This window comes from Stenella coeruleoalba (assembly GCF_951394435.1).
Source record: "Stenella coeruleoalba genome assembly, chromosome: 12".
NCBI lineage: Eukaryota > Metazoa > Chordata > Mammalia > Artiodactyla > Delphinidae > Stenella > Stenella coeruleoalba.
This window is the reverse complement of record NC_137158.1, coordinates 20,088,773-21,158,271: the sequence shown is the minus strand read 5'-3', so window position 1 is coordinate 21,158,271 and position 1,069,499 is coordinate 20,088,773. Positions and strand designations below refer to the sequence as shown.

Below are 1,069,499 nucleotides of genomic sequence, written 5' to 3'. Positions count from 1 at the left end.
ACTGCAAAAACGTGAATCAGCTTTTCCATTTCTTATGCAGGTCATGATAACTTGTAGAATAGAGTACAATCATTTGTGCTATGTTTTTAATTTTCTAAAGCACCTTGATGACAGTGAGTGTTCAGTGGTGAAGCATCCTCTATTGAATCACCCTCAAAAAAATTTTTTGCCAAGTCCTAAATTGATAGTTTAAAGTCAGAAGTGAAATTATAGTTTAATTGAGACTTGGTATAAAGAAATCCCTTTTCCCCTTCCCCAAAGGGATACTGCAGTTATATCACATACCCAATAGGCACCATGATGAAGATCAGAGCTTATACTTAATTAAGGTTTTATACACACCAGTTTCCCCAGTAAATGCAAATTTAACAAGAAAATTAGACATGTCATATGTTCAAACTGCTCATGGCAAACAATCATTTTGCATTCCTGCAAATAAAATTGTTTTATACTGTAAGCTGGAGGCGAGTGTAACTTATTTTTGTAATAAAGTTTTTATTTTTTTTATGTGTCATTAATATAAATGTGTGTTAGTATAGAAATATTCTGGTTTAAAAACTTAGAAATGCACACATTTCAGTATGTTTATTTGTACTTACATAATTTTAGATAGTGGTTGCCAATAGCCTGTATGTTTCACATTAATTGGTTTTTTTTTATGTTATCTTAATAAACCATTTTAGTATGTTGTATGTCAGTTACTGGGATAGCTGGGACATAGAGTGTAATTTAAAATTTGTCAATAAGTATTCATTGGAATATATGTAAATGTGCCTTGCCGGTTATTGAAACATTACCTACAAAATGAGTATGGGGTGACAAAAATTAGTTCCTGGTGCTTAATGAAACTTTTTGCCACTGATTTTATATATTACCCCGTGCTTTTTTAAAGTACATCTCTCTCAAATCTTAGTGTAAGTTTGAGGGCTACACAGAACATTTACATTTCATTCTAACATATAATGAGTATAATAGGTTGTGGAAAGTGGGTAAACTAAATGTAGCCTTCAGTAAAATTGAATCTCAGTGTAATCCTTGCTGCTGGCATTTCCCAGTTCCAAGGAGTTAAATAAATGATCCCATCAAAGAGGTCATTGCCATGCCTATTGGCACTTTACTGTCATACCCTTTTTAAGGGACACTGTCAAGGTGTTTAAGTTAATTCTCAGAATTATTTGTTGGGATTTTAGAACAAGTTTGTTTGACTTAAGTAAGAACTGCATTGTCAAAGTTGAAAGATGAACATTTTTGTGAGTTCACAAATGTGTTCTTAAGAAAACATTAAAATGTGGAGCTGTGGGTTTCCAAGACTATTTGGCATTCTTAGTTTGGGGATTTGGGAGGGAAAACTGATATTAAAAAATTGTGAAGAATTGATGGGTAATGTAAACAGTGGTGATGAAATATATACACACTCAAGTGAAATCACTTGACAGTGTTCATTTGACTAACTGAATTTAAGCCATTATAATTACTTTTAAAATTAAATAATCATTTGCACTGTTCTGATAATGGGTGCAGTTTTTGAGCAATATAATCAGAGCTAAATATGCATGTAGTGATTAGTGATGTGAACAATTAAGTACTGAGAAGAAATACTAACTGGTATTTTCAAACTTAAATTTCTGTAGTAAAATCAGTATCAAACTCTTATCAGATCAAGGAAAACAGGCAATGCATATAAACATACTTTTGAATGTTGTGTGGCCTATAAAGCAATAATGCAATTTTTATGGAATGTCATGGGATATGAGAAATGGAAATGCAAAAATAACGAATCCTTTAGTAAAAATGTCAACATGTTAAAAAGGGGAATGTTAACTAATGTAGGTTATTGCTATTTGTGATTTGTTTATGGGTTCTTGGCTTTGACAGCTTCAAAGAATGGACAGATGACAAGTTAAAGAAATTTTGTATATATTGTCAAGGAATGGGTCTTAAATCCAAGAGTCAAGTCCCTTCCTTGGGGTGAAAAATGTATCCTTAAAGCATTCTGATTGTTAAAAAAGAAAACTTGAGTTACCTAACCAAAGCAGACGCAAGATTTTGTTTCTGCAGACTACTTGGCAATCAAAAGTGATCATCACTTTAATCAGTTTTTAGAAAGTTGCTTTGTGAGAAAATTGTGTTTGATATATTTTCCCAAACATGAATTTTGTGGAAGGTTTTCCAGCATTGTGACTGAATCAGATGTTAGAAATGGGGGGGTGGTGGATTTAGCACAAAAAGAGCGGTTGCACACTCATGATGGCCACTGTAGCATCATGAGAAATTTACCAATTACTGCAAGTCTGATTTAAGAAAATACACTTTCTTCATGATAAACTAGGAACAACATAGGAATGGATTGGTGGGGTTACCTCGGGCATTCACTTGTATATAGCTATTTGAAAAGACTTGTATGAGGGTGAATATCATCATGCTAGGCAAAATTGTCACATTCAGGACAGCTTTTTTTTGATCACTAAGCCAAAAGTCACTGTTGATCAGAAACATAGCAAAAAAAACAAACAAACCCCCAGTATGACATAGTCTATTTAAGGGGAGAAATTAAAAAGTAGAAGGACTTCATGCATTTAGGTGAGGGAGCTATCCCCCTGGAGTAAATGATTGCTCAGGTTCCTAAAACTTCCAAGAATACCCACCATGGTTTGTTTTTTCCCCAGTGATGTACACTGTAAAATTTTTATCTGACCGTAGGAATTCAGTGGTGGGTATAAAATGAATGAATAAAGAAGTAACAGTACATAAAATGAACAGACTTCTGGGGATGGTGTTTCAAAGTGTAGTATTAATTACGCAGTAATACCACTCAATAGGGCATGCCACTACTTTCTTGAGATGCTAATTATAAACCAATGTTTAAAGACATTTTTAACTGTGGGCAAATTAGATGGACTTTTTTGTCTGTCACTTTTTAAAAAAGTACTTAAGATGTAAGTTTTATTAGTACCACAGTCTGCCTTCAGTAATATGCCTAAAATATTTTTCAGGACCAGGAGCATTCAGTTGAAAGAAACAAATCTTTTTTATGAATGCAAAACAGTATTATAACTAATGCCCTGGTCCAAAATTAGGTTTTTAATGATATTAACAGTAGTCTGATAAACATTTAGAAGTCTGGCATTGAGAAACAAAAGCTTGTACCTGACTAGTATTATTATTAAAAAAAATTAGTTCTGTTAGCTTATTTAAATTCTCTTACATTTATTTATCTGTAGAATTTATATTTATTTCATTCCTTTTATCTCACTGAAAACTGTCTGCAGGCTCTCTGATTTGGATTAGATGTGTGAAGTACTGTCTTTTGCCAAAAACCTCAAATTACCTGTTCTTTTCAACGTAGTGGGTTTGTGCTTGTTTGGAGATCAGTTCAAAAACTATCTGTACTATCTGTACTGCCTCTGATGTTAAGATTTTATGTATAGCATAAGGAAGCTAGCTCTGACTATATTTTCCTAAGAATAAAGACCTATTTTTGTAGCATGTCTTAGGATCTCCAGGAGTCCAAGAATTATTGTGGGTGTCCTCCATCGTTTTTCCTTTAACAGCTTTAAAATAGACACTTGGAATCTTTAGAAGTCTTTCGCCTTTTAATTACTCATACATTCAAAGTAACTAGCCAATGGTACAAACAAATTCCCCAAGATCCCTAATTCAAGCACATGATGGGGAGATGCTGTATAGGATAAATGTATAGTGTTGGTCTCCACTTAATTTTAATTGACGATGAAAATATTCTGTGGTCACACACACGCCGGTGGACTCAATGAAGAAGTTACTGGTAATTTGGCTCTGCTTTTCTGGTAACGTGCCCCCACCATTCAGTGCTGCATTCTCTGTCACTCTGGAGGTTTGGAGATGAGTGACGGAGGTTGTAAGTAATACAGGAGAGGGGAGTGAACAAACTATTTTGCTTTAATAGAATGCTGCACATTTAGGTGACTGCGCAAATGAGATTAGGTAGGTGAAATAGAGCTTAAAATGTGTTCTATTAAGCTAAGTTGGCAAATCATTATCAAAGAATGGGGAACTTTAAATATGTTCAGGAGGTTTTGGTTCAGCCCTAGGATATCTTGGGGGGAGGTAGTGTTGGCCACTTCATGAAGACAAAGATCCTTTTAGGTCATTGCAGAGTTTGTGTTATGATTGCTAACATTTATACTAATGATTGAAAAAAGTTTTGTCATTTCAGAATAGTCATGGAAGTTTTATACCTGAAAAATTCTTGTACACTACTAGGGGATTTTGAAAACCATTTACATTGCCTATTTGGCTCCCTGTGCAGATGCCAAACTAGTACTTTTTTTTTCTTGTTCATGTGAAGACTGCTGAATAAGACTTTTTGGGTGAGGGAGAAGTCCCAATAAACCACTTTGGAAATTAGTGTCTTCAACTGTAAGTTTCCTGAAAATTTTTTTTTTTAACACAAGCAATAGATCAAGATAAGGTTATTTTAGAATAATTTACTACAGGCTTCAGTGAATACCTGATTTTTTACTTTGTAGAGTGGTTTAAAAACAAGTTCTAATGAGTCTAATCTGAAGCTGCTATCTGTAATGCACATGAATTGTCATTTCTTCACCTTTTTAGGCTTTCAGTCTGTATTCTGAAAGGATTCTTGTGATACAAAATACGTTTTGGAGAGAATTTTGGGATACCTAAGGGAATTGACATCTGTCATTTATGAACTACAGCCAATTTCTACTTTTCCAAGGCAAAGGACAAAGGTTTTGATGTGGACAAGCCATTACCACCGATTAAGTAAAGAATGTGATTAGGGCGTGTTCACAGTACTAAATGTGTAGAAAAGAGTTGTAGATTCCAAAATCTAGTCTTCCAGGTACAGAAACATACCATGACATAAGAGTTCTAAGATCATTATATCTGGTGTGGCTCTGTTGCTGTTAATTTCAAATGAGATGAAGAAATTTGAATAATCATGCCATGTGTATAACAACTTTGCATTTCAACTTGTGTCCTGATTTTTTCCTGTGTGAATTAGAAAATGCCAGTACTGCATCATTTGAACACAAAATTGCTAGAACTAGGTACATCTATGTCATGAGTAAAAACCCTTACGACGTCATTTTTCAAGAGAATATTTTTTAATATATTGGTATTCATGTTGCCTTAATTGGAGGACTCAAAAATTAGGCCTCTAAAACTGCTTTATTTAACGCATGGGAAATTAGAAAAGCATATATACTAATTGTGTTTCTTAGTATACTTAATATTTGGAATGTGCTTGGAGGAAAACCAGAAATGAGCAGTATGTCAAAGGTCATCTATATAAAAATTGGTGGAGTACACTTTTCAGTTCTCTGCAGCCACGTGCATATGTAATCGCAGGGTAGTTCTGGCAAAATTTAATATCTTCTTGAAATAGTAAAAATTCATGTGAATTTGCATAAGTTGAATTCCTAGGAATCCTTCAACATTGACAGGTGTAATTTCTTCTAGGCACCCTACCTAACTTCAGGTTCATTTATAAATAGAATTAAAGCAGGATGAAAAGCTTTTATTCTAAAATTATACTTTAAGTCTTAGTTGATGGTTTTCTGAGGATCCATTTAGCATTTAGGACAGCAGCAGCACTTAGGGGCCCAGCAGCAGATGCTGTGGTTTCTTTGGCTTATCCTCCCTGCTGCTTAGTGTCTTTTGATTAGTCTATTTGAAATACTACCACTCCTTGTTCTTTAAAGTTACTGTTTCTTCTCTATATGGTTTCTTTTGCCTCCTAGGATAGAAGCTCCTCCAGGGCAGGGAAATCTTAATTAATGGTGCTAGGCATTTAAAAATATTTTTCAAAATATTTTTTAGTTTGGTGGAAATAAATTTTCAGTTTAGCTTATTTGCTGAATTAGGCTTAATTGTGGCATGTTAACTTGAAGAAGGAATAAAAAGTTTTGAGCCACTTAATTCACAACATGAAAAGCTTAAAAATTAATGAACACGAAATACTAACGTTTTAAGCAAATTAAGATCATGAAGATCCAGATTTAAATCGTCTGATATTAAAAAAGTCTTGAAGGGAGCTGTCGGTTTATAGACTGCATTATTCTTATATCAATTTAATTATTGACAACCCAGCCCAACAATATTTCTTTATGTTGATGTTCAGCTTAATTCCAAGCTGCTGAACAAAACAGTATCCACCTACCAAACGCCATCTATACTTAACTTCTTTATGAGGAAGGAGTACTTCAAGATAGAGTTCTTGTTTTGCTGATGAGTCTAGTTGGTTTTGAGTCCATAAAGTTTGTGTAAGGTTCTTAATGTAGAGCACTTTGGAAAGGATATGTAGTGATGCTTGAGAAAAGCATGAAGGCTAGGTAACTATACATTAACGTCTTGAGAAGAGCTATTTCTAAGAGTAATCCATACTTACTATATTTTAAAATAAAGCCCTGGTTGCATCCATATGAATAGTCTTAATAGGTACCTTACAGTTGGTTGCTGGTTGAAGTTAAATCACTTGAGAAGGGAGGCTCTGAATTTAAGGCATTTTCTCACTACAGTATATATACCTACTTGTTTGAGTATTGATGGATAAAGGTGGTATTTAGACTTAAATATGCTTAGTTGATATTTTAACTTGATAGTACTTTAAAGAAAATTTAAAAGACTTATACCTGGAAAACAAGATAGAACACAGGATGTGAAAGTCTACTTCTCTGCTCACACCCTAGTCAGTTAACAGAGATGAATGACACTGTTTAGTTCTGATTGTAGTTAACCTCATATCTTTTAATTACTAAGTTTAAGCAGTATTTTTTTTACCCCTTGTGAGACATTTGGCTTACTCTAGTCCTCCTTTTTTTTCTGAACTGTTTTAAGTTCAGTCGATTACCTCAACTACACCTAGTACCTGTTTGCTCTTCACTATATGGGGAAACAGCACACTCAATACTTTCTTTTCCTTCATTTCCCAATTCCTGTTAACTATCTTTTCTGTCACTTTTTTTCTTCTGGGGCATATATTGATTTTAAATTTTAGCAGTAGAGCGGGCTCATATTATGTATGGACTGTCTTGCTCACTCTTGAATTCTGTCAGTTTTTAAAAAGATAACCAGTTTCTTAATGCATTGAAATACTACTTCACTTTGGTTATCTACTTTCAGTGCTTTTGATTTTTTTCTCAAATGTTTGGTGATTCTGTTTTTTTCATATTTATGAAAGAAAGATCAAAGTGGTCAGGTGTTCCTGGGCCTATCCACTGAGACAGGTGACTGTAAGTTGTGTGTGTGTGTGTGTGTGAGAACACAAGGACTAACAGGCTTTATCATTTCCTTGAGGGCAGGCAGGCAGGTAGGCAGGCAAGCTTACCCCTCCAGTGCCAGGAAGCAGAGTGCTCAATTGTAGGAACACTGACTCCTCCTAGGCGGGTGAGTTATTTGCTTTGAGGAGGTGGGTAGACGCTGAAAGCAGGTCTGCAACCCTCAGGCACCTAAATTTCTTCCCTTTCCACTCTTGCTAGCCAGAGGTTTTGCCTTTTCCGGAAGTCACTCATCCCTCCCATGAAAAATGGCTCTTTTTCCTGCAGTCCTCTGGTTGCAAAATGAACATAGCCTCAGTTCTTCATCTTTTGTACTAATTTGTGCAAATTAATATAAAAAGTGATAATTTAAAAATAGAACTGAGTAGTAAAATACAACAGTATGGTGTACACTATCTTAGAAGAAACCACCTTAATCTCTGTATAATCACATGTGACAGCTCATTTAAAATAAATTGTCTAGGAAAAAGTTCGAATAAATCTTACTTGAAAAGAGAACAGCACTTAGCATGCTAATGGGTATATAGAAGACATTTTGTGACTAAGGATGCAAACTTAGTGGCATTCTTGACTGAGCAAAGCAGATTATTTTGAAAGCCCTTTTTTGGGGAATAGTACGATAGATTTTACTTTAGCATACAATTTCTGAACACTTAGAAGAAACCATTGAGCAGTATTTTGGTTTATCCCACCCCCCCCCTTTTTTTTTTTTGGCCACACTGTGTGGCTTGTGGGATCTTGGTTCCCTGACCAGGGATTGATCCCGGGCCAGGGCAGTGAAAGCACCAAAAATCCCTAGACCACCAGGGAACTCCCATTTCCTTTTTTTTTTTCTTTGTCTAGTTACATTTAATACAGCATACCTTCATATATGTTCTTTTACTAGTTAATGAGACTACATTCCTTATTTTGGTAGGGGTCTCAAACCTACCTTTTCCAGATTTGTTGTTCTGGGATTTGGTGAGAGTCCATGTTAACCTACTTGTGGAATATATTCTTTTATACTTTTGTCATATGCTCTGTCTTTGCTGATTAGAGGGTCTAAATCCTTAAAAAGCATTTCCACGTAAATATGGCAATTCAAACATTTTAGATCGTTTTGCCTATCCTTAAGGACCTCTTCCAGGTATGAAAACCATTTATTTTTTTGGCTGCACTGTGTGGCTTGCAGGATCTTAGTTCCCCGACCAGGGATTGAACTCGGGCCATGGCAGTGAAAGCGCTGAGTCCTAACCACCCTTAAAACCATTTTTAACAGGTTTTATGATATTAAATATTAGTTGATATCAAGGGAGAAACTGACTTTCGAGGTTTTTGGTACCAAAAATCTTGGCTAAGTTTTGAACTAGTTTCAACTAGTGTACCTAGACTGTTTCAATTAAAATTGATGGACATAAGACACACTAATCTCTTGTATTTATAGGGCTTTCCCATTCTAATAAGACTGATGTAGCCTGTTTATATTCACTTTTCATATAAACTTAGAAAAGTACAGGTTGCTAAAGCAAAAGACTGTGAGTTGATATAGTCTCACAATTTCAATGACTTAGATACTCCCTCTTATTTCCCCAATAGTTTCAGGTGAAAAAATTATTTTTTTCTTAATCATTGAGACATTTAATAAAAGGAACTGAGCAAACACAAATATAACCTCTTTGGTCCTGAGTTTGCTTTCCTGTAAAAAAGAGATGCTGTTAGACTGTGATATTTTTCTAGCTTTCAGCATTCTATGAGATACAGCTTGTGTTAAAAAAAAAAAATTCTGGGACCTCCCTGGTGGTCTAGTGGTTAAAACTGCTCGCTTCCAATGGAGGTGGCACAGGTTCAATCCCTGGTTGGGGAACTAAGATTCCATGTGTGGTGCAGCCAAAAAATAAAAAATACTTAAAAAAAATTCTGCCTAGATGGTTTTTTGCTTTATTTCATTCATACTTTTGTTGTGAAGACCTAGTTTTACAAAATGCAGGAAATGTTACATTGCTGTTCATTTGCCCTGTAATACCTTACATATTATGAACATTTCCTGGTACATTATTTTTGTGATACTTAGTTACTATTTGAGGGAGAGAGCGGTAAGACAAACCTTTCTCAAAGCCATATATTCTGAGTAATAAAACTCTCAACTCTTCACAGAGCATTATTCAAGTTATTTCCAAGTTCCCTAAATTAGTGTGTTAATGTTGTACTAGTTAAGAGTCATCCTGTGTAAGATGTCAATTAAAATTAGCCATATGGATCTACTTTTGTGCTAGTATGTTTTTTAGGTTTTAGAATTAGTGTTCATTTACTTCGGTCTCTCTGTTCTGAAATTCTAGGCAAAACTCATTTAGTGTAAAGCTAATAAATATATTAACCTGATCAGGAAATAAAAGACAGTTTAACTGCTAAACCAGCCTCCCAAATTTGCTTTAATAATAATAATGATTCAAATATTTTCTAAAAATTATAGAGTGTAAGTGTTCTCCTAAGCACCAGCAATCTCCTCTTCCTCTCCGCCCCTAGTAAACTGTCTTTAAGTTGAAACACCATGTATTTCATTATCAGGATAAAGCATATTATTGCACCTTTTCCTAGGTAGCGTGGTGATTTTGGAATGATGCCCCTTTTAAGTTGATTTTCCTCTCCCCTCTGTTTTCAAGAACTGTTCACAGGATACCAGTAGGCTGATATGAAAGTTATATTTTTTTAAAGCTTTAGGGAATTTCCTGGCGGTCCAGTGGTTAGGACTTGGCGTTTTCACTGCCGGGGCCCGGGTTTGATCCCTGGTCAGGGAATTAAGATCCCATAATCTGCGAGAAAAGCTTTAACTTCTCTGAGGCATTGAATCACTCTGCTTGAAAAGTTTCCTTGCTACTTTGCTGGTTATCTTAATATTCTCTATTCTGTTCTTATCTGTTCTTATTTCCCGTTTTTCTTCTATACTTGTCTCCTTGATCTCAACTGTATTTCCAGCTTCGTGTCACATCTGTGTGGACTCCTGCTTTAATGTCAGGGTTTGATCTGTTATATGCAGGTTTGCCATTCCAGCTCTTTGCTGTACATGTTAGAGTGCTTTGCTCTGTCAGTGATTATATGCTGTTAATTCATCACATCCAGTTACACTTGATGACTTACTGAATAGGCCTAAAAATCCTCTCTATCCAAGTTCTACTGTACCCTTTGAGAAGTTCAGGTCAGGTCTGGCTGAACTTTATATTTACAAAGATCTTAAGTGGTCCAGATTTATAAGTGGCACATTATAATGGCTCTCCATATCTATGTCTACAATAGCACTCTCTAGTAAAAATGCAAGCCATACATGTAATTTAAAATTTTATAATTTGGTCTGAGCTCATCCTTCTTACCTTAACCTTCCATTGGTATTGCCTGTAAGCAAACTGCTGGCCTGGTCTTTCTTTGGCTCACTTCACATTTCTGGTGTCTTATTAGTGTGTGTCCCCAACCCACCCTTCCAAGCCAAGCTCTCAAAAATCCTCTTCAGCGAAAATAGTAAAGTCTCCTTGCTGTATGTGCGTTAAAATGATGATCAACAAAGTATCCCTGAGAAACATGTACAGTTAGGGGAACATCAAAAGTCCTGGCTTTCTGGAGTTTATATAAGGGTGTTAGCTGATGTTTTTTCCTTTATTGCTTGTGCAGTAGGTTTGTAACATAGCTATTTATGTATGAGTCAAAACCCCAAATCTACTAACCTCTGATTAAAGGTAACTTTAGGAGCAAAACCATGGTTTTCAAATATTTGGCAATATTTGAAAATCTGGTATCTCTATGCTTTGTAATTGCAAGAAGAATCTTCAGAAACATTTAAATTAATAATATTCATTATATTTAAAACAATAAATTATATTCATTATTGCTGCTACCCTTCAAATTCATTTTCTGTCAACAGTGTATGTGGTAATTACAATTTCCCATCCTCTACTGTGATCAGTAACAGCTTCATATGCTGCTTTACACAGTGGGAAGCAAGCTATGAAACTCGGCAGAGACTGAATATGTAAGTAGGCTTAAACTAATTTAGGGATAATACGTGATGTGTTATCAACATTTGAAAATCCAGTTCATGAAAAGGACTGCTTAGGTAGGGCTATTTGCTGTTTGTCTCTTAACTCTGAAGCTTTACAAAAATTGCTCCAATCCTACCACCAATGTTTCTGTGGGCATTCTTGGAGAAGCTTTCTTAGTCTTAAGAAATATAAAGAACTGAACGTGAGCTAATCTTTTAAATTACACACACACACACACACACACACATATATATATAAACTGAAAATAGAAGTGATAGAAATGCTCAGTGAACATCTGGGATAGTTCTTAATTATATTGAATAAATAAGTATATATCTTGAACTGTTTTTACAAAATTGAAGAGTATAGGCCATATGACTTTCTGATAATGCTCAAAATTCAGACTGTTTTAAATGTGTTCATCTGAGCTAAAAACCCTAAATTTAAATGGTAACTGTCTTTCAATATACAAGGGCAATTTTCCAATAAAAATTTTTTTAGTAAGAATTTCCAATTTACTTATTCAATATTTCTACTTAGATATACTGTACTGAGTTGTGGGGTTTTCTTGTTTTGTTTATTTTTGGCTGTGTTGGGTCATCGTTGCTATGCGTGGGCTTTCTCTAGCTGCGGCGAGCGGGGGCTACTCTTAGTTGCAGTGCGCAGGTTTCTCATTGCGGTGGCTTCTCTTGTTGGGAGCACGGACTCTAGGTGCGCGGGCTCAGTAGTTGTGGCGCACGGGCTTCGTTGCTCCATGACACGTGCGTGGGATCTTCCTGGACCAGGGCTTGAACCCGTGACCCCTGCATTGGCAGGCGGATTCTTAACCACTTCGCCACCAGGTAAGCTCTGTGGGTTTTTTTTAATGTTTGTTTTTGATTGATTGTTTAATAACTGGAATCAGTTTACCAAAATACAGAAAGTTTCTTTTTAAAAGTGAAGATAAAAATTGATTTTAACTATTTTGGTAGCAACCTTACTAGAACTGGAATTGAAGTACCGATATTAGTGATCTTCACAATTCTGAACCAACCCTACCTAGCTGTATGGTGGTTTATATGTACCATGTCAAAGTGCTTTTGTTTTTGTATTTTAGAAAACAGCTACTGAGAGGTAAGAGGAACGACTGCAAAGACTTTCCAGAATATTTTCAGGAGTTACTGAAATCAGTTGAAAGCTGTACTTAAACATCTGAATATAGTTAGCATTTTTCCTTTATGAAAGAAAGCTATTGTGTCCATAGTAAACATAAGAAATGAGGTGGAATGCTTTACTTATTTAAAGGATAACTTTAAGTAACTTTTAAAAAAAATTTTATTTTGGGCTTTGTTGGGTCTTCGTTGCTGCACGCGGGCTTTCTCTAGTTGCGGAGAGCGGGGACTACTCTTCGTTGCGGTGCACAGGCTTCTCATTGCGGTGGCTTCTCTTGTTGCGGAGCACGGGCTCTAGGCGCCTCGGCTTCAGTAGTTGCAGTGCACGGGCTCTAGGGCATGCGGGCTTGAGTAGTTGCAGCGTGTGGGCTCAGTAGTTGTGGCTCGCGGGCTCTAGAGCACAGGCTCACTAGTTGTGGCACATGGGCTTAGTTGCTCCGTGGCATGTGGGATCTTCCCGGACCAGGGATTGAACCCCTGTCCCCTACATTGGTAGGTGGATTCTTAACCACTGCGCCACCGGAGAAGTCCCTATGTAACTTTAAAAAAACTTTTTAGATGAGAAAGACATTGGCCATCTTATACAAAGAGTAGCAGTATTAGATTATAAGTGCCTTTTCCAATCTTTAACATTTATCAACAGGCAGATGGATATATTTTCAGTTCCTAATCAGTTAATAATTTATATTTTCTGAAGTTATGACCTGTTAACATCAAAGTGAGGTTTAAGAGGATGGTTATTCCAACATATCTTAGAAATAAGATGACAAACATTAAATGCTTCATTTTTGTTGCTAAGATAAAATGAGACCGCCCAGAATTTCATGCTCAAACAGCTTTTATCCAGAGAGTATCTCTTTGATCCACTGGTTCTGTAAAGCTGTAGTTCTTCATATCTTACCATTGGAAGTTTTACTTCATGATCACACAAAAAAGTGGGGGTTAAATATGGAAATCGTAACTGCATTTTGAACATCTTGCACTCCCATCCAAAAATCCCTTAATGCTCCTCCTTGAATTGTACAGTCTCCATTGTAATGAGTTTCCTTCTTTTGAAAATCAAGGAAAGGAACATTTCTCGAAGTATAAAAGGCAGTTTAATGGTTCCTGTTACAGGTATTATTATGTCCAGAAGTTGATACATAGGGATAGGTTGTGGGGAGAAGAGGGTATTATGAAATGTAAAATTAAGACTGTAAAAGTAACATTACAAATGCCACAAAAGGTAAAACAAGAACCTTGATGCTTTGAGACTTGGGGGCGGAGGGTGTGGGGGGGCAGAGGAACTGGGGTTCGGAAATGCCAAACCTGTGACAGGAAAGCATACTCCAAATTACAGGAGGCAGCTGTGAGAGGGAGGGACTGAATGGCTCCAAGGGGTAGTGGGTAAGTATGCCTCTATCCTTTTCCTGACACATATGCCACACAAACATTGGCCCTTGACAGTTAAAGCCTGGTGTACATTCAGGGTCCTCAGCGTTAAGTAGGCCCAATCACTGGGATTCAGGTAGTCAACACCATCTTTTCAGATTCCTGTACCAATGTAAAAAGCAATTTATGCAGTTTGTTGGTGGGTTGGGGGAATCAGGTTTAATCAGGTAGAAGCATTTTAAATACTTTGCCTAGTGCTGCATAACTGCTGAAAATTAGGTGAAAGCAAAGAGATAAATCCTAGTCTGCTCAAATTATTGTCTTCCCAGAGGACTTTCCTGATCCTCACCAGCTGAAAATTTCCCTTTCCCCTCACCTGTCATTAAAAAAGACTTCTATTATTACAGACTTTATATATAAATATGTCCTGTGTGATATATTATTTTTCATGTGTGACACATTATTTTTCATGTGTGACATGTCTCCTTCGCTAGATTGTAAGCCTTTGGAGGTCAGAAAACACCGAAATCATTGGTTCTACCACTGCATTTAGTACAGTGCCTTATACTTATTTGCTAATAAATATTCATTAAAATAATGGAGATATTGTACTTTGGTGTTTATGAGCCCTTTAGATGAATGCGTTATCAACTATTTTTTACTTTTTGTAGTCTGCAAATGTTCCCCTAGCATATGTGATAATTGTGGCATTTATAAAAAGTCTACACATTAAGTTGTACTGGCCCCTCCACAGCTAACACTAGTCTGGAGCAGCACCGTCTAGTAGAAGCACAATCCACATATGTAATTCAAAATTTTCTAGTTGCCACATTACAAAAATAAGAAACACAAGAGATTAATTTTTAGCCCATTATTTCCAAAATATCATTTAACATGTAATCAGCTTTTAAAAGTTTAGATACTTTATATTCTTGTTTTCATGCTAAGCTTTCAAAGTCTGATGGTGTGTTTTACACGAATAACACATGTCAATTCAAACTAGCCACATTTCAAGTGCTCAATAGCCAGATACTGGCTAGCGGCTACAGTATTGCACAGTGCAGGTCTAACACTTGAGGGCAGGCAATAAAAACCGCTTTGGAAAAAAAAAAACGCTTTGGACCTCAGTTTCCTGTAAGGTATCTCATAGCTTTGGTTTCATGTCATTGTCATGTTACGTTGTTGAAATCCAAATAAAGCTAATTGACTTGACTTTTTTTGTCATGTTTATAAATCCATAAAATAAAACTTTTTGTATTAGGCATTGTACAAAGACATTTAATAGGCACTTTCCACCCAATTTAATCTTCCTTAAAACTTCTGAGGAAGGTAACTGTTTAGAGTTGAGGATTCCAGGTTTGAGATATATCAAGTTAACCTTGCTCAAAGAATTTGCCAGTAGAAGGTGAAGCTGATTTCAGAACCAGGATTGATTACGGATATCTCATATTCCCACTAGGAAGTTCGTATCTTTTAATAAAAAGTTGGAAAAAAAAATTCAAGCTCTGTGTATGAGTGCTGACGTGTATACCAGACCATAAGTTTAAAGAGAAAACATTTGATGGAGTAAAAATTTTATTTCATTAGATGAAGTTGGATCAATAGGAATTTTTTTCTTCTTTTAGGTGGGGATTTTGTAAAATTTTCTTATAGCATAAGTTTATTTTTATTTTTTCCTTTTCTGAGCATAAGAGCAATATGAAAATTTAAATTGGTCTATTGTCTAGTTAGCTTATTCTAATTGCCCCTTCAAAGAAAATCATATGGGAAAGGAGTTTTAGTTGGATGTTGTAAAGATGTCTAATATGAAAGAACAGAAAACATTTTATCATTAAAATGTACTGGCTCTCAGTGAAAAGTTGAACAGGAATTTTAGAATGAGCCTATAAAGAAGCAAAATTTTTTTTTTTTTTTTTTTTTTTTGCGGTACGCGGGGCTCTCACTGTTGTGGCCTCTCCCATTGTGGAGCACAGGCTCCGGACGCGCAGGCTCAGCGGCCATGGCTCAAGGGACCAGCCGCTCCGCGGCATGTGGGATCTTCCCTGCCCGGGGCACGAACCCGTGTCCCCTGCATTGGCAGGCGGACTCTCAACCACTGCGCCACCAGGGAAGCCCAAGAAGCAAAATTTTTAAACAGAAAAAGAAAGATTGGCAATGTAACTTCCCAACAAGTTTAATAAAGTAACTTACCCAATTATAAAGTACTCAAGTCCACAGTAGGCACTTGATGCATGTAGATTAATTCAACATACACCTTTTATTTATACTTCAGTTTAGCCCTAGAATGTTCATATAAACGAGGGGTTATACGTAGTTCAAAGACACTAAAAAAAAAAAAAGAAAAAGTGAAACGTTTATGTACCTCAAAAAAAAAAAAAAAAGCCCTAAGCTTTCCAATGATGTTGTTACAGAGTAATCCTACAATATATTTGCGATGTTAGTTTAAACAATACCTAACGATGAGGATCAGTGACATTGATACTTTTATACCATTGTGGAACTGGCTAACCATTCTAGGAAGAACTTTGACAGTATGTATCATGTTCTTACTCTTTGATCCAGCAATTGTACTGATGTTGATCCTAAAGAAGTTATTAGAAATGTGTATAATTTGTGATCAAGGGTGGGAATACTCATAATATCAGTGAAATTAAATGGCATTAATAAAGGATGGTACATTCTGAAGGAAAGTAATGCATAAAGATGATCCATGTATTCGGAATAATAACATGGGAAAATAGTCATTAAACTGTCCTTACACCATGGTTTTTATGTTTTTAGAAAATCATTTCTGAACCTGTCTGTCTGTCTCCGCACTTTGGAGGGTAAGATACTAAGAAAGAGAAAAGACATACAGCATGAGAACTGGCTCTGGGGTTAGAATGGCTTCCAACCCCGGGTTCGCTAGCAGTATGATTCTGAGCAAGTTCCTCTCCCCCTCAGTAATGTCAGTAATCTAGCTGTAAAATAGGAAAAACCAGAGTACCTCTATCCGGAGGTGAATGTGTGAAGGTTAAATGAAAGTGCTTAGCGCGCCGCCTAAGTAAATTTTACTTATTATTACGATACTGTCTTCCTGCATCTGTCAAAGCAGCGGAGAATACGGAAATTAAAATTTAGAAATGTGATGCCTTACTAAAGCGAAAGCCGCAGGACACTCTACAAGAGGTATGCAACCTAACCTTTCAAGCTGCCTCACCCAAACACCTGGGTTCTGGTTAGGCCCGCGGGGCTGTAGTGAACTGAGGTCTGCCTCGCCCGTGAGCACGTAAAAGATGCTTTCTCGCAGGGCTAGCGTCCCGGTGGGTTGGACTCTTCCGTGTTCCAGGGTTGTTTTACTCACCCACGCGCGGCCCGTGCAAAATAAGGACTGAGAGGTGTCCCCCCTCCTCCCATTTGGGCGTCATGCAAACCTTGGACCTGTCCCCACGTAGAGCTGAGCTTACGGAGTGGAGGCGTGGAGAGTGCTGGGGGGCGCGTCACAAAGACTACAGTCCCCAGCGGCCCGCGAGCTCAGGGAGTCCCGCAGGCAGGGCCCGACGGCTGCGGGCGGCTGCAGTTTCTCCTGTGCTCGGGCACAACCTTCTGTTTTTCCTCCGCAATACAGGCGGTTACGGGGTGCTGCAGCTTCTCCCCGATTTCCGAAAAGGGCCGGTAGCTGGGGAACGGGGCCCTCCACCGGAGGCCGGCGCGTGGCTCCTACCCGGGGGCTGAGCAGCGGGACCGACAGGCCTTGCGCGGGGTGACGGCGGACACGTCGTACGGCTGAACCCCAGGCGGATGGGGGCGCGGTCGCGCACGCGCGGCGGAGCCCGTGGGCGGGGCTTTGGGCAGCTGCAGCCGGCGGACCGTCCGCCGGTCGCCGGCGGTCTGGGTCCGCTGCCCGGCCCGGGGGCGGAGACGCGGGAGGTTGATGGGGGGTCGCCTCGACCTCAGCCTCAGTCTGTAGTGCAGCTTCAGCCACGCCGACGGAGATGGCGCCCTGGGTGCGGACGTTAGGAGAGAAGCTGAAGCAGCGTCTGCGGCTGGACGTAGGACGCGAGATCTGTCGCCAGTACCCGATGTTCTGCTTCCTGCTGCTCTGCCTCAGCGCCGCCTCCCTGCTCCTCAACAGGTAACGCGGCGGCGCCGAGCCAGCCGGGCGGGGGGCAGATGGCAGCTCTCCTCCGAAACTCCGGACGCAGGCCGCGTTGCATCGCTGCGCGGAGAACGTCGGGCTGCGCAGCTGCGGGACGTGGGGCCGCCTGCGGGGCCTCAGGGGAGAGCGGCTCGGGGAAGCCGGGCTGGGCGCCGGAGACCGGAAGTGCGGGCGGGGTTGGGCTCGAGTACCCCCTCTCCCAAGGCCTCGCCTCCTCAGCCACCGGGACCCCATTCGTCCCTTGTTTTCACCCATTTTTTAAAACCTGGGCCTCCATCAACGATGCTTTTCGGAATGAAATCTGTCCGGGCGTTACGGTCAGCTGATAGAGGAGGGTGCAAGGTCCTGTCGCAGTCGCAGGTTTAGACGCACTCCCCTAGCTCTCACCGCGCGCGCGCACGCCCACCCACAATATAGATCACAGTCGATCACGGCTTTTCCCGCAGTGTTGTTGATTACAGCGCAAGGTCGTAAAGATTTTCTGAACCCAAGTCAGAAAGCAAAATAGTACCATCATCTCTAGAATAGTTTTAAAGGGAAGACTGAAAAGTAAAATTGGTAAATTTAATTGACATTTTGAAAACGGAAGGTTCTGCCCCTGAAATAAACTGGTAGATTTTCTAGAAACGGTAGCGATGATATAGGAAGTAGTGGAGAAATGTTCCTTTAGAATTCTTCAGATTTGCATTCGGTGGAAAGAAATCTGAGACAGTTGTCAGCGACAGCATCTGCATGCTGTTTCCTCTGATGTTTCGAGCGTGCAGCCATCCTTACTCTTTATCTGGAAGTAGTTAATCCCCAAGGATAGGAACGGGGAAGCATTCACAAGAAATTTGGTAGTTTAATTTTGCTCTAAGATAACCGTTTCCTGTGACTGTGTTGAAGTTGGGTTTCTTCCCTGGCCTCTTTGCTTTCTTGTTAGTTAACTCTGAGTTTATATAATATTAGGTTTAAACAGCGATTGATATTACTGGAAAATGTACTTTGATTGTCATGGCAAGATGTTTGATTGTAAGAGTATGGAAGAAGTGGAATCCTTAAGAGAGTGGAAAATATTAAGTACTTACTTGCTTTGTCATCTGGAAGGTATTTCAAGCCAGATTAACAGGTTTAGTCTGAAAAACATGTAAACTTTATACGATTATTAAGTTTTGTCCAGGGATTCTTACTTGTCTTCTTTGGGAGTCGGGTCAGTTTAGGTCTCTAAAGTAGGGCAACTATGTAGGAGCAGGTTTAACTAGATTTCCAACTTAATCATAGCATCCAGTGTTCTATGTTGTTAAGGAGTCATAGGATAGCGTCAGGTCTGTATAACATCTGATCTCTGTACCCTGTATTTGTGTTATGCAAAGAAAGAAGGAAATAACACATAAGTGTTATCTCTGAGTGGTTGGATTTATGAATGAAATTGTTTTCGCATACATGGCACATCTATTCAGAAATTTAAAAATATATATGTATGTGTATATAATGCAGAAAACATTGGGGGCATAACTATGGAACTAGAAAAAAATGAGAAGATATGCTTTGTACATATGTTCAACAAATGATTTCTGTACAGGCATTTCACTAGTTAAGTTTTAGAAATAACTTTAAAAGAAATTTTCAGTTTAAAATCTCCCCTGGTTGGGAATTCCCTGGCAGTCCAGTGGTTAGGACTCCGTGCTTCCACTGCTGGGGGCCTGGGTTCGATCCTTGGTCGGGGAATTAAGATCCACTGCAACATTTAAAATGGATAACCAACAGGGACCTTCTGTATAGCACAGGAACTCTGCTCAATACTATGTAACAACCTAAATGGGGAAAGAATATGAAAAAGAGTGGATACATGTATATGTATAACTGAATCACTTTGCTGTACACCTGAAACTATCACAACATTGTTAATCAACTATACCCCAATATAAAATAAAAAGTTAAAAAAAAATACCACAAGCCACCTGGTAGAGCCAAAAAAAAACCCCTCCAAAAAAACCCACGAAACCCACACACACACACACAAAACAACAAAACAACAACAAAAACCACACAAAAAAACCCAACCAAACAAAAACTCCCCAGGCTTTCTCTAGTTGCGGTGAGCAGGGGCTGCTCTTAGTTGCAGTGTGCAGTCTTCTCATTGCAGTGATTTCTCTTGTTGCGGAGCTCGGGCTCTAGGCACGTGGGCTTCAGTAGTTGCAGCGTGTGGGCTCAGTAGTTGCAGCAGGTGGGCCCTAGAGTGTGCAGGTTTCAGTAGTTGTGGCGCACGGGCTTAGTTGCTCTGCAGCATGTGGGATCTTCCTGGAGCAGGGTTCGAACCCGTGTCCCCTGCATTGGCAGGCGGATTCTTAACCACTGCACCACCAGGGAAGTCCCGGACTAATACTCTTTTTGAAATTAATTTTTTCTCTAGTTGTCTTGAAACTTTAACTCCTAAAGAACTCTCAAGGTGTTATTTAGCATATAAAATTTTCTTTCAATATGCATTAAAATTATGAATCTTATCTGTGGAAAGATAAATGGATATAACCTTTGGAACATTGTAACTGATTTATGGGAAGAGTAGAGTAACATACTTTATATATTTCAAATTATGATATCACCTTTGCAGTATTGTTGGGATAAATTAAGAGCATAGATACAATTATATATAGATTTGTTGGCCAGTCATAGGATTGAATATTTGAGTATTATAATTAGGAACATTTTAAGTTAATCCTAATAATAATGGTAATAGTTATAATAGATAACATTTTGTGAGTACTTTGTTTGGCTCAGGTATTGTGTTAAGAGTTTTCATTTATTATTATTATTATTTGTATAGATTTTTTCCTAGCGTTTAACTGTAATTGAGGTTTTTAAAAAATATATTTATTTATTTTTGGCTGCGCTAGGTCTTAGTTGTGGCAGGTGGGCTCCTTAGTTGCAGCTCGCCAGTTCCTTTGTTGCGGCATGCATGTGGGATCTAGTTCCCTGACCAGGGATTGAACCTGGGCCCCCTGCATTGGGAGCATGCAGTCTTATCCACTTTGCCACCAGGGAGGTCCCCTTCATTTATTATTGAGGCAATTTATTGATGTGGTTGAAAGTTTTGAATCTGAAGCTTGATTGTAAGAATTTTATTCTGACTCCTCCTTTAACTAGTTATATGACTTTGGATAAGTAATCTAATTTTTATCTGTCCCAGTCCCGTAATCTGTAAAATGGGCATAATACTAGTACCTACATTATACGGTTACTTTGATGAGTTAAGTGGGTTAACACATGGAAAGTGCTTAGAATGGTGCTCAGCACATGTGCTTTTATTAAATGTTAGCAGTTATTTTTGTCTTATTTATCCTCACAACACTGTGAAGTAGGTACTGTTACTAGCCTCAGTGACTGTTTTTATGAGATATAACTTACAGAAAAGTGTATAACACATACGTAATTGTATAGTTCTGTGAATTTTAAAATATAGCTCCCCATGTAACCACCACTCAGATCAAGATGTAAAACATTTTTAGCAACTTAGTAGGCTCCCTTGTCAATAACCTTCTCCTTGTCATGTATCAGTTTTGTTTTTGAACTTCATATTAATGGAATCATATGGTCTTGTATCTGGTTCCTTTTTCTCAACTCTCCTTTTGAGATTTATCCATATTGTTGCATATATCAGTAGTTATTCTTTTTTGTTATTGTGTCGTATTCCATTGAGACTATGCCACACTTTGTCCATTCTTTTGAAAGGCATTCGAATTGTTTACAGTCTTTGGCTATTATGAATAATGCTTCTGTGAATATTCTAATATGTATTTCTTTTGATAGACATATGTACTTATTTCTTTTGGGTTTATATACCCATAAATGAAAATGCTTAATCATAGCATATACATTTGTTTAACTTAAGTAGATACTGCCAGACAGTTTTCCAAAGTGGTTATACCAATTTTACTCTTGCCAAAAATGTTTTACAGTTCTGTCTGATATGGTTTATAGGTTTAGTTTAGCCATTTTAGTGAGTGTATAGTGGTAGCTCATTGTAGTTTTAATTTGCAGCTCCTTGATTAGCCCCATTTTACAAATAAGCAAACTGAAGCCTAGAGTTGTTCAATAACTTTCTCAGGCTCATAGATAGTAGCAAAATGGGATTCTAATGTAGATCGTTCTGATTTAGAAGCCCAGACTTTTAAAATTACATTAAAAAGACATTGTTAAGAAAAAATACTTATTATTGATAACTTTCTAAATAACATTGACTCATATAAACTGTAAAGAAGTCAGAAAATAGAAATATAAAGACGACGTTAAAAATCACTCATAAATTTACCATTCAGAGTTGACTACTGTTGTTAACATTCTAGTCACTGTTACCTGCGGTTCGCAATTTTATTTTATAAATTGCGATTTTTTTCTGTACATATAGCCTTCTTCTATATATGGAGCCTGCTTAATGTGTTTTAGTATTATTTTCTTTATTACTTTTCAGATTACCACAACTGGCTTATATACACTTAACTTAGTATTTAAAAAAATTTATTTATTTGTTTATTCTTTTGGCTGCGTTGGGTCTTTGTTGCTGTGCGCAGGCTTTCTCTGGTTTCGGTGAGCTGGGGCTACTCTTCATTGTGGTGCGTGGGCTTCTCATTGCAATGGCTTCTCTTGTTGCAGAGCACGGGCTCTAGGCACATGGGCTTCAGTAGTTGTGGTACCTGGGCTCAATAGTTGCGCCTCATGGGCTCTAGAGCGCAGGCTCAGTAGTTGTGGCTCATGGCCTTATGTTGCTCCGTGGCATGTGGGATCTTCCCAGACCAGGGCTCCAACCCATGTCCCCTGCACTGACACGTGGATTCTTAACCACACTGCCACCAGGGAAGTCCCTTAACTTAGTATTAAGACAGGCTTTTCCAAGTACTTTTATGAACTTATTTAATCATCATAACAACCCTATGAGTTAGGTGTTATTATTATTACCCCATATTATAGAGGCCCAAGCAAGAGTCAGAGAGATTAAGTAATTTGCATTGTGTCATAGCCAGGATTAGAACCCAGACAGTCAGACTACAATGTTTTTGTTTCCAAACTAAGTGGGTCTTTCACTGTTATGTTCTGTTTCTTTTGTCTATTTTTCTCTTTCTACAACAGTACCAAATTTTTTTTTAATGACAGTATTATAGTTTTGTAGTGTGTTTTTATATACAGCTGGGTTGTAGGCCGGAACATGTACATATGGCCTTCACGTGTGGCTTTTTTCCCAACCTGGTGCTGGGTTACAAGGGTGAGTATCCTGAGAAAGAGTTTCTGGTGGAAGCTGTATCTTTTTTATGACCTATCCTTGGAAGTTAGGCAGTTAGGGAGCTTCACTTCTGCCACATTCTTTTGGTTAGGAGTAAGTTATTAAGGCCAGACTCTATTCAAGGGGAAAGAAATTAGGCTCCTGCTTTTGATGTGAGGAGGGCAAAGAATTTGCACAGTTTTTATTTAATTTGTCAATTAAATATTCTATCAATAGAATTGATGAGTTAACTGTATTTAATGGTTTCATCCATGAACATAATCTTTCTCCATTCATTCAGATCTGCTCTGATGTCCTTTTAATAGCTTTTTTTCATTTAAAAACTTTATTATGGAAAACTTAAAACACAAAATAAAAATAGAATAGTACAATGAAACCTGTAAATACCTATCACCCAGCTTCAAAAATGATCAGCTTAAAGTCCAGTATCACCCCCTCCCCCAATTATTTTGAAGGAAATCCCACATGATATATTTTATCAGCAAACATTAAACATTTCAGTATGTATCTCTAATAGATGGGAGCTTTTTTTCTACGTAACCACAATACCATTTCACATTAAAAAAAAACTAATTTCTTAGCATCCTTAAATATCTATTCAGTGTTCAGATTTCCCTGAATTTGTTAGAGCTTTACCCTCCAACATTTTATGATGAACAGTTTTAAACATATAGCAATGTTGAAATTTACGGTAAATGACCAATTATGTTTTGCCTCGATTTTACATTAACATTTTACATATTTTTTTATTGGAGCATAGTTGATTCACAGTGTTGTGCTAGTTTCAGGTGTACGGCAAAGTGATTCAGTTATACATATACATATATTCATTCTTTTTTAGATCCTTTTCTCATATAGGTTATCACAGAATATTGAGTAGAGTTCCCTGTGCTATACAGTAGGTCCTTGTTGGTTATCTATCTTATATACAGTACTGTGTGTATGTTCATCCCAAGCTCCTGAGTTATCCCTCCGTCCGTGTTTCCCCTTTGGTCACCATAAGTTTGCTTTCAAACATTTTACTGTATTTTTATATGCTTTATTGTGTGTCTGTCTATCCATTACTGCATCCGTAATGAATCTTACTCATAAACAGCTTTTCATAGTTAATTAAATAAGATACAAATATGATCTTTTAATCTGAATGTTGCCTTCCCTCCCCTGTCCCTTTTTTTAACCTTGTAATTATTTGTTGAGGAAACTGGCCATTTGTTCTGTAGAGTTTTCCACAGTCTGGCTTTTGCTGATTGCATCCCTGTACTGTTTCGGGGCATGTTCTTTTCCCTCTGTGTTCCCTGTAAACTAGTAATTAGGTCAAGAGGCCTCATTGTTTTGATTTTTTTTTTCTCCTTTAGTTCATGATGGTGTAGATTTAAAGATATTGAACTGTTTAAAAAATATGCCTTTCTTATGGTATTATTCTTTATTTTATGATATACTGCTAGTTTTAGTTAACTAATATTTTACTTAGTACTTCATATCTATATTCATAAGTAAAATAGACCTAATGATTTGCTTATATTATCTTTATCAGGTTGGGGAGTTAAAATTATATGAATCCTTTAAAATTAGCAGCTTTTTCTCATTTTTTTCCCCCGAAAGCAGTCTGTATAAAGTAGAGATTATCTGTTTTATGGAAGTTTGGTAAAACCATTTGGGCCAGGGGTCTTTTTTTTTATAGTCAGGTCTCTGATTATATTTTAATTCCTCTAATGATACTTGGTCTATTCAAGTTCTTCACTTCCTAAGTTTTGGCATTCTTGTCTTTTTCTAAAAATTTATGTCATATAGGTTATCTAATTTATGAGCATACATATAGTTTTTATAGTCTTACTCTTCATTTCAGTTATAGCTATGATTATTTCTTTTTCATTCTGTATTGTATATTTGTATCCTCTTTTTTTTTTTTTATTCCCTCATCTGTCTTGCTAAAACCTTGTCTTTTTAACTTTTGGTTTTGAAAATTTCCAAGCATATATAGAAAAAAGAGAGTGCAAGGAACCTCTAAGCACCCATCACTCAGCTTCAGTAACCATCAATGTTTTAAAAAAGTCTAACCTTCCTCCCTTAAAAAGTAAATTATTCTACACAAAACCATAACCTTACAAAATTAACAATAATTCTTAATGTCTTCTAATAACCAGTCCATAATCAAATTTTCCTAATTATATAAAAATTTGTAGGGGCTTCCCTGGTGGCGCAGTGGTTAAAAATCCGCCTGCCAGTGCAGGGGACACGGGTTTAAGCCCTGGTCCGGGAAGATTGCACATGCTGCAGAGCAGCTAAGCCCATGCGCCACAACTACTGAGCCGCGTTATAGAGCCCACGAGCCACAACTACTGGAGCCCGCGCACCTAGAGCCCGTGCTCCACAACAAGAGAAGCCACCGCAATGAGAAGCCCGCGCACCGCAATGAAGAGTAGCCCCCGCTTGCCGCAACTTGAGAAAGCCCACGTAGCAACAAAGACCCAACGCAGCCAAAAATAAATAAAAATAAAAAAAATTTATAAAAAGAAATTTGTAGTGCATTTGTTCTAATCAGAATCTAAGCTAGGTCCACTCATTGTATGTAGTTGATGCATTTCTTAAACTTTTGTAAATGTCTTATAATCTAGAACAGGAGTTGGCAAACTTTTTCCGTAAAGTGTCAGAGAATAAATATTTTCGGCTTTGCGGGCTACATCAGGTCTCCGTCCCATATTATTATTTTTAAAACTTATTTATTTATTTTTGGCTGTGTTGGGTCTTCATTGCTGTGCATGGGGTTTCTCTAGTTGCAGCGAGAGTGGGCTACTCTTCATTGTGGTGTGTGGCCTTCTCACTGCGGTGGCTTCTCTTGTTGCAGAGCACAGGCTCTAGAGCGCGGGCTTCAGTAGTTGTGGCTCACGGGCTTAGTTGCTCCATGGCATGTGGAATCTTCCCGGACCAGGGCTCGAACCCGTGTCCCCTGCGTTAGTGGGCGGATTCTTAACCACTGCGCCACTAGGGAAGGCCCCCATATTATTTTTTAAAAGAGCCCTTTAAAAATGTGAAAATCTTTCTTAGCTTGAGGGCTATCCATAAGCCATAGTTTGTCAACCCAAATCTAGAACATTCCTCCTCACCCGCTCTTTTTTTCCTCCTTGCTATTGAGTTGTTGAAGAAACTGAGCCATTTGTTCACACCTTGGGTTTTGCTGATAGTTTCCTTGTGGTGTCTTCTGTTTTTACTCTCACCTGCACCTTTATATTTTTTGTAGACAGGGAGTTAGATTTATAGGCTCAATTAGATTTAGATTTGTTTTTATTTATTTATTTATTTGGTGCAAGAGTACTTCACTGATGCTGTGTACATCCTATTACATCACATCAGAGGATAGCTCCACGTTAGATGGAGTTGCCTCACTTTGTGTATTCAGGTGGTGACAACTGCCCAACAAACTTTCTCTTTGGTTTCACCGTTTATTTACTCCCTGAATCAGTTACTTCATTATAGGATGCAACATGATGATTTTGTATTCTTCCATTCCTTCTGTAGTTTTTAGTTTAAATGCTTGTGTGGGGCTTCCCTGGTGGTGCAGTGGTTGAGAATCTGCCTGCTAATGCAGGGGACACGGGTTCGAGCCCTGGCCTGGGAAGATCCCACATGCCGTGGAGCAACTAGGCCCGTGAGCCACAACTACTGAGCCTGTGCGTCTGGAGCCCGTGCTCCGCAACAAGAGAGGCCGCGATAGTGAGAGGCCCGCGCACTGCGATGAAGAGTGACCCCCGCTTGCCGCAACTGGAGAAAGCCCTTGCACAGAAACGAAGACCCAACACAGCCAAAAATAGATAAATACATAAATAATAATTAAAAAAAAAATTTGTGTGTGTGTGTAAAATTGCTTTACTCCATCCTCCACTAGGTGTATTTAGTTACAATGAAGTACATCTCAAATTGGAAAAATGGGTTAAATACTTACACTTTTCTCTTAATTATCGGTTTTTAGAGTAATTATTGGTGCCCTAAAACTTTCAGTAGTATCCAGTTAGAGGTTTGCTTATTTTATTAGTTTTTCCAAAGAACCAGCTTAATTTTCTTTTTTGTCTTATCATTATTGTCCACATTATTGATTTCTGTTCTTCTCTTTAGTGTTTCCTTCCTTTTAATGTGTTTGGATTTGCATTTTTCCCCCCATCCTTCTGAATGCTTAGCTTGATGGTTTTCAGCATTTCTTTGTCTCTGATTAATGCGAGGTTTCTCAGCCTCAACACTGTTGATAATTTGGGTCAGATAATTCTTTGCTGTGGGGGGCTGTCCTGTACGCTGTAAAATATTTAGCAGAGCCCTGGCCTCTAGTCATGTGATGTAAGTACCACAGTCCCCTTCTCCCTCTCCCTGCAGTTGTGACTATCAAAATGTCTCCATATACTGCCATGTGTCCCCTGGGCAGTGCGATCACCCTTCGTTGAGAACAACAGGATTAATGCATTTAATGCTATAGATTTCCTTCTTAAATAATGCCTTAGTTATTGCTTGACCTAGTTATAGCAGTATACGTATTGCATGTAGTGTTTATTGTCATTCAGTCTAAGCACAGGTCTACAATTCCTAATCTGTAATTCTGAGATCCAAAAAACTCTGAAGAAGTAACTTTTCCCATAAGTTTGGCATTTAATAACAAAAGCTGACCTCAATAGACTTGAGACTATTTATAGTATTTATTTCTGACTTATTTATTTATTTATTGTTTATGTTTTGCTGCAGAAATATTAATATCTGATTATGGAGTACTGTATCAGACCTCATTAACATATTACATTATGTTATTTATGAAATACATGCTATAAAACTGTTCAAGAATCCTAAAAATTCTGAATTCTGAGTCATATCTCTCCGGCTCAAAATGATTTTCAGTAAGTGGCTATGGACATGAATTTCATAATTTCCTCTGTGAATACCTGTATAACCTATTGAGTTAGTTTCCAGACTTAATGTTTCTTTAAAACTTGATGTCAATTATGGTATTGGTTGGAGTGAAGCTTTGTATAAAGGAATGAGAAGAAATAAGAGTAGAAAGGTGGGTTGGAGTCAGCTTGAAAGGGACCATAAAGGTTTAAGGGGTTTGTGTTTCATCCTGCAGGCAACATTAAGCCATAGCAAGTTTTTTGAGTGAATAGTAATCATGTTTATGTTTTAAGTGCTGAGTGAGAGCATTTAATAATCGGTATTTAGTGGATGTTTCTCAAGTATAGAATTGCTCTGGAAGCCTGGAGACCAGGCGGTTTCATGTAGTTGGGTGGTGCAGCCTTTGTCTCACAGCTTTTGCACTTACTTGGTCACTGTCTATAATACGTAAGCATCTTTAATCATCTGTCTTCACCTTCTTATTACTTGGTGCTTTATTCCCCAATTCCGAAATCCCAGATCTTCACAATATCTTCTGTAACCTTTTCTATTCCATGCTGCACTTGGACAGTTGTCCCCAGTCAAAGAACTGGGATCAATGTGGAACTCACTTGTGTGCTTCCCTTCTCTTAAAGATTCTGTTGCTGTATATTGCCTGTTATCCAGTGCCTAAAAGCAGTTGCTGCACATGTTTTGTTCAGTTTTATAGTTGTTTATGGCAGGAAGGCAAGTCTGGTACAAATTATTCTGTCAAAGAAATAGAAGTCTCTTACTCCTTTGGAACATATACCATCTGTCTGTTTTCTCACTGATCTCCAGGTCACTTGTACTATAAGCTTCTGGTTTATAAACTTTCTCTCCATTTTAAATTCTGCCATCGTTCTAGATGACTCCAGTGTTTGGGCAAGTAGCCCATCAAATATGCTAGTCTATCTCGAGGTGACTCCTGTACAGCCTCCCACTTAGACCACCCTATGGTGGCCCTGGTTATCACCAGAAAGTATTCTACCTGTGAAATCTTAAAAATCAAACCTCCCACTTGCTGACCTACTTCTCTCATTCGTAAAAGCCTGCTTTCCTCAGCCTCCCGATTCCTCTGCCTTCTTCCTATCCATTTTCCCTCTTCTGTTGTCACTTACTTTCCTATGTGGTTTGGAGTCAGTGTAGCTTAGATTCCATTGCCCGTCACTTCAGCCACTCTATTGCCAGTATCTTTGGCTCTCTTTCCTTACATTCCACTTGCCTGACAAACTCCAAATCTTGGATCAGTGATGCTGCTTGTTTTTTTTAGTGTTTATATCCTGGTTACTGAATGTTGCTAGAGAAGATCCCACACCTGTAAATTTAACTCTTCAGCCTCAGTACTGCTCGGCAGTTCCCCAGGATACCCTTCTCTTTACTTCTTCCCAGCAGCTGTTTCAGAACTTCCCCAGTCTTCTAGAACTTCCGTTCATGCCACCTTCACCCTTCACTCTCAGCATCTCCTGTTTCACCTAAAGGCCATCATAAATTCCTGTTTTGAAATCTACAGGTTTGACTCCATTCTCATCAATCTGTTCTTTCTCTCTGGTATTGGGGAGGAGATCTCTCTTCCTGTTATAACTATTTCTTCTGTTTTGGCTCTGAATCCCAACTACTCCTATCTCTCTAGGAGAAAATAATTCTCTCAAGTTATCTTTTGTCTCCTACCTTTTTCTCTCTTTTCTCCTTCTCTCCTATTAACATTTAATTATGATCAGGTTTTTCTAAACACCTTTCCTCATGGTCCCTCTCCAGCTAAACCTTAGCTCTTCTTTCCTTTAAAAAGAGAATTATCCACATGTACCAGTCCCACTTCCCCACCTCTCTTCAACCCACTGCAGTTCTTTACCATTCTACTAGAATTGCTTTTGCCTAGTTCATCAGTGGCTCTCTTGTTGCTAAAACTGACGGACACTTCTCAATCTGTCTCACTTTATTTCACAACTATTTGATCATGTTCACTACTTCATCCCTGTTGAAATGTTTTCTTTCTTCTTTTTATCTTGACAGCCGTTTTGACTTGACCCCCAGATGTCTTCTCAACTCTTCTAATTACTAGATTCCTTTACGGATTCCTCTTGTTCTGCTTATTTCTTAAATGTATTATGTTCTCTTCTTTTTTCATTCTGCAGCTTTTCCCTGGTCATGTCATTCGTTCCCATGACTTCAGTGATCTTTATGCTGGTAATTTCCAAACCTTTATCCTTGGCGCATATTCTCTGCAGAGATCTAAACTACCCAGTATTTGGCTGGTTATGGAACATTTCTGCTTGACACGTCTTGAGATATCTGAAATTCAACATGTCCAAAGGGAACTGATTTTTAATCTCTCCCTTCTCCTTGCATCTAATCAACTACTTAGTCCCCTTAATTCTTCCTCCTAGATGTCTCAAAACAGTCAGCTTCTTTTTATTTCTAAGTCTCTTCCCTAGTACAGGCCATCTGTAGACTCTCCTAGATTAATTACTTCAGCAGCTTTCTAATTAACCTGCATGTTTCCAGTTTAGGCCATTCTCCATATTGCTGCCTGAGTGTCTACTGATCATCTGGTGATACTACTCTTTTTCTTAAAACTCTTAAAAATTCTTAAAATCTTCATTGTCTCCTGGGCATTACTTAGGACTCTTGATGGTAGATGAAAGAAACTCAGCTCACACTAGGTTTGGCAAAGAGGGGAATCATGGGAAGATTATGTAAGTGCAGAAAGAACTGGAGTGTAGCTGGGCCTCAGAGACACATAGAACCAGGGTTTGGAATACTGCCAATAGTTTCTTCTCCTCCTGGATTTTCCTGCTTCTCTCTGTGGATTGGCTTCATTCTCTTCTCACTACATAGTGATTTGTGGCCTGAAGAGCTGGCACCAAAGTTTGTACTGTATGGTTTGCACAGCTAACAACCGTGACGCGGTAATTAGAATTTGAACTGTGATGTTTGGGGGGCTGGTGTCTCACAAAGTTTTGGCAACTGAAATGTATGCACGTCAGAGCTGTGCGCTGTGAGGACTGGCCGTATCGAGACACCTTAACATGGCTTACTGTATGACACTGTGTCATGTGGCTTTGGCTTGGCTTTTCTAGATTCATCTCAAGACCACTTCTTCCTTGGAACTGTGCTCAGATCTTAGCCCACACAGTTCTCTCCAGTTTGAATTCCCCTGCCTCTTCCCCAGTCCCTCCTTCCTCTACCCTGTCCTCTTCTGTTGGTTTTCTCCTACTCACTCTTTAAGGTTTTCCACAGACACAACTTTCTCTGAAAAGAGTTTTTCTGTCTTTTCAAGTTTGGGTTGTGTATTTTGCCCGAGGAGTTCTCATATCATGCATACTTTCTCTGTCATAATATAGAATACATCATCACACTGTATTGTATTTACTTACTTATCTGTTATACCTACCAGATAGTGTTTTCCATGCAAATAGAGACCATGGCAGTGCTGTTCCTTATTGTATCCCTAGAGCCTAGTACTAGGTAGCACAAAACGGGCACTCAGTAAAATTGATTTAATGACAAATAATCAGAATTTTGGTGGGGTTTGAATACTACCCTGTCATTAGAAGGTATTCTGGAAAAATGTGGTATTGGCTAAATATGACAACCTAGGTACCAAATTATGAAATATTGAGAAGTTATACTTCTTTATACATTTAATGAAATATACATTTGATAGCATACATTCTATGATTCTTATAGTTAGTAGATACATTACAGAAAATCATGACTGGAGAAGTTGCTTCAGCCTAGTATGGTAGGTGCTTAATTAAAAACTTGTGAAATCAATGAAGGGACAAATTAGTGTTATATGCTGTTTTTTGGTTCTAATAATTACCTTCCTTTATTTCTAAGGTATCTTCATGTTTTAATGATCTTCTGGTCATTTGTTGCTGGAGTTGTCACATTCTACTGCTCATTGGGACCTGATTCTCTCTTACCAAATATATTCTTCACGATAAAATACAAACCCAAGGTAAAATATATGTGTTCTTACTTTTAAAAGAATTAGTAGGTATGACCCTGTGCTATTCGATATTGTTCATGAAAGCATGTTAAAGCAGTGATTTTTAAAAAATACCTCTGCTATTATTTAATAATGGAAGACATCAGAACATTTTTAAAGTGAAATTTGCATATATGTTTATTTTTAAAGTATATAGGTCTCCCAGGAGGAGCTAAAGAAAGAAAACAGAAAATTCTCAGAAAATTGGGCTCCACGATTTTAGAGTGTCCTTTGACTGCATATTAACTATGATGACAGTGAATTAAAACAGAGGTTTCCAAAATTGGTTGTACAGTAGAATCACCTGAGGAATCTTTTAAAAAGTACAGACTCCTGGGCCCTACCACTAGATTTTGATTGAATAGTTCTGGGTTAGGGCCTTGTAATTAGGACCTGTTCAAAGCCTTCCAGGTGATTCTGAGGCACAGACACAAACAGGGAACTAATTGTTCCCTAAATGTTTATTTGCTCCATAGAAACAAACCAGTAATATTTCTTTAACGAAAATAATTAGTTTTTCTGAACTTTGAACTCTTCCTTGAAAATTCTCCAAGTGGATGTAGTCCCTCATCTCAGGTTGGTTGATATTTCTACTCAGAGGAAACACAGCTGAAGGTGATACCCCGTATTTGGTCAGGAACCTTACTAGTTATCACGCGTCTTCTCCCTCATTGAATTCAAGGTTTCGGAGAAATAGAAAATAGTTTTTTCTTATACCTTTGCAGTAGAGTATCATTTTCAAATATAGATTTATATATTTATTTATTTATTTTTAATAAGTGAGCGTAACAATTGACTTTAATTTTAAGCTTGAAAATTTGGCTTAGTTATTGTAAAGCATTTCATTAGGTATTTTTTTCCTATTGGCAGTTTGGTATAGCAAGTATTATTTATTATAAAGAATGGTTTCAGTGTTAAAGCAGATATTAGTTAAAAAAATCATGTCCTTTGAATTCATACATTGATTAACAAACTTTTGGAAAGTTGATTCTCTTCAGTAAATATGATACGTAAAGTAAAGACGAATCTCCCCATTTCCCTTTTTTAGCAGTTAGGACTTCAGGAATTATTTCCTCAAGGTCGTAGCTGTGCTGTTTGTGGTAAAGTGAAATGTAAACGACATAGGTACGTTAAACACTTTTAATTTGTTGATCCTTCCAGTTACATTTTGGATTTCAAGCAGTTTAACTGTATGATTTTCTTTAGACCTGCCTTGCTGCTTGAGAACTACCAGCCATGGCTAGACCTGAAAATTTCTTCCAAGGTTGATGCATCTCTTTCAGAGGTAACTGATTTAAATAAAATTGCTATGTATACCCAAGCAGAAAGTATTAAATACCTATGGAAAATTTAATCATGGAGTATTTTAATATATGCTGCCTAATCAATTCTTGGCTGGTAGTTGATTGTTATACAACTTGAATGGTAAACTAGAAATGTTTTTGGATCCCATGTCTAATTGAAATGGACATTTTAGTCAAAAAAAGTACTGTTTACCTAGTTATTGTTTACCTCTTATAAAAATAGTCATTTTTATTATAAGACAGTAGAAATAACCATTTTGTAATTCCAGAGGAGACCTGAGCTACAAGGAGCCAATGTGTATCTTACTGAATTGTGACCCCATTTTTGACACTAACTTGAGCAGAGAGTCAGATACATTTCAGTGTTTGTCCATAGTATAGGAATAGAAAGCATGTTCTCTTATCTTTGTTCCAGTCACATTTTATATGTACCTTTTTGGTAACATATCATGTTTTAGTTATTTCTTTGAGAAACTTGGTCTCTCCATCCAAGAAAGCAGTCAAGTCCTTGAAGGCAAGGAATGGGTCTCATTTGTTCCCAGCACCAAGTGCAGGTGCCAGATATATTGTTGGTACCTGATAGATATCTATTGAATTAAACTGAGTGCTAATTAGTTGAAGAATAGCATTAGGCATCTGAATCCTGCCTTAATTGTCCTTTTTCCCAGTTTGTATCTTTGTTTGGCGAAAAGTATGCTGCATAAATGCTAAACTGTTGGCAGTTTTCCTTTTCATTTCTTCTGTAAGCTCTTTTTCATCCTTCAGATTCCCTGATTTAAGACTGTGCTGTCCAGTATAGTAGCCACTAGCCACATGCAGCTATTGATAAACACTTGAAATGTGTTAGTCCAGATTGAGATGTGCTGTATATGTAAAATACAGTAAAATATGTACTGGATTTTGAGGACTTAGTAAGGAAAAAGAAATGTAAAATATCCTATTATATACTTTATGTTGATTACATATATGATAATATTTTGGGTATATTGGGTTAAATAAGATATATCATAAAATTAACTTCACCTGTTTCTTTTTACTTTTTAAAAAACATAGCTACTAGAAAATTTGAAATTATATTTGTGGCTCACATTATATTTCTGTTGGGGAGAGTGCTGATTTGAGGTCTGTTGAAGACAAGACATCTAGGAAGAGTATTATTTGTAGTTTGACACTTCGTTTCTTTTTAAAAATTGAAAAAACTGATGTAAAGCTCTTAGCCTAGTGCCTGGCACATATTAGTGTTCAATAAATACTAGCTCCAATATTTAAAAATATTTTCTGAGATCTTGCTGTAGGCAGGAACTGGATTAGGCCCTAGGAATAAAAAGAGAAATCAGGTATGGTTCCTTTCTTCTGGGAACTTCAGTCTAGGAGGGGAGATAGCCATTTAAACAGACATATACAATATAATGTAATGCAGGCTATAATGGAAGAAATGTACAAGGTGTATCATTAGCACAGAGGACGAAGTGCATAACTGTTGAGAGGAGCAGTCAGGAAATATAACTAGAAGTTTATCAGCCTGATAGTGTGGGAAAAGGTATTTCAGGGTGTGGGAAGAGCTTTTGGAAAGAAAGAGGCTTTGAAACAAGGTGGAGTGTTCAGCAGACTGGAGGGTGAAATGCGAAGGAGGGTGTGGGCAACGAAGAGACCAGACTCTATTAGCTAGTATTTATCAATCACTTACTGTATAGTAGATATTGTACTAATCACTGTACTTGCATTATTCATGTAATCATACAGCCTATGAAGTAGGTGCTATTATTGATTTGATGGTTTTACCAAAGGAAGGGTTTAGAGAGTTTTAATAATTTTCTCAGGTATCATACTTGGTTGGTAGCAGAAGAACTCAGTCTAAAACCCAGGACTGCCGTAGTTCTTAACTGATTTTTATATGGCCCTTTAGAAATCAGATCATCAGAAGACTTAAAAGGCCACGCTGAAGGAGTTTAATTGATCGGGAGTCAGTGATTTTCAAATTGTGTAACTAGAGTTTTCAGATGTGATTCACAGGATGCAGTGGGAGGTGAAAAGGAAGTGGATGGTCACAGGGGCTGGCAAGCAGCTTTCTCTCACCCCTTCACAATCAGTGCAGCTCCACTTGTCTTAACTTTGATATGTTGTGGTTTGATATATTGAGGGTTTCATGCAGCGGAGTGATGTGGTCAAATACATGTTTTAGATCACTTTGGCAGGTTTATGGAGGTTGGAGGGGAGCTAGCTTGGAAGGAGGGAGACTAGTTTAGAGGCTATTGCTATGTATAGGGATGAGAAGATGAGGACCTGAATAGTGGAGCTGTAGAAAAGAGCTACTTAGGATGTAAACTTACTAGGGCTTCTGATTGAATTTGAGGGAATAATATAATAATAAGATGAAATGTTTAATGGTAAATTTTCTAGTCTCCTCTCTGTGTCCTAACACTGTCTATATGTATCTTATTTTTCCAGGTGATATCACTAATGCTTACTTTTTTAGTAAAAAGTCCAAATCTTGTTGCCTTAGTATTTAGAGAGTCCAGTCTTGATTACTACTGCAGAGAAGGTATATAGTCAGATTAGATATATTGTTTCATTCCCTCCCTAGTGTTTTTTAAAGTTAATGCCCACTGCTACAAGTCCTTTTAAAAATTAAACTATACTGCTGCACCCAGGCTCAAGGAATGGAAGGTTTAACACCCAAGATTTCTTTTGTTTTGTTTTGTTACTCTTTCACATATAACTTGATTTTCAGTGTACAGCTAAAATTTTCACGAAGTGAGCATATTCATGTAGCCGGCCCCCAGATCAAGAAACAAAAACATTATTAGCACCCAGAAGTACCCCTCATGCTCCCTTCTGGTCACTATCCTCGCTTCAAAGATGATCACTGAAACCTAACTTTAACCCTTTATGTAAGTCTTATATATTTGTTTCTTCATTTTATTCTGGGAATACTGACTGACAGAGAGGGTTAGGAATGCAAAAGACTAGCCTATTATTTTCCTTATTTCCATAGAAATTTTTTGGTTCAGTGAAGCTTCAGAGTCAGAACAATTTAGGTTTTTAAAAAATTTTTTTAAATTATAGGAATATTTAAAAATGTGTGTCATTCTAATAGTAATTTTTCTTTTTTATGGTTTTCAAAGTATTTTTTCATGTTTTCTTTCATCATCACAACATGTAAAGTTGACATATACATTTTGTCATGTGAAAGTGTGATATTAGATGTCAATATATGGGATACTAAACTTAGTTTTTATTATATATTTCTTAGTAGTAGAGTTTATTTTCCCAGAATGAGTTAACTAACTTGATTTTTCTTTGAAAAATAATTTTTATGCAGGTTCTTGAATTAGTGTTGGAAAACTTCATTTACCCCTGGTACAGGTAAGCTCTTTCTATAAGACCTTTTTTCTATAGTATAGTGAATACCATTAAGTTAAGTGCTAATGATATGTTTTCAGTATAGGCCAGGATTTATCAATTTTGGCACTATTGACATTTTAGACCACGTAATTCTTTACTGTAGGGACCTGTACTGTGCCTTATAGGGTATTTAGCCGCACCCCTGGCTTCTTCCTAGCGAATGCTGGTGGTATCCCTTCTTCCCCTAGTTGTGACCACCAAAAATGTCTTCAGAGATTGCCACATTTACCTGGGAGGCACAGTGGTCCCAGTTAAGAACCATTGATTAGGTCATCAATTAACAGTTTAATGATAGCAAAGAGGAACTTAGGCTACTTTTTGAAAGAGAAGTAACTTGTAGAATTTCTTTTTTTTTTTTAAATCATCTTTATTGGAGTATAATTGCTTTACAGTGTTGTGTTAAGTTTCTGCTGTATAACAAACTGAATCAGCTATATGTATACATATATCCCCAAATCCTCTCCCTCTTGCGTCTCCCTCCCACCCTCCCTATCCCACCCCTCTAGGTGGTCACAAAGCACTGAGCTGATCTCCCTGTGCTATGCAGCTGCTTCCCACTAGCTATCTGTTTTATGTTTGGTAGTGTATATATGTCCATGCCACTCTCTCACTTCGTCCCAGCTTACCCTTCCCCCTCCCCGTGTCCTCAAGTAACTTGTAGAATTTCTCATGACTCCTAATTGTAGGAGTGATTTACTATTTTGTATGCACTTTTTACATTTGAAATAGTTGTACATTTACAGGAAAAATTTATATTCAGATATTTCATTAAATTGAAAGTTAATTTCAATAGACTTTTCCTGGAAAATTAATATGTTTTTTCCAAAGCAACTTTGTTTTTGGTGTCTGAGGTGGATGTACAAGTGCCCTATGCTTAGCAGGATATGGATCTGAAAAAAATATATAGTTTGACAATCAGAAATCCCAAGTTATATTATAAAATAGATGTTCCCTTACATAAGCATCATGTATTTAGTTATGTATTTGAACACTTAAACCCGTATGACTTACAGATGTAATATTTAATGATAACTACCCAAATTTTATATAGATTCAGTATATTTTGAATTTCCTAATTTAACAATGCTAGTAGGGGACTTCCCTGGTGGTCCAGTGGTTAGGACTCAGCGCTTTCACTGCTGTGGGGCTAGGTTCGATCCCTGATCAGGGAACTAAGATCCCACAAGTCACGTGGCATGGCCAGAAAAAAAAAAAATGCTAGTAGTTGAGTTGATCTATAGTGTATTAAAACAAATTTAATATTCAGTTTATATGGCATATTTTCCTGAAAAGCTTATATAAATTAATTTTTTACATTTGAGTCTGTCTTAAATATGGGACATTTGCCATTTAAGTAAAGTTGATGGTGAGGCCTTTTGTAAAATGAATCCTGTTGTAAAACTTCCCCACTGCGACCCCGCCCCACCCCTACGCCCACATTATGACTCTTCAGATATAAAATATGGCTGTATTTGTAAATGTTAAAGTCTGTATTTTCTCCTTTGATGCTGTGATATCCCCTTCCTTGGAGTTAATAGTGGAAAGCATGATTGATACAATTATCTTCCTTATTTTACCAAGGGACTTAACAGGTAGCATCATCTTCAAGTTCAGAATATCACCATTATACGTACCTTTCTTTCTTGCCTTTGATTAGGGAAGTATCCTTATTCTTCTAGGGACCTCAGGACTACAGGAAAACTCAGGAGAAGGTTGTCAAAATTTCTGTTTAAAAACAGTTGAGTTTCAGTTTATTTTCTTTTTCAAATAGAACACACACTTTTTTCCCTTACTTTTAGAATTAGTTTATATTATTAATCTAGAAATATTTAAACTAATTTAAAATTTAGTATGTAATTCTGTTGCTTCTCAAAATTATTCTTTGTTTTATTTCTTAGATATTTCTTTGATGATGTTTAGAAAATGATCTTAAAAATCTTAAAAATATGACCACGTACATGTGAATGTCTGCAGGGAAATATGTACTATAATTTAGTTAACAGTAATTGTGTCTTGTCACTAGAATTATGGGAGATTTCTATTCTTTGTACATTTCTTTTTTTCTCTACTGTAATGCATTATTTGTTAAAAAAAAGTAGCGTAAGTAAATGGAAGAAAGTCAGTTCTAGACTTTTCTTGTTTTCTAGAAGAGGAAGCTGTGTATTTCTTTGAACTTCTAAATGCTTGCTTTTCTCCTCAATTGAAGGGATGTAACAGATGATGAGTCCTTTGTTGATGAACTGAGAATTATATTACGGTTTTTTGCATCTGTCTTAATTCGAAGGATTCACAAGGTATATATTTATAATGAGAAATTTGGGAATTTCTATACTGTATGTATTTGTTCCTCACTTTTAATTTTTTAGATTAAAAGATAAATGGATTACTTTTGATTAATTGATCAATTTTGCTTTCTTTATTTTAATGTTTGGATATCTTGGTTTGTGGCAATTAGAAATAAAAAGACAATTAGAGAAAAAAAAATTCATGTTCCAGTTAGATGAATTTACTGAATACAGGGTAATGATTATGATCTACTTTTTAAAAAATTTCAAGCCATAGTTTGTTTATGTTTGAGTTTCTGTCTGTATATACTTAACAGTGTGTTGGCTGTAGACATAAATACTTGTCTACTGCCTTGTCAGTTTGATAGAATTGAACATATTGACAATAAATTGGCATATCGTATCTGCCATTAGTAAATAAAGATAAATCTTGTTAAATGTTTCTATACCTATTTGAGAAGTGAACAATACAGTCAAGTACTGTGGCAAAGATATGCAAAAATTATGAATAAGTAGTTCACAAAAGAAACATATAAAATGGCCAGTGAATATTTGAAAATATGTTGTCTCACATGAAATATAGTCTTTTGATGAGATACTGTTCTTTTGCCTATCAGGTTGGGAAAGGTAAAAAACATGATAATATCTAGTAGTGGTGATTGTGGGGAAACAGGCAAAGCAAGTACAAATTCAGATTGATGTAACTCTTACCCTGGAAGGCAGTTTGGTAATCTTTATTAAAAGACTTAAAAATGTCTGTGCTCCCAAATTTAATTCCATTGTTTTTCTTAGTATATTTTAAAGAAATAATCACAGTAGTTTGTAAAAATGTATGTTCAAAGATTCATTGCAGTATAGTTTATAATAAGGAAGTCTGAAAAGGAAAACATGTCCAGTGGTAGGATTGTTGGTTGATTGAATATAATACATGCTAACTATAAAATCCTTTCTGTAGTTTTTGTGATTGCTTGCTTTCATTTAGCATAATGTTTGTGATTGGTTGTTTTCACTTAGCATAATATTTTCAAGGTTTATTCATGTTGTCATTTTGTAGCTATATCAGTACTTATTCTTTTTTATGTCTGAGTAATATTCTGTTGTATGGATATGCCACATTTTGTTCATGCATCCATCCATCCATCAGTTGGCTATTATGAATAATGCTGCCATAGTGTTTGTGTATAGGTTTTCTCGGGAGGGAGGGGGTGGAATATTTGTTTTCATTTCTTTTGGGTTTACCTAGGAGTGTAATTGCTGGGTCAAGTGGTAACTCTGTGTTTAACTTTTGAGGAACTGTCAGATTGCTTTCCTAAGTGGCTGTACCACTTTGCATTCCCACCAGCAGTGTATGAGGGTTCTGATTTCTCCACATCCTTGCCAGAACTAGTTATTATCTCACTTTTTGATTCTAACCATGCTAGTGGGTGTGAAGTGGTATCTCATTGTGGCTTTGATTTGCCTTTCCCTATGACCAATGATGTCGAGCGTCCTTTCAGATGCTTATTGGCCATTTGTGTATCTTTTTTGGGGAGAAATGTGTATTCAAATTCTTTGCCCATTTTTTTAAACTGAGTTATTTGTCTTTTAATTGTTGAGATGTAAGAGTTCATTATCTATTCTGGGTATACTTCCTTCATCAGATATATGATTTTCAAATATTTTTTTCCACTTTCTGGATTGTTATGGTACATTTCATTTTATCTGTATACTGTCCTGGGAGATAAGTGGGTCATTATCATACCCATTTTATAGAAAGTTAGTAATATTCTTTGTCAAAGTGTCAGAGGTAGTTGATGGGCAAAAGATTAGGCCTGGGTCATGTCATTCCTAGTACAATGTTATATCCTTGATAACATGGCCTGACTAATGTAAATTGGGAGTTTGGGGATAATGAAAACAATCATTTAAGGTCCACAGTGGTTTTTTTTTTTTTTCTTTTTTTAATCAAAGTTTAGTGACAAACTCACTATTTTATCATTTTGATTTTGATCTGAAGTCTCTAAAATGGAACTTACAAGGGAAAATTTTCGTGCGTATTCTCAGAAGACAAGATTCCATAAAATATTTAAAAATGAAAACATCTTGTTTATTTGATAAATATATATATGAGACTAATTTATAATCACTGAGTACCAAGAGAGCAGGGATAAATGAAGAGTAATGTTATTTTGCAAAAAGGTGTGCTACTAGCAAAAACATCCCCTCTTATTGAACATGTTTGATCTTATACAGCCAAAAGATATCTGTAATCTGCTCTGGGTTTTACTAGTAAATCACTAAAATTTGGGGGATTATGATCCATTACACTTACTAGATTTATCAGCTTGTGATGTTTTTCCTCTTTCTTAATGAGGAATTTAAAAAGAACTGAAAAGTTAACACAAAACAACACTATTGTGATGCAGTTTTCTCATGCCTTTGATAAAGGGAGAATATGATGTGTTGAGCTTTGTGATGGAAGCTAAGCCTGTTGAACTCCAATAAACATGCTTTTTGGTGGTGATTTACTTAATTTGCAGGGTTTTTTTTTTTTTTTTTTTTAGTTATTTTATTTTATGTCTCTTTTATGTGTGTACTTGTAAGCCCCCAGTCCTCTCTTACTAACCTACCATAGTCATTACAGTTTCCAGCCTTTAAGTTGAACAATACCTGTGGGGAATGATGAAACTTAATTTTATTCCAAAATAGAATGCTTCCATATATCTTGAAACCAGGATTTACCTTGTAAGCTGAATGAAAAGTTTATTTTCAAGTGACCTTAGTAAACACAAGTTTATAACCTCAAAGGGATGATAAAGTTACTTGAGATTTTTTTCTTGAATGCATTTAGAATGAACACATTAAAGAAATAAGTCAAGAATAAAGATGCTATTTTGTGAGAAAAATTTAGTGTATAGGGTATGCATATGAAGGTGTATTTTCATTACTGTTGTAGTAAAACGGTCTAAATTTACAGTTAGTATGATCCAAGAATGTAAAGTGCTTTTAAATTATATTTTTGAAAGATTCCCAATAATACCACTGATTTTTAAGATCATATGTTCCAATACCTTAAATACATTGTTCCTGCCATTGTAACTTAGTGATAATTATTTTAAAAGTTTTATTTTAATGTTGAATTTTTCTAGGTGGATATTCCATCTATTATCACCAAGAAACTATTAAAAGCAGCAATGAAGCATATAGAAGTGATCGTTAAAGCCAGTCAGAAAGGTAATACAAAGTTTTATGTTTCTTACACTGCTACAAAGTTTGAGTTTGTTTTTATATACCAGCTTTCACTTTAAATATCTAAGTCTGAGTACTGATAAATTAAGTGATATATTCACAGATGCTGTGAAAGTATTAGTTTAAACTGAAATCTCTTTCAGTAATTTGTTAACATATAAGTGATTTTGAGAACTCAAGAATCTATGAAAATTAAGGTACACTCGGATAATCTTTAGTTATATTATTGATGAATCTTGTCTTTTTTTGCATGGTAGTCTGTTGACTTCATTACCTCCTCTGAGGTGTCTTTCACATCTCTTCCCTCCTTTTTTCTTAATGATTTCAACAGTTTTGATGAAACCTATCCTATTTATTGCTACTATGTTAATTTCACAATGCCACAATTCTGTTACCTGCCTACTTAAAAAAAAAAAAATTAGCGAGTGCTACAGAGTCAAAACTGTCCTATATTTTAAACCCTTTCCTATTTAGTCAAGTATTTTGATCTACTCTTGTCCTTCACTATGTATGATACTTTAGCCAGGATGACCTGTTTGCAGTTTCTTATGTGTATCCTGGCCTTTATACTGTCATGATGTACACATAGCATACATTCACCAAACGTTTGCTGATTGGATGAAACCTTCATTTGGGGGCTTTTCTTGCTCTTAGATCAAGCTGAAATATACCTTTTAAACAAAATTACTTATATGCTCTGTACTTAGTTCTTTGTGAAACTGAGATTTTCCTTGTATCTGCATTTGGTATTCTTCTTTGTCAGTGCTTCCCCAAGTATGTTCTGCAGAATACTACTCTATGTAGATGACTATGTAGAAGAAGTATCATGGTTATATTTTCTGGTAATTACTATGTATTGTATTCCTCTTCTGGAAATACCCAGTAAGTACTAGCATTCCAAAATATCTCAGTATTCCTGCAGCAAAGAAATAACTTTAACTTTTTTTAACCCAGCACATCCCAAACTCATTTGAGCATGGAACCAATTTTCCCTCCCTCATAATATCAGTTTGTATAATCACAGTATATTTGGGGAACTTGTAGAGTGGTAGTTAAATTATTAGTTTATTTGTCCTTTGGTATGAATAATTCCTCAGGTATGAGAAGCATTTCAAATTACATTTAAAAATTTTTCTGTGTTCATCTTATAATATTATAACAATTCAAGTTTTACCTTCAACATAGTTAAAAAGTGGAAGAGTTTAAATATGTATAATTTAATTGTTAAATTAAAAAAATTAACTTTTAAAATAATTGTCCTGTCACTGGCAAAAACACACCAGAAGATAGTAACTTTGTTGTAGCCATTTTGTTAAGGCTACTGTACTGTCAGAAAAAAATATAGAAAAGTGTTTTTTTTTTTATTAGTAAACTTTACTTTTTAGAGCAGTTTTAAGTTTACAGAAAAACTGAGCAGAAATTATAGAGAGTTCCCATATATTTCCCCCCTTCCCTATTATTAACACCTTGCATTGGTTGGTACATTTGTTACAATTGATATGCCAGTACTGAGACATTATTATTAACTAAAGTCCATAGTTTTTTTTTGTTTTTTTTGTGGTACGCGGGCCTCTCACTGTTGTGGCCTCTCCCGTTGCGGAGCACAGGCTCCGGACGCGCAGGCTCAGTGGCCATGGCTCATGGGTCCAGCCTCTCCACGGCATGTGGGATCCTCCCAGACTGGGGCACGAACCCGTGTCCTCTGCATTGGCAGGCGGACTCTCAACCACTGTGCCACCAGGGAAGCCCCATAGTTTTTATTAGGGTTTTACTCTTCATATTGTACATTCTGTGGATTCTGACAAATGCTTAATGCCATGTATCCATCAACACAACATCATACTGAATAGTTTCACTGCCCCCCCGCCCCCTGTGTTTCACCTATTTATCCCTCCCTCCTTCCTTCATGAACCCCTAGCAACCACTGATCTTTTTACTCTTTCTACAGCTTTGCCTTTTCCAGATGTCATATAGTTGGAATCATACTGTAGCCTTTTCAGACTGTAGCCTTTTCTTTCATTTAGAACTATCATTTAAGGCTCCTCCATGTCTTTTTGTGGAGTTGATAGCTCATTTCTTTTTATTGCTCAATTATATTCCATTGTACAGATGTACCACAGTTTGTTTATCCATTCATCTTTTGAAGGATATCTTGGTTGCTTCTAAATTTTGGCAATTATGAATAAAGCTGCTATAAATATTTATGTGCAGGTTTTTGTGTGGGAAAATTATTTTTAATATGGTCTTAATTTTGTTGTAAAGACAAACACTTTGAACTCAGGATATGAGTAAATTGAGTCTTTTATTTTTATTTATTTTTATTTTTGTGGTACACGGGCCTCTCACTGTTGCGGCCTCTCCCGTTGTGGAGCACAGGCTCTGGATGCGCAGGCTCAGCGGCCGTGGCTCACGGGCCCAGCCGCTCCGCGGCATGTGGGATCTTCCCGGACCAGGGCACGAACCCGTGTCCCCTGCATCGGCAGGCGGACTCTCAACCACTGCGCCACCAGGGAAGCCCTATTTTTATTTTTCAATTGATCAGTTTAATAAAATATCCAAGTTATTTTGTTTCTGTGAAAGTGCTGTCATATATATAGACCAGTTTGACTGAAATTTATCCTTGAGTCTTTGCAAGAGAGGGGTTGCTAAATTGCTACTATTCATGCAAAAAATGGTCCTCAATTACAAAATCAGCATAAAATGCTAGATTGGATTCATTAATGACATTGTAATTAATGAATTCCATAGAATTAAAAGGCCAGAGGATTAGAAGGACTGCATTTTATCCAAAGGTCCTGGTGTTCTAAATATTATAACAGTGAATTAGACTTGTAAAAAAGGTTTTCAGGTTTTTGATTTTTCTTCTCTTTCATGCACGAATTTGTTTTCTAAATTCTTTGGCTCCACAATTGTGTATATTCAGGAAATTAAAGGTTCAGCTCTTTATACATATTCATTTTTACTTTCTTGGTGTTCTCTCCTTAACCTGCCTCTTGAGAGTAGGAATTACAAAGAAGTTTTCTATGTAAGTCCTTCTATCACCCTTAGAAATGTTGAAAATATATACATTAGAAGCATTGGTTTAATTTAAATTCAGTAGTAATTGAAGGGTCTTATATCAGTCTTTCACCCTGAAGTTACCTCTTTGTTGTGGATTCTGGGGACTTTTCCTTTTGTGGTCTGAAAACTGCCCACTAATTAGACAGGAGATATACTGGTGATTAGTGGGGATAAATCCATGCCCCGTTTTTCAGCATCTATATATTATGTGTGAATGCTTAATTGCACCAGATATTATAATTACTTGTGCATTTTGCATGGCAGCTTTTTCAGTGTTAACTATTTAATGACTGTTTACTGAGGTGGAAACTGAGACTCAAAGGGATTATATCATTTAACATCATCAGTTAATAAAGAAGTAGAATTGGGATTTAGCATAGCTTAGTCTTCTTATTTTAAATCCCTGCTCATGATATAAATTTTTAAAAGACCTGTACCCCAAATTCTTGGGGCAAAATGCATGGTAAACAATTGTATAATGATAAAATAAAGTACATTCTTATAAAAACTATGTCCTTGTTTGCCAGTCCTTCTTTTATACCTCTGGCACAGGTAGCCTTTATTTACTTTCTTAGTTCTTACACCATTAGAATGTATGTTTTGGCTTTTCTTTGGTAAATATGCTTGCATTCTGTTAATGAAAATAGAAATAAATTGTAAAAAATAAATGCCATTTGAATTAGGGTTAAGATTCCCTTCACAGACTCCATGATTTTAAAACTTGGCTCAGAATGCAAATAGGGGAGAAAGCATGACTTGTTTTTCTCCTGCTCCTTTTTAAAGTATTAGTTTAGTGTTTGGCCTTTTAAGAAAACTTTTTGTTAGTGTAACTTTTATCATCAGTTAATGTTTATTAAGTAATCTAACTTCATGGACTTCCACCATATACAGTTCTGTACCTTTTGTGTCCTGTACTGTGGGCAGAAGATGCAGAACTGAACCAAGGAAGCCAGTTTCTATACTCTAATTTCTTCAAAGGGTTACCTGAATGATTTTGACTAGAACTTTAAGAGGGATTTTTGTTTGTTTGTTTTTTGTTTTGTTTTGTTTTGTTTTGTTTTTTGCCGTACGTGGGCCTCTCACTGTTGTGGCCTCTCCCGTTGCGGAGCACAGGCTCCGGACATGCAGGCTCAGTGGCCATGGCTCACGGGCCCAGCCGCTCCGTGGCATGTGGGATCTTCCTGGACCGGGGCACGAACCCATGTCCCCTGCATCGGCAGGCGGACTCCCAACCACTGTGCTACCAGGGAAGCCCTAAGAGGGATTTTTAAAATATTTGCAGGGGATGAACAGAATGTAACGTTTGATAACAAAAGCTTTGTGTATGCTAGAAGATGTTTTCTTTAGTTTTTTCCACTTTAAGCAATTTGCTTTTCTTTAATATACTTTGTAATGACCTGAGTTTAAAGTTTTGTTTACCAAGGGTGAAAGGCTTTTTATCAATTAATTTTGAATAATTAAAAAACTTCCAGCAAAGAGGAAACTTATTTTCTTTATATCCTTTTTGTGAAAAATTTCCCAGTAGAATACATATTGGAAAGAAAGGAAGGCTAAGAAAGGAATGGCTATGTTAAATTAATTTGTATTTGTTAGTGGAAATGGCTGAAGTTATTTAACATTGTTAACTTCTTCCAATATTTATTTTTTATCTCTATTTATAGTAGAAAATACAGAGTTTTTACAGCAAGCTGCTTTAGAAGAATATGGTCCGGAGCTTCATGTGGCTTTGAGGAGTCGAAGAGATGAATTACATTATTTAAGGAAACTTACTGAACTACTTTTTCCTTATATTTTGCCTCCAAAAGCAACAGACTGCAGGTATAAATAGACTAGAAAATGTCATAGCATACCATACCGTATGTATATTGCTATTCTTGATCATAATAGGAATACACTAAAACTTGAGATTAGGCTATGATATAATTTTTCATTTAAGAAATATAATTTATCAGGTCTTAAAATGCCATTTTAGGTACTAAGCATTCATGATGTATTGTGTTGCTAAGAATTTTTTCTTGGAAATTGATCGTAGGAAATCAAAGACAAATGTAAAAAATTAATTGTCTTACTTGAGATCATTATACTTTATTACTTCCTTGGTGTTCCTTTTAAAAGACATGCATATTATGATTCACTGGCAGAAACACTTTGAACAAATTATACAGACAAGTTTGGGTTTTAAGGTATTCACCTGGGAAGTATAGTTAGAGGTCGTTTAGTCCAGCCTCCCTTATTTCCGAAAGAGCACGTTTAGATTATTCCATAAAGTTACCTCTTTACTCTTATCCTAATAATCCTTAGAGAAAAAGACCATGGCTTATTTTTATTTATTTAAATTGAAGTATAATTTATAACGTTAAATTAGTTTCAGGTGTACAACTTAGTAATTCAATATTTTTATAGATTATACTCCATTTAGAGTTATTACAAAATAATGGCTATATTTCCCTGTGCTGTACAATACATACAACCATGGCTTATTTTTAGTGATGTACTTTAAATATTACTTTATTGTCTTTAAAATTTTTAATTAAATTTAAAAAATATTTTAATTAAAATGTTTTTACTTTAAACAAATTGTTTTATAATAATTTAAATTAATTATAAAAATTATACTGTTACAGGTATTAGGTTTTACATATTAATTTATTATATGTAAAATTTTCATATTTGAGGTGGTGTTTTTCTAATGCTCACTCAGGTTCCTCCTGCTGAGGAAATGCTTTCTTCCTCTTCAGTAGTATTCTCTTTTAGCCAGTTAAGGGCTCTGGGTGCGGTCTGTGAACCAGTAGCATGAGCGTTACTTGGGGGCTTGTTAGAGGTGGCGGAATCTCAGGGCATCCCCAGACCTACTGATCATAGTCTGCATAATAACAAGGTTCCCAGGTAAGAACTGATGTAAATCACTAAATATGTACAATATTGTTCCTTTTTCCAGATCCCTGACCTTACTTTTAAGAGAGATTCTCTCTGGTTCAGTGTTCCTCCCTTCTTTGGATTTCCTAGCTGATCCAGTAAGACGTAAAAAACATTTTTTTCTTTAATTGTGATAAGATACATAAAATATAAAATTTACCATCTTAAATGTTTTTCTATGTACAGTTCAGTGGTATTAAATACATTTATATTGTTGAGCAACCACCACCATTACTTATCTCCAGAACTCTTTTTATCTTGTAAAACTGAAACTCTGTACCCATGTAAACAGTAATTCTCTATTCCTCCTGGCCCCTGGCAACTCTACTTCCTGATTGTACTTTCTGTCTCTATGAATTTGACTACTCTAGTTACCACATATTAGTAGAATGATGCAGTATTTGCAGTATTTGGCTTATTTTACTTAGCATAATATCCTCAGTGTTCATCTGCATTGTAGCATATATCAGAATTCCCTTCCTTTTCAAGGCTGAGTAATATTTCATTTAGGTATATGTTACATTTTGCTTATTCATTCATCTATTGATGGATACTTGGGCTGCTTTTACTTTTGATCCAGTAAGATTTTGAAGAAATAGGGATAATTGATAAATGTTTTGAATGCCAAAGTCAGAATAACTTTTCTTTTCCCATTTTCACAAAAGTTGAGAACCCTGTATCGTAGATTTTGTTTTTAAGATTTATTTATTATTTATTTATTTTATTTATTTTTGGCTGCATTGGGTCTTAGTTGCGGCACGCGGGATCTTTGTTGAGGCATGTGGGATCTTTCGTTGTGCTGCATGGGCTCTTCATTGCGGTGCGTGGGCTTCTCTCTGGTTGTGGCATGTGGGTTTTCTCTCTTTAGTGGTGGCGTGCAGGCTCCAGGGCGTGTGGGCTCTGTAGTTTGTGGTATGCAGGCTCTCTAGTTGAGGTGGTTGAGCTCAGTAGTTGTGGTGCATGGGCTTAGTTGCCCTGTGGCATGTGGGATCTTCCCGGACCAGGGATTGAACCCGTGTCCCCTGCATTGGAAGGTGGATTCTTTACCACTGGACCACCAGGGAAGTCCGAAGAACCCTGTATTGTAGATTTTTAAAAAGCCCCTCTGTATTACATAAGTGCAGATGCTTTGCCACTGCTCCATTTGTTTCTTCATTTTTCCAGAAACTTTCATAATATGATAAAAGCTTTGAGAATTCTGGGCAGAACGCGGTAATGGATTTATTTTGATCCTTGTTTATTATTTTCCATTAGGATACTGTGAATCATTTGCTTATCATCTTCATAGATGACAGTCCAGTGAGTATTGAACGTGTTAGAAAGTACTTCAGATTGCATTGAGTTTTGATTCACATCTGTAAAATCAAATGACATGTTACTGAATTAATTCTTTCTTCAAAGCCTGAAAAAGCAACTGAACCACCTTCCCCTTTGGTTCCATTCTTGCAGAAATTTGCAGAACCTAGAAATAAAAAACCATCTGTAAGTATTTTCGGCAATAACTTATATTACTTTTGATATAAACAATTTTATCATGTATTTACATAGCTCTAACTTACTCTTTCTCCCATGTTGTATCAAGGTGCTGAAGTTAGAATTGAAGCAAATCAGAGAGCAACAAGATCTCTTATTTCGATTTATGAACTTTCTGAAACAAGAAGGAGCAGTGCACGTGTTGCAAATTTGTCTGACTGTGGGTGAGGCTTATCTGTGTACTTTACAAAAGTCATTGTTAAACTTTGTCATATGTTTGACTGTTTAGATCAGATGTTGTAGCTGTCATCTGTTATTGTACTAAATTTCATTTGCTAGATACTCTAAGAGTACCTGTGAGTTATCTCTCAAGTGTCCACTCCTTTCCACATTGGAACATAATCTGTAACTGACTTCAACCAAATCCTCTTAGCAGAAAAATAACTGCCAAAAATTCAGAATAATGAAAATATGTTAAAGACCCAGTCATTAGCACTCTGTCACAGTTTTTATTAAGGATTATTTTGATTCAATAATCAAATACAAAAATGTTTTATTTTGGCTAGAAGTTCTATAACGTTTTACATTATTAAATTTAGAGACACTGTGTGGACTCTTTGAGCAGACTAATTTTTTAATGTACCTAATTTCTTTTTTAAATATAGCTTTTTAAAAATTGAGGTATAATTTACAGTGAAACTCATAGAACTTAAATATACAGTTTAATCAGTTTTGACAAATCTGCACTCTTTATAACCTACAAACCTACACCTTTATTGAGATAAAGACCATTTCCATCACCCTAGAAAGTTCCCTTAGGGCCCTTCCCAAATGATCCACCCCTGCTCCCACTCCTTCCAAAGCAATCACTGATCTCATTTCTCTCACCACAGATTAATTTTGCCTGTACAGTTTCCTTATATAAATGGAATCTCATAGTATGTACTCTTTTGTGCCTGGCTTCATTGATTGAGGATAGTGCTTTTTAAGATTGAATCATGGTGTTGTGTAGATGAGTGGTTTGCTCTTTTTTATTGCTATGTGTAGTATTCTTTTGTATGAGGATACCACTCTTTCTTTATTCATTCTCCTTGTAGATGGCTATCTGGACTGCTTCCACTTTGGGGCTATTCTGAATAAAGCTGCTGTGCACATTCTTACACACACACGTGCACACACACACACATATTTTGGCCCCGATAGTTATTGGCATATTTACTTTTCTGGTGGTCTTTATTTTTTTCTGCAGAACCGGTTTCTATATCATTTTCCTTCTGCTGAAGTACTTTTTTTTTTTTTTTTTTGCATTTCTTATAGTACCATTCAGCTGGGGGTAAATTCTCTTAACTTTTGTCTGAAAAGATGTTATTTTATATTCATTTTAAAAGGATATTTTTACCAAATATAAAATTTTAGGTTGATGGGTTTTTTTCATTCAACATTCTAATTCTAAATCATTCTTCCATTACCTTTTGAACAGCACCATTGTTTCTCAGGAGAAATTAACTTCCATTCTTATGTTTGTTCCCCTGTATGTATGTCCCTTTTCTCCCTGATTGGTTTTTCAGTTTTCTCTTTGGGGGTTTCAGCAATTTGACTGTAATGTGTAGTTTAAAAAAAATTTATTCTGCTCGAATTTTACTTGAATGTTGGTGTTTTTCATCATTTTTGAAAATTCTTGGCTGTTACCTCTTCAAGTATTCTGCCTTATTTTCTCTCTCCTTTCTTTTTGAGACTCCAATTATATGAATTTGCTATCATCCCAAAGATCTTATATGTTCTCTTCCAGTTTTTTCTTTTTTTAAAAACTCCTTCCTTACCTCACTGGGTTTCAGTTTGGATAATTAAGAATTAAGGGGTAAGCTTCCATATTACCTCTTGTAGTAAAAAAAAAAAAAAAAGGGCAGTCAAGGACTTCCCTGGTGGCGCAGTGGTTGAGAGTCCGCCTGCCGATGCAGGGGACACGGGTTCTTGCCCTGGTCCGGGAGGATTCCACATGCCGTGGAGCGGCTGGGCCCGTGAGCCATGGCCGCTGAGCCTGCGCGTCCGGAGCCTGTGCTCCGCAACGGGAGAGGCCACAACAGTGAGAGGCCCGCGTACCGCAAAAAAAAAAAAAAAAAAAAAAAAAAAAAAATGGTAGTCAATATTTTGGCTTTCCTAATGCTGTTCTTTCACATTTTAGGAAAAAAAGATTGATTTGTTCAGACTCTGAGCTCCATCACTAGTCTACAGCCTCCATGATGGACAGAAATATTGTTTAAAAACATTGGGACTAAAAAAAGCCTTAGTTTTCACTGTTATTTAGGGAATCAAATTTCAAAATATTAAAGACCCTTGGTATAAGAAATTAATCCAATATGTTCTTTAAACAGAATTTTACAAGTGTGTTTATTATTCTAAATTTTAGAAAATTTGTATTGCTATGGAAATATTTATGCATTTTATATTTGTATATAAAATATTTGATTGAGCTTCTCTTTCATCTCAGCAGTTGTTTTACTCCCAATTAAATCTTTTTAAAAATCTTAAAATGATGAGTAGATTGCTTATATTTGCTGCTTTTAATATTGATCACAATTAGAGTGGGAACATGAAGTTTTCATTGAGTAGTTTTATTCTATGAAAATAATTCTTTTTTTTTATTCTTTCTGAATTTGCTAGAGGAATTCAATGACAGAATTTTGCGACCAGAGTTATCAAATGATGAAATGCTGTCTCTTCATGAAGAGTTGCAAAAGATTTATAAAACATATTGTTTGGATGAAAGTATTGACAAAATTCGATTTGATCCCTTCATTGTAGAAGAGATTCAAAAAAGTAAGTAAAAGATGAGGATGAAGTAGCTCTTTTACTCTTTTCAGAGTTTTCTCTTGTATTCCCTGCTTATTGCAACAGCTGTGTGAGATACACAGGCAGGCATTATCCTATTTTACTAACAAGATGAAAGCTTTGATGAAGAAACTTATTCACAATTCACATAACTAATACTTGCCAGAACTGGAGCTTGGTTGTTCTAATTCCTCTCTAGTGTGATCTGTACCTTACAGTGGATTTTCTGCAAAACAGTCTTAGTATTGTTTGTATGCTCTTTTCACTGTAATGAACTTTAAACTAATATATAATGTATTTGTGCTTTTCATAAACAATTTTTGCAATATAATTTTTTTAACAGTTGCTGAAGGCCCATATATAGATGTTGTGAAACTTCAGACTATGAGATGTCTTTTTGAAGCATATGAACATGTACTTTCTCTCTTGGAAAATGTGTTTACTCCTATGTTTTGCCACAGTGATGAGGTTAGTCAAAATATTAATCTTGTTTGAAGATTTTTCCTCAAAATTTATTAGTGGCTTTGATAACGTTACATGAGTAATGCAAATAACAAAATAAACAGGAAAATAAAACATGGTTAATTAAGAAAATGAATACTATTTTCCACTACATAAGTTAATGGAGATTAGAAGTTGGTTATAACAACAATTCTTAATACCAAAACCATGTTTGTATATATGTGACTAGAAGATTGCAACCAAATTGGTCTATCTGATTTGCCATATGCCTGAGTGGCTTTGTAGTGGTGATGCAGAAACCCCATTCTTCTTCTTTTTAAAATATTTATTTATTTATTTATTTGGCTGAGCTGGGTCTTAGTTGCGGCACGCACGATCTTTAGTTGCAGCATGCAGGATCTAGTTCCCTGATCAGGGATCGAACCCGGGTCCCCTGCATTGGGAACACAGAGTTTTAACCGCTGGAGCACGAGGGAAGTCCCCCATTCTTCTTGTATATACGTTATTTACAGACTTGTAGAAGTCAAGTGGCTTGAATACCTCCATTTGCAATATCTTAATCCTTACTCTGTTTGACTGTGGTTGTATTCACTTGATTTAAGTAATGTTTCCTTTAAGCTCAAATCAGTAAGGTGAAGTAGCAAGTTTCAATATCAAATATTGGTTTAATAAATCATAATTATTTTTTAAGTATTTCAGACAACTTTTAAGAGGTGCAGAATCACCAACACGCAATTCAAAACTCAACAGGTAGGTATATTCAATCATATATATGTTTTTCTTTTTTTTGGTTCTTGTTGACGCTAATCATTCTGTGATAACATCATTATCTTTATTAATCTGGTTTCCTTGCTACATAAGTAGACAGGATTACTAAGGAATTGTAGAGCTATACTACATATAGTAATGTGAAAATGCCTGACATTCTTTCAGAAAAATTTAACAAGATATGTACACCATTGCCTTGTTAATCTCATAATTATTATTGCTTGATCACCTGCTTTATTGGAGACTATGGACTGCATGCATAATTGAAATCCACAGATAACTCAGTTTTAGAGAGTAGTTTGTTTTTTTCCCATTTATTAATTTTAGTGAAACTCCTGTATAGGACTGCGAAAGAGGAAGTGGTTCGTTTACCTTATTAGCCTGCTGAGTAGCTAAGTGTAAGTCAGAGTCATAACCTCAGAGATGGAAAGCTGTCTTTGCCACTTGGTGAACACCTAGTTGTCTTCAACATATGAAGGCACTAATTTTGCTGGCTTTAGAATATAAAATTAATAGGAAGAAAATATGGGTTGTTTTCATTCTGGGTACTGCTTATAGTCTTTAGTTTTTCTTTATATTGACCTGACTCTTAACGTTAGCTATCAGTCTTGTCAGGACTCTGCTTCTGTGATACTTGATTGATTTACCTATATATCAATAGAATAAGTAAAAGCCTTTCTTAACATTCTTTCATTGAAAATTTAGGGTAGCATTGCTGATTTGCTGTTAGATGACTTAAAATATGTAAAATGTTTATTCATATGTTTTATGTCTACATTCTATTTAATTGCATTTAAAAAGTAAAATTTTAATGCATGTTAATTAATATTAACCTACTCTTCTGTTTCATTCCATACTTAAAGCATAACTTAAAAAATATTTAGGGATCTTTTGTTAACTTTGCTTCTTAGTTTAAGTCATAACTTAAAAAAATACTCAAACTAAAAATGTGTGGAGCATGCACAATTATATCTAATATAGACATGAATTCCATATTAGAAAATACAAGTTTGTTTTCGATGCCAAGTTTTTGGTGGCTTAGTCTCTGAATATTTTCCACTGTATCAAACAAATGGTTTGCCTAAATGAGGGCAAAAAACCAGAATTATTTCCTGACATATTGAGTTTTTAAAAACTTTCTTTAAAATGATCTAGAATTCAGATTCCAACCCCCCCAAAATAGCCATTGTGTTTGTTTCTCTTTCCTTTATCATGTTATTCATAATGCTATCCATCTGTGTAACTTTTAAATTTTGTTTTATGTTCTAAAGTGAAACTTGTTTAATATCTGGGCTTTCTCTTTCTCTTTTCCTTGTGTAATTTCACATGTCTGTTATTGCAGAAGTAGCCTAAGTTTGGATGATTTTCGGTAAGTCTTGAGACAGCATGTGATTCTTTTCTGTATAAATTATCTGTTTAACTCCAATTACTGCCTTTATATCAGGTATTTGGGATATCCTTTTTTTTTTTTTGGCCACGCCGCACAGCTTGAGGGATCTTAGTTCCTGGACCAGGGATTGAACCTGGGCCAGGGCAGTGAAAGCCTAGAATCCTAACCACTAGGCCACCAGGGAATGCCCTGGGACATCCTTTTAAGATTAACCTCTACTTTTATTCTAGAGGTCTCCTTTTTGAAATAGCATTGTATATGTCATCAGAAAATTAAAATGTCAGCATAAAAATAAAGTGAAAAATCCAGTATTTAGCTTTTTAAGGCTGTTGACTCATTCTTTGTTGTTGTTGTTATTGATCTTGCTAAATTTCTTTTAGAATTATTTGTGTTTAAAGAACTTTCTTTAAAGCAAGAAGTACAATATTTCTGTATTTCTGGGTGTAATCACAAGTGAAATATTTAAAAAATATGTCATTTCAAAAAGCCCAACTGTTTTATAATCTAGGTCTACTAGCATAATCTATCTAGATCCTAGAGATTTTAATAATATTTTGTTAAGATTTTCATATTTTTTTTCAGAAAAATTTCTTCTCTCATAGAAAGTTATATTTATAATCCTGGATTTTTTAAAAGCACTAATTGCATGCTTGTTTAAGTAAAACAATATTCTAGTTTAAGTATCCTTTTTACTACTACTACTTACTATTAGAGTTTTTCCAGTTTTAAAATAAGTTTGATTTACTCCTTGAACATGTATAAAATGCACATATCACTAATATACTGGTGCATTTGACACTTCATCAATTTACTTTTATTTCTGTAACTGTTGCATTATTATTATTATTATTATTTTATTTATTTTTTTTTTGCGGTACGCGGGCCTCTCACTGTTGTGGCCTCTCCCGTTGCGGAGCACAGGCTCCGGACGCACAGGCTCAGCGGCCATGGCTCATGGGCCCAGCTACTCCGCGGCATGTGGGATCTTCCCGGACCGGGGCACGAACCCGTGTCCCCTACATCGGCAGGCGGACTCTCAACCACTGTGCCACCAGGGAAGCCCTGTTGCATTATTTTTATAAATACGTTTTCTTATAGGAATAATAGCTATTCGTTAAGTTAGGCCTTCAACACCAATCTCCTTGAATTTTAAAATGGTCATTTTTCTTTGGACATCTGTCGTAAGGGCAGTATTACATAGTGAGTTTTAAATTGGATAAAAGTTATGTTTTTATTTGTTGAAACATGAGGCAATAATAAGTAGGCTGTAGGGGAGGAAATTTTTGCTGCTTTTTTTGTTGTTGCTTTTAGAAATTCACTTTTGAAAAAAATTACAAAACCATTATTTAATATATATGGCAGAGCAAGCTTCTTCCTTAGGCTACATTTGCTTTTATCTTTATGTTCATTGCTAACCCTTCCCTTTGGCATTTTATTTTTTCTTGTTATTATTTTGAAGTTATATATGGTGTATTTTATACTTCATTCTTCTTTTGAGTATTTATATGATTATAAAGTTGAAGAAAATTTTCAGAATTTTTTTGTTTTTCCATCTAAAAATAAAGTACTGAGAAGGTCATTGTTTTGTTTTGTTTTTTTCCTGTTACACTGTGCTTTTTTAGCAGTACAGTACAGTTTGAATAGGATAGTCTATTTTGAACGTTGGTCTAACCACATTTTTAATTTATTTCAAAAAATGTATGGCAGTAAGAAATATGCACCACTAGGGGGCTCTCATCTTTTATTCTTTTTAGTTCAGTTAATGTTTTAAGGTTAAATAGTAGGTAAATTTCAAATGTTTGTTAATAAATATTGTCCCATTAATTCATCCCCTCAAATTTAAACTTTAAATGTTCTGTCACTTTTGGCTATAGAGATGTTGAGACAGTCTATGACTGAGAACTCCAAAAAGTTATGTTTAGCTATACCTTCAGTTTACCCTTTTTGCAACCATTTTTATTATTGTTTACAGTAAACTGGACCGTTGTGATAATGTAATAATTTACTGTGTTCTTGATACATTTTTGTTTAATATTTAGGAGCACACAGAAGAGAGGAGAATCATTTGGAATTAGCCGAATAGGTAGCAAAATTAAAGGAGTCTTCAAGAGCACCACAATGGAGGGAGCTATGTTGCCTAATTATGGCTTAGCTGAAGGTGAAGATGACTTTGTAAGTAAAAATTCTTCAGTTTGTTGTATGTATAATTTCAGACTTAATGTGGCATAAAAAATTGGTTATGCTTGTTATTTTCCCTTTTCTTAATCTTAACTTCTTACTTCAGATTTTGTTTATGTTTCCCATTCTTTCACTAGTCATTACAGTTTCATGGTGCTAATCTAATTTTTTAAATTCCTGAGCACTAAGTTATTGCTTACTATGGCCAGATGGTTTCTGTTAAGCTGATATACTGCTAAATAGTCAAACAATTTACCACATTTTGATTAAGCTTTTACTTCATATCCTGATCTTATCTCTTTCTAACCACATGGCCAGGCACACGGAGTTGTGTTAATCGATGTCTGACCCAACCCCTTGATATTCAGACTGTGATCTGTGGACCAGCAGCATCAGCATTACCTGGGAGCTTGTTATCAGTACAGAATCTCAGGCTTCATCCTAGACCTGCTGAATCATAATTTACATTTTAACAAGATCCCAGATTTATAAGCACATTATATCCTCCATGCTATTTTATTTCTCTGTCTTTTCACATGTTGTTTTGCTTGAAATGCCTTTTTCCCCCCCTTTATTTACCTAGAAAATTCATACTTATCTTTCAGAATCTAGTTTCTTCCCATAAGCCCCTACCTCAGTCCCCAAGCAGAATTGAACATTCCCTCCTTTTTTTGCTTCTGTTAGATCATATGTTAAAACATGTACCACGTTGTGTTTGAAATTACGATTTTTTTTTTTTTGGCTGCGCAGCAGGACTTGTGGGATCTTAGTTCCCCCACCAGGGATCGAACCCGGGCCCTGGCAGTGAAAGCTCTGAGTCCTAACCACTGGACTGCCAGGGAATTCCCTGAAATTACGATTTAATTTATGTATTTGAAAGTATGTTTATGATTGTCTTTCCTACCAATTAAGGAGTTCTATAAAGGCAGATATTATCTCATTTGTACTTTGCATTTGTTTAAAAAATCTTTATTGAACAGACATCCTGGGTCTTCATTTTGCCTTTTAATGTCTCAGCACTGGAGATAAAAAGATGATTAAGACCTAAACTTTGCTCTTAAGAAATTTACTATCCTGGGTATAAAAGGGATGAATATTAGTGATTGGATTGGTAATGACCAAGAAGAAGGAAGTGGGGAGGGAAGAGTAAATAAACCTATTTTTCCTCTTTACCCCTTCCTTTCAGCCTTTGTCCCTTTGCACTGATAAATTGTTAAAAAGATTCATTGCTTCTTCACAATAATTTTAATGGAAGAAAAACTTATTTAATCCTTTTTTTTCTTTTTAGATAATCCAAATACAGCATTCTTTTCATGCCCATATTTTCCTTAAAAGTATGGGTAGAAGAAAGACAGTAGACCAGAAGAGGGAGTCTTTTAAAAAAAACAATGTTTATGTTTTTAGATTTTAAGCATCTCAATTTTTTAATAGTATAGAAAAATAGAAAAAAATTTAAAATACCACCAGTAATTCTGCCACCCAATAACTACTTCTATTAACATTCTTGTGATTCTGTTTTTTAAAAATATCTTTCCCCTTCCCACCCCCATAAATTAGGCTATATGTAGATTGCTATCCTGATCTCTGCCCACTTAATATAACAAAATATAACTTAAATATAACTTAATATAACAAAAGCATTTACCCATGTTATTGTGAACTCGAAACATAATTTTTATGGGGAAAGATGTACTTTTTCTTTTTTGTTCTTCCCAATTACTTGAAATACAAGCTATAGTTTTGCTTCAGGAATAGGAGGCTTTTTTTTTTTTTTTTGGTCTGCACAGGCTCTAGGCGCGTGGGCTTCAGTAGTTGTGGCTTGCGGGCTCTAGAGTGCAGGCTCAGTAGTCGTGGCACATGGGCTTAGTTGCTCTGTGGCATGTGGGATCTTCTGGACCAGGGATCGAACCCTTGTCCCCTGCATTGGCAGGTGGATTCTTTTTTTTTCTTTTTTTTGGTATGAAAAAAGGTATACCTATTTCTTTCTTTTTTTTTTTTTTTAACATCTTTATTGGGGTACAATTGCTTTACAATGGTGTGTTAGTTTCTGCTCCATAACAAAGTGAATCAGTCATACATAAACATATGTTCCCATATGTCTTCCCTCTTGCGTCTCCCTCCCTCCCACCCTCCCTATCCCACCCCTCCAGGCTGTCACAAAGCACCGAGCCAATATCCCTGTGCCATGCGGCTGCTTCCCACTAGCTATCTACCTTACTACGTTTGTTAGTGTGTATATGCCCATAACTCTCTCTCGCCCTGTCACAGCTCACCCTTCCCCCTCCCCATAACCTCAAGTCCGTTCTCTAGGAGGTCTGCGTCTTTATTCCTGCTTTACCCCTAGGTTCTTCATGACATTTTTTTTCTTAAATTCCATATATATGTGTTAGCATACGGTATTTGTCTTTTTCTTTCTGACTTACTTCACTCTGTATGACAGACTCTAGGTCTATCCACCTCATTACAAATAGCTCAATTTCGTTTCTTTTTATGGCTGAATAATATTCCATTGTATATATGTGCCACATCTTCTTTATCCATTCATCCGATGATGGGCACTTAGGTTGTTTCCATCTCCGGGCTATTGTAAATAGAGCTGCAATGAACATTTTGGTACATGACTCTTTTTGAATTTTGGTTTTCTCAGGGTATATGCCCAGTAGTGGGATTGCTGGGTCATATGGTAGTTCTATTTGTAGTTTTTTAAGGAACCTCCATACTGTTCTCCATAGTGGCTGAACCAATTCACATTCCCACCAGCAGTGCAAGAGTGTTCCCTTTTCTCCACACCCTCTCCAGCATTTATTGTTTCTAGATTTTTTGATGATGGCCATTCTGACTGGTGTGAGATGATATCTCATTATAGTTTTGATTTGCATTTCTCTAATGATTAATGATGTTGAGCATTCTTTCATGTGTTTGTTGGCAGTCTGTATATCTTCTTTGGAGAAATGTCTGTTTAGGTCTTCTGCCCATTTTTGGATTGGGTTGTTTGTTTTCTTGTTATTGAGCTGCATGAGCTGCTTGTAAATTTTGGAGATTAATCCTTTGTCGGTTGCTTCATTTGCAAATATTTTCTCCCATTCTGAGGGTTGTCTTTTGGTCTTGTTTATGGTTTCCTTTGCTGTGCAAAAGCTTTGAAGTTTCATTAGGTCCCATTTGTTTATTTTTGTTTTTATTTCCATTACTCTAGGAGGTGGGTCAGAAAGGATCTTGCTGTGATTTATGTCATAGAGTGTTCTGCCTATGTTTTCCTCTAAGAGTTTGATAGTTTCTGGCCTTACATTTAGGTCTTTAATCCATTTTGAACTTATTTTTGTGTATGGTGTTAGGGAGTGATCTAATCTCATACTTTTACATGTACCTGTCCAGTTTTCCCAGCACCACTTATTGAAGAGGCTGTCCTTTCTCCACTGTACATTACTGCCACCTTTATCAAAGATAAGGTGTCTATATGTGCATGGGTTTATCTCTGGGCTTTCTATCCTGTTCCATTGATCTATCTTTCTGTTTTTGTGCCAGTACCATAGGCAGGTGGATTCTTAACCACTGCGCCACCAGGCAAATCCAGGAGGCTATCTTTAAAAAGCTGAGAAAGTTTGTTCTGTTTTGTAGTGGCCCAAGGAGGAAGGAAATTCTTTATTGGTCTTTATTTACTTATTTTTTATTGAAGTATAATTTTTTGTTTAATTTTTAATGGAGTATAGTTGATTTACAATGTTGTGTTAGTTCCAGGTGTACAGCAAAGCGAATCAGTCATACATATACACATATACACTCTTTTTTTTTTTTTTAGATTCTTCTCCCATATAGGCTATTACATAGTGTTGAATAGAGTTCCCTGTGCTATACAGCAGGTTCTTATTAGTTATCTATTTTATATATAGTAGTGTGTATACGTCAGTCTATCTCCCAATTTACCCCCCACCTTACCCCGTTAACCATAAGTTTGTTTTCTGCATCTGTGACTCTACTTCTGTTTTGTAAATAAGTTCATTTGTATGCTTTTTTTTTTAGATTCCACATATAAGCGATATCATGAGATATTTGTCTTTCTGTGTCTGACTTACTTCACTCAGTATGACAATCTCTGGGTCCATCCACGTTGTTGCAAATGGCATTATTTTTTCTTTTTATGGCTGAGTAATATTCCATTGTATATATGTACCACATCTTCTTTTATCCATTCCTCTGTTGATGGACACTTAGGTTGCTTCCATGTCCTGGCTATTGTAAATAGTGCTGCAGTGAACATTGGGGTGCATGTATCTTTTTGAATTATAGTTTCCTCTGGGTATATGCTTAAGAGTGGGATTGCTGGGTCATATGGTAGTTCTAATTTTAGTTTTTTAAGGAACCTCCATACTGTTCTCCATAATGGCTGTACGAATTTACATTCCTACCAACAGCGTAGGAGGGTTCCCTTTTCTCCACACCCTTCCAGCATTTATTATTTGTAGATTTTTTTTTTTAATTTTTAAATTTATTTTTGGCTGCATTGGGTCGTCACTGTGTGCAGGCTTCCTCTAGTTGCAGCAAGCAGGGGCTGCTCTTCGTTGCAGTGTGCGGGTTTCTCACCACAGTGGCTTCTCTTGTTGCAGAGCACAGGCTCTAGGCGTGCGGGCTTCAGTAGTTGTGGCTCGTGGTCTCTAGAGCATAGGCTCAGTAGTTGTGGCACACAGGCTTAGTTGCTCCACGGCATGTGGGATCTTCCTGGACCAGGGATTGAACCTGTGTCCCCTGCATTGGCAGGCAGATTCTTAGCCACCGAGCCACCAGGGAAGTCTTGTTTGTTGATTTTTTGATGATGGTCATTCTCTCTGGTGTGCGGTGATACCTCATTGTAGTTTTGATTTGCATTTCTCTAATAGTGATGTTGAGCATCTTTTCATGTGCTTTTTGGCCATCTGTATGTCTTCTTTGGAGAAATGTCTATTTAGATCTGCCCATTTTTTGAATGGGTTATTTATTTTTTTGATATTGAGCTGCATGAGCTGTTTGTATATTTTGGAGATTAATCCCTTGCCAGTTGCTTCATTTGCAAATATTTTCTCCCATTCTAAGGGTTGTCTTGGAAATTCTTGATTGGAAGCAAAGATAGTAATAATGGAAAGTAGGGTAAGAGGGCAAACTAATTGTTAGTACTCTGAAGAGAAAAGACAGGAGGTGGCTAGGGTGTTAAACCAGACCAAGATAGTCCCACTTAGGATTTGGGGGTACTGTGCTAGTTCTAAACTGTGGGACCTCGGGGAAATCTCCTTTGCCTTGTTTAGGAAGTGTATGGGAAAGGAAATCGCCAGTCTCACTGCCAGGGCTAAAGTGGTATGTGATCCAAAATTGAGACCTGGAAGATTTTTATTTTTTTAGAAAAGGATCAACTTGACATGATCATTTGGTAGCAGTGCCTCCTTGCTATGTGACCTTGGGTAAATTGCTTAATTTTATTTTGATTTAACTTCCTCACATGTGAAATGGGGATAATAGTATCTAGCTTGTATATGGGTGTTGTGAGGAGTAATAAGTGATAAATATGAAGCACTTGGGACAGTGCCCAGCACACAGTAAGTGCAGTAAGTACTATACAGTGTTATAATACCATCAGATAAATTATAAGTTAAATTGGCATATGTATACTGGCCTGGGAACCAAAGTCTTCTATGTAAGGTTGGGTCTGTCTGAAAATGCATTTCTGTCCAAGTTCAGAACTGATTCACAGATAAACTTCTGGAACGTAATACGCCCATTGGTATATTGGCAGTTATCCCCAACATAGGAAAGGCTAATAATGAGTTAAATTATAGTATTTCTCAAGGAAATAGGGGGACATCTCTTTGCCTTTTATCCTCTGCCTGTTTTATTCCCTGTCTTCTTTGTAGCGGGAACATCTGTTTGAAAATGAGAAAGCACTTGGTTTTCCTTTTTATAAAATTTTGGTTATATATTTTTAAATAATATTAAAGGAATCCCTGAAAATTCTTGAAGAAATATTGCCCTAGAGATTTTTCATTTACTTTTTTGATATAAACACCATTTAAATGGTAGCAGTAATAAAATATTAAACTTTGTTCTTTGTCTTTTATTGATATTTTTATGTTAAGAATTTTCTATTTTGTTTCTTAGATTGATTTTTATTTAAGAATGTCCCATTTCTTGGCTTTTAGTCAGCTTGTTAAACAAATTTTCTATCATTTTATGATTCATTTTATCATTTCTCGTCAAAAGCCAAGTCTGTTAACAAAATTACAGTTGTAATAACCATGGAAAATGCTGCCCTGTACCTCAGATTCCAAGCAGTGGAGTGGGTGTTTCCCTCACACATCCTTCTCTGTTTTTCTTCCAGGTTTGTAAGGAGATAGATAGCCTTGTCCCCAAAAGGCAAGAACTAACACTTATCGTCTGTTTTTACAGTTTCATTGTTTTAGGCCTGGAAGACATTTTTGTTTTCAACAGAGCATTAAGAAGTCTTCCTAAGATTCTTAACAGTCTTATTAGGGGTGACAGAAAGCCATTTTAGGACAGGAACAGAAAAAGGGATAATTGCCAAGGGACTTAGTGGGGGAGGAAAAGAATTCACTTAGAAGAGAGTTGGCTACCAGGTGTGGGAAGAGAGTAGAATGGAGAGTGAAGGTAGGGTGCTAGAATTTTGGAAAGAAATACCTCTTCTCTACTGGTTTGCTCTGACTAGACTGTTCAGAATTCTCTTAAGCGCTACAACCTTTGACTCATTTCCTTAAAAAAGTGTGTTCAAGATGGTTGTGTTTTATCTGTAAAATTTTGCCCCCTTTAACATGAATCAGAGATGTCTAGGTGACCAGGTGTTATAATGTGCCAATTCAGAGATTCTTTTCCGATTTAGTGAAGACAGACATTTTTTTCCCCTTCTTTCTGCATGTTTATTTCTAGAACATGTTTAACACTGTTTTTTTAAAATAATTGTTCTTCAAGTAATATTTTAAAGAATATTTATTTTAAATATTTATATTATTAAAATTTTAGAAGCTAGGAGATGAAAAAACAATCTTAATTATATAGAGGTGGGTCCCTTTCAGACCTTTTTTCTAATTTTATATTATCTAATGCTGCAGTGAATATATTTATACTTGTGCCTTTTTCACAGTTTAAAAAAATTTGTCTAAAATAAATGCTTGTGTTAGAATAAGTTGCCAGAAATGGAATTAACTTGGTTGAAACTGTTTTATGGCTTCTTATATTGATAAATGTATATGGGCAAAACACTTTCTAAAAGGATCGTACAGGTATATCTTGTAACCAACAATATATTGCATATCCAGTTTATCTGTGCAGTTTCCATCAGTGGCTGTTATAAAATTTTACATTCCTAAATGAAAGATATCAGTACAGTAATTTCTACTTCTTATTATCAGAGTTAAATATTTTTCTGTATTTGTGTATTTTTAATATCTTTTCCAGTAATTGCTGAAGTGTCTTATATTCTGTTGAATTTTCATATATTGGTGATGCAACAAAACCTGGAGTTGATGCTAGTAACTTGTTAGTTTTATATCCTTAACCTTTTCAGTAGAAAATTTGATATCACTTAATTTCAAAAGTATTAAAAAATTATAGACTTTATATGGGCATATTACTTTGTAGTTACATCTCATATGCTACAGGTATAAAGGTCCTGGAAGTATTAATTTTTTTTTCTGATGATTTTTTTTCCAGATTGAAGAAGGTATTGTTGTAATGGAAGATGATTCTCCAGTGGAAGCTGTGAACACACCTAATACTCCTCGAAACCTTGCTGCATGGAAAATTAGCATTCCATATGTAGACTTTTTTGAAGATACCTCCTCTGAAAGGAAGGAGAAAAAGGAGAGAATACCAGTGTTTTGTATTGATGTTGAAAGAAATGATAGAAGAGCAGGTATTAATATTATTAATGCATATAGCACTAATCAGGTATTAAAATGATTAAGACAGCATTTCTCCCCCTCCATTGTTGTGGGCTAATAATAATTGGTAAAAATATGATCAAACACAACTTTACAAGTTTTCTTTATGTTTTGCTGTCTTTTTTCTTTGGGTTATTTCATCCGTGTGTTACAGTCGAGACAGGGGTAAACAGCATCCACAGCAGGATAAATATTCGCCACCCTGGGCTTTGTCCAAGAGAGTGGGCAGTCTGTATAAGCAAAAACACATCAAAGTTGTGCACATTTTGGGAATGATGAGCAGAAAAATAAAGTTGACCTCAGGAAGAAGGGACAGTCTGTGAGGAAAGAAGGAAAAAGTGGCAGGGTTAGGAAACGGTTTCGAGAGAGGAGTGACGAAGTGATAAGATGAAGGTCAGTGCTAATGATTCCCCTTATTTATTTTTCAAAAAGTATTAGGTGTTTGATTTTTCTCAGAAGCTGATCCTGTTTCATGCATAGGAACATAAAGTATAGGAATGGGGAAGGAAGAATGCTCAGAGTAGCTAGCAATGATATTCCCTATTGTAGTTAAATACCAGGCAGGATCTTGTTCTCTTCAGTTCTGAGTCACTGCTACTGGATTTTGCTGTAACTTCTGTTTGGTCTTGCTAGATGCTGTTCTATCTCAGCATTTTAATAAGTATACAGACAAACCTTTGTCGATATTAGAGTTTCATTTCAGTTTCAAACACAGTCACTTACGTCTTTTGTCTGCTGTTTCTGCTGATAGGAATTTTAAGTGTTAAAAAGAATTTGGAAAGGAATACCCTAGTTAACTTCTGGATTCAATTCTTTGCTGTGCCTAGTACTTAAAATCTGGCTTTTCTCTCAGTGTTCTTGGCTCTCAGAAAATTATTTAAAATGTTTGACTATTCAGATATAAATCCCTATCAATATAAATAAATTGCTTTTTATTGAGGTATAATTGACATACATTATTACATTAGTTTTAGGTACAATATAGTGATTCAGTATAGTGATTCTGCATTTGGATACACTGCAAAATGATCACCACAATAAGTCTGGTTACCGTCCTTCACCATACAAAGTTAATACAATATTATTGACTGTGTTCCCCATGCTGTACTTTATATCCCTATGACTTATTTATTTTATAACTGGAAGTTTGTACTACTTGATCACCTTCACCCATTTTGTCCTTCTCTGGCAGCCACCCGTCTGATCCCTGTATGAGTCTGCATTTTGTTTTGGTTTGTTTGTTTTGTTTTTTAGATTCCATGTATAAGTGAAATCATGTGCTATTTGTCTTTCTTTGACTTATTTCATTCAGCTTAATACCCTCAAGGTCCATCCATGTTGTTACAAATGGCAAGATTTCATTCTTTTTAAATGGCTGAGTAGTATTCCATTGTATACATATACCACACCTTCTCTATCCATTCATCTGTTGATGGACATTTAGGTTGTTTCCATGTCTTGTTTATTGCAAATAATGCTGCAGTGAATATAGGAGTGCATATATCTTTTCGAATTAGTGTTTTTTTGGATAGATACCCGGCAGTGGAATTGTTGGATGATATGGTAAATCTGTTTGTAATTTTTTGAGGAACTTCCATACTGTTTTCCATAGTGACTGCACCAATTTACATTCCCACCAGCAGTACACAAGGGTTCCCTTCTTACCACATCCTCATCAACACTTGTTATTTCTTGTCTTTTTCACAGTGGCCATTCTGACAGGTGTGAGGTGGTATCTCATTGTGGTTTTGATTTGCATTTCCCTGATGATTAGTGATGTTGAGCGTCTTATCATGTGTCTGTTTAGCCATCTATATGTATTCTTTGGAAAAATGTCTATTCAGATCATCTGTCCATTTTTTAATAGGTGTTTTTGTTATTGAATTGTGTGAGTTCTTTATGTATATGGGATATCAAGCCCTTATTAGATTATATGCTTTGCAAATACCTTCTCCCATTCAGTAGATTGCCTTTTTGTATTGTTGATGGTTTCCTTCACTGTGCAAAATCTTTTTGTTTGATGTAGTCCCATTTGTTTATTTTTGCTTTGTTTCCCTTGCCTTTAGAGTCAGATGAAAACAAAAAAATCACTAAAACCAATGTCAGGGAGCTTGCCACCTGTGTTTTCTTCTAGGAGTTTTATGGTTTCAAGTCTTTCATGCAAATCTTTCATTTATTTTCAGTTAATTTTTTTACATGGTGTAAGATAGTGGTCCAGTTTCATTCTTTTGCATGTAGCTGTTCAGTTTTCCCAACACCATTTATTAATTTTAATTTTAATTTATAAAATTTTAAAAAAAATTTATTTATTAATTTTTGGCTGCATTGGATCTTTGTTGCTGCACGCGGGCTTTCTCTAGTTGCAGCGAGCAGGGGCTAACTCTTTGTTGCGGTGTGCGGGCTTCTCATTGTGGTGGCTTTTCTTGTTGTGGAGCACGGGCTCTAGGAGCACGGGCTTCAGTAGTTGTGGTGCACAGGCTCAGTAGTTGTGGCTCACAGGCTCTGGAGCTCAGGCTCAGTAGTTGTGGCACATGGGCTTAGTTGCTCCACTACATGTGGGATCTTCCTGGACCAGGGATCAAACCCATGTCCCCTGAATTGGCAGGCATATTCTTAACCACTGAGCCACCAGGGAAGCCCTAATTTTATTTATTTATTTATTTATTTGACCGCGCCGGATCTTGGTTGCGGCACGCGGGATCTTTGCTGCTGTGTGTGGGATCTTCATTGCTGCCTGTGGGATCTTTAGTTGTGGCATGTGGGTTCTTAGTTGCTGCATGTGGGCTCTAGTTCCCTGACCAGGGATCGAACCCAGGCCCCCTGCTTTGGGAGAGTGGAGTCTTAACCCCTGGACCACCAGGTATGTCCCTATTTTTATTTTAATTTTTAAAAATAAGTCACACTGGTGGCGCAGTGTTTAAGAATCTGCCTGCCAATGCAGGGGACATGGGTTCGATCCCTGGTCCAGGAAGATCCCACATGCCGCACAGCAACTAAGCCCATGCTCCACAATTACTGAGCCTGCGAGCCACAACTACTGAGCCTGTGCTCCACAACTACTGATGCCTGTGCGCCTAGAGCCCATGCTGCACAACAAGAGAAGCCACTGCAATGAGAAGCCCACACATTGTAACGAAGAGTAGCCCCTGCTCAACACAGCTAGAGAAAGCCTGCGCACAGCAATGAAGATCCAATGCAGCCAAAAATAAATAAATTAAATAAATAAATTAAAAAAAAATAAAATAAGCCACCCAGTTTATGGTGTTTTGTTATAGCAGCCTGAGCAGACTAAGACGGTTACAGAAAGGTTGCAAAAAATAGTACAGAAAGTTGTCATACACCCTTTACCCAGCTTCCCCTTGTATTGACATCTTATAAAACCATAGTACAATGATTGAAACCAGGAAATTAGCATTGATGGGATATTCATTTGAATTTCACCAGTTTTCCCACTAATACCCTCTTTCTGGTTCAGGATCCAACCCAGGATCCCACACTGAATTTAGTCTTGTCTCCTTAGTCTCCTATGTTCTGTGATAGTTTCTCAGTCTTCCCTTGTCTTTAATGAACTTGACACTTTTTTAAAGAGTCCTGACTAGTTATTTGTAGAAAACACTTGAGTTTGTTCCTCCACTTGAGTTTGCTGCTCAACAATGTTTACTTATTAAAGGACAGAAGAGGCTCTCCTTTCCCCACTGTATATTCTTGCCTCCATTGTCATAAATTAATTGACCATATATGTGTGGGTTTATTTCTGGGCTCTCTCTTCTGTTCCATTGATCTATGTGTCTGTTTTTATGCCAGTACCATACTTGTTTGATTATTATAGGTTTGTAGTACAGTTTAAAATCAGGGAGCATGATACCTCTAGCTTTGTTCTTTTTTCTCAAGATTGTTTTGGCTAATCAAAACTACAATGAGGTGTCACCTCACACCAATCAGAATGGCTATCATCAAAAAATCTACAAACAATAAATGCTGGAGAAGGTGTGGAGAAAAGGGAACCCTCTTGCACTGTTGGTGGGAATGTAAATTGATACAGTCATTTGGAGAACAGTATCGAGGTTCCTTAATAAACTAAAAATAGAACTACCATATGACCCAGCAATCCCACTACTGGGCATATACCCTGAGAAAACCATAATTCAAAAAGAGTCATGTACCACAATGATCGTTGCAGCTCTATTTACAATAGCCAGGACATGGAAGCAACCTAAGTGTCCATCGACAGATGAATGGATAAAGAAGATGTGGCACATATATACAATGGAATATTACTCAGCCATAAAAAGAAATGAAATTGAGTTATTTGTAGTGAGGTGGATGGACCTAGAGTCTGTCATACAGAGTGAAGTAAGTAAGAAAGAGAAAAACAAATACCATATGCTAACACATACATATATAGAATCTAAAAAACAAACAAACAAAAAACACTGGTTATGAAGAACCTAGGGGCAGGACAGGGATAAAGACGTGGAAGTAGAGAATGGACTTGAGGATACGGGGAGGGGGAAGGGTAAGCTGGGACGAAGTGAGAGAGTGGCATGGACTTATATATACTATCAAATGTAAAATAGATAGCTAGTGGGAAGCAGCCGCATAGCACAGGGAGATCACCTCAGTGCTTTTGACCACCTAGAGGCGTGGGATAGGGAGGGTGGGAGGGAGATACAAGAGGGAGGAGATATGGGGATATATGTATATGTATAGCTGATTCACTTTGTTATAAAGCAGAAACTAACACACCATTGTAAAGCAATTATACTCCAATAAAAGTGTTAAAAAAACAATAGACATAGGGATAGTCAAAAAAAAAAAAGAACTAGAACTTGAAGGTTTGGAAAATTCTCAAACTATCCATATATCATGCTCTGGAAAAAAGCCAAGGGTGTGGCTGAACAATGGTTTGCTGAAGAGATCAGGCATGTGACTCATGGATCAATCATCTCAGCAGAAGCCAGGAATAGAGCTGTGGCTATCCAGGAAAGATCTGTGGAGGACCCTGTTATTTGGAACTCTCTGGGCTTCTTGGACCTGGATGTCTGTTTCCTTCCCCAGGTTAAGGAAGTTTTCAGCCATTATTTCTTCAGATAACTTTTCTGCCCCTTTTTCTCTTCTCCTTTTGGGACCCCTATAATGCGAGTGTTATTTCACTTGATATTATCCTATAGGTCCCATAAGTTATCTTCTTTTTTTTTTTTTTTGTGGTACACGGGCCTCTCCCGTTGCGGAGCATGGGCTCCGGACGCGCAGGCTCAGCGGCCATGGCTCATGGGCCCAGCCGCTCCGCGGCATGTGGGATCTTCCCGGACCGTGTCCCCTGCATCGGCAGGCGGACTCTCAACCACTGCGCCACCAGGGAAGCCCTATTTCCTCATTTTACTTGACTCTGTGCTTCTTTCTGTGTATTAGGGGAAACAGCTACCTCTCTCAATCTTGAAGAGTGGCCTGTGTAGGTGATTAGCCCTCTAATTCAACCTTGCCCTAGGTCTTCTTTGTCTTTTGAACCTTTGTGATTGTCTAAACTGCCTGATTTATTCTTGATATATGCCTGTTATGGAGCATGTGCCAAGACCTATTAGTGTTCCAAGGGGAGGAATCCCGTTTATCGCCTCGTTTCAGGCTGATGGGAAGCCAGACACTTAGGCAGCAGCCTTTAAAGTAGGCAGATATATACAGTCCTGCAGGGCCACAGTCAAAATCCCTACCTGCCTCCATTCCAGGAGATCTGTAGGTGTCCTCGGGGTGCATAGCTGCTTAGACGAGTGTATGAGCTCCTGAGAGTTCTTATTGAGCTGTAGTGAGGCCAAGGGGGTGTGCAGGGATGGTGTCTCCCTGCTTACGTTCTCTGGGTGCTCTTCCTTAGCTCCTAGATGTGTGGAAAATCTGAAGCCTGTCCTTCAGGCTGAAGCTCCAAGCTAAGTAAATAGGCCTTTTTCACAGGAAGACTGGGGGTTTATTTAGTGTGCTGTCTGTGCAGTCCCTGGGGGGCGGTGTGCCTTTCCAGGAACTGTCTTTCCAACTGGTACAGTCCCGTGGAGCTCAGTATTGCCAGCTCCCTTAGCCACCAGGGCCAAGTGATCAAGGGGTGTCCCCTGTGTGGATTGCACACACCTGCTGGCTTCAGCAAGGCAGCTGGTGAGTGTAGGGGGCAGGGCATGCTGGCCAGTGTCAGAAAGGCTGCCTGTGCTTGCAGCTCTCAGCAGTGCAGTGGGAGAGTGCCTTGCCTATGTGAGTGAGCTGGCTTTAGGCGGGGAGAGGAAGAATGCTGCAGCTGCTCGTGCTTGCCAGTCACAGCCCGGGAGCCAGGGAGCGCTGCAACCACTCTGGCTTCAGCAAGGCAGTGGGTTAGTGCTGCAACCACTTACCCCTGCCTATCCAAGCAAGGCTGGGGGGTGCCATTTCCAAGCTTGTCTGCCTGTGCTAGCAGGGTAGGTGGGGAGACAGTAATGGCATCTGCCCCTGCCTGCATCTTGGGAGAGTTTCAGCTGTCCCCTGCCCCTCCAGCATGCTTTTAGATTAGCAAACGAGTTTTCTTACATGTAGTCTAGGCACTTTATTTTCTTTTCTTTTTTTTTCTTTGGTACGCGGGCCTCTGACTGCTGTGGCCTCTCCGGTTGCGGAGCACAGGCTCCGGACGCGCAGGCTCAGTGGCCATGGCTCATGGGCACAGCTGCTCCGCGGCATGTGGGATCTTCCCGCACTGGGGCACGAACCCGCGTCCCCTGCATCGGCAGACGGACTCCCAACCACTGCGCCACCAGGGAAGCCCAAGGCACTTTCTTTTCTTTTTTTTATTGGCTGCACTGTGCAGCTTGTGGGATCTTAGTTCCCTGACCAGGGATCGAACCTATGCCCACTGCAGTGGAAGTGTGGAGTCATAACCACTGGACCTCCAGGGAATTCCCAAGAAATAATAAATTATTAAGACTGGAATAATTTCCAGCTTTGTATACTTAATGTTATAAATAGTGCATTCTTTTAGTAGTAGTTTGTAAAATTGTTTATTTCTCAGTGTGTATTCATTCATTTTGCAGTTGGGCATGAGCCTGAACATTGGTCTGTCTATAGAAGATACCTTGAATTCTATGTACTTGAGTCAAAACTAACAGAATTTCATGGTATGTTGTCCTTTTTGTATAAAACATTACATTTCAGCATTAGCTTTCTTGAAAGCTGTTGAACCAGCTTTCTGAAATTACTTTCTAATTTTAAGTAACTGTACTAAGGAAATGTAACAGTGACACTTGTGTACACTACTAGTGATGATAGGAATGTACTGTTTTTATCTCATTTCTGCTTATTTATATTTTTTAAGTTTTTACAATGCAAATTTATTGCTTTTCAAGCAATAATGATATTAAAATTTAAAAGACAGTGGCAGAGAATTTAAACCAGGCATTTGAGTTGCTCTTTTCTTTTGCCATCATCTTCTGTGGTAAACATGTTTCTATGTAACATGACAAATGTTTTGATTTAGCTCTTAGATTTCGATATGGAAAAAAAACCTTGTAGTTGTGTGTTTCTTTTAAGGGTAGATCAATCAGAAAAGCAGAGCACTCTTTTCAGTCTTCCTCTCACCTCTCAGTCTCTCTTATCTGTCCATTTATTTTAGTTAATATTAGGTTTATAGTCATGAAGTATTTCTAGTCATTTTGTATGTAAATTGCTGAGCTTGAATTGTGTATTCTGAATCTTTTGATTTTAGAAAAGTTCTGTGGAGTGTCCCCTGATCCAAATTCAGGTTGGTTTTGAATTGTAAAGGGCAGGAAAACTTCTCTACTCTGCTATAAGAACGAAGCCCACAATAAGGAGATTATAGAAAGATAAAAAATACAAGGTCCCACAAATCTACTTTTTTGTCTAGATTTTGAGTTTGTACTTGTCCTTAAATGGTTTTCTCTTTGCCTTTGCCAGTCTGATACAATGCCATCCTTGTCTTGGTCTTTCTCTGAGACTTTTCCTTTTGATTTAGAGTTGAGAAAAGATCATTTATCTCCGTAATTTAAAATCCTGGACCAATCAAAGTTGGTTGGATTCCCAACAATATTTTTCCTTTTTGGTACTAAAATGTCCAAAGTTGGCCCTGTCTGAGAAAACATGTCCATGGTTTTTAAATTTTGTTTTTAAGCTTATATAGCATTGGCAAAATGCTGCCATTTTCTCCGTGAGAGAGTAGGTATTTCTTCAGTAAGATTTTATCTAATAGAATCCCACCAATTTCAAAATAATCTCATGATAAGTTTTTGAAGCTTTTTTACTAGTATAGAAGGCTAAATAAATCTGTGTCAATGAAGGGTGGTGATATTTTGGATATCAGTAGAGTCAAGTTCTTTGGTCTGGTCTTCTGACTTTTGAAGCTCTCTGATTTTGTCAAAATTGTATAAAGGATAATGCCACATCTCTACAAGGCAGCACTGGGAATCTGAAGTTGCCATAGTAAATTATAAATTAGGTTTAAAAAATAATAGCAGAACACAGTAATAACTTTCATATATATTAATTTCAGGTACATTTCCTGATGCCCAGCTTCCTTCCAAGAGGATCATTGGCCCAAAAAATTATGAGTTCTTAAAGTCTAAGAGAGAAGAGTTTCAGGAGTATCTACAGGTACAGCTCCAACTTAATTTAAAACATCCTCTAATTTGTCTCCTTTTCTCTTGTACATACATATGTGCTGTGTCTTACAATACCTGTCAATGTGGATTTCTAGAATCCTTTATTAAAAAAATTTTTTCCCATGTGGAAATGAGTTATTGTCAAGAGTACTTTTTAAAAGAAATTTGATAACCAGTGAAATACCATATATTTTCTCAGAGGAAAAAATGTCTTGTATTGGGCATAGTTTAAAACTTTTGATGTGGGAAGTTAGAGAGAGAAAAAGAGAGTGAGAGAGAGAGGAAGAAAAAACTTTTGATGTAAAACATTAAATGCATTCTAAGAATACTGGGTTGTTTTTTTTTTTTTCCTTATTTTTTGTTTGATTTTGTGTTTAGCACTTTCTGAACTCTGGGATTTTTCCCTCCTGTTTTATTAATTATTATTTTTTTTTGCAACTGTACATTTTTTTTTAATTACTTGGGATCTCCTGACTCTGCCACCATTCACCACTTGGAATTGAATTCCGTTTTTCTCAGTGTGTGCACATTGTGTTGTGTAAACAATGTAATTGCTATTTCCATTGTTGGTGCAGTCTGCTTAAAAGTTACCTACTTGAGACTCTTCTAAAGTTAATGACCATTTTTCTTTAATCAAGTAAATAAGATCAAAAACTGGATAATTTTATTTATTTTTTAAAAATCTCCTGGACTTCCCTGGTGGTGCACTGGTTAACAATCTGCCTGCCAGTGCAGGGGACACGGGTTTGATCCCTCGTCTGGGAAGATCCCACATGCCGTGGAGCAACTAAGCCCACGTGCCACAACTACTGAGCCCACGTGCCACAACTACTAAAACCTGCATGCCTAGAGCCCGTGCTCCGCAACAAGAGAAGCAACCACAATGAGAAGCCTGTGCTCTGCAATGAAGAGTAGCCCCTGTTTGCCACAACTAGAGGAAACCTGTGCACAGCAACGAAGACCCAACACAGCCAAAAATAAAAAAATAAATTTAAAAAATTTAAAATCTCCTTTATTTGGACATGGAATTTTGTAGTTTTAATTAAGTGTTAATTCAGTTAAATTTGGATGCCTTTTAGCCAACAATAAGTACTTTTTAAATTAAAAATATTCAACAGTGTAAAGGGGTGTTTACATTATATTTTCTGTATTTGAGCCAATGAATACCTCAACCCAGAAGGTATTTTTTTCATAACTTTTTGGTGATATGAAAATTGAAATATGACATAAACATTAACTATTACAAGGATATTTGAACACAGCATATGCTAGTGTTAACCTGTGGTTTTGTTGATATCATTAAACCCATTATTTGAACCGACTAATTCTAAGAACTAGAGAACCTCATTCTAGAAGAAATATTTTTTGGTAATATGGAGTTAAATGTTGCAGTACTGGTATTTCATTTTAACTCTTTCATAGTTACAAAACTGAATATTAGGTAAGACTGGGTTAAATCTCACTTTAAGACTTCAGTTTGTCTTGTAAGAAGAAATAGTGTTGCAAGCAGATCAGGCAACAGAGTCTCCAAGTTATTTCACATTTCCACGTTTAGTTCTCTGCAAAACCCTTTATACCAGCTTCCTTTAATTATCAAGATAGATGTATGATATTGTAATACTTATTTTATAGTTGAGAAACTGAGAAATAATATTAGCTAATGTTTAATCTTCCTTCCTGTGTATCAGGTACTGTGCCTCATCTAACAATACTGTAAGTAGGTAGTGTTATCTTCATTCTACACATCAGGAAACTGACTCTTAGGCAATATATGAACTTTTCTAGGGACAGCTGGCTAGCAAATGGAAGAGCAGAATTCAAACCCATTCATGTGTGACTATAGAGGTCTTACCCTCTTATATGATGCTATTCTTTCTATAAATGTGCTTTGTTATTATTCTGAATATGAAATAGCCTTTGAGGATTTAAAATTGTTTTCTTGGTTAAAAAAATAATTTTAATGTAGTTTTCATCACTCTTCTAGATTGTTAAAACTGTTTTTTCCCCCCCTTTTTTTCTGTTTTTGTTCATCAAGAAACTTCTGCAGCATCCAGAATTGAGTAATAGTCAACTTCTGGCAGATTTTCTCTCCCCCAATGGTGGGGAAACACAATTTCTTGATAAGATACTACCAGACGTAAATCTTGGTAAGTCAATTTAAATAATCATATAGAAGAAGATAAACTGAAAAGAAAAGAAGCAGTATTTTCAGATTAATTTAGAAAAATAATTTATAGAGTGAAGCCATGTATCAAAACTCCGAAGGACTTCTTATATACTGTTAATGGGAATATAAATTTGAAAACCACTTGTAACTTTAACGGAGTATAATCTATAAAAATATTGAATCACTGTGTTGTACACCTGCAAGTAATATAATATTGTAAATCAACTATACTTCAATTAAGAAAAAAAGGAAAACCACTTGGAAAAACAGTTTGGTGTAAAACTGAATGACCCAGCAGTTCCTCTCTGAGATATACACTCTAGAGAATCTTGTATTCATATTTAACAATGTTCTTAGCAGCATTGCTTATAGTAGCCTAAACTGGAAATAATGCAGATGTTCATCAGCAATAGAGTAGACATAAATTATAGTAGTTTCACAAAATGAATACTTAGAGCAATGCATACCCATGGCATGTAGCTGCTTGGAACAGTGTTGATAATCTTAAAAACATGATGTTGAATGAAAGAAGCAAGAGGCAGAAGAATGTATGCAGCATGATTCCTTTTATATAAAGTTCAGTATAGACTAAGCAATAAGATAAGCTGGAAAAGTTTGAATAAAATTGTTAAATATCATAATGGAAGAGAAGCAGTATTTCTAAATATATTTTATATAATGTCATCTTAAGTATATATAGAACTAAATGAATAAATATTACAAGTGGGCATTTGGCTTTTATCTGTATCTCTACAATTTTTTTTTGTTTTTGCGGTACGCGGGCCTCTCACTGTTGTGGCCTCTCCCGTTGCGGAGCACAGGCTCCGGACACGCAGGCTCAGCGGCCATGGCTCATGGGCCCAGCCGCTCCACGTCATGTGGGATCCTCCCGGACCGGGGCGTGAACCCGTGTCCCCTGCATCGGCAGGCAGACTCTCAACCACTGCTCCACCAGGGAAGCCCTCTCCAAATTAATACATATAGTTGAGCCAGAATATTTCGTGTGTGTCTTATCGAGGGAAAATGTGAGAACATTTTGTATTTGGTTATACGTAATGTTTAGGAGATAAAATTGGGTAGACCTGGTTACTGACTAGGTTTGACTTAAGAAGAAATGATCAAAAAATAATAAAATTTAAAAAAATATTTCAGATGTGGAAAACACAATATATTGGCTTCAAAATGTTTAAAAAGGCAGAATTAAAATGAATAAACATTTAATCAAGTTTCCAAAGTAAAAAAAAATGATGATCCAGGTTTCTGTTTATACAACTGGATGAATGCTGTTACTTGCTGAGATATGGAATAAATTTAGAGTAGTTCTGAACTTGTTGAGTTTATAGAATCCAGTTGAGGAAGTTTTATAAGGTAGGAGAGGCCAGGAGAGAGGCACAGAATAGAGATTTGTATGTTATTTGAAATCAGATTGAGCAAAACATTTGGCTCAGGAAGAGCATGTAGAAGAGAGAAGCACAGGATGCAACACTGTAGTTCAAAGAACTTGGGAAATTCTGAGGTGGGAGGAGTAATTTATGGGGGTACCAAAGGAGAAATTTATGGGGGTACCAAAGGAGAAATAGGAGAAATAGGAGAAATAGCCTGGTGAGAGGGTTTTTGCCTTTTGCTATTGCCATTAGAGTCTACTTTTTTCTAAACCGGACTGAAAGAAATTTAAATTATATTAATCAACTTTGACTGATTTTTACAGTCATTTCTAAATGCTTGAGAAAATCTCGTGATGTTTGATATTTTATAATAAAGGAACCTGGAGATACGATCAAGAGAAAATTCTGGCAAACAGGATTAGAATATATATTCTTAATCTAAAGCTGAGAATGCAAACTATTCAAATAGCCAATTTAAATAGTGTAGCAACTTTTAGAGCTTCTTTTTCCTTTTGACTAACTTTTGCATACTTTTAGATATCTTTATATATTCACCATTGCTTAAAATGTTTTGAAAACATTTCAATGGAAAATTTCAAATATACACAAAAGTAGAGAGATTTGTATAGTGAACTCCTTATCCCTTCAATAGTTATTGACACTTGGCTTGTTCCAGCCCTTCACCTGCCTCTCAGCCCACTGGATTACTTTAAAGTATCCTAAATGTTGTATCTATAAATAGTTAAGACTACCTGATTTATTGTAGATTTTTGTTAAGCGTGAAATGCTCAATTATAAATATTTTTTTTACCATTTTGCTTTTTACTTGGCTGTTTAGTGTTTTAAATTACCTAGTAAAGTATTTATATGAGCAGTTATGAGGTATATTATGCCTTGTTAAAATTAATATTTTACTTTTAATTGCAGGGAAAATTATAAAGTCTGTTCCTGGAAAACTAATAAAAGAGGTGAATGACTGATTTATGTGTATTCTATAAAATGATAGTTATAAGCATATTTAAATAGCAATAAATTTTAATGGGTTATATGATAATGAAAATCATAATCTTGATTTTTATACCATGATCTCCACAGAAAGGTCAGCATTTGGAACCTTTCATCATGAATTTCATTAATTCTTGTGAATCTCCAAAGCCTAAACCAAGTAAACCAGAACTGACCATTCTCAGCCCTACTTCAGAAAATAATAAGAAGGTACTGTGCATTGCCTCAGAGAGCCATTAAGTTTGAAGCTGTCCTACTTGAGATGACTTTTCCATTATAGGGAGAATCCTGTGTTAATGAAATGGATGGGACTTTATATTTTCCTTATGTGGAAATTAATTGTACAGTATAAGGAGTATATGTAGTTGCTTCGTTCTTTGCTTTAAACGGGGTGGGTTTTTTTTTTCCTCTTTTTATGAATTTATTTTATTTGTTTATTTATTTGTGGCTCTGTTGGGGCTTCATTGCTGTGCACAGGCTTTCTGTAGTTGGAACGATCTGGGGCTACTCTTCATTGTGGTGTGTGGTCTTCTCACTGTGGTGGCTTCTCTTGTTGCGGAGCACGGGCTCTAGAGCACAGGCTCAGTAGTTGTGGTGCACGGGCTTAGTTGCTCCACGGCATGTGGGATCTTCCCGGCATGTGGGATCTTCCCGGACCAGGGTTCGAACCCGTGTCCCCTGCATTGGCAGATAGATTCTTAACCACTGTGCCACCAGGGAAGCCTGGGGTAAGTAATTCTTTAGAAACCGTATTCGTAAACTATCATTCTGTATTTTGGGGAATTTTTAAAAGTGGTTTTCTTAAGCTGTAAATCACCAACTTCCAGTAATCAAGGAATTAATTGCTATAATATATTTATTTGCTGGTATTATATAATTTTAATGGCTTATAAAATATTTCATCGATTCATTGAACAAATACTTTATTGTGTGCCTGCTATGGAGAGGCACTGGGAATATAAAGATAAATTACCTGTCTGCAAGAAGCTTAGTTCAGTGCCAGAGTAGGACCCAGTATGGGGAGCTATGTGAGCCCAAAAAAAAACCCTTCATTTTGTTTATCACTATAAAGGGTATCTTTAATTTTTTTCACTTTATAGGTTTATTGTTGGTAAACAGTAATACAGTTGATGGTTGTGTATTAATTTTTAATTCAATAATCTTGCTAGACTTATATTAATTTTAGTAACGTATCCATTAATTCTTTTAGATTTACACATGCAAATGATGGCAGTTTTCTTTCATTCATGGCTAGGACCTGCTATACAAAGGGAATGGTTGCAGTGTTTCACCATTAAATAATAAATAGTGTAGCTTTTTTTGTAGAAATCCTTTATGAGGTTAAGGAAATTTAAGTCCATGTTTATGGGTGTACTTAGCCTATAATTTTTCTTTCTCATTGTATCCTTGTCAGGTTTTGGTATTAAGGTTATATTAATCTTTTTCTATTTGCTGGTAGAATTATAATTGGAATTATTAGTGCTTTAAATAAGTGATAACCTGTTAATAGTCATTTAGGCCTCAAGTTTTGTTTGTGGGAAGTTTTTTTTTTTTTACAACCAATTTAATTTCTTTTATGATTATAATATTCTTCAGGTTTATTATTTCATGAGTCAGATTTTGATAGGTTATGTTTTTAAAAAAATTCTCAAAATTTTGGCCTGAAGTTGTCAATAATATCCGTTTTTCTTTTTGTTTTCTCTGACATCTATAATTATGTCCCCTTTTATTCCTGACATTTTTTGTCTTTTTCTTTCCTTTTCCTTTTTGATCAATCTTGCCAAAGCCTTTGTCCGTTTTATCATTTGGTTTTGTTGGTCTTTTCTATCAGTTAAAAAAAATTGTTTTAGATTTATTTCTTTATTTATTTGGCCACACAGCGTGGCTTGCAGGATCTTAGTTCCCCGACCAGGGATCGAACCCAGGCCCTTGACAATGAAAGCACGGAATCCTAACCACTGGACCACCAGGGAATTCCCTATCAGTTTTTGTTTTTAGTTCCTTAATTTCTGCTATTTGATTATTATTAATGATAATAGACTCTTTTTTTTTTTGGCATACTTTTGGGGTAAGTAGGGCTGCGATTTAGTTGCATTTTAGCATTTTTGCTATAAGTAATTCTTCATATCTTGTTTTTGTCTCATATAGTAGGCCTTTCTGAGCTTTGACTATTATTGTCCAAATAAACTTTGCTTAAAGCTTAATGTTTACCTCTAAACATCCTTTAATTAAATAGTGATTTATAATCTTTAAATCATGTTAGAATTAAAATTAGCTATTATTGATGTTTTTATGCATCTTTATGTAGATATGTTCATTTGCTCCTTTCGGTGTAAAAAATCAAAGGGGTTCTTTATAGATAATGAATTTTCTGTTATGTCTAAAATGAAAGTCGATTTTTATTTAATATTTTGGCCCCCCGCAAAATATTGTATTTTTTAATTCAATTTTGGGTGTAAATGTGGAATTTTGGGGGCAGACCTTAACCTCTGTGACATTGTAGGGTTTTTAAAAATATTCTCTTTTGATTGGACAAAGTTTAAACGCCTTTGCTCTGTATCACTTTACCCTTAGTAATTATTATCAGCAGGTGTAATAAACTATATTTTTTTATTTCAACTTTTACTTTAGCTTTTCAATGATCTGTTTAAGAATAATGCAAACCGTGCTGAGAATACAGAAAGAAAGCAAAATCAGAATTATTTTATGGAAATGATGACTTTAGAAGGAGTCTATGATTACCTGATGTATGTAGGTAAGATATCTGTGGTTACTGTTAAAACCTGTTTCTCATCCATGTATTATATTTTTTCTGTGATGCAAATTAATGCTCTTGAGTATTGCCCCATTATAATCTTTTTTAATTGAAGGTACTTTTTAAAATAAGAATTCAATGTATATAATTGATCTTGAACATATTAAAGTTATTAGTGTTTACAAATAAAATATTGACCATTTGTATTTTTTGCATTGGAAAATGTTCAGATATCTATTTACCTTAATGAAGTGTTCTGTGTGATCCTTCTCAGGACGGGTGGTTTTCCAGGTTCCTGACTGGCTTCATCATCTCTTAATGGGAACTCGAATCCTCTTTAAAAACACCCTGGAAATGTACACTGATTACTATCTTCATTGTAAACTAGAACAGTTATTTCAGGAGCACCGTTTGGTTTCACTCATAACACTTCTCAGAGGTTTGTATTTTCTCATGTGTTTGTTTCATGTTTTGAGTACTCGTAAGGATTTTAATTAGACCTAAAAGAGCGAAAAGTCTTGCTTTTCTTTGTTTTATTAGTATTTCTACCATGAGGAAATACTTTGTATATAATAGGTGAAAATTCCAGCAAATGTTTCTTTTTGTCTCTTTTTAGATGCTGTATTTTGTGAAAACACTGAACCTCGCTCTCTCCAAGATAAGCAAAAACGAGCAAAACAGACTTTTGAAGAAATGATGAATTACATTCCAGGTAATGTAATATTTAAAAAGTAGTTTAATATAGATTAGCACTCTTTTGAGGTCATGATGTATAGTAATTATTGAGGCTAATTTTTACTGTGAGTTTTAATTTTAGAAGTAGTTACAGAAACCAATTAAAATTAACTCAATTGGTTAAATAAAATTTGGTTTTTATGATGTTAGCACTAAGAACTTTAAGGTAAGGCTGTTTCTACTCACACAATAGTCGGATTCTTTCAATAATTTAGAATCAGACTGATCAAAGTGATAGGTTTGTGGGACGGTTGGAGTCCTGCTGCCCAAGCACTTCACCAGGAGAAGAGCTAAACTAGTGTGTGTGAGTGAAAGGTCAGAATTCATTCATTCATCCCAAGTTTATTGAGCACGTTCCATGTGCCAGGCACTGTGCAGAGCGCAAGGGATATAAAAATCGTACTTGGGTAGCTCAGTCTGGCAGGAAGGTAGACATACAAATAAAACATACATGTGATTATAGAGCCATGTTCAAGTTACATAGTATCTCAAAGGAGGAGGGTGATCCCCTCTCTTATAAAGGAGGTAGGCTTGGGCCACTAAATGAATGAATGGTAGTAACCTCTTACTGAGATGGGAAACATGAGGAAAAAACGTCAAGAGGTCAAAGCAGAGGATATTTAGTTTAGGACATTTTGAATGTGAAGTGCCTATACATTATTCAGGAGGAAATGTCTAGTAAGCAATTAAATATCCAGGTTTGGAAATTGGAGGAATGATGATATAGGATAAATATATGGGAGTCATGTGTGAGTGGGTAATAATGCCCAGGGAGAAAATATAGAGTAAGAATGGAAAGTACCTTAGAGAATTCTCATCATTGAAAAATGAGTCTCAGAATGAGCCTGCTGCTCTGTGAAGACAGTTAAGTTAAATCCCTGGTCTGAATGTGAAAGTGAACCACAGCTGTTTTTGAGTGAATCTTCTCTAGGTATATAATGAAGTAATTTCTTACTTCTTTTGTATTATAGTGACCTTTAGCATTTACAGTTTTAATAACAGTCTTAGTTTTAACAACATGGAAAGCCAGTGAATGTAATAATTTCTTATTTTGCTCAGGCACGAATTTGAATCACATCTACTTCAAGACTTCATTTGGGAAGAAGTAATTTAGCTACTGAGGAAGCTTAGCATGCTTTCTGTTGTCCTCTACTCATTTCTTCCTTAGTAATGAAGAATCTGAAAGGATCGTTTATTTTTGTCCATTATGCTTCATGCATATTAATTGGGAAATTCTGTGTAGTATTGGTGAATTAAAGGATTCACAAAGACGCATAAATATCAAGGATCTACTAAACTTATTATAAATTGAATTTGGCTTTTGCCTCTCAGGGTTAGATTTACCTTATAAAAGCAAACATAAAATGAGCATTTTCCATGAACAGCATTAAGAGTTTCATTATGATCAGAGTGGAAAGGACAAATATTTGAGCACCTTGTTTACTTAAAAATAATTTTCTTTTCCTGCTTGGAGGAAAACATTCAGCACAGATTTTAATAAGGACTGACTGTGGTAATAGGAGTGATACATGACAGCTGTGTAGTCACACATGAATTGGAACTTTGGGGACTCTAAATTAGTGTGTAAACATTTTCCCAGGAGATTGTTCTGTAAGATAGTCAATACTAATTATGCAAAAAGTACAGAAATAAAGTGGTCATATTCATTGAAGAGAGTCTATGTTCACCATAAAATTAAATTAATTATTAAAAATATTAAGATATTCAAATATTATGAAAACAGAGAGAGTAAAAAGTAGAAGCCATCCTGTCCCCACTGTGCAGAAGTAGCTACGAGCTCCCGTTTGGTGTTAATCCTCACAGACAGTTTTTATGTATCTCTATACATGTATGTACAAATGTACGTGCATAATTTTAGCATTTTATTTTGTTTGTTTTACTTGAATGGGATAATAAAATATGTATTATTTTCCAACTGTCTTTTATCACTTAATAGTATAAACAGATTTCTTTACTGCAGCATTCCCCAGAGCTTGCAGTATGCATTGTGCATTGTGAATCTCCCAAAGGAGGATTCCCAATACTGCATTTCTTGACCACAGAACCCTTTTTTCCAAGAGCTTCTTGCCAGAACACTGATTTAGGAAATGCTAATTTACAGTATTTGCATAATACCCGGGAAAGAGAGTGGAGATTTTGCTTTATGATCCAGTAAATGATAAGTCACTTTATAATATAAAATTGTTTCACATGTGGCTTTCTTGCTTAGATCTGATAGTCAAGTGTATTGGTGAAGAAGCCAAGTATGAAAGCATCAGACTTCTTTTTGACGGTTTACAGCAGCCAGTTCTCAACAAGCAGGTAAAATTCATTAAAGCAGGTTGACTAGTGTTGGCTACGTTTAGCAAATGACACAGTAGGGTGTCTGGTATATTATTAACTGTGAAGTGATGCTATACTAAAGGAAGGCAATGTAATTCAAACATTTGGATAGGAAAAAGTATCTTTGTTAATAACTCTCTTTTGCTGAATACCTTTTTTTCTTTATAACATGAACTGTTTTGATTTAAAATAAATATATATTCACTATAGAAATTTGGAATATACTAAAAATTCATGAAAAAAGTAAAAATTTAAATATCAAGAATTCCATCATTCATTCAGGTTACATAGAATAACCACAGTTAACATTTTACTGATTATAGTCTGTTACATAGCCCGTTGAGATCTTAATACAGCTACAATTTTGTATCCTGCTTGTTTTCTTTAAAATTGTTGTTACATATAAAATGTTTAACATAAAATGAATTATGAGGAATAATAGTAAAATGAACTCATGTGTATGTAAAACTCATCTTTAAAATAGAACATTATGGATACTATTGAAGCTACTGCTTTTGTGCTTGTTTTATATTGTCAGTTTTATTCCCTGCCTTCCCCTTTAGCGGTAACCATAGTGCTAAATTTGTGTTTATCGTTTCTATGGGGTTTTTTTGTCTAATGCCTTAAAAAATATTTTTTTGGCGTTTTAGCTGACTTATGTTTTATTGGACATTGTGATACAAGAACTGTTTCCAGAGCTCAGTAAGGTAACTGAAAAGCGCAATTTTTCTTTATGTTTTTAGTGGTATGCTGGCATTTATTTTAATTAGAGACATAAAAATTAAGGAAACCCTTGTGATTCTGATCATTTTAAAAATGAACACCCTTATTTTCTTCATTCAACATGCTCAAACATAGAGTGGATTTTGGGAGATAGGAGCTGAATAGCCTCTGCCTTGACTTCCTCCTTTCCCAATTACAGTCAGATAGGGACACTATACCCTGTAGGGCCAGAGGAACGTGCGAGTTTACCTCCTAGCAGTAGGATGGGCCAAGCTCTGCAGGCTATCATCTGCAACACTGAATGCTGTGTAACTCAGACTTGAGCATTTTTGAAGCAGTTGAGCTTATATGAACCCAAGAACACAAAATGAATTGGAATTGGAGGATGCTAATATTATTATTATATTGAATTTTGAGGATTTTGAGTTTTGAGCATTGCTTTTTACTGTTTTTATTTTTTGACCAATCCCTTTGGTCAGATGAAATAACTATTCAAGGTTGTGATACAGCAATGAAATGTCAGTTTCATAGAGGAAACCAGATTTGGACTATTTACCTACTGAATACAAGTTTTCAAGTTATGGCAGTATTAAATGTATATTAAAGCAGGGTGGCAGTTATGGATAGTTTGTGTTCAGTTTACATGGGAATCAGTACCAGGAAACCTCCAGCTCTCTGTTTGAGACTTTATGAGGTCTATCGCTATACCTTGCCATTTTTCTTCTCTCTAAAACGTAAATAATTTCTTGTGGATACATACACACACACACACACACACCCCCCACATATACACAATATCTTAGGTTAGGATTTTAATACACTGAAACTGTTAGGCAATTTACAAATCAACTCTGGTTTGTTTGTTTCTTTCTCTTCTATTAAATAGATTTCTTTTTAATTTAGGTACAAAAGGAGGTTACCTCTGTGACGTCCTGGATGTGAACATTTGGATTTGGGATAGAATAACCAGTTGAAATGTCTGCTATGCTAGTGTAGTCGATATGTGCTGTTTTTTCTTTTACTTTTGTATATTCTTATATATATCATGTAATTCAGTGTCTGAAATTTGGATTTTGTTTTAATAAAGACTAACACGGACTTAATAATGATGAAAAGTGATTGGGTCTCATAGCCTTCTTTATGAGTTTTTCATAGCAAACAAGGGACTTCTTACTCTTGCTGGATGATTGACAGGTTATATATAACCCTTTAGGGTGTAAAAACTGAGTACTTAAAGACATTTGTGTGATTCAGTGTGTGATTGAAGTTGCATTTCATTGAACTGTATTCCAAAAACTTATATAAACAACTTAGTCAAGTAGATTTTGGGTTTATGTTGTCTCTCCAAAAGAAAAATATGAATTAACTGTATTCTTTGAGGAAAGTTAAATAATTATTTTTAAAGTTTCAATGTTGAGAATTCTACTGATAATTTCTTCCCATGATATGGTTTTCTCCTTCAACCACATTTGTCTTTCAAGAGTGGGCGTTTTGTGTTTGGTTATTGGCTGTAGTGTTCATTCAGAATATATTTATTGAGTTTCAGCCATGTATCAGGCACTGATAATGTGGGAACTCTAAATATAAGTTGGAAAACTAACCCATTTAATGGTACTATTCATGTATGTTTTTCAAAAGTTTGTAAAAATGGTCATTAGATATTGTAAATGTTTTAAAGGTTTTGCCAGTAGTTCTATTATTTTTTTTTAAATTATCAGCATAGAAATTTATTTGAATTCAAAATAATATGGTTATATTTAGGATAATATAATAATTCTCTAAAGCACATATCATCGTTGGCTCTGAGACAGTTCTAAAGATGTCATTCTTTTGAAGTCAAAATGTAGTAAGAATGTACAAGGAAGCAAAAATATAAAAAATAAGTTTGCTAAGTATTGGGAGTTGTTATAAGAGGGGCACACCAAGGTAATGTAACAGAGTTCAAGTTACATAGCATGCAGCAAGGAGTTCTCTTGCTTTACCAACTCCTGGAAAATAAACCAGTAACCTCAGAATGCAAGAATACCACCACTGGGTTAGCAGGACAAACTTTCTGAGGGACACAGGGAGTAATTCACTATACTTCCCCTTTCTCTAACTCCTTGCCTCACACCGATTTCTTTTCTTTCCTCCAGGATAGGTTTTATCCCATGGAAAAAAAATGTGGATTTATTTGTAAAATGGAGTAAATAATATCCTGTTTGAAGTAGGCAACGTTTTAACTGACAATGCTTAGGAATCAAACTTTTGAGAAAGGTCAATCAGCTAGCTAGCAGAGACCATCAGTGGCTTGCAGAAAAAAAAAATTCAGATAATATGTGTTTGCTAAATATATAAAAAGAATAAGCAGTTAAAAATGGGTGGAAAATCCCAGGGTTTATTGTGACCTAGACAATCAGAAGCAGACAGGTGACCTTTGATTAAGCCCATTTACTTGTGGAGTGAGCTGTGAGGGGCTCCAAGGTAGAGTTTGGTTTCCAACAGTGTCCACAGCCAAAGGGCAAACTCAGAACATCTCCTTGTCTCACAGAAACTGGAACATGGATGAGAAGTCTTTTTTGGAGTAGCCCTTCATCCTGTAGATCTGATGGGCCTGACTGCCCAGAAGGATTGGGCTCTTCGTGCTGGCAGCAGAGTCCTGTGTTGTTCCGAATCCACCCTGATAGTTATTAGCTGAGGGAACTCCATCCATCACCCCAGCTACAGGATTATAAGTGTCACTTGACCAACATTATCCTGAGCTCATATTTAGGATTTTAGCCAAGAGTTTGGGGTCAGGCCCTACCTGATTCCCGGATGCATAGCTGCAGCAGTCCCAGCCATACTGATAGCTAACAGCAAGTTGTCGCAGATCTTCGCAGCCTACCCAGTCCCAGCAGTTCCACGCCGCGCCACATTGCAGCCCACGCACCCCGGCAGCTCTTGGGCAGCAGCAAATTCTTCTGCGACTCCTCCCACCGCAAATGTGAGGCTCCCAGACCGAACAGCTCCCACACCACCAGAAACAGGGGCATCCGTGAAAACTGCTCCCATTTCCTCAACTTCTTTGGCCAATTCGTTCAAAACCATAGGATCAACAGTACTGGAATCTATTAAGAGTGAGCCTTTCTTCACTTGTTTTCAGAATTTCATTTGCTCCAGAACAAGCTTCTTTCGCATCGATGCTGGTGGGCAACATTGTAATAATTCTGTCAGCTTTTTTGGCTACATCTGCTGGGGAAGACACTACCTGTTCACCTGCGTCTAGAAACTCCTTGCATGCATCAGGGAACACATCATAAATAATGAGTGGATAGCCATGTTTCATGAGATTTTTTTGTCATTGGATTCCCCATGTTGCCTACTCCAGTGAATGCAACTGGAGTCTTAGAAGCCATTGACCTAGAATACACCGCTGCAAGGCTGGCCACCGCCGGTTGCTGCCGGCAGCTCCAGTACCGGAGGCCAGAGGCAGCTCCACGGAGCTGTAAGGAGGCTGCCATTGCTGCCCCCGCCCCGCCTCCCCACGGTGACCTCCGCGGCTCCCAGTTCACCTACTGGCTGTTAGGGTGCGTGGTCTGTTATCTTTTTAATTGCTTAAAAGTTCTAGACTATGTATGAATTTCTTTGAATCAGTGCTTTACTACCAAGCCTTAAACATTTACTAGTTTCTCAGGGACAGGTGGGAAATTAATCAGTCTAATTCTTCACATTTAAAAATCCATAGCATTTTGCATATTATTATTTAAAGTGTCATGGTGAACTGGAAAAATAAAATATGTATAGCCCTTTTATGCCATCCTCACCCACTTTCCTATAAATTGTGGTATTTTGTTTATTTAGATGAGAAAAAAATTCTTACGAGTGTATCAAATGGCCTGGGCTACCATGACAAAATACCATAAATGGGGTGACTTAACAGAAATTTATTTCTCACAATTCTGGAGGCTGGTAAGTCCAAGATCAAGGTGGCTGCAAGGTAGGTTTCATTCTGAGACCTCTTCCCTTGGTTGTAGACGGCTGCCTTTTTTCACTGTGTGCTCACATGACCTCTTTGTGCGAGCATGTGGGAAGAAAGAAAGAGATCTTTCTCTCTCTGCTTCTTCTTATAAGGCCACAAATGCTATTGGGTTAGGTTTTATGACCTGATTCAACCTTAATTACCTCCTAAAGACCTCATTTCCAACTATAGTCATGCTGGAGTTTAGGGTTTCAGCATGTGAATTTTAGGAGGACACATGTAAATCTATAGCAGTGAGTGAGCTCTATTTAAAGAAAATGTGCTGTATAAAAATCTACAAATACAAAATCATTCGCTATATAAAAGGGAAAGGAACTAGATGCATCCTCTGTTGGCCAGGCATTTTATGTCACATTTCACTGTCCAATAACTGTGAGATGGTATTATTCCTGTTTTATAGATGAGGATAATGAAGCCAGAGAGAACGGTAAAGTTGGAATTCAAACTTAGGTCTGTCTCTAGTCTTCGTGTTCTTGTCATTGTTGACCCATGAAAGGAGCCTTTATTTCCAAAAGCAGCCACTCTGGATCCCTTTAAAAAGTAAGTTCCCCTGGTGCATTTCAAATATTTTACTTTGCACATTCCTTTCTATCCATCTCTATGTGTGTCTTGTAGTGCATGAGTTTCACATTTTGAAATGTGTTTATTAGAAATAACTCTCTGTTTCTGGTTAGGGGATAAAATGAAATTAAATAGATGGGAAGCTACTTTGAAATTTATAAAGGACATTATAAGTTTGTGCTGTAAGTGTAATCATTTAGCTGTAGATAGCAGAAAATTCTGAGAAATGGTTGAAAGAAAGCAAACATATTTATTGACTTCCTAAAAACCGTTAGATTTTACAATAAAAAGTCAGAAGTCTAATCTGCCACTGTTCTTTGCAGACTGTATAATGATATATATACAAGTTGTAACTTCAGATATGGTCAACATTAGAATAAAAATGACCGACTGACTAAATGAATGAGCAAACATCTTGCTAGTCTGCTCCACTTCCATTTCAAAGACTGTTGTCTTTTATGTATCCAGTAGTGTCTTCAGTGTTGCTAGATATGTAAGGAGAAACCCTTAACCTGAGGCCTGTGGCCCCTAGAAGATCGTCAAATCCAGTGAAAAATGTTTTTTGTATTTCACTATTTTTTGTTAATTTGATGTTTATAATTTTCTTCTATCAAATTATATTAAAGTATTATTCCAAGTAAGGGATGTGGCTGTATTCCAGTAAAACCTTACTTACATAAAGCAGTGGCAGGCAGGATTTGGCCCTTGGGCTGTAGTTTGCTAATTCCTGATGTGGAAGAACGGAAGCAAGGAGGGAAAAGGGATGCTCTTAGAAAACTTGTAATCACCTTCATATTAGGGAGTGGCAGGGGGGAGGCTACAAAATTTACTCTTTGGAGAAAGGCACCTGTCCTTCTTGGGGAAGACTTAATTGGCCTTTTGGTTGCAGAGGGGTTAAAGAAGAGTCTAACTGCTCTGCATAATGAAAAGGGTGTTTAGGTAGAGAAGTTATTTTCTTAATTGCTTACTTTCTCTGGAGGGGCTGATACCGGAGAAAAAGGACTGTGTGGCTTTTGGACTGAGTCAGGAGGGTGGCAGAGAGGCAGGAGAGAAGGAATCATGCACGATTTGTTCACCTTATTCTACACGTGTGTATTGAGCGCTCACTATCTGCCAGGCAGTTTTAGATGCCAGGGATATATTTGTGCATTTCTAAGCTTACATTCGAACCCAGGGAGACAGACAATACAAACAATATAAATAAGAAAACAGTATATAGTATGTTAGAAAGTAACAAGTGCTCAGAAGAAAAATACACTGAAAAGGAAAATAAAATGGTATGGGTGGAGGTGTGCAGTTTAAAATAATGTGTCCAGGACATTGTAGAAAAGACCGGAAGGAGGTGAGATATCAAGCCATGCAAATATTTTGGAGCCCATATTCCAAATATTTGGAAATAGCAAGTGCGAAGGTTTGAGTGGGAGTGTGCCTGTTTTGTAGAAAGAGTAGCAAGGAGATCAGTGTGGCTACATCATGGTGAGTGAGGGGAGATAATGTCAGAGAAATGACGGGAGACAAGATCACAAAGGGCCTTGGAAGCCATTGTGATAACTCCCTTTTACCTGGTGTATGATGGAAAGATTTTGAGCAGGCCAGCAGCTATATTGTGATAGAATTACTTTGGTTACTGCATTGGGAGTGTTGAGAACAGATTAAAGAGTAAAAGTAGAAACAAGGAGCTCATTTAGCAGGCTGGTGAAGTAATTCAGTTGAAGTGACAGTCATTTGGATCAGGGCAGTACTTGTGGAGTTTTCGTGAAGTTGAGGTCTTTTGTTTTAAATTAGGCAACAGAATTTCCTGATGGACAGGTTGTGAGTTTGAGAAAAACGGAGCAGCCAAGGATGACCCCAAGGTTCTGCCTGAGCAATAGGAACGATGAAGGGCCTATTAAATGAGCTGAGGGGGATTGTGACTGGCACGTGTTTTGAGGGGAAGATCAGGAATTCATTTTTGGACACGTAAAGTTTGGGGGGGCCTATTAACCGTCTTAAATAGAGATGCCAAGCAGGCAGTTGTATTTATGAGTCTGGAGTCCATGGGAGGGGTTATAAATTTGAGAGTCACCAGGATCAGGATGTAAAACTGGATGACAGCACCGAGAGATGAAGTGTAAACAGAAGAGAGAAGCAGTCCAAGGACTGTGCCCTGGGGCGCTCCAGTGCTTAACACTAAGAGAGCTGAGAAGGAGCCCCAGGAAGGACTCCCAAGTGATGGGTTTGTGGATGCTTTTTAGGAGCATTGATATCTCACACTGAGCTGTAAGTTTTCTTCTTCATTGTAACTCCCTCCATTTATGCCCACTTAACACTTCAACATTATGCTAGCTGCTCTTGGGAGTGAAGGGAGTACTGTATCCATATTTGGGGACAATGCCTGGCGGAGAAAATGGGTACGGCCTGGAGACTTCAGTTTTTAAAAGTGGCTCAAATGTCTGAAAAAATGGGTGACATTGAAATTTCTTTACAAGGAAATGTGTTTTAGGTAGTTTTCTAAAGTTTGTCAGATCCATTTTCGTCATACAAGAATGAAAACTGCATAATTTTCCCTGAGGGATTTTATTCATGTTACTTAATGTCGGAACCGTGCTTCCTATTTAACTTCCCTCCTGCCTCACCGCACACACAGGTGCTCAGGGGAACTTTCTGACATTTTCTCCTAGTGTGGGCTAGTTTAATCTCTTGATTGTAAGTGATGGAACTCAACTTTGCTTTAGAAAAAGAAAAGAGGAATAACATATTTTTTCATGTAACCCAACTACAGAAAGGCAATAATGGAGTTGTCCTCAGTATGACTTACCCAGCACTTGAATAGTGTCAGGACTCTCTGTGGACATATGTCCATTTCTTGTCTCAGCTTCTGTCCTGTTAACTGTTATTCTTGTGGATGCCTTCATGTGGGAGAGGACGGTTAAACAAACTGGAATCATGTGATGATACAGAGGGGCAAAGAGGGAGCTTGTCTCTCTCTACATCTATACCCATATAAAACCTTGTGGAAGGATTCTTACTGTCTTGGCTTGCCTCTTAATTCAGACCAAGATGATCAGGCACTATAACTGTGAGGCCTAGGTCATGTGCTTCCACCAGAGCTAAGAGATTGCTTCTGTAATTAACTGTCCCACCAGAACTACCTGGGATTGAAGAGGTTCAGTGTCTCCCCAAAACGGGGGCTCTTTCCAGGAGTGGGAAGAGATGCTAGATTGGCAAATACGTGCATGTGTTTCTGTTTTCAGATGTTAATTTTGGCTGTCACTTCCACTTAGCTGTGAACAGTCCAAGTGCCAGGTTGTGTCTTTCTCACCCCTGTATCACCTGTGCATAGTCCAGCAGCACCTGGCACTAAGAAGGTGATGGGCACAAAAAGACTAGCTTGTGGGGGGATGGACACAAAACGACTAGGTGAGTTGAGGTGGAATGTACGTGCAGGGAGTTAAGAGGCAGGGGTGTGGCCTGTGATCCAGGTCCCTCACCTCTCTTATGACTGTTGCCAGAGTGAAAGACATATTAAGACCAGGGCACATGCCTCTCTCTGTGATCCTGAACCAGTGCTGCAGGTAAGGTGATCATGTCAGCTAACCTCAGGACACTGGTGACTCATGTGCACACTCACAGATTTCTGAATCAGATAAAAGGCATTTCAGGAGAAGGAGGAAGCAGAGAGAGGTGTTGGAAAGAAAGGGAAAGGGGCTGCTATAGAGGTCTAACTGCTGAGAAGTTATAAAGGAGCACGAAGACTGATATTGAATTTTTTCCCCAAATAGCCACAAAAACAAGAAAAGTTACACTGAATGCGGCCAAAGTATTGAATAATTGAAGGACATTAAGTATATAAGAGATACAGCTGTGTGGACACTGACAGATACACTTAAGTTGAGGAGGCAGGTGAGCTGAGCACCAGAGGGAGGGAGAATAGCCCTGCTGAAGCATTGCATTCCGTTGAACTGCACCAAGTGCTCACTCTTTCAATTTTCGTTTTTTTTGGCCACACCATGCAGCTTGCAGGATCTTAGTTCCGCGACCAGGGATTGAACCCGGGCCCCGGCAGTGAGAGTGCTGAGACCTAACCACTGGACCACCAGGGAATTCCCTCAATTTTCTATATTGATGAAAAGTTTAAAGATGTTCATGCGGTCTTAAATAGATTAATCTTTTGTAAATGACGTGGACTTGTGTTAATTTTTTTTTCTTTTTTTAAAGAAATTTATTTATTTATTTTTTGCTGCGTTGGATCTTCGTTGCTGTGTGGGTTTTCTCTAGTTGCGGTGAGTGGAGGCTACTCTTCATTGCAGTGTGCGGCTTCTCATTGCGGTGGCTTCTCTTGTTGCGGAGCACGGGCTCTAGGCTCACGGGCTTCAGTAGTTGTGGCATGTGGGCTCAGTGATTGTGGCTCACAGGCTCTAGAGTGCAGGCTCAGTAGTTGTGGCGCACGGGCTTAGTTGCTCCGTGGCATGTGCGATCTTCTCGGACCAGGGCTCAAACCCGTGTCCCCTGTATTGGCAGGCGGATTCTTAACCACTGCGCCACCAGGGAAGCCCTTGTGTTAATTTTTACAGTCTATTAATATTTCTAATAGTTGTACACTCTCCTTCCTCTGTTAAGGGACCTCTGGCATTAAGCTGTGGCTGGTATCTAGAGGAGATTAGCAGTTGTCTCAGCTCTGGGATTGAGCCCACTGGTGTCTCTTGATCTAGATTTGAAGGGGATGACTAGTAATTTATTACAGGGAATAATATTTAAAATACTTAAGTCAATGTGTGATTTATTTTTTCTGTTTATATTTTAAATGTGAATTGTATTGGCTTCCTCATTAGCCCTGTAATGCTACTCCCATTCACTTGCATTGTGGGCTTTCTTGAATGGGTTAGGGAGGGGCAGATGAAGCAGTGATCAGATAGTCAAGGAGCCAGCAGCCTCCTTATCTGTGGTGTCATTCTAGAGAACAGTAATGACCGAGGTTACCTTACTAGTTTGTTAATTATGTCTTGTTCTACAGTAGTGTCTGGGATCTCTTGTTTTATAGTCCCATCTTCTCTTTCCACTTTTACCCAAAGATAGATACTCAGTAAGGAATAAGGCGAGGCTACGAGAAGAAAACTTGAGCAGGATAATGATACACCTGTGTGGTAGATGAGCAGGAATGATGCTATATGCATTTCTTAGTTATGACACAAGAGTTACCACAAAATCAGTTTCACAACATGATAAATTAGTGAAATTTTTAGGAATGCTATATAAATGTAAACATATAAAGTCAATACATTGTGATTTTACCAGAAAGATAAGACTTGTTTATTTTTTAAGTGTATGGATTTCCTTACTTCATCTGCAGAGTATAGATCTGAAAAAAAGTCAACACCAAATTAAAAACTCAAGCTCAATTAGAAATTTGATTAGCCATATTTATTTTTTCTTTATAAAAAATATATATATCTTAGGGACTGATTTCATTACTAATACGATTATTATTTAATGATTAAAGTACCAGAAAAAGTTTAGTGTTGTTTACTTTTAGAGTGATTTTGGCTTTCATAAAAATCTGGATTTCATACATGTGAATGTACATTGTTGGAGTGGAATTTAAGAACTCAACATAGTTTTCAAGACACACTCAGAAGGTAGCGTTTTTATTTTTAACATCATTTCATATATATTTGTTGTACTAGGAGATTCTCAGAGTACTCACAGGGGCCACTTCTCACTTTTGATTGTCCGAAAGTGGAACATCTTTATTTGGAGGAATTCCAAGGTAATTGGGGGAGGGGGCGTTGAAGGAAGCCAAAAGGCTGGAGCTGAGTCCTCACTCAGCCTTCTTTTATCTTTATGAAAGACAGCTTGGGCCTGAACCAGGCTCAGCTTGTTATTTGCTCCCATCTGAATGGAGGCACCAGGCAGCCAGTGGCCCTGGCAGGTATAGCTGTGGTGGAGGTGAACCCAGCAGCACCAGGCTGGTGTATGAAGGCTGTTCCCGTGGCAGGGTTTTAGCCATGCCTCACTTTCCTCGCTTGCTCTCCATTTCTAGGCCTGGCTCTCCACGCTTCCAGATGATTCTGGGGACTAGCTAATATTCTTCTGGTATGTCTCTGCTGATAGACTTTTTGTTTTTGCAATCCAAAATCCCAGTGAATAGTGAGTCTATAATTTCCATTGTTGCTTTTATTTTATTATTATTTTTGAAGTTTTTCAGTTTTATTTATTAATTTACTTTGGCTGCACCACACTGCTTGTGGGATTTTAGTTCCCTGACCAGTGATCGAACCCGGGTCCACGGCAATGAAAGCCCGAGTCTTAACTGCTGGACCACCAGGGAATTCCCTCCGTTGTTGCTTTTAATATGCCAGTATCCATGTCATAGGTCAGAGTTAAATTGTCTTCATACCCTAACTAGCTTACTTGTTAACCGAATATTTTCATCAAGTATTTCATTCAGGTTCTTAGAGGGCTCAGTACGCCTTACTAGAGATTGGAGATCTCCCAGCTTGTTATGAAAGTTTAAAGCTCCTGCTTTTGACTGCATTAGTTAGGAAAACTCGTTCCTTTTGATTTGCTTGGGTTGAGCCAAATCAGCTTCTAAAATGTGTCCTATTTTGCCAGCACAAAAATAACATTAATTGTAACCCTTCATTTGTAAGGTTGCCTCAGGGCTGCCCCGGCTGATTACGTAGATCACCTAGGGGATGGTTATGGGTTGAATTGTGTCCCCTGAAAAGATGCTGAGGTCTTGTGGCAGGACTTTAGTCCCAACCCCGTGTACCCGTGAATGTGAGCTTATTTAGAAATAGGGATTTTGTACATGATTAAAATGAAGTCATTAGAGTGGGCCTGATCCAGCATGACTATGACTTTATACAGTATAAGGGGAAATTTGGACCCAGAGACAGACATGTACAGAGGGAAAAGGATGTAAAAGCGTGGGGAGAATACCATCTATAAGGCAAGGAATATCTGAGGCTAGCTAACCAGAGCTGGGAAGAGGCCTGGAACAGATTCTCCCTCCCAACCCTCAGAAGGAACTAACCGTGCCAAATTGATCGTAGACTTTTAGCCTCCAGACGGTGAGATGATGAATTTCTGTTGTTTAAGCAACCCAGTTTGTGGTACTTCGTTACAGCAGGCCCAGGAAACTAAATCAGAGACCGTTACTAATTTAGGCAAGCCTAGTCATGTATCCACAGGGCTACATACTCTCTGAGGGCACTTACTCTGCTGAAAACTGCTGAGGGCAGCTCTGCCACCAACTGCATTTAATGTGTCTGATCACGGTGTACCAGCTGGTCTGCTCTATCTTCAGCATTAATTGAGGAAAATTCTTGACGTACAACCAGTTCAGATAAGTTAATTAAAATCCCTAACACTGTATGACTTGAACATTTTTATTTTTAGGAAACCACTATTGGTCTTAAATTCTGTACGTAAAAACCGTAAAATTTAGTAGTCTTACTTAAAATATCCTTTATTTACTGTTCTTTCCTACCTAAAAACTGCATGTATTTTTCTTGTTTTGGGGGTAAGAAGAGGGACAGGGAGTGTTAGTAGATGGCAGGGGCTGATAATCAAGGGAAGTGATACCAGTGATGAACTGGCAAAGAGTTTTCCATCAGTCATATTGTCTTGGGTTGTAGGTGTTTGCTTGAGAGAAGTAACTACCAGAGACAAGGAGTATATCTTCAATTTTATTGTTTGGAACCTACAATTGCAAAGTGTTTTCAGGTCATTTCTTAAACCACTGAATAATACACGTACACATATTTAGAAAACTTACAAAATGTTTTTTAAAAATTTGTGCTCCAATAGGATTTACCCTATTTTACAGGCCAAGCATAAGAAAATACACCCCAAATGCAATCTTATTGACATTTTCCTCTTACAGTCTATGGACATTTGGTTATTTAGGGCCAGTCTGTATATGCATAGAACCTAGGGCATTATTTTACTGCAACATTTACAAAGAGGTTGTGAAATTTAAAAGTATGTTTTGTATCAAGAATACCTAATAATTGTAAACATCAAGAAACATTCTCACTCTTCCATCCTTTAGCTGCTGTTCACTGACTCTGTGTAGGGTGAGGGCTCCCACTTCTTACTGAATCATTTCTACGGTAACGAGCAGGCTCACGTGGTCCCCCCACCCCCTTAAGCAAGTATTTGTTCCTTGTGCATAAATCATTCATTTCGTCGGTCTGGGTATTTCCTGAGCACCCGCTTAGAGGGGCACTCTCTCAGGCAGGATTTCTCATATCTGTGCCTAAGAATGACTGAGAGTGACTGTTCAGATTTGGAGGCAGAGCTGACTTTAGATTTAGGTATACCACTTAAAAAAAAATCAACCTTGGCTCCGCTCTGGATTTCCCATAACTGGGGGAGGGGGCGGAGTGTGTGTGTGTGAGACTAGAATCAGTGCTGGCATCTTGCTGGGGAGAGACAGGTGCAGGTTTAGAGCTACACCTTCTCTAAGAAGGTTCTCTTCTCATGACACCTTCCCATTAGGAAGAAGGAAGAAAGAAGCAGAGGGAGAACTGATAGAATCTCATAAAATTATTAGTAGCTAACGCCGTGTGTCAGGCACTCTGCTGCTACTCCTTAGCAAATATGTATTTAACAAGTGTAAATGGCCTTTAGCTCTGACTCTTCTATAATGTTAAGTTGGTCCTGGGCATCCTGGTCTTTCCTTCCCTTTCTCCCTGCCCCCTGACTGCGTTCTGCAGCTCCTGGCCTTTCCCATTATCTGCTGCACCTCTTGTCCCAGCTCCTCAAAGGCACATGGTGGTGCAGGAGAGAACGCCACCCTGTGTTTAGTCCGTTAAACTCCCTATAACAACACGCGCTGAAAAGGAAAAAACAGAGACCAGAAATAAAGCAGACTTGTTCTACATGAGTGAGTCTGGGGCTACGGATAGTTAAAAAGAGAGGAGACCATTAAGTATCTTCCTGAACAGTTAACTGGATATAATTGAAGGAGTGCGGGACTGAGGTCAGAAGGCCCAGGTGCAGGTCTGGGATCTGTCACTTTTAGCTATATGGCCTTAAACATGTCAATTCTTTCTGAGCTTTAGTTCCCTCATCTGTCAAATGGGAAAAACAATACCTGTCTTGCCTACCAGCGAAAGTTATGGGCATCAAATAAGATAGTGTGCTTAAAACTCCCTTGTAAATGATAAAGTTCTATGTAAACATAAGTTGTTTGGTGGATTAGAATGGATATAAAGGAGAAAAATGATGTGTATGTTTTAAAATTGTTTATAAAGTTTTATTAAAATTTGCATATGTAAACTAAAGATGGTTGGCCTTCTCCTCATGGGGCCCCTTTTCATTTCTTTTCTTGTGTGTTCGATAAGTTGCTGATCCTGAGTGATGATGTCAGTGTCTTCATTTACAACCCTCTAAGCTCAGCTTCTAGGAGACTGCAAGGATGGTCCACACCATCACAAAGCCAGTTCCTAAAAGGTAGACTTGAATCTCACTTGAGAAAAAAATACAGTTCCATTAATGGCAAGGAGAATTTTTGGCTATTGGTATAAAACTATGATCACTGCCAAAACTGAAAGAAGTATTAGAGAAAAACTTCCATGGCAATGACTTCCTGCAGAAAACTGGATCCGACCTTCAACTGCTGGATAAATTACTCTCATTTTTGAGATGTATGTGGAAACCACGTTGATATCTTGGTCACCTAGAAAAATACATACATTATTTTAACTACAGAAAAAATAATTATCAATTAACAGTAAGAAGGGGAAAGCCAATGTACTTCTCGAAAGTCCTTTGTAATTAGATATAAGAGGGAAGATATTCCTTTCATAAGCAGGGATAAAGTGTCACAGAAGACAAGAACAATGGCGATCACAAGTGCAAAGAATCTGATTGCTTTTTCATGTTCCAGATGTGAAATGTGCCCATTGTCCAGTATTGGATAATTGGGGGGAATAAATTGTCTAAGCTCTGAGATGACTCAATATAGAGGCTCTTGTCATCAATGCCTCTGAACCATTCCGGACTGAGGGCATTAGGGAACTGGGTCAATATCAGTTAGCTGAGACATAAAAGTGGCTTGTTTTTTTTTGGCTTGCCTGCTCAGGAATCATTTTCACGTAACTGATGCTGAGGCAATGGAGTCTTCACTTGCAAAAGAGAGGAGGACCGACAAATACTAATCGCCTGTAACTACAACAAACCCCTAGGGACCTGACAGACTTTTATTTAAAAAATGCCACACTACAGGGCTTCCCTGGTGGTGCAGCGGTTGAGAGTCTGCCTGCCGATGCAAGGGACACGGGTTCGTGCCCCGGTCTGGGAGGATCCCACGTGCCGTGGAGCGGCTGGGCCCGTGAGCCATGGCCGCTGAGCCTGTGCGTCCGGAGCCTGTGCTCCGCGACGGGAGAGGCCACAGCAGTGAGAGGCCCGCGTACCGCAAAAAAAAAAAAAAAAAAGCCACACTACAAATCATATATCTGCTAGGGCGGTTAATACCCAAAATATATAAAGAATGTATACAACTCAAGTACAGGTGACCAACAAGCACGTGGAAAGATGCTCAACATCACTAATCATCAGGGAAATGCAGATAAAACCACAATGAGATATCACATCACGCCTGTTACAACGACTGTTATCAAAATGACAAGAAATAAGTGTTGGTGAGGATGTGGGGAAAAGGAACTCTAGTGCATCGTGTGCAGAAATGTAAATTTGTGCAGCCACTATAGAAAATAGTAGGAGGCTCCACAAGACATTAAAAATAGAACTACCATATGATCCAGCAATTCCCCTCCTGGGTATTTATCTAAATAAAATGAAAATAGTAATTTGAAAAGATATATGCCCCCCCCCCGCCATGTTCATTGCAGCATTATTTACAATAGCCAAGATAAGGAAATGAGTGTCCATCAGTGGAAGAATGGATAAAGAAGATGAGATATATATATATACACACACACACACACACACAATGGAATACTCTTCAGCCATAAAAAAATGGCCTCTTGCCATTTGCAACAACAGGGATGGACCTTGGGGACATTATGCTAAGTGAAATAATTCAGAGAAAGGAATACCATATGATCTCATGTGGAATTCAACAATAAAAGCAAGCTCAGATACAGAGAACGGACTGGTGGTTGCCAGAGGTGGGGGGAGTCAGGGGTGGGTGAGGATGCACAATGGGTGAAAGGGGTCAAAAGTTATTCCAGTTATAAAAAAAAATAAGCCCTGGGGATGTAATGTACAGCATAGTGAATATAGTTACTAATACTGTATTGCATATTTGAAAGATGCTACGAGGGTAGATCTTAAATATCCTTATTACAAGAAAAAAAATTTTTGTGTGTGATTATGTGAGGTGACAGATGTTAACTAGACTTATTGTGGTGAGCATTTCGCAATGTATACAAATGTCGAATCATTATGTTGTACACCTGAAACTAATATAATGTTATATGTCAATTATACCTCAATAAAAACAATATATTACTATCAATATACTACTTAAAAAAGAACTCTTCTCTCTGCAGTGTTTCTCACCCCTGGGTGTACATCAGAATCACTGGAAGAGACTTTTGCCCCACCCAGGTAAATCAGAATCTCTTAAAAGTTGGGACCAGTGCATTGGTATTTAATTTAAAATGCTCCCCAAATGATTCTAATGAAGAGCCAGGGTTGAGAAGCCTTAGGGCCAAGGCTTCCTCAGCCTTCTTCTATGTAAGGTCCTTCTCTCCAGCACCTGTCAGTCTGGCCTTGGTGATGCACAGTCATCAACTTCTTTGTTTCATGCAGGGCTCGAGAGGACACCTTTTAAGCCTGCCTTTCCATTTCCTATCATGGGATGGGTGGAAGTGCCTGGCGCCTTTCCTCCCAGGAAAGGCTGTCTCCTTTGCCCTGGATCTGTCCTTCACCCTCCTTGGGATACACAGCGAAAATGGCAGTCCCCTATGATAAGGCTGAAGAGGAACCTGGCTGAGCTCCTTGCTGGAGACAGATGCAGGGAAGCTGTGCACGTGTCTTGTAAACACACTAGTTTCTGCCCTGGAGAACAGGAAGGGGTAGTGTACTGGCAGTGGACTCTATGCATAGGAGGTGGTTCTCAGTTGGATTTTAAAAAATGAGCAGGGGGTATAATGACCCTCACTGCTGCTGGAAATATCACCTGGGGTCAAGTGTGGTGGTTCCTATAATTTGCTCCAACCCACTGTGCAGAACGGGGCAGGGGACATATCCCATCCACGCCTACCTGACCTGTTTACACTAAAAGCTTCTTCAAGAAAGCTTAGATGATTTAATATAGTTTCCCACATCCAGCCTAAAGTTCTAGAAGTCTGGTTTTTCTATAAGTGCCACACTGATTGATATTTCACAATTTAAATAGCTGGTTATATGTATTTAAAAGAGTTTTAAAACACATGGAAAAATTTTTTTCCCTGGGCTTGGGTGGATGGGTACGTGTGCTGGGGAGAGGCAGGGCAATATTCCCCCAGGCCGTGCTGCTGTTTCCCAACAAACAAAGCAGGAAGTGGTCAGCAATGTGGGGACGCATCTGGATTTCTGGCTTTGCCCTCCGAGCATTATGCGTAGCTCCCCTCTTGGGACCAGTTCTGTTCTCGGGTACCTCTGGGCTAGGGAGGGGTGGAGACACTTGTGCTTACCAGAGTCATGTTTTAACACTTCGTCTTTTATCATCCGGAATCCATCCCCACCCTTGGCAAGGAAGTTCGGGAGGATCACCTTGTACACCTCATCCATTCTGAGGGGCTCGTAACTGGGCACGCGACACTGGGTGCAAAGGACCTCTAATTTGACCACTCTTTCCCCAGGGTTTCGGGAAAGATCGTACACCACGTGAATTCCTAGAAAAGAAATGAGCCTGTATGTTTTCACTGGATCCAAAGGGAAATTTCTGTTTTCTAGGAAAGGGCCAAATCTGGAATTGGGGCACTGGGCTTAGTTTTCATTTAGTTTGAGCTTGAGTGAAATTTCAGCAAGAGAGCTGAGGTGACATTGCAGCTACCCTATCTGGTTAGGTTTGTCCTTGAGTCCTTCTGGGAGGTCTGAGAACCCCCAGGAGGAAAACTGGCTCTGGCCCAGAGTGGGCGAGAGGTGACTCTGCAGGGAGAAAACAGACCTTTTTAAAATCCTGAGTTAATTGGTCCAGCAACTCGGTTCAGTGGCTCTGGAAAATGAGGAACAGATGACAGGCACAGAACCTTGCACCATCTTGATGACTAAGAGACGTTAATAATTTGGGCTTGGGTGACTTTCACAAAACATACGACTACCCAGCACTGTGCTGGGGCACCAGAGCCCCGGTGTTCCCTCCACTCTGTCCTGGAAAACGCAGAATATCTGGGCTACCCCACAGGCAGCAGCCTGGACCCCACCACACTCTGCAGCCCCTCGATCCCAGCAGCGGAGTGCCCTGCAGAGGGAAGACTTCACAAAGCAATCACAGCCCTCAGGTGCGGCCCGCTATCTACAGGCCGGAAACTCAGGCCAGAATGTGGAGTCAGAATCAAACAAGATTATTCATATTAATTTAAAGTTGAATTCATTGGACTGTGGACTTAATTATTGACGAAAGCATTTCAGAAGTCCATGACAATTTGGGAAGCATTTGTTTTCCTTCCGTTTTCACTGCAATCCATGAGATAAGCAGGCCCATTTTCTCACTGTGCTCCTAGAGGCTGAGGGCTTGCCCCAGGTCCCACTGGAACCAGAGCCAAGTTCCTATGTCTTGTCCAGACTGCCCCGCCCAGAAATCATCCTTGTTAATACTTATTGGACACTGCATTCCTTTGAACTTCTGTATGGTTCCAGGCACTCACAGAAAAAACAGACAAAAAAAAATCCTTTTCTGTTTTTTTACGAAGAATATTGAATGTTGAAGCAACTAAGATTTTAATAGAAACTAGACCTCAAGGCAGCTGACCTGCTTAGAGTTTGGGGGGCCAGCTCCTGCCGAGACCATCCGATGTCCAAATCAGACTTGGCAAATGGTGCTCATTTTCGGGGCCTTGGGGCTTTGACCCCGACCTACTCCAGTGGTCTGGCCATTCAAAGGCTATGCGTTGGTGTTGGGTGTGTGAAAACCCTAACAGGCCTGACCAAGAGGTTCTGGTAAGGGGGGAGCTAAGCCAACCAGCAGGAAAGCCCACCCCACCTTGCAAGGTGACTTACCGCCCACCTGCAGGAACTCCCCTGTGGACTGGCCGTAGCGGTACACGCTGTGCTCGAAGGCCTTCTTCAGGGTGGAGCCTTTTAATTGGACCAGGTCAAAGGTGCCTCCAAAGGGCAACACAGCAGCCAGGTTCTCCCAGGTAATTGTGCCTGTGGGTAGTCACAGAGGAGGCGAGGAGGAAAACAGCTGGAGAACTAGCACACCCCATGGCCAGTGTCCTTTAGGACTGGCGGAGCAGGTTAGGAGACACGGGGCACAGGGAGGCTCTGAGGACAGCACAGCTGCGTCTAAGTGTTCCTGACACTTAGGGGGAGGATGGAATCAAGGGGCCTCTGGCCGTGCCCTCCACCACTGAGGCTGACACTTTTTGACACCGTTATAAGGGAAGACTACAACAGTGTCTTGAATATGTCTGGTTGGTTTGTTTTACCATGTGCTATAATCCTGGATACCTGTAAATGCACTAGAGGAACTTACCCAGCTCTTTTTTCCCAGCACCTAAGATGGGCAATTTTTTTTTTTTTTTTTTTGGCCATGCCGCATGGCATGTGGGCTCTTAGTTCCTCGACCAGGGATGGAACCCGTGCCCCCTGCAGGGGAAGCGCAAAGTCCTAACCACTGGACCGCCAGGGATGTCCCAAGATGGGCAATTTTGTCCTCCTCTTTCCAGATATCCAGGGGGAGGCCATCACTATTTTGCAGATATCAGCCACCATTTGCGTTTTGCTGTGTGAATCAGAAGTTGAGCTAAACCTTGGTGCCAGTAAGGCTGGCTGCTCCCTCTGTGAGCAAATGCATCCAAGAACACACAAGCCTGTGTGCGCCCTTCAGGTGGGGCACTGACTCGAATGGCTGAAGGGCCTGGCACCGTGGGGGGGGGGGTCTTGGGGGACTGGTCAGACAGCACGCTGAGCTGAGGCCGGGGGCCGGGAGCCGGGAGCATACCGTTGTTCCGCTCGTCAATGGGTGACCGGATGCTGCCTCCGTTTAAAATGCACATGGACACATGGTTCCAGGACATCTCATCCGGGTGTCTCAGGTTGTTGTTAATCTGCAACAGCAGCATGAATTTACACTCGTTATTCTGGGTCCTCCTCCTTAGGGTCAGTGCCCGGAACTTGGTTAGCTGCACCGAGCAAATAAAGCTGCTGTTGCCCTGCTCCTGTGTGTGCCCAGAGCTTTCTCAAGTGTAATTCAACAGAACTAGTCTCATGCCCTGAGAAGCAAACCTCAGACACTGTGACCAGTCCCAGGTCAGACTCTTGAGTAGCCAGTAGCTCTGAGCCCCTCTCCTAAGACCCCTGCAACCCGCCAGGCCAGGGGCCCTTAGCAAAGCCAGCACTTGAAGTAGGAGAAAGGGGCTTCTGTGCAGACTGGCCCACAGGGCTGCTCCCCCCGGGGCTCCTCCAGGGCAGGACCCACATTTGCTCCTAAGGGTGGAGCCCAGAAGCCTTTCAACTCCAGACCTCAGGCCACAAAGGACCCTGGCATCCATGTCTAGGTCCCCAGCCAGTTCCCAAGTTGGCAATTTTGGATACAAGAGAGAGACGGGGGAGCCCCTGAAACGGGGGAGAGTCAGTTTCATTCTTCCTTTTCTTTTACAAAACATATGTTTAGTTACAAGAAATAAAACGAATTACATTCTCATTTGAAAACATATGATGGTGGAAGAGGTGAGACACAGGGCCACAGGGCGGCTGAGGGCAGCACAGCTGCAGTGTTCCTGATGCTTAGCGGGAGAAGGGGCTCATTCTCTCTTTGTTAGGTAAGCCCTGCTAGAGCCTGGGGTGTTTCCTTCCAGACCTGCCTCTGCACATTCACAGCTCTGGCTTCTCGTTAGCTGCTTGTCTCGCACTGACCGTGCGATGCTGAGCTTCCAGCACTTGTCCCACCTTGGAAAGCGTGAGTGTCGTCATTTACTTGGCAGACACTTATTGAGTGTGGCTGCATCCCAGGTGCCGGGCACCCGGCACCGAGCTGAGCCCAGACAAAGGAACGGCCTCCTGGGTGCCCCTGGGCGTGGTGAGTCTCAGCTGGAGACCTCGGCTGGGCACGGCGGCCCTCCCGGGGGGGCTGCCCGCAGACAGGTGGACAGAGGGGTGTTTTTGGTGTGGGAACTTGCTCTGGGACTTATTATTCTTGTGATAACGGCCTTGCTTGTGAAGGTGGTTCACACAAGGCCGAGTTCTCTGGGGTCAAGAGGACAGATCAGTGAAACACACTCTGGCCTAGATAGGCCCAGGCAGATGCATTTAATTCTATGTCTACTTCTTGGGAGGAGCAGAGTTTGTGGATTCAGGTCATCTTACCAAAGGAAAGCAACATCCAATATTCAGACACCTAAGATGAGCACCTTGAAATAAAGGCTTCTGTCCTTTTTTTTTGGGCGGCACTGCGCAGCATGCAGAACTCACCTGAACAGGGATCGAACCTGCACCCCCTGCAGCGGAAGCATGGAATCTTAACCACTGGACCGCCAGGGAAGTCCAAGGCTGCCGTTCTTGTAAAGCAATAAAGGGATGGCCCACTGGTCTGGTTCGGGCACCTTCCCAAGGTACTCAGTGTGATTACACGCCAAGCTTTTGTCTGGGGACTAATTTCTAAAAGTCCTCAATTCAGTAACTGTCAGGTTGTCCGTCCTTGCATCCTCCCCCACTAGGCACGGGCCCTGCTCTCCTGTGGACCACTCACCACAGCATCACAAATCAGGTTGCCCATGTTGCATTCTCGAAAGCGGCATGACTGAGTGGTACCATCCAGATAGACAATTGTTTTCCCCAGTTCCTGGGTCGAGTAATTATCTAATTTTGTCCTCCATTTGTTAATGTCTGCTTTTATGCTCGGATCTAGAAGAAAACAAACAAATCAGCCTGCAGTTAAAGCCTAAATGTTGGAGAAAGGCTCAAACGTCATTCAGCTCACCTGGCGTGAGTACACAGTTCTTTACCGTATTTGTGTACATTTTGATTTTGACTGGGAAATTTCCTTAGGAACCTCTATTCCGTTTCCTGGGAGTAAGACCCAGCTTGGATCTTAAAGACGTGCCAAGTAAATCAGCATCAACTCGTCACATCTGAATGAGTGTCTGCTGGCTCAACGGGGAGGGCATTAGTGGTGGGGAGACAATGAGAGGCCCAAGGGCAGGTATAAAGGGTTGAGACGTCCGGCTACAGGGTCCCGGCCCCTCCCTCTGGCTGTCGGGAGCTCTGGCTCTCCAGGGCCCCTGGTCACCTGTCCTTCCCTGTCTGATCACGGTAGGCAGGAAAGGGCAGGCGAGAGAGAAGCACAGGAGGATGTTCATGTACACTGTACGAAATGCATGACATGAAATGTCTTTTCGTTTTGATTCCCAGATCAAAAAGTAAGAAAGACACACACGCATTTGATGACCTGAAGCCCATGGAGACTGGGCTGCTTGCCCAGGTACACTGCTCCCTTTGCCCCAACAATCAGCTCTCCTCTGGACATGGGCCGAGAGTGGCTCTCCTGCGCCAGGGTGAAGCTGGAAGAGACACGAGAGGCAGCGACACAGTGTCTGATGCTGAGAGGGCTTGGAGGAGCACGTGGGACTTTTGCAATTCGTGTGTGTTTTAAATCTCCTTATCCACGAAGAGGGTAGAGTAAACTCAAGGGAGAAAGAAGCTCGGGTCTTCAAAAACATTGTCCTGAAACATTAACCAAAAAATAAAAAGGAAAAAAAAAAAGAAAAAAAAAATCCAGCCACCAGATCTTTGCATTGGTGGATCCCTGCCCTGAATTTCACGTACCTTCCAGAATGCTGCTGTTGAGAAGGATGGGATTTCCATGTGAAGTGACGACGTTTCCTTTTTCATCAAACTCGACCTTCAGATAGCCTAGGTATTTGCCAAAAGCATAGGCCTGGACCACGGGAACCTGCCGTCCGTCATCGGACGTGACTATGAATGGGTACTGCCCCGCCGGCACCTCTTTGGAAGGTGGAGTGCCTGCAGTGAAAGATCCAAAGTTAATCAAGTGGGCCCTTGTTCACGGACGGCCGGGAGCCTGCAGGCTGCCGGCCAGGTGACTGCGAATTCTGAACTGACGATTTGCCAGCTGCTGCTCTACACAGCTGGTCTTTCAGAGCCCAGCTCGGGCATCTGCCCCTGTTTCCGAATGCCCTTTTGGCACGTGAATCTTTCCATTCTCAACTCAGCAGCGGTTGCTAAGCTCTTGCTAAGTCCTGGGCACCGTGCCCGGTGCTACGTGGCATACAAAGATGCGACACTGCTAAGACAGTCCCGCCTCCATCCTGACCCTGGCTCCAGTCTCACCGGCCCGGTGAAGCAGCCAAGCCACTTCACCTCACCGTGCTTCAGTTTCCCCATCTGTAAAATGGGCATAATAACGGGTGATTGCTGCCATCCCGGGCTTGGCAGTGCCAATTTCAAAGCCCTCGGGCGGCAGACTCTTGTGTCTACTGAGTCCTCCCTGGTGGCGGAGTCCTTCTGTGTGTGGGGAACATGTCGGAGTCCCCGGTTTGGTGCTCTGGCGCTGTCGGGCCTCTGTGACGTGCAGAGGGGTGCTCTGGGCGAGAGTGGGGCGGGGGGACGGCGGGTGCACAGGCAGGCTGTGAACGGTGCCGACTCCTGAGGTCCAGTGTCTCACGGTGACCTCTAGAAAGGGTCCGTTCTTCACTGGGCCCAGAAAACCCCATACAATCATGCAAATCAAGCGGTTCAAATCTTCGTGTTCACTGTAAGGACACTCATGAAACTGCCCAGGCCAAAAGCCACCAAGTATCTGAAGGATGTCACTTTACAGAAGCAATGTGTGCCATTCCATCATTCCAACGGTGGAGTTGGTAGGTGCGCCCAGGCCAAACAGTGGGGCCGGACGCAGGGTCGGTGGCCTCCAAAAGGTGCTGAATTGTTACTGCACACGCTCAAAAATGCAGAGTAATGCTGAGCTTAAAGGCTTAGATGTAGATTCTCTGGTCATGGAGCATGTTCAAGTGAACAGAGCCCCCAAGATGCAATGCAGGATTTACAGAGCTTGTGGTCGGATCAACACAAGCTCTCCCTGCCACATTGAGATGATCCTTCGTGAAAAAGAACAGACTGTTACTAACCCAGAAGAGGAGGTTGCACAGAACAAAAAGATACCCCAGAAAAAACTGAAGAAACAAAAACTTATTACCCGGGAATAAATGTTGCAAAAAAAAAAAAAAAAGCAAATAAAAGTAAAAGAAAAAAAAAGGCAAAATAACAATTCCTATTTCACAGGAATCTTGAGAGGATTAAACATTTAAACTCTCTTGCTGGGACTTCCCTCGTGGTCCAGTGGCTAAGACTCCGTGCTCCCAATGCAGAGGGCCCGGGTTTGATCCCTGGTCAAGGAACTAGATCCCACGTGCCACAACTAAGTGTTCGCATGTCACAACTGAAGATCCTGTATGCCGCAACTAAGACCCGGCACAGCCAAATTAAAACAAAACAAAACAAAACCCTCTTGCAGACTGCCTGGCGCATAATACTCAATAAATGTGTATTTCTTTCCCCCATGAGGGAATGGCAACCTCTAGAAACGCTAGACACACACTCCAGAGCTTAGACTCTTTAGTGGAAGATCAGCAGAAATGACAAGAAATTAACACAACATTGTAAATCAACTATACTCAATAAAAAGTAGAAATGACAAAAGGCCATCCTTAGGTTTTTTTTTTTTCATCCTTAGGTTTTGTTGCTCAGTTCTGTGTCCCCTCGGGTGCCTTGAGGAAGAGCCGCATTCACCGGGGTGGCCGACTGGCACACAGACCTCCCGCCCCAGCCAGACCACAGACCTGCCAGGTTCTGCTGAGTTCTGTCTCAAAGGGGAGCCCTGGGGAGAGCCTGGGAGCCACTTATCTCAAAGGGGAGCCAGAGGCTGAGTCCCATCCCAGCACGGTCTCCCGGACACACGCCGTGTGAGGGTGGGAGCCCGGCACTCAGAACATGAGCCCTGGGCTCTGATCACCTGGCACGTTTCAGTTCTGCAACTGCACCCCTCCTATGGGTGCCCTGTACTTCCCATCTCACCTCCGGCGAGAGCGGGATCTCATCTGGGCTGTTCTGAGTCAGAGACTATAGAACAGATACCCTTGACCCACTACTATTTCTATCACCTCCCTCTGCACACCCACTACCAGCGCTTCCTATTAGATGTTCACTGAGAGCCCGGAGAACTTCAGTTTGTGTTGGTTCCTCATTGGACCAGTTATGAGAGTCAGCCAGGAGCCAGCCCCGGACTAGATCTCACTTAATCCTCCAGGAATCCCACGAGGCAGCTCCTATTATTATCCCCACACTGTAGACCAGAAGACCAGTTGTCACAGGCATGCGTCCATGGTCACGCAGCTGGTATGTGAAGGAGGGCGGGTTGAAAAGCAGGGCTGTGAGACACCGGAGCTTATGTTCTCTCCACTGCCCAACACAGCCTACGACGTGCTGTTCTCAGAGAGCCTGCGAGAGCTGGTTTCCAAAGGGCACTCACCAAAGCAGGTGCAAGCCCAGTGGCTGCACCTTTGTGCCCCAAGCTGTGTCTGGGCTTCCCTTTTCACTGAAGACATTAGGCTGTACACTTGGGTTTATGAAAAACCCAATCCTGCCTTGCGCCTGAGCCAAAAGCAGCCCCTTTAGCTCAGTAACCACAGAGCAGAAGTGCTGCAAATACCAACATTTCACCAGCAGGAAATATTCATAGCTGTGGCCAATCTTAATTTCCCATTGTCTTGCTTCCTCTGGATAAAGAAGAAAGCCTTGGAATTTTATTTCTACAAAAGCACGGACTTGAGATCCAGTGCAGGCCGTGTCCCATCTCCATTTGCACAGGCTTACGGGTGGCCGGCAGATGGTGGCGGTGACTGCCATAGATGGTCTGATGCATTGAAGAGTAGCATTCCGTTTTGTGGTGGTCCTTGGACAGACTTGGAGCCTGGCCTTTACTTCAGGGGACGGGGATGTGGCAGTCCCCTCACCTCAGCTGGGCACGGTTAGGGAAGGTGGCTCCTCCTCTGAGCCCAGAGAAGCCTGGCAACGTGCAGTTCCCATTATATCCACAAGGTGGCGCACAACACCTCGTCCAGGCCCCACATCTGTTTCAGAAAGGGGTCTGGCAGATTCCTGGAAACCCAAGAGAAGGGCAAGCCTGACTTCTTTAGCCTTTATTTTTTCTGCCTTCCATAAATATATCTGAGTTTAAACAGAACGTAAAAAGTCGGAATCGAACTATGGGGTCAGATGCCTCATCAGATCAGCTTGCTCTTTACAAACAGGAGCCACCAACCCCAGCTCCTGTAGCACAGGGGACTTTCTCCGGCGCTGAACAGAAGATGTGTCATCTTCATCTCGGATGGACTTAATCGGAGTCAAGGAGGACGTTTCCCACGTGGCTGAGACAATAACCAGTCTAGTTTGGCTCCAGTCTGCGTTCCCCACAGCTGGGCCCTCTCTGCTTCCTGTGCACTTGGCAACCCCAGAAAACCACTGGCAGGGAAAGCAATCCAGGGCTTCAGAGTTCCCACAGCACTCTATTCAGCCACAGAGGCTCACGCCCCAGATCGTCTCTCCACACACAGAGCCACATATCTGTCTTTAGAAACGCAGCCTGTCCTCTTGGCAGGGGGAAAACCGTTTACCAGAACTCTATTCCAGCCTTTTGGCAAATCCGTCCTCTTGGAAGCAAGCCTTGGAGGAGCCAGGAGCTGTGGGCTGACATTTAGAGCCGGTAACAGGGTATTCCCTAGAACAGCGAGGGTGTCTGAGGGAACGGAACAGCAGCCCCTCAGGAATGCGGGCGTTCCCAGCGCAGGCCCCGGCAAGCGCCTGCCCAGCTGATACGGAGCAGGGCCCTGTGGGACTCCTGGGCACAAGACTCCTTGCTCGGCACCTGGCAAACAAACGCTGTACTTTCCTTCACTACAACCTGGTGTCAGTGGACTGGCTTTTCTGCATGGCGGGTGAGCAGACCCACGTTTGCTTTGATAGCAACACTACAGTTTTTGACGTGAGCATCATAGCCTATCAGACCCACACGATGTGGCCCAGCTTCATCTAGACCCTCCACCCTGCACTTCAGCAATCTTAGTTTCTCCCATTCCTAGACCACGCCCGCCTCCACAGTCATGAATATAGAGTAAGACCTGGAACCGGAGGCCCACAGGCAAATTATTTACATCTTTTTGTTTCAGTTTATTCATCTGTAAAAGGAGAAAATAACAATACCTGCCTTAGAGGTTGTTTCGAGAATGAAAGAAGTTAAGCGGCACATGAAGCCTGACTCAGGTAAACGCCCAATAAAGGTTAGAGATAATTATTTCCCAAGTTACCATCATCTCTAATGATTCCCCAGACGCGATCAGGCGCTCCTATACCTGCTCTCCCAGCACCGTGGACTTCTTCCTTCACAGCATGCTTTGTAAGTACATATGATTGATTTCTCTGCATATTTAAAAAAAAATCTGATGGGCATCAGGATCCCTTTCAAGCCAGTAAGTTCCATGCGGGCAGAGGCTGCTGTGTCTCTGGGGCTGGCCCAGCACATAGTAGGTAGTCAATAAATGTTGAACGACTGATTTTAAGGGGTTTAGCCAACAGATTTCCAGAGATCAGACGAGATTTACATGCCCTTCCTGTGGAGGAATCCATATGTCAAGGGGAGTCATGCCCCATCCCCCAACTCCCCTCCGTTCAATTTCCTCAACTGATGAGCTGGTTGGGGCTCATGAAGCCAAACTTGTCGTCGAGAGAATGGGTTTTGGCGCCAGCTCCCTTTTTTTTTTTTTTTTTTTTTTTTTTTTTTTTTTGCGGTACGCGGGCCCCTCACTGCTGCGGTCTCTCCCGTTGCGGAGCACAGGCTCCGGACGCGCAGGCTCAGCGGCCATGGCTCACGGGCCCAGCCGCTCCGCGGCATGTGGGATCTTCCCGGACCGGGGCACGAACCCGTGTCCCCTGCATCGGCAGGCGGACTCTCAACCACTGCGCCACCAGGGAAGCCCGCCAGCTCCCTTTTAATCTTGTTTCACAACCTCGGGAGAGACTTTTAACTCCTGGGACCTAAATTTATTTCCTGTATTTGTAAAACAAGAGATTTGATAGTGTCTGACACCAAAAGTGGTTTAATTTTTTTTTTTTTTTAAGTTATGAGCATCTTTCACATGCAGGAAGTCTTGTGGCGTTGCAAGCCATGAAGTAGGCTGGCCAAGATGCCCTCCCCCCCCCCCCCCCCCCCGCACCGGGCAGTCAGGCCAGCTGCTGTCAAAAGGTGTTCCGCAGCCAGAGGGGTGAGTCCCTGTCTCCTCAGCCATCTCTGTACCCGACCCTGATACACAGGCTGTCATGTCTCCTCCAGGGAACTCAAGGGGCCACTGACATTCTCCATATTGGGACTGTGTCCCTCTGTTTTGTACATGCTTCGATAGACTGCCCACATTCTGGCTCTTGGACATTCAGTGATGACCGGAAGGTCTAACAGTGATGATGTATCTTCAAGTGGTACCCAGAGTGGGCACAAACTCTCATGAAGTCCAATCGGCTTGTCTGCCTGTACCCAGTTCTGACTGGCTGGGGTAAATAAGAGACCCCGGCAGGGTGGGAATGGGTTCACACACATTCACTCACTCAACAAACACCTCCAAGCTCCAACAAGTGCCCAGTGTGTGGGACTCCACTGTCCCGTGGAGCCAGGCCTGAGGGCTTCGCTTCATCTCTGTGAGGCCTGGAGAGGCCACTCACTGGGGAAAGAGCAGGGGATGCAGTGATACCCCCGCTGTCCACCACCCTCTTTTCTTCACGGAGGATCTAAGCCAGGGTGACTATCCTTCCAGACACCAGACTTCCCATTCGCTTTTTACATTATAGAACAGGGTTTTATATAAAAATTAAAAACAAAGTCATAACAATGCAGCCATCCCCTGGTTCTATCACTATGGCCTGTGAAAATGCAAAGTCCAAAGGAACGGGCTGGAGAGAGAGAGACTGATTTTCATGTTAACATACTTTGTAGTTCCATTTGAAATTAAAAAGGAGGTCCACAGGGCCATGAATTGATGTAAATAAACCTGACATTTTTTTTTACGGAACATCAGCATTTAGCTGGACAGGGCATTCCAGAGTGGTTCTGTACCCTGGGAAACGCTAGGGGTTTGTATTCACTGAGGGTCTGAACTGCTGATTTCCACAAAGCATTAGCTTCGGCACAGTGGCGGGCAGTGGAGCACACGACGCACAATTCAAACGGGCTCATCTCAGAACCTGGAGGACTTCCGGTGGGGAAGCCCGAAGCTCTGCTTCCGCAACATGACAGACGATTTGGAAATTTCCTTACACGTGAGACGTCAAAACTGACAACTGTATGAGTTTCTAGGTTTGGGGGAAATTAATAAACTGAGGACAAGAGATCTGAGTGAGGCACAGCCAGGCTGCTTGGGACAAAGCACCGCACTCCCGGTTTCTTATCTTTTAAAGGTAAGAAGATACATTTGGTCATTTGTGTATTTAGCTCAGATTCTCAAATTGAGTATATGCCTCTCCTTTTAAAAAAATTTAACACACATATTTATAAGAGTTCAAGTTGTGAAAGTAACCAGGTCAGGCCCAAGATGGAGCCACTCATGCTAAGATTCCCATCAGCAAACCAGAACTCCACTGCGCTTCTCCGTGGCTCTCCCAGAACAGGCAGGCCCGGCGCTCCCAGCCCTGCAGGCCCGTGCTGCACAGGCTCCAAGACCTCCCTGCGCTCCACAGAAGGGAAGTTAACCGTCAGCAATGCCCAGGGCAACTTCCTTGTTTCTGCTCCCTTTGGTCTCTAAGACCCTATGGCCTCCTATAGCTCTTCCGAGCCCCCTTTTCTCTGCCACATGGGATGCTGCTCCGCCCATGAATTGCCAAATAAAAGCCTACTGATCAGTAAATTGTCTGGAAAATTTTCTTTTCATAAACTTTAGGATTAATGGTTCAGTTTCTAGGGTTTAGAGAGGTTAAAAAATTTTTCTTTTTTATCAAAGTAAAACTAGCATGACATATTTGGCAAATGGAGAAGAAAAATTTAATTGCAGTCCCACCCCGCCATGGCAATAACCAATATAATTTCTGTGAATTAAAAAATATATATAGGTATGAAGAGAACAGACTTGTGGTGGCCAAGGGGGAGGGAGGGTGTGTGAGGGAAGGATTGGGAGTTTGGGATTAGCAGATGCAAACTAGTATATATAGAATGGATAAGCAACAAGGTCCTACTGTAGAGCACAGGGAACTATATTCAATATCTTGTGATACACCAAAATGGAAAAGAATGTAAATATATGTATAACTGAACCACTTTGCTGTACAGCAGAAATTAACACAACATTGTAAATCAAGTATACTTCAATTAAAAAAATATATGTAGGGCTTCCCTAGTGGCACAGTAGTTAAGAATCTGCCTGCTGATGCAGGGGACACGGGTTCAAGCCCTGGTCCGGGAAGATCCCACATGCCGCGGAGCAACTAAGCCCGTGTGCCACAACTACTGAGCCTGCGCTCTAGAGCCCGTGAGCCACAACTACTGAGCCCACATGCCACAGCTACTGAAGCCCGAGCGCCTAGAGCCCGTGCTCTGCAACGAGAAGCCACCGCAATGAGAAGCCTGTGCACCGCAACGAAGAGTAGCCGCCGCTCGCTGCAACTAAAGAAAGCTCGCGCACAGCAACAAAGACCCAACGCAGCCAAAAATAAATAAAAAACAAACAAATAAATAATAAATAAAATACGTATGCACGGATAGCAAAGAGGGGGAAATGGGTGGCAGAATCCATTCTAGGGAAAAAATCATTTTCTGTCTAGTAAACACCTGTGAGAGGACCAGGGTCCGCCAGGCTTCCCTAATGACGGTCTTGGGTCCTCATTCCTCTCCTCCTCCCCAGGGGGAGGTGAGGCAGACCTGCCTGGAAGGACGGGTCCCCGACAATGATGGGGATGGTGGAGCAGGGGTGCACACAAAGAGCTTAATTTTTTGCATAAAAATAGTGGGAGAAAACTTGAGTTTCAGGGGTAGCCTTGGATCAAGGGGGTGAGGACAGGAGTAACAAGAGGAGAACCGGAATGGGAGGAGGGCGGGCTGCAGAAGAAAGCCAGAAAGCCAGCCAGTGAGGCACACCCTGGGGCGGCAGAGACTTGGAAGGAAGAGTCATCCCAGGCTGCACAGCGGTGGGTCCCCTGCTGTGCGTAGCCGACCTGGAGGGAAGCTGCCTCATGTGGATGGAATTCAGGGAGATCAAGAAGAAAGGGCACTCTTCCATATTTGGGTCTCTGCTGCATGGACAAGAAGAATGGTTTGAAAGAGGCAAGAACAGGGGGGACACAAGTAAGAATCAGGACCTAGGGGATCAGGAAAAATAGAGGCTCCCCAAGGAATGATCAGATTTTGGGGGGAGGGGGTGAGAAGAGCTCCAGTGTTTCCCGAGTTTTGTAGAATAAAGAGTCTTTTTATTTATTCAAGAGAGGAATGACCTCATAAATTAGTTTGGAGTTGTGTCAAGTGACTACAGTCTGGGTAATAAATGTTTGTATAGTTGTAAAAGAAAAAAAATAGTTGGGGCTTCCCCGGTTGGCACAGTGGTTCAGAGTCCGCCTGCCGATGCAGGGGACACGGGTTCGTGCCCCGGTCTGGGAGGGTCCCGCGTGCCACGGAGCGGCTGGGCCCGTGAGCCATGGCCACTGAGCCTGTGCGTCCGGAGCCTGTGCTCCGCAACAGGAGAGGCCACAACGGTGAGAGGCCCGCATGCGGCAAAAAAAAAAAAAAAAAAAATGTATCTTCCTCTTTTTCATTTAAAATGAAATTGTATACATTTTCCCATGTTGCAGAATATTGGAGAACTGACATATTTTTCTTGGACCCACTATGTTCTGTTCCTATACCACCTCATTTAATCCCTACGACATTCTCTGAGGTAGTCGTATCACTGTAGCGGTTTTTTAAAATAAAAAGCTGAAGCTCAGAGTGGTTAAGTAACATGTCTGAGGTCGGACAGCCAGTAGTGACCAACCCCGGGGGGAGACTGTGGCCGTCGGAGTCCAAAGCCCTGTCCATGACCCCGTGCTGCTTGTCACAGTGAGGCTGGAAAAAGGAGGTCCTTCTTGAAGACCATCAAGGGGCAAACTTAGGGCAACACGAATGGCAGCCCCGGGAAGAGATCTGCCCTGTGGCAGGAGCAGGCTTTGGATTTCACAATATGCAGTCAGTCATCAGCTTGCCTGACAACTCAACCCTGCCAAAGGATGTGACCCTGTTTTACAGATCATTTGGGGTTTGGCTCACCCCGCTTCGCCCTGGAAAGCGGTTTCATGAGACGTAACTAAAACCGATCAGTGTTATGTGGCTGCAAAAATCGTTAAGCAGAAGGCTCTGGCTTTGCTCCATGAAGGAAGCTGCTGCTGTGCTGGCCTATGGCTGGAAGCTGACCGAGGGGTCCTGAGTAGCGGCCCCTGGGACAAGTGAGTCCCGGTACCACCAAGGACATCATCTTTGAAGTTACCGGCCACACCTCTGTCCTCTGGCTCATTCTCCCGGCTCACTCAATACACCCACACATCAGCAATCCTACAGATGCCCAAAGGAAGCAGTTCTTTGTTGGAGAATGTTTCCCTGTCCTGTGGATGTAGTAAATAATAAGACCACTTTCTTGTTCTAAAAGACAAGATTATCTCAACTACAAGAGTGAAAATCAATGGCGAGATGAACAATGATTGCAAACCACAACCAAGGCTTTTGTCCTCGCTCGCTTATTCTAACAAAGCAGGGATGGCTCCGCCCCTGCACTCGGAGTACCCGGCCGCTGGCTGCCGTGGGTAGAACAAATGCTAAGGTTTCCTGGTTTTGTTTATACTTAAACTGTGAACTCCATTTGTTTTGAGAACAAAATACGGTGGTTATTAAAATCATTTATGTTCTCTAAGTCAATGAAAAGGCTTGAATTTCATATTCAAGAAACGTGTGCCAAAATCCAGAAGCAATACAAATGAGGTACTTAATACAAAAAGCTGTTCAAATAAAGAAATCTAACTTAAAAAATAAATTTTTTTTTTTTTGGCCACGCCATGCGGCATGTGAGATCTCAGTTCCCTGACTAGGGATCAAACCCATGCCTCCAGCAGTGGAAGCAGGAAGCCCTAACCACTGGACCACCAGGGAAGTCCCAAAAGAGCTTACTTTTAAAGGAGCTACATCTGTCAGCATTCACTCAACAATCCTGGGCACCAGCCTTCCAGGTGTCAGCCAGAGACGTGGTGGTGAGTCTGTAATGGACGCTCCCAGGCTAAGGAGGAGAAGTGACACCTGCTGGGCTGGGAGGGGAGGAGGGTTCACCACACCGAGGTTTCCGTGAGGCTGCAGGCCTCTTCGCAGAGGAATAAGGGTGAGAGAGCCTTAAGGAGAGGAGGGAGGTGGGCAGTGGGGCTGTGGGCATGCCGCAATTCAGGATGATGACCGGGTCTCAGCCTGTGGTCCCAGAAGTGAGGTTGCTGAAAAGGAGGCGACAGTCACGAGTTGATAGGATCAAGGGACTCTGAACTTGGGTACTGGCTCCACCATCCATATAGACACTCAGCCAGGATGCAGGCAGGAGCGGGAGTGCAGAGGAAGACAGGACGTTGGGTGCTAAATTCTTGGTGACACCGGGGATGGGCTTAGGTGACAGTGATAACGGGGGGGAGACAGGGTAACCAGGAGGTGTGAGCCTCAAAGGAGCTGGAGGTATAAAGAAAATCACTGCAGTAACCTAAGGAAGTTAGAGAGTATTCTACCAAGAAATGTTTTACTTCCCCAAATTCCCGCAAGTAAGCAGTCAGGCTCTTGGCACGGATGCCTTTCTAGGGAGCAGGGTGTTTGAACAGAAGGGATCATAGATGTCACGCTTGTAACTCCTTAACTGTGCAGATGGAGGAAAGGACGGACGTCTACACTCACCAAGGCCACAGCAAACTGATGGGCTTGCATGATCCAAAATCCAGTTAAAAAAGCAGGAGGCAAACAGAGCGACAGCATCTCAGGAGACCGTCTGCCTTCAAGGGTCACACGCAGAGGAGAGTCCCCTGGCACACCTGCCACATCTTCCAACCTGCACACACTTTAACTACTTTTTTGTCCAAAGGCAACAGCATGGACCAGTTCCTCAACTCTAGGATTTAAATCCTTTAGAAGTCTGCATTCTAGCCCTCATCCTCGCAGCTCTGACATTTTGCAAGCCTGGACGTGGAAGTCCTCTCCTCTTCATCCCAATGTGAGAATGGTCAGGCAATACCAGGGTTGTCTGGTCTGCATGTGCACGGCGGCTGTAATCCAGAGAACCTGCAGGGGCTTCACTATTTGGAGGGGAACCGTCCATGGGCTATTTGGGTCGTGCCCCACTTAAAGCTGAGGTTTTAAAAATATGGACTGGTGACAAGACAATGAATCTTATTTAACAGGCAGTCACCAGCATTTAAAAAAAATTAAATAACAGAATAGAAAATATCAGGTGCAATCCCGACACTTTGTGAAATTCCCTTTCAGGTGAGTGTGTTTGTGTGTGTTCGGTCCTGTGTGTGTGCTGAAATGGTTCTCGGCAAGATTTAAAATTCCAAAAGATGTATTATTTTAACCCTAATTTGATTAACTAATCATATTTAACTTTAAGCTAATTCCAAAGGCAATTCAGCGGAGGGTTGTTTCTTGTTGTTGCTTTGTTTGTTTTTCGAGGCTGGGAAAATTTATTTAAACAAGCAAATATGCCTCATCCTCTACTGTGTCCTGGAATCACCTTTCATTGTTAAGTTCATTCCTCACAATGATGAATGTGCAAATTGAATATTTTCATGAGAACAAGTTTAATCTTGGTAAGCAGTCATGAAATGTGAGATAAATGACAAAGACTCTACAGGCAGTCTTTTCCAGAGACTGTAATTATCTACTTTAAGGTTTATGGATAAGCAAATTGTAATTTTTATCCTCAAATCTTTCTTTCATCCAGTCATTCATCATTCACTAAATTCAGCTCCTTCCCAAAAGGCACATCCTCTTTTGCAGGATTTCATTGGAACATCGTCACTGACATTCTGAAGCGAAGCTAACAGGTTCAGAGAGGGTGACTACTCAAGGTCCTTCAAGTGAAACAGGAATAAGGACTTCTGACCCAATACAGTGTTTCTTTCTTTCCTTTTTTTTTTCTCTTTCCTTTTTTTTAAAAAAATAATTTGTGTCTCTTTTTCTCATTGTAAAAGCAACATGCATTCATCATTTGAAAACACTCAAAGGTGCTAAGAAGAAATTAAAAATTACCCATACTCTCTTCTTAGTGAGAACTTTTAACAGGTTTGGACATTTCTTACTGCTTTGGGTTTTTTTTTTTTTTTTTTTTTTTTTTGTGGTACGCAGCCCTCTCACTGTTGCGGCCTCTCCCGTTGCGGAGCACAGGTTCCGGACCCGCAGGCTCAGCAGCCATGGCTCACGGGCCCAGCCGCTCTGCGGCATGTGGGATCTTCCCGGACCGGGGCACGAACCCACGTCCCCTGCATTGGCAGGCGGACTCTCAACCACTGCACCACCAGGGAAGCCCTGTTTGGGGTATTTTTAATTGCTGCTTTTATAAAAATAGGATTGCCTGAGATAGCTCACATAGAGACGGGCGAAGCAGCAACCTCTCCAAGGGGAGGGTTGTTCCCCATCGAAGTCGTCCTTCCCAGAGCTGATAGAAGCCAGTTCCAGCAGGCTCTGCTGCTCGTCTTCCTTTTCTTGAAAATACTTTAAAGCCCCATGAAGCAGTGGTTGGGGCAGGGAGAGGGCATGGTGGGAAAGACTCACTGAGCCGGACCCAAAAGTTTTGCGACAGTATATGTTCAAATGGGAAAAAAAAGAGTTAGACTTTTCCTAACTAAAACTACCTGATACCAAGGGGGGGGGGGGAGAGAGAGAGAGAGAGAGAGAGAGAGAGAGAGAGAGAGAGAGAGAGAGAGAGAGAGAGAGAGACATGTGGAAGGAATGGAGGGAAGATGGGAAGGAAGGAAGAAAAGAGAGAGGGAAGGGAAAGAGGGAGAGGAGGAGGGAGGGATGGAGAGAGGGGAAGGGAGAGGAGGGGGGAAGAAATCGAGGGAGGAGAGAGTGCTTGCAAGAGCACAGGGGCCTGTGGCTTCTAGGGCACCACAGTCCTGGGATGCTGCAGGGTTAGGGCTTGAGCCCAGAGTTCCAGCTTCTGCCACCTGTGAACCTACCAATCAAGTCCTGTCACCTTGAGCTGTGAAGGCCTTATTTACGTTACGTTGTTTATGCTTAAAATTTTTATATGCATGTTGCTTTTTGATGTACAATGACTTTTAGTTGGGCCTCAGTAACCTTTTATATATTTGAATCTGTATGTTATATATATTTATAATTTACATAAGTGAATGGAATTGACATACTCATGAAACCAATAAGTTACTTTTAGTAATGTCTCTTTGCATGGAGGCAACCAAAATGTCCATCAACAGATGAATGGATAAAGAAGATGTGGTACATACACACACTGGAATACTATTCAGCCATCAAAAAGGATGAAATAATGCCATTTGCAGCAACATGGATGGACCTAGGGATTATCATACTAAGTGAAGCAAGTCAGACAGAGAAAGACAAATATCATATGATATCACTCATATGTGGACTCTAACTTAAAATGATATAAATGAACTTATTTACAAAACAGAAATAGACTCACAGACATGGAAAACAAACTTATGGTTACCAAAGAGGAAAGCAGGGGACGGACAAATTCGGAGTTTGGGATTAACATACACACTACTATGTATAAAATAGATAACCAACAAGGACCTACTGAATAGCACAGGGAACTCTACTCAGTATCTTGTAATAACCTATAATGGAAAAGAATCTAAAAAAGAATGTACATATACATATGACTGAATCACTTTGCTGTAAACCTGAAACTAACACAACATTGTAAATCAACCGTATATTTCAATAAAATGTTTTAAAAAGTCTCTTTGAGTAAGATTTATACATGTTACCACTCAGTGTGCACCACCTATGTACGTTATTACATGTATATATTATACTATATATGTAACGTATATCATCTAGCCCTCCCGCTGCCATTACCTGTGTAAAGAAACGTGTTGGAATGTCCTCCCACCACTACGTCCACGCCCTTCACTTTCTGAGCGATGAGTTTATCCATTTCAAAACCAGAATGTCCCAGTGCAATAATTTTGTTCACATTTAGAGTTTGTAGCTTATCTACTTCAGGTTGCAATGCAGCGATTTCATCTTCGAATACTAAATTCGTTCCTAAGGAAGAAAATAAATATGGACATTTATTGACAACAATTTTTATTATATTGCTTATTATACAAGCATACCAAATAAAAACACCTTAATCTCCTAAAGCTCTTAAATTACTAAGACCAAAACTTATTTATAAATTCAGTATAAAATCTCTACAAAGCCAATAAAAATTCACAGCAATATGCTCAGTTGCATTCGCTTAATGTTGCACCGGTTTAAGGTTGTGGATGATATTATGTTACTCAAATTCCAACAGTGAGGAGGCTTCAGATTTGGAATCTCTCTATTTTTTTTACATCTCTTTGTATATTTAGACTTCCATCAGGCCAGTGCTGAGCGTGGCTAAGCACATAAGCATGACGGGTTGTACCTATGCCAAGTCACTATGCTGCACACCTTAAACCCATACAGGTGCTGGATGTCAATCATATCTCAATAAAACTGAAAAAAACCAACCAGATTAGCTACTCTACGGCTTTGTTTGCAAGTTCAACATAATCAGTCTTCACACTTGAAACTCTGTCAGCAATTAGCCCTTGAATGCCAATTGTACGACACCGTTGACAACTCTGTCTTGTTCACTGGCTAAGGTCAGCATTAGAGCATCACGGAGCTCTGATTAGATGGCAGCGGGCGGGGGGTGTCCCATCCAAGGACTGCCGGCCCTGGGAGCATGCGCATCCTTCCCTGGAGGCTCGCCCCGCACTCAGTGGGAGCGGAAGCTTGACCGCTGGTGCAGCTGGTGAGTATGGGTGTGACTCCCCAGCTGGGCGCTCTGGGTGTCGCAGGCACGTGCTACCCCTGTGGCCAAACCCCAGCGCGGCTTGAGGGCTTACGGCTCTGACTGGCACACAGGTGACTGCAAACACAGACACGCTGCCCTGAAGTCACGTCCAGCCGCCTGTGACTCGGGATCCTCTAGAGGATCCAGATTCCCTTATGCAAATATCTCAGAACCATCTCTCAAATGAGAATGCCGAAACATGAATCAGTCTCGTAACGATCTTTCGAAACCCAGGAGTCTGCCGTCTCCAGTGTGAAAAGGATTCAACCCTCTAAGGAGCTACAGGACTGTTAAACTCATCCCTTGTGATGCCGTGGGGTTTGGGGGGCCTCCGTGTGCTCCAGCGGGGAACTCTGGAGTCTCTCGAACCAGTCAAGCCAACACGTGCCAATGAGCACATAAAATAAACAGCATGGCTGACGGCAAAGCCGGGGGCATCCCAAACGGACGGCCTGAAAACGAGTGGCTCACAGATGTGGGGTGGGACCCGCAGTGCTGTAACGCACAGGCACCATTTAAAAATCAAGAGGTGATGTCTGCAGGGTAGAAATAGAGAAACAGACGTAGAGAACAAACGTAGGGACACCAAAGGGGGAAAGGGAGGGTGGGATGAATGGGGAGATTGGGATGGATATATATACACTAACATGCATAAAACAGATAACTCATGAGAACCTGCTGTATAGCACAGGGAACTCTACTTAATGCTCTGTGGTGACCTAAACGGGAAAAAGAGGGGATATATGTATACATAGAGCTGATTCATTTTGCTGTACAGCAGAAACTAACACAACATTGTAAAGCAACTATACTCCAATTAAAAAAGAAAAAGAAATCATCTATCCAATCCTACTTTACTTTTGAAAAGTAAATAAATATCGATTTTTTTCAAAAAAAAATCAAGAGGTGTAACAGCTTGGCCACCATTGTCTGCCATGAGGCCATCAAGAATAATAATATGCTTCTTGCCAGTCACCCCAAGAAGCTCAGGGCTCCCAGGTCACCCCCAGTGCCATGTCACCATCTCTGTGAGCTGCTCATGGAGTCTCTCCTTAAAACGACAAGGTGAGCTCACCCCTATGCCCCACTTGCCACCCCGTCTCCTGCTTAATTTCTCTCTGTATCTTTTATCACCTTCTGGCACCACACATTTTCCTCATTTATTTCTTCTCCCACTAAACGTGAAGCTCCAGTGGGCAGGGCTTTTTGGGGGGTCAGCATCTCTGATGCCTAGAACAGTGCCTGGCACAGAGGCAAGCTCTCAGGGGAATGAATGAAAGAATAACTGAAGAAATGTTTGCTGAGACTTTCAGACAACGCTACCGTCCTCTACTTCAGTGTGGCTGGCAAGAAGAAAGAAAAAAGTTGAGAGAAAGGCCTCTGAGGACAAAGGAATGTGTTCTCCTAACACATCAGAAACCTCACAGGATCGGTCATCTCACATACAGAAAGCGTGGGATATATTTCAGTATATCATGAGGGGAGTGAGAGGAAGTTCATTATCTAGCTAAAATAAATTAAACGTGCTAGAAATACAAATGATACTTGTGGGTCACCAGCACGGGAGGAATGAGGCTGGATTTGGGGTCAGAGGTCTGTAGGGGGAGCTGGGCTGCTGGGACTGTGGTCTTGGGAGAAGCAAGTGTCCTTCTCCACCCCTGCCCAGCTCCTGCCCTGGCCCCTGCATGGTGCAGCCTTTCTCTCTTGAGAGCTGCTGGAAAGAGCATGGCCCCTTCGGAGCCCCTGTCTGTTGTAACCTGGTAAAGAACTAAGATGGGGTGCTGTCAGAGTCCCAGACAGGGTGGTCTGAGCTCTGGAGCCCTTTGTCTCTCCACCACCCCACTCCCCTTCTATCTTTTTACCGGTGACTATTTAAAAAAATTTTTTTTGAAGTCTTTATTGAATTTGTTACCATACTGCTCCTGTTTTATGTCTTGGTTTTTTGGCTGCGAGGCATGTGGGATCTTAACTCCCCGATCAGGGATCGAACCCGCACCCCCTGCATTGGAAGGCGAAGTCTTAACCAGTGGACCGCCAGGGAAGTCCCTTTCTTGGTGGCTATTAAAGGAGGGGTAATGCTTTTCTCCAAATCATGCTGAACTCCTCAGCCTGACAATCCAGTCTTCAGTCCCCCTTTCTAGCTTTCTCTGCTTAGAACCCATGTTCCAGAAAACTGAACACCCAGCCACTTTGGGACTGTGGTCCCACCCTGCCTGCTCTCACGAGTTCATTCCAGCAACTTTCACTGGGAACCTCCCCTGTGCTGACACCCAGCAGGTCCCTGTCCTCAGGAGCTTGCGTCCTATCAAGTGACTCTGACCTCACTCCTGGAATGCCCTTTGCCCCAGTTGCTTCGCACACCCTGGAGAGGCCAAGTAAGGTCTTCATCGCGTCTACCTCACCCCCAAGCTGGCCATCACGTCCTTCGCTCACCAGAACCCCTCCCTCTCCCTCCCTGACTTTGTTTATGACTCTCCTATGGCGTTAATTACATGCCGCCTTAAATGAACTCAAAACCCCCTGGGTGGAACAGACATTATGGAGACACATAACTATTCAGTTATTCAACACGTCCACATCTTTAGCCCAAGATCCTCAGCTGGCCACTCTACTGGGTTCCAGATTTTCACTGAGGAGACCCAGCTGTCTCCTCAGGCTGCTCCAGTCATGCAGGAAGCCCAGAGCGAGGACAAATGTGATGAGGGGGAGGCGTTTTCTGGGGGTGACGGGGACCCAACAGCAGAAGCGTCCCACCCGAGGGCGCCCTGCGGCAACCAGGCCACATTACTCCAGCCCTACCCATGTCGGTGATTGGTTCACTCTGTAATCGCCACCCTGGCCTCTTGGCAGAAAAGCCCCAGGTGGTTCAGAGGCAGCACCCCCTGAGCCCCGGGGAAGGTGTGATCAGCCCGCACAGCGATGTCTGCAGGGGTGGGGAGAGGAAGAGGTCAGGCCGGGTGGTGGAGAGCAGCCCGCGACCAGGTCCCTCTGGTGGGACCACGTCCCTCTGAGGCAGAAGAGCACTCCTAAGACACTTCAAAAGCCAGTGCCTCAGCAGAAGCTTACACACCAGTGTAAAGCAATTACACTCCAATAAAGATATTAAAAGAAAAAAAGCCAGTGACTCATCACGTCCGTGGCTACCCTCTGTGGCTTCACAATGATCTCAGCAACAGCCGGTGACCGTGTGCAAAGGCTTGGTCACCGTGCGATAGACGTCCACCTGCTGCCTGGGGTGCCTGACAAGCCCCAGGTCCCCAGCCGTGGAGAGCGGCCCAGCCCTGCATCCAAGCCCCGCAGGACCCTCTGGGCCCCGGAGCCGCTCAAGGCCAACCGTTGACCTTTTCGTTGTTTCCGACGGCCTGCAACTATTTTAAACAGCAGCAACAGACATGTGACTTTTCTAACTGTTAATTAGATGTCCTTTATCAGTTCATTCTTAACGAAAACCCTTATTTCCCTTTTTTCTTCAAATGCGGAAAGAACACTGATTTGGATAATTTAGAAAAAAACATCTTTTTGTTTTTACTGCCAAGGTGCTCCTCTAAAAGTGGCTCAAAAATGTTTTCTGAATGGTCTCAGGGTTATACATGTGTGTGTGTGTGTGTGTGTATAGATATAGCAGATATATATATATCTCCTGTATGGTATACACACACACACACACACACACACACACACACACACACACACACAAGACCATTCAAAAATGTATATATATTTCCCAGAAAGCCAGATACAACAAAGTCATTAAAACTGTAAGAGACAAATAACTAAGAACAGAGAAAGCAGAGTTAACTGGACATGTAATAATCATATCAGAAAAGGAAAGTTGAGGTAAATTGAGGTAAAACCCTGGCTCTGGGCTCTGCCTCCACAGGAAGAAGGGCGTGAGCACGTGGCTCTCATCCTCCAGTGAGTGACTCTGTACGGTTCAGCACTGGATATCAACGGCCCTCTCGTCCAATTCTGAATGCACTGAATTAAACAAAGATACTGTTTATGTCAACAAAGAAGTTCACTGAGCAGGAGGGCAAATGTCTTTAAGAAGTAACTCAGGGCAACTGGGAGCCACTGGACTCGTTTTTCAGTGTCATCCTAAGTACACACGTGTCCAACACCACACGTTCCTACTTGAACCAACGGTCCAGAAAAATAATGCCAAGCTCTGATTCAGTGCATCTATTTTCAAGCAACAAGTGCTGTAAAAGAAGAAAATACCTGGATTGGAGAGGAAAGGGGTTTCTTTTGAAGTGTATCCGACAATCCCTACAACTTCATCACCAACAGGAAGAATTTTATACGGCAAATAAAGTCCTGATATTTGAGACGCCAGCGGCCCCTTGGCTTTAATGTTTGCACTCAGAATTGGAAATCTGGCCTCTTTGAGAAGTGGATCAATCAGGCCTTCTACACCATTATCAAATTCGTGATTTCCCAGTGCCTGGTAGAAAGGGAAAAGAGAAAAAGAATCAGGTACTCTGGAATTGCCAGTAGAAGCATACTTTAAAGAACATTACCTTGGGGAATTCCCTGGCGGTCCAGTGGTTAGGACTCCGTGCGTTCACTGCTGAGGATGAGGGTTCAATCCCTGGTCGGGGAACTACAACCCTGCGAGCCACGCGGTGTGGCCAAAAAACAGTTACCCTGGCACAGGGCTCCCAAACCTGGCGGAGCCCTAGGAAGCCGACTGCATGACTGCTGTCCTTCTCAGGCTCAGAGACTTTATTCTGGGGCCCTGGGGTTGGGCCCAGGGGCAACCAGATCACCAGGCTGGTTTGAAAACTGCTCCCCAGGGTCCACACCACCTGCTGAGGGTGGCATCAACGTGCATAGGAGTCACCCAGAGACCTGGCTGGGTGTCCACTGACCTGCCACTCCCAGATCTGGGACAGGTCAAGGGTCTGTACGGGCTCAGAGCCAGGGCTTGGGGAGGAGCTGGCACGCTTTAACACAACCCTTGTTCCCACCTGCTTCCCTCGTTTCCTTTCCTCACTGTTCTGGGACTGGCTCTAGGGGGCAAAATGACCACTTTGACGTCTGGCAGCTCCCCCTGGGGTGATGCTGACAAAACACAACGTGCCAGCCACCTCCTCAAAGGCCTTCCGCCCCCTTGTCCGCGGGCCTCCTGGAAGAAGCCCACCTCCTGGGGGCACGCACTCACCTGCTCTGGCTGCCAAGGCTGATTTGCTAACTTAGTACTTAAACCAGTGAGTCTCAAACTTTCTCAACACCACACCCGATTCTGCTCCACCTTGAGGGTCATCTGAGAACAGGCCTGGAAGTGCTGGCGGGTGACCCCTCTGTCTAAATGAACACCCCCCCCCCATATTCTCTTACTGCCCCGCCCTTCTCCTTCCTGCACGCTCCCCTCCGCAGCGGTGCGCTCTGCATGCCCGTGGGGTCCTCCCCGCGTGGAGGGCTCCCTGAGCCACTGCGTCCCACCACCTCCACCCTGCTCAGCCCTGGAGCCCCTCACCTGCCCGGCAGGTGCCCCCTGGGTGCCTGGGCTCAAAGGGCCATGTGCGTCGTGTCCTCACGTGCACTGCTTCTCCACGGAGAAAGCAGCACTTCATGTCCCCATGTGCCTGTCTCTCCAACCAGACTCAGAATTTCTGAACTTGCCTTTCCCCTCCCCCCCGTCTCTGAGTATCTGCTCATTTTTACTTCTTCCTCTTACTTAACTGCTTCCCTCTTAAAGGCTGACCGAGTTAAAGGTTCTCTCAGTCTTCGGTAATTGCCTTTTTCTCTTCTATTCTTAGAATATTATGGTTCTTTCCTATGGTGAAATAAGTCTGCCTTATGAGGTTACAATAACTATCTTGCTTAGCTGTAAAGTTTTTTTGAAAAAATGAATGTTCCTACAGCTCTTCACGAGAGATTATCCAGTAAGTCGGCCGCCTTACACTGTACCATTATATTGCTAGCACTCTGCAACAGCTGAAGTTACATTTTCCCTTTATTTGTCTTGCTTGGTGTCTCCTCCTTGGACTTGAGTGTAATGCCCTGAAAGTGGTGACCTTGGCTGCCTTTTCCCCTCTCTGCCCCGCGGGGACAGGAGCCCTGATCCGGGTGCTTGGAGCGGTGCACAGGTGCCTGAAATATCTCCCTGGCACTCACACCTTCCACTCCAAACTGAACATCTGCTGCCCTGTCTTTTCTCCTGACTCTTCATCTGTCTGTCCGGCTGCCACGTGGACATTGCCCTCCAGGGTCTTATAGGCACCCCAAGCTCACCCGGTTCAAAGCCCCTGCCTCGGGCTTCCCTGGTGGCGCAGTGGTTGTGAGTCTGCCTGCCGATGCAGGGGACATGGGTTCGTGCCCCGGTCCGGGAGGATCCCACATGCAGTGGAGAGGCTGGGCCCGTGAGCCATGGCCGCTGAGCCTGCGTCCGGAGCCTGTGCTCCGCAACGGGAGAGGCCACAACAGTGAGAGGCCCGCGTACCGCAGGAAAAAAAAAAAAAAAAAAAAAGCCCCTGTATCTGGGATTCCCATCTTGGTCCAGGTGCTATCATCTCCCAAGTCAGTACAGCCAGAAGCCCCGGGGCAGCTGAATCCCTCCCCCTCGCTGCCTCTCCCACATCTCCCAGCAGCATCCCTTCCCTTTGGCTAAATGCTCTGGTCCAGCCCACCCCATTGCTCCCACCTGCCTGCGCCCTGGCCACTCCTTCTGGGAACTGCAACAGCTTCCCAGCTGGGCCTCCAGCTACCACCATCGCCTTCTCTGAACCATTCTGCACGCATCCTGCTGCCAGAATCATCTTTCCAAAACGCAAATCTGAACTTGTCCGTCGACCTTAAGGTCCCACAGAGGCTCCCCACTGCCTTTGTGATAAAGTTCAATGTCCTGAGCTCTCTGAGGTCTGGTCTCGCCTTCCCCTTCAGCCTCCCTCTGACACCCACCCCCAGGCAGCAGTCAGGCCTGACGCCATGACTAACGAGCAGTGATTCAGGCACATTTCTAAACTGCAGCTTCCTCCGGAAGAGCAGTCAATGAATAGAACAAAAGTCGTAATGGAAACGAGCTGGCATTTACTAAGCACTCTCCACACACCATGCCAGGTGAGTTTGCAGAGCAAAGCTGGTTTCCTGCTGTGACGTTGGTACTATTACTATCCTCATGTTACAGAGGAGAACAACCGAGCTCTACAGACATTAAATCAATCGTTCAAAGTCACACGATTAGGAAGCGGTGGAGTTGGGACCAGAGCCACTTCTGTTTGACTCCAACCTTCTTCACCTCTATGCTTGGATGTAATGGGTTTCGCATAAGGCCTAGTACAGGGGGAGCCCTCGAAGTAAAATCCTGACTCCTCGTACTTTTCCACGCTCTCACGGATCTCTGTCCCTCTGTATATGATGGAGAAAAGATGATCAACTGATACATACATAGGGAGACAGAACATTCCTTTCCCATGCCAGGCCTTTACTACTTTATTCAACTAATGGCCTTAGCTCCTGAAGTCTGATGGTCCTTCTGGAAGAAAGACTTCCCCAAACCCTCGTGGTCGTCCCTGAGTTAGCTGTCCTTCTCTGCTCCGAAGGTCCCCTCAGGCAGCCCTAGCAGACCCCACAACTGCCCACTGAGTCCCCGTATCACCCAGCACAGTCCCTGGAGCAGAGCATGAATAAATGAATGAGCAGAAAAATCTCCATCAAATGTCCTTCTCCTACACACAGCTGACTCTTCCTACAAAAATCAAGGCAGGACGTGCTCCACGGAGTTGCCTGGGAGTGACCTGGTGCTCACTGCCGGCTCTCCCACCCTCCCCATGGCTCCCCGCTGCCCCCTATCCCGCGATCAACCTCCAGCAGGAACTTACCCTCAGTAAGCCAGTGAAGGAGACACTTGTGAGGATGCGCGTGATCCCAGGTGTTGGGAAAGAGTCTCCACAACCTCAGAGAAACCCCTGGAGAAGCGCTGCAACACCCAGGCGCCCCTCCCTTCCCCTCACGACCCACCAGCCACCAAGCTCCGTTGCTCCTGCACCGCCCCAGCCAGGGCGCCCCTCCTCTCTGCGCTCCCAATGCCCCACTCTGCCTCATCGCTCTTCACCCACACCTTTGCAGAGCCTCCGAGCCGGTGTCTGGTCGCCAGGCTCACACACCTCTCGACCACAGCCCGCGGGCCCCCAGAACGCGCATCCCCAAACACCCACCCGACCGCTTCTAGCCCTGGTGTGAGTCTCTGCGAGACTCCCCCCCTGCCCACCGAAACCCCAGCCCTGCCTCCTCGGACGCCGTATGAGCGAGCCACTCCCTGATCTCCCTGAGCTCTCGCGTTTTTTCTGCCAGACCAGGTGCCCTCAGTTCCAGGAACACTAATCCACCTGCACGCAATGAGCTGCCTTAGATGCAGCCCAAGGTGAGCTCTGTGAGAAGCCTTTCGTGGCGCCATGACCGCAGACAGCCCTCCAGCCACATCCGTCACACCTCGCTGCCGCTGTCCACACATCTTTCTCCCGGAGGCAGGAGTGGTGTCGACTGTCCCAGTGTCCTTGGTGATGCCAGATGAGCGCCTGGCACCAGCGCCCTGCAGGTGTTTACTGAACGGATAGTAAAACCACCTGCTTCTTTCAAACGGGCTCCATTTTCACCTATGATTTGGTAAGTGAGCCACTGAAACTTTTCAGTAGAAGGCAGGATATAAAATCACTTGGTAAATAGTAGTTAAGTGATATTTAGTTGTAAAACCAGAGAAACCAAATTGCTTGGAAGCAGGTGAACCAGACGGTAAGCTTGGAAGCTTAGCCAACTGCTTCACAATTTATCGCCTGGTCCTCTTATTTCATTTCCTGTGTGTGTGGGTTTTTTAATTAATTAATTTATTTATTTTGGACTGCGTTGGGTCTTCGTTGCTGCGTGCGGGCTTTCTCTAGTTGCGGTGAGCGGAGGCTACTCTTCGTTGTGGTGCCGGCTTCTTGCGGTGGCTTCTCTTGTTGCGGAGCACGGGCTCTAGGTGCACGGGCTTCCGTAGTTGTGGCGTATGGGCTCAGTAGTCGTGGCTCGCGGGCTCTGGAGCGCAGGCTCAGTAGTTGGGGTGCACGGGCTTAGCTGCTCCGCGGCATGTGGGATCCTCCCGGACCAGGGATCGAACCCATGTCCCCTGCATTAGCATGCGGATTCTTTTTTTTTCTTTTAACATCTTTATTGGAGTATAATTGCTTTACAATGGTGTGTCAGTTTCTGCTTTATAACAAAGTGAATCAGCTATACATATACATATATCCCCATATCCCCTCCCTCTTGCGTCTCCCAATCCCACCCCTCTAGGTGGTCACAAAGCACCGAGCTGATCTCCCTGCGCTATGCGGCTGCTTCCCACCACTGTGCCACCAGGGAAGTCCCTCCTGTGTTTTAATTTATATTTCCACTAATATCTTATTGGCATTTGTTGGTGAATAGATTTTTAAACAAAGTTTTCTGAACTGTTCAGTGTCTTGTCTTGCACATGTGAACGCTGTACAGATTTCATGATAGCAGTTGGCAAGAAAATGGAACTTTTTGAAGTGTCTTTCTATTGGGAATCTACCAAGGGGATCAACTCTTTGGTCTATCAAAGGATACCTATAGGGTATCTGAATTAGAAAGGGGACATTTCATAGGCCCAGTTTTGTCTACAAAGAACTGTGAAAATTACCAGTGAATTTGACATAAGGGAATTTCAAGAAAGAGAAAAAATTTTAAAGACAAAAAAATGACAAAAAGAAATACTAATAGTTAAGACTTCCCTGCTACATGGCCAAGCCCTGTTCACACATGAACTCATTCAATTCTCACAATGCTATGAGGTAGGTGCTATTATTTGTCCTTTATAGAGATGGGAAAACTAAGGCACGGGGCTTCCACAGCTAGCAAGCGGCAGAGCTGGGGTCTGAACAAAGCGAGGCTTTAGCATCCGGGACCTTAACTATTCTGCCAAACTGCCGCTAATACAAGCACCTGTAAACCATGATGTAAAAGGATATAGAAAGAATGTATATATACATGTATAACTGAATCCCTTTTCTGTACAGCAGTAATGAACACTACGTTGTAAATCAACTATACTTCAATAAAAAATTATAAAGAAATAAAAAATAGTTATTATACACAGAATGGATAAGCAGCAATGTCCTACTATAGGGCACAGAGAACTATGTTCAGTATCCTATGAAAAACCATAATGGAAGAGATTATAGAAAAATACAAGCCTCTGGAAGGGATGAGTATCACTCAACAACCCACTGGTTTCTTCCAGATTTCTACAGCGCCAAGCAACACGGCCCTGGTCCTTGTCCTTAGGAAGGGGAGGGCAGACAGGGAGAGAGCGTGACATAAACACATCCGTCCATGCACCCATCAAGCAAGTGGGAACCACAGACGGGGACGTGTGTGAGAGAGCCTGGCAAGGACGCAGGCCCGCCCTGCCCGTTAAGGATGGCCAGGGCTCCAAGTGTGATCTTCACCTGGTCAGGGGAAGCTCCCAGGCAAATGACATCAGCTATATTAACAAATGAGGAGATGAAGACATGACAGCTGAGATAGTCAAAAATGTTCCAAGTGAAGACAAGAGGCTTAAATCCAGGTGGAAGAGAAACGAAGGAAAGAAGAACTGATTTAAGAGCAGCGCAGGACGCATTACACAGAAGAAAAGAATTTCTGTTTTAATCCGCAGAACTCAATTGTGAGAACGTCAAAAAGCCATTTGTCAGAAATTTGCAACACATGAATTTAGTGAGTCATTTAGACACTAGCTCATCCCATGAAGGAGTCTGCAGGAAACCCTATAATTTAAGGGTGAGGGGAGAATCTGGTCTATCATACAACAGGGTTCAGCTGCCAATCACTCAGGGAGACTCAGCAACAACCGTAAGTGGGAAGGATCACAAGGTAGGTCTGGTTTGGGTGGTACATTTCTGGCGCTGTGGCCACTTCTGGTGTTGGGTTGCACTCCACACCCCCAGTTTTAGGCCCTGGCAGGTGAATGTGGCACCTGATTGAATAGCAGAAAAGATTCCCAGACTTAATCCAGCTTTCCTGCACCTCAATGTTCGCTGAATGAATGACTGAACAAACAAGTACTGAACAGACAGCATTTCACATTTGCCATATAAGCTCTCTGTACATGCAAAATACCCATACCATTGTTACCTTTAGAATCACCTGCTCAACTACTTGGGTTCCAGGCAGGTTTAACTACATTTCGGAGGGGCTAGAAGGCTCCAGCTAATGTTTGGATTCTATATAGAACCAACTATTCAGGTGAGGGAAAAGAAGTGTCAAGGGGATTTTCAAGTTCTGGTTACGCAGCTGAAGAACACAGCCAGGGAAGGAGCTTACACAGCATTCAGAGGCGTCTGTGAGTGAAGTGGGGAACACTGTCAATCTGCTGTGGGATTTGTTTGGTTCCTTCCCCTTTTCAGTTAAGAAAACACAGATGGCTAGGACAAGATGAGCTAAGAAGCTGCCTTTGTTTCCTCCTCTCCGTGCCTGAGGCTGGTCTCACCCAGCCCAGCTCTGGTGTGGAAACTCAGACTGGAACAGGAAGCGTAAGGTCCGGGACCACAGCCACAGGACAGGGTCGGGGTCGGGGGCGTGAATGTTCACATCACTGAGGCCCGAGGATCCACAACCCACTAGACATGTACAACTTCTGAGGTCTGAGCTCTAGGAAAAACTACAACTTTCTTTGCTCTTAAAAAGAGAACAACAAAATTCCCGCTGCCATTAGATATCTCTTTTAAGCTTCCCAAACCAGCAAGGCTAGTCTGTCTTCCCAGAACATCTGCTTTGTTATTGAAGATAAACTCATTTAGTTTCCTCCATATGAGAGGCTTTGCCGTTAACCACTTGAATATAAGGTGACTTCTCTTTGCTTAGAGATTGGTTTTCTGGGGAGGAGGGGAAACATGCCCACTGTTGATTTGGGCATATATGGTACCCAGGCATTGTCTTCTGCAGACAAGATGTTTAGTTGGAGAATCCCTCTGCACAGGTATTAGAATTTCAGTCATTTTTGCTTTGCTTTGCTCCTCCCCCCTCCCCCCTTTCATAGGTCCTACCCAGCCTCTTTATGTGGTTAAGAAGGGCTCAGGCGGGCATGGTCCCCTCCACTGAACAGTAAGTTTCACCCTGGCAGGTCTTGTTCACTGCCCGAAGCACTCAGCACGAAGCCTGGCACAGGCCAGTGCCTAGTGAATATTTGTGGACTGACTGAATAAAAGAACCTCACAGACAGCAGGCTTGAACCTGGGCTCATCCTCCTCCCATTGTGGCCACCGCCTTCTATTACGAAGAAGGTAACCCTCCATCCAAAATCCTGGGAACCTGTTTGTCTGGAAGCAGTGGCCACCTGCAGGTACCTGGGAGAAGACCCAAGCCATCCCTCCACAAGGAAAGAGCCGCCATGAAAGGGATGGTGAAGGGGAAATAAGAACGTTGTCAGGCAAACTTAGACTTGTGCGTAAAATTCAGGGCCAGCACCAGCCGAGCTATGTTGGCAGATTAGAAGCAAGACAGACGGCAAGGGCTGGGGCGCTGAGAAATGACAGGGGCAGACCACCCTCTCCAAATGCCCTGTTTCATAGAGGAGGGATCTGCTGCCCAAACCCACATAGATAATGACCTGCAAAAGCCAAGAAGTAAAACCTGGGTGTCCTGAGGTCCCGTCCAGATCTCTTTCCACCGCTTCTGTCTGCCACAGCCCTACAGGGGACAAGCATGTCCAGTAAGTTCAGGAAACGCCTTTAGCTGGAAATAACAGGCTTCAGCTGTCAGGGGGTAAGCTTACTACACCTCTGCACTCCTGAGGTGTAGTGTCAAACAATGCCGACTCTCCCCGTGTCTGCGGCTTGAACCCTCTCAGTCATCTTTTGATTATAACCTCTCCTGAGCCACTCCTGCCAACAGAAGGTGACCGTGGCTAGCACTGTGCAGAGAACTTTCCATGCATTATCATCTCCTTTAAACCCCACAGCAATCTATGGGGGGAAGACCGCCATCACACCCACCTTACTCCTGCGGAAAGGAAGGCTCCACGAGGTCCAAGAACCTGCTCACAGCCCATAGATTTTAAGTGGTAGAAAGGGGACCTGATCCCAGACAGTCACCCCCGAGTTCACCCTCACAGCCCTGTGCCACGCTGCCTGCCTACTGAAACTGGTCCCGGTGGCTTCAGCCTTCCTTTCCCCGTCACCATAGTTCCGAACCAGAGTCCCCCTAAAACCGAGCTCCCTTACTGAGTTTATGATTAATCTCTCTGTTCAAAACTTTATTCCCTTTCTTGTCCCCTCTGACCTCAACCACGTGCTAACTGAACAGTAATCAACCAGAGTCAGAGGAGGAAGATGGCCCGTTGTAGATTTCATCATTAACTACAAACTCAGGTGGTTCTCCTAACAGGCCCTGGAGCCATGGACCACCTGGCCAGAGAATTGTAAACCGGAGACACCCTGACTCCAGAAACTGTGATTAAGAAATGTCATAAAACAATGATTAATCCCAGCTCCTTTGTCCATCCCCTTTAAAAACACCAGTAACTCAAAGTCTAAGCTGGAGTGGATCTGAGGCTCATCTCCCACTCCCTTGCTTGGCGCCCTGCAATAAACCTTGACTTTGACACAGACTCCCGCTGTCAGAGTTTGGCTTTCTGCGCCGTGGGCACACGAGCACTTTGCCGGGTTGCATTTAGGGTCCATCATCTCCCACCTAGACCGCTGGCCAGCCCCTTCTCCCCTCCTCTTCTCTGGTATCTTCGCCCTCCCATCCATTTCTGTTCATCTTCCCAAACTAGGATTTCCTTCTGTTGCTGGGAGGTGTCTTCTCATATCAACCAGTTCTCTAGTTCTCTGCGGTTACCAACTGTGTGTCCAACAATTCAATTCCATTTTGACACTGTCTACCTGGAGTGAGCATCAGATCACAAATCCCAGGCTCAGAGCCACAAGCCTGCCCCTTCAGATGCCAGCTGCAAGTCTTGGGTCACTTGTACTTCTGACCCATCAGCTACAAATCAAGGATTCCCACGGCCCCTCCACAGGCTCGATAATTTGCTAGAACCACTCACAGGATGCAGGAAAGTGCTTTGGTTACTGTTACTGGTATATTTTAAAGGATACAACTCAGGAACAGCCAAATGGAAGACATGCATGGCACAAGACGTGCAAGCAGAGGGGTGCACGTGGCCTCCTGGAGCACACCACCCTCCGGGCACCTCAGGGTGTTCACCGTTTAGGAGTTTTTAGGGAGGTTTCATCACACTGACATGATTGATTAAATCACTGACAACTGGTGATTGGTTCAATCTCCGGGCCCCCTCCCCTCCCCAGAGGTTGAAAGTTCCTACCCTCTGGCCTTTTCCTTTCTGGCCACCAGCCCTCATTCTGAAGCTGCCTAGGGGTTCCCAGCTATCAGTCACCTCATTAGCATACAAAGGACACTCATCACTCATCCCCAAGAGTTTGGGGAGCTATGCTGCCAGGAACTGCAGACAAAGACAAAATGTTTATTTTTCATTAACCACAGTCCCTCTACTCAGAAACCTCCAGTGGCTCCCCATGGCAACAGAGGAGAGCCCACACTTTTCAGGGTGGCCTGTAAACCGTACACAATCTCATCTCCCCTGATTCCTGCCACCTTGCTCTGGTCCGGGCTGATCCATCGTGCAGATTCCTGCCTCTGCACCTGTGCTTCATCCTCCTGCCCCCTCACTAAATCAAAATGGAATCAAGGGACTTCCCTGGTGGTCCAGTGATAAAGAATCTGCTTTCCAATGCAGGGGTCGCGGGTCTGATCCCTGGGCAGGGAACTAAGATCCCACATGCCGCGGGGCAATGAAGCCTGTGCACCACAACTTCTGAGCCTGCACGCCTCAACTAGAGAGCCTATGTGCCACAAACTAGAGTCCATGCGCCCTGGAGCCCGTGCGCCACAACTAGAGAGAGAAATCCCGCATGCCACAACTAGAGGGAAGCCCGTGCACCACAACTACAGAGAAGCCTGCGCACCGTAACAAAGACCCGACGCAGCCAAAAAAAATTTTTTTTAAAAGGAAATAAATAGAAGCTCGCGCAGGGCAATGAAGACCCAACACAGCCAAAAATAAATAAATAAACAAAAGAAAATAAATAAAATAAATTTTAAAAAATGGAATCAAAACATTTCTTAGGACGCCATTGGTTTAGAGATGTAAGGAACCTCAGATTTTATAGATGAGGAACTGATGACCCAGACTGCTGAATGGCATAGCCCCAGATTATAGATTCATTATCTCTCAAAGGCAGAGAGAAAGGTACCCATCTCTGAATTCCGGGGATGAGCGCTGGGGATGACAAGCTCCAAATGAACAAAGTCTTGTGTAAACTTTCAAAAGCACAAACCACACACACACACACACACACACACACACACACAAAATTAATTTGATTATACCAAGTGGAGGATTTCTGTTCAGTGAAAAGACACTACGGACAAAATTACTAAACCTAAATAGAAGATATCTGCAATGTCTAAACTTGATTACAGATCAACACTTAGAATTCCTGAAAATCAGGAAAAATAGAGCAAACCTAATTTTTAAAAATAGAGCAAAGTATGTGAACATGCAATTAGGGAAGAGGAAACCCCCAAAGTTAACAAACATATCAAATTCACTAGTTATTAGAAAAATACAAGATCAAACAATGAGATGTCATTTTACACCTCCTGGAAAGCTGGAGAATGATGCAAAGCAGGGGTAAGGATGCGGGGCTCACATCTGCCTGGGGGTGGGTGTGGTGAGTAGAGGGCTCCAGGAAAGCAGTCTGGCGATCCTTACAGCGCAGTCCCTGTGGCCAGCAATTCTGCCCTTGGGTGTGGATCCCAAAGAAATCCTCACAGGCGGGACCCGCAGGAGGCTGCTCCGGGCAGCGCATTTGTGGAACTGCAGCACGATGTGTGCGATCTCCAAACCCATCATGGGGGAGCAGATGCTAAAACGTGTGGAGGTGTCCATGGAGCCGGATGCACAGTGTACGTACGGGGTAGATACAGAGTGACACCACTCAACGAGGAAACATTAAGAATAGCTCAGGCCAAAAAAAATAATCATCACACCTCTGGTGATCCCTGCAAATACAAACTGCTACATGGTGTTACATGATTAGCATTTAAAAATAATTTTTTTTAATAAATTTTTTTAAAAAAATGTATAAAAAAATTAGTTCAGACAATGGGACTTAGAAGAGATGGTGGAGGGGCCGGAGGAGGGTGGTAGGCTGTGCGGGGCAGTCAGAATCGGATTAAACTGAGAGCTGAAAACCCAAACCCCCATTCCTCACAACTTTTGCTCTTTTTGGCCGGGCACATGGAGCTAACCTTTACTGAGTACTCTGAGCCAGGAGGGTGCTAGGGATTTGTACATTTATTATCTCATGTGTTGCCTGCAAAACTCCTACACCGTTGGGTAGGGGTGATCCCTCCTGTTTTGCAGTTGGAAACAGGACACTCAGAGAAAGCAACGTGCCAAAATCACATGGTGATGCACATCGGATGCACATCTGAGCTGTCTTCCTGTTCCTCTGCCAATAAAGCGACACCAACTAGCGACTTGTGACATTCTCCCTCTAGAGTTTTCTGCCTGGCAGCTGGGTCCAGGGGTCTTCCCCAGGCTTGCCCTAGGCTCCAGAGCTATCAGAACCCACCCCCCCCAGCTCTCTCCCTGGGACATACGGGTCCAGAGGTCTAGGGTACTCCTGAAGTTAAGCTAGATTCTAGTAGCTTCCTCTTTGCCCTCCAGACCCACGCATCCTTAGATGTGGCTCCTCGAACCAGGTCCAGTTTCTAGAGAACTGGAGACGCCCCTGCACAATTGTTTTCCACCCTGATCTAAATCTCCAGCTTCCTGGGAGTCAAGATGTAGCGGCAGGTGGGTGGGCATGGGAGGAACATTAACAGCAGAAAAGCGATAAATTCCCTGAGAGCAGTATAAGTAAAATGACAGTGAAAAACCTCTGTAAACCCAGAACACGGCAGAGCTTTGTTAAAGCAAAGCGAGAACTAGGATTTTACGCAGGTCAAATCATGTTTGTCAAACCCCAGAACTGCACAGAGTTAAGTCTGATAAGATGCTATCAGGAACCTGGCTGTTGACCCTCCTCTCCCTCCTTACCCGCTGCCAACATTATATAAGTTGCCTAGTTTTCCTCAGGCCCCAGTCCAATTATTCTTAGTGAAACTGAAAAGAAAGTAATTCCATCCAAAAGAAAGTATTCTAAAAGGTCCCAGTGGTGATGGGCTGTAACTTGCCGCAGACTGCTTTGGCTTTACCCAGACTCCTTCATAAACACTTGATATGATGACTAACACCATGAGTTTAATTTGACTTAAAGAGAAAAACATTATTATTCAAGAAAACTAGGAATTATCCATCTTTTTTTCACCAAAAAGAGTCTACACAACTGTGGACAAAAGAGTGGCACAAAAAGAAAAGTTTAGAAAGTTGTGGTTTATACATGAAATCAAAACAAACTTATGTAAGGTTTATTCTTCCTCAGAGGAAATGGCAACGTAGGCTAGTAACAGGTTAATTTTATAGATATTTATTCTGCTGTTACCTTAGGGCAAAGCATCAGGCAGGATGAGCTGCGCAGATAAGAACGCGATGAGGCCACTCACGGAATTCTTGGGACCCACGATTCTTTGGTGGAGTCCAGATGCTGGCGAGCTCCCCAGATAAACTCTGGGGCTCAGGGGTCCCTTTGTATTGCTGCTGCTTTGAGCATCCCTGATAACCTTAAAACCAACGATCAGAATGGAGAGGAGAGCTCTCTGCCCTTCTTTCATCTCTCTACAAAGAGCTTTCTTGGAAAACCCCCCCCAAACAAAACAACTCTACCCTCTTATCTTCTCCTGTCCTCCTCTCTCCAAGTTTCCAGCTGGGGTGGGGGGTGGGGGAAATACAGCACTGTGCTTTGCTGACCTCTGTGCTCTTCTGATACAAAGTGTGCCATTAGCCCTCTGTATTCCAGCCTGTACCACACCTCTCCCTGCCTTCCAGATGCACACACATGGACTTCACAGATTTCCTTGGACCCCTGCTCTGTTCTTCTAAAGCTCCTAGGATTTCTTGCCCCCAGTTTCTCCACAGAATCTCTTTATTCTAGGATTTTACACAGGGTTAAACTTGGTGCTGGTTTGAGTTACAAAAGTCATACCTATTTATTATTGTGTAACTAACTCCTCTCTGCTCCTTTTCTAGAATTCAGTCTAACCAATAAGGCACCACCTTTAACAGAGCACTGGGGAACTTGGACTTAAACTCTTGCCCATGTTTTAAGAGCCTCTCATCTCTTAAGCTGGAGTCTCTTCCTAAATCTCTTCTGCTAAACTGGTTTTACTGAAATCCTTTGAAACCCAGTGTTTTCAGCATTTTGGCCTCCTCTCGAAGTTTCTTTCTTTCTGTGTTTAAACCTCTACAGCAGGGTCTGGTAATAATAAGAACTAACATTTAAAGAGGCCATACTATGTGCTAGGCAATCCTCTGAAGTAGATAGAATTATTACCCCCATATTACAGAGGAAGGAACTGAGGCAGAGAGAAAGTCAATTGCACACAGAAGGTGCCCAGCCTTTTTCCCAAGTCTGCCAGCTTAAATATGCTTAAGCTGCGGGGTCAAAGGGCTCTGGAGTCCATTCTTAACCTGTCTCCCTATTCTGGACCTGCATAATGCACTCAACCTCTTTGACCCTCAGTTAGTTTCACTTCCAATTATTGGTAAATCGAGATAAAGCATTCTTCGAAAGACCGACCAGTAAATGAGAGGTTCGTGACGAGTCTACCTCGGTCCCAGGCTCTGGATAATTGGGGTCCTACGCACCCCAGCGGAACGCCCTCACTGGCAGGGCTGGAACCCGTTCCTCGAAACGCCCCATCTCACGGTGAGGGTGCAGCAACATCAGTCCGTTTAAGACGAATCGGCCAAGGGACGTCTATGTCTGCGTCCACCTGGCACACTGACGGGGAGTCTCGCTTTCTCCCCACATCGCTCTGCGCCCCGGTCCCAGGCTCGCCACCCGTGCCTCGCCGTCGGCGGCTCCTCCACCCCGGCTTCTCTCGGTCCGGGGACTCTACCCAGGGGGCTCCCGAGCTTCCCGGGCTCGCCTTCTTACCATGGCATCGTAGCGCAGGGCGTTCATGAAGTGCGCCACCTCGGCGCCCTTGTACACGGTGAACCAGATGGTACCCTGGTACTGGTCGCCGGCGTCGAGCAGCAGCACGTGGGGCTCGGCGCGGCGGATCTGGCGCACCTTGGTGGCGAGCCGTGCCACGCCGCCCACGCAGCGGCTGGCGTTGACGCACTTGCTAGAGTCCTCGCTCGTCTGCTCCAGCCGGCTGTGCACGTCGTTGGTGTGCAGTATGGTGAGCTCCCAGCCGCCTGCCGCGGGCCACAGCAGCGCGCCCAGCGCGAGCAGCCTCAGCGCTGAGGCGCGTGCGCCTCGGGGACCCATGGCTGCAGCTGCCGGCGAGGGCGCGAGGGCGGTGAGTGCTGGCGAGCCGCGCGGGTGGAGGCGTGCGGTGGCGAGCGCGGAGGGCGCCGGAGTCAAGTGCCCTGGCCCGCGAGCGGGCGGGCCGGCGGGCGGGCGAGGCGAGGCGGGGCCGGGCCTGGGCGGGCTCTTCTGAGGCCCGGAGGCCGGCCCCACGGCCAGGCGCACGCCCGCGCGGTCACCCGATACGACCCCGGCCCGCCGGGCTGCCGGGGCGCGGCTGGCGGCTGGCACCCGCTCCGGGCGGGAACAGTGGGGAGGTTGTTCACGCTGGGGACCGGGCACCGGCCGCGGGCCCGGCCCGTCCGGGGAGCCTGGTCGCCGGCGGTGGGCTGTTCTTAACGGGGTGCGAGGGAGGAGTTGGAGGGTCCACCCCGCTTCCAGGTCCTCGCTGATTCTCGCCTCTTTAAAATTTTTCTAAAGAGGGATGCCTTGTTTGTGTGAGTGGGTTTGTGGTTGCGCGAGCTCATCACTTGAAAGAACGAAAGAGGAAAGAGGAGGTGGAAAGGAAGAAGGGCGAGACGAGGGAGACGGGAGCGCTGTGCTTTTGGGGCTGTGGGAGCCAAAGACGGGTCGTGAGCTGTGACTGCTCCCTTGCCAGTTTAAGGACACACCAGGTCTGCGTTGCTTAGACGTAGAATCTCAGAAGCTAGAAATCATTCTAATCCAGTCGCGCGTTTATGGATGATTATAACCTTAGCGACACAACAGCAGCGGTGCGCGGTAGCTCTTGGAAGCTAAAACGGACCATCCCGAGTAAAACCAGTAGCGCTGAGGGTGTGATGCTGCCTTCTGTTGCTTTTCTCTGCTTTTTTTTTTTTTTTTTCTGTCCTATTTTAGAGGTTTTAATGTTTTAAGGATGGTGTGGGGTGTGTGTGTGTGTTTAAGGCAAAACTTCTGGCAAGGAAGGCAATGCTAATAGGAATGCATACAGTAAACAAATCATCATTATAATCGAGTTAATATTGCTGCAGAGTTTCCCTCTGTTTAAGAGATTGATTCCTGGGTACAGTTAATAATCGAATTTGGGAAGGGAAGGAGCCCCTACTAGGTGTCCCATTATTTATGCTTTAAAGAACAGCCTCTGTTGTCCTCACACTTCTCCAAAATGCATCAAGCCAGTCCTGCTGTACTTTTTAAAGCTTTGGGGAACAAAATATACATAACATAATTTACCATTTTAACCATTTTAAATGTGCAGCTGAGTGGCATTAAGTACGTTCACATCGTTGTGCAGCGATCACCACCATCCATCTCCAGAATTTTTTCATCTTCCCAAACTGAAACTCCATAGACATTAAAAAATAACTTCCCATTCCCCTCTTCCCTCAGCCCTTGGCAACCACCATTCCACCTTCTGTCTCTGTGAATTTGAGTACTCTAGGTATCTCATATAAGTGGAATCAAACAATTTGTCCTTGTGTGACTCATTTCACTTAGTATAGTGGTTCAAACATGGCTGTTCAAGGTTGTGGCATGTGTCAGAACTTTCTTATTAAAGGTTGAATAATATTCCATTATATGTATATACCACATTTTGTTTATCTATTCATCCATTGGTGGACACGGGTTGTTTCCACTTTTTGGCTGTTGTGAATAATGCTGTTATGAACGTGAGGTACGATATCTGTTCAAGTCTCTGCTTTCAATTCTTTTGGGTATACACCCAGACGTAGAATTGCTGGATCGTATGTCCGGTAGTTCTATGTTTCATTTTTTGAGGAACTGCATACTTTCTTCTGTAATGGTTGCCCCATTTTACATTTCCTTAAGCAATGCACAAGGGCTCCAATTTCTCTACATCCTTGCCAATACTTACTTTCTGCTTTTGCTAATAGCTGTCCTAAACGGTGTGAAGTAGTATCTCATTGTGGTTTGATTTTCATTTCCTTAATAATGGATGACGTTGAACATCTTTTCATGTGCTTATTGGCCATTTGTATATCTTACTTGGAGAAATGTCTGTTCAAGTCCTTTGCCTATGTTTTAATAGGATTACTTGCGTTTTTTTGTTGTTGTTGTTGAGTTGTAGCAGTCTTTATATATTCAGGGTGTTAACTCCTTATCAGATATGTCAGGGGTCCCCAACGCTCCTACCAGTACCAGTCCGTGGCCTGTTAGGAACTGGGCCGCACAGTGGGAGGTGAGCGGCAGGCCAGCCAGTGAAGCTTCATCTGTATTTACAGCCGCTCCCCATTGCTCGCATTACTGCCTGAGCTCCGCCTCCTGTCAGCATTATGGTGAGGTGTATAATTATTTCATTATATATTACAATGTAATAATAATAGAAATAAAGTGCACAGTAAACATAACATGCTTGAATCATTCCGCAACCATCCCCCCTGACCCCCACCCCAGTCTGTGGAAAAGCTGTCTTCCACAAAACCAGTCCCTGGTGCCAAAAAGGTTGGGGACTGCTGAGATATATGATTTATGAATATGTTCTTCCATTCTATGGATTGTCTTTTCACTCTGTTGATACCATTGCTGCACAGAGTTTTATATTTTGATGATGTCAGATTTATCTATTTTTTTCTTTTGTTGCCTGTGTTTTTAGTATCATATCCAAGAAATCATTGCCTGATCTGATGTCATGAAGCTTTCTCCCATGTTTTTTTCTAAGAGTTTTATAGTTTTAAGTCTTCAATCCATTTTGAGTTAATTTTTGTTAATGGTGTAAGATGAGTGCAAAGGTGTTCTTTTACCTGTAGATATCCAGTTTTCCCAACACCAGTAGGATGGATATTTATTTATTTATCATAAGGTATTGGCTCATGGGATATGGCGAAGTCCCACGATCTGCCTTGTGCAGGCTGGAGGCCCAGGAAAGCCACTGATGTAGCCCAAAGGCCCAAGAGCTGGAGAGCCAAGGTGTAGATTCCAGTCTGAGTGTAATGGCCTGAGAAGCAGGAGTGCCAGGACAGGAGAAGTGGATGTTCCAGCTCAGCAGTCAGGCAGAGAGGGAATTCAACCTTCCTCTGTCTTTTTGTTGTATTCAGGCCCTCAATAGACTGGATGGTACCCACCCACACTGGGGAGGGCCATCTGCTCTCCTTAGTCCCCCACCTCAGATGCTGATCTCTTCTGGAAATATCCTGACAGACACACCCAGAAATACTGTTTAACCAGCTATCTGGGCATCCTGTGGCCCAGTCAAGTTGACACATAAAATTAGCCAGTATGGAGAGTGTAAATCATTTGCCCAGGGAAAGCTGTACAGGTTAGGAGCAGCAGAGCCTGAGGCCATACAAGACCCCTTAATCCTGAAATTCATGCTTTGCAATATTTGCCCACCTGGCTGAAAGATAGAGGAACTGGTAGTTATTTTTTAATTAAAATTAATTTTAGACTTACAGAAGACTTACAGAGGTAGTACAGAGAATTCTCACACACCCTTCACTTATCTTCCCCTAAAGCAAACAGCATATATAACCATCAAAACGAAACAAACGGGCTTCCCTGGTGGCGCAGTGGTTGGGAGTCCGCCTGCCGATGCAGGGGACGCGGGTTCGTGTCCCGGTCTGGGAGGATCCCGCGTGCCGCGGAGCGGCTGGGCCTGTGGGCCGTGGCCACTGGGCCTGCGCGTCTGGAGCCTGTGCTCCGCGACGGGAGGGGCCGCGGCAGTGAGAGGCCCGCGTACCGCAAAAAAACCAAAACAAACAAAAAAAACCACTAAACAAACAATACTGAAACAAAACTATGAACTGTGTTGCTGACTTTGTTTGGAGCTCACCAGTTATTCCACCATGACTTTTCTGTTCCAGCAGCCGATCCAGGGCACCCCACTTAGACCTTAATCTTGTCTCCTCTAATCTGTGACAGTTTCTTGGTCTTTTTTTTGTGTGTGTGGTACGCGGGCCTCTCACTGCTGTGGCCTCTCCCGTTGCGGAGCACAGGCTCCAGACGCGCAGGCTCAGCAGCCATGGCTTACAGGCCCAGCCGCTCCGTGGCATGTGGGATCTTCCCGGACCGGGGCACGAACCCGTGTCCCCTGCATCGGCAGGCGGACTCTCAACCACTGCGCCACCAGGGAAGCCCAGTTTCTTGGTCTTTTGTCTTTCATGACCTTGACACTTTTGAAGAGCACTGGTTTTTGTATACTGTCCCTCAGATTGGGTTTGTCTGATGTTTTCTCCTGGTGAGGCTGAGATTATGGATTTGGGGCGAGAATACTGCAGAGGTGAGGTGCCTTTTCATCACGTCATATCTGTGGGTACATGATATCAACACAGCTTACCACTGACCACTGGAGAACTGATGCTTTGTTGTTTCTTGCTTTTTAAACCTGGGCCATTGAAATAGTCTTCAAAATTCCTGTCCTGGGGATGCCACCAAAATTCTGCTCCAACATCATTCCTGTCATTTGTTTGCACACAAGATCTAAAATGGCTTTGATTGCTTATTGGATCAGATTCAAACTTCCCAACCTGGCCTTTTAAACAGTCACTTCATCCATCTAACTTTACTTTCCACTGTCCCTCACAGGTCCATGCTTCCTCTTTCCTTCCCTCCCCACCATTCTCAGCCTGCCCTCAGGCCGAGGCCCAAGTTTCCTTGAGGGCCTAGTTCAAGTCCCTGTGAGATTTCTTTGACTACTCCAGACAGCAGTGAGCTTTCTTTTCTCTAAATTTCTGATCTATTCTTACAATCTCACTTTCTTGTGGTTTTGCCTTTTTCCCTAGGTGTTTAATGTGTGTGGCCTGTCTTTCCTCCAAGTGCTAAATACAAAGTAGCTGCTTCAGTAGTGTGATTCGAGTAGCACCCACCTAAAATCTACTTAGACATCATTCAGGTAGTAGGTGGCAGACAGATTTTGAATAGAATTGAATTCCAGCACTCAGACTACATTGTATGGTCCTTAAGTGTTAAGGAGTAGACATTATCACTCCTCTTTTATAGGTAATAAAATTTAGGTTCTGCATGTTAAATGGATTGCCCAAGTTTCCACAGGTGGACTTTTCTTTTTTGGCCGCACGGAGGGGCATGTGGGATCTTAGTTCCCCAACCAGGAATCGAACCCATGCCCCCCTGCATTAGAAGCACGGAGACTTAACCATGGACCACCAGGGAAGTCCTCCACAGGTGGACTTTTATCTTTTATGTGTATAACTATATTTCACACAAGTTCTCTGTCCACTCACAATGTTTATTTCCTACTGTCCTTCATCCCGGCATCTCTGATACCCAGGGAGCAGTTCTTGGGGATTTCTGAGGTCCCTCAAGAAGCTTGGGATCATCTCCTACAGCTTTTGCCATGGTCTCTTTGTGGCCACAGCAGGATGGTCAGTGTATAGCTGCCCCTTTCATAAACCACAAGGAATAGAATGGGTTGGGTCCGAGTCAGTCCGGGACACACAGAATTATAGGGCCTGAGGACACAGGCCGTCGTGCCCACACACCCCCTCTGGTACCTCAGCGCAGACCCACCTCCCTCTCCAGCATCCTGGAGGCAGACAGATGTTCGATGTGCAGCCTCTCTGTCACAGCCCACTCACATTCCCCCCCACCCGAAGATGTAGCAGCAGTAGCATCTCCCCCCATCAGACCCTGCCCCCTCCACACAGTGGACTTTCTCCCTCCCCTCAGCCTCCATCAGAAGCCACATGGAATGTGGGCCTTTCTTCCTCCAGGTGAGATTGTGATGCTTTTCCCACAGGCAGGAGGACCTGTGACACTCCTGGGACAGAATCCTCTGTGGCTCTGAGTGGACAGGTTTGAATATCACTGTTGCCTCTAGGCCCCTTCTGCTTCTACAGTATGTAGTACCATGTTGCTGGATTCAGAGTCCAGAGAATTCAAGTACATCCTTCCGTTAGATCCTACCAAATCACCAGGAAGAAAAAGAAAGGTGCACAGAAAAATGTAAATCCTTACTCCATTTTATACCAGAGGATCAACTTGAAAGCTACTGTGATTCTTTTTTTTTTTGAACACTTATTTATTTATTTGGCTGTGTCGGGTCTTAGTTGCGGCACACGGGATCTAATTCCCTGACCAGGGATCGAACCCGGGCTGCCTACGTTGGGGACTTGGAGTCTTAGCCACTGGACCACCAGTGAAGTCCAAGAGCTATTGCAGTTCTTAAAGGGAAAACTCTGGGAGCCTTGTTCTCCGTTTAGCAGGGAACAACTTAAGAACTGCTCTTGCTTAGCAGTTTCCATTTACCATGAGCCCTAGATATTTATTTCCTAGCGCTTCAGAAAATCTTCCAAGATGTTTATGTCCATTTGAAGTCCTTAATGTGCTGGGGCAAAAATTAACTTTTCTTCCAAATTCTTGTAACATAACTTGGTGTCTGTTCCCCAAGTGTGTAGGCACTCATGCTTTAGAATTAGGGAGAGTTCCAAGCAGAATTGTTAATATCTTCAATAACAAATAAAATTGTATCCAGTGCTTTGCCTGTAGTGTGTGCTCAGTTCATATTTTACTTGGTTTGAGAGAAGTCCATAGGAATTGGGATTGGAAGCTCTTTGTTCATGTATTCAGCAAATACTTACTGAACACTTACTATATGACAGGTGTCAGAGGAGGCCAAAATGTTATGGGTTGAATTGTGTCCCACCAACTGTGACCTCCAGGACCTCAGAATGTGACCTTACTTGGAAATACAGTCTTTATAGAGGTATCAAGAGGAAATGAGGTCATTAGACTGGGCCCTGATCCAGTATGACTGGTGTACTTATTAGGGAAATTTGGACACAGGGACAGGTGCACATAGAAGGAAGACATAGTGAAGAACTGTTGAAAACAGACAAGAGGCCCTAAGTGGAGCCACTTATGCTGAGCCCCAAGTCACAAAACCAAGACTTAATTACAGTTTCGGCTCTCCCAGAAATGGAATCTTACACCAGTCAATAAGGCATAGCCTGACCAGCACCAGTGAGGTAATCTGCCCGGTAGGCCCCTGCCATCCCCTATAAGGAAAGTAATCTTGCAATAACCAATCTGCTGTTTTGCCTCCTACAACTTCTTTATTCCTGCTCCCTTCTGCCTATAAAATCTCTTGCCTTGTATAACTCTTCAGGGAACTTTTCCATCTACTAGATTGGATGCTGCTTGATTCATGAATCTTTGAATAGAGCCAATAAGATCTTTAAAATTTGCTCAGTTGAATTTGTTTTTTAATCAAGACACACACAGGGAGAACACTACATAAACTTGAAGGCAGATAGCAAGGTGAAGCTTCTACAAGCCAAGGAACGCCAAAGATTGCCTGCAAACCATCAGAAGCTAGAAGAAAGGCATGGAACAAATCCTTCCATCGCAGTCCTCGGAGGGAACCAACTCTGCTGACACCTTGATCTCGTTCTAGTCTCCAGAAAAGTGAGCCAGTAAATTTCTGTCGTTTCAGCCACTCAGTTTGTGGTGCTTTGTTATGGCGGCCCTAGAAAACTATACATGAAAGCAGAACGAAGCAATCACAAAACTGTGTGACGTGATGCACGGGGCATACATGTGACCCCTCAGGGGGAGCAGAAGCCGAGTCATGCAGTCCTTGAGGGCCAATGTAAGGGCTTTAGATTTGCCCTTGGGTCAAAGGAGGGAAGATAGTGGAGAGACAAGCCAGGAGGTCCATGCCGCTGGCAGAAGGCACATAAGGATTTTATTTTTAGTTTTTTAAACCACAGAAGAGGACATATTCTTCCCCACCTGAACTCTTTTCTTCTAGCAGGATGGAGGCTTCCTCAACTGGAAACAGCTAAGAGATGGAGCAAAGCCCCAAGATCCTTAGCAGCAGAGGGAAGATAAGGAAGATGTAAAAGTACCCCTCGAAGGGTCTCACACTGGAGTGCATGCCCTGGTCCGGCTCCTCCCCCATTCGTGTTGCTCCAGGTGCCGCCCAGGCCACGCCGAGCTGCTGTGGGAAGAAAACCATGGATGGGGGCATTTTGATTTCACGTATTTGATGATTTTTAGCCAGAATGTCTGTGAATGAAATTATAACAGTTAGGTGAATTAAACTGTTTTTAAAGCAATGATCCTTTTTCTCCCCCAGCAGAGTTTAAAACTCAAGAAGGGAATTTATATTTGGGCCAATAAGAAGAAACCAAAGAATTGATAAGAAGCTTGGCATGAGACCAAGGTCTTCCAATCTTCCAAAGGCAAAAAACTAGATTCTAGAAAGGAGCAGGGAGTTGCCATTCTTTGGCGATGTGCTCATTTAAAAATAATATTTCTTTTTCTGCCAAAACTGTTTTTTCCAAATTTGAGGATTTTTGTATCGAATGCCCTTTAAATTTCAAAAGTTTTTTTTTTTAAACATTGCAATAAAACTGGAAAGATCTATGGATTTACCTTGATTTTAAAGAATATAATTTTGTGTTTCATTCTGTAGTGATACACGCAGTTATTACAGAGTGAAAAATTGGAAATTTGGTGTACAGTAAGTATTTGGATTTTTACACTAAAACCCAAAATGATAAATACTGTGCAAATGTGATAAAACATGGGATTTCAATTGCAATTAGAGTGTATTATAATGGGAAAAAATAGTGTCTTTTAAGAAGGAAATAGTTCTAGCAGGACCCTGGACTTATATGAATCTATAATATTTTCCTCTCGAACATTCTGAGTAAGATTCATTTTACAGTCAGTGTTTATTTTTTGTTTTTTCCTTTCATATGTTTTGGTTATATATTATAATATTTTAAATTGGCTTGGGAGAATTTGAACTCATAATTTTAAAGTAACCGATATTTGTATTTATTCAGTGACTTCTGAGAATTTGCAGTTCTACACTATGTTTATCTGTAATTAAAATAAGGATCCTGATAATGTGAATTTCACCCAGGAATCTTTTGAACAAAACCTCAAAAGCCTGTATTGCATTGTTTCTTGCTAATTGGTAGTAGGTACCTTCTCTGCAGGAAAATTAAAAACTTTGATGGGCATTGGTTAAAATAATACTAATAATACTAACTGGGAGAATCATTTGGATGTATATGATACACACTTTAGAATAACTATTATATTTTAAATTTATAAGAGAATGTTGCACGTTTAAAACGACAAAAGTTTATAGGTATGAAAAGTGTGCAAAATTTAAAATCTTTGGAGATAAGGCCAGGATGTAACAAAGTTAAAAAATATATATACTTGAACATAAAAATTTTGATGTTACTAGAAATTAAACAGTAGGAGTTAGAATTGGTTTATTTAGTTAGAAATCATATGACTCTTGTATTTATAACTATTAAGTCATTATAGATGGACCAGAGGATGATGACAAATAAACTATTGTTTATCTGCCAGGATTTTCCCATTATTTCAAAATAGAGGACATCCTTCTATTAGTAGCTAAAACCAGCTACCATCTAAAACCAAAAGGAATTATTAGAAAGTTCTGAATTATATTCAGAATTGAGATTTGTATGATACTGTATTTTTTTAACTTAAATTGTGGGATAAAGTAAATAATTATATTAATTTTATCAGGAAAAAGATAAGTACAAGATATTCAGTTTAGAGGAAATCAAAAATGGGAGCACCGGGCTTCCCTGGTGGTGCAGTGGTTGAGAATCTGCCTGCCAATGCAGGGGACACGGGTTCGAGCCCTGGTCTGGGAAGATACCACATGCCGCGGAGCAACTGGGCCCGTGAGCCACAACTACTGAGCCTGCGCGTCTGGAGCCTGTGCTCCGCAACAAGAGAGGCCGCGACATTGAGAGGCCCGCGTATCGCGATGAAGAGTGGCCCCCGCTCACCGCAACTAGAGAAAGCCCTCGCACAGAAACGAAGACCCAACACAGCCAAAAATAAATAAATAAATAAATAATAATAAAAAAAAATGGGAGCACCGACCTGTTACAACTGGATTGGAAATATCAATATTAAATCATTCCTTTAAAAGAAAATCCTGTTTGGCTCTTCCACTAAAATCGCCCAGGAGCAGTATCGCCCCATGACACAGGCTAATGTCCAGTACTGTGATCTCTAGTACTATTTTCCTCTAAAACAAACAACTGATTCCATGTCTGGGGCTAAAAGGTACAAGTAAACATAAGAATTAGGCAATGTGTGTAACATGAATCTGGGGAAGTGGCCAAGGTGATCACCCTGTCCTTGATGGTGTGAAATCATTGTTATAACAACTGTAAATAGGGTTCTGGGCATCCTATCAGGGTCAAAAAAAAAAAGAATCTAGGTAGCTGTATGGCCCAAATCAGTGCTAGTAGATGAGATCATTGACTTTATAAGAAGCAGCAAGTGGTCTTCCAATTGCTGTGATGGGAGACTCACACCGTAAGTAATCTCATGAGATTGCCCATGATGGTTCCAATAACTGGAGGGCATACTGCTGTCTTCATTAAAGGCAGTCTATTCCAACTTCCTTTCAGAAAAACCGTGAGCTGCCAGGCCACACTTATTTCCACACCAACGCAACCTTTCCAGCTCAGAGTGAAACTGAGCGGGACCCTGTGGGGGTCCTGGGCAGGGAAGCCTTTCTGTCCCCTGTTTCTTGTAGGACTCCAGCCTCCACGACCTTCCCTGGGTTCTAAGGGGCAGATTCCAACGGTTGCTAATCTGGGAAGGGAGGGGATGCAGGGTTGGGGGAGAGGAAGCCAGGAAACTGTAGTGCAGCCTTGGGGCGGGGTCCTGGTTCCCCCTCAAGGGATACACACAGCAATGTCTTTAAGCTCTTTGAGATGTCAGCATTTTTCACACCAGAGGAAGACTACCTGAAGCTACATTAAAGGAACCAGAGAAACTCATCCATAAGATTACCTGAGACCAGATTAGAGGAGTGCAGGCCCTGCATACACCTTAATCTCATCAGCAACCCTACCCTTGAACCGTTGCTGTAAAACTCCTCATCAGATCCTCCTGGGTTGGGATATACAGTTTTTCAGGGCAGGAGTCCACTGTGTCACCTTTTGCCTGGCAAAGCAATAGAGCTATTCTTTTCTACTTCACCCAAAACTCTGTCTCTGAGATTTGATTCAGCACCGGTGCACAGAGGCTGAGCTTTCAGCATCAAGAGGTTCTTAAGGTTATCTGTGCAATGGACCTTTTGCCAGTCTAGCGAAGCCTATGGACTCTTCTCCTAATAATGTTTTAAATGCATAAGATAAATTGGATTACAAAATAAACTAATTATAGTAAAATACAATTATCAAAATACTAAAAAAAATTGTGTTATAGTAATACATGTATTCTTTATTAACACATTAAATGACAAAAAAACATTTAAAATATTGGCAAGGTAAACTAGGTTTTCTTTTTTGAAGACATTAGTGTGAAGGCAGTAGTTGCTTAGCTTGAATAAGAGAATTAAACTATGGGGAGGGCCTTTGTCAAGGCAACATACATGCATGTTGGGAAGCCAGTCAGTTTTGATCTTCTGTTTGGATGGTCACAGTGTTGAAAATCCCAGTTCTCAAAATATATTGTTGTGATTAGAATTAAGGCTTCCATAGTTCACTTTACAAGGCCAAGATAGGCAGACGTATTTCAGAGAACATCACAACTTTAAAAATTAAATGCCAACTGTAGTCAAATTTTTGTCCAGAAATCAGTGAGTTCTTCTTTGGCTACATCATTATTTTCAACATAGATTCTCAATCTTTCTTTTATGTTTAGTATTTTTTGCATCCTGTAGATGACCTGGGGTAGGCAAATATTTCTTCAACAGAAGATCTTCAGTATAAAAGTAAATAGAAATGATGGTAGTAGGCATCCTTATGTTCTTCTAAAATTGAGGTGGAAATCATTCACTATTTTCACTGTAAAGTATGATGGTTTTCTGTAGGGTTTTTTATGTAACTTTATCAGACTAAAAACAATCCCTTCTATTTTCACCTTGTTGAGGAGTTTTGGTCATGTTGACTTCTTTGAAAAGAGAAATCTGAGAACACTGGGGTCATTTCAGAGGCCTATCAAAAGTTATATCTATTTAGATGACATTAAAGTTGAATGACGGATTCACAGTTCTTTCCTTTCTGATATTAACTGTGTCCTCCAGCATTTAAAAGTTGAAAGGATCAGCAAAATATTCACAAATCAAATCCAGCAATATATGAAAAGAATTATATACCATGACCAAGTGAGATTTATCCCAGGTATGCAAGGCTGATTCATCATTCAAAAGTCAATTAATGAAAACAATCACATCAACAGACTAAATAAGAAATATCACATGATCCTACCAATAAATGCAGAAAAAGCATTTGACAAAATTTAACACCCATTCATGATAGAAACTCTAAACTAGGAATAGAAGGGAACTTATTCAACTTGATAAAGAATATTGACAAAAAATCTAAAGCTAACATTATACATAATGGTGAAAAACTTGAAGTTTTCTGACTGAGATCAGGAATAAGAAGAGGATGTCCCCTCTCACCTTTGCTTTTAACCATTTTATGGAAAGTCATAGCTACTTTAATAAGGTAAGAAAAAGAAATAAAAGGTAAACAGATTAGGAAGGAATAAATAAAACTGTCTTTGTTCACAGATGACATGATTATCTATGTAGAAAGCCTGAAGGAATTCCTGGAACTAAAATGCAATTATAACAAGGTTGCAAGATTCAAGGTCAATATTCAAAAGTCAATTGCATGCAAAAGAATTAAACTAGACTACTATCTTACACCATACAACAATATTAACTCAAAATGGAGTATGACTTGAATGTAAGACCTGAAACCATAAAACTCCTGTAGAAAACATAGGTGGTAAGCTCCTTGACATTGGTCTTTGCGATGATTTTTTGGCTCTGACTCTAAAAGCAAAGTCAACAGAAACAGACAACTGGTACTACATCAAATTAAAAAGCATCTGCACAGCAAAGGAAATCATCAACAAAATGAAAAAGCAACCTACTGAATGGGAGAAAATATTTGCAAATCATATATCTGATAAGGGTTAATATATAAAATATAAAGAACTCATACAATTCAATAGCAAAAAAGTCAAACAGTCTGATTAAAGAATTGGCAGAGCATTTTCGAAAGAAGACATACAGATGGCGAACAGACACATAAGATGCTCAACTGTAGGGCGCGGTCAGCTAACTGCTACGCGGCAGGAAGCTGAAATAAGCTGAGTCATCCTTCCTGTGGCCACTGCGCTTGCGCTAAGTATACTAATGAGGTTTTAAAGTAGCGACCTATCCGATGCTGGCTCACAAATCGCACCATCGGCGAAAGCCAATCACAGAGCGACACATGTTCTTAATCCCTATATAAGCAGACTGCTATAGGATTGCGGTGTCTTCCTTCCATCTTTCTTCAACCAAGCTGTGCTCCAATAAAGTGTGATACGAGAAGAATCTTGCGTGTGGCGGCTCGTTATTCTGCTGGTCGGAGGCGGCCCGCCGCATTTGGTGCCGAAACCCGGGAACTTCGCGCCCTGCATGGAGGACCGATTCAGAACTCGACACACGGAGTGAACCGTCGGTGAGTAGTCCAGTCAGGTATGTTTTCAAGATAGCGCATCAGAGAATGAACAAACAGGGACTACGGTAGATAGGCCTGAAATTATGAAAAGAGAAAAAAGAAAACAAAAGGAAAAGCAAGAAACGGTGCCAGGATTATATCCAATCCTAGATGAGTTTAAGGGATTATATTTGTTTCAACCTGATATCTAATAGAGGGATAAGACGTAAGTTATAAGGCATGACCGCCCCTATAGAAGCCCGCGGAAATTTAAACCGCCGAGGCTTGGGTTTTTCTCAAGGATCACTGAGTTTATGATTACATGGAGGACCACAACACCTGTGTGGGTACCTCAGTGGCCTTTGTCAAAGGAAAAGCTGGAGGCGGCATCCAAACTAGTGGATGAGCAGTTACAATTAGGGCATTTAGAACCCTCCCAGTCACCCTGGAATAATTAAGAAAAAATTAGGGAAATGGTGTAAAGATTGTTTCTTTTCTATTCCTTTGAATAGTCGAGATAAAGCCCCTTGTATGGAGTTGCTTGAACAGGCCTTAGGCGTTTTGATTAAATATTTAGGGAATGGGGGATTGTTTCTTGCTCCCGAGGGAATACAGAAGGGAGATGTTGTAAATTTTTAAGGAGCTGCTGTACATGGGAATAAGATAGTACCTCAAGAAATTGAGATTGGGACTAATTGCTTAGAAGCATTGAATGATTTTTGGAGGTTGCTTGGAGATGTGAATTGGATTCGGCCATATTTAAGTTTAACCCGCTTGGATCTAAAACCTTTGTTTAGTGTATTAGAGGGAAATCCTGATCTTAATTCCCCACGCCAATTGACCCCAGAAGCCCATCAGGCACTTCAAAAGGTAGAACAAGCTATTACAAATGCACAATTAGAACGCTGTGATGATTCTCAACCTGTTTGGATCCACACGCGCTCTAACAGCGCTAGACTCTACGACACAGGCTCAAGAGTTTCATAAGCTTCATCTACAGTCTTAAGAAAAAAAAAAAATTTAACATTACCAGAGCTTTGGCTAGGAATATTGTGAAGAGTTGTTACCCAAAAGACTGGGGTTAACCCCAGAGGCATTCCAAAAGCTTTGCTCTTTTTTGTCAAAAAATGCAGGTGATTCATGTTACAGGCTTGCCCTATAATCCACAAGGCCATGGCCGACGAAAAGCCCAAGGAAGGAGTCAAGACTGAGAACAACGATCATATTAATTTGAAGGTGGCGGGGCAGGATGGTTCTGTGGTGCAGTTTAAGATTAAGAGGCATACACCACTTAGTAAACTAATGAAAGCCTATTGTGAACGACAGGGTTTGTCAATGAGGCAGATCAGCTTAAAGAACTCTTAATAAAACAAAAAGGGGGAATCGCAGAGAACTGTACCCCTAGACAGAGACTTTCACTTGCCTTATTTACACATTTAAATGATGCCAATCAATGGAAGGGCCCGGATCGTGTTATTACTCGATCCAGGGGATCTCTAGTGTCTCCCCACAGGATCAAGATCCGATCTGGGTGCCATCAAGACTGACGAGAATTGTTGAAGAAAACTTCAGAGAAGATGCTGAGTTGGATGTTCCTGATGATTCTTAATCGAAGTCTTTGTATTAGTTGGAATTCCACAAAGGATTATTCAGATTGTGCAACTGAGTGCTGCCGGGCTGGAGCCCGTTGCCTTTGGAGATTTTGCCTCTTGGCTCTCTTCTGCCTTTTCCTCCTTTGGGGAGTGGGTGGGGGTAGGAATCTTTGGAGTCTGCTGTGTATTTGGGATTATGCTGTGTCTCTGGTTGGTCTGTCGTGTGCGCATCAGGGCACATCGAGATAGGGTCCTGCTCACTCAGGCACTTCTGGCTATTAATGAAGGAGATTCTCCCGCAGCCTGGCTCTCCGCCCTGAATAATTCGAAATGATTGCCCTTGCACAGAGAGGCCTTGTTGCCATTGCACCTCTATAGGGAGTCATTCATTCATTGTCCTGATTGGCCTTGCACAGAGAGGCCTTGTTGCCATTGCACCTCTATAGGGAGTCATTCATTGTCCTGATTGCCCTTGCACAGAGAGGCCTTGTCGCCATTGCACCTCTATAGGGAGTCATCCATTGTCCTGATTGCCCTTGCACAGAGAGGCCTTGTTGCCATTGCACCTCTATAGGGAATCAGCCATTATTCTGAGTCAGCCTTTGCACCCTGCAGCCCTTGTTGGCATTGCACGCAGGAAGGTGTCTCAAACATGCCAACGGAAAACTGCCCTCGAACAGTGAGCACATCATGAGGTGAACACTTGTACGGGCTACATTCTGCTTGGTGTTCTAATAAATAAAAAAGGGGGAGATGTAGGGCGCGGTCAGCTAACTGCTACGCGGCAGGAAGCTGAAATAAGCTGAGTCATCCTTCCTGTGGCCACTGCGCTTGCGCTAAGTATACTAATGAGGTTTTAAAGTAGCGACCTATCCGATGCTGGCTCACAAATCGCACCATCGGCGAAAGCCAATCACAGAGCGACACATGTTCTTAATCCCTATATAAGCAGACTGCTATAGGATTGCGGTGTCTTCCTTCCATCTTTCTTCAACCAAGCTGTGCTCCAATAAAGTGTGATACGAGAAGAATCTTGCGTGTGGCGGCTCGTTATTCTGATGGTCGGAGGCGGCCCGCCGCACTCAACATCACTAATTAGGGAAATAAATAAAAATCAAAACCATAACAAGATATGACCTCACACCTGTCAGAATGGCTGTTATCAAAAAGGCCATGAATAACACAACATTGTAAATCAATTATATTTCAATAAAAAAATATTAAAACTAAAAAAAAAAGACCACGAATATCAACTGTTGGTGAGGGTGTGGAGAAAAAGGAACCCTGGTGCACTGTAGGTGGGAATGTAAATTGGTGCAGCCACTATGGAAAACAGTATGGAGGTTTCTCAAAAAATTAAAAATAGAACTACCATATGATTCAGTAACTTCTAGATATTTACCCAAAGAAAACAAAAATACTAATTCAAAAACATATATGCACCCCAATGTTCATTGCAGCATTATTTACAAAAGGCCAATATACGGAAATAACTTAAGTGTCCATCAACAGATGAATGGATAAAGAAGATGTGAGATACACAGGCAGACAGACACACACACACACACACACACACACACACTCACACACACACACACACAATAGAATACTATTCACCCATAAGGAAGAATGTAATTTTGCCATTCACGACAACATGGATGGACCTGAAGGGCATTATGTTAAGTGAAATAAGTCAGACAGAGAAATACAAATACTGTACAATTTCACTTACATATGGAATCTAAAAAACAAACAAAACAAAACAAAATCAACCCCACAGATACAGAGAACAGAGTGATGGTTGCCAGAGGGGAGGGAGGTGGAATGTGGGGGGAAATAGGTGAAGGGGGTCAAAAAGTACAAACTTCCAGCTATAAAATAAATAAGCCCTGGGGATGTAATGTACAGCATGGCAACTATAGTTAATAACACTGTATTGCATATTTGAAAGATACTAAGAGAGTAAATCTTAGAAGTCCTCATCACAAGAAAAAAAAGGAAAAAAATTGTAACTATGTATGGTGATGGATGGTAACTAATTGTGGTGGTCATTTCACAATTTATACAAATATTGAATCATTATGTTGTACATCAGACACTAATATAATGTTATATGTCAATTATACCTCAATAGAAAAAGAAAAAAAAGTAAATTGCTTTCCTATATACCAGCAATGAACAAGTGGAATTTGAAATAAAAAACACAATACCACTTACATTAAGACCTCCATAAATGAAATACTCAGGTATAAATCTAACAAAATATGTGTAAGATCTATATGAAAGAAATCAAAGAAGAACTCAATAAATAGAGAGATTTTGCATATCCATGGATAGGAAGGCTCACTGTTGTCCACATGTCAGTAATTTCCAACTTGATCTGTAGATTCAATGCAATCCCAGGCAAAATCCCAGTGAGTTATTATGAGGATTTGGACAAACTGATTCTAAAGTATGTATGGAGAGGCAAAAGACATAGAACAGCCAAAACAATATTAAAAGAGAATAAGAAAGTTAGAGGACTGACACTACCCAACTTCAAAACTTACTATAAAGCTACAGTACTCAAGACAGTGTGGTATTGGTGAAAGAGTAGATACATAGATCAATGGAAGAGAATAGAGAGCTCAGAAATGACTCACAAAATTACAAACTGGTCAGTAAACTGATCTTTGACAAAAGAGCAAAGACTATACAATGGAGAAAAAGTAGCCCTTTTCAACAATTCCTGCTGGAAAAACTGGACCTCCACATGCAAAAAAAAAAAAAAAAAAAAAAATCTAGAAACAGACTTATATCCATCACAAAAGTTAACTCAAAATTAGTCATAAACCTAACTGTAAAACACAAAACTGTAAAACTCCAAGAAGATAACAGGGGAAAATCCATGTGACTTTGGGTATAGTGATGCCCTTTTAGATACAACACCAAAGACATGATTAATGAAAGAAATAATTGATAAGCTAGACTTCATTCAAATTAAAAACTTCTGCTCTGTGAAAACTCTCAGGAGAATAAGTAGACACCATAGACTGGGAAAAAAATATTTGCAAAAGACATATCTGATAAAGGACTGTTATCCAAAGTATACCAAGAACTCTTGAAGCTCAACCATAAGAAAACAAACAATTCTATTAAAAAATGGGCAAAAGATCTAAACAGATACTTCATCAAGGAAGATGTACGGATAACAGATAAGCATATGGGGACTTCCGTGGTGGAGCAGTGGTCAAGAATCCGCCTGCCAATGCAGGGGACACGAGTTCGATCCCTGGTCTGGGAAGATCCCACACGCCGCAGAACAAGTAAGCCTGTGTGCCACAACTACTGAGCCTGCGCTCTAGATCCCGTGGGCACTGCAACTACTGAGCCCATGTGCTGCAACTACTGAAGCCATGCTCCTAGAGCCTGCGCTCTGCAACAAAAGAAGCCACCACAATGAGAAGCCTGCGCACCACAACAAAGAGTAGCCCCTGCTCGCCGCAACTAGAGAAAGCCCACGCACAGCAACGAAGACCCAACGCAGACAAAAAACAAAAACAAAACCCAAATAAGCATATGAAAATATGCCCCACATCACATGGCATTAGGGAAATGCAAATTAAAACAACAATGAGATACCACTGCACACCTATTAGAATGGCCAAAACCTAGGACACTGTAAGAGCAAATGCTGGCAAGGATGAGTAGCAACAGGAACTCTCATTCATTGTTGGTGGGAATGCAAGATGGTATAGTCACTTTGGAAGACAGTTTGGTAGTTTCTTACAAAACTAAACATACTCTTACAATATAATCCAGCAATCTCATTACTTGGCAATTTACCCAAATGAGTTGAAAATTTATGTCCACACAAAAACCTGCACATAGTAGCTTTATTCAGAATTGCCAAAACTTGGAAGCAACCAAGATGTCCTTCAGTCAGTGAACAGATAAACTGTGATACATTCAGACAATGGAATATTATTCCGTGCTAAAAAGAAATGAACTATGAAACCATGAAAAGATGTGGAACTATGAAACCAGCTCCATTCCATAACCAATGGAACGTTATTCAGTGCTAAAAAGAAATGAGTTATGAAACCTTAAATGTATATCACTAAGTGAAACAAGCTAATACCAAAAGGCTACATGCTGGAAGGTTCCAACTATATGATATTTTGGAAGAGGTAAAATTCTGGAGACAGGAAGATGGTCAGTGGTTGCCATGGGTCAGAGTGGAGGGAAGGATAAAGGGGTGAAGCACAGAGTATTTTTAGGGCAATGAAACTACTACATACGATACTATAATGGTGGGTATTTGTTATTATACACTTGTGAAAATGCATAGAAGGTGCGACACCAAGAGTGAACCTTTATGTAGAGTATGGACTTTGGGTGATGATCATGTATCAGTGCGGGTTCATAGATTATAACCAGTGTACCGCTCTGTACAGGATGTTGGCAGGTGGGGAGACTGTGTGTGTGGAGCCAGGGGACATATGAGAATCTCTGTACCTTCTGCTCAGTTTTGCTGTGAACCTAAAACTGCTCCAAAGAGTAAAGTCTGTTTTCAAAAAACGTTAGAAGGATGCCAGTCCTGTTCTCCTTTTTCATCTCAGCAGCTTAGCTGAGAAAGCGTATTATTTTTCAGTAGTATCCATGATGGTGACTGTAGAAATTTAAATGGAAAGATTTATTCATGTAAGTGTAACTAACTGGCAGGTAATGCAACTAAAGGATATGTTTTTTCCCCAAAGCCAAACAAGAATGGGTTTTCTTTTTCTCTTAGAAAAAGGGAAACTTCTGCTCATAGTTAAAGTGCTTTTAAAGATTTCCCTCTTCTGAGTGGTAGAGAAATGATCTCCACCGTGTTCCCATTTCTTGATAAAATCTTAAAAAAATATGTGGTGATTCAGAGATCTGTTTCTGATAATGGTCTTGCCTCTATGACTAAAAATCACCTTCAGGGTAACATGAGGAGTCTTTGTTATCAGTGCCTGTCTGTGTAGTGGGTAATGACTGATGATTACCTGAGAGGTCCCTTTCTCGTGGAAGTAGCGGAACAAGCTATATAATGGAGCGTGGCAGGAGTTTTACCTGTGCAAAGAGTATGAAGTGTTTCTTTTCAGACAAAGTTGTGTTTGGCATTATTTTTCCTTTTCTTTCTTTTCTTAAAAAAAGTCATTTTGAAAACATTCAGTCATTGTAATTCCTAAAATGGACTGAAAAAAAAAAAAGAATTTTTCTTCAATAGCACCAGCAAACACATAGTGAACAAAACAAGGAGATGCCTATTTTAAGGAGATGGCCTGTCGCTCCCACCAGCTGCATGCCGAAGGGAAACCTGAGGTTTTCAATTCTTCAGTGATGTGCTTCAAAATACCCCTGAGTATGGACCATACTCTCCTGTTTCTTTGCACATCTTATAGTTTTTTTTTTTAATTAAATATTGCATTTAAAATAATACATTGTGAAAATCAGACCATCCCCTCCCTTCCCACCCCCAACTAGAGTTTGTTGTTGCTGTTTGGGATTGTGGGTGTCACCGTTGTTGCTGTTTGTTTGTTTAGTGACTTTCCTGGATTAGTTAGAGTCAATATTCTCTGTTGTGTACGGTCACTGAAGTCTTTGCTCAGTTAACTTCGTGATTAGCTAACGATTGGACATACGTGTCCTGAAATTCCTTGACCCAGTACAACTCCCAGCCTTTGCCGGTGGGGGGGGGGCGCGGGGGCGGTTCTCTGTGCATATTGGGACTTACTTTCAAAGTTCTCACAGACAATTCACGACTCTCCCTTAGCCTTCACTTTCTGCTTGTGCAGAATCTCGAGGCTAGACAGAGGGGGAATATTAGGACCTTCTCAGATCTTCCCTGGGCATACTCACAGCCCAGGACATGCAGGTGGCCTTGTAGATTCCCAGGAATATGTTGAGCTTTTCACAGACCCCTAAAGACTTCTTATTCACCAGATTTGCCTTTTAAAATATTTTGTTCGGTCTCTTATTTGCCCAAATGTTATTGCTAGGATAGGCGCCTGTGATGCTGAAGAATTGCCATGGACTGTTTTTGGGTTTTGTTTGGTTTTATTCTTTTCTGCCAACGAGTATTTGTGATTTTTAAAAATTGAAGTATAATTGACTTAAAATGATATATTACTTTTAGGTGTGTAACAGTGATTTGATATTTTTATACATTATAAAATGATCACAAGTCTAGTTACCATCTGTCACTGTACAAAAACATTATATTATTATCATGAACTATATTCCCTATACTGTATGTTAGATCCCTGTGACTTCGTTATTTTATAACTGGAAGTCTGTACCTCTTAATCTCCATCACCTATATCACTCCTCTTCCCATCCCTCTCCCCTCTGGCAACCACCTGTTTGTTCTCTGTATCTATGACTATTTCTGTGTGTTATGTTTGTTAATTTGTTTTATTTTTGAGATTCCACATATAAGTGAAATCATACAGTATTTGTCTTTGTCTGACTTATTTCACTTAGCATAATACCCTCCAGGTCCATCCATGATGTCACAAACGGCTGAGTGAAAAAAGAATTTAATTCTTTTCTATGGCGCAATAATATTCCATTATATATATATATATGTGTGTGTGTATAAAATTATCACATCTCCTTTATCCATTTATCTATTGATGGGCATTAGGTTACTTCCATATCATGGCTATTTTTGTTTACTTGTTTTGACCATGCTGCATGGCTTGTGGGATCTTAGTTCCCTGAACAGGGATGGAACCCGTGCCCTCGGCGGTGACGGTGCAGAGTCCTAACCACTGGACCACCAGGGAATTCCCGTCACGGCTATGGAATTGCTGGATTGTATGGTAGCTCTATTTTCAATTCTTTGAGAAACCTCCATACTGTTCTCCATAGTGGCTGCACCAATTTACATTCCCACCAACAGTGCAGGAGGGTTCCCTTCTCTCCACACCCTCTCCAGCACTTGATATTTGTGGTCTTTTTGATAATAACCCTGGTGGGCAGGGTCGGTTCCCAACATGGCTCGCTGTGGGCTCCTGAATTTTCTGGAGCTGGTGTCGGCCTACTGGTGGGTAGGACTGGATCCCAGTGTGTCTAGCTGAGGGGCCCAAAGTGTCCAGAACTGGTGTTGGTAGGCCGGTGGGTTAGGTCCGGGCCCAGGTGATCCTGGGGCTGGTGCCTGCCCACTGGTGGGTGTGGCAGAGTCCTGGGGCTAGTGTTGGCCCACTGGTGGGTGGAGCTGGGTCCTGGAGTCTCTGGTGGGTGGGGCTGAGTCCCTGGCGGCTTGAGGCTCAAGAGGGTCCTGTGGTAGCCTGCCTGCTGGTGGGCGAGGCTGTGTTTCCACCTGGTTAGCTGTTTGGCCTGGGGCATCCCAGGACTGGTGTCTGCTGAGCAGTGGGAGGGTCTGGGTTCTGGTTCTAATAAGCTAGAGGGAGGAGTCCAAAATGGGGCTTAGTGGCACCAGTGTCCTCACGGTTAGAGTGAGCTCCCCAAAATGGCCATGGCCAGTGTCTGTGTCCCCAGGGTGGCTCCCAGTTGTCTCCTGCCTCTCCAGGAGGCTCTCCAAAATTAGCAAATGAGTCCGACCCAGACTCATTTCCAGTTTCTGCTTCTGCCCTGGGTCTCGGAGCAGGTGAGATTTTGTGTGCATCCTTTAGGAGCCGAGTGGCTGTTTCCTATAGCTCTCTGGCTCTCTTGAAAGTCAGCCTCGCTGGCCTTCAAAGTCAAATATTCCGGGGGAACATTTTCCCTGTGCAGGACCCCTAGGCTGGGGAACCCAATGTGGGGCTCAGATCCCTTGCTTCTTGGAAGAATCTCTGCAAATTTCCTCCCATTTGTGGGTCGCCCACCTAGGGGTATGTGTCTTGACTATCTACACTGTTCTGCACCCCTCCTACTCATCTAGTTGTGGTTTCTTCTTTATACCTTTAGCTGTGGAAAAGCTTTTCTTCTCGTCTTCAGGCTGTTCTCATAGATAGTTGCTCTGTGAATAGTTGTAATATTGGTGCACCTGTGGGAGGAGATAGCTCAGCGCCTTCCATCTCCACCATCTTGGCCACCCATGGATCGTTTGTGACAAGCCTTGTGGGGAAAAGGCTATTCCACTGAGCAGGTGCTGAGTTAGGTCAAATAAAAACCAGCCCTGTGAGTGCAGGTTTCTAGGGAGCTATCAGACAGGTTATGGAATGACAGTTCTTTGGGAATGGAGATTTTGGGGGAGTGTCAAACCTGTTCTGCATCCCCTGGTGACTGCTAGGTTGCTTGTGTTAACAGCTGCTGATTGCAAGACTACTCCATTTCAAGGTTACCATGGGGATGGGAACAGGGCAAATTAAAATTCCACACGATTTTCTTTTCTTACAGAGATCCAGCCATTTTTCTCGAGGAAATAGAAAAAATAGGATTGTTGCAAGCCTTTGATTAATTTCCAGAATAATGCAAAAGTTAATTTTGACAATTTTTGCCAGTACTCTTATTGTTTTTTATAAAGAAGTGAATTTGGGAGGTTTTTTGTTTTTTGTTTTTTAAAGCAATTATATTGAAACTTGTCCAGGAGAGAAACAGAAATTTCCCAGTTCCTTGTTCGTTGCCCTGCCCCCCAGGTCTATTGTTCAATTTCAATCACTATAGCCGTCTTTGAAAAAAGTCACATGGTTTTCTGATCCTTCATCCAATCCCTTAACTCTTAAAGAGAAAGGGGTTTGAAGTGTAAATATCCCCTTAGGTTTGATAATTAAGGATTTAATAATTTTTCCATTTCTTCAGTTTGGATTTTAGAGCATTATTGTGTATCATTCACTTTTCTTAGAAACTTTTAAATCTAACTCCCCCTCCTTGAGTTTACTAATATGTAACCACTGCACAGAGCAAGTGAATACACGATCACTTCCTTTGATGAATGGATGTCTCATAGCCAAATTGAACAAGGGAGAAAGCTCTGAGCAATGAATTCCCACTGACTTCTTTTTAACCATTTGATTTATATGCTAAGGAAAAAAAATCTGAGTTGAAAACTCATGGTGAAGGAGCGGTCAATGTTAGACCAAATACTAGAGTATTTTAAGTTCTTTTATGTCTCTTACTTACCATGTTAGCATTTTCAGCTCTGAGGCTTCCTGTGAGCTTACACCTCTTCTCTTTTTCTCCCCTTTCTTTCCAGCCACCCAGACTGTAGAAATTGCCCTCAATCACACATCCAAACCTGGCAGCATAACTTCTGGGTTTTGTCTTACTCTTTTCCATCTTCTCCACTGCACCAAGCACGTTTCTTGGAGGGCATGACATTATTATAGAGCGTGGATGAGGTAGAGTAGAAAGTATCTGATAACGATGATGTCCCAGAGTTGTTGTCTTCTGAATTATGAGTCTTGTTTAAACTATACTCTGTCTGCAAATTGTTCTTTTCTAACCAAAACCAAACCCCCAAACTCAAGAGCTAATAAAAAGAATGTGCTCCTTCCAGTGTGGAAAGAGACAACAAAGACACAGCATACACAGTCAGAAGTCAATTCTGGGGCAATAAGAAGTGGTCGTTTTTGCCATGATTTCAAAGAGAAGGACTCTACTTTTCGAAATTGCATTCATGCATGCAACAGGCCAGCGAGGCTGACTTTCAAGAGAGCCAGAGAGCTATAGGAAACAGCCACTCGGCTCCTAAAGGATGCACACAAAATCTCACCTGCTCCGAGACCCAGGGCAGAAGCAGAAACTGGAAATGAGTCTGGGTCGGACTCATTTGCTAATTTTGGAGAGCCTCCTGGAGAGGCAGGAGACAACTGGGAGCCACCCTGGGGACACAGACACTGGCCATGGCCATTTTGGGGAGCTCACTCTAACCGTGAGGACACTGGTGCCACTAAGCCCCATTTTGGACTCCTCCCTCTAGCTTATTAGAACCAGAACCCAGACCCTCCCACTGCTCAGCAGACACCAGTCCTGGGATGCCCCAGGCCAAACAGCTAACCAGGTGGAAACACAGCCTCGCCCACCAGCAGGCAGGCTACCACAGGACCCTCTTGAGCCTCAAGCCGCCAGGGACTCAGCCCCACCCACCAGAGACTCCAGGACCCAGCTCCACCCACCAGTGGGCCAACACTAGCCCCAGGACTCTGCCACACCCACCAGTGGGCAGGCACCAGCCCCAGGATCACCTGGGCCCGGACCTAACCCACCGGCCTACCAACACCAGTTCTGGACACTTTGGGCCCCTCAGCTAGACACACTGGGATCCAGTCCTACCCACCAGTAGGCCGACACCAGCTCCAGAAAATTCAGGAGCCCACAGCGAGCCATGTTGGGAACCGACCCTGCCCACCAGGGTTATTATCAAAAAGACCACAAATATCAAGTGCTGGAGAGGGTGTGGAGAGAAGGGAACCCTCCTGCACTGTTGGTGGGAATGTAAATTGGTGCAGCCACTATGGAGAACAGTATGGAGATTCCTCAAAGAATTGAAAATAGAGCTACCATACAATCCAGCAATTCCATAGCCGTGACGGGAATTCCCTGGTGGTCCAGTGGTTAGGACTCTGCACCGTCACTGCCGAGGGCACGGGTTCCATCCCTGTTCAGGGAACTAAGATCCCACAAGCCATGCAGCATGGTCAAAACAAGTAAACAAAAATAGCCATGATATGGAAGTAACCTAATGCCCATCAATAGATAAATGGATAAAGGAGATGTGATAATTTTATACACACACACACATATATATATATAATGGAATATTATTGCGCCATAGAAAAGAATTAAATTCTTTTTTCACTCAGCCGTTTGTGACATCATGGATGGACCTGGAGGGTATTATGCTAAGTGAAATAAGTCAGACAAAGACAAATACTGTATGATTTCACTTATATGTGGAATCTCAAAAATAAAACAAATTAACAAACATAACACACAGAAATAGTCATAGATACAGAGAACAAACAGGTGGTTGCCAGAGGGGAGAGGGATTGGAAGAAGAGTGATATAGGTGTTGGAGATTAAGAGGTACAGACTTACAGTTGTTAGGTGTGGGTTTCAGAAATGTATAACACAGATGATGAAACCTACCTCTTGTCCCACCTTTCAGAGATAACCAGTGTTAACATTTTAATGTATACTCCTCTTGATTTTCCCCCATATGTAATATATATATATATATAAAATATCAAGTTACATTTTTAACCTAATGTATCCTGATCATTTTTTCCATATGAATACATAGAGATTTTATGTTAAAAAACCCAAACAGTTGTTTAGTATTCCATATTATACAAAAGTCCTAATTTATTTAATTCTCTTAATAGATCCTTGGGTTGTTTAGTTTTTCACTGTTGCAAACAATGTTTCTATCGACCTTTACAACCTATACATAAATGTCTACGCATCTGGGTCAGAACAGATTTTGGTGTTTAGTTACCTCCAAGTGCTATCCCCTTCATGTTATGTCAATTTACACTATCACCAACAACGTGAGAGAGAAGCTATATCCCCCTATCTTAATCAAATGCTGAGTATTTTAGAAAAATTTTTTCCAGTTTCATAATGAGAAAATAATGTCTCATTGTGGTTTAGTTTATATTTCTTTTAATTATTAGGGAGATTGGGCATCTTTCATAAATTCATTCGTCTTTTGTGTATCTTATGTGAAATGACTTATGTACCTTATCTAGGATTATTTGTTTATTAAATAGTATAGATTGAAAATATTTTTTCACATGTTGGTTCTTTGACTTCTGTTTCCGGTGTTTTTAGGCACATATAAAAGTTTTACATTTTAATGTAGTCTAGTTTATTTTTCCATTTGGTCTCTGGGTTTCATGTTATACTCTGAAAAAGTCAAGGTTTCTTCATTATTTTCTTCCAGAGTCTTAACAGTTTCATTTTTAATAATTGTCCCAACTAAAATTTATCTTAGCCTAAGGAATGTGGGGTAGGGATTCACTTTTACTGTTTTCCCAAATGATTTGCCAGGTGACTCACTTCTATCATTGAATAGTTTTACCTTTTCCCAATTTATAGATAATGCAACTTTTTATTAAAAGAAATTTCTTTATGTACTTTAGTCATAGTTATGTTTTATTTATCAGTCTATTTTGACAGAGTTATCAATTATTGTTGCTACTAAAATCTAGTAGAACTACCAGTTCATTTACCAAGCTTGATCCAGGTTTTGTGTGACCTGAAGTTTTAAGAAAAAGAATACAAAATTATGAAAATTAGTACAAAAGAGAATATTTATTTAGAAAGAGAAAAAAATCATCACAAATTAGAGTTTTAGAAGATGATAAATCCTGCAAACATCATAATATCTGGAAAAAACATTCTTTTTTTTTTTTGAGTAGTCATTTTATTTAATTTTTTTTCTTACATCTTTATTGGAGTTTAATTGCTTTACAATGGTGTGTCAGTTTCTGCTTTATAACAAAGTGAATCAGTTATACATATACATATGTTCCCATATCTCTTCCCTCTTGCGTCTCCCTCCCTCCCACCCTCCCTATCCCACCCCTCCAGGTGGTCACAAAGCACCGAGCTGATCTCCCTGTGCTATGCGGCTGCTTCCCACTAGCTATCTAATCATTGCCTCTGATCTTTCTATATTTCCCCTACTTTTTTGGCGGCATCCTCTGATTGTCTCTTCATATCAAACAATTTTATAATTTAATTTTCTGTAGAGAGAAGGAAAAAATCAGTTTTTTTCTATCATGTATAGATGAGATTTATTTTTTATGATTGAAACATTTTTATAATTGAAGTTTATAATTTTTTAGGAATTTATTTATTTATTTTATTGAGGTAACAGTGATTTATAACATTATATAGGTTTCATGTGTACAACATTATATTTCTACTTCTGTATACACTACAGTGTGCTCACTACCAAAAATTTAGTTTCCATCATTGACGTACAGTTGATCCCCTTTACCCATTTCATCTTCTCCACCTCCCCACTTTGGTAACCACTACTATGTTCTTTGTATCTATGTGTTTTATTTATTGTTTGTTTGTTTATTTTTATATATTCCACGTATGAGTGAAATCATACAGTATTTGTCTTTCTCCATCTGACTTATTTCACTTAGCATAATAACCTCAATGTCCATCCATATTGTTGCAGATGGCAAGATTTCATCTTTTTATGGCTGAGTAGTATTCCATTGTATTTATTACTACATCTTCTTTATCCACGTATCCACTGATGGGCACTTAGGTTGTTTCCATATCTTGGCTGCTGTAAATAATGCTGCAATGAACATAGGGGTGCATATATCTTTTTGAAGTAGTGTTTTTGTATTCTCTGGATAATGTCCAGAAGTTGGTTAGCTGGATCATTTGGGGTAATTCTGTTCTGAGATTTTTGAGGAATCTCCATAGTGTTGAAGTTCATAATTTTTTATGATTGAAATGAAATTTCTTTCAGCTTCACAGCTTGTCATTAGTAACGTCATGTAAATTGGGGGAAGCTTCAAGTTTGGCTTTTCAATGTCCATAAACCTCTATAAAATTTCTGTAATATATGAGCTATAAGAGCTATAAGGGCATTTAAAGTTTTTTTTTTTTCAGTGACTAATATATTCTTTGAAATTTTTTTTAAAATTTATTTTATTTATTTTTGGCTGCATTGGGTCTTCGTTGCTGCAGACGGGCTTTCTCTAGTTGTGGCGAGCAGGGGCCACCCTTCGTTGCGGTTCGCAGGCTTCTCATTGTGGTGGCTTCTCTTGTTGCGGAGCATGGGCTCTAGGCACACAGGCTTCACTAGTTGTGGCATGTGGGCTCAGTAGTTGTGGCTTGCGGGCTCTAGAGGGCAGGCTCAGTAGTTGTGATGCATGGGCTTAGTTGCTCTGTGGTATGTGGGATCTTCCGAGACCAAGGCTTGAACCTGTGTCCCCTGCATTGGCAGGCGGATTCTTAACCACTGCGCCACCAGGGAAGCCCAACTAATTGGTTTCTGATGTTGTTGTAGTCACCTTGCACCTCCACGTCCTACATCTGAGGGAGCTGGCATAATAGTAGAAATAGTCTTAGCAGTCATTCCTATACTGAGATGGCTAACGATGAGTTTAACTGTACATCAAAATGACTGAATACCACATAAATATATCCAAATAAACCTAAACTAAATGAATCTTCAAGTCAAGTTCCTCTTACTTGGCTCCCCAAAACCATTATGTCCGCTCTGGTACCATTCATCACAAGAGAAAATGGGATGAAGAGGAAGTTGGAATGAAAAGAGACAGAGGTCCCAACTGATGGTGGTTAAAATACCCTACATTTGAAGTTTTCACAAAAACATATGGCCATATGGATACATTGCTAGACCCCTCCCAGGACCTTGAAAGTATCCATGCAAGGGTGGGACTCTGAAGTTTAAGCTTATTAGCTTCATAGCAGGTCTATCTCTGTACATTACTCTCCTTTTCCATAAATCTCCAAGATGTTCTCCTTTGTTTATTTCTTCATAAAAGCTTTAGAATAATTTTATCCAAGTCACAGGAATCTTATTTGGTATTTTGGTTAGTGCATCAGTCAATGGAGGGAAACCACGCAATAATGTGAATGGGGAAAGTTTAATATAAATAGCTATTATCTACAACAGAGGATTGGAGTAATAAGGAATTGGCTAGTAAGAAGTGAATAGAACTCAAAGAATTTAGAAATAACAGATATAAGGAGCAGCCGCTACTCCTATGGCTGAGAGAGATGCCCAAGGAAGAGCCCCCAGGCTGAAATCCAGAATGTTAGTCTCATGCACAATGTTAGCTTTTTATTTGAATAATATAGTTGATCACGTTAAGAAAGTACCTTTTGATTCCCACTTTTCTAATTAAAAAAACAATTGATATTGGATGTTACAAATGTCTTTTCATCATTTATTGAGGCGATGAACTGTATTTCTCCTTTGACCTTTAAACATGATGATTTGCTGATATATATATTTTAACATCTTTATTGGAGTATAACTGCTTTACAATGGTGTGTTAGTTTCTGCTTTATAACAAAGTGAATTAGTTATACATATACATATGTTCCCATATCTCTTCCCTCTTGCGTCTCCCTCCTTCCCACCCTCCCTATCCTACCCCTCCAGGCAGTCACAAAGCACCGAGCTGATCTCCCTGTGATTTGTTGATATTGAACTAACTTTGCATTGCCAGACTGAACTGCCCTTGATCGTGGGGTTGTGGTCTTTTCAAATATTGTTTGATTTTATTTTCTAATACTTTATTTAGGATTTTTGTGTCAATATTTATGAGACACATTGGGATACAATTTTCTGTTAAATTTTGAAATCAGTGTTACATGGTTTTGTACAAATAATTAGAAAGTTTTCCACTTTTTCCGCTGGAAATGTTAACAAACATTTAAATATTTGTTCCATGAAGACTGGAAAGACTTTGTCTGTAAAACTCTCTAGTCTCTGTGGTTTGGGGGATGTTTAGCCTTAGGCAACTTTAAAAACATTTTCCAGGGTTATAAGTTTCTTTAGATTATCTCTCTTTTCTTGAGTTATTTTTGGTAATTTGCGTCTTTCTCAAAAGTCATGAATTTCTTCTGGATTTCCAGACTTCTTAATAAGAAGTTTAAATTACCTTACTCTTGGTAGTTATTTTTACTTTCTCATTCTTTTTTTTTCTTTTCTATTTTTTATTGAAGTTTAGTTGATTTACAATGTTGTCTTAATTACTGCTGTATAGCAAAGTGACTCAGTTATACATATATACATATGTTTTCATATTCTTTTCCATTATGGTTTATCACAGGATATTGACTATAGTTCCCTGTGCTATACAGTACTTTCTCATTCTTAATTTTGTGTATTTGTACTTTTAATTTACAATTTTAGTACATTGATATCAGAGAATGTTATCTGTACTCTTTCTACTTTTGGAATTTATTGACTTTTTCTCTGTGCCAGTATAGGACTGATTTTTGTAAATATTTCCGGGGGCAAATGATTTAAACTCTTTGCTGTAGGATATTCCTTTTTGGCATTAAATCAGCTAAATGTTTTTGGGAGCAGGCCACATTCTTTCAAGTCCACACACTTTCTAGCTGAAAATATGGTCCCAAGACCATCAGCACCCACCTGGCCAGGGAGCTTGTCAGAAATGCAGAATCTCAAGCCCTATCCCAGGCTTAATGAATCAGGCTCTATTTTAACAAGATCCACTGGGCATCCGTGTGCACATTAAAATTCTAGAGCATTTCATACTTCATATAAAACACTTAAAATGAACATACTCCAAGTTTGTTATTTATAAATGTTGCCCTTTTAAAATGAATTGAATCTATTATTAAAATCTAACAAAAAGTAAGTTTTGTAAGGCACTGGATAGGATATAATTATAGCTGAGGCTGGCCCCTGGCCATGTTCTGACATCATCCTTTCTTCCATTTGCCCTGCCATCCTCATCCTCCCTCCCACTGCTGGGGAACTGATTAGGACCCAAGGATTTTGGCTCTGCAGACCTGGGGGACATGGTCACACCCACGATGCAAAATCAAGTGTAAGAACAATGTTTTCGTCTGTGTGTTTTTCTGGGACATTCAGGCTTGAGCTCAAGCCACCAGGCAGCAGTGCGAGACCTTGTGCCAAGTGCTAACAGCAACAGAAAGAAACAAGAAGCACATTCTTTTCTCCCTGCAGCCCAGCAACCCCAGGAAACCTTAGGAAGTGGGGGACAAGGAACGACCAGCAACCTGGGAGCCACTGAGGAGCTTAAAGGGTTAAGACTGGGCCCAGGTCAAGCCGGCAGTAGGAGGCATCTCAGGAATTAGTGCCTTTCAGATGTAATTCATCAGAAGTTCTTACATCCTCATCCTGCCAGGCCTCAAGGACTTTTCTTAAGGGAATTGTCCAACCTCTAAAACAGGGCAAGAGTTGTAGGTTTCCTAGGCTATTGCATTTCGTTTTTGTGGAACTAACTCTCGAGATATCTCTGGCAGAGGAGAATTTCAAACCGAGCAAGGAGGGGATAGAGCACGGCAGCCCATCCTTACAGGGCCTGTCCAGTTACCCAATCCAGCATCATCATCATGTACAGCATCAGAAGCACTTCAGCAAAGGTGTAACTCTCGTTTATCTCAGAAGAAAATGCTGATTATTGGTCTAATCAATAGCCTGGATGAGCCTGAATTCTCATATGGATAAAGCTTGGCATGAAAAATCTACTTAATTGATGCATCTGAGAAATTGGCAATGCCTTGTTCCACAGCCATCTGAAATGTTCTGAAAGTAGGTTTTGACTAATGTAACCCCTTTAAGTTCTTATCAACTAGACAGGTGTTTCTTGGATTGTTTTATAGTCATACCTTTCTGAAATCAGGGGGTTGCCTTAGACTGAATTAGGTCACCTGTACCATTGAGATCACTAAATGGACTCCTGTGACAGCGTTCCAGATTCTAGATCAGGCCCTCCGCATAGAGCTTTCTTCCTCCTCTCTCCCCTTCCCCTTCCTCTTTCCCTCTCTTGTCTTCCACCTCTCTCTCTACTTTCCATTCCTCCCTGGACTATGTCTGGGAGCCTCAGGAGCATCAATACATCAACTCTCCAGTAGACCTCTACGATGCACCATGCACAGTGCTGGGCACTGTGGAGGATGCAGAGATGACCACAGCCTGTGTTTGTCCTTGAGGAACTTATACCTTAGCTAGAGTAACGAGAATATCCACACATAAAGATGACCTCACATAGTGCATACTATGCTGTGTATGTAAATACTATAGGATACATTCAGAACAGGGAGACATCAGCATTGTCTCAGATGGTCAGGGGAAAAGACTTTCCAGGGCACTTGGGACTTGGAGAATAATCAGGAATCAATAGCTAAGATAGTCTTACTGATGATTCTTAAAGAAAAACAAATATTGTTGTGCCTTGGACTAGTTCTTTCTGAACCTATATTTTTTTTAAGTTCTCTGTTGTCCAAAGTGAAATATTGAATTTCTGGAACAGATTTTGATGCTAGAAGGTCAAGCGCTCCCAGTTTTTGTCATAGGCTGTTTTTCCTACACCTGTCCTCTCCGGGTTATCTCATTACTGACACGCAACCACCGGCTCAGTTAAACTTGTTTAGGTTGCCCTGTTAGTGCGATCGCCCTAAGTACACATTTTGGCAGCTGCCCCTGGTATTATTCCTGTCTTTGAGGTAATCAGGAAAAGCAAACATCTTTTGTTAACACTCATTTCGTTTTTCTTGCCTTAGTAGCATCATCCTGAAATGAGGAAACTCCTTTTTGGTGACAGTTCTGTCGGAGATAAAACTTGGATCCATGCAAATATTTGGTGTGATGGAGAGTCACAAAGAAAGAAGTGAACTTTCTCCCTCGTGTGGAGTTTCTGGGCTCTCCTGGTGTGGGTTTGCATTCTATGTTGACTGGATGGTTGGAAATCCCCACCTGGAATTTGCAGCGATTTTCTACCTCCAGGCCAATAGACCATTCTTTGTTTTAGTTAACCTAATCTCTCACTGTGTATGGATTTTAGTTCTTTTATTTCAAAAAATTTTTTATTGGAGTATAGTTGATTTACAATGTTGTGTTCGTTTCAGGTGTACAGTAAAGTGAATCAGTTATACATATACAAATATGCACTCTTTTTTAGATTCTTTTCCCATATAGGCTATTACAGTGTGTATATGTCAATCCCAATCTCCCAGTTCATCCCTCCCCGCTTTTCCCCCACTTGTAATTGTAAATTTGTTTTCTGTGTGGATTTTAAATGGTGAGTAACAAAAGTAAAACTCCTTATATTCATTTTAATTGGGAAACACGATTAAATTAGTCTTTCAAGTCAAGGCTCTTTTTCCTTTTGCTGCCTCGGTGCTGCTGACTAAGGGGTAAGGCGTCAGTGTCGGCCATCGTGGACTTTGCTGACCAGGGACGATTTTTAGGGCCTGAGGACGGGAAGCATTTTCTAGATAGCGGGGGAGGGAAAGCTCTGTCCTCCTGGGCCTCTGTCCCTCCTTGCTTATCTTGCTCGGGGTTGCTTTTTCCCCTTTTGAGTTCTCTTGAATAATATTATTGTTTATCTTTAGTGCTCTCCTCCCTGCTTTGACCAGTGTCCTCCCTGTTTGCTGAATAATGTTTCACATTTTCCTGAGGTCAGCACCTGGCTGGCCGGCCGGGAAACTCAGTGGCAGAAAGCACCAAAACAGCCTTTTCTCTAAGCGGCCTTAAAACACAGCTCGAGGGGACTGAAGTTCTAAAGCTGAGGGAGAACTGAGGTTGACCACAAATTCTGGTTGCCATGGATGTGGAGCTTCACTTGTTTTTCTAATTGTGTGTGTGTGTGTGTGTGTGTGTGAGAGAGAGAGAGAGAGAGAGAGAGAGAGAGAGAGAGAGAGAGAGAGAGAGAGAGAGAGAGAGAGAGAGAGAGAGACTGTAGGTGTCTGTGTGTAGGACTGTCTTTTACATCCACGTTGCATTCATTCATTCATTCTCACCTTCTCTTTTTTTATGGCTTCAAAGTATTTTTTTTTCTATTACTCCTACCATTAAAACAAAACCAGAACTGTTGTTCACACAGTGCACAGTGGTATGGCTACGATGACTGTCAAATGTGGAAATGCTTTTGGACCTGATGGCAAATAACTGTTGCCACAAATCTGCTCCCCCCGCCAGTGCCGCCCGAATGCTCCTCTGCTGCCAGGGGTCCCCCAGCCTCCACACAGTCCAGCTACTGTCAGGTTCACCCCTGGCATAGGTGGGGCAGGATCCCCTGGGGCCCTAGGGCCCTGTACCCCTGCCTGCATCCACTCTGCTTAGTTGGTGCCGTCTATGCTAAACCAGGTATTACAGATTTGGTTATCAGCTCCTGAAAATAACTGAACTTAACCTAGACAGTGCATGGTTATCCACTCAGTCTTAGTCCTGGAAGTTATTTGTTTATTTTTTTAAAATTAATTAATTAATTTATTTTTGGCTGCATTGGGTCTTCATTGCTGCGCGTGGGCTTTCTCTAGCTGCGGCGAGCGGGGGCTGCTCTTTGCTGCGGTGCGTGGGCTTCTCCTTGCGGTGGCTTCTCTTGTTGCAGAGCATGGGCTCTAGGCATACGGGCTTCAGTAGTTGTGGCATGTGGGCTTCAGTAGTTGTGGTGCACGGGCTTAGTTGCTCCGTGGCATGTGGGATCTTCCCGGACCAGGGCGTGAACCCCTGTCCACTGCATTGGCAGGAGGATTCTTAACCACTGTGCCAACAGGGAAGTCCCAGTACTGAATTTAGCCAAGATTTGTGAAGGAAGCTCAAGAGATCCCTGAGCAGTGAGGATAGATCCCTCAAAGTCTAGGCACTAATGATCACACACTTTCCTCATAAGGAAGAACTTTATGATAACTTAGATGGCCACAATCCAGACCCAGCTATCTTGCTGAAGTGTGAGCTTCCTGTCACTAGAAGCAGACTTGAATGTCCTCTAAGGCCCCTTCCAAACGCGATATTTAAAAAATCGTAAACCTTGCAAACCCTTTCACAAAGTGCATACCTCGCATGTTACATGAGATTCATAGGCATTAAATAAGTGAAGAACCAGGTGCTACCTTAAGGCCTCTGTTTGCCTGTCCTGGGTTTAGGCATATGGTGGCCGCAAGAGTCAAGAGAATACAGTGTAAGTCTGCAATTACGGGACTTTATCTTGGAGCGCGGCTCATCCATGGCCACCCAGAGAACGTGGGATGAAACGACAAGCCTGTGTGTGGGATTACCAGGGTGTTTAGGAAGGAAGTGGTTTGATGTGGGGAATAAGCAGTCGAGCTGCGTAAGTACAGTGATGACAATGACGGGAGGATTTATTTTCTGGGCTAAAACTGAAATGGAAGGAATCCCTAGTCTCCTGAAACTGATATAGGGCAGCGGCAGCTGCAAGTCACTCCAGAGAGACATCAGCTCCCTAGTTCTTCGGGCTCTCCGGAGTTTGGAATCCGGATGCAGAGGTTCTGATAGCCCAAGGTATGTCCTTTGAAGAAGGTTGGAGGTGAGAGCCATTGGCAGTGAAGGAGACAGAAGTTGGGAGACAGGCCCACAGAACTGGTCAGAGGGACTCCAGGGGAAGCAGGCAGGACATCGGCCTGCCTCCTGCAGAGAGGCCTCGCGAGGCAGCTGACTTGGCTGTGCTTCCGTTTTCTCCTCTGTAAAGTGGAGATTATAATATTTCCCCCTGAATCTTTTGCTAGCAATTGTGAGTTATGTGTTTGGCTGTGACAAGTGTCAGTATGATTTTTACTAGGAGCCCGGGAAGCAAAGTGACTCCTGGGAAAGGGAAACATCCTGGGGTCCTGCAGCCATGAGACCCCCTGGAACGCCCACATGCTCTCTGGCCATGTTAGGTTGGACTGGATTGTATACGTTTCTTAAGGTAAAAAAATCAAATCCCGGGACTCCCCTGGTGGTCCAGTGGTAAAGAATCAGCTAGAGCCCGTGTGCCACAAACTACAGAGCCCATGTGCCCTGGAGCCTGCGCCTCACAACCAAAGAGAGAAAACCCACACACCACAACTAGAGAGAAGCCTGCGTGCCGCAACGAAAGACCCTACGTGCCTCAGAGAAGATCCCACGTGCTGCAGCTAAGACCTGACACAGCCAAAAATAAATAAAATAAATAAGAAATCTTAAGAAAAAACAATCTGAGGAAAATTGAAAGAACAGAATTATTAACACCCATATACTGGTCTTCTAGATTCACCAGTTGTTAACATCTTCACACACACACACACACACACACGCACTTTCCTTTCCTTTTGTAAGCCATCCAAAGGTAGTGTGCAGGTATCATGACATTTCACTTCTATATGATTCCAAATAATGGATTTCTTGTAAACAAAGACATTTTCACTTTCCTAGCCAATAATCATAATATTTCCACATCTAAAGAAACCGTTAATTCAATAATATGCAACACATAGTCAATTATCAAATTTCTTAAATCGTTTCCAGAATATCATTAGAGTCAAAGTTAATGCCTTGCATTTGCCGGCTGTGTTTCTTTAGTAGACGTCACTCTAGAGCAGCCTCCCCTTTTCCCTCTGTTCTTTTGTATTGAATCTTGGAAGTGTCCAGGCCAGATGTTCTGCAAAGCGCTCCATGGGTTCCTATCACTGTTTCCGTGTTAGATGGTACTTCTGAGTCAGTCCTTCTAGTCCTGGTCTTATGAGTCATGGGATTGCCTTTGATATTTTAGCCTGAGAACCTTACTGGATGTTTAGGGTAAGCACTTAGAGAACTGAGTTTATTTTTATACACATTTGAAGACCCAACCTCATTAATATGCCTCCGAAGGACTCCAGGTTCATTTAGTTCCTACTTATCACCATCTTAACCTATGTTTCTACAAAATCAGTCATACTCGACATATTGCGACCTCTGGGATCATTTCTAAAATGTGAAGCAGAAAAGAAACAGGGGTGTTTGATTCATTTTTCCTCTGCAGTGATGATGTGGACTCACTCTCAAGGCATCAAAAGTAAAGTGGATGTTGAATGCAGATTTGGAAGAAGAGGATTTGTTTTTTCTGTCTTGGGTATTTGCCCACAACAGACTGACATACCATAGGTTGTAAATTGGGCTAAGACTTTGAGTTGTGACATGCCAGGTGAATAGAGTGGATGGAAAAAGTGGGTTATCACTGCCACATGCCACTCCAATATTTATACAGATCCTCATTTCCCCAAGAATCTATAATTATGGAGACCAAAGGATCATTTTGCAGATGAGGAAATGGAGGCCCAGAGAGAAAAGTGATGTGACCGATGACACCCAGCTTGCTCGTGGGCAGACCCGTGATTAAAACCTGTCTCCCAAGTCCAGCCCTATGCTTTGTCTGTTATCTATAATGATGGAGTCGTTAGATTTTGTTTTCAGATGCTTGAGGAAACAGTTTTGAAACGGCAAGTGATAAGGAAGAAGAGAACATGATTAATTAAGCAGACATGAGAGACTCTTATAACTTTTGAAATCAGAGCACAGTGTTCCACTTCCATATCCTTGAATCTTGAAACAGGGCAAGTGTGGCATTCTCTAAGAAAAGGCAAAGCCCTTTGCTTCTTGAAAACTCTTTCTTCTTTCGTCTGCCAAAATCATACTCTTTTAACCTTCAGAGTTTGACTCAAGATACTATGTGTTTGGGGGTAAGTAACTTTTTCTTGGGTTGTCATAATGGATTGTTTGTCTTTCAGATTGAAAACTGAATCACTTTTGGAATCACGTCTTTCTTTTATAGGCATTTTCCTTCTGAAGTGATTTTGCAAAAATCTCTCTCTTCCTCCTCCACAGGCATATAAATACTCTTCGCAATTACCAGGTGTCTGTCTTCACCTGCCTATTGCAGAGAGAGTTTTCAGAAGTTCCAATTATATACCAAATTTCAGATCATGGCCTAGATTGTACTTTGATCTTAAAAACAGAATTTAAGGTAAATTTTCTCAACCGAGTTGCCCGTATTGCTGTGGTTTTATTTTTTTGTGCACAAAATATATTTGTTCAACTAGGTCTCCTTTTTTCATTCTTAAAAAAAAAGTATCTTCAGTTCCCTATAGAAAGGAAGGGAGGGAGGAAAAGAAAGAAAGAAAGAAAGAAAGAAAGAAAGAGAGGAAGAGAGGAAGGGAGGAAAGGAGGAAGGAAAAGAAAATTTATCATCAGCCACTTGCACTTGGTCGCTATTCAATTTTTTTCGTCCATTGTCTTGGCTAAGGATTTTTCATGCTTTTTTCAATGAACATGAAAACCTCCTCCTGAAGCAGTAAAGGAAGGGAGAGTTCATTTACAGTAAAATGCACATCTGCATCAGTTAGATATTTCGGCAGCAAGTAGCAGAAACGGACAAAAAATAAGCCTTCAGACTGCCTTAAATAATAAAATCTATGGCTTATATAATAAGAAATCTAAAAATAGGGTGGCCTTCAGGGTGCATTGACTTTGTGACTCAATGATATCATTAGGGACTCAGGCTCCTCCCATCTCACTATTCTGCCAATGACAGTATAAACTTTGTTCTAAGGCTGGATGCTCTGGGGATCAAAACATACTTGTCAGTTGCAATTGGAGGTATAAGAGTCCTTGTTCTGGTTTAGTTTGAAAGAGTGATCATCTTTTCCTATGGTTCTCTCTAGTGGCAGGAAGATTTCCCAGAAGATCCCAGGACAAGTCCCTTCATTTCATATTAACCTGATTTGAGTCATGTGCCCATTTCTGAACCAATTCTCATCACAAGGGGAGCTTCATGCTTAGACCTAGTACATGTCGTATGGTGGGTTCCCCAGGAAGCAAACTCTGAGACAGTTTGTGTGCAGGAGGTTTACTGGAGGGTGTCCTCCAATGAACATTTGTTGGGGAGTGAAGGAAGTAGCACTGGGCAAAGGAAGGGGTTAAACAAAAAACTCAGCCAACTCCATGGGGAACTCTTGAGCTGAGGCAGAGTTGTCCTTCCTTGCATTAAGACTGCCTGGCTTTATACTTACTCCGTGACCATTCCCTGGATGTGAGCTGACTCACATCCGTAGCATGTGGCCTTGGGGAGAGTGGCTTTCTTTGGCTTGCCTTTCCAGGGCAATGACCAGAGAGGGACTCGGCTGAGAGCCATCAATTCCCAGCACACCTAGCGGCTGGGAGGATGAGCGTTTCAGTCCCGGAGGGGGGATCTGGACAGCACAGCACAGCATACGGTACACTTCAGCTCTTGAACCACTCGGATGCACCTTTTTGGTATAATATGTTCTGGGAATAGCTCCTTCAGGATTCTGATTAGTCCGTGTTCCCAGGGAACTTATAAAAGGAAGGTTACCAGTCAGCATGAATTGCTGCCCCTTTGAGGGTTGAAGGGGTTGAATTAAGTCAACTTGCCAACAGGTGGCTGGTTAGTCTCTTCAAAGGATTGCCCTACTGCCCTTCACTTCCATCTGCAATAGTAGTCAGGTGGGGAAAGAATATCAGAATTTGGAGTACCACCAAATTAGCAGGGAGTTAACTATATTTTTTTCCTCAGGTATCGCCAGCCTGATCTCATTCAGTCAAAATGCAAAAGTAAGCATTATGGAATAGATAGAGAGGGACCCAGGAAAATCCTTCTAGTTCTGCCTTGAGGAGCAGAAAAGAACTCCTAAAACTCAGAGATTGAGGAAATCACTCCCCTTTTTCTCCATTCACTTTCACCCCAGGCCCCAGGCAGTTTTGTGGTGGGAGCAGTGGGAGCAAAGCAGCCCCTGTGGAAAACTGCAGAAGCCAGACTTCTGAGCAGGGGGACAGTGGAGCTGCAGTTATAAGAGGCGGGACCAAGCCACCTCTCCCTTCTTTTTTTTTTTTTTCTTCACTTTCTGTCTCTGGCCTCTTGTCATTTGGACCCCAGATGTGACTCAATCACAGAAGTGAGTGACATTTGGCTGATGGACTGAAAAAAGGAGACTCAAGGAACCAGACAGTGCTGGGAGATAGCGGAGAAGAAAGAGGTCAGGAAATGGATCCCATAAAATTGTTTGTCTTTCTGGGCTGGTCTCCAACCTGTGCTGGTCTCCAACATGTTCAACCTCTGCTCCTAATTAGCCTTCCAAAGACTGTGAGAACTGAGCTAACAGACCTCTTCCCTTGTCCCCAATTAATCACTGGGTGACATACTTACAGGACACATCTCAATAGCACTTAAAGCCTTTGAAATCTGAATTGATGTTGTAACCACAACACACAGAAAGTGAGCTGGAACTTATGACTTGAACTTAACCAGGTCAAATGCTGCTAAAACAGAACCATCAACATTCTCTCATATGATTTAAACAAGACCCAGAGTCTTATAAAGTATTTACAACAGTGTGTTAGTTTCTGCTTTATAACAAAGTGAATCAGCTATACATATACATATATCCCCATATGTCTTCCCTCTTGCGTCTCCAAGAGGGAAGAGGTATGGGGATATATGTATATGTATAGCTGATTCACTTTGTTATAAAGCAGAAACTAACATACCATTGTAAAGCAATTATACTCCAATAAAGACTTTAAAAAAAAAAGAAATGTCCTGGATACAATCCAAAATTACTTGGTATATGGAGAACTATGAAATTCTCAACTTGTTTTGGAAAGGACAATCAACAGATACCAATGATGAGATAATACAAATGTTGGAATTATTTGACAAAGACTTTAAAGCAGGTATTATAAATATACTCAAAGGAGCAATCATGAGTGCTTTTTGAAACAAAGTTAAAATGGAAAGTTAAAAATAGAAATAGAAGACATAGAAAAGAACCAAATGAAAATATTAAAACTGAAAAACACAATAACCAAAATTAAAAATCCACTGAAAGGACTCAATAACAGAATGAAGAACAGGGCAAAGAAATAGTGAACCTGATGCCATATCAATGGAAATTATCCAATCTGAACAACAGAGAGAAAAAAGATTGAAATAAAATAAAGAACAGAACCTCAGAGTCCAATGGAACAACAGCAAAAGGTCTAGTATTGTGTCATCAGACTCCCAGAAGGAGACAAGAAAATGTGGTGCTGAAAAAATGTTTGAAGAAATAATGTTTAAAAACTTAACACATTTTGAGAAAGACACATACCTACAAAGTTAAGAAGTGGAGCAAACTCCAAACAGGACAAAATCAGAGAAATTTATGGCTAAACAAATCACAAATTTCTGAAACATCGAAGACAAAGAAAAATTCTAGAAACAGCTAGAGAGAAACAGTGACTTTTTAAAAATTTTAATTTTATTGGAGTATAGTTGATTTACAATGTTGTGTTAGTTTCAGGTGTACAGCAAAATGATTCAGTTAGACATATACATATATTCATTCTCTTTTAGATTCTTTTCTCTTGTAGGTTATCACAGAATACTGAGTAGAGTTCCCTGTGCTATACAGTAGGTCTTTGTTGGTTATCTATCTTATATATAGTAGTGTGTGTATGTTCATCCCAAGCTCCTGATTTATCGCTCCCTAAAAAACAGTGATTTGATGACAATGATTCTTTCATTAGAAATCGTAGATATCAAAAGGAAGTAGTACATTTTTCAGGTGCTGAAAGAAAAGAATTGTCAACTCAGAGTTCTGTGTACAACAAAAATATCTTACAGGAATGAAAGTAAAATAAAGGCATCCTCAGATGCTTTAAAATAATTGCTAAAGGGAATTCTACAGATGGAAAGGAAATGATACCTGAAAGAAGCAGGGAACATCAAGAGTGAGAAAGAGGAACAGACTGGTTAATATTTGGATAGATGTAATAAACTCTTCTTCTCTTGAGTTCTTTAAAATACGTTTTATGGTTGAAAGCAAAAAGTATAACATGGTCTGATGAAGTTTTCAGTATATGTGATATTTAAGACAATACCTCTAACAATAAGAAGGGCAGGATAAGGGGAGCTTTATGATGTTAAAGTTTCTATATTCCAATGGAAGTGACAAAATATTGATTCTAAAAAGATTGTAAAAAGTTCAGTATGTATTTTGCAACCCCTAGAGCAACCACTGAAAAACTATATAGAGAGATGCTGTTAAAAATCATAATAGATAAATTAGAATAGAGTAACATTAAAAAGTGCTCAAATAATGCCCCACAATAAAAGACAAGAAAGGGGAGACAGAGAAATGCAAAATAAGAGAACAAAGCAAAAACAATAATAAAATGGTAAACAAATCCAAACATATCATTAATTTCACTAAATGTAAATACTTTCAGTACACCAATTAATAAACAAAGATTGTTAGAATGGATTAAAAAAAGCAAGTCTAAACTATATGCTGTATGTAAACAAAGTACTTCAAATACAGTGATATAGGTGGGCTAAAAGTTAAAGATTGGGAAAAGATATACCATGAAAAACTAAATAAAAATGAGGCTGGAATGATTATATAATGGCAAAGCATACTTCAGAGGAAAGAAAATTCAGGGATAAAAAGGAACATTACACATTGATTACATAAGAAAAAAAGACTTATTTGCCAAGAAAACATAAAAATTCCTAATGTGCGGACTTCCCTGGTGGCGCAGTGGTTAAGAATCCATCTGCCAATGGAGGGGACATGGGTTCGAGCCCTGGTCCGGGAAGATCCCACATGCTGTGGAGCAACTAAGCCCGTGTGCCACAACTACTGAGCCTGCTCTCTAGAGCCCACAAGCCACAACTACTGAGTCCTCGCACTCTAGAGCCCATGAGTCACAACAAGAGAAGCCACTGCAATGAGAAGCCCCTGCACTGCAACGAAGAGTAGGCCCCGCTTGCCGCAACTAGAGAAAGCCCGCGCACAGCAACGAAGACCCAATGCAGCCAAAAATAAATAAATAAATTTATTAATTTAAAAAAATTCCTAATGTGTATATACCTAACAACGAGCTTCAAAATACATGAAAATATAGTTGGAAAGATAAACACTTCTCTCTCAGTAATAGAAACAATAGACAAAATGTTAGTGAGGTTAGAAAGCTGAAAAACACCATTAACCAACTGAATCTAGCTGATGTTTATAGAAAACTCCATCCATTCTTTTTAAGTTCACAAAGAATATTTTCCAAGAGAGACCATATCCTGGATCATAAATCAAGCCTTAACAAATTTAAAAGAACTAAAATTCTATTCCTGCTAAAATCTGGAATACGGCAAGGATGCCCACTCTCATCCTTGGCAATACTACCCAAAGCAATCTGCAGATTTAATGTGATCCCTATCAAAATACCCATGACAGAACTAGCACAAATAATCCAAAAATTTATATGGAACCATAAAAAAACCCAGAATTTCCAAAGCAAGCCTGAGGGAAAAAAACAAAGCAGGAAGCATAACTCTCCCAGACTTCAGAAAATACTACAAAGCTACAGTAGTCAAAACAGTGTGGTGTTGGTAAAAAGCAGATATACAGATCAATGGAACAGAATAGAGAGCCCAGAAATAAACCCACATGCCTACAGTCAATTAATCTTCAACAAAGAAGCCAAGAATATAAAATGGGAAAAAGTCTCTTCAGCAAGTGGTGCTGGGAAAGTTGGACAGTTGCATGTAAATCAATGAAGTTAGAACACACCCTCACACAATGCACAAAAATAAACTCAAAATGGCTTAAAGACTTAAACATAAGACATGACACCATAAAACTCCTAAAAGAGAGCATAGGCAAAACATTCTCTGACATAAATTGTACCGATGTTTTCTTAGGTCAGTCTTCCAAGGCAATAGAAATAAAAACAAAAGTAAGCAACTGGGACTTAATCAAACTTGCAGGCTTTTACACAGCAAAGGAAACCATAAAAAAAGACAACCTATGGAATGGGAGAAAATATTTGCTGAATATGCAACAGACAAGGGCTTAATCTCCAAAATATACAAACAGCTCATACAACTCAACAACAAAAGAGCAACCCAATCAAAAATGGGCAGAAGACCTTAATACACATTTCTCCGAAGAAGACATACAGATGGCCAGTAGGCACATGAAAAGATGCTCAACATCACTAATTATTAGAGAAATGTAAATCCAAACTACAATGAGGTACCACCTCACACCGGTCAGGATGGCCATCATTAAAAGTATACAAATAACAAATGCTGGAGAGGGTGAGGAGAAAAGGGAACCCTCCTACACTGTTAGTGGGAAAGTAAGTTGGTGCAGCCACTATGGAAAACAGTGTGGAGGTTCCTCAGAAAACTAAAAATAGAATTACCATATGATCCAGCAGTCCCACTCCTGGGCATATACCAGGACAAAACTATAATTGAAAAGATACATGCACCCCTAGGTTCATAGCAGCACTATTCACAATAGCCAAAACATGGAAACAACCTAGATATCCATCGATGGATGAATGGATAAAGAAGGTGTGGTACATATATACAGTGGATTACTACTCAGTCATAAAAAAGAACGAAATAATGCCATTTGCAGCAACATGGATGCAACTAGAGATGATCATACTAAGTGAAGTAAGTCAGAAGGTGAAAGACCATATGATATTGCTTATATGTGGAATCTAAAATATGGTACAAATGAACCTATCTACAAAACAGAAACAGATTCACAGACATAGAGAACAGAACAGATTTGTGGTTGCCAAGGGGGAGTGGGGTGGGGGAGGGAAGGACTGGGAGTTTGGGATTAGCAGATGTAAACAATTATATATAGGATGGATAAACAACAAGGTCCTATTGATAAACTATAATGGAAAAGAAGATTAAAAAAAGAATGTCTATATGTGTATAACTGAGTCACTTTGCTGTACAGCAGAGATGGACACAACATTTAAAATCAACTATATTTCAATAAAAAAATAAAGTAAAAATAAAATAAAATAAAATTCTATGAAGTGTCTCCACTTCGCTTAGTTCTTCTGTGGTTTTTTGGAACATATTCCTCTGTCTCCTCATTTTGCCTAATTCTCTGTGTTTACTCCTATGTATTAAGTAGGTAGGTTACATCTCCCATCCTAAGATATGTACTATATATTTCTCAGCTTACCAGATGCAGAACCTAGATATTTTTAAATAGACAGTTTTTTAGAGCAGTTTTAGGTTCACATCAAAATTGAATAGAAAGTACAGAGATTTCCCATATACCCCTTGTCCCCACACATGCATAACTCTCCCTTACCATAGTGGTACATTTTTTTTATAATCAACGAATCTACATTGACTCATTGTACTCACCCAAGGTCCATAGTTTACATTGGGGTTCACTCTTGGTGTTGTACATTCTGTGCATTTGGACAAATGTATAATGACATGAATCCATCATTATAGTAGTATACAGAGTATTTTTACTGCCCTAAAAATACTCTGTGCTCTGCCTTTTCATCCTTCCCTTCCTCTTCCAACTCCTAGTGACCACTGATCTTTTTACTGTCTCCGTAGTTTTGCCTTTTCCAGAATGTCATATAGTTAGAATCATACAGTATGTAGGCTATTCACATTGGCTTCTTTACTCAGTAATATGCGTTTAAGTTTCCTTCATATCTTTTCATGACTTGATAGCTCATTTCTTTTTAACTCTGAATAATATTCCATTGTCTGGATGTACCACAGTTTATTTATTCATTCAGCTAATGAAGGACATTTTGATTGCGTCCGAGTTTCAGCAATTATGAACAAAGATGCTATAAATAAAGATGTAGGTTTTTGTGTGGACAGATGTTTTCAAGTCATTTGGGTGAATACCAAGGAGTGTGTGATTGCTGGATCTTATGGTGAGAGTATGTTAAGTTTTGTAAAAAATCACCAAGCTCTCTTCCACAGTGGCTTTATCATTTTGCATTCCTGGCAACTGTGACTGAGAGTTCCTGTTGCTTTACATCCTCATCAACACTTGCTGTTGTCAGAGTTCTGGATTTGGGCCATTCTAATAGGTGTGTAGTGGTATCTCATTGTTGGATTAATTTGCATTTCCATAATGACATATTATGTGGAGCATCTTTTTATATGCTTACTTGCCATCTGTATACCTTTTATTTTAGCATCTTTGTTGGAGTATAATTGTTTTACAATGGTGTGTTAGTTTCTGTTGTACAACAAAGTGAATCAGCTATATGTATACATATATCCCCATATCCCCTCCCTCTTACGTCTCCCTCCCACCCTCCCTGTCCCACCCCTCTAGGTGGTCACAAAGCACCGAGCTGATCTCCCTGTGCTATGCAGTTGCTTCCCACTAGCTATCTGTTTTACATTTGGTAGTGTACATCTGTACATGCTACTCTCTCACTTTGTCCCAGCTTACCCTTCCCCCTCTCTGTGTCCTCAAGTCCATTCTCTATGTCTGCGTCTTTATTCCTGTCCTGCCCCTGATTCATCAGAACCATTTTTTTTTTTTTTAGATTCCATATATATGAGTTAGCATACGGTATTTGTTTTTCTCTTTCTGACTTACTTCACTCTGTATGACAGACTCTAGGTCCATCCACCTAACTACAAATAGTTCAAATTCATTTCGTTTTGTGGCTGGGTAATATTCCATTGTATATATGTGCCACATCTTCTTTATCCATTCATCTGTCAATGGACACTTAGGTTGCTTCCATGTCCTGGCTATTGTAAATAGTGCCGCAGTGAACATTGTGGTACGTGTATCTTTTTGAATTATGGTTTTCTCAGGGTATATGCCCAGTAGTAGGATTGCTGGGTCATATGGTAGTTCTATTTTTAGTTTTTTAAGAAACTTCCATACTATTCTCCTTAGTGGCTGTATCAATTTACATTCCCACCAACAGTGAAAGAGATTTCCCTTTTCTCCACACCCTCTTCAGCATTTATTGTTTATACATTTTTTGATGATGGCCATTCTGACTGGTGTGAGGTGTTACTTCATTGTAATTTTTGTGTGTGTGTGTGTGTGTGTTACGCGGGCCTCTCACTGTTGTAGCCTCTCCCGTTGTGGAGCACAGGCTCTGGATGCACAGGCTCAGCGGCCATGGCTCATGGGCCTAGCCGCGCCATGGCAAGTGGGATCTTCCCAGACCGGGGCACGAACCCGTGTCCCCTGCATCAGCAGGCGGACTCTCAACCACTGCGCCACCGGGGAAGCCCCTTCATTGTAATTTTGATTTGCATTTCTCTAATGATTAGTGATGTTGAGTATCCTTTCCTGTGTTTGTTGGCAATCTATATATCTTCTTTGGAGAAATGTCTATTTAGATCTTCTGCCCATTTTTGGATTGGGTTGTTTGTTTTTTTGGTATTGAGCTGCATGAGCTGCTTGTATATTTTGGAGATTCTTTGTCAGTTGCTTCGTTTACAAATATTTTCTCCCATTATGAGGGTTGTCTTTTCGTCTTGTTTATCGTTTGCTGTGCAAATGCTTTTAAGTTTCATTAGGTCCCATTAATTTATTTTTGGGCTTTTTTCCAGTTCTCTAGGAGATGGGTCAAAAAGGAACTTGCTGTGATTTATGTCATAGAGTGTTCTGCCTATGTTTTCCTCTAAGAGTTTTATAGTGTCTGACCTTCCATTTAAGTCTTTAATCCATTTTGAGTTTCTTTTTGTGTATGGTGTTGGGAAGTGTTCTAATTTCATTCTTTTACATGTAGCTGTCCAGTTTTTCCAGCACCACTTATTGAAGAGGCTGTCTTTTCTCCATTGTATATTCTTGCCTCCTGTATCAAAGATAAGGTGACCACATGTGTGTAGGTTTATCTCTGGGCTTTCTATCTTCTTCCATTGATCTATATTTCTGTTTTTGTGCCAGTGCCATACTGTCTTGATTACTGTAGCCTTGTAGTATAGTCTGAAGTCAGGGAGCCTGTTTCTTCCAGCTCCATTTTTCTTTCTCAAGTTTGCTTTGGCCATTCTGAGTCATTTGTGTCTCCACACAAATTGTGAAATTTTTTGTTCTAGTTCTGTCAAAAATGCTGTTGGTAGTTTTATAGGGATTGCATTGAATCTGTAGTTTGCTTTGGGTAGTATAGTCATTTTCACAATGTTGATTCTTCCAATACAACAACATGGTATATCTCTCCATCTGTTTGTATCCTCTTTATTTTCTTTCATCAGTGGCTTATAGTTTTCTGCATACAGGTCTTTTGTCTCCTTAGGTAGGTTTATTCCAAGGTATTTTATTCTTTTTGTTGCAATGGTAAATGGAAGTGTCTCCTTAATTACTCTTTCAGATTTTTCTTCATTATTGTATAGGAATGCAAGAGATTTCTGTGCATTAATTTTGTATCCTGCTACTTTACCAAATTCACTGATTAGCTCCAGTAGTTTTCTGATAGCATCTTTAGGATTCCCTATGTATAGTATCATGTCATCTGCAAACAGTGACAGTTTTACTTCTTCTTTTCTGATTTGGATTCATTTTATTTCTTTTCCTTCTCTGATTGCTGAGGCTAAAACTTCCAAAACTATGTGGAATAATAGTGGTGAGAGTGAGCAACCTTGTCTTGTTACTGATCTTAGAGGAAATGGTTTCAGTTTTTCTCCATTGAGAACGAAGTTGGCTGTGGGTTTGTCATATGTAGCCTTTATTATGTTGAGTTAGGTTCCCTCTATGCTTACTTTCTGGAGAGTTTTTGTCATAAATGGGTGTTGAATTTTTTGAAAGCTTTTTCTACATCTATTGAGATTATCATATGGGTTTTATCCTTCCATTTGTTAATATGGTGTATCACATTGATTGATTTGCATATATTGAAAAACCCTTGCATTCCTGTGATAAACCCCACTTGATCATGGTGTATGATCCTTTTAATGTGCTGTTGGATTCTGTTTTGCTAGTATTTTGTTGAAGATTTTTGCATCTATGTTCATCAGTGGTATTGGCCTGTAGTTTTCTTTTTTTGTGACATCTTTGTCTGGTTTTGGTACCAGGGTGATGGTGCCCTCATAGAATGAGTTTGGGAGTGTTCCTCCCTCTGCTATATTTTGGAAGAGTTTGAGAAGCATAGGTGTTAGCTCTTCTCTAAATGTTTGATAGAATTCGCCTGTGAAGCCATCTGGTCCTGGGCTTTTGTTTGTTGGAAGATTTTTAATCACAGTTTCAATTTCAGTGCTTGTGATTGGTCTCTTCATATTTTCTATTTCTTCCTGGTTCAGTCTTGGAAGGTTGTGCTTTCCTAAGAATTTGTCCATTTCTTGCAGGTTGTCCATTTTATTGGCATATAGTTGCTTATAGTAATCTCTCACGATCCTTTGTATTTCTGCAGTGTCAGTTGTTACTTCTCCTTTTTCGTTTCTAATTCTGTTGGTTTGAGTCTTCTCCCTTTTTTTCGTGATGAGTCTGGTTAATGCTTTATCAATTTCACTTATCTTCTCAAAGAACCAGCTTTTAGTTTATTGATGTTTGTTACTGTTTCCTTCATTTCTTTTTCATTTATTTCTACTCTGATGTTTATGATTTCTTTCCTTCTGCTAACTTTGGGGTTTTTTTGTTCTTCTTTCTCTAATTGCTTTAGATGTAAGGTTAGGTTGTTTATTTGAGATGTTTCTTGTTTCTTGAGGTAGGATTGTATTGGTTTAAACATCCCTCTTACAACTGCTTTTGCTGCATCCCATAGATTTTGGGTCACCGTGTTTTCATTGTCATTTGTTTCTAGGTATTTTTTGATTTCCTCTTTGATTTCTTCAGTAATCTCTTGGTTATTTTGTAGCATATTGTTTAGCCTCCATTTGTTTGTATGTTTTACAGGTTTTTTCCCCTGTAATTGATATCTAGTCTCATAGCATTGTGGTCAGAAAAGATACTCGATATGATTTCAATTTTCTTAAATTTACCGAGGCTTGATTTGTGATCTAAGATGTGATCTATCCTGCAGAATGTTCCATGAGTACTTGAGAACAAAGTGTATTCTGTTGTTTTTGGCTGGAATGTCCTATAAATATCAATTAAGTCCATCTTGTGTAATATGTCATATAAAGCTTTTGTTTCCTTATTTATTTTCAGTTTGGATGATCTGTACATTGGTGAAAGTGGGGTGTTAAAGTCCCCTTCTATGGTTGTGTTACTGTCAATTTCCCCTTTTATGGCTGTTAGCACTTGCCTTATGTATTGAGGTGCTCCAATGTTGGGTGCATAAATATTTACAATTGTTGGATTGTTCCCTTGATCATTATGTAGTGTCCTTCTTTGTCTCTTGTAATAGTCTTTATTGTAAAGTCTATTTTGTCTGGTATGAGAATTGGTACTCCAGTTTTCTTTTAATTTCCGTTTGCATGGAATATCTTTTTCTATTCCCTCACCTGCAGTCTGTATGTGACCCTAGGTCTGAAGTGGGTCTCAGGTAGACAGCATATATACAGGTGTTGTTTTTGTATCCATTCAGCCAGTCTGTGTCTTTTGGTTGGAGCATTAATCCATTTGCATTTAAGGTAATTATCAATATTTATGTTCCTATTACCATTTTCTTAATTGTTTTGTGTTTGTTATTGTTGGTCTTTTCCTTTTCTTGTGTTTCCTGCCTAGAGAAGTTCCTTTGGCATTTGTTGTAAAGCTGATTTGGTGGTGCTGAATTCTCTTAGCTTTTGCTTGTTTTAATTTCTCCATTGAATCTGACTTAGATCTTTGCTGGGTTGAGTTATCTTGGTTGTAGGTTTTTCCCTTTCATCACTTTAAATATGTCCTGCCACTCCCTTCTGGGTTGCAAAGTTTCTGCTGAAAGATCAGCTGTTACCCTTATGGGGATTCCCTGGTATGTTATTTGTTGCTTTTGCTTTGCTGCTTTTAATATTTTTTCTTTGTATTTAATTTTGGATAGTTTGATTAATATGTGCCTTGCTGTGTTTCTCCTTGGATTTATCTTGTATGTGACTCTCTGCACTCCCTGGACTTGATTGACTATTTCCTTTCACACGTTATGGAAGTTTTCAACTACAATGTCTTCAAATATTTTCTCAGACCCTTTCTTTTTCTCTTCTTCTTTTGGGACCCCTATAATTCGGATTTTGGCCCATTTAATGTTGTCCCAGAGGTCTCTGAGGTTGTCCTTAATTCTTTTCATTCTTTTTTCTTTATTCTGCTCTGCAGTAGTTATTTCCACTATTTTATTTTCCAGGTCACTTATCCTTTTTCTGCCTCCATTATTCTGCTATTGATTTCTTCTAGAGAATTTTTAATTTCATTTATTGTGTTATTCATCATTGTTTGCTCTTTAGTTCTTCTAGGTCCTTGTTCAACACTTCTTGTATTTTCTCCATTCTATTTCCAAGATTTAGGATCATCTTTACTATCATTACTCTGAATTCTTTTTCAGGTAGACTGCCTATTTCCTCTTCGTTTGGTCTGGAGGGTTTTTACCTTGCTCCTTCATTGGCTGTGTGTTTCTCTGCCTCTCATTTTGCTTAACTTAATGTGTTTGTGGTCTCCTTTCTGCAGGCTGCATGTTCATAGTTCCCTTTGTTTTTGGTGTCTATCCCCAGCAGCTAAGGTTGGTTCAGTGGGTTGTGTAGGCTTCCTGGTGGAGGCAAGTAGTGCCTGTGTTCTGGTGGTTGAGGCTGGATCTTTTCTTTCTGGTGGGCAGGACCATATCTGATGGTGTGTTTTGGGGTGTCTGTGACCTTATTATAATTTTAGGCAGCCTCTCTGCTAATGGGTGGGGTTGTTTTCCTGTCTTGCTAGTTGTTTGGCCTGGGGCATCCGGCACTGGAGCTTGCTGGCTGTTGGTTGGAGCTGGGTCTTAGTGTTGAGATGGAGATCTCTGGGAGAGCTTTTGCCAGTTATTATTTCATGGGGCTGGGAGGTCTCTGGTGGTCCAACGTCCTGAACTTGGCTCTCCCACCTCAGAGGCTCAGGCCTGACACCAGGCCAGAGCACCAAGACTCTGTCAGCCTCACGGCTCAGAATAAAAGGGAGAAAAAAAGAAAGAAAAATAAATAAATATAAAAATATTATTAAAATAATAATAATAAAGAGAGCAACAAAACCAATAAACAAATCCACCAATTATAACAAGCGCTAAAAACTAAACTAAGATAAAAATCAGAAACAAATCAGTTGAAGACAGCAAACCCCAAGTCTACAGTTGCTCCCAAAATCCACGCCTCAATTTTGGGATGATTGGTTGTCTATTCAGGTATTCCACAGGTGCAGGGTACATCAAGTTGACTGTCAGTATTTAATATACTGCTCCTGAGGATGCTGGGAGAGATTTCCCTTTCTCTTCTTTGTTCGCTCCGCTCCTGGGGTTCAGCTTTGGTTTTGGCCCCGCCTCTGCATGTAGGTCACCCTCAGGCATCTGTTCCTGCCCAGACAGGATGGGGTTAAAGCAGTGGCTGCTTAGGGCACTCTTGGCTGGCGTGACGTTGCACCAGCCTGAGGTGCGCCATGTGTTCTCCCAGGGAAGTTGTCCCTGGATCACGGGACCCTGGCTGTGGCGGGCTGCATAGGCTCCCAGAGGGTGGGTGTGGATAGTGACCTGTGCTTCTCATAGGATTCTTGGTGGCAGCAGCGTTAGTGTTTAATGCCTGTCTCTGGGGTCCGTGCTGTTACCTGTGGCTCATGCCCGTCTCTGGAACTCGCTTAGGCAGTGCTCTGCCTTCTATGGGCACACAGGGAAGGAATCCCCTCTCCTTGCACACCCTGAAACAATGGTCTCTTGCTTCTTCGGCAGGTCCAGACTTTTTCCTGGACTTCCTTCTGGCTAGCTGTGGCGCACTAGCCCACTTCAGGCTGTGTTCACGTCGCCAACCCCAGTCCTCTCCCTGGGATCAGACCTCCGAAGCCTGAGCCTCAGCTCCCAGCCCCCACCCGCCCTGGCCGGTGAGCAGACAAGCCTCTCAGGCTGGTGAGTGCTGATTGGCACCGATCCTCTGTGCAGGAATCTCTCTGCTTTGCCCTCTGCGCCCCTGTGGCTGCGCTCTCCTCTGTGCTCTGAAGCTTCCCCCCTGCCCACCCTCCATCTCTGCCAGTGAAGGGTCTTCCTAGTATGTGGAAACGTTTCCTCCTTCACGGCTCCCTCCCAAAGGTGCAGATTCCATCCCTATTCTTTTGTCTCTGTTTTTTCTTTTTTCTTTTGCCTTACCCAGGTACATGGTGATTTTCTTGCCTTTTGGGAAGTCTGAGGTCTTCTGACAGCGTTCAGTAGGTGTTCTGTAGGAGTTGTTCCACATGTAGATGCATTTTTGATGTATTTGTGGGGAGGAAGGTGATCTCCACGTTTTACTCCTCCGCCATCTTGAAGGCCCCCCTACACTAATTCATTTTCTAATTTTGAAACAGCCTTGCTTTCCTGGGAGAAATCCCATTTGGTAGTGGTGTACAATTCTTTTTATACATCGTTGGATTTGATTTGCTGATACTTTGTTGAGGATTTTTGCATTTATCTTCATGAGCGATGTTGGTATATAGTTTTATTTTCTTATAATGTCTTTGGTTTTGGTATTAGGATTATGCTGGTCTCATAGAATTAGTTAAGACGTTTTCTCTCCAATTCTAAAGAAAGATTGTAGAGAATGGGTATAATTTCTTCCTTAAATGTTTGGTAGAATTCACCAGTGAACCCATTTGGACCCAGTGTTTTCTCTTTTGGAAGATTATTAATTACTAATTTAATTTATCTAATAGATATAGGCCTATTCATATTATCTATTTCTTGTTGTGTGAGTTTTAGCAGATTGTGTCTTTCAAAGAATTGTTCCTTTTCATCTAGGTTATCAAATTTGTTGGCATAGAGTTGTTCATGGTATTCTTTATTGTCCTTGTTCATGAGATCTATAGTGATGTCCCCTCTTTCATTTCTGATATTAGTAACTTGCGACCTCTCTTTCTTTTTTTTTCTCAGTTAGCCGGGCTAGAGCCTTATTGATTTTGTTGATCTTCTAGAGAGTCAACTTTTGGTTTATTGATTTTTCTCTGTTGATTTCCTATTGTCAGTTTGATTGATTTCTGCTAAAATTTTTATTATTTCTTTCTTTCTTCTTTTTTTTTTTTTTGCGGTACATGGGCCTCTCACTGTTGTGGCCTCTCCCGTTGCAGAGCACAGGCTCCCGACGCACGGGTTTAGCGGCCATGGCTCACGGGCCCAGCCACTCCGCAGCATGTGGGATCTTCCCAGACCGGGGCATGAACCCGTGTCCCCTGCATCGGCAGGCGGACTCTCAACCACTGCGCCACCAGGGAAGCCCTATTATTTATTTCTTAATGTTTACTTTGGATTTAATTTGCTCTTCTTTTTCTGGTTTCTTATGGTGGAAGCTTAGATAATTTATTTTGACTCTTTCTTCTTTTCTAATATATACATTCAATGCTATAAATTTCCCTCTAAGCGCTGCTTTCACAGCATCCCATAAATTTTGATAAGTTGTACTTTCATTTTCATTTAGTTCAAAATATTTTAAATTTCTCTTGAGATTTCTTTTTTGGCCTATGTATTACTTAGAAGTATATCATTTAGTCTTCAAGTATTTGGTGATTTTCCAGCTACCTTTCTGTTATTAATTTCTACTTTAATTCCATTGTGGTTTGAGAGCAGTCATTATATAATATCTATTCCTTTATATTATTAAGATGTGTTTTATGATCCAGAATATGGTCTATCTGGGTGAATTTATTATACTCAGAGTTGATCTTAAGCTGAGTTAGGTACAAGAGAGACTGTCCGTAAATCAGAAAGTCACTTTATCTACTTACAATAGATAAATCGTATAATTTTTTTACATGAATATTTATATCTGTGATCCAGGCCTCCCCCTAGTCCTGGTGCCTTTTGGTATTAACATTAATTTAAAAGTTGCTTGATGAGTTTGGATCTCAGGGCAAAGAAATTTTCATAGTCTTACGAGATAAAGTCCATCTCTTGGCTGACCTGAGGAGTCTAGGTGCTGTCGTGTCCAGACTTCGACCAGCTTCATGACTGTAAATCACTGTGCAGGAAGCTATGCAGCCTCGGCTAAGTGCTTGACTTTGGAGCCAGGCAGCGGTTTCGCCACCTACTTGCTGGGGGACCTAGGAGAGGTTATGAAACCAGATATGGAAAAAACTTCTCTACGGCTTAGCTTCCTCATCTATAAAATAAGAACAATAGTAGTCCCCATCTTATAGCATCATTGTGAAGATTAAGTTAATTTAAATTTGTAAAGCATTTTGCAAAGAGTATGTCATGTAAGTGCTCAGTAAATATTCACCATAAAGATGAAACTAGCCCTGTGGCTGGGATCTCTTTGACCTGGGACTCCACCTCTTCTCAGTGAGCCTTCTCAGTGAAGGCTTCTAAGCCTTCTACCTTATTTCTCAAACCTGAATCTCTGCCCTTACAACCTGCCCAGTTATTCAAGTTCTGCTAGACCTTGTCCCAAGACCTGGAGCACGTTCCCAAACCTGATGGGGCCTGGGATGAGAGGGAGAATTGATAGAAGACATAAGAGCTGAGTAAATTCTCAAAGGATAAGTAGATCTGAGAGAGATGAGAAGAATGGGGACAGGTGTGGAGAGGACTGTGTGAGCAGAGGCATAGAGGGAAGCACGTCATGATGTGTCGGGGAAGCAGCAAACTCCTAAGTGGCTCTGGAGGGTAAAATATGGCACCAGGAATGGTGAAAGATGAGATCAGCGTGCAAGCAGGGGCCAGATCAGAGACATTTCCTCCTCCCATGTTAAGAAGTTGAATTTTGTAGCACTTATACCACAGCCAGTGAGAAGCACAGAAGCATTTGAAACTTCTGAGAAGCAAAGTGACATGGATAAATTTGAGTTTTAGCTGTAATCTGAAAGTCTCTGGCCTCTCCAACCTGGAGGCACACATGACTTAGCAATTATAAGAATTGTTAGAGGGCTTCCCTGGTGGCGCAGTGGTTGAGAGTCCGCCTGCCAATGCAGGGGACACGGGTTCGTGCCCGGGCCGGGAAGATCCCACATGCCGCGGAGCGGCTGGGCCCGTGAGCCATGGCCGCTGAGCCTGCACTCTGCAACGGGAGAGGCCACAACAGTGCGAGGCCCGCGTACCACAAAAAAAAAGAAAAAAAAAGAATTGTTAGGAGGCTTTCTTCCTGCCTTCATTCGGATAATATTTATTGAACTGCTAGATTCCTGGAATGTTGCAGGTGTTGTAAATAAATAAATGTTAGATAAAATCTCTGCTCTAGTGGGGAAAGCTGACAGTTAACAGGCAATCAAATACATGAAGCATTTTCAGGTAGAGGGGCTGCCCTAGTATGTGGAAGCAATGGTGGGCTTATGAACCAGGGCAGTGGGATCAGGGATGTAGCAGAGGCAACAGAGGTCACTTGTTTTTGTCCCTGGAACATACCATGTCAACCAGAGGCAGAATCCTACACCTATCATGATTATTCCTAGAAGACTCTATGCCCACAAAAGCAAAATAACACAATGCAGTGAGCTGTGAGAAAGGGTTTCACTGATCACCCTGTTGCAGAAACATGAAATTTCTACTGGATATTTTGTTTCTTCTAAGTTCTTTCTCAGCTTCATCTACCAGGGTGAGGAAGTGATGACAGACTGGAATTCTGTGGTTCCATAAGGGCTCACTGAAGCAGAAAGAGGAAAGAACATTCTGGGTAGCACACAATACAAGCCAAAATTTCCAAACCTTAAGAGATCACGCCAAGGTTGAAGAAGAGTGAGTAGTTCAGGATTGTTGTGCCCTGCTAAGATTTGGGGGAGTGGCATGAACAGAAGTAATTTTAGCAATATCTCCCTGATGTCAGGGTGGAAAATGATTTGAGTGGTGGAGACCCTAAATGTAGGGAGACCTGTTAGAATCTTGGGGTAATAGTAAGGAAGGAAGGGGATCCAAGAGGAAATAGATGAGTGGAAATAAATGGAAGGTTAAAGTCCTAGATATCTGTATGAGGTGGAAGGGAAGGTACCGTGGGAATGAGAACATGAGACAGCTAGGGGTTTGCTAGCGTAGGATATTGGGGTATCTTATGTAAAACTTAAGAGGAAGAAGAGTTCTGGGTGATGGAAAATTGAAGATGTGGTTCTAAAGGTGAGAAACCAAAGTCTAATGGCAGATAAGAGATGATGATGATGATGATGATGGTGATGATGATGATGGTGTGTGACTTGCCTTTCGTTTCATGATGGGAGAATATAGGGATAAAAGGCATGCTTGGAAGTGAGGTCATTACTTGGAACACAGCCCGGCACATTGAGGCATTCAATAAATAAATGAATGATGTGCCGGGTGTCCTATAACTCTCCTTGACATGAGTTTTTTGGTGCCAGAACAAGCTTCAAGTTGCAGGCAGTGCCTGGCATAGTTTAACACAGGCAGGGAGGCTCTCTGATCCAGGTGAGGGCTTCCCTGCCCCATTAAATTCTTCCTCACCCTCAGGGATCTAGCTTGAGTGGGTCCGTCTCATGTGTGCTTGTACAGCACGTTATTTGCCCCATCTTCACAGCACATATCATGGGCTGAAACATTTTATGACTTGTTTTGCCAGTTTGCTCCCTATTCTTTCATGGTAGGACCTCAAAGGACCTGAAAAAGCAAAATTGTTTGTGAAACCTGGAGCTGGCCCTACTTGTAGGTGTATTAATTAATTAATTAAAGGAGAACTTGTGCATCCCTGCTATATCAGTCCGGGCCCCAGAAGGAAACAGAATAGGGTCACTTAAGAAGGTTTTATTTAAGGGACTGTTTACAAAGGCGTGAGCAGGGTTTGGGGGAACTACTGGGGAATTCAGTGTGGGGCTAGAAATAGCCTAGGCTTGAAGGGGCCAGGGAGGGAGTACGGCTACCAGGGCAGAGAGTCATATGGAAAGGCTGCCTTGAGAGAAGCTGGGACCTCTCTTTGGTGGAGGCCATCCTGCAGGAAGGAAGCCAGGGTAGTAAATACCTCTCTCTCCCTGTTCCCATCTCTCTGATCTCTTGTCGCCCCCCTTCCAACAAACCCATGGGAAGCTGGAGGGCTGGAGGGGCTCTTTGATGTGTCCTATCACCTAGTCTCCTGAGCAGAGAAGGAGAGGAAAAGGGAAGAGAGATATGGAGGTGCTAATAGGTGCTCTTAGCACACTGCCTTCCCCATTGGCCTGCCAGAGCAAGTGACATTCTCCCAACTTGCCTGGAAGGTTTAGTCATCTCCAAAAGAGCAAGTTAAACTGTGACTAGGGGTAGAAGAGATGGGCCCAGTCTATTTGTTTATACACACCTTGCCTTTTCCTACAATGGTTAGGAACCCAAACCACAGGCAATAATGGGTAATGCATAAATGGACATATCACAGTCAGGCCCAATGGAACAATTCCCATACTTCCAGAGGGGGTTCACCAAGATGGCAACATAGGAGGCTCCAAACTCCCCTCCTCCCATGGACACACTAAGTACACGGGTACACAGGGAGCAATTACTTCTGAGAGAAATCTAGAAACTAGCAAAAAGGGATCAAGCAAAAACCACCCATTTCTCAGTCTTAACCTGAAAGGGGTCCATCTTCATACTTTGAAAGCTGCTGCCAGAGGGTTAGGCATCTCATCGGTACACATCTAGGTGCTGCCTGCAGTCCTCTCTAGAGGCTGGGGAAACCGGCAAACACCTCCTTTTCCTTATCCCTCTAGCTGGCTCCAAGTTGCCAGTATCTCTTTGGAAGGAGTTTTACAAACATCTGGCACCCCGCTTTTCGTAGCTGCTATCTGAGAGATGGGCCCCCAGATCACCTGGCTCTCATAGTCAGTGGAGCTTGCATTCACAAGTCCTACAAGGTTCTAGCAAACAAATAAGCCGTTCTTAATGGGCACAAGAACAATCTCCTGTGGGCCCAGCGCAGAAAGAGCAGGTTAAAACACCCATCTCCCAGTTTCTCCCTGGAAGGACCTTAACTACATACTTTCCCAGTTGCTGCCTGAGGGTCCAGCTTCCAATCAGCCTGCATCTAGGTATTGAATGTAATCTTCTCTTTTGGGACACCGATGGGTCTTGGCATATTCAACTGCTGGAAGCCACTAAGAACAAAGAAGGTGGCTTGGACAACCAAAAGGTCTGAAAGACAAACAGGAGCTCAGGCAGGAGTGATCGATGAGGTCTGTCTCCTACACAAGACCACGCTGTCAAGACTTGTGCAGAAACTAACACTGAAAGTCAAGGAAAATGAAGAAAGCAAGGAATATGTCCCAAACAAAAACCAAAATAAATCTCCAGAAACAATTGTTTTGTTTTGTTTTAGTTTTAAATTTTTAAACGACTTTATTTTTAGAGCAGTTTTAGATTTGTAGCAAAATGAGAGTAAAGTACAGAGTTCCTACATACCCTCTTCCCTCCCTCCCCGCCACAGCCTCCCCATCATCAACATTCCCCACCAATGTGGTACATTTGTTACAATTGATGAACCCACATTGACACACCATGAGCACCGTGAAACAGAGATAAGTGATTTACTTGATAGAGAGTTCAAAATGACAAGTTATAAAGATGCTCCCTGAGGTCAGGAGAGCAGTGCCTGAACAAAGTAAGTATTTCAACAAGAATATAGAAAATATTTTAAAAAGTACCAAATAGAAATCACAAAGCGGAGGAATACAATAACTGAAATGCAAAATTCAGTAGAGGGGTTCAACATCCGACTAGATCAAGCAGAAGAAAGGATCAACACACTTGAAGACAGGGCAGTGAAATCCATCCAATCAGAGAAACAAAAAGAAAAAAAGAATGAAAAAGAGTGACGATCATTTAAGGGAATTATGCGACATCAGCAAGCAGACAAGTATATGCGTTATAGGGATGCCAGAAGGAGAAGAAAGAGAGAAAGAGGCAGAAAGTTTATTCAAAGAAATAATGGCTGAAAACTTCTCTAACCTGGGGGAGGAAACAGACATCCAGATCCAGGAAGATCAGAGAGTTCCAAATAAGAGGAACCAAAGAGACTCATGGTTTCATAACCATGAAACACGTTATGATTAAATTGTCAAAAGTTAAAGACAAGGAGAGAATCTTAAAAGCAGCAAGAAAAAAATCAACTTGTTATGTACAAGGGAACCCCCGTAAGACTATCATCAGAATTTTCAGCAGAAATTTTGCAGGCCAGAAGGGACTGGGATGATATATTCAAAGTGCTGGAAGAAAAGGAAAACTCCCAATCAAAAATACTCTACCAGGCCAAGTTTTCCTTCAGAATTGAAGGAAAGATAAGGAGTTTTCCAGGCAAACAAAAGCTGAAAGACTTCATCACCACCAGACAGGTCTTACAAGAAATGTTAAAGGGAGTTCTTCAAGCTGAACTGAAAGGAAACTGATTAGTAACAGGAAAATATGAAAATATAAAACTCACTGGTAAAAGTAAATATATAGTTAAATTCAGAATACTCTAATGTTGTAATGGTGTTGGGTAAATCACTTATAACTCTAGCATGAAGATTAAAAGACAAAAAGTATTAAAAGTAGCTACAGTAATTTGTTAATGGATACACAATATGAAAAGGTGTAAATTGTGACATCAAAAACTCCTGTAAGGGAGCATCTTGCTGAAGAGAGAGCAGGTAGATAAAGGAGCATTAGAGTGGGTGGAGGAAGGCCAGAAAACAGGAGGGATGTTGGGAGTTATCTCTAAAGGGCAAGGTCCACCCAGGTAAGGATTTCTCCAAGTCAGTGTTAAGGCTGACTTGACCTGGCTAGAACTGGGGCAGCCCTCCACCCTGGATTTTGCACTGGCTTATCAGGCGTTAACTTATTAAGACGAACCCACCCATCCTTGGAAAGAGGAATTTTTTTCATTTTATACTTGGCTTTTAGCCCCACCTTTCCTCTGGTTTGAGCCAAATATGTGTGTAGTTTTTCCCTTAACAATAACAACTAGCTTTCTTTCTTTTTCTGTGCAAAGCTTTATGGCTCTCAAAATCAGCACAGTTTATTTTGAATTCCTAGCCACAGCTTGAACTGGACTGGAAGGACATGGACTGGAATGAAATTTGAGGGATTGTGGTCTGGAAGGATGTATTATTTCAGCTTAGAAGAGAAATAAAAATTTCTCTTGTGACTTGGTGTGCTGTGCCCAGTTGAGTACTGACACCTGTGATTCCCTTCCATCACCTAGGGGGTGCCAAGGATCTCTCACCTATGTTCTGGTACCTGTGACCCCTTCAGCCAGGTTTGCAGTCAGGTCTCTTTTGGCTGTGACGAACAAAAGACAGGGGGGAGTAACTGGGTTTAAGTGGTTTGAGTCATGTGCCTCAGATGGCATTGTGAGTACACTTCACTGCCCTTTATTTTTAGGCGTAAGAGTTCACTCTGATTTTGGAAGGTAGATGAAAATCTTGCCTGTGTCTGGGAGTATTATTTATTTGCATAGGACAGATGGGCCTCACCCAATTTCCTGAACTGCCCCCAGCTTGACTCACATTCCCCGGTAATGCTAAATTATTCCATCAAGTCTGAAACCCAGGGACAAATTGTGTGACCATAAACTAATAATATTGTTCTTTTTTTCAGAGTTCATCTTTGGACACAAAGTTCTAAATCTCTTTCATTTTTCCAGCACATTGATAAAAGATGCTCTGAATACATACAGCCTCTCCTTGGTAGCTCCCTAATATTGTTCCTTTAAAAGGAACTTTAGCCATGCTACTCCTAAAGCTAGATTCCCAGACTGTTTTGATTCTCCTCGTTTTTCCAGGTAAATGAGTAACCCCACTGAGTAAGGGCTCTTAAGCCGCCTTGCCCTTTTAGTTCAACAAATACCTGGGCACCAGTGTAACCCACCTTGAATCAATACCAGAGGATACCTGTTTCAGGGCTTCAAGTGTTTGGTTACAGCTGCATTGGTCCAATGAGTCAGCCAAACTAGCTTTATTTCTAAAGACATTCCAGAGTGCTGATTTACTCAACGGGCTGTATTTCCTGAGGATGTGATTCATTCATACCCAGCAGAGGAAAGAACATTTGAAAGCCCACATAAGGAGGGGTGGATAAAACTGTTCTCTCTGGAAAACTGTCTTTTACAGTATGATGTGGATGTTTCTGGCATTTCTCTCTGGGGCAGGGGTTGGAGATGAGGTTTCTGAGGCTGCAAATGGGGATGTGAGGACAGCTTGCAGGTCCACCCCAAGGCTCTGAGAAAGGAGGGATTTTCTGTTCAGTGAAGACTGGCAATCAGGCCCTTTTTTGGAGCTGGGGACAGATGTTCCCTGACCATGAGGATTCACAGCTGAAGCCACATTCTGTGCCTTGCTCCAGTACTGGCCATGGGGGTTTGGTAAATCAGGGAAGGGGGCCTGCTCTGGTGATGAAGCCAAGCAGGGCCCTACAGGGCCCTCCCAGGTACAAAAGCATCTCTGTGTCCTTTTACAGAACAATCTGATATATATCTCTGGGTTCTTCTATAGGAACTAAGTCCCCACCTGGGTGGAGGATGGTAACTTCAGGCTGAGCCCAAGCATATAGACCCCAGAGTGGTCAGAATCAGAAGGCTGATGACTGAGATTCCTGAAACACCACCTTGTTACCTCCCAACCAACCAATCAGAGGAGGGTTATACACCCTACAGCCCTCACCCCAAATTTTACCTTTAGAAACTCTGCCCTGAAAACCATCAGGGAGTTGTGTGTGGGGGGGTCTTTTGAACACGAGCCACCCATTCTCCTTGCTTGGCCCTGCAATAAACCTTTCTCTGCTCCAAACTCTGAGGTTTTGGTTCATTTGACCTCACTGTGTGTTGGGCACGTTCATCAACGGTGACAGGAATCCAGTCTTCTCACTGTCTGCCTTCTTGTCACAGGCAAGTGCTCTGGGCTTCTTTACTAAGGAATCTTCCCTTGCTCCAGGTTTGCTTTTCCTTCTCAGGCATAATATCTTTATTCTTTTGTTTAGAAAACATTCCAGGGACTTCCCTGGCAGTCCAGTGGTAAAGAATCTGCCTTCCAGTGCAGGGGATGTGGGTTCAATCCCTGGTTGGGGAACTAAGATCTCACATGCTGCAGGGCAACTAAGCTTGTGCACCTCTACTAGAGAGAGAAAACCTGCATGCCAGAACTAGAGAGAGCCCGTGTGCCACAACTAGAGAGAAGCCTGCGCACTGCAACTAGAGAGAAGCCCATGCACTGCAACGAAGGGCCCGTGTACCGCAACGACAAAAATAGAGCCTGCATGCCGCAAGGAAGATCCCGCATGACACAACGAAGACCCAACGCAGCCAAAAAAAAAAAATGAATAAATAAAAAGAAATAAATAAGTAAATAGAAAACATTCCAGCCTGTAGGTAACCTCTATGCCATATAGGCTTTTATTCTGTCTGATCAGGAAATTGGATGACAGCCAGATGCCTTGTGCTGACTTGTCCATTTTCATGTATTCTGCACCTCAACCTGGAATCCAGCTTGATTTAGAGGTACACATGACTAGCTTCCATTCATTCATTTGTTCATTCACTCCTTTACATATATTCCACCACTATTTATTAAGTGTCAGCTATGGGCCAAATGCTCACTCAGTTATTCATTTATGTGAATACATTTTATTCACTGAAATTTTGGGAGAAACTAGGAATGACAGGGGCTGGCTCCCAGGAGAGAAGCAGGCAGGAGGACACGGCCGAACTGGATTTCCCCAAATTTCCATGTGTTGGATACAGGTGGGTGGCTGGAGCTGGGGCTTCTGGAGACCAGGGCACGGGCGTGGGCTGGTTCTCTGAGAAAGACAAGAGGTGAGGGTGGGAGCCCTGTGATGTACTGTGACAAGGGCCCCCACCCCCAGGGACCCTCTGATCTTCAAGCCAACAACCATAACCATGATATGCTCAGTGTGTCTGAGTTCCTTTCTGGGAAAAATGATAGGTGTGGGTTTTGCTTTTAGGGTGCCTCGGGGTAGGCACCCCGAGGGTGCCTGTGCAGAGGCAGGAGCAGAGACAAGAGTGTCTCAAAGGAATAGGGTTGGATGTCACAGCTCTTGTGGAGAGGACAAGAGACTCATCCAAGATGGTGCGATTGGGAGGCCTGAGCCAGGTTCATCTAATTTTTCTGAGGGCAAAAAATGCCTTAAGTTGACACCTTCTGAGTTTCAACAAGTTTTGATTCAGTTATAGCCCTAGACCATGATGAACATTCACATTAACTGGGCAGAAGGACATGTAGATAACCAGGCATAATATTATATACTATATAGTAAAAATACTCTTAACTCCTAGGGAGAAGCAGCTAACTGTCTGGGGGTCTCTGAGAAGGGTTCACGGAGAAGGTGGCGTCTGAGTTGGTGGTAAATTGCTAAGACACCTGACGAGCAGTTGCCATCACAGAGCCTCTGTAATCCAGCCCTTCCATCCTTGGGGGACTTTGACCTGAGCACATTGCTTATTTTATCAGTCTGCTCCCTATCACCCACTGATGGACACTAGTTATAAACGGCATGGCTCCAAATGTCTGCTTGTTCATCTGCCGAACGTGAGTAATGTTGACCTTGTTGGGAGCTCGGTTTCAGTGTCTCAGAGAACATTATCTGTGGTGGATGTAGTCTGATAACAAATAATAAACATTCGTTTAATCCATGAAGTAGTCAGTTTCCCTAAATACTATTGATAACAGTAGGCAAGTGCATTTCAGTTCCAGGGTGGGACTTGCAAGACATTGCCCTACCTTTTGGGAGGTTCTTCTTTTAGGAGATACTACTAAATAATGATGATGCTTATGATAATAACGATGGAAGTAGCTGTTTATTTAGTACTTACACTGTGCTCTCAACTTTATAAAACTCTCACGACATCCTAGGTTCCTCATTGTACAGAAATGGAAGCTCAGAGAAGGTAAATGGTACATAAGGGGCAGTCAGTCTTCCCCCAGACTCCTCCCCTCCACTCCAGGCCATGTTGAGTCTGGAATCCAGCAGCGTGGGATTGCTTGGAGGTGCTCATTTTTTCTTTCTGAATGTTATCAACCCAGTCCCCAGCTAGGCTGTAACCACTCTGAGAGCAAGGACAGAACCTTCTACTTCTTCACCTCCCAAAATACCCAGCATGGTCTCTTGAAAAGAGTCAATACATACTTAGGGGTGGTTGAAGGATTGCTTTCTAAATGGGCAGTCCTGGGGTTGGTACAGTAAGGAGGAAACAGAGAAAGAGCCCACAAGGTAGAAATCTGCCTGTCAAAGTGTCTGAGTCTATTCGATGTAATGTTCGCTGTTTTTTCCTCCACAGGAGCTGTGAACACATCTCTTGTTCGTGGCCACCACTTGTATTTTTAAGCACTTCCCAAGATCCTCATGGTTGCTGGGGGTCATTCCACACTTCTGCTTTTTAAAATTTTATTTTTATTGAAGTATAGGTGATTTACAATGTTGTGTTAGTTTCACAACACAGTGTACAGCACAGTGATTCTCATATATATATATATGTATATATAGTTTTTCAGATTCTTTTCCCTTATAGGTTTTAATTTTTTTAAGATTTTTATTTTTGGCTACGTTGGGTCTTCGTTGCTGCACGCGGGCTTTCTCTAGTTGTGGCGAGCGGGGGCTACTCTTCGTAGCGGTGCGCGGGCTTCTCATTGCGGTGGCTTCTCTTGTTGCGGAGCACAGGCTCTAGGCTCATGGGCTTCAGTAGTTGCGGCACGTGGGCTCAGTAGTTGCAGCACGCGGGCTCTAGAGCGCAGGCTCGGTAGTTGTGGTGCACGGGCTTAGTTGCTCTGCGGCATGTGGGATCTTCCTGGACCAGGGATCGAACCCGTGTCCCCTGGCTTGGCAGGTGATTCTTAACCACTGCCCCACCAGGGAAATCCCAAGTTTTTTTTTTTTTTTGATGTGGACCATTATTAAAGTCTTTTTAAAATTTGTTACAATACTGCTTCTGTTTTATGTTTTGGTGTTTTGGCTGTAAGGCATGTGGGATCGTAACTCCCTGACCAGGGATCGAATCTGTACCCTCTGCATTGGAAGGCAAAGTCTTAACCACTGGACTGCCAGGCAAGTCTCTCCCTTATAAGTTATTACAAAATATTGAGTATAGTTCCCTGTAGGTCCTTGTTGGTTATCTACTTTATATATAGTAGTGTGTACATGTTAATCCCAATGTCCTAATTGATCCCTCCTCCGTCCCCACTTTCCCCTTTGGCAGCCATAAGTTTGTTTTAAAGATGTGGAGCGCTTCAGGAATTTGTGTGCCATCCTTGGGCAGGGGCCATGCTAATCTTCTCTGTATTGTTCCGATTTTAGTATATGTGCTGCTAAAACCAGCACTACACTTCTGCTTTCACTGTGCCCAGACCTTCCCGAGTCTGCACCTGGCATGTACACAGGTCTTTTGTTTTTGTTCTTCCCTTTCGTGTTCTCAGGTCTCCTCCCTCTTCTGTTTCTTAAAAATGTAGCTAAGGAAGAGGTGCAGTTAGTAAGCTCTTTGCTTGAGGCTTCCTGGTTTTCATGTGATTTTGAAAATTCTGTTCTTTGAAGGTAGTTGTAAAACATGGGTGATGAGAATATTTGGCATTCATTAGGCAGTTTTATATTTGTGAATAAAACTGGTAGGAGATTCCAGCTTACCCAAATAAAATGATCTCCTCTTAGCTTAGCACCATGATAAAGTTAAAAAACAATAAAAAAGAAACAGTTCGAACAGGAATAATTTAAAAGTTTAATCCTGAGGAAACTTTTCACATTTTTGTTTTGCCCCAGAATAATAGCTCTTAAAGATGGTCATCTTTAGTTTGGTTTAGAATCAGTTTTGAGAGTGTACACAATTTCCCAGAGTTGCTTATGTTTATTTAAGCCCTCATTCTGAGCAGTGGTTTGTGCTAGACTCTGGTCAAATGTTCCTGAATCTTTGAAGACTCTGAGCTTGACCTGAGAATCTTTGCTTTAGTTTAAGGTGTCAAATTAGAGCTATTACAAAACAAGAGGACTGGAGTTGATAAAAATTGATAAGCAACTCTGAGTTTTATTACTGCTTTTACATTTATTTATTAGTCGATTTTAGGCTAATCTTATCATTATTAATGTAGAAAAATGTAAGATGTAAAAGCTGACATTCCCCCAAGAAATTCCTGTGTGAATTGTATAGCCTGATTAAAAATATTACATGTTGGCACCAAAATTATGGGCTTCTACTATTACCACCCACAGTGTTTGGGGGAAACAGTGAGGGATAAAGAGAAGCTATGTAGAATCCTGGAGTTGTGGTCTTCCTGGAGCAGCAGCTCTGTGGAAACATGAAGTCACAGTATTTGTAGGAGGAAAGAAAATGTGATGGAAGCATGAACGGAATAGTTAGTGAGGTGGAGAGTCAAGGATGTGGGTTGTGTGAGTGGTTAATTACTTGTCTCACTTGATTGGGCTTTCGGTAAACTTGAGAAATGCCAAGTTGTTTTTCCAGTCTGAGAGCTGACTTGCTGTTTGGGTCTGGACAAGTCACTGTATATTCATAAAGCATATTCAAAAGATGATTGAGAAAAGTTCCTGGTAGCCACCAGCTCCCACATTCCTCTTCGTCTTTTGCAAAACCCAGGGACTTCGACAATCTCCTAAACAGAATCGGAGAGTAAAATACCCGTGATCTCTATTCTAGAACACTCCAGAATTGGGTCTTAGAACATTATATGTTAAATGGGTTAAATAGAATAGTGGATAAAAAAAAATTTGGTGTAACTTTTCTAGATGGGTGACTTTACATTAAGATATAGGCAGTGTTTATGCAATATTTTTTTCCATTCATTCAATACCATCTAGATTTTTATTGAGCCCCATCCCTGAGTTCACCTGCAGCTGCAGCAGACAGCTCCTGTGTACACTGGCAGCCTCCCACCTTAAATGTTCATGTCTCTTTGCTTCAAGAGAAGCAAAGCAAGGGAGACCTGCAACCAAAAGGGTTTGTACAGTGCGTGTACAAGGCTGCTGGAAGTGTGGAAATGGATGCCCCGAGGTCAGCTCTTAACAGTGAGGGATGAGGGTCAGTGGATGAGTACCCCAGCTTTGCCATTCCTTGGTGGGATACTTCTGAAGGCTCCTTTTCAGGGGGTCCTCAGCGGGACTGAGCTCTCGCTGCCCACAGTGGCCATCAGCTCATCAGAGCATGCTTTATTGGCATTCCTCCCACCCCTGCCTTGCTTCCCCCACTTGTGTTTCTTGAGATCCTTTTCCTAATAAACACTCAAACCCAGCATTGCCTCAGGGTTTCTTGCAGAGGAACCCAGAAGCAGATAAGCATATACTGTGACTATGGCACCAGAGATACTCTCAAGGATCTAGTGATGGAGACAGAGAAAGGGCTAAGCAAAATGTATCACCAGCTGAATGTGCCTGCGTACTGTGAATGGGAACAAAATAACAGCTATAGAGGGATTCAGAGAAAGGAGAGATGGTTTCAGCATAGGATGAACAAGATCATGGAGGGAGCAGGATAAGGTTAGGATTTGAAGAATGAGTCAGAATTAAGTTATTTTCCTACAGGGTTGGGTGGATGACATTGAATCTGTGGTCTGAGCCTGACAAATAGACCCTTTGACTGGAAGGGAAAGGAAAGGGGAGGGAACCAACATTTACTGAGTGTAGGCTATGGGCCACAGCCTTAAGGGGGTTTAGGAATTAGAATTAGTGATTAGGAATGTAGATTTTACCCACACTGTCACATTTACCCCTTGCATAACCATATGAGGCAAGGTATCTGTTGTAGTCAACTTGGGCTGCTGTAACGAAGTACCATAGAGCGGGTGGCTTATGAACAGCAGACACTTATTTCTCACAGTTCTAGAGGCTGTAAGTCAGAGATCAGGGGGTCAGGAAGGTCAGGTTCTGGTGAGGTTCTCTTCTGGGTTGCAGACTGCTGACTTCTTGTATCCAGTCATGGCAGAAAGAGAGCTAGCTCTCTGACCTCTTCTTATAAGGGCACTAATCCCATTCATGAGGGATCTGCCTTCATGACCTAATTATCTCCTAAAGGTCCCACCTCCAAATGCCATCAACATCAGGATTAGGCTTTCAACATATTTGTTTTGGGAGGACACAAACTTTCAGTCCATTGCAGTATCATGATCTGTAGTTTATGGAACAGAAATTTGAGGTGCAGAGAGTTTCATTGGTTGGCTCAAGGAATTTACAGTTGGTAAATAGCAAATATAGGATCCAGATCTCTAGAGGCCAGTCTTGGAAAGTGGATGCAAACGCAGCTGGTTGAAAAGTGAAAGATTAAATTGTCCCGTTGGACTACAGTACCCAAAATGATGTTCATTATTTACCCCCCACTCCCAAGTTCTGGCTTATTCTATGGCCAAATCAAACTTGGGAGACAATTTTAATCATGGCTACTCAACAGATGAAGACCTAAGACCTGGGAGTTAATACTACCAGTTCCAGGACACTGCATTATTTTTTAGACGGAGAGACAGTTAATTCCCATCTCCATAGACACTACACAACACATTAAGGCTTTGATTTGTATTTAGTTTCAACTAAATAGAATAAATGGCTTGCATCTGGTCAACTAATGTAGATGTTTAAAAATATTCTTTATGTAATACTCTAGTTTGTCAGTGGACTTGATTAGGGTTGTTTATTTAGCTGAGCATTGCCCCCAGATCTGGTCTCCACCTAGAATGACTACTGTTACGTATTAGGAGGGCAATTAGTAGTCACTCTGTCTCTGGGTATATAGTTGGCTTTGTTAAGAGTGATGTAAATTGTTAAGTAGGTGTGAAATGGCATGAAAGGCTAGGCTTTTCTCCTTTAATTCAGAAACTGCCAAGAAAAGAAACAAATGACGAGGGAAGGCAATAAGTATTAAGAAAGGAGGAAAGCCAGAAGCCTTCTCTCTACTGCAGTTTTGGAATTTTGTGCTTCTTAGGTTTTTCAAATTATTTTCATTTGCTTTTAAATGGGTTTAATCTGGATAATATCGTGTCTAGAGATATTGCAATTCAAGGGGCTTCTACCTAATTAAAAATGAAAGAAACAACTTGAAAGCATGATGGAATATAATCCTAACACTCTTTCTCCATCCCCATGGGCAAAAGGGAGGTGAACGTGAAGAGAGAAGTAGGAGAAAAAGAGAAAGGAGTGAGATGGAAGGTTTGCTTTAGCATCTTGGAAACACTAATGAGAATTAAAAGAATCATAGCCAACACTGATTACACACTTATATGTGTATACACATTTATACTTTTCTAAATACTTTACTTATGAAGAAATTGGGCAACAAGATAAGTGATTTTCACTAAAATGGGTCTGGGATGAAAGCCAGGCAGGTTCAGAGTGTGTGCTCCAAGCTTCTATATTCTTTTGCTTCAATGATAGTAACATGAGTGCTTAATAACTCTTCTTATGTGCTGTCTGTGGAAGGGATCATCTCCATTTTACAGACAAGGACATTGAGTTTTGGAAAAATTAACTCATCAATTAGCTCAAAATCAGACAACATAAATGATGGAGCATGGCTTTTAGTGCAAGTCTACTTTCAAAATTTGTGCTTTATGGGCTATGTTGCTTAAAGATCACGGTCAAACAGGTTATCAAGTAGCTTTTCAGAAAGAGGTTTCACCTTTCTGTCCTCAGAGTTGACCTTAGCTTCCTGTGCCATGGCCAGGAGACCTGGTTAACAGAACACCTGTGGTTCTGTGACTGCTCCTGGGCACTTGTGTTTAGGTGGGCAGGCCAGTCTTAAGGCTTCCAGGAGGGCTTCCAGGAGGACTTCTCTTGCTACTGTAAGTTCAAATGCTAAGTTAATCTCTTGCCAGCTCAGGAATGTTCTGTCACAGACCTGAGATCACATCTCTTTGAAATGTGACCATCAAAGAAGGTAAGGCCCTATCTCCAGCTTCCTGGGAGAAGATGGGCCTAATTTCAACTGTCCCCCAACTCCAAGCAGCAATTCCTACCTCCAGTCATAAAGATATGATAGAATTAGCAATTTTATCTTGAACACATAAATGCAGTGAATTGTATCCACTTAGCTGTGTAAAAGACTTTCCTCTGTCTTTGCAATCTCTTTGGCGAATTGCCTGTGATGAGTATCATATTCTGGTTTTATTCGATAATAAAATTGTTTTCTTTCTCTTTTACCTTGGTGGAGAGGTTTTCTAGGTTTGGAGGAGTTTTTGTTTTTAAACTAAATTTCCCAAATAATACATTATGTGGCCTCTTCTGGGGGAGTCTGGTAAGGCAAACTGCTTCTGAGAAGGATCTAGGGTGCAAGGGAGGGGGAAGGTGTACCAGACTCACTAGGAGGGCTTCTAGTATTGATAGATTTGATTGTCTGAACCATTAATTAATTAAGTCAATATTTATTGAGCACCTGCTTTGTGCCTGGCTCTGTGCTAGAGTCAGAATGTCAGAGAAGTACAGTTCCTGATCACAGCCCCCTGGGGGCACATTTGAAAACATTGAAACGTACATGCTCCTTGGGTTGCTAGGGACAGGAGTTACCAATGGGTTCCCAGCGTGGAAACCTGGGAGCTCTACAGAGAGATAAATAGCTGTAGAACCTAAGATCTCCTAAAGAAAGTATCAGCATGTCTTCTTGGGGTTGGACCTTGAAGAAGGCCTAGAACTCTTTTTTTTCTAGACTGGCATGCTTAGATGGCACAGATCCTGTGTTAATCATCTTTGCCAGAGTGTGTCTGAGTGTCTAACAGGTAGTAGGTCGGCCATAAATGGTCATTGACTTAATGAATGAAAGAAATTAAACTTTTCCCTCTGGCCAGGAAAGACTCAGAGGCAAAATTCACTATGACCTTTTGTCAACTGAAAGAAAAGTGCACAACATAAGAGTTGCGAGCTTAAGTTTATTCAGGGGCCTTACTGATGACTATAGCCTGGGAGACAGCTGCTTGGTAGCTCTGAGCAAACTCCGAAGAGGTAGGGGGAGAAGCCCAGTTTAATCATGATTGTTGGCTGGGGAATATGTGCAGTCAGGCTTACATCTCAGTAAAAGATGACAGCTAGTCACAAGGAACAGATATCTCAAGCTAATGATTTTAGTGCTTTTCTATGTACGGGAAGATGGAAGAATCCATCATAGAATAATTATTAAATAATTATTATTAGTTAAATAATAATTAATATAATTAAACATAATTAAAATTATCCCTGAGGTAGTCGTCTAACTAACCCTAACCCTAACTACCTATGGAGGCTGCTTGCCCAAAGCACAAAGCATGCTGTTATCATCTTAATTTCCTCTCAGAGTTCCCTGTCGTCAGCGACTACAGCAGCTTATGACTTAATCCTGGCAGAACTGAGTGGTGAGCAAAGAAAGCTCTTTGTTCTTTTTTTGTTTTTGCAGTACACGAGCCTCTCACTGTTGTGGCCTCTCCCGTTGCGGAGCACAGGCTCTGGACGCACAGGCTCAGCGGCCATGGCTCACGGGCGCAGCCGCTCCGCGGCATGTGGGATCTTCCCGGACCGGGGCACAACCCGCGTCCCCTGCATTGGCAGGCGGACTCTCAACCACTGCGCCACCAGGGAAGCCCACTTTGTTCTTCTTTATTTACACTTTCAAGGAGTTTGTGGGCATGCCTTTTCATTGTTTCCCTCCTGGGGAGGCTCTTTCCTAATAATGTCATTGTATTAGAGCTCATTCCTTAGGGTTACAGTTTTCATATTCCAGAATGTCCCTCCTTTTTCCCATTTTACCAGCTCTTCACTATTCCCTTTCTCTTTTGGACTTGTTTCTCTCCTCCTCTCCTCCCCTTCTCCCTCAGCAACTTCTCTCCCTACTGAAGTTGAAACAATACTGAAACTTAACAATTAAGTAGCTACTGGAGCAGGACTGTTGTTTCTGTTGAAATATAATATAAGGCCTCTTTATTACATGACACCCTTTACAATGTCTTCTTGCCATTCAGATTTGTCAGTTGGCAAATTAGCAGAGGAAGGTACATGTATTAGTTGCAGAGTTGCTTTAACAAAGTACCACAGGCTAGGTGGCTTAACCAACAGAAATTTATTCTCGCACAGTTCTGGAGGCTAGAAGTCCAAGGTCAAAATGCCAGCAAGGTTGGTCTCTTCTGAGGTCTTTCTCCTTGGTTTGGAGATGGCTCTCTTCTGCCTGTGTCTTCATATGGTCTTCCCTCCATACCTGTCTGTGTCTTTATTTCCTCTTCTTACAAGGACACCAGTGATATTGTATTAGGACCTACCCTAATGACCTCATTTTAACTTAATTACTTCTTTAAAGACCCTGTTTCCAAATACAGTCACATTGTGAAGTACTGGGGTTAGGACTTCAACATATGAATTTGGGAGAACATAATTGAGCCCATAACAGTACACCTTCAAGTTTGTCTTTTTTTTAAAAAAAAAATATCACTGGTCTAAAGCAATGTTTGCTGAGAGTGGCTGATCCTAAGAATTACCTGGGGAGATTGAAAAATTCAGACTCCTGGGTACTCCTCAAGTGATTCTCATTCAGTGGGTCTGAAATGGGATTGGGAATCTGAACACTTAAAAAACACCCCAGGTAATTCAGATAATTAGCTGGGTTTGAGAACCACTATTCTAACTAATTCCTGGCATGTTTATTAACATTCTAGAAAGACCAAGTCAAACAAAAGGAGAGTAGTTACTCAGGAGAACCATAGAAGGATTGCCCCTGGTGAGGACTCCAATGAAACTTTGCTGTTTTCTTTCATTTGGTTTCATTTTTTTTCCCCTGTCTTCACTGCTTTTCATTTTTGCATGAATTCATTGATATAAGCTTTTAAGGCACCCAACAAATTCTGGTCCAAGTTTTATGATTTAATTAGCTGCATCTATTGGACTTCGGTTCCAAATAACTTCTTCTTTTTTTTTTTAATGAAGTGGAACTCCACAATTTTTGCATGAGTCTGTTTACTACCATTACATTCTTTTATTTATTTGTTTATTTATTTATTTAATTTTTGGCTGCATTGGGTCTTTGTTGCTGCACATGGGCTTTCTCTGGTTGTGGCGAGCAGGGGCTACTCTTCGTTTTGGTGTGCGGGCTTCTCGTGGTGGCTTCCCTTGTTGTGGAGCATGGGCTCTAGGTGCACGGGCTTCAGTAGTTGTGGCATGTTGGCTCAGTAGTTGTGGCTCATGGGCTCTAGAGGCAGGCTCAGTAGCTGTGGCGCACGGGCTTAGTTGCTCCGCAGCATGTGGGATCTTCCCGGACCAGGGACCAAACCCATGTCCCCTGCACTAGCAGGTGGATTCTTAACCACTGTGCCACCAGGGAAGTCCTCCAAATAAGTTCTGACTCATATACTCCTATCTCAACTACAAGTATTAATTAGGTATCTAATTTATGCTGTGTCTGCCAGTCATGGTAGATAATGATAAGATAAAGAAGGATGTAGTAAGGTTTGCCCTCAAGAAATTTAGGGCCTTGCTTTGTTAGATTAGCAAAGACATTATCTCCTAATGCTTCCATATTATTAAACAAAATCATATCATTGGAGACTTACTGTGTTTTTGGTTGTTTTGATTGGGTGCTTTTATTACCCAAGCTTTGGTGACACATCCACCGGTAAGTCTATGACTAAACCAGGCGTTGGTGGCCTAGGTTCTGTGCCTTGAAGCTGCCACCTTGATAGACTGACATGAGTTCCCCAGCTGCCTTTTCCCCAGCACAGCAGCAGCAAAGGTGGTAAAACCATGACTGAACACATTTCAAAGGTTTTACTAAGCACAGTCCTCCCTAGATACGATTTTGTATCTGATTAAAACCAATATCCCCAAAACGCTTTCTGGATTCCAGTGAAATTATGTTGAAGTAAACCATTTCTGTTGAAGTAAACCCAACAGCTATTGTCAACATAGGGGATCATTTAGGCATTTAAAGATAAAATGCAATCCCTCTGTTAAAAAAAAAAAAAGCCAAGTCAAGAACAGGGATCTTTCTTTTCCTAGAAAGTCATCATCTGTGTTACCTTGAGGGTAACATAAAATATGATTATAGATTTAAAACTTTGCTTCAGGTCTGTTAGAGGCAGAAAACATGAAGGAGGCAGAAACAAAGAGGAATGGGTTCTGTTGTTTTGAGATGAGAAGTAGAGGTCAGCTCATGCTGGGGGCTTCAGAATGTTAGTGCAGGTTACCTATTGCTCTTTGACTGGTTATTTGTTCATTTCTTCTTTCACTCATTTCTTAAATCATTTATCACACATTTATTATTTGCCTCGAGTTGTAGAGATAAGTAAGAAACTATCTGTTCTCAGGAAGCTCAAAGTCCTGGAAGAGATGGCCACGTAGACCAATAGTACAGTAGGTGTGATGGGTGTGTAGTGGAGCTATGCTCAGGGCAACAAAGAGTCTGGAAGATGGATGACCAGCCACGTGGCTGGGGTAGGGTGTGGGTTCAGGGAAGGAAATGCTGAGCTGAGCAGAAGAGAGGAGAAAGGCACTTCATTCAAAAGGAATAGTTTAACAATAACCCACAACCTTCGGACCATTAACATATACACACTACTGTATATAAAATAGATAATCAACAAGGACCTACTGTATAGCACAGGGAACTCTACTCAATACTCTGTTATAGGGACTTCCCTGGTGGTCCAGTGATAAAGAATCTGCCTTCCAATGCAGAGGACGCAGGTTCGATCCCGGGTCAGGGAACTAAGATCTCACATGCTGCGGGGCAACTCAGCTCCACATGCCGCAAACTACAGAGCCCATGTGCTCTGGAGCCTGTGCGCCACAACTAGAGAGAGAAAACCCGCACGCCACAACTAGAGAGAAGCCCACGTGCTGCTACGAAGACTTGAAGCAGCCAAGACAAACAAACAAACAAACAAACAAACGAAAAACTCTGTTATAACCTATACGAGATAAGAATCTGAAAAGGAATAGATATATGTATGTATAGGTAAAACTGAATCACTTTGCTGTACACCTGAAACTAACATGACCTTGTAAACCAACTATACTCCAATATAAAATAAAAATTAAAAAAGGAATAGTATATGTAAATACAAATTACCCTCCCTTCTCCCCAAAAGCAAGTAGTTGCTTAAGTCTAGCTCATAACTTTTCATCTGAAAGGCAGGGTATCTAGAGCAACCTATCCTGGTGCATGTACTTCTGAGGCTGTAACAGTGAGAATAGTAAGAAACATTCTGTACCTCCAGATCTAACAAAACCTGGGCTGAACATGGGTGAGGAGGTGCACACGTTATTTCCATGCCACCTTTTTTCCAGGTACTATGTCCCTGACCTAAAGAGGCATTAATTACCTATTTGTTGAATTTGATCGACTTGATAATTTGTTTTCCTCATGAAGATAAGAGAGTAAGAAAGCAAATAGAGAACAATACATATCTTCTTTTTGCCATGAGGGAATCTATGGGAATCAAATCTCACCTGTGGTATTTTTCTTACAGAAACGTAACTATTGTCATTAAGATGTTATTGTGGGGTCGATGTTCCATTTCAGTATGTTTTGTATCCACGGAGCAAAGGGAAATGACAATTCCACTGCAAACCAAAGGAAAAAAAAACCAAACCCACCCCCTAATGGTGTGCACCAGTATTTGTACTCAATAGTGGCTTGACTGAGTCCGTGGTAAGATCTCTTAATCTATTTCACTGTTACTATCTCCTAGGAGGGGGAAGGACCCATCAGCCTTTGCAGATGAAGACATACATCCTTTAAACAAGTGTTTACCGAGTGCCTGCTTCACGCTAGGCTAGAGATGCTGCCTGTGATGAGTGTGGTTGCTTGTTTACAAAGACATTTGCAAAATACCTCCCATGCTCTCACGCACTCCCCCTTGCCATGTGACTCTGCCTCTCCTGTCCATTGGTGGAATCTGTTTCTCTTCCCCCTTGAATCTGGCTGGCTTTGAGGCTTACTTGAGGGATAGAAGACAGGGGAATGATGTGCAACTTTCAAATTCAAGGCTATGCCTCTAGAGGCCCTGCCCAGGAGCTTGTGCTCTCACCGTCTAGGAATGCTGCTGTCAAATGAAGGAGCTCTGAGCAGCCTTCTGGGGACACACAGACCACCTGGCCGACAATACCAGCTTTCAGATGTTAGACTCGTGCTGTCTTAGACCAATCCAGCCCAGGTGAGCTCTCAGATGACTGTAGCTATGTGAGTGACTCAGGCCAAGACCAGCAGGTGAACCTTCTAGCTGAATGTAGGCCAAAGTAGACTCACAGAATTGTGAGCAAATAAAGTGGTTGTTGTTTTTAGACACTAACTTTCAGGGTTTGATGCACTAGTGATTTTTTTCTGTGCAAACGTCAAAGTCTTATTCTGGAATCAAACCAGAGCCTGTGCTCTTGCCTTCTCAACGCTTTGCCACTACCCACGGGCTGAAGAGACGGCAGCTGCTCATTTATTCTCACTCTCATGTGGATTATTTGCATTTGGACTGAAAGGAGCTCTGTTCTCCAGGATGGAACTGCCCTAAGGCTCTTCAAGAACAGGAATAGGAGTCCATCACACACAGCCAATTTGAACTGTGTCCTAAATAGAGGCATACAGACCGAGAGCCGAGGGACCAGGAATTATTCGGCGTCGCTCCCTCATTTTGCATTCATACCAGAGAGGAGATAACTTGCGTGGGTCCTCACAGCTCATTAACGGCACAGTCAGGACAGGGAAGATATGTCCTGACTACTGATCTAAAATGCTTTGAACATCTGAGTTGAACATACAAATTTGAACGTTTAAACTTGAATGGATTTTTTGAGCAAGGGGAGAAGCTAATCACTTCAAGGTATGATTTTGGGGTCACAGGACTTCAGAGACAAAAATGCCTCTGGAACCCAGGTGCTAATAACCAGGGAGATAACGGGCCTAACTTCAGCGGTCCCCTGACTCCAAATGGCAAACCCTGTTTCTAATCGTAAGGACGAAATAAGCTTAACAGTCTCATCTTGAAAATATGAATATAATGGGTTGTGTCTACTTAGCTATACAAAAAAAGTAAGATTTTCTTCTGTCTTTGCAATCTCCAGCAAAGATGTTGCCTGTGATCAGCATCACACTCTTGTTTAATGATTATTCAATAATATATTTTTTTCTTTCTCTTCTATCTTTGGGGAGAAGTTTTCTGGGTTGGGAGAAGCTTTTGTTTTAAATATTTCTCAACAACTTATAACTTTCTTTCTTCCTTCCTCCTTCCCTTCCCTTCCTTCCTTTCTTCCTTTTCTTTCTTTTTCTTTCTTTTTCTTTCTTTCTCTTTCTTTTCTTTCTTTCTTTTTCTTTCTTTCTTTCTTTCTTTCTTTCTTTCTTTCTCTTTCTTTCTTTCTTCCTTCCTTCCTTCCTTCCTTCCTTTATTTCTTTCTTTCATTCTTTCTTTTGTTCTTTCTTTCTCTCTCTCTTTTTGTTTTTGTTTCTGTTTTAACCTTGGCTTTGTGTAGGCTACTCACTTCCATTTTGTGGGAGTGTATCCTTCAGTAGGCTTATCCAGTGAGGGTCTCTGGAAAGTTACCTCCTTGTCTTTGTGTGCTTTTATTTCCTCTAAATTCTTATAGTTAAGCCAGATATAAAACTCTAGACTGACAATTATTTTCCTTCATCATTTTTAAGATATCCAGCCATTGTCTCTGGCATATATGGTTGCTGATGACAAGTATTCTGTCTTATTGTTGATCCTTTTCAGGTAACCTATCTTTTCTCTCCAGGAGCTTCCAAGATTTTCTGTTTATTGTGGATGGTTTGGCAGTAGATAAACCTTTGTTTTTATTTATTTTGTTCAGTTTTGTGCATTTTCATCTGACATCTCATAACTTTCTTCAAATCTGGAAAATTCTCCACTGTTACCTCAAAAGTTCCTCTTTCCAAATCTCCTTAGTCTTCTATTCTAGAGCATCTGTTAAACATAGGTTAGAACTTTTAATTCTAGCTGCCGTATTCCTAACTTCAGTTTCATATTTTTCACCTCTTTTTCTGTCTATACTGTTCTCTGGATGCCTCAGATCTATATTCCAATTCATGAATTATTTCTTCATCCAAGTCTAGTCTATTATTTAGCCAGTTTAATGACTCTTTCTATTTTGACCACTGTATCTTTCACATTTAGAAGTTTCTAGTTGGTTCATTTTCAAGTCAACCTGTTCTTGTTTATTCTGTACCTTTTAAAAAGTTGTATTTACATTTCCTTTTATCTCTTTGTAAAATTAAAATACTCAGCTGAAAATCTATTTAACAATACTCATTATTAAGCATAAATTCTTCCAGTTTGGGGTCTTTGGACTTTCCCTTTTTGCTTTGTATTTCCTCATGTGTTTTATAATTTAGGTTTACAAGTTCATCTTCAGGAAGGGTTATCTTTGGAGGGAATTCTGTCCGTGCCCTGGGTTAGAGAGTTCTCTTGATGACAAGGTTCACCATTGCCCTTGCCCAAGTCCTACTGAGTCCACTGATTGCGAACCAACTTTGACACTAGGTTCTCAGCTCCAGATTCCCATATTACACTGGTAATGGAAAGGTGGCTGGTTCTGTACTGGTACAGGCTCAACATTCAAACCTCTCTGTATGTGGGAGTAGCTTTTGAAATCTCTGTCTCTGAGAGCCTGAGAAAGTCAGCTCACTTCTTCCTGAAACCCTGGGCATGTTGAAGGAGATTTTCAGGTGTTTATGAGTTCTTCAGCGCATTTTTGGACAGTCAGTGCTAAGCAGAATGCTCATTCCTACTCCTTGATGTATGTGGGGACTGAGGCTTAAATTCCTTTCTCACAAAGGTATGAACTTGCCAGCCCTTAAGATATATATCAGGTCCAGTTTCTTCCAAGGACTATGTGGTTTTAAAAACCGCATATATTCACGGTGATGTGTTCCCTCTTCATTTCTGGCATATGAAGATGTCCATTTCTTTTGGGCTCAGCTGTGTATTTAACATGAAACAACAATATATATATTATAATATTATATATATTTTTAATTTCCTTTGTATTTTGAATGAGGCTGGAGATTCTTGCATCTAATCAACTGATGTCTTGAAGGGAGTGCTACAGGACCATTGTTTATATTGTTTACATTCCCTGAGATGCCCTTCTTGTCCCTTCCATATCCCCATTTCCCATCCCCTAGTGACTTCCTCTCTACCTTGTGATTTCAGTTCAAACATTACTGGCTCCAGGCTCACGAGATCAGGGACGTGAAATAACCTGTTCTAGTTTGTTACAGTTCTACCCGCCCCGCTTATAATTCCTAGGAAAAGAAATATTCCAAAAGTCAAAGGCTAAGGTAAAGAAAACTGAATGTCAGCAAGTCCAAATTTAGAATTTTAGTTTTTAAGTCTTTGACAACTGCGAAAGGTAGTGTGACATTATATGTTTTTGTATGTGTGCTGTGACATGTCAGTGTTAATGACGTTGTATTATTAACATATTTTTATAAGTAGGTTTAATTGTAGTGCTTGAGAGAATTACATGTGATTCAAATCTAACAGTCTCCAGCTCCCCCAAACCTGAAATTGCACCCTGGCTAACCTATTGCTGGTTGAAGCTAAATGCCCTCTAGGAAATGTAAGAGTGAGGGAAGAGAGATTAGTCCAGACCTAGCTCACAGAATAAAAACAGGGACAAGTCTAAGGATATCCTCAGGTGGCTCCACCAGACGTTGAAAAACTTAAGCCCCAGAATCAACAGGCCTAGATGAACCCCTGGTGGAATTCATGACTTGCATTTCGATTCAGAGCTGCACCAAAGCAGCTCTGAAGTTGAGGAACATGTTTTCAATTAAGTCATGAAAAGTTCTTTTAGCTTTGCAGCAGGGAAAGACCGGATGCTACAGGGCCTCCTGGAGTGCACTTGAATAACTTAATTAAGTTGTTAAATACCATTGCTCCAATTAAGCAATTAAAGCTGAGATAATTTTGTGGGGTGCTTCCTGGGGAATGCTGTTCCCACGTCCTCCACTAAGGTCTCCTTCTACCTTCTCTGACTGCAATTTCTTTCAATAAGTGTACGGGGAGCAGCTTCAGGGATCAGGGCATCTACTCAGTGCTATGGAGGGACGGGGACAGATCAGAGCTCAGTGCCAGTCGTCCAAGTCTGGTAAGGTGGTCTGGAGACCACAGGCCTGAGGAAAACGGCAAGACACACCATCTTCAGATGACAAAACCAGCGAGACAACCCGAGTGAAGCAGTGAGGCTGCTGAATGGTGGTTGCGTGTGCACAGAGAGAGAGGGATCTTGTCTCCTTTGAGCGTCGTGAAGTCCTTCCCTCTTGCAGTGAGCAACCATTTTTGTTTCTAGGTTAATATGATCTTGGGTGGCCTTGGCCTGAAGCAGAGTTTCGGTTCCTGGCCAGAGACTGAGGTCAGCCGCAGCAGTGAGAGTACTGAATCCTAGCCACTAGACCACCTGGCACCAGTGGCCAGTGACAAGGCCCTGGCCCGTCAGCTGTGTAGAAATGAATTTCCACATAGAGACGGAAAGTAGTGAAACAAATAAAGTGTTTATTAGGAGGAAAAAGAGTACGTGTGGATAGACACACGGGCGGGCTCAGAAAGAGTTGCGCCCCCGTGGTAGTCTGAATCACTTTTATGGGGCATTTCTTCTGGGTTTCCTCTGGCCAGTCATCTTGCTTTGCCTGGTTCTGAGTCCGTATTTGGTGTATCTCAGGGTCCTCCCCTGTGTGCGTGCGCCTCTCTTAGCCAAGATGGATTCTAGCGAAGAGGCCTGTGGGTAGTGGGCATCACTTACTATGAGGTGACGCCCCCTCCCTTTTGACCTCCGGGGAGCCTTTCTGCCTATGTGTAGTCGAGAAGGTCTCCTTGACTTCGAGAATGAGGAATATGTGGTCTTTTTTCTCTTATCTGGGTAGGGCTCAGCTTCTCCTCTTTCCTGTTATTTTGGAGCATCTGTCCAAGGGGATGAACTCCGTCTGTTCAATCTGGGGCCCATATTGTCTCCTGCCTCCGTGTAGCACTAATTTATTGCCTAACAGGATATGCTTTTCATTCCTTTTTTTTCGCTGCTTTGGGTCTTCGTTGCTGTGCATGGCTTTCTCTAGTTGTGGCGAGCAGGGACTACTCTTCGTTGTGGCGACTTCTCTTGTTGGAGAGCACAGGCTTTAGGCACATGGGCTTCAGTAGTTGTGGCTCGCAGGCTCTAGAGCGCAGGCTCAGTAGTTGTGGCGCACGGGCTTAGTTGCTCCACGGCATGTGGGATCTTCCCGGACCAGGGCTTGAACCTGTGTCCCCTGCATTGACAGGCGGATTCTTAACCACTGCGCCACCAGGGAAGCCCTTCATTCCTTTTAATGCTCTACTGAGAGATTAAATGAGATAATGTGTGGAAGTGCACGGCCTAATGCCTGGCACAGAGTAAATCTTTAATGCATATTTGTTCCTGCCTATGAAGCCTCCTTTCTCCTCATTCTTTCCAAAATGAGGTCACTATACCTAGGTAGCCAGTAGTGAAGCTTTCCCTGGCTAGGTGAGTTGAATTGATAATTTTACTACTGGTGATTGATAGTCTTTGTATAAACACCTTATGACAGGAAACTGTTAGGACGCTCTGGAGCCAAAGGGCTGAGTTCTGATCCTCCCTCCCTCCTATGACCTTGGGGAACTGATATACACATCACGACCCCCAGGAAACGTAACATTGATACACTTCTGTTATTTAATGTGAACTGTGTATCTATACTTGTTTCTCCAATTTTCCCAATGATGGTTTCTTTATGGCTTTTTTTTTTTTGGTCAAATCAGTATTTGACAAAATATTTTGCATTGTATTTCCTTTCATCTAGCCTGTAGTTAATCCAGTTGATGTAATTTCCTTTAATACAAAACAGTTTCTCTGCTTATTACTTTTTTTTCTTTCCTGACATTGACATTTTTGAAGAGCCCTGACCAGAGGTTTTGCAGAATATCCCTCAATTTGGTTGTGCATGAACGTGACTATTTGATTTTTTAACAGCTCTGAATTCTGAGACATTCTTCCTTTATTGAACTAAAATTTTGTTGTTATTTCTACCCATTGATGCTAGTTTTTAAAGTAATCTGCATGGTGATTATTTGTGAAGAACAGTGAATGAATATTAATGAGCTTTCAGTCAAAAAATCCAGGGGTTGGATAATAGACTTTTGGTGTCTGTAACTCAGGGACATGGTGCTCCCCCAAGGGAAAGGTCTCTATATAGGTGTCCAGTCAAACAAGCCATGATGTTCGCAGGTACCAATTGCATTCATAACGGAGGGGCGGCGGGGGAATGCAACCTTAAACAAAAAAGATTGTAGCACTTGATATCTGTTGTACTTTTCTTCTAGTTGAGACACGCCCTGGTTTTACTTGGAAAAGGGGAGTGTGTGTGCAGTGGACGTGAGGTGAACAAACTTTGGACTTCTAGCAACTAGTAATAGTGCCAGGGAGTTTTTACAAAATGGTTTCAGCCTTTTTTTTTTTTAAAGAGAAAACCATACTCCTCATGTTTGGTCTTATTAGAATCAAATATTACGCATTCAAATGTACATTTCTAGTGCACATTATTGGCAAACAAGCAGCTTAGTGATTCATACTAATAGGGATGTGTCTGAAGTTCTGAATAAATGTTCTTGATAACAAGCACATGCTCCGTGCATTTGGCGTGGCCCTCAGGAGCTGGGAGTGAGTCAAGTTAGCACACAGTTCCTGAGTGCTCAGAGCAAAGCTCAGAAAATTTAATCTAAAAGTTACAAATAAGGCTTAACCACCCAGGGTGAAATAAAGGAAAATGAAAGCAAAAGCTCTCAACACCTACTTATTAGAAAAGGTGTCACAGAGCAGAATGTGGATGATTTCCAGGTGAATTGTAAAGACTGTGGTTGTTTAGGGGTGGGTAGAGGAGGGAGGAGTGATGTGGAAGTCTGCCTTTAACTCTGAGAAAGTTCCTTTAATCTCTTTCCACATCTATTAAAACAGGAGCATTGCATGTGATCCAACAGTCATACTCCTTGGTATTTACCCAGAGGAGTTGAAAACTTAAGTCTACACAAAAAGCTACACACAGATGTTTATAGGAGCTTTATTCATAACTGCCAAGTCTTAGAAGCAACCAAGATGTCCTTCAGTAGGTGAGTGGAAAAATCAGCTGTGGTACCTCCAAACAATGGAATAGTATTCAGTGCTAAAAAGAAATGTGCTATCAAGCTGTGAATATTAATAGGTGAAAGAAGCCAATATGGAAAGGCTACATACTATATGATTCCAACTAGATGGCATTCTGGAAAAGGCAAAATATGGAGACAGTAGAAGATCAGTGGTTACCAGAGTTTGGGGGACAAGGGGTGGCATTAATAGGCAGAGCAAAGAGGAATTTTAGGGCAGTGGAACTACCCTTTACAATACTATGATGATAGATATGTGTCATTACACATTTGCCCAAACACACAGAATATACAATACCAAGTGTGAACCCTAGTGTACACTATGGACTTTGGGTGCTACATCAATGTGGGCTTATCAGTTGTAGCAAAGGCATCACTCTGGTGAGGGATGTTAAGAGAGGGGAAAGCTGTGCACGTGTGGTGGCAGGGGATACTTCATAGGACATCTCTGTACCTTCCTCTCAGTTTTGCAGTGAACAAAACTGCTGTAAAAATGAAAGTCTTTTTTAAAAAACACTTATTTATTTATTTATTTTATTTTTGGCCGTGTAGGGTCTTAGTTGGAGCATGTGGCCTCTTCCTCGCGGTGCGTGGGCTTCTCTCTAGTTGCAGCGTGCCAGCTTCGTTGCCCCGTGGCATGTGGGATCTTAGTTACCCGACCAGGGATCGAACCCACGTCCCGTGCATTGGAAGATGGATTCTTAACCACAGAACCACCAGGGAAGTCCCTAAAGTCTTTTTAAAAAAAGAATAAAAATGGAACACAACATATCAAAACAAACAAGCAAAGAACCCAAACCAAAACAAAACAGGAGCATTGGAGTCAATGATTTCTAACTTTCCTTTCAGTATGAACACTTGAAATCCCATGAGTCTTTGAGAAGGCTCTATGAAGAAGGTGTTTGGCATGGATAAGATATGGTTGGGCTGGGAAGACTTGTTCCAGGTCAAAATAATAACCCATCCCCTCTGGACTCTTTCAATAAATGACATCACCTGCATCACCTCCACCACTATCACGTCATCACCCATTGATTGCCTACTATGTGTCTGTCTTGCGGATGAGAAAAGAGGTTTTAATTTATGTCCTATGTGGTTGTAGGAAAAAGATTGACTTAAATCAATGTCAACACTTTCATTCTGTTCTGCGGTGGAAGATTTCTGGATTCTGCTCCACAGCGCTTTCATTTGTACAGGTCTTGTCATTCGGAATCATATACTGCATCCCAGATGTGGTCCCTTTGCTATCAGTAGCCCTCTCAAGATTAGCTCAAACCCCATTCCCTTGGTAGTTCAGCACTAAATAACTAGTTAATAAACTCCTACCAAATAGCCAGCAATCACAGATTACCCACATTCACAGCTGGCCTCTCTGGTTATTTCAGCTGCGGAGAACACTGACTCCCCTTATTAATAACTTTTCCTGATGGTGGTTCAGCAACTCCTCTCCCACCACCACCAGGGACTGTCAGCCTTTTAGGGATTGTGAACCCCTGTGAAAGATTCTGTTGAAAGCTAAGAAATCCCATTACAGGGGAAAAAAAACCCCCAGCATATACCGTGCTTATTATCATAGTTGGTATAAAATTTCAGGAACTTATTATTATAAACCTATTGCAAACTGCCCATAAAGTCATTATTTTTTTTTTTGTTAAACTCATGTCAAAAAAGAATAAAGTTGCCTTACTATATGACTCCGTTCACTAATTTCCCCCTCTCCACTTCAGAACGGGATGGTCTCAGGGCTGTGGTTGTCTAACTGAAATCTCTGTCGGGCTGACCTCCAGGTTTTCATTTACAAAGTACGCATTAAAATCCTTTTGAAAACTCCGCTGCAGGGATAGAAGACCCGTGTTATCTGACATAGGCCATGTCTTTAGTCTGTGTTTGATAGTCTCTCAATCAGGCTCTGATGCGGATGGAGAAGGCGAATCTGACCAGCCCAGGATATCTGGTTTCCTGCATCAGAGCCCGTTTCATCTGAGTGGATGCTTTGGGAAGGGGTTCCCCTCCCTCTTTTCTGTTTTCCCCTAGACTATCATCACTTTTCTGGCTTTTCTACAGACTCTTCAGGCCATTTGGCAATGATCGATGTCTTCCTCTTCCAAGTCCAACCGTACACTTTGCAATCACCTCCAGCCTTTAAAAAGCTAGAGCTAAATTCTATGAAGCATCCTCTGAGAATCTACTCTTGTCAGTCAGTGACAGTTTTAGACTCTGAGTTCGGGTGTCTTTTTACACTGTGGTGTGGACTTTTCCCAAAGTTCTAAGCTCAAAGAGCAGAAATCCCAGAATCCCAGAAATCATGGTACCTGAGACTGCAGGGCTCTGGCTTTTTATGTTACAGATAAAGAATTTGAAACCTAGAGTTGTTAAAAATAACATAGCTAAGATTTGAAAATGGAAGGCACTTTCTAATAATGATATAGTTTTCACTGGCATTTTTCTTTGGAGCTCAAAATTAAAACCCAATGAGTCTTGTGGGAAAATATCCATGTTCAACAGTGGGTTTCCAGGAAAATTAACTTTGGGAATGAAAAAGCTTTATAATGTATTTACTGTGACTACAGGAGTCAAATGGAAACTCCCAAAGAAGTCTCGCAGAAGTTGCTAAGGGATTTGTGATGGTTTACAGGGGTAACCCTTGCTTCTCCAAGCTCGAGTCTGGGGAGGATAATCAAGGAGACAGTAATGGTCACAGAGGCATCAGAACCCCCGTAAGCCTCCACCCCTGAGAATCAGTGGCCACATGTGGCCAGTGGCTACCATATCGGACAGTGTAGATATAGAACATTTTCATCATCGTGGAGAGTTTTATTGGATGACATTGCTTTATAGGAGGGGTCGGCAAACATTTCCTGTAAAAGACCAGTTGGTATATGTATTTTAGGCTTTGCAGGCTAAGAGCCCAAATTGAAGAGACCATGTGACTCTGTGGCAACGACCCAACTGCTTGAAAGCAGCCACAGATGATGTGTAAACAAACGAGCATTGCTGTGTTCCAATAAAACTCATTGCACAAATAGGCGCTGGGCCTATTTGCTGAGCCCTGGTTTATAGAGTTGGCTACTGCGATGCTTTCTTTGTGGCTTCAGTATAAAGCATCCTAATCTGTCTAATGCTTCTATCTCAACCAGATGGTCAACAGAATGTACCTTTGACATCATGCTAACAGTTTCACACAAACATTATCAACACGTGCTCAGAACAAATATAAAGGATTAGAGCTTCAAGTTTCCTTTTGGGGGGTGGGTAAAGATACCCCTGCTTCAGCACGATTTTATAATTTTATCAGTGTGTAAATTTTTCATCTCTGGTTCTTTCCTCAAGCCTTAACGTCGTCTTCGTGACGAACAAAGTGTTCAGGTGAACACGATAAGGGCTTAAAACGGGCGCAAGGGATGATAAGTATAAACATCGCTCATGGTCCGATTTAGGCTAATCGGATTCCTTGTGTCTGCTGCATCCTTCACAGGACTGCTAACAGACCTCCCAGAGTGCTGAACTGGAAGGCAGAGATAGTAAACATTAACTAGCTTTGTGACCTTGGGCAAATAATTCACATGATCAGCCTTGTGTTTCCTAATGTTACCTTCTAGCGCTTAAAAGTTCTGTTAGAGGCCTCTCCTAATGATCCAGTTGTCCGAAGCCTCCAGCCTGCATCTGCGCTTTTTATTAGATGATGTCGCCCTCTTCTGGATGCCTTCTGTATCTGCTCTGTGATTTCTTTCCAGTGCACCGTTTGCCTTGCTTTGCTTCGTTTAATTTAGCCTAGCCGATTGCTCAGGCCGAACTCCTCTGTATTATCATGCAGTATTTCATTCATGATCAATGAGACATAAGTGTAGAGAATTTAAGTGGTCCCTTCACTTATTATTTTACTAAAATAAAAAAGCTGAACTGTACTGTAGAATTATAGTTACAAAAGACCTTAGACAGCATGCCCAAAACTTCCAACCAACACCATATACTGTTTTCAAATACATAATTACATTGTGAGAAAATAAAAACACAGGCAGAAATGAAACACGCCAACTTCAGGATGGAGGTAGCTCCTGGGGAGGGAGGGGGATAAATGGTATCAGAAAGAGGGGACTTTGTTTAGTTTTATTTATTGAAAAGAAGGATCTGAGGACAACGTGGCAAAATATTTATGTCCCGGCTGAGCTCGGTGGTGTAGATCTCATGAAATACTTTTATGTTCTCAACCACTTTTTTCACATCTGTGTATGGAAATCTCCTTTTTCTATCTCTGGATGATATTTTGGGCAGATTCCAGAGCTTTTGCTGTCACTTTTAGGTATTAAAAATTTAATACCTATAAAAGTTCTTTAAAAACTCAATCTGATGTAAACAAAAGCTTTTTTTTCTTTTTTTTACATCTTTATTGGAGTATAATTGCTTTACAATGGTGTGTTAGTTTCTGCTTTATAACAAAGTGAATCAGCTATACATATACACATGTTCCCATATCTCTTCCCTCTTGCGTCTCCCTCCCTCCCACCCTCCCTATCCCACCCCTCTAGGTGGTCACAAAGCACCGAGCTGATCTCCCTGTGCTATGCGGCTGCTTCCCACTAGCTATCTACCTTACGCTTGGTAGTGTATATATGTCCATGCCACTCTCTCGTGTCCTTCAAGCATCTCTCACCATGTCTGGTACCTGGACCTACAGGCTTGGACACTTCTGGTGTCAGCCTCTCCTCTTCCTTACTCTCTGCTGTCCCTTGAGCATAGAGACAGCTGCACGCACGCACACACACACACACACACGCACACGCACACGCACACACACGAAGCAGGGGCGGGAAGGAGAGGTCAAGGCAGAGAAATTGGATCTGACCGGCTCAGTTTGCGGTTTGGGCTGGTGCCCGCTGGCTGAGCAGATGCCCATGTGATGTGGGGCACATCTGGACTACTTGGAGCGTCTCCCCCATGAGGGACCCTCCTACTGTGCCTTTGTCTGGTGCCGTCCTCTGCTGTGCTTCTGGCAGTGCCCCTGGCACAGGACCCTTCTGTTGAGGTCTCCCAGCCCAGGCAGATGGAGCTCTTGGATGGGGTTCCCTCCAGATGCCATAAGCCTTGCTCTCTTCCCAAGGTCCCTTCTGGCCATGGGAAACACACCGCCTACTGTCAGCTGCTCTCAGCAAGGTTCCCTCCCCTCCCCTCCCTTGACCACCAGGGCAGCACAGTCACTCTCGCCTTTACCTGTCAGTGTGTCCCCTAGACTTCAGGGGCTCAGGCCAAGCTCTCTGTGGAAGCTGGACCTGCCCACTCTTGGAGTGAGTGAGGGGGACCCAGGACCCCTGCTGAGAGAAGGAAGCTCAGTCCTCTGACATCTCTTTGCCCACGGGTCTTCTCTGCCAATCTTCTTAAAGAATCTTTAGCTCTTTCTTTTATAGCCTGGAGATTGATGGACTTAAATGGCAGAGTATATTTTGGGACGCCCTCAGCAAGTCCCGCCCTGATGACCCTGTACCTCTTTTTAGAAAGAGTGACACATAATATTCTTTGTTCTCAGCTGAAGTCCAGAGTCCCATTTGAACATCCTTTTAGTCACCTCTTGGCCAGGTGTCTGTGCCCTTGCAAAACCCCAGTTCCAAACGGCAGATCTCCGTCTAGAATGCTGTTTCTGTAATTGCCAGCTGTAGGCACATGAGTCCCTCAGGGCTGGTTTCACCCTGGGCCTCGTTTTATAAGTCGGGGCCTTTTTGACGAGCCCAGTTCAAAGGGTTACCAATACATTTGTGAACTTGGTTTTTTAGGTACATGATAGTTATTACACTACATTTTATTTTCACTCTACAGAAATATTTAAAAATATAATTTAAGAAGTTATTCGAATCTGCCATACCGTATTCTGCTAGTGAGGAGACTGAGATCCAGAAAGGCTAAAGCCACCTGCCCCGAATCACACACCCAGAGTCAGAACCCACACCCCCAGCTGCCCCCTGGCCTTGGCTTTGTGACCTGGAAATCTGTTATACCACTTGCCCAAAGCGCAGAAAGAGTAATGCTCACTGCCTTTATGAATTTGTGAGTATGAGTTTAAGATATTTTTAGCTTAGTTAATAGTAAGGGACCAGCTATCAAGTAGTCTTAGAGGTTATCAAGTTAGAGGTAACTTTCTGAAATTTGGAGGTATCTGGGATCTTACTCATCTTTTTTTTCTTTTTGCAATTTTATTTTTTTCATTAGTTAATCTATTTTATACATATTAGTGTATATATGTCAATCCCAATCTCCCCATTCATCCCAACCCCTCTTCCCCCCATTGGTGTCCATATGTTTGTTCTCTACATCTGTGTCTCTATTTCTGCCTTGCAAACCGGTTCATCTGTACAATTTTTCTAGATTCCACATATATGCGTTAATATACGATATTTGTTTTTCTCTTTCTGACTTACTTCACTCTGTATGACAGTCTCTAGGTCCATCTGCGTCTCTACAAATGACCCAATTTTGTTCCTTTTTTATGGCTGAGTAATATTCCACTGTATATATGTACCACATCTTCTTTATCCATTAGTCTGTCGATGGGCATTTACGTTGCTTCCATGACCTGGCTATTGTAAACAGTGCTGCAATGAACATTGGGGTGCAGGTGTCTTTTTGAAGTATGGTTTTCTCTGGGCATATGCCCAGTAGTGGGATTGCTGGGTCATATGGTAATTCTATTTTTAGTTTTTTGAGGAACCTCCATACTGTTCTCCATAGTGGCTGTATCAGTTTACATTCCCACCAACAGTGCAAGAGGGTTCACTTTTCTTCACACCCTCTCCCGCATTTGTTTGTAGATTTTTTGATGATGCCCATTGTAACGGTCATCTTTTAAGGAATAGCAATATACATACAAATAGAAGTCATGAGTGTACACACACACAATGACTTGTTGAAACCGAAGACATATTGTTCCTATTAGCTGAGGGTTTTGGTAATTAACAGTTAAGCCTAGTCTCACTTTATAAAAAGTAAACATGTAAGTCGTGGCCCAACACAGAGCTCAGTAACCACTTTATCATGTCGTTGAAAGTTTAAACAACCTTCTTCCATCTTCCTGGGATAGTTATCCATCCATCTGTCCATCCATGCATCCAACAGACATTTATTTGGAGCCTAGAATGCTATCTCCTTCCTGTCCCCCACCCTGACAACTTATTTTATGAAACACATCCCACCTGGGTACCAGTACTTGATCAACTAACCACTAATGGTTAATTCATCTCTGCTCTTACTCTGCCAGAAGGGGATGGCTTCAAGTTTCTGGGGATTGTTTAGGGTCATGATGAGAATGGGTCTCCATTGTGAGGATAATTGAGAAGACTGGATACTTAGAGGTGCACCCAAATGTAATGGATTTTTAGCAAATATTGGGGGTTTGGATCATGTCTCACTCTTCCGGATTCCTCCTGCTTGTAAATAGGTGTGCCTGGTGGTGAGGAGGTGACTGTGGCACCAGGCCAGGAGTGTATGGTGCGGGTGCAAGCGTGCACGTGTGTGTGTGCAAAAAGCCCAGAGTTCCAACTTTTAAATGAGGTACCTCTAGAAATCTCTTTTACCTTTAGTGAATCTTTAAACAGGTGGAACTTCAGCATGCTTCAGAGCACACCCACTTTTTCAAATGCCATTTTTAAGATTTCTAAGTTATTCGAGAAGTTCATTGTATGATTTGAAGTAGATTCTGTAATTTAATTAGATATTCGGTGACTCGTATTCTCTTAGGAGAACAGCTGCTTCCTTCAGTTGCCTGATGGAAAGAGACTAAACACTTGGACATTTTCAGTCTCTTGTTAAGCGTTTGTCGACATGTGGAATGTGTGCATGTTTGCAGGAGTAGAGGGGGCCGCGGGAGGAGGGTGGGGTTGTGAAGAGAGCACAGCTGCCTGCTTAGGAAGTCGCTCCAGACCACCGCCTGCGGTGAGGCCACCTTGGGACCAGGGCAGGTGCTTAGCTTGTCTCCTCCCAAATGCAATTGTGTGAGTGTTGAGACTTAATTCTACTAACATCCCACAGATGTACTTTTTCTTGAAAATCAATTTGAGAAATTCTCTTCTGGGTAACTGATAATGGTAATTATAATCAAACCTCCTCTTTCTGGGATGGTACCAAAAATTACCACGAGGCTTGCAGACTCCCCCTCCTCTGGCCTCGAACATCCCTATTTTTCTGTGTAGACACAAGTCTCAATCATGTAAATAATTGATAGTACGCAGAGATTTAGAAGACATTTAGAAGGTATTCCTCTCCCTGTATGAGTCGTAGGGAGCACCTCATTCTCAGTGGGGAACTCCTGTAAATGACTCATCTCACTTCTATATTCACGTTTACTGGCTTCATGGTTGGAGGGTGTGGTGGGTTAATAGTGTCTCCCCCAAATTCATGTCCATCTGGAACCTCAGAATGTTCCTTATTTGGAAACAGGGTCTTGGTGGATGAAATTAATTTAGGATCTCGAGATGAGGTCATCCTGGATTTAGGGTGGGCCCTAAATCCAATCATTGGTGTCTTTTTCTTTGGCATTGGTAGTACATTGTTTATTTATTTATTTTTTTATACAACAGGTTCTTATTATAATGTTATCTACTTTATACATATTCGTGTATATATGTCAATCCCAATCTCCCAGTTCATCCCACCACCCCTCACCCTGCTTTCCCCCTTGGTGTCCATACATTTGTTCTCTACATCCGTGTCTCTACTTCTGCCTTGCAAACAATTATTGGTGTCTTTATAGAGGAAAGAAGAGGGGGATTTGGATGGAGAAGACACAGAGAAGACCCCATGTAAGGAAAGAGGCAGAGGATGGAGTGAAGCAGCTAAAAGCCAAAGAATGCCAAGGATGGCTGGGAGCCACCAGAAGTTGGAAGAGCCTTCAGAGGGTGTATAGCCCTGCTGACACATTGATTTCAAACTTCTGGCCTCCGGAATGGTGAGGGAATACATTTTTTGTTATTTTATGCCACCAAATTTGTAGTAATTTGTTGGAGCAGCCCTAGGAAACTCCATAGAGGGTGTTATTTATTGGTATTTCTTCCCAAAGTATTCTTTTTTTTTTTAACATCTTTATTGGAGTATAATTGCTTTACAATGGTGTGTTAGTTTCTGCTTTATAACAAAGTGAATCAGCTATACATGTACATATATCCCCATATCTTCTTTAGCTCACAACTCATTGACTACATTCAGCACAGGGGGTCTTCTATTGAACAAATGGAACAAAGTTTGGAAATTAGTCTGTATTTTTCCAAGAGATTACTAATGAAAATATAGTAAAAATATAATTCATTAATTATATTAAGTATATAGTGTATAATTCATTAAGTATAGTTAATTATACGTATTAATTCATTTAATATACCCACATATATCGTATTCCTAACGTTTATGAGTTAAGAAATATTTTCACAAGGGCTTATTTACTTCTTACAGCATAACCTATAGTAGTACCCTGAGTACTGGATTAGTTCTTTGGTGCTGGGCAGAGGAAAAGACAAGAAGTTACTCCCCCCTTCTGGGACACAGAACCAACCAGACCTAATTTTTTTTTTTTTTTTAACAGATTGTTTGTTTGTTCAACATCCTCCTCCCTCATGTGCCTTAACCCTATCCCTAACCCTGCCCCACTCCAGAAAGGACCCTATGCTCTAAAATCATTACTGTCATCACCACCCAACCGTACCCTCCACCTTCCAAACAAAATTCATTCCCTGTGCAGTTGATCGTTTATGATGTGGTTAATCAGATTACTTCTAATTCTAGTGGATGGGTTCTTGACTTTCTTATAAATTAGGAACATTGGCCTTTTAAGAGGATACTTATGTATTTGTTACCTGCCTTACTTCCAGCTACTGAAAGGTTGGAATGATCCTTAATGCTTCATCTTTAAAAAAAAAATTAATTTTAAAATTGAACTGTTGTTGATTAACAATATTATGAATATTGTGTTAGTTTCAGGTGTACAGCAAAGCAATTCAGTTTATATATATATATATATGTATATACACATACACAAATATATTCTTTTTCAGATTCTTTTCCATTATAAGTTATTATAAGATATTGAATCTAGTTCCCTGTGCTATACAGTAAATCCTTGTTGTTTACCTATTTTATATATAGTAGTATGTATCTGCTAATCCCATACTCCTAATTTATCCCGCCTGCCCCCTTTCCCCTTTGGCAACCATAAGTTGGTTTTCTATGTCTGTGAGTCTGTTTGTAAATAAGTTCATTTGTATCATTTCCTAAATTCCACATATAAGTGATATCATGTGATATTTGTCTTTCTCTGACTGACTTCACTTATTAAGATAATCTCCAGGTCCATCCATGTAGCTGCAAATGGCATTATTTCATTCTTTTTTATGGCTGAGTAATATTCCATTGTATATATGTACCACATCTTCTTAATCCATTCCTCTGTCGATGGACATTTAGGTTGCTTCCATGTCTTGGCTATTGTAAATAGTGCTGCTATAAACATTGGGCTGCAGGTATCTTTTAGAATTAGAGTTTTTGTCTTTTCCAGATATATGCCCAGGATTGAAATTACTGGATCATATGGTAATTCTATTTTTAGTTTTTTAAGGAACCTCCATACTGTTCTCCACAGTGGCTGCACCAATTTACATTCCCACCAACAGTGTACATTCCCTTCCCTCCACACCCTCTCCAGCACCTAATGCTTCATCTTTAAAAAGAAAGTACAATAGTTTCACCAGAATGCTGCAGTGCCTTTGATTGTTCTTAGGCTGGTCTGTTGGGAGCCAGAGGTGTACTGTCCCTGGGATGGGAGGTATCAGTCAATGGCCTGAGGGCCTCATCTGGGAGACCCAGAGTAAAAGGGAGCAGGGTCTAGTTTCAAGGGATTGAGGCAAGTGGAGGAGACTGGGTACTGGGTCCAGTTGTACTGACTGGGAGGTGAATCTCATCATCAGACAGCTGGTCTGATACTGGGGACTCAGCGTGAAGCTGAGGAGAGGAGCTGGGCTAGTCACCCAGCATCAGTGGTCCTGAGGAAAGGAGTGGAAAGGAATGACCTAACCTATTTTCACTTTTTCTTTATGCAGACTGAGGGTGTTTCACTTATTTTTGAGATCTAAAAAAAAATCAGTGCTATCCATATCTTAAGAAAGTCTAGATTAATATTTTTCGATCTCAAACATAAGTGGAACATGCTCAATCTGTATAAAGAAAAAGTGACAAGTATTACCTCGTACTCTCCTTTCTCATCCCCTCAGGGTGACTAACTAATCAACAGCTGGTGACTATCCTTACACGTCCCATATGAACATAGATACACACGTGTTGTTCTTACTGTTGATCTCATTTGACTTGTTCTCACAAAAATGAATTGCACTGTAAACATTTTGTGACACTTGCTTTCACTCAATCATATATCAAGGACGTCTTTCTGGGCAACAAAGCTATGAATCTCAATTGTTCTGTTCAATAGTTAGGTAATATCCCATCACATGGACTTATTGAACTTTATTCAGTCATTTCCTTATGAATGGACCCTTAGTTCCTCCTCCAGGTTTTTGACACTAAAGATATTCTTGTACGACATCTGTGCATATTTTTGGTAGCATAAGATTCCCCAAAGTGGGATTCCTGGGCAACACCGTATGTGTATTTTAACAGATATTTCCAATTTGCTTTCCAAAAACATGATCGCATTTCACACTCTGATCCACAATGTAAGAAGGTCTGTTTCTGACAGTCTCGCCAGCACTGGATGATATCACTCTTTTTTAGTTTTGCCAACCAGATGGATGAGTGATGTTTTCTCCTTGCTGATTTTACTTGTTTCTCTCATCTGTAGGCCTAGAGGGGAACTTTCCTGGGCTTTGGAAAAAAGTGATAGGTCTGATTTAAATCCTGGCCCTGCTAATTCCCAGCTCTATGGTCTTGAGAAAGTTAGCTAACTTTTCTAGTTCTCAGTCTTGCAATTTGTAAATCGTTACAATTACTCAATAAAATACACGACGTGAAACTCGTAACACAATCTCTAGCAGCTACCAGAACTCAATACATGGTAGCTGTTATTGTTATAATTAATAAATAATGATATAAGGGGCTGGAGAAAGAATTGCGGATTCGTTATTACATTATTTCTCTTGCTTGCTAATGTGGTCCCCTCAGTTTACAGACTAAGTTTAAATGGATTAAAAATACTTTTAAACTCTCTATATTTGACTTTATCTTAAAGGGGTAGTTTATTATTCATTAAGTTAGTAATGCAATTACTCATTTATATAAAGAACATTTTTTCAAGTAATGGCCATATCGTAAGGCTTATGCTAAGCCTTAGGGATTTATCAGTCATGAGAGGTTAGGCCAAGCTGTGGTGACAAAGCATTCTAAAATCTTGGTGGCCTAAACAACATGGCTTATTTCTTGCTCTCTCTGCATGTCCGTTGGGGGTCACTCTGAGTCATCTAGTGTTTACTTGGGGACTTGTGATAGAGTGGCTACTCTCTGGCAGAGGGGAAAGAGCACGTGGCTAATGCACATTGATTCATTGGCCAAAGAAATTCATGATAGAGAAGTACCATCCTACCAGGTGCCAGGAAGGAGATATTTGTCCTGGTGACAATCACAGAAGATAAAGATGAAAAAGACAGAGTTGTGATTTTGAAGGAGTTCCCAGTTGGAAGGGAGGGGAGAACAGCACAGAGAGAAATTCTTTACTTATAATTTAAAAAAATATATTTTTAATTTTATTTTTAAGTTTTTTAAAATTGAAGTATAGTTGATTTTCAGTGCTGTGTTAATTTCTGCTGTACAGCAAAATGATTCAGTTATACATATGCAGACATTCTTTTTTATATTCTTTTCCATTATGGTTTATCACAGGATATTGAATATAGTTCCCTGTGCTATACAGTGGGACCTTGGTGTTTATCCATCCTATATATAATAGCTTACATCTGCTAACCCCAAACTCCCACTCCATCTCTCCCCCACCCCTCCCCTTGGAAACCACAAGTCTGTTCTCTACGTCTGTGAGCCTGTTTCTGTTTCACAGATAAGTTCATTTGTGTCAAATTTTAGATTCCACATGTAAGTGATATCATATAGTATTTGTGATACAAATAATTTAAATTAGGTGCTAGGTGTAGCAGGAGCTCAGAGGAAGGAAGGACTAATTCTATTGGTGCTGGGAGATGGGAAAGGTTTTCCAAGAGATGTTGATCCTTGAGATTTAAACATTTTAAAATTATTATTTTTTCTTTTTTTTAATTTTCCAACTTTTAAATTTAAAAAATTGTGGTAAAACACACGTAAAATTTACCACCATAACTATTTAAAAATGTACAGTGGCACCAAGTACGTTATCATTCTTGTGCTGCCATCACCACCATCCATCCACAGAACTTTCATCTTGCAAGGCTGAAACTCTACACCCATTAAACAATAAATCTCCGTTCCCCGCTCCTCTCAGCCCCTGGCAACCACCACTGTACTTTCCGTCTCTATGATTTGACTACTCTTTGTACCTTACATAAGTGGAATCATACAATATTTGTCTTTTTGTGATTGGCTTATTTCACTTAGCATAATGTCCTCAAGGTTTATCCATTTTGTAGCATGTGTCAGAATTTCCTTCCTTTTTTTTTTTTTTTTTTTTTTGCGGTACTCGGGCCTCTCACTGTTGCGGCCTCTCCCGCCGCGGGGCAACAGGCTCCGGACGCGCAGGCCCAGCGGCCATAGCCCACGGACGCAGCTGCTCCGCGAAACGCGGGATCGCCCCGGACCGGGGCACGAACCCGCGTCCCCCGCATCGGCAGGCGGACTCTCAACCACTGCGCCACCAGGGAAGCCCAGAATTTCCTTCCTTTTAAAGGCTCCATAATATTCCATCGTATGTACACACCACATTTTCTCTATGCAGGCAACTGTTGATGGACACTTGGGATGCATCCACATTTTGGTTGTGGTGAGTGGTGCTGCTACGAATATGGGTATGCATGTAACTCTTAGAGTTCCCACTTTCAGTTCTTTTGGGTATATACCCAGAAGAGGAATTGCTGGATCTGATGCTTGTGTTTTAAGGGATAAAAAGTTCACTAGGCAGACCGGTTGGAAAGCGTGTGCCAAACAGAAGAGCGGGTGCCAGGATGGGGAAGTGGGAGGGTGCTGAGCCCTGGGGTGCTTGGAAGACCAAATGGTGGAGAAGAGTTTGGAGCCAGGCAGGGCCAGAAGGTGGAGGCAGGGCCTTAACGTGCCTGTTCAGGGTCTTGGCTTTGACTCCACAGCTATGGGGGGATGGTCTTAATGACAGTGTCACCCTGTCAGGTGAACATATGCTCTGCAAGGTCTGTGGAGAGCCCTTCCAAAAGAGTTTAAATGATTTTTTTTCTTAATCAGTCCATTTCAAAAAATTTAAGAAGTGTCTAGTATGTTGTTGACACTCAATAAATTACTGAATAATGGTAATTTTATTAGAAGAAAATTCCTATGATCTCCAAACTCTGAGTTTCTTTAATGCGCCACAGACTTCCTGCATCCTTTTCCAATTAAATAAAATGCAGTATCAGGCAGCTGTTGTCACAAATGGCCAAATTGCTTTTCTTAAGTGGCCACGTTTCTACCCTTTTCTGCTGCCAGACAGAACTTTAATAGCACTAAGTACACTCAAGCAGAAGAAAGTAAATTAAAATTTCCAATAGCTGTTAACTTTGGACATCTAGCGTGTCACCGTCACATGCCAGCTCCGCTAGCCCAGAGGTTCTCGGAACTCATATCAGAGAAAAAGTTATTAAAATCCTTATAAAGGCAAAAACGTGCCATGGTAATCTAAATGTGCCAGTGTTTTATCAAGAACCAAATAATTTGTGTTAAACATATACATTCAAGGTGCTTGTAAAAACCACTCTCTGGAGAGAGGGATCTGGTAGCAGTCCAGAACCGTGTTCTTAGAAATGGTACAGCATTCTCTACTGGCCTTCCTCAAGTCAAGAATTTGCTGGTTCTACCAAAACCATCCTTTTCGGGGCCATGCCGTGTTTAAGGACAGTGTTTGGATTTCCTTCAAAACAGACTTGGGAAAAGGCAGGTGGAAGAACCCATGTTTCAGATGAAACCACAGAAATGTGTTTAAGTGATTTAACCCCCCAAGACTGAGCTAAATGAACGTGCCGTCTTTGAGGGGGGCTGGACCTTGGGCAAAATCACACTGTTTCCTCCCCAATTCCAACCTTAGTGGACGCAAAGTCAAATCTAATGAGCAATAAAGCAACGTGGATGGAGAGAAAGCACCCAAAGCACTACCTGAATTAGAAGGTGTGTTTTGGTGGTGGTGGTGGCGACCGGCTTTTATGGAGCATGAGTGCTTATGGTTATATTTCTGTTTTCGTATGTTTTTCTCTTCAGTGAAAGGAAGCATAACCTTTTTTTCTAAGCTCATGTGACTTTGGGGAGAAAATTTTTCGTCCTTTGGTTGGAACCCTTGTAGCCTGTTTTCATAGGAGGCCAGAAAACTTTTGACTCAGGCCTTACTACAAAGGTTAAGATCCTCTCTCTAAACTGAAATGTCCCCTTTGTTGTCGATTTGACGCGGATGGAGGGTGGGTGGAGAGTGGGGATGTGTCCTCAGTCAGTACAGATATACTGGCCCTTCCGCTGCTGATCAGAGGTCAACCCTCTGTTAGCGTCACCCAGCACCTACCAAGGGCACGGTCAAAATGCTGCTACACGAGAAAGGACGTGACTGTTTCGTTTCCGTTAGCACGTGAAGCATGAGGTTGTCCAGGAGTTCTAAGCCCCAACCCCACGTTGAGTTAGATGTGCCCGGGAGATCCGGACTCCAGTCAGAATCCCACTGCTGACCAGTGTGACTGGGATCTGTTTTCACGTCTGTATAATGGGGATACTGCTGCCTGCTGGGCTGACCTCATAGTGTAGCTATGCATGTCAAATAGATGTAAAATATGAAGTCCCATGCAAATGTAAAGGACTTCTTAAGGGATTAATATTATTATTGTTTGATAAAAATGGAAATATAGGCATGGGTAAATGTGGTGGAGGGAAAGGAGAGAGCTCAGGTGGACTCACTGGGTATCACTGCACAAGCAGAGAGGAAGCCTTGAAGAATGCCTGTTTCCTAGATTGATGTGGAACCCGCCTCTTGCCCTTTGAGCCAGGGTGACCGACCCCCCAGAACTCTTCCAGGTGAGTGCTTGGGCCTCTCTTTGCTTGAAGGCAGCTTCTCTTGCTTTGGTCTTCTCTTTGCCAGACTTGAGCTCCTAGCTCCTTACTCCCATTCTGATTCTGCCTCTGGACCTGGTGTTTGTATTTGGTTGCCTCGAGGTTTGACTCTTCACTCTCCCTTGTTGAGTTTAGCTTGGAACACCGCTGGCCGTTGCCCTAGCCCTCTTGGCTGACAACTGGTCTAGTTCAGCCGTTGCCCCACCATGAGTGGGGAAGTGGCCCATCTGAGCATCAAATGCTGGAACCAGCCTTCCTGTGGGGTAAGCCAATAACCATGGATTGGCTCCCTAGAGTAATGTGACTGGAAGCCTTGATCTTCTGGGATTTTCTCCATTTCAATGATTTCCCAATTCCCTTGTAAGTCTACTCAACCTCAGCAGAGATGTGTCCTCAGTACGAGAGCAGATGCAACTGGGAGCCATCTGGCTTGAAGGTATAGCTTGAAATGCTGGACAAGGGCAATCAGGTTTTCTCTGATAGACCAAGATTTTATAGTTTTAGCTGCAAGTTTCATCCTAATTATGAGTGTCTGTAGAGACCTTCCTTAGTTCTTGGCCTCTGTTTTGTGAATACTTTTGTTATTCTGTCTTCTCACCTGTGCCGTAAACTCTGTTTCAGTTTAATCCAATTCACTTGGCATTTATTGAGCCTCTTCTCTGTTCTAGGCACTGTGTGGAGATGAGTGACTCCTTGTGGTAGCTAGTGGGTGGCTAAGTGTGTCCTTTCTTCTATAAAACTGTCCAGGCACTGGGTGTGAGAGACCTCCACGTACCACAGAGTCAGGATATGAGTGTTGGTGTCCAGAGCTCATTCTTGGAGAATTTGGGATGATATACTTCCATTTTGTGTGGTACCCATGGCTGGATAGGGACACAGAGAAAGAAGAATGAAAATGGCAGCAGGAAGGGAGGGAGGACGGGGTTGCTGTCTCAGTTTACACAATACCTCATAATTTTTACTGTTTGCAAAATTCTCCCATATGTATTCCAGTACTTTATCACTCCTTGTGAAATGGTATCTCTGGTCCCTTTCAACAGAGGAGGAAACTAAATATTTAAAAGGGCTACATGACGAGTTACAGTCTCGTAGTTAAATTGCATCTTCTACTTTTGTTAACCCTTCTTCACTCTGCTCCGGGCACAGTGGCCTACCTGGCTGTCTCCCAAATGAGCCCAGTGTTCTCCTGCCTTAGTGCCTTTGTTCTTGCTGTCCCTTCTGCCCAGAATGCTCTTTGCCCCATTTATCTGCATGGCCTGCTCTCTTCCTGCCTGACCACCTACAGATGCCCTCTCCTCCAGGACACTCAATCCCCTTTCCCAGTTTTACTTTATCCACAAGAGTTTCTACCCTCTAACACACCGTATGTTTCACTTGTTAATTTTATTTATCATCTGTCTACCTTCAGTAGTATGTAAACACCACGAAGGCTGGGCTTTTTCTCTATTTTATTCACTGTTGCATCTGTACGGTGCTTAGTCCTATTCTTGGCAAGGAGGAGGTGCTCAATAAATAGTTTTGAATGAATGAATGAAGGTTCATCCAAGGGCCGAACCCAGTCCAGCTGACTTCAAGTCCTGCCTTCCATCTACATTGCATGAGGCCACTGGATTCTTTTTTTTTTTGTTTAACTTTTTATTTTATATTGGAGTATAATTGATTAACGATGTTGTGAGAGTTTCAGGTGTACAGCAAAGTGATTCATTTATACATATACATATCCTTTTTCAAATTCTTTGCCCGTTTAGGTTGTTACATAATATTGAGCAGAGAGCCCACTGGATTCTGAGCTGATATATAGATTGATGCAGAAGTATGTTGGCATGACTGGTGGAGATAGGAACTTACCATCATGGAACACCTTCAAAATAGGTCGAATTCTCTTGGCTGTATTACTTTAGAATGTAGAATGCGTATAACTTGACATTCAGAGCTGTCATAGCTCTGCAGATTAGGCAGAGAAATCTAATGTCCTCTTGGTGGATACAGCCTCATGCCAGGGTACAATCTGCACAGCTGGACAAAGAGACCTTATCCTGATTCCAACTGGGAAAACACAGCCATGTGCTGAAGTGGGTCTCAGGGCCTGGGAGCTGCTGAGTTGGGGGGAGGGGTCACCTTGCTCCCCTCTTTGCAGAGTGCTCGTCATGGTCACCAGAGCTGCCAGGCAGTTTGGTGGGTGAGAACGAGAGAAAGGAGAAGGGGAAGATTTCACTTGAGTCTCCTACCTCAGAAGTGCAGGGCGCAGGGCATCTGGGGAGCAGCCTTGGGGGCGTGTGTGACTACCCGAGAGACTCTTGTGAGGGACCATGGCCCCCTGCTCCAAAGAGAGTTAGGCAAGCAGATTTCTGAGTCAGGGCAGTGGATGGCAGGGAGCAGATGCCGTAATAATCTCATTATTAATCCGAGAACTCAAGGGTGAGTGTACAAAACTGCATGGTGTGTGACTTTGGACCTTGGCGGGGGCCCTGTGAGGTTGCCTGTGTGTCCAGGGCTGGTGATCTAGGGAGAATCGTTCCAGGGGTGTTTGCTGTGGAAGAACGGGTGACTTCCTTTGTTCTCTGGCCACCTTCTCTAATGAATTCTTTCTTTCCTCAAATGAAATTGACTGACTGGAAACAATTTGCTAAAACACTGGGCAAGTATTCACCATGTTCTCTGGCCTGCAGAGGGCAGGTCTTATCCAGAGTTGCAGATTTAGGAGAAGATCAGCCCTGGAGAAGGGAACAGTTAGTGTTCAGTAGCCCAAGGTCTCCGTGGGTCACAGGCTGCTGAGAGCTGGCCTGAAGATTGGATTAGATCTGGTAAGACCTTTTCTGCCCCCTCCTCGCCCAGAAAGTCCTCAGAACTGGAACTCACGGTGGTGCATGAACAAAGGGGCAGGAAAGGGAGAGGCCCTAAGGATTCATGAGATCCTACAAGTGCCTGGTACCCTCTCAGTCACTTTAGCTAGTAATTTCTTTTCAGTCATGCAAAACCTTATCAAGTGTGCTTTCTCTCTAGAAAGAAACTAGACCCAGACCAGTAGATTCAGCTCTGTAACTTTCCTGAGTTACAGAGCTCATCAGGGGTGGAACTGGATCGCAAACCCGAAGCTGGCTTTCTTCTGGGACACACATGGCCACCCTCCCGATGGGGATAAACTAGAACCAGATAAACACCCTCCTGAAGCTTTCTGAAACGGGGCCTGTGCTCCACAGTACACAGATTCCAATCCTGTGGTCGAGATTTCCAGAGGTCGTGAGAGACCGAATATACAGACAATAACCAGATGATATATAAAAGTAGAACTCTGACCCACCATCTCCAGCAACCAGTCCGGGAAGCCAAAATACCTGTGACCTACGGGCCTAAACAGCCAAGCCATCGTAAAATCCCTAATTTTTCCCACACTTTCAACTTAGGACCAACTGGAGAAAGTCAAATATGCACCCTAAGCAACCAATCATACAGGGTGCCCCACTTTCACTCATCTCACCCACAGCTTCCCCAGGTCAGTAGCCTCCAATCAGGGCTTCTCTGAAGTCTTCTTTTTTCTCTACTGTGAAACTTTACTGCTCCTCTGCCTGCTTTTGAGTCCCCGCCAAATGCACGTGATGGTGGCTGTCTCTCTTGCTATAGCAAGCTCTGCATAAAAAAATAAAGATGAGTGGCAATTCACACAAAAAAGATGTCCATCGACAGAGGAATGGATAAAGAAGATGTGGTACATACATACAATGGGATATTACTCAGCCCTAAAAAAACCCGAAAAAATGCCATTCGCAGCAACATGGATGGAACTAGAGATGATCATACTAAGTGAAGTCAGTCAGAAAGAGAAAGACAAATACCATATGATATCACTTATATGTGGAATCTAAAATATAACACAAATGAACTTATCTATGAAACAGAAATGGACTCACGGACATAGAGAACAGACTTGTGGTTGCCAAAGGGGAGAGGGAGGTGGGGAAGGGATGGATTGGGAGTTTGGGGTTAGCAGATGCAAACTGTTATATATGGAATGGATAACAACAAGGTCCGACTGTACAGCATGGGGAACTGTATTCAGTATCCTGTGATAAACCATAATGGAAAAGAATACACAAAAAAGAATGTTTATATATGTATAACTGAATCACTTTTCTGTAGAGCAGAAATTAGCATAACACTGTAAATCAACTATACTTCAATTAAAAAAATTTTTTTTAAAAATTTGCTTGTTTTCATGCGGGTGGTCTTCATTTATTTCCACACTCTTCTCAAGTAATTTCCTGCAAGGAATTGTCCCAATCCCTTAGCCTACAATGATATAAGCACTTCCTTGGATATTGATCTTTTTCATGTTTGTGTGTCTTATCTCCACAATGAAAACGTTAAGCTTTTTGAGGGAAGGTACTCAAATATTTTCTCTAACGTCTTCTCAAAGACCAGCACAATCCTATGTGCTTAGTTAGCACTTATTAATATGTAGTTGATGGATTTATTTTACTTTCATATTTCCATGGAAACTGATCATTTCCGTGGCAGAGTCAAGTTAGATGTTCCTCACACTTCCTTGCCATTTTGGAGGGCATATAAGAAAACGGTATTTCTCAAGCTCCATGAGGTTAGGCTGGGAATATTGGATTGAATTCTGGTCGATAAGAACATGAGCAAAGATGATATGACACTTGTGGTTTGAGGCAATTAAGAGAGGAAGGGCTTTCTCTACTCTCTTTCTGTTCCTTGTGGCTAGAGGCAAAGAACTCCAAGGTGGTGGAGTTGGAAGACAGAAGGCTTCGATATGCTCAGAGTAAAGCCTCATGCGATTGTTGCCTGACTTGCCTCCAACAGTGAAATGAGCAAGGGGTAGATCTGGGCTGAGCCTCTGAGATCTAGTCTACCCCCCAAGCCCCAAAACTGTTTGTGGAACCTTGACCAACAGTACAGTCTCCTTTTTTCATAGGTCACTGAGGAGGTCTGTCACTTGTGCCCTGCACCCTCCACTAGAACTTTTCTTCAACATAAACAATTTAACGATATTTTCACCATTGCAAAATGTATATTTGGTATGATCTCTTCCAATACACGCATCCAGGGCTGGCTTCGCAGGCACACAAGCTGTGTGGTTGCACGGGGCCAATATGCTTAGAAGGGCCCTACATTTAATTTAATGCTCTGATGTCACTGTCTTAAAATTCTTAATACGTTTTGAACAAAGGACCCCATATTTTCATTTTGCACTAGGCCTTGCAAATGATGTAGCCAGTTCTGACCGGGTGAAATGAGAACGGGATTAGAAATGAATATCAGCTGTGGTGAAGGTGGGGTAGATTGCTCTTTCAACCATGACAAGACGTAACATTTAAATCCTATAATGTAATAAATTTGAGAATAAAATATCTGTGTTAAAACTTTTCCATGGCTGTCCATGACATAAAATTCACCATAACATCAGAAAATCATGACCCAGAAGAAACAAAGGAAGTTGCTCTGTTTCTTTGTTCTCCACAGGGCTGGCGCTCACCGCCATGGGAATGATCTCTTCTGGAAGGTCCATGAGTGTGGGAAACGCTGGAATTTGTCTTGTAAGTCAATATATTTTCTAAATTTACTTTTCATGTTAACATACACATATGGTTATCTTAAATCCTTTCTGAAGTGAATTAAGGTATAAAAACATGAACATGGTATATGTTATGTGTTGAATTTTGTCCCCACCCCCCCAAAAAGTTATGTTGGATCCCAAACCATGGTACCTCGTAACATGACCTTATTTGGAGGTAAGGTCTTAATAGACGTAATTCAGTTAAAACGAGGTCTTGGGTGGCCCTAATCCAAAATGATTGGTGTCCTTAGAAAAAGGGGAAATTTGAACACAGAGACAGACAAGCATATGTCATTGAGAGACATAAAGAGAAGGCCATCTACAAGCCAAGGAGAAGGACCTGGAGCAGATCCCTCCCTCACAGCCTTCAGAAGGAACCAACCTTGCCAGTACCTTGATCTTGGTCTTGTAGCCTCAAAAACTGCAAGACAATAACTTTTCTGTTGTTCAAGCCACCCAATCTGTGGCACTTTGTTACATCAGCCCTAGCAAACTAATACAGTATGTATATGTAAAAATAATATCATCATAGTAATTTTATCATTGCATATGTATCCAAGTTATCTAAGATCATAGTAATTTTATCATCGCATATTTATCCAAGTTATCTAAGATGGGTATACTAAAAATCTAACTAATTCCATAAGGCACAGATGAAAATTAGCTTTAATGATTGTAATCACCCTCTAAATAAAGAAAGAGATCTGGATTAATGCCATGAAATACATTCAACTTCAAGTGCCTGAATTATGCCATGAAGGAACCACAGTAATTTTACCTTTATACTTTTCTGCGTGCTTAAGGACACTTATTTCCCAACTAAAATTCATGAACTGGCTGTTCTCCCATAGTCTCAGCATGAATTTGGATGTTACATCTTCCCTGAACTCTTCCATTTTCTTTTTTCTTCCAGTTTTGGTCTGTGTTTTTTAGTTAATGTTGGCATCCATCAAATTGGAAAGAGCACCTCAGATTGGTTTCAGCTCAGACTTTATTTTAAAATATTGTGAAAGATGATACAGCAGTTACAAGACAATGGTTGGCCATCTCTTTGTTCCTGGGTACCTTGCTTATCACACCTCTCCTGTCAGTTGGTTTTAATTGTGCAAACTGACTGAAGACTATCAAGGCAGGAGAGAAGGAGGAACTTTAAAAACCAGTGGGCATCCTGAAGCAGAGGAAGACACTTTCTAGTTATAAAGTTAAGTGATCCAACAGTTATAGAAAAATCGATCCAAGCAAAACTAGTTATTGGTGAAATGAACTTCATTAGGGTAGGGATGTTTGACTCTGAAGTGGATGATAAATTCAGGAGCTGAGATTTTGGATGTTGGGTTGTTTGGTTTTGCTCTAGATATAGAGCCAGATGAACAATTCTAGGCACTTAAGAATTTGGAACCCCCATTTTTTTTTTTACATCTTTATTGGAGTATAATTGCTTTACAATGTTGTGTTAGTTTCTGCTTTATACGAAAGTGAATCAGCTATACATATACACATGTTCCCATATCTCTTCCCTCTTGCGTCTCCCTCCCTCCCACCCTCCCTATCCCACCCCTCTAGGTGGTCACAAAGCACCGAGCTGATCTCCCTGTGCTATGCGGCTGCTTCCCACTAGCTATCTACCTTACATTTGGTAGTGTATATATGTCCATGCCTCTCTCTCACTTTGTCACAGCTTCCCCTTCCCCATATCCTCAAGTCCATTCTCTAGTAGGTCTGTGTCTTTATTCCTGTCTTACCCCTAGGTTCTTCATGACATTTTTTTCCCTTAAATTCCATATATATGTGTTAGCATATGGTACCTGTCTCTCTCCTTCTGACTTACTTCACTCTGTATGACAGACTCCAGGTCCATCCACCTCATTACAAATAGTTCAATTTCGTTTCTTTTTATGGCTGAGTAATATTCCATTGTATATATGTGCCACATCTTCTTTATCCATTCATCCGATGATGGACACTTAGGTTGTTTCCATCTCCGGGCTATTGTAAATAGAGCTGCAGTGAACATTTTGGTACATGACTCTTTTTGAATTATGGTTTTCTCAGGGTATATGCCCAGTAGTGGGATTGCTGGGTCATATGGTAGTTCTATTTGTAGTTTTTTCAGGAACCTCCATACTGTTCTCCATAGTGTCTGTACCAATTCACATTCCCACCAGCAGTGCAAGAGTTGGAACCCCCATTTTCTATTGGCATCAAGTAAGAAGTAAAATCTCCATTGAGGTGATAGGGTCCAAACTAAATTCAAATGTGAGAAATCTGTAAATCACAATGCTAGGACTTGAAACCCAGGGACGCTGGCCATAGGCTGTGGTTGGAGACTTCAAGCCAATGTCAGAACTATGGCCACAAGACAGGAAGTAAGAGCAGGAAACCACACAGTGGGTCAGGCATACCTACTGGAGGCTCAGCCAGTTCTGTAAGCCAGGAGGGAGACAGCCAAGAGCCCCAGGCTAACATGCAGACGGGACTCTGGTCAAGCAGAGACAGAGGCGGAATCAGTGCCTTAGAGAAACAGAACTAGTTATTGCTCCCACAATCCTCAAGGCTTGCCCCTCTTCTGTGCTATAGCTGACCAAGAGGATGGTGAGTGGGTGAAGGCAGTGTGGGGAAGCGAGAGTGCGTGGTCCATGGTCTAGAGGTCCAAGAACAAGCTGGAGACCAAGTAACCCTGAAATATCCTTTTCCGAGGAGTGCCAAGGTTAGAACTTTCTAGAACACCAGCCCTTTAAAACAGACCTATATGGATATGGGGCTGATCTCAAAATTATATATTATTATAATATATGATCATCCTATATGGATTATTGGAGCTAAACTAGATAAAGGCAAAGTCTCATTGAGCTACCTTGAAATACTCACTAATGGCGAGAAAAGGAGCTGAAGGGCTTTCATTCAACAAACAGTTGTTAAATGTCTTCTATGAATCCAATTCTGTATAAGGCAGTGTAGGTACAAAGATGAAAAAGACTCCATCTCTGGCCTCAAAGAGCTCACAGACTAGAAAGGCAGGTAGAGAGTGTGGCAGGATGTGTAAGCCAGGGTGTGTGCAGTGTGGGTCTGGAGTATGAGAGGGGCTTGATGGTAACAGTCTAATTGAGGGGTGATGACTGCAGGAGGACGCTTGTCCTGAAGCTAGTTTGCAGACAAGCCTATCATTCCTTACCCTGGTTGTACGCTTTTTCGGGGTGGTGTGAGGACGGAGTTTGGCACCAGCAGAGCTGGACCTAGGATAAGACATGTGAGGTACTTGCCTTGAGTGCAACAGGCAAGGGAGCACCAAAAAAATCAGTAAGCAAGACACATGAAATTTTAATGCATGCATTTTAATAGATGATGAACAAAATATTAAAATTTTCAGTAAAGACAGCATCAGCTCTGAGCCACATCGGAGCCTGAAGCAAGAGCAAAAATCAGTGGTACTGATCCTATTTTTATCTAAAATTCTGAAGCTTTGTTCATCTTGAATTGTTTGCATTAATTTTGATTATTCAACACATTGTCTTTAAGTATTATTTATCTTCATTTTATTAGGTGAAGTAAGCCAGTCATAAAATACTGCATGATTTCACTTATATGCAGTACCTAGACTAGACAAATTCCTAGAGACAGAAAGCAGAATAGTTCTCACCAGGGGCTGGAGTGAGGGGAAATGGGGAGTTACTGTTTAATGGGTGAGGAGGCTCTGGAGGGAAGACGAATGATTCTGGAAATGGGTAGTGGTGATGGTTGTACAACATTGTGAATATACTTAATGCCACTGAATTCTACACTTAAGATGGTTAAAACAGTACATTTTATGTTATGTGTATTTTCCCACAATAAAAACATTATTGGTTTTGATTACTGAATGCTTTGGCATCCCCTGAAATGTGCCCCTGTGTTAGGTGCCTCATTCTCCTCTCTGTGTTTCCCAGCCTGGCACTGGCGCTTCATGCACGAGGTTTAGAGGCACCACAAAGAACGGAAGATCCTGTGGGGGATGGAGAAGGGGGCATGCAGGGTGTCAGGGGAGGCCTGGCAAGGGAGTTATTACCTGAGCCTCAAAGGGGAAGACGTTTCCAGTAGGAGGCCCCGCATCTGGAGAGCGTGGAAGTGTGATAGAGTGTGGGTCCCTGGAGGAAGGCAGTGGGCCAGTGATGCTGGAGGGGCACGTGTGAGCCGGGGATGAGAGTGGGGTGGAGATTTGGGAAATGAAATGGCAGAAATAGTCTGGGACCAACTTGTGGAGGACCCGATGTGAGGGTTAACGTCCATCTGTAGGCAGTGGTGAGATGATGGCATGGTGAAGGTTATACACAGAGCAAATATTTGTTTCTAGAGTGCTGTGAACAGTGTGGGGTGTGGATGAGAAGGGAAGAAGACCTGGAGCCCGGAGGGCACCTAGGATGCTGGGATGCTATGATGGTCACTGAAGAGGATAGAACTGGGCTGGTGCAAAAACCAACGGGAGGGAGGCAAGAAGAAGGACTTGAGACAGATTTAGGAGGTAGAATTGATGGAGTCTATCCTTCCTGGAGTGATGGTTTTGAGCTTGGTTTCCAGAAGCCAAATTGTGGCTCTGCCACCTACTGACTGAGTGACTTTAGGAAAGTTTCTTTTCTTTTCTTTTTTAACATCTTTATTGGAGTATAATTGCTTTACAATGGTGTGTTAGTTTCTGCTTTATAACAAAGTGAATCAGTTATACATATATCCCCGTATCTCCTCCCTCTTGCATCTCCCTCCCTATCCCACCCCTCTAGGAAAGTTTATCCTCTGGGTGCCTCAGTTTCTCCATTTGTAACATGCGGATAATGTTAGTAGCTACCTCATAGGATTACCACGAAGATTGAATGAGTTACTATTTGTGAAGCACTTTGCACTCACCGGGCACAGAGTAAGTTCTAAATGAGTGTTTGTTAAAATAACAGATATACATAAAATGATGTTGTGGATCATCTTTCCGAGGCATTGTCAAAGAAGACGAGGATGAAATTCCTGGACTTTTTAGTGTGGAGTCACTGTGAAGTACAGGAAGAATGCCTGGGGTCTGGGAAGTTGAGAGATCCTGAGTATGTTATTTGTGCAAGGGAAAACTCTGGCCCTGGGGACCTGGGGCAAGATGCTATAGGTTTGCAGAAACAAAGCCAAGAGCTCAGTGGGATCCAGAGCTCCCTGCAGGTAGACCTGAGAACTGGAGGAACGCCCACTGTCATCTCAAGTGGGCTGTCCTCGTCCGGCTGTGGTTCCTGAGGGACCACCTCAAAGATTGCCAGAAAGCTTGGCCGCTGTTCTCTCATTTCCCGAGACAGAATCTGATGACTCAATTTGCTGCAGGAATTTGGTCAATTGCTGGGAAAGATTTATTGGCTTTTGCAATTTTTTTTTTTTGGAGTCAGTTTTATAGAAACACTGTCATAAAACACTGTGGACACCCACGGCAGGTTCACATCCATTGACTTGACCCTCTGTGCCTGGAATTTCACAGTTGCTTTTCACAGGCTCATTGCTCTGCCTGGAATGCTTACCCCCAACCTCCAGTAACTCCTGTTCTTCCTCTGGTCTCAGTTCTAATGTCACGTCCTCAGAGAAACTGTGTCCAATCCCCTAGACTTTATATGCCCCCTGGCACCAGGTGCCTTTCCTCTGTGTCCTTTGCCATGGTTTGTAGTATGTTCATTTGGGGGATTATTTGCATGTTTCCTATTTTTTCCCCCTGGACAACAAGCTCCATTAAGGGCAGGTTTTATTTATTTTTTTGTTCACCATTGTATCCTTGATGTCGACGGGGTGCCAAGACATTATCAGTGCTCACTAAATGTTTGTTGAACACAGTTATATTTTTGTTGAGTAGTGAATGACTGCATCGATACAAGGCTATACACTCAAGCCACCCAAAGTGTCTTCTGGTTTTCTGGATCCATAGGGATTCCTTTGGTAGTAAATGGTCGGGGTGTTTGAGCTACTTTCAGATTAGGATTTATAATCTATAAATTTCTTCAGGGATTTCTTCCTGCAGACTCAAGCTCTTACTTGGTCTCTGGAGTAGTAAGCTGAGTGGCACAGAATCAGAGCCTCTCATCTCAAGTGGGCTGTCCTTGTCCTGCTGTGGTTCCCGAGGGACCACCTCAAAGATTGCCAGGGGTGCTGGTCTCTTGTCCAGGGGTGGGAGTATCACACAGAGTGGAAAGAGTTGAGTCCCCTTAGTTTTGTCGCACCCTATTAGTAATGGGGAACGATGCCATCAAGGTGTCATCAGTTCTAATGTGACTGGCTATATTAAATGCTAGAAATAATAATGGGAGAAATGTGAGTGTCTCCTTGCTGCAGTGTGCGTTGCTGAGGAAATGAAGAACGTTGCATTCAAACCCTCATTTCTCCTAACTACAAGGGATTTCAAACGACTTCATACCCATTATTTCCCTCTTGTAAAAACTCAGGCTGCAAGGTACACCAGCAGGTGGCGCTGCTACCCTTCCTAAGAATCACGTGGTTCTCACTGGAAGACAGTGACATCTGGATTATGGACCAAAGATGATCAAGCCTGATATTTATGACAGTCTAGTTACAAACCCCCAAAGAGAAAGGTTTATGATGGTGTAATTTATATGCTTTCTTTAAAAGTCACACGAAGCTAGTTTGTGTAAGCAATCTGTTTGCCACATAAAAATGTCCTCTTTTAGTTTGGGAAAGTCACCTTGTGAAAGAAAGGATGACCCGAGCTTTGGGAATAGTGATTTAACGGGACCCAGATTCACACGTCATTTCAAGGTCATCTGAGCTGCTAGGGGTCGTAGGAACTTGGACGTGATTTCTCAGTGAATATGGAAGCAAGTAAGGGAGGTTGAAAGATGATTATGATAAATGAAGGGGGGGGGACATTTCATAGCTATTACACTAAATATCGAAATCTGGTTTTAGCTCAAGGGAGGCCTTCAGAGAGAACCTACAATGAGCAGGACGTTAAAGGGAAGCAAGTGGCCTCATCTGCAGGGGTGGAGCTGGTTCATCTAACTCTCTGGGATACGGTCCTGGTTTGAGGAGCCTGGGCTTTGGAACATCTGTACCGCCTAACCAGAGATTGCTCCTGAAGGCCTCTCCATTTCCAGCTTGGGTTTCTCTCAGGGTTTTGTCATTGCAGACTGGAGTGGATGGTCACATCAGTAACACCAGACCCCTTCTCTTCACATAGCTCGAGGCCTTTCTGCTTCTGTTGCTGAAACAGAGGCAGATGGTGAGACAGGGCTCTGCCTCCCCAGGTGGGTGATGGCCCTTCACTGGTCTCCAGGGTGGCCCGCCCAGGGCTGTGGGTACAGTGATCACCCCACTTTTCTTGCATGATCCAAGCTTCTTTGATTACTTACTGATAATCCCCATATTTTTCTCTCAGGCCTTTGGATGACCAACACAGGGGGAAACTTAAATCACTGCCAGGGGAAATGGAGGAAGAGCTGCTTCCGGGAACCCCTCCGAAGTGGAATGATAACAGTGGAAACAGGAGAGCAGGTGATCCCTCGAGCTGAAGGAGTGTGTCTCATTCAGGTTGCTGGCCACAAACATTTCCTGGGAAACAGCATTCTTAGCACCTGTTTCTTTAGTCCTGGGGCTGTTTCCAACACCTCCAATTCTTTCATATTAGTGAGGGAAACAAAGTTTACTTCCCTGCTGCTTCAAGCTAGCAGAGTGGAATTCTGTTAGAAGCTGGCCCTGCACACTTTGAGGCTTGGTTGGGAGTTTGATCTGGGGAAGCTAAATAACGATCAATCCACTGCTTTTAAAAACAAAGGCAAATATTTCATGTCAGGAGTCACATGCAGCCTCCCTGACAGATGATCTACGAATCTTTCTTCCTTGTGAAGAATAAAACCTTCCAAAGCTCTCCAGTGTTTAGGAATTTGCCTCCCCTCATGGTGGCCTCTCCAAGGCGGAAGTGCTGCCACTGTCGGGGATGTGAGGAGGGGTTCCGGTTGCCTGAGACCCGCACCTGTGCCTTGGCCCCAGCTTAGAACAGGGCTCTGCTGTCTTGGGGGCTGGATTGGGCAACGCCAGGCATATAAGCATGGGCAGATGTTGGGGTGTTTTGAGCAGAAACAAGAGGCCTACTCCTCTTTGCTGGGGTGGGATTGATTAACGTGGGTGGGACCAATGCAAATTCAACCAGCCAAGTCGCCTGCTGGCAGGAGAGCTGGTGTTTGAATACTTTTTGTAAAGACTTCGTGGAGGTCTTTAAAAACAGGATGAAGTTCCCATGTGTCTGGAGGTTTAGTGGGAGGTCTTCCTATAAGCCTGGGTGTGGATTCGATGAACCCTCAAAGTCTTTCAACGTTCTGATTCTGTGGTCAAGATTCAACAGACACATGTGGCCACAAAAGAAATAAAATAGGGATCTAATGGAAAGTTTTATGTTCTGTATCTTTAGTTCCTGCCTATTTCCAAATGGGAGATAATCTCCTATAATGCTGAAAGCTTGGGCCTGTTCTGTCTCTTTCAAGAGCTCAGTAGGATCGGTTCTCTTCCTCTTAGTCTTAGCATTCTACTTTAATGTAGAAACATTTATTCCAAATTCTTTTTAAAAACCTGAAGCAAAGGGTCTGAGAAAATGTACTATTCCAGGATGTTACAGATGTACTTATTTGTTCATTTTTATTGCATTTTTTTGGATTGAGGTATAGTTGATGTACAATATTACATAAATTTCAGGTGTACAACATAGTGGTTCACAATTTTTTAAAGGTTATATCCCATTTACAGTTATTATAAAATATTGGCTATATTTCCCGTGTTGTACAATGTATACATGTAGCTATTTATTTTTTTATTATTATTTTGCAGTACGCGGGCCTCTCACTGTTGTGGCCTCTCCCGTTGCAGAGCACAGGCTCCGGACGCACAGGCTCAGCGGCCATGGCTCACGGGCCCAGCCGCTCCACGGCATGTGGGATCCTCCCGGACTGGGGCACAAACCCGTGCCCCTGCATCGGCAGGCAGACTCTCAACCACTGCACCACCAGGGAAGCCCGCTATTTATTTTATACATAGTAGTTTGTACCTCTCAGTCCCCTACCCCTGTCTTGTCCCTCCTCCCTTCCCTCTCCCCACTGGTAACCACTGGTTTGTTCTCTACATCTGTGAGTCTGCTTCTTTTTTGTTATATTCACTAGTTTGTTGTATTTTTTAGCTTCCACATGTAAGCGATATCATACAGTATTTGTCTTTCCGACTATTTCACTCAGCATGTTGTCCTCCAAGTCCAACCGTGTTGTTGCAAATGGCAAAATTTCCTTCCTTTTTTGTGACTGAGTAGTATTCCATGGTGTGTGTGTGTGTGTATGTGTGTGTATGTGTGTGTGTGTGTATACACCACATCGTTATCCATTCATCTGGTGATGACACTTAGGTTGCTTCCATATCTTGGCAATTGTAAATAATGCTGCTTTGAACACTAGGGTGCATGTATCTTTTCAAACTATAGTTTGGGTCTTTTTGGATATATACTGAGGAGTGGAATTGCTGGGTCATATGGTAGTTCTATTTTTAGTTTTTTGAGAACCCTCCATAGTATTTTCCACAGTGGCTGCAACAATTTACATTACCACCAAGAGTGTTATGATGTTTCCCTTTTCTCCATATCACAGATGTACTTTTTTGAAATCATTCACTTAAACCCCTCACCCCTAATTTCATCAAAATAATTTGGTTTTCTGTTAACATTTAAAATTTGTCCCAAAAGAAATAACAACTGTCCAAAACAAACCAAAAATCCAACAAGTGTTTTACAGAAACTGTCTTTTTCTTTAGAGGTGCTTCTTGCTTGAAACAAGAGGATCTTGTGGTTTGATAAAATATGTTTTGAATACCCAAGGAGAGCCTCCTTTTGAAGGCTTATACACTGCAGTCTCGCTCAAGATTTGAACTTACTCAGAGAAGAAAGGTGAACTGCATTTGTTCCAAGTAAAATATACATCCGTATTATTCACCATCGCACCCCTATTCCATTATAAACAAATACTGACCTTGTTCTTCTGATGTGAAGCCAGAGGGGGTGTGAAATATAGCAAGGAGAACAGTCTGATGCAGAAATACGAACATTCCAACCAACAGAAACACAATATTTAAAAGGAGTGGAGAAGGTCCCTAGTTGGTCTTTCTAATTCCTATTCTGTTGCTGAACAGGAAGGTAATGGGGAAGGTAATGCAGTAGTGGTCAGTCACTTAGGGAAAATTGCCTACGTTATTTCAGATAGCCTGTTGGATTTTTTTTTTCTTTAGGATCTATTTCTTGGAAGTTCTTTTATTTCTTTCTTTAGTCCTCAAGAACTTCTTTTGAGAACTGTTTTTTTGGTGAACTTTTGACCTAAATACTAGAAACCAGTTTCCATTTGGATGCTGAGCAAATTTCCTCCTTTCAGAGGGGCTGGGAGCTACTCCCCTAATCATGATTTTTCTCAGCATGACATCTTAGTAAAAGGCTTTTGAATGGAAGAGAAACTTGGCAAATGTAATATTAGAAAAAAGAAGAGGAACACAAGTTGGGAAAAGATGGTCCAGATGTGGGGTTTTGATGTCAAATGAAAACCACTCCCAGTGTTCAGTATTTTCTTTTGTAAAGTCGGGATAAAAGGTGAATTAAATGAGATAATACAGTTGTTTCTCCTACAATGTAATATATGTTTTCCTAAAAATTGAGACATGATAGAATTTCGTGCAATAAAAAGGATGGGGCTCATGGGAAAAATAGAATTGGGTGGAACGTTCAACACCTGTATAGTCTAGTAAGGAATACTCTTCTAAAAACCTAATAAAAGTTTTAAACATCTTAAATCCCTAACAAATTTAAAAAAGACGATGGTACCTAGAGCATTTCACCTTTCAGAAAGCACGAGGTTTTCCTGGTGGCGTTGTACAGTGAAACATGCGGGCTTTTGAGTTATGGAGAAGAGGCGGAGGGAAGGGAATCAGAGGACAGCACGCTATGGCCCCAGGGGTGCTCTGGTTTGCTGGTCCTGTTTTCCTTCTGCATTAACTTAAAAAAGAAATCCGGTGTTCATTGTTTTGCCATTTCCTCCTTTCTTTAAGAAGCTGCACCTATGGCTCCAGGTGAGATGGGAGGCCACAGAGTGCCAGCTGCTGTGCATGGTGTTGGATGCGTGGCTCTCCGGGCCATGCAGGTGCCCGGCACCTGATGCCTGCCGCCCATGGCTCGGGCGAGCTCAGCCCTGGTGCACAGCGACACCATCAGCCTCTGCATCAGCAGCAGCAGTGCTTTATGCAGCCTCCTCAGGCTTGTTCAGGAGACTCTGCAGCCCTTACAGTTCCTTCTGCTCAACAGCTTTCTTTGATTTTTGCTGCACTGTCGCTGATGGTGCACGATGTCGATTTCCTTAGGCCTCTTGCTCTTGCTCTTGTGACATCACACATTCTCCTGTTTCTTTCTACATGTCTTATCATTGTAAACTCCAGAGACGGACTGCCCTGTCTTCTGAGCACATTTACCTCACTCTACACAACAGATTTAAAGTTATATATAAGCACAAATAAATGCAACATCTTTAAAGTTGTATAGGAATAAAAAAGGTTAATTGAATCTTTTTTTTTTTTTTTTTTTTTTTTTGCCCTTGCCATGCAGCATGCGGAATCTTAGTTCCCTGAACGAACAGGGATGGAATCCGTGACCCCTGCAATGGACGTGCTGAGTCTTAACCACTGGACCACCAGGAAAGTCTCTGAATCATTGTTTTTTAAAGACTAGTGCATTTATTCCTAAACCTACATGCAAACCAAACTCTGGGTGAGCTATTTAAAAATAAGGATTCCATGGGGCTTCCCTGGTGGCGCAGTTGAGAGTCCACCTGCCGATGCATGGGACACAGGTTCGTGCCCCGGTCTGGGAAGATCCCACATGCCGCAGGGCGGCTGGGCCCGTGAGCCATGGCCGCTGAGCCTGTGCGTCCGGAGCCTGTGCTCCGCAACGGGAGAGGCCCCGACAGTGAGAGGCCCGCATACCTCAAAAAAATAAAAATAAAATTAAGGATTCCAGAGCCCACCCCTAGACCTTGCTCAGTCTACCTGTCCAGGTGAGGGAATCAGCATGTCATGTTCAAAATCTCTCCAGGCTACTTAGAGGGACACCCCTGGCTAAGAAATGTTGACTTAGAAGTTTGACATGAGCCGTTAATCTCTACATGCAGTTGGTGTCAGGCTGATAAATTATTGACGGAAATGCAAAATGTGAAAATGTGTGAATCTTGAGGGTTGATTAAAAGTTGAAGCTGGTCTTGCACTCAAGTCTTTCAAAGCATGTTTCAGATATGTTAACCAATTATCAATTCTGTATGATCAGTTCAGGTGGGAAGGACAAAGCATGGCATAGTTTGGGTATGTTTGTTTTTCCAATGTACTCATTCTTCTTAATGAATTAAATTAATTTAGATTGTCATGTGTTGAAGGGTAATGGACCCATAATGACCATTATGAGTGAATTAGGAACTTCCCCAAAGATTTTGAAAACACTATGTTTTGAAATTAAATTGACACAAAACATCAATGTACCATTTGGAATCTTTCTGAGGCCCCTGGTACGCCCCAGCACACACAGCATTACTGCTTGGGGTCACCCTCTAAGATTCCTAATAGCTCTGTCTTAAGTATTTTCTCTCCACTTGGCAAGCCTGGCTGGTCACATGGAGGCCATTCACAGCCACACGTGGTCCTCGTTAGCACTTCATTGCTCTGCATCACAAAGTCCAATTCCCCATTGATTAACTGAACACTATCAGCAGCTTTGGAGTAGACTTACTGAGAAGGTCAGACCACTAAATGCAAGCTGAAGGTGCCATGGTGTAGCATAAAGGCTCTGTTTAGGATACTTCTATTTTATGATGACTAGCGTTTAATGTGTGGACTTTCCCCTAGAGTGGTGGGTGCCTGTTTAATGATTCCCTTTGCTTCATATTATTGGGAAACACCTTCTCTATTTAAAAATTCATGTTTTGAGGATTTTTTTTTAGAGCCCGTGGTAAAAAAGGCAGATGTTGACTTTATTTTCTTTCAGTGGTGAGCAGCGAGCCAATAAAAACTAGTGTGAATTCCCATTTTTGCCACCTTCACCCATTACTTGACAGTTGGTACAGATAATGAAAAATAAAGTTAGAAATTTGGGAAATTCGAAAAACTTTGTATGAAGGGAGACTTCAGAGAGGCTATGTTGTATAAAAACACATCTGGTATAAAAAGGGAAATTTGATTTTCTAGTTCACGGAGGGAAAAGTGATTAGACTACAGTGTTCAGGAGAAACTCAGAACATATCTAACTACATTAATGAGTAGTAATGATTTTCATTTGATCAGGCACATGTTTTTTTAGAGCAAAACAAAAGCTGATATTATTTGGACATACGCAAAGCAACAGCCAGCCAGTTTGGTGTTGTAATAATAATAAGCCATGGTGTTGGGGAGTCTGTGTGGATACCACCTCCGGCGTCTGCACGAGGATACATTTTAGACCCTTGAGGGTATTCTGTATGTGCTGCTGGCTCCAGTGGAAGTTGGGCTGGGCCTCGGATGGGCCAGAGGTTTGCAGGGTTAGATCTTGAGATGCACATGCTGTGAAGGCAAACGAAGTCTAAATCTTGCATTCCCAATGCAACATCACCTTCCAGGGGGTAAATATTGTTCTTGGGAGGCAAAAAAGTCTTACCCTTTTTTTTTTTTGCTATACGAAGCATACATATATGAATACATTCATAAACAGATGTGTAGTATATCTGTGGTATTAAAATATCATTAGGAAGGGCAACTAGGAATAAAATAGTTTAATAAGGCTCCTTGGAGGGCAATATGAAAGAAACTTTAGCAACACTGGTCTAAGTGGAGGGGACAATTTGTCCCTGATGCTGAAGTCCGAGTGAGTCAAAGCACTTCTGTTGTCCGGAACCTTCTTTCCAAGTCCATGTGTAGAAAGACACAGGCCCATGGGAGGGAATGTCATCAAACTCTCATGAACAGCTCTGCTGTTTCCCTTCTGACATCCTCAGAGGGGTTCCGTGTGTGTTTGGAGCTCCCGGGAGTATGAGTGAAGAAAGAGCCAGAATCTACGTCTTCTGGTTCCTGTCTGCACCTGCTCATGAAGGACCACAGCTCCTCCTGAAAGCCCTCCTCAGTTATTTCTGGGTGGCCCTAATTAGGTTTCTCTCAAATGCCTGGGACTCAGGCTCTTCATATTTTCTTCTCCAGTGTCTCTGTTTGTACCCACTGCTCTCTGTAATTAAGGGAGGGACTTATCCCTGTCTTGTCGCTGCTGCCGTAGACCTTGAAGGGTCCCTGGACTCCCCACTCTTCACTGAAGCCCCAGAGACGCCTCAGAGAAAGGGACCCAGTCCTCTCCTCCTCAGGGGTCTGATGGAGCATCGAGGGTGGGCTGGAGCAGGGGCTACATCCTGCCCTCCATTGTTTTCATCTTCTCCATCCCGCTTCCAAATTCATAACATAACATGACTTTCTTCTCACAGGATCCCTGTGTCCCCATGCGTCATAGTCTGTTCAGGCTGCTGTAACAAATACCACAGACTGAGTAGCTGATAAACAACAAAAATTTATTTCCTACAGTTCTGGAGGCTGGAAGTCCAAGGTCAGGGTGGCAGCATGGTCTGGTGAGGGCCTTTTTCCAGGTTGCAGGCTTCTTGTTGTGTCTTTTTTTTTTTTTTTAACATCTTTATTGGAGTATAATTGCTTTACAATGGTGTGTTAGTTTCTGCTTTACAACAAAGTGAATCAGTTATACATATACATATATCCCCATATCTCCTTCCTCTTGCATCTCCCGCCCACCTTCCCTATCCCACCCCTCTAGGTGGTCACAAACCACCTAGCTGATCTCCCTGTGCCATGCGGCTGCTTCCTACTAGCTATCCACCCTACGTTTGGTAGTGTATATATGTCCATGCCACTCTCTCACTTTGTCACAGCTTACCCTTCCCCCTCCCCATATCCTCAAGTCCGTGCTCTAGTAGGTCTGTGTCTTTATTCCCGTCCTACCCCTAGGCTCTTCATGACATTTTTTTTTCCCTTAGATTCCACATATATGTGTTAGCATACAGTATTTGTTTTTCTCCTTCTGACTTACTTCACTCCGTATGACAGACTCCAGGTCCATCCACCTCACTACAAATAACTCAATTTCGTTTCTTTCTTTCTTTTTTTTTTTTACATCTTTATTGGAGTATAATTGCTTTACAATGGTGTGTTAGTTTCTGCTTTATAACTAAGTGAATCAGTTATACATATACATATGTTCCCATACCTCTTCCCTCTCACGTCTCCCTCCCTCCCACCCTCCCTATCCCACCCCTCCAGGCGGTCACAAAGCACCGAGCTGATCTCCCTGTGCTATGCGGCTGCTTCCCACTAGCTATCTACCTTACGTTTGGTAGTGTATATATGTCCATGCCTCTCTCTCGCTTTGTCACAGCTTACCCTTCCCCCTCCCCATATCCTCAAGTCCATTCTCTAGTAGGTCTGTGTCTTTATTCCTGTCTTACCCCTAGGTTCTTCATGACATTTATTTTCTTAAATTCCATATATATGTGTTAGCATACGGTATTTGTCTTTCTCCTTCTGACTTACTTCACTCTGTATCACAGACTCTAGGTCTATCCACCTCATTACAAATAGCTCAATTTCGTTTCCTTTTATGGCTGAGTAATATTCCATTGTATATATGTGCCACATCTTCTTTATCCATTTATCTGTTGATGGACACTTAGGTTGCTTCCATGTCCTGGCTATTGTAAATAAAGCTGCAATGAACATTGTGGTACATGACTCTTTTTAAATTACGGTTTTCTCAGGGTATATGCCCAGTAGTGGGATTGCTGGGTCGTATGGGAATTCTATTTTTAGTTTTTTCAGGAACCTCCATACTGTTCTCCATTGTGGCTGTATCAGTTTACATTCCCACCAACAGTGCAAGAGGGTTCCCTTTTCTCCACACCCTCTCCAGCATTTACTGTTTGTAGATTTTTTGATGATGGCCAATCTGACTGGTGTGAGGTGATACCTCATTGTAGTTTTGATTTGCATTTCTCTAATGATTAGTGGTGTTGAGCATCCTTTCATGTGTTTGTCGGCAATCTGTATATCTTCTCTGGAGAAATATCTATTTAGGTTGTCTGCACATTTTTGGATTGGGTTTTTTTTTTTAACATCTTTATTGGGGTATAATTGCTTTACAATGGTGTGTTAGTTTCTGCTTTATAACAAAGTGAATCAGTCATACATAATGGATTGGGTTTTTTGTTTTTTTGATATTGAGCTGCATGAGCTGCTTGTAAATTTTGGAGATCAATCCTATGTCAGTTGCTTCATTTGCAAATATTTTCTCCCATTCTGGGGGCTGTCTTCTTGTCTTGTTTATGGTTTCCTTTGCTGTGCAAAACCTTTGAAGTTTCATTAGGTCCCATTTGTTTATTTTTGTTTTTATTTCCATTTCTCTAGGAGGTGGGTCAAAAAGAACCTTGCTGTGATTTATGTCATAGAGTGTTCTGCCTGTGTTTTCCTCTAAGAGTTTTATAGTGTTTGGCCTTACATTTAGGTCTTTAATCCATTTTGAGTTTATTTTTGTGTATGGTGTTAGGGAGTGTTCTAATTTCATTCTTTTACATGTAGCTTTCCAGTTTTCCCAGCACCACTTATTGAAAAGGCTGTCTTTCCTCCATTGTATATTCTTGCCTCCTTTATCAAAAATAAGGTGATCATACGTGCGTGGGTTTATCTCTGGGTTTTCTATCCCATTCCATTGATCTATATTTCTGCTTTTGTGCTGTACCATACTGTCTTGATTACTGTAGCCTTGTAGTATAGTCTGAAGTCAGGGAGCCTGATTCCCCCAGCTCCATTTTTCTTTCTCAAGATTGCTTTGGCTATTTGGGGTATTTTGTGTTTCCATACAAATTATGAAATTTTTTGTTCTAGTTCTGTGAAAAATGCCAGTGGTAGTTTGATAGGGATTGCATTGAATCTATAGATTGCTTTGGGTAGTATAGTCATTTTCACAATGTTGATTCTTCCAATCCAAGGACATGGTATATCTCTCCCTCTGTTTGTATCATCTTTAATTTCTTTCATCAGTGTCTTATAGTTTTCTGCATACAGGTCTTTTGTCTCATTAGGTACGTTTATTCCTAGGTATTTTATTCTTTTTGTTGCAATGGTAAATGGGAGTGTTTCCTTAATTTCTCTTTCAGATTTTTCATCATTAGTGCATAGGAATGCAAGAGATTTCTGTGCATTAATTTTGTATCCTTTTACTTTACCAGATTCATTGATTAGCTCTAGTAGTTTTCTGGTAGCACCTTTAGCATTCTCTATGTATAGTATCATGTCATCTGCAAACAGTGACAGCTTTACTTCTTCTTTTCTGATTTGGATTCCTTTTATTTCTTTTTCTTCTCTGATTGCTGTGGTTAAAACTTCCAAAAAAATGTTGAATAATAGTGGTAAGAGTGGGCAACTTTGTCTTGTTTCTGATCTTACTGGAAATGGTTTCAGTTTTTCACCATTGAGGACGATGTTGGCTGTGGGTTTGTCATATATGGCCTTTATTATGTTGAGATAAGTTCCCTCTATGCCTACTTTCTGGAGGGTATTTTTTTAATCATAAATGGGTGTTGAATTTTGTCTAAAGCTTTTTCTGCATTTATTGAAATGATCGTATATTTTTTCTCCTTTAATTTGTTAATATAATGTATCACATTGATTTTTTTGTGTATATTGAAGAATCCTTGCATACCTGGGATAGACCCCACTTGATCAGGGTGTATGATCTTTTTAATGTGTTATTGGATTCTGTTTGGTAGTATTTTGTTGAGGATATTTGCATCTATGTTCATCAGTGATATTGGCCTGTAGTTTTCTTTCTTTGTGACATCTTTTTCGGGTTTTGGTGTCAGGGTGATAGTGGCCTTGTAGAATGAGTTTGGGAGTGTTCCTCCCTCTGCTAAAAATATTTTGGAAAAGTTTGAGAAGGGTAGGGGTTAGCTGTTCTCTAAATGTTTGATAGAATTTGTTCTCTAAATGTTTGTTCTCTAAATGTTTGATAGAATTTGTGTCCATTGTTACTTCTCCTTGTTCATTTCTAATTCTATTGATTTGAGTCTTCTCCCTTTTTTTCTTGATGAGTCTGGCTAATGGTTTATCAATTTTGTTTATCTTCTCAAAGAACCAGGTTTTAGTTTTATTGTTCTTTGCTATCATTTCCTTCATTTATTTCTGAATTGATCTTTATGATTTGTTTGCTTCTGCTAACTTTGGGGTTTTTTTGTTCTTCTTTCTCTAATTGCTTTAGGTGTAAGGTTAGGTTGTTTATTTGAGATGTTTCTTGTTTCTTGAGGTAGGATTGTATTGCTATAAATTTCCCTCTTAGAACTGCTTTTGCCGCATCCCATAGGTTTTGGGTCATCGTGTTTTCATTGTCATTTGTTTTGATTTCATATGTTTGTCATATGTTTTGATTTCCTCTTTGATTTCTTCAGTGATTTCTTGGTTATTAAGTAGTGTATTGTTTAGCCTCCATGTGTTTGTATTTTTTACAGATTTTTTTCCTGTAATTGATATCTACTCTCATAGCGTTGTGGTCAGAAAAGATACTTGATATGATTAAATTTTTTAAAATTTACCAAGGCTTGATTTGTGACCCAAGATATGATCTATCCTGGAGAATGTTCCATAAGCACTTGAGAAGAAAGTGTATTCTGTTGTTTTTGGATAGAATGTCCTATAAATATCAATTAAGTCCATCTTGTTTAATGTATCATTTAAAGCTTGTGTTTCCTTATTTATTTTCACTTTGGATGATCTGTCCATTGGTGAAAGTGGGCTGTTAAAGTCCCCTACTATGATTGTGTTACTGTTGATTTCCCCTTTTATGGCTGTTACCATTTGCCTTATGTATTGAGGTGTTCCTATGTTGGGTGCATAAATATTTACAGTTGTTATATCTTCTTCTTGCATTGATCCCTTGATCATTATGTAGTGTCCTTCTTTGTGTCTTGTAATAGTCTTTATTTTTAAGTCTATTTTGTCTGATATGAACATTGCTACTCCAGTTTTCTTCTGATTTCCATTTGCATGGGGTATCTTTTTCCATCCCCTCAATTTCAGTCTGTATGTGTCCCTAGGTCTGAAGTGGGTCTCTTGTAGACAGTATATGTACGGGTCTTGTTTTTGTATCCATTCAGCCAGTCTATGTCCTTTGGTTGGAGCATTTAATCTGTTTACATTTAAGGTAATTATTGATATATATGTTCATATTCCCATTTTCTTAATTGTTTTGGGTTTGTTATTGTAGGTCTTTTCCTTCTCTTGTGCTTCCTGCCTAGAAAAGTTCCTTTAGCATTTGTTATAAAGCTGGTTTGGTGGTGTGCTGAATTCTCTTAGCTTTTGCTTGTGTGTAAAGGTTTCAATTTCTCTGTCAAATCTGAATGAGATCCTTGCTGGGTAGAGTAATCTTAGTTGTAGGTTTTTCCCTTTCATCACTTTAAATATGTCCTGCCCCTCCCTTCTGGCTTGCAGAGTTTCTGCTGAAAGATCAGCTGTTAACCTTATGGGGATTCCCTTGTATGTTATTTGTTGTTTTTCCCTTGCTGCTTTTAATATTTTTTCTTTGTATTTAATTTTTGCTAGTTTGATTAATGTGTGTCTTGGTGTGTTTCTCCTTGGATTTATGCTATATGGGACTCTGTACATCCTGGACTTGACTATTTTGTTTCCCATTTTAGGGAAGTTTTCAACTACAATCTCTTCAAACATTTTCTCAGTCCCTTTCTTTTTCTCTTCTTCTTCTGGGACCCCTATAATTCAAATTTGGTGCGTTCAATGTTGTCCCAGAGGTCTCTGAGACTGTCCTCAATTCTTTTCATTCTTTTTTATTTATTCTGCTCTGCAGTAGTTATTTCCACTATTTTATCTTCCTGGTCACTTATCCATGCTTCTGCCTCAGTTATTCTGCTATTGATTCCTTCTGGAGAATTTTTAATTTCATTTATTGTATTGTTCATCATTGTTTGTTTGCTCTTTAGTTCTTCTAGGTTCTTGTTAAACGTTTCTTGTATTTTCTCCATTCTATTTCTAAGATTTTGTATCATCTTTATTATAATTACTCTGAATTCCTTTTCATTTAGACTGCCTATTTCCTCTTCATTAGTTTGGTCTGGTGGGTTTTTACCGTGCTCCTTTATTGGCTGTGTGATTCTCTGTCTTCTCATTTTGCTTAACTTACTGTGTTTGGGCTCTCCTTTTCACAGGCTGCAGGTTCGTAGTTGCCGTTTTTGGTGTCTGTCCCCAGTGGCTAAGGTTGGTTCAGTGGGTTGTGTAGGCTTCATGGTGGAGGGCACTACTGCCTGTGTTCTGGTGGATGAGGCTGGATATTGTTTTCTGGTGGGCAGGTCTGTGTCCAGTGGTGTGTTTTGGGGTGTCTTTGACCTTACTATGATTTTAGGCAGCCTTTCTGCTAATGGGTGGGGTTGTGTTCCTATCTTGCTAGTTGTTTGGTATAGGGTGTCCTGCACTGTAGCTTGCTGGTCTTTGAGTGAAGCTGGGTGTTGGTGTTGACATGGAGATCTCTGGGAGATTTTTGCTGTTTGATATTATGTGGAGCTGGGAGGTCTCTTGTGGACCACTGTCCTGAACTCGGCTCTCCCACCTCAGAGGCACAGGCCTGACCCCCAGCTGGAGTACCAAGATCCTGTCATCCACACGGCTCAGAATAAAGGGGAGAAAGAAAGAAAGAAAAAAAAAAATAAAGTTATTAAAATAAAAAATAATTATTAAAAATAAAACAATTAAAAAGTAATACAAAAAGAAACAAAGAAAGAAGAGAGCAGCCAAACCAAAAAGTAAATCCACCAATGATAAGTGCTAAAAACTATACTAAAAAAACTCCAAACAGAATGGCTGACAGAACCCTAGGACAAATGGCAAAAGCAAAGCTATACAGACAATATTACACACAGAAACATACACATACACAGTCACAAAAAGAGGAGAAGCAAAAAAATATATATATAGTTGCTCCCAAAGTCCACCTCCTCAATTTGGGATGATTCATTATCTATTCAGGTATTCCACAGATGCAGGTACATCAAGTTGATTGTGGAGCTTTAATCCGCTGCTCCTGAGGCTGCTGGGAGAGATTTCCCTTTCTCTTCTTTGTTCTCACAGCTCCCGGGGTTCAGCTTTGGATTTGGCCCCGCCTTTCCGTGTAGGTCGCCAGAGGGCATCTGTTCTTCGCCCAGACAGGACGGGGTTAAAGGAGCAGCTGAGGGCTTCCCCGGTGGCGCAGTGGTTGAGAGTCCGCCTGCCGATGCAGGGGACACGTGTGCGTGCCCCGGTCCGGGAAGATCCCACATGCCGCGGAGCGGCTGGGCCTGTGAGCCATGGCCGCTGGGCCTGCGCGTCTGGAACCTGTGCTCCGCAACGGGAGAGGCCACAGCAGTGAGAGGCCCGCATACCGCAAAAAAAAAAAAAAAAAAAAAAGGAGCAGCTGATTGGGTGGCTCTGGCTCACTCAGGCCGAGGGGCGGGGGAGGGAGGGGCACGGAGTGCGGGGCGGGCCTGCGGCGGCAGACGCCAGCATGACGTTGCACCAGCCTGAGGTGCGCCGTGCGTTCTCCCGCGGAAGTTGTCCGTGGATCACGTGACCCTGTCAGCGGCGGGCCGCACAGGCTCCTGTGATACCGGCTTCTTGGTGGCGGCAGCAGCAGCCTTAGCGTCTCATGCCCGTCTCGGGGGTTCACGCTGATGGCCGTGGGTCTCTGGAGCGCCTTTAAATAGCGCTGTTAATCCCCTCTCCTCGCGCAGCAGGAAACAAAGAGGCAAGAAAAGGCCTCTTGTCTCTGGCAGCTCCAGACTTTTCCCGGACTCCCTCCCGGCTAGCCGTGGCGCACTAGCCCCTTCAGGCTGTGTTCACGCCGCCAACCCCAGTCCTCTCTCTGGGATCCGACCGAAGCACGAGCCTCAGCGCCCAAACCCCGCCCGCCCCGGCGGGTGCGCAGACGAGCCTCTCGGGCTGGTGAGTGCCGTCCTTTGCCTTACCCAGGTATGTGGGGAGTTTCTTGCCTTTTGGGAGGTCTGAGGTCTTCTGCCAGCATTCAGTAGGTGTTACTGTAGGAGTTGTTCCACATGTAGATGTATTTCTGATGTATTTGTGGGGAGGAAGGTGATCTCCGCGTCTTACTCCTCCGCCATCTTGAAGGTCTTCTTTGGGGTTTCTTACATTTACAAAACAGAAATAGAGTTACAGATGTAGAAAACAAACTTATGGTTTGTTTTCCCAAGGGGGGAAAGGGGGGAACGGATAAACTGCGAGGTTGGGATTGACATATACACACTACTATATGTAAAATAGATAACTAATAATAACTTACTGTATAGCACAGGAAATTCTATTCAATACTCTGTAATGACCTGTATGGGAATAGAATCTAAAAAAGAATGGATATATGTATACCTGATTCACTTTGCCGTAAAGCAGAAAGTAACAACATTGTATATCAAGTATACTCCGGTAAAAATTAAAAAAAATAAAAAGCACTAATCCATTCATGAGGGCTCCACACTCGTGACCTAATAGCATAACCCACGTCCTAACCCTATCACACCGGGTTTGGATTCGGGCATGCAGATTTCAGGAGGATGCGCATTCAGACCAGAGAACCGTGTAAGTGAACTCATTCATTAGACACAGGTGAGGGAATACCCTTGGCTCCACAGCTAGCCTGCTGTCAATCTAGGCGCCCCTAGGATCACCCAGCTACAGCTGCATGCTAATGATCAGCCAGTGGGGAATGTGGAATCTAGCAGGGGTCCACGTGCAGTTGGGGTGTCCTTTGCTTCGAGGGAACTCACTCATTTGTTAACACTTAGCCTCAAATTCCCAGAATTTTCATGGGTTTCTTTTTATTGGAGAAGTGTTGGTAAGTACCCTGGCTCCTTAAGAAACTGTGAACACCCAGAGAAAAGGAATGGAAAAGTGAAATTCCTGAAACTTTTAACAGAATATGAGAGATATTTTTAAAGAGTGGCAGAGGAGACAACCGGGAGTTGGGAAGGGGCTAGCTAGGGAGGTGAGTGATTAGGGCACCTCCCAGGATCAGGTGAACTAGGGTGGCAAATGTACAGTGGGGCTCAGCCTGCCTCAGCCCTTGAGCACAAGCCGACCTTCTTGGGTAGCACTGGTTTACAGCCCTATGACAAAGTCTGTTAGGAGATTTTCTTTGGGGATAAAAACCTTCCATTTCATAATGAAATCAAAGTAGGAGTTGGGTTATTATTACAATCCTTTTGTGCCAGCTTTGCTGCACTATATCACTGAAGAAATAAATATAGGATTATTTTAAACATTGTCTTCTTACTTTCTTTAACTGTGAAATTAGTGCATTTGCCCAGGAGCTAAAGAAAAAGTATGATGACCATAAAGGGAATCAGGAAGTAGATGCTGGAAGGAGAATGAATGCAGTTTGCCTATTTCCAAGGATAGTATTATGTCTGTCTGTTTGCCTGATCTCCACCTCCATCTCTGTGTAATCACACATAGCACAGGCACTGACCAGTCAGAATGCCTGCCTCTATAGGTGCCAGGCATTAACCTTTTATTTGCTAGACTATACAGATGGCCGGGGAGGGAGGGAGCCCTCAGGTGGTGTAGAAGTATTTCAACCTTTTAAGAGCTGGTGCGGCCATATTGGTGAATATTTACTTAAAACTTTTCCTTTATTTACACTTTCCTTTAATTAGCTTTTCCTTTTATTAGCATTTGGTTTGTTTATTATGATTTTCTATGGGGCTGGGGGCAGGAGATGAAATGGTGCCCATGTTTTTTTTTTCTTTATATTAGATATATGGGCAATGATGGAAATGTGGGGAGACCTTGGTTGGGTGAATATGGCCAGGGCCAAGGAAACCATGGAAGCCACATGGTTTTGCTATTGGAGCCCTCCTGATTTTTGAAAGCTGTTTGCAAGAGTGATTTATTTGCAAAGAGCTACTGCAGGAAAGGTTTTTTTGTATCTGCTGTTGAAGGCCACCCAGTTCAACAGTGTAAAAGTTCCTAGGATCAAGTATGATTCCAGACGCACTGTTTAGTTATTCAAAGACTCATTGGTCTTTTTAAGATGGTGAATGGAATTAAAAAAAAATGAGTAAGGCTTTTTTATGCTCTATTTAGTTCAAACAGTCCAAAAATGCCAAGAAAACATTCTCGAGTACATGTCTTACATGGTAGACAACTTTGAGCTTGAAGGACCGTAATGTTTATCATTTTACTGTTTTTATGATTCTGCTCCTCATGGTGGAATAAGATCATTTTTTTCCTGGGGAGTGACATAGAGCCGCTTTTCATTTGTAAATTTTAATTAGATCTGAGAGTTTGAAAAGTACAATGATACTTCTTTTCTCAGGATTGTACTGCAAGTTCTAGTTTTTCATCTTACAACTGTTGGAGTCATATATAGGTTTATGGTTTGAAGTAGCACGGAAGTATTATTCATGGTTCAGTTAAAGTAAGAAATTCTATTCCTTTTACTCAAAGTGCTGTAGTAGAGAGCTGGATCCCACCTGTGAATACTGGGAAGAGTGGTTCTGGTAATAACATCTCCTTTTGTCGGCCACCCACCCTTCTAGCATCAGTTCCAATCCATACTCATTATTTTCTCTTCAAATCCTCACTGTTGAGAGTTAGCTTTCCCTATTTGAATTCACCCTACTGAGTGCATCATACTTGGAATGCCTTATGGCAAGTAGTTTGTACTATAGCAAATTGTGATGAAGGATTATTTGCTCATTAGAATTTGTCCTTCAGGCATGAGCCTATAGCACATCATTCATTCATTTATTCAATGAATATTTCTTTTTGTTTAATATTTTATTTATTTATTTATTTGGCTGTGTTGGGTCTTAGTTGCGGCACGGGGGATCTTTGTTGAGGCATGCGGGATCTTTATTGTGACGTGCGGGCTTCTCTCTAGTTGTGGCACGCGGACTCCAGGGCACGTGGGCTCTGTAGTTTGCAGCACAGCCTCTCTTGTTGAGGCGTGCGAGCTCAGTGGTTGTGGCTCACGGGCTTAGTTGCCCCGTGGCATGTGAGATCTTAGTTCCCCAACCGGGGATCGAACCCACGTCCCATGCATTGGAAGGCGGATTCTTTACCACTGGACCACCAGGGAAGTCCCTTCAATGAATATTTCTTGAATGTCTGGTATGTGCACCATGTCTTTTATATGATAAGGACTGAATAACTATTGGGTGAATGAATGAAAGAATGAATAAATACCAGTCAGTCTATTGGTGTCCACCATCCAGCACTGAATGAAAGAGACAAACTCCTAGACATTGTGGAGCTTACAATCAGGTGGGGAAAGAGGATAGATATTAAAAATGATGTACAATTCCATAATCAATATATTTATATTGTATATTTTATAAGTATACAACTAATCATTTAGCTGTCACTACTGTAAGAGGTACTAAGGAAAGACATTTGGTGTGCTGAGAAGGGTTAATAGAGGGACCTGACCCAGTCTGGGAGTGAGGACAGGTTTCCCTGTGGAGGTAGCATTTGAAAATGAGACCTGAAGGATGAGTAGACATTACACTGATGAAGTTTTGGTGGGGAGTACTTAGAGTTCTCCAAATATTATGGCATCTTTGCATCTCTTGAGTCTAGCACAGTGTCTTATGCCAAGTAGGTACTCAGTGAAAGCCAATAAATACATTTAAAAAATAAATACCAAACACCTGTTATGGGTCACCCACCTGAGGGGTATAGGGTGAGTGTGCCCTTCCTACCGTCTCGTCGTGGTTCCTTCTTTATGTCTTTGGTTATAGAGTATCTTTTTTTGGCAGGTTCCAGTCTTTTTTTTTTATCGAGTTTTTATCCAGTTTTTTTTAACTGTTTAGCAGTTAGTTGTGATTTTGGTGTGCTCATGAGAGGAGGTGAGCTCAAGGCCCTTCTACTGTGTCATCTTGTCCGTCTTCCACTAAACACCTATTGTGACCCAGGCACGGGCTGTGTGTTAGGGACAGGGTGGGTGGGCACTGGGGATGTGGAGTGGGGCAGGGAGGAATTTCCTGCAGCATCTTCTGCAAACATCATGGCTTCTGCCCTTCGCTGCTGCCCCACTTTCTCTTAACAGATTCCCTTGGCTGCCTCTATTCAGACGAACTGAGTCCATTGGCATGAACTTCCTCAAGTTTCTGCCTCCACTCTACGATGTCTCCTCTCTGCCCTCTCTGTGCTCAACTTATCACTAACCTCAGGGGCACCTCTGCCCTCTCTCCAGACTGATTCCTCCACCTGTGCTCTCGATTGGACCCTCTTGGACCTCTTTCAGGACTGTGCTCAAATTGCTGAATCCAAAGGAATCCTCATTACCCCTCTCTTTTTGTTTATATCCTTAGTGGAGTTTGACCCCGTTGACCATGTCTTTGCATTTGAAGCGCTCTCCAGCCTCAGAGACTCTTTCCGTGGTAACATGACTTCTGGTCTTCCTCCGGTTGGCGAATATTCTGTTCTCCTCCGTCTCTGTGTTGGCCCCTCCTCCTCCGCTTGCCCCTAATATGGTGGGGAGGGGGGACTCCAGGTTCTGTCTTCTGCTTTATTCTCTCTCGACACACTCCCTCAGAGACCTGACCTACCCCTTTGCCTTAAACTGCCACGTATGTGAATATGGAGCCCAGTCCAGACTTCATTCCTGGTCTCCAGAATGATTTATCCATTGCCTTCTGGACATCCCCACTTGTCTTTTATTCAGTTGCTTCAAATTCAGTACGTTTAATATTGAGCTCATTCTTTTCCCCACAAGCCAAACCTGTTCTTCATGTTGTAAATATCACTGCTTTATGCCCTGTGATTCCAACTGGAAAGCTGATAGTCATCTTTGACTCTGCCGTTTCCTTTTTTTCAGTTCCTAATTGATGAATATGTTGCATGCATTCTCAAAGTGTCTTCTTTATGACCCTCCTATCTCTTCTTCTACTGATTTATTTCAGGCTTTCCTCATTTCTTATCTGCATCATTCCAACAGCCTTCTAACTGGGACCCCTCCCCACTTCAGTGTCAGAACTCTCCAATCCATCTTCCATGTGGCTATTAGAATGAGCTTTCCAAGATGCAAATCTGATCATGTCTCTCTTACTTGAAACCATCGCTAAGGATAACCTTTAAATTTTTTAAGTGGCTTTCAAGGTATTTCATATCTGGACCTTGTCCACTCCTCTGGTCTTAACATTTTCTACATCTCACCATCTGCTGTAGTTTCTTATACTATTTCATGACTCCATGCTTTGGACTTGTGTTTTCCTCTGTGTGGAAAGCTGTTTTCTCCTTTGACTGCCGTGTTAATATTTGGGCCCTTCTTAACATTTAGTGCAGGGACCAGGCGTGTCTCAGGTTTAAGTGCATATGCATATCTGTATGTGTGTGAGTGATATAATTCCCTCATAAACACTCAGGACACAAACCCAATTAATTTAAGAGTTAGGGAGGGAGATATACATATTATAAGTCTCTGGGGGGGGGTCTTTGGTTATGTGTATGTCATCCTTCCTAAATTATCCCCCTTTAACACAAGGGTCCTAACACATTGGTTAGGAATTCTTCTTCCACATAGTAGGCACTCAGTAAAAACTGATGGTTGATTGATTATCTGACATCGAATGGAGCAGGTCAAAAGTCATTCACAGCTCAGGCTTCCCTGGTGGCGCAGTGGTTAAGAATCCGCCTGCCAATGCAGGGGACACGGGTTCAAGCCCTGGTCTGGGAAGATCCCACAGGCTGCAGAGCAACTAAGCCCATGCACCACAACTACTGAACCCGCGTGCCAGAACTACTGAAGCCTGCGCACCTAGAGTCCATGCTCCGCAACAAGAGAAGCCATGGCAATGAGAAGAGTAGCCCCTGCTCGCCGCAACTAGAGAAAGCCCGCGTGCAGCAATGAAGACCCAGAGCAGCCAAAAATAAATAAATAAAATAAATTAAAAAAAAAAAGTCACTCACAGCCCAATGATTCAAAGGGGGTGAGTTGGGGGCAGGGCACAAAGCTGTGAATCAGGCCCCAAAAAGAGTGAATTAAAAATAGGAAGCTTCGGGTCTGTTGTTGGTTTCCTCATTCAATGTCCTGGAATATTAATAGCATGAAGTGATAACTGGTCATCAGGTGGTAAATACCTATGTTGCCAGGGTAGTGGGTAGAACGTGGGTCTTCCTGACTATTCTGTGTCATTTCTTATTTTGGCAAAGTGAACCCACGGGTCAAGGGGCAAGTTTATCTCAAAGCTGTCTCCTAGCTATCTATTTCTCTTAGTGAACATGAAAGAAAAGATAAGAAAAATACACATACCTCTCCAAGTCTGAGGACGCACAGGCTCTTGAGAACAAGTCAGATTAGTGACTTTGAGAATGCCTGCTAAACCCCAATAAAGCCTGAGAAGAAGACTTGGTATTTCTTTCTAGTTGGCAGAGAAAAAGGCAGTTGGGGTAGAGATGAAAGCCAGTGTTAATAAATAGGATAGAAGGCTTGACTCTTTCTAAATGTGCTGTGCAATTTGCTAATAAAACCACTTATTTATTTTAGCAAAGCCGTAGGTTTAGCCAGACTTTGGTTTTAAAGGTTTAGTATAATTTCAGCATCATTTACTGTAATCTAGCTCTTAAAGTTTTTGACCTTAAGAATCTTGAGAAGAAATAAAGTAGGAAATATATTGGATGTATAAAAAGTGGAGGCAAAATTTTCAATGGAAATTTAACAGTAAAGAGTCAGCTGGAAGCAGATTTCAACTTGGTTCTTAAATTAATTTTCATCTGAGAGAGTTTCTAAAGGAACGAACCTATTTATTTGGTTATGTGAAATGTCAAACTCCAGGCAGGCAGTCAAACTCCCTAATCCTGTCAGGTTTCCTCCCTTGAATAGGAAGGCAAAAAACAAAATCCCTGGAGAACTTGGTAGGGCCGCTCTGGAGAATAATTTTAAATTAGTGTGACTTTGAAGTGGAGTTCCTGTTGATCCTCCTGAATCTCTACTAGAAGATAGTATCCATCACCTAACTGCTGAGGTTTAAAGTGTTACGTAGCCCGAGCGCCATTCATTGGAATGACTAGAAAATCTACCCTTCCTGTCAGGCTTTCTTCCTGGCAGCACAATCCTTGGATTGCTTCCATCATGGACTCCCATGCCCTGTTGTAGGGGTTCCTTTGAGTTCCTCTGAATCCATCAGGTGGAGCATCTTGCATGTCTGAGGAATCTCAAAGGCCAATCGGTCCACCGGGCTTCCTCCTCAGGATTCCACTTACAGGTCCAAAAGAGCCAACTGTTTCCTCATCACAGAGCTAAAACAATCCAGGGTTTTCCAACATCTTTGCAGACATGAAATTACATTAATTTGATCTGATGGTTTTAAACCTCCCTCAGACATCCAGGATGGCTCATGTTCAGTTTGAGAGGTGTGAGCTATTTCCCTAATAATTAGAGATGTTGAGCAGCTTTTCAGGTGCTTCTTGCCCATCTGTATGTCTTCTTTGGAGAAATGTCTATTTAGGTCTTCTGCCCATTTTTGGATTGGGTTGTTTGTTTTTTTAATATTGAGTTGCTTGATCTGTTTATATATTTTGGAGATTAATCCATTGTCCGTTGATTCATTGCAAATATTTTCTCCCATTCTGAGGGTTGTCTTTTCATCTTGCTTATAGTTTCCTTTGCTGTGCAAAATCTTTGAAGTTTCATTAGGTCCCATTTGTTTATTTTTGTTTTTATTTCCATTACTCTAGATAGGTCAAAAAGGATCTTGCTGTGGTTTATGTCAAAGAGTGTTCTTCCTATGTTTTCCTCTAAGAGTTGTGTAGTGTCCAGTCTTACATTTAGGTCTTTAATCCATTTTGAGTTTATTTTTGTGTATGGTGTTAGGGAGTGTTCTGATTTCATTCTTTTACATGTAGCTGTCCAGTTTTCCCAGCACCACTTGTTGAAGAGACTGTCTTTTCTCCATTGTATATCCTTGCCTCCTTTGTCACAGATTAGTTGACCATAAGTATGTGGGTTTATCTCGGGGCTTTCTATCCTGTTCCATTGAGCTATATTTCTGTTTTTGTGCCAGTACCATATTGTTTTGATTACTGTAGCTTTGTAGTATAGTCTGAAGTCAGGGAGTCTGATTCCTCCAGCTCCGTTTTTTTCCCTCAAGATTGCTTTGGCTATTTGGGGTCTTTCGTGTCTCCATACAAATTTGTTCTAGTTCTGTGAAAAATGCCATTGGTAGTTTGATAGGGATTGCACTGAATCTGTAGATTGCTTTGGGTAGTATAGTCATTTTCACAATGTTGATTCTTCCAATCCAAGAACATGGTATATCTCTCCATCTGTTTGTGTCATCTTTGATTTCTTTCATCAGTGTCTTATAGTTTTCTTCATAGAGTTCTTTTGTCTCCTTAGGTAGGTTTATTCCTAGGTATTTTATTCATTTTGTTGCCATGGTGAATGGGACTGTTTCCTTAATTTCTCTTTCTGATCTTTCCTTGTTAGTCTATAGGAATGCAAGAGATTTCTGTGCATTAATTTTGTATCCTGCTACTTTACCAAATTCATTGATTAGCTGTAGTAGTTTTCTGCTGGCATCTTTAGGATTCTCTATGTATAGTATCATGTCATCTGCAAATAGTGACAGTTTTACTTCTTCTTTTCCAATTTGTATTCCTTTTATTTCTTTTTCTTCTCTGATTGCCATTGGCTAGGACTTCCAAAACTATGTTGAATAATAGTGGTGAGATGGTGAGAGTGGACATCTTTGTCTTGTTCCTGATCTTCGAGGAAATGGTTTCAGTTTTTCACCATTGAGAATGACGTTTGCTGTGGGTTTATGGCCTTTATTATGTTGAGGTAGGTTCCCTCTACGCCCACTTTCTGGAGAGTTTTTATCATAAATGGATGTTGAATTTTGTCAAAAGCTTTTTCTGCATCTATTGAGATGATCATTTGGTTTTTATTCTTCAGTTTGTTAATATGGTGTATCACATTGTTTAATTTGTATATATTGAAAACTCCTTGCATCCCTGGGATAAATCCCACTTGATCATGGTGTATGATCCTTTTAATGTGTCGTTGGATTCTGTTTGCTAGTATTTTGTTGAGGATTTTTGCATCTATATTCATCAGTGATATATTGGTCTGTAATTTTTCTTTTCTTGTAGTATGTTTGTCTGGTTTTGGTATCAGGGTGATGGTAGCTTCATAGAATGAGTTTGGGAGTGTTCCTTCCTCTGCAATTTTTTGGAAGAGTTTGAGAAGGATGGGTATTAGCTCTTCTCTAAATGTTTGATAGAATGCACCCGGTCCTGGACTTTTGTGAAGCCACCTGGTCCTGCACTTTTGTTTGTTGGAAGATTTTTAATCACAGCTTCAATTTCATTGTGATTGGTCTGTTCATATTTTCTCTTTCTTCTTGGTTCTGTCTTGGAAGTTTATACCTGTCTAAGAGTTTATCCATTTCTTGCAAGTTGTCCATTTTATTTGCATAGAGTTGCTTGTAGTAGTCTCTTATGATGCTTTGTATTTCTGTGGTGTCCATTGTAACTTCTCCTTTTCCGTTTCTAAGTTTATTGATTTGAGTCCTCTCCCTCTTTTTCTTGATGAGTCTGGCTAAAGGTTTATCAGTTTTGTTTATCTTCTCAAAGAACCAACTTTTAGTTTTCTTGATCTTTGCTATTGTTTTCTTTGTTTCTATTTCGTTTATTTCTGCTCTGATCTTTATGATTTCCTTCCTTTTACTAACTTTGGGTTTTGTTTGTTCTTCTTTCTCTAGTTCCTTTAGGCGTAGGTTTAGATTGTTTTGACATTTTTGTTTCTTGAGGTAGGATTGTATTGCTATAAACTTCCCTCTTAGAACTGCTTTTGCTGCATTCCATAAGTTTTGGATCATTGCGTTTTCATTGTCATTTGTCTCTAGGTATTTTTTGATTTCCTTTTTGATTTCTTCAGTGATCTCTTGGTTATTTAGTAACGTATTGTTTAGCTCCATGTGTTTGTGTTTTTTACGTTTTTTTTTCCTTGCAATTTATTTGTAATATCATAGCGTTGTGGTCAGAAAAGATGCTTGATATGATTTGAATTTTCTTAAATTTACCAAGGCTTGATTTGTGACCCAAGATGTGATCTATCCTGGAGAATGTTCCATGTGCACTTGAGAAGAAAGTGTAATCTGCTGTTTTTGCATGGAATGTCCTATAAATATCAATTAAAGCTATCTGGTCTATAGTGTCATTTAAAGTTTTTGTTTCCTTATTAATTTTCTGTCTGGATGATCTGTCCATTGATATAAGTGAGGTGTTAAAATCCCCCACTATTACTGTGTTACTGTTGATTTCCTCTTTTATAGCTGTTAGCATTTGCCTTACGTACTAAGGTGCTCCTGTGTTGGGTTCATATATATTTATAATTGTTGTATCTTCTTCTTGGATTGATCCCTTGATCATTATATAGTGTCCTTCCTTGTCTCTTGTAGCATTCTTTATTTTAAAGTCTATTTTATCTGACATGAGTATTGTTACTCCAGCTTTCTTTTGGTTTCCATTTGCATGGAATATCTTTTTCCATTCTCTCACTTTCAGTCGGTATGTGTCCCTAGGTCTGAAATGGGTCTCTTGTAGATAGCATATATACAGGTCTTGTTTTTGTATCCATTCAGCAAGCCTGTGTCTTTTGGTTGGAGCATTTAATCCTTTGACATTTAAGGTAATTTTCCATATGTATGTTCCTATTACCATTTTCTTAATTGTTTTGGGTTCGTTTTTGTAGGTCCTTTTCTCCTCTTGTGTTTCCCACTTAAAGCAGTTCCTTTAGCATTTGTTGTAGAGCTGGTCTGGTGGTGCTGAATTCTCTTGACTTTTGATTGTCTGTAAAGCTTTTGATTTCTCCATTGACTCTGAATGAGATCCTTGCGGGGTAGAGTAATCTTGGTTGTAGGTTCTTCCCTTTCATCACTTTAAGTATATTGTGCCACTCCCTTATGGCTTGTAGAGTCTCTGCTGTGAAATCAGCTGTTAACCTTATGGGAGTTCCGTTGTATGTTGTCATTTTTCCCGTGTTGCTTTTTTTTATTTTTATTTTTTTTGCGGTACACGGGCCTCTCACTGTTGTGGCCTCTGCCGTTGCGGAGCACAGGCTCCGGCCGCGCAGGCTCAGTGGCCATGGCTCACGGGCCCAGCTGCTCCACGGCATGTGGGATCCTCCCAGACCGGGGCACGAACCTGTGTACCCTGCATCGGCAGGCGGACTCTCAACCACTGCGCCACCAGGGAAGCCCTCCCTTGTTGCTTTTAATAATTTTTCTTTGTCTTTAATTTTTGTCAATTTGATTACTATGTGTCTTGGCATGTTTCTCCTTGGGTTTATCCTGCCTGGGACTCTCTGTGCTTCCTGAACTTGGGTGGCTATTTCTTTTCCCATGTTAGGGAAGTTTTCAACTATAATCTCTTCAAATATTTTCTTGGGTCTTTTCTCTCTCTCTTCTCCTCTGGGACCCCTACAATGTGAATTTTGGTGTATTAATGTTGTCCCAGGTGTCTCTTAGGCTGTCTTCATTTCTTTTCATTCTTTTCTCTTTATTTTGTTCCATGACAGTGATTTCCACGATTCTGTCTTTCAGGTCACTTATCCGTTCTTCTGCCTCAGTTATTCTGCTATTGATTCCTTCTAGTGTATTTTTCATTTCAGTTATTGTATTGTTCATCTGTGTTTTCTTGTTCTTTAATTCTTCTAGGTCTTTGTTAAACATTTCTCGCATCTTCTCCATCTTTGCCTCCATTTTTTTCCGAGGTCCTGGATCATCTTCACTATCATTATTCTGAATTCTTTTTTTGGAAGGTTTCCTATCTCCACTTCATTTCATTGTTTTTCTAGGGTTTATCTTGTTCCTTCATCTGGTACATAGCGTTCTGCCTTTTCATCTTGTCTGTCTTTCTGTGAATGTGGTTTTTGTTCCACAGGCTGCAGGATTGTAGTTCTTCTTGCTTCTGCTGTCTGCCCTCTGGTGGATGAGGCTATCTAAGAGGCTTGTGCAAGCTTCCTGATGTGAGGGACTGCTGGTGGGTAGAGCTGGGTGTTCTTCCGTTAGGCAGAGCTCAGTAAAACTTTAATCCACTTGTCTGCTGATGGGTGGGCCTGAGTTTCCTCCCAGTTGGTTGTTTGGCCTGAGGCGACCCAGCACTTGAGCCTCCAGGCTCTTTGTTGGGCCTAGTGGTGGACTCCAGGAGGGCTCATGCCCAGGTGTACTTCCCGGAATTTCTGCTGCCAGTGTCCTTGTCCCTGTGGTGAGCCACAGCCACCCCTGCCTCTGCAGGAGACCCTCCAACACTAGCAGGTTAGATCTGGTTCAGTCTCCTATGTGGTCACTGCTCCTTCCCCTGGGTCCTGATGCGTACACTACTTTGTGTGTGCCCTCCAAGAGTGGAGTCTCTCTTTCCCTCGGTCCTTTCGAAGTCCTGCAATCAAATCCCGCCAGGCTTCAAAGTCTGATTCTTCGGGAATTCCTCCTCCCATTGTTGGACCCCCAGGTTAGGAGGCCTTACGTGGGGCTCAGAACCTTCACTTCATTGGGTGGACTTCTGTGGTATAATTGTTCTCCAGTTTGTGAGTCACCCACCCAGTGGTTATGGTATTTGACTTTATTGTGATTGTGCCCTTCCTACCATCTCATTGCGGCCTCTCCCTTGTCTTTGGATATGGGGTATCTCTTTTGGTGAGTTCCAGTGTCCTCCTGTCGATGTTTGTTCAGCAGTTAGTTGTGATTCCAGTGCTTTTGCAAGAGGCAGTGAGCGCATGTCCTTCTACTCTGCCATCTTGACTCTTTCCAGCAAATTATAGTATATTTTGTTTTGAGAATTTTACAGCACAATCGGCAACAGTATGATGCTAAAAATAGGTTATAAAATGTCTGCCTTAGAATAATTACAAAATGATAGAGAAGTTTTTCATTTGGGAAACTCAAAAGGGATGTTGAAACTTAGAAAAGTTATCACGGAAGGGAATAATAAGCAAGCAGAAAGTGTCAAAACGTAGATGAGGAAAACTATAAAATATGTCAAGAAACACAAAAGTGGGTTTGATCAAATGGAAATGCATACTAAGCTCTTGGTTAGAAAGACTTAAGATTATAAAGATGTCAGTCCTCTGTAAGTTAACCAGCACCTGTAATGCAAATCCCATAAAAATACCATAAGGGTCTGTAAAGGAGAGCAAAGCAGCAAGAACATCCAGGAAACCTTTAAAAAGAAGAGCAATGAGGAGGGTGAGTTCTATCAGATATTAAGACATATTATAAGGCTTCTATAGTGAAAACTGTTACAGTGTTCATTCATAGAGAATGGAACTGTATAAACCTAATTGCAGATGGAAATAATGAATATGATGCAGGTAGCATCTGAGCTCAGTGGGCTCAGAAAAAATTTTATTTATTTTGTTAATTTGAATAGTGTAAAGAACTCCTATAGAACCTTCCCCAAGGTTTACTTTATCATTCCCATTCCTTATCCTCATTTTTTTCCTCTCTCTCCCCCCAGCGCACACAAACACACACACAATTTATGTATATAGTTTTTCTGAATCACTTGATTCAGGGACACGTCATGGCCCTTTATCTGATAATATTTCAGTGTGTATTTCCTAAGAACAAGAATATTCTCATATGTACCTACCATATGAGTATCAATGTTGGCACATCCAACATTGAAAAAGCACTTTAATATACAGTTTGTATCCCAGTTCTGTCAATTATCCCAACTATGTCCTTCACAGCAAATTTTCCCCTAGTTCAATATGCCAGTTGGAATCAAGTATTTCTTTTAGTTGTCATCTCTCTTTAGTTTCTTTTCTTAGCTTTTGTGCCATTTTGCTTATGTGCTCTATTTTAAAGAATATAGGCCAGTAATTTTAAAGAATATCTCTTAATTTTGGGTTTCTGTGATGCTTCCTCTCGATTCAATTCTGATTATACATTTTTAGTTTTTTAATTTTTTCCCAGTTTTATTGAGATATAATTGACAGACAGCACTGTATAAATTTAAGGTGTACAGCATAATGATTTGACTTACATAATCATGAAATGATTATCACAATAAGTTTAGCGAACATCCATCATCTCCATATAGATAGAAAATTAAAGAAATGGAAAAAATATTCCCTTGTATTGAGAACTCTTAGGATTTTCTCTCTTAACAACTTTCACATATAACATACATCAGTATTAATTATATTTATCATGTTGTGTACTACATCCCTAGCACTTAATAATCTTACAACTGGAAGTTTGTACCTTTTGACTGCCTGCATCTAATACCCTCTCCCCTCTCCCCAGCCTCTGTTGACCACAAATCTGATCTCTTTTTCTATGAGTTTGTTTGTGTGTGAAGTTTACAGTTACACTTATAGGTTAGTACCTACAAGACTATGTTAGTTCCTGTTATACAACACAGTAAGTCAATATTTCTATATATTTCAAAATGAGCACCATGATAAGTAAGATAGACTTTCAAATGAATGGTATTAGGATAGCAGGATAACTATGTGGAAAAGGATACCACACAGCAGGATAAATTCCAAATGTATTAGAGATTTACTGTCAAAAAATGAAGCCATATAATTATCAGATTAAAACACAGATGAGTTTCTCTATAGGCTGGATAAAAAGTTCCTATGATTCAAAATCCATAAGCAATGTGAGTTGATAAATATGTAGAAAAAATAATTTTTATGCCCTTCCCCCAAATACCATTTATAAATAAAGTAAAATGGCAACCTGGCAAAATATTTGCAACTTTTCTTACAGATAAAGGATTTATATCCTAGTATTTAAAGGGCTTCTAAAAATAAAAAAGGCCAGCAATCCTATAAAAAAATAAAATAAGGAGGATTGACAATTCATAGCAAAAGAAATTCATATAGATTTTAGAAATGTGAAAAGATGCTATCTTGTTTCTAACAAGAAAAATGTAAATTAAAACATCTCTGAGATAAAAATTCTCAACTATCACACTTGCAAAAATGCAAAAGTTTTACATTAAACACTCTCAATTTGTGGAGGATAAGTTCTCTTAGGTGTTACTAGTAGGAATGCAAACTGTTGCAGGATTTTGATAATATCTAGGCAAGTTACATATGCACTTATCCATTGGGCAAGCAGTCCCACATCTAGAACTCTATCCCAAAGACACTATCTGTCCCCAAAGTTATGTCCCCAAGTTATGCACAGGACAATTTATTGAAACAGTATTTGCTATAACAAAAGACCATGTGTCCTTCAATAGAGGACTGGTTGTATAAATTATGGTACAGGCTCCCAGTGGAGTACTATATAGCTGTAAAAATAAATAAGAGCACTGTGTAACTACAGTATTAAAAAAAAGTAAATGAGTATGTCTGTATATTTTCACGAAGTGATCGCCAGAATATATTGTTATGTATCGTTAAGTGAAAAAAGTAAGGTGGAGAAATTTGATAAAAGAAATCTCTAAAATGTCAACTAAAAATGAAACAAATGAATCCAAGTGAGTATCAAGTTGGTGACATAATCATGTAAAATCTATTCCCAGAGACTTTAAAACACATTCCTAGTGGTTATACACCTTAAGGACAAAAAAATGTTTCCTAGAGAATTGTCTGACTTCAGCTCTGGAGTACAAAATATACAAGATAAGCCTGAAACATCTTACTATAACATAAAGCGAGGAGTTTATTAAAGAATATGAGATCTGGACAAAAGAACTCAGAAGCCAACTTGAAGGAATTCTTATTAGTTAAAAAATGGGACAATTTGATCATCAATAAACAATGGACTAATAAGTGCAATAGACTGAAATATACAAAATACTTTAAAATTCATGTGTTCATAATAATACTAAAAAAAGTCCTTTTGAGGATGCTTGGGAGCTAACTCCTTCTTTTGAAAGTTGATGAAGCAAAAGAACCAAGCATTTTACCTTCTTTCCTGTGCAAGGTGTACCTTAGGGTAATAGTTGACAAAGGAACCATTCTCTTTAAAGAAGTATTCAAGAGAAACAAAGAAAGAATAGAATGAGAATGTCTCCATTTTGCAACTACTAATGAAACAGTCAATTCAGGCAATGATCTGCAATGGCTGCTAACATTATAAAAAGAGGGACAGACAGCCATGGCCTGCTTCCTGATGCCTGTATTTAACCACTCAGGAAGTATTTTTGTAAAAAAAAAAAAAAGAAACTGGAATGTAATCAAGGCTTTAGACCTAACTAATAGCTTACAGGAAGAAATAGGGGAAGAGAGGCATGTTAAAAGACACCACGGGAATACAACCAGCAAAATACAGAATGTGAGAAATGATTCAGGAAAGAAAACCTGGCTTTTTTCAACAATATGTTTCAAGAGAGAGAAAGGCGGGGAGTATAGATTGAGGTATGAGACATATCAATTGCAGTGTATGGACCTCAGTTCAAATGAATAATTAAAGTATTATGAGACTCAAGCAAGTTTGATTCCTGGCTGGATATCTGATTATATTAAGGAACTATTTAAAAATTTTTACATTTGTTAATGGCTGTGTTAAAACAGAGCCCTTATCTTTTAAAGATACAGACTGAAATGTTTACAGATGAGATGGTATGATGTCTGGGATTTGCCTTAAGGAATCCATAGTTGGTGGAGGGGAGTGGGTGAGTTATAGATGAAACCTGATTGGCCAAAAGTTGATAACTGTTGAGACTAGGTGATGGGTGAAAGGTTCATTATGTTAGTCTCTCTATTTCTGTATATGTTTGACATTTTCCATAAAAAGAGAGAAGAGGTATACTTAGAGATAGGATTTTCTCTCACCCACAGTTATGGTGAAACGATGGAATAAACTGGCCTTTTCTTTTTTTAATTTGTCTTGTTGAAGCATAGTTGATTTGCAGTGTTGTGTTAGTTTTTGCTATACAGCAAAGAGATTCAGTTATACATATATATATATACTTTTTTTCCTATTCTTTTCAATTATGGTTTATCACAGGATATTGAATATAGTTCCCTGTGCTATACAGTAGGACCTTGTTGTTTATCCATCCTGTATATAATAGTCTGCATCTGCTAATCCCAATCTCCTAATCCATCCCTCTCCCTCCTCCCTCCCCCTTGACAACCACAAATCTGTTCTCTATGTCTGTGAGTCTGTTCTGTTTCTTAGATAAGTTATTTGTGTCATATTTTAGATTACACATATAAGAGATATAATATGGTATTTGTTTTTCTCTTTCTGACTTACTTCACTTAGTATGATAATCTCGTGATTCGTCCATGTTGCTGCAAGAGGCATTATTTCATTCTTTTTTATGGTTGAGTAATATTCCATTGTACACATACCACATCTTTATCCATTCATCTGTCGATGGACACTTAATGTTGCTTCCATGTCTTGGCTATTGTAAATAGTGCTGCTATGAACATGGGGTGCATGTATCTTTTCAAATTATAGTTTTGTTGGGATATATGCCCACGAGTGGGCTTACTGGATCATATGGTAGCTCTAATTTTAGTTTTTTAAGGAACCTCCATACTGTTCTCCACAGTGGCTTCACCAACTTACATTCCCACCAACAGTTTAGGAGGGTCTCCTTTTCTCCACACCCTCTCCAGCATTTATTGTTTGTGGACTTTTTAATGAGGTAAACTGGCCTTTCGTTCATGCAATGGAAAGCTTAACTGCCATTTTGGGATCTTTGGAAGTACTATGAAGAGGGCAGCTGCATCCTCTAGAAACTCTGTCGTGGGCCTTCCTGGAGGTGTTTTGTGCACTTGGTGACTTCTAGCTCAAGTGTCTCCTCCAGGACACTGAGAGGGGCACTCATGATTCTGGATCCAAGTTCCACTCTTGCAACTTGCTCCCAGAAGGCTGCACCAACAGTGCCTTGAGTGCTCAGCCATGCCTTGTCTGTGAACTCAGACTGTAGGTGTGTGTAGCTCTCTCTGCTTCTGTTCCAGAAGTATTTCTCACTTCCCTCTGTGCAGTCTGTCAGTGGCTGATCAGGTGCTGAGCATGGCCATGTGGACTCCTCCCAGAAGCCAGGCTAAGTACCCCATCTCATTTTGCTGAGTGAGGCTGTCAACTGGAATTGGTTTCCTGAAGGGAAAAGTCTATTTCCCGTACCATTGCCAGAGCCAGTCTTTCCCACTAGTGGTATTTTAATTGCATACCAAGCAGCTGTCTGCATATTTTGTTGCCCAACATGTCTAAATTTGTCCCCAAACGATTCCAGTGCATTTTCTCTTTCAGCAATGGAACAGAGTATTTTCAGGGAGGGTGTGTTGTACAGACATATATCAGGGTGACCTCTCTAATTGTCTGGAAGTAATACAATGAGTCTAACTTATTTTGACATCAAAAATTATATTTCTTGAAATGGTACAGTTGCCTCTTTCACACATTTGGAGGCAATGTTAAGATTACAAGAGATATAAATCATTGCTATGGTACAGTTGAGAAAATTTGTCAACCTTAGACTGTTTATGTTTTGACTATATCGTCTAGAAATAAAACTGGGTATGTTGATCTCACCCTATTTTATTACCTGTTCCCATGGGGAACTGAGGGCATATTCCCACAGATGGAGGTTCTCAAAATGTCTTCTGGGCCTGACTTGACTTGAGAAATAAGGCTTAGAGCTACTGGATTATCTCTGGGTTTGGGGGGCAGGGGGACTAGTTCAGAACCAGAATCCAGTCCCTTTCCATACTTACCCTGGTTAAATCTATTGATGCCGGTGTCCAGGAGGAAGACATTTTCCTCTACCCTTCTAGGTTCTTCTGGCTGCTCTAAGAATTAAATTGATATGAGACAGATTAACAGGAGAAAATCAAACAAAAGTTTAATAACATACATACATGGGAGAGACCAAGGAAAACTGAGTAATTCACCAAAATGGCCAAAACCCTCACCTTAAATACCATCTTCAGCTAAAGACAAAAGAGGTTGCTGGGGGTAGTGGTTTTGAAACCTCAAAGGGGAGGAAAGCAATTGACATGGAGATGGAACAGCAAATGGTTGGTAAACCAATGTTTGCTGGGTCCTGCAGAGACAGTGGGACACAGAGAAGAATTTTAACAAACAGACTTTGCTAGGTTCCTCCCTGTCTACACACCTGGTTCATACCCTAGTTATCATGGTGATAGCTCCCTTCCTGGAACAGGTCCTCTGTATACATTCTTTTAGGCAGTTAAAGGGAAGGTCAGAGTTTCTTCCCAAGTCTTTGGGCCTTGATTGTTTCCAGCTCAAGATAATCTTCATGCTGAAGAGACGTTTGGGGTGGCAAGTTTTGCTTTCCTACGTTGGCCTGTGCCTGCCACTAGCTCTGTCACACATTCAGAACTTTTTTACCTCCAGCAACTGTGTCCAGAGAACATCAGTGTAGAACAGAGAACAAGGTCTAACCCAAGTGTGTGGGTAGTCACTTGTCAAGACCTTGTGTCTCGATTTGGGGTAGAGCTGAGTCTACTGAAGTGTCTGGAATTCCATTCTCCGCCTGTGTTATTTCTGGATTTTCTGTCTTAGATGCATCGTTTCAATTTGGAGAAGGAAGAAGTAAAAAGAAACCTTTCATTTTTAAGCGTTGTGTTCTTGCTTAAGCAAGAACACAATGGATGGGGAAAGCATGTCATCGAAATGCTTCAAAATCTGATTAAAAAAAACAAACAGTTTCATGGCCCAAAGTAATTAAACTGATAGAAGTTCAGTAGTGTTCATTTAGTTTGCAAACATGGTGGAGGTTTTAACACTTTCCAACAGTGGGCCAAGTGTGGGGAGACTGAGGAAGACAGAGTTTTCCTCTTCAAAGAGTTCTCAGAGTGAGAAACCTAACAGTTATAGAACTGGACCTTTGATGTTCATGGACTTGGTAGGAGAATTTTTGACTCATTTCAAATTATCCTCAAGGCCTAACATGGAGCCATTTAGAATTTTGCAGTGGTCCGGGTCATGGTTGGCAAGGGGGCCACTGAAACAGTGATTGAGTTCAGTGGGCTCCCTCATCGCTTTCCTCCTTCCACGACAGTCCCTTTGGAACTGCTTTGTTGTTTTCAACGCCGGTAGCAATTTTATGGTGGAGACTCTCAGCTTCGTTATACTGAGGGGTGGTCTGGTATGTGACGATTTCAGGACTGCTGAGCTGAGGGTGGAATAGGCAAGGGCACTGTGGGAACCAGCAGAAGAGCACGGACCCTGTCTGGATGGATCAGAGAAGGCCCTGTGGAAGATAAAATGCCCATGCTGAGCCCCGGAGAACTGGTAGGAATGGGCCTGGGAACACATAGTTGGCAGGCACTGAGCATCTGGAATGAAACTCACATTCTGGGCAGAGGAAATAGCATATTCAGAGAGCAAGAGGGTGGACAGCAGGGCATAGTTTGGGGAAAAGTAAGTAGTTCAGCCATTCAACATTTAACAAATATTTATTGAGCAATGACTACATGCCAGGCTCTGTTGAAGGGCTGGGGATATGGTGATGAATGAGATTGATAAGCTCCTGTTTTTACAGAGCTTGGGGAGGACAGTAATTAAACACTCAATAAATAAACAAGATAATTTCAGACGGGTATAACTGCAAGAGGATGTACTAGAGTGGTTAAGAGGCAGGCTAATAATTTAGTGTACTGCTTCTCCCAGGCCTTTTATATTAAAAAGGATGATTATTTATTTATAGGAATGAAGTTCTAATTATGATATTTTAGAGGAAGTTTTATGATATGGCAGAGAGTCTGCCCAAATCACCAAACATGAGATTGGTCTTGCCCATGGGTATGAGTGGAATCATAGGCAGTATCTGATAAGGGAAAAAAGGGAAGAAAATAAAGATGTTAGGGAAAGAAAGAGGAGGAATAGAGTGGTAGAGAGAGTGAGCATATTTTGGATAGATTAGTAATCACCATTGCTGGCATTTTTTTTAGAGTTGTTTATCATTGGTCAAGCACTGTGCTAAGTTCTTTTGATATATTAACTAATTTTATCTTTATCACAATCCTTTGAGGTAGTTACCAGTATCACCCTCATTTTATACTTATGGAAATGGAGGCAGAGAGAGGTTTGAGGACTTGTCCAGGGCTTCAAGCAAGAGGTGAGATGCAAACACAGATGGGCTGCCACCACAGTCCAAACTCCTTACCATGAGTTTTGCTGCTGCTGCCAAAGGTCTTGGATGGCTCTGTGGCTTCCTTGCTCTGAGTTCATTTACTGTGTACACATCTTTGGAGTTCCAGTGCCAGCTCAAATTTGTGAGTTCACAAACACAATTTTAGCCTTTCTAGTGTCATAACTTTGGGCTCCCCCTATCTTCTGTCTCCTAGGCTGTCACCCAGGTAGACTTTGAGGATCCAGGGAGAAACAAAAACCCAATACAGGGTGTTATCAGAATCTCTGTTCTGCTGCCCCAAAGATAAAGCTCCCACTGGGATGCAAGAGTCCCTCATTTGTTTCTCAGCCCATACCTGGGCCACTGGGATGGCCTGTGAAAACCCAGGTGCCTAAGAGTCATGGAGTTGAAGCCTGGAAAGGAAACATGAGGAGTTCCCTCAGGGATGTCATGATGGGGAGGGTCTGGAGACCAATTCTAATGACCATCAGGAAAGGTGACTTTGCTACGTTCTTGGGTGGTTCATTCCCATGTCTCGCCACCCTGTGATCAGCACATTCTTTCCCTCTCTAAGTCTTATACTTACTGTGAGTTCATTGCAGATAAAAAAATTGCAAAATTTTCTATTAGGCTTACTACTCACCTTCTTTTTAACACAGAGCTTTTTCCAGACTCTGCATGGGAATTTTGTACTGTTTTCACAAACCTGAGCAGAGGGTTTTGGGGAGGATTATGTGATGGATATAACTTTGTCTTGCTCTGTTTACAAAATATTTCTGGAATTGTAGTTTGATGTTTGTAATATATGAATTACTGCAAAATTGCTTCTTTTTATGGAAGTGAACCTTGATTTGGATGATGGGAGAAAACAAATATCATACTAACGTTATTGATGTCATCCTACCCTGGGGATAGGGCTGGGTTTGGGCAGTGGTTTTAGAAGTCAGGGACTCTAAAGTTAGAAACAAAATGTAGGATGGTGGTTCCCAGGGGCTGAGAGGAGGGTGAAAGGGGAGTCGTTAATAAGTGTAGAGTTTCAGTTTTGCACAATGAAAGAGTTCTAGAGAGCTGTTGCACAAGATGTGAATATAGTCAACACTACTGTACTGTAGACTTAAAAATGGTTAAAACGGTAAATTTTATGTTATGTGTTATATGTGTGTTTTTACCATTGTTAAAAGTCAGAGACTCTAGTGAACTGCTACGTTTTTTATCTCAGCAAGAACGTTCTTTTTAAAAAATGAGTACACTAAACTAAGTCAAGTTTATTTAGAGGTCTTTTTAAAAAAATATTTTTTGGAGTGTAGTTGATTTACAACGTTGTGTTAGTTTCAGGTGTACAGCAAAGTGAATCAGTTATACATATACATATATCTACTCTTTTTAAGATTCTTTTCCCATATAGGCCATTACAGAATATTGAGTAGAGTTCCCTGTGCTATACAGTAGGTCCTTATTAGTTATCTATTCTATATATAGTCGTGTGTATTATGTCAATCCCCATCGCCCAATTTATCCCTTCCTCCCTCAGCCCCTGGTAAGTGTAAGTTTGTTGATCTTGAGGTCTTCTTGAACTTGAACTCCCAGACACATCCGACTGACTCCCTATCGAGAATTCTCTTTCCCTCTCTCTTCTCCCCTACCTCTCTCTCTGGGGAGTCTGTAGAATTGTCTCTTTTGAGTGCATTTTAATGGTGAGGAAGTTGTCACAGGGTTCCTAAAGTGAAGATTACTTGGCTGGATTCGTTTGTCTTTAAGAACTTTTCCTTCATGTTGGGCCTGGAAAAATTTAGAATTTATCTCCAACATGGGAAATATTATCCTGCAGTGGTCTTCCTCAAAGCTTGTCCTCAAAGCCAGAGAGTTGGCAAAGGCTTACATTTGGTTTTCCGAGCAAAGAGAACTGAATTGATTGCCGTTTCTGTTCACAGTGTGTGTCTGGAGGAGGTCCTCTACGTTGCTTTTTCAACACTTTGTTAGATCCCCTGTGTTGACGTGGTGACTTGGAGGAGGGGCGAGCCGCTCTGTGAACATCAGAGAATCCACAACGAGTGGGGACGGGAGGGGGCGGTACTTCGAGGTGGGCCGAATTGAATGTGTGAGCAGAAGCAGATGTCGGCTTCCTTCCCAGCAGCCTCCACCCCACCCCTTTCCCTAGACTCTTTATTTATTTGGTGCCAGCAATATTTCTCCATTGCCGTACAGAATACATGAGTGCTGCGGAAGCTCCAGAAAGGAGCTTCAGAAAGGAAAAATCTTCAACACTCTTCTACTGAACACTTAGAAAATCAAGAGCACTGCCTGCCAAAAAGAAAAAGAAAACAGAGACTCCACAAAGGGACAAATGCCCGTAGCAAAGGTGATCCTTGTGGGGTTGCTCCTTCTGTTGGGATGTTGCCATCGCTGCCTTATCTCCTCATGGTGTTTCCCTTGTGGTGGACTCTTGCTTTCTGAACACTGCAGGGCAGAAGAGAGAGGCAAAGCTTGGTGGGCATGTGGCTTTGTGCTGGTGAGGGGGTGGGCTGGGATGGATTCTCCAGCTGAAAACAATAAAATCCACCTCAGAAGAATTCTTCACAAAGTCGAAGGATGGTTTGACAGTCCCAGAATGCTCACACAATCCCTGCAGCTGTGCAGTCCTTAAAAAAGTAAATTAAAAAAAAACAAGCTTTATGGAAAAAAAAAAAGTAGACAATGGTTCTGAATTCCTTTTCCTGCCCCCACCCCTTGTCTGCCTGTAGGCACATGATCATAAGAGCTCACTTCTCACTGATGTTAATTCATTAGTCACTGCAAACACCCCTGTTCAGATGTCTCTGAAGTTGGCCAAGACATTTCTTTATTCTTGGTAAAGTGTGGTCAGTTTCATTCTTGTTGATTCTGTCTGGGTGGAGAACAGGGTCCCTGTTAAGTGTGTTTGGGTGCCGCTGGCAGCCTCTGGAGTTTTCCAGTTTATGTGGAAAGAACACAACCTTATGTGGCTTATGTGGCTAAGAACACAACCAGGTTTTCTACTTTATTGGGTCTGGGTAATCTTCAAGTTAATACTTTTGCACACCTTGGAACATGTAGAGGATGAGTGCTGAATTGCTACCTTAGATATGTTTTTTTTTCCTTCTTGTGAGGGTTGCAAGAAGACGTGATTTGACTTCTCAGAACTTTATACATGAATGTTCATATTAGCCAAAAGGTAGAAACAACTCAAGTGTCCATCAATGGAGGAATGGATGAACAAAATGCAATATGTACATAAAATGGAATATTATTCAGGCATAAAAAGGAATGAAGTTCTGAGACATGGTACAATTTGGATGAACCTTAAAAACATTATGCTAAGTGAAAGAAGCCAGACACGAAAAGACACATATTGGATGATTCTTTTTATATGATAAATCCAGAATAGGCAAATCAATAGAGTCAGAAAGCAGATGGGGGAGGGGAGAATGATGGGTGTTCTGGGGTGAGAAAAACATTTTGAAAGTAGAAAGAGATGGTAGTTGCACAACATTGTGAATGCACTAAACACCACTGAACTGTACACTTTATATGGTTGATTGTATGTTACGTGAATTTCACCTCAATAAAAAAAAAAAGGAGTGTATACAGCAAAGGAAACCATAAACAAAACAAAAAGACAGTATGGAATGGGAGAAAATATTTGCAAACGATGTGACCAACAAGGACTTGATTTCCAAAATATACAAACAGCTCATACAACTCAACAACAAAAAAAACAACCCAATTGGAAAATGGGCAGAAGACCTAAAAAGACCTTTCTCCAAAGAAGACATATAGATGGTCAATAGGCACATGAAAAGATGTTCAACATCACTAATTATTAGAGAAATATAAATCAAAACTACAGTGAGGTACTACCTCACACCAGTCAGAATGGCCATCATTAAAAACTCTGCAAATAACAAATGCTGGAGAAGGTATGGAGAAAAGGGAACCCTCCTACACTGTTGGTGGGAATGTAAGTTGATGCAGCCACTATGGAAAATAGTATGGAAGTTCCTCAGAAAACTAAAAATAGAATTACCATATGATCCAGCAATCCCACTTCTGGGCATATATCCAGACAAAACTATAATTTGAAAAGATACATGCACTCCTATGTTCATAGCAGCACCATTCACAATAGCCAAGACATGGAAACAACCTAAATGTCCATCAACAGATGAATGGATAAAGAAGATGTGGTACATATATACAATGGAATATTACTCAGCCATAAAAAAATGAAGTAATGCCATTTGCAGCAACATGGATGGACCTAGAGATTACCCTACTAAGTGAAGTAAGTCAGAAAGAGAAAGACAAATACCATATGATATCACTTATGTGTGGAATCTCAAATACGACACAAATGACCATATCTATGAAACAGAAACAAACTCACAGATGTAGATAACAGACTTGTGGTTGCCAAGGGTGGGAGGAGGGAAGGATTGGGAGTTTGGGGTTAATAGATACAAACTATTACATATAGAATGGACGGACAACAAGGTCCTACTGTATAGCAGAGGGAACTATATTCAATGACCTGGGATAAAACATAATGGAATAGAATATAAAAAAGAATATCTTTATATGTATAACTGAGTCACTTTGTTGTACAGCAGAAATTAACACAACATTGTAAATCAACTACATTTCAATTGAAAAAAAGGAGAGCATAATTTGTTTCATTTTCAGAGATGTCATGTTTCTGTTTGGATGCTTGCCTCTTTTTGTCATCCCAGAGAGGCTCATTCTTCACTTTCCATCCAAAGTCCTTGAACTAGAGACAGTTACTATTTAACTCATCTCCTTATCTCTTCCCCCAGAAATTTATACATTCATAGTATCTCCCAATTTACCTCATTTTCTTAGTGGCAAACACATTCTTTTTTTCTTTAATTTTATTTATTTATCTATTTATTTATTTATTTATTTTTGGCTGTGTTGGGTCTTCGTTTCTGTGCGTGGGTTTTCTCTAGTTGCGGCAAGCGGGGGCAACTCTTTTTTTTTTTTTTTTTTTGCGACACGAGGGCCTCTCACTGTTGTGGCCTCTCCCGTTGCGGAGCACAGGCTTCGGACGCGCAGGCTCAGCGGCCATGACTCACGGGCCCAGCCGCTCCACGGCATGTGGGATCTTCCCGGACCGGGGCACGAAGTTGTGTCCCCTGCATTGGCAGACGGACTCTCAACCACTGCGCCACCAAGGAAGACCCGGGGGCCACTCTTCATTGCGGTGCGCGGGGCTCTTATTGTCGCGGCCTCTCTTGTTGCGGAGCACTAGCTCCAGATGCGCAGGCTCAGTAGTTGCGGCTTACGGGCCTAGTTGCTCCGCGGCATGTGGGATCTTCCCAGACCAGGACTCGAACCCGTGTCCCCTGTATTGGCAGGCAGATTCTCAACCACTGCGCCACCAGGGAAGCCCCAACATTCTTTTTAAGAGTCTGTACATCTGTGTTCAGTGTTATCCCTGATTGCAAGTGAGGGGAACTCTGGAAATTGGTAGAATCTCTGGAACTGGCAACTTGAGATGAATAATCTGTTAGCTTTTCAAAGCCCTGTAGGTCAGAGTGCAAGTGCATTAAAAAAACCCACAAAAACTGAACACCTCCTTTGCTTCTGCTCTTTTATTCGGTTTCCTTGGCTGGTTTCCTCGGTGGAATGTTTTAGTAAAGGAAAGAGTTTTTCTCCTGCCTAGTTCTCTATTGGAGCCTCAGTGTAATGGGAGATGCTAAAGTGAGCCTGTTTGTAAAAGTAGAACCCTACAAAACCTGCTGTCACTGGGCAATGGTAATTTATTTTCCGGAATGAGAATGCCTCACTAGGAGGAGAACACGACTGGGAGGAGGCTGCAGAGGACCATGGAGAGAATGAATAGAAGGCAAGTAGAGGGAGTCACATGGAGCCCATTAGTAGCAGAGGGAAAGGAACAAGAGTGGGTTCTTAGGGTACTGGGAACCTTGAATGTGCTGATGCAAGACTTAGAGTAGAATCACCTCCCTACCCCACACCCCCCGCCAATGCTTATGATGCTACAAGAACTTCTAGATAGAATTATATCTCAGTTTGGTGGTCATCTTTCTCACATCTCTTAGCCACAGGAGAGAGAACAGTTTTCCTCCTAAAACCAAGGGCAGCCTCACGTTGAATAAACTTAGCGCTAAATAAACTTAGTGTTAAACCTCTTGGGAGCCAAGTTGATCAACCAAGTTCAAGCTGAGGCACTATGGGTTCAATTCCGTGTGCTGAGGATGAGAGTCAGTCTTCTTGTTCATAGAGAAAGATTCCGTGGCAGCCTTTAAAAAAAGTCTCTGGACTTCAGATAACTTAGTCAACGTTCAGATGAGCTAAGTGAAATTTAATCAGAAACACATTGAAATTTATCTTGAGGCACGTGGGTTTTAAAATGACAGAGATTAATTAGCATAAAAGTTTGAGGAATTCCAGCAAAGTGCTTCTTGCATTGAGTTTGTAGACATAGAAATTCTTAGATAAGAATTCAGATTATCCAGAAGATTCTGAAATCAGACCAGATTACTCATTGTTTGTGAGTATTTATTCTTGGCCTTTCAACAGGGGGTCCTTTCATATTTCAAAATGAAGCCAAGAGGGACAATTCTTAAAAGAATAAGGTTTTCAAGTAAGAACATTATTGTTTTTGGAGTAAAATATAAAATTAAGGCAATGGAAGATCAGTTTGACCCATTGTGTATGAGAGTTTCATCATTTCTCCCAACTACACTTTCAGAGTATCAAGAAGGAGTACCAGCTGATTGGATCAGGTGTGGGCACATGTCTCAAGATGGACCAATCAGATTTTGTCTCACCTGGAGGAATGTGGAATTGGGTCATGGAGACTGTGTCAGTTCACTCTGAGTATCTGGGAGTCTTTTTTTTTTTAAATTAATTAATTAGGTTGCGCTGAGTCTTTAGTTGCGCCACACGGGATCTTCGTTTGTGGAGTGTGGGATCTTCCTTGCAGCATGTGGGATCTTTAGTTGCGGCATGCGGGCTCTTTTAGTTGTGGCACGTGGGATCTAGTTCCCTGACCAGGGATTGAACCCGGGTCCCCTGCATTGGGAGCACAGAGTCGTAACCACTGGACCGCCAGGGAAGTCCCTGGGGAGTCATGTTGAATTGGAGGATGAGGTTGCCATTGATTAGTCGATGATTAAATTGAGAAACTGGCTGGAGGATAGAAGAGAATTAAATGTATGTGCAGAGAGACACAGCTGTAGGAGAATATTTGGTCCCAAAGAGTGGGAGGGAAGAGACCCCTGGTAACTTTCCAGTTTCCCTAACACCCAACTCTGTGCCTTTATTTGGCCTCCTTGAGATTCCCTTGTGCTCTCATGTTTCTGAGGTGAGTTTTAGTTTCTCACAAATCCCAAATGATCCCCAAATAATTCAACCCTTTGCCTGCTCCCCAGAGCCAGCCCCTCTAGGGCAAATAGTGATTTCCTTCATTTAAGAAAGCTTTTCAGGGATGGGGATTCCAACTCTCATAAAAGCCTACTGCAATATTTAGACACCTCTAATTAGAGTCTTTCTTATTCCACACCAAACCTTTAGAGAAATGAGAGCTCATTTTTTGCTGCGGTTGTTCCCTTTTGCTCAGTGGGATAGGTAACAGTTACATTATTTACTCAAAGTAGATTTCAGATCCTTCATTAGTATTTCCTAAACTTGCTTCATCATAAGAATCACCCAGAAGGTGCATGTTAAGAATTCAGATTCCCTGTGTCTTTCTCTGGATCTGATCCAGGAGGTCTAGGGTGGAGCTAGGAGTCTGTATTTTTAACAAGCATCCCTAGTGATTCCTATAGTCAGGGAAGTTGAGATACGTTGCATTTAAAGATAGTTAATAAGTTACCTCATGTGATTTACTGTCTCCAAAAAATTTCCTCACTCTAATTTCCTCCCCACCTATGTCTACAAGTTCAAACTCTTCATTCTCTTCGAAGTTCAGAACAAAAGCCAGTGTCTTCATGATCCCACAGCTGGAGGACAGCTCTTCCTCCATTTTAAGTATAGGAAGACAGTTCCTGAGCAGTGTTTGGTGCAGGACAGTCTCTCCTTGACCTTTGTCTGTGGCTCCTTTATGGAATTTGTTCTACTTTACCATTCTGGTTATTCAGCTACTTGTTGAATATCCCTTCTCAGACTCTCCACCCATTCACTTTGGAATCTTTGGAGTACCCAGCAGAGGGCTCTGTAGAAGGTGGATTCATATGGTACATGTGTAGCGACTGATGGAGATCTTCTTCCCTTGGAGCCATCCAGCAGCAGTACCTCAGGGGTTACAGTGGACGCCCCTGTTGGGAACATTCACTAAATTCTCTAAGGTCAAGTCCAAGGAGGGCCCACTTCTTAATGTGAGTCTCCCCCACCCTACCTCATTGAGAGAGGTTCAACTGTTTTGAGTTCTTTATCAAGAGAAAGTGTAAGTGGGTGAGTGGGGGAAGGAGCTGATTTTGGGGGAAATGCAGAATTTGTTGAGTGGCAGTGGTATCTTCCCCCTTTCTTTGCCTTGTGGAAGAGGGAGCATTTGATTTGTCCCTTCGACTGCCTACAAGATTGGGGTGCTCAGACTGTTCTTCTCTCCATAGTGAGGAATGGGTAATAGTCTCTTCTCTGAACGTTGCTGTGCTCCTAAACCCCAAACCATCAGAATGTGTGCCACTGCTTGTGAGGAAAAGGAGCAGGAGGGAGATGGCAGAAGTGCGAGGGAGCTCTGGGGTGGGGTGGGGGGCGGCCTGTGGAAGTTCCCTGGGGTCACATGGAGACCTCAAGTGGGGCCTGGGCTTAAGTAGGCTTCATCTTGGTAGGAGCCTCTATGAGTGATGTCCTTTTGCGTGAGGGTATTTAAGCCACAAAAGGGATAGATAGATTGGGACACCCGTTTTGGTGGATGAAGGTAGGGAGCAAGAGGCAAAGCCTCAGGTTTCTTACTTGCAGGGGGCACGATACAGGGAGAGGTCCCTGAGTGCCCTTTGAAGAACAACAAATGCGCCCCATGAGACAGTTGGCATTGGGGTGTCTGCCATGGGGAGAGAAGCAGCGACAAGGGACAGTGTACAAATCTTTGTATGGACACATGCTTTTATTTTTCTTAAATAAAAAAAGGGTAAATACTTAGGGACTGGAATGGCTGGATCACATGATAAATGTATACTTAACTTTTAGAGACACTGACAAACTATTTTCCAAAATGGATACAGCATTTTGTGTTCCCACCAGCAGTGCATGAGAGTTCTGTTTCACCTACATCCTTGCCAACACCTGTTATGTTCAATCTTTAATTTTAGACATTTTACTAGGTGTGTAGTGGCATCTCATTGTGGTTTTGATTTGCATTTCCTTAATGACTAATTATGACAAACATCTTTTCATGTTCTTATTTGCCACCTGTATGTCTTCTTTAGTTAAGTATCTGTTCATATCTTTTGTCCATTTAAAAAAAATTGGATTCTTTTCTTATTATTGAGTTCTTTTGTGAGTTCTTTATATATTCTAAATACGAGTTCTATATCAGATATATGACTTACAGATGTTTTCTCTGAATCTATGGCTTGTTTTTTCATTCTCTCAACATTCTCTTTTGGGGGACAGAAATTTAAAAAATTTTGATGAAGTCTATTCAACTTAATTTTTTTTTGCGGTACGCGGACCTCTCACTGCTGTGGCCTCTCCCGTTGCGGAGCACAGGCTCCGGAAGCACAGGCTCAGCGGCCATGGCTCACGGGCCCAGCTGCTCCGCGGCATGTGGGACCTTCCCGGACCAGGGCATGAACCCGTGTCCCCTGCATCGGCAGGCGGACTCTCAACCACTGTGCCACTAGGGAGGCCCTCAACTTAATTTTTAAAATTAAAAAATTTACAAATTGTGTCCCTGGTGTTATATCTAAGAGATCTTTGCTAACCCAATTATGTGTTTGTTTTTAATCCATAAACTTTCCTAGAAAACATTATTTAGTTTTAGCCTGATATGTTGAGATTACCAAGTTCTGTTCCCATTTTTTTTGTATGTTCCCTTTATGCACAATTTATTGAAGATCCCAGTGACATTGTGCTGCATCCTGTTAGTTAAGTTGCAGGTAAAGCCATTAGTGAATGCCAGCCACCTCACTCGATGACATCCATTAGATTGATGCTGAGTATAAACAAATGTTGGGGTTTAGCCCTCTAGTTGATTATGTACTCACACATGAGAAATATGATCTAGACCACACACTCTTCACTTATTGATAAGAACGTCAGATTTGGAGAAATCAAATTCTCTGGACTGTTGTTTTTTTCCTTTTTAACATGATTCATTTATTGAAGAAAAAAACTAAATGGACCTGGCACAGTATATCCTCCCTTTGAGTTCCCCAGACATTTTACACACACTTCTATTAGTCATCTATCTTTAGGCCCACCTAACCTAGATACTGATCTACACTAAGCACAAATAATCAGCGGTGTGAATGAGCACATGTTCAGATATATGGTGGCTGGTAAATATCCTTTGAACCTCTTCTAATATGATATTTTTAAAAAGAGCTTTTATTTATTTATTTATTCTGGCTGTGCCATGCAGCATGTGGGATCTTAGTTCCCCAACCAGGGATCGAACCCGAGCCACCTGCAGTGGAAGCGTGGAGTCTTAACCACTGGACCACCAGGGAAATCCCATCCTCTTCCAAATGTTAGTCAAACTGATCTCAATTTTTTTGTAGCATTTATATATTTTATTTTTAATTGAAGGAAGCACATGAATATATATATTTTTTCACTTTACCGGTCACTCTTGAGGGTCCTCTGCTGAATTCAAAGCTCTTCTGTCTCTTCTCTTAACTTCTCATGATGTTTGCAGAACCTCGCATTCCATCATGAGGTATTATTCTCTTCCCCACCAGCTTTTCACTGTTCAGGTTGTCATAAACCCCTTATTCGAGGCTCACATCCACTCTTCCTGGGTGTCTTGCTTCCAGCTCCACACACGACTTAGAACAAAGTTTACTCGTACCGTTTTCAACCACAATTCAACATGCTTCCCTTTGTATTTCCTGCCTGGCTGTTTTTCATCAGATTTCCAATTCTTATCTCTCTCTCCTTTGACATATTTGCTCTGTTAGAGACTCCACCTTATTGACTTTTGTAGAACAATCGGAGTCATGATTCTTCTATGCATCTGTCCACCATCTTGCTACGAAGAGGCTAATTGTCTTGACATGACAATTTGTCAACATGAAATTTTAAAGTAGTTTATGTGAGTTTTCTTTGTGGTCCCTTTAGAAAATTTGGAGATTTGAAAGTATCTTTTTGTGTTCAGCTTCAATATGATCCTGACAGTCCTGGGAGATTCTGTAAAATTATGTGTGTATATATATATATATATACACACACACACACACACACACACACACACACATCTTCATCTCTGGTGGGTACTCAGATGAAATGTCTGTAGCTGAGTCATGAATATTCACTGCCTTTATTCAGTGATAAATGAATCTGGTGCTTGACAGTTGTCAAGCCAGCATGCTTTGGGTTCCATCTTCTTCTACCTACTTTCCCTGGGTTACTATTTTATTGTTACATTAGCTCTGCAGAGAGGATTTTGGATCGATATGGAGTAACATGTGAAAATGTTGTCGTGGGTTCCTTCCCGTCTCCAGTGGAAATCTGTCCACATCACAGAGCCTCTGCATGAGGTGGCATGATTGGTTTTATGTGTTCCAGGGAGGCCTAGTATTTGACACGCCGGGAGTGTTTTGGATTAAAATGCAAGCATGTTGGCAGAATGATGTGGGGAAGCTTGCATAATGTATAATGCCTGTCAGCACACTGCCCTGATCGAGTTGGTGCTTATGAGTCCCTCAGTTTAATGAGTCCAATATACACCTATGAGTTTTTATAAGCTAACACCAAAGCAAGTTAGAAAGAGTTGAAACACATATGTTTCTTGACCAACTGTGATATTTTCAGGAACTCACCCATGAGACTTTAAAATGTCTATAAAATTTTCAGTTGGAAGCAGTTTCTGGAAGCAATAGTGTGCTTGGGGTCTAAACTTACACAGCCCTGTGAAGGTGCATCCCCTCCACGATCTAAAGATCTGCCTTGTGGCAAATCCTTCTTCCCCTTTCTTCTGTAGTCTTGCATTCATTTATTTTGGCCATAAACTAAAACCTTTTGCTTAATCTAATGCCCCTTTATTTGAATAAATGCCCCCACTTATTCAGATAAAAAAAGTGGAGGAGGAAAGTGGTGCTTGTAATGGAATTATCTGATTAACTAAGACCTGGCAATGAATCCATTTTTCTTTCCTTCCTTGTTGATGAAAATCCTATTTGAACATTTTCCTAACCTTAGTAGGTTCTATGTAGAAAACATGAGGTAACCTTTATCTGATGATTGAAAATGTTGTAGTGCCTGAGGTTCACGTTTCTGAACGTAGACTCTCATTAGGAGTGGTCCTTAGCCTACTGTAGATGCTTGGTGAATATCTGATGGGAAAAAAATGAGGGCATCACACAGTACTGCCATTACAAAGATGTGAGAGAAGGTCTTAAGTCTGCATTGACACCAGGTCACACGTTGCCTATTTTCCTGTAAAAGACTCTTCTACTCTTTATTTTTTTTCCAAAAGTGGAATGCTGAAAAGATCAGTTAAACTGTGCGAAGTTGAGATGGGTTTTGATTAACAAATATTTTTCTCCCTTTGTCCTTTGTAGAGAAAACATTCAAAAAGACTGACAGTATTAGTGAGAAACAGGTTTGCTCAGATGCAGCTTGAGACATTGTAAAGCTGTCTTGAGCATTCAAGAATGTAGTGGGTTTTGTGTGTGCCAAAACCCCTTAGCTTATACCATCCCAACTTCAAGATCAGAAAGGTCAACGATCCACAGAGTCAAAAGGAGCACAGCTCAAGCCAAAAAGAGTGACAGGATACACAGTATATATTGTCTATTGCCCTCTTTTAAGAGATGCTTTTTCAAAGAGGACATGAAATGAGAATTCCCTAGCCAAGCTCTCTACTGTCATTATTACAGCATAATTGGCACAATGGTTTCCCGAACATCTGTACCAAAGATGTTGCTGATTGCTGAACGCATGATACTGGCAATGGTCGTCAGCTGTTCTGGGTTAGTGTAGCTGATGTAATCACCAAAGTTTCATTCATAACAAGCGCTCATCTTATATGGCCTCTTAACCACTTGAATATGGATTTGTGCTGTACAGGTCAAAGTTCGAGCATGTATGCAGCATGAAGCAGTCCAGAATGTTCTGGTAGGTATTTTATTTCCAACAATGTTTCTTTCAGTTCTGTCCAATAAAAATAGTTTGAGTGGATGGATGGTGTGGAGAGACAAGGTTCTTATACCTATAGGTCTCTCTGATCTTTCATCTTTCCCCCTGAGATCTCTACTACACTTTTCATCAAAAGCACGAGAAACATGCTTCTTCAGAATTGATTCTCTTGCCCGTTTCACAGCGATTGATGATGTGTGCTTTCCTTGTGGAGCCATGTGGATGGTGTAACTGATCTTCCTTGTTCAGCAGTTAATAAGCACTTTTCTTTACCTGGCAGACTCCTATGTCTCTTTTAAGACTTGGCTCAGGCATCCTCTCTGTAAAGGTCATTTCTCGACACCTCCTGCCCCCAGCACCTCTGTTTCTACTCTCATAACATCATGTGCTTATGTCTGTCAAAGCACTGACAATACTGTATTGAAATTTTGTGGTGTATGTCTGTCATCCTCTCTAGAGTGTAAGCTTTTCAAGGTCAGTGGCTGCCTGGGATTTCAAGTCCAATTTTTCTGATTTCAGTCCGCCCACAAACTCTTCATACTTTGTCACACATGGGTTACAAAGTGAAGCTTTGGGTGCCTGAGTTCTAGGAATCTGGAAGAATCATACATTTAAACATTCACACAGTGCACACACAATTGCATACAATCAAATACTTCTTTGAAAGACAGGCCAGTATCTGATGGCTCTAGCAAACCAGATACCAGAGGTCACAATCATGTAAGAGTTATCTTCATTGTGTTCAGTTCCACATTGCGAACGTGATCTTTGTGTAGAGGTGGACGAGCTAGAAATGTTTAGGGTCTGGGTTTTACTTCCCTTTGTTTTTCATGGTTTTGTAAGAAGATGGGACTCTTAAGTGGTCTTAAAAGTGGAAAGAATAATGTTGGTTCAGAAGCCATGGGAGCCCATGATGTTTGGAATGGAGAGGGGGCTTCACCTCTTTCTGGCACTAATTGTGAGGAGTGAATGCCACTGACTGGCCTTGGAGAGTTTGCCCCAAACACTTAATTCCTCTTCTGAGCAGAGAAGAGCAAAGTTATGGAATCTCAGGGTTGGAAAGCACTTCAAAGATTATCTTAATTTATTGGTGAAAGATACATTGAGTAGGTAATTATAACTTTGCATCCTTAGAGTGCTCAAGAGTTGGTTAACTAGCCATTAGCTCCTTCCCCAGACAAGTGTCTCCCATTAACAAAAGGTGGAGACACTAAATTGATTTGCTCCATTAGCCTGATCCATTACATATAACTCTTTGATACAATATTCCGAAGTGGTTTGTATACGTCTCTAGGCAGTAAAATTCAAAAATTATTTTACCAGTATATGTTATAAGTGCAAATGTGTTAGTCACATTGTCAGGTGTACAAAAAGAGTAACTGTCTTCAGTTTTCTATAACTCAAATTTATCTCCATCTCTCCATCCATGCCATGGCAGAAAATGAAATCTTAGGAAATGCCATGCAAATATAATCATTTTAGGTTAAAACTCAGTCTATTCAAGATTTTCCTTTTGCCTGTTTCTGCAGGTCATGACATCATTTTCTAGGGTTTCGTGCAGAAACTCTTGGACTCCCAGACTTATTGGGTCATTCTATAACTTTACCCGTTGGAGCTGACGGGGGTGGGGAACAACCCAGGGATTCTGTCTAAGGAGTTTTCATCAACCTCTACCTCTTGCTGCCCCTCTAATTCTTCTCCAGGCTTGTCTCACAGAATCTTTATTAGGTCTGGACTGAAAAACTGATTATAACACATATTACTTGCTTTTGTGTTTCTTGTTTAAACCAGGACTCAAACAATGGAAAAGATCCAGGGTTCTGCAGCTCAAAAGTCTTCCTCACAAAGGCATTATTTCTTCCAAAGATTCAAAATTATATTTTGAACCTCAAAAGCTGAGGCTGGATCACTAGATGTTGGGCCCATTGGAGTTTATTTCATTACAAATCTTTATAACATTTTATATAGTTTTGCATGAGTGAAATATTTAAAAAAAACAACATAAGCAGCTACTTTCTGCATCTCTGCAGTAACATTTCAACTCTGAAGGCATGAGGCTGGACCACCCCAGCTGCCCAAACTGGTGGCAGGAACTCTGGGGAACAAGGATGTGCAGGAGATGGGGGCCATGCATTGTAAATTCTTCAAATAATTCTCCTTCCACACATATGAAACCATTCATTTTAATAAGGCTAATGGGGGCATTCAATGCTATGTTGCTTCTAATCTCCCTGTAATGGAAGCTTATTCCTACAGTCTACTCAAGGGTTCAATCAATTTTTTTCTCTTCATGTTATGGTTAACTAGGATCAATTAAATATGGAAGATAAGGAGACTTTTCTATTTCTTTAATTTTGTATCTATATGAGATGTTGGATGTTCACCAAACTTATTGTGATAATCATTTCATGATGTGTGTAAGTCAAATTATTATGCTGCACACTGTATGCTGCATACAGTGCAGTACGTCAATTATATCAATAAAACTGGAAGAAAAAATTAAATACGGAAGAGGTTAGATAAATTTTTGATTGAAGTTCTTTAGCAGAAATTACATTTAAACATAATAACTTTAATTTTACATAGTTTTCATGTTGGCCTTTTGAGATCAGGGTATTTTTGGGGGGGTCTGGAGGCAGGAAACCCATTAAGAAGCTACTGTAATAGTCCAGGTGATGGTTGTGGTTGGCTCCCATGAGCTTAGTAGTCATAGGTTTAGAGAGGAGGGGATAGGTTCATGAGCTACTTGGGAGGAAAAATCTGCTGAAATTAGTGGCTGGATGTCAGGGGTGATATGAGTGATGTGGGCTCATGAGAAGCTGTCCTTACCTGACATGGGGAACACAGGAGCAGGAACCAGCTGAGAACCGTGAGTGTGAGAAGCTGCTAGCCATCCAGATGGAGGTGTCTCGCTGAGGTTGGAAGTGAGTTGGGAGCTGGAGGGAGTGGTCTGGGTTGAGACAGAGAATTTGGAGTTATTGGCATGTATGAATGAACTGGGCCAGGGGAGGTGGAGAGTGGGGGGAATAGAGGGACAGGATGGGCCTGGGGAGACACTCAACGTTTTGTTTTGTTTTTATGGCTGCGCCACACATCTTGCGGGATCTTAGTTCCCCGACCAGGGATCGAACCCGTGCCCCCTGCAGTGGAAGAGCGGAGTCCTAACCACTGGACCACCTAGGAATTCCTGGGACACTCATATTTAAAGGTGGGAGGCGGAAGAGGAGACCTGAAGGAGCCTGAGAAAAAATAAAAATGGGGGCAGGGACCAGAATGTAGGGAGTGGGAAGTTAATGGGAGGAAACCAGTGTGGATGAACTTTAGAAAGCTTGGCTAGTAAGGTTTGGGGAGAGAAGCATTAGAAGGAAATAGGCAGAAAGTGGGTGAGCAAAGGAATGTTTGAACATGAAGCTATGATGGTCCTGCTGGGATGGTCCAAGAATGGGGTTGTGACTGCATGAACCAGAGCGATGACTAGGAATAAGAGGGAAGAAAAGAGCACCAGGGACATTAGGAAGGAAGGCTTTCCAGGGCTGGGAGACTGGGCACATGCTGATGCTGTTGTCAGGAAGAAGGTCATATCCGGTCAGGCTGTTTCCAGAGATGATATGCTTCTAGGTTGACCAAGGTGTGGAAATTACAAAATAGAACAGGACCTGATGGTGTTATTCTTTAAAATCAGATTCTATCTGTATGTACTAGAAAAAGTGTTAGAATGATATTTTTCAGACACTCACTTTTTATTTTTCTTTTTTTTTTAAATTGAAGTATAGTTGATTTACAATTATTTTTGATTTGCAATGTTAATTACTGCTGTACAGCAAAGTGATTCAGTTATACATATATACATTCTTTTTTAATATTCTTTTCCATTATGGTTTATCACAGGACATTGAATATAGTTCTCTGTGCTATACAGTAAGACCTTGTTGTTCATCCATCCTGTGTATAAATGTTTACATCTGCTAAACCCAACCTCCCACTCCATCTCTCCACTCACTTTTTATTTAAATGTGCTGAGGCTGTGCTTTGAAGTGACAAATCAAGATAATACCAGTTTGCACCTCTTGATTGGAGGACAGGCGGTATAACATAATGTTTAAGCTCCCAGGCTACTCGTTTTCACTTGTTTAAAAGTAGGGGGGGGAAAAAAAAGTAGGGGCAATAACATAGCTTCTTGAAAAGGTTGTTTTTTTAAAAAAATTGAAGTATAGTTGATATACAATATGATTTAAGTTACAGGTGTACGATATAGTGATTAACAATTTTAAAGGTTATACTCTATTTATAGTTATTATAAAATATTGGCTATATTCCCAGTGTTGTACAATATATCCTTGTAGCTTATTTTATACCTAAAAGTTTGTACCTCTTACTTCCCTACCCCTATATTGCCCCTCCCCACTTCCCTCTGCCCACTGGTAACCTCTAGTTTGTTCTCTCTGTGAGTCTGCTTCTTTTTCGTTATATTCACTAGTTTGTTGTATATTTTAGATTCCAAATATTAGTGATATCATACAGTATTTGTCTTTCTCTGTCGGGTTTATTTCACTAAGCATAATGCCCTCCAAGTCCATCCATGCTGCTGTAAATGGCATTATTTCATTCTTTTTTTATGGCTGAGTAATATTCCACTGTGGTGTGTGTGTGTGTGTGTGTGTGTGTGTGTGTGTGTGTGTGTGTCGCACAGCTTCTTTATCCATTCATCTGTTGATGGACACTTAGGTTGCTTCCATGTCTTGGCAATTGTAAATAATGCTGCTATGAACATTGGGGTGCGTGTATCGTTTTGAATTAGTGTTTTTGGTTTTTTTTCGGATATACACCCAGGAGTGGAACTGCTGGGTCATATGGTAGTTCTATTTTCAGTTTTTTGAGAACAACCTCAGTACTGTTAAAAAGGTTGTTTTAATGATTAAATGAGATCAACATACACATAAGCATAGTGGCTGGCACACAGTAAGCACGGATAAAAGTTTAGCTGTTACTTTTATTCCAATTTTGGCAGTTACTTTTACATGTGATTTTTATGAAATTTGCAATTTATTGAATAGGGCTTCAGTAAATTAAATTTTGTGATAATTCTAAGTAAGTTTATGTTTACTTCTGAGCTGTTAGTAAGAAAGAGATATTATTAGCAAAATAAAATTTACAGGAATCTTTAAAAGGAAATATGTACCTACTTAAGAAAGCTGTTTTTTCACCATTTTAGGAAGTGTCTTTCACCATTTAGGAAGTTTCACCATTTTAGGAAGTCTACATACACATGATTGAATTCCATGTAAACTAAAGCTAACAGGCAGATAATTTGGGCACATTTAAATCTGTTGTTGAGTGCAGAATATCTACTAAACAGCATTTAACCAAATGCAGCCACAAGGCACTTAGCCTTAAAATTGTATTTGTTTATGTGTGTAATCCATAGCAGAAAAATTGTCCTGAATTCAGAAAATACTTCTCTCCAATAGTTTAGAATTACTGAGGGGTTTTGATAATTTTAAATTTATTTTTGCATTTATGTGGTAATATTGTCAAGACTAGGAGTGGCTTTATCTTATGTTCCTTCTGAGATGTGGCATTCTCTGGGACTGTATTCTGCATATGGAAGGTATTCAATAAATATTACTAGTATGCATGCAGGAATAAAATAAAATTTTTATAATTACTTTTGAAATTGGTTCATTATTTTATGCAGTTATTGGAACATTTTAGTATTTATTTTAGTCACCTAGTGTCAGGATGGGAAGATATCTCAATTTAATTGATGGTTTCATTTTCTTCTGGAACATGTATCTACAGATGATTTCCCTTTCTTTCCCAGAGAATAGACTAATTCATTACGGGTAGAGTTCCCGGAAATCTGATGCTTAGCATCAGGCTGTCCTTATTATATTTATGAGGGACACGAGTCAGGTTTCTCCTCTTGCGGAGGATTTGGGTTTCCTATCAAGGAATATTCATTTATCAATCTCATTTCCTCCACAAAACTCTGTGAGATATGATATGTTTTGAGGTAAATCTGAAATACACTATTTGTAAGCATCTTGAAGTAAAATGGATTCCTAAGAAGGTTTTTCAGTTCACCATGGATTTCCCTTTTCACAACTGTGGTGTTGGCTTCCATTACAGAATGAAAAATAGAGACAGGTTTGGGCTTCCTGTGTGAGGGTTCCGACCAGAAGCTCACTTGTAAAGAAGAAAATGCCAGACCCGTTCACTGTCCAGAGTGAATTTCAGGCCTGCCTGAGTTAAATCGAAAGAGAACATTCTCATATGATCTTTTCCTTCCATTCTAGGTGATACTGCTCATTGATCCTGACCTAGGTCATTTTTTTTTCTATTCGACTATTTCTGATTCCTTTCTTTGGAGAAAAGGAATATGTTTACGGAAACAAATTTGAAGTGATTCCAGCATGGTCTGTGTGGTTTAATTTGGTTGAGAGTAGAGGGTTCATGTTTGAGGGAAAGAGTTGGCACTGGGGAAAGAGATCTCCAAGATTCCAGAGTCCATCTGGATGACATTTGAGTCATTCTTCTTCAAGATCTTCTCTAAAATATGAATTTCAATGGGTTGTACTGTTTCAATGGTTGTACCATTGAAGGGTTATAGCACTTCACTAAACCCAATAGCTTATGTGTGTCTATAACTTCGTATTCACATTTATTTTCTCTGTTCATTGAGGTTTCAAATTCCCTTAATAAGAAGATAAAGCCTTCTGTTTCTCAATTATAGCTAAGATTTCTAACGCAAATAGAGTATAGGAGCTGAGTATTTAAAATTCACACTGAAGTGTAAATGACTTGCACCAGAATCTTTCCACAAAGGAGGGATCCTTTGCTTCTCATCTGGAGGGCCTGAAACTGGGCTGTTCTAGGAGCAGACATAGTGCAAATTGGATCTGTTGTTCACCATTTCTTCTCTTTCCTTGTGACTCTGTTTATGTCTTGAATCAACAGATTGACTCTATATATCACCAATAACACATTCATCATTTCTGCATGTTATCTCTTGGCTTTTAAATAGTGTGTGGAGTTGGAATAATTATAACTCAGGCTGTTGTGTTATAGATTAGAAACATATGATTTGAAACAAACATACCTTTAAGAAAAGACAGCATTTGGAACTTGTTATCTTTGTAAGCACAGTTTTTTTTTTTTTTTGAAAAGACAATTGTATGGGATTCGAATGCTCTGACTGACTTAAGAAAGAGCAGTAAGGGACTTAATGCTGCTTTCCTGGCCAGTGCCTGCGATCGGAATGATTGGCAAGCTCCGTAACTGAATTCTTTGGAAAACAAATGACCTCATAGATGGAGTGGCTCCACGTTAGGAAGTGCAAGAGTTATGAAACGCAGTCACAGCAGGGAAAGAAGTTTGTTTGCATTTGGATGGGGACTTTTTGTTTCTAAGGTGCTACAGTGTGGGTCAGGCTAATAAATGCCTTTAGTGTGGTCCTAGGGAGAGATTCTGTTTTCTCTTCCCCACTCTCCTCTCATTTAATTTTTTTTTTTTAATCTGGGTTTTTGGCAACACCTTTGAGTCATGTGATATGCTTGAGGCTACCAGGTGAGAGTGCCTTTTGGCCGGTATTTGATTTCAAGAAGCAGAGCTTCCTGGTTCCTGGCTGTTTTAGAACATTCATCCCTGTAGCCCCCTCAGTGGTTTGTAGTCATTTGTCTATGTTGAAGTGATGTATATTGTTTCCGATATTGTCATAGGAATTCAACAAGAGTTTAACTAGCACACCCTTTACATCTTCTCCTATATTCAGGAAGGGGAGGGGTGGAGACCCTGCCCTGGGGACTCAGGACAGGAAGGAGATGTCTCAGCAGGCTCTCAGTCACCAGCACATCCGGTCATCCCAGATGGAGTCACTTCTCTTCCCTACCCTTGTCTGGGTGGCTCCCAGCAACCTAGATTCAGCTTTTATCTTTCCCTTGTCTTCTCCTTATGTGCTGTCCTGGACTTCGGGGCTCAGAAGATTGTTCACCTATAAGACTCTTCTTCCTTTAGCTTTCTAGTTTCCATCGCCAAGCCTATCCTGGTTTTTTTTCCCCTTTTAGATAGACTTTATTTTTTAGAGCAGTTTTGGGTTCACAGCAAAATTGAGCAGAAGGTACAGAGATTTCACACACACACACACACACACACACACACACACACACACACACACACACACACACACACACACACGCCCCACCTCACTCGCTGTCAACACCCCTTACCAGAGTGGTACTTTGGTTACAGTTGAGGACCTACATTGATTCATCATTACCACTCAGAGTCCATAGTTTACCTTAGGGTGGACTGCTGGTGTTATACATTCTGTGAGTTTGGACAAATGTACAATGGCATGTATCAAATTGAGACTTGAACCCAGTGCTGGGACCCAGCCAAAACCTAGATTAGGATTTGAACACATGTGCCAGGACTTGAACCTGGCCAGAACCCAGAATGGGACTTGAACCCATGTCTTTTAATTGAGATCACATACCTGGTCTCAGGACTTAATGAAGCTCAGGTTCTTGATGTCTTGTGGCACAAAGAATTCAGTGAGAGACGAAGTGATAGGTAAGAAGTGGATTTATTTAGAGAGAAACACACTCCACAGACAGAGTGTGGGCCATCTCAGAAGGCAAGGGGCCCCGAAATACGGTGTGGTTAGTTTTTATGGGCTGGTAAATGAGTGGGAGGATTATTTCATCAATTTTGGGGAAGGGGTGGAGATTTCCAGGAATTGGGCCCCCACCCACTTTTTGATCTTTGATGGTTAGCTTCAGAACTGTCACGGCACCTGTGGGTGTGTCATTTAGCTAATGTATTACAATGAGCATTTGATGAGGCTCAAGGCCCACTGGAAGTCAAATCTTCCACCATCTTGAACCTAGTTGGCTCTAACCAGTTTTTGTCATGTTCTATGACTATGTCATTCTTTCAAAGGTTGTGCCCTGCCCCCTTCCCTCCTGTTTCATATCCACTATTACGGTATCATACAGAGTAGTTTCAGTGCCCTAAAAATCCTCTGTATTCTGCCTATTCATCCCTCCTTCCCTCCTAATCCCTGGCAACCACTGATCCTTTTACTGTCTCCACTGTTTTGCCCTTTCTAGAAGGTCACATATTCGTAATCATATAGTATGTAGCCTTTTCAGATTGGCTTCTTTCACTTTATACACATTTAAGTTTCTTCCATGTCTTTTCATAGCTTGATAGTTCATTTCTTTCTTTCTTTTTTTTTTTTTTTCCTTTTGCGGTACGCGGGCCTCTCACTGCTGTGGCCTCTCCCGTTGCGGAGCACAGGCTCTGGATGCGCAGGCTCAGAGGCCATGGCTCACGGACCCAGCCACTCTGTGGCATGTGGGATCCTCCCGGACCGGGGCACGAACCCGTGTCCCCTGCATCGGCAGGCGGACTCTCAACCACTGAGCCACCAGGGAAGCCCTAGTTCATTTCTTTTTAGTGCTGTAAAAATCCTCTGTTGTCTGGATGTACTGCAGCTTTATTTATCCATATGGACATCTTGGATGCTTCCAAGTTTTGGCAATTATGAATAAAGCTGCTATAAATATACTTGTGTAGTTTTTTGTGTGGACATAAATGTTCAGCTCCTTTGTATAGATACCAAGGAGTGTGATTGCTGGATTGTATGGGAAGAGTATGTTTAGCCAAACTCTCTTCCAAAGTGGCTGAAACATTTTGCATTCCTACCAGAAATGAATGAGCGTTCTGCTCCACATTCCTGTCAGCATTTGCTGTTATCAGAGTTCTGGATATTGGCCATTCTAATAGGTGTGTAGTGGTATCTCATTATTATTTTAATTTGCATTTCCCTAATGACACGTGCTGTGAAGCATCTTTTCATATGCTTATTTGCCATCTGTATATCTTCTTTGGCAAGGTGTTTGTTCAGGTCTTTTGCCCATTTTTAAAATCACATCATTCATTTTTCTGGTTGAGTTTTAGAATTCTTTGTATATTTTGGATAACAGTCCTTTATCAGCTATGTTTTTTGCAAGTATTTTCTCGCAGTCTGTGGCTTGTCTTCTCATTCTCTTGACAGTGCTTTTTGCAAAGCAGAAGTTTTTAATTTGAATGAAGTCCAGCTTATCAATTTTTTCTTTCATGGATCATGCCTTTGGTGTGTATCAAAAAATCATCACCATACACAAGGTAATCTAGATTTCCTTCTGTGTTATCTTCTAGGAGTTTTATAGTTTTGTGTTACATTTAGGTCTGTGATCCATTCTGAGTTAATTTTGTGAAGGGTGTAAAGTTTCTATCTAGATTAATTGTTTTTTTGCATGAGGAAGCCCTGTTGTCCCAGCACCATTTGTTGAAAAGACTCTTTTCTCCATTGTATTGCCTTTATTCTTTTGTCAAGGATCAGTTGACTCTATTTATGTGGCTCCATTTCCGGGCTCTCTCTTCTGTTCCATTGATCTATGTGTCTGTTCTTTTGATGATACCACACTGTCTTGAGTACTAGAGCTTTATAATAAGTCTTAAAGTTGGATAACACCAGTCCTCCAACTTTCTTCTTTTCTTTCAATATTGTGTTGGGTATTCTGGGGCTTTTCCCTCTCCATATAAACTTTACAACCAGTTTGTTGATATACAAAAAGTAACTTCTTGGGATTTTGACTGGATCCAAAGATCTGTGGGATCTATTGATCAAGTCAGGAAGAACTGACATTTTGACAGTATTGATCCTGTTTATTTTTTAAGTTTGGATACATTCAGCCAGGCATGATCTCATTTACAACTCATAATAATCCCATGAGACAAGCAAACGGCAGAAACTAAGGTTCAGAGAAGCTGGGTAATTAGTTCAAGGTCACTGGGTGGGAAATGGTGGAGACAGGATTTGAATGCAGATCTGCCAGGCTCAGAGCCCTTGCTCTGAGCCAGTTTCCCAAGCAGTATCATGGAGTGCTTCAGGGCACAAGCCCTGGTGTCAAACCAGCGGGGGTTTAAACCTTGGCCCTTGCTGGATGTGACCTGGCTTGTAGCATAACTTCTCTTGCTTCAGTTTCCTCATCTATAAAATAGGGGTGATAATAATAGCACCTGCTTCGTAGAGTTGTTTTGGGGATTAATGAAGTTTGTCACATGTAGTGATGTGAACATGCCTGGACCATAGCAAAAACGTTATGAGTTTTATTTACTGCTAGTATGGCCACTCCCTGTTGGTCATAATACTCTTTGGAGCTCAGGCTTCGGCATTTGTGCAATGCAGTTTAAGTATTTGTAGAAAGGACAGTGGCCATCTGGCACGTGTGGAAGAATGTCTGCTCCTTGATACAAAGAGATCTTTGTACCTAGGAGGGATGAATGCATGTGACAGACCAATACCTTCCATTCCATAGTATGATAAAACCCTTAAAATGCAGATATGTCTACAAAAGACAAATCTTGCCTTAAAATTTTTCTAAGGTATATGTAACTCACATGGCAAATATTTTCCTCAGTACAAAAAAAGTTGTGTACCAGAACCTGGCACCTGAGACAGAACAGAAAGGAGGAAAAAGCGTTGCAAATTGGGAACCTGAGACACTGAAGACAATCTTCATGACTAGATATGTAAGAGAAACATCATTAACAAAACTGAATCTGGTGCTCTTTCTAGATCTAGACTAATGCCTCTCAACCTTTTTTAATTGTCACCGCTTTACGGAGAAAAATGAATTAAATTTAAATGAATGAATGAATTATACTAAAATTAAAAGGAATTTAATTTCTCCCTAATGAGAAAAATCAAATACTAAGAAATAGTATTTTGTCACAAATATTGTTGTCATAAATAGTATTATAAACCATTATAATGCATAGTCTAGACTATACTTGCCTCATCTGCCACATGAATTACTGTGATAAGCTCATCACTGGGCTTGATACATTTAAAGCTTTTAAATTGATCTACAGACCAAAGGACTTTGGACGGACATTTATTTTTGGTTTCAGACTGGTGGGATAGGATGAGTTTGGGGATCTTCCTTGACATTTCCTTGCCACTTTGTTCTTGGTTTGACCTTATAGTGGATTAAGTGTGATAGCCATGAGTGTGTCACAGAGTTGTGTCTAAATTACATAGCATCTTAGTTTAGGCCTCTGCCGAGGGGCTGCTTGAGGCCTGATTCCTCTAGCCTCTTAGAACCCGTCCATAATAGCTGAGCCTGTCACTTTGCTTTCTTCCACATCTAATGATGTACCATCATTCTCTCCTTGATTCCTTTTTTTAATTTAATTTTTAATTTTATATTAGCGTATAGTTGATTTACAATGTTGTGTTAATTTCAGGTATACAGCAAAGTGATTCAGTTATACATATACATATATCTATTCTTTTTCAAATTCCTTTCCCATACACATTATTACTGAGTATTGAGCAGAGTTCCCTGTGCTATACAGTAGGTCCTTGTTGATGATCTATTTTATATATAGTAGTGTGTATATGTTAATCCCAAACTCCTAATTTATCCGTCCCCCCACCTTTTCCCTTTGGTAACCATAAATTTGTTTTCCAAGTCACCTTGATTCCTTTTTAGTGCTTTTGTATCCAGAAAGCCTTCTGTAACTTTGTAGCCAACACAGACACCTCTCTTCCATTAACAACCAGCTCAAGAATTATTTCTTGTGTTATGCAGCCCCACATTCACCTTTATTCTCAACAGTTCAATTGCCCTTAGTCTGTGCCGCACAACCTCACCCTTGGCAAGGCACGTATGCACGTGCATGCGTGCGTGTGTATGTTTTCTTTGTAGTTCACGTGAGTGCTTGTTGTTTTACAACTAGATTGTAAATTCTTTTTTGGAAGGGACAGCTCTTTCTCTCTTCAGTAGCAATTCTAAGACCTGTACTGAGTCCACAGAAGATGGTCAGGAAACACTTCTAGTCTTGAAAACTCTGGTATCCATTATAAATCACTCATGGGGGGAGCATCAAGGAAACCTCACATTCATCTGCTGTTGCCATATTTTAGCTGCATATTGCAGGAGGGAGACTGGATTAGCTCCTAGAACTTATTAGACTCCATGGACCAGAAGAAGAATCTCAAAAACATCCTTTTGGCCATAGAAGAGAATTGCTAACTTTTTAATTCTGCCAATTGTGGCCAAAATGCTAGCAACTGTCTCATATAGTTATATTATTTCCTAGAAAAGGACGTTGACACATCAAAAGAATAGAAATGACATAGTCTTACAATTATACAGTCCTTTAAATTGAATAAATTAAACTTTATGAAAAACTTACTGTATTTTCCTTATTGTTTCTGACTTTTCCACCCATGAGGGAAAGCTGGCATGCACTAGCAGTTTTCCAAGGGTGAACTGATCAGATCCATCCTTCTCTTATTTGGTCCATTCTAATATCTCTTCCTTATTTATTCTGGAAGTGGCCCAGTGGCCCCAAATAATATTTAAAAATCCATTACAATGGCAAATAAAATGATTTTAAAATTAAAAGCCAGTGTCCTGACCATTTCCCTATCCCTATTATTATATATAGTTGAGAGTCAAGTAGAGAATGTCTTCTAGCGCCAGTCTCATACTGACGTCTGTATCACCTGTGCCACAGTTCTATCCATAGCTTATTGTGGCCTTTTTTTGTTTTACCTGAAGACTTTTGTAAGACAATGATATAATGAATATCAGTATTTGTAGCAGTTGGCATTTGGTTCAAAAATTTAATTTATGAAAACAGTACACCCAGTTGCATTCAGAAGATTTAGATGGAAGCAGCTATTTGTCTGTGTTTCTGCATCACTAGTATTGGGATTCTAGAAGAGCCGGGGTCCTGGAGAACATGGCCAGAATCTGGAATAAGCACTTGCCCAAATGACGGCACATCAGCTTTGATGTCCTCAAAGGAAAGAGGATGCTTACAAAGTCACCACAGGGATTTTGTGTATTGACTTTGGTCAGCAGGGCACACAAAGCAGGAGTTGGAACCTATGGTCGGCTGTCTTCCCACTTTGCTTTGCGGGGCAAGCTGTGGTCTCTGGGATTTAAATTGCACTTGATTTGTGAAATGCATGACACTCTTTGTATACTGCTCTGTGTGTGTGAAGTTTCTATCCTCTGCATGTGAGAAGTTTCAGGGGCAAGATATTTATTTCAACTCTAGTTGGATTGTGTGTGATCAAGCCATTGGAGATAAAATTCCCTTTGCACGGGGCTGTTTTAAAGTTCTGTGTACTTTCTTGGGCACCCCCCCAGCTCAGAGACCTCTCTGCCCTGAGGAGTTTTACTGAATAAATGAATTAACCCTCAGCTAACTGGACATTTCAGTTAAAGAGAACATTCTGATTTCTAAATCATGCCTGTCACCTTCGATACTACAGTGAATTATAGAAATATTTGAGCATAGTGCATGTAACCTTTCAATGAATTCTACAGGTATTGCTCCCTCACTTCTGAAGACTTTAAGGGGAACATTTTAATAGCAAAACAGCAAAATGTTTAGTGGTTTTCTTGCTGACCTTCTACAAGATTTGTTTAATTATGCTTTTTTGTTTGTTTCAAATGAAGAAAACATTACTGAATGCTTGAACTCTGTTCTGTCTTGCTGTTATAAGTCTATTATTGAACAGGCAGCATGGCGTTGTTTGAGGGGCAGAAAAAATAGCCAGTACTGGATAGAAAGTTATGGCAGATCTGGGACAAACTTACTAAGGGGGTATGCCGTCTTGATGTGCGCCCACATCGTGGGTCGCATCTATGAGAGGTAAGGGAGGAGGTGAAGGTGGAACCCCATGAATGGCATATGGTGAGAGATCATCACTTTTATTCTAGGTTGTGGGAATGGTCACCTGGAGAAATTTAGAGATCCACGATTCAGAAGCTTCTTTAAGCATTTTGAGCAAGAATACAAGGGTTGCGATAGAAATGTGTCCAGTTCAGATCCCTTGCTGCCTCTTATTATCTATGATTAATTTCCCTGTGACTCAGTTTTCTCACTTGTAAAAATGGAATAATAGTACCAGTATTGCCTGGGCTGGTGGAAAGGCTTTGCTGTCGTTCAGGGGTACAGCCTGACAGGGGCGCTGCCATCATAAGCACATGGCCTTGAAGCTCGGGTGGTTGCCCCATCCCAGTTAGCAGGAAGGGGAGGGGCATGGAAGTGAGACTCAGAAGTGGCTCATCCATCTTGCATGCAGACTCCATTGGCTAGAACTCGTCCCTGCGAGGGGGGCTGCAAACTGGGGATCAGCTGTGTGCTCAGGGAGAGGACGAAGGAAACGACATGGATTTTGGTAAAGAGTGAGAGCGGTCTTTAGTACCAAGTATACTGGCGCTTAAGAGAGTGTCTATTACTATGACCTCTCGGTGTAAAGTACTCTATATGCTCAGAAAAATATTCGTTCATGTGTTCACTTGTTTGTTGGTGCCATACATATTTGTTAAGACCTGCTATGTGCCATTCATCATACTAGGTTCTGGTAGCTAAAATGGAGATGACTTTGATTTCTTTTTTTTTTGGTAGCGAAAGAGAAAAACTCCAAAATTTCAGAACGTATATGTGTTACGTTGCTTCATAACCTATAATTGAAAGCAGAAGTCATGCAAAACCCTCATTTCTTTTGCATCGGTCTTATGCATCTTCCAGATCTCCTTTCTGACTTGGCACAGTTCTGACTGAGCACATAGTAAGCATTCACATATATCTGTTGATTAACAGTGTATTTATTTGATCAAGGAACAAGTGTGCCTGAAACCCATTAATAAATATGAGTCACTGTCTCCAATATGTTCCCTAAAAGACTTTGAATTCCAAGAGAATATTTTGTTTTTTTTTATTAGGGATTTTGGCTAAATTCATTGACCACTTCATTTAGTGCTGTGTAGACAGGACCTTTTGTTCTTGGGGTAATAGATCTTATGGGACCAATTATGTTTTATCCAGGAAAGCAAATTTCCCTCCTCTGAATGAGATCTGATTTTCATTAGATAGGTTTGCTACAAGATTATTTCCTGAAAGGAATGTCCAGAAGCTTCTGACTCAATTCAAATTTAGCTTCTTCTCCTCCACCTGCATCCCTGTGGTGCCTGGGTCGGAAAGCAGGCTGGAATTCCATCTGGGAAGCTACCATTAAGGTAGTTTGGGCCAAAAGCTTAGCTCTCTATGGAAAATGAATGAAAGGATGCTGGAGCATGACTTTCCTCAGAAAAATAAATTAGGAATTAATATTGCATTTCAGCTAGATTTGGCCAATAGTTATTTTTTGCACCATGGTTTGTCAAATAACATAATCCTTGGGTGAATCACAGAAATAAAAGGAAGGAAGGAAAGAAGTAGACCAGCTCAAGGGGGGAAATTGCGTGGGAAAATATGCTGAACCACCTAAAGCATATTTTAATTAGCCACAGTGGAGCAAGCACTAAATTAACTGTGCTTTGGATTCAAGACACCTTGAAGCAGCTAGAGGGATTTGGGGGGATGAATAGCTTTAATTTTGTCCAAAGTAAACCATTATGTAACACATGTGTTGGTGGTTAACAGATCTTCAACATATCTAAAAGGCCAAAAACATTGTATATTTAAGGAATATAGCTTCGAATTCAGTGGTAGAAAGGAAAACTTATTTGAAATGGGTCTTCCAGACTTACTTATGAGAACTTTTAGAACTATTTCAAGACAAAAAGTCCATCAACCTTCATAACACCTGTAGGAAACCCAACTATCTAAGAACATTTTGAGTAGCCCCACCAGCCTAGGCAGTATGCCAGCAGAGGAGTATGCTTGTGATAATTGTGCAGGCAAAATTGTTGAGGTCCGATGGCTCTCAATTCTGTATTATGCACTTTCTATTCTCGTCTGGGTCATCATCTCCTTAGCAGATCTTACAGGGCACTGGAGCTGGGAAGAAAGTTGTGTATGGATTGGGAGTGGGAATGGGTGCTGACTCAGGATGTCTTCTCTGGGAAGGCTGGTTGTTAGAACAAAGAAGAATCTAGAAGTGGTTTTCTTTCTTTCTTTTTGGCCGTGCCATGTGGCTTGCGGGATTTTAGTTCTTAGACCAGGGATCGAACCTGGGCCCTTGGCAATGAGAGCACAGAGTCCTAACCATTGGACCACCAGGGAATTCCCTAGAAGCAGTTTTCATAACTGCTGAGCTGCTGCCTCCAAGTTACCCTGTAAGCCATCTTGGTGTTGGTCTTCTCCCAGTTGGGGGTTTTGGACATTGGAGGGTGTCTCTGGGAGACGCAGTGGCTCTCAATGCTGGCTGCATGTTCAAATCTCCTGAAGAACCTTTTAAAAAATGAAGATGCCCTTACTCACTCTCAGGATGATTCAGTTCGGTTGATTTGTGTTGGGGCCTGCCCTTGTGTATTTTAAGATGATCCTCAGGTGATTGTTGTGCTGTCTGCATCGAAAACCACGGAGACAGTTCTACGTGACCAAGACCCCAGGGGACAGTGACATACTACACAAGTTGCTTTTTTCTATAGTCACTTGCAACTTGTCTTTTCCAAACCCAGTTCAATTTTTCCACCCTTATCACTGACTTTCCTATTAGGACACATTTTTGGAATAAGTATAGCATTATTCTTTTAATAGCTCCTGTTTTTCATTTGATCTGCATTACTTGTAAAATGCCACCTCCACTATCACAATTAGGTGGAATAAACCACTCTGGCTGCTGATTTGGGCCAGGTTAACTTCTCTCTGATACTTTGAATTATGTTCTGGTTTCATTGATTTACTGTCAGTCAGCGATATGTGAAATAAAATTTGGTACGTATTGTACGTAGTGTATAATGGTAAAGTCTGGCATGTGGCACTGAGTGATTCTACAGTGAAAATATCCACACCACATCTTTACCTAAACCTTTCCCAGTCTGCACTCCCATTCCTTTGGCTGAATGCACAGGCCCTTTTATATGATGTAGTTTATGCAAACCATATTTTGTGAATGAAGTTGGAATGATAAGTTGACTTATTGAGCTAATCCTGCATTTTTGTATGACGTTATGGTCTTAGCTTATAGTCCCATAGTCTTAGTTCCCTACAGGCTAAATTGTCTTAGTTCCTTATATGATAGAGCCTCTTCTTTGGTGGATCTAAAGTTTGGAGAATATTCTTAGAAAAGTCAGTTGTAAACATCAGTAGTCTGCAATAAATTGGATAGATTGGAAGCCTATTTGCTTTGTTAAAGGAATTATCACAGGCTTTCTTTAGGGATCCAGTTTACTTAGGTATTTAAGGTGGGTCCCACATCCTCAGAGGACTATGATATCTTATTGTTTGGCTTCCACAAGGAGCACGCATATGGCATTCCACGAGAAGCGTCACTGCAATTCTACATAAAACAACAAAGGTTCATAAGGATATGTATCATGATTAGTAGGCGAAATGCTTAGCTGGTCCTGAAGACAACAGACCTGGGAGGCTGGGGAGGACAGAAAGAAAAGCTGGAGGGAGTAGGGGGTCTCAGAGGCAGCGCTAGCCAGGGAACTGGGGAGACAGCCCGGAGCTGGTCTTCCACCTGGCTGAGCTGGACTGCGTCTCACTTTCTTTCCAGTCCTGACAGCCTAGGTTTTGGTTCACTACCATATTTGACATCTTTGTTTTCGTGTATCAGATGAGTGCCTCATCGTGCTTACGACCAGGATTTACATGGTCTAAAGTGCCTTAAGATGATCATTTTAAGCCACTGATGGTCTTTAAAGGATTGTTAATTGCTGACTTTTAATAAAAGTAAGCTTCTTGCAGTCTTGTCAAGACACCTTAGGAGGGGCTGGTCACTGAGAGCCTTAGAGGAAGAATTGTGGATCAGGGGAATTTTAAAGGGAGGAGGGAGTTAGTGAGAAGTGGGGGGCAGGGGGAGTGTAAAGAACATGGAAACGTGTGGAAGGTAGAAGTGGGAGAGGTTTTATTTGTTTTTGTTTTTGGCCGCTCCGCACAGCATGCGGGATCTTAGTTCCCAGACCAGGGATCGAACCCTCACTCCCTGCAGTGGAAGCAGGGGTCTTAACTACTGGACTGCCAGGGAAGTCCCAGGAGAGGTTTTATTTAAAGGCGTCTTTCCTTGACTCCATTTGCGGTTGAAATCCGCACAGATGCCAAATCTGTATTATTATTATTTTTAGAAAAAGCTCATGAATCATGGTTGTTACTTTGAAGCTTTTCCCAACCATGTGAAAATAAAGATTACTGAGAACAAATCTCCTAGAAGTTAATCCACCTGAGTCCGAGCGCCAACATGTGCCAACTGTCCAGGCTGTAACTCTGGGCTGATGTCAGGTTGGAGATCAGAGCATGAACAAAAATTTCTGTTTCTCCTAATCCCTTACTGGCCCTCCTGGGCCCTACCAAAGCCAAATTCTAGGAGGTCCTCAGGGATATGGCTTCAGAGCTGGCCTGAATGAAGAGCCCTTTGAAGCTTCTGTGGGAGTTTTCTGTTATTTCCATTCCATGGAGGTCCAGGATGAGACCCCAGCTCCCTGTGAAGCAGCAGGTAAGAAAGGAGGTCAGCTGGACACATGGACAGGACCAGCGACCCCTCACTGAGAGAGCAGGTCTGGGGACAGGTGGTATTAACATTGAATTAATAATTTTCACAAAACCGGAAAATGTTGTATTGCAATGAGAGAGTCTGTCCTTTGGGTTTCTTTTTAAAAACTTTTAAAAATATACTTTATACGTGATTTTTCTGATCAGTTTGTTTCACTTTAATAAAATATTAAAACCACGGGATGTGTTCACAGGTTGAGGGGAGTTGGGACTAACTCAAGGAACATCTTAATTTTTTGTCTTCCACCTTTTTTCCTTCCCTTTAGTTCACTGACTACTTCCTTGGGCCGGACATCCTTCTCCTGGGTGCCTGGTGACACCTCCTGACGTTCGGGGACCCTTCCTTTGTCCCTCCCTGACTGGGCAGGGTGTCCTGCTCTGAGCGTTTGATTTTCTCCTTCAGTCCGCCTCCTGCTTCCTTATTAAACTGTCAGGATGAGTTCCTCAGAGCTTGTTAGGACGGGGGCCAATGCAGTAAATTAATTCAGGATAAAGAGTTCATGGACCACAATGGTCCAAAGGAAGGGCCTGCAGACTTTTTCTTTGAAGGGCCTAATAGCAAGTACTTTAGGCTTTGCGGGCCTGGGGTTTCTGTCACAACTGCTTGACTTTGCTGTTGTTGTGAGAAAGTAGCTTTAGACAACATTTAAAGAGAATATATAGCTGTGTTCCAATAAACCATTATTTGTGGAACACTGAAACATGAATTTCATATAATTTTCATTTGATGCAGAATATTTCCTTTCAACTATCTACAAACATGAAAGCCATTCTTAGCTCACGGACCATACAAAAATAGGTGGCAAGCTGAATTTGGCCCTGGGGCCATAGTTTGCTGATCCCAGATCTAAAGTGTAAGTTCTTTCAGATAATTTTTCCATATTACTGGGACATTAAATTTCTGTAACCAAAAAGGTGATTAGCAATTTCAGGCATTGTATGTATGAGGGGTCGTGAGGAAGCTTTCACCAGCTCTCACAGCTTAGAGACCACTGCCTTTCTCTCTTGCTTCCTGGAGACCAAGTGTGGAAAGAGCCTCATCTTTCAAGTGCGTCTGGTCAGCCCCATATAAATAAGCTCCACCGTGAGTAGGTTTCACTGAATAAACAACAAGTGTTTATGAGAATAAACACTTCTCATTTAGGTTTTAGGACACAGAAAGCTCTGATTCACAGTGTGAGTCAATTATAGAGCCCTACTAATTTGTCTTTAGATATATCTGATGTCCTGCTATGACACTTGTCCAGAGTGGCATACCTTCCTTGTGTCTTTTTTTTTAGGGTGTGCTAGCTGTATGGAGTATGTAGCAACCTTAAAAATCCCAGTGGCTTAATAAGTAAAGATTTGTTGGAGTCCAGTGCAGATAAATAGCAACAGGTTGGTGGGGTGCAGGATGGGGGAGAGGTCTCTGTCCCATTCAGTTCTTTAGGGACCCAGGCTCCTTCATCTAGTGGCTTCATCATTCCCCAAGACCTTAGAGTATCCTGCTGACCCTCTGCATCTGCATAGCAGATAACAGGGTATGTGGAGGACCTTGTGAGGGGTGCTTTAGGGACTAGGCTAGAAGCCCAGCTGGAGGTATCGCCAGGAGCCTTGACTCCCCTCTATGTGGGCCTCTCTATGGGGCTGCTCGGACTTCCTCACAGCATGGCAGCTGGATTCCACAAGCAAGTGCAACAAAAAGCAGGTATGAGAAACTGCCAGCCTGGAAACTGGCACAGCATCCCTTCTGCTGTATTCTACTGGTCAAGCAATCACAGAGACAACTCTGATTAAACAGGAGAGGGAAGGCTCTTACCTCTTCCATCGGAAGAGTTTCAGAGAACTTGCAGCTACCTTGAATCTCCCAGAGCATTACGTGGAGAGTTGATATGAGTAAGTGTATAAATGTGACACTAACACAGAAGTCTCACTCACTTCCATTCTGAACTGTGGGGCATGTTGGTGCTACAAGCTGACTGTCTAAAGCAAGGCTTGGCTGACTATAGTCTGTGACTCATATCTGGCCAGTGTCTATCATTGTAAATAAAGGTTTATTGAAACATAGCTATGATCAGTCTTTTATATGTAATTTGTGGCTGCTTTCAGGCTACAGCAGCAGAGTTAAATATTTGTGATAGAGACTACATGGCCTAAAGCCTAAAATGTTTACTCTCTGACCTTTATGGAAGTTTACTGATGCCTTCTCTAAAGAGACTCAGAAAATGCCCATCATTAGGCCTAAGTGCAGTCAGCTTGAAAAAGCAGTATCTGCCTTCGTGATTGACGTGAGGGCAAGCACATCACTGACAGTCAGGAGTTGCTCTGGCTTTGATAACAGAGCCCTTTAAAAGTGTTCAGGTTGTGCATTTTCTGCCATCAAATTACCCAAATCTCCGGCAGGATGGAATTTTCTTGTAGTCGTACTTGGCAGCCCCTACCTGGCAGCAAGCTGTATGTTCCCTTTTACCGGCTTGTTCGGCATCCTCCAGCTCCATTGCTGCAATCATGTTTGCAGTTGGCAGACCTGGGGTGTGTTTTTCCAGCCTGCATAATTTGCATGGTGCTGCTTTAGGAGGCTCTGGAGCTGAGCTGGTCTTGACTTTTCTGTGGGTCTTCTCAGACATTGTTTGTATTATTGTGAATGGAGAAAGATCTCTCACTTGACACTCTTTCTTCTGAAGCAAAGTTCCAAGCACTGGTCTTATGTTTTCTTTTTGTTTTCTTTTTAAAGTCAGTTCTAGATTATTTGTATTTGTGGCATGTGTGTGTACATGCTGTAGGAATAAATTTAAAAGGAAGAAAAATCAAATCACTCATTTGAAATTGATATTTGGAATTCTCTCTTTCTCTCTCATTTTCTTCCTCTGTGAAGCCCCACTTTAATCAAGTAAGCATTCACAGACAACCCACATCGAAAATTCACATATAAAAACCCTGATTGTAGGAAGCCCAAGAGTCACTTTTCAGCCTCCTCCCATCTCTGTCCCTAGAGGGCTTATGGTCACACCAATGGCTTGGACACCTGAGAAGGACGCCTTGGATTACATGTGCTGTGTTCCACTTACATCCTGGGCCCCTTGGTTGACATTTTGTCTACGGACATGTAGAAGAAGATCTTTGCTTAACCTATGCTTTATCATCACATCTTCATTACCAAGGAATAAACAGAAACCTACAGATTTCACTCCCCAAGGAAACCAGAGACTTGAAGGCATCCAGGACTGAGGCTTTCTGTTTTCTTTAGACTCCGCATCAACGGGAAATTGTGTGTCCTCCTTTACTTTATTACTATTATTTTGCAAATTCTGTGTTGTGTTTGGATTTTGTTCCTTTGATTTGTGTAAATCTGAAACAGGCTGTTAATCCCAAACAGCAGAAACATTCACTGATTTGCTTCTTTAACATTTTGTGAATGTTCAGCAGAAGCCAGAATCATAGAGGTGATAATGAAATGACAGTGTGTGTTAGGTAGCCCCGCCCCATCACAACCACCTTAGCCCAGCAAGTCAAGCCAGGTCAACATGAGCACATGGTGTAACTATGTTACTACCCCTACATGCGCTGGCTTCTGTTAACCACATTGGAAATGGTAGAGGCTTTATTAGAAAAGAGAAGTGGCAGAGGAGATGGGTATAGGACTTAACAATTTGGGGACATGGATTTTGGGAAACTCATCCTCTCCTCCAAGATAAATGTGTACATTCTGTCCTTAACAGATAGGGAGAGCATGCTGGAAGGTTCTTGTAAGGAAACACAGCTGGTCATAGGTTCACAATCAAGGAGCTGCCCTCCTCCGTCTTCAGAGTTTTCCATCTTCCCTTCCCATGTGACGCCAGCTTGACCAGCTGAATAAGTTTGGACCATCAGTGGGATGACAAACGATATAGTCAAATTACCCTGACATTCACTCTGGTATTCTATTTTGTACGTTGGTTCAGTTGACTAATTAGTGCCCTAGTATAGTAAAAAAGCTGATGTCCCTTTCCAAATACCAAGCACATAGCGTAAAATACCTCTGTTTTGGAGAGTTATTTGGTTTCTTTCATCCTTGGTATCTTTATCGAGGGAGTGAGAATGAGGACTCAGTCAGTCCTGAGTATAACATCCTGCAGATAAGGAAGCAGGGCAGAGAGATGGCAGATGTCTTGGTTGAGTTCTCTGAGCAGACCTTTAACTGTCAGTGGGTCACAGCATTGCTTTCTACCTTTCTCTTTCCCAGTCTTTGGCTACATTTTCTCCACTTAATCCCTATCACACTGTGGGTCGGCATCTGTGACAGATGCATGGTTTTCAACTCTGGCTGCTAAAGCTCCTGGTTTTCCCTCTTTCCTTACACAAAGTCTCCTCTGCTGAATTGTCCTATGCATGTGATTAGGAGACACTTGTTCTCCTAGAAGTTGTCAACAGTCATTTCTCTTGGACAGAGGTTCACTCTTTTGGGGCCCTGGTGTTGGCTGGCATCAAACCTTGAGAGAAGAGAGTGAAGCTACTGTGTGGGGTAGGAAGAGAAATCTGTGGACTGCTGAGAAGTTGTGGAGGGAGGACAGGAAATGGCCATGGGATCGTGGGATGCTATACAGTACATGATGGGACACTCCCAGTGCCCAGTGACATTACTTACTGTACATGTCATCTTGCAAGAACAGATTTCTTTGTGTAAATCGGAAAAGAGGCTTAGTTTCTGAGTTAATGTGGAGTGACACAGAGACAGTTTGCTCAACACTGAAGGCAGAATTGGAAGAGATGTCATGGAAACAAACCCTAAGGATCTTTTGGAACCCATGGGAGGGTTTGAACTGTCCCCGACTATGGAATTGATTGCTCAAGTATATATAGGTTCGTGAGGGTTGGGAAAGCCTCAGATGACACCTGGGGTACACAGGTCAATCTGTTCAAAGCAAAGCTTTGGTAACTGTGGAATGAATACATGTATGGAGCCTTTCATTCCTCCAGTAGGGAGGCTTGAACTTGGCAAGGAGAGGGATTAGAAGATCTCAACCATTTCTTTCTGGAGCTTCAGCTAGGACACATTTGAGTAAAGTCAGAAGCACGGGACATCTGTAACCACTGTGTCCTAGGGGTGGGGTGCAGGGAACAAGGTCAGAGTAACTAGTGGACCTTTGGACACCTGGACTGTAGCCTTCTGTGTGCCTGCCTTTGCTTCTCTGTCTCTTGCTTTCTTTCTCTCTCTCTCTCTCTCTCTCTGTCTCACAAGAAGACAGATCAAGGTGGAAGAAGCAGGATGGGTTGTGACATTGTGCAGCATGAAGCTGGCATTTCCCCTGGACAGAGGAGGTGCCTCTCTTTTTCTGATACCTCTCCCCAAGGCTAAAATGCTTTGACCAAGTATTAAAGATTTCTGTTCATCAGTTGGAAGTGAGGAAATAAGCACTCTTGAAAGAGGTTTCACCTTGATTTAAAATTGCACTATGGGTCAACGGCCAGTGTCAGGATGTGGGATAAAGAGTGAGGGGGAAGCAGAGCCCAAGGAGGGCTGGGATGCAGGAGGTGGTAAAACTTAGACAATATCCACAGCTTTAGACTCTTGTACATTTTAATCCTTGCGATAACACCCTGGAAGGTGGCATGATTATCTTTAGTTTACAGATGGAAAGAACGAGTCTTTTTTTTGTACAAATAGGGAAACCAAGGCACAGAAAGATATTCAGTATCCTTGGATACCCAGCAGTGGTGAGCCGAGGGCAGAAATGGTGCATAAAAGGGAACACGTTGTGTGGAAGAACAAATTTTCCTACTTCAGGATTTGCCTTGGGCTGGCTCTGATGGCTGTCGGGGGGTGGGGAACGGGAAAGACTGAGTGAATCCGGGAGGGGGGGAAGAGAGGAGAGAGAGAAAAGTTGCAAAGAAAGGGAAGTGAGGAGAAATGAGAGAAGAGCTCTTCTTTGCAGCAATAGATATTCATAGGAGATTTTTCTGTGTTCTGTTGGAACAAAATAAATGCAGTAGGATGTCATAATTGGAAGTCAATCAAAATATTGTGCATGGTCTGGAATTGGTTTTAAAAAAATCAAAACTGTCTAGGAGAAATTCTTTATTTTTTTGACTTTAAAAACGTTGCAGATAAATGTGCTTCTGATCAGAGGGGAAGCAAGAAGAGGGCACTGGGCCAAACATATGTAGGCAGGTGCTGTACAACTTCTCCACACGACTCTGCCAAAGCACCCTGCCGGTGACCTCGGCACTTAATGGAAAATGTGTGTTCCTCTGTGAACACATTGGGAGAAGGATGAGACCTCCCAGCTGATCTGGATTGGATATCAAGATGATATTTGAGCATATCGCTCCAGAGGTGTCAGAATGGATAATTTCCTCTCCACATCTTGTCCTGCCCCATGACTCTACCCAAACTCACTCCCATGTCCTGATTGTAGTTTATCCAGCAGCGAAGTGTGGAAGGCTTTTTTTTTTGTTTGTTTTTTTTGTGGTACGCGGGCCTCTCACTGTTGTGGCCTCTGCTGTTGCGGAGCACAGGCTCCGGACGCGCAGGCTCAGCGGCCATGGCTCACGGGCCCAGCTGCTCCGCGGCATGTGGGATCTTCCCAGACTGGGGCACGAACCTGTGTCCCCGGCATCGGCAGGCAGACTTTCAACCACTGCACCACCAGGGAAGTCCTGGAAGGCTTTTTATCTCATAGGATAATGAGGCTGCTGAACATCAGTGTTGGCGGATTTTGAAAAAATAGCAGAGAATAAGTCTGTCTCCTGGCCTTCTTCCCTATTCTTAGAATGAGCAAGGTTTTCTGTTTTGCCTCTTAATTTTCTGTTGTTAGCAACTACAGGGTCAGGGAAATGAAGCATAATGAGATGAAGTGCGTTTATACCATCCCAGGACAGGTGTAGTTGCAGGTGTCCCAGCTTCAGCCGAAGTGGGTGGATTAGTTTCCTAGGGCTGCTGTAACAAATTACCATAACATTGGTGACTTAAAACAACAGAAATTTATTCTCTCACAGTTCTGGAGGCAAGAAGTTCAAAATCAAGGTGTTGGCATGGTGGTGCTTCGTATGAAACTCTGGGTAGAATCCTTCCTTGCCTCTTCCTAGCTCCTGATGGTGGCCAGCAACCCCTGGCATTCCTTGGCTTGTAGCTCCATCACTCCAGTCTCTGCCTCTGTCATCACACTGCGTTGTCCCTGTGTATCTCTGTCTCCACCTGGCGTTTTCCTCTTCTAGTCCAGTCATTTTGGACTAGAGCCCACCCTAGGTGTAATCTTCACTGGATTACATCAGCAAGGGTCCTATTTCCAAATAAGGTCACAGGTACCAATGAGTTAGGGCTTCAACATATATATTTTTTGGTGACAATTCAACCTGTAACAGCAGGTATTCAGGTCTGGTGTGCTGGTGGGGGCAGGAGCCTGGGCAGGGGCTCACAGGCTGTAGGGGAAGGACAGAGTTGGTTGAGATCTGTTGTATAACCTGGTTCACTCCAAAGAGGCAAGTTTGAGGCCCGCAGAGAACGGCTATGGGCTCAGTGGTCAGGGAACTCTGGGGGGCTCAGGTCATAGACTGGGGCCCAAGAGATGCAGCGTGCAGAGAGGGAGAGAGACTTTCTTCACTTTTTCAAGGAATGTGGTTTGACTTTGGCACATTGAGGACCCCAGGGACACAGCCCTACTTGGCACCTTGAAGCCTGGCAGTCTCAAGGGTGCTGGGGACAAATAGCAGTGTCAGAATGAGGCCCTTTCAGGATGTTTTGGGATAGAAGTAAAAGAGCAAGGGAAAGAGAAAAGCCCTGAGGACCCAGAATTGCTGGCTCTTTAGTAGAACGGCCATATAGACAATTGTGTGAACTGGGAGAATATCTGGGCGGAAGGGGGTGCTATCAATAATTACCCCTGGACAGCTGGGACTTGTAAGGCAAACCAGTCGCACAGTCACCCTGCTCTTCAGAGACCCGTGTAATGTGAGCAGGACAGTTCCATTCCGTGCTGACCCTAAATCACAGGCACAGTGGGCCTGTAGGGCAGTAATCTTTTATTGAATTGAATTGGTTTAGAGGTGGGCCCCAGGAGACAATAAAATTTATTGTTTTGATTTCAGACTTCTTTAAGAAAATGCCCTTTTAGGGTAATTGAAATGATCTAGACTTTTGCCATTGGACTAAACTCCAGAACAGTGCCCTCTTTGTTGAGACAACGCAGGAACTGCAGGAAAATGCACAAGTGCTAATTATACAGGGCTGGAGGGTCGGGCTGGGAAGGGAAGTGGTCTCCTCCCATCAGATTGTCAGACTGCTGTTATTGGTGGGGATCATTAGAATAGCAAGTGATCGCCTTTGACACCAGATCCTGAGGGGATGAGGGTTCCATTGAAGAGTTGGGGACTGGGAAAGGGACTCTTGGCCACTTGGCCTGGCTCCAACCCCGAACTGAGGGCTGAGGATTACAGATGGGGCAGGGGGAGTGGTGCTACAAAAGGGTCTCAGGAAAGGACACAAGGAGAACCAAAGTCATGCTATGCCTACTTCCAACGGGTCTAGAAACAGGCTTTCTTATATGTGGAGGGAATCACTGGTGGAGGAATTCAGAACCATTTAGTTTCTTTTCTTGGCTGGGTCACCATCATTCTCTAGGCACCAGGCTGGCTGGCTTCTCTGAAAGATGTTGGGTTCCAAATATGACATTGACAACAGAGATGCCATTATGATGTACCGTTCTAGGAGCTCCCTGCCTGCTGCTCTGGAAGAATGGAAAGAGCTTAGCTCCCAGAGGATCTTCATGAGGCTCAGAGAAATTCATACCAGTGGTCCCAGGCAGGCACGAAGAGTCTCTGAGGCTGACTCTGGCCCTACAGCTTTTCTAGTAAGCTCACACTACTACCTGGGATGCTGGCGAATGGAACATGTGTACACGAAGATCATTCTTTATAAGTGTCTCTGTCTTCAGTGAGCTATCGCTTACAAGAGACTATTAGCTGAATGACATTCCAGTCCATTTAGTGACTAATGAATATCTTTTTCTCAGCTTTATTTTAGTCAGATTCTGACATGCACGGTCCTTGGGATCTTCAATATTAAAACACTGACATTTTCTCTAAGCATGCATTTCTCATGAACTTCTTTGGTGGTGACCTCTGTGACCTCATATCTTCCAAGTTCGTAAACTTTATTTTAGCTGTTTGATAACATTTACTCTTTCTAATTTTGTCTTTCATTGTCCCCTTCTTAAATCCTGTAGCTATTTAGTAAGCTTGGGCTGGTCCAGTGGAAAACGTGTTATTGGGTCCAGATTAAAACTCTTTTGAATGGTAATAATTTGAAAATTACTAATTCACTTTCTCTTTTGCCTTGATTAAAACACAAGCTTTGCTCTAGTTGGCCTAAGGCATCTCTTTGTTTCAGGGGAAGGAGGGCCTTTTGTTAGCATAGTGTGATGAGAAAGGATATTCAGTTTCTGTGGCATCCAGGAGCAGTCAGGGAAGCATAGCCACCATGAGGATGGTAGGAAGAAGGGCTTTAGTGTAAGAGTTAGACCTGACACAAAGGTAGGAGGAGCTGGGGAAGTGGCGATCTGGAAGGAAGGTTGGGGAAGGTCAGAGAGAACCCCTCCTGAAGCACTGGTACTGGTGAACTAGTTGGAACCCGCAAGGAAACCCAAGAAGCCAAGCACATGTGGCCATGAAGGTGAGACCATGAGGTGAGCTCATGGAGAGGTCTGTGGGAAGCTGCTGACCTTGACAGCAACTGCCTCTTGGGTCTGTGGCCCAGTATCTGGTGGTGCTGATCATTGGCAGTCAGGAAGACGAACTTGTCAATCTTTTCTCACTTCTCATTTGGACAAAGCTATATTCTGTCAGAATTTCTTCTCAATTATTCAAAGGTTGAACAAGGGGTAAACCAAAATTCCCCTGCTGATCAAATATTGCTAAGACGAAGTCTATCTGTTTAAGGAACAATGCAACTGGGAAGGCAGGTGTGAGGTGAATGGTGATGTAGGTGAGTGAATAGGGGAATGGCTCTTGCAGCTCCCACTTCTTTAGGGGGTTGGTTTGCAGTGGTCGGGTTTTGCAATAATGGTTGAAAGATTCCCAGTTCATTATTCCAGATACACATAAGTTCTCTGTAGCATGAAATGAAAATGTCATCACCCAAATCAACATTGTAGCAAGTGTGTAAACTTCAGATCTGATACCTGTCTGAATATCTTCTCTGCTAAGTTAATTAAAACAAGCAAACAAAATAACGGGGAGAACCCATCTTTCTGCCTTTTTAAGTTTAAGAGCCTGGCTAATTTGTTTTACTGTTTGTCTACTTTCAAGGTTACTGCCATACTTGGTTAATTTAATTTTCTACCCCTTATGAGCCCTGCATTTTATGTTCATGATATTGTAATTGCCTCTCTGTCATTTGATGAAGACTCCGTCACCACCCTTCTTGTCTTCCTTTTGATTTACCTCATTCTTCTGTACTCAGGCTGTTCATATTGTATGTCAATGACAGTTTTAGTCACTAGGTCTCTCTTGCACATACGAGTAGGGAAAAACTCAGATATGATCTTCACCCCAACGAAAATTCAATTAATGCCCTTTATGGGATAATCATATAATAGAAAGCTACAAATAAGATAATCATCTATGGAAATATGTGTAATGAATTGATAGTAACCTGCAAATAAGTGCATATTTCCATGTGAGTCTATTAGTACAAGAATCTGGCTCTTAGAAGTACTTGGGGAGTGTTAGTGATGATGATGATGATGATGAGAATGATGGTGATGGTGATAATGGTGATGTCTAGAGTAGCACATCCATATATGTGCACATACACACACTGGGGACAGTTCCAACTGAATGTGTCCCCCATCACTTCAGACTCAACATATACCAAATCAACATCATGATATTCCATTCCAAGCCAGATCTTCTTCACTTCCCTATTTCTGTAGAAATACTGTTCTCTTGGTCATAGAGTTCTGATGCCGCTCTCTCCTGCCCTCTGTCTGTCTTCAGGGGCATAGGAGTCTAGGGGCTAGACTTTGCTCACTGTCATATCTCCAGGAGTTGTCACAATTAAATGAATAAAGGACTGAATTCAAGCAGTTGCTAAGTCTCATTGCTCCATTTTCATTCTTCCCACACACATTTATTATGCAGCTGTGATGTGAAAGGCGCTATTTGGAGAATGGTTTGGCTGCATCAAGTCTCAGAAGTAAGAGCTGGAAATTTCGTGCAAAGAGCAGTCAGTTTAGCTTGACTTAAACACACAGTCTGAATCATTGCATCACTGACCAGGAGGACAGGTAGATGGGAAACATAAGGAAGCAGCCAACAGAGTTTTGAAGTCCACCATTTTGTCATGGTTTGGACAAAAATTATTCATAGCTACAGTGGGTTTCGGCACAGTGGAACATCATGCTGATGTTTGTAACTGAAAATATTGTTAAAATTTTTGGAGAGCTTTGGCTGTGGTGGTGGTGCTGGTGAGGAGATGGAGCAGAATGTGGGGAGAGAAGGAGAGAGACTGAAGATAAAAATCACCCAACAAAAGCATTGAAATAAAATTTAATAAATCTCTCCATGGCAGACCCTACTGGCTACCTACCACAGGGCCACCCAGCCTTGTTGTTTCCTAATAGAATCCTGCTTCTATCCAGGTATCTTTGCTTCTTTTATGAGTTTCTGAGGAGGCCAGCATCATTAGTAAACTCAGAGAGTTTACCAAGCCAATCATGATGCTACTCTTTCCTGTGCCAGTAACATTAGAATGTGTCATAATTCTGGCCAGTGAGGAGAGGTTGGTTGGAGGAATTCTAGGAAACATTTTCTTTTATTTTGAAAAGATCTTAATGTTGTCATGAGAATGTGATGTCTGGAGCTATAGTCTGTGACCATGAGGGGAGCTACCCCGAGGATGAGGTTGCCATGCTGAAGATGGTGGAGAGGAAAGATGAAAATAATTAGCTCAACCTGGAAATGTGTTAATTTCTCCTTCATTTTCTGAAGGAGAGTTTTGCTGGATAATGGATTTTTGATTGATGGTCTTTTTCTTTCATCTCTTTGAACACATCATTCCACTGCCTTCTGATAGCTGTGGTTTCTGATAAGTCAGCCATTGATCTTACTGAGAAGGGTGTACATAATGGGTTGGTTTTTTTTCTCTTACAGGTTTCAAAATTTCTCTTTGTTTTTGACTTTTGAAATTTTACTATGGTGTATCTAGGTGTGTTCTCTTTGAATTTATTCTACTGGGGTTTTGCTGAACTGCTTGGATGTGTGGATTAATGTTTTTCATCAAATTTGGGAAATTTTCAGCCATTATATCGTCAAATACTTTTTAATGCCCACTCTCGCCTCTTTGGGGGGCTCCCATTATGCATATATTGTTACATTGATAATGTCTTGCCAGTCTCTGAGGATGTTCATTTTTATTCACTTTTTTATTTGTGTTTCTCAGACTGGGCAAACTCTATAAACTCTATCTTTAAGGTCATCAATTCTTTGTCCTACCAGTTCAAATCTGTTATTGAGCAACCCCTACTGATCTTTTTTTTCATTTCACTTATTGCACTTTTTGATTCCAAAATTTGTTTGGTTTTTAGATCTTGATAATTTTTACCTCTTTATTGATATTACTTATTTGATGAGCCATACTTATCATACTACTTTCCTTTAATTCCTTAGCTGATTTAAAACCCTCATCTAGGAAACTTGCATAAGCCTCTTAGATGGCCTCATCCACCAGAGGGCAGAGAGCAGAAGCAAGAAGAACTAAAATCCTGCAGCCTGTGGAAAAAAACCCACATTCACAGAAAGATAGACAAGATGAAAAGGCAGAGGGCTATGTACCAGATGAAGGAACAAGATAAAACCCCAGAAAAACAACTAAATGAAGTAGAGATAGGCAACCTTCCAGAAAAAGAATTCAGAATGATGACAGTGAAGATGATCCAGGACCTTGGAAAAAGAATGGAGGCAAAGATCCAGAAAATGCAAGAAATGTTTAACAAAGACCTTGAAGAATTAAAGAACAAACAAACAGAGATGAACAATACAATAACTGAAATGAAAACTACACTAGAAGGAATCAATAGCAGAATAAGTGGGGCAGAAGAACGGATAAGTGACCTGAGAGACAGAATGGTGGAATTCACTGCTGCAGAACAAAATAAAGAAAAAAGAATGAAAAGAAATGAAGACAGCCTAAGAGACCTCTGGGACAACATTGAACACAACAACATTTGCATTAAAGGGGTCCCAGAAGGAGAGGAGAGAGAGAAAGGGCCCAAGAAAATATTTGAAGAGATTATAGTTAAAAATTTCCCTAACATGGGAAAGGAAATAGCTACCCAAGTCCAGGAAGCGCAGAGAGTCCCAGGCAGGATAAACCCAAGGAGAAACATGCCGAGACACATAGTAATCAAATTGGCAAAAATTAAAGACAAAGAAAAATTATTAAAAGCAGCAAGGGAAAAACAACAAATAACATACAAGGGAACTCCCATAAGATTAACAGCTGATTTCTCAGCAGAAACTATACAAGCCAGAAGGGAGTGGCATGATATACTTAAATGATGAAAGGGAAGAAACTACAACCAAGATTACTCTACCCGGCAAGGTTCTCATTCAGATTTGATGGAGAAATCAAAAGCTTTACAGACAATCAAAAGCTAAGAGAATTCAGCACCACCAGACCAGCTCTACAACAAATGCTAAAGGAACGTCTCTAAGTGGGAAACACAAGAGAAGAAAAGGACCTACAAAAACAAACCCAAAACAATTAAGAAAATGGTCATAGGAACACACATATCGATAATTACCCTAAACGTGAATGGATTAAATGCTCCAATCAAAAGACACAGGCTTGCTGAATGGATACAAAAACAAGACCCATATATATGCTGTCTACAAGAGACCCACTTCAGACCTAGGGACACATTCAGACTGAAAGTGAGGGAATGGAAAAAGATATTCCATGCAAATGGAAATCAAAAGAAAGCTGAAGTAGCAATATTCATATCAGATAAAATAAACTGTAAAGTAAAGACTGTTACAAGAGACAAGGAAGGACACTACATAATGATCAGGGGATCAATCAAGGAGAAGATATAACAATTATAAATATATATGCACCCAACATAGGAGCATCACAATACATAAGGCAACTGCTAACAGCTATAGAAGAGGAAATTGACAGTAACACAGTAATAGTGGGGGACTTTATCACCTCACTTACACCAATGGACAAATCATCCAAAATGAAAATAGATAAGGAAACAGAAGCTTTAAATGAAACAATAGACCAGATAGCTTTAATTGATATTTATAGGACATTCCATCCAAAAACAGCAGATTACACTTTCTTCTCAAGTGTGCACGGAACATTCTCCAGGACAGATCACATCTTGGGTCAAAAGTCAAGCCTCAGTAAGTTTATGAAAATTGAAATTATATCAAGCATCTTTTCTGACCACAGCTATGAGATTAGAAATGAATTACAGGGGAAAAAACCGTAAAAAACACAAACACATGGAGGCTAAACAGTACGTTACTAAATAATCAAGAGATCACTGAAGAAATAAAAGAGGAAATCAAAAAATACCTAGAGACAAATGACAATGAAAACACGACGATCCAAAACCTATGGGATGTAGCAAAAGCAGTTCTAAGAGGGAAGTTTATAGCAATACAATCCTACCTCAAGAAACAAGAAAAATCTCAAATAAACAATCTAACCTTACATCTAAAGGAACTAGAGAAAGAAGAACAAAAAAAACCCAAAGTTAGCAGAAGGAAAGATATCCTAAAGATCAGAGCACAAATAAATGAAATAGAAACAAAGAAAACAATAGCAAAGATCAGTAAAACTAAAAGCTGGTTCTTTGAGAAGATAAACAAAATTGATAAACCATTAGCCAGATTCATCAAGAAAAAGAGGGAGAGGACTGAAATCAATAAAATTAGAAATGAAAAAGGAGAAGTTACAACAGAAACCACAGAAATACAAAGCATCCTAAGAGATTACTACAAGCAACTGTATGCCAATAAAATGGACAACCAGGAAGAAATGGACAAATTCTTAGAAAGGTATAACCTCCCAAGACTGAACTAGGAAGAAGTAGAAAATATGAACAGACCAATCACAAGTAATGAAATTGAAACTGTCATTAAAAATCTTCCAACAAACAAAAGTCCAGGACTGGATGGCTTCACAGGTAAATTCTAACAAACATTTAGAGAAGAGCTAACACCCATACTTCTCAAACTCTTCCAAAAAATTGTGGAGGAAGGAACATTCCCAAACTCATTCTATGAGGCCACCATCACCCTGATACCAAAACCAGACAAAGATACTACAAAAAAAGAAAATTACTGACCAATATCACTGATGAATATAGATGCAAAAATCCTCAACAAAATACTAGCAAACAAAATCCAACAACACATTAAAAGGATCATACAGCATTACCAAGTGGGATTTATCCCAGGGATGCAGATCTTCAATATACACAAATCAATCAATGTAATACACCATATTAACAAATTGAAAAACCATATGATCATCTCAATAGATGCAGAAAAAGCTTTTGACAAAATTCAACACCCATTTATGATAAAAACTCTCCAGAAAGTGGGCATAGAGGGAACCTACCTCAACATAATAAAGGCCATATATGACAGACCCACAGCAAACATCATTCTTAATGGTGAAAAACTGAGAGCATTTCCTGTAAGATCAGGAATAAGACAAGGATGTGCACTCTCGCCACTATTATTCAACATAGTTTTGGAAGTCCTAGCCACAGCAGTCAGAGAAGAAAAAGAAATAAAAGGAATACGAATTGGAAAAGAAGAAGTAAAACTGTCTCTATTTGCAGATGACATGATACTATACATAGAGAATCCTAAAGATGCCACCAGAAAACTACTAGAGCTGATCAATGAATTTGGTAAAATAAAAGGATACAAAATTAATGCACAGAAGTCTCTTGCATTCCTATACACTAATGATGAAAAATCTGAAAGAGAAATTAAGAAAACACTCCCATTTACCATTGCAACAAAAAGAATAAAATACCTAGGAATATACCTACCGAGGGAGACAAAAGACCTGTATGCAGAAAACTGTAAGACACTGATGAAAGAAATTGTAGATGATACCAACAGATGGAGAGATAGACCATGTTCTTGGATTGGAAGAATCAATATTGTGAAAATGCCTATACTACCCAAAGCAATCTACAGATTCAATGCAATCCCTATCAAATTACCAGTGGCATTTTTTACAGAACTAGAACAAAAAATCTTAAAATTCATATGGAGACACAAAAGACCCCGAATAGCCAAATAGCAGTCTTGAGGGAAAAAAATGGAGCTGGAGGAATCCGACTCCCTGACTTCAGACTATACTGTAAAGCTACAGTAATCAAGACAATATGGTACTGGCACAAAAACAGAAACATAAATCAATGGAACAAGATAGAAAGCCCAGAAATAAACCCATGCACCCATGGTCAACTAATCTATGACAAAGGAGGCAAGGATATACAGTGGAGAAAAGACAGTCTCTTCAATAAGTGGTGCTGGGAAAAGTGGACAGCTACATGTAAAAGAATGAAATTAGAACACTCCGTCACACCATACACAAAAATAAACTCAAAATTGATTAGAGACCTAAATGTAAGACTGGACACTATTAAACTCTTAGAGTAAAACATAGGAAGAACACTCTTTGACATAAATCACAGCAAGATCTTTTTTGATCCACCTCCTGCAGTAATGGAAATAAAAACAAAAATAAACAAATGGGACCTAATGAAACTTCAAAGCTTTTGCACAACAAAGGAAACCATAAACAAGATGAAAAGACAACCCTCAGAATGGGAGAAAATATTTGCAAATGAATCAGTGGACAAAGGATTAATCTCCAAAATATATAAACAGCTCATGCAGCTCAATATTAAAAAAACAAACAACCCAATCCAAAAATGGGCAGAAGACCTAAATAGACATTTCTCCAAAGAAGACATACAGATGGCCAAGAAGCACATGAAAAGGTGCTCAACGTCACTAATTATTAGAGACATGCACCTCACACTGGTTAGAATGGGCATCATCAGAAAATCTACAAACAGCAAATGCTGGAGAGGGTGTGGAGAAAAGGGGAACCCTCTTGCACTGTTGGTGGGAATGTAAATTGATACAGCCAGTATGGAGAACAGTATGGAGGTTCCTTAAAAAACTGAAAATAGAATTACCATATGAGCCAGCAATCCCAGTACTGGGCATATACCCAGAGAAAACCATAATTCAAAAAGACACATGCACCCCAATGTTCATTGCAGCACTATTTACAATAGCCAGGTCATGGAAGCAACCTAAATGCCCATCTACAGACAAATGGATAAAGAAGATGTGCTACATATATACAATGGAATATTAGCCATAAAAAGGAAAGAAATTGGGTTATTTTTTGAGACGTGGATCGATCTAGAGACTGTCATACAGAGTGAAGTAAGTCAGAAAGAGAAAAACAAATATTGTATATTAACGCATATATGTGGAACCTAGAAAAATGGTACAGGTGAACCAGTTTGCAGAGCAGAAATTGCGACACAGATGTAGAGAACAAACGTATGGACACCAGGGGGAAAGCGGAGGGTAGTGGGGGTGGGGGTGGGATGAATTGGGAGATTGGGATTGACATGTATACACTGATGTGTATAAAATTGATGACTAATAAGAACCTGCTGTATAAAAATATACATATATATATATATATATATATATAATTCAAGTCATCCAAAAAATAAAAAAATAAAAATAAAAAATAAAACCCTCATCTGTTAAGCCAATATCTAGGCCTCCTCAGGGACAATTTCTATTAACCACTTTTTTCCCTCTGTGTATGGACTATACTTCCCTGTTTCTTTGGATGTCTCAGTTTTTTTTTTTTTTTGGCTAAGAATTGGACACTGAAAACTGATATAATGTTGCCACTCTGAAATTAGATTTCCTTTTCTTTATTATAAAATATTGGTTATATTCCCTGTGTTGTACAATATATTCTTGTAGATTATTTTATCCATGATAGTTTGTACCTCTTAATTCCCTACTCCTATAATGCCCCTCCCTCTTTCCCTCTCCCCACTGGTAACTGCTAATTTGTTCTCTATATCTGTGAGCCTGCTTCTTTTTTGTTAAATTCACCAGTGTAATTTTTTAGATTCCATATATAAGTGATATCATACAGTGTTTGTCTTTCTCTGTCTGACTTATTTTACTTAGCATAATGCCTTCTAAGTCCTTCCAGGTTGCTGCAAATGACAAAGTTTCATTTTGTTATGGTTGAGTAGTATTCCATTGTGTGTATATATATATTATGCCATGCCTTCTCTAACCATTTATCTGTTGATGGACACTTAGGTTGCTTCCATATGTTGGCAATTGTAAATAATGCTGCTGTGAACATTGGGTTGCAGGTATCTTTTCTAATTAGGGTTTTCGTTTCTTTGGATATAAACCCAGGAATGGAATTGCTGGGTTATATGGTAGTTCTATTTTTAGTTTTTTGAGAAGCCTCCATACTGTTCTCCATAGTGACTGCACCAAGTTACCTCCCCACCAACAGTGCACCAGGGTTCCCTTTTCTTCACATTCTTGCCAACATTTGTTATTTGTGGTCTTTTTGATGATAGCCATTCTGACCAGTATGAGGTGATATCTCATTGTGGTTTTGATTTGCGTTTCCCTGATGGTTAGCAATGTTGAGCATTTTTCATGTGCCTGTTGGCTATCTGCATTTACTCTTGGAAGAATGTCTGTTCAGGTCTTCTGCCCATGTTTAATCAGATTGTTTGTTTTTGTGATGTTAAGTTGTATGAGCTGTTTATATATGTTGGATATTAATCTCTTATCAGTCATATCTTTTGCAAATATTTTCTCCCATTCAGTAGGTTGTCTTTTTGTTTTGTCAGTAGTTTCCTTTGCTATGCAAAAGCTTATAAGTTTAATTAGGTCCCATTTGTTTATTTTCCCTTTTATATCCTTTGTTTTAGGAGACAGATTAAAAAAATATTGCTACGATTTATGTCAAAGAGTGTTCTCCCTGTTTTCTTCTAGGAGTTTTATGGTTTCCAGTCTTACATTTAGGTCTTTAATCCGTTTTGAGTTTATTTATGTATATGCTGTTAGAGAATATTCTAATTTAATTCTTTTACATGTAGCTGGACACTTTTCCCAGCACCACTTATTGAAGAGACTGTCTTTTCTCCATTGTATATTCTTGCTTCCTTTGTCAGATTAATTGACCATAAGTGAGTAGGTTTATTTCTGGGTTCTCTGTTCTTTTCCATTAATCTATGTGTCTGTGGAATTAGATTTCTAACGCCTCTGCCCTTGGGGTTTGTTGTTGTTGCTTTATTGTTGTTTGTTTGTTTAGTGACTTCTCTGTATAAATTCTGTAGACTCTGTAGTCCCTGCAGTGTGTGACCACTAAAGTCTCAGCTTTTTAAAGAAGTCACTTATTTAAACAAATTCCTAATTTTATTTTTAAGCCTGTCTTTGTAGGGGTTGACCTGGGTCAGCATAGCTTATTGGTCAGTGTTGACCTAAAATAAATAGACTGCCAGATATTTCTTCAGCAGAGATGAATTTATTCTGCATCAGAGAGAATTGCAGTTCAGGATATGCAACCATGACAAGCCAGGTGCAAGTTCCCATATAGCAAGGGAAGGAGAACACTTTTATAGAAGAGAAAAGGAATTTGAGAGGGCTGTAGTAAACAGTCCATGGCTTTCCATTGGCTGAGTCATTGCTAGGAAACAAGAGGAGTCTTTCTCCTTCCTGTGGGGCTCTGCTATCTTCACAGGGTGTGAGAGCTCCCCCTTCTGGTCTCTTGAGTCTACTTAATTGAGGTTTCTGTTTATTAATTTTTTATAGTCAGCAATTGATTGGTCGAAAGATTTCCTTAAATGCCTTGACCCAGCCACATTTTGATATGAGGAGTGTGTGTGTGTGTGTTGGGGACATACCTTCAACTCACAGGTCATTTATAAGTCTATCTTAATCTTTATTTTCTGCTTTTCCAGGGCTTCAAGGTCAGCCAGTGGGGAGGGATTGGTGCCCTCTCTGGTCCTCCTTGGGCATGAGAACATCCCTGCACATGTGTATGGTCTTCTAGAGCCCCAGAAATATGTCAGAGCTTTTCAAAGCCCTCTATGCAAGTCTCATTCCCCGAGATCTTCCTTTTATATTTTCTGCCAGGCCTCTATTTGCCCCAATTAGTACTGCATTGTTAGTTAAATGGAATTTTAAATAATTGAAGCTGATTATTTCCATCAATGCCCTAGGGACAGAGTCTTTCCTGTGGCGCTGAGCTCTGAATGAGTCAAATACACAACAATCTGTGAATGTGGCTATTTCAGGGAGCTGTGAGTCAGGTCAGATAGTGACCATGGTCTGAGGATAGGGCTTTGGGAGAAGCTCCAGAGCCTGTCTGTTCCTCTGTTGGCTGCAAGGCTGGTGGCTTTCCAGGCTAATGCTGTGCAGTTGGAGAAGGAAGTAGATAGGAGTAACTCAAGTTAAAATGTCTCAGTCCCTTATCTTCTTACCAAGGTTTAGTAGTTTTTTTGGAATAAACTCTCTTCAGATGGTTGCAAGCCTTTGGTTAATTTCCATAGTTCTCAAAAAGTTGATTTTGATAATTTTGCCAGTATTTTCATGGCTTTGATGGAGGATTGGATTTATGGAGGTTCTGACTCTGTTAGTCCAGAAACCTGCCTCTCTCCCAGTAGTTCCATTTTATTTTATATTTTGTTTGTTTCACTCTTCTTGAGCAAAATAACTAGGAAGCATCATTTCTCAATCCAGTAAATTCAGATCAGAATTTATATGTAACTCTGGCCAAATACTCTGTTTATTTGCACTAAAATGATTATAATTCCATGGAAGAAAAAAAATTTGTATCCATAGTTTATGCCCTTGGACTCAGAGGCCTTTTGTTTTCTATGTCTAAGAATGTAGGAGTGGTGTAAACATTCCAAACATTCTGGATACTATTCAGCGATATCAAGTTAAACAGAAAGGATTTGGAACAAATACTGGTGGGAAGGAAGCTAACATTTATTGAGAACTTAGTACATGCCATTTTATTAGAAAAATATTATCTTAGTTATCCAATGCATAGTGTAAGCAGTGAATTCTTCTACTGAATTCTTTTACTAGAGGTAAGGGAGAATTACTGGCAAGAAAGTGTTTAGAGTCTATTTTAAGACACTACATACCCCTCAGTATAGTTTTTGCTTTACTATGAGAATGTTGTGTGTGTACACTTGGCAAGTAATAAATGTTGAATAAATATGTTAATACATATATACATTTATGCTTTGCTCATTTTTGCTTTTGCAGATGCTGGTAAATTTTCTTTTGCTCCCTTTTCTCAATCAGATCCTAAGTTATTAGTCTATTTTTTTTAATTTCATAAATATTGCTGGTAAAAGTCCATCTCTGTGCACAACGTGTGTTCAGAAAGTTGCTGCCTGATTGACCGTCCACTTTGAAACCTAATCTTAGGCTGGAGAATGTCATGGCTATTCCCTTGAAAGAATTCCACCACAGTTCACAAAAAGTGAAATTTCTATAATTCTTGTCTACAAAAAGTGGCTTTACAGTATACACGGAGACATCAGTGCCAGAAATATGCCAAAAATGAAGCCAATTTTTGTTCTTCTTTGCTTTTCATAGCAACCAAAATTGTGTGTAAAACCTTAAAGGTGTATAGTTACCCAGAGGGAGGAAAACCTAGTGTGGATCAAACACCAACTTTCATCTCTCTTTCTCATCCCCTTGACTCTGCTTCCATTCCACTTTACCCTAGTGCACTGAAGTTATACATCACACTGAGACAGACAATTCAGACAAGGAGGTGGGAGGGAAACTGAAGAGTGTTGGGGACACAGCACATGGAGGCAGACTGGTGCCTCAGTGAGGCAGAGAGAATAGAGGGTTCTGGATTACGTGCTTTCCCAAATATTCCAAAAGTATATGACAATATTTACTACCTATCTTAGAAATGTGAGGGAACTTTGATGAAAGTGTAGAGAGAAGTCACATTTATTTTTATTATTTTTATTTTTTATTGAAGTATAGTTATGTACAGTGTTGTGTTAGTTTCAAGTATGCAGCAAAGTGATTCAGTTATACATATATTTGTGTATATATATATTCTTTTTCATATTCTTTTCCATTATAGATTATTATAAGACAGTGAATATAGTTCCCTGTGCTATACAGTAGGTCTTTGTTGTTTATCTGTCTTATACATAGTAGTGTGTATCTGCTAATCGCAAACTCCTAATTTATCCCTCCCTCCCTCCTTTTCCCCTTTGGTAAGCATAAGTTTGTTTTCTATGTCTGTAAGTCTATTTCTGCTTTGTAAATAAGTTCATTTGTATCATTTTTTTTTTTTTAGATTCCACGTATAAGTGATACCATATGCTATTTTTCTTTCACTGTCTGACTTCACTTAGTATGATAATCTCTAGGTCCACCCATGGTGCGGCAAATGGCATTATTTCATGCTTTTTTATGGCTGAGTAATATTCCATTGTATATACATAACACATCGAGAAGTCACTTTTAGATCAAGTTCTTGGGTGTGCTGTTTCTCTCCTTATTGTCACCTCTCGGAGTAACTTTAGGGATGGCAGCAAGGGTTTACTTCTCTGAACATGAACATTTGGCTGGTAGATTGCTGCTGAGTGGGCTAAAGGCTAGTATCATATTCAACACCTGGGAGCAGCTGTATCCATGTTCGAAAGTGAGCCTCATGTTCCAGAAGGCTTTGGAGCCTCTTTGGATGACTTTGGTCATATTCACCATCTCTGGGCTGGATGGAGTTTGGAGGACAGATTGTGGTCTGGAACCATTGCACATCTGCTCTGGGTCCGTGCTAGAACCTGTTGTAGCATCTAATTCTAGCGATCCTTTGTCAGCATAAGTGAGAGGAAGTATATAATATAACTTATTAAGTGAAACTGAAATCCCATGTGAACATTTACATTTAATGCTTTAACTGGTGAAATTAGAAACAGAAGATTAACATGTCCTTTCAGAATCTTTGGGTGACTACTTTTCCCTCATGGATATAGAGATAACTATTAAGCTAAGCACAGACTGTTTCAAAACTGTTTATAGGATTAAAATCCAGGTTGTTTCCAAATTTGTCCTTGCAGGACCTCATCTCTCCTTGCTGCATTATGTGGAAAATGAGTGAGATGCGAAGGCATAAAATAAGAACTTAAGGATACACTGAAATCTTAAGGCTAGACTAAAGTCATAGGTTTGACTTTATAATTTAGGCTCCTGACATCCTTAGTCCCTATACTACCTCCACCCCAACCATCCTGACCTTAGGCCCTTTGAATTCTGCAAACATGATGTTCCCATCATACAAGCTAACTTCGGGGTCATGGGCTCTCTGTCTGACCAAGTCTGGGTGGAAGAAGTAACCCTGGGAGGCTAAGACTTCTTGCTTCAGGGATATGTTTTTGCTCTCCTAAGTTTATCCTTGTCTTCTTGCAGTTAGCAATATTTCTGTTTCTCTTTATGTTGGCTTGGACTTCTGTCTGTGGAGGTGTGCCGTTGTGAGGTGGGGCATATAGCTGGCTGGGATTTGCTGACCATGAAAAGAGATGATTCCTTTGGCACCTCGTGTGAGGTTCTACTCCAGAACTTGTTTATCGATGAAGGTTTTCTCAAGGTGGGGTGTCTAAGTCCGGGTGCTGGGGAAAGTGGTGGAGACCCATTCACTGAGATCTCTCCTCTTCCAGTCCTGCTGTGGTCATGATGTTGGGAGCGTCTCATCCATGGCTTTCATGAAGCTGTTTAGTTTGTAGTGATGGGGACCCATGAGAATCCTTCTGCTGCTTCCACCATCTCTTGGAGAGCTGGTTGGCACCTACTCTGGGTAATTATTCAGCCTGGGAGGGGGCACTTCAGGGAGATGTGGGTTTTAGCCTTGGGGAGGTCACTATGCCATGGAGCATCTTTGGGAGACCGAGAGGAAGAGGCCAAGTCATTGGCTCTCCCGAACTCTTTCCAATTGCAGCTTGAAGGTGCTGACAGGAAACCTCCTTCTCCATCTTAACAAACAAGATAAGGAAATCTCTGGTCACATGAAGGACATATAAACAAAGGTGACTTACTTAGCAGACAAGATAAACAATTGGGTCTGTCTGATTTCACCTATGCACAAAGTTAAGTGGAGAACTGAGTCAGGAACTAGACCCCTTTGTTTTTGTTTTTACTAATTTTCTGCTCTTTCCTATTATACCTCCCAGATGATCTTGCGAGGCCCAGCAAGAAATGATACACACATCACTGTTCATTCTTTATTTACTAAACTTTGTGTTTGCGATTTGTGAAGGAAACTTTAATATGAGAGTTGGCGTTTTGTAGAATAAAGCTTGTAAGTCTAACGGATTGAGACAACAAGTAGGCTAGAGTTTATAATTAAAACTTTTCTTGTGTATGTGTTCAATTTCTTTTGAATCTCAATGGAAGAGCTGGCAATTCACTACATTGAAGGAAAGGCAAGGTTTTACTTGATAGACCACTCATGAGACCCCTGGTAGAGTGGAAGAATTCATTTGCATCACCTGAAGCCCATGGAAGCTGAAGATTATACTTAGGGTTTAGCTTTCTGTATCATGTAGAAAATGTGAGAAATATGAAAATGAAAGTGAGCTGAAAATCTAATGTTAATCTTTTGTCTTGAAAAAAATCATAGGTTTGAATATTTGTAGTGTGGTCTCATGACCTCTGCTAATCCCTGTCAATGGATTAGTCTTTTCTCTTTGCTCTCCTAGCATTTTTATTTTTTTACCATCTCTGTGATATCACTTCCCACACTTTGGGCAGCTTACCACCTGCATGTTGTTCTCCCCCCTACATTTTTAGCCTCCCCAAAGCAGGGCCTGGGACTAGGCCAGCCCTTAACACAGAGCCAGGCCTCAAGAAGGCCTCCATAAATGCTTGAAGAGTGGAGTTGAGTAGCGCCGCCCACACGTAAATAAATCCTTTTGCCTTCTCTCTCTTTTGGTTTTCTGTTCTTCAGCCCTCCTGTGGTCTTGCTGCCAGCCTGCCCCATGGTACCTATTGTTTTAATTACTCCATCAAAATAACTGTTTTCAATCATCACTTTCCACACTTGCTGATCTTCACCTACTGTATTCATTCCCATTGAATTGTCAAAGTTAGAGCTGGAGAGGACTTATGATTATCTAGATCTTCCTCCTTTTGCTCAATAACTGATTAGAATCTTCTCCCTTGGACTTTCAAGGTTTATTGTAACCATATTCCCCTTGTACTTTCTGTACAATCAGAACAAAGCATAGTGTATGATGAAACCCTATCTTCATAATCCCCTGGGAAGGAGTATGTGGATTTCAATGCCTTTTTTTTTTTGATGTCACAATACGCAGATAATAAGTAGCTACTCTAGGTTATTAAGCCAATTAATAGCAAAATCAACAAAACAAGTAGACTTTTCAATTCTCAGGTTAGTGTGTTATCTGGGGCTCTAACCCCCCTAATTATCCTTAGAAGGCTACTAGAAAGAATGAGAGGAAGGAAGGAAGGGAGAAAGGAAGAAAGAAGGAAAGAAAGAAATCAAGCCAGACCTGTATTCAGTTTTCCAAAGTATATCAATTTCATCCTCTTGTAAGACGTGCAGAAGGAAAGAGCTTATTGCAGTGCTTCTTGAGACTGGCAAATCTGGATGTGTCATTTCTGCAAAGACCTGGAACTTTTGCTTCTGGAATCATATGCTTCCTACCATCATGTCTTACAATCACATTCTTCTTCTGTAAACATTGGTATTATTTCTGAGTTGTTAAAAGAGTACAATGTTATATTTGTAGCAGACTTAGAAAATAATGCTACTAGTTGACTACCAGCTTCTTTTTCATTCTTAAGAGAAGCCATGTGGCTGTGATTTTATTTTGATGCTGCTAGTTGGATGAAATATTTTAATAGCCGACTTCATATTTAAATACCTTTTATTTTCCAAAAGCAAATTTGTTCACTGGCTCTCTATTACACATTATAATAAAGTAGTTTTCTCAACATTTAGGAAAAAAGTGTCAGTGTTGACTGCAGAGATCTTTAACCATCAGATCATTTGGGAATTTTCAATGTCACATACATTTCAGCAAGGCGTTCAAACAGTTTCTCAGGATTTTAAACACTCCTGGTTATGAAAACAAATTTTCATCTTTATTTTTCCAAGCTGTCTCCCTACATATAGCACTTCAGAAAATTCACCATTACTGGTTTTACTGCCTGATTGCTTAAGAGTTCAATTAGTTCAGCACCTGGGCAGGAAGCTATTTTGGCAGAAACTCTGTTTCCTTCAAGTTCTAGCCATAAAATTCTGGATAGTGAATTGTAATCAGGCACTCCTTTTTTTTTTTTTTTTTTTTTTTTTTTTTTTACTACAGAGCACACAAGAATACTAATGTGTAAGCTGAAGAAATTGCAGAGCCTCATTTGGAATATGGAAGTAGTTTCTCGGTCATAACTTGGCATTAAAGGAGTACATTTCTTACTGGTTTTGGGTCTAAATTGTTTATATTCACTTAAAACATATAAGTTAATCTCACATACTTTCTTCTTACCACAAATTCTCCCTGAATGTATTATTTCATACCATTAGATAAGAAAGGGACTTGATGCCCTAAACTTTGTCTCTCTCTAATTCTCCTAAGTTGTTAAATTAGAGAAGGGAGGAGAAGAAAATGGACTAGTATATTTTAAATAAGGCCACGCCTGATAAGTTTCATACCTATGTTTCTCAGAACCTTTGATGTTGTTGTCATATCTTTTAATTAATTAATTAATTAATTAACGGCTGCGTTGGGTCTTTGTTGCTGCGCGTGGGCTTTCTCTAGTTGCAGCAAGCAGGGGCTGCTCTTTGTTGTGGTGCGTGGGCTTCTCATTGTGGTGGCTTCTCTTGTTGTGGAGCACGGGCTGCAGACGAGCGGGTGTCAGTAGTTGTGGCGCACGGGCTTTGCTGGTCTGTGGCATGTGGGATCTTCCCAGACCAGGGATTGAACCCATGTCCCCTGCATTGACAGGTGGATTCTTAGCCACTGCACCACCAGGGAAGTCCCATTGTCACATCTCTTATACAATCTTTGTCTTAATTTATGGTGGCCAAAATTTGTGAGATGGTTGTTCACAGCACACTTCTCCATACCCCCAATCTGACAAACAGACGTCTAATTGTTAACCCAGTAGTTGGTGTGGAAGGAAGTACAGGGGTGCAGGACGGGGACAGGAGAGATGTGGAGCTTTAGTAAGTGTTACTGAGGACTGTGAATTGGGATCCTCATTATGGTTTTCTAGAAATATAGCAAAGAGTGGAATTCCTTTTAAATTACTTTTGGCTACTGAGCTGTGTTTTTTGAATGCATTACCACTCCAAGACTGAACCACATGGGGCCAGGTTTCATTAGGGTTACATGTTTGCTATAAAAAAGACAACTTCCTATATGTTTTGGGTTGGCCAAAAAGTTCGTTTGGGTTTTTCCTATCTTTTCTTACAGAAAAACCTGAATGAACCTTTTGGCCAACCCAATACTTAGCTTTTTCACAATTCTTTGCCCACTCAGACCTTTCTGCCCTGTTCTTTAAGAGGAACAGAGCATTGGTAGGTTGCTCTGTAAGACTTCAACAGAGCTCTGCGTGTTAATCTCAGCCCCAATAGGAGCATTTTTTACCCAGTTATACATAAAAGAATATTACTTTCACCTTTGAAGTTCCCTGTATGCTGCTTTATAATTTCATTGCCTGTCCTTCCCTTTCATGGGTGAGCATGATTCTAAACTGTGTGTGTTTTTCAGTTTCTGCTTTTCTACATAGTTGCACCACATTCTGTGTGGTGGGCTTCTGAAATTTCAAAACTTAAGCCTTCTAGTTTGGGGAAACTTTTTTGGAATGATTTCTTCAATTATTCCTTCCAGTCTTCTCCTTTTGAAACTCCTATTATTTGAATGTAGGATTTCCTAGAACACCCTTCTTTGCTATTTTCCATCTTTTAATATTTTTATATGCTTTCTGTGAGATTTTTCTCAATTTTTCCTACCAGGTCTATTATTGAATTTATATGATAAACTATGTTGTTAATTTCCAAGAGCTCTTTTCTTATTCTCTGAATATTTCTTTAAAGTAATTTAAAAATAGTGTCCTATTCTTGTTTTATAGTTGTAATATTGTTTATCTTTTTGATGACGCTTATCGTAGTATTTTTCCTTCGCTCTCAAAGTTTTTATTTCCTTAAGTTGCTCTTGTCCTGTTTGTTTGGGGCCCTTTCTTTAAAGCTAGAGGCCTTCCCCGTTTGCTGGCTGTTCTGTGTCTCCCTAGTCAGATATAAGAGTGGGGTCCTGAAAGGCTGATTGGAAAATGTGTGCCGATGGGCGGGTCTCCATGACAGACTTCACGGCAGCGTGACTATGTAATTTCCTTGGGGAACCCTGCTGTTTGTATCTTTAGGTCTTCTTTTGAGATGGTTCGATTCCCCAAGGAAGACTATTCCAGTATCCAGTCTGGAGGCTCTTTGCCTTGTTGCCAGCATCCTGAGAGCCAAGTGGAGAAAGAGTGGGGAGTTTCAGTATTCAGTGTGTAAAGTGTCGTTTAATCTCCTTGTTTTCATCCAATATTACATGCTCTTAATTGTGCCTAGTGTTCCTCAGTTCAGAAATCTGTTTTATCTTCTCCAGATAATAAAATTCTAGTCTACTGCTGACATGAGGGAGGAGATGGGAGGTGATCACTTTTGAATTGGACATTCATCCAATCTTCCACTTTTTACTCCCCCCTCCCCCCACCATATCACTTTTCAGAAGTATCTGATGTCTCCAGTTCTTGAGCCTTTGGGTATTCTACACTGGAAACTGGATTGAGTCATGGATTTTCCACCTGGCTTAGTCCTTTCCCAGGTTAATTACCTATCATGCATCTGTTTTCTAAGTTCCAGATTTTTGTTGGTCTTATGTCATCTTCCCTTCTCTCCTCCTCTTCCTTTTCCATCTTCTTCCAGATTTAATGACAAAAGAATCATTAAAGGAAAGCTTTCATGGAGAGGAGGAGGGGAGTATTGGTATTTGTTCACACTAGACTTAACATAGATCCCATATTACCTTGGATTTCTGCATTTAAACGGTCAAATGATGATAGTTAATAAGGTAATTGGTAATTTTGTTTCTTTTACTTTTTTGGGGGTGGGGTGGTACGTGGGCCTCTCACTGTGTGGCCTCTCCCGTTGCGGAGCACAGCCTCCGGACACGTAGGCTCAGCGGCCATGGCTCACGGGCCCAGCCGCTCCGCGGCATGTGGGATCTTCCCGGACCGGGGCACAAACCTGTGTCCCCTGCATCGGCAGGCGGACCCGCAACCACTGTGCCACCAGGGAAGCCCTGTTTCTTTTACTTTTGATGATACTGATTAGAAAAGGCAAAAGAGAGGGGGAGGAATAGATAAACTTACAGTTAACCTGAATCCTATAAATATGCAAAATCCAAAGTTTATTGTTCTGTGCAATGTTTTTTTAACATGGACAGTAAAACAAATGAAACGAAGAACCCATCTTAGACACTTAGCATAAAGAATAGTATCCATTTTCAGTTCTCAAACTTTAAAGGAGGAATTTTATAGGAGGAAAGTGTCCCAAGAGTCAAAGGAACAAAACCTGCAGAATTTCAGTTGAAGGGCGAGGTGAGGATGGAAAGAGAGTAAACTCCATAGTTGAAAAGCAGTTCTGGATAAAAGAAATAAAAATTCTCTAGGGATCAGATCAGCTGTGGACCAAATTTTAATCTCTCTTCTTTTCCAAGTTCCCTGTTGCACATGTGCCTTGGATGTTAGAATTGAAACCCTTTCTTTGCCTGCCAAATCGCTGCCTGCCTGATTTTAATGATCAAACTGTAGAGAAGCTCCAGTTATGATGGTTTTAAAAGGAAAGATGGAAAATCAGTAAGAGGTTTGCAAAGCAAAGAGGGAGCCAGGAAGTGAAAGTTATTTTAACCTAGCAGTCTATAGAAAATACACCATATACCTTGGTTTTTGGCTAGTTTACAGCTGGTGAAAAGATCTGAAATATTGTCTAGACAGTGGGAGGAGAACGTGTTGGGAAATCTATGAAGGGAGTGAGGTGCTAAAGGATCTTGGGGTCTTTCTCATGAATATGCTTGTCTCTTCTTCTTGTTAGGGGTGGAGACGTGGCTTTCACTACTAGGTTCACCCAGGTATCTGTGCCACATTGGCAAACCAGGTGACAGTACTGCCTCTTGGGTACCCCAGACTGTCCAAATATGATCCAAGAATGGAAAGAGCCCAACAATTCAGAGGAAAGTACCTCCAATGGGAAATGGGGTTCAGAATCTCTTGAACTGGTGCCTTGTACTGTCATCTAACTGTATAACTTCCCATGTGTTTTATCCATGCTTCCCTATTGAGATCACCAGAAGCTTGAGGCACAAGCCAGATTCATCATTTATTCACTCAACAATTGTTTATTGAGCATCTCTGATTATTGTAGTCACTGTCAGTGTAGAAGGATTTGAAGATTCACATATAAATGATATCATATGATATTTATCTTTCTCTGTCTGACTTACTTCACTTAGTATGATAATCTCTAGATTAATCCATGTTGCTGCAAAGGGCATTATTTCATTCTTATTTACGGTTGAGTAATATTGCATTGTATATATGCGGAATGATATAAATGAGCTTATTTACAAAACAGAAATAGACTCACAGACTTCAAAAGCAAACTTACGGTTACCAAAGGGGAAAGGTAGGGGGGAGGGATAAATTAGGAGTTTGGGATTAACATATACACACTGCTATATATAAAATAGATAATCAACAAGGACCTACTGTATAGCACAGTAGGTCAATATTCTGTAATAACCTATATGGGAAAAGAATCTGAAAAAGAATAGATATATGTATATGTATAACTGAGTCAGTTTGCTGTACACCTGAAACTAACGCAACGTTGTTAATCAACTGTATTCTGATATAAAATAAAAATTAAATTTAAAAAAAGGATGTGAAGATGACTAGCACAGTCAAGGAGTTTAGACTACAATTTTTGGCATTTTATCGTTTATAAACCAATTTTCTGATACATTAATTCCTAAGTGATTTAGTCTTTAATAACAACTATTTGATATACAGTTGATCTTTGTTATTTGTAGATTCTATACTTGCTAATTTGCCTACTTGCTAAAATTTACTCATAACCCTAGAATCAACAGTTGTGCTTTCATGGACATTCACGGACATGTGTGTGCTTAGAACAGTGAAAAATCTGAGCCGCCTGTCATGCTCGTTCCCAAAGCAACTGATCAAAGTAACTCTTTGCCTTCTTATTTAGCTCTCGTGCTGACAACAAGTGTCCTGTACACAGTCTATTTAGTGTTGTGTTTTTTGCATTTCTCTGTTTCTTGTTGGTGATTTCACTTTTTACAGTGGCTCCCAAGTGTAGTGCTGAAGTGCTATCTAGTGTTCCTAAGTGCAAGAAGGCTGTGATGTGCCTTATGGAGAAAACATCCGTGTTAGATAAGCTCTGTTCAAGCATGAGTTATGGCACTGTTGGCCATCACTTCAATGTTCATGAATCAACAATATATATTAAATAAGGTGTCTTTAAGTACAAACACACATATGTACTGAAGGGGTGACAGAAATGTGAGCAGAGATTTGCTAGGATCAACCCTGTATTTCCCCTAGGAAGAAGAATTTAGTATTTTCCAATTCAATGGAAAATTAACATATACACACTACTATATATGAAATAGATAATCAACAAGGACCTACTCTATAGCACAGGGAACTCTACTCAGTATTCTGTAATAACCTATATGGGAAAGGAATCTGAAAAAGAATAGATATATGTATATGTATAACTGAATCACTTTGCTGTACACCTGAAACTAATGCAACATTGTTAATCAACTGTATTCTGATATAAAATAAAAATTAAATTTAAAAAAAGGATTTGAAGTTGACTAGCACAGTCAAGGAGTTGGACTGTGCTAATTATATTCATGGGTATTTTATAGAACATAATTAGCATGAATAACAATAATCAACTGTGCATGTTACATATATTCTTATTTTACAGATGCAGCAATTGCAGCTCAAAAGAGGGAATAGCTTTTTTAAAAATGTCACTTTGGTAGTGAACTTGAGGCCCACTATATGAAACTGTATCATCTGATTCTAAAGACCACAATTTGCCCACCATAGCATATTGTTGGATGTTTTTATTCACCAGATGCATTGCCCATAGTAAACCTTCCAATATGAATGGAATAAACCATGTGAAAACCTCTTGGGCTGGGAAAGTTCCAACCACAATTTCAAATTTATACAGCTAAATATGAATATGAACTAATTGAAACTAACCCAGTTTCAACATTATTAAATAGCACTTAATGACATATATATATACTACATATACATTATATATTATGTATGTATATAGAGCTAGATTTCCATTTGAATTTATATAAAAAAGAAAGAATATCTGAAGTTTTTTTGATGAGATAGGTAGCTCTGTCGTTTGAATTCTCAAGTTTTTTTTTAATGCTTCTGGAGGTCGTAATGTAATCCGAAGATGACATTTTACTTTCAAGCTTTTGTTTTCTCTTTGATACTTGACTAATTTCTTCAATAACAGGTTGTATGAAGTCATCATAGAAGAAGGCCTTTTGTTTACCAAGACACTGATGATTTCTGAAAGACCAGGTTCTGTGGTGTTTGCCGTGTAGTTCAGAACAGCAGCATTGAGATCTTCAGGTTGGAGTCTGAAATGCCAAGGAAAGAAACGTTTTCTGAACAAGTGAAAGTAGAGTCATGAACCCAAATGAACCAAGTTTCCATAATGCTTTCTTCTAAATGACCATGCACCAAAGTTCGTCAGTATGATGTAGAATTCTCCCAGAAATAAAGTTTTACCTGGTTTTCCTTACATACTGAGAATGATACAAGAGAATTCCTAGAATAAGGGACTTCTCCCTTAGAAATGTGACTTTTGAGGTTGACATGAAATGACAACCAGGCCCTTCTCAGATGCGTTTCCCTGAAGTGCAGTGCTCACTGGTGGTGGTTGCATGGCCTCAAGCCCTGTGATCATTCTTATGTTAGTCACTGTGCATGCACAAGAGGGGGGCATCATTTACCTACCCCAGTCACCACCATGTTCCTTTAATGTTCTGAAGGCATCCTCAGTGGGTCTGCTCTTTATATAATTGCAAAATCCTTGACTGTTAAGGACCTATATTTAGGTAATAAAAAAGTACACATCATTGCTTCATCTCCCCTGAGTAGAGAGGTCTTTAACTAGGACCCATAATGAAGAAAGAGGGCTTAAGTTAAATATAAACACGCTCTAAATTAGTTGTAGCTGGTTACTGTGGCAAGTAAGATCTTTTGACTTTGGTTCAGTGCCACTAGGAATGTACAGTGTATTTGCAAAAGCTTCATTTTTGTAGCTGTGTCTGTATGTATGGAGAAGTCAGAGGCAGTGGTGTACCCAGCAATGCTTTTGAGCTATTTTGATCCTCGTATGTTGTCCTGTGCACAGTCTAGCCAGCATAAGAGACTTGGGATTGGCTGTGAAGTTTCAGAGGATGATAGTCCTGAGGATATGGGAAGAGGCAGGGACACTCAGGGAGACAGCAATCTGGTCTGTCCCTCTGATTCTGGACATAGATGAATGGCTAAGAGCACAAATTCTGGAATCAGACTGTTTGAGACTGGAATTCTAACTCAGTTTACTGACTGACTATTTTACTTAATCTCTTACTCGAAATTGCTTGTGGTCTCAGAATGTCAGAGGATTATGGTATTAAATGGATGAATCTATGTAGCACTTTATGTATATGGATGACACTTGAGCACAATGCCTGGAGCATGGTAAGCACTCAATAAATGTTAGCTATTATTTCTTCCAGGTAAAATTGGTAAGCTTGAAAATCTATATCGTGATAGTTGCAAGAGTTGTTGAAGAAGATGGTGAAGATTTCACTGACATACTTTAGAAGTGAGATAGCGTTTCTGACGTTCTGGTGTAGTTTAAGGTGCTCTCGGACCTGATCTTGGCCAGGGAGGTGGGGGAGCTTTACAAGATCCTTTGTGATTCCTTTCAGTTCACTAAATTGATGACTTGTATTTCTGTCTTGATACACCTGTCCCTCTCCTATGGCTCTCTCCATTCACTCATTACTTTTCATGGAGGAAAAGTGCCAGAACTTGAAGGAAGTAGATTGTTCCTCAGTATAGCTCATTTTTTTCCCCCCAGATCCAGCAAACTCAGACATTTGTTAGCTGTTTATAGGCTTTCATAACAGAATCTATCTTATAGATTAAACTGTATCCCAGAAGTTCATGTATAAATTAGATGTCCGGAACTTTTCCAATTTCTCCATATAATTCTATAAATGGCATTTCAATTTTTAGACAAGCCCCATCAAATATATTTAATACTAACCATTAGTAAACTCAAAATGCTTGTTATTCTACTGTGTATTCTAGGTTGTGGAAATCAGAGGCATGTAGTAAAGGAGGAGGGGAAGGAGACAGAAAGCTCTTTATCCTTTACAGGGTACAAGATTGAGTTCAGTGAGATTTCCAAACGGATATACTTTTGGAGGGAGTCACTTTCCTATCACATTTTTTGCACCCTGGCTTATTCCCCAGCTCTCCTATCTTTGGAGCTCTTGGGCTGCAGAAATGATACACTTTTCCTTTCCTGGAAATCACAAGTTTACCCCTGAATATCCTGAGGGCAGCTGGTGCCAACTACAAGCTAACAGGAAAACAGTCTGATTGAATTTCTTCATACTAATATATCAATGATTGGTAGTTACTCAACTCTTCTAGTGGTATAATATTTTTAAAGGAAGGTCAAACAAATGTTTAAGTAGCAGAATTCCAGAGAATTTAAGAAAGTGAAATGATACATTTAAAAAGAATTGGGGCAGAAGTAAGTGTACTTTGGATGGGAGAAACACTCTGTAAGGAATCCTGGTCTGTCCTTCAGAGCAGACATTCAAGTCTTGCTTCTAAAACTGGCACACATATGTCGGCCTGGGCAGGGGATGTGGTATATATTCGTGGAGTGTCAATTTCCTTCATGGTAATTAAAAGTATATAAATATTGAAGCAAATACAGAAGTATTGGTGATAGAATGCAGACCCGTTTGAATAAAATGCTAGACTTCAATTACATTTCCTGTTTGCAGTGGGCTACTTCCAGCTATGCCAGCAGACTCTTTTCAGGGGACCAGTTTGCAGCTCTGCTATCCTGGATTCTCAGAGGAGACACTGGAGAAACACTATACAGAACTTTTTCTGAGTTTCCCAGTTTTTTTTGTTGTATGATCCCACAGATTCCTTAAAGGTTCCAAGTTCTCCCAAAAGGTAGAGTAGGAAGGAGGGACCAGGAAGTGAATAACTCCCCTAGTGTTTGAAAGTTGGGGACTAGTTGTACTTTAAAACTTTCAAAGTTTCAGCCAATTATAGTTGAACATTTCTGAAACAAAAGTAACAAGGTCTTCTAGACCCTCCAACATTTCCCCCATTTCAATCAAGTCATTTCAGGGCTGTTCTCGAAGAGAACGTCATTAAAATAAGTAAAAGATGGTGGAGCACATCAAGTTATTGTGTTATTGTTGATACTGTGTTGGAAAGTTTTTTTGTTTTTTGAGATTAAAAATGCAAAAGAGAAAGAAAGATTTTTGTAGTTCCCCTCATTTCTTTAATCTAAAATATTAGATAAAATCAACGATTTTCCAGAACTGTAAGAAATTCTAAGGACAAAACTTCTGGACAGAAGAGTGGATTGTTAGGCTAAGGTATTTGACCTTTGACTAAAGTGTATAGAATCCACGGCTAATTTGCAGATGCCTTGAATGTACTATGACCTTAAACCTAGATAGGAAGAGAAGTGAGATTTTCTTCCTTCCTTCTAAAAACAAAAATGATTAAATCTCCTAGGCTTAGTGTAGAACCCAAACCACACAGTGTAATCAGGAACAGGAAACTCTTCCATGTGGACACCTCTACGGTTCTTCTATTTTCAGTATTAAAAACAGGCCTGTCCTCAATGAGCCTATAGTGAACCTTTATTACGGCACATATTTCCAGTTTGGCTAAAGCCTATCCCTGTGGTACTGAGAAACTCAAGAAGTGAGTGCACAGGTCATAGTTTTTTGTTTTTTTTCTTTTTTTTAACATCTTTATTGGAGTATAATTGCTTTACAATGGTGTGTTAGTTTCTGCTGTATAACAAAGTGAATTAGCTATACATACACATACATCACCATATCTCCTCCCTCTTGCATCTCCCTCCCACTTTCACTATCCCACCCCTCTAGGTGGTCACAAAGCACTGAGCTGATCTCCCTGGGCTATGCAGCTGCTTCCCACTAGCTATCTATTTTACATTTGGTAGTGTATATATGTCCATGCCACTCTCTCACTTCGTCCCAGCTTACGCTTCCCCCTCCCCTAGTCCTCAAGTCCATTCTCTATGTCTGCATCTTTATTCCTGTCCTGCCCTTAGGATCTTCAGAACCATTTTTTTTTTTAGATTCCATATATATGTGTTAGCATACAGTATTTATTCTTCTCTTTCTGACTTACTTCACTCTGTATGACAGACTCTAGGTCCATCCACCTCACTACAAATAAATCAATTTCATTTCTTTTTATAGCTGAGTAATATTCCATTGTATCTATGTGCCACATTTTCTTTATCCATTCATCTGTCAGATGGACACTTAGGTTGCTACTATGTCCTGGATATTGTACATAGTGCTGCAATGAACATTGTGGTACATGACTCTTTTTTTTTTTTTTTCCGGTTCGCGGGCCTCTCACTGTTGTGGCCTCTCCCGTTGTGGAGCACAGGCTCCAGACGCACAGGCTCAGCGGCCATGGCTCACGGGCCCAGCCTCTCCGCGGTATGTGGAATCTTCCCGGACCGGGGCACGAACCCGTGTCCCCTGCATCGGCAGGCGGACTCTCAACCACTGCGCCACCAGGGAAGCCCAGTTTCTTTTTTTTTTTACATGACTCTTTTTGAATTATGGTTTCCTCAGGGTATATGACCTGCAGTGGGATTGCTGGGTCGTATGGTAGTTCTATTTTTAGTTTTTTAAGGAACCTCCATACTGTTCTCCATAGTGGCTGTATCAATTTACATTCCCACCAACAGTGCAAGAGGGTTCCCTTTTCTCCACACCCTCTCCAGCATTTATTGTTTTTATATTTTTTGATGGTGGCCATCCTGACCGGTGTGAGATGATATCTCATTGTAGTTTTGATTTGCATTTCTTTAATGATTAATGATGTTGAGCATTCTTTCATGTGTTTGTTGGCAATCTGTATAACTTCTTTGGAGAAATGTCTGTTTAGGTCTTCTGCCCATTTTTGGATTGGGTTGTTTGTTTTTTTGATATTGAGCTGCATGAGCTACTTGTAAATTTTGGAGATTAATCCATTGTCAGTTGTTTCATTTGCAAATATTTTCTCCCATTCTGAGGGTTGTCTTTTCATCTTGTTTATGGTTTCCTTTGCTGTGCAAAAGCTTTTAAGTTTCATTAGGTCCCATTTGTTTATTTTTGTTTTTATTTCCACTTCTCTAGGAGGTGGGTCAAAAAGGATCTTGCTGTGATTTACGTCATGGAGTTTTCTGCCTATGTTTTCCTCTAAGAGTTTAATAGTGTCTGGCCTTACATTTAGGTCTTTAATCCATTTTGAGTTTATGTTTGTGTATGGTATTAGGGAGTGTTCTAATTTCATTCTTTTACATGTAGCTGTCCAGTTTTCCCAGCACCACTTATTGAAGACGCTGTCTTTTCTCAACTGTATATTCTTACCTCTTTTATCAAAGATAAGGTGACCATATGTGTGTGGATTTATCTGTGGGTTTTCTATCCTGTTCCATTGATCTATATTTCTGTTTTTGTGCCAGTACCATACTGTCTTGATTACTGTAGCTTTGTAGTATAGTCTGAAGTCAGGGAGCCTGATTCCTCCAGCTCCGCTTTTCTTTCTCAAGATTGCTTTGACTATTTGGGGTCTTTTGTGTTTCCATACAAATTGTGAAATTTTTTGTTCTAGTTCTGTGAAAAGTTCCAGTGGTAGTTTGATAAGGATTGCATTGAATCTGTAGATTGCTTTGGGTAGTATAGTCATTTTCACAATGTTGATTCTTCTAATCCAAGAACGTGGTATATCTCTCCAACTATTTGTATCATCTTTAATTTCTTTGTTCGGTGTCTTATAATTTTCTGCAGACAGGTCTTTAGTCTCCTTAGGTAGGTTTATTACTAGATATTTTATTCTTTTTGTTTCATTGGTAAATGGGAGTGTTTTCTTAATTTCACTTTCAGATTTTTCATCATTAGTGTATAGGAATGCAAGATATTTCTGTGCATTAATTTTGTATCCTGCTACTTTTCCAACATGATACTATAAATAGATAATCCTAAAGATGCTACCAGAACTCTACTAGAGCTAATCAATGAATTTGGTAAAGTAGCAGGATACAAAATTAATGCACATACTGTCTTGATTACTGTAGCTTTGTAGCATAGTCTTAAGTCCAGGGGCATGATTCCTCCAGCTCTGTTTTTCTTTCTCAAGATTGCTTTGTTTATTCGGGGTCTTTTGTGTTTCCATACAAATTGTGAAATTTTTTGTTCTAGTTCTGTGAAAAATGCCATTGGTAGTTTGAAAGGGATTGCATTGAATCTGTAGATTGCTTTGGGTAGTACAGTCATTTTCACAATGTTGATTCTTCCAATCCAAGAACATGGTATATCTCTCCATCTGTTTGTATCATCTTTAATTTCTTTCATCAGTATCTTATAGCTTTCTGCATACAGGTCTTTTGTCTCCTTAGGTAGGTTTATTCCTAGGTATTTTATTCTTTTTTTTGCAATGGTAAATGGGAGTGTTTCCTTAATTTCTCTTTCAGATTATTCATCATTAGTGTATAGGAATGTAAGAGATTTCTGTGCATTAATTTTGTATCCTGGTACATTACCAAATTCATTGATTAGCTCTAGTAGTTTTCTGGTAGCATGTTTAGGATTCTCTATGTATAGTATCATGTCATCTGCAAATAGTGACAGTTTTACTTCCTCTTTTCCAATTTGTATTCCTTTTATTTCTTTTTCTTCTCTGATGGCTGTGGCTAAAACTTCCAAAACTTTGTTGAATAATAGTGGTGAGAGTGGGCAGCCTTGTCTTCTTCCTGATCCTAGTGGAAATGGTTTCTTTTTTTCACCTTTGAGAATGATGTTGGCTGTGGGTTTGTCATATATGTCCTTTATTATGTTGAGGTAAGTTCCCTCTATGCCTACTTTCTGGAGTGTTTTTATCATAAATGGGTGTTGAATTTTGTTGAAAGCTTTTTCTGCATCTATTGAGATAATCATATGGTTTTTATCCTTCAACTTGTTAATATGTTGTATCACATTGAATGATTTGAAGAATGCTTTGAAGAATATTGAAGAATCCTTGAATTCCTGTGATAAACCCTCTTGATCATGGTGTATGATCCTTTAATGTGCTGTTGGATTCTGTTTGCTAGTATTTTGTTGAGGATTTTTGCATCTATGTTCATCAGTGATATTGGCCTGAAATTTTCTTTTTTTGTGGCATCTTTGTCTGTTTTTGGTATCAGGGTGATGGTGGCCTCATACAATGAGTTTGGTAGTGTTCCTCCCTCTGCTATATTTTGGAAGAGTTTGAGAGGGATAGGTGTTAGCTCTTCTCTAAATGTTTGATAGAATTCATCTGTGAATCTATTTGGCCCTGGGCTTTTGTATGTTGGTAGATTTTTAATCACAGTTTCAATTTCAGTGCTTGTGATTAGTCTTTTTATATTTTCTATTTCTTCCTGATTCAGTCTCGGAAGGTTGTGCTTTTCTAAGAATTCGTTCTTTTCTTCCAGGTTGTCCATTTTATTGGCATATTGTTGCTTGTAGTAATCTCTCATGATCCTTTGTATTTCTGCAGTGTCCATTGTTACTCCTCCCTTTTCATTTCTAATTCTGTTGATTTGAGTCTTCTCCCTTTTTTCTTGATGAATCTGTCTAATGGTTTAAGAATTTTGTTTATCTTCTCAGAGAACCAGATTTTAGTTTTATTGAAGTTTCCTATTGTTTCCTTCATTTCTTTTTCATTTATTTCTGACCTGATCTTTCTTATTTCTTTCCTTCTGCCAACTTTGGGGTTTTTTGTTCTTCTTTTTCTAATTGCTTTAGGTGTAAGGTTAGGTTGTTTATTTGAGATGTTTCTTGTTTCTTGAGGTAGTATTGCTATAATCTTCCCTCTTAGAACTGCTTTTGCTGCATTCCATAGGTTTTGGGTCATCGTGTTTTCATTGTCATTTGTTACTGGGTATTTTTTGATTTCATCTTTGATTTCTTCAGTGATTTCTTGGTTATTAAGTAGTGTATTGTTTAGCCTCCATGTGTTGGTATTTTTTACAGATGTTTTCCTGTAATTGATATCTAGTCTCATAGCGTTGTGATCGGAAAAGATACTTGATACAATTTCAATTTTCTTAAATTTACCAAGGCTTGATTTGTGACCCAAGATATGAAGTATCCTGGAGAACCGTCTATGAGGACTTGAGAAGAAAGTGTGTTCTGTTCTTTTTGGATGGAATGTCCTATAAATATTAGTTAAGTCCATCTTGTTTAATGTATCATTTAGAGCTTGTGTTTCCTTATTTATTTTCACTTTGGATGACCTATGCTTTGGTGAAAGTGGGGTGTTAATGTCCCCTACTATGATTGTGTAACTACTGATTTCCCCTTTTATGGATGTTAGCCTTTGCCTTATGTATTGAGTTGCTCTTATGTTGGGTGTATAAATAATTACAATTGTTATATCTCTTTCTTGGATTGATCCCTTGATCATTATGTCATGTCCTTCTTTGTCTCTTCTAATAGTCTTTATTTTATAGTCTATTTGGTCTGATATGAACACTGCTACTCCAGCTTTCTTTTGATTTCCATTTTCATGTAGTATCTTTTTCCATCCCCTCCCTTTCAGTGTGTATTTGTCCTTAGGTCTGAAGTGGGTCTTTTGTAGACATCATATATACAAGTCTTGCTTCTGTATCCATTCAGCTAGTCTATGTCTTTTGGTGGGAGCATTTCATCCATTTACATTTAAGGTAGTTATCAGTATGTATGTTCCTATTACCATTTTCTTAATTGTTTTGTGTTTGTTATTGTAGGTCTTTTCCTTCTCCTGTGTTTCCTGCCTAGAGAAGTTCCTTTAGCCTTTGTTGTAAAGCTGGTTTGGTGGTGCTGAATTCTCTTAGCCTTTGCTTGTCTGTAAAGGTTTTAATTTCTCCATGGAATCTGAATGAGATCCTTGCTGGGTAGAGTAATCTTGGTTGTAGGTTCTTCCCTTTCATCACTTTCAATATGTCCTGCCACTTCCTTCTGGCTTGCAGAGTTTCTGCTGAAAGATCAGCTGTTAACCTTATGGGGATTCCCTTGTATGTTATTTGTTGTTTTCCCCTTGCTGCTTTTAATATTTTTTCTCTGTATTTAATTTTTGATAGTTTGATTAATATGTATCTTGGCGTGTTTCTCCTTGGATTTACCCTATATGGGACTCTCTGCGCTTCCTGGACGTGATTGACTATTTCCTTACTTATATTAGAGATGTTTTCAACTATAATCTCTTCAAGTATTTTCTCAGTCCCTTTTTTTTCTCTTCGTCTTCTGGGACCCCTATAATTCAGATTTTGGCCCTTTTAATGTTGTCCCAGAGGTCTCTGAGGTTGTCCTTAATTCTTTTCATTCTTCTTTCTTTATTCTCCTCTGTGGTAGTTATTTCCACTACTTTATCTTCCAGGTCACTTATCCATTTTTCTGCCCAAGTTATTCTACTAATGATTCCTTCTAGAGAAATTTAAATTTCATTTATTTTGTTGTTCATCATTGTTTGTTTGCTCTTTAGTTCTTCTAGGTCATTGTTAAACATTTCTTGTATTTTATTTTCTCCATTCTATTTCCAAGATTTTGGATCATCTTTACTATCATTACTCTGAATTGTTTTTCAGGTAGACTGCCTATTTCCTTTTTATTTGTTTGGTCTGGTGGGTTTTTACCTTGCTCCTTCATCTGCTGTTTATTTCTCTGTCTTCTCATTTTGCTTAACTTACTGTGTTTGGGGTCTCCTTTTCGCAGGCTGCAGGTTCGTAATTCCTGTTGTTTTTGGTGTCTGTCCCTGGTGGTTGGTTCAGTGGGTTGTATAGGCTTCCTGAGGCAGGAGACTGGTGCCTGTGTTCTGGTGGATGAGGACGGAGCTTGTCTTTCTGGTGGGCAGGACCGCGTCCGGTGGTGTGTTTTGGGGTGTCTGTGAGCTTAGTATGATTTTAGGCAGCCTCTCTACTAATGGGTGTGGTTGTGTTCCTGTCTTGGTTGTTGTTTGGCATAGGGTGTCCAGCACTGTAGCTTGCTGGTCGTTTAGTGGAGCTGGGTCTTAGCGTTGAGATGGAGATCTCTGGGAGAGCTTTCGCCGTTTGATATTACGTGGGGCCAGGTGGTCTCTGGTGGACCAATGTCCTGAACTCGGCTCTCCCACTTCAGAGGCTCAGGTCTGACACATGGCGGGAGCACCAATACCCTGTCAGCCACACGGCCAGGTACGTGGGGGGTTTCTTGCCTTTCGGGAGGTCTGAGGTCTTCTGCCAGTGTTCAGTAAGTGTTCTGTAGGAGTTGTTCCACATGTAGATGAAGTTTTGATGTATTTGTGGGGAGGAAGGTGATCTCCACATCTTACTCCTCCGCCAGATTGAAGGTGCCCTACAGGTCATGGTTAATAAGGCATAAGAAAGGTGAGAATTAATTACCTGTTTTTGTACATTAGCAAACTCAGTCATTTCCCATTACTTCCTTCATTCAGCCATTTGTCTCTACTTGCTTCCTCTATATCAGGATGTTTGGCAAGGTCATGAAATTCACAGCTCCTGGAGGGAAATCCTGATCTAAAAATTGAGGAAAATCCCTGAAGTTTTGTGCATTAATCCACTGATCTTAGAGTCCCCCAAAGGCAAAATACATATACTTATGTATATATGTGTAACTGAATCACTTTTCCGTATGCCTGAAAATAACCCAACATTGTAAATCAACTATAAGGAAAAAACTTTGCCCATTACCCAATTTCTAATTGTAGTAGTTAGATAAACATTTATCCCCAAACTAAAGCTTAGCCATGTCTTGTGAAGATTTGAGTGCTTATTTTAGACAGTTAAATTTTGAGGGTCTTCTTTCCTATTCTGGAAAATTAGTATATGGATGAGTGGGAAGAGAAGAAGGGAGAAAAATAGGTGGAAAGAACGAGAGAATAGTTTTGACTGATGTATTGTAAAGCTCTTGCATAACAGCAGTCATAAAAGTGTTGAAAAGATTATTTGTCCAACTGTTAATGTAACTCTCAATTTTCCAAATTTCATTTTCTCTTTATGTTCTTTGAGAGGGAGCTTGGGCTAGTGAATTCACCAGGCAATTTTTGCCATCTTGTCTTGCACATCCTCGTTTGGACAGAAAATTGAACATGAAAGCAGTTCAATTAAATAAGGAAGGCAGCCTTTTAGAGATAGTATGAGTGGCAGTAGTCACAACTGGTCCATTCTCAGTTTGCACAGTCTAAGTCCTAACACACAGTAGCATCAGCGATGCTTCCTGACCGTCATTCAGTTACTTTTGGCTTGTATACTACAAGACGGGCAGTAGAAGCCCCTGGCTAACCCAAAAGCAGTGCTGTTCTTATAAAATCACCATCCTTGGGCTGTCATCTCAACAGATCTCAAATGAATATTGCGGGTTTCTTGTTATCATACTGGGATATAAATGTTCCTAGGAAACGTTCATATTGAACACTTGAAAAATGAAATGGAGAATTCTCCAAAGTAACCCAAGATACTCTGTGCCCTTGGAATCTGGCCATTTTTCTTTCCTGAGGTTTGCTACCCAAAGTAGAGACCAGAGCAAGTTACCAAAAGAGATTCCAGTTAGAACACTGCAGATTTCACCATTTGCCATCTTCTGATGTGAAGAAGATGCTTGTTACTGAATGGCTTCAGTGACAAGGTGCCAGTCAACATGGCAAGCACACTCGCCCCTCTGTCAAGGGAAAGGAGGGGAACCAACTGAAAAGAAACACTGCCTTAGGACCGGGAGGGTGCTGTAATCTCTCAACAACAGCATAAGACGCATGATACGTTCCCAGTTAGTGGACCACTCTGTCTCATAGAGAAAAGAAGAATAGTTAAGCCAAGATCATATTTCTTAAAAGTAACTGTGGAGTTTGAGTCTCTCCAGCCCCATGAAAGACTCCCTGGGACTTGTATCTTTGGCTCTTTATGTGTGTCTGTTTGTAGCATTATGTGTTGCAACAAAAGTGTGTTGAAAATGTCTCAGAAGAGAATCTGAATGTTGGTCACAAATTCCTAATGGGTCTGGTTCTATTTCTTGTAAATTTATGTTATATTAGTGTAATTTTGTATTTTCCACCCAGGGCTAGACAAGTTAAAATCCAAAAATACATCCTAAAAACCCAGTTCTCCGGGGTTGCAAATGAGTTTTCATTGTATCATATAGACGGCCAGTCTTGAAGCCATAGAACAAATTTAGTACATTTTTCCAGGTCTCAACCTCACCTCTTTGTATGTTCAGTTAAGGGCCCCACGTATTAACTGTGGCTCAGAACATTATTTTCGCCCAGTGAGAGCACAGCGGCTTCCATCTGCCTTAGTGCGTTTGTGGTTCTTGGACACTGCCTGACCCATCTCCACGCAGATAACGTTGACCCCTGCCAGAAGCGTACTGCCAACACTTTTTCTCTTTCAATGCAGTTCCATTGCATTGTGATGTTTGCAAAATGCATTTAGAATTGACCTTCAGACGTGAGCTGACAGTACAATAGGATTTACATGGTGTGTGTGTTCAAGTTGGGTCTCTTTCCCCACTTCCATATCCTGCCTTAGGTGTGAGTCACGGTCTCTGATTCCCTACAAAGCACCCTTTTCCTGAGATTTGAATGGGACTCTCAGGTTCATTTTTTTTTTTTTTAATTTTTTTTTTTTTTTTAAGCGTTACGCAGGCCTCTCACTGCTGTGGCCTCTCCCGTTGCGGAGCACAGGCTCCGGACGCATAGGCTCAGCGGCCATGGCTCACGGGCCTAGCCGCTCCGCGGCATGTGGGATCCTCCCGGACTGGGGCACGAACCCGTGTCCCCTGCATCGGCAGGCGGACTCTCAACCACTGCACCACCAGGGAAGCCCTCAGGTTCATTTTTGATGTTAAATTTATGTTCTGCTTATTTCCTTGCTTCCACGCAAAGCCTGGAGATATATGACTGCTCAAGAAATGCCTTTTTAGGACAGAGGCCGGCTCTAAGCTATGGGTGTGTGCCAAAGGGGTATAGCCTTTCCCACAGTTACTTTGCCTGCTTGATGGTCAAAACTAGATTCTTTTTTAAACTTTGAGGGAGCTGTATGGTGGTGGGAAGAAGACATACCGAGTTCTACTCCTTTGTGAACACACAACTTCAGAAACTGTGTGCCAAGTTGCTGACTCCTGAACCTATGGGGGAGATGAGAAGAACAGAGATGAGAGGGATGGGAGAGGATGGAGTGAATGGTCCAGCCCCAAATGTCTCACAACCCCTCTGCTGGATGTTCCCATCTGCTCTTCTGCTTCCCTTCTCCACCCTTCTCCAGCCTGCTTTCTGCCCCGAGGCCCACCTGTGTGCGTTGAACTGGTGGACTCTGGAAACTTCTGGCTTCTTTTGGGTTCAGCCAGTGGGGCTTGGAGGGAAGGAAGGTGGTGAGGTCAAGGTGTTATTCCCTGGCCCTGGCTCGGTTAGGCTGTCTTAGACTGGCTGCTCCCCTGACATAAGGTAATTTCTCCTCTCTAGAAAGCCCGTGCTCCACGACTCTCCTTCCAGGTTCTGGGACCCTCTTCTGCCCTTTGTCCCTTTGGGTCTAGGAGTGGTGGCCACTCTGCTACTGTCAGCCCCGTGTTCCTGCATTATCCCTCGTGGTTCCCGTACATCTGCTGATGACTTTGTGATCAGTTCTTTGTAAATGATCTCTCTTTAATTTATCTTCATTTGAACACATTATCTGACTTGTTAGGACCCTGGCTAATATACCCTCTCTCTGAACTCACTAGTTAAATGAGTTATTTGGTTAATAAGCTCCTCGTTTACCAAGGAAGTACATCCTGGTAGGGTCAAGCCTGTATTCATACTAGATTATGAGCGACAAATCAGATTTTAAGGAATCTGAGAGGGACTTTCCTGGTGGTCCAGTGGTTGACTCCGCGCTTCCACTGCAGGGGGCATGGGTTTGATCCCACATGCCGTGCGGTGGTTAAAAAAAAAAAAGGAATCTAGGATTTTTAACTTGGAGATTTAAAGGGAGGGAAAGAAAGGGGGCCATTTTTTTTTTTTTTTTTGCGGTACACGGGCCTCTCACTGTTGTGGCCTCTCCCGTTGCGGAGCACTGGCTCCGGACGCGCAGGCTCAGCGGCCATGGCTCACGGGGCCCAGCCGCTCCGCGGCATGTGGGATCTTCCCGGACCGGGGCACGAACCCGTGTCCCCTGCATCGGCAGGCGGACTCTCAACCACTGCGCCACCAGGGAAGCCCGAGGGGGCCATTTTTGAAGCATAGTGAGAATGGGGGAGGTGAGAATGTACAAAAGCCAAGAGTGGGCTGCATCACAATGCTTTACCCCTGCTTATCTCTGATGATTATCCATGGCATAATGAAGGGGGTGGAAGGGTGCCTGTTATTTCTCTACCTAAAAGAATTTCTCCATAAGCATTGCCACCCCCCGGATGCATCCTGCCAGAAGTGTGTGGCCCCTTCAGCAATGGATTAAGCTGATTTTCCAAGCACTCACAGTTAGGAAGTAGCAAAGGCAGGCTTTCAACCCAAGGGGTCTGACATCAGACTCCAGGCTCTCAACCACTATATGCACGTCTTTAACTGTGCGTGGCCTTTAGTGGCCTTTATGTGTCCAGGCCACAAAATAATGGAGAAACCATTCATTTGGTGGGAATCTTGGGATTTCCAGCATTTAAACCTGGTTGAGCCAAAGAGATTAGAAACTTCTGAAAACTACAGAGACTTATAAGAAAGCAGAACAAAATCCATTTGGAATTTGTGACCAACATTCAGATGTTCTTCAGAGACATTTTTATCATCTTGTAGTTGTGAGACTTCTTGTAAAGGGACTGAGGAAGGAGCCAGAACCATGGGGAATGATCAGGCCCAAGAAGACCTGTAAGGAAGTAATAATGACTTCCACACTCACCAGCAACCAGGATTTCCATGCACTATCAACCGTTTGTCGCTGAATCAGACACCTTGAGCCGAAAAAACTCTTTATCCCACTAGTAATCCTCTAGGCCACTTAAGCACTGGATTTAAATATTTTTCAGCTGTTTTCCAGCCAGGCTGTGCCAAAAGCTGTTTTGAGATGGAGGTGGCGAGTGTTAATATTTGAGAGAAGCAGCACTTCTGAGCAGACTGCCTGCACCCACATGAGGTCATGTTTTTAGTTTGGGGCTTAGATTTAAACAATCAGGCGGGGAGAGCCTGCGCACCGGGGGATGACTGGGAAATCTCTGCTCTGATGACAAGCGGTCATTTCCATGGTCTCTGTGCTCCTCGGCCATCGGCACCGTCTGCTGAAGACACACACCTCATAGAGGTGAGTGGAGCACAAGTTTCTCATACTTCCCATGCACCTACCAGAGTATTAACATTGCAAAGAAGAGGAACTAGACATAAACAAGCAGCTGGGTTCGACTTCTACAGGCAGTGGTTCAAAAGGTGATACACACCGTGTGTTTAGTACAACCACTGTGAATTTGAGATTTAATTTTAACCGAGACCCGATGATACGTTAACTTGAAAATTTATTAGCTGTAGCAGAAAGTAACTCTTCCACTCCACTGAAATCTCTGACATGCTTTAAAGACAACAGCTGGTTTATTAATTTAGTCAACTTGCGTGAAGTTTAATCATGCCTCAGCCCTCCGAAGGACCTTAAAACTAGATGTGCACAAATGATGAACAAGCACAGTGACTGTCAGTGTTTCGTTCGTGGATTTTTGTGTTGGATGTGTTGAGTGGAAGTCAGAGCTAATGCACACTTTGGTTTCCCCCAAAACAAAACAATTAAATGAGAAAAACAAAACCTCACTATATTCTGATATGTTCATCTTTGGACGTTAGCCATGAAAAAGTACTTAATCAAAGACTGGCAAAGCTAGGAGGACTGCTAATCTAGTAGGTTTCTTTTAAGTGTGTAAATTTACAGGTAAAAATTTATGCTTTGACAAACTCCCCAAGTCTAGGTTGAAATTTAGCAGAATCCGAAAGTGGCTGAAGAAGCCGTGGGAGGAAAAAGTCTTTAGGCCCCATCTGTTACCTTCTCATTTTTTCTTTTCTTTGCTTTCCTTATTTATTTTTTGGCCATTAAAACTATATATCAAGAATGGACTTGAGGACACGGGGTGGGGGAAAGGGAAGCTGGGATGAAGTGAGAGAGTAGCTTGGACATATATACACTACCAAATGTAAAATAGATAGCTAGTGGGAAGCAACTGCATAGCACAGGGAGATCAGCTCGGTGCTTTGTGACCACCTAGAGGGGTGGGATAGGGAGGGAGATGCAAGAGGGAAGAGATAAGGGGACATGTATATGTATAACTGGTTCACTTTTTTATAAAGCAGAAACTAACAACAATGTAAAGCAATTATACTCCAATAAAGATGTTAAAAAGAAAACTATGTTTCAGCCCACTGTCTTTCTTCATATAATAAATGTTATTAATTTAGGCTTTTCTAGATTGGACATTGTGGCCTTTTGATACAATGATTCTGACAACGTTCTTTGCAACTTTTATGAAGGAAAAGCCTTGTTAAAAGAATGAAGAGTGCAAACATGATTTTCGAGAGATGTTTTAAAATTAAGATAAAGTCTTTTAAGGATAGATACATGTGTATGTATAAAAAACAAGAAGTTTATTTACAAAAACTTTACCCCAGCAGGCTGTAACTTGCTGACCCTGAATTTATAAAGTCTGTACTCTAAAAAAAAAAAATCAGTCAGTCAATCAAAGGGGAAAAAGAAGATAAAGTCCTTTGCAGACTTTCTCCATTGACTGTAAGCTACTACAGACAATTGAATCTTAGGTTGCACCAGTCAATAAGATGATGAAGTGCTTATAGAACTTTGGCACATTAGTTAATAATGGGCTTTTCTTCCTTAAAGCCATCCTATTTGATTTCTTGGACTCAATTGGTGAGCACTGATATATTTTCGTACAAGTTTCACAAATTTTACTCGAGCTTTGTGATTAGAATGTTCTGCTTGAACTCTTAATGGCGGATGGAAGACAAATGACTTGTTAACATTTCTAGATGATTCAGAAGTCCATTCAATAAAGAATTAGGAAATCCCTGCTAAGGCCCTGGTGGTGTATAGGGGCTAGCTCGGCAGTGGTGGTGACAAGACAGTGTATAATGGGGAGACCCACGAGCCAAAGGATGATGACCCCACAGGGTGGTAAGAGCTCCAAGGCAGGGAAAACAAAACTTGTTGGAGCTGGAGAACAGGGCACTCAAGCAGCCTGGCCCAAGGATCAGGATTGTCTGAGATAGCTTCATGGAGGACGTGACGCTGGATGATGCCTTGAAGAACTGATCAGGAGGACTTTAAGATGTGTTCCTTTCAAATTCTTGTGCTGCTTTGGATTTGAGTCTGAAGTAAAAAGTTGACCACAAGATCACAGGGGCTTCATATGTTCAAGATACCCCACATCTTCAACAAGACAACTGTGCGGCAGCTTTGCCCAGGGGTAGGTGATGCATACATGTGATTTCTTAAACTTAAGGTGGGGAGAAATGCTCTCCGTGACACCGTGTCCTTCTCACTGGCCAGGGTTCCCTAGCTCTAAATCCGCAGGGATTATCACTCAGGGTTCCTAACCTGACTCAGGGATTTGGTGATTTACTCGCATGGACCAGACATCCACTTTTGGACCGTTTTTCTGATGAGCAAGCATTTCAGAGGCCATGTAGGCAGGGCTTGCACAGTGAGTGCTTAACTGCTCCTGAGAAAGACCCTCCAACTTCATGGTATTACTCAATCCAAAATCTGAAAGATTTACAAACCAGCGGAGTAAAAAGTTCACCTCCAGCTGAGAACACTTTAATTCTTCTTAGCAGCAGTTGGAGAAAGAGGGTCAATGAGTACTTGATAAAATAGTCAGTAAAAACATTTTTTTATAGCAGCAATTCTCATGGGAATAGAGATGCAGGAAAATGGGGTGAGACACTGTCTTTACATAAGATCGCTTAATTTTTGGCTTTAAATTCTTGAGTTTTTCTTTGAGTCAGCTTTCTAGGAATGTTTGCTTTAGCTTGTGCCTGGCATTTCGTAAGTTGTCATTTACATTCCAGTAGATTGTAAAGTTTCTTATTTGACAGCAGAACCACGATGAGGCCAAATAGTATCGGCCTTTTAATCCAAACATTGCCTCTCCAGCCTCCACACACCCATTCCCTATCGCCTTGGGAAACTGGCTCCCTTGACTCATTTTTGTTTTCTGCCTAATTCTTCTCAGAGTGCAATCTCAGCTCTGCCTCTGTGCCTCCATTTCCTCATCTGTAAAATGGGATATTACTATCTACCTCATAGGGTTTGATATGGTTTGTAAATATTCACCTAGGTTAAGCGCTTAGAGCACATTGTAAAGTGCTCCACTGATATCAGTGACTGTTATTGATATTATTATTATCATCATTTTTTTTTTTTTTTTTTTTTGCGGTACACGGGCCTCTCACCGCTGTGGCCTCTCCCGTTGCGGAGCACAGGCCCAGCGGCCATGGCTCACGGGCCCAGCCGCTCCGCGGCATGTGGGATCCTCCCGGACCAGGGCACAAACCTGTGTCCCCTGCGGGTGGACTCTCAACCACTGCGCCACCAGGGAAGCCCTATCATCATTTTTTTCTTGCACAATTTGTTTTCACAAAGCCAGGAAGAAGAACAGCTTTTGCTGCTCATTACATGTAAGAGGAGAGGACCGTGCTTGCTGGGTGGCAGTTATGGTTCAGCAGGAAAAAGCTGGCTCCACCTGGACAGCCAAGGCCTCAGAGAGGTCAGAGGGAGAGAAGGACCCAGTGGTCCCCAATTCAGGGCCCGCAGAATTCCCCCTAGACACAAAGGCAGCAGGGGGACAGACAGAGCTTTGCTCCTTGGGGTCTTGGTCTCTGGAAAACCACCAGTGAGGGGGCTTCCCTGGTGGCGCAGTGGTTGAGAATCTGCCTGCCAATGCAGGGGACACGGGTTCGAGCCCTGGTCTGGGAAGATCCCACATGCTGCGGAGCAACTAGGCCCGTGAGCCACAACTACTGAGCCTGCACGTCTGGAGCCTGTGCTCCGCAACAAGAGAGGCCGCGACAGTGAGAGGCCCGCGCACCGCGATGAAGAGTGGCCCCCACTCGCCGCAACTAGAGAAAGCCCTCGCGCAGAAACGAAGACCCAACACAGCCAAAAATAAATGAATAAACAAATAAACTCCTACCCCCAACATCTTCTTAAAAAAAAAAACACCAGTGAGCATGACTGGCCTGAAGAACTCAGGGCTGGGGGCCGTGTCCCCAAAGCTGTAAACCATCAGTGAATCTCACAGTGAGATTGACGGCCAGGCTCCTCTGAAGCCCACACGGCAGCCCTCTCAGCTGTAACAACACAGTTTGGTTTCAGGGTTTTATTACTTCAGTGGGAATCTCTCTGAACTCAGGTAGCAATTCTTGAAAAACAGCAAAAATTTTTAAGCATGAGCAATTTTTCCTCTCAAGATTATTTTGTCAAGCTTATTTGGAATAAGATAACATTTTGAGAGAAATCACAGAATGGTTTTACAGACTATAGAGTAACTGCACTTAAAAAATGCTGAATTTAGATTTTTAAAAATTATTTTTTGGTTGCGTGGCTTGTGGGATCCCAGGTGCCCGACCAGGGATCGAACCCTGGCCCTCGGCAGTGAAAGTGCAGAGTCCTAACCAGTGGACCGCCAGGGAATTCCCCTGAATTTAGATTTTTTTTTTTTTTCACTTGCACTTATACAACATTTTAAATGAGACATCATTTGAATTAATATACTACATGATAGCTTAATATGAAAATAGACTCTGCATGTGTATCATATATTTCCATCAAAGCATCCACTATTAAATTTCCACTATATTTTGAAATAATATCACTTCACCTGGAGAAAAATGCCATAACTCTTAGCGCTGCCTCCTGAGATCCTTTGAGCCTGTGTTTTAAAGAATTAACGTCATAGTCGGCTGGAGTGATGAAATAGACATAGATGTTTATACTTACCAACAATTTCGATGTTGCTGTGTTCATCCAAAAGAAAAATTTCAGCCTTCAAGTCCCTAAATAGACCAAGAAAAGTGTGTGTTACCTACTAATATTAGTGTTTTGTATTTGAGAATATTGCAGCTGTAGGCTAAAGGGGATTCTTTCCTTTTTTAAAAAATTTTATTTACTTATTTACTTATGGCTGTGTTGGGTCTTAGTTTCTGTGCGAGGGCTTTCTCTAGTTGCAGCAAGTGGGGGCCACTCTTCTTCGCCGTGCGCGGGCCTCTCACTATCGTGGCCTCTCTTGTTGCGGAGCACAGGCTCCAGACGTGCCGCTCAGTAATTGTGGCTCACGGGCCTAGTTGCTCCGCGGCATGTGGGATCTTCCCAGACCAGGGCTTGAACCTGTGTCCCCTTCATTGGCAGGCAGATTCTCAACCACTGTGCCACCAGGGAAGCCCGGGGATTCTTTCTTGACTTGAGTCTTAAAAGTGATAATGGATTAAAATTCTGAGTTCCCAGAAAAAAACATCAGAAAACAGGGCAATATGCTTTCAGATTTCTGTTCATAGCTTTGTCTTGACATCGACAGCCTGCTAACTTGAGAATCATCTCATTTTAAAGTGGGAAGCTTGTTGAGAAATGAATGATAAGCAGTCCTTACATGAATCATTAAGAAATTGACCAGACAAAATGGAGCTGCTGCTTTTCTAATCAAATCATATTTGGAAAGAATGCAGTTAAAATCCCTGACTGGCTCCTAGGTGACCATCCAGAATCCTGTCTAAATACAGCATTATTTTCGGGATTGTCTCTTAGAGGCTTGGGACTCAGGGTGAATCATGCAGAGCACTCTCCTCCTGCCCAGTATTTCAGGCAGGTGAAATTTGGCTAAAATGGACGAACGCCCTGAGTATCTGAGAAGGGTCTTCTCAGGAGTCTGCATGGAAGAAATTAGAAGTATTGTCATCAAGTATCATAGGAGCCACATTTTCTTTTGTTTTTGTTTTTTTAAGAATCAGCTAACTGAAAAACTAGAACAAAACTCTTCTAATTTTCTCTCAGTCACCCAATTGTGTGATTCATTTGGTAGGGCCAAGTCCCCTAAGTGGAGGTCCAAAGAAAGACCCCTAATTTGCAGTACCCTTGGGAGGCAGCAAAGGCAGCATGGCCAACTCCAGGTTTCCTTGGTAACGTTCCCAGGAGTTTCAAGGGCATTAAATAACATGATAGATTTGTATCTTCGCCATTATGTACAAAGATAATGTAGTAGGTGATCTCTGTATATTTTAACCAGAAATATAACGAGGGAGAAGAGATCAGGGAGGACTTAAAACAAATAATTAAAATACGATCATTAGAAACAAGAACACATTTTCAGACCTAGTTTGCTTCCTCTTCCCCCACTGCCACACATTCTGTCAGAGCTGTTTGTTCTCCTGTTCATCTCTCCTCTCTTTGGTGTATAGGCTTATTCAAGGGAGAGGTGATGGTACCGGGTGGGAATGGGAACCCAGCTGGGACAGCAGGGCTTGGCAGGCCCTTGCAGGGAACTCTGCTGCCTTCTTCTGCCCTGACCTTGCTGTGAAGGACAGCAGAGCCTTCTGCTTCCTCTAGTCATGGCTGTGTTTACCCATCCAAGTGGTTTTGAGTGATTAAAAGTTTGACAGCCATTAGGCAATTAAGTGAACAAGTTGCTTTAAAAATAGCCAATTATGCAAGAGTTTGTCAGAAACCATCTCCCCCATTGCTCAGATGAGTATCTTCAGCATCTCTTCTATTTGAAGTCCATTATTCTCCTTTCTTGGAGTTTGTCCCATTTGAGGAGCCCGTACATCAGTGCCTTTTGTGTGTTTTGGAAAGGGGTCATGTATATAGGAATACCAGGATGACCAGGAATGAAAAGCTATAGCACTAAGTTATAGGATGACTTGAAATCCCTTTCTAGCCTTTGGAATTCTACTGAAAAGGAGAGATGGAGAACAGTGACGTGAAATGACCTATGTATAGTTTAGTGTATTCGGGATCTTGGGAATAAGCTACTGTGATCTTTCCCAAATCATAAGACACTTTATAAGGCATTTGAAAAATCTGGGTGGATGGGAATAATAGACACATTGTAAACCAGCTAATTCCATAGGCTGGCCTCAATAGAGTTTCCCCCCAATCAGTAAACCCATAAAAGTTTGCCTAAATCCCTCTCACATTCATCAGTGCCACATTCTGTTACTTTGATATATTTTATTTATAAGAAGAGAAAAAAAATCTCCCTCTAAACTGTAGTCCTATTTTTCACATAAACACAGTTACTTATGAGCTCAAACTGAGCGCTGGAAAGGAGAGGAAGAGATGGCCGCTGTTGCCTCAGTTCTGTTCTCACGTGGATGTGTAAGCCGGTGCTCAGTTTCTCACGATGGCATATCCAGTGACGAGCTTCTCAAGGACACTGATCTTCCCTCCAGAGAACTTGGCTGTGGACCCTGTGCTGGGCTCACTGTCAGTAATTGACACTTTCACTTCCCTTTCACTCAGTTTTTTTTCTTTTTCTTTTCTTTTGATGTGGACCATTAAGTCTTTATTGAATTTGTTACAATATTGCTTCTGTTTTATGTTTTGGTTTGCTGGCGGGGAGGCATGTGGGATCTTAGCTCCCTAACCAGGGACTGAACCCGCACCACCTGCATTGGAAGGCGGAGTGTCAACCACTGGACCACCCAGGAAGTCCCTCTTTTTCTTTTTTAATTGAAGTATAATTGATTTACAGTGTTGTGGTAGTTTCAGGTATACAGCAAATGATTCAGTTATACATATATATATATTCTTTTTCATATTCCTTCTCATTATAGGTTATTTCAAGATACTGAATATAGTTCCCTGTGCTATACAGTAGGACCTTGCTGTTCACTTAGTTTCTTTTGATCCCAGATCTCATCCAGGCGGTTGCTGCCAAGGTATAGCTCCATCACCATATAATAAGAGATGTCTGTCTCCAGTGTTCACACAGCTGGGTAATTTTAGGGTGTTTAACCATTTGCTGGATCCAGGATTCATACTTTATATCCTTTAGAACATAGAAGTCTCACTTGCTTTCTTCTTGTTGATGATTTTGATGGCTGCCTACATCACTGGAGATGTAAATGATGCCCAGCGAAGGTTAACTAATAAAAACAGCCAAAGCAGGCTCAATTAAACACACACACGCGCACACACACACACACACACACAGACACACAGCAGGGAGAATACATAACGATAGACATTTTCTAAAGTAACCTTGTTAAATTGGGACATGAATGAGACACCATATTCTTATGTATACCTGAAGCTGAACTCTTTAGAAGGTCAGGATTGATAGTAGCTATACTGAAAAGTAATTATATTTCAGCAGTCTATTAACTACACTGTTGTGGACTTTTCTGACATAGCCGTCAACAAAGCTGATAGGGTTAGCCTTTTAATTGTAAAGGACACATTTATTAATAAAAAATTAACAAATGGTTTACATCTTAGAATGCATATCAGCCAAAACCAAAAGACATAATTAGTTCAGAAAGAAAAATAGTTAAATATGGAAAGAAATCCTGTACACCAATAAAATTAGCTATAAGGCATTCTAGGAAAACTCGTTAAAATTCCTCCTTAATTCTTTTAATAGTTGTTAGTTTGACAGCAAGAATTTCTCCCTTTGTTTTTAGTAGGAACAGATAAAGAGGGATTTTATTTGAATAAGAAAACCAAATAGAAGTTATGCTGTGATTATTTTTATCTTGTTTTTTTGGATTTATTTTTATCAATTGTGAAAATGAATTGATTTTAATATTGGGACACACACACACACACACACACACACACACACACACACACACACAGCTTTTCCATCACTTTGGCAAAGAGCCCTTGTTGATCATTTTGCCCACCATATATGTCCCAACCTTCATGGTGTGAGGGAAGGTCATCTCCAGATCGCAAGAGATCTTCCTGCACCATGCAGGCACCTGAGATCCCTTTGTTTCCTTTCCAGGGCTGAGAGTGCCTGCCCAGGTGATTGGGGCTGGTGACAGAAGCATTCACCGTTGCGTCCACTGCTGCGGGCATCCTCGATGAAACCATCCTCTGTAAAGCCCATCGGTCCTGTGGCCCCAAAGAGGTGACTTGTGACCATTAACAGTTGCTGCTCTTGAATTCTGTGCAGACATTTCTGAAGCCCCTGGATAAGGCAGGTACCAACGCTTCCTCTCTCTTCCCTTGCTCTCTGTCCCTTCTGTGTGTGCTCAGGCATGCAGGATGCTCAAGCAGAATCAGCATGTGTGTTATTAACCTAACATGGTACATGATGTCAGTGAATGGCTTGCAGTTCCCTTGACACCCAATCCCAGGCCTTGTACAAAATTAACATTTCTCTTCACAGAGCAGAGAGTCAGACCATGTGTTAAATGCCTTATCAGGGAAAAATCAGCTAAATTATAATCAGGGCCTCTTGACTTGCTTTTTTAAAAAAATAATATTCTTTATATTTTAGGACAGAAAAATAGAACAGGTGCATACCCATATACCTCCCTCCCCTGTCTATGGTTTCTCCTATTACCTCTTGCATTAGTGTGGTACATTTGTTGCAATTAATCAACAATAGATGTTGATACATTATTATTAACTAAATTCCATAGTTTACATTAAATTTCACTCTTTGCATGGTGCAGTTTTATGGCTTTTCACAAATGCGTGGTGTCATGAATCAACCATTACAGTATCATATAGAACATATATATATTATTTTGAAAGTATTTTAATTTAGAAATAGAAAACATATTGAAAGAAGAAAAAGAAAGAAAAACACAAAATATATAGGAAATTTTTACTCCATGAGCTTCTCAATCCTCACTTGTTCACCATACCCAAGATGAAAAACACTTTTTTAAAAAATCAAACAATTAAATTTATTTTTTTAAATTCTTAAAAAAATCTATTTATTTAGGCTGCATTGGGTTTTCGTTGCCCCGCGCAGGTTTTCTCTCATTGTAGTGAGTGGGGGCTACTCCTTGTTGCGGTGCACAGGCTTCTCATTGCAGTGGCTTCTCTTGTTGTGGAGCACGGGCTCTAGGCGCATGGGCTTCAGTAGTTGTGGCACGCGGGCTCAGTAGTTGTGGCTCGTGGCCTCTAGAGCACAGGCTCAGTAGTTGTGGCGCACGGGCTTAGTTGCTTCACGGCATGTGACATCTTCCCGGAGCAGGGCTCGAACCCGTGTCCCCTGCATTGGCAGGCGGATTCTTAACCACTGCGCCACCAGGGAAGTCTGGTGAACACTTTTCTAAAAAGGTATTCAGCCACGAACAATGATGTTATTGATAAGAATGTGGACCAATTTCACAAAAAAGCCAAAGAATCCCATTATAGCAAATGAAATTATAGTTTCATTGGCCTAATAATCCCCTCTGCTTCACCTATTCATCCATCTCCACTCCCTCCAAACTTCTGGCAACTACTGACCCTTTTACTGTCTCTCCATAAAGTGGCGCCTTTTCTCTAATGTCATATAAAACATGCAGTGTATAGTTTTCATAATATGCATTTAAGGTTCCCTATGTCTTCGTGTGGCTTGATAGCTCATTTCTTTTCAGCACTGTATAATATTCCACTGTCAGGATGTGTGCAGGTTTTGGTGTGAACCTAAGTTTTCAGCTCAATTGGGTAAATGCATAGGAGCATAATTGCTGGATCTTAGGGTATGCTTAGCTTTGTGAGGAGCTGTCAAACTGTTTTCCAAAGTGGTGGTACCATTTTGCATTCTCACCAGCAATGAATGAGAATTCCTATTGCTCTACATTCTCACCAGCATTTGGTATTGCCAGTTTCTTTTTAATTTTAGCCATTCTAATAGGTATGTAGTGGTTTCCTATTTTTACTTTAATTTATAATTCCTTAATGACATATATGTTGAGCATCTTTCTGTATGTTTATATGTGCCATCTGTATATCTTCTTTGGGGAGGTCTCCAGGTTTTTTTCCATAGTTAATTGGATTGTTTGTTCTCTTGTTGTTGTGTTTTATGAATGCTTTGTATATTTTGAATACCAGTCCTTTATCAGATATGTATTTTGCAAGTATTTTTTCCAAGAGCTGCTTTTGTAGAGCTGGAAACAGTTCTCTTTCTCCCTAAAAGACATTATACTACATATATAGGTCAGTGAAATGCAATTAGCTGCAAACTTGTGGTAAGGGCTTTAAAAGTGCTGAGTTTACATTGATGCCTGAGTATATATAACATACCTTACTGCTTTTTATTGTAGCAGAGCAATTAGTTTTTGCAGTCTTTTCTGGAAGTATCTGTTTTTATAGTTAGGCAGACTTAAACTACAGCTAAAAGTTGGCTAGATTTTGCATCTTAAAAATCCTTAATGTTTAAGGGATAAAGCTGACTATACATTTAAATTCCAAAGGGAAACTTGATAGTCACTGTTTAAAGGCCAAAGACTATTTTTTCTAATCATATTCTAAATACAGAGTTGTATAGTGCAAATCCTTGTTACCACTTTAAAATACTGGCTGCCACACAGCTAGTGGCATGTCGTCGTGGAAACAATTTCTTACCTTGCTTAGGAAGATGAGGGCTGTACTGTGGCTCAGAGCTCATGTTGGATCAGATACTATGGCACCCAGGCTCTAGAGCTTTCAAGCCCCCCACTCAGTTCTGCTACCTCAGTAGCAAAGATTGCCCCTCTTTCTACTCAAGGAAAACTTTATATATATAGAATGTTCTTGCTGGGAAACATTGGATGACATGAGTTTTTTCTTTTCGTTAGAGAAGCTTGTATTTTCTAGACTGAAGGAAACAAGGTCATTTTTTAGCTAGAACAGTCAGCATTTTCCATTTTTCTTAGTTGTCCTACCATAAACCTGCTCCGGAGGTGAAGAATGTTGATGAAATTTGGTTAATAGTTATCCAAATAACATGTGATGTTTGTTTTTTGTGGGGTGGTGGAAAAACACAACAACTTATGACATTGATCATCTTCAAAAAGTGAATCCCATTTCAGGAGGAAATAAATTTGAAGAAACAATATCATAGAGGCTAGGAAGTACTCTCCCAGAAGGGTAAGGAAAGGTACTTGGTCTATGCCTTGAGATCAGGGTTTTTTATGTAATGGAGAAATCAGTCTTATTAACCACAACTTGGTGTTTATAAAAGTCTTTAAATCATCGAGCTCGGGCTTAATACTCTGTTGAAGTTATAGCAGCTTATCCTATTACATATTAGTGCTTTTTATTCTAGGAAGAAATATAATTCAGTATTTTCCATGCACCAAGTATTAGCCAGGACAAGCTCATTGCTGTAATGAACAATTCCAAAGTCTTAATGGCTTAACACGGTAAGCATTTACTTCTTGCTTCTGTCATGGTACAGTGTAGGCTGAAGGGACAGTGTGTGTGGAGGGGTCTACTTCACATGGTCATTAAGGTTCATTCATCTGAAAAGTCCCCCATCTCCAGGCCTTTGGAAGCCTCTTCTGGATCTTCTGCATCTGGCCTGCAATGAGAGATGAGAAGTGGGCGGATTTTTATGGATCAGGCTTGGAAGTGGCAAACGTCCTTTCTGGCCCTTGTTCCACTGGCCAGTCACAGAACCCCACCTATCTGTGCGAGAGGCTAGGAAGTGTAGTCTCAAAGTATGCCCAGGAGGAAAATAAGACAAGATTTAATGAATCAAAGTCATCTCTGCCACTTATGACTACACACACACAAATCTGTGGAGAGAAGATGAATACCTCGGGGAACCCTCAAAATCGGACGAAATTTCTAGTTACATTGCTTATTTAGCTTCTTTCTATGCTTTTGGGAATAACTGACTTCATTGACTTGACTTCTTGTATTTTTGGAAATCAGAAACCTAAACCTCAACTTTTCCCCTGAATAAATGGTCATCCATGAATGCATGTCCTAGAAGATTTGGGAAGTTTAAGCAAGATGTCCCCTGAGTGGGATCCCACAGTGCTGGATGGTTCCTATTTTCTCCCGTCTTCTGCTGATTTCATTTGACGTGGTGGCAGAGAGATGAGAGGAAAAAAGGTACAAGATTTGTAATTGCAAAGCACAAATAATGGACTTGAACTAGCGTTTACTTTGGGCCTGTGACTGAAGGGAGAGAAGGAACAAAAACCCTCTTAAAAAAAGCCACACACTTTCAAACCTGACATCTGACTAAACTATGGATTGCTGTTATTGGGGATTAGCCCAAATTGACACCTTGAAAACATTCTGGGGTCAAGAAAGTTCCACAAATAGTTCTTAAAGTCATTCTCTTGGCACCTCATAGAATCTTTGTAGAAAAGAAAATTTGCTCAGGGCGGCTTTTTCTGTTTGGGAATATATTACTTTTATGAACACCTCTGCTCCCAACTGAATTCATTCCTCAAGTGTGAAAGCCACTGCAGATCTAAGGAGGCAGTTTCCCTCAGGGCTGGATTTGTAGCCTGGGTTTAAATGTCCTGCTGCATTGAAAAAGCGTGGGAGAAATCACAGATGCAGCACTCTGGTGAATGGTTTCCAGTCTGTGGAGAATAAATAGACTTCCGGAGAGAGGGAGTATTGGAAAAGTCCCAGTGTTCATCACGTGGGTTTCTGTTTAGAAAACCATTGTGCCTAAGTCATCCTCCTGGAATTCCACTGCCCTCTTAATTGTGCTTGTATGAAAAAGGTGTAAGTTTTTGGCCTTTTTGATCCGCTAAACCCCTTCTCCCTGAATCAGTGGCAATTTAATGAGAACACTAACCACAAATCAACAAGACGTTTTTTTTTTTTTGGCCATGTGGCTTGTGGGACCTTAGTTCCCCGATCAGGAATTGAACCTGGGCCCTCGGCAGTGAAAGCACAGAGTCCTAACCGCTGGACTGCCAGGGAATTCCCGAACAAGATTTTTCTCTGTCATATGAATGTCGGAACATTTATCCAAATGATGCTGACTGCCGGTGCAGGGCAGTGGGCAAACTTCTAGGCAGTTTTGGGGTAATTTTGGCTTATGTAGAACTACTGCAGAATCATAATCTATGTGAGATCTGTGCCTATACTCATTTTTTCGTTTTAGGTTGAAATTAGAAAACCACAAAATCATGTTAGAATCATTGAGTGACACTCAAGGTTGTTCTTCAACAATGATGGAGAAGGTTGGAAATCAGAAAGTGTCAAATAGTTGACAGTTTTTACCCAGGACCCTCAATTTGTGCCACCAGAAAATACCTGCACAGAGAACTCCATACTCCAGCGAGACATTTTTCCTTTTCTTGTTGGTATTCATTTTGGAGCCAGCCACACAGACAGCAACCCTGACTGTAGGTGACAGTGCTTGTTTTTCTTATTGTTTTGAAAGTTACAGGAAAATAAGAAGCAATTTCTGAGGTGGAATAAAGCAGGTTTGTGTGTGTGTGTGTGTGTTTGCCTGTGAAGCTATAGGTCTGAATAGTATCTAATTAAAATCTGATGTAGAGTCAGTAGTCCTGCTGTTGTATTGAACAATTTATGCTTGATAATGCTAAGGAAATGGTCTTCTAATACTTCTTACTCACTTTCAGAGGATAACAAAGGTGTTTCTCAAGAAGGTGTTTGCCTCTTCTTCTAAGACTGGAGCAGAGGTAGGGCTGGTGTGGGTCAGTTCAGGGACTCTTTGGCTTTAAACCCATGGTCACTCTTGGTTTTCCAAACTCCCCTCTCCCGCACCACTCCCATCTCTAAATCACCTACCTCCGGTAGACCCTTATGAAAGGATCCCCTCTTATCCCAGAAATGCACAACTTTTATTATACATATTTTCTCATGTTTCCTCAGAAATACAGTACTTTCTTCTGCAGAGTATATAGTGCCAGAAATTAAGAAACACTAAGCTTTCCACAGAGGTGCACACATTCTGTCAATCAAACGCAAATAACCACCTCAGTAATCCATAATTGTCACTGACTGTGTAGTTCACATCGAACATGTAATCATCACAGACAATGGCTTCATACTTAGCCCCCTGACAGACTAAGGCAAGAAGTATAACAATGGAGAGGGGTCTGTTCTGTAGACCAGGTGCCAATGCTACAGGCAAGTGGATACACCCTTCCTTGGGCCAGAGAGGAAGGTTATAGCTTCCTCCCTCTCCCACTAATAAAACGTGCATCTGCAAGTGTTCAGATTGATCATGACTCTTCCAGTGCCTAAAGAATAATCATCTCTGGTTGCTCTTTGGGGAGAGAGCATCCCCACAGTGCAAAGTTGATGCAGCAGGTTATAGGATGTGTGGGCAATTTAGAAGTGAGACTGAAAGAATCCAAGTTGTAAATTCTTGTTCCTTTAGAGTGACAAGTTAATTTTAAATGTGTAGACATCATCCTGGGTAAGGGAGGCCAGAAGCTTTCCCCAGAACCTCCTGTGGTTCAGATTTACTTCTAATGGTGGATATACTCAGGTTGGAGTCATTTTGCCCTGGTGACCATCAGCATAGGGAACACTGAGCTGACAAGGAGGCTTTGGACAAAGGCTGTGGAGGTGGGTGGCCAGTGATGTCTGACCCAGGTGTCCTAGCCTCTGACACCATCACTCAGGGTTTCTTGTGACTAGGAATAGATCCCTGCAGAGTAGGAGTATAAGAGGGAGTCTAAGGCCCAGGGGCCTCCTGTCTCCACCCTTACCCTCTTGGGCTGCTCCTTCCTCTAAACAGAAATACCATCCTTCACACTTCTCTCTCTAACTCTCATTAATCTATCCTTCCATCCAGTGTATATTTGCTTGGCTACCAGCTAGCCTTGTACTAGGCAGTAGGGACACAAAGATGACAGGGCACAGCCTCTGCCCTCAAGGAGTTCATGTGGGGGACAGATATGTGAACAAATAATGTCAACACAGTAGGAAAAGCGACATGCCTAGTACTGTGGAGGATCAGAGGGGACTTGGTACCTTTTTCTGGGGGAGGTGGGGGTGGGTAGCTTGGAAGAAGAGTTGATGTTTGAGATGGGTCTTGAAGGAAGAGTAGAAGTATGCCAGGTAGAGATGGAGGAGAATTAAGGTGCTCATTTGGCAAAGTTTAGAGTTTATTGTGTAGGCAACATCAATCCATTCTAAGCAGGAGGGGACGTGGTTGGACTATTAGAAAAATAACCCTAGTAGTAATTTAGAAGGCACCTTAAAGGACTTTAAGACAAGGAGACAATGAAGATGAGACATCATAGTCTGGTAGGCAAAAGTGAGGACCTGAAACAAGATAGTATGAGCACTTTCATTAGCTGTGTTAAAGCTCATTCATCCAGAGTCTATTCATTGTAAGCCAGAAGGTATAAGATATGAGTATTTAAAAATCTGTTAAACGTATTCCTCCCCAAGTACGACCAGGCATATTCTGCTTCATAGGATGACAGACAGATTTTGGGGTGTGCTTTGGTGCTCTGAATACTAACACTCCTACTAATACGAACACACTAACACTAAAGGCAATAACAAATAAGTCTTTTCTTTTGTTGGAGCAGCTCTGGGCCCTTTAAGATAGAGGGTTTCCGCACTTGGGCACAGTGCCCGCAGGGGCATGTGGATGGCGGGGACAGAGTGGTTGGGAAGGCCTGCTTCAGGGTCCTCAACCTTGGCCTCCCTAGGGCTTCCCTCCCAGGCCTCTTGAGGGGTGGTACAGATTAGAGCTGGAGTCTTAGGGGCATTTCTCCCAAGCAGCACTGTCCCTACACGTGGCCAAAAGAGCAGAATCTCTATGAGGATAAAGGCAGCTGAGGCCTGTCTCCTGCCACTGCTGATGCCCTCTTACCAGAAGGGAGCTGGTGAACAGACTTGGCCTCCAACCTTGGCAAGATTTCTAATCCCTGCTCTGATACAGAATTTACTTTCCTTTCATCCCTATTCTTTGAGATAACATTGTATTTCTTGAAAGGCATAATGATTTCAGAGTCAAGTTGACATCCTCAACATTGGCAAGAAATAGCCCTTGTTAAAATTGAATAAGTCACATGAATTATTTATTCTCTTCACTGAAGAGAAGATGCACTCACACCTTTAGTTAAATTCTTCTTCTATTCTTTTGGTACTGTTTCTGGAGACCTTTGAACTTTTCTTTTCCAAAATTACCCTAGAACCAAAGGCAGAAACCCGTCTAAGCGTAGAGGAAGGCCCACATCTTGTGAGGAGCAGTGTGAACAGACTGGAATCCTCAGTCTCTGGGATGAGACCCATGAGGATCTGCTGATATGATTTGCTTTATGGCATAAGGCAGTTTTCAGATCTTGTGTTTATGTGAATGCTATTCTAGGGTACAGATTTATTCGCAAATGTTTTTATTGCATTCTCCCGAGAACTATTTGATAAACTTCAAAGTACCGACATTTCTGTGGTTATAAAACAAGTGTCAGAGTGTTTATCAGGTTATTCTCTTGGTGTCATTTCTACTCCCTTTCCTAGCCCCACTTCCGCCTTAATTCAGAAACAAAATTTAAAATCTCATAATCAAGTACTTACTATCAAACATAAAAGGATTACTAGAAAAACAAACATCTTGAAAATGTCTCCCAAATCTGACCACAGTCATTTAAGTAATGCGGATGACAAAGAGACTCAAGTCAGATTTCTTAACTACGAAGGATGCAGTGTATCTTTCTCAGAGGGAAGGTTTTGAATTGAATTTTCAATGGATGAGGCAGTTGAGGTTTCAGAGATCAACTGGTTCGTCCAAGGTGATAAGTATAGCTGTTAATTTTATCGTGTGTGTGTGTATGTGTGTGTGTGTGTGTGTGTGTGTGTGTTTTCTACTAGGCTCCAGATGGAAAAGATTCCATAGCCCTTCTCATTTTTCACCTATGAATAGGCTCCCTCCTCATAATCCAGTTATTTCTGGTTCCCTTCTTTCCTACCATGTGCCCATTGGGATTTCCCTGCCCTTACCTTAAATAAATCTGAGCTCCTCAGGAACCCCCCTTGTCCCATTTAGAGGTCATTGCACCCAAACATGCTGTTCTGCTGCTTTCTTTAGTGAGTGACTAACGGTCCATGTGGGGCATCACAGAGATGTCTGTTGCTCAAAAATTATAATCTCCCTCTTCTATCAAGGGGACAGAGACGCATTTCATAAAACCTTTCAAAACGGGTTAAATTGGTGATCATTAAGATGGCCAGCACTATTCATTGCTATATTGGGCTGTTTCCCCATTAATAAGAAAAATCTTCCACTCACTTCTATTTGTCATTTATGACAATAGCAGACTCTTGGTGAGGAGAAATGTGACTTTCTCCTTTTGGGCTTAAGACTAATGAGCCCTTCCTTAAACCTTGCCTCCTGAGTTTCCCGATGCATTGTTTTTCCCTCCTGGAGAATATTTCACCGATGGTTTGGGTTCTTTTTTCTGTTTTTTTTGTTTTGTGAGAGGACAGCACGAATGTTCATGTGACTGGCCCGCTAAGGACACATGCATATTTCAGTGATAACTCCCAGGGTCCACTTTCCTCCCACTGGCCTCAGACAGCAAAGCTCTTCATTTTGGGGTTAGAACTTCTCTCTGGGATGTGGCACATTTCTGAGCCACATCATTCATGCTCACTAAAGGAGAAAATTCTCCTCCCCTTGTGGGAGGCTCTGGACTCTATCTCAGTTAGGCAACATTTGCTAGTTTCAACCATGATGTTCCTGCCGTGAGGTTTCTGTGGGTGTCCTGCAGAGAGGTCGAAAACCCTCCAGGGTACCCACTGTGACTTTGCCTCTGAGAGACTGCGGGGGCCCCTCTGTTATGCATCCTGACTCTGGTGTCTGTAAACTCTCCTGGTACCTATACCGCCTCTAATTTCCTCTGGGGAGTCATCCTTTTCCCTCCCCTAGTCCGTGTCATGTAGATGGTCCTGATTACAGCGGTGAGTATGGGTTCTATGTGTAAGCCAGCTCCTCGGAGCCTCTCAGCCACAAGGGCTGCGGCTGCTTCAGGGACCAGCCTTGAAGCAGAGAGTCCATAAGATGCAGTTAGACCTTTCCTGGGCTCCTAAGAGACGCGCAGGGGCCGTCCTTGCATTTGTGAGGAGAGGAGGCAGTTGCTGTGAGCATCCTGCATCCACGTGGATGCTGAATCTGGAGCCAGTGCCAAGGGAGCAACGCTGAAGAGTGAGAAATTGGTCCCTGATGACATTGTTTGAGCCTTGAATCAACCTATGTGAAGCTAGTCTCCTCTGTTGCACCACCAATAAATGATCTTTTCTTGCTTAAAGTGGTTTAGGAGCGTCCTTCAAGATGGCGGAGGAGTAAGACATGGAGATCACCGTCCTCCCCACAAATACATCAGAAATAATCTACATGTGGAACAACTCCTACAGAACACCTACTGAACGCTGGCAGAAGACCTCAGACCTCCCAAAAGGCAAGAAAGTCCCCAGGTACCTGGGTAGGGCAAAAGAAAAAACAGAGACAAAAGAATAGGGACAGGACCTGCACCAGTGGGAGGGAACTGTGAAGGAGGAAAGGTTTCCACACCCTAGGAAGCCACTTCGTGGGCGGAGACTGCGGGTGGCGGAGGGGGAAAACTTCGGAGCCACCGAGGAGAGCGCAGCAACAGGGGTGCGGAGGGCAAAGCGGAGAGATTCCCGCACAGAGGATCGGTGCCGACCAGCACTCACCAGCCCGAGAGGCTTGTCTGCTCACCCGCCGGGGCGGGTGGGGCTGGGAGCTGAGGCTCGGGCTTCGGAGGTCGGATCCCAGGGAGAGGACTGGGGCTGGCCGCGTGAACACAGCCTGAAGGGGGCTATTGCGCCACAGCTAGCCAGTAGGGAGTCCGGGAAAAAGTCTGGAGCTGCCGAAGAGGCAAGAGGCCATTGTTTCAGGGTGCGCAAGGAGAGGGGATTCAGAGCACCGCCTAAACGAGCTCCAGAGACGGTTGCGAGCCGCGGCTAACAGTGCGGACCCCAGAGACGAGCATGAGACGCTAAGGCTGCTGCTGCCGCCACCAAGAAGCCTGTGTGCGAGCACAGGTCACTATCCACACCTCCCCTCCCAGGAGCCTGTGCAGCCCGCCACTGCCAGGGTCCCGTGATCCAGGGACAACTTCCCCGGGAGAACACAGGGCGTGCCCCAGGCTGGTGCAATGTCATGCCAGCCTCTGCAGCCGCAGGCTCGCCCTGCATCCGTACCCCTCCCTCCCCCCGGCCTGAGTGAGCCAGAGCCCCCGAATCAGCTGCTACTGTGACCTCGTCCTGTCTGAGTGAAGAGCAGACGCCCTCCTGCGACCTACACGCAGAGGCAGGGCCAAATCCAAAGCTGAACCCCAAAGCTGTGTGAACAAAGAAGAGAAAGGGAAATCTCTCCCAACAGCCTCAGAAGCAGCGGATTAAAGCTCCACAATCAACTTGATGTACCTGCATCTGTGCAATACCTGAATAGACAATGAATCATCCCAAATTGAGGAGGTGGACATCGGGTGCAACTGTACACGCGGGGTTTGCTTTCTACGTCTCATTTGTTTCTGGTTTTATGTTTATCTTAGTTTAGTATTTAGAGTTTATTATCGTTGGTAGATTTATTTATTGATTTGGTTGCTCTCTTCCTTTTTTCTATGCTTGGTGTGATTTTGTCTACATAGCTTTGCTTTTACCATTTGTCCTAGGGTTCTGTCTGTCCATTTTTTTTAGTATAGTTTTTAGCGCTTGTTATCATTGGTGGATTTGTTTTTGGTTTGGTTGCTCTCTTTCTTTCTTTCTTTTTTAAATTATTTTAAATTTTTAAAATTTTTAATAATTTTTTATTTTAATAACTTTATTTTATTTTATATTTTTCTTTCTTTCTTTTTTTCTTCCATTTATTCTGAGCCGTGTGGCTGACAGGGTCTTGGTGCTCCGGCCAGGTGTCAGGCCTGTGCCTCTGAGGTGGGAGACCCGAGTTCAGGACATTGGTACAACAGAGACCTCCCAGCTCCATGTAATATCAAATGGCGAAAGCTCTCCCAGAGATCTCCATCTCAATGCTAAGACCCAGCTCCACTCAACGACCAGCAAGCTACAGTGCTGGACTAAAATTGGAGTGATACAGAGAAGATTAGTATGGCCCCTGTGCAAGGATGACACGCAAATTCGTGAGCGTTCCATATTTTTGCTGGAGAGGGTGTGGAGAAAAGGGAACCCTCTTGCACTGTTGGTGGGAATGTAAATTGATACAGCCACTATGGAGAACAGTATGGAGGTTCCTTAAAAAACTAAAAATAGAACTACCATCCAACCCAGCAATCCCACTACTGGGCATATACCCTGAGCAAACCATAATTCAAAAAGAGTCATGTACCACAATGTTCATTGCAGCTCTATTTACAATAACCAGGACATGGAAGCAACCTAAGTGTCCATCAACAGATGAATGGATAAAGAAGATGTGGCACATAGATACAATGGAATATTACTCAGCTATAAAAAGAAATGAATTGGGTTTTTGTAGTGAGATGGATGGACCTAGAGTCTGTCATACAGAGTGAAGTAAGTCAGAAAGAGAAAAACAAATACCATATGCTAACACATATATATGGAATCTAAAAAAAAAAAATTGTTCTGATGAACCTAGGGACAGGACAGGAATAAAGATGCAGATGTAGAGAATGGACTTGAGGACACAGGGAGGGAGAAGGGTAAGCTGGGGCAAAGTGAGAGAGTGGCATGGACATATACACACTACCAAATGTAAAATAGATAGCTAGGGGGAAGCAGCCACATAGCACAGGGAGATCAGCTCAGTGCTTTGTGACCACCTAGAGGGGTGGGATAGGGAGGGTGGGAGGGAGATGCAAGAGGGAGGGGATGTGGGGATATATGTATATGTATAGCTGATTCACTTTGTTATAAAGCAGAAACTAACACACCATTGTAAAACAATTATTCTCTAATAAAGATGTTAAAAAATAATAAAGTCGTTTAAGTGATTTGAATGGAATGTTTGGCCACTTGTAGCCGGAACCCTGTCTGCTAGACTCGTATGGTAGCCAAGAAGTAGCGCGCGCGCGCGCGCGCGTGTGTGTGTGTGTGTGTGTGTGTGTTTTCTTTTGATTTTTCAGGAATAGAAAAAAAGATGAGGACTGACCCATTCCAAAAATGCTCACCAGTAGATTACCTAATTATTTAGAATGACAAACTAGAATGTTAATTTTTTAAAAAGCCTTGTGAGAAAATAAAAAAATAGAAATATCTAGGAAAAAAAGACTTCTAGGTACGAAGGTCACTAAAAATTACAGCAAAAGGTGAGTTTTTAAATATTTGTATCATTTATTTACTCTTACCCACAGGCTATTCCAGGGTATTTTCACAGTTTGATCCTTTCTGTCGGCTATTAAATAGTTTGGTACAAAATACAGTTCGGTGTATTTAATAGACTTTGTTTGGGAATGTGGTTTGTTCTTTGACCCTGGGCAAGTTTCTTCACCTTAACATTTGAGGGATATTATTCTGGACTTAATGTACGTGAAGCTCCTAGATTGGGGCCTGGAATAAAGGAGGCACTCAAACGTGGGAGCAGCTGCTGTTTATTATTATTACCCACACTCTGGTCACTTGCTAGAAATATGAGTCACCCTCCCTGTGTGCCTGTTTTCACTAGTCCTGGTCAGGAAGTGTCTCGGGCCTGTTGTTGGTCTTCCCTGATGGTGTGGAATTAGCTGCCTTGCATATTGATTGTAACTAATGACAAAATGGCCCCTCTTGGGAATTCTGTATTTCTCCTCACCAGTCATTTCTGGACTTCTGATTTTTATTATCAACAAGGAAGAACATAAAATATAGTTACTTAAGGCAGAACTGGGAGATGAAACAACAACGGAAAGTGATGGATTGTCACTGCCCTCTGTGCAAACAGGTATGCTCGTAATCCTCAGGTTATTTCCTGCTGAGCAATACTAAAAAATATAAAATTGTGCGATGGTTAAGTAATATTATTTTATTATGTTATTCCACGGATGGCAAATACAAGACGTCTGTGGGGCCATCTCCCAGTCCCCTGATAATCTTAGTCCCGTTTCTCACTGAGCCTTAGCTTGGGCTTAGAGTCCTTCTCAACCCAAAGCACCAGAAATGGGATGCTTGAGTTGGAAACTTTTCTCCCCCTTTCATCCTTGGGCTTCTGCATTTTGAGATTTTATTACTGAAGTTGCTTACATATTTTGAAGTGTTTTAAACTTTTCTTTTAATTCTCTACGTACTTTGGCTTTCAATAGGAGAAGGGATTATTTGTACAGTCATGAGGCTAGAAGCATCTGGTCCCATGACTCAGTTTCCTCCTTTAGGGAAAAGGGACTGTCTTTCTGGGATTGCTTTCTTTTTTTTTTTTTAATTTTATTGGAGTCGAGTTAATTTACAATGTTGTGTTAGTTTCAGGTGTACAGGAAAGTGATGCAGTTATACATATACATATATTCATTCTTTTTCAGATTCTTTTCCCATATAGGTTATCACAGAATATTGAGTAGACTTCCCTGTGCTTTACAGTAGGTCCTTTTTGGTTATCTATCTTATATATAGTAGTGTGTGTATGTTGGGATTGCTTTCTATCTTAGCCCAACATATGAGAACAATAGAAACAAGCAAAAACCCTCCATACAAAATAGGTAAAAAAGAATATAAATCTAGAAAAGCAATGGCGACAGATAAGAGTCTCAGAGGAGGAAATCAGGGAAGAGATGTCATAATCAAAAATTCTGGACTCAGTTTGGATTCATCAATAAACATGCAGTGGGACATCTGCTAAGTGAAGCACTGGGATGCAGAAATAAACAAGAATAGTTCTTGCCCTTGAGGAGCTCACAGTCTGGATAGGCGGCGGATGTGTAGAACAAAGCCCGTAAATACCAGGCACTGTGGCAAGCACTGTGTTGTGTCTGAGGAGAGGAAGATGGTAGGATTGAGTGTCTCAGGTGACCTGATCACATTAAGTAAAGGGGTCCCTGCTGATGCTGTCTCACACTCCTTGTTTCATAAATCACAGATTGGGTATTAATAACTACGTGAGTTGTTACTTGACTTTCTCTTGCCCTATGTGAAGCCCTAGTGTTCCTGGTAAGTCTGAGGAGCCAAGTGTGGTGATGAATAGTTCAAAAACTCAGGCTCTGGAATCCGACAGTCCGAGCTTTGAGTCTTGACCTGTGGCTTACTTGCTGTGTGACTCTGGGAAACTCAATGACCACTCTGGCTCCAGTTTCTTAATTTAGTGATTATTGTGGCAATTAAAATAGAGAGTATCTCTGAGGTATCTGAGGTACCTTAGGTGATAAGTAAAAAAATTTATTATTCTTTATTTTTTTTAACATCTTTATTGGAGTATAATTGCTTTACAATGGTGTGTTAGTTTCTGCTTTATAACAAAGTGAATCAGATATACATATACATATGTTCCCATATCTCTTCCCTCTTGCATCTCCCTCCCTCCCACCCTCCCTATCCCACCCCTCTCGGTGGTCACAAAGCACCGAGCTGATCTCCCTGTGCTATGTGGCTGCTTCCCACTAGCTATCTGTTTTACCTTATTTACAAAAGGTAGTGTATATATGTCCATGCCACTCTCTCACTTTGTCACAGCTTACCCTTCCCCCTCCCCATATCCTCAAGTCCATTCTCTAGTAGGTCTGTGTCTTTATTCCCTTCTTGATTAATTTTGTTGTCTTTATTATCAGGTCAATGATGTTGAACTCTGATTCAACAGTTGTGCTTATTTGTCCACTTCCAATTGGAAGTTTATTGTTTCGAATTACAAAGAAAAAGATGAACTCAATTTGTGACCAAGAGACAAAGATTGGGGACTTGGCAATGGTGGAGGCAGACTTTGGACTTTGTGTTTGGGTTGGGAGATAGGGGTTGAGCAATAAAGATTCTGATTGAAGGGACAGAACCACCAGAGTGGAGCACAGTAGAGGTCCGGGAAGGGTGACCCTAGCGTGGGGCTAGAAGATGAAGAAAACTGACATGGAGAAAAGTCTGCTCCTAAGCGTTCTCCAGGGGGCCAGAGAAAACTATCGTAGAATTTTGGAACAGTTTTGTTGATGTGTTGACAGCTAAGGTTAGAGAGGTGTTTCCTTCTGAAAATCCCAAGTGTGTAGAGAATGAGCTCTTGCTGAATATTTCAGCTTTAGTTTAACTTCTTCCTGCATAACCAGTGTGTGTGTGTGTGTGTGTGTGTGTGTGTGTGTGTGTGTGTGTGTGTGTGTGTGATGTTTGTTTGTTGGCTGTGTGGAGTTGATTATATCCTAAATAAGTGAGATCTGAAAGGATAGAAGAAACGATGCAGCAGGGGGCAGGTAACCACAACACTACTTTTATTTGTTTTGTGAACCAGCAGTCAGCAGAGCCCAGCACACTTGACTGATGGGGAGAGCGCACGGGCAGAGGCAGCTGTAATGCAATGTTCTCAGAATTTGGCTCCGTCTCTACCTGGTGACAGCAGTTCGGAGTTGGGTAAAAATTCTAGCCCATCAGGATAAGGCGGTCACTAAAAGCTGTCTAGAACCTGAAAATTCCAAATAAGTGATGAGAGGAAGCATCAAAAAAAGACATTTGCACTTCAAAAAACAAGCAATAAAAATACCAATTTCCCAAACAAGTAGGTTAGGTGGCAATATTACTAGTTAACATTTCCTCATACGTTTCAATAAGTAATCTCTGAATTTGGTATTATCTCCATTTTGTAGTCTCAGAGGCTTGGAGTAGCTTGCCCAAAGTCACCATCTGGTTAGGGACCAAGCCTGGATTAGAACTGGGTCTGACTGGTACTAGAGAATGAACTCTCAACCACTCAGCTATGCCTCCTTGAAAGATGACTCACCATAGTAGTCCTTACACACACAAACACACACACGCACACACACCCCAAATTAGGAGTTGGTAGCTGAAATAAGATCAAAACATATCTTTTAAATATTATATCTGAGCTTGGGATTAACATATACACACTACTATATTTAAAATAGATAACCAACCAGGACCTACTGTATAGCACAAGGAAGTCTACTCAATATTCTGTAATAACCTGAATGGGAAAAGGATTTGAAAAAGTATAGATATATGTATAAGTATAACTGAATCACTTTGCTGTACACCTGAAACTAACACAACATTGTAAATCAACTCTACTCCAATGTAAAATAAAAATTTAAAAAAAAAAGACAGTGCCCCATCCAAAAAATAAAGAAAGATCTTATCTGTTGTGTAGGACAAATGCCATACTTTCCACAGTGTACTTTTTTATTGGAATATGTGGATAAAGAACTAACTTTACCTAGTCATTCATATAATCTTGTTGGTAGAGCAACAACTTCCTTTATTTTTTTCTTCCTGGTGCAACATATCATTTAATTCCCTTTGACAGGTTCAGGTTTACTCTTCTTTTTTTTTTTTTTAACATCTTTATTGGAGTATAATTGCTTTACAATGTTGTGTTAGTCTCTGCTGTATAACAAAGTGAATCAGCTATATGTATACATATGTCCCCATATCCCCTCCCTCTTGTGTCTCCCTCCCACCCTCCCTATCCCACCCCTCTAGGTCGTCACAAAGCACAGAGCTGATCTCCCTGGAACAACAACTTTCTAATCTAGTTTCTCTGATGCTAAAATTCATTTGAGCAACTCAGGTCCTAGTGACTTTCTATGGCAGGGGATAAGCTAAAATTCTTCTGGATGACTTCACTGCTGGGAATGCCCTTCTCCGGCAAACACTGCGTGTAATATTAAAAGTCCTGGGAGCAGATAGGCTTGCAAAATGTGAGAGCACTTGGCTTGTGAGCAGGGAGAGTATGGTAACCCTCAGACTGCCACTGGTACAAAGTGTCAGAGGAAGCAGTGCATATTACAGGGAAGCTGGAAGAATTAAAAAAGGGGGGTTTGTATCATCTATTAATAGTCTGTTTTATTTTTTTAATTTTTATTTTTTAATAGTCTCTTTAAAAAGTCTGTCTTAGTAAAGCAAAGAATTTTCTTTGCAAAATCAGAAAACTGGAGGCTCAGAGCACACGTGTGTTCCAGATCCTTCTTAAATATTACTGAATCTGCAGATGTCTGTCTCCTCAGTCAGTACAGGAAGTGCTGGTCAGTTGTGAGGAAAGGTCAACTGTCCACAGCACAGAACACTTCTGGGTCCTGACAGTCACAGAAGACAGGGGACCGGACAGGAGTCAGGACTGCAGCAAGGGTGTATGCAGCTGGGGTGCAGGGTGGCTGCCACCCTCCTCGCCCTCCTAAGCCTCTGGACACGGCCTAGCTTCTGTGACCCGGGGGCCAGAACCACGGACAGTGCAGCAAGGAGCCTGTTCTCAGTCTTAGATGGAGCCAGGGCTGAAGGGGTACAACACTACAAGGACCATCCTTGTGCCTTCAGAGAATTCAGCTGACGTCTGGGGGGTCTGTGGGCAGGGACTGCGGAGCAGAATTGCATATGCTCTTACAGAAGCTGCATCTTCTGTAAGAGCATATGCATCTTCTCCCCAAACTTTACCCCCCAAGTGAGAAAGGCAAGCCACAAATATTATGGATTCTTTAAGAACCTTAATATTTGCCCCTCTTCTATGGTTATTCATAGAACATGTCATCAGTTTCATTTAGATGAGAAAAATATGAAAGCATTGTTTGCTCTGGTTATATATTAACACCTCACTTTTCCATTTCACAGAGTTAGTGAGTGGGGATGTGTGTGGGTGTATGTATGTAAAGGTAGACACATATGAGTAGGAATACATGTTCTCATTTAATCCCTGTAACTTTATAAAATAATATTATTCATATATACATATGTAATACATATACCTCTATACATATGTACATATCTACATACACATTGACTTTATAAAATGGCATGCCTATTTTATTAAAGAAAAAACTGGGACTCGGAGAAATTGACTGACAAACTTGAAAAGTTGATGTTCCTGAGAGGCACAGCCTGCATGAGAGCACAGGGCTTCTGACTGAGTCCCAGGCCCTTTGAACACTCCCCTCGCCCCCAGTTTCAACTCAGTGTCAAGCCCACTGACTGCCTTCTCCAGATACGCTTGAGTCAGGACTGTCCTGGGATGTTTAGCCACCTGGCACAAGTCATCAAAATAAAAAAGTAAGGGGACAGACAGTTTTGAGGGCATTAACCCACTGTGGTCCCCTTTGCCTGGCAAAGCAATAAAGCTATTCTTTTCTACTTCACCCAAAACCCTGTCTCTGAGATTCAGTTCAGTGTTCGGCATCAGAGACATGCATGCAGAAGGTGGAAGCAAATGAGCTGGCTGGGTGCTGAGGATGAGGCTCCATAGAGAGGAGATAAAAGTCCCTGTGCTTCTCACTCTCCGGGATTCTCTGGTAATGTTTCAGCACCTTCAACTGAACTTCTATACTTTTTGCAAGAAGCAAGATTGGGGTTAGTCTGCTAGCAGGGAGCTAAGCTTTTACAGAGGCAGTGAGTACACAAAGCAGTGAGAGCAGCACTGCCAAGCTCCCTTCTTTCCCAGGAACCACACTCAGCATCTGAGCATTGAACCGCTGGTTGGGGTCAAGTTCAAGTTTGCTCCAGCGTCTCATTCTCCTGGGACCAGTTGCCTCCCACAGCTGAGTCTGTGCCTTGTGGCAGAACCATCAAAGGGGCAAAGGAAACAAAGAGATGGGGCAACTCTTAATGTTTTGTGTTGAAATGGGTTGACATCCGCTCCTCAGAGTTCCAAAGGCCAAAGTTCCAAAGTCCATATGAGGGAAAGACTCTTCCCAGGGGTTTTCTCTGAAGATGGGGGAGGAGTAAGACATGGAGATCACCTTCCTCCCCACAGATACATCAAAAATACATCTACATGTGGAACAACTCCTACAGAACACCTACTGAATGCTGGCAGAAGACCTCAGACCTCCCAAAAGGCAAAAACTCCCCATGTACGTGGCCGTGTGGCTGACAGGGTCTTGGTGCTCCAGCTGGGCGTCAGGCCTGAGCCTCTGAGATGGAAGAGCCGAGTTCAGGACATTAGGCCACCAGAGACTGCCCGGCCCCATGTAATATCATTCAGCAAGAGTTCTCCCAGAGATCTCCATCTCAATGCTAAGACCCAGCTCCACTCAACGACCAGCAAGCTACAGTGCTGGAAACCCTATGCCAAACAACTAACGAGATAGGAACACAACCCCACCCATTAGCGGAGAGGCTGCCTAAAATCATACTAAGTTCATAGAAACACCAAAACACACCACTGGATGCAGTCCTGCCTACCTGAAAGACAAGATCCAGCCTCATCCATCAGAACACAGGCATCAGTCCCCTCTACCAGAAAACCTACACAATCCACTGAACCAACCTTACCCACTGTGGGCAGACACCAAAAACAACGGAAACTATGAACATGTAGCCTGCAAAAAGGAGACCCCAAACACAGTAAGTTAAGCAAAATGAGAAGACAGAGAAATACACAGCAGATGAAGGAGCAAGGTAAAACCCCACCAGACCTAACAAATAAAAAGGAAATAGGCAGTCTACCTGAAAAAGAATTCAGAGTAATGATAGTAAAGATGGTACAAAACCATGGAAGTAGAATGGAGAAAATAAAAGAAACATTTAACAAGAACCTAGAAGAACTAAAGAGCAAACTAACAATGATGAACAACACAATAAATGAACAATAGCTGAATAAATGAGGCAGAAGAATGGATAAGTAACCTGGAATATAAAATAGTGGAAATAACTACTGCAGAGCAGAATAAAGAAAAAAGAATGAAAAGAATTGAGGACAGTCTCAGAGACCTCTGGGACAACATTAAATGCACCAGCATTCGAATTGTAGGGCTCCCAGAAGAAGAAGAGAAAAAGAAAGGGACTGAGAAAATATTTGAAGAGATTATAGTTGAAAACTTCCCTAACATGGGAAAGGAAATAGTCAATCAAGTCCAGGAAGTGCAGAGAGTCCCGTACTCTCATACAGGATAAATCCAAGGAGAAACATGCCAAGACATATATTAATCAAACTATCAAAAATGAAATACAAAGAAAAAATATTAAAAACAGCAAGGCAAAATCAACAAATAACATACAAGGGAATCCCCATAAGGTTAACAGCTGATGTTTCAGCAGAAACTCTGTAAGCCAGAAGGGAGTGGCAGGACATATTTAAAGTGATGAAAGGGAAAAACCTACAGCCAAGATTACTCTACCCAGCAAGGATCTCATTCAGATTTGTTGCAGAAATTAAAACCTTTACAGACAAGCAAAAGCTAAGAGAATTCAGCATCACCAAACCAGCTTTACAACAAATGTTAAAGGAACTTCTCTAGGTAGGAAACACGAGAGAAGGAAAAGACCTACTATAACAAACCTAAAACAATGAAGAAAACGGTAATAGGAACATACATATCGATAATTACCTTAAATGTAAGTGGATTAAATGCTCCCACCAAAAGACATGGACTGGCTGAAGGGATACAAAAACAAGACCCATATATATGCTGTCTACAAGAGACCCACTTCAGACCTAGGGACACATACAGACTGAAAGTTAGGATATGGAAAAAGATATTCCATGCAAATGGAAATCAAAAGAAAGCTGGAGTAGCAATTCTCATATCAGAAAAAGTAGACTTTAAAATAAAGACTATTACAAGAGACAAGGACACTACATAATGATCAAAGGACTGATCCAAGAAGAAGATATACGACTGTAAATATTTATGCAGCCAACATGGGAGCACCTCAATACATAAGGCAAATGCTAACAGTCATAAAAGGGGAAATCGACAGTAACACAATAATAGTAGGGGACTTTAATGCCCCCCTTTCACCAATGGACAAATCATCCAAAATGAAAATAAATAAGGAAACACAAGCTTTAAATGACACATTAAACAAGATGGACGTATTTTATAATTACAGGACAATCCATCCACAGACAACAGAATACACTTTCTTCTCAAGTGCTCATGGACATTCTCCAGGAGAGATCATATCCTGGGTCACAAATCAAGCCTTGGTAAATTTATGAAAATTGAAATCATATCAAGTATCTTTTCTGACCACAACACTATGAGACTGGATATCAAATACAAGAAAAAAGCTGTAAAAAATGCAAACACACAGAGGCTAAACAATATGCTACTAAATAACCAAGAGATCACTGAAGAAATCAAAGAGAAAATTTAAAAAACCCTAGAAACAAATGACAATGAAAACACGATGACCCAAAACCTATTGGATGCAGCAAAACCAGTTCTAAGAGGGAAGTTTATAGCAATAGAATCCTACCTCAGGAAACAAGAAGAATCTCAAATAAACAGCCTAACCTTACACCTAAAGCAATTAGAGAAAGAAGAGCAAAAAACTCCCAAAGTTAGCAGAAGGAAAGAAATCATAAAGATCAGATCAGAAATAAATGAAAAACAAATGAAGGGTATGATAGCAAAGGTCAATAAAACTAAAAGCTGGTTCTTTGAGAAGATAAAAAAGATTGAAAAACCGTTAGCCAGACTCATCAAGAAAAAAAGGGAGAAGACTCAAATCAATAGAATTAGAAATGAAACAGGAGAAGTACCCATGGACTGCAGAAATACAATGGACCATGAGAGATTACTACAAGCAACTATATGCCAATAAAATGGACAACCTGCAAGAAATGGACAAATTCTTAGAAAAGCATACCTTCTGAGACTGAACCAGGAAGAAATAGAAAACATAAACAGACCAATCACAAAACTGAAATTGAAACTGTGATTTAAAATTTTCCAACAAACAAAATCCCAGGACCAGATGGCTTCACAGGAGAATTCTATCAAACATTTAGAGAAGAGCTAACACCTATCCTTCTCAAACTCTTCCAAAATATAGCAGAGGGAGGAACACTCCCAAACTCATTCTACGAGGCCACCATCATCCTGATACCAAAACCAGACAAAGATGTCACAAAAAAAGAAAACTACAGGCCAATGTCTCTGATGAACATAGATGCAAAAATCCTCAACAAACCACTAGCAAACAGAATGTAGCAACACATTAAAAGGATCATACACCATGATCAAGTGGGGTTTATCCCAGGAATGCAAGGATTCTTCAACATACGAAAATCATTCAATGTGATACACCATATTAACAAATGGGAAGATAAAAACCATATGATAATCTCAATGGATGCAGAAAAAGCTTTTGACAAAATTCAACATCCATTTATGATAAAAACTCTCCAGAAAGTAGGCATAGAGGGAACTTACCTCAACATAATTAAGGCCATATATGACAAACCCACAGCCAACATCATTCTCAATGGTGAAAAAATTAAAACCATTTCTTCCAAGATCAGGAACAAGACAAGGATGCCCACCCTCACCAATATTACTCAACTTAGTTTTGGAAGTTTTACCCACAGCAGTCAGAGAAGAAAAAGAAAAGGAATCCAAATTGGAAAAGTAAAGCTGTCACTCTTTGCAGATGACATGATCCTATACATACTGAACCCTAAAGATGCTACCAGAAAACTACTAGAGCTAATCAGTGAATTTGGTAAAGTAGCAGGATACAAAATTAATGCACAGAAATCTCTTGCATTCCTATACACCAATGATGAAAAATCTGAAAGAGAAATTAAGGAACCACTCCGATTTACCATTGCAACAAAAAGAATAAAATACCTAGGAATAAACCTACCTAAGGCAGACAAAAGACCTGTATGCAGAAAACTATAAGACACTGATGATAGAAATTAAATATAATATAAACACATGGAGAGATATTATGTTCTTGGAATGGAAGAATCAACTTTGTGACAATGACTCTACTACCCAAAGCAATCTACAGATTCACTGCAATCCCTATCAAACTACCAATGGCATTTTTCACAGAACTACAACAAAAAACTTCACAATTTCTATGGAAACACAACAGACCCCAAATAGCCAAAGCAATCTTGAGAAAGAAAAATGGAGCTGGAGGAATCAGGGGCCCTGACTTCAGACTATACTACAAAGCTACAGTAATCAAGACAGTATGGTACTGGCACAAAAACAGAAATATAGATCAATGGAACAGGATAGAAAGCCCAGAGATAAACCCATGCACATATGGTCACCTTATTTTTGATAAAGGAGGCAGGAATATACAGTGGAGAAAAGACAGCCTCTTCAATAAGTGGTGCTGGGAAAGCTGAAGAGCTACATGTAAAAGAATGAAATTAGAACACTCCCTAATACCATACACAAAAATAAACTCAAAATGGATTAAAGACGTAAATTTAAGGCCAGACACTATAAAACTCTTAGAGGAAAACATACGCAGAACACTCTAGGACATAAATCACAGCAAGATCCTTTTTGACCCACCTCCTAGAGAAATGGAAATAAAAACAAAAATAAACAAATGGGACCTAGTGAAACTAAAAGCTTTTGCACAGCAAGGAAACCATAAAGAAGAGGAAAAGACAACCCTCAAATGGGAGAAAATATTTGCAAATGAAGCAACTGACAAAGGATTAATTTCCAAAATTTACAAGCAGCTCATGCAGCTCAATATCAAAAAAACAAAAAACCCAATCCAAAAATGGGCAGAAGACCTAAATAGACATTTCTCCAAAGAAGATATACAGACAGCCAACGAACACATGAAAGAATAGTCAACATCACTAATAATTAGAGAAATGGAAATCAGAACTACAACGAGGTATCACCTAACACCAGTCAGAATGGCCATCATCAAAAAATCTACAAACAATAAATGCTGGAGAGGGTGTGGAGAAAAGGGAACCCTCTTGCACTGTTGGTGGGAATGTAAATTGATACAGCCACTATGGAGAACTGTATGGAGGTTCCTTAGAAAACTACAAATAGAACTACCATGTGACCCAGCAATCCCACTACTGGGCATATACCCTGAGAAAACCATAATTCAAAAAGAGTCATGTACCACAATGTTCACTGCAGCTCTATTTACAATAGCCAGGACATGGAAGCAACCTAAGTGTCCATCAACAGATGAATGGATAAAGAGGATGTGGCACATATACACAGTGGAATATTACTCAGGCATATAAAGAAACGATATTGAGTTATCTGTGGTGAGGTGGATGGGCCTAGAGTCTGTCATACAGAGTGAAGGAAGTCAGAAAGAGAAGAACAAATACTGTATGCTAACACATATATATGGAATCTAAAAAAAAAAAAAGGTTCTGACAAACCTAGGGGCAGGACAGGAATAAAGACGGAGACGTAGAGAATGGACTTGAGGACACGGGTAGGGGGAAGTGTAAGCTTGGACAAAGTGAGAGAGTGGCATGGAGTAATATACACTACCAAATGTAAAATAGATTGCTAGTGGGAAGCAGCCACATAGCAGAGGGAGATCAGCTGGGTGCTCTGTGACCACCTATAGGGGTGAGATAGGGAAGGTGGGAGGGAGATGCAAGAGGGAGGAGATATGGGGATATGTGTATATGTATAGCTGATTCACTTTGTTATAAAGCAGAAACTAATACAGCATTGTAAAGCAATTATACTCCAATAAAGATATTGAAAAAAAAAGAATAGCCTTTTCTAAAAATTAAATCAAATATAAAAAAAGAAAGAATATACAATGGAGAAAGGACAGCCTCTTCAATAAGTGGTGCTGGGAAAACTGGACAGCTACATGTAAAAGAATGAAATTAGAACACTCCCTATCACCATACACAAAAATAAACCCAAAATGGATTAAAGACCTAAATGTAAGGCCAGACACTATAAAACTCTTAGAGGAAAACACAGGCAGAACACTCTATGACATAAATCACAGCAAGATACTTTTTGACCCACGTCCTAGAGAAGTGGAAATAAAAACAAAAATAAACAAATGGGACCTAATGGAACTTAAAAGCTTTTGCACAGCAAAGGAAACCATAAAGAGGATGAAAAGACAGCCCTCAGAATCGGAGAAAATATTTACAAACGAAGCAACTGACAAAGGATTAATTTCCAAAATATACAAGCAGCTCATGCAGCTCAATATCAAAAAAACAAACAACCCAATCCAAAAATGGGCAGAAGACCTAAATAGACATTTCTCCAAAGTAGATATACAGATTGCCAACAAACACATGAAAGGATGCTCAACATCCCTAATCATTAGAGAAATGCAACTCAAAACTACAATGAGGTATCACCTAACACCAGTCAGAATGGCCATCATCAAAAAATCTACAAAAAATAAATGCTGGAGAGGGTGTGGAGAAAATGGCACCCTCTTGCACTGTTGGTGGGAATGTAAATTGATACAGCCACTGTGGAGAACAGTATGGAGGTTCCTTAAAAAACTAAAAATAGAACTAACATATGACCCAGCAATCCCACCTCTGGGCATATACCCTGAGAAAACCATAATTCAAAAAGAGGCATGTACCACAATATTTATTGCAGCACTATTTATAATAGCCAGGACATGGAAGCAACCTAAGTGTCCATCGACACATGAATGGGTAAAGAAGGTGTGAGACATATATACAGTGGAATATTACTCAGCCATAAAAAGAAACGAAATTGAGTAATTTGCAGTGAGGTGGATGGACCTAGACAGAGTCTGTCATATAGAGTGAAGTAAGTCAGAAAGAGAAAAACAAATACTGTATGCTAACACATATATGTGGAATCTAAAAAAGAAAAAAAAATGTTCTTATGAACATAGGGGCAGGACAGGAACAAAGACGCAGATGTAGAGAATGGACTTGAGGACACGGGGAGTGGGAAGGGGAAGCTGAGATTAAGTGAGAGAGAGGCATGGACATATATATACTACCAATGTAAAGTAGATAGCTAGTGGGAAGCAGCCGCATAGCACAAGGAGATCAGCTGGGTGCTTTGTGACCACCTAGAGGGGTGGGATAGGGAGGGTGGGAGGGAGGGAGACGCAAGAGGGAAGAGATATGGGGACATATGTATATGTATAGCTGATTCACTTTGTTATACAGCAGAAACTAACACAACAGTGTAAAGCAATTATACGGCAATAAAGATGTTAAAAAAAAAAAAAAAAGAGCGCCAGCACAGCACATGCCAGAAGCACACCTCCTGCCCGTGGGGTCTGATTTCACTGAAGTTGACTTCTTTTTTGCAGGACTGGGGTTAAGCTTTCATTGGCTGACCTTCCACAGTGGGGAGTTTAGTCGATTGTTCAACAACGTAGGAGGTGGTGTGGTGTGGAGGAAAGAGGGGGGCGGTTTGCAGCTGCATTGACCTTGGTTGGAATCCTGACTCTAGCACCTAGGAGACACTTATGTGTCCTCTTCAAATTACTTTGTGAACTTGCTTTCCTAATCTGTGAAGTGAGGATGACAGTACCTTCCAGAGCTGCGGTCTGATGCTTGGTGTCGTGGCAGGTGTCTCATTGGAGGTATGATTACTGCTCCCAGAGGCACAAGTGGCCCAAGAAGTGGAAGGTGGGGTCCTACACAGCCATTACCTAAAGGTCCCAATGACCAATATTTAGGGACCGAATGTACCCCAAAATGTGTTTCTTCTCTTTCTTCACCTGCGAAGCGTCTGTCTGGCTCTCTCTGCCTATCTTTCCATTTTGCTGATTGGATCAGCAGGGAGATGCAATCCAAGAGCTTCCCCCTGCCCTGGGGCCCTTGGTAGTGGCCTCTGGAGCTGTGCTCTCTAAAATGTGCAGTGCAATCGTGTGGGCATTCTGGGAAGCCACAGCTATCCTGGCAGGATCTGGGCAGTAGCTTATGCATACCACAGACCAGTGTCACTGCAGTAGAAACAGGATTTCCAGTCACCCCATTGTTTCTCGAGACTCACGGCCGGGGAGGGGGGGTGGGCGGGGAGGGTGGGTAGGGAACCAGTTTTGACATCGTCCTGGTGTACTGTAGCTGGCTGACAGCAGAGGGCACCTCTCGCCTGCGCCCGAATGCTAAGGGACACCCACGCCCCTCCCCCAGAGAGCAGAGAGATGAGAAATAACCCATCGCCCATGGTGGCCACACTCACTGCTGCTACCTCCACTTCTCTTGCTGCAAAACGTTGCATGTGTTTCCCCCGCGTTTGTTCCTGACTCCACCACCTCTCGTGTGTGCTGGGACAGCCTGTTGGTCTTTCATGACTTCTGAGTGAAGAGAGAGCTTTGGACTCAGAGGAGGTGGCTTCCCCAGAAAGCCTGGGGACAGCCTGCAGTCACTCCTCCAGGGCTTTGTTGAGAGAGGCCTTCCAGTCGTGTGTGGAACTTTGGTTTATTAAATCTGATGAGTTCTATATTTCTGCCACATGTCATAGATCACCCACGTTGACTGAGCCCTGCCAGAGCCGGGCTGCTGTTACCCTGAAATGAAGCCAGAGTTTTTAAGTGGATGGGGGTAATTCCAGTTTGGTGCAATAAATTATATGGTTCTGCCTGATTTGCTGTGCTCTGGGCTGGGAGCAGTGACGATGGAGCATATCTTGCAGTGTGTGTGTCTCGGGGTGAGTGGTGGTGAGGGAGAGAATTGTAATTTTCTATAGTGAGTGGGTTGAAGAATAGATACAAACATAGCCCCTGGCCTTTCTTTTCCATCCTTTTCCCCAACTCAGCTTCTCCTTTCTATTTTTATGCTTTCAAAACTTGGGGGCTGGCTTTCTAAAATTCCAGGAAGAAATTTGGGGACTCAAGTTACCCATGAAATGTGACAGAATTCCTTGTGCTCCTATATACTTCTCTGTCACCAGAGGAAACTTTGGGGACTTAGAACACCAAGAAATATGCCCTTTAGAAATCTTTTTTTTTCCTGTTAAGAGGCTGTTCAGCTTTGAAGGAGGATGCTGGAGAGGGGCGATGACCATTGGTTCTCACACACATTTAAGTGTGGCTAGTTTTCTGGGGAGATGCTCAAGGAACCGCATTGTTAAGGAAATAAGGTTTAAACCTTATCTTTCTCTTAATTAAATAGGAGATTAGAATCATCTGGACTTCAGGAGCAGGACACTAGTATGTAAAACACATTATGGGAGAGTCTAGAGAGGACAAAGTTAAAAATCTGCTTTTAAGTTCCGACTCTGCACCAGTTCCTAATCTCTCTTAAGACTCGCTTTGTGATTCTGTGAAAATGGGAGTAAAATCCACCTCACAGGTCTATCATGAGGTTAGGTGAGAAGATGTGCGTGAGTTCTACTGTGACATCAAGAGAGCTTAATAAACGTTTATTTTATTTATTTATTTATTTTACTTTCACACTGTTCTGAGGGGTGGATTCAGGCTGTTGTCCGGGAACATTTGTCTTCTGTGACTTTTCTTTGAAGGGGGCAGTGCTGAGCAAACCCACCAGTATGACTTTCCTGGCCTTACAGGTCAGAAGAAAAGCCTACAGATCTAAAAAGAACTTCTGTAGAGAAACTAGGAATCACATTTTGGATACACTTCGTATTTATAAATGTGCCCTTCATTTATTTCCCAAACAGATAGATTTAAAGAGGCCTGAGATTTATTCCTTATTCAGGATCACTGTATGTAATTAATTCCAGGTTTGGAAGCTTACAAATAAAGTTTTAAAAAATTTTAGTGAGATCCAAAAGCATCCAAAAAATTCCTAAGTGAATAAAACACCTTTTTGCTTCAAAAAATCATTTTGGTAAAGCTTAGCTGACCAGAGTGGTGAAAACTTCTTTCTCAGTATAACATTTATTTGCATTTGTACCACGTGGGATTGAGTTGAGTTGAAGGCGGCTGCATGGGAATGGTGGAAGGCATCGTGGGCTTTCTTCTCCACATCATGTGATTTGTTGGAAGCTTGGGCTCTGGTGAGAATCATTGCTATCCAAGTAAAAATGAATCGCCTTGCTTCGCTGATCTCTTTGTTTTTTTCCAGAGAGTAAGCTCTCTGCTTTCTGGATCGCACCTAAACACCTATTTTAGGTTAAAAAATTTCTTAACATTTTTACCTCTTATAACCTTGTGGATAAAAAGCTTAAGCAAAATTTTAAAGAGATGCTAGATTGAAAAAAAAAGATTTAGAATCCTTTGGCAATCAAAGGATTGAGCTGGGAAGACTTGCTCATGAGCGCAAGAGGCTGCCCTGTTAGAGAATCTGCTCTTTTACTTACGCCTGTCACCCTTCTCACTCTGGGCCTCCCAGCTGTTCCCCTACCCACCCCCCAAACCTTTACTCTTCCTAACCCAGGTACCAGCAAGCACTCTGTTTCCTCATGGTCTCTGCCTGGGGATGGCCATTCTCCATCACTCAATCTTCCCAAGATATATTATTACAGGAAATTAGCTAATAATAGTGTTGATATCTGTTTCTTTCAGCTCTATCTTCAGATTCCCTGACTATGCAAATACTCACTTTTCCCAGTGAAACTTTTCACGTGATATCTTCTCCTCTGTTCGACCTGCCAAAATGCAAACCTATTCATTTAAAATCTCTTGAGTAATAGATTTTGCTCTGTGGAATCACATGGAATTTGCTAAATCTTTCTTGCAGCACTTTACTGTAGGATGCCACATATATATCTACTTGAATTTCCCCAAACTGCACTATTAGTAGAACAAACACTTTTGATTTTTCTAAGTGTTTCAGGGAGTGAACTGGTGCTAAAAATAAAGAATCCTTTTCAAGATGAGAAAGAAAATTAGGCAGGCTTTGAAGATAATTGAAAGACCCTATAGTTATCAAAATGAACTGGAATATTTTAAGAGCTCACTGCTTGTTCTCATAGCCACAGGGTTTATATTATTTAATTCCTTGGACTCTAAATATATGTCTTTTACACTTTTCTATTTTCTACATCATTAGAACTCAATACTCATTGAGTTCCCCTCTTGTGCTAGAAGATATTATATATCACTGGGTAGGACTTGAAATGGACAGAAAGAGGCACAAGACTTCATCAGCTCTGACCACATCTCTGCTCTATTTTTAAGAATTATTTGCTTTATCTTTGAAGTGGATTAGCATTGAAGGCAGAAGGGAGATGGGGGTGGTGGGCCTCAGAGAGGTTGGCATCATCTCTGGTAGAATTTAGGATGTAAATGTAACTATATTTTAACTATATTTTGTCCTCCATATGTAATTTTGGACAATGTGTACTTATTTTCCAACATCCATCAAAGAACTTCCTGATTCTTACTGATTCCCCCGGTTCATTCAATATACACTTGCCAAGCATCTCAACATTCACAGCACTGGTTTAGCCAGAGGGGAAAGCAAAGCCACAGAATATAGCACCCCACCCCCGATTTGGTCACAGTTGCAATTAGGGAGAAAATACATAACACAATATATTAAGTAACAGTGAATCAGTGAAAGAACGAATGAAGATATTAAATACAATGAGAGCCACAGCAGTGCCCTTTCAAGGGGCTCAGAGGGAGGAGAGAGCACAAATGTGGAGGTGGCAGTTTGGTGGAGCGGAGAAAGTTTTATGTGTTGGTTATTCACACACACACACACACGCACGCACGCACACACACCCCCATTTTCTGCCCTGCTCCTGAGTCTTGGAAGGCTGACTTCCATGGACTGCATCACCAGCTCCCTTGCCCTCTGGCTTCCTATTGGTTCAACCAATGGGAGGCTTGCCAACAGCAGGCAGGTGGAGAGGCTGGTGTAGTTCTCCCTCATCCTCTCCACTTTTGGCCATAGGTCTTTTTTTCAATAAATAAATAAATAAATAAATTTATTTATTTATTTTTGGCTGCGTTGGGTCTTCGTTGCTGCGCGCAGGCTTTCTCTAGTTGCGGTGAGCGGGGACTACTCTTCGTTGTGGTGCGTGGGCTTCTCATTTCTGTGGCTTCTCGTTGCGGAGCACGGGCTCTAAGCGTGTGGGCTTCAGTAGTTGTGGCACATGCGCTCAGTAGTTGTGGCTCGCGGGCTCTAGAGCGCAGCCTCAGTAGTTGTGGCACACGGGCTTAGTTGCTCCGCAGCACGTGGGATCTTCCCGGACAAGGGCTCGAACCCATGTCCCCTGCACTGGCAGGCGGATTCTTAACCACTGTGCCACCAGGAAAGTCCCTGGCCATAGCTCTTCTTAGGCAGCCCCTCTTCCATGTGACCTGTTCTCTCCTCTTGCTGGGCAGGTGGAGGAGGTGACAGCTCTCCCTTGCTGGGATTCCCAAATGCTGACCACACCTCTGTAAAGAGTCACTTTATTTGCTACGGCTTTTTTTTGGTACGCAGGCGTCTCACGGCTGTGGCCTCTCCCGTTGCGGAGCACAGACTCCGGACGCGCAGGCTCAGCGGCCATGGCTCACGAGCCCCGCCGCTCCGCAGCATGTGGGATCTTCCCAGACCGGGGCACGAACCCGTGTCCCCTGCATCGGCAGGCGGACTCTCAACCACTGCGCCACCAGGGAAGCCCTGCTACGGCTTTTGAGTGCCACTGTCCTGCCTCCTGCTGGGACTCTGATGGACACCAGAGGTTTTCCAGCTGCAGAAAACAGAATGGATGGAGACCAAGCGCAGAAACAAGCTTGGGCAAACCCAGTCAGAGCAGAGGAATGGGTTAAGTGAGAGGATGTACCACACAAGGTAAGTTTGGAGAAGATGGTAGAGGCCAGGTAGGGGAAGACATCAAATACCAAGATGTTGGAGTCTTGTGAAAAGGAGAAGTCACGGGAGGTTTGGGGGTTAAAAAAATCGTAAGACAAAATAGTATAGAAAAATCCATCTGGTAGTTGAATACAGATTAGAATAGAGGCAGGAGAGACTGGTGGTCAGAGAACTGTTTGGGAAGATATGACATAAATCCTGGAATTTTTGTTGAGGAAGTGTTCTGGTCTGTCAGGTAGAAAGCACTGAGAACGTGAGGTTCCAGCCCTACAGACACTCCCGAGGCTGAAGAGGTCACAGCTTGGGTACCCGCTGAGATGTCCAATATACAGATACATAGGAAATAATTATTGGCTTCCTTTGGATGATTGTAGAGAACACCTTAGCAGCTGCGAACGCACCTTTGCACAACAAAGGACTTGGCAGCAAGGACCATTTTAAAGGGGACATGTTTTCAGGTTAGTAATGTGTTTTGAATTAGGGATCCAGATATTACATTTCTTACAGATGTTGGAAGAGCATCTGCACTTCCCTGATTAGTTTCTGGTGGCTGCAGCTGTGCCCCACTGTTAAGCTGTGGTCTGGAAGTCCCACAGTTTGGATGTTGCAAGTAGTTAAGCTGTGGGGTTTTTGGTCCTTTGTAAACACAGTTGGCTGGAGATTATGGGAACCTTTCAAGGACAGGTCTCAACTTTGCTGAGAGAGTCTAATTTGAAGTCCCACAGGCAGAGATGATACATAATGATACAGAATGAGGTCTCTGAGTGATGATCAGGGCTTTTCCTCCTTGTTCATGTGCATAGGTGGACTTCAATATGGTATCGCCATAATAAAGAAACAGATGCGTAAAGATGCTAAGAACAGGGCTTCTCAACAGTGGCATGATTGACATTTTGGGCCAGGTGATTCCTTGGGAGCTGTCCTGTGCATCGTAGGATGCTTCGTGAAATCCTTCGCCTCTACCCACTAGATGCCAGTAGTACTCTACTCCTCCCTCACAGTTGTGACAACTATAAAAACGTCTCCAGACACTATGAAATGTTCCCTGGGGGCAAAATCAGATCTCGTTGAGAACCACTCCTAAGAAAAAGCAATAATAAAAGCACTCTCGTTGGTAAGTTAAACAATTCTTTGCAAGTGGCCAGTGATGCCCATTCGTAAGAAACTGATAGCGGTAAGAGCTTGGTGTGATACAAATTAAATAGAGAAATTGATTGACCCGTGACCTCAGCAACACCAGCATGATGCTTTCACTCCCTAATCAATCAGCTAAAGACAACGGCAAGCAATACACTTTCTGGCTAGAAAGTCAACAGGACCATCCATGGCTATTTCACTTTAGCTTGGGAATTCCGTATTGGAATTACCATGGAAGCTGCTGACGCCTTGCTGCTGTTTTATTGTATGGTCTTGGAGTTTGATTATTCATTTAGGGCAGGAAAAAAGAATCCATATTTCTCTGTACTTAAAAGGTTTTGAAGACTCTCTAGTAGCTAGAAACATCTAGGAGTCTCTAGATCAATGTTTTTCAACACTGGCACATTAGTTGTATCCCATTTGTAGATCAGAAAATCATTAGTGAGCCATGATCAGTATTTTTTTTAATGAAATGAAATTGAAAATACTAGATTGCATCACACAAAGTAGGAGTAAATATTGGATTGAGAACTTTTCATTATGTGTGTGTGGGTGTGTTTGTGTGATGGGTTGTCATGTCTTCCAACAAATCCTGGTTAAGTTTTGAAGATCACTTCTCTTTATGGATGAAGAAAGAGAACTTTTGGTTATTCACTACTGGCAAATCATTTGGTTTGGAGTCATCACATGGAAAAACCTTCGGCTCAATGTAATCTATAACTCAACCACTTTTCTCTGGGTTCTTACAAAGTGACAAAACGCTTGATGATTATGAACAAGGCATGATGCTAGGAGCTGTGGGGAGTTTAAAGATGAAGAGAATATAATTCACACCTTCAGAATTTGAGAAATGCAAGCTTCAAATTCTGGCTGATGATTATGATGAAGCTTTGCAGGTTCTAGCTGACAAATATGTGGAACAGGTATGGGCTGCTGTATGACTCCAGAGATCTCTGAGGGCTGGGACTGCTTGTGAAAGCTGCTTGGGAAAGACAGGGTTAGGGTGTGCTGGAGCCCATAACTGAAAGAAGGTGTGTGGGTTTGTGTGGGAAGGGGAGGTGGGGGCCATCCAGGCTGGTGGTAGAATGTGATGGGAGACAGTGAGTGGACGGTTTGCCAGAAGGTTTTTATCTAGGTAGTTTAGAGTAAATTCTAAAGTTTACTTTAGGGGCCAAATTTGAGGGTAGTCCAAGGAGTCTGACTTTTCTTCTTAGTCTGGCAAAATCATGGAAGGCTTTGGGACAGGAGTTCCAAGATGAGCAGGGTATTTAATTTATTCTTTAACTGAACAGAGTTATCAGTCACTTACTATATAAAGAGAAGGGATGAGTGAGGTCAAAAGATGCATAATATCTGGTTCTTTACTCAGATTTCTTAAGTCCAGAGAGAGAACCGTACACACTAGTAGCCTCTGGAGTAAGACAAAGAAGGGCTTACAAGCAATCAGAGGAAGGGGAGATTGAGTTTGCCTGATCCTTCTGATCCTTCAAGGATTTTTATTTGTAGAGATGGGCAAGGACTTTATTAGGAGCAAAGTCAGAGGTTAAGAAAGAGGAATGAGTAATTAATCCAGTTGGGCTGGGGCATAAACATGTGAAAGTGAATCTTTGAAGATAGGACTGGTGAGGCTATGGGGACCCCAAGAAGGAAGCCCTTGGACACCCTTTGGTGTGTGTCCTCCCTTTGGCTGCCAAGAGTCTGTCCACCTGGAGACATGCAGTCAGAGTGCTGCTTTAATGTGAGCAGTCCGGAGGTCAAGTGCAGAATGGAACAGAGTAAGAAACACTGGATTTCGTAGCATTGCACTGTGACCCCCTGTTGTACCCCATGCTTCATCACACTCTGTAGTCCAGGGTGAGCCAGGCTTTTTGTACCTGGGATTGAGGGAACCAGGTGAGTGTCAGCAAGTTAACAAAGAATAGCAAAGCATGATGGCCAGTGCATTGTTCATTGGATGAAAGACGAATAAAAACAATAAAAGGATTTTTTTGTTCAACTCCTTTTTCTTTAAGTGATTTTTTTTTTTGATTTAAACACTGAAAAAAAAAAACAATAAAAGGGCAATATTCACACCGCTCCTAAAACATGACATCAAGTCTCCACTTTATTTCTAGGGCCCACAGCCCTGGAAAGCAGCTCGTACAATACCAGATTTCTAGAGTCTTTGTATTTCCTTCCCTCTGTGGATCAATAAATTAAGCAACACGTCGATACCGAGATAGCAGATGAACATCTGTCAGGGAGGACGGGTCCTGGGGGCTTTGTGCTCTGGTATGGAAAGTGTTTGATCTTGGTGTGCCGTCATAAAAGATGGGAGAGAGTTTATTATCTTTTATGATCCTGACTTACTAACAATACCTGACAGGGTGATTGTGTCTCGGCCTCTGGTTGGAACTTGGGATGTTCTCGTTGGCTTATGCCTGTACGAGGAACAGGACTTGCTGGTGAAACATCAAAACAAGCTATAATATGCCTCTGACCACGGGATTCAGAACAGCTGCAGGGCTTTCTCCTATAGGGGGCTGGCAGGAAGAAGAAAACGAAAGTAGAACAATCAATCTCTACAGCATTCTATATATTAATAACATTTGCCAGCTCCAGACACTGTCTAATCAATACCGGATGCAGGAGTTTGCAATGATTTGTAAATACTTCGCGTGCCTTGTTGAAACAGCCTGAGCCCATGGCCTGGGGAAGGGGGTGTCCATAAATGCTCGTCCTGTGCATCCTCTGGTGCCTGGGCAGTAAAGGTGCTAGGACCTGGAACTTGACTAAAAAGCTAATTCTTGACATTTCATCACAAGAACTGATTCCCAAAGAGGCTGGACAGCCCACTGTTTTCCCTCCTTTTGTCTCACACTTCTTGTTTCTGAGTCCTTCAGTGAATCCTAAGAGTTTTCCCATGAGAACAGCAGAGGAGGAGCGGGGTGCAGCCGCCAGGGAGAGCCCGTCGGTCAGAACCCACAGGACGCTCTGAGGTCCAGAAGACAAACACTGATTTCATGGAGTTCTGGGATTAGAGATGATTGTAAACACTTGGGAGACTCACTGAGTGCAAACGTTTGTAAAACAGTAAAAGTACAAACGAAAATCATCTAATGCCATTGAAGAATGTTATTTAGTTTAAGTTTGAAGGCACAGAGAAGGATTTTCCTCTTTGGAAGGTTGAATTGCTGGTAGGGGTTGGGGAGCCGCCGAGCAGTTCTTGCTAGCACAAAAGTAGGATGTAGCAAACACAGGTAGGGGTGCTGTGGGAGAGGCATTTCGGCTTTCACAGAAAACTTAAGTGTAATAAGTGGATTTATTTTGATGCAGTCAGCTGTCATCAGTAAACTTCTCCAGTTCTCGTGTGCACTGTTTTAAAGAATTCATCAAAGTAAGTCTTTGCTGCAAACAAAAACAAAAAAAGCAAAACTCCAGCCCCAAAGTTCAGCCCTTTTGCTTTCGACAACTACCTTCCCTGCACTCCCCCTGACATATTTTGGCAACGTCACTTAAAGACTGAATCTGCTGAGAGGTTGCCAAGTAAAAAGTGTGTGCACACACATGCATCTAACAAGCGGAAAACAAAAGCTGAGGTGGCAGTTTGCCCATAAACCAGGTAATTAAGCGTGTGCCAAACTACCTGTGGGGGACCCGGGATTTATCAGTAGCTTTTATTTACTGTTTAATAGTATAGCATGTTATATAAACCTTTAAGTAAAACAATTTGATTATAAAAAATAGCCTTTTCAAAGTCACAGCACCTCCCCTACAGAGTTCTAAAATCAGTGGAAAGTGGGCAGTATCCATAAACACAGGGACTTCTGTCAATAAATGTTCTGCCCACCCGGGTACCTCGTTACCCGAGAGGTGTGTAAGGACCAAGGTTTAAAAACGAAGATGTTTGCCAGTTCTCCTTCTATCACTAGGATCTTAGAAATGTAGATATATTTCAGCATAAATGTGAAAACTTCTTTTTTCGATGGATCTACTTGAAGGGTAGTCCTTTCTGCCTATATTTCTTGTTTCTGTATTTTCTTATTTTTTCGAGGCTGATTTTTGCTCATGGGACTGGAGCAGTGGTGCTGAAACCTGGCTGCACATTGGAACCATCTGGAGAAGTTTCAAAAGTACTGATGCCTGGGCTTCCCTGGTGGCGCAGTGGTTGAGAGTCCGCCTGCCGATGCAGGGAACATGGGTTCGTGCCCCGGTCCGGGAAGATCCCACGTGCCACAGAGCGGCTGGGCCCGTGAGCCATGGCCGCTGAGCCTGCACGTCCGGAGCCTGTGCTCCGCAATGGGAGGGGACACAACAGTGAGAGGCCTGCGTACCACAAAAAAAAAAAAAAAAAAGTACTGATGCCTGGTTTTCAACCCCAGAGGTTCTGATAATAATTAACCTAGGGTTTGATCCCCAGATTAGAATTAAAAAAAAAATTACCCAGCTTGAATGTGCATAGTGATGACCTGGGAATCTCTGTAAAACCTGGCTCCATAGGAGGGTATGGGGGGGTGTCTGTATTTGTAACAAGCTCCTGGGTGATGTTGCTGCTGCTCTCTGAGAACACACTTCTTGAGCAATGGGTGTTTCAGATGAATCTTTGAACTGTGATGGTCGATATGGAAGGGAGACAGAAGATGGTGTGGAAGGCTCTTTCCACTGTCCTCTTAAGTCTCACACTGTGGAATTTCTGGGCCCATTGGCTTAGATCCTTTCACTGCTTCTAGTGTAGGTAAATCCTGTTATAAGGTTAAGATTTTCCTCAGACAACAACGATCTGGTCTCGAATGTACCATGCTGAGTGGTGGTTCACTTAAGCTAAGGTGTTTCCAGGGATGGCTAGAGGCAGCAAAAGGAAAGAGAAACACATGTTCTAACCTTGGTTGAGCCCTTACTACGTGCCAGAAGCTATGCCAAGGTCTTTGTGTACTTGTGCGATTGATCCTGGGAAGGTGAGATTCTGTCTCCCTTTTTTTTCACAAATGCGGAAACCGTGGCTAAAGCAGAGAAGTTACTCCACCAAGAACAGAATTAACGGATTGTGGGTGGGGATGATGTCTCTGTGCTGTCCATCCACGCTTTTGGGGTCCCGGCTACTCCCTGCGCCAGCCACAGTACCTGTCCCTCTCTGGGAGCCTGGCTTGTCCCATTGGGATGACCTATCTTCCCATTCTTTGTCAAGACAATAAAGTCTTCTCTTTGGCTGGGTCACAGCTACTCTGGTAAACTGATTTATGTTCACATATTTTAAAGGGTTTTGTGGGTTCATTATCATTGTTCCGTGACATAATTATTAAGTGTTTTCTCTTTCATCTTCATTTAAAAAGGATGAAGTTCTGATTGAGTTTCACTGTTTGCTTGGCGGCTCTTAAGCGATGCCAAAGTAACCAGTCAGTTCATTAAGAAAACAAATCTGTCAAGTGGCGTATTTGAGATCTTGTGGAACAAGCAACTGCTTGACTGACCATGTTGTTTTCTTTTCCTCCGGTTTGGTTGGCATTGGATGAACCTGACCACAGACTCTTAAGTACTTATTTTTAAAAACCTACCCGCTGACCTGCATCCAATCCGGGTGGCTTTCTCGGTGCACACGGTAACGTCATTCATCACTGCTGGCTGAGGAGGATACAGGGGGGGAGGGGAGGTTAGAGCCTGAAGTCTCAGGAAGGCCCTCCCACCCTCAGCTGACCCTATACCTCCCACTCTTCATCCCTCCAATCCCCAGGGCTCCTTTGGGGAGCAAGATGGGGATTGTTCTCTTCTTTTTTCCTGTTGAAACTTTCTAAAGCTTGGGGCACCGACTGTGCAGATATTTGTGTTGGGGAGAGAACAGTGGTTCTGATGGACGCATGAAACAGGTAGCAAAGACTTCAGTTGCCACTCCCTGCCCGAAGCTGCCTCTCCCCACAGCTGCAACTGTTAAAGCACTGCTAAAGCAATCTTGTTCTTTTGTTTTCCACACTTAAAGAAAGGCCTTCAGCCAAACGGTGGCCCCTGATCTTGCTTTATATTTCCAACGTGCATTTTATTAACTCCTTTTTCATATGGTACATATGGAGCCTGCCTCCAGATGAGAAGGAGGTGAATTTTGCGATCCTGATGGAAAGAGCAGCGGTGAGCCATGAGAGATGCGATGAACAATTTTTGTAGCAGGTATATCACTTGTGTTGAGCTGAGCTCCGTTTGGGTAAAAGAGCTGCAGGCAGAGATGACAGAAATGCATTCAAGTTGTACAAGCCATTTTAGTTAAAAAACAAATACAAACCAACCTACCATTTGCCATGCATTGGAGTCTTCTTGGAAGGGGAAAAAGTCATTTTGACTAGAAGATAATTGACGAGAACTAAAGGAAGATGCTCTGCCTGGTGATGGAACATTTACTTTTGTTCTTCAACTTGGCAGTTCACTGTGGCTGACTTAGGAAGAAGCTGGAGTACTGTATCGCTTTAAAAAACAAATCCAAATCAAACTCCGTCTTGCAAACCCTTTCATTGATTTCTAACAGCCCTTTTCTTTCCATAACAACAGCCTGGAAAATGATTTCTGTCTATGGAGGAATGATATACTGCCACTTCTTTTTTTTTTTTCAAAACCAAAGTTAAACTTTTTTCCTCGTTTTTCCCCCCAGAGCGTGCGCCTGTGTGCAGGGGTGTCTGTCTAATTGGCCACAAGAGGGAATGAAACTAAATAAAATCACTATCCACGGGGGGCCTCTAAATATGCCTTTTTAATTTGAAAATTTTTGTGGGTTATAGTGCAATTCAAGCTTTTCAAGGTTTATTAGTGCATAGCTGTTCACGGGGGCTCCCCGAGCTCAAGACTCCCAGTCCGATCCGCCTGCCGTGGGTCATGGTGCCTTTCATGTGCCGAACGCCCTACAGTGACACGACCTTCAAAAAGGCCTCCCTCCCATCAAACACACATCAATAAAGGTGACTGAAGGGAGTTGAAGTTGGTAATTTGTGCTGCTGACTTGACACCGCGTTCGTCATTCCCGCTCCGAGGAATTCTGACAATTCACTGCTCCGCCCCGGGACGCGGGGCATGACGATAAAGATGTTGCTGGCAGACGGGAGTCAATGCCAGGGACCTGTCGCGCCCGCGGCTGCGGAGTCAAAACACGCCGCTCTGGGTAATTAATCGCTGCGAGAGGAAACGGACCAATGGCGCCTTCTGCTGTGAAACTGTTAATGGGGAACTTATGGAGAGAAAGTCAAGTCCTCCCATCCAAATTGGAATGTGAAAGAAATCTGTTGGAAGGTGATGACAGAAATGAAGTAAAACAGTTGTTTCCTGATCCGCGTGCCAGGTGTGTCTCATACTGCGATAAATAAGATCTGCGTCTTACACGCCAGAAATTGGGGATATTACAAGCGTTTATTATGGGGAGGCACACACAAAAATCTGCGCTTGAAGTGCTTTGTTTCTCCCGGCACCAAACAGTGAACGGTTAGGGCACAAAAGCCTGGAGCTGCTAATTCCTTTGTTTAGGTTCTAGCCAACCTGGCCTATTGAAAGCTTAAATTCAATTTTATTGTTAAGGTATTTATTAACTGATTATGAAAAGACATTAAAAGACTCAAAATTGGCTCCTTAACTTGATTAATTCTCCCCTTTTCTTACACCACAGAAACGATCCGTGTGTTTGGACGGAACTGTTCACCACCTTGCCGTTACTTGTTTCAGCTCTCACCTCTGCTCCAGCCAGAGCCTTAAATTAAGGGAAGCTGTGAGAGCCGGGGGCTTAGGGTCACCATCGTTCCCCCCAGCTACAGTTGTGTGCAGTGCTGACGTTCACTTTAAAATTGCTGCCGTGTTTGACCCGAGGAGGGTGTGTGACTGATTCCTGACAAGTTTTGAAAGTGGCTCACCCTTACTTAAGAGGCTGTTGCTAAAATGTTCATGTGCACACGTGTGAAAATGCACACTCCAGGGAACAGGGGATGTGATGTACCCCTCAGGGACTTAGGTAGCTTATTTGTGGTTTGATCTCGGCTATCCATGTTCAAATGATCATTACACGGAAATGATTTTCCTTTCTTGTTTTTTAAAGTTTTAAAGTATTTCGATGTATTTCATTGACCGATTGCTTTCTCTAGAAACTTCAGGAAGAAGAGATAGACAATATTTTCTTCTTAAGGACAAAAAAAAATTTATGAAAAATCATTGAACATCATGACCATAAATTATAATCTTTTTCACTCTATAAAATATAAATTTATTAAAAAAATACATCTTTTTGACAATGGAATTTATTTATTGAAACTGAAAAGTTTTGTTTTTTAAGAGCAATAATTAATTCTTGGATAAACCTTACCGGCTGCAATCCTGCCAGTAGTCAAAACAGGATTTGCAACTAAAAAAATAAAGGAATTTTAATAACTTTGAAAACACGAAGTATCCAGCTACTGTTGAATCATATATTTTATTAAAATCTTTGGTTTCAGTACCACATCTCCCTGCTACTGTGCAGTCATTTAAAACTGGTTTAAAAGATGAGGAAGCTTAATTCTTTTTTTTTTTTTTTTTGCGGTACGCGGGCCTCTCACTGCTGTGGCCTCTCCTGTTGCGGAGCACAGGCTCCGGACGCGCAGGCTCAGCGGCCATGGCTCATGGGCCCAGCCGCTCCGCGGCATGTAGGGATCTTCCCGGACCGGGGCACGAACCCGTGTCCCCTGAATCGGCAGGCGGACTCTCAACCACTGCACCACCAGGGAAGCCCAAGCTTAATTCTTAAAGAGGCCCCTTAAGCATATTAAGGAAGTTAAACATACTTAAGTAGATTTGCCTGCATAATGAGTACGACTTACAAAATTATAAAATATCGAGTATAGCTATGCTTCTCTCAAGGATCAACTATGATTTTTGTACTCATGTGTATCATCGGGAATTTATAGAACTAGTACTAAAATTTTGAAAAAGATGTTGCTTTTTAAAAAAAATATGAGTATGGCCAATTTGAGGAAATTGCAACTTGATATCATTTGACTTTTTTTAATGTTGAGTTACTACTAATTTCAAAAATTTAAAATAAATGCTCACTAATACTAATATTCTTACCCTGCACAGTAGTCTCAATGTAAAGTTATCAAAATAAGTGTTGTTGTTTGCCATTTAACGTTGTCTTGTTTATTTCACAGAAATGTTACTTGAGAGATCAAATCACTATTTCTGAAGTAAAAATAGTTTTCTTATTTGTTACTCAAAATCAATAATCTTTCAAATAATATTCTTTATGCAGTACAGGAAAAATAAGAATTATTTTATCTGAATTATTCTCATTGGAATTAATTTACCAGTCATTTTCCCTTCATTGGTGAAGAAACATAAAAATGGGATTTTGTAGTTACCATGCATCTTGAAAATGTAAGATCAGCCTGTTTATTTTTCAGTCTTTCGATAGGGTATTTCTTTCATTCATTTCATTCACTCACTCACTCATTCAACAAGGATTGAGTCTCTATAATGGGCATTTTGGGATCCTAAGGACTGATAGTAGTAATAAAACACAGTCTTTCTCCTTGAAAATCTTGACCTAACAGAGGAATGTATAAAAAAAAGTGGATTTGGGGGAAAAAACATGACCCAACTACCTGTTTTGCCTCTTCATACCTTGAGTGGAGAATCAGAGAATAATAATCTACAAATCATTCATGTTTGACTGTGGGTAAAACCATCTACACGATTGTCTCATCTCTCCTCCCACTGATCAGTCTCTTGGCCTCTTTTCTGTCTCTGTCTATGGCCCTTTCTCCAAATCTCACAGCACACACCTCACGTCCAATACATCCACAGCCCACAGCCCTTTTCTGATGGTTCCTGATGTCCAGCCAGTGTCAAATCACAGCCTTTCTGCCTCTACATGGTCTGCTTTGGACAAAAGAAAACACAGTCCCCACAGAGGGTGTATCTACTTCTGTGACCTCCCCTACTGGGCTGTGTTGGGTTCTAGGTTGTAGAAGGCTTTCGAGCAAAGGAGGCAACTGAAGAACAATCCCATGTCCTTCAGAAAGTCCCCCTGGGCGTCCAAATGGCAAGAATGATGGGGCCGTGAAGGAGCTGTCTCTTAGTAACAGAACACCCATCCTCACCCCGGGCTGCCCCAAGCCAATGGTATCTGGCAGGCAAATATTATCTGGTGCCGGACTGCAGCCAGCACACCTCCCACCGCCTGAGTCAAGGCCTGTTGGCAGCTACAGGAGTTAGGTGTCGCTGACTGATGCGTGATTATGGCGGACAGAAAAATGTAGACGTGTTAGCAAAGTCAATATTATGGAAGCCTCTGTCTTCCCAAATATTGCAAATTAAACGATACTTCTAGGGTATAGCCAATTACATTCTCTGTTTTTACGACCAGTCACAAATGTATTTTTTATTAGCTGGTGTGTTCAATGTTTTGAATGCATAGCCCTTATTTCAATCTCATTTTAGTTTGTGGTAAGTGCAAAAGGATTTTTGCTGACTTGAAATAGTGAAGCTGCTCTCTGGGAACTGAACCGCTGGGACTGTGGCACTGAGAGTTTATTCCACAGCCTTCTGTGACTCTTGACTGTAAATTAGTCTGTGAAGTGGTGTTTATTGCTGAACCGGGAGGTTAAGACAGCCTGATTCTATGTCTGTGCAGGAGGAAACACCATGTCCCCACCATGAGCAATTATCCTGTCCCCTTTTCACAGCTTAATCTAGCTCCAGCTAAGAAGAAAGAGGAGATGGCCTGTCTTCACTACAGACTTAGCTACCGTGCGTTTTCAATATTAATTAGAAATTTTGTTCACTGGAAAAGTGACTTCTTCCATAAGTCAGCCTTCTGCCAAGTGGACGGCATCTGGTAAGGCGACTTGAGGTGTCTTTGTGGATTTGATCTCTAATTTTACCCATGGGACAACACACAAGTGGGACTCCTGCCATGCTGTCAACTCTATTGCCTGGTGCCATTTTCCCTTCTTTGTACGTTTAAAGCTCTGTATGGCAGGAGAGAGACTGTTAGGATCCTGGGGCTCTGTGTAATTTTTTTTCTAGAAATGAAAATCCTGCTTATCCTAAGGGACTTTTTCTTATGTTAAGAAGGATGTAGTGAATGAAAACCAGAACGAGATCAGCAGGTCAATGTCTTTAAAGTTGGTCATAAAATGTATCACAACAAAGAATCCATGGGGTAGGAATGGCATGCCAAAATACTCTGTCTTTGTTCTTGGACACTTCTCTGTCACAAGGACAGCATACTTCTGGTTCTCTTCAAAAGCATTTGCCTTATATTTTTCATGCACAGGCACAGGCTGAAGTCTTACGATGCCTAGGTTCAATTTCCTCTTAGGAAAATAAAGGATGCCCTCATGTCTTCTCGCACTCAACCAGAAATGCTCATTGTCACTGAAATGAGCTGTTCTCTAAGAAACAGCATCTCAAGCGTGGTCCAATCTGCTCTGAAACGATGAGTTGCCTCTAGGGAAATAGACTTCTCATTACTAGCAAATTTCCAGGCTATCACTCAGTTTTCCCCCTCTTTATCCCATGTCTATGAGTTTTGTTTCTAGGATGAAATAACATCTCTCCTTTCTTTCTTTCCTTTTCAGCTCTCAACTTTCTTTGCTTCTTAAACAAGACTTCAGCAAGACGACCTTATTGGTTAACCCTTTCTGGGTTCTCCGTTAGCTTAACTTAGTTTCTCTTTCTTTTTTTGCCTCTGATTATTCACACGCTGTGCTGGAGGTCGAGACGAGAAAAGCCGGAAAGCAGTATGGAGAGCAGGTTGAATGTTTTTCCACTCCATTTATTTTAAGAACCTAAAACCTTTTCACCATGTTGTAGGACAGCCAAGAACTCTAGGGTGATCTTTTGCATCTTTTTCTCCTTCCCACTTTCTTCCCTGCCTGTCCAAGGAAAACGATTGGGGTGGATTGAAGCTGGCAGAGCTTTCTAGTATCTTCCTTATTTTGAACTGCTTTTCAAAAACTGCCTGAAAGACCGTGTACATCTCCCAGTGAAATCATATCAGAACTCCCTAACCACTCTCCTCCTATTCCATGATATGCCAGTGACTTTTTCCGACTAGAAGCCGCTGACCTTTTGGCTGGCCTATCATACTACAAGCTCATTCATTTAATAGACATTTGACGAGCACCCACTATGTACTAAACCTTATTCATATAAGGCTGCTGCTGGTTTCTCAGACTTTTCGTGCTGTTCTAGAGCACATCTTTGTTTTTTGACACATAGGTTTTTTTTTCAATTTTAATCCAAATTTCTTTGAAACAATCTTCATCTCATGAAGCAGCAGTCTGTTTTGACCCTTCAACTTGCCAGAGTGACAAAGAGATTGTCTTCCCTAGAAGTGTGTTGATATTATTGAGTCTGGTTAATGGTGATCTGGTGGGGTTCTGGGGCAGGGGACAGTGCTGTGGCCATAGTCCCCGGAGAGGCCTCTCTCACACTTTAAACCATGACTATCTTTGACATCCATTCTGCCTTAGCTCTCTCTTTCTATCAGGGAGTTACATGAAAATGACAGGAAGACTTTTTCGCAATGGGAATCTATTTTCTAATTAATACATTTGAAAGGGGCCCTTTGGAGTTTGGAACTCAGATTTAGTCTGGCTGAAGAAAGCCCAGGTTTAACCTCTGCACTCTGTCTCCTCTCTGAAGGCTGGAGAGTTTACAACCCTAAGTCCAAGGTCACGTGGCTTGTTAGCAGCAGACTGGGGCTAGACCACGGGGTTCCTGAGTTCCCCTTCAGCACTCAAGCCACACACCCCGTGGAGTAACAGCCTATGTAGCCCAAGGCACCGTCTGCCATATTACTCAACAGCTCTAGCCTCGACTTTGTTCAACGTCAGTCATCTTGAGAAAGTTTTCAGAAGGATTGCCAGAGCATTCGTCACCAAGTCCATTTGAAAACATAGAAATAAACCTTGAGATAAAATTCCATAGCTTATATTAAATTTGTGCTCAACTTTGCCTCACTCCTGACTTAAACTTCAGCTTTAACCAGGTTTCTTGGGATTGTTAGGTCCAAATTAAAAGCTAGCCGACTCTGTCTTATATTCAAAAGTGCTGGTGCTGTGTTTGTGTTGAAGTGAGGAGAGGGAGAATTCTTCTGCTATAGGGAGGTTTATGGGACGAGAAAGTAGCAGCATCCAACCTCAGGAATTCCCAGGAAATAAGCCCTGCTGGGGAAGACTGCTCCTCTACATGATGACCCAGTGGATTGGAGTGAGCACTTGAGTCCTGGCTTTGGGAGGCGGGTTAAGGAGGACACGACAGAAGCCACCACAAGACATGGAGGAGAGAACCTGGTCATCAAGGGTGGAGAGACTCAGGTCTGAATATGGGCTCTGCCCCTTCCTGGCTGTGTGCTCTTGGGGCCGTTTTCTAGCCTTTCTGAGCCTGCTTTCCCATCTCTAAAGTGGGGCCCATAGAGCTTAATTCACAGTGAGTCATGACTGGTGAAGGAAGGGATGGATTGTGTATCATACATAATACTGTGCCTGGGATGCTGGCTACGTGCCCATGCCCCTTGGTTCCCACGGGCAGGTGGCATGCTCCCTGATCCCCTGCTTCTCGAATGCCTGAGGACACATGCTTGACCAGTGATTTTCACACTGCAGCCTGCAACCTATTAGTGAGTTGAAAAATCGATTTATTGTTCATGGTTATGGTAGGCTGACTAATGGCTCCCCTGAAAGATGTCCACATCCCAATCCCCAGAACCTGTGAGTATGTTACATGGCAAAAGGGACTTTGCAGATGTGGTTAAGGATCATCAGAAAGGGTGATTATTCTGGATTTTCCGTGTGGGTCCAATAGAATCACAAGGGTCCTTTTAAGAGGGAGGCAAGAAGACCAAAGGGGAAGTAGAAGCTTTTACAGCAGAAGCAGGAGGTTGTTGGAGTTATGTGAGAAAAGGGGCCACAAGCCAAGGAATGCATGTGAGCTCTTCAAGCTGGAAAAGGTAAGGAAATGGATTCTCCCCATAGAGTCTCCAGAGAGAAGCAGCCCCGTGAATGCCTTGGTTTTAGCCCAGTGAGGCTTGATTTTGGAATTCTGATCTTCAGAACTGTAAGATACTAGTTATGTGGTTTTGAGCTACTAGTTTTTAGCAATTCGTTACAGAGGCCATAAGAACTAATCCACTGGCCAACATGTTATGACAAATGAGGCAGAAGAGCAGACACAAGTTTGGTTTCAGTACACGTGTGTGCATGTGCATACCCACATATACACACACAGGCATATCGCGTGTATGCACTGGATTGCCATGGTACTGCACGGTATTCCTAACTGTGGCCTGTGGGGAGGCGGCCACTGCCTCCCTGGGTGTTTCTGGGTGGACACGTCTTGCTCTTCTGTGCTGTGCTAACAACTTGAGGAGTCCTTGCTCTCAAGAGCAGCTGAGTTGGCAAGACCATCTTGCCTCTCCCGAACCTTAATTATTCTTCACAGCCAAAGCCAAATGAAAGTCTGGCTTATAGGAGGCATATGGAGAAAGTGCCGACTTGGGCTCGCGAGCAACATATGAGCTTATGGACAAATCACGAGGTTGTGTCTGACAGCGTTTCACATTAAAGTTAGAAGTGGTTTTTCTGTCGGTGACGTGAGTCAAATGTGAAGTAAACTGAGGAACGCTGGGACTCAGCTGCAGCTGTAGGACCTGTGTACATATGAATTTGGCACACGGTAGGTGTGTTGCTGATAGATTCTTACAGGAAATAGACTAAAAAAATAAAAAATACCAGGACCGATAGTCACTGGACTGTGTATTTGCAGGTGTGGTCTGTGAACTCAGAATGAGTTCTTTTCAGAATGCAGGCAGGACTTATCCTGAAATAAAAGTGTAACTCCTGAGTGAGGAGTAAATCTCAACCCAATGACGGCAATGGCCAGCTAGCCGAGTCCTTAATGACAGACTTTCAACATCAAACACAGCTTCAGGGCAAGTTTTGTCAATGACACCTCCTCTGTCTTAGCAACAAGTGATGGGCAAGATTTTCCAATAATAACATCTTCTGCTGGGATGTGGAGAGTGGAACCCAGTCCCACCAGAACTTGTAAAGCCTCAGGAGAACCTCTGTCATTCTGCTGTAATGAAGACACATAAGGGCTTTTCCTAGATCACCTCACGCCCACCCCTTATTTCCCCTCTCTTTACTAACTAGATGCATTAGCAAGTTCCTGGTCCTGGTGACTTGGTCAGGTCTTCAGGAAGCAACATAATACAAAGATTAAGCAATTAGACTTTGGCATAAGACTGCGTGGGTTACATTACTTACAAACCACGTGACCATGACAAGTTACTTCACCTCCCCGAGCCTCAGCTTCCTCACCTATACAATAAGACAGTAATAATACCTACCTCATTGGGTTTTTGTGAAAATTAAGTGAAACATCACAGGAGGTGCTTGTTCCAAGGTAGCTGTTGTTAATATTTTCCTCTTATACTAAGGAAGTGTAAAATTATCCAGAAACATTATTTTTATAACTTATGTTTATGTTAGCCTGGATACAATGAGAACTCACCCAAAGGGACTGAAAATGTAAATATCCTTTGTTGTTGTCTTCCTCTCCTCAAGTTTAAGAGCTAGAAAGATGACAACTCAGACTGAACCCCAAAGAGGCTCATGATCCTGTGATTTCCTCAAGAAATCAGAGGTAAAGAGTGCTATTTATTATATGATGGCGCAATTCAATTCTTCCTTTAATAAAAAACAAGTCCAGTATGATGAAACAAAACTTTCTATAATTACAAAAAGAATCCTCACCATTTGCTGCTTCATTTGGGAATAGTAAGATCTCCGGGGAATTGAGATATCATAATTTCTTCTCTCTGTGTTCAGGCCAAATCGCCACATGTCTGTGTCTTGAAGAGTCTGGGAACAAACAATGAACTGATGCTCAACACCACCTCAAAGTGTATGTTGCACCTGCATTTTTTTCACCTATAAATCTTGCTATCTGTGTGGCCAGAGAGCAACTAACTAGTGAAATCTATCTGGAATTTCAACCTAAAAAGCTGTATTTTGCAAAGCCACCAAACTTTTGCTTAGGAAAGAAATTTTGTTAGCAGCTGGGGGAAAAAACTAGATATTTCTATCAACATGGATCGTCATTTAAAAAACTGCCCTCCAATGCATGGTAACTTAAGTAGCTTCATCTTGTTAGGATTATCATGATAATAAATCAAATATATTAGTCTTCTTTTGAGTAGTGCTGGTCTCTTAAACCATCCTGTGTTCTATATATAGAAGCTCATATACACAATCTTCCAGAGGTACTGAATTCTTTGGTTTCCTCTTTGCAAAATTCTGATAAATGCAAAATAGAAGAGGTATGTATCAGAATACTTGTGACAGGGAAAAAAATGTCCTCATTTTCAAAATGGAAGAATGGGTTGGCTCAAGAGAAATATTGATATATTCCTGGAAAATTTCTAGTGTAGCTAATTAAACAGATCACTTGTAAACAGGATGGGAAATAATGTAGGATCCAGAGTTTACTAAAAATAAGTTTCACAAAACTGAACTGAACTTTTTTTTTAGTGGGGTTAATACGTTTTTCTTAATTTCATTTGGTAGAACCACTTTCCAAATAGTTAAGGATCTCAACTATTCGGGGGTTGAGTAATTCACTCATAATAATATTCCTGCAGCTGCCCAAAACTGGCATGGTCCCTAAGCTAGAAGTCCAAGGATTTCAGCAAATCTTTGGGGATTTCCTCATGTACAATATGGAGAAATGTGGGTAATGGTTGTTTATCTTGGCCCATTGATAGTTGCTTGAACAGTTGCTCCCAAAATGAGTTGATTAATGGATCAATGGCAACCATGAGATGAATGGCTTGCCGAATATCAGGGGGCTCTGTCCCTGCCCTGGCTGGGGAGCCATTGAACACTAGTCAGACCTGTGGCAAGCACAGAGCTGGAATGTTGCAGCAGTGCAAAGATGGATTAAATATTCCAGTGACAGGCTTTAAAAAAGGGGCCAAAATCATGTGCTGACGTTTAAAAATGAACAATTATGTATTTGTGTTGAAGAGCCAGTGACGCAACCACGGAATGATGGCACTTTGCTTGTGAGCGGTTAATAATGAAAATAGACCACGATACTGTATAAATAGTACAAAAGTAATGTAAAATGACACCAGTACCAGCCTATCCTTGCTGAAGACTGTTCTCAAGCACTCCTAAGTGCTTGCAAGCATTATCTCAGTTCCTGTGGGAAAGAACCATGTATGATAAAAAGTAAATACAATCTGAGATTCTACAGATGAGAAGTGAGTCACCCTGTACTCTGTAGTGACCCCTCAACCACTACATAATCAGGTCTCGTTCCAGATGCCAGATGTTAAGAAGTAAGTGTGAGGAAGAGCAGCTTTGGTTGAGGAGGTAGGACTGCCTTGAGCGTGGAGCTGAGGTGGCGTGGTACCTGGCTTCACCTACTTGGATGAGGCATAACGTGGAGGCAGGGGGGCAAGAGCCCCACCACAGGGTTGAAAAAAACGTGAAGACTCTTGGCTTCCTAACCACCAGACCCGTGAGGCTTCAACACAAGCCACTCCATGAAACCCTGAGCACTCTGGAACTGTAAAGATTCAAACTGACGTTAAATGCCCACTTTTTAGAGATGTTGAATGTAAGATCATAAAATCAATTGAGAGAATAGAATCTATCTCTACATCTATCTATCTTTGTGTCCATCTTTCTATCTACCTATGTACGTATCTATCTATCTATCTACCTATCTATCTATCTATCTATGTATCCATCTATCTTCCTACCTATGTACATATCTATCTATGTATCCATCTATCTACCTACCTATGTACATATCTATCATTTATCTATCTACCTATCTATGTATTCATCTATCTACCTATGTACATATCTGTCTATCTATGTATCTATCAATCATCAGTCCGCATTATTTCTATAAAGCTTCATGGATTTCAAGACACTGATCAACAAAATCTTACTTTATGTAAGTCTTTTTTCAACTCTACAAATCCTTCATGCTAAGTTTTCTGTGGTCGATGATGTTGAAATTCCTCTTGCCCCTCTTTCTTCTCCACTAAGGTTGGAAGCACGGGGCTTGGGTCTCTGTCGTCTTTGGAGAAGAGCCTCATGGAGACAGGCCAAGGGGGGAATTCTTTCCTGATGATTTCAGTCTAATCAAAGGGGCCGCTGTGATGACAACTATGCTTCCAGGTCATTTGCTCTTCTTTGTCTTTGTTCCACAATTCGATCCTGCAAATGCTTAAAATGGAACTCCCTTGTGCTTTTTGCATCAAAAATATTGAGGGCTTCCCTGGTGGCGCAGTGCTTGGGAGCCCGCCTGCCGATGCGGGGGACACGGGTTCGTGCCCCGGTCCGGGAGGATCCCGCATGCCGCAGAGTGGCTGGGCCCGTGAGCCATGGCCGTTGAGCCTGCGCGTCTGGAGCCTGTGCTCCGCAGCGGGAGAGGCTGCAGCAGTGACAGGCCCGCGTACAGCAAAAAAAATAAAAAATAAAAAAAAATAAAACATTGAGAAAGATGTATGTTTTTCTTTAGGGAAACACCCATCTCTGGTATCCTGTGTAATGAGCATTTTGTGATCATTGTAATAACTTCATTGGAGAATGCGGGGGGACAAAAATGTCCCTGGATAAATAAGCCGTTGAGGTATTATTACGCATGCTACCCTATTAACAGCCACGAAAGTCAGTGCTAGTCATCAGCTGTTTGCTTTCAAACGTATGCTCTGTTCTTCCTTCTCCAATGTGGACTGAGGGGCTGACTCCTGAAGACTCTCAGGTTCAGCCAGTGGGAGGCGCTGGAGGGCAGCTGAGAGGTAGGAGAAAGGGCCAAGTCAGGGCATTTATTCCTTTTCTCTTCCTTCCAGATGACCTCAGAGGCAGTGTTTTCTCGAAGGCTCCAGCTCCTTCTTGACAGACCTTCCCTTTGGGATCTCACTCCCTCTGGGAGGGCTTCACTGCTGTGCTGCTTTCTGTGGGCAGCCCTCCCTCCCTTTCTTGGGTGCCTTCAGCTCTGGGGCCGGCTGTAGCTTCTGCCTTTGTTACTTGACCAGGTTTCCTAATGAGGCCTTTCAGCTCTCCCAATGCCTTTGTAACTATGTCCTGATATTAAGTCCTCCCTACAAACTACTTAACATGGGCTCTATTTTCCTGCCTGGATCCTGACCAATGGGATATCTAATCAAGGTTTGTCACAGACAACATCAGTGTTTAGTGCCAAGAAACAATAAACTTTGGCTGACAAGTTATAAGATTCTTTTCCTGGAGTAGTATTCTAAGGAGATGTCAGGCTGGATCCTGAGCCAGAAGGGGCTCTTGATCTTCCTGGGACCCATAGCTAATGGTGGACTTTCTTAAGTGTGGAACCAAGGTGTGTCAGATACGAACACCTAACCAAAGTGGCTCAAATCAAATAGGACTTTACTTTCTTACATAACAAGTGAGGAGGTTGGCAATTGTTGATCCTTGTTCAGTGGCTTCACAGTATCAGGACTGTAGATTGGCATCTCTGTGATTCCCTGAGGGCAGTCTAATCAAAGGGGTCACTATGATGACAATTATCATTCCAGATCATTTGCTCTTGTCTTTGTTCCACATTTCAATCCTGCAACTGCTTAAAATGGAATTCCCTTGTGCTTTTGCATTAAAAACATTGAGAAAGATGCATGTTTTTCTTTAGTGAAACACCCATCCCTGGTATCCTGTGTAATGAGCATTTTGTGATCATTGTAACTTCATTGGACAATGTTTGGGGGCCAAAAATGTTGGCAGTTCTTTTCCTCATCCTCTCAGTGCAGCTATAGCTGCATCCATCTTGGGGTTTAAAGCATGAGGCAGGAAGGCAGGTCAAGCAAGGTGGTGAAGCTAGCTGTGTCTGCAACTTTTATCAGGAAAGTAAAATCATCAGAGCAGATTCTTTCTTATGTCCCTTTGGCCAAAACTAGGTCACCCATAATGACAAAGGAAGTTGGGAAAGTGGGGAACAGGGGTGTCTCAAAGAATGTGAGGACAGAGAGCTGCTGCTGACAGTGGGAGAGATGCTTTCTCCCTTGTTTTCATTCTGTTTCACTACTTAATGCATGCTCTCTCTCTCTCTTTCTCTCATTGCAGGGCTCTATGTCAACTCTGATTATATATATATATTTTTTATTTTTATATCTTTATTGGAGTATAATTGCTTTACAATGGTGTGTTAGTTTCTGCTTTATAACAAAGTGAATCAGTTATACATATACATATGTTCCCATATCTCTTCCCTCTTGCGTTTTTGAATGAGCGCAGAAGCCAAAATTTATTCTTAGTCTTATCTGTTTCTTAGGGAAATGTCAACATTAAAGAATTTCTTTAGAGTTTCTTCCATAGAGTTTCTTCCATAAATTGCATAGCAACCAGCAATGATCAGTTTGCCCTCAACAGCAGGTACCTTGTCCCAGGGAAGTTGCTTTGCTATGTGATGAGAGCTCATGACACCTGGGTGGAGGGGTTTGAATGTCTTTCTCCAGAATAACCAAATATCCACATGGAAGAAAGTTCTAAGCTTAGGCAAGTACCCCGACGAAGGCAAGTTCTGTTTGGCATGGAAGCCAATCATTTGGACAGAAGCATAAATTAAAAAATTGGGCCCTTTAATCAGGGAACGATCTGCTGCCTACCTAATGCAAGATGTTTATGAAACATAACCACGTATTAAACGAAAGCAACCAATAATTAAAATAAGAGTTAAAATTGATTTCCGTGTCCTGCCTCACAGTCCTTTTAACTCCTCTAGGAGCAGCTGTGAACCAAGTACAGTAATGGTTGCCAGATGCAGTTTCTTGGTGAGTGTGAATCATCTGCTCTTGGGGGAGGGGGACAGTGCACTTTATAACATGTATTTCTTGTTCGAAGTTACCATTAAGGGGGAGCTTGGAAAAAAACAAATTGCTTAACAATCACACGGAAAAAAAATCAGTACCCTCTACCTTTTGTGTCCAGTGTCAGCAACTAGAAATATTTGTGGTTGATGCATCAGATGTAGAGGCCTTCTGATTTTAAACACTTACAACGAGTCCACTAGTACCACTGTGGGTTCTGACAAGATTGCGGAGGGTGAGGACAGAAAACTGTAGGGCCCTTGTGGTCTCTCTGGAGTATTGATGTCTTTGGTGAAAAGAGATCCTGCCAGCAAATGGGCCTTAGTTGGTCATGTTATCCCAAGACTCCATTTTCTAGGCTCTGTCTGGTATTCATTGCCTGTCATGATACCATAGGACAAAGTTAGAATTTTGGAGTTGAAATGGATTTTAGGAGCCATTAATCCAAAATTTTGTCCAACAGCCTTTCAACTGGTATCCCTGCCTCTGATCTGATCCCTTACAATCCATTTTCTCACACTGCACACATTTTCATATTGCTTTCTGCTGCACCTTGAATAAAATCCAGCATCTCTCTGTGGTCTGCAATGACCTCCTGGTCCCAACTTACCTCTCCAACTCTATCTTGTATTCTTTCCCCCCCTTGCTCAGCCACATTGGATGCTTTTTCTTCCTGAAACATGCCTGCTTCATGTCGACTCAGGACTTTCGTTCTTGCTGTTATCTCTGCCTAGGATGCTCTACCACCATGCATCTTCCCATGGGCAGTTACTTCTTGTCATCCAGAAATCGGCTCCAGTGACACCTTCTCAGGGAAGCTATTCCTGACTGCATCTCGGGACCCCTATCCCACATCGCAGCATAAAAAGACTCATTGCACTCATGGCCCTTCTTAAGCTCTGAAATTATATTTTTCGTAATTTATTCACTCATTTATTATTTCTCTCCCCTTTCTAGAATGGGAGCCTGATGAGAACATCAGTCTCATCCATTTGACTTACTAAAGTATCTTCCCAGCACTCAGGATAGGAACTAGTACATACTAGGGTTTTGGTTGTATCTCCACGTAAAAGGGGAATTGGCGTTCCTAGGAGAAACTGTAGAACCATGTGGGCTTATTCAAGCGAAGTTATAGAGGAACATCTTAAATAGATGCTGCCGTTGGCACAACTGGTGCACCTTCTTAACTGAAAATTCAACTGAACGACTTTCTGACAGTGATATTTGGGGCTGGGGTCAAATGTTAACTAACCACAGTCTATCAGAATGCAATTGTTACGCTTCAGGGAAGATTTTGCTCATGCCCTATTTGAACAGGAATTAATAAGAAATCATTTGGTGTTTTCCAGTGAGGTTGTCCTTGGCATTTTGGAATGGACATTAGTTAGCTGCGTCTGACTTTCCCAAGCTTTAATAGGACATTTAACATTCTTGGTCCCTGCCCACTGTCAGTGGCCTGTCACACCCCATCACTGTGACAGCCTAAAAATACCCACACATTTGCAAATGCCCCTGAGAGGAGTAATGATACTACACCTGGTTGAGGACCTTAAGTAGAAAGTATTCCGTAGAGTGATCTTAACCAATCATTTGAATAAGTTAAGAAAAGGAAAACACTCCCCCTCCCTGTTATGTGCATTTTAGTAAGGAGGCTTCTTCATCTTCCCTTCTTCCTGATGGGTCTATGAAGACCACCGGGAAAGCATGGTGTTGAGACAGGCAGGGCCCGGAAGTTGAATGGCCTCTGCTGGAGAGAAACCTGATTCCTGCTCAAATGATGATGACCAGGTAATGGCTAAATTTATGGAGTACTTATGTGTCACACATGATTGTTAACAATATCCAGTCAGTCCTCCGTATCCACGGGTTCTGTATCCATGGATTCAACCAACCCAGGATCAAAAATAGTTGGGGGGGAGAAAAAGGGCCAGAAATTTGCCAAAAACAAAACTTGAATTTGTTGTGCTCTGGCAACTATTTGCATAGCATTTATAAAATATTTAAAACTATTTACATAGTAATTTACATTGTGTTAGGTAATAAAAATAACCTAGAATAAAGATGTTAAAAAAAAAAAACGTAACCTAGAGATGATTTAAAGAATATAGGAGGTTGTGTGTAGGTTATCTTCAAATACTATGCCATTTTATATAAGTGACTTGAGCATCCTCAGATTTTAGTATCTCTGGGGGGTCCTGGAACCGATCCCCCATGGATACAGGGATGACTGTTTGTGTTTTAAATCATTTAATTCTAACAGCAATCCAGTGGGTGAATATTATAACCCCCCTTTATGTTAAAAAAACAAAACAAAACAAAACTGAGGCACAGAGAAGTTGATTAAGTTGTCCAAGTAGGTAAACTGTAGAACTGTGAGTCTACCCCTATGGGTACAAGGCAGAAAACATGAACAAGAGAAGTGGGCCAGGTTCTGGAGGTGAGCAGGGTGGTGGGGATGGTGGGGATGTGGGGCAAGTATTCCCTACCTGGCGCAGACCCCACTCACCTCCAGCCCTTGTGGTCAAGCAGGAAAGTGGCCAAATCTTCTGGCTTCTTTTCCAGGGATGCAGACCATCTGCAAAGTCAATTTTAGAAGATTGACTAAAGTTAAAAAATATTCCGTGACCCACATGAGATATTGATTTCTGCAATAGGAGAACTCCATGTTTCTGGCCATAAGTTTCTTCCTATCCAAGCAAAAACTATAGGCTCAGGTCAAAACGAAAACTCTAGATTTCAGGTAATGAATAAGATGGGGTGTGCCAGATTTTCTCCATTCTCTTTTGGCTCCAAGAATGTTCTCTTTCTGTTTTCTCAAGTCACAAACATCTGTTTATGGCCATCCAGCTAATTGGGCCCCACTGAGTGTTCTAATGAGGGCAGAGCGAGCAAACGAGTGGATTTAATGCCCGTGGAAATGCATGTTTCTAATTGTGCTCTAGTGAAGGTGGAAAGGTTAAAGTAATGAGCTGCTCTCGAGAGTTCTGGCCAAGAGAGAGAGGGCTTTGTTGTTTCACATTCCATCTTTGTTATTGTCACTGAGATGTGCGCTTATTTCCACCATGGCATTGATTGCCAAGAGGTTCTGCTATTACATTTCATTATCATGCCATTTCTGAAGGAAGGAGTCTGTTCTTACTAAGCACTGACAGTGTGCAGGCAACCATAATCGCCCCTCTCTCTGCTGCACTCCCCAACATCTTGTATACAGCTGTGAAGGGCTGTATTAGTGCCAATTAATCTGGGGGAGGTTTCCTGAAGGAGGGAGTGCTGTACTGTACAAAGGGATAGTGCCTGAGTTTTCCAAGTGGAATTTCTAGAGAAGATATGCTATCCGAAAGGAGCAGACAGACAAGGAGGCTGTCAGTTTTAAGTATTAGTAAGGATTGACATCCCTCCACTGTTCCTCTCAGCCAGCTTTCCAAGTAAGCATGAAGACAGGGTCCAAATCAAAAGGCTCGATTTAGTCTCTAACCCAAAGGATTAGAGCTGGAACGGTGTGCTGTTTGAAGACCTTGTGAAGGCCTGCTTTAGTTGAGTCACACTCGGTTAACTTAGTGACCATTGGTGAGGAAGATGAGTTGCTATTCTAGAAATGAAGGGTTTCTGTGGCAGGGAGACCCAAATGTTGGGGCCCTGAGGCCACAGAATAATTGGGTGTGGTAGAAGGAATCTTTTCCTTTCAATGATGATGCGCATCTTACATGTTCAAACTGTCGTAAAATAAATAGAATCATGACTTCTGTTTCAGAATTCAAAGTTCTGACGGTTGAGAATTTTTCCCCATTGTGCCTTCTTTCTGCCTCCCTCATTGATCAAGTTGTGCTAACCAGGGCCTCCTTAAGGTCAACACTTTGAAGATTAAGTATCTCATTTAGATGATTTGGGGTTAAAATATAATTTAAACCCTGGCATTGGACTATATTTTCAAATTCAAGGGAAATGAGATGAAACTCCAAACCCCTTATTTTGGCTGACCTGGCAGGCCTGACTGGGCCCCTGCTTAGCCAGCTCCCTGGTGCTGTATGGGACCTATGGCCCCCTCTTACTCTCCTTTAGCCACATGGATCTTCTTTCAGTTTCTTGACCCTTCTCACTTCATTTCTGCCTCTGAAACTTGGCACATCCTTTTCCAAGGTGCTTCCCATCCCCAGGTTTTTGCTTAGAGGTTTCCTCTTACCTGTTCAGTCTCAGTTTAAACATCACCAAGCTCCTCTGATCATTTCACTGATGGAAATTCCACCTCCCTCCCTACCTTGGATCCCTACCAAGATCTCCATCTAAGCACCATTAATTCCTTTTTAACAGTTATAACAAAAACTTACTTTGTTAGGTTTGTTTTTTTCTTCCCCACTAGACTGTGAGGTTTCACAAGAATTACAGTTGTCTTGTTCCCTATATCTCTACTGTCTGGTTCATAGTAGGTCATCCATAGAAATGTAGAGGGGATAATTCAAAGATATAAAATAAAAGGATTCAGTGTTAGTTGTTTCATTTTGAATTCCCCAGTATCTGTGTTCTATGCTGGATTACTCAGCTAGAGGACTCCTGTACCAGGTGACAGTCAAGAGGTGGCTTTTGCTATTGATTACTGCCTTGACCCTCACGTCCTAGGAATAGAGACTGAGGCAAAGCTTAGCTTTATTGTAGGTGAAGAGTAAAGGAAATGAGGCAGGGAAAGAGGGAAAGCAAATACAAAGTATGTTGCAGAGCTGGCCATAGGAAAACACACCCTGGAGCTTTGTCCTGTGGTTCATTTCTGGATAGACTTCCTGGAAATACAGTACCCTGGAACAGTCCTTCAAGTACCCCATACAAATGTATCTGCTGGGTCCTTCCTGTCTTTTGTCTTTCATTGGCCAAAGTTTGCCCCTTAGGGCATCAACTCCCCCACCCTTCTAGGTTGTGTTAATTGCCCCTTTGGGCATCTTCTGGGAAGTCAAAACCAGTGGCAAACATTGCCCCAAAGCATAGGGCTTAATCTGGGTCCAGATGTAGTGGGAGGATCCAGAACCTCCAGGTATCTGGTTGGCTTGGGCTTGAGGCTTCATCAACCAACGGAGGTGCAATGGAAGCCTTGCCCAACCGAGTTCTCATCTTGAGAGAGTTTAACATAACTGGTGGAATTCAGAGATGAAGTGGGTAGGTGGAACTTTCTGTTGAGTAACTGGCCAAAGACTTTGGAGGCAGGTAGAAATGGACAAATCAGACGAAGCACATAAATCAGACACAGTGCAGACTCCTCAGTTCCTGGGAGCTCGTGATTTTAGACAAGCCCATGGCGTAGGAGCTTGAGTTATTTTATTGGAATGTCACACTTTTCTTAGTTAAGTTTTCAGTGACGAACTTCAGAAACAATTCTTCAGTTAACTGTCACTGACTCCCATCTGTGCCATTTTATATATACACACACACACAAATATATATATATATATATATATATATATATATATATATATATAAACAGACACATATATATAACAGGCATATATATGTACAGACATATACACACATATATATACAGTATATCTTTTATGATACATATAATTATATTTCTGATATGTATATATATATATATATATCTCAGGAAGAAACTTTATTATGCAAATATGAAGGCAAACAAAGTGTATTTTCTTTTGTTTTAATTTTTATTTTATTTTTGGCTGTGTCAGGTTTTAGTTGTGTCACGTGATCAGTAAGTTGAAAATAGATAGTTTAGGTAGATTGTGCATGTATAAGGAAATGAAATAAAAATAGTTGAGTTAGTTTTGTGCAGTGTTTTCACTGATCTGGTAAGAATTAAATATACGTGCATGCATGCACCACAGATGCAAGTTGAGTAATTTTGGTAATTCTGCATAGGAATTAAATGCTCTTATATTTGCATTTAAAACTGGCATTGAACAATATGAAGATTAACAGTAAAATTTACACTAATAGCTTAAAATTTTAATTTTTCTCTCCTGAGAATAATATTATATAGCAAAAAAACCCAAAAATAAAACCAAAACCACCGTAATAAGTCAAGAGAGAGATCGCAGAAGAAAGGAAAGGCTTTATACTTTTTAGTACCATTAACAGCACCTTTTCTCTGCTCTGTGAACAAGGGGCCCCCCCATTTTATTTTTCCCTGGGCCTTGCAAATTCTGTAGCTTGCTCTGCCCTTCCGTTATGGACTGCTTGTTGTCTGTGTATGTGATTTAGCAAGGAGTCCCATTTGTCCACTGATTTCCTGTTCTTGGGCATTGAGTGGGGAGTGAATGAATCAGTGTGGACTCTTGGTGACAATTGAAGGCCATCAGACCCTGGCCACCATGAAGGAGTATCTTCTGGAGCTCCTAAGGATGCATATCCAGGGGGCCAGCCTCCAGCTGTTTCAAGACGGCCTGAAGGATGTCAGGCTTCTCAGAGGAAGATTAGAGTGTAGGTTGATCAGGCGCAGTCTTGGAATGTTGCAGAGGGGGTGTTGGTTTCCCTTTGGCCTTCCCTGTCTCCACCAATATCCCATTGTCACCCCCAAAGCCACCCAGATGGCTCCATGGGATTTGACCTAGGAGCAGTCTTTATTTTCTATTGTGTTCAGCAGGTCAGCACAAGGATTCAGTTTCCTTTGCAGAGAGCACTTCCTTCTGTGGCACTAATTCCAAAACTGAAGTGGTCAGCTTTTTATCATTGGTTAAAAATTGCCATAACTTAACTACATTATAGGAATGCAAAAATAGCATATTGTGCCTCAGAGTATACCCTGAAGACTCTTCGGCCAGCTGAGATTTGGGAAGCATAATAACAGTATACATAAAAGAAGCACTTTATCCTAAAAACTAGTTTGTAGATGATTCCTTTTTGTTACCTTCATTCAGCCAGTAAAAATCCCCAAAAGAATGAAGTAGCACCCACAGTGCCACTAATACAAACCCCCAAACAAGGACTCAAACTAAACCTTTGGTGACACAGTCAGTTTTCTGGCTAGAATAAAGCCAGCAAATAAATCCCAAGCCCTCCAAAATTCTTTTTCTTTTTGCAATCTGGCTTTTACTTTTATTAATGTGCATTCCCACCTCTCCCACATACATCAGTTCCTGCTCCCAGGGAGCAATCACTTTCAACCTAGAACTGATTATTTTTTGTCTATTATTTTTTGTATTTCTATATAACATGCAGCAGGGTTCCCACTTGATTTTCCTGGTTTTAGACATTTCTACTACCTTTCCATTATGAAAAATGAGGGGTTTGATTGCTTTTCACGCCCTCCCACTTCCTAACACTCTCTCTCTCTCTCTCTCTCTCTCTCACACACACACACACACACACACACACACACACACACATTCGCTGTACCTTCATCCTCCCAATGTACTTAGCTTCAATTTTGGTAGATCTTTCAATAAATATTTTAATTTACATTTTTATTATGTCAAGACAAGTGAAAGCTAAGCAAGATTTTATTATTCCTTTCCCTTTCCTCCATATCTTTGGTTTTCTTGGAAGTTGTAAATGTTTGTTTTTCTCCTTCATTTCTCAATTTTCCATATGCACATCACTATTTTATCACCACACTCCTCTAACCATGTGAATTTCCTCTGGGTAAATTCAAACATACCTGTTAGTCTATCTACTTTATCTGACTGAACAAATCTCAGCAGTCTTCTGAGCTGACCTGGTGGGTCTGATTGATCTCTAGGCCTCCAGCCATCGTCGTCCTATCATCCTGGGTATTCTCTTTGCCACTCTCCTGAGTTGGAGGCCCCACTTCCTGGATTCCATCTTTTCATCCTTTTAAAAAACGTATTCCTTTGTTTTATTTAAGCACGTGCTGCCGTTTTTCCTGTGAAAAAGTTTATGAGTGGTAAATTTTATGAGACTAGGTATGTCTTTTTTTTAAGTCAAAGTATAGCTGATTTACAATATTATAATAGTTTCAGGTGCACAACATAATGATTCAACATTTTTATAGATTATACTCCATTTAAATTTATTATAAAATATTGGCTACATCTCCTGTGCTGTATAGCATATCTTTGTAGCTTATTTATTTTATACATAGTATTTTGTTCCTTTTAATCCCCTACCCCTATCTTGCCCCTGTCCCCTTGTCTCTCCCCACTGGTAACCACTAGTTTGTTTTCTATATCTTGTCTGTTACTTTTTTGTTATATTCACTAGTTTGTTGTATATTTTTGATTCCACATATAAGTGATATCATACAGTATTTGTCTTTCTCTGATTTATTTCACTTAGCATAATATCCTCCAAATCCATCCATGTTGTTGCAAATGGCAAAATTTCATTCTTTTTTTATGGCTGAGTATTATTCCATTATATATATGTACCACATCTTCTTTAACCATTCATCTGTTGATGGGCACTTAGGTTGCTTCCAGATCTTGGCTGCTGTAAGTAATGCTGTTATGAACATTGAGGTGCATGTATCTCTTCATATTAGTGCTTTCATTTTCTTTGGGTATATACCCAGGAATGGAATTGCTGGGTCATATGGTAGTTCTATTTTTCATTTTTTTCAGAAACCTCCATACTGTTTTCCACAGTGGCTGCCCCAATTTACATTCCCACCAACAGCATATGAGGATTCCCTTTTCTCCACATCCTTACCAACATTTGTTATTTGTGTTCTTTTTGATGCTGTTCATTCTGACATGTGTGTGTGATATCTCATTGTGTATTTGATTTGCATTTCTCTGATAATTAGCAATATTGAGCATCTTTTCATGTGCCTGTTGGCCATCTGTACATCTTCTTTGGAAAAATGTCTATCAAGGTCTTCTGCCCATTTTTCTATCAGGTTGTTTGTGTTTTTGACATTGAGTTGTATAAGCTGTTTATGTAATTTGGATATTAACCCCTTATCAGTCATATCATTTACAAATATTTTCTCCCAGTCAGCAGGTTACCTTTTTGTTTTGTCTATGGTTTTCTTTGCTGTGCAAAAGCTTTTAAGTTTAATTAGGTTCCAGTTGTTTATTTCTTTTGCCTTAGGAGACAGATCTAGAAAAATATTGCTATGATTTATGTCAAAGTGTTCTCTGCCTATGTTTTCTTCTAGGAGTTTTATGGTTTCCAGTTTTACATTTAGGTCTTGAATCCATTTTGAATTTATTTTTGTATATGGTGACACAAGGTTCTAATTTCATTTATTTTTACATGTATCTGTTTAGTTTTCCCAGCACCATTTATTGAAGAGACTGTCTTTTCCCCATTTTATACTCTTGCCTTCTTTGTCATAGATTAATTGACCATAAGTGTGTGGGTTTATTTCTGGGCTCTTTATTCTGTTCCATTGATCTATGTGTCTGGTTTTGTGCCAGTACCATTACTGTTTTGATTACTGTAGCTCTGTAGCATAGTCTGAAGCCAGCTCTGTTCTTCTTCATCAAGATTGTTTTGGCTATTTGGGGTCTTTTGTGTTTCCCTACAAATTTTAAAATTATTTATTCTAGTTATGTGTAAAATGTCATGGGTATTTTGATAGGGATTGCATTAAATCTGTAGATTGCTTTGGGTAGTATGGACATTTAATAATATTAATTCTTCCAACCCATGAACACAGCATATTTTTCAATTTCTTTATATCATCTTCAATTTTACTTTTACAATATCAATGTTTTATAGTTTTCTGAGTATCCGCCTCCTTGGTTAAGTTTATTCCTAGGTATTTTATCCTTTTTGATGTGATTTTCAACAGGGTTGTTTTCTTGCTTTCTCTTTCTAATAGTTCATTATTAATGTATAGAGAAGCAAGATTTTAATCTGGTATCCTGCAATTTTACTGAATTCATTTATTAGTTCCAGTAGTTTTTTGGTGAAGACTTTAGGGTTTTCTATATATATTGTCATGTCATCTGCAAATAGTGACAGTTTTACTTCTTCCCTTCCAGTTTGGGTGCCTTTTATTTCTTTTTCTTGTCTTATTGATGTGGCTATAACTTCCAATTCTGTGTTAAATAGAAATGGTGAGAGTGGGCATCCTTGTCTTGTTCCTGATTTTAGAGAAAAGGCTCTCAGCTTTTCACCATTGAACATGATGTTAGCTGTTTGTCATAAATGACCTTTATTATGTTGAGCTAGATTCCCTCTATACCCACTTTGATGAGAGTTTTTAATCATGAATGGATGTGGAATTTTGTCAAATGCTTTTTCTGCATCTATTGAGATGATCCTGTGATTATCATTAATATGGTGTATCACATTGAATGGTTGCAGATATTACACCATGCTTGCATCCCTGGAATAAATCCCACTTGATCATGGTGTATGATCCTTTTTATATATTTTTAAATTCAGCTTGCTAATATTCTGTTGAGTATTTTTGTATCTATATTAATAAGAGTTATTGGCCTGTAATTTTCTTTTTTTGTAGCGTTTTTGTCTGGTTTTGGTATGGGGGTAATTGTGGCCTTGTAGAATGAATTTGGGAGTGTTCCTTCCTCTTCAAATTTTTATAATAGTTTGAAAAGGATAGGTATTAGTTCTTCTTTATATATTTGGTAGAATTCCCCTATGAAGCCATCTGGTTTTGTTGGCTGGGTGTTTTGGGGGTTTTTTTCCCTACAAAGTCAATTTCACTGCCAGTGATTGATCTGTTCCAATTGTCTGTTTCTTCTTGACTCAGTCTTGGCAGGTTGTATGTTTCTAGAAATTTGTCCACTTCTGCTTGTTGTCCAATTTGTTGCCATATAAATGTTTGTAGCATTTTATTGTGATTTTTTTGTCTCTCTGTGGTATTGGTTGTTATTTCTCCTCTATCATTTCTTATTTTGTTTATTTGGGTCCTCTCTCTTTTCTTCTTGGTGAGACTGGCTAAAGGTTTATCATTTTTGTTTATCTTTTCAAAACATCAGTTCTTGGTTTCATTGATCTTTTCTATTGTTTTTGGTCTCTATTTTATTTATTTCCTCTCTGATCTTTATTATTTCCTTCCTTCTGCTGACTTTGGGCTTTGTTTGTTCTTCTTTTTCTAATTCCTTTAGATGGTACGTTAGGCTGTTTATTTGAGATTTTTCTTGTTTCTTGAGGTATGCCTACATTGCTTAGGTATATCTTTATTCTACCCTCATACTGCATTTAGAATTTTGTTAGGTATTAATTTCAAGTTCAAAGTGTTTTTTTCTCTCTTAATTAAACGTATTTTTCAGTGTCTACTAGCTTTCAATGTTACTATTGAGAATCCAAAGCCATTTTTATGCTTGATCTTTTGTACAAAACCTGTTCCCCCTCACTTCTCCTCTACTCCAATTAGAGAGCTTCTAAGATCTGTCCTTTTTTCTTTCTTAAAAAATCTCAGGCAGTCTGAAAATTCACAGTGATGTGTATTACAGTTTGGATTGCCAGGAAACAGACTCAGAGATGGAGATCAGTGTTAGGGAGGTATATTAGGGAGTACTCTTGGGATCAATACCTAGGGAAGGAAGGAAGGGAAGTATGAAAGGGGGGAGAGAGAAGATGACTTGTGATGTACTCTCAAAGAAACCTTAGCATGTGGGGTCTATAACTGGGATAACCCTTCAGAGTTTACTAGTGTGGAAAGGAGGCTGGTCCTTTATAGCCTCATGTTGATTGGATATGGCTGCCCCTGGAAGGAAACATGACCTTGGGTAAGGCAATTTTCTCCTGCTGAGGCAATCCCAAAGAGGGATGACACCTAAAGCACTCCCTGCAGCAAGGGGAATACCTTTCCTAAGGAGAGATCTGAGGAATGCATCACAGAACTGTCACAAGGTGCCTTGTGGCATGGGTCTGATTTTATCTATTGTGCTAGCACATGGTGAATCCTTTCAACTGGAAACTCATCCACTGGTCTGGACCATTTTCTTAAGCTTCTTTTGTTTGCTTCTTCCATCTTCTTTGTTTTTTCCTTCTTGAACTGCTATTATTCAGATGTGGGATTACTGCTAATTTCTTATCCTTTTGACCCTATTAACCTCTCTTTGTCTTTTTGGCTCTTCTTTATGTGATTTTTTGGTCAACTTTAATTTCCAGCCTGTTCCCTTGTTCCCTTAAGTTTTTTTTTTTTTTAACATTTACTATCTTCTTTCTAATTTCCTTGGACTTTTAAAATATTCTTTGATTTTTAAACATTATGCCATTCTTTTTTAATGGGTGTAATGTCTTCTCCTGTCTTTCTGAGAATATTAGCAATAGCTTTTATGAAATTTTCTTTCCTTGCATTGTTTTTTTAGTGGTTTTTAAATGTTTATTTGTTTGGACCTTCCATTTTTCATATTAGATGCATTCTTCAAAGTTCAAAGAGTCATGTCTTTGCTCATGTGTAAGGGTAGGGCACTAGAGAGCTGACTGCAAACTGTGTATGTTGCTGAGGCCAACTGTGGGCTGAAGAGCAGGATGATCTTTTTCAGTCATTTCCCTGAGGCAGCACCAATGTCAATATCTTTGGGCTTTTTTTCTTGGGATATCCAGATTCTCTAGAGAAGGATATTAAAATGTCTTATTGGAGGAAATAGTCCAGATTTCTGGAAGGCAAATATGGAAAGAGATCTGGAAAGCAGAGGTCCTGATTTCAGTGTATCCCTGTCATTAACTGAGCCTGGTGTCCTTCAGGTCAAAGAGCCTCTGTTTTACCTTCTATGGGGGATAAACATTTGTTTTCTTCCATTGTAAGAGGTAGCAGTCTCCTGGATCTTGATATTGAAGTAGATATTTGGAAATCTCACAAGACTGTCAATCAGTAATCCTTTTATTAGCTCTACCTTCACCCCTATTTCTAAAAATCCTACATGCTGCCAATTCCTGAACCTCTTGGAGGTCTAGGGCATAAATATAGCTTCTTCTTGGCTTTCCCTACTGCTGACTTAGCAGTTAGCTTTATTGGGTCTGCAAAATCTGTTGCTGTCATTCGTTTTCTTTCCAGCGTCCAGAATTTTGTTGCTTCTATCTTCTCCTCCCTTGGTCTTGTAGGTTTATGACTTAAACAAAAATTTGTTTGCTGTCATTCTAATAGAGTCCCTCCAGTAGAGGGAACAGAGATAATACAATAAGCTGCCATCCTTAACCAGAAGTAAATACACAAAACCCTTGATCTTTACATTTCTCTGAAATACCCTTGAAGTATTTTAAATGAAACCAGATTGATTTCGGTATCCGTTAAAATCTGCAAATGATAATATCCTTCTATTTAATTTCATAATAAAAATGTTAATGTTCTCTAATTTGTAAATTTCCTCTGTAAACATGGGAATTAATGTGGAAAACACAATAGATTGACCAAATTATGGATTGAAAGTTAGCAAAAGCACAGCAAAAAAGCTGTGTATCTTGTGCCTGGTAGCATTTTTGTGGTAGAAACAGTAAAAGCTTGGATCTCTATCTTGCCTCTGCTACTTAGTAGCAGAATAAAACTTAATCCCTTTGAGGCCTCTGGAAAATAGGCATAATAAACCAATACTGTATTTAGCCAAAGGCAAGGCTGAGTAGGGGATGGATATAGGAGCCACCAATGTCTAGCATATGGGCTAGTGCACAGCAGAAGTTAGTTCTCTTCCCTCGCACCAAAGGAAGTGGGAAGAATGATGGCAACTCTCAGGGGAGGTGGAGGAGGATGGGACTAGGAAATGCTCCCCATTCCTGAGGGCCCTCAACTAATCTTTGGAGCCCATAGTTACTCACATGAAACTTACATGTTTTCAGTAAGAATTCAGGGAAAGGAGGCCCTGGAAAAAGAGGGTTAGCTGGAAGTGAACAAGAAAAAAAAGAGAAGGAGAAAAGAAAAAAAGAAAAGAAAGTGAGAAGAAGAATAAAATGAAGGGCATGTTGGTAGACATACTGTTGGAAGAATCGACAGTAGTGGGACATCTGGTCACCTCAGGCATAATACACAGAGTAAAAACATGCAGTTAGTAAATTAACCTAAAACCAAGGATAAAACAGGTTCAACTTTGACTCAGGAGTGATCTTCCAGTTAAGGGATTATATGATCTTTCTTCTCCTTGGATCTCCTTCTCCTGTTGCCTGACCCTGGCAACTCATTAGTCTTCTCACTAGAGGAAAGGTAAGATAAATAAAAGATGAAACTTGAACCAATACTTTATACAGACTAGTGACTTCTGTGAAAGTTTGATAAAGGAAGGCAAATGAGCTTTCTTGATCATCAGTGCAATTAAGTTATGCCTGCTGTGCCTAGTTTCTATTATGCCTGCTGTGCCTAGTTTCTATTATTGGGGATAATTGTGAGTTGGCTGCATGTCAATGCAGAGGAATGACTTGTAATTTAAATAAATTATCTACATCTGGAAGTTTCTGTTTCTCTAAAAAGAAATCTAAGGGCTGACAAATAGTTGGATGACTCTCAAAATTTTGAATTTGTCAGATTTTAGCTGTCATTAGTAGAGAAGCAGAAAGAGCAGCAAAAGGAAGGTAATTAGTTACCTGGGGAGAGAGACTACTTAAAAAGGATTAATCTCCAAAATTTACGAGCAGCTCATGCAGCTCAATAACAAAAAAGCAACCCAATCCAAAAATGGGCAGAAGACCTAAATAGACATTTCTCCAAAGTAGATATACAGATTGCCAACAAACATGTGAAAGAATGCTCAACATCATTAATCATTAGAGAAATGCAAATCAAAACTACAATGAGGTATCACCTCACACCGGGCAGAATGGCCATCATCAAAAAATCTACAAACAATAAATGCTAGAGAGGGTGTGGAGAAAATGGCACCCTCTTGCACTGTTGGTGGGAATGTAAATTGATACAGCCACTGTGGAGAACAGTATGGAGGTTCCTTAGAAAACTAAAAACAGAACTACTATTTGACCCAGCAATCCCACTACTGGGCATATACCCTGAGAAAACCATAATTCAAAAAGTGTCATGTACCAAAATGTTCATTGCAGCACTATTTACAATAGCCAGGACATGGAAGCAACCTAAGTGTCCATCAACAGATGAATGGATAAAGAAGACGTGGCACATATATACAATGGAATATTACTCAGCCATAAAAATAAACGAAATTGAGTTATTTGTAGTGAGGTGGATGGACCTAGAGTCTGTCATACAGAGTGAAGTAAGTGAGAAAGAGAAAAACAAATACCGTATGCTAACACATATATATGGAATCTACGAAAAAAAGAAAAAAAAAAACGGTCATGAAGAACCTAGGGGTAAGACGGGAATAAAGACACAGACCTACTAGAGAATGGACTTGAGGATATGGAGAGGGGGAAGGGTAAGCTGTGACAAAGTGAGAGACTGGCATGGACATATATACACTACCAAACGTAAAATAGATAGCTAGTGGGAAGCAGCCGCATAGCACAGGGAGATCAGCTCAGTGGTTTGTGACCACCTAGAGGGGTGGGATAAGGAGGGTGGGAGGGAGGGAGACGCAAGAGGGAAGAAATATGGGAACATATGTATATGTATAACTGATTCACTTTGTTATAAAGCAGAAACTAACACACCATTGTAAAGCAATTATACTCCAATAAAGATGTTAAAAAAAAATTGTTAAGGTAACAATGTGCAACTCTGCCCAGGTAAGAAGGAGATTGGGTCAGGCACTGTTCCATGAGGAAGGCTGCTACTTATCCTTTGTCATCATCTAGGATCCTAATTGCAGCCCTCAGTTGGATCCACCCTGTGCAAGTACCTTTATAGAAATCACTGGAGGGGTTTCTTACTTGGAAATTTGTGAATATAACAAAGGAGTTTGAAAATGATTGAACTTCTGCAGCCTATAAAACAGTCTCTTTACTTAAGAGAAAATATACTTAACAAAGCAATTATAATATGCAGTGGTGTATCTGGTGGTGTTTCCAATTCCGCATCCCTAGGGCGTCAGCATAACCCTTAGACAGGTATGGTTCAGGGAATAGTCCATGCCTGGTTTTGTTCAAACCACCCTATTCTTTCATCATCTTGTTTTGCACCATTTCTGGTCTTCAGTGTCCCATGATGCTCTGCATCCCATTTGACCAGTCACATCCTTGGAATGAGATGAATATCCGAATTGTGGCAAATCTTACTGTCGCTGCTGTGTTTGCTCAGACTTCATTTAAAGTGTCATCACTAGCTGTATTTCTACTGTGAATATAACTGCTGTTCCTAATTTGCTCACACAAGGCTGATACCTAAAGGGCTGAAATATAAAGGAGGACTTCTCTCCTTTACCATGTTTCTCTCAACCCTCCCCAGACCCTTGACTGTCTCTGGGCTCTGTTCCTGTGCTCTGCACATGCTCAGGAATGGTAGAAGTTTTATAGAGAGACACAACTTAAAAAAATATGTATATGTATATATATATTATTATGTATAAAGCACAACTTAAAAATATACATTTATTATATATATATATACACACACACACATACATATATATACACATACATACATATATATGTATATCAAGCTTTTTTGCTGAAATTTCTACCATCTGGAAATTTCTTTCCCACTTTGTTGAAGTCATTGACTGGAGTATATCTCTTGGGCTATACTTTCAAATATCGTTCTAACTGTGGAACTGCAGGGTTTGCTATTTAATTGTTTGGGGTCTATTCTGTGTGGCCATAGAACCGGATAATAACTTCATAATTATCAATACTATGGTATATAATGTAATTTTAAAATCCTATTCTGAAATATGTTATACATAAAAAGTGTGCATAAAGTTTATGTACAACCAGAAGAAGACTAATAACTTGAGCCTCATTTACCCACCACTTACCTCAAGAAATACAATATTGTCAGTCCTTTTAAAACATCTGTGTGCCTCTCTACTCCCATCTTCCTTCCGTCCATCAAAGGTAATATTAGCCTGAATTTTGAGTGAATCATTCTCTTGCTCTTCTTTATAGCTTTAATACATATGTAAATATCTAAACAATGTATTGAACTTTAAATAAATGGAATTCGTCTGTACACATTCTTCTGTGAGTCTTTTTCCACTCAGTGTTACATTGGTATAATTCATATCAATGCATATAACTATAGTTCATTCATTTTCATGGCTGTATAATATTCCATTTTATGAATATCCTATAATTTATTCATTCTACTGTTGGTAGACATTTGTGGGTTGCATATTTTTTACTCTGACAGTTAGTGGTGCTCAGAACATCATCATGCATCTGTTATAATAAGACCTATGAGGAGAATTGCTGGCTTATAAGGTATCTATGCATGTTCAGCTTTCCTATATAAACACAATTGTTTTTCAAAGTACTTATACAACAACTTACCCCCTACCAGCAGTCTATTAAAGTCGTCATTGCTACATATTCTTGCCAATACTTAGTATGGTCAGAATTCTTAATTTTTGCTAATCTAATGGCTGTGAAATAACCTCTCATTATGTTTTTAATTTGTATTTCTTTTTTTTTTTTTTTTTTGTGGTACACGGGCCTCTCACTGCTGTGGCCTCTCCCATTGCGGAGCACAGGCTCCGGACGCGCAGGCTCAGCGGCCATGGCTCACGGGCCCAGCCGCTCCGCGGCATGTGGGATCCTCCCGGACTGGGGCACAAACCCGTGTCCCCTGCATCGGCAGGCAGACTCTTAACCACTGCGCCACCAGGGAAGCCCTAAATTGTATTTCTTGGTTACTAATGAGGTGGAAACCATTTTAAATGTTTGTTGCACATTTCAATTTCCTCTTTTTGAAGTGCCTTTTCAAGTCCTTTGCTCATTTTTCTATTGGTTGCTATATATATATATATATATATACATTGTCTCTTGTTTGGGGGGCGGAGGTACGCGGGCCTCTCACTGCTGTGGCCTCTCCCGTTGCGGAGCACAGGCTCTGGATGCGCAGGCTCAGCGGCCATGGCTCATGGGCCCAGTCGCTCCACGGCATGTGGGATCTTCCCAGACCGGGGCACGAACCCGTGTCCCCTGCATCGGCAGCGGACTCTCAACCACTGCGCCAGCAGGGAAGCCCTGGTATATATATTTATTAATCATCTGAAGAAGTTCTTTATGTATTCTGGATACAAGTTCTTCATTATTAGTAAAAATTGGAAATACCTTTTCCTACTCTGTGACTTATTTTTTTTCATTGAAGTATAGTTGATTTACAATGCTGTGTTAATTTCAGGTGTATAGCAAAATGATTCATATATATATATATATATATATATATATATATATATTCTTTTTCAGTTTCTTTTCAATTCTAGGTTATTATAAGATATTGAGTATAGTTCCCTGTGCTATATAGTAGATCCTTGTTGATTGTTTATTTTATATATAGTAGTTTGTATCTGTTAATCCCATACTCCTAATATATCCCTCCCCTCTTTCCCATTTGGTAACCGTAAGTTTGTTTTCTGTGTCCATGAGTCTGTTTCTGTTTTGTAAATAATTTCATTTGTATCATTTTTTTTAGAGTCCACATATAAGTGATATCATATGATATTTGTCTTTCTCTGTCTGAAGTCACTTAGTGTGATGATCTCTAGGTCCATCCATGTTGCTGCAAATAGCATCATTTAATTCTTTTTATGGCTGAGTAATATTCCATTGTATATATGTGCCACGTCTTCTTTACCCATTCATCTGTCAATGGACACTTAGGTTGCTTCCATGTCCTGACTATTGTAAATAGAGCTGCAATGAACATTTTGGTACATGACTCTTTTTGAATTATGGTTTGCTCAGGGTATATGCCCAGTAGTGGGATTGCTGGGTCAAATAGTAGTTCTATTTTTAGTTTTTTAAGGAACCACCATACTGTTCTCCATCATGGCTGTATCTATTCCCATTCCCACCAAGAGTGCAAGAGGGTCTGCTTTTTCCACACCCTCTCCAGCGTTTATTTATTGCTTGTAGATTTTTTGATGATGGCCATTCTGACCAGTGTGAGGTGATACCTAATTGTAGTTTTCATTTGCATTTCTCTAATGATTAGTGATGTTGAGCATCCTTTCATGTGTTTGTTGGCAATATGTATATCTTCTTTGGAGAAATGTCTATTTAGGTCTTCTGCCCATTTTTGGATTGGCTGTTTGTTTTTCTGATTTTGAGCAGCATGAGCTGCTTGTATATTTGGAGATTAATCCTTTGTCAGTTGCTTCGTTTGCAAATATTTTCTCCCATTCTGAGGGTTGTCTTTTCATCCTGTTTAGGTTTTCCTTTGCTGTGCAAAAGCTTTGAAGTTTCATTAGGTCCCATTTGTTTATTTTTGTTTTTATTTCCATTTCTCTAGGAGGTGGGTCAAAAAGGATGTTGCTGTGATTTATGTCATAGAGTCTTCTGCCTATGTTTTCCTCTAAGGGTTTTATAGTGTCTGGTCTTACATTTAAGTCTTTAATCCATTTTGAGTTTATTTTTGTGTATGGTGTTAGGGAGTGTTCTATTTCATTCTTTTACATGTAGCTGTCCAGTTTTCCCAGCACCACTTATTGAAGAGGTTCTCCATTGTATGTTCTTGCCTCCTTTATCAAAGATAAGGTGACCATATATGCGTGGGTTTATCTCTGGGCTTTCTATCCTTTTCCATTGATATATATTTCTGTTTTTGTGTCAGTACTATACTGTCTTGACTACTGTAGCTTTGTAGTATAGTCTGAAGTCAAGGAGTCTGATTCATCCAGCTCTGTTTTTCTTTTTCAAGATTGCTTTGGCTATTCGGGGTCTTTTGTGTTTCCATACAAATTGTTAAACTTTTGGTTCTAGTTCTGTGGAAAATGCCATTGGTAGTTTGATAGGGATTGCATTGAATCTGTAGATTGCTTTGGGTAGTATAGTCATTTTCACAATGTTGATTCTTCCATTCCAAGAACATGGTATATCTCTCCATCTGTTTGTTGCATCTTTCATTTCTTTCATCAGTGTCTTATAGTTTTCTGCATACAGGTCTTTTGTCTGCCTTAGGTAGGTTTATTCCTAGGTATTTAATTCTTTTTGTTGCAATGGTAAATGGGAGTGTTTCCTTAATTTCTTTTTCAGATTTTTCATTAGTGTATAGGAATGCAAGAGATTTCTGTGAAATAATTTTGTATCCCACTATTTCACCAAATTCATTGATTATCTCTAGCAGTTTTCTGGTAGCATCTTTTGGGTACTCTATGTATTGTAACATGTCAACTGCAAACAGTGACAGTTTTACTTGTTCTTTTCCTATTTGGATTCCTTTTATTTCTTTTTCATCTCTGACTGCTGTGGCTAAAACTTCCCAAACTATGTTGAATAATATTGGTGAGAATGGGCAGCCTTGTCTTGTTCCTGATCTTAGTGGAAATGGTTTCAGTTTTTCACCACTGAGAACAATGTTGGCTGTGGGTTTGTCATATATGTCCTTTATTAAGTTGAGGTAAGTTCCCTCTATGCCTACTTTCAGGAGACTTTTTATCAGAAATGGGTGTTGAATTTTGTCAAAAGGTTTTTCTGCATCTATTGAGATTATCATATGGTTTTTTCCTTCTCTTTGTTAATATGGTGTATCACACTGATTGATTTGCATATATTGAAGAATCCTTGCATTCCTGTGATAAACTCCACTTGATCATGGTGTATGATCATTTTATTGTGGTGCTGGATTCTGTTCGCTAGTATTTTGTTGAGGAGTTTTGCATCTATGTTCATCAGTGATATTGGCCTGTAGTTTGCTTTTTTTGTAACATCTTTGTCTGTTTTTGGTGTTAGGGTGATGGTGGCCTCGTTGAATGAATTTGGGAGTGTTCTTCCCTCTCCTATATTTTGGTAAAGTTTGAGAAGGATTGGTATTAGTTCTTATCTAAATGTTTGATAGAATTCACCTGTGAAGCCATCTGGTCCTGGGCTTTTGTTTGTTGGAAGATTTTTAATCACAGTCTCAATTTCAGTGCTTGTGATTGGTCGTTTATATTTTCTACTTCTTCTTGGTTCAGTCTCCAAAGGTTGTGCTTTTCTAAGAATTTGTCCATTTCTTCCAGATTGTCCATTTCATTGGCATATAGTTGCTTATAGTAATCTCTCATGATCCTTTGTATTTCTGCAGTGTCACTTGTTATTTCTCCTTTTTCATTTCTAATTCTGTTTTTGCTTTTAACTTAAAAAAGCTTTTTTCATTTTTATTTATTTATTTTTTATTGTTGCATTGGGTCTTTTTTGCTGTGCATGGGCTTTCTCTAGTTGTGGAGAGTGGGCGCTCTTCTTCGTTGTGGTGCACGGGCTTCTCTGCAGTGTCTTCTCTTCTTGTGGAGCATTGGCTGTAGGAGCACAGGCTTAGTAGTTGTGGCTCGTGGGCTCTAAAGTGCAGGCTCAGTAGTTGTGGCGCATGGGCTTAGTCGCTCTGCGGCATGTGGGATCTTCCTCATCCCCTACATGGGATTCTTAACCACTGCACCACCAGGGAAGCCCCTCTAATTCTGTTGATTTGAGACTTCTCTCTTTTTTTCTTGATGAGTCTGGCTAATGGTTTTTCAATTTTTTTATCTTCTCGAAGAACCAGCTTTTAGTTTTATTGATCTTTGTTATCATTTCCTTCATTTCTTTTTCATTTATTTCTGATCTGATCTTTATGATTTCTTTCTTTCTGCTAACTTTGGGGGTTTTTTGCTCTTCTCTCTCTAATTGCTTTAGGTGTAAGGTTAGGTTGTTTATTTGAGATGTTTCTTTTTTCTTGAGGTAGGATTGTATTGCTATAAACTTCCCTCTTAGAACTGCTTTTGCTGCATCCCATAGGTTTTGGGCTGTCATGTTTTCATTGTCATTTGTTTCTAGGTATTTTTTGATTTCCTCTTTGATTTCTTCAGTGATCTCTTGGTTATTTAGTAGTGTATTGTTTAGCGTACATATGATTGTACTTTTTACAGTTTTTGTCCTGTAATTGATATCTAGTCTCATAGCATTGTGGTTGGAAAAGATACTTGATACAATTTCAGTTTTCTTAAATTTACAAGGCTTGATTTGTGACCCAAGATATGATCTATCCTGGAGAATGTTCCATGAGCACTTGAGAAGAAAGTGTATTCTGTTGTTTTTGGTTGGAAGGTCCTATAAATATCAATTAAGTCCATCTTGTTTAATATGTCATTTAAAGCTTGTGTTTCCTTATTTATTTTCATTTTGGATGATCTGTACATTGGTGAAAGTGGGGCATTAAAGTCCCCTACTATTATTGTGTTACTGTTGATTTCCCCTTTTATGGCTGTTAGTATTTGCCTTATGTATTGAGGTGCTCCCATGTTGGCTGCATAAATACTTACAGTCGTTATATCTTCTTCTTGGATCAGTCCTTTGATCATTATGTAGTGTCCTTCTTTGTATCTTGTAATAGTCTTTATTTTAAAGTCTATTTTTTCTGATATGAGAATTGCTACTCCAGCTTTCTATTGATTTCCATTTGCATGGAATATCTTTTTCCATACCCTAACTTTCAGTCTGTATGTGTCCCTAGGTCTGAAGTGGGTCTCGTGTAGACAACATATATATGGGTCTTGTTTTTGTATCCTTTCAGCCAGTCTATGTCTTTTGGTGGGAGCATTTAATCCACTTACATTTAAGGTAATTATCGATATGTATGTTCCTATTACCATTTTCTTCATTGTTTTAGGTTTGTTATAGTAGGTCTTTTCCTTCTCTCGTGTTTCCTGCGTAGAGAAGTTCCTTTAACATTTGTTGTAAAGCTGGTTTGGTAATGCTGAATTCTCTTAGTTTTTGCTTGTGTGTAAAGGTTTTAATTTCTCTATTGAATCTGAATGAGATCCTTGCTGGGTAGAGTAATCTTGGCTGTAGGTTTTTCCCTTTCATCACTTTAAATATGTCCTGCCCCTCCCTTCTGGCTTGCAGAATTTCTGCTGAAAGATCAGTGGTTATCCTCATGGGGATCCCTTTGTATGTTAATTGTTGCCTTTCCCTTGCTGCTTTTAATATTTTTTCTTTTTATTTAATTTTTAATAGTTTGATTAATATGTTTTGGCAAGTTTCTACTTGGATTTATCCTTTATGGGACTCTCTGCGCTTCCTGGATTTGATTGACTATTTCCTTTCCCATGTTAGGGAAGTTTTCAACTATAATCTCTTCAAATATTTTCTCAGTCCCTTTCTTTTTCTCTTCTTCTTCTGGGACCCATATAATTTGAATGTTGGTGCATTAAACGTTGTCCCAGAGGTCTCTGAGACTGTCCTCAATTCTTTTCATTCTTTTTTCTTTATACTGCTCTGTGGCAGTTATTTCCACTATTTTATTTTCCAGGTCACTTATCTGTTCTTCTGCCTCAGTTTTTCTGCTATTGATTCCTTCTAGAGAATTTTTAATTTCGTTTATTGTGCTGTTCATCATTGTTTGTTTGCTCTTTAGTTCTTCTAGGTCCTTGTTAAACGTTTCTTGTATTTTCTCCATTTTATTTACAAGATTTTGGATCATCTTTACTGTCATTACTCTGAATTCTTTTTCAGGTAGACTGCCTATTTCTTCTTCATTTGTTTGGCCTGGAGGGTTTTTACCTTGCTTCTTCATCTGCTGTGTGTTTCTCTGCCTCTCATTTTGCTTAACTTACTGTGTTTGGGGTCTCCTTTTCGTTGGCTGCAAGTTCATAGTTCCTGTTGTTTTTGGTGTTTGCTCCCAGTGGGTAACGTTGGTTAAGTGAGTTGTGTAGGCTTCCAGGTAGAGCGGACTGGTGCCTGTGTTCTGGTGGATGAGGCTGGATATTGTCTTTCTGGTTGGCAGGACTGCGTCTGGTAGTGTGTTTTTTTCGTTTTTTTTTTTGCGGTACACGGGCCTCTCACTGCTGTGGCCTCTCCCGTTGTGGAGCACAGGCTCCGGAAGCGCAGGTCCAGCTCCATGGCTCACGGGCCCAGCCGCTCCGCGGCATGTGGGATCCTCCCGGAACAGGGTACAAACCCGTGTCCCCTGCATCGGCAGGAGGACGCTCAACCACTGCGCCCGCAGGGAAGCCCAGGTAGTGTGCTTTGAGGTGTCTGTGCGCTTAGTATAGTTTTAGGCAGCCTCTCTGCTAATGGGTGGAGTTGTGTTCCTGTCTTTCTAGTTGTTTGTCTTGGGGTGTCCAGCACTGGAACTTGCCTGTCATTGAGTGGAGCTGGGTCTTGGCATTGATACAGAAATGTTTTGGAGAGCTCCCTCTGATTGATATTACGTTGGCCAGGAGGTCTCTGCTGGTCCAATGTCCTGAACTCGGCTCTCCCACCTCAGAGACTCAGGCCTGACGCCTGGCCGTAGCACCAAGAACCTGTCAGCCACACGACTTATGCTTGAAGGACACTTCCTCAGATTATGTATCTTCTCTTGTCAGATTCCGAGCTTCCTTAGCAGTGTTCTGGTTATAGTCTGACTTCTCACTATAGATTTGCCATACAGTTCAGCAGTTGCACTCCTTGGTATTTACTCAAAAAGTTGAAAACTTATATCCACACAAAAACCTGCTTGAGGGCTTCCCTGGAGGCACAGTGGTTAAGAATCTGCCTGCCAATGCAGGGGACACGTTTTGAGCCCTGGTCTGGGAAGATCCCACATGCTGCGGAGCAACTAAGCCCATGCGCCACAACAACTGCGGAGCAACTAAGCCCATGAGCCTGGTCTCTAGAGCCCGCAAGCCACAACTACTGAAGCCCGCATGCCTAGAGCCTGTGCTCTGCAACAAGAGAAGCCACTGCAATGAGAAGCCCGTGCACCGCAACGAAGAATAGCCTGTGCTCGCCGCAACTAGAGAGAAAGCCCGTGTTCAGCAACGAAGACCCAACACAGCCAAAAATAAATAAATAAAATAAATAAAGAAAGAAACAGAAAAACAAAAAAACCTGCCTGAGTGCTGAGGCACCTTCTAGTCACTGTCCAGATGATTTTTTTTAACGTAATCCCTCTTGGCGCTGGTGTAGCTGATCTGGGTCTCGGTCTCTGCGCTGCTGCAGCAGTGGCAACTCTGGCCCCTGCAGGTGGTTGCTGCAGGGGCCATGGTGCCCACGTTGCTGCTGCTGCCCAGCTCATTATGGGCCCTGTGGCTGCAGGTGGCTCCGGGAGGCCAGGACGCACGGCTCGGGGGGATGGCCTCGGCAGTTTTGGTCTGGACAAAGAGGCTGTGCAGGGGGGCTGCGGGGCCCTGTGACATGCTGGTGGTCTGGCGGGGCGAGCTGGACTCGTCCAAGTCCTCGCAGTAGATCACGCCATTCTGTGAGACTTGGATGCTGTGGGCTCAGCCCATCCCTCGGCCAGCCTGGGTTCTCATTTGTGTTCCACTGGCCTACTTGTTTTTCCCTGGTGTAATTCTACACTATCATAGGTGCTATAATTTTATGAGTCTTTATATTTAGTAGAGCAGATCTTCCTACCTCCTTTTTCTTTCTCAAGAGTGCCTTGATTCTTTACACATCTGTATAATTATCAGAATCAGCTTGTTGAGTTACACACAGACACATAAAATACTTACTGTAATTTTGATTGAGATTGCATTGAATCCACAAGTCAATATGGAGAGAATTGATAGTTTTATAAAGCTGAGCCTTCCAACGGATGGACATGAAATCCACCCATGAGGCTACCATGCTGTAAGAAAGTCAGGTACATGGGGAAACCACAAGTAGATTCCTGTCAGCAGTCCTAACTTCAAGTCCTCTCAGCCCAGGGGCCGGGCATGTGAGTGAACAAATCCTCAGATAATTCCAGTGCCCAACTATAGGGTCATTCCCAGCCTTCAGGTGTTCCCAGCTTAGGCTCTAGACATCATGAAGCAGACTTTTTTTCCTTTTCTGAATTCCTTACCCACAGAAAATGGGTCAAAATAAAGTGATTGTTATTTTAAACACCTAAGTTTGGTGGTTTGTTGTATAACAATAATAAATAGTAATAGATAAGTCTTCAATTTCTCTCAATACAGTTGTATAATTTTTCACTAAAGGTCTTGCACATGTTTGTTAGATTGACTCCTAAGTATTTGATAAAGTTATATATCATTGTAAATAACATATTTTCATATTTATTGATCATGGGATACATTGTTTTATTTAGTTTTCTAACAGATTAATTGAATTGATATTTAAGAATTGATTCTGAACTCAACAACTTTATAAACTTTCCTATTAAGTTAAAAAAATCTTGTGCACATTTAAAAAAATTTTCCATGTATACTCTTTCTTGTGGTAATTTATTGGCTCACATAACTGAAAAGTTCAAGATAGTTTTGTTAGACGTGGCTGGGTCCAGGTATACTCTTATCACCTATAAATTCTGTCAATTTTATCTCTTCCTTTTTTTTTTTTTTTTTTTTTTTTTTTTTGCGGCACGCGGGCCTCTCACTGTTGTGGCCTCTCCCGTTGCGGAGCACAGGCTCCGGACGCGCAGGCTCAGCGGCCATGGCTCATGGGCCCAGCCACTCCACGGCATGTGGGATCTTCCCGGACCGGGGCACGAACCCGTGTCCCCTGCATCAGCAGGCGGACTCTCAACCACTGCGCCACCAGGGAAGCCCTATCTTTTCCTTTTTAATACATGTAAAATAGATGATATTTATTTAGTTGTCTTGCATGGCTATTCTGGCTAGGCTCTCCAATACAATGGTGACGATCTCTAATATAGTGGCGTTGGCCAAAAAACTTGTCCTATTCCTGATCTGAAAGACCAGTATTCCACCATAGGTTTGTTGTGGGTTTATTGTAGGGTTAGGAAGTTATTTTTTTATTTTTAGTTTACTAGGAGTTTTTATTAAATGTTTAAAAAGCTATTTAATGCCTATTCTTCATGTATTTAGATAAACATATGTTTTCTATACATTTCTGGGTTTGCTTTGCAGATATTTTGCTTAGACTTTTTGAATTTATGTTTATGATAGGCCTGCAGTTTTACTTTGTTGTTCTGTCTTTGGTTTTGGTATCAATGCTGTACTAGCTTCATAAAATAAATAGAGAAATATTCCCTCTTTTTTTATTCTCCGAAAGAGTTTGTGAAAAATGGAAATGTTTGTAAATGTTTGTTCTTTCAGTATTTGGTAGAAATCATGTTTAAAATAATCTGGCCCTGGTGTTTTATTTTGTGTGTAAAGATTTGTAATTCTGGAGTAAATTTTTTTAATCAATAGAGGAAAAGTCAGGATTTCTATTTCTTCTTAAGTAGTGTGTAAATCTATATATTTTTAAGAATATTTCCATTTTACCTATATTTTAAGTGGTCTATTTGGTACAGATTCTTTGAAGTTTGTGGACATTTGCTTTATGGCCTAACATTTTTCAATGTTTACAAGTTAACAAAAAGTTGTTCATTATATTCTTTTATTATCTTTTTAATCCATGCTGCGAACTTGGAGTTATAATCTTTTTAGTTCTTAATACTGTTTATTTGTACTTTCTCTATTTTGTTCTTGATAAATCTTGCAAGAGATATATCAATTCTACTAGACTTAACAAAAAAGGAAGCAAACTTCTAGTTACTAGATTAGCTCTAATGTGTCACTGTTTTGTATTTAATTAATTTCTGCTCATATTTATTCCCTTTCTTCTGTTTTCTTTGGGGTTTATTACATTATTTTCTTTTTCTAACTTTTTAAGTTGATGCATAGGTCAGTTATTTCAACTTATTTATTTTAATACAAACATGTAAGGCTTCACATTTTTCCAAGTGTCATTTCCAAGTTTGATAAGTGTTTTTCATGATTGTGCATTTTTGATTATTTTTAAATTTCTTTGTTGTGTGTATTATTTACAAGTATATATTTCAATTTCCTAATACAAGTGTGTTTTTAGTTACTATTTTCGTCTTAATTTCTAACTTAATTTTGTTGTTATAAAGTGTGGTCTTCATGCTATAGAATCTTCGAAATTTGTTGAGAATTATTGGGTCTACTTCTTGTTTAATTTTTGTAAATGTTTTTTGTGTGCTTGAAAAGAATGCATTTTCCGGTCGCTGGGTGCCATATTCTATACATGTCTACTGGCTCAAGGATAGTATTTGTGTGTTTCTAATACCCTTTGGTTGTTGATTGTGAGCTCTGCTTTCTTTTTGTTTTGGCCACACCCCTTGGCATGTGGATCTTAGTTCCCAGACCAGAAATCGAATCCGTGCCCCCTGCAGTGGAAGCTCGGAGTCCTAACCACTGGACCACCAGCGAAGTCCTGTGGGCTCTGCTTTGACCTGTGTGCCTGTTTGCAAGAGCATTCCTTCTGAGCTGACTTTCCTTTGCCTCTGTCTGGTGGGCATATGAGGGCACTGTCATGTGAGGCCATTTTAAACTATATTTTTAGTTTAGATTTTTTTGTTTGTTTGTTTGCTCTTTGACCATGTAGGTGGCATAAATTCAGGCCCCTATATCTGTCCTCAGTGAGTGTGGCTTGAGGTTAGGAATTAATTCTCAGTGGGAGAGACAGAGGGGGGCAGGTATTGGCATTGTCTCCTTCCATGCAGTGGATTTTATTCTATTGAAACTTCACCCACTGAGAAAACTGGTCCCCAGAGGTCCTGGCTTTTAAGTTTGTGTCTGTGACCTGAAGCCTGCCCTGCTCAGAGCACTAATGATTGGCATGTATCTCCCAGACAGATGCTGGCTCCAGCATTTACTTACCCCTGAGGATTTATGCTTTCTCATCATTTCTGACATCTGAGGAATTCCCTTACTCTCTAGCCAACTTATCCATGCATTAAAATCATGATTCTGTATTTTAACTAGCAGTTTTATTTGTGCAGTACTTGGAGGGGTTTCCACATTGATAGAAAGATAAGTCTATAATGTAATTTGGGAACCAAGAAAAGTTAGCGTAATCCAGCATCAAACTATGATTTCAGGTGAAAATGGCTCTGGATTTAATTTTCCAGTTAGACTGTTCCAGAGTACAGGAGGAAATAGTGGAGTTAAAAGAATAAATGGAAAAAGAACTAAAGAGTATGGAAGATTTCTCATCTCTATAATGAAATTAATATTGTTACTTCCCAGATTTGTGAAGCTTTAACAAGGAAAATGCTATATGTGGGACTTTGCATAGAGAAAGAAAGCGTTCAGTAAGTGTGGGGTAGCACTTCATGCACGTGCTAATCTCAAAATGAGAAATTCGACTAAATCAAATAGAATGGTGACAGGCAATTCCACAGGAAAAGAATCACTTTGAAGCAAACATTCTTCTGGGTGCCCTTTAAACACAGGTCTCTGAGAATTCCCACAAAGTTCCAAGGAACATGGGCTCACAGGAACTCAAAAAACTTTAAGCCTGATAGATTTCAGACACCATCCTGATTCTTTGATTCTCAACAGGGCTGCTCATTTGTGACGGTGGTAAATGGGAGACAGTTCCCTGGATCATAGAATCAAGGATAAAAATGTCAAAACTTACTCTTACTGCCTTCATTCTTATTTGATTTTTTCCCATGTGCATTTTTTTATAGAGTGGGTAAGTTTTAATTGCTGAAAGGCAGAAGAGCAACTTTGGGTCATTTGGGTATGCAGACTGGGAATCCCGGGATGCCTTACAATCCAGTGAAATGTGGAGGCTTCAACTTGGCTCACTCAGGGTGAGCACAGATTATCTTTGACATTTACTGGATGGGGACATTCTTGCCACAGGAATGAAGTGTTTTCCAGTTTATTTTAAATGGAAAACGCTCAATTCACTGTGATAGTAGGTTTGGCAGAGTTAGTTGCCTTTCAAAACTCCCCCATCTTGAATGAAACTTAAAAATGACTCCGAGTCCGGATAAAGAAGGAAAACTTGACAGAGTAACCCTGGGCACTGAGTATGAGTCACAGCAAAGGAAAGACATCAAGGGCATCTGTCACTGCACATCTCAAAGACCTTGAATGATGGGAGGAATGGACTCCAGGTGGTCACCTGGTCACACTCGTAGCTTCCTCCCTGGCACTTGGACCACTTCTCATGTTACTTAACGAAGGCTATGGAAAAAATTGCCTCCAGCATATATCACTCTCAGATCCTTTATAATCTGCACGTGTGTACACATACACATACACACACGTATGATGAAAACGACAGTGAAACAAAAGAATAAAGATAAAATGAGGTATTTCCACCAATTTGTAAAGAAAGAAAGTAGTGCAGTGCACGTGAATTCCTGGAAGAAAAGCAGAGTTCATTAAAGAAGCATATTATGGTTTCATCTGCATTTCTTTTTGACTCTGGACATGTAAGTACGAGTTAGTAAGCTTATAACATGCACTATACAATGTTAGGCTCTTATCAAAGGCTTGTTATCTAAAATAGTTACATGATTAGATTGATTTATAAGTATGCGTATTTTACGATGACAAAAATGGGATGCAAAGAATATTTTCAATTACATCTATTATTTCACTATGAATATAATAGCAATAGTTATTCCTATGATTTATTTCACTTGCATACTGAAAAAGACACGAACTCTTAGATTATTATGTTATGCTTTCCCATCAAGAACATTTTCATAGAACTGATTGAGTAGCATCAAACAGGCCCATGTATCAAATGTTTTGGTCCTCTGAAATGAGATACATTTTTCTTTTCTAGAACACTTGATAAAGTTTAGCTTCCTGTGGAATTTAATTTGATTCCAATCTGCAAATCAAGCATTGTGTATTTGTTAATTGATAAAAATCAGATGTAATCTATGTGAAAACTAGAGAAAGATTTGTTTCCTTTTAAAAACACAGTTTACTACATTGGGCAAGGGTTCCCATCTGAGGCCATGAATCCCCCCAAATGTGCAATATTTTGTGTGTGAGAAGTAGTGCATCTGTGTAGGTTTGTGTGTGTGTGTGTGTGGTGTGTGTGTGAGAGAGAGAGAGAGAGAGAGAGAGAGAGAGAGAGAGAGAGAGAGAGAGTTGTTTGTTTGTTGATGTCATTTTTTTTTTCTGGGGCAAAGTCTACAGCTTTTATCAGATTCTTAAAAAGGTCTGTCGCTAAGGACCCCTGTCCAAAAGTAAGAACACTTTCTCAGGTGAGTTATTTGGTTATAAGAGCCTTTTTTCTGCAGATGGAAACAGATTGTGTTGTATTTCTGAAATAATCTTTTCTAAAACATTTATCATCAAAAATCTTAATGTTGGAGAAATTAAAATGGAACCTTCTGCTAGTGTTTAAGAAAGAAGTGTTCAAAAATAGCTTTTGGGAGAGCCCCAGAATTTTACAGTATTCTGCAACTATGGCCTGTTTTCCTGAGACATGAATAATAAAGATATATGGCTCTATTTGACTCAGCGTCTTAAGGCTTATAATTTAGTTGTTCCATTTCACTTTTTTGTTTGCTGAGTGTTCATATCCATAGTTCTTCAACAGTGTCTAGAATTATGAAATTCAATTATGAGATGATTGGAACTTTAGGATAGCATTCAGATAACCACCCTCCCTTCCTTCTTTTTTCCTTTCCTTCTCTTCTTTTTGTTTTATTCTTTTTACTTTTTGTAGTAGTCTAAAAATCGGTGTGTTTTGCAAAGAACCCTGTACAATATTATAAATAATAACAACAACAATAAAGCCTGATCACCTAAGATCTTTCTTATATTTATCGCTTATGATTTATTTCTCTAAGAAAAAGGAAAAAAAAGTCTCCTACCTCATTAAGTAGGAAAAAATAGCTATCCTTATTAAACTAACATCTGATCTACTGTAGTTCTAACTTCCATTTCAAAGCATTAAAAACTTCTCATTGGTAGAAATACTCTGAATAGAGTACCGTCCCTGATTGACTGCAGGGCCATAATTCAATCACCAGCCTCTGCTGACACTGTGATCCCCAGGGGTGTGGCTTGAGGCTTTAGGAATGGCAGCTAAATCCCAAACCTGAATTACAGCCCCGTTATTCAATCCGGAGCCATGCTTTGTTATTTATAGTACTTAGAAAAAGAGTGTGGACTTTTCAAAGAGGAAAACAATAAATCACACTAACAAGATGACTGGCTCTAATATTAAAATGTAAATCTCTATGATGTAGAGGTAGAAAGATTAATGAGCATATGATGTAGGGTTATTAAAGGTGTGATGGGCGGGAGAGGGAATGGATTATGGGGAAATTAAATGAAGTATTTCACTGGAAGGCAATCAAGTTCCGTGGAAGTTTTTAAATGACCAGCTAGTAGAGCCAGTTTTACTACCATAGTGACCTAACCAAAACTCACAGGCCTTTCTCAGACACCCTTTCTCTTAAAATCCCCAAGTCTTGATGTAGTGACATACAATCACAATGGCATGCAAACACAATTACATGTTACCACAATGCTACTGATTCTTTTTTTTTTTTTTTTTTTTTTTTTTACAGTTGTTGCTCTCCTGGGATGGGTAATCATGTCATTTGGGAAGACCTGAAACAAAGGAATAATAAAGTGATGGTTATCAGGAATGACCACCAAGTAATAAATGTACCAAGATCATTTGTCCGAGGTCATTCAAAGATATTAATATAGGTTGGAGGAATGAGCAGAAAAACATGTTTTCTGTTGGTTTTGCTTGAGATAATAACACCAGTTAAGATATTTACGAGTTAATATCAGAGGATCCCAGATTATTGGCTCCTGTTTCTGTGTAACAGAATCAGTTGCTAAAACCAATTTCTCAGCACACACCTTTTAACCTTTGCTGTGGTGTTTTTGCAAAATCCGTTTACCTGATCCCTTCTTCCCCTCTGCTTCACCATCCCTTCAATACTTAAGCCTCATTTCCTGACTAGCAGTTCATAAAAGAAAAATATCACCCCCCTAACCCTCACCCAGGCCACCCTCCTTTTCCTTCAGATTTATAGGTGTTTGTCTTACAGTTTTAGTTATTGCACCTTTGTTTTAAGTTTATCAACCTGTTAAACCCAGCGAGTCCAAACCTTCAGAAATCTGCAAGTTGACGCTCCGTCTAACAACTGAGGTATCATTTGCTTCAGTGCAGAGTCCTGAGGCTGTATCAGAGGAACCTCTGTGAAATGTGGAAAGGGAGACAAATATGGTGTTAAAAAACCCACTCCACCAAAACAACAAAAAGCCTTAACTAGATATGGTTTATACGTTTCTTCAGGGTATATGAACGTCACTGGAGATCCAGTGGGACTGATCGATCTGGATGCTTTCTGTGCCTTCAGTCACTTCTTTGGGGTCTAAGAGGGACTTGACCCTCTGCTAAATTTCACTCCAGAAATGTATTGAAGTAAAATTACAGGGACTGCTTACTATAGTTTCTTATGGAGGAACAAACATTTTAAAATTTGTATACTTAAAGGTTCTTCTCTATTAAGCAACTGAGCCTTAAAAAAGAATTTTAAAAATTCTTTATATAGAACTTGGTTTGCTAGTGTTAATCAGTGAATTGTTAGAGAACTAATGAGATGCAGTTCCTTTAACAAACACTTCTATTGTTACTTAGAGTATTTTATATTTTTACTTCTCTTGAGGGGAGAGATGATCTCAGGATGGTAGAACTGAAGAGGATCTTAGATATCTGTTAGTTTGCTAGGGCTGCCGTAACAAAGTACCACAGGCTGGGTACTTGAAAAACAGAAATTTATTTGTCACAGTTCTGGAGGCTGGAAGTCCAAAATCAGTGTGTTGGAAGCTTTGGTTTCTTGTGAGGCCTCTCTCCTTGGCGTATAGATGGCTGCCTTCTCACTGCCTCACATCGTCTTTTCCCTGACTGTCTGGGTCCTAATTTCCTCTTTAAGGACACCAGTCAGCTTGGGTTAGGTCCCACCTTAATGACCTCAATTTTATTTAATCACCTCTGTAAAGGCCCTATCTCCACATACAGTCACATATAAAATACCAGGGGTAGGGCTTCAACATATGAATTTTGAGGGGCATACAGCTCAGCCTGTAACAATATCATAGTCTCTTTATTTTGGACAAGAAGAAACTGAGACCCAGAGAGACAGAGTAGATTGTCCAAGGTCACACAGCTAATTATTGGCACATCTGGCATCAGGATTGGATCTCAGACTTTGTAATTATTAGTGTCCTCTTGGCCAATGTTTAAACGAAAACAAATAGAAGCTAATAGAGAAGAATGTGAGGCCCCAGCATTGGTCAAAAAGTAAACATTCAGTAATATCTATGGAATGACTGACAGCCTTTCTTGAATTAGAAATAAGGACTTGTTACAGATTTGGTGGCTTTTTAAAGTGTGTGTAGGCAATACATTTAAAAGAATAAGGAAAAGGAGAAACACTTGCAGAATCCATGGAAGAATATTTGGAAGGATTTAATAGGAAGTAACTATTTTAAAAAATCTTTTATTGATAAAGATGTATTCATTTTTGTGGCAAAGAGTAAAAATAATTTAAGGGATATACTGAAGTAAAAAAAAGAAATTATTCTATTGAACAGTAAAACCCTCTATTTCTTTAAAAATAGATTTCTTAAAAACAAAATAAGATGCCAGAAAGGAATTTCTGAAGGGGTGGTTTTATTTTGCTTCTTCAGACATGAGTTATGTTAGAAGATTACATGCTGTACATGTTTTATATTCAACAATGTGTGCACATTCTAAAGATAGAAGCAAGACAAGGGCAGTTATTCCCAACAATATGAATAATAAATTCCTACTTACCCTGGAAAAGCTGTCTTCATAGGGACATTTACTTTGAGATAATTTTCCCTATTTTTAGTCATTTAGTGTACTATTAGATATGCCTTTTCTTTTTCTGAACTTCAATTTCCAGCCTCAGTCTAAGTCTGGAAAGTTATTAGAACTTATTTCTTTATATTCTTTTTACCTATGGTTTAGGGAAAGACACATTTCCCAACTATTACTATTTTGGTGGACCAAATTCATACATACCCTGAGTATTAGTGGGGATATACGTGAATTTTATATATATGGTCATATCTCTAGTAGAAATTGGTTAGAATAGACTTTTAGAGATGCTTACTCTTGCTTTAACAATCATTAGTAGGAATCAACAGAATGGAGTGATGGGAAGACCATGAGCTTAAGAAGCTTACCTGCCTGAGGTCGAATCCTTGGCTGTGTCCTTAGGTAAATTATGAAACTCTGAACCGTGATTTTCTCACAGTATGATAAATAATTCCCTGAATTTAAATGAGGTAATATATTGCAAAATATGGCTCTTAGTGGGCACGTAATACTTTTAGTTTCCTTTCTTTTTCCATCAAGCTTATTTCCTATTCAAAGATAGAGTTCTGGTGAACTACATGGGCACTTGGGAACATGTTCAAGGCTGATTGATATTACTTAATAAATTCATTGGTTATTCCTGCTAATCTGAGCCCACAGACATCCCTGTGAAATCCTGCCAGAGGTCCTTTGGAAGATGGCATTAGTACAGCATTGACAGCTACGGGAACTAGAAACAAGCCAAAGGTCCTAAATTGCCAAGCCTTTTACGAAGCCAAACATGATGGAAACTAAATGCCATTTTGGGGGTGATTTGAAAAGCACATGGTTTGGAGTTATTTTGACGGATTAAGTATTTTTCCTGAATCATCTAGGTTCGAAGATTAAAACTTGATTATAAAATACCAAAATGTTTTTAGATATAGGAATAGTTGAGCATAAATCAAATACTCTGGGTTCCTGAGAAAATAATCAAGTGGTCAAGTAATGTGGTATTCTTTTCTGTCTGATATTGGAACTAAGAAACATTACAACAGTTTATTGTTCATAGAATAATATATTCTTACAGAATTATTCTGGAATGCAGGCACTACCCAGAGCTGATTGGTGTTTGGCAACACACCAAAATAATGCCCATGATGAAGGAAAGTTATGAGAATGTAAACTTTTCCCCCTAGTACCTTATGTCTTTTACTTCAAATCCAGATAGAGGTGGTTTCTTAACTCTTCTATGGTTGAAAGACATTCCAGGATAGAAGCTTTCTGGCAGAAAAAGTGACATGATTGTCTAAAGCAATGGGGCTTAACTTTTTGAGTCACAGACCCATTTAAACAAGCTTTGTGGAAACATTTAAAGTCTGCATGATAATATGAAGCCCCCCAGAATGGCTGTGAGGTGCCATTCCAGGTTCTTGGCAGTTATAGCCAGTCCCAGTGAGACTTGCCATGTGAAGGGAGAAACCCTAACCCTTGCCCCTGATCAGTTCTTTATCCCATTCTCAATAGCTATTCCTTAATTTACTCTTATTTTCCATAATTCTTGCCCAAATGCAGTCTCAGCAGGGATCTTTTTTCCTTTCACTAAAAAAATTTAAAATGCTATGTGCATGAACCATCTTAATATCATCCCCACTCTATCCTCACCCCTCTCTCTTTCCCTCCTTCCCTCCTTCTCAAATTCAACCGCCTGTGCCTCAGACTCCAGGTCCCTTCTATTTCTTCCATAACTTTGCTGGAAGATCTTCCCTTTTTCATGATCGTTGACCTCTTCTTTTCTAGTGGTGATTTCTACCCCTCAAATAAGCACTCTTACCTCTGCCTGCACTTATGCTAAGAAAACTGGAAACAGGAAAGCCCTCTATGTATGCATTGTGGAAAGTATCAGAGGGAAAGGGTAGCCAAAATGACCACAGCAGAGAAGAAAGGGGCAGGGGGTGCAGTTGGATGGATATGAGAGGAATTTCCTGGCCACTTCCAAGAGCATGCCTGATCGTGCAGGCTGGCCCTGGGGGTGGAGTGAGCTAAGGACCGAGGGAAGGTGTTGCCAAAGTGAGACTCAGAATGAAGCCCTAGAAATGGGGGAATATGAGCACAGAAGAACATGAACAGCACAGAGGCCCTGCATGCCAGCCCACGAATAAGATTAAATATCTCTGGTTGTGGGTGAGGTACACAGATGGTGTAGATCAAAATCACCAGAAATTCTCCCCGTTTCTAGGCAGGCCAGCCATGGATGATTTAAGATACGCTGTGCAATGTGACATTTTTGGTCCACCAGACTTTTTGATGTGTCTTTGTGGTAAGAATTCTAATTCAGTATTTCGGATGTACCCAGGGGTGCTGGGAGAGGGTCAGACTAGGAAGAGGAGGGTTTGGAAGATGGGGGAAAAGAGCACATGGCTGAGGTCTATGAATAAGATCTTACGCAATTAATAACCAGAGGAAGTGAATGTCACAAATGCATGGATTGAGGGATGTTTGTCAAGTACATGGCTAAAACAAAGACCCATCCACTGACTCTAAAGCCCTGATTTACTTCTCAAAGAATCCTGCAAAGAAAATGATATACTCAGTGTCTTGAAGAAACAGGTATCTCCTTATGCTTGTACGATTATGTTTCACTGATGATCACAATCTGCCACTTAGGTAGGTCAGGATAAGAGTTTCACTGTTCTTCATTTATATACGAGGAAATTGTTGGTTGGAGCAGTAGAGTGGTTTGATCAGAGAGGGAAAGAGTAGAAATGAATCCCACTTACCTGTCTAGAGTTCTACTCATTGGAGTTCAGCTTCCCTGCTGCAGCCAAGTCGTGTCATGCCATGATTTGACATCGTCTCTGGAGAACACAGCCACTCTGGGGCACCCTAGTGCTCTCCCCACCCATGGGAGCCCCGGGAGAAAGCAGCCCCACCTCATGGCTCTGCTGGCTATGGAAGACCAACCTCCTTCCCTTTGCCTTTTAAGGAGTACTTGGTGTTCTCGCTCTTTATAAGCGTCAATCAGATTTTGGCTATGGAGGGCTTATTGATACTGTTTCATGGATGTTTTAACGCATTTGCATAGCTGGAAGCTAGTTGAGGAGCCAGTTTGAGAAGCTTGTAAATGAGAACTACAGGGAGTGGTCTTTCCCTAACAAATTCTGACCAATTGGCTTCTTAGTATCACATGAGTTTTTGTCATTTTCTGGGTGGGCTTTTCTTCCTTGATGAATCTGAGCCTTGTTAGCTTGCAGAAGAATAAATATGACAAGAGTACATATGGGAAATAATTGTTTGCACAGACTTTTGAAAGTCTTCAAGCCCTGAGTCATGTTCTAAGGGCATGCAGGTTGCCCTGATCCACTGTCGGGGGCCAGCACCTTGAGGGCAGGGGTTGTACCTGGATGGGCAAAAACCCCCATCCTCAGAGTAGCAGGGTCTGTGGGAGTAGAGCCCTTCACCCTCCCTTCCCAAGCCTGGAGGCCTATGACTTAATTTTTCTTAAAAAAAAACTATTCATTGTAGAACAGTTTTAGATTTATAGAAAAATTGCCAAGATAGTACAGAGAGTTCCCATATACCCTAGGCCCAGTTATCGCTTTTACTCACATCTTACATGAGTAAGATGAGTACATATGTTTTCATGAATGGACCAATATTGACACGTTATTAATACTGTTAACTAAAGTGAGCAGCTTATTTAAATGTCCTTGCTTCTTCCCTAATGTCCCTTTTCTGTTCCAGGATCCAAGGCACCCACATTACATTTAGTCATTTAGTTGTCATGTGTCCTCAGGTTCCTTTTGGCTACGTGAACTTTTTAGGCTTTCCTTGTTTTTGATGACCTCGACAGTTTTGAGGAAGACCGGTGAGGTGTTTTGAACACTGTTCCTCAATTAGGATTTGTCTGACGAGATTCTCATCATTCCACTGTGGTTATGGGTGTTGGGGATGAAAACTGCAGAGGGGATGGGCCATCCTTATCACATCATATCAAGGGTACACATTATCAGCATCACTGACGTTGATCTTGAGCACTTGGCTGAGGTCATGTTTCTCCACTGTAAAGTTACTTTCCCCCTGATACCAGTAGACCAGGGTTCTTGGCCTTCCCCAATCAATAGAAATTGATAAGAGACCAGTCAAGAAATTCAGGCAAGGCTTTATTGGGGCCCCTGCTGCAGCAGGGGGGAGTGAAAACAAGTAACAGGTTCCTTTGCTCGCTCCCCTGTGGGAGGTGAGCTGTTTCCTTATATGGGACGAGGGTAGGGGTGTGTCCAGGGGTCGGGCCAGTGGGGTGTCTTAGGTGGTTTGCCCACCCCTTTGGTGGTGTTGAGTGCAGGGGGCATGTGCAGTACCCTGCTTTTTCTCCTAGCTCTTCAGAAGTGGCAGTTGGGTTTTTTTTTTTTTTTTTTGGTCTCTTTGTATCTTATTGTCCAGAATTTGCTCAAACTGCAGTGCACACAGTAATTTTTAGCCTTTATAGTTTCTTTTTATTTTGTTGCTGGACCAGACGCTTGTCCAGGTGCAAGCACTGCAGCAAAGGGTCCCAGATCCCAGGTCCCAGCCTATCCCAACCCTACCTTTCTATGCTGTCCTCTCTGAAAGGAAGTCACTTCTTGCAGTCCATGCTTGAGAAGGGCATTATGCTCAATTTCCTTGAGGGTAGAGTGTCTATGTAAATTATTTGGAATTATTCTACATGGTATGTTTGATTTCCCAATTACTTATCTGTTTAGTCATTTATATCACTACGGACTTGTGGACACTTGCTTTATACTTTGAATTATAATCTAATACTACTTTATCTATTTTGTTGCTCAGGGTTTCCTAGCTCTGTCTATTGGGAGCTCTTTCAATTGGTTCCCCTGTCCCTTTGACATGCCCCTGTTTTGTGGGGTTAAAAGTTTCAGTGTTTCCTTGCTTTCTAGTACTACAAGATACTCCAGGCTCATACTGTATATTTCAAGCTCTAGAATCAACCATTTCTCCAAGGAACCCTGGTTCCTTTTACTGAAGAATAGTATTAGAAACCACGATCTGTGTCCTAGTTGTGCTGGTTGCTTTTGGAATGTCATTGCTGCACTCATATATATCAGGTGTGCTGATATATATGAGTGTATACTGACCCATGTATCTAGACACATCTATAGATAGTCCCATAGGCAACCATCTGTTTCTATACGCAAATGTGAGTTTACACCAGTATCAATAACTCTAGAGACCGGAACCGAAATTTGACATATGATAGTGGGTTTTCTCCTTTATTCTGGAAAGTTGTAGCTTTCTCCTTGTTTTAACCAGAGATTGGAGGGGCGGCAGATGGGTAGTGCAAGGAATGGGAAGAATTACAGGCGGTCCATAGCAACATGAGAAGCAGCAGAGGAAAATAGAGGCAGCTACGGTTAGTAGAAATACAAGTATCAAGTAGAACATTCTGGGTGCATTTTGGTGTAGGCGCAACAGTTTAATAGGCCTATTGTAGCCACCTAAAGAAAAGTGTCAAGAAAGAGAGTCAAAACTCCTACAGATGAGAGCAGTTTAGAAGTCTGGGCTCTTAGGGAAATAATCAACAATGCCTATAACTCGGCAGAGTCGCCAGCACTCTTCATTGTGATTCTGGTCACCAAGAAAGGTTGTGGCCTGTTTACTCTGTTTATCATGGTTGGGGGCACATAATATATTTTGGAAAGATTTCCATTAGAGTGGTTAAAAATTGTTTTGGTGCTTTAAGCATTATTAGATTTGAATTTTCTGCCTTAGAGTCCACATTTGCTATGAACCCAGATTGCTAAATCCAAGGCCTCCCGCTGAGATTTCTAGAAGCCCAAATTTTGTAAAAAATAAAGTTGCTTATAAGAAGATTTGATTTTAATGAATTTCTGAACTGTGTCCCTTGAGCTGCAGTGTTACTCTGCCCCGCTTTGCCTTGGTCCCTGGCCCTTGGCAGCCCGAATTTCTGGTTAATCAGTCCCTCCATTCCCAGGCCTGGGGAAGTCTGCCTGTTTTGAGATATTCACTGCCTGTTGCTAAATGAAGTCCAAGGAAGCTGCTTCCAGCTGGGTAGAAGGTCTGAATACTTTGGACCCTCAAAAGGTGGCTTCAAGGATCAGAGAGGCATGTCATCCACACTAGCCACTTAAACCCCACCCTCCTCCCCTTCTGAACAGCCAGGTTTAGGGGCAGTGATGTTGAGAGGCAGAGAGAGTTTCTGTGTCTTTCCTTCTCTTCCTCTCCTTCCCCCTCCCCCTCCTTCCTCCCTCTTCTCCCCACTCTCTTATTTGTTCAACAAATATGTCTGGCCCCTTACCATGTCCCTGGCACTGTGCTGGCTCCGAGGAGGCCAGTGGAGTCGTGGATTTTGATATGTTGGAGCCTTCACTCTATTTGGAAAACAGACATGAAACAGTGTACTCAGCTCCTCAGTTATTCAGTTGTGTTAGGTGCCAGTAGAAATGGGATCTCACCTATTTGGTTGAGGTGGGTTGAGGCTTCTCTGTTGATTGAGATCTAAAGGATTCTGGTGTTCACTTCGACTAACTATAGTCCTGAGCTAAGCACTCTGCCTGTGCTGTCCTATCTAATTCTTCTACCAGTACATCACCTACTTGGCCACTCTTGCCCTATTTTATCTTCATTTTACAGATGAGCATCCTGAGATACAAAAGGCTAAGGAGCTTGCCCAAGGGCACAGAGCAATGAAGTGAATGTTTCAGGACTTGCTTGAGGTCAATCTGGATACAAAGCCTGTGCTCATTGCCACCTGGTGTCCTACCTACCTCCCTGCTCCGCAGGTCTCATCAAGGGAAAAGCAAGTGGGGAGTGGGGAGGGAAGTCATCAAATAATGAGTAGAAGTTTCCTGTGGTCAACAATCTAGTCACCTGTTCCACTCATTTCACCAGGGACCATCGAACAATATTTAGCTATAATTATTTTTAAAAGGCTGACCAAAGGTTTTCGTCTTTGAGCCCCACAGGTACAGGATGGTCCTTGTCTGAGCCTTTCAGGGATGGATTAGAACAGAGCAGTTAATTACTCAGCCACCGCAGTTATTACACCACATAGAGTATTCACTGAATGTATGTGGTACGTTAAAGTTGGTTAATTTGTTTTCTTCGAGACCTTTGAATCGTCCTCTCCATCCAGCTGCCACTGCCTTTTTTATTTGAGTCATTATCTCTGGCTTAGACCAATGCAATGCAATCTTCATTGGTTTTTCTGCTCATCTCTTTTCAATCTATTTTCTGTTGCCTCTTCTGTTTAAAACCCTATAGAAAACCTCCACTGCTGACAGAATAGAGTCCAACACAGCCCCCTCATGGCCTGCAGAGACCTGCACTTTCTCCCTTCTCAGCTGCATCTCCCTCCACACCTTTGTTCTCCCCCCATGACCTAACCATTCTCAGAAGCCCCCCTCCCCTTTTGCCTGTTATCGTCTGCCTTTGCCCTTATTCCCAGCTGATCCTCCGTGCTTCCGCTCTGCGCAGGTGCTCCTTGGCAACCCATCCCCGCCTCTGTGGACTGTTGCATTATGGAACAGATCTCTGTTATCATACGGTCAGCAGACCTTTTCTGTAAAGGGCCAGATAGCAAATATTTTTGGCCTTGCAGGCAACAGCATCTTCAATGCAGTGACTTAGATCTGCTATTGCAGTTTGAAAGCCACCATAGTTGATATATAAGCAAATGAATGTGTCTGGGTTCCTATACAATGTTACATACAAAAATTGGCAGCTGGTCGGATATAGCCCCCAGCCTGTAGTTTGTTGTGGAACATTCCAATCATTTGTTTACTCGTCTCCCATTCTTACTAGCTGGTGAGTTTCCTGAGAGAGCGGGTCTTGTTCATCTTTCTATTTTCAGCGTCTAATCTGGGCCTGGCAGTTAGTGAGTGTTGAATAAATCTTGCACGGATGAATATGTGAGTGAATAAATTAATCAAGTCAAATCAAGTTGGAAACTAAGCATTTAATGGTGTCAGTAAGAACCGTGACTGAGTGAATCATGGTGAAAGTAGAAACATCAAGTGTGTACAGGGGGGAATAAATCTTTTTTGCTCATCTCAGGGGACTCAGATATAGTACCTTTGACAGGATCTGGATCAGTGTGGCTAGAAAGCTTTGACCCTTCCGTTGGTGGGCTGCCAAGGGTTAAAAGGAGCCTGAAGCCTTGGGCGGTGGGACCAGTCCTCCACCATTCTAGTGTCTGTAAATAAATAGTGTTAAAACTCAAGAGTAAGGTTATTAAATGTGGATTTTGCTTCGTACCTGCCACTTTCTGTGGAGGAATCTTAGTCACTGATGGATTTGCTCCAGGGGACGCTAAGTGTTTGCGTGCACAGCCCTCAGCCTTTATGCAATTTAGGACTGGAAACTGCTATAGCCCAGCATTTACTGACACACAAGGGTTGGCCAGGCCTTATTCATTCAGCCCAAGGTACTGCAGGGGTGACCAGTTCCCTGTGGTGGGAGAGTTCGTAGACTTTCTAAGTAAGGTCTTCTGAGTTGGGGGAGGCTATCTGGAAAATTCACTTACTCTGAGCATCTCTTTCCTTGACAAAACAAGAAAATGAAGAAATTAGTGTGCTACCAGGGAAACACATCACCACTTGTTGGGTCTCTAAGATAGACTTTTTAAAAGAACTTTTCAACGTTACAGACATCTTATTGAGCCAAAGAAATTACAGAGTTATGTTGAGTAGCATTTGGGTATTGACTTTTGATTTGGTAGGAGAGGAAAATCATGGGCACACAGGGCATTTAGAAATTTTTTCCCTTGTGTAAAATGGAACAGAGGAACACAGGGTAGACACTTTGATTGGAAAAGGGAACAAATGACTTGCACTTAGCTGAATTGGATTGATTTTCCTTTTTACTGAATACTTTCCTCTATTTTGTGCTATTTCAGTTTGCTTCGCAATACCAGGTCCAACTCCTCCCATAGGATTTCATACCATGAAGAAAGGAAAAGTAAAGAGCCATTTCTGTAAGAATCCTCAAAACATAGTATGATAAACCTAATGCATAGATATGTTTTCTAGGTTATTTTTGGTCCAAATGTGTAGATTTCCAAAATTGCATAAAGCTGAACATTAAAAAATAAGATAGCAGACATTCCAGCCTTTCAACTGCACTCAATAAATATTTGGTGAGAGCCTCTTTTGTGCCTCTAGGTATCATACTATAAACTAGGATACAGTGATGACTGAATGTTTCCCCACTTTCCAGGAGCCCAGAGTCTGATTGGGAGGTGCTCCAGTTGCCTGTTTTTGGGTAACAAACTGCCCTAGACTGAGTGACATAAAACAACAACCGTTTTATTTTGCTCACAGATTCTGTGGCTCAGAAAATCAGACCGGGCATGGTGGAGTAGGCTTCTCTATGCCCCACAATATCTGGGAACTCGGCTGGGAACGTTCCAGTGGCTGGAAGAGACTTGAGTGGCTGAGGCTGGAATCATCCAGAGGTTTCCTTACTCCCATATGTGGTGTCTGGGTCGGGATAACTCAAAGTGTAGGCTCAGCCGGAGCTGTCGATGGGAGCATCTACACACGGCCTCTCCATGTGGCTTTAGTTTCTCTAGCATGGAACCTGCCCCCAAAAGGAACACCTAAGAGGGGCATCCAAAGAGAGAGCTTTCCAAGAGACCAGGGTAGACGTTGAAAGAGCTCTTTTGAACTATCCTTGGAAGTCATGCACTGTTACTTCTTCCACATTCTGTGGCTACAAGTAAGTCACTATGGACACCCCAAATTCAAGGGGAGAGAAATTGGACTTTACGTCTTGAAGGCAGAATGGCAAGGATACAGCAGAAGAGTATGGGAGATGTTGCTGCAATCACCTTTGGAAAATCTAGCCCGCTGCAGAGAATTAGACATGTAAACATGTAACTATAATATACCATAGGAAATGTTTCAGTTACCTTGCTGGGAAATAACCCACTCCATAGCTTACTGCCTTGAAACAACAATTATCAGTTATCAGCTGGTGGGTCTGTGCCATATGGTGTTGAATGGGGTCACCCATTTGGCTGCATTGAACTAGGAACTTGGAATGCCCAAGATGGCTTCACTCATGTCTGCTGCCTCAGCTGGGGTGGCTGGAATGGCTTGGGGGCTCCTTAGTTCTCTTCCACATGGTCTTGTGTCAAATAGTAAACTCGTCCACGCTTCTTTATCTGGTGTCTGGCTTCTTTTAAGGCTTAGTCCCAGAGCTGGCACAGGGTTACTTCTACTGGATTCTAGTCAAGTCACAAGGCCAGCCAAAATTCAAGGAGTGCAGAATACACTGGAGGAGTGGCATGTACGTAAGGGGATGGGGGAGGTTATTGGTGACCATTCTTGGAGAAAATCTACCACATCAGAGGTGTCAAAAATGCGCTGAGATCACAGATGGAGGATCAGTTTTGTCAGGTGGCCTCTGAGGGTTTCTGTGTCAGGCTGTGGAGACAGGGTGGGTGCTGGTGGGGGCATGGTAGATAGTGGGGTATCCAGGAAAGATGTAATATTTGAACTCTGAATGCCCTAGGTAGACAAGATGTGGAAGCATTACAGGCCCAGGAAATTCCATGAGTAATGACAGGGAAGCTGGAAAGGGCATGGGGACTAGAGGGCGGTGCAGTAGAGCTACAGCAGTATGTGTATATATTCGGGCACGAGAACGTGGTGGATCTGGGGTAGAAAGAAATGTCAGGAGATCAGGCATGTTCGTGAAGGACTTTCTGGGTCCTGCTGAGGTATTTGGATCTCATTATATTGGGGATATGAACTGAGAGTTTTTAAAAGGAGGAAACATAAGAGATGAACTAGAGGGAGGAGAGATTAGATGTAAGGAGAGCAGTTGTGATGATATTGTGGCAGCTCAAATGAGATCTAATCAAGATTTGTACAACAGACAGAAGGGAAAGGAACCTCCGTGAGGCAAGATATAGAGAAAAAGCAAAAACCATTTGTTCAGAGAAACTGGACCAGCAGGGACAGTGTTGTATATAATCTGAGGGCCATCAGGAGGGTAACCTGCCAAAGTCCTCTTCTATTTATTGATATTATCATTCTGGAATTCTGCTGTTGTGGTTGGTACATTTGTATTAAGACTTGCCTGCTCCTTTAGTCCCCAGAGCAAGTCCTAGTGTCCACGACTTCATCAGAACTATTTCCTTGGAACAAAAAAAATCCAAAGTAGTATACAACCAGCATGGAATTTTAGAACTGCTGCCTCGGAAGCATTGACATTAATCTGAGCTTTATGGAAGCTAACTGGGTACTAGAGGCGTTTCATTTCTACATAGGCTCAAACTTCTTACCACTGTACAGGTGTTTCCAGTAGAACAGACTAGCCATTCACCCATCTAATAAATATTTTTCAAGTGCCTACTACATGCAAAGCACTGTTCTTGGAGATAGATGTGGCAGTGAGTAAAATAAAGTCCTTGCTCTCATGGATGTTCTTTATATCCTAGTAACATGGATTTATCAAACCCAGAGCGGCTTTGAGAACTGGATATGGAGTTTTATCAGGCTGACCTGGTTTAAGCGATGTCCTCTCCTCAGTGGGTTAGGTGTGCATTTTGTGGTGTCTCAGACCATAGAGTTGGCTGCACTTACCACTCATCATTAACTTGGGCGATCACTTATCATTAACAAGAAAGTCATCCTAAGAGCCTGAGCACAGAAGTGACAGTATGTGGCCTCGCAGAGAAGGAAAGGGACATGCTCAGTTGCTGGGACCCAAAGTTTTGTCTGCTTGTGCCTATTCAAAGTCTGACATCTGAGGAGTATGTTCATTCACATTGTGCATTTGTTTCCATCCCATTTGATTTGTTTTTTTACACCCATTAACTGTCATACCTTTGCCTCTGAAATGGGTCTCCAGCAATTACTTGACAGGAAGGATTTTGGCTGTGAGGGAATGTGTTTCCAATTGCTGCCTTTTCTAGTAGCATGCACAAGTGTAAAGCAGAAGCCTAGGGGCCACATGCAACAGAGAATTAGAGCAGTGTTTCTCTGGGCTGTATGTATTTTTTCAGTGTCTACAGTCAATTTTGTTTTAATATGATCTAAATGCACACCGTTTAGAAAATATCAAGAAAAACTTATGTACAAGAGTTGACGCTATTGCATTTGGTTAAAGCTGGCAAGTTCTTGCTACTAGCATAGCCCAGGAAACACCGAGGAAACGAATATATTGGAATAGATGTTGTGGTGTTTGGCCCACAGTTTGATAGCTCTCAGGGTTAACCTGAAATTGTCTATGTTTGGTACTAGATGTAAAATTTCATCAGTTACCCTGCAATCATTAAGACTTCTTATGCATCTTATGTCTAGATTTTTAAGCAGACTGTCATCTCTTAAGTCCAAGTCTTCTGGGATAGTCTGTAGTGCTAATCTTGCAAACAAAATATCAATCTCTATCCCAGCAAAGCACAGTTTGATAACTGGTACAAAAGCCTCCTCAGCAGCTCTTAAATCTTTTACTTCTTCCTGTAATTTCAACTTATCATAGAGTGAGGTGAAAAAGTCACTTCAATCAACATGTCTTGATGCAACACACAACTCATCAATATCGGCACCTTTTGTATGTACTCTTTTTTTTTTTTTTTTTTTTTGGCGGTACGCGGGCCTCTCACTGTTGTGGCCTCTCCCGTTGCGGAGCACAGGCTCCGGACGCGCAGGCCCAGCGGCCACGGCTCACGGGCCCAGCTGCTCCGCGGCACGGGGGATCCTCCCGGACCAGAGCACGAACCCGCGTCCCCTGCATCGGCAGGCGGACTCTCAACCACTGCGCCACCAGGGAAGCCCTTGTATGTACTCTTAATCCATAAGATCCAAATGTAAAAATTTTCCCCCCAACATTTTCCATTACAGACTGTGGAAGATTCTTGCTTTCACTGATTTCTTGTATCCACTCTTTTACCAGGTTATTTAATTTTCCCCAAATTAAAATTCTGTGCTGCAGTCCCTCTTCCTCTTCAAAAACCCCAAAAGGCTTCAGAGTCAGTTCTTTCCTGTGTAAGTCAGTCTCCTTGGGGGCTGCTAAACTGATGGGAGAGGTAATGCCACAGTGCTTCTGTGGCGGCTGTGTTTGTTGTGATCCCTGCGCTGTAACTGGAAAAGGCATTGTCTCCTGTGCGGGCACCGTCCAGTCACTCCCCTCCTGCTGCTGCCCTGGGCATGACCCACTGAGGCAGGAAGGAGGGGGGTGCCTGCCTCAGCCCTGGGTCCAACCCCACTCCCGCACCCTCTCCCGCGGCTTTAAGTGCTTCTCCTCTGGGTTGTATAATATTTAGATGTGCACTTACAGCAGTCCAAGTCTTGACATTAATAAAACTTGGAAGGGCTACACTGCAAGGTAAATGTCTCTCTGGGTAACCCTGAATTTCATCTACAGTAAACTTTCTGGTATTCGTCAGAGTTCTGTTAGCTGGCACTTGCATACAATTGTAGTTAAGTGATATTTCTTGCTAACCATGGTGACTATAAGGCCCAGAAATATTTTGAAAAACCTTTAACTGCCTCATCAAAGAAAGGGGATGTTCTTTTAGAGTACTAAGTATATTTTATGATAGTCAAAATTACTGATTCACATATGGAACACATATTAACCAGAGCATCTCCCTCAGCAACCAGGCAAGATAACTAATAATTTATGATAAATTTTTTTAAACTCAAATTTTTAACTTCCTTTTTTAGCCGACTTGCATTTTTTTTTGGACCATGTTTTTGTTCAATTATGTACACCGCACTCTCAATGACTTAAATGGTAAAAAATGGTCCACAGTTTATCTGAAATTCAAACAGCTGTTGTCTTTACATTTTTATTAATATGTATTAATGTTTTCAAAGTAATTTTGCTGCTGGAATGAGAGTGTGCTTGTGTGTGTGTGTGTGTGTGTGTGTGTACTGTGTATGTGCACACGCACACACATCATTCTGCTCAGAGGCATTTTTGGCAGATAAGAACATGATCTGAGTAGCAGATATATGATCTCATTTTTTTTCCTGGGTAGTTTGCAATTTGGATTTAGGCTCAAAGGATTAAGTGTTTTAGCCTGTGATGATTTCATAGACACCAATGCCTAGAACTTCTAATCTGCACCCCTAAGCTATTTGGTAATTTTTAACTATACAAATTATAGAGCCTCTGTGAGCCCATTCTACTAAGATGGAAAGGAGTGTGATGCCTGTATTTTGGGAAGATGACTAGAACCTTTGAAGCGTTTAATTCTTACTTTCAACATTTTGTTCCTCAACAAGGATATTTGGAAGCAGTAGTAGCAGGAGTTTACTTGTTTTGGAATTTCCTCTGCGTTCATTTGTGGTGGCAGTTTCTGATGAAAAAGACACCAAGGATAACACTCTATGCACACCTATCTAAAAATGAGAAAGTGAGGATTCTGCCTTTCAGCTGGAACCCTCAAGGCGTTATCCAACCACTGAAAACTTGATCTAAATAAAAATGGGATTAAGAATAGCAGAGATCAGAGGTGGGCAAACCCTCACATCTGCTGTGTCGTGTTGCCTTTTCCTATTCATTCATCCTAAACATATTGGATGAACAGCTTTAATGTGCCAGGCACTTTGTGTGTGTGTGGATATATCAGTTAAAATAGATAAAGATCCCTGTTTTCACGAACTTTACTTTCTAGTAGGGGGAGATGGGCAATATAAAATAGACATGATAATTAAGTAAATTGTATGATACACTAGAAGGTGATAAATGTTTTTCAGAGATAGAAGAAGGAGGGCAGGATAAAGGAGATTCTGAAGCTTTGGAACTGGTGGGGGAGATTTGCAATTTTAGGTAACCATATTAGGTCTTACTGAGGAGTTGGCATTTAACTGAACTAGTGAGACAGCTAGTCATACATAAATCTGGGAAAGGAATGTTCTAGGCAAGGAGACTGCCAGTGCAAATGCCCTTCTGCAGGAATGTGCTTGGAGTGTTGGAAGAACACAAGGAGTCCAGTGTGGCTGGAGATAGTAGGTGATGAGGTCATCGGCATCACTGTGGAGTCAGTCCTGCAGGACCTTCCTGGCTTTTGTAAGGCTCTCAGCTTTTTCTCTGGGAGGAGAGGGAAATCACTGGAGACTTTTGAGTGAGTAAGTGGGATGATCTGCCTTATATTTTAAAGGGACTCCTCTGGTTGCCATGTCGAGACTAGACTTCAGTGGGTATATAAATTTCCTAGGTTTTCTGTAACAAAGTACCACAAACCAGGTAGCTTAAAACAGGAAAAAGTTATTCTCTCAGTTCTAGAGGCCAGAAGTTGAAAATCTAGGTGTTGGCAGGGTTACCCTCCCTCTGAAGTCTCTAGGGCAGAACTCTTTATTGCCATTCCTGAGCTTCTGGTGGCTGCTACCAGTCCTCGGTGTTCCTTGCTTGTAGCTGCACCATTCCAATCTCTGTCTGGTTGTCACATGGGCTTCCCTTCTATGTGTTTTTTTCTTTCCTTATAAAGACACCAGTAGTTAGATTTAGGGCCTACCCTAATCCAGTATGACATCATCTTAATTTACATCTTAATTACTTTTACCAAGACCTTAATTCCAAATAAGGTCATATTCACAGGTACTGGGTATCAGAACTTGAACGTGTATTTTGGGGAGACACAATTCAACCCATTAAATGGGAGGTAGAGGAGGGAGACCAGATGGGAGACAGGAGCACAGACGATGAGGACCAGAGTGGGAACAGTGGGATAGTGAAAAGTAATCTAATTCCAAATGTGTTTTGAGGGTAGAGCTAATGATTCCCTGACAAACTGGCTGTGAGAGAAAAAAAATCATCAAGGATGATAGTATGATCTGAATGTTTGTGTCCCCCTAAAATTTATGTGTTGAAATCCTAATGCCTAATGTGATGGTATTAGAAGGTGGGGCATTTGGGAGGTGCTTAGGTCATGAGGGTGGAGCCCTCATGAACGGAATTAATGCCTTGTAACTGAGGGTCCAGGGAGATCCCTAACTCCTTCTGCCAGACGAGGATGCAGTGAGAAGGCTCCAGCTATGAACCAGAAAGAGGACCCTACGCAACTATGCTGGCACCATGATCTTGGACTTCCAGCCTCCAGAAGTGTGAGCAATAAATTCCTGTTGTTTTTAAGACACCCACTCTGTGGTATTTTGTTATAGCAGCCCAAACGTACTGAGATAAATGACTCCAAGACTTCAGACCTGAGCAACTGGAAGAAAGAAGTTGCAATTAGCTGAGATGGAAAGATTGGTTTTGGTGAAAAGATCAGGAGTTCAGTTTTGAATTTAATTTTGAGATGGTTTTAGATGTCTAAGCGGAGATGTCCTTGTGCAGTGTGGACTGTAATGAATCCATGTTACTCTGGTGTCACTTAGTAATCTATTAACCACTGAAAATTCACAATTTGGGGGCAAACTGCACAGGCAAACCATGGTTTCCATCATGGACAGGCCAAAACCAAAACTTCTTTTAATCCACTAGTTATCTTTTCTTCTAGCAAAACCTTCTAACTTTACTTGTTCTTCAGAAGCCCACATTATTGGGTCTGCTGTCCCTGCCCAGTGACTCATCGAGTAGCATTTGAACAATAAGGAGCTCCTAAATCAGTTGTGGGGAATTACAGAGGGACTCCTGGGCTAGAGTCACCAAGAATTGACAGTCAATGTAAAATGTATTTCTGTTCTCTCATCTGATCACTGTGGAGACTCCAATTCAACATTCTCTCTGAAACTTCTCTGTGCTCATATGTTCTCTTTCCTCTCAGTTTTCTTCATATAAACCAAAGCCTGGCACTACTGAGTGCTGGGTTAGCAAGTGAGGCATGGTAGCTGTGGGGCCTCCCCATAGCCGTGAGGTAGCCCATTTCTGATGGGAAACTGCACTCCCTCTGGCCAGCAGAGTCCCTTTTAGTAACCTAAATTCACTAAACACATTGTAAGAAAATGGGCTTAAACTTGTAGAGTTAAATTTGGGTTGAAAAATCATACTTACACTTTTCACTATTTTTCCAGGAAATCTTTTTCTGGGAATTATGTACATTTATTTTGCCAACTTCTCTTACTTTTAGTCCAGGATAACACTGCACTTCAACTTGTAATTTCCTGCATTCTTAGTCTAAGCATTCTTAGTCCAAGTTTTTGAAACTGGTAGTCTTTGGTTCAGTAGGTTCTCTTGTAAATATGTAGTGGTCACTATTACTGATGCTTACCAGTGATACCTTCAAATCATATCTCGAGTATGAGGGAGACTCGTAAGGTTGTAAATTGTTTCAACTGTTTTGCACCTTTATTCAAAGATTATAATTTTAGAATTTTTTCAATAAGACATTGATATAAAAATCGTGGAATATTAATTTACTCAGCAAATGTTACTCAAGGTAGTGAGGATACATGAAGAACAATATGGACAAAAAAAATCCTGTTCTTGCATAGCCTTCATTCTAGAGGGGAAGGCAGAAAATTAACAAACTATGTAAATAAAATAATCTCTCAGATGGTGGTGATAGCTATAGAAAAAAATAAGGTAGTCGTAAAATATGGAGAATGTTGGGGGAAGAAGGAATGTTGCAGTTGTAAATAGGGAGACCAGAAACAAATGTTAAGAAGAAGATACTTGAGTAAAGACCTTGAAGAGGTATGAGAACCACATAAATATGGGGGACAAGAGAGTCAAGCACCAGAAAAACAAGTGCAAAGGCCCTGAGGCAGAAGAAGCCCTGACATGTTGAGAGAAGAGAAAGGAGGCCAGGTGGCTTAGAGTGAAGAAAGTGAAAGAGACTTTAAAACAAAGACTCCTACAAGAGACAAAGAAGGACATTACATAATGATCAAGGGATCAACCCAAGAAGAACATATAACAATTGTAAATATTTATGCACCCAACATAGGAGCACCTCAATACATAAGGCAAATGCTAACAGCCATAAAAGGGGAAATCAACAGTAACAAAATCATAGTAGGGGACTTTAACACCCCACTTTCACCAATGGACAGATCATCCAAAATGAAAATAAATAAGGAAACACAAGCTTTAAATGATATATAAAACAAGATGGACTTCATTAGATATTTATAGGACATTCCATCGAAAAACAACAGAATACACATTCTTCTCAAGTGCTCTTGGTACATTCTCCAGGATGTACTTGGGGCACAAATCAAGCCTTGGTAAATTTAAGAAAATTGAAATCGTGTCAAGTATCTTTTCTGACCACAATGCTATGAGACTAGATATCAATTACAGGAAAAAATCTGTAAAAAACACAAACACAAGGAGGCTAAACAATACACTACTTAGTAACCAAAGATCACTGAAGAAATCAAAGAGGATATCAAAAAATACCTGGAAACAAATGACAATGAAAACACAATGACCCAAAACCTATGGAATGCAGCAAAAGCAGTTCTAAGAGGGAAGTTTATAGCAATACAATCCTACCTTAAGAAACAAGAAACATCTCAAATAAACAACCTAACTTTACACCTCAAGGAATTAGAGAAAGAACAACAACAACAACAAAAAAAACCCCAAAGTTAGCAGAAGGAAAGAAATCATAAAGATCAGATCAGAAACAAAGGAAAAAGAAATGAAGGAAAGAATAGCAAAGATCAACAAAACTAAAAGCTGGTTCTTTGAGAAGATAAACAAATTTGATAAACCATTAGCCAGACTCATCAAGAAAAAAAGGGAGAAGACTCAAATCAATAGAATTAGAAATGAAAAAGAAGTAACAACTGACACTGCAGAAATACAAAGGATCATGAGAGATTACTACAAGCAACTATATGCCAATAAAATGGACAACCTGGAAGAAATGGAGAAATTCTTAGAAATGCATAACATTCCAAAACTGAACCAGGAAGAAATAGAAAATATGAACAGATGAATCACAAGTATTGAAATTGAAAATGTCATTAAAAATCTTCCAACAAACAAAGCCCAGGACCAGATGGCTCCACAGGTGCATTCTAGCAAACATTTAGAGAAGAGCTAACACCTATCCTTCTCAAACTCTTGCAAAATATAGCAGAGGGAGGAACACTCCTAATCTCATTCTACGAGACCACCATCACCCTGATACCAAAACCAGACAAGGATGTCACAAAGAAAGAAAACTACAGGCCAGTATCACTGATGAACATAGATGCAAAAATCCTCAACAAAATACTAGCAAACAGAAACCAACAGCACATTAAAATGATCATACACCATGATCAAGCAGGGTTTATCCCAGGAATGCAAACATTCTTCAGTATACACAAATCAATCAATGTGATACACCATATTAACAAATTGAAGGATAAAAACCATATGATCATCTCAACAGATGCAGAGAAAGCTTTCGACAAAATTCAGCACCCATTTATGATAAAACCCTCCAGAGTAGGCATAGAGGGAACTTTACTCAACATAATAAAGGCCATATATGACAAACCCACAGCCAACATCGTGATCAATGGTGAAAACTGAAACCATTTCCACTAAGATGAGGAACAAGACAAGGTTGCCCACTCTCACCACTATAATTCAACATAGTTTTGGAAGTTTTAGCCACAGCAATCATAGAAGAAAAAGAAATAAAATGAATCCAAATCAGAAAAGAAGTAAAGATGTCACTGTTTGCAGATGACATGATACTATACATAGAGAATCCTAAAGATGCTACCAGAAAACTACTAGAGCTAATCAACGAATTTGGTAAAGTAGCAAGATACAAAATTAATGCACAGAAATCTCTAGCATTCCTATACACTAATGATGAAAAATCTGAAAGTGAAATTAATAAAACACTCCCATTTACCACTGCAACAAAAAGAATGAAATATCTAGGAATAAACCTACCTAGGGAGACAAAATACCTGTATGCAGAGAATTATAAGACATTGATGAAAGAAATTAAAGATGATACAAATAGATGGAGAGATATACCATGTTCTTGGACTGGAAGAATCAACATTGTGAAAATGACTATACTACCCAAAGCAATCTACAGATTCAATGCAATCCCTATCAAACTACCAATGGCATTTTTCACAGAACTAGAACAAAAAAGTTCACATTTGTATGGAAACACAAAAGACCCCAAATAGCCAAAGCAATCTTGAGAAAGAAAAAAGGAGCTGGAGGAATCAGGGGCCCTGACTTGAGACTATACTACAAAGCTACAGTAATCAAGACAGTATGGTACTGGCACAAAAACAGAAATAGAGATCAATGGAACAGGATAGAAAGCCCAGAGATAAACCCAGGCACATCTGGTCACCGTATCTTTGATAAAGGAGGCTAGAATATACAGTGGAGAAAAGACAGCCTCTTCAATAAGTGGTGCTGGGAAAACTGGACAGCCACATGTAAAAAAATGAAATTAGAACACTCCCTAACACCATACACAAAAATAAACTTAAAATGGATTAAAGACCTATATGTGAGAGCAGACACTATCAAACTCTTAGAGGAAAACATAGGCAGAACACTGTATGACATAAATCACAGCAAGATCCTTTTTGACCCACCTCCTAGAGAAATGGAAATAAAACCAAAAATAAACAAATGGGACCTAATGAAACTTCAAAGCTTTTTCACAGAAAGGATACCATAAAGAAGAGGAAAAGACAACCCTCAGAATGGGAGAAAATATTTGCAAATGAAGCAACTGACCAAGGATTAATCTCCAAAATTTACAAGCAGCTCATGCAGCTCAATATCAAAAAGCAAACAACCCGATCCAACAATGGGCAGAAGACCTAAACAGACATTTCTCCAAAGAAGATATACAGACAGCCAACAAACACATGAAAGAGTACTCAACATCACTAATCATTAGAGAAATGGAAATCAGAACTACAACGAGGTATCACCTCACACCAGTCAGAATGGCCATCATCAAAAAATCTACAAACAATAAATGCTGGAGAGGGTGTGGAGAAAAGGGAACCCTCTTGCACTGTTGGTGGGAATGTAAATTGATACAGCCACTATGGAGAACTGTATGGAGGTTCCTTAGAAAACTACAAATAGAACTACCATGTGACCCAGCAATCCCACTACTGGGCATATACCCTGAGAAAACCATAATTCAAAAAGTGTCATGTACCAAAATGTTCATTGTAGCTCTATTTACTATAGCCAGGACATGGAAGCAACCTAAGTGTCCATCGACAGATGAATGGATAAAGAAGATGTGGCACATATAAACAATGGAATATTACTCAGCCATAAAAAGAAATGAAATTGTGTTATTTGTAGTGAGGTGGATGGACCTAGAGTCTGTCATACAGAGTGAAGTAAGTCAGAAAGAGAGAAACAAATACCGTATGCTACACATATATATGGAATCTAAAACAAAACAAAACAAAAAAACAAAATGGTCGTGAAGAACCCAGGGGCAAGATGGGAATAAAGACACAGACCTACTAGAGAATGGACTTGAGGATAAATGGAGGGGGGGAAGGGTAAGCTGGGACAAAGTGAGAGAGTGGCATGGACATATATACACTACCAAACTTAAAATAGGTAGCTAGTGAGAAGCAGCCGCATAGCAAAGGGAGATCAGCTCGGTGCTCTGTGACCACCTAGAAGTGTGGGATAGGGAGGGTGGGAGGGAGGGAGATGCAAGAGGGAAGAGATAAGGGGACATATTTATGTGTATAACTGATTCACTTTATTATAAAGCAGAAACGAACACACCATTGTAATGCAATTGTACTCTAATAAAGATGTTTAAAAAAAAAGTAAAATCCAAAGTTAATGTTATTTTTAAAAATTAAAAAAGTTAACTTTATCTATAGACCTCAAAAACTGTTTGCTGAATGAGAAAATGGAGTAATATGATTTTAATGCAAATGAAAATATCAATTGGCTAGAAGAAAAAAGATTGCTTTGGCTATTCTGGGTCTTCTGTGTTTCCATATAAATTGTGAAATTTTTTGTTCTAGTTCTGTGAAAAATGCCATTGCTGGTTTGATAGGGACTGCACTGAATCTGTAGATTGCTTTGGGTAGTATAGTCATTTTCACAATGTTGATTCATCCAATTCAAGAACATGGTATCTCTCTCCATCTATTTGTGTCATCTTTAATTACTTCATCAATGTCTTATAGTTTACTGCATACAGGTCTTTTGTCTCCTTAGGTAGGCTTATTCTTAGGTATTTTATTCTTTTTGTTGCAATGGTAAATAGGAGGGTTTCCTTAATTTCTCTTTCAGACTTTTCATCAGTGTATAGGAATGCTAGAGATTTCTGTGCATTAATTTTGTATCCTGCTACTTCACCAAATTCATTGATTACCTCTAGTAGTTTTCTGGTAGAGACTTTAGGATTATCTATGTATAGTATCATGTCATCTGCAAACAGTGACAGCTTTATTTCTTCTTTTCCGATTTGGATTCATTTTATTTCTTTTTCTTCTGTGATTGCTGTGGCTAAAACTTCCAAAACTACGTTAAATAATAGTGGTGAGAGTGGGCAACCTTGTTTTGTTCCTGATCCTAGAGGAAATGGTTTCAGTTTTTCACCATTGATCACGATGTTGGCTGTGGGTTTGTCATATATGGCCTTTATTATGTTGAGGTAAGTTCCCTCTATGCCTACTTTCTGGAGGGTTTTCATCATAAATGGGTGCTGAATTTTGTAAAGCTTTTTCTGCATCTATTGAGATGATCATATGGTTTTTATCCTTCAATTTGTTAATATGGTGTAACACATTGATTTGTGTGTATTGAAGAATCCTTGCATTCCTGGGATAAAGCACAATTGATCATGATATATGATCATTTTAATGTGCTGTTGGATTCTGTTTGCTAGTATTTTGTTGAGGATTTTTGCATCTATGTTCATCAGTGATATTGGCCTGTAGTTTTCTTTCTTTGTGACATCTTTGTCTGGTTTTGGTGTCAGGGTGATGGTGGTCTCGTAGAATGAGTTTGGGAGTGTTCCTCACTCTACTATTTTTTGGAATAGTTTGAGAAGGATAGGTGTTAACTCTCCACTAAATGTTTGATAGAATTCGCCTGTGGAGCTATCTGCTCCTTGGCTTTTGTTTGTTGGAAGATTTTTAATCACAGTCTCAATTTCACTGCTTGTGATTGGTCAGTTTATATTTTCTATTTCTTCTTGGTTCGGTCTTGTAAGTTGTGCTTTTCTAAGAATTTGTCTATTTCTTCCAGGTTGTCCATTTTATTGGCATATAGGGGCTTGTAGTAATCTCTCATGATCCTTTGTATTTCTGCAGTGTCAGTTGTTACTTCTTTTTCATTTCTAATTCTGTTGATTTGAGTCTTCTCCCTTTTTTCCTTGGTGAGTCTGGCTAATGGTTTATCAAATTTGTTTATCTTCTCAAAGAACCAGCTTTTAGTTTTATTGATATTGCTATTGTTTCCTTCATTTCTTTTTCATTTATTTCCGATCTGATCTTTATGATTTCTTTCCTTGTGTTAACTTTGGGGTTTTTTTGCTCTTCTCTCTCTAATTGCTTTAGGTGTAAGGTTAGGTTGTTTATTTGAGATGTTTCTTGAGGTAGGATTGTATTGCTATAAACTTCCCTCTTAGAACTGCTTTTGCTGCATTCCATAGGTTTTGGGTCATTGTGTTTTCATTGTCATTTGTTTCCAGGTATTTTTTGATATCCTCTTTGATTTCTTCAGTGATCTCTTGGTTATTAAGTAGTGTATTGTTTAGCTTCCTTGTGTTTGTATTTTTTACAGATTTTTTCCTGTAATTGATATCTAGTCTCATAGCTTTGTGGTCAGAAAAGATACTTGATAGTATCTCAGTTTTCTTAAATTGACTAAAGTTTGATTTGTGTCCCAAGTTACGATCCATCTTTGAGAATGTTCCAAGAGCACTTGAAAAGAATGTGTATTCTGTTGTTTTTGAATGGAATGACCTATAATTATCAATTAAGTCCGTCTTGTTTAATATATCATTTAAAGCTTGTGTTTCCTTATTTATTTTCATTTTGGATGATCTGTCCATTGGTGAAAGTGGGGTGTTAAAGTCCCCTACTATGATTGTGTTACTGTTGATTTCCCCTTTTTTGCTGATAGTATTAGCCTTATGTATTGTGGTGCTCCTATGTTGGGTGTATAAATATTTACAATTGTTATATGTTCTTCTTGGGTTGATCCCTTGATCATTATGTAGTGTCCGTCTTTGTATCTTGTAATAGTTTTTGTTTTAAAGTCTATTTTGTCTGATATGAGAATTGCTACTCCAGCTTTCTGTTGATTTCCATTTGCATGGAATATCTTTTTCCATCCCCTCACTTTCAGTCTGTATGTGTCCCTAGGTCTGAAGTGGTTCCCTTGTAGACAGCATATATATGAGTCTTGTTTTTGTATCCATTCAACCAGTCTATGTCTTTTGGTTGGAGCATTTAACCCTTTTACGTTTAAGGTAATTACCGACATGTGTGTTCCTATTACCATTTTGTTAATTGTTTTGGGTTTGTTTTTGTAGGTCTTTTCCTTCTCTTGTGTTTCCTGCCTAGAGAGAAGTTCCTTTAGCCTTTGTTGTAAAGCTGGTTTGGTGGTGCTGAATTCTCTTAGCTTTTGCTTGTCTGTAAAGGTTTTAATTTCTCCATCAAATCTGAATGAGATCCTTGCTGGGTAGAGTAATCTTAGTTGTAGTTTTTTCCCTTTCATCACTTTCTTCTGACACTCCCTTCTGACTTGCAGAGTTTCTGCTGCAAGATCAGCTGTTAACCTCATGGGGATTCCCTTGTATGTTATTTGTTGTTTTCCCCTTGCTGTTTTTAATATTTTTTGTTTGTATTTAATTTTTCATAGTTTGATTAATATGTGTCTTGGCCTGTTTCTCCTTGGATTTATCCTGTATGGGACTCTCTGTGCTTCCTGGACTTGATTAACTATTTCCTTACCCATATTAGGGAAGTCTTCAGTTATAATCTCTTCAAATATTTTCTCAGTCCCTTTCTTTTTCTCTTCTTCTTCTGGGAGCCCTACAATTCGAATGTTCATGCATTTAATTTTGTCCCAGAGGTCTCTGAGACTGTCCTCAATTCTTTTCATTCTTTTTCTTTATTCTGCTCTGCAGTAGTTATTTCCACTATTTTATCTTCCAGGTCACTTATCCGTTCTTCTGCCTCAGTTATTCTGCTACTGATTTCTTCTAGAGAATTTTAAATTTCTTTTTGTGTTGTTCATCATTGTTTGTTTGCTCTTTAGTTCTTCTGGGTCCTTGTTAAATGTCTCTTATTTTCTCCATTCTATTTCCAAGATTTTGGATCATCTTTACTACCAATTCTCTGAATTCTTTTTCAGGTAGACTGCCTATTTCCTCTTCATTTGTTTGGTCTGGAGGGTTTTCACCTTGCTCCTTCATCAGCTGTGTGTTTCTCTGCCTCTCATTTTGCTTAACTTACTGTGTTTGGGGTCTCCTTTCTTTAGGCTGCAGGTTTGTAGTTCACATTATTTTTGATGTCTGTCCTCAGTGGCTAAGGTTGGTTCAGTGGACTGTGTAGGCTTCCTGGTGGAGGGGACTAGTGCCTGTGTTCTGGTGGATGAGGCTGGACCTTGTCTTTCTGTTGGACAGGACTGTGTCTGGTGGTGTGTTCTGGGGTGTCTGTGACCTTATTATGAATTTAGGCAGGCTTTCTGCTAATGGGTGGGGTTGTGTTCCTGTCTTGCTAGTATTTGCATAGGGTGTCCACCACTGTAGCTTGCTGGTCGTTGAATGGAGCTGGGTCTTAGTGTTGAGATGGAGATCTGTGGGAGATCTTTTGTGATTTGATATTACATGGATCCAGGATGTCTCTGGTGGACCAGTGTCCTGAACTCAGCTCTGCCACCTCAGAGGCACAGGCCTGGCACCAGGCCGGAGCACCAAGACCCTGTTAGCCACATGTCTGAGAAGTAAAGGGAGAAAAAAAGAAAGATTGAAAAAAATAAAATAGAATAAAGTTATTAAAATAAAATTTAAACGTTATTAAAAATAAAAAAATTAAAAAGTAATAAAAAAGACGAAAAGAAAGAAAGAAAGAAGAGAGCAACAAAACCAAAAAACAAATCCACCAGTGATAACCAGTGCTAAAAACTATACTAAGAAAAACAAAACAAACAGGCAGAACCCAGCACAAATGGTAAAAGCAAAACTATACAGACAAAATCACAAACGGAAGCATACACATACACACTCACAAAAAGAGAAAAAGGAAAAAATGTATATATATATCATTCTCCTGATGTCCACCGCCTCAATTTTGGGATGATTTTTTGTCTATTCAGGTATTCCACAGATGCAGGGTACAAGTTGATTGTGGAGATTTAATCCGCTGCTCCTGAGGCTGCTGGGAGAGATTTCCTTTCTCTTCTTTGTTTGCACAGCTCTTGGGGTTCAGTTTTGGATTTGGCCCCGCCTCTGCATGTAGGTCGCCTGAGGGTGTCTCTTCCCGCCCAGACAGGACGGGGCTAAAGGAGCGGCTGATTAGGGGGCTGTGGCTCACCCAGGCTGGGGGGAGGGAGGGGTACGGATGCAGGGTGCATCTGCAGCCGCAGAGGCCAGCATGAGGTTGCAGTAGCCTGATGCACGCTATGTGTTCTCCTGGGGAAGTTGTCCCTGGATCATGGGACCCTGACAGTGGTGGGCATCACAGGCCCCCAGAAGGGAGGTGTGGATAGTGACCTGTGCTCGCACACAGGCTTCTTGGTGGCAGCAGCAGCAGCCTTAACATCTCATGCCCGTCTCTGGGGTCCGTGCTGATAGCCGCGGCTCACGCCAGTCTCTGGAGCTCGTTTAGGCGGTTCTCTGAATCCCCTCTCCTCCCGCACCTGGAAACAATGGTCTCTTGCCTCTTAGGCAGGTCCAGACTTTTTCCCGGACTCCCTACCGGCTAGCTGTGGCGCACTAACCCCTTCAGGCTGTGTTCATGCCGCCAACCCCAGTCCTCTCCCTGGGATCTGACCTCCGAAGCCCGAGCCTCAGCTCCCAGCCCCGCCCTCCCCGGCGGGTGAGCAGACAAGCCTCTCGGGCTGGTGAGTGCTGGTCGGCACCGATCCTCTGTGCGGGAATCTCTCCGCTTTGTCCTCCACACCCCGTTGCTGTGCTCTCCTCCGCAGCTCCGAAGCTTCCCCCCCTCCGCCACCTGCAGTCTCCGCCCGCGAAGGGTCTTCCTAGGGTGTGGAAACCTTTCCTCCTTCACAGCTCCCTCTCACTGGTGCAGGTTCTATCCCTATTCTTTTGTCTTTGTTTTTCTTTTTTCTTTTGCCCTACCCAGGTACGTGGGGAGTTTCTTGCCTTTTGGGAGGTCTGAGGTCTTCTGCCAGCGTTCAGTAGGTGTTCTGGAGGAGTTGTTCCACGTGTAGATGTATTTCTGATGTATTTGTGGGGAGGAAGGTGATCTCCAAGTCATACTCTTCCACCATCTTGAAGGTCTCTTTCTCTTGTATTCTTTGAAGTTCCCGTAGTTTTATGAGTTTTCACCTCATTGGAGGTGCACTGAAGAGCTGAGAAAATGTGATAAAGTTACTGACCACAAACTGACAGCCTAAAGTTTGGAGACAAGCAAACAATTTGGCATTGGAAGATCTGTTGCTCTTGGACAAAAGTCAGAGTGAGTGTGAACTGTGAGGGAGATGAGCTAGTTGGCTGCAGAGAGGCGGGTAGCAGAGGGCATGGTTTTCTATCTTTGTATGGGAATATCATTTGCATGTTTTAATGGGGTTTCCAGATCATTGATGAGAAAATGGAGATCTGCACAGAGTAGGGAGGGTTGCAATGGAACATCTGAACTCCCCTTATTTTCCCTGGAGCCAGATCAACACCAGGTTGCTCCCACCACACCTCTCCATGTCAAGCAGGAGACATTGATGTCTGGACAGGCATGTTTCCAAGGATATGGCTCATTCCCTGCTGGGTCCCCGGTGTTTAGTGTAATGCCAGGTACATCAGGGCCACTGTGTACACACTTGTTGAATGAATGAATGTTGAATGAATTCCTTAGTCTCACAGACGTGCAGGAAAAAGTTTATCAACTCAATATGACAGGTGAAGGATCCTCTCACTTTTCTGCACCTGTTGGGCTAGGAATCCTTGCCCTTAATAAATTTGCTTAGCAGCCCTTGGGAAAGTAACATTGAGTGATGGAAGGAGCATGGAGCTGGGAGTCCACATCCCTGGATCCTAGTGCTGGCTCAGCCATCCCAGGATGTGTGACTCAGAGATTAGATGAGGAACATAGCATCTAGAAACCTTGGTTTCCTCCAAGGAAACATTAAAGAACAGTACCAATTAATAGTTTGTGGAATCCTTGGATTCTCTATTTCTTCCCTATTCTTTGTGGAGGAAATGGGCCTCACTGGAATTCAGATGCCAGTTTCCCTCTGATAATAAATATTCTATTTGGTCCACTTCCTTTCATTGTAGTAAAACTAAAATAAATCATTTTGGATTTAAAAATTTTTAAAGATGTGTAATGAGTCAAAAATTCTATATATAATTTATCTTCATAATGTGTTGACTTTCTTCTGTGTTTACATATGAAATCTACCACCTTCCAAATGATTACTGCTCCATGAAGCATTCTCTCTTCCTCCCAAGCAGCAGAGACCTCCCCTCAGAGTTTCAGTGGGCATCTGTGCCTTTCCCATGGCACAGATGGTCTACTTCACAGCTCTTTCTATCCTATTCTTCCTTCCATCACAGATTCTTAGGTATCAAGGACCGGTATCATCGGGTAATCTCCTGAACGTGTCTCTGGTACAGTGCTAATATTTGTTTAATTAAATTTTATGAGCAAATTACTTGAATGCCAATGGATTTCAACTTCATCCTGTGGCCGAGTGTAATGGACTGTTTTGGAGAAGGGGAGTGATATGAGACTACTAGTATTTTGAAGTTGGTTTGGATAGTATTTCAGAGGATGGTTGCAGAGGGAGGGGACTGAGGGAGCAGGGTGCAGGTTGGGGGTGGGTGGGTGACGACAGTGGTCCAGGATGGAGACAACAGATGCTTGAACAAGCATTATGATGTAGAGGAGGACATGGAAACGGGAAATAGTTCATTGATGGAACTGATCAGACTTACAGGCTAATTTAGGCTTATTAGAGACAAAGAGAAGACTGGATGAACCAACTTCTTGTTTAAGAGAGTGAGTGGATGGTGATTTCTTTAACCAGGCGGATGAGCAGATTTGAAGGAGGAGGGAAGTCAATGAGTAGGACAAGCTGTGTTTCAGAGGCCTGTGCTTGGGACCAGAGTGAACTGGTGAGTGTTTTGAGTCTGAGTCCCCTTCCCTAGCATTCATCCAGGGGGTTAGGCTGGCATTTGTGGCTTTAGCAGGGCTAGGGATGGTAGCAAGAGAATCCTTAGATTCTAGAAATTTAATCTAAATCTAATCTAATCTCTATTTCTAATCCATAGAAATAGGTGTTAGACCAGTGGTGAGAGATGTTATTAATTAAGGATCATGGATCAGGGTTAGGTCATTGTGAGAACAGTGGTCCCAAGTGGGTCATCCAAGCAGTGGTGGCTCTGGGCTGGTAGCAGGAAGCAGAAATCAAAGCCAGGATGGCAGGAGGAAGTAAGGCTGAGTGAGGAAGTGTGGATGGGGCCGAGCAGGACAGACACTATCCAGTGCTGAGCTCGATGCTCCTCAAGGTGGGAAGACTGGACCTAAGGGGTCCCGACTAGAGTGGAAAGTTTGAGCAGCTTCTTTTAGCAGAACCACGTCTTTCACTGAAAGATCAAATCTGCGCTTGTTTATTTTGCCAAGTTTGCTTGCCAACATGTCCTTTTGTAACTCACATCATAGCCTGGACAATTTCCTGCCAAAGATAAACTTGTATCTTCTTTCTGAACAGAGAGGTGTAGGAAAGGAAACTGTCAGGAGATGAGGTTCACGTCAAATGCAGAGAATGACTTTCTTCACTTGGCAAATGTCTTTTACACTTCATGATCTGGGTGTAGGAATGGGAGAGCTGTTGAATTTCCATTCTACACCACGAACTCTCACTTACCCGCCCATTTATTCACTTGTTCAAAAAGCATTTGAGGGCCAGGCATGAGCTTAGCACTAGGGATGCAGCAATGAGGAAGACATAAGTAATCCTTCCCTCAAGGAGCCTGGAGAAAAAAATGGGCGATGGCTGAGTGCCGAAAAGGAAAAGTGTAGAGGATGCAGGAGTTTGACAGGTCAGGGATGTCTTCCTGAACAAAAAAGCAGCGTTTAAAAGCCAAGGGCTGCAGGATAAGGAGAAGGAGATGCTAGCCAGGCAAGGGGAGGTGGGGTGGGGAGAGACTGTGGAGGGGGGTGGCTTCAGTGTAGGAAGACCTGAAGGAGGCAAAGAGCAGGGACAATAGAAGAGCTAGAAACGGGGAGATAGGTAAAGCTGCAGAGGTGGGCATGGACCATGTGGGTCTTGTAAATTGTACCAAAAGTTTATTTTTAGATAAAGAACAATTAGGGGCCCATTCATAGTGGCTGGTGGTCCAAAAGGAAGTAATAAGAACTGGGGTCGTTTTCTATGTGGGCTGGGATTGTGGATTGTATTTTCCCAGGTGTGTGATGTCTCATGGCAGGTCCCGGGGGCAATAGTTTCTTTCTTAGAGACAGGGTCATCGTAAACGTGAGGGGGGAAATGTCAGCTGGAAAGGTTTGGAGGCTTTTCTCTAATCTTTTTGGTTAAGTACAGAGTCGTTTTAGTAGTTCCTCTACATTTTAGTGTCAGTCTCATCAAAAACTACAGCTCAAAGTTTATTGTCAACAATCACTTCAATAGAATTGGAAGCATCCTCCCAAATTGTAGGAAAAAGAACTGCATTGGACCAGTTTCATTAATGTGCGTTAAGGTCTGCAGACAGCAGTGCTAGGGTGTCCAGGTGCAGTATGTCACCTGTGTTGTATGGGAAGTTTCTGGACCGAAAATTCCACCCTCTGGAGTCTTCCCTTCCGTGGCCATCCTCTGCAGCCATGCACTTGTAGTTCAGCAGCACACAGCGTGTTACTCGTACATCGAAGGGGAAGGTAGGATGTGGGGAGGATGAGTTTCAAAGGTGCTAATATTTAATGAAGCCAAATAATAGAAATTTTGATGCATTAAACACATGGGGACAAATACAGGTTTTCTGGTATTATCATTTCCCAGAACAGTACACTTTGTTTTTACAGACCTTTGACACTGAGTTTAACTAAAAATATTATATATTCTATATATTCTTTTGTTCAGTGATACATACTTCTTTTGGGTAGCTCTGTCTGTATTTTGGTGTGTTTTCCCACTTTTTATTTTACTTCTATGATCAATGCTTCTTGCTATATTTTTAAATTCCATAATTAGGCGTCTTTGTGTTCTCAGTGGGTACAAGCTAGCGGTGCTAGCTCTACAAATTATAAAAGGATGCTCCCTCTAGGTGAATAAAGTACAAAATGATGTCCTTTCCGGTGATAAAATTACATAAAGGACTCTCTCCTCCAGGCCAAGGTGTAAGGCTTGGCAGCATATAGGCTGGATTTCAGCCCCTACTTGAGCTGCTTGTCCCCTCAGCAGGTACCTTTGTGCAGTGCACCAACTGTGCAACCAGACAAAGTGACCTGTGGTGTTTTTATTGTCTTCATCTTCAGGCTCCTCAGAGTTTATTTCACTCAAAAATATTTATTAGACAAAGCACTATGTTAGCAACTCTGAGGGATGGGAAGATGGGGGGCTTTCAGGTGCTTCCCTGGAGCAGTTTACAGTCTAGTACTGAAAGTAAGACAAGCACAGACACTAACAACCATATTAATTCTCTTTCTTTGTGTATGTATGTATTTATATGCAATGCTTCATCCTACAGAATGTATGTGAAGCTGCTCACAAGTGCCTCCACAATAAGATGATGTTACATTTAAATTAGGACATTATTAAATTAAAAAAATCCTGATCACATGTAAGAAGGGGGAATAACATGAATGGCGACCCTGGAGGTCAACCTAGAGCTTCGAGTTCTGAGTTTCCTGGCATCCAAAGTGAAGAGTGAAACCTGTCCAAGTACATAATTCTCAATATCAAATATTAAGTCCACCCTGAATTGATCAGGATAGGCCAGGTCATGCTGGCTCCAAATCTCAGAGGCATCCATCACAACAGGTACTTATTTCTCATCCCATGACTAGACTGCAGGTAAAGAAGCTCTCCAGGACAAGGCACCATTGTGACTGCAGGGTCCAGGCCACCTTCATCTCGTTGATTACTTCAACCCAAGGCCTCTGTGTTGGCTGTAGGAGGGAGGACGAGAGTGAGTAGAGAACATGTCACTTCTGCTCACAGCTCATTGGCCAGGATGAGTCATATGACCGTGCCAGACTATAAGGGGCCAAGAAATGCAATACTTGGTCAGGTTAGCACCTCTGCCACACACACGGGCCGTGCAACCTTCTCATAAAGTGGAATTCTCCAAGAGCTCTTTCACATGGGACTTTCTTCAAGGCAGAACCTCAGAGGAATAAACATTGTGTTGTGGGGATTCGGAGAGAGAGATGAGGCTCTGTTCATTTACTCAGGGTGATCAGTGGAGACTGCATTGGAGGAGGCTGGAAATAAAGTAGGTTTCAAAGGTTGAAGGCAACTTTGGAAGATGGGAAGGAGATCAGGCAGGAAGGAGGTCATTGCCCAGAGATGAAACGCTGGAAATTCCTCATTCTCTGCTGGGAACAGCCAATGGTCTAGTTTACCTGGTGTTTGAGGAGGCGTGGGGAGATCACATGGCATGGGTGGTGGCCGCAGTGCAGAGAGCGGAGGCATTTGTGTTTATTTCAGTAACAGTTTGGTGGCAGGAAGCCCTTGCTGCTACTCTTTTAACGTCTTGTATTCTGTGGAGCTGCTGAGTGCTCTCCAAAAATCTTTAATCACGTTTTAAGGGATTAAAAAACACAGAAATCACACAATTTTTTCCCTCCTCCCTTCAGACACATACCTTAGCAGCAAGAGATATATCCTTAAATATTTCCTCAGGAAAAATTAATGAAGTGCATTAAAACGGACCTTCTTTCAAGCTGTTCCCAACGAACTCATTTCATAGCCTTTATCGTGGCTTCCTTGCCATTGGGGAAATTTATCTAAGTTATTAAAAAAAAATTCCCTACAATTCTCAGCTGAAAAATTGGCTTCTGTTTTTTCTACAGAGCTAACTCACCTGATTTGTCAGAACAGCTTGAAAATGAAGTGCTAACTGGTGGATTTTATTGAAAGGAAACCAAGTGGAACAACATATGTATTTTCTTAGGAAACTCACAGTCATGTGGTGTTCCTCGGGGTGAATTCTTTGTTATGAATTACAACCTGCTTACTGATGAGTTGTTAATAAAAAGTGGGCCTGCCGGGCCATTATTTTTTTCCACACAGTACACACAGTTTAGTTTTCTTTCTTTCTCTCTCTCTTTTTTTTTTTAAAGTTTTCATTAATGCACTGAGTGTGAATAAATGTTTCTAATTTGTAATTGTTTGCCCTTCATCTGGACAATAATTTATTGCCACATCTCACACTTGTCCATTATTAGCAGCCCTCCCCACAGGAGCACGCTTGAATTTTTCTTATTCCTCATCCTTTCTTGCCCCCCTCCCTGCCTGCAACCCACCGCCCTTTTTAAACTGAGGGAATGTGGGACCAGAAAGTTGCAGGATGGCAGGGATCTTGTGCGTGGAGGTCACATCCAAATCTGGGCTCACGGAAAGCTAGAGGTAACCCAAGCGCTCGTGGGTCTGTCCACGTTGCATTGTAAGGCCCACCAGCTGGAGCTGTTCGGAGCTGAGAAAACAAGCTGAGGGAAAACTGTTGAGGCAAACTCGAAACAGATGGTAACCTGAGGTGGCAGGACAACTTTATTTAGCGTGGCAGTTCGACTTTATTTATTTATTTTACACGCGCATCTGGTCGCGCTGGGGCGCCTGTATGCATACCCGTTATTAGACTGTTAATAGTGGATCTGATTTGCCAGGGAGTATGAGCAATTAAGTTCACTATGTATTCAAGTCGATTCTTATTTTAGGGGGCCTTTGTGAGGCATGTTAGTGGTTAGGGTTTTATGTGGAAAGGGTGTAGGAGCTGCCCGTTTGAAGCTCTAGTGGTGTGGAAAATGCGTATCTACAAATTAAGGATCTGAAAGTGGCCCCGCCACCGGAGAACACGCCAACTTGTCCATAAATGGCCAGCAGGATGCTACTGCATTGCATTGCTGTGGATGCATTCTTGATTTTAGAAATATTTGGGGTTGCTCCTTTGTGGACAGGTGGACGGCGGGTCCGTCGCTGTTTTCATTGGTGGCGTGAGTACAGGTCTAGGGATGGGTTTGGGATGCTTAATTCATTGGCCCATGTGTCCTTTCTCCATCAATAGCTCCATCAACACTTAAAATTAGAAAAATCATTTTGTGATGGGAGAGAACGCGAGATGGAAACTTTCTTTGGCAAGAACAGAATAAAAAACTCAGACTGTTTTTTTCTTTTAGTTCCTATTGGGTGTAATTCTCACCCTTCTGAATTTGATCTGGGTCTTAAATTTCTAAAAAACTGCAATCACTGTGGTGGTTTCCATTGAGTTGCCAGGGCTCGGTCTTTGGGACAGGTGGGTTCTTGCCTGATTTATAGCTAATTTTGCGGAATTGGGAAGCTTAGCTACTTTGAGTTGTCACCTGGAAATCTGACGAGTCTTATCATTACCCAGCAGATTCAGTTTTTCCAACCACTGGGGGCTCATTCCCGATGTGTGCAGAGCTCTATCTGCTCTAAATGTACTGGTCATCCTGACCCTTGAATTAAATCCACAAGGAACTTGGTACAGAGGACATTGCATACGTGAGCAAGGCTGCCAGTTATATAGTCGCTGCTCACCTAAGAGCTCCAGAACTTGTCAGTAATGAAAATGTCACTGAAGTAAGATTATCGAAGTGTGTCCTAGCAAGAAGAGTGTGTGTGTGTGTGTGTGTGTGTGTGTGAACTAGACTCTTTAGGTATGTTATGATGATGTGAAAAGGATAAACACCCTCTGTCTCTCAGCCAATAAGGACACTGCCCTTTTATGAATGAGAGCAGGCACTGCTTTGGTCTGAACTTAAGGGGCGCAGGCTGCCATTGCAAAGCTGGATGCTGCCGGGGAGTAGTAAGGATGACATGCAGGCATGTCACTCCCCTGGGAGTCTGTTTGCCTCTGCTGGTGCCCAGAAGACGGTGCTGTCATCACTAAGCAGGTCCTGCCCCAAGGCAGTATCACAGATGAGTGCCAGTTGGCTACTTGTTCAGCTGTAGATGTGGAATGAGAGAACAGAGACGAGAGACAAAGGAGCTGGGAACTTTCAACCCAGGACATTGATGTCAAAGTGTCATAGAATGTTTTACATCCAGGGCAGTAGACATCTACAAAAATTCCATCCATTTTCACTGAGTCAGCATCTGTTTAATCAGACCCTGACCATAGACGCACTTTCTTCTTCTCTAGACATTAGAGTTCTGAATAAACAAGGACTGTATCATGACTGGTTATGACCAGAATGTCATGTTCATTGCAGGAATCATACTCGATGGCTGGTGGGCTGACAAATCTCTCGCATCTCCAAACACTGAAAAGGAAAGAGTTTAGGCTTTGGGGTCCAACTGACTGGCTGTGTGATGATGAATAGATGAATTAACCTCTCTGAGCATCTAGAGAAACTCATCTAAAAATACTCCTGCCCCAGTTCCTGTGAGGATTAAACAAGATAATGAATGGAAAACACATAAAGATAATAAGAACTTAAGCAAACAGGCAAAATAATCAGTTTCTTCCCTCCCTTGTTCTTCTGTGGAAAATACTTGTTAAGGATTTAAGATTAGATCATATTTTATTCTGCTAACGTGTAGCCACATGTGAAGTCTTCATGACTCTTTGAGCCAGATTTAGTCACAACTGGTCAAGGAAGGAGGTTTTCCTCAGCCACCAAAGCATGATGAAGCCTGTTGGAACAGGGATCCATGTACTCTGAAGTCAGCATGTCCTGATAATGAGGTTAAATGAATCCAGCCTTTTTTTTTGCGGTACGCAAGCCTCTCACTGTTGTGGCCTCTCCCGCGGCGGAGCACAGGCTCCGGACGCACAGGCTCAGCGGCCATGGCTCACGGGCCCAGCCGCTCCGCGGCATGTGGGATCTTCCCGGACCGGGGCACGAACCCGTGTCCCCTGCATCGGCAGGCGGACTCTCAACCACTGTGCCAGCAGGGAAGCCCCAGGCTTTTTTAAAATCACAATTCACATGAAAAAATTGAGCAGTAAAATATATATTGCACGCACAGAGATGACTGTTAAAACCTTACATCCCCTTTAAAGACAGAACAACATTACAGATGATAAAGGTCAAGCAAAGAAAGAATCGAAGTAGTGAGAAGCCTTTTGATCAGAGGTTTAAATCCAATGAAGGAGGACCACTTCAATTACCTTTTCTTCTGAGCAAACGGGTGGACTGGTGTCACCTGTGATGCTTCCAACTAAACTTCTGCCTCCTTCAGTCCCTTCCCTGGAGGATAACTTAAAGAGTCTCTGCTTTCTCACTGAAGGCAACCTGCACTGGAAAAATTCTCTGCAGACATAATTATATACATTAACAAAATCCGTGCGTATGTGTGTGTGTGTGTGTGTGTGTGTGTTAAACCACACTTAATTCTTCCCTTTGGCCCTGATTTTTAGGACTCAAGCCCAGAAACAATAAGAGCCTAGCACCTTACTGTATGATTTCTTTCATCTTGTTTATTTTTTAAAGCTTGTGAAAAAAAATTCCTGATCCCTTGAGTTCAAAGCACTCATATGTCCCCCATCTCCTAAAGGACTTTCTCCAGCCAGGCCTCTTCTTGATTCATTGGGTCAAAGCCTCCTACACAGCCTGCTTGTTTGGCAGTGTGGATCAGCTGGTATCTGGCCCCCTCCTATCACCAGGGACTCTTCAAACCCCATAGTTCTCATCCCATCGGTGACATTCCCTCTCTGGGCAGGATTTTCTCTGTGTGCGCGTGCGTGTGTGAAAATCCAAGTTTTTACTATCTCTCTCATCGTCTCCAGGGGGAGTTCAGGCTTCCTGTTCTGTGTTTTTCACAAGTCTGGATATTTTCAGCTCCCACTATACAACTTTACACATTCCTTCGTCTGGATATCAGCTGTGGATCTGGGAACATAATGACGCATCTGAGTACATTTCTCAGATGAATAAAACTGGTGAAACTCCCAGCGTTTCCATCATGTCTTCACCAAAGGAAACTGCTGCTGTCCTAGGTGTCTGCAGCTTTCCCTCCTTGGTTCTGAGGGGTTGAAGGATGGGATGTGGTGAGGCGATGCACGTAGAATCTCTCAGTAGGGTTGGAAATATTTTCTCTTCATTGAGGGACTACATATTCAGCTCAGTCCTTGGAGTTGGTAAACTGTTGAGGAAAGTTCAGCCGACTTCTAAACTTCGCCCCGGGCCAGCTTTTCTCAAGGTCTGCCCTGCCTGTCATGGTAAATGGGCATGGTTGTCAGTGCAAACGGTACCCTGGGAACAGTTGGCGTATCCTCTCTGTCGTGAAGGTGGGCTGTGATGCAGCCAGACAGCCATCCTGCCAGCAGTGGCCAGGGTCAGTCTGGCGGGTCCACGTTTAGTGTTTAGTGGATCTACAAACACATTGTGAGGAAGAAGAGTGACGGAGAAGGCTCAACACCGCCCCCTAGGGCTTGGTGCAAGTTGGAAGTCAGAACAAACCCCGAGGATATAACTGGACGCATTATTTCCAGAGGTCTTTTCAGACCAGGATTTTGCTTCCCTGCCACCCTTCCCCCCAAGAGATTATAAAGACATATGATTTTCTACACACCATGTTTCTTCTCTTGTCTCTATTACAAGTATGACTCCCACTGGGCTTGTTTTACCCTGTTCTTAAAAAATGTTAAAAAAAATGTTAATACCTAGCAAAATGTTATTTTCAGGGAACTATTATAGAGCAAAATCTAGACGGAATTAATAAACTCTCTGGTATTGGCTGACTTGTGTCTGTTCAAAATCATATGTTGAAATACGCCTAGTACCTCATAATATGACTGTATTTGGACATAGGTCTTTAAAGGAGTAATTAAGGTTAAATGAGGTTGGTGGGATGGGCTCTAATCCAATATGACTGGTGTCTTTACAGGAAGACGAGGTTCAGATACAGACATGCACAGAGGGAAGACCTTGTGAAGACACAGGGAAAGGCCATCTACCAGCCAGGGTGAGAGGCCTGGGAAGAAACTATATCTGCTGACAGCTTGGGACTTCCAGCCTCCAGACGGTGAGAAGTAAATTCCTGTTGTTTAAGCCACCCAGTCTCGGGTACTTTGTTATAACAGCTCTAGCAAACTAATACTCTCGCCTTGAGAAAAAAAAATTTTGTTCAAAGGGTGCAAATTTACTGAAAACAAGTATATTGGCTTGGAAAATTCTTGAGTGTTTTTCTTGAAGTTTGTTTCCTCCTGAAGCTGCATTTTACAGGTAAAGTATAAACGTGCTAAAATTTCTTGAAAGATTTTTCTTATAAGAAGATCAGCTACGTTCCCCACCAACTTTCTAGCCTATGAATGCACTTAGCAGATTATTTATTTCTTCACTCATAGTAGAAAAATAAGCCTAGACAGAGTGCAGGCAAATGATCATACACTACAAAGGAATGAATTCAAATCAGTTCATTTTTCAGATATTTCAGGGGTTTAAAAACTGGCTTAGCTTGAAATAAAATCTCCCCCATGAAACATATCTGGAGGAATCACGTTCCCACTCAGACAACCTTTGTGTGGATCGTCAGTGGGAGTTTTATTCTTGTTTGTCCCCTGCCGTGTCCGACCATTCAGCACAGTCTATGTCATAGTGGGATTGCTTCCCTAGTCTGTGAGTTTCCATGTGGGAAACATCCCAAGACTACTTGTTTTCATTTTTTCCTTCTCTGGGAGAGACTGACAGAGCTAGGAGTTTGTAGAACCTATGCCCCCCCTCCCTTTAAGTTTACTTAGAAAAAGGAATTGACATTGGTTCCAAAGTGTGCCTTGCAAAATGCCCAGGGAACACACACTTCTGCTTGCCTCACACACGGCCAGAGCTCAGGAGGCTTCTCCCACCCCCTGAGTCTCAGCTGGGCAGCAGGGAGACCCTCCATCCCACTGGCAGACCTGTGGTTCCCATGGTCACCCAGAGGATGCAAGAGCAGAGTAGGGACGCATTGCCAAGGCGGCTAAAGGCTCACGTAGCTGGCTGACGGGCAGGAAGGGCCTTCTCCCTTTCGGTTTGGTTTTATCACATCAGCCTCCTGCCCTCCTGTGGTCCATTAGCTGAGGAAGGGGCGTTGCAATGATGCAGGGGGTGAAGGAAGGGAGTGAGGATAGTTACTATGGAAAGAGGCAAAACCAGATAAGAAAAGAGGACTCTTGGGGTGGAAGAGAAAATGGGCTGGGAAAAAGGACCCTGAATTAGAATTATTTTATGAGAAGTTTTAACCAGTTCCCAGAGGGGAATTCAGTTCTGAGACAAGGGTTCTTATGAAAGGGATTTTCCTTGACCCTCAAAACACGTGGGTTTGAACTGTAGGGTCCACTTACATGTGGATTTTTTTCAATAGTAAATACCACAGCCCTACACGATCCCCAGTTGCTTGATTCCCTGGATGTGGAAACCACAGATACGGAGGAACCATGGAAATGGAGGATTCCCAGATATGGAGGAATCGCATATATGGAGGGCTGACTATGATTTTCTGATTTTCTGATACTCTGATTTTCAACTGTGCAGAGGGCCCGCACCCCAACCTCGCACTGTGCAGGCTCAACTGTATTAGGAAGCATTCCCAGGGAAAGCCTGTAGGGGGATGGGAAAGCATGAATTCATGATTAGGGAGAGAGGGCAGGCAGTGGTGTAGTATTGGGCCAAGTCCCAAGGAGGGAAGCCCTATTCCTTCTATATTTCTGTGTAACAAATTGCCCCAAACAACAATAAACTTTTATCACCTCTCAGAGTTTAAGTGGGTCAGGTTGGCTGGGCAGTGCCGGCTGGTGTGTCCTTGTGGTTGTAGCCACAGTATCAGTCAAGATCTCGGCAGGTTTACCTGGGGCGGGAGGATCATTTGCAAAGCAGCTCACTCACCAGGCTGGAGAGCTGGTGCTGGCTGTTGGTGGGAGGCCTCAGTTCCTCTCCACATGGGCCTCTCCCAGGACTGCTTGAGTGTCCTGCTGTGTGAGTCCCCAGGTGTGTAGCCCAAGAGAGAAAGCCAGGCAGAAGCTATCCATTTCATGACCTAGCCTGGGACCACGACGAACATCGTTTCCCCCATCTTCTGTTCTGCAGAAGCACTCAGGCTGGCCTTTATTTTATTTTTTATTTTTATTTTTTTTGTGGTACGCGGGCCTCTCACTGTTGTGGCCTCTCCCGCTGCGGAGCACAGGCTCCGGACGCGCAGGCTCAGCGGCCATGGCTCACGGGCCCAGCCGCTCCGCGGCATGTGGGATCCTCCCGGACCGGGGCACGAACCCGTGTCCCCTGCATCGGTAGGCGGACTCTCAACCACTGCGCCACCAGGGAAGCCCTGGGCTGGCCTTTATTTAAGGGGAAGGGAATTAGGCTCCACCTTTTTTTTTTTTTTTTTTTTTTTTTGCGGTATGCGGGTCTCTCAAAAATATGGAATGCTTCACGAATTTGCGTGTCATCCTTGCGCAGGGGCCATGCTAATCTTCTCTGTATCGTTCCAATTTTAGTATATGTGCTGCCGAAGCGAGCACTAGGCTCGCTTGAAGGGAGGAGGGTCAAAGAATTTGTGGACATTTTAAAACTTTGGCTGTGTCCTGCAGGGAAGCTCTGGAGATAACATAGTTTACCCCCCCCCCCCACCCCGCCCCCAGACTGGTCTCCATCAGGGGCCGGGGAGCTGGAATACTTGTTCTCTCCTACCTGCCCATCTTTGGATCCGGGCTGCCTGAAGTGGGAAGGGCTTCAATTCCCAGGCTCCCAAGGGCGGAGTCTGAGAACAGCCCTTGGAGGAGCGAGGCAGGTGCTGGCTGTGGAGGGTGAACCAGCCCCTTGCCCCGCCCCCATGGCAAGCAGGGCAGAGGGACCTGAGGGATGAGATGCGGCACGCTGACGAGGTCTTCCTTCCCTTTCTTGTGCGATTTCGTCTCTGAGCGGAATTCACTGTTGTCTCAGAGAGCCTGGGAGCAGATGTCGGAAAACTACATAATGAAATCAAATAGCAAAATAGAACCAGGCAGATGCTTGCCCAAAGAGAAGGGGAAGGAGATGGCTGGACACCAAGGGTTATTAATAGCACTCTGTACTTTGATGGTGTCTTTCATCTGAGTTTCCAAGAGCTGCACGGCCATTTAAGTAATCCAGGGAGTTATTTTCTTGGATAGAACCCTGAATCCAACAGGTCTTTTGAAAGTTTGGTGCTTTGAATGTTTTACTCTTTCTGGATTGTTCTCGAGGGAGAAATGATTTTGATTTATAAATCATATGGAGGTTTTTAAAAGTCAGTTATTTCTTAAAACAATAGATAGTTGCACTGCCTTTGGCAACATTCTGTGGAATTCACAGGGCCTTCTTCTTCCTTGTCCGTCTCAAAGCTGTCTTCATGAAATTATTTAATTAAGTGATAGAACATTTCTGTTCAGCAGGGAAAACATGTCTAAAGATCCTGTCCGAAATTCGAGTAACCATGGTTCCAGGCTTCTAACCATCTGTTACTCCTTCTTCGTGAGATGCCAAATGACGGGTTGCAGAGGTCTGTTCTGCTCTTCCTCTACTATATACACCTAGAGAGGGAACAGGGCTGCAGCGGTAAGGTGGCCCTGGCATCAAGAACGGGCCATCTCTAAGCTGATATTTGGCTGGTGACTAAGAACGGAGTCTGTGAGCCACTTTGCCTTGGCGGTTCTTCACCAGAGAAGCGAAGCACAGGAGAGAGATCCCACCTGGACGTGGAACCAGAAGCAGGTCTCCCACGCGAGCCGATGCCTGCCTTGATTAGAGTCAGCCGGCACCGGGCACACTGCGGCTGCGCGGACCTCCTGTGAGCGCCGGCCTGCCTGTGTGCACGCGTGAGGTGCGACCGGGAAGAGGCTGCGGCTGCATCTCATTAACTTGTCACATCTCTTCCCCCAAAGTGGACGAGCATGTGTTTTGCCTACTGACTGGTCACTGATGGTTTCATCACCAATGGTTTCAGTCCTAGACTGAAAAGGGCTGCCGCATAGCAAAGCCCAGACCAGGAAGAGAAAGAGTCCGCTGCCAGGACTGGAACCACAGCAAAGGATATGTCCCAGAAGGGCCCAGGATTCACCTGCCTTCTGCTGCCTGCAGCGCCGGCTGTTTCTCCAGCGCTCAGCATGAGAAGCGTCGCTGGGCCTCTCAGGCCTACAGGGTGGACTAATAAGGGATGTGTTTGCAGCTGTCAGGAGGCTGGTTGCTGCTGCTCTACAGATACTCTGGACAGGACATGTTTTCTTTTTCTTTTTTTAAATCGGGAAGCAGGAAGTTTTCCTTTCCTGGCCCTTCCCAAGCCTTTGTAGTTACCAATTATATCCACTAGGTGGCAGCACAGAGCGCATGGCCACAGCTCGCTCTACTCTCCAGCCGGGGTCTGCGTCTTAGCAGGACGGAGAAGTCCAGGATGGCCTCCCACCCGCTTAGCAAGGGTTCATTCTGTCTCTGCCTTTCCTTTGAGAAACGACCATTCAGAGGCTTGTGCCTTTGAAGACTGTTTCAGCAGTGGGTCCAGCTTCCTCCCAAATGGCCTACTTCTTTGCGTAAGAAGTGAGAGAATATTTTCTGCCCCAGCTTTATTTTGGGATAAGGCAGGCATTTATAATTCCATTTGTAATCATGCCACATTACCTTTTATACGATCTGAAAGTGTGTGGAAATGAATGATTCTCTCTGGAGGAAGGAATTCTGTTCATCCGTTGATCATTTCTTTCTTTTGGAGGGTTTGTCCCCCACCCTTGGTTGAGTCTGGGTCCCCTGGGCTCCAGGACATTTTGCCAAACATGAGGGGAGTGAAAGGGGAGTGGAAGACAAGGTCCTGGCCCTCGAGGGATTGAATGGTTCCTGAGAGCCCTGAGGAACCCAAATAAATACAAGTCCACTTCGTTTGTATTCTGTGAGCTTTGCTCTAGTTTTCTGTCGCATTGCCTTGACACTTAGTTCCAGCGCGCTTCTGGAGGGGCAGTCTGTACAACTTAAGTTAGTTAGTCAGCTCTTCTGGGCAAATTAAAAAACCCAAATGTTGTTGAGTCACTAGTTTATTCCTCACCGCTGTGATTCAGAGCTCCTGTCTCATTTCTCCAAGTCTCCCCCATTCCCAAGCCCCATACCCCACCCCTCCCCTGGCTGCAGAGCAGACAGCGCCTCCTGTCTCATCTGTGTTCACTGCCCCCATTTCTTTTTTTTAAATTTTTATTGGAGTATAGTTGATTTACAATGTTGTGTTAGTTTCTGCTGTACAGCAAACTGAATCAGTTATACACATACCCACTCTTTTTTAGATTCTTTTCCCATATAGGCCATTACAGAGTACTGAGTAGAGTTCCCTGTGCTATACAGTAGGTCCTTATTAGTTATCTATTCTATATATAGTAGTGTGTATATGTCAATCCCAGTCTCCCCATTTATCCCTCCCTTTCCCCCTTACCCGCTGGTAACCATAAATTTGTTTTCTACATCTGTACCTCTATTTCTGTTCTGTGGATAAGTTCATTTGTACCCTTTTTTTAGATTCCACATATAAGTGATACCGTGTGGTATTTGTCTTTCTCTGTCTGACTTACTTCACTCAGTATGACATCTGTAGTTGCATCCATGTTGCTGCAAATGGCATTATTTCATTCTTTTTTATGGCTGAGTAAATTCCATTGTACATATGTACCGCATCTTCTTTAGCCATTCCTCTGTTGATGGACGTGCCCCCATTTCAACACGCCTTCACTGTTACTGAACACTAAGGCCATCTCCCCCTAACCGTCCAGAGTGAAACAAAAGAAAGGCCAGTTCTGAAGGGGGCAGAGGCAAGGAGCCGAGTCCAAGAAAGGCTGCCTGGGAGCCCATGTCTGGGCTGTTAGCATCCTTTCAATCTTCTTCCTATAAGAGTACCTTGGATTTCTTACAGGGGGACATTATATGTCCCCTCCCCACTGCCGCGGGTTGGGGAGACATGACCCTGCCCTCACCGCCAGGGGCAAGCCTGATTGGCCTCATTCAATCTGCATATTTAATCCTCCATGCCAGTTATGGACACCTTGATTGAGGGGCCCACGTGACCTGTCAGTGTGTTGACCTCTCAGTATGTGGAGCTCAAGGCATTCACTGGGTCTGCTGAGAACTAGATGTGAACCGAAGAGCTCTTGGCATCTGTCCTGCACTCATGAGAGAAAAGCTGTCACAAGAGCAAGCCAGGATGGAGAAAGGAGGGCAGAGAAACAGAAGAAACCACATCCTGAGGACGTCACTTGAGCCCCTGGATTAAGCTTTGCCACCAACAAGCCCTACTCTTGAAAATTTTATGAGCCAATAAATAAATACTTTTTTTCAAAACAAATCCAGGGTGAGTGAAGGTTTCTGATACCTATCATCTAAACATTTCTGGTTGATGTGCTCTGGGAAGGGTAAGATTATCTCTGTAGAACATGATGAGAAATGGACCAATGAGGGGCAGTCAAGCCAATCTTGTCCCGCCAGAGTCAGCTGCTATTCCATCTCCATAGCCCAGGTCCTGGCCACCTTCTTAGCCCACTGCTCTCAGAGACATAGTCCTCCGGTGGCTGGGAGGAACCAACCTACGGTTCAGGTGGAGAATTTAGACTTCTAGCAGCTGGTGATGCCCAAAGATCTTCATGGGCTGTTGGAGAAAGTAGCCAAGGAAGAATGGCAGTTCAGTGGTGGAAGGTTCACAACTCGGCAATGGGAAAAGTTGTGCTACTGGGGAGTCACGGGTATAGGTTAGGAGAATGAAGTGTAAGGGAAGAAGAGAAAAACGAGGTGAGGAATGAAGTAGGATAAGTACACTCTGGGTCTCACAGTTCAGAATTTATGTTTGAACTGAGCCTAAAATGTTAAAAACGTCCAAAACACATGCAGAAAGATAGCAGGGAGTAGAGAGAAGTGCTAGGTATGTCCTATCAGGCAGATTCTGGTTGCTTTTGCTGATGCGTGCAGACTTTGCAAGCGAGATCTTCTGTGATGATGAATCTCTTTGCTGTCTGGTGGTCTTTCGTGGTAGCACTTGAGGAATGATATAAAAGTCTCCACTACATTTATAATAGGCTGAGACTTGAACCACATGTTTTAGCAACCATATGAACCCTGCGGAATCAATTGCTGGGTGAAGTTGAGCATGTATTTAAAACATGTGAGGGGATGTTTTGTGTCTCACTAGACTAATTTTACTACATAGAGGCTTCATCTCTCTCTTACCTCTGGGGTTTTAGAAAAAAGTCTACCTTCTGTACGTCTGATGAAACTATGCGTTTGCTGTAACCCTGTGGTTAGTCATTAGGGCTGTTTGCCAATATTTGGGGCTTCCGGGCACATGGGAGAATTAAACTTTCCCTCTTCCTTTGAACTTAGGCAAAGCCATGTGACCTATTTTGGCTAATGAAACGTGAGTTGGAAGTTATGTGGCGGAAGCATTAAAATCCAGAACACAATTTGTATGGTTTTTTCTTTAGCCTCTGGCATGGTGACAATCAACGGTTGGAATGGTGGCCGCCCCATCCACCTGAGTGACTCTAATCAGCCCAGAGATGCCACCACTCCATCTAACCCCAGGCGACTTGTAGCCTAAGCAAGAAACAACCCTTTGTTGTTTTAAGGCATTGAGATTGCTGGCTTGTCTGTTACTGCAGCAGAACCGAATTCATCCTGATGTATATAAAACTAAAAATATTCTAGCAATTGTACTTGAAATTGGGACGAATCAGATTTGCCACTTAACCTTTGGTAGCTCACCATCTTGAGAAACGATGTGAAGAAAAATTATAGAAGGCAGTGCTTAAAATATTAATTAAAAACTTTAGGGCTTCCCTGGTGGCGCAGTGGTTGAGAGTCCGCCTGCCGATTCAGGGGACGTGGGTTCGTGCCCCGGTCCAGGAGGATCCCACATGCAGCAGAGCGGCTGGGCCCGTGAGCCATGGCCATTGAGCCTGCGCTCCACAATGGGAGAGGCCACAGCAGTGAGAGAGAGGCCTACGTACCGCAAAAAAAAAAAACTTAAAAAAACTTTAAAGTACTTTATAATTTACTTTTAATTTCTTTAACTGTGATATAACTATTTCTTGTTAGTTCTATTCATAATGTACATATATAGATATATTCATGGTTTTTATGCAGTTATAATTATATTGGATATACCTTGGTGTATTTAACTGTCTTATTTAAGATTATTGACAAAATAAGTTTACATTAGTCTTCACTGTTATGAGGGATATGCAAGATTAAACTCATTTTGATTCTGTTAGATTCCTTTGGCAGAGGAATCAGAAAACCTGAACTCAAACTAGCTTAAGTTACAAGAAAGTTTAATATTTCACAGATATGGGATTTTTCACATATAATGGAAGCTGAGGCTTTGGGATGATTGACTCAGTAGCTCAGTGCTGTCATCCTGTCAAGGACCCACGTTTTTTCCATTTCTCTGGGGAGCTCACACCTCGGTGTTGAATTCCCCTCTGGTGTATCTGAGATGGCGGCACCCGTGCCAGGGTCCACATCCAGCACAGCGCCCAGAAGATGAGCTGTTTCTTCCCGTGCCTTTTTCTTAGGCGGGAGATAGCTTTCCCCCAACACTCCTAAGGAAACTTTTCCTCTCATCTTAGTAGGCAGAATCAAGTCCTGTGGCTATTCACAAGCCCACACTGGCCTGGAGGTAGAATTATTATGGTCAATGGGGATCACAGTGTCCCCATGGACTAACCATAATTAGATAACCAATCTTTTTTTTTTTTTTTTTTTTTTGCGGTACGCGGGCCTTTCACCGCTGTGGCCTCTCCCGTTGCGGAGCACAGGCTCAGCGGCCATGGCTCACGGGCCCCCCACTCCGCGGCATGTGGGATCCTCCCGGACCGGGGCACGAACCCACGTCCCCTGCATTGACAGGCGGACTCCCAACCACTGCGCCACCAGGGAAGCCCCCCAATCTTTTATTGTTGGCTGTTTAGGCCATTTCTTGTTTTCAGTTGCTGGAAACAATTGGGTATATGTCTTTTCTACTCTCTCACTCTTTTCAAGTTTTCCTAAAGATGGAATGATTGAGTCAAAGGGAATAAATATTTTTACTGTTCTTCCTATGTACTACTAAAATATTCTTCAATTTGATAAAGATTGTACCAAAGTACAGTGCCATCAGCCTTGGGAATAATATTCTGTTTTATTTCTAACACATGCTATAGAGTAGTAACTTATTGGCTTGAGTTACAATTCCTTAATTACCAGTGAGGCTGAACATTTTTCCAGAGTTTGTTTACTCTTTTTGGAATGAGTTCCCTCAGAAGGTAGCCTCTCTGGCACAAGGGTCAGAAATATTGAAGTCTCAATCCCCCAAGTAAACGGCATCTGGCTCTATCTCTGACCCAGCAACACTGGAACTAGGGACTGACTCAACATAAAGTAAACGCAGATTGCCCAGAGACTCACACGATCCAGATGGAACCCATGGGGGACCCTTAGCAGGGAAATGTCACCCAGGCTTTAGGCCAAATAAAAGGAATTGCAGCTCTTGGAACAGAATCCTTGGAGAGCTCTTAAACACAGATTATTTTTATGACCACGTGAAATTATTGAGTTAGAAGCATCAAAAATTTTAAAATGATACCCACATTTAAACACTTCGAAGAATGACCTTATTCTTAATAGAATATCTCTGAAGGAAACAAAACGGGATATAGAACCATGTCTTGACCTGGGTTTCGCACAAGTTTTGATTTAATAGACTCCGCTGCCTTCACTGAAGCAAAATAGTTTGGGGTGGTAATTTTGTGTTGAATGACACAGCTGTCTTTTTCACCAGTTTCCTGTTTCAGTATCTTGATTAAACACTACTGTAGGGTTCAAAGATGTTCGCGTTATTGTTTCTCTAGAGTGCTACAGGTGGCTCTGAGGGGGTCTATGAACTTGACAACGGCGGTAGAATGTTGTGGGCGTGCGCATTCCACCCTGGCGCCCGGCCTGCGTCGCCAGCAGACTTTCAGGAAACCAATCAAAGGGCCCACAGTCATTCCACCTGTAGTTTTCATTCATTTTCATTTTTCCTACAGCTCCCCTTCACCTTCTCCTACCTTCTAGTTTGCTTCCTTTCTATTATTTTCCACTCAGTTTCCCTGAAAACCCAGTGTTTTGGCTTGGGCTGCTCTCCGTAGGGTTTCCTCTCTCTGCTGATTTGAACACTTTTTGTGGCTCCTTTTCCTTCATACGGGATGGTCAGGGAACAGGATTTTGGGGTTAAGATGTTACACTGAATGTCTAAATTTTTTTAAAAATGTGTTAAAACATATTCAAGGATATTGGACATTATTTATGGATTCGTTGGTTTAGAAGTTACTTCAGGATGTTTTGTTGTCTCATATCAACATTAATTTTCACTCTAACAGTAAATAAAGGGTCATTTCTGCTTTCTGGAGCCTCCTTTGAGCTTGTTACATTGGAAAAGTGCAGCAAAATTATGGAAGGCCTCCAAACCCTTAAAGGAGGTAGACCTATCTTGTCTGTCCCTGGTGAGCTCAGCTGTATCCTTCTGGCTTAAAAATTAGATAATTGCATGCATGTTTTTTGCTTAGCCCTAAAAGTATTCCATGTACGTAAAGAAGTTCGTGTTGAGTTCAGAGACTATAGGATTTTAGATATTTGTTCCAATACCGGAACCTCAGGAGCATATTTTTCTCTCCTCTGATAGAAAATGACAAAGAATAAAATCAAGTTTAAAATTAGATCTTGTGTTTTAGAAACCAGTAGATATCAACGAAAAAAGTAATCTAAGAAAAACACTTCTCTGTCAAAAGAAGAGTCAGAAACACAAGGGCTGTAATAGAATCTGAAAGGTGGGCTGGATTTCAGAGCATCAGCAAAGTACAGCGTGGCAGGGACAACTACCTCTTTTATTTTTAAAGATAGAAATCTTTTTATCTTTATACAATTTATTTTTAAACATCATTCATGAGACAGAGAGAAAGGCTCAGTGTAGTTGCCAGATAGGCAACATATGATCCCTAACAGGGGACCCCATCTGGGTGAAATATGGCCGTGCAACAAAGGGGCAGGGGCTTTTCCATTTTATGTAAATCCAGACTGAGTGCTTGAGAACTTCCGAGGAAGAGCCGTGTGCAGAGATAGGCTGTGGATCCTGGAACACCGTGCCTTCTTGACTGCTGGATGCTGCCGAGAGACCAGAGCGAGGCCCACTGTCTTAGTGATGTTTGCAAAGTGATGGTTGAGGTTTTCGTGGTGGTGGTGATTGGTGACTTAATGCCGTGTGCTCTGATCCCAGCTGGTACCAAGGAGGTGGGAGACCACCCCTGACCTGGAGTTTGCGGGTGTGGGAAGGGGATACGTGGGGCTAGTCTCTTCACCATTAGGGCACACTTGTTGACTGCATCTGGTTTAGAAGAGCAGCAGATCAAGAGTGTGTGTGTGTGTGTGTGTGTGTGTGTGTGTGTGTGTGTGTGTATGTGTACGCACACGCACTGAATTTAATTCCATAGTACAAGGTAGGTATTTGTTGGTAATAAAAATGTGCATTTGGAGAATTTTATTTCTGCAGTCCATGTTTCTACACAGGCAAAGTCACTCTGAATTTAATTATTTTCTCTCCACATTCACGTTTGTTTGCCCTGTTTCAATTTAATACATTTAATGGTCTTTCACTGGTATTTGCTTTTCAATATTTTTTTCTCTCCTTTTCTTTGAATTCTTTCTGATCATCATCTGTTTCTCTCTTCTTTCCTTTATCTCTGTTCTTCTACACCCCTTTTCAACTTTCTGTTGATCAAGTTAATGAAGCCCAGTTTACCACTCTTTCCAGCCATCGTGTTGACATAGGGTCCTTTTCTTTTTGGTCCATGAAGAGAGTTGAAAATTCTATCTAAAAATCCCTCTCCCTGGAGTTAGTTGCCAAGGGTGGCTCTGGTGAAGTTGGGGCTAGCTGAGCTCTTTCTGGAAAGATAGATGGGTTTTAAGCAGTGGGAAAGATGCCTAGAGTATGGACTAGCGCTAAAGCAAAGGCATCTGCATAGAAATGACTTTTAATAAATACCCTTGGCACAATTTTCTATTTACAACTTTTGAAATCTGAGAGGGGTTAAAAATGAAGAGACCATAAATCTGCGATGGGATGCTGGTAGGCGGAGGTGTGGTCAGACCCTGCAAAGTTGAGGCACTAAGGGCCAGTGCATAAAGAATGAGAATATGAAGAAAAATGCTAGAAATCTCTCTACATGGCGAATGCAGAAAACAATGGGAAATTTGCTTCCAAGCTAGGCTGGATAAGACTGTGTTTATAGCTGTGGATGTAAACAAGGAAGCAAAGCACCGGGCTCACAGCATGAGGGCGACATCATGTTTTCGTTACAGTGACTGAAAACTATGCATAAAAATTGGAAGATTACTTGGTATTTAAATACAAATGTGAACTTGGTTACAGACCTCTAAAGATGCATTTAATTTTATAATTCCTCTTAACTCCGGCATCTTGTAGCAGGTATTTACTTATTAACCACCCATGCCTAATTTTTGACCTATCAGGCCTTATACTGACTCAATAAAGTAAATAGATATTTAGGTCAAACGCGAAAGATATCACAAGAGTGCTAGAATTTGACATGCCCAGAGGGAGAAGGCTGATTCTGACAGCAGGGATTATAAATGTCTTAAAGTAATTAAAACCTGACTTGTCCGACTTGATGTATGCCGTTTTCAAAGTGTCTGATTGTTTGCACAATTTAAAATAAGGGGGAAAAACATGGCAACTTTACTGAGCCCAAGAGGGAGTTAGGTGAAATGGTTCAAGTTCTGTTTAGATTCATGAACGGGTATTTGAAAGAGCTCGGAGGCTGCAAGAAAGGATATTTTTCCAGATGATTAAATGCAAATATTGTTGAAAAATGCTTAAGAAAATGATTTCAGAATAAGCAGGAAATAAAAACGATGGAGGTGGGGAGCACAGAGGTGAAGGAGGGGATTGTTTGGGAGGGCTTTCTCCTCCTGCCGTGACCCAATCTTGACGTCCTGGGATCTGAAGAGTCTTTGTTCTGCGGGAGAGGGCTGGCAGGAAGGAAGATGATGAAGATGCTGAGGCAGCACTCGGGCCTGCATGCATGCTTGCCAAGAGGTACCCAGGATGAACCCTCATCACTTTCCTCTCCAGACGGGCGGGCAGTGCCTACTTTCCCCAGGACACGTGAGGTTTCCGAGGTCACTCGTGTGTACGGACCCTTGAGCAAAGCACAAAAGACCCATCCTAACCCCACGCATCTCCTTTCCAGTATTCAATACTAAAACCCACACCACAGTGTCCACACCAAAGGACCAGCTGGAAACCACAGTTCTGATACAGCCTTTCCTCCTAAATTCTATCAGTTTGCATTTGGCTTATGTTAGGATTATATTATGTATGAGGTAAGCGGAGACTTATTTTAGTCTGGGCCTTCTATAGCTGATGGCTGGGCTACACTGCATGTTGGATCCTGGTGGGTGAGTTTGGAAACATCAAAGGCTCTTGTGTCTTAAAAAGGTCATACCGCGGGAGCATGATGGGAACTCTCCCAAAGAGTGGGAGCCGGAACAACTGTTAGCGTAGGTTGGGGCAACTGTTCTGCTGCGGTTGAGGTGAGACCTGGTGCCATGTCTGTTGACACCCCAGCATTCCTGCTTTTCATCTAACATGAGTTCAGAAAAGGGAAAACAAGCCCTGAATTGGAGGAAGTTTCAGAAGCTTCAGGGAATTCTGTTTCCCATGGGTTTAAATCGTCTACGTGCTGACAAGAATGTTTTATCAAGACAAGAGTTCTCTTTCAGTTCTGAGTGTCGATCCAACTTACAGAGATTCTGGAGTGGAATTGTTTTAGCATTGGCAAGGGAGAAAAGGCGAAGGAAAGGGCTTCTAAAGCCTTCTTGGACATCAAATGGCTATTTCACAACAACTTTGTGATGAGTTAAGTGTAAATGAATCAGAAACATACGGACGAAATTTCCTTTGAAATTCACATGGGTGTAAGATTAAGGCAAAAAAGTTCTTGGCAAAGAGTATTTTGGGATTTGCCAAATTCAAGCCATTTGAGAAAGAGTCGGAGATGCTCTTCGCGGACCCCAGAATGCTGCCGGGCTCCATCTCTGTTTGTTTGTTTGTTTTGGGTTTTTTTTTGCGGTACGCAGGCCTCTCACTGCTGTGGCGTTTCCTGTTGCGGAGCACAGGCTCCGGACGCGCAGGCTCAGTGGCCATGGCTCACGGGCCCAGCCGCTCCGCGGCACGTGGGATCCTCCCGGACCGGGGCACGAACCCGTGTCCCCTGCATCGGCAGGCGGACTCCCAACCACTGCGCCACCAGGGAAGCCCTGGGCTCCATCTCTGTTCGTTCCTCTTCACCACCCATCAGTCGAGGTGTCCCGCAGCCTGGAAAGCTTCAGGTTGGCTGGAAGTCGGGCATACAGGAAGTCCTCCGGTGCTTTCGTGGTCTGCTAGGGAGTGTCAGCACCGTGCTTTAGAGCCAGCAGTGGAGAGCAGTGCTTGACTTTGCAATCAAAGGGTCCATCAGTTTCGATCCTGTCCACATGGGTGCTGCTTCGCATCAGGGCTGCATCCGAAAATTGCATAGCTGGCGAGAGATTTTTCAACTCTTTTAGGAAGGATTTGGCTACTCAGTGGGGAGTATCTACTCTGGAGGCAGGTAGAAATGTTGGGCAGAAGAACTGACTTCTTTCTCTAGACTTGGTCTTGTTGCTTCTGCTAAAGAGGGAGCATCTCTAGGGCAGAGACCCGGGGGTGGTGTTATTTGTTTTTTGCACACAGACTTTCCTACGGGAGATGTCTGCAATGCTTGTTGTACCGAATTGAGAATGAATTACAGAGGAAGCGGTTTGCAAAACTGCAAAGCAAATTTTCAGTGAGAATCAGAAAATATCATCAGAGGAAAGGGTTATTTTAGCAATATTTGGGGATTTGGACATCACTTACTTGTTGTGAAGAGGTTTTCACTGCAGTGGAATGTGTTCAAATGGAATTTAACTTAGAAAGTGGGGAAAGGGACTGGAGAGTGGTGCTTTTTTGTAAGAGGAACGGCGTGTAGGTGTGTGATGATGTACAATATCCAGCAGGGGAGGGGCAGTTAAGGGGGGAACAACGAAGAGAGAAGCTGGAAGTCCATGATTCAGAAAGGTTAGAGGACCAAGCTGTCCTGTTCTTTGAACCACAGTGAGGGTCCCGTCTGCTTGCCAGCATCACTCACTATGCAAGGAGAGCTGATGCCCTCTTGGTGTCCGAGGCCCAGCACATTCTCCCAGAGGTGGTACCTGAATTCAGATGAGCCGATTCCCTCCTCAAAGCCATGAATGCGGTACCTGGCCCATCCTGGACACTCAATAAAATGTTATCAAATGAATGAAGGCTGTGTTTTGTGGATGGCTGTTAGCTAATGCTAAAGGAGGAAAAGGCAAAGAAGACTGAGGACGAATGATCTCAGAGGGAGGCAACAGAACCCCAAAGAGTTAGAGACCCCTAAAACAATGTAGGAAGGCCATCGTGTAGATCCAAGAGACGCAAGAGGAGGACAGAAGCTGAGAAGCTATTCGGTTTAGCTGTCTGGGACGGTCTTCTAACTTTTCCAAGGGAGATTTCAGAAGAGAGAGAGAGAGAAATAAAAAACCCAGGAGGTGAGAGTTTATGGGGGGGAAGTAGAGGCAGTGGATGTCGATGTTGCTGTGAGCTTTCCACTTGTCTGTCATCCATTGACTCATCCGGCAGCCGTGTGATGAGCACCCCCTGGGAGCCAGGCCCCGGGGGAAGCACACACATGGATGCTGCCACCTCCAGGAGGTACGTGGTCTTTTAAGAGAGGAAGGACCACAGACAACGAACACAAGCTGATTAAGAGAAACTCTAGAAGGAAAGCACAAATTGCTCAAGTTTGAGAAAAAAGCAGTTTCCTCTGGCCAGCCCGCGGAAGAAGGTGATGTCCAAGGTACACTCCGTGTCCTGCCTCGTTACACTCTGGAGAGAGCTCTCAGCCTCCCAGCCTCTACATGCCTCAGCTTCCCAGCCCGGCTATGCAGCACCTGCCAGAATTCAGCCTGCCTCAGATTCAAAGAGCTTCCCTTCCAATCCCAAGGCAGATGCTAACTAAGTAAAGCCAAACTGAAACCTGGGGCCAGGACCACACGAGCCCTCGTCTAAGGGAGCACTGCTTCTCAGAGAAGAAAAAGGACTTGTGAGGTGGAGGGTCCCAGGCTGTGCGTGCCCACCTGCCTCTCGCCTCACCTTCCCTGATGCCATAGCAGCCCTCAGGGGTTTCTGGACATCTGTGTCTAACATGAACGTACGCAAGCTGTTTGCATTTCCTTAGAGAAGGCCATAAGATACCAGTTTTCATTAGTTCAGGTGTTTACCTCCTCCAACTGCTTATTTTTGAAGACAAAGACAATCTGCTGTATATTTTCTTGACTGCTTTGAGGTCATTGGTTTCCAAGGGTCCAGGGCTCTTTTTTTTTTTCTTTTGTTTCTGTCCAGTACTAAGCGCTCTGAGATGGCCTCATCTCTCTCTGACCTCTCTCTGTTCCTTTCCTAGTTCTTTTCCACTCAACCGTCCATCCTCCATCCAATTCTAAAGGATTGGGGCATCAAGACCCATCCTAGGAGTTGCGGGAAGCCACAGAACAGGTATATGACAGACTCCCCTCAAGAAACATCAGGGCTTCTCAGAATTCTGCTTAGTCTCCTTGACTTTTACTGACCCCTTGGACCCCTGCCATTCACGACTGCTTGCTTTTTCCATATGTGATCCTGTAGGAAAGAATAGAATTTCTGTAAAAAGAATTAAGCTGGGAAAGAAAAGACATTTTGGCAAAATCTGAAACATAGGCAATATTTATATTTTAGGAATGTTTTCCAGAGCTAAAGTCACTTTAGTACTTGGAGAACATTAAAATATGTGATGCAGTCAACAACTTGTTTTGCTCATAGAATGATTCTATTTGATATTCAGTATAAAATATAATTTATTCAGGAGTAATTGAAACTAGCTAGTTTGAACTTACTTCTAAATGTTTTACATTTTTTTACAAAATAAATTTTGAGTCCACGAGCTCTGTGGACTCTAATAGCTCTACTTTTTGCCAGTGTATGAGCTGGCAAAAAAAGTGGAGGACGACACCCCAGACAGGCTAAACTTATTCTGGGGAACTGTAAAAATAACAACAACAACAACAAAAGCAAGCCTGCTTTTTCCTCCACGTTTTCTCCTGGGACCTTCTTTTCTCCGGTGCTTTCCTCGGGCGTTGGGGGATGTCTGATGAGTCTCTCTGAACTTCGTGTTGTGTCGGCCCCTGATGAGCAGGTAGTTCTCTGCCATCCTGGATCTGACTGCTGGCTTCGTAGTTCTTCCCCGACCCTTTGCTCTCTCTAGTTCTCTTTCCACATGGCTGATTTGAAGCATTTGAAGAAAGAAGTGTAGGCGTGCATTGTTTCCAGTTTGCAGCTGTTCTCCGTGGTTTTTTGAGTTGCTCCATGGTTGTCTTACTCTGTGTGTAGATGGACATCCATATGAGTGACTTGGGAAGTACAGCTGCGATCTGTTGGCAAGGAGGCCTCTCTGGGGTCAGCCTGTGGTCCTTCCTCTGTCATGATTCCCACTGACTAAGGAAGGGTGTGGTTAAGAGGTCTTGATGGTTGGTTGTTAGGATTGGTCCTCCATGACTAGATGACAGAGCCCCTGAGCACAGATCTATTTTTTTTTAAAAATATCTTTATTGGAGTATAATTTCTTCACAATGTTGTGTTAGTTTCTGCTGTACACCAGAGTGAATCAGCCGTATGTATACGTATATCCCCATATCCCCTCCCTCTTGAGCCTCCCTCCCACCCTCCCTATCCCACCCCCTAGGTGGTCACAAAGCATCAAGCTCAGAGGGCAGATCTGTTTTACTCACCTCTGTCTCTCAGTGTTTTAACTGTGTACCCAGCACCGTAGTTGGTGCACAATATTTAATGTTGCTTAAATGAATGAACAAAGAGTTTAAATCTAAAGTGCCTTTAGTAATAGAGTCCTTAAATGTATATGTATGTTATCTTGGATTTTTAAAATATTGCTATGAGGTACTTAAGCCAATTCTATAGTTATAAGCCCAGTAAAATGTTACCATTGTATCTAAAAAGAAATAATGATACAAAGTATTTAGTACCTGTTATAATTAAAAGTAATCTAAGAGGAGAACTTGAACTTTTTGGAGATTAATGTGGACCTAAAACATGATCTTGAAGCTGTGCTTACTTAGCACAAGCTTAGTGTTGCCAGAAAGACTTTTAAATCAAGAAATTCCATGAGTTCAATTGTTTTTTTACAAAATATTATGTTTTGTTCATCCAGGTCCTCTAAAAGGAAGACATAAAAATAGAATTAAACATGCAAGGATTTTATTTTTTATTTATTTATTTATTTATTTTTTTAACATCTTTATTGGGGTATAATTGCTTTACAATGGTGTGTTAGTTTCTGCTTTATAACAAAGTGAATCAGTTATACATATACATATGTTCCCATATCTCTTCCCTCTTGCGTCTCCCTCCCTCCCACCCTCCCTATCCCACCCCTCCAGGCTGTCACAAAGCACCGAGCCAATATCCCTGTGCCATGCGGCTGCTTCCCACTAGCTATCTACCTTACTACGTTTGTTAGTGTGTATATGTCCATGACTCTCTCTCGCCCCGTCACAGCTCACCCTTCCCCCTCCCCATAACCTCAAGTCCGTTCTCTAGGAGGTCTGCGTCTTTATTCCTGCCTTACCCCTAGGTTCTTCATGACATTTTCTTTTTTCTTAAATTCCATATATATGTGTTAGCAGACGGTATTTGTCTTTTTCTTTCTGACTTACTTCAGTGTGTATGACAGACTCTAGGTCTATCCACCTCATTACAAATAGCTCAATTTCGTTTCTTTTTATGGCTGAGTAATATTCCATTGTATATATGTGCCACATCTTCTTTATCCATTCATCCGATGATGGGCACTTAGGTTGTTTCCATCTCCGGGCTATTGTAAATAGAGCTGCAATGAACATTTTGGTACATGACTCTTTTTGAATTTTGGTTTTCTCAGGGTATATGCCCAGTAGTGGGATTGCTGGGTCATATGGTAGTTCTATTTTTAGTTTTTTAAGGAACCTCCATACTGTTCATGCAAGGATTTTATTAAGGGACGTGGTCTGTGTGAGAGAAAATAGAGAAAATAGGGAGAGGGCTGGGAGACCGTGGTCAAGGCTGATCCCTGATCCCGAGTGAAGACAGGAGGAAGGTTGGGCAAAGCATCTTGGACTGCTCTGCCGTCTAAGAAGTTTCAGCAAAACTGTCCAGAGTCTTTGAGCCAAAATCAGCTGTCAGAGGTGTCCTGTGTCTCTCAGGAATGAAACTGTCTTTGCAATTCTGCCCCAGCCCTCGTTGGCTGGGAGCAGCTGCGGAAGGTGTGGCATGTGGTCAATTTACAGAGGCTCCCCGTGATGGGAGGGTTGCAAGTACATTCTCATGGTGGTCACATCTATATTGGCTTCATCTGAAACACCCAAGAATAGTGTTATGTGAGGAAACATCCTTCACTTTACACTTGAAGTCAGATTCATTGGAAATATCAGGAAACTGCCTTATGTTATAGAATAAGGTATACACTTCTACATATAATGTCTCAAGTGAACATTTTAGCAATGATGTTGACAGGACAGTATAGCAGCCTGGCACTGATTTCCAAATCCTGTCCCCTCCTTTTCCCTTTTAATATAACTCCTGACTTGCAGCTAAGACCATGACATTCCAGAATAAATATCGATTTCCCAGTCTGCCTTTTAGTAGATGTGAATGTGACAAACTTCTGACAGACAAAAATAGAAGTGTTGTGCGCAACTCACAGGAAGTGTATGAATGGGAAGTGGTACACCCTTCTTCTTGTTGGCTGGAATACAGATGTGATGGTTGGAGCTTGAGCAACTATATTGAGCCCTGAGGTAGAAATCTCATGCTGAAAAATGACAGAGCAACAATGTAGAAGGAGCTTGGAGCCCTGATTCATGGGGTTACCCTGGATTGCCCACCTCCAGATGTCTTTTATGAGTAAAGGAAATAGACTTCTATTTTTTTAAAGTCACTCTTATTTTTGGTTTCCTAGCACTCAGAACTAAACCTAATTTTACAAATATAGGCAGCTCTTTCTGAAATTGGGTCCAGAGAGACTGAAAGTAACATGCTTCGTATGACATAGCTAATAAGTGGTGAAGTTGGACTTTACCCAGTTCTCCTGACTTTTAGGTTGAATGCCCTTGGAATTAAATTTGAACTGTAACTAAATTAAATTTCACTGTGCTACCGTTATCTAGGCATTGCTGAACACATCAAGAGAGGTCTTCTCTCTCAGCCTGAGCTTCTTTATAAAATGGAGAGAAACATTTTTGTTACCAAGATTATAGGGTTTCTGAATTATTTTGGTGAGATAATAATGACTATGTATCTATCTACTTTGTAAAAACCAAGTCCTCAGAATGAAGTCATTTTATCATCATCAATTTACTGACTTCAGATTTGAACAATAGGAACAAAAAGCTTATGCTCCTTCATACAAGCTGGGACTGACCCCAAGAAGCTTCAGGCAAAGTCCTAACCAGATTATTAAGCGTAGACCAGAGCATGAGGGAGAAGAAGAATTTATCACTTCAGTAGATGATATATGATATTTTCCACTAATTGTTTCCCTGACTTATCATCCCTATGGCATCATAAACTTCTTAGAATCCAGAGCCATGTCTCACATTTCTGAGTGTCCTGTATTTACTGTGTGTGGTGAATATTTGTTGGTTAATTGGTCAGGTGCTTGATAGTTACTGTGAATATTATTCCTTGCAGCTAAAAACAACTGTGAGAATCTATGAATGCTACCATTTTTAAAAGATGATGTTCTTCTAAATGCTTGACCTCACTTTTATCTTTCCTGACTTAAAAAAAGCTAAATAGATACTGATTGCTTAAATTACCAAATTTTTTGTTCATTTCTTTAAGTTTTTTTGAGCCAAACTCCCCTCTTTTTTAACTCTTAATCTTGATTCTGCCTCTAAATCATGAGGAAAATGATAAAACATATTTTTCTGAAATTGATTCAGAATAAATTATGTAGCTTGTTTGTATAATTTTTAGCTCAGAACCATGTTTATGTGAATCCATTTGATGATAATGATAAAACATAATGAAGTAATGGAAATTTTGTTATGGAATATTTGGTGGTATTACAACTCTAATGGAATGAATTAATAAGCAAGAATTCATAGGGTCATAATCTCCCTACGGCTTGAACAAATGATGCTGAATCTCAGGTCGCTCTCTGAAGTAAGAGACTTACTTCAAAAGACAGGGGTTTAAGCTCTCCTCTTTATATATTTATATAAAGTAAAGATAACCCTGCCCTGCCTATTGTAAATGAGATCATATTGCATGAATTTGTTTGTTATATTACATTCCATTCCACAAGTAATAGCAAATATAAAATTGTTCCAGAAACATAAAAAGAGAATCACATAGATGAGCTAATTCATGTAAAAGTCCCTTTAAATGTAGTAGCCACACGAGTTATCATTAAGTATTTGAACAATAAATCTCAGGAACTGTGTATAGGCAGGGATGATAGCTATGGTGCTAAGGTATTTAATAATGTAGAGAAACATTTTAGATTTCTGAAGCCTGCACTTTTTTAGATGTTTAGAAGGAAGCATTTAAGCATTAAAAAGCCAAATTATTGACTTGGGCTGACACTATTTGGGGCAGCTCTAAAGATGTTCATAGTCACAAAGTGCCCTTGACTGCAACATCATAATGTAACCTAAATTTCCAGGTTATGGAGGAAGAGGCAGCATGGAGTGGTGGCAGTAGCCGTAAGTCATGGGTTCAAGCCTCAGCTTAGCCACTAGCTAGGAATGGGACTCTGCACAAGTCTCTCAACTGTCTTGAACTGCACGTCAGTTTCATTCTTGGTAAAATTAAAGGTTTAGTTTTGCCTTTCCAAATCGACATTCACCTTTCAACTGGAATAGTCTACATTCTACTGCAGTGTATGCGCCACACAATTAAACTATAAGACGTAAGACTCCAGTGCTCATGGAGCTGAAAATTTCATGTATTTGTATTGAGGAAACACTACATGGGAAATATTGGAAAAGCTGATATCACATTTGGGCTGGGGGCTGACTTGTAAAACAGAGGAATGGTGGGTGCAGAGATTATGTTCCTTAACTGTGAAAGTTTGGAGTCACAAATTCTGTGTGCACATGATTCAGACGAAATCTGAAACAATTATTAGATATTTTCTAACTACCCAGGGGTTTGTAATTGTGTTTGACAGACCACATGGTTGACATCACATTTTTCAATTTTTATCCAGATGTTAGGCATCACATGAGCCCAGTCAAAGGCGGTCCATACTTCACAAAGGCAATTGCAAGTGATGAAAAAAATTAGTTCTTTTAGTTGCCACAGAGAACAGTAAAAAGCCAAATTATTGACTTGGGCTTGACTTTAGCATGGTTGAGTTCAGCCAAACTGAAATAACTGGGTGATTATTGGTTAAGATGCTTCCCTTTGCTGTTTATGCTATCAGTCTGCTTTTTGTTTTTTAAAAATATGCCCCACCCCCTTCACTTTCAGCAGACAGCTTCTTTCTATGGTTTAGGACTCTTTTCAGCAAATGAGAGAAAACCCAGCTCAAGCTGGCTTAAGCAAAAGTGGAATTGACTGGTTAAACTAATTGAAAAGTCCAGGAAAAGATGTAGCTTCAAATGAAACTCAGAGCAGAGCCGTGAGCTCTATCACCAAGACCTGATTTTTCTCTCTCTCTCTCAGCTCCATTCCTTCTGGTTTAACTCTATTCTCAGAGCGTCTTTTCCCACCACAGAAACAAGATAACTCAGATCATCTCTGCTTGAAGCTCTGTGGGAAAGTTTACCTGCCTCTTAACCGGAAGCCTCAGCCAATGTCCCATCACATCCTGTTAGCTCCAATTGTAACCCATGCCTAGACCAGTCACTATAGACAGAAAATGTGGTGCCCCGATTGGCTGAGGATGCAATCATGTGTCCCACTCCAGAGTCGCAGGGTGGAGAATGGAAAGGGGTGGTTCTCCAAGAGAAGTCAGGCTTTGGTTACCAAAAGAAGGGGGCGTGGAGGCTGGGCAGCCAAACTGACGTGTCCTCTGCACTGGGAACCTACTTCATCAAGACAAGTGGACCCTTTTCAACTTCCCAGTTCACATCCTCTTTCTTGCCATGGTCTTAGAAGAATTGATTCCTCCTCCTCCTGTTCATGGCCAACCTATCCACCAGTAGCCCTGACTCCTTCCATCTGGTCCAGGATCTGACTTTATCAGTCATGGTTACTATTTCATGTGTCTTCACCTTCTTCCTTTCTACTCGCTCCTGCCTTAGTGTATAAACCTGCTCAGGTCTATCTCATAACACACACACACACACACACACACACACACACACACACACACACACACACACACACACACACTCTCCAATATTTTGCCCCATCTCCCCTTTCAGCTGCTGTCTAATATGTTGCCTCTCCTTCTCATAAGGGTTTTCCGCCTAAAAGTTTGTCTATGCTCCCTGTCTCTACTTTTTTCATGTATCACTCACTCTCAACCTGCTGTCATTACACCTCTATGACACCATACTTTCTATATTAATAAAGGTTTGTTCATGAAGACAGACCCTATTGTATTTTAAGGAAGAGTTTTTTTTCTTATGGTTTTTTTTTAACATCTTTATTGGAGTATAATTGCTTTACAATGGTGTGTGAGTTTCTGCTTTATAACAAAGTGAATCAGCTATTCGTATACATATGTTCCCATATCTCCTCCCTCTTGCGTCTCCCTCCCTCCCACCCTCCCTATCCCACCCCTCTAGGTGGTCACAAAGCACCAAGCTGATCTCCCTGTGCTATGCGGCTGCTTCCCACTAGCTGTCTATTTTATGTTTGGTAGTGTATATATGTCCATGCCACAGCACTGTGTAAATTTAAGGTGTCCAGCATAATGATTTGATTTACATTCACCATGAAGTGATTATCACAGTAATTTCAGTGAACATCCATCATCTCATATAGGAACAAAATTAAAGAAATAGAAAAAATTTTTTCCTGTGATGAGAACTCTTAGGGTTTACTCTCTTAACATTAACTTTCATATATAACCTATGTCAGTGTTATCCTTATCGTGTACATTACATCCTTAGTACTTATAACTGGAAGTTTGTACCTTTTGACTGCTGTCATCCAATTCCCTTCCCTTCCTCCCCCACCCCCAGCCTCTGATAAACACAGATCTGATCTCTTTTTTCCATGAGTTTGTTTGAAATATAATTGACCTACAACATAGTTAGTTCCTGTTACACAACATAGCAATTGCATGTTTCTATGCATTAAAATGATCACCATGGTATGTCTACTTATGATATGTCACCATACAAAGGTACTACGTAGTCATGGACTATATTCCCCACACTGTACATTTCATACCCGTGACTCATTTATTTTGCAACTGGAAATGTGTACCTCTTAATCTCCTTCACCTATTTCTTTCCTCTCCCACACCCTCCTCTCTGGCAGTCACCAGTTTGTTTTCTGTATCTATGACTCTTTCTGTTTTGCTATGTTTGTTCACTTGTTTTTTTGGGTTTTGTTTGTTTGCTGTTGTTTCAGAGGAAACACAGTGAGGATTTATTGAGTGGGAGTTCGCTCTCGGGTGGCAGTGGGTTGATGCAGGTGACCAGCTGTCTTGTTTTATAGGTTCCACATATAAGGGAGCTCTTATGGTGTTTATCTTTCTCTGTGTGACTTGTTTCGTTTAGCAGAATACCCTCTAGGTCTATCCATGTTGTCACAAATGGCAACATTTCATATTCTTTATGGCTGAGTAGCATTCCATTCTGTGTGTGTGTGTGTGTGTGTTTGTGTATATATAGTATATATATCCCAGTGTGGTGTGTGAGTGTGTGTGTGTGTGTGTGTGTGTGTGTGTGTGTATATATATATATATATATATATATATATATATATATACACACACACACACATACCCCATTTTCTTTATCCATTCATCTACTGATGGGCACTTAGGTTGCTTACATATCTTGGCTATTGTAAATAATGCTGCAATGAACATAAGGGTGCATATATCTTTCCTAATTAGTGTTTTTGTTTTCTTCTGATAAATATCCAGGAGTGGTATTTCTAGATCATATGCCAGTGCTATTTTTAATTTTTTGAGGAACCTCTATACTGTCTTCCATAGCGGCTTCACCAATTTACATTCTGACCAGTAGTGCACGAGGGTTCTCTTTGCTCCACACCCTTGCCAACACTTGTTATGTGTTGTCTTTTTGATAACGGCCACTCTGACAGGCGTGAGGTGATATCTCATTGTGGTTTCGATTTGCATTTCTTTGATGATTAGTGATGTTGAGCATCTCTTCATGTGCCTGTTGGCCATCTGTATGTCTTCCTTGGAAAAATGTCTATTCAGATCCTCTGCCCATTTTTTAATTGGGTTGTTTGTTTTTTTGATGTTGAGCTGTATGTGGTCTTTGTATATTTTGGATATTAACTCCTTATCACATATATCATTTGCAGATATCGTCTCCCATTCAGTAGGTGGCCTTTTTGTTTTGCTGATAGTTTCCTTTGCTGTGAAAAGGTTTTTAGTTTGATGTAGTCCCGTTTGTTTATTTTTGCTTTTGTTTCTCTTGCCTGAGGAGACATATCCAAAAAAATATTATGAAGACCAATGTCAAAGAGCATACTGTCTGTGTTTTCTTCAAGAAGTTTTATGGTTTCAGTTCTTACATTTAAGTCTTTAATAAATTTTGAATTTATTTTTATGCATGGTATGAGAGAGTAGTCAAGTTTGATTCTTTTGCATGTAGCTGTCCAGTTTTCCCAACACTCTTTGAAGAGACTTTCTTTTCCCCATTTATATTCTTGGCCCCTTTATTGTAGATTAATCACCCATATAACTGTGGGTAAGAAGAGATTGAAAATGGGAAATTAGAAGCTTTTGCTTCAGGGAGCAAAGTTTAAGGAAGCTGCTGTTGGCTCCACAAAATCATAGTAAAATACTGCCCAAAACTCTGCTGCTTGCGGCACTGAAGTGGATGATTTCAGGAAGATGCCCAGAAGCTTCTGTTAAACATTCAAGGCCACCAAGCTCAAGCACAAGCCTTCAGAGAGTCACATCTTCTTCTCTCCTGCCTTCGAATTCTCATGTAAGCACCTTCTGTTTACAGAGTTGAATGGAAACATTCCTGTCAAGGGAGTCGGAGAGATATATTTTCTAGGCTTTCAGCCCCTGCCATACAAGGAAGAGCTCAGAAGGGTGAGACTAGTCTTGAATGTGAATACACGGTCTTCAGCACATTATCAGGCATAGGCACTTTGTTCTCTCCCCGTTAAGTCTTTTTGCTAAGAGTTCTGTCCTTGCGCTAATACTTGCTTACACTGCAAACTCCCCTTGAGTTATCACAACTACTCTCATCATTCCAGTCACCTGCAGGCTGCTGATGCCTTCGTCTATAACTCCAGGGATTTCTCCATGAATTTCATGTTTGTACAGCTCTCTACTGGACCTTTTCATCTGATTCATACACAAGGACTGCAAACTCAACTTGTTTGAGAATGAAATGTTTATTTCTGCTCCCAAACCGGCTCTTCCTCCAAATTCCCTGTCTCTTTTAAGCACATATTCAACCACTCAATCTAATTTTTAAAATCTTTCCTGGCTTTCCCATCCCTACTCTACTGTCCTGGCTCAGTGACTCAACACCTTCTACCTGGGCCACCACAGCCTGTTAACTGGCCTTCCTGTTCCCAACCTTACCCACCTTGAATCTGTTCTTCAGAGCTGAAGAGATTGATCTCGAACACGAATCTGCAATGATTCGCTTTTGCCCAGAACCCTTGATTGGCTATAAGACTAGAAAAAGGAAGCAGTAAATCTTCAGATAATTCTCAATAATTCATCAAAGAAAGTACAAGAATGCTACAAGTATTCATTCATGAAAGATCAAATGAAGATGAGAACTGGAACAAGGAAAGAAAAAATTGTGTTCCACATGCTCTGATTCTTATTTCTCAGAATGAATGTGCCACTGTATCGGGTAAGCTTTCAGAAGGGGAAAATCGGATGAAGAATCCAATCTTTTATGCTCTGGTTTTTAATATGGAGTTTACTGGACAGTCTGGTTGCGTTTGCAGGCTCTGTGTTGATTCCTCATGTATTCTTAGTTTATTCCTTATTTTCAGTGTGTGCACTACAACGTGTAGACTCTTTAGATACCAGATAGAATGTGACGCGTGGGAAGAAGATAGTCAGAAAAAGACAGAGAGATGAAGCGGAAATAGAACTCTGCTACATAAAACAGAATCAAGGGAAAAAATCCCCTGGGAAGCAATACCAGCCACCTGCCTGCTGCTACCCCAGAATGCATTTGATTCACCTGAATCACAGCTCTCGTTGATAGTGCTGCTCTGGGTGCTGCCTTCTTCTGAGTCAGCTTGGGTCTGTGAGGAGGAAAGGTACAAGCAATATTGTCTAAATTCCGCCTGGAGAAGGGCAGAGGGAAAAAATACCGGTAAAGTAACCTTCTCTCTTTTATTTTTTTAATTAATTAATTAATTAATTTTTATTTTTGGCTGTGTTGGGTCTTTGTTTCTGTGCAAGGGCTTTCTCTAGTTGTGGCAAGCAGGGGCCACTCTTCATCGCGGTGCGCAGGCCTCTCACTGTCGCGGCCTCTCTTGTTGCGGAGCTCAGGCTCCAGACGCGCAGGCTCAGCGGCCATGGCTCACGGGCCTAGTTGCTCCGCGGCACGTGGGATCTTCCCAGACCAGGGCTTGAACCCGTGTCCCCTGCATTGGCAGGCAGATTCTCAACCACTGCGCCACCAGGGAAGCCCTAGCCTTCTCTCTTGAAAGTAGATGTTCTTCCACAAACATGTAACATCTGGATGCCAAAACTGGGCAGCGATTTCTGTGGCCATCAATCCTGCCTCGTTTCCTAGAGAGGAGACTTCCTTCAGTGTTGGAAGCTTGGCGTGGACCTCGAGCTGCTTCCCTACTCTATCTCTGTATGGCTTTCCACATCCTTGCTGTCTCCCTACCTTCTCTTTCTATCACATCAAAATTCAAAATTTATTAAAGACTTAAATGTAAGAACTGAAACCATAAAACTTCTTGAAGAAAACACAGACAGTATGCTCTTTGACATTGGTCTTCATAATATTTTTTTGGATATGTCTCCTCAGGCAAGAGAAACAAAAGCAAAAATAAACAAACGGGACTACATCAAACTAAAAACCTTTTGCACAGCAAAGGAAACTATCAGCAAAACAAAAAGGCCACCTACTGAATGGGAGACGATATCTGCAAATGATATATGTGATAAGGAGTTAATATCCAAAATATACAAAGACCACATACAGCTCAACATCAAAAAAACAAACAACCCAATTAAAAAATGGGCAGAGGATCTGAATAGACATTTTTCCAAGGAAGACATACAGATGGCCAACAGGCACATGAAGAGATGCTCAACATCACTAATCATCAAAGAAATGCAAATCGAAACCACAATGAGATATCACCTCACGCCTGTCAGAGTGGCCGTTATCAAAAAGACAACACATAACAAGTGTTGGCAAGGGTGTGGAGCAAAGAGAACCCTCGTGCACTATTGGTCAGAATGTAAATTGGTGAAGCCGCTATGGAAGACAGTATAGAGGTTCCTCAAAAAATTAAAAATAACACTGGCATATGATCTAGAAATACCACTCCTGGATATTTATCAGAAGAAAACAAAAACACTAATTAGGAAAGATATATGCACCCTTATGTTCATTGCAGCATTATTTACAATAGCCAAGATATGTAAGCAACCGAAGTGCCCATCAGTAGATGAGTGGATAAAGAAGATGGGGTACCCAATTTTTTCCAATTCATGTTCCCAGTCTTGAATAAATGGTTGCAATTATATGTGCTCAAGTTTTTCCTTTCTTTCGTTCTTCCTTCCTTCCCTCCCTCCCTCCTTCCCTTTCTCCTTCCTTCCTTTCTTTCTTTCTTTTTTTTTTTTTGGTTTGGCCTTCCTTCTTATTTTATCCCAAATGACTTACCTCTTCAAAATAATAATGATAATTTATGCACAGTTGGGTTTACAAGGTATTCAGGGGAGCATGATGCTACATGTTCTATTCAAGGATTAACAATCAGGCCATAGGTTGGGGATTTAGACGTACCCACATTCCCATTCTTGGCCACATAAATCCCTTTTGCTTCAGTGCTGTATAATCTGCAACTGGCCATAACTGACATGCTTGTATTTTGCCTCAGGGTTTATTTGTAAGATACCTTTTCTTGCTCTGTACTCAGTAGGAAAGCTCCATATTCCTTTAGGTCTCTCATGGCTAAGTTGTTTCCCTCTTTTGCCACTAGTGTCTGCTCCTCTGTGAGAGATAAAGTCTGTAAGTTTCAGGGAAAAGGGCTAAATCTGTCATTTATGGTGTGTTGACCCTCTAGTAGGTGCTTTATATAAATTATCTTCGAATTCAGCTTTATTGTTTCTATCTCCCTTAATCATCTACCTTATATTTGACATAACGTTGAGGGGTGAAGTGGTGGCATGAATTAGAGTTTCTTACAAGCTATTAAATAATTGGTGTCAAAGGGTCGTATGCTGGTGGGTCCAGGGTTTCCTTATTACATTCTCTCCATGTTAGCTTGACTATTGATGATGTTCATTTAATATGACTTTCAATTAACACGTTATTATTCTGACTATAGAATCAATATATTTTTTGAAGAAAATTTGGAAAGTCACCCAAAGTAAAGAGAAGTAAATAATATCACTCATAATCTCATAGATAATACCCTTGAACATTTTGGTGTTTTTCCTTTGAACGTTTCTTTCATACACCCCACGCTCGCAACCAAATTGGAGTCTCTCACTTACGTATGGCTCTGTCTCCTGTTTTTGTTCAGTTAGCATTCGGTGAGAATTTGGTGATATAAAATACTCGTCAAAGACACGATTTTTAAGGCTACACATGTCCTGCCTTCAGGTTTGCACTATCAACCCGCAGTGATTCCGAGTCTCACTCTAGGTGACAACTCTGGGATAAAATTCTGTCCTTCTCTGATCTCCTGCCTTAGCTTGGAAAGAAGCCGCTTGGATGGTCAAACAGAGTAAAAAGCAGTTCCAAAGCATGGTATGTGTTGGTGCTTCACACTGCTTTACCCCAGGACCTTGCAGTCCGAACATGGAAGGATCCTGGTTTGTCCCAGTGATGAGGCTTCTGCTTCAATCTTTTGGTTCCAGGCTCCCAACGAATAAAATCGTACAAAGCCCGCATCCCGAGACTTCCCCAGCTGTCCCCGCGCATCTCCCTGCGGCTTCTCCCTGCATCGCTTTGCCTGCCCTCCCTGGCCTCACTCCTGCGCTGTGTCCTCTTCATGACCTGCTCCCCTCCTTCCTCTTTTTTCCCCTTCTATTTATTCTTCAGGTTTCCAAATCTCTTCCTTAATGTTTCCCCCTGTTCTCCACACAATCAGTGGATACTTCCTCTGTCCTTGTAGACACTGGTTCTTCTCTCTTAGTAATTTGGGGAGTTATTTTATTTGTTCATATTTCTAGTTCCCTCACCATGAAAGTGAAGGTGCTTGATTCACCTTTGTAATTTCAGCATGGACTCCGTGCTCCACCCACTGTAGATATTCAATAAATGTTGAATGGTTGGAAGATGGATAAAAAAGATTAAATAAATACATGGTCCACTATAATGTTACAGGAACAGAATTATGCTATGTTTGCTCTGCAAAGTATTATAAAATTAGGATTTCTACTTTAATGGAAAAACCATTTTTTGTGTTTTTAAAAATCCACAATAAATATTTGAGGTAAGCTAAATACATCCACAAAGATATTCAGTACTGTCCACCTCTCCAGCCTCATTTTCCATCTTCTCAGTATTTCCGTGCCAGCTTGCTCTGGTTCTTCCTCCATGCCATGCTTCCACCGAGCATGTGAACCTGCTGGTCCCCCATCTAGAAGTCTCATCCCTTTCTTCCTTACTATTTTAACTCCCACTAATCCTAAGAACCCCCAGCCAGTACTCATTTCCCCAGGGAAGGCTTTTCTGACCCCCTTTACTAATAGTCATGAAAATAACAGTGAGTGGCAATCATAATAGCTAGCATTTACTGAGAGCATCCTATAGGACAGGCACTGTTATGAATACTTACATTGATCATCTCATATAATCCCCCATAACAACCCTCTGAGACAGGGACCATCATTAACCTCGTTTAAAAATAAGAAAAAGTAACACAACATTGTAAATCAACTATACTTGAATTAAAAAAAATAAGTAAAAGATTCATCTGTCAATGGACACTTAATGTTGCTTCCATGTCTTCGCTATTGCAGTTAGTGCTGCTATGAACACTGGGGTGCATGTATCTTCAAATTAGAGTTCTCCAGATATATGCCCAGGAGTGGGATTGCTGGATCATATGGTAACTCTATTTTTAGGTTTTAAAGGAACCTCCATACTGTTCTCCTAAATGTCCATCAACAGATGAATGGATAAAGAAGATGTGGTATGTATATATATGTACACAGTGTGTATATATATATATATACACACACATATACATATATATATATACACACACACACACAATAGAATATTACTCAGCCATAAAAAAGAATGAAATAATGCCATTTGCAGCAATATGGATGGACCTAGAGATTATCATACTAAGTAAGTCAGACAAAGACAAATATCATTTGATATCACTTATATGTGGAACCTAAAAAAATGGTACAAATGAACTTATTTACAAAACAGAAATAGACTCACAGACATAGAAAATAAATTTATAATTACCAAAGGGGGAAGGGCAGGGAGGGATAAATTAGGAGTTTAGGATTAATAGATACACAGGACTGTACATAAAATATATAAACAACAAGGACTTACTGTATAGTACAGGGACCTATATTCAGCATCTTGTAATAGCCTATAATGGAAAAGACTCTGAAAAAAAAATATATAACTGAATCACTTTGCTGTATACCTGAAACATTGTAAATCAACTATACTTCAATTAAAACATGGAAAAAAATAAGAAAAAGAAGCTCAGGGAAATTAGGCAGTGTATCCAAGCTAACACAGCTGAAGTACACTAAGTTATCAACCATGCATCCTCTTCAGACTTCTTATTTTCTTATCCCAGGTGCAGTTCGATGTTCATTTGCATGAGTTGTTGATTAATGTGCCTGTAATCCAGCAGATTGTAAACTCAGTAAGATCACTGTATCTGTACTCCTGATACAGAGCCAGATGCAGTTTAGATAATCAGTAAGCACTTGTTGAATGAATGCATTGCTTTGTTTGATCCAATATTTCAGGCTGGTATTGGTCCAGGCAGTGTTACTATTTCTCTGTAACTGTCAGGAGGTAGCTTCAATAGCACGTGTTAGCTTGTACCCTTTTCATTCGAGTTCTATTTCTCACTGTACCCTCTACAACGATAGAGTTTATGTATGCTGATGTCCAGACAACTGATCTCATAGAGACATCCCTGTTAACTACACACCCCCTCTGGCCACGAAGGATGTTATTTCAGTCCCAGCAGCCTGATATCTGGTTAGTGATATAGTGCCGTTTCTGCATATAATCCTGAAACAATATACTTTGTCATTTGAAAAAAAGTTCCACAGCACGTTTGCCTTTTGGCCCAGTGGCAATGTTATGTCAGTCTTCAGGAATGTGTCTTTTGTATCCAAAAGCAAATTTAGCTTAGAGAAATGTTATCGGCAGTTCACCAAGAGGTTTAATTGTATGCTTTGAATGGCAGAAGAGGGGAAACCCTAAAAATTCAGGTTAAATCTATTAAGCTGAACATCCTGGGTTTGGTTGGCTGCCAAAATACATCATGATAAGAGTTTCAAAAGCTAATAACGGAGGAGATTAAATTGGTGTCCATTACAGATTTGTGGAAAGCTATTTCTTTGCATTAAGACTTAACAGCTGAACTGAATAAAGTATTCACCCTTCAATTTTTGTGTTTCATTTAGCTATAATTGCTGTTTTGGCCCATGGACCCAATTTTCTTTATGGTGTTTTGGCACTCTTCCTTCATCAAAAATGTGAAAATTCCATGTAGCAGACCCTACGTGAGATCCTACCCTTCAATATGGGAGTTATGGACGGGGAAAATGGGACACCAAATAAACTGTGTTTGAAGTTATAAATTATTTGTGGGTGGTAATTTTAGTTGAAAGTGAGATGTTGTTGCTATTTCTCAAGTACTCATTGACAAATCTCTTTGGGGCTGTGTTTCTACCTATCTACTGGTCTAAGTTCTGTGGCTAACCAAGTGCATAGTGGTCTAGATATACACATTTTCCTGCAATATACAATTAGTTCGATGAGTTTTGTCTCTCTTGGCACTTTACTATTTATCTTTAAACACCTAGAGTATAATACATGCTCATCTAATTGCAGAAGTGTTAGAAATTTAACCACATTCTCAGAACTTCAAATAATTTTCTAGAAAGCAGGCGTTCCACGCACACGTTGATTGAATTAGCGTGTCCTAGAAGTTATCATGGGCTTGGAATCAGAAGATCTGGGGTCTATTCCTTAGGCTGGCAACTATTTGAGGTAATCTTGAGTTAATCACTTTCATCTCCTGTTTTCAAAGTATGATGTATAATTTCTAAAATGCCTTCCTGTCAGTGTTGAGTTGAAGCAGTGGGTCAATAGTATTCAATTTTTTGCCACTGTAAAGTTATTTTATTAGCTCCTCCCTTGATATCACCAGTGCTATCGCCCCTACCCTATACACTATTTTATAAACTAATAGTTTTCCCATTTTAATGAGTCGAAAGCCTATTTCACTGTAATTTCAGTAAAAACACAAAGGACTTTGTTGCTTGAATTAGCCTGTGCCATATTTCTCAAGTAAAGGTATGATTTCCATTTAATCTGATTAATAAAATCTGATTATTTTATTTTATTGATTTTTATTTTTGGCCCCACCGCAGGGCTTTCGGTATCTTAGTTCCCCAACCAGGGATCGAGCCCGTGTCCTCAGCAGTGAAAGTGCAGAGTTCTAACCACTGGACCACCAGGGAATTCCCCTGATTAAATATTTTAATAACTCTCAAAGAATAACATTCAGATAACTAAACAGCTTATAGATGCCCCTATTTTCAGGGGCTCCAAATTGAGAATGACTGAGCTAGGTAGAAAAGTGTGAGCCTATGTCAATGAGTGCAGAGTTTCTTTAAAGTCTCAGTTCCGAAAATAAGTGCATTTTGAGTTACCTCTATCCTAGAGGTGAGGAGAAAATGTTACTCGGATGTAAGTTCCTCTCTGGGGGAGACCATTTACCATGGAAACCAAGGGCCCTGAAGAGTAGCTGGTGTGGAGTAGACCCTTTTGCAATATGAGAAATAAATGTTGAGGAGTAAGAGGGGTGGGATGCGGTGACAAGGTGGGCAGGACACTGGGTGGAATAGTCGGGGGATCGTCAGAAGCCTCAGTGCTCTCTGCTTTCCATTGACATCTGTTGTCATGACAGCAGCACCCTGGGGCCAGCCATGAAGTTATCAGGTCTTTCTGTCAAGAATATGGTGTCAGAGCCTTTTTTTCAGCATTCTGATATCATTCTGGCACAGGATTAAGTTCTGATCTCATCAGTTACCAGTTATGTGAATGTGAATGAGTTCTATAAGCTCTCTCTACCTCAGTCTCCCAGCTGTAAAATGGGACTAACTATCTGGTAGATTTAAAGTCAGATAATACATGCTGAAAGTCTGTCACATCAGAGACACGTAACAAATATTGGGCCCTTTCCCCATTCTTAGCAATAAATTACATGGAACAGACCAGGCGATTGGTCACAAATCTTTCTTTCTAGGCTCTAAGCTAAGACCAATACCTTCAAAGGAGATGATGAAGGTTTTGCCATCCCACTTGGAGTAGCTGTAAATGACTAAGTCTCCAAAATAGTTAAAATAAGTTCATTGAATAATCAAGCTGATTTTTGCTTTTTTTTTTTTTTAAACTCCTCGGACTACAGTTCAATCAAAACTTTGGCAAGTGTTCAGATGTTTTATACCTCAGAAGAGCCAATGACAATCACCATCTCTTGCACACTAGCAGTAAGCGACCATCTTCCACCAATGCTACATTTATTCTTCTTCAAGATAGAGAGGGAAGTTGGCCACATGCTGGGCTACGCCAGGTCCAGTACCATTCTTAGAGCAGTTCTCCACCGAGGGACCGAGGAATAGAGAGGAGGCCCCTCTTACACAAGTCTTCCATTCACAAAGCTAAGAGACAGACGTTTTACTACAATGCTGGTGAGATGCCAGAAACAAACAGAAACAAGAATAAACACAAGGGTTCTTAGGCAAACAAGCCCTGTCTGGTTAGCATATGGCTCGACACAGAAACAACTGTCCTCCCTCCCCGACCCATCTATGGCGGGAGCAGCTTCAGTGCCATAGCTCTGTGGAAGCCTCACTGACTCAGAAAAGGGAAAAATGTGGCCAGCGAAGAACACATTTTCTACAAGCTGAGCAAACATGGCTTTGACGTCAGGGAGGGAGCCTGTACACGGGTAACAAAGGAGACGTGCACACATGGGGATTTTGTGGTACCTGGGTGGCTGCCCAGAGCACTAAATCCTGGAGCTGAGAATCCCTTTGAAGACCCTTCACAACGCTTGGGAATTTCAAAGACTATCATCATAACTCAGAAAACCCTCCAAGTGTCATTTTACCTTTTTCTTCTGCCTCCCCATTGAGCTGGCTGTCCCCAGTGAGGGACTGCAGCCCAGCCATGGCCCGGGGGAGGGGGCAGCTGCAGCAGATGTGCACATCTGGATCACCTGCGGCCAGCCCATCGGCTCCCAGGTCTCCTGTGGCTTTAGCGTCCACATGACAGGACAAGAGGGTGGCTTCCTCTCCACAATAACTGAATCTTTCAGCATGAGAGTTTTAACTATTGAGTAAAATATTCTGTATTGTTCAGATTGACCCGTAAACTACACATACTCCTCTTTGGTCGATGGAATCGTCCTCATTTCCTTGTATGTGAATAAGTGGCTCTTGGATTGTAGTCCTTATAAAGTATTTTTAAATGAAGAGTACATAGCAGGGGGTGTTGGGAGAACTAAAGACATCTTTTGGGTTCTCTCGTTATACGAGTAACTTCGGCAAAAGGCGGCTTTGACTCTCACTCTAATTCTACCTTCCCTCTGTGGGTTTTCAGCACAGTTCCTCTGAATTCAGAGGGAAACCCAATATCTACATGGTGGCTTTCAACCCTGTCCTGCCCTATGCAGTTCCCTTGTTTTTAATCATTAAGTGGTGAGTATACAATGACACTGCACATCTGTTTCTGGTCTGAGAAGATCAGTAAGGACGAGGGTGATTGAGAGCTACGTTAGGTGAAGCAATTACAGAGAAATGTTAAAAAGTGGAAGTGTACCATTTCCCCATTTTGTCTAATACATCCAACATCTAATACCATTTCCAACATTTTATCTAATACATCCAACATCTGGGAAAGGAGGACGTGAAGCTCGGTGGATGTGGTACAGTGGGGGTGGTGACTTTGGGTGATGCATTAAATTTGAGAAAATGTCACACTAATGCTGCAATAACCTCACTGCAAACATTGCCTTCCAGGAGATGTGTCTATAAGTGATGTCAAAACCCGTTGGCATTTGATGGTGGAGTTTGTCCCCATGTGACTTTGAATATGTGATTGCTTCTTATGTTTTGTCTTTTAAAACAGTCTGGTACTTAACTACAATTTGGCATTCCCCTTTGATGACATTTCTTCTATGTGGGATTCCAGCTATCTAAAAAGCTCTAGGTAATTTTTTAAAACTGCCAGACTTGTTTCTAACAAGTAGCTTAAGCGCTAGCAGAAACTGGCATATTAATATTAAACCCAATGGAAATGCAATTTTTAGTTTGAAGAATAAACATATGTTGGGAATTGCAAAAGTCAAAGTCCTCCAAGCAAGGTTAAGTTGCTCTTTAATGCATTGAGTGTACGTATTTAGAAGTCTGGGGATTTACAATCGGCCAGAGCACTGTAACTTTCTCTTTTTCTGATTTGGTGTGTGTAAATTTGTAGTGCAAGTGGTTCATTTTTTTTTTTTTCAACTTTAATGTCATCTAAATAGATATAACTTTTTTTTTTAACATCTTTATTGGAGTATAATTGCTTTACAATGGTATGTTAGTTTCAGCTTCACAACAAAATGAATCAGTTACATATATTCCCATATCTCTTCCCGCTTGCGTCTCCCTCCCTCCCACCCTCCCTATCCCACCCCTCCAGGCGGTCACAAAGCACCGAGCTGATCTCCCTGTGCTATGCGGCTGCTTCCCACTAGCTATCTACCTTTCTAGATATTTGCATTTAATTTGCTGCTGATTGTTATGTGAAAAAAAAAATTTAAAGGTAAGGAAATCATGCTCCAGAATGAATGCATTATGCTTTGAGGATGACGCTAACGTTTTCTGTTGCATGTTGTAATGATACCGTAATCTGATGGAAGTGTGTGCAAAACTCCTCTCAGAGCACCTATTTTTTTTTTTTTCAAAACGAACAACTTTTTATCGAAGCATAGTTGATTTACAATGTTGTGTTATTTTCAGGTGTATAGCAAAGTGATTCAGTTTTACATATATATATATATATATGTTCCTTTTCAGATTCTTTTCCGTTATAGGTTATTACAACAGAGCATCTATTTTGACCTAAAAGAAGTATTTCCAAAGATTCCAAGTAGTCAAAGAGCCCAATTCTGCCTTATAAAATAATAGTTTATCTTGATTTGTGTCTTATTTCATTACTTAAAAGGACTATCACTTTCAACCCTGATTGTCACAATCCTGTTCTAGGTCACTGCTGGTTCCCCGTGTGGTGCGAGTGACAACATGCATGCTTTTTCCTTTAGTTTCTCACTCATCTCTTTCCTGGATGTTTTCCTTTTTTTTTTTTTTTTTTTTTAACTTGCCACTTTCAGGAACTTAAAATCAAAAAGGGAGGGAAAGCAAATAATTAGAAGAAAGTAGTCTAATGCTGCAGTGACATTTAGACTTAGAAACATTTACAGTTTGTCTGCCTTTGGGAGAATTTGGGAATTATTATACATTGGAGATTTGACTCCATAAGGAGATTTTTTTCAGCTATTAGGACCAGTCTCTTGGAGATGGGTCTGGCAGCCACCCAGAGAGCAGAAGTCATTGAACTTGAGGCATCTTCTCTAGTTTAAGGGCGCAAACACGGTGGAAATATGGGATTAAGTCTATGAGGCAGAACGAGTGCACCGGCCCTTGATGGACCTGCTCTGGGCTCCACAAATGCCAGCAGGCGTCCCCCAGACACGCCGTGTGCAGACAGCTTATCATGGGGTGAGGATAAAAATAGAGAGAAAAAGGACACATTTTTGTTGTTGCTGTTTACAGAACCCAACTCTTTGGTCTTCAAAGGTCTTAGCCTCAGGGAGCTGTAGGTGGTTGTCTTTCACTGATTTCCCCCGAAGGAATGTGACGGGGTGGGAATATTACAAACATCCCCTGCTTTGGCATTGTTTGATTTTTTAAAAAATTAATAAAAACAGCTCCTAGCAGCTGGTTGAAACAATTCTGCTCTTCACAAAAGCCTTTGCAGTTGACACTGAATGTTAAGAAAATAATTCTTTCAATTAGTGTGTGGCCAGTGCACCTGTGAACTGGGATCATCCAAGAAAACATATCTGTGAATGTCGTGAATGTCAGGGAGAACAATTCAGGAATTCATCCACTCTGCCTTTTTCTTTTGCCACATTTGCACAGATGTTAATCCCGGGGTGCAAACGCTGGAAGGGCCGCCTGCCTATAATCCCAGGAGCATGAGAAACAGGAGTTCAGATCAGGAAAACTATTAATTTCCAACTGTCTGCCATCAGTATCATTCCTCCTTGTTTTTAGGTATGCTTCTGTCTTATATTATTTCTCAGACTGTGATACATAATTCACTGGTCCTGGTATAGAGTTGGCTGTCAGGTACACGGACAACTTACCAAGCCCTTATTCCTCAAAATCATTTATTGATCACTCTATGTGCACAGCATTGTGTTTGGTATAAGGGATACAAATGTAAATAAGACCTAACCCCTGCCTTGGAAATGCTTATGATTTCTGTTAGAACCAGTTTTCCTTCTCTGCTGGTATTTTATAATGTATCATCATCCTATGTTTTTCAGTGTTCCATTTTTTTTTTACTTCTTTATTAGAGTATAATTGCTTTACAATGGTGTGTTAGTTTCTGCTTTATAACAAAGTGAATCAGTTATACATATACATATGTTCCCATATCTCTTCCCTCTTGCGTCTCCCACCCTCCCTATCCCACCCCTCCATCAGCGTTCCATTTTTGTCCATGGGAGTAAACAGGGGTTTCATCTTGTGTATCAATTATTGAATTGCTATGTAGTGGAGCACCTCAAAATAATGGCTTAAAACCGCTGCCATTTTTTAATGCTCACCCAGCTCACAAGTTGGGTCGTTCTACTAAACTGGGCCAGTTCAAGTGACCCAGGAAGCAGGGCTTACTCAGTCATCTGTGGTCAGCTGGTACCTCAGTGGGGATTGGCTCAGTCTAGGATGGTCTCATTTATATGTCCAGTGATTGGCTGGCTCTTGGTTGGAGTGATGGGGGTGACCGGGCTGCCTTATCTTTCATCACCCAGAAGGCTAGCCCAGGGTCATTTGAAGAGTGATGACAGGTTTCCAAGGAAGCCAGCGATGGCATGCAAGGTTTTTTTTAAAGCCTAGGCTTGCAAATGGTACCAGGTCCCTTCTCCTCTGTTTAATTGGCCAGAGCAAGTCATAAAGCCATTCCAGTCTCCAAAGATGGGGAAGTAGACTCTACCCTTTAAATAGGAGGAGCTGGAAAGTCACACTGTAAAGAGTTTGGATTCAGGGCAGAGTGAAGAATTGGGGCTATTTTTGCAAACACATCCTTCTTATTCTTTAGAAATGGTCCCGAGAGTAACCTGTCACATCCTTATACCTTATTGAATTTTATGAACCTTGCCAGAGAATCAGGATTTCTCTGAGAATCACCTGGATCTACCTTAATATGTACGGATCGTCATCTCTCAGCGACATTATGGCTTAGGAAAAACTATGGTAAGAGAAGGGGGGCGGGTGTTGCAGAATTTCTCCAATCCTTTGATACGTTAGCGTGCCTGTGAGTGGCTGTGGCATCTCCTAGTCTTATTTGATCGTTTTTCAAGGGATCACCTGTGTTTCAAGGAACAGTTTGTGGAAAATCGTGCTTCAGGATGTGTTTCCAGTCTTGGACATTCACTTATGGAATGCCAGTTGTGGTAAGAACCGACCTCTAGACCAAAGGGAGAGAGTGACAGAAGTGAACGGACAAACGTGAGGGAGGGGCCTTTGGGTGCTTGGAGCCCGTTCAGCCTTTCCTTGTGAGGGAGGAAATGCCTCTATGCGTGTCATAGCATCCTTAGCGCTGCGAGGGTTCTGGGAGAGCACCTGACGAGAAGTCTCAGACCCTTCCCTCCCACGTGGCTTGCCCAGTGGCACACTGCTAGTAAACGGCACAACTCCGGTAGCACAGCTTCAGCAGATGCTCAGAGTGCTTGCAGTGGTAGGACTGCCTCATTCGTGCCCTCATGAAGTTTATGGTCAATGTCAGTGTCCACATTCACGTTGACTACTCACCCAAACAATTTGCTCAGAGCCATTTAATAAGAGATAAAAAAGAATTTGATTATAAAAACTATGCTTCTTCCACTAAGTTTTTGCAGTTATTCTAACACACATATGTGGGACAGGTATATACTTACATGAGACTATATATTCCCTTGTCTGGGCTTCTGTAGTCCTCTGATCATTTTGCCATTTATGGTGCTTTTGTTACTATGCCAATATTTCTGTGTGCATCTGTTCCTAAAGCAGGCTGTGAGCATCTCAAGGGCAAGAGCCATGTGTAGCGCACCTCCTTTTCCTTTCCCAGCTTCGCCTGGTACTGAGAGTTGCTCAGGGCACCTAGAATGACTGGTTCCCCTTGCTGATCAATATGATCATTTATTTTATAGATTATTCATTACAAAATTATACATTTACAAATGAAAGACATGGTTATTATTAGTGTGCTGTTTCTTTAATAACAAGAAGTCCCCTTATTAACTGTTTTGCAACTGGAGTTCTTTCTTTCTCTGTTATGTGCCAAAGCAGATAATCCTGGGCTAAGTAGCTAAGGTTTGTTTCTTAGAAAATTAGAATCAGCTCCAAATAACGCTGGCTACTGATGTCTAATATTTGAGAGGGGGGAAAATAATAGACGTAGAGATTTGGGGCAAATCAATGTTTTAAGGACATGCTGTACTTACTGACTTTATGACATCCTTGTCCCGTTGTTTATTTTTATTTATTTATTTACTTGCTCCCACCAAAAATGGAAGCCCTCAAATTGCACTGAAGAACCTCATGGGTCAGGCAGGTTCTTTGGATGGGAAGTTCCTTTCTGAGCTCCTTCTACAGTCAGGGGTAAACTCTGCCCTTTCTGGCTGGGAACCCAGCCCACAGGCTACAACCTGGTGGGCATTGGAGGGGTGGTTTTCCTTTGGAGGAAGCGTATTTTGCCTGTGCCTTGTCCATGTTAGAGAGGAACGGGGCATGCAGGGGTGTGTTTGTCTGCCTGACACATTTCACAGCGGAGGATGGTTCTTACAGCTCTCCACTCACCTGAGTGTCAGAGCTGGGGCTGATTCCAGGTTTTCCACTGGCTTCGCTACGGGGCTGACCTGGAGCCTTGCGATCAGTGTGCTGAGAAAATCAGCCGGCACGTCTCAGTGTGTGTATGTGCTCGCATGTGTTTCTGTGTGTTGAAGATGGGGGCTCTGTATCATCGCCAGAGCATCCGGCACAACACAAACATCTCCATGAAAAACTGTATCTCATCATTAAAGTTTTCTTCATTGTTCACAAGACCTATGTGGGAGCTCACTAATTCTTCACATATGAAGTTTGGGCAGTGGTCCTGGGGTCTTCTTGTTAGTAATCCACACTGGAAATGTCATTATAAACTGAAGACAGATGATACCACCCGCAACGCCATGTGTCTCTCATTTAGCTTCTTGCCATCCCATCGCAATTACAATCCATGGCCCCAGCTCCTTCTGGGAGTTGCCAGAGGGAGCGCCAGACCTGGCCTCATGGGGGCGAGAGGAGCATCCTTGCCTTGGGAGCAGGGCACGAAATGAATGACAAGCAGTTTTCAACGGGAATAGAAATCACCTCTCTCAGACCAAATCACCGAGCTCCAATCAAGGACCTTGATGACAAGTGAAATTAAATAAAACATGAGTGATGAAACACTGTAATATGTTTACCGTGAGCTAGTAGAGACAGCTGATAATTAACTGTTGCCCAAACAGTAACTTGGCAGTACATGATTGTAACCAGGACACAGAGCAGTAGTTAACTGAAAGTATTACTAAAGATCTTTGCATCTGTGAAGAAGCACGTGACCTTCAACAGGGAAAGGATACAGGCAAGCCATGGACCCTTCCAGGGCATCAACTGACTGTGGATCTGGGTTCTGACCTGTGCTGGGTTTTGGCTTGCGCATTCCTGTCCACCGTGGTAATGCTCTTTATGTGCTACAGTCCCCAAGCAAATGTCTCTGTGTGTTTTTTCCTGGGCTACCACCCACGGAATGTACAAAATCTGAGAACAAATAAATGCAGATGCGCACAATTTAAATGAGTTAAAAAACATGTTTTTATTATCTGCCCAGATTCTTACACTTAAAATAGTTTTGGTTTGAATCCTCTTCAGCCCCCTGGTTTTGTTTGTTTGTTTGTTTTTCTGAATTTGGAGCAACCCTGCAGCGAGGAAAGATAGTATTTAGAAAAGGAAACAAATTCCTCAAATGAATTTAAGCAAAATTCACATATAAAGAGAAACCAAGAAACTGAAAGGAGGTCTTGAAGATTCCCTGACTGCTTGTAGTCTCAGTTTCCTTATCTGTGAAATGAAGATCGGACCAGATGACCTGGTGGTCCCCTCAGCTCTCCTGCTTCCTGAACTATTACCAGAATCGTATTCAAAGAATGTGAGGAAGCTAAGGCCAAACACATGTGATTTAAACGTGATTCAGAAGTAGAAGAAATGATCATAAAATATTACCTCTAATCCAAATTTCTCCCGTGGTTCCCGGGACGCTTACACAGAGGCGATGGAGCTGCGCCCCAGAGGACCAGAATTTGGTTGATCAGATTCTTCAGCTGGTGCCACACTAATAAGTACCGAATCGTGTGTGCCCTTCTCTTTTTTTGGATTATATTATTTTCTGTCCTCATCCTATTCCCGTCCAACCTCATAAGCACCCATTCTTGTGTATGTCCTTGCAAATTCCATTTATTTCTGTAAAATGTGTATCCTTGAACAACACAGTGTGATTACGTTTTTAAAAATTTACATAAAGAATATTTGCTACAAATCTCATTCAGTTTTACTTCTTTCACTTACGTTTTTGAGATCTATTTATCTTCAGTATCTCAAAGATATCTACATCTTTGCATTGCTCCTCAGAGCAACTCTTGTGGCATTTGAAAAGAGTTCTTCAGATGAAAAACCATCCCTTTGAGGTGGTGGCCGTGGATGCCAGGAGAAAAAGGGCGCCTACAATCTGGGTCAGTTGCACTGACAGTGGTCATCTCCCCAGCTTGCCATCTTTAATATGCACGTCTTCTCTCTTGTGACATTTATTTTCTTCCCCACTCCCAGGGTGTGGTCTTCAAGCTGTCCACTTCTGGAATTTGCAGGTTTCACAATGTGGTACTACTTCTTTTGGTCTGTAGGTTATTTCTCCATATGAATGTGAAGAAAAGCAATATGTGACTGGCTGTTGTTGTTTTCTGTAGTGCGAAATAAAAAGAGTAAAAGGAAAATTTATATTTATCAGTGCCTCTGATCACTGCATAGTATTCTGTTGATTGAAAACATGCTCCACTTTATTCATTTCCTTATTGATGGAGTTTTTGATTGCCATGATTTTCATCCGTAACTCTGCAGAGAACATCTTTATACAAGTCTCCATGGGCATCTGCGTGAAAGTTATCACAGGGCATGTGCTCAAGAATAGAATCGCTGGGTCCTAGGATACGTGCGTATTCACATGCACTTATTGCTCTGAGAGTCTCTGCCGGAATGAGTGCAGACATCCACCCGTGGTCTGTGATGGTTCCTATTTTCATTCACCTTTGTATTATTTGACTCTCTAATTCTTGACAATCTGATGAGAGGAAATGGTTTCTTGCTGTTGTCTGGATGTGCATCCTCTGATTACTCTTGAGGTCGAGGAGCTATTACATACTTGACCGAGACCATGCTGTGTCCGCTACACAGTTCCTTTTCTAGACATAGGGGAAGGTTGCAGTTAACAGCTTCCATTGCAGTTAGGTTGTATTCCCACGAATGAGTCCTGGCCAGCTGAATGTGGGTGGCAGTGTGATTACTATTAACATGTATTATTTTCTGAGGGAGTCTCAAACTTGTTATTCTCACTCTGCCCTTTTCTCTTTCCTCCTTACACAACCAGGAGGGGTATGTTTGGGGGCAGTGGAAATCCATTCTCATTCTTGACTTAAGGAATGTGCTATTAGCAAACATCACAATCATTGCAACTCAGAGGTTGAGGGACCTGATAAAGTAACACCATGGAGCCCTTGCCTTATGAAGTCCCAGCCAAAACTTGACACATGAAGTATATGGGAAAATGTCTTATTTCTGAAGGTTTCATCCAGCTAAGGAAGTCTTCATGGAATTGTACAAAGATTCAGAGCTAAACAGAAGTAGTGAATTTCTGCTTTCAGGAAAGCGCTGTACTGTAACTATCTGAAGTTGTCACTCTGGGTCCTCAGAGTAGTGGTTTTCAGCCTTCCATAGAAGCCAACAAGTAGAAGGAATCTGACTTGAACTTTAATAAAAACATTATATTTATAATGCTCTATCTTAGCAGTGTACTCTTTAGAGAGACAGTATCTTTATTCTAATATGAATCAAGATATTAGGAGTAAGGAGGTGTGTGGTCACAGGTGAGAAGTTGTCCAGCCTATTATCTGAGTGGTTATGTAAACTGGAAGGTGTCTGAATGTTTCACTATATTAAGAAATATAATTTTTCCTACTTTTGAGAGGAGGGAATGACAGTCTTTCCCTTAAAATAACACAGTCCATTTTCTTTATGTTCTTGGATACACTTCATCATCACTATCCAACATCAGGCACATTTTTTGGCTTCGGGATCTATGATGGATCACATAGCCACTGACTGCCTCGTTGTGTGCAGCTAGCAATTATTGTTTTGTTCCTTTTGGAAGAGTTTTCATTGTCTTCAGTCTAAAGCTGGCATCACAGAATTACTGGAATGATTTAATAGTACATTCTTAAAGATTTAAAAATATATAAGGGCATGATTTTAGGTTCCCCCCCCAAAATCCACCCCCCTCCCCCGCCTCACATTTACATTAAATCGAAAGTAAAAAAAATGGGTCCAACTCTTGAGTTTTTTTCAACTCCTCAAATGTTTACATATTAGATTAATTCAGTCGTTTAGATGGTAGTCTCCAAATTCGGATGTAACATGCCAGTGGGTTAAATAAACAATCCAGAGGGCGCAGGAAGAAAGGGTTAGGACCGCTACTCATCTGTTGTTTTAATCTAAAAATGAGGAAAGTAATTAAGTACTGTTAGTGTTTAGTGCACGTATTGGCATTGCTTCCATGATCAGTCTGCCATGCTGCTGTGAGCAGGGTTTCCTAGGAAAGGCAGGTGTGCACTTTTATTATAAAGTTTGAACCCAACCAATTCTCACAAAATGGTCAAGAGGCTGAAAAAGATTCTTGGGAAGAAACGGTAAGATGAATGCAATCATAATGCAATATGCAAGCAGACCACAAGAAGACAGCAGAGCTGTCCCTTACCCCATGCTTAGCACCCTGCTCCAGTTCTGCATCAGTCCTTTCAGGAAGGAAAGCAAAGAACGAATTAGCTAATCAGATCTGACAGGAAGGTGAAGAAATGTAAAATTACCAAGAAGACCATCTGAAACGTGGATTTATAGGCGTTCACATTAATGATGATCCCTGCCACGAGCGTATATTGTGTCTTGAGATATTAGCTTAAAGTATGAAGCCATCATGATTATCAAGATATTTTAATGTTTTAATTGTTTATTATTTTCTTCATGCTATATTAACCCCTATGTCTTTCATCTCTCTCTCTGTGTCATGCACACTCACACACATATATGATAAACAAGTAAATATTTATATATGAAGCCTGTGCTCAGAAATTGCCTTAGGATGCCTGCTCAAAAAGGTGAAGAAGGGCTTCCCTGGTGGCGCAGTGGTTGGGAGTCCGCCTGCCGATGCAGGGGACACGGGTTCGTGCCCCGGTCCGGGAAGATCCCACATGGCCGCGGAGCGGCTGGGCCCGTGAGCCATGGCCGCTGAGCCTGCGCGTCCGGAGCCTGTGCTCCGCAATGCGAGAGGCCACAACAGTGAGAGCCCCGCGTACCGCAAAAAAAAAAAAGGTGAAGAAGTGGCTGGAGGATGGTGTGAATGGGAACGAGGCTTGGTTATGCTTCTCCCTACACCAGGTTCACTTTCCCCCCTGAGCATTTTTGTCTTCATGACTCCCGTCTATTGACGAAGAGCTAGTCTTACCCGGGGAGCCCTTCAAGCCTCCTCTAGGACGTGCTCCCGAGCGCTCCTGACTAGAGCAGGTGTAGGACTTACACTTGTTTCTGTCTGTCTGTTTTCCTCGGTGCTTACTTTGTTCTCTAGCCAAGAGTAGTATCCTCTGGAGCCTGAATGGCTCAGCTCCAGCATTCCCTGGCCAGGTAGCTGGTGGCAGGCTGCTTTCACGTTCTTTGCTGGAGGCTATCGAGACCTGGCAGTGAGGGGACTCATAACTCTGGTCACAAGTTAGCTTTGTTGATCATGAAAATGGAGGATTACAGCCAGATACTTCAGGAAGAAAGACAATGGCCAAGATCTAGTGAAAGGTCTTGCTCTAGTGAAAATAAGAGTGGATCCTTGATTAAAACACAGAGTGAGGTACCTTGGAAGGAAGCCCAAGTGTCGTATCAAACGTTGGCCAGGTCACCGCAGGATCTGGTGCCCGCAGAGTATCTATGGTCGACCGAGTGAAACTGGAAGAAAGAAGTGAAGGTAGGGTAACCCAGAGGCCAGGGGCCAAGAGGCTGGAGCCTACAAAGAGAATACTAAGAGGGTAGCTATCCAGGATCTGATTATTTTTCCTGACAACACACATTCTTTTTATTTTTACCATCTGAGTCCTCTGTTTTTCACTCTTCCTTGTTCATAGTTGGTTCCCGAGGAGCAACCAGACCCTCAGACCCATGTAAGTCCTTTGGTAACCGACTTCTTGGTTGGACTCAGACCCTTTGCCTTCCTTTGCTTTCCTCACCTTTCCACCTGCCTGGCCAGGCATCAGAGTTGTACTGCGTGGGACCTAGATGCCACCTGGGCACAAGCTGGCATGTAAACTAAGGAAAAGAATGTAGTTTTCTTTCTACACCTTCATTCTATGACTTAGAGGGAATCCGCAAGGCCTTCCCCAGGATTGTTGAGACTATGTAAGAGACTTTTGTTTTCATGCTCACTCTTGACTCTGAGCTCTTGGTTCCACAGAATCAATTCAGGTTAGGGGTTTTCCTTCATACTATTAGGTACTAGGTTTTCTTAACTATGGAAACCAGACAGTTTTGTTTTCTTTTCCGTATCACACACATCCCCTTTATGAGATCATTGTTTGCGTGGCAGGTGGTACAGAGAGTGTGGACAAATGGAGCTGGTATTCTCGTTCCCCAAATCCTCTTAGCTGTCGCATCACTAGGACTTTCCCACTGACTGTGCCACCTCACAGAATACCTCTGTCTCCTCTCTACCTTCTCTCTGATTCCTCTTGGAAATAACCAAATTTCTGTGTTTTTGATTGATACCAATTAGGCTGTCCTTAGCATTTAAACCCCACCTCCAAACTTGGCTCCTTTGAGATATCCAAACTGTGGAAGCTTTTAAGAACTGCTTGAAAGATCGGATCAGAAATCTTAAGTCAAGGAGCCAACTTCATCTTCAGATTGTAACTTAGGCGTGGAGCTGGGTAAAGGTTTCTCAGGTTTCAAGGACACATCCAAATTCTGCATTTGGAATTGTGTGGAATAAAATACACTTACTGAGCCAAGGTCATTTCTAGGCAAGGAGGCTGAGTATAGATGTCCATGAATCACTATTGCACTCCCCCAACTAGAAAAGCAACTCCAAGTTCATGATGGATGATAGCATCATCTTCAACTGAAGGTCTGGCACAAGATCTTATTCAAAGGGCAGCATATCCTTAGGGGAAAAATGGAGAGTTATGCAAACACACCCAAACTGTCTGCAAAGGGAGCTTTATTCATCCCCAAATGCTGTATTTCACTGATTCTGAGATGCAAACTTTTCACCTTTTTAAGTGGGATGCACCTTACAATTGCTGTTAATCAGGCCGTGGTTTTGACATAATTGCTCAGCCTGTGCGTGTTCATACTTGGTCATAGCTGTTCATGTTGCTATCATTTCCTGGAGTTATGTGTATGGGTGATGCTAAAAAAGGTTGAGTTTAGTTGTTTTTTAAAATGTCCTCAAAAAAATTACACCATGAATCGGCACTGAAGTTTTAGTATGCACATAGAAAGACACAGGAACAGAAAAATATGATATATAATGAAATCTATACCTCAGATGAGTCTCAAAATAGTTTTCAATAATATACAAATGTTAAATGATTAGAAAATAGTGTGTCAGTTTAATTGATGGTATTTTTTCTCTTTAGTGGAACATAGAATAATGATTTAACTTAAATTTAATGGAATATAGCAGTAATGCTACATGTGCCTTTCCACTAACCTTTTAGGTGAAGGAAGTAGACAACAAAAATCTATACCTTATTTATCACAGAAATTGGCTTGAAATCCTTGAAAACTTTGATGGAAAAAGTAACCTCAACATCCCATTACTGTTTCTTTCAGATCACAGTACTGGATTTTGTATAGCCCATAAAAATACCCTCTCTCACCAGGTAGCTCTAGGTCTCCCCTTCCTACCCCCATCGTGGTGTGTCATACAACATACCCACCTCCAGACCACCACCCCTTTCCTCCTGGATTAAGATTGTTCCATTTTTAAGTGGGTGAGGATAAGTAAGAACATCCAATTTAGTGGGGTGATTAGTGGTGTGATAAAAAGCTGGGTAGCAGTTAGTTTGAGGAATTAAAATGTTACCGCTTCTTTTCATGGTTCAAGGCCAAGGCTGAACAGCTTCGTGGATTAGCATCTGCTAGATGTCTCCCACCTGGAGCTTATACTGTAAAGCAGCACAGCCAACACACCAACACTTACCATACAGAGACTACACCTACGTACTTTCATTACACTTTAGTGTTACTTCCTTTTCTACCCCTAAGCGTGGACAAAAGCACCAATTTTGAGATGATGATTTTTCACCCGCTGCCTTCCTACTGCTTTTTCCTGCCATGAGTCGTTAATGAAATGGCTGAACACTTTTACTTTCCTGGTTCAAACCTGTCTCATTTTTTTCCCTGAACAAGTTTTCCCATCAGCCAGATCTCTTTCTGGCTAGTCCTAGAGAGGAGTTCTGTGCACCTGAATTTCTTAGGCTTTTTTGGTCACCTAGCAAGATCACATGTTGATATCTCTGCATGGCAAACATGTCTCTTCTCCTCGGCTTAAAGGTGGAAGCAAACTAACAGCAAGAACTCTATCACCAAGTATGTCAGAGTAATCGATTCAGATGGTAATTTAGTTCTTTTCCTACATATATTCTCCCTCCCCCAGCCCTTTGTCCAAAGAAAGTTTGGTTGCTAAGAGAAACTATGCCTACAGTCTTGGGCTCTTCCTGTCTTTTGTAAACACCTGAACTCATAGAAGAAACGGAATGTTTCTAGAAGGCAAGGGAGGGAAGTGCCTAAGGATAGGAAGACAGGAAAGAGGAAGATATCATTCCCCAGCTTGGGAAAGGTAGAAAGGTGTGCAGATACTTCAACTAGTGGGCGTATTTGACCCTGATCAGTCTCTGGGGAAGTGGCAGAAGCTCAGAGGGAAAGGCCAGGCACACCTAGGGAGGCTGGATCCCCTGCGTGGACCAAGGAACAGCCTTGGCAGACATTCCTGTGCTCTACACGTAGCCCATCAGCAAATTTTCCCTGGACGGCGGGGGAGCGTACAGGCATGGACGGCTGAGGATATCCATGATGACAATAGAGTAAAGACTAGGCAACCTCCCCTATCTGCTGGGTACCACTTAAGCCTCCAGATTCTCATGAGGCTATCAAGGAAAAGGAAGGAGCCCCAACAGTGACCAAGACTTAACTTCCCACTAGCTTATATTCCCAAATATAACATCAAAATACATGACAATGGTGATAAACTGGAAAAGGAGTGCCAAGTCCCTGAAATTAACTGGATGTGAAAGAGAATCAGTGTAGAAGAAAAAGGGAGTGAGAGATTGAAAGCAAGAATCTTTAAGAGTACAGATTTTATTTTTATTTTTTGGAAATAGAGGATTTTTTAATTGGAGTATAATTGCTTTACAATGTTATGTTGGTTGCTGCTGTACAATGAACTGAATCAGCTCTATGTATACATATATCCCCTCCCTCTTGAGCCTCCCTCCCACCCACCCCCATCCCACCCATCTAGGTGGTCACAGAGCACCGAGCTGAGCTCCCTGTGCTATACAGATTATAAATAAAAAATGGGCCAGATGGGGACCTCATATTAGTTAATTTTTTAAAAAATAGAGAAATACAACATTTCTCAGTCACACTTGTGTTGCTATAATAATATTCTCCCTGATATATAGGAATTTTTATAGTTAGATAAATTTCTAGAAGGTGGGCTTTGAATCCTAGAAACATTACCAGTGGAATACACGCATTGGGCAGGTGTTTATTTTTAACGGGCACAACACTAGTTTCCTAATCTCCTCTCCAAGTAGAAAATTGCGTGCCATAGCCAAGAATTAGCCCGATCGATATTCCCTGAAGAATTTTTGTCATTCGCTTGGATGGTGAAATTGTGTGTGCACTGGTAAAGTGGCAGATGGTGTAAAAAATATAACACCAGAATATACTACAACTGTGAGAAACTGGAAAAGGAGTGCCAAGGCCCTGAAACCAACTGGATGTGAGAGAGAATCAGTGCAGAAGGAAAAGGGAGTGAGAGATTGAAAGCAAGAATTGTTAAGAGTACACATTGTAAGCAGAAAATGGGCAACACTTGACTCCATATAGTTAGGGCAGAAAACAATTTGTCACGACAGATTCACAATGAGTAACTACTGTGATCAAAGCAGGTACAATATTATGAACAATTTATCAAAGGATGACCTATCCATGCCTTCGTGTATTTATTCACTCAGAGAGGGATTACATAGAGGGTGGTCCTGCACACAGACAGCTCTCTCTCTCTCTCTGTTTTTTTGCATGTATACTTTTTTAATATTCCATCTTATAAACTCATTTTGATACCAAAAATGCTATAATTACAAAATGTAATGATAAACAAGTCGTACCTATTATTTAATTGGTACAGCAGGTAGCTGCTTTGTCTATTTTTCTGTGTCTGATGTTGGTCGTAGTAAAGTTGACTCTGGCCTCATCTATATCAGGGTTTGAAACAACAAAGCTAAGTGCTTACAGATGATTGCATATGTCAAAATCAGTAATTTAAAAAATTAAGTAATATCTAAATTATACACTTGGTGCACAACGCATGCAAGGAAACATAATATACTTAAAGAACTTATACGCTGCTCTGTTGTCTGCAACTTCCTTATTTTAAAGTTTGAATCCTGGCTCAGGTATTTATAACTTGTGTGACCTTTGGCTGATTTCTTAACCTCTCTGCACCTTGATTTCCTCATTTGTGGAATGGAGATGCAAATAATATTTATGTCATTGAGTTGTTATAAGGTTTAATGGAGTTAATATTTGTAAAGCACCCAGTGAGCGCTATACAACCAGTGCTCAATTAAATACATACACTCCACATATATTTGTTTCTCCAAGGTTTAAACCACTTCTTTGTGCACCATAAGGATGCCAGAATAGTCCCTGTCCTCAAGGAGGCTTTACAGAGAAAAAACTGGAACTGTATACAAGTCTGAAATCACTACTTCAGGAGAGCTTGGAAAGTAGCTCAGCAGACACAAAAAGACCATAGAACGATAAGCATACTGTAGCTCTTCTAGGGTGACAATGTAAAAGGACTTCTGGGTTAGTCTAGAATGTAGGAATATAGAAGCTTTCCTTCATGACTAGCTGTTCTCCATTGCCGTAGAAGTTGGAAATAAAACCAGGTGAACTGATGTTATTTCAAGAGGATTTTAAGCTGGTGAAGAAAAGTTTCCTGGCAGAGATGATAGTCACATGTAAGAATGTGTGACATTCGTGGGGGGGGCGGGGAGGTCTTAGTATAAAAAGGCTGCCTCTCACAGCCCTGCTCAGTCAGCAATAAAACAGTGGAAAATGCATAATACATCCATTTTCATATAACACCTGTGAACTTATTGCTATCAGTTCATTTATGAGTCTCAGTAATCTTACCCGCTACAAAAATTGGAGCAGAGTACAAGTTTTGGTAATTTCAACTTCAGATGTACTTTCTTAACTATCAGGTAGCATTTAAATGTCATTTTTATACAATTATTTTTACTGTGAATACTTAAGTAATGCATGCTTGGGAAACATCACCTCCCCATTTTCTCTCTGGATGGACTGAATTAATCACTATAGGAGAAGAATTACAGCATCCTCCAATTTAGATCAAATAATGTTCATGCCATTTCTCACAGAGGGAAAGAGATTTACCTTTTGCCTCTCTATAATCCACTTAAAACAAATCAACAGAAAAAGTTGTTAGGATAAAACCTTTATGCTGGGTTCATATACTGTTAGATTTCATGCAGAGCAGCAGGGCAGGAAAGGGTCTTAGAGAGAAGCAGAGAGAAGAGAATTTGGAGGCAAACACATTAGGAAAACACCACCACTGTAAGTGATTTCCACCCGAGTAAAGATAATGATAAAGAAATAAGTAGGGCTTCCCTGGTGGCGCAGTGGTTGAGAGTCCGCCTGCCGATGCAGGGGACATGGGTTCGTGCCCCGGTCCGGGAAGATCCCACATGCCGCGGAGCAGCTGGGTCCGTGGGCCATGGCCGCTGAGCCTGCGTGTCCGGAGCTTGTGCTCCCGTTGAAGAAGAAATAAGTAAACCAAAGCCTCACAACAGCCAAAGAAATTACAGTAGGACAAGTTTAAAAACAAAAATGATGATGAAATAAAGAAGAGAAATTTTATAAGGACAAAACTATTTGTGAGATGTGTTTTTAATGAAACAGAAATTGCCAAAATGCCTCTCTTTTCTGAAATATCAATAATCATTGAGAGATGACCACACGGGAGGGGAGACATACAGGAATGTCTGGATCCTGCTTGGCACAGGGTATCAGTTCTCTAAGGCAGAAATGCCAGTACAGTACTGTTTTCATGAAGAATCTGAACACTGGATTTGTTTTCCTGGGAAGCCTGGTGCCCATTCCAGCAGCCAAGGAGTTCAACTTTCACCTGCCTTACAGAAAATTACTCTGCTTGTGCATTTCGGAGTTTTATGAGTGGAGCCACCTAGAACTAGATACATCCTTATGGGTTGCTTCTCCACTGCCTTTGTATCACCAGAGTCCAGCCAGCACTGGTGGGTGTGTGTTGTCACCACCCACAGAACACGGGCATGCCCACAGAACACGGGCATCCCTCTGTGCAGCCTCTCCTAACTATGGCCCTCAATGTCAAACATATCCCCTAAATTCACATCCTGAAATATGCATGAAATCCAGAACAGTACAGGCTGGAAAATTTTAAGAGTTGTTACTCTTTTTAAAAATTGAAATCCCTTGGCTGTTGAAAAGGTAGGATTGGGGTGTTAGTGTGAGCTGGCATGCTGAATTAATGGAAACTCAGTCCGGGAGTTTGAAAGTTGTGACGAGTTGGTGGTTGGACCATCTATCTCTGGGAGCCAGTTTCTTGGATTTCACTTTGTAATGCCCAATCCATATCCCCACATCTCTTTAGAGCCTATTATGGACTGAACATTTATGTCCCTTCCAAGTGCCTGTATGGGAGCTCTAGCCCATAATGTGATGGTATTTGGAGATAGAGCTTTCTAAGAAGTAATTAAGGTTAAATGAAGTCATAAATTGGGGTTCTAATCTGATAGGATTGGTAGCCTTATAAGAAGAGGAATATGAGAGCTCCACTGGTGGCGCAGTGGTTAAGAATCCGCCTGCCAATGCAGGGGACCCGGGTTCGAGCCCTGGTCTGGGAAGATCCAACATGCCGTTGAGCAACTAAGCCCATGCGCCGCAACTACTGAGCCTGTGCCCTAGAGCCTGCGAGCCACAGCTACAGAAGCCCGACCGCCTGGAGCCTGTGCTCCGCAACAGGAGAAGCCACCGGAATGAGAAGCCCACGCACCACAACGAAGAGTAGCCCCCGCTCGCTGCAACTAGAGAAAAGCCCACGCACAGCAATGAAGACCCAACGCAGCCAAAAATAAATAAATAAATAAAATAGGAACATGAGGACACAGAGAGAAGGGGGTTGTCTGTAAGCCAAAGAGAGAGATCTCAACAGCACCCTACCATGCTGATACCTTAATCTTAGACTTCCAGCCTCCAGAACTGAGATAATAAATTTCTGTTGTTTACACTATGCAGCCTGTGGTATTTTGTTAAGGTAACCTGGTCTGACGAAGACAGAGCCAGGTTTACCTAAATCTAAATTCTAGTCCTGAAACAGGCTAGCTGTGTGACACTAGGCAAGTTGCTTCCCCTCTCTGATCCTTAGTTTTTTCATCTGCAAAGTGAGAGTGATATGAATCTTTTACAGGAATGTTGTAAAGATTAAATAAACTGATATACTTACTGTGACTGACACATAGTGATCAGTAGTCAACAATTATCGTTGTCATTTATTATCTGAAAATGTTACAAAAGCCTTTTTTCCTCCTCCAAAAAAATCTGAAACCATAAATTGTTTCTTTAATTTTAATAGAATCCTGCCTTGGCAAATAAAAAATTAAATCCTTTCATTTTAATAGAATTCTGATTTGGCGAATACCAAAAGCCTAGGGAAAAAAAAAAAAAAGGCCTGATGTGTGTTAAAGAAACTGTGTTTACTGATTTCCTGACTTATTCACTCAATAAGCATTTAATGAGGCCTGCTAGATGCTTTGGGAGATGGAAAGGATTATGGTTAACTAGTAGTCTCCGACTTATACCCATGAAACTTCTAAAGTTATACATAGCAATGGAAATTTACATGCTAACAGGAAAGGTACTGATGGGAATGGATGAAGAAACCCAGAGGAAGAGGGGGAGTCAGGTAGGGAATGCTGGGCTTCTGGGGGCTGCCTCCCAAGAGGGGCGAGCCAGGGACTGCAGGTCTTGGGAGTGAGCAGGCAGAGAGCCATGAGAGACAGAGGGACCCCGGCTGTGAGCACCAGCCTGCTTGGGCCTGGAGTGGGATGTTTAGCACAGGCATGGTGTCCTTGAGTTGTCTGCAGAATGTGTTCCTGGTTCTTGGTCTAAGATGAACTGGAGAAGATGAAGAGACGAAAGAGAAGGAATGAGCCATTGACCAGCAACTGTGCGAGGCACACTCTGCCCCTCTGCCTGTGGGATAAGTAATTGACATTCAGGTGACCCTGGGAGGAATGGAAAGTAGGCGGCCATGCCCCGCATGAAGGGAAAATGCGGGGCAGTGGGTGCCGGGAGATTTTTTTAGGTAGAATGCATGGGGCTTGGGGCTTGGCACTTGGGTAGAATGTCAAAAGCGAAGGAGAAGAGGGACCAAAGATAACTAACTGGTTTCCACTTGGGATACTGGGAAATGTGGTTCTGATGAAAGAGAATGGAGAAATGGAAAAAAACAAAAACCAAATCCCTGGTTTTGGAGGGGAAGTTGATGAATTCGGTTTTGGTTTCATAAGACCTGTATTTCTGGAAAGAACCAAGAAATTCTTTCAGATAATAAGTTATTGATATACTGATTTCCAAAGGCAATTCCTCACATTCTTTTTCATTCTTTCTGTGTCTTGACTTTTCCCCTCTTATATTTTCCTTAATTGTTATGACCTTGTTTTCATGACTTATAAATCTCCAAGAACAAGTGGACCTATTTTTATTTTTTTCTTAACATACTCTTCTCCTCATGTTTGTTAGCAGCAGAAGCCATTGTGGTTTTCTAAGACACAAAACCATTCCACAGGAAAAAATTTAAAACTTCATTGTTAAACAAAGATGGATAGTTTTTCTTCCAGTCACTATTCTCCAAAAATGTCCCATTATAAATAGAGTTGTTTTTTAAGCATGTAAACACTGTGTCTGTCAAGAATGTCATTCTCCAATCAAATTTTTAAAATGATCAGTGTCAACTTTTCTCCTTTATTTTGGGAAAGGAGAACATAAAACTATCTTTATTTGCAGATGACATAATGGTCCATATAGAAAATGCTTAGGAATCCATAAATATTCTAGAATTAAGAGTTTATCAAAGCCACAGGATAACAGGTCAACATACACAATCAATTGTATTTGTATGTATTAGCAATAAATAATTGAAAATTGAGATTTACAAAATACCAATTATAACAGCATCGACAATATTAAATACTTAGGGATATATTTAACAAAATATGCCCAAGACCTGCACCATACTGGTGGGTCAGAAGGTTCATTATTGTAAAACTATCACTTAAATTGGTGATACTTCCAATAAAAAGCCCCAGCAGGAGTTCTTACAGAAACTGATGTTATTTCTAAAATTTGTATGAAAAGCAAAAAACCTAGGATATGCAAAATAATTCTCAAAAAGAGAAAATTTAGTGACTTATTCTATGTGATTTTATTTTAAACAGAAAAATTATGAATAACTAGGATTAACAGAATGATGAGTCACAACATTTTAGAGAGACAGACCTTTCCATTTACCTAATGAGTATTTATTATAGCTGATTTTTTTCAGACAGACTCAAGGCATTTTAATGAAAGTGAACAGTCTACCCAGTTATTGCTGATTTTTTAATGTCATCTTTTCTTATATGTATTATTGGCCCTTGTATTAAAAACATTGTTAATCTGTTGCCATGTTATTTTCTGTACTGTTAACACTAAGATAGACATTCAGACCATGGTCAGAAATACTGAATCATTTTAGAAAATAAATACACCTGATTACATACAGGTAAAAGGTTAAGATGGGGTGGCAATTAGATGCATTAATTTAGAAATTGGCATTAGAAGAGAGTGGGGAATTGAGAAGCAAATTCATTCGTTAAGAAAGAGTAATGGTGAATTAAACGTGGCACGGCATTCCCATATTCTTTCTGCCAGGAGAAAATCAGACTGTTTAGTTTTCCAAACTATGATTTAACAATAGTGTCTCTCCTTAGACAGTTGTGTCTAAGAAGAGAAAGAATAGTTACCTCACATGGTCATTCTATTTTTGCATTTCAGGTCAGTTCTGTTCTTTTTGCATATGTGTCATTTCATTGATCATCTTTCTTCTTTGTCAGTTTCTGTGGATTTCTCCCCCACCATTCATATATTTTATTCTTGCTCTCCAGGTGTATGTAACAGTGTCCCTCCTTCAAGCCATCTGATCCCACTGATTCATCAAATGCTCAATGGCCTCTGCGGTGTTCCGTCTCTTCAAAGTGTGAGTCAGCCTCTCTAACTCTGGATTACTGTCTAATTTGATCTGGTCAGTTCTGAAGGTATTAGGTAATATTAGACCCATCTCCGGCCCCATGGAATTACATATAATATCTCTCCCCTATTTTCTGCCATGCCAAAAATCAATGTATAAGAAAGATGAATAAATCATTTTTCCAACTGTAATAAGATCATTGCATTTTAATTACTGAGCCAGGAGAATCTTTCCTCGGAGCAGATGTTGAACCCAGGTCATCTGGGAGAACACCAGGCAAACTCACCAATATAAGATGACCGAAAAGCAGCCTGTGAGGAAAGATCCTTTTACAAGATTTTAAGCAGAGGTCTTGTAATTAAAAGGTAATTACTATTGTTCATGTATTTATTTTTTCATTCATTAGTATTTAAGGATGCTTTATAATTTTCAAACTTAAGAAATGAATGGGAGTTATCTGAATTATTTCTGATTTAAGTTCTTTTTGTGCCATGATTGTCCTCAGTCATTGTTAAGATTTGGTTCTTAGACATATGCAGTTATACATGGGCTCATTTCCAACTCTGAATTACTCAGTCATGGAGCTGGGTAAGGAACTGTGATTATGGAACAAAGGAAAACATTTTGTGCCTAATGGTATAGACAGGATAAACCTTTATAAATATTTAAGACATCAATCCTTAAGGCGCACACACAGTCATTTTTATTACTGTACTCTGACTAATAAAACAAATTTCTTTTGTTAAAAAGCAGTACTCTTAAATAATATACATTAACCAAATTCACTCAAAAGTCTAGAGCTCAGAAAAAATTAATTTTTTAAGTAATACTATGCTTAAATATCTAGATTTTTCTTGTATAGAAAGTAGCAAGTAACTTTACTCAATGCTACCATGGTAATTTTATAGTTGTCTCAAAATAGTTGATAAACATTTCTGTGATGTTCAAAACATAATCTTAACATGTGTTTATTACACTTGAAATAGGTCCAAATGAAACTCAGAAAGCAATCCCGTTCCTCCTTAACTATTTGTACAATGGATCTGGAATAAGTTTTAGAATGTTTTAGGAAAATTGAAACATTTCACACATACAGTACTGATTCAGGATACTTTTATATAGGAAACATATGTACATAACTTGTATTTATTAAACGGGCATTAGAAACGAAACTCTCTGATTAACGTCCCCAGGGAGAGAATAAGCAAAGCATTTCTCCTTCTATGAACACATTCTTTGGTGTCTCCCTCAATCTCTTCTCCCCTTTTCTCCACCCCTACCCCAAGTAATTCTAAATGCATGTGTGCACGCACGCACACACACACGCATGCACTCACACTCAGTCACATATCCTTCATTGCTGTGTGGAAAGGGCAGTGAAACAAAGAGGTCATGTTGAAACAGGACAAACAAGGAGGAGATAAAAAATGAAGAAAGGGTTAAAAATGGTCTAATTGAACAGCATTCAAGAAGGAAGGAATACAGATAGAAACAAGATGAAAAGGAATGCAGGGGGAGAGGTAGAGGTTCCGGAAAGAAGTTTAAAAAGAATAAAGAGAAAATACGAATGAGATATAAGAAAATGTTGAGGAAGGAAAGTGATGCACACAAATGGATTATAGAAGTAGATGAGAGAGAGACAGAGACAGAGACAGAGAGAGAGAGAGAGAGAGAGAGAGAGAGAGAGAGAGAGAGAGAGAGAGAGAACCAAGGGGATTAAAGATCAAATGCAGGGGGAAAAATCAGAAAAATTAAAAGGCTGAAGATACCAAGAGTATTAGGAGACAGAGAAAAATGTTGAAGAAAAAAGATATCTGGGGGAAAAGGGGGCTTAGAAATACAAACTCAGAAATATAAATGTATCTTAAAAATTAAACACATCATGTTTTGTAATAGGAGTAAAAGAGAGCTTTTACTCCTATTCTGGTGTTGTTTAAAAAGTAAAAAATAGAAATTAGCAAAGCATTGGGCCTTCAAGCTGTAACTCTGACATGAATAAGTTCTGTGGCCACCACAGGACAGTGCTTGGTGGCTTGGTTTCCTTGTTCACAGAGTGGAAGAGGACATCAGTTGTCCTCTTAGCGTCCTTTCCACACCAAAATTCAACGAAATAAAACAGAGCCACACAGTGAAGTAGAAACGAATTTTTAAATTAAAATTAATGTTTGGAGTTTGTTAGTTTATCTTTCTCTTATTGAAATTTATATAACTGCACTTCTAGCAGTTGCTGACAGGTGCCCTTGGCACACTGCGTGGCCAGCGTGGTGCTACAGGGGACAGGCTGACAGATTTGTACATAGGATTCAACTTTTCTGGCACTGTTGTCTCATTCTACTATGGATATTCCAATCTCTAGAAAGCCACTTTCTCTCATCGGTTGTATGTGGAGTATCAGGATCAACTTTGGGTCATTTCTAAGGTCAGAGCTGGGGTTGGGGAGTGTGGCATATGGAAGTGCATCGTTTCTTAGCTGGGGATAAAACCACCGCAAACTGGGAGTGGATGAAGATTGATAAGGAGCCAGGAGGAACAAGGAGAGAGCCAAGTAGGAGTCAGAGCCGCTCCTAGGTGTGTAGGTGTAAGTCTTCCAAGAACTTGACTAGCTCCCAAAATCATGGACCTCTTCTTCAATTAAAAAATAGCTTTTTCTTTTTTTCTTTATCATTATCAATGCCTTTAGAATCAATTGCCCTTAAAACACGGTTTAAGGTAGACTTGGCAGGAAATGTCAGCAGCGTTACCTAAGCAGCATACCCTGATTCGTAACAAGCTCACTTTGGATTTCTTTAGAAATAGAAGCTCAATGTTATGTCATCATCGGTGGAAGACATTTCAGTTTCAAGCTCTAAGAGGGAGAATCTGGGAGAACAACAACTTTTAAGAAATGCATAGGAGGGAGCCTCTCTCATACCTTTACGGGGTTTCCTGGGAGCTGGAAAAGGGAGACTTTACATCATCTTGCTGGGCTAAAACTTCCTCTTGCTTCACTTACATTTTTCTTTTAAGGCACAGGTCTTTTTTGTGGTCCACGGAAGGAAACCCAGGCTCCTTTGCGTTTTAAGCCTTCATTCGGCATCCCAGTCCAGTGAGAAGGAAGAGAATCAGCCTCAAACCCTGGACAGGGTCTCCTTGGCTGCCTTTCAAGTGGGTGATGCCTTCAAGCCTTTAGGAATGGATGTAGTGTGGGCTTTCTTAGTCTTTTACGCAAGTTTCTGACATCCACAGCAGAGCCATGAAAACCTTCCTAGTTTTATTCCATAGCCTGATTTTGGACCTGCGAAATGGAGGCTTTGAACAGCAGCCACAGAGCGCTGTTCTGCCTTGGAGGGTGGGAGGTGGAGGGAGCCATTCCTTGTCTTTGGGAGCTGGAGAAGGGCTGCCAGCACCCAGCTGGGGCGAAGTGGGTTTGTCGGAGTTCTTACTCATTTGCTCTCCTCCAGTAGCTTTAATAGGAAATACGAATCTAAGCCCAAACACGTAATTCAAGCTGAAAAAATGTGTTGTGCCGACACCGGCTTGGGCCTCCTGGGGGCCTTCTAAGACCTGAGCATGTGTGATGTTGTAGCTCAGTGATGGGCCTCCACTCATCAACATGAGAGGCGGGAATCAAGCCATTCAATCATTTTGACCAAGATTTGACCTACGTAAAATGCATCCAAGTTTGCATTTTAAAATATGTGCTTACTTCAAGGGAATAGAAACAATATTGTTTACTGAGGCCTTTGCCAATTGTCTGGAAAAATAAAAGCCTAGTGGTTGATCATTTGAATTGCTCGGTTTTAACCTGGACCCAAAAGGAAAAGGAACTTCCAAGGGTTTGCTGGGCAAGGGGTGGGAGGAGGGGGCAGGAGGACGGCCCAGATAATTATGGTGGTTTTTGAAGAAACCTATTTTGTAATTTGTTAAGAAAAATCTTTTAATAGAAAATCCCAAGAGTTCTTTTAAGCATTCTTTTTCTTTCATTATAGTTCAGTTCATGTCGAGCAGCTACCTGATTGGGCTCTGTCTCCAGCCCTGCCTCCTGTGAGTTCTTGAAGACATGGAAGACACGTCTATCGATGTCAACCATAGAAGACATGGTTGACAACCTTGGGGAATTTACAATCCCATACAAGAAAACAGCCAACAAAAGGACCAAGATGTTTGGATGTTTGCAAGGTGACTTCAGGATCATTTATTATTCTGTAACCCGGCAAGGATCATATCAGGGCCTACTTCATGCGCGAGGTGGTGGCACGAGGGTTAAAATGAAATCATACGAAAAGAACTTAGCACCATGCCAGGCACACTATACGTACTTAAAAATATTATCTGTGACATCGTGAATATTATAGTTATTATGCTACATGACAGGTCTTTTTTCTTGGCTTCATCAGCCTGAGACTGAAATAGTCATAACAACAGAAATGAAGAAAATATTTCCCTACGTTGATCTGAAGAACTGGGGACCCTCCTAGACCTGGTAAGTCCCTACTTTCCCATTCAAGCTGCCTTGACTTTCTCAAAGGTTGACTCTCACACTCCAGCCCACCCCGCCTTCACCAGTGGTCTCCAGCATATCTAACCCTCTCTTCACATGGACTTTTCTGTTTCTCCCTCTAGGGGTGAGTCAATCTGCTTAGAGCAGGACCATCCAGCCACCTGGGTCCCCCACTGGAATAGCTCTATTTCTTCCATAGTTAAGAACGAAGTATGTTTGCAGATGGCAAAGACCATCATCATTCACTTTTAGCTGTATTTCATCACTTTAGTACTAATATTGAATTCGTTTCTTGCCTAATCTATGCAGACTTCCTGGGGACAATAGTCTCCTAAATGAGTTTTGAATTTAATCTGACTATTCCTGGCATAAAAATCTATAAAAGAAAGGAAGCCAGGAGATTTATGAAGAAACAAATGCAGAGGGTAATATACGGGCTCCCCACCCTCAGGGGCATCCAGTGGGGCTCAGAGCCTTCATGTGTGTGTTTACCAAGCAGCCCAGGTGATCATTCTCAGTGAACTTTGAGACACATTGGGAGGGAGCTGTCAAGACAGGACAGGAGGCGGAGAATGGGTCCAGGACTTTGAAGACAAGAGCTCGGAATTTGAATTTGCTGTGGTGGGCAATAGGGAAACACTTAATTATAACCAGAAGGATCATGAAATCCACTGACTGTCATACTTCCTGCTTGTCAACTCACATGGTAGGCAGAAGGAGTCTGTTTTAAAATATTTTATAGAAATACAAATGCAAACAATAAGGGCCAGTCCTTTGCAAACTTTGAGGAGTTATAATACTCACTGCTGGCAAAGATGACTTTCTGCATTACATTTACAATATAAATTAGTACAACACTTTTGGAAAGCAATTTATTAATACACAGAGCTATTAAAATTTCTTGCTCTTTGACCCAGTAATTCCACTTCCAGCAATCTAATCCAAAATGTAAAACAAGCCATACAGTTGAAGATTCATCACAGCACTGTTTATAACAGTGAAGGGTTATGCAACCTTTAATATGTTAAATATGTTGACACAGAAAAACACTTAATATATAACACTAAGTGAAAAAAGCAGGGTCTAAACCTGTATGTTTGCAACTATTTAAAAGCATCTTTAGGAAATAAAGGACCAGAAAAAATATATAAAAATTATAACCATTGTATTTAAGGAGGAGGATTTTATTTTTTTCTCTTTTCTTCAAACTTTAGGTCGTAAGATTACCTTACTTCCTGATTAAAAATAAAATTATAAAGTCAGTTTGCTTTAAAATTAGCTTATATCATAACTCATTTACTAACTATAAATTCAATTTATATTCTAAAACTTCTATGAACCAGTGCCATACTTTTCATGATTTCCTGGAAATGGAAATAAAACGAGAGAAATGTGAAAGCTTTGGTAACTTTGTTATGGAGACAAATTAGTGGACAGAAATCAGCTTTATTTTAGTTTTATCTGGATCTAAACTTTCTCATAAAATAACTCAATATTGCTGAAATGAAGACAATTGAGTACTTTGGAGAGACAACTCAGTTATATTCATAGAGTAAACTTTCTTTCCTGGACCTACAGCTTATTACATTCCTGGTGCTTTGGTGTTTTTTCTTTTCTTCCTTTTAATTTTTTTTTAATAACATTCTATTAGGAAAATTTTTAAAACATACAGAAAAGTTGAAGAATTATGGAATGAATCACATACACACACCACATAGGTCCAAACTTAGCTTTAATTTCTCACCAACTGATTAGTTTATTAGAAGAAAAAATCATATATATACAATATATATATTTGTTTCTAAAATCTAAAATATAGTTCATGTTTTATCATTAATGTGGTAGAAATTGAATGCTAGGCACTTGCAGCTTCACTACTAAAACAAAAAATGTCAGATATTTGTCAAGTGGAAGAAAAAGATATAGAAGGTTTGTCTGAGCTACCACCTTGGAAGCAAATTTTCCCTCAGAATTTTCTCCAACAGGGCAGCATTCTTTCCTTCCTTACCTCAAGGGGCTCCTCTCTACTTGTGGAATCCAGCACTGTCTTCTGTATAGTATTTGCATTATGGAATCCTGTGGTTAATATTTTATTACAGAGGTTAACATTTTACCTTCAGTGTATGATTTCTGTGCAGCCAAATACTATGTTTAAAGTGAATTTTCCTCCCATGGAAGACACATCTTTTAAATTATAACATAAACAAGAAGGGAAATAATTCAGTTTGCAAAGTTGGATTTCTGTCAGTGTTTTCAAGAATACATATCGATGTTCAAGAAAATTTTTTTTTTTTTTTTTTTGCGGTATGCGGGCCTCTCACTGTTGTGGCCTCTCCCGTTGCGGAGCACAGGCTCCGGACGCACAGGCTCAGCAGCCATGGCTCACGGGCCCAGCTGCTCCGCGGCATGTGGGATCTTCCCGGACCGGGGCACGAACCCATGTCCCCTGCATTGGCAGGTGGACTCTCAACCACTGCGCCACCAGGAGAGCCCTCAAGAAAAAATTTTAAAGTGATATTTGCCTGAAAACCTGAACATCTGGTGAGGCAGTCTTTAATAGTGCAAAGAATTTGTACTTCAGCACCCCACAGCTCTGAGTTCAAAGCCCCATTCTGCCATTTCCTAGCTGTGTGAGCCTGGAAAAGTTACCCCACTTCTCTGGACCTTCCTTAAATTGAGTTAATAAAATCTACATTGCAATCTTTTTATGCAAAGTAAATGTTTAGTACAATGTTTTGCACACAGTAAATGTTTTAGAAAGACCATTTTTATTACTATTATTGTTTTATTATTATATAATTACTTGACTTTCTAATTCTCCCCTCATTTATGTAATGGAAGCAGTCACATCTAATTAACAAGAGTATTATGAGCATGAAATGAGGCGTGTAATGTTCTTTGCAAATTTCTAAAGATCCATGTCATTAATTTAAGATGATTGTTTCTATTATTATAATGGGATGATCCCCAACTTATCAACTGCAAGTGATCCTATCAAGGTCGCTGATGTCATCATTGCTAAATCCAAAGGTGACTTTGCAGTTATGATCTTTTGTGACCCCGTGGCTGTTGAGCCCCCTTGGCTCCTTCAGCTGTGGCCTTTCTTTTGCTTCTAGGGCCCTGTACTCTCCTTATTTTCCTCTTGTCCCCTCTGGATGTTCCTTCTCAGTCCATCTGTGACTTCTCTTCCACTAGAGCTCCTCAAACATTGGGCTTCCTTAGGATGTTGTCTTCTCTTCAAATTCTACTTGTTCTGATTGATGAGCTCACCTACATCTTTGTCTTCCATTGCCTCCTTGATGCTGACGACCCCTGTGCCTTATCTTCAGCCCAAACCCATCCTGAGCTTCAAAGCCAAACATCCAACCACCCACTGGCCCTTTCCACCTGGACATCCCACAGACACCTCAAGCCCAGTGTATTCAAATGGGCCCTGGTCCATTTGGGCTTTGAAAGGCATCACCATTCACAGATTTGCTCAAGCCAGAAACCTCAGGACTGTTTTCGAATTCTCCCTTTCCCTCACCTCCCATGTCCAATTAGTCATTAAGACTTGTCAACTCTTCCTCTGAAATAGCTCTCGAAATACACATGTATATGTAAATCTATATTCGTAAATATAAATTAAACTTAGAAATGTAGGACTCTGTGCTATAAGAGAAGCTTGTCTCCCCCTTTAAATGGAAATGTTGGTAGTATTAAAAATAGAGCAGCAAGCACTCATTATGAAAAGATCTTGTGGTTACCAGGGGTTGGGAGAGCAGAGAGAGGAGGTATTAGTCAAAAAGCAGCAAGTTTCAGTTATACAAGATGAATAAGGTCCTAGAGATCTACTGCACAGCACAGAGTGTATACATATACATATACAATATAGTATAACAGTACCATATTGTATACTAGAAAATTTGCTAAGAGAGTAGATCTTATGTTAATTGTCTTATCACTAAATAATAATAATTAATAAAGAGGACAGGAGTAAACTTTTGGAGGTGACATGTATAGCATAGATTGTGGTGCTGGTTTCATGGGTGTATACTTATTTCCAAACTCATCAGGTTGTACACATTAAGTATGTATAACTTATTTTTTTTGGAGAGTTAGAATACCACATAGGTTATTTTATTTATTTTTTAAATTAATTTTTATTGGAGTATAGTTGATTTACAGTGTTGTATTAGTTTCTGCTAACACAACAGCTGATTTTGTTAACACACAACTGATTCACAGCTAAGTGAATCAGTTATACATAAACATATACCCACTCTTTTTTAGATTCTTTCCCCATATAGGTCATTACAGAGTACTGAGTAGAGTTCACCCTGCTATACAGTAGGTTCTTATTAGTTATCTATTTTATATACAGTAGTGTATATATGTCAATCCCAATCTCCCAATTTATCCCTCCCCCCCACTTCCCCCTTGGTAACCATAAGTTTATTTTGTACATCTATGGCTCTATTTCTGTTTTGTAAATAAGTTCATTTGTACAACTTCTCATGTCAATCATACTTCAACAAAGTATAAGAAAAGAAATGATCCAGACTGTTGGGAGATACTAAATAATTCTAAAGATAAAACGGTCAAATACTGTCATTTGTATCTATAAGGATAAGAAACGCTATGCTGTGTGGCAGGTTATAATGTGTGAATTGAATGTGGTAGTGACATATATAAGTAAAATGGCAGAGATCTAATCTGAAAAAACTGGGTGTGAATCAAAGGGGCTGCAGAATCCAAATGGGAAATGCAGCAGATGCCTTTTGCTGTCACTTTAGAGCTGCGGTGGCTTAGCACGCGCTTTCTTATTCCACTTGGCCACCGCCTGCCAAATGAGAATAACACACTTCACATCAGAAGGGAAGTGCCAAAATGTTGAGAACTTCTTTATGACATCAACCCTAAGCTCATGGTCTCCATCATTCAGCCTTTTATTGTTCCTTGCAAAGAGATTTTATCCAGAGTACATCAGCTATAAATGCAAAGGGCATGCGGCTTCAGCTTGGAAAAGTTACGTACGAAGTGTCCTAATTGACTTAGATCCTTAAGACTGTCCACATTAGTGGCTAATTAACTTTAAAAAAAAAAAAGAGAGAAGGAAATAAAACTACTTTTGGCTTAAAAAAAAAACAAACCCGGAGTTTACACTTTATGTTCAGTCTAAGATCAAGTATGCACTTTTAACCTTTCACCTGCTGACTCTGCTGTGTAAGGGCCAGGTCAGCCTCCAAACAGGACCTCTTCCAAGTGACTGGTATTTTTTATTGGTTTTCAGTATACGACGTTGAAGCACTTTATTGTCCAAAAGTAATTATATTTATTTAAGACTGTTACTGGAGGAGGGAAAATAAATATCCAGTGGGCCTTTATAAAGTTTTAATATAACTTTCTGTAAAGTATTAAAAAGCATACATACTTATTTCCACTTTTCATACTCTTTTTTGCTTACTAATCACATAAGAAATATTTATCCTTTCTATTTATGTGCACTAAAAATCCTTAAGGAACTAAGATAACACCACTACCACAATTGTTTTACTTTAAATGACACTATTTTCAAAGATTTTTTTTAAAAAACCCTCTCTCTTCCTTTAATCACCAATTACTCTTTCTTGCTCTCCTCTGAGTATATCAGTCCTGGACAGCTAGACCAGACTTTTTAAAATAGTTGCTTTAAGAAAACAAAAAATGGGGAGATTGGGATTGACATATATACACTAATACGTATAAAATGGATAACTAATAAGAACCTGCTGTATAAAAAAAATAAAATTCAAAAAAAAAAGAAAACAAAAAATGATTTAATAAAAAGAAAAAATATATACTATTTCCTTAGAACCTGTGCAGTATTATCATCTTATATAGTAATCTCTCTGTGCCTCAGTTTTTCCATCTACAAAATAGGAATAATAATAGTGCCTATGTTCCAGGGTTGCTGGGAAGATTGAACGTGCTAATGTATAAAGACTTAGAACACTGCCTGGCATGTGGAAAGCACCCTGTGTATAGGCTATCGTTATTATTTTCCCCAAAGGAACCAATTACCTTGCATTCTATGGAACAGCAATACTGAACTTATAGATCCCCATAGGTACCACACTGCTTGATGGCTTCATTCATGCTGTTCCCTCTGCCTGGAATGACTTTCCTTACTTTGCTTGTCTATTTCCAAGTCTGATTCATCTTGAGAAACCCCTGTTCAGCTCTAATAGCACCTCTTCTGGGAAGGCTTCCTTGAAAACCTTCTCCCATCCCACGTGAAGATTCCAGATCTCTTCCCCCTGGGCTGTCTCTTTACTTTGAGTATGCTTCCACTATTGTTGTTATGATACTGAATTATAATTTATTTGCTTACATTTCTGTCTGTGTTCTTAAAGTCAGGGACTATGTAGGACTGCCTGATTCCTAGGAGGTTTTCAGTTCATGCTCCTGGAATTGAAGTATTATTCAGTAGCATCATGTTTCTGTGAAGGAAAGAGAAGCAAATTAGATGCCATACATTTTACAAAGAATTAGGATTTCAGAAAGCCTACAATTACTAGTCAGGACAAGGAAAGCCAGCAATATGCAAATCACCTCACTCATCTTTAAAGTCAATTTGTTTCTTCAACACTATTTATTGACCACTTTCTCTGGGCCTAGTCCTGCCCTTGATCCTTGGAGTGCAGAAATGAGAAAAAAAAAAAAAAAAGCAATCTCTACTCTCATGGAGCTATTGTTCTAGTAGGAGGGAGTCAGACAACAAACAATACATGCAAATAAAAAGTAAATTATGGGGCTTCCCTGGTGGCGCGGTGGTTGAGAGTCCGCCTGCCGATGCAGGGGATACGGGTTCGTGCCCCGGTCCGGGAGGATCCCACATGCCGCGGAGCGGCTAGGCCCGTGAGCCATGGCCGCTGAGCCTGCGTGTCCAGAGCTTGTGCTCCGCAACGGGAGAGGCCACAACAGTGAGAGGCCCGCGTACCGCAAAAAAAAAAAAAAAAAAAAGAGGAAAAAGCCACACATAAATTTGAGGCTTTCACAGTCATACTTCAAAATGAGCCAGGCCAGGAAAAATATCTAAGAGCTTGGAGACAATTCTGAGTTTCATCCCAGGCCTCTCAGTAGTTTGTACAATGCAACAGCATTTGGACAAGAGTGATGGGAAATGATTCCTCTGTAACTTTGGGGTATATTTATATTGTGGAGACTTGGGCAACTCTAATAATATCTTGCAATGAATCATTTCATTCATTCATTCAACAATATTTATTAAGTGCTTACTATGTGTCAGGCACTGTTCTAGACCCTAGGGAGATAGCAGTGAATAAACAGCCCAAAATCCTCCTCTTTATGGAGTCAATTGAAGAATATACAAAAATATATGTCAGATGGTGGCAAGGGCTCTGGAGAAAAATAAAGCAGGGTTAGGACAAGTGTCAAAAGCAGTGGAGTCAGGAAGATCACTATTTTATACAAAGCAGCCAGAGAAGTGCTCTCTGATGAAATGACAGTTGGCAGACACTTGAAGAAAGGAAGGGTACAACCATTAGGATATAAGAGGATTCCAGGCAGAGAAACCGCTAGTGCAAAGGGCCTGAGGCAGGAGTGTATGGGAATAAATAATGCGTCATGGTTTATGGATCACTTTCACATTCTTTCTTTTATTTCATCCTCATCAGATCCTTGGAAAATAGAAAAGACAAGTTATTATTTTTTCCCTTTTACCAATGAACAGACGGAGGGCACAGTAGTGGTTTGGTGAAGAAATGCAAATAAGTGGTTTCTGGAGAACCTGAACCCAAGTCAACCCAAGTTAATGCTTGTCCACCCACTACCCCCTAGATACCTTGAGGAAGCCAGACATGCTGCAGGGCCTCTCACAGACCTTCAGGAATAAGCAAAGCAGCAAGTGACTTAGGTGTTCACCATGTGCAGTTTGTGGGCAGGAGCCCTGGAATTGAGCATCCGTCAGAATCACAGAATGTTCACTATTGCTTCTGACCCAGCATGAACAACACTGACAGACACAGAGGGGACCCATCTCGGTCTGCAAGGAATATGCTGTTTAAGACTTTTCTGAGTCCCTATTTCCTGACCCAGGATCCGACTCTTCCCACGATGCCTGGGAGCGCAAACACCCCTCCCTTCAGGGGAAATCTGACCTCTCACCCACAAGAGTGCGGTCTCAGCTCCGACCCCATTCCCCACCAGGGCGATCGCTGCAGAGCACAATATCCCAACAGCAGTACCGTTCCCAGCCCTGGGGGATTCAGCCTTAAATAATACCACATGTCTGACATTCCCGGACAGTCCTGCTTCCAGCTTTGCCCAGCCCGGCCCAATTTCTTTTTTTTTATGGTGGTTTTCCTGCTTGAAGTAAAGGTTATGCCTGCACAGCCCTCCTGCAGCTTTATCAGTCTCAGTTCCCCAGCTCCTGTCAGCAACTGCTCAAACAAGAACACACACACACCCCTCCAAAAGAAAACGCAAAAGTATACAGGCTCCTTCACAGCTGTCACAGAACACTGTTAATTTCAGGTAACATACAGGTGAAGTATCATTGTAGTTTCTCTCTCAAATATATGAGTATATATACATGCACATATATACATATGGACTGTATACACATATACAAATGCATACACATGCATATACACACGTACTTAAATGGCTAAACAAATCATTTATTTAGTTTTGTTTAACATTTATCATGTTCTCAGGATTGGCATGGCAAGTTACTGATTTGTGTGAAGGACTGTTTTAGATTACAAAAACAGTCTTAGAAAAATAATTCTTGGACAACTTGCAGTTAACCAGGGAATAAGGATATCAAAAATAGCAAAACCTCCCCACAGCGGACACTGGCAGCCAGGCTTCCGGCCCTCCTCTTGCGCTGGGGTTGTTTGACTCCTTAGATTGATTTATAAATCAGTTTTGCAACAGTGATTCCTATAATCCCCCTGGTGAGATTTTTGGCTGCTTCTTCTTCATGTCTTTTAAATTTATATATAAGTGAAAGCTGTATATATAAATTAGAGTCTTTGGTGTTGGGGGATAAGTCCTACAACCTGATCAGCAGAACATCAAGATGTTCTCAGACCTCTGTTTCTAAGAGTAGATCAGAATATTTTTCTTTGTGTTCTTCCAGTCCTTTGCTTCTGTTTTTACTGATATACAGTTACTTTGACCCAAGTAATTTTATACAGCGCAAAGAAGAGTTGTAATTGTGAGACTATCCAGTTAGGTAGGTGAATATAAATGGCCCAGGTGATGTATGACCACCAAGTCTTCAGTGGACCCACCCTCAGCATTAACCCCCATCTCCTCCACTTTTCGTCTTCAGGTTATCTGTTTGGACTCTGAATATCCAACCTAGACTCTAGACACAGCCATAAAACTGAGTTTCAGACATTGAAGTCTGCTGTCAGAGCAACCAGTGCTTTGATGTCCTGTAACGACGTGAGATCAAAAGAGTTTATAATTTTTTCAAGTTTATTATTTGACCATTATTAATGAAATGTGCTGATCATGTAACTTTACTTTTTGTGCTTCCTTAAGTATTGAGGAAGGCATTTATTTTCATAGAGAGCATTAAAAAATGTGATGATTCTAATTCCCTCTGTAACCCACGGTACCTTCTTCTAAAATTTTAGACCCCTTCCTCCTCTGTGTTATGCAGTGATTTTTCCTGGACATTTAGGAGATAATGCGATGTTTTGGCAGAGATGTTTATTTCCAGGCACTACTGCATTTACTACTCTGTTTGACCTCCAAGTCTGGGGTCATGGATGTTGAATGAAGAAATCCCAAAGTGACCAGATGTGAATTAAATGTGCTGGATAGGAGATGATTCGAGGAATGGCTAGCTGGAAGATGGAACACAGGGCACTGATGGTTTCCTAAGGGCAACATTTATTGGGCAACAGTCTGCCAGCTGGTAAAGGGAGGCACTTGTTCAGTCCTGGTGCTTTATTCTAGCCAAGAGGAAAGGAAAGCCTAAAAGATCAAGTATACAAATGAAAAACAAACATGGAAAGCTGCAAAGTTAAGAACACCAAGAGGGGGAAGCCACAAGGGAACCAGATTATATTTCAGAGTTAAAAAAAAAAAAAAAAAAGGCACAAAAAACCTATAATCTGTCTTGTAAATTAATTCCACACTTAATTTTTGAAATTCCTTCCTATTTCTCCAGACTTGAGACAATATGAGGGAAATGAAATGTTATAGGGAAGTGGCAGCCAGGCATTTAGTGGTAAACTAGTTTACTTTCACAATTTCCTTTCATATGTAGATTCAGCCTTGCCTTTTCCTTTGTCATTGCTTACAAAGATCTAAGCTTCCTTCCTAAGGCATCATCTTTTATTAATCAGCTTATCCACAACAGAGTCCAAGAGACTGGAGCTGGGTTCAGACAGATGTTGATAAATGTCTTAAGTTTCTTATAAACGAAATCAAGGCCAGCCATGTTTTATTAATCAGTTATCCTTCATACATATTTTGTCCTCCGTATATTGGCTCACACTTTATATGCCATCCTGTTTACACTGTCCTGATTTAATTCAAGACTGTTAGCCTCTACTTGGAAAGACAGGTAGTCCTGTATGAGTCTTTACATATACTTAAGGGCTAATATAAACAGTCATTTATAGATGTATATTTAGCAAAACAACATTAGGTGTTAGGAAAATGACAATCATGCATTTATGAAGTATGTTTACTTTATTGACAAAGGTAAGAATATAAAAATGGTCAAAAATCTGCTGGTGGAAATGTTTAGGAACTTACCTTTCAGTATCCTTATGCCTCTGCTCAGAAAGTTAAAAACATATTGAACAAACACACTGCTACTAACAGAGCCTCACATGGTCTGATTTTGTCCTATATTCTCATTTAAGGGATTCTGACTCGGGGCTCCAAAATAGTAAATGCAAATTACTATCAAAGCAGGTCATCTTCCTGATTGTTGCTATAGTGGTTATATTAGTTCAAGGCATATTACAAGGATAAGAAAATAATTAAGCAAGAGAATGATGTTCCACCTATGGAATAAATTATGTATAGTAACAAATAATCTTCAGGTGTAAACTATGGTGTTAGTCTGGTGTTAATGACCAATTGGTCTATGAAAACCTAGGGTAAAGTTCTTAGAAGCAAATTTCCTGTCTGCCCTAATTTATACCTTTGCATTCTTCGATTGTCCCACCTTTGGATCTTCTATATGTGCTGTGCACCTGTGTATCCCACTCTGGTCCATTCTGTGCTCCATCTGGTAGCAGAATTGTTTCTGATTATACAGAAAGTCTCTTGGACTGCAATTTCTTCATGTTCAGGGTTTAAAGAATAGGCCTTCTACCACAAATACACAGGGTTCTGCTCTGCAGTTTTGTCGTTTTTATTTTGGGGCCCAGTTACTATCACTGAGTACAGGCAATGGATCCAGTGCAGGCGTTATGAGCATCCCATCACCCTCTCCCCTGTGCTCTGTGAAATGATCTTTCATCTGCACTGTGTCAGGAGGAGTTTCCTGTACCTCTTTGATTCTGGATGGAATTAGGATACATTCTGGATTAGGAAGCACCTGAAAAACTCTGTCCCATTACCTCAAGGCCTATTCCTCTTTGGCTGTTACTCTTTTCTTGTTACAAAAATACCTGTAACAAAGAAACTCTCTGCCCTGGATTGACACTGGGCCTGTCAGGGAGGAACCAGTATTTTGCTTATGTTCACACTTAGGATTTGCAAACTGACAAGACAGATTCCTTCAAAGTAAAAACAGGTGATTCTCACAGCATAAAAAATATCTCCTGAGTACGCAAGCTGATACAAAGCTAGATACCAAAAAATAAACCCTCCCTTAATTTTTTTGTATTTATAATATATCAGTGGGCAGTCAGCAGTTACATGTTCCTGGATTTTGGATATAAGAAAAAAAATAATTTTAGCAAATAACTTCTTAGAATTTTAGAAAATAGGCATTTATGTGTTATGTTTAACCTGCTTTGATCCTATGCTGTATTTTAACATGAGATAAAATATTTTAAAGATGTTTTAAGATTGATGATTTTTTATGAGCGTATTTTTTTTAATTTGAAGTATAGTTGATTTACAATATTGTGTTAGTTTCAGCTGTACGACATAGTGATTCAGCTTTTTTTTTTGCATATTATATTCCATTATAGGTTATTATAAGATACTGAGTATAATTTCCTGTGCTATACAGTAAATCTTTATTGCTTATCTATTTTATGTATAATAGTTTGTATCTGTTAATTCCATACTCCTAATTTGTCCCTCTCACTCCCTTTCCACCTTGGCAACCGTAAGTTTGTTTTCTATGTCTGTCAGTCTGTTTCTGTTTTTTATATACATTCATTTGTATAATTATAAGTGATATCACATAGTATTTGTCTTTCTCTGTCTGAATTATTTCACTAAGCATAATGTTCTCTGAGTCCATCCATGTTGCTGCAAATGGCAAATTTCCATTCTTTTTTCTGGCTGAGTAATATTCCATTGTATATACATATACCACATCTTCTCTATCCATTCATCTGTTCATGGGCACTTGGGCTGCCTCCGTGTCTTTGATACTATAAATAGTGCTGCTATGAACATTGGGGTGCATGCATCTTTTCAAATTAAGAGTTTTCATTTTTTTCCAGATATATACCCCGGAGTGGAATTGCTGGATCATATTGTAGCTCTATTTTTAGTTTTTTAAGGAACCTCCATACTGTTTTCCATAGCAGCTGTACCAGTTTTCATTCTCAGTGGCAGTGTACAAGGGTTCCCTTTTCTCCACACCCTCTCTAGCATTTATTATTTGTAGAATTTTTGTAGACAGCCATTCTGACAGGTGTGACGTGATACCTCATTGTGGTTTTGATTTGCATTTCTCTAATAATTAGCAGTGTTGAGCATCTTTTCATGTGCCTGTTGGTCATCTGTATGTCTTCTTTGGAGATACGTTATTTACGTTTTCTGCCCATTTTATGATCAGGTTGTTTGTTTTTTTGACATTGATTTGTATGAGATGTTTTTATATTTTGGATATTACCCCCTTGTTATTTGTATTTTTTTCAAATACTTTCTCCCATTCTGTATAATGTCTTTTCATTTTATTGGTGGTTTCCTTTGCTGTGCAAAAGCTTTTAGTTTGATTGTCTCATTTGTTTATTTTTGCTTTTATTTCTTTTGTCTTGGGAGACTGATCTAAGATAATATTGCTGTGATTTATGTCCAAGAACATTTTGCCTATGTTCTCATCTAGGAGTTTCATGGTGTCATGTCTTACATTTAGGTCTTTAATCCATTTTGAGTTTATTTTGTACATGGTGTGATGAAAGGTTCTAATTTTGTTTATTTATTTTTACAGGTAGCTGCCCAGCTTTCCCAACACCATTTCTTGAAGAGACTGTGTTTTCTCCATTGTATAGTCTTACCTCCCTTGTTGTAGATTAATTGACCATAGGTGCATGGGTTCATTTCTGAACTCTCTATTCTGTTTCCCTGATCTATATGTCTGTTTTTGTGCCAATACCATGCTGTTTTGATTACTGTAGCTATATGTATAGTCTGAGGTCTGGGAGGGTTATACCTCCGCTTTCTTCTTTTTTCTCAGGATTGCTCTCTTAATTTCCCTTTCTGATAGTTCATTATTAAAAAAAAGCAACAGATTTCTGTACATTAATCTTGTATCCTGCAACTTTATTGAATTCATTAGTTCTAATAGTTTTTGTGTGGAGACTTTAGCGTTCTCTTTATAGAGTATCATGTCATCTGCAAATAGTGAGAGTTTTACCACTTGCCTTCCAATTTGGATACCTTTTATTTCTTTTTATTGTCTGATTGCTGTGGCTAAGACTTCCAATGATTAGAAGTGGTGAGAGTGGGCATACTTGTCTTGTTCCTGAATTTAGAAGGAAGCTTTTCACTGTTGAGTATTATGTTGGCTGTGGGTTTGTTGTACACAGCTTTTATTATGTTGAGATATATTCCCTCTATACCCACTTTGGTGGGAGTATTTTATCATGAATGGGTGTTGAATTTTGTCAAATGCTTTTTCTGCATCTATTGAGATGATCATGTGGTTTTTGTCTTTCCTTTTGTTAATGTGGTGTGTCACATTGATTTGCATATGTTGAATTATCATTGTGACCCTGGAATAAATCCAACTTGATCATGGTGTATGATCCTTTTTATATATTGTTGGATTCAGTTTGCTAATATTTTGTTGAGGACTTTTGCATCTATATTCACCAAAGATATAGGTTTGTAATTTTCTTTTTTTGTAGTGTCTTTGTCTGGTTTTGGTATCAGGGTGATGGTGACCTCATAGAATGAATTTTGGAGTGGTCTCTCCTCTTCAAATTTTTGGAGTAGTTTGAGAAGCAAGGTATAATTTTTTCTTTATATGTTAGATAGAATTCCCCAGTGAAGCCATCTGGCCCTGGACTTCTGTTTGCAGAGAGGTTTTTTTTTTTTGTGGTACGCAGGCCTCTCACTGTCGCGGCCCCTCCCGTTAGGCTCTGGACGCGCAGGCCCAGCGGCCATGGCCCATGGGCCCAGCTGCCCCATGGCATGCAGGATCCTCCCGGACCAGGGCGTGAACTCGCGTCCCCTGCATTGGCAGGTGGACCCCCAACCACTGCGCCACCAGGGAAGCCCTGCAGAGAGTTTTTAAAATTACATATTCTATTTCCTGTCTATTGATCAGTTTGTTCAAATTATCTGTTTCTTTTTGACTCAGTCTTGGCAGGCTGTATGTTTTTAGAAACTTGTCCATTTCTTCCAGGTTGTCCAATCTGTTGGCATATAACTGTTCATAATATTCTCTTATAATTTTTTGTATTTATATGGTATTGGTTATTATTTCTCCTCTTTGATTTCTTAGTTTGTTTATTTGGGTCCTCTCTCTTTTCTTCTTGGTGAGCCTGGCTGGAGGTCTGCCAATTTTACCTTTTCAAAAAAACACATCTTGATTTCATTGATCTTTTCTATTGTTTTTTATCTCTATTAAATTACTTCCTTTCTTACCTTTATTATTTCCTTCCTTCTGTTGACTTTGGGCTTTGTTTCTTCTTCATTTTCTAATTCCTTTAGGTGGTAGGTTAGGTTGTTTATTTCAATTTTTTTAAATTTCTTGAGGAAGGCCTGTATCGCTATGAACTTCTCTCTTAGAACTGCTTTTGCTGCCTCCCATAGACATCTGTGAAGTTGTCTTAAGGTATTTTTTGATTTCTTCTTTGATTGCATCAGTGACCCACTGGTTTTTCTTAGTAGCATGTTGTTTAGTCTCCATATGTTCTTTTTTCCCCCATTTTTCTTTTTGTAGTTGATTTCTAGTTTCATATTGTTATGGTCAGAAGAGATGCACAAAATAATTTCTATCCTCTTAAATTTGTTGAGGCTTGGTTTGTGACCTAGTATGTGGTCTAACCTAGAGAATGTTCCATGTGCCTTTGAAAAGAATGTGCGTTCTGGGTTTTTTTTGGATATAGTGTCCTGTAGATATCAATTTAGTCTAACTGGTTTACTATGTTATTTAGGACCTCTGTTGCCTTACTGATTTTCTATCTAGATAGTCTATCCATTGATGTCAGTGGGGTGTTAAAGTCTCCTACTACTATTGTATTATTATCAATTTCTCCTTTTATGTTTGTTAGTATTTGCTTATATATATATATTTAGGTGCTCCAATATTGGGTGTGTATATGTTAATAAGTGTAATATCCTCTTCTTCTATTGATCCCTTTATCATTATATAATGCTGTTCTTTGTTTTTCTTTATGGCCTCTATTTTAAAGTCTACTTTTTCTCATATGAGTATTGCTACCCCCACTTTCTCGTCATTTCCATTTGCCTGAAATATCTTTTTCCATCTCCTTACTTTCAGTCTGTGTGTGTCTCTCACCCTAAGGTGAATCTCTGAGCACTTATTTTTTAGAATTAGGCATAATTTACGTACAATAAAATGTAGGGAATTTGTTTCCAGTTTGAAGACAATTGGACAGCTGTATCCACCTGTGTAACCACCACCCAAAACAAGTTATAGAACATTCCCAGTACCCTATAAAACATTCCCATGTGGCCCATTCCAGTAAATTTCCACCTCAAGCAACCACTTTGCAATTGCTAACAGTTTAGATTAGTTTTGCCCAGTTTGGGCTTCATATAAATGGAATCATACAGTATTCATTCCTTTTTGTCTGGCTCCTTTCACTAAACAGTGTTTGATAGCTTCATCCATGTTATAGTTACTAAGTCTGATTGCTTTCTATTTTCAAAAATATTATGAGGTACATGCTGGATCAAAAATACTGAGAAATTAGAAAGTATGAAATAATAAGTTTTTTAATGATAAAAATTACCTTGAAGATCCTTCTGCCCTAATTTGCAGCCCAGCTTGTGAGCCTCCCATATGATGCTTGTGCTACCTGGAGCTCTGGCCTTTGTAGGAACATCTCCAATACAGGAACACATCACTTCACGAGGCATCTAAAGTACCATGAGTCCATACTTTAAAAAAGATGTAAGAATACTATGTAACTGGGCTTCCCTGGTGGTGCAGTGGTTGAGAATCCGCCTGCCAATGCAGGGGACACGGGTTCGTGCCCCGGTCCGGGAAGATCCCACATGCCGCGGAGCGGCTGGGCCCGTGAGCCATGGCCGCTGAGCCTGCGCGTCCGGAGCCTGTTGCTCCGCAACGGGAGAGGCCACGACAGTGAGAGGCCCGCGTACCGCAAAAAAAAACAAAAACAAAACCAACAGAATATTATGTAAGTTTCCCAGATTATTAGAAATGATCCTTCATAGTTTTAATGTGTGGAAAGGGCTCTAGTGAAGAAGGGAGAAAATTTCCTCAAACAAATAATATTTTGCTAAAGTTTCAGTTTTGTTTCTGAGTCGGAATATCTGCAGTCCTAAAAGAAGGACTCTTTCAAATTGCTTTCCTCCTGTAAAGAATTTGCGAGTTGTAATCATATTTTTTTCAGTAATAGATTTCTGTATTTCTAAGGAAGCCTACATAAAAAATCATTAATTTTACATATTTCCTATCTCCTTTATTATTTTACACAGTTGGATAAATTCCCTTCAAGCCTGATCAATGTCCTGGTCAGTGCTTGGGTTGTGCTTAATCTTTCATGAAATCAATCAGATACTCTATGTTTTATTTCCTCAAGTAGGGACAGAATCAGGATTATCAACAATACCAATAGATTACACTCAACTTTCTGGTTTCCTCAGCGTAAGTTAAGCCCTTAAAAAGAAACTCTATATAACATTTTATTCTGGTTTTCCTATTGTTTATGATTATATTTCCATTTGAATAACTACATAGTAAACAACACCAATGCAAGTGATAATGGCAGGGATAAATTAATCACTGAAATTTGTCAGCCAAAGATTATCTAAGCACTTAATTTAAACTGATTTATGAAATTTGAAGAATATCTGAAAGACAGAGACTTTAAAAAATAATGTCACATTTTACTATATATATCAGAATATAGGGCATCAAATCCAGACAGTTATATACATCATGTGTTTCTTGAGAACAAGGACTTCTTCATCTCCCTTTTCTTCCCCTCTCTCCATATGTTTCTTTTTTTTTTAAACATCTTTATTGGAGTATAATTGCTTTACAATGGTGTGTTAGTTTCTGCTTTATAACAAAGTGAATCAGCTATACATATACATATGTTCCCATATCTCTTCCCTCTTGCGACTCCCTCCCTCCCACCCTCCCTATCCCGCCCCTCTAGGTGGTCACAAAGCACCGAGCTGATCTCCCTGTGCTATGCGGCTGCTTCCCACTAGCTATCTATTTTACATTTGGTAGTGTATACATGTCCACGCCACACTCTCACTTCGTCCCAGCTTACCCTTGAGCCCTTCTGCATTCTAGCTTGGTACTCAAGTGTAAGTTCCATGTCTGTCTGTTCTCTGAGTAAGATTTCTTACCTAAGTAAACAGAGTTTATGATGATAGACATAGGAGGAAGCTTGGCTTCTGTCTCGACCTCTCTCTCCACATAACCAAGTCAACTACATTTTGGCTGCTAAGGCTGTTGCCTCTTCCCCAGCTCCACCACCCCTGTTTTATTCTAGACTCTAAATGAATTTGTACAATTTGTTCCTAAACTGGTCTCTACAACATGACTCCTAACAATACGTCCTCCACATGGTCCCCAGAAGAGCTTTTTATAACTCAGACCTGACCATGTCACCTTCCTGCTTGAACCAGGCAATGGTCCCCCATGATCGCAGGTGAAAAACTAAAATCTTGGCTTAGCCTATAAGGCCCTGCAAAACCTTACCGTTTTCCAGCTCTCCACCTGCATTTTCCACCTGCTCACTGTAGCAACTCAAGGCTGCTCAGGTACATGAGAGTCTAGTCTCTGAATGTATTTGTGCCTGCCTTTTTGTTGCTGTTGTTTGTTTTCATCCTGAAAGCCCATCACCATGTCTGCACCTGGCTGATCACTATTACATTACCTTGGACTTCCAGGAACTCCCCTCCAGCCCTCATCTTTGGTCAGGTTAGGCCCACACAGTAACCTTGGCCCTCGTCTACCTCACCCCTAACCATTAATATTATCTGTATCTCCATAGATGACATTAGCACCTGATTCTCAGTCTTCTGCTGCCCCTAGCCCAGACTGTCCTTTTATCACAATGACTCTGTGTGGTTGATCAATTCAATAACTTAGCTTCAAAATTCACTGACCTCTTCCACTCTGTTTTAGCAGCTCATTCCAAAGGTTTTTTTTTTTTTAATATAATCATTGCCTGGACCTCAGCCCACTCTGAAATCTTAAACTTTATTATATCAGTCTCCAAGTAAAACCTTCAATGCCTTTGCCCCTTTCACTCGCTTCTTCTCATTACATCTTCATGACCGCTCTTACTTTGGCTGCAACTTTTCTAACAGTCTACCCACATTCTGACTTTGCATGCTCCTCCACCAAAGAATATTTTACACTCATTCAATCTACTCCAACACAACACAAATTCATCAGTTTGCAATTAAGACTAGGCCCCCGTAGTCTTTTAATGAAGACTAAATTCATTCACTAAAATCATGGAGCAAAGATCACTAATCCCCTCTTGATTAACAAATCCAATGGACTCATGTCAATCCTAGTATTTCTTCATCTTTCCATGGCATTTGCCTCCACTTATTCCTTCCTTGGTTTCTTTGTCACTGTCATCCCCTGGTCTACCTGGTTTGTCTTCCCAGTCTTCTTTATGCACTTATTGTTCCAGGGGGCAGTCTTCCCTCCTCTCTTGCAGGCCATTTCCACACTCCCATGGCTTCAACTATGATTCATATACTGATGACCCCAAACTCTCTGCCTTTAGCTCAGCTTTCTCTCCTATATACCAGTGCCCCATGAACTTCATCACAAGAAACTCAAGCCCAAGAAATCCAAAACTGAGCCTGTTGTCACTGCCCTAAAATGTTATCTTCCTCTTGCATTTTTGTTGTTATTAATAAACTCAATTTCTCTCCACTCACTAACTCAAGCCAAAAATGCAAGAGTCTTCACAAATCTCTTGGTTTTCTCATTCCCCACATTAAAATAGGAATCAAGTTCTTTCTCTCCTACCTTATTCATGTCTCATATTGTCCCTTATCCATTCCCATCACTGTGTGTTGTTCGCACCCCACCCTCGCTTACAACAGTCCCTCCAAGCTGACCTCTCTACCCCCAGCCTCACGGTCTTCCAGCCCATTTTTCTCACTGCCGTCAGAGGGAGCTTCCTATACACAAATCTCATCTCATTAGGCTCCTAGAGCTCAACTTTCTATAGCTGTGGCTTCTACATGTGGTTGCACGCTAACATCGCCTAGTGAGACATTTTTAAAATGTCACTCCTACAGATTCAGAGAGAACCGGTTGTGAACAGGATTGGGATGATGGCATTTTTTAAAAGTCCCAAGTGATTCCACTATAAAACCGAAGAGCAATGATCCTACAGAATAAACCCCAAAGCCCTACTTCTTGCTCCATTTTCATATTTTCTGCCTCTATTCATTCTATACACAGCTGTATAGAGTGACCCTTCTCCACTGTCTCTGCTATCTTGGCTTCCTCTGCCTAAAACTCCTTTTCATAGCAAGTCAAGACTCTAGTTATGTTATGGGCTGAATTGTGCCCCCCAAATTTATATGTTGAAGGCCTAATTCCCAGTATTTCAGAATGTGACTGCATTTGGAGACAGGACCATTAAGGAGGTTGAAATGAGGCCCTCGGCGGGGGGGCTCTAATCCAATCTGACTGGTGTCTTTAAAAGAAGAGGAAATTTGTACACACACAGAGACATCAGGGACACACACACACACACACACACACACACACACACACACACGGAAGACCATGTGAGGACACGACTGAGAAGGCAGCCATCTGCAAGCCAGGAGAGAGGCCTCGGCTGAAGGAGCCACCTCCATGTGGGGCAGTGCAGTCATTGTGACAGAAGCAAACGAGGGCATGGCAAACAGTAGGCTGACTCTGAAAACTTCTGCTTAGAAGTGACAGTTAGAATAACAACAGTTATTCTCACCTCTGACTTGACCTTCCCCAAATAGGAATACAGTCTCGACCCATGTACCTGGAAATCAGACTTCCAGCAGCCTCAATATTAGGTATTTACCTGTGAACCTGAAAATAATTTTAAAAACCATGTGAGAAGCTTTGGAGTACCAAGGAAAAGAGTTACTATCAAGCACGTGCCTTTGATCCATTTAATGTAGAGACAAATATTACAGGCATACCTTGGAGATACTGCAGGTTCAGTTCCAGACCACTGCAATAAAGTGAACCTCGCAATAAAGCGAGTCACATGAATTTTTTGGTTTCCCAGTGTGTATAAAAGTTACATTTATGCTATCCTGTAGTCTATCAAGTGTGCAATAGCATTACGTCTAAAAAACGTTCGTATCTTAATTAAAACACACGGTATTGCTAAAAAGTGTCAAAATAGTAACATCAAAGATCACTGATCACAGATTACGATAACAAATACAATAATAATGAAAAGGTTTGAAATATTGCAGGAATTATCAAAATGTGACACAGAGACATGAAGGGCGCATATGCTGCTGGAAAAATGGAAGCAGGGTTGCCACAAACCTTCAATTTGTGGAAAACACAGAATGTGCGAAGCACAAGGAAGTGAGGTCTGCCTGTATAGTGCAATTAGGTAGCAGATGTTCAGAATTAGAGAATTTAGATGAAGAAATTTTAAAGATCATCTTCTCCTGTGCTTTTATTTACAAATATATATATATACATAACATTAAGGACCAGAGTGGTAAAAGACCTCCAGATCACCTTTCTGTGAACCAAGACTGGATCTCTGGTTGTCCTGACCCTGTGTTCCAGAGGCCTTTCCATACACACTTCTGGCATCTCATATCCTAATTCTGGATTGGAATATTTAAGAAGCCAAGGATCTGAGTCATTCCGTTTAAATAAATCTCCACTGGAGAGGTTGAAATTAAAGAAAAATCTGTTCCTGTTGTGAGGCTTGCAGTATCTGGGGAACTGCCTTCTCTGGAACAATGTGTTCCCTGATGCTGATGAATAAATGAGGCCTCATTGTTCACAGTTTATTTACAAATGAATCTATAGAAGCATAAAATTTAGAACTGTTCTCGATTAGTTATTCTTTCATGTTTACTCACTCAAGTATTAAATCTTCCACAATCATGAATTTCCTTTGGGAACAAATCTTCTGGTTTTGATAGTTCCCACTATTGAAAAGTTTTTTATTGATATTTGACCTATTTTTTTTCCCATACTTTTATCCCACTTATCCTACTTATCCTGTTTAGATCAGGCCACATCATCTTCCCCAAGTGCTTATGCTTTTCATATATGTTATGACTCATCCAAATTATCATTTAGTCGGGCTCTCCATGTGCATTGCTTTAGTGTTGTTATGGACCTTACTCTCTTTACTAGAATAAATCTCTCATAATGAGATACAAAGCCCCGGGAATATCACCATACTTGTAGAGAGAGGGGCTAACTGTCCTTGTGTCTTTGTTATTAAGTGTAATATGAGGCGCCTATGCTAAAAAAAAAAAAAAAAAAAAAGAGTTTTTCCTTTCACATCACCTAGTACACTTCTGTCAATGTTTAGCCCACTAATTTCTATGTTTTTTCCTATAAATTAGATTCCAACTAGTAATAGGTTTTATTCTTCAGATCACATTTAACCAAAGAAATAAGTCAACGTATCCATCAGTATTCCTATTTAATGGCTTCTGTTATTCTTAATTTCCTCACCTGTTAATTGGAGAGAAGAGCCTGGTGCCCTACTTTGCACAAAGTAGATACGTAATTATTAGCTTTCTTTTCCTCCCATCATTCCCAGTTCTACTTCCCACCAGTGCCTTTTTCTTCCCTAGATACCCCATGAGCTACCTATGCTCTGCCCTTATCCCTAAGGCTTCTGTTGATTGATGCTACAGCTTTCATTAGCACCTTCCCTGGATCATGTCATTACTTCCTTTTGTTTACAGAGTTTCAGCCCTGTTTTCCAGCTAAGTGCAGCTTCTCTGTTCCTAACAGAAAATAAATTCTTTTTGTCAGTAAATCTCAGGAGACCATATTATGTCCTTTACTAAAATTCCAATATAACATCTGCTGAATCTTACAGTGCAAGCCAAAAAGAAGTTATTAAGCTTGTATAGTTTGATTTGCTTTTTGTAAACGCTGGTTATATACTGCTAATCACTTGTATTCTAATAGGTGTTCAATTTACCATCATATAATCTATTCCTTCTAGAACATGGATGCAAGTCTATTTTAAAATAACATGACGTTTTTAATTATAAAAGTGGTACTAGCTCATTGTACAAACTTTGAAAAGTCAGGTGAAGTACAAAGAAAAAAGAAAAAGAATGCCTGCAGTTGTGATACATTGCAGAGATAACTCTCTTAACATTTTAGTGTATTTTGCTCACATACATTTTACCCAAGTTGAATATATGAAACTATGCGCCTATTTCTTTTCTTATAAAACAATACAGTAAACTTTAATGAGTACTATATTGTTTTCATTTTTTCTTTCCTCAACTTTCCACAATTAAATTTCTTCCATATAAGTCAACAAATATTAACCTCCTAAATACAGCATAAATTTAAATCATAACTCAACAGCCAATGTAAGCACATACTGTAGCTCAGTGGACTTCAAAAGAAGTCATTACAGATTTTAAACAAATATGATTTGGGTTTTTTTATTTTCTAAAATTTCTGCTTTTCATTAGGGGCTGACTTTGAAACTCATCATTACATTTTAAAGATTCTCAATTTCTCCATTGCCTTTCTCTTGTTATAAATCACCAAGTGGTAATAAATAATAGAAAATCCAAAATTGGCTGACATAAGGGACAATTTTGTTTTCACTGTCTTTCCGTGGACAAACTTGCACTAATTTTCTTTACTTCTAATACAAAGATCCTCTTAATCTTGTAGCAATCTATCCATATTTTGGTTTGGCTTTAATCTTCACCTTCCTTTCTTATTCCCATCCCCCCCCAGTTCCTTTGTAATGAGTTTTTATTATGTTGAGCATGATTGTTCATCATTGATAGAAAGTTTTCCTAGTATTTTCAGACTTCCAGTGAATTCCAACTAGGTTGACTGAATACAGATGCTGCTTCTTTTTTATGACTCACCAAATTGGCCTATGAATAAATCCGAGACATTCTTGAGAGGTTATATTTTAGCTTTGGAATGATTAGCAAGCTCATAGACAGATGGGTAGTTCTAATTTGCCAGGAGTGCCTACATTTTTGCAAGATTTAGTATGTCTACTTGCAGGGGAAGAAGGCTGTTCCACTTTTCCTCGGGTTGTAGTTTCTGAGACAGATGCTCATTCAGACACTTCATTGTTGGGCATTTGAGGAGTTCACTGCTGCAACCCTCCCTATCCTACAGTGCTGCACCTACACTCCTTAACGCTCTCACTCCAGCTGGGAGGAGATTCATGAACACAGTGACTGGATTTGGTTCTTTTCTGAATCTCCAGTGTCTGATCCAATGCTTGGCACCTAATTGACATTTGAGTTGAAATGATCAATCAGATATGGTAAAGCTCATTCCATATCAATCTCCTTTATTCTGTACAAATCATGTCAAATGACTAACCTAAACATCACTACACAAAAGTCAACAATACAGTGTTGTGATTAAACTAGTGGGCTTGGGAAGTAGTCTGTCTAGATTGGATTCCCAGCTCTACCACTGACTTGCTCTGTGAACTTGAACAGATGACTAAATTGCCTCAAATCTTCTGTTTACAAAATGGGAATGATCCTAATACCAAAATGACAGGACTGCAATTAGATGCGCATTTTTCAGGACAGGGCCTTTCACGTAGTACTTGTTTGATGCATACTAACAGCAATTATTGGTATGGAAGGTCTGTGATGGAACACAAGGGAGCACTCATTTACACTGGACTGTATTAGTGTAAATCAGTATAGTCTAAATGTGATGGAAATGAAAAGAGGAACACAAGCACCTAAAAAATACTTCTGGGCATATAAATTTTGATCTAAGAGGAAATGCTGATGGAGTTACTTTCTGGATAAAAAAGCACAGGGAGATCGCACACAATAAAACAGTGTCATCAGCACTTGTCTGATAAAATTCCATCTCTGGAATCTTCTTTCATTGTATCTCAAGCCTAAGTCCAGTCTCCCCAACAAGAGTATACGTTCCTTGGGTGTCAAGTCTGGGTCATAAATTTCTGGGTGACACAAAAAGTGGGTTGGGTTAATAAATAAAAAACAAATGGATTACTCTTACAACTTTGTTAGATTGTTTCCATATATCAGTCCTATTAACTTGGAAAATAAAAAGTGAATTGAAAGATTAACTTTATTATCAGTTTAGCCCCAATGTTTCCTTTCAACCTTGTATGAACTCACTGGCCATCCTCCTCCTCCAGCAATGCACTAACCCCCTATTTGTAGACTCTTCTGACCCTTTGGTTTCAGTTCCCACTTTCTTTACCTGGAAGTTAAAGAAACCAACAGCTACTATTGTGTTTTTAAAATCTTCAAAAGCAGGCGAGAACGCCAGCTCATTGAGAACAGAAGGGGTGGTCTGCTCTTCGAGCACCAATGTTTAAGCTTAGGTGCCCCCAGGATTTGTGATATCTGAGACCAGTGAGTAGCCTCCTTGAATGAATGTGCTTGGTTCAATAAATCACTGTGGAAGAAATAAACTAATTTCCTAGTTTAAGGAGGCCATTGTCTCCTGAAATACTATTGTTCTTGTAAAACTGGGAACTAAGACAATATGTTTTTAGACAAATGTCTGATTTGGTGGTTCTGGGTAAGATGTGTTGTCACTAAAGGTTTGGTGAAGCAGCAGTTCTGTCTTCATTAAGAATGGCAAGATAAAAGATAGCAGAGGAGGTGGGTTTGGATATACTGGCTTGGCCAAAAAGTTCGTTCGGGTTTTTCATACCATCTTATGGAAGAACCCAAATGAACTTTTTGGCCAACCCAATAATAAATTAAACTTAAACTGTAAGGTTTAAAAACCCAATAATAAATTAAACCGTAAGGTTTAAAGCAGATTTCTGAGGTGACCAGGGTAGCCTCTCTCCTCTGGAGACCTTTAGTGGGCTCAGTCAGAGGCTTTTTAAACGGTTTTCCTTTGATTCGACAAAGATGTTTGGTTGTTTTGGACAATAACTTGTTACCCATCCCCCTTTCCCCTTTAATTTGTCTATTGTCAAATAAAGTCATCTTTTTTTGATAGCCGGAATTCAAGAGGCATTGACATCTTGTGATGTGAGTTAAACTCTTCTGTGGCCACTGCCCCCGTTACCTGGCCTAAAGCCAGCCTGAAGTCCCCTCTGATGTATGAATCTCCTTTGCTAATCTGGCATTTATTTGGCCCCTTTCTGTACATCATGAATCTCCCTAACTTGTGAATCCATCCTCTCCTTAGTAGTCACTCATCAGAAGGATCCATTTTATCTCCTCAAAGAAATCAGATTCATATTTTTCTGTTGTAAAAAACAGTCATCCAGATGAAAGGGCCATTGATCGTTAAACACTGAAGCACCTGCCAAGGGAAGGTATGGCTTTTGCTCCAGAGAAAGTCCTCAGGTCCCAGAGCCATACGTGGGGTGACTTACAGAGTCCTGTCACAGGCAGGGTTAGGCAGGGCCTTCGTGAGCAGTGGTGTCCAAGCTTCAGGGCCTCAGAGCTCACTCTAGAGATGAGTAACTTCAGGGCTAGAAAGGGACCATGAGTATGAAGGCAAGACTTCACTTAGAATTCTACAAAGCTTTGCAATAGTAAGTCCAGGAACACTGGGTGAGATTAAACCCGAGCTGAGTCAAACAAATTGACTCCATTGGACAAAGATGCTGAAACATCATGCTCTCCTTGTTCTACGTAGTCCCTGCCTCTTCCCCATGGCTCCCCAATGTGGATTGGTGGCTTTTCAGTTAGTACACATTTCTTGAAATTTGAACACTGATCTTTATAAATTCTGCCTAAATATATGCACATGTGTTTTTCTAGCTATAACATTTACATAATATTGAAGAAGCAAAATAATATTACCCATTCACTTTTGTTTCTCAATTTTCAGAAAGTTTGTATTTCTTCCCTCTAAGTTTGGACTACGTGAACAGGTCATTCCCAGAGTAAAGCATTCAGGCAGATGTTTCCTTCAGGGGCAGACAGCGTAGGAGGAAATCTCTTTGATTCTTTTCTCTCTCTTTCTCTCTCTTACCCTCTTCTGCTTCTTTCATACCCTCTCCTGTTTCTTCTCACCTTTTCTTCACAGCGTATGGGAAATGAGGACTCAGCAGTCACCCTTTAATGTAGACAATATAAAATCTAAACAAGATAACCCAGGCCCTACAGAGGAAACAAAAGTGAGCTCTATAAAACATGAAGAAATGGAATATGCAACATAAACACAGAACAAACCTTGTTTCTCCGGAAACTGGTCTTCTTTAGCTATGAGCGGTAAGTCTTGCTTCCTGGAAATGACCACTGTAAAATGGATAAAAACACACCCATGAAACAGAGGTAATCAAGTTAATCTTTTGACCCTACTCCTATTATTTTTATCTTTAAAAAAGAAAAAAAAAGCTATTCATTATTGTTACGTCAGAAAACATTCTAGTGTGATTCACGTTTTATCCCACTTTCTCTTTCTAAGAGGCCAAACAGCAATAATTAAGAACATACAAGTGCCAAATAGGGCAAAGAATAAGGAATCCTTTCTGCAGAACTGGAAAAACCTGTATTTGATTTACATAAGGACCCTTTCTTTTTTCTTCATTTTAGTTAAATATACCAGTTTCAGAAAGCGTTCCCCATGACATCGATTTTGCCACTCCAAAAGAAAAGTAGAACAATTAAAGGTACTCTGTTGGGTATTTATTGTTATAATAATTAATAATAATTATTATATGAAGGTTTGGTTCTTAGGAAACGACGATTATCAAGGCTCTTTTCCAAAGACCTTGATTTTGAGGAGTAAGGAAGATTGCTGAACATCTTGTCTTTCTATCTTTCATATAGACTGCTCCACTGTTTATTAGTACAATGCAGAAAGATGCATCCTTCCTACCTTGTTTCCCTAAGAAGAATTCAATTGTACTATAAATCTTGTAAAATAGTAATATCACTTAGTATATATTTCTTCTATATTTGATTATATGTGTGAAAAATGTCTCTATAATAAACATTTAAGAGATTAACTTTGACTCTCCCATTTGGCTTCAAGTCCCCTGAAATTAAAAATGTGCTATTTATTTTGATGGAATAGGACATAAAATTGGTAAGCCTTCTCCGTTTGTCACTCACAATTGTCTTTTTTTTCTCTCCTAAATTTATGAGGTCTTTATATCCACTCTGTTTTCTTTCCTTTTTCCTTATAGTTCCCCTTCCAACAGTGTTTGCTTTTTACCAGTCCCTGAAGAGCTTCTGTTGTCATCATTTAACATTTGAATGGCAGTAATATTTTACAAAATGCTTTACAATTGCTTTTTACAAGTTCTCATGCCTTCAATAACTCTTAGGTTATTATTCGCAGCCCAGAGTTTTGCTGTTATTTGTAAGCACACAGGCATTCCTCCTGACACAGCCTTTTCCAGTAGGTTTGGAAACCTTTCACTGGAAATCATGTTCAGTTTTTTTTTATTTTTTTATGTTCAGTCTTAAGCTGCACAGGTTTTGAATATATTAGTTGTAGGAGCTTTAAAACTTTCTTGTGGTTTTTTGTTCTTAAATAGGAAATGCCATTTTAGATCAAAAGGAAAGTATTTTATTTTGTCTCTTCAGACTCTCTGAAAAATACAAGAATATGGGGTAATTTGATGCACACAATATTGAACCTGGAAAATCCTCAAATAGTAGATGAGATAAAAAGTACAGAAGTCCTAAGAAATACGAGTTATTGGAATACATATTTAAAACTTCAGACCTATTCCTGGATGGGATTTTAAAATAGCGTATTTTTTAAAAGATTCTTTGTGTCTCCACAGTTAACAGAACTTCTGATCTGTATCACCACTCAGTTAAAGAATTTAGTATGAATGTTGATTTACTGATGTACGTTATTTTAAGAGTATATTCATGCTTCTTCCCTTCCTGTTCCCAGATAGTCGCCAGAAGAGTGAAGCTTTGAAGCGATTTTCCCAAATACCAAACTCTCTCAAGTTCTGTAAGATTCAGTCATTGACTACAACTTCAGACAACTTCTATACGTGGTCTTTATAAGAAACCACAACTAATGCCCATACAGGTTTCCACCATTAGTGCACTGGGAGCCCCATTAGGGAAATGTGGCAGAGGATGGGTGTGCTGCTTTCTGGAGTGTCTTTACACTCTGATGTCTGAGGAGAGCACACGCTCCTTTAAATCTCCTAAGAAACAACTTCAGCTAAAGTCACATTTGAGCTAATGTCACGTCACACTTTTCTCCTCGGTAATATTTTTGACTTTTGGGTTATCTTGGGCTTTTCATTGCTCTACTGTACTTTGCCTAACCATCAGTTAAATTCATTCCCCTAGGGCAGTTATTCCCAAGCTTTTTCATATCAAGTCACATATAAAGCGATTGTATTTGTACAGCACATCAGAGTAAACTGGGGAGGATTTTGGAGGTTTCTACATAGCACTTGGCACTTGGCACTTATATACAAAAAAAAATATGGTATTTTCTTTACCTTATATAGATATGCTAAGAAAAGCAAACCACAAATGCTAGGGAGAATATTACATGCTGAGTTTGTATACAATTTCCAAATAAAATCTTTTCACATTTTAAAATGAGAAATTGGAGCTTGCTTTAGCATAATAGCATTTTATGATAGTTTTATGGCTTGCTGGCCACACATACATCCTAATCAAGATTTCTTTAATGATGGTCTCTTCACATTCTTGATAGAAATCATGTGTGAGAAACTCTGTTCACAGGAGTAGGAGGTAGCAAATAGCAAAAACATATTTATTACTTTTTTTGACAGACTCCTTCATACCATTGAGCACAATTCGAACAATGCAAACTCTTTAAACACCAATAGTATATCAATGTTTTAAATATAACAACTCTTCTTTTTCCTTCATTGATAAATATAATATTTGAATTTCTTGTTATACAAAAACAAATTTCAAATCCAATTGGTATTTTTAAAAATCAAGTATTTCAAATACTGATGAAGATTTTCCTCAACAATACACAAATGTTACTTGATCTTAATAAGTTTTTGTAAATACTCAAATTATTGTATTGACTACACATCCCTTGCCAATTATTTTAATCTCAATTTACTAAAGTTGAAATTTTGGCCTTGTCATTACATATGAATACATTTTCCATAATCTTTGCAAATTTCCATCAAATAAGCTATTTTGAAGCCAAAACCTATACTTCAGCAAATCTGCAAAGTGAAAAATGTCCAATTTTTTTCAATTTCTCTTTTAGTTTATAAACTGTTGACAAAACTTTTCCTTTGAACAGCCAATGCAAATAAATATGAACCAGCAGAAAGTGGTATTCGGATAGTATTTTTTGCAAAAATCTGAAAATAGGACTGTGGATGCTTGGATTTTATTAGATTATCATTTTGATAATATGTGTAATTCAGATCTATAGACTGACATTTATATCTGAGAGCACCTGTATAAATAAGACAATATATTACTTAGTCTCTGGACGTTCAGAAGGAATTCTTGATGTAAAGCCTTCTTGCGGTGCTACCATAATATATTCTTTTTTTAAATATAGATTTATTTTATTTATTTGTTTGTTTGTTTTTTGGCTGTGTTGGGTGTTCGTTGCTGTGCGCGGGCTTTCTCTAGTTGCGGTGAGCGGGGGCTACTCTTCGTTGCGGTGTGTAGGTTTTCATTGCGGCCATTCAAATCTTATTGTTGCAGAGCACGGGCTCTAGGCACATGGGCTTCAGTAGTTGTGGCTTGCGGGCTCTAGAGCGCAGGCTCAGTAGTTGTGGCGCACGGGCTTAGTTGCTCCGCGGCATGTGGGATCTTCCCGCAACAGGGCTCGAACCTGTGTCCCCTGCATTGGCAGGCGGATTCTTAACCACTGCGCCTCCAGGGAAGCCCATATTACTTATTTCTAATGACTGTTGCAACTCTAGTAATTTGTTAGGAAATTTTCTGGCAGAGTAAATATGGTTCTCCCAAGTATTTTTCTTCAGGGCTCTGACAAGCATTATTACTATTAGTATTACTCAGCAATGAAAACGTTTTTTGATTTATAACCTTCTGGGTCAATATTTTCTCTGTCACCTGACATGTTATCAATGAATCTACAAATATTATTTAAAAATAGGCCCGTTTGGATTCCTTTTCCAGCTAGCTCCACCTGATGTACGAATATGTCTCATGCAGTGTGGTGAAAAGAAAAATTCTGTGATAATGTGAGAAAGCTGACTTTGGTTATTAATTATGCCACCTTGGAAGGAGGTTTTTTGAGTTCAACATGCTGCCATTTTTAGAATTAATCTCTTTGTAAAAATCATGTTTCTTATTTTGAACCTTAAAAAGTTCAAATTGTTTTCTGTGTCCAATGACTCTTTTATTGTGAGATGTCAGTGTTTTGTTTTATTGACATCATTATTTCATTTGATAATTTTTCTATGTAAGTAAGATATTTAGGCTGAGAAAGAGAAAACTTACGAAAGCATATGAATCTGTATCTGAAATAATCATTTTATTATTGATTTTGTAACTTACACTTTTTATTTGGACTACTGGGGTTGTCTTGTATATATATGAAGGTATATGTACTTTGTTGTGTATTTGCTATAAAATAAATACCTGTAAAACGTAATTCTATTTAAATATAAAGTTCTTGACTGTAGGCCTTTATGATTCATGTTTAATTTTTTTCCAAATGCATTTTTAGGTTGTCTACATTTTCAGGAAATTTTAAAAATAACCCATGAAAACTGAGTCATTTTCAAGTAGTGAGACACTCATTTCTATTTAATTCAATAATTAAAATTCTAAAAACTAAAAAGTACAAATATCACTTACTCTAATATGACAAAATATTTTTTAGTTTGATTTTCTGAAGCTGTAAATTTTAGAGTCCCCTTAAAAATTGATTTGAATTACTTTTAACGATTATTTTTTTAAACATTTTTTTTCTAAATTTCTAAAAGCAGAAAATAATTCATTGTGAAATCCATTTAAAAATCAGGTCTCAGCCAATTGTTAACACCAAAAGCTAATGAAAATATTTTTAAAAAGAATTAAGAAAATTAACAAAATTACTTTATCCCTTCCTTGACCTTCTGCTTAGTTACCCTGAGCTACAGAGAATTTTGTTGGTTCTATTTTTCATAAGTAGAAAATTCTAAAATCCCTTTTGGGAACCATCATGGTATTAAATAATTGAGAATTATTTCTTACATAATTGCGATTACCAATTTTCTCCTTGTTTGTTTCTTTAACCACTCCACTTCCTTCCCTCTTCTCACTGCCATCACCCAGGGTCAAGTATTCAAAAACTTCCACGTTGTTGTTTCTGAATCCAAGGACACTCCCTGGGCCAAGCCGTCCTATGCACAGCTAGCAGTTTGGTGTGAAATCTGATTATGGGGCAACTCTGCCCAGAAGGTTGAATGGCTTCTGGTTGTCCCTAGAGCCAGCTCCACACTCAGTGTGGCATTCAGGACCCTCCACAGCGTGGGTCCAGTTTGCCTTTCTAATCTGGCTTCTTCTTGTTCCTCCACTTCTGCATTCTACACAGTTAAGCTCAGTGGCCTTTGTTAGAATCCTTGTAGGAAGAGTGCAACCAATAACTAGCAAGTGATATGGGGAACTAGTTCTAAGTGGAGGTACTAACACCAGGAGAACTTGGGCCAATTTCAGTGTTTCTAACATGTCCTTACCTAGCCAGTCTGGAGCCACTTGGAATACTTTGTCCCCATAGCAATCTCTGAAGGGATGTACTAACAGTTAATTTCAAATAACTTCTTCCAGGTAGTCCCATCTGATCAACCACCCAGGCATCATACTTTTTCTTTGCTTCAAAGAACAATGTATTCTGCCATTTATTGAACTCTGCTATAGCTGTTTTGGTTTTCTTGGTTTATCTCCAACTATATATTTTTGCTATACCACGGTAGAACCCTTAATGTATTGCTTTATGTATGTCACATGGTCCCTGAAATAATCTTTTTCATAAAAGGAGCTTTACCAATACTTACTGAATCAAAACCAATATGTTTATAAAACCTATTCAAATGTTGATATATTTTATTAATACAACTCATCTGAGGCAGTTTATCTGTCAGGAAGATGGTATTTAAAGTGACTGGGGTTTCTTAGAAGCCATAAGAGGGTAAAGTCACCACCTCCTTCTTTTTTGGAGAAAATATCTGGTATTCCATAAGTTTAATAACAATAATGATAATATTTAGAGAGAGAACAGCAACTCCTTTAATCTCAAAATAAGAGTGTGAATATATTTAATGACTGATAATTCTCTACTACAAAATTCAAAAAGAGATCAGAGTTTGCAGGCAAACCAGTTTTATATGGATCAAGTGCAGGAAAACATGTGTGAAGTAGTCAGTTATCAAAGGTACATTCTGAATCACAATAAAAATGCTCAACAATCTTCTATGAAGAAGGTAAAAAAGTGCACTCTGGATTTTACTAGAAATTAATAATTGTTTTATTCCTGATATTTAATACTGATTTTGAATACATATAAATACAATGGTTGCAAATAACATTTTTGACTTGCACAATCATATCTAATTAGTTGCTTATCATAAGGAGTAGGAAAGCCAAGTAGATGGAGCAAGTTTGTATTGTTTTGCAGTAATGATGCTATATTTATGGTTTCAATTTTTTTTACTTTATTAGGATGTTTATAAATGAGTTAACCACTTAATATTGTACTTTGTTCTATCATATGAGCCCCCTGGAAAATAAAATAAAATAAAAGTAAAATAAGACAAGATAAAATAAACACACACTTACCTTTGGAGAAACTTTGTTTCCCTTCCTGCAGTCAAAAGTACTAGCATATAGGCTTCCTAAAATAATCTCCAAGAATATTTGTATGATCAGACTTGTTGAGAAGTTTTGTGGCAAATCAGGCTGTAATCCTTTGATATCACTGGACTGAAAAAAAGGTTTGTCTTATTGAAGAAGGGAAATAAAAATCATTTTTAAGGATAGTTTGTAAAAGATTTAGATTCACAGACCATGAAAGCTGGAAAGGACCTAGGTAGCATAACTCCTCATTTCTTTCAGAGAAGGAAATGAGGCACAAAGAAGTTTCACCAAATGACTATTTTAACAACAAGCCTCATGCATGAGAGAGAGAGATGTAAGAATGTAGGTGTCTTGAGTCCTGGTGCAGTGTTCTCCCTACTGTTCTCACTTTACTTCTGCTAATGACATTCTAGTTTTATCTGTAAGGCTTGGGAGCATGAGTATGCCACACTGTCTTTTACAAAACTAAGAAAACTTCAGCCAGATGAACACCTCTCCAGTTAGCTGCTCTTATATCTTTAATGAGGAGGGGAAAGCAGCTGGGGAAGGAGGGGCAAAGATAATTGCAGGAGAACTATCTGAGAAGGAGACTGTGGGAGGTTTTCAGAGGATTGTGGTTGCAACTCAGGTTACAGAGTAAAATGCTCCTACTGTCTAGCTCTCCTATCTGACCACGAAGGTACTTTGTTCCAAATGGTCACTAGTTTTGCTCCTAATGAGTTGGAATAGGGTCAGGTTGGTGACAAGGTCAGATGGGGATTTGGAATCACTTGACATAGAATCCAGTTTACAAAAGAGAACTCCCTCCGCAAAGGATCGTATTTCTATCGCCGCTGGGTTCCGTCACTTGCAGAAGCACAACTCAGGTTATTCTTCCTCAGTCCCTTCATCAAAACCTCAGACACTACCCATGTTATTTTTTCAAATATGGGAACAAAATCATTCTATTTATGGAAGAAATCCCCCTCTAACTTATAAATTAAATCTGAAGAAAACTTCCCCCTTTCTCAGGAATGTTTATAAAGAAAAAAAAATCATTTTTCATGACTGAGAAAAGCTTTCCTGTTGACTGGTTGATAAAGGGCTTTGGCCCCAAGGTCTGATTCGACCTAAAGAAAAACCATCACACTGGAACAGTCTGGGAAACGTTTCCATTTTCAGAGTATGGGTGAGAATAAACTTACACTTTTCCAGAAGAAATAATTTCTGCAAGTTAATCATATCCTTATGTTTCAAGATAGAATTTGGAGCCAAATTGGCAAAGAAACATGGCACAACTAACTTTTTAAATCCATAGTCTATCTTGTTTCTCTCTGCAATTATTTAAAATTTAAACCAGCTTCCCTCAGATGTTTCTATGTGTTTCCCAAACTCATCCTTTCAATAATCAATGGCAATTATATTTGGTATAATATTTGTTGAAAAATTATATCATTTGTTGCAAAGACAATAATCAAAAGCTTTTGGTTATTTATTGAGTATGATCATCCCCGCTATTTCTTCCGTTAGTTAAGACAGTCAAGAAAGAGTTGTCTTTAAAGCCATGAAGCAAAGCCTGGTTAGAACTTGGAGATTTTGATTCGTGCTGCCCCTTAAATTCTCCTGAGGTAAGTCATACAGGAAGAACACGAAGCATATTTCTTCCTGAACCCATTTCTCTCCACACACAAGAACATTTTAGGAAAAGGTCTCTTAAATCTATCAATAAACACTGATAAAATTCTGTACAATTATACATATTTTAAATGTTTCACTTTTACACCTATTACATGAAATTTAAAAAATTAAGCTGCTAGCTGTCACCTTGATGAAACAAGTTTAATGCAGCCCTTTAAAAAAGAAATTGCAAAAGATGGTTTAAAAAGTAAATTAACAGAACTCTATAACATTATTAAACTCAATAACATTATTATTTAGCCTCTTGCTGAAGCTACGGTGAAAAGAAAAGGACATTATCATAAATCCCTGTTGGAAATGTATATTTTTAGAAAATCCAGAAGAATTTCTAAGCGACCCATAGCAACCGTTGGTGCTGCAGGCTAAGAAAACCCCCTTAAATACGTACAACCCACTTTAGCCTCAAACTCTTTTCTGCAGCTTGTTCTATGAACAGACTTCTTTAAATAACAAAAAATAGTATATATATTTTTTTAATTAAAAAAACACTAAAATAAAGAAAAGTAACCTGTATTCCCAGCACCCAGAGAATTACTATTACACTGGTTACATATTAATGTATCTCTAATTTATTTTCTGTATACGCTTACTAAAATATGAAATGTATTCCATATAGTGTTTGTAACCTACTCTGTATCTTAGTGTACAGGACATACTTCCATATCACTAATATTATTTAATAAGTTATTAATTTTAAACTTTAATTATTTAATCTTCTGTTATTGGATCTTTGCATCATTTCCAAGTTTTTGTTATCTTAAACAATGCTGTAATCCTTCTTATCTTTAAGCCTTTGAACACATCTATAATTATTCCCTTAAGAATATGTCCTACAAATAGAATTTCTGGGTCAAAGATTAGTATATATTTTAAGACTTTTAATACATATTGCCAAAGTGCCTTCCAAAATCGATACAATTTATCCTCCCAGGATCTGTGAACAAATGTTTCCACCTCTCAATCTTTAACAACCTCAAGTGTTATAATTTTTAATCATTCTTTGGCAATTAGGTTGGTAAAAATTGCATTCCTTTATGGGCTTAGCTTGAATGGCTTTAACTGAACCTTTTTTTTTTAAAGGAGCTTCAAATAAGTTAGTAATAGGTGATGTCAAAGAATGCAACCCAGTGTTTCCATAATTCACAAGCCCTATGGTGCAAATTTCTCCATTGCACCTCCATTTAGCAGGCCCCATCACTGGTCTTAAAGAATGGCTTTTACCCCAAAACTAAACCAATAATCTATTAAAATTATATTATCATACGTATTTTTTAAAGATCTCCTAGAAATACTTTCACATATATTCTTGTATACCTTCTGTATTTTAGTATCATTCTAGGAAAGACCACCGGCTATACCACCAGTATAGCTTCTCTATTTTAGTATCATTCTAGGAATTCCCCACAATTCACTGGGCAAGCAGTGGAGGCATCCAGGGAAACCCAACTTTCTATGTGTTCTTACTGACTGAGAGCAAGCTGGGTCAACTCAAAGGCTCAAATCAACTATTTTGACTGAATTTACCCATCACTTAAGGAAGTCACTTACTCTGAATAGAACTTTGACTAGTAATTTGTCAGAACAGAAATCACTTCATTTAAAATGGCTCAGTGATTTTCATACATAAACTTAGCCTCCACAAAATATTCGAGAAAGGAAAAATGGAATCATTTGGCCATGGAATGCAAGGGAGGAAACACATCTGTAATCAATGAACAAGTAATTGTTCAAGGCTTATTACCTTCTAGCATGGTGCTAGAAGTACGAAAACTATGAAAGAAATATAGGAAAGTGTTTCTGTCCTCAAATTGTTTACAATCTGGTTGAGAATTCATGAATGATTACAAGAATTATTCTAGGAGCAATACAGGACAGTAAGTCCATCCATGCCAAATGACGCAGTACCGCGTATTTTACGGGAGTGAGCTCAATTCAGGGTTTTGGAAGGACAGGACTGTGATGGGAAGAGAAGACAACAGTGGCTGAGAGCAGCCGTACAGGAACTGGCCTCGCTCCCGGCTGCCTGTGTTTGTTTCCTTTTTCTCCCTCAACCTGAATAGTCTTCTCCCTCTGAACAGATTACTAGCTTTGACTTTATCATTTATTTTAAAATTTTGTTTAGGGGAAAAAAAAAGACAAAATTAAAGGCAGATTATGAAACTGGGAAAAAGATTTGCCACATCTTTGACAAAGGGTTAATATTCTAAGAGCAATTACCAATCAGTAAGGTCAGACAAACACACCAACAGAAAAAACCAAACATGAGCTAAAGACCATAAGCAGGCAACAGTCAAAAGCGATACGGGGCTTCCCTGGTGGCACAGTGGTTGGGAGTCCGCCTGCCGATGCAGGGGAAGTGGGTTTGTGCCCCGGTCCGGGAAGATCCCACATGCCGCGGAGCGGCGGGGCCCGTGAGCCGTGGCCGCTGAGCCTGTGCGTCCGGAGCCTGTGCTCCGCAACGGGAGAGGCCACAACAGTGAGAGGCCTGCGTACCGCAAAAAAAAAAAAAAAAAAATTTACCAAAAAAGTAAAAGAGATACGACTGGCCAATTACAATATGAAAAAATATTTAACTCTATTGACAAAGACAATTGAAATCTATGTACCATCCGGTAAGATTTGTGTGTGTACTAAAACATATACACAATAGTACATGCCTCACCACGTAAGACTGTTGAAGGAGTTGCCACTGAAGGAAAATAGCTGCCACCACTTTTGAAATGTGACAGACGTCCCCTTAAAAAGTGAATATTAATTTGCAAATATGCTATTCACTGGGCAAGGGCCTGTTTTCTGCTATGCCTTTGATGACCGATCAACATATTTAAAAGGTCTAACATATTAGACTTAAAAATAGAGAAATGTCTAATATTTAACAGAAGACTGAACTTTCCTAATCCGGAATTTGAAACTGACTTAGTGTGCGGGTTAGAGTATAAGCAGTAGTAGGTCTTTGAAGCTTAAAGTTTAATCCCTTTTAGATCATCAAGAACTTGAGTATGTTCATGTCTGTTTCTCATAAATGCACATTATAAACACTATCTGTCATCATCCCATGAAGTGTGGTACAGTTGATAGTTTTAGTGAGCAAGAAATCACTTTGGGGCAAAAGTCAGTTTTTAAGACTAGTGATGGGGTCTGCTAAATAGAGGTGCAATGGAGAAATATGCACCAGAGGGCTTATGAATTACGTAAACACTGAGCTGAATTCTTTGAGGCCACCTATTATTAACTTATTATTTGGAATTGCTCTTTTTCTTAAAAAAAAAAAAAAAAAGGTAGTTCCTATTACCACCCAGTAAAAAATGTACTCTGCAATCTTTTCTTGTTTTGCATATGATTGGTAGCATACCTTTTAACTGCTGTAAGTAATAAAAAAAATATATGTGCAAGTTGGCTATAAGAAATGCCCCAGTTTCACCTAATAAAATTTTGGTATGCCTCAGTTTTGAAAGTAAATTTGATTTATTTGAGCCACCAGCCGTCCGATGACAGCCCTGTGTTTTTTATATGAGTCATGTCCCAAGGGGTCTAGAATATGCCAATGGTGTACCTTGGAATGGGTCCAGTGTCCGCAAACAGGTTTTCATTAGACTTTGATGCCAGTCACATTTGGAGCAGAGAGGCTGCTGAAAACCAGCTTTACTTTGGGATCACTTCTTTCTTTTAGAAAAAACAACAAAGATCTTTTTTAGCAAAGCTTTGTGCGTCCACATTGTAGGTGTATGGTAATATTTTAGAGAGCAGTAATCTGTTATTGCAGGTGGTCGGGCTTCAAGCACTTCCGTATTTTGAGAATAGATCAGACGAAGTGCAACAACTTTTATTGAAAAATTGCCGAATTTGAAAATTAGAAACACATTTTCTGTGGCTAAGATTAAGTTAGCATGTATTACAGTCACTTGGACTTTTCTGTAGCACTAAGGGGAATATAATTACATAGGTTATTCCACATGTCATGAGATTGGAACCTTAATCACAGTTAGAAACCTTTATCATGCTGATGTAGACCCTTACAGTTTAATCTCTAGTAATTGAGGGGCTTTTCTATTTTTTTTATGAAGAATATGGAGTATGCAAGTCAATGAGGAATAAAACAAACCCACCTTTTATTTTTATGCATCAGAAGCAAGTTTTATTCCTGATTTTTTTAAAAAATTGTGTATCCTTTCATGGTCTTAGAGAAGGTTATATGTGAGGATGGAGTCCAAGATTATCCTTTAAAATCTATTTTTTAGACATACATATATATCCATGAGAATATATGTATGTGTGTATGTATATACATATATACAAAACATTTTTATGGAACTTAATTTAAAAATGAGATTTGGAGTCTTACTGCATCTACAAAATGTAAATGTATATTGTTTACCTCGTGGCAGTAAGGTCTAAGAGTTTTATCGAATGAAAATTGTTACCACCAGAATAACCAGATCAAAAGAAAAATGAAGGGACAAAAAAAAAAGAAAGCCCAAGAGAATCCCAGGGGGCCTAGGTCAACAGAAATATTGCCAAAGATTCAGAGCATAAACATGACATTAGCTGTTATCCAAGAATATAATTACATTGTCTTCTGACTTTGAAAATCTGTCCTGTGTCATTCTAAATGAAGAAGAAGTATTTTATTGCTCTTCCCGTGATACAGACTAGGGTACAGCATCTTTTTTGAAAGAAAAAGGCATTTTGAACCCCCCGGTTTGGATCAAAGTCAGTAATATCATAAACTACTTCAATCAACCAACCAAACAAGTACAGAATTGACCAGACTTTTCCCTATTTTATCAAATAAAATAGAAAGAAAACACTACAGAGTAAACTATTATATAATTAATGATCAATGATAAGAGGTAGGCTATTGGTTTTCAGTCATTTGTGCTTGGGTAACCCTTACATTTTTTTATTAGCTAGGAGCTCCCTTCTCTTATTCTTAGGTTGATATCTGAAAATGTTTATTATAGTTTTATATAGATACATCAGATACAATCTCCAGTGCATTGTAAATATCAACATTTTCACTCTTTTAAATGTTTTCAGTGAAATCTAAATAACATAGCTATTTGATACCCATTGTTTTCTATTTTTAGAATATGCAGATTGACTGCCAGTGGGCTCAAGGGTATTTCTGGGATAATGGAGATGGTCCCAATTGGGAATGTGGGAACGCTGCACTACTGTATACATTTACTAAAAACCGGGCAGTTGCACTGTTACAAGGGGTACATTTTACGATATGCAAATTATACCTCAAAAAAGTTGTAAAAAATACACAAACAAGTTGGAAATTTTACATTGTTTTTTTTCCCCTCCTTTGACCTGTATTTCCATCCTACTTCCCCTGTAAAATCCCATCCTACTGGAGTATATTTTCAGGATTAAGTGTCTTCTGTTGAGGATCCGATATTTCTTTGCAACAAAAATGTGTATATAAATTTAAATTTAAATATTTTTTTATTATATGACATAAGGCTGTAAATATTAAACCATGTATTCTATATTGGATTATTATTATAATTAGCACATGGCTGATCAAAAGCAACGTTAATATACACTCAATGTTTTATAAACGTAAAAATGAACATTTATTAGACATGCATCATTAATGAAACACATGGAACTCTTTTTTTCATTTAGTTGTTCCTTTTCAATTAGTCATTGCCAAATTAGATAAAATTCAACATCAATTTTGTTCCAAGGTTTTGGTTTTATAGATTTAAGCACCAAGAAACACTTTTTTGCATAAATCATGAGACGAAGAAGTAAGGAGCTTATGTAAACAATATGGCCATGGTTTTTTAAAAAAAATTTTCTTTCAGTATTATACATCCAGAGTGATCTAGTATTAAAATGCTTTAATGATCTAAACTCAATTAGTACCTGGAATTCATTCATTCACTCATTTATTAAGTCCCAGCTAGACCATGTGCTAGGCTTTGGGTGGCCTTATGGAACTCTTTTCAGCCCATACTCCAAAATCTAGACTACTCATCCCACCGGACTACCCAGAACTCTGCTGCTGAAGTGATGCTGGATACAGGATACTAAAAATATGCGCTGGTGTGAGGGGCATCCACAAATACCCTTGGTGCCGTATCCTGCTTTGGGGGCCCTCCCTAGTCTATATTTCCTATGCACCTACTCTACACATTACCTAAATTACCTAGATGGAATAAAAGATTGCAGACTGCTGACTGTAGCTGGCGTCAGCACTGTAAATTGTTTTCTAAGCATAAACAGATATAGACACAGTCTGTATCCAAGTTTATTCACCTCCAGTTGGTGAAATAAGCCACATCCAAAATATAAATTTCCCGGAAGAATTTCCTTTCAAATGCATTTCTGTCAGAAATAGTCCCCAAGTTGTTTGTGGCTACTGATCTTATATTTAGGGTGAACCATTCTTAGGTTAACCCAAAGGCTTTTCATTCCCTTTAGAAAAATGACAAAAATGAAAGGGAAACCTTAAACCTCGAAGGATTGTGAGTCCAGGTTCCTCTGTATGCTGTACTCAACTTCCACTCTATAAGCCTGAGTTGCTTCTTCCCTAACTTCCATTCTATGACTTGGCATCTCTGAACACAGCCTCCCTGCATTAGGACCATCCCCTTGGCTGTTCTCTCCAGAATCCCTGCTCCAGCATCCAGCACTAAGTCACCCCATTTTCCCAATTCCACCCCCCGGCCAGAGTGCCCTCTGTCCTTCCCGTACCCTGAACCAGGGGTCCCCAAGCCCCGGCCTGCAGACGGGGCCACACAGCAGGAGGTGAGTGGCTGGCGATGGAGCCTGTTACATTGTTGTAGCCACCTTACATTGTTGCTCATTTTGAATCCCCGGCACTTAGGAAGGTTCTTGACACTGTGACTGTTGCTCAGTACATGTTTGTTGAATGAATGAGCAGCCTAATAAGGCCCTAGTACTCACTATGTACCTAAAGAAGAAAAATAGCCTAACAGCAACCCTGGGTTCCAATTTTATTCCTTAGGATTCGCCAGTCATCGTGGGTCTATGACACTTAAAGTGAAGGATCTGGGGTTTTGTTTGTTTGCGTTTTTTTTTCTTGCAGCAGCAAATGTGTATACGTGTGTGTGTGTATAAATATGTGTTTGTAGCCTTCACCGTCACCTACAAATCCTAGAGTTAAGTCTTATTTTTCTGCCTTTATGCTACCCCCTCACAATTTTCTATTCTCTTACCATATCCATTTGCTGCCACACACACACACCCCTCAGGTCTCTCCTACGGGAGATAAAATACAGAAATATGGAAACATCAGGATCTCCACCCCGCCACTTTTCGGCAACTCATCCAGCCAGCTCAAAGTGAGATTTGCCATTTTAATTGCCTCACCAGTAAGTCTCTTTTGGGGGTAGTTTGTGGGTTTGGGGTGTTGGACATTAAAAGTAGCAATGTTGGAAGTAGAAACTAAGCTGGATAAACATGAAGGACCCTCAGGGTCCTTGGGCATGTGGAGATCCTCTGGTGGAAAATGAATCGGCATGTCTAAAATTCCTACTGATGTAGGGAAGGGGCTAAGTAATGACCCAGCTTGTGAAATCAGCCTTCTGGGGCTGGCATAGAGTCATACACCAGGCCAATTAAATTCTTAGAGGAAAATATAATCGTGTCAACTTCAAATGTTGAGTTGAACTGTTCAACAGTGAGCTGTTCTTTTAACTGCCCAGCTTCTGAGCCCACCTCTTCCTATGTTATGCCAACAGCTAAGGGCAGCTCCAGGCTTAGGTGTCTGGGTGCTAGGAGTAATAAAGCCTTTTGCCCAGAATTTCAACAACCCAAAAGGCAAAACTGAAGTGATAGTGACGAGACAAATGAGAAATGGGGACTTAGAGTTGATTCGTGAATGGGTTAAGACTTTTGGGCTGGGATGAACGTATCTGCATGTGAGAACTACGTGATTTATGGCAAACAAGAGGGTGGTGGGTTACGGGCTGAACTGTCTCTCCCCAAATTTCATATGTTGAAGTCCTAACCCTGAGCACCTCAGAATGTGACTGTATTTAGAGATAGGGCCTTTCAGAGGTAATGAAGGTAAAACGAGGTCATTTGGTGGGCTCTCACCTGATATGACTGGCGTCTCCTTGTAAGAGGAGATTAAGACACAGACTTGTGCACATGTAGAGGAAAGACCACATGAGCATATGCAACAAATTTTAAAATTGCAAAGGGCTGATAAAGACACAATCATGCGATCGCGTGGCAGGACTCTCCCCAGTGATGTGCAGGGCGGGGCCCCGAGGCTCACGCTAGGTTAGCTGTGTGGTGAACTGCCTGTTTGAAATGATGGGAAGAGACTGGATACCTCAAGGGTTAGATTTTCTGTCTTCCCATCCTCTTGTTAGCTCCGTGACAGTAGATTTGTAGAGAGGGTTTCTTTCTCATGAGCCTCCACCAGGCTCTTACGTTTATGTTTTCAGTCCAGCCAAATAATCTTCTTGTACAAATGTGCCTCCTGGAAGAATCTTTGCAAATACCCTGCCCTGTGTGGTAATTCATCATGGTCAGTTACTCTTTTCAGCGGCATTTGATGGAGATCTCTGGACTTGGGCTTTCTGGGCCCTGTCAGCTGCAGGTGATAGAGCAAAGGGGTTGGGGGTAGGGTCCCTGGATGCAAAGGAAAGCTATTCTGCAGTTGCACTGAAAATTGGAGGATTTTGGTGAAATTTTTCAGTTTCAGAATTTGTTGGATCTCCAATCAGGTTGCCAGTGCTGAGGTCATCTGCATGACCCTTTTACCATTTTCAAAGGCAAAGCTTCCCTCTTGCTGAAGACAAAAACTCATAAAACGGTGCCAGAGAAATATGATTTTTTTCACACTCCACAAAGCTGTCAAAAACTAGGTTTGCTAGGTTTGCTTTTAATGTGTAAAACCTTTCACATGGCTCCAGGCACAACCCGGCATCTGGTGGCCAACCTGTTGGATTTCCTTCCAAAGGAAACAGTAGAAGCACTGTTGGAGAAGAGGATGGCATTGGCTTCAGCTGGAGCTGGAAGGGATGTTGCCCACCCTCAAAAGTGTGGAAGCACTGGCTTCTACAGGGACAACCTCTATTTTAGAAGTAGGTTTAAGAGCACACATGCATAGTGTGTGTGTGTATTTGTGTGTGTTTGTGTGTGTGGTATTTAGGCTCTAGCTGGGAACTCTGATCTGTGGCTCTACCTATTCATGGGAGGACAGATCCAGATGACCCAGAATGCTATCTTGGAAACAACTGAGGCCTTGAGTCAACTGCTCTGGATTCGAGTCCTGGCTGTGCTAGACCACAAGCTGTGACCATGGGCAAGTTACTTAACCTCTCCAAACTTCAGTTTCAACATTAGTATAATGGAGACAATAATTCATGAGCTCCTTGTGAGGTTATATTGGGATTGTGTATTTAGAAGTTTTAGTACGGTGCTTGCTAAAAGGGTGATGAATGTAATTAACATTCTTGTTACCTACCTGATAGGGTTATTGGGAGAGGGAGAGATGATGAAAATAAAACTCCAGGCACATCATGGGCCCTCAAGAAATGGCAGTTACTTTTAATTTCTATTAATAAATGCAATCATGTTCAGGAGTACTAGCCGTGATGTTTTCTCCCTAGGAGAGTCAGTTGGGCAGAGGTTGGCAGAGCCAGAATCTGGGGGAAAGGATTATGGAACGACTGGGGTCCCTGCATTTGATTATACTAAAAGTAGTTCATTGAGTACTGAGAGATATGCCATGGATTTCATCACTTGAATGTTAACCTTTTCAACATTTGAAACACTGAGTTTTGGAGAAAAGAGTTGGTGAATGGTCACAGGATATGGAAAACAAAAGACATTTCATGGACACCAAAGGGTTTTTACGTACTTTGCTAAAAGGGATACAACCATAAAAAACAAAAAACAAAACCCTAATGAGATTCAAACTGAATTTGTCACCTCTACTTTGCTTTAATCACACTAGGGATTTGTTGCATGCACTTGGCTAGCTGTGTGTTCTTAACTGTGGAGCCCAGTCACAGACTGTCTGTCTAAGGGGACTCCAGCAATCCTACCCCATCTGCACCTTGGGCTCCGGGTGCAGACTCATCATCTAGGGATTGTGTTCATATGCTTTCTTAGTTTTGGTAAAGTTTTACTGAAAGTCAAATCCAAGTTGCACATATAGAATGCAAGAGTAGCTCTGGGGTACAAATATTTATAAAAATAGAACTTATCTATTACAGAGTTAATTTGTTTCCCAGCCAATTTATTTTTTCTTTAGGAAAAAAACCCCACACATTTTATAAGACTGGAGTATTTTGAGTTTTGAAAAAAAAATTTAGTAAAGGATGAACATATAAAGCCCCCTATAATCTCTAGAGAGGTGAGGCAGGAAACACCAGCTTGAAACTTACAAAAATGGTAATGACCAAATCTCCTAAGAAAGTAATCTTATAACATTTTATGGTCATCAGTCCATTTTACACATGAGTAAACAGTGATAAAATGAGGTGATATATAAGCAAGTTTGTAACCAGCTGTGCCTTTTATGACTATATAGATGCCCTAACACTTTATAGAACAGGAGTTAATTTCTTTAGCTGAGGGCGACAATCACTACATTTATTCATGTAATTCTCTTGCAAGGGAATAATCCTGTGTTAATTAGCGAGTTAACACATGTATTGTTTATATTTTTATTTTTTGTATATTATGATGTTTTGACACCTGAAAAACCTGGCTGGGGAGAGACTTCCCTCCTGGGGCTAGCCTCAATTCTTAGAAATAGCTAAGCGCCCAGCTGGGAGCGCGTACTTCACATACAAACTAACCAATCCAGAGCCACACCTCCTTTATGTGGCCCAAGCATCCTTGGAGGCAATATTCCTCTGCCTTTATCATCCCAGGGTTAGGTGCCAGGCAACCAGGGACCATGCCCATCGCTTAGGGTCTGCCAAAATAATTCGAACTAGCCAATCCTAAACTGATTGCCTTGTCCTTCTCAAAGATAAACTCCCCTCACCTCGGTCCATGTAACCTCCTGACGACACTGGTGCTTCCACATGTGCTGCTGTCTGGCCTGCCTCCTGTCTCTAGGGCCTGTGAGTATAATACATTTTGTTTTCCTGACCCTCCCCTTGTTTCCTCTCATGGCCACACGTGAATGACCATCATCCAAAAGAACACATAACTATATGTGGCAATATGGGTGACATCAGGTTTCTGCTACTAGATGCCATGCTACCCTTTCCAGATGGGCAGAAGAACAAGCGTAGAGCCAGGCCACTGGAATTGAGAACACATCTGAACAGAGCTGAGCACGCTTTTGCCCTCCTTGCCCCCACATGGTTCCCAGTTTCCCTCTCTTTGTCAGTCCTTTAAGCCTACTTTCAGCTTAATGGTTCTTGTACATTTCTTGCTCAGACCTGGCTACTCACCTGCTGACATGTGGTTCTTGACCCTTGACCTCTTCTTCCTCTACCTGAACCCAAGGGTAATGCTGCCCAGTTCCTCTCCAACCACCCCTATCCCTCTCACCTGGTAGCTCACTTTAGTCCGTGCCACACTACATCCTACTTGCTGAGCCCCTGGCCCAACACACACACACTCACACATACAGTAAGAGGTGACATTTGCCATAGCTACCTAAAATAGGCAGCTAGGTTTAGTTCAACACACTAAATAAATAGAAGTTTAATTAGTAAATGTGTTAATACTTTCTCCTATTTTAAGATATTTAGGAGTTATGTAAATTCAACCTCAAATTATGTATGCATGCGAGTACACTGCCTGTTACACTGTAGGAATATAATTACCATGTCACTAATTAACAAATAAAAGAAAGCTGTTTTCTATTACTGAAAAAATGGTTTAAAGAATTTCTCCCTGTTGACACTAACCGATATTTACTGCTGTCTCCGTTTTAGTGAATAAAAATGTCATTTATCTGTTTCTATACGATTGCTGTGCTAAAGTAAGCAAATCAGTAGCACTATGTTCTCTTCAAGCTAAACAAGCCCCTTGAAATATTTTTTTAGACCATTAAATAGTTTGCTAAATATTTACTTAGGAGTGGGATAAAGACCAACTTAAACCTGGATGAAATAAGCACAAATAGAATTAATAAGCAAGTCTTGTGATACTGTTTGCTGAATCTTATACATGACACAAAGATAAACTTGGATCAAAAAAACACAAATAGAAATAATAAGCAAAAGTTGCAATATATATTCGCATACACAAACCTGCAAACAGTTTTTAAAAACACCCTTGGGTGGCATTCACCACTACCCCTGTTTACCCTCCAAAGGAAACTCACCTCACGCCCTCCTACGAGTAGTAAGTGGTGACGTCTCATATCTATGCAAACCTCACTACGTTCCAGACGCTGTTCTGGGTGTGATATGTGTTACTTAATCCTCCAAACTACATGCAGTAAGTGAGAAAAGTAACTCACCCCAAATCCCTAACAAGTGGTCAGTGACGAATCCAACCCATTCTTCCTCCAGGGCCTCCGGAGTCAAAGCCCCTGTGCTCCACCACCGCCCCATCTCACCAGAGATCAGAATCCCTCCACGGAGACGAACTGGAGAGAGGCCGCAGAAAACGTTGCGGGACCACCATCTAACTTCACTCCTTCCCTCAGCCCCAGTGAAAACACCAGTGAAAGGGATTTCTTTTAAAGACAAATTCAGACAGACGGGAAAACAGGAGATGAGATGGCGGCAACAACATTTCGAAAGCTGGAAAAGCTGCAGGATGAGGAAGGACTAAGTAGCTCATCCAAGAAAACTGAGTCCTGAGTTCCCAGCGGGGAGCCTAATTGTAACTAATTAACACCCTCCCCCAGCCCCCATCACCACCCCGCCAATGGACCAAAGTCCAATTCTCAGGAATCAGTGGAGCCAGGAATCTCTGGCCTGGGAGTGAGGGAGAGAAGTGTGGGTGAAATCCTTGAGCAACAGATTCTTGGATCCCACCCCGCCCCAGAAAGTGTCCTCCCACCCTCTATTTCCCTAAACCTGTAAGAGTTCCTCCTGTGCTCGGTAGTTTACCAGTGAAACCGTCTGAGTTCGGACTTTTAAAGTTTTTAATTACAATTTTAATTCCTTTAATAAGTACCACTTCATGCTCATGAGAATGGTTAAAATATTAATAAGACTGGCAAAACCAAATATTGCTGAGGGTATTGTATAACCAGAACTCTCATCTGCGGCTGGTGGAGACGTAAAGTAGTATGACCACTTTGGAGAAGGACTGGAAGGTTACATTTCCGTTTATCCTGTCACCTACCAACTTCGCTCCTAGGTGTTTATTCAGTACACTGTGTCTCTTTCCGTACCTGCTGCCTGTTTTACTGGGCACAGGCATATGTAACCGTTTGCAATCACGGTTTCAAAAGATTGTTTCTGTTAACACTTTATTTCTGGCACAGTTAGCATATACGCTTGATAATGTTTCAGTCTCTTGCACTTGTCTTAAAGACATTTGAAGGATGAAATTATCCTTGCCCTCCTTTTCTTCAAAGCCAATTTGTTTAGTATGAAGTTATAACACAAACAAACCACACTTAAGCATTTGCCACACTGATCAATGTTTTGAGTATTCTACATAATTCTACTTAATCCTCACAAAAATTATTGGAAGGGACTGTTATTATAATATAAAATCAAGGCCCCATTTATAAATATTTTACAAAAATGAAACAGAGTGAAAGAAACACCGTAAGTGTAGGAGCCAGGATTTACAATCAGTCATCCTACCCCAAAGCCTTCCTTACACTGCTATGTGCCATCTCCTTAACCGCCCTCTCAGCAACTTGGAATCACTGATCAACAAGACTTGACAACATTTAGTTGTGTACATGCAGGTGTGTGTGTGTGTGTGTGTGTGTGTGTGTGTGTGAGAGAGACAGAGACAGAGAGAGACAGAGGGAGAGAGAGACAAGAAATGAGCATAGATGGTAAGAATTTTTGTTGGGGGTGGGTAGAAGATTGTAAACAAGGGGAAATTTTCTTTTAAATGTCACTTGCTAAAATGCAAAATGAAAATGTCATTTTTGAACATCTAGTTCATGGTCTGAGGCTGTTAGAAATTTTAAATGGATGAACAAACAAAGGCTGAGTTCTAAGAACGGGAAAAAAGTTGAATAAAGTTAGCATCAGATAACAGTAAATTTCTAGGCTGAAAATTTCTTCTCTCATTTAAGGAAGAAAGTTAGAGACCCATTAGACATAGAAAATGAGACTTTATGTAGTAAGAATGTTGCAAGGAAAATTATTTCTTGTCTAAAAATAATGACTCCTTAAATGAAGAGGAATGATCACAAGACAGATATTAGCAACTCACTAAATGTATCTAACATAATATGAGCAATTTTTTTTCTGTAATTCAGTTTCTGATAGGTATAAGACTGTTGCATGGAATGAGACTTAACCGAGACGTACAAGCAGAGTATTATATATAATAACCTTACATATAATAAATACTATTAATTTATTGTATCATGTAATAATAATGATATAAAAGGGCACAATAGGAAAACCTGAGTTTATCTTATTTTCTAAAATGGTAGTAAATGGTAGATTAACCGAACCAGGTAGATTGAGCACTTCAAATTGGAACAATGTTATAGAAATAATGTTTCTCAGTTTTTGATCTCTCTTTGAGTTGTTTTGAACTATTGCACCATGCTGCTTCTAGATGAGGATTTCTGAAACCATGAGTATGCAGGATTAGTCCTGGACAACAGCAAATACAGTCAAGGAACCGAGAGGTAGGATTGGAAGAAGAGGGAGCGGGTGTTGGCTAGCCAAAGTCAATATTGAAAAGTCATGAGGACATGTTAGAGCTAAGCTAGAAAAGTGGAGGATGCAAGCACTGCAAGTAGTTTCCAGAGCAATCCACGTGTCTTTATAATGGTTGAAAATATACATATTTGCTTTTGCCACATGGCATCTTAAATATTCTCTTACTTGACCCATGGTAGAGTTGTTGAGACATTTAACTTTCTGAAATTCATCAGTATCATTTATGTTGAAAAAGTAATCATGTTCTGCATACATTCCTAATTAGACAACTAGGACTGAGCTAGAAATATCAGCGTGAGAAAAATTAACTGTATTAAACCTACAGCCATACTTAATGGCGAAGCAGTAGTGTGCCTCCAAAGTCACGCTCCGAGAATCTCCAAACAGACAAGATCCTGCTCACTATTACTATTAGTACAACTGGTTTTCAGGTTTTGGTTAACAAAGTAAGATGATACAGAGAAACATCATGCATGCCTAAAGAGAAGAGAAAAGTTATTATGTGGATGTGAGATTCTTTCAGAACTAAAAAGACACAACTAAAAATTCTTAAAATAAGAAAGACACTTCAGCATGATGATGAAGTTCAAGATAAATATCCAAAATAACTTTTCTTTATATAAACAATAGCCAGTTAGAGAATTCCAGTCACAATAGTAAAACCTAAAACATAAAATAACTAGACAAAATACTAACAAGAAAGTGTGACTTTTGTTTGAAGTGAGCCACAGAAGTAACTTTTCTGAAGTAAACCATAACAGTAATTCAAAAGATATGCAAGAGAAAAAAATGTCATGTTTCTGAATGACACTAAATATTAAAGATAAATTACTCATTTACTAATCAAAATTTATTTTTTAAATTTTACCTTATTGAAATGATTCTAACACTGAACTAGCTCATAAAAGTGGAGGTATGAGAATGGCTTATAAAATCTAGAACAAAGGAAATATTGAAGTCAGACTCACTACCACAGAATAAAATGTAACATAGAACTCTGGTGATTAAAACCACATGGTATTGGCAAAGAATTGACAGATCAATGAGATGGAATGGATAACTTTAAAACAGACTCTAGTATGTAGAAGACATATTATGTAATAAAGGAAATGTCACAAACTGATGGGGAAGGCTTTTTCATCTAACAAACAAGATTGAGAACACTAACAAACTTCAGAGAAAAGCAAGATCCTCAGAGAAAAAGAAACACAAACAGTGAATAAACACATAAAAATGCTCAATCTTGCTAGTAATTCAGGAGATGCAAATTAAGACCACATTGATTTATCTTTTATACTCACTAGATTGGCCAAAGTTAGCTAAGATACCGAAATTGGAGAAAAGGCAGATCAAGGCAAAATCTTACATGTTGATGGTAAGAATACAAATTGGTACAGTCATACTGAAATTCGCATTATCTTTTAAACTTAAGGCTCACATCCCCTACAACCTAGCAATTTTAATTCTATATGTACACTTCACAGAAATTCTTGCATATGTGCACTAGTAAACTTGTACAAAATGTTCTTAGAAGCATTGTTCGTATTAGCAAAAAAAAAAAAAAAAAAAAACCCAGAACAACAAAAAGAACGGTAAGCAAACAAAATATTCACTGACAATGGAATAAAAATTACATTGGGGTATATTCACACAATGAAATAATATACACCAGTAAAAATAAATGGACAAAATGATAAACGACTACTAAAACAAACTATTGAGAAAAAAAGGAGGTCACAGAATACTGCATGCAGGATGATAATATTTTTATAGAATTCCAAAACCAGCAAAAGGAAATTACATATTATCTAGGAGATCATATGTATGACGAAACTATTGTTTTAAGCACAGTCACGATAAGTCAAACACACAGAATAGAAGAGAGTTTCTCAACCTTGGCACTACTGGCAATGGAAGCAGATAACTCTTGGTGGTGGGAGACTGTCCTATGCATTATTGGATGTTTAGCAGCATCCCTGGTCCCTATCCACTAGATGCCAGTTGCAACCTCCATCCCAGCTGTGACCACCAAAAATGTGTCCAGACATTGTGGAATGTCCCACAGGAGATAAAGCTGCCCCCAAATGAGAATCCCTGGAATAGAGGTTACCTCTGGGTTGGGACTAGAGAGCAAAGCAGGGAGACTGCAGAGGAGGAACCCAAGGGAAGGTGCAAGTTACTGATAATGTGCTAGTTCCTAGTTTGAGTTGTAACTCAGGGGTGTCATTTTATAACTGTGCCTCGTGGCTTATACGTTTTTTGTATATATCAGATAGTACATGATTTTCAAATTAACTATATATGGTAATACACAGTGAAAATGCCAGAATAAAATATCCCCACATTAGCAGTATATATTATAGGTGAAGATTATTGATGGTTTCTAGTTTCTTCTCTGTATCATGTTTTCAAAAGAAAAAAGGAACATGTATTAGTTGTACAAAAATTGTTTTAAAAACCTTTACACACGAGATGACATGACACTGCTTAATTATCAAGGTAGAGTGTGACACAAGCAGAATCCTTTCAGAACTCTTGAAAAAGTTCATTCCTTATTTGTTGTTTATATTTATTGTACATTTAATTTTGAGAAACAGCATTTGATCTGGCATGATATGGGTTCTTCCCTTGACTGTCTGTGTCTCAGAGAATGCTTATGAATCTAGTATGTATCCAGCTTTATTTCTGTGAAGGATAATAAGAAAAAGGATTTGAAATTATTTAAGGGTTTGCTGTATTCGAAACTGCTGGCTTGGGTAGTCCCAGGCCTGTGATAAACCCTGGCGTTTGTTTAATCTGTTCTCTACTGGCAGCTGACGCACAGCATGCTCTGCTCTTTATATTTCTAATTTTTGTGACCCCTTTGATCAAAATCTGATGATGTAAAAAACAAAACAATAGGATCAGTGGCAGTGGCAGCTAAATGAGTTCAAGAAGTTGTTTAAAGCATTGTCACAGTTGAGAAAATCATTCCTTTCCTTCGAACTAGATCCAAATTCTGGATGTTAAAGGAGAGAGAATTAAAGATTATTTTATTTATTCCTGGTGCGAACGGGCTGCTGTAGCCCCACTGATAAATATCCAATATGAACACCATGGAGCCCCCAATTCAGAGGTCGTCTTCGCCAACATGTACTGGAATTTCTCCCTGTATCACAGGGAAGGAGACACTTAATCTTTCTCTGTTTATGGGATGCGTAACTAGATATTTTTATGGTATAAGCATATGCCACCTGTCACTATTTAACCTTTGTTTTTAAAAGAAGTCTGAGCAACAGAAACCCTGGATTTGATACGAACACTTCTTGTATAATCTAGGAAAAAATCACGTCAACTCTCTGAAATTTAGTTTCCTCAACCATGAAATGAGAGTAACCAAAACCCTTGACCATTTTACCTTACAGGTAGTTGAGAGAATTGCTTAAGGGTCTGTCTGAGACAAGTGTTTTGGGAACTATTTGCCTCTGTTTACCTATACCTGTATGTAAGAATGTACCTATAGCTCTACAGAGACGTAGTGTGTAATAATTAAATTCATGGGCTCATTATGATCAGAATGTTTCAACTCTGAGGCAAGCTATTCATTTTCATGGGGGTCACAAAGGGCAAGTGAAACAGTTTGTGGAGTGTGTGTTTGCTTGTTTGTTTTGTAGGTGGCCCCATTTATACAGCTCACAACTCCTGTCTCTTTTCCCAACGGTCAAGCATTCTGACCACCAGCCCCACGGCTTGGAACACTCTTGCTTAAGCTAAAGGCCAGTGTCTGGGCACTCATCTCAAAAACTCCACGCACAGATTTGTCTAACTCAGATGTTCTCAGCCAGGGCCAGTTGTGCTCCCCTTGTTCCAGGGACAAATAACAATGTCTGGAGATATTTTTGGTTGTTACAAGTCGGGTGGAGGCACTACTGTCATCTAGTGGGAAGAGGCCAGGGATGCTGCTAAACATCCTGTGATGCACAGGACAGCCATTCTCCCCCAACAATAAAGAATTATCTAGCCCTGGATGTCAATAAGACCAAGATTGAGAAACCCGCATCTAAGTAAACAGTGGACAATTGAGAAATGGTCCAAGTGCTCGTGCATCCAGAGTAACTAACTGATTTGAAAGGACTTCAAATGGTCCTACTTGCTTTGGCTCACTTACATTATTGTATCAAGAGGTTTGAATAGGTGTGTGTCCGTCTCTCTCTTTACAATTCATTAGACAGCCTCTGGGGAATTGAGCCAACTGAATACCTTGATATTGGATTCAAATGCAGTCAAGTAGAATTCTTCTTGGTCTAATCAGTATCTCTGATTTTCTCTACATTGGGTCTCTGCAATTGGTTCCTCTCTTTGGAACCAATTCTGGGTCATTTGCTCTGAGTGTAGGTAGAGAAGCTCCTACTTAGCATTGAACGATTCTACTATATCTTAAAGACATTCAATCAGGCACGTCCTCCATTATATTGGAAGGAATTCTAGTCAGCCAGAGGGCAGGAAACAAAGCAGCGAGTAAGGGATGGCAGATGGTTTTCCAGGCAAACGAGGAGGCAGCTGCAATGCTGACTGGCAAGAGCAAACAGTCGGGAGCCTGGGGACACCTCTATCAGTTTAACACCGTAGACAAGAACCCTGGAGGATTATCACTTCTCAGTATATTTGGATAAAAATGTCTCCCTGCAATCATCAACACACAATATAGAATAATAAAACGGTTAACTGGGTCAAAGTTATACAGCCAATAAGACACTATCCAAAGTATCCTTCATTGTATTCTTATTTATCATTACATGCTAATGTTTTTATTAAGCTGGTAATATAGTACTACAAATTGACCTGTTGGAAATGTTGTTACATATTTTTTAATAGCTCTCTTAGATTCCACTGGAATTTGGGAAACAATTTTGAAGAAATGCTTCCAAAGAGAAATCATTACTGAGTCTCATATGAAGATAATATGTTTTTTTCCTTTTTCTTTTCTATCTCCTAGACATTGACAGTGTGACTAATGTGTTTGGTGGTATGAGAAATCCACAAGGCAATGACATCACAATATGTAATTTTTCCCTTGTGTATTGGGGAAAGTCATAGTTCTCTTGTACACTTAAAGAATCAAAAGGCCTAACTTGAAATTGAAATAGTATCCAAAATAAACAAGTTGTAATGTTCTCTTTCTCCCTAAACCCAACCTTTTCCCCTGTAGTTTTAAAGTTTGGAATTAGGCTGTCATAATAGTCTGACTTTCATTTTTAATTAGTCAATGATTTAAAAAAGAAAGAATGAAAGAAGAACTTTGCTGTGCATTAAAATCATTGATGTGTAGTTTTCTTTGGGTTCTGGTGTTTGAAGTGCCTTACTCTGATTTTTTTGTTGCCAGCAACTGAAATACCTACTAATGCTTTCTGGCTCTAAAAGAATTGCACATCATTGGCTACATATGTTTACCATTATCCACAGAACTGTCAGACCCTTTATTCCAGTGGAGGCATGCATGGAAATAGGCCAGAACGCGAGGGAACACAGTTCCGGTAGTGAAATTAGCAACTGGACAACATTCCCAGGGAAGTGGCTGAGTTCAGTTCTGGCAGAAGTCCCATTGCTGCTGGTACAAAAGAAAAAAAAAAGGAAAGAAAGAAAAGAAAAAGAAATAACAAAGGATAAAATTTATCTAGGGAATCAAAAGGAGGTAAATGCATGTGACTTGCACAACCTATCAAAAAATAACCCTGATCATTCTTTCCATTTATTCTAAAGTTTTGGTTATTGGGTGACTTCTGATTCTGAAATGGCACATGCTTTTACGAACCTGGATTATGAATGAAGATTGAACACTTAAGACTGTCAACCTTTTGAACTTTGAAGAGAATTTTAAGAGTTTATCCCACTGTTATGGTCACAGGGTTTGAAAGCCATCATTATGGTTGAATTCAATTGTAGCCATTATTATTATTATTATTATTACTATTTTTTTTTTTTTTTTGCGGTACATGGGCCTCTCACTGTTGTGGCCTCTCCCGTTGCGGAGCACAGGCTCCGGACGCGCAGGCTCAGCGGCCATGGCTCACGGACCTAGCCGCTCCACGGCATGTGGGATCTTCCCGGACCAGGGCACAAACCCGTGTCCCCTGCATCGGCAGGCAGACTCTCAACCACTGCACCACCAGGGAAGCCCCATTATTTTTATTTCCACCACATTGTATCAATTCACCAAACTAAATATGGTGAAATGGAAAAAAAAATCTATTTTTTCAGTGTAATCTGCAAAATTTTGGTAGAAGTAACTTAAATCATGGATAATCATTAGATGAGATGTTACCAATCTACTGTTTTTATTTCATGTTCAGTTAGGTTGCTAGGTAACATGAGTGCATTTGTAAAATATTGCTGAAAATTCAAAATATCAAGGAGGGCATTTTAACATCACAAAACTTGCTAGGGGCCAGGCAAAATCTAAAATTATACAAATCTGTATAACCATAAAACAAAATATATCTTGGCCTTTCAGATTCAACTAACAATACTATGTGTTTATCACTGTATATTTATTATTCCCTTTATGCTTAACAACAATTGCTGAAATCAGCTTTATTATCCCTTAAAAGGCAAGGAAATTGAGACATGAAAACTCACATAAGAATTCTTTGTAGAACTAGAATTTGAACCCAGATCTGCCTGACGCTAAACACACATTGTGGGCTCACTAAATTCATTTCCTCTTCTTCCTGGACCCCTTGTAGTCGCTTGTAGTTAGATTTGGTCATGTGACCAAGTCCCACATACTGGATGTAAACAGAAATGATGTGTACCATTTCAGGACTGGCCCATAAAATCCCTCATGCAGAACGCTACTTTATGCTATTTTTCCTTCCATGGGCTTGAGGCAAATATGCATAGACACCTTGGATATGGTAAATATGACGGGAGCACAGGAAGGAAGGTGCTGGGTCTCTGCTTTGCTGCTTGACAAAAGTGTCATCTGCTAATCAGACACATCTATTTTGGAATTTACGTGAATGAGAAATAAACTTCTATTGTATTTGAACCATTATACATTTGGGGCTTTGTCACAGTAGCTGGCATTGCTTTGCCTATATATTACCTGTATATTATAACACAGGTCTTTCTTCATACTGAAAAGACCTGGAGGAGCTTATACAGAAGGGCAAGATAGCTATTGATATATATACTGGCAAATGTTTATTAATAAAAGTTATTTAAGTAATTTTTAAATAGGAATCTGGAAAGATCTGAACAAATAAGGAGACTCTTTTAAGAGTCATCAACTTTTTCAAAAAAAATCATCATTTAGAAAGGGCATCTCTTATTTTTCTAAGTTATCAACAACGTCTCAAGAACCTGGTTTAGAATCATAAAGATATAAAATCCATCCACTAATGGATACTCAAAAAATAGATATACTGTAGACCAGTACTATGTACACAGAAATGTTCAGTAATCATTTTTATCCGATAGATTTTATTCGAAAAACTCAGAAGGCAAGAGGAAAGAAAAGCAAGAAGACTCAGTATACCTAAATGGGATAATTCAGTTCAGAGCAAACAAGAGTCACTTACAAGTCTGTAGAATTTTCAAACTCTTAGGGATATTAAATTTCACTTCTGTAAATTCTAGTGATTGAGAACGAAATGGGACTCCTTTAAGAATCAACATTCATGTGATGAGGTTTCAGGGTAGTTATGTTTGTATGAAAAAACATCCCTAAAAGCCTACATTTTTGGGCATGTGTTTTCTCATATGAGAAAAAAATATTTAAAGAAGGCTTTGAGATGAGGCTAAAGCTTTGTAGGATTGTCATAAAAAATTTATAACTAACTCTTAATGTATGCAAGGAGAGTAAGGCGGTTCTGGGTGGAGCTGGGACAGTAGAGCAAAGGCTGCCCCTTCCACAGTTGTCCAAATCCATGTCCAGTCTGGTCTGGCATTGATATCTGAGTGTCCTGTGTGGTGGCATCTCTGGAAGACGGGGTCTTTAAGGATGGTGGATGAATAGTGTCAAAGTTCCAGAGACGAGGGGTTGGAAGTTCATAAATTCTGGAATCAGAGGCACCTGCCTCTTCTACTTTGTAGCTGTTTAGCTGTAGTTAAGGCCTTAGATATCTCTAATTCTGAGTTGTGGTTTATCTGCAAAAGAGGACAATGTTATCTGCCTTGAATGGTTTTGGTGAGAATTTCCAGTAATATACAATGAGCCCCTGGCAGACACAGACAACAAGTAGAGTGATGGCTGTTGTCGGAGCACAGTTCAGCCAGCGAGCAGAGTTCAGTCTCCATGGAGGTAAGTTGACAAGACTTGGCTAGAAGGCTCCCAACTATGGTCTAAGGGTCAGAATAGGGTTCCAGTTCCAGAGGGGAAAGAACTGGGACACAGACACATGGAAAACAGATGCTCAGTCATGAGGATGGAGAGAAGATTTCAGGGAGCATAGGGAGCCACTCCAGGATCACTAGGCACTAGGCTTATGACAGCATAACTGCATCCAGAGCTCGGTCGCTGAGGGGATGGAGCTCCTAATACACGGACAGACATGGTAGGATTGTCTCAAGAACTGGATAAGGCTGAACCTTCAGGCTGTAGGTATATAATGTATGTGTCTGTGTGAGGCAGGCAGGGACTGAATACTGTATGGAAAGTGAGCTAGAGTCCTCATTTCTTTTGCTTTTATTTTTATATCACATTCAACTATCAACCCTTCCCAAACTTATTTGCAATCATGAGAAAGAATCCTTCACATGTATAGGCTAATATCATGAGATTTACACCTCTATATCTTCTAAATTATTTATGATTCTCACTATATTTCTCCTTGAATGAACTGGACCTGTCCCCCACACCAGGACTGAAATGGGGGGAGAAGATAGGAGAAAGGTAAAGGGTAGGTCTGCAGGAACAAGCAGAACATATTGACACATTTATCTTTCTAAAAATCTTTTATAGATACTGAACATACAGTTACTGAATTGAATATTATGCTTTATCAGTTTATAAAGACAAGAACAAAACAAAAAAAACCCCACCAAATTGGATTGCCAACATTGTCTTTTCATTAAACCTCTTTTTGTAAATCCCATATCCCACTCCCCTGTTTCCTTCCTTCCTTTCTTTTGCTTTTTTTTTTCTCTCTCTCTCTTTCTCTCTTTCTGCTCTCTCTCCCCTTCCTCCCTTCCTTCTTTCCTCCAACTGAAATTCAGTCTCATGGGGCTCAGAGATGTAAGGTGATGCTATTCACTATGATGAGGGCTATAAAAGGAGGTACAGAGATATGCCCAAAGGGCTATGAGAACAGAGAAGAGCACTTTCAAGTCTTCCACAGTGAATCAGGAAGGTTGAGGCAGGAGATGTTCTTGAAAAATATTCCAGGTCTGTCTGACAGAATGAGAAGCAGGAGGACTGCTCAGATGCTGGCCAACCATGAAGAATTTCCCGCTGCTTCCCTAACCCTCGTGTTCAGTCATGGGCTCTGTGAGCGGGGTGTAGGGGTGGCCCCTAGAGATAGCTGCTCCTAAGGCCCCCTGGCTCTAGGGAGAGGGAGGGAGTCTCTAACTGGGGTGAGCATTTCTAACTGGAGGAACCCCGACTCCAGAAGTCGGCTTTCACCGCAGGTCTCCTAAGGTTGGATATGGATATGATTAGGGTCTGCAATAAGTGACATCTGTTTGCTCTGACCTTTGGGTAATGTGGCGTTTCTTTCTCTGGGGCAGATGCTAGAAAGGTGTTTATTGTGAGTTGACAGGGGTCTTGGTGGGTGGTGAGGTGTAAGTCAAAATTCGACTATGCATTTTGGCATTTTGTCTACAGATGTTTCTCAGATGTTTGTGGGCGGGCATGTCTTTAAATAAAGAAATACTAAATGTGTGTGTTTTTTGCATGGGGGGGAAAGGAAAAAAGTCGCACTTGAAAACTTGGCCTTTTTATGCCTTCCATGACACTCTTGTTTCAGGGCCAGATTGGAATTAGTTGTTGCATGTACTTTCTAAAGAGAAAATTCGCTCATTTAAAGAAAAATCATCTGTTAGTTTGAAATTAACATGCTGATGAAGAAGCTGAATATGGCAGTGGGGGAAGAATGGAAAATTTCAGGAGGTACCAGGTAGTAGTTTTATGTAGTCCACCCTTGCTTCATCCTCCCAAGGTACCATCTTCCCCTACCCAGGCCAGGACACAAGAAACCTTTGGTAAAGCTCATTCTTAGCTCGAAATTGTCACTGCAGTGAGAGCTAGGGGTGTCTTCAGAATTCACAATCTATACCCATTTGTTATACCATGGAAGTCATACCTTCTATTCCAGGTGCCAAGATGCTGACTTGATAATATAGGAGAGAGAGGGAGAGAGAGAAAGAGAGGTGATCTTGAAGGACATTCAAATTTTAATTCCTTTAGAATTACCTTAAAATATATTTAAGAAAAGAATTGCAAAGAAATGAGGAAAATCAAACCACATTTTTGAAATTATCTTCTAAAAAAAGAAAAAGTCCAGTTTGGTTTTGATTTCCAGAAATCTTCTGAAGTTCTATAGAAATCCTCTAGCTTTAGTTTAGTTTGAGAAGATCTACTTGAAAAACTTCACAAATGGATGGAAGAAACTCCTTACAGAGTTGATTAATCTGATTAGCGAATAAACAGAAAAATAGTGATGATGGGATATGCCTGGAAACCAAGAGCTTAAACATTACATAGAGTTTTCCTGCTTTGTATCAAAACTTCTTGAAATAATGTTTTCAACAGATGCTCACTTTGACCTCCACTTGTTAGCAGTTACATGGAATTTACCACCCTCCCAAAAAAATTTATTTTCAAAAGAAGTTTGTTGTGTATGGTTAAAGAGACCAACTTTTTCAGCTTGGCTCACTTAAAATTCTAAACCTTAATGACTATCTTGACAGGAAGGAAATGTTTTATCTAATGTTGCTTTTTGAAAAAGATAGCTGATGAATGATTATAAGCATAGTTCATTGCAAACAAAATAGTAAGACTTGTTGTTACGTTTGTTATGACTTTTTTCTGAATATAAAACTTGCTTTTTAACTTAGCCGCCATCTAGATCTACCCTCTAGGTCATCTACAGAAACAACACAGAGAAACATGAAATGTGGAAACCCCTTAAAATTTGCTCACAGTCTTGATTTCCTTCTCCTGAGTTAGGGTAGTTTGTTCCAGCAAACCTAGAGAACAGAGCACCTTAAGTACTTAAAGTACACAATTTCTTCACTTCAACTCATTGGTACACTAATGACTGACTGTGGTCATCAAAGTCTTGCGGAAAGTGGGCCTGTCTCCACCGACATTTGGGGCACTCACAAAGCTTAGTTGTAGCCACTCAGTAATTGTTGCTCAGTCAGAAAATCACAGGCTGTTTCCTGTTTTCCTTATCTTCTCAGTCTTACGCTACTTCCTCCATCCCTTTCCCCACTCCTCAATTACATGGAGGGAAAAGTGGTGGTAAATAATGTTTCTTGCCCAAAAAATGTTCAGCCAAATGTCCCAGAAACAGATCACCCGGCTTTCCTCGCTATTGTAGCAGGACGGCAATCGGTGTTTATGAAGCTCAGTACTACATGCTGCTCCAGGATGTTCAAGGCAAACATGTCAGTCAGGATAAGTCAGGTTATGTTGAGCAAACAAACTACCCAACACTCTCAGAGACTGAAAGCAATAAAGGTGTATACCTTGCTTACACTATACACCCAAAGCAGATGGGTGGAAGGCTCTGCTCCCTAGACCCAGGCTGACAGGTGATCCCCATCATGGGAAACTCCCTTCTCTTTTAAAAAAAAAAATGTTTATTTATTTATTTATTTTGCCTGTGCCGGGTCTTTGTTGCGGCATGTGGGATCTTTAGTTGTGGCATGTGGACTCTTAGTTGCAGCGTGCCTGCGGGATCTAGTTCCCCTACCAGGGATCGAACCCGGGCCCCATGTATTGGGAGCGCGGAAGTTTTACCCCCTGGACCACTGGGGAAGTCCCAAGGGAAACTCCCTTCTTATCCAGAGCTTCAGGGTTTGCTGCAAGAGGGAAAAAGAATAGGGAGAACTGGGGAGCCATTGTCCTGGAAGAGACATATGCCACTTCCCTCCATTTCATTGGTCAGAATAAGGGACATAATCATGCTTACCTTCAAGAAGATAAGGATTGGAATTCTCTATGTTCCCACAGGTAAGGAGAAATACTAATGTTACCACAAGTCTACAGATTTTTTTTTTAAACTAACCGTCCTAGACACAGGCACAAAATAAAGCATCTCTGAAATAAAAACTACTGTCTTTCATGTAATGAGCACTCAATAAATATTTATGAGTGGCAGTTCATTATTTGTCTATCGCTGCATAGCAAACTATCACAAATTTGGCAACTTAAAACCACACCATTTATTATGTCACGGTTCTGCAGTTTGAAAGTTCAGCATGGTGTGACCAGGTTCTCTGTTCATAGTATCTCAAGGCTAACATCATCATTAGCCAGCCTGAGTTCTCATCTAGAGGCTCTGGAGAAGAATTTGCCTCCAAGCTCATTTAGGCTATTGGCCAAATTCAGTTTCTTGCAGTTCTAAGGCTGAAGTTCCCATTTTCTTGATGGCTGTCAGCAGGGTCACCCCCAGCTCCCAGAGGCTGCAGGGAGTCCTTGCCACGGAGGCCTCCCAAAGTTCAAAGCCAGCAACAGAGAATCACCCTCGCATTGAATCCTTCATATGCTTTGAATCTCTCTGACTTCCTCCATCTCTGACCTCTAGACCCATATTTTAAGGGCTCCTATGGTTAGGTCAGCCACACCCAGGCAATCGCCTTATCTTAAGGTCAACTGATCTGGGGCCTTAATTACACTTGCAAAATTCCTTTTGTATATAAAGTGATGTGATCAAGGAGATGTCTCATTATATTTACAGGTTTCACCAACACTTTGGAAGAGGAGATTATTTAGGTCATTAGGCATCATGTTAGAGTTCAGTCTCCCACAGGCAGCTGGGGCAGAGTGAAAAAAGCAGTACTGAATTGAGCCAGATGACTTGGGTTCAAGTCACAGGCTCTACTAGTTAATAACTGGATAATGTGAAACAAGCCATGAAGCTTTTCTCCTCTCAGTCTCAGTTTCCACAATTGTAAAATGGGAATATTATTCCCTGCCTTGCTAGCCCCATAGAGTAGTTGTAAGAATCAAATGAGACGATATAAAAACATTTTGTGAACTTAAAAGACCAATACAAATGCAAGTTATTGAGTTTGAGCATTATTTTACTTCTGAGGACCTGTGAGACCAGATCTTTTAAAGACAATGCTGGAAGACGAGGCAGGCATAGGGGCAGAGGAAGGGTCCTGAGAGACGCAGGCTTTTTGGCTTTCTGTCCCCACAGATGCAAATCTGATGAGCTAATCATAAAATACATGAAAGCGTTTGCTACATATTCCTTTTTTAATGCATGAAATAGGTGTAAAATTTTAGAGAATCACTTTGGCAAGAGGCTTTTGGCCTCTGTTCTGTATAATGATAATAGTATATTACCATATATTTATGTGGTGTTTTCTGAGGGAACTAAAACACTTTACAGACAGTACTGTTCCTCCTCTGACTATGCCAATGAGGTAGCAGCAGATGTGAAGCATTTATCCATGTATAATGTAAGCATATAGACCAGGCCACTCCAGAACACAGGACCCCAATGCCACACATAAGTATTTTCCCCCCCTGATTTATGTTATTTCCAGTTGAAGAAAAAGTTAAAGAAAGTTAAAGTTAGTTAAAGAAAGTTCGGTACTTTTATGTACCCCAAGCCCACCCTGTTAGCACGTGCTTACTCCACATTTCTTTTATAGTGGGGGGTTGAGCATGAGAGTAATCGCATGTTTTCAGCTGGACATTCTCATTTTGTTATTGGTATTAAATACATAAAAGTTCATATTGATTGAATGGATTCTTTGAAGGTATCACTTAATGCACAGCCTTCGAAGTAGCTGGCTTATACACAAGTACACAAAGTGATAGACCCACTTAGGTCTTGAGACATAGGACTAAAGGATTCAGATCAAGATGGTGTTGGAGGACGTGTAGCTCATCTCTCCCCTTGAACACATCAAAAATATACCTACATGTGGAGATTCTCACTGAAAACTAACTAGAGATGGGCAGAAAGACACTTGTACAAGCAAGCCTGTAAGAAAGATCCACATGTAATGAGGTAGGAAGGGAAGAGAAGTGAGCAGGTCAGGACTTTTATATACACAAACATAAACTCAAAATGGATTAAAAACCTAAATGGAAGGTCAGACACTATAAAGCTCTTAGAGGAAAACATAGGCAGAACACTCTAGGACATAAATCACAGCAAGATCCTTTTTGACCCACCTTTTAGAGAAATGGAAATAAAAACAAAAATTAAAAAAATGGGACCTAATGAAACTTAAAAGCTTTTGCACAGCAAAGGAAACCAAAAACAAGACCAAAAGAAACCCTCAGAATGGGAGAAAATATTTGCAAATGAAGCAACTGACAAAGTATTGATCTCCAAAATATACAAGTTGCTCATGCAGCTCAATATCAAAAAAACAAACAACCCAATCAAAAAATGGGCAGAAGACCTAAATAGACATTTCTCCGAAGAAGACATACAGATTGCCAACGAACATATGAAAGGATGCTCAACATCACTAATCATTACAGAAAGGCAAATCAAAACTACAATGAGGTATCACCTCACACCGGGCAGAATGGCCATCATCAAAAAATCTACAAACAATAAATGCTGGAGAGGGTGTGGAGAAAAGGGAACCCTCTTGCACTGTTGGTGGGAATGTAAATAGATACAGCCATTATGGAGAACAGTATGGAGGTTCCTTAAAAAACTAAAAACAGAACTACCATATGACCCAGCAATCCCACTACTGGGCATATACCCTGAGAAAACCATAATTCAAAAAGTGTCATGTACCCCAATGTTCATTGCAGCACTATTTACAATAGCCAGGACATGGAAGCAACCTAAGTGTCCATCGACAGATGAATGGATAAAGAAGGTGTGGCACATATATATACAACGGAATATTACTCAGCCATAAAAAGAAATGAAATTGAATTACTTGTACTGAGGTGGATGGACCTAGAGTCTGTCATACAGAGTGAAGTAAGTCAGAAAGAGAAAAACAAATACCATATGCTAGCACATATATATGGACTCTAAAAAAAAAAATGTTTCTGATAAACCTAGGGGCAGGACAGGAATAAAGATGCAGACGTAGAGAATGGACTTGAGGACACGGGGAGGGGGAAAGGTAAGCTGGGACGAAGTGAGAGAGTAGCATCAACATATATATACTACCAAATGTAAAATAGATAGATAGTTGCATAGCACAGGGAGATCAGCTCGTTGCTTTGTGACCATCTAGGTGGGTGGGTTAGGGAAGGTGGAAGAGAGACGCAAGAGGGAGGGGATATGAGGATATATGTATACATATAGCTGATTCACTTTGTTATACAGAAGAAACTAAAACAACATTGTAAAGCAATCATACTCCAATGAAGATGTTAATACAATAAATTAAAAATAATACTTATATATCAAAGTGATACCCACATACAATTCTGAATTTTTTTAAAGATTGCTTGTTTACCTCTTGGTTAAAATAAAATCAACAACAGAAAAACAGAAATTTGGGAAATTGCTCATGGAGCTGTATAATATTCAGTGACGTAAAGATATGATATATAGGGCACAAATCAAGTTCTCTAGATTGTAATTTCAAGCTAACATAAGAAAGTATAATAGTGTAGAAAATATGGAGTGCTGATGTATTTAATAGGATACACAGCAATAAAAAATTAGTATACTCTTAAATCTTACTCTTAAATAAAATACACTGCCAGCCCCATACATACTCACACACAAACACACTCCTTTCTGACACGCAGAGACTAGGCTTCCCACCACACGAAGGTATAGAAGAAGAAACTGAGAAGTTTGGCATGGTCCAGAAAATCTGAAGCGTCCACCTCTGAAATCCTCCCCTGCCATCCTGGACATCACCTGTAAGGTGCTTCTCACATAAAAAGATGAATAAAGAGTCCGGTTTGACCATCTTGGTGGCTCCTAGCTATGCTGTGCATTTTATTTTTGTGAAAGCTCTTTGGTGCCTCCACATGAGTACCCGGCAGATTTAAGAATCTTCTGGTTCCTGCATGGTTCCATACTTTGTGAACATGCTTGAAGGTGATCTAAAAAGTGTTATTGCTTTATTGCATTTCCTTTAGCCAAGGCTGGGTGAGGCAGGAGGACAGCAGGACAAATTCTGAATCTGTATTGTTCACAGGGAAAGGCCAATGAGACGAGCTTGTGAGCTGTTCTCACATGTGAAGTGCTCGCATAAGCAACCTTGCAGGTGGATTCGGTATGAGCATCAGCTCCACTTCACAAGCGGGAAATGCTTATAAGGTGCCTGGACTCCACACGGTATTTTTGCATATTTAATTCTATGAAGAATTGTATGTGGTGTATTATCATCCCCATTTTACAGAAATGGTAACTAGGATTCAGAGAAAATAAGAAACTTGCCCACTGTAAGCTGTGACTCAAATGTCAGTCTGACAGACTAGAAAGTCGATATCCTTTAGTTTACTCATTTCCTTCCAACTCCTTAAAGAGGCAATTATAACATTTTTCTTTTATCATCCAGTACTATTTGAATGCCTAGTTATACATCCAGTAGGACTTCTATAAGCTTCATTAGGAAGTCTTTATGGCAGGAACCAGAAAACTCTGGGGTGATATGTTTCCAAAGGAAGGGTTAAGTGAATTAGCTGCAACAACTTAGACTTGTCTTTTCTCAAAACTCTATCTAAGCCTTAAAAACCTGGGATAGGATGACTCACAGAACCCAGAGGCTCTCACTGACTTAAAGGGGAGCTGCAGTGTGTCAGGGGCAGTTCTGTTTCGTGCAGACTGTTCTATGAAGGATCCAAATTCTGACTGAATGGTCCTTTCTAAAATTTCTGGAAGTAATGCTACCCTCCTAGACTGCACTCTTCTGTGGCACCAACATGATATTATGGCTCTAATGTGTGGACAACAACCAGAGTGACATCAGAATGTGAATTCTTCAGGACATACACTTTTGGTGGTTTTGGCACAGTGGTTTCTATTGAGTCTTGTATGTTTATGGGAAATATTAAATAATCATTTGATTGGTGATTGGAGATAACAGATTGAGGAGCTGGGGAATATAAAGGGTGAGGTCAGAGAGATTTTCTTGACTATAGAAGGAGTTATAATTTGTGGGAAGCTTTTATGAGATAGAGCAGTCTCTATGCAGAGATTCTAGGCTGGGTGTGTGGGCATGAAGAAATTAAGTCTACAGACTAATAAAAATATATTTCCAAGAAATTTTAAAGGTGTGGAGAATTGGGGAAGACAAATGGAAGAGGAGAGGGGGCAAGCTGACCTGACAGACTTGCTGGCAGAGTAACTGAAAGTTCTTGACCAAAAGTGCTAAATGAATAGAGTCATGCATATTTCCTCAACAAAGAGAACACTGCAGAAACGCCACCAAATTCCAGAGGTGCAAAACTCACCACTTGTTTTATGTGAAAGACACAAAGCTTCAGGAAAAAATCCAGATGGCTTCATAACAATTCTGGCCATGATTGAGGCAGGGACAGAGATATTCAGGTTACTTTACACCGCGACCAGAAATCTTAGCCCAAAGCTTTTGTGTGGAGCTATTGAGTGACCCTATAAAATAAGCACCTCAGATTTACAATGGAACTTGAGGCCAAAATGTGGAAGAGTGATGTGATTTTGCATCATGGTGGATTCAGAAAACATACAAAACAGGAAAGGACTCTTTATTTCATTTATCAACTCTGCAATAGTATCTCACTAAACCTTGAGTCTGGACCCTCAAGGGGCAACTTTCATTGTGTGGTTATCTTGCTGTTTATCAACAATGAGTCAGTTTTACTCTTAGTGTAAAAACACTTGTGAAGAAGAGTCCTAGACAGGCTAGAGGAGCTGGTCTGAGAGGCAGCAAGAGGCCACAATGCCACACTTTGGGAAGAACAAACAGGAAGCTGTCAGTCCTCCGAGGTACAGGCAGGAACACCAAATGGAACTTAGGGAAGGAAATCAGATCCTAAGGTGGGGTGGTGGTATGACCCTAGTTTGAGAATCCTTGGAAAATAGTACCGGAAACCAGAAAGAAACTTGCCTGAAGAGGTTAAGGAAGATGCCAGTTATAGGAGCAGGGCATTAAGACAATAACTCTGAACAGGCATCCAGGCATAGGGGAGGTGGTACGAGGAGGAGGAGACCCTCAAGATGGGTGAGCTCTGACTCAAGGCCACACAGAGAAGGTTATCATGAGTAGAGAAGGCCTACCATCAGACTCAGCAAGTAGTTCCAGAGCCCCACACTGGGCCCTGACCTCTGCTGCATAGGAATACTTGGCCCCAAATGGCTGCTGGGAGTTGTTCTGAGATGGAAGGGGGATTGGGGCAGTGTAGGTTCTGGCTCAGACAGGATGGCGTGGAGAACTCTGATGGGCATTATCATTCAGGCAAGGCCATTACAGACCTGATGGCGAAGCACCAGGGAAGACAGGGGAGATTGAGTGAGACCAAAGGATGCCCAGAGAAGGCAATGAAGTTCTCTGGTTTATCATTTCCAAATTCGTCATGTCCAGTCCAAGCCATCATCAGCACCAAAGGAACCAATAAATCTTATATAATGGATTCTTTACTTATTCCAGTCTGAGTCTTACAGTTCCTGCCTGGATTGTTGGAAGAGCCTCCTAATTGTTTTTCTTAACTGTGGCTGATAGACTGGAAGGTAGCTTCCATGCTCCCCCGCCTCCTGGTACCCATACCTTTGTGTAATCTTCTCCCTCCCTTGAGTGTAGATGGGGCCCATGACTCACTTGTAACCAATGCATTTTGGCAAAGTACTGGGATGTCACTCCACAATCCTGTTCTGTTATATAAGACTCTATATTGCTAACAGACTTGCTCTAGAGTCTGGATCTCTCCCTTTCTCTCTCTCACAATCTTTCTCTCCCCCTTTTTTCTCACCATGGCTAGTTTTGAAGAAGACATCTATATGAATCCTACAGCTGCAAAGGAATGAACTCTGTCAACAACCTGAGGGAGCTTGCAAGTGGACCCTTCCCCAATCGAGCCTCCAGATGAGGCCTCAGCCCTGGCTGATATCATGACTCCTGCCTGCAGGGGACCCAGCTAAGCTGTGCCCACACCCCTGACTCAAAGAAACTGTGAGATCGGAAATACATGTTTTTTAAGCTGCTAACTTTGTGGTAATATGTTACACAGCACAGAAAATGAATACACGAATATTAGCAGCTCTTCCCAATAATATCTATTCTCAACACCACAGCCAGAGAATCTTGTTAATTTGGAAGTACTTTCTCTATTTAAAACCCTCCAGTGTCTTGTTCGATACAGAGCAAAAGCCGAAGTTTATACCACGGCTCACAGGGCCATTTGTACCCACTGCCTCTCTCTCCTATTACTCTCTCACTGCTCTCTTTGTCCATGCTTGTTGCCCTGCCAACTCTCCAACATGCCTGGCACCCTCTCTGGGCCTTGGGGTTTGTCCCTCTATCTGGAATACCCTTCCCTCCAATATCCACATGGCCACTCCTCCAGCTTTTGCATGTCTTTGCTCAAATGTCACTCTCTCAGTGAAGCCTTCCCTGATCGCCCTATTAAAAACTGTAATATCCTTCCCACCCCATCACCCCTCACCAGCCTTTGCTGTTTTACTTTTCTCCCTAGTATTTATACCAACTGATATATGTTCTACTTATTTGTTTATTGTCCGTCTTCCTGCAGCAAGACATAATCTCCATGAGCACAGGGACTTTTATCAGCTTTGTTCACTGCTTTATCTCCAGCACCTACAACAGGTCTGACACATAGTACATGCTCAATAGATGTCTGTTGAAATAAAGTTCAAGAGGCATCATGAAATCTGCTTTTAGGTTATATTTCCAAACTTAAAGTAAAATCTTCCATTTAAGCATGACATGAGCATCATCAAAAATTCTCAAGCCTCTTCTCCAGGTAATTTGCTCTATGACCAGAAGTGTGGGCCATTTTAGGAAATCCATTTTGTGCCTGGGAGAAGGCCAAGATCAACCCGACTCAGTGAAACGCTCCACTTATCCAAATTTTCCTTAGAATTTACAGATCTGGAGCCCAACTCTCTACCATAAGAGCAGACTGCCCAATAGGGAACTGACAGAAAAAGCACCAAAATCAAGATGCTCTCCTTGTGACACAGGAGTTCTCAAACTAAAATTCTACCAACTAACTTTCTCTATGGTTGCAAAGTGAGAAAACTTGTTTCTTTAAGCAACTTTAAAAATAAATTTGTTAACACCTATTTATCACTAGCTGGCAGAACCAGATATGTAGGGCCTTGCAGCTAGAATCTTTATCAATTCTGCTGAGCAACAAGCATCCCGGCTTGGTCCTCTGACTGGGTCCCCATGCTGAACAGGACTGTGGGGCGGGGAGGTGGCAAGATACCTCCAGAGCTGCTGTGTAGCAAGCAGAAGTGTAATAATTACACACATATTGGAGAACACCTGCTTGAAAAGAGGGAGCCTTGGTGTATGGAAAGAGAGTGAATCTTGGAACCAGAAAAATCTTCTTAGTTTAAATATCAACTCTGCTCCTAATGCCCTGACCTTAGGGAAGTTACAAATTTTCAGTTCTTCATTTCTTCATCTATAAAATGGGAATATAGTTCCTTCATCATGGAATTGTTATAATAAATTAATGTGATAACATGTGTAAATTCCTTGGAATGATGGCTGGCACATAGTAGGAGCTTGGTCAATTGTAGCTACTATTAACAATAAAGACACATTAAAGAACAACTTCAAGCAATACATTATTGGTGTGGACTAAAAGCAAACACTAAAGAACAGTTTGAGCAGTGCATCGTTGGTTTGGCAAGAAAAACAGCAAGGCTAGGTTTGAATAAAGAGAGGTATATCCCCAGGAGAGAGCACAGAACTGTCCTCACATATATATCTTGTAGGCATTTGCTTATGTATAGATTTGACCTTTCGGTGACCCACGTGGATGATGACTGAATAGAAGGATTTCCTGACATCTTACACACACACACACACATACATGCACACACACATACACACACACATACATGCACACACACATACACACACACATACACCACACACACCGGTTTGATGATTCATGTTTCTGTATAACTGGAGAACCAATATTCTGCCTGGTTTTGTTTATCTATTTGTGGTTTAGTGTACTTCTGGTACTGGCAGAATGAAGTAGATGGCTTCCAAATTCCCCTCAAGCCCTGACTCTAGGAAAAGCTTCACCCAGAATACCTTTACTCTCTTAGGGTAAATTTCTGGAGCATACAATTGAGACCAATTGAGACAACTCAACTTTCATACTCACACCATCATGCCTGTCAAGAATACATTGCCCCGATGTTAGGTGAGGGGCGCAGCAGCACGAGAGACGCTGCTTCCCAGAGCCTGTGTTCTATTGCTACTATCATAGGGAGCAGGGGAGTCCCATGGGGACCTTACAAGCTGATCCAAACAATAACCAGACTTTCCGGCTGGGGCGAGGGCTCTCTGCTTGGCGTGGTTTCTGGAAACAGCTTCCTGGATTGCAGCCATATTTTCTCAGAATGTGCTGCTTCAGGAAGGTTTGCTTTCTTATGGTGAGGGAGGTGTCATTTGCTATGGGGGTGGCGATAGCACCAATGAAATAACACCCCACTGTGGTGTCATGAGAGCCACAATGCCTCTCCTTGGCCCTTTTGTTCCTGTGGTCAATGACTTTGTGGACAGCTCTGTGGTCATGTCAATCTCACCTGCCTATGCAGTCCCTCACTGTGCTGACCCCTCAGGAAATGCAGTGGTTCAGACAGGGCTCCTTAAGCCAGCCCACACTATCCCCTTCCATCAGGCTTATGTACAACACAGGAGCAGATATGGCGAACAAAAAGGAGAGTCCACTGGTTCCCAGGTGCTGGAATTTCAAGACAAGTAAAGTTTTCCAAATTAAAAGCATTGACAAAAAGTAACTGCAATCTAATATCAGAAAACAAAGTTTAGGGGGAGGAGCTTCAAGATGGTGGAAGAGTAAGACGCGGAGATCACCTTCCTCCCCACAGATACATCAGAAATACATCTATATGTGGAACAACTCCTCCAGAACACCTACTGAACGCTGGAAGAATACCTCGGATGTCCCAAAAGGGTCTTGGTGCTACAGCCAGATGTCGGGGCTGTGCCACTGAGGTGGGAGAGCCAAGTTCAGGACACTGGTCCACAAGAGGCCTTCCAGCTCCATGTAATATCAAACGGTGAAAATCTCCCAGAGATCTCCATCTCAACACCAAGACCCCCCTCCACTCAATGACCAGCAAGCTATAGTGCAGGACACCCTATGCCAAAAAACTAGTAAGATAGGAACACAACCCCATCCATTAGCACAGAGGCTGCCTAAAATCATAATAAGGCCACAGACACCCCAAAACACACCACCAGACATGGACCAGCCCACCAGAAAGACAACATCCAGCCTCATCCACCAGAACACAGACACTAGTCCCCTCCACCAGGAAGCCTACACAACCCACTGAACCAACCTTAGCCACTGGGGGCAGACACCAAAAACAACAGGAACTACGAACCTTCAGCCTGCAAAAAGGAGACCCCAAACACAGTAAGTTAAGCAAAATGAGAAGACAGAGAAACACACAGCAGATAAAGGAGCAAGGCAAATACCCACCAGACCTAACAAATGAAGAGGAAATAGGCAGTCTACCTGAAAAAGAATTCAGAATAATGATAGTAAGGATGATCCAAAATCTTGGAAATAGAATGGAGAAAATACAAGAAACGTTTAACAAGGACGTAGAAGAACTAAAGAGCAAACACACAGAGATGAACAACACAATAAATGAAATTTAAAATTCCCTAGAAGGGATCAATGGCAGAATAACTGAGGAAGAAGAACAGATAAGTGACCCGGAAGATAAAATAGTGGAAACAACTACCACAGAGCAGAATAAAGAAAAAAGAATGAAAAGAATTGAAGACAGTCTTAGAGACCCCTGGGACAACATTAAATGCACCAACATTCGAACTATAGGGGTCTCAGAAGAAGAAGAGAAAAAGAAAGGCACTGTGAAAATATTTGAAGAGATTATAGTTGAAAACTTCCTTAATATGGGAAAGGAAATAGTTAATCAAGTTCAGGAAGCACAGAGAGTCCCATACAGGATAAATCCAAGGAGAAACACACGAAGACACATATTAATCAAACTATCAAAAATTAAATACAAAGAAAACATTAAAAGCAGCAAGGGAATTTGGTAAAGTAGCAGGATACAAACTTAACGCACAGAAATCTCTGGCATTCCTATACACTAATGATGAAAAATCTGGAAGTGAAATTAAGAAAACATTCCCATTTACCACTGCAACAAAATGAATCACATATCTAGGAATAAACCTACCTAAGGAGACAAAAGACCTGTGTGTAGAAAATTTTAAGACACTGATGAAAGAAATTAAAGATGATACAAATAGATGGAGAGATATACCATATTCTTGGATTGGATGAATCAACCCTGTGAAAATGACTCTACTACCCAAAGCAATCTACAGATTCAATGCAATCCCTATCAAACTACCACTGGCATTTTTCACAGAACTAGAACAAAAAAGTTCACAATTTGTATAGAAACACAAAAGACCCCGAATAGCCAAAGCAATCTTGAGAAAGAAAAACGGAGCTGGAGGAATCAGGCTCCCTGACTTCAGACTATACTACAAAGCTACAGTAATCAAGACAGTATGGTACTGGCACAAAAACAGAAATATAGATAAGTAGAACAGGACAGAAAGCCCATAGATAAACCCATGCACATACGGTCACCTTATCTTTGATAAAGGAGCCAAGAATACACAGTGGAGAAAAGACAGCCTCTTCAATAAGTGCTGCTGGGAAAACTGGACAGTTACATGTAAAAGGATGAAATTAGAACATTCCCTAACACCATATACAAAAATAAACTCAAAATGGATTAAAGACCTAAATGTAAGGCCAGACACTATAAAACTCTTAGAGGAAAACATAGGCAGAACACTCGAGGACATAAATCACAGCAAGATCCTTTTTGACCCACCTTTTAGAGAAATGGAAATAAAACCAAAAATAAACAAATGGGACCTAATGAAACTTAAAAACTTTTGCACAGCAAAGGAAACCATAAACAAGACGAAAAGACAACCCTCAGAATGGTAGAAAATATTTGCAAATGAAGCAACTGACAAAGGATTAATCTCCAAAACATACAAGGAACTCATGCAGCTTAATATAAAAAAAAAAAAACCCAATCAAAAAATGGGCAGAAGACCTAAATAGACATTTCTCCAAAGAAGATATACATATTGCCAACAAACACATGAAAGAATGCTCAACATCATTAATCATTAGAGAAATGCAAATCAAAACTACAATGAGATATCATCTCACACCAGTCAGAATGGCCATCACCAAAAAATCTATAAACAATAAAGGCTGGAGAGGGTGTGGAGAAAAGGGAACCCTCTTGCACTGTTAGTGGGAATGTAAATCGATACAGCCACTGTGGAGAACAGTATGGAGGTTCCTTAAAAAACTACAAATATAAGTACTATATGACCCAGCAATCCCACTACTGGGCATATACCCTGAGAAGACCATAATTCAAAAAGAGTCATGTATCACAATGTTCATTGCAGCTCTATTTACTATAGCCAGGACATGGAAGCCACCTAAGTGTCCATCGACAGATGAATGGATAAAGAAGATGTGGCACATATATACAATGGAATATTACTTAGCCATAAAAAGAAACGAAATTGAGTTATTTGTAGTGAGGTGGATGGACATAGAATCTGTCATAAAGAGTGAAGTAAGTCAGAAAGAGAAAAACAAATACCATATGCTAACACATATATATGGAATCTAAGAAAAAAAAAAAAGGTCATGAAGAACCTAGGGGCAAGATGGTAATAAAGACACAGACCTACTAGAGCATGGACTTGAGGATATGGGGAGGGGGAAGGGTAAGCTGTGACAAAGTGAGAGAGTGGCATGGACGTATATACACTACCAAATGTAAAATAGATAGCTAGTGGGAAGCAGCTGCATAGCACAGGAAGATCAGCTGGGTGCTTTGTGACCACCTAGAGGGGTGGGATAGGGAGGGTGGGAGGGAGGGAGATGCAAGAAGGAAGAGATATGGGAACATATGTATATGTATAGCTGATTCACTTTGTTATAAAGCAGAAACTAACACACCATTGTAAAGCAATTATACTCCAATAAAGATGTTAAAAAAAAAAAAAGAAAACAAAGTTTGGCTGTAGAGTCAGACTATCTACTTGGTATCCAGACCTTGAAGAAGATGCTTAACTACTCTGTGCCTCAGTTTTAGTCTCTTTACAATGGTGATGACAGCTGTACTCACTTCCTAGGCTTCTCCTGAGAATTACACATAAATTACCTGCTAAATGCAGACAAAGCACCTAGCACCATGCCTGGCACATGCTGTTATTATCCTCATTATTTTAATTTCAAAAGAAAGATTATTTTAATGCAAAAAGGTTGAAAGTATCTCAGGGTAAAGGAAAATCATTTCTGAGAAAACTCAGCTGGCAAAATAAATACATACATATTATATATATTTGCGTGTGTGTGTGTGTGTGTGTGTGGTGTGTGTGTGGTGTGTGTGTACACAAAAATGATCACTTAAAGTTTCATTTTATACATGACAAAATACAATGTTTTTTTGAGACCTTCTGGTCAGTTTGCAGATATATTCAACAATGTAATTGAAACGAAAGTCAAATTCAGCTCACTTCCGTACTTTGTTATTTAAAATGGAGAGTGTTGAAAATACAGTTTCTCTTAGGCTTCTTTTGGAAAATGGAAGTAGCACAGTGCTAATACACCTAATCCAAATATTTTGAGCTAATTAGGAGAGCTCGAATATGAATAGCCCCAAGGAACCAGAATGGTAGTCAGCTCAGTTTCAGCTTCAGGAAGGTGGCAGGGAGAGGGCTACTGGGTGATCCTAGCTCAGATCCCCTATACCAGGGCCCAATCTACAGGAGCGCTGTCACACTTGTCTGCCATGGACCTGAGACTACTTCTCTAAATACCTGGTCAGGGACTTCCAGCTCTGTCTTGAGTTATGATGCTTTTGTTACGCTGTCCTTGCCCATCACCCTATTCCTGTCCACCACTTGGAAGAAGAATGACATGAGAATGTATACGTTGTTCTATGTGCTGAGTGATTTCCATACTATTGGAAAATTTATCATGGGCTTATACTACCATATACTACCATATACTACCATATACTACCTTATACTCCTCTACCTTATACTCCCCTACATGAAGGGGATGAAAGGCACAGTGGTGTAGATTCCTATCTGTCCTTCTGTTTCACACTTGAAGCAAGACAATAAATTAGTTGACCTCCGAAGGTGACCTCCTAGCCACCATAACCAATTACCACATGTCACAGCATTAGCTGATGGAAATTATATTGGAAAGAGATAGAAGCAGGACAATGGATAGTATACTGAAAAACAGAAAATTCAAAACCTAGACCTGAAAATTTTCGAAACACTTGATAATTACAACAATGACACCATAATCATTAGTTACTATTATCCTCATCACACCTAACACAAAAGCAGTGTTTTGGTCAGGGTGTCAGCCGAAGACAGAATACACTTGGGGAGACAGCCAGGCAGTGCTGAAATAGCTAGGGAGGGAGGAAGAAATACCTCAAACCCACTTTTTCTTGCCACCCTGTCATCTCTGGCCAGTGTCTCCTATTGGGCTCCTGGGTGAACTCAACTGGCAGCCAGCCAGCAAGAAGGACATGGTGATGCCCCTTGCAGGGGCCAGTCTTGCAGGCACCAGGCAGAGCAGGATGGAGAATGGATGTGGGGCAAACAGGATAACTAGAGCGAGCACTTATGCCAGACCCTGGGCTGGGTGCCTTTACATGGACGATTTTATCTAATTGTCAAAAAGCTTCTATTATCCTTGTTTTACAGTCATGAAGATGGAAGCTTACAGCAGTTAAATAACATGCTCAACAGAGCACACTGCCTGCAAATAGTAAAGCCAGACGGTTTGACTCTACTAAATAGTCAGAAAAAAAATAGGAAATAAAATTTGAGATGTTACACTAATCAGGGTGTCAGAAAACCAGACCCTTGGGCCAAATCCAGCTTACCACCTGTTTTTGTAAATAAAGCTTTATTGGAACACAGCCACTCCCATTTGATTATATTTTGCTGCTTTCACACTACGGCAGAATTGAGTAGTTGCATCAGTGGCCAAATGTCCCACAAAGCTTAAAATATTTACTAGCTGGCCTTTTACACAAAAGTTTGGTAATAGAAGAAGAGATTTTACTTGGAGCCACTTCCTGACTTCTCTGCTTCTTAAAAGACCACCTGATACCACCACAAAATACACAGAATGAACTCCCTCTAATTTGGGCTCAGCCTATGCCTGCCTGATGCCATCTAGGCATGGGAAGACATGGATGTCAGCATCGCACTGGGCTCCAGATGGAGGCACTGATTAAAAATAAATTATTAATTTCAAGTATTAAAATTATTAACATTCACTGCACAGAATTTGGAAAATACAAAAAGTGTGAGGGGGACTTCCCTGGCGGTGCAGTGGTTAAGACCTCGCCTTCTAATACAGGAGGGGCAGGTTCCATACCTGGTCAGGGAGCAAGAATCCCACATGCCTCGCGGCCAAAAAAACAAAACATAAAACAGAAGCGATATTGTAACAAATTCACTAAAGACTTTAAAAATGGTCCACATCAAAAAAAGAAACGTGAGGAAGAAGATAAAAATTATGCCACTCAACAATATGTTAATTATACACAGACATATGTAATTTTAACTTTTCACAAAAATGAGTTTATACCATGTATACTGCTATGTAACCTACCTACTGAACTGCCTTCTAACCTAAATATTCTATGACATTATATATTTTTCCTCAAGGATATTTTAATGGCTATTGAAATAATGATTCACATTTAGGTAATTATTTATTTGAATCACATTAGTCTTACCCAAAATTGATTGAACATCTTTTATATGCCTACACTCCACTAGGTGCTGGGGATAAATCAGTGAATAACAGGCATTTTATATGCCTTCAGGGAACTTATATTCTGGAAAGGAAGGCATAGAACAAGTTAACAGGAAAATAAATAAAAGAATTACAAATTGTGATCAGTGTTATAACAGAAAGAAAAGAGTAAGAGTAACAGAGAGAGCTTACGTGGAGGTGCTTTATGTAGCCTAGTCAGAGAAGGTTTCTCTGGGGGGTGGAATTTTAGCTGAGACCTAAAATGATGAAAAGAAACCAGCCATGCAAAGAATGAAGGAAGTGCATTCCCTGCAGAGGGAACACCAGATGCAAGGACCCTGAGGATTCAAAAGAAGCTTGTCCAAGGAACCAATCAAAGATCAGTGTGGCTCGAGTTTAGTGAGTACAGAGAAGAGTATCATAAAATGTAGTTAAAGGTAGGCAGGAGATTAATACCTGGGGTATACAATGAACTACTACTAGCAATAAAACAGAATCCTGTTATGGGCAACAACATAGATGATCTAAAAAAATCACTGTGTGTAGTAAAAGGAACCAGACACAGAAGAGATGATACCATGTACTTCCATTTATATCAAATCCTGGAACAGGATTTCATCAAAAAACTCATTTTTGATGATAGAAATCATAACAATAGTCCCTAAGTTAGGGAGTAGGGCAGGGATTAACTGAGAAGGGTATTTTTCTGGGGTGATGGAAATGTTTTATATCCTGATAGGGATGTGTGTTACATGGGTAAATACATTTGTCAAAACTCATCACAGTATACACTTATATCTTATAAATTATAATTCAATATAAAACAAACAACAAAGGACGCACACACACAAACAAGAGTAGCTGGGGCCATTTCATGCAGGGACTCTGAAGTGGTGGTATGGGTTTAGATTTTATTTCAAGCACAGTGGAAAGCCCTTGGATGGTTTGCAGCAGTGGAATGACATGATCTGATTTATAGTTTAAGATCAGTGTTGCTCCTGTTGAAGAATGTATTGGAGGAGGACAAGTGTGAAGATCTCAAGACCAGCTAGGATATATTGCAGTAGTTAGGTTAAGAGATGATGGTGACATAAAGTGGGGAGTATCTTGGGTCTAAGGTGGAGGCAGTGGGCTCGTATTCAGCATGTAAAGGTACCAGGATAGGCCAAATCAGCCCCTTATTAAGTGACATTTGTTCTGTTCCCTTTTTGTATTATTTCCATTATAAGCCATCCTACACCCTTATAGATCAATGTTTGAGCACATCTATGGTTATATTCTTGGACTAAATAATATCTTAGAAGCAGAACTGCTAAAAGAAAGGGAATAAACATTTTTATTTAGATACAGGTCATCAACTTATCCAGAAATCAGCAAGTTTGAACACCCATGTCCCTGAATCTCAATTCAAACTGGCTGTTAATAATAATAATGATGATGATGATGATAATACTATTAAACTAAATAATAGCTTCTTGTTATTTTTTATTACTACAAAATTTGATTTTTTTATATTGTTTAGGCATTTGAATTTAGTTTTTGAGTTATCTATTTATTTCTTTGGAAGGTGGTCGTTCTTTAATAACTCTCCATGGTATTGATATTAAGCTTTAAGCTAAAATACATCATTATTTCCAAGACTTGCAATTGGATTTCATGAGTTTCTTCCAACAAAAAAAGACAGAATTGCACATTGTAAGTGCATCAGATAGCCAGGTTCCATTTCCCCATGTGGGACTTGATTTAGCATACTACCTTGGGTGAGCTATTTGAGCTCCCAGTGAATTAACCTTCTAGCTGGGTCAGCATCCTTCTAGCAGTATCTGCGTGACTGTTTTCTGTTTCTCTCTTCTCACTGTCATACTGAGATAGCATCAGAGAGATCAGACAGCAACTTTGCATGAGATACCAGAAGGCCTCTATCTGTCTTCTTGTTTTCTACGCCTTAAGAGCAATTAGTAGAATGAAGTTTGTTTTAATGGTTGAACCTATTGAGTGTACTCCTCCAGAAGCTCTTGTTTCTCCACAGTTGATGTCATTAGAATCTGTGAGCTGAACTGGGATCCAGTTTTCTCTTGTTTCCCAATGTCCTTCTCTCCAAAATCCTTTCAGTATCTATGCATTCTCATTGGTCAAAGCCATCTGTCAATAAAGATTTAACATACATTCCTCTCATGCAGACTTACAGTAAGAGTAATTGTGACAAGACTATTGTCTGCATTTCCTGACTTTTATTAAAACAAAAATTCATGGATATTTAACAACTACTTCAATACAAAGGATTTCCATTCTTATATGAAGGCTTCTAGTATAATATTCACCCTAGCCCTCCATTCTTATCATACGCTTCCCACATTCTTCCTAGTAATGTTCAGTATACATCCTGTGTAGTCATCATCTATAGTAGAGAAATTAAATTCCTATAGACTAATGGTTCTGTTCGGAAGGTTGTTGGACTTTTCCCTTCAAAGGTCCTTTGCTTTTTTCAAAATGGTTTCAGAATCTTCCTAGTCTTTTCCACAACCATTTGACTTTGTTAAGTTGGTTATTTGAATTCCTGACACACATGGCACAGGTAATGGCTGTACCACCAACTGGCAGTTGTTATCATAGTGATTTATGACTTTGTAGACTTATAAGTTCCTTAAGGACCAAGACCATGTCTTGTATATCTTTAGTTGCCTCTAACCAATTTTTTTTTTTTTTGCCAAGTGCCAACCAACGTTGTCAACACTTGACATAAGTTTGTGGACAACCTAATGAAGGAATGAATGAATGATGGGTGAATGGTGAATTAAGAAAACAAAAATATAGTCTGTGGCTGTGGAACAGTCTATGAAGGGATGCTGTGTATTTTCTCTCCTTAATACCATAGTATAGCCAGTCACACTCTCAGAACACTGTAAAGCTTAAATTATAATATATTTAATTCAAGTCCTTATCAAGCACCTTAACATAAAATAGGCTTATTTATTTAAAGAATTTTATTAGAAGTCTGAAATCCTGGATATTTTTCTCCTATGCCTAGTTTGACATTGTGCAAGGAATTTAAACACGCTGAGCCCTTTGTTACCTGTCTATAAAACTCTTGAGGAACTCATAGTTAAGATTTATGAAAAAATACTGGGAGGTTGCTTTGAAACTACTGAATTTATATAACTGTACCATAAAAGTACACACCAACAATCATAATCATCATTAAAAATAAGTGAATGTTTTGGGTTTCCTTTAAAAATATATTTAGTTCTGAAAAGCATGAAAAAAAGATATATACAATTCAGTCAACAAAGTATGTACACAAATTAAGTTTTTTAAAATAGAAAATTTATATGCTAATAAATGCCTAACCCTGGGAAAACTGCTGTAAGCTAAAGTTCAATAAATATGACTGAGCAGGAATGAGAGCGAATGCTAGGAATGGTGAGAAACTTCATTACTGCCTATTTCCTGGAAATAAAACCTGACTTCTGGGTGAAAACGCTCTAAGTCTGTGAATTTCAAGTATGATTCCAGGATATGGATGACACATAAGGATCCTCAAAATGGTCCAGGCTAGCTTTTTGTAGTGCTGCAGTAATACAGACAATAAGGAAATGCCTCTAGTTTCTACCATGAATTTGTATTTATTTGCCATATTTAATACAAGGACGCGCTTGTGCAATGTCCTTGCTCTTGGAGGGTTTACATTCTCTTTGAGAAGAGAAAATGAAATAAAAACTAATGCCTAAGCCAGTTAAAATAGTGTGAACAATGCTTGTCAAACTGTAGGTCATAATCTGTCATGGGTTACGATATCAACAATGAAAATATCAGAGGGCATCACATGGAATAAGGCAAAATGTTATTTTGTGAAAATATTTAAGAGCTGTGTGTTAGTGTTTAGGTGTGTATCAAATGTATTGTTGTGTTTTACTGTGGGTTGTGTCTCCAAATGTTTGAAAGCCTCTGAATTAGCAGGCCAGTGCAGATATGCTATATAAACTAAAATAATAAAAATGAAGAGCTGCAGCCCAGCTTGGTGGCCGGGCCATTTCTGCAGAGCAGGTGAGCTGCCTCCTGAGCTTCCATCAGCTGTCAGGAGTGGTACAGCTGCATCTGAATGTAAGGAGCTGGGGCTGGAGAATTCAGCCTTGCCTTCATGACAACAGCAGCAGATGGCCCTGTTGGGAACTCTCGCTGGCCATTCATTCGCTGGCCAGCGTTCACACAGAGAGAGCAAGTGACAGAGCTTAGGAGCAGAGTGTTGTAAGCTTTAAGAGACTCTGGAGACCATGAAGCCCAGCCCCTCATATTATATCCTAGCCAAGAAGGATGTGTGAAAACCTCCTGGTGTCCAGGGATGGCTCCAGAGCTCCTCTCCCTTTCCCCTACCTCCACTCCTCCACCAGATAATCCCGCCTGACATGAGGGATTTGATAGAAGTATGTTGGCATCTTCAAAATTGGGACCTCTCCATTTTACATAAAGCTAATCAACACAAGGCTTTCCCAAGTTGAAACTTGCCCATGATTACCAAATGATGTACGGTTGTTTGTGATACAGATAACATTCCAATAGGGACCTCACTAAATATCCTCTAAAAACTCCTATTAAACAAGACCTCTGGCTGAACTTCAACCTTCTGCTAAGGAGTGAAAAAGAGTCGTGCTGTATCTGTTAACACGCCTCTCCCCAGCTCTATTCCAAATCCTGGAATTGTTAGGCAAATTACCCTATTTACCTTGTAAAATTTTGCACAAAGTGAGGCATCAACCTCCAGAAGAGTGTAATTAATTAAAGATAACTGGACTGATTGAATTTAACATTCAACTCTGGAGTGCCTATAAAAAGGACAAGGTGACCATCTATTATTAAGTTCTTAGTAGCTTTTGGCTTTCTTTATAACAGACGTTTTCCTGTGTTGGTCAATAGTATACTATGGGTTATAAAATAAAGAAAGAAGTCTGAACAATTGATTGGCAAATTTCCCAAACTTAGGTCGGCCTCAAGTATATGAGAAATGATGCTACACTGAGGGCAAATACCAAAACAAATCAATCTGATTCTACAAAATCTCTTTTAGTTTGGCTGGATGCTCCCTGAACTCCCACTGCAGAGAATGGCAAGCAGACAGTGCCTGTTTCCAGAAATCAATATCAAAGATGTGTCTGTGTGATAGTACTACACAATCTCTTTAGATTTGTTATGTAGGTTGCTATTAATCTAAGAGAGTTGCTCTGTGTTTGTCATTGGTATTTTCCCTTAGAGTGCAGGGTAATATGAATATACTCTAATTGCAAGGTTATTTTTAAAAATGAGAAGATTAAAAATCCATCCTGATCAACACTGACCAAATATTAAGTGTGACTGAAAAAGTATTTAGACTTTCTAAAAACCAGACATGCCAGAATTTATACATCTCAATAAAGCCATTTGAAAGGTTGCAAATATCATCTATTTTCCTTGTTCAGAATTAGAGCAATTAGAACTCATTCTTTGGCTACTTAGAATTGAATTACCTTGGACAAGCGTTTTAAACTCTCAGAGCCTCCAAGTCTTCATCAGTAAAATGGGGATTTTTTCCATAGACATCTATCAACAGAATACAAATGCAGCAAAACTGCAAAACTATTTTTGAGGATTAAGTAAAATAACATATGCAAAGTTTCAAACAGCAACTAGCGCACAGTAGGCTCTTAATACATGGAAGATGTCATTATCTTTTATTTATATACAACTCCTTCCACAAGACATAAATCTCATTCTTTCTTCTGAAACAATATCCTCAGAAACAAAATAAATAAATAAATGATGGTACAAAGGTCATCATTCTGCCCAACCATCACTGTTTCTGTCCATTCACTGTATTACAAACAGCTTTGTTCAGGGGAAAAAAATCCATTTAATATCTCTATTTAAGGAATTCTTCAACATATTGCACATTTAGACTTCTTAACAATCTGGCCTCTGCCTACTTTTCATTATAACCTCCACACTGAATCCCATCACTAGTGCACAATACCATGCCTTTTGTGGTCTGAAAACAATTTCCCTCTGCTTGCAATGTCTGTCCTTCATTCTTTATCCAGCAGCCCCAATATAATAACATCTTTTTTTCTCACTTCTGCAGCACAAGTTATTCTCTCCCTCTGCTGTGCTCCAGTATCACACTGTACATTCTTTTTTGTTGTTGTTGTTTGTTTGCTGTTTTTTAGGTTTTTGGAGGGTTTCTGGACACACCATGTGGCATATGGGATCTTAGTTCCCCAACCAGGGACTGAACCCGTGCCCCCTGCAGTGGAAGTGCAGAGTCTTAACCACTGGACTTCCAGGGAAGTCCCACATTGTACATTCTTGATGCATTCAAATTACTTGCTTGATTTGAACAATCTAGATGAACACAGAATAATTTGAACATAGATGCAAAAAGACGCAACAAAATTAGCAAACTGAATTCAACAATACATTAAAAGTATCATATACCATGATCAAGTGGGATTTATTCCAGGGATGCAGGGATGGCTCAACATCCACAAATCAGTCAATGTGATACACCACATTAACAAAACGAAAGATAAAAATCATATGATCATCTCAATAGATGCAGAAAAAGTACTTGACCAAATTCAACATTCACTTATGAAATCGAGGGAACATACTTCAACATAATAAAGGCCATATATGATAAGCCCATAGCTAACATAATACTCGAAGTGAAAAGCTGAAAGCTTCTCCTCTAAGATCAGGAAAAAGACAAAGATGTCCACTCTTACCACTTTTATTCAACATAGTATTGGAAGTCCTAGCCAGAGCAATTAGGCAAGAAAAATAAATAAATAACATCCAAATTAGAAGGGAAGAAGTAAAAATTGTCACTATTTGCAGATGACGTGATATCATATGCAGAAAACCCTAAAGACTCCACCAAAAATATAAATTGGTACAACCACAGTGGAAAACAGTATGGAGGTTGCTCAAAAAATTAAAATTAGAACTACCATATGATCTAGCAATTCCACTTCTGGGTATTTATCTGAAGAAAACAAAAACACTAATTCAAAAAGATATGCTCATGCCCATGTTCATTGCAGAATTATTTACAGTAGCCAAGATATGGAAACAACCTAAGTGTCCATCAATGGATGAATGGATAAAGACATTTTAGGTATATATCCAGAAAAAAAATGAAAACACTAATTCGAAAAGATACATGCACCCCAGTGTTCATAGCAGCATTATTTACAATTGCCAAGAAATGGAAGCAACTTAAATGTCTTTCAACAGATGAATGGATAAGGAAGATGTTGTATGTATATATACACAATGGAATACATATATCTATATCTATATAAAATGGAATACTACTCAGCCATAAAAATGAATGAAATTTTGCCATTTGCAATAACATTGATAGACTTGGAGGGCATAACACTAAGTGAAGTCAGACAGAGAAAGACAAATACTGTAAACCAGTTATATGTGGCATCTAAAAAATAAAACAAACTAGTGAATATAACAAGAAACAGACACAGATATAGAGAAAAGACTAGTTGTTACCTGTGGGCAGTGGGAAGCGGGGAGAGGCAATATAGGGGTAGGGAATTAAGAGGTACAAACTATTATGTATAAAAGAAGCCACATAAGCTACGAGGTTACATAGTACAACAACAACAACAACAACAACAGGGAATATAGCCAATATTTTACAATAATAATTATAAACGGAGTATAATATTTAAAAATTGTGAATTACTATATTGTACACCTGTAATATATAATACTGTATATCAACTATACTTCAATAAAAACGATGCACAAATAAAAGGAATTTTAGTTTAACTATACTATTATTCAACCATAAAAAGTTGAATGACTTTTGTCGTGAATGGTGAAATCTCACCATTCACGACAATGTGACTGGACCTTGAGGACATCATGCTAAATGAAAAAAGTAGACAGAGAAAAGTGAATACCATATGATTATATGAGCTCTCTTATATGTGGAATCTAAAAACAAAACAAAACAAAAAGCTCATAGATATGGAGAACAGGTTGGCAGTTGCAAGAAGTGAAGGGTAGGGGGTGGGAGAAATAGGTGACCTGGTTACGTTTTAGTTTAAATAAATTGAATAAAAATGTTAATAACAAAACAAACAAACAAAAACCAAAATTACTTGCTAGCACATTTGTACCCTCCAATAGAGCTTTTATTAGTATCCTAGAGTAAAGACGATGGAAGACATTGTGCGGAGGTTAAGAGCACACATTCTAGAGTAGAACCAAGCAGGGCTCTGCCCTTTACCAGCTTGGGTGGGTGACTTGACCACTGTGAACCTCAGTTTGCTCATGTAGCAAACAAGGATCCTATTAAAACCTGCTTTATAGGGTGATTGTGAGGATTAAGTGAAATGATGGGTAATCAAGACTTCACACCATTTCATGACATCTAATAACTGTTAGCTGCTTTGGTTTATGTATTTGTTTGTGGGTTTTTTTGCTTATTTATTCCTTGAGGCTTTACTGCAGCTGTAGCCTAGAACACAGTAAGTCTTCGATTAAAGTTGAATGAGTGAATGGTGACTTAAAAAATATCTCAGAGATCTACCTCCTTACATGTAAGAAGTATTTAAAAAATGATATTCTATGATTCACTTGAATAACATACTGAAGTAGCTTACAATTCATACAGTGAGAGATGTGACAGAAGAGACGTGATGAAAGAAAGATGATTCTCTTAAACATGTACTCTTGTTAGAATTTTTATGTTGTTATGATTTAGGTGCAACTCAACAAAAGTGCTACTTCTCGGAAAAGTCGCTCCTATGTGAATCATGAAATAGATGAATTATTCACCCTGACTTCACAAAGAGAGACCTTTCCCATGGAAAAATGTTATTGCAAAAGTACACTAAAAGGGGCAACAATCTCCATCTTTGAGCTTGGAACTACAAGAACCGTCTTCAGACTAATCGGTCTTTTTGTTGCCACAGTGCTCCCCAGGGTTTCAAAGGTTGTGGGTACGGTTGCCTGCCTTAATGGAAAGCGAGGTACCTGCCTAACAAGTTCCTGACCTGGAATGGTACCTGAAAAGCCTGGTCCAAGGTTCGCATTGGTGGTTTCACTCCTATCACAGGAGCGATAGGAAGACAGGAAGGTAGAGAAGTCCAGGATTCTTCTACTGTCTTTCATTATGTCAGGAGTTTTGCTAAAGATACGAAAATATGAATCTACTTCTATTTTATGCTTTGCTATAAAATGCTTTTCATGGGATTTATCTGTATCATTATTATTACTATTATTATTATTCATACCTTTTAAACAAAACCTCACCCTATAAATTTAAATGCATTATGTATTTGACTTCCTATAAAATTTTCAGGACTTTTAAAAGAGCAGTTTTACATTTACAGGAAAATTAAGAGGAAGGTACAGAGATTTCTCATCCACCCCCCTGCCCTTACATGTGCACAGCCTCCCCTATTACCAAATTCACCACCAGGATGGTACATTTGTTACAACTGATGAATCTACATTGACACATCATATTCACCAAAGTCCGCAGTTTACGTTACTCTTGGCGTTCTATGGTCTTGGACAAATGTATAATGATGTGTATCCATCATTGTAGTATCATACAGAATATTTTCACTGCCCTAAAAATACTCTATGTTTTGCTTTTTCATCCGTTCCCTTGCCAAACCCTCCTTAAAATTTTTACTCTATCCCTGTAGCTCCTCCCATTCTATTGATACTATCTCTTAAGCGTGTATAAAGTACTTGTTTCTTCACTGGCAGATAGTAGGTGGTGTAACCTTTGTTTTATATATGCAGGAGGTGAAGTTTTCATTATGTTAAAGATTTGTGCTCTGCACCTTTCCCCAGCAATATATTTCAGGAGGAAATCTGCATTCTTTATGAGTCTGGCCCTAAAACTCCATAGATTTCAATTATCCTCTGAGTTTAGTTATGCATCAAAAGATCTCTTTTTTTTTCCCCCCAAAAATATGGTGCCTAAAATGAAAAGCTGCTAGGTTGTTCATACACTGTGCTTTGAGGAACAGCTTTTCACAGATGGAAAGGCATAAAAATGATGGGCTGTTATCTTGTAGCCTGAAACTCCAGGCTCTGAACATATGAAATATTGATATTAAATCAAGCTGTACCTGGTTTCTCCCATATGAATCCTTCCAAGTTCTTGACCTCTCTTCTGTTGCTGTTTCATTTTAGGCAGAATTCCAGAGGCAGGGGGTGGAAAGAGGGGATATGTGGCCTCAGTGAAAGACAAGATGAAATTGGACTAGCCTGTTTGTGTATTAGTAAATTCAGGGATGGCAGAAAACAGTAAAAATAAGGGTAGTGACAATATGGTCACACAGAGGAACATTTATTCAATGTGAACTCTTTCAATCATGCGCAATGGCATCATTAAAAGCTGACAACAGCACTTCTAATATTCATAAGTAATAGACTGTGAAAGAAAATAAATTCTATATAAGATTCTAATTACACAGATTATTAGTTAAGGTAATGCTTGCTGCTGTAAAAACAAATCCAAAGCTTGTAACGGTTCAAACACATATTTCTCACTCATGGATGGCCAGATGAGTGTTCCTGATTTGCTGGGGCTCACCTCCGGCCACTGATTCAGGGTACTTCCCTCCTCCCATCTGTGGCTCTATCAGCTTTAACACAAAGCTGTTGCCACATTCCTTGGCATCAATGCACGTGAAGGAAAACAGCCTAGAGAATCTATCAGGGGAGGTTTTTATACACCAGGCTCAGAAATGCTACACATCACGTCTAACTCATTCCATCAGTCACCTGGCTACATCTAAGTATAATACTGTCTTATAAAATGTTATCTGGCTGCATGGCCTGGAAAAGGAAGAAAAGCTTTCATTGATCATCTAGAAGTCTTTTCCATAGCTGGCATATTTTCAATAGGAGCACCTTCAAAACTTTTCTTCATAGATAATTGGACAAGATCATGAAACAAATGGGTTATTGGGATAAAGAGTGGTTTTCACAAAAAGCGGGGAAAAAAGATATCTCATATTTTTAATACATCCTGAAAATGTAGTTTGCCTTTTCAGTCCCTGTAATTGTCTTACCATTCTGTCTGAAAGCAATATAGTAAAAGAAAGTCATACACAACTGGATTTTCAAAATTCACAAAGATATGAAGGCAGACATAGCAATTAAACTCAGTTCTGTCAGTTGTCAAAGCCCAAACCATCAAACACTAGAAGATTCTGCCTTTCATTGGCTACCCTGGGTCTAGTCCAAACCTTGGTTCTTAATATCTGGTAGAACAGCTACAGAATCATGAGGACATGGAATGAAATCAAGAAGAAAAATTTCTGGAGTGTTAGTCATAAAAACTTACAGTGTCAGTAACAGGTAATTACTGCTCTTTCCAGGGACTCCTATATAGGTAACAGTTATTCCAAGTTCTTTGTAATAACTCCCATCTAATCGCAGAGTACTTATATCCATCCTGGGGATAAATTGTACACTTTTTGGAGGTTAACTGTTTCAAGACCTGACATATAATTTAGATTAAGAATTCACTAGTTGGCTCCCAGGGGGCCCAACCACCAACAGGAAAACTAATTTCCAAGATCATCTTTGCAACCAAATTCTATTCATATAAATTTTATTTCTAGCTTTAAAACCTTGCATTTCAAAATCAATTTTGTAAATATTCTTTGAGGTATACTAGCAAAATAGAAGAGTGACAATGTTATGCTGAAATTCATTGACAGTTTACCATCCCAATCCCTGATACTGGCTTTTATCCAGAAGCTTTACCCTCTTCTGTGCTCTGTTGTGTTGGTTTATCAGTCTTAAAAATCACTTGGAAAATCAGAAAATTTTTCCAATGTCAGTTATATATAATCAATAATTTCTTTGCTAAACACATGGCTTCTGTGACTCACGAATTAAGAATATGTTTCTTAGAGAAAAGAAATATGTCGTGGATTAAATACATATATTCAGTTTCCACACATTTATGAGCATTTTTTTGAACATCCACTAGATGAAGACATCATAACACATTGAACATAAAAAGAAAAAATGGACATGTTTTGCCCCTCTGAGGCAAAGGTGGAGAGGTAATATATTTACCCAATATGAACCAATGATATTCACTAAACAATAAATAATAAATCCTCTCATAAGGAACAATAAGTCAACAAATGAAAAATCCTCTCCTAGGATGGCAGGCTAAAGAAGTATTTGCTTTCAGGCTAGATCATGGAATTCTAGAAATGAATTATTTAACTGAAATTAATATGCCCTTGATGTGCTGTTAAACAAAATAGTAAATAAAGCTAAAGAGTAATCTAATAATCTGGTTTAATATTTAGGATTCATAAGAATGAGTAAATAAGGTAATGTGAAAATATAAGAATTAGTTCCACAAATGCAGGGGTTAAAAAAGAAGAGACCCCGTTAATGAGAATTATTGCCTTTCTGAGTATAGATCCTTAAAAATGTCTTTTAAAATACCTCTGATTTAGCAAGGTGGGTGGAAAACTCCTGGTAACTTCAGTTTCTTATGTTCACTATTGTTATTGCATGAGAAAAGAATAGCTAATTTCTGATCCCAATGCTCTTTTATGATCTTTCAGAATAAGGTGTTTTTAAGATATAATCCACAAAAGAAGACCTGGGGAAGTATATATTGATCCCAGGAAAGCATAACCTTAAGGAAAATATTTTAGCAGGAAACTTCACACAGTGATACTATAGCATGGTTTGATATCATTAGCCCATACTGATAAACATTCCACTTTAAACCAAAGTGGAAAATATAGATTACACTTCAGGTAAAAAATTATTTCACCAAATTAATAAGGGAAACCTAGGCCTAAGTTACACAGCAATCAGGATACGCTAAAAAAAGAAAGTGGTGAGCCAAGTAAAGTTGGAAAGCAAATGTATTCTTGGTCTAAAATCCTTTTCGAAATGTAACTGCACCAAGTTGACAGAAAATCAGTTTGTTTTGATTCCAGGGGTTTTGACTGTGCAATTAATAATTTGCACTCTGAATTTAAAATTGTTGGAAGCAATATGGTGAAGATGACACACATCTGGACCCAGAGCCCACATGCACCATCTACGGGTTCCCAGCCTTGTGACCTTGGGCAAGTCCCTTCAACCCTCTATGTCTTGCCCTGACACCGTATGTACTGGAGTGTCCTCCATCCTGCCTGCTGCCTCCTGCTGTCCACCATGCTGCTCTCAGCATTCTGACTGGCGAACAACCCCAAGCTGCTGGCTGACTGTGGTAGGGTGAGTTTGGAAGATGGGTGGTCACACCGGAGAGCTCTGGAGGGAAAACCATGCTGGATGAGGTCTTTGAGGTCTTTAGAAAAGACAGCTCATGCATTCCCAGAGTCATAAATTGTCACACGAAGCCAATGATCTCATTTTAGTGATATTTGTTGTTGAAAGAAGTATGGTGACAACTTGTCTTAAAATCATTTCATGACGTTGTGGTAAATAATGTCAGCCCAGCCCCGAGCACAGGCATCTCACGCCGCCTTTAAAGGTGAACAAACTAACAAAAAAGAAACTTCTTGATCCTCCTCCAACCAAAAGAGGCGGAAGTGCAAAATCATCATATCTATTTGAAAATATAGAGTATACCTCCATTTTTGTCGTGAAGTACAGCGCCGTATTTGCAAGATTATTTTTATTTTGTATGTACCCTGTAGTGCTCAACATTTTAATTGAGACTTCCTCAATAAAGTTATTGGAAATCGTCCATCCTGCCATTAGCGCTTGCAAAATAACTGTTAACAATAGGTTATCCAGACACAGAAACTTTATAATTAATGTTGGAATAGTCTTCAAAGCCTAGTGACTAAAATATATCCTATAAAAATTACTGGACTTCATTCAATGCTGTTCTGCTGTTTTAAAGTTCAATAAATGTGTTGAGGGGGAGATATTTGGCAACCTAAGTTGGGCAGTCTGGCAGTGAGACCTGAGACGCTGGAGGGTTTGATTTCTGTTTTGTGGTAAATGCACCAAAGGCCTCCAGTTTCAGCGCAACCCCTGAAAGGCTGAAGGAGATCTGACCAAATACAACCCCCGGTGGGAATCTGAACAGTCATCTGGGGCTGTATTCCCACCTTGACAGCTGATGAGGCACTGGGACAGGTTCCATTTAAGCAATAAAACACAACAGGCCATGTATATATCTGGGTGATTATAGCATAACTCAGATTGTGTTATAAGTCATGAGGCTGAAGGCCAAGTGTCTTAACTCCATGAGAAGTGCAATATTGGCCCTGAAACACACTGCATGAAGTGTCTTACTGCTGTCAAGAAATGGAATTTCTATAGTACATTAAGAAAAGGAAAACACTTAGCACAGTGGATTTAAAATAACCATGGCTATGACATCACTGACAGCTAATCAAAACTCTAATTGCAACCAGAGTTCTGAGGCTATTGTATGAAAGGTCTTAACAGACCCAGTCATGGATACAAGGAAGAACAATGCCGATGCCATGAGCAAAAACTTCAGTAGCACAGGACCTGAAGCAAGAATGGGGTAGGCTGGCAGATTTCAGACAATCTCATTAGCAGTGAGTTGGTAACATTGCAGTGAACTCACCTTGAGCAGGTTAGCCAAGAAAAAGCAGTGTAAACACCCCCTGAATACTCTTTCTCCTTCAGTAGCAACCTTCATTTTCATACAATTAAATATTTCTTTAAATGATTAAAAGATAAGGCAGCATAAATGGAAAAAAACATCCAGTTCACATGCTCTAGAAGAAATGAAAGATTATAATGAACTTAGAGGAGCTTGGGGGTCACATGTTACTCGTGATCCGTGCAAGTTATTTCCAGTGATATTAAGTTGAAGTTGCCCAAAAGGACTGAAGTCAGTATGTGGTCATAAGGACCCAGTTCAGATTTTACATCTGAATCTGTGTAGCACCACAAAGTGGAACGTGCCTTTCAAGGTCCAGGTAACAGCCTCAATTAATTTAGTCACGCCAAAGCACACACTGAGAAGTACATTCAGAAGGCATGTATCAGGGAAGCATATAACATCATAAGTGAGAGCAAAAAGAGGGCTTGTCTCAGGAGCCAGAGGATCTGAGCCTAATGATTTTCTGGGCCACCATGGATAAGTATTTAATTTTCGTGGGCTTTAGTTTACCTCCAGTGAGCTCTCTTGGACTCTGGTTATAGATGTTGCTTCCTCAGCCTCAAAATGGAGTTACTCTGCCATTTCCTGAAAGTTTATTGACAATGCCATAAAGAGGTAGATTATAATTTAGAAAGGCTACCTTTCACACATCGTGGGACATACATGTACATTTGGAAATAAAAGTTACGTACGAACTTTACATCAGTTTCAGCAAAGATAGCCTTAGAGATAAGCCATTACTAAGGATCTCCAATTAATGGTACTGGAACAAAAAATTATTCATGTTCTTGTGGGAAAAAAACAAGGAGGAGTTTGTCCTATTAGAATCCATTCAAGTTCTGGAATGAACACAGCACAAAAACATGTTTCTTTCTTCTCAATTTATAGAAAAATTTTACCTATATCATATCCATCAGCCATAATTATACTAATATACAGGTAATAATTGTACCCTACTTGTGATAAAATATTTTTAATAGTTTTATTTTTATATATTTCTAATAATCTTTATTTATATCGGCTTGGGTTCTTTTGGAACTATAAAAATGTTAAATGGGTAACCAAATGACTAAAATTGGATATAAGTAAAATTATTATTCCTTAAAAATATTAAACTCTTATTCTTAAGAAATAGATCAAACAATTATTTTATCATATCAAAATTGTATATATCTGGATTTTAAAATTCTTCCTTTTTTAGCCAATCCATTAAAAGGGTTTTAATGGCATCTGAATGGTTTTAATATATATTTTGGTTTAACTTGAAATAAGCCACATTTCCAAATTCGTTTTTAACTAATGATCCTGCAATAGACCGTTCATAGACTAGATCCTTCATAATTATAATACCTTTCTCTATGATAAGGCAAAGAACTAGAGTCCAATATATTTACAGTTAATGACTTAGGATCTAAAATATTTCCACAACCTCAAAGCTAGTCACTGAATAGTTTAATAAAAAATATTCCAATAACACCACTATTCCTAGAGTGTTGTGTCCTGTAAAACTGAAGTATTATACAGAAATCCAAGCTCTAGGGTCTAATGACCAGCTAATAACACATTAGTCAGAGCCACTATGAAATGATATTCTCTTTCGTTGTACATCAACGCCATGAATAAGTGCAAAACTGCTGTCGAAGTACATGCTTCATACTTCTTGTAACAATCTAACATAGTTTCACCTCTGAACTGACCTGCCTAGGACGTACTACGGGCTCCCACAATGGGGACAATTCCTAATTATTTGAACTAATGAATGGCCTGAATAAGTTAAGCCAGCAAATAAACCCAGTTCTCTTATTGTAGACATTGCTTGTAACATACTTGTTAGAACTGTTGCTGGGATGTTGACATATTTGGCTAAACGATCCAAAAAATACATATTCTGCTCTAACAATCACCTCTCCTCAGAGGTTCCTGCTGTGCCGCGTGCGCACACACACGTAAAGGGAAGCAAAGTGCAAAGTGCTGGGGTTGTTTCTTGGATTTTATTGGCTTAGCCCTGCCCAATTATCTCCAGTGCAAAATGAAGGTGAAAACTCGATTGGGCTGTGTATGCAGCATAGTCTAAACTACAAAGTGGAGCCACTTCTTACCCCTCCCTACTCCTAACCCATATTAGGCTCTTACCACCTCTGGCCAGTCATATGACACAGAAATCAGAGCGATGACCAACAAGTGCAGGCATACTTTGAGGGGAGCAACAAGACAGCTTCAGGCTTTCTCACTGCACCAGCAGCACCATGGAGGGGCACGGAAGAAAGCCCCTGGGTGCACGAGCAGGAATACAGTAACCTGATCATCAGACCACCAGTCAATATTCCTGGACTCTAAACAGCTTAGCAACTCTTCCGACTTGGGGAAGGGTGAGGAAGAGGCTTGAGCAGAGAGGGCTTGGAAAGGCAGAAGATCTCTCCCTTCCCATGTTTCCTCTCTGCCCAACAATCCTTAAATTCTACAGGTTTCATTACTGTAAACATACATCTGCTGGGAAATGGGAGAGAATTGTGGGATTCTTTCAAGTAATATAATTGTTTGTCAGGGGTGTTTTCTAGGGAGTAGCTTCAGAAAAGAGAGCATGAGGAAGGAAGACGTTGTAGAGTGGGCAACAGAGAACGGGATTATCCGGCAGGCATTTTATTAGAGTCTATGGACTGTAAAACACCATACAGAGAAGCCTGCCGATGGCTCATTATTCACCGAAATCTCCTTCCCCCACCAACCAATAATCCTCCAGGTAGCAAAGGGACAGTGGAAATATGAATACACACCCCATGAGGGGGAGGGAGGGGGATGAGACAAGCCCTTGCCCCACAAACAGAGCCTGTCTGCTGTGTGATCACCAAAATGATGTAACTTAAATCTTTCTCTGCTGGATAAGCCAATCAAATTTTTTTTAAAAAGAAAGAAAAATGTCTAAAAAGATGTGAATCAAGTATCAAAGGAGAAGAAGAAAAAAGACAAGCCTAAAAGAGCCACAAAGCGATGAACCAACCCTTGAGTAGTTACAATGGATTGAATAATGTTCTCCCCAAATTCATGTCCCCCCAAAACCTGTGAGTATGACCTTATTTGGAAATAGGGTCTTTGCAGATATAATCAAGTGAAAATGAAGTCAAACTGGATTAGAGTGGGGCCCACGTCCGATATGACTGGTATTCTTACAAAAAGAAGGAAATCTGGACACAGGCACAGAGAGAAGATGGTCACGTGAAGATGGAGACAGAGACTGGAGTTGATGCTCACACAAGCCAAGGAAAGCCGGGGATTGCCAGCACCCACTGTAAGCTAGGAGGAGGCAAGGAAGGATCCTCCCCTAGAGACCTCAGGGAGAGTACAGCCCTGCTGACGCTTTGATTTTGGGTTTCTAGCCTCCAAATCTATGGGAGAATAAATTTCTGTTTTACGCCAACCAGTTTGCGGTAATTTGTTATGGCAGCTCAAGGAAACTAATACAGACACTAAGGGTGTATTACTAAAACTTGTATATTAGTTACATTGTTCTTTCTTTACATGACAATTTATTCTATTCACATACCAAAAAATTATACTTTTCCATAGGAAAATAATATGATTTACCCGCTCCCAGAGAAACATGGGCTTGGAGTTTTCTTCCACTTCTACCAATTAATAGGTACCAAACCCTCTCCCACTTCCTCTCCATTCCTCTTGTGATCATCATCATGCATTTACAAACTGGAATATCAGACTATGAGTACAGTTTTCAATCATGGAGTAAAATATTCCTCTGTGCTATGAGAACTACATGGAGATAAAATCTGCAACCCAGCCTCATTAAGACTATTATCTCCTCGATGACAAAATATACTAACTGATCCAAGCCACAATGAGACCATTAGAATGACTACACAGATAATGTGGATAAATTACAGCATTTCTTTTAGGTATTGGTTTCTTTTCATTGTAATATGTATTCAGGAATTGTAAAGCATTTAGGATGAAATAAGTCTTGCTTCTCTAAGTTGTAGTAATGTCTTTTGAGGTGCTTAGAGGGTTTTTTCCTCTACCTCATGCTACTGATTGAGAATTCCTTCTCTAAATTAATTTAATTTGCATCAAGGGAAATATAAATGGTAATGGCACTAACCTTCGGCCTTTAAATGCACTCAGAAATAATGATCAGAACTATCCCACTGTGAGTTGTATGTTGGCAAAGTGGATTTATCATGCAATGGGGTCTAATGGGACCCAAGTATCCTGACTTAAGTGGAGGTTTTGGATGAAAGCCCAATTCTCAGCATTCTTATCTCGGTCCCAATGTCCAGGACCTGAATAAAAATTAAAATCATAACGATAACAGTATCAAGAGCGACAGCTAACATTCATTGAACATTTACTATGTTATAGACACCATGCTAAGAATTTTACCTCATTTAACCATCCCCAAAATTCTATGATATAGGTGCCATTATTATCCCCATTCTATAAATGAGGGAACAGATTTAGAGATGAAAAACAATTGTACCTGTTGAGATCCACCCCAGCAGGGAAGAGATGCCACCCCAAAAGGGGTAAATAAAGAGAGTTAAATGAAGTGACTATTTACAAAGTTGTGGGTAAAATTAGGGGAAACCAGCAAGCAATGGTGAGAGGATAACCCCATCAGGAAGTTCTTACTATCGCAGGTTGGAACACTATAAGACCAGCCAACAGCTTTTTTTTTTTTTTTTTGCGGTACGCGGGCCTCTCACTGCTGTGGCCTCGCCCGTTGCAGAGCACAGGCTCCGGACGCGCAGGCTCAGCGGCCATGGCTCACGGGCCCAGCCGCTCCGCGGCATGTGGGATCTTCCCGGACCGGGGCACGAACCCGTGTCCCCTGCATCGGCAGGTGGACTCTCAACCACTGCGCCACCAGGGAAGCCCAGCCAACAGCTTTTGATAGAAGGACACAGCCACTGCCAAACTGTGACCTGGCAGGCAGGTGGCCAGGAGAATAAATATCCTGACCTCTGTCTCCCCTCTCTCTGATCTCCTGAACCATATCACATTGGCTGACTCAACTAGAAACCACAGGACAGGGGAACTTGGTGATGCAGTCTCTAAAGGCCAGCCTCCCAAATACAGAGCAAGGAGGAGAAGAGTGGAGAACAGATCTGGAGAGGCAAATGGCAGCACGATAACACACCCAGGACATACAACTACTCAATGTTGAGTAAAGGCAAAATGTTAATATGGGTAGAGCTCCTGCACTTAACCACTATACTGTCTAAAGAGGAGGAAGAAAATCGTGATACAGAAACCAGTGGAGGATGTGAGAGGATTTTTCTCTCCTTTACCCTTCTTGAAATCCACCTATAGCCCCCTTCTCCAGCTGAACTCTTAGTCTTTGCAGAGAGCTCCTCTGATGCATACAGAGAGGGTTTCTGCAGAAACGAGGGTACACACAGCCTTCTCCCACTGAAACGTAAGCTCTATTAACACAGAGATTTTAGTCAGCTTGTTCACTGCTATATCCTTATAAATTCAATCACTGGGTTCCAAGAACTCTTTTGGAACAAGAGGTGCTGAGCTGCCCACTTCAAAAAGAAACCTGCTAGCAACAGAATGTGATCAATGAAACATTCTGACCGCCCTGCTTATCTTTCTTGTATCCGCTTCCCTGTTTCTTTCACTTGTGTGGTTGTGAAATGGTGCTAGTCTTTGATTAACTGTTTAATATTTTTTACAGTGGAAATCTAATGAGTGCAACATGTCCTGTTTGGTGCTAAGAGCTTTATGCAGATTTTCCTACTTGACCCTCATCGTCACATTCCTCTGAGATCAACACTATTATTATCCCAATTTTACTAGGAAGCAGACTGAGACTCAAACACAGGTATATCTTATTTCAAACACTGAACTTTAAACTACTTACCCCATTCTGCCTTTCTGACTATTTCTCTATCACTGTTTAAAAGTAACAACTCCGTTGGTGAGGCCCAGACCTTGATGGTACTAGGCCCTCACACCCACCTTTGATGGCTCACGAACCACCACTAAAGTCTGAGGCAGGGGGAGGAACTTCAGGATGGCGGAAGACTAAGACGTGGAGATCACCTTCCTCCCCACAAACACATCAGAAATACATCTACACGTGGCACAACTCCTACAGAACACCTACTGAATGCTGGCAGAAGACCTCAGACCTCCCAAAAGGCAAGAAACTCCCCACGTACCTGGGTAGGGCAAAAGAAAAAACAGACAAAAGAAAAGGGACAGGATCTGCACTAGTGGGAGGGAGCTGTGAAGGAGAAAAGGTTTTCACACACTGGGAAGCCCCTTCGCGGGCGGAGACTGCGGGTGGCGGAGGGGGGAAGCTTCGGAAGCGCGGAGGAGAGCGCAGCCAGAGGGGTGCGGAGGGCAAAGCGGAGAGGTTCCCACACAGAGGATCGGTGCCGACCGGCACTCACCGGCCCGAGAGGCTTGTCTGCTCACCCGCCGGGGCGGGCGGGGTTGGGAGCTGAGGCTCGGGCTTCGGTCGGAGCGCAGGGAGAGGACTGGGGTTCGCGGCGTGAACACAGCCTGAAGGGGTTAGTGCGCCACGGCTAGCTGGGAGGGAGTCCGGGGAAAAGTCTGGACCTGCCGAAGTGGCAAGAGACTTTTTCTTCCCTCTTTGTTTCCTGGTGCGCGAGAAAAGGGCATGAGACGCTAAGGCTGCTGCTGCCGCCACCAAGAAGCCTGTGTGCGAGCACAGGTCACTGTCCACACCCCCCTTCCAGGGAGCCTGTGCAGCCCGCCACTGCCAGGGTCCCGGGATCCAGGGACAACTTCCCCGGGAGAATGCACGGCGCGCCACAGGCTGGTGCAACGTCCTGCCGGCCTCTGCCGCCACAGGCTTGCCCCACATCCGTACCCCTCTCTCCCCCCAGGCCTGAGTGAGCCAGAGCCCCCGAATCAGCGGCTTCTTTAACGCCATCCTGTCTGACCGCAGAACAGATGCCCTCCGGCGACCTACACGCAGAGGCGGGGCCAAATCCAAAGCTGAACCCCGGGAGCTGTGCGAACAAAGAAGAGAAAGGAAATCTCTGCCAGCAGCCTCAGGAGCAGCGGATTAAATCCCCACAATCAACTTAATGTACCTGCACCTGTGGAATACCTGAATAGACAACGAATCATTCCAAATTGAGGAGGTGTACTTTGGGAGCAAGGATATACATATTTTTTTCCCTTTTTCTCTTCTTGTGAGTGTGTACGTGTATGCTTCTGTGTGTGATTTTGTCTGTATAGCTTTGCTTTTACCATTTGTCCTAGAGTTCTGTCTGTCCGTTTTTTTTGTTTTGTTTTGTTTGTTTTTTTAGTATAGTATTTAGCACTTGTTATCATTTGTGGATTTGTTTTTTGGTTTGGTTGCTCTCTTCTTTTTTTTATTACTTAAAAGAATTTTCTTAATACTTATTTTTTATTTTAATAACTTTATTTTATTTCATTTTATCTCTCTCTCTTTTCCTTCCTTCCTTCCTTCCTTTCTTTCTTTCTTTTCTTTCTTTCTCCTTCTTTCTTTCGTTCTCCTTCTTTCTTTTCTCCCTTTTCTGAGCCTTATTCTGAGCCGTGTGGATTACAGGCTCTTGGTGCTCCAGCCAGGCATCAGGGCTGTGCCTCTGAGGTGGGAGAGCCAAGTTCAGGACACTGGTCTACAAGAGACCTCCCAGCTCCACATAATATCAAATGGTGAAAATCTCCCAGAGATCTCCATCACAACTCAAAGACCCACCTCCACTCAACAATCAGCAAGCTACAGTGCTGGATACCCTATGCCAAACAACTAGCAAGACAGGAACACAACCCTATCCATTAGCAGAGAGGCTGCCTAAAATCATAATAAGGCCACAGACACCCCAAAACATACCACCAGACGTGGACCTACCCACCAGAAAGACAACATCCAGCCTCATCCACCAGAACACAGGCACTAGTCCCCTCCACCAGGAAGCCTACACAACCCACTGAACCAACCTTAGCCACTGGGGACAGACACCAAAAAAAACCGGGAACTACGAACCTGCAGCCTACAAAAAGGAGACCCCAAACAGTAAGTTAAGCAAAATGAGCACACAGAAAAACACACAGCAGATGAAAGAGAAAGGCAAAAACTCACCAGATCTAACAAATGAAGAGGAAATAGGCAGTCTACCTGAAAAAGAATTCAGAATAATGATAGTAAAGATGATCCAAAATCTTGGAAATAGAATGGAGAAAATACAAGAAACGTTTAACAAGGACCTAGAAGAACTAAAAAGCAAACAAACAATGATGAACCACACAATAAATGAAATTTAAAATTCTCTAGAAGGGATCAATAGCAGAATAACTGAGGCAGAAGAACGGATAAGTGACCTGGAAGAAAAAATAGTAGAAATAACTACCACAGAGCAGAAAAAAGAAAAAAGAATGAAAAGAATTGAAGACAGTCTCAGGGACCTCTGGGACAACATTAAACACACCAACATTCGAATTATAGGGGTCCCAGAAGAAGAAGAGAAAAAGAAAGGCACTGTGAAAATATTTGAAGAGATTATAGTTGAAAACTTCCTTAATATGGGAAAGGAAATAATCAAGTCCAGGAAGCACAGACAGTCCTATACAGGATAAATCCAAGGAGAAACACGCCAAGACACATATTAATCAAACTATCAAAAATTAAATACAAAGAAAAATATTAAAAGCAGCGAGGGAATTTGGTAAAGTAGCAGGATACAAACTTAACGCACAGAAATCTCTGGCATTCCTATACACTAATGATGAAAAATCTGAAAGTGAAATTAAGAAAACATTCCCATTTACCACTGCAACAAAATGAATCACATATCTAGGAATAAACCTACCTAAGGAGACAAAAGACCTGTGTGTAGAAAATTTTAAGACACTGATGAAAGAAATTAAAGATGATACAAATAGATGGAGAGATATACCATATTCTTGGATTGGATGAATCAATCCTGTGAAAATGACTCTACTACCCAAAGCAATCTACAGATTCAATGCAATCCCTATCAAACTACCACTGGCATTTTTCACAGAACTAGAACAAAAGAGTTCACAATTTGTATGGAAACACAAAAGACCCCGAATAGCCAAAGCAATCTTGAGAAAGAAAAACGGAGCTGGAGGAATCAGGCTCCCTGACTTCAGACTATACTACAAAGCTACAGTAATCAAGACAGTATGGTACTGGCAAAAAAACAGAGATATAGATCAATGGAACAGGATAGAAAGCCCAGAAATAAATCCACGCACATATGGTCAACTTATCTTTGATAAAGGAGGCAAGAATATACAGTGGAGAAAAGGCACCCTCTTCAATAAGTGGTGCTGGGAAAACTGGACAGCTCTATGTAAAAGAATTAAATTAGAACACTCCGTAACACCATATACAAAAATAAACTCAAAATGGATTAAAGACCTAAATGTAAGGCCAGACACTATTAAACTCTTAGAGGAAAACATAGGCAGAACACTCTATGACATAAGTCACAGCAAGATTCTTTTTGATCCACCTCCTAGAGAAATGGAAATAAAACCAAAAATAAACAAATGGGACCTAATGAAACTTCAAAGGTTTTGCACAGCAAAGGAAACCATAAACAAGACAAAAATACAACCCTCAGAATGCAAGAAAATATTTGCAAATGAAGCAACTGACAAAGGATTAATCTCCAAAATTTACATGCAGCTCAATATCAAAAAAACAACCCAATCCAAAAATGGGCAGAAGACTTAAATAGACATTTCTCCAAAGAAGACATACAGATTGCCAACGAACGCATGAAAGAATGCTCAACATCATTAATCATTAGAGAAATGCAAATCAAAACTACAATGAGATATCATCTGACACCGGTCAGAATGGCCATCATCAAAAAATCTACAAACAATAAATGCCGGAGAGGGTGTGGAGAGGGAACCCTCTTGCACTGTTGGTGGGAATGTAAATTGAAGCAGCCACTATGGAGAACAGTATGGAGGTTCCTTAAAAAACTAAAAACAGAACTACCATACGACCCAGCAATCCCACTACTGGGCATATACCCTGAGAAAACCATAATTCAAAAAGTGTCATGTTCCAAAATGTTCATTGCAGCTCTATTTACAACAGCCAGGACATGGAAGCAACCTAAGTGTCCATCGACAGATGAATGGATAAAGAAGATGTAGCATATATATACAATGGAATATTACTCAGCCATAAAAAGAAATGAAATTGAGTTATTTGTAGTGAGGTGGATGGACCTAGAGTCTGTCATACAGAGTGAAGTCAGAAAGAGAGAAACAAATACCGTATGCTACACATATATATGGAATCTAAAACAAAACAAAACAAAACAAAACAAAAAAACAAAATGGTCATGAAGAACCTAGGGGCAAGACGGTAATAAAGACACAGACCTACTAGAGAATGGACCTGAGGATATGGGGAGGGGGAAGGGTAAGCTGGGAGAAAGTGAGAGAGTGGCATGGACATACATACACTACCAAACGTAAAACAGATAGCTAGTGGGAAGCAGCTGCATAGCACAGGGAGATCAGCTCGGTGCTTTGTGACCACCTAGAGCGGTGGGATAGGGAGGGTGGTAGGGAGACGCCAGAGAGAGGAGATATGGGGACATATGTATATGTATAGCTGATTCACTTTGTTATAAAGCAGAAACTAACACACCATTGTAAAGCAATTATACTCCAATAAATAAAGAGTTTAAAAAAAGAAAAAAGTCTGAGGCAGCTCATGGCCTGGCTCTAGGTCTGCTGGGGTGAGTCAGGATACCATCAGCCCTTGACCCTGCCAAGCCTCAGTCCCTTCTCTATTATGCCTCCTACTCAGGCTACTTCTAATGCAAACAGCTGCTGTCTCCTGAAGCTCTCAGTGCCCTGATCCATCAACCGCCCCCTTGATGAGTGCTGGAAAGTTTGCTTTGTGGTGCAGACTCCCCAAGCAAGCAATGAAAATGCCTGTTCAACTTTACTGATTGGGGGAGAATAATTGACTATTGCCTCTCCTCCCCCTGCTGCCACTCTGGACTATTTTCACACCAAGTGCACATTTCCCACTGGCCACTCCCAGGCAATGCCTGAGCATGGCAGGGGCGCTCTGCCAAGATGTGGGGATTCTCTAATACGTGGTGCTGTTTGCGGACTCATTAGCCTGGATGAACCTTTCTTGAAATCACATCACAGTACAAAACTAGACTCCTCTTTCCCATCCACCTTCTTTCTCTCTCATATTCCACAGATGTCAGACCTACGTGTGGCCGGAAGCCTCTCCCCACCTCCTCCAGCTCCTTCTCCCAGTAAATCTCCTACATGTCTAATTCCATCTTGGCATCTGCTTCTCAGTAGGCATGAACTAATGCAAGTCATACTGGAGGTGGTCTGAGAAACAGGTGGTAAGATAGGAACATGAGACTGGCTTACTTGTCACAGAAAGGCAAAAAGGATGCTATCCTGAATGGTAAGTGGAGCATAGATAGTTCCCGACACAAGTTGGCAGCTCAGTTGCTAGAGATTTCACTAGTGGTTACCTGGGAAAATGTCTGAGTGGGAGGAAATATCTTTGCAGTTTAAACAATCCAGACATTTGAAAGATGTGAAGTAACAATAAGAACAGTGGGGGTGACTACTTATTTCTAAGTTGTTTTGATTTCCTACAGAGGGATGATGAGAAACTGAGCCATTAACAGGCAGTTAAGAGCTGAGTGTGAGAGCCAGAGCATATCTTTGGTAGCTCACTAAGAGGTCCTTAACCCCTGAATGGAAGAGCAGACACAGCAGAGCAACATCCTAGAGATCTAGAGATCTGACAGCTGAGTGTCGGAGCTCCAGAGATGCTTGAATGCTCACTCGGTTAGGCTAAGAACCCTGGCTGGGAAAAACTGAGCCCCTGAAATATGGCACGAGGCCATCTGGATGGATGCCCCTAAAGACGCTGGTTCTGCAGAGCCCCTTCAGACTGTTGGAACTGTGTGTCTTCTCATTTGGGGGAAGGGTGAGAATTTCTTTACTTGTGAGGAAGATAGCTCTATCTCGTTAGGAAGAAATAGGGAGTGGTACGGTTGTTGCATGGGAGTTCTCACGGGTGTACAAGAGTGTATATGGAGCTGAACAGCTTCCACTGGTGACCCCACAGCCCTTGCCTGGGCCTGGTGACCACCTCGCTGCAGTTGCCCTATCATCAACACTGGTGCACTCCAGGACTTGCACTGGAAGTGGCACCCCAACTCCTTCTTCGTGCCTACCCACCAGCTTCAGCTTACCTACACTCCAAAGAGTTACGTCCTACTGCCTGACAATGGCAGACCAACTCTGACCCAAGAAACCCAGCAAACATCTCAACCATCAATTGTAACCACACCTACCACAGTGAGGTCTGAAGCCTGGCCTTGGGGACGGAGCCTCCGTTCCAAGCTGTTCCTTCCACGGGTATGCTTCCTTAGTCCGAGGGGTTCCTTTAGGGTTCTTTTTGCACCCCTATAGTTATTGCATCCCTTATATGGTTTAATCATTATTTATATTAAAAATCCCTTGTTCATATTACACTGTAGTTTCTGTTTCCTGACTAGACCTAGACCGATACAAGTATCCAGAATGTACATCAAATAATCCAGAATGTAAGATTAAATGAGCAAAAACATTTATTGTCCAAGCCAGTATATTTACATTTAATATCATGGTAAGGATCCCAGGTGATGCAACAAACTCACTGCTAGAGTAGCTCTTAGAGGCTTCTAAAAAACTACGGCCAATGCTGAGAGAAATGGAAATGCTTGGGTTGCCTTGGCTGATGGTAGAGGAAGAAATAAAGAGGCTGAGGGAAGTGGACATGGTGGAATGAATATATTAAAAGGCCAGAAGATTATGTTCCCCAGTGAGGTCGAGAGAACAGAACGTATCACTCACTAAGGCCATTAAAATGGCAATGGTGGGAGGGGCGTGAGCAACAGTAGATATTCATGGTGGCCCTTCTCTGTAGGCTGGGCTCACTGTAGGGGAGGCAACCAGAGAGCTGAGCTCAATAACATTCAGCCCCAAAGTACTAGAGGCCTCATGGGGGTCCTTACCCACCAGAGGCCAGTTACCATAATTATTACATGCAAGACCAGACGGGTAGCCAAGAGGTCTTGACGCACAGGGAATTGCAGAGATGGTTAACATAACATGGTGGCGTCTGTAGGGGCAAAATAGACCACTGAGCGACAAGGATGCTGCTTTACTTCTACAATCAGAAAAGAAGTACCAATCCCTTGCTCAGTTTTCAGATCCAGAATCCCTTGACTCGAAAGGGTCCCTTGAAAGAACACTACAACACTGCTATAAGGACATATTGTAATGATTTTCCCTGTTCTTCCCCAATGGGATCTATGGGCATATACTTGGGTGACTGGATATACTGGGGAAAGGGGAATACCCAGACATATTGAGGCTACTGGATTCAGAGTCTGAATTGACAGTGAATCCCAGAGGCCCAAAGCATCATCATGGTACCCCTGCTAGACTGGGGGCTTATAGACGACAGGTAATAAATGCAGTTATGGCTAAAGTCTGGCTTACAAGTTTTAGAGACCTACCCAGTGGTCATTTCCTTAATTCTCTACCTTATAATTGGAATTGACACGTTAAGCAATTAAAGTAACCCCCATATTGTGTCCTCAGCTTATGGAGTAAGACCTATCATAGTAGGGAAGACCAAATAGAAACCTTTGAAACTGCTCTTGTCTCTAAAGACCAAGACAGTAAATCAAAAACAATATCACATACCAGGAGGGATGGTGGAGATTAGTGCCACTATTAAAACCTAAAAGATACAGGGATGGTGTTCCCAGTTATATTTCTGTTGAATTTGGCAGTCTGGTCCTTGCAGAAACTAGACGTCTCCCACTAAGCCTTGGGCATCTTTACACAGAAACAGAGCACATGTTGTTATTTTGTTGTAATGATTATTGGGCACTCAAATTTCATCATTTGAACTCTAATTTATCACTCAAGTTATTGAAACCTATAGATCATACCAAATTAGAACTAGAGAGAGCAATATGGGTATGATTTTAGATAAAGATTACCTTCTGGACATATTATAATCATCCTAACTGTGCTCCATCAGCAATACACTCCGCAACATTCTCCAAAGAGGCACATTGCTGCTTGGTGCTTTACTGCTCCAAGCTCCTCTACACGGACTATTATTCACCCTATATTTTGCCAGGTATACTATAGCATCTATTTTAAGACTCAACACAAGAGCTACCTTTTCCAGGAAATCTCCCTGAAACCCCATCCACACACCAGGCTAGTTTAGAGGTCCTTTCTCGCTGTTCCAGTAATATCTCCTGCAGTTTTATACTTGCCAATTATCTCTCACCTTGTTTTATCATTTCCCATTATTATATCTGTCTCCCCACTACGCTGTGAGTTCCTCAAGGGCAGGGATTGTATCTCATTCATCTTTGAGCCTCTGTAGTTTAGAATAGTGCTTGGCACACGGTTGGCAGCCCATAAATACTTGATGAATGAAAGAATAAATAATTTAATAAATTTAAATATTCTGTGTTGATGTTTGGATTGAGTACCAGTTCCTCAGAACGCAGCACTCTATGAGCGATTTCTTCCAGAACACATTAGACTGTTTCATGAATGTGTATGTAGGCACATTTCCAATTTATCCTTTTGAACTGGAACAATACCCTGCTCCAGACCACCCAGCAAGAACCACTCTGTGCAGTCACTGCTCTGTAACCAGACTGAAACATCAGCTTTCAGTCTGTTCTGGATGGAATCCTCGGCACAGTCATCTCCACAGAAGGTCAGATGACCTATCAAAAGCAGAACTATTGACTGTGGGTACGGCCGGAGCCTGGCACCTGGCTCACTTTCCACAGAGGGGCCAAGTCTGCCAAAAGTCCCTTTAGGTAACACGGTTCTTTACTCTCCGCTCAAAGCATCACTTTAGCAGGTTCCACAGAATTATGTCTACCATGTGCCAGAGAGAAGAAGGCTCTAACATGGCAGTGTGGTCAGCTGTAGCTCAACCTCAGAAACTACCTTAGGTCAGATCTTGTACTACTTCTCAAGCCACACAAGCCTGGTCTTGCCATCTGGAAGGAGCTGCTGCAATCAAAGCTACAGCCAGGATCCAAGTGTCCTGCTTATAGAAAGCCATGCATTACAGCACAATTAATATAAGTGATTGAACCTTCAAACATCTCTACACAGCAACGAATATGGTGGTTACCCTTTTGTACCTGCTTCCACTGTCTGATTTAGTCTGCCCAGGTTCGAAGTGTAAAAATATGAGACATCAATAAATCCAGATATATGTCTTAACCAGTGCAGAAAGGATCCAACTATACATTAGGACCAAACAACAGCACCATCATTGTTCCATCCTTCATCATTGTTCAGGGGTGGGAGGGAAAGAAGGAGGAAGGTGGCCGTTGAACTATACTAACTTGTATTCTCATCCAGGCTCTACCACTTCACAGCAGTGTGACTATGGACAAGTCACTTCATCTTATTAATCCTGTTTCACTGCCCATAAAATGGGACAGTCTGTTTAACTGCAAAACTTGAGCTCCTTTCATCATATCATGCTGCTTCCCATTATAAGACATGATCTTTGCCCTTGGATAGCTAAAAACAGAAAAACAAATAATTAAAATACAATCTAAACACCTCATGGAAGGCTTGGCCCAGGTTTCCAGGGAAACATCACTGGTTTAAGATTTAGAAACAACATAAACCAATGTCTACCTCAGTCTCTGATACAGAACAGATACTATGGAATAACAATATCCTGACCACTTAAGTTCAGCTGGATCAAAGCTGCTCACTTAGTCACCCTTCTGGGAGCCCCTACAGATACCAAAATCCACAGATGCTCAAATCCCTTATATAAAGTGACCATAGCACAATGAATACGGTTGGCCCTCCAGACATCTCAGCATAGATGATGCGAAAATAAATCTTAACTCCACTACTCACTAGTTACTTGACTGCAGCTACTCATCTACACAGTTGAGTCTAAAATACATACCTCACAGGGTCAGAGTGAGAATAAAATATGATAGTGTATCCATTCAAAAACATTCCACAAATAATTATCAGGTAACCATTCTTAAGGAGTCTTAAGTGAATGCTCATAGCAGAAGCCTGACACAATATACTGCTCTATAAATAGCAGTCAATAGAAATAGAATTCTGATAGCCAGAAGGATGCTCAACTGTAGAAAATCACAAGGGAGGCATTCTGAACCCCTTGTCTACAACAAAATGCTGTGCCTATGGTCCCTTATAGTCTTTATTACACAATTTTGTGGCCACGGGCACTCTCATAAATATTATTTCAAAGTATGTTAGTTCTAGAGGACTCCAAGGATAATTTATATCAACCCATAATAAAAAGCTCCCACTGATATATATACTTTTAATGCCTCCTATGTAAATCATTTTTTTAAACTTAAGAAAAAAGAATAGCATTTAGTTCCAAAACATATTCCCCCAAGTTGGATGATACTACTTATTACCTATGCATGGTTTTAGGCATATCAACCTAAACTGCATTTTACAGAATTTCTTCTGGCTGAGCGTCTGTTTTTCTCATTCCACACTGAGTAAGTTATCAGGTCTAATTTTGAAATATGAGAGCTATTATCCAAAATGCACCGGTATTTCCAGGTGCGCTTTATGGAAGTGTAGAACTACTTCTCAGAAGCATAAAACAATTGTTGAAAAATGCTTTAAAGTGCCAACAAGTTAGAAGTCTTATGAGTTGAGCAGGGTCAGGCTCAGAGGAGTTGAACCCCGAGGTCCATTTGCCCCAGCCCTACAGTCATGATGGGCCTCATGTTCAGACCTCTGACAGCTTACAGTCAAAAGGGAACATAATATATTCTATTTTGAGGGTTAAAAGCTCTACTTTACTTCATGTAAACATTTAAAATATACCACACGATTTTAACTCCGTTTGGCACTTTATTGGTTTATACACTGCAAGTCTCAAAAGTAGCCCAGGCTCCCTCAAATTCAGAGAAGACCTGGAGGAGAAGAAAGAGCTTCAGGCAGCCTTTACATTCTAATACATTTGATCAGCAGAGCTTCAAGGGGAAACATCAGTGATCTTCTCTAGTGATCAGACTTTTGGAAAACTCATATAACTGTAAGTCATGAGACTGATTTATGGCAAAATCCTAATTCAGTGATTTACTATTAGAAGTACAGTATACTGCTTACGCACAGGTAATCAGTGCATTTATACGAAGGACAGGAAAGATGTTAGGAAAGCCTACTTAGGGAACCCGTCATGAGGAGAAAGCAGTTTGCTGATTCTGTAGCTTTTATTTCTTTAACCAGCATTTACTGAATACCTAAAATGTTCTGGGTTACATGCCAGGTGCTGTTCAGAAAAAATAAAATAAGACAATTGTTTTGATTCATGGAGCATTTATACTATGTCAAATATTTTGCAAAAATGATCTCATTATCTCATTTAATTATTACAAAAATGTGAAATGTTACAAGGCCCCCTTTAGCAAATGAGAAAGTTGAGGCTCAGAGAAATAAACCTGCACAATTACACAGCAGTAAGTAGCAGGACTAGGAATCAAATCCAGATCTATTTTTCTGCCAAACTCTATCTCTTTCCATCACATCATGCTGCTTTTATTTTATTTATTTTTATTTTTTTGCGGTACGCGGGCCTCTCACTGTTGTGGCCTCTCCCGCCACGGAGCACAGGCTCCAGATGCGCAGGCTCAGCGGCCATGGCTCACGGGCCCAGCCGCTCCGCGGCATGTGGAATCTTCCTGGACTGGGGCACGAACCCATGTCCCCTGCATCGGCAGGCGGACTCTCAACCACTGCGCCACCAGGGAAGCCCCATCCATCTCTCTTCTGATATTACCCATCTAATCATGCATATTGTCTACCTTTTCCATTAGATCCTTTGATGTATTAGCAATAGATATTTTAAATTTCCTGTCTGATAGTTCCAATACCTGTGTTATATCTGAGTCTAGTCTATTAATTTCTTTGTCTCTTGAAATTGTGTTATATTTTTTCTTGCTTCCTTGTATGCCTTACATCTTGTGCAGTAGAGACCAAGGTAAATAGATTCTATGTATGAAAATATTCATACCACTTCTTCTGTTAGGACTTTAGTGTGGGGGAGGGGAGTTTGACTCAATCTAGTCAGAAATTTAAATGGGTCGGGGGATGCTGATGCTAAGGTTATTCTCAGTGCACCATACGTTTCAAATTCCCATAGAATTACTTTGTGCTTATTGTAGTGGTTGGTTTGTCAGAGGGTTTTCCTCAGTATCTGAGGAAAAAAACAGTTTTCCTCAGCTTTAGGTCTTTGTTCCTATGCCTCAGACAGGTGTCCCTGCACTGTCCAGCCCCTCTTCCAGCAGTAGACTGCTATCAGCTATTGCTTAAAGATTCTTAGTCTCTGTTTTGGGAAGAGGCGGTGGGATGTTTACTGTGTTGCTCTGATTAAGCTTTAGTTTTAAGCAGGAATTATGTCCCTGGGTTGTACTGGTGGGGCCCTCTTGTGATCCTGCCCTGTCCCCAGCTGTAGAAGACCTCTAATGGTCTAGGACCAGGAGTGTTCTTGTACCTCCCTCAGAGGTAGAGAAGATTTCTCGGTTCCCTGCCGCCAGCTTCCATGTGTCTTCACCAATACCCTAAGTGCCACAGGGGTCACTGCCCTTCCCCCAGTAGCTTAGGACTTTTGTCTCTTAGGGAAAAAATAGGAGAGAAGGACACAGGCTGGTCTTGACCTTCTTACTGTGGATGCTCTCCCCCTCTCCCAGATCCTAGGATGGCTTTCTTGGTACTCTCATCCTACCTTCACTGTTCTTGGTGAGCACCCCTTGAGATCTGCGGAGAAGAGCCTGAAAATGGCGCTATTTCTCCTTGTGTCTGCCACTCGCAGGCATTCTATATTTTCATGCTGGCCCCTATTTGGCCTTAAGCAATTTGTGAAAGTTTTTAGCAGAATTTTTCCTACCAGTTTGTGTGGCGTCTGGTAGCACCAGCCCCAGGTAAGCCCTAATTGCTCCTGTTTTGTCTCTCCTTGGAGGTACCTGTGCTTCCTAAGATTTTGGATGAGTTGGTTGCCCTGTGATCTCAACTTTCTGATGGTTTCATGAAAAATCATGATTTTTCAGATTATCTGGCTTTTTGTTATTGTCATTGTTTCTGTTGTAAGTTTGAGAGTGATGCTCTTTCCAGTTTTCTACACACTAAGTAGCATGAAAATTTTAAAAATCATCTCAGATTACTATGAAACATCAGGATGTCTGTTTCTGGCGCTCTTGCACTTACTCTTACTTCTGGTTCCATATCCAACTTTGGCACCTTTGGTTTTACAGTCTGTTGGTCCCATCTCCCAGCTTGATGGGCTCAGCATTCATGCATGGGTTTATTCACTTCCTTGGTTTCTATGTACCATCTTCCTCTGGTCTTATGTGAGAACTCCTGATTTCAGCACTTAGTTCTCACGGGTCCACCTCTGGGGACACAGTGGCAGGATGGCATCTCCTACAGCAATTCCTTTCCCAAACTTGGGGCAAGGAGTTGAACAATAAGGTAAAACCTTCCTAAAGTGCCTTGAACATTTTTTACAAAAGTTTTAATTTAAACTAATATTTGATAAACTGTATCAGACATCTCTAATGATTCACCTAATATCTTAACTCTTATTTTACTTCACCCATTGCCATAGCAGTCAGCTTTGGTAAGTGCAACTGACAGCACTTTTTCTCCACTGCACCATATATCTCCTATTTTTTGCCCATTATATTGATAAAAATGGAAAGAAAATAAAAATATTTACCTACAGTTCCTGTCTTCCAACAAATCAAACTTTCAATTTTTCTGTGTCTCCACCTAACGCTTGATCATATATATACAATAATTGTAGGCAGTTGATTTAAGTTTGCATTCTGGTAGGGATTTTGTTTCTGAAGTTTACTTATTTGTTTTGCTTAATATGACATTATAATAATCTGTTCATGTTGCTAAATAGTCATTGTACTTTTCATTTAACAGGTGAATACTATTCTATGATAATTGTGTACCCTAATTTAACTACATGCCTCCATTTAAGGTTTTTCTCAGAAATTTCAGTAATAAATATTGCCCTTGCAACCACCAATCTAGTCTTTGTTTCTATGAGTTTGGCTTAGATTCCACATACAAGCGAGATCATACAGTATTTGTCCTTCTCTGACTTATTTCTCTTAGCATAAGCCCTCAAGGCATACACACATTGTCACAAATGACAGGATTTCCTTTTTTTATAGGCTGAATAATATTCCAGTATGTGCATGTATGTGTGTGTGTATATGTATGTGATATGTATATATATATCACATCCTCTTTATCCTTTCCTCTGCTGACACTTCATGTCTTGGCTATTATGAATATCCTACAATGAACACGGAAGTGCAAATCTCTCTTTGAGGCACTGATTTCATTTCCTTTGGATATACCCTCAGAAGTGGGATTGTTGTATCATATGGTAGTTCTATTTTTAATTTTTTGAGGAACCTCCATACTGTTTTCCACAGTGGCTGCATCAATTTATATTCCCAAAAATGGTGCACAAGGGTTCCCTTTTCTCCATATCCCCTCCAACACTTAACTTTCTGATAAGAGCCATTCTAATAGATGTGAGGCGATATCTCATTGTGATTTTGATTTGCATTTCCCTGATGATTAGTGATGTTGAGCACCTTTTCAGGTACTTGTTAGACATTTGTATTCTTTGGGAAAATGTCTGTTTAGGTCCTTTGTCCATTTTTATTTGGATTATTTGGAGGTTTTTTTGGTATTGAATTGTATGAGTTCCTTATATGTTCTGTATATTAACCCCTTATTATTTATATGGTTCGTAAATATTTTCTACCATTACATAGGTTGCCTTTTCATTTTGTTGACTGTTTCTTTTGCTATGCAGAAACTTTTTAGTTTGATGTAGTTTTTTGCTGTTGTTGCTTGTGCTTTTTGTGTCATATCCAAAAAATCATTGCCAAGATCAATGTCGAGGAATTTTTCCAATGTTTTTTTCTAGTAGTTTTATGGTTTCAGGTATTGCATTTAAGCCTTTAATTCGAGTTATTTTTTGTGAGTAGTGTAAGATAGGGGTCCAATTTCATTTCATTTTTTTTTTTTTTGCAAGTGAATATCCAGTTTTCTCAACACCATTTGCTAAAGAGACTAATTTCTCCATTGGATATTCTTGGCTCTCTTGTCAAATATTAGTTGACTGTTTATGTGAGGGTTTATTTCTGGGCTCTTGATTTTGTTCCATTTGTCTGTATGCCTGTTTTTGCCACTACTATACTGTTTTGAATACTATAGCTCTGTAATATAGTTTGAAATCAGGAAATGTGATGCCTCCAGCTATGTTCTTCTTTCTCAAGATTGCTTTGGCTCTTTGGGGTCTTTTATGGTTCCATACAAATTTTAGGATAGTTTTTTTCTATTTCTCTGAAAAATGCCATTGGAATTTTGATGGAGATTGCATTGAATCTATAGATGGCTTTGGGTATTGTGGACATTTTAGCAATATTAATTCTTCCAATCCATAAACATGGGATATCTTTCCATTTACTTGTGTCTTCTTCAATTTCTTTCATCACAGTCTTATAGTTTTCAGCACACGGATCTTTCACCTCCTTTGTTAAATTTATTCTTAAGTATTTTCTTGTTTTTTATGCTATGCAAGTGAGATAGTTTTCATTACTTCTTTTTCAGACAGTTTGTTGTTACCATACAGAAATGCCATTGATTTTTGTATGGCTTCTTTCACTTGGCATAATGTTTTTAAGGTTCATTCATGTTGTAGCATATATCAATACTTCATTACTTTTTATGGCCAAATAACATTCCATTATATGGATATACCACATTTTATTTATCTATTCATCAGTTGATGAATATTTGGGTTGTTTTCACCTTTTGGCTATTATCAATAATGCTGCTACAAACATTTATATGCAAGTTTCTGGATGGGCACATGTTTTCATTTCTCTTGGGTATATATCTAGGAGTGGAATTGCTGGGTCATGTGGTAACTCTATGTTTACTCATTTAAGGAACTGCCAGACTATTTTCCAAAATGGCTGCATACTATTTTACATTCCCACTAGCAGTGTATGAGTGTATCTGACTTCTTTATTCTAGCCATCCTAGTAGGTGTGAAATGGTATCTCGTGTTTTTGATTTGCATTTCCCTCATGGCCAATGATATCCAGCACTGTTTCTTGTGCTTATTGGCCATTTATATAACTTCTTTGGAGAAATGTCTATTCAGATTATTTGCTCAGTTTTTAATTGGGTTATTTGTCTTTTTGTTACTGAGTAGTAAGAGTTCTTTACCTATTCTAGATACAAGCCCCTTATCAGAGATGTGATTTGCTAAACGTGTATAGCATTTTATTTGCATGTTTTGGTAACTCTCTACATGATCACAGTATTCTTTTAGACACATTTCCTGCATTCAAGTTAACGTCAACATGCTTTATAATTAAATCCTTCAAATTAAATGCATTGGATACACATTCAGTATCATGCCTTCCCTCATCAACATTTCTATCAGATTCACAATACTATATGCACCAACACATGGAGGTGTTGTATAGTAGTGGTTTTGCAGGGGAGAGGGAGAGCTCTAGAGGTAGAGAGCCTGGGTTCTAACACTGCCTCCACCACTTACTAGCTGTGGTACTTGGGATATTACTTCCTCACTAAGATTTAATTTCCTCATCTGTAAAATGAGGCTAATGATAATATATACTACATAATAATGTAATAGTGATTAGGCTAATGTGGTAACAACTTGACCATAATTTCAGACAAAAATAGTGGTAGCTATTATGTACATTATTGCTGTTATTATTGTGTTTAATCTATTCCAAGTAATCTAAAGATTTTATGTATATCATTTAATTTAATGCTCAGAACAATTATATGAAGTTGATATTATCATAAATATTTTCCTTTTCTTAATATACAGACACAATCTTAAAATATTATTATTATATAGCCATAAAACACCACACTTGGTAACTATTGCCTACCTAAGTATAATTACTGGATTAGAATATTTGTAAGACAAATTTAAATTTTAATTCTCAAAGTCCCGGTTTGTTTACCTAGTCTTGTGGATTCATTATTTAAATATAGTGTGACTTAAAGGAATACTTCACTTGTTTAATAAAGAATATTGACAGAGTTTGTTTTGGCTTCCTATTAAATTCTTTAGCAAACATTCACATCTTTATTTGAATAGATTTTTGTAGCCTTTCCTCAAACATGTTTTAATGATTTATATTCACTCATCACATTAATGAAAGAAATGTTGAATGGTTAATTTAAATGTTTATTTTTAAAAGTGACCAGAGGAAAAAATTTCGGGAGATGGAAATTTTGGAACAGCACATATTTAAAGAGAAAGAAGGAAAAAGCTTTGTGGTATTAAATTCCACTGTCCCTGAAAACAGTCATCAAGCCTTTTATATTTGCTCAATTTATAATTTATAGATGGCACTGGAGTGCCAATTATAAAAAAATATTTTGGAGGACTGCTGGAAGTTTGTAGAGGCAGTTTTTATTGTTAACAGATGCATTTATGTATAGGCTTTTTGGCCTTTGATAAACAGTGTATATGCTCAGATTCAACATTTATTTGAGCACTAAACATAGGTGAATGCTATCACAACACTGATACTTCATTTATTCCTAAGAACAATGCATAGAGGTAGGTTTTATTATTACTCCTATTTATACAGAATAGGAAACAGAAGTTCAAAGAGGTTGCATGTCTTGACAAAAGTTCTTCAGCTTTAAATATTTAAGAAAAATCTATTCTATTGCTTTTCCACCAGGAGGTGATGAAGTCTTAATTAGTGAGGAGAGTGGGCTTTTTTTTTTTTTTTCCATCTTTCCAGGAATTCTTCCTTTAGGAAAGTCTCTTTCATCCCCAAATAATCTGATCATTTTCTCTCTTAGGTACTATAGCAGTAGTTCTTCAAGCATGATCCTGGATCAGCAACAGTGTAGAATTACCTGGCAACTTGTTAAAAATGCAAATATCCCAGACCTACCAAACAAGCCCTCCTGATGATTCGGATGCACACTGAAGTTTGAGAATCGTCACTCTACAGAAATTGCTCTCTAAATGGTCTCTGTCATTCTTAATTCCAAATCTACCAGTGAGCTTAGTCCTCATGAAACTTTACTCTGTGGTGGCATTTAACAGAATTCACCACTGTCTCAATCTTAAAACTGTATTGTTTTCTAGAACATGTTGTTATCTGATCACCCATTCTGATACATCCTCACTACCTCTCCTCTTTATTCCTATATGAGATTTCCTAAGGTTCCTATATTCTCTTTTCACCCCTCTTTAAGCTTTTGATTGTTCATTTCTTCAATTCCCACAGACCCAAACATCACACATATACTGCTGACTTCCAAATACCTATCTATTCCCTAGACCTTTCCATTAGTTGAATTATTTAGTCGTTATCTCAATATATATTTGATACTGTGCAGTGGTCATAGTCAAACACCGTTTGTTGGGGACACCACAGGAAAAGAGATAAACACAGCCCTTGCCCTAGGGAGCAGATAATTAAAATTTGTAAATGATGTAAAACTTGATGTTCTTTAGATTTTATCTCAACACAATCTGATTGATTAAAATCACCTTCCTCGTCTCATCGCAGTTAAAAGTGTCGTCAGTCTCACTGAAACTGTAACTGACTCCCTTTCCTTATCCCACATACATAGATACAACCAACCTTCCCCCAGCAAGTCTTTTGCTTCTTTAAAAACGTGTCTCACAAGCATCCCCCTTCCTCGTAGCCAGTGTCTTGGGTCCTGTTCTGATCTATAATGTAATAGATCGTAGTATAAATTATACTGCAGTAGATTCCTACCTTTTTTTCCTATTCTTTTTCCCATTCAATTTTTCTTTCACAGAGTTGTCTGACATTATTTCCCTAAGATTAGATATTTTGTCACATCCTTGCCCTGCTTAAAAACACACAAATAGGGCTTCCCTGGTGGCACAGTGGTTAAGAATCCGCTTGCCAATGCAGACGACATGGGTTCGAGCCCTGGTCTGGGAAGATCCCACATGCTGCAGAGCAACTAGCCCCGTGAGTCAAAATTACTGAGCCTGTGCGTCTGGAGCCTGTGCTCTGCAACAAGAGAGGCCGAAATAGTGAGAGGCCCGCGCACCGCGATGAGGAGTGGCCCCCACTTGCCGCAACTAGAGAAAGCCCTCGCACAGAAACGAAGACCCAACACAGCCAAAAATAAATAAATAAATAAATAAATAATTAAAAAAAAAAACAAAAAAAAACCACACAAATAACAAACAACACACTTCAATGGCTCCCAATTGCCCACAAAGACCAAACTCTTAAATAAACCATTCAAAATCCAACTAAATGTGCCTTCAACTTCCCTTTCCAACTACATGCCTCCACCTCCTTGGGCTACTTCACCAATGTGGCATCCACTGTCACTCTGCTATGGCTCTCCTGAGCTATGTCCCTATGTGGAGTGACTTTATCAACAACTTCTTCCTCGGGTAACATCCCACATCAGCACCCAGCTCCAATGTTACCTTTTCTGGGCACATCTCCCACCCCTCCTAACAACCTTGCTCCCAAACCAGACAAAAGTAATAGCTTCCTCTTTAATGCTCCTAGAATACTTTGTTGATGGCACTCATAATGCCCCACTGGATTTTAAACAACTTGAGACTGAGGATTATATTAGTTCATATGTGGACGCCCGGCATCCAGTTCAGCGCTTGGCACGTAAGTAGGTGTTTAATAAATAGAGGTGGAATTGATCTAACCCAACTTTAATACTTTTGGTTTCCATGTTGCAGCCATCTGGAAGCAGAAAAAATTTAAAGGAATATAGTCCTACCTTGTAGATGCAGGCACACTGAAAGTAAGAAGTGGTAGAGCTGACGAGGAAAACAATCTTATAACCACAGTCCTCATAAGCAAGTAGTTGTGGTCTCCTGGATGATGGCATATATAATCATAGCCCTGTATCGTGATGCCTGTTAATCATAAAGAGATTAAATCACATTTTGAACTGTTTAAGGATTAGGGAAATAAACTGTGTTTTGTTAAATAAATATTTTAATACAAATATCAGGATTTTAAAATTATACTTATATCATTAAGGACTGGGTTCAGCAAATAAATAAAACACCACTGAAAACTATGGAATCTAATTTCCTTGTCTCACATCCGTCTGACACTGCAGCTGGGGCTGATGTGCCACACTGAGTCCACGGAGAGAGGGGCTGAGGCTCCATCTGTCCTGTTGCTGTGCTTTACAGGGCCTGCACTCCCAAAGCAGCCAAGCATAGCAGTGTTGGAGCCCCAGCAATTATGTCCACATTCCAGGGCTTTCCCTTTCAGGCTTCCCAGAAGTGGCCACACCACCTCTGCTTACATGCTACTGTCCAGAATTTAGCAAATGACCACACCTTGCTACAAGGAAGCTGAGAAATGTAGTTTTTATTCCAAGGGTCATGAGTCCAACCAAAGATTATGGGTTCTAATACTAAGGAGAAGAAGAAATGGAGGTCGCAAAACAACCAGTCTCCTTTTAACCAGTATTTTAAGCTTCTATTTTCTGAAGCATTCACCTATATTAAGTTTCACATTCTCATTCTCCAATAATGACCCATAAAGGAAGCAGCACTGTATTTGAAAGATTAGTGCCCCTCCCACATCTGCATTTACAAAGTGTCAAAATAGACAACTTGGAGACCATGCACTCCACTGAAAGTCTGTTATCAGTTCACAAAAATAAGATCAAAAACAAAATAAACACTTAAAAACTTACAGTAATTTGATATTTCTGTGACATGCAAGCCCACGATCAGTAGTATACTCATCTCATTGAACAGAGTGTAAACCAGTTTGGGTGTCATCTAATTCACCTGGTAAGTCACATGTGGCACAAGCTGAGTGCATGTCATGTACACCAGGACCATGTCAATCCAAAATGGGTTGACATTCAAAAAAATAATCCTGCACAAAGAGTCTGAAACACTGGGGCCAGAACTTGGGGTTCCTGACCTCTGGCTCAGCACTGGCTGCTTTGGTCCTTTGTTGCTCTCAGATGCTGACACTGATGTCACCAGCCCACATCTCTGACCACCTGAAGGGCTCCAGAGCCATTCCCTAACCACAGCTCTAAACCAACTGTAGGTGCTTCTGAAATCTGATTGGCTTCTTTGTGTCTGAACTCCAGTGTTCATGGGACGGGCCCTGTACACATGGGTTCCAAGAGCCGTTTCACCCCCAGCATTTGCCTCCGCTCCTACCTTACCCTCAATACTATTCTGGATCCTGCTCCGAACTGAATAAACTATAGAAAACTATGAGTCTATCTCTCATCGAGCTCTGAAAATCTCCACTACCTAAATGCCACTACTGCAGTGCTCCCCCCTTCCTCAAAACACACACACACACACACACACACACACACACACACACACACACACACGCACACGGATACGGAAAGCAATTTAGATCCAACCCACTCTCGTTTGAATCAGTGATCAATGGTCACCCCTTACTGGTCTGACAAAGTTTCTGAATGACCGATTCACTGAGTTATTGTTGAATTTTTTCAAAAGATGAGTTTTGGTGATTGTTCGCACCAGTAGTTTTCACAAATGACTGGAGAGGGCGGCTCAGTTATCAATTTCCCATGCGATTCACATTTCCGATGCTGAAGCAATTCTCCAGCACTCAGCATTGAAGATGTGGATGGACGAGCTTTCCTTTAAACACTCTTTACAGCCTTTTCTATTTCTGCAGGTGTATGCCCTGGCCCTGCCTCTACTTCTGCTGCTGAAAAGGCTCTTTACAAACCTTCTCCATCCTGGTAAAAGATATATACCTGACAATTTCCAGCAACTGGTAATTTGGCAAATTGACTGTCAAAGAATTGATCTGGAGCCATCACCAAGTGCCACATACTACCGTACTTATGTTTCCATTCACGTAGCAAATGATTTTAGCAGCTGGAAGTGAACTTTGGGGGAAAAAATGGTCTCTACCAACATTACTGTTTTTACATGTACTTATGGTGCCAAACAACATACCAAAAAAACGATCACCTCCACACCACCTCCACCCAGAAATGCTGTTTCCTGTGGGATCCTTTCCTTGTGCCGCAATGAAGAGCCACAACAGTTTGTGTGTGGATGTGGGGTTGGGAAGCTACCTGCACAGCACTTTACCGTTTTAAAGCACTTTCAAATATACTGTCTCATCTGATCCACAATCAGTTAATGTGTTTGCCAGGGTCCACGTTACTCTATTTCTTGGATGAGGAAACAGAGGCGCCTAAAAGTTAAAGAACTTCCCTCAAAGTCATATAGGCAGTAAGTTAAAGGATCTGCACCAGAAACAACCTCTCAACTCTTATTCCTTCACTTGACCCTGACTCCTATTTGGGCATTTTTTAAAAATATTTCTGCATGAAAGAATACCAGTCAAATATTTTCACCTTCATTTCCTTTAGGTATTATCATTGGTTTGCCTCTGACCATGCTTTTCCTGCCCTATTAATACAGTTAATTTATTTTTGATTTTTCACACAGTTCATTTAGCTATAAACTACTGAAGGTAAAGGCCAGGTCTTCTCCACGATCAGTATAGTTCATGACTTATGTCTCCTAGCACTCAAGGGATCCCCATTTAGTTTCTCTCTTTGGCCAGAGCCTTCCTTAGGTGCTTTGAATCTGTCCAGTGAGCATTAACCAAGTGGCTTCTAAAGTTCTGGCAGGACTTCTAAGACCTCCTCACACATAAGTTCAGGAATGAAAATAATAAGTCAGGCTATTTTAAACAATAAATGCAACTATTCTAAGAACAGACAGCACAAAGGTTTTTCTAGTCTCTTCGAAGACCAGAACTACAGATCAATGTGTGATGTCCATCATCTCTCTTAAAAAAGAGGAGATTTAGAGTTTTCTTCTCTTAACTATACTTCTCATCTGGAAAATTTGAGCGTACTGGTGTTGAACCAACTATCCTAAATGGTATTACAATATACTGTTCAGTGAGAAAGTAAAATGCAAGAGTGTGTTGGGAAAAGAACTTAACAAGAAGGCTGCAACCACTTTAGAAGTGTAAAACTCTGTCCAAAGGGGAGTTGGGACACTAAAACTTCCATCAAAGCACATGAAAATGACATCAGTGGTCTGTTATCCCCTCATAAACGAACCGGCCCCGGGCAAGGACGTTCAAGCACAACCCTTGTCAAACCCCTAACAAAGTTTGACATCTGTTAAATCATTAAAGGTACAAATAAAATGTTAACCAAGACAGAGAAGGAAGGGAGAGTGCTGATAGCATCTATTAGGACTAAAAGTAAAAGGCCAGAAAAGACATGATTAATTCCTGGATTTTGGAATATCACTATAGCTTGTTGGCTAAACCTTCCCAAGTTCCAAGTCACTGGAAACTACTCTGGCAATAAAAACACTATGGAGATCTGTAATAGATGGATTTAGGGCTTTTAACACTGATACAGCTGTTTCCACAATAAGTGGAGATCCTTTGGCTCGTCACATCCTCATTTTCCTCCAGACACCTTGTTTCAATTCCATGGAATGTAATTCTCCCTGACCTCAAAGAGAACTTTGTCCTTGAATCAGCTCCGTAAAAGCAAAAACCAAATATTGGCCTATAGTACTCATCTTAGTTTTTATACCTGATTAAACAGTGCATTCTATTTTCTCTGTCCTTTTGAGTCTGGAGCATACTAGCCTTGGACATTCCCTTATACAGAAAAGAGTGGGGTTTCCCTTCAAAACTTGTAACAGAGAAAAATCAAATTTACTTCTATTTTCCTGGGGAAAAAATACTATATTCTCCAGATTCCTTTGCAGGTACAAGGGGCTTTGGGATTGCCTTCCAGTGTGAACAGAGGTCATAAGTGTCACTTCAAAGCTGAGGTCATTAAGAATAGGTGTGCTTCCCCCATACATTCTTCTGTTTCCACGGCAAACTTGGAAGTCAAGTTCCAAATAGCATAGCTACAAGGAGTCAGCCTGGGTGCCTGAGTCACCAACTGGAGGAAAGATGCCACCTGACCCACGTGGGCCTCTTAAGTAAGTGAAAAGTAAACTAGTATTGGGTTAGTCCACTGTTATTCAAGGATTGTATGATATAGCAGTTAGCATTACTTTCCATGACTAATACGTAACTTCTACAATGTTGAAATTTTCTAAAATAAATAAGCCTGAAACTTATATGATAAATGCACCACAAACGGATGGGGATGAATGTGCGTTCAAGTGAACTCAAGGAAACCTAACTGGCCTGAAGGGGACCAGCAACCAGCCTTCACATGTGGGTACATGGGTACTTCCTGCAGCTACAAGGAGAGGTGCACAGGAAGTACCATTCCATACCTTTGGGCCTGCCAGTCAAAGAAGGGACCTTTAGAAGGAATGGCCAGAGTGCATTAGCTCACTTTTACGGCTATGTGGGTGAAGGAAGCGAAGGAAGAACCAGAAGAATCCACAGCAGGAAGAAAAGACAAGTGATCTGGACCATCCCAGCCCAATCTGACACAGGCAAGAAGGAAGCACTTTAGCAGGGCCTCCAACATCTAACACCCAAGCATGTATGCAGGCCCAGCGATGGGAAGCTGGGGTGACTGTGGAGATAGTATCAGTAACCAAGGCAACAGGCAAGTTTAGCAACTTGGTGGCTGCAAGCAATAGTAGCAGAAGCTCTAGAAGCACCAGTTTTCCAGGGAGGAAATGCAGGAGTGCTGTACCAGCTGGCCCAGGCTGAGGCTCTGGGTGGGCCACAGCATGAAGGGCTGCTCGGAGGAGCTCCAGTTAAAGGTAAGCATAGAGGACGGAGGGATGGGCTGGGCTGTAGGCTCAATGACCCAACTGATAGAGGAAGCAAGGAAATGCCTTATTGTGAGAATTTACTGTATCCTTCTCTCACAGCATTGTTCTAGAAAACAGTCTACTGGTTCTGCCTTCAGCCTTAATTCTGGAATCCATTAAAACCAGCAGAGGAATTCAGATTCATATACTTTAACAGAGTATAGCTGTCTTCTCACTCCTTCTTTCCCTTCCCCTGAGAGAGCTTCAGAGAGTGGGCAAACGTGGCCACGAAATCCATGCCACAGGAACAGGTAGGCCTCTCTAAACCCCTCCCCAGGGCCAGGTGGACCCCACTGCTGGCTGCACACCACACTGCTCGATACCCACTATGCACCTAATTAGCTGGGAAAAAATCCAAAAAGCCATCATAAGGCTGCTTCCCTTCTGCCATATTCTGTGCATTTGCTAAGGACAGAAGCTGGAGATTTATTCTGGATCATTTGGCCTGTACTCCACAAACAACAAGCACAAGTGTGCTTCTTGGCATCTTAGTCTTGGGGCCACCTCAACCTGAAACAAATGATCTGCTGTTCCAAATTCAGTCAATGCACAAACACCATGACGTTTTTGACCTTGGGAGGCTTACAATCTTGTAGAACAGGTCACACATGCACATATACACCTTCATTCTTTTCTAAGATACAACTAACTTGGAAAATACAAAGACTTAGATACACTAGATTGATATTTAACCCGTTATCAACCTGCAAGCTTTAGCAGGAGAAAGGTGAGAGTTTCCAACTGCCTGGATAGTCTTAGGTGGTGGATCCAGGACAGAGAACCTGTCTCCATAAAACCTAGAGCCACTACTGGATTCTTCGCAAGTACTCAGTTTAGAAGCTCTACACAGTAAGAGGCAGGGTGAGGGAGGATGGGGGAAAGGGGAGGCTCACCTTGTATTTCGCTCCTGCACCAAATCCTCAATACTTACGAGATTACTGACTTTCTATAGTCGCCTGCACAACTGTAGTGCTCTTTTTCCCTCCAAAAAAATACTCAAGAGATCTACCTGCCTTCTCCTGGAACTCATTCATGGAATGACTCACCTCATTATCAAGGTCATCCAGACAGTTGCCATCCCCACTGGTGACTAGGAGTGCAGCTGCTGTATAGAACCCACCTGCAGCCGCAGGGACTGACGCCCTTTTACACTTGCTGGTTTAAGACAAGGTCCATCTTACCAATACCCCCTTCTCTCCCCAGAAAAATACTACAGGTAAGTAGGGAGAGTAAAGGACCTCAGGGACCTTGCTCATATAACTGTACTGACAGGTCTTCAAGTCTAAAGCCTGGCATTCTCATTTGCTCTGAGGCCCAAAAGTAGAAGTGGCATTGAATGCTGTGTAGCTGTGGAAAAGGAGAAAGGAAACTAACATTTGTGTTATGTGAAGGAAAATAAAAACAGCAACAGCCTCACACCAAGAGTTTCTTAGTGTCAGGATGTAGAAAACTATCTCCTATAAGCCGATGGGATAAACTGTCTCCACTTTATAAAGAAAACTGGGTCTCAGAGAGAGAGATTAAATGCCTTGCCAAGGGTTACAGCAGAACCCTAAGTGCAAAAGCCAGTACTGAATTCAGCTGTCTCTGATTCCAAAGTTCCTTCCAGATGCTAAACTGCCTCTATGCAGAGAAGCAGCTTTTAGCCTAACTGTAACAAAGTAAAAACAACCCAAGAAGAGTATCTGAATGTGTTGGGAGGCAGGGAGGGGAAGGGCAGTTGATCTCCCAAATGGAACAGCTGCTGCTGCTAGCATCGTTACTATCATCATCATTATCATTTTAGGGAACTATTGCTTACTATAAGGAACTGATTAGATTTCTCCCTGTGCACTATAAGGATCTTGTTTTGCTCTTTACTCTTGCTGCTAGGAAGCTTGGAGACAAATCCAAAGTTCCTGTTTAATAACTGTGTAGTACTCCACATGCATATCAGAGTTATTGTCTTCTTATCTTGATTCTGGATTGTGATTTCTATTTTACTTGGTTCTAATCTTTACTTGCCATTTATATATTTACTCATTATATATATTCTCATGAGACTCCTCAAAACTTTAGTGGAATAACATTTAGTAGGCATGACATTAATTTAAAAAATAATTTACCTGGGTACAGCTTTCATCTGTAGCATCACACACATTCTTTAGTCCTTTGAATTATATTGCTAAAATATCTGAAAAAAAATCTAGATACCATCTGGTGCCTTTGGAAAGACAGAGGTAATCAGGTCTTTGATCTGCTCTGCACATGGACTGAGAGAGGGAAAGAGGACCAAATCTCCCTGACACAGACAATCATTTGCTTTATTAAACAAGTGTCTTATATTACACACAGAGTAGTGCACTATTTGGATGCACAAGAAAAAATTATGAAAAGTAGGTACTGAGCGTACTGAGCACTTTGGGTTTTGAAACATTAACATCACAGCTGTTTCTAATAATTTTTCTCTAACTGCAAGCTTATTTCCACAACATGTACTAATGTAACTGTAACTGCCCCAAAATGTTTTTCATTTTTTCAAATGAAGTCTTCTTAGAAATAACTATGCAACTGAAAGCCCATAGCCATCTTAGCTCACTACCCCCATATACAGGTTATTTTGTATTCATTTTTTCCTCTGCTATATGATTCAAGATGGGACAGTTTGCAACAGTTGACCTACTTACAAACTTGTGAAATGTGCCTTTCTAAACAACAAAACAAACAGCAACAAAAAACCCAAGAGAACCTCATTAATGAGAAAAGTCAAGAAAGTTCATCAGTAGCGTGCCCTGCAGTTATAAATGGAAATGCCAACGAGAAGTTCATTCCTCGCCCTCCTATCTGGCGCACTGATAATGGTAACAGGTCACGGGAACTGGCCTGGCAACTACGCGCTAGCAGGCCCAGGGCCTGGGGAAATTTAAGTCCTTTTTTGTTTGAGGGTTAACCTGAACTCAGGTGCAAACAAAATGTACATTAATATTCCTTTCAAGTTTCTCCTTCTATTTACCTTTTAATTCTCAATTGTTTCCCTCAATCCATATGGACGCTTACTTTTTTTAGATGGTTTTATAGTTTTGTGAAGAGTTGGTGGGACTTCCTTCTTTGATACTCTCCGCGGAGGTCTGACCATCAGAGGCCAATGTCTTCTCTGGGGTTGGTTTCCCTGCAAGACTCAGGGTCGCCTCCACTGCATCCGCAGATCAGGACAACCTACAGGGCTTCCCTTTCTGCCTGGGTTCAGTCGGGGACGCTCAGCTCCTGCTCTGGCCAGAAGTTCCGGAGTCTCCTACGGCTGCTGCCCTCGGCGAGACGGTGGGGTCCGCGCAGAGCCGAGTACAGGGTGCCGAGAAGGCTGCTCCGCCCCAGGCCGAGCTCGGGACAGTGAGACCGAAGGTCCCCAAGGGCGCCACGTGCCCCAGCCGGAAGCGTGGCGGGCTCTGCGCAACCTAAACGACCACGAGCCCCTTTCTTCCGGGAGGTCGCAGGCCGGGGGCTGAACTACCCCCGCCCTCCACCCTCCAATCTGGGAGGGCTGTGAACGGCCACCCAGCGGAATAGTCGACAGTCTTTGCCAACCCTCCTCAGTCCTCCACCGGAATATATTATCCAGCCACCACCTGGCGGGCGAGCCAGCAAGGTTTATTATCCCCGTTGTAACGCTGAGGAGGTTAAGGCCGGGACACGGCCAGGGTCCCGAAACAGATGCGTGCGGAATCCCGTCAGGAGGGGAGCTCAGCCCGCCTCCCCATCGCCCAGAATCCTCAGAGCCGGGCGGTCCGCCGGCCAAGGCGCAGGCCGAGGCCCGAGGCCAGAGTGGATTCGGGTTTACACCCTCGGGGGAGGAAGCGGTGGGCGGCTCGGCTACAGAGGTCAGGGGCCCGGGATTGCCGAGCCGAGCGCGAGAGGAGGCCTGCGCTGTGGAGTCCAGGAGCCACGAAGAGGCCCAGGTGCCCCGGGATGCGGCCGCCCGACCTCAGCAGCAGACGCGGTGGGCGCCCAACTCCCGTGCGCTAACCCCCGGAGAAACGGGGCCCGCGCAGCCCCGGAACTAGAGCTTCCTGCGGAGGGAGGGGGGGCGCTTAGGTTTTCACTCACTTTGTTCTTTAACCCATTTTTAAAAGGAGAGTCTTGATTCGAAGCTATAGAAGACAAAAATGGCCTCCTGCCCCCTCCTCCAGACACTGCCCGTCTCCCGCGGCTACTGGGACTGACGGCCCGCGGCGAATCCGCACGCACACGCACGCTCACGCATGCACACATGCGCACACGCCGCGAACGCTGTGTCCGGGCTCTGCGGTGCACCTCAGGCTCCCCAGGCAGGGTGGGGCGAGGCCTGGGACGTCGTCAGCGTGGTTGTGCGGTCTCCTGGGTCTGGGGACGTCTCTGAGGGTTTTGATGAGCCTTATTTTTAGTTCCCCTCGGAGGAGCTAGCGCCGCGCCAGGCGAGTGGTGCGCTGTGGCCGGGGCAGCGCGCCCTTCTCAGCCAGCGAGCAGAGGCGCAGGCGCGGCGCGGCGCGGGCGCCGGCTCTAATCAATAACCCTCAGCGGGCTCTGAACTGCAGGGGGCTGAGAGGCCTTTCCGAGAGAGCAGCCCCGGGAGATGATGTATTTATTCTTCGCACTTACTGTGCACTTAGCACCGAAAGGGCTGTTCTTTGCTCTTAGCAACAGAAACCCGCGGCTCGTCAGCCTTGACTCCCTGTGGCTGCTGAGCGCGAGTCCGCCCGGGGGCGCGGGATCTTAGGCTTGGTCTCTCCAACAGGTGGCGAGGGCCGGCGGCAACCGACCCGAACACCTTCCGCCCTGCCTGACCCATGTCTCCTGGGTGTCGCGGCCAGCCACCTCGCTATGGAGAAGGGGGCGAGGACTCGGCGTGTGCACTGGGGAGTGAATATGCAGGCGGGCTCCGGACTCCAAGCAGTAACAGCGCTAACGCAGAGAGCTTTCCAGGCGCCTTCCTTGATTTTCCGTAAAATAGGTTTAATTAATAGCTGAGACGAATCTCCTTTTCAAGTGACTTGAGCAATCAAAGACGCTCCTCTGGGATCCAGAGGAAGTTGGGGGTTGTTACTCCCTGCTCAACCCCCCACCCCCGAGTTTGCCTTCCTAGTCCTTTTGACTTCACTCGCACACAACCCACTGGAGAAGTCTCAGTGATAAATTACGGAGTCGCTTAGGCGTGGCCATGCCTTTCTCCCCTAACATGTCTCTTCCTCGGATGACTCTGAACTCGGAGTGGAATCCGATTCCCTCTCGGATCCCCGTGGCCGAGCCTCGCTCACTCAAGCCAGGCGAGCCGAGCGGCTGCTGGAAAATCGCGGCTGCAGCGGGCGCGCGGCTTCAAGCGCGCTGCTTCCCGAAGCTGCCAGGATACTGATTTATGCTCCAGCCGCTCGCGAGAACCCCAACGCTTTGGCTGAGTTAATTTTTGTCAATTGTTCCTCATCACACTGAGATAGTTTGCAGCTTGAGGCGTGTTTTATTTATCACCTTGCACATTTGAAATACAGTCAGACATAAAAATAACTGACTCTGGGACTCTGGCGCAATATTGGAGCCGTCGGGGAATAATTTGGCTAACTGACTTGGACGTTTCACCTTCTAAACAGAAATGCAACTCTCAGTCAAACTGTAAATCAGATTGTCTTTGCAAATGGGGGGGAAAAAAAAGCACGAAACCCAGGAGGGAACGGAAACAAAATGAAAGAAAACGCAGGTATTGACCAAAGCAAAACGAGCTTCAGACACCCAGACTGGATTTTAATTTTAGGCGTGGAACCTCATCGAGAATGTGAATTCGTAAATGTTTTACCAGTCGGATCTGCCTTGGGGTTTCTAGGGTACCCTGGAAACTGGGCTGATTTCTTTATTTCTTTTTACCGTTACTGCTGTTTTTGTTATTAAATAATATATGCTATCTTGGGGGGAGTCCCCTTGAAGAGCTCCAATTGTAAAAGTTAACGAGAACCGTCTGGGCAGGACAGGGTGGGAGCTCTGGAAACGACCTACGACTTGGAGAAGGAAACCAGAAATTTCTTGGCACTTTCCATGTCCCCAAATTTCTGTGAATAAGCAGAAAAGAATCTGATAGTCTTTTCTGCGCCTCAGGCATTCTTCTCCTCCACCTGTCTGGAAGCCCCTAATAATGAAAGCTCGATATCTTACCGCCGCACATAGATCGAATGGTCTAAAGCCTGGGCAGGACTGGCCTTCAGTAAGGCAGGATCTGGAAAAGAGAAAACCCGCTCAGGCGACCACTCAACAATTGATCACTTAGGGGAATTCAAAACGCAACCAAATAAAAGTTCTGCCAGGGTGGAGAGCATCTGCTATTATTTTGGCATTATTTCACACAACCCGCACCCCAGCAAGTAAATTTCATTCTAACACAGCAAAACGGAGATCAGGCAGGAGCGTTTCCCTAGCTTCCACAAGGGGAATCTGAAGACGGTTTTCTTGACGTGAAACCACAGCGACCTTAAATGTAGGCACCTGCCCCAGTCTTAGGGTATTAAACAAGTATATATTTGTTTAAACTTCTTTTTGACCAAGACCATTCACACAACATGCTTCTAACATTTCTCCAAACAAAATGGAACAGGAGACTGTGACTCTTAAGATCCACAAATTAAAATTAAATTTAAAGATACCAAAGGGGGCTTCAGGTAGAAAGTTGGAGGGATTATTTTCAAATAACTTTGAAGGTTTAAGAGAAGATATCTTGGTAGTTGATAGTGCTTGGTATCCATACCGAATATATAATATTAAATTATGACTTCAAAAAAACGTTTCAAAGGCATTAAATAAAATTAAATTAAATCTAATATTTTGATGGGGAAAAAGATCAGCAAGTAGTTGGAAATTTTTCTCAAAAACAAATTATATTGGTGTGGTTTTGACATTTGTGTGATCCAATTCTTAATCTGGTGTTTTTTATATCGACCCCAAACTGGTTTTGCTCAGGTTGACATCTCTGCTTCTTCAGAGCTGGAACTCAGTAAATGCAGCGTGCTCTGCTGACGGGCAGCTCCTGTGTTGTGAGTAATCCTTTGCCAATAGATGGTCTGATGTCCTTTTCACTGTAACCAACTGGGAAATTAAAAGAAAAATGTTTGCCTCTCCACATATTTATTTTTATTTGTTGTTTTTTCTTTATTTCTAACACATCAAGATGAGTTCTTTCTCTTAGAATCCCAAGCCACAAATTTCTCCTAAAAACGTGTATTTCAAAAATTAAATCTACAGGTGTAATACATACTGTGAACCCTATAAAATGCATTTACAATGTGGACTTAAAGAAAGAAATTTATAACTTTCATATGTACCTTCCTTTTGCAATAGGCAACTGCCATATGTTTCCGACTTCCATAATTCAGTTTTTCCTGGACATCTGTAGCAGGTAGTGAGTGCTTCTTAAAGTACATTTTATGTAATTTGAGAAGGAACCTGCACCAAAGAGTAAAGGTTAACAGAAAAAAGCACAAGTCTTTCTAGAAATGCTAGTTATTCAAAATTTACATCACCTATCGTGCTTGGCCTGGATAGCTTTTTTCCTCTCTTTCTTCTTGAGACTGAATTTGGAAATGCAGTGTTATATATGCTGAGAATTCTTTACAAGCAACATTTCCAAAATTTCTAAATGTTTTGGTAAAGATCCTCTTGTTATTACTGTTCTTTTGCTTGAAGATTCTAATTTGGCTCTTCCTGAAAACCCAGGTTGGAAGTGTATTCCAGTTAAGATTATTTTGTTTGAGAAAAATTTTAATATTTTTATATCAAAAACGGGGAAAACCTTAAACTCGTTCATTTTTCAGCTATCTTAATTGTTCGTCTTACACTCGTTAAAGGATGGAGAAGTTTACACAATTAAAAGTGAAAACAAAGCAAAACCAAAAGTAATGTAGAAAAGTCAAAGCTTGTCCTCAAATTTTTTGCCCATGTGTTCAAATTCAGGGATCATTCTTAATAGAATTTTTCAATAGCTCACTTCTTTTTGTGCAGTTCCAGTGCTAGCCTTAAATTAATCTGTTAAAAGTCTTTTCATTCAGCTGAAACTGAAATGCCTCATCTGTCAGTACAAAAATATGAATAAATTTCAGCCACATTCTTTATTGTTCGTACTTTCAGCAGATTATATAAATGCCCACAGAATTTTCACTGTTTAATAACTGTGGGTATCTACAGATGTGAAATAGGAGAACAGGGCCCAATTTACAGCCAATTAGAGGGTGTAATAATTTGTATAAAAAGCTAAACATCCTACCTAGTTATTGTAGCCTAAACAGGCACTCAGTTCCCTTTTCAATTCATTTAATTAAACCAACAGACTCAAGAAAATCTTTGTTTATGGGGAAAAATAGCATTAAATATTTAAATCAAAGAATGTGAAGCTGCATATCTTAAATATCAATTTAAACATCATTTTATAAAGCATAAACTATTAAAATGCCCATTAACTATTTAGAGAATATTAATTTCTCCATTCATTGTCTCAGTCTGATTTATGTCCAAATTGACCTGTTGCAATTCAGCAATGTCCATCTACCCATCTTTGGGTATCCATTTACATCTAGGTGTTAATTTCATTACCTCCTTGAAGCCAGCTTGTATTTGGATCAGGTATTAGTGATAGAGACAAGTGTTTCCTTCTTGGACATTTCTGTTACTAACCCCTTACTGTAGTAGTGTCGTCAGAGGAGTGTAGGTCAATGAATGAGGAAGTGAAGGGGGCGGTTTTTCATGCACAGGGTGAAAAATAATTCCAGCATCATCTGGAGGTAGAGCAGATACTGCTGGAAATTGGACATGAATGGCGAAGCTCATTCGTCCAGCCGAGTGAGTTTTCTTCCGGATACATTACAGGTTTATTACGTCCTCACAGCCCCTCGACTTGTGGGTCAGGGGCCTCACTTCTCCCTTCCTTTACCTTTCCCTGGAGAACTGGAAGTGGAGGGAGGGAGGGAGTAATGACCACAAGCTTACCATTAGAGTACACGCCTTTTGCTCTCTCCAAACAGCGCACCTCCCCTAAACCTCACCGAGAATTGAGCATTGATTGAAAAACCAGCACTAAAAGGAATCTCTCCGGACCCCAAACTGAGTTTGGGCGCTCGGGAGCCCCGAAGAGCACTTCGGTGGGCTGCGCGATTTCTTTGCTATCGAGACTTGGTCTCAGCTGATGAGAATACTTAAGAGACTTGTTGGAGGAGGAGAATGGTAAACAATCGCCAACATGTGGGATAGTGCTGTGTGTGTGTGTGTGTGTGCAAATCCACGACAGAAGCAAGCCGCGAGGAATCGCGGTTCGGGATCGCTTTCTCCACGGGGCCTGGGTTTGCAGCTGCAGCCGGAGACCCGGCAGGAAGGAAGCCCTCGAGAGCGCAGCGGTCCAGCCCCTGGCCGACTGAATTTACTCCCGTAAATTACTCTTTGTAAACTTATACAGGTTATAATTTATTGTGTTTATTAACCCAGATCAGAGGGAGAGGCGAGAAGAATAGCAGGGCAGATAACGAAGAGAGTGGAAGACGGTAAGGGAAGGAAAGGAGGAGAGAGGGAGCCCCAGCCAGCGAGTAAGGTGCTGCCTGGTGACTCGGCGGCTCTGACGTCCACGCCCCCAATTAGGATGCACCTTCTTCCCAAACTGTTACAAATTAAGGCAGCCAAATAAGTACCCCCCTTGGTGCTAGGATTGGGCCCTTGCTCACCCCCACTCTCCCATCTATTTCTGTACTTCTCGCTAGGTTAATCTTCTAGCTAATAATAAAGTTTTTTTAATTTTTATTTTTTAGCGCATGGGAAGGAAGTCCGGATCATGCCTGTTCGGAAACTTGGGGACCACCTGAAGCAACTCCCACTCAAGGGCCAAGAACAGACTGTCTTGTGTGCCAGGGCTCACCTCCTGTGTCATGTCTTGAGTGTGGGAAATTAATCGTAAGGGTTAGAAACTCTTATGGCCACCGTCAAGTGTAAAAGAAAAAAGAAGTCTATCTAGAGAATGAAATCCTAATGCATAGAATTTTTAAATTCAGAATTTAAAAATAAGTAACTGTTTATAAATACAAGTAGCTACGTCAGGTAAAGTGGAAATAGCAAGCTCTCTCCAAACATATATATGTTACCCTATATATAGTGTGAACAGGCTCTAGGCTGAGAAAGCACAGCGGAAACCGACAGAATGCGTTTAAAAAAAATCTTTTGGAACTGTCTAATTTAAAAATGCACAGAGAAAAATAAGGAAGAGGAACTGACTACGCTTTTCAACGCCCACCCCCCTCCCGCGATAGTTTTGCTAACTGGCTGAACACAGATTCCACTAGGTACCATTCGCAAGGCTCTTGTGTCCTTCCCTCTCTCCCCGCCCAAGTTCCTGAGAGAAGCCCACTCTGATAACGTTCTTCCCTGGATGACTTTTATTTGAAATAGAGCCGTTCTAGTCATGCCAGAGGCCTGACAGTTTAATTCAGTTTTAATCGTTTCCTTAACATAGCTCATACTGGGAACAGACAGTTTCTCTCTTAAAGTGACGAGAGGCACACGCTCCCCGGTACACGTGCCCACCCATGTTTACACCCTCGCAGGTGCACACACGCGCATCCACGCACATACAGGCACGTGCACGGGCGCACCCTGTCGAGTTTTTCTCCCGCCAGTTTGCGCCCTGTCCCCGCTTCCTTTGCTCTCTTGACTGGCAAAGTGCAAGGCCCTGACTCTGCTCTGGCACGCGCGTGCCATGCTTTTGAGAAAACGCCCGATTAGTGTGGTGGCTTCGCCAGCGCTTCGAAGGCCGAGACTCCGCCAGCCTGCCAAACCCGCCTTCCTCCCCTCAGGCTCCTGGAGAAGCTCGGCTTCCCCTCTCGGGAGCGAAGGTCGGGGGTGAGCTGAGGTCTGCGACCTTCTGCTTCGTGGGGTCGGGGGCAGCTGGTCCCGCTGGGTCCCGGAGTCTGAGCTGGATTCCATGCGAGCCCAAGGTGAAGAGCGGCGGTGCGGCTCTGTCGCTGTGGTTCCCAAAGCCCAGCCTGGATTTGGACTAAGGAGACCAGAGTTGGTCCTGTCCAGGGCGCCCAGGGCACATCTGGATTATTTTTAAGGGCCACGTTCTATCTGACATAGTGGATGTGTGTGAGGCCCGGCTTTCCAGCTTGTCTGTAGGGTGCAAGTCCCTGGCGTCCCGAGGGCTGAGCCCCTCGCTGCCTGGGGTAAAGGAGAAAGAAGCGGTGTAGGGATATCGGAGGCCTTGGGACCCTGCAGGCCCGTGTAGTCCCTTCTAAATCAGTTTTGAGCAGCGGGGCCTGTAAACGGACAAGAACCCGTCTACAAAGCAGGCTTCGCGTCTGGAAAACCGCGGTCGTCCCTGGCGGCCTGGGGTTTCTCCAGAGGAGCCGTTCTCCCGGAGTAGGCCTCAGGGCCCCGGCGACTCCACCCTTGGGCCTCAGCGCCTTCACCTCTCCAAGTCCGCAAGGGCAGCTCAGAGGAGCCTCGGGTCGCTCCTCCTTGGGGCCACTGAAAGCCTGGGCGTGGAGCGGGGCGCTCGGTCCCCGCAGGCTGCGGATGGATGCTGGCTTCAGATGCCCCGGACACGCGGAGCTCGGTGGGCAGCCTCCTGCCAGGTCTGCGGCCCTCCCTCCAGCGCATCCCTCCCCACTCCCTGCCCCAGCCCTCCAGGCGGCCTCTTCGCTCTGCCGGGCTTGCGCCCGTCTTCGGGCAGGCTTCAGAAACCAGGTTTGCGCTTACTTTTAAGGCTGTACTACTCGCCTAGGTCGCCGCAGACTCTGGAGGTCCACCGAGGTCCGGACCGCTCCAGACCGTTCGCAAAGCCATTTTTTGCAAATGCAAAACACCTCCTCCTAGTTGAGTCTGGTTCTCAATCTTTTAAAAGAGGCCTCCTCTTCAGGTAGTTAGGGAGTCGTGTTTGACCCTGAGGCTGCTGGGCCCGCCGGGCGGCGCGTGCGGAGACTCCTCTGAGCACCGCCCGCTCTGGTTCCCGCTCTTCTGGTTTCCTTGGAGGAACCGCGAGTTCCCCCTTGGAGCTACGGTAAAAAGATCGCAGTGGCGAAGCTACTGCCTGAATCACTGTACTGGAAACTAAGAGAGAAGTAAGAGATAATGGGGCAGCCAACAGTGTGGAGGTTAAACAGAGCGAGGGAGAGAAAACAAAAAACAAACAAAAAACCCTCAATCCTTTGTCGTGTATTTTATACCAGAGATTTAAGAGTAATATCCATGATGAGTTTTATTCTACAAAGAGACTTGCTCTATTTACATCACATCCATTATTTTTGTTAATCCAGAGCAAAAGTCGAGTTGAAACTACAAAACAAACTGTACAGATACATGTTAAGTGTTATTCAATTAAAAAGAGGTTTTAAAAAATTGTTTTAAAGAAACATGTTGGCTCTTTAAAAGCCTGAGAAAAGAAGTAGCTACCTGGCAAAAACAGGGCAAACATGAAATTACGTTAAATCACAGAGAAATTTTCTAAAACTGCAATGGAAATTTTATTGCATCTTAAAACTTATTTCACTCTGCGAAGTGTTTAGGGGTCTTAAAGCTAAGTCCTTATCATTAAAGACATAAAAATTAAAATACCAGGTTTAAATTAGCGATCATTGTTCGAAAGAAATGGGAGACTCCGGAAAGAGCGTGCTTTTTCTGACAGGTTCATATAAAGGACTGAGCAATAATGGGGTAAAATTTTGCTCTCCTAAATATAAAGGATTTAAACGTATCTTGAATTTCCCCTCCCTCCCCAAGAAAAATCCACGGAGTAAAACAAGTAAGTCTAGTGCCACGCCCGGCGCAGAGTGGGTGTTACTAAATGCAGAATGTGTCCAAGAGAAAAGACGGGCCTGGTGGATGTGAATTCTCCCCACTCCTCAAAATGTTCTGAGTTGTAGCAATATTAAGTGATAAGGGAATGGGACTGGAACTTAAGGTTTCTTGAAAAATTCTTGATATTCTAATGTGGTGATCATTTCGGTTTAAAGCCAGGAGCCTCAGCCTTTCCAGGTCCCGGTGGGGAAAGCTGGAGACTCCCGGACTGGACTGGCTGTGGGAGGCAGGGAGACTGACCCGGTTCAGGGCCCGGGCTGGCACTTCCAAGCCAGACGGCGGCGCTTTCCACTCTAGGTTTTTTGCGACCTTGTAAGGAAGTGGGCGCGGGCGGAGCGGAGTCGGCGCCTCCTGATTGGCTGGCCGTCTCGGTGATTGACAGGGCCCCGGACTCCGCCCCCGCCCCTTTATTGACACTAATGAGCAAGTTCTTCCCACCGCTCTCCTGCCTGGAAGTGCTGACAGATCAAGGCAACAAATTTCAATTACAATCCCTAATTTGTGTCCGCAGAGTGTTTTTTACCCATGTTAGTTCTCTCTGGCGCATCAGTCGAGGCAGATCTTGGAGCTGCAGGAAGAGGTGGAGAGGGTGGGAGCGAAAGAGTCCATCACTGAGAGAGCGCGCGAGAGACCGAGGGAAGGAAACTTGGCGGGCGCGTCGCTGGTTCCTGGGATCCCAACACAAGCACGAGAGAGGAAACGCCAAATTTGTTTTTGCCCGGGCGGGGAAGAGGGCAGATCTGGGCCTGCGGGAGGCCCCGAGAGTCGTTCAGATTTTGGTAGGGGAAGGAGAGCGAGTGTGTGCGTGTGCCTGCGCTTGTGTATATGAGCGAGGGGCGGGCGCCGGGCGGCGGGGATGGCCGAGAAACGGAGGGGCTCGCCGTGCAGCATGCTAAGCCTTAAGGCGCACGCCTTCTCCGTGGAGGCACTGATCGGCGCCGAGAAGCAGCAACAGCTTCAGAAGAAGAGGCGAAAGCTGGGCGCAGAGGAGGCGGCCGGGGCCTTAGATGACGGAGGCTGCAGCCGCGGCAGCGCCGCCGGAGAAAAGGGCTCCTCTGAGGGAGACGAAGGCACTGCGCTCTCGCCGCCGGCTGGGGCGGCATCCGGGCCCATCCGGAGCTGTGCAGACCTGGAGCGGAGCTGCGGTTCCCGCGGAGCCGCGGGTGAGTCAGCCCCTTCCCGCCTAACTTCTTCCTTAGACGTCCTCTCCCGGTCCCACGGGCCAGTACCGCCGCGGAGAACCTGAACTACTGCGAGTTGTGGGCGTGCGCGCGCGCGGTGTCCCTATGCGCCCGGGGCAACTCAGCCATCAGAGCGCTAGCCTGGGTGTCAGGGCGCAGAGCTCGCGCTGCCCTGGACGCTCTCGCCGCGCAACTCGGGTCACCCTCCAGACAGTAAAATGCCGCTTTCAGCCTGGTTTCTCAGGCTGCTGCTGCCGCCACCGCCCACTCACACCGCGCCCTCAGCAGCTGCAGTTTGCGGCGCTCGGCGGTGCACATCTGTGCTTTCCGCATCTGCCTCCCTTGGGCTTCCAGCCCCTGGGTGCTCTGTTTTCTTTCCTAACTTTTAAAAGCATGGGAGTGGGGGGAGCGACGGCATACCCACACCCCCGAAACCGAAACGAATGCCTAAACGGTTTGGGCAAACCAGGAAGAGGGCGGCATATTTGCAAACGTGGTTTCCCGAGGGGTAGCTGAGCGGTTCCCTTGCCTTCCTCTCTTGATTCCCGCTGCCAAGGCCGACGGCGATCGTGGGCTTGTTTTTCGTGCTCTTCTCTTCCCGCTGCTGCTTTGCTAAGAAGCTCCGGGCGGCCGGGGAGTTTGGCGAGAGCGGTGTTTGAAGAGCTTTCTAGAGGATGCCTCCGGCCGGGCCCGAAGCAAGGCGCCTCGGACGCCTATTACGAAGGGAGGCCCAAGGGCTTGGGACCAGGAGCCGGGGCGCCAGGCGCTTTTGCTCCGTGCTCTCCATGGCGTGGGGTGTGTCGGGGCCTGCACTGCGGATCTGGACTCGGGAACCCATCTCAGGCTCCGTTGGGCATGCATCCCAGACTCCGGCTGCGGCACAAAACTTATTTTGGGGCCTTGACCGGGCGGAAGCAGGGAGGGTGGGGTGGACGCTGGCCGCACGCCTCTGCGGGACTTGAGACTTGGGGACCGAGAGGGCTCTACTTGAAAGTCGAGTGTCCGTCCCTTTGGCTGGCGGAGCGCGTATTTACCCACCCATGGGCCTGTTTGTTGTAAGGGCCGGATGGCAAGAAAGCTTCCTCTTTCCTCGCGGTCCTTTTCCTCTCCCCAGCCGCCCTCGGGGGTTCATCTCCCCACCAGGTTTCCCATTTCGAGCCCTCACCGGTTACCCCTCTCTGCCCTTTGCTGCCCAGGCGGCTGTGAGGACGGCTTCCTGCAGGGCGCTTCCCCACTGGCATCCCCAGGAGACTCCCCGAAGGGGTCCCCGGTGCCCGCCCTGGCCCGGCCCGTGACCCCGCTGCCCTCGCCGCAGGCCCCGCGGGTGGATCTGCAGGGAGCTGAGCTCTGGAAGCGCTTTCACGAGATCGGCACGGAGATGATCATCACCAAGGCCGGCAGGTAAAGGGCACGCTGGCGCGAACGGCCCCGGCTCTGGCCTCACCGCACCTCTTGGTGGGTTGGGAAGAAGGACCTGCCAGAGCGGTGGGGTCTCTCGTTAGCCTGCAGCCTCGTTAGCCTTGGCCTTGCAGACAAGGCCCCGGGTAGTGGTTCATTTTTGAGACTGGCTTTGCCTACCTAACCTGGAGTGCAGTCGGCCGGCGAGGGACACAGCCCGGCTGTCCTCTCGTTGGATGCTAAGGAGAAAATCGCTGTCGCCGCGGAGGCGGTAACGGTTACTGTTGATAATCCGCATGCAGGGTAGTTATAGATTCGTGTTCATACTTCATATCTGTTCAGGCATTTATTTAGGCTTTAGTTATGTTTCTGAAATTAAGGAACAGATTATCCACCCCTCCCCCCGTTTTTAAAAAAACGCAGTTTACTCTTTAGCAAACTATCGTTTGCTTTTTTAGATTCGAAACTTCCAGTTGGATCTTTATCAAAAGATTTGCAGGCAGTATGAGAACGTGATGTGTTATGCTATTTTGATATTAGATTAGGATGAAAATTAGTGGAATCACCAGTAATACATGCTTAATCCCTGCAAAAACAATTGCCCCGATTTTTAAAAACCATTCTTTTTATAGATTCACAGTTACGTGATTACTTTTTTTTTCTAAATGAAATCCAACAAATTAGCCTAAATTTGCTGAGGAATACCAAAAAAATTTGTAAATTATATCTATTTTTTGAAAGTGTGAAATTTGCACATCCGTCAGTTAGTAAAATAAATTGATTTGTTGCACAAGTCATGTTAATGTGAGGGAGGGACAGAAATATTTGCGTTTTAGAGTTTTCAGTTCATTTAGTGCAGTGAAATCGGTGAATACTATCTTCCTTAAAAGAAACTTTAAAAAGCACACACAACTCTTTCAGGGAGTACCCATGGCAAAAACCTGGATAGCATAAAAGTATCCAAACTTATTAGAAATTACAAAAGCATATTTTATTGAATCCATATGCTACCTTCTACATTTTCACAGAGCTTTTTATTAATGATCCAAATTCAGTCTTCAACAACACAAAGCAACAGTTGTCTTATAAAGGATGTAGTTAAAGACCTTTACTCTTTATCTTACAGGTGCACTGAAATAACACTAAAACAGCCAGCGTATTAAACTGTTCTCATGCCTAGTTAGGAATAATGGACTTTCTTTTCTCTGGAAGTGGTCTTTAATGGCTTTATTGTTATAGGAAACATTTCTGGTAAATAACAGTACTAAAATTTCTGTTAGAAGGTTAAATTAGCAAAAATTAGATTAACCGGAAGGGTCCTAGACATAAATCATTCGATGAAAGTTGTTTTTTTTTTAAAGAGAACTGCTTTATTTGTTTTTTTATATACAATAATTTGCTGCTGTATTCCTTGCTGCTGTGCCCTTTTTAAAAGATAGGTGCGTTTATTTTAGCATCTCCTTTTATATGCATCTCTGGGAAGCCAAGAGAAATGTGGATTTTCATTTATTTTAATTAGCAAATTTTGAGTAAGTGTGGTTAAATAAGAAAGTGTTTTCAGGGTATGGTGGGGGAAGGAATGATTTGGCAAATATACATTGTGTTTAGTTTCTGCTTTCAATAAAGAAGTTTTACTATACCTTTCAAATTTAGAGCAACTTTTGCACTTCACCTTTACCATGCTGCAGACAGGAAGTCCTGTCTCAATAAAGAACATATTGTTTGGTTATGGCGTGGCACATTGGCTCCTTGTGCTTTTTTTTTTTATAACCCTTTTTAAATTTCACATTATAATATATTTTATCACTTTTAGAAATTCAAAATTTCTATTTCTACCATTTGGAACACTTTATTATTTGTATTATTAAAGTTAATCTGCTTACCAAATTTTGTTTAAAAAATAAAGTGCTTTCTGTGCCATTATTTCTTCAGTGTACAGTGTTTTTTTTTTTTTTTTTTGGCTTTTAGCTATACTGACATTTCAGTAAACATGGAATGCAAGTACAGGGACAAATGACATTTAAATGATTCAGTTTTGATACGTCCTGTGTTCAGATTCTTTGAATTACATTACCAAAGTGAATGTTATAAGTTTTTCCATGTGAAAAATACAGATTCGAGAGTTTTCTTTACTTATTCATTCTCCAAGTGTAATCATAAACAAAAACAGAACCCAAACCATCTTTCCTCCCCTCCCTTATACATAGGCGCATGTTTCCAGCAATGAGAGTGAAGATATCAGGATTAGATCCTCACCAGCAATATTACATTGCCATGGATATTGTGCCAGTGGACAACAAAAGATACAGGTACAGTGATCAGATGGATACAGAGGATAAGAAAACGCTGGGATTTTACAGGATACACCTATTTAATCTGTGCTGATTATGATATTTGTTTCCAGAAGCCTGTAGAATTATCAGATCCATGATCCAAACCCTGTCACTTCCAGTAGTCTAGATGGTGCCTTCTCTTACAATAAATGTGAAAAAAAATTTTGTTTTGCTTTTAGTAGATACAGAAATGTCTTTAAGTGTTGAGGAATTTTAATAAGGGGTCAGTTTAGTGTTGCTAAACTAAATGTGACTTTAATGTTGATTTACATTTTGATTAGGATTTTGAGACAAAATGTTGAGTCAAGTTTGTAGATATACATAATAGTTAACAAATTGTTTCATTTTCTTCGTGATTTTTTGGACATTTAAATAATTTCCCTTTATTGTGTTACATACAAAATCATAGGCTTCTTCACAGGCTTTTTTCCCTTTAATTTGAGAAAATTATTGAAGATATTTTACAATTTAGAAAAAAAATTCTCAATTCATTACTATATTAAGACATCTTTAAGCTGGCAATGAATTTGTTACCTCACTGTTGTTTTTTTGGCTGGTAGTTAACACAGTAATTTTTTAAAAGTTTTGTAGTGTTTGGATTTTGAGAGAATATATTTATCTAGATATCAAGTAAAGTTGGAAAAGATACTTTCTTCAGTATCAAACCAACCTTTGCTTTTCCTTCTGCAAGTAAGCAAATCAACAGTCGTCAATGGCAATTCTTTTTATTTTACTGAGGAGCTGAACTGATTCACTTTGTTATAAAGCAGAAACTAACACACCATTGTAAAGCAATTATACTCCAATAAAGATGTTTAAAAAAATGCTAACATTTAAAAAAGGAAATTCTGAGTGGAAAATCGCAAGATGCTGCTTTAAATTTCTTTGTTTCTGTCTTTTAAATAAACAGCTAGAGCATTTAGTAAGTTTTTAAATGAAATCAGATTTGGTTTTTATTACTCTTTAAAGTTGTATCCCTTATTTTAATTAAATAATTCATTAGGGAGCTTTGCTAAAATTATCTACTACATGATAGAAGCTAGAAGGCATTGAAGTTTATTCTTTAAGTTTACTTGGTTTAAAATCCATATTCTAATTTGGGTCTTGCCCTTAGGAAGACAATGTAATTCTAATGAACTTAGAAATTATTCCTTTTTCTTCTAAGTTTGTCTTCTATTTCTTTCTCCAGATCTCTTCCATATATTTTGGATGCTTTATTTTACTTAACTGATCCTTATTATTCACACATAAAGCAAGAAAAATTTCAAGTATTAAGATACCATATTATAAAAGGTCAAATTATAAAACATAAATTTGCTTTCACTTATATTGCTTCTCAAGAAAAAAATTGTTTTTAGCATTTGTGTTGAGAATGTTTCACAAAGAATATGTAACATGTAGCATTTATTCTCTTAGTGGGTGTGGATTTTTGAACTATTCAATATGCATACTTTTTCAAGGTTTTGACAGAGCATATCACTCTATTTATTTTGGCAATAGCTCTATATTCATTGTGCTGCTTTTCTTGCATTTCTAAGATTTGCATTTTATTTTCCAACTTTTTCAACAATGGTAGAAACAAATATTTTTGGCTTATTCTCTGCTATCAAAGAATGGTATTTGGTGAAATGAAAAGTGATTGTGATTTATTAGAATGTAAAATTAATACTCACAAAAGGCCATGCACTTAGGAGCTTATTTATTGAAATTGCACTATATCAATTAAGGGGAATTGTCTCTATTATTATTCTTTATTTTGTGATAGTGTATTTTTTCCCAAGAAAAGGAATTAAAGACTAGAAGGCATATTGAACTCAAAAGAGAATGAAATGTGTGACCATATTGAAACAGTGAGCCTCACCAGAGATATTATGAAACTGTTTCATGCTATTTTAAAAAGAAATTTGCATATATACTGGTAGAATTCTCTGAGACTATTTGTAAATTGTTGCTTTAAATTGTATGCCATATTTTAAATGGAAGAAAAACATCGAAGTATATAATTTCATTTTCTACCCTTTTCTAAGTCAATCATCCATATACTAGTTTCTAGTTTTTGAATTAGTGTATTTTAAATTAACATTAATAAATTATGGTCTGAATATAAGATTAAACATTATTGTCTTATATACTACTTGAAACATTGTTATTTAAATGACTATTTTTATAGAGTCAATATAGTTGACATACACAAATAGAATAAGATGTTTTGTCTCTTAGTTAGAAAGGTAATGTTAATTAGATATATCATAATTTTTAAAGTTTGATGTGTATTTTAATTAGTGGTATAAAAAATTTAAAGAATTTTCTTACAATAGTCAAAACAAAGAGAAATATAGGAGATAAAGGCCTATGTTTTATGATTTTACAAACTTTTAAAATTAAACAGAATATCCTCAGTTTATAGTGTAATAGAGTTAGAAAAAATAATTATAAATGATAATAGATGGAACTTTTTTCCCTATGAAAATAAATTTACTGAAAGTTCTGACAATTTCCCCTTGCCTTTCTACCATCTATCTCATCAGTTTGAACATAAGCATAAAATGGGAAGTGATAAAGAAAGTGGGACACTTTAAGGTATAACTCTCAAGTATTTTTGAGATTTCGTTAAAGGAGAGATTGAGAACTTAGTTTCTTCATGTCAATTGAACATCCAGATGAAAAATGGAAAACATCAGAATACAGACAGAATGTCTAATGTGTTTAAGTGTGACTCATCCAAATTAAAACACTTGCATTTATGGTGGGAATAGTGTGCATATTTTTCACTAAATCCTTAACATACCACTTTGAGTGGTCAGTAGGTTATCACTGCTTCAGAGAGTTTTTAAAAAGTGCTTGAAGTCTTATTTTATATGCATTGAATGTAAAGAGCAAATGGTCAAATTTTAGACTTTTTAAAGGGTGCAGATTTTGTCTGAGTCTACTGAGTTGGAAATACCAAGAAAGCAATAGTTCACAAACTGAGCCTTGTCATTGCCTTCTAGGTATGTTTACCACAGCTCTAAATGGATGGTGGCGGGCAACGCTGATTCCCCTGTGCCACCCCGGGTGTACATTCATCCAGACTCGCCTGCCTCAGGGGAGACTTGGATGAGACAAGTGATCAGTTTCGACAAGCTGAAGCTCACCAACAACGAACTGGATGACCAAGGCCATGTAAGTACATGGCCTCCCTAATTTGCCTCCATTGGATGGCGTGGGCTGTATCTGTACTGTTCCTGCCTGAAGGAAATGAACTTTTCTAAGATCATGAAATTCCTCTCCTGGTTGACTAGCCTGTGCACAGTCTGCGCAAAATCTAGGTTATAGTTGCATCAGAGATTATGCCTGTGGCCGGAGTATTCTATGAAGCATTTAATAGGGAAAACTAGATATTGCATTTGTATTGGAATGAAAGAACCTCAGGCAGCCATTTTTAGCCAAAACATTTGTTTGAAATCCCGTGAGGTGCCAATTATTATACTCTGAATATGAATTCTTAGCACTTGGGTGAACAGTGATAATGATTTATTGTGTCCTGCCTGCATCCAGTTCTTTCTCCAGTGAAGCTCATGCTTCTCAATAACAGCCCAGGCTTATGCTGTTTGCGTGTACCACCTGCAAGCTCCCAATTGTTTTGTAATGACATCTAAGGTGTCAAATACATTGTAATAATTCCTTTTCGTCTTAAAACTGCTGAAAAATGATATATATGCTAAAGCCAGCCATTTCAATAATATAGTCATTTTTAACACTTTATTAATTTTTACACAGTATTGTTCCTAGGCAAGACTACCCTTATTATTTTAATAAATAAGTAACTCTGGATACATGCTGATTTCCACTCAATGCTAGCATTTCTATTAGGTTTCTGTTATTTGAGAGGGTTTTGACTGAAGCAGGATTGAAATGCCTTTTTAAGAGCATATATGGTACGTAAAAGGAATACCAACTAGTTCATTTCTCAAAGGGGTGACATGAAGATAGCATATTTATGGGCCAATCTTTTCAAACAAAAATGCAAACTGTCATAAGCTAGTAATACAGTGATGACAGGATGTGATTTGTAAGTTGCTAGATAATATCTTAAGCAAATTGACCTTAATGAAGACATTCAAGTACAAATTTCATTGTGGTACAGATGCAGCATCTGGATTTTTAAGACTCATCTCTCTCAAACTGCCAGTACTTTTGTTTATTTGTTGCCTTTCATATTCTAAACCAGAATCAGAAAAGTAACAGTGTACAGTTTATTTCTGAATCCCACTTCATGCCCTGTACTTCAGTGCATTACTTTGCTTCTCTTCTATTTTTTCTGTATATACACAGTCAGGTTGTAACAGTTATTTTTCATTTGATTTCAATGAAAGAACACTAGTTTCTTCTGTCTCATTGAGGGAGCCAACTGTGAAATTTTGCCAGTGCATCCACTGAGGAGTCTTTAATATTTTTTACAGTAAAAAATTTTTAAAATAAATGGCAGTAAGTGTTACCTGCTTTCAAAGCTTAAACATACCCTGCTTTTCTGAGTTCTATAGTTTGAGAATATATCTTTTAAAGAGATAAGTGGGTCTAAAAGCTATACACTGTCATATATACGGGACAAACTCCTTTAAATAATTTAAATAAATATAGTCATTCTATAATTCAAATTCTTTCAGATCAAATTACTGGCTTTATATCTAATATCTACCATGTCTACAAAATTAGATATAGATCTAGTAATTTATCCATCTGATTTTAACTTCATAATTTCACTAGACTTTATTTAAAACAGCATTCTCTAGAGAAACAGAACCCACAGACTGTATAGATATAGTTATAGGTATATAGATAGATATAGATAGAGATAGAGATAGAGGAGGAATTTGTTTTAGGGAACTGGCTCACACAATTGTGGTGGCTGGTAGGTGTGAAATTTGCAGGGTGGGTGGGCAGGCTGAAGACCCAGGGAAGAGCTGATGTTGCAACTTGAGCCTCGAGGCAGTTTGGAAGCAGAATCTCCTCTTCCTCAGGGGACCTCCACCTTTTTTCTCTTAAGTTTTTCAACTGATTGGGTAAGGCCCACCCACATTATGGAGGGTATCTGATTTACTCTACTGATTTAAATGTTAATCTCAACTGAAAAGTACCTTCACAACGACATCAAGACTGGTGTTTGGCCAAACATCTAGGTACCGTGGTCTAGCCAAGTTGACACATAGCGTTAGTTATCACACAGCATTTGTTTTAAATACAAAAGAATAGATTGCAACTTGAGCCACAATTGTTTATACCTAAATAATTATAACATTTCACTCTTAAAAAAATAAAAACATAGCAGAAAACAGACACAATCTACAGAAGTGTGTCATTTTCCAGTAAAATTCTTTTAAGGTTGTGACAGGATGTAATACTTTAATAAAGGAAAGTAATTAGTGTGTGCAGGGAATAGGGAGAGAATAATATGTACCTGTGCATTTTGGAAGCGAGGAAATTGCCTTTGCAAATAGTAAAAATGTACATATCGCTTGATACTAGAGGAGAAGGTAGGAGGGAAAATGCTCTTTTCTGTTCTTTATTTAAAAACAAAGTTTTGAAGACTTTGTAAAATGTAGTAAGAGATAAGAAGCCATAGTCTCTGCCTTCAGTGATCTTCTAGCCTAGATGGGGAGAGAGGACAGGCACACAGGTGATCGTGATGTCAGCGCACAGCAGTGCAGCTACCATATTGTTCCAGCCAGGAGACATTGGGAAGGCCCTGTGAAGAAGGTGTCTGCTGTGTTTCTTTGCTCAGTTTGGTGACCCTAAATAAGGTTAGATTAGAGATTAGGAAGTCATTTCTTATTCTATTGCTGATGTGATTCAGCGTCTGAGAAGACAGCAGTACCATTGTGATGGGACTAACTCAGCAGTCCCTTTCCTGATGCAGAGACCTCTCAGGGACTCTCACCTCTCTGCCCTCATACAGTTGAGCCTCCCCACCCCCCAATTCTAAAGGAAGTGACACTAATCTCTAACCAATCAAGCTGTAGATTCAAATGCGAGGTAATTTGTTTTCTAAATTGGTTTCCTACTTTTTGTCCTCTCAGTTCCCAGTTTTAGTCGGCTAAAGATGTACAAGTGTTCAACATGGTGACTTGAGAACTCCATGTAGACCTGGGACTTTTATGAAACACAGAGAGATTGGAGGAAACAAATTGTCACAGGGCTGTGAGTGGACCTGGGGCTGCACATGAGATTATGTGCCATTGTGATTTTCCCCAAAGTGATTTTTCATCTTTCTAAACACCAAGAATTGTTTAGAGAGGAATACTGGTGAGAATCTAGAGATGTAGAAACGTCCCACCACTCCACAGCTAATCTGTTTTTTTTTTTTTCTGTTTAGCATGTCAACTTTTTATTAAAGAAAAATTAATCTTATAATTTTTAGGACTACACATGTATGTCTTTTTTTAACATCTTTATTGGAGTATAATTGCTTTACAATGTGTTAGTTTGTGCTTTATGACAAAGTGAATCAGCTATACATATACATATGTCCCCATATCTCCTCCCTCTTGCGTCTCCCTCCCACCCTCCTTATCCCACCCCTCTAGGTGGTCACAAAGCACCTAGCTGATCTCCCTGTGCTATGTGGCTGCTTCCCACTAGCTATCTATTTTACATTTGGTAGTGTATATATACCCATGCCACTCTCTCACTTCGTCTCAGTTTACGCTTCCCCCTCCCCGTGTCCTCAAGTCCATTCTCTACGTCTGTGTCTTTATTCCTGTCCTGCCCCTAGGTTCTTCAGACCTTTTTTTTTTTTTTAGATTCCATATATATATATGTGTTAACATACGGTATTTGTTTTTCTCTTTCTGACCTACTTCAATCTCCACAGCTAATCTTGAATGTTGTGAAGACTTTATAATCCCTACTTGCCCTTTGGGGAGACCGTAGTCAGCTTTGTCTTGGATTCTATACAAACCAAGACTGATTCTTGGATTACCTGGGAGCAGATGGTCAGCATGCTTGGGTGGGGTATTTCCTTCTCATTATGTGCATGTTTCACTTGGAATTTGCTGTCTGGAGGGAAACATTCAGGTGAACATTTCCCTGCAGAATTAGATAATTCTATATCTAAGGTAATTCTATATCTAAGGTAATGGTGCACCTTTAACCAGGGCAGGACTTGTACCCACAGTGCTGGTGTACTTTGGAAGGAAGCACAGTCAGGCATCTACAGCCAGGAAACTTGTCGGAGGGTCTGTTCTTCCAGCTGCTGAGGATTCACTGATACAGTCACCCTAGCTCTGAGTTTGTCCTCACCCTCTTCCCATTTCTGCTCGAGAATCAGAAGGGGAAGCAAGAGGTCACAGGGGAGATTGCTAGATCTCCCTGATGGAAGGAACTTGCCATTGCTTAGAGGGCTAAGGTTCATAAGCAAAAAAACTTTGACTCTCTGGGCCTTGGTTCTCTCACGGGTTATATCGGAACCAGAGAATTTTGAGTGACTCAAATGAGCTGATGAATTTGAAAGTCCATATTTGTAAGGGCACAGCATCACACTTGAAACAAAACCCAGGCCACTTTGCTATGGAGCTTGCGACCCTGTGTACCTACCCTGATCCCTACCATTGAAAGCAAGTCTGCATCTGGTATCACCAAAAATGCAGGGAGCCAGGTTTTTGTTATCTGCTCCTTCTTGGTCCTTTGCTTGACTTGTTCCAACACTGGCATTTAGGTCATGTAGAAAATTTCCAGAGTCAGCAGGTAGTGTTTCCCTGTTGAGCTGTTTTGTGAGGGACAGGTGGTGTATCTGTCAAACTACAGGCACTTAAGGCCCATCAGATCAGAAATACGTAACATCGTGCTTCTTTTGACTCAAACCTAGTATCTTTAATGTGGGAAAAAACTGTATTAACCTTCACGTGGGAAAGCACCCCGTGTTTATGGACAGAGGTCCATGTGACTATCTATGCTACTAGGTAATGCCCCAAAGAAAAAACAGCCTCCATCTGAACAGAACAGAGAGCACAGAACATGCAGATCAGTTATAATTATCTGAGTTTCAGAAATGGGCACTATCATTGTGGTCTCCTTGTTTATAAGGCCAGTGGTTCTCCTTGTTCTACTTGTTCTATTAAATAAGCAAAATATTCTTGATGAATGGATAAAGAAGATGTGGCACATATATACAATGGAATATTACTCAGCCATTAAAAGAAACAAAACTGAGTTATTTGTAGTGAGGTGGATGGATCTGGAGTCTGTCATACAGAGTGAAGTAAGTCAGAAAGAAAAACAAATACCGTATGCTAACACATATATATGGAATCTAAGAAAAAAAAATGTCATGAAGAACCTAGGGGTAAGATGGGAATAAAGACACAGACCTACTAGAGCATGGACTTGAGGATATGGGGAGGGGGAAGGGTAAGCTGTGACAAAGTGAGAGAGTGGCATGGACATTTATACACTACCAAACGTAAGGTAGATAGCTAGTGGGAAGCAGCCACATAGCACAGGGAGATCAGCTAGGTGGTTTGTGACCACCTAGAGGGGTGGGATGGGGGGGTGGGAGGGAGGGAGATGCAAGAGGGAAGAGATATGGGAACATATGTATATGTATAACTGATTCATTTTGTTATAAAGCAGAAACTAACACACCACTGTAAATCAATTATACTCCAATAAAGATGTTAAAAAAATATTCTTGAACACTTGTCATTATAACTTTGATAGTTCATTAAAAAGCAAATAATGGGAAAAAAAAAGCAAATCATGCTATTTTATGAGAATAACTAAGGCTCGTTTAGCATTCTCTTAAAATTTCCAGGGATATACTATATTCCTATAGATCATATTGAAAGTATATTATTTTCCTTGAATAATTTTCAGGTTGCTATTGGCAGTTACCCTTTAATGTGCAAACATAGGCATGCCTCATCTATTTCTGTACCCTACCCCAGTATACCCCACCTTAAGTCATTTTGGAGATTTCGTAAGGATATAAACAAATAAATGAAATTAAAGTGTATATAGCTATACAGAGAAATCTGCTTGAGAGAACAAAGACTTTATAAAACAAGAACCCACTTTTCATTGACTAGTAAACAGAAACCCAAATGAATTGTTGTTTCCTTCACTACAAGCCAGTTCACTCTCGTCTTCTTGGCCATGCACTGTATTTTTGTTTGTTTAATGTAAAGTGGCTTTTTCCAATTTTTAGTCTGCTCTGGAATTTGCTAATCATTGGAATTAAATCTTGCTTTTTCATACTTTTTACCTGACTCACAGCCAGACATACATTTCATGTTAGACTTAGTGTACACACACACACACACACACACACACACACACACACACACAGAAAGCAGACAGTGTTTTGGAAAACAGTATCTATTCTTACTACAAGCAGCACACTCTATTTTTCTGCTTTATTTGCTAATTTTACTTATTTTTAAAATTTCCAGTTGCAACACTTTAAACTGATTTTGTGAGCCATGAATGAGTTAGTTGAAATTCTGTCCTTTTCTAAACCTGGAAACAGACTTTTCCAGAGGTTGCTGATTTGCGTTGTGTGTCCCTGGGTGATGATGAAGGCTATTGTCCCCTCTTGTCCTTTCCTCAGACTCATGCTATTGTTCCATCAGGAAGGTCTGGTGGGTCCCATCATTAGATCTGCTATCCAGGCATTTCCTCCACTGATAGAAAGAAAATTTTAGGGTTAAAAAAACCCCAAAACTGTTGGTTAATAACAGAGTGTAAAGACATCCTTTGGGGGCAGCAAACACACTCTACAGGTAGAGGGCTATTTGTGTTTGGGCTGACCAGTGATTCTGAATGTGGCTTATTTAAACTGCGCACATCCTGAAAAACATGAGGCAGGTCAACCAACCACTGTGTTTTTCCCAGACCTTTGTTTAAGCATTTCTCCAAACTCCTAACTCCTCAAAACCGGAATTCAAATTGTATAGCTCAGGAAACATATAGATTCATTAACTAAACTCATTAGTGAATATATTAATTTGGATTCCTGGCAGCAAATAGAAAATCCCATTGGATAGGGCTGTTTCTTTTTTTTTTTAATCATTGACATATACAATTTTTTTTTTTTTTTTTTTTTTTTTTTTTTTTTGCGGTACGCGGGCCTCTCACTGTTGTGGCCTCTCCCGTTGCGGAGCACAGGCTCCGGACGCGCAGGCTCAGCGGCCATGGCTCACGGGCGGGCCGAGCCACTCCGCAGCATGTGGGATCCTCCCGGACCGGGGCACAAACCCGTGTCCCCTGCATCGGCAGGCGGACCCTCAACCACTGTGCCACCAGGGAAGCCCGACATATACTATTTTTAATACACAGTCCATATTCAAAAATTTCCAGCTGTCACAATAATATCTTTTGAGTACTGTTTTTTCCTGTCTGGGTTCCAATCCAGAATCACACATTGCATTTATTTATTTATTTATTAACGTCTCTATTGGAGTATAATGGCTTTACAATGTTGTGTTACTTTCTGCTGTATAACAAAGTGAATCAGCTAAATGTATACATATATTCCCATATCCCCTCCCTCTTGCGTCTCCCTCCACCTGGTCCCTATCACACCCCTCTAGGTGGTCACAAAGCACCGTGCTGATCTCCAGAAAGTAGGCATAGAGGGTTAGGGCTATTTCTTTACCCCACCTGCTCAACCTTGACAGTATAAAACGTATAAAGAAGAAGAAAACATTCACGCACAATTCCATCATCCAGAGCTGTGACCACTCTTCATATCTTTGTATGGGTCCTTTTTACTGTCTACTTTTATGTAGTTATGATAAGTTGAAAAACAACTTGGATCCTTTATTCTAATTTAAGATTTAAAAAGAAGCGTTTCATTATGTGGTTAAAGATGTCCTAAAAGCGTTAGTAATGGCTGAATAATGTTGTATCCCACTGTGTGGACTTTCATTTACCTAACCAGTCTACTCATGTCAGTGGTTTATAGTTTTTCCACTGTTGTAAATGGTGCGCTGCACATCTTTGTATATGAAACGCTTTTCTGGATTTGGAATATTTCCTCAGGATAAATTCTCAGAAGTGGAGTCTTTGGGCAGAAGGCAGTTGAACCATATCATCAGATTCCCCTAGCTGAGTCTGAGAGCTTTTGCATCGCCAGGCATCTGGGTTTTGGAAACCTTGTTATGATGGGAGCACGGACGCTGGGCTCTCCAGGCAAACCAGAGACTTTGTGAGCCACGCATAAGTCACACCCTGGGGTATCCTTAAAATCTCTTTGCCCTTGAATAGACATGTTGTGGTCACCAACAAGGGAAAAAATGTTTCTGAAGAAAACCTTGGTGTGCAAATACTTATTTTTAGGGGATGGGTGTGGTAGAATTCAAATAATCATTTCAGTCTCACTCTTAGTTTTATTGTCTTGGACTCTGTGTTCCATTAGGCTCATTATAAATAAAAGGCTTATGAATTTATTCTTGTGTTTTCAGAAACAGAAAATTTGATGTTACATTCGTATGGTTATACACAGGGTTCTGCCAAAATAGTGATTACTTTTTTTTGTTTGTATTTTTATGCACACTTTGCAAACAGCTTCCTAGCAGTCTCAGTCCAATTTTGATATACTTTATTAAATTGGCACTTTCAGAGCCTTGGATATTTTTATTTCCAACTGGGATTCATTTTGCACGTTAAAGATTTAGTCAAGGCAGAAGTTGCTGACAAATTTGGCTTCTCTTTCCTTGACATAGATTATTCTTCATTCTATGCACAAATACCAACCGCGAGTCCATGTCATCCGTAAAGACTGTGGGGATGATCTTTCTCCCATCAAGCCTGTTCCATGTGGGGAGGGAGTGAAGGCATTCTCCTTTCCAGAAACTGTTTTCACCACTGTCACCGCCTATCAGAACCAGCAGGTACTGTTCTCAGAATTGGGATCTTTCTAGCCGTTTAATTTCATGTGCAGATTGAAAGCTAGCTCTTCTTTTCACTGTATCTAAATGTTATGAATTGTCATAAAGCATTTGCCATCCAGAATATATATGTATTGTAATAACAATTATTTATCCATTATTCCTCATGTAAAGCTACTCTAGTGAGGATTTCTTCAGACCAGAGTGTGTCTCATGACTGGCCGTGTAGGTTTACTTTCCATTTTGAGACATTGAATCCTGATGTCATAATTAAAATTAGAAAGCATGTGTATTGACTAGGAAATAGACATGTAGGATATGAAAGTGAGTTACGTCACAGGGCATGGGATTTGACAGCTCACTTTATTTTAAAGCTACCATCCATATATTATGGGAAATATTTCAGAAGCATTTATCCTATGCAGTCATTTTAGTATATATATACAAGAGGGCTATTTCTTTCAAGATATGCTTTAATTGTGATAGAGGGTGATGCATATGCTTATATAGTCTGAGAGATGAGCGAGTGTGGAGTAATCCTTTCATAAAATTGGAAATAATTTGAAAAGTGAAAAACTTCTTTTCTATATGAGTAAGTATATGTACTTCTTTAAGGCTGTGTCAAGCAGGTGGATAACTGAATTGAGGCAATTATTTGATCCATGCAATTCTGGACAGTTTTCATAAGAAATAGCGATGGAGTTGAGGCTGATGTGGTCTGTGGTAGATTTTTTAAAAATTTCAACGGTCAGCAGAATTATTTTAGGTTTCCACTTCTCTTTACATTTATATACATCTCAGTTAACAATTTTAGGCTTTATAAACTCTCTGTTGTGTTTTCTGTTGTTTTAAAGCTTCTTAGGAGATTTGGACCCTGTCCTGTGCGTCCTCCTTTAGGGCTGAGAGGCTCATCTGTTCTCGTCCATGTGGCGACACCTGTCCCACAGCCCAGGCTGTCCTGTCCTCTCATACTCACGTTGTCACACTTCTATACAGGTTTTTGGGAGGGAACATGAAATTAACCTTTAAAAGGGCTGGAGAGGGCTTCCCTGGTGGCGCAGTGGTTGAGAGTCCGCCTGCCGATGCAGGGGACACGGGTTTGTACCCCGGTCCGGGGAGATCCCACATTCCGCGGAGCAGCTGGGCCCGTGAGCCATGGCCGTTGAGCCTGCACGTCTGGAGGCTGGGCTCCGCAGCGGGAGAGGCTGCAACAGTGACAGGCCCGCAAGGGCTGGAGATAATTAGGAAGATATTCTTAAAATATGTCAGGTGTAGAAAATGTTTTTTATTAAAGGAAAAATATAATGCACGGAGAGAAAAGAGCAGAGGCATTTGTTACCCAGTTCATCTTTTTTCTCTGTCTGTCTGTCTGTCTGTCAGTCTCTCTCCAACGTACCCAATTAACTGTGTTAAAAGTGTATTTTCTACTAGCCTCTGTGATACAATAAACGAGCTGCAGTGGGCTTTTGGTACATGTTGGTGACTAACACCAATTCACTAATGTTGACAAATCAATTAAGAGGATGGAAAAATTAGAAGAAAAGAAAATTGATGATGAAAAACCATGTTCATTTTTTTAAACTTCCTGGCTGCCATTTTGAAGAACTTTTGGAAAATTGGTAAGCAGCCCATGCTTGGTGGCTACCAGCGTGGGCTCTAAAGCCTGGGGTGCTAGCCCAGTTCTACGGCCAGTTAACCTTATGATCATAGGAAACTTAACCCAGTGTAAAAGAAACATAAAATTGGGATAATAACTACATCTAAGTTGCTATGAGAATTCAATAAAATAATATGCACAAAACTCATATTACAGCATACATGGTATGCACTCAACAGATGTGATGTCAGCAATAAAAAATCATTATAATAGTAATTGTGAAAAACCTATATTTAGACAAGGCACCATTATATAAATATGTACTCTTTTTTAAAATACTATTTTAAATGAACACTTAAGTTATTAAATGTTCTTTAAACATGATTTAAATGAACAGATAATTGAGCTATAATGAATTATAAAGAATTCTTTCAATGGCAGAGTGGCAGACATGGTGAATTACTTAGCAGACTCTTACATTATCTCGTTTATAATGTAGTTTTATCCACACACTAAGACAGTAGCATATGGAGTACACCTACCTCAGGTGTTGCATGGCTGATTGGCAGATGGTTGAGAGCATACACAGCATAATATAGGGGGATTGCGGACGACTTTCCAAGGGTGCCTTTCTTTGCCTTAGTGTCGTCCAGCAGTGTTCGTTTGTCCTTGGCCAAAATGGCACAATAAGAAAGAAGGATGTTCATTAACTTTGGAGATTCCACTAAACCAGGGAACACAGAAAACAAAGCACGATGTGCTTCTTAGAAAATAGGCTGTTAACTCCTTTGGGCAAAGTGGAGATCTGGTAAGAAACAAATGGGACGTTGTTTACTAGTGTCAATTTCAGGATGGTATGACTACAAAAAGTTGTTTTTAATGGAGACGATTAGACCACTTGCAAAAATGTTTCCCTCAAATCTTGGGGTCTTCCTGGGCAAAAATCTGGTTGTGAGTCAACAAATTACAACTGTAGTTAAAATGAAGCCATTATTTATTTCTCCTACATATATAAGATTGAATCCCATTAGAACCTTCAAGTCATGGTTACCTCTGGTTAGACATTCACTGTAGTGCTCTGACCAGGTCACGAATCCATAGATAAAAGAGGAGATGAGAGCCATAAAGATGATTCAAGGAGAGACAAAGTTAAAGGAATGTATATTGCCTATTTCTGAAGAAGGTTAACAACATTCGAGCGTATAAATGTCTGTTAAATAGAAGCTGGATATTAGCTGCTCCGCATCACCACTACTGCAAGAGAAACAGACACATGTCACAGCGTTAATAAAGGGAAGAACTTTAGTTTAGAGAGATTGTCAAACAAAGGGCAAATTATCAACAGATGATTCAGAATCTCCTTCTCCAGGGATATTAAAAGCAAAGCAAACTTTATCTATTACAGAGCTTGAACAGAGGCGGGGGAATGTCCTTTTCATAGCAAATGAATGTCTAGATGATTTCTGAAATTTTCATGTAGCTTTGCTACTAATATAATAAAATACCTGAGAAACAGGGAAGAACACAGTACATCCTCTGACAGTTAATTTTGGAGTTACTTATAGTTCTTCCATCATTTCCATTTTTAATAACCTTCCTTGGCATTTATAATAAGACTTGATGTGATTTTTTTTTTCTGCTCTGCAGATTACTCGCCTGAAGATAGATAGGAATCCCTTTGCCAAAGGCTTCCGAGACTCTGGGCGTAACAGGTGAGCCTTAGTGAAAAACATTCTGGCTGTGATAAATATATTTGATTTTTTATTGTGAACTTTCCATTACAAAGTAAACAATTAAATTTACTGACATGGTTTTGAAATCACTTCTGATGAGGATTTAAATTTACTAATATCATTGAGCCTTGGATGTAACTTATTTTGGGTGTGGCATTTTGCCCATTTCTAAGATTAATATTGATGTGAAATGCTGGGGTGAAAACGGAAGTTCTCAGGGTGTACAGTGCATGCTGCCTCTGAAGGGGCCTTGTGGAAACCTGCCCCTCAAGATCCAGGGGCTTTAATATCCCAAATCAAAATACTCTCTGCATCTGCTCTTGGTTTAGAATTTGCTTAGTGATGTCACAATTATGTATTGATCTGTCTTCGAAATAGGACAGACTCTTGTTCACTCAGATTTCCAACTAGAATATGAGACTACTCCTCACTGCCAAGACAGCTGATGTTCTTTGGTTTCCAAATTTGTCTTGGCTCTACTGACAGCCACACACTTGTTTATTTTTTCTGTGTCGTGTTTTATGGTGTTTGTACTAAGTGGGAGAGCTACAATAATGAATTCCACTCTATTACTTTTTATCAAAAAGCAGACCACCCTAGTCTGTGTGCCAAGAGTTTTTGAATTTATTGATATGATTCTATCCCAATACAGTTCAGTGCAACGTTTTCTAAAATAACTGTTGATAGTAATAATAGACTAACGTTCTCCAGATGCCCTTTCAGGGTAAGACTTTGACTTAAATGTTTTTAAAAGCACTTTGTTTTTAAAAAGTATTTGAGACATTTTTTATCACTTTACTCCAGAAATACTTCTTGAAAACTTGGTATTGGTAGGCGGTGTCTACATGAGGTCAAAATCCCCGATTATCTTATTTTAGGAACAATTTCACTTTAAATTGTAGAGAGAAAACAATCAAGCAGTAGTGCAGACTTTTAGTTCTTTCAGCTGATTAGCTGGGCAAGGTAGTGTAGACAGAGACCTTTTCTCAGAATAAACTCCAATGCTTGCAGAAAGACTTGATTTCATCTTCATATGCAATGATTCATTTAAACACCTGCCCTAAGCCTTAAACTTAGCACAGGCAGATCAACAAGACTGACTAATAACAGGGCTTCACTCTGTAGGAAGATTTGCAGGTATTCCTACTATACATTGTCTGCTGTATTGAGATGATTCTGTCATTTTAGATGTCTCTTTCCATGTGCAGAAAAACTTTGCTTGGCTTTTGTTATGTTGCATTAGCTCATGGTTAACTTTGCTTTTCAGAGGAGTTTCTGAAAGTTGAATAATCTAGTAACTGGGGTGGTCACTGGTAAGGTGACTGAAGGAAGCCCCTGGGATGACTCCTTTTCTACCTTGCCAAATACTTTGATGGAATCTTCTTGTGGTTTTGGTTATAGCCGAAGAGTATGTATCTATTTATGACCCTTGCATTTCTTTCAGTTCTTTTTTTTTTTTAAAGCAGAGAATAAATTTATTAAAACTCACTGAAACTCCAGGAGGGCAGCATTTAGGCTTGAGATCATACATCCAGGAACTAAGTCCAGGCTCTCCTGTAGGATGGCTCTAGCAAAGACCTCACTGCTGTTGACATTGGGGGGGTCACATGGCTTGTACGCAGTCTTTTTTTTTTCTTCCACTTTTATTGAGATGCAATTGACATACAGCATGCCTAAGTTTAAGGTGTACTGCATAATGATTTGACTTACATACATCATGAAATTATGACCTCAATAAGTTTAGTGAACATCCATCATCTCATATAGATACAAAATTAAAGAAATAGAAAAACAATTTTTTTTCCTTGTGATGAGAACTCTTAAGATTTCCTCTCTTAATAACTTTCCTCTATAATATACAGCAGTGTTCATTATATTTATCATGTTGCACATTACTGTCAGTTTGTTTTTGAAGCAATAACTTTAAACATATTTTTAAAGGTGTATTTTGGGTAGTAGTCATAGTGGATAAGCCTATAAGTAGAAGTGAGATGATAAGATACATATTACAAGGTTTCAGGAAGAATTCTAGATAAGTCAGCACAATGAAAAGACGTTAGTTTTTAAAAATTTGATCAGTGAAAAAAACTCAGAGGCATTGGTGAAAATAAACCACTAAGTCTCTTGTTTGGTACCATGAGGTCAAATGCTAGGTTTGATAGAAATTTTTTCTTCCCTTTGGCTGTTTCAGGAGTATATAAGCATGGCATCCATGGTGCTTGCTGTTTATTGCCTGACTCTAAACCTTTTAAAGTTTTTAATCGACACGCAAAAAATAATAAATTATGTTTTAACACTTTTTAAAGGTTGTTAAAATTTTAAATTTTTATTTTACTCCAAATCTTTAAACAATATCATAGTATAGGAAAAACATGTTGAACTTATACATAGCTTTCTTGTTAGTGAAATGAATAGTTTCACTTTTTTTCTCATTTAAATGACTTCTGCTTATCACAGAAAAGCTCTTCAGTGCCCATTTTGGAATGCTAAATATCTATGGACCAGTATTCCCAGTTTTAAAAAAATCTGATTTTAACATTTTCCACTGATAAATGCAAAAGACACTTATAATGAAAAGAGAGAATTTGGTCAGCTTTAAAGATTTCTAACTTATGTATTATTTTCCTTTAAAAAGAAAGTTATCTGTAAGACCAGGAAGGTGCGTTGCTGCTGAGGACTTGGGGGAGGGGTGATATGTTTTCATATATTGATAGAGAAAAAAGCCCATGAGAAAAAATTCAAAATATTTCTTTAATACCCCCAGTTTTCTTGCACTGTTGTTACTGCTTTTTAATACACATTCTGTTTTTATTTTTCCCTAGACATGAAATAAACAAATTATGCAGGGTAAGAAAGAAACTTGGACTTGTGATTTTTTTAAACTTTATAAAACAATTGAATTAAAAATTATACCCTCCTGGCTATTTATGGTTCTGCAGCCTATTTTATAGGAATCAGTAGCTTCAGCCCTTAAAAGCTCTCCTGCAAGACATTTGTTACGTGAAGGAGAATTTATGTGCTGAGAATAGTTTCATTCTTCAGTTAGGCCTTACGGTTGACCCTATAAAATGTTTTACTCAGGAAGGTACAAAAATTTCTTCTCTTTAAATACTTCAGGAAAAACATAACCATTTTACTAAATAAACTTGGCCATTTGATAGCATAAATTAGCGAGGTGATAAAATGTGGAAATTGTTCAAAAGCATCTTGTATAAATTACCGTCTTGGCTACACTCCTGCAGGAGGTGTCTTTTATCTTTTCTTTAACTAGATGGGAAAAAGTCTCCATTACTGGAGAAAATGAAGGCTTTTTAAAAAAAATGTCCAGATTCAGCTAATAAATATTTTATAACTGTTTCCTGCAAAATATCTGAAATCCTTTCTAGAACTTGCAGTGTGAAACAACAGCTTCAAGAAAAATATCAATAGGTCCAAATCAGATCACATGTAGATCTGTCACCTTCAGAGCATCCCTTTACAGCTTAGGGTTATATATTTGTGAGGATCAATAACTTCTCCCTAAAAATTTGGTCTGTGGGTTTGTATTTGAAGCATCATACAGTTTACACTGCTAAAGCAAATAAGGCACTGATGGTCATCTCCACAGCTAATAAATTTCTAGGTCCCATCGATGCTCAGGACCTACCTCTTTGTACATTCCCCTTGAGGTCACTCCAGGACTACTTTGGTATCCTGAATATTTAAAACTACAATTACGAAAACTCATCTATGCGGTTTCACAAAGCAGTTTATACAAAACTGTGTCCTAACTTCTTTAGCTTAAAAAAGCTTGTTTCTAGAAAGTCATAAAAATTGAGTATTAGTACAAGCTAAAAATAGAGCAATCAGCTCAACAGCACCCAGCGTTCATAAGTTGAGTATTAAATGAAACCTGCAGGTCATGTGGGGCTTTGGGACTGACCAGGCTGCCAACCTTCTCCCCAGTCAATACTTTAATGTACATAAAATATTGCTGAGTAGAGTGGTCTTGGATCTGGTTTGTAGCCAGCCACAGATAGCATGTCTCGTTTGGAAAAAAAATCACTTCGTGGTAAAGAACTTTAGAGCTAGGAGAGGGTTTAAAGCTTTGTATTCCAGTCCTCACTTTGTGGGAAACTGCAGTCCAGGGAGCTTCAAACATTTACTCAAGGTTAGTGGGTTGTAGTTACAACGCAGTTCTCCTGATCTCCAATCCAGTGTCCTTACCACAAAATAGTCCTCTCTCTGGGGCACACTGATTCCATCCGAAGACAGACTCTGTCCTTCATGCTCAGGGCAGCCCAGGGCAAGCGGCAGAAGACGGTTTTAGCTGCACGCACAGGTCACTTACCATGGGTCTTTAGACAGCTCTCGCCATGTTGTACAGGGGGTGTGACTCTGTGAGGCGGTTTTCTCTAGTCTTAGTTCATAGCTCATGACTTGGGGATGTCTTTAATATCAGCATTAAATACAGATTATCTGTATTAAATAAAACTGTATCTGACAATCACAAGAGGTGTTCGTGTGCTGTTTGACACTCAGGAATCAGACATTTCCTACAGTGCAGCTATATATTTCATGAAAAGCACAATGTTACCTAGATTAACAAATTGCTTAGCACTGAGATGATTGAGGAAATAGTTGGTGAGGCCTTGAGAATGTGCTAGTTGAGTGAAGGGCCTCATTTCTATGACCTAGAGGACTTAGTTATCTGATGTATGGAAGTGGTATCTGAATCACTTACGGTAGGAGGTACATACATTTATTATGTATTTAGAGTAGTCACCCTTGTTTTAAAACATACACGTATCCACGTAAGTAGCCCATAATGAAGTTATCCTGTCTCTCTAAGTGTCCATTCATTAAGTGTGTGTAGGGGCTTTAAAATAATGTCTGGTGCTGATACTAGCTCCAGATACCGTAGCGCCCCGTGAGATCACCTTCCTGGGATCATCCTCCAGGCTGGGCTGAGAAGCCAGGGCTGCCCCCTCTTCCCCAGAGCCCGCCCTGGCTGCCCTGCGTGTGGTGATCATGCCTCTGAGAGAGAAGTCAGTTTTCTTAGGATGAGTGCTCTTCTCCGCTGGCTGCCGAGGCACCGGATGCTGGAGAGAAATGCCTCTACGGGGCGTGCTTTTGTGGCAGAGCTCTCCGCAGCAGAGGGAGAGTGGTGTAACAGGGAGAGAGGATGAGCTCCAGATCACAGCAAAGCCGTGGACTCACGGCAGCTAGGATGGACTCTCTCCACCCCAACTTCCTGGTACAAGGGTACAGCTTTTTATCCCCTGAGATCAGCTAAGTTTTCTGAGAACGTTAACAGGACATCCTGGGTGGATTCCATCCTCTTGTGCTCCTGGTGACAGAATGCTAGCTCATCTCTGAACCATTTCTCTTTCTGTTTGTGCCAAGCTCCTCACCTGCCAATGTGGGGGGCCACTGTCAACAGCAGCGGTGTTTTCTGAGCTGCTTATTATGGCTGCAAACTCCAACTGCTCCTAACTGAGCTTCTTGTGTTCACCCCCATCCTGACCCTTCCATTTAGAATGGGTTTGGAAGCCCTTGTGGAGTCATATGCATTCTGGAGACCTTCACTACGGACCCTCACCTTTGAAGATATCCCTGGAATTCCCAAGCAAGGTAAATCACAAAGTCTCTTGGGTCAGGGACTTCCCTGGTGGTCCAGTGGTTAAGACTTCACCTTCCAATGCAGGGGGTGCAGGTTCGATCCCTGGTCTGGGAGCTAAGATCCCACATGCCTCCCGGCCAAAAAACCAAAACATAATACAGAAGCAATAGTGTAACAAATTCAATAAAGACTTTAAAAATGGTCCCCATCAAAAAAAAAGACTTAAAAAGGAAAAAAAAAAAAAAAAGAAGTCTCCTGGCTCATGTATATCAGCCAGGTCCTGCCTAGATGCTCAGGCACTGAAAACTGCACAAGTCATTGCTTGTCCTCTATAATGGCGACCTCATTACCAACATCCTCCCATTACAGGATCCTTCTCTTTTCTCTCTGTTATGGGGATGGGCCAGGAAAATGGCCGTTGTGGTCAAAGGTTGTCTTGGATGTTTTAGGCTGTTTATATATTTCATAACCTTTACTTTACCCTAAATCTCTTCTTAAAATTAGAGGTAGACTAGTTGGCCCTGGTACCAGGTGTACTTCACAGATAATTGCCCATGCTGGTCCCGGTTTACCCTTTCTTGCCAGCTTCCTCTTCCTTCAGCAGAATTGCCTCTAGGCAGGGTTCTCTTGTATTTATGATGAGAAGGTCAGGCACACTGAGGCAACCTTCCCTGAGCTCCCCTTTGAGTATTTCCTCCGAGCCCATGGCTGGTGTTTCCTCAGAGGGAGCAGCATGGAAAGGGATGACACTTCCTTCTCTACTTGGTAGGTAGGACTCGCGGCTCACTCCTGCACTCAGGCATTTTACGTCTGATCCTGCCCAGCACCCCGTTGAGAATTTAGCATTGCTGGGTTTTAGATAATTATCATTGGGCAGATTGGGCTTTTAGATTATTTTAAGAAGCTGTATAAAACACTGTCACTAGAGCAATGAAGGTTTTACAACCTATCCAGCCCATTGGAATTCTCTTCTCTCCCCTAAGTTCCGTCAAGTTGCAAACATCAATCTGTCAGCAAATCCAGAGGGGGGAGTCAGCCGCCACCACTGTTATTGATTGGATGCAGGGTTAACCCCCCTCTCTATTTCACAGGGCTGTTTATTTGCTGGACCTCTGCTCTTGTGTTAGCATGTGATTCACCAAACCATTTTCTGTTTGGAAATGAGATATGTATACATGTAGCTGATTCACTTCATTGTACAGCAGAAACTAACACAACATTGTAAAGCAACTATACTCCAATAAAAAAAAATAAAGTTCTAGACGGTTGCCTTATTTCAGTAGCCCTGAGTGGTACAGTCATTGATTCACACAAGCTTGCAGTGGGAAGTTGCAAGTTTGTTTGAGGCAGGATGTGTCTTTGACCAATTTGGCTCTTTTCTTTGAATTCCTTCTTTTTTGGCAAGAAAATATATTGCTCCAGAGGAAGCTCTGCTGAAAGAAAGAGTAAAAGTTGGGTAGGGGCTTCCCTGGTGGCGCAGTGGTTGAGAGTCCGCCTGCCGATGCAGGGGACACGGGTTCGTGCCCCGGTCCGGGAAGATCCCACATGCCGCGGAGCGGCTGGGCCCGTGAGCCATGGCCGCTGAGCCTGCATGTCCAGAGCCTGTGCTCCGCCACGGGAGATGCCACAACGGTGAGAGGCCCGCGTACAGCAAAAAAAGAAAAAAAAAAAGTTGGGTAGAAGTGAGGTGATGGAACTTTTGGAACAAGATACAGAGTAAGATGAAATTTATATTTTCTAAAGTTGCCAGGAAAGTCAGTATTTGTAGTGTTTATTATTAAAAAATGAGAAAACTTTGAGAAAGGTAATTGAGGGAGAAAATGTGAAAATTCTATGTGATAGTGTCCTAATACCTTTTGGAAAAAAAAAAAAGTCACTCCTTGGGGAGATAATTTCCTTGAAAATGTTGGGAGGATCTATGTTTAAAATATTTCAGTCTGAATTCAATTAAATTACAATTCCTGAGAGCGGAGACCATCTCCTTTTCGTCTTTGTACCCGCCCCTTGTAACAAGTCCGTCTAGCTCATGTGTACATAGTTGAAAGGAAAAGATGCTCTTTACATTTCAATTTCTTTTGTAGGAAATGCAGGTTCCTCCACCTTACTCCAAGGTTCTGGGAATGGCGTTGCGGCCACCCACCCTCATCTTCTGTCCGGCTCCCCTTGCTCGTCTCCAGCCTTCCACCTGGGACCCAACACCAGCCAGCTGTGTAGTCTGGCCCCGGCTGACTACTCCGCATGCGCCCGCTCTAGCCTAACCCTCAACCGATACAGCACGTCCTTGGCCGAGACCTACAACAGGCTCACCAATCAGACGGGCGAGACCTTCGCCCCGCCCAGGACTCCCTCCTACGTGGGCGTGAGCGGCAGCGCCTCGGTGAACATGTCCATGGGCGGCACGGATGGGGACGCCTTCAGCTGCCCACAGACCAGCTTGTCCATGCAGATTTCCGGGATGTCCCCCCAGCTCCAGTACATCATGCCTTCACCCCCCAGCAACGCCTTTGCTGCTAACCAGACACACCAGGGTTCCTATAACACGTTCAGGTTACACAGCCCCTGTGCCTTGTATGGATATAACTTCTCCACATCCCCCAAACTGGCTGCCAGTCCTGAGAAAATTGTTTCTTCCCAAGGAAGTTTCTTGGGGTCCTCACCGAGTGGGACCATGACGGATCGGCAGATGTTGCCCCCCGTGGAAGGAGTGCACCTGCTTAGCAGTGGGGGTCAGCAGAGTTTCTTTGATTCTAGGACCCTAGGAAGCTTAACTCTCTCATCATCTCAAGTGTCTGCACATATGGTCTGATGAAGCCTTTAAGTTAAACTACATTGGAATCTGGCTAATGTATATTCTTTCTTCGTTTTCCTTGTCTTTTCTTTTTGGAAAGCAATATGAAAAGAAACTTATCAGTAGCTTGTAAAATGTACATATAATAGAAAATGAAGCCTCACTGAGTTTTTTGACTTTCTCATGGTGAGATTGTAATTATCTTTGGTACATATGTATACTGTATATGGCTTGTGGGGTTTTGCAGCCTACAAAACCACATCCTCCCTCTATTTTTCCCCCCAGTTACACAGAGTATTGGCATAAATGTAGTATGTTTAACCAAAGTTCTCATACTTTTTTAAAAACCAAACAGCAAACTTAAAACTTGGCAATGACACTCACCAGGCTAAGACATATAACTTAATTTATCAGGAAAATGCTCTACACAGTTTCCTACTTGAGGCTTGATAACCAGCAGTAACCAGCACACAGAGTCTTGTGAATTCTGTTATTCTTGGGCACAATGTGAGAACCTAAGTCAGTAGAAGTCTTAGTAATAGTACTGAGGTATCTGTAATCATGAAGGATTAGCTTTTGTGTTCTTACTTGCTCTTATTTATCACAGGTATTAGGTGACTTTGGTCCTATAAAAATTCATGATCCATAGTAATTACTTTTTTAAGGAAAATGGAAAAGCTTGTGATTTTTTTCACTTTCTATTGGACAGGTAAGAGGTATTTATTCATCTGCAGAGAATAAATTTCCAGTATTTTGGATTTTTTGCTCATTTTATTTAGTATCAAGTAGACTATTAAAGAATGTCCTATAGACATTTTAAATTCCAGTTTTCACCAGGGAAGGAATATATGATATGACTGGAATGGCAAAAAGAAAATAAATCCACCTCGAATTCTTTGATTCCAATGAGAAATGTCTAGCTTTTTAAATCAAGAAGAATTATATTGTTAGCTATCCCTTAGGTTTTTATAGTGTTTTGTTTTTTTTTAATTCAGGATTTTTTTCCACCTTGCTTTGAGATTCCTGACCCATGGTCTATAAGTAAGGGGAAAAGGCATTTATGCTACTTATTTATATCTCATAACTCCTACAAATTGAAACCTTCCCCCCTCCTGAACCTTGTCCCTTTGTCTGAAGTCTTTCTCAAAACAGATAGATTCTAGGCCTTCATGGTGTTAAATAACGCTGTAAGGAATTTCAGGGGGTTATCTCCAGCAATCTGTCTTTTGGGGGTTGCAGTACAAAGGCCAAAGCCCATTACTATAAAGTTCCTCTTGGAAGACTAAGGAGGAAGATACCAATTATGATAAAGGAGCTGTAAAACTTTTAACCTCAACGTCATTTTTAACCTCAAAACTGAAAAAAAGAAAATGAAAGCAGTATTATTTTTTAAAAACCCCTAAAACAATGTATACAGGGTTTGGAAGCATGTAGTAACTTTGATAGCACATAGTGAGATGAATAGGAAAGGCTAAGAATGCAAGGTGAAGAGGATTACCGAATGTCTATTGAGGATAAAATCATGTGTCTGTTCATTGACTCACTACATTTCATATATTTGCCAAGCAAAAGCAGTGTGTTTCAGTGCTAAACAGAATGGCTTTAACCGATCCCTAGGTTAGATGGGGCTAGGGCGAAGCTCCTGGTTTGCTTCTTTACTTTAAAACAGCATGGCTGTTACATATTGAGGGAGATTACTATTTAAACAGTATTTGCACAGAATGTGACTCTGTTTATATATACTGATAAATTTCCTCATGGGTTCTCTAACAGTTTGTCCAATTAGTATTGATCTTTAAATTTAAAATTAGCATGAAGGCACATGACATATATCCAATAGGTAGATCTACATAAGATGTTTGTGTATGGTATTAATAACTTGACAAAGATTTGGGAAACGTCCTTATGATGAGTACATCCCAGCCTCAGTGCTTGGTATAATTTAAGGAGAACAAGAGAGTTTTCCATCTGGAGAAAACATAGAAAGTAATGATCTACACCTATATGCATTAATACGATGAGAATTTTCCTTTTTGCTCTTTGTGATTTGAGATGACACCACAATACAAGTAGCATTTTTAATTAATCTTTTCTTTTCGATTTAGCAATATTGTACAAATGCTGTTTCCTTTAGGCTTTACTGTAAATATTAATCATCATGTCACTTCAAAGACTAGCCTTTTATCATTATATTAAATGACATACAGGCATTGATAATTATAATTATATATCTGTATTTTATTAAAAAATGCTTAAGAAATTATATATTAAAGTGTGTTACTAAACCCTTTCATGGCTTTGGAGGGGAATCATTTGAAGTGTCTATAAATGTTCTTCCAAGAACAGGCCCACACACGCATGCTCCAAACACAAATTTTGTGGCTTATGAGTACAAGGCACGGGGAAACGGGCCTGGTATTCACTTTTGATGTGTTCGATATAATTTCTTGGTGCCTTGACCATTTCATTGAAGGTGAAGACCTGACAAATGTTGAACACATGAAAATTCACATGTGAGAAGAGGAGGGCAGAGCGGGATGTTTTGTTTCGGGTCCGGGGTGGGGGGGAAGGGCAAGGATATAAGAATGAGCTGCTTGTACCACTGACCAGTGATGACAGATCACTTTTAGACCCCTTACTCAGAAAACATTCCAAGGGACATTGTGATGAGGTGAGGTTGCTGCTATCACAACCAGTCACATTTTGAAAATTAACACTTGCTTCCATACAAGCTCCCTCCCAGAGGTCACCAGCTTTTCACAAGCAGGGCACCCCCTTGCTGACCCCTGATTTCTGGAATGTAGGGGGTCAGGAGACTTTGGTGGCCCCCAGAGAAGGTTGGGGCACAGTGTTGCTGATATAGCAAAGGATCACACTCACTCTTTATATTAGTGGAATTTTGAGCAAAATGCACCTCACTTTTAAAATGTGAATTCCTCTTGAGACCTCACTCCCTAGATTTAAACCTATTAGCAACTCACACCTTAGTATGAAATAGATAAACAGACGTTTTAGAGATAGCTGGAGGTTTGATTAAGAGAAAGGAGTAATTTTTGGAGTAGGGAAGTTCTGGGAAAATATGAATGCGAAGAAGAAGGTGCAAGAAAAGTGATCGCTAACCAAGCCTGGTGTAAAGCCATTATACCAGCCATTATTTAATTTCATGAGTTTCTTTCAGGGGTCACGGTAGAGTTGGTGGATGCTATGCGAATGCTGTCTTTAATTAGACAGGTTTGTAAAGAATCCTTTATTTCAAAGTGTAACTCTGCTGGGTTTCCTCATGGGGAGTTTATTGACTCATCTGCATGGAGATTTTCTTAAGCCTTCCATTGGTAATTAAGTCATTTTATTAAATTATTACCATATTGTGTTTTAATCTCATTGATCATCATTCCTTAAAATATGTGCTCAGATAAACAGTAGGTGAGGTTGAACATGTGAACAGTTAAGTAGACATATGTGATTACAGCCTTCTAGGAGCTTAAAACTTGAAAACAGTATCAGTGATGGAAATGAACCAATATATATATGTATATATTTTTTTCAAGTATAGAAACGTCCAACAGATGTTTATAACCTTAGTATCCGTCTGCATGCTGATAGATTTTCAAATGGTGAATTTTCTGTTTTTGGAATTTTGCTATGGTGAGTTCATCCCTTCCTTGAGAATAGGGAACTTGGTTTCAAACAATGGGTTTCCCAATCAGGATTTTGGACAAAAGTTAACCACTTTAGATCTCAGTTTTTTTATATGTGAAGGAAGTGTCTGGGATGAGAATCTGTACGATTCCTTTCAGTTTCAAATTCATATGACCTTAGTGCATAAAAAATATTCAGCTTGATAGTAGGAAAATAGCTTTATAAAGATATATCTTTGGGAGATATGTACATATATTTGGATATATATATTTCCAAAAGGTATGTTTTTATAAAACTATTTTAGATATATATCTACCTTTATACAGAACATTACACCACCAGGATTATTTAAAATTTATTGGATTACTTAGAGTTTTTAAAAAATGGAGCTGTGCTTTATTTAGTTATAATATATAAGACATACTTTTGTATATTAGTATTTGAAGGAAGCTGCACTTAATTAGGTATTTGCTACTTTATAGTGAACAGAAAAAGATGTTAATAAAATTTCCTTTTCATGATGCTCTTAGTGGCATGGCATAAAATTGTTTCACTTTGGAAATAAGTGAAATAATTATGGAATCTAGTAAAATATTTAGAGATCATTCCAAGCCATTCAAAATTCATTTAAATCTTCACTGAGAAAAAAACATGAATTTGTCTTTTTGAAGGGTTTTATGCATGCTGAGACTCAGATACAAAATATTAAAAAAGTTGATTACTCTGCAATTCATTTAGTTTGAACAAGGCTGGATCAACATACCAATCCTTTGTTCATTTAAAAAATTATATTAATTTAAAAATAATATTTTAAAACTGTATTAATTTAAAAATATTTGATAATTTTAAAATTATATTAATCAGGTCACTAGAATAACTTAATAATAAAGCAAAGACATTTTTCTAAATAACAGCTTTATTGAGATATAATTCACAAACCATACAATTCACCTGTTTAAAGTGAACAATTCAGTGGTTTTTCGTGTAATAAGAGTTGTGTAACCATCACCACAATCAATTTTAGAGCATTTTCATTACCCTGCAGAAAACTCCATGCCCATTAAGTCACCCCTTTTCCCTCTACTCTTTCTTTAACCCAAAATCCTAGGCAACCACCAATCTACTTTCTGTCTATAGATTTGCCTATTTTGTGTTTCTCATGTAAGTGGAATCATACAATATGTGGTCATTTGTGACTGGCTTCTTTCACTTAGCATAATGCTTTCAAGGTTCATTCATGTTGTAGCACGTACTGGTATTTAATTTCATTTTCTTTCTGAATAATAGTCCATTGTAGGTATACACTGCATTTTATTTATCCACTCATTGATGGACATTTGGATTGTTTTCATTTTTTGGTTGTTAGGAATAATGCTGGTAAAAACACTGGCGTACATGTTTTTGTGTGGACATATGTTTTCATTTCTGTTGAGTATATGCCTAGGAACGAAATTACTGGATCCTGTCGTAATATTTTGTGGAACTTCCAGACTGTCTTCCCAAGTCATTGCACCATTACACATTTTTACCAGCAATGTGTGAAGGTTCTGATTTTTCCATATCCTTACTAACAGTTGTTATTATCAGTCTTTTTGGGTATAGCCATCCTAGTGGGTGTGAGTGATATCTCATTGTGGTTTTGATTTTCATTTCCCTGATGACTGAAGATGTTGAGCATCTTTTCCTGTATATCTTCTTTACAGAAATGTCTGTTCAGATCCGTCACCCATCTTTAATTGGGTTGTCCTTTAATTATTGAGGTGTAAGAGTTCTTTATATATTCTGGATACAAGTCTCATCAGATATATTTCTTGCAAATATTTTCTCCCATTTGGTGGGCTGTGTTTTAACTTTATTGTTCATGTCCTTTGCCTCACAAAAGTTGTTAATTTTGAAGAGACTCAATTTATCTATTTCTTTCTTTTGTTGCTTGTACTTTTGTTATGTGGGCCAAGACATTTTGATGAACTTTTAAGATCTGCCTTTTCACATTCTTAGTAGAAGTAGTAGTAACAGAAGTGCATTTTAGCGTGCTTTTTGGTTGTATAAACTTAATAGTACTTGATAAATTACACCTCCTCCCAACACACCTGAAATGTTGTCGTTGGGTAAATAATTTTACATCCTTAAGTGCCTTAAAAGGAGAGTGAAAAGATCCCAAAGCATCATGAAGTTTTTATTACCATAGAAAAAGGTTGGCACTTTCAGTATTTATTCAATCAATAAATATTTATTGAGCATCTACATTGGCATTATCTTAGACATTTGAGGTATTGCAGTGAAAAAAAATTTTGGTGTCTTCAAATGCCCTGTAAAAGTTGAAATGCTGGTTTCCTACGGAAGAAAACTTCATACTGTAACATATCACAGTTGGCAGGAAAAAAATGTTGCCTCTTGGCTTCTCTGTGAGCTGGTGCCCTCGCCCTTACCATGATATTACATATCCCAGATGGTCACTGCAAAATGCTTGCTCCTATGCCAAGGTACAACAGGGATGCATTATCGCCTTAATTCTGAGTGTGTTCCGTGGTTTTCTTTGGAAACCCTAACATCATTTAAATGCAATTGTTTCAGTTTGGCTCTGTTTACAGAACTGTAGTAAATATTTCCCTATTAATAACAGGAAGGGGAAACCTTACTTGTTTAGGGTTTTGGAAAACTCCTGCATATTGTTCTTAAAGGTGTTTTGTGAAATGGATTGCAGAGATTTGCAGATTTCTTTTTCTTAATTTGCCTAAATGAATTTCAAGGGAAAATTAGTTGAACCGTATGTTTTTCAAAGAGAATAGAAGCTCTCACTCATCAATGATAAAGACAATTTCAAAAGTCATTTCTATCAAGGAATGTTACAAAGTTCCAGTAGTCCCTGGCTTTAGGGACTAAGGAATGAATGAACATCATGGCAGGTCCCTTGTAGCTTCTGCTCAATTTTTTTTTTTTTTTTCTGCATTTGATGACCTTGGTGTGTGGAGAAGAGAGGAAATAGCAATTGCCTATGTTTAAATGTCTGCTGTCCACTCAATTTTACCTTGGGAGGGCACGATGGGGAGACAGAAATATAAAAATTAGAGCTAGAAGAGCCTGAGTGGTCAATTAAGAGAGTTGTATGTGGAGAAGCAACTGACCTTCAGAGGTAACAATGTTGACCATCTACAAGCTTCAGACAAGATATTCAGAAAATTTCAGTGATAGCCTCCATCAATGACATTAAACACTTTCAAGCTTCCTTGTCTTTCTTCATGGTTTTCCCTCAGCCCTGAATGTCCTTCAAGCCTGCATTCTCATTTTTTAAGGAATTACTTACTCTTTCTTCAGTGAAGCCTTTCCCAATTACCATTCTTTCCATATTCCTTTCCCCAGGAGAAATAAACTCGCCCTCTAGAATGTTACCACAGCACTCCATGCATACCTCTCTCAAAAGAAAATAACTCAGTATATGCTCTTCATGTAGGCCAACCAGCCCAGCTACAATGGGAGATCCATAAGGGAGAGAGCTGTATCTCGTTTGTTTTTGCCACAGCGAACAGTGAAGATAAAAAAGTGATTAATGAAGGAGCGGATACATGAGTAAATGTGTGAATAAATTAATAAAAAATTGAATAAATTTTGTAGGCCTACAAAGGAACCTAAAATTTGATAGGTCTGGAGGTTTTGCTTGGTGAGCTGCCAATTTGCCATTATCAGCAGAGACACAGAGGTCAGTAGTTCCTCACAAAAGGACAGGAAAGGAAAGACTTTCTCTCTTCTTTCCTTCCTTCATTCCTTCCTTCGTTTCTTTGTTCCTTCCTTTGTTCCTTCCTTCCTTCGTTCCTTTGTTCCTTCCTTCCTGTTAGCATTGTGGCTGACACCTACATAAGATACTCCTCCCCATATTCTATGTATTTTATCATGACTGTCTTCAAAAGCTATTAGGATACTATATGAATCAAAGGGGAAATACTCCTAAGGGGAGAATGTATTATATGCAGCATGGAGATCATTCATTCCAGGGAGCTTCAGCAGGCAAAGCTATAGCTTCAGGAATTGACTGTTTCTGTTGCAGGCATCCCTAGAGTCTAGTCTAGCAATAAGAGGAGGAAAGTGGGGCTTTCTACATCCTAGGACACCCAGCTGGACACAGATGTGTTGTTGATTGAAGTGAGATGGGTAGAGAAGTCCAGGCTTCACAGGTGATGGATGTATTGTATCCTGGGAGCTATGGGCCCAGTGGCTCTAAAGGGATTGCCATATGAGGTTATTTACATAGTTACTTGTAGGTTATTAGTTGTACATCTGTGCAAGTGAGTTGATGTTACAATAAATATCATTTCATCTAGAAAAAGCACCTATTTTGTAAGATTAAAAAATAAAATTACAGAAGAGTACCTAGAGATCTCTCCAACTCACATGGATTAGGGGGTGCTCTGTCAGGATAAAAATGTTTTCTCTGTTGGTGGAGACCCAAGACACCTTGGAGAAAAACTTCTTTGCTGTGAGGAAACCTGTAACAATGACTGTTGACCTAATAGCACTGCATATCGGGGCACACATGCCCCTTCTTGCTCTCTGCCCGTTCCTTTTTCTCTGGTATACAGGGGGTAAACAGCTTAGATGAGCGAGGCACTGCATATCGGGGCACACACGCCCCTTCTTGCTCTCTGCCCGTTCCTTTTTCTCTGGTATACAGGGGGTAAACAGCTTAGATGAGCGAGGCACTGCATATCGGGGCACACACGCCCCTTCTTGCTCTCTGCCCGTTCCTTTTTCTCTGGTGTACAGGGGGTGAACAGCTTAAATGAGCAAGGCACTGCATATCGGGGCACACATGCCCCTTCTTGCTCTCTGCCCGTTCCTTTTTTCTGGTATGCAGGAGAGAACTTGGCTTGGTATTTCTTCTGATTCTAGTAGTAAGATCTACCTAAGAGGTTGGGGGTGACATAAGCAGAGACTAGGGGAAGGGAGCAACCATAAAGCAGGCAGCCCCACAGTGTCCACAAAGTAACTTTGTTACTGGGCAGTGTCCACAAAGTAACTTCCACCATAGCGGTGCTTTGGGGGTACCAGCTATCTGCCCAGATTGATAAAATTGTACTTTGTTTCTGTGTTTTTTCTAATTTCCTGTGTGTGTGTGATGCATCTGTCAGAACCCCAGGGAGAAGGCTGTGAATGACACCCTGCCCTCCTAATACATGTGTTTGCTTATTTACATGTGGTTCAATCATTAATTCATCCCTGCATTTAGTGTTTGTGGAACACCTGCCACATGCCAGATTCTGTGGCTGGAGATGTGATTAGCAAGAAGAATTTGCTCTTTGGGGGGATGCTCAGAGCCTCATCAGAGGGTCCCACGTGTTAAACACAGAGTCCTGACACAAGGTGGTAAATGTTAAAATAGAGGTAGTACCAAGAGCTGTGGGAACATTGGAGGGTGTGACTAAGGTTATACGGGGCACAAGGAAGTGATCAAGAAAAGCCGTGAAGCTGAGGCACCATTTGATAAAGGCCAGGGAAGGGTGGTGGAAGTGAGGAGTGAGTATTCTGGAACAGAATACTCCAATAGTCCAAAAGAACTTTCTGCAACAGTGACCATATTCTCTGGCTGCACCAACCAATACAGTAGCCACCTGTGGCTACTGAGTACTTCAAAATGAGGCTAGTGTGATTCAGGGAATGAATTTTTAACTTTATTGAATATTAGTTATTTCAAATTTAAATTTAAAAACAAAACCACACGTGGCTAGCGGCTACCACGTTGAACAGCGAAGCTCTAGAAAACTCTGTGAAACAGAAAGCAATGCACCTCCTAAGAGAAGTGTGGATACTGGGCAATGGAGAGAATAAATCTGCCTCAATATGCAGTTCACCCCACTGTGTGGATGATACTTCTGGAGGGTTACTACCAGTAGGTGGTGACTGTACCATCACTGAAAACTGAGTAAGCTACAAGACTCTGCCTGGCAACCCATCCATGATGTACATGTTTATTGAGCACCTATACAGTTCTCCTCTGTCCTCCACATGGCTGGGCTGGTTGCACAGTCATTTGGTGATGACCCAGGCCTCAGGTCATTTCCCTTCTATCAGGAAGAAGCCAAGAGAGTCCTTTCGGGGGCATTTACACATTGTAATTCTCTTTGACAAGGCTTGTTTTGGGGAGAGCGGTTATTAATTCTGAAGCAGGAAAGACAGTTTCTGGTATCGTTGGTTCTCTTCCGGGCTGAGGAGACTTGGATGCCCTGGCCCCTTTCTCCTTGCTCTGCTCTTTACTCTCTCTGTGCAGTGCCCACTGGTGAATTACAGGATGAAAGGTTGTCATCCTCTTCCCTTGATTAAAGCCCAGATAATCATTTATTAGTGAATGTGATTCTTTCTCTCGCCTTACCCCCATTAAATGAATTAAGAAGACAATTCCTCTTAGCGGAAGATGGGGAAAAATTAATGCAAAATGTTCCTCATAGGAGATATTAAAAAATGACTAGCGTTTGCATAGCATTTTATAGAACATACTGCATAATCACATACATTATTCCATTTAGTCTTTACAACACTCCTGTGAGATGTTTCGATCCTCAATTTATAAAACAAACCCTTCACCACAGCTTTCCTCCCTCTTTTCACCAGCTTCCCGGGAGCAGCCCCTACCTTGGATGGGTAGCTAAGGGATTCAGAGCTGGCTCGAAGCCAGTGGGAAAGTCCTGGTTAAATTTAGAGTTGTTAAAAGATAAACTGAGGCATATTAAGTGTTTTAAGAGTTTATCTGAGCGAAAATCAGTTCTAACCTGGCAGTGCTAAATCGAAGTGGTTAGGAGAACTCCACAGACAGGACCTCGGGCTCAGACTTTTATAAACTCCAAAGCAAGGCAAAGGGAGGGAATTACGGCTTGACTATTAGCTCACAGCCCAGCCTAGTCAGCTGTTTGATTGGCTGTCCCTGGGAGTTTGATTTCGGAACCTTGAAGCCTTTGCAGGCTTAGATTTGGGTTTGCTTACATAGGTGAACTTAGAGCCGCAGCAGTCTAATGGCCTCATTGTGTAATTAATTTAAGTTTACTTCAATTTAAGGGATTGAAAAGAGGAAAAATGAAATGGTCAGCTTTTCCTCTTATGATCCCCCTGGAAATATGTGTACAAAATGTCAAAATGCTATGGGACATTATTTCTGAAGTCAAGCCTTCATCTGAGAAAAGTCTTTTTTCTACGCCTCTTAAAAAAGGGAGCAAATATGTGGAGATAGTGAAGATAGAGTGGAGGAGAATTGTATCAATTTGTTTCTTGATGGAAAAGTTGACCTCATGCCAAAGTTCACTGATCTTGCCGTATTGGCTCAAGGAAAAGTGCACCAGCTTCAAATTTAAATATTATGATGGTTGGTGTCATTGCCTGAAAATCTTTTAACATGAGTTATGATCCCAAAGCTCCTTTACGTGTTTTAATTTTTAAAATCCTAACAAGGGGCTTCCCTGGTGGCACAGTGGTTGGGAGTCCGCCTGCTGATGCAGGGGACACGGGTTCGTGCCCCGGTCTGGGAAGATCCCACATGCCGCAGAGCGGCTGGGCCCGTAAGCCATGGCTGCTGAGCCTGCGCGTCCGGAGCCTGTGCTCCGTTGGGAGAGGCCACAACAGTGAGAGGCCCGCGTACCGCAAAAAACACAAAAAAACAACAAAAAAAAATCCTAACAAGTATTATTTAGTACAATTTTATAAATAAGCAAACTGAAGCAAAATAAGGGTTTCACCTAGTCAGGGCCACCCAGCTGGAAAGGAACAAAATCAGGATTTGAACTCAAATCCATCTGATCCCAGATTTGTTTTCACAGTAATCCCTGTGTTACAAAACATAATGCGAGGCAACAAAAAGGCAATAGCCTTTTGTTTCAACACAGTATCCTTACGTAGTCTTCTTAGAGACATTTTATTTTGCAGTTGAACTCAGCCCTTGTTGTACCAACAGTGCAAAGAACTCAAAGGGGGACTTCCCTGGTGGTCCAGTCAGTGGTTAAGACTCTGTGCTCCCAATGCCGGGGGCCTGGGTTCGATCCCTGGACAGGGAACTAGATCCCACATGCCAGAACTAACAGCCGGCATGCTGCAACTGCAAGATCCCATGTGCCACAACGAAGCATCTCACATGCCGCAACAAAGACCTGGTGCAGCCAAATAAATAAATAAATATTTTTAAAAATAATTCTTAAAAAGAATAGAACTCAAAGAAAGTGATTAAAATAAGACCAGTATGACTGAATGGGCCCACGGCGTGCAGGCAACAATGATTTCATCGTAGCTGCTGCCTGGCTACAGCGGCTATAAGATGCCATCAATTTGAAGAAGTATTTCTGTTTGGAAGATGTTCAAAATGTGAAAAAAAGTTACATATCCTCAGATCTTTGAAATATGATCTACCATAAGTTACTTAAAACACGTTATAGAATCTCTATGGAAAGTCTTATATCCGACTGGAAATTCAATGGAAGTGAAATTAAATGTGTTATCTGATCTCAATTGACTTGTCCCCCTATGTTCCACCTCCACTTTGTCTCTCAATCTGTCCAAGACTTTTCTCTCCTTCTAGGAAAGCAGAGGCTTTGCAGATACCCTTGAGGTGTTGTCATGAACTTAAACCTGCTGCCGATTTTTGACTAATCTCAGTGAGAGAGGCCCCTACAGCAAAGGCTGAACAGCTTTTCTTCCTGCTCTGTGAACACTTGGCAGAAGCGTTGATGACAGTTGCAAGAACGTGATGCACAGCAGTATTCTTTACAGCAGTTTAATCTGTGTCATCAAATCCCCAGAAACCATGATTAATAGCAGCTCTTGAGTTTGTTCTCAAGTTGTATATTTGGCAGTGGTGAACTTTGATCTACGGTTTCACTTTAAAGAATCGTTATGACACAAACTTTTCCTGTAATCCTTCCATCTAATCAAGCTCCACACAGATACCCTGTAGGGAAACATTTCATGCCATTACTGTAAGCTGTGTGTTTATTATACCATTTGAAGCACTTTGATAAGAGGAGGGGACATGTCATGTCCAGGCATTTAGTCAGTGTCACACAGAACAATCTCACCACTCAGAAGTGGCCAGTGAAGGGTTTTGGTTAGGAACATGGAATGGAAAATTAACCCTACAAGGAATTATGAGCCAGTGGTGTTGTCTCAAATAAAATTACTTTCCTTTCATAAAGTTAGATGGGCTAAATGAATAGTTACTCATTTTTCCCTCCTCTATCTTTCTCCCCTTACATTTCAGTGTAGAAACTACTCTTTCAATTCTCTTTATAATCCTTTTCCAGAGCACCACTACCCAATAGAAATATAAAACGAGCCACATGTGGATATTTAAATTTTCTAGGGAACACATTAAAAAAATCAACAGGTGAAATTAATTTTAATTAAGTATTCTATTTAGCCCAATATATTCTAAATATTATCATTTAAAATGGAATTAATATAAAAACAAGTAATGGGATAGTTTACACTCTGTTTTTTTTGGACTAAGTCTTTGAACGCCAGTATCTATTTCACACTAACAGTGCATCTCAATTTGGATGCTAAATTTTCAGGGAAGCCCTTTCAAAACTAAATTTTTGTTTAATGGAAAAATATTTTACATTGCTTCTGTTTTGAAATTGAAGCTTAAATTAATTAAGATTGAGTTAAATTTAAAATCTAGTTCTGTAATTACATGAGCAGTATTTCAAGTGCTTAACAGTCACCAGTGTTTAGTGGCTACCGTATTGGACAGCATAATCCTCAAGCTTCGGTGAGAGCCAGATCTCTGTGATTTGGGAATTTAATTTCATTCTGTTAAACACTTGAACATATGCAGTCTTATACCCAAGTTATTGGAAAAATGAGAAGTGTGGGCATTGTGATCCCCAGGAGGGCTTGAATGGGACTTGGAGCTAAAGGGCATCTTTTCTTTAGGAAGTAAAGGCTGAGAAGAGAAACTCATAGAAGCAGACAACAGGATCACTGCAAGTGATGTCTTAAAAAGCAGTAGCCGGGCTTCCCTGGTGGCGCAGTGGTTGAGAGTCCGCCTGTAGATGCAGGGAACACGGGTTCGTGCCCCGGTCCAGGAAGATCCCACATGCCGCGGAGCGGCTGGGCCCGTGAGCCATGGCCGCTGAGCCTGCGCATCCGGAGCCTGTGCTGCGCAACGGGAGAGGCCACAACAGTGAGAGGCCCGCGTACCGCAAAAAAAAAAAAAAAAGGCAGTAGCCATTAGTGTGAATTTGTTAGCCTTATATAAATAGTATGAATGTGAGATCCTTAAAGTCACAGAATGGGACTGACACATAATAGGTACTTACTAAGTGTTAATACCCTTTACTTCTTTTCTCATATCCATTGTAGTAGCCATGCATAACTTAATCAGTAAAAGGATAGAAACAAGCTTATTTATCCCAATGGGTGACTAATGGCTGTGACTCAGGATAGATTCTCGTAAAGACAACCATTGGAAGATTGTTGCAGAAAAGAGGAATTTCTTTTATACTCCATGAAAATGATTATTGGCTTATGACAAGTGTTAGGTATACCTGGTATGCTAAAGTGGTATGTATTTTGGACAGAAGACATAGTTGAAACTGGATTTTGGATTTATTTGCCACTATAATAGAAGTGGAGGGGGTCACGATGGGGCAGCTGGTATGGAAGCAAGTAAAATTGCTCAGAGAAATGTGGAAATTTGTGGGCTGGCCAGTGGAGCTGTTTTGAGTGTGGTTGATTCTGATTCCCTATTGTTTGGACAGTAGAGGTTTGTTCCCAGCCTGAATCTTCCCAGGATAGCCCATCTTTGGCTTCTCTCTCTGCCACATGGTTTTAGATGTAATCCAGGCTTTCTGAGAGGGCACCATGCCAAGACAAGGCTGGAGGACAAGATGATAGCTTTTGATGGAAATGTGTCCAGCCTGCACGATGCAGAGAGTTAATTAATGATGTTTAAAGTACTAAAATACCCTCAGCTGTAACAGTTACAGGAGCTGAGTCTCCATGAAGAGCGCTGAAGTAATGGAAATCCAATAAAAAGTAGAGTTGGCATTAGATAAGGGGGGAAAGGCAGCTATCATAGAGGAAGCTGGACTTTATGTCTGTTTAGCTGACCCATCATAAACTTCAAGAAAAATCTGCTGGGTCTCAACACCATCTTTCCTCCTGAAGTGAAAATAGGTTGGATAAGAAGGATTATCACTGTAGCTTCTAGAGACTATGATCTCTTTCTGCTGTTGCTGCATTTGTAGGAAGAAGAGAAAAATGTGCTGTTCCCAAAGTGACTCATTTATGGGCTTCCACAGTGGGAGGATTCTGTAAGTCCTTGAAGCGTGTGAAGCTGAACCGTTCAACCCTGATGAGTGTCACTTTTTGAGAATGGAACAAATACAATAGCTCGTGAAGATTATGATCCTATTAAAGTCATTCTTGAATTCCCCCAGCTCTGCGCTCTATTGGCTATTTGGCTTGGGTTTTTGCTTGCTTGTTTGTTTCAGGCACAGAGAACTGAGGTCACTGGCCTTTACAAAACAAGATTTTCTTCCTAAATTCTTTGAAATTTGGTCTTCATGTTGATTCTATTAAAGGTAAGTCTCTTTTCCTGAGCAAACAGCCTGGGGTTTCTCCTTAGCCCATTTCTTTTCTATCAAGCATGAGGAGAAGGCTTTTTCAGATGCTTAACAGTATCTGAAAGGAAGAAAGGCAGAGACCTGGGAGGTTTCCTTTCTCTTCCTTCTTCCTGGTGGAGGCAATTCCTACCCTACACTCCTCCCTGACTAAGGGGTAGCCGGTGGCAATAGTCATAGCTGCTCTTAATTGTATACTTTCTATGTTTCAGATACTCTCTTAAGTCCTTCCACTACTTTATATCATATAACCTATGTAACTGTGCTAGGAGGGAGGAAATATCATTACCCTCATTTTACAGATGAGGAAACTAAGACTCAACCAGATTAAAAAATTTACCAAGGTTACACAGCTAGTGACTATTCAAGACAAGACTCATACCAGGTCTGATTCTTTCCAAAGCCCACTTTATCAAGGGTTCTTAAATGTAGGAGGGAATAGTAAGTGAGAGTCTTAAACTTCAGTCTCCTTGGCCCCAGCCCCTTCCTCTACCTACTGCCTTCTCTCCAGGCTCCTGTGCTTCCTTTTCCATCTCTAATTTATACGTACAACCTGCCCTTTGGGTTCTGCTCCTGCTTGTGTTTTGGGAATGGAAAGCTTCCAAAATTTATAATGCATAAAAAGTTGGCAAAGGAAGCTTACATTGATTAAAAGACACACACACAAAGTTGTAAAAACAAGGGAATCAGGAAATCCAGGACAGAATTGGGCCAAGTGAGGGGTGAAAAGAGAAGGATGCAGAAACAAGAAAGGGAAGTTTTGATGTTCTCATCTGATGGCTTCAGCTCTGAAATAACACCTTTCTTGTGTGTGTGTGTGTGTGTATGTGTGTGCGCGCACAGGAGCGTGCAGATGTGTGTTTTAAAGGAGCAATCACTTATACGAGGCTTTCTACGTGCCAAGTAAAATTCTAAATGCATCATACGTATTAACACATTTGGTCATAAGAATAAAGCTCTGTAATAGGTTACTGTTATTACTATTACTATCACTATGACCCTCATCTTATAGATGTGCACTGAGTATCAAGGAGAGATCAAATACTTTGCCCAAGGTCACACAACCTGTAGGTTTTGCACCCAAGGACTCTGGCTCCAGAAATGATGCTTTTTTTTTTTTTTTTTTTTTTTGCGTTACGCGGACCTCTCACTGTTGTGGCCTCTCCCGTTGCGGAGCACAGACTCCGGACGCACAGGCTCAGCGGCCATGGCTCACGGACCTAGCCGCTCCGTGGCATGTGGGATCTTCCCGGACCGGGGCACGAACCCGTGTCCCCTGCATTGGCAGGGCGACTCTCAACCACTGCGCCACCAGGGAAGCGGAGAAATGATGCTTTTCATCACCGTGCTATCCCACCACCTGTGCTGTGTTAGCGAACGTCAGGGTTTCCAAAGCATCTGAGCAGTGACTGAGGCTCACAGAGCAGGGGGGCTGCAAGGCTGCGATTCAGTCCCAGGTCTTGTCCCTGTCCAGGACTCTGTGTACTTTATGTCACACTGGGTTGTTTTCACAGTAATATGTGTTGAATAAATGAATATTCTAGAAAGGAGGCAGGGAAAAAGTTTTTTTTGAACATTGTGATGCTGGGAATAGATACAGGTATACTGTGGGAATGGATGGCTATTCTTAATTCCCAGCTGCAGGACACGGTCCTCATTCCCTCACTACACACACACGGACAATACCCTATTTCGTTGCCAACTGGCGCACTACCCAAAACCAGCTATAGGTGTCAAGTTCCTGCACAAATGCATCCCTTGAGCAGTTTCTTGCTGAGAAAGAATAAGTGTAATTTTCATGGATTGGCAAGAGGTATTTCTTATTTTATACCCTTTGCAGGGATCACTTGCCCAGGCCCAGGCATAGACCCGCAGAGCAAGCAGAGTGGACAGAGAACGACGGTCCAAGCCCGTCCCTGATTCCCCAGCGGACTGGCCTGTCCCAGCGTCCGAGGACAAACGTGTGAGCCAAAACACACGAGCTCTTGAACGCAGCCTGTTTCTTTCCTGGCAGCTCTGTAAAATCAAAGTTTGAGGCACCACAGGAGCTCTTTTAAAACGTCCTGGCCGGCGTGCTGCAGCCCAGATGTTGTTCCAGCCCCGCCGCAAGCTCCAATCAGCGCACTAGTTGCTCCCCCCCGGCTGCAGCCCCGTTCGCCTCCGCTGGCGCTGCGCCCTAGATGTTACAGATGCCACAACTCATTTCTTTGAAGTCAGTGTGTTTTTTTAAAAAACACCCCTTTCCTCAGATTTGGCCCAACTTCTCATTATATAAGCTGATCTGTTGGAACATCTGTCACCATTGCGGCTTCAGCTCCCATCCTCCATTCAAGTATCATAACTTGACATTAATAAATAATGAGGCGGTGCTGGGTTTAACGCACATATTAGGAGGCATGGAGGCTAAAATGGCAGGCTTTCATCTTTCGGGAAGAGCGGAAGCCTAGATTAAGCAAACAGGGGAAACGCAGCTAGGGCCCGGATGAAGACTTCCAACTACTCGCTTAAAAAAAGAATGATAGCGTACCTCGTGTAATTGACTGTCTCTTGCTAAGACAGATGGACCCAAGGTTAATGGGAAGGACTGGAGCTTCGTAGCTGGACACTTACTAACATAGCAACAACCATTCTGCACCCTCTTGGTTTCCACTCCCTTAAATGCCCACTTCTGCCCACAGACAGTATTTTCTTAGCAGAAACGGCTGTTATAGTTCAGTCTCATGTTGACCTCTATCATACAGAATGATGCCCTTGTGGTCATATGCACTTAGGTGCCACCAACACGTGAGAAATCTCGTTGGTGCTGTGAATGTCTGTCCTTATTCTTCTGTGAGGGTCACCTTGAGAACTTGCTATGTGAATACCTTCTGGGAACATCTTTGGGAATGCCCTTTGGGCAAATAGAAAAGGAGGCAGAATCTGGTTATGCTCTCCTGTGAACTCCAGGGCTTTGGAAATTCAAATATATTTCCATATATTAATGGTCAAAGATAACCTAAAATCAAGGCAAGCACATGGAGTTAGAAAGATGGCCAATGAGACGTAGCTAAAGGTATTGTTCTTTAGTGCACAAGCATGCGCGCGTGCGCGCACACACACACACACACACACACACACACACACACACACAAATCTGCACACTCCTGCCCTGTACTTAAGTGCTCAGATTCCGCCTGTGTTTTGCATCACGAAAGCTTTTTAAAGCCAGGGACGGGGTCTGTCTGGTATAGCCTGTACAGCTCCAACTTTGTGTCAGGCATGTGGAGGCTTAATAAATATTTAATGACAAAGGAAACAGCGCTGTAAGTGAGGACGGCTGCTATTATTCCCACTGCAAAGATGAGTGAATGGAAGGAAAGAGATGAATTGCCTGAAGCCCGCACGGTGAGTCAGTCGCAAAGTGCAGCTTGGAAGCTGAGTCCCTGGGCTGTGCCTGCGTTTCTTCAGATCTGAGCATTGAACACTTATCTTTGGGGTTGGCTTAGAAGCTTGCTGAAATGAAAACAAAGCAAAAAACCCTGACATCTGGGAGCTTATATTTTAAAGAGAAGATAGTGCAGAGGCCAAAATAAGAGTACCAGCAAGAAAGCCCAGCCCAAATTAGCAGATACTGGTGACAGAATGGAAGAAGGATGGGAAGATTTCCTGCTGTTGCCACACCCAGGAAAGACTTCTCCAGAGTTCCTTTAAGGAATGCTTACGCATAGTTCGAGGTGGTCATGAAAAAACGCCATTTTTTTTTTTCCCTCCAGGTCACATTTCAGCATCGTCTACCAGAGTTCTTAGAGAATGTGACTCACTTGAGCTTGCAGGCCAGATCACAAAAACAGTTGCTTCTGCCCATTGTCATATCTAGGGTTGACCTATCTGAAAGCGATGGAGGATACTTTTTTTTTAAATACCACACTTGCATTTATTTTCCATTTTAATGCAAATTCTCATATAGAAACTGATTTATTGTCGTTCTGATTCTTTTCCTTCAGACTGATGCTATGTAAATATACAATTTTTGCTTGACTCAATGCAAAAATATCCATCACCTCAATGTGCCTGAGCTCAAGCAGTTTGCTACAATGCTGAGTGATTTTGACATTCATTTTTATTCCTGGGCTAGGTTTCTTTTAATTAAGAAGAATAGTTGAGTAGTCAATGTTCTGGTAACTTAGCTCATTGGGTATACCACCTTCTGTTTCTTAGCAATTCATGATTTGATCTCAGAATTCAGAAAAGAGAACAAAAAGATTGTAAAAATATTTATATCTGGATGTAATAATTTTTTTTACATCCCATCTGTCTAGAGTTGACTGGTTATAACAAAATCCTATGTCACTTCGCAGGCTGCTATGCAGAGCTTATCCCTGCTCGATTGATGTATTTGTCTAATTTCTGTTACCAAAATATACTGTAACCTCTCTGCACTATTGGCTTTGGACTCTTTGCGAGACACTGCAAGTTGCCTACCCAGTAACCATTCTGTCTTTCTTCCTCATTATCAGAACTTCAGTTTTCTTTTGGGAATTATTTGCTTTGCCAGACTCCTTTGCAGCTGTTACTGGCTATGTGAAGACTTTAGGCCAGTAAGATATAAACTGATGTGCTTGAAAAAACTTGAAAAAGTTTTGCTTTCCTTTGTGCCACAAGTGCCACCTTTGATTTCTTATTCCCTTCCACTTTTATTCTTCTGCTCACTTAAAACACAGATATAATCACAGAGGTAGAAGAGACATTTTGTGAACATCAAAATCAAGGCGTACTAAAAATAAGTTTAAAATGGAAGATCTGAGCAAGATGCAGAGATCTTGTATGTCAGACCATGAACTGCGGACATTTCCCGGGGGCCAGACAGAACCACTGACAGCTTTAAGCATAAGAGTCGTGAGGGTGGGGCTTCCCTGGTGGCGCAGTGGTTGGGAGTCCGCCTGCCGATGCAGGGGACGCGGGTTCGTGCCCCGGTCCGGGAGGATCCCACGTGCCGCGGAGCGGCTGGGCCCGTGAGCCATGGCCGCTGGGCCTGCGCGTCTGGAGCCTGTGCTCCGCCACGGGAGAGGCCACAGCAGTGAGAGGCCCGCGAACCGCAAAAAAAAAAAAAAAAAAAAGAGTCGTAAGGGTAAAGTGGCGTGTAGGGTCAACTGTAGAGAGGGGAGATGCTACAGAATTGCAGGTCGGACGTAGGAACGTGAGGAGGCTGGGCTTTAATCAAAAGACTCTAAACTAGGATCCTGAACCATATTACGGTGAACGCCTGAATCACTAACTAAAACTGGGTTGGGGTGCCCTTGATGTAAAATTGATTGTTAATAGAATCTGGAACCTGACTTTTAGGTAGAGATGAACAATTTAGCTGAATAGTCACTATATATGAAAGTCCTGTTTTTCCTTCTTGTGTTCCCCCTCCTTCTCTGTCTCCCTCCCTACTTCCTCTTTACCCTCCTTATTTGTAGCTTTATTCAAATCCAGGAATGATCACTTTGGGGAACTTAGAGATTTCATTGCATGCACGTGTGTGTGTGTGTGTGTGTGTGTGTGTGTGTGTGTGTGTGTGTATTCACACATGCGTACATTTAGCCATGGAACTAGGGTAAAAATCGGTTGATAGGACACACCGAAGAGATACTATCCAAGGCCATTAGTGGTTTATGTTATGTTATGTTCATTAACATCAATTTACAGTCCCCAAATCTTCCTTCTTTGGCACCATGATGTTCGGAACTTCACTGTTAGCTGGAAGCATAACCTCATGACCCCGCGGTGGTGAAAGCTTGGCAAGCTAACTGGTAGATCCCGCGCTCTACTGTCAAATACCGCTCTTTGGTCTGGAGTGAATTTTTGATGGGAAATGGCCTACATGTGCATAAATTAAACTGAATACTACTTCCTGCCCTCACCCATTTCCCTCCAGATTAAGGAAAATCAGTGTTTTCTGGATTTTTTTTTGGCCTGCTGCATATTTGGAAGGCATTCATCCCCTTCATGGTGAGCATTTAGTTGATTGCTATTTGGGGGTGGGCTTGGAAAGTGAGAACATTTTTGTTGCCCTTTCTGTAGACAGTCAGAAACAAACAAACCAAGAAAATCTATAGGCTCCTAACAGATGGGCTTTAAAAAGTAGGTCATGTTTTGAGCCCACCAACTTTGATGACATCCCTGTAAGAGAAACTGGATTCCTAAGTGTCAGGATAATACAAATGAGGTTCTAAAATGGTCTCTGGATCTGTTACTGCTTCCAAGTACAGCTGGGAAAAAGTTGTGGAGGGAAGTCTCTGTGGATTCAGGAAAATAAAAACCATGCTGGGAAGCCCTGAATCCACTGCTCTGTCTCCCCTCCGCCCACCCCCCCACCCCATAGAAGACACTGGGATTGACTAGGTCCTGAAGGGATTAAGATGATATGGAGATTTCAGGAAAGGAAGTGTGCGTGTGTGCACGTGTGTGTGTGTGTGTGTGTGTGTGTGTGTTGGGAGGGCTGAGGACCATTTTTCTCCTTTTCAGTGAGACGCTTTCTCAAACAAAGCCTATGGACGGTAAATAACTAGGCAAAGAGATTGTTCCTGCTTTGCTTTACGGTGGTTTGTTTCTGGCACCTGAAAAGTTAGAAGGATAAGGTGTGTGGCCTTTGACGAGGGAAGAAATTCACTCATCTTCTTCCTGGCCCAGGATGTGTGTATGAGGGAGCCCACTTGATAATGAAATTACATACAGGTCAAGTTAATAACCTTGAAGCTCAGAGGAAGAGAGCTATAGGTCTATGAGAACTCGCAGGACTAAGATAAAGTACCCTTGTGTATTTTCCACTCTACAGCCCTGGAGAAGGGAAATAAAATACCTTCTTAGATCCAAATATGTGTGGTTTCCCAGGCTTCATGCCTCACTGCTGAGTGAGAACAACAGTTGGAAGCCAGGAGACACATTTATACATCAACACAGTTTTGCCTCCAATGGAATGAAGGACAAAGTGGCCTCCCCGGATTACGTCTTGTTGATTGTTTGGCTGACCCAAATGCTTGTCCATCAGAAATCCAGTTCCCACCTCAATTCCCTCAAAATATTGTTAAGCTAGAAATACTTTTTCATTCCTTTTTGTCTTGTCTAAAGAGTGTTTGCCCTTCCTCTCTCCCTCATGATCAATCTGTGGCTGAGATCCAAAAACATGTTTTCTTTTATAGCTTTGTCATCTTGAATATACACTTTGACTGATACAGAAATTTCAACATCACAGGCTGTTTACCAGGCATTGTCACCCATGTTGCCTCTAAGGTGATTTTTGTACTCATATTCCAACAATGATGCTTCTACAGAATAGGTCCACACTTGTGAAGATGAGTGATTTTGTGTCATCAGTCTAGCCTTTCCTCTCCAACCAATCCTCTTGGTGGCAAGGATTTCATGTTCACATTGGGTGAGGAAAGAAGGGGGCAAGACAATATAACATTAGCAATAATAATGATAATATTTGGCTAAAAAATATGTGTGTATATATATATATATATATATAGAACATATCTTGATGGTATTTGAATTGTTCTTAAGCATCCCCTCCCTGCCTCTTTCCTCTTGCATAAAACTATTGTGGGACAGAGGTTTACCTGGTATGTGGAAGCTATTGTCCAATTGTATGGAGATACATTGTTTCATCTCTGAAAATCCTAAAGTATACCTACAATTAGATCAATGGCTCCTGAACTACTCTATGCTATTCACATGCAATTATTCAGGACCCATTCTGAAATAGCTCTGTGGGAAGAATAATGATGATATAAGATACCTGATTTCACCCCAACTTTCAACAAGGAATGTGTATTTTGTTTTTAATTTTGTATGGATACTTTCAGCTTTCCTATTCTTATAAATAGAGAATGGAAGACCCCGTAAGAGAAAGAAAATCAAGGAAAGTTGATAGTCCACATAACTTAAATTCTCCTGAGCTTTGACTTCCTTACCTGTTTTTAAAATGACCTCAATTATCATGTTTTTCATCTGACATTCTTGGATAGTTCTTTGGGTTCTATAGGTACAGAAAAAATCATTTGGTTTCTGTAACACATTCTTATGAAAGGGACTTTGCTAAATTTGCAAGTGCACGTTCAGATCCTTACACTTTCTACCTTTGAGACCTTGCACAGGTTCCATAACTCCTCTGAGTTTCTTTATCTGTAAAAAAGGAGATAGGAACTTCCCTGGTTGTAGTGGTTGAGAATCCACCTGCCAATGCAGAGGACACGGGTTCCATCCCTGGTCCAGGAAGATCCCACATGCCGTGGGGCAACTAAGCCTGTGCTCCATAACTACTGAGCCTGTGCTCTAGAGTCCACGAGACACAACTACTGAGCCCGAGTGCCCCAACTACTGAAGTCCATGCGCCTAGAGCCTGTGCTCCATAACAAGAGAAGCCACCACAATGAGAAGCCCGTGCACCACAACAAAGAGTAACCCCTGCTCACCACAACTAGAGAAAGCCCACACGCAACAACGAAGACCCAATGCAACCAAAACTAAATACATAAATAAATAAATTTATTAAAAAAGAGGATAATGATAGTGTCTACTTCACTGAGATGTTGTGAGGTTAAATCATCTCATATATGTAAAGCAGTTAGAACAGTGCCTGTACGAAATCAGCATTATGTAAACACAGCATCACTAACTTAAGTACATTTACCAACTAACAGAATTTCTATAAAGAAGTTTGGATGCCATTAGACATGAAAAATGACTATCAAGTTTTCTAGGCTATTTTTTAAATTAATTTTTACTAGAGTATGGTTGCTTTACAATGTTGTGTTAGTTTCTGCTGTATCTAGGCTGTTTTTGACCAACTAGAGTTGGTCGGGGGAAAAGTTGACATTATATCAACTATACAGTATGGAAACTATTATGTTTGAGACCATTGTATCTTCATTGTAAAGGGGTATTCCTTTGCATATAAATTTTCTTTTGGGCCTTTATTTATATTAAAATTTTTTTAGTAGTATAGTTGATTTACAATGTTGTGTTAATTTCTGCTGTACAGCAAAGTGAATCAGTTATACATATATCCACTCTTTTTCAGATTCCTTTCCCATATAGGTCATTACAGAGTATTGAGTAGAGTTCCCTGTGCTATACAGTAGGTCCTTATTAGTTATCTATTTTACATATAGTAGTGTGTATATGTCAATCTCAATCTCCCAAAGGGCCTTTAAAATATGGAGTGTGCATAAATATTACCCAGGATAGCTTAGATTTTGAACATAGGCAGCTCTCAAACTTGGGAGGTGGAGACATACACACAGGTAGCCATCTCTCTTACATGTCCCATAGTCAGATTTTCTTGCGGTCCTACAGGTATATTGTGAAAAAAACCTCCACAGATCAATCTGATAAGCCCCCCCCCCTCATCATCTCCTACCCCTTCCCCTTGAATCCAGTTGAGAATCCCCAGGAAAGGTGACCTGTCACCATTTATCACTCTGCTCCCCACTATATAACATCAAATTGGAAACTGTGTTTTCAAAATAGAAAATCAATGAATTGGAAAAATGTTTGGCAGTTGCTTCCCAAATGGATTTGTATCTGAATGTTCTGTCGTGTTTGCTGACATTAGTATACAGTCTAAGATGGCTTCAGTTTTTATTTCAAAATTTATTTGACCACCTTACTTATTTTTAAAAATGGGATCAATAATAATGAAATTAAGTTTCCTCTGCTCAATGAGTTGGACATTTCAGTGTAGAAAGGGTTACACATATTTTAAAGAAATACACCCAGACAAAGTCATGAACCATGCTTATCAAGATGTTGAAATCAAATACAGAGTCTTTGCAGTATCACAAATCGAAATCCATCACTATAGGATGTGATAGACAATACTTGGAGAGTCCTGTATATTAGGTTCAGCTTTTAATGGCTTTTAATAGAATGCATAGGTTAAATTGTTCCATTCAGTTGCTCAAAAAAATCAATATGAAAGAAGATGAATAAGATGAATAATAATTAATTCAGTAAACATTTATTGAGGTACATTCTGGGAAAAACGACAGCCTTCCCTATTCCCTCCATCCGAAAAAAGCATTCAGTTAAGAAAATTGGCAACAAATAAATTAAAGGAAGATTTAGCAAAGCAAGTGAAATACTATAAATTCTGAGCTTTAGAATTCCTTTTCATCTTCTTGGAACTTGACCAGTCACTGTTAGGTTCATCTCACAAGTTCTGATAGTTGGCAGCGTATAGTTACTTTTATAATAAATAATTAAGTGAATTGTGATCCTCAAGAGGGAAAATCTGGGTGAAGAGAAACCAGCTTTCTCTTCCTTGGATGCTCTCTTTTGTAAAATCTATGAACTATACACAGGATCACGATTCTAAGCTTCATGATCATCATTTCACAATAGTCCAAAGACCTTTTATTAATTATTTTATTTATTTTTGTGGTACGTGGGCCTCTCACTGTTGTGGCCTCTCCCGTTGTGGAGCACAGGCTCCCGGCGCGCAGGCTCAGCGGCCATGGCTCACGGGCCCAGCCGCTCCGCGGCATGTGGGATCTTCCCCGACCGGGGCACGAACCCGCGTCCCCTGCATCGGCAGGCGGACTCTCAACCACTGCGCCACCAGGGAAGCCCCCAAAGACCTTTTATACATAAGCAATTACTTAACATTAATACATGCACCCAAATTTATGTCATAAACAGAGTGTACAAAATGTATACTATTTTCTTACAGAGTTAGTATACTTTATTTAGACAGAAAGGGATCATTCTGGACATAATTCATTCATTACTTTAATCATATTAAGAGAGAAATAAATACTAAACATTCTACTATGTGCTGGGAATAGAGGTAAATGGTGACTGCCTCCAAGAAATTTATAATTTAGTATTTTAGGAAACAAATACAGAAATTAAAGGTTGAAGGTGCTATGATTAAAATACATGTGGGATCCAGTAGAGTCACAAGAGAGTAGGTGATGATTCTATCCAAAACAATTTGGTAGGAAATAAATTAAGGGTATATTTAGTAAAATAATGAATTGGTCAGAAGTTAAGATTCCCAATTACTTCTTTTTATGTTATTGGTAATTTTGTTGCATATGGGAGCAGTTTTTCAAATTTGTTATTAATCTTAGGCATAGTTGCCCATAATTTTGTGAGCATTTCCTCTTTTAAAACAAATTAAAAATTAAACAAACAGACAAACAAAAACAGAAAGGATACCTCCTGGGAGCAAGGAAGGATTCAGTCCTAAATCCTACTGGGATAGGTAGGGGAACAAATAGAATATGGTCATCAAAGTCTTTCTAAAAGTGAAGTTTAAGCTGAGTTTTGAAAGCTTCCAAGTAGATGAGAGTCAGGCATGGAGCTGGGGCAGGAGACCATTTCAGGCAGAGGGAGTTGCCCTTTGCCCAATTGAGTGCATTTTATTTGTATGCTACTTTCTCTGCCTTCCCTGAAACATGTGGCATGAGCATCCCTGATCTTGGTTCAAGGCAGCCAGAAGACTTGGTGAGCTGGGCTGAGCATGGGTGACTGAGACCAACACTGCAGAGGTGGGGACTTGGGCCAAAGCAATAGGGGCATTGGAACAACAGCGTGTCATAGTAGTAGGGAGTATACCAGATCCTGCAAGTAGCTTGGAGGGAAGAATCCCTATACCTTTGAGGCTGTGTTACTACAGCAACTCTGTAATGAGGAACACTGGAATAGTAGTGAGGAGAAGTTGAACTGGATCTCTGGCTCTGAGCTAAAACTGTTTAGAAAGGCTGAAGTAGTTCCAGGCCATAGGTACTCATTGATGACCAGTTGAGGCAGAACCAAACTTTCTCTGAAGGAATGTTTCCCCAAATTAGGGCTGTAGGAGTTCCACAGAATACAATCAAGCCATAAAGTCACATGCAAGGATTACCAAACACACTAGAAGGAAGACCACGATGAAGCAGAGGTGATAGAAAGAACAAACAATAGATTTGGACCTCCATGGAATACTAAACTTTAAATGTTTTCTTTTAAAAAAGGAAGCAATTATAAAGATGAGCATACAACAAAAAACAGTCAAAACTTTTTAAAGAACACAATACATAGTGAGAACTATATTTAACAACACACACACAACCAAATAACTGAAACAAAAGTCTAATGAAACAATATGTGATACAGTATAATTTTTTTTATCCTATCCTATCCCTTTCTTCCTAAAAATTGCCTGTTGCAATCCACTAAACTGATTTCATGTCCCACTAATGGCTACAACTCACAGCTTGAAAAATACTATTTTAGAACAACTCCTCTGTTTACTAGAAGAGAACACTGAAGCTCAGAGACAAGAAAAGAGTTGTCTGAAGTCACTGTTATTGCAGAGCTGGGGTCAGAGCTCAGCTCTCTTGGTCCAGAGGGTCATGTTCTCTTAGGACAATTTGCGGCTCACTTTGAATCCCTTGAAACAGGGATGAGTGTAAGGACACATACACTTACGGCTCTGCTCTGCCTTCTCTCTCCCGTCTCCCCTGGCAGAGGTTGCCAGGGAAGGTTGGGCTCTTCCCCTGAAGGTAAGTGGCTCCTTGTGAGATCCTCCACTCCAGGAATGCAGGGACGTGAGGACAGACTGTATGTTTCCTAAGCTAGGCCACTTGGTCTCAAGGCGAACCAAACTGTAGTACAAAACGTGAGGTGAGCTTGCCTAGCCCCTTCATCATTTATCCTCCTTTAATCAAACAGACAGAACATTTTCATGGGAAAGAGGAGGTTGTTATCCTTGGCTTTCTTGTGTCTCCAGCAGTATTTTTCTTAGGAATGTGTTAATAGCTGCAAAAATTTTAACACATCTTCAAGTGCCTCTCATGTTAGGAGATTCTTCTCAGTTATGGGAAAAGTGGTTGTCGGTTTGCCTGGTGTTTAAGCAAAATCAAAGTGTTTCTGACAGGTAGATTATGCTCTTACTTCAAATGTCCCATCTTTAGTGAATGTGCAGCTGGAAGTAGCAGAGAAGAGACATTTTTCTTGCCAACTCTGATTCCTTCAGTCCTCATTCCTCCCGAAGCAGCTGGGTCCAAAAAATGGTTAACTCCAGGGCCAGTGGAGGAAAAGACTTGGAAGTTTCCGATTTCAAGACTGTGTGTTTTGGGCCCTTTTGCAGAGAGCAACTTTGCCCTGCTGATCAAACTTCTTTACTTTTACATTTTGTTTGAAGAAACAAGAACATTTAAGTAACAAATAGGAAGTATATTGTGCAGAAGGCAGTTCCAAAGGAAGTTGAGAGCCAAATGCACACAAAAAAGAGAGGAGATTCCTAAAAATAGCTATTAAAGTTTTTGTTACCCTTTCAAAATATATTTATTTAGTGGAATCAAAAACTAGGGTGGAGTGAATCCGGAATTCATCCAAGGTGACAAATTCCTGCATATTCCATTGAAAGAGAGATCTTCCTCTGTGGACATAACAGAAAACAATTGGCCTTCTGTGTCCATATAACACTTCCCAACTCTTATTGCCTCAGCAATGAATGCTTTAGGGAAGATACATAAATGCTTCCAAATGGATTTTTTTTTTTTTTTTTTTTTTGTGGTACGTGGGCCTCTCACTGTTGTGGCCTCTCCCGTTGCGAAGCACAGGCTCCGGACGCGCAGGCTCAGCGGCCATGGCTCACGGGCCCAGCCGCTCCGCGGCATGTGGGATCTTCCCGGACCGGGGCACAAACCCGTGTCCCCTGCATCAGCAGGCGGACTCTCAACCACTGCGCCACCAGGGAAGCCCCAAATGGATTTTTAAAAATTTTCTGTGGGTCAGCTTGACAGCTTTTCTGATCTGGGTAGCATAACTAATCTCGGCTCAACTCACTCCTGCCTCTGAAGTCAGCTGGTAGATATAGGACGGTCTCCTGCCCACGTGTGACACTTGGCTCTCTGTTGGTTGAGGCAACAGTAGTGATTGGATCATGTTTTCCTAATCATCCAGCAGGCTAGCTCAGGCTTCTTCTTATGGGTTCTAAGAGCAAGAAGAAAAGGCAAACCCTTTTGCCTTTTGGGCAAAAGTCCCTACTTGCATCACAATTGCTATTATGTTTAGACTATCTCAATGAGAGCAAGCCAACACTATGAAAAGAATAAATCACAGGGTAGTGGTCTGAATGTGGGTGTCAGAGTGGTGCGTCCAAGGCAGTCACTGTTAGTATAATAGTTCATCATTTTTTCACATGTAAGCTCTTTCTTTTTGTCCAAACTGGAATTCTCTCTATTGTCTTTTGTCTTGAGCTCTTTTTTCCTTTTCTTTACCCCTGCCCCTCATTTCCTCTTTAACTCCATTACTTTCTACTTCCTTTCTCTTGATTTTTCTCCTTCTTTCTCATCCACTGGCTAAGACCCATCATTTTTACCCAGAGACCTACTTCAGCTCCAAGGAAGTGGTTTATAGAGTTAAAAAGTTTGCTGAGTACTGAGGTACCTGGAGCATGGATGCCCAGAGATTTGTCTCTTAAAGTGTGATCATTTTGCCCTGAGAGGAGAAAAATTCAGCAAAGCCATTCTTCCCCTTTATGACTGTTGAATGGAGTTTTCTCTATGCTATTCCCTATTCTGGTGTCAACACGCTTCCCTTATAACACCTCCCCTCTATTCTAGTTCTGTAAAGGTGGGCAGGGAATAGGATGGAATGAATGAAATCCTTCCCCTGAGCAAGCTTCTCTCACTGATTGGAGGGTTTAAGTTTTATATACCCTTTGGAAACCAAGCAAATTATTAACTAAAAAGTGTGATTCAGAGGGCAGTCCTGGAGGGAAGTGAGGACATTGTTCACAAGCTCAGCAAGAATAAAATTTAGCCTTTTGGCCACTAGACAGTAAGTTCTTTGAGCTCAATTTTCATCTCCCTTGTATCCCCAAAACCGACAAAGTATACGGTACCTGGTAAATAAATGTTTGAATAAAAAATGAAAACCTTTGAATTGATATGGATAATGGATGGGTTTATCTGGAGCTGTTCAAACAGATGGCTTAGAAATGAATTTCCAGTGTGGTCATTTCATCACTTTAGTCAGGAGGCAGTCTACACCTAGACATGCACATCCTATTTCAAGACCAGAGTTGGGTCCAAAGACAGAAAAACATCTCTGAATCAAGTGTTTGCCTCCTAATCAAGAGACGGAGTGTATGGGCTCTTGGCTCATTCTGTATCCCTGAGTGATATAGAGATAAACAAAAGAAAATGGGTATTTTTTAAAGGCTTTCATGTATCTACTAGTTCTCTTGCAAACTGGCTCCAGAGCCTATTACAGCAAGTTCTGTGGCCTTAGGCAGGCTAGAAAATAGTTTTAATTTGCTCAGCGCCCTAAATTATAGACTGTGTATTTGCAACTGTTTTGAACTAGTCAGCAAAGTCATAGTTTTCAACATGTTTTAAAGAGGCACTTCAGCTCACAGGTCATAGTGTTTTAGATTATTTTGTTGCAAAATAAAGCAAATTTAGGCTTTTCTTTCCCCCGAGGAGTGGGAAAATTGAGCAGTATCCAAGAAAAATGAATAATACTCATCCTGTATTAAATTACTCATCAGAACACGTAATTGTTTTTCTCTTAGTTTTACTTTTTTTTTTTTTTTTGGCAACTTTCAGTTGCAACAGGTACTCAAACTGGCCCAATACAATCGGGGGTAGACAAGTGATCTTCGTGAGATGTATATTGGGCTGAATTTGTCTCACAGGAACTGGAATCCTGTTGTAAGACATATGGTTTTAATTAGAATGCTGATAGATGTGCAACCAGAGTAAACATTCATTAGACTGTAGCATTTTAAATTCAATAACTGAGTGTTATATATGCTAGGTACTTCACAGTTGCATTTAAACTTTGCTAACCAGTATATGATGTAGTTTTAAACTTTTAAAAACTTTGTTGCCACTGACATTCATCATTATGCTCTAATATCTCATTTTTTTTTAGTATCTAATAATTGTTTGTTGAACACAGGAAAGGACATCTGGGTTTTCTTTATGTACTGGAGAGGTTTGCATTTCTGAAAACTATTCCTGCAATTTCAGGCATTTCCACCAGGTGGACAAAGGAGCTGCTGCAGTTTGGTTAAGACAACTAAGAAGGGAAACAAAAATATGAATGAACCCTGTTATTTTTTAGAAAAATTAACTGCTCGTTTCTATGTTCTTACAAATTAGATAAGTTGGTAAGAGATGAAATAAACACAAAGGAAGTGTACAACAAGATTTTTTTTTAGATACAGTATTTAGGCATAATGTGTTCACTCTTACTCAGTTTGCACAATAACCACTAACTTTTTTCTGGTTTCCTCCTTTATTCTCAAGACATCTTACAAAACAAGTACAAACTTTGGCTTATCTACAAACAGGTTACTCTTAGATTATTCATAAGCTGTTTTGCAAGCTTTAAAATTAAAATTCCCTCAGCAATTTCCCCCTGCTTGTTATGAGATCTATTGCTTCCCAATTACTTATTTAAGGAAATTCCCCCACTCAGCCTCTGTTTTCAGATTTTGTTACTTTCTCTCTATTCATTCTCTCCTAAGGGAAACACCAGAGTTTTTGTTTTCAATAATACTCTAAACTTTCAAAACACTGTTAAAAATGATATCCTTCGTTTGTTAAGCCTGGGAACTATGTGTTCCAAATACATTTTAAAGAGGAAAAAGAAATCTCTGAATAAACATTACTGTTTCCTTGTATAATTCCCAAAGTGATTTCATTAAAGAATATTAATAGAGCCTCTAGCATTATCTACTTGCTGTTTGATTGTAGATTATCCAAATCAGTTTTGGATGGAATAAATAAGATGGTCTTACTTTCTTTAGGAAGTAAAGGCTTTAGACCATAATATTATTCTGTACTCTGATATGTCAATAAAAAAGCTCTTCCCATGGGTCCCAGGTTGAGCAAGTCATGATATCTCTGAGCCTTAATTTTTACTTATTTTTGTTTAATGGAAGTGCCCACAATGTTTCAGGTAGAATAGTAGATTCTGGGGGTACAGTGATACACAGGACAAAGTCCAGGCTCCCAAGGAACTTACAATCTAGTGGAAAGTGAATAATAGAAAAATGGGAATAATAATATGAACCTCACAGTGAAGTTTTCGCGATTAAAATGAAATAATTTATATGAAACTGCTCTGTAAACTCTATAACATTAATTAAGTACTAGATATATTAAATTGCATGGTACTTTTAAGAATCCAGTGACAGGGAATATGAATATATATATTATATGCTTATTTTAAAGATGAAACAGCCTTAGAGAAATGACGTGGCTTACTTCAGATCAGGTCATAAGCTCTATGATTTAATTAAACATTATACATTGTGTTAAATTGCTTTATGTTTTTAAAAAAATCTCTAGTGAATGATCCACTAGTGAATGACTAGTGTAAGTGTGTGTATTATACATGTATTTTAAAGATGAAACTGAACTTGTGACAGATGATGTGGTCTGCTCCAGGTCACACTGTTTGAAGTCATACCGTTGGTTTGAGCCTAGGTGTTCCACCTCCTATTTTCATTCTCTAAACATTTAGGACTCTCTAGCCCATTCTGTTTATCTTTGCTGGTTCATTAGAGTATGCATGTATTCCTTTCTTATTTATGTCCATATACATTGTGGAATTGACAAAGCAGTCCTTCCAGGCACCATCTTCCAGAAGCAGGCTGGACTCTGTCTGTGCTCATTGGATCTTCAGTGTGTAGTTTGTCAAGCGGATACAATAGTTCTGTAGTCCGAATCAGGTTCATGTAGTAAAAATCAGCTGCAGCTCTTCATGCTTCAAAATGTTAAAGAGCGTTTTTGGAGTATCTGCTGTGTGTAGAACTCTGGGTTAAGTGCTTTAATAGAGGATACAAAATAAATGATAAGGCTGGGCCTCTGTTTCAAAGAGCACAGAGGCAGGGTCTTTCCGGGCTCCATGCAGTGAAGTACCACAGAGAACAACTTCTCACCATTTATCCCGGGTAGACCACGCTGCAGACTCAAGTGGGACTTGCATGACACCATTCACATTAAGATCTAGATTAAGCTCCTTTCGAGAAAACAAACAAATGCCAAAGCAACAGTAATAACAAGCAAACAAAAAATAGGGCAGTGGGGCATAGAGGGGTGTGTGTGTGTGTGTGTGTGTGTGTGCGTGTAGTTAATCCCACCATGTCTAGTAAGGAGATATCTCAAAGATAATTTGATCCACATTGTCTCCTATTCCCTAAATCTCCCAGGGGACAGAAAAGTGATTCAAACATCACAGATTCCAATGGTCAACAGACTGAGTTCTTTCAGTGTCTGTAATTACATATCCCATAAAGCATTTCAGGTGCATTTCTTTTTGTTCTGTTTACTCATTCCTCAATATTTATAGATGACCTATTATGTGCCAGTCATTGTGCTAGTAGCAGTTACAAAGAGTCATAGAAAATAGCCATGGTCCCTGCTTTCATGGGACTTCTTAAGAATGACTTTCTGAATCACCAATATTTTTTAAAAGACTATTTTCTAGATATTGCTTTCCCAAATTAACACATTAACTGAAGAAAAATAGTGAGGACTATTTTTAGTTGCTCTACTCATTCATATGATGTTCACTAGTGCAGACTAGAAAAGATTTTATTTATTTGGACTTCAGATGCAGAGAAGACTGAGCTAACCTTACTCCTTAGTTCATGGCACACTGTTGCTATTGGTCTGTGTACCGCTTTTCTCCTGTTTAGTTTTATTATCTCAGCCTACCCCATCATTCATGAAATCCACTCTTAGTCCCATCTTTCTACTTGACAGATGCCTTAGCATATATATCCTTGGATATGCAAGCAACCTTGAAAAATATATAATGCTGTTTTCTGGAAGTATATCATTTTAATTAATACATGATGTTATTCTACATATTTTTCCTCTCCTTTTCATAATCAAGGCTATGTTTTTAATGTCTACCCATGTTGTTGTATATATATGGAATTCAGTGCTCCTAACCACTACATCGTATTTCATAGTATGCATTTTACTTATTAATTCACCTACTGATGAATGCGGAGGTTGTTCCCACTGACTTGTTAGCACAAACAACAGTATAATATGTACATCCTCATAAATGTCTTCTTATGCATCTGTGAGAGTTTCTTAGGAGTATATCCAGGAATGAGATTGTTGAGTCACTGGACATTTGCAGAGATAATTTCATTGAGAACTGAATGGCTGTTCTAGTTTACATTTCACCATAACGTAAGGTTTCTTGGTACCCCATACTCTTGCCAACAATAGGTATTGACTTTCGGACTTTTGCAAATCTGCTGGGTATGAAGAAATAAATTTTGTTGTTTCTGATGTGAATTTCTCTGATTGAATATGAGGTTCTTATATTTGTTAGCCAGTTAGATGAGACTTCTTCTGCCATTTTAAAATAATTTCTTGCTTTCTTATTAACTGGTAGATGTTTCTTGTATATTACAAATCAATCCTAGTGGATTTTAGAAGGTACAAGTATCTTCTCTCAGTCTGTTAAAGATTTGTTACCTTTGTTTTAAATTTGATGTAAAGTACATTGATTTTTCCTCCAATGACATGTTTTCAAAGGTTTTGTCTTAAGAGACCTTCTTCTTACCAAAGTAAGCATTTTTCTATGTTTTTTCCGTTACCTTCATAGCTTTTAAATTTTACATTTATTTTTTGATTTGGTTAGAGCTCACCATTAATAACTAGAGATTTGATTTTACTTTCCTCCGTCTAGCTTTCATAAGAGTATCTATACTGAGTCATCCACTTTTCATGATGCTACATCCATCATTCCGCAAGTTGAATTACATATTTATAAGCTGTTTATTGAGTTTAAGTTTGTATTAATCTGTTCTTGTGCCAGTAGTATATTGTACTTATTACCATGACTTCAGAAGGTGTCTTAATAATCTGGCTGAATGAATCTCTTCTTTTTCTTCAAAAATTTCCCGTGAATTTTAGAATCACTTTGTCACGTTCCCCTGGGGGGGGAAAAATCTAGCTATGATGTTTTATTTTACAGTTTTATTGAGATATGATTGATCTATAATATCTGCACATATTTTAAGTACACAATTTGATAATGTTACCATTTTTATAAATCATCATCCCAATCAAAATAAATACATCCATCATTCCCCCAAGTTTCCTTGTGCCCCATTATAATCACTCTCTCCCACTGCTTCCTGCTACCCCTCCAACTCCCAGGTGATAATTGATTTGTCTTCTATCACTATTGGTTAGTTTGTGTTTTCTAGAGTTTTATAAAAATGGAAAAGAAGTCCAATATCTACTCTTTTTTTTTTTGAAGTGTTCAATCACTGAGCATGTTTTTGGATTCCTTCATTTTGTTGTGTGTATCAGTAGCCCATTCCTTTTTTACTGCTGGGTAGTATTCATTTGTGTAGATTAAAAACAAGCACCTGTTGAAAGACACCTGAGTTGTTTCAGTTTTTGGTTTTTACAAATAAAAGTCTTTGTATAGACATATGTTTTATTTCGTTTGGGTAAATAACTAGAAGTGGAGTGGCCAGGTCATATGGTAGATGTATGTGTAACTTTTTGAAACTGCCAAACTAATGGAAAAGGGGTTGCACCATTTTACAATGACATCAGCAGTGTATGAGAGTGACTTTGAATTCTTTACTCTTGGAGTTCTTTTACATCCTGAATAGACTTAACACTTTTTACTATAAATAAAGCATCTTAAATTCCCTAGATATAAAAGTAAATTTTTGTAAATTGATCTTATATCTGACAACATTACTGAAATCTAATGTCTGTTGATTTTATTTGGAGCCCTGGGTAGAGTTAATAGCTACACATCTGCAAATAACTACTATTCCTTTTCTAATTATATTATGTGAGGACTTCTGTTGTTTCTATGTTTTATAGAAAATAATAATGGCTATCCTTATCTTATTCTTAACTTTAATGAAAATATTTCTAAAACATCCTTATTACTTATGTTGTTTGATCTACTTTTTTGGGTAGATTGGCTTTGTCTTGTTAAAAACATTCCTTTCTATTCCTATTTTTATTTTTTTAAAAAAACTATAAATGTATGCTAAGCTTTATTGAATATTTTTCTCTGTTAAAATAATATGACTTCCTCATTTTTTCCAGTAATGTGCCAACTATCTTGATAAATTTTCTCATGTTAAACCTTGGATTCTTAGAATTATTTTTAACATCCTATTAGGTTTAGTTACCTAATATTCTATTTAGAATTCTTACGCCTAAGTTCAAAAAGGAAATTTGGCCTATATTTTCTCTTCTTCATTTCTTTTCATCTTGTTTTGGAATAAAGATTTAGTTTTGGAATACATTTCATACTAGTTTCATAAGACAAATCAGGCAGATTTCCTTTTTTTTCCCCCCACAATAACTTGTATAAAATAGGGATTTTCTGTTTCTTAAAAGTTTAATAGAACTCACATTTTAAACTAACTGGGCTTGGCTCTACAGGACATGGCAATGGAAATTAATTTTTAAACATTTTATGTCTGTAGAGATTGTTTATTGATCTACTCAATTTTTAAAATTTCTTCTTGTGCAAATTATGACATTTTATATTTTTTCATAAATGTGTCCCATTTTGCCTGGGCTCTCATATTTATTAACATATGGTCATTTATAACATTCTTTTGTGATGGTAAAAAAACTCTATTTATAGTTATCTCCCATTTTTATTATGCATTGGTTTATTTAATTTTTAAAACACTTTTTAGTGCTTTTATTGGTCAGCCTTATCAGATGTTTATCATACTGATCTTTGTGAGAACCAGTTTTAGTTTGATTAATATTTTGCTGTTGCTTATGTCAGTGATTTGTATTATTTCCTTTTTATGTTCTTCCTTCTAGTTTTTTGGTGGGGAGATAATGGCTTTTGGGGGGGGGGTGGTTGCCTCTATTCTTTTCCTAGCTTTTGTGTTGAAGGTTGAGCTTACTGTTTTCAAGCTTATTTTAGGATGAAAACATTTGAATGTTTAAATTTTCTGTTTATCACAAATTTTGATATGCAGTGCTTTCTTTTCTTTCAGTTCCCTGTATTTCATGTTTTCCTTGAAATGTCCTTTCTAACCTAAGATTTTTTTCTATTCTTTTGCTGCTGCTTCTTGTTGTTGTCTGAAGATTCTTTTTTTGTTGTTGTTTTTTGGTACTCGGGCCTCTCACTGTGTGGTCTCTCCCGATGCGGAGCACAGTCTCCGGACGCGCAGACTCAGCGGCCATGGCTCACGGGCCCAACCGCTCCGCGGCATGTGGGATCTTCCCGGACCGGGGCATGAACCCGCGTCCCCTGCATCGGCAGGCGGACTCTCAACCACTGCGCCACCAGGGAAGCCCCTAGTCATCTGTTTTTAAAAGCTTATAACAGGTGATGGTTTTTCCTTTAATAACACGTCACTGGAAGATAGAGTAATTTAACAATATATTCACGCAGCATGCCCCAAACTGAACTATCTTACTCCTCAAACCTGTGCACCCTGTCTCAGATCTCTGCATCTTCAGTTGCCCTGAAGGGGACTCTGCCCCTCCCCCATCACTCTCTCACCCACCAACCACTCGGATCTGTTGATTTTCTTGGATTATCTCAAATGTCTCTTAAATGTCAAATGTTGCCTGAGGGGGATGTGGCGCCATGGGGATGGGACTCTGTCTAAGGAAGAGAGCAAGGGCTCTTTGCTGCCAGGTGGAGTGCTGTGGTGTGGACGTGACTCAGTACTGCAGATTTGAATTTCTTTTTTTTTTTTTTTCTGTCTCTCTACAGATTTTGAATTTCTAAGGAGGAGTTGGAAATTTCGATTTTATGTGAAATCAGTCTCAGGATTTTAAAATCTTGGCAACGAATTCAGGCAAAACAAGCTTACATTGCGTGTAGTTCAAACAAAACATTACGACAAGGTTGAATTTGCAAGCTGTTTGTAATGTTTTTTCTAACCCTATTCTTTTTTTTTAGTTTTTTTTTTAAATCGAAGTATAGTTAATTAGCAATGTTGTGTTAGTTTTAAATGTAGAGCATAGTGATTCAGTTATATATATATATATATATATATATGTATGTATGTATGTATATATACTTTTTCAGATTCTTTTTCATTATAGGTTATTACAAGATATTGTGTATAGTTCCCTATGCTATACAGAGATAAATTAGGAGTTGGGGATTAAGAGATACACACTACTATATATAAAATAGGTAAACAACAAGGACCTACTGTAGCACAGGGAACTATACTCTAACCCTATTCTTGTTCTCCATTCTCACTGCTCCTGTACCATCTTCTGTCAGCAGCGTCCTCACTGTTCTTGACTTCTGTCATGTTCCCACTAATCATGCTTCATCCTGGCTCTTGAGTGAAGATTTAAAAACACACAGTTGATCATATTACTCCACTGTTAAAAAGACAAAACAGAACAAAGCATGTTTGATGATTGCTGTGGCCCTCAGGCTAATCCTAGACTCTCTGACCTGGCTGGACCTTCCAGGTCCAACATGATGTGGACCCTCCCAACCTTCCTAGGCTCTGTCCCTGTGGTTTCCTTAACCATAGCCTTAGTTTCAGCATACTGAACCACTCACAAATCTCAGAAGAATGTGTAACTTCTTTTTAGATGTTGGTTCTTTAGCAGAGAATATCGCTCTCAAGTTCTGCTTATGCTGCAAAACTCAAATATAATTTCCCCTATGAAATGCAGGGTATAGTATGCACTCAAAAAATCATTGTTGAGTGAATGACCAGCTAATAATTTCTCTAAGCCTGCTCCATAGCAACCATTACCACTCTAGTCAAAATTAGTTTCTTCATGTTTGTTTATACCAGTAGTTTTGCACCTGTCACTCTGATCATGGTTAGAGGTACAGTGTGCCTATATTTCCTGTATTGAATTGTGACCTTCCCCTTTTCACAGATTCTAGCACAATGCTTGACATATGATAATCAGCAAAGAAATACTGGGGAGTTTCAAGGTCTGGCTTATACTCTAAGAGTTCTCTTGGCCTCTAGGTGAAGGATGGACTATAGGGGGCAAGGGTGGAGACACAAGACTGGGTACAAAAATTTGTGGTGACAGATAGGAGTAATTTGGGCAAAGGTGGTAGCAATGAAAAGGGCAAGAGTGGTCAGATTCAAACTATATGTTAGAAGTAGACCTAACAATGGGCTGATGGATTGGAGACAGGATGTGAGAGGAAAAGGGGAATCAAGGATGACTCCTGGGATTTTGGTCTGAGCAACTAGATGGATAGTGGTACCACTTATCAAGATGGAGAAGACTTGGGGACAGTGAATTAGGGAAGGAGGATGAGATTTAATAATTCTGTTTGGTCTGTGTTAAGTATGCAGTGAAAATTAGACAACTAGAGTTGTGAAGGAGCAGTTGGATACATAAACATAGAGCTTAAGACATTGGTCAAGTTGAAAAATAAGATTTTGAAAATCACCAGTTTAGATACACTATTTTTTTCAGCTATATATACATATATATTTTCAGATTCTTTTCCATTATAGGTTATTATGAAGTATTGAATATAGTTCCCTGTGCTATACAGTAAATCCTTGTTGTTTATCTATTTTACATATAGTAGTATGTACCTGTCAATTCCATACTCTTAATTTATTCCTCCCCTGACCCCTTTCCCCTTTGGTAACCATAAGTTTGTTTTCTATGTCTGTGAGTCTGTTTCCATTTTGTCAATAAATTCATTTGTATTATTTTTTAGATTCCACATGTAAGTGATATCATACAACGTTTGTCTTGGTCTGACTTATTTCACTTAGTATGATATTTTATAGGTCCATTCATGTTACTGCAAATGGCAATATTTCATTCTTTCTTTATAGCTGAGTAATATTCCATTGTGTGTGTATATATATATGTATATATATGTATATATATACATATATATATACACACACACACAGACACACACACACATCTTTTTTTTAATATCTTTATTGGAGTATAATTGCTTTACAGTGGTGTGTTAGTTTCTGCTGTATAACAAAGTGAACCAGCTATACATAACATATATCTCCATATCCTCCCTCTTGCATCTCCCTCCCACCATCCCAATCCCACCCCTCTAGGTGGTCACAAAGCACTGAGCTGATCTCCCTGTGCTATGCGGCTGCTTCCCACTAGCTATCTATTTTACATTTGGTAGTGTATATATGTCCATGCCACTCTCTCACTTCGTCCCAGCTTACCCTTCCCCTTGCCATGTCCTCAAGTCCATTCTCTATGTCTGCATCTTTATTCCTGTCTTGCCCCTAGGATCTTCAGAACCATTTCTTTTTTTTTAGATTCCATATATATGTGTTAGCATACGGTATTTGTCTTTCTCTTTCTGACTTACTTCACTCTGTATGACAGACTCTAGGTCCATCCACCTCACTACAAATAAATCAATTTCATTTCTTTTTCTGGCTGAGTAGTATTCCATTGTATATATGTGCCATATCTTCTTTATCCATTCATCTGTCGATGGACACTTAGGCAGCTTCCAGGTCCTGGCTATTGTAAAGAGAGCTGCAATGAATATTGTGGTACATGACTCTTTATGAATTATGGTTTTCTCAGGGTATATGCCCAGTAGTGGGATTGCTGGGTCATATGGTAGTTCTATTTTTAGTTTTTTAAGGAACCTCCATATTGTTCTCCATAGTGGCTGTATCAGTTTACCTTCCCACCAACAGTGCAAGAGGGTTCCCTTTTCTCCACACCCTCTCAAGCATTTATTGTTTGTAGATTTTTTGGTGATGGCCATTTTGACCGGTGTGAGGTGATACCTCTTGGTAGTTTTGATTTGCATTTCTCTAATGACTAGCGATGTTGAGCATCCTTTCATGTGTTTGTTGGCAATCTGTATATCTTCTTTGGAGAAAAGTCTATTTAGGTCTTCTGCCCATTTTTGGACAGGGTTTTTTGTTTTTTTGATATTGAGCTGCATGAGCTGCTTGTAAATTTTGGAGATTAATTCTTTGTCAACTGTTTAATTTGCAAATATTTTCTCCCATTCTGAGTGTTGTCTTTTGGTCTTGTTTATGGTTTCCTTTGCTGTGCAAAAGCTTTTCAGTTTCATTAGGTCCTATTTGTTTATTTTTGTTTTTATTTCCATTTCCCTAGGAGGTAGGTCAAAAAGGATCTTGCTGTGATTTATGACATAGGGTGTTCTGCCTATGTTTTCCTCTAAGAGTTTTATAGTGTCTGGTCTTACATTTAGGTCTTTAATCCATTTTGAGTTTATTTTTGTGTATGGTGTTAGGGAGTGTTCTAATTTCATTCTTTTACATGTAGCTGTCCAGTTTTCCCAGCACCACTTATTGAAGAGGGTGCCTTTTCTCCATTGTATATTCCTGCCTCCTTTATCAAAAATAAGGTGACCTTTTGTGCATGGGTTTAGCTCTGGGCTTTCTATCCTGTTCCATTGATCTATATTTCTGTTTTTGTGCAAGTACCATACCGTCTTGATTACTGTAGCTTTGTTGTATAGTCTAAAGTAAGGGAGCCTGATTCCTCCAGCTCCGTTTTTCTTTCTCCAGATTGCTTTGGCTATTCGGGGTCTTTTGTGTTTCCATACAAATTGTGGAAGTTTTTGTTCTAGTTCTGTGAAAAATGCCATTGGTAGTTTGATAGGGATTGCATGGAATCTGTAGATTGCTTTGGGTAGTAGAGTCATTTTCACAATGTTGATTCTTCCAATCCAAGAACATGGTATACCTCTCCATCTTTTTGTATCATCTTTAATTTCTTTCATCAGTGTCTTATAGTTTTCTGCATACAGGTCTTTTGTCTCCTTAGGTAGGTTTATTCCTAGGTGTTTTATTCTTTTTGTTGCAATGGTAAATGGAAATGGTTCCTTAATTTCTTTTTCAGATTTTTCATCATTAGTGTATAGGAATTCAAGAGATTTCTGTGCATTAATTTTGTATCCTGCAACTTTACCAAATTCATTGATTAGCTCTAGTAATTTTCTGGTAGAGACTTTAGGATTCTCTATGTATAGTATCATGTCATCTGCAAACAGTGACAGCTTCACTTCTTCTTTTCTGATTTGGATTCCTTTTATTTTTTTTTCTTCTCTGACTGTTGTGGCTAAATATTCCAAAACTATGTTGAAAAATAGTGGTGAGAGTGTACAACCTTGTCTTGTTCCTGATCTTAGAGGAAATGGTTTCAGTTTTTCACCATTGAGAACGATGTTGGCTGTGGGTTTGTCATATACGGCCTTTCTTACATTGAAGTAAGTTCCCTCTATGCCTACTTTCTAGAGGTTTTTTTTTTTTTTATCATAAATGGGTGTTGAATTTCATCAAAAGCTTTTTCTGCATCTATTGGGATGATCATATGGTTTTTCTCCTTCAGTTTGTTAATATGGTGTATCATATTGATTGATTTGCATATATTGAAGAATTCTTGCATTCCTGGGATAAACCCCACTTGATCATGGTGTATGGCCCTTTTAATGTGCTGTTGGATTCTGTTTGCTAGTATTTTGTTGAGGATTTTTGCATCTATGTTCATCAGTGATATTGCCCTGTAGTTTTCTTTTTGACTGATTTTGGTAGCAGGGTGATGGTGGCCTTGTAGAATGAGTTATGGAGTGTTTCTCCCTCTGCTAGATTTTGGGAAGAGTTTGAGAAAGATAGGTTTTAGTTCTTCTCTAAATTTTTGATAGTATTCGCCTGTGAAGCCATCTGGTCCTGGGCTTTATTTGGTTGGAAGACTTTTAATCACAGTCTCAATTTCAGTGCTTGTGATTGGTCTGTTTATATTTTCTATTTCTTCCTGGTCCAGTCTCAGAATGTTGTGCTTTTCTAAGGGTTTGTCGATTTCTTCCAGATTGCCCATTTTATGGAATATAGTTGCTTCTAGTAATCTCATGATCCTTTGTATTTCTGCAGTGTCAGTTGTTACTTCTCCTTTTTCATTTCTAATTCTATTGATTTGAGTCTTCTCCCTTTTTTCCTTGATGAGTCTGGCTCACTCAGGCCAGGGGAAGGAAGGGGTATGGAATGTGGGGCGAACCTGCGGCAGAGGGCGGCGTGACATTGCACCAGCCTGAGGTGCTCTGTGTGTTCTCCCGGGGAAGTTTTCCCTGGATCACGGGACCCTGGCAGTGGCAGGCTGCACACGCTCCCTGGAGGGCAGGTGTGGATAGTGACCTGTGCTTGCACACAGGCTTCTTCGTGGCTGCAGCAGCAACCTTAGCATTTCATGCCTTTCTCTGGTGTCCGCACTGATAGCTGGGGCTTCTGCCCTTCTCTGAAGCTCGTTTAGGTGGTGCTCTGAATCCCCTCTCCTCGCGGACCCCAAAACAATGGTCTCTTGCCTCTTCAGCAGGTCCAGACTTTTTCCCGGACTCCCTCCCAGCTAGCTGTGGTGCACTAGCCCCTTCAGGCTGTGTTCACACAGCCAACCCCAGTCCTCTCCTTGGGATCCCACCGAAGCCCGAGCCTCAGCTCCCAGCCCCGCCCGTCCCGACCCGCAGACAAACCTCTCGGGCTGGTGAGTGCTGGTCGGCACCGATCCTCTGTGCGGGAATCTCTCCGCTTTGCCCTCCGCACCCCTGTTGCTGTGCTCTCCTCCGTGGCTCCAAAGCTTTCCCCCTCCGCCACGCCCCGTCTCTGCCCGCGAAGGGGCATCTAGTGTGTGGAAACCTTTCCTCCTTCACAGCTCCCTCCCACTGGTGCAGGTCCCGTCCCTATCCTTTTGTCTCTGTTTTTTCTTTTTTCTTTTGCCCTACCCAGGTATGTGGGGCGTTTCCTGGATTTGGGGAAGTCTGAAGTCTTCTGCCAGTGTTCAGTAGGTGTTCTGTAGGAGTTGTTCCACATGTAGATGTATTTCTGGCGTGTTTGTGGGGAGGAAGGTGATCTCCATGTCTTCTCCGCCTTCTTGAAGGTCTCCATATACACATCTTCTTTATGCATTCATCTGTTGATGGACACTTAGGTTGCTTCCCTGTCTTGGGTATTTATAAATAGTGCTGCTAAGAACATTGGAATGCATGTAGAGATACTATTAAAAGGCATGGATTAGGTGAGAACACCCAGGGAAAATTACAGAGAAGAAGGAAGAGAGTAGATCCCTGAGGCATTCCCAGATTAAGAGTTATAAGAAAGGAGAAAAATCCTGCAAAAAAGTCCCAAAAGGAGGGCCAGTGAGGTAGAAGGAAAAGCCAGCAATTGCAGTGTTATGGAAGACTATAGCACAGAATAGTTCAAGTAGGGTGGAGCCATGACTATAGTCAATACTATCTAGAGGCTAAAGAAAGATAAGTGATGTAGACTTTGGCATGGTGTAGTATATTTGTGACCTTGATCAATGCAGTTTCAGTGACAAGTTAAGAATAAAAGTCCAAATGGAGTGGGTTAAGGAAAAGACAGGAGATGAGGAAGCTGGGCTTTGCTGAGAAAAGAAAAAGAACTTTTTGTTTTTCGAAAAATATTAAGTAAGTATAAAACACATTCATAAACTCTGTCCCACCTACTGTCAAAACATCTTTCTCTTCACACAAATCTGTATGTAAGAGTTTGTCATTATTTATTTCAAACATGATTTACTCAGTATTTTACTTCTACAAAACTTGGATGTTGGTAGATCCAGCCTTGTAGATTACACATCTTAGATCATTTCCAAAAGAACTGACAACAAAAGCTTAAGACACAAACATAATTATAAGACATTCTTAATTATTCTGCTCAGAACAATACATGAGGACTTATTAGTACATAAGCTTTAGAAAAACAGTTTTATTAAATATGTCTCAAACTTAAACTTAAGCAATGAACTTTTTGGTCATTCTGGTATTCTTTTCCAGTTTATCTTTATTCTGGTTTCTCTGCTCGTTTCTTGGAAACATTGTTTATATAATAAGATACAGACACAGCATGATCTTTGGCCCTCCAACCAGATAGTTGCCATTTTGATCTGCCAGTCAAACTCATGTGTCTGCCCTGAAAGTTGAGACAATCGATCATAGTTTGGACACTTGAGCAGTGTCAACTAATTTTAGTCTCCAAGTCTGGAATGATGTGAGCGGTGACTGGCAAGGCACTTGTTCCAAATCCCAGCAAGGGTTACGACCGTCCTTATGGTTAACAACTGCACAAATAGAAACAGGCTGAGTATGAGGCTACCTCCTATCTCTATTTATTATTCCAGCTCTTGGCATAACGTAGATGAAAAACTCTGTTTACTTTAAGCTTTCCCATTAAAGGATCAGTGATGTTTCACTTCCCTACTCTGTGTGTACATAACCAACCATATGCCTAGTCCAAGACACTACCTAAACAAAACCCCAAACAACCCTCCACCCGCACCCGAATATGAGGTCTGTATGAAGAGCAAGTCTCCTTGGCTTTACCTTTCTTCCTTCATAAATTTTTGGGGGATAGGGAAGAAATGAGCAAAGCCCTACCTTGAAACTGGAATAAATACATTAAAAAACAAATACAGCAAGTGAAAGTTTTAGAGTCTTGGCAAGTCTTCACCCTCCCCTGTGATATGTTTCTTTCATGAAGGAGCCCACCCAGAACTTCAGACAATAGAGTGGGAGTGTGTGTCTAGGAGTCTCTGTGAAAGGTTCTGGATGGGAATAAAAAAGTCTGTTTGCTACTTTTCAGTTGCCTTATGTGTTGGACACTGATAACAGAAGATGACATACAAAGATATCTATTCAGGTTTTATGGCCCTTTAAGGTTGGCGTGCTCTCACATGACTGCCATTGGCTTGGAAGCTGGGGAAACGTTGAGCTGTCAAAATTTTATTGGGTCCCTAGCTGTCCATAAAGCAGCTTCCCAGCTTTCCAGGTTTTGTGCCCAGAGTTCCAGTAGTTTAGCCACAACCCACAACTTTCAGAGTCTCTAAGTGATTGGTGTCTCTGATGACAGTGATGTCCCTTAATCTATTGTCAGCCAAAATCGACTTACTTTTATACTTGACTGAAGCAATGTTTTTTATCTAAGGTGTTAACACTCAAGGTGTTGAAACACAAAACCTAAGAATTTAGACTCAATCTTTTAAAAATTAATTGTTGGTGACATTTTAAATACATTTAAAATCTTTAATTTTTAATTACAAAGTAACAAATACTCATTGCAAAGTTTTAGAAAATGCAGCAGCATGTAAAATAAAAAATTCTCTTCTTCCCAATCGACTGCTAGAACCTTAGAGTTTATCCTGGCAAAGATTTTATTCTATGTATATAATTCTATATATTTGTAATTATACACATACACATACGCATATTCTTTTTAAAATTGCAATTTTTTACTTAAATTTGTCAGAAAAATTTGTCCATGACACATATAACATGTCAGAGATAGATAAAAGCTATTTGTCCAGTCTTTCAATAACAGTACTATATAAATATACAAATGAATGTATATTGGAACATTCATTTATTCACTTACAAACATTTATGGAGTCTTTAATATATTCTAGGCAGAGATGAACCACGTTTGTTTTTCAGTTTGTGAGTTTTTCAGTTTGCGAGATTATGCATTCACTTTGTACTGTGAAAGATGAGAAGTTTACCGCGAAAGATGTGAAATATGAGAACTAGAGTAACTCTCTAGTTACTCCCAACGCACACCATATACCCGCACCACACACACACACACACACACACACACACACACACACAGACTCACACTTCTTCATACATCTCAAAATAGTTATGTAGCTTTTGTTAAACAAGTATTCAAGTTTTTCATTATTATGACCATGTGACTTTATTCACAGCTGAGCCACACGGTATACTTCGATTGCCTCTTATTTCTCTCTCCAGTGTTCCTGAGGGAAAGTGTAGCAGGACAGTAAGAACAGCAACTTTGAGACCAGGCTGCTGAAATCCATACCCCTTCTTGTCCATTTACTAACTGGGGTGACCATAGACAAGATTGTCAACCTCTTTGTGCCTCAACTTCTTCATAAGAGTTATGACTTCACAGAAATTCTGCAAGGAGTGAGTGAGTTACTATATATCAAATGCTTAGAACACTGCCTGGCACACACTGAATATTATGTAAGGTTTGTTATTTTTGTCATTACAGTCTCCCAAAAAGGACATAAGTGAGGTCATTTTATCAACCTTGTGTCTTTATTCTATACCCTCACTTGATTAACAGTCCTGTGTATAGGAACTAGGTTGAAAATCATTTTCCCCCCTCGGAATTTGAAAGCGTTTCTCTATTGCCTTCTCATGAGTGGAGTCTCTTTTTTTTTTATGAATTCTAATGTTATTTCATGTCTTTTTTGGGTATGTTTGTTGATATTTGTTTTCACTGGCTAGTTTTGCTTTGTTTTGTTTCTCTGGGATTTTTGCTGACCTCTCCCAATACCTAGATGATGCAATATTTCATGATGACATGCTTGATTATGGATCTTTCTCATAATTGTTTGGGATATACGCTGGATCCTTTTAAATCTGGACATCACATCATTCAGTTTGGAGAAGTTTTCTTGTATTATTTTTTTATTATTTACTTTCCTCTAGTTGTTCTGTTTGTTCTTCCTGGAACTCTTACTAGTTACATATTGACCCCTCCCCGGAATAAAACATCTAATTTTCATATCTTTTGCTCCCTTCTTTCCATCTCTTTGTCCTTCTGTTTTAAATTTAGGGTATTTCCTCAACTTTGCTTTCCAACTCGTCTATTGAAATCTTTATTTTAATATGTTTTAGATTTCAGTGAGTTTATTCTTCCCTGAATAGCCATTATCATTTTTCAATAACATTCTGTTGTTTCATGGCTGCAATATTTTATCTTATCAACAAATATTGGTCTTTTACAACCATCTCAGCTCTGTCCATTGCTGTGTCTCCTCCAATTGCAGTTACTTTTGTTTGTTTAGATCTCTGTCTTCCAAGTGAAAGCCTTCTCCAGAGAGTATACTTCCACTTTCCTGGACCAGGGAGAGGACTTGGGAGGGCCTCAATACAGACTTTCAACCGATCGTCCTGCTTTCATTTTTGCACCCCACCTTGGCTTCCATAAATACCTTGAACCCCCAACTCCTGGGCCTGGCTCAGTTCAGTAGCGTGAATTGTTTATGACTTGATGTCTTCCTCCCCTATAAGCATGTATGTTTCTGAGTTCTCTACTGTGAAATCAATTTTCAGTCTTTCTTTAGATTTCTTTCTTCAATTTCCTTTGATGTATCTGTTTGCTTTCATTTCCTCTGATGTGTCTTTGTCCCTGTGATCTATATCTTATTTTATTTATTTATTTTTTTGCTGTCTTCTCATTGAATGGAGTTTCAGGAGGAAAGGGGATAAACAGAGTTGTTCCGTCTGTCATGTTTAACCTGAAGTCTACAATACTTTTTAATAAACATTTTTTTAAAATTCAGACTTTTACTAAATGCCTACTATGTGCCAAACTCTTCTTTGGGAGCTGCTTCTTAGACTTTTAGTATTTACACTGTGTTTCAGTCTTCATTAAAACAAATCCCCTAAGTATTTCTGCTGAACAATCAATACATTAAACAAATGACTTCTTTTGGATTGTTGAAGTTACTAAATGTGTTTGAAAAGAAAAAGTTAAATGGTATTATGTTATAAAACTGGCATAAATCAGGTCATTTTTCTTCCAGCTAGTGTAATACAGAGAGCCTTCCCCTCTAGGTCTTCATGCTTGTGATTGTACATGTATGTGTGCAAGTATATGTATGTGTGTGAGTGAATGTGTAGTGTGTGAGTGTATATATGTGTGTGAGTGTGTGAGTGTAAGTATGGATATTTCCATGTGAAAGTGTATGTGTATGTCTGTGAGCATATGTGTGTGCCAATATGTGTGTTTGTGACTGTGTGGGAGTATATCTGTGTGTATATACGTGTGTGTGTGTTTATGGCACCGATAGAAAACAACTCTGCTGGTGACTCCAGCACCAAGGTCCTTGTAATCCTTCTGTGCTCCTGTTTCTCCACTTAAAACACTGGAATTACCATTCATCTGGTAGATATAGAAATACATCATATTATAAAACACTTGGAAATACCCCTATTAGACATAAAATAAACTGCTGCCTATAAAACTGAGATTAATGAAACATTAGAAGCAAAGGTGTTTTCACACACAAGGTTTATGTTCCACTCACGCAGGATTATTGGGTCTGGAATTGTTCTTGCTTCCTGGAATTATACTGCTTTTCGTCTGAGAACCCAGTAGCCAGTTAAAGACGAATGTTGATGAGCAACCACAGGGTTGCCTTTGTTCTTTGCCCAGAGGGCTGGGGGCAAAATGGAAAGAGGAAGAACTTGGAAAGCAGCTCATCACTAGTACTAAAGGCTCTCCAGGGAGAGCATTATAAAATTTAAATAAAACTGAGTAAATACAACTTCCTTTCAAACCTTGCTGTGCAACACCAGGAATGTTCACATAACTAACCAGCTATCTAGTCTGCATTCAGAGATATAAATAAAAGACTTCTTTCAACGTGATATCATAGGGTTTGAGATAGCAAATATGCCATCCTTCAGTCTGAAGTAAAGAAACACTTACTTCATTCAACAGTTAAGTGAGCTGCTATCTGGCCCTCATTATATCTGTGATTTACAAGGACTATGCAGGCCTGTGTTGCCCACGTCAGAGACCACCAATATAAAATGCAGCAAATGGGATTTTTATCTTTCAGCACGCCTCAGAGTTGTTGCACAAGATACACTTCTCAGTCTGCATATAATCAATCTAACGTAAACCATTATCTCTCCACAAAAGACTAAGCTGAAAGCCCCTGTGCTCAAGATCATACTTAAACATGCCTGACATTCACAGCTCCCTGGATTCCTTGCAAAACCCTGGGCCGTGCAAGATGTTCCATGCTGAGACCAAGCTGGGCTGAATGCGTGAGTAAAAAATACACTATCTCAAGAGGAGTTTGTTGACAAGCTGGGGAGTGAACATTTCACCAAAAATCAAAGGGTGATTTCTTCCCAAGCTTCCAAATTAACTGGTAAAAGCTGGCATATCAGGAGTGGGATTGTCCCTAATGTTCAAACTCAAGGTCGTTACTTTTTGTCTCTTGCCATTAAAAAGATGTACATGGGCACCTCGTATTGTCTTTGTTTGCTAGCAATATTATTTAGAGATTCTCAAAGATGATTGAATTTAAGCTTCGTTTAAAAATGACAAAAATGGTATTTTTTGGTAAAGGCCAGAAGAGTAGGTGACTTGCCCTACCATTTTGGCTTCGTATATTTTTACGTATTATTTTGCTTTACAGAGTCCTTATTAAACAACCATCTTCAGGGTGAATGTTCAAGACATATTCTCACCTTTCATTCTCAGTACTGATTTATGCCTTGAGTCCGGAGCTTATTTTCTCCTCAGGTAAGGAGTTTTGCTTCTTATATCATCAACGTCCATGGGGTGTTCACCAGCACTCACTTTGTAATGAATGAATAAACATCTTGATGTCAGCATAAATGACAAGTGAGGTCTGTGGTTCCAGCAGGGAGTCTGGGAGACCAGGCCACGTGTTAGATGCTCCCTCAGGCAATTAGCTTGTCCATAAACTGCTAGGACAGGCCCTCTAGTCTCACAAATATACCCTCCTAGACACAAAAGAACCCAGAAAGCTGTGTGTGTGTGTGTGTGTGTGTGTGTGTGTATGAAACTTTATAAATTAAATTATCAATTTTTTTTGTGAACTCAATATGTGCCTTATTTTGAGAGGAAGTGACAGCATATTACTTTTTTAAATGAATTAGTTCACATAAGACTGAAAATGGAAAGGAGAGATTGATGACTACCATAGTTTCTCTGTTTCATATATAGAATCTGAGTTAATGTTGACACTGTCAGCATTAAGAAAAGGATTGTTTTAAAGAAATAAAAGGGAGTAAATGAAATATATCAGGTTTCTACAGATATCTGGAATATTAACAAAGACTTCAACATAATTGACATAATCAAATCGTTCAAGTAAAATTCTGAACACCTGTGAAGACATACTTTTCAGATCTCTAGTAATCTGAAAAAGTAATTTTTCAAATAACTTTCGGTAATTCTATGGCAATTCCATTGTCTCTGGGGCATCACAGGGAGAACAGACTCCACAGCCTGGACAAGACCTCTTTGGCATTTGTCTTCTGCAGCCTTGAAGAGTCTTCGCTGACCACTCTGGGTAAGTAAAAATGCCACAATATTTATTCCCAAATAGTTAAACTGGTTTTGGCCAGCTTCTATTTTGGGAAATTGCACGTTGCCAACATAAAGAATTTCCCACATCATTTCTGTTATAAAGTATTCTTCATTTCCTGCTCTGTAGTAGAACAGTGCTTTCTTTTTTTTTTTTTTTTTTTTTTCCCATGAAACTGGCTGTCTTGTAGGAAGGAGGAGGAGGTGATTTCTTTATTTTGGGACCATTTTTCAGACAGTAAGCTGCCAGATCCATTTGAGTATTTTCCAAGAACCAGCATTCTTATACTTCACCTTGTAGCTGTTTAGGAGATATCCCAGAAACTTCACTTATTGGGTACCATAAAACTCAAGGCTTCGACATAATTCTTTTCCTATAAAAATAAAGACATGTGGTAAGGCAAGTCATACTAAGAACAGCAAATATGTGGATAACAGGCTCACAGAAACTTCTCCTTCCCTTTCCACCCCGTTACAGGCACCAGCAATGCCAACATTTGCTAGAAAACCATTATGGTTGTCATGCTTGTTGGGACCACAGCTTGGCTGTGAAAATTACAACTCACTTTTGGTTTATGGAAGTCCTGGTGTATATTGAGCTGAGGAAGCTAAGAATGAACAGTAATTTCTGCTCTAACTCAAAGTGACCAGCCACTGTGAAGCTGGGTTCTCCTTTGCTGAAACACAGTGGTCAGCCATCAAACTGAGGCAAAAGGCAGGGAGCCGTGATCCTGGGATCAGTACTTGCAAACCTGTTCACAGTGTTACACTTGCCCCTAATGCTTCTGAGGTCCTAGCAAGACTACAAATAGAGGTCTAAATATTTATATATAAAGATAAGAAACCAATGCACAATATATTCTGTCCTCCTACCTTGACAAGTACACCTTCATAGTGACATGGAAGTCTTAGACTTTGTGGAGTTAATTTATACTATAATGTGAATGGCAGATTTGAGAGAGTGCCTTTTTTTTTTTTTTTTTTTTTCGGTACATGGGCCTCTCACTGTTGCGGCCTCTTCCGTTGCGGAGCACAGGCTCCGGACGCGCAGGCTCAGCGGCTGCTGAGAGAGTGACTTTTAATGGAAGGGGTGGGGCTGTATTACAAAGTCTTGGTAAAAGATACAGAGAGAAGATATGGATATGCAGAGACAAATGTAATACTACTCTGTAACTTTGTCAACTACTGGATTTGCTGTGCTACTTAGAATAAACATATCAGACATGGAAAGACCTCTGTAGATCTTTTTCCAGAGGTCTCTTTTAGACCATGGTTTAAAATAGGCCTACAGGTATGTTTTATCTCAGTCTTTCTTTCCATTCACCTCTCTTACTGCTTTTTTTCCGGGTTGGGGACCCCGGGAAAATTAGATAACTCCCACTTCACCAAGCTTATGTTGTTCCCATTACTGTATGGAGTTCTTCCTTACTCACTGCTTCTCTATGTCAGATCTTCCAACCTTCTCCCTGTACATCTTCTCCTATTCAGTTTAAATAGAAAGGGAGAAGTTTCCTCCTCCTCCCAGCTTTCCTTAAGCCCAGGGTTGACTTCTTTCTCTTTGCATCACCTAAACCACTTTCTATTTCTCTATACGGTCTTATCCCATTGGTCTGCTCAGACGTGTCTTAAATCTTACTAGACTGAGTGCTCTCAGTGATGGGCACCTTGGCACGATCATCCTCATATGTCCTATATCACCCTCTGTAGTTCCAGGAACATATTAATGTGCAGAGAACATGTTTTTAAAATTAAAGATGAATAAATAGCTAAAGTTAGTGTTTAATCTCAAGAACTCTACCTTCTAGTGGAGGAGAAAATCCTAAAACACGAGGCAGTATAGAATTATATCTTTGTTTCACCATCATTAGTGTTATCATGTGTTATCATGTGGTAATGCCTATGCTTGGGATTTGGGGAGAGAAGCTCTATGAGGGCTGCCGTGATGGGAGAGGCTTCATGGAGGAGACAGGACATGAACTTGACCTTGCAGGATAGAACACGGCACGCAGTAATAATACTAGCAGCTAACATTTACTGAAAACATATTTTGTGCCAGACACTGTATCAAGCCCTTAACGTGCCTGATTTCATTTAATTCCCATAATATTCCTCTATGGACACTCTTTTTCTCCCCGTTTAATTATTAGGAAAGAGAAGCTTTTGCTGTAGAGTCATTAACTATCTCAAGTTTGGGGCAAAGACGGAATTTGAACCACACTTCCATATAGCTTTCAGGAGTAAGTGCTGATAAATTGGAGGATGGGAACAGTTTGCTGAATGACTAAGTAATCACATAATAGCTAAAAGAAGATGAGGCAGGGGTAGGCTATTCCGCTCAAAAACAACATGAGCATATGGGAAGACGGGCTTTTAACTCACAGAGGGTTTATTATGGGAAGGTTAGGGAGAGAAGGTTTTATTCCCAACACAAAAAGAAGGAAATTGTGGATTCTTACTCAACCCCAAACAGTGGGCCTCTCAGCCACTCGTCTTTCTCCAAGACTCAAGTCGCTCTTCCTGAGGGTTCAGGGATTTTAGGTGTTCGTTTCACTAAATTTTGAAATGCAGGTCCTCGTAAGTTCTAAAAGGATCCTGGTGGAGTGTTGTGTGGACAGCAGGCAACACAACTCCTTCTACTAACTGCTGACCCCAGCATCACCTCACTTTTACAGCGAACTTTCACAAGCATTAGCTACTCAACAAGTATTAATGATAGGGACAATGGCTATGAAGTTTCAAAAAGTACATTATATTTGTAATAAGTTTGTCATTTTAAAAGTTGCTTTTTTTTTCATTTTAATTATTGTTCAACTTTCTATCCTCCCTTGTGTGTTATGATTTCACCATGTTGTGTTCTTCTGGTAACTCTCCTCCTTGCCCAACAGTATGTGTTCATATAAAGTTATGTGTTGAAAAAATAATTTTTCACCACAAATCCACCGGGCAACACCATAAGCAAGAAAACATTATTTGTTACCATGGCAACAAAGAACCACTCTTCTTTCAAAAGTATATTTGTGGACTTACCAAGCAGTCCTTTTCCCTTCCTTTCTATCAATGCCTAAAAAGAAAAAAATAACTAGAATACTGTTAAGTTCCTTTGTCAACATTGAGGTTGTTATGGAATTTTTTCCTAGGATTCTTGCCATGTCTTTTGGAAAGTAATAATTGTACACAAGTGTGAGTAAAACTTCAGGTTACAAGCAGTATTTTATTACACAAAGAGAGAAAAGTATAGTTATTTCATTTTTCCATGTTTGCCCTGTGGCATCTTGTTACAGGGCATCTGGTTATTCCTGTCATTGCATTCCACATTTCTGATGGATGACTTAACACATGTCTACTTTGAACATTTCAGACTTGGAAAAGTAAACTCTTCAGTAAGTTTCCCACCACCTTCCCATCCATCACGGGGGTAAGCAGTTGTGTTTCACAGTATCATCTCCTTCAGAGCACTGCCAGACTCTGGAATATGGTGTGGAACTGGGGGAAAACAGATAACAAAGGTTTTGTATAAGGTGGCAATTGACAATTCACTTTAAATAATCTGGTTACTTTAATATGTCAAACTCTTGACAAATGTACAGATTTAGAGGAGGAATATGATGTGATTATTTTTTTAAAACAGGAAAAAAAAAAGAAATATTGGCTCTGATTTGGGTTAAAGAATTGTGATACTTTACATGATTTGGTTTGGTGTGGATTTAATATTGGGGAATTCTTCTTTTGGGACAAAGAATAAGTAAAAATCATGACAGTCAAAAAATATCCATCCAGAATGTGAAGTTGAATGGAGAGTTAGGGGGTGATTATTGAAGAGTACACAGAAAAAACAACCATGAGAAATTAAGTGGAAAATATTGGAAAGGAAAAATACACATGGCTTGAATTCTTTATCAATATTAACAAGTCATAAGATTTATTGAGGGTCAGGTACTGGTTTAAATGCTTTGCAAGTGATATTTTTTTATTTAATCCTCACAAAAATTCTTTAATTATCATCTCTTATAAAAATGCATAAGGGCATTACATGACTCAGCTCCACAGCCAACAAGTGATGGAGATGGGGGATGGACATGGTTGAACAATGGAGGTTCCACCCTCAACTACATGATACCACCTTCCTCTAATATTCCTTAGAGGAAAGTCAACTTCCTTAAAAGAAATGCTCTACTAGCGAAGTACTCCTCAGCTGCTTGAGTAGGATCATTTATACCACATATGGGGTAAATCCAAAAATCACTCTTCTCGGGCTGCACCTAATGTCTCAGGGTAGGACAAAGGATGGCTTCTGGATGGACAGCTAGTATCTCTGCTTCTGAAAGTGGCTATCAGAAGGGTGGAGTGGTTGTTGCCTATAACCTCCAAAGCTCTCAAAGGAAATACGTGTGTCACCCCCCAAGGACAGAGGCCACGTGGCATGTGGAAAAGACATAAGATCTCAAGCGATGCAAATTCTTTTTTAATAAAAAACAGTACTTTAGCAATCTTGAAGCCATAGAATTAAAATTTCTCATTTAAATAAAGAGGCAACTGCAGACTTTTCCTAGCTTCTTAGGACCCCCCCCCCTTGTTTGGATCATAATATAGCTGTGTATTTTCCATAGAGTCAGTCAAAAATGATAAAAGACTCTTGCTTCGAGATACATCTTACCTTTACCCTGAGGGATTTTTGCAGTTTGTAAGTGCGGAGACTGTATTTACACACTCACAAATCCACGTTTAACCTTTCTTATAAAATTCTTGCTCAGGACAATCTTGTCAGGAATATTAACATATTAACCCTACCCCCATTTTTCTACTGCTTCCTCTTATCCCTTTCCATATATATATTTTAAAGGTAAGGAAGTGAAGCAATAAAATAAACTCCCAAGAATTTCTCATTGGCTTTGAAGTGAGGCTGACATCAGTTTGAATCTTAGCTCTGCCCTTCCTAGCTCTGAGATCATGGGAAATTTTCTGAACCTCATTTTGCTTATTTGCTAAATGGGGCTGAGGTGAGGAATAATTTAAGAAAATGTACAGAAAGCCTATACATGTGTGTGCTCTGCACAGAGAAAGTACTTAATGAATGATGGTCCATTATTTTAAGGAAGTTAGGGGCCAAAGCACATTTAAACCTCAACACCTCCACATAGGCAGGCTCCAGCTAAACCCCACGTGGCTTGTTTTCCTTAAAAAAAAAAAAGCAAGCAGTGTCTTGGGGGAAATGGGTTAATGACAAGTGTTCTAACAGTGCTGTAGCGTTAAAATATCTTTCTTCCTACATCTTTTTTCATTTTGTCCCTGACAAGCACCGCCTCCCAAGTGATGAGTAGGTAATACATGATCTATGAACGAGCAGACTCATTTCTCTCACCAGCACGTTTCTCTGGAGGAGCTGAGAAAAACTGGTGTTTTTCAGGAAGAGACACTGCCACTGCTTCAATCACTTGCATATCAATCAACTTCTACGAGGCCAGAGTTCAATTAACTGATGACACCCTGGAGACACCCAAAGCAGTTAACAAGTCTCTAGAACTTTGTGAAAAAACAAGTTGTAAGATTCAATCTCCCAGAAATTCCCATTGTGGGGTTCCATCTCCTAATTTATCCTTGTACACCAAATACCGCCTCTGTTAAGAAATACTTTGCAAGAAGATAGCATAGAAGCCAAATATTGAAAGGTCACAGCATAACAAAATGAAATATTGGGACAATACCTTTTATCTATGACTGTGAAGGGATACCATTTTGTTTTAAATCCTATAACATAATCCATTTTTAAGAGAATGCATGGGGGGTTTCATAAAGTAACACCCCTCTCGCCAGCATGCATTTTAGTGTGTCAGCAAGTCAGTGTTCACGTTCTTAAATGTGATTGTCAAAAAGCTGAACCACAATGGGTCATGACTCTGCATGATGTCCTCAGTTATTACAGAGAGGTAGTAGCTTGGAGAAGATGTAGGGTTACAGTACTGATGCTTGGATGAGTTTTCTTAATATAATTAAACAAGGAGACCATTAGGCTGCGGTGGCTTTTGTTATCTATGAGGATACCTTGGTAACCTAGCAGACAAACCAAAAACCTAAGCCCGAGTCAGTGCACTGGAACCTTAGAAAATGAAACTTAAAAACAACCAATAAGAAACAACCAGCTAGGCTTTCCCAAATAAGGCAACTGTTTAAGTTGTAGCCAATCAAATAATTTCTAGGCTGTGCTTCCTTATCTTCTCCATAAAAAGCCTTGCTCCTAGTCTCTGTAGGAGGAGCACACCAAACCGCTTCCCGTTTGGGGCTGCCATACATGAATCACTTAAAAAAAAAATTATTTATTTATTTATTTATTTTGGGCTGCGTTGGGTCTTTGTTGCTGTGCGCGGGCTTTCTCTAGTTGCGGCGGGTGGCGGCTTCTCTTGTTGCAGAGCATGGGCTCTAGGCAGGTGGGCTTCAGTAATTTGGTACGCAGGCTCAGTAGTTGTGGCTCGTGGACTCTAGAGCACAGGCTCAGTAGTTGTGGCACATGGGCTTAGTTGTTCTGCAGCATTTGGGATCTCCCCAGACCAGGGCTTGAACCTGTGTCCCCTGCATTGGCAGGTGGATTCTTAACCACTGCACCACCAGGGAAGCCGTATGAATCACTTTTTTTTTTTTTTTTTGCTGTATATGGGCCTCTCACTGTTGTGGCCTCTCCCGTTGCGGAGCACAGGCTCCGGCCGCGCAGGCCCAGCGGCCAAGGCTCTCGGGCCCAGCCACTCCGCGGCACGTGGGATCTTCCCGGACCGGGGCACGAACCCGTGTCCCCTGCATTGGCAGGAGGACTCTCAACCACTGCGCCACCAGGGAAGCCCTATGAATCACTTTTGAATGAAGTAAACTCTTCAGAATTTTAATGTGCCTCAGTTTATCTTTTAACAGTTCATTTATGCCACTTGGTAGGTGGAGGAAAACTGGGTAAACCAAGGCTGTTTTCTGGCCCTTGACTCAGAAGCTGAATCCAAAGCTCCTCAGCTGGGACCCCTTTTACAGCAGTCTCTCTGGGAACCTCCAAACAGTCTAGATGATAGCCATACCTACAACTGAGAGAATTTGAAGGTGGAAATTACGGAGGAAGAGGACTTATGGTCCAGGGACAAGATTAAATTGCTTTTTTTCTTTTTCATTATACCAGCTAGCACGTCCAGGTAGTAGCTTTCATAAGACCTACTACAGTAACCACACACATTTGATGGGATAATCTACATATATCTGTACCCAGGGGGGAAAACGGGGAGCCTTCTAATTCATCCCTTTCACTTTCCAGTCTGCAGCACAGCCCTCAACCTGCTACTTTTCTGGTCTCATAAATATTTTGTTTATTGGCCCACATGATGTTTGCCTGTCTGACCCTCACCTATAATGCCAGTCCCTTGAGGTTAGGGTTAATGTCTTTTCTATTCTGGATTTAACCAAGTGCTCAGAGCCATAATTATGGGCTTACTATCCGTTTATCTCACAGCTCTTTTCAGGGTTTCTGTATAGGTAGCATATTTTATTCTCCAACTTGTATTTTAATTCTATGCCTAGTTTAAGAAAGAAGACTCTTCATAGAATCATTTGGTCTGTCATCAGTTTTGGAGCCACACTGTCATGTAAACAAAACTAACGTTTCTAATCTCCAATAAAGGGAAGTACAAAAAAGTTCAATGTGCTTCAGTTTATAATGAAATATATAAATACTTCTGCATCTCATAAAAAAACAACACTAGACATATTGTAAGCCATTTGGATTTGGCATCACTCATTTTAGCATTAGTGTTTCATTTAGAGACAGATTCCTGAAAAATAGAACCGTGACGAGACACCTTTTATAAATCAAAGCCATGTTGTCACGAAACTATGAGGTCAATGGGAAGGGGTGAGCCATATGCCGACTTTCATAACATAATGAGGGTACCTAGGGTTCCATTCTATGTCCCTACCCGGGGCCCCACCAGAAAAATGCTTTAGGACCAAAGTGGAACCCATTAATTTCATTTGTCATCCATAAAACATGCATTTTGTGTGAGTTTAATTGAAATAGAACTAATTTCTTACATTTTTCTTTATTAGAAATCATGAAAATATTTAACATACCCAAACTCATCTCATATTACAACTGCTAGTTAACCTTTTGCTAAAACAATTTCTGAAAGGTTATACTACTTTTCTACTTTGCAGTCACATTTTTTATCTCAATATAACAACTCTTTTACCCCAAAGCCCACTAAATAAACATGCTAGCAGAAGTCATGTATTGACATTGTGATTTCAGGCAAAGACCCATTACTTGACAACAGCAGTTTCTAATTGGAGAATATCATATGGAACAAATTTGAATTGTGTGCCCTGAGTGGATGAACCCAAGATGCTTTGCTTTGCAAATATATATCAAATGAAAGGGATAAAAAGGTAGTGTCTTCTATGGTTCTCCTTTCTATTGGGCATGTGAGCTCTTTCCATGTGCTTCAAAGCTCTCTTGTGCTCAGCATTTATTTTGTTCTAAAGACGTGTTTCTGTTCTCTAACTTTATACTGTGTGGTAGTTTGTTGTAGTGACGACATCCAGTTTGTTCAAACTTCTTTCCACCATTAGGTTTTCTTCTTTCACGATGACAGAACCCAGCCATATGACTTGCTTTAGCCAATGGGACAATGGCAAATGTAATGTAACAAGAGGTTTGGAAAGCACCTGTGCGTTGGGGTTTGCCCTTTCCTGCTGCTCTTTGGACCCTGAAACCACCCAGAAAAAGCCCAGGGTAGCCTCCTGGAGAGTGAAAGATACATGGAGCAGAGATGAGCCATCCTAGCTAAGATGTTGTAGATCAGTGGTTCCCAAGATGTGGTCCCCAGGCCAACAGTAGTAGCATCACCTGTGAACTTGTTATAAATGCAAGTTCTCCAGCTTTACCCCAGTTCTACTAACTCAGAAACTCCGGAGGTGGGGGCCAGCGATTTGTGTTTTCATGCTCTAGGTTATCCTAAGACATGCTCAAGTTTGAGGACCATCCCCTAGACCAACCAACTTGCTAACTGCCAAACACATGACTGAGGCCATCCTACACCAGGGGTAAGCAAGGGACACAGCCACACCCATTTGTTTACATGTTGTTCTGGCTGTTTTCACACTAGAATAGCAGAGTTGAGTAGTTACAACTGAGACAACAGAGCCTGCAAAGCCGAAAAATATTGACAGAACAAGTTTGTCCGCTGCTGTCCTAAACCAACCAGTTCCAGCTGAGTCATTAGCTAACAACAGGGATCGGCCAAGCTGGCTGGGACCAAAAAAACGGCCCCGTTAACCCACAGAATAATGAGAAATAATAAATGTTTGTTATTCTGAGCCATTCAAGTTTAGAGTGTTTTAGCTTGCATTAAAATATGCAAGATAACCAGGAGCTCAAAAAGGTTGCCTGTGTGAAAGTCGATCACTGACTCACCACCTTTTCCAGAAAATGACTTGCTTACACTTTGCCTCCAGGCTACCCACCTATAATCAAGGCTTTTCTTTTTTTTTTTTTTTCCCCTTTGGTGAGTACAATAAACCTTCATTACATTAAATTTTATGATCAGACTGTATTTATTTACTTTTCAATGATTGCTATTTATAGAAACTGATTTCATCATTAATTTGATATATTTTTCTATCTGTACAAGTCGTTTGATACCTTACATTGGGGTGGAACGTGTCATTTTTGCCATTAAAATTAATGGAAACAGTTTTGTAATTTAATGACTTTTCACTTAGCAGCAGGGTTTGCACAAATGAATGAAGTTATTAAAAAAATAAAATCTGGAAAGAAATAGATGTCAGTAGTTATGTGTGTTTAGTAGGATTATTTATGCTTTTTAACTTTTGTATGTGTGCACTTTCCTTTGTTTTCCCATTAAAAAAATCATGAATACATATTATATTAAAAGTGGGACTACTCTTTGTCCCTCACAACAGATGTTATTCACTTGTTTTGTTTTGTTTTTGAACTTAGATTCAGTTGTGTAGTGTGTTCCAAAATATTGCCTATATAATTTAAATGACTAATGCCTCTGGGTTTTATCTTTACTACTTACTATTTATTGAACTTAGGGTGTGGTTGGAGGAGGTCTAATTTGAGACATGAAATGCACAAGTCCAAGTTAATTTCACCAGAGAAGACTCTGCAAAGGACAGCTTCTCTGATTTGGCAATTATCTGTGGAAGTGAATGAGACCCACCCCAGCGAGAAAGTGAGAAGAAAATATGTCCACTGGTTGGTAGCGTTCTCCAGTTCTTACGAACATGGAAAAAGGGGAAATGAGTTTTCCTGGGGATAGAAGGGTCATAGCAAAGGACATTTAATGGGGGAGGGAAGGGCAGATTCAAGAGCATTGCCAAGGTAGGGCTGAAAAATGTCCTTTTCTGCATCCCTTTCAACCTAGATTAGACTACCATCCACTTGGTACTGTTGAGATGAAGAGCCTGCCGGAGACAGAGGGGCGGATAAAATGACCTATTGAACTCTCCAACCTTGCGATTTTGTGAAAATAAACCAGGAATGTGAGTTTTCGCAAGTAAATGTTCTCCATTTGTTTCAAGTTACCCATAGTGACTCCTGATTATTCAAGGAAGTGCGTGAGCATCTGGAGCTGGGGTGGATTCCCACTCATGGACAGATTCCTGCACAGTGTTTAACAAAGCAGCTTCTATGTGCAAGCAATCCTGGATAGATTGCTGATTGCATCAGCCAGCCTGGCTCGAAAGAGTCATGAATCTAATCAGACGGCACCAGCCTGTTTCAGAAAGTCCAGTTCGATTCTGGCAGAAGTAGATGTGATGTGTGAGGTTTAATGCTAGAGGTTATATGAAAACACATTCTCCACCACTTTCACAATGTGGAAAAGGAACCTTAAATTTTCAACTAAATTAGAAAAAAAGATGAGTAATTTGTTCAGAGACCTTTACAATAAGGTCAGCCTACTTCTGCTTCAGTAAAGTTATAAGATTTTTATGAAGCAGAAGATCTCATCAGTTTGCAAGTACCCCAGATGGGGATCCTTGGGCCTGATTCAGAGAGAAATGCCTGGAATGGGTCCAAATTCCAAGCTGGGGAAATAGCAGGGATTGCTTTCTCCTGACTATGTTCAGTGTTTTTAGTATAAATCACTTATCAGTCAGAGGTCCTTGTAACTTATGTACTAAGGTATTTTTTGTATGTGGAAAAAAAGTATCAGGGGAAAAATGAACTAATCTCTTTCATAAAACTCTGGTATTCAAAGGTCTTTTGGACACAACTGACAATGACTTTCACCACCCAAGATGAGGCGAACAAGCAAGTCTAATGGTCTTACATCTTCAGAGATGAGATGACAGCTGCCACTCACATACAAAACCTTCTATTGCTACAATATCCCCTGAGTTATCACTGTGTATGAAAATAAACAAATTCCAAGCTGGAAGGGTTTTGCCTGATTAACAATAATATTTCAGGGCTTCGTATGAGTGTGAAATTACCTGGGACTATTCCAAAACACTGGATATTCTTCTTCTCTTTCTGCAAATGATTTTTCTCAGGGTTTCTCTTTGGCAGGCACTTAGGCTAAGATTGCTTTGGGGCCCTTGGACCAGCGGGGGTCCATCTGTTGGTTGTTCTGATCTACAAACAACGTTTCTTCTCTCTGAAACTATTTCAACTCTTCCTAAGAATTTAGGCCCAATAGTAGAATGTCTTGTGATGAACTTTACAAATCTCATCAAACATGCTAGAGGGGTGAGTAAATCAGTGCTAGCAGGTGCCTGGTTGACATAGCCAGATACTTCTCAGAAGCCAATTGCTGTGGTTTTATGTCTCTAACTGAAGACAGAATCAGACCTGCTAATTGGCCGAAAAAGACGGCAGGAAGCAGATGAGCATCTGACCTCCGTTGCACTGCTTTGAAGGTCTCAGCTGATCAGTCCTGGCAGGTTGTTAATCCACTCAGACAAGACAAACCCCAGGGCCAGCTCTCTTTGGCGCTGCATGCTGAGAAGTCTACTGTAGTAGATTTCTTCGTAGGAGAACTCTGTTCTGTGTGATGTAAAGAATATTAAGCATTATCTACAGAGGAAGGACAAACAGAGGTCCTGAGAAAGTGGAAGTTTATGCAAATGGAAGAGCTAGTTCTACAAGGAACTCCAATTCCAGTGCTCTTGGTCTAATATCCATACTATCTTTATCGTGGGTGGAGAGTAGAAATATGACCTGGGTAGACATGAGATCTCCATCATCACAGAAATTGTTTATTAGGTGCTTACCATATGCAAGGCACATTGTTAACAGAAAGTTGCAAGAACCAGTCCCAGGTCTCAGCAAGAAGGACTAGAAGGTGATGGCTAATAACAGTGGGAGTTTGAAGGGAAGATGGGTTTGGACAAGGCAGGAGAATCAGTGACCTCTTAATATGTGAAGATATGTTTCTCTCAAGCATAGAGTGGGCACTTGAGTTTAAATGTGCCCACAAAAGTTTTGTGGTGTTGGATCTTTGTTTTAGTCTTGCCTTTAATTTTAAGAAAACTTTCCTCTGTAGGCTCTTATGATAGAGAGGGCGCTTATTGATCCATTTACTTGGTAACTCTCTGGGTTTGCCAATTCACAGTTGAGTGGCTTTAGAACAGGAAAATAGAACAGAGCTCAAATCACCTGACAATTTGCAGCAAATATATTATTAGAATAGTCAAGTTAATTGGCTGATGCAATTAATTTCTCCTGCTTTTAATGGCTTAAAAATCCTTCAAATGCACTGTATTTTCTATTTGTTTTCCCAGTGACATGCTATACTACACTGGATTGCTTTAAATCCCATCTGGCCTGAGTCAAGGATGGTTCCACATGAATGGATCAGTGATTTGCTACAAATTGAAAATGACTATTTTCTATAAAGAGGAACCTTTTGCAATATTCTTCTCTGCCAGGGCTGCCATCTACAGCTCAACAAGGTACAGACTGGGCAGCTCCGCAAGCGTCACCGGGGATTGTGCAATGTTGCAGGCCTGTAAGTGATTCATAAAATTGAAATGGCTCTATTGACTCCTAATTAGCAAACACATCGTGATAAACTGTAGTGTGGCCTTCCCAGATTGTCTAACTCCTGAGTCTCTTCTGCATTAACCTATATGTGTTATACAGAATGACTGAGGCAGGACAAGGTGATGCCCTGTACATGTATATCAGTTAGGATTTGATCAGGGAAGTAGGACAACTCTGAATGATACAGAATAAGGGATCTACTATAGAGATTAGATCTCACACAAGGATGGGAGGTGGTGAAGAAATCTATGGAAATCTATTGCCTCTATATCTGGTGTGGACCTGAAGTCATTGCAGGCCAACAGGACCAGCTGTTAAGATAGTAAACTAGACATGAAGTGGAGGAGAGCATGGTCATACTGGAACCTGTGAGGACAAACCAGAACCTACCTAGGCAAATTGGAACCTGCCTCTGTCTCTCACCATCTCCAACCTCAATGCCTTGGAGACTTGAAGAAGTAAGTACCTTTGCCATGAAGCTGTATATGCAATGGGCCCAGGGCTTGGAGAAATTGGAGGAAGAGATCCAGCAGGAGGCACTGTGGACCTGGCTGCTGCTCCATGAGCAAGCACCCCGGTGACAAGAGGTGTAAACTACCACAGAACCTGGTGCTTTTTTTGTTTGTTTTTTAATTGAAGTATAGTTGATTTACAATGTTGCACCAATCTCTGCTTGCAGACAAAACATAGAAATGACCTAAATGTCCATCGACGGATGAATGGATAAAGAAGATGTGGTACGTATATACAATGAAATACTACTCAACCATAAAAAAGAACAAAATAATGCCATTTGCAGCAACATGGATGCAACTAGAGATTATCATACTAAGGGAAGTAAGTCAGAAAGAGAAAGACAAATACCATATGATATCAGCACCTGATGCTTTGTACCAATCTTCAGGGTGTAATACGAACATCACTTTTGTCTTCTAAATCTTGTGCAAATTTTTCCTGTGGCCCTTCCTTAACTGGGGGCCATAGAGGATGGGAATTTGGGGAAATGTTGTTCCAGCTCGGCTAAGTTGACCTAATATAAAACCAACATAGCAGATGTGTGGAAGACACAGTGACTCACTTTATATTTTTTGGTAGAGAGGGCAAAGCTAGGTGGCACACATATAAATATGTTAACTTGCTGTTCTCACTAAAGGAGTCAGTCGCAGTGAAACAATAACTGATTTGAGTAGACGTATATTAACGGTATAATTTTATTTTAAAAACTGCTATTCTATTCACTTCCAAAATGAGCCAGAGCTAATGTTCCTTAGATTCACAATTTTTTCTCAAAATCAAATTATTAAAGCGGCTTCAGAAATTCATCTTGGCCACTCCTTTATTACCTGCACTGAGCTAGATTACACTGCATTCATTTATTCAGCAAACACATATTGATCTACCATTGATCCACATTCTGAGGCTAAAAAGATGATCAAAATACAGTCAAAATACAGATCAAAATACAGCTGACTCAGGTCAGCTAGTCATTACAACACTGGTTGAGATGTCCTCAACCTGAAAGGCAGTACCAGGTGATATAGGGGTGTCTGGGAAAGCTTCTCTGGAGAGACAAATCTGAACTTAAATCCAGCCTTGGTTGAGAAACAGAATTTTTATTTTGAGAGGAACCTGAAAGACGAGTCAGTGAATGTGAATAAACTTGAAACGCCCACTCATTTTAACCTCTTCTTCCTGACCTCTGAATGACTTTCAGGAAGGGGAGCCATTCATCTCCTCCACTGGAAACAGCAAAGAAAATAAAAGAAAAGCGTTGTGCTTTCTACAGTCACTAATCACTAGAAAAGAAAGGAGGTTGATGTATCACCCTTTAGAAAGTCAAACTTGGTGTTCTGGGGCTTCCCTCGTGGCGCAGTGGTTGGGAGTCCGCCTGCCGATGCAGGGGACACGGGTTCGTGCCCCGGTCCGGGAAGATCCCACATGCCGCGGAGCGGCTGGGCCCGTGAGCCATGGCCGCTGAGCCTGCGCGTCCGGAGCCTGCGCTCTGCAACGGGAGAGGCCACAGCAGTGAGAGGCCCACGTACCGCAGAAAAAAAACAAACTTGGTGTTCTGAGTCAGATCATTCCTAAAAGTGAAAAACAGAAAAATTGCCTAATGGTGATAATAAAAATAGGTAAGACAGGTTGAAGCTTTTAGGCCAAGACTCACAGGGTGTTGCAATATTTGGGGACCATCTCGGATTCTGAATCTGGTCCCCAGCACTGCAATTTGAAAGTCTTGGTTTTGCTATTTCTATCCCAATGATCAGGCTCTAAGGAATTGATTTATGTCCCAAAGACATAGAAGATTGATTCATAAACCCAATATTAAGTTATAAATCTAAAGGTTCTTAATGATCTTCAAATGAGAGTAATGTAGTTGGACATTCTTTAGAGATATTTGTATCAAGATTGATGGATTACACTTCTTTACTGTAGAAGCATTTGTTTTTATCTAAAAAATGTGATGGGCCATTTGAAACAGACGTCCCCCCTGCCCTTTCCCCGCAACCTCTCTCTTCAACTGGGAATCACAGAAGAAAATTGTGCTGTGTGCGGGCTTATCAATTCGTCCAGGAATGGTGATAGGGTTCTATCCTGCTTGCAGGCTCTAGTATGTAACAATAAACTGAATATGAAGAAATTTTTATCAGAGAAGCAGGAGGAAGTTGTGGAAGTTTGAAGAGAGCAGAGAAGTTTTGAAATAGTCATTATGGAGAAGGGAGAGTGAACTGACCAGGGATAGTGATGGGAAGATGGCTGGGGAGGGCAGTGGTCTTAAACTTATCCATCTTCCTTAGGAACTAATCCATGTCTGTCCACAGGTGCCCAGAGAAGGCAGGTGTTTGGATTCACGCAGGATTGAGCTCTGCCCGGCAAGCAGGTACAAGGGGATGAAGGATCGTTGTATGCCCTGCTCCACATCCCAGATAAACTTTATCTGCCCAGCTCCGAGGACTTCATTATCCATATCTCAACAAACACTGAATTCAGAATGAAGCATCTTTTTTCTCTAACCACTGGACAAAATTTAAATGTTCTTTCCTAAATACAGAGGAATGGACAAGTAAATTTAGCCAAGCTTTCCTGCTGAGTTTTAAAATACTAATTTCCAAAACACTTGGATTTTGGAGAAAAGTGTTTTCACATACAAGGCTTTGTAGTACTTCTAGCTATTTTGTGTCTTGGACTTTATTTAAAATCTAAAGAAAATTGTAGCCATGTAAACATTTACAGAAATTTCCAAATGAGTTTAGTCATGAAGTCCAGGTTAAGGGCTCATTAGACATTTTATTAACATTAACTGGTATTTTTGCCTCCAAACATTTACTGCCCTTCCAGCAGCATGATGATTTCATTCTGAGGAATAGCTTCTCTCCCACTCTGGGTCCTCTCGGTTCGGAAGTAAAGCAAGATACTCTATCCTCTCATAACCAAGAGGTAGTCACAGGTCCAAGCTAGACCAATCACATGTTTTCCCTGTATGCTCAAACACTAGCCAAGTTACAAAGATGATAGGGTAGGAAGGTGGTAGGTAAGATGGCTGGAATGCATAAATTCATTTTGGACGATTAGAAAGAAAATTTACTTAATTAGCGTTAAGTAGCAAGAATTATGAGTCTGAAACAATCATCCATTGACTCATTCCACAAACAATTATTGAATGCCTACCCTGTACCAAGCAGTTCATCCAGGGCAGAACTGGTGTGTAAGAAGTAAATGGACAGCTACAATACCACATAGTAAGTTGTACCAGGGGAGAAACAGGTGCCATGGGGGCTCAGAGAAGGAGCGGGACTAGGTGCTCATAACTAAGATATGAAAGACGCCATCAAGTAGTGGCTTTCTGAGCCCAGTTTATGGGAAAATGAAGGAATTAGGCACTACAAAGCTAAAAAAAAAAAAAAGATGAAGGTCGGGGACCAAGCCTCAAGGGGAACGCCCAGGGAGGGGGACAATGGATGGACGTTGAAGATGAAGAAATAGGTGAAGACAAAGAAGAGAAATGGCAGTTCTCAAGCTTTACTACACGGGAGAATCTGGGGAGCTCACTTAAAATGCAGCTTCCTGGATCCTACTCTCCCTAATTCTGATACAGTAGGTTTGGGGCAATGCCAACGAAGCTGCATTTCTAAGAAGCATCCCAAATGATTCTGATTCAGGTGGTGGCTTCTGACCTCACTTTGAAAAATACCTTGTGTTGTTAAAAGTCCCCATCACAATATGGTCTCCTCTGCTTTCCCACTTCACCTGGATCTTCCCCGTGATCACATTTACACAGATTTCTTGGCACTCAAGTGAACAGGTATTTTGTAAATTTCTTCTAAAAAGATGCTTTCTTTTAAAAAGTCTTCAACATTTTGGAAACACGATGCATTGGTGACTGAAGCTCTGCTAACACCCCTCTCTGTCTTTGCTGCCTTTTCCTGTCCTTGGGGAGCAGGGTCTAGACACCAGGTTCTGTGGAGCCCAGATGTGAGCTGCTCCCTGGGTAACGTGGATGCTATCGGCAGGATAGAAAATGTGACCTCTGTCCCAAGGAGTCTATTTCTCAGCTCATATCCCCTCTTCCCCAGTACCTTCTGTGACCCCTCCGGAGCATGTGAAACTCTCTCTGTAAGCAAAGTGGGCTAGCATCCTGGCTTTGATTGCAAATTGGAGCAATGGAAGGCGTACTGTGAAGCAGTAGCTCCCCACAGCAAGGGTAGACCCTAAAGTATGATTTATAGTTACGCCACTCTCTTCTGTAGTTTACAGACCTCTTTCCCTGAGCAGGGAGTTAAACATGTCTTATTAACACTGACAATTTTAGCACTTCCTTCCTCATGTCGTAATAGTAACTTCTCTAAGGTTTCTTGTTCGGGAACCAGCAGAAGTTATTGACAGACTGTAGAATCTTGCTGCGGGCCTTCCCAGGGCTGTCTGCTAATTAGCCTGGCTGAGTAAACTTGGTGAAGCCTAAAATTCAAACACACTTTAAAACATACTGCATTTTAAATGTGTTTTGAATGAATCAGATCTGTATTTCAAGAGACTTTATTTTTTTTATTTTTTATGACCTTTTTAAAACACGCATGTATGTAATGAGAATTACCTAATAGACCCTCTGAGCTCCATTACCCCAAATCAAGGAATATCCTGATTTTTCCATCTTACTTCTGTTTTTTGGATTACTTTTTTTTTTAAACTGAAATATTTGAAAACAAATCCCATCCAGTGTTGCTTCATCCTTACATATGTTGAACATATTTCTTTAAAAATGGGCATTTTCTTATCTAACGACAGTGTCATTATCTCTTTTAACAACAATAATTCATTGATATCATCTGGTACCCGATCCATAATTAAAATTCCTGAAATGTCTCAAAATGTCTTTTTGCAATTGGTTGGTTAAAATCGGTTTCACAATAAGATCTACCTTTTAATGACTTCATTTTAGAGTTGGGTTTATGAAATCAGCCAATCTAATCATAAGGTGTTTTTTTCCTTTCTTTCGGTTTTGTTTTTTTTCTGAAACAAGCACAAGATACTGCATTGGTTCTTTCTGCTACCCTCTTTCCTCCAGAAACTTTAGGATCAAGAAACGCAACCTCTTTTCTCATGCCATCTTGCATTTCCTGTCTGTGAGGCTTAACTTTAAGACAGGATTAATATGAAGTCACATTAAACTACCTTCAGACTCCCTGAGCCTCCCTTGCGGTTATTTATGATGAAAATAGGTGGGAAGTTTGTTGTCAGCTCTGTATCCTGTGAAGGAGCTTAGCAGTGTTTCTACATACCCCTCCCCCTGAACCACATTTCTGCAATATAAAGTGATGGGGCAATAGGAACCCGATGTTCTTTTCTTTAAGGCTACACTCTCCAGAACCCCCTGGGACCTGCCACCCTGTTCAAGACATTTCTAGTTAAGGCCAGCGTCAGAATGACACGGTACAAGTTTTCAGCATCAGCTACCCCTGATTCAAATACTCTGTCCTCACTAACTGTACCAGCAAATAACTAAATGTCTTCGAACTTCAATGTTCATATCTGTAAAATGGGTATAATGATGCCTATATTAGAGGTGAATTTGTGAGGATAAAATGGGGTAACCTGACTCACCTTGAGGCATAACTGCATTGTGGGCACTTAAATGCGACTTCCTTCCTCTGCCTCCTTTCCTCTTAAACTACTAAAGAAATAGGAAGCCTTTGACAACTTCTTACAAAATGTGTCGTGTGGCCCTTAATCTGCTTTGAAGTACTTTCTTGGAGGGATTTCTCTTCACCTGGTAAAGTTACCCTAACTTGGCAAAACTGACATGCAAATGGGACGGCTGTTACTGGTTTGAGGAGATAATACATGTAGACGGTGGATGGCTTAGAGACAATTTACATGCTGGTTTAGCAGACAAGCCTCCCAAGGCCTCTTTATATCCACACTGGCCAACTGCAGCTTAATCTGACAAGGATAATGTGCAGAATGTAAATATTACCATTTGTTCCATGTCATCTCAGATCAGACACTAATTTGCAAATGTAATTTATCATGTGTAAAGAAAACCAAAATGACAGCTCTTACCAGTATTTGGTATTTTTGTGTTAACAATAGTTCATTTATGATTGTTATTGTTTCAGGCAGAAAATATGTCTCAATATGTTCTGCTGACAGTGTGGGCTTTTATATCTCAAACCTCTGCTAGCCTTTTCCATCTTCTCCCTTGTTGCACACTATTACCTAGGCTGGTCTTTTGCTTGTTCCTCTCCACTACACTTTTATGCAGCTGAAGGAAATGTTGTGCCAATATTCCAAGTTCTGGGATCTGTTTCGGATGTAGGCTAACATGAAGACTGAGGGTCACATTTGATCTAAAGTGCCTTTTGTCTGTTTTCACTAAGGGTCTCCATCACAAAGGAAATACATAGAGCAGCGAAATTATTGAAAAAAACTGGCTAAAGCCAAAATATAGATGAATTCAGGCTGGCCAATTTGTGACACTCAACTTCAAGCACTAAACAGTGGGTTCACCGAGAAGCCACAGTATCCAAATCGACTAGGTCTTACGCACCACAGAATATTAAATCTGCCCCCAAGGCAAAACCATCTATCTGTGTGGAGGAAGAGGGTTCACTATGTTTTTTATATTAAGCGGGTTCCCATTAGTTCATAATTTGTTATTCTTTCTTCCTCCTCTTCATGTCTCTTTAAAAGTTGGCAGAAGATTCTATGTTGGCAAGTTGATAATCTCTTTTATCTTCGTAAGACCGCTGCCGTACCTTGCCCAGCAAGCTGTAGAAAGATCAATGTGTCCTTATGTGACTGCTGGTGAGTTAGATGCCAGGAAAGAGGGAGGGCAGCGAATTGCCACTGGCCCTGGCAGTCCTTGTTTCAGAGTGGAGGCCTGCCAATCCCAGTAAAACACTCATGACATTTCAGAAGAACTACGGGATCTTTCTGCCTCATTTCTCACATGGAAAAATAGGAAGAATCAAGTATCCCCATCTGGAAGGAATATGTTTTTGTTTATCTTTAATTGAAAACAATGTTCCACCATAGAATTTATACCAGGTCCTGTGCTTCTCCCAGTGGTGAATGGCACAGGAGATAAGAATAGAAAGGGTCCGGGAGGGGCCCGGGACTGCAGATAACACTTTTGTCATCCTGATTGGAAAAGCTTGTACAGCTGCTTTGATTCAGTAAAGCTAAATTTCTAAGATTTCCTTGACCTTTACTTAAACTGCTTTTGAGACAGTCTATTTTTATTATCGCCTGATGAGCTAGATGGAGCTTATAAATTAATCTCAGTGTGAATAAATCATTTAAAAGTGCAAGATAACTGACAAAGAGTTCTGAGCTGAGAATTATCACCTGGTTGATGGCAACAATGTAAACATTATTCAAGGAGCCAGAAGTTGGATCTTGTATATTTTGTGCTAGTTCCTTAATTGTTGCGGACAATGATTGTTTCAGACATGCATTTGGGAAGACTCACTAGTATTAACATAACTTGTGTGAAGCTCTTGTGAGTCCTTGCATGAAAAGTCTTAGCTTTGGAGTGGGCTGAATTTTCTTCCAGAACATCAGTGTCCACAGGGGCTTTTCTTAGAGCTTTGCAGTGGTTTTTGAGATAAAGTAGATACCACCACCATCAACACCAACAATGACAACAACAACAGAAACAAAAAATCTCTACATAACTCCATAGGGCAAAGGATTAGGAACCTGGTAAAATGAAGATTACAGTGAAACAGAGAGCGATTACAACTCTACAGTTCTGCCGAACATAACTAAAATTCAGTCTCTTTTTTAGCCTGGGGAGGGTAGCTTGTCGTAATGGATATAATCTGAAATCCACACAAGAGTATTTGGGACTTGTGCCATTGATTATTTATTCAACCTCACTTTATTATTAAAAGATGTATGTTGCATAGTCTTCTTGATTTGCTATTATTTGTTAAACATCTACTACCCTCCATTATGTAAAAATAAAACAAACTCAAACCTCCCAAGCATGATTTTCTCTTAAAATAAACTACATTATAGTCTAATCATCAATCATTTTACAGATTCCAATCATTTTACATTTTATAGACTACTTTCATAGTTTCTTAATTCCTACAACAAATAAATATTGAGTAGGATATGGCCAAGTTGCAGAGTAGGAAGAACTCAGGCTCACCTCCTCCCACGGGTCCACCAAAATTACGACTATTTACAGAACAACCATCTATGAGAACTATTTGAAAGCTGGCAGAAAACATTTCCCACCACTCATGATAAAAAGAAGGAACCACTATGAGATGGGTAAGAGGGACAGAGACACAATATAGTCAAGACCCACACGCACAGACAGATGACTCACAAACATAGAACCACAACTGCAGATATTCTCCTCAAGGAGCAAGTGTTCCAAGACCTACACTGGCCTCCCCAGCCCAGGAGTCCTGCACTGCAAAGACAAGTACCCAGAGCGTCTGGCTTAATGCATGTCTGCCTTTGTGTACACCAGAAGGCCTTGCATATGGGAGAGCCAGAGAGCTGCAGGAAACAGAGGCTCCGCTGTTAAAGGGTGTGCCCCAGACTTCACATACTCCAAGGCCTCACACAGGGACAGTAATTTGAAAAGACCTTGGGTCAGCTGCACTTGCTGATCTTGGGGAGCCTCCTGGAAAAGCAGGAGGCAACCAGGACTCCTGGGCACAGAGAAGCAGACAGCAGCAGTTTGTAGAAGCTCGTGTACCACAAGGACACTGGTGCTGGCAGGAGCCATTTTGGAGTCCTCCCTCTAGCCTACTAGTGCTGGGGGCTTACCCACCCTACCGCAGGGCTGAAAGCAACCTCACAGCAAGCCAGGCCCCACAGCCAGCCGCACCGGAACACTGCCGCACTGCACAGCAGTCTAGGAGCCACTCCATGAGAAAAGGCCTGGCAACCAATGGGACCACGGGTCAGCCCTGCTGACAAGCACACCCACAGTAGCCATCCCATCACCACAGAAGGACCCATGCAGCCCACATAGGCTGCACCCCTAGACATAGAGCTCTGACACAAAGAGGAGTGTGTACTGCCAAGATGCATAGGACATCTCCTGTATAAGGCCGCTTCTCCAAGATCAGGAGATAGAACTGACCTACATAATACATAGAAATAAGCACAAAGAATTTGGCAAAATGAGGAGACAGAGGAATATATTCCAAATGAAGGAACAAGACAAACCCCTAGAAGAAGAACGAAGTGAAGTGGAGATGAGCACTATAGCCAGCGTCACCCTGATACCAAAACCAGACAAGGTATCGCAGGAAAAGAAAATTACAGGCCACTATTACTGATGAACATAGATGAAAAAATCCTCGACAAAATGCTAGCAAACCAAATTAAACAATACATTAAAAGTATCATATACCATAATGAAGTGGGATTTATCCCAGGGAGGCAAGGATGGTTCAGTATCTGAAAATCAATCAATGTGACATACCACACTAACAGGCTGAAGAATAAAAATCCTATGAGTATCACAATAAATGCAGAAAAACGTTTTGACAAAATTTAAAATCCACTTATGATAAAAACTTTCCACAAAGTGAGTATAGAGAGAATATACCTCTACATAGTAAAGGCCATAATGACAAAACCACAGCCAACATCATACTCAACAGAGAAAAGCTAAAAGCTTTTCCTCTAAGATCCGGAACAAGACAAGGATGTTCACTTTTATTCAACATAGTATTAGAAGTCCTAGCCACAGCAATTAGACAAAGCAAAAGAAATAAAAAGAATACACTTTGGAAGGGAAGAAGCAAAACTGTCACTGTTTGCAGATGATGTGATACTATATAGAGAAAATTCTATAGATGCCACCAAAAAGCTATTAGAACTAATAAATGAATTTAGTAAAGTTGCAGCATACAAACTTAAAATATAGAAATATGTTGTGTTTCTATGCACTAATAATGAACCAGCAGAAAGAGAAATTAAGAAAGCAATCCCATTTACGATTGCATCAAAAATAATATACCAAGGAATAAACGTAACCAAGAAGGTAAAAGACTTGTACTCAGAAAACTATAAGACATCGATGAAAGAAATTGAAGATGACACACATAAATGGAAAGATATATTGTGCTTGTGGACTGAAAGAATTAATAGTGTTAAAATGACCATAGTACCAAGGCAATCTACAGATTTAATGCAGTCCTAATTGAAATATCAATGGCCTTTTCAGAGAACTAGAACAAATAACTCTAAAATTTGGAAACACAAAAGACCCCGTAATAGCAAAAAGCAATCTTGAGTAGGAAGGACAATGCCTGATGTATCACACTCCCTGGTTTTAAACTATACAAAGTTACAGTTATCAAAACAGTATGGTACTAGCACAAAAATAGACACATATATCAATGTAACAGAATAGATAGCACAGAATTGAACCCACACTTATATGGTCAATTGATCTATGACAAAGGAGGTAAGACTATACAATGGGGAAAAGACAGACTCTTCAATAAATGATGTTGGGAAAACTGGACAGCTACATGCAAAAGAATCAAATTTGACAACTTTCTCACAACATATAGAAAGATAAACTCAAAATGGATTAAAGACTTAAATGTAAGACCTGAAACCATAAAACTCCCAGAAGAAAAGACAGGCAGTATGCTTTTCAACACTGGTCTTAGCAATATTTTTGGATATGTCTTCTCAGGCACGAGAAACAAAAGCAAAAATAAACAAGTTGGACTGCATCAAACGAAAAAGATTTTGTATAGTGAAGGAAACTATCAACAAAATGAAGAGGCAGCTTGCTGAATGGAAGAAGATTTTTGCAAATGATATATCCAATAAGGGATTAATATCCAAAATAAGCAAAGAACTCATACAACTCAACATCGAAAAAACAAACAACTCAATTAAAGAATAGGCAGAGGATATGAATAGATATTTTTTCAAAGAAGAGATACATGTATCTGGGATATCAAAAAGGTAACAACTAACAAACATTGGCTAGGTGTGGAGAAAAGGGAGTCCTTGTGCACTGTCGGTGGGATGTAAATTGGTGCAGCCACTATGGAAGACAGTATGGAATTTCCTCAAAAAATTAAAAATAGAACTGGCATATAATCCAGTAATTTCACTTGTGGGTATTTATCCAAAGAAAACAAAACACTCCAGTGTTCATTGCAACATTCTTTACAATAGCCACTATATGGAAGCCACCTAAGTGTCCACTGATAGAAGTATGGATAAAGAAAATGTTTTACACACACACACACACACACACACACACACACACACACACACACACACAGGAATGTTACTCAGCCATGGAAACATGAAATCTTGCTATTTGCAATGACATCAATGGATATAGAGGGTATTATGCCAAGTGAAATAAGTCAGACAGAGACAGACAGATGCCAGATTATCTCACTTGTATGTGGAATATAAAAGCAAAACAAATAAACAAGCAAAAGCAACTTGTAGATACAAAGAACAAACAGGTGGTTGCCAGAAGGGAGAGCGTGAAGGGGTGGGCAAAATAGATGAAGGAGATTAAGAGGTATAAATGTCGAGTTATATAATAATTAAGTCACAAGGATGTAATATACAGCATAAGGAATAGTAATAACTTGGTACAGGGAAGACAGTTACTAGCTGTATCATGGTGATCATTTCACAATGTATGCAAATGTCAAATTATTATGTAGTGCACCTGAAAGGAACATAGTATTGTACATCAATGTGAACTGTATTTCTTTTTTTTTTTTTTTAAAAAGCATATAAATAATTAGATATTGAGCTTCTGGGCCTTAGTTTCCTATCTGTAAGACAGAGACAAAACAATACCTACAAGTGCAGGATTGTTTTGACTTTGCATGAGATAAAATTTGTAGAGCACTTATAATAATTTTTATTTTTTATTTATTTATTTTTTAAGATTTGTATTGGAGTATAGTTGATTTACAATGTTGTGTTAGTTTCAGGTGTACAGCAAAATGAATCAGTTTTACATATTCGTGCATTCGCTCTTTTTTAGATTTTTTTCCCATATAGGTCATTACAGAGTGTTGAGTAGAGTTCCCTGTGCTATACAGTAGATTCTCATTAGTTACCTACTTTAAATATAGTAGTGAGTTTATGTCAATCGCAAACTCCCAATTTATCCCTCCCCACCCTTTCCCCCTCATAACTATAAGATTGTTTTCTATGTCTGTGACTCTATTTCTGTTTTGTAAATAAGTTCATTTGTACCATTTTTTTAGGTTCCACATATAAGTGATATCATATGATATTCGTCTTTCTCTGTCTGGCTTACTTCACTTAGTATGATAATCACTAGGTCCATCCATGTTGCTGCAAATGACATTATTTCATTCTTTTTTATGGCTGAGTAATATTCCATTGTATATATGTACCACATCTTCTTTATCCATTCCTCGGTTGATGAAAATTTAGGTTGCTTTCATGTCCTGGCTATTATAAATATTGATTTTTAGATCATTATTGTAAATAATGATTTTTAGATCATAGTAAACACTCTGTATGTTCGTGATTTTTCTCAACATTTATTCTGAACACAGAATTATTGCCAAGGTGGGGTGTGGTGCTGCAGATATTAAAAATCATAAATTGTGAATACTTTTCTCTGTGATACAGCTAGGAAGGGATACCAACCAATATGAAATAAGTAGGAATAAAGACCTGGAGCCAAATTATTATAACAAGATAAGGATCAACATCTGGGAGTGGGGAGTTAGTCTGAGTTGGTATATTTAGGAAAGTCCTATTAGAAGGGAGATATAAGACTCTTTCTGAGGGATAGGATGGATTGAAAAGAAAGGACAGGGACACTGCAGACCTGGTAGCACAAGATCAAAGACTTTATGTAGGGTGAATGGGGCATTTTTAGGATCAGAGGGGAGCCTTACTTGAGTAGAGACTGCATTGAGGGAGGGAGTACAGGCTAGGCTGGGAAGTACTGGGAGAGGAGATTCTTTGGATAGGCACGCTGTGAGACTATGCATGCCAGATTGAGGAATTTGGACTTGACCCTAAAGGCAGTGGAGAGCTACTAGAGAATTTTGAGCCAGAAAGAAACCAGATAATAATAGTCCTTTACAAAAGCTATTGTGTGAAATGAGAGACCCTAGAGGAAAGTGCAAAGATGAATACGTAAGTTAAGGCACAAAAGGATCAAGATTTAGATCTTAAAAATAATATTTGGGAATTAATAATGACCCATTTCTAAAAATTTCTTAGGCATATGTCTTTGAATCCACCCTGTAAATTAAATTACCATCCATATCTTACCAGTGAAGAACTTCAGGTAGAGAGAGTTTGAATGACAGAGTCACACTTAGTCTTATTCATTAAATATTTATTGAGTGCCTGCCATTTTCCAGGTTATATGTTATGGCTAGTGACGAAATTGAACCACAAACACAAACTCTAAGAAAAATTATACTGTGAGTGTAGACAATTGGGAAATGCTTGTAGAAAGAGTGATTGACTAAAAAGGAGAATGAATAAGCCACATTACTTATAATGCTTTGGAATGGTTTCATATCAAAAAATAACCAAGCATGCCGTTAGCCTTCTAATTCAACAAGTATGCACACTCTGTTCTTAGTTTTATCCACTTCGACCTACCATAGGTCAAGCATATCTGAATAGCCACTTGGGGGATACAGGAGTTTTCTGTTACTGTTTTAACAAATTTCCACAAACTGTGGCTTAAAATAATTCATCGTATTATCTCAAAGTTTTGTAAGCCAGAAGTCTGATATGGAGCTCACGAGGGTAAAAACTAGGTGTTAACCAGGACTGCACTTCTTTCTGAGGGCTCCAGGGCAGAATCTGTTTCCTTGTTCATTCTGGTTGTTGGTAAAAATCAGTTCCTTGTGATTGTAAGACTGAGGAGCTGAAACCTGGCTGTCAGCTGAGGGCTGTTCCCAGTTTCTGGATGCTTATGGCCCCTTTCCTTCTATTTCAAAGAAATAGTGGTTTGACTCCTTCTCACACTTGGCATCTCTCCTGCCTCTTCTTCTACCACATCTCTCTGACTCTGACTAACCACTTTTTCTGTATTTAAGCGTTCATGGGATTACACTGGCCCATGTAGATAATCTGGAATAATCTCGCTATTTTAAGGTCATCTAATTAGTAAACTTAATCACAACTGCTAAGTCCCTTTTGACTATAACCTAACATATTCATGGGTTCTGGGAATAGGGTGGGGACATCCTTGGGGAGTCATTAGTCTGCCTTCTACAGAGTGAAATGAAGCAACAACATTTAATGGTTAAGACTAGGAGTAGATAGTTCTTTCATTCAGGATTGCTGAAGGCATGTTTCTTAACTTCATCTCCTTTTCCCATTCGTACACTCACTATACCATATTTGAGGAAGAAAAACCAGAGGTACATATTGCAAGAAATACTACTTTATTTAAATGTTGAGGCTTTACGGACCAGGCAAAATGTCCTTTATGTGTGAGGAGATTTGCATGTTCAGGTGATGCATTTGTTCATCTCAAGTATTTTCTACTGAATTCATGGCTTTTTACTGGCTACTGTGGATATATGCAAAGACAAACCCTTACTCTCAAGTTGGTGATGTGGAAGATGTGATTAAATGGGCAAATGAGTTACTACAGTTCAAAGAATCCCTTCCTACTATACGCTACCATAATGGAAGTACAATGCATTGTGGCGAATAGAGGATAAAAAGATTATCTTCCATCTGAGAAATCAGGGGTTAATTCATGGCATTCGGGTATGGAAGGATAGGCAGAGAAGGAAAGAGGCTTTTTGTTGGGGTAAGTTTGGCCAAACAAAGTTGAGAGCTGTGTATCTTTAAGTACTTGGAATTCCTTCAGACTGAAAAAAAAGGGGCTAGGTAAAAAGGTTTAATAGGATGAAAAATGAAGTGTTATATAGATTGGAAAAAAATACCTCAGTGGGTCACATTTGTCAGGAACAAGACTTTCAACTTTTTTTCCCATAGAGAATGGGGAAACAACAAAAGCATTTGAGCAGAACAAGGGCAAGAATAGCGCCAGGCATCAGGAAGTTCCTAACGAGTGAGATGGAGAGAAGTAAGAGCCTGGAAGCGGGGAGACCTGCCAGAAAACACTTATAGCAGGTCAGGAGAGAGATAATGAATGACTTCCTAATGAGAGTGGAGATGGTATGAACTTAAGAGAAAATGAGAAGGACATTGAGGACATAGAAAAAAAAGGAATGTGGCAGTGATTAGTGGTGAAACAGAGGGAGAGAAATGTTAAGTCCAAGATAGTTCTAAAGTTTAGAGCCTGGACAGGAGGCTCTAGGAGAATAAAGAAGGAAATCAGGAGGAGGAAAAGTTGGGTAGAAGCGTGAAGAAGGTGAGATTGGTTTGACCTGTGAATCCAGAGAAGCTGATAGAAAATTCAAGTGATGTTTGATATAAGGGAAAGTTCCAGCACAGATGAGAGGAGGGCCAAGGAGAAGAATATCTACACTTATGGGGTGAGAACAAACTGATGATCAAAGAAGATGGAGAAGATTCATGGTGAGTACAATGGCATGTGAGGTTTTCAGAAAAGAATCTTATCCAAGATGCTGGGAAGACACTGAAGAGAAAAGCAGACATTGTAGGCAGACACCCACCTCCATTCCACATTTCTGACTCCCCTTGTCTTCGGCAGGAGACTTTGGAGAGGAGCGAATCAAGGTGTCTGATCAATTTAAAGGATGAGTTTTTGATGCTGTTGAGTAAGCATTCTGAGAGTAGAATTTAACTTAACAAAAGGGGGAAAACCCATGGAATATGACAATGTTGGCAAGTTGTCTAAAGCCAGTTTGGGTGAGATGGAAGATTTTAACTCCTGAATTTTATTTACTTTTAAAAACATCATTTTAAACTTCTGAATAAGATAAGTACATTTACTGTTGTTGTTTTAGACTAGAAATTCTAGCAGTAGGATTCATATGCATGTGAATCTCCAATGTATATCCTATTATTAAATAACTTGAATTGTACATATGGTTTCTTATGAGTGTAAAATGCCCAGTCCTGAATGTTAACTGACAAGGCTATTGATTTGCCCACAGCATCCCAGCTGAGAGGACAGGAAGGACATTTTCTGATTTCTACCAGAGGCACCACCTGAGCAACAGGATTCAGAGATCCTCTGGTGTCCGACCGAAGAGTGGTCTTTGGGAATTAGTGAGCGTGAAAGGAATGTGCTGTGAGCCTCCGTCTCCTGTTTATCTGGGAGGGAAGGGCAGATAGTGAGCTTGACAGTGAAATTCTAACCCTGAAAACTGATGAGATGCCAGCATTTTCCTGCCTCGCTGGGGCTGCCAAGGTATCTCTTCTTACTTCATAGGGGAGTGACTGGTATTTGAGCCCTGATAACAGCAATCTTGGTGGGGGGGACTGAGTCAGGGAGGAGATTCCAGAAAAGCAAATGTCTGAGGAAAGAGCGGGGGCCTGTGTGAGGACAGAGGTGCAGGACCTGGCTTCAGCTGCCACCGCGCAGGCAGGAGGGCAGGGCACCAAGGGGGGACGGCAAGAACATTCTTGTAGAGGATGACCAAGCACTCAAAAGCTTACATTTTTAAATAGGAGTGGTGAAGAGAAGAAGGAATTATGTTTGGTCTCTGGCCTAGAATCACACTGAACTTTGCTGAGGAATTTTTCATGTCACTGATGGTCAGCTGGGGCAGAGAGCCTGGGTTATGGAAATCCTGTCTGAACAGTTGCCTCTTGAAAATCAGATCTACATTCAATAATCCCAATGGGATAACCAAAAGGAAAGATTATACGTTAGCCTAAGATTTCTCAGAACACCATCTGTATACTACGTGGACTTTTCACAGGCAGTTGTATTTCTGTCCTTAGTAACTAAACACCACAGAACACTCTATGGTGACCAATCCTTAATTAGACCCTAAAAATTAAATTAAAAAGCTGTCTACCTTTTCCTCTTGGATTAGAGTGAACGCAAATCTGTATGGGAGGAAACACCAAGACAGAAGAGAGTGCAGGTTGCCATCCTAAAAATCAGCACAATATTTGGTGAATGTGTTTCTAAATTCTAGCTTCATTTGTCATATTTAGATGAATTTTAAAGAAGTTGTAAACTTGTTAGGCCCGCAGCAAGGGATACAATAGCACTGTGTACACAAACGGCAGCAAGAAGGAGAAGCAAAGGCTGGTGGGAGTAAGATATGGCATGGGCTCAGAGGATTTCCAACTGGCTCGGTGAGACCACAGTGCCAGCTTTGAGGCTGAACAAATTTAAATCTTGTGTCATCATAAATACTTTAATGATGGAAAATCAGCTTTAGCAATGGTATCTGCTCCAGGGAGGCACATTTATTATCTTTCTGAGTAATACTAAAACTCATCCTCTGACGACACCATAGTGTTCTTAGACAAGACGTACAGTGCGTTTGTACATCCTCACCCTCCTTCCTTTCAAAAGTCCCCCAGTGAGCCTGCTACATTCTACTGAGTTGGGTATTTAGTCATTATTTCTTTCCCTAATCACTTTCCAGAGTTCCTTGCCTTCTTTTGCTGTTAACTTTTTGGCTGCAAGTGTCTGGATTTCCCTGGCAGAGGGTTTGGCAGATGTCAAATACCCATGCATTACATAAGCATTGGATGGGTTCATGGCTTCATTCTCCAAAATATCTCAGAGGCAGAAGGCATTTGCTTTTAAGATGCTAGTCTGCTGAAATTAAGAGGCAATGTTGTTGCCCTGAAAGATTTGTAATGAAGACAGAGAAGTGGAGTCAAATTGCTTATATATAGCAATTACATTTTTATTATGCTCATTCATTTGCTCACACTGATAATGTTCAACTCCACAGTTTGTGCTGAATTTCTGGTGATCTGCACCCATTTCTCCAAAAGGCTTGGGAAACATCCCCTGTTTTCTATGAAACTCAAGCCCAGGTTCAGACATGGTTTAGCCACCAATCAGGCTTAGCACTATGTTAGTTGTTTATATCTCCCAGTGTCAGTATAACACACCAAGAAAGCCATTGCTTAGACAATTACTCTCTTTTTAGGACTAGATTAGATTAGAAATGCTTGTACTCAAAGAAGCACTGAGGATGGAGCGTGAGTTTAGTCGGTTGCCCAGTTAAAGATGTTAGACATGTCTTGGTCTACACTTGTGGTATCCCTCTATCAACTATATTTGTAATACTTTCTTCTCAAAAATATGCAAAACAGATATCGCATACATTTAACTGCTTTACCAAAGAAAATGAGAATTTTATTTAACTGAGAAGAAAAAAGGAGAATTTAAATGATCCTTAAGAGGGAAAAGCATATTTTGTTTGTGGATTGGTGTGGGCTGCTAAATTAATTTTAAAATGATTATAATAATTTCTATTGTATATTGAGCATTTACCCTCTGCCAGGTATCATGCTTAAGACCTTTGTGTGCACACCATCTGAGGATCCTATGTGTTTGATGTCATTGAATTCTTATGATGATCATGAACTAAGTAGCATTATTATTTTCATTCTACATATGAGGAAACTGGGGTCTGAGAGAAGACTTGACCGAGTAAAGCCAAGACCCTTCACCTCCAGAGCCTGCCTGCTTACGCCTTAGTTTGGCTGCTTTAGAAGCAAATTACTTAGAAGATACAAAGCAATATGTAAGGATAATTAAGTGTGTGTGCTCCTTTGCGAAAATGAGTTTAGAAACTTACTAGTGGGTAAAGTATCTTATTATTAAAGATATTGTCAGGGGCTTCCCTGGTGGCGCAGTGGTTGAGAGTCTGCCTGCCGATGCAGGGGACACGGGTTCATGCCCCGGTCCGGGAGGATCCCACGTGCCGCAGAGCATCTGGGCCCGTGAGCTATGGCGGCTGAGCCTGCGCGTTCGGAGCCTGTGCTCCGCAATGGGAGAGGCCACAGCAGTGAGAGGGCCGCATACCGCAAAAAAAAAAAAAAAAAAAGATATTGTCAGGCCATTTCTTTCCTGTGCAGCGAGGAAGGTGTTCAAGAAATAAATATTTCTTTTCATCCCATGCCTGGATTCTTTCCTCATCGTTCCAAGAAGTGTAATATCCTGTTTCTCTGAGCTGGAGAAAGGGAATTGTGGTTGGCAAGCTGACAGCCAGGTGACTAGTGGGATGTAGTGGCTGCTACGTTTCAGGTGACTCCTGCATCGCCATGATGGTAGCAAAGAATCCCCCAGTAAACTTCCCGCTCCACGTGATGTGAAGGTCCTAGCTCTGTCTCTTTCCTCACTGGGTCCTTTTGTTTGCCTGGGAGCATAGCTGGAACTCTCCCCAGAAAGTGCAGAATCACAGTGTCACTTTCTCGTTGATTCTAGTTTCCACAGGTGGGTCTTATTTTGTTTGAAATAGATGTATTCCTGAAAAGTTGAGGATAATCACGTTTGAGCTTATTGATTTGTAATTGAAATGTAATGTGGTGATGCCACTGTTTCCATTTGTCTTCTTAGCATTGTTAAATTATAAAATTGCAGGGAACTTAATAGCTACAGATATTAAGATATTTGAAGGAACCAAGGAACGCTATGGTCATTGCTTTTCTGTGAACTTCTTGAAAGGTGAATAACCTCTCTCTTTTTTTTTAAAGCTCTTCTTTCACTTAGTAAGATATCTCAAAACAGAATGTATCTCTGTATTAGGCTTCCAGACAATAGTAACTAGTACATTTTCACATACCAACTGTAAAGTTGGACATTTATTCATTTTCCCTAGTTCTCAGTTTCCTCATTGTAAGGGAGTAGGACATATTAGTCACAAGATTGTTGAGTGGATTTCTTGTACTGCAGTGTGCTCAGTACTGGCCCATGGTGGGGACCCAATAAGTGATAGTTGTTTTGTTTTTTTTTTTAACATCTTTATTGGAGTATAATTGCTTTACAATGGAGATGCAAGAGGGAGGAGATATGGGGATATATGTATATGTATAGCTGATTCACTTTGTTATAAGTGATAGTTTTTAATAGCAATCAGTTTGAAATCCAGAAAGTTCTGCCTGAGAGTAGAGCTCTTTGATTTTAGTCTCAGTTCCAGCACCTACTAACTATCTCTGTGACCACTGTTACTTCATTTCTAAAATGGGAGTGAGAGTTTACTTGTCCAAAATTTAAAGGACTGGACCAAAATATCTTTAGAGGTTTGTTCTAGGTCTAAAATTAGCATCTATAACCCCTAGAAAAGGCTTGATTCAATCAAACAGTTTAACTTGGGAACTAGTAATAACCAGTTGCTTGAGTAAACCTAGCACTTGTTTCTTCATTGTTTTATATCGTCTTGTAGTTACCACTGCCATTAAAGAGAAAGGGGATGGGCTGATTTCATGCGGGCTCATACACATGGATAATCCTTTTCTGTTTTATGTCAGTGGCATTTTTCCTAAGACTTTCATTCCTTTCAAATTCACCATACTTCTTCTTTTTCTTACCTTTTTGTTTTTGTTTTTTTTTCCCACCAAGAGGGCTGACTTAAAAAATGAGTTCAGCAGCTCAGCATATTTCAGAGTTGTGATTAATTCTGGGCGCTTGCTCATTTATTAAAAGCTCCAATTTCTCTCTCATCATCCTTTCCTCCTGATAGATTTGCCCTCCTAATACTCTTTAACCCTTTGGGTTTACCTTATCTCCCTTGGCACTTTTGCTTCTCTTATCTCTAACCTGTTAGACTTAACTGATGTAATTTGTTTTCCTTGGGTTTCCTCCTCCTCTGTAAAGACATGAATACTCACTCTAAATATTTCTCACCTCCTGCATTAGTCTTTGTCAGCTGAATCCTAATCTACCCCACTTTTCATGAAAGTTCATAGCCACGTCCAGACTCTTCTCTGTATTCTCACTCCTCTTCGCAGAGTGTCATATTATACTCAGCAAACCTAACTCCTGCAAATTTCTTTTAGATGCTGTTTCTCATTTTCTGATATGAAATTGGTCTTGGTAGCAGGTTTTCAGCAGAATAGTCCATTTCAGCTTTGAGCAAATATTCTCCCAAATGACTTGACCTGTACCTTGCTGAGCTGGCTAGACTTGGGATACGTTGTATGCGTAGTTTCTGGTCTCCCCCGTAGTCTGGTCTTGGGTAGGTCTCTATGTCTCTATGGTCTTCAGTATAATGCCAGATTGGATATATCATCATTTTCCAGACCTAAACGTCCTTGAAGACAACAGTCAGGTTCTAAGGGCATTTCTGAATTTTATTTCTAAGATTGCATAATCTCAAGTTTCCTTGCCTTGGGTTAGTAATTATTTCAAGTTATTGTGGGGTGAAGATCTTGGATCAGAAGCTCAGACTATATATGTATCCATATTTATATGGATCTTAGATGAAGAACATTGGCAGATATAGTTAATTATATTTAACATATTCAGTTCAATTGAACAATTTTTTCCAAAGCCATGGTCCACAGCTGCGATGTGGGAGAGGAGATAAAAGGAGTCTTGGCTGCAGGAGCACTTGGGAACTGCGGAACTCCAGGGCCCCAGAGATCTCTGCTGGTTCTTTGGTTGCAATGAGTACATGGCTCATTTGGGGTGGGAATCTATCTACCGAGGAAGCTCTCAGGTCTCAGGGTCTTGACTCTAGTTCAGTGGTGGGATGGAAGCAGGAGATTTTGCTCTAAGAAAGGGTCAATGGTCATTTTCTGCTTTCACAGTGGGTTTGACTTCCCACAGGGCAGTGCATCCTTGAGAATTCATTTAATATATATGAAGCAAATGTTGCTTCAAGCACACTTTTACACTGTCCTTTATTTCAGTCTTCAAGCTACCAGAAAAACAACCCAGGGAGAAAGTTTTCTCTCTGTAGGTTCTGTTGATTAGGGTGACAATAATTTGATAAGTTACAAGGTAACCGCAGAATCTGACATGAGTTACAGGCCTAGAATTCAGTGCCATTTGGTTTCTCAGGAAATCTCAAAATTATTGGGTAAGAACCTTTGACTCATCTGGAGAATGAGGTGTCATAGATCGTATAAAACAGCCTGTATAAACCTTCGTATCATGGAGTTAGAAAAGAAGGCAGAGCAAAAAAGATGATCACATTCCCCATTTTAAAGTTGTTAGGTAACTGGAATAAATGATCGGATAACAACCTAACTGGTGATGTATGTATAGCATATGTGCAACATAAAGCTAAAATTCTAAATGATAATTACGTGACATAGAAAGTCATTGCATTAACATGAGAATCATAGCTTGCTCTATGACATAATTTCCAAACATATCCATGAAAATTAAAGGAGATGTATGGCAATGTTACCGTGAATAGAAACACAATTTAAAGTTAAAAATAAGGTATTCATTTAAAGACCTATTGCCATACACAGAGGTTGAGAGTAAGGCAGGCCCTGTAAAGAGAATGCCTGGGTACAGATCCTAGCTACATGACTTACTAGTCGATGACCTTGGATGGCTTACCTATCATTCTGTGCCTCTGTTTTCTCATATGGTAAAATGTGGAATATATTGGCAGTAGTGCCCACTTCATAGATTTGTTAGATTAAATGATAAACACATATAAAGCACTTAGAACAGTACCTGGCACAGAGTGCACATTCAATAAACATTGCTGTGCTAACTAAGGCTGTGTACGTCTTTGAACAATCAGAAGAACTACAGAAGATCCATGGATGAAATAAAAGTTCTTAGGAATAACTGAAGAAAGATGACCTGTTTCTGTGGACAAAACCAGTCTCCCCAGGCAATTATAATTGAAAATTATTTGAAAGTGTTAAACAACCAATATTTTGTTAGATTAACCAATACATTTGACTTAATATAGAGAGAGATTTTAATATTGAACCAACTTAGTTTGGAATCATTTAGCTCTTCCCCACAACAAGCAACATATGAAACACCACCATATGACAGACACACATGAAATACAATAGTCAAAATAAAACTAAGATCTGATGTTACTGAGCCAAAAATAAACAGGCTAAGAAAATATATAGACATCAAAGTTTTCATGTACAGACATGATTTCCCTACAGTGATTTTGTAGGCAGTGAATATGCCCTTTTTAATTAGGATATTGTATGTGATTATGATCATCTCACTAATTAGTCATGCAAATGGAGTGTTTTAACTTTTTATTTTTTTTTTGATGTATAGTTGATTAACAATGTGTTAGTTTCAGGTGTACAGCGAAGTGATTCAGTTATACATATACATATATCTATTCTTTTTCAAATTCTTTTCCCATTTAGGTTGTTACATAATATTGAGCCGAGTTTCCTGTCCTTGTTGGTTATCCATTTCAAATATAGCAGTGTGTACATGTCAGTCCCAAACTCCCTAGCCATCGTTGTTCATCACTATGGCTTAGTGTCTGGAATTATGATTTGTCCTGCATGTTTCTATTGCTGTCTTGGATCCCTAAAAACAGTACGCCTTGAATCATGGTGGTCTTCTTCATTTAAGGTTTATATCCGACAGATAGGTAATACTTATTCATTCATTCACTCAACATATGAACACCCACTATGTGCCAGGCAGATGGGAATATTGTAATGTGTTTGTGCATAAGACAGACATTCTCCATACTTATAGGTCTTACAATTAAAGAAGAAGACAGACATATCAAAATTTTATAAGCAACTGGATAATTGTAATGCAGATATGTGCTATGATGGAAAAGTCCAGGTGTCGTGAGGTTTATATTCATAGAGGTGGGAAAGGCTTCACTAAATCAGTGACATTAAACTGAGCCCTGAAAGAGAATGAGGAGTTAGTGAGGTGAAGGGTGCAGATCAGGGAGGGAGAGGAGGAGAGACAAGCATCTCAGGAAAGGGAATAGCATGTGTGAAGGAGCTGCAGTAAGAAGGAACCACAAAGCCATCATGGCTGACGTGAAGTGAGTTGTGGGGAAAGTGGCTCAAGGTGAGGCCTTGAGGGCCATGTTAAGAATTCTAAACTGTTCTAGAGGCAATGGCAGCTATGAGGAGTTCTAAGTGGAGCTGGTCATTATCAGGCTATTGGTTTATAGGGGTCACCTGGCTGTCAAGACCGATGAGAGGGCATGGCAAGAGATGAACTAGGGAAAGAAGTGAAGAGGCTGTTTCTGAAGACCAAGACCAAGATTTTGGGGGTTGACTGGATGTAGAGGTAAAAAGAAAGGGAGGTATCAGGTTGACCAGCTTTCTTTATGAGTCTGAGGGGTGGTGTTGCCATTTACTGAGATGGGGAATGTTGGTGCAGATGGAGGTTTGGAGGGATAATCAAGGGTTCCATATAAATATGCTGGACATCTAGATCCCAAGTGGAGCTGTAGAGTGGACATCTAGATCTCCACAGAGGGTCTAGATCTCCATAGAGGTGGATGAATGCCCAGATAGGCTAAGGTCTGAAATGTCCACTGGAATTAGTTACTTTGAAATGCAAAAAAAACTGCAGTGAGGTATCACCTCACACTGGTCAGAATGACCATCATCACAAAATCTACAAACAATAAATGACAGAGAGGGTGTGGAGAAAAGGGAACCCTCCTACACTGTTGGTGGGAATGTAAATTGGTACAACCATTGCAGAGAACAGTATGGAGGTTCCTTAAAAAACTAAACGTAGAGCTAACATAGGATCCTGCAATCCCACTCCTGGGCTTATACTTTGCAGCACTATTTACAATAGCCAGGACATGGAAGCAACCTAAATGTCCATCGACAGAGGAATGGATAAAGAAGATGTGGTACATATATACAATGGGATATTACTCAGCCATAAAAAAGAATAAAATAATGCCATTGGCAGCAACATGGATGGACCTAGAAACTGTCATACTGAGTGAAGTAAGGCAGACAGAGAAAGACAAATATCATATGATATCATTTATATGTAGAACCTAAAACAATGGTACAAGTGAACTTATTTACAAAACAGAAACAGTGCCACAGACATAGAAAACAAACCTATGGTTACCGGGGGGGAAAGGGGAGGAGAGATAAATTGGGAGACCGGGATTAGCATATACACACTACTATATATGAAATAGATAACTAATAAGGACTCCTGTATAGCAGAGTGACCTCTACTCAATACTCTCTAATGGCCCACATGGGAAAAAAATCTTAAAAAGAGTGTATATATGTATATGTATAACTGATTCACTTTGCTGTACACCTGAAACCAACACAATACTGTAAATCAACTATACTCCACAAAAATTAAATAAATAAAGTACTAAAGGCTCTGACCAGAGAATTTTTTTTGGAAAAGGTGGTTTGACAAAATTGACAGGGTATGATAATTGAAGCTAATCATGACTTTATTATTTGTGAAAAGATTCACGATGAGATAATTTTTAAAGAGTGAGAAAGGAAAACTAAAGTCCCCTTTCTACAGTTGCCCTTTTGCAAGGTCTGGGGTGAATGCTCATATTTCTCTTCTCTTTTTGTAAAACATGTTTATTCCAACCAATTTATTTTGCAGGTAATTCTAAACTCTAAAGGTGCAGGCCTAGGATGACTTAAACCGCACTCTTTTATTCCCTGTTACATTGCCATTTAATTGCTGCCTTGCTGCTTCTTAAGTGAAAGTTATATCTTCCAGGTTTGAGGGTCGGGTTATTGGCTTCCATTTATTTACTGGGGTTTCAAAACAAAATACAGGGCATGTACCTAGATGGCTTAAGTAAGCTAATGTAGGGAACTGTGATGTTGGCCAATGCTCCCTCCCATGTCCCTCTAAGGGTCCATGGATTCTCAGCGTCAGGTGTTTGCTGACATCATGATGAAATGTGGGCCTCCCCCAGGTTGCTAGATCTCTCAGTTTAAAAAGAGGAGCCAGATATCTGCATTTTCATGTGAACTCTGATTTTCAACATATTTGCAACTAATTTTTTTTTTTCTCAAAACCCTTAAAGCCAAAAACAAAAACAAGTCTGGGAGCCATCTGGCGGATGGACGGCCCCGTTGCTCATCCTGTTTTAGTATTTCCATACAGCATCTCATTTATTGCTCTAAAGAGAGGTTACACATCAGTACAATCATCCCACGCTCTGCCAGTGGGTAACATTCAGCGCTCAGTCTCTTAAAATGTTGGAAGTTTTTGATAACTGTGTAAAACAAACCTCGTCACATTCCTCTGTAATCAGGAATTTTACTCTGTTGAAAACGCCTGGGTGATGATGAAGCCTCAATGCCCCTACAATCCATCTCTTCTGGGGCTGACTATCACAGCGCCTCTGCAGACGGCCACGGCTCCCCGGCGGCACTCGTCCGCATCTCCGCGGTGTCCCCGCCCGTCTGGAGTCCCGGGAGCAGGGATGCTCTCCTTTACCTGGGATGCAGCATCGAGGCAGTTTCTTCCAAAAGCCTATAAAACAGATGGTGAGGTTTTTAAACAATATAATGTTTTCAGACTAAAAGAGAAATTGCATAGCACAACTCTTGTTTGGGCCAATTTGGAAAAATTGCTTTCACCTTTTCCTCTCCTGACCGTCTCTGCCTCACCATGAGCTCTGGTTGTGGTCCTCTTCACGTGTTAGGAAAGCGGTGATAAAACTGTATATCTTACAACCTACCAGCACTTGACTGGTACTCCAGGGGGTCACGGAATAAATAGGTGTTTGATTAAATGTGTGTCTGAAAACATTGGGAGCCTTTGAAAGATAGTGTCAGAGGGCCGGGCCCGTGCTTCTCGGGAAGCTGGTTGTAACAGGCCATGTACTTTCTCCTTTCATCAACTTTCTTTAACGGCTTGATAACATTTCTAGAAGTCCATCTAGGGGAACGGTGTGAGTGAGGATTTGCACAAAATCAAGGCTATTTCCCCTCCCTTTCTGAAGATGATGTCTCTCAATTAGAGAGCAAAGCAGGAAAGGATGCCTGAGTCATTGTCTCCAAAGCTAGTAAAACTAACCTCTGAAGAAAAAAAAAAAACACTTCGTTGGAAATGCTCACAACTTAGTCACTCTGTTAAAACATAATTGACAAAACCTCTTTTCCTTTCAGGCCTCGCCTGAAACAACAGTTAAATCCGTGAATCAAGCTGAAGGCTTTCTCCCCAGTTTGTTGGACGTAATGGGGTCATTGCCCAGACTGTCATTAAACTGTTTCCATTCTGATGATTGATTCTAAAGGTCTTAAGGTGGATCCAGAACTCCTCTGGACAAGCCTTTGAATCATCTGTCCACCCAACGCACAATGTTGCCAACAACAGTGATTTATCTTTTAAAAGAGAAGCAATGATTTTCCTGTTAAACAAAAAGCTCAGCTTGGAATCAAAAGATCTGGGTTGGAAATCTGGCTCTACTCCTTATTCACTGTGTGTCCTTGGGCTCCTTATCTAACCTTTATGAGTCTGTTTTCTTACTCATATAATTGGGACAATAATTCCTAACAACAGGATTGTTGTCTGAATTAAATGAGGTAATACATTCATTGATTCATTCATTTATATGCCAAACAAACAATATTTCTCAGTGTAAGTTGGCACCATTTGATCTTAATGAGTAACATAAGTTACAAAAAGGAAAAAGATGATTATTTACTTCAGTTCCTTTCCATTTGAATAGATTCCATCAGTACTGTAAGGAATGTCCTTCCTTAAGAGTTATCCCCTCTTTCTTGAGGCTCCATGCTCCTGCCTTTCATTTGCTCTAAGTGCTCAATCTGTTTTTTAATCTTAAAACTACCAGTACGTATCAAATTAGTTTTTATATTCTCTGGAGATGTATTCCCTTTAAAGATATATTTTCCTTCATTTTCAGGGAAGTTGCGTCAGTACGTCCTTTGGAGGGTCTTCCCTCTCCTGTGCCCAAGCCTGTCTTAGGGATGAGTCGTGCCATCATTCATGGACCTGTGAGGGTGGACACAGGCTCACCTGTGTTTGGTTTGTTTATTTGTGTGTTTTTAATCCTCAAACTCTCCTCTTAATCAGCATCTTTTATTTTTGTTATTTAAAAAATCTGTGGAGCCATTCACCGATGGATCCCAAATCTATACAACCTTTTGGCTGTGGAGAAAGACCTGAAAAATGAATTCAAAACAGTGACTATGTTCAAAGTTAGGGATTGTTATCAAAAGTAGAGGAAAAGAAGAAATATCCTTTCTGCCTTTCTTTCACGGCACATTTCTCCCCAGGGATTCTCTGATGTGTGGTGACATGTTCAGGACACATCACAGATGCGTCCAAACACCATTCATGGCAAAAAAGGAGGAAGAACTGAACAGTATGTTTTTACCTCTGCTATCCCTCCCCTGAAAGAACCTATCTGTAATTTCTGCATTAGTCAGAGGAATTTTTTTCATGTTTACTTTCAGGACACGGCAGAAATAATACAGTGTGTTCTTTTTTAAACAAACAAACAAACCACTTTGCTGTCAATAACTGTCTAACCTTTTGGGAACCACAGAAGCACATGAACATTTATTGAGAACCAATTATGTACAAGGTATTGTACTACGGAAAATATAAAGATAATAGGTGCCTGTCTTCAAGCAACTTATGGTCTTCTTGGGCAGATATAAAACATACCATATATAAAACTGTCATCCAAGGTAGTGGGTAGCACATGACATCTGAATTCTATGAAGGTGCTATGGTAGGGGATATATTGCCTCTGGTAGAGAGGTTATTGTAAACATCTGGGAGGAAAGAGCCCTGAGGATTGGTAAGAGTTTGATGGTCAGAGATAAATAGCTATTCCAGGTAAAATAATAGAATTATATGGGTAGAGCTTAATGACTGAATGAATAACAAAATGAGTAAGTTTTTTTTTTTTTTTTTTTTTTTTGCGGTACGCGGGCCTCTCACTGCTGTGGCCTCTCCCGTTGCGGAGCACGGGCTCCGGATGCGCAGGCTCAGCGGCCATGGCTCACAGGCCCAGTCGCTCCGCAGCATGTGGGATCCTCCCGGACCGGGGCACGAACCCGTGTCCCCTGCATCGACAGGCAGACTCTCAACCACTGCGCCACCAGGGAAGCCCATTGAATAAATTTTGAATAGCTAAAAAATTGAATTTAATATAAATGCTAGGAGACAATTTAGTGTGGCTGCTATAATTTAAATTTTTAAATTTCAGGGGAATTCCTACCCAACCATGATGATGTAAAGAGCGCATACTACAAAATGCACAAATACAAACAAATGTTAGATGATGCAATCCAGATGGTCAACCCTGGCCTCAACTGCTTGTGGTCCTTGGATAAGAAGAAGTCAAAAATCAATGCCCAGAACTCTGAAATTTAGCCAAATTCCCTCTAAAATGTTTGCTATCTCAGGGTTGCTCTGGGGTCAAAGGAATTTTTGATTCTGGACATTTCATCACAAAATAATTCAGCTCATATCCACAGTCCATGCTGGGTTTAAGTTTCACAAACCCTGAGGGAGATATATCCGGTGGGAGAAGATCTGTGTCATCCCTGGCAATTTTCTTTTGGATGGAGAATACTCCTCTAACAAGGTTGTCAGGCACCAACCCCATGGAGCAGTGCCTTGTGCAGGAGGATTAATTGGCAAAGCAAGGATTCACAGCTATCAGAATCACTGCCATTTATTGTAGGCTGCCCAAGTGCCGGGCACTGTGCATCCACTCTGCATACACTGTCGTGTTTGCTCCTTGTGGCAGTTCTGGGGGAGCTACTGCCACACACAGTGTGTTTTTTACGTATTAAAACACAAAGGATGAGAAAGATCAGAAAGCCTGTCTAGGGTCTTAACAGATTCAAACCCACAAAGCCTGTGTTCTATCCATTTGGGATTGTGACAATTCTAAATAGTACATTATTTGGGAGTTAGTCACACTTGCTAAAGGAAAGCCTTACTGTTAAGCAAACGAGCAAATCAACCAATCAATAAATTGACCCTATTAACAAAAGCATGCTTGGGAAATACTTTCAAGACCTGAAACAATGAATTAAGGGAGAAGTTACTTTTCCTTCTCTGCTGGTGTTTGCAGTGACACAGGAGAAAACTACACACCTACCCCAGAGCTTTGCCAAATTCCTCAGGCAGGTTGGCAGATAGGCTAGGTTTTATTTGTAAATATTGTAATTTGAGGAGATTTATTTTCTAAATGCTTTCTATTAAAGGTCCCAAATTCTAAAGTGAAGGTGAAGAAAGAGGAAGAGGAGAAGGAAGAGAACAAAATCATATTGGTTAGTTACCTGATAGCTTTTGAAATTCCCTAGTTTTACCAATAAATATTTTCCTAGTCATTTGTTTTCCTCTTCTAATGTCCCAATTGTTAAGAAAGAAATTTGAAATAAAATGTTAATTTTCCCCTGAAATTTCTCAACTCAATACTTATTTCCAAAGGAGTGAAGCACTGAATCATCATCAATTATCATCATCAATTATCTCACATACTGTTTATTAAATGATCTCGGGTGGCTTATTAAAGTCAAGCATCAGATGTAAGTGTAATTCATCAGACTGATGAATCCTAGTTTTCAGCTCAATACACTGAGCTGAGTATATAGTATTCAATAGACAATAACATATATACAGTAAATAATGACAATACTGAATTCCAAGGCTTTTTACTTGGTCTTGAGCCTTAAGGCTATTCTCCAATTATACAATTTTTCTCTTCTCTTCAGAGTATGCTTGATCAGCTATAGATGCTGACGTTTCCTTCCATTTTAAATATTGAGTCATCTTTATGTATTGATATATGCACATACCATTTCTAAAGTGTTGGCTGCAGTTGCAATGCATTTGGTGGGGAAAAGTAAACTCTGCGTGTATCATTCTCCATTTCTCAAGAAGAGAGCATAATGTTTCGAATAGGAACTGATGCCCAGCAAATGTCCTGTATTCATTTTTGTGTTTGACCTTGTCATTATAGAAGTCACCTCGCCACATGAAGACATTGCTAGCACAGAGCTCGAATAATTCCCACTTTAACCAAATATTCAAATAAAACATATCTGCATTCAGAATTCTATGAATTAATGACAATACTCATTTAAAAAAAAAAACTCAAAAGGGTAATAAATAATTAAATCTAATAGAAAACTACCCAACTTTTCTTAGGGAAAAAGATCAATGCCCAGAACTCAATGCCCACCTCTTCTAAGCCCTATAGATATAGCACTTGAACATCCAAAGGCAGAATTGAGGTATTACATGCTAAATATTTTTTTTCTAAAAAAACAATTCGGGAACAACAAGATATATTTTTATGTCAATAATAATTTTTTTCATGCTTACATGTGTATTTAACAGGTATCTGAGCTCTTTGGCCAAGACCAGGGAACTATGGGTCATAAGCAAAGTATGTGTTGGATGAGCAAACTCAAACTGCCAAAAGGTATTTCCATGGACTTGAAAAACATTTTTGAGGGGAACATTCAGAAATTTAGCTCATTTGGACCAGATCTTTTTGATTTTCAGTTTCCTTTTTTTCCAAGTCATGGAATAAATTCTTTGATGGAACATACCAGGTTTGCACAGGCTAATGAAAAAGCCACATATACTTTTTTTTTTTTTTTTTTTGAGGCAAAACTCCTGGTAATGTTGTTCAAAGAAGACAAAAGCCTTGCAATTAGGTTCATTAATGTAGCTTAGGGTCTGGTTTCCTTTACTCCATGGCTTCCAAAGGAAGATCGATCTCTATCCTTGTCTAGTAAAAGTATCAGTTTATAATGAAAGCATAACTCTTTGATGTATTTCTTTGTAGAATTTGCTCTCAGAAACTTTTGATGCTTTGCTCTATCTCCTCCTATTAGGGCTTTTAGCTAACCCCCAAAAGTCACCCACTAAAGCAGACACTCTGAAGTCCCACTGGGCTCCCATCAGTCCAGTAGAGAGGGCTGACATGACATATTAGTCTTAAATCTAAAACATATGTTTGGAAAATGCCTAGTTTCCTGGCAATAATTAAGAATGCGACTGGCAGATTGGCAGCCACATAAAACAATCGTTAGTAAACCCTATATTTATTATGTTCCCATTTTATGGAAATGAAACCCACATTACAAATATGTATAGGAAACTGGACCCAAAATGGTGCACAGGTAGAATTAATTATGATGAAGATGAAAAGAACATCGGTAGTTTTTACTAATTCGCTTTCTTTATCCCAGAAAAGGTCTCCCCCAAAAGGAGCCACATCAAAACATTTTAAAATTTCTTTCTATTAACTTATACAATAAATAATGACATCTTGGATAAATTTCCTCATCAGCACTCATCTGTCAGTGTGTCTCACTAAAGAGTTCTGGTGTACAACTAATTAAGATAAGATCCTGGAGTCATAGGAGACTTTTGGTGTATAAATGTTGTAAAGAAAATTCCAGATACTTAAAAAGCCCCTTCAACCGTTCTGTGAATACATGCATTATAACCTACATAATATATATATATATATATATATATATATATATATATGTATACATTTATATAATAAATAGACACACATATTTAGGAATGATATACACTAAGAATACACAAGTATAGCTACATTTCTTGTTAAAATATTGAAATAATTCTGACCCAGTTCAAAAATATCTGCTGCCTCCCATGTGTAACTTTGTCTTTTCCCTTTGGACCCATTGGATCTCCCCATAATCTAGCAAATAGTTAATGGCTCCGGCCTCCGCTCCATTGTCCTTTCTGTTCAGTGGGTGCCTGTGTTGTACTGGTTGTTATATACCTTGAAAATTACTTCTGCACACAAGTATTGCCTCATGTGCATGACCTGTCCACACACGAAGTGAGGAAACTCTCTACTCTGAACGGCAACAGTGTTAGTAGAAGCCACATGGTCAAGAAGGCTATGGAACCAGCCAACCAACAGCAAGTGGGTAAACACACACCCACATTATTTTAGTTATTCATGAATGTACAGCAAATTGTCTCGATATTTTTCTCCTGAAGAAGTAAATAAGTTGCTGTAGACTATACCAAAGAGAGGCAAGTAGGTCCAGTTCAGGAAATGTTGGAAAAGTGGCCATGGCCATGAAGTGTGTATAGGACAAAAAATATAGCTGGCCAACTTTCCCATGGTGCATCTTCCATCTATAAAAGTGAAGAAACAGAAGTTTTCATTCTCCATTTGCCTGGTTCTGTGTGAAATAAACCAGGTCATCTAAGCAATAACTCTTATTTTGTTTTCGAAATTGCTGACTCTGAAAAAAAATTCTCTTTGTTACAAAGTTCAAATTCCAAATAAAACAGTGGGATGGGGAATTCAAAAGAGTGTCTGGAGAAAATGTTTTAAAATTAGAATCATCTTAAAATATGTTAGAGACTATGACACTAATTGTTTTCCTTTTATCTTTAATTTTTTGCATTTTTATATTCTCATTTGCCGATATTTTCTATATAAATTTTAGAGCACTTTTGGCCATTTAGATAGTAGTTTGTACATTATTAAACAAGAATACTAGTTTCATTCTTTCATACAGTCTTTCACTTTACATGTATTTACTGATTCTGCTTGGGAGTTTTATTTGACTTGGTAGGATGTCCTACCAACTCTAGACACAAGTGCACTTAATAAGAAATCAATAATTAAATTTAACAACCATATATTGTATCCAGCATTTTGTCACAATTCAAGTATTCATTAATTCAATTGAATTAAAGTGGTTTGCCATTTATCCGTGGTTTTTAAGCAACTCTTTGTGAGTTCTAACCATCATTTTGAGGCTCTCCAGAATTACAATGATTATAGCAAATGATGATGGTGGTATAATCCTGTGGTTAAGCACAGAAGCTCTGAAGGTAGAAGACAAGCAAAGTAAACAACCAGTTAGGTTTACACCTGAAACTGCCAGTTACTAACCCTATGACCATGTGCAAATTATTTTAACCTCTCTCTATCTCAGTTTCCTTAGCTGTAAAATGAGGGTAAGGATTAAATAGAATAATGCGTGTGTCTGACATATAAATAAATAAAAGCCAGTAGCAGTAATAGTAGCATCAGTAGTAGTATTAGTAATTATCATAAACTATGAAGACTGATTCTCAGAAAGCTATGAAAGCAACACTGGAATGTTTTCATCAGCTCAGAAGAACTGTTAACTTTGACTCTGCTTTAATCACCTCCTCTTTATCCTGTTGGTGAGGGAGGGATTCCCGCCCTAGGGTTATAAGGTGGACCAACAATACCCAACACTGGACGGATGAGATCAACAGCAGTTTGTTAGTCACATATACTCACAACCCAGAGGGTGGGACACTGCATGCCATGGGGGGCCACATGAAGGTTGTGCTCAGGAACAGAGTGATAAACCAGGGGCTGTAGATGTATCAAGAAGATGAAGTGCCCTCTGGTTTCCACAGGAGGATATGATTGACTTGTTTGAGTAATTCCTTAGACCGGCAGGGAGTTAAAGCCCACTACCTAGGAATAAGCAGGCACTGTGCCTGGTCCCCTTGATAAGGAGGGCTGTTTGGCTAGGAGACCTCACCCGCAGAATAGAGTACGGAGGGGATTTTGCAGTTAGGCCAGAGGAGTCCCTCCTGATTGCACCAGATGTCACGGCAGCACATATATTGGGACTTAATATAGGCCTTACATCACATCTCTTCTCCATGATGTCGTTATTCTCAAAACAAAACAAAAAACCTGAATGATGCTCAATTAAGTTGACTGAGTACTGCCAGGTACAGGAATTTTAAGACCTGCTGAGATTATTCATCTGGGCATGGTTAAGTCTCACTTGTGGGAAGGAAGATACCACCCATGGTTACATCACCACTTTTCAGAGTGAAATGGACACATGGCCACCCGGTACATGGTAAGGGAACTGCATCAGAGAATCCAGGTCTACAGACATGCAAGTGCTCTACTCGTGCTCTGATTAATTCAGATCACCCATCTACTGGGTCATTATATAATTATGTGACCAATATTGACATCACTTTTTGGTTTAGAGACCAGGCTGCCAAATAACATTGCTCTCCTATTAGTCCTCTTCTTTATGTACCCAAGAGTCTACTTCATGTGGCTGCCCAGCTAGCTATTTCCAGATGGCAGGAGAACAAAGAGCTAATTGCTTTCTCTGTTTTATCTCACTGCTCTAAAATGTGCTTTCGCATAGGGAATAGTCTCTGTTTCAGCAAGTCAAAGGTTAGGTGTCCTCTTTATACTATTATTTGGGGAGACATCCAAGAATAACCATACTTTTCCTTGTGATCAGCACATCATCAGAATTGCTTCTTTTATCAAATATTTCCATTTTAAAGAATGAAATGTTGTCAATGGCTTAGATATCATTGGATATTCATTTTTCTTGTGTCATTATTGTTTCTCTTGGGTCTAAGAATATAGAGACATTTTAATTTTTGTCCCAGAAAATTTAAAAAAACAGTATTTAAATTTTAAGTACAGAAATTAAATTCTCAAACTGTCAGCAACTGGCCTTGAAGCTTCTGTCAAGGGATGAACCCAGAGCAGCTTGGTGGGTCTGGGTAAGTGTTTACAGTCAGCACCTCATAATTCAAAAGCCTACAGTTTATTCCTTTCCTGCTGTTTTGCACTCCTCTGGAGATAGGGCTTTAGGATTTTACTTTGTTATTAGTATCTCCAGCACAGATTTTGTAGGGGGCATGAAAGAAGAAAGAATTTAAAACCATCAATTTCACTATCTTAGCAACTCTGGTAAAAAAAAAAATTTAAAGAGGAAAATTAAAATTAAAAATGACACTGGATTATTGCGGAACTCAGTTATACATTCTCACCCTCTCTATATCATATACATCTGATAGAGCTTGACATGGTGTCATTTATAAAGTGACATACGGCATATACGAAGGGGTAAAAATGCACACAGCAATGTATTCAATTGGCTTATATCAACTAATTCCAAAACAAATCAACAATTAAGTTTTTGCATCTACTACGTATACAATGTTGCAACATTGGTGGTCAGCTCTGTAGTTAAATACGTGTCATTTTACTTAGCTTCAAAACTTTTAGAGTTATTTGACTAGCCATGCAACCTAATTACAGTTGACCTTTGAACAACATGGGTTTGAACTACAAGGGTCCATGTAATACAGGGACTTCTTTTAATAAATAACAGTAATACATTTTCGCAGTTGGTTGAATCTGCAGATGCGGCGGAACTGGGATACAGTGGGTTGTCTTTGAGACTTGAGCATCCATGGATTTTGGTATCCCCTGAGGGTCCTGGAGTCAATCCCCTGAGGATACCCAGGGCCAGCTGTATGTGGATTTTCAACTGCACAGAGATCAGTGCCCCTAACCGTGACCTTGTCCAAGGGTCAACTCTAATTTCTTTGAATCTCAATTATAATCCAAATGATGGTTGTAGAACTCTATGAATTAATGAATAAATAACCTCAAATAGCATATTTTAAGAGCTAAAGTATTACATGTTAAACTAAATATCATCTTACAGCCCATAAATGCAGTAGAATTTTAGATAAATATTCAGAAAGGCCTCAAAATTTTTAAATTCTAGAATTTGGACACTGTAACTTAATCCTTGTATCAATCACAGACTCACCAGGAAGACAAAGATTTTGGAATATTTACAACAGAGGGGGATTTAGTGTAGGGATTGATTACATAGATGATGGAGAGTCTGAGAATTTAAAGAGGGGATGCTGAGGTAATCAAAGTTTAGCAATAGCAGGAAGCCATTACCACTCATCAGCTGAAGACATAAAGGAAGGAAGGGGTGCTAGTGGTGCCCATGGCAGGAGTTGGGAGCTGGAGTTACAGCCACTGCAGAGTCATCACCAGAGGAGGGAAAGAAAATGAGAAATACCCTAAGTTCACTCTTCCTCTTGCCCTCCAGCCTCTAACTGTGTTTCCCATTGGCCGAACCCCTTTGGAAGCCAGCTTATATGGAAGTTAAGAACATGACCTGCAAGGACCAGTATTCTACCTCTCTGCTCCATTTCCTATCACCTCCTGACCCTGAAACATGGAGCAGAGCAAGAGAAACACAACAAATAGAGGCAATGGCATACAGGCCTACAACTGGCACTGGCACAATTCCTACATGTTTCATTCTAAACAATCTAGAGCACTTTCATCAACACATAAAAGTACCTAATTATGAACTTCTTGTTGGAACAATTATATGGAGATACCTGTGTAAATCCTTTTCTAAATATGTGAGAAATAGTTTTCAAACTGCATTGTCTAGAAGAAAATATTGTGAAAGAGTTATGTTATATGCTGTATGCTTGATGCAGCTCTCTGTATTGTATACAAATGTTATGTCTTGCAAGTAGTTAAGAAAGGACTATAACGTACATATGTTGTAAATTCTTTTGTTTCTATAGAGCTCAAATATTTTAATAAAAATAATAAGTGCAGTGATTTTTCTTTATTCAATATGTATTCATGTTGACCATCACCCATTGCTTCTGAAATTCATTGTCCTTTTTCTGTAACACTTATCTCTGCACTTTACAAATTATCTCTCCATTTTTCTATCTATCCTCTTTCTACCTATTGAGAGGAGATTAGTTTATTAAGATCCTTAAAAATCCTTTTTCATTGGGCCTAAACTGCTGAAAGCATTTCTTTAGGTCACCATGCAGCATCCCCAATAAGTAATGTATAAAAATATCTTTTACAAACAGTAAAGAGCATTCTTTCTAGTCGACATAATTAGAACCAAGGATTGTTTGGCTAATTTAAAAAACTAGATAAAATCAGGAATCATAAATATCTCTATATTAAAAGCTTTATTTCACTTTACTATACACTGATTTGCCAGTATTTTCATGCCTTGTGGTTTTCCTTGGGGATGCTTTATCAATAATGCTTCATCTAGATGCCCAGTACCCATTTATTTAGAGCTGAGTGAAATATAAAAAAATAAATTAAAGTATAAATAATATAAATATATAAAAAATATAAAATAAAATGACAAATATAAATTAATATATAAAAAATTATAAGGTATTTGAGGGCTGAAGCATCCTAGATTTTTATGTTGCCCACATTTTTGTTATTTGTACTTATCTAATTCAACAAGATTATTTTTGCAATTTGTTTTTATCAAATCTTTCACAGGTTTAAACTTAGTTTTCAGAGAATAAACAAGTTTCTTTTCACATCCCTGTTTCATTAATATGTGGATAATTAATTTACCTACATACATGGTAAAATCTTATAGGCATAATCAGTTTTAAGGATGAACACAATGGGCTCTCAGTAAGTGTACATCTCAACTAGTAGGAGGGAGGCATGCACAGGCAAACGAGAGGTTAGACAGCATTGGCCATAAATGTTCAGTGAGCTCCATGGCTTGAGTAAGTATGGTTTGAGGAAGAAGCAGAGAGAGGTAGTTAAGATATTGAGTCCTTTCCATACAGAGGATTAATGAAGGTTAAGAGGTAAATAAAGCTTTGGTATAGAGGTAAAAGAAGACATAGAAACACTAAGGCAAAAACTCACTGGAATTAGAGGCATTAGGAATTAGGGTATTAAAGGTATTAGAGATTAAGTACAACTATAGTTATAGAGAATTAGTGAATTGAAAAATATACAAGAGAAAATTACTCAGACTGTAGGCAGAGTAAAAAAGATAGAAAATATAAAAGAGAAGATAAAAAACTTGAGATAGAATAGTTAATACATCTATTAAGTTTTCTGAAAGAAGAAAATTATAAAAACAGGGCGAGACAATATTTGAAGTAAAAAAAAATGGACATTTGCAGAATTGAGGAAAGACATGTCTTCAACTTGATAGAATATACAGAGTCTTGACTAAGATAAATACAAATGAATTCAAGACTAAACTTATGGGAATGAATTTGAGAAATATCAAAGACAAAGAGAAAAATCTTGAAAGCTACCAGAGATAAAAATTAGTTACATACAAGGGAATACAACCAGACTGAAAACTGACTTCTCATGAGCAACAACAGATACTAGATCCCAGTGGAATACTATCTTAATAAGGTGGAGGAAAAATTAGAGAACCTAAAATTCCATACTCTGGTAAACCATCATTTATATGACAAAAATAGGTGTAGACAGATTAAAAAGACTATTTATAGATATTTGCTAAGAGAATCAATAAAATATATTCTTCCTTAAGAAAATAATTTTAAGCCAAAAAATGTAGAAAGGGATAAGCAACAATGAGCAAAGAACCTAGAAAGTATATCGGTAAATATAAGTAAGAATTGATAATAATAATAATAAATTTTTACTGGGGATTCTGTGGGCAGAAAAATGCCACCCTCCTCTCCCTTCCTAAAAATGGATATGTTACCTTATCACAGGTTCCCATGACATATCCATGGCAAAAGGGACTTTGCAGATATGATTAAGGTTAAGGTCCTTGAGATGGAGAGATTATCCAGGATTATTCAGGATAATCCCTTCTTAGGTGCTATCTGATCTAATCATGTGAGTCATTAAAATCCAAGATCCTTTACTGGATGCCATGAAAAAGATGCAACAATGTCAGAGAGAGTGCAGTATGAGAAGGATGGGACCTGCCATGGCTAGCTTTGAAGATAAATGGAGACAAGCCAAGGAATAAGGGTTGCCTCTAGAAGCTGGAAAAGTTTAGAAAACAGGTTCTCTCCTAGAGCCTTCAAAAGAGAATATAACCCTGCTAACAACTTTATTTTTGCCTGGTGAGACCTGTGTTGAGTTTCTGATTTATAGTACTGCAAGATTATGCATTTTTATTGTTTGAAACTACAAAGTTTGTGGTAATTTGTTACAGCAGCAATAGAAAACTAACATGGGGTAAATAGGCAGAACTAAAGGCAATAAGAAGAAAAAAATTAGGAAGGGGAATAGAAGAATTCTCTTAGAATGTTTGTGAATATGATCAAGGCATTGTGTAATGTTAGATTTTGTTGAGTGAAGTAAGCAAGTTAAAAATGTAAGTGTACACTTTTGTGTTTTGTACCGTACCTTATTAGACACTCAGATTGTCCCTCCCATTGGGAGAAAACCTAAAAATTCTATATTACGTATTTAAATTTTGTTTTCTTAAAAACATCAAAAAAGATGAAAATACAATCAAGACTTATGGGCCTGGATCTGATGGAAGTGGGTAAGGAAAGTATTACCCTGTGTAACTGGTGTGACTAGGGAAGATATTACCCTGTGTGATGGGGAAGGGTAGGAAATGTAGGGAAAAAAAAAAAAGACTTGTAAGACCAAAATCTAGCCCCAGAGATATTGAAGCAGCTTTTGCTTTGAGGTTCTTTCTCAAACCTGAGTGACTTATATTTTTATTTTCATTAACTCTTGGGATGGAGTTCAGGAGACATAGCCCAGGCCTTCTCAAGGTTGGAGGCTAATAGGAGATCCTCTGCTTTTAAGTTTGGACTTTAAAAGTCTACCTTCAGGGTGAAATGATGAACAAGAAATAAATCTCTCCACCTTGCCACACTCAGGAAAAGTTGCCTTATTCCTGTACAAAGCAAGGTGTGGAAATAAGATTTATCAATGGGTTGTATTAATAATTTCTCCTCATATGCATGTGCAGCCCATATTCACATCACTTGGGTGACCCAAAAAACTTCAAGCTGTAAATTTAAAATGGTTCCATACTTTCAAGAAGTGGCGACTGGAGCCATGTGGAAGCAAAACTAAATCTTGCCTAGAAGACTGAACTTTAATCCTAGGTTTCAAAGATTGCCACAAAAAATTCTCCAAAGAAAATGAGTAGCTTATGGTCAAAAATACCTAAGCAATTATATGAGCATAATGGGCACAAACAGGCAAAAAGGACAGATAACAGAAACAGAGTAGCAAATATTTTCAATGTTGATATTTTCAGCCACAGATTACAACATAACAAACCTTGAAATGAAAGAATAGGAAAGAAAAATGACCCAGCAACTTTGTAGCACAGTGAGCGCCAAGGGCAACCAGAGTGCTTTCAATCAGGGGGCTCTGTAGAAAAGATATGGAGAGTAGTATACGTCCACTGGCTTGCCCCAGAGCTTCGTTAACTGCTATAAGTCACAGTATAACTCACAGGGACCTTGATCATCTTGACATCCCGTAGAACATCACACTGCTCACCAATACTGATGACATCATAGTTATTAAATATTCTAAGCAACAGAAACTGTAAAGTATCTCATAACGTATCTAACAAAGAATGTGCAAATTCTTTATTGAGAAAATAGTAAAACATTATTGTAAAACATAAAAGACTTAAGTAAATAGAACAGTATACCAGGAAGAATCTATATTACAAATACACCAACCTTTCTACATTTTATCTATAAATTAATATAATTCCTATCAAAATTCCAAAAGGGATTTTTGTGAAACTTGAAAAGCTTACTTTAAAATTTATGTGGAAGAATAAAGGGCACAGAATAACCAATAAAAATTGAGAAAAAAAGAAAAAGGAGTCAAGAATTACACAACAAGATAATAATTGAAACAGTGTGGTATTGGTGCACAGGAAGACAAGCCAATGGGACAGAGAGAGAACTAAGAAATGGACCCATGCATTTATGGAAATGCATTTTGTGACAGATCTGGCTTTATAAAGGAGTAGGGAAATGATGGACTCTTTAATAAGTTGTACTGGGACAACAAGCCATTGATATAGGAAAGTGTAAATTAGATCTTCAATCCACAGAATACACAAAATTAATATAGGTAGATAAAATACCTTAATTTGGAAAGAAAAACTTGAACATCTTTAGAGAAAAAAATAAGAACATCTTTATGACATTGAACAGGAGTAAATCACTTAAGGCACAGAAAGTAGAAGCAAGAAGAGATTGATTAAAATGACCACCTTAAGGGGAGGGAGATGGGGGAAGGACGGAGTGAGAGGTTGGGCTTAGTAGATGTAAGCTTTTATATACAGAATGGATAAACAACAAGGTCCTACTGTATAGCACAGTATTCAGTATCCTATGATAAACCGTAATGGAAAAGATAAACCGTGGAAAAGAATATGAAAAAGAATATATATACATGTATAACTGAGTCACTTTGCTGTACAGTAGTAATTAATACTACATTACAGTAGTAATTAATACAACATTGTAATTTACAACATTGTAAATCAACCAGACTTATCTATCTATCTATCTATCTATATGTATATATATATATATATATACATAAAATAGAGATGTTTCTAAAAATAAAAAGACCACCTTAAGATAAAAAGACCACCTTAAGATAAAAATTGTATATCACAAAAAACACAATAAATGCCAAAATAAGCAATATTTGGGGAAATACATTTGCACAACGTAAAAGCAAAGCATTATTGTCGAGACTTTATAAGGATTTCTCCTAAAATCAATTTTTTAAAAGTAGCTGAACAACCAATGGAATTGGGCAAAAATATATTTAAGGACGATTCACTAAAGAAGAAATGCAAAAAGCCAATAATATAAGAATAGATGACCAACTTCAGAAGGAATTGGAAAAATGCAAAATAAAATAAGACACCACTTCATACTTATCAGATTGGTAAAATTTTTAAAGTCTGAGAACAAATGATGAAGAGATTAAAAAAACAGAACTTCTCTGGGTGATGTATACATCAGCACAATAACTATGGAGAATAATTTGTTGATGCCAATAATGATTATGATACGTACACCATACAACCCAGTCATTTTACTCCCAGGTATATACCCTAGACAACTAGCTACTTAGACAACTTCACAAAGAGACATGTTGCAGTCATTTAAATGGTGCATCTCCACTACTGTGGTTATTCTTATGGACTCGAGGAATATTACCATAGAAATCACCATCTTCATCATCATGATCACCATCCCAAATGTGGACTTTCTTTTCAGAAGTTCGCATAGCACTGAGTACAGTAAGTGAGACAAACACAGCCCTTATCTCGGAGGGCATGAAATTTGGTACACACACACACAGACTATAAAATCATTTGACAAACTCATAAACTATTTATGTAGTGACCTCCTAATTATCAATGGTAATGGAATACAGACTTGATAACATCCTGAAGAGGCTTATTATTATGAAGCCCAGACCTTATTTTAGCCAATAATTTTAACCTTCTTGCCTGTCAGCTTTTATGAACTTTCTCATTTATTGGAAACTCTGTTGAGGACATAACCCTAGCCTAACTGGTTAGGGTTATGTCTAACCAGTCTGAGGTGTAAGACTGGAAGAACCAACAAATAGCTGAAGAATTTAAGGTCATCAGTTTTCTTTGCCTAATTAGCCACTCTAGGGTGTTTTTCTCAATTCTCTCATCAAAATTCTCTGTTCTCAGTTCTGTAGTGTCTATCAGGTTTCTCTCCCCTGCGATCTTCTAAGTGAAGAGTTGAACTCTTTATTAGTAATACTACTAAATTGAGATGAAAGGTGGACATGCAGAAAGAAAAGTATGAGGTCATGTCAATTAGTTACTAACCTACAAAACAAACAGTCCTTTCCAGATGTTATACAGATGGGTTTACAGTCTTGGTAATATTGGATCAGAAAAGTTTCCCCAAAGCTCCAAACCCAAACGTTGGACACATTTGTGTTGAAGTATCTGAATCTCTGAAGTATAGCTGTGTACTTGCAAACAGCCACCAGCAGCATTATGCAGAGTTTAAATCAATGGTTATCTTCAGCACGTAGTTTCGGGACTCCAGAGAATTTTCATTTAGCCCCAAATTCTCCTGCCACTGAACTTGCTGACTGCTGAGACTGTACTATCAATGATTCATTTCAATCACGTAAGAGTTCCTTCACTGCTGAAATGTAAAAATTCTCCAGGAAGTGAATGAATTAAGCATCATCAGTCATTTAAATCTTAATGGGAATGAGACTGCAGGACCAACCCTACGTCTCCTTTTACAAATGATGGATTTCAATGTGTTTGAAACTCAGGTATCATATGTACTCAATAATTTCATTATTTGAAAGAAATCTGGCTGAAAAATTCTTGTTAGGTTTTTATTTTGTGGATCTATCCAGATTTCAGGTAATATTTGTATGTTTGAATCTGGTTTCCATATTCCTTTAGATATTCTTTGGTGAGGCAAATACTGGAAATATTTTTTAAAAAATAAAAGTATATGTTGATGTGTTTATCCCAGATTTGCACACACATGCAACATGTGTTCATGTGTATACAGAAATTAAAATTCATAGCAATAATAGTTAGTAGAGAAATGTGGTTGGTTTTGCCTTTCAGTAAAACTTTGATTTTTTAGAGTGAGAGTTATTCTAGATAGTCTTATTTTCCCAAATAGCTCAAGGTTATTCCTTTAAATTCTGAAAATGTAACATTTTAAATATTAAAAATCATGGTAAAATATAATAAATAGTTACCTGAATTTATTTTAATATTAAATTTAGTTTTCATTAAAATTACAGTTTGACTTAAGCTTTATTCCCTGTCAAAATGGAAATATGGGAAATAGGATACTTTAAAACTATAATTAAGTATTGAAAATAGAAATTAATAAAGAAAAAATAATCCAGTCATGTGTAATATCCTCATTCAAAATAATCACAGTTAACATTTTGTAGTATTAGTTTATATTCTTCCAGTCTTTTCTCACGTGCATATGTATTTTTAAGATAGTTGTAATCAACATATAAGTAACAGTTTTATACTGATATTCTCTAAACTTTGTAAGAACAGTTTTCCATATTTTAAATGGGCTTCGTATTTGTAATTTTACTTAACAACAATATATTACAATAAATTACTTAATTCCCCTGTGGTTGACTGTATAGTATTTAAATACCAATTTTCAATTTATAAATCATACAAGGGTTAATATCTTCATGAATGTAGCTTTTTTACAGATCTAAGATAAAGTCTAAGAAATAAAATTCCAAGTCAGAGAATGAGAGAAGTTTTTAAAAACTCTTTTTTTTTTTTTTTTTGCGGTACGGGGGCCTCTCACTGTTGTGGCCTCTCCCGTTGCGGAGCACAGGCTCCGAACACGCAGGCTCAGCGGCCATGACTCACGGGCCCAGCCGCTCTGCGGCATGTGGGATCTTCCCGGGCCGGGGCACGAATCCGCGTCCCTTGCATCGGCAGGCGGATTCTCTACCACTGGGCCACCAGGGAAGCCCTAAAAACTCTTCTTACATGTTGTCAATTTACCTTATAGAAGTGTATTTTTACCAATTTATACAGGTGCAGTATGCATGGGAATTCCCGCTACCATAACAGAGTTCACTAAATATAGTTTAATATTTTCTGATCACTATTATGATTATCAGGGATAGAATATCGGTGCAAAGAGTTAAAATGTCATGAACCTCTGAAGAAACTGTGGAACTTGATAAAGGACTTGATGTTGGACAGTGCTTTATCTTCTCCCTCCCTCCTTCCTTCCTTCCTTCCTTCCTTCTTTCCTTTCTTCCTTCCTTTCTTATTTTTAATTATCATGAGGAGGAGTGGTGGTACATTATCTTTTTTCTTATTAAGGTTGAATGAAGTCAGGTAGATGCATGACCTCTAGTCAAAGTATTAAATGTTTTGTTATAAAATTAGCGAGTGAAAGGTGAAGCAACCTCCTTTTAGATTTTACCCTCTAGAAAATCAATTTTTTCCTCTATTGCTTTGAGTTGAAGCACATTAAAAATAGAATCTCTGGACGTATAGGTTGCTTCCATGTCTTAGCTATTGTGAACAGTGCTACAATGGGATCTACTGTGCAGCACAGGGAACTCTGCTCAATATATAAATGGGAAAAGAATTTGAAAAAGAATAGATACATGTATATGTATAACTGAATCACTTTGCTGTACACCTGAAACTAACACATTGTTATCAACTATACTCCAATATAAAATAAAATGTTTAAAGTATATATATACATATATATGTGTATACACACACACACACACACACACATGTATATATATATATATAAATCTCAGTGTACTTGTGGACTATTGGACTGCACACAGCTCCCTGAGAGTCTGCACCCAGCGTTCTATCCATTGGCCTTGGTTTGCCAACAGAGCCAGATTCTAACTGCATTCCTCAGTGTGAAGTTTTCATTGCATCATAACAGAACTACTGCTATGTGGTTCTTCTCTTTAGCAGGGCTAATACATGCCCTTAGGGGCTTCTCATCACTACTTGGGACTTTTCCTCCTAATCTTGGTTCTTTGGTCCTTTGGGACACTGGATTTCTTTATCTCTACTTTCTTCCCTTTCCTGAAGAAATGCTTCTTGTTCCTTTTATTTTCTAATCAGCAGGCTGCTGGCCTCTGCATCCCCTCCCTTGTCTTCAAATCCCAGTTGCATCACTTACTAATGGCATAACCTAATGGAAGTTACTTAACTTCTCACTTATGTTTCCCAATCTTTAAAATAGAAATAATATTACTTATCATGTGGTTGTTGTGAGTGCAGAAGGTGTGAGTCTCATTCTCTAGACTCACGTATGCAAGAAATCTAACTTCATTTGCCATAATGTACATTTATTTCTGACTCTAAGCCTCCTTGCCTGGCCTGTAGTACATTTCAAAGCATTTGTCCCTGGAACCACTCACATCACAACTGGGAAGACTTGCATGTTGCCTGGAGAACGGGGAAGGCAGTTTGGACCACTGGTCTGCAGAGTTTCACGAGCATCACTGATGTCCTGTATGTCCAAGCCAGCGGTAGCACCTGGAGCACATTAGCATCCACTTTTCTTAGGATTTGGTCATCTTTGACAAGGCCAGGGACGCAGTTCCCGTGATCATCCCAGATGCACCCTAGAGCTATTTGTCCTCCCAGTGGGCTCTTGCCCAGGAGAAGAGCCCTTGGTGCCCCTTCCTTGGAACAACAACCCCCGCCCCCACCTCCTGCCCGGACTGGAGCACATATATGTGTGTGTAGTGTTCAATCGGTGTTTGTCTGGGGGAAGATTTTCACTCTTGAATCTTTTGGAAACCACTGCTGAAAGAATATTAAGAGAAATGGAATTAGCTTTTTAAAAACAAATCTAGACAATCTCGCTCTTCCTGCTCTTCCCTGCAGAGAGGACACACAGAGCTCGCTAACATCATGAATGAGTGAAAGGAGACAGGGACAAATACAAGGAGAAAGAATCCAGTTATTAATAATCTCAAAATTTCATCTCGCCTCGTGGGGATTTAACAAGATGCCTCCTTCTCTTCTTTCTTCTCTCTGTATTTTCTATATTTCACTTCTTCTGCTTCCTACTTGTTACTAGCAAAAAGCTGGTGCTGGGAGGTGCAGAATGATCTTTTATAACCTTCACAAGCCAATCATAATGCTCCTTTCCTTAAGAGTACTTAATGGGCCAATCACAGTTGTCTGGAGCTTGGTTCCTCTCTGCTGTCACTTATTGGTTACTGGAAATTCAGGACTGTGCTGCAAGAGTTATTTGTTCATTCTTCTGGTTATTTCTGGGCCTAGAATTGTTCTGGAGACCTGAAGGTCTTGGGAACTTAGACACTAGGGAGCTGGGGTTTTCTGTGTTAAACCTCTACATGTTTTCTCAGGATGTATTGACCAAAATGTCCAATGTAGTATACCACTTTTACTTTATGGGCACTTAGCAAATCCTTGTTGACTAATTGGCAACAATTCCTGGTCTACTTGTGGGAAAATGGGGAGGGAAAATAAATTAACCAGGCCACCATGTTTCCTCAGTCACCCGAGGGAAGAGTTATTAGTGGTTACACACAGTAACTGAAAATAGACATCTGGTCAGAAAAACCTAAAGAATGAAAGACTACTGGGGCTGCTTTCAGTAAACACTTACACAAGATATTTCAGTAAAATGTGAAGGAGTGTTTGAGGTAAGCTTTTGTGGGAAATCGTCAGAAAAAGCCCTTATTACCAACAGAGAGGTCATTGAAACATGAATTACTAGTTTAAAATATGATGTCAGAGAACTTTCTCTTTTCCAACTCAGAACTCTCTGCTCTAACAAATGGGAGACTGCTTCATGAAGTAGCCAATCTTGTTTTAAGGAATTCTAAGCAATATTCAAGGAAAAATAGTCAATACTTATTTGGTTGTTTGACAACATTAATGAAGTTATACTCTAGTGAAAATTAAAATATAGCTAGATATAAACTTACTTTGAATTTCTTTTAGAATCTAGGCTTTCCATTATTTTGGAAGAATAGGTGAACATATGTTCCTCCATATACACTTATTTATGGTCTCAGGATAGAAAGCCTTTTTTCCTAAGATGAGGATCTTCCCTTGATGCCTTTAGCCAACATTTGGAGTTCTAGCCAAAAATCTCAGGAAAGTTGACAGCCTGGTTTATCCCTGTAGGGTATTAGTCACCCTATAAAACTTTAGAAGTATTTATATCGGCTATACAAAAACACCTCTTCTATCTGAGAGGGAAAGGCAACCCTTTTCACTTAACTCAAAAAACAGGGCTTCCCTGGTGGCGCAGGGGTTGAGAGTCCGCCTGCCGATGCATGGGACGTGGGTTCATGCCCCGGTCTGGGAAGATCCCACATGCTGCGGAGTGGCTGGGCCTGTGAGCCCTGGTCGCTGGGCCTGTGCGTCCGGAGCCTGTGCTCCGCAACTGGAGAGACCACAGCAGTGAGAGGCCCACATACCGCAAAACACAAACAAACAAAAAAACAAATCAAAAGTCAAACTGGGACGATGTAAATCTCACATATGAAAGATTACCTTTAAAATGATCTGTAAATGCTGGGTCTTCTGAGTTCCACACGCATGTGTAGCTCATGAATCATACTCTTTATTTCAGTTCATTTTAGCTTTTACAACAACCAGAAGAGCTGTTCTGGGGTCACCAACTGCCTTCTGCTAACTACAGCTGATCAATATTACTAAACAAATGAGGAGGGACAGGAAGAGTGGAGGGGATGCCACTTGGAGGAGGGGAGAGCAGAGCGAGCAACATCTCCACATTTCTACAGTTTGAGGAGATGTTTTATGCCAATGCATGTTTTATGTCAATCAAACACATCAAAGTTACCATGGCTGCATAGGCCATAAAGATGCACTTTTAAACTCTTAAAAATAAGGTACCATAATTACATCTCATAAAACTGTGTGTCCCATGATGCACATGCTGTTTTTAAGGTACCCATGGTGAATGAGGTAAAGGAAGGGAGAGGGAAAGTGGAGAGAAACCCTTTAAGTTCTGTGTGGAAAAATGCAAAAGTTGTCCAGATTTGCGTGTAGGATCTCTCTCTTTCTCTCTGATTTATTAACTTTAATAACTGTGGGATCTCTCTCAACTTTGGGTTTGAGAACTGAAGTCATTACAGTTCAGGACTAATTTTTTTTCCCTGAAGTAATCTCTGGTGGTGTCCGTCATCTGGGAAAGCAAAACATCTTCGTTCCTTTTTCTCTTTCTTTTAACCCTTAAATAACATCTTAGACATTTCCGCTTTTGAAATTGAACTTTTGTGCGTTCATGACGACAATATCTGTTCAGCAGTAATAAACTTAGACATCACAAATGTTTGTAATTGGAGTCACTAGTTTTATTGGACAGCTCTGAGGGTCTCATTTCAGAGAAATAAGTTCACCAGCAGTAGAGATGTTGCAAAGGTGATAGGAGAGGGCTCCCCCTTCAGCCTCTGTGCTGGGAGCTGGCTGACCTGGCAGACGTGGCAGAGTGTCCTCTTTCAGAGGCAGAGAGATTATATACCTGCCTTTCTCTGTCCTGTGGTTCTTGATTCTCTGCACATCTTAAGTTTGTCCAGAGCTTTGCTGAGTAAGAACAATGACCCAGACTCAGGAGTTCATGGAGAAAGTGTTAGCCATGCCCTTAACTAGTGACGTATACAGAACATTTTTCTCTATTAATTTCATTTTTATTTTCTGTGACTAGATGATAACAAAGCAACTTTGAGCAAGTCTTTGGGTTCCACTTGAAGACTAGTGTGTGGGGAGGCCCCGTGATGTGGGTCTTAGGGACAGGTCTTTATCTGTTGGAGATGCAATGCTTCATATGATTCCAAGTGTATGAACCTCAGTGAGCCAGACTGCTCAGTCTGAGTATACAGTGAATAGGCTTAATCATATTTACTAATCCCATAAGAGGGCCTACCTATGGGGCAACACTGGTTTGATGTCACTGTCATAGAAAGGCCTTGGAAGTTGTGATTCATCTAAGCCTTGAGAGAATTCAATTGGACCTCGTTTGCATAGTCCTATAGACAGGAAGAAAATGAAACAATAAAAGCTTAAAAGTCCATTTCAATTTAAGAATCAAATAAACAGACTTGTCTGAGTTCCCTAGGGATGAAGACTACAAAGGAGGCCACAAGAACAACTCAAGGAGTAAGTTATGAAGCAATCCCTGCAGTAAACCCATCAGTGTCACCATCAACAATCTAGTATATGTATACATATAACTGAAACACTTTGCTGTACACCTGAAACTAATACAACATTGTCAATCAACTATACTCTGTGATAAAGTAAAATTGTTTTGAAAGTGGCTCTACTATATATAAAATAGATAATCAACCAGGACCTACCGTATAGCACAGAGAACTCTACTCAATATTCTGTAATAACCTATAAGGGAAAAGAATCTGAAAAAAATAGATATATGTATACATATAACTGAATCACTTTGCTGTATACCTGAAACTAACACAACATTGTAAATCAACTACAGTCCAATATAAAATACAAAAAAAAATTTAATGGAAAAAAAAAAGTATCTAGTAGCATTTCTGGTTCATACAACCCCAAGTGGATAAGAAGGAACTCCTCAAATTTTGCTTGGTGAGACATCATTGTTTTCTTAGTAGGCTGGAATCTTTTAAGTTCAGGATGGTTTGTAATTAAGTATAAAATGTTTAAAAGAATCAAATACACAGCATTAATATTTTTCTGCTTAAGAATATGTGCACGTTTAATAATTCATATCATTGCAATATGTAAGAGAATTTTACCTATTAAACGGGTCTGTTTTTAAAATTCTTAATTTAGAATGAATAATTGAGTAACTAACTGCTTTAAATTGTGCTTTTCAAGTTGAAATCTTACTATATATATATATATAGCCTTATAACATTTAAGGGAAGTTAATTCTCATCATATTTATAAGTTTAAATCATTAGATACATGAATTATGTCAAGAACCTGGGAAAGGTTTGTTAAGTCAGATATTTGAGCTACCCCCCCCAAAAGAAATCAAACATATTAAATGTACATATGCCATTTAATATATTTAATGGAATTTTATTAAAAGTTTGTAAATTATTCAAAGTCTCTTAAAAGTGACTGCTGTACTGGACTTTAAAATAATAAGATTGCAAGCTAGACTTGAAAGCTTAAGGAAAACTAGGCCTGGAACTTGTAACTTTAATAACTCAGATAATAATTTTAAAGCTAAAGAAAGCTTCACAAATTTTTTAAGGTGCACAAAACACATCATTAAGAAAACCTCATATTTGATAGTTAATACAGTTTAAACTGACTTAAAATGTTGTGTTTAGACTTGCCTTAAAGAAAAATGCATTATTTTTAAATCCACTCCACACAAAGGACAACCTCCCTCTTCCTTCTCCATTTCTTCTACATTGCTGTGATGCATAAAGTATAAACCAGATAGTCACTATTGAAAAATATTATCCCTTCAAATCTCTGTGGCTTAGACAAACAAACAAAGAAGTTCCTATCTCACTGATACCATAGTGAGTGATTCTCAGGGACTGGAAGGGTCGGGGTTGGAGAAAAGACCCTAGAGACTGTGTGAGAGGTACACACCACCTCCACTCCCTCTCCATTGGCTAAAGTCAGTCACGTGGTTGGGAAACCAGCCACCCTCTGTATCCAGAAGGAAAAAGAAATTGTCTGATGGACATGTAGCATTGTCTCTGCCATACTTCACAAGTTAATTTGCTCCTCTAAAACAAATCCATGATATAAATGTATCATTTTCATAGAAAATACTGATTGTGACTTGAGTGGAAGGAGATATTTCCACAATGTATGTAAATGAACAAAGTACTACGAGTGAATTTTACCCCCTTACCTTAAGAATGCTTAGCCTTTCTGTGTGTGGGTCCTATTAACACAGCCACAAGAGCAGGGGAGACTTGGCAGTTACTAGTTAACGCAGGTATCCTGCATTGAGTAATTTGCATTCTGGGTCCCCTGAAATGTCTTCATCAGTTGTCCGTATACCCTAAATTAAAGATATAATTGCTATATTATCTCTTAGCTTTGTGTCTAGTAAGTCCAGATTTCATCACAGAATAGAGAAAGTAAAAAAAATTTTCCCAAATGCCAGTATATGTTTTGGAACTATTTTTCTAATAAATCATTTAAGATTGATCTTACCATTTCAATCCAAAAAAACCTATTCCTTTGGAAAGAGAAACTTTAGAAAATGAGAAAAGGGAAACAATTTCATTACATGCCCAAAATTATTCATTATTATTTCTTTCAATAATAGTATCTATATTGTGAATGATGTACTCAGCGATTGGTTATTTTAAGCCCAAAAATATTTGCTTGACTATTGAGTATTTTTAATAATAAGCATGTATTAAACACTTACCGTGTGTCAGATTATTAAACATGTATTGTGGGCCATGCATTTTGATTATTTCTGAACCAAACTTATGAAATGGCCTGGATAAATCAAACCCAGTTCTACTTTTTTGTCTGACTTACATCCAAACACTTTTTATCTATGGTTATGTCTTGATTTACTCATTCACTGAATAAGCATTTTCTGTGTGATTACTGGGTATCAAATCCAGCGAGAGACGAAGTGAGAAAGCAAGAAAAGTAGTCCCTATTCTTGAGAGGTTTCATTTCGGAAAACCTCAGCCCTAAGTGCTCAGAACTAAAAAGCCCCAGTTGCCACTCCAAATTACCCGTTATTGTAGAATGTTGCCTGGTACCATAGAATAAAAATACTTGAGTTCTGATCCAAATTTGGAATAATTTGGGTGCATTAAGTTTGGGAATTCAGCCTTAAACAATTGAAGTCACCAAATTATGTCTAGGGACATTCAAAATAAGCTATAGAACAAAACTTAAAAATCCCCAACAGGAAAAATTCTTTCTACTTTGGTCATAAGAATTCCCACATTGCCAGAATCCATTTGCAATAAAAAGCTCCTGCAATTATTAAGAATCCATTCACTTGGGCTATTTTACTCATGTAAAAGCTATTTATGGTTTAGCCTCAAAATGTATCCCTCTCGGTATCATTTAAAAAATGAAAATCATGCTGCATTTACAGTTATATCCTGGTAAGCATAAAAGTGCTGTAGAATAAGATATCAGTGCCCTTAGAAAGATCTATTACAAAAATTATGCACTGGTTATTATTCACTACAATCTACAAGTTAGCGGATTTTTGCCCAGGTTAGTGATTTTGTTACAAACCTCATGATTGGTGATGTCAGGTTAAGAAGTACAGTAAATTCAAGCATCAATATACCTCCTTGTGCTCCAAACATATAACAATGATGGATGAGCTCTGAAAAAGAAAATTAAAATTACATCGGTAAGCTCAAAAATAAGACCAGCATCACTGTGGACCAGAAATGGAACAATGCCCAAGTATGGAGCAGATATGCCATACATCTGCCGGGTTCCAAGGCTGGTAACAGGAAATAATGACCAGGAGTTCAGCTTGTGTTGACTAAAAGGTACCAGAATCACTCCAAGTAAGGGAAGGACAGAGCCAGATCTACTCTGAACTTCTGTGAACTGTGTATCTTTGAATCTTTGCTGATGCGCTAATTTCTCAAATTTCTCTAGAAAGGTGGTATTGATTTGATTCATTACTTTTTATTATTTTGATAAGGAGAAGCAGTTTTAGGGTTTCTACTTGGCCCTTCCTCCCAGAATAACTATATCTCTGCAGGTTGAGGAATGAATATGGGCATTCTGCTGGCAGCCGGTTACGTCTACTCCAGTTATGCGTTTAGGCACTAAGGAAATAACCTTGGGGTGGGTTCAGGACCCTCTGGCCAGACCCAGATCAAAAATCCATTTGTTACTTCACATTTATGAATACTGGATCACCGTGTGATTTGGGACCCGTAAGAATTAGCAGCAGTTCAAAGCTATTATCCAGTATTTACTGATAGTCTGAAAATGTCCATTATTCCAATAACAAGTCACCCTGGTAAATAGGTCCATCTCACTTTGGGAAAGAGGAGGAGAACGATTCACATCAACTTCTGGGAATGTAGCTGGGTCCATCTTCAAGCAGACTCTCTCTCCTTCTATCAAGAGGTTCTAAGTCTGTGAACTTGCTCAGGTATGAGAGTTGAATTAGATCATGGTTTTCTAATATAGTGACACAGAATAGGTTTCTGTTCATCAGACTTAAGAGTCTTTACCATGTATTAATATTAAGTAAGACTTGCATAAACTGTCAACCTATCTCAATCATAGAGACAACATGACCAATTAACCACCACCAAAGCTCTCTGCAAATCAAACGATTCTGATTACCATTCCAGCCCTACCATGCATTAGAGTAACCATGCATACCTTATTTCTGGTGGTTAATTGCTGCTGACGTCGTTGAAGAAAGGATCCAACTGTCCCCAGAGAATCCAGGGGGAATTTTTCAATGTCAGCATCTGCCACTGTCATCTGTGGCCTGAAGAGAAGGGTCACTACAGAGAATATCAATGATGCCAGTTGGCCCTTCAATAGTATATTTTTCAAAGTCTTGGTGAAAGGAATGTCTGCTGGACCCATTAGAGAACAGAGTTAAGGGGTGGGTGACCAGGTTGCACTTAGTAAATATCCAGTGTTCTTGCCTCCATATGCCTACGAGTTTCTTCCTCTATAGTTTGTCAAGGCAGTTGTAGCATCTCACTCTTTATTTATTTAACATAGGCCACCATTGATTCTAGGTTTTAATCAATCAACCAAGCAATCCATTAGAGACCAGGTCTGAAAGCAGTGATAGGTGTTATGAGGTCTTGAGGATGACCAGTTTTTCCCTGCAAGAAAATTACTCCAGTTGGTGTCACTGATATTCTTTAGACAAGAGAAAGCTAATGACCTCAGACAGGAGAGGAAAGGCTCTCGTAGTGAAAAGGAATGTTGCAGAATTTGGTGATCCAGTTTATACAGCTTCACCAATATCTACCCAGATGTCCCCGGACCAGTCCTCAGAGTTCCACTATAGCCGAATCAATGCCCCAACTTTAACATAAGAGTCATAGCAAGGTTGTAAATTCATCAGTGTTGTTTTCATCATCTAAGTGTATAACGCATTAGTCATTAGAAATCTCAGCCATGCAGCTGTAAGAAATAAGGATTCTTTCACAGCAATCACAGATACTATCTAGTTTTCCTGTCTATGCAGCCAGTTCACGCCACAGTTCTACATTTTATGTCACCCACAATATTCTATTAAAATCATACATGGTTTCTCAAATTCTTAGCTTTAATAACTCGACTCTGACAACTACTGATAAAAGGTTTTTAACGTAAAAGTTTTATAACATAGACACAAAAAGTACACAAATCGTAAAGGACCATCTTGATAAGTTTTTACAAAATGAACACACCCTTGTCATCAACACCCGGGTCAAAAAACAGGACATTATCAAACTACCAGAAATCACTGGTTAGTCACATATCACTGTTAGTCAATCCAAACATGAAAACTATCCTGATTTTCAAATTTATGGATTAGTTTTCCCTAGTTTTAAACTCTCTGTATAAATTAAGTACATAAATTTTAAAATCACCTTATATCCCTAGAACAAACCCTAGGTTGGTTTGCTAATTTTCATTTATGATTTTTGTATCTATGTTCATGAGAGAGACTGGTCTCTACTTTTCCTATAATTTATTGGCCTTCTGAAGTTTGGGTACCAAGGTTTTGCTGGACTTATAAAATGAGTTGGAAATATTCACCTTCTCTTTCTAGTATCTGCAAGAATTTGGATAAGACTAGTGTTATTTCTTCCTGAAATAATGAGAAGAATTCATTAGCAAACAATTTGATCTTGGAGTTTTCTTTGTGGGATTTTTGTTAACAGATTCAATTAATTAAAAAGTTATAGAGTGTATTCGTTCCCTGTGGCTGCATAATAAATTACCACAAATTTGATGGCTTAAAAAATATAGAAACTTGGGCTTCCCTGGTGGCACAGTGGTTGAGAGTCCGCCTGCCGATGCAGGGGACACGGGTTCGTGCCCCGGTCCGGGAAGATCCCACATGCTGTGGAACGGCTGGGCCCGTGAGCCATGGCCACTGAGCCTGCGTGTCCGGAGCCTGTGCTCCGCAACGTGAGAGGCCACAACATTGAGAGGCTCACGTACTGCAAAAAAAACAAAAAAACAGAAATTATTCTCTCACAGTTTTGGAGGCCAGAAAGTCCAAAATCAGTGTGTCATCATGGCCACAGTTCCTCCAAAAACTCCTAGTGGCCAATCCTTCCTTGCCTTTGTCATTGGATTTCGAGCTCTCAGATAATCCAGGATGACCTCATCTCAAGATCCTAAACTTAATTACATCTATAAAGATCTTTTTTCCATAAAGTTGTATTCACAGAATCCTGGTGGACATATCTTCGGGGGAGGGGGGGCACCATTTAGCCCACTACTTAGAGCTATTCGGGTTTCCTATTCCCTTCCTATAATTTTGCAGATTTGTCTTTTTATCCTTACAGTTTTTAATAAAGTATGTTTTTCAAGAAAAATTCCATTTTTTCAAGAGTTCAAAATATATTGGTATAAAGACATTCACTGTTATCTTTTTAATGTTTGCAAATTCTGTATTGATGTTACCTTATTTATTCCTGTTGTTGGCATTTTATGATTTCTCTCTTTTTTTTCTTCATCAGTCTTGCCAAGGATTTATAAATTTTATTAATCTCTTCAAAGAACCACCTGCTGTCTTCATTGATTCCCTCTTCTGAACTTTGTTTTGTAATTCATTGATTTCTATTCTTATCTATTATTTCCTTCCCTTGATATTTCATTTTTCTTTTTCTAATTTCATGAGACAAAGCATAAATCATTGATTTCAGTCATTTTAACTTTCCTAATATATGCACTTAAGGTTATGTATTTTCCTTAAAGTACTCATTTGACACCCCTTCCCCAATTTTGAAATGGCATATATTAATCATATTTGATTTAAACCATTTAACATTTGCAATGTAATTTCTTCTTGGATTGTGTGTTATTTAGATATACATTATTTAATATTCAAGAGGTTGGAGATTTCCTAGTTATCTCTTTGTTATTTATTTATAGCCCGATTCCATTATATTCAGAGAACACTCAATGATTTCTCTCAAATAATTTTTCTTCTGTCTAAGAATCTCTCTTTCTGGGGCTCCCCTGGTGGCGCAGTGGTTGAGAGTCCGCCTGCTGATGCAGGGGACACGGCTTCGTGTCCCGTTCCGGGAAGATCCCACATGCTGTGGAGCGGCTGGGCCCGTGAGCCATGGCGGCTGAGCCTGCACGTCCGGAGCCTGTGCTCTGCAACGGGAGAGGACACAACAGGGAGAGGCCCGCATACCGCAAAAAAAAAAAAAAAAATCTTTCTTATTTCTTTTAGTGCATGTTTTCTAGTGACACATTCTGTTTTTGTCTGAAAATATTTTAATTTTATTTTCATTATTGAAGGCTATTTGTTATGAATATAGAATTCTCAATTGGAGGGTTACTTTCTTTCAGTATTTTAAGGGTGTCATTTCACAGCCTTTTATCTTCCCATGTTTTTAAAAAGTCAGTTCTCAGTTTACTGTTGCTTATTTGAAGGTAATGTGGATTTTTTTTTTTTCTGGCTGCTTTTAAGAATCTTCTCTTTATCTTTAGTTTTCAACAGTCTTATTATGATGTATATAATATTATTTTATTTATATTTACACTCCTTGATTTATCCTGTTTGGGGTTCACTGAGTTTCTTTTTTCTTTATTTATTTTATTTATTTATTTTTTTGGCTGTGTTGGGTCTTCGTTGCTCCACTCGGGCTTTCTCTAGTTGGCAGTGAGTGAGGGCTGCTCTTCATTGCAGTGCACAGGCTTCTCATTGAGGTGGCTTCTCTTGTTGTGGAGCACGGGCTCTAGGTGTGCGAGCTTCATTAGTTGTGGTGCATGGGCTCAGTAGTTGTGGCTCATGGGCTCTAGAGCGCAGGCTAAGTAGTTGTGGTGCACGGGCTTAGTTGCTCCGCGGCATGTGGGATCTTCCCGGACCAGGGCTCGAACCCGTGTCCCCTGCATTGGCAGGAGGATTCTTAACCACTGTGCCACCAGGGAAGCCCATCACTGAGTTTCTTGAATCTGTGAGTTGAGGTATTACATAATTTTTTAAAATGTATTGTCTATTATCTATTCTAATAGTGCTTCTCCACTGGCCTCTCTAGCTTTCATTTTTGAACTCCAGTTATATATATGTTGGCCCTTTTCATCTATCCCACACATCTCTACTCTCCTTTTCTATGTTTTTAATTATGTTTTTCTCTGAGTACTTCAATTTGGATATTTTTTTATTAAGTTTTCTTCCATTTCACTAATCCTTTCCTCTGCTGTGTCTAGTCTGATGCTAAACTCATCTAATGATTTCTTAATTTAGACATTGTATTTTTCAGTTCTAGAATGTCCATTTGATTATTTTGAATACCATATTTCCATTTCTTGGTTACTTTTATCTTTCCATCCATTTTATCCGTGTTTTCTTGAACATATTAATCATAGTTATTTGAAGTCCTTGTCATATAACTCCAGTATGTGGGTCATCTTTGGTTTGGTTTGGTTATTGTTGTTTGTTTCTCTTGTTTTCTGGTTATGAGGTCTTGTTTCTTTGGCAAGTCCCTTAATTTTATTTGAATGCCAGCAATATATATGCAAAGTTGTAGATATTTCAGATAATAGAGTCACCCATCCATCTGGCTAGTCTGTCTACTGGTGGCTGATCCCCATGATAAATTAGGGATTGTATAAATCAAGGCTGGTTTGCCAGATATGGTACTAGTCCATCTACATGTATTTTGCTTCTGGCCATTCCAAATTATCAACTCAAAGCCTGAGGCACTAAACTCTAATCATTAGCTTATAAGACTGTTGAAAGCTCTGCTCTTCTTTAGAGATGGTTTCCAATTTGACAAATGTTCATAGGGAAGCAATTGCTATTGAGTTTGAGGTCTCCCGATTTTCTTCTGGTTTCCCTGTCCATGTGCCATATATTAAAGTAATATTGCTCAACTTTAAACCCCTTCTTCAATATTCAGCTTGTAACATGAAGGACTCTCCACATTTCTCTTTTGCCAACTGACAACCTGCTAAATGCTTCTAATAGAGTCAATAGAGGGTGCTATGAATCTAGGGATAAATCTAGAGATATAAATCTAGAGGAGCATACTGGAGGAGAAGACATTTGTTTATTCCTGTTTGCTTTATGTGAGCTTCCTGTTTGCTTCTCATTCCTGTCAATGGCTCCCCAGGCTCACTTCTTGATAACAACTGTGGTAGTTCATTCCAGTCATGGTAGTTAAGCCCAGTTTGCAGTTTTCCCAATTCTTGAGAGAACTAGCCTCACTGTGCCACCTCAGAGACACCAGAAGCAGCCAGCTCAGAACCCCTCCTCAGAGGCTGGGGTTAAAGCTCATGAGAACCCTCCTTTGAACTCAGAGAGACTAGCACCAACTGACCAGCACTCCTTTCTCAGAGGGGTGAATTTCAGTGTCCTGGCTCCTTCCTCTAAATTTTTATGTTTTACTAATTCTAACCTCTTCTGTTCATTCCCCCAAGCCTTGAGTGTGGTAGCTGTTTCCTGCTATTGTTATCTCTGTGTTCCCTTTTTTGCTTTTTGAGGTCTTCAATATGTATTATAAATATATATACTCTCTGTTAAAATAATTGGTATGGTTTCTGTTTCCTGGCTCTACTATAAATGATATGGAACATTTATTTGCAGACAACATGATTGTGTACTTAGAGAATCCTAAGGAATCTACAGAGAAGCTACTACAATCATTAAATGAATTTAACAAGGTCACAGATATCAGCTCAACTTACAAAAATCATTTCATTTTTATAACAAACAATGAAAAATAGGGGGTGGGGTAAAACAAAAAGCATTTACAGCAGCCTCAAAAAAACCTGAAATACTGAGGCATAAATTTAACAAACTATGTGAAAGTCTATACATTGAAAGCTAAAGAATATTGCTGAGAGAAATTACAGACCTAAATAAATGGAGACATACACCTTGGTGGTTTTAAAATATGTCTACAAAATTTTTATACTCCTCTTTTCAAGCAGTGGGTTCTAATTCCTTTCCCTTTTGAGTGCGGGCTGATTTGTAAGAATAAGGACATAAGGGTACTTGAACCTTGTCAAAGAGCGTGAAGGGGGCTTAAGAGCATTGGTAATGTTGTTTTTTAATATGGATAGTGGGTATGGATTGTCTCATTTTTGAAAAATCATTACACTGTACACTTATAATGTGCACTTTTGTGTATGTACATTATACTTTCATAACAAGTAAAAAATAAATATATAAATAAAAACCTACGGCAGGTAAACTTATAGGTGAAAATGGTTATCTTGAAACAAGGATGCTCACTATCACTGCTTCTTTTCAACATTGTACTAGAAGTCCTAGACAACACAGTTAGGCAAAGAAATAAATCGTAGTTATTAGTATTAGAAAGGAAGAATTAAAGCTATCATTATTTGCAGACAACATGATTTCTTATGCAGAAAAGGCAAAATAATCCCAGATAATCCACTAACATTAATTAATGAATTTAGAATTTCTATATATCAATAACATTACATAATAAACAGGTTAAAGAATACTTTATAATGATATCAAAACAGCAAATTCATAGAAATAAATCTAATAAAAAATGTGTAAGACCACTAAACTGTAAATATTGTTAAGAGAAATGTTTTTAAAGACCTTGATATATGGAGAAATACACCATGTTTATGGATTAGAATACTCAGTATTGTAAAGATATTAATTTTCCTAAAGTTGATGTTTAGATTCAAAGCAGTCCTAATCAAAATCTCAATAGTGATCACTAGGTCAGTGATGACTTAGATTTCTTGCTTTGAAATTTAGCTATATGATTATGGTATCCACTGGTGTTAGAAAAGGTGGTCTGTACAGATTTTGAGTGGTTATTGAGGAAGTGGGCTTTCCTACTGCACAAGAGATCATGACTTCTGAATTTAGGTCTACATAATGCCACTCAGGTGAATGACTGGTCAGCTATTGACAAATTATCATCATTATGATCAATTGCTAATAACTGCAAACAATTATGCAAGAAGCCATGCTAATTACTGAGCTGGGAAAATTAAATTCTAGCATGGCTGGAATTAATTAATTTCAAAAAGTCTGAAATATAGGAAGGCCCACTAGTTTGGCTTTTATTTGCCAGTGAATTATTTTTAGAATATACAAGATAATAATCATATTGTGAGTTTATGACAAAGAAAAGAGGATGAAAACCTTTGGTTTTTCACCGCGTCGTATTCAAGCAGACTTTGAAAAAGACATCCTTGATGAAAATGAAAATGGTTCTGGGTCACTTTGATCATCATGATAATTATTCAAACACTAGTATGGTTTGTTTTTTTTTTTGATTTAACTTTAATTTCTAGTAACTGTGATGTCATCAAACAGAAATGCACTCAAATGCTGTCCACTTTCACCCTCATCACTCTGAGGTTCAGAAAAAGAAACAACCTTCCCTTTCAAAGCAATTCAAAAGCAATGATCCCCTCTTTCTCCTTCATCTCTGTAATATCGCTTTATTTTCCCCTCTCTTCTGTTCCACCCTACAGCCTTGGTTTCTCACTCCAAACAGGTTCACTTCTCTTCCACCCAAAAACAAACAAAAGGTTTTCTATGAAGTGCGGCGAGCCGTTTCTGACCGGCAGAATAACGAGCCGCCACACGCAAGATTCTTCTCGTATCACACTTTATTGGAGCACAGCTTGGTTGAAGAAAGATGGAAGGAAGACCCCGCAATCCTATAGCAGTCTGCTTATATAGGGATTAAGAACATGTGTCGCTCTGTGATTGGCTTTCGCCGATGGTGCGATTTGTGAGCCAGCATCGGATAGGTCGCTACTTTAAAACCTCATTAGTATACTTAGCGCAAGCGCAGTGGCCACAGGAAGGATGACTCAGCTTATTTCAGCTTCCTGCCGCGTAGCAGTTAGCTGACCGCGCCCTACATCTCCCCCTTTTTTATTTATTAGAACACCAAGCAGAATGTAGCCCGTACAAGTGTTCACCTCATGATGTGCTCACTGTTCGAGGGCAGTTTTCTGTTGGCATGTCTGAGACACCTTCCTGCGTGCAATGCCAACAAGGGCTGCAGGGTGCAAAGGCTGACTCAGAATAATGGCTGATTCCCTATAGAGGTGCAATGGCAACAAGGCCTCTCTGTGCAAGGGCAATCAGGACAATGGCTGACTCCCTATAGAGGTGCAATGGCAACAAGGCCTCTCTGTGCAAGGGCAATCAGGACAATGGATGACTCCCTATAGAGGTGCAATGGCGACAAGGCCTCTCTGTGCAAGGGCAATCATTTCGAATTATTCAGGGCGGAGAGCCAGGCTGCGGGAGAATCTCCTTCCTTAATAGCCAGAAGTGCCTGAGTGAGCAGGACCCTATCTCGATGTGCCCTGATGCGCACACGACAGACCAACCAGAGACACAGCATAATCCCAAATACACAGCAGACTCCAAAGATTCCTACCCCCACCCACTCCCCAAAGGAGGAAAAGGCAGAAGAGAGCCAAGAGGCAAAATCTCTAAAGGCAACGGGCTCCAGCCCGGCAGCACTCAGTTGCACAATTTGAATAATCCTTTGTGGAATTCCAACTAATACAAAGACTTCGATTAAGAATCATCAGGAACATCCAGCTCAGCATCTTCTCCGAAGTTTTCTTCAACAATTCTCGTCAGTCTTGATGGCACCCAGATCGGATCTTGATCCTGTGGGGAGACACTAGAGATCCCCTGGATCGAGTAATAACACGATCCGGGCCCTTCCATTGATTGGCATCATTTAAATGTGTAAATAAGGCAAGTGAAAGTCTCTGTCTAGGGGTACAGTTCTCTGCGATTCCCCCTTTTTGTTTTATTAAGAGTTCTTTAAGTGTGCGATTTGTGCGTTCTATAATTCCTTGTCCTTGTGGATTATAGGACAAGCCTGTAATATGAATCACCTGCATTTTTTGACAAAAAAGAGCAAAGCTTTTGGAATGCCTCTGGGGTTAACCCCAGTCTTTTGGGTAACAACTCTTCACAATATTCCTAGCCAAAGCTCTGGTAATGTTAAATTTTTTTTCTTAAGACTGTAGATGAAGCTTATGAAACTCTTGAGCCTGTGTCGTAGAGTCTAGCGCTGTTAGAGCGCGTGTGGATCCAAACAGGTTGAGAATCATCACAGCGTTCTAATTGTGCATTTGTAATAGCTTGTTCTACCTTTTGAAGTGCCTGATGGGCTTCTGGGGTCAACTGGCGTGGGGAATTAAGATCAGGATTTCCCTCTAATACACTAAACAACCAATTCACATCTCCAAGCAACCTCCAAAAATCATTCAATGCTTCTAAGCAATTAGTCCCAATCTCAATTTCTTGAGGTACTATCTTATTCCCATGTACAGCAGCTCCTTAAAAATTTACAACATCTCCCTTCTGTATTCCCTCGGGAGCAAGAAACAATCCCCCATTCCCTAAATATTTAATCAAAACGCCTAAGGCCTGTTCAAGCAACTCCATACAAGGGGCTTTATCTCGACTATTCAAAGGAATAGAAAAGAAACAATCTTTACACCATTTCCCTAATTTTTTCTTAATTATTCCAGGGTGACTAGGAGGGTTCTAAATGCCCTAATTGTAACTGCTCATCCACTAGCTTGGATGCCGCCTCCAGCTTTTCCTTTGACAAAGGCCACTGAGGTACCCACACAGGTGTTGTGGTCCTCCATGTAATCATAAACTCAGTGACCCTTGAGAAAAACCCAAGCCTCGGCGGTTTAAATTTCCGCGGGCTTCTATAGGGGCGGTCATGCCTTATAACTTACGTCTTATCCCTCTATTAGGTATAAATCCCGATTTAAGCATAATATTTTGTGCGACTTCAGAATAATCATTAGTAAGTCTAAGTTTCATTTGACTTTGTACATCCCTTCCCCATAAATTAAATGGTAATCCCTCAACCACAAAGGGTTGAAATCTTCCCTTCTGATCTTTAGAGATCCAAGTTAATTCCTTGGAGCTAACTTTGGGTGTCTGTGCATATCCTAGACCTTGCAAGGTTTGAGAAGACTCTTGTAGGGGCCAAGAGCCTGGCCAATCTCTAGTAGTTATAATGCTCCGATCTGCTCCGGTATCTACCAAACCTAAAAATGTTTTCCCTTCTACGGTTAGACTCATCATAGGACGATCATCAAGGGATAATGACAAAAAGGCTGCAGAACATGCGGGATAATTTTCATGAAAAGAAGGCAAAATCAACAATTGAGCTATCCGATCACCAGGGGCTATAGTAACGATCCCTCTAGGGGATTGACACATTACCTTAATAACTCCGGTATAATCAGGATCAATCACTCCGGGTAGGACAATAAGTCCTTTTAAAACGGAGGAAGAACGACCTAACACCAGCCCAACCGTCCCTCTAGGTAGTGGCCCTTTCATGTCTGTATCTAGGGGCTGTATGCCCATGGTTGTTGTTAATACCATTCTGGAGCTGGCGCGGAGGTCCAACCCTGCGGAGCCTGACGTGGCTCGCCTTGGGGTCGGAGTGGCTGAAGGTTCACACTCTCGTGGGCCCCAAAAATCTTCGGGCCCTGGGACCGGGGGCCCGTTATCCCGTTTTTTGAATTGGCTGTATGGATATTTCTTGAATTAGCTACCTGTGCAGCGGGCTGAATGGGCTGCCCATTTATATCTTTAACAGATCTACATTCATTAGCCCAATGTTTTCCTTTTTTGCATCTAGGACAAGTTCCTGGAACTCTTTGAGCTTGTAGCATTTTAGGTCTCGCACCTGCATTTTTGCACTGTTTCTTAATGTGCCCAGGCTTTCCACATTGGAAACAAACCCCTGACTTGGCAGGGTTCTGAACACTGTGGGCGGCAGCCAGCACAGCCGCAGCAAGCCCGGTATTAGACAAAGGCCCTCCGATCTCTCTACATGCTTTCATCCAGGTTTCAATGCCCTTCCCTTTATAAGGTGTTATCGCTCTGCGACACTCTTTTGTGCATTGTTCATAAACTAATTGTTTTACTAATGGCATAGCCTCATCTACATTACCAAAAATCCGTCCGGCAGCCTCCATCATTCTAGCTACAAAATCGGAAAATGGTTCTGTGCCGCCCTGTATAATCTTGGTTAAATTCCCTGAAACTTCTCCTTTGTTGGGGAGGGCTCGCCAGGCCCGCATGTTAATTTCGTTTATTTGGCTGTAAACTTGCACAGGGAACATGGTCTGATTATTTATCCATTGTCCCTGTCCCAACAGCATGTCAACATTCCAGGCCGGCTGCCCATTGGCAGCATTCTCCCGCGCCTGACTATGTGCTAGGTCAGACACGATTGATTTCCAATCTAGGTATTGCCCCATCGTTAAGCAAGCGCGGGCAATATCCTGCCAGTCTGTAGGTGTTAACGCATTTCGCGTGAGGCGCTGCAACAACATGATAGTGTAATTGGCGGACACGCCATCTCTTTTAGCCGCTTCTGCAAGATCCCTAATGAGCTTATGATCTATCATCTCACAATATCGTTGGCGTGTAGCTGGATCTTCAAACACGGGGAAAGCAGTGGCCAACTGGGACCATGCTTCCCGAGGAATAAAAGTGCACTTTGGCATAGGAGGGGGAGCATTAGCTGCCGCAACTGAGGTGGAGGCCTGAGCAGGGGCGGAAGCTCTAGCCTCCGCAGGATTAAAATATGGTGGGCTAGCGAGCGGCGGCATGTACCAATGCTCATACCGCTCTTGTTCATATGTCGCGGCCGCTCCTTCTAAATCTTCCTTCTCGAGTTTTTCCCATGACGGAACAGTCAAGCTGCCTGATACCCCAAACCACGGCGCGGCACTTTCGATATCTTGTAGCAGCCTACTTATGGTTTTATGAGAGAGCTTTAGCCCTCGGTCCCTTAAAAGGGCTTGAATAGGCTCATGAAAATCAGTTGTAGGCTCCGTGGACGAACTATTCCCAAAAATGCTTGACTTATCTATCGGCCAGGGAAGACACACTCGATCGGGCTGGTGGCACCGCAGCCACAAGCAAACGAAAAACATGAGAAACACTAAAAGGACAAAAGCGAAAGTAAAAACTTCAGGCTCCAAACCCCCGAAAAACATACCTGACTGGACTACTCACCGACGGTTACCACTCCGTGTGTCGAGTTCTGAATCGGTCCTCCATGCAGGGCGCGAAGTTCCCGGGTTTCGGCACCAAATGCGGCGAGCCGTTTCTGACCGGCAGAATAACGAGCCGCCACACGCAAGATTCTTCTCGTATCACACTTTATTGGAGCACAGCTTGGTTGAAGAAAGATGGAAGGAAGACCCCGCAATCCTATAGCAGTCTGCTTATATAGGGATTAAGAACATGTGTCGCTCTGTGATTGGCTTTCGCCGATGGTGCGATTTGTGAGCCAGCATCGGATAGGTCGCTACTTTAAAACCTCATTAGTATACTTAGCGCAAGCGCAGTGGCCACAGGAAGGATGACTCAGCTTATTTCAGCTTCCTGCCGCGTAGCAGTTAGCTGACCGCGCCCTACAATGAAGCTTTATCTTTCTCTTGCTACAGCCTTATTTCTGTTTTCTTCTTCAGTCAAACTCTTCAAAGAATAATGTACCATGCAGGTTAAAGTATCCTTATTTTCTAAATGGTCTTTGACTGGCATTTCTCTTCTAACCCGACCATTCCATTAATATCTTTCTAATCATTTTATATGATGTACCATGTTCAGTTCTTATTTGATTTCCCTACCTTCCTCAATATCTATTTCACCACAACTTCCTCTTGAAATTCTTTCTTCCTGGGCATCTACTCCTCCACACTGCCTTTCTCCCCACCTCTTTATTTCGTCTTAGTCTTCTTCACTAACTCTTCTTTCTTCACTCATCACTTAAATATAAGTATTCACCAAGATGTATCTTTAATACTTTTCTTTTCTCAATCTACATCTCTTCCTAGACCATTTCATTCATGCTCTTGCCTTTAACTATAGCATGATAAGTTCCCCAATTGTGTTTCTAACATAGAGCTTACCTGAAAAATCTGATTGCCTACTAAAAATTCCTATCAAAATGTCCCATGAGCAGTCAAATTCAACATGACCTAAACCACTCCTTATCTTTCCACCCACTCCCAACTACTTCATCCAATTTTCTTTAACCCCTTTAGTAATTCAACGTCTATCCAGTCTCAAAAATATTTACAACTCAACGATATTTTAAATATTTATATTCTCCTTCCTTGGCCATATCCAATTAAACATCAACTCTTACGTATCCCATCTCTCAGATATCTCTTGAATGTAGACCTTCCCAGTGACTGTCTTAGTTCTGTGTTTTCCCATCTCTTACATGGACTTTTGGGTTAATTTCCTGACCTTCCTGTCTCCAATCTTCTCCCTCACCCTCATTCTTTTCTTTTCTGTTAGGTGAATTGTCCTATTAAAATGCAAATCTCTGTTTTCAGCCCTGCTTGGGGTCTCCACTACCCTTGCCCAAACTCAAGGACCTTACATTGGCCTTACAGTGTCCTCATAGCTCTCTAGTTTTCTCCAGCATTAATGAACTAACTACATCTTCCCTGAGTTTGCTATGTTGCTCAGTCCTCTCTGCCTTTGTACATGCTGTTTCTTTTTCCTACTGTGCTTTCTGCAATTTGTTCATCTGACATATTCCTATCTATACTTTAAAACTGTTCTGGGAAGCCCTTCCCTGACAGAGTCAATCAGTAATTCCTTTGTTCTACCTGTTTACCATCTCCGTACTTCTATTATTACAGTTCCCAGAGTGGCTAGTGATTGCCTATTTACAATTCTGCCTCAGACACTACTCTAAATTTCTTGAGAACAGGAGCCACGGTTTATATATTTTCTAGTGTCTATCACTGTGTCTGGCACATAGTAGGTGCTCTAAAGCACCTAAGACCGAGTTGAATGAATTCTTTGTAGATGTCTAGCAAGAGCATGACATTTCACGAATGAATAACAGAACAAATTCAAATGGTTTGAGGATTTTTAATTCAAAAAACCTCATTGTCATGTGCTGTGTGCCAACCATGCCGGCTCTGAGGATACACAGCAAATGAACAATCATTATCTTCGCCTGCACAGAGCATAGAGTCCGGGAATTATCAGGGTCTTCCTCTCCACCCTGCTGAGACCATGGCTTCCTGCTCTCCAGGTTGTCCTGCTTTCTCTCTTCCCTGTTTCTTGTGGTTTGTTTGAATTTTGTGCTAATCTGAATTCCTCACGAACACCTTCCATCACCTGCTCACTGATCCATGACCTGTTCGTTTGACTGAATTGCATTTTAAAGGTCCCTGGCTTGACTTCACTGGTCCCAATGCTGACTGCTGTGAAATGACCTCCATCCCAAGTGACTATCATTCATGTTTTCTCCCCAAAATACAATGTACCTACAGTGTTAATGCAAATAAGCCCCATGTCATATTAGCAAATATGGTAAATTCAAGACCAGTAGACCAGAAATAACCTGCCTCTTGTTATCTTATGCGGTCATGTGCACCAAACTGGAATATTTCTTTCCTCAAAGGTGGGAAGTGAGTCAGAGGCCATCTGTGTGGCCCTTGCTCACCAGTCCTGAGTGACCAATAATTAATTTAGGTCGAATGTGATTAGTCCCTTGTTAACAGCAGTTTTTCTGCACTTTCCTCAGTTGGCTCTGGAGATACACCGTCGAGTGTGATGTATGACTCCTGGCACAGAATGAAACCTGAGCCTGTGAAAGGACGGGGAAGCTGCTCTGTGCCTTGCTAATGAATTTAGGGGCTCAACACTCTTATCTAAAGTGCAGCAAAGAGGGGTCCTCAAAGAGCAGGAGTCCAGGCTACACAGAAGAAACAACAGGAGAAGCTTCACTTTCTTTGACTTTTCGAGTCCTATCACCTCGGTTTGCGCTTCAAAACCACTTACGCTGCTCTAAGGGAAAGGGCAAAGTGTGTGTGTATTAAAGAGAGGGAGGGACCTGAGAGAGGGAGGCTATTTGTAGTGAACTGAAAAAATTGTTTTTTATCAGAAGTTATAAAATCAGGCTAACTGAAAATATTTCAATACATAAAATTTTCTTTTAAATGGTAAAAGATCATTCAGCTACTCTCTTACCAATTCACCATATTTGTATATTGCTATCATCCTTCTGTATCTACTTTGTATATGAATTTTATGAAAATTTTATTTTCCAGGAAATAAAAATTGAGAGTGTTTGATTAATATTCATTCCCTGCACTGTAAGGACATATAAAGGAAAGGAAAAGAGAAGAAGGTGGGGAAAAGGAGAGACGGAAGGAGGAAAAGAAGCAAATAGAGAAAGGAAAGAAAGGAAGGAAGGGAGGGAGGGAGGGAAGAAGGGAAGAAGGGAGGAGGGGAGGAAGGAAGTAATTTTTCCTTCGTACCAAAGTAAGGCAAAATGGTATCCTCCTACCCTCAACTCCCAGCACGAACTTCTACATTAGGACCATGGACAGCCAAGTCAGTTCTTTCTCTCCTAGAGAATATTGGAGGCAGGCTCTCAGACTTCCATATAATCCACGTGGGCTCACCCTCACCCTCATCTCTGCCCGCAGATCTGTCAGGCACATCCCACAAAGATCTCAACAAAGGTGAAAATGACTGACTAGTACAAGGACTTGGTTCTCTGTTTTATAAGAAGTACAAATTTACATTAAACTACCATAAATTGATTAGAAGAATTCTAACATGAGATTTAGAATTTCTCCACACCATATAACTGCTTAAAATTATGTCCTACCTAAAGTGAAACTGTTTTAAAATATGTTTTGGAACTAGGGTCTTGCTTCGTGTTACTGCCTCCAGTCCAAGACCACCAGAAATACACCAGGAGTTGAACTGGTTGCCTTGTTGCAATGAGGGAGAACGCACACCAGAGAGATGGTGGGCATCTCAGTAAGTGGGTGTTAGAAATTATTACAGGTCTTGGGCTTGTGGTAGGTGATTTGGGGCACAGTTCATGGGGGCTTTTCTCTGGTTGGGTCACTTCAGGAAGTGGGGGTAATTCTGTAATTTAATATCAATAAATTTTATCTAAAAGGAGAGAAGACTAGAGAGGGCAAGGCTGTAATTGGTGAAGAAGCAGCAGTCACTCATGTAGCCCCGACGGGGCAACTTTTGGTCATCTTTGTGGGTTGGAAATATTCCTGTTTTTGTCTGTGTTCAGGAAAGATCAAGGAGTGCTCTCATTTTTTGTCTTGATCCACATGGACACAGGATGCCTTGGCTGACGTTGGTGTTTTTTTGAAATGGCTTATGTTCAACAGAAAGTCAAGGCCTAGCTGGTGGTGCCAGCCCAACTCCTGGATGTCAGGGACCACTTTCCTCTCGTGGAAGCTAGAATTCACTAAAACAAAGAAAAAATGATAGAATTTTCGTTTGTAATTCAGAAGTCAAAATAAAGAGGTACATTTCTTTCAATTTTCCAAAGGCATGTAAAGGGAACCTAGATTTTAAAGTCAAATGGACGTGGAAGAAACTGAAGAATCTAGTTATCTTGAGATATATCTACTAAAAAAGGCAAAACAAGGTAATCATTATTTAGTTGTTTAGGACATGCTGAGATTGAATCTGTGTACTCACTTTTTTTTTATATTATTATTATATTTTTAACCTGAGATGATACACAGATAAGTTGGCGTGTTTTTTTACTTTTTAAAATAGTTATTGAAAAAAGGAGTAGTTCTATGTAAATACTTTTGTGTAAGTCATGCATTTAGAATAAGACACAAAATATATACATCTGCTGAAAATACAAGAAAATCTTATTTAGTATAGGAATTTTAAATGGAATAGAGTTTGTTGTAGTATTCCAGGATTTAGGACAAGTCTACCTAGTGAAGTCTGGGTCAAAGCATGAACAAAACGTTGAGAACTTAGACAATCAGAGAATATTTGTCAGTGATTCAAAAAAGCTAGTAACTAGAAAGATAGTTTTCCACTGAACTTATCCTCAAAAGTGCCTTACTTTTCAACTTCAATTTGCTAGTATAGACTTGGCTTTAGTTTTGTAAATAAAAAAAAATGTTTGAAAGGTAGTTAGAAACTACAACAAAATTAAGACCAAAACCATGAAAGTAAAGCAAACTGAAAAACCCAAGTGAATACTGTGAACGCTCCTAGACTAAACTGATCAAGGGAGTGAGTTTGGATCATATTTGATATTACATTTAAAATTGACATGTTAATTCTTAATGTTTAAATCTGGGTTTGAAAGAGTTTCTCAAAGATTCCTAAAATCACTTAAGGCTTCCAGAATAGTACAAATTGTTATTCTTGAGAATTTTGCTGAAGGGCTTGACAATGGACTGTTAGAAAATATTTACAGACACTTTCTAAATAATTCAAGTTTTGAACTTTGCAGAACATGTCTTCATTGTGTAGCAAGAAATTATTATTTTGTATATATTGAAATCTCCCTTCAGATGACAATCATACAGTTCCTCTGCAGTAAATATATTTGCCTTTGAGGCCATTCTACTTCAAAAATGAACTCAGACATGAATAGTTTACCATATACTATTTCCACTGGAAGACCACGGTTATGCAAGAAAGGGCATTTTGCCTGAGTAGGTTTAGGAGAAACACTGACATTTAGTCTTTGAGAAGACTATGAAGGGGAGATTGACTCAAGTCAAGTTAAGGTACTTGTGACACAAATCCCTAGCAGGTTTCTATCCCAGGCCTGAGTTGAAAATAAATGGGACATGGGGGTAACCCTGGTAAAAGAGCTGTTTTCAAAATCTCTGCACAATGTACAGAGACTGCTGGCAGAGCAAGTTGTGTGTGCATTTATACAATGGTGGCATCTGAAGAAAAAGAGTTACATGGATATGAAACTGTATATCATCAGAATGATTTGATTTTAATTTAAAGGAAACTCTAAAGTGACAGAGTGAACTGCTACAGATCCATGTGGGAACACAGACATCACTGTTATCCGATATTTGAGAATACAACCCAGACAGTGGATCCTAAAATTTCCTCTGGAAATTTTCTTGGAGTCTAGGGATGGTGCTTTCTAATCTTCCCATATCCTTTTCACCTACAGCTAATAACTCCTTGAGGGTGATGGGTAGGGAAGACCCTCAGGTGATGGAAAAGAAGTACTATTTCAAGAACCATGAATGATGCCTTTGGAAAATCTGGTCATTTGAAACAAATAAAAATTAAAGTTTCTCTTTAACAAACACTTACATTGTGCCAGTCACTCTTCTAAGCACTTTATGAATATTGAGTCATTTACTATTCATAGCAACTCTATATATTACCCAAGGGGAAACTGAGGCACCCAAAGTATTTTTTTTAATTTTATTTAATTATTTTTATACAGCAGGTTCTTATTAGTTATCCATTTTATACATATTAGTGTATATATTTCAATCCCAAAGTTATGCAGTTCGTAAATGTTGGTGTCAGAATGCAGACCCAGGCATCTTGCTCCAGAGTCTGTGCACGTTCTTATGCTCCACGTACAGGTTTTACCATTTGTACATCAGTTCTGCACCAGGTGGCCAGGCTGCTCTGCAGCTGCCGTGCACCAAGCAGAGCACATACTTCCCTACATTCTAGTTACTCTACATGAGTAATGAGTGACCTGTTGAGAACGAAAAGTTATAACTTGCTAGGGATTGCCCCCAATCCTAAGCAAGTATTTCCACAGATCTTGCTTTGCCCCTTTCTTGCAACGTATCTCTGTATTTCAGGTAAAATCAAGTACCACTTGGCATATGTGGGTCAGTCTTCCTGTAAAGATCTGTGCTCTGGATTCAAACAGCCAGATTTCATTTCCAGATGGGAAAAAACAGACATGATAGAATTGGGAAGCACAGACAGAAGTAGGCAATTTGGAATTTTAAACAATTTTGATGGCTGGGAAGGATGGAATGATGCTGATACACTGGAGACAAAACTTGCAGACTGAGTTACAGTTGGTCTGTGTTCTGGGTCCATGCACCATAGATTAGTATACATGACGGACACTTGAATGAGAAGAGGTCCATTAACCTTGGAACAAAGTTTTTGTTCATCTCACAGAATTTCTGTGTGAATCTAAGGGCAAAGGTATTGCTGTTTTGTAATCTAAAAGTAGGGGGCAACATTAGTGAGAAAAACGTTCCCCTCTGCTTTCAGTGTGAGCAGTGGCAGTGGAATTGGGTAAGGGGAGAGGTCCTGGCTCAGAAGCCAAGAAAAGAAATTTCTAGAGCATCATGTGCCTGACCGTATAGATTCTTCCTCCAGAAGATGAGCAATGGTCCCTCTAGTCCTTTCTCTAGGGAACAAACAGCCTTGATAATCCTTTGAAAGTAAATCTGATCAGCTCTTCCCTCCATATCAGTGTTCTCATCACTGGCTAATCTCAGTAATCTTTGAGGAGACCTCTGGGCCTGGCATGATCTGGCCCCTGTCTACATTTCCGCCTCACAGCTCACCGAGTTCCCGCCCCCGCACTCTGCTCCCAGCCTGTGTAAAGATCTCTCAATTCTTTGAGTCAAGGACATGCTCTCTTGTCTCAGGGAACTTCTCACCCTTGCCTCTGACTTAAATACGCTTTTCCTACTTCTTTCGTGGCTGATGTTCACCTCTATGTATGACTCAAACGTAGAATTCTAGTCCATATTTTTCCTCAGAACTTAAGACCCATATATCCAACTGCAGCTTCAACTTCTGCACTTGAGTGCTTTAAAATTATTTCAAACTCAGCAAATCCGACACTCGACGCATGATCCTTCCTTCTAAACCTGGTCTTTTTCCAGTGCATAGATCTTAGAGAAAGTTCTCCTTTCCATCTAATTGTACAAGTCAGAAATTTAGGACTCATCTTGTCCTCACTGCTTCCCCACATCTGATCTGTCACCAATATGTATGCCTTTACCCTCTTAATATTTCTTGAGCGCATTCCCTTCTATCCATCTACCCACCTCCAGTGTAGTCTAAGCCCTGATTTTATTATGCGTAAAAGTGAACCACCTGGGGAGCTTGGTAAAATGCAGATTCTGATTCAGCAGGCCTGCATGTCTAACAGCCTCCTAGATGCCCATGTTTTTGGTCCACAGGCACCCTTTTTGAGTAAGAAGGCTGTAAGCCACGAGCAGTTCTTTCCTGGGTGATTGCAGTATCATCCTAACAGGTACAAATAGCCTCAGCTGTTCCACCATCCACATTAGAGCCAGGGTCGTCATCACCAAGTACGGGTCTTCAGAGACTTCCGCTGCTATTGGGACCAAATCCAAGAGTCTCAACACAGCCTATGAAGCATATTCATGAGCAACTCCTCCCTACCTCTACTACCTCCCTATGCCAAGCCTACTCTTACTTTCTGCCCTGTAGCCACGTTAGTATACATTTATTATGCTTAACTATATACATTTATTACGCTTATTAATAATAATTTTTATTATTAGTTATATTATGCTTAACTATATACATTTATTACACGTAACTATATGAAACGCTGCCTCTTTGGGTTAAAAACTTAAATTGAGTATCAGCAATTTTGTACTTTTCAACCTAACCGTTCTTGAATGAGCTGAGCTCCTTCCGTGCATAAAGCCTGTTTAAAAAGAACACACGCTCTGTTCTTCCTCTTCATTGTATCATGGCCCATGCATCCTTCAGATCCCAGCCTAATGGCCCCTTCCCTGGGGAAGCCTTCCAGACCTACCTGACCAGGACAACTCTCCAAGTGCTCTTAGACCATGTTCTTCTCCTTATTTGCACTAACCACAGTTGCAGTTTTGGATGATTGTTTGATTATTCTCTTTCCTCTACTTAAATGCAAGTTCCAAGGAGTCAAGGATCAGTTCTGTTTTGTTCATTGTCATATCCCCAGCCTCCGATTCTGTGTCATCACGTTTGCTTAGTTAATGACTTAACTAAGATGGAAGCAATGTAAGAATAGTCTATACAGTGTGGTATTGGCATAATAATAGACAACTTGATAACTGTAACAGAAAGTGACTCATATGTATACAGTCATTGATTTACAAAAAATGTACTAATATAATTTAGGTGGAAAAGAAAATACTGGATCAACCGACTATCTCATGTGGTGTGACCTATCCCACACCATACAGAAATTTGGTTTGAGATGTTTAATCCTACAGTATTTGTGATTAGTGAAACAATAAACTTTCTAGAAGGAAAAAACAAAGACTAGTGTATAGATCACCTCCCTTGAACTCCAGGGTGGGCTTGGGAAGGAGCTAATGCTCCAGGCGCTGTTGTCAGGGGATCCAAGGAGTTCGTTTCCTTCTGTAACTGTGATCCTTTCCTACAGGCTCCTCTTGTTCACACTGGTTTATACCTACAATAGTAAATTAATCCACACTAAATATAATGAACACCTGCAGAAAGCATGGCCATTTTTTTCATATTGCTTCATAATTGATGAAGCCCTTTCACACACATTATTTTATTTGCACATCCTAAGGATCCTGTTGCTATCAGTAAGGCAAGCATTATTATCAACTCTTTTGCAGACAAGCAAAAGTCAATGCCTAACTTCTAACTGAGTTGATAAACTTATACAACTGCAAAGCAAGTACTTTAACTCGGGCCTTCTACTGCCAAACCTAGGTCCTTTCCATGAGCAATGCCCCCGAAATCAGGTTAAATACACCTTCCTCCTGTGTCCTGCTTTCTCAGCTGGAGGTGGAGCAGTGTTACTCTGACACTGGCAGCGGGCTGGAATTAGGTCATAAGAATTAAAAATCTCTTTGGGATTCTGTGGTTGATGGCTCATATATCACATAGCCGTTTTATTTTTAGATCACCCTAGATTTTCCCACATTCCAAACCGTTAAGGACAGAGACTTCTCAAACGTGATAATGCCTGTACCAATTGACACATGTTTGGTACAGCTCATAGGATCCTTCTCCTTTCATCATAATATTTTGCATGATTCACATTGAAAATGACTGTTTCATAGGGAACTAATGACAGCCACTTTCCCAGACATTTTCCAAACGTTTTACAGTCACTGATGGGTGGACCTGCTAATTCTGTGAGTCAGCTCAGAGTCACTAATGATGGGCTAAGAGACCACAAAGAGCATCAGTGAGAGGATAATATTCACTACCCCATGTCAGAGCCGCAATAGACCTTCAGCATTTAGATAAAGCAAAAGCTTTTGAATTTCCCCTACTAGTGACACAAAGAGGCATTTGGATTTTCTGATCCCGTAACAATTTGAATAATATAATCATTAAAATCTTCACCGCAATCATACCTACTCAAGGTGCATTTCTTTTGAATGAGAACCTCTTTCTAACGTAGGAAAAACAACAAAAACAACAACAAAACTCCCCCCAGTTGGATCGCCCACTATAAGAGCCAATGTCTGGAAAGAGAGACACTCCCACATTGGAGAAATTCTAGATCTTCAAGAAGCTGAATTAAGAAAGTAGATGTGTAGTCTCTGGACATGAAGATGATAAATTGATTCTTGGGGTAAAGTTTAAGAAGTGAGCGCCTAGAAGGATGAATTAGTCACTTCAGCAGAACACAGAAACACTGGAGCCAGGGGAATCTTCAGAGTCTACTTCACTATCATTACCTTTTTGCTCAAGGTTGTGGGATCCCATGAGCCATAGTCTCTTGACTGTCTTTTCAAGAGAGCCGACAGCCTGATGAAACCTTCCCCAGGCAAGTTCTCAGCACTGTTCATCCGTCCCATTCCTCTTCTCCTGAGGGTCACATCTTTTGTTCCAGAAACCTCTGGCTGCTCAGATGAGCACAGGTGAGGAATGCCATCCAACTGAAGGAATGTAGAAAAGAGACCCTCTTGTTTCTAGAAATGCAGCTGTTTGGGGCATTGAGGGGGCAGTCTCTCTGGATAGCTAAATGAGATTTTTGACATCTCACTGGATATCTGTGGCTAAGTGGATGCTACCCAAACCTCTACTGCACCTTAGCAGGATTTCAATGACATAGACATTCTTATTCCCGCTTTAAGAAGTCTAGTTCTTTGAAATGATAAGTATATTTCAACTTATAATTAATTTCATCTAAAGGCTGCATTTATCCCCTTGGTCACAGGGTTTTCAAGCCTGGATTACTGAGAAAGTCTCCAATCAACTTTAAAATCCACCTTACAGTTTATGGTATCACCAGACTGGTAACCCACAAATTTTGTATTCATGATGTAGATCCCCACTTAAAAAGTTTGAATAGGTGCACTTAGAGAATAAAATCCATACTCTTCCCTCTAAGATTAAAGGTTTCCCACCATCTGAGTCCATGCTGACTTTCCAACATGATGACCCAGGACTTCCCAAGGACAATTCTTTGTCTAGCTAAAAATCCATCTATTCTCTGTCATCCTTCATGTGCTCATTTATTCAATAGATATTTATTAAGCACCTGTTATGGTCCAGACATTATTCCAGGCACTCAGGATTGTATCTCTGAACCAGGTAGATGAAGTTCATGACCTGAAGGAGTTTATACTCTGGAGGGAAGAGACAGACAAACAAATAAATTTAATGGGACTGGTATTGATAAGGGCTATGAAGATAGATAAAGCACAGAGGGAGCTAGAAGCTCGGGAGGTATTTTATGGGAAGGGGAGGTCATGATAGTCACTAGTGAGGCACTGCTTGAGCAGAGATGAGTGGAGGGAAGCTACATCACAGGTCATGTGGATAGACAGTGGAAGAGGGAACAGCACGTGCCAAGGCCTGGCAGTGGGAATGTGCTTGGAGTTTTCAAGGAGAGCAAGGGGGCCCAGTGTGGCCGGGGTGGAGTGAATGAGGAGGATAGGAGAGGAACAAACAAATAACGGGAGAGTGAACTCGGGTCGGACAGATTAAGCCATGGTAAGGACTTTGGCTTTTCCAATGAGACACATGGAAGACCATGAGAGGGTTTGAGCACAAAATAACAAGACCTGATGTTCTTTCTAAGAGGAACACTCTGGTTCGGTCTGAAAGTAGCCAGTTATTGCAATCATCCCAGTGAAAGGGAATGACAATTTGGCCCAGAATAGTGGCATGAGAGTAATGAGAAGTCATTAGAGTCTGGATATATTTTGAAAGAGGAGTGGGAAGAGTGGTTGATGGGATAGATTCAGAATGAGAGAAAAAGAGAAGTGAGACATGACTGTAAGATTTTTGGTAGGAGCAAGTGAGAGAATAGAATATTCATTAAATGATTTGGGGAGCAGATTTTAGAGGCAGGAGCTGGGAAATCAACATTTCAATTTGGGGCAAGTTTGTATAGCTTTGACATGCTATTTGACATACAAATAAAGATGTTGAATAAGCAGGATATCTAAGCCAGGAGAGATAAAAATTGGGAAATTATCACTATGCAAATGGCCTTTAAAGCAGTAGAACTGAACGGCATCCCTTAGGGTGCGAGGGTATGTAAAGTTGAGAAGAGGTCTGAAGATTGAGGCTTTGGAGGTCAGGAAGAGAAAGAGGAAGGAGATGGAGAAGGAGAGGCATGAGGACATGAGGCGTGAGGACCCACCCATGAGGCGTGAGGACAGCCACCTTAATTGCTTCCTTGCCTTACTTAGCTCATGTCAAACTCTGTACCAGAAATGCCTAGAAATACCTTTTTAATCTCCTCCATTTATTCACACCCTACCCATCCATCAGAGTCAGGCACTTAATTCTATGCTGTGTGTGACTTGTCTTGTGTTTTATTTGACAACTTAACTCTTATTTATGTCTTAGTTCTTTCTAGATGAATTAGTTTTTCTTAATCCATCAATATACTTTTCCATCTCCAATGCTGTCCTCTGCTTCAATTTTGTTAGTTGGTTCCCCTCTGAGTGTATCTAGGAAATCTATCCTTCTATAATTTCCCAGCCATCCCAGACCCCAAGTGTAAAATACACATGAGAATCATTGGTAGCACCAGCCTAACAACAGAAGACAAAAGAAACTAGGGGTGTTTGGGGTCTGGGATCCAATTCTGAGGTGGTCCTAACATCTGGAGATGTGGAATTTGTGGCCATCATGCTATGGCACAAACTCAGTAGCACTTAGGATCATCAATCAAAACAAATCAATAGATAATATGTGTTCAGTAAATTACGGCACAAGGAAATAGACATGTATAACTGCAATGCCTGCCCTTATAGAATTCACTCTCCAAATAAGCCAGGAAATAGGCAACAATTTAAATAAAAAGTCAAGAGTTTAGGGGTTTCCTTGGTGGTGCAGTGGCTGAGAGTCCGCCTGCCGATGCGGGGTGCGCGGGTTCGTGCCCCGGTCCGGGAGGATCCCAAGTGCCGCGGAGCGGCTGGGCCCGTGAGCCATGGCCGCTGGGCCTGTGCGTCCGGAGCCTGTGCTCCGCAATGGGAGGGGCCCCAGTGGTGAGAGGCCCGCGTACCGCAAAAAAAAAAAAAAAAAAAAAAAAAAAAGCGTTTAGGAGAGCAATTTTAAGTTTTAAAACTAGAAAAATTAGTTTCAAGATACTATTTATACATGGCAAAAATCTACGTATATAGTTAATTGATATCATTCACAATTGTGCTGTGAAAGGAGAACAAAACATGACATCTTGTCTATCAAAATAAAAGATAACCCCAGAGCCAGGCCTGGCCCAGCACAAGGCCAACTCAGAGTCGGCAAAAGGCAAACACATGTGGGATGCATTGAAAACTGACTCTGAACGCCACTCTGTGCAAATAAGGAGAGCACGGGTGCCCCTCAGCTGACCAAGCACAGCTCTCCAAAGGCAAGGGGCAGACCTGCTGCAGACCTGGAGTGGCAACATCTGCAGACCTGCTTCCCGTCTCTCCCCAGAGACCTGCCATTGTTACATGAAGTTTAATTTTTATTTGAACTAGAGAAAACTATTTTAGGCATTTGGTCGCTGGTACACGAAGTTAGTCCACAGCGTTCTGAAGATGCTTCTCCCCAAGACTGGTATTTTAGAGGGAAGAATGGTTTTGAATCTGTGCTGGTTATAACTGCAAATCAGTTGACATGTACTAATCATAGCATATATGCTCACAGAACATGGGGATGAGTGATGTCATTTTGTTAACTGATAACACAGGCATCGCCATCTAATGAGAAGCCAATAGGAAGCAAGGTGACATGGGCTAATTTTATTCAGGCTAGCCAGAGTGGACAGGTCCACAGTGATCTTGTTTAAATGCTACAAGAAGAGCATAAATTCAGCAATGATGGATGATCTGATCGAGACTCTAAGTAGCACAAGGTGGGGCTCGTTTGTCTTTACAGAAGCCATGACTTAAATGCTCTCTTTTATCAACGTTCAGCTTAAAGTTTGTTGTTCCTTTTAACAAAGAGTTTTTAAAAATCAAATAATGTTGCTCTGTGAGGTTAATGTTGTCTCATAGTTAATCCAACTTTATTAAGTCACAAACAAAGCAGGTAAAGATAAATTGAGGAACTAAAGCAGAGTTTCTATTCAACAATAGTTGTGGAGGTTACAATATTGGTAAATAATCCCATAAGTGGGAAAACGATAAATAGACAATAATTACCAACCAAGATTCCTGCAAAACCAGATTTTAGACAATCTTATTGAAATCTTAAGGTTTACAGATACCTTCTAGAATAAAAAACCAATTTATTTACATCTGTTGCTGTAACCTCCATTACATAGAATTTTAAACTGATTCTGAAAACCATACAGGTTATATTTTATTTTACTTAAATGTATTAAATTGTTTGCATCTTCCTTTTGTTCATTTGGTTTTATTATATTCTGGAAATATTTGTTGTTTATCTTCAGAGGAACGTAATCCCTTTGGTGAATGGGAATTTAAATGAGTCATCAAATTCAAGATGCTTTTTAGTTAACAAAAATTGCAAACCCAGACTAGCTTTAAAAGTGTTATCATTCTGGTTTTTTAATCTTCCTTTCTCTCGTTCGTGAGCCCTAGACACCAGGTAAATCACCTTGCTTACTGGTAATGCCTCATTTGGGCTTCTTTTCTTGAAATTTTTTAAGTTAAATAAGTCTTTGTCTTAAAAGAGCGTGTCATCGGTCTAAATAATGCTATCACTTTTGAAACTATTTTCCTTTTCTGACATGCACCGGGGTGCCGTAAGGTAGTGTTGACAACTCCACCTTTAGCGTTCCACAAATCTTATGGAGATATATCATTGGAAAATGGTACAGTCTACATCCGGGCTTTGACAAAAACTGAAACATGGGCTGCCAGCCACAGATAAGGTTTTGAAATGTTAGTCACGGAAAAGGTGATAACAGAAACAAGGATCAAATGCATGTATCCCTTCACCTGCGGCAGCCTGCGGTTTCAAGCCATGCCACCTGTCTCCTGGCAAAGTCAGTGGATATGCCGAGTGTGCTACCACGTGAAAACGCACACTGGACATGGTGTTAGATGCACTGCTGGGAGAGGGCTGGCATTAAGAGACGCTAGGAAGCAATACCCCAGCATCTCTAGCGAATTAGCGAACGAGGGACTCCGGGCTGGCGCAGCACAGAGCTGCGAAGATCCAAGCGACACGCCATCACGAGGAGACAGTAGCGGCTCAGGCGGGGACTATGAAACATTCTGGACCAAGTGGCATCTTGCCTTCCTCTTCTCCCTGTCTTTCTCCTCGTCATCCTCTTCTTCCTCCTCCTCTCCTTCTTCTTCCTTTTTTTTTTTTTTTTTTTAATGCTCAAGTGTTTTGAGATTTCAGGCTGTTCTCAACTTCCTATGGAAAATTTCAGTAGATATGAGGGGACAAAAACTCATGACGGTGGACCCAAACATGAAATATTAAACCAAAAGTTTTTTTTTTTAAGACTCTGTATAAAAATATAACCAGAATGGCCACAAAGAATACCTTTAAGGCAGAATTTATAATCATTTACTTCTTAATGGTTCCTCCCCCATGCCATCCATTTTCAAACAAAGCTGAGTTTACGGCCATCATACGAGATTACATTCCCGTGCAGTTGCAGTATTTCTTCTCTAATGATTTATTTAAAAGGGCTTCACCATGATAGCTCTCCAACTTTGTTCCTTCCTGTATATCACTGTTCAGGGTCAAATGCTGGGAAAGGGCTGGTCCCTGAGGCCTAACATATTTCACCAGTGGAGACTCTGGCTTTTCACTTCTCTTTCCTCATCACTTCAGGCTTAAAGAAGAACAGATGTGGAAACGTTTAGAAAAAGACTAATTGAATTTCACGTAACACAATTTCGCATTGTTTGAGGAAGTACCTAAATCAACAGCACATTTTCCAAAGTCCCAGCCTCGCCTAATTAGAACACCAAACGTGTGACTAATTGGCCACACTTCCACCAAAGGCTCCGCGGCAGATGCGCTGCGGTCCGCTCGCCACCCGGCTCCAGCAGAGGCCGGCGGTTTGGCTGCGAGGGGAGGCGCTGGCTCTAAATGAGCTGAGCCTGAGCCGAGCCGGGCAGGATGGGGGAAACTCCGGGACGGGCCGGGAGCAAATCCGGGCGGAGCAGGAGAGAATTTGGAATGTTTCCTCGGCGGCAGCACCCCGAGAATTACCAGGAGATTATCAGTACATAAATTAAGAGATATCAGGACTGCGAAACTGGGACACTGAATAGCCTGCTCTTTATCACGTCGGCTTCGTGGTTTTAGAACTTGACGTCTAATTAAAATATAATCCGATATCGTTAGCGAAAGGCTCCATCTCACCCAACCCTTGACCACGGGCAGATCTGCTTTTTGCATGCAACAGGAGGTTTTTCTTTCTTCCTCATTGTACTTCCTAATGGTGTGCTGGGGAGTGCGTGGGAAAGAAAGGACATAATTAGAGCAAAAGGAGAGGAGGATTCCGGACTGGGTTTTATTATAAAACCCTGAGCACGTTGCTCGAGGGGATCTGTCGCCCTCACTTTCTCCTCCTGGGCATAAACCCCACAGAACTAGAAGTGATTTTAAAAGTCATTTAACGCAGCTTTCACATTTTATAGATGAGGATTCTGAGGCCAACAGAGGTGAAGTAATTTGCCTAGGGCCACACATCTCTTTGGTGGCCGATTTAGGGCTAGAAATCAAAACTGACATCCACCTCTGGTGCCATTTATACTTCCTCATTCATGCTCTAGCTGATGTTGAAAGAGTAACATTAGTGCCCGGGTTTCACGGTTACCTGATGTTTGGAGGGTTTGTCCAATCCCAATTACTTAAACAGCAAAATAATCTGTTTGGTTGTAAATTTGCTAGAGAAATTTACACAGTATTCTAATTTGCTAGTCTAGATCCTGGCTTCAGGGTAATTGGATATGTAAAAATCTGAGTATTTGCTTTAATTCAATCTTGTCACTTTCCGTATGATGAGAAATGAGAGTGAAATTATTCTTCTTTAACAGGAATGCTTTTCTGAAAGAACAGGCTGTTTCTCTAGACTCAAGCTAAATAGAAATGCTATTCATATTGATTTTGTGTCTGTCAAATCTGTATTTTACACTCATTAAAGACAGAAAACAATCTGGCTTTAAAGTGTAAAATATATTTACACTTTAATATGTGTAATGTGTTTTATGTTTGGGGAATGTTTGAGCTTTTCCTTTGCTACTCAGATTGTGATTTTTATACTTCTTTCTTCACAATTGTTTGCTAAAAGGTCAGAGGATAAAAATTAATGTAGCATCTTAACAAGAAAATTATGATTATTCAAGAAGACATGAATATGTCTTTGATCATCTACTACTTAGCATAATCCTTGCTCCTGCGTTTCTCCATGAAAACAAACTAGAGTTGATTATACTCATTTAGAAGTGATCTCCAACTTCCACCTGTCAATGAAAACAAAGCCATAGAACTCTTCTTTCTTAAGTTTTAATCAAATATTTAGAAAAATGGAAATGAAGTTAATAGAAGAAATCAAGATCAGATGTTAGCAAGACACTTCATGCATTAGCAATCCTGAAAGTTCCTTATTGAGAAGTAGCTTAGTTCAGATAGAAAAATACTGTTCTGGATTTTTTTTTTTTCTTTATGAGAGGGTGTAAAGAAGAGTGATCGTGACACTGATGGGCCACAGAGGGACTGACCAGAAAATAAAATCAGATGAAGGTGTAATGACTTTCTAATAATAAAATGGGATTGTCTGTGGAATAGTTAAATCAACTGTGTGACGCGGCCAAATAGGTGAAGAAGTGAATCTATCATTTACGAGGAACTGGCCTTGGGAAAATTCCTTCAACTCCATTTGCTTCAGACTTTAAGCACAACTGAACAAATGGACTGTGGCATGATGGTGTGTCAGCGTGGTGGGTTTTGGCCATTTCTCTTCGTCCCCCTGTGTTCACCACAGCCAAATGGACTGTTGGGTGGTCAGGATTTGTCATGAAGATAGACGGCCACTGGGAAACAGTGCTGATGGGTCTTCTGGGCTGTGATCCAATGCTTTGCTTCGTGAAAAGGAGTACTCCATGTCACCATGTGTAACACAGTGGCTATAAATTTTCTTTCCTTCCTTCTTTCTTTATTAACTATCTCACTGAGATAAACTGAGAACACCTAAAAGTAAGGGAAGTATTTTGACCTCTTAAGAAGAAAGACCATTTAAATGCATGCATTTACTGATAGATTTCCCCGTCAAGCAGAAGTGATCACTGACTGACTATCTTTAGCACTGATGAAGTTGATTTTAATATCATTTGTAGGCAATAAAGAAGCTATCATTTACATTCAGCAAACAATCCAAAATTACATTCTAAAGAAATAAAGGAAGCCCTTCAAATTAATCACTGTGAAGTATATTCTTCAAATAGCATATAAACCTTTTACATTTTAAATGAATTATTTGGTTTGTATAATGAGTTGAAGTGGCACTAGTGGACCGAACACACAGATATAATGAAACACTTTTCTAGAGAGAATAGGCCCACAGAGCACCAAATGGTAAGATGAAAATGGAGGGAAAATCTAGATGTTCTGTCTGTAAGATGTAGATTGCCTAGACTTCTTTTTCTTCAAGTCTGTTTTCTCTCCCCACTTTCCCTACCCCTATCTGTTCAATTTTGTGTCTTTTCTTGTAATATCAAGGAATACACCTCTCTTCGCTTGGATAGTGAGAAAAGACATCTCCAAGATATGCATTATAGAAATACACATTTCTCCCTGTTTCCTTCTAATCAGGTACATTGAAAAAATATGTCTTCTGAAAGTTTTATATCAAAGCAAAGTATTTTTAATTAAAGCGTGGGTCTCCTCTGATCTATGAGGACTAGACCAGACCAAGAGCTGCCACATCATTCTTCTCCTCATTATCACCTCGTTAAGACCCCAGAACATGCCTGAGAGGCAGGGGGTTGCTTAACAAGGTGATAACGAGGAGAAAATGTCTCCAGCCTATTTGGGGCACAGCCCATGCCAGGTCTGATGATGGCAGACCCGGTTGGACTGGAACAGAACACACTTTAGGTACTCAAATGTTGTTCTCTGAATGGGTTGAGCTCTTTTAAGGTGTATTGTGTTTTCTTCCTATTACCATTGGTAAGTCAATGGAAAAATAATGGGGTAGAAAACTTTGGGGTAGAGACTGTAAGCTTCTTCCTAATATTCATTCATCTGTTTATTTATTTTTATTTTTTTTGGCAGTACGCGGGCCTCTCACTGTTGTGGCCTCTCCCGTTGCGGAGTACAGGCTCCGGACGCGCAGGCTCAGCGGCCATGGCTCACGGGCCCAGCCGCTCCGCGGCATGTGGGATCTTCCCGGACTGGGGCACGAACCTGCATCCCCTGCACCGGCAGACGGACTCTCAACCACTGTGCCACCAGGGAAGCCCCTATTTTTAATAATGTGAACTCTGATTCATAGCCAGGCATTGCCATCCAGCTGAAAGACTATGTTCCTTAGTCTTCTATGAATCTAGAAGCGCCATGTAACTATGTTTCGGCCAATGATATTTCAATGGAAACATGGCACTAGAGCAGCCTCGGCAAAGTCTCCCTTTGGATTTACCTAAGAGAGAAACAAACTTCTTTTTTTTGGGGGGGGGGGCGTTTATTCATTCAATATGTGCCAAACTAGCACTTTCTGTCGTTGTTGTTTTTATTTTTTTATAAAGCAGGTTTCTTATTAGTTATCTGTTTTATATAAATTAGTGTATATATGTCAATCCCAATCTCCCGATTCATCCCACCACCACCCCCTGCCCCCGCCTTCCCCCCTTGGTGTCCATACCTTTGGAGAAACCAACTTCTATCTTGTTTAAGCCAGAAGTTTTTGTTGGTGGTGGTCTTGATGTATGAACTGAGTCCACTATTGCTACACATATGAAAAAAGATTAACTTTGTGTTCTTGTGGTGCTGTATTTACCTGATCCAAAGTGCATGTCCTTTCATCCTCAGTTCCAAGTTGTCACCCAAGCCAGACCATCTGCTGGTAGCGGGGCATGGAGCCAGTTCATACCAGCCCACACAAGCCAATTTTTACAAACTCAGAACTTTGCAAACCAGTTGTTAAAACAGCCATCATTAAAATTTAAACTATATAAAATTATAGTTTAATAAATTATGCTAAAACCAAAGGTCAGAAATATTTGAAAAATCACCATTTCCCAATAGTTTTACTGTTTCCTAGGCTCTCGAGTTTATACTGTACCTGTATATTGGAAATACTATATCACGGGTGTTCTATGCATTGCTTCCTAACTCCCTGGTTCATGACATGACATAGGTAGCTTGAAATCAGTTGCAGTGGGAACATTTTCACCATGGAAACTGGCAAATGCCGCACATCAGGGCTTGATGGGGTTTTTTTTGGCTGTCTAATCTTAAGAAAGTGATGGAGAAAAGTGTTAATAATGCAAGTTAAAAGCATCAACTTTTCATGTCTAGTGCTGAAGCTGGAAGAAGTTTCAGTTTACTGAATATTGCTTGTAGGAGGGTGGGAAATAGTTTAATAGCAGGCCACCTGTCAGACTTAATGGAAATAATTCTATTGGGTAAAGTGTTAGCAGGTTGGCATGCAACTTCATTTGTCAAACTATGGGTGGATTGCAACTATAGATGAGCCACAGATATGAGTTCAGCAAAAATTAATGAAATGAAAGCATTCTGTGAGAATCAACTGGCCTAATGAAATTTACAGGGAAGAATACTGCATACTTTTATTATTTTTTTAAAATTATGTACTATACATACTTTATATCAGTAAAATTTATAATAAACTTATGTATTTTTATATATGCACACTTTTTTTCTTCAGGGAGGCAGTTGCTAAACATTTACCGGCATACCACTATCTGAGAACTATTTACTATTTCTCCACTTCCCTCACCCCACATTCAAGTGATTACTAAATCCCCCTAGAGTTTACTTCAGCGACGTCACTTGAATCTACATATTTCTGTCCATCCCATGGATAATGCCACAGGTTAGGTCTTCATTGTCTTTCTCCAGTTCGTACTCCAGGCTGTCACCATAAGGGTTCTCTGACAGGGCAGATGTGCTACTGCTTAAGTCACTTCAGTGGCTCTCAGTGGCCTAGAGGATTACACCTTATCTGCTCTGCATGGTTCAAACTCCTGACCCACCCCTTCAGTCATTCTGAGCTCCTTGCTATTCTCTTCCTTTATTCCAACATCAAGCCTAGTACGTAGGACGTGGCACTCTGTATTGCGATCTTTTGTTTACAGATCTCTCTTCATGTAATAATAAGGATGACAGTTGAGCTATCTTGTATCCCGAGCCCTTAGTACAAATGACTGGCATGTGTTAGGGATCTGAGAAAGATTTGTTAATTAAATGAAACAAAAATCCACTCTAACCGCCAAGCCGTTCTCCAAAAAGCACCTTAACCATCTTACATTCTCTCCACCAGTGTATGAGGGATCTCATTTTCCCACATGCTTGTCATCACTTGTCATTGCTTACCCTTTTTATTAAGGCCTCCTTAGTGGTATCAAGTGATATCTTACTGTGGTTTGTACTGCATATCCCTAATGGCTAATGATGCTGAGCATCTCTTCAAGAGCTTATTAGCCATTTGTATGTCTTCTTTGAAGAAAAGGAAGGAGACCAACATCATGCTTTGCCTGTGGATATCTAATGGATATTTGTTGAGGATAATATTCCCCATTGAATTTCTCTGACACCTTTTGTTTTAGAAAATCAATTGACCATAAATGTGAGAGTGGTTTTTGGATTGTCAAATCTCTTCCATTGATCTATATGGTTATTCCTATGGCAGTACCATGCTGTCTTGATTATTGTGGCTTTTGAAACTGGAAAGTAAGTCCTCCAATTTGGTCTTCTTTTTCAATATTTTTTGACTGTTCTTGGTTTCTTGCATTTCCATATGAATTTTAGAATCAGCTTGTCAACTCATGGAAACAAACTAGCTGGGATTTTGATAGGATTTGCGTGAAACTGTAGATCAATTTGGATATTACTGTCGTTTAACAATATTAAATATTCTGATCCATGAACATGCAATGTATTTCCATTTATTTAAGTCTTGTTTAATTTCTTTCAACAATGTTTTATAGTTTTCAGTGTAAAAATCTTGCACTTATTGTATTACATTTATTCCTAAGTGTTTTATTTTTTGACACTATTGTAAATGGAATTATCTTTTTAATTTCATTTTTGTATTGTTCATTGATAGTGTATAGAAGTAAAATTGATTTTTCTATATTGATTTTGCATCCTGCAACCGTGCTAGACTTGTTTATTAAGGATTATTTTTTCCAGCAGATTTCTTAGGATTTTCTATATACAAGGTCATATCATCTGAAAATAGAAATAGTTTTACATCTTCCTTTCCAATCTAGATGTCTTTTATTCATTTCTTTTTCTTGCCTAATTTCCCTTGCTAGAACCTCCAGTACAAAGCTGAATTGAAATGGTGAAAGCAGGCATCCTTGTCTTGTTCCTCATCTAAGGGGAAAGCATTCAGTCTTCCACCATTAAGGATGATGTAAATGTAGGCATCTCTTGGATGCCCTTTATCAGTTTGAGGACACTTCTTTTCATGCCTTGTTTGCTGAGTGTCTTTTGTTTGTTTGTTTTTTTAATCATGAAAGGGTGTTCGAATTGTCAAACACTTTTCTGTATCTGTTGAGACATTTTATGGGTTTGTTCTATTATTATGTCTTACCTTAATTGATTTTAATATGTTAAGCCAATCTTGCTCTCATGGGACATGTTGCTGGAATCAGTTTGTTAGCGTTTTGTTGAAGATTTTTAGCTGTATATTCATAAGGGATATTGGTCTGTTGCGTTCTTTTCCTGTGGTATCTTTGTCTGTTTTGGGGATTAGGGTAATACTAGCCTCTCAGAATATATGGGGAAGTGTTTCCTCCTCTTCTATTTTCTGGAAGAATTTGTGAAGAATTGTATTACTTCTTCCTTGAATGTTTTTTAGAATTCACCACTGAAGCCATCTGCACCTGGACTTTTTTTTCTTGAGAAGTTTCTTATTCAATCTCTTCACTTGTTATAGGTCTATTCAGATTTCTATTTCTTCTTCGATTTCAGTAATTTGTATTTTTCTAAGAAGTTGTCAATTTCACCTAGACTATCTCATTTGTTGGCACATACTTATTCATAGTATTCCCACAGTCATCCCCTTTATTTCTGTAAGTTTGGTAGTGATAGCCTCTCTTTCATTTCTGATTTTAGTAATTGAGTCTTCTTTCTGTTTCTTTTGGTCAGCCTAGCTAAAATATGTCAATTTCATTTATCTTTTGAAGAACTAACTTTGATATACTTGATTTACTCTATAGCTTTTCTATTCTGTGTTCATTTATTTATGGTATGAACTTTATTATCTCCCTTTTTATGCTTGATTTGAGGTTATTTTGCTCTTCTTTTCTGGTTTTATAAGGTGGAAAATTAAGCTACTCATTTGAGAACTTCTTTTTTAATATAGGCATTTACCTATAATTTTTCCTCTGAACAGTGCCTTAGCTGCATCCCATAAGTTTTGGAATATTGTATCAAGTCACCTCAAAGTATTTTCTAAATTACCTTGTGATTTCTTCTTTGACCCATGGTATTAGTGAGTGTGTTGTTTAATTTATACATTTGTGAATTTCTTTCTGTTATTGATTTCTGATTTCATTTCATTGTAGGTACAGAACATACATTGTATAACTTCAATACTCTTAAATTTACTGAGGTTATTTTACAGTGTAACCTATGGGCTATCCTGAAGAGTGACTTGCACATATTTGAGAAACATGTATTCTGCTACTACTGGATGGAGTGTTCTATAAATGTCTATTGGGTGGCATTGGCTTACAGTGTTCAAGTCCTCTATTTACTTGTTGATATTCTGCCTAATTGGTTTATCAGTTATTGAAAGTGGGTTATTGAAGTTTCCAGCTATTATTCAGAAAGTGTCCATATCTCCCTTACATTCTGTCAATTTTAGTCTCATGTATTTTGGAGTTTTTTTGTAAGTGCATACAGTTTATCATTTTTATACCTTCCTAATAGATTGACCCTTTTGGTGTATGAAATGTCATTCTATATGTCTAGTAACTTTTTTTTAAAGACTGTGTTTTTAGGGTATCAATATAGCCACTCCAGCTCTTTCATCATTGCTGTGTGTATATTATATCCTTTTTGCATTTTCTAACTTTCAACTTATTTTTGTCTTTGAATCTAAAGTGTAGATAGCATATAATTGTATCTTTTTCTTTTCAGCTTTATTGATGTATAATTGACAAATAAATTGTAAGATATTTAAAGTATACAGCATGATGATTTGATATGTGTATACATTGTGAAAAGATTCTCCCCATTGAGTTAATTAACACATCATCATCTAACATATTTAGTTTTTAAAATTTTTTTAACAATTAATTTATTTTTATTATTTTTGTCTGTGTTGGGTCTTTGTTGCTGTGTGTGGGCTTTCTCTAGTTGTGGTGAGTGGGGGCTATTCTTCGTTGCAGTGCAAGGGCTTCCCACTGCGGTGGCTTCTCTTGTTGCGGAGCACAGACTCTAGGTGCAGGGGCTTCAGTAGTTGTGGCACTCGAGCTCAGTAGCTGTGGCTTGCGGGCTCTAGAGCGCAGGCTCAGTAGTTGTGGCACACGGGCTTAGTTGCTCTGCGGCATGTGGCATCTTCCCAGACCAGGGCTCGAACCCATGTCCCCTGCATTGGCAGGAGGATTCTTTTTTTTTTTTTTTAACATCTTTATTGGAGTATAATTGCTTTACATTGTTGTGTTACTTTCTGCTATATAACAAAGTGAATCAGCTATACATATACATATATCCCCATATCTCCTCCCTCTTGCGTCTCCCTCCCACCCTCCCTATCCCACCCCTCTAGGTGGTCACAAAGCACCGAGCTGATCTCCCTGTGCTATGCCGCTGTTTCCCACTAGCTATCTATTGTTCATCTGGTAGTGTATATATGTCAATGCCACTCTCTCACTTCGTCCCAGCTTACCCTTCTCCCTCCCTGTGTCCTCAAGTCCATTCTCTACATCTGTGTCTTTATTCCTGTCCTGCCCCTAGGTTTTTCAGAACCATTTTTTTTTTATTCCATATATATGTGTGAGCATACGGTATTTGTTTTTCTCTTTCTGACTTACTTTGTATGACAGACTCTAGGTCCATCCACCTCTCTACAAATAACTCAATTTCGTTTCTTTTTATGGCTGAGTAATATTTTTGACAATTTTTACAATACTTATTAAATCTACTTAACTACCTCAAAAAGTAATTATAGTGAGAGAAAATTCTGTGGATTAAGATCTTGACCCAAGTACCACCATTTGTATTATCTGAAGGAATTAAGAATATTCATTTGACCAAATTCATAGAAACAGAGAGCACATAGGTGGCTGCCAGGAGGCAGGGGTATGTGGTGGGTAAAATGGGTGAAGATGGTCAAAAGGCACAAACTTCCAGTTATAGAATTGATAAGTCCTAGGGATGTAATGTACGGCAGAGTGACTATGGTTAATAACACTGTATTGCATATTTGAAAGTTGCTATGGGTATAGATCTTAAAAATTCTCATCACAAGAAATAAATTTGTGTGTTGATGGATGTTAACTAGACTTATTGTGATGATGATTTCACAACACATACAAACATAAAATTATTATATTGTACACCTGAGACTAATATAATGTTATATGTCAATTGTAGCTCAATTTTTTTTTAAAAAAGAATGTTCATTTGGACAAAAGGATAAATAACAAACAAACAAATATTTGTGTCAGGAAAAATCAGACAGAAGAGTTTAATTACTATTATAGTACCAGCCTGGCCATCAGTGGATATTGGAGAAGAAGAAATATAAATCAGAAACCAACTTCCTTGGGGACTAGATATTTCTAGTGAACAAACTCAAATTCCTGCTTAATAAAAAAGAGATACTTCGGCTCCACAATGATCTGACCTTGACTCAGGTTTATTCATGAAATCATTCATTTACTCAACAAATATTTGTTGGTTACTTTCTGTGAGCCAGCCCTGACTTGGATGCCCAGACACAGGGGTCAACAAAACAGACAGGGTCCCTGCTCTCTTGCCACTGTGGATCTAGAGGAGCGTGTTAAACAGGGAACATGAAGTACATTTTCCCTTCCTGGTGCTGACTCTTCTCTGAAATGCTATCTCAGTGCTGGTCATTAGACAGCTTTCCTCTGTAAAAAAAAAAAAAAACAAAAAAAAACAGCATGTGGTTTGCCCAGCCAACACATAATTGTCAAACTGCATCTTAGGATAAGTCTAATTCAGCTGATGATGTGAGTGATTAAAAGGTGATTAAGAGGACAGCAAGTCCCATCTCTCTGACTGAAAAGTCATTGACGACACACTTCTGTCCAAAGGAATCAGTCCCAATTCCCCTGTATGGCTTCCAGGATTCTTCATGGTTCTGCCCCCTGCCTACCTCACTAACCTTACTTCCCACCACTGATTACTTTCTGCCTGTGCCCCATGGCTAAACACACAATGCTACTGCACACACAGCCGGCCCTCCGTATCTGTGAGTTCCGCATCTGCAGAAGGGGTGTATATGCCCATGTAGGGGTGTGTAACCCTGACTTGTAAGGAACTTGAGCATCCATGGATTTTGGTACCTGCAGAATCTTGGAACCAATCCCACATGGATACTGAGAGATGGCTGTATTCTTCTCTCAACCTGGAATACAACCCCACTGATATTGTTTGTATGAAAAATTCATATGCGTAAATGAGGATGCTTCCCCATTGCCACCTTCCCTAGGACACTTTCTGTGGCCTTTTTTTACTCAGTTAGTGATTGGCCCCTTTATATCACAGTGGTCATAGTCATTGATTACCAACCATTTACATCACAATCATTCATCTTTCTCAGCAAGATTGGGAGCTCTTGAGAGAAGAGGATATAGTATTCACCTGTGCTTCCCAATGGCTTAGACCAATGCTTAGAGCTTAACTGGAATCTAGTTAATTATTTATTGAATGAAAAAATGAATGAACAAAGGAAGGAAGAAATGAAATAATGAAAAAATGAAGAAGACCTAGGCAAGGGATTATTTTATATGGAGACAAGATACTGGCAAATAATTCTGTGAGGATCAGTTAGTGAATTAATCTTATTGTAAATATTGTGTTGAACATCAAGGAAACTTACAAAGTCAACAAAGAAGTGACCCCTGACCTCATGAAATATCCAATCTACAATATTTAAGGAGACAAGACTAATAATGGAATTGACATATATATACTAATACGTATAAAATAGATAACTAATAAGAACCTGCTGTATTAAAAAATTAAATTAAATTAAATATAAAAAAAGACTAATAAAAACAGTAAGTGACACAAATACATGGAACATAAACTCCCAGACGTAACCCAATCCCTGCAGAAAGACCTGCAGGCTGGAAGAGTGATTTTAAAGATGGTCAGCTCTTTTCATGAAGTAAATGAATCTTATGCAGAATTTTGAAAAGTTGAGTCATGAAGGGAGAGTATTTTGGAGGTAAAATAAATAGCATAAATAAAGATGGGGGAGAAAGGAATAATTCTGCACCGGAGCTGGCCTGGTATTCTGTAATCCCACTTTGGAATATTGACCTCTTGGTAAAGGATGATTCCAGGGGCTGCTGCAGTGACTGCAGTGGCTTTCAGGGTCACTTGGTTTAGCCATGGTATGAACTCAGCTGGCTGCAGAGTGTCTCCAGGGTGATGCTGGAATGAATCACATTTGTTTCTAGCAGTCAATCAGATTCCCAAGTCCAAGTTAAGTCATATTTCTGAGTCAAGGCAGAGTGGTGTGGTGGCAAAGTGTATGGTGGAGGCACAGCCCCATTCATACTTGTTAATAACACAGGTGCTTCACCACCCCAATTTGGGACAGGCTTTGATGGAAAGCCCTTTCCCGATCTGCAAAAGTCTGGCAAAGTACGGATTTACTCTTCTTGTTGTAGCTTAATAGATTGGTCAATGAAGACCTATTCTTTTAAAGGAAATAAGTGATTTTTAATGGGAAGTTTCTCCACAAAAATTCTTCTTGGGTAGGAAAAGGAAATAAATATTGACTGAGTGCCCTCTATTTGCCAGGAATATATGAACTCCAAAAGCATCCTGGAATGTGGTATCATTATACTGACGTTACAGGTGAGGAGACAGACTCAGAGAAGTGACTTTCTCAAAGGCACATGTGTTAGGATTTGAATCTTGGACAGCCTGACTCCAAAACCCAGCCTCTTTCTAGTGAATCTCCATTACACCTGCTGTTTATAGGAAACCCACACAGAGTTATAAGATGTAGCAATTGTGTACTTCTCAAAACTAAGAAAATTATTTTCTTTTTTATGGCATTGATATTTAATAGGGAGAAAGAACTTTAAAAAATCTCTATCTAGATACTGAATATGTTCAAAAATAAGTGCCTGAGAATTGCAACTAAGCAAGGGAGCAAAATGTTCTAGTCTTCCATCTAGTGGAAGGTCAGGACAAAATAAGGTGAAGAGCCAACTCACAAAGCTGCCCACAGAGTGAGATCTGAGGGGTAAAGAGGGTTCCATCTGCCCTCAAAGTTTTTCACTCTTATATGTTAAGGTTTACAGGTTCCTATCAGTAAAGAACACCTCAGGGTAAGACATTCTTCCCAGGAAGTCTATTTTAAAGTGTACAGATTGTTTATTAGATTTATTTCAAATAGGATGCCAGACCTGTGTATTTGATTAGAGGTTGGAGAAGGTGAGAGACGGGAGTTCTAAAGGGGAGCCACAGTGCTGGAAGGGGCTTGTCATGCCACACTATGGGGCCCTGGGCCCCTAGAGATTGGAAGCTGGTGACAAGCTTGAAGATAAAACTCAACACAAAAGTGTTATTTCATTCTACCCATGGCTTTCATTTTGGTGGAGACAAAGATTTGGGGAGTGACGGGAAGCAGATGTGTGTAAGAGTCAGAGCTCACCATAAGAAGAGAAGGCCATCCTGTGATGTGGAGAGGTCCCTGAGATGTTCAGGGAGGGTGGCTAAACTAGACAGTCTACAAAGTTCCTCCAATTATAGAATTCTCTGAGGATCCTACGAATAATTTTTCTCAGTTCTCAGAGATCCTTTGGCACCATTTTAGTGCCATTTAAATTTATTGATACATTCCACAAACATTCATTTACTCATTAACTACTGTCCATGTGCTGGGCCTGTTAAAGAAGCTAAGTACATAACCCCAAGGTTCTTAGTGACCCAGGTAAGAGGATAAGTCCAACAAGATGTAGGATCTGCAAGAAAAATCATGATCTAAGAGTGTAAAATCATCGGTGCCACTGATATTTCTCTGCACTTCATATCCTGGTGTCAGACCACAGGGTTTCACATTCTGAGATATTTTGCTCTCACTCTGGTAGACTGGCATAGTAGAGATTTATATCACACTTCCTTTTTCAAAAACTATAAAACACTATATTTTAAAAACTAGTCCAAATGTCATGGGGGGAAATGTGTTTACCTGTGACTGATTGTGGCCAAATGCAGGAGTAACTTTCCATCCTTTTGGAAGGGGCCACTGCAAATCTGCTGGCACCCCAACCCTAAACAAGTAGGACTCCCTGGCCTTAGTCATCCCTTTCTTTTTGTCTGTTTCTTCAAGCCTAACATTTGCCCAATTGAACTTTGCACTTGTTCCTCAATAGATGCAGAAAAAGCTTTTGACAAACTTCAACATCCATTTATGATAAAAACTCTCCAAAAAGTGGGCATAGAGGGAAACTACCTTGACATAATAAAAGCCATTTATGACAAACCCACAGCTAATATCATACTCAATGGTGAAAAGCTGAAAGCATTTCCTTTAAGATCAGGAACAAGGCAAGGATGGCCACTCTCACCTCTTTTATTCAACATAATATCAGAAATACTAGCCACAGCAATCAGAGAAGAAAAAGAAATAAAAGGAATCCAAATTGGAAAGGAAGAAGTAGAACTGTCACTGTTCACAAATGACATGATAATATACATAGAAAATCCTAAAGATGCCACCAGAAAACTACTAGAGCTCATCAATGAATGTAGCAAAGTTGCAGCATAAAAAATTACTCTACAGAAATCTGTTGCATTTCTATACACTAACAATGAACTAACAGAAAGAGAAATTAAGGAAACAACCCCATTTACCATCAAAGAGAATAAAATATCTAGGAATAAACCTGCCTATGGAGGTAAAAGACCTGTACTCAGAAAACTATAAGACTTTAATGAAAAATTGAAGACAACACAAACAGATAGAAAGATACACCATGTTCTTGGATTGGAAAAAAATTAATATTGTTAAAATGACCATACTACCCAAGGCAATCTACAGATTGAATGCAATCCCTATCAAAATACCAATGGCATTTTTCACAGAACTAGAACAAATAATTTTAAAATTTGTATGGAAACACTAAAGACCCCAAATAGCCAGAAGACCCTGAATAGCCAAAATCTTGAAAAAGAAGAACAGAGCTGAAGAAATCACACTCCCTGACTTCAGACTATACTTACAAAGCTACAGTAATCAAAACAGTATGGTACTGGCACAAAACCAGACACATAGGTCAATGGAACAGAACAGAGAATCCAGAAATAAATCCACACACTTATGGTCAATTAATCTATGACAAAAGAAGCAAGAATATACAATGGAGAAAAGACTGTCTCTTCAATAAGTGGTGCTGGGAAAACTGAACAGCTACATGTAAAAGAATTAAATTAGAACATTCTCTAACACCATATAGAAAAATAAACTCAAAATGGATTAAAGACCTAGATATAAAACTGGATACTATAAAATTCCTAGAGGAAAACATAAGCAGAACACTCTGACATAAATTGCAGCAATATCTTTTAAAATCCGTCTCCTAGAGTAATGGAAATAAAAACAAAAATAAATAAATGCCACCAAATTAAACTTGAAAACTTTTGCACATCAAAGAAAACCATCAACAAAACAAAAATATAACCTACAGAATGGGGAAGATATTTGCAAATGATTTGACTAACAACAGCTTAATTTCCAAAATATACAAACAGCTTATACAACTCAACATCAAACAAACAAACAAACAACCCAATTAAAAAATGGGCAGAAGACCTGAATAGACATTTTTCCAAAGAGGAAGTACAGATGGCTAATAGGCACATGAAAAGATGTTCAACATCGCTAATCATCAGGGAATAGCAAATCAAAACCACAGTGAGATATCACTTCACACATGTCAGACTGACTATCATCAAAAAGAACACAAATAACAAATGTTGGCAAGGATGTGGAGAAAAGGTAAACCTCATATACTGTTGGTGGGAGTGTAAATTGGTGCAGCCAATGTGCAAAACAGTATGGAGTTTTCTCAAAAAACTAAAAATAGAACTACCATATGACTCAGCAATACCACTTCTGGGTATATATACAGAACAAACAAAAACACTAATTTGAAAAGACACATGCAACCCAATATTCATAGCAGCATTATTTACAATAGCCACAATATAGAAGTAACCTAAGTGTCATTGACAGATGAATAAATAAAGAAGATGTGGTATATATGTGTGTGTATATATATATATATATATATATATATATATATATATACACACACACACAATTAAATTGTACTCAACCACAAAAAAGAATGAAATTTTGCCATTTGCAACAACATGGATGGTCTTGGAGGGTATTATGCAAAGTGAAATAAGTCTGACAGAGAAAGACAAATACTGTATGATATCGCTTATATGTGTAATCTAAAAAATGCAACAAACTAGTAAGTAAGCAAAAAAGCAGACTCATGGATATAGAGAACAAACTAGGGGTTTCCAGTGGGGAGAGGGAAGAGGGAGGGGCAATATAGGAGTAGAGGTACAAACTATTATGCATAAAATAAGCTGCAGGGATCTATTGTACAACACAGGGAATATAGCCAATATTTTATAATAACTATAAATGGAGTATAACCTTTAAAAATTGTGAATTCACAATTATGGTACACCTATAACTTGTAGAATATTGTACATCAACCATACTTTAATTAAAAAAATAAATTAAAAAGAAGTTTTAGTTCAAACAGGTTCAGAATACAGACAGTTCTGGACTTAGGATGGTTCGACTTATGATTTTTGAAGTTTCCAATGGTGCAAAAGAGATATTCACTCAGTAGCCACCGTACTTTGAATTTTGATCTTTTCCTAGGCTAGCCTGGTGTGGTACAATCCTCTCTTGTGACACTGGGCAGCAGCAGGGAATTGTAGCTTCCAGTCAGCCCTGCCATCAGGAGGGTAAACAACGGATGCACTTAAAACCATCTGTACCCATACAACCGTTGTTTTTTTATTTTTTTTTCTCACTTTCAGTACAGTATTCAATAAATTACATGAGATATTCAACACGTTATTATAAAATAGGCTTTCTGTTAGATGATTTTGTCCAACTGTAGGTTCGTGTAAGTGTTCTGAGCATGTTTAGGGTAGGCTAGGCTAAGCTCTAGGTTAGGTGTATTAAATGCATTTCGACAAGATATTTTCAACTCACGCTGGGTTTATCAGGAGGTAACCCCATTGTAAGTCAAGGAAGATCTGTATTATCAAAGAATAATTGAAGGTAGGGTTGATAGTCAAACCTTGTAGCAACAGGTATTCTATAAACACTGCCCAATGAAGTATGTTACATGTACTGTAACACCTGGTCAGGCTCTGCCCATGGGTACCTGCTGGATCTCAGCCCTTCCTAAAGGGAGAAAGAGCCTGCAAATGGAGACGATCCCAGAACAGGTAGAGACCAGTGCTTGAGTCTACATTCCCTTGGATTAAAACACTGGAACTGGAACATTAGTTTGGATTCACTGCAATTCAGTGAGAGTGAATTAATCTACCATCTTATAGCGCTGCTCTTCCATCATTAGATTTCTTCTTTTCACACCGTCCACAGCCTCGTTCCTTTCCCTCTTCCTGTCCCGATGATTTGTTCTCTCTAATTGTGCATCCTCCTCTCCTTTGTCAAGTGCTTTGATAAATATGGACACTGCTTTATTTTCCTCACATTCTCTGCCTCTCCCGAGTAATTGGTGAGGGCACTGAATCATTTTCATCACCGCTCAGCCTCCTCCTGTTTGAAGTCCTTGTCTGGATATAGGCTTATTCATCACCACTCTCTCGGCAGCCCACATGTGTCCGGCACACTGTTTACACTGGGCTTTAAGCTGGTGTTAGTGGCTGACTCCAGCGTTCCCCTTCTTCCTCAAGGGGGCCATCCCTGTTCCTCCTGCCTCTACAGCTCCAGTGGGAAGGCATAAAGAGCAGGAGTTCTGGCCCTTAACCTTGGCGTATAGACTGTGGCCCAAGTCTTCATTCCAGACCTTCCCCTTTTGCTTGTCCTTTATAGCAGCTTCTTCCTTGGTATTGTCCACACTGCCAAAGAGGCAGAAAAGGGGGTTCCTTTCAAGGTCAGCTCAGAGACCACCCTGGGATAACGCACAGTGATGGGAGCCCACGTGTTCCTGCCCTCTCACATGCATTTCCCTCCTCTTACAAATGCCAGTGTTTTCTGTTTGGTTTTATTTTGTTTTGTTTAAACACACTTCAAAGTGCAAATTCTCTAGTTCCCCTTGGTCGATGGCGTGCACCGTTTTATGACCCCAAACACTGAGATTTTGCACGAATGCATTGATATTTAGTAATTGGTAATAGATCTTGACATTTCAACAGGCTACAGTGGGTTATCCTCCATTCTCCTTTTTCCATCCCCCAGCCAAGTTGCTCTGGAATTGATTTATGAAACTAGCTTTGCTTTTTACTGATTTTATTCCTCATTATTCATATTTAATGTTACCCACACTTGACCTTGTGACTCTAATTCCTTAAACTGAATAATGTACACACATTGACTTTGTTCTTCCTGACAGGTCTTATCATTTTTTATCTTTGCCATCCCTCTTTCAGCCTTTTAAAGGTCTAGGGCTCTCTGAATCGCTTATCTGTTTACATTCTTCTTCATTATTTAGCATTAATGTTCTTCTTTCAGCCATTATTCTCTGGGTTGTTATTTTCCCTCATTTCCTGATTTGGGTTGTCCTGTCACTGAGCCAGATCTCTCACTACCACGTTTTAGAAGTTGACTATAGCTTCACCCGTGAAACTAATTCAGATATTATAAAGAGAAACCATGGAACCAGGAATTCAGCAGCAGCTCAATGGATTCTTGCATGAAATGTTTACTGTCTTTTAGAAATTGTTTCTAAAATTATATGTTTAATCAGACCAGGAAGATCACTTGGTAGTTAAAACACGGGACGTAACTTTTGCCCCTGACTAATTCTTAGGCCACAGATACACCACAGAATACATAAATGCCCATTATTTGCTCAGCAGTGTTCCATAGGAAGAGTATGCAATACTTTGGGAATATTTTTCACAAAGATTTGAACTGGTTAACCACTAATGCCTTCTCTATGTTAAAAGTATATATGATATTCCTTTTCTTAACTTCTTATGAGGTGTTGTAATGATGGTAGCAGGAAATCAAGTATATAACATTGGGGGTTCTGCATATGTACTTTTAACATAACTGGTTTGATTAGCTCAGTTATTTAGACTTTTTTTTCTGCTAAAGCCAAGTGTGGGCCAGTTAGTTTCACATGATCCCCCTGGCTGGGAGAGGAGTTACACATGCACGTTATAAAGGGGGTTAGGATGAACCACTACATTTGTCCTAAATTAATCCATTACCTGACTAGAAAAATGATGTTAAACTTTTGAGATATAGGCCGTGAATTAAGCCCATGCTTTTGAGGTGAAAGGATCCCTTTATCATCCCCATAATATCAATTTTTATCATTATTATTTTTATCATGACATGTTACATATTAAGTTTAGTGCAGACAGCTCAAAGGCATTTCGTTCTTATTATAGATTAAAGTTGAGCTAATACTGGTGTATGCACCCATATTACTGTGTTTCTATTGGCTGGTAACACAGCACTGTGATACAAAATAATAATTACCATGTCCTATGGGAAGTAGTAATACATGCAGAGAAGGGAGTTAGGGATTGGTACAAAGAGACTTCACTCTTTTTGGTATCAACAGCTGTCATGTATGTCAGATTTGACAGTATTGCTTTCTGTCCCAGATTCTCTAAAAGGCATTCTTACCATAAAAGCCAGGACACCATCAGCAAGCAATTTCTATTTGTACGACCCTCAGTCTTCCTTCCTTCCTTCATCTATCTGTCCCCCAAAAATAAAAGATAAAGAATAAATAAATGCCACAACTTTTTCAGTAGGTATCAAAAATTATCTTTTATTTTTGAACTAGTAACTACATTCTGCTGCAAGTCACAATGATTGACAGATCCATTTGCATCACAAAGGAGGTTTACTCTTTTAAGTTACAAACATCCGTTAGTTAGTCATCCACGGCAAGAGCCCTAACACCTAGGAAGGATGTGGCCAACTTGTTTCAATAGGGTTAAGGTAAGTTGCTGCAAAAAAAATAAACTCCAAATGGAATGGATCAAACACTATAGAAGTTCATTTCTTTTCTGCATTACAGTCCATGGAATAGAATGCGTAGGTGCCTCTTCTCTTCAAGGTCATCCAGTAACTCAGGTCCCTTCCATGTTGTAACTTTGCACATTGCTAGGATTTTACCCTGTCCACATGGTTGATGTAAGGTCACTGCCCCAAACCCAGCCTGTGAGAAGGGGGAAAGAGAGATATGGAGGGCAAGCAAATTTCTTTCTAAGGACGTGACTCAGAACTTACATACACCACTATGCTCCCATTTAAATGGCAAGAACTTAGTCACCTGGTCACACCTGGCCATAAGGGGGACCTGGAAGGGAGTTTCTGGCTGGGTGGCTACAAGCCCTGACAGAACTGGAGGATGGGTGTTCTCTATCTAAAAGGATGAAGAGGAAAATGGATCCTGGGGGACAATCTGTGGTCTCTGCTACTTGTTGGGAGAATGCTGTTGTGGTATATGTAAACTTTCAGAGAAATGCAAGTATGTGTGCTATGTGTGTGTTCTCATGGGCGCTGAGATTTTCCACACATTCACTGATAGCAAGTATTTCCTCCATACATTTAATAAAGGAGAAATTGAAAATGGGCGGGAACATAAGTGATCTGTTTAAGGTCATCAAGTAATTATAGAAAAGTGTCTCAATAGCCCAAATCCTATTCTACTTAGTAAATCAGATCTCCTACTTTTCTATTATTCATCAGAATAGGTGACTATCCTAGTCCAGGAATTTTACTTCCGTCCTTTCCACCTCACTCCCTCTCAGCCCACAGCTTCAATTAAGTTTAAGTGGTTGCTACCAAAAGTAAGGTAGATAGCTAGTGGGAAGCAACTGCATAGCACAGGGAGATCAGCTAGGTGGTTTGTGACCACCTAGAGGGGTGGGATAGGGAGGGTGGGAGGGAGACGCAAGAGGGAGGAGATATGGGAACATATGTATATGAATAACTGATTCACTTTGTTATAAAGCAGAAACTAACACACCATTGTAAAGCAATTACACTCCAATAAAGATGTAAAAAAAAAAAAAAGTTTAAGTGGTTGAAGTACTCCTTGAATCCACTTTTTCAGTTTCTTGTTTTATTTCCTGTTGAAAATTACAGTTGTACATTTCACTGACTTTAGTAAACAAAAGAGACAATAGCAATGAAGTTTCAGGGTTTACTACCATTGCTTGAAACCTGCTATGCATTTAAATGCTGTTTTATTTAAATCCTTTTCACCACCCCGTGAAAAAGGTATCCTCATACAGATGAGGGAGCTGAAACTGAACACTCTAACTCACTTGCCCAAAGTGGCCTGGCTAATGTCCTTGCATTGCAGCCTGGGCTCAAATCACACTACCTCTATAGGACCATCAGGTCCTTAAAGCTAAATTGTACTCACATGGACGTATCGATGTAACCTGGGCAACGCATAATCTCCAATTCTCCCAGTGGCCTGGATGCAATACCTTTATTTTGGAAAAAGTTGTCAAAATAGACATATGCTCTTCTCGGCTTTCGTTTACTCGTCAAAAATCATAACACCTTTCAGGATAATAGTCAAATGAGTGATTTAGAACATTCCTTTTTCAAGGATTCATAAAAATGCAAGTACTTTTGATCCTTTCTCTATTGCCAAGTGCAGAGGCACCATCCCGCCTGTTTTCTTACTGGAAAATGACTATAAAAATACAGCCCTCCATCTCTCAGCAGTGATAGATAAGAAGTACTGAAACAGCATTAATAATTAATGGGCAGACAAGATGAAACTCCAGTTGCTCAGACTGCTGTCTCCACATAATCTGTATTTTATACAAAAGGAGAAAGAACTCAATGGAATTTCAGCTGTGACCGGATAGAAACTGCCAGCACAATGTGATAAGGAAAGTCTAATGTGTATATTAATCATGTTTATAGCTCCTCATTTGTTGATATATTAGCCTAAACTCCCTTTAAAAATACATTTTTGATCACCAGTAGATTCATTTAATGCAACCAAACCTCAAATAGGGTCCAATTAAAGTTTCCAATTTTTATTAATCAAAAATAATTAATCTATCCCATAAATCATGGAACAAATGGGTTAAGAATTTTAGTGCAAGATGAGAAGCATTAAGAAAAGAAATCTAGAAAAGTTTGATGCATGATGTAAATATGCCATTGTATGTTTATAGCTTGAGTTAACATTTGGCACTTTTATTATCCAAATTGTTTTTGTAGATATAATGAACATATAATATGACTCAAAGCAAGACACGGTTTACCCTCGAATGGCATAGACTTCAAACATGATGCATTTTTATTTTCTCTGGATCAGTCATAACAAAAGAGACTACAGGGTTGGGGTGGAGAATGGACTGTTTCTAGAAATATCTATATTTTGTAGCTAAAAAGCCTAAGAAAATAGAGCCCAGTTTAATCCAGAAGAAAAGAAGTTGCTACAACTTGGTAAATTTTTTGATGTTGAAAAAGATATATAGAAACTAATACCTAGGGGAAATTTGTTCAGTTATCTATGTTCAATAATCCTTGAAATTTACACCAAGCTATAGTCATATCCCAAATTTGTCACAAACCTTAAGACTGAATTGCAGATGATGGATGAGAGAGAGTAGGAGAAGATATATTAAATCTAGGAATGTGTCATTTATCCACATTATCGAGGCTGTTGGACAGGCAGAAAACTTTCCCAGGTACATGCAGATCTACGCTCGCTGTTTGGAATCGTTCATTACAGATGTGTTTAAACATCTTATAATTTAGCTATTAGTCTAAGTATTTCTGTGGCTGTCATGTTTGAATAAAAGCCCTTAAGTCTTGGGACTAAAAGAAATTAGAATAAGCCCTAGAGAAGTCAAGCTGTAGAAAATGTTAAAAAAAAAAAAGCCATAAAAATAAAAGACAAAATGTACTAGGATAATAACCCTTAAAAGCCTTAGGTTTTATGTGCTAAAAGAAGTACAAATTATATCAGTGGAATATGTTAACTCATGCAATCAGGGCATAGTGTAGGAGCAATCTAATTCATGTCTTATAAAGACCAAATAAAGTTACATAGATGAAAATAACTTCCCAGTTACAAATCCCCCCTCCCACAGCCATGGCTGTACATAATAGCCTGGACCACTGGACTCCACTGAGTACAGAAAGGATGAAGAAGGGGACCTGAGTTCAAGGCAATTCGTCACCACTATTGGAAAAATAATTCATAGGTCTTTCTACCAATTGCCAATCGGTATCATCACCAGTTCCATTAAAGAGATAATACATTATTACTGAATGTAGCAAAATTTTAGAGGCTGATATGTTTTGGGAACCTTAGCTGCCAGGTCATCTAAAGCTTGGATGCTATGAAGAAAGCACAAGAGTCAGAGATGCATGACCTGGGGAGGCAAAATCTTTACCCTCCATAAATGTATTTATTCACTTGTAATATGGGGATAATAATACCCGATCTGCTTGGCTCACAGGAATCAAGTGAGGATTTTTCTTTAACGAGAAAAGGTGTGAAAAGGGGCCTGTGGAACCATAAAAACCACACAGATGTGAAGTGTAATTAATAAGCTATGGGGTTTCTCACCTTTCCATAAGGATTCCTAAGAATCAAGAATTAAAGCTGGGGCCCTGGTTCTCCAAACCTAGCTCATCTCCTCTGGAAATTCTACCATTAGCCTGCAACTGGCATTTCCCCAAAGTAAGCCTGAAGAATACTAGTTCCACGGAAAATCAGCAAGTGTTATTCCAAAAAGAAAAGTCCTGTGGTGCAACCTGCCTGGGAAACACTTGTGTTTAGTTAAACAGGTTTCTTTCCTGCAGTACTTCTCAGAACCTTTAATATGTAGGACAGGAACCTCTAAAAGGAGGGATCTTGGAAGGAATTTTCCCAAACTTATTTGACCGTGGAAATTGTCTATTAAAATCATCTCTTGGGATTGTTATTTTGCAGAAATTTCTTTAGAAAACCCTGATGAAACCTTTTGTAATTTCTCAAAATGTATGCACTGAAGATACACTGGCTTCCAATTCTCTTAAGGCTCACAGAGCTACTATTGAGACCAGCATTCCTCAAAATGTAATTACTTGGGAAGACTGTTTAAAATGAAGATCCCAGAGCCTCACCTAGGACTTCAGGTAGAGTCACGTGGAATCTGCATTTTTTTTTAACCAGCTCCTTAGATGAATCTGAACCAAGCAATCCCAGACCACAGTCGGAGAAATGCTGCTGCTCTAAGATTGGCAATGGTGGTCCTGTGGTTTTAACGGCTCAGAGCATGAAGTGTGTCTCATCTATGACGGACCTGTGCTTTGTGAGCCCTGAAGAGGCAAGTTCATCCTTGAAAATCTCTAGGTAGATCAATTCCTTTAGTACCCACCAGTGACCTCCTGTCCTGATTGACCAGAAGCTGTAAGGACCATTATATTATGTACATAAATCTCTCTTGATATAATATTTTGCCTTTAAAAATGGCATACTTCAAAGAGTAAGAGCACAAGTCTTTCCCTACATGAATTCTTTGGAAATCCAAATGCATATATCCAGGCAAGTAGAAATGTAACATCCCCTTTGCTAGCAGAGCTATTATAAATAGAGATGGAGAGAGAAACTGGACACCTTTCTTGGACCTTGAACATAATAGAGTGAATTAATACCGTCTAAAAATGGCCAGGCTGCCTACATGACATTATAAATATAGTCAGCCTTGGATAAAGACACAGTTTGAAATTCATCTAGAAAGTGAGACATAGGCTGTTTTCTCTGTAAAATCTACTGATCCTGTGGCCCATATAAAGAGTAGAAATGCTACATTTAGTATGAATGCAAAGAGAGGACACATTTAACAGTCTCTGTAGCACTCAGAAAACTTTTGTGCAGGACCCTTTTTATGAATTTCCCAAAATACTATGAGACTATTATGTATATTCTCACTTGTGAATACCCAAGTGAGAAAAAAAAATGTCTGTACTCAACTGGCTTTGGGCAGTGTTTGTCACTAGTTCTTTGGTTCATCAGATTGCAACCTTTTAGACCAGTTTCCAATCCCATTGATACATCATGGAAGAAATGAGTTCTGGAGTCAGCTGTCTTGAATTTGAATTCTAGCTCTTCCACTTACTGAGGTTTGTTTTTTGTTTTGTTTTGCGGTACGCGGGCCTCTCACTGTTGTGGCCTCTCCCGATGCGGAGCAACAGGCTCGGGACGCGCAGGCTCAGCGGCCATGGCTCACGGGCCCAGCTGCTCCACGGCATGTGGGATCTTCCCGGACAGGGACACGAACCCGTGTCCCCTGCATTGGCAGGCGGACGCTCAACCACTGCGCCACCAGGGAAGCCCCACCGAGAAGCCCCACCGAGAAGCCCCACCGAGAAGCCCCACCTACTGACGTTTTAAACTCTCTAAGCTTCGGGGTTTTCATCTGTAATGTGGGATAGCAATAGTACCTACACCTCAGAATTGTTACGTGAATCAAATGAGAAAATGCACAGTGCTCCGCACGAGCTAAGAGCTCAGGAATGCTACTTCTTATTATCCCACTCATCTCAGGGAGGGTCATGTTTTATGGCTCTTCTCTATCCTTCACTGAGCCTAGAAAAAGGCTTTGCATGTAGGAGGGAACCATTCGATGACTTCTGGAAGAGGAAAGAAGGAACGTGTTGAACTGAGGATGTTTTAAAAACCTCTGGCTTTTTTCTTTGGACTTTAAGAATATTGTGAGACAATTTGGATACGAGTAAGATTCGTGATGCTATGGTTTTGCCTAGACCTTGCTTCTCTATCCGGGTCCCAGGAATCACGGGTGGGCTTCCCGGGCCTGTGTGTTCTACCCTTCCCTTGGCCTTGAATGTACACTACTTAGAAGATGTCTTTCAGAATGATCCTCTGAATAAGGATGTAGCTAACCTTCATAGAAAACTTAAAGGTGAAACACATTATCAAGTAATAATGATTTATTTGTGGAATTACCACACTGTTACATGCACTTTGGTATATAAGAAAGTATCTTTTGGTGCAATGCGAATAAAAAATGGTGACGTATTGATGCTTCATAAGCTGAAAGTAAAATTGCTACTGTGAAAGATGTGGTGTGTACTGATGAATATCACTTACATGCTGGTGTGTAGGGAAGATGTTGCTAGACAGCCTGCCAGGAAAAGCTACACTTGCTAATTGCACTTTTAACCCAATGATAAGCGCAACGCTGAAAACCCGGTAGAATAAGAACTACAAATATCTAAACTATCATTTCACTACTGCATTTGATGATGTAAACTTTTATCTTAGAGTCTCTGGATAAAAGTGAAATGAGTTGCTTGTATCTACACGTTAACATTTGGCTGAAACGTACCTGGTATATATCCTTGTGGCCGGTATGGCAGGAATATGGATGCGGTGGTGGTAGACTGACTCTCATAGCTGGTAGAAAGTGCAGCAGTGGCATTCCCTCTCTCCCTGACACTGCCATGTGAGCCCATTCTCAGTCCTGTTGGACCAGAATACACATTCTTTTACTCAAAGCTAAATATGACCCAGTCTGGTACTTTCCTAAATGTGACCTATTGGGTGGAGACCCATTACTAGGTTATAAAATCAATTTAGTGGTTAGGAATCAGTGTCTAAAAATAAGATAGAGGGCTTCCCTGGTGGCGCAGTGGTTGAGAGTCCGCCTGCCGATGCAGGGGACACGGGTTCGTGCCCCGGTCCAGGAAGATCCCACATGCCGCGGAGCGGCTGGGCCCGTGAGCCATGGCCGCTGAGCCTGCACATCCGGGGCCTGTGCTCCGCAACGGGAGAGGCCACAGCAGTGAGAGGCCCGCGTACGGCAAAAAAAAAAAAAAAAAAAAAAAAAGATAGAATTAGAATAGGATGGAATAGAATAGAATAGAAGAATAGAATAGATCAAAATGCAAAACACACAGTAAGAGTTAGTTTTTTGGTAAAATTTTGCTTTAGTATGTTTGTGTGCATGTGTGTATAGCAGGTTAGGATGTAAATTGCATTTCTGACTGAGTCTCAGTTTAGAAAATTCCGAGAGTCACTGGCCAGGAAGCCAGGTTCCCGTGTCCCTTATATTATAGGTTACCAAGTAGCAAGAGAGATGGTTCCACTGTATCTCTCAGGTTGCCAGTCATTGCCTACACATTTTCTGTGCACTTTCTTGAGTTGCCCACCCAGAGTCAACGCAGCTAACAGCTAACAGTTACTTAATCAGTTGTCAAGCAGTGTGCTAAGCTTTCTATCTATTTAAATCCTTAAAACAGCCCTACCAATTGGATATTCCAGTTGTGTAGGTGAGGAAACTGAGACCCAAAGAGATTAAATCATTTGCTCAAATTTATACAGCTGGAAACGTTGGAGAGCTAGGACTTGAACCCAGGTGGCTTGGCTTTAGGGAGTCCACACTTGACAACTATTAAAGTCTAAAGCCCAAGGACCCAGTCCCTCCTTTCATTTTATTGCCAACACTATTCCTTCCTTGCCTTGATTCAAGGACATTAAAGCCAACACCTCCTGCTGAAGTATCCCTGATTATCTCAATTTAACACAACATTTACTGGGTTGAACTGTAGGAAACTATATGAACAATATGAAACTATATGAAACACTATTTGAGGTTGAACTACATGAAATATTTGCCTACATTTGAACTACTAAATCAGCAGTTTCATATGGTTCAATCTAACAGCCCTATTAATGTATTGTCCCCTACCTTAATACATTTATCATCAGGGATTGAAGAAGATAGACACTTAGAAGTTTTTCTATTGCACTTTCCATTCCTTTCTAGTTGGGTTTTCACAGGGACATGTTTGCTAGAAAACTTTATATACTAGGATGGTAGAATGTTCAAGCTGGGAAGGGCTTTATTGACTGTTCAAACTAAGACCTCATGAGATTAAAGTGATTAGTGTCCACAGCCATTACTGGCAGAGCTAAGACTAGAATTTAGGCTCGTATGCTTTTTATTTCCAGTCTTGAAGACTTTCGGTTACACCAGAATAATCACCTATGGAGTAAAGAGTCCTAAGGTGTGTAAATCCTGTAAATACTGTTTGGTGCCCCTGCCCCCTGCACTTTGCTTGCTAACATGCTCAGAGCCAAATTTAAAATCCATCATTAGTAGTTACAGTTAAAATTTTATTTTGCCTTTGCCTTTATTTATGTATTTAATATATTTTTTGGTGCTAATGTCTTTATCTTCTAAAATCTTGCTGTGTCGTGTGATTTGGGGAGCTACTTCATTTGTTTTTTCTTCTCCAAATGAGGGAAGGTTAAATTTTAAAAGAGCTCCAGTAATACAAAAGGATTCAATCATATGCACTTGAATGATTGAATGGGCTGTGAGAGCTGAGGAATGAGGCCAGCAAGGAGAAGCAGTGGGGGGAAGAAGGAGCAGGGAGATAGAGGATAAGTTAAGAAGCCATGGAAGTTCTGCCATGAAGCAGCATGCCGGACAAGGACAAGCAACAGAGATGCTGCTGCCCACATCTCCTGACATAGGAAGTAGAACGGGTCTGATAGGTAACTACAACATGGCTTCAGAGGATGCTTCGTCCCACTACTCCCTACCTGAGCCCCTTATTACAGTAAGGCTGGGCTCCTATACAGGTCCTACTTAATGTGGATCTCAACCTCCAGCTTTGGTTTGTGCTACTGCCATCTGCTCACCTCTAAATATGTTAATCTTTCAAGGAGTACATCCTTCATCATGAACTCTTCCTGACCACTGAATCCCCAAATGATCTCTTCTTTATCTTAATTTCTCTGCTACATTTAGTTATCGAAATGCTCATATTTTACGACCGTATTTCAGATTGTGAGCATCATAAAAAATGTGTTCTACGTGTATATGTGTGTGACCCTGAAGACATGCATCAATATTTTATACATTAGAGATGACTATAATGTAGCTTAAATTAAAAGAGACAATGGAATTTTATGGCTCCTTTATGCCTACATATCATATTCAGAAATTTAAAAACAGATGAAAAGCTTATTCCACCCTTTATGGCTCTAACTTCTGATTTCCTATGATCATTAGGAAAGTCCTTATCCTGACAGAGACAAACAGACGTCAAAACACTTTTGAATATTTTTTGGAGTTTTAATGAGCAACAGGCACTGTTTGCTTTTATCATTTTCAAGAAGTTTAATTTTATGCAATTTGAGCTGAGTCTAGTTAATTCTAATAAAATCAATTGAAAAGTCACAGCATTTCAAACTATTGGAATGTTTTTGTCTGTTTCTTCATGATCCTTGTATTCTGTCACTGACATGGAAAGGGCAGGGATATTTCAAGGAACGTGCTACCATATCATAATGCTTATTCTGTCATCAGAAGATTGTGAAATGAAAGCAAGATGGCTCCCAGAAGTTTCCTTTGATAGCTGTTACTTCAGTGACCCAGAGCTATGTAACTTTTCAAGTGATAACTCCCTAATTAGTTGGAGCTTTAGTATCCTCTGCCTACATCTTGTCCTCAGCCCAAATGTTCACTTATCTAAACCAAAGTGCTACATGACATTTTTGTTGTTTTAAGAATGCACAGTTACCATTCCCAGGCTGCTCCCACATTATCTCAGATATGTGTTATATGACACATCTTCAAATTCAGAGAAGGGTGTAGGAAAAAAAAAAAAAAGACCTTAATAGTTTGAATTTTTTTGCTAGCAATTTAAAATAACCAGTTTTTGAAATGTATTTTTACTCTATGTGCTGCTGGGTTTCAGCTTGTGTGTATAGACCTAAAGCATGGAGTGTTTATGCGCGTTCAAGGCAGTGAGAAGTCTAAAAGCTTAAAAGAGGGTCTTTCAGCAGCAACAATAGGAATATGAGTAGTAGTTCCCACATGGAAAATACAAGCATTTTGTCTCTTATCTTACAATTGTGAAAGAACAAAAATGTTGGAAAGGGAAATAAGTAAAAAGCATACAGAAAGGGGCCTGTACTTGAGAAAGTATTAAACTGTCCTTTCTGAGAAAAATTATCGAGGGATATTAACAGCTTCTTCCAGTAAATTAGAAGGAGCTAAAGGCATCTGAAAGTCAGAAATAAATAAATAAATGGAGAGTGTGGGGGCTGTATAAAACATAAGCCAGGATGGTCAGCATGGTTATAGTTCAAGATAGTCAAAGGGGTCAGCAAGATCAGAAAGAAGAAGTGACCACTAACGTCATTAATCTGATGATCTCCAACTAGGTGGAGGCATTGAGAAGGCCAAGAGATTTGGGTCTTATCCTTAAAAACAGAGACCAAAGTGAGAAACAAGTGGAAAAAGTGGAAGCAGAGGGGAACATAGCCTAGCACATGCAGTAACATGGGGAAAACGAATGTGGGGTAAATTAAAGAAGGTAGCAATTGTGTATATAGGAGATATATCTAGATAGATAGTTAGATAGATAGATAGATCCCCTATTGGTTTTGTTTCCCTGGAGAACCCTGACTAATACGGGCTCAGACTCAGGAAAAAATGAAGTTGATAAAACTGTTCCTGAGGAATCCCAGATGTTGGATTTACTAGACAAAGACTTTAAATCTGCTATTTGTAATATGTTCAGAGAATCAAAGAAAACCATGTAGAAATAATAAAATGAAAAACTCAAAACAATATCACACAAAATAGAAGACATCAATAAAGAAATAAAAATTATTTTAAAAACAGAAATTGTAGAGTTGAAAAGTACAAAAGCTCAAATGAAAATTTCAATATAGGAACTCAACAGCACATTTGAGTTGGCAGAAGAAGAAAAATCAGTTAATTTGAAGGTAGGCCAGTTGAGATCACATAGTCTTAGGAAGAAATAGAAAAAGGAATAAAAAATAATAATAATCAGAGTCTCACAGACTTGTGGGATATCAAGTATACCTACACACAATGGGAGTTCCAGAAGAAATCAGAAAGGGGAAAAAAGAATAGTTGAAATAATGGTTAAAACGTATCCCAAATATGATGAAAACCATTAATCTACACATCCAACAAGCTCAGCAAGCTTCATGTAGGATAATCACAAAGATATTCAAAGCTAAACATGCCGTAATCCATCTGTGGAAAGAAAGACAGAGAGAATCTTGAAAGTATGAAGAAAACAACAGCTCATCATGTACAAATGATCCTCAATAAGATTAATATCTGACTTTTCATCAGAAAATACAAAGATTAGAAAGCAGTGAGATAAAATGTTCAAAGTGTGGTCAGATAAGAATTCTGTATTTGGCAAAACTGTCCTTCAGAAATGGAAGAGAAACTAATGCACACCCAGGTAAACAGAAACTGAGAGCTTGTTGCTAGCAGGTCTCCCTACAAAAAATGCTCAAGAGAATCCTTCAGTTTGAAATGAAAGGACACTGGACAGTAACTTGAATCTATGTGAAGAAATAAGGAGACACAGGAACGATAACTACATAGATAAATATATAAGGCAGTATATTTTTGTTTTTAACTCTTTTTTTGTAATTCTATCTGATTTAAAAGACAACTTTAAAAAGCAATAATTATAAGACTGTGTTGATGAGTATGTGATGTATAAAGATGTAATTTGCACACAATAGTGCAATATGAGCAGGACAGGAATGAAGCCAGATAGAAGAGAAGCTTTTATTGAAATTAGGTTGATATTAATCTGAAATAAAGTGTTTAAATTTAGATATAAATTGTGATCCCCAGGGTAACCAGTAAGATAATAACTCAAAATATAGTAAAAGAAACAAGAAAATTAATGTGTGTATTAGAAAATATGTTTAACAAAAAAAGAAAGCAGTGATGGAAAAATAGAGGAAAAAAAAGATGTGGATAAAAGAAAGCAAACTTTAAAATGGTTGATGTAAATTCTACCTTTAAGTAATTACATTATATAAATGGATTAAACACTCCAATCAAAAGGCAGAGATTGGTGGAATAAAATTGTAAAATTTTATGATCCAACTATATGCTATAGAGAGGAGATACAGTTTCAAAGATGTAAATAGATAAGAAACCAAAAGATAGGAAAAATATACTGTGTATACAGTAACAGAAAGAGACCTGTAATGGCTACTTTCATATCAGAAAAAAATGGACTTTAAAACAAATTATTAGAGACATTTTATATTTATCCAAATTGTTATAGGAGAGCATTTTACAACAATAAAAGGGTCAACTCATCATGAGACATAAAATTATAAACATACGTGCACCTAACAACAGAACCCTAAAATGTGACAGAATTGAAGAGAGAACCAGAACTTCATCAATAATAATGTAGACAGCAATACCTTAATTTTAATAATGGATGGAACAAATAGACAGAAGATGAAGAAGAATACACAATTTTCTCAAGTACACATGGAATATTTTCCAGGACAGACTATCCTATGTTAGGCTATAAAACAAGCCTCAATAAATGTACAGGATTGATATAATGCAAAGTATTTTCTACTACCACACGAAATGAAATTAGAAATTAACAACAAAATATTTGGAAAATTCATAAATATGAATTTCCTCACAAGCAAAAAGTAAGCAAAGATTTCTTAAGCAGGACACAAAAAACACCAATCTTTTTAAAAAAATGATAATATAAACTTTATCAAACTGTAAAATTTTGCTTATCAAAAGATACAGTAACAAAAATGAATAAACAAACCACAGATTGGGAGAAAATACTTGCTAAAAATACATTTGACAAAGGCCTTGTATAGAGAATATACAAAAAATTTGCACAACCCAGTCACAGAGTTTCTCAACATTATTTTCATTACAGCTCTCCCTAGGAGACATTTTAGGCATTTGTTTCCCTATTCCCCCCCAATTAAAATTTAATACGACAAATATACTGTATATATTTTTATGTACTGTGGCCCTTTGTATGGCTAGAAACCATTGTAATACTTGGTATTTTCACCCCTCCTCTCAAGACACCATTTTCATCCACTTGGGAGTAATATTGCTGCCATTAAGAATTCATGCTTAGGGGCTTCCATGGTGGCACAGTGGTTAAGAATCTGCCTGTTAATGCAGGGGACACGGGTTTGAGCCCTGTTCTGGGAGGATCTCACATGCCGCGGAGCAACTAGGCCCGTGAGCCACAACTACTGAGCCTGCGCGTCTGGAGCCTGTGCTCCACAACAAGGGAGGCCGCGATAGTGAGAGGCCTGTGCACCGCAATGAGGAGTGGCCCCCGCTTGCCACAACTAGAGAAAGCCCTTGCGCAGAAACGAAGACCCAACACAGCCCAAAATAAATTAAAAAAAAAAAAAAGAAGAATTCATGCTCAATTTTTTAAAAAGTTTAAGACGAGCAAACAGTTTGAACAGTCATTTAGTAAAGAAAATATATGAATGGCCAATAAGCACATGGAAAAATGATCAAATCATTAATCATCAGGGAAATGCAAATCAAAACCACAATGAGAGACTGACACACAGCAACCAGAATGACTAAGAAGACTGACATCAAAAGTTGTGAGGACATAGAACAACCAGAACTCTCATACGTTGCTGGTAGAACACAATCTCTTTGGCAAAATGTCTGCCAACTTCTTATAAAATTAAAGATGTAACTACCTATGGGTGAACAGTTCCAATTCTAGGCTTTTACAAAAAAGAAATGAAATCATATGTCTTCACAAAGACTTATAAAAGAATGTTCACTGCAGGTTTTATTCACAATAGTAAAAAGTTGGAAACAACCCATCAATAACTCATTCCGCTGTCCATCAGCAGGAAAATGGATAAAGTAACTGTGCCATATTTGTTCAATGGGATAATATAAATATGAAAACAATGAAAGTAATAAACTATTGACTCATGCAGAAACATGGATGAACTCTCCAAAATAATTATGCTAGTTGAAAGAAGTCTTACACAAAGTAGCTCTTATGGTATGATTGGATTTATATGGCGTACTAGAATAGACAAAAGTAATCTATGGCGAAAAGAATCAGAACATTAGTTGCCTCTGAAGGTAGAAGTGGGGGTCAAGATTAACTTAGAGAGGTGCTTGAAGCAATCTTCTGCGTGATAAAAATATTCCACAGCTTTATAAGGGTATGGGCATATGTAGGCATATGCATCTGTCAGAAGTCATCAAATGGTATATTTAATATTTAGGTGAATTTTACCTTTAAAAAAAGCCCGAATACATCTAAAACTAATACAATGTTATGTGGTCAGTTATGTCTCAATTTTTTAAAAAAGAAGCCTATAAATCAATATTGAACTCATTAATAATATACATGCTGAAATGTTTAGGGGTAAAACGTAGTGATGTCTATAACTCACTTTGAAATGCATCAAGAAGTAAGATGATTTGATGATTAGACAGATGCTCAGGTCGGTAGATATACAATAAAGCAAATATGGAAAAATGTTAACAATTATAGAATCTACGTCATAGAAATAAGCACGTTCACTATAAAATTCTTACAAATTTTCTATACGTTTGTAATTTTTCACAACACAATGTTGAAAAACAACTGTATTTAATTAAATCCATGGAGATCAAGGTCATGCCTGAAGCCAGCATACTCTTAGAAGAAAAGTGGCCTGGTGAAGGGAAGCATGAAACAAGCAATGCTGTCCAAAGAAAGTTGAGCACCTTGTGTAAACTCTCTTTATCCCATTTCACTAATCTATAAAATAAGTACAGTAAAGCCCCACCTTACAAGTTACTGATAAGGATTGAAGATACTTGGTCTTCAGTGGGTAATGAAAACTTAGCAACTAATTTGTTGTTTCTTGTTATATATTTTGCTTAACTTCTTAGCTTCTTTGTTGTTACCAGATGTTGTAACCACAGTTAATCTGCAAAGGTTGTTAGGATAATTAAGTATATTAATACATGAAAGGTGCTCAACACATAGCCTAGGAAAATAGATGTAAATAAAGATAGGTTGAATATGAAAAGGCTGGGTTTGGTGGGGGGTTTTGTCAAACATAGTTGAATATTGTCAATTTCACATGATTCAATCTAATAGCCATATATAGATATAAAATATATGAAGATGAGACATAGACCCATAAATATGCTTAAGAAAATCTATATGGAGTTGATACAGTGTTTAAACAAGCATTTTGGCACAATTTTGGTGCCTGAGAAAGAGCTTCTCTTCTGTAACTTTGTCAAGCCACCAGCTGTTAGGGTGACCAAGTTGTCCTGGTTTTCCTGGGGTTTTCCTCATTCTGGAATTGAATATCCCACATCCTGGGAAACATTTCTGTCCCAGGAAAACCTGGATGACTAGTTACCTTAGGTCTCACAAAAGTTATTTCCGGAACTAGCACTCAACTGGGTACTTCCTCTGCATTGGGTGCTGCCTCTTAACTCAGTCTTACAAATACATCATAGAAAATTACAGTGAAATCCACTCTCCAGCTGAACAGCTTTTTCATACCGGACATATCTTAATTCCCAGAGAGCAAAAAGAAGACCTGCTAAAGTCTGGACTTGATCAAATGTTGCTACTCCTTAACGATGGTGTTATATGCTGTGAGTCACAGAATCCACTCTGCTCAGTTCAGCTAAGAGTATGTAACATGGAAGTACGGGGGCAGTATCACCCGGTGCTCGGGCCGGGGTGTCACCACTTATCCAGGACTAAGGAAGGGTGAGAAATCTGCGGACAACTTAGGTAGTTATATTCAGAATTATGTACAGTAACTCTCAGCTGGAGGCAAGAAACGGGATGGGGGCATAGAAGGATGCTTGTAGTTACAGCTTTTCCAGGCAAACCCTCTTCTAGAAGCATGTGGAGCCTCCACAGTGTAACCCAATCTAGAGGTGTGTTAAGCATTAACACAGCAAGGCTTCATCTGCAGGGGGGACTCCCTGACACTGAAGGCTGAACCCTGGGGAAATTGCTTATGAGCTCCAGCTGGAAAACACATATGGGTTTATCTTTGCAAACTCTGTTTACAAACAAGGTGCATTTGTTCTCCACACAGTTTGTCTTTGCCACTGGCACTTGAGGAATCCAGTTTCAACTTTAGAACTACACATTTGGATCACACCCCCAAATCATGTATTGTTTCTTGTCAGGATTTTTAGGTAATTCCCTTGCCCCAGGGTAGGGGAATTAGGGTGCATTCATTCACTCAGAAGTGTATTCCAAGGTTTATTGGACAAGCCCTATGGCCCAGGAGAACATACCAAGGACAAACAAAATTCAATTAGACTTCCCTACCCTCAAAAGTCATCTGATAATACACAAAACCCAGTAATGTTGACACAACACATGTAATGCCATGAAAGGAGGGTGTTTGCCGTGACGTCAGAAGAACGTGTATGGGAGAATTAGAATGGTCTCAGTGGACACAGTAGCTTGTGAGTCGGGCTTGAAAAGATGAACACAGTTTCAACTGGGAGGAATCAGAGACCGGTGAAGGCTGGTAGAACTAACAGAAAAGTCGATGAAGTGTGAGGGAAGAATAAGTCATTTAATTTGACTAAAACACAGGGTCCAAATAGAGTGTGAAGGAGATACAGCAAGAAAAGTAGGTTGGAGTCAAATCAGACAGGTCCCCAAATCTCATGCTATAGAGGTTAAAACACTAACAGCTGGGTATAAAGAGTGAGGAAAACAGACACAGTCTCCTGCCTCACGGTGCTTACCTTCTAGTGAGGGGGAGGGTATCTTCGGGAAGCCAACTGGGATGAAGGCCATAGATAACAACAGCGGTTTTTGCCTACCGTGTGGCAGGCACAGTGTTAGGTGTTTTCTGTACAATATGCCAAATCCCCCAAGAATGTTTTGACTGTAGGATTGGAGGAAGGAAATAGAGGCTCGGGGAGGCTGGCGACTTAACCAAGTGGCCTGCTGTCTGGACCAGAATCCCAACCCATGGTTCTCTGGCACCAAAGCCCATGTCATTCTGCTCCAGGATAAATGAGAAAGCAAGAAGAGGAGGGGGTGGGGGAGGGAGATCGAGAGGCTGAGAGAGCAGTCAGATTTCCGCAAAAATCAGGAGGAAATTAGTAAAACCCTGAACTAAGGTGAACTCAAGTGAGATGGGAAAGGAAGGGTGACTGAGGCTACTGTGGGGCAGCTAAATCGATAAGATTTAGTGACTAATTGAATCTGTTGGAAATGAAGACTGAAGAAATGGACCAGTGGGAGGGATTCTGGGAAAATGGGAGGAGTGCATGACTGGAATCATGGAACAAATGGAAACCTTTTAAAGATTGGGGGATCAGGGCTTACCTGGTGGCGCAGTGGTTGGGAGTCCGCCTGCCGATGCGGGGGACGTGGGTTCACGCCCCGGTCCGGGAAGATCCCACATGCCGCGGAGCGGCTGGGCCCGAGCCATGGCCGCTGAGCCTGCGCGTCCGGAGCCTGCGCTCTGCAACGGGAGAGGCCACAACAGTGAGAGGCCCGCGTACCGCAAAAAACAAAACAAAAAAAAACAACAACAAAAATTGGGGGATCAAGGGAACTCTAACAGGTTTATTCAACCAATTTTTATTACTAATTTTCTTATGTAGCAAATAGGGAGCAGGCCATGCGGCAGGCACTGGTTGGGCACGACGGGTCTAGTGCGGAGTAGAAGCTGCTCTCCTGAGCTTCCAGTCTGGGGTGGGAGAGGAGCACAAGCCGACATCCCACAAGAGTGTGTGATGACAGCCAAGACGAGGCAGGACAGCAGTGGTGGCCAACCCTTCTTGCACATTAGATTCACCTGATACCTACTCTCACCTTCCCAGAGTTTGTGAGTTAAAGGATCTGGGATGTGGCCAGAGCCTCAGCCATTCAGAAGCTCCCCAGGTGATTCTACTGTGCAGATAAATTTGGGAAATACTGCGCTAGAGCAGAGGTGGTCAAACTACGGTCCTCAGGCCAAATCCGGCCCATCGCCTGCTTTTGTAAATAAATTTTTATTGGGACACATGACACACACTCATTTATGTGCTGTCACTCACACTCACACACAACTGAGTAGTCACCGACTGAGACCACGTGGCCGGCAAAGCTATAAAGATCTACTATCCAGCGCTTTACAGAGAAAGTTTGCTGACTCCTGCTCTAAAAGAAAGGAATGAGGTTTCAGACAGCATATAACAGAGCAACATGACCTAGCATCATGGAGGGGACTTGGGGATGCAGTTAGAGAAGCATAGGAAAAGAGGAAGATGAGAGCAACGCGGACAGAAAGAACAGCAGGAGAAGCCCTGTCCCAATACCTGCTGCTGTGTAATGATCGCCCCCCAAATGGAGTGGCAGGAAACAACAATCGTTATGTGATTTCCTTTCACAGTTGCAGGGGCTGACCGGGCTCAACAAGGCCTCAGGGTCTCTCATGTAGTGGAAGTCAGGCAGTGGCTGGAGCTGGAAACATCCTGAAGGCTTCTTCACTCCTCTTCTGGATGGTGATGCTAGCAGCAGGGTCCCCAGCTTGGCTGTAGACTGATACACCTGCCTACAAAAGGCTCTTCATGTGAGCTCTGTGTTTTGTCACCACACAAGGACTGGCTTTTCACAGCCCGGGAGAGCCAGGTGGAAGCTGCATTGCTCTCTGTGGCCTTCCTTTGTACTTCACAGGGCATCACTTCTGCTATAACCAGACGCCCACTGACACTCCAAGGTGCGGGGTACACGGATCTCATGTCTTCATAGGAGAATCTTCATTGCTACCTTCTAAGAAGTACATGCAGGCTGGGATATATTTTGGAAAATACAGTCTGCTGCAAGCAGGAGGGAGTGTGGGCCCTTCAGCATCTCAGAGAAAGAGCAAGTGGGAGAGAGGAAGCCAGAGAGGTCCTGAGTCCAGACCAGGACTTTTAATCCATGATCAGAATTTTTATCTTTATCGCAAGCTATGGAAACTTAATGGAGAGTTCAGCCTTCAGCGTCAGGGAGTCCCCCCTGCAGATGAAGCCTTGCTGTGTGAATGCTTAACACACCTCTAGATTGGGTTACACTGTGGAGGCTCCACATGCTTCTAGAAGAGGGTTTGCCTGGAAAAGCTGTAACTACAAGCATCCTTCTATGCCCCCATCCCGTTTCTTGCCTCCAGCTGAGAGTTACTGTACATAATTCTGAATATAACTACCTAAGTTGTCTGCAGATTTCTCACCCTTCCTTAGTCCTGGATAAGTGGTGACACCCCGGCCCGAGCACCGGGTGATACTGCCCCCGTACTTCCATGTTACATACTCTTAGCTGAACTGAGCAGAGTGGATTCTGTGACTCACAGCATATAACACCATCGTTAAGGAGTAGCAACATTTGATCAAGTCCAGACTTTAGCAGGTCTTCTTTTTGCTCTCTGGGAAATAAGATATGTCAGGTATGAAAAAGCTGTTCAGCTGGAGAGTGGATTTCACTGTAATTTTCTATGATGTATTTGTAAGACTGAGTTAAGAGACAGCACCCAATGCAGAGGAAGTACCCAATTGAGTGCTAGTTCCGGAAATAACTTTTGTGAGACCTAAGGTAACTAGTCATCCAGGTTTTCCTGGGACAGAAATGTTTCCCAGGATGTGGGATATTCAATTCCAGAATGAAGAAAACCCCAGGAAGACCAGGACAACTTGGTCACCCTAACAGCTGGTGGCTTGACAAAGTTACAGAAGAGAAGCTCTTTCTCAGGCACCAAAATTGTGCCAAAATGCTTGTTTAAACACTGTATCAACTCCATATAGATTTTCTTAGGCATATTTATGGGTCTATGTCTCATCTTCATATATTTTATATCTATATATGGCTATTAGATTGAATCATGTGAAACTGACAATATTCAACTATGTTTGACAAAACCCACCCGTTTCATATTCAACCTATCTTTATTTACATCTATTTTCCTAGGCTATGTGTTGAACACCTTTCACGTATTAATATAGAAAAAATAATGCTAGCATTCAATAGACTGGAGTGTCTAGAAGCACAAACTCTGGAGACAGACTCTTTGGATTCAAATCCCCATTCCATCATTTGCTTGCCGTGTAATGTTGGGAAAGTTATTTCACTTCTCTGTACCTTGATTTCCTCATCTTTAAAACAAGGAAGATTGTTATTTTCTGCAATACTTACCTCATAGCGGGGCTTGGGAAGGTTAAATGAGTTAGCACAAGTAAGCACTTAGAACAGTGCCTGGCCCTTAGTAAACACTATACAATTGTTAACCAGTGTTATTACTCAGTACCAGTACCTGCTAAATAGTTGGTGTTCCGTCTCTCTGTGTTAAAGTGGATTCCTAGCTTTCAGGGTAAACTCGGTGTTTTTCCTGCACACTCTGCTCAGGGGTTGCACACAACTGGACCCTTTGTTTTCTCCATCCTTGTTTTTTTAATACTGATGCCCAAGGACCTGACTGGCAGCCCCATGTTGCCATCACAGCTTCTGCTGAGCCCTGCTGGCCCACACTGACATTAAGCATTACCCAGTGGGCTGTAGGAACGAGGTTCCATATCTTCCCCAGCCCCCCAACACATTCCCCAGATGGTTCTTCCACCAAGTAAAGCCCTTTCTCTAACCAGGTTCTTCAGTTGGGAAGAGTTCTTCATCTTGGTGTGTACAGTGAAGTGGGACTCCATGCCCCAAATCACTTCTCTGCATGGCTAACTCCTTATATCTCAAGATTAAGCTCTGGCAGAATTTCTTCTAAGACCCCTTTTCTAACTGTCTCCCTGCCCTACCCCATAGTACACCACTTGCATTTCTGTCAGAACTAGGTCCTGCTACAGAATGTGTGGGACCCAGAGAAAGGGGGAAAAAAAAGGATTGCCTTTCTCAAAAATTATCAAGAATTTCAGAAGAGCGATAGCAGAGCGTTAAACCAAGCTTGGGGCCCTTCTAAGTGCAGGGTTCTGCATGACAACACAGGCTGAAGGCCACAAAGCCAGCCCTGGTCAAAGCACTTATCAGGCTACACTTTAGTTGGCCGTACCCCCGACTGGTTGTGTGACTAAACTGTGGGCCACTTGAGGACTAGGACACTCTCTCTCTCACTGCTACAGATAGAGACCCTATCAATGGATAGATATCTGTATATATCTGCATATTGTGCTCATCTGTAGAATGGGCCAAACCACAGAGCTTGCCCCTTGGAGCTGCTGTGGGGATTAAATGAGCTAATATATGTTTGGGTGTGGCTTGCAAATTCAAATTGGCTCATTAATAATAATTATCATAAATGAACATATACATCTTCAAAAATGACTTTTACTGGGGTTTTTCATAGTAGCTTTATTCATAATAGTCAAAAATTGAAAATAACCCAAAATGCCCATCCATCAGTGAATGGATAAGCATATCATGGGATATATATTTTGAAATTAAACTGTATGTGTATATATATGTGTGTGTGTGTGTGTGTGTGTATATATATATATATATATATATATATATATATATATATATATAAAACAACATATATGAAGGTCAGAAACACTGTATTGATTGAAAAAATACAGATACTAGGGCTTCCCTGGTGGCGCGGTGGTTGAGAGTCCGCCTGCCGATGCAGGGGACATAGGCTCGTGTCCCGGTCCGGGAGGATCCCGCATGCCGCGGAGCGGCTGGGCCCGTGAGCCATGGCCGGCTGGTTCTGCGCGTCCGGGGCCTGTGCTCCGCGGCGGGAGGGGCCGCAACAGTGAGGGGCCCGCGTACGGCAAAAAAAAAAAAAAAAAAAAAAAATACAGATACTATAGTTTTATTATATGAATTCCAGAACAGGCAAAGTAAACTATGCTGATTGAAATCAGATCAGTAGTTTTTACGAAAAGGAGATGGGAAGACTGCAGAGAGGCATGAGGGAACTTTACTGAATGATGGAGATGTTCTATATCTTGACTGCGGTGGTAGTTACACAGGTGTACACACTGACCAGAAATTATTGAACAGTAAACATATATGCATCTTATTGCTTGTGTGGGAGCAGGGAGTATATGGAAAATCTCTGTACCTTCCTCTCAGTTTTGTTGTAAACCTAAAACTACTCTAAAATAATAAAGTCTTTTTAAAAATAAAAAAAAATTATCATCAATGGACAGGAGCAGTTAAATTTACACTGGTACTTTCTCCCTTTCAACATAGTTTCATGTTCACTCTCTCATTTGATTTAAATTCCACTAACATTATTTTAAAGATGGGGAAAGGAACATAGGCTTTCGATGATTTATCCAGAAGACAGGGGTAGAATAAGTCAGGCTTATCTCTTTACCCTAATCCAAATTCTTTCAGTTGCACCAAGGGTGTTACTGCTTGCAATGAAATGAATCTGTAAGAAGTTTCCTGCACTGAGCATCCCTTTAATTACATAACTAAAATTTTATTCTTCTCCTGGCTACAGTGCATCATACATAGCTTTCATATGATTTAATACACTTGGAATTAAGGAACTAGTGAGGTGATTTTAATCTTACAAATGGCTACTTGTTCTTTAACTGCAGCAGAGCAATCACTGAGAGATTCTTTAATTTGGTGCCACTTAACAGTTCACTCCTTTTGCTGATGATGGGTATGAAGTACAGGTCCACAATTAGTTGTCATAGAGAGGGAGTAGCTTCAAGCTAAAGATAAAAGCTTCACTGGATCTGCCTCCCTATACCAGTGGGATGTTCCCCAAATCTTACCATCCTGACTTCTTGCTGACTGATAAGGAGCTCATAGTTTTCTAGGAAAGTTGAACTATTTAAAAAGAATATCGAAGCTCTCATGGTTGAGTGACAGTGAATGGACTGGAAGAAAGAGAACCTTTTAGAGATCATGTTAGGTAGAAATTAAAATTTTTTTCCTTGAAAGGGTAAAAATCCTGAAAAAAGAGATGAAGAAAATAATCTCAAACAGGTTTGTTTTTTTTTTAATCTCAGACTCAAAATACTGTCTTATAGCGCAGCCTAAGACTATTTTCAATCATTCATTGAACCAAACTCAAAGAGCACATATCTTAGAAGAGCATGACTCAATGGAAACTGTGTATATAGATTATTTGTGGAAGGGTAAAATAAAAGGCATTTTTGTGTTGAAAGGAGTGTTGGGTTAGGCACTTTACAAACATCCAGCATTTTGCCCCAGCTCTCCCTCCCCCTTGCCCTTTATCTCCAAAGCCTCAGTTTTGTCACCTGTAAAGTGGGAATCAATAGGACATTGTTCTCAGGGATTTGGGGAAGGATCCAAAGAGTTAACATTTGTGAACACAAATGTTACCATAGAAGGAATTTTATTCGAATGCAAATACTTCTACAAGTACTTCACTTTTATTCATGTACTTGTCCAAAAACACAAGGAAAAAAATGTTTTAAAACACTCATTTACTGCAGTATTAATATTATCATTTCATTATATGTTTTTCAAATGATCTATTTTTTAAAATAGAAAAAAAATTATAAGTTTGGTTTAAATCCTATTTGTGCCCTTCTCTGGCATCACCACCAGTCCTCTCCAGAAGCCACCAGCATCATGAATTTGGTGATATTTGTCCAGTCCTCGACTTATGCTACTACCACATGTGTGTTTCTTAAAATGTATACATATGGTGTCATACTCCAGACGTCCCCAACCTTTTTGGCACCAGGGGCCAGTTTCATGGAAGACGATTTCTCCATGGATGGGGTGGTGGGGGGGTGGTTTTGGGATGATTCAAGTGCATTACATTTATTGTACACTTTATTTCTATTATTATTACACTGTTATATATAATGAAATAATTATACAACTCACCATAATGCTGGCAAGAGGCAGAGCTCAGGTGGTAATGCAGTGATTGGGAGCGGCTGTAAATACAGATGAAGCTTCGCTCGCTCCCCCGCCGTTCACCTCCTGCTGTGCAGCCCGGTTCCTACCAGGCCATGGACCAGTACCGGTCGGTGGCCTGGGGGCTGGGGACCCTGTCATGCTCTATATATTATTCTACAGCTTTCCTCTCCTTCTCCTACCTCTTCCTCCCCCCCATCCCCTTCCTCCTCCTCCTTCTTCTCAAAACATTATTATTGTGGGAACTAGCTCATGCTTAAATGATTATACCCACTGTGTGTAATATTTATCCTATTCATTCTATCTACATTTATTTTATCCATTCCACTATTCATTTTTTTTTAACAATGAACATCATGTACAAGCTCCAGAGTCTAAGACATATTCCTAAATGTCTTCATTTGCATAACATATTCCTTAATTATATTTACATTACAGATCTGGGATTCAAGTGTGATGGTATATTTTTATATGGTTTCTATATTACATTTTCCCCAAAATTTCTAAACATGACTTATACTGATTAAGGGAATTTCTCAGTGGCTTGTAATCCTGAAGGAAACGTGTTCTCTGGTCCCTCACGCATCTGCATAGCATCCTTTTCCCATTCCTGTTGGCATCTCCTGCAGGTGTCCTGGTTCATGTCCAGCTCCTCTCTCCACTCTGTACCTTTGTATCCTTCTTTCTGGCTCTAATATCTTTTTGAAGATTCTCATAACTCCTTTATCTCCTTGAATTCTACAGCCTTTATTTTCACTCTATTTCAGCCACTCAACATTACAGCTATGCCTGAGATGTGGAGTTGACCTATCTTGCTAACATCTCAAACCCTGAATGACACCTCTCCAACCAAAATCTATTGTCCTCTAAGATATTTCTTTACTTTGGGCTCACCGATTGTACTAGTCACATGACTTCTAGTCCCTTTATCCTGACTTTTTCATCCCCTACCATCTCAGACCTCACTGTTAATCTTTCTACAATTCACTAGCAAGCCCCTAGATATATACATCCCCTCGACATTCATAATATCCTGTTTGCCAGCCTGATTAAAGCCAACTTCTCTTCTACTCAACCTTTTGCTGGTAGGGGAAAAAATTCACATTTCCTAATATTGAGTTCATTCCAAAACCAAGAAACCTCCTTTGAGAAGGTGCAGTAGAAAAATGTGGGTGCAGTGCAATAAGGGGGTCCTCACTGCTACTGACCAAGCCTTTTATTCTTCTCTGCTAAGATTTATTTGGGTTTCCTGCTGTAAATGTTTTCCTTCTTTTCAGGTCTTTTCCAATTTGACTCTTCCCGGGTGGCCTCACCTCCTACAAGCTCAAGCTAGATCACCTAATCCAGTAGTTCTAAACCTTGGCTGTTCTTGTGGTCACTTTGGAAGCTTTAAAAATGCTGATGCCTGGGTTCCACTTTTGGAGATCCTGGGCTTAATTGGCCTAGGGTGTGGCCTGGCATTTGGGAATTTTTAAATCTCTCCAGGTGATTCTAACTGCAGCCACAGTTGAGAACCATTGATCTGAGCTGAACAATCTTCATCTCCTCTAAATTTATTGTAGTCTTAATGAATTATGAATCTTCTATTTTTCTTCCTTGAGCCTATCCCTTCCCTTCATGAGAGAGATTAACCACATCCTTGGTTAATCAATTATTCTCTCTCTCCCACTCTCACTCTCCATCTCTCTGACTCTCTCTCTCTCTCTCTCTCTCTCTCTCTCTCTCTCACACACACACACACACACACACAATTTCTGTGATTCTCTCTCCTTCATCTACATGTTCAGTAATAAGTGGTTCCTGTTTTCAAGGAATTTGACCAAAACTGAATGGTACCATCAGTCTCCTTCATCCAGAGACAAAACTTTGGAGTCATATTTCATTCTAATCCAGCTTTCGCACCCCTTACATCTATTCATGTAGCTATTAAATCCTATTACTTCTATGCTCAAAAGGGATCTTGCGTGTTCTCTCTCTATCTTTTAAATGCTATTTTCAGCATCTAATTATGTATCACCCATGGAATCTCTAGGTATCTTATTTGAATGAAGAAGGCATTAATACCTCTACACTTGCCTCTGGTTCTTCAGCCTTCCTATCTCAACTTCTTCTCAACTCCCAGCATACATATTTTTACTGTTGCATTCTCAAGGTAAATAACCTTTCTACTGAGCTCTATACTCATAGTTAAATCCTCTATATTTGCATATAAGTTGATTCTAAAAGTAAAAAATAAATTAATGGCATGATAGTTTTATGATTATGCAGATCACTAATTGCTGTATCAAGTAACCTGTTATGAGTATTTTCTTTCTAATAACTTATTGTTGTTTTCCCTAGAGTTTCTAGTGTCCTCTTCTCCCCATCCCTTGCATTTTATACCATTATGATATCCTTACATTTTTCTATGTCTCAAGCATGTCGTCTAAGTTTGGACATTACCTTATTTTTCCTCCAGAGGTGCTATTGTCCTGTCCTCTTGCTAACTAACTGTGTCCTATTTCTTGCTAATACTAATCCTCACTGAGGACTAACTACCTACTAGTTCTTCTGTGCAATGGTCAGTCATCCTTAAACTCCCTTCATTGCCTTCTCGGTAGAAGCTGCTGTTTACTGGAACTCATGCCTTCCTCTCTCCTGTTTACTAACAGACTCAATAAACTGGGGAGGTAAATTTTCTGAGTTCTGCAAGTCTTTATTCTGGCTTCACAACTGATAGTTCGGCTGGGCTGATATTTTCCAGATTGAAAATAGGTTTTCCTCAAAACTTTAAAACCATTGCTTCTACCATTCATTGCTGGTTTTGAAGAATCTGATACCAACTGGATTCTCATCCTATGTAAGGTAGACACACCGGTTAAGCCTCTCCCTTAAGCTATAGGAAGTTTCTTTTATTATTTCTCCATTCTGTCAATTCTCTGCTGAAATTGCTATTCTTCAGATGCCGGATCTCGTGAATTATTCTTCTATATCAGTATTTTCTCTCATGTTTTCCACCTGATTCCAGTAAAGTCTTCTCTAGTCATCCCAAAATTCCATCTCCCATATAAATATTCTCCCTGTCCTGGTTTATTTTTCTCCTAATCACTCATCTCTTTCTAATTTACTATATCAGCAAAGTTAAAATATATATATATATATATATACATCCTTCTTAAAGAAGATGTGGTACAGGGACTGCCCTGGTGATCCAGTGGTAAAGAATCTGCCTTCCAATGCAGGGGACGTGGGTTCGATCCCTGGTCAGGGAACTAAGATCCCACATGCCGTGGGGCAACTAAGCCTGAGCACCACAACTACTGAGCTCACATGCCTCAACTAGAGAGCCTGCATGCCACAAACTACAGAGCCCATGGACTCTGGAACCCACGTGCCACAACTAGAGAGAGAAAATCCGCATGCCACAACTGGAGAGAAGCCTGTGCGCCGCAGTGAAAGATCCTGTGTGCCACAACTAACACCTGACGCAGGCAAAAATATAAACCAATAAATTTTAAAAAAGATATTGTACATATATACAATGGAATATTACTCAGCCATACTAAGGAACGAAATTGTGCCATTTGCAGAGCCGTGGATGGACCTAGAACCTGTCATACAGAGTGAAGTAAGTCAGAAAGAGAAAAATATTGTATATTAACGCATATATATGGAATCTAGAAAAATGGTACAGACGAACCTATTTGCAAAGCAGAAATAGAGACACAGACATAGAGAGCAAATGTATGGACCCAAGGAGGGGGAAAGGGGGGTGGGATGAACTGGGAGATTGGGATTGGCACATATACACTACTATGTATAAAATAGATAACTAATGAGAACCTACTGTATAACACAGGGAACTCTACTCAGTGCTCTGTGGTGACCTACATGCGAAGGAAATCCAAAAAGGAAGGAGATATATGTATATGTGTAACTGATCCACTTTGCTGTACACACATCCATTCTAGTTTTTTCTCCCCCTCCTGGAGCACACTGTGCAGTCCTCTTTAGTAGATCTGGTGTGGTTCCTTGTAGACCATCAACCTTTGAACAAAAAGACATGCTATCTGCCATCCCCACCCAGACATAAACACACCTCCAATGCACAATGGTGAGATAAAGACAGTTAACCTCAAATAAAGGTCTCATTTGGAAAAGAGAAGAAAAACCTGAAATATAAACAGCAGTCACTGGTCCCTAGCAATGATAAATCCTGCTGTGGAGAAATTATAAAGGGGTTGCAGTTTTTGATAATGATAATGTTGGTAATGACCCCGAGAGTAAGGTAGAGGAGAAGAAAGATCACTAGAAGAGCGGCATTCAGGGAACTGAGAGACCCCAGTAATGCAAAGATCATCTACCTGGATAATGCTGTGAAAATCACCGGTCAGAAAATATTTCAAAAGAAGCTGCTTTCATTGTCCAAGTTAACCAATAACCCAAGTATAGTGGTGAGGGACAACATTCAGAGTGCATGTGAGCATGTGTTCCCCAACTGTTGTAAAAAAGGAGATTTCTCAAGGGTAAAGGGCTCACAGATGCATTTTCTAACTTCTACAAGAGTTTCTGCTGCATTACAAAATTATCTGGCATTTCCCATCTTTAGAGTTTAAGCTCTTTGAGACAGAGACATATTCTTTGTGTGTCATCTTCAGTTTGGAATTCCCAGGCCTAGTACAGCAGCGAGTGTCTAATAAACACCTACTGGGAACTAATGTAAACATCCATGAGAAAGAGGTGTCTCTGGTAACCCTCACGTCATCATTTTAAGAAACTTCCACCAAAATAATATATCATGAGACCATGAGGATTTGGGGAAGACAAAGCCAGAGGGGAATATTCCTGTAGGAATGGATATGTGAAATGGGGAGAGCTCCACATTGACATTAATTTGTTTTAGCATATTTTCTCTGTATTTAGAACAGTTCTGAGTCTTTCAAGTATGTGAATCCTTTTGTCACAGTAACCAGTGATGTTTTGAAATATCATGTGATTCCAACACATCTTACTCTCGCTTCAAAATGAGAAGTGTTTGAAACTGCTTTAATGCCAGATAGACCCAGTTTGGTATCCTTATTTGCTGTTTCTATGAGAGTCACGTTCTTGGTGTAAGAACGTTGCTGATATGAACGCCACTAGTTTCAGCAGCACCCCGCTCAGCCTGTGTGAATGATGTGGAAGTTAGGGCACTGCTCTGTTGTGAGCATCTGGAACCCTGGCCGCCACACACAGGGCTCCTCTTCTTCCAGAATGTTCTTGCTCTGCCCACCCAGACGCTCCTGGTCTTTCCTGACTCTGCCCCTTTCATTTCATGATGGATTCCTGGCTTCTCCATGGCTTTACAATGGTCTCTACAAAGTAGAAAGGAAGAGTTGGCAATACCCAGTTAAAAAAAAAAATCACTCTAGATAAGCTAGATCTTACATGCATTTTCATGGCTTACTTTATATAATTGGACTGTCAATTATCCTCATCACACTCTAAATTATTACTGTAGCCCAAAAGCCAAACGTTCTTCTCATAGTATTCTGCAAGACTTCTGCAGGAGGAAATTGTTATCTTTCTTAATCTAGAGCCAAATATGAGTTTGGTGGTCATCCAGTTCACTCCCTTCATTTAGCAGATGAGGGAACCAAGGCCCAGGAAAGATCATGGACTTGTCCTCCATTCTACAACCGATGAGTATTGGAGTTGGGACCTTGTTGTGCTACTTCTTCAAATGGACTCAAATATCAATGTCTGGTTCTCTAATCGAGCCCCCTTGAAACATGATGGCCGTTCCTAATTGAATTATTTCAATGGCTAGTACCCTGTTTCATTACTAAAAACTACAGCCCAAGTCTTAAAACTCATCTGCAGCTATCTAACCTGCACCATGCTTTCCAGGCCCGTCTCTGAGGAGGGAAGCTGGGGGAGAGCACTGCACAAATAAACAGAACAACACTGGCAGCCTTTGGAGCTTTGCCTCAAGCTAAGCACTGCCAGGAGTGAAAGTCATTAAAGGCCCTTTGCAAAAGTTGTTAAGAAATGTGTAAACAGCCGTGTAAACAACACCAGGTCAGGTCAAGGAAGGAGACTGGCAACTGGGGAGGCCGGGAGGAGAGCCTGCCAAAGTGTGAAATTCCCAGCAGGGAGAAGACATTTGGAAAAACAACTCCATCAAGTTTTATCAACACAAATCATTTCCTAAGTGGTATATTTTATTTAGAGTATGTGTGGCCTACATTTAACAAGGCAAGCTTTTATCAATCGTAGTTTTTATCACTTCCAGATATCTCGGTTTCTGAATGACTAGCAACGTTTACGGTGTGCTCATTTTTCTGGGCTCTGCTGTCTAAACACACCACGGGTGATGCTCTCGGTGTGGAGAGCGGCAGTGCCCCGCACACACGCTTCCTGGTGGCCAGGCCGTGTGGTTCAGGCCTTGCACATGCTGAACTGTAAACAAGCGTGGGCCTGGGGTTCTAATTTTAAGCCTTAGAGAAAACAGACATACTAATAATCATAGCGGTAGAGAAACACCCACAAGTAGGCCACGTTATGAAATCCCAGTTTCTCTGGCACTGGAAAGGCTTTGGCATTTTCTCTTTTGAAGAGGTTGATGCTACAGGAAAGTGATTTCATGCATAACTTCCTTGACGTCCTCGGGAATAGTGTCAATGGGCACAGACCTTCAAGGGAGTGGTGTCGAATGTGGAAAAGTGTTTTCTCCCTGCGTGTGACTTTCTCCTCACGTGGAGAGTGATTACATGAAGATGACAGGGCAAGTCTTATGCAGATAACTGCCAGGAACCCAAATTCTTCTGTTTTCTCATGCAGATTCTTTCCTCCCTGGCCGTTAAAGAAACTCTGTTTGGCCTCGTTTTTACTCTTCTTCTGCCAGTGTTTTCTTCCTCTGCCTCTTTTTTTTTTTTTCTTTTTTAAATGAATTTATTTATTTATTTTTGGCTGCGTTGGGTCCTTGTTGCTGCCCGGGCTTTTCTCTAGTTGCGGCGAGCGGGGGCTACTCTTCGCTGCGGTGAGGGCTTCTCACTGCGGTGGCTTCTCTTGTTGCGGAGCATGGGCTCTAGGCACGCAGGCTTCAGTAGTTGTGGCATGCGGGCTCAGTAGTTGTGGCTCGAGGGCTCTAGAGCGCAGGCTCAGTAGTAGTGGAGCACGGGCTTAGATGCTTCATGGCATGTGAGATCTTCCCGGACCAGGGCTCGAACCTGTGTCCCCTACATTGGCAGGCAGGTTCTTAACCACTGCACCACCAGGGAAGTCCCTTCCTCTGTCTCTTTTGTCCACCAATAAAGCCCATCTCCTCAGCCTGGTTGTTCAGTTCTGCCCTGATTTAGGAGGGCTAGCCCTCTGAGTACACTCCTGTGTACTCTCTGAGCCACAGACGTACATGGAAATTTCTTCCACAGCGGTTTCCCCATTGTCTATCATACTGAATATAAAGTGAAGCCTTTTTAAATACAAATAAATCATGGTAAATTTCTGTATCTCTTAAAAATAGTGGGAGAAGTTTGCACCAAATTCAGAGGGTATTTTTGAGCTTCTCTGATTTAAAATATAGACTCTCTACCCTATGAAGATTCCACCTTGTGGATACAACTCAAAGAGACATGCCTACCCCCGCCCAGGACAGCTGAGAACAGAGTTCATTGTGGGGCCAGGCTATTATGGATGCCCTTGAGAGAGAAATAAATCATGGTCAGATCTTCACCATGAACCCCTGACTGAAAGTCACCATGGTGGATTTTCAGAAAAGAAGACATTATTTTGTAACCACGCTGTTTCTCACAAGTGCAGCTCTGCACGGCCGTCACCAGGGGGCTAGAATTAGAGATTTCTTTCTTTAGTGATGACTTTTGATTCACCTGAGTAATGCAAGGAGGGACCAGTATTTTACAATTATACCCCACATGGCACGTCATGTTTTCTTCTTCTTCCCACATGGCACAGGGACTGTTCACTCTTCCAGAAACCCATATTAAGTGTTAGTAAAATACTCTATAAATTATTTCCTCCGCAGAAAGTTTAGTTATTTCTTTCTTTGCATTTCTATTCTCAATGATATAATGATAGAATAGTCTATTCCAATTAATGATCACAACTAACATTTGCTCAGCACTTAGTATTTGTCAGGCAGTGTCAAGTACTTACCTATATTTTACTATTTTTAAAATATCTCATTTAACCTGTTTAAGGTATATGATTTTTAGCATAGTGTTTTTTAGCACGTTCACAGAGTTGTACAATTACCATTCCTATCTAATTTTAAAATATTTTCACCACCCCAAAAAGAAACCCAGAACCTGTTAACAGTTAGCTTGCCCGCACTCACATCTCCAGAGCCAGGCAACTACCAATTATCTTTGTCTCTGAGGACTTTTTGGACCTGTCATACAAATGGAATCATACGATGTGTAGCCTTTTGTGTCTGGCTTATTTCACTTTTTATAATGCTTCTAAGGTTCATCCATGTTGTAGCATCTATTAGTTCTCTCTTATGGCTTAGTAATATTCTATTGTATGGACACACCACACCCATTAATCAATTGAGTGACACTTCATTTGTTTCCACATCTTGGCTATTTGGGAGAATGCTGCTATGAAATTCGTGTACACGTTTTTGTGAAGATGTGTGTTTTCTTTTGTCTTGGGTATATATCTATCTAGGAATGGGACTGTTGAGTCCTATAAAACTTTTTAACATTTTGAGAAACTGACAATCTTCTTTCCAAAGATGCTGCACCGTTTTACAATCTACCAGCAATATATGAGGGTTTATTTATTCTGCCAATTTCTGCCTTTTGATTGAAATGTGAATTTATACTTAATGTAATTAATGATAAAGTAGGATTTACATTTGCCATTTGCAATTTGTTTTCCGTAGAGATCTTATGTATTTTTTGTTCTCTATGTCTCTATTACTGCCTTCCTTGCCTTAAATAGATATTTTATAGTTTGTCTTCTTTATTCTCTTGTCATTATTTTATTATATTTTTATTTATTTTCTTAGTAGCTTCCCTAGCGGTTAACATCTTATCTTATAACAATCTAGTTCAGATTAATAACAACTTAGTTTAAGTAACATTAAAAAACTTTGTTTCTCAGTAACTCCATTGCCTTCCCCCTCCCTGGTGCTATTATGTTTATGTAAATTACATTTTCATACAATACATGCCCATCAAAACAAATTTATAATCATTGCTTTTTGCAGTTGTTTTTTAAATCAGGTAGGAGAAAAATAAGAGTGACAAACAAAAATATACATTTATGTTGTAATTGTCTTTGTGTTTTGACAATTTGATTATGATGTGTCTAGGAGTGGACCTCTGAGTTTATTATACTTAGAATTTGCTGAGCTTCTTGGATGTGTAGATTAATAGTTATCATCAAATTTGGAGTATTTTCACCCATTATATCTTTAAATAGTCTTTCTGCCCCTTTATTTCTCTCTTTCTTTTCTGGTCTCTCCTTCCTTGCTGGAACTCTGGTTTTGTGTTTGGTATGCTTGTCTGTGTCTCATAGGATGGTGTCCTAGGGCTCACCATAGGCTCCATTCAATTTTTTTCATTCTTTCTTCTTTTCATTCTTTGAACTTGATAATCTCAATTGACCTGGTTTTAATTTATTGATTCTTTCTTCTTCCACTTCAAATCTGCTTTTGAGCCCCTCATTTGAATTTTCATTTGACTTATTCTTCTTTTAAACTCCAAACTTCTATCAGATTTCTTTTTATTTCTTTCTGTTTATTGGTATTCTCTATTTGGTGACCTACTGCTCTCTACTTTCCTTTTACCCTTTGGACGTGATTTACTTCAGGTCTTGAACATATTTAAGATATTTTATTTAAAATCTTTGTCTGCCAAGTCCAACTTCTGGGCTTTCTCAGGAACAGCGTCTGCTGACCGTTTCTTTTCATTATTTGCTACTCTTTCTTGTTTTCTTGCATTTGTTTTGGGGTTTTCTGGGGTGAAAACTGGGCTTTTTAAACACTATAACATGGCGACTCTGGAAATCAGATCCCCCTACCCCAGGGTTTGTTGTTGCTGCTGTAGGTTGTTGTGGCTGCTGGCTGCTCAGCTAGTGAGTTTCCTGGGCAAATTGTGTAAGTGTGCATTCTCTTTCATGTGTGGCCACTGAAGTCTCTGCTCAGTTAGTTCAGTGGTCAGCTAATGATCGAATAGAGATTTCCTTAAATACCTGGAATCAGTAAGTCTTCTAGCCTTTGCCAAGGGGCTCTGTGGGTATCTGGGGGCAGGCACACATTCAACACTCGAGAAGGCAATGTACAATTCTGACCTGACTTTGCATCCCTGTTTCTGTGGCATCTCAAGTCATCCAGAAGTGAGAGCTTAGGACTTTCTCAGGCATTTCCGTGGGCATTTCCATAGCCTTACACATGTACATGACCTTTAAGATTCCCAGGAATAGTCAGACCTGCTTAAAGCTCCCTGTGAACATCTCATTTTCCAAATTTTCTTATAAGTGTTTTGGTCAGATTCTTTTTTGCCCCAACTATTATCGCTGCCTCAGGTAATGGCAATGTTAACAATTGTTGCTGATTATTTTTGACAAACGCTCCCAGGAAAAATGCTGTTCATACTGAGTGAGGGCAAGCACTTTGAGTGGGAGTTTTCAAGAACTATCAGACAGCTCAGATAAAGACAGTTCTTTGAGACTGATGCTTCTGAGGAGATCCAAACCTGTTCTGACCCCTCTAGTGCCTGCTAGGCTACTATTTTTCACAGCGATCATGGTTGTGAGACTGCTGGTTTTCAAGGCTATTCCAGAGGTGAGAAGAGGGTGATGGGAGTAGGGCAAGTTCAAACATCACAATATCTGCTGTTTTTAACCCAAATTCAGATTTTCAAAAATTTTCCATAGATTATTGAAAATCTTTGGTTAATTTCCAGAGTTCTGAAAAATTTGTTTTTGATGATTTTTCGCAAGGTATGCCTTGCTTTTATGATAGAGCAGCCCTTTGGAGGTCCTTACTCCACCATTCCCACTAATGTTCACTCTCCTCTCGTCTTATAATAGAATATTCTTGACCTAAAAATATTGTTTAGAAAATTCCTGACCATAAAGATTTAAAATTATTTGCAAACAATTAAATGATTTGTATAACCAATGTAATTGCATTATTCTCCTTTTCTGCCAGCTTGTTCTTTGATATTTTTTACCCTACGGAACATAGGTTTTCTTTATCTCTCCAGCTTTCCACATTTATCTAAGGATGATAAGAAACAACAAGAACTTACAACATTTGCTTTGTGCCAAGCACTGTCCAAGACACTTCACAAATAATAACTCATAAGATCCTATGATATAGGTGTCATTATGACTCCTGTTGTAGTCATGAAAAGGCCTAGGCACAGGAAAGTTAAATAATTCATTCAAGGTCATGCAACTAGTAATAGACAGAGCTGGGTTTTGAAATGAAGCAGCCTTAGCTCTTAGCTCTTAACTAGGACACTACATTGAAGACAAATTAACCAGTCTAAAGCTTGACATATAGATTTTTAAAAAATACAACACTATTTACTTTTGTTATTTTTAGGGCTACAACGACCTTGACTGAACAAAAGGTAACATCTACTTATTTGCTGTCCTCCACATGACAGGTCTATAAAAATGTCCACTGTGGAAAATGTAATGAAGGACGAACATCAACCTACTGATGTTATCTAAGATGTGATTGTGTTATGTGATACAGTGTAAGCATATGCTATATACCTTTAAAAAAAAAAGTCAAAGGTACAGATACAAATTTTGGCATTTGAATCTTGAATCTATTCCAAGTCTTCTGAAGCTGTGTGTAAAATTCTACATGCTGCCATGAGATTCATATTTTTTAAGAGTGATTTTATAGAAAGTTGGCACCAGAAAATAAGGTTCTGTTTCGTTATTTTGACATATAAAAGTTTACTGAGGTCACAGCATATTCTCTTCTGGAAAAAAAAAAAATCATTAGCACACGGTGAAATACACAATTTATTGGTAAAGTCACAGTAGCACTTTTTCTGTGTAAATTTCTCACAGCCCATCCAAAATATATTTGAGACGACTTCTAAATACGGCTGACTGATGAATAGATTAACATGAATAAAGTTCTGCGTGCCAGTCTTTACGTTTCTAGCTCTCAAATAGCACTGCTGATCATTTAGCCACATAGGGCCTGCTTTATTTTTAAAATGCCTCTATACATGCTTTGCAATCAACACTTCCCTTTCAAAGGCCTTGTTTTACTCTTTTTATTACAACACCCTCTGTGTGATGGCTCGCTGAGAGTTTCCTTACCTCCCAAGCCTCTTCTCTTTAAAGGAGGGTGCATGTACCTTTTTCCATCAAAACCAGCAACATAATGGAGGTGTGGATGTTTTTCAAACACTAACATTGAGCAAGTCTTGAAATAACGGACCTACAGTTGATTTTGGCCAATTAAACAATTTACAACTTACCTCTCTGATTTGGTGTTAACTCACCGTAAACCTCGAGGATCTTTTGAGTAGAGAAGCAAACCTGGAAAAATATTTGCACTTATAGGTTAAGTCAAAATCTGTACTCTCAGACCCCCCTCCCTTTGAGGAAACCCAGAAATTTCACTAATATAAACTTCGTTTATATGTAAGAATTATGGTAAATTATACCTGAAAAGGATTTTATCAGCTGACTCAAGCTTTATTGACGAATGAGGAAACTGAGGCCCAAGTAGATGATGAACTTGCCCAAGTTTACACAACTCAGTCACACGTGAAATATGGCTACTCCAGGCTGGCTTCCTAGGACACCATTAGGAGCCTTGGAGGCAATATTCCTCTGCCTTAATCATGCCAGGGCCGGGTACCAGGCAACCAGAGACCACCCCTAAAGCCCAGAGCCCGCTGAAATTCTTCAAACTAACCAATCCTGAACTGTTCACCCAGCCCTGCCTTGCCTTTCTTGAGGAAATCTCAATAAAGGTCACAGCCTAAGCTCTCTCCGAAGGCCCGTCTTCTGCCTCCTGACCACACTGGGGTTTATCTGCATGGCTCTGTGTGCTTCCTGTCTCTAGGACCTGTGAATAAAATAAACTTTATTTTCTCCTGAGCCTCTCTTCTGTCTCCTCTCATGACCGGATCTGAATGACCACCTCCTAAAAGGGTATAAAACACTCCCTGTTTCTTAGAGATGGAAGCTGCTGGAATCCGTGGTTACAACTTCTTTCACCACTCCTACTTTCCCCAAGAGCCCAAAAGACAACATCCCATTCATGCCTCCTGGCTCAGGGACTCGAGTCTCAGTTGGCACGACAGACTAGAAGTACGATAGGAGTTTGACTATGGGTAGAAGATGCTGGTCTCAGGATAAACAGAGCGAACAAGGGAAGAACCCCTGGCTGTAGTCAGAAGTGGTGAAGTCCATGCGGGGTAACTACACAGCTGTCATTCTCTGCAGTAAATGCTCTCATCCCCCCGAACTCCCTCCCACACTGCGGATTTGTCACTTGATGCCACTTGAAGAGAAGACAGCGCATTACTCTTGCGTGTGCCAACAGCAAGACCGTGAACACTACCACCGAGACACAGCTCTCCATCAATTTCCATTTTCCCCGGGGCTGTTGGTGGGTTTCCTTCAACAGAAAATTGTTACTATATGTAGCCCTTACCAGGTCAGCACTATTGTTCTGGAGGCGGGTGGATATCTTTTTGGTCTCTAATGGGAAAGAGCTTCTTGCCTGCAGCATGATGTGTATGTAGGAGAGTATGGACCTTGCAGACAGACAGACTTGTTCACATCCAGCTGTGTGATCTCCAACCAGTCTTTAGCCTTTCTGCGCCTCAATTCCCTCATCTGCAAAATAGAGAAAATCATACCCTATTGTGAAGAATCCGCCTGCCAACGCAGGGGACATGGGTTCGAGCCCTGGTCCGGGAAGATCCCACATGCCATGGAGCAACTAAGCCCATGCACCACAACTACTGAGACTGCACTCTAGAGCCCATGTGCCACAACTACTGAGCCCACATGCTACAACTACTGAAGCCTGCACGCTGTGCTCCGCAACAAGAGAAGCTACTGCAACGAGAAGGCTGCTGCGCACCACAACAAAGAGTATCTGCCACTCTCCGCAACTAGAGAAAAGTCCGCACACAGCAATGAAGACCCAACACAGCCAAATAAATAAATACACACATAATTTTTTTAAAAAACCACATGTTGTAAACCGATGTGCTCTCACGGCTTTCTTTTTCCATTTATAGAGCACAGGCAGGGTAGATTTAGCATAATTCTAAGGACCCTAGCATTTTTGGAATGGTAAGTGAGCATTGGCTTCAACTTAAAGTCACCAGCTGCATTAGCCCTTAACAAGAGTCAGCCTGTCCTTTGCAGCTTTGAAGCTAGGCATTGACTTCTGCTCTCTAGCTATGAAGGTCCTAGATGGCATCTTCTTCCAGTATAAGGTTACTTTGCCTGCATTGAAAATTCTGTTGCTTAGTGTCGTCACACTAAGCATTAATTATCTTACCTAGAGCTTCTGGATAACTTGTTGCAGCTTCTACATCAGCACTTGCCGCTTCATCTTGCACTTTTATGTTATGGAGATGGCTTCTTTCCTTAAACCTCATGAACCGACCTCTGCTAGATTCAAACTTTTCTTCTTCAGCTTCCTCACCACTCTCAGCCTTCGTAGAATTGAGGAGCTTTAGGGCTTGGCTCTGGATTAGGCTTTGACTTAAAGGAATGTTAAGACTGGTTTGATCTTCTATCCAAACCATTAAACTTTCTCCATATCAGCAATAAGGCTGTTTTGCTTTCTTATCATTCATGTATTCACTGGAGCAGCTTTTTAAAGCTTCAAGAACTTTTGCATTGCATTCTTGGCTAACTGTTTGGTGCAAGCAGCCTAGCTTTCAGCCTATTATGTCTTTTGACATGCCTTCCTCACTAAGCTTAATCATTTCAATCTTTTGATTTAAAGTGAGAGACTTATGACTCTTCCTTTCACTTGAACATTTGGAGGCCATTGTAAGGTTATATTAATTGGCCTAATTTCAAATTTTTATGTCTCAGGGAACAGGGATGCCTGAGGAGAGGCAGAGAAATGGGGGAGAGGGCCAGTCAGTGGAGCAGTCAGAACGCACACAACATTGATCAATTAAGTTCATTGTCATATGGCCACTGTTTGTGGTGCCCCAAAACAATTACAATAGTAACATTAAAGATCATGGATCACCATAACAAATATAATAGTAATGAAAAAGTTTGAAATGTTGTGAGAATTACCAAAATGTAAGAGACATGAAGTAAGCAAATACTATTGCAGAAATGGCATCGATAAACATGCTCGATGCAGGGTTGCCACAAACCTTCAACAAACATGTAAAAAGCACAGTATCGATATCTGTGAAGCAGGATGAAGTGAAGCACAATAAAACAAGATGTGCCTGTATAAGGATGTGGAGAAGTTTGACTGTGAGAAAAGAGAGACAGACAGACAGCTGGAGTGGTTATGGAGACCATGGAAGATTGGGGTTTCAGTTGTTTTTTACATGGCATAGAATGTTTGAATACTCCAGCAGTGAGAAGAAAATGGAAAATATGAGATTCACCCAGGAAATATGCCTAAAAACCAATGAGTATGAACATTTCCCCTGACTGAGCTAAGCAGAGTATCTAGACAAATCCAAGAGTGGAAAATAAAGAAATTCTTTAAGCACCCTGATAGGGGCTGGAAGCCCTGGAAAACTGCTAGAGAACATACTGCTTTTCAAACAAAACATTTTATTCATACCAGAACTTTTCAAGAAAAGATGTTGCTGGAAATAATAAGACACTGGGCAGTGGTCAGCTTTGCTGGGCTCTTTGAGTCCCTGAGTAATTTGCGGTACAAGCCACCATCCTGATGGGCCTTCATTAACACCCTGTTGGATTTTTTTGGTTGGTTTGTTTTGGTTTTGGTTTCATTCAGTCAACCTAAATTCCAAATCTATATCTCTTCTTATCTGGATTTCTATTTATGACCAGTAGTCCAATGAAAACACTTAAAGAGTATCTTTACTTTTAAGCATTTATGAGAGTGTCTGTGCTTGTAGACCATGGGAGTTTAGTGTGGGATCAACTCAAAGCAGTTTTTATGCCAGTAAAAGATAGTTTGCTGAAGGCCTGCTTGCCTCCCCTCAAAAAAGAAGGCAATGTGTTTTAGCCCATTCATTTTATATCTAGATGTTAGATTCCCTTCTCGCTCGTCTCTTTAAATCTGTCACCTCCCATGTATTCACAGTTGTTAAACCCTGGGTCATTATCCTTCCTTTTTGTCCCGAATATCATGAGCCCTGTTCAGACTCCCACTACCTCTCACCTGATTAGAGACCACTTCCTACATTTTTTTCTAAGATATAAAACATTCTGTGCATGCCAGAGTGTGTAGTATGGTTCACTGTGAGAAACTACTTTGCAGAGTGACTCAAAATCTTTGCCACACTCTTCCAACACATGTGCCAGAGGGCATCGTCTCTTCAGCCTAATTATTTGCATACTAGTGTTGGGATGTACAGTAGTGGTATATGTTTGCTGTCTCTTCGTTTTTGAAACTTTACTGAGGAAACCCAAACCTGCTGTTGGAGGAGCCCCAGGCTGGAGATGGCAGAGTCAGGAGGAATTGCTGCCGCAAAAGTTGGGGATGCAAATAAGACCGCAAGTCATGTTGAGAAGGAGGCCAACGTAACTCAATCAAATGATTCTTCCTCTGGAAAATGAGCCTGCATTATTGATGCCTGATATTGCTAGAATTACCACAATACAGGCTTCAATGTACCAAGTTCCAATTTCAAGAACTGCTACCTTCCATTCTCTGATTTTGATAGTGAGTTATATCCTCTGTTCTTCTTCTGTAAAACAAATCACACTAAAACTTAGTGGCTAAAAAAAAGAAATATATATATATATATATATATATATATATATATATATCCCTCTCTGTAGGCTGGCTAGGCTCAGCTGGTGGTTCTTCTGCTCCATGCTGCTGCTGCAGGTACTTGGGACTTTATTTAGGCTGGAACAGACAGTATGCCTACTAACATGTCTGGGACTTTGGTGCTGGTTATCAATTGGGGTGCTTCATCTCTCCTCTACATGGACTGTCTCCCTCTCCACATGGTTTCTCATTATTCACTAAGAAACCAAAACTTCTTACAAGTTGGTAGGCTTCCAAGCAATAAAAAGTAAAAGTCACCAGGCCTCCTAAGATCTAAACACAGAAGTAGCACAAAGTCACATTTGCTGCATTCTTTTGATCAAGACCAGCCCAGAAGAAAGGAGGCATGGCCTGCCTGGACATGGATAGGAGGAGATTGGAGGCCATCTTTGTAGATAGTCTATCATGTTACTATTAGTCCTTAAGCATATAGAACCTCAGTTAATTTCTCTTCCACTAAGCAAGAATATTTCAAAACTTGAATAAAAAAGACTATGAGACCAAGTTCTACCTAAAAATAGATTGTCCATTATGACTCAATGACTTAACAAGAGATGCTCAGCAATCATGAGATCGTCACTGAAGTTGTCTCAGTGCTCATCCATTTATTAAAGGCATGAAACCTTGCTATGGTGGACCACTGTATTTTATAAGCATTTTGAATCAAATAGAAATTTGCTAAGAGTAATTCATAGCACCAACAAACATAAACACATGTTCTGTTATCTTTGAGGGACAGTCAACTGGAAAATTTTGTGTTATTCTAAATCATTGTATAAACATGTATTTCAAGATTGCTTTTCAAACTCAAGCTCAGATATTTCAGATAATGTCATTTTTTCTGCCTACTTTCAGTTTGACTTCAAACAATTGGAAAACTTTTAAAGACAGAGAGTTATCTCATGTAAGGAAGAATGGACATTGTGTCAATATTTCCTGTAGGGAAGAAAAACAGATTAGATTAGTTATCTATGTCATTTTTCCATGATTAGGTTTTAGCAATTTTTTCTTTTTTTTCCCCCAGAATATCATAAGACTTAGCCGAATCTCTAATAACTGAAGAAAAATGTTTGGGTGTGAGAGACTCTATCAGCGCTTGGAATTTCAAAGCCATCTGAGAATTCTTAGAATGGGTTTTGAAAGATCTAGGTAGTAACTACTTAAAGGTATTTGGTGACTAGAAAAATTAACTTGTGTGGGGAGGAAGCTAGGGTGACTGGTAGGGCAAGACTCTTCCCTGAACCATACAAGAAACATGTAACATTTCAGCTCCTATAGATAACAGTGGTTAGTTGAAAAATCTACTCTGAACCAACTGCTCTACTGGCTGGCTTATGTACATCATCCCATAGTAATTAATGGGCTGTTCCTCTGTTGTCATGTGTACCACCTAGCAAGAGTCAAAGCTCAGATTTGACCCACATGTCCCTGATTCTAAATTCAGAGCAGTTTACATTGTGGTATACTACCCTCCAAACCATAAATGAATGAAATTCATGATAATGTTTCCCCTGAATATTTCTATTTCTATTCCCACTCCTCACTTGTGAAGTAGGTACGCAAAGAGACTCTCAAACACAGCCAGACAGAGAAAGATCTGGATGGTGCACAGGGAAGAACCTACTTCTGTCAAGTTTCTGATTTCTGGAATGAATTTTGTGATTCTTCCTCAAACTTTTTGTCTTTAGCATTCTGACACTTGGAACTGGAGGATGCCCAGGATATCAGTATTTGATGCGCTGTTTAAGATCTTAACACATCTTTACACAAGAACCTCAGAATCACTGAAGGAACAACATGGGGCTAGGAATTACTGATAAGGATTTCAGGCAGTTTTCACATCAAAACACTAAGTCTTCAGAGTCTCCTAGCCTATGAGGAAGTTGCAATAGGTACCAAGATCTAATTAAAAGCAGTAAGAGGTTATTTCACTGGTCACTACACAAACAGGGTTGTTTCCTTCCTGTTGAGTTCTTGCAATGCAAAGCAAACTCCTAAGGACCCTGTCTGGGCCACAGATTTGGCTTTACCACAATCCTGCCTCTTCAATATGCACAATAACTTCGCCCACTTAGCCCTCATCATACACACCTAATAACTTCTCCTCTCTGAGTGTTGAGTATGCTTCAATTTTTCAGAAAGTTACATAATAATACAGCAGAGGACCTTTAATAATGTTACTGAGCTTGGGCCTTGACAGAGGTCCTTCTGCCTCCAAGTGTAAACTTTGAAGGCCATTCTGAGGATGTTGCCTGGCAACACAGTGTGGGGGTGGTAATGGTGGATTACACATCCTGAAGCTGTGAGGAGCAAGACTCGAGGTAGAGTGACATCGATTGGGGTTCAAACCCAGATTTCCTTCTCTCTAGTGTCTATAACCCTTGGAGTGAGGGAGAGGGAGCATGAAAATGAACCATAAAACATGGATAACCATGATGACTTCAAGTATGGAGATTATTTTACAAAGAAAGAAGAAAGCCATATCCGAAATGATGCAAAATTATTTCTGAAGGATAAAGTGAAACTTCCATTTCAGTCAAGGATTTGCAAGAACAAATGGTTTGTATTTAACACGCATCATATATTTGACATAACTATTGGTCCTCGCTTCATCTAATAACTCAAGGTGTATTTTCCCATGAAAATTGACTAGATTTCTCTCTGTATTCCCCACCAGGAAATTAGCTGACTACTATAAACCAAGAAGGTATTCCCAAACAAAAATTTATATGAACTTGGGGAGAGTGTGTTCCACCCCTTCAAGTTCAAGACCAGTGCTGCTGTGAAATCAGGACTGTGTCTTAAATCCAGACTCAGGGGCATATGACTGGGAGTGGAAGAGAAGACTGTATTTAGCATAATTGGACCAATGGAAACATTGGTTCTTGCCCTAAGTCTAGCTGGTCGTGATGTGCAACTCACAGCCTTGATCCTTCCCTGAAACCAGTGTTCCTTTGTTGCTGTCCTTCTTCCACAAGCCAACTCTTCTGCCCTATTGGTTCCAAATTCTGGCAATTTCTTGCTGATTTTCCCTAGTCACCTTTGCTCCTGGGCCCCAGCTATGTGAGGGTGAGCCCTTCCTGGATGTTAGCATTGATATATTCAATAAGCAAGAGTATATGACCTGAGAAGACAGGGTCTTAACTGAATCCTGAAGAAAACCGGAGCAAACCACATCCACTGCCTAGTATGTCATGTGCACTTCCCTCCAACAATAATGAACACGATGATTTTGAGAATGTATTATTCTTGTGATATACATTCTAGTGTTCATTTAATATACATCTTGTTTTGATTCTAATCTTACAGAAGGCTGCAATTAGTTCCATTTCACAGATAGGGAAGCTCAAAGAGCTTAAGTGGCATATCAAAGGTCACACAGCTAGTAAATACAATAACTGAACTAAACTCAGCCCTGACTGCAACCCTTGTGTTTTTTTCTCTGACAAAAGCAATACAAATTCTGTATCGTTTGGTGGTTGTTGTTTTTAGCAGACTGAGACAAACATTTCTAAGGAGTATCTCCATATTCATCGAGTATCGACTTCACTGAAATCTCTAGCATGGTTGAACAGTGAACAGGAACCTCTTAGAGAGGTCTTCTAGAATAATTCTCTCACCTCAAAATAGAAATATATCTATGAAAGACTTCAGATGGATGGAGCAAGCTGTGTGAATACCAGTTTTAACGTTGGCTCAAAAGCTAAAATGTGTCTCATGCTTTTGTTCAATTGGTGTTTAAGCAAATTGTGTTGAATATCCATGTTTAAGTCAATAGTGATTTTTGAAACATTTTGGTATTCTTATATAAAGTCTTAACTCCATATTATTATAATATATCAGGGTTGGTCACCAAATGCATAAATACTGAGTGCAGCTGTAGAATTTAATAAAACCCAAAGTTTGAGCTAGCAAATGAAAAATTATATATTATGGAAACTTGTGCTCAAAGTTGAAACCTGAAGGAAATATTTTAGCACTATCACAATATTACATTGCAATCATTATTTAATTTATCTCCTCTGAAATGACTTAGGGGAAGTACTCGCAAAGCCCTATTTACCTCAGCCAGGAAGTAAGGCAATGGTCAGTGAGTGAATGAAGTCATGGAAAGCTGACAATGCCACCATTGTAAGAGCACCTCAGGGTATTGTTTGACGTTGACCAAGTGAGGAATAAGTGTTGGGAAGTTTTTGTTTCATCTTAACAAAAGTTTAGGGCCCGAGCAATAATATAAAACTAGCTTTTTCTTAAATTCTGTTTTTTTCCTTTTAACTGAGAAGTATCAACTTAAGTGCACCTGGAAGAAAGGAATGTCTTAGTAAATTATGAAGACTTTGGAAAAGAGGTTTACATTTTTAAAACATACCTTAAATAAATAGCATTTAAGACTTATCTGTAAGTATATTCTACAAAAATATTCATAAATGCTATGTATCATTCATATATATTTAGATACACATATATATAATTTATATATTCACCAATTTTTCCAGGAGAAACCTCAAGAACTCCTAAGCAACCTGTGCATTTCAATTGTCACTTTGAACTTTGGAACAAAGGAGAGATTGTAAAACCAGTTTATAAAAAGTATTATGAGATACCACAACTGGCATTTTTACCACCTTATTAAACTACATTCAAGTGGCATAAATTATACGTAATGAAAGTGAAAAGGATCTCTGACCCGATTTTAATATTGGATGCATGCTTATTAGTTTGAGTTTTTTTCTGAATAGAAACCTTTTTTCAAACTTTAGCGGTTGATATTATGTGGAAGTCATAAATGTCAGATTACATTACACTATTTTGTTCATAGAACAATACAGCCATTAAGTTACTAGAGAGTAATGAACAGGTCTTCTCACAAAGTAAAGCCAAAGGTGTTAATTTAGATTTGAAACATTCCACCTCATTATAAAAGCCAAATTAATCTGCCATGTGTAGAAGCAGGAAAAGCCAATATTTGAAATGTGAAAGACCTCCTTTTTGCAGGAGAATGATAGAAAGGAGCATTACAGAGTTTCTATTTTTGAAGAGTAGGCATACTGGTCCCTCAGAGGTTAATTATTAGGTGTTACAGAGTCTCTCATTAAGAATTTCTATTCGAAAAGTTGAATTGATAGAATTAGTTAAATGTTAATGATGAAAGGAAGTCTGGGCACTTCCTAGTTTGAAACTGTGTAGACAATCATAAATGCAAAGTGAACCTATTTTATCTCCTCCAATTCTCATAATGTATTATGAAGAATGTATTTTCATCTGGTTGTAGAAATTTTGTTTAGGCATTAGTCACAAGATCTGAAAAAGATAAAAGGAAAAGCCCCACTCATTTGGAGGACTATAGAAACAAATCATAGAGGATCTTCAAGTGTGCATTTATTAAGGCCAGGCCAGATGAATAATACCTAAAACATAAAGAAATGAGGATGCTTCACAGAAAGTGTCAAAACAACAGCCTTTACAAACCTAGACGACATATTGAACAATGGTAAAGTGATAAGAAGAATAATGTTGAATTAGCTTATCATTTTTAAAATGTGAGGAAAACCAAAATACAAAAGTCAATTATGAAAAAAAAAAAAAAGGCTAGTTCATAGTAGCCAAGCCCAGAGACGGACAAAAACACCAATCATGGTGTCTCCAGGATCAGGCATACAGAATGCCTGAACCTAAATGAAGTTGTTCTGGTCAGGATAGCAGCCATTACTGAGGCATCAGTAAAGACCCCACAGGGATTCCTAGAATCTCCACTCTGTTCTTAGCAGTAAAGGTATCAGGCAGTGGTATTAGATCCTGAGAAACTGGGAAAGGGAGGTCATGCAGAATCATTTAAATTTAGAGTAAAAAGTAACTGTAATACCTTTTGTTTGTATTTTGCTTTCTAGCTCAGAAAGTGCTTTATATCATCACTGCAACCATGCCAAATGACCAATATTTATATTTTATTTTCCATACGAGGACACAGATTCAGAGAATGTAGATCACCTACCCAAGATTACTCAGCTCGTTAATATCTGAGACATTTATAGATTATCTGGCCAATGGCCATATCATATTGATTTAAGTGTCTCCAGCAAGAATATTTCATGATTTCCTGGGAAAACTCACTTCACTGATAAAAAATCTTGTACAACAAACTTCTTATAATATTTTTTTAATATCTAGCCTTTTCCATCTCTAACACAACATTCTGGATCAATAATAATGTAGTAACATTTACGTGTCATTTTACAGTTTGCAAATTGTTTTAATACCTGTTACCTAAGTTAAAACATGTAAGAATGCAGCTTCTGCTTTCACGCTGCAAACGTTTTTCAAAAACATACAGGCATCTTGTATTTCTCCCTTAACTTTCTCACATATTCAGACTCTTCACTCTTCTCTAGGTGGGCTCCAGTTTGCCCATCCTTTAAAATGTGGTTTCAGCTATAGGGATAATATTCCAGAAGCACTCTGAGCAGAATGGAAATGAAAGAAGAAGAGGGACAGAGTTGGTTGATCCGATACCAACCATCAGGGAGGGAGGAAAGGATGTAGAGGATTAACGGATCATCTGTGTTTGCCTTAACAGATTACTGCCAACTGGTGTCTTATGACAACAAAATTTATTTTTAAATGAAATAAAGAATTCTTTTTAATAAAATAAAGGAACTGGTTTATTTCTGAAGAAAAGGATAATCATCTTAAAATCGTACCTCAAAGGCGTGTCAATCAATTTATTCAAATAGCTTCTAAAGGTAGGCTGGTATAATCGGGATTATAATAATGATTAATGACATTAAAAGAGGGCTTAGTAATTTACAAAATAATATGATGTTGTAAGCCAGCAGTCTGCAGTTCTGGAGTCCAGAAGGCTGAAATCAAGGCATCATCTCTTTCTAGAATTTCGTTCCTTCTAGATGCCATGCCTCCCTCCTAGAGTCTGGTGGTTGCAGGCAATCCTTGGTGTCCCTCGGCTTATAGACACATCACTCCAATCTCTGCCCCACCTTTACATCACCTTTTTCTCTGTGTCTCTGTGGGTCCTTTTTTGTCTCTTAGAAGGATACTCATTGGACTTGAGGGCCACCCTAATTCAGTACGATATCATCTTGATTCTTAACTAATTACATCTGTAATAACCCTATTTCCAAATAAGGTCATATTCTGAAGTTCCAGGTAGACATGAATTTGGAGGGGACACTGTGGAACCTACTACAAGGAGGAAAAGGTTTTGAGAGCTTCATGCCTGCCCTCATTCTCAGACACTAGGTGATTTTAAAAACTACTGATTGAGGGGGATTCCCAGGGGCTTCCCTTCCCTGGTGGCGCAGTGGTTGAGAGTCCGCCTGCCGATGCGGGGGACACGGGTTCGTGCCCCGGTCCGGGAGGATCCCACGTGCCGCGGAGCGGCTGGGCCCGTGAGCCGTGGCTGCTGGGCCTGTGCTTCCGGAGCCTGTGCTCCACAACGGGAGAGGACGCAATGGTGGGAAGCCCGCGTACCGCAAAATAAAAACAAAAAACAAAAAAAAACAAACTACTGATTGAAATGAGCAAATTGACTACATTGATTTTTCGGTGTCTTGAAGACAAGAGAGAGAGAGAGAGATTAGAGATATCATGTTTCTATCCAGTAAAGTGATTTTTATTAGTAGAGGTGGTACAGTCTCAACGGTAAGGGACCTGGTGTACAATGTGGCAATTTTCAGTGAGGTGCCCATCATTCCATTGGACAGTCACTAGATACTCAGTCACAGCACATGGAGAAGGGCCAAAATGAAATGCAGGAAGGGCAACAACCGAACATATGGAAGCAATGCAGTGATTATATTAAGAAGTGACAGATAAAGGCCATGGGGATTGCAAATCCATCACCCAGTTTTCAATAATATATAAAGAACAGAGACCCTAAAACACCACTCATTTATAAATGATATTTTTCCCCCTTGTCTAGATTCCCTGAGGACCTTGGCTAACAGTACAGAATGTCAATGGAGATTGAACGTGGGATCTCAGAAAATTCAACAAAGTTAGAAAATAGAGAAAGGGAAAATTGGTGCTCAGGACACTGATTGAGAAAAGTGTGGGTGTCAAACAGCTGAACATTTTCTGGACAGATCTTACCAGGGAGATTGGTTATAAGTTTGGAATCTAGACAATACATGAAGGTGAATATGGTTGGGATTACTTGTCAATGGAAGAAGAAATGAACTCAGTGGATGTCTGTCTTTCATAAGACGTAAGTGGTGGAGTGAGAGAAGTGCTAGTAGTTATAACAGAAGTGCTAAAAGTCAGAGTCTAGTGGAGGAATGGCATTTATTGGCCTCTGTACTTCCTCATTGTGGAGCTGGCTAACCTCAAGTTTGGCCTGAACTTCTCTAGAGAGGTAGCATTGCTATAAAATGAAAATCATTTAAGCCTGGGATGATGGTGGAACACAGGCATTGAAACCACCAATTTTCTCTTTCATTTTACTTCAAATCATTGTTGTTGTACAGCTAGAGTTCAGTGAAAACAACATGACAAATTAGAGAACTTACAAGAAACCACATGTTCTTTATTTTATTTAAAAATGTGACCTGTAGCATGTTTGTGTTCTATACACCTAGAAAAAATATATATCATAAGAGCTCCTTCTTTGTCCTCAAATGGAAAGTCACCAGAGTCCGTCCATCCCTTAATAACTGGTTTTTCAATGACCATTGCTCAAGCCCAAGTGGTCACATGTTCATGAACAGCCCAAGTATCATGGAACTCTAATGGATGCTTCAGAATCACTCAAGGCAAAAGCTTTTTTTTTTTCTTTCAAGAAAGGAAGACAGGTTTGCAACCTCACTATTTTCAGAAATGTCTTCATTCTGTTCTTGTGTGCACTAAACACAACCAAGGTTTTATGATGCCTTTCTTAAAAGTATGGAAGTATGTTATGTATTTTAATAATATATGTTAAATCACCCCCCCAAGTCTTACCTAGAAGCAAAATAAACAGTCTTCTGATCTATAGTATCTGCCATAGCATAAAAATGTATTAAAGATACAGCTGACCCTTCTGAATACTTGCAAGAATAAGAGGTGCAACGCTGTGAACGCAAAGCAGATTGAGTGACTGGCTCAAGATAGAGAATAAGTCAAGAGCAGAACAGGCCTGTATGTTCTATTACCCCAGAGATTTAGTTACCTGCAGATTGAAACTTTGTTTCCTACTACCTGCTATGCTTTTGATGTTATCACCCACTGGTCTTAGCGTGGTGAGCCTTCCCAGAATGCTCTGCATCTCTAGCATATAAAAGCAAAATGACTACACCTGGTTTTTCATCCATTTATTCCATAATAAAGGGTAAGCTTCTCATATCTCTTAAGGACAATGTTAGTTTCTGGGATTGCAGCAAGGAGTAAAAGGGAAATAGCACCTGACCTCACAGAGCTTATTCATTTGTCCAGCTATCCAACACATACCCACTGAGTACCCACCAAGCACCATTCTAGGTGCTTGGGATATGGCAATGAACAAAACTAAGATCCCTGCCAACCTAGAGCTTACATTCCATTAGAAGACAATAAACAATAGATGTGTAATAAATATGTGAATTTTACAGTATGTTCGAATGTGATGCTGTATGAGAAAAGTAGACCAGGACAAAGGGAGATCTGGAAGAGTTAGGACCAAGAGAGGGGGTAGGACCATGTGAGTTGCAATTTCAAGATAGGATGGTCAGGGTAGACTTCACTGAAAAGGTAGATTTGGGTAAATACTTGGAAGAAGAGAGTTCTTGTAGCTATCTGGAGTATGAGGATTCCAAGCAGACAAAATAGCTGGTACAAAGACTCTAAGGCAGAAGCACGCCTGGAGTGCTGGAGAAAGAGCAGAGTCTAGCTTAGCTTACTACCTTGGAAATGAGAGAGAAAATGTACTCTACCTGGATGCATTTTTGCAAACTGTCCCAATAAGTACCAGATCATTTCTCCTCAATTGTTTGAGATGTATGTAAGATTCACTTATTTTAGAAGGTGAAATTATTTCTTTGGGAAATCTGGAATTAATATGCTACTATAATCGGAAACCTCTTTTTCTTGAGTTTTATCATATGAGTCTTCCAATGCAGTTAGAAGAAGCATCCTTGGCTATTAATAGTAATGTCCCATACTTTCTATAGTTCCTTTTAGTAGTTTTCTTTATCATCAATATAAATAAACATCTCAGCCTATTCCTTCCCATGGCAAGGTTCAGGCATTTGGATTCAGCTATAAAAGCAATTCTCTACCCCCGATGTTAATCTAGACAGGAATTGACATCAAAACAGGGAACTCACAGAGGTTATATTAATGAACAGATATAGCTCTGGTCAGGACTCTTATCACCACCATACAATGACCATTTTACATGCATAATGATTTAACATAAAGCTGACTTGTGTTAGAACCCAGTTCTTCTTTCACCCACATGTAGACTTTTAGCAATGTGTCTGATTCTTCAATGAAAAGCATATTTTGAAGAAAGAAAGTGGATTAGTCAAGATACCCATCACACCCTTGTTGGGCATCTTTCACTGCTGCTTATAAAATACCCACCTAGTGTTAAGATGAGACTCTTAAACCTGGAAACTATAGCAAAACACGCAATCTGTCAAGGAAAGATTAAGATTTATACTTCCTTTCGAAGTAAAATTTCTTCACTTTTACCACCAGGAAAATCTAGATCCTGGGCCACTTCTGCTCTGTGAGAAATTTTCACAAGGGTATGATTTCAAGTTCCTCTAAATTCAAGGACAATTTAGTCATTGAGATTCTACTGTTTTTCTGTAGAATGCAAGGCAGTGGGGACCGAGATCTTTGCTTTACTGTCACAGCTCAGCAGTTGTGTAAATCTTGAGGGGAAAATGAATTCCAAGTGCCTGTCAGCCACTTTTTCAGTCCAGAATGGAAGGTAGAAGAGACACGTCTCTAAAGTGAAGAGCTGATGGCTTCCCTCACGCACCTGTGTGGAAGGAGGCTCTTGCATGGCGGTGGTTCACTCTCAACATCTGCTCCTTTCATTGAACAGAGCTGTAAATTGAAATTCCATTGCAATGTTTTTAGAGCGAGTTGAAGTAAGGAGACTGTCAGAAATCCTCTTTAAACTCACCCTTATCCAAACAGGAAACTGACCCTTGGCCCCTGGATGTAACAGTACACCAGTGGAAATTTCATTATCCTGTTTCAGATGAACTAAGTGAAAATTAATTGTGTAATTATCTGGATGAGCGCATGTGTAAAATTTTACAATGTGCCAGTTAGATTAAGTAACGTGTTAGTGGCATGGTTTAGTGCAGAGTCAAAGCTGTCCTATAAAAATGGAATAAAAAAATCCAACAAGGTTGAAGGAAGAAAAAAAAAAACCATATGTCAGAACAAATGCTTCACATGAGAAAGTCAGGTTAGGCTTAATTCCATAACCTGATGAAAATCTTACTCTCCCGACCCTAGGTAAATCTGGCAGGGTTGGACAGGGTGTGTGTGTGTGTGTGCGTGTGTGTGTGTGTGTGTGTGTGTGTGTGTGTGTGTACACATGCACATGCCCACACATGGGACATTTTGTAAATGACTTCTCCATTTATTGTCATTTTTAAGTGAAGTTAGTACTAAAATACTTAACCTGCCGACTATTGTATTTTTCATATTTAGTTTCCTTTACCAACCACATAAGAAAATGCAAGCTATATTCAGTAGATGGGATCATTTGTTTCAGATATACTTCATTCCCCTGTTCAATGAGCCTCTCTGACTTTCCTTCTGGAATTAATTCTTCAAATGACGAGATAAACGCTGCATCCTGACTTAAGATCATTTCATTAAAATATACAGGCAAAGCATGAACCGGCTTTAACATCAAATGCATGGGGAATTTGGATTTGAAGTTTTATTCGCTTTGATAAAGATTTTAAGGAACATTTTTCCATGAGAGTTTGGCCTCCCCCCTAAAAAAATATTGCTTTATGGAGACAATTTCCATTTCAAAGTCTCCGAAATGTTTAGATAGTAGAATTTCTGGATGAAAGATACAACTTGGGTAGACACTCTTTGAAAGTGAGGACCATCTTTAAACAACATTTGAGTAGTGCCTTGAAATCCTAGCAATTCTGATTGTCAGATTTCACGATGTCTGTGTTGTCTTGGCAAATCCAGATACTCAGTTATGTATCTTGCCAATGAAACGGTTCTCCTGTTTTTCTCATTCCTTGTACCACACATTGTCTCCATAAAGCTATGTTTATGGTAAAATTCTACTGAGATTTTTTTTCCACTACTCCCCTCAAAAATGAAAGTTCCACTAGACAAAAATAGTAACATTCTCAAAGAAAATACACTCAAAATGTGTTTCAACATTTTTTAACCTTGGTTTAATATAATGCCATTAGATATTTGTACTTTGGCTTGCCAGCGCTTTAAGAGAGTGTTAGTACTTTAAGAAAGCTGTAACAAATATGTCTACATTTAGTGGAAAACATTCTAATGTATATAAACATGATTAAAAGAAAGCACCGGTGTGATTTATAGAACAGAACAAAGGGCATTTCAAAATAATCAAGACTATTCAAAGGGAAAAGGAGAACCTCAGATCAGGGAACATTAGCCTCAAAATGAAAATGAGACTCTGGTATGAAACCTGCATTTTAGCATAAATTAATGATCAGGAAGGCTTTGGGACTGGCCGTTTTACTCTGGAACAGTGCCCTTCTCACCAGTTTTAACATGTCAGGAGTTGGTGGGGAGGGGCGGTTGTTGGTCAAACCTTGGAGAACAAAATGGCAACCAGGAGGTGGCCTTGGGGACCGCCCCAGAGCCCAGGGTGGAGCTGGTGTCTGGGGATGCCCTGGTCACATACTCTATCAGGAACCACGGGCCCCTTCACTGAAGCCACAGTGTTTGCTGCCTTTTCTAAAGCCTGGCCTGGGAATTACTTTGTGCCTTTCAAGTAACAGTTTTAAAAGATATATATATATATATATATATATATATATATATATATATGTAAAATATTAACTAATAAATATGAAGCTTTTTCAGTCATAACTGTCCTGACTTGAGAAGAATTAAATTTTTAAATATATTTCAATCCATATTTAACTTTACAGCTATACTTGATATGAACACATTTTAAAATGTAATGTTTTTGTATATTCCTTCTTTTTGAATAATGGAAAAGCTTGGAATATAGCTTCCAGCACTGAACCACTTATATTTTTAAATTATATTTTATTCTTATTGGTTCCAATTAAGATCATTTATTACCATAGAATTTCAGAACTGAAAGAAGTCTTAAAACTCCCTTTGTCCATTCTTCAGGTAAGAAAACCAGGCCCTAAGGAATACCTTCTCTCTTAGAACAGTGCTGTTTTAACTAATTGACATTTTCTGGTTGTGTGAGTGTTCCCCCACCCCCAAAAGGACAAGAAATAAATATGTGACTATGTAGACAGTCCGATGATAGGTTTAATAGACAAGAGGAGGAGCATGGAATTTAAAGCCAAGAAGACCTAGGTTCGAATCCTTGTTCCCTGTCTTGCCTTCTGTGTGACTTTGAGTGTGTAACTTAACCTCTCTGAACTTTACAATCTCTCGTTTGGTAAGTGGCATGTACTTCACGAGTTAGTTGTGAGCATAAAATTAAACAGTGTATTATGGTTTTCTCGGGGTATATGGAGCTGCCCAGCACTTGATGGAGAACCAATAAAATTCAAATATTTTAGAAGAAGTTTTCAAAGTGACAATCTATTAAATTTACGGTCAAAAGCATATGAAAAAGTCTTTGAGAGCAATCGAGGAGGAAATCAGTTTAGCAGAAATTTCCTTTCTAATAACATTTACTATACATATCCCCTATAGAACATGTTTATTCAGTGCGCAAGTAAATTTTTCATTTGGGTATATGGAGAACAGAGTTGGAGAGGAGAGAGAATACCTGATAACTCAGGAGAAAAATGTGTGTGAAAAATATGTATATGTTACTTTTATTATGACTCATTATTTGTACCCACATTTGCTTCCCCAATGAATTCAACGTGGCAATGTCATTGTGTTTTTATTTCTCATTTTGCAAATGTTCATAAAATTTTTAATTTCACAAGTGGTAGACAGCTTTGGATTCTCTTTTTGTCAAATGCTGATATACTTTGCAAGACCAGATACTTCTGCAGAATTTCAGGAAAACCCAGGGAAACAAGACTAGGATATACAAAGTCCAGAGAACCAAGTCCTTTGAGTGAGGAACAAACACTAGAGCTCCCTACTCAGGAGACAGAAGGGGAGAGGGAGGGAAGGAGGAAGAGAGGGAGGGAGAGAGAGGGAGAGGGAGGATACTTTCACTTCAGTCATAAAAGTGAGTATACAGATTTGCTCTCATTGCTTGTGGAATTTGTGGAAGATTTTAATGCAAAGCAGAGCCAGAATTATTTAAGGTGAGAACTTAAGAAATTGAATAATAGCTTTGAAGCTGATTTCAAGTCAGCATTCAGTTTTCTTTAAATATACAAATGGGCTACTCCTCCCTACTGTGGGGTCATTCATTCATTCATCAATTTTTATGCACCAGAAGTGCAGCAGAGGTAAAATCCTTTCATTTATGGAGATTTCATTCTAGTGGACAGAGACAGACAATAAATAAACAAATACGATGCTAGGTGTTGAGTGCTATGAAGAAAACTTAAGCCGACCAAAGGTGACAGAGGCAGGGGGCGTACCATGTTATAAAGTCAGGGAAGCACTTTCTCATAAACTCTCAAGCAGATAGTCTCAAACTTATTCTGACAGTCCACACCTCAAAAACTTCTACTATGAACTATTTTAGGGTATACTAGAAAGGTTAATTACTTCATTAGTTTTTAACTGATTATAATTTCTCCTTACGATGGACCTGTGTCCTTCATTTCTACATCAGTCAATAAGCCTATGATGTGTGAAAGGCACTATACCTGTATTTTAGCCAGAAGTGGAATCCCATGAAAAGATCCAAAACAGGAAGAAGCAGAGGGGGAGATATTCCTTTGAAAAAAATGGGGACTGGGGGATGTAAAATAATACAGTTACCAATGCTAAAAATAAACGACAGGGTATCTGATCTTAGAAAACATAACATATTTTCCTGGAGAACAGAAATCTAAGACAGCAAAGGGAATTCTTTTCCTTACTGTCCCACTTTTATCCCAAAGATCTGAGGGAGCCAAATGAAAATTTCCTGGCATCCTGGGGCAATAAAATAATCTTGGTCTTCTTGTGAAACCACATTAGTATGGAGAGGGAACAGAGGCTCTTTGAGCGCTCCTAAGTGCTGTGTAAGCTGCATTTTTCTCCAGGAACTCAAAGCTTTGTTTATTTGCAGAGTTGTGCTACGAATACATGGAGGCCTGAATGGCCCAGGTGACAGGCTCGCATCTGAACACTTATCAAAAAGAAGCTCTCAATTAAATGCTTGTTCAAGAGCTGGGAGAGATGCATCAGTTATTATTGGTTTTTTCAGAGATGTTGATGAGAAGGAAAATGGCATTTCTTTGGGGAAGGTCGACTCAAGATAAAATGTCTTTGGAAAGATACAGCTTATGGGAGCCCTGGGTGATCTGAACCAAGGTTTTCTTCACCTTTACCAGCTTCAAGCACTTAGATCCATTGACTTTCCCATTAAAAAGGACGTTAAGTTTAACTTTTAAGTGACTGAGCTTGTGAGTGCGTGCATGAGCATGTAACTGAGAGAGAGAGAGAGAGAGAGAGAGAGAGAGAGAGATGGGGTTCTTTGGCCAATAATAGAACTTTGTGAGAGGGAGAAAAGTTCCTTTTACTTTAAAGCTGCCCTATAGAGCAACACTACTTATATACCAAATGTTGTAAGATCAAGTGCTCAGCTGCAGGAAGTATGTGGATTACTTACCTCCTCAGAAACATAGATATAAACACACACAGAGTCACTGGTATTACTTAAAATCTGGTCTCTATTATTTAGGGCCTGGGTTACCTCCCATCATTCGTTTCTAGCTATAACGTTTGAGTTGAAGGTCTAACTAACATTTTGCTGATGAATTTAGTGCCTGTAACAAAGCTAAATTGATAGCCCACAGAGCAGGTCCCTGTTTATGGAAGTTGGTGTTCTCTCCTCCGGTCCTGTTGCTCAGATTCATCCGTGAAGATACAAGGATCCCACATCGTCCGCTGGGCCACTGGAGGTACGGGTTGTGGGAAAAAGGGGTGGATACAGTCCCAAGTCAACTCATGATGGCTTTTCCTTTGTTCAAGGCACTGTATCTTCCAAGGAGGGCCAGGGGAATGCCTGCCAAATGTCCTAGATTTTCTAGCACAGTTGTGGCTTTGAACATTTTGCCCTGACTCAGACCTGTGTCCCGACCTTGGTTTAGAAAACCTAGTCACCACGGTATTACGTTGCTAACCTTAGTTTCCCCACTGATTTCAGATGCACTTCAGACTCTCCTAACTTTGCGAAGTAACTCCATTCCCAGCATTTGATCCTTCCTGAGTTCTTGCATCTTCACTTTCCAGACCTGGCTTTCTCATTTCTTGGCTGGGCTGTCAGTCTTGCTTCCTGAGCTCTACCTACACCACTTATTACATAATATTGCATTTCCTTTATCTACTAATTTCTCTTACTGAAATCATTATGGGAATAAAATTCAGATTTGGAAATAACCTCCCGTTGAGACCCCCAAATCTTCTAGAAAGAAAAGAACATGTATAGCCAGGGATAAGAAGCAGTCTTTCTTAATGATTGTGTATGGTGTCCACCCATTCCCAATGTATTCCCAAAGGATACTAAGGAATCTTGGAGGAATCTCTGAACCATCCTTGGTCTACTCTCACTCTCCACATATTTCCTGAGGAATTCTATCCACACTCCTATCTGATTTTCTCTCTCTTTTAACTTTCTTATTGTGGTTAAAAAGAAAAAAAAAACACTAATATTGAATTTACAATCGTAACCATTTGTGAGTGTACAGTTCAATAGTGTTAAGTATCTTTATATTGTTGTGCAACAGGTTTTTAGAACTTTTTCATCCTGTAACACTGCATCTCTAAACACACTACACACTAATTTCCCCTCCTCCCAGCCCTTGGTAACCACCTTTCTACTTTCTGTTTCTATGACTTTGATTTCGTTGGATGCTTCATGTGAGTGTAGAATCCTACAGTATTTGTCCTTTTGTGACTGGCTTATTTTGCTTAGCATAATGTCCTTGAGGGTCATCCATGGTGGAGGATGTGACAGGATTTCCTTCTCTTTTAAGGCTCACCATATTCTGTTGTCTGTATATACCACATTTTATGTATCCATTCATCTGCCAATGGGCATTTAGGTTGCTTCAACCTCTTGGTTATTGTGTAGCCAAGACATGGAAGCAACCTGAACGTCTATCAACAGATGAATGGATAAAGAATGCGTGGTACATATATACAATGGAATGTTACTCAGTCATAAAAGAGAATTAAAAAATGCCATTTTCAGCAACATGGATGGACCTAGAGATTATCATACTGAGTGAAGTAAGCCAGATGGAGAAAGACAAATATCGTATGATATCACATACATGTGGAATCTAAGAAGTATGACACAAATGAACTCCTTATAGGTTATGTGATTTGCCAGTATTTTCTCCCATTCCATAGGTTGCCTTTTCATTCTGTTGTTTCCTTTGACATGCGGAAGTTTTTGTTTGGGGTAGCCCCATTTGTCTCTGTTATTTTGCTGCCTCTGCTTTTGGTGTCGTATGCAAGAAATCATTGCCAAATCCAACATCATGGAGCTTTTACCTGCTGCTTTCTTCTAGGAGTTTAATAGTTTTAGGACTTATATTTTGGTCTTTAATCCATTTTGAGTTAAAGTTTGTAAACAGTGTAAAGCAAGGGTCCAACTTCATCCTTTTGCATGTGGATATCCAGTTTTCCCAGCACCATTTGTTGAAGAGATTGTGCCTTCCTTATTGCATAGTCTTAACATCCTTGTCCAAAACATTTGGCCACATATGCTAGCATTTATTTCTGAGCTCTCTATTCTCTTCCATTGGCCTATATATCTATCATTATGCCAATACTACACTGTCTTAATTACTGTTGCTTTGTAGTATGTTTTGAAATCAGAGAGTGTGAGGCCTCCAACTTCGTTCTTCTGTGTCAAGAGTGTTTTGGCTATTCAGGGCCCTTTAAGATTCCATGTGAATTTTAGGATGTTTGTTTCTTTCTTTTTTCTTTTTTAATTGAAGTGTGGTTGATTTACATATTGTGTTTGTTTCAGGTGTACAGCATAGTGATTCAGTATTTTTGCAGATTATATTCCATTATCGGTTATTACAAGACAGGGGTAAAATTCCCTGTGCTATATAGTAAATCCTTTTTGCTTATTTATTTTGTGTATAGTAGTTTGTATCTATTAATCCCATACTCCTAATTTGTTCCTTCCCCCCACCTTCCCTCTCCCGTTTAGTAACCACAAGTTTGTTTTCTATGTCTGTGAGTCTGTTTCACTTTTTTTTTTTTTTAACTTGGGAAATGATTTTTTTTATATATATAGAAGTATAGTTGATTTACAATATTGTGTTAGTTTCAGGTGTACAGCAAAGTGATTCAGTTATATACATATATATATTTTTTTTCAGATTCTTTTCCCTTATAGATTATTACAAAATATTGTGTATATTTCCCTCTGCTATACAGTAAGTCCTTGTTGGTTGTCTATTTTATATATAGTACTGTGTATATGTTAATCCCATGTTTTGGTTTTGTGTATACATTCATTTGTATTATTTTTTAGATTCCACATATAAGTTATATCATATAGTATTTGTCTGAATTATTTTGGTAAGCATAATATTCTCTAGGTCCATCCACATTGCTGCAACTAATAGTATTTCATTCATTTTTACAGCTGTTTAATATTCCACTGTATATATGTACCACATCTTCTTCATCCATTCATCTGTTGATGGGTACCTGGGTTGCTTCCATGTCTTGACTATCAGAAATAGTGCTGCTTGGAACCTTAGGGTGCATGTTATCTTTTCAAATTCGTGTTTTTGTTTTTTCTGGTTATATAGCCAGGAGTAGAATTGCTGAATCATATGGTAGTTCTATTTTTACTTTTTTAAGGAAGCTCCATACTGTTTTCCATAGTGGCTGCACCCCAGGACATGGAAGCAACCTAAATGTCCATCAACAGATGAATGGATAAAGAAGATGTGGCACATATATACAATGGAATATTACTCAGCCATAAAAAGGAATGAAATTGAGTTATTTGTAGTGAGGTGGATGGACCTAGAGACTGTCATACAGAGTGAAGAAAGTCAGAAAGAGAAAAACCAAATACTGTATGCTAACGCATATATATATGGAATCTAGAAAAATGGTACTGATGAACCTTGTGACAGGGCAGGAATAAAGACATAGATGTAGAGAATGGACTTGAGGACGAAGCGGGGGAAGGGGAGGCTGGGATGTAGTGAGAGAGTAGCATTGACATATATACATGACCAAATGTAGAAAAGATAGCTAGTGGGAAGCTGCTGCATAGCACAGGGAGATAAGCTCAGTGCTCTGGGACAACCTAGAGGGATGGAATAGGGAGGGTGGGAGGGAGGCTCAAGAGAGAGGAGATATGGGGATATATGTATACATATAGCTGATCCACTTTGTTGTACAGCGGAAACTAACACACAATGTAAAGCAGTTATACTCTAATAAAGATGTATTAAAAATTAATAAAAGCAAAAAAATAAAAGAACTTAGCTCTGACTTTGCTGAATGGCTGATTTAAAGTAAATTTAAAGTAAAAAAAAAAAAAAAACCATAGTGGCTGCACCAATTTACACTCCCATCAACAGTGTATGAGGGTTTCTTCACATCCTCTCCAATATTTGCTATTTGTGGAATTTTTTTTTTATGATAGCCATTTTGACAGGTGCAGGGTTATACCTCATTGTGGTTTTGATTTGCATTTCTAGGACTTTTTTTCTATTTATGCAATATATGCTGTCACAATTTTGTTAGGGATTTCATTGAATCAGTAGATCATTTTGGGTAGTATGAAAGTTTCAACAGTATTAAGTCTTTCAATCCACAAACACAGGATGTCTTTCTATTTTTTTATATCTTCTTTTATTTCTTTTAGCTAGTAATATTTTATAGTTTTCAGTGTATGAGTCTTTCATCTGATTGTTTAAGTTTATTCTTAAGTATTTTATCCTTTTTGGTGCTATAGTAAATTGGATTGTTTCCTTTTCAGATTGGCTATTTTTAGTGTATAGAAACACAATTTATTTTGAGTATTGTTTTTTATCCGGCAACTTTATTGAATTCATTTATTATTTTGTTGACTGTACTTTAAGTTTGCTTTTTTAACAGCTTTTTGGTGGACTCTTTAGGGTTTTCTACATATAAAATAATGTCATCTGTGAACAGAGGTAGTTTTACTTCTTCTTTTCCAATTTATATGCCTTGTTTTTTTTTTTTTTCTGCCTAATTGCTCTGGCTAGAACTTTCAGTACTATGTTGAATAGTTGTGGTACAAGTGGGCATCCTTGCCTTGTTCCTGACCTTAGAGGAAAAGCTTTCAATCTTTCTGCATTCAGTATGATGCTTGCTGTGGGGTTTTCATATATGGCTTTTATTATGTTGAGGTAGTTTCCTTCTATGCCTAATTTGTTGGCTATTTTTATCAAGAAAGTGTATTGAATTTTGTCAAATGCTTCTGCATTGATTGAGATGATCATATGGTTTTTGTCCTTCCTTTATTTTGTTAATGTAGTGTATTACATTGACTGATTTTCATGTTGGATCATCCTTGCATCTCAGGTATAAATTCCACTTGGTTATGATATATGACCCTTTTAATGTGCTGTTCAATTTGGTTTGCTAGAATTTCGTTTAAGATTTTTACATGAGTATTCATCAGGGATATTGGTTTGTAGTTTTCTTGTTTTGTCTTCATCTGGTTTTGTTATCAGGTTAATGCTGGCCGCATGGAATGAATTTGGGAGTGTTCCGTCTTCTTTGATACTTTGGAAGAGTTTGAGAAGGATTGGTGTTAATTCTTCTTTAAATATTTGGTAGAATTCCCCAGTGAAGCCATCTGGTCCTTGGCTTTTATTTGTTGGAAGATTTTTTTTTAATTGCTTCAATCTCCTCACTACTTACAGGTCTGTTCAGATTTTTTATTTCTTCATGATTCAGCCTTGGTAAATTGCATGTTTCTACAAATTTATTCATTTATTCTGGATTATCCAATTTGTTGGCATATAATTGTTCTTAGTAGTCTCTTACAATCTTTTTTATTCTGTGATATCAGTTGTAATGTCTCCTCTTTCATTCTTAATTTTAGCTAGTTGAGCCTTCTCTCTTTTTTTCTCAGTCTAGCCAAGAGGTTCTCAGTTTTGTTGATCCTTCTGAGAAACTTTTCTTGGTTTTGTTCATTTTTTTTCTATTATTTTCCTATTCTCTATTTCATTTATCTCTGCTCTAATCTTTATTATTTCCTTCCTTCTGCTGACTTGACCCTCATGTTTTTATTAAGACATTCATATGCTGAAATTTTAAAATATCTTTACCTCCAGCCAAGCCCTTTCTCTGGAACTTCAGATGAACATATCAAACTAAATACTGGATGTCTTCACATGGATTCTCAATACCAAAATGTCTGAGGCTGAACTCAGCCTCTTGCCCTTTAAAACTGTTCCTTTCCCATGATGAAAGTGGTAATTACTTCTATAGTACTTGCTGTGTGCCACCGTAATTTTAAGTCCATTACACCTATTTATTCATTTAATCCTTACAAGAATCTTAAGAAATAAATATTATTAATACCAACCCCACTTTACAGATGAAGAAACTGAGTCATAGAGAGATTAGGTCACCTCCTCAAGGCCACACAGTTAGCAGTGGCAAAGCTGAGATTTGAACTCAGGTCACGTGGCTCCAGAGACAATGTTTTGAACTACTGTGCTGTCTCATTCTTACACCAGTTACCCAATCCCCAAGGTTGTATACAAAGGGACCAGCTTCATTATCTCTCCCCCTCACCTCTATATCTAAGCAATTTTGTCTTCCTCAAATCCATCCTCCTCCTCTCAGTTACAGTATTCCATTTTTGCAAATCTATTCAAAGTTCTTCAATAACTCCTCAACAAAGAGAGAACAAAGCATGATTTCTTTGTATGATCTGAGCCTGCCCTGCTCCTCCAGCTTCACCCTTTCCCATTCCCCACCTGAAACAAGATGCTCTAGCAACACTCAGCTGCTTCTCTTTGCCCTTGAACACAAAATTGTTCTTGTCTTACAGATTTTCTCATGTTGTCCTTTTGCCTGAAATGCCCTTCTCATTTTCAACTACTTACCTCCGAATTCCTGTTCATTCTATAAGCTTTAGCTCAGAGTTCCTTTTCCAGCAAACCTTCCCTAACATCTCTACCACTGCTGTCTGCCCAAGTTGGTTGTTTAGCTCAATCTCCTTCATGTTTCCATAACAACTGATGCATGTTCCCCTCATTGACTTTTCTGATTTCACAACTCTTCTGTTCATTTCTCTGCCCTTCCCACCAGAAACATTTGCTCCTTGAGGGCTGTGACAGCACTCGATCAATCTGAGATCCAGTATGGTGACTGGAAAAATTATAAATTTAATGAATTTTTCATGTGTGAATAGACATGAAGAGAAGCTGAAAATTAAAAATAGATTAAATGTGCATATGTCTATAAGGAAAAGAATGGATAAAGCTTGCTGGATTATTTAACAAATATTTATTAAATACCTGCTTTGCAGCCAGCCCTGGTCACTTGCAGTGACTGACAACATGACAAACCATTGAAATATTTGAATTGAAAATAAGGTCATTCCAAATTAAAGCCAATACAGCAATTCATAAGAGGGTTTCCCAGAGCCTAAGTCACTCTCCAGATATCAACCATCCTCTTGGGAAGTGTCAGGACGCCTCTTGAATTTCTAGAGCTGCAGGTAATACTAGAAAAGAAGAGCCATTTCATCCGTGTCTTCCTCCTCAAGGTGGATGAGAAGCCAGAAACCTGCCTTCCCTGGTGCTTTTCTTCTGGAGTCTTTCCTTGCTTGGCATGTGTGCTCCGGACTGGACTTCCTTGAAGCTGAACCAGTGAAAGCTCAGATGCAAAAACAAAAGAGGCTAAAGCCAAATTAGATTTTTCACCATGCTAATGACATATCCTAGATGATGGGATAAACTTTTAGTTCACCAGAGTGCCACTTTGAGATAGAACCAAGAGCATAGCTCTTAGTACTTAATACTTCATAGAGTTATTTGCATGTAAAAATTAAGTCATCCATCCCAGATGACAGAGTGAGTGAGGCTTCCTTTTCATTTTTCAAAGAACATATGTGCCCTACAAGGCGGCCATTACTGGATGCCCAACCAGAGAGACTAAGGGGGTGGAAAGGCTAATGTCTGAGACAGAGAATGTGGACAAGACCTCAAAGTTTAGATTGGAAGTGAAAATAGAAAGAGGCATGACCAGAACAGTTTCTTGGGTCAATAACCATAAAGATTACACATATTATGCATCTGCCATATGCCAGGAAATGATGGTGCAAAGAGGGTCTTTAGTCCACCCCACTTTCACCTCAATCATATGGTTTAGGTAAAAAGAGTGGGATTCATCTGCCAACACAACTTCAAGGCAAATCCTTTAGCTATCACCCTCCTTACAATGAGAAGGTGGCCCGAAGATCTCTCCTGTATGTAGGTAACAGTCTTGGTTTATACCTGTCTTCCAGGAAAATTATTAATAGCACCTTCTTTAATTCTCAAAAACAGTTCTAATTTGGACTATAAATTATCACCTATACCAAGATTCTGGAGCCCAACTGTGCCAGGAACTGGGCTCAACACATTGCTTCCACTATGTTATTAAATTTTCACTATTATCATCTCTATTTTTACAGATGAGGACTTGAGGTTTGGAAAGTTTAAGGAGTTTTCCCAAAATCCTGCATCATTAAATAGAAATAATAGGAATTAAACTCAAGCCTATCTGAAGCCAAAATGTGGGGTATAGTTTACTTATGTTTCTGCAGTGAAATATGTCTCCCTTGCCAAGAGCATGAAAAGCTACATTCCGGATGAAACTAAATAAAGAAGTACCTAAGGATTTAGTCATTCAAAATCAGTGTATATTTGCCATGTTTCAAGCAACCATGTTCTAACTTACTTTAGTTGGGTCTCAGAGGATGACTAGTTTGACAGTAAAAGGAGGCTAGCATGGGGGATTGTATTTCAGGAAGAGGAAACAGAGATGAGGAAGAATGTGGCCTAACAAAGAACTTCTGCATGTTCAGTAAAATGAGAATAGAAGGTTTAGGTTTGCAGAATAAGCAGAAAACAATTATTAAACCAAACAATTCACAAGGGCCAGAACTAAAACTGTAACAGTGGTGAACGAGGGGAGAGTTATGGTGTAAGAGATACTTGGTAGATACAGTGGACAGATCCCAGTGACCAAATGGGTGGTGTAGGAGCAAAGCAGATGGAAAGGGCAAGAATGATGCCCCGTCCTATCTATGCTTTCCAAGCTACCCACCGCAGTCAACTGAATCAGAATTTCTAGGTGGGAGGCCTTGTAATCTGGTCAACAGGTGTTGCCAGTGATGCTTATCATCTGGGAAGTTGGGGAAACACTGGAGAGTGGATACTGGTTCCATGAATAGAGTCAAAGATAGAAGGAAGAGCTTTCATAAAAAATACAATAAATTCATTTTGCAAATAATAAATTTGATCCAAGTGGAAATGTTTAACAGGTAACTGCATATCTGAAACTAAAGAGAGGATCATGCTGGAAATTTTTTTACTTTAATTTAGGAAATTACCCATGAGTGAGTGATAACGGTTAAAATCATCCCATGAGAACAGATATTGTGATAACAGTGAGGAACCAAGTACCAAACCTCAAATAATGGTAACATTTAAAGAGCAGAGGTAGAAAAAGGAACCAATTAGAGAGAATGAAAAGTTCTGGAGTTTCAGAAAAAAATCAAGAAGGGTTGATGGCAGAAGGCAAAGAAATATGTTTCTCAATGAAAAGGGAGTGGTCAGCAGGGTGAAATGCCACAAAGATAAGGAATTTGAATTTTCCCTTGAAATTGGCACTTAGGAAATCACTTGTAACCTTCCTAAGGCCATTAGATTACAGTGAAATAGAAAGTAAATGGGAATGAGGAAGTGCAGACCAGCAGCCTCAGCTACACTTTATAAAACCCTGGCGAAGAAGGAAAGGATAGGAGAGTGAGAAGATGATAACTACAGAGGGATTTGGGGTGGAAGGAGAGCTTTTCTTTTTCCAAGTCCCCATTAAGGCTGTCAGGACTTGTCAAGGAAGCAAGGGATAGAGACTCAGGCAGAAGAGAAAAAACAGGAGAAGACCATGGCTTGAAACCTTCCATGGCTTGAAGACCATGGCTTGAAATCATGTTTTTAGGCCAAGAGAAAGGAATCATGAGGAATGAGAAGATTAACATGTAAGAAGGAACAGATGACTAATGGGTGAATGGCTATGAGGAGGAAACAAGACTAAGTTATAGATAGTTTTAAGAGAAGAATGAATTGTTCTCTAAAAGAGGGGTAAAGAGAAAAGAATGGATGAAATCAAGGAGAACTTTTTGAAGGACAAAGAAGAATTCAAGGAATATACATGCCTGGTGGCCTGGTCCGAGGAAAGTAGGAAATCAGGTCATCCATTGAGAGGGGGAGAGGTAAGGATTGGATCGAGAGCCTAGGAGAGAAACATTTGGAAGACTATGGCAAATCGACACTTTAAACCCCTTGGCTCAAAACGCTTGCCTTGCTGCGTCCACCAAACCAGTATTATGACCTTTACCCAACTGTATCCCAGCCCCACTTCACACACTAAACCAGATTTCAAAACGTCTGTAAAGATCCCAGCTTCATCCTCACTTCTCTGAGATGCTGGTGAGTGACCCTCTTGGGATATGCTATCCCAATATGGTATGCAATAAACTTAGCTTTTCCTATCCACAGACTGTTCTGGCAACGTTTTGGGGAGCCAGCATTCAACAGTTGTTTATTTAAAAAAAAGTAGAAGATAATTAGACCTTTTTTTATTGAGGTAACATTGGTTTACAACATTATGTATGGTCATGTGTACAACAGTATAATTTGACTTCTGTATACCCTACAGCACGCAACCACCAAAAGTAATTAGACCTTTTCTTGATGACTAAAATCCAACCATTCATGCGATAACACTAGGTTTCTAAAAATGGATTTTCAGAAACGTAAATGTTGAATAGTTTAGAGATTTCCTGATCAAAAGTATCCATTTTACAGATGAAGTAATTGAGACTCAGGGAATGCAAATATGATACAAAGAGATGAATAAATAAAAACCTAAGAAGTGGCTTCGCAGGGCTTCTCTTAGTAAGGGATCTTTGTAATCAAGGAAGCTGTTTTCCCTCCTCTTCGTCCCTGGCTCTCTGCTACCCTACTCACTGTACAACGGTTCCCATTAACAAGTCCACCAGCTGCCCCTGCTTCTGCTCCCTCCCCTAAAAGGCAAGCACCTGGGAGATGGGGAGAGTCCTTTACTAGCAGGCACAGTGCTTAAGGCTGAGAACAAACTTTGAAATATGTCAGAGAGAATTCTAAACTCAAGCCAAAGAAGTATATCCAAACCAGACTCTCCATCTACAGGGCATTCCCTTCACCCCAAATTTCTTTGTTGTATGTTGTTCTTCTATCTCTCTGACTTTTTGCCTTTTTCAAAATAGCTCACCTTCCCTAGTACCAATCAGAGTACTGTTTTTGTTCATATCACTGAACTAACCAATGACAGCATTATGAACATAATCTTTATTTCATTTCTTTCACTCTTTAGGATAAATTAGTTGATTTTTTTTTTTTTTGCTCACAAAGGCACTTTTTTCCATTTGTTCTGTTTCTGTTTTCTTCTTTATTTGCTGTTCATTAAATCTATGCATGCCTAAAGTTTGGTTTAATTTCTAGGTAAATCAGTTATCCATCTCTCTGTCTTACAGCACTAAAATCATAGTTGGAGTTCAGCAAATGCTTTTTGGTTGAGAATAGAAATTTTTTTTAGCTGGACTGATATAGAAGTCCATTAATCCCTAACCTACATAACCCCTGCACCAGATTGATAAATGCTTTAACTATAACCACTAATGACAGCTTACAATGACAGAAAACTCCCTGTGCCAGACATTGTTCTAAGATGTTAACCTGTGTTAACAGATTTCATCCTTAAGCCAACCCTATAAGGTAAGTACTGTTATTATCAGCTGCATTTTTTTTTTTTATCAGCTGCATTTTCAGAAAAGGAAACTGAGGGCGAGAAAGGTTGAATAATTTGTCCAAAGTCAAGCATGTGAGAAGTGACTGAGCTAGGATTTGAACCTAGGTCATCTGGCTTCGGTCTCTTAACCACTGCACCATGCTAAAGACCAATATAATTTTTTTGTGATTAGAAAATGTAAAAAAAAAAAAAATTACAGGATTAAATTTGGAATTAATAGTTAATTTTAATTTTTTCTTTTGGAATAGATTTGTCCACATGACTTTTTACAAATGAATGGCCATTTTCTGTTTAACAACTTTTAAAGAAATATTATTTGATTTTGAATAATAAGAAATTAATGACTTTTAAATTCTATGAACTATATTTATGCAACTCTATCTTGTTTGCAAAAAAGAATCAAAGTTCTTTCCTTACTTATGATTAAACTTGACTTTTGGGGTAATATACAAGGAGAGAGAGAATTTTGATTTATTCTTTTAATTGCGAGAGCTGAAATAAAAATAAGATTGCAAACCTTACAACTAGTGGCAGAAACATTTGGAGATTAATATCTCTGCATTCTCAAAAAAATAAGTGCTAACCCAGGAAAGTTCCTGGGCTCTATTTCTCCTCAAATGTTGGGCTGTGTTTTCTCTACCCCCATTCTATTTCCACCTGGGGAAATAGGGAAACCTGGGTGAGTGGCTGTGAAATTCCACTTTATTTTTCTTGAAATAAAATGTGTCTTCTTTGTTCTTTAAGGCACTGCCTCTGTACTTGTAATTCTTAATAATCTTTCCTTTACAGAGACTCTAAGTGGCACAGAAAATGGTTGCCAAGAATTCAAAACCATCACAAGTCATAAGGGATTATGTTTGAGTGAGAAGCTGCTAAAATTGTTTCAAATCACCCAATTTCACGTAGTTGAAATGTGAACAGGGGAACAGAGGTGAAATGTAAGCTTTTAAAGGAATGTTAACTGCTATCATCAGGGAAAGATATCAAAAAAAAAAAAACCTACTGTCAGTAAAAATATGGATATATTCACTAGGATATGGGGGAAAAAAGCCAGATGGGGGAAATGATGGAACAGAAAACAAAAGGGCAGACAATGTGAAATCTGTTTAATAAACACAGCTGGGATGCAGCTGAAGCTGAGGAGACATGGAAGCTACCTTTTTACTCACAAAGAAAATCTGCTAATGGTGGAAGTGAAATTGAATATTTGGTGAATGAATGGACATTTTCATGCCAAGAAATAGGCATGATTATTTATTCCCAACAGCTTGTAGGACTTAACATTAAAGAGAAATTGCAAGAATTGATGACTGCCAGCAGAGGATGTCTGCTGGCTTGCATGGGAAGCACATTGACTGTAAAAAGAAGAAATGTGCAAATCTTTGCAGCCATAAATGTGCTCAGAAAGGCAGCTATTGAGAATATCCTGATGCCCTTGGACATTATAATGTATGCATGATATTTTAATTAAGGGAGAGAAGAATTTTTTATTCCATAAAGGATTTCTTTTATGACCAAATTATTTTATCTATGAGATAAATCAACCAAAAGTAGTGCTTTATTGAAATATAGCTGTTAAAATATAGCCTCCTAGACATGAAAGTTGTAACTTTAGTAGATTTGCAGATCTTAATTTAGATTAATTTTAGTTATGAAAATGTCAACTGGAATGCATGATATGAGAACTCATTCTAACCCTAACTGTTATTCTGAGACATGAATTTGATTTTCACCTACCTGGATAATTTCATATGGTAAGCTTTGTAGCAGCATGAATTCAAAGAGTCATCATCAACGATTATGAGATATTTTTATTCTTCAGCAAGAATACACACCTCCTTCACCCAAATTACCTCCCTACCTTGGACAATACTAAGGCTAAAGCAATGCAAATTTGCTCATCGTGCAAGAGGATAGTTGGATTTTGCATTAGCCTCAAACTGATTTAATCTTTTAGGAACCTCAACTAAAAATTTCTTTATTCAGTTAGTATAGGTCATGAACGATCTGAATAAAAATATTGCTATACTAGTCCTTTAAATACTACCTTATGATAAAAATGTCCGCTCTATAGAGTCCTTACAAATTGAGAGCAGAAAATAATGAAATTATGAATTTTTCTTAGAGAGTAAGCTATGTATGTTAATAACAAATATTTGTTGGGTATCTACTATATATAAAACACTATTGTAAGCCCCTGGTGGATTCAAAGATGAATAAGGTGCAGTCCCTGCCCTCAAGGGACTTATAATTAGTAATGATACACGGACCAGACAAGGCATATGGAAGGGGATGAGGGTGGAGACCAGAGGCTAGAAGAGTTTGTTGTTGAATATCATAGTAACCAGCCTCAAAATCCTAAATTTTGCTGTTTTGCTGTTTTGCTGCGGCAGTATTGGTTTTGTTTTGCTATGAGTTGTTGTAAATTCCTGTTCCATGCTCAGTATTAAAAGCCATCTCCAGAAAAGCAAAAAACAAACAAACAAAAGGAATGAAATAAAACAGGCTACATATCCTTGCAAAGGGGTGCTCATAAGAGTACAGGTGGAAATAAATGCCACAGCCTGGGAGTCCGGAGATTAGGACATTAGTAGTCTGCTTCTGACTTCCTGTTTAACTTTGAACTAACCATTTAAACTCCTTGGACCACAATTTCTCCATCTTTGAGGTGGTGTTAATAACATCTACTAACAGAAGTTTGGGATGACAAAAATGATATTTGTTTATTTAATGAATTCTACTGGCTAGGTTTAAGTGATCTAAAAAAGCTCTCCAGGCATCATCTGAGGCTGTGTTCTATGTGAATGGCATCCCTGAAGTTGCGTGTTTCAGCATGTTGCAGGAAATCCTTTCCCGAGGGAGTAAATGGGAATTCAAACCCACCAGCCTGGCTTGAGGATTTATGGTCTTTACCACTGAGCAACACTGCCTCTCTGAGGTTAAAGAGGAGATGATGCAAATAGGAATGTTGAAAGTGCTGAAAATACCGGAAGTGTTGAGATTAAAGCCCACTTACTTCCTAATTTTGCATGACAGAGAAAAGCCGTCCCATGTAAGGGCTTCTTTCAAGACTTCGAATATTTTTTTCAAGACTTAGTCCCCCAAATCCACAGTGCTTGGAGAAAAACCTCCTCACTAATAAAAGCATTGCCAAGTCACAGCTGAACGTAACTGTATAGAAGCGGGGATGCCGGGATATTGTATCTCAGGTAGGATGGATATGGTGGGTTTCCCTGTCCATAGGACCATGAGAGGATAAACTGCCTCTGACCGGGTCATTCAATGAACTGTAAGTGCACTAATATTTTAACACAGCCCTTTATTATTTATGTGATGAAATAAAAAACACATAAGAAGACACATAGCTGCTCCATTTTAATAATCTCTACATTGATGTCATGGGGTGGTTAGGGAAAATAATGGCTGTTCATCCCTTCATCCATCCACCATTCGCTCAAAAGGTCGTACTTACCACATGCCAAGCACATTCTAAGTTCCAGACTTCAAAGATGATTGAGAAATGTCCTTGCCCTCAGGGAGCTATAATCTGATGGGGTGGGGGTGGTGAGGGCAGGGTAGGGACAAATCAAAATGTAACTAAGATTTTGTGGCAAGGGCCAAAATAAAAGAAGGAATCATGTGCAATGAGAGCACAGAGGACAAAACATATAAGCTGATGGAGGCATAAAAAGCTTCATAGAAACAGGGACATCTGACCTGGGTCTTAAAGGATGTGTACAGCCTGTTTAGACAGGCCATTCTTGACAGGGGAAAAGCTCCCTCCACCTACACGTCCCACTCCCATCACCCGGCCAGATTAAGGAAAGCAAAATGGCTCTATCTGCAGCTGCTTTTAAAGAACAGGTGAATCCTTTTTTATATTCTACGGTGCTAAATGAACAGCTTAGATTAGTTATCATTAGTTAATAAGATTATTAGCCCAAGCCAGAATAAATATGACACTCTGAGATAGTGAAGACAGAGTGGACCCGGCACGGGAGACCCTTTTCGAATCCCAGTCTGTACCAGCTTTCAGTGCAATCCTGGGCAATACAACTGATAGAATGAGAATAAAATTTTTTTTTAGTTGCCGTTTGAGCTGGAGCCCTAGAATGTATTAAGAATGACTCTTTGGAAAGAAACGCTCCCTCATTTTAAAAGGAAAGAAGGGAGGAACGAAGGGTAGGAGGGAGGGAGGGAACCATATTTGTTGTTATGTTCTTATTTAAAGGAGGTCCCCTGGGTGGGTTCTGAAAGGAAAGCCATGAACAGAGAGAAAGGTAAATCGTCCTTCATTTGGAAAGTCAGTCGTTCCCTGGAGACTCATGAGGTGGGAGGTCCTGGAGATGCCGCGGAGGAGTCTTGGGAGAGGGAAGATTTTACAGGCAGCAGCATGGAAGGCCAGGGCAGGGTAAGAACTGAGATATCTTGCACTCAACGTTAGATTGTTTCCTGCAGTGTGCTCTCTGTTGTGTTATGTTGTGGTGCTTTTGGGAAATTGAGAAGGGGGCTGGGGGGGTGGCGGTGTCCACCCTGTGTGAGCCAAATATGCCGCCACTTGAGAACAGGAACAGGGTCTGCTGTGTCCACCGTCGCATCCCGGAGCTGGGAACAGTGCTGGGCACACTGTGTGTCTTCACTGAGAAAGAAAGAGTGAAAGGAGGGTTTGTGAGAGAGCTTCATATGTGGGAGTATTATTTAGTATACACAATGCAGAAAATAATCTGGTAGTATCTATTAAAATAAAATCACTGCACCCTTAGACACAGCATTTACCACTTATGAGAAACTGTTTGCCAGAAATAAAATGACCGGCAGGAAAGAATTTGTGTACAGAAATGTTAATAGCAGCAATGCTGGGTAGAAAAGTCAGGAGATAAGAACAACCTGAATGCCTATCACAAGGAGAATGACTCATTAAATTATGTTTTACTATGCCGTCCAGTACTACACAGCTATCTGACATGCGGATGTATCTAAAAAGTGATGTATCCGTGTGTATTAAGATAGAAAGAAGAACATAAGTGAAAGAAGGTAGGCTTTAAAGCAGTGTATATAGGATAAGCCAGAGGAGGAGGAAGAAGGGGAAAGGAAGAAGCCAAAGGATGAGGCAGAACTCAGACTCTAGATCCAGCCTGCCTGGCTTTGAAGCCAGTGCCACCACTTACTATGTGACTTGAGCAAATTATTTAGACATCTCCTGACTCAGCTTACTCATCCGTATATCGAGGGTGATAATATCGACCTCATACATTTGTTATAATAAACAAATGAAATAATTCAGGTAGAGTGCTTAAAACAACCCTTTGCACTTAATAGACATTTCATTATTATTATTTATGATTACTGTTTTGTCATAAGAACACAGACCGAAGTGCAAAACGTTATTCATCAAACTCTAAGCCTTGTTTTCTCAGGAGAGTAAGACTATAGAAGGAGGAGGGGAAAGTCATTAGCTTAATCTTTACACCATGCTCTGTTGTTTAATTTGGTATAAGAGCATGTGTTCATGTAGTAATTTAAAAATCAAAACAAATGAAATATTTCAAAAGAGTGAAAACAAAAAGAGGTAAAATGTTGAGGTCCACCGGTATGACAATATATTGAGGAGTATTACTGAATCCAAGTGGCTCTAGTAATTAAACGTATTTTAATGGGATGTAATAGAAAGGTCTGAAACAGACCGAAGTAGATATCAGATTTCATTATAGGCTAAGGTTGGTATTTCTAATCATTACAGGAAAGTGGGATTACTTAAAAATGGTACAGAAAGAATTTGTTAGCTCTTTGGAAAAGATAATGTTAAATTTCTCCTGACCTCTTACATTGAAATAAATACCAGATGTATCAGAGAGTTAATATAAAAAAAAAAAGAAAAGAAAAAGTAGAGGAATATTTTTCTGATATTGAGGTGAAGAGGGCCTTTTAAAGCATAAACAAACTAATTATAAGAAATAAAATAGAAATGGCTATAGAAACATTTAAAACTTCTGTATCTCTCGCCTTTCCTTTATCCAATTAAAAAACTATACATTAGAAGGCAAATGAATACCTGGAATGATTTTTAAATAATATGAAAAGAGTGAACACCACAGTAGAAAAAGAATTAGCAAAAGAAGTGATGACAATTTACAGAAGAAATACAGGTGGACATACGAAAATCTGTTCAGTTTTCTTAGTACCCAAAGAAATCTAAACAACAGCATACCACTTCTGCTTATCAAATTGATAATGATTTTTATAGGTTAACTTCGAAAAGACTTCTTTAAATTAATCCATTCCTAAATGCCCATGACATCATCCAAGTGGCAGCCGACGCCATCTGTTGGTGGCAAGCAGAGGTGACCTGCCTTTGGTCTGAGGCATCCTCTTCATGAAAGCTTGTAAATCAAAAGCTTGGAAGTATAGCAATGTCTGTACCTGTGTGGTTTGGTGTGTGGGGAAATGGCTTTCTCATTCTTTGCTGCGAGGGGGATAAAATGGTACAATCTATGGAGGGCATTTAGCACTAGGTATAAAAATCATTTTTAAAAATGTATCTACAATTATATATTCATGTGTACACATACTGTTTTTTTAAAACAATTCGAAGGGACTATTTGGGTTAGTAGAAATCTTGTATAATCCATTTTATGTTCATATGAGTACAAAAGAGTTCATGCCATTCTTTAGGTAGAAGATAATAGAGCTAATATTGGTCACCGACTCTCTTCTAGAATTGGATCCAGTTTACACATTTCTATAACCAGAAAAATTCCCATTTATATATCACTATAACACAGCCAATGTTGTGAACATTCAAATCCATTAGAACTACCAGAATTTATACAAGCTCCATATGTAAAACTAAAATGTACGCATACTGTTTGAATGAGTCAGTTAATATGAAATTATAATAAAGAAATAATCTCAAATGGGGGAAATATTAATTGGAAAGTATTTCCATTGAAGCATTGTAAGGAAAAGCAAAAAAATGGGAAGAATCTACCTGTTATCCATAGCAGATCCGTTAAATAAATAAATTCAATTTGTTGCACTCCCTAAGATGGTGATGTACACACCTCTGGAAGGTGGAATTATAAATGTGTTTATTTTCTTATTTCTGTGTGTGTGTTTTATATGTTTCATATTTTCTACAATAAGTACATACTACTTTGTAACCAGAAAGGAAAATTCTTGAAAAATAGCTGGAGTGGCAGGCAGGGAAGAAAGAGTCTACTGATTGCCAAGTTCTTTTAATCAATGTAATAGGTGAAAGTGACGAAATCAAGTTGCTAAAAGCCAGAAGCTCCCCCATGGCTGCTCATGGCTGCCTTCAGCTGCCTTGGGGCACTCAGTCCCCAGCTGCCCTCCTGCTCTCTTTCCTCCCCTGCCCCAGGCTGGGTCTCTGCTTCCCTCCAATAGATTTTACATAAGTCTGCAGCATCTATGCTCCTTGTGCGTCTGCCTCTGTGGAACTACAAACCCTCTCCTACCTGCCTTTCATTCCCATTTCAAAGGCTGTTTCCTCTAAAAAGTTTTCTGGAGTTCGCCTAACTATTCGCTAATACACTAGAACAATCTGTGATCTTGGGTGAATTAATTAACCTGTGAATCAGTTTTGCTACAAAAAGGGAATAATAAGAGTACCTATATCATAGGGTTGTTATGCTGTTTAAATGAGTTAATACATGTAAAATGTTTAAAATAATGCCTGGTAAATAAGTTAGCCACAAGAAGTGCTAGTTATTATTTAGCAATTGTTCTTATTTTACTATTTTTCCAGAGTCTATTCTATAGCATCCTTGTTCTATAAGATATTAATAGGTATAAGATTGCAAAAGTAAATCCAAGCATATGAGGGTAACACTGGCTGAACAAAATTAATAAGGTTCTTTATTGCAAAATTAATAGAACGTGTGTTAAGTATGAATGAAAGAGTGTGTGGTGAGTTTTCCAAATTTTCATTTAAAAAAAGTCTCTGGCCACCTTTTCTTAAAGCATCTCAAGGAATGGTTCTTTTGGAAAGGCTAATTTGTTTATCCTTTATCATAGATTTGTCTTTCTCTCCCTATTCACTTCTGCTCAGTAAATTGAGGGCAAGGACCTGGTTGCTTTTATTTTTAAATTTTAAATTGATTCATTAGTTCTTTTGAAAGCACTTTGAAGTAAGAACCCCGTAAATGCAAGGTGATAGCTCCTTTCTAAAGAGTTTGCATTTCTGAGACATGAAAACTTTCTTTCCTGCCTCATGTGAGTTTGCAATAAAATTTTACTGAATGGAAGAATGAACAGATGAATACAAGAAAAACTATTCCACAGTCTTAAATAATGAATTAAACTAGTTTTGAAGAGCTGACTAATGTGGTGGTTCTGGGAAGGGAGGCTACATTCTAACATGAAATGTGTGTATTACACGTATAATTGACATTTACATCACACTACACGTTTTCGGAAATTTAACTTAAGAAAAGCTTGGAAATAACTTGGAAACACAGCAGCACAATTGTGTCATAAAGAGAATCCCCAAAACCCATACAAGTGCAGATACAAGAGCTGGTTTAGGCAGTGATCTTGGCCGTCTGCTCTGTTTGGGTTCTTGGCATATTGAGATCAATGAAACAGAACCTTCTACTGATTCGAAGTTGTTCCAGTGGGACACGTGCAGCTGATCTGGGCTTGTAAGCTTGGAGGCTCACCCAGTCCTCAGTTTACAGTTCACACTCTTGTTTCACCCACAGGTAGGCTCTCTGGTCCTCTGACTCTTGGTCACCCAAAGAATTGTGTTTACACCCAGGATAGGAGTTTTATCTAAATTACAGGATGCTTGGGACTGCCTGCCCTTTGCAGATGATGGATGTAGATTAGCCGATCTAAACAATTAGTTAAGGAACAATCTGATCCCTGGTGACAATTAGGGTGTTTAAGGCATCTTGCTGACAGCTGTGGTGACAGCAGACGGACAGTAAAACTCCCCGTCACTGAAATCAAGAAACTGGGTCTTTCTGATTTACAAGCAGTTTCTTTGTTTTTGGTTTGGGGGTTTTCCTTTGTATGGGCTCTTAAAGGACTTAAAAATGACTGAAAAGATGGCTAAGTAGTGGAAATGTCTGCTACATAGTGGAAAATGTAGAAATGGTAACTTATAATTCTAGCTGAATCATTTCTCAGATCTGACTCTTCGAAGGATTAAGCTGATAAGAGAAAATGAAGAAAACTGACACCTTATACTTTCCCTGAAATGAGTCAAATTTAAAATTTAAGTCAAGATATTTTCAGAGACAGTACATGTGGGGATCCCCCCCGCCGTCTTTTAGCTTCCCTAAGTATGAAAGTGATCTGCAGCGTACAGAGCTATACACTTTTAACCTTCACTAAATAAGTTTTAGAAAAACAGTGTTTAGAGAAAATACTTTATTTCAGGAATCTAGAAATCCTAAGATGTCAACAGAGTACTACTTTTTTTGCTACCACTCTCAAAAAGGAAACATTTTAATTATAAATGCTCTGAAGGATGAATTAATTTTTAAAATTTAAACATTTTGGTATGTTTACATAGGATCTTTTCCCAATTCCCCCATCAGTTGAATAAGCCTGTGGATGTTCTCCAAGCTGGCTCCTTCCCTACAGAAAAGAACACATTTCTCCAGAAAGAATTTTGAGGAATGTGTCCAAATCTTAAATCCCTTCTTCCCCATGAGAAAAAATGGGGAGGGAATCAGGACATGGATTTCTATTTCAACTCTTCTTTCTTAGATCTTTGAATTACAGGATAATAAAAATAAACCTAGAAGACATTGCAGTGAATTTTTGGAGCAGCTGGAAAAGAAACCATAAAATGAGTGATTACAATCAGCAAAGTGTGATAACAGCTGAACGCATTAGACCCATCCTTAAAAAGCCAGACCCCACCCCCTTCCCCTCTTGGACCTTTTTGATAGAGAAGGGGGTGTCACAGTACAATCCAAACATGTTCTCTGTCCATATTGGGTTAAGAAAATATAGCGCTGGTCGTTGTCTCCAAATGACAGACATCCACAGATGGAGAGTGCAGGATTTTACTGTGCTGCTTATTCCACCAGGCAGATTCTGTTAGGAAAGCACCCACCTGCACCAGGGTCTGGCCTGGGTACTATAAAAAACAAATCCTTCACCGTGGTCACTGCTCTCTAGAAGCATAGGTAATTTCTCTTTGCCTGTCTTCCTTTGGCTATGATAGTAAAAGGAAAGTCCTAAAAGTATATAGCTTTTCTTGCCTTTTGGAGAGTTCTCAGTTAAAAGGGTCTTGTCCTCTTTACTATAGACCTTTTAAACGTTGCCCCGTAGAAGAAATGCCTTTTTTTGATGTGTGAATATAAAAATCACAATTTCCCAAGTTGTTATCTGAATGCATGTAAAAGTTATTTAAATAATGGGAAAAAAGTTAAAGGTGAAATTTGATCTGATGAAAATAGTTGTAAGATTTTGAAATATCTGCTCTAAACTGTATTTGGTAATTATAACAGCCTAAGTGAAAAAATTTCGTTTTATGTTAGGAAAAGTCTCTTTTATTTTCTCACTGGCAAATATTTTTAAAAGGAAAAGTTTTTCTTCAGTGGGAAATTATAACTACAATGGGTGTAAACAGAAAGTCAAAGAAAAGACTATGCTTGAATACCTCTGAAGAAATTCATGCCTAAATATAGAGAGAATTTCAAAGCAGATACCCTAGGCTTAACTCCATATTCAAACATAACCCTATATATCTTCAGGTTTTTTCCCATTATTTTAGATCATAGACAAATGTCTTCTGTATTTAGCAGCCTGCATGTGGGGAACTCATTTTCATGCACAAAATTAAACACGTGATCCTCTCAAAAAGAATGGCACTCTCCTAGAGTCGGGGCAAAAGTTTTTCCCAGCATAGCTCTTGGTTTCCCTTTCAAATCCAAAAACTTCTGTAAAAAGTAACATAAAACATCAATATTTAAATACTAAATTAGGTTTAATATTTCAGGTCTGTTGAGTATGAAACCTGACATAAACTGAGATATTAACAGATAGTTCCAGAGGTAGCTTTTATATTTCTAGAAATGCAGCATATCAAAATTCATCCAGGTCGTTTGGGTACCAGTTTACTCTCTTTAGGGAATTTAACATCCAGACAAAAAGGAAAAAAGTGTCCATAGCCCATCAATTTTATTTTATTTATTTTTATTATTTTATTATTTTGGGGGTACACGGGCCTCTCACTGTTGTGGCCTCTCCCGTTGCAGAGCACAGGCTCCGGACACGCAGGCTTGGTGGCCATGGCTCACGGGCCCAGCCGCTCCACGGCATGTGGGATCTTCCCGGACCGGGGCACGAACCTGTGTCCCCTGCATCGGCAGGCGGACTCTCAACCACTGCGCCACCAGGGAAGCCCAGCCCATCAATTTTATATCATATAAGCTTATATGGATCTAATTCTGCATAAAGAATGGTTTCTTTAAAAAAAAAAAAAACTTTTTAAAAGATCAGATATATTATTTTTCTACTCAAAGAAAACTTCCTTTGAAATTTAAAGACAGTTGCTTGACAAGAATTTATGTATCTATCTCCATGAAAATTTTATTTACAGTAGTTATTAAGCCATTATTTAGAAAAATAGAAGATAGCTGGCCAAATGATTAATAAGCAAATTGTTAAAACAATTATGATATGACCATCAACAATCAGATTTTTTAGAGCATTTAATAATTTGGGGAAGTGCCCATGATATGATATTAAGTAAAACAGGGACTTCCCAGGTGGTTCGGTGGTAAAGCATCCGCCTTACAATGCAGGGGACGCAGGTTTAATCCCTCGTCAGGGAACTAAGGTCCTACATGCTGCGGGGCAACTCTGCCCGTGTGCCACAGCTACTGAGCTCCTCAACTAGAGAGCCTGCGTGCTGCAAACGACAGAGCCCATGCGCCCTGGAGCCTGTGCACCACAATTAGAGAAGAGAAAACCCACACACCGCAACTAGAGAGAAGCCCACGCTGCAACGAAAGATCCTGCATGCCTCAATGAAGATCCTGCGTGCCGCAACGAAGACCTGTCGCAGCCAAAAATAAAAAAACAAACAAACAAAAATAAGACGAAAAATGGTAGAGCACAATACAAACTACGTATATGGGAGAAAATTTTCCTCTTGGTGATGGAAGTTGCTGGTGGCTGACCAGCGCACTGTCTTTAAGAAGGCTCCATTTTGAAATGAATCATATGTATTTTTGTAGCTGTGAACCTTATCCTCTATGCTTCTTTCCCTTTGAAAATGGAGCACTCTTTTTTCCCTCTGCATAGAGCAATATATCTGCCCTGTTAAACAATAAAAATGATTGAGATTATTAGGGGAACAGAGTTTAAGTTGTAGTTTATTCTAAGACTTTGCATGTTTCTTTAATACTTCTCATAGGGCGTAGTCCAAGGTGCTTAAAAAAAAAAAAAAGATGCTGCCCTGAAATCTTTATTTAAAATGTGGTCCCTTTTCTTGTTTTATCATGAAAAAAATACACACCATAACTCTGACTTCAATAACTTCGGGTCGCTTTGCGTCATTGGTTTTTAAAACTGTGTTGTATGGCATAATTTATTAAAAAGTTTAAAGTGGATCCCTGGGAATTTAGGTATGAAAGTTTTTTTTAATCTACTAAAATATTTTCAGGAAAAAAATTAATTCTAACTTTGAAATTATAGCTACTATTCATTTTATCCAAAACCTTCATTTCTATCACCTGTATAAACATAGTTGGGATAACTAAGTATACAGATGTCCAACCGATTTCTAATTACTTTGTTATTTTCATCAGTGCTGGACGGTCAGTGAGTTTTTCCTGTCAATATTTTACATGCACAGTGTGAAAGAGCTACGAGAGAGCTTAAGAAGTTTCGTTCTCTGCTGCCTACAATAGCTCAAAGGAGAGGGTGGGCAAATCTGTGCCTTAGAGCGCCACCCCATGGTAAACTGGGCGAAGGGCACCCCGGGGTGTGCTCTGCTCTTTCACTCATTCTCTCCTTAGTCACGGGAAACGGAAAAGGAGCGTCAGTTCACTGGATTTATTCAAAACGTCAGCAATTCTAAATAACTTGCTTTCTCTGCACTGGTGGCCGAGCAGTTGCTGAATTTAGGAAACTCTTTGAATACTCTGCAGTATAACTTAAAGGGCAGCCTTTCTTTTTTTCAGGTAGAATAGAAAATGTGTGAGGATCTGAGTAAATAAATATTGCTACAACAAAGAAAGCCTTGTGAGCCTGTGCCACCAGATTCACTCTCACAACAATTCTAGTTTAATTATCAACTTCGATACCTAAAACCAGTATTCATAATGCTTCTTACTGTGCAAAGGAATCATAAGCTTTGCTAAAATTGCCAAAACCAATAAACAAGAGTACATACAGGCAGTTGTACCTTTTGGGGTATTAAAATAGAATTTGAATGTGTAAGTCGCTAGATTTATGGATAAGAAACTTAGGAACACAAAGCAAGATATTGTGAAATGACAATTAAATTCTTGCATGGATTAAAAACATTTTTTTACAGCTACAGATCACCTTCATTTTCACCCCAGTGATCTCTTTTATATACAGTCAAGAGAACATTACCTTTCCTGTGTTCATTCCAAAATTACTTTTTTTAGAGTAAAAGGGAAGAATACAATTGAAATTCTACTTGCCACTTTTAAAATCCACATTAGCAGAATAAAAATGTGTTAATCACCCTGACTCAAAGGCTATTTGTGTGTTTTTACTATATTAAATGTTTTTCTGTTGTTACAGCGTTTGAGATTAATAAATCCTCAAGAATTCCTCACACACAATGGAAAGAATCCATTTGCAAATGTAACAAGTCCTGGCAGAGGCATTTCTTCAGGCAATTCCCAAGGAAGGGAATTTGGGACAAGGGGCCAGATTCAGGAGTCTAGTATGTCTTTTCTGGAGCCATGCTCCATACTTTTTTCCAAAGTATCTTCCAGTTGACTTCACAGATGGCTTTTGCAGGCATAATTGGGGTGAAAACCAGCAGCAGTTGGGAGAAAAGACATAAACTCTGTAAGAAAAGAAAAAGTTAAGTTTTGGGAAAATTGGACAGGAAGACTAGTTAAATGGCATTTTTCTGCCCATATGCCAAACCTCTCTTCTAACTGCCACTTTACTTATCTCTCAGGATTTCTTTTTCAGAAATGCTAATGATAATAAAGCATGTTTAATGAGCAGAGCTATTGTTTACCATGCTCTGTCCTCACCCCTGATGAGAACTTCCTTTGTGTTCTAAAGATGGGGGTATGACAATTTTCAACTTAAAGATAATACCTGTTAAGGGAAGTGTTGTTTACTGATTGACAAATAAATGTACAAATCAGGTGTACTGTGGAAATAAAAGATTATATTAAATAAATGGAAGAAAAAATAATATTTTTTATACTTCATAGTCCAAGTTAACCCAGTTATCTTTTCTTTAATTGTAGAGTATAGCTTACATAGAAAAGAATATTACTGTATGAAACATTTAAAGAATTAATTAATTATTAATTAATAATAAAACACACATGGAACTATCAATTGACTAAGAAATAGAACACTGCTCTGCTTTAGAAGGACTCTACAGCCACTTCTTCATTATATTAACTCCCTTTCCAAAGAAATAGCCTTTATCCTGACTTCTGTGATATTCATTCTCTTGGGTTTTTTAAAAAATATAATTTTACTATCTATGTAAGTATAAACTGAATGATTTTGCATGTTTTTATCCATCTCCTCCAGGATGGAAATTTTAGAGAGTTCATATACTTCTCACCTCTTTCGCCTGGCCAAAAGACTCAAGTTTCCCAGGATCCGCGGGCCCTTCCCAAGCAGGCGTCAGTCTCCTTAATTCTAGTTTATTCTATGAGATGCTTAGGCTGTAGATGACAGAGTGCCTGTACATAGCTAATAACCAGTGCATTCTATGGATGCTCCAAAATTGCTAGTCCTGGGTGTAGGCTAATGTGTAGGAAGAGTGGGTGGATAGCTATGTGGTGTGATTTCAAGGCACCAAACCCCTTCATTCTGTTATTTCAACATATGTCTCAAAATCAGGTCAATGCCTTAATGCGACAATTTGGGGCTTTATTGCTTTGACATAAGGCTGTGTTTTGAAAGCAAATAACCCTGGGATGTGCACCCTAATCTGCTTTATCAGTTATGCATTCTTCATAGTAAAAGAAGGTCTTAGGCTGGTTTCTGGGATCATGTTTTCAGAGAGGACAAGGTGAGGTCATCAGGACCGATAGGATCATTGATGGGACCTCTTGAAGACTTGCATTTGATGACAATAGCCAAGCCAGGTAGAAAAGAGCAGTGCTCTGTTTTATGTGCATGTCAGCAGGAGCCCATTGTGTTTAAGCTTTGGATGGTGGTCGTAGGCATTTGACTGTGATATATGCTGGCTTCCTGAGGCAGGTGGCACTATACTAAGTTTCTTTCCCAAATTTCTTCTGGAGTTTCGCTGAGAAAGGAAATCTGTAACCCACGGAGAAGTTCAGTGTGTGAAACACCATTGAAAGAAAATAACTGAAAGAAGAGTTTGCTAACACTTTGGACAGCCCAACCCAGCAAACTTCACCTACACTAATTAACATCCCAAGAGCTCTTGCAAAAAACAGCGTGGTTTTTTTATTAACATGATGTGCTTAGGAACTTTAGGAAGGGATTCTTCCAGCAATACTGTGCTCCCAACACTGCCTAAAGCCTTGGCTTAATTTAGATTTGGAGACAAAAGATTATGTCTAGATCCAGCCCCGTTGCAGAGTGCTCTTGTATCAACAAGGTCAGGAGGCTGGAGCTTGATTTATCTTGTAACTTTCCATCAAATACCACTTTAAACCCTTCTATTAAACTCTACTCCTGCAGATGAGAGCCGGCACAAAGCACAGGCAGAAACGGTGTGTAGGGTGAAGCACCTTGATTTGCATGGGTGAGCTGATGAAACAATAAATTCAATAAATTCAAACAATGTGTTCCTATTGGAGCCAAATCCAGCTTCTGTGCCTCAACACCAAATTAATTCTCAGAGACAGAGTTTTGGGTGAAGTAAAAAAGAATAGCTTTATTGCTTTGCCAGGCAAAGGGGACCACAGATGGCTAATGCCCTTAAAATTGTGTGTCCTGACACGGAGGGAGTAGTGAGAAGTTTTATAGTAATGGTTCAAAGAGGGCATGATCAGCTCATGGACACTCTTCTGATTGGTTGGTGGTCTGGTTCCAACCGGTCTGAGGTCTAGTGCTTGTGGGCAGCATACTGTTAATTTCTCCCACCTGGTAGGGGTTTCAGTATCTGCAAAACAGCTCAAAGATATTGTTATGTATATCCCTTGAGGGAGAACCAGACCCCTGCCCCAAGGCTGTACTATTGTTTCTTTTGACTATTCCTCCCGAGTAGCCTCATCCCCTCCCTTCCCTAATTAGCAACTGTTTCAATCTGCTCAGAACTCAGGGAAAGTCACAGAGGCTGAATGAAGCCTATTTCCTGTAATCCAGAAATGGGGGACACAGAAAGGCTTTTGGCCCCAGGAGTCCCATAGGGTCCTGCTCGGTATCACTATATCCCAGAGTACTAGAGTTGCTAATAGATAAAACCCAAAGTTTCTGGATTAATTCAGAAAACCCAGGGTCTCTATGAATAGTCTCCAATTGTGCCCTTATCCAGCAGTTCCTAACTTTGCACTTTGGAATCACCTGGAGGACTTTGAAAACTACAGATGCTTGTGTTCTAATCCCAGGGATTCTGACTTAATTGGTCTATATTGCAGTCCAGGTATTGGAATTTTAAAAGATGCCCCCTGGTGATTTTGATGTAAAGTCAAGACTAGGACCACTGGGCTAGTCAGTCTAGAATTGACCACATTTTATGGTCTGAATCAAGGAGAATAGAAGTGGTAGACACAAGGGTTTGTTCCCAGCACTGTGCATAATGGATTGAACGGTGACCACCCAAGAAGATATGTCCACCTCTTAATTCCCAGAACCTGTGGATGTGACCTTATTTGGAAAAGGGTCTTTGCAGATGTAATTAAGTTAAGGATCTCAAGATGAGATCATCTTGGATTATCTGTGTGGGCCCTACATTAGGACAAGTGTCCTTACAAGTGAAAGGCAGAGGGAGATTTGACATGGAGACAAGGGAAAGCCATCTGAAGAAAGAGGCAGAGATTGGAGTTATGTAGCCACAAGCCAAGGAACGCCTGGGACACCAGAAGAGTCTCTGAGGGAGTGTGACCCTACTTTCAGACTTCTGGTCTTCAGAACTGTGAGAGAACAATGCTTTATTTATTTATTTATTTATTTATTGCCTCGCCACATGGCTTGTGGAATCTTAGTTCCCCAACCAGGGATTGAACCCGCGCCCTTGGCAGTGAAAGCTCGGAGTTCTAACCATTGGACCACCAGGGAATTACCAACAATGCTATTTTAATTCACCCAGTTGGGTGCCATAACATGTTATGGCAGCCCTGGAAAATTAATACACAATTCAATTGCTTTACTCACATTATCTCATTTCATTCTCACAAAAATCCCTACAAGTGAGGTATTATTGTCCCCATTTTAGAGATGAAGAAACTAAGACTGAGAAAGACTGAAGAGCCTGCCCCAGATGCAGAGCTACCAGTGGTGCAACAAGCATTTAAACTTGACCGAAGTCATGCTTGGTGGGCTAAAGCTCAGAACATGAGACTTCCAGAATGTTGTTGGCCACTGTGACTTGGACCCAGTGAGTCCAAACATACCCTGGTTCCAGCTCCATCTCTCACCCCCAAGGACAATATGCTTCATTTTTTAAAAATTTAGACACATTTTGTGTGAATGATTCTTCAATGTTCATACACATTAAAATACGCAGTTGGAATTAGATACCTGGGAGGAAGGATATTAAAATACATTTATATTATTGCTGCTATGAAGGTTTTCCAGGCCTTGGGAAGCTCACACAACTATGCATGTTTAATGGTCTTTAAAATCACTAAGTCTAGGCTAGGTGTCTTAAAACTTGAATTGTTTTTCCAATTCAGTTACTGAGATCTGGGACCTAGTGGAGATCACTCAACTCTTCTGTATCTCAGTGTTCTCATCTGTAAAACAGCATGGAAACTCTGCCAACCTCTCAAGGTTTTGTGTGTGAAAACGCTTTGAAAATGATAAAGCTCTCTACAAATTTATGTTGTGACTGTGTTTGCCATGATACTTCTGAAAGCCATACAGGCTCTGTGATTTAACTATGGAGAATGGAGAAATCAAATGTCTTTTTTTAATTAAGAACTGGGTGTTGAAATAGTAAAGAACACTTTGCAATCTGCAGAGTCATTAATTCTTTATAACGCTCAGATCTCTAGAGAGACTCATACAGTTGCCTTAATATGATTAACAAAAAAAAGAAACTTGTTTGAGAAGAAATTGTCATGGTTCTGGTGGTTTGTGTAAGAAATTTATTTTTATTGTTTGTCTTTCTTCAATACCCCAAATCATTCTTCATTCTCATCTATTTTGAACTTAAAGCCAACAAATATGTTGAATTCTTAGATAAATTAAATGGAATGCTTTTTCCTCACATACAGAAGACAGAGAAATGGATCTTTTAAATAATCTTTAATAATTTTAATAGTACCCACTGTAATCATAAAGATCAATAGACAACACATAATTTTATAGAAAACTAATTACAATTTTGTCAAATTTTCACATAATTTAGTTAAGAAGAGGAGAGATGGTAGTACATAATTTTATTTATAAAGTTACTGTCTAAAATAGGATTGGCTTAATATGCCATTGCTTTAAGTGAAGCTCGTTTTAATTGGAGATAACATAACATCTATACTTCTATACAATGGAGATCCAACCTCCCATTAGAATTACCTAACATGCTATTTAACAGTGTGAGAAAGGAAGGGATGGAAGTAAGATCTATGAACATATGTAGCAGCTCACATTTCTTTATGACACCTTTGAAGCACCTGCATGGACTTAAAACTAGAAATAATCTCCCACATTTTGACCATTTAAAATTTTAAAAATAAGCATCATTGTAAAACAACTGTTTTTATTTGTTTCCAATGACATTTTCATTTGTGTGCAATTCATTTCTTTATCAGATGTAGCCCATATTATACAATTTGATGATATTCTGTCATAATAAGATTATAAGAAAAAATGATTTTTCTTGTCAAGTGAGAACGAATGCAATAACTTCTTAGGCTTAATTTGATGTAGCAAAATAGGAAACTCTATAGTCACTTTCTCAAGAAACATGGTATTTTTTTCCCCTTATGCAATCACTCTACTTGTGCAATATCAGAATATCAGACCTCAGTTCTCTATAGAGTAATCCTTCTTTGGGAAATATCCAAATATTTGGTAATCTGAAATCCCTGGAGTGCAGTATCTTCAACCTTCATTACATATAGGGACTTTTTTCAGAAAGTTATCACAACACAGTAGAAAATAAATAAAAAAGAATAAGTTCAGAAACAAACACCGATCACAGTATTACGAAATAAATACACTCTGATGTTTCTATTTAGTTTTAGCCAATAAAAACACGGGAGAGCACAATGATGAGTATGGATCAGAACCTATTCTTTTCTTAGATAACGCTAGGATTGCTAAATAGAAATTCTCAGATCCCTGAAGCGATCTAGGTTTTATCACTCCCTGATTCCCATCCAGGAAGTTACAAAACTACTTCTCTCGTTGTTTTACGAAATACACTATTTAGAAGTCTGAAAGGTTCTGTTATTTAATAATCAATGTTTTAGTTAGCTGTGAAATTGCCTGCTTGCATTTTTGAGGTCTGGCTGGATGGTGGATGAAGCGTGAGCTGTGAACCACGGGGTGAAAAAATTTCATGGTCACGTTTCAGCCGCCTTCATGTGGCACAGGCATTAATTTATGAAACCATATTTTACTTAAAATCAGGAAAAAAATCCAAATTTTATGAGAGAATAAATTTGCCTTTGGATAATGCTCTCTTTCCTGTGATCTGCCTAGGATTTGCTCTCTGGCGTCTTCTCTTTTAGCCGGTTTAAAACTTCAAAGCCCCGCAGTCCTGCTGCAGAATCCCGCGGTCCTCTACGCGGGGCTACCGCACACCTCCACCACCTCCAGAGCTTTCTCTTCTGCGGATCGCTGGTCCACTTGCCCCCAGGCATCTTTCAACAGTAGTATCAGATTTGCTTGTAGTTCTGAGTTAAATGTTTTCATGGTCTGTCACCTTGATTTTATTAAAGGTGTTGGGACTAAAGCGTTAAGCAAGGGTAAAAATAACTCATATAAAAGTTCTGAAATGTTTGGAATTTATATAATCACCAATCTTTCTCAGCCTTGTATCAATCGTTTTCACGTGGGGCGTATCTATAATTAATCAGAAGTTAAATAAGACACCACAGATGTTTTCAAGTAGGTAGCATTTCATTTTTGTGCCTATAAGGCTTAGATCTTTAGGCAACTCAGCTAGATTTGGGATACTTTCAGTCATTTTAGGTGGAGCTTTGCCTCCCATGCTCTGGTTAGGATCAAGAGTTTTCAGGATATATAATCTGAGTATAGAAAGTCCTTCCAGTTGACTCCAGCCCTGGTTTCACAATCTCTTTAAAAGATTCTATTTCCAGAAAACAGCAGAATTAGAAACTGATTTTATTAAATTTGTATTGACTTTCCAGGCTTTTGCAATAGAGAGGTCTTGCTTTAGTCTTACTTTAGCGCTCTGTTCTTTTAAACAATGTGCACATATATTTCTTTTAAAAAAAGAGAAACTGCCTTGTACTTCAATTAAAAAAAAAACAACTGCTCTAATACACATGACTATATATACAATAAACAACAAGGACCTACTGTATGGCACAGGGAACTATATTAAATTTCCTGTAATAAACTGTAATGGAAAAGAATCTGAAAACATACATATATATATAAAACCGTATCACTTTGCTGTACAGCAGAAACTAACACAACATTGTAAATCAACTATACTTCAATTAAAAAAATAATTTTAAAAAACTGGTCTAAAATAAATTTTAAGATGAAAATGCAAGTTTTGCACAGATATATACAACCCTGTGGAATTTCAGAGCATAAATGTACCTCTCTATTTGCACACTGCCCCTGCTTCCCGCCCCCCTTTATTTTTTCTTAAAGGAAACATCCCTTGAAAACTGACCTGCTTGGAAGAAATATAAACTTTTTAACAACACAGATTCTGAGTCTCTAAGTGCAAAATTTAATTAAGTGGCAGGAGCCATCCAGTCCCCACGTGAGGCGCTCCAGGCTGCTGATAGGTGGGCGAAACAAAACAAGTGTATGTTGCAGGACCCCTGTGCAATGCGGCTGAGTTGTGTGTGGTCCGGGTGGACATTTTTGTCATCCTGTTTGGGAACCAATTCAGGATCTGTTTCTGTTGGCACTTTCCTCCTGTTGTGAATGTATTAGTACATTTCTCAAAGTCTCTGCAGACCCAAAAAGCTGGTAATTTAAGCCCCGCAGCTATGACAGACAGTTCTTCTCCATCAGTTCATGCATGGGTGATAGGATTTCTCAGAAAAGAGGAGAGGATGGTTCGAAGCAGAAGGAAGTACTGGCCCAGTGCTATACAGTAGGACCTTGTTTATCCGTCCTATGTATAATAGTTTGTATCTGCTATTCCCAAACTCCTATTCCTTTAATCAGCTATACTTCAATTAAAAAAAGAAAAAAAAAGAGTACTGGCCCAGCTTTAGCCGAGGGTTCTTATCAGCCTTTTAGTTTTTACCATAAATGTTCAAGAATGCTTTATCTCTGGTCTGGAAAAGTTATGAGAAAACCATGCCTTGTGCTCGGGTCCATCAGCTGATTTCTGAGCCACAGCTTGAAAAATGAGTCGAGTTTTCCATAGGCCATAAAACTTCAGACCATTGTGAAAGTCGTATTTACGCCTACCCTGATGAACTGGTTTTTGCTCTCTTCATTCTGTGTTCTTTGCTAGAGCCATTTGAAGATTTCATCACCACCCTATCCTACGGAGTGCACTAATGTGCAGTTATGTGGAAAGATTCGCTTTCATTAAACTCACATTTGTGCATAACTGTTTTCCTCAGCAGTAAGAAGAAAAACTATGCAGCTATTCAGCTGTTTACAAACATGTCTAACGTATTTAATATAAAAATCAAAATTTATTTTAAATGCGCTAAAGTTTCCTTCTATATCCAACAGACCCCCAAAATCCTGGGATCAAGTGAATGCCAACTATTCCATCTTGCGATGTTTTTGTAGATTTTTGAATATGTGAATGTTGACTTATTTTGTGCACAATGATTTATACATGTAGAGGCATAATTCTTTGTGTTTCCAAGAGTGAACAGCAGCAGTGAAAAGATACCATGTGGGTATGTGGGGAGATTTTTTTTTATTTTTCCAAAATGCCTAAGTAAAGGCAGCATGGAACATTCATGTGTCAGTCCTGGGGGTTCTCTGTATGTTCATTTATGTGAAATTTCGCACTCATTGAAATTAACTATCCACCTGACACCATAAAACAGTACAACCACGACATAAGCCATTCACACCGGCCACATCTGCAAATATTTCTTTCCTCTGAATTTTAGTCCCGTTAATGAAGATGTGATTGCTTCTCCGTGACCTTTAGCACACTCCAAATCCTAGGAGACGAGCTGCTTCTCTTCCTGACCCGACTGAGCCACAGATGTTCCCGTTCACACTGAGTATCTCTTATCTCACCAGTTAAGGGAAAGTTGCCCCCTCCTCCAGATTCAGGATTGAAAATGAAGCGTAAATCTTACGGGCTAATAAGCACGGCAGTTACTTCAATAAAATGTTACTTAAAAGTCAATAGGCTGCACATGTTAAAGACATTAGAGCTGTTAACAGACCGTTGTAAAGTAAGCAGAATCTTTAATAACCTGCAGGCAACATTGAACCATTCCATTTTCATCTCAGGGCAGGCTTAGCTCTGGCACTGAGGTACCACATTTGTGGTATTGAAGCTCTCTTGCACTCTCAGAATTAACAATCCAATGAGGCTGGATCCAGGATGAAAATCCCAGGCCTCCAGGAAAGCTTAAAATCTGGAGAGTCTTGCCTTACCCCCATCGTGAGCAAGAAGACAGCCAAACAGCTCAATGCTCAGATCACAACCAGTGTCTCTAATGCCAAGAGGCAAGAGACACAGATCTGAAGGAAGTGAGACCCCGTTAACTAGGGCCAGCTGTGGTCTTCACTGGACCAAACCCAAGGGACACCCTTGGAGGGCACTCCAGAAACCCAACTGCAGGGTCAGAGAAGGGTCGTATTGGGAAGCATATGACAAGAGCAAAAGAACAATTAGACAAAATTAGCTCTGAAGCATGTATGCCACTTTTCTCCCTAAGGAAAACAAGGTGCTTGTTCTTTTGCGTAAGGAACCTTCTTTCATGCTCTCTTAAACGGCAGCTACTTTGAAAGACACCTAATCCCACAGATAGAGAAGAAATAAAACGTAAGGGTTGAACATCTTTTTCCTTAGAGAGCATTCCTGACTGCCTTTCTGATGATTCTGGGCTCTCCTTCATTTACAGAGTATGTCATTTTCTAGATGGAGAAAAAGGCAATGAAGAGAAACAGATTTTCTTTATAGTTCAAGTAACTTTTCAAAGTGACAAACTAAAAAATTTAAAGTCAGTTATTAAAAGAATGAGAACCGATTAGAAATTCTATCCATAAATTTAACCTAAGTGATAACTTTTTCCTTATGGCAATTCATTTTGTATCCCGATCATCATTTCCATTTGGAGATGGAATTTCTGGATCTTCCAAATTGTGAACTGAAAGCGAGTGATCTCAGTCTAATGTCGAAAAAGCCGTGTTACTAAGGGTACTAATCACTTGGGTTGGGGAGAAAAGGGATAAATCAGAGACTGGGACAAAACTGAGGATTATTATCAAAAGAGCATGACAACTTTACAGAAATGTTTTACATTTGAAAGTTCTGGTAATCTCATCATCTATATCATCTATATTCTTGTTTTACGTATTCTATTTCAGGCTTCATCCATAGGCATACAGATTAATTGAATCATAATAAACCTAACATTTTGCATTGTATTTTTTTCACTTAACATTTTATCAAAACTATTTTTTTCATATTTCTCTATTACCTTTATCGTGATCACTTAAAATTGTCCACTGAATTGAAGTATCCTAAATTTAGCCAGTCTTTAATTGTGGCATTTAGGTTTCATGTCAATTTTTGTGATATTTGAAGTACTTATTCTGAGATCAGTTTTTCCGATGGTTAATGACAAAAGGTTGAGCTAAATGGATGCAAAAGAGTGTGTCTGAAATAGCCTCCGGATAGGTCCTCCAAAACCACTGATGAGTTCTGAGAAGAGAGGCAGGGGAGACAGATGGTTGGATATGATCATTAAGAAGAGATATAGCAAGTAATGATGAGGCAATGGCAGAAAGGGAGCATAGAGGATAAAAGATGAGGATATTCCCATGGTTCCCCAAAGGTAGGATCGGGGGGGAAGGAAGAGAAATCAGCAACAACAACAAAACAAGGATAAGCAAAGAATCTTGGCATCCACCCAGGGAACAGAGCCAGATACAGCAGTGAGAGATGAGGCGTTCCCTGGAAATTTCACAAGGACCAACTCCATGCAACGGCTGGGAGAGGCTCCAGCAAGCGTTTGGGGAGGGAGTTGGATGAGAGAAAGAAGTGAAGGCCAGCTCTCCCTGTGAGCATTTAAGTATTTATTTAGTTGTCTAAAGCCTTTGGTCTCAGTTCCTGAGTAAGTACAACTAGTTAGTTCCGCTTCTACCTTTGACAGAGAGGGTGGCCGCGAGTAACCTCTTTCCTATTTAGTTTCTCCTCAACTATCTCATGAGGGTAACAGCTCCCTTGGTCTACTGTGTGGGGGGGTTAACGAGTGGCTGTAAAGATGGTGTAAAAGATTTAACACCTCTCTTGAGAAAGAAAATCCTAATTGTCCACCTGAAACTGTCTCCTACTCCAATTAATTCCAGTTTAGGAGATTCACCCGGTGGGTTCCACCAAAGCAAGTGCATGCCAAGGATGGGCTTAGACAGGTGAGGGAGTGAAACTACCCCTCTCAACAAAGTTATAAGGCCCTTTGGAGGAATTACTGCCTGCAACAGACCAGCCAACCTGACCTTGTGCTTTGCAGGTACTATTTTCAGAAAAGAGGTTTATTTTTGCCCAGTTTGCCTGGTCAGAACATTTAGGGAATACTGAGTAGCTACTGAAGCTAACCAGGGACGTTTTTCCACCCAGGGAATTTTCCTTATGTTCAACATTTGAAATTTTTAGCTAAAGATAATTGCAGGTAAGTGTTCACCAACAGATGTATTCATTTTCCATTGTAGTTTCTTAAATGGGTACTTGTACACAAAAGACTTTCTTCCTGTATATTTTCAGTTCTCCAGGGTACAATTACATTAAATTATTCAGCAGCGGCGTTTGCTTTGTATCACTTAACTGGGTAAGGACACAGAGAAAGCTGCTCTCTATGGCATGGAAAGCTGCAAATCTTTTTTTACCTAAATGTTTAACAGCCACATTCATCACAGTCTAATAACAAGGCCTCCCACAGACAATGTACTTCACTTGTTTTCACCCTCCTGTTAAAAGAGTTTACCAGAAAGACCAACACGGGTCTTGATGTTGATTTGATATTCCAAGTAACTGTGTATTGGCTAAAATGGACTGGTCTAACACAAATTGGTTTTTCTTACCATTTGCAATTTTCCAATACCAGCTACAATTTAAACGTTCTTGCATAATGTTTACATTTTTGAATAGCAACATCTTATATAAGCTACAATAAATTTAAAAACTGTAACACATCTTACACTTGAAAAGTGTTTTACTAGTTATAAAGCACACTGATGTGTTGTACATTATTTCACTGGTTCCTTAGAAGAACCCCGTAGATATTATTCTTAGTTTAATGATAAGACCAGAAAATGTCTTATTTGCAAAGTTAGGGAAAGAATTTATCCCTTTAACCTTCAAATCCCTGCTGGTGGTTCGTGTTTACTTATTTGTATTTTGTTTTTGTTTTCTTTTTCAGTTTGACATTGACTAAACACTATGTACCAGAAGCAAAGCCCTTTACATATATCATCACATTTAAGCATGAGACAGGTGAAGAATTTGATCGGAATTTATAGAAGTCCTTTAGTTATTTCCCTCCAGAAAATAGCAAATGTGATTTTCTATATGGATGACACGTGAAGGTAACAATAATACCCCCATCTCCACAAAGATCTTGGCTATGAAGGAGGGAGGTCTAGTTGCCTTCTGAGAGTTAAACAGTAAAACAAAAGAATAACAGAAGAACTTAGCAATATTAAAAAACAAAGCAAAACAGAAAAACGACTTTAAGGAGGACAGACTGCCTTCCAGACCAGAGCCAGAGCAGGACTGTTACCGAGTCCAAGCTTGTACTGCTTGTACTGCACAACAGGCCAACAGATCAAGAGACAAGGTGTTGGGGCCAGGAATAGCAACTTTATTCCGGAAGCCAGAAGACCAAGAAGATGGTGGACTAGTGTCCCAAAGAACCATCTTAGAATTCAGGTTTCTTTTATACTAAAAGGGGAGGGGGTGTGGCTGGTAGTTGAAAACTTTTTGGTGCTGGCCAGACCCCAGAGAGGATGTGATAATCTCGTTCTTGCAGCTGTTCGCATAGGTTTGGTCACCTGTTCCTATAAACCTCCAACAAGACAAATGTTATTCTCTGTTCTGCAACTTTTTACACCTATATGAACGAAAAGCGTTATACCTTTAAACATCAAGCCTGGGAGGCAGAGCCTTGAGAGTAGGCTATCCTGTGTATTTCAGGCTATAGGCAATGTGCTCTTACAAAAGGCGCAGAGCCAGTATGACAAAGCATAGGCAGCAGAGCACAAAGGTTAGAGACAAAAGAATAGATCCAATATGGAATCAGATTTGTTTTTCTCTGTTACAAGACCTCATTGCAAAGACTTACGTGCATACATTTTAAAAAGGAGGGTCAACAAAGACATTGGTCAGCCATGGAAACTCAGTCGATGAGACTTACAGAGGCACATATTCAGGGGTGCTCCAGGATGTGACTTACTTAGTCTCAAGACTAAGTTACTCTTTGAGGCAATCATGGTTCCTTGCTACCAAACATTTGAATTACAAACAAACCCCATGCCTTCTGATTCCATGGATTCCAAGACCTATTCATGAAGACATGGCTTCCCTCCCAGATGCTGTCAGGAAAGAACTCACTAACAGAGCTGCTAGCGGTGCTTATAGATCTCGTAAAATAAAGTTAGTGCTGTACTTATACACCCACCCCTGTAGGGTCTGTGAATTTGAGCATGCTCCTGAAAGGAGACTCACTAGCAATTTTCTAGGGCTGCAAACTTGAGGATTACAATCTGGACTGTGATAAAGTCACTAAGGGAAATGTCAGCACTGTGCTTTCCCAAGGTGCCTTTTTGGTTTTTTGAAATTTCAACATGATAAAAATATTTTTTAATCCATGAGAGCCTTACCTACTTCCATATAAGACTAAAGGTCATACTAGGCCATTACAACAAATTTAAGATGCTTTCAACTATCTCAACTATCTTTTTGAAAAAACCTTCCAGAAATAAGAATAAAACCTTATTTTATTTAAAGATGAGGAAAGGGAATCCCAGAGAGATTAAATGATTTACTCAATGCCATTCAATTAATGTGTCAGAGTCAAAAGTAGACTTCATATCTCCTCCCTCTGCAAGACATTCATATTCTCCAAGGAAATACTAGTTGCTTTAAGTATTTTCTAACATGGATGTATTTCAGTTAAGTATCTGCATTTCCCTTGCATCTGCCTGTCATTTAAAGCATAATCAGCAGGACTTCCCTGGCAGTCCAGTGGTTAAGACCCTGAGCCCCCAATGCAGGGGGCATGGGTTTGATCCCTGGTCGAGGAACCTGCATGACGCATGGTGTGGCCAAAAAGAAAAAGAAAAAATTAAAGAATAATCATCATCTACCCTACTATACTCTATTCCTTCCCACTTCTCCACTTTTCTTAAATCCCTTCATCCCTCTCCTGAAATCCCAACTTTAAGTGAAAAGAGACCCATGCTGTAGAAATACTCAGAGCCTTTATATTTTCACTAATAAAAAAGTTATTGAGATATTTCACATTACTTTGCTCATCCCAGGTCTTTGAAATCTGGTGCATGTTGCCCCCCGACAGCACATCTCCACTCGGGTGTCAAGTGTTGAGCAGCCACATGAGGCTGGCGGCCAAGTACTGGACAGTGCAGGTGTGGAAGCCTGGCTGTGGGTGCCGGAGTGGAGGCAGGAAGGCCAGTGGAGACTGCTGTCCAGGGCAGAGTTGTGGTGAGCTCTGGGCTCCCTCCTCAGATGTCAGTTCAGGTGGGACACACAGAAGGGACTCAGAATAACCGGTCCCAGCTTGCACAGAAGGCAGGACTGGGAGTGTCCAGTGAGCAAGTCGCAGAGCAGCAGAAATACCCAGAGCCTTTCATACGATCATGTTAGTTATAAATCCACAAGGAGGATATAGGATGCCTTATCCTCAAGCTCATCTGACAAATTTTTGCACAGAGCATCTCATTATACTGTGAACACATTTTTCAGAAATGCTGCATCCGAATGTCATGCTGCATGTGCTTTTTTCTTTTGACATTAGATACTCAGCCTCAGGAAGCACATGAGGTGGGAGCAATGGAGAGAGTTGAAAGATAACAAGAGTGGTGAGTGGAGAAAGTTAGCAGAGTCATTTAACACGCCTGCCTGTAAAACCAACCAACTCAAGTGCTATAGTATTTCTTCACACAGGTCCAGAGAGGATTCATTAATTAGTGTTTGAAAAACAGATCATTGGGGAAGGTACCATGTGAACGTGGTAATCATCAGCACCACTCACAATCACGTCAATAACATGTGGTGATGGCATGTTGACTCTGATTATGAACAGTTGTTGGTGTTGATAAAGCTGTGAACTTTGAATCATTAAATGTGCTTGCTTTGTGGTTTTGAAACCCCAAGGCAGATGTTATGTAGTAGAGTTAAGTTATATCTTGAATATGTGCCTGGAGTCCAAAGCTGAGAAAGAAAACCATCAAAGAGCCCAGAGCACATGACAAACAGGCTTTGACAAAGCATCTCCCAGGAGAGCCGCCACGGAGAAGTGATGTGATAGGTTAGTTCCATTGTCCTATTTCTCTTTCCTGTTAAAGAGTATTTTGCCAGCTCGGCTTGCTGTACATGGAAGTTCACAGTGCACTGTCAACCTTAATACATTTTCCATTAACTTTTATTCATTCTAAACACAAAGCACCAGGAAAAAAATCCTGATGATCAAATACATTCCCAAATGACTCTTCACTCCTTAAAATGGAGAGAGCAATTTGAGAATCATTTTTGAAAATGGATAATCTTCTGAAAAGTCCCTGTGAGATGTTGCCTGCCCACTCCCACTTGCCAACTATATCGTCCTACAGAAGACTTATTTTTCATGCCAGAAAAGGGGGAGCAAGTAGGGGAGAGAAGCAAAGCACAGAAATGTAACTATCAGCCATTGAAATGAGGTATTTGGCTGGTTGAAAGAGAAAGACCAGCTATATTGCTTTGACCTCTAACTTCTATTTGTCCTTCGGCTATTAACCTAATTTTGGTTCACTCCTTGGCTTTTCCAACTAGTAACTGAATTGCCCCCAAATTAGGTTTTCATTGGTTTCCACACCCTGAAAACCCGTGTGTTCAATTTCTGGACCATTCACCTAACCTTTGATACTGGATTTCATTGTAACACCCTCCTAACAGACACTTACATGGACAGGAATATTCTAGCAGGACGTGCCCCAATTTAGAGCACCCAGTTTTGCCTTGGCCTTCTTGGTTCTGCTGCCCACTGTGTTTTAGCAAACCACTGCTAACTGCACTCCAGACCTACTAAAAATGATTTCTGAGCGTTCCTCCATGCACTTGAAAAAACAGTGGCTAAACATGTGGCTGAGAATATAGGAGGTAGTATTCTTAATATATTTCTGGAGAAGAGAGACAGTTGTAATAACACACTGCAACATAAAAGTCCTTTATAACGAACATGTTGAAGGTTTCTGTGAATCCTCAATTTTTTTTTCGACTTTCACATGATCATAGAAGATGCATTCTCGTTTTAAGAGAGATGAGCACCCATGTCATCAGCAGTCTTTGAAAAATTGATCATTTCTGTGTCCCAGCAAGAAGGGCACTTTACAAATGGTGTTGCCTATAAACTGTGGGAAAAAACATTTAGGGAATAATAGTGGCAATCCCTGGGGACAAGACGGCTATCTCTGGTTGCTATGCTCCTTGCTCCTGCTTTAGCCCCACTCTCTTATCCCACCTTCTAAAAATGACTTAGTGGAAATGAGGGTGGGTGGGGTTAAGGTAGAATATGGGGTATGGAGTGGAAACTTGTTGATAACTGACTTCAGTAGTTTCCAAACCAAAAAGTCACCCTGAACGTCCCACAAAATGCAAAATGTCCTTCCATTAAAACAGTAAGCTTTATTGAGAGTGTTATAAGAGATCTCTCCACTCTTCCCCATGTTTTATTATTGGTAGGTATAGTTTGGTATATGCATAACAATGTCTGCAAAGATCCCAACCAAATTATGGAAGGTGTTTCTGAAGTCTCTAATAATGTCTACATGAAAGCCTCATATATTCATAACACATGTGGTATGATTTGCGTCTAGATGAAGGGTCTGTCCTCTTTGTGCTTAATGCATTCATTTGTCTGCCTATTTAAGCAAATAATTTTAACTACACTCAACTTTTTAAAAGAATTTAGACTTAGTTATTTGAATATCAGTTAATGTGCTTTAGAGTAAAACAGTAGTCCATTCAAGGGATGTGGAAGTGTTTGCACCAGCACAGTTGTGCTTTCAGAGTTTCACCTGTTTTTGCTTTTTGTTATTTTTCTTTGTCAACACTTGCTGTCAGTCTTTTTTTATGCTGTCAGTTTAGACTGTAACGGCCTCCTCCCCAACCCCATCCTTTATTGCCAGACCTAGTATGTTGTGGGTTGGGAAACCTCTCTGTTTTGTCAGAGTTATCTGGAAGATAAAATCCATGGATTCTCTTTAGGATAAGCATGACATATTCATGTTTATTTTATGGACTCTGGGGTTCCTATCACTGCTTTTCAACAACTTTCGGGAAGGGAGCTGAGTTCCTAGTTCTCAGCTGAGTTTTGGGTAGATGATTTTATCATAAGATGAGTTCTGATTGGTAAAGGGTTCATTCGGTACAGTCCTAACATATTCTTTAAAACTTGTCATTTTACCATTTCTCTCTTCCATAGCCCTATGATATAAAATACTCAGTGAGGGAGAATTTAAAATTTTTATAGTTTAGTAATTTCCCTTTCACTCTTGTTGGTCTCAGTTTCCATTTTCTCTTCTTCTCTCCTTTCATGTTTTGCCCTGCCATTTCCCACTGTATTTCTCTCTCTCTCTCTCTCTCTCTCTCTCTGTGTGTGTGTGTGTGTGTGTGTATGTATGTGTGGGTATCAGGAGGCTTAATTAGGGGGATCTAAAAATATGGGGTTCAAAAGAAATTGGTATGTTTTAGGTAGTGAATCTGCTTCTACATTTTTTCCTGATCTCAATTTATACCTCCTCATCATGCTTTGTCCTCTAATCTGCTTGATTTTTCTTCCTGGCATTTACCACCTGATGTATTATGTATGTATTTGCTTTGTTTACCGCTATAGGCTCTATATCTAGCATCTAGCTTTCTTTTTTTTTTACAGTGAGGCCCTCAGATTCCTGAAGTCACTTTTAAGATGAGTTGTCATGCTCTGCTTTAGAGAAATTCAGAACATGCTTTTAATATCCATTCTTTCATTGGTGTTTGGGTTACTTGTAAGATTTCTATATAAATAAGATATAGTGCTTACCATGTATATAAGCTCTTTATAAGTATTTACCCATTTAAGCCTCACAACATCTCTCGAAGCAGGAGCTTTTATTATCCCGTTTATAGATGAAGAAAATGAAGCACAAAGATGTCAAGTATCTTGCCCAAGGTCACACTGCTCTTACATAGCAGAGGCGGGAATTGAACGGGCAATCTGTTTTCAGTGTCCTTGCACTTAATCACTAAGCAGCACAGCCTAAAACTTCATGCTGGACTGCATAATAATTTATTATATACATCTTCAATTGAGCCAGTTTATTATGTTTCTGATGATCTCTCTTATTTTGGTGGACCTATTAGAATTATCACCACTCAAGGTGAAGATTTGTAACAGGCAAAGCTTTGCCAATTAATCTCAACGTTCATAATTTATTGAACAAGGGAAGCAAATGATTTCCTATTTTAGTTTCCTGATCAAAGTACTGAAGCCAAAGGAGGAAAATCTGACTTTATAATCTTAAAAACATTTCCCAAAGAAATTAGTGTCATATCTTCTTTTGTATAGGGGTATATTCTACCAACATTTTCCCCAAAATCCGAGAACCAATACTGAACAAAATTCTACTACAATTCTCAGCAAATTCTAGGCAGGGCTCAGCAGCAAGTATATACATAACTACATACATATGTATGTAGAAATTTACAAGCTACAATATCCAGACATCATGAGGTGAGGCTCATAATTTTCTCAACCTTGCCAGACTGTAGCAACATTTATGATCTGGAGGAGATTTATTGATTTTAGTTTTTATCCTCTCATAATAGGAAACCACGCTTTAGACCATTGACCTCCTCTTGTTATAATGAGAGTAAAGAAATATATTTATAATACCATTCATGGAAACAGGCAAGCTTTTTAAGGCATTATGAAGAAGTGCTGGTACTATAATGGTGGTGCTTATAACAAAGATTATAAAATAGCCATTTAACACTTGAAAATAGGAGAGCTTATTATATTGATTGGATTTTCCCTCGTCTTATTACTTGAGTAACTTCACCGTGTTTCATTTTGTGACTGGTTATTTAAATAACTGAGTGAGCACATTTCAGAACATTGTACTCTAGGAAGCAAATACTCTTCAGAGAAAATCAGATGTCAAAACAGGTTACTATCCAGTCTTGAGTATGGATTATTCTAGAAGGGATTTTATTAAAGAAATAGAGACAGAGAAGGAGAAAGTATTCACCTCCAGATAATGAAGATATAGAAACAACAATCTTTTAAACTTTTGTAGTGACCTTGAGAAGTAGGCAAGGAAAACAAATACTACACAATGTTTGAATTCTCTTGAGTTAATGTTACAGTTTCTAGCTGAGGGATCTAGGCATATATAAATCAGTGAATCTCTCCATGGCTAAATTCTTCTATAAAAGTAGTCAAGGCTATCCCCTGTCTCACAGAAATATTTTGATTAAAAATAAATTCACGGGCTTCCCTGGTGGCGCAGTGGTTGAGAGTCCGCCTGCCGATGCCAGGGGACACGGGTTCGTGCCCCGGTGCGGGAAGATCCCACATGCCGCGGAGTGGCTGGGCCCGTGAGCCATGGCCGCTGAGCCTGCGCGTCCGGAGCCTATGCTCCGCAACGGGAGTAGGCCACAACAGTGAGAGGCCCGCGTACCACACAAAAAAAATAAATAAATAAATAAATAAATTCATTATAAATATAAGCTGCTATCATTAAGAAAATTTTGAAGATATTAAATACCATCTGTTGCTATTAAATACCATCTGTTGCTAAATTAGTGGACTGATAATTTAAGATATGCGTGTCTACTTTCAGACCCCCAAACGAACGCAAGTACAACTTGCTTTTATCAAATTAGTGTGTGTAAAATAAGAGGAGAATCAAAGGAACTCTGAGATGGGTCTGATAGAAGAGGGAAATCTTATATCCACAGGAGGGTGAGGCTGCGAGATCTCTCAGCTCCCCTCAGCCATATCCTCCTAACTCATAAACCCATCTCAGCCCCAGATTTCGGGGGCCTCTCCTGACCCTGTACAGAGGGACCAGATCCAGACCTGCACAACCTCCATTTGAGCATACACCTGATGGAAGAGGTAAAAGCCAGGCAGGATATCTTACAAACATTCCACTAGCTGAGATTGCTGACCAGCATCCTCTCAGATCAGAGGGGGTCCTACACAGCATCGACTCGAATACATTCAGAACAGCTGGCATGGCATCAAAGCAGTCCAGATACCAGGAAAAATACTTGGAGATCTCTACCGGCTTTCTACTAACCTTATATAATAATTCAATAGAACTATATGACCTAGCTCTTTCGATTATTCATTTTGGCAAAGTCAAGTGGTTTGCTAGTATTACATCATGATCGCTCAGTTAGAAGTGCTAACATGCAAACATAGTGAAAGAGACCTCCTATTTTACCTCATTTGTAAATCAAATTACAAAGAAACATTTGAACATGTGATACCCTCTTAGAAGCTTAAAATTACAGCCTCTATCAAAGTTCTAAAATAATTCAGCGTTCACTGAGTAATTTTAATCGCTCTTGTCTATTGAGTTTACTTCATTCCAGGGACTGGGCTAAGTTTTTCCCATGTATCATCTTACTTAATCCCTACAACAACCTACTGCGATAGGGATCAATTTTATCTCCATTTATAAAATGGGAAATATGGCTCAGAGAAGTGGAGTAATTTACCCTTGATGCTAAGACAGTAAGCAGTGGAGCTGGAGTTCTAATTTGAGGTAACTGGGCTCCAGAGCCAGTGCAAAGAACAACTTCCCTCACCAACAGAAATACTCCTGGAAGGAATATATGCAGATTGTGTGTCATGCTGTAAGCTAATGATTGACATATTTAATGAGATTTGGATTTCTAATATTATTACTTACATCTGGAATGCCACATCTAGGATTTGCAAACTTAATCCTTGTGGAGACCCAGCATTTGAACTGGGGAGAAAGCAGCATTTTTTTTTTTTTTTCCAGTTTTGCTCCACCCTCAGGAGCTTTAGTTAAATCATTCTTTTGCCCAGGGCTTCAGAGAGAGGGTCTGTCTCTGTGCTTTTGTAACTCTTACCGTTTCTTCTGAGGAATGGAATATTGTCTGCCATATCAGTAAACAAAGGATGTTACAGTCATCAGCAATTGCAGCCACTGTCCACGGTGAGCGGGTGAGCCCTGAGGAAACTCAGTATGTGAAAGCACGGGGTACCAGGCCCAGATAGCTGAGGTGCATATCAAACGAATGATTTCAGTGAGCCCAGACTCTTGCATCTTCCCATACATAGAAAAGCGCTAAATTCCTTAACTTGAGATCTCTGGTTTTCCTTTATTAACAGTAATCTTCTGTTCCTACTGCCTGCCCTTTGTTGCAAAACTCCTGTGTATCCTGGCTCCCCCCTTACCTCCTGGGAATTCTCTCAGGGTTACTTGAGATACTGCCTCCAGTGCATGAAGTCCTAAAAATTTCCGCCGAATAAAACATAACTCTCAACTTGTAGGTTGTGCATTTACTTTCTTAGTCGACACTTCTTACTTGATATTTGTTAGTCTAGAGGTGGGGAGCTTGCTCTGATGACCTGATTTTTTGGGGTATTTTTTTGGCTGTGTTGGGTTTTCGTTGCTGAGCGTGGGCTTTTCTCTAGTGTGGCGAGCGGGGGCTACTCTTTGTTGTGGTGCGCAGGCTTCTCATTGTGGTGACTTCTGTTGCGGAGCACGGGCTCTAGGCACGCGGGCTTCAGTAGTTGTGGTACGCAGGCTCAGTAGTTGTGGTGCGCAGGCTCAGTAGTGGTGGCACATGGGCTTAGTTGCTCTGCGGCATGTGGGATCTTCCCAGATCAGGGATCCACCCATGTCCCCTGCATTGGCAGGCAGATTCTTAACCACTGTGCCACCAGGGACGTCCCTCTGCGGATTAATCCTCACTCTTATTTAGTGAGGCACCGTGTCCCTATTTCTTGGGGGTGTGGCCTTCTCAGAACTCCATCCCTCTCCCAGCTGTAGTTCTGGGTCCAGCACTTTATTCCTGCCCTTCGCTTAGGGCAAGAGGTTGTTGTTGTTGTTTATTTGTTCTCTGTTCACTTCTCTCTAACTGCAGTGGATTTTCAGCAGCATCCTAAAAGTGGCTGTGCTTCTGCACTATATACTTTTCCCCGCGTGCACACATAGTTTAAAGATTTTTTTCCCATAGGGAAGGATTTGGGTGAGGTTGTGTGCCTTTCCCACAGTGGCTGCTCTTCCCTGCCCCTGGCTTGGGCCATGAGGGACCCTTTCTCAGGCCCCTTGCCAACCTGCGAGCTGTGTGGTGAACAGGCTGCAAGTGGGTGAAAACTCCCTTTATAACAGCCTCCCCAGAGGTTTCTGTATTTATCCCTCATTTTGCCTTTACTGATTTAATAACTTTAGCTAATTTCTTCTTACGGTGTCTGTCCCAGATAAACAGTGTTTCCGTCTTATCTCTCCTTGAAGTCTCTGTGAACTCAGTTTTCTGATGGGTCAATAAAACTTGTGAATTTGCAGTTTGTCAGGCTTATTTATTTTTTTGTCATTGTATGTGTTGGACCTATGCTCTTTCTGGCTTTCTACATCCCAAGGAGAAATTTAAAAGCAATACAAGTTTATTGCAAAAACCTGGGAAAAGGCACAAGAATATTAAAGAGAAAATAAAAATCACCCATAGCCTCCCTATGTAGGGATGAATGTTTTGGCATGTTTCTCATACATAATATGTACCTTATAAAGAAAGTTTTGAACAGACCATGTATATTGCTTTGAAATCTACTTTTTTTCCTGCTTGAGTGTCCTTGACTCTATGGACAACAGTTGATACGGGCTCAGGATAGATCCCTAGATCTACAGATGCTTTCTTAACTATTCACCTTAATACAACTATCAAAGCCAAAACTCTGGATTGCCAGAACTTGGCATAAACCCTTAGGACAACAGCCAGTGTTAAGGGTTTTGTTGTGGTTATTGTTGTTGTTTTCATTTCAGGGTTTCTACTTTCTCTTTATTTGGAGACTCTGCCCATTTCTTCCTTTTGTGCCAGCTTGGTGATATATTTTAAAAGATGATTTTTAATATTTTAGCCACAATTTTTTTGTTTCTTTGAGCAGGATCCTTTGGATGATCTCTTTGGGAATAGAAGTCAAAAGTCAATTTTAGTCTTCCTGTGTTCCTCTTCAATCCAGCTTATTTGGCCTTACTAAATAAAAACACCTGATTATATTGTTAGCCTTTAGGTATGGACGGATTTTTTCCACAACTTGATTATAAATTGTTTGAAAGAAGGAATAGTTCATGTTTTTGGTTGTTTATAGTCTCTGAAGGCTTCAGCAGAAGATACTGAATGTAAATGTGGTTAATAAATAGTTTTTTAAAAATAATGCTTCATTGATGCAAGTACCATTTTTTTCTCTAGGTTGGAACGTGGACCATCAATATGAGCAATGTGGGGACTTCCCCGGTGGTCCAGTGGTAGAGAATCCCCCTTCCAATGCAGGGGACGCGGGTTCGATCCCTGGTTAGGGAAATAAGATCCCAAATGCCACGGGGCAACTAAGCCCGCGTGCCGCAGACTACAGAGCCCACGTGCCCTGGAGCCTGTGCGCCACAACTAGAGAGAAACTCGCGCACCACAACGAAGAGCCCGCGCGCTGCAGCGAAAGATCCCGCATGCCTCAGTGAAGATCCCGTGTGCTGCAACTAAGACCTGATGCAGCCAAAAATAAATTAAACAAATAAATAAATAATAAATAAACCTTTTTTAAGAATGTGAACAAACATGAGAAAACTCATGACAATGCATTTGCTATTTAGAGTAGAAAAGTCATGTTTCTTTCTTGTTGAATATGAAATTAATTTCTTACTTTGTAGCACAGCTCTTCAAAATTTATCTTAAGGCTAGATACAGCATTATTTAATGGAAATTCCACAATGCTGAAGTTTGACCAACTTGGGTTTTGAATTCCAGTACTACACTAACTAGTTAAATGACTTTAAGTGAATAGTTATTCATTATTCAATCACTCATTCAGCAATACATATTGAACATGTGTCATATGTCAGACATTAGTGCTAGGCATGTAGTTACCGGCGGCACAGACAAGACGCTCGTCCTCATGATGCCTACAAACTAGCAGGGACATGCACATTAACTAAGCGAACATATGAGCTAATGTTACATAAACATACAATTAGTTTTTGTTTTTATTTATTTCATTCTATTCTTTCTCGCTCTCTTAAAACAGATCTTTTCCATCAACATTTTAAAAAGTGTTGGGCTTCCCTGGTGGCGCAGTGGTTGAGAGTCCGCCTGCCGATGCAGGGGACATGGGTTCGTGCCCCGGTCCAGGAAGATCCAACATGCCGCGGAGCGGCTGGGCCCGTGAGCCATGGCCGCTGGACCTGCGCGGCTGGAGCCTGTGCTCTGCAACTGGAGAGGTCGCAGCAGTGGGAGGCCCGCGTACCACAAAAACAAAAAACAAACAAACAAAAAAAACCAAAACATTTTAAAAAGTGTAAATGACTACGTTCCAATATGTAGCCAATGCCTCTCACTGGTCACACACGGAAGACGTGGGAGCGTGGAAAAGGCAGCCTGTGAGGATCAGTTCTCCTGTAAAACACAAGGTCATCCGTCCCCGTTAAAGTGGAGGATGGGTGAGAACTGGATATGACAGTAAAAAGTCCAAAACTGGCACAAGGTCCACTACTATTATAGTCACAATGGACCATAAACTTTCACTGATTAATTATATCTAAAGTTACTTATCTGAAAATAAAAGCTTCCTAAACAAGAGTTTCAGAACAATAACATTCTAGACAATAAAAGGAAGCATGTTTCCACATATAATTTTTAGGTAGTGACCACTTCACAAAATTCCACTTTTAAAGTCTGGTAGTATTGTTTTGGGGATTTTTTGAAATGCTATTTTAAACCATTTATTAGACTGGAAAATATGACATTTGACAATAAGTTCATCCTTACTTGAGGTTTGTTTATATTGCTTTGGGGAAAATCGTTTGCTCAAGACATTTTCTATGACTTGAATATATCAATTTATGTGATTCAGTGACTCAAACTTTTCAAAATAGTGATAGATTTCCATTTAGCAAATACTCTGTGTATTAACAGCCATTGGTCTATATGAAGAATTGGTTAAATTTCCCTTTTCTCCCAAGTTTTAAATAGAATTTTTCAATAGACTGATGACTTTTTTCCCAGTCAAACTGAAAATGGCGTTTTGGAATCCTTAAAACATAGACTGCTACATCCAGGTTGCTCAGTCACACAAACAGACAATCAAAATGGACTTATTATACAACTTTAAACTGTTCTTGTCTCATAAATGATGGAGAGAGAGATCAGCCATTACCATAGAGGGGCAGACTCAGGAAATCCACAAACTTCCAAGGTCAGACATACTCATCAGTAGCTGCCCAACCCCAGGTCAGCCTAAGGAGTAAATTGTTTTGACAGATCTAGAAAAACAAGGACACTTGCTCCTCTGTGAAGCCTGCAAAGCCACAGGGACTGATAGCGGTGAAGTTCTTAATATCCTGTTTCTCCCTTAATTCAGAACTCCCCACAAGGTGTGTAGATATATGCTAAACTCATGATGTAGAGACCATAGATACCAGCCTGAGAGAAGCATACAACCCTTAGAACCATAATAGTGACAGATAACATTTATGCTAAATGCTTACACGTGTGCATGATATCATTTAATTTTTACAACGATCCTCTAAAGTAAATGCTATAATTTTTTACAGTTATAAGGATATTGAGTCAAAAAAGAAGGTAGGTTACTTGCCCAAGGTCTCAGAACTAGTAAGATACAGAACCAGATTTTAATCCATTGTCTAAACTGAAGAGGATGAAGCTAAATGTAGTAGGTGTTAGTGCCTTTCCTATACTTCATCACTTCAGGTACGTAATACATATTTATTGTATTAGTCATTGTGTTACAGGCTGTGTCAGAGAGATACAGGTTATCTGTCACTAAATTCTAAACTTCAGTGCATAATGTATATCATTTAGAGCACTACTCTAATAATAGTGGGAGTAATTTTGATATTACTTGATATTATTTGGCCACAGGACACAGGAAATTCTGAACCTTTCCCAGAAAATCCCTTCCTTCCACAAGGTTCCCAAAGGAGTTATACACACAAGGAGAGAAGAATCAAAGTATCACTTTCTTGCGATACTCATGCCCCAAATCCTACAGTACTGAATTCTGGTAAAGTTGGGTCAGAACATGCAGCTTAAACTTTAATTCTAAACAAAGCTTCTGTCTCCTTTAAACCAGAACTTCAACCTTGGGTTCTCAGACCCTCTGGCCAGCCACATGGCACAAAATCCAAAGCAAGGATCTAGTGCGCATGAGAAGGGAGAAAGATGCATGGCCTGCCTCAAGCTAAAACACACCTAATGATCATTCATGAAGAGAAAAGGAATCAAAAGATATTGAGACACGGCAGCACATGACCACTTAGCACACTGTGACTCCCACCCATCAAAACAAGGTCGAAGAAGTTCTCTGTGATCTGAACAATTGGATGATAATCCCCTCTTCTTGGGTAGAAGAAAGAAAAAGGAAGAAGGAGCAGGGACATTCCCTTGTTAGAAGGAGAGTGTTGAACGTTCTTCTCTCCCTAAGAAGCCTGTGACTAATATAAAAAAAGTGATGCCCTCACAGTCATCACTGATAAGAAACAAATACTAGGGTAACAAAAACCCAGTGAGTAGCAGTGGGCAGATTAAAATCAATAGCGTAGAATCAAGTTTCCTGCCCAGTTTCCTATCCTTCTGGGACAAATCAGTTCTAGGTCTTGAGCAAGTTAAATAACTTTGGGGCTTAAGAATCTCATTTTTGAAACTAAAGAATTTTGTAAGCTAATAATGAAGCTCTAGAGAGAGTATGATTTCCCAACTATAAATAAGATAATACCTTGACAACCCATGAACTATAGAGACCCTGAAGTTACACAATAAGCAGGAACCTAGTGCCTCTTTATAGGAAGTTGTTATTGGATCCAAGTTAAGGAAAATGGAAACAGTCTTCCAAGATTTACAAACAGACAAAAGTAATGTAACTAAATGTACATAGACAAAGTCTCAGAGACATCACCATTCTTCGTGTTAAAACTAACTTGACAACTGGCAAAGCGTATTGTTATTCTGTATTGCCAGAGAGATCCTCTGCAGAAGCCTTTGGATCTAAATGCTGAACACATTCTCTAAGCCCAGGGGATAGTTCAAAATTCCCCTTCCCCCCAGCCCTACCCCCAAGAAGGAGAAACACTGAGACAGGTCAAGCATGTTCCATTGCAAAAGGCAGAGCTTCGGGTATTAGAGTAACTTTGCGATTTCTTGCTTCTCTCTCTCTTTCCCATCTATTGTGGGTGTTGTTCGTACCCTGCCAAGATTCCCTTGAGGTTGGTGTACCCATGCCCTAGCGGCTGTGAGTACTGACTGCAAAGGCTTCACAGCTGCCCTCTGCTCCAGAGAACTGCCCTTGGCCAAACAGAAGTGGGAGTTTCCCTACCCCTCTTTAGGGACAGCCAGGGGCCAATGACTGACCGACCTGGGGTACAAAAGACCAGACCCACCCACTTGCCTCACATTGACAACAACTCTGCAGTGCACTTCTGTCTCAGGGCTTCCCCATGGAACGAGGTGGAAGCTAGTTTCCAGGCTAAACAACTTCCTTGCGTTGCTTTCTTTCTTAACCTACACTGCTTCCCTCACCCCTCTTCTTCTGAGGGGGTACCCCATCAATAAATCACTAAAAAGAATCCTCATCTCAGGCTCTGTGTGTAGGGAACCCAACCTAAGACACATCTATGAGGCTGGTGATATAAGACAGGCTTGGAACCATCTCTAAGATGGGAGTGGAGGCTTCCTTGCTTCTGAAATATCACCGGACCAGGGTTGTCCAAGGATAGGATGCCTGAGGTTCTGCACCTCTGTGGGGAGGGGTTTGTTTCTGGTCAATTCTCAGGCTTCTTCTCATAATCAGAGTGAAAAGATCAAGAAGGCTGAGATCAGGATACGAACTAAAAGAAACAGAGTCAAAAGAGCCACTTGATCTTATGCAAAAAAAAAAAAAAGGCTTTTATGTGGTCCACCTTAGTTCAACATAAGACACATAGAGATTTGTGGTTCAAATTCTGTCCAGTAGGAAGTAACGTGAATTTATCCACAGGATCTTTGAGTATTAACTCTCCTTGTAATTACTGAACGGAAGAAGTGGCCAAAGTTTGTTATTCAGAGATCAACTGAAGATCAACTAATACAAAATACTGCTCGACACCAGGCTGCATATGGTGTAACGTGACTTTACACACACGATGCTTGGACCAACTCAGAATGGTTTCTTCTGTTTCAAGCTTGTGATTGGTCTAGTGATATGAAATTAGGCGAGAAAAATCTCATGATTAGAATCCACAGAGAAGCTTAGACTAGGAACAGATAGAGTTAATCTGTGTCCATCTGTTTTTATTTTTCTCCAACCCATTCTGTCAGCCACTACAAAATATTCCCATGTGTTCCAGGGTACTGCTGAACAAGACATCTGGAAACAAGCATCCTTGTTTTTAAACCATGATAACAATAGAGGAATTAGAAAAATTAGGTTAAATGCTTCATTATTCTGTTGGGAAAAATCTCTAGCCAGGGAAACTATGTTAATGTCCAGATTGGAAAGTGTTGTTCAACTATGTGTCTTGTCCCAGTTCACAGGTCTGATGGGCAAACTTACAAAGGAGGTGGGACGGATGGTAAAAAAGGCAGGACCAGTCAGGTGGCTGTTAGAATCAAAATAGCCGAGCAATGTTCTGAGTTAGGAAAAAGAATCAAGTCAGTGGTTAAGGACCTCCAGGCTGTCGCCAATGAATAGCAAACACTAAAGGAATAAAAAATACCAAAGAGAGAACAATTAAACAAATAAAAACACTCTAATAGAGCACACTTGCATGTACTTAGTTATACATGCAAGATAATTATTCCCTAATCTCAGTTTAAACATAATCATGGAGTCATAGAATTTTAACCAGGGTAGGACTTTTGTGCTCACCGAGGATAACCCTCTCATTTTACATTGAGACCCAGAATGGTGAAGGAATAGCAGCTGATATGAGCACCCAGGGCTCCACCACCCAAGTCAGTACACTGTCCTGTGCTGCAGAATATGACAACTCCCAAAAGAATAGGACAAACCCCCAGAGTTAGCTGTGGTCACCAAAGCTGAATTTTAAAACTTTACAAGGGACTTCCCTGGTGGTCCAGTGGTTAAGACTCTGCGCCCTCAATGCAGGGGGCCCAGGTTCGATCCCTAGTCAGGGAACTAGATCCTGCATGCTGCAACTAAGACCTGGCACAGCCAAATAAATAAATATTTAAAAAAATAAAAACTTTATAAAACTGTGTTAACAATATCCTTTCTCAATAAAAATTAGTTCAGCACAGAGGGATTAGCTCTGTCTCTGTCATTTCTTCCTTGCAGATTGAGTGGTACTATCATTTTTCTCTGTTGTAACAAAAACTCATAACAAAAAATGCAATGATATTTAAGAAAAGTTTTTTATTGAATTAAAAGAAATATCACTGTATTGTGAATGCATTGGTATAAATTATCTCCAGATCAAAGCCAGGACACTATGAGACTGGCTACGGCCTGTGAGGACAGGGTACAATTAAAGAGAGCCGTAAAGCAAGTTACCAGCCTGATAATTCTGCTCTCCTTCAGGCCAAGACCAGAAGGGTAACCTAACATTGAACTCCTTAATCTTCACAAGCTTCCAACTGGGAAACAGAGCTCGGCTGGCCCACCTCACTAACATTCTGTGAGGATTCATGTGTTAGAATAATTGCTCCAAATAAAGGCCCACCGTGGAGTCGATGCAGTGCAATTTTGTGCTGGGGGGATGACTGCCAAATACAGAGATGAGGGTGAAATTAAAATTAAACAAAATCCCCCAACTCCGCTAGGGCAGCAGCAGCTTTAATTCCGTCCCAACCAAGTGGAAGGCTTGGGCCACCCTGCTGACATCGAATAAAGATGGATTAATTTGTACTTACCCAGGGTTGCCAGGTAACCACCCCTTTTCTCCCCACTCATTAAAAGCCCTCCAGATGTGTAAATTCCACCTTACAGCTATAGTCTTTCTGCGGCACATTAAGAGTCTCCTTTGTGGATTTTAATAGGGATGAAAGACAAGGCTGCACCTGGGCACCGCTAATGCTCAAAGTACGAGCTCTGGGATTTTCGAAATGGCCAGACACTCACAAGAAGAAAAAGGGCAGATTCCATCATCTTCTGCTTTGGAGACTTGTTCCTGACAACTCCCGCTGAAAAGGGTGCATTCCCCTCAAGCTGAAGTCAGCCTGCCACCCTTTGTGAGCAGCATTCCTGAGGTCAAACAAAGGCCAGAAAGAGCCTTTGGGAAACCAACGGTGACATTCCCCCCAGCCCCGCACCTTGCCACCCCTTGCCAAGCCACCTTAAGAAGGTGTTAGATTTAAAGCCTAGCTTGGACTATTCTGTGGTCATACCAGGAAGGCAGTGTCTGCACAGTAAGGAACTCCTACCTTGCTGGCACTGGAACATGGCTTTCGTTCATTGCAGAGACATTTACAGTGTGCTTATGAGATGCCAGGCTGTGCTAGGTGCCAGGGATTTAGAGGAGAATCAGAAAGTCCATGCCCACCCAGAGCTCAGCCTGTGGCACTGTAACAGTGTTCACTGGCCATTCTGGGTTTCATTTGTTCATTTATTTCGGTTTGCAGCCTTGGAATAAGAACGTTTCCATCTTTTTGCCAGTGTAGGTCTACTTTTAGGACTCTTTGTCCCTTTTCTGAGGTTTTATTAGATCTGAATATCCCTATCTTTATGACTAAAAACCTTATTGAGGCTGAGAATCATGCAAGTTAGCAGACAAGGCAGGAGTTGGTGCCCTGAGAGGTGGTCAGGCTGGGGCACGTGGACAGTGGGGAGGAAGTAGGGCAGCCATGTTTTCTGCAATGCCCCATGCGTAGGGCTTGATTTCAGAAATCTACCTGGACACTTGCTAGATTAGTCATCACGTTAATACATGGAAGATAGCAAAAAACAATGCAATCATAAAAGGCTACATTTAAAAGGGTCTTAGGTTTGATCTAGCGCACACCTCTTTTTATAGAGATGAAAAAACTGGATCATAGAGAAAGAGTTTTACAAGGTCACACTGACTGCAGTGAGACCCTGGGTTATTGGGTTGTTTGTGTTTTAATGGCATGCTCAGGCCTCTAGCCCAAAGGAGAGATGATGGGAGGATGCCAGAAGCCTGGCGGGCTGGAAGGGGAGGAGGGTGTCTGGATGCTTCTCGGATTGAACCAAATAGATGCTGCCCATTCCAAACACGCTGCCCTAGCAGCCGCCCTTGCGGGAACACCTTCTGTATCTGTATTATGGTTTTCCAGAGAAATAGAACCAATAAGATTGACTGACTGATTGATTGATTATTAGCTCATACAATTGTGGAGGCTAAGAAGTCCCACGATCTGCAAGCTGGAGACCCAGGGAAGCTGCTGATGTAATTTGAAGGCCTGACTGCTAGGGAGCTAATGGTGTAGACTCCAGTCTGGGCATGAAGGCCTGACAACCAGAAGCACCAGGACAGGAGAAGATCCATGTTCCAGCTCAAGAGTCAGTCTGAGAGCCAGGCATCCTCCCTTCCTTCACTTTTTTGTTACATGCAGACCCTCAGTGGCTTGTGATACCAAGCAGGGCCCTGTGGCTCTCCTGTGCACAAAAGCCTTTCTGTATCCCGCATTTCTTTGATTACAGGAAATAGACTTCAATCAGCCTCCATGAACGTCCCTGAGTTCCAACGGGCAGATTCAAGTGGTCGTTAATTAGGGAAGGGAAGGGATGCGAGACCAGGGAGAAACAAACAGTCAAGAGAAACAGTAGTGCAGCCTTGGGGCTGGGTCCTGGTTCCCCCTCAAGGGATACACACAACAATATCTTTGAGCTGTTTTGCAGATACTGAAACCCCCTCCAGGTGGGAGAAGTTAAGTTATTGAGGACAGTACACTGCCCACAAGCACATAGACCCCAGGCCAGTTGGAACCAGAAGGTTGACGACGTTGACTCCCACTTACCTCACCACCAACCCATCAGAAGAATGTCCACGTGCTAATCACGCCCTCTCTGAACCAGTATTACGGAACTCCTCACTACCCACTCCAGGTTGGGACACACAGTTTTGAGGGCATTAGCCCGCTGTGCCCCCCTTCGCCTGGCAAAGTAATAAAGCTGTCCTTCTCTACTTCACACAAAACTCTGTCTCCTAGATTCAGTTCGGCACAAGTGTACAGAGAAGCTGAGCTTTCTGCATCAGTTGTGTGATGCCCACGCACTCTGGGGCGGATAATCTGCTTTCTACCAATTCATATGCTAATCTCTTCCAGAAACACCCTCACAGACATACCCAGAAATGATGTTTAACTACTTATGTGGGCATCCTGTAATACAGTCAAGTTGACACATAAAATCGACTATCACAGTGGCATAACTCACATCCCCTCTTGCTACAGAAGAAGAAAATGGAACAGATGGTGATGGTCTGTGCTCTACTTTTTTTTTTTTTTTGCGGTACGCGGGCCTCTCACTGTTGTGGCCTCTCCCGTTGCGGAGCACAGGCTCCGGACATGCAGGCTCAGTGGCTATGGCTCACGGGCCCAGCCGCTTCGCGGCATGTGGGATCTTCCCGGACCGGGGCACGAACCCGCGTCCCCTGCATCAGCAGGCGGACTCTCAACCACTGCGCCACCAGGGAAGCCCAGCAAATCAAATTTTGAAAAGTCACTCCAATTGCTTTCCCAGTAGTAAAATCCCAATAGATTCCATGGCATTACTGTCATCCCTTTGAATGCCTAGGTTAACATTTAAATTGAAAATCAATATAGATTTAAAGTGGTTTCACCACAGACTCCTAAAAAGTTGATCTGTTGTTGAGATCACACTCACATTAGCTGTGGTAAGTGGGAGGGAGAAAACACCTAAAAGGGGGGGTGAAGAGGATATTGGTTTAAGTGGGCAGAGCCTATGCAGTTGATGAGGCCAAAGTTTGTGGAAAAAGTTAAACATAATTTGAACTTGTCTGCTAGACAGCTTTAAGACAACACGAACTTTTAAAATATTTAATTTAGGTGAGTTGTTTAAAGCTGCTACATATGAGGCTACATCATAAGTAGTTGAGAAAAAAAGTATACCTATGACAGAGGTATAAAAGCTAAGATGAGTCTTCTCAAAAGAGAATTGTAGTTTCGAGCCCTACAGATGGGGACAGAAGGAAAGGATCTGGGCACAAGGTAATTCTTAATTTATCCATCTTTTTATTTTACACAGTTGAGAAGGATCCCATTTGACATATGTTTTCCCTGGCTTGCCCATCTGGCTTTGCTTCATCCTCCTGCGCTTTTTCTTTGATTCCCTAGAATGTACCAAACCCCCAGTTGACTTTGGCCCACATACACACGTCTTCCTTTTTCCTGAAGACTCTTTTCTAGTATCTTCACTGGCTGACTGCTGTATATCCTTCAGGTCTGATCTTACACAAGTTTGCCAGAGTTCCCACCACTTCTTTTACATCCTCCACACCTTTACTCATCTATATCACCCACCAGGATCCTAAAGGCTTTTGAATGTGAAGCTGAAACTAACCTAGGGGCTAACTCAATGATGTCCAATTGTTCTTTCATTTGCAATTTAGGGAAGATTTGACAGAACCTTTGCTGTATGGTGCTCATCTGATGTGGCATTTTGACTGAGGCAAAGAAATCCAGAAGCTAGTTGTTTGGCTCTATAGGGGTAGTGATCAGCTTCATTTAAACCCAGGAAAATGCTGGGCTCTTCTCTGTCCTTTGGGTTCTGAATAATACAGATATGTACTTAGCATTTTCTGCTTTCCCAGTTTCCTCTTAAAGGCTTTTATTAAGTCCTTGTTTGTAGATGACATAGTCCTGGGCACCACTCAAAGAGAATAGATTGGAAATGGCAAAAAAGTAAATAGTTCAGACAGGGAAACCTATCTATCTATCTATCTATCTATCATCCATCTTTACTATACACACACACTTTAATTATATCTATATAAAATAAATGTCTACTTCAGCATAATTCCTGCCCCTAAGTGTAGCAGGTATAATTTTCAGGCCACAGACTCAGGTGCACACACAAAAATTTTTTTGTTTTCCCATAATTCAACTTCTATTCCCAACTCCATTCTCACAGACGGAAGAAACTCAAATTCTGGTGACTCCGTTTACTTCAGTTCCGAGTTTTTCAGTTGTCCTAGGTCTGCATCTAAGTTCTAGGTGTCTACAGAGAGCCAAGGTGCCAGGAGAGTGGTGAAGAGAACCTCAGGTCTGATTGTCACCCCTTCGAGTGGGCACCTGCGGAGTCATCTGTATGCTGATGAGTCTCCTCCATTGCCTTGCACGTCACTGTTGCCTTTTCCTCGTGCTGCCCTCGATAGGCCCATCAGCTTCCCCTGCCAAGTCTGGCCCCTCTCAGCCACTCTGCCCCACTTCCTCCTTCCCCACACAGAGTGTGAAGGAGCTCTCTCAGGCTGTCACAGGCTATTCTGCCTGCAGATGCCACCCACAGCCTTTTTTATCCATTTCCCATGACAGCTGGGCTAGAGGCAGGGTGAACTGCTACACTAACATCTGATAGCTGAAGAACAGTGGAAACAGCCATGAAGTGTCTGAATATATTCTTAAAGTACAGGAAAGATGGCATGTGACATGGATTGGGTGCAGGTTCTGAGGCTGACAGGAGATAAACCAATAGAAGTGTTGCTGAACGAGGAAAGGACTAAAGTGGGATGTTGAAGGAATGGAAGAGATGAGCTCTGCTGAAGAATTCTGACAGAGAGGCTAAAAATGCTGTCCAGTGTCCTACAGAGAGAGGAGGAAATATAGCACATGCTATTGTTTCTAGAAATGTTGAAACTTAAATGGACTTGAATATCGTCAAGTCATCTGCTGGTCTCAAACACAAGAAAGGGTCCCAGAACTCGGAACGTTTGACTCATTTGCTACCCGTAATATGGAATTCCCATCAGCTCCTTGGTTTAGAGGTTCTAAACCATCCTAGCTACCCAGTTTTTACGTTTGTATTTAGATAAATATTTTGGAATAAAAAAGATAAGCACCACTTCTTAAGTATTTTTGCTCATTTTCTAAAGTGGTATCTTTTCTGGCTACTAAAATAACTTCGTTGTAGAATATTTGAAAAATATAGAAAAAGCTTAAAGAAGAAAATAAAACCATCTATAATTCCATCACTCAGAGATAACCACCATTAACATTTTGATGTATGTACTTAGTCTTTTTCTCTATATAAAGATGTGAATTTCTTATCACAAAAATGTAGTGGTACCTCACATAGTATTTTCTAACCCACTCTTCCCCTTTAATTTATTGTGACCATTTTCCAAATCACTATTATTCTAAAATAATTCTTAACGTTTGCTCCAGATTTAATTATGTACATACACCATAATCCATTAATCTAATTCCCTATGGCTCAACATTTAAGTTGTTTTCCATTTTTTGCTATTACCAAGAGTACAACTTTCTTTTAAAATAGTAAAGAAGAAATTGCTTTGCTATTACTACTACTTTTTTTCTTTTTTTTTTAGAACAGTACACAAATTGAAATCATGTTTACAGTTCAGGGAATGAAAGAACCAGAAAGAGAGGCTTACTTTGGTAAAAGTGATGAGAATTTTTAGAGTCTGTTTAACTTAGGATAAGAAGTTCTAATCATCAGTGGGGGAGATAACTAGCAGTTGGGCTACGGCTGTAAGAGGAGGGATTATCACAAACAGAAACATAAAGGCAAGTAAGAAGGACTGGAGAACAAGATCATGTAGAATCCAAAGCAGAGGTTTTTAAATGGTTTTTTAAGGAGCAAACTTTTGTTGACTTTAACGGCAAACAAATCAGGTGCTAAAGTCGATGAAAGGGCAGCAAGGCAATGCGATGCAGACAGCTTCCTGACAAGGACTGTGGCTTCCGTGCTCGCAGCTGTGCATTGGGTCTCAGCCTCAAGCCAGTCCAGTGAACACACTGACCTGTGGTATTTACAACATGAAACTGCAGCTAAGCTAAGTATGATAAAAAAAGAGTACGAGTCTTCAAAATATCGTCTACATCCAAAGTATCTTTGGAAAGTCCAATCCTTTGTGACTCATTCGTCCTGCCCCACAAGGAACATTATTTTGAAATGATTTTTAGCACAAAGGATTTTCCCCAAGTTGAAATGGGAACATGAGAGAATGTAAAGTAAAAAAAAAAAAAAAAAAAATGAGGCAGGAGGTGTTTACTCCATGTTCAGGACATACAGAATTGCTTAGAGAGACCACGGATACCTTCAAAGAAAAGGAGCTGGATACGATTCCCCAAGACTCTTCCCTCCTTCTGAGTACAGCCCAAGCAACAGCCCACTATGGAGAGCTCTGACTCTGACTTTCAATTTGTGTCATGATGTTGGAAAAGGCAGTGCCAAGATTTTTTCACTCTTCAGATCTTTGCAGAGAGATGTTTGCAGTTGGGCGAATGAAAGTGTTTGTGACATTAAAAGGCAGTGGTGACCTGTCCTGGACTACAGTTTGTATGGCAAGTGACTGGTCTGAATTGGCTTCTACTCAGGCAAGCAAAAGAGAAAGTTGAAAAAGAAGTTCGAGGATTAAGTTTCCATGTGTGTCCCCATTCACAACAGATGGCCTCCACACGGACAAACTTTACGCATTTGGTGATCTCCAGATGGGCAAATAAAATGCCATTTTTGATCTTATTGTAAATTGGGGAGGGGGGTTTATTACATTCTCTCAATCAAACCGAAAAGGAAAATGAATTTTCTCCAGGCAGAGACTTTAAGCTAAAAGAATAAACATTAAGGCTATGAAGGATCCTCCGTATCAATGTATTAGTTTTCACTGAAGCATAAGGTTTAATTCGCTGTAAGCCTTAAAGAAAAAAATATGAATAATTGTCAAACATTTTTGATAGGTCATACATACGGCATATTCAAGAAAAAAATTAGTATTCAACTTTTGGCAAATCCTATGAGACTCAACATGTATTGTGGAAATAAGCCCTTTTAATAGTTTCACTGAATATTTGATTTTGTAATTATCTTCACGATTATTTAAAACACACACTTTTAAGATTATCTTTTTCTTCTTCTCTCTCGAAGCAGTCAATTTTCCTCTTTATTCCTAAAATATTTCCTTTCCATACAACTAAACCACATTTTACAACTAAAACCACTGCCATATCATCTGGCGCCTCTCTGATTTACACAGTACAATAACAATGGACATCTTGTCTTTGATTTGGTGTTTCATTCTGCTTCCCCACCTGAGCCAGTCTCTCCAATATTCTTCTCAATTACGTGACACCCCCCATCACCCCCCCCACACACACACACCCCTGAAAGCACCTGATTTTAGTAGCTACCCCATGACTGAAGTCCAGGATCTTGACGGCAGCAATGAAGCTTAAATCACAATTGAGTAAAATAATGTTCTGTACAAACTTCAATTCCAAAAACCAATTGCTCTGCTTTAAAAAATAGTACGATAATAACGCGCACATGTTTTGATTCTATAATTATGTTTAAATGTCATAGACTTTATATTTCGCACTAGGACACCCAACAGCCAACACACTTATATGGAAACATTTGATGGATGCTTACATCTTTAATGAAACCAAAATACCTAGCCCCGTGTCAAGCTTAAGGTCAATTTTCAGTGAATAATGATTAAAAAATATTTTTACTGCCTATTAAAATCTTAATTTAAAAAAATGCAGTCACGTCTGACAGCTACAGTGCAGCGTGTAGAAGTGAGGCCCAGATACATTTACCCACGGACAGCCAAGTGAGAAGCAGCGCCACCTACTGGTAATGACTATAGTCTCTGGAATCCAATAGATGGGTTCCCATCCTGGCTCTTAAACATTAGCTTTTACCCTGGGAAGTTCCTAACTCTCCAAGTCTGAGTTTCTAAAGGGATCAAATAGAGAAAATAATAGAAATAATAAAAAATAAACATCATATTGTGTGAGGATTAAATAATATGGCACATGTAAAGCCCTTTGTGCACTTTAGCAATACCCCCTCGCACACACACAAAATTATGATTATGTTCAGGATCTATAAAATCCTAGAAGAGAGGGGCTCTGTTTCTGTCATGTTGGACAATGTTGAGCAAAACATCTCTTGGGTACTTTATTATGCCTTTGTTTTACCGTAATGATGAAAATTCTGTTGCCGTATTCCCTCATTAACCCTCTACTTCAACTTCATTAAAAGTATAATCTTTCCAATAAATTTCTTTTTTTTCCACACCTCCAAGATTTCACCCCATTCTCTCACCTACAACACCATTCTCTTTCCCAAAGGCTCTGGGAAGCAGCAAGTCACACAATGGTTTTCTAGTTAGCACCCATTGTGTTAACGGTCACCTGGCTTTAGCATCTGTTACCTTGTCCATCACCAGGACCGATGGGGCTGCTTTGGGTTATCTGTACCTATATCTCCTTACTTTTTCACCTGGTGGTCTCCTTTCCAGAAGTCACAGCTTCAGCCAAAGAGACCAAGGGTTCCTGGGAGACAAGAAGCATCCTTGATTCTAGGGTGTGGGAAGGAGCATAACCATATATGGCCCTTGCCCATAAGTAGGGAAAGCACTGGAATTTCACCCAGCTGGGTGCCTACCATTACAGCCACGTCACAGGTCACATCCTTGGCACATGATTGGATCTGCAGGCCCTAAGAGACTCAGAATTTCTGCTCTAATTTACTGAGAAGCCACTCTTCTAACTGGTTGTGGGGTATATATCACTACCTGCCTTATCTCCCCCACAAGCTCTATGTTCATCTGAATCTTTTCATTGGCTCTTGCTCTACCATATGCTGGCCACTCTTTACTCCAGCAGAAGAGTTGTCCCCCCGATCATCTGCTAGAAAAAAAGGGCTTTAATTTTAACTTTTAAAACCTTCATTAGTTGAATGCAGAACATCTCAAAGAGTCTTGAGAATATTTTAGAAGAAAAATCCCATGGGCGCTCACGGCAGAATGCAGTAGTGGAAGAGGCACAAATTTGGAGTCTTATAAACTCTGTGAGATCTGCACCTATTCTGTCACCTGTGAAAGGAAGGTTAGCATACTTAGGGTGCAGGGAGTGAAACAATGCAAGTATGTAAAGTACACGGGTTCGTGCCCCGGTCCGGGAGGATCCCACATGCCGCGGAGCGGCTAGGCCTGTGAGCCACGGCCGCTGAGCCTGTGCGTCCAGAGCCTGTGCTCTGCAATGGGAGAGGCCACAGCAGTCAGAGGCCCGTGTACCGCAAAAAACAAACAAACAAACAACAAAAAAAACTTGCAGTGTGTCTCTCTCTGTCACTGTCTCATTTCTCTCTAGTTATGGATGTTCATAGTGATTGACAGTTCTGCAAACTCTTGCTTTGTGCCAAACTTGCTCCTGATTCTCTAGAAGTCTCAGATGGAGAAACAATCAACTTCTCATAGGTGTATCTGAACACTTCACCCTGTGGCCTAGAATTTCTATATTTAAAAAGGAGCAAACTTTTTTTAAATGAAATTGGATTACAAACTCAAAATATTGTCCTCTAGTGGTAACCTCTACTATTCCCTGATACCCACAGGTAACACTCAAATGGGTTTCCCTGTAAGTTAAATATATTAGGTTTAATATACTTAAATATATAGTGCAGACCTTTAGGTTTTGGAAGGAAAAAACTTATGGTTCTTGGCAATTGTTCTTTTTCTTTCTCTGCAAAAATGACTGTGGAACCATCTTTGGATTCCTTAGTCTTAGAGACATACATATGCTAAGTTTATAATCTCATGATTTCTCCATATAACACGCGATTTGTTCTAGAACCTTAGCTCTGAATGCATGCTTCTGTGAATTAAAATGCCAAACTATTAATCAGCTTTTATGATTAAGAGAAAAACAAATAGATTATTATTATATTTTTAACAATATACTAAAAGTGAAAGATGATCTTGTAGACTCTGTGGTCTGGTCTCAGCCAATGCAATCATGCCAGGAGTTCCCTGTAAAAGTAATTAGGGAGGTTGAAAAAGTGAGCGCTTCCCAGATGTGATCTTACCAGTGGCCTTAATATATGACATCAATGAGTTAAATGAGGAAACTACCAGAGGCTGAACAGCTAGGTTTTAAGTTTCAGATGAAGTTTTTGCTTGTGCTCACCTCAGGAAATGAATATTGCATTCATAAATTGTCGTTCTTATCCAGGAGATGAACCATAGCGGTTTCATTTAGCCCTAGAGTATTAAATTTCTCTAACACTTTGCCACATTAGACTATGTTTTCCAACTGAATGTGATGATGCTGTACTGGAAGGAAAAAATCGTTAGCCAAGTGACATTCCATAAAAAGCCATAAAAGTTTATGATGCCCATAGTAGGATAATTGCCACGACAGGAATTGAATACTTCCTTATGGATAATATTTGATAAGAAATGGCATGTATAACAATCATAACATTTCAATCGATCAATGATGGCTACTTCAGAATGCATTTATTTCACTGTTTCCACGATGGACTTTACAGTGCCAGAATTGTTTCTACTCCACTAGATAGATGAGGAAAAGGACCATATTCCTTTTCTTCCTGCATTTATTTTCTATCGTAATCATTTGTCTGTGCATTCTTATCCTCCCCCCAGCGACTAGAATGTTTCAGCACAAGCTGTTGACAAATGATTTGTTGAAAGCCAAAGCTAGTAGACAGCAATGTTTTCTCTTTCTTCTTGAGTCGGCATTCTTCTGCCTCAAGTCCTTTTGCAATATTAATTAAATAATTCATAGACAGTGTCCTTTCTCCCAGTTTCCAGATACTCTAAACCTCACACCTGTTTTTCTTTGCGTTTGTGCTCTCTCAGCTTATAAATCTTCCCATATTTCCCAGTATAGTTTCTTATGAAATGACACTTTTCTCCCCACAGCACAAACTTTGACCCAACTGTTTTCAATAGTGGCAGTCAAGCCTGAAGCTGTCAGTCAAAGAACAGCTTATCAGTCTGAGCTTTTCCTTTTTAAGCTTTTACTCAGTGACTTTTGAGACCCGTCAACACCCAGTTGATTTTAGCCCTAACAATAAAGTCACACTCTGTCTCCCACATAGAAGCTTTAAGATTAAATTCTGATGTCATAGACGTCATATTTACATAGTTAAAACTCATAACGAGCAACCCACAGGCAATAGGATGTAATAACCGTGCAACAGAGCCATTTCCTGTCCCCCTTTTTTCTCTCACTCTATGTTTTGTGCAGTTTATTGGATGTGAATGTTATGAAAATGAAAATCGTCTGGGAGAAACCTGCCGGCCAGGTCTGAGGTTTAGAAGAATTCCACTGGACGAGTACATTGAGTTGTAAAGGCGTGGCCACCTCTTACATTATAAAACAGAAACCCTTTCAACATTCTTTCATTTCCAGGAAAAGGAGAGATGGGAGGCCACCGTTACAGGCTCGAACAGCAGACTTTTAACAGCTTTAATTCTTCTACTATTATAGGAAAACAACCAACTTAGAGTCAAAAACTGTGAAACACCAGGAGTTTTACAGTTTTCATTTTTAAACACAAAGCACCTCCTTCAAATGCCCTGCGAGGTGAACTTCCACCGTGGATGAGCTGTCACGGTGAAATCTGCCCTGGCACTTGAAATGGCTGATCTAGAGGAGCTAAGCATTCTCCTGGCAATCACTTTAGAGCGAGAAATGTGCGTATCATGTTAAAGCGGGAAAATGAAAGACACTGTCCCTGATTGAAGTCTCCATCCCATCAAAAGATTAGGCTCCAAGTAGAAATACCGACAAGAAAATAAGGCTCTGATGGAAGCATATGATAAACCATGATGTGGACACTTTTTGTAGTTTCATTATTTAAAGAGAAGCAGAATGAAATCGTTCTCTTAATAGTGTTACTTTGGAAAACCTTCTGTCTAAATAAAGCCTAGGGACTTCCCTGGCAGGCCAGTGGTTAAGACTTTGCCTTCCAATGCACCCCCAATGCAGGGGGTGCAGGTTCAATCCCTGGTCAGGGAGCTAAGATCCCACATGCCTCGGAGCCAAAAAAACAAAACATAAAGCAGCAGCAATGGTGTAACAGATTCAATAAAGACTTTAAAAATGGTCCACATCAAAAAAATAAATAAATAAATAAACAAATAAAGCCTAAAATACCATTTTGAAATAAGGTCTTATTCTTTCTGGGGCTGATCTTTCTTACCAGTCATGTGAAAAGATGTACGCTGAAATTTAACAGTTAGATTTGACTAATATGTTAGAACACATCTGCCTTGGCTTTCTGTAATATATGAAAAGCACAGTCATATTCCCATATGAAATAATATTAAGAAAAATTCAATGGAATTAATATTCTCTCATGGCTATAATTCTATCTGAAAACAAATAGAGAAAAGGACTATAACAGCATTTTTCATAGAGTCCCAAATTCCATAGCCTCCATACAAAAACTAGGCTCTTTCAATAGTTTTTTCTTGCTCAAATTAGGTAGGAAGATAATTTTTGGACTCACAGGTATTGTTTCAGCAAATAAAACAGAATTCCTAGAAGTACATAAGTCTTTTGTACGTTCCCAGAAATAGAATCGTTTTTTTGTCAGTAAAAGATGTATTTACACACTTCCCCATCCCCTCTGTCTCATGCACACACATGCACATGTCTACACCACATAGTCATGGAATGACTGAGAAAATTCAGGAGAGGACCCCCGCATCCGGACCTAAGTGCTTTCTCCTCCCTGGCCCACCCCTAGGCCCGAGGTTCTGCTAACAGAATCCATCTCTCCTTGTTAGGCATTTTGCCTTTAATAATTCTCAGTTCAAAAGAAAATACTCCTAAAGTAGGAGTTTGTGGAGCCCCTGAAGCGCCCCCCCCCACCCTAAAGACCTAACACACTGGGCTCATGTTGGTTGCTGGTGCCATTGAGAAAAAGTTTACATTTCATTGGAGAAATAGTCATCGCACACCCTTGAGTGTGCTGTTTGAGGCACTGTGGGGAACGCCGGGATGACTTTCTCTTACCTTCTGGGAAGCAAAACACAGGTAGATGCTGTCAAGGAGAAGGAGAGAGAGAGAAAGGAAGTTTACAGTACAAGGGGCAGAGGAGGAGAAGCCAAGAAGGGAATTAAAATGGGAAACCAGAAAATGCCGAAAGCATATTTCCTCTTTTACAGTTTTGTGTAGTGTAACCAAAGAGCTAAAACATTGCAATAATTTGTCACGTCTGTATTCTAGGTCCCCTTTTGCAGGCCAGAGAGACTTTCAGAATAAGAAAAAAATCAGTTGTGCCCATGAATTTTTTAATTGCAAAATATCTGACATTTTGATCCAACTATTTGTCTACATGAGTAAAAGAATACTATTAAGGATTCTATAGAATTGTAAACTTTTGCATAAGGTTTTATGAAACTTCAGTTATTAATAAAATTGCTATGGAAACATGAAACCAAGACATACCTCCGTATGAAAAAACATAACCCCTTTGTCTCTGCCTGATTCTTCCACTTGTGTGTGAAAGTAAACTACCGCTGGAAGAAGTGCAAAACAGCTTCTCAGAACTGTAAACCCTGTTGAGGGTAAGACACTTAGAAAAAGGATGACTTGTCAAAGATTACTGGTCTCTTTCAGCTGGTATCAAATGTAAGGGCTAGATTCAACTCCTGGAGTCTTTGATAGCAATTACAGATGGAATGACTTTCAAACAATTTGGAGTTTGTGTTTAATTCAGAACAGCACGTGACATCTTGGACAGATCCCAATATGCTCATGAAATTTCAAAAGGAGTTGGAAATCTCATGAAATAAGTCAAAGATATCACCCTTTATGAGGTATGACTGACTATAAAGTAACAGAACTGCTTTTGAAACCAACATTGCAGAACCTACACGTGCACGTTGAGTGTTGCCCCTTTAAAAACAATCATGTGGGAGTCTCTGCATCCATTCAGTTGTTGATGTCAGAACCTGAGCCACCTTCCTTCCCATCTTCCCCCTGCCTCTTCTTTGGAATGTAAATTTGAAATCTGAAAATGGATGAAGCTGTGCAGCCTCAGTTCTTGTGATTAGAGTGAGTAATTAAACTGAGGGCTAGAACTCAATGGGGCCGTAAATAAATGAAACTTGTTAGGAAACGTTGCATTGTAATGTGTAATACAAATAGCTAACACTTGCATTCTCACTATGTGCCAGACTCTGTTCTAAGCATGTGACACCCATGATTTGTTTTCATGTTTATTTAAAAACATTTTATTGATGACACCTATGATTTTATAGCATGCCCACACTAATCCCTTGATACAGGTCATACCATCACCATTTTAAAGTGATAGAAACTGAAGCACAGAGAGGGAAAAAAAAAAGCCCAAGCCCACACAGCTAGTTAGCGGCAGAGTCAAGGATTCCAGCCTAGGAGCTCAGTACCTCCAAAGCCCTTGCTTTTAACCACCATGCTCTGCAGCAGCGGTCCCCAACCTTTTTGGCACCAGGGACCGGTTTCGTGGAAGACAATTTTTCCACGGACGGGGGTAGGCGGGTGGTTCAGGCAGTAATGCCAGCGATGGGGGGCGGGGGAGTGGCAGATGAAGCTTCGCTTGCTTGCCCACCGCTCACCTCCTGCTGTGCAGCCTGGCTCTCAACAGGCCGGTACTGGTCCACAGCCCGGGGAACTGGGGACCCCTGCTCTACAGTCTTCCCTCAGTATCCGAGGGGGGATTGGTCCCAGGGGTCCCCGCAGATACCAAAATTCACAGATGCTCAACTCCCTTATATAAAATGGCATAGGTCAGTCTGCCCTTTCTATCTGTGGATGTGAACTGCACGGATAAGAAGGCAAATAGAGTGGTACTAAAGAGAAGCCCTGATTGAGTTCTGGTGCAGTGCCATGGGCTGTTGGACTTATTAAGAACATTTCCTCATTATCAACTCTAAACATTCATGATGTAATAATGTGCAGTTATTCCTCGGCTTGGGTTTGAATGCTTTTGGCCAGCTTGCAGGATCCTATCACACAACGAGTGACTGTGCCTCACTGACCTCCCGCAAGTCCATTTCAGTACAACTTTGCATCAGTTGTGGAGAAAAGTTTACACCACGATGCACTCTGAATTTGGGGATCTGAAAATTCTCAAGATATAGTGTTTGCAAATGGCAGACTCTCTTACAGGTATAAACTTCCGTAATGGCTACTTTCAAGGACGGCACTGACTCGGATGTCATAAATTCAGAAATATTCAAGAGAATGAGGGATCTTGGCACCACCAAGCACGTTTGTGAGGTGCCTCAGGTCTTAGGCCAGGCGAGCAGCGGAACAGTATGATATGCCAGTGGGACTGCAGACTTCGTAATCAACCAGACCTAGGCACAGATCTAGAATTTTCCACTTATCAGATATGTGACTTTGGGTAACTTGGTTAACTTCTCTGAGCCTCAGTTTCTGGGAGCATTGGGCGCCAATGCTCACAGGTGTGAGGATTAAATAAAATACAATCAGTCTAATTTTGCATGGCACAATCTGTAGCAATACACCTTCCACGAATAATGTTTTCTGCCTTTTTCAGGACTATACTTGGACTCTCCAATTGAAAACAAATTACTCTCCAAATCATTGACTCCGCTTTCTGAGTGTTTAGGACTCTCCTTGCCATACTATAATTTAGCGGCATTGGGGAAGGTTATTTTTACGGGTCTTGTTCGATTCACCCCTGCTATTTTATTTGTCTTGAGTTTAGTGCCTGTTGCAGGCACCAACTGGGTTCCAACTGATAGAGACAGCACGTGGGGGGGAGGAGGGGCTGACAAAGGGCTTGCAGCTGTTGAGAGAGCAAATGGATTAGGCAGCCAAGTCCGCAAGCATCTGGTAAAACTGACACTTTTTTTTCACAATATTGACGTTTCTATCATAAATGATAATTCCCAGCTTTCTTTTAACTATATTTGGAAACAGTTTTGTTTTTCTTTGGTTTTGGGTTTTTTTTGTGTGTGTGTGGTGGGAGTGAGGGTGGTGCGAAGATAGGGGTAGTTCTCTGTCTGATTATCCCCTTCTTCAGAGGAAGAGCCTTTCTCTGGGCACAGTAGAGGTCACGGAAGTCATGTGTGTGTGTCTGTGTCTGTAGCACAGAGAGGGCATGAGGGAAGACAGGGGCCCAGGGAGACTGGGAAAGCTCACTAGGGTGAATCCTGGGGAGAACAACAGAAATTTTACTAGTGAGAGGTGTACATCATCAATCAGATATCATGGCTCATCAAACATCATCAACAGATGTCCTAGGATGTCCCTGAATTTGCACCGTCAAACGTTGCCTGGTTCTCCTTTCCTCATATACACCAAGTACCACCTTGGCCTTGAGGGGTGATTCCAGGTAGAGAGACATGGAAGGAAGTGGTCCCTCCAACAAGGATCATCCCACTTCTAAAGATCCCTTAGGAGGTGTTTGCAGGGACAACAGAGGGGTGATCTTGTCCACCCCAAAGATACTCGAAGGTTCAAAACCCAGGACCATCTGAAAGCAAAGCAAGACTTAGGCCTGGCCCAGGATTTATCTGGTCTAATGATGCTCCCCATTCCAGAAATAGCCCAGTGATGGCTTACTATTGCTCACAATAATTCATTCAGTGAACATTTACTAAACACCTGTGGTCTGCTATTAGTGTGGTTAGAAATTAGGAAATAATCACAAAACAAACAAATACCTCTGCCCTCCTGGAGGTGCTACCGGCTGTGCAGATATCATGCTTTTAGATGTTGCTTTGAAAACCTAAATTTAAAAGAGAGCAATAAAGGAAATGAGCCTCCTCTTTGATGGCATCCCAATTCGCAATGTCCTCTGGGCTGCTTTTGCCAATGAAAGTGCATAACAACTATCTTGGGTTTGTATGGTGACTGTAATTTCATGTTTGTCACTTGTTTTATTGTGTACATTCAAAAGGAAGAGAGAAGATATACATGATAATCATTTCCATGTAACTGATTTTTACTTCCAGCTGGTAAATGCAGGGAGCAGTGCAGGGGTGATCTCTGCTTCCTGTATCTTGACATGCAAAAGGCTCCCCTGATACTCTACATTCAAACTGATGAGGAAAATGGAAATCTCTGATGAAGTTTAATTAATGAATAAAAACTGCTTGGATGGTTTACTTTAAAAAACAAACAAAAAACCCTTGTGGTAGAGAGAGAAATAATAAACAAGCTAAATAAATAAAATATATAGCATAATAGATGATAGTAAGTGCAAGAAAGGGGAATGAAAGTGAGAGTGAAAGAAGCAGTTTCAACAAAAAGTAGGGGAGGAAGCCGCAGGCAGCTGGGGGAAGAGGCTCGTCCAGGTGCAGGGCTGGGGCAGGACAGCAGAGAGAAGGGGACAGTGGTAAATGAGGTCGGGAGAATGGCGGCAGGGACACAAGCTAAGAAAGGCCCTCCGGACTTTTACTCTGTATGATGGAAACAGAGCACCTACGGCTATTCCAGGCACTGAACGGGCTCTTTTCTTACCGCTGTTCTCTCTAGTGCTATTGAACAGACAGAATTCGCTCCTTACTCAGACAAGGCAAGAGGAGCGGACAACTAACAATTAGGCCAAGGTCAGACTGCTACAAAACGGGAGAGCCAAGGACACAAACCTGAGGCCACGCCGGCGGAGCTTGAAGCCACGCCTCCTGCACGTAAGAATTGGAAGGCCTTCCAATAGGGTGCCACCTGCCGTATGGCAGGGCGGCCGAAAAGCAGTCCTGTGTGGAAGAGTTGTCAGAAAGTGTTGTCGTAAAATATTTACATCCCTCTTAGACCCCAGTGCCAGCTGTTCTGAAGCTCCCTGAAGTATTCATGGTTTCTGAGTCGGTATGTGTGTGAAACGCTTGAAGCATTTTTAAAAATACTTGATTTCAGAGCCCCACCCCCAGTCAACTGAACTAGAAAATTACAGTTCCCAAATCTTCTGATGCTGAAACTGTTTTTTTCCTAGAACACCTCGTAGATATGTGAAGAGGAGGCATTCTGGAAATGAAACCACAACTACAAATCTTGGGATGTGCAGACTTAGATACCAACAAATTAAAGGACAAAAAAAAAGCCTGACTTGTGGCTTGGTTGGTTGCAAACATAATTGACTCACTTTTTATTTTTACATTTTGGGGTCATAGCTATTGAGTCCTCAGTAAATGTGCTTGGCCGACAGGTTTTGAAATAACCTTTTTTGGGCTCCACTTACTATTTTAATAAATACAACACTCTACCTGTTAGAAACAAAAATCTGACGCCAAAGAAAACAATTGATATAAACTGCTAGAAAGTTTTCAGTTTCTTCCGTGCCTGTAATCTCACCATATTTATAACAGAGAAGTAAATTCTGCTTTCTCAAGAACTAATAGAATAATCTCCAGCAATTGTTTTAAAAATCCAGACCAACAGACGTCTCTACGTTTCCTGACCAAAAATGTCTCATTTTTATAGTGACCGTGAGTTGGTTTTGCTTTCTGGATTACTGAAATGTTTGTTTGCTTCAAGTGGAATTATTTAAAAGATTATGCTACCACATGTAAGTAACTTGCTATTATTGTTCAGATGGGGGGAGGGGGTATGAGCAGAGCTTTGATTGTTGATGTTGTGGAAGATCCTGAGGATGTGTGTGCCCTGGAGCTGTCATAACTCTCAGGTCCCTCCTTCTACTTGTTCTGCTGCTCAGTGGCCCAAGGATAAATGAATAATCTCTAAAAATAGACCGAGTGGTACCAATCCACTATGGCAAAAGAGCAGTTCTTTTGTTTTTATTTTGTTTGTTTGCTTGTTGTACATGTTTGTTGCTGTCAGATCACACTGCAATGCTTGAAACAGAGCAAACATTACAAAAATCCCTGCTCATTAAAGATCAATGAATATTCACTTTTCAAAAATCACTTCCAGAGAACATCACCCACTTAAAATTGTTTTAAGTACTTTAATGCAGAAATGGTTGAAATTAAAGTGACACTTTTTTGCTAGCTGAAGGAGTGTTAGTTTATAGAAATTATTTTAGTAAAGTAGTCATAAAAGCCACGGTCTGAAACACCAACAGTCTTAAGTATGTGTTACAGATTAGTGACACTCACAATGCACAGCCCTTCTTCCCTTGCAGTGAGGCAGGGCATATGCCTGGTTCTGGTAGATGAATTGGGAGTGGAAGAGTTGAATTGTCCAGGAAAGTGCTCCAGCATTTTCTCTCGCTCTGCAGCAATCACAGAGCAGTTAGAGGTGATGAAGCCCTGAGACTGAGATAACTGGATCCCTGGGTGACCACATGGAGGACAATTGCCCTGACAAGGCAATCAGACTTGCAGTAGACTTTACACAAATGAAAAATAAAACTTGTGTTGTATTAAGCAAGTGAGATTTGGGTGCTATTTGTTGTTGCACCATAACCTAACCCAGCCTGACTAATACAGTGTGGACTAGATAAATATGCTTAACAATGGTAGCATGCCAACATCACAATAACTTCATTAGAGAGAATTCACCAACAGCCATTCTGTGCATTTGGGCCCTACCCACTCCCCCTTTTTGGGGTAACTTTTGTTTGTATCCATGTATTATGGCCAAACATTTACAGTATTTTTTTTAATTGTCATCTCCAAACGGGGTTCAAGATACCTGTATTAGAGCTACAAAAATGTTAAATCCTTCCAGTCTCTTACTCCTGATCCCCCACATCATTACCATTCTATTTCTTCTCCATGTTCATAGAGCAGTCTCATTCCACAGCATTTTCAGTGGTTAAGAGCACAGGCTTTAGAATCAAGTAGACCCGGGTTAAAGCCACTTACTAGCTATTTCAGTGCTTCCATTTCCTCAGTGCAGAACTATGATGATTGGAGAAACTTCCTCATGAGTTTTCAGTTTTGTTTTTGTTTTAAGATAAACAAGACAAATGCAAATAAAGCATTAGCACAGTGCCTGAATAAATGGTTCTTTGAGTTATTTAAAGAGGAAGAAAACTAATATTTGCTGGACACATTTTACTGTTTTTACATGAATTATCTCACCTAAAACTCACAACAGCCCTGCAAGGCTGGTATCATCCCCACTTTATAAATAAGGCAATGAAGACTCTGAGAAGTTAAGGAATTTGTCCAAGCTCACAAAACCAGTCACTGAACGAGCTGTGAGTGGGGTCACGTCTGTCAGGGGCCAGGCTGACTGCTCCTTTCACTGCCAGGCTGTCTTTCTTCACAGTGACATGGAGTTGGAAAGGAACATTTTCTGGGCACATGTTTTTAAAAAGCATTAAGAGGCAACAAACTAAAAATTGTTAAAAATCTACCCACAATGACTAGACAGTTGTTTAAAACAAATATTTATATTATCCACTAAAAATATTTTAATTATTTTCAAAAATAAATTGTTTATATAATCAAGTCAAGTTTACTGGTGTTTCCTGTTCCTTTAATTCCTTAGCTTCTCAATCAAGATCCTGTCAGTAAAGACTGTACCTTTTGTCATAAAAGTGGTTAAAGCCATTGGGGAAATTAATTAAATCAGTGGAACTGGCATTTTTCTCTTTAGGCATATCACTTATTAAATACAATCTTTAAAAAAAAATTCTAGTAAAAGTTTTTTATTGGAAATATGAAGCAGTTACAAAGAAGTACCTCCTTTATTTGTATTTCTTCCTTCCGTAGGTGTTATAGTTTGTTTTTCTAGGTTTCTTAGGGGGCCTCTCCCATCATCTAGAGAACCCATTTAATAATGAACTATAACCTTCACAGATCTCCCCATGTAGATCGCCAGCAACCAATATATAAGAAAAATCAACTACCTAAGGGAAGGATGTTACTTTGAATTTTGAATGTGTTTGGTTTTGAATTACCTCCGCCTCTGCCTGTGCCCTCATTTTTAAAACGCACCTGATCAGAGTGAATTATTCCTGAAATGGCAAAACAAACAGCACCTCCACGTACGTATTCCAACTGCAACTAAAGAGCTGCTAATTGTGATTTGAGGTAATTTTTTTAATGGCCAGTCCTGGCAATTTTTTATGAGTCCCAAATGAATTTCAGTCTGAAAGCGTTTGGAAATCAAGGTGATAAACAATATGTCTAATTGCCATGTTCATATTTTACACACCCTTAAATTTGGGGTTTCGTATAATAAAAATTTTATTTTTAAATAAATAATTGACCCCAAGGCCACTGCCAGTGCCAATGACATCCTTCTTGGAAGAAAAGCATAGTACCTGGGCTGCCGAAGTGGTGCCTGTGCATCGTTCTCAACTTCTTGCTGAGAACTGCTCCTTTCTCTGAACCAGGAAGATAAATACAGAATGTACCTGAGCAACAAAGCTTTACTTTGTTTCTTTCCATAAGTGGTACATATATTTTAGCTTTCAAAATAATCTCGTTTTTGGAGCAAAAACCATCTCCCTTTGAACTTTATGACCTCCTTTAAAAGACTTGATTGTCAAACTAAAGGTTAGTTAATGTCTTGGCTTCAATAAAACTTGATTAAAGCTGAAAGACATAATAGTTACGAAATCATATGAAATAGAAAAATGACATTGGATTTTTTAACCTAAATCTCAGCAAATATCTGGAAAGTAGGATTTTCTAGAAAAAGCCATATAGTAGTTATTCTTTATGCAATATATTTACATTGTTTTGTAATTTCCCTGCCCCAGAAGAAAAATTACTTTTAAGTTAAAAAAAATAGGGGCTAAAGGATATAGTATATGTGCGTTATTGATAAAAAACTTAAGGGATCAACTTTTGTAAAAAATTTCTGTTAACTAAACCATTTTGAACTTATCCCTAAAAAGGTATTATAAATGCCTATACTGTACAAGTAAGTGCTATATTATCTTGGAAGTTAAAACCCAAAATTTAATTGGGAACTAAATAAAGAGCTGAGACTATTTTTTTTTTTTTTTGGTTTAATGAACCTACTTAAAGTTTAGAAAAATGCATCCAATGAAAAACAACCCTCAATTTAAGCTGCAACACGAAACACCCACAGACCTCAGGAAATCACCAGGCTCTTTCACCTTGACCTCTGGCCTCTCACACATTCTAACATTTAGCTTTCTTCCTTCTGCCCATCTGCTTGAACCATTAGTAAAGTTCTTTTGCAACAGCTTGCACAAGTAAGCCAGCTGTCATCGAGCACATTTAAATTCTGCCTCTTAGTTTCCACCGAGTCATGCGTTTGCCCACAGGTCTCATTAAATACAAGGAAGGGCAGTCGTGCAGTTTCCAAATGCTGTGAGGGAACAGACTGTCTACATAACAGGGTGGTCCAAAGGCCCTTAGACTACTTTGCTTGCTTCCTTTTTTTTCTTTTCAATCTATAGCCGAGTTGTCTCTAGAGATACAAGGTAAATGGAAAATATATGCAAGGTGATCTCTAGCCAAAATGTTGGACAGGTACATTAACAAAAGAAAAAAAAAGGAATCTTTCCTTTAAGAATTGGCTCTTATAAAAAGAAAGAATTAAAAACCTCTTGCACAAACTCCCATTGTTTGATTTGATTTAGGAAATAAATCACTCATTCATGATAATTTCCTGATCTCACCACCAAGGGCCCAATAGAGGAGGAAATTCAAGAAAATGGTTAGATGTAAAGTCGGAATTGTCACACCTACTGTTCAAAGGTTAACTGAGCTGTCTTTAGTAAAGCCCCCAAATGCATCCACTTTCATACTGTGGAAATTGTTCAAATACTGGACTTCCAAGTGAACAGGATACGAAATAGAAAGGTCCATTCTAAGGGTAAGACCAGGAAGCAATTAACACCAGGTAAATCAGGCAGATTAGAATGGATATCAGGGTATTCGGGGTTCCATTTTTCATAGGTGCGGCATAGATATTTTGACTGGTCTCCTAAACGCCTTCCATTTTCACTGCCATCAGTCTGCTGAGACCTAGGTCGGACTGCACAATCAGTCGTGATGAATACTAACCAGGGCACACTCTGCTAAAGCCAGCCCATCAACAGAATGATCAGAAGCACAAATTAAGTAACCAGCCTAAGAGGTCTCACTTGTGCATCACTGGAATGGCTTTTCATCTGAACCAATATTGTCTAGTCCAAAGGTGAAATTAACAGGGGTGTTTCCCAGGTCTCTCCGAATTAGATGCAGCTCTGATGGTTCGAGTCACATATCTTGAGCTTTCTCTGCTTTTGCTCTCCCCCCTGCCCGTTCTTGTCAGGCACACTCATGCACATACTGCCCACCTGATCACCAGGTACTACAGCATAATGTGTCATTAGTGTTTTCATAGGGAAAGTTATTTCACCTAGAAATCCCCTCTGTGCTAGACACACATTTTAATTCAAACTTGGTTTGCAGTTGTTTATTTTTGTATATTATTTTTCTGGATTGCTTTGGAGACAACTTCTCAAGGGGAATTTTTTAGAATATTCAAGATTCGTGGGTAAGGGGGACCGCCTCTCTATGCTCTTTTCCTCACATTTAAACTTCTGCCCTTAAAAACTGCCCTTTCTCTGGGAGTGTGAGGTAGCAAAATATGGCATTTCCTCCTCTCTCCCTGGCCTTCCCTTACTTCTGAGAGACTGAGGATACAAAGGGACAATGCTCAGAAATGGAACTCTGACCCACAGCCTGCGGCAACCTTCCCAGGAACCCAACCCCTTTATCTACACCGTTAAGACCCCTACCTACGAACCTTCAAGTTGCAAACTTTCAAAGATGTGAACGTGCGTTCCATCAACGTCAGGCGTGAGTGAAATTGCAGCTTGCCCTCCCTCTCCTATTGCTGACGATCCTTCAGCTCTACCATCTCCCACCTCCTCTCCCTCCTCCAGTCAGTAACTCTTCTTGCCTGTTCACTCGATGCCAGCCCCTGGATGTCAGCTATTGTACCGTACTTTTCAAGGTACTGTACAATAAGATTAAAAACGTTTTCTTTATTGTTTGTGTTTGTTTGTTTTTTATGTATTATTTGTGTGAAAAGTATTATAAACCTATTACGGTCCAGTACTATACAGCCACTTGTGTTAGTTGGGTACCTAGGCTAACTTTGTTGGACTTAAGAACAAAACTGGACTTACGAACACGCTGTCGTTCCTAGGGTATTTACTGGAATATCCAGCTAGGAGGTCAGTCGAATGTAAGTCAGACTTGTAGGAAGTCAGACTGTTATCTCTAGTGACAATCCAGGAAGCGAAATAATCTGCCCCAAATGGTCAGGTCTTGATTAATAATTTTTGTTTGCACTTCCAACTTAGGACCAACCAGAGAAACCCAAATACGCGCCCTAACAAATCACACAGAATTTCCCACTACTAGTTACCCCACCTCCAGCTTCCCCAGGCTGCAGAGAGGGCGAGCCCTGGTCTGAAACTGAGCAAAATATAAAATCGGAGACGGAAGAAGCTGCAAAATACAAAATTGTGGAGGGGGGCATTTTGGGTGATGATCTATAGCAATGGGTATTTCATTTTAGGGAATTATTTCATTCATTGTGTTATTTGAGCTTGTTGCACGGTCTCTGAAGAGTTTTGCCGGGTATTTTGACAGTGCGTAATTTGAAAGAAGTGTCATAGAGGGTGAATTTTGGGTTCAGCGTTCAGGAGGATAACATAAAAGTCCCCTCTGACCCACCTCAAAGGCTTTGGGACAGCAGCTGAATTGCCCGTCTCACCGACTTAGAACATAAGGGGCAAAGCTGGAGTCGGTGGAATTGAACCACATACATGGGCCAGGACTCACCTCATAAACTGCTGTCCTCTTCTTTAAGAGGACAGCTGCGCCCATGGTTTATAGTATACTTGGCCAGGAAAAAAAAATATTTGGGCAGTGTAGAGAAACTGGGGAAATATTTATGATCTTCTTCTTGTGTTCTGCCTCTGCCCATAGAGGACAGTATTTTTATCCTCCTTTTTTAATACAGGGAAGAGTCTGGATAAAGCTCCCTTTCTTCTACGCCCACCTATACTCACTGCTGCCCCAGAGGTGTCTTATCTGATGTCCATGGGGCCCCATTTCAGTAGTCACGATAGGTACATAAATGCATCCCATTCTTTCTCTTTATCTATCTGCAGCTGAGGAGTAAGTTCGAGGGGCTTATACCAAGCTTTCTCTTGCCTTCAGTTCAGAAGCTTCACTTAGGCCTCCTGGGTTCTACCAAAGCTTTGTACTGGAGTAGTAGGCAGTTGTCCAAATTCATATAATTGATCATTTCCCCCCCTTTGGTTAATTATGTTTACTTGTGAGCTCCATCGACCGATGTGCCAAAGTGGGGAATCCTTAAGTTCTATACTGAGGGATTCAATGATAATTTTTCAGAATAAAGATAAATTAAAAATATTAGAAGTGGAAAGTATCTTCAAAATCATCTCTTCCAAATTCCTCACTTTATGAAGAATTGAGGTCCAGAGAGATTATGTGCTTTTGCAAGGCACAGAGTTGATAAATGGCAGGTATGAAATCAGTGGTCATTATATGAAGGGATTTTACTATTGGACAGACCTGAATTTGAAAGCTGTCTTTATCCTTTAGTAGCTGTGGAATCTTGGGTGAGTTGCCTAACATCTGACAATAATTTTTCTTTTTTTTTTTTTTTAAAAGGAAAAGGGAATTATAAATACTTACCTCACAGGGACATTGGGAGGAATAAATGAGATACTATTCAAAGCTTTTAGGCAACGTTTGATGCATAGTAATTTATCACCTCAAGGTAGTTATTAACACTTAAAACAGCACCATCATTATCATCACCACCATATCCTGATTCTTATCACAAGTCCCAGTACGTGCCACCATGCTGATTCCCAGGAAACTCACACCATCTATAATTTTTAGAGGAGGGGTCAGCTCACACTAACCCAGGTAAAAGAAAGCAAATTGTTTTATTTGCAATTAATTGATTAGAATTTTGACTTTTTATGCCCACGGGTAGGAAATAAAAGGGAACTTAGATCTAATATTGTTGTGTCTTTCCATAGGATACATTAGAAATATTAGTTTGAGTGATTTATTTAAAGTCATTAAGCCTGATTAACTGCATGCCAAAATTACAACTCCATATTCCCAAGTTAATTTTTTTGCTTTTCCCTTTTTTATAATAAATATTTTATTTAAGAATACTTTTAGATTATGGAAAATTATAAAAAGAGTACAGAAAGTTTCCATATACCACATACCCAGGTTCCCTTATTATTAACATCTAACATTTGTATGGTACATGTGTCATAATCCAAGAGCCAATATTGATGCATTATTATTAATGAAAGTCCATCCACACTTTATTCAGACTTCCTTTATCTTTACCTAATGTCCTCTTTCTATCCCAGCATCCCATCCAGGGTACCACATTGCTTGTAGTAGTCATGTCTCCTGAGACTCCTCTTGGTCATGACAGTTTCTCAGACTTTCCTTGTGGTTTTTTTTTTTTTACGGTACGCGGGCCTCTCACTGTTGTGGTCTCTCCCGTTGCGGAGCACAGGCTCCGGACGCGCAGGCTCAGCGGCCATGGCTCACGGGCCCAGCCGCTCCGCGGCATGTGAGGTCCTCCCGGACCGGAGCACGAACCCGCGTCCCCTGCATGGGCAGGCGGACTCTCAACCACTGCGCCACCAGGGAAGCCCAGACTTTCCTTGTTTTGATAACCTTGATAGTTTTGAGGAATACTTGTCAGGCATTTTGCAGAAAATCCTTCCGTTGGGATTCATCCGATGTTTTCCTCATAATTTGACTGGGGTTAAGGGTTTGAGGAAGGAAGGACACAGAATCAAAGTACCATTTTCATCACATCATTTCCAGAGCACACACTGTACACATACCTTCCCGCTGTTGATGTTAACCCTGACCACCTGGCTGAGGTGGTGACTGTCAGATTTCTTCACTGTAAAGTTACTCTTTTCCCCCCTTTTCACACTGTACTCCTTTGAAAGAAGTCACTATGCGCAAGCCCACGCTTAAGGAGTGGGAAGTTATGTCCCACCACATTGAAGGCGTAGTATCTACAGAGATTATTTAGAATTATTTTGTCTACTCTTTCCCATTTATTTGCCTATTTGATAATTTCTTTATATCAGTGTGGACACACGAGTATATATTTTATACTTTGGGTTCTCATTCAAAGCTGCCATATATATATATATATATATATATATATATATATACACACATACATACATATATTGCTCTAATTATTCTAGTATTGGCCATTGGGAGCTTCTTCAGTTGGTTCGTGTGTCTTTTTGACGTGCCCCCATCCTTGTGGATTTCCTGAGCACTTCCATACTTCCTGGCACTACAAGATAATTCAGGCTCATCTTGCATATTCCCCAGCTAGTTTTCCTCCCACATTCCTGCAACAATAATAATGTATCTGGATACAACATTATGTCCCAGCGGACATCAAACAAGTTACCAAAATAAGGCATGTATTCAAATTCCCAAGAAAATTATAACTTCACATCTGGTAACTAATAGGACAAATCAAAAACACCAAAAAATGACAAAAATCACAAACATACTCCAAAGATATGCCAAACATTGTGCAATTGTGCAAGTATCCAGAAGATATGAGATACAGAGAGCATCCTTCCTAAAAAATGGATCCTGGAAATTCTGTTTCCATATGGTTGACTAGAGATCCTGACAGAGCTTTCTGCTAACAATAACTTAAAATGCTGGGTAATTTTTAAAGTATCTTTTTGGATGCTTCTATAATTTGTCAAGGAAATAAATTTTCAGACTCCAATAACTAAGGGAATGAAGGAACCTGGAGCTGTTAGCCAAGAACTAAGAACAACTTGCATTCTGAAGACTGATCCCTGGTTAACTTGAGCTTCTCTTTTCAAGGTTTATCAAGCTTTGAAGACAAGAGATAAAGGCCAGGGCCCACCGACTATGTGCATTGTGTATTCCCTAAAGGCATCATCCATGTTACAGTGAACTATAAATAAACACATCTTTCTTCTGTTCCCCAAGAAACAGCAAGAAAATTGTCTCAGACATTGGTGCTGGGGGAGGAGAGAAAATAAACTCCCTTGAAAATTTGTAACCACAAACTTGCCTTACATGTGTTATAGCCCAAATTCACTCAACCTGGAAGATATGAAGAACCTCAAATCCAGAGTTCAGTTTAAAGTGATTCCAAGTTGGAGGTAACCCCAGTTGACTAGCAGAACAAATATACATCATTCCTGGAGAAATCCACCTTCAATCTAGTCCTCAAAGAATTTACTCAGATGAAATTCCAAAGAATTAGAATTCAAGATTTAATAAAATTCCTAAAAGGTACTAGGAAATAAGGTACTGTTGTTAAAGAGAAAAACTGCAGGCCCAAAATGGTGTCACTTGTGCTAACTCCCATGATACTGTTGTAGGAAGGGGGACCCCTTCCAGGGCCCGAGAGTGGGCTCTTGTCTAACACTCAGAAATAAATTGTCTGAGGAGACACATGTGCTGACAAAACAAGAGACTTTATTGGGAAGGGGCACCCGGGTGGAAAGCAGGAGGGTAAGGGAATTCAGGAGGACAGCTCTGCCACGTGGCTTGAAGTCTCAGGTTTTATGGTAATGTGGTTAGTTTCCGGGCTATCTCTGGCCAATCACTCAGACTCAGGGTCCTTCCTGGTGGCACGCACATCACTCAGCCAAGATGGATTCCAGCTAGAAGGACTCTGGGAGGTTGGTAGGACATAAGGACTGGAGTCTCCTCTCTCCTCTTGACCTTTCCCGAATTCTTCCGGTTGGTGGTAGCTTGTTAGTTCCGCATTCCTTACCAGGACCTTCTGCTTAAGGTAACTCATGCAAGTGGTCACTATGGAGCCTGGCCAGGGCGGGTGGTTTCAGTCAGTGGTTCCCCTACCAATACCGAGCCTAGATTCAATACCTAACCTAACTGCAGTTTCCACCTTGCCCAGAAATGTAATCTTCATCAACAGTTTGAAATTTTCTTGTCAGCACCAATGAAGTGATCTGTCCATCCCCCAGAGGAAGAAGAGATGACCCATCTGGTAAAACACTTGCCATTCCCTCCCCTCCCCCCAAAAAAGATGTCCTAGCCCAATATAACCCTTTCTTTTTTTGCTAATGACTTCCTTGCCCCACTCTCCTTTCTATAAAAGCCTTCCATTTTTTATTTCTCCTCCCAACACCCTTCTAGTTGCTAGATAGGATGCTACATGATTCATGACTCATTGAATAAAGCAAATTAGATCTTCAAACTTACTCTGTTGAATTTTGTTTTTTGACACCATGAACAACCCAAAAAACCATCAGCTATTGGTATCATCAGGCAAATTATAAATTAAGGATGTTTTATATATTTAACCAAATAAAGTGAGAAGTTTTTAAAATAGAAATAAGGTGAAGGAGACTTTTCAAAGGGTCAAATAGATGCTTAAAAACTTTAAGAACTTCAAGAAAGTAAAAATATAATTATTAGAATTAAAACTCAGTGGAAAAGTTCAATAGAGCTGAAGAATGAATGAATAGAAAGACAAATCTAAAAAATTGTCTATAATGCAGCACAGAATGACAGAGTCAGAGAGAGTTGAGAGTCAGGAAAGACAGGAAAAAGTTAACACAGTTTCCAAAGGGAAGTGAGTGAGAACAGGAAACAGCTACATTTGAATAGATAATGACTGAGAATTTTCCACAATTGATCTTCTTACCCAATCTTCTTATTTAGGTGACCCAGAAATCCAAGACAGGATGAATATAAAGAAACCCACTCATATGAAAGTACACAATACCAAAGGCAAAAAAAAAAAAAAGAAAAAGTGTAAAAGTAGCCAGAAAGAAAAGTCAGTTCACCTAAAATGAAACGACAATCTGTGAAATGACCTCCCAAAAACAACAGAAGGAGAAAGATAGTGGAATTGTATCAACAACATGTTGAGAAAAAAATATAGACTGAGAGTTGTACACTCAACGAAATATATTTCAAGAATAATATACAAAGACATTTTCAGACAATATAAATTGAGAGAGTCTGCCACCAACAGACACTCAACAGGGAATTTCTAAATGATGCACCTCAGGCAGAGAGAAAGCAATTACAAATGGAAGGTCTGAGATGGAAGAAAAAAGAATGATGTGCAAAGAAAATGATAACTAGGTGGATAAATCACTGCTTGTTGAGTAATAATCTCTTGCAAGGATGTGGTGAAAAATATACCTAAAATACCTGCCACCAATAGCATGTAAGTCTGCAATGAGGTGTCTGGAGTTCCAGTGATCTAAGGGGGCTGGGAGTATTCAGAGGTAGATACAGATATAGATTAGATGTAGAGTTTGATAAGTTAGGTATGCAAGCTAAAATGATTAGGGTAACCAATTAGAATACCAATATCAAGTTTAATTTCCCAATAAATGGGAGACATGGAATAAGAGAAAATATTCTGTCAATCCAAAAGAAAGCAAGAAAAAATTACAAAAGAGACACAGAAAAGGTGGGAGAAAAGAGTACAGAATAAGATGATAGTACTAATCCAAATTTATCAGTAATAACAATAAGCACAAAAAGACCAAATATTCCAGTTAATTCATTTTTTAAGAAAGACTCAATATATAATAGCATCAAACATATAAATTTCCTAGGAATATATGTAGCAAAATCTGTATAAGAGCTTTATGGAGTCATAAAATTTTATCAAAATACATTAAATAAGACTCTGTAAATGGAGAGATATGTCTTGTTCATGGAATAAATTGAGTATATATATATATATATATATATATATATACACACACACACAAAAAATGGGAAAAATAAATATGGAATACAGCAGCTGAAAGTGATAATTTTTAATTCCATACAAAACCATAGATGAATCTCATGAATCTCAAATAATACACACCATCAGTTGAAAATAATTCCATGCCTGCTACTTTTTTGAGGTAGTGCCCTAGTAATTAGAATTTTCTTCATAGTTGGTGGTCTATTCAAATATTCAACTTTTATAATTATTTAGAGTTCTAGAATAAGAACACTTATTTTATCAAGATTTTCAAATTCCTAAGTATATCAAAGAAGTGAGTATAGTATACTCTTATTTTATAAATATTTATTTGTCTCCCATTCCTTGATTATATTTGTCATATATTTTTGCTACGTTATTTCTGGCTTGTTTGTCTGTCTCTATTGTCAAAAAATCAATACTTGAACTTTTTCAACAGTTAGTCAGTTCCCCCAAATTTTTCTACGCGGAAATATTTTTTAGTATTTGGATAGTTAACAGCTCAGGATGGTAAAATTGCTGAGATGTTTTAATCGCTCAACTGGTATAACTTGTTATTAACCTAAGTTTACAAACAGTTATTAGCAAACCAATCTGGATTAGCTGTAATCTCTGGGACAGTTAATCCACTGCTCTTTATAAACAACATATTCTTTAACTTTATAACAGCCTAGAGACCAACTAACCTGTCAGATGCCATAGATCAATATTTCGGATTGTGAAAAATAAAAGCAATAGCTGGAAACACCGATATTAAAACAGACAGTGAGAATTTAGGTATAATTTTAAAACAATCAAAATTCTTCACTATGTAAACCACATATACAACACATCGGGTTTGAAATGATTGTCCTATCATAAATTTCTCTCAAAGAAGCCACAGGTGGCCCAGAGCTAGCAACCACAAGCAGCTAACATTTTATAAATGCTTGTTATCTGCCAGGCTTTTCACTAAGCACTCTTTAACTGCAACAAAAACTCTATGAGAAAGATACTATTAGTATAGATGAAGAGACCCAGGCTCAGGTTAATTAACATATCCAAGAATAGAAAGTTCTAAGTGACAGAATTTAGATTTGAACCCAGATATATCTTTCAATAATATCCATTGAGTACCTGCTGTGTGCCAAGCTTTATACTAGGTACAGGGGATCCAGAGGGGAATAAGGCAGACAAGGCATCTATTATTATGTAGTTTTTGTTCTAATAGAGGGAAACAGATACTAAGTAACAGGTAAATATTTATATATATTACACACACATATTCTTTCAGAAAATGAGAGAGCTATGAATAACTATCTCAGACATATTCAGTTAATATGTAGGGAGTGAACAGGAATGCAAATCCTTGATTAAACTAACCCTTCCGAAGAGTTCAAAGGAACAGAGCTACTGAGCAAAGAGGTTTTATTGCTTAAAAGAAGAGACCGAAAATATTTTAAGGTAGCAATGTTAATTTAAATCATCTCCCAGAAACTGCTAGTATTGTTACCAAAGAAAAAAGAAAAAGATAACAGGATAGCCTCTTGAAATTCTTTCAACCCAAGGCCTGAGCGGCTTAGGAAAACCTCTATAGTCTGTTCTGCTCATTCCCCTTCCACCTCCCCCCACCCCTGTCTCTACACCCCATTCATCACTTTACAATAGTTCATCCAAGAGATACTGAGCACAAAGATGGCTCTGGCAGACTTTCCTGGCCAGAGGGTGAGGGTGGAAAAATAATTTAGCCATCGATGTCAACGAAAGTCAGGAGCTGGGAATGACTCTGGTAAGAACTTAAAGGACTTAAGACTTCCATCTCAGCCTCATGATTTGGGGGTAAACTTCCTCAGTCCACAATAAAGTCCTATTTCTTGCCAGTTGCTGAAGTTCTTTCCCCTGTCAATCAACATCATTTTGGTTGAATGTAAGACATGTGGATTTCATCAGGATCTCTTTTTTAAACAGAATCTCAAGGAAACTGTTCTGTTTGGATTTAGAACATATACACTTTATGCTCTTGTATAGAGTAACCCTACTCTAGAGGTATGTATAAGAGAAATTTATGATCTCTAGTTCTTCCGTTGTTAAAAGTGAAATGGTACAATTGCAGTAATAAACTTTACACTTAATGTGAGAATGATTTCTGATCGTGACGTTCCTTTCACACCACAAAGACAGTGGTCACCGTTGGCAGTGTCAGGTGAGAAGAGTGTGTTTTCCCCTCAGAGTAACTCAGTTTCTAGTGAAAGGTTGAATTTTACCATATTTGATTTTAAGATTCCTTTCTTTCTTGCTTGCTTGCTTTCTTTCTTTCTCTCTCTCTTTCTTTCTTTCTTTCTCTCTTCCTTCCTTCCTTTCTTTCTAAATTTATTTATTTATTACTTTTATTTTTGGCTGCATTGAGTCTTTGTTGCTGTGCGCAGGCTTTCTCTGGTTGTGGCCAGCGGGGGCTACTCTTGTGGTGCGCGGGCTTCTCATTGCGGTGGCTTCTCTTGTTGCAGAGCACGGACTCTAGGCACGCGGGCTTCAGTAGTTGTGGCTCGCGGGCTCTAGAGCACAGGCTCAGTGGCTGTGGCTCACGGGCTTAGTTGCTCCGTGGCATGTGGGATCTTCCTGGGCCAGGGCTCGAACCCGTGTCCCCTGCATTGGCAGGCGTATTCTTAACCACTGCACCACCAGGGAAGCCCCTCTTTTCTTTTTTAAAAAATTTTTATTGAAGTACAGTTGATTGAGAATGTTGTGTTAATTTATGCTGTACAACAAAGTGACTCATTTATACATATCTATATTCTGCTTCCTATTCTTTTCCATTATGGTTTATCCCAGGATATTGCGTACAGTTCCCTGTGCTCTACAGTAGGACCTTGTTGTTTATCCAACCTATAGAGTCTTCTCTTGCTGTATGGAATGCCAGAATGCCTCCCATCACTCTTTCAGCACACAGACCCCCAGTGAACATCTCTCAAGAGAAGGTACCAATTAGACCAATGAGTCTCTGCATAATTCTGAGGTAACACTCACCTCCTAACTTAAAGGAATTGTTGGTCTGTCTAGATAAGTCAAGACTGATCAACAAATGTTAGCATAAACATACACATTTGTTTATTTGTTCTCTGTTTCCTAAACTGATTTAAGGCAGCTTAAAATAAAAAGAACAGAAAACTTTGTGACACTAGCCTTGGTATCCTTCCAGTGCATTTTTTTTTTTTTCTTGCGGTACGTGGGCCTCTCACTGTTGTGGCCTCTCCCCTTGCGGAGCACAGGCTCCGGACGCGCAGGCTCAGCGGCCATGGCTCACGGGCCCAGCCACTCCGCAGCATGTGGGATCTTCCCGGACCGCGGCACGAACCTGTGTCCCCTGCATCGGCAGGCGGACTCTCAACCACTGCACCACCAGGGAAGCCCTTTCCAGTGCATTTTTATTCAATCCAAAGTACTTGATTTCATAGAATGAGCAGTTTCCTTTGTTCTGGGCAATGTCATTATTTTTCTTCTTAAATCCAATTCATTTACTTAATTCATTAAGTGTGTATTACCTTAACATCTTTCAGAAATAAAATAAACAATAAGAAGTCATACAATGAAAAGTCCCTTACCTCTGTCCCATATTCGCCTACTTCCCTCTTCCTACTTTCAACCCATCCTGACTGGAACCACGCTTGTGAATTTTCTTATGTATTGCTTGTGAGTTTCCTTAGGCATATTCAATGTACAGACAAACCTCAGTGATATTGTGGGTTTGGTTTCAGACCACTGCAATAAAGCAAATATTGCAATTAAGTGAGTCACATGATTTTTTTGTTTTCCCAGTGCATGTAAAAGTCAGGTGTACACTATACTATAGTCCACTAAGTGTGCAGTACATTATATCTAAAAAAACAATATACATACCTTAATTAAAAATACTTTGGGGCTTCCCTGGTGGCGCAGTGGTTGGGAATCTGCCTGCCAGTGCAGGGGATGCGTGTTCGAGCCCTGGTCAGGGAGGATCTCACATGCCGCGGAGCAGCTAGGCCCGTGCGCCACAGCTACTGAGCCTGAGCTCTGGAGCCCGTGAGCCACAACTGCTGAGCCTGTGTGCCACAACTACTGAGCCCGTGTGCCATGACTACTGAGGCCCGCACGCCTAGAGCCCGTGCTCTGCAACAAGAGAAGCCACCGTGATGGGAATCCAGCACACTGCATCAAGGAGTGGCCCCTGCTCACCACAACCGGAGAAAAGCCTGTGCACAGAAACAAAGGCCCAACACAACCAAAAAAAATGAAAAAATAATAAATAAATAACTAAATTTTAAAAATACCTTCTTGTTTAAAAATGATAATCATCATTGAGTCTTCAGTGAGTCATAATCTTTTTGCGACAATAACATCAAAGATCACTGGCCACAGGTCACCATAACAAGTATAATGATAATGAAAAATTTGCAATACTGTGAGAATTACCAAAAACTGACACAGAGACACGAAGTGAGCAATTGTTGTTGGAAAAATGGTGCCGATAGGCACCACTCTAGGTATCCTGGGAAATGGAGCCAAGAGTCAGGAGTTACTGATAAGGTAGAAGATGAAGAGATGCACAGAAGGAAACTAGATACCAGCTGGTTTCGAAAGCAGATCAGGAACCAGGCTGGTCAACACAGAGAGCCTCTGGGGTGTGGGGATTACCTACAGCAAGCAGGCAGTATTTTCTACGAAGCCTGGAATGGGCCTGTTCTGGGAAAAACAAATTCAGATCACCTGGGTAAAACTGGCCTTAATTATGAAAAAGTCTGAATTAGGGGCTTCCCTGGTGGCGCAGTGGTTGAGAGTCCGCCTGCCGATGCAGGGGATGCGGGTTCGTGCCCCGGTCCGGGAGGATCCCACATGCCGCGGAGCGGCTGGGCCCGTGAGCCATGGCTGCTGAGCCTGCGCGTCCGGAGCCTGTGCTCCGCAACGGGAGAGGCCACAACAGTGAGAGGCCCGCGTACCATAAAAAAAAAAAAAAAAAAAAAAAGTCTGAATTAAAGAACATTTTAAATAAAATGCAATTTTTATGTTCTCAGTTATATTCAATAACATGGGTTTCTCTGTGCAAAGCAATTTGTTCTCTTACGCAGCATGATCTTATTTGTCCTCCTAATTTACCTACAATTCTTCATAGATAGTACAGAAATGAACTGCAGTCCCTGCCTTGTCCAAATGATGAAAGGTATTTTATGAATGAATTGCCATTAATGAGGTTTTCCCTGCTGTCTGGCTCCCTCATGCTTCCTCTTTTATTCTGAAAGGCAGCTCTAGTCTGTTTTGCTACTTCTCAGCTTACTATCCTCTTCTGTAAACTCAGGTTGTTGTGGCAGGGACATCTCAGGACAGAGTTATACCCAGAGTCCTTCCAAGAGTGGAGAGAAGCGGTGATGCTTAGTTAAACAAGAAGTCAGAGCCCTCCGTGATAGCAGCGTCTATCAGATTCTCATGCTGGTTGCCTTCTCCTGGCTACTTGGAACTGGAATTCCCTATGGCTGGAAATGACTTCCCCAGATGTTATTCTTGCAGAGTCCCTAAATCCAGGTGCTGCTTTGATTCAGGAGGCTCAGGAAATAAGTATTTTTGAAGTACCTTCCAGCCGGGGGAATCCCTGTTCACCTCCTTCCATCCTGAAGAACCAGATTCGGCAACTCTGCTGAGGCTAACAAGAAACACTGGAGCCAAAGGCTGGCAAAAAAAGAGTCCTTTCATGTACCGGTTCTGATTGGTAGTAGCTGTCTGGAGCATGCCACTGAGAAAGATTCTGAAGGACACTCAAATCTATGGGAAGGCATATGCCACAATGGGTTAGTAATGTCTGCCGTGGACAGTGACGGCAAGCGGCAGCATGTGGGCTGGTTCTGTGCTATTACAAGTCACAGTTGCCCCACAAATTACCTTCTGAAAAATCCTTAACGAGCATCTAAGACTCTTCTGGTTGTGAAAATAATCACGAGAATCGACGATTCACACAGAAACAGAAAATAGTAAGGAGCTACAGCCTGTTGAGAAGGTATCTGCCCACCCTGGAAAAGGGCCCTGATTCTGAGAGGAATGTTTGATTAAAAGAGGAAAAAAAATCCTTGTCTACAGATTCCTGGTGAAAAGAAGAGGAAAAGAAAACCAAGGGAAGGGTGATGTTTTCTAGTTGTTAAAGTTGAAGTTAAAGGAAGCTCGTGGCAAAAGCCAAAAACTCCACAAAGAAAAAAGTAAGGAATTCCCTAGTGTCCTATGTGCTTACCTCCCTCCTTTGCCACCATTTGGAGAACAGTACAAATGTTTAGGCGATGATTTTTCACCTCTGTGGTATTTCCATTCCTCTAGGTGTTGGTCCTTTTTCATATAACTCATATTACTTAATAAAAGTATGAATAAAATATTGAAAAAATGTTTAACTTTATTTATTTTTGGCTGCTGCATTGGGTCTTCATTGCTGCACATGGGCTTTCTCTAGTTGCGGTGAGTGGGAACTTCTCTTGTTGTGGAGCACAGGCTCCAGAAGCACGGGTTTCAGTAGTTGTGGCCTGTGGGCTCAGTAGTTGTGGCGCACGGGCTTAGTTGCTCTGCGGCATGTAGGATCTTCCCGGACCAGGGATCGAACCCAAGTCCCCAGCGCTGGCAGGCAGATTCTTAACCACTGCGCCACCAGGGAAGTCCCTGAAAAACTTTTAACACTGACAAACCTTAACAAAGATGGGTATTTCATCTCTGAGGACAGCGAACTTTGCAATGAGGAACTGGGCCTTAGGTTTAGGAAGGATTCTATTTAAGTTCTGCACCGCAATTTCAACAAAAAGTGGCTGCACAGATCCAGTTGGTGTGGCTCATACTCCAACACCACCACCAGAGTACCAGAGGCTTGGCCCGAATGTTCCCATCACAGGGCATCAGTGGCCAGAGGCAATTCTCTTGGCCAGTCAGGACGACTGACAAATCACTGGATCTTTTTCCACTACAGGGTGCCGAACTGTGCACTCAGTGACTCAGAAATCAGGTCCGCTTCAACACACTGTGCTATGAAAGGAAAACAAAGTCTATCAAGTAACTCTTTTCATTTTAAGTTCCCATTTGTTCTTTTGCATTCTTTTAGCATTTCAACATGTTTTGGAGTGCGCGGCAGGAGACGGAAGCAAGAGTAAGGGGCAGAGACTTCCCTTAGATGCTGGAATCCATTTTTGCTGGGTCAGCTACACGATGCCAAAGTGGGTCACACCAATCATGGTATGGTACCCTAGAGCCGGACTGAGCCTGGAGACTTGGACAGTGGTAATGCCAGATTCACTGCAGAGCAAGAGGGCTCTTCTGAGATCCACCACGTAGGCTTGAGAGAGATGGATGGAAACATCACAAGGTACAAGAAAGGATAAGCAAGAGATACGGTCACAAATCCTGCATGGCGTGTTTGTTTCACTGGGATGTTCCAAGTGTGCTAAGTGATTATGGGTGTTTGGGTTTTGCTGGTTACTTCTAAGGTTTTGTCTTTATCCAGCAACTTGAAAGCACAATCTTCCAAGCTTACAGGAAAAAAAATGCTTAAATACTTTATGTTTGTCTCAACTCTGGTCTTCTTCAGGCTTCTAAATTAAATGTCTAACAGTGTCAAATGCTGATTCTCCATAAAAAAGCATGGGGGAGTTATCCTAATATCCACCACTCTCTTCACAGCCATACCCTTATATATGTGCTGTGGTGTTTGATTCATCAACTACTCCCCAGACCTTCAAACCAGATACATAATCCTGAAGTTGACCTCATTGAATGTAAAACTTTTCGGCAGCTTCATAGATTTACCAAAGGTTTTATTCAACCCCTGCTCCCAGATTTTGCTTGCAAATTTAGCAAGTGCATTGCATAGCTCCTTTCCAAATCAAATCAGAGTAAGAAGGTAGCTATCATAGTGTCTGCCCTAAAGAAATGCTGAATATGCCTGTTACAATATTAATTATCATAAGGTTGATTCTTTTGTGAAAATGCTGCTGTAGCTTGACAAGTCACCAATACATCAGTTTCTTTGAGACTGTTTTTGTTTTTTTTATTTTTAAACAGTCTGTCGTTATAGTCTTGGCTCAAAAACAAATATCCGCCTACATGGCAGGCTGATGTATTCAGTGCTATTCAACCTCAGCAATCAAAATTCATGCCATATTGTACGTAGCTGACTGATCCCATTGAACCAGAATCAAGGTCTGAAAATCACAAGGAAGTGATAAGTGACTACACCAGCCCCACCCACCGTGGCCCTCTCCCTAACCGATTGTATCAGAATTGCTCAGGAATGAGATACCTCTTGGGAAAAACACAAACTAAACAGAATCAGAACAGTGTCAATGGCTGCATCTCTACAGACATGTCAGCTGAATTTAAGAAGACAGTTGAGAGCCAAATAGCAATGGAGGTGGGGGGAGTCAGGGTGCCTGAGGCTTGTCCCCTTATAGGGGAAGGAAACTTGCACATGAGCTGCACTCTAGTGGAGCCCGAAGTTACAGGGAAGAGGGTCCCAAATATGGAGCCTGGCTCAGGTTCTCTGAACGTGGGTGAATGTGGCCACTGACAGCACGGTCGCCACTCTACTTAGTCACGCCTCGGGCTCACCTTGCTTTGGGATTTCTAAATGAAAACATAGATGGAGGCTTCTTCACATTCAGCAACCGCCCGGAACAGTCAGCAGGAATTCTCAGCCCATGAAGGGGACTCTGCTCTGCAGAGACAATGACACACTGGCTGGCAGATTTCAGGCTTAGCTCACTCTGGGAGTAGCAGAACCTCTTCTGAGCCACGGCTGAAAATGTGGCAACAGAGAAGGAAAACCCAGACCAATTCTAGAGGCATGTGAGACCCCTCCTGGGACTCCCAGGAACACTCTGGGGAAAGTTCAGAGAGGGCAAGAGTTGTCATGCAATAGGATTTTTTGGTGATGGAACTTGCAACTCAAGTTCCAATTCAAACTGGTTTAAGCAGGAAATTTATTAGCTCACATAATGAGTAATCCAAGGGGGCAGTGCTGACCTCCAGCATGGCTGGATTCAATGTTTCAATGTCATTAGTCTGTCTCTGCCTGTATGTTTGTCTCTGTTCCTGTCTCTTTCTCCTTCCGTGTCTCTCTTTCCCTCTGGTTCTCCCTTCTCAGTTCCGCTTTTCATTAAGAAGACTTTCCAAGTCAGGAAAACATCTACCAGGCTCATAACATATTTGTAGCCAGTGTTCCTAAAAAGGAGTGTAATCTCCCAGTATCCACATCATTTCTCAGAAGAACCCAAATCTGTCTGGATCGTGTAACTTGCCCATCCCAGAACCAACTGCTGTGGCCAAGAGTTTGAAATACTCTGATTCTCAGCCTGACCCATGGCCCCTACTCCAGGGTTAGAGGTAGTTGAGGCCTGTTGGCTGATGTGCTCACAATGGGAAGAGCCTGTCATCAGAAGGGAGGGGGAAAAAAAAAAAGAGGGACAAAAAGTTACAAAGGACCTCTATACTGCAGAGGCAGACAGGGGCTTGGACAAAACAACTATACGATTAACAACTCATTGTACAGCAGAAACTAACATGATATTGTAAAGCAATTATACTCCAATGAAAAGAAGAGAAAAGAAAAGAAAACTTTTAGCCAGAATTCACTGTAAAAAAAAAGAGAGAGAGAGATTAACTACTAAGATAGTATCAATAACAAATCTGAGTACATTTGAGAAATATCTTATTGGCATCTTTGAGCCATTTTTACTATTTCGTTGCTGATAGCCATCCTACCTCATTGCCCCCAGGCAACAGCTACTTGGATTTCTTGCTTTTGCTCCTAGATGAAAATACCTCTCTTTTTTCTAAAATTTATGGACTTACTGAAGCACATCTGGATTGAACGTATACATGTCTATTTCCTTTTTCTGATTATGAGTAATGAAACAGTATGCTGGTCACCTTGCTGTCCTTAACACAAAAAGCAGTTTCTGCCTCAAGACCTTAGCATTGGCTATTCCCTCTGCTGAGATCACTCTTCCCTCAAAGATCCACGTGGTTAGCTCCCCCATCTTCTTCAAGTCTTTGCTTATCTTAATCATCCTATTTAAAATTGTAAACTACCCCCTTCACCCCCTGCCTATCCACACTTCTACTTTTTCTTTTTTTCTATAGCACTTCTTACTTTATAAAACTTTATAAAAATTACCTATTTATTATTTTTCTTTTATACTGTTTGATCCTTATCCAAAAGCAAGCTCCAAAGGACAGGGATCTCTGTTGTATCCCAAGCACACAGAATGCCAGAATGGTACCTGGCACGGAGTAGAGGCTCAGAAAATATCTGGTAAAGGAATGAATTCCCCCAAAGCACCAAAAGCGTAAGCAGACTGTGGTTAAAATTTTAGAAATGTTGGCACAATACAAATAGCAATGACTAAATATTAGATATATATTCTAAAAATTCATTAAACAATTTCTGGCCACAGGAAATTTCTCTCCTTAGACCACAGTTTATTACCTTCATCATAGGCTTCTTTTTTTAAAGCCTCTATGTTCTCTTCCTCTTCTCCACTTTCCTCTGGAACACTACAGATTTGCCTTTTTATTAGGAAGAAAAATTCAGTCCTCTCTTTTCTCACCTACTTGCCTATGACATGCTCATGAGACCTCATCAGAAAATTCCACCGAGAAACATGATGGTGTTTCCCAATAAAAGAATCCCCTAGCTCTGAGATGGCATTGCTCCTCCCCAAACTGGAGTGAGTAGTAAGTTTTTGTCCTAAATAGAACTCTCTTTTGCTGCATATGTCAATCTATCAGGAAATGTCAATGTCAGAATAATAACCTCAATGTAGAAGACTTAAAGGTGATTTTTGCTTATTTTCTACTTTTTTCCAAATAAACATGTAGTACTTGTATAATAAGAAGAACATTTTTTTAAAGTATTCTGCTCTATAATATGAGTGTGTACATCTAAAAAGTAAGCAGGTAGCTCTTAAGACATCTTAGTCAGTCACAGATAAAGTAAGTAGGAAAGGACCATAGACAGGAAAGGATGGAAGGAAGGAGCGAATGACTACCCAAGATTAATGAAGCAACTACCACTTCTGGTCAAGATGAAGGAACAGAGACCTTCTTCTTTAAGCAATTAGAAAACTGAACATAACTTACATATTAATGGTTTTCAGACACTGGACAGCAGGCAGTACATGACAGTGATCTTTGGTGAAAAGAAAACAAATGTGGTGAGCCCTGCACTGGATGGAATAACAGGAGACTGGAAGAGAGTTTATGGAGAGTTTCCAGGCCATAGGGAAGGGAGGGGAGACTCAGACAGAGCCCATCAGATTCCCCGAGCTAAAGATACAGGCTTGAGAATTCAGGGACACAAAACAGCTAGGATTTGAAGAGTAGAGTACTAGCAAGGACAGAGCTTCATGGAAAGGAGTGAATACATTTCATGGAAAGGAGAGAGCTGCAGAGAGGGAAAGAGATAAAGTTAGAGATAGAGATGGAGAGGGAGAGAGAGAAAGAGAGAGAGAAACTACACAGAGTTCCCCAGGGCTTTCAGCTGAACTCTGGTCAGCATATGTGTGAGAAAGCTGCCTGATACTGGGGAAAGACTTGCAGGAAAGAAACAGGCAGAACAATACTTAGAGCTTATCCAAGGTTGGGAAGAGTTTATGTTCCCATCAGCCATGGAAAAATCTTCATAATATATAAGGAGTCAGGTAGAGTACTCAGAAAGGTATTGCCTCAGTAGTGGGGAAAAATTAGCTCTAGACTAAATGCTACTTTTTCCCCAGCTAACAAAGCCTAACAGCATGCCTTGAAAGGATCAAACTGTTGCCAAGGAACTTAATTGCATTCTAGAACAAAGCTCAAGCATATTTAAAGAAATAGAAAAATATCCAGCACCCAACTAGGTCACAATATCTGGCATGCAATAAAAAATTACCAAACATGAAAAGAAGCAAAAGGATGTAACTCATAATTCAAAGAAAAATCAGTCAATAGAAATAGACTCAGAAATTATATAGATGACATAATTAGTAGGCAAAGACATTAAAACGTTTATTATAAATAGATTCCATATGTCCAAGAAAGTGGAGGAAAACATAAGCATGATAAGGAGAGACATGAAAGATTAGAAAAAAAAAAAAAACACCCAAAATTGAAATTCTGAGCTGAAAATGACTGGATGGGACTAAGAGCAGATTAGACAGTGTAGAAGAAAAGGTTAGTAAACTTGAAGACAGGGCAATAGAAACTATCCAAATTGAAACACACAGAGAAGAAACTAAAAAAAGGAAAAAGAGAAAGAATAGAGAAACAGGAAACTGTGAGACAGCAGCTTGAAGCAGCCTAATAATGATGATAATAAGCAGCCTGGGTTCTAATCTAACCTCTTCTCTTGTTCCAATTATTAAAGGTCTCTGGGCTTCCCTGGCGGCACAGTGGTTGAGAGTCCGCCTGCCAATGCAGGGGACGTGGTTTCGTGCCCCGGTCCAGGAAGATCCCACGTGCCGCGGAGCGGCTGGGCCCGTGAGCCATGGCCGCTGAGCCTGTGCGTCCGGACCCTGTGCTCCGCAACGGGAGAGGCCACAATGGTGAGAGGCCCGCGTACCGCAAAAAAAAAAAAGGTCTCCAAAATTCATTATTTGTAAATCTATTAGAAATCTAGACTTCTCAGATATGGAAATCTATGGAATGGGAATGAAAACTCCCTTTCTTGTCAAGTTTTGTAATGGTTCAATGACTTATCTTTCTAGTGCCTGCGATGGAGCTTAACACAAAATAAGTAATCTTCAAATGTTCACTATGTTTTCTTCTTTCCCTTCTCCCTGCCTTTGCAACATTTCTGCTGAGTGGCTTTCCCTCTCTTTCATTTCAGCAACCCTGGCCTGCATGCCATGTGCATCATCTTCTGTCTCCAGTTAGATGCCTTCTCCCCTCTGAGATGCTCCCATCGGTGGCTCCACCCTCCGCAGCCTCTACCCAGGCAGGATGCTGTTTTTGTGGTCCATACCCTCGTTTTCTAAGAGCACTAAGAAAGTGCCCCGCCCATCCTCTCTGCTGGCTTCATTCTCATCCTCCTCTCCCTCTACTACTAAACCAGTTACAACTTGCATAAGGCAGGAATCAAAGGTCTGTTACAGGCCCAGCCCAGAGGAACAACTATAGGAAAAGGAGTAATAGCTAAGGACCCTGCAGTTAGTTCTTTCAGCATCACTGTGAGGTGATCTTCTCATAGATTCTCTAAAACTTCAGGTACCCTGGCTGCACCCATCTAATTTCCAGCCTCAAAACTTCCTGCCCTGTTTCTACTGAAGTGAAAGACTTATAGGAGGTGTTGTAACCCTAACCATGGCTGAGAGAAGGTAAGAGCCACCTTGTGATTCAATGATCCAAAACCCAAATTTAGGAAGGCTTTCCCCCATTTCCCTAATTGGACTTGTCACCTCTCGTGTGTCCTTTATCTTCTCATTACCTAGTTCCACTCTTGCTTCTCCACATAATTGCCTCTTATTTTAACAATTGTTCTCCTGATTCAATGAGGGGAAGAGCTCATTTGAATTGATTTTTATGTTGAAGTCCTGCATTTCTGTCACTGTATTCTTGTACACTTGCTGTTTATATTTTGTAGGATAGTCATAAGTAAGCAGACTTATGATGTGTGACTGTCAAAAGTGAGAGATAAAGACACTGAAGGAGAAGGAGAATGAGAAGTAGGAGAAAGTGGAGGAGGAGGGCAGAGGGAGAAGAAGAGGAAATAGGAAATATATATGTAGGGAATCCATTGCCTTTGGAAGTTGGAAAAGCACATTATCAAGTTCTTTGGGAATTCTTTTAAATTCCCAGGATTCCTTTGGAAAGTTCAACCCTCAAAGGCAGTAACTGCACACATAACTAGCGTGCAACTAAAGAGCCATGTCCTTACTGTTATTTTCACTCATTGGCTGAATCAGTTACCTGAGCGTCTAGACTCAAAGCAAAAGGTTCTAGGTACTCCAGACATGACCATTCCAGTTCAGGTTGTGTATTGGAGTATTTCTTGAATACACACACACACACACACACACACACACACACACAAACATTTTTCTATGTGGAAAATGACAGGTTCCCCAAACTATCCAGTTTCTGATTAAAAACCTGAGCAAAACTTGGAAGTACAAAAATTGACATAACCTCATCTCTCTAAATGCTTTCCTGACTATATTAATTTAAATCAAAGCCAGAAAAATAGCAGAATACATTATAAAAGAATTCTGTAAAACCTGAGCTTCGTATTTTTAACTTGTGGGGAATAAAGTGGTTTTACTTAATTTAACCTGACGTTGTCCTTCCAGATGAGCTGTGCAATATCTTTGGCAATTAGTTCTCAGATTAGGAAACCTGAATTTTTTCTCGCTTTTCCCATCTTTTTCCTTCTTTTCAAATAAGACTGTTTTGTGAGCCACATTTCAGGATAGACTAAGTTGCCTCTGGCGTGGGAGTTAGATAAACTAGGAATCCATTCAGATCTAAAGAGGTCTGCAGTGGATATTCAGTTTCATATATTGGTGATACAGTATAGAGGACGATGCTCCTGGGCTTAATTCCCCTCAGTCCTTCTGTACCTTTCCAGCTCTCTCTGTCCTTCCTTTCCTGAGCAGAGAGAAGGCAGGGTCACAGTATGAAAACAAAGATGAGACAAAGCAGGGACCTGTGATAACTGTCTTTCTCCACCCTAATGGAGACATAGGACTCAGAGTTTGGTAAACCAGACTGCATCAGTTAGCTGTAGAATCAGATTATTATTTTGGCAAACTGAATCGTTTCAATTCCCGCCACCGATTTTGGACAGTCAGCAACAGATGTCATGGCAAGTCTGACGTTGCTATCAGGTTTAGCCCATTAGAACTGGTATCTGTATGGGTTTTTAATTTTTGTTTGTTTTTGATAGAGACTGAAATTTTTAAACTTAAAAATTAATATAATAAAGGACAACAAAGTATTTTAAGATAAAAATGTGAGAAGACAAATGAAAAACTGTAATAAACCTGAGAAAAAGTAATTATTTGAAGAAGATAATTCAAAGGTTGAAACATGCGTGGCTCAAGGATTTCCTTTTTTTTCTTCAAAGAAATTTTGTTTTTCTTAATTCCCTTGACATCTGAATAAAATTCTCAAAGCCAAGAGGGACTTAGGGACAAAACCTGGAAAATTATGTGAAATGTGCATTCTGGCTGCTTGGAGGGATTTCATGGAAAAATTAAAAACATAAGTCTTTTTTCAACATATTGATTTTTATTTAGTATGTTTCTATATTACTTTTCAATACAAATGAAAGTACGATTATGCTTTATCTTTTCTTTGAGGTAATTGACAGTTTTTAACACTTTCAACTTGTGTCTAGGCTTATTTTGTATTAAAGCTTACTTTATATAAACGTTTTAGAGGCTTTTAAAGGTTAAATCTTTTAAAGGTGTTCATTCTTACAAACAATATTGATGAGAAAAATAATTTTCGCAAAATACAGTTAATCTAAGACTTCTTTTGAACACTTGAGAAAAAAGCACAACTTTGTAATAGGCTTGACAAATTTTTATTATTTCCAGCCACTTTTCAGGTCTTATACACCTGGTAGTATTTGTTCTTTCTAAACTCTTCCATCTAATTTTAGAAGAACTTTGATTTGGAATCCAAGGCACATTTCCTGAGGAAAGGATATCATTTTGATTGACATCACCTCACCACACCACACAGCCCCTCCATGTTTCAGCCTACACTTCCTTGGGTGACTTCCCTCTATTGGGAGCCATGCCTTGGTCATTCTGATTACCCAGGGAGCATCTTAAGTGGACTTCTCTTTAAGTAAATGTATACTTCTTCAAGTTTAAAGGAAAGTCAAATTCAAGGTTTCAAATTCTATTGTGATATTTCATTTTAAAAGATAAAACATGGTATTTCTTTGCTTTTAATGAGAAAAAAAGCTTTTGAAAAAGTAAGTGTATAACTAAAAGCAAGACAATTATAGCCACTTAAAAGTACTAAACTACACATCTATAACCAACAGAATGTCAGCTGTACTTGTGTTTGTGGGTAGATTTTCATTTTTTAACTTGATTCTGCATTCCAAATTGTTTTTAATACACTTGTATTACTTTTGTGATGAAAAAACACCCATAAAGATTCAAATAAATATTAACCTAATGAGATAACACTTCAAGTTCTTGCTATAATCTTTTTTTTTTAACATCTTTATTGGAGTATAATTGCTTTACAATGGTGTGTTAGTTTCTGCTTTATAACAAAGTGAATCAGTTATACATATACATATGTCCCCATATCTCCTCCCTCTTGCATCTCCCTCCCACCCTCCCAATCCCACCCCTCTAGGTGGTCACAAAGCACCGAGCTGATCTCCCTGTGCTATGCGGTTGCTTCCCACTAGCTATCTATTTTACGTTTGGTAGTGTATATATGTCCATGCCACTCTCTCACTTTGTCCCAGCTTACCCTTCCCCCTCCCCATATCCTCAAGTCCATTCTCTAGTAGGTCTGCATCTTTATTCCCGTCTTGCCCCTAGGAGTTTTTGCTATAATCTTTTGTTCATAATTCAGATGCAGTAAACCATACCAATTTATACTAATGAATGTGAAAAAGCCTTCTCTAAAGGTTTTCCGGGTATTCTTCAATTTAACTAAGACTGTATCTTACAAACAGGAATACTAGCTTCTTAACATCATTGAGGAAAGGAAGAGCTGTGCTTGGAAGAAAATATCCAGTGGCACCTAAAGAGCAGAGCTGGAGCCTGTAAATGCTCCCCAGTTTCCACAGGAAATGCATTCTGCCAAGAACACAGGCTGGACAGGAGAGGGAGGGAGGCTGCAAGTCATCCCCACTGCCTCCTTACCTTCTGTCACTGTTGGAAATATCAGAAGCAACCCAGGAATTTTGCCCATTTCCCCCATTTCTGCTCTAAGGGGTGGGGGATGAAATACAATATCCGTTATCCATGAGGATACAAGCTCCAGGACTGCTCTCACTAATGAGCAGGCAAGAGCCTGACATCAGTAGATACCTTATAAAAGTGTGTTGAATGAATAAATGACATGGAAGAAACATGCAGTATTTCATTTAGCGTTTTTGGTTTTTGTTTTGTTTGTTTATTTTGTTTTGTTTTTGTCTATGTATGCCCATTACAGAATAAACCCTCTTAGGGGCAAGAACATGACCTTCTCGGTATCTAGTACAGTATTGGTACATAACTAATTTTAAGGAGTGTCCAAAATTCTTAAGTCACAGGGTAACACTATGGAAACAGGAAGTACAGTATAGTGGTTAAATGTTTAGACACAGGGGCCCAGCCTGCCTGGTTTCAAATCCAGCTCCACCCCTATGAGCTGTGTAAGTCTGGGGCAGGTGACATAACTTCTTTTTTAAAATAGAGATAGTAACAGCACCCACCATACATGGTAGTTGCAAGAATTAAATAAATTGAAACACCAAAAATGCTTAGAACGAACCAAGCACCTAGTGAGTATGATATGTGTCTCCTGTTTTATTAATTTTAACTTTTAGCCTAGGTTTGAAGTCTTCTAACCAACTCTAGCCTCTAGGATTTTTTAGTTCGTTTACTCTCAGAAAAACACAACTTCCTGTTTCTAAGGAGGGAGAAAAGCTTTTAAAAGTTATAAAAAGACTCAAAGCCTCTTGGACATCAAATAGCTCTTACAAAACAACATTTTGATGAGTTAAGTGTAAAGGAATCAAAAACATACGGATTAAATTTCCTTTATAATACACATGGGCTTAAAATGAAGAGAAAAGTGCTTAGCAAAACACACTTTGGGTCTGTCAAACCCAAAACATTGAAAACCACTTCAAGACATTCTGCAGACCCACAGCAGAACGAGATCCCCTGCCATCCACATTTAAAATCCCCTCCTCTGGACTCCTGAGCTCCCAACTGGTCCACAGCTTGTCATCTCTTGATCCATCTTCTCAAAGGATAAACTTCCCCCGATTTATGAGAAAGTACGCTGCACCTCAGAAGCAGGACATAAGCAATTTATAGATTAGATTTAGGCACAAATAGGCCATCATTGGCAGATGATTTTCATTTCAATATTTTATTGAAGATCTCTACCGCATGTGAATGCAACGATATGTGTTGCATATGCGAAAACTAAGATGTAGCCAAATGCCTTGTAATTTTTCTTTTTGCAGCATAACCATGAGTAAAAGGTAATTTGGACATCTGAAAGTATTATTCAGGATGAAATAATATTCTAAAAATTGTTTTCTGCATAAAAATAAGTTTTTCTAAGGTAATTTTCACATTGAGAGTCTTGATTCCACTCTGCATGTTATCAGGATTGGAAAACATGCAATTGCCTGACCTGGACACTCTTTTCCTCGTGTATTAAGTCTATGAGGTGTGCTGTAGCTCTAATTTAAGGAAGTAAAAAAGTGTCAGGTTTTAGATTTCTTTTGAATAGTTTCCTACACTGAATCCCTCTACCCGCTTTCATAAAGGAGCAAAGAAAAGCAGCCTGCAAAACTAACTGATATCCCGGAAAAGCAGCCAGGAATACAAAAAAACCAATGTTAATATTAATGAGCTGGTCACATTTAAAGAAGCAATTTTTTAAATAACACAGGTAGCTATGATCATCTGTTATTTTTTCCTGCTAAGCCCTACTACCTCAGAGTCTTTCCTATAGTAACCTGGATCCAATATCGTAAGACTTTATGTATCAGTTAGTAAGTCTCTTTGAAAATAAAATATTAAGTTAAAATAGAAAAGAAGTTAATGTTTCTGAAAATATCTTAAGTTGAGATTGGAGGGTGGCAAAACTAACTTAAAACATATTTCTCTATTTTGAAATGTATTACTTTATTTTTTTCTTTTTTTGTTTCTTAATGATTTACATAAAAAGATACTGGCCTTGAAAGTACGTTTCCCTGTTTAAGAGAAATGTGGGTGACCCTTTCCTTTAGGGACTGTTGGATTCTCTTTGAGTGGGAAGTTTACCACTAAAAGAACTACTGTCAGCACAAAACGTTGACCTGATATGCACATATATTGTCTCATTTTTAGAACTAATTAAAAATTTGATGACTAGAGACACTAGTTTGCATTTCATTCATTTTGTTGAAATATCACAGAGGAACTCAGTACAGGACCTATTATGAGCTCCACCAATTCCCTATCCACTGCTCCAGTTTGCCTAAGAAATTTCTTTTTGATGAATTCATAACCAGATTTTCTGCAGACAGTTTATCTTGGCTCACTAGAGACTGGGAAGCACTTGATCAGTCACGGAAAGTGTTTCAGTTATAAAATACAAATAACCACTCTGAAAGTAAAATTTTATGATAACCATTGTACTTTATCTATATTTTGATTTCTTTTTTTAAAATAAATTTATTTATTTATTTTATTTATTTTTGGCTGCGTTGGGTCTTAGTTGCTGTGCGCAGGCTTTCTCTAGCTGTGGAGGGAGCGGGGGCTACTCTTCGTTGTGGTGCGCAGGCTTCTCATTGCAGTGGCTTCTCTTGTTGCGGAGCATGGGCTCTAGGCATGCAGGCTTCAGTAGTTGTCACATATGGGCTCAGTAGCTGTGGCTCGTGGGCTCTAGAGTGCAGGCTCAGTAGTTGTGGCTCACGGGCTTAGTTGCTCCGCAGCATGTGGGATCTTCCCGTTCCAGGGCTCAATCCCGTGTCCCCTGCTTTGGCAGGCAGATTCTTAACCACTGCGCCACCAGGGAAGCCCTGCATTTTGATTTCTTATAACCAAAAAGGATAACCTATCTCAGATATCTACAATTTTTGCCATAGTAAAACATGTCAAAATGTTCAAAGATTTCACCTTTAGACGGAGAACCAGTCAAAATTAGTGAAAAGACTATATTATGGATTATTTTCAAGAATATGCATTTGAATTAGTTTAAATTTTTTAAGTGACTCAAAATAATCTAATAAAGTTACCTTATACTTCAGTGATTACTTTGTCTGTGTTTATTATTATTCATATGTAAATAAGAATTTCTGGAATAACTAATAATGTATAATGCAAAATGAATAATTAATAAAGCAGGCTATTCTTTAATAGTATAAACATTTCCCAGAAATCTTGATTATGACATCAATCACTTAAGAAAGAAGTAAAAAAAAAAAATTCAGCCCAGCCAAAACCATCAAACCATCAAAAATATCAAATGAATGAAAATCAAATTAATGAAGGTTTAGTACAACTAACATACATTATACAAAGAAAGTGACCCCAGGCGCTCACTACTTGACCTATTTCAAATCTCATGAACTGGACTGACTTTTAAAATCAACAGCTATAAGAACAACTGTGGTCTCTGACTACTTGTAGTCACTCAAATATGGAAGTATAATGGCTAATTTGATCACATAGAGATATTAAAATAGCATAATAGCAGTCATCAAAATAAAGTCTGTAGGTCTATCATGTCTTTTTTTTTTTGCGGTATGCAGGCCTCTCACTGTTGTGGCCTCTCTCGCTGTGGAGCACAGGCTCCGGACACGCAGGCTCAGCAGCCATGGCTCATGGGGCCAGATGCTCATCGGATCTTCCCGGACCAGGGCACGAACCCATGTCCCCTGCATCGGCAGGCGGACTCTCAACCACTGCACCACCAGGTAAGCCCTGTCATGTCTATTGAGAAATACTGTAATTAACCTCCTTTCTCTTATGGAAGCTAATGAAAAGGACTCTAGGTTCACTTATTCATCAACTATGTACTGAAGATCTAGTGTATACTAGCCATTAAGGAACCTAAGAGAAATAAGATGTCATAGTTTAACCATAGGTTATAATTTATTTAAAATTAAGACTTAAAGCTTGAATAAATACAGAGTTGAAGGAGACCTCAGAGGTCATCTAATTCTAACCTCTCATTTTAATCCCCAGAGCAGTCAAAAGATTTGTCCAAATTAAGTGCCATTTGGTGTGTTTAAAAGTTAGAAAAGAATGATGCATAATTTATGCTCTTTTGACATATATGTAAAGTCTAGTGCATTAATTTATGTAGCAATCATTTATCACTTCACAACCTCATAATTGTCTATGCCATTCTTTGGCTCAAAATAGGTTTGTTTGCTGTTTCCTTGAAGTAAAATCTCTGACTGAACATCCACTTTGCTAATTAATAGCTAATTTAATCAAGGCTATATGCTGATTCTTCTTAGGACCTGTTAATTTGGCTATGTGTCATGGTCTTAAATCTGACTAGGCATCTCATAAATACACTTGAAGTAATCTAGGCAAGACATCACAGCTAAATCAAACAAAATCCATTAGCCTTGCTAGAAGAACTACTCAACCTTAATATCCTACTGAAAATGAATCTGTAGGTAGAACATGGACCTTGTTGATAGCTATGCAGAATTATTCCATGATTGTTCAAGGATCATTCAATTTTTTTCTCTCTCTCTCTAATTATCTCCATATCAGCTTGCCCTGCATCAGCAGCTAAAGTCCATTCTCTGCTCATGTTCAGCCGAGTATAACTATTTTGAAAAAGACATTATCTATGGTGACTAGAAGATCTTGTTAATCTTCTTCCAGAGAACCTCAATTTCATTCAGATATTCATTACTCAGGCAGGGTGATCCTGTAAGCAGCTGAAAGATAAATCTGCATTAGTTTAAGTCAGTCATGGTTTTCCCATTCTCCTCCTCAATGATAAGTGTGCCCATAGCTGTGTAAGAGGAAGTCTACAGGCATCTCTCTGGTAAAGGTTTCTATAGCTAGATGGTTAGCTGACCCCTAAAGTTTAATTTTCCCCTTTCATAGCAGGTTTCTAGGAAACAGCTGACTATCCAGTCACCATATTTCCAATCCCCCTTTTCATACATAGAATTATGTGGTTAGTTCTAGCCAATAGAATGTGATCAGAAGATATTCACATATGCAGCCTGCATTCCCCATCAACTCTTCCCCATTCTGCAGCAACCTTGGATGTCATGTCTGAAGAAGGCAGCATCATATAACTCTCCAGTCTGAGGTTTGACCAGAAATATCTGCACTGGAATTTGCATGAGTGAGAAATATTATGTGAAGATACTTCTCAAAATCCTACTTCTTATTCAAGGAACAGAGGCAAGATGTGGTACAGAAGAAAGAGTAAAGGTATCTAGTCTTCATCTACATATACAAGCACTGTAGATGTTTTAGTCTGGATACTTTTTTACTCCAGGCTTTGGTTTCTTCATCCGTAAAATTACAGGGTTGGAACAATGATCTTTAAACATTTTATAGGCATTACATTCTATGATCTAGGATGCCAATGTATCAGTTATCCATTGCCACGATATTCATCAGTATTGAATATAATCTACTCCTATCCTTGTGAACTCTCAAAGGTGATGAAGCAGATCCTTTTAAGGACAGGGCTTTACAGTGAGCAAAAACTGCTGGAAGTGGAACGAAAATCAAGCAGGATGGGACAATGGAGGCAAAGAAAAGAAAACATCCAGATAAAGTGCAGGAGAGAAAAAGAATCAAGAAATCTCAAAAACCAAGGCACCATATTTTTTAATACCACATGAAAACAATCGAAGAGCGTGCTCAGTAAAGTTAGAAAATCCATCTAAGCCAAGTCTCCTTCTGAAGCTCTGGAAAACTAACTCACATAAACTAAACTTCACAGAAAATTATGACTGTCAAATCCCATGGTAAGTTACCGTAAGAAAAGAAAAAAGAGAAGAAGTAGAATCACAGTCCCATAAATAATTACCATATTCCAGTAACACACTCAAAAACACAGATCAAAATTATAATGTAGCATTTCAAAATGAGCTAAAAGACATTAAGAAAATTATGGTACAAGACATGAACAACAGACCTAAATAAGAATTAGAAAAATTTGGAAATGAGATGATATATTTAAAGAAAAGTTGAAAATAAAGGAAAAAATATCATTTTAGAAATGAATACTCACAAAATAGAAGGATCACAAAAGTAAATAAACCCAACAAAAAATGCCTTAAGAAATTGGTGAAAAGAATGAAACATTTGACGCAAGAGGGAAGAGATATGGGAACATATGTATATGTATAACTGATTCACTTTGTTATAAAGCAGAAAGTAACACACCATTGTAAAGCAATTATACTCCAATAAAGATGTTAAAAAAAAAAGAATGAAACATTTGAAAAGCAAAAGTAAATGAAGAGAGAGGAGGGAATGGAGAGTTACTGTTGAGTGGGCAGAGTGTTTCAGTTTGGAAGATGAAAAGGTTCTGGAGGTGGATAGTGGTGATGACTGCACCACATTGTGAATGTGCTTAATGCCACTGGGTTGTTCACTTAAAAATGGTTAAATGGTATGTTTTACCTTGTGTATATTTTACCTCAATTTATAAAAACAAATGAAGAAAGAGGTTGAAAAATAAAAGGGAAAAAGAAGTGACAAATATTATTGATAGTCAAAAATTTTCTGAAAAAGAAAAAAGACAAGAAAATAAACATAACACTAAGATTCAAGAAAACTTCCCTGAAACTGAAAAAAAAATTTGAAACAACATGTTAGAAGAATGCACGTACCTGAGACTATTGACTCAGAACAACCAGTATCTACACATAATTTAGTAAAACCAATGGGCTTTTGAAAACAGAAAAAAATCCTTTTTGCATCTATGCTGAAATAGCACATGATTTATAAGGGGAAATAAAGAGACTTCTTTGACAGGAGCATATAATACCAGGAAAAAAATGAAGAACACATTGAAGACACTCAAGGGAAGAGAATGTAAAATGTATAAAGACCATTGACAAATTGCTGTCAACATGTAGGAACTCAGGGAATTTCATTCCCATAGGTCTTGCCTTTAGAATTTACGAGAGAGTGAGCTTCAGACAGTTAAAAGGACTAGAAGGACATGGACATAAGGACTGGGGTTGAACACTAAATATGTCATTACTTACAGAACTAAAATTTAATGAGAAAGTTGTTCTAGATGGTAAAGAGCATAGGAGCTGATAATATAGATACAACAATCATGAAAAAGGTAAGGGAAGAATAGGGTGAGAAGATGGAAACAAACCTAACTGCTTTCAGTAATCATGACGGTGATCTCAATAGATGCTTTGTTATTCTGAGACTGTCCATGTGTAACATGATATAAAGGAAGTGAGTAATTCTGGGACATTTTAATTTGTTCATCCCCTAAGTCCTTGAGAACTAAGATTCTCATTATAGACAGAAGAAAATACAGATGGAATATAGACAAGGTAAAGGATAAACCCTGTAGTCCTGTGTTTGAATTGGAAATATTAGAGAGAATTCTCTGAAAAAGCCTAGAAACAATGATAAGCCTAGTTCCATTGAGTGATCCTAAAGCATACATCCTATTAAAAAACTATTTCTTTTAAAAAACACCTGTGCTTCTTGGAGAAATGGCTGATTCTAAGTCAGGAGCAAGAAATATACAAGATGACCTGAAATATCTTGAGGTACCAGAGAGCAAGGAAAGACCATTCTATAATGTCAGAAGACTTTGGAGCCAACTTGAAAGAAGCGCCCATTGGCCAAAAGCAGGACAAAGAATATCGAGAAGGATAAAAATAATAATCAATAGAAACCCAACCAATATATTTATATTTTGTAATGATATTTAAGATAATCTAATTGATCATATGCACAGAATAACAGAGAACTGCTTCATTATCTTGAAAATTGGGTAAATAGAAAAAGAATCATATGCTTATGCTTCCACTCCTATCTGAATTGGGTAGCCAATTAGTAGATGAGAGAAAGCATCTCCTTATAAAATTATGCCAACTAATAAATGAAAAAGAAGTGATAGAATTAAGTATTACATTTTTTGCAACCTCAGTGAATTAATATACCT

General features: G+C 40.3%; 5 protein-coding genes, 3 long non-coding RNA genes and 3 pseudogenes across 48 annotated transcripts in view; 5 read left to right on the top strand and 6 right to left on the bottom strand.

Annotated features, from left to right (window-relative positions):
- The window catches only part of SYNCRIP (synaptotagmin binding cytoplasmic RNA interacting protein), a 25,342-nt gene extending 24,650 nt beyond the window's left edge, over window positions 1-692 (top strand). For all 11 annotated transcript variants that reach the window (XM_079938614.1, XM_079938613.1, XM_079938612.1 and 8 more), the window contains one exon: window positions 1-692. This exon is cut by the window's left edge. The gene's annotated coding sequence lies outside the window, so the exon portion shown is untranslated.
- Window positions 693-17,635: 16,943 nt separating this feature from the next.
- On the top strand, window positions 17,636-86,122 carry SNX14 (sorting nexin 14). 6 transcript variants are annotated; one of them, XM_079939153.1, is made up of 29 exons: window positions 17,636-17,923; window positions 31,929-32,049; window positions 33,131-33,204; window positions 33,286-33,364; window positions 36,706-36,749; window positions 38,995-39,082; window positions 42,202-42,286; window positions 47,023-47,179; window positions 48,300-48,375; window positions 49,532-49,576; window positions 49,679-49,759; window positions 49,860-49,974; window positions 52,412-52,567; window positions 52,923-53,047; window positions 53,733-53,791; window positions 55,152-55,178; window positions 57,239-57,371; window positions 65,064-65,265; window positions 72,331-72,414; window positions 73,803-73,903; window positions 75,947-76,058; window positions 78,391-78,431; window positions 78,559-78,678; window positions 81,100-81,223; window positions 81,498-81,662; window positions 81,840-81,935; window positions 84,189-84,280; window positions 84,952-85,008; window positions 85,928-86,122. In XM_079939153.1, exons 1-29 carry the CDS (start codon window positions 17,784-17,786, stop codon window positions 85,964-85,966), a joined length of 2,838 nt encoding a protein of 945 aa, XP_079795279.1. In that variant the 5' UTR covers window positions 17,636-17,783; the 3' UTR covers window positions 85,967-86,122. The 6 variants fall into 6 exon arrangements, with proteins under 6 accessions (XP_079795279.1, XP_079795280.1, XP_079795283.1 ...); XM_079939154.1 differs by having other exon boundaries at window positions 33,128-33,204; window positions 47,026-47,179; XM_079939157.1 differs by having other exon boundaries at window positions 33,128-33,204; window positions 49,727-49,759.
- Window positions 86,123-86,256: 134 nt separating this feature from the next.
- On the bottom strand, window positions 86,257-90,129 carry LOC307195184 (3-hydroxyisobutyrate dehydrogenase, mitochondrial-like; annotated as a pseudogene). The gene has a single exon. The product of its transcript is annotated as a 3-hydroxyisobutyrate dehydrogenase, mitochondrial-like (transcript).
- Window positions 90,130-97,077: 6,948 nt separating this feature from the next.
- NT5E (5'-nucleotidase ecto) lies at window positions 97,078-142,436 on the bottom strand. Its single transcript, XM_079938786.1, has 9 exons — window positions 141,946-142,436; window positions 127,040-127,262; window positions 121,849-122,037; window positions 107,514-107,711; window positions 106,438-106,592; window positions 104,692-104,797; window positions 103,746-103,895; window positions 102,218-102,418; window positions 97,078-99,252 (listed from the first exon to the last, which is right to left on the bottom strand). The coding sequence occupies exons 1-9, from the start codon at window positions 142,282-142,284 to the stop codon at window positions 99,089-99,091; spliced, it is 1,725 nt and encodes a 574-aa protein (XP_079794912.1). The 5' UTR covers window positions 142,285-142,436; the 3' UTR covers window positions 97,078-99,088.
- On the top strand, window positions 107,736-115,819 carry LOC307195082 (large ribosomal subunit protein uL22-like; annotated as a pseudogene). Its single transcript, XR_013831773.1, has 2 exons — window positions 107,736-112,494; window positions 112,731-115,819. The product of XR_013831773.1 is annotated as a large ribosomal subunit protein uL22-like (transcript).
- On the top strand, window positions 142,186-599,933 carry LOC307195083 (uncharacterized protein). 20 transcript variants are annotated; one of them, XM_079938804.1, is made up of 11 exons: window positions 142,186-142,315; window positions 235,257-235,451; window positions 248,216-248,289; window positions 255,688-255,803; window positions 380,741-380,939; window positions 435,044-435,092; window positions 498,639-498,726; window positions 507,621-507,758; window positions 565,587-566,034; window positions 568,676-568,813; window positions 569,638-572,341. In XM_079938804.1, the coding sequence occupies exons 2-5, from the start codon at window positions 235,279-235,281 to the stop codon at window positions 380,744-380,746; spliced, it is 369 nt and encodes a 122-aa protein (XP_079794930.1). In that variant the 5' UTR covers window positions 142,186-142,315; window positions 235,257-235,278; the 3' UTR covers window positions 380,747-380,939; window positions 435,044-435,092; window positions 498,639-498,726; window positions 507,621-507,758; window positions 565,587-566,034; window positions 568,676-568,813; window positions 569,638-572,341. The 20 variants fall into 20 exon arrangements, 19 of the variants coding, with proteins under 19 accessions (XP_079794930.1, XP_079794914.1, XP_079794925.1 ...); XM_079938788.1 differs by lacking the exons at window positions 435,044-435,092; window positions 498,639-498,726 and adding an exon at window positions 598,792-599,933 and having other exon boundaries at window positions 569,638-570,131; XM_079938799.1 differs by lacking the exons at window positions 435,044-435,092; window positions 498,639-498,726 and adding an exon at window positions 586,393-586,438 and having other exon boundaries at window positions 569,638-570,725.
- On the bottom strand, window positions 481,581-482,651 carry LOC307195235 (poly(A) polymerase alpha-like; annotated as a pseudogene). The gene is made up of 2 exons: window positions 482,314-482,651; window positions 481,581-482,117 (listed from the first exon to the last, which is right to left on the bottom strand). The product of its transcript is annotated as a poly(A) polymerase alpha-like (transcript).
- LOC307195085 lies at window positions 576,502-698,248 on the bottom strand. 3 transcript variants are annotated; one of them, XR_013830718.1, is made up of 7 exons: window positions 696,962-698,248; window positions 688,909-689,047; window positions 608,899-609,008; window positions 603,651-603,794; window positions 597,111-597,176; window positions 590,699-590,796; window positions 576,502-576,610 (listed from the first exon to the last, which is right to left on the bottom strand). It is a non-coding gene; the product is annotated as an uncharacterized lncRNA (long non-coding RNA). The 3 variants fall into 3 exon arrangements; XR_013830717.1 differs by lacking the exon at window positions 608,899-609,008 and having other exon boundaries at window positions 696,918-698,248; XR_013830719.1 differs by lacking the exon at window positions 608,899-609,008.
- A 9,145-nt stretch (window positions 698,249-707,393) lies between these two features.
- Window positions 707,394-735,675, top strand: TBX18 (T-box transcription factor 18). The gene is made up of 8 exons (XM_079939700.1): window positions 707,394-707,904; window positions 709,119-709,323; window positions 711,528-711,629; window positions 714,644-714,815; window positions 723,353-723,520; window positions 726,762-726,826; window positions 732,366-732,460; window positions 734,531-735,675. The coding sequence occupies exons 1-8, from the start codon at window positions 707,598-707,600 to the stop codon at window positions 735,253-735,255; spliced, it is 1,839 nt and encodes a 612-aa protein (XP_079795826.1). The 5' UTR covers window positions 707,394-707,597; the 3' UTR covers window positions 735,256-735,675.
- Window positions 735,676-824,574: 88,899 nt separating this feature from the next.
- On the bottom strand, window positions 824,575-866,659 carry LOC307195039. 2 transcript variants are annotated; one of them, XR_013830702.1, is made up of 5 exons: window positions 866,242-866,659; window positions 853,295-853,388; window positions 851,928-852,080; window positions 850,420-850,476; window positions 849,411-850,089 (listed from the first exon to the last, which is right to left on the bottom strand). It is a non-coding gene; the product is annotated as an uncharacterized lncRNA (long non-coding RNA). The 2 variants fall into 2 exon arrangements; XR_013830701.1 differs by lacking the exons at window positions 849,411-850,089; window positions 850,420-850,476 and adding an exon at window positions 824,575-826,406.
- Window positions 866,660-1,021,788: 155,129 nt separating this feature from the next.
- Window positions 1,021,789-1,030,760, bottom strand: LOC307195390. The gene is made up of 3 exons (XR_013830824.1): window positions 1,030,694-1,030,760; window positions 1,027,029-1,027,056; window positions 1,021,789-1,023,073 (listed from the first exon to the last, which is right to left on the bottom strand). It is a non-coding gene; the product is annotated as an uncharacterized lncRNA (long non-coding RNA).
- Window positions 1,030,761-1,069,499: the final 38,739 nt, after the last annotated feature.

What these genes read in the sequence shown, in the direction of transcription:
- SNX14 (XM_079939152.1), top strand. Translation starts at nt 17,784, where the DNA reads ATGGCGCCCTGGGTGCGGACGTTAGGAGAGAAGCTGAAGCAGCGTCTG. An exon ending in CGTTAAAGCCAGTCAGAAAG is followed by an intron (nt 42,287 to 47,022) that starts GTAATACAAAGT and finishes CTCTATTTATAG; the next exon opens with TAGAAAATACAGAGTTTTTA. An exon ending in TGTTTCCAGAGCTCAGTAAG is followed by an intron (nt 85,009 to 85,927) that starts GTAACTGAAAAG and finishes TTTTTAATTTAG; the next exon opens with GTACAAAAGGAGGTTACCTC.
- TBX18 (XM_079939700.1), top strand. Translation starts at nt 707,598, where the DNA reads ATGGCCGAGAAACGGAGGGGCTCGCCGTGCAGCATGCTAAGCCTTAAG. An exon ending in GTGGACAACAAAAGATACAG is followed by an intron (nt 711,630 to 714,643) that starts GTACAGTGATCA and finishes ATTGCCTTCTAG; the next exon opens with GTATGTTTACCACAGCTCTA. An exon ending in AACTGGATGACCAAGGCCAT is followed by an intron (nt 714,816 to 723,352) that starts GTAAGTACATGG and finishes TCCTTGACATAG; the next exon opens with ATTATTCTTCATTCTATGCA.
- LOC307195083 (XM_079938788.1), top strand. Translation starts at nt 235,279, where the DNA reads ATGGAGAAGACACAGAGAAGACCCCATGTAAGGAAAGAGGCAGAGGAT. An exon ending in AACTTCTGGCCTCCGGAATG is followed by an intron (nt 235,452 to 248,215) that starts GTGAGGGAATAC and finishes TGTTCTCCACAG; the next exon opens with GGCTGGCGCTCACCGCCATG. An exon ending in GAAACGCTGGAATTTGTCTT is followed by an intron (nt 248,290 to 255,687) that starts GTAAGTCAATAT and finishes TTTTTCTCTCAG; the next exon opens with GCCTTTGGATGACCAACACA.
- NT5E (XM_079938786.1), bottom strand. Translation starts at nt 142,284, where the DNA reads ATGGGTCCCCGAGGCGCACGCGCCTCAGCGCTGAGGCTGCTCGCGCTG. An exon ending in CAACAGCAGCATTCTGGAAG is followed by an intron (nt 106,593 to 107,513) that starts GTACGTGAAATT and finishes GTTTTCTTCTAG; the next exon opens with ATCCGAGCATAAAAGCAGAC. An exon ending in ACCTGATTTGTGATGCTGTG is followed by an intron (nt 104,798 to 106,437) that starts GTGAGTGGTCCA and finishes CTGCTGTTGCAG; the next exon opens with ATTAACAACAACCTGAGACA.